The sequence below is a fragment of the Marmota monax genome, unplaced genomic scaffold (assembly GCF_021218885.2).
Source record: "Marmota monax isolate L192 unplaced genomic scaffold, Marmota_monax_Labrador192_F-V1.1 WCK01_AAM20220418_F8-fsc00029, whole genome shotgun sequence".
Classification (NCBI taxonomy): domain Eukaryota; kingdom Metazoa; phylum Chordata; class Mammalia; order Rodentia; family Sciuridae; genus Marmota; species Marmota monax.
The window spans coordinates 5,954,956-7,108,388 of NW_026693024.1; the positions used below are offsets into that span (position 1 = coordinate 5,954,956).

Genomic DNA, 1,153,433 nt, shown 5'->3' on the forward strand with positions numbered 1-1,153,433 from the left:
CTGTACATTCATAATAACTTCAAATTAAGAAAGCAATCCCATTTACAATAGCTACAAAAATAATAAGTTTAACCGGAGGTGAAAGAAGTCTACAATGAAAACTATAAAACATTGAGGAAAGAAATTGAAGAAGACACAAATAAATGGAAAAATAATCCCACATTTATGGACACAAAGAATCACTATTGTTAAAACGTCCATAGTAACCAAAATTTTCTACAAATTCAATACAATTCCTATCAAAATTTCAATTACAGTTTTCCACAGAAACAGATAAAAACAATTTGAATGGAAACACAAAAAGACCTTAGGTGTATAAAGCAATCTTGAGCAAAAAAGAAAAAAAGCCAGAAACATTATACTATTTAATTTCAAAATCTACTATAAAGCTATAGGAATCAAAACAACATAGTACAAGCATAAAAACAGACATATAAACCAAGAAAACAGAACAGAAAGTCAAGAAGTAAGTTCATGCTTTTATATTCACTTGATTTTTCACAATAATGCCAAAGCACACAAAGGAGAAAGAACCCTTCAATAATTGGTTCTGATAAAACTATATGTCCACATGCAGAATGAGATTGATTATTACTCACACCATATGCAAAAATCAACTCAAGATGGATTAAAGATTTACACACAAGACCTAAAGCTGTAAAACCACTACTAGCAAATATAGGGGAAAATATCAGTGACATCCATCTTGGCCATGAATCTTGGGATTTGACCTCAAAAACAGGCAATAAAAACAAAAGATTAACTTGGAATCATATCAGACTTAGAAGTTTCTGCACAGCAAAGGGAACAGTCAACAGAATGAGGAGGCCCCCCCACAGAATGGAAGAAAATAATTGCAAACCATATATCTCCTAAGTGGCTAAGATCCAAAATAAGCAAGAAACTCAAACAACTCAATAGTAAAACCAAAATCCACACACAATTATAATAACCCCATTGAAAAATAAGCAAAGGACCTAACAGATCTCAAAAGAAGACATAAAGGACCAAGTGTATGAAAAAATGCTCAGCATCAGTAATCATTAAGAATATGCAAATTAGATCACCATGATCTCACTCACACCATTAGGATGACTATTAAAAAAGAAAGACGAAAGATAACAAGGGTTAGTTAAGATGTGGAGAAAAGGAAACTCTTGGGTTAAGATGCAGAGAAGAAGGAACTCTTGCACATTATTGATGGGATACAACAGCATATATCTTCAAAGGAGACACAATCAGTGTGTCGGAGCGATACCTGCAGTCCCAGATCCAGTGCGGTGCTCTTCATAATAGCCAAGATACTGAATCCATCTCACAGATGAATGGATGAATAAAATGTGGTATATATGCAAAATGGTAAATAGTGCATTCTAATCCAGCATCTAAAGAGAAGAAAGTACTGTCCTTCATGACAATATTGGGGAACTGAAAGACATGGTGTTAAGTGAAATAAGCCAGGCACAGAAAGAAAAATGTGCCTGAGTGATTTTAGCCCAGGCAAGCTGCAGCCTCTCAAGCATATATCATTCATTCATTCACTCATGGAACTTTGACTGAGGGCTTCTAAAGGCAGGGGATAGGAAGATTCACTAGCTGTATGTTCATACAATAGAATATATGCATTTCTTAATAAGGAAGGAAATTCGGACAAGGCTACTACCGGATGAACCTTGAAGACATTATTGGCAGTCAGAAATGGATAAAGTCAGTCATAAAAGAGCAAATAGTTTGTCCATATACTCAATAGACAAATTCATAGATACAGAAAGTAGAATAGAGATTCCCAAAGATTAGGACAAGGGGAAATAGGGAGACACTGCGTAATGGGAACAGCCTCTGTTTGAGATATTGAAAAGCTTTTGAAATAGGTAGGTAGTGGATGCACAACCATGTGAATGCCCCACAGAACTGACTGCACACTAAAAAGGATAAAATGGTAGATTTTATTGTGTGTATTTTACCACCATTTAAAAAGGCAGGGAATTGACAACTTGTTCTGGCCTGGTGGAAAGTCAGTCTGCAGAGTGAGGAAGGACGTAGCCTGTGAGCTGCTCATTTCTGTGCGGGATGTAAGAAGCCCGGACCCCAGATGAGAGGCACCCACCCTAGCAGGGGGCACTAGGAAGGAGTCCTGCAGGGCTGACCCTGGAGCTGACTGTAGCAAGAGTAGCCAGGCCAAGTGTGTGTGCCACCTGCTGACCCGAGGCCACTGGATAAGAGCAGGGAAGAGTTTCTCATCAAGAAGGACAGCAAGTACCCAAGAACACTTGATGTTTGGGAAGATTCAAGTTGCTTCTTTGCCTGGAAACAATGCTTTGGTGGAGGAGGAGGAAGAGGCTACAGAGATCCTGACTGCTCAGCATGGTGAATGGAGCAAAGGTATTTGCAGGTCGGGGTGCAGGAAACCCAAAGGCTTTCTGGATAGCTCTTTTCCTAACTGGCTAACTTCAAAGGATAGTTAGCAACTATCACTCTTCCGTTCTTCTCACTAAGCTGAAAACAGGGAATATGACATTCATAAATGAATTGGCTAATTAATGATTGATTAGTTCAACAATCTGAACATCACTGAAGTTTCAAAATTGAGGTGCAAAGGTCCATAAGTTCAATTTGAAATGTTAATGAGTGAGGTTTGCTATTAGCTTGAGGTGGGGGAATAAAAGAATGCTTTCAGCGAGACAAAATATTAGCACCTGTCACCTGTAGGAGGCTTATTTTGGTGTCCCTCCATGAACCACATCTCCTAAGATTCATGCCCTTATAGAGTCTCCCACATGAACCCAACACTCGGCAATGAGACTCACTTTGGTTGATGTGTCACTTATAAGTATATTCCAGCAGGATGCTTCATAAGCACATTCACAATGGGACGTGTCTTTCTGGAACATTCGTTTTTTAGAATTCAGTCGCCATGCTGTGAGGAAGCCCAGGCAGCCACAGAGAGGCTCATACAGAGGAGCACTGGGACTTCTAGCCAACAGCAGCAGTTGACCATCAAATTGGGAACCAGCACCAACTGCCAGTCATGGGAGTGAGACCATTTTAGATCTTCCTGCCAACCCATAACCATGCAAAAGAGAATTATCTCCTAGTCAACTGCAGCATCACGAGAAATAACAAATTGTAGGTGTTTTAATCCAGTAAGTTTTGGGTATTTGTTACCTGATAGTAGATAATTAAAACAATTTCATCTTCCCAATCTCATTTTATTAATGAATTAAGGTTATTTGGGAGACATAGCAAACCTTGATATTTAAAAATCTCCAGCTACAAAATCAAACTTAATCAGTAATTTTGCTTTTTTGATCGCTTACTTAGTCATGTGGCTTTGGGAGGATTACTTGGTTTTTCCTCAACCTTATCTGCAGAATGAGAGTCACACCTGCTTCAAGGGTCTTTTGTGGGCATTCACTGAAGAAATGTGTATCCAATGTTGGGTCTGAATGCACAGAAAATGCTCAGAAATGTCAGCTATTATTATGAAATCAAATATACTGGCTGTGCTTTTATTTTTGAGAACTTTCGAGTGGGTTCAGAATGGAACAGGGGCAAAGTTTACCAGTTGAGAAAAAGAGACAAGTTTTGGATGTTCAGAAGGCATTCTGTGCTTGAAACTTTCCCCCAGGAACAAAGAGATGGAGGCCTGTTAGAAGCTGGAGACCAACAGGACCAATTCTGGCCGCTTGCAGATCCAAGAGACTGCCCTACATTCTCAAGCCTCCACAGCTTTTCTGGGTCTCTCCCCCAGGTGACTATATCAGGCAGAGTGGCCTAAAGCCAAGTGTCACTAAGATTTCCAGAACACGCTGCCTCCAGGCTGCCAATTGTTATCTGAAATGGGAGCCAGATGTGAGCTCTTTGTAAATGAAAGAAAAGAGCCCTCACATTCCTCGTTAGTTGAGGGGAAACAGAGGAAGTCTGCAGGAATATAGCTCTTTTTGTTTTCCCCCCTGTGCCCAATTTCTTCTCAGAAAGAGCGCATCAGTGCCAGCAGAGTGATGGCCCAGATTTCCAGTCCCTGAACTTCTTCACGTGGTGGTCTTCTCACCGAGGCGCCCCCTGCTGATGGCATTCATGGCTGCAGTGGATTTCAACAATTCCTTTCCACCCAGCCTGCTGGGGCCTCTCCCTCCTTCAGCACCCATAAGGTGGGTGTTACAAGAGAAAGAAAAAGGGCACCAAGCCCAGCCACGTCCGTCCACACTTCCAGGAGTCTCGTCTATCCTAAAATAAGGACACTCTCTAGACACAATTCAGGACAGCTGACTAGTCCATAGACACGCAGGGTAATAACTAAGGAAATGGCTGTTTCTATAAAGTTGAGCATTCTCCTGAGAACAGACGCCCATTCATCATTAGAACTTGATGGTTCCCAAGAAGCTCTGGCCAGGAGTTGAGCAAGGCCTTTCCAAACTGGTATATTGAGGACCAGGGGTCAGGGGTCCAAGGTGGAGAGAGTAGCTTCAAGAACCTGCTCATCCCCAGGTGCCACTCCTCCCAGGGGAAGGAGCCAGCTGACCAGCCTCCACCTCCTCCAGCATGTCCATTCCCCCTGACATTCACAGTCACCACACCTGCTTGAGGGCAGAGGAACAAGGTCAGGGGAGGAACAGCGCTGCCCCCTACATATCTTCTCCCCAAAGGGGGAAGCCAGGTCATGGAATCTACTGTGCTCACAGTCCCACGGAAACTGTCTCAAGTGTGAACCAGTCACCATCCAGGCCATCACGACAGACTCAGCTAACTCACAGGGCAGCTTTGTGGTAGAAATGGCATCCAGAATTAGAGGCGACACTCCAGAAGAGGGAGAAAACCCAAATCCTGGGCCAGAGGAAAAGAAGACAATTATTTCTCCGATTATCAAAAATAATCCCCTCTGGCCTCCAGTCATTTCCTCAGATGCCAGTGGGTCACACCAGGTTCTGCTGTCTCCTTTGGATATCATAAGATGGAAGCAGAGTGTCTTGGCCGTCAGAAACACTTTTCCTTAATCTGGACTGTTCTGGTTTAGATACGAGGTGTCCTCAAAGCGAATGTGGGAGATCATGCAAGAAGGTTCCGAGGTGAAACAGGTAGATCTGAGAACTTTCACCTAAACATCCACTGACAGATTCACTGGATGGCAATGTAGGTGGGTAGAGTGTGGCCGGAGGAAGAAGGTCACTGGGGGTAGGCCTTTGGGGTTCACATTTTGTCCCTGGTGAGCACAGCTTTCTCTCCGCTTCCTGGCTGTCATGTCCCAAGCTGCTTTCCTCCACCATGTCCCTCCACCATGATGTTCTGCTCACTGAGACCCAGAGCTATGGAGGTGGCCAACCACGGACTGAACCTCTGAAGCCATGAGCCCAAATAAACCTTTCCTCTTTTACATTATTCTTGTCGGGTCTTTTGGTCACAGTGATGGAAAAGCTTACTAAAATATGGACTCTGAAGAATACACCAGCACTCGTAAGGTCCCTCTTGTCCCTAAGTCCTGGAAGGTTATCTTGAGAGGATCTGAGGACAATCTTAACTCCTGAAAAGGGGTGCCATTTTTTATTTGTTTGTTTTATCAGTTGCTGTGTTACTTTTCACTTGTTCCAAATCTAAGGAAACTGCCTTGGTGATTTGTAGGATTCCCCCCCCCCCAAACCTCTTGACACTTGTTCCTTGAAGTGCTCTTCCAATTTACTTTTTATATATGAATTTACATAAATTTGCCTATTTATATAGATTTATCAACTCCGTCTTTCAAAACTCCTCTTTAATATCAGACTTTTAATTTAAAATGGAAAATAGCTTAACATGGCATTCATTGGCAGGTATAGATAGTTTGAAAGAACGAGTCAACCTGGGATTATCCTAGAGAATTAACAGCAACACATCGTATTTCCCACTTCAACTGACATGTCCTGAATTAAATTCCTTATGATGCCACTCCCAGCAGGCAGGCACTCTTATGGGTTATAAGAGGAACACATTGAAGCACAGCTCGGGCTGGTGCTTCCATGAGGTCGGTGGAGAAAGAACAGAGCAGTTGAGACTTTTCCGTCTTGCCAGGTTTCCCGGGGCGGTGATATACAGTCAAGCCTTTGTAACAGTGGGAACAGGTTCTGAGAAACAGTCTACTACATCTAGGCCACGTGGGATATACGTATGTACACACACACACACACACACACACACACTACATCCTGTCGTTCCTAGGGCCATGGTGGCCAAAACAAGTTGGAGTAAATGAAGCTCAAGAGAAATGATGTCATGGAGACATGGCAAATGCAAACTGCAGGAGGCCACAGCCACCATAACCTGGCAGACTGTCCAAGGTAAACTTTTTTTTTTTTATAAGTAGAAGGAATTCACTCTAAAATTACCATTAAAAATGACTGTAAGGCTGGGATTGTAGCTTAGTGGTAGAGTGCTTGCCTGGCATGCATGGGGCACTGGGTTCGATTCTCAGCACCACATACAAATAAGTAAAATAAAGGTCCATCAACAACTAAGAAATATTAAAAAAAATGACTGTAGGGGCTGGGATTGTGGCTCAGTGGTAGAGCGCTCGCCTAGCATGCGCAGGGCCCTGGGTTTGACTCTCAGCACCACATAAAAATAAATGAATGGAACAAAGGTATTGTGTCCAACTACAACTAAAAAAAAAAAAAACGGACTGTAAATACATAAACTAGTAACAGCCATTCATGTTTAAGTATTATGCACTGTGCATAAGTGTGTATGTTGTGCACACCGGTGAGGCACTGTGCTAAGACCTCAAGGTGGCTGCTATGGACCTAGGCAACAGGGACTTTTCAGTTTCACTGTAACTTTGGGGGCCACCTTCAAATGTGCTGTCCACTGTTAACTGAAACTTTGTTACAGGATGCAAGAGTGTACTGCAAAGTTCCAAACCAGCTCTGGAGGCATGGATGCCTAATCACTGTGTTTGAGAACTCAGGGGAGTCAGTGACCAGAGACACTGGCCACTTGCAAGACAGAACCAAGAGAATGAAGACGGGGGCAGAGAAGTGTAAGCTGAAACAGGTGCTCTGTACCAATGTGCAGATTGTCCTGTGAGATCAGAGAAGAGAGCAACGTCCAGCTGGAGAACCATGCAGCACATGACGACCCTGGGATTTTGTTTTGTTTTGTTTTTTTGATACTGAGGATTGAACCCAGAGGCACTGAGCTAGACCCTCCAAGCCGTTCTTTTTGAGACAGAGTCTTGTGAAGTTGCCAGGGCCTCAAGCTTGGCAATCCTGGTGCTTCACCTTCCCTAGGCATGCCTAGCCCCCCCCACACCCGCCCCCCGGGGATTTATGGCCTGGGGTTGGAGGTGAGAAAGTCATAGATGGGAAAGTCAAGGTGAATTCTGGGAAATCTAAGAAAAGTTTGCTTGGAATGGAGAGTGAATGTTGGAGCACAGCGTGACAGTGGTGTGTTAAAAGCACTTGCCCAACCGCATCCCTAGGACCCAGATCTTGGTGTCTAATACCATGTTCTAATAAAAGGAACCAGGGCTCCTTGGAGAAATGGTTGACTCTAGGGCTAAGGCAGGAAGTGTGCAAGATGAACCTGGAGCATCTTATAGTTCCAGAAAGACACCCACCCACCCACCCACACACACACACACACACACACACAACATTGACAGGAACCAAATGAAACACTTCCCAATGGCCAAAGGTGGAAGAGTTTGAACAACAAAATAAAGAAAGCAATAGTGGATTATAACTGAAAATATAAATATGCATGAATTCATGCCATTATAAATGATTGAATAAATGAAGGGCTAGGGGAGAAGAGATAAATCCCCCCTGCAGAATTCCAAATAAATTAGGTATATATTTCACCCTAAAGAATGGAAGCATAACTCCCTATTCCTTAAGCATGAGCTGCACATCACAGTGACTTCTTTCCAAAGACTATGATATAGGGAGAGAAAAGAGGAGCTTCACAGTGGAGAAAACTGACAAAAACTACCTCCAACAGGTGATCAAGGCCAACATCAGCAGACATAAATCCCATTGAGACTAGGTACCTTTGATAAAATGCAAGGACAATGGTACTTTACCTCTGTGTTCTTCCTCTTACAGCCTAATCATAAGGAATGACATCCGTCAGATTCCAGCCGAGAGGCAGCCCTACTGTACATCCAACCAGCACTCTTCAAAATTGTCAAGGTCATCAAAAACAAGAAAAGCCTGAGAAAGTGTCACAGCCAAGAGGAGCCTGCAGAAACAGGGGGATGAATGTCCTATGAGGTTCTGTACGGGATCCTGGAACAGGAAAAGGACATTAGGGAAAAGTTGAAAAATCTGAATAAAGTATGGGCCCAGATTAATAACAACATATTAATATTGGTTCCCTAATTTTAACATATGTACTGTACTAATATGTTAATAAGAGAAATTGTGTGTGTAGGGAGGAGTACATAGGAACTCTGTATCAGCTGCTTATATTTTTTTTCTGTAAATATAAAACTTTTCTTAAAAAACAGTGTGAGGTCAGAGAAGAGAGAGGCAACTTCCAGATAGAGAACCATTCAGGAGATGACAACCCTGGGTTGATGATGATGATGATGATTTGGTTCTGGGAATTGAACCCAGGGGCATTATCACTAAGCTAGACCCTCCGACCCACTTTTCTTTTTTGAGACAGAGTCTTGTGAAGTTGCCATGGCTGGCCTCAAACTTGGCAATCCTGGTGTTTCACCTTCCCTAGGCATTCCTAGCCCCTCCGGGGATTTAGTGGCCTGAGGTTGGAGGTGAGAAAGTCATAGATGGGAAAGTCAAGGTGAGTTCTGGGAAATCTAAGAAAAGTTTGGTGTTGGGCCTCTGGGGCTTAGTGGGAGAGTATTTGCCTATCATGTGCCAGGCCCTGGCTTCAATCCCCCGGCACTGCAAAAAAGTACAAATAATAAACTCTAAAACAACAACAATGAAAATTCTTGGCAGAAAGGATGAGTGTGGTCATTGAGTGGGACAGTGGAAGGCCAGTGGAGAGGAGGTGGCTGAGGGTGTGGTTGGAAGGTATTTTCACCATCATCATTGAATGTGATTGTCAGAGATGGTGACTCAGTCCCTCAGTTGGGCTGCCCTTACAGACTGGGTGGTTAAACAACATAAATTTATCTCTCACAATTCTGGAGGCTGGGAGGTCCCATGAGTTAGGTACAGCACGATCAGGCTCCTGGTGAGGGTCCTCTTCCTGGCTTTTTGAGAGCCACCTTCTTGCTGTCTCCTCATATGGTGGACAGAACTCTAGTCTCCTCCTCTGCTTATGAGGACATTAATTCCATCACGGGATTAATGCTCCACCTCATGACCTCATCTAAACCTTTATTTCCAGTGACCCTACCTTTCAATATTATCACATTAGGGATTATGGCTTCAACATAGGAATTTTGATACCAATGTTCAGTCCATAACAGATGGCCCTGCAGACAAAGCTTCTTGGCCCCACAAGCTATCCTTCAGCAGGTAGTATGATGGTAAATAAACTCTGTAGAGCTGCTTTGGTAGAAATTAAAAAAATACAAACTACATTTCCATCAGGATTACTAAAGGATGCCGTAGCTAGAGCAGGGCAACAGCTATGATTAGGGGACTCATAAAGTATTCATGGAGGGAGAGTCCTTAGGAGGCAGAGGAAATTTACCATGAGTTCCCCCTCTACCTGCCCCACCAAAACCCCCTTGTCTAAGGGGATCCCTAGGGGATGCCCCACAACTTTTCCCCGCCAGATGTTAGGAACCAAAACAGGCTGCAAGGGAACCCAACTCTGAGGCCACCTCAAATCCAGGGGCTAGCCCTGGGTTTACGCCATCCCCATCACGGCCAGCCCCTGACCATACACCTTCTCCAGGGACAGCCCAGGCTGAACAGAGGTGCAAAAGGCAGTCCTTGATGCTGCCTTCCTTGGGCACATTCTGGTGGCAACTGACTTCAGTAGCTTCCTGACTTCAGGAACCATGGAACTCTGGTCTGCTGACGGCATCACCCCATTCCTACCCTCTTCCAGCCCCTGTAGGCTCTTGCACCCAAGCTTAAGTGCACAGAACCACAATCACTGATTGTGACACGTTTTTTGTCACCGATGGCCATTTACTTATTTAGGTGTAATAAACCCACAGAAGTCATTAATTCAACAAGGACGTGTGCATCATGACAACGGGCACGTACCAAAGTAGTCCACCCCCCTTCCATCCCAGATTCACGTGTACTTTCTCCTTGTTTCTTTTTGTATGGTTTGGTCTTCACGTCTTTCTAAAAAGCACACATTTTTATTTTTTGCTTTGTTTTTATTTTGAAATAATTTTTGATAGTTGCAGAACATGATCCTTAGACATCCTGTGTAAACTCCCACCCACAATGGTAACATCTTACATAACTACTGCATGTTAAAACCAGGAAATTTACATTCGTATGATCCACAGAGCTGAATTAGATTTCTAAAGTCTTACTTGTAATTGTGTGTTTTAGTTCTATGCCATTTTATTACTTGTAGGTCTGTGTACAGACAATCACAGTAGACATACTGAATCGTCCCATCACCAGGAAGATTCCTCATGGTGCCCCTTTATAGACACACCTACCTCCTTTACCCATGAACATGGTATATCTTCCCAGATGTCTTCTTTATCATAGCAAGATTTTGTAGTTTTTATTCTCTATATTGTTATTTTTGTCAAATTTATTCCCAAGTACTCGATTTTTTTATTTATGTATGACAACAGAATGCATTTCAATTCTTATTACACATATAGAGTACAATTGTTCATATCTCTGATTGTATACAAAGTATATTCACACCAATTTGTGTCTTTATACATGAGCCTTGGATAATGATGTCCATCACATTCCACCATCATTTCTAACCCCATGCCCCTCCCTTTCCCTCCCACCCCCTGCCCTATCTAGAGTTCGTCTATTCCTCCCTTGTTCCCCCTCCCTACCCCACTATGAGTCAGCCTCCTTATATCAGAGAGAACATTTGGCATTTGGTTATTTGGGATTGGCTAACTTCACTTAGCATTATCTTTTCCAACTCCATCCATTTACCTGCAAATGCCATGATTTATTCTCTTTTATTGCTAGTAGTATTCCATTGTGTATAGATGCCACATTTTTTTTTTGTCCATGCATCCACTGAAGGTCATCTAGGTTGGCTCCACAGTTCAGCTATTGTGAATTGTGCTGCCATAAATATTGATGTGGCTGTGTCCCTGTAGTATGCTGTTTTTAAGTCCTTTGGGTATAGACTGAGGAGAGGGATAGCTGGGTCAAATGGTGGTTCCATTCCAAGTTTTCCAAGGAATCTCCATACTGCTTTCCATATTGGCTGCACCAATTTGCAGTCCCACCAGCAATGTATGAGTGTGACTTTCTCCCCACATCCTCACCAACACTTATTGTTGTTTGTCTTCATAATAGCTGCCATTCTGACTGGAGTGAGATGAAATCTTAGAGTAGTTTTGATTTGCATTTCTCTAATTGCTAGCAATGATGAACATTTTTTCATATATTTGTTGATTGATTGAATATCCTCGTTTGAGAAGTGTCTGTTCATGTCCTTGGCCCATTTATTGATTGGGTACTGTTTTTTTGGTGTTTAGCTTTTTGAGCTCTTTATATATTCTAGAGATTAATGCTCTTTCTGAAGTGTGAGAGGTAAAAATTTGCTCTCAAGAAGTAGGCTCTCTGTTTACCTCACAGATTATTATTTTTTTGTGTGTGTGAGAAGAAAGTTTTTAGTTTGAATTCATTCCATTTATTGATTCTTGGTTTTAATTCTTGTACTATTGGAGTCTTATTAAGGAAGTTAGGGCCTAATCCCACATGATGGAGATGAGGGCCTACTTTTTCTTCTATTAGACACACAGTCTCTGGTTTTATTCCTAGGTCCTTGATCCACTTTAAGTTGAGTTTTGTGCATGGTGAGAAATAGGAGTTTAATTTCATTTTGTTGCATATGGATTTCCAGTTTTCCGAGCGTCATTCGTTGAATAGATTATTTTTTCTCCAATGTATGTTTTTGGTACCTTTCTATAGTATAAGATAATTGTATTTTGGGGGGTTAGTCTCTGTGTCTTCTATTCTGTACCATTGGTCTACCAGTCTATTTTGGTGCCAATACCATACTGTTTTTGTTACTATTGCTCTGTAGTATAGTTTAAGGTCTGGTATAGTGATGCCACCAGCTTCACTCTTCCTGCTAAGGAGTACTTTGGCTATTCTGGGTCTCTTATTTTTCCAGATGAATTTCATGAATGCTTTTTCTATTTATATGATCAATGTTATTGGGATTTTGATTGGAATTGCATTAAATCTGTATAGTGCTTTTGGTATTATGATCATTTTGATAATATTAATTCTGCCTATCCAAGAGCAAGGTTAATCTTTCTGTCTTCTAAGGTCTTCTTTGTTTCTTTCTTTAGGGTTCTGTAGTTTTCATTATATGAATCTTTCACCTCTTTTGTTAAGTTGATAAGTATTTTAGTTTTTTGAGGCTATTGTAAATGGGGTAGTCTTCCTCATTTCCATTTCTGAGGATTTGTCACTGATATACAGAAATGCATTTGATTTATGGGTGTTGATTTTATATCCTGCTACATTGCTGAATTCATTTATTAGTTCTAGAAGTTTTCTGGTAGAACTTTTTAGGTCTTCTAGGTATAGAATCATATCATTAGCAAATAGAGCTAATTTGAGTTCTTCTTTTCCTATGCATATCCCTTTTATTTCTATTGTCTAATAGCTCTGTTCAGTATTTCAAGAACTATGTTAAATAGAAGTGGTGACAGAGGGCATCCCTGTCTTGTTTCAGTTTTTAGAGGGAATACTTTAAATTTTTCTCCATTTAGAATGATGTTGGCTTGGGGCTTAGCATAGATAGCCTTTATGATGTTGAGATATGTTTCTGTTATCCCTAATTTTTCTAGTGTTTTGAACATGAAGTGCTGTATTTTGTCAAATGCTTTTTCTGCATCTATTGAGATGATCATATGGTTCTTATCTTTAAGTCTATTGATGTGATGAGTTACATTTATTGATTTCTGTATATTGAACCAAACTTGCATCCCTGGGATGAATCCCACTTTATCATGGTGCACAATCTTTTTGATATGTTTTTGTATTCAATTTGCCAGAATTTTATTGAGAATTTTTGCATCTATGTTCATTAGAGATATTGGTCTGAAGTTTTCTTTTTTTGATGTGTCTTTGCCTGGTTTTGGAAGCAGGGTGATATTGGCCTCATAGAATGAGTTTGGAAGTACTGCCTCATTTTCTATTTCCTGAAATAAATTGAAGAGTATTGATATTAGTTCTTCTTTAAAGGTCTTGTAGAATTTGGCTGTGTATACATTCACTCCTGGGCTTTTCTTGGTTGGTAGACTTCTGATGGTGTCTTCTATTTTGTCGCTTGAAATTGATCTGTTTAAATTGTGTATATCCTCCAAATTGATTGGGCAATCATATGATTCTAGAAATTTGTTGATGCCTACAGTGTTTTCTTTTTTATTGGAGTACAAGTTTTCAAAATACTATCTAATTATCTTCCGTATTTCTGTAGTGTCTGTTGTGATATTTTCTTTTTCATCATGTATGTTAGTAATTTGAGTTTTCTCTCTCCTTCTGTTCGTTAGCATGGCTAAGGGTTTGTCAATTTTATTTATTTTTTCAAAGAACCAACTTTTTGTTCTGTCAATTTTTTCAATTCTTTCGTTTCAATTTCATTGATTTCAGCTCTGATTTTAATTATTTCCCGTCTTCTGCTAATTTTGGTGTAGATTTGTTCTTCTTTTTCTAGGTTTTGAGTTGTAATGTTAAGTCATTTATTTGTTGTTGTTTTTTTTCTTTTAAGGAATGAACTCCATGCAATGAACTCCTAGCAGAACTGCTTTCATAGTGTCCCAGAGATTTTGATGTGTTGTATCTGTGTTCTCATTCACCTCTAAATTTTTTAATCTCCTCCTTGATGTCTTCTGCAACCCATTGTTCATTCAGTAGCATTTTATTTATTCTCCAGGTGTTGGAGTAGCTTTTCTTATTTTATCATTGATTTCTAATTTTATTCCATTATGATCTGATAGCATGCAGGGTAGTATCTCTACTTTTTAATATTTGCTAAGAGTTGCTTTGTGGCATAGCACATGGTCTATTTTAGAGAAGGATCCATGTGCTGCTGAGAAGAAAGTGTATTCACTTGTTGAAGGATGAAATATTCTATATATATGTCAGTTAAGTCTAAGTTATTTTTTTTTAATATTTTATTTTTTTTTAGTTTTTGGCGGACACAACATCTTTGTTTGTATGTGGTGCTGAGGATCCAACCCGGGCCGCACGCATGCCAGGCGAGCGCGCTACCGCTTGAGCCACATCCCCAGCCCCAAGTCTAAGTTTTTGATTGTATTATTGAGTTCTATAGTTTCTTTGTTCAGCTTTTGTTTGGAAGGTCTACCCAGTGGTGAAAGAGGTGTGTTAAAGTCACCCAGAATTTTGTGTTGTGGTCTATTTGACTCTTGAACTTGAGAAGAGTTTGTTTGATGAACGTTCCCTTGAGCAGGCTGTAGTGTCCTTCTTTATCCCTTTTGATTGACTTTAGCTTGAAGTCTACTTTATTTGATATGAGGATGGAAACCCCTGCTTGTTTCCACAGTCCATGTGAGTGGTATGATTTTTCCCAACCCTTCACCTTCAGTCTGTGGATGTCTTTTCCTATGAGATGAATCTCTTGGAGTCAGCATATTGTTGGGTCTTTTTTTTTTTTTAATCCAATCTGCTAGTCTATGTCTTTTGATTGGTGAGTTTTGGCCATTAACATTCAGGGTTATTATTGAGACATGATTTGTATTCCCAGCCATTTTTGTTTATTTTTGGTATTTAACGTGACTTGTTTTCTCTTCTGATTAAATTTTCCTTTAGTGTAATATTTCCCTCTGCTGATTTTCATCAGTTTTTCATTTCCTCTTCATGGAATATTTTGCTGAGGATATTCTGTAGTGCAGGCTTTTTACTTGTAAATTCTTTTAACTTTTGTTTACCATGGAAGGTTTTTATTTCATCAAATCTAAAGCTTAGTTTTGCTGGATATACATTCTTTGTTGGAGTCCATTTTCTTTCAGAGCTTGGTATATGTTGTTCCAGGATCTCCTGGCTTTGAGGATCTGGGTTGAGAAATCTGCTGAGATACAATTTGGTCTCCCTCTTATGTGATCTGATTCCTCTCTCTTGCAGCTTTTAAGATTCTTTCCTTATTTTGTATCTAGGCATTTTCATTATAATGTGCCTTGGTGTAGATCTGTGGTAATTTTGTACATTTGGTGTTTTGTAAAGCCTTTTGCATTTGGTTTTCCTATTCATTCTTCATGCTTGGAAAATTTTCTGATATTATCTCATTGAAGAGATTGTGCATTCCTTTGGTTTGAAACTCTGTGCCTCCCTCTATACCAACAACTCTTAGATTTGGTCTTTTGATGCTGTCCCACAATTCTTGGATGTTCTGTTCATGGTTTCTTACTATCTTCACTGTGTGATCAACTTTATGTTCCAGATTGTATACTTTGTCTTCATTATCTGACGTCCTTTCTTCCAAGTGGCCTAGTCTGTTGGTCATACTTTCTATTGGGTTTTTCATTTGGTTTATTGTATCCTTCATTTCAAGGATTTCTAAGGACCTACCCTGGATCTGGGTTCCCGCAATTTGGTGTGGGCGGATTTAGGCAGGGCCTGACCTGCCCCAGTAGTCTGCTGGTTGGAAGGGGCAGTCTTGTCCTGGAGGCTGGGCTCCAGTGGGTGTGTGCTGGTGGCAGGATGGAGCTTGATATATTTATGGTATTACAAATGTTGATTTTTTAAAATTTTAGTTGGATATCATTTATTGTTTCTTGCCCAATTGCACAGTCTAGAGCCTCCAATATGTTGAACAGAAGTGGTTAAGAGCAGACATCCCCAATTCATTCTTCACATGGGGGAAATGTTCAGGCTTTCATAATTATTACAGCTGTAAGGATTTTGTAGTTGCCTTTCATCAGGTTGAATAAGCTCCTTTTATTCTTAATTTGTTTACTTGAAAGCTGGATTTTATTAACTGTTTTATTTTCCATATTCAGATGATTACATGACTATTCTTGTTTAGTTCATTTATATAAGTAGTTACATTGATTAATTTCTGAATGTTAAATCAAGCCAGTGTTCCTTGGATAAATTTCATTTGATCAGGATATGTTACTTCAGTCTTATACTGCAAGACTCAAATTGTAAGTCGTTCAGAATTTTCACTGTATGTTCATGAATAATATTGGCCTGTAGTTTTCTTCTAACATGTTTGACAAGTACCAGGGTGATTTTGGCCTCATAGAATGAGTTGGAAGTCTGTCCTTTTCCATTTTTTCAGAATAGTTTGCAAAGAATGGCATTATTTCTGCTAACTGGAGCCATTAAAGCCACTTGGGTCCTAGATTGCTTTTGTACAAAGGTTTCAAACCACAATTTTAATTTCTTAAATAGATGCAGTGTTATAAAGTTATCTGTTTCTTCTTGAGCGAGCTGTGTAACTTGTGCCTTTCAAGTATTTTGTCAAGTTCTACATTGCTGAATTTATTGGGATAAACATATTCCCATTCTAATAGTCTTTTACTCTCCTTTTATATCTGTGGAATCTTTAATGATGTCACCTTTCTCATTCCCAATATTAGTAATGTGTTCCTTGTTTCTCTTCTCCCTGATCAATCTGGTTGGACAGTCTATTCTTTCATTTAATCTTCCCAAATAAGCTTTTGGATCCATTGATTTTTCTCTAAGTTTTTTATTTCAATGAATTGTACTTGTTCATTATTCCCTTTCTTTTACTTGCTGGGGATTTAATTTTATCTTTCTAGTTTCTTAAATAAGCAGCTCATTTGAGATATTTTTCTAATATAGGTATTTGAATGCTAAAAATTGCAGTCTAATACTGCTTTAGTGGCAACCCATAATTTTGATTTTAAGTTTTTATTCACTTTACTTTTTAATTTCCCTTCAGACTTCTTCTTTGACCTACAGGTTACTGAGTTAGTTTTCAAATATTGGGATGGGGAGTTTCAAGTGTCTTTCTGGTAATGATTTCTAATAATTCTATTCTGGTCAGAAAATAGACACCATATAATAAATACTTTTGAATTTCAGATGTTTTTGATGAGCCATGGTACAGTCTATCTCCTTAAATATTCCATGTTTAGTTGATACTGTTGGGCAAAACTTTTATACTCTTACTGATTTCAGGATACTCATTAATTATTGAGAGGTGTATTAAAATCTGATATTTGCCATTTTACTATTTCTCCTTGCAATTCTAAAGTTTTTACTATATGCATTTTGAAGTTTGTTATCAGGTGCCAAAACTGTCTCGTTCTTTAGTTCACTGCTGTCAGTTATGGTAACATTCTTTGTTCTGAAACCTATTTTGAAATAAATATAGCCACTCCAGCTTTCACTTAAAAGTGTTAGTATATCTTTTTCCTAACCTTTTAATCTATTTGTATTTTTATATCAAAATAACATTTCTCATAGGCAGCATATAGTTGAGTCTTTTTTTTTCAACCCAATCTATTTTAAAACCCTGCCTTTTAAAAAAAATATTTCTTTAGTTGTAGATGAGCACAATACCTTTATTTTACTTATTTATTTTTATGTGGTGCTGACTTTTTTTGAGACGGGGTCTCACTAAGTTGCTTAGGGCCTCACTAAGTTACTGAGGCTGGCTTTGAACTCACCATCCTCCTGCCTCAGCCTCCTGAGTCGCACCTGGCACAACACTCTACATTTAAATGACAATAAAGCACTTGTACTGTCTAAGAATCCAACAACTGTATGCATCTCCTCTACTAGTCTTCCAAAGCCTTTGTGGTCATCGACTTCATTTTTACATATAAATCTCATGCAACTTTATTATTTTTGTTTAAATAACTATTTTTAAAGAGATTTAAAAAACAGTAAATCATATAATTATCCATGTTGTTCTATTTCCAGTGCTCTTCGTTCTTTTGTGCGGGCATTTTCCCTCTGACTGAAGGACATCCTTTAATTTTTCTTATCTTGTGGGCCCCCAGGTAATAGCCTTTGAGCTTTTACAAGTCTGAGAATGTCTTTATTTCTTGTGTTATTCTCTTTGCACTGGTGTCTAGTCCGCTGTTGAACTAATCATTTGAACTTTCAATTTCAATTTTGATATTTTTCATTCCAGGACTTCTACTTGGCACTTTTCCCAGTCTTCTTGGTTATTTTTAAAATCGTGCTCTTTAATCCTCATTTAAGTATAAAACACATTTTACATTGTGTTTGGTTAACTCCAAGTCTTTGTGGCTCTGCTCCTGTTCATTTTTTTCTGCTGGCTCTTACCTATTTTATGTGTTGGTGACTTTTGACTATATATGTGTATATTCCTTGAAACTCTAAGGGCAGTCTGGTTTGCTCCTGCGTTGTCTGCAAGGCACTAAACCATTATTACTTTAAATATATTCTCTAAGAGAGAGGCTTTCCCTCAGGAGATATCTTGCATGCTGTCCCGGGGGCGGCAGGGGTGAGAGAAGCAGGCAGGTTTGTTCATCGTTTGCCTTCACAGTGCGTCTGTGCTTTGAGGTCTCAGCTTTAAATTCTCCTCATGGTTCTTCTCCCTGGGCAGGCTCCGGGCTTTGTCTGCTGCTCTGTTGCCTCCTCCCCCACCAGGTTGTAAAAAGAAATGTTTATTTTGACATTTGGCAAATATATTAAGGGGGAAAAGTAGCATCAATGCTCTTAATTACTTTGGGTTCCTGCTTCCATTAAAAACAAATCAAAAAACAAAACAAAACAACCTAGGGCTTGGGACGTGGCTCAGAGATAAGGCAGCTTGCCTAGCAAGGCCCTGGGTTCAAACCCCAGCACTGGGAGAGAAAAATCTGCTTTTGAGAACTCTTACAAACTCATCGACTTTAAAAAAATGGTTCTTCTTATGTATTTTGGGAGTTTTTGCTGTTTTCAGCTGGTCCCTATCAGCGATGTTGCTGGAAATAAAATCCTTTCAATTTGTCCTCTACTACTTTCTACATCCACAGATCTCCTCCTGCTCCAGAGAGCGTGAGAACACACACAAGGAGCCAGGCTGACCCGAGATCAGATCTCAGGTCTACCACCAGCACTACCTTGGTAGCTTACTTACACTCTGCCTCAGTCTTCTCAGAGGGCTGGTGAGAGAATTTCATGAGGTTCATATGTGAATAGCTCTGATGATAAGGAATAACCCTTGTAAGGATGATACAGGATTTCTTTTTGTTATGTGAAAAAGTTGTAATGAGTAACAGATACACCTTGCCCAACTGTCCAACTCCCCTGCTTCCTACCATTCCAGCCTGCTCTTCTAGACAGTAAGCCACAAACCTGTGCTTATTGATGGGAGAAATCAACTTCGACTGACGGACTGGATGACCAGCCCAGCTGTTGTCACAGATGGACCCCATTCCAGAACAGAGTGCTAGAGAATGTTGATTTGAGAAATGTTGTCATTATACAGACCTGAGTGGTCACACATTCTTTTTCAATTAAGAAATATGAAGCTGTGTTTGTGTATGCACTTCTGTAATCCCAGCTACTCAAGAGGCTGAGGAAGGAGATTTCAAGTTCAAAACCAGTCTTAGTGAGATGCTGATTCAAAATAAAAAATAAAAAGGGCTGGAGATGTAGTTCAATGATAGAGCACCCTGGATCCAATCCCAGTACCACAAAAAACAACACACACACACACACACACACACAAAATGAAGAAATCTGAAAACAAGCATAAATATAAACAAACATGATTTTGGATTTTTTATGGTGGACAATTATCATTTGCCCCAACAGCCATCTGAAGCCAATAGTCCTGATTATTAAAAATCACGAAGTTGTATAAATGTTCTCCTCCTTTCCAAAAACCATGTTCATTTTCTTTCCATGAAACCGGGCTGTCTGCAAAGCCTTGGACCGATAATGTAACCCATGGAGCTAACTTTGGTTCATCAAAGTAGTGACTGAAAAAGAAAGAGAACTCTTAGCAAACAGGGAGATTCAGGAATGTCCACATTTAAAAACAATTGACTCAGCATAAGTAGTATTTCTAATTTCTAAGGAAGCTTAGACTTTTGCTTTAATTTATAAAAATTAGATGCAATTAAATTCCTGATGCTATATTGTGAATTTCATGAAGTTCAACTAATACACAGTGCATAAAACAAAACTCCATCAGTTCCAATCCCTATTCTGGAAGATCATTTAAGATTAAAAGAACAAAAAACACCACACAGTGTATAGTTTCTCTCCCATCAAGAGTGCTGTTCTCCATCTCTGTTCACTGAAACAATACAGAATAATTCACCAGATTTTTAAAACCCAACCTTCTTATTAAAGAAAATCAAAGTCCTAAACTAGTAAGTGTGAAAAAGGATGTTTGATTTAAAAAGGAAAACCCTGAAGATTTACATCTTAGACATTTTAAAAGTAGACTGGGGTTTTAGCGCAGTGGTTGAGCACTTTGCCTCACATGCATGGGACACTGGGTTTGATCCTCAGCACCACATAAAAAAGTCTATATATAAATAAAATAGAGATATTGTGTCCATCTACAACTAAAAAATTTTTTTTAAAAAGACTGAGAAGAACATAATGCTAGAGAATGTTGATTTCAGAAATGTCATTATACAAAGGGTTATAAGCGTGAATATTATTATAATATTCAATATTATATTATTGAATATAATATTATATTATTATAAGCTTTATTATTATAAAGAGGATTATGTTCAAATTTCACTAGGGATGTGAGCGTCCTCATATCAGACACAATGTATACATTTTATTAATACAGTACATCCCAAATGAAAAAAAACCTATACTATTCTATAAAATACTTAGAATCTTATTAATGCCTAGTGATTCACAGAATTTTAGACTGGAACACATCTCAGATATGATTTGGATTCAGAAATGATCAGCTCTTTTCCACTCCATTTTTGAATGAGAGATTTTGCAGAATTGCAATACTTAAAATAGATCATAATTTGTCACACAGAATGTTACTGTGTTTTTAAGTCATATAACTTGGACTGCACCAAAAAATGGCCCAGGGAGGCAGAACCAGGAAAATGAGCAGTTTGTTTTCCAGAAGCATTTAACCACTTGGTAGTAACATTTCCCTAAGAGCATTTTAATTATGCCATTTAAGATGATGAAGTCACTATACTTTCAGCCCAAGCAATGAAAAAAGAGGGAAGGTGTGTGCAGGGCCCTGCCTGGGGAACACCAGCACTGTTCTCACCATGACACCACGGCACCAACATGCACGATAGAGAAGACAGAGTTCTTACCACAGCTGCTCCAGTAGGACAGAGATCTTCTCTGGAAGTATGAAACCAGTGATTGTACACAAATGAGCTTGGGCCACCACTGTGCTTGGTTGGGGACAGCAAAAGTTTGATATGAAATTATCAGGCTCGTTATTTCTGCCACAAAGAAAAAAAAAGATAACATATTTTTAGCCACTACATAATCAAATCCAAAGTATTAAACTGCTATTAAAAACATGCAACAAGCAGACCCCCACCAGACCGACGGAGTTCAGATACGCACAGGTCTGCATTACAGAAGACACCTCCAAGCCAGTCCAAGAGCTCTAGGGCACTGCAGGACGACTCGGGCTCTCCCCTGAGCTCACCGCTCTGTAGCACTGGGCACTGGAGATCGCTCAATGTGCTCATTGATACTTTGGGCTGATGCTCCTGAATTTGGTATTTAGAAAAGAATGACAACATCGCTGATTCTTCTGCACCTTAAAACACACCACATAAGGCCACATGAATATGTAAAAACATTCACTGAATCCCTGAAACAACCCCACTCTCTTTTGAGTTATGGGAAACAGGCAAATGGAAGTAAAAATGGAGGCAGTGCAAAGCTGCATTCAAATCAAAACCATTTCAAGTTGCTTTCAGCTCCTTGTGCTCCAATTCTGTGAACATTCACCATCGTTCACACTTTTCTGTAAATGTACACTTTCAGATTGGATCCAAATTAGTCTCATCGTTTATTCTAATAAGAAAATTTCAATTTAAGACATAGACCCCAAAGCATTCCTTATGTCTGAGTAACAGTGAACACTACAGACAGAGAGCATGTTTACACAATCTCTGTACAGGAAACAGAAGAGAAAGTAAACGATGACAGAATCTCATTCAAGCTTGCTGTTGAACACCCAGTAATCCAATGTATTTTTTTAGAGATGTTTATGTAGCTTGCAGTCTTCGAATACAGAAATAGGGACCCCCTCCAGAGCAAAGGATAGATAGGCTTGCTTACCATCCAGTATAATGAAAAAAAAGTCTTGCTCCCTTATCTCTGGGCAGAGATCAGCAGGCTTACTGCTCATTATAAAAGGTTTGAGTTCCTTAAGCTCTGGGTTCCTCTCCTGTAATGTAACCCACTGCATGCGCAAGCATTACTGGATCAACTTTATGTCATCCTATGGGTACTAGGACTCGGTGAAAGGGCGCAAATGCTGATTCTCTGTGTGATAGTTAATTTTAGGTGTCAACTTACTGGTAAAGTATTATTTATAGATGTGTCTGTGAGGGTGCTTCCAGAGGAAAATGGCATGTGAGTCAGTGGACTAAGTAGGGAAGATCCACCCTCAGTGTGGGTGGGCACCATTCAATTGGCTGAGGGGCCCAGACAGAACAAAAAGGCAGAAGACAGGCAAATTCACTCTTTCCTTTAAGTGGGACATCCAGCTTCTCTGGCCTGGGAACTCCACACGCCAGAACTGGTAGGCCCCCCAGGTTCACAGGCCTTTGGCTTTGGATTGAGAATGATACTGTCAGCTTGCTTAGTCCTGAGGCCTCTTTTTTTTGGACTGGCATCCTTGTGTCTTCAGCTTACAGACGGTCTATCATGGGACTTCTCAGCCTCTGTGACTGCATGAACCAATTCCCCTAATAAGCCCCCTCCTATCTCCCTCTCCCCTTCCCTCCTAATTAACTTTTGTCTTTCTGAGAATCTAACACTTTCTGGCTACTCTTATTGCTATGAGGAATCAAGTTTTTTTTTTTTTTTTTGTCTCTGACCCAGGAGTCTCATGTTCTGCCAGTAGGGTAAAATCTCAGACTTTTCACAGTTCCTGAGAAGTTCTGAAATAAGAGTCTTAGGAACACATCCAGAACCTATTGTATAGGGAATCCTCATAGAAGATTTCAAGTGACTGAAACTTCAGTAAGTCCCTCTGCCCATTTTTATATGACAAGTGCCAAAGAATTACAGAACCAGAAGTCATGGGAGCAACTTGGGCAACCCAGTGACCAGGAACTTCCCATGAAGAGCAGATAGATGGACCTATTTCCAAAAGGGACCGACGTGCTTCCTTAGCCTCTGAATGAGCGTACTATGCTTTTATAATTCTTAATGATTTGAGTCACTGTAATTATGTAATGGGCCAAAGATATACTTCTTAAAGCAGTAGTGTATGTGGCAGGGTGGCAGTTGGGAGCAGATTAACATATTTGATGAACATCAAATTTTGAACTAAATTTAGTATTCCAATCAATTAAAAGTCATAACAAACTGAATCTGACATGTAATGGTATGCCTGAGCTATTATCCTGCAATAATGAAAGAGCAGATCATACATATAATTATAATTAGTGTTAATTTAAAATATTCTAGCCAAGGCTGTTTGAGGGAATGGGAGGGAAGGAAGGGGAGAAATAGATAAAGCTGCTCTGAACCACTCTCAAGATCTCTGAATCTACATATAACCCAAGAAGATTGAGGTAGATGGCTAAGAGGTCTAGATTACCTTAAGCTATTGTCCTCAGAGATGGCAGAGGGCTAAAGCAATTTCCCTAATGTTTATACATATATGTATAAATATTCTTTAATCATAGGAATAAATCAATATTCAATCTTTCACTACTCCTCTTATATTAACAATTAGATTTCAGAATTGCTGTATATTACCTAACTTATTCTTCATACCTGTATGATGCCAAGCCAAAAGAAAATCGAATTTCATTGGCTTCTTTTCTTTGAAGGACCAACATATTCTTTCATACTTCTTAGAATTCAGGTTAAAGGATAAATCCATCAAATCAATGGAAACAACTTAAAAATGGAAACAGAAATATATTCATTCAAATATACATATCTTGCACTGTGGAGAAAGTGTAATATTAAAAAGTCTAATATTTTGGAAGCTTTATAAATAGTAAAAATCACTTTATTCTTTTGGTACTCCCTTTATTGTACCAAGTCAAAAAAAAAATTCCTTCAGTGGGCATTTCTAGCATTGAGAACTATAACAATGCAATATATATTTGTAGATGGACACAATACCTTTATTTTATTTATTTATTTTTATGTAGTGCTGAGGATCAAACCCAGTGCCTTACATGTGCAAGGCAAGTGCTCTACCTCTGAGCCCCGGTCCCAGCCTCCACAACACGTTTTAATTCATATTTTTCCTCTGTCAAAGACCAATGGCAGAAGTCCTCAAAAGGTCAACTCTAATCCACTTATGGATGTGGCAGTTTTAACTACTGATGTCCACACCAGATACTGTCAGAAGAACTATATCTCTTTAGAAATGTAAATTTCTACTAGTAACTGTAAAGATCTGGTGAAATTAAAGGAAACTCTTCATTAAGTCTTAAACTCTTATCTTGGATTGACTTCTTTGGATTTTTGACCTATAACATACTTGTCTAATGGACTGCCCAATTCTATGATCTTGATAAAATGTAGCCCTCAGCTGAAGAGAAATGCAACAGACTTAATAGCTTCATCTTATCCTCAGTGAAACTCAACCCATCACTCCTTGAATCAGAGATTTTAAACACAAGAAGGAGCTATGGTTTTCTGAACAAAGAGATCAGAGGCAATTTAAACATTTAAATCTAATTGCTTCAGGAAGATTCCTGACTTGTTACAAACTGATGGGATATTACATAATACTTACTAAATTTCATAATTTTTCTGCCAGAATACTGAGATGGATGACCCTGAAGTCCAGTTTCTTCATAAGTATCTTTATCCAGTGATAAAATTAACTTCCCTATAAATCAAATAGTTCCCATGAAAGAGATGCTAAAAACATGACTTACGTTCTCTAAGAATGAAAGACGATTAAGCAGCTAGATATCAATGTAATAAACTGCACACAATGACCTTATTTATAATATCTGGATATTATTTATACATGTATACACATAAGGATATTATAATAATGAAACTAGAAACAATCTAAATTTCTATTAAAGAAGGAACAGTTAAATCATGGCATATACATTATTTCTAATATCTTTAAGACATTAAAAATTGTGAGTTAAAATTTAGGAACCTAGAATATATGCAATATATTCTATTGCATATTCAATAAATGTTTGGAAAATTCAATTTTTGGGAGGTGGGTACCAGGGACTCAACTCAGGGGCACTCGACCACTGAGTCACACTCCCAGCCCTATTTTGTATTTTATTTAGGACACTGAGTTGCTAAGTGCCACACTTTTGCTGAGGCAGACTTTGAACTTGCGATCCTCCTACTTCAGCCTGCCGAGCTGCTGGAGTTACAGGTGTGAGCCATTGTGCCCAGCTTGGAAAATTCAATTTTAAAAAAATGTGGTTATAAGTATATTGCACTGATATGGAGAGATGTCTATGATCTGTAGCTTGGGAAAAGAGAACACTGAGAAATAATGTATGATACAATTTATGTTTTAAAAGAAAGAACACTTATATGTGTTTATAAATTCATAGAAAATCTCTGGAAGAATAAATACCAAAATGTTAGTAGTTCCTTCAAGAAAAGGAGTGAGTTTAGAGGGAGGGAGAACCTTTACTTTGCTTGTATAGATGTACATGATCTGATTTTTTTGGTTATTGGTTTTACATGTATTTCTTTTATAATTAAAGAAAGAAGAAAATGAGTGTTACCATTTGGAAGCAGGGCAACAGTATTATCTTCATCAATATTTGTATTGTATGTTAGTGCATAGCACGAACCTAGAAGAGGAGAAATTAAGACAAAAGAAGAAATTATATCTGTAAAATGTTGGTAGATGATTCTCACATGACAACAAAACCTTCAGGTAAGTAACAATCAGTACCTACCACTGCTTCCGTTCACTCCATAAACCCAACATGTGCCACAGGTAATTTGGAACATAAAGAAGGCCAAAGTTCCAGCTATTTCACCCACAGCCCCATCCCCCACTGTTAAGGGCCTATTTTTGCAAGTTCACTATCATTAGGCAGAAAATGGATTCAGAATGAAAGATGTATCTTTGGGGTTACCAGCAGAAAGTCACAAAGTACAAGACTAGAATTTTAGGTCAATATTCAAAGGCTACTAAGCCTTTCCCCCATCTGTTAAAAGGGGACCATAGGCCTGCTTCACAGAGGTATTGCTAGCTGTTGTTAAATTTGGTAAGATATTTAAAAGTGTTAAAAGTGTTAACTATTGTTTAATTTGGTAAGATATATTAAAATACTTATTGCTACAATAAGTGTTCCACCATTAATAAAATAGTATCAGGCTTCAAAACAAAGGTAAGATGTTCAGTGTCATAAGTAGCTCCAGCAGAGTCAGATGAGAGTGTACAAATAACTAGAATTCTTCACAGGGAGAATTTTTGCCCACTCTAGCGGAGAGGACAATTGTGGGGGCTACAACAAGATAAGTCCATAGCCAGGTGCAGTGACTTACTAGGTGTCAGCAAAATCCCAAAAGACATTCTGAAACACAATTCAAACCAATGGTGCCAGGAAACTACCAGAACAAACCAGCCATTCCAGAAGATACAGCTGGGAATGGGGTAAACAGAGAAGATTCAGGGACACAAAAATCTAAAAGACAACACTGAACCACAAGGAGCATCTGGCCCTGTGAGCAGCAACTGTGGCTTCATCAGGAGACGGACCTTCTGAAACAGCTGCTATGGGGATAGCTGGAAGTGTTAGTACTTTGCAGCCACCCATCCAACAGCAGTGCATCTGAACACAGATCACCAGGCTCTTCTCTCCATGAATCTTTGTTGTAAACTGACAGACACCCTTATGTTATAACATTCTCATCCAGGACCTGGGGACAAATGTAATCAGTAACCACCACCCGAAGAGGACAGAGGAAACAGTAGGATGAGAATGCTGAGGGATGGGGAGTGATGCATGCATGTGACCCCAGGAAATATCCCCATGGATCTGTTTAAAACAAGAGAACCTGGTACTGTTCCCCATAAGTTCCTCATCTTGCCCTGTTCACAGACATTACATGGTTTTTCTTACCTTTCTTTACAAAAGTGTGGATAAATTCATGTGTAATTAATTCATGAAGAGGTAAATTCTTCACAAAGTAATAGGGTCCAGTGTCCGTGACCAGGTTTTTCAGTTCTTTTGATAGCATTCCACATTCAGGAATGAGAAATGAAACCTATTGGAATGTGTAATATAAACAAGGTCTTATTTTCATGAAGATTAACATAAGTTTTTTAAGAAAAAAATATGAAAATTGCTCACTACAAGTTTCACTGAAAGTTATTAGCTAAACATACTAAACAAGCCTCTTAAGTTAACCTACCAGTCTTAGGCAAAGAAAAATGTAACAATTTAAGTTCTGTATTTCTGCACTCAAACCTAGAGTACAGGAAAGAGACTGAACAAAAACATTTTAATGAAAAGATCTTATTCCCATTTTTTATCTTTTGCAGATGAGCAATGTATTCTATATCTTTTTCTTCTCATTATTTTTAAAGAAATATAATTGAACGTCCCTAGATTTGTTTGCCCTAGTATCATCCTGAAATCAAAGGAACTAACTGTTTCTGGGTGACTAAGAAATTTAGGGTCATTCAATTATTAAGAGGCTACACAGAAGCAGAAGTGCTCCTGGATGTTTCCATTTTCTAGACAGAGAAATACAACCGTCACCGACGAATTAAGGTATATATCCCTGATTACTGTCTGTGATGCGCGTTTCAACCAAAGCAGAAATATTAAAACCGAGCGGTTTCAAATGTTGCCCAAGCGCTCACATCTTGAAAATCCCTCCCTCAGAGCTCAAACGCCAGCCTCTTCCGAGGGATTAGGTCGTCACTTAATGTCACCGAGAAATCAATCAGGCCGATTAATTTAAAATGTAAGATGCTTATTTAAACCCTTAGTATCTCCAGGGTTTATTTGGAGTTTTTCGAGTATCAAACCAGCTCCTTCAAGCAGTTTAGAAAAACTGAGCACGAAGCTCTGCAAGGACGCCGAGGCACACAGGCGCCAGAGAAAATCAAGCTACGATTTAGGGGAGGGAGACAAGCTCGAGGCTGCCCTCGTTCTCTCCTCCCTCCCTCTTTCCCGCCTGGCTCTTCACAAGCTCTCTTAACACTCCGCGTGGGGCGGAGCAGATTTGGGGAGAGCAGCACCGACGCTTTGGGGAGGCGCATTCCTCCCAGTCCGTCCCTCTAGGGCTGCGCACCGCCCTGCACCCGACGCATGCTGGGAGTTGAAGTCCTGTAGCCCTGCAAGCAACCGGGCCGAGAAGCGAAGAGACTACGACTCCCAGCATGCCCAACGAAGGACACGCCCTCTCCCCGCCCCTGCGAGTGCGTCGGTAGCCCCGCCTTGCAAAGCTGAGAAAGAGCCTCTCTTTCCAAAACTGACTGCCCGCAGGAACCTAACTCACCCTGTAATTATGATAGTGCGTCTCCACGAGGTGCCGGTGGCGCGACTTGTCGTGGCTGAAGTTGGATTTCTCGCAGACCAGTAAGTGCCGGGGCGCCTCTCGCAGTCTGCGCAGCGTGGCCATGCTGTCTGCGATTCCGGGTGCTCGGCGTCTCTGAAGAGCTTGGGACGCCACGCCCCTTCTCTTTGCCACGCCCCTTCTCTTTGCCACGCCCCTCCTCTTCGCCACGCCCCCCCCGGGGCACGCGCAGTGACTGGTCCCTGCCACCGGAGTAGCGCGGGTGTCTGCAGTTTCTGAGGTGGCGAGAAGCGCGCGCTTAAACTCCGGATAGGTACTCGAAACTGTAAATTTGCTCTCAAATGGAAATAGTCGGTTCCTAGGAGCCTGGCACTCACCTTTCCAAAGCCTCGTTCCCTTCACCCATTCCATCACTCCGCGCTGCCCTGAATCCTCCCTCAGGAGCCCCAGACTCTGAGGAGTGACTTTTCCCAGCCCGTGGAAGGAGGAGGAGGGAGGCCCGACGTCGGAGATTCCGCTTACAGTTGGGGGATCCTCCAAGCCACTTGCCAGGGGAGCACCCACACTACTTTCCCGAGTCCTCACAAAGTCTAGTCCGCAGGATTTTGTTATCCTATTGTGGACCTCTTGGCCATAACTCAAGCCAACAGGACGTAACGTTTCCACTGGTCCTTCTCAAAATGTCAAGGAAGTTCGTGTAAGAAAATAATACACACTTTCTGCCCTATAACAGGACTCCTTTGGAGCCACTTCTAAAAGTCCTTCTTAAATATCCCCTTGGAACCATTTTCGAAAATGTGTTGCTTTGTGGCATTACAGGGAAAAATCTTTTTCTTTTTATTTTTTACTTTGTTACTGGGGATTGAACTCAAGAGTCACTTAACCACTAAGCCATCTCCACCCTTTTTTGTTTTTTTATTTTGAGACAGGCTCTGGCTAAGTTGCTGAGGCTGGCCTGGAAGTTGCCATCTTCCTGTTTCAGCCTCCCGAGCTGCTGGGATTATGGGTGTGCGCCACCACGCCTGGCCTAACAGGGATAAACCTCTAAAGTCATTTTTCCATTTAGTTTTTCTGATTAACTTTTAAGTACTACATTCGGTGTGCTGCTTTTTTACTAGAGCATTATAGTTATACGTGGTAGTTGGGTTCGTTTTGACTATGTGCTTTTTTTAATATTTATTTTTTAGTTTTAGGTGGGCACAATATCTTTATTTTATTTTTATGTGGTGCTGAGGATCGAACCCAGTGCTTCATACATACTAGGCGAGCGCTCTACCACTGAGCCACAGCCCCAGCCCTTGATTCTGGGCTTTTTAAATTGAAGAATCCGTACCTCCAGTTCTGCACCGGGAGAATGCAAAACAGAACACTGGTGATACTTCATCCTGGAACATTAATTTTACCTCAGAATTTAGAAGAATAGGGTTTAGTAATTTACAAGGTAATTAAAAATTCAAAACCAAGACAAGGCTGGAAAGTCTTATGTCATTAATAACTGTTAGTAACATGTGCCTGAAATGCCAGATTTTCTCCAAGAAAAAACTCCTCTAAGAACCTATTTCCTGCTGGGTGTACACCTGTATCCCATCACTTGGGAGGTGGAGGCAGGAAGATTAAAAGTTCAGGGCCAGCCCGAGCAATTTAGTAAGATTCCATCATAAAATAAAAAATAAAAAGAAGGGCTGTAGCTGAGTAATGAGGCACCCCTGAGTTCATTGTCCAGTACCATATAAGAGAGACAGGGAGGGAGGGAGAGAGAGAAGAAATGTATTTCCCATTATTTTAAATAACAAAGTTATAAGGCATAGCAAGTCAACCAAAAAACTACCAATTTCCTAAATCATAGTATGGCACCTAGATGTAAGTAAAGTATCAATATCATGTTAAGATATAAAATGCTTAAACATTGCGTCTTTGGTTCCCCCACATTTCATATATCATTTTTGCTTTATAATGGCCTCTTCTTACTGTCTTCATTTATATATACACACACACACACATACATATATGTATATACATATATGTATGTGTGTGTGTGTGTGTGTGTTTTAGTTGTTGATGGACCTTTATTTTATGCATATGTTAAGTGTGGTGCTGAGGATCAAACCCAGTGCCTCACACGTGCTAGGCAAGCGTTCTGCCACTGAGCCACACCCCTGTCCCCTCTCATTGTCTTCATTTTACAATCAGTTTCAGCTACCTACCTCTCTTCCTGGTCCGCTGCCAAAGACAGCATGCTAACCTTCTCCATATTTCCTCTCCTGTCCTCACACAGTCCATTCTGCACTCAGCCTCCAGAGTGAGTTCATGAAAACAGGAAAAACATGCTGTTTGACTCCTTCCCCAACTTAGGCCCCTTGACTGGCTTCTCATTGCAGTAGAATAAAAGTTTTGACAAGTTAGCCCCTACTTTTCTCTTCAGCCTCATCTCTTGCCTTTGCCGTTCAGTATGAGATTTTTCTGTTACCGGGAGCTGAAAGCGATCTGAACTGTCGAACACATGTTAGATCATAGAATGTAGCATGTTGGTCATGGAAGGAAAAGACTGAGAAAGAAGGACCATTTGAAAAAATAGGCAGAGGGCTAGAGATGTAGCTTTGTGGTAGAGCACTTGCCTGCCGTGCATGAGACAATCCCCAGCACTCCCCCAACCCCCAAAAAGCAAGAACTGGAAGTCATTATGTTAAGAGAATTAAGCCAAGCCCAGAAAGAAATACCCATGTTCTCACTCAATTGAGGAAGCTAAAATAAGTTGATCATATGGGTGTATAGAGTAGAATGGAGACCACTAAAGGCTAGGAGAAGGATAGAGGGTGGATAAAGTAGTTCTAATGTTCTGTAGCACAGTAGGGCAACTATAGTCTATAAAAATTGGATAGTTCAAAATAACTAGGGGGAAGATTTTGAAGGTTTCTAATTCATAAAAATAAATATATTTGAGGAGATGGTAATACTGATTACCCTGATTTTATCATTTCACATCACATACATGTATTTAGTTATAATACTATACCCCATAAATTAATATAAATCAATTTAAAAATAATAAGTAAATTTTAAAAAATCTTACAAAACAATATAAACAAGCCAGGCATGATGGCACACTCCTGTAATCTCAGAGTCAGGAGATTGAGGCAGGAGGGTCACAGGTTCAAGACCAGCCTCAGCAACTTAGGGAGACCCTGTTTCAAAAATGAAAAAAAAAGTAAGTCTGGGGATATAGCTCAATAGTAAAGCACCCCTGGGTTTAATACCAAATAATAATGTCAAGAACTATACCAATATGTGTGTGTGTGTGTGTTTGTGTGCGTGCGCATAATTCAACTGTATGTATATGCTCAAAAGAAAGTAGTAAAAAATGATTTTTTTTTCCTAAAAACTGAGTCAACAGACTTGCAAAAAACCAGATATGTCTTTGGTCATATTCTGAAAACAAAAATGTATACTTCGTAAATATAAAATGACAAAAATTTGACACATTTCTGGGCCATAACACAATTAGAAATAACAGAAACAGAATTTAAACAGTCACCTCTTTAAAGATGTGAAAATATTGTTTTAGATAAATTAATGTCTGCGTTAAAGTGCAAATCCAAAGTACAGTGCCTATAAATATATGTATGCTTTCAAATATAGGCTGAGATGTGCAGTGTCTCTGAAAGGTGGGAGTTCTCAGACTCAGAATCACCTAGAGTCACCAGGTTTTGTCAATTGGAACTCTGGCCTGACCTGGAGTTGTTAACATCATCTTAGTACAATTAGGAGCAGCAGTGGGTGGAAATGAATCTATAGCAGACATTGAGGAAGTCAGAGGACTCCTTCCTGCTGAGCCTGAACTTGACCTCATAGTCCTTTTCAGCACAGGATCCCAGGCAGCTGCTACAAATCAATTGGTGTTGGTTTACAAGACCCAAACTGCCCTCAGGCAACAGAGTGGGACCGGGTGCTGACAGCTGCACTAGGAACAAAAAATGTGACCTCTGCGAGGGCCTGGATGTTTTGCCCCCTCCCCATTCACAAGTTGAACTGATCACCAATGTGAAGTCTGTGGAAGAAGGACCTTTCCTAAGTGATGAATAGGATCAGCATCTTTATAAAAGAGGCCCAGAGAGCTGCCTTATCCCTTCTACCTGTGAGGACACAGCAGGAAGGCACTGTTTGTGAACAAGAGGCTCTCATAGACTTTCCATCTACCAGCACTTGATCTTGGACTTCCCAACCTCCAGAACTGTGAATAATAAATTTCTATTGTTTGTAAGCTACTCGGTCCATGTTATAGCAGCTTAAATGAACTAAGCCCCTAAGAAGAATGTAGATCCGCCCCATGCAAAAATATGGGATCCCTGAAGTCTTTCTGGTGAAGGCTCAGAGATGGACATCTTCATTTCCTTTCTCCTGGTCTGCCTTCCCTCTGACTAGTATCAAAATTGGAGATGCATTTGACAGACATGGGCCATGTTAATATGTGGAAGTGTACACATGAAGTCATTTTTTAAAAGTGGAACACAAAATAGTTTGTACAGTCTTATTAAAATCCTGTCACGAGTGACAAATTTGTAAGAGAATGTAGAAATGGCTGGAAAAATTTTAAACTTTTAGTTTGTTTACATTTAAAAACATACTTTTAGAAATCCATTGGTCCATAAAAATTTTTAATATTCTCAGCTATCCAGAAACTTCAAGCATCTATAGTGAAGCATTTCCCAAAGGTTTCTGTCACTCATATTTTACTAGCTTGAATAATTATTTATGCATAATTCAATTGGTGAAATACAGAGTAATTAGAATTTATATAATTATTAGTAATTATATAACATAATAAATAATGTGTTAGTCAGCTTTCTATTACTATAACAAAATATCTGAGATAAACAGCTTAAAAGGGGGGAAGGTTTATTTGGCCTACAGAATTGGAGATGATAGCCCTATTCCTTTTGAGCTTATGACAAGTGGTACTTCTAGGTGGAGAGAATGTGGGGGAACAAGCTGCCCACCTCATGGTTGCCAGGAAGCAAAAACAGAGATACTAGGGTCTTATAGCCCTCTTTGAGGGCACATCCCCAATAACTGAATTCCATCCCACCAGGTTCCACACCTCCTAAAGTGTCTACTACCTCTGAAACTGGAAATCAAGCCTTTAACACATGGGCCTTTGGGGCATTTCAGTGTCAGGTCGATGGAGGTGGCTGGGGAACAAAGCCTGTGGAAAAGAAACACCAATCAGGCACTGACGGAACTCCTGTCAATCAGTGGGTCTCCTCGCCAATCCTGGACCTTATCCAGCTCCCCTGACTAACCCCAGTAGGACAAGGGACTCTTAAAAACCCCCTTTCCTGTCCCAAGCCCTCCTTTCCTACCCTAAGCCCAATAAAAATTCCAGTCTAGTCGAGCCCCGCCACTTCTGCTTCTCCTTATATCCACTCTGTTGGTCTGAGGGTCCCACCAGGGAGTGAAATCTCAATAAAGCCTCGTTCAGCGGCCTTTTAAAAACTGCCTCCTTTTGGCCGCAGCTGCCTGACCTTACATTCAGAGCCAATCTTTAGAGTGTGTGTGTGTATATACACACACACACACACATACACATACACATACACACACACACACACATATAAGTAAAATGAATCTGCTGTAAGGCAGTCAGTATAGATAGGTAAATCCAGTCAGATCAGATCAAGGAGGTCAATTTGGATCTGGAAAGTTGGAGAGGGATTGAAATGTTAATGCCTTCAGAGCCCTTCCTCTACCCTTATCAAGGAAACCTGCCCCTGCTCTAACCTGTTGCTAAGGGCACCTGCCCCAGGGATTGCCCTTCCCTACAGGGAGTTATAAAAGTTGTTAATGCACCCTGGGTCCCCTTCTTGCCTGGCCCCTCCATCCCATCTGCTTCTTACCTTTTGGCCACCTACTGAGCATCTCCTGGGCCTAGTCATGAGAACAAAGGAAGCCTAAGACATATAAAAAGGCAGACCACCTCACTTCTTGGGATACCAGGATACCAGCTGTGGCCCCCTTCTTTCTCCCAGGAAAAGTCTGTATTAGCCCTTTTTAGATAAACCCAGCTTTATAGCTTGCCACGGCTTCTCTAATGTTATACTTCAACATGTGAGGGAGCAGAACTCGTCACCAATAACCATCGGCATCTTAAGCACTTTGTATTTATTATTTCACAAGAATCTTTTCCAACGTAGGTTTATGATAATTGATTTAGAGGTAACTTAGCAGTAGAACTGAATAACTAAAATACAGAAGTCTCTCAAAAATACAATGTTGAATGAAAAATGCAAGTAATAGAAGTCTATTTAGTTTCTACAATTATAGAAAGTTGGAAACCCTACCAAAGTAAGCACTGTGCTACTAGAGATACGTGCGCATACATTAAAACTGTAATGAAAGTCAGGAAGTCTCTGCTTCCTAGCCACTGTCAAAAGGCGGGGGCTTTCTGAGAAACTGAGGCAATGTGAGGACTTCCATTCAAACCCCAATTCCCATGACCAAGTCAGAAGGATTTCAGATGGTTGCTCAGAGTAGCAGGGATAAGTTCATTGAAGGGATGGGAAAAAGGGAAGGGGACACTCTAAAGGGAGAGAGTGGATCCTCTCAGACAACATGCCTCTCCTCCACTCCACTTTTATTGGGGATCCCAGAGAAGTTTCCAGAGAGTTCCATGCAGGTCCATCTTTTGGCTTTTGACTGACAGCAGGGTGACATCAGTCTTTCAATTCCCCCCTGCCATGGCAATTTTAGGTCACCTTGGCCTATGCTGACCAGTTCTAACTGGATTCTAATACATTCTTGCATATTTTTACATAAAGTAGGAGGGGCTACTTTTATCTTCCAGAATCTGATCTGTGAAAAGTCTCTCCCTTCAAAGTAACCTGGGTTTCTCTTCTCAACGTTACTTCCTGTCTACATTTCCTTGAGATAACAGGTCATTGGCTGAGGAATGTGACATATCCTGCCCACTAGGGCCAGGTAGGGCTGCAGGCAGATTGGTTCTTGGCAAAGAAAGCATGTGGGGGTCAGCACAGTGGGGCACTTTATAGGATTATTCTCTTAACCTCCTGTTCCCACCGCCCTCGTCTATCTGCCCTCTAACAAGGCCGTGAGCCCAACAGCTCTTCTTTGTCACGCCCTCTTGCCTTGATGTTCAGCCTCATCTTGGGCCCAGAGCCAAGGAGTCAGCTGACCGTAGACGGAACCTCTGAAACCTAAGGGGGCCAGGACTGGAGAAGCCAACTTGTCACTCATTTGGGGATAAGTTCCTTCTGTCTACTTCAGTGCATGATACAGATACAGATGAGCCATCCGGAGGTGACTTATTTCAACCCTGGAATTTCTTCAGTTTCCTTCAGAATTGCAGAATGGATTAAAAGGCATGATGCTACCCAAAGGCCTGGAAAAGCCGATGGCAGAGTTTTCAGAGCCCTGGCATCTCATTACAGGGACTCTTGGGATCTTCTGTTTACTTCTGTTGATGACAGTTACAGTGTTGACGATAGAGATTTTTCAGTATATTCAAGAAAAACATCAATAACAGGAAATTCTAGGAAACCTCACTCAAAAGTTCCACACTATGCAAAATGGTAACTACTTAAAGGAACAACTTTTGATAAATGAGTATTTAGAATATGACAGTCTCAAAAAAAAAAAAACCTCTCAGCATGAAAAGGAACAGAAATTATATCTCAAAAACAGATGTCATGAAAAAAAATGAACTCTTTTCAAAATTTTTGCAAAACATAGGATGTTCTGTGAAGGCCACTGATCCTTAAGAGAGTAAAATGTTACCCTTCACCATGGGCATAAAAGACTGGAAGAACTGGAAGCACATTTGCCAAGATAAGAAATGATCCTTTTAAAAAATGATGAAAATTCCAGGTTTGTAAAAATAATTAGTGGATTGTATTATTATGTGATGAAGAGGAAAGTAAATGGCCATAGGTTCACAGTGGCACATCCTCTGGAATTCATCTTTCAATAATGAATGTGTCTTCTGGGAGAAGAACATGTATATTTTTAGCTGCAACAAAGAAATTATCGATTGCTCTACCTGCAATTATATCTTTGAAAAGAGAATTGACTGTATTTAATCTGCTTTAATGTGAGATAAGAAGAAAAGGACTCCGTCCATTATGGAACCAGGGAGAGATAAGCTGCAAGAGGAAGAAAATGTTGTTTTGCATCATGACTTAGATCAGCTGCCATGTTCCTTTGTGGGGAAGAGGAAGGAGAATTGGGTCTGGAAAGATCTTGCCTTTTCTCTAATGGCCTTCAGCTATTATTCTTTCTCTTTTCAGAGGCATCCATAGAACCAATTAGAGAACCTGATAAACAGATAATCATTTCAGTGTCTTCTGGTTTTGATAACACAACAAGAACTGGAATACACCAGTGTTTTGTTCACATATATACGTTGACATCATCTTTAAAAACTTTTTATTTTGCCATAAAATATAATTTCAAACATAGTCAATAGTTAGGATAAAGAATTTCCATATAAACTTTATCTAAATTTTCAGTTGTAGTTGTTCATATTTTGCTCAACTTTAAGATATGCTCCCCACATCTTTACTGATTATTTGATAGTAAATTGAGGCCATCTTGTTCTTTTGCTTAAATATTTTCCAAAGATTTTTGCCTTAGATAACCATACAACAAGGATCAAAACCAGGAAATTTAGTATTGAAATGGTACTATGACCTAACCTATAATCCATGGTCACATTTTGTCAGTTGTTCCCATAATGTCATTTTTAGGTATTTTCCTTTCATGTTCAGGATCCTGCAGTACAACTATTCATTGTGTTTGAAATTATACTTTATAATAAGTCTTCTTTTTCTTGATCTTGGCATTTTAAAAGTCAACATTTTTGAATTATTTGGTGTGTGTCATAAAATGCACCCACATTAAATCATGAGCAATATGTTTCAACAAATCTATATACATACTTCTTATAAACTAATCAGTTGAGACATAGGACATTTCCATCATTCCTACAAGTTCATTTCTGCCCCTCACCACCCACCTGGTCCCATGTAAATAATGATATTTTCTTTTTCACTACAAGTTAGTTTTGCATATTCCAGAATTTCATGTATCATGTACTCTTTGTATCTGACTTCTTTTTGCTCGGCAAGTTTTTGAAATTAATCCATATTTTTCATGTAAAAAATAAGAAAGAAAGTCAAAGGAATGCTTTTTAAACTTTGAATGATGGGTTCTCCCAGGTGGGAAGACAGAGGGGTTATGTTTGGGAAGAGCCATGCAGAAGGCTTCCAAGGTAGGGATGAAGTTCTACTTTCAGATAATAGGTACAGGGTATTTATTTACATCATGTATATTTTATATACACATATAATTTTATATGTATAAATTGGTAATTTTAAAATTTTGCAACAGCTATATAAAGATAGCAATGGACCTTTCCTTTTTGCTCATTTAAAGCATATAATTCTGATTTTTTTAGTATATGTGCAGACATGTATAACTGACACCACAGTCAATTTTAGCACATTTTCTGCACCTCAAAAAGAAGCCCATACCTTTACCTATCTCCTCTGTTCCTCTTTTCAGCCCTAAGTAAGCTACTTTCTTTCTCTGTAGGTTTGCCTTTCCAGGACTTTTGGGTAAGGGAGCCACCTGGGCTTGTGTGCCTGGCTTCTCTCACTTAGCATAATGTCTTTAGGGCTCCTCTAAGTCATAGCGTGTGTCAGTACTTCCCTCCTTTTTGTGATTGTCACAATGATTTCTTTCAATTCTTATCTTGAATGCTGGTGCTCAAGGAAAAATTAGAAGGAAACAAGAAAGACAGAGCTTTCCCTGGAGATCCTGAAGGACCTTCCTCTACTTCCAAGACCTCTGGAGGGGGTGGCACATTTTTTCAGAATGTGACCAACTTTTTCTGAAACTGGAGATGCTACACCAGAATGGAACTCTGGTTCTCAATAAATGTGAATGAGGCAGGGAGTGGAAGAAAAGTTATTTTACCGAGAAAAGGGGACACCAATCAATGAGAGAGATCTAGCAGCAGGATGGAGGGAAGGAGGGGAGCTTCCTGAAGCAGAGGAGCAGACTGTGAGCCAGGAAATTCAGGGTAAAGGTGGCGAGTTCAAGCTGGGGTGCAGGCTCTGAGGGGAAGGGAGGGATAAAGGGGAAGGGCAGCAGGTGTTAGACCCCAGAGGTTATGACAGGCAGGAGCTGGGGCTGGGGCATGGGTCAAAGGCCAGTGCACCAGTAGCAGCAACTTGTGCCTGGAAGTCCACGGCACCAGGGCACAGCTTTAGAACCCTGCATTTGTATTTCAGGCCCGTTGGGAATATTCATTCATTTAATCATCAACCTCTCCATGAAGTGCCTGCTATGTGACAGACTATGCAAAGAACCAGAGATACAATATGACCTTCTCCCTGCCTTTTGGGGACTTACCACCTCATGGGAACATTTGTTGCTTCTTTTCCGAGAAAGGTGGGGACCTTTCTTGGAAGTATATTCAGCATAGAATGGGCAAATTGCTTTTTTTTTTTTAATGAACAATTGAAGAAAATGTAACTTTTTACATTTAGATGATGATTATTATTTACAAAAGTGAAAAAAGTTCTGGAGACTGTTGCACAACAATGTGAATATCCTTAACTGTTCAATTGAACATTTAAAAATGGTTAAGGTAGTAAATTTTATGTCATGTGCATTTTACCACAATGGAAAATTAAAAAAATAATAATGCAATATGGAAGAAGTAGAACTCAATTTTTCAACTTTTTTAAAGTTAACAATACAAACAAAATAGAAAATGAGAAAGCTAATTTTCCAATATTAAGGCTTACCTTGATGTCAGTAGGAGGTTGTTTGTTTTGTGTTTCTTTTTCCCATAAAAAGTAACTACATGCTTAGGAACTTCAGATGTTTAAATAAAGGGAGGGCATAAGAAATGAAGTATAGGAGCTGGGTTGTGGCTCAGTGGTAGAATGCTCGCCTAGATGTGCGAGGCCCTGGGTTCGATCCTTAGCACCACATAAAAATAAATAAAATAAGTGTAAAAAAAAAAGAAATGAAGTACAGGCCAGGTGCAGTGGCGTGGGCCTGTAATCCAGCTACTCTGACAGGTTGGGATAGGAAAACAGCAAGGTCAAGGTCAGCCTCGGCAACTCAGGGAGACCCTTCCTCAAAATACAGAATAAAAAGGGCCGGGATATAGCTCAGTGTTAGAGTACCAGTGGATTAAGTCCCCAGTAGTGAAAAAAAAAGTGACACTTTAAAATTTCCTTGCACTTTAAACCCTTGTGATGATTAATACATACATGGATTTATAGTTCTGAAATTTTTTCAGTGATAACATTTGTCCCAATGTGGATATTCCAGGGCAGCTATCAAAGCATTCCTATCTCCAAGCTGGGCCTCTCACCCTGAAAATATTCTTTATTAAGAATATTAAAAGCAGGAAGTGACCTTGAGTCAGCTGACCTTGGCCATCATGCTCGCTCTCACTGAAGAGTTTGATTTACTTAATGTGTTCTTCAAGTTTTGTTCCCTTCCTGATATCTCAGCCCCTATCTTCTCTGAATGCAGCACAGTTCCTTTTGGACCCCAGTAACACAGGGGCACCGACCAGTCTAATATCTGGTGTGGACTAAGCGTGCTGGGGATTTAGTGAATTGTTGAAAGTCGTGCCCCTTTTTTGTAATGCTGCTGCCTGTGAATAGCAGGTATAATTTGACTCCAGGCTCAGTTCATCGTTATCTTTTTCTCAGCTGTGCCCCTACAATTGGTATTTCTGATGTTAGACTGATACACCAAGGAAAAGAAAATCCTGTGGTTTCTGGGAGCTTCAAACTTAATTTTGACTTTTTCCCTGATTTCAGGGAAGAGAATCTATGAATAATGGAATTAGACCTGCAGCCAGTCCTTGATATGCTTACTTAATTATGAAGGTCCTTGGTTGCCTTTGCCTTGATGGTCATTGGATATTCTTAGGTGTTTATAAGACGGTTGTAGAACAGACATGAGGCTCTTTTGTCTGCTCATGACTTCCCAAGTAAAAGTAATGTTACTTTCACAATATTTATAAATGATATTCTATTTCAGTTCACAGATAGAATTTTGCATATTAAATTATGGCCTGAGCATGTTTAAAACATTAGAAAGGTCTCGAGGACAAAGACGGTGCCTTCTCATTGATTTGGTAACTGCAATGTGGAAATGCATGTGTTATTCTGAAATCAAACCTGAAACTTAAGATTACTGTTATGGTTTGGCTCTTAAAGCCCCCACCAGGGGGCCATATGCTGAAGGCTTGGTGGCCAGTCTGTGGTGCCCCTGGGAGGTGGTGGAAGCTTTAGGATGTGGGCCAGGGTGGGAGGATGGACCTAGGTCAATGGGAGCCGCCCTTGAAGGGGCTATGGGGACTGTGGCCCCTTCCTCTCTCCCTGCTTTCTGGCCACCCTGAGAAGAGCAGCTTCCCTCCTCCACATTCTCCTCACCATGTTTCTTCTCACCGCAGACCCTGAAAGAGTGAGACCAACCTGCCGTGAACTGAAGCCATGAACCAGAATAAACCTTTCCTCCTTCTGCTTCTCAGGAATTTGTAATAACAACATGAAGTTAACACAGTTATAAAAAGAAATAGGTGAAATTGTAAACATATAATTATTTAATCCAGTATATCCAAAATATTATTTAATATGTGAACAATGTAATTGTGTGATCACTTGTTTTTTGGTTCTGGGAATGCAGCTCAGGGGCACCATACGAAGTGCCATCAGCAGCCCTTTGTATTTTATTTTGAGATGGGGTCTTACTAAATTACCAAGGCTGGCCTCTCAAACTTGGAATCCTCCGGCCTTGGCCTCCTGAGCTGAAGGGATTCCAGATGTATGTGATCATGCCTGGCTTGTGATCAATCATAAATGAACTGTTTAATATCCTTTATTTTTTTTTGTTACTAAATCTTTGAAATTCACTCTGTGTTTTATGTTTCCAATATGCCTCAACTCAGAGTAGCCACATTCCAGGAGCCCAGTAGCCACACCTGGCAAGTGGCTTTGCATAGGGCTCTGACTCCCCCAACCTCAAGGAGATGAAGGGCCTGACCCCCTCAATGTTTCTGCCAGAGGCAGGGGAATGCCCCTTCCCACCAACATCTCTCCTCAGGCCCTAGGAGGAAGTAAGAGTCTCCCCAAGAAACTCAGGAGAATGCAGAAAGGAGGAAATTTCCAGAAGTGGACCCCTGCTTTCCACCTGCTGCTTGGTGTGGACCAAGGAAGAGGGGACCCCATGTCTTCAAATCTGTCCGCAGCATTGACCTTGAGTTTTGGGGGCCACGGGGCCCACGTGGTCAGAGTGTGGTGGTCTGTTTCCTTCTGTGGGGTGGGGTACCATGTGAGTTGAAGCAACAATCCTATGTATACACGTCTATGTGCATTTCTGTATTACTCAAGAGATCCAATTTTAATAAGAAAAGGAAATCAGTACCTGTACGGTATTATACTGTCTTTCAGATAACTTGTAATCAACAAGGTTATCAAACCCTGAGACCCTGTCAAAAATAGACATAAAAGTGTATGTATTACATACCCTGAGAGTTATTTAGCTTATAATCGGGCTGGTCAGCCATTTAGGGTGGCCCATCTGTGCTGTTGCTCTGATCTCAGATGGGATCCTTCATGTAGGTATGGTATGTATGTGAGTTTGCATGTGTGTGGTCGGTGTGGCTAACTGCTGGTTGGCTAGGTGGCTCATTCCTGGAAGTAAGCTGGCTGTCAACTGGGGCACCTTGATTCTCTTCTCCGGGGCATCTCATTCTCCAACAGGCTAGCATGGGCTTATTATTCTCATGAAGAGGGCATCATTCTGGAAGGGGGAAAAAAAAAACAAGAAGCATTCAGGACCTTTTGGCACACTTCATATCCACTGCATTCTATTGGTTAGAGCAAATAAGGCCAGCCCAGATCTCATCTGGGAGAAACAGATTCTACTCATCAATGAGAACAGCAGTAAAATCACATTTCAAAGAGCACAGGTACAGGGAAGAATGAAGAATTGTTGTTATTTTTGCAGTCAGTATCATTATGCCTTTTGCTGCAGAAAGTCGTCTAAGGTTTTGGAAAATGACACTTCTTTAGGAACAGCAGGGTTCCTTTGAGATTGGTGTGCATCTAGAACTCCACCATTGGGAATAATCGAGAGAATGCTGAAGTGACTTGGAAGGACTTGGAATGACATAGGGAAATGACTGAGGTCTGAGCTTAGGCATCAAGAAGGCCCTAGCAATATATTTTTCATTTCTAAATCATAGGAGAAATTTGAAAACATGTATAATGTACTCCACATGTTTAAAAATTCTTTTCATACCTTTTTGGTATTTGCAGGCTATTTATGATTTTCAATACAAGCTAAATCAAACTGTGCCCAAAACAATGTTACTCTGAAAGCAAGTGACATAAAAATAGAAGTGCTGAGAAGACATTTCTCCCTGCTGCAATTTAATTGAACAGCTGAGTATGACTTGAAAAGTCCTTTGATTTTAAAAGGGCAAAGCTATTTCCTGAGCTCTCAAACTGAGGTGTGGCAGTGGGGTAAGTCCCCATCACACAATGAAATCACTTAGAGCTAATGCATCCTAACCCTGACTCAGAGGCTTTCATCCCTGGATGCGTATTAGGATCACCTGGGAGCCTTTAAAATTCCCTGCACCCTAAATTGCAACACAACAGTTAAATCAGAATCTCTGGAGTAGGACCTGGGCATCAGTGGTTTTGAAGTTCTCCAGGTGATTATAGTGCTCAGTCAAGGCCAAAACCCACTGCTTTAAACCAGCATTTCTTGGTGAACAAGTTGCAAATGATTTCTCAAATAAGTGTAAGACTTTGGCTGTTGAGTTGGAGCCTTCCTGTCTTACCTGCGATGCCTGCTATCCTTGCACAAGTCAACCTCTGCTACAGCTGTTGTTCCTGATCCCCCCAGCTCCACGGGCACTGATGTCATTCTACTCACAGAGCAGTGTGCCAGGTTTCCTGCCTTTGGCGCGCGTCACTGACTTTGCTGGGGAAAATCGCATCATAAAAACTCAAGATCTTTAAACATGTTATTGATATATAACTTGCATACAGAAATAAAAGCACAAAGTATTCCTATAACTTGATGAATTATTCCAAAGTGAATAGAACCACTTATGCCTCCCCCAAATCGCTTTCTCCCAACTCCCAAAGGCTACCAAGATCTGAAGAGCTAACATTGTGTTTGTTTGTTTGTTTTTATGTATAAGACTCAATTTTTATTCCACTTTCTTCACATAAGATCTATATTTTAACTAATAGGCAACTTTATATCTTTTTTCATAGAAAGACTAATAATCTATTCAAAGGTGCAGGTCTGCCTCCACAGACAACTGCATACAGTTAAAACCTTAATAACCTTCCTGTTATTCAACATGAAGACTAAGACCCAGTATTAGCATTCCGCCTCTGGACCACAGTTATCTAAGAGGTCAAGAGCCTAATCGGAATACACTGGAGAACATAAGCCAAGAGATCTTGAAGACCTAGGAAAAGAACCCTGGATTCTCAGACAGTAGCCACAGCTTCCTGCAGCTACCGATGTACAATTCCTATACTGGGCTCATTTCTTCCTCTAAAAAAACCCCACTGATTTTTGTAGGCTATTAAACTTTAAAAAGGTATCTTAGTTCTTTAACCCTCAGAGAACTCATCTATCTAGGCACCTAACAAAAAAATAATCAGAAGCATGTATCTTTGCCCAAAGTCTCCAGAGGGTTCAACTGCAGGAACTTACTGTAATTTGTTACATAAGGCAACCTATTCCAATTTTTTTTTCTTAAGGAAATTTTTTCTTTGGTTTCTGTAGTTTTTCAGTGAGTCTGTGCTTGGTCTCTTCCATCCTGCTTTACAGATACTCCTTGACAGGAGGTGGTGTCAACATGTAGCCACAACTGTGCAATGACTTCTCGGTACAGGACAGTCCTCCCAAGGTCACGGTGCAGCGCAGGTGTTGCAATCTTAAACATGGCTTTGCTGTCGGGGCATTTCCAGTCTGGGAATTTTTTCAGGGTGTTCACCACACTGTCGGGTAACCCAAGGAGCTCCAGGACAGGAATGGCGTTCAGTCCTCTTCTGGCTGCATAATCAAATGCTCCAAACCAGACACCAGAAGTCATTAGATGCTCGGGAATCAAAACTTTCCCATATTGCCTAAATGTTTTCTTAAATCGCTGATAAAGACTCCTAGATTTGTCTTGTAAAGGATCAAAGTCTTCTTTTTTCCTGAAAGAGTCACTTTTTCTGTGACACAGGACCACAAAGGACCTGCTATCTGGGAACCTGAGCACCTGATGACTGTCTCTCCTTTGCAAGACACGGCAGCAGGTAAGGGCAGGCACTGCTTCTGAGGATCTTGAACCCAAACTCCTTTAGATTCAGCACTATTCTAAAGCAATGGCCACCTCATGTTCTGACGGGGTCCACAGAGACGGGTCTTCTGTGGTTCCATGCATGTCCTGTGTGCCAGCCGAGACACAGTCCGTGGTGCATTCCACTGCATTTTGAATGATGGTGGAGGATTTCTGCTTCTCACAGAGGCTAGACCCAGGACGGGGGCCGCCGTTCCCGCCGCCCAGCCTGACCTCAGCTCCTTGGAGGCCGCGAGTGTCCACCTGGTGGAATGCGGGTGGGGCAGCAATACCCACGGCACTCGGGTGGATGCTCAGCCCCACGCCCCCGATGCCAGCCGCTCCTACCACCAATATGCTTGGCCACAGCCCGGAGCTGAGTCTCTCGAACATTGTCTTTTTATAAACAATTTTTATTACAGAAAAATTTAAACCTATGCAAAATGAACAAAATATTATAGAACACCCACCCAACTTTCTCAAAAAATATTTTTAGTTGTATGTGGACATGACTCCTTTATTTTATTTATTTTTAGGTGGTGCTGAGGATCGAACCCAGTGCCTCACACGTGCTGGACAAGTGCTCCACCACTGAGCCCCAGCCCCAGCCCTTCGCCCAAATTTGAACAGCTAGTTATTGTCTGCCATTTTTATTTCCCCCTTTCTCTACCCCTCACTGTATTAGTTATCTTATCACTGTAACAAAAATACACGAGAGAATCCACTTATAAAGCAAAAAGGTTTATGTTGGCTCTCAGGTTTGGAGATTCCAGGCCATGGTGGGCTGGCCCTATTGCTTTGGACCTGTGGTGAGGAAGCACATCATGGCAGAAGCACATGGTGAAACAGAACCACTCGCCTCATCACCAGGAAGAAAGAGAGAGAGGAGGACGGAGGTGTTGCTCAGTGGCAGAACTTATGAACAAAGCCCTGGGTTCAGTCCCCAGCACAGAGGGGTAAGGAGGGAAGATGGACCAGAATCCAGTAATCCCCTCAGGGACACCCTCCCAGGGACCTGAAAGTCTCCCACTGGGCCCCACCTTGTAAAGCTTCCATTGCTTCCCCACTAGCACCACCCTGGAGGTTAAGCTTTTGATTTACTTACGTATTTTTTTTGAAGTTTTTTTCCCCCACAAGGCAAAATGTACCCACATCGAAAGGCACAGCTCTTACCAGGTGTAATGGCACACGCCTGTAATCCCAGCAACTTGGGAGGCTGAGACAGGAGGATTGCAAGGGCAAGTCCAGCCTCAAAAATTTAGTAAGACCCTGTCTAATAATTTACATTTTGTTTGATAGCAAAGATTGAACCCAGGGACACTCTATCACTGAGCTCCACCTGCAATCCTTTTAATTTTTAAAAAATATTTATTTTTTTAGTATTAGGTGGATATAATGTCTCTATTTTATTTTTATGTGGTGCCTCATGCATGCTAGGCGAGCGCTCTACCACTGAGCCACAACCACCAGCCCCCTTTTAATTTTTTACTCTTGAAACACAGTCTTGCTAAGTTACTTAGGGCCTCCTAAATTGCTGAGGCTGGTCTTGAATTTGCAATCCTCCTGCCTCAGCCTCCCAAGTGAGATTACATGTTTTGTGCCGCTGCACCTGGCCAAAAAAAAAAAAAATCTTTTAAAAAAGAACATTGAAAGGCACAGATGTATGGTTTGACAGTTAAAAACATACATACAGGGGCTGGGATTGTGGCTCAGCAGTAGAGCACTCGCCTAGTACGTGTGAGGCCCTGGGTTCGATCCTCAGCACCACATAAAAAGAAATAAATAAAATAAAGGTATTGTGTCCAACTACAACTAAAAATATATATATTAAAAATATGCATATAAACTTCACCACCTTTAAGAGTAGGATATTTCCATCAACCCCAGGAAATTCTCTCACATTCCCAGATAATTTTTTCCTTCTTCAGAGGTGAGCGCTTGCCTGATTTTTCTACTATAGAGTCACAGTGCCTGACATGGGACAATAGGAATGATTTTATGTCAGCCTGTCGTACACAGCAGAGTGTCTGAGAGTCATCCATGATTTGTGGCTCAGTAGTTTGTTCCTTGGTGGTGCTCTGCAGCATTCCACTGTGTGAATGTGCTACGATTCGTTCATCCATTTTCCTATTGTTGGGTTTTGGGAGTAATTTCCTGTGCCTGGCTGTTATGGCTAAAATGTCTATGAACGTTCTTGTACAAATTCTTTTTCTGTATTCTACTTAATTTCTTCATTAACATTTAAGTGACACCTCTCTGCATTTTTGAGCCCTCTCACTCTAGGATTATAATATGAATCATTGGGCTGGGGATGTGGCTCAAGCGGTAGCGCGCTCGCCTGGCATGCGTGCGGCCCGGGTTCGATCCTCAGCACCACATACAAACAGAGATGTTGTGTCTGCCGAAAACTAAAAAAATAAATGTTAAAATTCTCTCTCTCAAAAAAAAAATATGAATCATTGACATCATTACAATTTAATTAGAGATAATATTTACTATTTAAATAAATTCACAAACATGTTGCTACAGAAAAATTTCTACCTACCTTCTACCCTTTGTGCTATTGACATCTATACCTACTATTAATCCCACAGTACAAAAGCACAGGTTTTTAATTAAATAGCCACACGTCTTTTGGGAAAACTAACTAAAAAATTAGTAATGAATAATTCAGGATGATACTTAAAGGCTATGTAAATGTACTGTTTCTCCTTTAATTTACACTCACAATTTTACATTCATCAGTGAATCTTGCCTGCCTTGGTGTTCTGGTGGTCATTTTCTACTTTGTGCTGTTGCTCCACGGTATTATTTGGAATTCTTCTGTGTGGAAGAGTTAGTTCTTTCTCCCTCTGAAGGTTAAACTCTGTTGTCAACTGGACACGATTGAGAGATGCCCAGAGCTGGTGGAGCTCACTTCTGGCTGTGTCTGTGAGGAGGTTCCAGAGATGACTGGCAGGTGGGTCAGCAAACTGCAGGAGAAAGACCAGGTGGATGGCACCGTCCAATAGGCTGAGGGTCAGGATGGAACCAGAGACAGAAAAGGGGCGGAGCTGGCACGTGGGTTCCACACAGCTCTTCTGGATCTGGGGCAGGTTCTACAGCCTTTGATCGCAGCCTTGCGCCAGCTCTTCTCCCGGACTTCGCCCTCAGACTGGGCCGGCATCTTGGGCCCCTCTTGTTCTGAGGCTCCAGCTTCTTGAACTGAGCAGCTACCACTCTACCTGAGCTACATCACCAGCAAAGCCCCTTCTTATACTTTTTAATTTTGCTATAGGATCTCCCTAAATTTCTAAGGCCAACCTGGAACTTGCAATCCTCCTGCCTCAGCCTCCTGAGTAGAGGGGATTACAGGTGTGTGCCACCACACCCAGCCCTTTCTTTCTAATTTTTAAAAATTTCCGTATGGAGTCATGGATATTTTTCCCCACTGTGTTATAACAAAGCCATTGTTATATTTTGCTGCTCAGAGTGTTCCAGCTTGGGCCCTCAGGATCTCTTTCATGTTGGCTTCTTTTGACACATCCTCACCTCCAAACTCCTTTTTTTTTTTTTTTTTTTTTGGTATCGGGGATTGAACCTGGGGGCATTTAACCACTGAGCCACATCCCCAGTCCTTTTTATTTTTTATTTTGAGACAGAGTCTCATTAAGTTGCTTAGGCCCTTGCTAAGTTGCTGAGGTTGGCCTTGGACTTGCAATCCTCCCACCTCAGCCTCCCAAATTGCTGGGATTACATATGTGCACCTCTGCACCAGCCAACACCTTTTTTTTTTTTTTTTTTCAAATTTGTAACATTGACTTTATATTCCATAACACAATTCACTAAGCATTTGCTATAATTCTGCAACAAAGTCATGGGTACTTTTTTAAAATGTGAAATTCAGAACAATGAATTCTATAGCCAGACATTTTCTTTTTTTTCTTTTTTCTTTTTTTTTTGCTTTTGAGGGAAATGCATTTCTTTTTTTGAATTTTTTATTTGTTTTAATTAGAAATGTGTGTATGGATACAAACTCAGGTTAAGTACACATGTCTCTATTATTAAGCCAAAGCCCTTGATTCCAAGGTATTTCAGAAATAAAGAGTTTACTAAGCCATTACAGATGCTAACTAGGAAAAAGACCAGGTCCTGGGATGTTTCTGCAACTATAAGCAGTGGGTCTAGATAGCAGTTTTACTCAGAGATAAAAAACATTTTTGCAAAGAAAATATGGGACAGAAAAGCATAAATTGCTTACACTGAACCTACATTGGCTATAGATAAGAAAGGTGGGGTTACCATGAGCCGAGAAGTCTTTGGATGGGAGGACTGTTCATAAAAGTCACTGTTCTGCTGGATTGGTCAGGGTTCGCAGTCTGGAAAGTCTGTGTGTCAACAGGGCACGTGGCCCTGGTGGCTGTAGTCTGGCCTCTCTCCTCCCATTCTTTGGCAACTGTGGATCATTTCCCATCCCTGCAATTGTGCCTCTGGAATATCATATAAGTAGAATCATACAGTCTATATAGTCTTCTGCACCTGGCTTCCTTCACTTAGGGAAATGCATTTAAGATTTACTATGTTGCTGTATGAATCGACAGTTTGTTCCTTTTAATTGCCCTTTAGGATTTTCACATATGTTAAGTTTATAAGAAAATGCTAAACTGACTTCCAAAGTCAATGTATCATTTTACACTCTCAGTTTTAGTTTCTCTAAATCCTCATTATTTGGAGAGGGTTTCACTGGTATTTGCTCTTTTATTTTATTTCCTTTCATTTTTGATACTGGGGCTTGAACCCAGGGGCACTCTGGGGGCATTCTACCACTGAGCTACATCTCTGGTCCCTTTGATTTTTTACTTTGAGATAGGGTCTCACTAAGTTGCTGAAGGTCTTGCTAAATTGCTGCTTGAACTTTGATCCCCCTCCCTCAGCCTCCTGAGTTGCTGGGATTACAGGTGTGCACCTCCGAGCTCAGTTTGCGAGTTTATTTCTTATAGTTGGCCATTCTAATAGGTGAGTGGTTCCACCTTGTGGAGTCTGTTTCATTTGCAAAGGACTATTCTGCTGAGACCTCTCACCAGGGATGCAGAATGCTGTGTTGACATTCTTTCTTCCTTTCTGCCATTTAAAGGTCTTCCGTTGTTGCTTTTCTGTTGTTTTTGACCCGTCACCCATCATTCACATCATTTCCCCTGTACGTAATATGTTGCTTTTCCTGACTGATTTCAGGATTGTTAGAAATCTTTGGATTATCCTGTACTTAAGACACAGTTTCATTTACATTTTCTTCTTAAGGTTTTATAACTTTAAAGATAAAATTTTAGGTTGTCTACCAGATTTTGGAATTTTTTAGCTATTCTAAATGTGCTTACTTTCCTGTCTTGTGTAATTTTTCTGTCTCTCCGTTCTTTTTCTGGTACTCAAACAACCCACAAATCTCCAAGGCTTCATTCATTTTCTTCAAACATTTTTCATTCTTTTCCTCAAATTGGAGCATTTCTATCATTCTGTCTTCAAGTTTCTTTCTTCTACTGTTTCTAGTTAGCTGATGACTCAAACATAATTTCTTAAATTACTTTTTATTATTGTTTTAAAATAATTTCTAGTCTCTGCTTAATTTCCACAACTGCTTATTCATTATGAGAATATTTTTCATGACGTCCACAAATGCATGTGATTTCTGCTTTCAGATTTTTCTAATCGCAGACTTACAATTTGGGGTCTGATTATTTTGTTTTTGCCTTGCATATAAATTATGTTTTGCTATTTCTTTACATGTCAGATAATTTTATTTGTTTATTTTTTACTGTGCACTAGATACTATAAATGGTCGCTATAGAAAGACTGGATTCTATTGTGCTCCTTTAAGAGTGTTGATATTTTTCTTGGCTAGACTCAAACTCCAGTCCCTCTCTCTCCTCTACAGTGGGCACAACTGAAATTCTCTCTCTATTCCTTCATCTTCCAACTGCTGTTTTTACTTTTATAGATTTATATGTACAAATATATATATCCCTCAAATTTTCCCTCTAATTTTCCAGTTATTCAAGTAGCCCCAAAATATGGTCTCTGATCCTACAAGTAAAACTGGTTTTCTGCCTACCTGGACCATGTACAAAGTGTGAAGCACTTGAAGGTTAGAAAGACTCAAGCTTGCAAATGTCTTCTGTTTCAGTTCCCATCATTCAAGGTGGACTTCCAATTCCACTTGCTTTTTGGAGGTGTGTGTGTGTGTGTGTGTGTGTGTGTGTGTAACATTTAGATACATGGTTTAAATAAATATGTATAATATTTTGTCCAGATTTTATAATTATTAATTAGGGTTAGTTCAACTTGATACTGCATCATTATGGAAACCCAGAATCTCAGTATTTTTAAACATTTATATAAAGGGAAAATGTAGTATGCATATTTTTGCATTTGACTTCTTTTATGCAACATTATGTTTGTGATACTTATTCTTGCCAGTGCATGTAGCAATAGCTTGTTCATTAAAATGTCTTTTTTAAAACTGGGTGCAGTAGCATGTGCATGACCTCAGCTACTTGGGAAGCTCAGGTGGGGGATGGAGAGTTCAAGACCCACATGGGCAAGACAGCAAGACACTATCTAAAATAAATGTTTTTTAAAATTTTTGGTAAAATATGCATAACATAAGCTTCACCATTTTAACCATTTCTAACTATATAATTCAGTGGCATTAACATTCACTTTGTTTTGCAGCAATCATCTCTATTCATCTCTAGAACTTTTTTTTAAACTTTTTTTAATCTTTATTTATTATTTTTATGTGGTGTTGAGGATTGAACCCAGGGCCTCACACATGCTAGGCGAGCGCTCTACCACTGAGTCACAACCCAAGCCCTCTAGAACTTTTTGAATCTTGTAAATCTGCAACTCTATACCCATTAAACAATAAATGGGTACTTATTTTATAAATAATAAATAAGTTTATTATTTATTATTTGTCCCCAGCTCCTGGAAATTACCATTCTGCTTTCTGTCTCTATAATTTGACTATGCGACTAATCATATACGTGGGATCATACCATATGTGTTCCCTTGTGACTGGCTTATTTCACCTAACACTGTCTTCTGAGTTTGTTCATGTTATAGCATGATCAATTTTCTAATGCTGAGTCAGCAGCTCACATGCATGGGTCATTTTATATAATTTTGTTTTCCAAATTTTAGGACTTGCCTTACTAATGTTTCGTTATGAAGTTTTACATCTATGTTCATGAGCAATATTAGTCTGAAATTTTCTTTTAATATTTTTATCTGCATTTTGGGTATTGCTGGCTTCATATAATAATTCAAGAAATATTTGCTCTGCTTCCCTTTTCTGGAAGAGACTGTGGAGAATTAGCATAATTTACTCCTTAATTGTTTGTTAGAATTGCCAGTGAACTTACTTGGGCCTGGTGTTTTTCTGTTTTGGAAGATTATTGATTATTGATTCAATTTCTTCAATAGCTCTAGACCTATTCAGACTAAGTATTTCTTATTATGTGTGTGTTGGTAGATAGTGTCTTTCAAAAGATTCTTCCATTTCATCTGGGCCATCAGATATGTAGATGTGGAGTTGTTCATAATATTCCTTTATTGTCCTTTTAATCTCCATAGGATCAGTAATGATGGCTCTCTTCCCAATTCTGATATTAGTGTTGTGTCTTCTCTTTCTTTTTATTTAGCCAAGATGAATGTTTATCAATTTTATTGGTATTTTTAAAGAACTAGCATTTGGTTTCATTGATTTTTCTCTATTGATTTCCTATTTCAATTTCATTGACTTCTACTTTTCAATCTTTTTTACCCCCAAATAAAGATTTGAGTGCTCTTCTTTTTCTAGATTTCTTTTTTTAAAATCTTTTTTTTTTAAATTTTTCAACGTTTTATTTTTCAGTTCTCGGCGGACACAACATCTTTGTTGGTATGTGGTGCTGAGGATTGCACCCAGGCCGCACGCATGCCAGGCGAGCGCACTACCGCCTGAGCCACATCCCCAGCCCCTTTTTCTAGATTTCTAAAGTGGAGGTTCAGATTATGATTTTTGACTTTTCTTATTTTCATTGAACGCACATGCTGTGAATTCCCCTCTGCACACTGCTTCCACAGCAAACCAGAATTTTGATAATTTGTATTTTCACTTTCTTATTTCTTTAAATTTCCTTGAGACTTGTTATGTGTAATTTAGAAGAGTGTTGGTTACTCTCCACCTACGTCAGGGATTTTTCAGCTACCTTTTCGTTGTTTATTTCTAGTTTAATTTGATCGTGTTCTGACACCTTACATTTTATGACCTCTGTTGTTAAGTTTGCCAAGGTGTGTTTCAGGGCCCACAGTGTGGTCTGTCTTGGTGAATGCTCAGAGTGAGCCTGAGAAGAACCTGCCTGCTGCTGATGTTGGATAACGGCAGGTCAGTGACTGGGCTGTCCAGTTCAGCCACGTCCTTACTGACCTTCTGTCTGTTGGATTTGTCAATTACAGATACAGTATTGTTAAACTCTGAAACTATCATAGTGAAGTCACCTATTCCTTAATGTAATTCCATTAGTTCTTGCCCTGTATATTTTTAAAAATTTTTAAGAATATTTTTATTATAGTTGTGCACAATGCATTGTGGGGGGGGGGGATCACTGTGACCTAATCATACATGAATAGATTGGAATTGGCTCTATTCAGTCCCCAGCGCTTCTTCCACCCCCCTCTCTTCCCTTTCTTCTATTTTCCTGGTCTTCCTTCTGTTTATTTTACTGTGTTTTTTTAAACTGGTGCTTTATAGATATACAGAAAGGTGGAATTCACCCTGGTGTATTCATACGCATGTGTAGCATACTTTTGTCAATTCCATTCTGCATTCCCTCCCTTTTCCCATCCCTCCTCCTCCCCCCTCAATTGGCTTCCTCTATCCACTGATCTCCCTTCTATTTTCTTGGGATCTCCCCCTTCCTCTCTTTCCCATATTTTGCTCTGGCTTCCACATTTGAGAGAAAGCAGTCAAACCTTGATTTTCTGAATCTGTCATTTTTTTCTTACCATGATGTTCTCCAGTTTTATCCATTTACCAGCAAATAATAAAATTTCATTCTTCTTTATGTCTGAGTAAAACTCCATTGTGTATGGACCACATTTTCTTTATCCATTCATCTGTCAACAGGCACCCGGGCTGGTTCCTTAACTCGGCTATTGTGAATTGTACTGCTGTAAACATTGATGTGCCTGTATCACTATCGTATGTGATTTTAGTTCTTTTGGATAAAACCAAAAGAATGAGATAACTGGGCCATATTATGGTGGTTCTATTTCTAGTCTCTCATGGAATCCCCATGGTGCGTTCCAGAGTGGTGGTGCTAATTTACAGTCTTGCCAACAATGTATGTGTGTGCCTCTTCCCCCACACCCTTACCAGCATTTATTAGAGTTTGTATTCTTGAAAATTGCCACTCTGACTGAAGTGAAATGAAATCTCAATGTAATTTGTTTAATATTTATTTTTTAGTTGTAGTTGGACACAATACCTTTATTTATTTATTTTTATGTGGTGCTGAGGTTCGAACCTAGGGCCCCATACGAGCTAGGCAAGCGCTCTACCGCTGAGCCACAACCCCAGTCCCTTGATGTGGTTTTGATTTTCATTTCCCTGATTGCTGGAGACATTGAACTTTTTTTCATATATTTGTTGGCCACTTGTATTGCTCCTTGTGAGAAATGACCATTCTTTTGGCCATTTATTGATTGGATTATTTGGGTTTTGGGGGGTTTTTTGGTGTTGTTTTTTGAGTTCTTTAGATATTCTGGGTATTATTCCCCTGTCACGGGAGTGGCTGGCACAGATTTTCTCCCGTTCTATAGGCTCTCTCTTCATGCTCTTAATTATTTCCCTTGCTTTTAAGTTTGATGCCATCCCACTTATTGATTCTTGGTTTTATTTCTTGAGCTTTAGGAATCTTGTAAGGAAGTCAGTGCCTGTGCTGATATGTTGGGGTGTCAACCCTATGTTATCTTCTAGCAGTTGCAAAGTTTCTGGACTAATTCCTACGTTTTTATCCACTTTGACTGTAACTATGTGGGTTGTCTCTGTCTTATATTCGATTTCATTGATCCTCGTCTGTTTTGATGCCAATACCATGCTGCTCATGTTGCTATCCCTCTGTAGAATAATTTCAGATGAGGTTTTATGAAGCCTCCAGCATTGCTTTTCTTCCTCAGAATTGCATTGGCTATTTTGCATCTTTTATTTTTCCAAGTTCAGGATTGATTTTCTAGTTCTGTGAAGGGTGTCACTAGAATTTTGATAGGGATTGCATTGAATCTGTATACTACTTTTGGTAATATGGCCATTTTGACTGTTCAATCTTCTTATTCAAGAACATGGGAGATCTTTCTATCTTCTGAGGTCCTCTTCAATTTCTTTATTCAGTGTTCTATAGTTTTCATTGTAGACATCTCTCACTTCCTTGGTTAGAATTATTCTTAGGTTTGGTGTGTGTGTGTGTGTGTGTGTGTGTGTGTGTAATTTTTATGAATGGGATAGTTTTCCTGATTTTGTTCTCAGAAAATTTATTATTGGAGTATTAGAAAAGCTATGACTTATGAATGTTGATTTTGTATATTGCTACTTTACTGAATTGACTCATCAGCTCTACATGTCTTCTGGTGCAGTTTTGTGGGTCTGCTAGTTATAGGATCATGTCATCAGCAAACAGATAATTTGGTCTCTTCTTTTCCTATTTGTAGCCCTTTAATTTCATTCCTTTGTCTTATGGTTCTGGCTAGAGTTGCAAGAACTATATTGAATAGGAATGATGAGAGTCAACATCCTTGTCTTTCTCCTGATTTTAAAGGAAATGCTTTTCAGCTTTTCTCCATTCTATACGATGTTGGCTTTGAGTTTATCATATCCAGCCTTTTTATGTTGAAGTAAGTTCCTTACTACTTACTAGTAGTGCTAGCTTCTCCAGCATTTTTAACATAAGTGGGTGCTGGATTTTTGTCAAAGGCCTTTTCTGCATCTATTAAGATGATCATATGATTCTTATCCTTAGTTTGATTTATATGGAGAATTATTTTTAATTTGCATATGACAAACCAACTTTGCAACCCTGAGATTAAACCCACATGATCATTGTGTACTATCTTCTTAATGACATTCAAGAAAACTTGACTGCAGTTTGTTAATATTTTATTAATGATTTTTTAATGCATAGGCAATTGTTCATCAAGGATATTGGTCTGTAGTTTCCTTGATGTGTCTTTATCTGGTCAGGGTTATACTGGCTTCATAGAATAAGTTTGGGAGTGTTCCCTCCTTTTTTATTTTATGAAGTAATTTGAGTAAGACTGGTATTAGTTCCTCTTTAAAAATCTAGTAGAACTTAGCTGAGTACCTTTATGTATTTTTTGTAGTGCTGGCCTAAAATGGTCATAAATTCTTTTTCCTCATCATTGAAAGTTTTTTATTTCTATTTCAGTTATGAAAGATTGTTGAGAGCCACAGCCGACGGGGCCCCAGCAAACTTCCAGCTGCCAGCAAACTTCTAGCTGCCAGCAAACTTCTAGCTGCCAACTGATTCACTCCTCTGCAGTGATGCTCCTTGGGCTGTTTCCCCGCCTTTTAAGACCACAGAGCTGCTCATTGGGGGACTTTTTTTGGCTCCGCCCACGTGACCCAGCCAATTGGCCTCAAGAGTAGGAGGAGTGGGGGAGGTTGAGAGGCTTGTGGGAAGCCGGTGGTGGCAGTTGGGCTCTGAGGGAATTCCTGAAGAGCTTTGTAGCATGGCATGCATGTGTGTTCTAAAAATAAAGTTCCTTTCTGCTTGATAAGTGGCTCCTGAATTGTGCCCAGCCAGACTGCGGCAAAAGATAGCTTTGATGAATATAGAAATCTTGGTTGGCAATTGTTTTCTTTAAGAGCTTGGAATATCTAATTCCAAGCCCTCCTTGATTATAGGGTCTGAGTTGAGAAGTAAGAAGTGAGCCTTATTGGCTTATTTCTAAATGTGACCTGACGTTTTTCTCTTGCAGCTTTTAAATATTCTTTCCTTATTTTCTGTGTTAGGCATGTAGATCATGATTTTTCTTGGAGAAGTTATTTTTTTGATCTTGTCTATTTAGGGTTATATAAGCCTCCTGTATGTGAATGTTCACCTCATTTCTAAGATTAGGAATGTTTTTGACTATTATTTCAATTAAAAGATTTTAATGCCATGAGTTCATATCTCCATGCTGTCTTCTGTCCCAACTCTCAAATTTGGTCTCTTGATTCTGTCCCAGAGTTGTTGTATATTCTTACCAGGGCCTCTATTTTTTTTCCTTTATTGCATACTGAGTATGCAAGTTCAGATACCCTATCTTCAAGGCCTGAAGTCCTGTTTTCTCTGTAATATAATCTGATGCTAATACCTTCAACTGAAATTTTATTTGATTCACTGGGTTTTTCATTTCCAGGAGTTCTGATTGGTTTCTTTTCAGTATCTCCATTTCATTATTGAAATGGTCTTTCACTTCCTATATTTGCTCCCCCCCCCCTTATTATTTGTTCCTTAGATCTTTTAGCTCATTGAACAGTGTAATAATCAGTTTTAATAATCTTTCTCTGGAATCACATCTATATCTGTGGTTTCCTTTGTAAATTTTAGGGGGAGATTTGTTTGCCTGTTTCCTTGTATTTTCAGAGGTCTTGAACTTGAGCATTTTTTGAGATGTATTCTTCTTCCTCTTTTATGTCTGTGTCATTTTGTGAATAGATACCTTTTTCTTTGTTCTAGTGACCTTTTTCTGGTTTTGCTTCACTGGTAGATATCCAGGAGTGGACCTGAGGTCCCTCTCTAGCTGTTCCTGCTTGGGTCCTAGTTATTGATTTAGGGGTTTTGTCTTCTACTCTGCTACATGTTGAAATATTTTGGAGCTCAAGTGGGGCTAGTGATGCTTTCTGTCACTTGACTGAATTGTAAATACAGCTCAGCACCAGAATCTCTACCCTGTGAATTAATTTCTACCCAGTTCCTCTTAAAAAGGGGGGAAGCAAAGAATACAGCAATAATGGTAGCAACCAATACACAGCCTTAAAATGAATGTTCGGTGCCTACTGTGATATCTGTAAGACTAATCACCACAAAAAGAGGAATGGTGAAGTCAGCATGTAACATCAGCACCAATAATGAACAGCTGTGGGGCCGGGGCTGCCGCTCAGTGGCAGAGCACTTGCCTTGCCTGTGTAAGGCACTGGGTTTGCTCCTTAGCACCACATAAAATAAATAAATAAATAAGCAAACAAACAAATAAATAAATAAAAATAAAGGCATGCTGTCCATCTACAACTACAAAACTTTTAAAAACAAACAAATAAACAGCTGTAAACTAGACCTAACATTAAACAGCATCAACTATGTGGTCCACCATATTAATGACCACAACAACATGAATTAGGAATTATACAAACTAAATAGTTCTAACATACAATAAAATTATAGTTCCTTAACAGAAGAAAACAAGAGGTGGAAAGGCAAGAGAAAGTTTGAAGTATTTAAAAAGTGAACAGAGGAAAAGCAGGAGAGAGGTAGCAGGTGATGACTACAAGGAAGGGGAGTAAAAAGTAAAAAAATGTAATAAAATAAATAAATAGAGGAATAAGAGAATTTGACTATGGGGGGGGTGAAGAAAATGAAGAAGGAATAATAAAAAAAAGGTAAGAACAAATAAAATAAAACCAGAACAACAAACCTACATAAAGTTTTACCCCTCCAAAGCCAAAACAAGGCTAAATAACACACAGTAAAGAGAAAACAATTAAAATCAAAGAAAAATTGTATGAAAAATTATACATATAAATTATACACACACACACACACACACACATACACACACACACACACTTCCTGGAACCTATCAGCCTATATAGGTTTTTGGGGAAAAAAATTCAAAAAAGGCAAAAAAATTTTAATGAAAAATTAAAAGGGCTTGTTTCCACTGAGGTGGTCACGACTATGGGGAAGGAGGGGTGTCCACTGCTCGTGCTGTTGCGCCCACTCTTTTTCTGACTTTCTCAGCTGTGAACCTCTTGGATGCTTCTTTGTGTTTCTCACAGGCTGCCCCAGTGTGGCCAGGAGCCAAGGTGGCTGGAGCAGCTCTCAGCTTCCCATCCCCATGTGGCTGCGGAGTGCTGACAGCTGGAGTTCTGTCTGCACAGAACAGGTCGACGACGCCCTTCCAGGGCACGGCTGATGCAGAGTTCCAAATGGGAAGTTCCAGAGGCTGGGGTCTAGCCTCGCTGTCAGGCTATTTGGGATTTGGATCCTTACCCTAGTTGCTGGGCAGATGCTGAGCTCTGCTGGATGTCTGGGTCTCGGGGACCTCCTGAAAACTCCATTCTTAGAGTGAGGGATCTAACCTTCTGCAGGTCTCCCATACTCCACCACCGGGGGTGTGAATTTTCCAGGGTCAGAGCTGGAGTGCAGAGACACCTTTCTGACCACTTCAGGCCTCTTCCTAGCCGCTTGCATGAGCCTCGAGCCACACAGGGAACTTGAGCCTCTCTCCACTTGGTATCCCCAGCCGGGATCTCCCTGGGCACAGTCCTGCCTGTGCCTGTTCATTTGCACTGGTCTAGGCACACTCTGGACCCCACGGCAGACAGGCATCTGCTAGACGGGCTGTCCATTCCGTTTATGAACTCGGAGCTCCCACCACTGAAAGCTGCAGTGTGGACACTTGCAGATGGTTCCTGCAGTGACTCTCCACTCACCCACGGAGAGGTTCTGATCATCTTTCAATCACAAGCTTGTGCCATCATCTCTGGGTCAGTTAGGACTGGGTCCTCCCATGCCACATTTATTCGCCGTGCTTTCCTCTCTCTGCCTAGTCTCCTTCCCTCTGCAGTGGGCAGGCGCATCTCTAATATATTACTTCTCATTCTTTGTACAAAGCTTCTGAATTTCTGTGGCTCTGTCATTATTTTACTGTCCAACGTTGGATTTCAGTGAATTCCCTCAGCCACCCACCTTGCTGAGGAGCACTCCTCCTGCTGCTAGCTCACCTCCTGTATTTTGATGCTTTGTTGTTAGGTGCAGAGACATAAAGGATTATGATGTTTCCTTAGAGAATTGACCCCTTTATTACCATGTGATATCACCTGTGACCAAGCTTGAGAAATGCAGGTTCTTATTTTGTTGCAGGGACAGATGAGGCCAGGCACCGAAGATAGCAGGAAACAGTTTTATTTGGCTGCATCCAGGTTCAGAGGGCACAGCTTTTGCTGTAATCAATTAATCCCCTGAACCCCAAGTTCAGGTAATTTCAGAGTTTCATACCCAGCATATAAGGGGAGGGGCTAAGAAGTTCACAGTCTGCAGAAGTTCACATAAAAGCAGCTTTTTCTTTCACTGTTTTGGGCAAGTTAACCCTTCAAGGACAACACCTGAGAAGGGGAGAGCTTCTTCTCCCCTTTCTTTCCTCCAGCTGTTACCATGGAGCCCAATTGTAACTTATCTTAAAAATGTAGACATCTCTGTGAAGCCCAGCTCAAGGCCAGAGGCCTTGTTTTCACATTTCTTCAAAGTACTCTACTGGATGCGTTTGTGAAGAACTAGTAAGGGGGTGCCCAGCACCTGAAGTGCTGGTATCTTCCTGGGTAGTGGCCAAGTAAACAGGGTGAATGAAAATAGGAAGTTTATCTACATTGAACTCTTTTTCAGAGACTCTTTGGCTGACAGTCCCAAAATCAGCCATGGTGAAGATTTCTGGAGAGACCCAATTAAGACTTCTCAGTGGAGAAAGGGGGTGCCACTTCAATTTGGGTGAAGCCAAATGGTGCTACCAGTGCAGAAGCAGTTTAAGGTACATCTTCTGTTTTTGTGAGACTTAAGATGTGTTTCAAGATATAAAATTAAAAATAAATGAATGGGGCAAGGCATTGCCTGATCAAGTAGATCCCAGAGACTTCTGAAGAAGGGGAAATTATAGGAGTAAGAAAGTAAGATCTCAATGAGTAGAAGATTTAATAGAGGATACAATGGCACCTCAAAGTGGCAGAGCATAGTCAGTTCAGAGACACTGGCAAACTCATTCTAAGTTTCACTTATGTTCATAATTTTGAACCATCACTGTGATGTTGGGAGAAATTGGATTAAGATGTGGCTCCTTATTTTAGATATCAGCGTGCTACAGGAACTTTAAAATGTTATACCATGTGGTCTACCCCAAATTATAAAAGAATTACTTCTGTCAACTTATTTGTGAATTGGTTGGTACTTACACTTTTTAATAAAACAACTTTCAGCCGAGTATTTGGCTGTCAATCAGGCTACAGAGTAACAGAAACATGCTGCTCTAAAGCTCCAGAACTTTCCTACCACACAGAACAGCACACTTTGAAAAGATGTGTTCGGATCTTGTAGCCCTGATGGCATTACAAGGTCTCCCCTTCCTCTAACTTCTCAGCTAGAGGACTGAACTCCCACTGTTAAAAGCTGAGAATGGTGAATTCCACTATGGCCACCCTACTCACCCAGGGTTGATTGGTAAATGTTTATAAGATCCTGTTTTGGGGGCAGTCATGTGGAAAGAAGACCTCTTCTGCACAGAATTACGCTCATCTGCAATAAGTCAATTCCCCATTATTGGCAGTCAGTTTCCCAGAAACAAAGTCCTAAGTCCTGAGTCTGCAGTGGAAGGGGAGTTCACCAGGAGAATTGTTTTCAAGTTGTTCTTACTACAAAAGAATTCCTGCCTCAATATGTGCCGTATTATCTTGAAAGCTGACAGGGATAAAATTGGAGGTACCAAGATACCATTAATATACTGCCAGCCATTATGACTCAAAACTGCAAATAAATGCTAATTAGAAGATGTGGACCTACTGTATTTCAGAGATGTGACGGGTCAGAATGATCAGCTGGGGAAGTGGGGGCCGAGATTGCCCTCTGTCATGTAGGAGCTCTTGGGAAGACTGCTCAGCCAGAACCTGGGTCTCTGGAACCTCAAGTTGTTCATGTTTCATGAAGTGACGTTGCCATTGAAGAGGCTGACTCAAGGCCCTGATGTTAAAAAGGAAAAGAAAAGAAAGGGACCTTCTTTCTTTATACCACTCATGCTGAAGGATCGTGGGGCAGCAGACCACACCATTGTTCTCTAGACCATCTTCCCAAATCACTGTGCCCACAGTGGATTGGGACATGGGAATGGGTGAGAGGGAGGGAGGTGAAGCTGTCTCTGCTGCAGTTAAACTATTTCCCTACATCCTCTTTTAAAAAGTTAATATGTAGAATCTTTCTAATAAATTTTTTTCTTGCAATTTAAGAGACAAAGCTGGCCAGGTATCAATGCTGGCCTACACTGGACTCTACTCCAATGGATATCTGGTTTAACGGCAAAAAAACTAAAAGGATACACTTTATTATATTAAGATCTATCGAGGTCAGTATTTTAATGTAACCACAAAGAATAGCATGAATTTCAAGCACTCTTTTACTTACTATAATCTCCCATTCCTACACAAGAGAAGGGATCTGTAGCCACAAATACAGGTAGAAATCATAGCCTCTTTTCTGAAATTATCCTTAAAAAAAGAACAGTGATGATCAGGGAAGAGAGAAGAAGGGTGGAGTAGGCTATAAATTAATTGATAGAGCCCAGAAGTGCACTGCCCAGCAGGTTCAGGCAGGTGTCCTGCTCTCCTGCGACACCCTGCAGCCCTCGGCAGGAGGCAGAACCAGCAACAGCTGTGCAAAGCCCTTGGCGAGCCAGCTCCCCACCCCTCTTCCCCCAGGCCCAGCAGCAGGTCCCTCTGCTCTGTCCCCAGCTGGCCTGCAGGAACCCTGGAGAGATTCTGGGTGGCAGATGCTTCCATCCTGGAAAGTCGCATCTGAACAGAAACTCGTGATGAAAAGTCTCCAAGACTCAAAGCACAAGTCTCTAATGGTGTGATTTTGAGAGACGTTGGCATCAGAACAGAGGCAGGAGGTCTTTTCAGCATCTCCCACGTCATGATGAAAAACTGGCCCCATCTCCCTAAGGCCCGCCCCTGCCATCTCTGATGTGCAGTTAGGTAAGTCCACGGCGGCACAGAGTAGGTCGAAGGCTACAGCATCCTGTGTCTGAGAGCTGCCTCGCTCTACAGGACCCAGGGGGTCTTTAAAATAGATAAGCTACAGAGAGACATTCTTGAGAGAGAGAATTTTACAGATAAGAAGCAAAACTTCTAGGATTTCTAAATCTTACCTCAAATTATATGCCCTAGTCTATCCTTATTGGCATGCCATCATTAACTTCATAATAAATATTTTCAAATTTCACCTCAACTATGTCTAGCTACTAAAAAAAAAAAAGCCTGAAAACAGAACTTTTTAAGCTGATAAAAAGCAATAGCACACCAACCAGAAAAATGCACACATCTGTAGTCCCAGATAGCCAGGAGGCTGAGGCAGGAGGATTGCTTCAGCCCCATGTCATAAATAAAGTAATAACACCCCAGTGGCTTCCAAGGGCAAAAGGTTTCAAACAAAGCAATCGATCTTGGTATGGAAGATGGAGCAATCAATGTGAAATGATAGAACTAATCCAGAACAATCCACATAGCTGTCAATAACAAAGGGTTAATCAGATTCTCTGAAATACTCAGATAACAGAAAAATTCTGAGCCATCCTAAATTTAATAGTGAGGGCGGAAGGGTAGAGGGCAGAAGAGACAAGGGAGGCTAAGCAGTTAACAGCTACAGGCAGAAACCAACACAACTGCTCCATATTCATGAACAGGTGTTAAGTCTTGACACAGGAGCCCCAGGCGCTGACCCTTGAGGTGCCACCACCCCATCTAAAGACAGCAAATACTTGAGCTTCTTTCCCCAAACTGCTTCCCCTTTTCTGCCCCACTTACTTCTAGCCAATGTAGTTTTCATGAAAACAACTTGTGCTTCCTTCCCCAAATCTTCATTATAAAAATCCTCTTAGCTCTCGATGACATTTTCCCAACTGCTGTGCGGAGACCTGCCCCAGGACCTGTTCCTGCTCCGGCTGGCATCTGTAACAGCTCAATAAACCCCTTTATTTGAGGAATCCCTCTTTCTCAAGGGTTTTGGTCTCACACTCGCTGATTAGACTCCCATCGCCATCCTTATAAGCATCTGGAGAACTGTCCCTTTGGACACAAGTTTTTGTCTTCAAAAAAGAACAGACAAACCAAACCAAAGGAGCCCCGCTTAGGCAGCACTGAAAGGGAATTGGTGCCTGCAGGCCATCCCTCAAGGAGCCCCACTGTGTGAGGCTCACCCAGGACCACACAGGTCCTGCTCAACGAGGGCGCACTGACCTCCACTCAAAGCCAAAGAAGATCCACACTAAAGCATTAGTTATTAGGGCATGCAAAGCATTTAATTGCAAATTCCAACAATGGAAAAGCAATGTATTTGCTTCCTGGCAAAACCACTGTTCTCCAGCCAGAACTCACTCCTTATTTCCTAATCTCATCACCAGGGATAACCTCTGCTCAGTGGTTGGTAAATAACCAACTTTTCCATGCAGAGGGAAGTGTTCATTTATTTTATAAAATAGGACTATTTTTTTGTATATCCCGTGTGTGGGGGTGGGTACTGGGGAACAAATCCAGTGCTCTTCCACTAAGCTGCAGCTCCTAGTTTTTTTTTTTTTTATTTGTTTGTTTTAAGGGACAATGGTCAATTTTGCTTTACATAAAATACACTGGTATAAAGCCCCTTATATTTTCTTTTCCTTCTTCCTCCCTGAACCAGCACAGATATAACATGTACTGCTCAGAGAAGTGTCTTGATCATTCCATTTCCAAAAGACAGTTATTTCCTTGTGAATTTTAACAGAAAGGTCTCCACAAAATGTTTTTTTTTTTACTACCTCTACTTTTAACATAGTTTGTGCACTTCTAAACATCTACAAAGATGAGATGTTTCAAATAAGGACTTAAGTTTGTCCACTATGTATACAGTAATATTGAATAAATTGCGCACATGTAACAATGGTTATATCTGAAAGTGTCTTCTAAGTAGGATCATTCTGGCCTAGAATTCTTCATTTCTTCCACTTCTTTCTCCTCTGTCACACCTGAGTGTTACATAATATGATGTTACAATTTCACTTCCAAAAGTCTTTTTCAGAAGATTGCCTTTCTATGAATTTTAACACAAAGTGTACAAAATGTGTGAGTTTTCTAACTCTACTTTTGTCATACATTGGCAACCTCTTTAATATCTAGAGACTAGATGTTATAATAAAATTAGGACTCCTTTGTCCAGGATATATACAATATATACAGTACAGCAAAAAGTGAAATGCACGTTACAGGCAAGGGGTGAGCTGAGATTTTCTGGCACAAAACACTTTTGCAACTTCCTTCCCACCTCCGTCAACCCAATGAACAAGTACAGACAGAATTCTGTTCTGAGGTGGTTTAACAATTCCAAAACCAGTATTTCCCATCAGTTTTTAGAAGCTATTTACAAAAAGTTTCAATTCTACTACTTCTACTTTTAAATATATCAAGCATTTCTAAATATATAGAAGGACTAGATTCTCCTCAAAAGAACCTGTCCTCTATGCACACAGCACTGGTAAGTCAAATTGCACATGGAGTGATGGTTCTCATCTGATATGACCATTTTGTCTTTGAAACGTTCCCTGCTCACTTCCTTCTCTCTGCTTTCAGTCCAGTGGACAAGGACAGGCATAAGTAACACTTACAGATGATTGAACAAATTCGTATCCAACAGTCATGGACAGAAGACCAGCTTTCCTACGAATTCCAACAAAAAATGTGCAAAATGTTCTAATTTTACTAACTACTTGGTCATACACTGGCAACCTCTAATATCTAGAGACTAGATGTTGCAAAATTGGGACTCATTTGTCCATTATATACATTATATATACACAGAAAAACAAAACGCACAAATCATACAGAAAACTGATGTCTGAAAAGGTCCAAGTATGAACACACTAACATATTACCTTTTGCAATTGCTTCCCTCCCACCCCTCCACATCACTGAGCAACTACAGACAGTACTATACTGCTCACAGAGGTGGTTTAAGAGTTCCATTCCCCAAAGACTAGTTCATATGAATTTTAGCAAAATGATATTTACAAAGTGATTTGTTACTACCTCTACATTTAACATACCTCGGGCACTTCTAAACATCCACACAGACTAGATGTTTCAAGTAGGGACTCAATTTGTCCACTCTGAACACAACTGTCTCGAGTACACTGCACACATGTAACAATGATTATAATTTGAAAATGTCTTCAAAATACGAGCATTCTGGCCCTTCACTGACCCAGTGGGCTATAATGCTCAAGTTTTCCGAAGACAATCCTTCCTAGGAATTTTAACACAAAACATAACACAATTTGGTTTACTAATTCTACTTTTGCCATACACTGGCAACCTCTTTAACATCTAGAAAGACTAGGTGTAGATTAGGACTCATTTGCCCTTTATATACACTATGCACACAGGAAAGTAAAACAAAACTGGTAGACATAAGGAACAGCTCATGGTAAGCCCACAGCAGGTGCTTTCAAGAGCAGTACCCAGCTCTGTACTACTCAACAGGGGGTTGGCTATTACACACACAAAATTCTTATAAGAATTTTAACAAAAAGCAATTTACAAAATGTGTTATATATTTTACCACTTCTACTTTTAATATATATCAGGCACTTTAGAACATCTAGAAAGCCTAGATTTTTTTTAAGTACTTAGCATTTTCAACCATATATACATTCATGAAGAATAAAATGCACTCACAAAACAACGGTTATTATAAGAAAAACATCTTTTATGTAAAACCAGTGTGGCACAGGACCTCCTTCTCAGGGTCAGTCTTCTCCATGTCCTCTAACCCACTGAACCAACGGGGACCGTGTGGCTCCTAGAGGTGGTCTAAGGACACCATTTCAAAGTCACAATGGGCATTTTCAGGGGAGGGCAGCCTCTTCACATCTGGAGTGTCCAGAGGCAGCACAAGTTTTGAAAGCTGGGGGGCAGCGGAGAGCAGCCTTTCCTATGACACACACAGGCCAGGACATCCTCCCAGGGGGTGGCAGGAGGTACTTCCACCTGGTCAGCCAGGGCATGCGACCTACCGTTTCTCCTCGGTAGAACGAGCACCAACGGGCGAGCCTGGCTGTTCCACCGTCCTGCCTTCGGGGGCTTTGCTCACCTTTCAGGACTGCTCCGGTCTTTGCCTTGCCAGGTCTCCAGGAGCCGGCACCGCGTAGGTCACCGAGTGGTCACCGAGCGGTCACCGAGGGTCCTGGTCTGTGCGGCTCCGCTGCCCCACGCGTGGCCGAGCTTTCGGGCGTCCACGCTCCTCCTTGGGACCTCGCAGCCCCTCCGGGGCTTTCCAGCGGCCACTGTTCTGGCCACGCCCGCCGCCACCCAAAGGCTCCACGTCCTCAGCGTGGCTTCAACTGGGACAGACAGGATTGGGCCAGGAGACCCAGCAGCCCAGGAGGGCCGGCCGACAGGTCGCCGCTGTCATCAGGTCATCCAGCCTGGGTGATAGGCTCATCCGTCCTTCACAGCTAGGGCCAGCCAGTGGGCAGTCTTAGCAGGAGCTCCGGGAATCTGCAGGGAAGGCCGCGGCTTGTCCCCGGGCCCCCAAGCTCACCCGCCGGCCTGGAGCAGGGGGTCCAGAGGGCCCAGGAGAGCAGGCCACGCTCCGAGTCTCACCACATGGTCTCAGCTTGTGTTTTTAATTTTGAGACAGGGTCTCTCTAAGTTTCCCAGGCTGGCCTCAAACTTGTGATCCTCCTGCCTTGGCCTCCTGCTTAGCCTCTAGGATTACAAGCGGGTGCCACCATGCCCAGCTTCATTTCCCATTCCTAGAAACAATTTCAAGGGCCACATAATACAAAGTTCGGGTGAAAAGCTGCCCAAACCATCTGGAGAACTGTGGACTTTCTTCCTAAGATTCACCGTGGCGGCTGCATTCTCTGAATGGATATCTGTGGAGAGCAAAAGAGTCCCTGTGGTCAGCTGATCTTGTAGTGTAGACAAGCCAAACCTGGGAAACGGTCCTTGCCAAAAGGTGGGAATGTGAACAGCCTTGACAGACTCTGACATGGATGGGTGTGGGTGTCAGACGCTCTGGTGGGATAGGTTCTCTGGGTCCAGCAGGGTAGTGGAAGGATGTCCCCCACCCTGCAACAGCAGGACAGCCAGAAGATGTTTCTGACTTTTAGAGGACAAAGAAGCCTCTTGATGACTCACAAGCCTTGAACAATTTGCAGAGCTCCTGTAGTTGAACTTCCTGACAATGAGACCCTACATAAACATGCTGAGCTGATTCTGGGTCACTGCTCCTCCATCAGAGGACAGATGTCGGGGTCCCAGTTTTTCTTAATCTCAGGTCGCCCTTACTCGAGAACCTTTGTTGTTGCTGCATGGGTCGCGGCAGGTATCTCCTTGGGACTGATGAATCAAGTGGCCTTTCCCCTAGGCATCGTGTCCTGCGGACCATGTGGAAAGCACGGACTTTGTGCATCTGCAATTCTCCTACTCGGATCCATTTTCTAAGCAGTCCACTGAAGTGGGTGAAGAGCACGCTCTCTCTCTCTGTTGGCCTCCAACAACCTGGAACTACGCTCTGCCTCCCCCTTCCAGGAGGAAGGAGTACGGTTTTCACCACCCAAAGAGCTGCCCGCTCGTTCCTGAAATGTATGTGCTGCAGTCTTTCCCAGTGCCATGCCTCTGAAGGTCCCTGCCCTTGTCACAATGCCAGAGTCCAAGGAGGTCTCTCTAGAGGCAGAGGACACCTCAGCTCAGAACGTCCAGACTTCCGGCATGCCACAGAAAAGAATTTAAGAACATGTCAGGCACAGAAAAAAAAATCAGCATCAAAATTAGAAGTACAGACCGTACAGGGATTTCTGTCAGCACATAGAGGGCAGAAGCTCAGCTCAGAGGGCACAGCTCCGCCTATTGGAAGAGAAGAAAATGGGATTCAGCCATAGAACAGGGGATGCCAGCATGGCAGAGATCTGATGTCATCGGAGAGCGGCCGAGGAGAAAACTTCATCGGTGCCAGCGGCGACGGAAACAGTTGGTCCCCTGGTAGGGAGGGTGAGTCACAGATACCCGAGTCTCTCTCGCTTTGTCGTCGAGCCAGAGGCGAGGAGAGGGGCCGCCGCCCACGCCTGCAAGGTAGGAAGACCTGCGACCAACCTGCAGATCAGGCCCAGCGGTCTGCAGGCGTGGTAAGAGGGGCAGGGCAGAGCCACCGCCTGCGCTGGCAAGGTAAGCAGACCTGCGACAGACCTGTGGATCAGGCCCAGCGGCCTGCCAGCGTGGTACACACTTCACCCCAACTGGAGTAGGGGCAGAGCAGAGCCTTAGCCCGCGCCCAGATCAGGCCCAGCGGCTCGCCTGTGTGGTGGTCAAGTGACCCCAATTGGAGTGGGGGCGGAGCGGAACTGACACCCTTGCCCACAAGGTGGGCAGACCTGCGACCAACCTGCAGATCAGGCCTAGCGGTCCCCGGGCGTGGTAGGAGGGGCAGGGCAGAGCCTTCGCCCCCACCTGCAAGGTAGGCAGACCTGCGACAGAACAGCGGATCAGGCCCAGGGGTCCGCGGGCGTGGTAGACACCTCACACCAATTGGAGGAGGGGCAGAGCAGAGCCCCTGCCCGCACCTGCAAGGGAGAATTTTCAACTATACAAGAGCAACATAAATATATAGGGGGGGGAAAAATTTCAAAAACACAACAGTTTCACCAAGAAGAAAGAAATGCAAGCAGTATGAAAAGACAAGGAAAGAAAGGACTACAAGCAATGCAGGTCAGCTCAACTTTAGAAGAGGTAACAGCTGCAGCAGATGGAATGTCAGATAAAGAATTCAGGATATATATGCTTCAGATGATCTGGAGTATCAAGGAAGAAATTAGACAGCAAAATCAGACAATGAAAGATCACTTCGACAAGGAATTACACAAACAAATCCAGGAAGCAAAGGATCAACTATACAGGGAGATAGAGGTTATAAAAAACAAACAAACAGAAATCCTAGAAATGCAGGAAGCAATAAACCAACTTAAAAACTCAATTGAGAGTACTACCAGCAGAGTAGAACACTTAGAAGATAGAACATCAGACAATGAAGACAAAGTATTTCAACTTGAAAAGAACATAGACAGCTCAGCAAGACTGTTAAGAAACCATGAGCAGAACATCCAAGAAATATGGGATAACATTAAGAGACCAAACTTAAGAGTCATTGGGATACAGGAAGGTATAGAACTCCATACCAAAGGAATGAGCAATTTATTTAATGAAATAATACGAGAAAACTTCCCAGACTTGAAGAATGAGACAGAATCCCAAATTCTAGAAGCCTACAGGACGCCGAATGTGCAAAATTATAAGAGATCCACACCTAGACACATTATAATGAAGATGCTCAACATACAGAATAAGGAGAGAATTTTAAAAGCTACAAGAGAAAGGAAGCAGATTACATTTAGGGGCAAGCCAATAAGGATAACAGCTGATCTTTCAACACAGACTCTGAAAGCTAGAAGATCCTGGAATAACATATTTCAAACACTGAAAGAAAATGGGTTCCAACCAAGAATTGTGTATCCAGCGAAATTAAGCTTCAGGATGGAAGATGAAATTAAAACCTTCCACGACAAACAAAAGTTAAAAGAATATGCAGCTAGAAAACCATCTCTTCAAAACATCCTCAGCAAAACATTACAGGAAGAGGAAATGGAAAATAACAATGAAAACCAACAGTGGGAGGTAGGACAGTAAAGGGGGGGGAATAATCAAAGAGGAAAACAAACCATGTTTAGTAACATAAATAAACAAATATGGCTGGAACAACAACCCATATCTCAATAATAACCCTAAATGTTAATGGCTTAAACTCACCAATTAAGAGACACAGGCTAGTAGAATGGATCTCAAAACAAGACCCAACAATATGCTGCCTACAGGAGACGCATTTGATAGGAAAAGACATACATAGGCTGAAGGTGAAAGGTTGGGAAAAATCATATCACTCATATGGACTTCGGAAAAAAGCAGGAGTGTCCATACTCATATCAAATAAAATAGATTTCAAGCCAAAGTTAATCAAAAGGGATAAAGAGGGACACTACATACTGCTTAAGGGAACCATACACCAACAAGACATAACAATCATAAATATATATGCCCCAAACAATGGTGCAGCTATGTTCATCAAACAAACTCTTCTCAAGTTCAAGAGTCTAATAGACCACCATACCATAATCATGGGAGACTTCAACACACCTCTCTCGCCACTGGACAGATCTTCCAAACAAAAGTTGAATAAGGAAACTATAGAACTCAATAACACAATTAATAACCTAGACTTAATTGACATATATAGAATATACCACCCAACATCAAGCAGTTACACTTTTTTCTCAGCAGCACATGGATCCTTCTCAAAAATAGATCATATATTATGTCACAGGGCAACGCTTAGACAATATAAAGGAGTAGAGATAATACCATGCATCCTATCTGACCATAATGGAATGAAACTGAAAATCAACGATAAAAGAAGGAAGGAAAAAGCATACATCACTTGGAGAATGAACAATAGGTTACTGAATGATCAATGGGTTATAGAAGACATCAAGGAGGAAATTAAAAAATTCTTAGAGATTAATGAAAACACAGACACAACATATCGGAATCTGTGGGACACATTGAAAGCAGTTCTAAGAGGAAAATTCATTGCTTGGAGTTCATTCCTTAAAAAAAGAAAAAACCAACAAATAAATGATCTCATGCTTCATCTCAAAATCCTAGAAAAAGAAGAGCAAAACAACAGCAAAAGAAGTAGAAGGCAAGAAATAATTAAAATCAGAGCTGAAATTAATGAAATCGAAACAAAAGAAACAATTGAAAAAATTGACAAAACTAAAAGTTGGTTCTTTGAAAAAATAAACAAAATCGACAGACCCTTAGCGATGCTAGCGAAGAGAAGAAGAGAGAGAACTCAAATTACTAGCATACGGGATGAAAAAGGCAATATCACAACAGACACTTCAGAAATACAGAAGATAATCAAAAATTATTTTGAATCCTTATACTCCAATAAATTAGAAGATAGTGAAGGCATCGATAAATTTCTGAAGTCATATGATCTGCCCAGATTGAGTCAGGAGGATATAGACAACCTAAACAGACCAATATCAATTGAGGAAATAGAAGAAACCATCAAAAGACTACCAACTAAGAAAAGCCCAGGACCGGATGGGTATACAGCAGAATTTTACAAAACCTTTAAAGAGGCACTAATACCAATACTTTTCAAGCTACTTCAGGAAATAGAAAAAGAGGGAGAACTTCCAAATTCATTCTACGAGGCCAACATCACCCTGATACCTAAACCAGACAAAGACACTTCAAAGAAAGAAAACTTCAGACCAATATCTCTAATGAACCTAGATGCAAAAATCCTCAATAAAATTCTGGCCACTCGGATACAAAAACTTATCAAAAAAATTGTGCACCATGATCAAGTAGGATTCATCCCTGGGATGCAAGGCTGGTTCAATATACGGAAATCAATAAATGTTATTCACCACATCAATAGACTTAAAAATAAGAACCATATGATCATCTCCATAGATGCGGAAAAAGCATTCGACAAAGTACAGCATCCCTTTATGTTCAAAACTCTAGAAAAACTAGGGATAACAGGAACATACCTCAATATTGTAAGAGCAATCTATGCTAAGCCTCAGGCTAGCATCATTCTGAATGGAGAAAAATTGAAGGCATTCCCTCTAAAATCTGGAACAAGACAGGGATGCCCTCTCTCACCACTTCTGTTCAACATAGTTCTCGAAACACTGGCCACAGCAATTAGACAGACGAAAGAAATTAAAGGCATCAAAATAGGAAAAGAAGAACTTAAATTATCACTATTTGCAGATGATATGATTCTATACCTAGCAGACCCAAAAGGCTCTACAAAGAAACTATTAGAGCTAATAAATGAATTCAGCAAAGTGGCAGGATATAAAATCAACACGCATAAATCAAAGGCATTCCTGTATATCAGCGACAAATCCTCTGAAATGGAAATGAGGACAACCACTCCATTCACAATATCTTCAAAAAAAATAAAATACTTGGGAATCAACCTAACAAAAGAGGTGAAAGACTTATACAATGAAAACTACAGAACCCTAAAGAGAGAAATAGAAGAAGATCTTAGAAGATGGAAAAATATACCCTGTTCATGGATAGGCAGAACTAACATCATCAAAATGGCGATATTACCAAAAGTTCTCTATAGGTTTAATGCAATGCCAATCAAAATCCCAACGGCATTTCTTGTAGAAATAGAGAAAGCAATCATGAAATTCATATGGAAAAATAAAAGACCCAGAATAGCAAAAACAATGCTAAGCAGGAAGTGTGAATCAGGCGGTATAGCGATACCAGACTTCAAACTATACTACAGAGCAATAGTAACAAAAACAGCATGGTACTGGTACCAAAACAGGCGGGTGGACCAATGGTACAGAATAGAGGACACAGAAACAAATCCACAAAACTACAACTATCTTATATTTGATAAAGGGGCTAAAAGCATGCAATGGAGGAAGGATAGCATCTTCAACAAATGGTGCTGGGAAAACTGGAAATCCATATGCAACAAAATGAAACTGAATCCCTTTCTCTCGCCATGCACAAAAGTTAATTCAAAATGGATCAAGGAGCTTGATATCAAATCAGAGACACGCCGTCTGATAGAAGAAAAAGTTGGCTACGATCTACATACTGTGGGGTCGGGCTCCAAATTCCTCAATAGGACACCCATAGCACAAAAGTTAATAACTAGAATCAACAAATGGGACTTACTCAAACTAAAAAGTTTTTTCTCAGCTAAAGAAACAATAAGAGAGGTAAATAGAGAGCCTACATCCTGGGAACAAATCTTTACTCCTCACACTTCAGATAGAGCCCTAATATCCAGAGTATACAAAGAACTCCAAAAATTAGACAATAAGATAACTAACAACCCAATCAACAAATGGGCCAAGGACCTGAACAGACACTTCTCAGAGGAGGACATACAATCAATCAACAAGTACATGAAAAAATGCTCACCATCTCTAGCAGTCAGAGAAATGCAAATCAAAACCACCCTAAGATACCATCTCACTCCAGTAAGATTGGCAGCCATTATGAAGTCAAACAACAACAAGTGCTGGCGAGGAGGTGGGGAAAAGGGTACACTTGTACATTGCTGGTGGGACTGCAAATTGGTGCAGCCAATTTGGAAAGCAGTATGGAGATTTCTTGGAAAGCTGGGAATGGAGCCACCATTTGACCCAGCTATTCCCCTTCTTGGTCTATTCCCTAAAGACCTAAAAAGAGCATGCTACAGGGACACTGCTACATCGATGTTCATAGCAGCTCAATTCACAATAGCAAGACTTTGGAACCAACCCAGATGCCCTTCAATAGACGAATGGATTAAAAAAATGTGGCATTTATACACAATGGAGTATTACTCTGCATTAAAAAATGACAAAATCATAGAATTTGCAGGGAAATGGATGGCACTAGAGCAGATTATGCTAAGTGAAGCTAGCCAATCCCTAAAAAGCAAATGCCAAATGTCTCCTTTGATATAAGGAGAGTAACTAAGAACAGAGTAGGGACGAAGAGCATGAGAAGAAGATTAACATTAAACAGAGATGAGAGGTGGGAGGGAAAGGGAGAGAAAAGGGAAATTGCATGGAAATGGAAGGAGACCCTCAGGGTTATACAAAAGAACATACAAGAGGAAATGAGGGGAAAGGGAAAAATAATACAAGGGGGAGAAATGAAGGTCAATAGGGGGGGTAGAGAGAGAAGAAGGGTGGGGAGGGGAGGGGAGGGGGGATAGTAGAGGATAGGAAAGGTAGCAGAACATGACAGTCACAAGTATGGCAATATGTAAATCAATGGATGTGTAATTGATGTGATTCTGCAATCTGTATATGGGCTAAAAATGGGAGTTCATAACCCACTTGAAGCAAAGTGTGAAAGATGATATATCAAGAACTATGTAATGTTTTGAACAACCAACAATAAAAAAAAATAAAATAAAAAAAAAAAAAAAAAAAAAAAAAAAAAAAAAAACAAAATTAGAAGTACAGTTTCTACTGAACGCATATCACTTTTTTTTTCTTTTTTGAGGAGGGGTACCAGGGATTGAACTCAGAGACACTCAACCACAGAACCACATCCCCAGCCCTATTTTGGATTTAGAGACAGGGTCTCCCTGAGTTGCTTAGTGCCTCGCCTTATGCGGAGGCTGGCTTTAAACTCATGATCCTCCTGTCTCAGCCTCCCGAGCCACTGGGATTACAGTCGAGTGCCACCACGCACGGTTTGTGTATTGCTTTTGTACCTTCATAAAACTGAAAAATTGTAAGTGGGGCCCTTATGACTCAGGACCGTCCTTCAGCGAGTCCCTGGGCTGTGATCTTCAGGTGTTTCTCTGACGACAGCCTCCCTCATACACACACACTCTGCAGTTGGGTATTTTCTTTCCTCTAGGTGTGTTAAGCTCTGATAGACCACATCCAAGGTGGGCAGACTCTGGTGAATGAGTTTCCTTTAGCAGGCGCATTTGTTAAGGATAGAGACTGGCTGTAAAGGAATGTGCTCATGAAACATCTGAGGAAATCCACATGCAGGGCATGCAGCCTACCCTCTGCACTCCCCTGTGGTAGGCACAGCGTGGCCCTCCATTGCATCCTGGCCTGCCGCGGCTGGAGTGAAGAAGTAATAAAATGTCCAAAGCTTCTCCATTGAATCCTCCAAGTTCTCTCCTTGGGATTGGTAAACCGCACGCTTGGGGTTTCTGCAACCCTGTTCAGATCTAGAGTGCCATGTCGAGCACGGGGTCCTCCCTCCAGCAGTAAAGGAGAGTTCTTGGTGCTCCACATCCTCACCAAAAATTGGAGTTGTTCGTCTTTTTAATTTTAGCTATTTTGAAGGATGTGTGTGGTGGCATCTCATTGTGATTTCAATTTGAATTTATATGTGATTATTAAGAAAGCTGGACATAGTGGCAAACACCTGTAATCCCAGAGACTCAGGAGGTCGCAAGTTCAAGGCCAGTCTGGGCAATTTAGTAAGGGTCAGTCTCAAAGTTAAGAAAATAAAAAGGGCCAAGGATGTAGCTCAGCGGTAGAGCACTTCTGGGTTAGATCAAATGTTCGGGGCGGAGGGTGGGTTGTTTGTTTTCTTTTTCTTTTTGGTTGCAGTACTATGGGTTGAACCCAGAGCCTTGTGCATGCAAGGCAAGTGCTCTATTATCTACATCCCCAGCCCCACTTTGTTTAAATTTTATTTTGAAACAGGGTCTCACTCTGTTGCCCAGGCTGACCTGGAACCTATGATCTTCCTCCTTAGCCTCTTGGATAGCTGGGATTACTACAGGTGTATCCTATCACTCCCGGCCAAACTTCAGGTCTTATACCCACTTTTCTGTTAGCCTTCCTGTCTCAGGCTGGGGTTGTAGCTCAGTGGTAGATCGCTTGCCTAGTAGGTGTAAGGCACTGGGTTCAATCCTCAGCACCACTATAAATAAAATGAAGGTATTTTGTCCATCTACAACTAAAAATAGATTTAAAAAATAAGATTTCCTGTCTCTTATTGATTTATAGGACTATACATATTCTGGAGGTCAGAGCCCTTTGTCTGTTCCACATTTTGTGTATATCCACTCTCACCCAACTCTCCACTTCCTTAATGGTATCTTGATAAACAGAAATTGTCAATTTGAATGTAGTCCAATTTGTCAGTTTCTTTCTTTATAGTGACTGCTTTTTGTCATCTGCTTAAGAAATCTTCCCCTACTCAAGGTCATAAATATAATCAGTCTTAAGAAAATTTATTTTTAATATTTTTAACATGTGCTCCCTGGTAGAGCCGTTGCCTGTCATGCATGAAAGCTCTGGATTCAATCCCCAGAATTAAAAAAAAAAAAAAAAAAAAGGAAAAATAACAAAGCTACCTTCTTTCTTACATTGATTTTTGTGTACATGTTCACAGTATGCTTCAAGATATATTGAAACATAACAATGAACCCCAGTAATATGTACAATTAACACACTGAAAACAAAATAGAAACTTAGAAAAGAAATCTTCAAATGAAGACTAAGTTGCCAATTTAAAAAACAAAGATTGGCATTTTTCCACAGGGCTATCCACATGACCTAGTGCCATTAACTTTTAAATGTGCATTTTATCAGTAATCTACAATACTTCATTCTATTTTAAGTTTTAGTTCTATATTGGGGATTGAACCCAGGGGCACTTCACCACTGAGCTACATCCCCAGACTTTTTTATTTTGAAAGAGGGTCTCACTAAGTTGCTTTGGGCTTCACTAAGTTGCTGAGGCTGGCCTTGAACTTGTGATCCTCCTGCCTCAGACTCCTGAGTCGCTGGGATTATAGGTATGCACATCTGGCCAGGCTCCATACTCCATTGATATAGATCATATAAATGGACCCATATGTGTGGGTCCATTTATGGCCTCTGATCTTTTCCATTAGTCTATTTTATATTCTTACTTCAACATCACTGTCTTAATTCTTGTAGCTTTGTAATAAGTCTGAATCTATACAGTAGTTTCTCTTGGATTTTCTTGACCCTTTGCATCTTATATAAATTTTAAAATCAGATTGTCAATTTCTCTTTTTAACACTTTGCTATACGACAGTGACAGCATTGCTAACTATCAGAAAGCAGCGACAGTATTTTATATTGTTCAACATACCCTGTAAAAGAAGGCTCCTTCAGTTAAGGTTTATAACTAGTAATTACAACAGATTTGTTAGTATAACCATGCTATCAAGATTGGTGGATCAATCTGGCACTTTATGGGAATCTCCAAGTGCTGGGAGGAACAGATGGAGCTCTTGATTGTTTCCACAGAAACAAACTGTGGCAGGGTTCTCAAAACTCCCAGGGGTCTGTAGACATATTCTTAATGAGCCCAGATTTCTCAAAAATATTTTTAAATGTTGTATTTTAAATGATTTTTTTTTTTAGCACTGGGGATTGAACTAGGGGTGCTTTACCACTAAGCTACATCCCCAGTTCTTTTTTTTTATTGGTTCTTTTTAGGTTTACATGACAATAGAGTCCATATTGATATAATTATGCTAGCATGGAATATATCTTATTCTAATTAGGACCCCAGTCTTGTGGATGTACACGATGGTGAGATTCACTGTGGTGTATTCATATATATATATATATATATATATATATATATATAAAAGTTTAGTCAGATTCATTCCACTGTCTTTTTTATTTCCTAGTTTGAGACAGGTGTCACTAAGTTGCCAGGGCTGACCTCTCCCTTGCAACTTCCTGCCTCAACTTCCCAAATCTCTGGGATTGCAGGTATGTGCCACCATGTTGGCTAGATGATAATCTAGTGAGATAATGTAGCAATGTAGCAAGACACTGTCTCAAAATAAAAAACAAAATGGGCTGAGGATGTGGCTCAAATAACTAAGTGCTGTCCCTAGGTTCAATCCCCAGAACCAAAAATAAATAAATAAATAACCAAGTCATGCAATTCCTATGCCCCAAATCATAGTAAGGACAGAGTGATATGTGTCTTAATGTTCCCATATCAGATGTCACAGATTCCTCAGAAACCTGTAGGCCTCATTTCACCTGGTCATGTGAAATGACAACCAGAGAAAGGCTTTGTTGCCTAGTATTTTCTATATCAGTAAGCTTTTATAATAATGAACATTATTATTTTTCAAAATATGAAGATAAAAGTAAAAATGCCAGGCCCGGGGTACAGCTCAGTGGTGGAGTGCTTACCTTGCATGTGTGAGGCACTGCGTTCGATCCTCAGCACCACATAAAATAAATAAAGGTATGTGTGTCCATCTACAACTAAAAATTTTTAAAAATTAGACCAAAAAAAGTAAATATGCCTTTATTTTTTAATATTTACTTTTTAGTTATAGCTGGACACAATACCTTTATTTTAATGTGGTGCTGAGGATCGAACCCAGGGCCTCGCCTGTGCTAGGTGAGCGCTCTACCGCTGAGCCACAACCCCAGCCCCCTATTCCAATCTTAGAAACTTACTAGGATGACACATAATTTCATTTCACAATAAATGTGTTACCTGAGACTGAATCCAACAACCATTCCACCAACTTAGGGAGGAGGCTACCCCCATACTTCACCATGCCCGTGAGGTGGCTGATGTCCAAGGTGGAACTGTCCATCACAGCATGGAGCACAAGGGGGGTTTCTAGGAGAATCTGGTTTCTGGCTCATTTTCTAAGGGGACAGAAGCTCAGAAGCATCTTTCTCCCAGTGAAATTGTACTATCCAAATATAACAAGGTGCTCACATTGAAATCATTATACTGACATAATTGTACAGATTATGATACAGTGTATGGGGGTCTTCTAATTACATAGAGAAGTGCTTGGGGGTCAAAGAGGGGGAGAGACCTGGCTGAGGAAGGGCATATTATAGACTGTTCTGCAGAACTAGGTGAACTTCAAAGATGGAAATCTACATCCCACTTTATTTATTGGTATCAGAGATTGAACTCAGGGGCACTAACTACTGAGCCACATCCCCAGCCCTTTTTTTTTCTTTTGTATTTTATTTAGAGACAGGGTCTCACTGAGTTGCTTATGGTCTCGTGAAATTGCTGGGACTGGCTTTGAACTCACAATCCTCCTGTCTTTGACTCCTGCATTGCTAGGATTACAGTTGTATGCTACTGTGCCTGGCCTATATCCCACTTTGAATAAAGTGATGTTAATATAAAATTGTTCAGATACAGGCCATAGTTTGACTTCTGGGCTCAGTATCTTTTTGGTTTGGTGGGGGATGTGATTTTTATCTGTTGGCCTTGACCTGAGATTCCATGCTCTGGGTTGAAGGGTCTCCTCCCAGGACCCCAGGCCAGTGTGTTCTAGGGGACGTGCCTCCATAGATGTACAACTGTGTTTGCCAGGACTTCCATTCACAGGCCTGGGCTGTGGGGTTTTTAAAAAGCTGTTTCAAAAGCACTATTCTGTGAACACTGACACATCTGCTATGGGAAAAGTCAGAGTGGGAAGGAGGCAGGCAGGGTCCTCCATGCTATCCTGGGCCTGAATGATGGGATGGACACTTGGGATGGAGCCTGGACTGCTCAGGGATCAGGGCCTGAGGTTTCACCACACATCACTGAACACAGTTTAATAATGAGGACGTCCTGCTGCCAGGCACAGTGGCGCCTGCCCAGGATCCAGCGCCTCAGGAGGCGGAGGCAGAAGGATTGCAAGTTCGAGGCCAGCCTCAGCAACATATCAAGACGTTGCCTCAAAATTTAAGAGGGGGGTTGATGTGGTTGCTCAGTGGTAGAGCATTTGCCTGGCACATGAGAGGCACTGGGTTTGATCCTCAGCACCACATAAAGAATGAGTAAATAATAAAGGTATTGTGTCCATCTACAACTAAAAAAATATTTGAAAAAAAAAAAAGGACAGGGGATGTAACTCAGTGGTAGAGCAGCTCTGGGTTCAATCCCTAGTACTGAGAAAACAACAGCAACTTCCTCAAGCAACTAATAGTCACAACTGGCTTAATGTGGGAAGTAAGTTGCCATTTTCAATATCCAAATTGCTCATTTGACATCATAAGTTCTCTCATAAACACTTTAATTAGAAAACTTTGGTGCCTGACTTTGGAAAACTTAACTTTTAACTCTCCTTTCCCACCATGCCCTACTCCTTGTCCTGAAAAGTGGGGAAAGGGGTTGAATGAATAGAAACTATTAAAGTCCCAAGAGAACAGGGACACAGTCCTCTTCGATGCTGTCTCACCCGGGTTTAACACAACGTCTGGCACATAGGTGGTTCTCAATGACTATCCATCTGCAACCACACTTTAAACTTCTTAAACAATACTAAGAGCTTCTAAGAGAGCTTCTAAGTACCCTCAACTTCTGGTCAGCTTCATACCAGTTCCCCTTTCAGTGTTACATATTTATTTTTAAAGCACCATCTCATTTGTTTAGATTCAGTGGTGATAACAACCTTACATTTTAACGGTGAATAATTGTGATAGAAGACACAGAGGCAGGCCGGGGGTGCAGCTCTGTCGTCAAGCCTTGCCTAGCAGGTGTGGGTTACTAGCACCACAAAATCAGTGATCTGATCTCCAGCACGGTCAAAAGAAAAAGGACCCAGAGGCAAAATGCTATTTCTGTGTGTTGTTTGTTGATGTAAGTCTTGTGTTTCACAAGCCTGTTAATCCAGCTTTGTGATCTTAATGCAGTATTTGGAGCAGGTCAAAAGAAACAAGGCTTCTCAATCCTAGGGAGACGTTGTGCCTCTGAGGCCCAGATCACAGTGGGCTTTGAGAGGCAGCCTCTTAGGCAAGCTCCACCTAGCTTCCTGGGCATCCGTTTTTGCTACATTGCCTCAGAGGAGGCAACTCAATCCTGATCTACACCCCTTAGCTCTCTCCAGTGGCGACAGAGACTTCTCATCCTGGCCCAGTGAGGAGGTGCTGGCGTTCATAGTGGGCCTCTCTCTCAGGAGAGGACTGGCAGTTGAGCGCTCCCCAGCAGGAAGAAAAGTAGCAATCTGAAGACAGAAGATCCCTTCCTTGCAGGGATGTGCATCTGAGGCCTCCAGAGACCAACAGTACTCACTAGTCTGGGCAGGAGTCCTAGGCAGAGAGAGCAGCTGTGGAATAGTGGATCAGACAAGCCGGGTTCACGCAGGGGCAGGAGTAGCTGGTCTCCAGAGCAGAGACCAAGCTCTGCGGGAAGCAAACGCTGGTTCAGAGGTTGCTTGTTGAAAGCCAAGACTGCTGTCAGAAAGCAGCTCCTGGGCTGTCTGCATATGGCCTTGAGGCTCTTTCTGTTCTTTCCTTTGCTGACCTGGAAGAGCTCAATTAACACATGTGTAAATTAAGATGTCTCTGGCTCTAACATTCTATAAATATCCTGGGCACTGTAGAATGATTAATTCAGACCACTTCCTCCAAATTTCTTTTCTGTTTTTAATATCCATTTATTTTTAGTTGTAGTTGGACACAATACCTTTATTTTATTTATTTTATATGTGGTGCTGAGGATCGAACCCAGGGCCTCGCACACGCTAGACAAGCACTTTACCATTGAGCCACAGCCCCAATCCCACTCCCTCCAAATTTCTAATTATTCCATTTGGACTAAGCTGAAGTTATTTTGCTTAGCAAAAGTGTGTTCTCCATGGTTCAAATGAAAGGGAGGGGGGAAGTTTTACAAACACTAAATAAATAAGAAGAGAGGAGACAGAAGAAGTATTTGAAATATTTAAGGGAACAAAATGTCAACCTTGGTAATTTGAAATTATTTTACCTCTTTGTTTAAAAGTTGATGACCCAAAGAACTTTGATTAGGCAAAATAAATCATCAGCAGCCAACTTTCTTGCTTTCTCTCATCAAATGTTTATTGATCCTTTCTATGGCCCAGGCTCCGTGTTAAGTACCAGACCATAACGACATAGGATCAGTCAAGTAGGCCTAATATGTATGTTAAATAAATAAAATAAAAGGGCAACAGAAGAAATACCTTGGAGTGCTGGCTTTTGCTTTTTTGTGGCCACCCCCATACATGTCTATATGTATACATGTCTATATCTATATGTCTATATGTATACACATACACAAACACATATACTCATGTGTGCACAGAGGAGAGGTAGAAGAAGGAAGGGGGGGGGGGTGGAAAGCCCTGTCCTCAAGCTGCTCAGAGGCTTGTGGGGGAAGCAGTCAAATATATGAACAATTACACTGATGTGACTCATGCTGAGCTACAGGTGTGGGCACATTGTGTTAATAAGCACAGAAGACGCCATCTCAGTTGCCCTAGGGGTGGGACCCAGAAGGGTGTCCTGGGCATGACAGACTGAGGTTGAAAGGATGAATCTAGGTGATGCCGCAGTCTGGCTGGGCACAATCAGGAGCCACTTGTCAAAAGAAACTAACTTTATTTTTAGAACCACACACGCCAAACAAAACAGCCTCTCAGGAAAAACCCTCAGAGCCTCAACTGCCACCACCGGCTTTCCACAAGCCTCTCTCTCCCACACAAGATTCTCGCCACCTCCCACAATCCTCCTGCTCTTGAGGCCGATTGGCTGGGTCACGTGGGCGGAGCCAAAAAAGTCCCCCAATGAGCAGCTCCGTGGTCTGAAAGGGCAGGGAAACAGCCCAATGAGCATCACCGCAGAGGAGCCAATCAGCTAGATGTTGCTGGGGCCGCTGTGAGCCAATCATCAGCCGGCAGCTGGAAGTTTGCTGGGGCCCCTTCGGCTGTGGCTCTCAACAAGGTGACTAAATGGAAAAGAGAGGGCATCCCAGGAAAAGTGTCTTCAGGAAACTATAGAGAGTTTCGTGGGACTGGAACCTATATGTCAGTGATAGTGGGAAGAACCATCATTTCTTGTAATTTTTTAAAATTTTATTTATTTTTTTGGTACCTGGGATTGCATTCAGGGGCACTCGGCCACTGAGTCACATCCCCAGCTCTATTTTGTATTTTATTTAGAGACAGGCTCTCACTGAGTTGCTTAGCACCTCACTTTTGCTGAAGCTGGCTTTGAGCTCCTGAGCTTCCTGCCTCAGCCTCCTGAGCTGCTGGGATTACAAGTGTGTGCCACCACGCCCAGCTATTTCTTGTAATTTAGGTAGGGGTGTTCTATAAATTTGGTTCAAGCCCTGAACTAGTAAATATAGAACTATTTCTCCAAGGGAAAATATAGGGTTCAGTTCATTTGAAATTCTAGAGGTCACGATATTTAGGTCAGCCAGAATAGCACTTGTGTTATAGGTTTGTTTGCAAATCCCACCAATCTCAAAGTCAAAATTTACTCTTCCACATAATCTTTTTTTCCTGAAGAAACATCTAACAGGCATTTTAAAAACACCTCCACAAAATCCTGATCTGCGGGGCCTTCCTATGAGTTTAATGTTTTTTCATGTCATATCACCTTTTGACACAGGCGAGCCAACCAGCATCAGCAGAGAAGGGCTTCCTGACCACAGATTTCTTTGACCTTCAATCTCACACAATGCTGCCCACTACCTTTTTTAAACAGAAAGTATCATTATTGGACTTCATCTCACAAATTCACAAATTCAGCCACTTTTCCATCTTTCCCATAGTTTGAGGGTGCACCGTAGCTGTAGATGTTATGTTAGCACTTTCTGGAGGAGCCTGGTGTAGAGAGGCTAACTCCCTCTTTCTTTATCTGGATGTACTATTTAGTATCAAACTCACCAGCACCTCTGTTTCTCACATCTGGAGGAAACTTGTCTGACACCTGTGTCCTCCTTAGACACATGACAGCCCCTTGCACCTTGGGACACCAGATAGGACTTCAGCACTATACCTGCGGGCCATCCCAAATGGCAAAATAAAGGATGTGAAAAAATGTGGCCCTGAATAGACCATGAAAAGGACCCTTTTCTAGAGGAGGAGAGCTGAACAAGAAGGTGGAGTGTGGTCCAGTTCAACCTCAGCTGGGAACACCTGTATCAGAGGACTCTGAATTCCTCCATCTGCTCCACACACACCTGTGAATGACCACAAAGGCCCTGGGAGTACTGACCCAGAGTACATTTCAGTGGTAATTCACACAAACACATTACCTGTGAATAATGAGGCTGACTGTGACACGAGGCTAGAGCCAAGGGGAAAGGCTTGTTTTTGTCCTGAGAGCAGATGGCCACTGACATATTCCAAGCAAGGGAGCGGCATGGCTTGTGTTGTAGGAAAAGCACCTGATTTTGGTGTAAAATGTGACTTGAAGAGAGAAAGATAGGGGACTAGTTATTTCACCAGAACAGGGTATGAAGGGCAAAGGGAACCTCAGCTCAGTCCTGGTAGGTTCTAACTTACACCAAAGAAAGAAACTTCAACACATGTTAGAAGAAGCACAAGGTTTCTTTAAGATAGAAAAGGTACGTACTCAGGAAAGCAAGCAATGGAGCAGGCTAGACACTCAAAGGAGGGAACACGGGTGCCCGAGAGGAAGCCACACTTTGGGAGGCTTGGGCTCTTCTTTTTAAAGAAAATTTGGAAATAGTGAACATATAAAATGCACGGGGAGGGGGAATAAAGTGCATGGGGATCGGTGACATCGGCGAGGTGAGATCAATGCTTTTAATCCTGGAGCACAGGGTAGGACATGGTGGCCTGGTTCTTTCAGTATCTACAGGTCAATGTCATCCAGCCAATACATCTAGTTTGGAATGGACTCATATCATAAGTGCCTAATAACATTTCCCTTTTGCTTTATTTAATCTAAAGAAAATACGTCATACAAGCTAGTAATGTACATAGGTATTAGTCATCTGGACTCACAATAATCAAGGGCTTTTTACAAATTCGGGCCTGGAGGAAAAACAGAGCTGAGGAATGAAGATGAGAGTGTCCCTGGAGCTTCTTAGATTCAGTCTCTTCTCCTTTCCCTGTTTGTTAGTCTCCTCTCTGCCTCTCCTACCTCATTTAGAAAGTGGTTTTGTTCAGGGGAGGTGTTTTAGTCAGCTTTTCTGCTGCTGTGACTAAAGGATCTGACCAGAACTACTGTAGAGGAGGAAGAGCTTATCTGAGGGCTCAGGATGTCAGAGGTCCTGGTCCATAGAAGACCAGCTCCATTCCAAGGGGCTAAAGATAAGACAGGACATTATGGCAGAAGAGTGTGGCAGAGGGAAGCAGCTCACATGATGATCAGGAAGGAGAGAGAGAGAGAGAGAGAGAGAGAGACTCCACTCTCCAGATACAAAACATATACCGCATAGCGACACCCCAATGCCCCACCTCCTCCAGCCACACCCTCCCCCTGCCCCCTCCAGCCACCACCCAGTTAATCCCATCAGGGATCAATTCTCTGATTAGGTTAAGGCTATGACCCAATCATTTCTCCTGCAAACCTTCCTGCATTGTCTCACTTGTAAACTTTTGGGAGATACCGCATCTAAACCATAGCAAGAGAGTAAGTGTGAATGAGCTAAGCTGGGGCGGAGGTCTGAGGAGGTGCTGGAGGCTTCAGGTCCTGGCAATGGGACAGTCACAAGTGATGAGAGGGAGCCACGGAGAACCACAAACCTCTAGGTCCTGGCTTGTGCACAGGGGTGTGTCCAGGGCCCTGGAGAAATGCCCTACCTGAGAGTCCAAGACTTGGATGGGTCTAGATCCACACTGACTAGCTGTGTAATCTTGGACATGTTCATTATCTTCTCTTTCACACTTTCATCTCTAACTGTGTTAGTCAGCTGTTCATCACGGTGACAAAATCTATTTAGAGGAAGAAAGATTTATTTTGACTCATGGTTTCAGCCCATGGTTGGCTGGCTCCATTGATTCTGAGACTGGGGTGAGCAGAACACCATGGCAGGGAGGGCGTGGTGGAGTACAGCTGCTCACTCATGAGGCAGCCAGGGAGCAGAAAGAATGAGAAAGGCAAGAGAGGGAGTGAGAGGGACAGAGGCACGGGAGACTCACTCCCTTCAACTAGGTCCCCCCTCCTACAGTCTCCATTACCTCCCAGGGATCCATCAACTTGTCAATAGATTAGTGAATTAACATGAACTCATCAATGGATTACTCCACTGTTGAGATTAGCGCCCTCATGATCCAATCACTTCCCAAACACCCCACCTCTGTACATCGTTGCATTGGGGACCAAGTCTTTTTGACATGTGAGCCTTTAAGGGGCATTTCAGACTTGAATCATAACACTAACATGTTGATTCTTTATACAGGAATAACAGACCCCTAGGAGTCATTTAATGAGTGTTGGTATTTTTTACCTAAATTAAGAAAACAGGAAAAGAAGTGGTATTAGGAGTGGGAGAGGGAAGGAGAAGAGTCCATTTGGACATGGTACATTGGACATGCCTGTGGACACCCATATGCAAATATCCTGTAATGGGACTACTAAGCTCCCAGGAGGCCAGGAGCAGAAAACTTGAGGTAGGGACACGAGGACTTGGAAGTCAGGGGCAGGCAGGTAGCTACCACAGTAATGAAGATGGGTAGTTCCAGAATCAGAATCAGAGAGCCAAGGACAACGCTTGGGAAATGCTAACATTTAATACGCCAGGAAGGAAATCAAGAAAGACAATAGGAGGAGGAGGAGGAGGAGGAGGAGGAGGAGGAGGAGGAGGAGGAGGAGGAGGAGGAGGAGGGACAAAAGTCAGGAGAGGCAGGGGTTAATGCTCTGGAAGCACAAACTGACAGAGAGCACAAACTGTGAGGGACCCAAGAGATCTGTGTGTCTAATCCCCTCATCTATCCTGATAAAGAGATGGAGATTCAACAAGTTTACATAAATTGCTTGAGGTCAATGTGTAATGCCCTAATTCCTGATGAGTAATAAAGTTCTATTTCTTTAACAAATATTCTAAAACTCAAATTCATCCTTACTCAGTCACACTGGACTTTCTCTCAATCTGACAAAATTATTGAGATTTTATTGATGTGTTAGAAGAATTGTTAACCTTTCCAGCACTAAGATGTTGTGTGGTCCAACTGAAGCCTCTTAAGTTTATTCTTACCTCCATACAGAATTCCACATCTGCAGCCCGAGCTCCAGCCTGGACTACTCTTTCTTTCAGATTCTATATCCAACCCGGCACCAAACCTATCCCTTTTCTCTAATAATTCTAGAACTTGCTCCACCCCCATTACCATCTTCCTTCTGTTCCCCTCGTCTCTGTCTTTCTCTCTTATTTTGCATCGTTTTAGCTGAAATGCAATTCGCATCTTTTGAAAGTGTATGATTCAGTGGTTGCTGGGATATTCATAAACTCATGCAAATATCACCACTATCTTATTCCAGAACCTTTCCATTACCCCAAAAGGAAACCCTATTTCCATTAGCAGAAACCTTCCATCTCCTTCTTCCCCTCTCCCTGGCAAATACTAATCTACTTCCTGTCTATAGATTTGTCTGTTCTGAGCATTTCCTGTAACTGGAATCCTATAAGATGTGCTCTATTGGAACAAGCCTCTTTCATTTTGCATAATCTTTTCAAGTTTCATCCATGCTGTACCACCTATCAGCTCTTTTTAAATTTTCCCTTTTTATAGATGAATAGCATTCTATCACATGGGTGCACCACTTTACTTATCCATTTATCCACTAATGGACATTAAGGTTGTTTCTAAACAAAGTACATGTATAAAGACATGAATTGGAGTGAATATACTTTATATACAAAGATATGAATGTGTTCTCTATACGTGTAATAAGAATTATAATGCATTCTGCTGCCGTGTATTTAAAAAAAATCAATAAAAAAATAAAAAGGTTGTTTCTACTTTTTGGTTAATATAAATAGCACAATTATGAACATTCCTGTCTTAAATACCCTGTAAACAATGGAAATTCACTTGTCATAATTCTGGAGACTGGAAGTCAAAGATCAAGCCACCAGCAGATTTGGTGTCTCATGAGGGCCCATTTCCTGGTTCACATGGAGGTACAGTTTCAATGTTCTTGGGTACCCCATCATCTCTTAATGAGACTGGAGAGTAAACTCCTCAGTGTCCCCTGCCTCCAGGCTAATCTTTTATTTTGGTACCAGGGGTTGAACTCAGGGGCACTCGACCACTGAGCCACATCCCCAGCCCTATTTTGTGTTTTATTTAGACACAGGGTCTCACTGAGTTGCTTAGTGCCTTGCTTTAGCTGATGCTGGCTTTGAACTCGTGATCCTCCTGAGCCACTGGAATTACAAATGTGTGCCACTGTACCCGGCCAGGCTTATCCCCTTGACCCTTGATCCACTTTCCAACTTATCAGTAGAATTCATTTAAACATGTAATTTTTTTTTCTTTTTTTTTGGTATGCTGGGAATGAAGCCCAGGGCCTCTCACATGCTAGTAAGCCCTTGACCACTGAGCTGTATCTCTAGTTTCCAAATATGTAAATAGTTTCAGTGCGTAGATCACACCATGATGTGCCTGCATTTAAAATCTTTCAATAGCTTTCCATTGCACTGAGGGGGAAAAATGAAGAGACTTTTCTGTGGCCTACAGGCCCTGCCTATCTCTGAAACCTCATGTCCCTAGGTAGGCTGGGGCGGGGGGGGGGGGTAGAAAACTCCCTCTGTGTCCCCCAATTTCCTTTTAGGTAAAGTGCAGCTTGGGTCGCTGCCACTTAAGGAGGTGACATTTGCTTCTCTCCTGTTGCCTAGTCCTCTGCCTGTCCAGGCCACTTTAACCTGAAGGGACAAAGCAGCCAGACTGCAGATTCTCTCTCTCTGAGGATCCTTCCTAAAAACTCCAAGTCACAGATTCCAGGATGTCAGAGTTAAGGAGCCCTGGCCTGGTGATTTTCTACCTGTGCTCATTAGAGGAAGGGAGACAGGCACCTTAGGAGCAAACGCCTACACCAACACACCTTCAAAATTTCCTTTCAGCTACATTTTTTTGGCACAACTTGTGAAGAATCATCCAGGAGCTCCAAGATTACAGAGATACTCCACCTTTTTCTTTTAGTCTCCTAGAATAAACTTGGCTCAAGGCAGCATTGAACTGAGCATGCCCAGAAGTGTTTGTGTCCATCATCATTGTGACCTTGAACTGAGCAGCTCAGAAGCCCGCGGGTCTGCCACTTAACCTTTTACCATGCACTCCATGACCCTGAGCTGAGCACACCCAGAGAGGTTCAAAAATGCACGTCCTAAACAGCACACTCAGGAATGTCCTCGACCCTAAAGGGAATATGTACAGGCTCCCAGCATGAAATCCCTGTTCTTGCTGCTGCTTCTTCCAGTGTGGCTTTGCAGATGACTCCACAGTGGGTGACAAATTGTCCTTCATTCTGTCATCTTCCAGTTGTGCTTGTTTGCTTTGCGCTCAAGAAGAGAACCGATGGCATTCCGTTGCTCTCTGGGGAGGCCCAGGCTGCCCCACGCCCAGAGCGGGGACACAGGGAGGGAAGGGAGCCGGGGGCAGGGGTTGCCTGTGTTTCCACGCAGCTCTGTTGGAACAGGATTTTTTTTTTCTCAGCGGAAAGAGAAGAGACCTCTGCAAACAGCGTGCTTTAACCCAGCCTTCCCTTGGAAAGGAGGAAGCCGAGGCTAGAGCAGGCCCAGCTCTGCCTTCAAGCAGGAAGTCAGGCCTTCTCTGGCCCTTTCTTCCAAGATGTCTGTGGAGTCAGGCATTGGAGGTTCTGCACGCTGAAGGGGCACAGAGGGCACCCAGGGGAGAGTGCCAGAGGGAGCGAGCAAGAAGCTTCCAACCGCAGGTGAAGACAGCAGAGGGCCACTGCGCAGGCCCGCGGGGGAGGCCAGGAGAAGGAGGCAGGAAGGCCGCCTCCAGAACTGTCATCCCAGAGGCGGGAAGAACAGAGACCTCAGAAGAGGCAACAGTGGCCTGTGGCCAGGCTTTGAAGGGAGTTTGGGGGAGGGGACCCAGAAACAAACCAGGAGGCTGGAAGAGAAAGGCCAAGGATGAAAGCCAGGGAGAAGCTTGGAAGGCCAGCGGGAGGACTTGTCATCTCTGTCCCTCGTCCCTTGTCCCTCCCGCTCCTGCCCCAGCCCGGGAGCAGCAGCTGTTGGGATCCAGCTGCAATTTTTCAAACCAATTAAGGAGAAGTGAAGCGTCCCCCCGAGAGAGTGTCGCCGGACTCCTGAGTCAGCAGGACCAGGACTTTGGGGACCCAATCTGAGGGCTCTAATTGGTCTCTTATGAGAAGAAAAAAAAACAAAAGGAGGAAAGAAAAAAATGGAAAGTAGCAAGCAGCAAGCTGCTCCTGTTTTGACTTTAAGCTGCTAAAGGGGCTTGTCGTGGGCGCGGAGGTTTTCCAACAGCGAGCAGCTTCCCGCCGCCTTAACCAATTGTAGGTGGCCCTGGTTCCTCTCCACCCGCACCGCTGCCCGCAGCTGCCCGCAGAGCCTCCTCCCACCACAGTCAATTAGCGCTGCTCTCCTCCTCGGAGCAAGCCAGCTACTGCTAGAACAAAGGTCTGGATCTCTCGGATGGAGAAAACTCACAAAGACTGTCCTGTCCCTGTCTTCACCTCCAACACAATCTTGTGGAAAGGAAGCCGTCAAAGAGAACCAGAGTCCAGCCAGGACTTTCCGTCATTTTGCAGCACAGAGATGGAATTGCTGGTTGTCATTTACTGCCCCCAAATTTGTTTGGCTTTCTGAAGATGTTTTCTCAGAAACACACACACACACACACACACACACACACACACACACCACCCTGGATTTATCTCTGAGCTTGGGATTAAAACAGAAAGATCTGATCTGGGCTTCTGGCTGTGCTGGGGGGTGGAAGATACAAAGACACAGCATCACTGCCCTTAGTAGCCACACCCAACATGAAACATGAAACCAGGAGCAATTTCCCTGCTTTTCTATAAGAATTGGGTAGCAACAAAAGCATTAGTAACATATTTATAAAAAGCACTAGGTTCAATACAATGTAACACATAAACAGGGGCCCCAAGATAGTCCAGTCAAGGCTTGGTGCCACCTCTCAAGAAATCACAGCCTGACACAAAGTAGAATTGAAAGCAGCCCAAATCTGTACTTAGTCTCTTGAGGGAAATCTAAAGAGCATTTGTTCTTAAGATGCAGTGAGCCAGGCATGGTGGTACACACCCATAACTCCAGCTACTCAGGAGGCTGAGGCACGAGGATCACATGTTGGAGGCTAGCCTGAGTAATTAGTAAGATCTCATCTCAAAATAAAGTAAAACCTGGCAAGGTCTATAGCTTGGTGGCAGAGTGCTTGCCTAGGCACAAGCCCTAGGTTTGATCCCCAGCACTGCAAAACCATAGTTTGAAAAGTATGTCTTAATCTCTACCTCACTGCAGCTTCTCAAAAACCCAGCCTCTGACACCCTTGACCATCTGAAACCCAGCCAACCAGGCCCCGTCTCCTTCTTTCTCTCCTTGTCTCTATTCTAACCAGCATCCAACCTTTCTGGATGCTATAGTTGTCTTCTTTATTTCCCTAGCACTGGATTCTACATAAATGTAGATTCCAGGGACCAGGAATTGATCTAGCAAAAAAAAAAAAAAAAAAAAAAAATGAGAGCTAGCAGGAGAGGAGAAGGAAAACTGCTTAAAGATATGTATGTAGATATGTGTGTGTATTATGTGTATATTATGTATTACACACACAAAAAATTTTGAGTTCCTCCCTCGTTTGATCTTTGTGAACGTTTTTCTGCCAGGAAGGGAAGCATGCTTACAATAGGTCTCAACCTCCCCTTGGGGCTTTGCATCAGCCCCATGCCCTCCTCTGCCCTTTCTCCTTCAGGTTAGTCTGGGTCCTCAATTTTCTCTGCAAACATGGTAGCAAAGATTCTGCCCAAGGGCTTCTCCCTCCAGCCCACCTGCAGCACCTCTGTGTGGTAAGCTGAGGGAATGTGCACTCACTGGGTTTTTCACTTCACAGGGGCCTAAGGCCCTCACCAGCCCCATGCCGCCAGAGCTAGCACAGGGACAACTCCAAGCCATGACAGTCTGAGCAGGCTGGGGCGCCACTGGATTGGTGTGACCCATACTGGGGCCTGTGAGAAGTCAAGGAGAAATCCCTAAGGGATTGAAACCATCCCAATTTCTCACCCATCCATCCACACTGCAACTAGACCAAGATGCGGAGTCTGCGGTCTGCACCCCAGGGTGGCCCAGGTGCAGAGGGGAACTACCTTGGGCTGGGGCACTGATTCGTTTCTAACTTCGATAAACCTGGTGCTTCTACATCTAAATCTGTAAGATATGCTGGACACGCCTTGGTCTGGGCATCCAGCCTGGGCCTACTGTCTCCTTGACCAGTCTCCTCTTCCAGAGGAGTCCCCCATCTTGGTGTTTGCTTTTCAAATACAAACCAGCCACGCTCCTCCTTCATTGGGCTCTCACTCCGGCTCACTATTCACTTACCCTCACCACCGGCTTTGAGTACCAACTAGGGACGGCCTAAGCCCAGTGCCTGCTGAAATAATTCAAATTGGCCAATCCTAAGCCTGCTCACCCTGCCTCATCTGTTCCTTCCATCAGAAACCACCATGAAGCCTCTGGTCCACAGTCCACCCCCTCCCCTATGACCCTGGTGCTTCCCAGAGAGGCCCCTCCCACAGTGTGGCCCCACCTCTCAAAAACTGTAATAAACATTTGATAGTAATTGTCTCCTCATCTGTTGTCCTCCATGAATGTCAAATATTCTATCAGAGCATTATATTTTAGAACAATTGGTGGCAGTGACCAGGATGTTTTGTTCTCTGGCTAGAATGACACACCACTGGTCTCTTGGCTGGTCCCACTAGGTGACAGAGACAACTTGGGAAGGCAGCGCCACCTGCTGGTGAGCATTTAAGCTGGGGCTACTACTTGGGCTTGTAGCATTTGCTGGGCATTTTGTTCAATTCCCACCCTAAATGGTAGAACTCCCAGCACCAAGTTCTCCCTGAGTTCCAGTCTGAGTCATTTGCCTGGGTTCCAGATGGCACTCTTGGAGACATTCCTTTTTTTGTGTTGACCTTCTAAGTTTGCAAGTTTCCTGCAAAGGGACCAAGGCGTGACTTCCTTCAAATGCCACGGGTCAGGCCTATCAGCTGACCCAGCTACACTGACAGGAGCCGGGAAACGGGTTTGCTATTTTCCTAGACGTTTCAGCCTGCCCTGGCGAGCAGAGGCCGAGGGGCTTCAGGGCCACTCACATGTCTGGAGCTTCACACGACTCTTTTGCCCTTGCCTGATCCGTCCATGGCTATGATGGGGACATCCGTGGACACCGTGGCATGATGGTTAATGAAGCAGTAAAAAGAACGTTTTATTTCAGCCCTTCTAAAACTCCAGAGGTTGGGGGGGTCATACAATTAATTTCGGAGGGCACAGCTCCTGTGAACTCAACAGGGACATCCTGCTGAAGACCAGAGCCCAGAAATTCTTACAAGGTCACACTGGTTCTAGATGCTGACATTGATCCCACTGAGGACACTTGGGACACCCTAGACAGGAAGGCCATCACCTACAGATAGGCCACTTGGGAACATCAGGAATTTCCCAGTAAACACCCAAAGGGTAAAAAGGGTCAGGGACAGACAGAAACAAAAAATGGTGATGATTATTATTTTTTACCCTCCTAGTAATACAAACCATCCCCAAAAGTTTTGTCCAAAAAGACAATGAAAGGGGGGTGATGATTCAGACAAGAGGGCTAATGAGGTGGAGGATGCCACAGGTCTCAGTGCCAATCCAAGTCCACAGGAGGTATGCTGGAAAGAGGAAGGACTGCCCACCATGCCTGTCCCCCTTCCCCTGCAACTGCCCAGAAGGTGTTAGTCAATCATATATATATATATATATATATATATATATATAATATTTAATATGTTATTAGTTGTACATTAATATTTTTATATACATAAAAATATTATATATATATATATGTATATATATGTATATATATATATATATATATATATATATATATATATATCTCCAAAGACCAATAGCTGAACCAAATTGAATATCCAAAGGCATTCAAAAGATTCATATAACAAAAAGATAAAAAGACCACTGGTTGCATTTGTGCCTTTATAACACAAAATTCTAAACATCTAACATCTGATGAAATGCACCAATTGACAAAGTTTCATGGAGTTCATCAATGCTATGGCTTGAATTACACTTTGTAATCCCACTAAAGGAGCCTGGGTAGGCCCCCTCCCACCACCTCTCTCTCTCTTACACACACACACACACACACACACACACACTGGGGATGGAACCCAGGGCTTCACCTATGCTAGGAAAGCACGGAGATACACTAAATTTAAACATTGTACACTATTAGAACCTTAGGAAAGTAACTAGATGTAAAACTGAAGAAAACCATGTTTGCCTCTCTTTAACTACAGCTTTATCTAAATTTTTAGTTATAGTACCCATTGCATTAAAATATCTCATATTAGGAATGGACACACTGAGATGATGAATAATTAAAATTACATCAAATCTTTGGTACTTACAAATTGGCTTGATAAAATGGGATTCCACAGATCCCCATTACATTAGTTAATATGGTCCTATGTAAGTTAAAGCAGAGTTTTCAAAAATTAAAACCTATGTAAAACCTAATTCGTAAAAGAATTATCCCTATCAATTCTCCATTTGACAGTCCAATTTTGTCGTTTTTTAAACCTGGAAACCTAAAAAAACTGACAAATGGTAATTCATGGTGCAATGTTGAGAGCCACAGCCGAAGGGGCCCCAGCAAACTTTCAGACTGCCAGCTGATGATTGGCTCACAGCAGCATCAGCAACTTCTAGCTGATTGGCTCCTCTGCGGTGATGCTCATTGGGCTGTTTCCCTGCCCTTTCAGACTATGGAGCTGCTCATTGGGGGACTTTTTGGCTCCGCCCACGCAACCCAGCCAATCGGCCTCAAGAGCAGGAGGAGTGGGGGAGGTTGAGAGGCTTGTGGGAAGCCAGTGGTGGCAGTTGGGCTCTGAGGGTTTTTCCTGAGGAGCTGTTTTGTTTGGCGTGTGTGGTTCTAAAAATAAAGTTCGTTTCTTTTGACAAGTGGCTCCTGAATTGTGCCCAGCCAGACTGCGGCATTTGGTGGCCGGTACAGGGATCGAACCCGCGACCTTGGCGTTATCAGTCTGGCTGGGCACAATTCAGGAGCTACTTGTCAAAAGAAATGAACTTTATTTTTAGAACCACACACGCCAAACAAAACAGCTCCTCAAGAAAAACCCTCAGAGCCCAGCTGCCACCACCGGCTTCCGTTCTCCCTGTGGAAACACACAAACAGACCCCCGACTCCAGACAATTACTGGATCAGGACCTTTCCATTGTCCTGTTAGAATATCCTTCCAAACCTTGGGCTTATGTACATTTTTTGGACACATATGCCTTTCTGCAGCACCAAGCCCTTTTCTGCTAAATCATTGCCCAAATTAAGGGCTCCAGGCAATCCTGTATGTGCCCTGATATGTCCTATAAAGAACAGATCTTTTCTGTCCCAGATTAGACTTTGTATAGTGGAAAGCAAAGAGAAAACAGCAGAGGAAGGGGAAATCCTACCAGCATCTTCAAGGGATACTATAGCATTAACTATATACTGACTATCGGAAAATAAATTAAATACAGAATCTTTAAACATCACAAAATCTTGTAATACTGCATTAAGCTCTACCTTTTGAGCTGATTGTTTGGGTACTGAAAATGTAAAAGTTTGATCAGGTGTAACTATTGCTGCTGTACTATTATTTGATCGGACCTTTTAGGATATCAAATAAAGGTCCCAACTCTCCTGTTGGTATACCTAGATAAGGCCTTATCCAATTTATGTCTCCTAATAACTTTTGAAAGTCATTAAGTGATTTGAGTTGATCTACTTGTATTTGAATTTTTGGTGGACGGACCATGGTTGAGGATAATAGAACTCCTAAATAATTAATTGGAAAATTTAATTGTACTTTATCTATTGCTATCTCTAGATTATAATTTTTTAATAAGTTTGTAAGTGTGGCATAACATTCTAGCAATGTGTTTTTAGCTTTGTGTGCTAATAATACATCATCCATATAGTGAAATATTTGTAGTTCAGGATTTTGATTTCTAAGTGGCTGGATTGCTTTGTTAACATATATTTGACACATAGTTGGACTGTTAGCCATCCCTTGAGGGAGTACTTTCCATTCATATCTCTGATCAGGACCTTCATGATTTAATGCAGGGATAGTAAATGCAAAACGTGGACTATCCTCGGGATGAATTGGAATTGAAAAAAAACAATCTTTAATATCTATAGCTAAAACATACCAAGTTTTTGGCAAAGCAGACAATTGAGGAATCCCCGATTGAGCAGGTCCCATAATAACCATCTCATTATTAATGCCTCTTAAATCTTGCAATAATCTCCATTTACCAGATTTCTTTTTGATGACAAAAATGGGAGTATTATGGGGAGATACAGAAGGTTGTAGATGTCCTTCCGCTAATTGTTGTTTGACCAGGTCATGGGCTGCTTGTATCTTTTCTTTAGTCAGGGGCCACTGAGGAACCCATACTGGTCTTTCTGATTTCCAAGTAATTTTTATTGTCTCAGTGGCCCTTTCTGAAAATCCAACCCATGTCTATCTGTTCCTTGATCTATTTGTATTGGTGCTGCTATACCTTGTTCTTGTTTTTCTAATCTTTTTCCTTTCCTAAAACCTTGTCTAGTCATAATAGTGGGTGCATTTTGGTTGATGTTATTTGTTAATGTCAAACCTAATTGATCTAGGACATCTCGTCCCCATAAATTTACGGGAAGATGATCCAATACATATGGCTGTATAGTTCCTTCACATCCTTCAGGATCCTTCCAATCTAATACCATTGCACTTCTATGGGGATTAGTCACCACTCCTAGGCCTCGAAGCGTTTGAGTGGCTTGTTGTAATGGCCAATGTTTTGGCCATTCTTGACGAGAGATGATGCTAAGGTCTGCACTTGTATCCAGTAGCCCATTAAATTCATGTCCTTGAATATTTAGTTTTAGCATGGGGCGAGAATCTAAATTTAAAGAAAGCATAGCCCAATCTACACCTGTGAAGCCTAATCCCTTGGAACCTCTTTCTACAGCACGACTGGAAAATTTATCATGTAGGCTGGGTATTATTAGTAACTGTACTATTCTATCTCCTGCTGAAATTACTGATATACCCTTTGGAGAACTGGCTATAATTTTTATTTCACCTTCATAATCAGGATCAATTACCCCAGGACTTATCATAAGTCCTTTTAGAGTAGAAGAGCTGCGTCCCAATAATAAGCCTACTGTTCCTTTGGGAAGAGGTCCTTTTACCCCTGTGGGAATGATTTGAACTCCCATCTCTGGAGTTAGTACTGATGTGGCGGAGGCGCAGATGTCCAACCCTGCGCTCCCTCTGGTTTGTCTGATGAGGGATCTGATGGACAATGTGTCCTGGGCACTACCCTGATGGGGTTGCTGGGTTCCTCCAGTGCTCCGTATATTTGTGGTTTTGGGCCCAGGAGCATTGGGCCCCCCTGTCCATTTTTTGGCAATGGAGCCTGATGCCTTTCTCCATGATATCGTGGATAAACACCTGGTCCTTGTTCGTTTTTTGATAATGGAGTACCCTCTATGGTGGTTTGAGAACGGCATTCATTAGCCCAATGTATCCCTCTATGGCATCGTGGGCAAATACCTGGTATTCTACTCCTTTGATACCTAGTTTTGTTAAACCCTCCTCCTACGGGGCAATTCCTTTTAAAATGTCCTGTTTGTTCACAATTGTAGCATGTTCTTGGCCTGGCATCTAAAGCCTGTTTTACTGCAGCTGCCACGACTTGCTCTTGTTCATTAATGTCTCTACATAATTTAATATATGTGCTTAAATATTCATGTTTCCATGGTCTAATGATTTCTCTGCACCAACGATTCACTTGGTCATAAGCCAGTTGTTTTATTAATGGCATTGCTTGCTCTGTATTCCCAAAAACTCTGGTAGCTGTTTGAACAAGCCTATCTATAAATTCAGCGTAAGATTCATTAGCTCCTTGTATTACCTTAGATAATTGACCTTGTAAACCTCCATGTCCTTGTAAAGTCTTCCATGCCCTAACCGCCTCTGCAGCAATTTGTGCGTATACGCCAGGATCATATGCAATTTGTTGCTGCTGATCCTCATAAGGTCCCTTTCCTAACAACATATCTAGATTTCTCTGAGGATAACCAGCTGCTGCATTTCGCCTAGCCATCTCCTTGCAAAATTCCTCATTGGCAACCTTCCATAACAGGTATTTGTCCTCCATTTAGCACAGCTTTACACATATTAGCCCAATCTGCTGGTGTCATGTTCAAGTTGTTAATGGATTTGACCAAGCTTACAGTGAAGGGTGCTTGAGGACCATAGGTTGTTACAGCCTCTTTTAGCTGCTTCACTGTTTTGAAATTTAAAGCATGGTGAATTCGCTGCCCTCCTACCTCAAATACAGGGCATGTTAATATTTGAGATCCTGTCTCAGGATCCCAACTATCAACTGCAGGGGTTGGGGGCCTCCCAGCATATGGAGGTGGCCTTGTTAGTTGGACATTTACGTCCTCTGGTGATAGAAAGGTGTTAGTAGCAGTCTCCTGTAGAGGTGGGGCTGTTGGTTTGACACTTACGCCCTCTGGTGATAGAAAGTTGTTAGTAGCAGTCTCCTTTTGTAACTTTCCCCCTGATGGCTTTTTCTGCTCTAAGCTTTCTTCCTCTATCTTTGTCTGAACTGAAGGCTTTGGACTAAGCAAACCAGATACGAACGTCCACAATGGCAATGTGCCAACTGGCAGAGTCCCTGGGCTGTTCTTTTCTATTCTTTTTAAATCTTCACCATCATGGTTCCATTGTGATATATTTAACAACTCCTCCTTAAAAAGCCATGGGCTACATTTTTGTATTGTATCAACGTATGCCCTGACTGCTCTTGATTTTACTGGGATGCCTCCTTCCTCTAACAATTTACTTAACACTCTTTCGGTTTGTTTTTTACTAATTTCTGATCCCATATTTCTACTATAATACAACCCAACGAGATGACGCCAAACAAAACCGAGATAGAATGAAATAAAAATAGAACAACAAAAAATCATTATAGCCTTTCTATCCTCCTGAAATATGCATCCGTCCTTTCTCCCTATCTGTTCCTCAGACGTAAATAGTTTTTCCTCAGATGTGAGCGGTTTTTCTTCCATCTCACTCATCTCCAGGGACAGGCAACTTAAAAGAAAAGTGAAGCAAAACAAAAGAGGAATCTTAAAATGGCTACCCATCCTCTCGCCCTGCCCTCAGGGGCGAGCAGTTTACCTTATCACTTACCCTCAGTCACTCCCCGTGCGAGCCACCAAATGCATCACCTTAATGCCATGGGCCTATCCATTAAGGCTCATAAACTTTATTATTCACATTATTGACTTTGCTCAATCAATGCCTGATAAATATCTTTGGTTACTGTGTTTCCTTCAGTGCCTACTTCAACACATTCCCAATTATAATTTGCCTTTTATCTTCAAATGGACACAATACACTTTTCTAGACTACCCACAAGTACCCCAACAGTTTGCCCATTTCATACCATCTTTTCAGAGACAAACTTTGCTATGTCCACCCATCCCAGATGACCTCCATGTGACACCTCTTCTAAGGCCATGACACAGTGGACACAGGACGTTCATTATTTTTCTTCCTTTGAGATCAGGGATTCTTTTGTGTTTCCCAAGATTGGGTCTGTTTGGCCCATGGTCTCGGTGTATCCTTGCTCCCACATCTAGAGACATCTAACAGAGATCTCTGCTATCAGTGCCATTCTAAAATTAATGGAGATTGGTGCTTTCCCCAGGGGACATCTGCCTCAAGTCAATGAACCCCTTGATCCTCAGGGAGAGGACCACCCACTCCCCAATGCCTCCTAGTCCAATCTTCTACTTTCCACCACAATCTCCCACCCAATGTCCCCAACGAATGACCACCACAAATGCCCCAATTCCTTGTTCATACACAAATACCACCAATTTTTACATGTATTTTACTAACTTATCAATTCATACCCTACAACAGCATAACTGTCATACCTGCCAACTAAATCCAAGAAATACACACAGAGTCACATCCGCACATATATGAAATAGATAGATACCTTTTAACACATTTTACTACCCCACCAAGATATTGTTAGAGATCTCAAATTTCAGATCAATTTTTCTGGCTTGAGCCACATAAATGGGAAACTGAGCTGTGGGCTGACCTTTAACTAAGACTTCTCACATTTCTACTTGTCTTCCTCCCTTTTACTCTCATAAAGCCATGTTTTAATATTATTTAGGGAAAATTACATCCTACTTTCTAAATTCCTCCTCTATCATCACACCCCGAGTTTCCATGTAAGAGTATGTAATCTTGTTTCTGGCATAGAGACAACTAACAACAACAACAAAAATGTGGGGGCAGGGAAAGAATCTGAGTTCTAGATCATACGCTATATGATTTAACTATCTTGTTTTCCATCAAAAAAAAAATCACAAGGCTTACAAACAAGAAAGTATGGAACATTCAAAAGAAAAAGAACAAACAAAACAAATCATCTCTAAGAAAGACCAGAAGTTGGACTTACTAGATAAAGATCTTAAAATAACTGTCTTGCTAGGCATGGTGGTGCATGCCTATAATCCCAGCAGCCCAGGAGGCTGAGGCAGGATTGCAAGTTCAAGGTCAGCCTCAGCCCACTCAACCAGGCCCTAAGCAACTTAGCATGACCCTATCTCAAAATTAAAAATAAAAAGGGGTGGGGATGTGCCTCAATGGTTAAGCATCCCTGTATTTAATCCCCAGTAACCAAAAAGAAAGAGGAAAATCAGCTGTCTTAAAGAGATTTAAAAAATCTAAAAGAAAATATAGATAAAGTGAAGAGATTTAGCAAAAATGGAAATATAAAAAAATTAGAAAATACAAAAAAAGGATCAAAAGGAAATTCTGGAGCTAAAAATTGCCATAAAATGAAAATTTCACTAGAGAGATTCAAAAGCAGATTTGAGTAGGCAGAGGAAAGGGTTAGTGAATTTGGTAGGACGATTGAAAATTTTGAGTGTGAGAAAGAAAAAGTGAAAAAAGATTGAAGAATAGTTAATCAAGTCATAGATCTTTATGGAACATTATCAAGTGAACCAACATCCACACTGTGGAAATTTCAGAGAAGAGAGAGAAAGGAAGAGACATAAAAAGAATGGGACAAAGAAATTATTTGAAGAAATAATGGTTAACATCTTCCCAGATTTGATTTTCTTAAAAAAAAAATGAACACAAACATCCAAGAAACTCAATAAACCCCAAATAAGACAAACTCAAACACCCACACCAACCAAGACATGCTATAATCATGCTGTCAGTGGAGAATATTGAAAGCAACAAGAAACAACCCATTACATACAAGAGGCCCTCGATAAGATTATAAGCAGATTTCTTATCAGAAACTGTAAGGTCTGGCAGAAGGCAGTGGGCTGATAGTTTCAGAATGCTGAAGGAAAAAACTGTCAACAAGATTCCTGTACCTGAAAAAAATGGTCTTTCAAAAGAGGGAGGAGCCGGGCATGGTGGCACTCACCTGTGATTCCAGTGACTTGGGAGGTTGAAGCAAGAGGATCACAGGTTCAAGTCCAGCCTCAGCAACTTAATGAGGCCCTAAGCAACCTAGCAAGACCTTGTTTCAACATAAAAAATTAAAAACTTGCATGTTGAAACCTAACTGCCAGTGTGATGGTGGGGCCAGTGGTTAAGCATCCTTGGATTCAATCCCTGGTAGCAAAAAAAAAAAAAAAAAAAAAAAAAGTGAGAGAGGGGACCAGGGATGTAGCTCAGTGGTCGAGTGCTTACCTAGCATATGTGAGGCCCTGGATTCAATTCACAGTACTTAAAAAAAAAAAGGAGGAATTATCACATTCCTAGATAAACAAAAGTAAAGGAAATCTGTTACCACCAGGCTACTAGGCCTGCTCTAAAAGAAGGGAGGTCCTTTAGGTGGAAATGAAAAGACATTATACAGTAACTCAAAGCTTTATGAAAAATAAGATTTGTGGCTGTTGGGAGTTGCCCCAGCTCCAAAGACTAACTTCCCCATCCCCCAAGAAGAGCCCTGCTGGCTCACATGATCCTGCCATCCAATCAGACTAGCCCTGCTGGCTCACCTGATCCTTAACTACCAATCAGACTAGCCCTGCTGCTCATCTGATCCTTTCCCACCAATAAAAAACCACCCCATGCCAACTGTCAAACCACCCCCAGCTCTATAAATATGCAGAGCTGTTCCTCAATAAACGGGCATTTGCTCCGATTAGGAGCCTTGTTCATTCTTTCAGTGGCAAAGGCAAATACATAGATAATCATAAAATAGTATTATCAAAACTTTTCCCATAATCTTTGTTTTCTACATGACTTAAGAGACCAATCTGTTAAGAAACAATGTTTCTGGAGACATAATATATAAAGATAGTTTTGTGATACCAGTAATTGAAAGGCATCTGGGACACAGCTGTACAGAAGCAGGGTATCTGCCGGCTATTGCAGTTAAGCTGATATAGATTCAAACTACAGTGTCAATCTAGGATATTCAGTTTTAGGAGATAAAGTCCCGGCAACAGATGAAGGAGATGGTTGCACAATAGTGTGAATGTGCTCAACGCCACCCACAAGAGTTAGAATAGTTAATTTTACATGATGTATATTTAGCCACAATTTGGAAAAAATAACTTTTTTTGAAAAAAAAAATACTATACTCTCCAAGAAGCCTCTTTTCCTACCCACTGTCTCTGCGCTTCATTCCTTCATAATTTACTTACAAGGAACGAGTACATGCATTTTTGAACTTGATCCATGGGTTTCTCCCTTTTACTAAAGAGTAGTCTCTCTCCCCCACCCCTTACCCCCATAGAAACACATACACTATCTACTAGATGGCTGTGGTGGCACACACCTGTAATACCAGAGGCTCGGGAGGCTGAGGCAGGGGGATCACAAGTTGAAAGCCAGCCTCAGAAACTCAGTGAGATCCTGTCTGTAAATAAAAATGTAAAAAGGGCTGGGGATGTGGCTCAGTGGTTAAGTGCCACTGAGTTCAATTCCCGATACCAAAAAGAAAGAAAAAAGAAAAGAAATACATTATCAGCTGCTGCCTCTTCATCTTATGGAGTCATGGAAAATGAAAGTCATATCATGATTATGTATAATATAAAGGCAGACATGATGGTCCTCTTACCTTGGTACTAATGAAGTACTCAGCGCTTTGGAGAGGAAGTGGTTAAGCAGACATCCCCGTGGATCTTCTGCAGATGGTGGAGATGGGAGGATTTTTAAGATGATGTTAAACAGGAAGTGTCATGATGACCTGCCTCTGACATTGTGGTTTCCCATGGTCAGCTCCTACCCCAAATTAGGAAGTTCTTTTTTGTGCTAGATACTGAGCCAGATAAATCTTTCCTCTACCCAAGTCCATTAACAGAATCCAGAAAACGGGGATGCCTGGCTATAGGGGGATGTCTCTGACTCAGCTTAGGAGCCATGAACAGGGTCAAAGTTAGCCTTGGAACAGCTAAAAGCCATGTGCATCCTTTCAGACACACCTAACAGTGTGTCTCAGTGGCCTGTGATGTTTTTGGTCTTAACAGTCCTTTACTATTTTTGAAATTGTGTTTGCTATTGAACAGCTCAAGAAACTTTTGTTATGTGGGTTACGTCTATTGAAATATATCATATTAGAAACTGAGGGGCTGGGACGTAGCTCAGTGGCAAAGCACTTGCCTCACATTTACAAAGTCCTGGGTTCAATCCCCAGTTCTAAAAAAGAAAAGACAAAAAAAAAGAAGAAAAAGAAAAGAAAAGAAAAAGAAAGAAAGAAAGAGAGAGAGAGAAAGAAAGAAAAGAAACAGAAATATTTTAAATATGTATTTATTTGGCTGGGAATGTAGCTCAGTGGTATAGCACTTGCTTAACATGCATGAAGCCCTAGGTTCAATCTCCAGCACCACTATTCATTATATATATATATATATTTCAAGTTAAAATAGTGGCATTCCATGTTACACTGAATCATTTCAATGAAAAACTGCACTAAAACAAAAAAGAAGGATAGCAATGCTTCACATTTTTTTTTTTTTGCAAATCTGTCTAATGACTGGCTTTTAAAAAGGCAGCGGGATTCTCATATCTCCTCTGCATTTAGTCGGTTGTGATATGTGTTCTGCTTAAATGATGTGAAGAAAATCCAGCCTCATGAAGAAAATTAGTTGGCAAAGGAAGGAGTATTTTAGGTAACCTTTTCAGATGACTGCAGACCTTGTTCTTGAATATGCCATCGAAACTCCACTGGATGCAGTTTCTTTTTTCTTTTTAGATTTCTTTTGTAAGTTGTAGATGGACAGCATGCCTTTATTTTATCTGTTTTTATGTGGTGTTGAGGATTGAACCCAGTGCCTCACACATGTCAGGCAAGTGCTCTGTCACTGAGCCACAGCCCCAGGCCTGGATGCAGTTGCTTTACAGGAGGAGTTGAAATCTTAGCAGCAGACTTTTCGGACTTGTTCTATGGCAGTGGGTTTATCTTGTACTTGGTAGAGATCTCTTATTCATGCGTGATTTCATAAAATCATGTGCTGATCATTCGGAAAATATGATTCATTGAAAAATGAAGATCTTCAAAACGTGGACACCTTTCACTATTTGATTTACATATCACACTTGCCTCACTGTTGATGTCATCAGCAAAGTCTTTGGATACGGCGAAGCTGCCCCCGTGGAGGGTAAGTTACAAGCTTCCTTCAAAGTCCAGATCTCAACATCGGCAACACATCCTCTCGGTTGTTTTCATTGAAGTCAGAGGCTCACTTGGATTATTTTCAAGAAAATGTCAACCAGTCTCCCAACTTGGAAGGATCAGAGCTCGGCTGTCATTCTCTCAAGTGAAAAAATGGTTCATGAAAAAGCACCAGCTCAACTTGAAGCTCCGTCACCCAACCTCTTTCCCCAAGGCAACCATCAGACTCAGCGGCAAAAGTGCCTTCTATGTGCTTCCTATTTTGTCACCCAGAATATTAAAGGCGTGCCATCAGGGGTGGAGATTTAATAATTGTTGTTGGTTTAGGATAATTTTAAATAACGTTTGCATACTTGTAACCTGCCTCCCCCACGTTGCTTTTTCCACATCAGAACAAACGTCCACGATGAGAAAGGCAAATCATAAATTGTTACTGTAAGGAAAACAGTGCCACCCTCACCAGCAGCCCCTCCTTCTTCAAAGGGTTTTGGGGGTCTGTGGGGGTTCAGAGGACCTCACATTGAGAACTGCTGTCCTATCCTGTAATAACTGTTGAAGTGGCACAATTCAACCTGAAGGGGGCGCTCAGGGACTTATCTCTCTCTCTCTCTCCTCATCCTCCCTGCCCTCTCTTACTCCAAATGGGGCCAAAAGAGACCAGCATGGAAGACCATAGAGCTTTGAAGGTCAAACCTCCCTCGCACCCCATGGCATGTTCACTTTTGCTTAACAGCCTCTCCTTTACTGTTTACCCAAGGCCAAGGGTCTCCTTTTTAGGATTCAGCCATCTGAAGCATCCACATGGGGCTCTCTGTGGAATGAAGAGACAGCTTGAGTCCCATGAGACCACTGCCCACTGCTTCTCTTTGCCACTTGGGGTCACTATTGAACATGGGTCCTGCATAGCACAACGTGGACACTGGTCCAGCACTGGGAGACCTCCCTGGATGGGCCAGCTCTCTGCCCAGACACCTGCTCCCTCAACACCCTGGCCAAGCCCACTGTCTCATGGCCATGGATCAGGATACACCAAGGTCACACCAATGTACACTTCCATGCTCAGCCATCATCCTCTGGACACAGCCACATTCCAGAGTGTTGGCCTGGACGAGTCCTCACCTTGCCCACCAGCCTGGACCCCTCTTTCTCTGATGTCCATTTTCACCTCTGTCCTTGGAAGGGCTCAGTGTGGTTCAGCCTCAGGAACCTCCAGGGGGACTCACTGGGTACCAGGTGTCCAACCTATGGACTTCACAGAGGATTCTGCTTTATCTGCCTCCCGGGAGATTCAGCTGAATCTTTTCAATTCAGTCTTTCTTATTCTTATTATGTTTCCTGTTTTTATCAATGCTTTATTTCTTTTTATAGCCTTGACCTCCATTCCATTCAATTATATCAAATTGCTTTAATGCTTGCTATTTGTTTTCCATTTTTTTCTATCTGCTTCAATTTCTTTTATATTCTTTTAAGGTAACACTCTCTTGCTTCCAAGTTGTTTTCCCGGATTTTTTTTTAATTAACTGCTTTTAATTGAAAAAGTAATAGAAGATGCATGATGAAAATTGAAAATGATAAAAAGCATGTGCCGTGAAAAGCAAGCAAGACCTCTGATCTCCTAGTCTCTGTCTCCAGAGGCAACCGAGATAGTGGCTTCTTAAGTTTCCTTCCAGAACTTCTCTGTGCAGGAACAAGCCACCCCTCGTCCTGTATTGCACCAATAGAAACGTCGTTCACACAGTTCTGACCTTTCTCTTTTCTGTATCTTGGGGATGGTTCCATATGAGCACATGAAAAGCTACTCCAATAATTGCAAGGGCTGAGCTGTAACATCAATTAAGAACATACCATAGCATATTGAACCTGTCCTCTTTTTATAGAACATGGAATTGTTTCTAATTCTTTTTTCCTATTAAAGAGTGCTTTGGTGAAATAGTATGTACACGTGAAGTTGTAAAAGTAGAGTTGTTAGGTCAAAACTATTTGCTTTCAAAATGCTGACCTGCCTGGGGGTGTAGCTTAGCAGTACAGTGAGGAGCTGGGTTCCATCCCAGCCCTGAAAAAGAAAACAGGGCTAAATATTGTCATATTACCCTCCAGACAGGGCACCCCTTTTTTATAGTTGCTGGAAATATTGTTCCCTGAGTGTGGGTTGTCTTTTGATTTTGTTTATTATAATTTTTTGCCCTGAGGACATTTTAAATTTTTATTCAGCGAAATTCACTGTTACGCTTTGCAAGTAAATTCACGTATGGCTTTTGGCTTTTGTTTCTTGCTTAAGTCAGGCCTTCTCCAGTCAAAGATTGTTTTTCTTCCCTATGTTTTCTATTTGTTCCTTTGGGCGTCATTGTTTGCATGAAACATTTTAATCTACTTGGAATTTATTCTGAGATTAAAATTGAGGGAGAAGGCCCTACTAATAGACAACTAATTATATCATATGGTCGTTTTGGGGGTGGGTGGGTTTTTGTTTTTATTTTTAATTTTTATTCTTTATTATTTTGGAACCAGGGATTGAATCCAAAGACACTTCACCACTGAGCCACATCATCCCCAGCCCTTTTTGTTTTTTTATTCTGAGATAGGGCCTTGCTAAATTGCTAAGGCTGGCTTTGAACTTGCAATCCTCCTTCCAATCTGCTGGGATGACAGCCGTGCACCATCAGGCCCAGCCATCAGAAGTATTTTTAAGTGATTCTAGAGGATGGGAAGCATGGTATCCTATGCAGGGCCACACAGGGAGGCCACGGGGTGGTCAGAGGCAGGAGGGACATCAGTGAGTATAGAGACCAGGGCTAGCACTTTAACCGCGGTTTCCAGGAAGGACAAGGCAGGGTGACATGAATGGCGTAGAAGTGGCTGGTGGGAATACCTGTGGTGGGCCTCGGCCAGCAGGGTGGTATCTGATGCTGGCACCTGGCCCTGCGGTGATCAAGGCAGACAAACAGGCTTCCTGGTACCTGGTCCAGACAGAGGAGAATGGCTTTGGACTGATTAGTTTCATATCAGGGGCCCGCTGCCCGCTGAGCCCTTGCTATCTATGAGCCTGCAGACCCAGGAATGGCAGTGCCAAGCTTTGAATAAGTAAGTATTCCCCATAGGTCATGGGTTAAAAGTTTGGTCTCTGACCCGTGGAGCTGTGGAACCTCTAAGTGGCAATGGGAGGAAATTAAGGCATTGGGACTTAGCTTCAAGGGAATATTGGAACCCTAGCCCCTTCCGCTTCCTCTCTTTGCTTCCTGGTTGCAGCTTTGCTCCATCAAGCACTCACCACCATGATGTGCTGTCTCATCACAGGCCCCAAAGCAATAAGGCCAACCAGTGGTGCAATGAAACCAGATAAACCTTTCCTCTTTATATTACTAATTATCTTAGATATTTGTTATAGTAACAGAGAGCTGACTAACATAGGCAGTCTTCCACCAGCCAGAAAAAATATTTTAGCATACCAGTATATGTGTGTGTGCACATATATACATAATACCCATAGACCTTTGCACTTATTTCTAGATTCTCTATTCCATTCCATTGATCTGTGTGCTTAATTCATGTGTCAGGACCAATCTATATTAAGTGACAATGTACACTGAAATCCATCTCCTACTCATCTTTTTTCCCCACAGAATTTTCTTGGCTATTCTTATATTTTACATGAGTTTCACCCTATAGTTCCCCAAATATTTTTTTTAATATTTATTTATTTTAATTTTTGGCGGAAACAACATCTTTGTTTGTATGTGGTGCTGAGGATCGAACCCGGGCCGCACGCATGCCAGGCGAGCGCGCTACCGCTTGAGCCACATCCCCAGCCCTCCCCAAATATTTTTACTTTATAGAGATCACAATAAATCTCTTGACTATTGTTTCCTTTTATCTGTGAACTAGGTAGGTCTTTTCATATATTTTTTGTTCCTCAGTAGAATTTTGTTTTTCTCAGATGTGTGGACTTGAGTCTATATATTTCTTAGTAAGTATCTTGGAGTAGTATATGTTTTATGCCTTTTATGAATTGTAATGTTTCTTTTACTAGCTATTGTATCATTGTATCTCTTTTGCCTTAAATTTTTAGTCTCATTGTTTAAAACAAAATTAAGTATCTTTATTTGGTGTGGGAGGTATTATTTTGCTTTTAACTCATTAATGTTGAATTCTTTCTCAGTCCTTTAATTCTTCTAGTCTCATGATTTTAACTTATTTCTCAGGCTTTAGCTTTCTTTCTCCTTTATTCCAACTGTGATTTATAAGCAGTCATCAATTTCCATGTGCCAATTGCCACAGAAAGTGTACCTTCTGTGTTGTCCCCTAACACCCACCACCTTTCATGTACAGCTATGAACAAGCATTTTGGTCTCTGAGGAAACCAGTCTGTCAGTCAACAGTTTAGTTTGGGACTAACTGTCACCTCTGCCTATCCAGCAGTGATTTCACAATTATCAGAATACTTTGTTACATTTCACCCTATTTTATATAAAATAGCGAAATGCTCCAGAATAAGAAGGGTTAATTCTACTGATAACACAAATGAGACAAAAGTAGAAAGATTCGCTGTCTCCCAAATGTTTCCCTTTCAAGACTTAAGTCCCATGGGTGTTCGGTGACAAAAGCCAAAGGGCCTGGGGCTGTGAGGGGCTGGTGTCTGAGTCTAACCACCTGTAAGGTCCAAGAACTAAAATCTGAAAAGGAGCACAAAAACAGAGACAGAACCATTCCTCACCCCTGTTCTGCTCTGTAGCAACATTTTTTCCCCCCAGAGAAATCTTACAAAAATGGGTTCACACACAAAGAATTACAAAGCACTGGAGGGAATGACCACCAGGAGACTGAGACTGAGCCATAATTGAGGGTGATATAGTCTTTGGAATTCTCTAGAAATGGAGGTCTTTTATAGGTGTGTATTTCTCAAATTTTGTGTAATCAGCTCTGATGTTTAATTTGATCCTTTGCTTTTTTCTTCCCTCTATATTCTCCTGGTTTAAAACACTGCTTTCACTTCTTGATAATCATCATTTCTACTTCATTTCATGTCTTTTCTGTGCTTTTTCTTCTACACTACTGTTTTATTTAATTCACCTGGTATTGGGGCATGTACCCAGGGGCACCCTACCACTGAACTACATCGCAGCCCTTTTTTATTTTGAGACAGGGTCTCACTAAGTAATGCAGCTGGTCTTGATCTTGGGAGTCTCCTGCCTCAGCCTCCTGAGTTGCGGAGTTGTGCACCATCTCTCTGTCATAAAGGCGTGAGACAAATGTGGCCTATGGGACAGCATCCCGGATGCGCCACAGCAGAAAGGATTAGTGAACTCCAAGCTGCCCCTGAGCTGCCCAACTGGCCTCTGTACTGAAAGCTCATCCTTCCTAAGAACAGTTGTCCAACTCCCTAGGACCCAGCAACTCTCAGGACAAAATCAATTCCTAAGTGCAAATGGCACGTGAGTTCCCAGCACTGTTAGTAGCTTCTGAATTCATATCCTGAGGGAGATGCTGCATGTTGTAGAATCATTGACATCTAATTACGTGCAACTGCTGGATTTAGGGCAAACCAAAGACTGTCACAAACCAGGAGTGGACAATATGGAGGAGGCCCCACTGGGGAGGGCCCATGGTAGGACCCAGGTTGGGCTGTCCCCAGGTGAAGGGGACTGCGGAGGAGCTGGGCATGGGGTGGGCCACCACTAGGCCTCTGGACCTGCCTGTTTACAACCCAGTCTCCCTGAGTTTGCTTTCTCCCCTCCCTTCTCAACATATACAGAAGGAATTGCTTGTGGACATCCCCCACCCCCGCTCGATACACAGGGTTTTTAAAGTGGAGTGAAGTGTGCAGTCAGCTGAGATTTTTTTTTTCAAGAAGTCACTTAGGATGACACAATCCAAGATGAGGAGCCCCATCTTATTCACCAACTGAAGCCTTGGGCCACAAGGTGTGCAGTGCACAGAATAGGCTGGGCTGGGCAGTCTGGGTCCACTGCGCCCCATAGGAAGAACCAGGTGCATTCTAGGGGGTCTGGAGCCTTAGAAGGCACCAGAGTCACCCTTCTGCATCCAGCGCACAGCCTTCTCCGACTACCCCATCCAACGCGGCACCTCCCTCAGCCCATGCTCCTATTCCTTTCCTTTATTTTATTGTCTTCATAGAAATTGCCGCCATCAGATGCTATTTGTGTGGCTGTTTATTTGGACACTACCTGAGCAGCACTAGAAGATAAATCCACAGTCACTGGACTCTGGGTTGTCCCCTTCAGTCTCCCCAGGGCCAGCACCAAGCCTGGCCCAAGGAATACCTGCTTAAGGAGTGAGTGACAATTCCCGATTGTGCGCAGTTCCTCCCACAGATGGCTCTCGTGTTGAGCTCCACTGTGCACCCGGATGGGGGAGCCACCTTTCTGAGGAGACAAGCCCCTTTACAGGTGGAGCATCCCAATCTAACAATCCCAAATGCTCTACAATCCAAACTTCTTTGTACAGAGTGACCTTCAGGTGATATATATATATATATAGTGTGCATAATGAAACATAAATGAATCTTGTGTTTAGACTTGGGTCCAATCACCAAGATCTTTCATGATGTGTATAAAAATATTCCAAGATCTGAAAAAAAAATCTGAGATATGAAACCCTTCAGGTCCTAAGATAAGGGATACTCAACATGAATTCCTGCCTATTCTGATTTTGTTGTTCTTTTTGGTTATACATGACTGTAGAATGTATTTTGGTGTATATACATGCATGGAGTATAGCTTTCCATTCTTGTGGCTGCACATGATGTGGAGCTACACTAGTCGTGTATTCATATATGATCACAGGAAAGTTATGTCCCATTCATTCCACTGTCTTTCCATTCCCAACTCCCCTCCCTTCCTCCCACTCTGCCCTGTATAATCCAGCGAACCTCCCCCTCCCTGCTCACCTGTCCCCACCTATTGTGAGTCAGCACCTGTGTCTCAGAGAGAGCATTTGGCCTTACCCAGCCCCTCTAAGTGGTCCTCTTCTGGTGAGGGCAGGGCTGCACCCTTTGGTTGCTCACCTTCCCAGGCCCTGAGCAAGCCTCTTCATCTCTCTCTTCACACCAGGATGTTTGTAATCTGACCCAGAAAGTAGTCAGCGCCTAGTCCCAGGAACTCCTGTACCGGCTGCCTCTGAATCAAAGAATTTGATTTGCTGAGCCAGGGGCAGTAGCTCCATCTGCCCCTCTGGTCATCTGAAGCTTCGTGGTGAGGTCCATGGTTGTATTTTCCCAACCCGTGGAAATCTCCTCTGCCTGGAGCCTCCTGGAACCCTGGGAGTCCATTCTCAACCCGTGGTTGGCTTTGGAGACATGTTTTAATAATACGTACCTGAAGGGTCTCAGGTTTTAGGATATTCCTCCTTCCGGAGTCAAGATTTTTAAACTTTTATCCCATATGTTCACTGGGGGGTGAGGGGAATGGTCAGAAATAATGGTGACAAATAGATCAATCTTTCCGTCTTGCTCACAGAAATTGTTACTTCACCTGGCTCTGGTTTGTTTTTCTGAAAAATTTGATGTGCTATCTGTGCTTGGGAATTTGTCTTCATTCGTCTTTTAAAAATTAGTGTGTTTTAAAAATAATTAATAGAATTTATTTTTTACAGGAATTTTAGGTCTACATAAGAATCCAGTGGAAAGGACACTCCCCACCCCACCCCCGGCCTCCTCACACTGCTTCCTCTATTGACTTCTTGGGTTAATGGTACGATTGTTACAACTGATGAACACACACGGACTCATTATCATTCAAAGTCCACAGTTATACATTAGGATTCGCTCCTGGTGTTGTATCTTCTGTGGGTTTGGACAAGTGTATGCGACATGAATCCACCATTATACTATCACACAACAGTTTCCCTTCCTTAAAATTTCTCTGTGCTCTGCCCATTCATTCCTCCCTCTCTTCAACCCCTTAGCAACTGACCTTTTATTGCTGCCCTAGTTTGCATTTTCCAGAGTGTCATAGAATTGAAACAATATAGTATGCAGGCTTTTTAGATTGGCTTCTTTTGCTTAGTAATATACTTTGAAGTTTCCGCAGTGCTTTTTTCAGGGCTTGATAGTTTGTTTCTTTCATTGCTGAATAATATTCCATTGTCAGGATGTAGCTTATTTATTCACTTACCTATTGGAAGGCATCTTGGTTCATTCCAAGCTTAGGTTCTAAGTTAATTTTTTTTTTTTTGTACCACAGATTGAACCCAGAGACATTCAATGACTGAGTCACATCTCCAGCCCTTTTTTATATTGTATTTAGAGATGGTGTCTTACCAAGTTTCTTAAGGCCTCACCAAGTTGCTTAAGGCCTCACTAAGTTGCTGAAGCTGGCTTTGAAATCCTGCCTCTGCCTCCTGAGCCACTAGGATTATAAGCATGAGCCATGGAGCCTGACTTTAAGTTAATTTGTATGTCACTGAAATATACACATATGCATCGGAAAGAAATAGTAAAGCAATTGGATAAACTTGTTAATTTCCTTGTTGTTCCTCAGCCTCTCCAATTTTACTACATTTCCCATGTGCATCTTTCTAGGCCTTTCCTAAGTATTTATAGAAATTTCAGAATACATTAACCGTCTATTGCTGCATAATCTTAAACTTAGTAATTTAAAAACAATAAACATTACTGTTTTACAGTGTCTGAAGCCTGGAAATTTGGGGGTGGTTCTGGCTCAGTTTCTAGTGAGTTGGCAGCAAAAGTGATGGCCAGAGTTACCTTCATCTGAAGGCTTAAATCCACTTCCTGGTACCATTTCTGCTGCTACTTCAAATGATTGGCACATTGATGCTGGTTGCTTGAGTGCTCTCCCAATATGGCTGCCAGCATCCGTAAAGCAGAAGAAGGCTGGGTGAACGAATTCTCAATCTTTTTTTTTTTTTTTTGCAGTTGTAGATGGACAGAATGCCTTTATTTTATTTGTTTTTACTTTTGTGTGGTGCTGAAGATCGAACCCAGTGCCTCATGCATGCTAGGCAAGCATTCTGCCGCTGAGCTACAGCCCCAGCCCGAATCCTCAGTCTTTTATGACAGCCTTGGAAGTCACACACTGTCACATCTACTATCTCCTCTTGGTTAACCCAGGTCATGGACAGGTATGAGCACCAGGAGGTAAGAATGAAGGGGGGCTGTGTTGGAGGCAGACCATCATTTAGAGAAGTTCATGGATTTGTTTTGTGACTTTTGTGGAAAACTTTATGTGTGGAAAAAAGGAATAATCACAAATCTTAATCATTTTACACTTTACTAATACACCCAAGCAAGCAGTATTAAAATAAATCCTATGCCGGTTTGTATCAGTCCGTGCTGAGTAATTTTAACCATAACAGTGGAAAAATGGAGTTATTAAATAATATTATATAGTGTGAGGACTGATCTGTTCATGCTTGGATATGGGAGGGTCACAGGAATCAATTAACTTTCACTTATTTAAAGTGGTCTCACAAAAAACCCCTACATTGGGATAGTGCTGGACTTGTAAGGGAAAACAGAGGCTCATAGAAAAGTAGCTTGAACCTTTATTTTTCCTTTGAAAACATACCCCTCTAGCCCACACTCTGATCTCTTTGAGGTTCACACATTTTGATTCTGGAACTTTTGAGTTTCTGCTTATTTACAAACAGATGTTTGCCTTACAATCCTGTGGTCTGGTCACTCGACATAAGAGGTCAAAGTTGAAGCTCCAGTCTGTTTTGAAATGTGATGAAAACATCGTCACCAAAGAGCAGAGGAAGGTAAACACAGCGAAAGGTTCCCACAGCAGCACAAGTGCCAGAAATATCCGGCACAGGAGACACTCCTGGGATCATAAACAACACTCACCCGGCCCTGGGCGGCTTCTCGCACCCTCACAGTGCCAGGGCCACTGTTTACTGTCCTGACTTCACAGTGCCACAACTATCGATCACGGGTGAGTGCAAACTTTAGAGTACAGCAGCATGATCCTTGGGAAGAAAACTCACATCAAAACACCTGTGGGTGTCCCCAGATGTCACGGGTTCAGATGTTTTGTGACTTGTGCGTTTCATTCTTCTGCCCTGCGCTCCATCTGGCCATACATCTGAGATCATCCAAGTGATATTTATACTGCTGATCTCCAGAGTTTAGATTGAGTGGACATTATTTAATCACATTGGAAAGGGGACCTTGAGTCAGGGAGAAGGTGGGGAGGGGACACTGTGGGAAATGGCCGTGAGCACTCATTTCATAAGTACCTACTATGTGCAAACCTTTATATTTCCCATAACAAGTACGTCAACTATGTAGTTAATGCATTTATTTTTATAGTTTGTCTTTCATTCCTCAGATACTAAGAGATGAGCTCCCTGAAGGAAGGGATCTGTGCCTATCTTATTGACAACTCTGTCCTCGGCACCTAAAACAGTGTCTGGCACTTGGTAGGCATGAAATAAATATGTGTGGAGTTAATGAATAAAGGCACTGTGCTAACAGGCAGAGACAGCAAACAATTTCTGTGCAGCAACCCATGCTGGACTCTGTGAAAAGCCATTTGCACAGATCTTCTTGTTTCAATGTTCACAGCAACCCCAGAAAAGTAGGCACTAACACCATCCCACTTCACAGATGAGGAAACTGCAGGTCTAAGAGGTCTTGTAATTTGCAGAGATGGCAGCACTGAAGTATGAAGTCAGTGGCTCTATCTTCCAGTTCAGACTAAGCCTCCAATATCATCCTCTGGGAAAGGTCAATTTAGGCAATGTTGATAATATTGGTGATAATGGTGGTGGTGGTGATGGTGGTGATATGTGAAGGAAAACACAGGCTTATGGGGAAATGGCTTTAACTTTTATTTTTTCCCTTGAAAACATACCCCGCTAGCCCACGCTCTGATCTCTTTGAGGCTTGGGTTCACATATTTTGACTCAAAGCCTTTGAGTTTCTGCTTCTTTACAAACAGATGTTTGCCTTACAATTCTGTGGTCTGGTCACTCACACTCCATAGGAAGTCAAAGTTGAGGCTCCAGTCTGTTTTGAAATGTGATAAAAACCTTGTCACCAAAGAGCAGAGAAAGGTAAACACAGCGAAAGGTTCCCACAGTAGCAGGCTCCAGTCTGTTGATGTCGGGGTGGTGGTGATAGTGGTGATGATTATTCTGGTGGTGGTGATGGTGGTGGTGATGATAATGGTGGTGGTGGTGGTGGTTGTGACGTTGAAGATGACGATGGCAATGATGTTGATACTCTTTGCGGTATCTTCACTCCAACAAAATCTCAGGAATCACAAAGCATAAAACAGGTAAAATTTCAGCTTCTCAAATAGATTGGAACAGGATGACTCAGATCACATCAGCTCAGGGACTCCTGGGGGAGCTTTGCAGAAAATGACTTCCTAAGGAGCTTAGACTGCACTTGGTAGGTGTGTATGGTTGGCATCAAAGTAGGGATTGGGTTAGAGTCCTCCATCAGGGCTGTGCCAAAGAACTGGAGGAGGGTCACCCTAGGTTGGTAACAGTGAGCTAGAAAAGGAAAGGATGGCTATGAAAGACACTATGCCAAAAGGAAGAATGGGCACCAAAATAAGATCAGGTGGCTAATGGCAACCCGAGAGAGGAACTCAAGCATCGTAATGAATCCAATTAAAATAATGCTGACTGCTATAACGGCTTTTAATTTTTTCTTTAGATGATGATAAAATTTACCCGTGATTGCATTTTAGATTTTCCTGGGGCTGCCAGCAGCATTTTGAAAGTAGAGCTGATGGATATTAAAGGTCTTAAAATGTTCACAGCAGTCCTTCACGTCAGAGAATTATTCTGCTCAAAATGCCACAGGCTGTCCATTTAGCAGCTCAATCACATGATCACATCAAGGAAACCTGTTTTGTTTCGTTTCTTTTCTTCCTTCCTTCCTTCCTTCCTCCCTCCCTCCCTCCCTCTCCCTCCTTTCTCTCTTTCTTTTCTCTCTAGTTATGCAGGACAGTAGAGTCAATTTGGACATATATATATATACGAACATGGAGTATATCTTGTCCTAATTAGGATGCCAGTCTGTGACCCTTATTTTTATCTTCCGTTTCCCTCGCTCAGTGATTGCCTCACCTCTGGCAGTAACAAGGTGGCTGCTGCATTCTGGGTACTCCAGTAAAGTCAGGGGAACAAGCCCAACATCTTCTCTTGCTCTCTCTGGGGAAGAAGAAGATTTTGCTCAGGAGCTTCCTGGTAAAGTTCCCCTCCCATCCTCCTAGCCGGGTCACTTGCTGGTTCCTGCACCAGTCGCGAGCAGGGGCGTTACTTCTAGATCTATAGATGCTATTCTGGAGCAGAGCAGGGTGGACTTTTCCTGGGACAAGAATTGTGAAAGGACAGGTGGGACACCTGTCAAAGAGGAAGATGGGGAGGGCCACCTGCCCCTCCTACTACCTCACAGGCTTCCGTGGAATGAAAAACTTGGGCATATTAAATGCAACAGAGTCTTATTGAACAAGGCAAAATGTATGAATCTGGCAGCCTCCAGAACCAGACTTGGTTTAGGATGACTTCACCTCGCCACATGGGCAGGATAGATTTATCACCCATGAATAGGAAGTGACGGAAAACAGGGGAGATGCAGAAGTGGGGCTATCTATTTTGAGCATGGTTGAATGGTTGGCCGCTGTGGTTGGCAGGGGTTCAGATATGACAGTCTGTTTGCACATCAGTTAGGTTGCAGTTCCCCATGTATGGAGAACCATCCAGGCCAAACTTAACTGGACAATGCTTTTAAGGATTAGCAGAGAAAGTCTCTGTCATGTAGTGACAATATAAGATTCTAGAGTTCCCTGCCTTCCGCCCTTTAAGGAGAGGTAACAAACTTGACCATTTCTCTAATCTTTTGGTTCTGTTTCACAGAGTCAGAGAGAGAGAGAGAGAGAGAGAAATGAACAGTCTGGCGGTCAAGGAGGCTAAGCCAAATGAAAGCCCTTTCTCCCAGAAGCTGAGGAGGCTAGGGGCAGGAACTGCTCTCCTGTGGCCAGGCAGAAGTTGTAGATTACCAACAGGTCTGGATTTCTAAAATTTCTTGCTATTCACCAATTAAAACCATGTCACAAAGCCAGGCATGGTGGCTCATGCCTGTCATCCCAAGTGACTCCAGAAGCTGAAAGAGGAGGATCACAAGTTTGAGGCCAGCCTCAGCAAACTACTAGACCCTGTCTCAAAATTAAGAAAAAAAAAATTAAAGGTCTGGCGATGTAACTCAGTGATAACTTATTATGTTTAATGTAACTTATTGTGTTCCTTGGGTTCAATCCTCAGTACATAAAACACATACATGCATTCATACATAAAATTAAATAAAACCATGTCACATACATCGAGAGCATAGTTTTGACACATTTTTTATATTTGTTACCATAGTTGATATTTACAGTCATCCAAAGTCAAATCAGAAAAAAATTGTTAAAATATAACTGAAGGGGCTGGGATTGTGGCTCAGTGGTAGAGCGCTCGCCTAGCACGGGCAGGACCCAGGTTCTATCCTCAACACCACATAAAAAAATAAAGGCATTGTGTTGTGTCCATCTACACCTAAAATAAATAAATAAATATATATATATACACACACACACACACACACACATATATATATATCTGAAATGACTTAAAAGCAGCATAAAAACTATATGAGAATAGAAATTTAATATATTAAAACTTCAAGTGTTAACAGATTAGGAAGTCCCTAGAGTTGTCATTGGAGGAAGTCTGAGGAATTCCCAGAGAAAGGAACCTCAAATCGGGACAAGTGGGGTTCTTGACAAATGTCACAGAAATGAATTTAAGGACATATTCAGTTAGAGGCACAGAGATTAATTTAGGAAAGCAGCTACACATTCAAGGAAGAATGTGGGCCATCTTGAGAGTGAAAAATGCTTTGGGGGTCCTCAGGCTCTTAAAGGAAACTTGGCGAGGGGTGGGCATGGGAAGGGACCTGGGGATGCCATTGGTGTGGTGATCACAAGATGGTTTATTGCAGTCTGGCGATTTTTCAAGATCCTAACAATGACATGATCTCCACTATCTGATCAATAGACAACATTGGAAAGTGCCTAGATTGTAGGTTTCTTAAAATATCCTCTCTCTCTTTGCTTAATCAATATATTACAGTGCAAAGGTAATTTTCATGAGTGAATTTGTGGTAACTCTAAGATTGTGAGTAAAGATCTACAGATTTTCCAGAAATTTGGGAGCGACAGGCCTAGGAGAAGAACCGACTTGCGGGGAAGGGTACGCGGACATGGCTCTCAGGCTACTGTTAATTTCTTTGTCTTTCCTTTTGTCTCCTTTCTACCTTTGATTTATTCCATCCTACCTCAAATTCTAGTATTCCCTTTTAAAATTAAAGTCTAGATAACCGTTAATTTCAGACAAAAGTTTTTTTTTTTTTTTTTTTTTTTGATCCTTAGGCCAGTCAGCTCTGAGAAATATATAAGTTACCCGGTGAAAAGATTGTGCAAATCATGTTTAAAATCTTGACCAGAAAAATGAGCACAAAGAAAAGGAAAACTAAAGAAATTAATAACAAAAAAATTTAAGTCTAAAATCTTTCTTCTTCATTGTTCATTATACAGAAGTAGGAACACTTCTATATAAAGAACGGGGTGGGTTGTTTCAAAAAACCAAAAGCAACATGGCCAATCTCAGCTGGACACGGTGGCCTATGCCTGCAATCTCAGTTATTCAGGAGGCTGAGACAGGAGGATTGCAGCTTTGTGGCCAGCCTGGTCATGTTTTTTCAAATTCATAGCAAGACCCTGCCTCAAAATAAAAAAATGTTAAAAAGGGCTGGATTTATAGATCAGTGATAGAGCACTTGCCTAGTGTGCACCATAACCCGGGCTTAATCCCCAGCACTGTTAAATAAATAAATATGAACAAAATAAAAAACATGACCTGTCTTTGGTGGGATCCAAGAGAGGGCTGCAGTGATGCTGAGTCTGTGGACTGGACAATGCCAGACATGCTTCCGTTCAAATCCTGGCTCATTCGTTTACTAGTTGGGTGTCTGAGCAAATATAATGATATACCTGAGGTTGGATAATTTATAAAGAACAGAAGTTGATTAGGCTCATGGTTCTGGAGGCTGAGAAGCACAGGAGCATGGCTGAGGCATGTGCTTAGCATCTGGTGAGGGCCGTTTTGCTGCATCACAACATGGCAGAGGGCATTGCCTGGTGAGACAGAGTAAAAACTCAGGTCTCCCTTCCTCTTCTAATAATTCCACTAATGCCATCATGGGGGGGGGCATCCTCATGAGCCTCATCCTCATATAATCCTAATTAGCTCCCCCAAGCCTACCTCCAAAAACCATTTAACATGTGGATTTGGGGATTCACCTTCCAACATATGAACTTTGTGGGGGCCACATTTAAACTGGGTAATGAGAGCAATTAATTTCCTGTCTCTAAGCCTCCAAGATTGGTATCGTCCTGCAGGACCCTGTGAGCATGATAAGCAATGTCATAAGGGGTGCCTGGAGAGCAGTAGCACTAGCCACACTGGCTGCCATTCCAGTCCCATCTCTCCTGGGATAGCTGAATGGCTTTGGTTAAACAAATCATTTAAATCTCCTCTGGCCTTTATTTTCTGAGCTCTTAAACTTCCTCGATTCTATTAGAAAGCACATATATCTGAGAGAAAAATGATCCAGGCAAGCAGGGTCATGTTTTTTCAAATTCATTGCAAGTTTATTCTTTCATCCTGCTTCAGTTGTGCTGATAAATGGGGCCTAAGGAGCTATAGAATTTGATCCTCTCAAGTTATAAGGCATTTTTCTTGAAAGTTTCCATTGCTTTGTTTAAGCCCCTGAAAAATCACCGTGACTTTAATTTAAGCAAGTTAATCCGCTTCAGAAAGCTAAAGAAGTGTTAGAGGAATGTTTCTAAAATGCTTCTGCTTTTTAAAAATACTTAAATATTTTTAATATTTTAAAAATATTTTGACAGAGATAATAAAGGAGAGATTTTTCCTCTAGTCTCTTGGGTTCTGTGTCTGGGTCTGAGATTTAAACTTATAAAAAGCAGATTAACAGAAGGAAAGTATAATATATAAATTTTACTTAATGTGAATATTTTTATGTGAAAAATACTCAGAGGCCTTTACGTATGTTTTGGTCAGTTTTTATGTCACTGTGACCAAAATACCCAACTTAGAGGAGGAAAAGTTTATTTGGGGCTCATAGTATTAGAGGTCTCAGTCCATAGATGGCCAATTCCATTGCTCTAGGCCCAAGGTGAGGCAGCACAGCATGGAGGAAGGACGCAGCTCCTGGCAGTATTAGGAAAGACAGGGCGGGGGGACCCCTAAGGGAGGAGCCAGGGATCTTAGGGAAGATGTACCTCCTCCAGCCTCATCCCACTGAAGCCAGATTTAAAGTTAGGTAGTCAGTGTAGTTAGGTAAATCGGGTCTAATATGGGTCTAATATCAGTGAAATCTAAAATGGAGGCCGTGCGGAGAATGACTCAGGGAAAACACAGGACAACTCATGGAATGTTAATGAAGTCCTGAAAAGGCCCTAGGCCAAAGTCCACCTCAAAGAAAGGTTAATGAACAGCCCCCAGCAAAAAGGTGCTGACTCCGAAGTCCTTCCTGACCAGATTACTTCTTTGGCCCACCTGTGTCCCACCCCTCGGGCCTTCCCACCTACATTCCATCACTGAAAGAACTATAAAAAGGGGAGACAACATCCCTTCCACGGATTCCACCTCTTGGGTCCCCTTCTTCCTCTGGGAGAAGTCTTTTCTGCTGTCCTTTAATAAACTTCTAATTTCTACTCTGACCTTGCCTCGGCGTGCTTCTTTGGTGTTATTCTTCAACATTGGGGAAGCAAGAACTCGTCACCGGTCAACAGCGGTAACACCACCTGCCTACAGTTACCACCCAGTCAATCCATTCAAAATAGGATGGATTCTCATAATCTAATCATTTCACCTCTGAATATTCCTGTATTAACAGAGCTTTGGGGGACTCATTATTTCTAAAACATAAGAAATGAAAACCCAGAGATGTGAACAGATCTGAGAGCTTACTGGATTAATACCAGGCATGCTCTCTACCACGGAGCTACATCCCTAATCTGTTTATATATATAATCTAATCTGTTTATATGCCTTTTTAATAAAGAAGGTAATATTATAACCGAGTCCACATCATCCTGACCACTTAGGTCAAACTCCTACAGACCTTGTTGCTACATAAAATTAAAAGCCCAGTGCCACTTACAGACAAGGTCAGAGTGAAACCTGCAATTTTCCAGGTCAGATGTTTCAAGACCTTCGTTATTGATTGTACTGACATCTATCTATCTGCACACCTATATCCTCCATGCTCCCTATCAGTTTGCAAAGCAGAATAGATTGTAAAATATCTGATATAATAGGTCCGTGGTCTAGCTTGGCATTGATGAGGCTTGGTTTGTCCCCTGACCAACTAGTCCAGAATTTTGGTTTTCTCATGTATAATTTTTCATGCTAAGGAGACTTATCAGGGGAGCAATTGAACTATCCCAGCTTATATGAGGGTGGCCTGTGACCCAGCTGAAACATTTGGTGATGGGCAAATGTTTGTGCAGGAATGGCTATGACTTCCCTGGGTGTGGGGGAGTGTTTGAGGATGCCACCTATGAAATCAGACCACAGCATTGATTTGATACTATTACATTGGTAGGTCACCAAGGAAGGATCCAGTGCCATTTCTGTTTTTAATACAAAGGAAAAAGTTCCTGTCCAATGACTTAACTTGCACTGTTGGAAATTCCCCAGATTAGACCTCAGACTGGTGATCAGACAATCCCAGTTCCAGTCTTTTACCTGATGCAAATAGAAAAGAAACAAGCTGTCCCAGAGGGGTCCTTCTCAATGTGCACATTCATGCCATTGTTATCTTAACAAGCAATTGTGTCTGGGGTGGTTTGTGAGGTAGAAATAGGTAACTAGTACCAATGGGAAAGCTTGGAACCTCTGCTGGAAGTAAATACTTTAGCACTGAGGCACAGTGATGTTTGAAATAGGATTAAACACATTTCTGGGGTGTAGACTTCCTGGTCTAAATTTCAAAGTTATTTTGAAAAAAAAAAGTTATCATGCAGATTGTGCCATTTGACTATAGATGCTCCTCAGCTTACAGTGGGGTTAGATCCTGATAAACCTATCACAATTTGAAAATATCATGTGGAAAGTTCATTTAATACACATCCTAGCTTAGCAACACAGCACATTGGAGGGCATTGAACGTTTCCCCTCTTTCTTCGGAAAGACCAAATTCAAAATTTGATACGCAATTTCTACTGAACATGTGCAGCTTTTGCACCATCATGAAGTTGAAAAATTCAAAGTTGAAGCAAGCCTATGTCAGGGACCATCTGTATTAACTTCAGGGATCCAGACCCTTACAGTAGAGAACTCCTGTCTTCTGTCTTGGGGTTGAAACCTGGGAGAGAAGCCGTGTGCCTCACCAGGTGGGCCAGAGCAGATATGTGGGATGGGAGCCAGAGACCACGATGGCTTTTACACCTTTTAAGAGGCAAAGGAGGTGGTTTAGGAGGTGGAGGCAGATCGAAAGTTCAAAGCCAGCCTCAGCAATTTAGCACAGCCCTACACAACTTAAGAGAAACCCTGTCTAAAAATGAAAAATAAAAATGGCTGGGAAAGTGGCTCAGTGGTTCAGCACCTCTGAGTTCAATACCTGGTATCAACCAACAAAAAGGGAAAGGATTCCAAAGTCCCCATGGGCCCTGAGTGAGGTGCTCCCCACTGTTACTTTTGAAGCCTTCCCCAGTCGCTGGGGAACAACTCTCTCCTGTTCCCTCCCACCCTCAGGCTGCTCATTCTTCATCCCCGTGGCAGGCTCATCCTTCTCCCCTGACCTTGACATGCCAGAGTGGCTCAAAGCTTGGGTGAGCTTCCTCTCCTCTTTTTCTGAGCTTTAAACCTTAAAACTGAGGGAAAATTCAGATCTGATTTCACTTGCTTTTAGTTACTTGTTTTGAGTTGACTTAAGAAGCACTGATTTTGGAGGCCACGGAGCTGAGTAACATACAATCAACTCACCATTACCTTTGTTGTTGATATGCCTGTAACGTGGGGGTCATGGTGATAACGGGTGCCGAGGTTGCTTTTCAAGGACCTGAAGGCCACTGTTGTTGAAACCACTGACTCTTTACTTGAACCTGTGAAGGTGTATGGTGGGTGGCCTTTTGATGTCAGAGGGCTGAAAACTCTGCCCTCAGATCATGCGAACGCTGCATTCTCTGAACGTGTGTTCCGCGTGGACCACCCATGATTTTACCTCCAGTCAACTGTCCCCATGCCTTAGATCACTCAGCCTCTTTTCCCCATAAATACCCTCCAACCCCTGTCCTTGGAGTGGCAGAATTGAGAGGAATTCCCTGTTCATATTTAACTTCATGAGTAAACTCTCTTCTGCAAAACTCATCATTTCAGTGATGGACACAGGGAAGAACAGGACATCAGGGTCTGGCTCAGTGACATACATTTGGTTCTCTGTCCGTGGTTCCTGACAAAGCATTCCTAAAACTTTTGGAGTCTCTGAGTGTTAGGAGATTTGTCATTTCTTATGTGGTTATTGTTATTCTTTTTACCACCAAATCTTTTGTTGTTTATAAAGAGACCCTTTTTTTGATCATACCTGAGCTTATGCTAATGAGGTGACATAGACTGGGGACCCTAGAGAGCCTCAGAATAGACTGGTAACCAGAAAGAAGTGATTAGAAGACTGGAACTTCCAGTCCCAGCCCTGACCTCCAGGAAGCAAAGGGACTGGAGATTGAGCTCCTAAACTCATGAACAATAAGGTTTGTGGATCTTTCAGGTTGGAGGCCACATGGAGGGACTGGGATAATGCTGGGCCTGGAGAAGCCAGGAAAGCTCCACACCCATCCCTGCCTTGGGTCCCTTCTATTTGGCTATTTCCTGGTTATATCCTTTATAATAAATTGGCAAACTCAAGTGTTTTCTTACACTCTGTGAATTGTTCTACTGAATTGTCAAAACCGAAAGAGAACATAACGGGAACTCCTGAATTCCTGCTGGCCAGGCAGGAATGTGGGTCACTTGGGCACCTCATTTGCACCTGGCATCTGAAGTTGAGGTAGTCTTGTGGGCCTTTAACTTGCGGAATCTGACATTCATTCCAGGAAGAGCATCTTAGAATTGAATTGTCGGACACCCAGTTGGAGAATCAGAAAACTGGTGTCACACAAGGCACCATTTGGTGCCAGAAAGAACCCAAGAACTTAAGGTCAACGTGTCCCAAAATGGAATTCTGATCATGCCCTTCCTCTATCTATTCCTCCTTTAGTAGTTCCCACCCCAATGACTACTACTGCTTTAAGTCCAAATCCTAAGAGGAGCCTCCTTCCCCCTGTTCCCTCCCTGTGTGAATCCATAGTGTGCAATGTGTTTTTCACCTCTAGATAGCTCTCAGATCTATCCATACCACCATCATCTCTCAATCTGGGTGTAATCACAATTCAATTTGCAATGATTGCAATAGCCTCTTATCAGGTTCACCCCATTGTCCTGCCCCCATCGATCTACTCTTCATTCTGTATCCAGAATGGCCTTTGCAAAATTTATTTCTGTTTTTTTTTCAAACCTACTAAATATGGAGGAACTCTTCAGTGTTCAAAACTCTTCAGTGGCTTCAAGGTCAAGAAGCTAAACTCTCTCTACCTTTGTATTCTTCAGCTGGATTACCTTGCTGTCTGTCCAGAGGCCACAAGGGCCTTCTTCCGGTTCTTCCCTCCATGCTGCTTCTGCACAGAGTCTTTGAATGTCTCCCCTCTAGTCCTGTAACTTCCAAGATTCCACTCTGTGCCCAAGGGCTGAGTTTACGTAAATGCTGGTCTCCTCCAATATATTGAGAGCTCCATGAGGCTGGGGACCTCTAACATTTTCATCAAAGAGAGGAATGTGGGCTGGAGCTAGGACCAGGGCACTGGCACACCCCTGGGAGTGATGACTACTTAAATTCTGTGTTCTAAGCACCTCACTTTCGTCCTCTAGTCCTGGCCCCACAGTGGAATGGACATGTCTCCAATGATGGTGGTGGACCAGAGAGTCATCACAACCTCTTATCTCTTTGAAGTTCTATATTTTTAAACTATTTTGTGACTTTTATATTAAATTTCCTAATACAGTAATGAGATACATCAAGAGATTGTCTTCTTCCCCAAATCATGCAGTTGTTCCAGGAAGATATGCAACATGTATCTTGAACTTCTTTTAAGCCCCACACACAGTTGAGATGAAATTATGGAGCTCCATATAGGGCACAAAATGACCAGCAAGATCCCAGCAGAGGAACCATCAGACCCCTTTCTCATGAAACCACCCCTAGATCAGCATCTCTAATAATGGTAGAAATCTTTAATTTATGGATTCAAATCCCACCACAACCAAACTGTGGCTCATGAGTCAATGAAAAAATCTTTCTAGGTCTTTATATCCCATATGTACAATAGGATAATATGATTTCCACCTCACAAGGTTGTTCTGCAAATCAGATAGCTCAGGAAGAGCCCTCAGCACTGATGGGGTATTCAGTGGGTGCTCAATAAATATTAGCCATTAAAATGATCCTTTCATAATCTTCCACTCACCATCTCTTTTATCTGTTCTCTCCCCAATCAACGCACTAAAAACCCCGCCCCTTTAAATCTGCCAACACATAACTTATTTAACTAAGCCTCCGTTAAATAACCTGGGTAAGTTATATTTGCTTTTTTATGTTTCTTGCTTAGTTGATTAGCGGATCAATGTTTCTAGAATCTCAACTTTTTAAAAATTTTTTATTCGTTTTAATTAGTTATACACGACAGTACAAAGACCTTGACATATCATACATTTGAATCAGATGGGATATAATCTCTCATTTTTCTGAGTGTACAGGTTGCAGAATCACAAAGAATCTCAACTTTTATGTAAGGAATTGTACACACATCCATATAGGTTAATTAACAGTTCCCACAGTGTAGTCCCCAGAGCCCAGCATAAGCATCTCCTTGGCGGAAACTCTGGGGATGCGGCGCTGAGATCTGCTCCGACTGGCCCGCCCCGTGATGCTGACGCGCGCTCAAGTTTAAGGAAAAACTGGCCTTAAAGCAAAACAAAACCAAAAATACTACTTTGGAAACTCTCGAAATCCCCAGATACTATGAGGCGCTCATCCACCCCTCCACATCCCAGGCTTGGCTTTGTCCCTTTTCAAGGGACTGTCGCGGCTCGGATGGGCAGGGCGGCCGAGTCGGGCGCCCACTCTGTGGCAAAAGCGTCCGGCGGCGGTGGGAGGCGGTGTGCGCCACGTGGGTGCCAGCACCCGCAGGGCCCCCCTCCGCTGCTTCCCAGCCAGCCGGGACAGCCGACTCGCGGGCGGGACCAGGGGAGGGGCGGGGACGTGCTCTCAGGCCTGGAACGAATGGCCTCCCGCAGCTCTGCGCTGGCGGCTGCGTCCGCTTCCCGCTCGCCCCGGCAAGATCCGCGGCTCAGACGGGACCCGAGCCCACCCGTGCCGCCACTGGGCAGGTAGGTGGGGGCTACGGGTCCAGAGGCAAGCGCGCAGATTGGATCCGGGGGCGCCTTTAAATGTGGGGGCAGAGATGCACCCCTCACTTTTGGGCCGCGCAGGACCTGCAGCTTTCCAAGTTCCCTATAGGCAAGTTTGCCTGCGACAGGGACTCCCTAGATCGATGACAGCCAGGAGGACGATCTTCCTCCAGAAGCCAGAGCTGTCAGGTCGACTTCAGGGGCAAGAAAACGTGGGCCACGCTTCGGTCTCTCAAAGTTGAGCGCAAGTCCTCCACCCGGGACGCTCCAGAGGTGGAACAGACCCGAGTCCCGCTGGGAGTGAGTGGAGAAAGAGGGGAACCCGGACCGCGCCCTTCAGAAATCTTTCTGTCACTTTCTACCCGTGCATTCCGAAGCAGGCGTCCAGGTGTTCTGGTGGCAGCTCCTCCCCGCCCCTGACCCTCCCCCGCGGCGGGCAGGTTCAACTCCCGAGCTGGCCCGAGGCCCTCGTCCTCCTCCCACTGCGTCCTGAGCTGCACCAGCTAAAAGCTGGTGGTTTCGGAGTGGACCTCTTCTCTTCTCTTCCGGGCGGACTGGCGACCGGTCAGCGAGCCCCGGTGGGCGGCGCTGCTCACTCCTTCAATTGCACAGAGATGTTTCCAGAGAATTCTTGAGCCGGGTGTCCGCGGAGGGACAAGCCCAGGGTCCGGATGGTGTCATGGAGTCTCCCGAGACGCAGCTGCAAAGTTCCGAGGTTGTGCCCTTTGCAGAACCTCCACCCGCGGAGGGGCGGCCAACCCCGGAGGTCCTCTGCGTGGAGAGTGGCACTTCGGAAGCCTGGAGCCCTGAAGTTCAGTTCGAAGACAGGCCCTTGTCACCGAAGGAAGAGGCGCCTCTTCCGGAGCCGGAGCCCCTGGAATGCCGCCGCCCTCGCGCGCGCTCCTTCTCCTTGCCGGCAGACCCCATTCTAGAGGCGGCCAAGCTCCTGCAGCGGCGCCAGCAGCAGCAGCAGGCCCTTCCGCTGGGCGCGGAGAGCGGTGAGCCAGTTGAGGACGTCCTGCTTAGCCCCGGTGACTGCTGCAAGAAGCGGGTGCAGTTCGCCGACTCTTTGGGGCTGAGCCTGGCCAGCGTGAAGCACTTCAGCGAGGCTGAGGAACCACAGGTGCCTCCCGCCGTGTTTTCGCGCCTCCGCAGCTTCCCGGTGCGTGTGGAGCGTCTGGAACAGCTCGGGGACCTGTTGGCACAGGCGCCCTCCTCCCTCCCGGCGCCGCCTGCCCGACTCCGGCCTCTCTTCCAGCTCCCGGGACACAGCGTTGCAGCCGAGCGCCTGCGACAGCAGCGCGTGTGCCTGGAGCGCGTGCAGTGCTCGGCACCCTCGGGCACGGAGGTGACGGGCTCTGGTAGGGTGCTGGGCTGCCCGGGGCCCAGGGCTGTGACAGTGCGCTACACCTTTACAGAGTGGCGCACATTCCTGGACGTGCCAGCAGAGCTGCAGCCAACAGAAGCGCCGTCGGGGGCCTCTGAACCAGGGTCTGGGGATGCTGAGGAGGAGCCGGGCGCAGAACGCTTCCGCTTCTCGCTGTACCTACCCCCCGGCCTGCAGCCCAAGGAAGGGGAGGATATTTCCGTTCACTTTGCAGTCTGCTACCGCTGTGAGCAGGGCGAGTATTGGGACAACAACGCGGGGACTAATTACACACTGCGCTACGCGCGCCCCACGAATCTGCTCTGAGCCCAAAGCGCTTTGCGGGAACGAGGGAAGGGAAGGGGCTGACCAGCACAACCGAGCTCAGGCGGCTGCTCCCGAGGCACTGGCTGGGATGCTTTGATGAGCGTCGTCGGTCTGGAACGAGTGTGAAGCGAAAGGAGGGAATCGCTAAACCGTAATCTGGAATCCCTAGCAGATACAGGAGCTAGCACTGTGAAACTGGGCAACGCCCCCAACTTCTCTGGTCTCAGTTTTCTTGTTGCTTCTACCTTCCTATATGGCCTTTAGAATCCCCAGCCTGCGTCAGAATGGGAAGAAATCCCCAAGTCCTGAAGCAGAAACTCCAAGAAACGGGCTCTCAACTCCTGATCGCTACCGTACCTGTGGCTCTATGACTTGTTTTTAACAAAGAGATGTCATATTTTCGTCTTTCGATGGAGACCAGTGGGAAAAGAATAAAGCGCCCGACCACCGCGCACCACGGGACTGTGCACGCGAGGAACCTAAATACCCCATTCTGTTTCTCAGAGAAAACTGGGTGGTGGCTGGGTCAGACTGTCCTTTTCTTTTAAATGGAATCTGGAAAATGACTGCCCAGACTTGACATTATTTACTTCTCGGATTGTGCACAAATGTCCTTTTAAGAAGTAAGAGGCTGTATTTTACATTTTAGCTCCTGAGTGTTTGGGGAGGCCTTGGCAGTCAGGAGACTTTACTCAGCGGATGGCAAGCGCACTTTAACAATTGTTAAACAGTATTCGCACATTTCCCTCTCTGGTGTAGAAGAGCCCAGATTCCTTAATTGTGAAAAAAATGCTTTCTGCAATGATTTGGGGGTAGCCTTCTGTCCCCCTGCCATAGTAAGATGTTTGGTGAATTAAAATGCTAGAGTAAGCCTTAAAGTAGGCCTCAGCTGTGAGCTTCAAGGACCTGTCACACTTGTCCCAACCTCCTTTGTACAGACAGAACAGCGGGAGACTCCCACTAGGCCATTAGCAGTCAGAGAAGCTGGGCTCTTAGGGGCTGGACTCCAAGTGCAGAGGGTGGGGGATGTGTCCCTTTCAGAGCCACTGAGAGGAGTGGTGCCTTCTTGGACCAGGAAACATGCCCAGCACGTAAATGCTGCTGAGACCCAGATGGGCATTCTGTACTGCCACCACAGGCACAGGGTCACTCGCTTCTGGGTGGCTGTGGATGCCAGGGTGATTTGGCCCGGAATGAGGCAGCAGGTGGGCATCCTGGGTAAGGACCTAATTCCACCATACCTTGGTAATCCTTCTTTGGTAATTTAGGCTTTTAAAAAGTTTTCCAGCACAAAGCTAGCTTTGCCAATTAGTTTTGGAATGGTAATGTTTAAGAAGGGATGTTTTTGTTTAGAAGAGGGTCATTGACCAAATTTGGCCCAAAGCCTGTTTCCTCTTTACATTTTTAAATAGTTGAAAAATTCAAGAAACGAATACTATTTTGCCATGAGGATCATATGAAATTTAAATGTGCACATCCAGAAATAAAGTTTTATTGGAACACAGCCACATGCATTTATTTATGTATTCTCTATAGTTGCTCTCATGGTAGCACAGCACAGTTGGGTGGATGCAACAGAGACCATATGCAAAGTGTAAAATATTTACCACCTGGCCCTTTATAGAAAGCTTGTCAATCCTTGTTCCGTATTTTTAAACACTATATGCAGAGAATTATGGTTAATAAGGCAGTTAACCTTTTATGGAATTTTGCTGACTTGAAACAAACTTCCTTTGGGCAAAGGTAAGACTATTACTTTCAGTAATCTTGGTTAAAATAAACATTAAGACACAAGGAAACACAATTACTTACTGAAGGGAGGAATTCTACCTGCTCCATTCTGTCACCTAAAAAATGATCACTGAAATAAAATAACAATCTGAATTAGCATCAAACTACAAAATCTGCCAGATATTCTTTGCCTTTATTATCTATTTTATTTTTGGTGCTTTAAACCCAGAGTCTGGCACATGGTAAGCACATGCTGTACCACAGAGCTACACGCCTAGCCTTCTTTGCCTTTAAGTGGAATGTCTACAGGAATAAAAATATTTAGTTTGAACTTTGGATTGGAGAATTCCTTTGACTATGGCAGTGTTTCCCAAGATTAAGTAATCAGGGGGGAATTTTTAAATAATTTATTGACAGAAAGCCACCAGGAGTTGTTAATGAGTTATAATTTATAGTTGAAGTACACTTTTAAAAATGGTCACATTCATGAAATAGTAAATGCTAAATCCATGTGTACTTTGTAGAATATTGTATAATAATAAAAATAACCAAGTGATCACAGTGATATCATTTTTCTGTTATCAAATGCAAAAGCAATCAACATCTTTTATGCAATGTCCAGATAGTCTCAGGTCTGACACAAAATTTCTTAAAAGTGCATTATTATATTAGTAACAATGCCTAAATATATTATATTTTAATGCATTTTTAAGTACATTTTAGTTGCAAAGTATTGATAGCACATACAGCCTATAACAGTTTGAAAATGCTGACTTATATGTTCATAACACACTATTTAAATTGTTTTATTACTTAAAATTAAGCTAGAGGATTGGGGGTATCTCCATGGTAAGGAGCAAGCCTTGTATGTGCAAAGTCGTGGGCTTAATTCCCAGACCACAGAAATAAATTAAATTAAAAATAGGAGCTCAATATAATGATCAAAATAGAGGTCTTCTTATCTAGGACTCTTTAAGATAGTATCTGTCAAATCTAGAGTAAGGTAGATTTAAGTCATGATTTTAATTTATTAATTATCATTGTTGTTATTATTTTGGCACTAGAGATTGAAACCAGGGCCTGGTATATGCTAGGCAAGCACTTTACAACTGGGCCAAATTGCTAGCCCAAGAGATATATTTTTAATAAGTCTGTACAACACATTTTGTATTCTTATTGATTTAAAAATATATGATTTTGAATTCCAACCATCAACTTTTTAAAAAATTTATTTTTTAGTTTTAGGTAGACACAATATCTTTATTTTACATTTATGTGGTGCTGTGGATTGAACCCAGTGCCTCGTGCATGCTAGGCGAGCACTCTACCAATGAGCCACAACCCCAGCCCAACCAGCCATCAATTTAAAAAAAAATTTTTTAGTTGTCAATGGATCTTTATTTTATTTATTGATATGTGGTTCTGAGAATCGAACCCAGTGCCTCACACGTGCTAGGCAAGCGCTCTGCCACTGAGCCAAACCCTAGCCCCCAACCATTAATTTTTAAAGGATGCATTTCATACCTAATGAACATCCAACATGCTTGTTAGGAAAAGAAATACAGCTGTGCTCTCCCCCAAATCTTGGAGAACAGCTTTTCAAAAGTTCAGAATTTTATAAAATATTTTGAACACCCCAATTTTTCTGCAGATGTTTGTAGCTTTCAAAGTTCTAGCAGTGACCATGCTTTTAAATGTTTTCTTTTTTTTTTATAAAGTGCCAACTTTTTTTTTTTTTTTTGGTAGACTAATAGCAAGCTTTCCCCCACCGTGCTGTGCTGGGCAAATGATCTATCAATCACTGAGCCATATTCTGGTCCACAGCAAATGTTTTGTAATAAATGTAAAAGAAGTGAAAATAGGTTTTATTCTTAGTCTGCCTGCCTGCTTTCTTTCTTTCTTTTTCTTTTCTTTTCTCTTCTCTTCTCTTCTCTTCTCTTCTCTTCTCTTCTCTTCTCTTCTCTTCTCTTCTCTCTCTTCTCTCTCTCTCTCTCTCTCTCTCTCTCTCTCTCTCTCTCTCTCCCTCTCCCTCTCCCTCTCCCTCTCTTAAGGGCAATACTAACCACTCAGGAATGGTTAGTATTCAAAAGTGTACTTTCTGCGAGGAATGAAAAAAAACCCAGAAACCCAATTTCCACAATGCAGCTGGTGCTTTTGTGCAGCAATATTGATCTCAACTTGAGTGTGAGGGTCATTCTGCTTGAAAATGCAATCAACTTTAAACTCTTATCTGGCTCAGGTGATGAAAAAGGAGTTCTTAGCAACTTAATGGCCCTGTCTTCCCCTAAAGAGATCCTAGTTGCTTCCTTTCAGGCAAATGTGCCTGTGGATCACTGGATCGGGGAATATTGAACATAATGTGTATCTAAAGATTATCTGGATCTGTGGCTGGAAATCTTGCAGTTTGTGTGGACTGAAATTCCCCCTGGAGAGCCCGAGGTTTATTAAGCAAGGTGGACAGCCTGTCTTCAGACCTAACTAAGGAGGCAGGGATTCTGTTGAGGGAACTAGCAGTGGGCTTTGGGAGCCCACTGAGCTCTGGGGACACCAGACACCAGACATCTCTGTCCACCAGGAGTAAGGACTGTGACACAGACACCCTTCCCAAGGCAACTGGGGTGGGGTGGGGGGTAGTCATTGTAACTCACCAACAAAGGTCTTTCTATTTTGATGATCCTCCACTTGCTCTGACCTTCCTCCTTCTCTGACCCAGGGCCAAGGGCTTCCCTGGAATGCTGTGGCTCTGGAGCCTGTCTACCAGGTGCCCAGTCACAACAAAGCAGAGCCTTCTTGTTCATATCATCTTTGGATCCTTAGTGTTGGATCCTTCATGCATCATCTCATGAGTTTTCCATATTTCAGCTTTTTAGCCCAATAGTTATTTTCCATATTTTTATTGGTACATTATAGTTGTACCCAATGGTGGGGGATTTGTCGTTACATATTTGTACATGAACACAATGTAACAATATAATTTGCCTCTGTCATTCCCCAGTACTTCCCCTGTCCCTTCTCTCCTCCCTACACCTGGTCCCTTTCCTCTACTGATCTCTTTTTTTATTTTTTTTTTAGTATTTGGCGGACACAACATCTTTGTTTGTATGTGGTGCTGAGGATCGAACCCGGGCCGCACGCATGCCAGGCGAGCGCGCTACCGCTTGAGCCACATCCCCAGCCCCTACTGATCTCTTTTTGATTTAAAAAATTTTTTAAAATTTATTCTAAGTAGTCATACATGACAGTAGAATGCATTTTGATACATCATACATGAATGGAGTATAACTTCTCGTTCTTCTGGTTGTACATGATGTAGAGTTACACAGGTCATGTAATCATATATGCACATGGGGTAATAATGTCTGATTCATTTTGCTATCCTTCCTACTCCCATTCTCCTTCCCCTCCCTTCACTGTCCTCTGTCTAGTTCCAAGTATCTCTATTCTCCCCCACCCCACTATTGTCAACTAGCATCCACATATCAGAGAAAATATTTGGTCTTTGGTTCTTTGAGATTGGCTCATTTTGCTTAGCATAATATTCTTCAGTTCCATCTATTTACCGTCAAATGACATAATTTCATTCTTCTTTAAGGCTGAGTAATATTCAATTGCATATGCATACTACAATTTCTATATCCATTTATGTGTTGAAAGACACCGAGGTTGGTTCCATAGTTAAGCTATTGTGAATTGAGCTGCTATAAATATTGATGTGGCTGAATCACTGCAGTATGCTGATTTTTAAGTCCTTTCTACCTTCAATTTTCACGAGATCTCCAACACATCTTTTCTTTTTTTCTCTCTAGCTTTCACATATGAGAGGAAACATGCAACCATTGGCCTTGTGAGTTTGGCTTGTTTCACTTAGCATAATTTCTCAAGTTTCAACCATTCTCCTGCGAATGACATAATTTCATTCTTTCTTTATGGCTGAATAAAACTTCATTGTGTATATATACCACATTTCCCTTTTCCATTCATCTGTTGATGGGCACCTAGTTTGGTTCCGTAGTTTGGCTTTTGTGAATTGTGCTCTTGTAAACATGGGTGTGCGGGTATCACTGTTGCATGATGACTTTAATTCTTTCAGATAAATACCGAAGAGTGGTATAGCTGGGTAATAGGGTGGTTCCATGCCTAATCTTTTGAGGAAACTTCATGCTGATTTCCATAATGGTTGTACTAATTTATAATCCCACCAACAGGGTGAAAATGTTCCTTTTTATTCACATCCTCCCCAACATTTATTATTGTCTTTTTTCTTGATGACTGCCATTTTGACTGGTGTGAAATGAAATCCTAGGGTAGTTTTAATTTGCACTTCCCTAATTGCTAATGATGCTGAACATTTTAAATATATGTGTTGGCCATTTGTATTTCTTCTTTTCAGAAGTGTCTGTTTAACTCATTTTTCCATTTATTAATTGGGTCTTTTTTTTGGTCTAAGTTTTTTTTTTTTTAGTTCTTTATATATTCTAGATATTAATCCTCTGTCCATAAGGGTAGCTAGCAAAGATTTTCTCCCATTCTATAGGTTCTTTCTTCACATTCTTAATGTTTTCTTTGCTGTGCAGGGTATTTTTAATTTAATGCCATCTTATTTATTAACTTTTGTAATATTTCCATTAGTTCTTGAGCATTAGAAGTCCTATTGAGGAAGTCTTTGTCTGTGCCTATATGCTGGAGTGTAAACCCTGAGATTTCTTCTAGATAGTGTTTAGTTGTATAGTTTCTTGTCTAATTCTTAGGTCTTTGATCCATTTTGAGTTGAGTTCTTCTACATATGGATAACCAGTTTCCCCAACACTGTTTGTTTAAAAGGCTGTCTTTTCTCCAATGTATTTTTTGGCACCTTTGTCAAGGATAAGATGACTGTATTTGTGTGGGTTTGTTTCTGTGTCTTCTGTTCTGTATCATTGTTCTATGTGTCTGTTTTTATGCCAGTACCACGCAGTCTTTGTTACTATAGCTATGTAGTATAATTTGAAGTCAGGTATTTTGATACCTCCAGCATTTTTAAATTAAATTTAATTTAATTTTTGGCTTAGAATTGATTTGGCTATCTATCCTGGGTCTTTTATTTTTCCAAATCAATTTAAGGACTGTAATTTATTTATTTATTTATTTATGTGAAGAATGCCTTTGGTATTTTGACGGAGAGTGCATTGAATCTGTATGTTGCTTTTGATAGTATGACCATTTTAACAATATTAACCTGCTTATCCATGAACATGAGAGTTTTTTCCACCTTGCATCTTCTTTAATTTCTTTCTTCAGTGTTCTTTGGTTTTCAATGTACAGATCTTTTACCTCCTTGGTTAGATTTATTTCTAGTTTTTTTTTTTTTGAGGCTATGTGAATGAAATGTTTTCTTGATTTCTTTATCAACAGATTCATTATTGGTGTATAGAAAAGCTACTGATTTTTGTATGTTGATTTTGTAACTGTTACTTTGCTGAATTTTTTTATTAGCTCTAGCAGTCTTTTGGTGGAGCTTTCTGGATCTCCTAATACAGGATCACATTGTCAGCAAATAGGGATAATTTGACTTCTTTCTTTCCCATTTTTATCCTTTTTATTTCCTTCTCTAATATAAATGCTCTGGCTAGAATTTCTAGCACTATATTAAATAGGAATGGTGAGAGTGGACATCCTTGTCTTGTTCCAGACTTTAAAGGGAATGCTTTCTGTTTTTCCACATTCACTGTGAGCTTGGCTTTAGGGTTTTTTGCATGTAGCCTTTATGATGTTGAGGTAGGTTCCTTCTAGACCTAGTTTCTTCAGTGCTCTTGTTGTTGTTTTTTAAATATCATGAATGGGTGCTGAATTTTGTCAAATAGCTCAATAGTTCTTATATATCTTAGCTAAGATTTTTCATTTCTGAAGTTGTGTATCTCTTTGGAACATTGTGCCTTGGGACCCTGTGGCCTGATCTGCAACATTCTTTGTCACGAGTATGAGGAAAGGAACAGCCCAAGGGAGGAAGTGCAATGTTCTATTTTTTGGGGTGAATGGAATGTGCGTAACTGGTTTGCACCATGGGACCCATGATTGTAGGTTAGAGGAGAGTTCCGTGGGAAGTTAACAGCGCTGACAAAAGCTGAGCTGTTTGCAGTCCAGCCCTGGCACAGGTAGTCCCTGAACTTCTGGGACCTGTTGGGCTCTCAGGATCTGGGGTATGCTACTTGAAGTCATTAGGGAAAAGGGGTGGGAGCAGGGAGCTGACAACCGGGGCTCATCCCCGTGATCCGGATTTCCCTTCCTGCAGAGTGGTGCTGGCCATCTGGTAGGTAAGGGCTTCCTTTTAAAATGTGCCAGTGAGATTTGCCCCATGAATCTCATAGAGGAAAAGTCTGTCTAAGTCATGAGCCCAGAGCCAGCTCAACCAGAAAATCTGCAGATATAGACCATACATTCATATCTAATTTCTGGTAAAGCAAACCATTTTAGAGGAACTTGTAAGGCATTTAAGGAAATTGGGGCATATCTCCCTGAGATAGTCACTCATCCTGCTCATATTGTTGGTCCCATCCTTTGAAACTTGTTATCCAAAGTCATTCTCCAAGCAGAAGCAATATCCTAACAAACGCTGAGACAGGAAGTTCAGCCTAAAAATTCTGAATTGAATAAGCAGTGAGGACAGGAGGATTTCAGAAACCAAAGCAGCAATAGTGAATCTCCAAATCAAAACCTTCCTGACTTTCTATGAGCAGATACATGAGTGTCACATGGAGAAAGCGGGGCAGTCAACCCCCAACCCTCAAAGTGCAAATGCACTCCAGGGACCTTACCCCAGAGCTTTTTAGCTATTAAAAGTGTGATATGTGCCTTTCCTACCCTCTCACTGGCTCCCTCTCAAGCCATGTTTAGGGGAAGGAAACCTTTTCTCTCTGCTAGGTGGGTGAGGTCAGTCCACGGGTTCATGGTAGAAGGGGTCGTTGTCTGTTGATCACAATGCCATTTGTCTTGCAGGAGCTCGGGAATACCAATTACCAATTAGGATTGGAGGGAAACAGGCAAGGCAATACATGAAAATACCACCTAGGGTGATTAAAAATAGAGTCACAAGGAAACCCTTCCACCAACGAAGGGTGAAGATGCTAAGCAGAGAAAACTCCCCCAGTTTCACAAAGATGGGGTTCAGTGCTCCATCTGTGACACTTGAGTTTTAATATCCTGGACAATTTCAGAAATAGTGGCAGAGTTGTCAGAAATGTATATTCAAAATTCAGTTTAATAAGAGCACATGTTTAAAAGCTTGTGCTGTGTTTAAAACATCAAGAGTCATATGATTTTGAAATACAACCTGTCAGATCATTGTGACTTCTGAGTCACAATGGGCCATGTCACCGAGATCCTTTTGTGTATTTCATTAAGAGCTCTACATGCCAAATTATATCCCCTCATGATGGAACAAATAAGTAAAAGCTTAGGTCTTCATACCAGTGGAGTACTGTTTTAGTTCACCAGTGTTTCAAATTTGCCATGTAAGTGGAATCGATTAGAGAGGTTGTCCATTGTTCCTGTATCCAAGGGAATCCAGTTGTGCAACAATCCACCCAATCAGAGAACAGCCATAACCAACAATTATTATGACCACGGAGCCAATAGTTTCCTTTTGGGTCAGACCATGGAGAATATCTCCCAGGAAGAGTCTACTCAGGAGAATATCTATTAGTAGTATTTAAAATTACAGTGTGATGACAGTCAAGATAGGGGACTTATGATGAGTGGAAATTGCCCAATCATCTAACCCACACTGGGGAGCCTTTTGATGTAACTGTCCAGTTGGAGGAGTGAGCCACGTAGTAGTCAATACCCATTAGTGTACCTAAGATTCATGGAATGTACTCCATGTCTAGAGATATTCCGGCTCCTGTAAGTATCCCATGTGTCTGTTTGAGAGCGGTGACTGCAGTGAGGCACTGGCCATGGCCTGGAGAGGAAAGGTCTTCTGGAGGTCATTGAGATGTATCCCATTGGGTCGGAATTTATAATGCCCATCTGTAGCCCAGCATCCCTCCAGGATATATCTTTGCAGGGCTAGTCAATTTTGTGAAGGGGAAACCCACCAGGGCAATCCTGAGGTGCTAGAAAGAGGCATTAAGCACAGACCCAGCCATCAGTCTTATTTATTTCTTGGGCATACTGCCAACTCACAAAACAGTTAGCACCTTTAGTACAACCAAAGCTTAACAGAAGGAGGAAAAAGGCCAAATTAGTTGTGTTTTAGCTCAGTGAGCCGCAGGATAATGCCTACTGTAAATCCTAATTCTTATTCCAAGAACAGGAGATGTCGAGGAAGGAGGATATTGTATTTATAAATTATATTTATATTATAGGATTTATAACAGCTCGACCACAGATGTTGAGGAAGGGGGTAGAAGGTAGTTTGTGAGTCCTGGGTGGAACTCAGTGTAGAGGTTCTATAGATCTTCTATGGGGGTGCAGGTGTAGTAGGTAGGGGACTCCTCAGGTGTCTTACTGGGATCATTCTTTTTAATTAGTAACTTGACTAACGAATGGTGGGTCCAGCTGGAATCTTGACAGCTATAAGGGTAGATGATACCACAGGGAGAGGCCCCATCCAGATGGGGCAGAGTTAGGACTTGGGTTGGTGATCTCTATAGCACTTAATTAGAACTTGCCTCCCGGGACCCAGGAGGGAGTAAGGGTTGAGAAGTCACGTTAGTGGAGAGAGCTTGTTCCTAAATTCCTTTCATGTGGGTGGGAATACTCCTAGCTCTGTCACAGGTTTTATCAACCTTTTTTCTCTTCTCTGACAAAATCATTGTGAAGAAAAGGCCTTCTAGGGTCTCCTATGGTCTGAGTTTAAGTTTATCCTTTGACATAATTTTGAGTCTAAGCAGTGTGATTGGCAACACCTTTCCAAGGTAGTGCTGTGCCCTGACAGAGCTTTTTGAGTTGGTTTTTAAGCATTTGATTTGTCCTTTTCTACTTTGCCTAAAGACTGTGATCTCCGAGAAGAACGTAAGTAATACTTAATGCCTAAGCTTTTTGACTCCCTTTGCATTATCTCAGACCCCAAAGATGGCCCATTGTCACTTTGGGGAGTCCAAACCTGGGAATCATTTCCTCGAGAAGAGTCTTGATTACTTGGGCGGCCCTCTCTGTCCTGGCTGGGGAAGCTTCAACCCATCCAGTTAGGGTATCTACCATGACTAATAAATACTTAAATCCCTGGAAGGGAACCATTTGGGTAAAATCTAATTTCCAGTGTTCTCCTGGGTAGTGACCATGTCTTTAAACTCGAGACTGAAAAAGGGGGTCTTTTGCCCTGTGGATTACGTAGGGCACGTGTCTCACAGGCATGTGAATTATCTGTCCTGTGGCCTTGGATAGTCCCTGTCCAGTAAATAATTGTACAGAATCATCATCTTGTCTCTGCCAAAATGACTTGTAAGACTCATGCAATCTTTGAAGAACTTTCCATTAAATATTTTGGGGAAGTTGTATTATCTTATTTATATGTAGCCGTCCAACTGAGTCTTGAGTGTAGCAGTTACTCACAGACAATTCTTTCTCTTCTGGGGTATAAATGGGAATATCAGACCCTATTGGTGAGGTAGAAATTGGAGCAGCTACTGTCTCTGAGTTTGAAGCAGCTGTTTTAGCCGCTTTATCACCTAGGTTATTGCCTTGGGCAACCTATGTATCTCCTTTCTGATGTCCCTTACCATGAAAAACAGCTACCTCTTTGGGAAAGTGGATGCTTCCAATAGTTCCAAAATCTGTGGTCCATATTTTACAGTATTGTTTTTTAGAATTTAGATTTCCCCTTTCTCTCTAAATAGTGGCGTGTGTGTATAGAACTAAGAATGTATATTTGGAGTCAATATATTATTTGGAGTCAATATATATTTGTAGCTTGTCTTTTAGCTAAGAATTAGTGGTTGTGTCAGCTCTGTTAGCTGTCAATTGATTTGACATTCCTGCTGGCAAAGATATTTGTCTCCATGACCTCCATTAAGCATACTATGTAGTAGCTTTCTTTGCGGATTTCCTGCCGAACAAAGGAACTTCCATCTGTGAACCAGATGTGATCTGCATTAGAGAGAGGGGTATCCTCTAAAACTGTTCTTCTAGCATAAAAGAGATTTATAACACCTATGCAATCATGTGGGGATGAATCTGAAGATGTTTTGGGGCCTTAAGTTAATAGCATTACATCTTTTTTTTTTAGTTTTTAAATTTTTTTAATTCTAATTGTCATATACAACGGCAGAATGACATCATTTCATATTACACATATAGAGCACAATTTTTCAAGACACTGATTGTATACAGAGTATTTTCACACCATTCGTGTCTTATACATGTACTTAGGGAATAGCACTACATCTTTGTAAGAAATTCCTGTTTTTAAAAAATAGCAGTTGATATTTGAGCAATCAGCTATCGGTGAACCAAAGAGCTTCTTTGGTCTCTAGGAAGAAAGCTATTTGCCGGGTGTAAACAGTTGGGGCGGGGGGCAGGGTTATTTTGGAAGCCTCCTCTACTTGCATGAACGTTGTTGCGACGGTGTGTAGGCAGCTTGGGCATCTTTCAGCAGCAGGATCTAGATTTTTGGATAGATAACCCACAGGCTGAGAAACAGGTCTTATCTTTCAGGTGAGAATGTGTAAGGCCGTTGCCCTGCTTTTAGTTACATAGAGTTGAAAAGGTTTGTCTGCCCTGGACAGTCCTGGAGCAGGGGCAGAGAAGAGGGCCTTTTTGAGTTATTTAAAAGTTTTTGTCTGTGCTGGGGTTGTGGTTCTGTGGTAGAGCACTTGCCTAGCATGTGTGAGGCACTGGGCTCAATTCTCAGCACTGCATATAAATAAAATAAAGGTTCATCAACAACTTAAAAAAATTTTTAAAAAAGGTAGTTGTCTGAGTTTCTGCTCATCATTTAGTCTTTTTCTCTCCTTTTTAATGGTTCCTAAAAGTGTTTTGCTATGTCTTTTAAATGTAGTACTGAGAACCAATTTGTATTTGGAGGGATCATATTTAAATGTATACAGGGCTTAGGTACAATTGGGTGGATAGAAATGACTGCCTCCTGCCTCAGTAATCATTCTTAGATCTTGATCTAGACAAAATCTCCATTAGTCTTCGTGTGCGCGCACGTTGGGTGTGTGTGTGTGTGTGTGTGTTGGGGATTGAACCCAGGGCCTTGACTTGTGAGGCAAGCAGTCTACTAATTGAGCTATATCCCCAGCCCCTATTACTCTTTAACTGATAGAATTGGGGTGTTGCAATCAGAGTTGCAAGACACCGGGAATCTGTGTTTTAAATCTTAGTAATCAAAGGCTGAATACTGGCAAGAGCCTTGGGTTTTAGAGGATATTGTCTCTTGTGAGGGCAATTAGTAGGGTCTTTAAGTTTAATCTTGACCTGTGAGGCGGGTTTGGCTCTCCCTGGTATCCTAATGTCCCATACCTCAGGGTCTGCTTTTACCCTATTGGCATTGCAAAGATAACCTCTGTGGAGTTTGTACAAAAGCCTGAAATACAATTGGTAGTTCAAAAACAATTTGGAATCCCTTCTTTTGAAATGGATGTCATCTTAACAGAGGGGCCGGGCTGTCGGGCATTACTAGGAAGGAATGTCCAGCTGCCCTATGTGCCAACACCAGTTCAGTGGAACACCGGGTCTGGGTCTTTCCATCAGTTCCTGATACCCACCAAGGGCCAACAGATACTTATTTTATCAGAGAAAGAAATGAGAACAGAGGAGGGCGGGACATCGGCATCTGAACAGGAAGCTTCACCGTGCTAGGGATGAAAGAATAAATTCAAAATCGGTGATGTTGAGAAAGGCAAGAAGATTTGTGCTCCCAAGTGTGCCCAGTGCCACATCGTGGAAAGGGGAGAGAAGCACAGGACAAGGCGGAATCTCCACAGATGGTTTGGGCGGGCAGCAGGCAGGTCCGGCTGCTGGATTCTCTCACCAGCAAGAACCAAGGTGGCCCCTGTGGAGAGGATACACTGATGGAGTATTTGGAGAATCCCAGAAAGTACATCCTGGGACAGAAATGATCTTCACTGGCATTAAGAAGAAGGGAGAAGGGGCTGCGGTTGCGGCTCAGTGGTACAGCGCTTGCCTGGCCTGTGTGAGGCCCTGGGTTCGATCCTCAGCACCACATGTAAATAAATGAATAAATAAAATAAAAGATCCATTGAAAATTTAAAAAAAAAATTCAAAAAAAGAAGAAGGGAGAGAATGCAGACTTAATAGCTTATCTCAAAAAAAGCTACTAATGTGGGCTGGGATTGTGGCTCAGCGGTAGAGCTGATGCAGGACCTAGCACAGGCAGGACCTGGGTTTGATCCTCAGCACCACATAAAAATAAAGGCATTGTGTTGTGTCCATCTACACCTGTAAAACAAGTATTTTTTTTTAAAAAGCTACTAATGAATAATAGACACTGACTTATTTATTACCAAACAGAAATATCTCGTGGCTTTCGTAGGCGCACCATCATTGACTTGATGTGATAACACCAGAATTCTGATCATGAATGACTGACAGAATATTTTTGTTGGACATTTCTGATTGAAGTAAAATTGACTTGTAGTTACATTTAATATTTTGATTATAATCCCAGTTCAGCAAATTCTACCCCTGTTTTTCCTTTGTAAAGTTATGGCTAGACCTAATTGGTAATGTTTCACAAAAATGGTGAATGCTATCTCAAAACTGGCTTTATTTTTAGGTTTCTATAACTGATCATCTGAACTTGTTTAACCATGAAGGAACTCCCTCCACTGTCTCAGAACCAAGCAAGGTTCACATGTGTTTCAATTTGTGTTCATCAGCCTGTGAAAGGCAATAGCTGGAGATATTTATAGTTTCGTTGACCAGGTCAATTTAATTAAAAGTCCTTGTATTTAGAATGCTATGTTTTCCTTATGGAAAGGCATTTCAGTGGGCTTTATGTGTTATATTAAATAAAGAATATTTAGCACTTCCTAAAAAAATAAAAGGAAATGGGAACAAAGCGAGGGGCTTCTGTGTCAAGTGGGAATGACAGCAGTTACCCGCACTATCCAGCATTACCCTGGCTTCCCCCTGTGAATGGCCATGGGGTGGCCCTGGGCTCCTGGGGTTTGAAGGCCTCCTCGTTCTGTAACCAGGAAAGGTACAGGCAGAATCAGTTGTCCTGAAGCCCCTTCAGCCCTCAGGACAATCAGGTTTCCGGTGTCCCTGTCACCAGCAGGGCTTGAAGGAACGTCTTTGTAAGGGCGATCATGTTTCCAGGGGCTGGGCTGTTGGCAGAGGTGGCACATCTGGGGTGGGAGGTTTTTTGAGGGCAACAGAACTGGATTTGCCTTATAATGTGGGTGGGGGGGGGCTTGCCCCTCTCTTTCTTGGGCTCTTCTTCTCTAGGCTTCTAATTCCTTCTCCTGTCCTTGGTTAAAATACGTAGAGGTCGCTATTTTTACAAGTCCATCAAAAGCTAATTGCTGCAGTTTTTTCCTGATGTCTGGGGCTGACAAAATGCTAAATTTATCTTTTAAAATTAATTGTCCTTCTGAAGAGTCTGGACTCGTAGAAGTATATTTTATGAGTGGCTCCTTAGTATGCTCAAGAAAGGAAATCGGACTCTCTTTATCTCTCTATTCTGTCTTGCCAGTTTGGCATAGTTTAAAGGCTTGATTCAGCTCTCTCTTAGTCCTCCTCTTAAGCAGATCAAGTAATGATTTAGCCTTTGTCTATCTTCTTCCTCTCCCTAATTCCAGTCAGGGGGTACAGGAGGGACTGCGGTAATTCCTACAGGATATTTCTAATACACAAGGTGGATCTGATCTCTGAATGTTTGAACTGTTTTTTTTTTAAATCATTTTCTCTTTCTGTAGTGGCTAAAATCTGCCCAAACATCACAATAGTTCTTTCCAAGTTAATTCAAAACTTAAGTATTACAAGCTTTCAATATGTTGTTCTAGGTCTCCTGCAAATTTGCCTAGATCTTGCCTGATCTGTGTTAGATCCTTAATTGAAAGTGGGACACGTATCCATGTAATGCCAAATTCCCCAGCTGCCTTTTGTAAGGGGCATAGGTGTGGTGGGCTAGGCTCTATGTTAGGAAGGGCTGTGTACAGAGAAGCTATTGGGTTTTTATAATTTTGACTCTGGGGGAGTTGAGCAAGAGTCCTCTCCTAACTCCTCTAACCGTTTGGGTGAGGGGGTTTTTAAAGCTTGGGAACCTGGAAGGATTCCACCCAGCCTCATTTATGAAGGTCTGAGTGGTCCTTCAGGAGAAAGAAAGCTGTATGTTTGGAAGTTCTCCCCATTTCCCTTCTCTCCTGTAAACGAGGTCTAACTGAAAAAGTGTTGTAGTTTAGACTGCCATCTAGTGGACAACTGTCTCCATCACTTGATCTATATTAGACCAGGCACGATTACATAGCAAAACCAGCATTCTGCATTTTAAAAGCCTCAAATTGAATTTGTCCCAGGTTTCTAAAAATGCATCTAGGAGAAGCGTTCACTAGAATCAACTTCTGGTTTCCCATTAGTGGAGAGAAGAGAAAATCCATGAGACGTGGGTGTCCCCTGATGTTCTGGGACTTGTCATGGCAACTTCCTTTTATGAAGCTGAGTCCCTGTGGTAGGGGGGTTCCATTGTGTGGTCTCTGGAGCAGAATATAAAGGGGTCTTGTGCCACATCCTTGATGAGACCTGAGACCTGGTGTAGCTGGCCTGTCCGGGTCCCTGTCCTGCTGTCTCCCCTCCCCGCTCTAGAGCATAGTCCCTAGTACAGTTCAGGGACCGTGGAAGGAACATGCACAGGGAGAGAGGAACCCATCTGGGCCAGACTGAAAATAACAGACAGAAGCAAAGAAGGCTGAATCAGAGCATGAGACAAAGTTTACATGGGGCACCTTGACCCAAACGGATGGATGGGGAGTGCTCTTGACCTTAGATGTGAATTAGAGTTCTCACCAATTTGAACCTTGAGAGAAGCCCCATGATGTTCTGCTGGTCTAGAGATAAAAATGAGAGGGTCAGAAGAAAAGAAAGAAGCCCTTTTACCCTAATAGACATTGGCATTCAGGAACTTGTAACCTCAGTTCCCTGATCCTGTGACACCACTGGAAGGACTTTGAGTGGGACACAGCACAGTGAGCGTAAGTGAGAAAAGAGGGTGACGCCCTGCATAGGACCTGCATGAATCGCCCCTCAGTGGGAGGACAGCTGTGACATCCTTTCAGTGATGAGGGAGGGAGCATCCTGGTGACCTCATTCCCAGCGAGGGTGGTGGCAGGGTTTGGAAATAGTCTCCCTTTGGGGTTGTAACTCACCATTTCTGGGGGAGGTTCTGACAGACCAGGCCCCACTCTCCTGAAGCTCACCCGCGTCAGGAAGTTTCCCCCGATTTTAAATGATGGTTCCCTCAAGGGACTATATTCCCTACAGCGTGGGAAGGCTGGGCGTTCGGCTCTCATGCTCACAGGCTACCTGTCCTGCCGAGGCTCCCTGCTGCTTTGGGTTTATGACTCATGGACTTTTCTTAATGCATATGCCTACCTGCATACGCCCATCCTTCACCGTCCTTTCCCCCACCTAAATAATCTACCCAACATTATCAGAAGCCAGGTGCACCTCTAAAGCCAGGATGCCCTCACGGTCGGTGACTGTCCAAGGTCAACATCAAGGATAAAATGGTTGAGGGGTCACCCAAACATCAAATTCCAGGGACCCTTAACTTGTTCCTTGCATGATATGCTTCCATCGACTCCCCACCTGTGTTTCTTAACAGCAAGATGTGTAACATTTGGTGCTAGGGTGACCAGCTGACTACTGCTGGGTGACCAGCTCACCCAGAAAAGGAAAAACACTTTTGAAATGCAGTTAAAGCCAATTAAAATTCTTAAATTCTCATCCACCCCTACTTCCCTTACACACAAATAAAACTAGCTTCCTTCTTTGGGGAACTAGTGTGACACTCTCTTGGTCAGTGCTGTGTCTTCCTTCTGCTGGAGCAAGAAGTCCCAATACTTAGTCACTTATTTAGTCACAGTGATGCCTTTATCTGATTGTTCTGATGGAAAGCACAAGAACCCACAGAACTGGTAACAGAAGCATCCACTAAAACAGATAAGGATTGTGTGTTCATGGGAAGCAGTATCTCTAAGGGCCACCTTGCTGTGCTCTCTGAGGATATGTGATTTCACCTCCTCCTTACTGACTGTTAGTCAGCTATCCTTCACTGTAACAAATACCCAAGATAATCAACTTATGAAGACAAAAGGTTTCTTTTGGCTCATAGTTTTGGAGGTGTCAGTCCATGGTCATTTGTTCCTATTGCTTTGGGGATTATGGTGAGATAACACATCATGGCGAGGAGTACATGGTGGAGCAAGAGAGGAGGAGGGCCAGTGTCCCAGAATCCTCTTTGGTGACACACCGCAAATGACCAAAGACCTCCCACTAGGCCCCACCTTGTAACGTTTCTAGAACTTTCCAATAGTGCCATGCTGAAGACTAATCCATAACGCATGGATTTTTGGGGACATTCCAGATCCAAATTAGAGCAGTGACTTCTTATCAGGAGGCTGACCCAGTACAGTTGGTATATTTTCATGCTCTTAGTAGGTAAAAGAGGCCATTATTTCCCAGAGAAAGAGGATATGAGAGTTAACTTTTCCCTGAGTTTTACATTATTTAAAAAATAAAGAACCCCTTTAAATAGTCCAGAACATTCCATTTGTCTTCCTTTTCGTTTGGGTAAGGAGCAGTTGTGTTTATGTACTCCAGTTTCAGATTTTTCTGTTTGCTGTTGCATCTCTCAGCCAGCAAATCCGGACGTCTATATGATGTGTAGGTCACTTTGGGTGCAGAATCCAAAGTTAGTGAGTTTGTATTTTCTGTATTAGCAATGTAAATGTGTAGGTCCAATTGCGTTTGAAGATTCTCCTGGGATATCTATGAATATATTTGGATCTTAAATTTCAGGTAAATGTTTAACTACAAAATACACAGAATGTTCTTTTGGGGAAAAAAAAAAAACCAACCAGAGCACACAGAGAGGTCTGTGAGTCTCCCTCACCTCATCCACAACAACAAAATCTGAATGAGATATTGCCTCTGTTTCCAGAATACTGAGTTGATTTGCACTTTGCTGTTTACAGAGAGTCACTGGAGATGAATTTACATATTGGTGCTATGTGTCCTGAAAGACCTGTCTTTGTGGCAGAGGAAACAGGACATTCAAGACGGATTGTAAAGGCACTGAGCTCTGAGGACACCGTGCCCTTGCCTGGCACAGTCCGCCATTATCTAGAGCCGTGAGGGGGCTGGGAGGCCTGCCTGGGGCTCCAGCTGGGCTGTGGCCTGGCCTCTCTGTCCCATAGGCTCTGGCTTGGGTCACAGTATCTCCATGGCCACTCTGAAGTCGTTTTTTTTTTTTTTTTTAATTTAATTTAATTTTTAGAAAATTAATTTTAATTTTGAAATGTTAACTTGAAACTAAGCTGATGTCATTAAAGCTGACCACCACTGTAATACCACTAACATGTTCAAGTCATTGCTTCAGGTGTGTGGCTAGAACTCCTGAGCTTTCTGGGGATTCTGCCTGTGGAGTGAGGGCTCGGACTTGTCAATGGACTTGGTGAGGTTGGAAGCCCCATCTGGGGGTCAGGGATGAGGGGTGGCCTCAGAACCAGGGCAAAGGTGACCATCCCTTTTGTTGTGTCTGCTGCATCTGCCCTCAGGGGGGCTGGGGGCTCCTTTGGCAGCTATTCAGCAGTGAGGCAAGAGCGGGTGGCTATTTTGAGTGATCTATTTTGAAAAATGTTTTTTTAGATGTTGATGGACCTTTATTTTATTCATTTATTTTTATGTGATGCTGAGAATCAAACCCAGTGCCTCACACAGGCCAGGCAAATGCTCTGCCACTGAGTCACAACCCCAGCCCTTGAGTGGTCTCTTTTTATTATTACATGGAAATATCATACACTGCCTTCTAATAAGGTGAGAGAAGAAAAACCTCATGAACCTCCCTTTTAGGATTTGCTTGAGAAATGTGCCCAGTGGAACACTAGGCATGAGTAACAGATTTCCGGGAGCGTGGTTTTGACAGTGTTTATTTAAACTGAGAACTGCTGTCGTCAAAACCCAGCCCTCGTGTTTCTCCTTGATTTTCAACAGAGTGGTTAATACCCTTGTGGTTTGAAAGCGTCTTTTCAATTCTGAGATTTTTAAAAAATTTGTGCTTTCTATTTCTCTATGGCTGTTTTTTTGTATGTGTCATCAGACCTAAAAACTGTTGCACCAAAGTCCTGATTTGACAAAGAATGTAAAGCATTGTGGTACGTTAAAAGCAATGGAGTCTGGAAATAGTTTTAGTGGTCATGACCTGGGAGAGGGTGTGACATACAAGTTGAGCATTGCAAATCTGAAAATCTGAAATGCTCCAAAATCTGAAACATTTGAGCATAGATGGGATACTGCAAATGAAAAATTCCACCCTGACCTTCCGATGATGGGCCACTGTCAATACTCAGGTACACAAAGATACTGTATGAAATGATCTTCAAAAGCTGGGTTCAGTGAATCCCAGCTACTGGGAAGTCAGGAGAATTGTAAATTCAAACCCAGCCTAAGCAACTTAGCAAGACTTTTTATCAAAATAAAATAAAGTGGGGCTGGGGATGTAACTAAGTGGCAGAGGGCTTGCCTAGTATGTGTGAGACCCTGGGTTCAATCCCCAGTCCTGGGAGCAGGACTTAGGTTCTGTTGTATAAGCTGTTAATGAAACATCAGTGAATTTGGATTGAATTAGAGTTGAGTCCCATTCCCAAGATGTCTCATTACTTATATGCAAATATTCCAAAATCTGAAATACAGAAGTTCCAAGCATTTTGGATGAGGGATAGTCAACCCATGCATTTAGTGGGCAGAGCTCATGAGTGCTGTTAACCATCTTGCAATGCACAGGACATACAAAAGTTTCATATCTCTGATATGAGAATGTTGATCCATAATGGGGATTGGGGGAGGGTGCATGGGAGGAATAGAGGAACTTTAGATACGGCAAAGAGATGTGAGGGTATGGGGGTAGGAAAGATGGAGGAATGAGTTGGGCATCATTACCCTAAGTACATGTATGAAGACACGAATAGTGTGACTCTACTTTGTGTACAACCAGAGACATGAAAAATCGTGGTCTATATGTGTAATATGAATTGAAACACATTCTGCTGTCATATGTAACAAATTAGACTTTTTAAAAAAGTCACTTGAAATCATGCCTGAAAAATGTGTTATGTTCTCACAATTTTAAAATTCTTTGTGTTTGCAGTTGATGTGCATTGTTTGTATAAGAAAATGAGATCAAAAAGTCTTAGAAGAAGGTTACAGAAATATAAGTCCTGAGGCTAATTCTTTGCATTATTTGGGTTAGAAAGTTCCTTATCTCATCTTTTCCTTTAAAACATCTCATCTCATGGGGTCTAGCATAAGTCCATGCTGAAATGTTACATTTAAAAATGTCAACATAATATTAAATGTCTGTGTCATTTTTTTCTAGATATCATTCAATGAGTTTTTCTAGATATAATTTTCCGATTCAAATGGAGCTGATTAAAAATAAATTAAAAGTAAACATGCAAAAAACAAAACCAAAATGGCTGGGGATGTGGCTCAGTGGTTGAGTGCCCCTGGGTTCAATCCCTGGTACCAAGAAACAAAAACAAAAAACCCAAAACAGTTATAATAACGACAAAAATGAAATTAAACCTTAAAAATAAACAAAGCAACACACCCTACCACAGGACAGTGGAGAAGTGTCTAAGGCCTTGCCTGTCATTACACTGGTGAACAAACATGGCTGGGAGTTGGCCCTTGTGGGGACGATGTGTGGGTTCCAGGGCAGCGCCGGCCTGCAGTCGACTCCAGCTCTGCCCCGTCTGGCTGAGTGCTTTTGAGCAAATCCCTTGAACCTAGTGAGTGTGAGTTTTCACGCTTGCAAAATGGGGACAGTAATTCCTGCCTAACTTGGATTGTTGAGAGCCACGAGGGAAACGAGCTGTGAAGTGCCAAGTTCACAGTTGGTCTCCGCACCTTTCTCTTTCCCTTTGGCGTTGCATGTTGCTTTTTCTTGAGTTCTTTCTGAGAATAAACATTCTCTGACTTCATCTGAACGTAGGAAGCATAAACGAATCTTTCAACTTGGGGAACAAATGACAGTAGCCACCCCCTGTGCTAACCAGGCAAACCGTTTTGGTTACCTAGACAGAAAGGAGGCTGTTTGCTCTTCCTTGTTCACAGGATGGGATGCATACTGGGCATGAGTTGCTCTGACAGATGACATATAGATACATATATAGTGCACACGTGCCTGCCAGTCATCATGTTTCTTCAAAACGGCTTCTTCAAAGACTTTTTTGCCTTAGCCGGCAGAAAATCCCAGCTACTCAGGAGGCTGAGGCAGGAGGATCACGAGTTCAAGGTCAGCCTGGATAACATAGTTGTCTCAAAAAAAATTTTTTTTTTATTCCTGCCCTTTCTTAAGCAGCCACTCTGGGGTCTCCTGCTTGTTAAGTGCTCTTTCACATCATTTTGAACCTCCACTCTTGGTGACCCTGTTTTAGTGTCTGTGGCTGCCCTCTCTTGGTCCACCCTCTCCCCATGCAAGCTGCATTCTGTTGCTTTTGGGGTGGATTCTCCACCTATCTGCATGTCATCCTCCAGAAATCCTTTTCTAATTCTCTGTTCTCATAAAGATTCTGCAAATTCCACGAAAGGAAGGCTGTAATATTTTTGTGACTTTCCAGGGGCCAGTGATGCCTCAGTCCACCTGTTGGAAATCTCATCATTCTATCCTAAGTGTAGAGGGGGTCCTCAACACGGGCAGGCCAAGGGGGGCACTGGGATGATTAAGATGGAGGGGAGCTGGCATGTGGGGAAGTGGGACCATTGTGTGGATAACTCCATCTCCATTTCTGCTTCCATGTTCAGCTCCACAAACATGAGGAAATGCCAAATTCCTCAATAAAATGGACACTCAGGGGCTGGGGCTGCAGCTCGGTGGCAGAGCACTTGCCTAGCATGTATGAAGCACTGGGTTTGATCCTCAGCACCACATAAAAATAAACAAATAAAATAAAGGCATGTGGTCCATCTACAACTACAAAAAAAAAATTAAACAAAACAAAACTGCCATTCAGTGCCCCAGGGTTGACACTGTGAGAAACATCCCCAGATGGAACAGCATGAGGGCGGTGCAGATCCATGCATCCTGTGTCGCAGCCCCCTGAGATGTGCAGCCAGCAGAGCCACAGCAGGCAGAAGCCCCCATGTCCCCATGTGTCAGTCCCATCCCTCCCACTGAAGGGAATGAGGTTTCAACATAGTTAGGCCCCCTAGGGTGTGATGCCCCTTACCTGGGTGACTTCACTCCTTCCTAACTACTGGTCGTTGGGTGGGTCAGGGAAACACGTCTTCTCCATTCGTGGTTTCTGAGAGGGTTTGGCATACCTGTCCTTGTCCCTTTCCTCCCTGCGGCCCAGTGACGGGGTGGGCGGCAATGTCCACAGTGACTGGTGGCATGAGCTCATCTGTCGTGGGTTCTAAGCGTCATGGCTTTCTTCCCTCTGTTTTGGACCAGTGGGAGGTCACACCCTGGGCGCGGTACCTGCCTCCTGGACTCATTTTCCTGTGGATGCTGATACGGTTTGAGTATGGCTTTTGCCCTCTGAAACTCATGTTGAAAGTTAATCCCTCTTATAAGACTTTAAGAGGTGGGAACCAGGTGAGGCATTTAAAAGGTGACGAGGCTCCTGCCATCCTGACTGGATTAATGCATTCATGCATTAATGTGTTAATAAGCTCGTGGGTTATCTTGGCAGTGGGTCTGTTAGGAAAGCCAGTTTGGTAGTTCTCTTGTTCCTTCCTCCATCAGCCTGCCCTTCCCTGTTCTGCCTTGAGACTCTGCCAGTAAGAAAGCCATCACCAGGTGCAGCACGTGGACTTTGGACCAGAACCATGAGCCATAATAAATCTTTCTTTACAACCTACCGAGTCTGTGGTATTGTGAGTGGTTGGCAATTTTAACTGGCAGCCTATTCTGACTCTCGCACTTAGCAATATTGTTCCCTGTGGCCTGGGCCAGTTGCCAAAATGACATTCCATTTTGTCATGGATTTTTATTTCCTAAAGGGTATAAAATTTGGGTGAGGAAGAGGGGTAATATTTATTGCCCACCCTTTGGAGACTCAAGAGGAACTCTATGACACAAGTATTACTCCAAATTTATAGCTGAAGAAGCTGAGTCTCAGAGAGATTAAGTAATTTGCTCCTCCAATAGGAGACTGGGGCTGGATCTGACCCAGATTAGTCTGACCCAGGCCTCTTGCTCCTAATCCTGTAGTGCCACAACGAATACAATCACAGAGACGACTACACGTCTAGAGTCCATCCACTGGACTCCACATCTCCGTGGTCTCCCCAGAGGGTGCATCCCTAAGACATTTAGCCTCTTAATATGTGCACCGGAGGTCAACCTCCCTGTCTGTCCCACTGGGGCCTGTCATCTAAGTCATGGTTACCCACCTCTTCTGGGGGACCGACACCAGGATCAAGTCCCATTCTCAAAGGGGAACTTACCTACTAAAAATGTGAGCTTATTTCTTGCAGGTCTTGTATTTCAATGAAACACAGCACGCACCAGTGAGTATTCCAAACTGCAAGTTACAAAACCAACTCAAGGAGCTTCAGCGAATGGGGGGGTGGGGTTTGAAGGACAGTGGCCTATCCTGTGGAGTCTAAGGGCTGCAGGGGCTCTGCACCAGTGTGTGTGTGCGCGCGTGTGTGTGAAGCCAAGAGGTGTGAAGCTCCAGGGAATCAGCAGGGCTCTCTCTGCCTCATCTCTGCTGTCCTCTCCCCTTCCACATGGTGAGAGGTGGCTGCTCTGCATCTCCCAAGTTCATGTCAAGTTTCTGCAGGCAGCCCAGACAGAAATAACACCTCTCACAGCTAATTCTGAGTTTCTAAGAGAAGATATTTGACCCACTTTGTGTCTGTTGTTCATTCTGTTCCCATCTCTGGTTAGAAGTGTGTGTCGTTAGGAGCACTGACTCCTGTTGGGAGGGAGAAGTGGGTGCTCTCATGAGATAGGCTGACACCCCAGAGTGTCTCCTGCTAAGAAGACATTGCCAAAGGCAGGCCTGGATACTGCCCTGCAGTGTGCGCATTTCATGAAGAGGGTGTGTTGTCGCCCCACGCCTCATTTCAGTGTGAGAACCTCACCCTGAGTCTTTCAGGATCAGAACGCTGGAGTTATTTTTGCCTCCCTCTCATTCTTTATTCTGTGTTACCAGGTCTGTCGCTTGGAAATGGCTTTTGGATCCATTCTGTCCTCTATATCCAGTTCCGACTGGCACTGTCCCCTGTCAGTCCCTAGTCCCCTCTCTTCTGACTGCTCTGCCCTTGAAGCCGTCCTGTGTCCACCAGTTGCTCTGCAGCTCCCGCTCAGTTCCCTGCTCAGCAGCTCCCTGTCCCCCCACAGGAAGCTCCACTGCACAGCCTCCTGGATTCCGTCCTCCGGCAGAGACGATGCCTCCTTCTGAATCTCCTCCTCTTCCCCTTCCAGTCCTACTTCATCTCCTTGGTAATGTATGAACTCAGAAGAGCTCCTTGCACTTACGCCTTAAGCCCAATGCTGAATACACTGCAATCAAGAACCCAGGTCTGGCGCTTTCTGCACCCCGTGAGGTATCCACCAGTTTCTAGAACAACTGACATAAAGCAGTCAGTAGTTATCATTTACTTGCTCTCTTTCAAAAGTGGTGGAAGAACATGGCATTTCGAATCCTCGGGGCAGCCCGAGGGTGGACACACATTTAGCTCTACTTTGTGGATGATGAAACTAAAGTGTGGAGTTGCTGCTGACTTGGATCTCACCACCAGAAGAGGTGGGCCTGGAAGACAAAGGAATGAACGATTTTCTTGGTCATCCGTAACTGGGGGCTACTTTGTCAACCTTCCCTTATTTAAGGGACGCTGCCGTGAACCAGGATTTGGGGCACACTTGCCCATGTACCAGGCCCATGGTCCTCCCACGGACGGGTATCTCTATCTTCCCTGTTCTAACACTAAACTCCCCTCTTAGTTCATTCCAACCCAAAGCCCTCTTGAGTTCTCTTGAACCTTGCCATTCTCTTGCTCTCTTGGCCAGTCTAGCACTTAGTTCTGCAGGTGTTCTACAGGCTGGTCTCCTGAACAAAGAAGACCGACAAGACTCCCAGGCAGGGACTCTGGCTCAGGCTGGCCCACAACATGCCTCTACTTCAAGCTGTTCACTCCTCCCAAGACATATTTAAAACCTGGTCATATATCCTATATGTGCTGTATCTATCACATGTTTGCACATGAATGAAATGCTCATTTAAAAAATAAAGAAACATGCTGGTTGGGTGGCCCACACCTGTGGTCCTAGCACTTGGGAGGCTGAGGTGGGAGGATCACTGGAGCCCAGGAATTAGAGACCAGCCTAAGCAACATAGGGAGGCAAACAAACAAACCAAACCAAGTACACGGTCATTAAACTGTTTAAGACAGGTGAAGTCACATGAATTCAGTAGGTAATTAGCAGGAAGCTCTAGCAAAATGCTTTAAGAATATATAATGAACACACATTTGAAACATACCTCTAAACAAAGAAAATAAAGCAAGTTTTTGCTGATGGGAGGTTTGTATTCAGTACTACTGAAGTTTCTAGGAAAGCCTGTCATGCTGGTAAGGAAGAGAATAAAGACTGTTTCCAGGAAGTGGTGTTCTTGTGGATCCAGCTTCTTACACAAGTCCTGCTGCCTCAGGGAGACGCAGCCCATGGTTCTCGTGGGTCACGCTGTGGTCAGCACAGACACCATTAGTCTGACCCCAACACCTGCAATTCCAGTTTTATTGGTGTTGACAATTCTTGTGATCTAATTTCAAGATAGCAAGACACCAATTTTGCTGTCACCACTATGGTGGCAATGGTCCCCAGGTAAAAGAATAGATTCATCACCAAGAGTTCTCCTGTTTCTCTCCTCAGAGTCTTTGACTTGAAACTGTGCCTTAGATCAAAAGCAACAACATCCATCCCACTCCCCACATGGATATCAACACAAGAAGCAATTTTCACAAATGGCTCCCTGAAGCACTAAATAAGGGCTATGGAAAGATTGAAAAGTGAAGGTCTTATTGTTTTCAAGAGAGGAGGGAAGCCACTGTCCATATAGATTCTGGGAAAATGCTCAGAAAACAACACAAACCCAAACAAAAAAGACTGCTATATCATCAATCATTGCTTTCTCTACCCGGTTTTTCTAGATCCTTTTGGAACTACTGGTAAACACCAGATTAGCTGTGAGGCAGCTGCCCACTCAAGATATATGGAGCATTTCCTGGGGGCTGTTCCTTTTATGTGTGATAATAAATATCTGCATGAGTTTTGCCAGTTTCATCTATGTGGTCTCAGCAAATGTGCCTATTCCATGATCCACTGCTGTTTATAACCTAGACTCAGTATCTAAGATGCTCCTTAATCTAGAAAGCAAGCAGCAGTCTTTAGTCAGCTGTCCCTTGGTATCCTCAGGGGATCTGTTCCAGGAAGCCCTGTGGATGACAGAATCAGTGATGCTCAAATTCATTATGTAAAATGGCAGAATGTTTGCATAGAACCTGCACACATCTTTCTGTAGAATTCAGCCATCTTATATGACTTATAATGACTAATAATGCATACCACAAGTACGTTTAGTATAAACACGATTTTCCCCAATTATTTTTTGGTTGCTAAAATCCATGGACGTGACACCTACAGAGATGGAGGGCTGTACTCTATAGAGAAGATACAATACCTAACAACAAAAAAAGTGGCTTATTTTGTTATAATATATCCTTGCACTTTCTACCAACTCAACCTTTATTATGTATTTTATTTTCATTTTTAGAACCATGAGGCCAACATGTAGACCAACTTTCCTCAGCCTCTTAAAAAAATCCGATGACTCCTTTTGCTAAATATAGAAAAATTTCTCCCTATGCTCAAGCCCCCAATCAAACTTGTTACATATAAAAGACTTTTCCTATAGGAAGATGTTTTTTTTTCCTCCTGAGAACTACAGGTAAACATTTCTTCATAATGGTCTTGAGAAGTTATTTTTGTGGATACTTTAAGTGGTAAGATGTTGGAGCGTAGCTCTGTGATCGAGTACTTGGCTAGCATGCCCAAGGCCTTGGGTTCAATCACCAGCACTGGAAAAACAAAAACAATCAAGAGAAATATTCTCAACCTTTGGAAATAAAATCAAAGGGCTTGAGATGTTGGGTGAGGCTGAGGAGGGAGGGGGTTGTGTGACTGCTACTGGGTGGCAAGAGAGTGTACATAAAACAGTCTATGCCAATCCACGTTATCCTTTCAGTTCCGCAATCTAGAGAACAAGAGCATCAAAGCAACATAGCCATGGGCTTGGCTATATGAGGCTTCCCAAGTCCTAAGGCATCATGGCTTGTCTAGTCCAATGCCATCTTTGAAGTTCTAGAAACGGTTCTGCTCGGCCAATGGTTTTCACCTCAGGAGAGGTGAACTTCTGGTGGTATTTCTCAGTTGCTAATATCTGACACTGAAATTGATCTTGACCCCAGCCTGAACCCCTTCTTCAGAACAGTCATACAAACTGTAGAGTTCTGAGGCTAATGGCGATGGATGGTGCAACCCCTACTCTGCTCCAAACCCTGCAGCTGGGGCCCAGTCTCCATGGACATGGCACTTTATCCAATGCTCTAGACTCAAGCTGGGTCCTCTGAATTTGGGGAGTACCCAGTTTGAGGCTCTGCCAGCAGACTTACACCTGTAGTGAAGGATCAAGACCTGTTTGGGCTTTTTCTGCCATAGAATTCTCCTTCCTATCTTTTTTGTAGATTCCAAATGAGTAATTTTACCTAAGTTATAGACTTGCTCAGTATTATCAAGGCTTTGGGCAAGGTTCAAACCCATTCATGTGGTTTCATTCACACAAAAGCAACCTGCTGTTAAAGGACTGCAGAAAAATGTTAAGTTTGCTCTGCCTGCCTTTGGAACCAAACCTGGAGGGTAAGTCTCCTTACCTCAGGAATTGTTCTCCTGCTTGCAATGTGATACTTTTAGAGGAGAAGGTTGGAGTCTGGACTTAGGTTTCCAAGTAGCAGCTGTTCAAGGAAGTATAAGTCAGAGGTGCCATCCACTAACAACACTGCTGGATGAGGTCGTTGGTGAATGACATTGATGCAGAGTGGAAGAAGGGCACCAGGGCCACGTCTACCATGGCTAGGGACTCTGGCTCACGACTTTCAGTTGAAGGGGAGATCACATTTCCCTCGTTGTCTGCGATCACCCACAGCTATCCTGTTGCAGGTCCACTCTGCTGTAGCTCCCAGGAGGGAATTGTTCAGAGTAACATTCGGGACTTACAGTGAGCTTTGTTAGTCTCACGGGTGCACGAGACTATATCCTGAAAAAGTTGTGTTGCCAAATAGGAGGGCTAAATGCTTCATCTATTTTGAATGCATCATCATAAATATAATCTGCACTGTATGGATGCCACGGACACGTGTAACTTACAAGGTGACGAGGATGACAAGGGTGTAGGCCCAGAACTGTTCATGATTGACTCATGACTGAGAATTAATAAAAGGGTGACACCATCACAGCTATGGCAGGAACTGTAATACCTATATGAACCCGTTCAAACCGTAACACATGAATCTTGAATCCACTTAACACTGTACACAAAAGAGAATGAGAAATCACTCTAACAGGGTCTGGGCCCTGCCTAAGCTCCCCAGAAGTCAAGGAAGTTATTTAATATGCTTCTTCTAGATGTGTGGAAAGAATGTATTTTCCACGATAAAAGTGTACAAATGATAATCTTTATTATCTGTAACATACTCAAGGAGCAGGGGTTCCTCAAACTGATTAAACACTGAAAACATTAGATCTTCAAGAATATATATTAACTCGGTCTCACCTCTCATTTACCAAGTTAGAATCTACAGGAAGGGAAGTGGTGAGAGATCTGTCTGTTTGATTCTGACGGGCAGCCGGAGCTGGGCCCAGTGCTATTAGCAGTGGTTCCCAGACTCTCCTCAGGGTCCAGGCACCACACTGGGGCCTGTCAGAGGTAAGATTCTGATGCACAAGGGGTGGGGAGGGGTTCGCTGCCAATCCTCACACCACACTCTGGCTGGGCTGTAAAGTACTCATCTCTGGGTGTAGGTATAAATTATAGGGCGTATCCTGTTCCTCACCACCCTGACTTGCTCTCTACTCCCCATACAAAGGGAGTTTTCAGCTCAAGGTGGGACCTGCTCAGGGGTCTCCACTTCTTCAGGCCTTGCCTCAGCAGGAAGTGAATGTGTATTTCTTAATGGGGTTATTTGGCACAAAAGAAAAAGGGAGACACTATGGTTTATTGTCAAGGACCAAGAAAAACAAAGTCTGTATATGTTCTCTACAAATGGTGACGAACTACAAGATGGGATAGGAGGGAGAGGAGACACCATAATACATAGCATTATTCTGAGTGACCTCTAGCCCTTCATTCTAACACTTGAACTGAGAAGGCACAGCCATCCTTTCTCACCAAGGCTGTAACAGAATGGAAACGTGACTCAGTTTTCAGCTCCCACAGGGTAGGCAAAGTGAGAGGCTATTTTCAGCCTGTACACAGAATGGATGCTGAAGGTGGTCCATGGCCCCATCGATGGCTGGTTCCCAGCTCCCTAGGTCCTTGGCTTCTCTTGATTCTCAATGACAAGCTTGTCAGTTGAATAGAGTTGGCCAATCTGAACCTGAAGGCAAAGAAAAAGCACAGGTCAAGAACCACAGGACTCTCCCAGGTGTGAACCATCAGAAAAAGCCATTTTTTTAACATTTAAGTGCAAATACATTAGCCTCTGCATTAAATGGCAGGGTATTCCCTCCTGGAAAGTGTACTGTGGGGCAAAACGACCTCTAGAAGTGTCTCCTTGCACCATCCACTTCCCACACCCCCTCCCTGTGAGAACTCAGAGACCCACACGGGCATTCTTATTTTCCTGAAAGGGCCCCAGAGCCAGCCTTGGTCTGTCCACCAGGCTCCCTGGTTGCTGTCTGGAGGCTGAGCCATCCACATGTGCGCACAGGTTCCCCACCTGATGGGACTTCCTTCAAGACTGCCTCTTCCACCCAGAAAGGCTTTCAGCATAAAGCTGAGGTGCGCCTTTTCTATGCTGGGGTGGAAAAGGTGTTGCATTCTGGGAAATGCAAACACTTAGCTGCTGACCCTAGTGGGCTGAGGGCAGTCTGTGTTCACACATCTCCTGCCGCCTGTCTTTCTTGCCTTCTATTTTAAGTGTCCTTTTCAATTAAGTGTCTCTGTTAGATAAGTGCTCCCACTGTCTCAGATGGATGCCCAGCCATAACCCAGGGCTATGGCCTTTCCTTCCCCCAGAACAAAGGGTCTTTGTCACAATTTTTCTTTAAAGGTAGCTCCTGAGAGATGCTTCTTCTTCTTCTTCTTCTTCTTTTTAAGGAATAAGTAGAACTGGCGAAGAAAGGAGCATTAAGAAATATGTCTGGAATTCAGAGTAGGGGACCCTCTCTCTGGGCAATCCGGGGCACATACAACTGCTTCTTAAAAATACAGGTGAGAGCTCTCTATATGTGTAATATGAATTGTAATCATTCTGCTATCATATATAACAAATTAGAATAAAAAAAAGTACAAGTGAGAGAAAACTCCCAAAGGCCAGAGCTGCCACCCAGAGTGGCCGGGGGTCAGAATCAAGAATCCTTTGTGCTATTCCCCACAGAAGGGGACTATCAGGAGGTGCTTGGCTGAGTTTACCACCAAGTTTTGAAGTGGCTAGCAGCAGACACAGTCTATGAGATGGCATGTGGAAGAACCCTTTAACAGAGTTGTTCCAAGACAGAATGGAAAAAGAAGACTGGGGATGCAGCTCAGTTGTAGAGCGCCTCCCTAGCATGCACAAAGCCTGTGCTCAATCCCCCACTGGGTTAATAATAATAATAATAATAATAATAATAATAATAATAATAAAAAGGAAAGGGCTGCCTCAAGAAGCAGTAAATTCTGTCCTTGTGAGAAGCATCAAGCAAGGATCGAGAAGGAATTTACATGCCAGACAGGTTTGAACCAGCTGAGCCCCTTCCAGCTCTCAGCTTCTCTGACTAAAGGCACTGTGGTCTCCAGGGTCCATCTCAGGTGCATCTAATAACAGCCATGTGGTCTCTGAATGTCTAGTGATCTACATCTTCTACCTCTGTCACACTGGAACAAAGGGTGGAGCATCAGAAAGACCCCCAGCAAGGCAGTCGGGACAACTGGGCTATAGTGTGGCTTTGCTACTTGTTGGGTGACACTCTGTTCCATCTTGTCTCATATGAACACTGCAGCATCCTCATCTGTAAATTCAGAGGCCTGAATATTCCCAGGTGATCTTTACAGTCTCTTGCTGCTAAAACAGTCTTTGGATGCTCCAAAAAAAACAAAAACAAAACAACAACAACAACAAAAAAAAAACACCAAGATAAAGATGTGAGATTCCTGAGCCAATGTGGTGGACTCTATGGTATAAGGTCCTCAAGCAGCTGGTGGGAATCTGGTCAAGGGACAGTCATTGTACACATGGAGAACATTTAACTGGACTATGTGGCCCAACATATGGCCAGTAGGAGATGTGCCCAAGTTCATGTCTGTCTTCCTCTCTACTGCCCCCCAGTGCTTTGGAAGACCCTCAAAGGCAGCGGCAATGAACCATGCACATCTATGCTGCTGGGCCCTCACAGTCCTGGCAGACAAAGGTGCTCAGCAGACCACTGAAGTGTGCGCAAGAGAAGGAATGTGAGCCCAAGGACAGCAAGTGGCTAAGCAGGAAAGATGGACAGAGAGGCAGGGCTTTTTCTTCCAGTGCTAGGGTGCTCTCCTTCAGCACAACAAACAGGAGTTTGTTGAACAAAAGACCAGCAATCCCTGGAGGGTAGCCTCAGCCCATCACTCAGCAGGCCAGCGGCAGGCACTGTGCTGAGGGATGTGTGAAATATGACTCCTGCCTTTTGGATGTGTAGTGATCAGGAGGGGAGGCAGGCAAGAAATGGGGTTCCTGCCCTCAGGTGTGGAGAGTGACAGACGAGGGGTGAATACAGGGCTGGAGGAACAGAGAAGGTGTGAGTCAGCCAGAGGGAGTGAGAGGGAAAGGCCCCTCCAAGGGCAGCTGGTGTGGAAGCCTGTGGAGCTCTGAGACTGTCAAAGATAGCAAGGGGCTCTGAGTGTAGATGTGGAGGGTGGAGAGGGGGAGGAAAAGAGACTAAAAAGAGAGGTGGGCTAGACATAGATCAGGGATGCCAAACTGTTATGGTTTAGAGATGAGGCACCCCCCCACCGCCAGCCGAGACTCCTATGTTCTGCAGGACACCTGGAGGTGACTCTCATGATAGAACATGAGAGCCCAGGAAGGCATTTCAGCACGCTCCGCTGCCCAGTGCTCCGAGGCTGCTGTAGCTGGGATTCCAGGGCCCCAGCTACCGTGCGAGCGGTGGTGGTGCTTGTTTCTCAGGAACACAGAATCCTGGAGTTAGAGGGTTATGAAGGCTCCCATCAAGAGGAAGATCTGGGAGACGAGGCAAAGCGTAGAAGGAGTGGAACCCTTTCGGGCTGCCCCTGAGAGGGCGCTGCATGAAGCTGTGAAGGTGAAGCCAAAGTTGGGATGCAGAACGACCCCAGAAATTCAGAGATGCCAGGAACGCGAACTGTCTGTAGAGAAAAGTTCCTGGCTGAGAGTGCAGGCTAATGTGCCCTGAAACTGGCAAGGCCTGAGGAGAGAACATCTCACCGCCGCCACGTGTCTTAGCTGCTGTACCTGGAGCAACAGGACCTGTTCGTCCAGCTGGTTTCAGTCCTGTTTTGGGCTCACCCCTTCTTTCCATGCCCCTTCTCCTCCCTTTTGGAATGGGAACATTTTATATTGGATATCTGTAACTTGCTTTTGATTTTTACTGTGGCTTATAGCCAAGAGTTTGCTTTCTATCTTAGATGAGACTTTGGACTTGGGCATTGGGGCAAATCTGGAACTGTTAAGACTATAGGACTCTTGGAGATGGACTAAATGTATTTTGTGTTGTGAGATGAACATGAGCTTTTGGGAGCCATACGGTTTGGGTATGAGATATCCCCCTAAATGTTAATGCAGGAACAGTCAGAGGTGAAGTGATTACGAGAGCTAGGATCTAATCAGTCCATCCTAGTTTGAATGGACTGATGGGGTGGTAACTTAGGTGGGTGTGGCTGGAGGAGGCAGGTCACTGGGGGTGTGCCCCTTCCCCTCTTTTTCAGTTGAATGAACGGAGCAGCAATCCCCACCATGCCCTCTACCATCATGTTCTGTCTCACCTTGGGCCCAGAGCAATGGACTAAACTCCTGGATCAATAAGACAAAATAAATGTTTCCTTCTCTAAATTCTTGTTGGGTATTCTTATCACAACAATGAAAAGTGGACTAACACACAAACCCACCATAAGGGAGATGAGAACCATTAAAATGTGAGAGGAGCCAGGCGCGGTGCCGCACGCCTATAGTCCCAGTGGCTCGGAAGGCTGAGGGGAGAGGATCATGAGTTCAAAACAAGCCTCAGCAAAAGCAAGGCACTAAGCACCTCAGTGAGTCCCTGTCTCTAAATAAAATACAAAATGTGGCTCAGTGGTTGAGTGCCCCTGAGTTCAATCCCCGGTACTGGGAGCAGGGGGTGGGGCATGAGAGAAACAACTGACTCCAAAGACCACTTTATCTCAGTGTCCAGGAACAAGAGCAGCAGAGGCCAGAGCCAGGGACCCAGTTCAGAGCCCAGCAAGGAGGAAGGTGAGAGAAGACTGCAGCCTGAACTGAGGAAGGGCAGCGGTGTAGGGGGAGCTAGAGAAATGTGAAGTGCAAAAGGGGGAATCAATCACAGCAAGGGCAAGACCCACAGGTGCAAATGCTCCACGTATTAGTGTCCTCATTTTTGGTGAGGAATGGAGGCCCAGTGAAGTCAGAACCTGGAGGAACAAAGACTTGGACCCCATATCTTCCCATCTCTAACCAGTGCTTTTTCCAAAACGGCACTCCTCTGCCAGTTCCCTAAACAATGCTGACTTCTTCATAACATAAAGTACACATCACCAGACGCTGGGTGCAGTGGCACATGCCTGCAATCTCAGTAGCTCTGGAGACTGAGGCAGGAGGATCACAAGTTCAAAGCCAGCCTCAGCAAAAGCAAAGTGCTAAGCACTCAGTGAGACCCTGTCTATAAATAAAACACAAAATAGGGCTGAGGATGTGGCTCAGAGGTCAAGTGCCCCCGAATTCAATCCCTGGTATCCCACCAAAAAAGTACACATCACTGTAACACAGTGGCAGTCATGGCAAGACCTATAACCCTATATGATTAAAACTGGAGATAACCACAATAGATAATTGTGGACTCCCTTGTACCCACCTCTCCCTTTCCTTATTGGGGTCAATGTGTGAATTTAGAATTCTATAGTGTCTAGCTCTTCTTGTATCAAGAGGGGACAATGAGATGTCAGCTTACATCATGAATGGAAGATATGGTAAACACAAATATCAAAACATTGCCCGCCACTTCTCCTTGGAATCTGAAGCAGTTGGCTGAGATACCAGCAGCCATATAGCACTGTGTTTGATATGGGAGTCACACAATGAGAATGGGGGACAGAAAGGAGGTGCCTGGATTCTTGATGACCATGAACCCACCATGCTAGCTCTGGACACCTAATTGCCAGCTTGCTTAAATATGAGAGAAAAATAAACCATATCTTTTAAAGCCACTATTATTTGGGTTTTTTGTTACACACAACAAAACCGACTCCTGATTGATTTGAATGTACACTGTGAATTTTAATTTTGGAGCATATAACTAATGAAGATAAAGGTCAGTGCCAAGAAGGAGGTTTGCTCTTTCCTGTGATAAATGGAAACAATGTCCTTATCACCTGGGAGGTGCCATTAGCAGATAGCATTGAAATTTCAAAAGCTTTCAAAAAACTACATAAGAACTTTATGAAGATCTTATTCTTTTTCTCCTTAAACATTTAATTGCTTTATGGGATGTGGCTATGAATACTTTGGTATTCTTCTGCCTAGACTGTTAATTTGTATATAAGTTTAAAAGGTGTGTGTGTGTGTATGCAAACATAAAAATATTTAATTTGCAATTATATCATCACTTGCTTTTTCTATTGAACCTCATATTATAATCCTTATGCCACTAACTTCTCTGAAAAGGATATTTTCAATGATTGTATATTTTGTTGTAAAGATGCATAATTTATTTATCATTTTCACATGATGAACACTTACATTGCTTCCATTTTAATGCTAGGATAACCACTCACATATATTTTAGTGCATTTAATATATATTTTATAGAAAAGGCTTCTAGAAGTGGAACTACTGGGGAAATAGGTTTGAAGATCTTTAGGGTTCCTAAAGGACCTTACAAAATTGCTTTCAAAGAGGTTCGCTTGTTTGTCCAATGGATGCTCCCTCTGGTGGCCCATCTGAAGGCTTCAGCAGCACAAGTGTCCTGTGACAAAACAAATGTGTCTGTCCCCACACAATATGGTGGGTGGCCTGGGTGTACGAATAGCAACCCTCAGTGCATTGGCTGGAGCAGGAACACAGGATTCTCCCACTGTGTGGCCTCTGTGTGCTCCCATTATGATAGCGAACCTGACATTTACTTCTTAACGTCCACCCTCCTAGAGGACAGGGCCTCTGTAGGAGATGCATTCCTGCAAGACACAGCTGTGTGTGTGTGGGTGACCTAGGGTCCATCAGCCTCCAAAGAAAATCCTGCAGAACAAAGGACTGCAGGACAACCCAAAGAGTCAAGCTGTAGGAAACTTGAGATCACAACAAACCACATTTAAAGTCTACCCTGACCAAAGTATGAATTCGATTTTTAAAAATCCATTCTTATTTATTTGATATTGGGGACAGAACCTAGGGCCTTACAATGCTAGGCAAGTGTTCTACCACTAATTTATGCACCTGCTCTTGAAATATCCACTCAGAAACAGGAGTTTTATGGTCTTTGCAGAAAAAATATAATAAAATAAAATGAAACAAACAACAACAACAAAAAACCTAAACCAAAAAAACTCACCCGCCCTCTGGGCCAGTGACTGAAGCTTCCTCGTCCCCTCTGCAGAAGGGCTCTTTCCTCCCTGAAATACTTTCTGCACACAAGGGACCACTCCCATGGTGCTCCCATGGCCCTGTACTGCCTCGAACTGAGCCTGCCTCATTCCCCTGCATTAAAAATCAGTGACTGAGGAGAGGAGGAGGTGAGGGGACGCATCGCTGGCCTTAGCTGCCTTCACAGCATAGTTTAGGATGGTGCTTTGCACACAGAAGGTGCACAATAAATAGGGTCATGTGCTACATAATGATGCTTAGTCAACAATGGACTGCAGGTAAGATGGGGGGTCCAACAGATTTTATCACCTAGCAACACTGTAGCTGTCTTAGTTTGTGTAAATATCCTAGGATGTTCCCATGACAATATTGGGCTAATGATGCATTTCAGGGACATATATACCTTTATGGTTAAGTAATGTCTGATTATGCTCAATAACTAAAAATATCACTGTCATAAATGCCATGGGTGTAAGGCTGTCTGCCCACTAATTTTAAAACCTAGACCTGTAAGTGATTGCAGAGTGCTTTGGTGATCAGTGCTTGGAGGAAACTGAAGAATGTAAGTCAATAAAAATAGCAATAGGATCATTTACTGCAAGAATGCTCACTGACTGATAAACAGAACCAAATGATCTAAAATTGGCTGAGCAGAGAGTTTAAGGCCATAATCCAGGGCTTTATGGGATTAACCAAGAGCAGTTACAGAGAGGTAAGGGAAACATTCAGTTCACACAGGGAGGAAAAAGTAGGAAGTTATCTCAATGAATGCTGCAAGAGTTGAGGCTGTAAATGATTGTGTAACAGTTCTGTTGCATTTATTTGGCCTGTAAAATGTGTCAGCACACATCAGGAGGCCAGCTGGGATCAATGCTGCTGTGCTAATGACAGAGCACACTGCTTCGGAGCTGCAGGTGAGAGGTCTGGTCAATGGAAGTGAGGAAGAGCAATTAACAGCTTCAATTTACAGTCCCTCCAGAACCCCAAATTGACTTATATGGCCACATCAGACTGTTACTGTGCATAAATTGGTCATTAAAGCTGATCACACTTTCATTCTATAAAATTTAGGAGCTGGCATTAGAGTCCATTAGAAAAGTACACAGATTGTTCAACTGTAAGTAGATGGGAGGCCTTGATGGCCCCCAAACATTATGAGCCCCAAGACTCATTAGACAAAAAACCTGCTGGGGAGGAAGGAAAAGAATTCAAGAAAAAATAGAAAGTTGAACCTAATGTTTCAGGTCTTCATTGCCAACTCTTCTGAAGCAACATGGAGTTAGTTACCTGTTCTAACACATCCCAGGACCTGAGAGTCACAGAAGCTGGGCTAATCAGCAGGGGAGTGTGTGGTGAGGAGGACTATGAGGGGAATAGACCCACTCTGGGCTGGGATCCTAATCTGGCCTCTGCTGCTTTCTGCTCATTTCACAGGGTGGCTACGAAAATCAAATGAGGTACTAGACATGAAGAAAATTTACCAACTCCTCCAGCTACAGGGGCCCAAATATGTGAAAGGTCTAAATGCTGCTGGGAGGATTAAATGAGAACAGTGCCAGGCATACAGCAAAGGCTCATTAAATGTTATGTATTTACACAGCATTGTGCACGGCCTGTTTTTGTCAAGATGTGTATCATGGGGTTCCAGACCAGACCTTAGGCATCTCAAAGGCTCCTCACCCTGTAGCTGTTAAGAGTCTAAGAGTCTGTCACAATTAAACCCCCACTGTGGACAGAGAGTGTCAGCGACAACAGAGACCACCCCCTGGTTTTGAACATGAGCTTTCTGGGTTGTACTTGAGGGAAGACTGCTGAGTGGATTCTTTCCTTATCTCTGCTCTGGGGGCACTGCTTCCAGTCAGGAGGGGCATGATGCTCCCAGCTGGTCCGAGCAGCCCATAGTGAGGTGGAGGTGCACCGACACTGGAAAGTTACAAGAGAGGGCTTCCGGCTTTGCTGGCAGAGGCACAGGGTGAACTGTCACTGCTCTCTTCCCTCTTGGAGGCTGGTGAAATCAAGCAGGCGGGGATGCTTCCTGGCCACTTGGGGACAGTGCCAAGTGTTGCTTCTGGCATCATGACTATAAATGATGATGCAAGTGACATTTAATGTGCATTTACTGTTTACCAGGCACATTTCTAAGTGCTTAACTAATTTAAATATTTCTTTTAGCCCCTCAATAACTTTGTAAAGCAGATACACATTAAATTATTATCATTAATTTATAGTGTTATACAGGCAAATGGTAACTGCCTTACTCTGTTTTAATTTTCATTTTTTCAAAGCACATACTTGTTCTGATGGGCATACTTTTCTATGTCACCCATCAAGAGCCAGCATCTTAGTGAATCATTCTGGACATATAATGAAAAGACAGCAGCAAATCTCACAGCAACAAAAAAATATACCTGGAGAGAATCTTAATCAGAAATATCTGTGATCTTCAGGAAGAAACTAGAGTACTTTGAAATTGAAAAGTTTAATGAGAGACAGACCATGTTCAGGAAAAGACTGAATTACATGAAATAAAGGTCAATGTTTTGCAAAATAATAACTCCCCCACCCCCAGTGTTGGGGATGGAACCTGGTCATGTGCATGCTGGACAAGTACTCTACCACTGAGCTATCTCCCCAGCCTTTAAAGTATCTCTAACACAATGATTTAAAAAAAAAAAAATCCCAACAGGATTTTTTGAAATATTTGACAAATGACTTTAAAGCTTATTTGAATGAATAAAAAATCAAGAATAAGAAAGAAAAATTTGAAAAGGAAACTCTTAAAGCATTTTTGAGGTACAATTAAAACACTATGGCCTTGGTCCAAGGCAAGAGAAATCAAGATGAGGAAAGGATTTCAAACTGCACCTTGCTGTGCAGAAGTAGTTAATACACGAAATCATACTTCTGGGAATTAAGCTTAAAGAGACTGATATCCAGAACATTTCTTTGAAGTCTCCTATTGATTCTCACACAGTGTGTTCTGCTCTCTCTCTATGTGCTTATTTAATAGAAAAATGTTTCCCAAGTCAGTACGTAACCCTGATTCTCCAAGAAGATGCACTGCATTTGTCCTGTGCTCCTGAGTGCCTTCTGATATATGAAGTTTCAGAAGCATTCTTTAATTATCTCACTTCCCCAGGACAGCTACACTTGATAAAAAAAAGAAGAAGAAGAAAGAAAAAGACAAAGAAAAAACAATGCAAAACAAAACCTCTGAGTCACCAATATGACTTTAAAAAAATATGAATCTTTTACAGTGGAATTCTAGTTTGTGGCCTCCTGTCAGATGGCACATGCTGAGTCACCTGCTCCCATTTGCCTGCACCGTGGAAGGTGAGCACGACATCTGTGTCCCTCTCTGGCTGATAATAATATCAGCTTCTCAAGCTGTCTGCAATTTATGCAGCAATTCCCTCTGGTGGGGTCCCACTGTGGAGTCACCATCACAGTGTTGTCAAGTCACCAGCTACAAAACTTGTTTAGCTTGTTTTCACATTATCATTTTTAATCACACTTTATATTTTCCACTAATTTTCTAAAGCAGCAAACTGAAAGAGGGATAAATGGAATTATACACAATTTTCTCAGCCTTTTCTGTCTAGCAACAAGGAGGTGTTCTGAAACACAAAGATGAACATAGATCACATCTTGGTCCTTTAAAAACAGCTCTCAGGTCACATGAGCTTTTTTCCTCCTAGAATCCAATAGCCTTGTTTTTCAAAACGTTGACCTATAATGTTATGAGTTTTAATTCTGTCACTGTATGCAAGAAAAGAATGCGTGATCAAAGTGTCTCCATGAACCATCCTTCAACCACAAATTAAAGTCCATTTCAAAGAACCCAGGGAGCATGTGTGTATCTCTTGTGTCCCCTCCCCCCAAACATATTCCATCTCCATTTGTCTCGAATTTGAGATATATTTGACATTTTGGATATTCTCTTCTTTTAGTACTAGGAATCAAATGTAGGCCCTCATACACTAGGCAAGTGTTCAGCCACTGGCTACACCCCCAGCTCCCTTAAAAAAAAAACAACAAAAACCAGAATTTCCTCAGTCAAACTGGAACACTTGAGAGTGAAAGAGATCTCTATTAATAATCACTCTGGGACAGCTGGTGTAAACAGAGTAAATGGTCATGCTAATGAGGGGATGCACTCTTGCATCTGGTTTCTATCCTGTCCCTACAAGCACGGATGAAACACATTATTATCTCTTAGAGAGGGTCCAAGTTGCCCCGGTTGGCCTCAAATTTGTTATCCTCTTGCCTCAGTCTCTAGAGCTGCTGGGATTACCAGTGGGTGCCACTGCACCTAAGACACTGCATATTCTTTATGTGGAGAGAGGTGGTAGAGAATCCACTTCTTATTTTCTGTGTTATTACTGACAGAGTGATGAACAAATTCATTCCCGCCCCTCCACCCCCCACATCTCAATGTCATAGTTAATGTTTCATCCTTATTTGTTAGGGACAAGAGAAAAACCAGATGCAAGAGTACATACCCCCGTTAGCATGACCATACACCTGTCCTGATTATGCCAACTGTCCCACCACGACTGTTAGTAGACAGCTTTCACGCAAGTGTTCTGGGTTGGCTGAGGAATCCCTCAGTTGCCTTCTTACCCACTGGTGGCAGCTTTCTGGGCCATGTTGTTTTTCTGCATAACTGAACTTCAGTTAAAAAAATAAGCCCCCCATGCATGTGGTGATGGTCTCTTTTGCATTCTAGGCTATTACAGTAAATAAAATTAAGCCATTTTAATAAATCTCAGAGGTGCCTGTGGCCTCTAAGGTGCCTGGGCCCCGAGATTCATGAGACAAAAAACCTGCTGGGGAGGGAGGAAAAGAATTCAAGGAAAAAAATAAAAAATTGAGCCTAATCTAACCATGACCAAGGGCAGTTGGTGGGGGTTCCCATCCCAATAAGTCTACTAATCCTTCCCTCGCAATGAGTCCATTTTGAATGCACACATATGCGAAGGCAGAGATGCCCAACAAGGTCTATGCACCAGAACCACAGGGTCAGCTTTTCAGGACATGTCTGGCCAAGGCCCCACTGTGAAGTTTTTTGTTTAGGGAGGGCATGGGGGTAATCCCCTGGGCAGGAGGCCCAGGCAAATCATTACTCTCTTCTTCTGATTGACATCCCTGGATGATGAAATGATAAGACATGCTAATCTAAGGGGATCAGGCCAAACACTTAGGAGGGGCCTTGGATGACTAAAGGAGCTGGAGAAGGGCACTGCCTTCGTTCCTCATGGTGCTGCTAGAAGATGCTATCGCCTAGCTCACTGTTAGCAGAGGAGAAGGAAATAACATCTCCCTGTCTTCTGAACATACACATGCTCTTCAGAGAACTGGTGCTTGTGGATGTTTTCATCAGGTCTAGAACCCTGCTCAGGGTGGGAGACTGTGATAAAACAAGGGCAGGCACTTGGTCTCCCAGCATACTCCCCCACCTCTGCTGGGGTAGGGCACAGCTGGCCTCATGGGGACAATGGATACAGACAATGTCAGCTGCGAGTCCCCTGGAACCATGCGGAAACACATGTAACTAAGACTCTGTGAGATGAAAGCATCCAAACAGCAGGTGACCCATGTCGCCTATTGGCAGCACTGTGGCCAGTCACCTGGCCTCAGGGGCACTGGGCAGAACTCAGGACCTGAGCATCATGTTACAGTAAAGCCGAGCACTGCCCCAGCATGATCTCAACAGAGACCAGGCCAAGAGCCAGAGCTAACATCCCCGCAGAGGTCACGCTCCTGCACTCAGGCAGGCACCCAAGCTCAGCAGCACATCAGCCCCTGGACTCAGTGCTCCAGGCCACCAACGGCACAGCAGCAACAGAGTTCTGACCCTGCTATAATTAGTGACAAGGTGATGCAAATGCTTGGGCTGGGATTTGTGCCCAAGTGAGCCAGTTCCTGGTATTATGTTTGTTCTCTGCTCTGGGAAATATCTTTGACAAACAATCTGGAACAACTGGGCTCTCTATTTTACTCCTTCAAGGGACACCTTTTTTCAAGATCAACCAGCTGTGATTTTTAACAGATGCTTTGGACAAATATAACCAAAAGCAAGCTCAGTAAAACCCTTTCACAAAAAGACGCGGAGCTAGCTTCTCCACCACGCTGGACAGTTCATTTCTGGAGACCTGGGGGTGGTCTGTGATCCAGCTGGTTTTGCATCTGCTTGGTTACAGAGTACACAGCCTCATCACCCACAGTGCTCTGTGTGATTCTACAGACTCTTGACTTTGGGGTCTTCCAGATGCGGGGACAGGATTACTCAAGGCATCGTCACCGTAAAAGACTCACAATATCTGGAGCTCCAAACACAGCAGAACCCTAGTTAAGTTTATTGCTCCAAAGAAGTGACATTCAGTGCTGAAAAAAAGCTTCCAGAGGAAGATCCAGAAATCACACTTACATATTTTTAAATTTAGGTTTGTGAAAAGTGCTGATTTACTGACTTCTTTTAAAAACTGCCCAGGGTAAGTTTGGTGCCCTCTGTAGTTAAGTTGCCAGGAATGAAAAAGTCCTCATGAAAGTCAATGATACCCCCTCCCTGGCTTCAATTCCTCTTGAAGACCCAGCATTCTCCAGAAGTTTCTCTTGGACAATCCCACATGACTGTTCCTGACAAGATGCCATGGCTGCTGGTGGCTGACCTGCCTCAACCCTCATGGGCTGACGTCAGTAGGCACAGGCAAGAAATGGTGAAAACCAAGAAAACAAACAAGAAACGACCGTCTACTTAGTCTTCCACAACTTGCCCTTTCTCATGCCCAGCACCCTGAGCAGCCTTCCATGTTGGACACACAGGTCCCCTTCTTTTCTTTCCAACAACCGCACTGTATTCTTTAGCTCACAGTCCCACAGGGACTTTAAAACAGGTGCTCAGCAACACCCTCTCACTTTTTCAGTGCTTAGGAGACTTGTGGGAAAGATATCACACCTTAAACGATACTGGGGTCACACATATACCAACACATCTGATTAACCAGGCTCCCTTCTGACTTCTCCTCCAGCAGCCAGGCTGAAGACTGCACTAAAATGGTCACTGAGAGAAAAACGCCATCTTGAAGCACTAAGAAGCAGGCTTGTCTGGCCTCCAGTCCAGCACACATGTCCCCTCCCAGCCCAGTCATGGAAGTCAACACTTCTGCTCCTGGAATCCCATAGAGCTGGTTGTGCAAAGTGCAGAGTTGGGACACTGGATGCCATCAGGGGCAGCATGCAGTGGGCCTTCAATGGATGGCCCTTTGTTAATGTTACCTCTTGCACAACCTCCCCAAATGCTTCCATAGGACCCCAACACACAGGAACCAGAAGATGATCAGGTCCATGTGTAAGTACTCTTAGGGATTCTCAGAGATGTTTGGGGGAAGAGGACCCTGACCAGGACAAGGCTATGTATACCAGGATTTGTTAAAACACTCAACTACTTCCATACCGTTCCTAAACAGCTACTCCCCAGAATCCCTTCCCTTACCACCCTCTGCCTCCTTCCAGATGCCCCTGTCCCAAAGAATTCTCATCTAGCTAGTTCTCATCTAGCTCACCGACCCTCTGCCAGGTTCTGCTGCAGTGAGGGACATGTGACTCCCCTGACAGGTCCTGTTCCAACTTGGCCAGCTTTGGGTCATGTCTCTGACCTACAGGTGACTCACTATTTTTCACATCACCCATTGGGCCAAGGAGTTTGGGTTATCTCTGAAAAGGCATCCATTGTTTGCAGTGACAGTGTGCTGATCACTAATTCATTTTCTTATTATTTCTTTGTAGGAGAAATAATGTTGGAACATGCAAAACAGCCAAAACATGCTCTGGGAGGTTATTCTACATGAGGGAGGAGTAGGAGCCCCAAATGACAAGTAGAGACGTCTGAGACAAAAAGGGGGGGGGGCGGGCTTCTCTTTTCTGGTGTCAGCCTCTGTGGAGCTCTGGGCAGACCTCAGCTCTCGGGCGAGGAGAGTACAGGGAAGCCTTCTCTCATGCAGAGCTCACGCTGGGTCCCCGGAGCTGGCCTAGTGCTTCCCAGAAGCTCCCACTGATCCTGCCTTCCAATGAAGCATCTGGGGAGAAGAATCAGTATCTCAGGAAGAACAGACTCCTACACTGAAGCGTCAACACGTGTCCCCTCCTAGCCTGCTGCTGTGCCCTCGACTGTGCTCCACAATGTAGCAGAAGCACAGATTGCTGGGACCTGCCACAGGGTGGGTGCTGCCTTCGGTGGATGAAATGACATACAACTGCCAGTCTGGCTCCCTGATGAAGGAAAGATCTAGGCCTCAGAATCACAAGCCATGGTCAACCCTCTGCCACTGTTCTGCAGCAGTGAGGGACATGTGACTCTCCTGACAGGTCCTACTTTCACTTGCCCAGGGAAGGATAGGCTGCAGACATGATGCCTAGGCCAGCCTTGCTGAGTACCAGAGAGCTAGAGCAGGTGGTCTGGGTCCACCTTCCACCTGCCCTGCGCCCCAGCCATCTTCCTCTACCCACCTGCGTTGAGGCCACAGTGGAAGAGCCAATTTGCAAATATCAGGTTTTTTTTCTGGCGTATATAGACTATCTCTTTAAATATGCTCAATTTTAATTGCCAAGGGGAAAGCGAGAGCAAGTTGATTTACTGTCCCACACAATCTTTTGCCACTGCTGATCTTGAAAAGGGCCTGTGAGTAGACCTTTTGTTCAATGCTATTTGCTTCAATGAAATCATAGTCTAGTCATTTTATTAAGACTACAACTTCACATACTTCTTACTGTAATAATCATAGTAATAACTAACACTTGTCCAGTAGTTGGTAGTTTATGTAATATTTATACACTTTCTGGCTCATCTGATACTTGTAAGGTATGTACAACAGGTATCATCATCGTCATCATCATCTCTATTTTATAGTTAGAGATCAAGGAAGGGTTTAAGAGGTAAATTTATTTCTCCAACTTCAAAGGGTTAATATTTTATTTCTTTGATTTGAAGCAAATCTCTGACTTCATTTAAATCCTTTAGTCTTTATACTAAATTTGGTTAATTTGGAATGTGGTATAGTTTTAAAAAAGTTGTGCTAGGTAAAAACAACAACAACAAAAAAACAGCAATAATCCAATCACCTCAAGTCAACTTCATTTTTCATCACCTGAAACCATTTCTGCTGACCACTATGGCCATATGCTCTCTGGTAATACTAATGAACAATTTGAGTATTACATTTCCCCACATTTCTACATGGTCTTCATGGTAGTACACGGTAGAGGTGATATATCCACACAATGCAATGTTATTCAGCCATACAAAGAAATGAAATCTGTATATATGCCACAAGGGTGGACTTTGATGACATTATGCTAAATGAAAGAAGCTCAGCATGAGGGGCCACATACTGTGAGTTTGTTTAGATAAAATATTAGGGTCTATAAAAGGGCAAATCCATAGGCACAGAAGGTAGATTAGTGGTTGGGCAAGTGGGAGACCATGAGGAGTGACCATGGATAGGTGCAGGGATTCCTTCTGAGGTGCTGGGAATGTTTTAAGGTTGAGCTCGGCATGGTGGTGCATACCTGTAATCCCAGGGGCTCTGGAGGCTGAGGAAGGAGGATCACAGGTTTGAAGTCAGCCTTAGCAACTTAGCAAGGCTATAAGCAACCTAGTGAGACCCTGTTTCAAAATAAATAATAAAAAGGGCTGGGGATGTGGCTCAGTACTTAAGTGTCCTTGGGTTCAATCCTGGTACCAGAAAACAAAAACAAACAAACAAACAAAAAAAAAAAAAGAAAAGAAAAAAGATTTTGATTCTGGCAAGGTTGAACAACTCTGAATATACTAAAAAGAACTGAGTAATACACCTCAAGTGGGTGCATTTTATGATATGGAAATCTCAATAAAGATGTTAAAAAGGATGTTAAAAGATTTTGCAATTATAGTGCCCAGGCCTATGCTTGTACTGCTCTTTGGGACATGTGGTGATTTAGCACTTGCAATGTGATTAATCCAAACTGAAATGCTCTGTTAGTATAAAATACACAGGGGGTTTCAAAGACTTAGTAGAAGAGTATAAAATATCTTACTAATATTTTTTGTACTGATCACATATTGAAATAATATTTTTGACATACTGGGTTAAAGAAAATACATTATTAGAATTAAATTTGCCTGCTTCTTTTAAAAATATGGATATTACACCATTTAAGATCACACAACTGACTTGTTTTTATAGCCTGTTTTATATTTCTAATAAATAGTGATAATGTATACCATCTTGTTAAACTTTTTAAAATTTCATTTACTTTTAGGTTTTAAAGCATGTAGCAAAATACACATTATTTTGTAACCTTTGCTTTTGAAATAAATATACATTCACAGGAGGTTGCGAAAAGTAATAGGAGGGCCTATGTACCCTTCACCCAATTTCCTCCAATGGTTACATTCTGCAGAAATACAGTACAATATTAAAACTAGAAAACTGATATTTAAAACAGCCTTTACATTTTTTGGTGGAACACTATTAACTCCTGGTGAGAAGAATCTGGGGATGCAATGGAAAATGGTATCTTAAAAGTAGTTGATCCTCCGTAAAATAAAATGGTTCCTCTTGGAATAACAAAAGTTAAGTAGAAATCCAAATGTAGGTTTTTTGCTGCCTACAAAGAAATATTTTATAGAACCTGTCAATGCACAGAGAACTGCAGTGATTACATTTATACCCTGGAAGCAGGACTTCAATCACTGTGGGTTCCCCTGCCTATAACTGAAAGTGGGGGCGCATCATGGACTTGCAAAATAAGGACACCCCACGGTCTCATAGATGCAAGTCACTTCTCTAGTTCAGCAATCACTGTCGCTAAATGAAGCTGTCAGGCTTGACAGTGGCTGAGCATACTTCCCATGAGGAAAGTCAAGTGACAAGGTCACCTGGCTATTGGTCAGCAGAGAAAGAGGAGTCACCTTTAACTTTTGTCAGGGAGAGAATGTGTTATCTGACGATTTCAAGGGCCACTGTGACAAACAGTCACAGGTAAGTGGATGCGGAGCTCATGCCGCCCTCCCCTCTTCCTTCTTGGCAGCCATCTGAAAACTTGTCTTCTGAGCCCTCTTACTGCCCTCTCCGGGTTTCCTTCTTTGTTCACCCTTTTCATGGTCTCAGACAACCTTAGGTATGAAGTACTATGTGGGAAATGGTCATGTTTGTCACCACTCCTTTCCTTACACACTTTGAGGGGGGACCCATCTCACCTGCGTGGTAAGGTGAAGCCGCCAGCATCACGGTAGGAGGACATCCTCCCAGTCAAGGGGCCTGGGGATGCTCTTGTGCAGAGCACGCTGGGGCCCATGCCCTTCAAGGAAGGTTTGGCTTTGCTTGCCCAGAACCTCTGAGGGGCTGCTCACATATGTGCTTGCTCAAAACCCCCTCAATCCCAAAAAAGGACTTGCCTCCATCACTTACAGAGATGCCTTCCATGTGAGCGCCATCTCTGAGAGACCAGGGCAGCAAACAGCCACAACCCTGCCCACTCCTGGGGCACGCTGCCAGGTCATCAAGGGTCACTGCTTACATATGTGGTGTGGTCTCAGACTGTCTATCACATTCCTTGTTGGGGACTGGGGACACAGGTGATAATAGCATCTGAGTCACAGGCTTCCCTGAGACAACCCAGCTGCATCAAAGGATTATCCTTTGAATTATTTCCTGTTGTTGCTCTAAAAAATTTCCTCAACATGGGTGGCTTAAAATAATGGAAATTTATTCCTCATAGTCCTGAAGGCCAGTCATCAAAGATCTGTTTCACTGGAGAAAAGTCCAGGTATTGACGGGCAGGACGGCTCCTTTGGGAGGCTCTAGGGGAGAATCTGTTTCCTTGTCTTTTCGAGGTTCTAGTGGAGATGTGTATCCCTGGTTTGTGGCCCCTTCCTCCACGTTCCAAGCACCTCTCTCCATTCTATGCTTCTGTCAACACATGGCCTTCTCCTCTGTAGTCAAATCTTATGCATGCCGGTGACGCCCCCACAAGCCAGGTCAAAGAGATCAAGCACCATGGAGAAAATGGGGAAGAGATGGGGTGGGAGGGCAGCTGTCCTATGAAAAGGCCTTTAGTTCTAAGTTGGTTAAGTGTTTGGAATATGCTTTTCTTACAGATTATGATATAAATGTGGATTAGGTTCCTAGCTCAGACTACAAAAACTAATTTAAAATCTATTAAGAACTACTGAAATGAAGGATTCTGGGAATGTGCTTCCCTTCACATTTCCAAATCTCATCTCTGCTTCTCTGAGGTAAGTGGAGCAGCTGGTGTGGGAAAGGTCTTGGGCTTGGAGAGGGTGCTGCAGGGAAGGTTCACAGAGCCGTCTTCCTTGAGGCTCAGCAAAGGGATTCTGGGACGAGTGTGGCTGGAAGGGATCTATGGAGCCTGGAGATCCAGCCAACACTGGCTTCTCCAAGTGAGCTCTACCAACGGAGAAGGGACCGGAGAACAAGGCCACCACTTCCTGCTCCCAAGGCTGGGATTGTTCAAGGGGACCTGAGAACAGGGAGACTATCACTGCTGCCACTGCTCTATCACTGGTCCTTGGGAGGGAGAAGGGAGTGCTTAGTGCTTCACTTTGATCAGTCTCAGAACTGCAGCTACAGAGGGTCCTCAAACAACGAGATCTGAGTATAGCGCAATGACAAAGAAAAATATCAATATATCTAAGGAAATGTAGGAGCCCAGGAGAAGAAACAACCAACCAGCTGTTTATAAACCAAAACTGCTGAGAGGCAGGTGATGCAATAAGAGCATTTAGATTCAGAAATAAGAAATGATAAACTTACTCATGAAATATATATAACAGGAAGTCTTGATGGGAAAAATAGATATCCTTTTACAAATAAAAATAAAAAATGCATGCTTTTAATTATGAGCACCAGGCTACAGAAGACAATCATTAAGGGCACGAAAAGTAGAATAGAATTTCCAGTCTATTATGAGAGAGGGAGTGGGGTTTGTGTGTGGGGAAGAGTTACTTGTTAAAGCCAGTGAAGGTAAAAAAGGGAACGAGAAAACAAACTAAAATAAACAGAATAAGATGGAAGGAGTAAAATCAACTCCATCAGCCATTTATGAAATGTGAATGAACTAACTAGGCCAGGTAACAAAATAACACAACACACTTCAACAAAAGTGATAAAGACTGAACATCGGGGGATGAGTTAGAATACACCAGGTATACTGGGGTGAGGGGTGGAGGAGGAATCCTAGCTTATATTTACATTGGATAAGGCAGATTTGAAAAGCACCAACATGAATAATGAGTAACATTTACAAAAAAGGTGTGACATTCACATATGTATCTAGATTTACACTACTTAAGTCCTTAGCTTAGGACAGCCATGATTGTGTAACGTTTTGGTCAATGAGAGATCACAAGTCTGAGGGTGCCCTGTACAGCCAAGGTGAGTATCAGGCTGTGCCATCAGGGTTTGTGTAAGTGCCCTCTGATGTTCACACCATGACAAAAATCACCAAATGATGCAGGTCGCAGAATGTATCCTTGTCATTAAGTAACACAACTGTACCTAAATGCCTAAAGTACTGGAAATAAAAGAAGACACTGATGAAGGTGGAATTCTAGTGAAGAACTCTGATATTAATCTTTCAAGAACTGACAAAGCTAGTACATGAAACAAGGGAATAACAGAGGATTTGAATATAAGCGAATAAACTAAACTCAAATACACATCTTATGAATATATTTTTAAAAGACTGGTCTATAAAATATTTAAAACGAATAGCCATTTCTGGAAATTAATCAAACACTTGGCCAAATGAAAGCAGTAAAAAGTTTGAACCAGGAGACAGTTCAGGGGTTGAGGATTTAGCTCAGTGGCAAAGCGTTTGCCTAGCACGCTAAAGGCCCTGAGTTTGGTCCTCAGTCCTGGAAAAAAACAAAAACCAAGGTAACAGGAGATAGTTCGATCTCTTCTGTGATAACTGATCTTTCCACTTCCTAGGTTAATTTTTAATTAGGTTTTCAAATTAATTATGGAGCTGAGATTATTCTTTTCCAGGCCTTGTGACGTCCAAATCTATGACTTGACTTGTTTTCACTACAACATACTTCCAGACACTCTTTCAGAAAACAGCCTAAATGGAGAGCACATGTTACTCAAAGAGAAGAGTCCTCTGGTTCCTTAGGTTGGGCTACAAAGGTTGGGAGTGAAAGAAAGCAATTTGATTTCCAAGTTTAACTGGAAGGAGCACAACTCAGTTTCTGCTGCTTTCAGATTTGGGAGTCTGGGATATTAACCAAGTAATGCTGAGCAAATGAAATTACAAGCCACCCATCTTCTGAATCACATGAGGAGAGTTCTTCTTTGTGAAGCTCCATTGGAAGCGGCAAGCCACTTACCCAGATTGAGTTTATTTGAATTTGGCCATAAAAAGAAAGTTGGTGGGAGAACTCCCATCCACATTTAACCTATTTGCAACTCTGCCAAAGCTGCAAAGCTGGCAGCAGCTGCGGCCTGACCCGTGCTCATGGGAAGAGAGTCCTGCTAAGGAAATAGCACCCTCTTCCCAGGGAAGTGGAGCCTGCTCTGCTGAGATTCTGCAGGAGTGCTGGCAGCACCAACCATGCTGGATTAGAAAGAGGACTAGACAAAGTCCCTGAGGAGTCAGAAGTGGTTCCTTTACCTTCTGCTTCTCGGTTTTAATGTGATGTGGCCAGGTTAGGACAGAGCTGATGCCTGCATTTGGTGGGATGTGTGCCCATGGGTATGTGCTGGGAAGCCTGAGGGCCACTTGTCTGGTGCTGTCATTTCAATGGTGATGCTATGCACAGACGCTGGTAGTTACACGGTGTTACAAACAGCTGGTAGTTCAGAAACAGGAGGACCCTTTCCTCTCCTAGGACCTCCTGTGAAGGAATCCTTTAAGTGGTCTTGATTAATTCATCCTCTACTAGGGATTCCAACCTTGTAGATGCTTGGATCACACTTAAGAGATTACAATTTATCAGACCTGGGAAATAACTTTTAAATAATTACAGTGAACTACACATAATAACCACAAATCTACCTTCTGTCTCTATGGAGTTTCCTATCTTGGGCATTTCATATAAAAGGAATCATCCTATATGTGGCCTTTGTCTCAGACCTCTTTCGCGTGGCATAACATTTCCAGATTCATCCAGGTTGTAGCCTGCATCTGTACTTCACTACTTTTAAGACTGACTAGAATATTCTATGATATGGATACACCACATTTTATTTATTCTTTCTTCAGCTGAAGGGCACCTGGGTTGTTTCGAGCTTGGGTCATTGTAAATAGAGCAGCTATGAACATTTGCATACTTTTTTTTTTTTGGTGTGAACACCTGTTTTCAGTTCTTCTGCAGTGGGACTGCTGGGTCATATATTGATCCTATGTTTCACTTATTTAAGAAGCAACATGCTGTTTTTCCATACATCAGAATTTTAAAAGCTCCCCAGGTGAGTGTATCATCTCACCAAGGTTAGGAACCAGGTTGGTTAAGATCCAATTCAAGTTTTATGTAGCAGAAGTGACAAAACAAAGATGAAACCAGCAAAAGCTGGAAGAACTGATTTCTTTAGCAAATAAATTACAAATAATAAGCAAGGAATATAAAAAAACATGAATGGAACCTATGGATTTCTTTTAAAGACATTTTAGAGAAATGTCATCCAGAAGCTTATTTGAATCCTGTTCAAACACTCACATACACAGAGTTGGAAAAATTACATTTGTGAGACAATTCAAAATGTAAAGACTGTGTAGTTGGTGATTTGATGATATTAGGGAAATACCTGTTTAATTATGATAATGGTTTTATAGTTATGATTTAAAAAACAACTGTCATCTTCCCAGATTTGTAGTAAAATAGCATGTGTGTATACATATATATATGTACATGCACATACATACATACACATACCCTCCCTCAAAATAACATGGGAGGGTATGTGCATGTATGTATGTGTGTATACATATGTATATATTCACACACATACACAATATATATCTTCACATACACATATATATGATAAGTTTACAAATTGTGACCTACATGAGTACATAATTGTTAAATGTGGGAAATGGAAACCCCAGGTTTATACTATTCTATCTACTTCAGTGTATATATGTTCAAAATTTTTCATAATATAGTTTCAAAAAAGTTTCACTCATTATAAAACAATGGGGGAAACCGCAACCAAATGTCTATTTAAGAGAACTCATTGTTATACAAAAGTACATACAAGAGGAAGTGAGGGGAAAGGGAAAAATAATACAAGGGGAACAAATGAATGTCAGTAGAGGGGGCAGAGAGAGAAGAGGGGAGGGGAGGGGAGGGGAGGGGGGATAGTAGAGGATAGGAAAGGCAGCAGAACACAACAGACACTAGTATGGCAATATGTAAATCAATGGATGTGTAACTGATGTGATTCTGCAATCTGTATATGGGGTAAAAATGGGAGTTCATAACCCACTTGAATCAAAGTGTGAAATATGATATATCAAGAACTATGTAATGTTTTGAACAACCAACAATAAAAATTAAAAAAAAAAAAAGAGAGAACTCGTGGTTGCTTGCGCTCCTTCCTTCCCTCACTGTGAACAGGGCGCAGGGTCAATCCAGGAATGTTTTTTATGGTAACAGAGTTAGCTCCTGAGGTGGGGTTCATCTGAGTGCCTTTGGCATTTGTCTCCTTCAAAGACAAGAATTTTCTTTTACTTTTTCCTGTTTAATCCACTCAAAAGTTTTCTAACTCAAGAATTTGAAAGAAACCTAATACTATTCATGTGTGTGTAAATACAACCTGAAATTGAGCATCACAACCACTTGTAAGTGTGCATTCAGTGTCATTAAGTATGTTCCTATTGTTGTGCAGCCATCATTACGGTGTTTTCATCCACCCCACCTGAAACGGTCCCCTTAAGCACTACCTCCCCGTTCTCTCTCTCAGTCCCTGGCAGCCACCGAGCTCTTCCTCCATGACCTGGACTACTCTAGATACATCACAAGTGGCATCGCACAGCATTTATCCTTTTGTGACTGACTGGCTTACTTACTTTGGATAGGGTGTAGGTTCATCTGTTGGGGAGGTGCCAGAATGTCCTTCCTTTTAAAGGCTGATTAATATTCCGTTGAGTCTAAATACACTTTGTTAACCCATGCATCTGGTGACAGACATCTTTTGGCTACTAGTGCTGCTATGATTGTTGATGAATAAATATGTCTGTGTTTCTGCTTTCAATTTTCTGGGGATATACCCAGATATGGAACTGCTGGATAATATGGTAATTGTATTCTACATTCTTTTTTTTTTATTTCTTACAAACATGACACATTCTTAAAGTCAATATTCTTCCGAAACATAACTTGCCCTGTTTTCTGCTGACTTCCAGAATGATGCTGGGTTAGGGTGGTGAAAGGTGAAAGGGAGGATAACCTAGTAGTTAAGAACCTGAGTTTCATCTAAAGAAAAAACTAATTTCAATTCTTTATCAGTCCCTGGCTCTGAAACCTAGGGTATAATCACCTAACTAGGAATCTTCAGTTTACTCACCTACAGACTGGGACAAGAGAAATTTTATATATAAATTATATGGCGTTTATATAATGTCTCGGTACAATGAGATTCAGTGAATGTCTTCTATTTTAATAGATTACTGCCATTTCAACTGTCCAGGTGTTGGCTAGAAAAGTGGCACTCACAGGTAAGTCCCACAGCATCTCTTAACAGCAGGATGCACTGTCCCAAGAGCAGTGCCTGTGGGAAGACTAGGTGGACTTTGTCCCTTTCTTGTTGTAGAGGACTCTGCCCAGAAAGAATTGTTGCCTCTTCCTGATGTCTCTTCTATTTTGAGTGTACAACTCAATGGTTTCTGTCATATTCACAATTGTGTATGAATGACCACAATCAATTTTAGAGGATTTTTATTACCTCCAATGAATCATTATTACACTGATGTCACCTCCCATGGTTTGAATGGGGTATGTCCCTCCAAACTCATGCAGGAGTTTAATTCCCAAAGTTTTGGGTTCATTGGATTAAGGATGTGGAAACCTAACCAGACTAAGTTTAGAGCCTGGCCTTTTGCGAAGTGGTTAAATTAGATCATTAGGGTGGAGACCCCATGATTGAGTCCTAGTCACTTTGTAGGGAGAGAAACCAAATAGATGGAGATGTACACATGAGCCTGTCAGGATGTGCTGCAGCCTGGCTGGCGGTGGGGACTCCAGCAGAGCCTGTGTCATGCTGTTTGTACCTTAAAAACCTGAGCCAAAATAAACCTGCATTATTTTTAAATAAGGTAGCCTGCCTCAGGTATTTGGTTATAATAACAAAAATCCAAGTCACCCATCCCTCCTCAGGCCTGCTAACATCCCCAGCCACCGGCAACCACTCATCTCTTCCTAATCTATGAATCTGCCTCTTCTGTCCATGAAAAGGATGTCATGTGGTGCGTGCCTCCTTGGGCCTGGCTTCTTTCACGTGGCATCGTTTCCAGGAGGCTTCTACACTGAGCTGCAGCATGTGACATCCCTTTATTACTGTTCAATCAGCAAATAATGTTTCATTACAGACATTTGTATAAAGAGAAAATGATACTAATTCCTGTAAGAGTTTAAAAATTAGTAGCCATTAAGAATTATGTTTTAAATGTATGATTTCGAGACTGTCACAAGAAACCTAATACAGCATACTGTGAGAGCTGTGTATTATACAAAGAGCACTAACTTGTTCCCCACTGAAATTTGAAGAGACACCTAGATGCAACAGAAAACAAACCTGGTACCAGACATGACATTTACTCTATGGCCAAGGGAAGGAAGAGCAAAGGAGATTCGCAGAAAGGAAGAGTTCTTTGGAATTTCAAATAGAAGCAAGTACTAGAGATGTTAAAAGAATAGTTTTAAAAGCTGGAAATGAGTTAAAACCTTTAACACAGAAATTTTGTTCCCTTACAATCATGTTAGAACTTTAAAGTCTTAAAGAAATGGTCTTTTGAACAATCAAGAGGAGGACTTCAAAGTGGTTGCTACATATAAAGTAAGGGAGAGTTTTATTTCAGAATAATACTAATGTTCATTCAATACCTACTATGTTGCAGGAATTCACGTGAGACACTTCAGATCTATAATTGAATTCTGTCCTTGTTAATATTCTCAGTAAATAGGTATTAAAATCTCTGGTGTATGCATACTACATCTTTATCCATCCAGCCGTCGACAGGCACATTATTATCTTGGTTATTGTGAATAGCGCTGCAATAAACATAGGAATGCAGCTATCTCTAAGAAATACTGATTCACTGTTTTTGGGTATGTGCCCAGTACTGGAACACTGGATCATACGGTAGGTCTACTGCTAGTTTTCTGAGGAGCTTGTGCATTGTTTCCTGTCATAATTGTCCTTATACTAAGTGTTCCCCTTTCTCTGCAAGCTTGTTAGCATTTGTTACTTTTTGTTTTTTCTGATAAAAGCCATTCTGACTGGGGGAAGATGGTATCTCCTTGTGGTTCTGATTTGCATTTCTCCAGTGACTGGTAATGTTGAGCAATTTTTCATATACTTGTTGGACATTTGCATATCCACGATGGAGTACTGTTCAGCCATAAAAGAATGAAATCATGTCATTTGTGGAACACGGATGGAACCAGAGGACACTATGCTGGATGAAATAAACCAAGCACAGAAAGACAGACACCATATATTACCACTCATGTGGAAACTAAAAAAATGATGTCACATAAGTGGAGAGTCAGTGGTCACTGACTGGAAACAGCAGGGAGATGGGACAGAGAGAGGGGCTGGATAATCAACACCAAAATAGTGAGGAGCAATATATTTTAGTGTTCTCCAGCATAGCAAGGTAATTACAATTTATCATGAAATTTCAAAAGAACTAGAGAAAAGGAGTTTGAAGGTCCTCAACATAAAGAATAAATGTTAATTATCCTGATTTGTTCATTTTAAAATGAAGACATGTACCAAATCATCACATTATACCTCATAAACATGCACAATTATGTGTCTTATTACGAATTTGAGAAAAAATACCACTCTGTTGTAGGGACAAGAAGGCAAGGCTTATAGAGGGAAAATAGCCATTCTAAATGACAACAGTTGGTGACCTGGCTCAGGAAGAACTGCTAGCCCAACACCATGACCTCTCCAGGCAGCCACTGCACTTTCACCTCATTCATCTCAAATCATCTCATCACCAGCGGTTCTAGAAACATGGAGAACATATCACACCTAAAATGCTGACTGACCGACAAAACAAAATATCAAGTTCCACTCATGACGTAGGTTATACTTTATTTACAAAAAACACAAACTGGAGTAGTAAACTGAAGGGTATTACTAAAAGGTTTAAAACTTTAGCCTTGAATGACACTTTTACTATAATTGTGTCTAATATTGCATAAGATTTTTAGTAAAGCTTGATCAAAATTTGGCAAGACTCATAAAACATTTTGAGGAAGAGGAATTCATCTGTATCTAATGAATATATTCATACTACACAGGTATTAGCATTAGAGGAGACGAAAATACAGATTTAGACAAAGTAGGATGTGGTCTAAGTAGTTTACAAATCAAAAGTATCTCACTGTGTTTCAAAGGTATTTATACTGTGTAGTTCTAGACCCGTATCTGAAGTATGGAGTAGGGCTCGGAAAAGCCATTCTGTGCGAATGAGGCCTAGCATTTTCTTTATTGATCACTTCCTAGATCCTTGTCCATTCAAGAAGAGCATTCTAACAGTATAACACAGACACTTATAAAGATGGTTAAGATGGTAAATTTTATGTGTATTTTATCACAATTAAAAATAAAAAAGACAACGGATTGAAACCAAAATGTAGACCCTTTTTCCTGCCTTATAATTTAGCAAAATTGCCTCCCTCATGCCACCTCCCTCCACCTTCATAATCAACCTCATTGATAAAAAAGCCTACCAGTGTGTGTGTGTGTTTTAAATAACAGTTCTGGAAGTATTCAAACATTGCTGTTCTCCAAAGAAATAACACTAAGAACCTCTGTGGGTGATCATAATTATCTTTGCTTATAAGTATGTTGGACTTTCAGCTTTTTAATCTAGAGTTTTCATGTCTGAAAATCTATACTTTTATAAAACCTTCTTTTTTCTTCTATTAAAAGGATGATATTGCACAGTGAAACACGCTGCCCTGGATAATGGGACTTTAGACTGATTTGCTTCTAACTCATCCTCTGACCTTGGGAAAGTCACTAGTCTCTGGGCCTGTTTTCTCAATTAGAGAAAATGGAGTATGATGACTTCCAAGACTCTTCTTGCCACAAAAGCCATTCTATGTTTCTGATGTTTCACAGAAAGGAAAAGACTCTTCTCTTTGAGAAGAGTTTGGGTAGGAACTTGTAACCACAGGATTTCTTTGACATTCTCACATAGCCACAGTAGCAAAACAGTTTTGAAATGGATAAAAGAACATTATTAAGTCAAAATAATTACTACCATTTGAGGGCTGGAAAAAGTTTCACTGGTAATTTAGTAGGCCATCATTTTACAGAGTAAGAACTGGAAACCCCAAAGACCAAGGATTACATTCAAGGTCTCAATGCTCATGGGAAATTGCTGCAATATGCAACTAAAGCTGTCAGGGTTACTCCAGATGAAATTGGGTTGGCACAAAATAATTACACACAGACAGAAAATACCTTTTTCTTTGGGTTCTGTGATGGCTCTTGATCTTAGGGGTCCATTGCAAATAGAGAGTACCATCTGAATTCTTTATTCTTATATGGGGGAACACATAAAGGGAGGTTCCATGGAATGTTCTTTCCAAAAAAGGTCAGGGGTAGTATTACAAAGGAACAAGAAGGCAGCCCATTCCATTGGGTAACGCCCCCTCCCAAAGCTTTGTTCCTCTGCTGAGAGGAGATGGGGATCTACCTGCCTCTGGGTCAGGGAAGCCAGTCTCCACATTTTTATCACTCAAAGCTAGGGAGCGCTCAGCTCCTGTGTGGCAGCTTCCGACAGGAATTGGGGATTAGAGAGGAATTTTAAAGATCATCAAACTCAGAATTCTCAAGGGAAAGAAAAAGAGAATACAAGGGAGATGGATATCATTACCCTAAGAACATGTATGATGTCATGAATGGTGTGAATACACTTTTGATACAACCTGAGATATGAAAAATTGTGCTCTATGTGTAATATGAATATGACATTCTGTTGTCATATGTAACAAATTAGAATAATAAACAAAAAAGAATCCCAGGGAGGCTTTCTCAAACTTTTACTGTCCCAGAACTATGAAAAACATGGATGTTAAAAAAAAAAAAAAAAGGCTGGTCTGGGTTGTGGCTCAGAGGCAGAGCGCTCACATGGCACGCATGAGGCACTGGGTTCCATCCTCAGCACCACATAAAGTAAAATAAAGACATTGTGTCCACCTATAACTAAAAATAAATATTTAAAAAAAGGCTAATGATCACTGGTTTACATCTCTGTCTTCCTTTTTCTTCTTCTGGTGTTGGAGATGGAGCCCAATGCCCTACATATTTTAGGCACAGGTTCTACCACTGAGCTATACCCCTAGTCGGAGCTCAGACTCGTTGTTTTCAGGAAGAAGAAACAGACCCAATGAAGCTAAGAACTGGTCAAACTGAAATTGGGAGAGAAAACCAGAACTAAAGCTGCCCCACCCAGTCATCTGACACAAACCCGTCTGGTGGCCACTGAGGGTCTATGACATGCTCCCTGAGGCTGTATGAGTGTAGCAATGTGATCCAGAGTAATAAATGAAACAAGTGTGGCTGACACTGTCTTTCAAAACAGCCCTGCACCCCACATGCCCATCCCACAATGTGGCTTGACCCTGCTCCATAGACAGGGTTTCAGTCATTCTCCTTAAGCCTGGACAGGTTCTATGACCTTGACCAGAAGTGATCCTGTACAACTTCTAAGGTAATGTCCTGAAGGCAATATGGCTTCTGCCTGGCTCTTTCTTGGGATTCTGGCTCCAGGAACCCAGCTACCATATTGGGAGGGAGTCCAGGCTTCAGAGAGTGGCTATGTGAGCATGTTCTGGCTGACAGTCCTGGTTAGGCCGGCATCAGTCGCCAGGCAAGTAATGAATGATTCCAGCCCCTAGCATTCAGGTCTTCTAGCTAAGATTTAGCCACTGTGGAGCAACACGGGTCATCCTTGACAAGCACGGTCTGAATTCCTGACCTGGTTCTATAAGTGAGGATTGTTGTTTTTAGAGAAACCTTAGCAGTTGTACAGGATCACTTCTGGTCAAGGTCATAGAACCTGTCCAGGCTTAAGGAGAATGAACTGAAACCCCTGCCTATGGAGGAGAGTCAAGCCACGTTGTGGGATGGGCATGTGGGGTGCAGGGCTGTTTTGAAAGACAGTGTCGGCCACACTTGTTTTCATTGCTACTGTGTAGCAATGATGGATACACAAGATCCTTGGGTTTACAATCTGTTAGATTTCTTGATTTCCATCTCTACCATTTTATCATTCCAAATACACTTCCATAGTTTAATCAAAGTGACAAGGCCCCCTGCTTTTTAATTTTTCCCTTTAAATTTGAAATGGTGATTATCCCCTTCCCCCCATGCTGAGCATTTATATTTGGGGATAATGTTAACTGACAACATCTCTTTGGTGCTTACAGCCTTGACTAGATTGGAAGAGCCCAGTATGCTTTAACAACTCTGCCACATAACTTCAGTTTTCGGAACGCCTCTGCCTCTGCCCATGAAGACTTGAACATCTCTAGTCGTGGCCCTGAAGTCTGCCTGCCTTGCAAGTGTCTCATAGAGGCCATATCCAAGGGTGGTCTCCCATTTTTTGGTCAGCATTCCTGAGTTATGGCCCTACTCTGACTCACTACCTGGCTGCATTTCATTAAGCTTCCAGGGGCTGGGATGCCATGTGTTTTGTTTCAGAGGTGGTGAGACCTTGATGCCACCTCAAGTTCAGAATGGCTCAGGGTGATGCTGATAATTCAATTTAGAAGGCTCAGATGACAGCTGTTGGCACTCCAACATATGGTCTGTAGCCATACGACAGAAGTCAAGAACTGCAGTGCAAGTAGACCTTCAGTTTACAAGAGTCTGATGCCCGGTCAGCATTCCACTATCACTCTTGGTATGGTGGCCATTCTTAAGTAGGTGACCAAATTTGTCTGCTGACTCTAATGATTCACAGAAACTTCTGGGGCAAAATTTTATTACTGGAGACAATCTTTAGGTCTGTAAGTGGGTAAGCCCAGGCTTATTTGTGGGCAGGTTTTGCTGGTAATGTAAAAAGTCTCTATTTCTTTGATGTGATATATTGATGATTATAATACAAAGACACTGAAAGGCTGATAATTGCAATGACAGGACCCATTATAAAGACAGACTGAGAACCAAGTCCTGAGCTTTGAGATGCAGGCTGGCACGGAGCCCATGTACAGAGTCCAAGGGGTAAAATTTGCTTTGTCATCTCTCTACCCTGTATTTTCTGCCCTGCATCCCCCCCCCTCCCCACACACACACACAGGGATTAAACCCAGAGAATGGGAGCACCTACCACTGAGCTATAGCCTGAGACCCTTTTTTATTTTGAGATAGGGTCTTGCTGATTTGCTGGGATTACAGGTGTGTGCCACTGTGCCATCTGCTAGCATTTTACGGTGTGAAGGGTCTCCTCTGCAATCTTCAAAAATACAGGGCAATTCAGTGTTGATGGGGCAAATTTTATCCCAGAAAAATGTTAAAGAACTATGAAGAGGTTGGGGTGTGGGTTGGGAAAAAGGACCAAAAATAGGAGCTACCTAGAATTTACCAGAATATTAAATTTGGCCAGCAGATGGCACTAGAGGACTTTGTGAGTGATTCTGGCAGCTAGGTTCTGAAATGCTGCTGGAAGGTACCTCTCAACAGCTATTGTATAAGTGATTTATGTATTTGGATCCTGCTCAATGTTATATATGCATTACTGAATAAAACATTCACAGTGTATTTTCCACCAGCAGCTGAGCTCACATTCCAAGATTCTGAAGCCTAATTCCCAAGGCTCAAAGGAACCCCTAACATCAAATTGCTTTCTTCCCCAAAGAGCTGCTTCATACCCAGAAAAAGAAATGCTTAGAGAAGATGAGAGATTTGATGTGACCACATCGTCAGAATGGCTTACTGAGTATGTGTGAGGAAAAGCAAATGCCTGTCAGATGGTTCTTCAAGGCCAAGTCATCTGGGGCTTCCCCAGGCTCTGACTGCTGTTCCCTGGATTTCTTCCTTATGGCTGTGTCTAGCTCAGAATCACTGCTCTGACATGCAGGTGAGTTTTGGGCTAGAGAGAGGGCTTGCCTCAGCTTGCCCAAGGAAAAGGAACGGCTTATTTGTGAGGAATATCAAGTGAAATTCTCCTGTGGGATATGAAATCACAGTGCTTTTCTTCCCCATCTTTTCCAGAAAATCCTAGCTAGCCATGATGTTGGGGGCTAGGGGAACCCTTCACCATTTCAAAGAACACGTAGCTAGAACTGTTTGGAAGCAGGAGCAGGAACAGATGTGTTTGTGGCACTTCAAGGATCTTTGTGTCCTCTTTTTGGCTGTGTCTCAGCAAGGCCACACTGAGTGTCTTCAGTTTCTTTTAGGTCTGACCTCCTGGGATGTTTTGAAGTTTCACAGTAAGGAGATGCAGGCCACAGAATTTCTAGTATAAGCCCAATGTGTGACTTGCTTAATGGGGTGGTCCCCAGAGAAGGAAATGCCCCCAATGGAGAACATGGAAAGGCAGGCCCCATCATCTTGTCTGCAGCCGTAAGGTAGTTTCTAGAGAGAGCAGGGAAGATAGGCACAGCTTGAGGTAAATACCAACCCATCATTTCAAACACAACCAGCGTGCTGATATTCTGTCAGATTATCTGAAGTCTGAGGCAAGCCTTTCCTGCTTCTTCTCAGGTATCTTTTGTTTTTGTTTCTCTCTTTTAACAAAGAAAATAAAATATGGTTATGGTAAGATAATCACATCTACTATTTCTTCTGGGCCAGGTGGAATGCCAACTAGTTTAATCGTATTATCTCATGCACAATGTACAATGGTTCTATAAAGTAAGTATGATTATTCTCATTTTTGCAGGAGAGAAAACTGAGGTTTTTAAAGATTAAGAGACGGGCGTAATTTCACATGGATCCAGGACTGAAATGGAGCGAGAACTAATATCCAGCACCTGACTCTTTCCTCATGACTATTCTGTACACATTGTTGTGCAATGGTATGAAACATTAGGAAGGTCACCAATATGTCTTTGACATCCACTCCCCATGGTCTTACTTACACACATGGTTTCATAACCTATGCTATAATATTGACTGTTAAATCCATATTGCTAGATCACAATTCTCTCTAGAACCCAACCCAGCAAATTTAGCCTGCCATTAAACAATCTTTCAGTTCTTGTATGCTTTCCATTCCCATTGGCACTCCCTTCTGTCAGAGGGTCGTGTTTGAATTAAATCTTTTACCTGGACACTATGTCTCCATTATCAACTCTCTACAATTACTTCTTATTATTGTAATTCCTTTAATACATACTTACATTATCGTCTAATTGCTTAAAATATTCTAATCTCCTCATAATGCATATGGTGGTTACAACGCTGTTTTCAGAACTTCCTAAGCTATTAGGCTGTGGGCTACTGAACCACAGCCTGACGCTACATATTGGAAGCCTGGACGTTTGGAAGCACTTTAGCAGTATTCTTCCCCTACCCAGTTCTAGTACCTTCATGCCTGTGAATAGAATACACTGTGCAAAGTGATTAGACTTAAGATTAGACCTTACTGGAAACAAATAACAGGCCCGTGTCTGGCAATTGCATTCAGATTACATTTCACGTCATTTTCTGGGGGAGATATTATTGTCTTCATTTTTTAGCAATGAGAAAACTGTGATGCAGAGGATCACAGTTAAATATAGGAACTTGTCCAGGTCACAGAGCTGGTAATGGAGAGCCAGGATTCACAAGTGTTTGTTTCACCAATATCATTAGGTAATACCCGCAGTACTTGTGGAGTGCACATTCCCAGGCTCTCTGTAGTGGACTCAGTGTGGCTGAGATTGTCAATAGCCCATCCCATAGCTGCCCCGTCTCCTCACACCCAACAAAGCCTGGGCAGCATCATATAACACAACTCTGGCCAAGTGACTAATGGGGAGGATGGATGGGGGTCTTCTGGAAAAGGTTTCTTCTCTGTTAAGAAGATTTAACCTTATGTAATGATGCACACCTTTAACTTGGGAAGCTGAGGCAGGAGAATCTCAAGTTTGAGGTCTCAAAAAATAATAAAATAAGAGGGCTGAGGATGTAGCTCAGAGGTAGTGACAACGCCCTGAGTTCAGTCTCCAGTACAGGGAGGGGTAGATGAGGAAGAGCCAGGTAAGGTACTTTCATACTTTGAAGGGCATTGCCAAAGTGAAGCCAGGAGATCTCTGGGCTACTGAATTAACCAACCCAGACTAGTTAGATTCTGAGGGGGTGGGAAGGGAAGGAGGGGAGTACTTAAAATGGTCATTTTGAATCAATATATAGAAAAGTGTAAGAGCACGTGAGAATGCAGCAGGTGGGATGGACAGACAGAATGTTTTGCCAATACTTGTCCTCTCCGAGGCAGGACTTTTCCTACTCGGAAGACAAATCTAAATGGCTGCAGGAAGCCATGACTGCTGGTACTGCTACTTTACTGAATTTGTTTATCAGTTTGGAGACTACTGGTAAATTTGGGATTTTATACTTTAATGATGTTAATTGGGTGACAGGTTAAATTTTGCTGAGATATTTGCAATTGAGCTAAAAGTTTTTTCTTTCTTTTTTCTTTTTTGTAATTTCAACATACATTTATGTTTTACATGTGCTTATTTTATCACCTTAACAACACAGGCATTTGTTGGGATTTTATTTAATCAGGTTAACTACTCTAGGAAACAAATGGGTAGTTGAATTCACTGATGTTCTAACATTTTAACTTGGGTTTTGGTACAGAAGTACCTGATTACATTCACAATAAGCAATCATTTCAGGTCTTCATCTAAAATGCTGTGTCCATGAAGTGAATGAGTGTCCCCTTTTGCTCAGAATCAATGTGAGTTCAGGTTTGAAACTGTGGGTTACCCCACAATGTCCAGAAAAATAAAATGCCCCATATTAATAAAAATAGCCTGTGATTAACCAAATTCTATTTATGTTCACATGATTGTTTTATTAATGTATTCCTTTTAATCTTTGGTTAAAGGAAGACAGGAGACAGAAATAAAGATTACCAGTCACAAGACATTTCAATTTCCTTCTCCCCACTGCTAGCTTCCCTGTGTTTGCGAGCCAAGTCAGGTGCTGTGCCCTCTGTCTCACTTCTCTCTCTTTTATTTTCCCAGGGAAATAACAGCATGGTACTTTGTTAGGCCTAATTTTTCTGGAAGCACCAGGTCTCATTAACAGCTGCACTGATGAGAGATTATTGTTCAACTTTTCTTTTGTAAATCAGCTGGCAGCTGAGGATAAAGACACTCGCTCCCATGTGGACCAGGAAAACAATTCCTCTCTTCTTTTGGTTCCTGGAATGGACAAGCGGTACAGCACTCTGGGTTGCTACACAGACTGTCTCTCCTCAGGCTGCCTGCCCTTTCCCAGGCTCCCCTCCACTTACCTCTACTTGTTGCCAGGTCCCCGACTAACTGTCCCTTGCTCAGAAGACATCCTTGCCTGGTGTCCACTGCCATCCTCCCAGGCAGCCCTCCCTAGTAGCACTTATTACAAAGGGCTGGTTTCGACATTCTCACTGTGTGCTTATGTTAATGCCTGACAGTGTAGACCATAAGCTCCTGGGAGCAGGGACGCATCTGCATTACTGACCATTCAATGCCTCAACATTTACCGAAAGCATGAAAACAGAGACACAAATGCCTTTACAAGCCCCAAGATGATCAGATGTCTGTAGTGCTGATCTACATGGTGCTGTGGGGGAGTTAGGACTCTGAGCAACCAAATATGTTTTTATTTTCTTCCTAGAAAGGATTTACTTATTTTTATTAACACATATTAATTGAACAGATAACTGGATTTCACTGAGACATTTCCAAGTGTGCATGTATCATGTACTGATCATGTTTACCCTCACTTCTACCTTCTTTAACTGCCGCCTTGGTCTCCTCTTCATTTCCTGATAACCTGAAAGTAAGTCATCTATTCTTTGTTTCTACATATAAAAGAAAACATGCTGTACTTTTCTGTGTCTTGCTTGTTTTGCTTAACCTTATGTTCTTCAGTCCTATCCATTTTCTTGCAAATAATATGATTTCATTCTTTATGGCTGAATAATGCTCCATTGTGACATATTCAATATTTTCTTATATTCTCACCTGTAGGCTGATTCAATATCTTGTCTATTATGTGCATCAATATGCTGACTTTATTTTCTTTGGATAAATATCCAGAAATGAATTAGCTGGATCATATGCTAGTTCTCTAGTTTTGTTTTTTTCAGGACCCTCCATACCATTTACCATACTGCTGTATATTCCCACCAAGAATGCATAAGGGCTTCTTTTTCTGTACATTCTTACCAGTATTATTATTATTTTTTTAAAAATGAAACTCATTCTGACTAAGGAATCTCAATGTTGTTGTGATTTGTATTTCACTGATGGCTAAGAATACTGAGCATATCTTCATACATTTACTGGCCATTTTATTTATTTTTAATTGTGTATGGAGGGCATGCCTTTATTTTGTTTGTTTATTTTATGTGGCGCTGAGGATCGAACCTCACACACGCTAGGCAAGCACTCTGCCACTGAACTACAGTCCCAGCCCCTGGCCATTTTTATATATTGAACCATTCTTATAAACTTGTAACGAAAACAACCATTGGTATTTTTTTCTTTTGAGAAGTGTCTGACCAGATCATATACCCATTTTTGATTAGAATACTTATTCTTTTGATGATTTTTTTAAAAACAATTTTTGGTACTAGGGATTGAACCTAGGGGTGCTCAACCATTGAGCCACATCCCCAGCCCTTTTTTATATTTTATTTAGAGACAGGGTGTTGCTTAGTTGCTTAGAGCCTCACCATGTTCCTGAGGCTAGCTTTGAACTTGTGATCCTCCTACCTCAGCCTCCAGAGCTGCTGGGATTACAGGTGTGTGCCACCATGCCCCGCATTGGTGATGTTTTTGAGTTCTTTATATATCATGTTGATTAATATTCTGTTAGATAAATAGCTGGCGAAGAGTGTCTCCCTTTCTGTATGTTGTCTCTTCAGTCTGTTCATTGTTTTCTTTGCTGTGCAGAAGCTTTGCAGTGTAATCCCACCTGTCAATTCTTGCTTCTGTTTCCTGAGCTACTGGAATCCTATTCTTGTATGAGTTGTTAACAACTGTGATGAAGAGTCTAAAGCTTTTCATCAAGAGTAGGCGTGACTGACGTTGAACACATTTTTAGGTGTGGTGCCTACAACAGTTATTTGTCTCTGCTCTTGCTGTGGGGATGAGTGACCAAGGGCAGACGGTCTAATACTCTAGATCCATGCTCTCTTGGGTACAGGTCATAGGCTGGGGGCTTTTGTCCCCAATTTTCTTCTTTTTGGTATCTGAGATTTAACCCAGGGGCACTTAACCACTAAGCCGCATCCCCAGCCCCCCTTTTTTTAAATATATATTTTATTTAGGAATAGGGTCTTGCTGAGTTGCTTAGAGCTTTACTGAGTGACTGAGGCTGGCTTTCAACTAACGATCCTCCTGCCTTAGCCTCCGGAGCCACTGAATTAAGCTGAAGTATTTGCCAAGGTTTGAATGGGACTAGGTCATGGCTGGAGCAAGGTATATTTCCTCTCAGCTGATCATTCTCAGCTTCTGGGGTGTCCCTAGCATCCTACCTATGGTCAAAGAGTGACAGACTGCAACAAAGCCAAGTGGGCCTCCCAAAGCAGAAGAGACACAGCCCAAGAGCTGAGTGACAAGAAGCTAAATGTTAAGAGCAAAATAAGGATAAAAAAGTAAGAAAAATAATGAAAAAGATTTCAATATAAGGAAAATTTTCAGATTAGATGATGGGTAGTAATATTTATCCAGGGAGGAGACATACTTCTATGCATGTAGACATCATATACATACACACAATGCTTTGTAGCAACTAAGGAATCACCTCTCTCAGAGCTGGGTGCAGTGGCACATGCCTGTGGTCTTAGCTACTTGGTTACAGAGGCAGGAGGATTACTTAAGTCCAGGAGTTTGAAACCCAGCCTGGGGCATCAAAACAATACTGTATCTCAAGAACCAAACCAAACTACACCAAAAAGAAAATCAGTTCTTCCCAAACTATTTCAACTATAATTCTTAAAGATGATAGCCTCTTATTTGAAATAATTTTCCATTTATATAAAAAACATAATGAAAAAAATGCAAATTAAACCTATGAATATATTGATCTATATGTCAGATAAATAGATAAAAGTATATACTAACTGCTTTGCCATTTATAATGAATTTCCAAGTATAAAATTCAATGTGGAGTTTTGGATTCTTTTTTTCAGAACTCAAGTTTTCATTTCTTGAACACTTTAAAATAGCTCCTTTAACAAAATTTCATTTATAATATAATGCTTATTTGATATTTCTAAACTGTACTTTAAGCCTGAAATTTCCCATTAATTATTGTATTTTTAGGGTTGTATGATGACACCATATTTCAGATAAATGAGTAATATTTAGCGAATTTACTTTTCCATTCTGAGTGCTCATTAATAATTCGAGAAGCTTCCATTAGTATGTGTGATACTTTGTTTTTCAAAAATACACATGAAATAGGTACTAATGTGGTGAGGATCATAAAATGAGGACCTGCTAGAAACCACCATATGTGGGGAAAACATGCTAATGAAGAAGTCCTGCAATGGTGAGACTTCCTATGAGAGGCCCTTCAACTGAAGACTCTCATGGTACTCTACAGCCTCAGCTCATTAATTCTTATAGGTCCTGAGGACACAGTTATCAAGGATGGCGTCTGGCTCATTATCTCAGACGCTGAAACTGACTCCAGGGAGACTTTCAGTGGTTAGCCAACGTCAGATAGTAGCATATTATAAACCTCAGATGTCTGTTTTCAAAGTCACAGCTCAAACTACTGGTCCTTAGAACTTGTCCAGAGAGACATTCTCCAAACACTACAGTTGGGGGACAACTTAATCTAAAGACCTTGGCATGTCTTCTGGAAAAAAAAGGTATCCCTAAAGTCCTTAACAGCTGTGGAGATCAGGATATCATATGGGGTTTTTAAAAGTATATGGGATAAGTGGCCGGTGCTTCCAGTATACCTTTCCCCTGAACTATGACTGGGAGGCAGAGGCAGGAGGATCATTTGAATTTGAAGCAATTTAAATGTGGTAGATATAAATTATTTAGATCTGGAAAATCAGATATGCAGTACCTCTTAAATCCTACAAGTGCACATGTGTGTGTGCAATGTGTGCATGTGCATGCACGCACAATGAGCAAGCAGAAGCCATTCCAAGGACATGGTGTCCTACTAGCTCATCACTGTACTAACTTTGTCACTCCTATGAAAGATTCTCCACAAGTAAAACATTAATTTTAAAAAAATGTCAAGAAATTCTAGGATAAATGTAAAAAGGGCAAATGTTAAATGTTAATTCTTCATTCATGGAAGCAGTTGAACAGACGCATCATGCCTCGGTGTGCCTGAGTCCTCGCTGACATTCAGGTGTTCACTCGTGTTTCAGGCAAAGAAATATGGGATATTAAGAGGCAGTAATGCATGGCAGCCATCTGTTCCATTAAGCTCACTATGTAAGCTTTAGGGAAGGCGGTGATGCTAATGGCAGTGAGCTAATAAGCACACATCATTCAAAGCAACTCCACACTCAATCCTTATATTCAGTTTTGAATGGTAAACTAGGAAACAGACAGACTGACCATATCTGCACTCTCTGCAATTCTGTTTTTCTTTTTGAGTCTGATTTTCCCCTACGGCAGGATCTCATTTCCTTCTTGGTTTAACCAAGCCTGAGGACCTGAAGGTGATCAGACCTGGGCTCACCCTTTTCTAGTTGTGTGACCTTGGTTAAGTTATTTAATTTTAAAATAGAGGGAACAGCAACACATATCTCCTAGGGACGTGAGGTCTGAGGCACAGTACAATAGGTACTCACAAGCTATTAGCATGATTATTATTTGGCCACCTCAGGAAACACACACGGTAACAAATGTGAGGGGTACTCTGGTGAGAGAAGAATGCAAGAAATTTATTTCATGGTTTCAGCTCCCTGAAAGTGCATGACCCTACATGCTCAGGGCCTGGCACCTTCCAGAGTTCTAGAATTACAGCTGAAGCAACCTCTTGCTTTCAGAGTCACTAAAACCAGAGTTCTCATGTCTCTCAGGTCTGTTCCTGTGCTTAGGAGTGATTTTTCTGATGACACCACTGTATGAGAAACATATAGTTTTCTGTTCCATGTCTCCTCTCCTTTCTGATTTCCCATTTCAAATGGCAGCCCCTAGCAGCCCACTCAATTCTTGTCCTTACTAGTACTCCAAGGCAGTGGCTAGATGTGACCTCAACTTATTCAACCTCTTACTCCAAATCTTCAATGGCTCCAAATTTGCCTTTTAAATAACTTCTGAAACCTCCCCCTACCCACTGACTTTTTCATTTGGCCTACCCCGACTCCTACGGTATTGCTCACACCTTGAGTTGAGGACATACATACGGGCTTCTAGCTGCCCCCTACCTTCTCTCTCTAATGCCCTGCTGGAAACATTCCCTGCAGCTCACACATACCAACTCCACCATTTTTAGGTCCATGTGCAAATGGCTCCTCTACCAAAATGTGCTTTCTTTGCCCTAGATGGCACATATTATCTTCTGTTATCAAGTCAGTATACATCTTATCAGAAGGCAGCATTGTTCTACTGTTCTATAGAAAAACATAGGCTTTGGAATTAGAAAGATTTGTTTTTCTAAATCCTGGCTCAACTTACTAGTTCAACGACTAGGTGCAGATTATTTATTCTCTGAATAAATGATTCCTTATTTATAAAATGGGACAGTAATACCTACTCAGCTCAATTATTGTGAAAATTAAAATTAAATGTACACAAAGTATTAAATAGAATCCCTAGGACAGAGGCACTTCATAAATACAAGCTTATTTTTCTATGTGCTTCCCAAACTGGTATTTTGGGAGAATTATCTGAGCTCCGATTTATCTCCCAGGCTGGACGGAGAGCTCTAGGCAGGGAGGATCTTTGTGGGATTCACTGCTGCACTGCCCACAGCATCTAGCATGGCCTTGTGGATGTAGAAGGCTATATATTCATATCTAAAGGATAAATGGAAGTATCATTATCATATTATTGTCAGCATGAACGACGGTATCCACAAAGTATAAGAATCTCAGAGACAAATCACTAACCCAGATTCATTTTAGAGATGAGTGAAGTGTTAAGTCCGTTTTCCATCACTAGGAAAAAGTAACCAGGAGAATCACTTAAAAGGAGAAGTTACTTTAGTTCATGGTTTCAGAGGTTTTAGGCCATGGTCACTTGGCCCTGTTGCTTTGGGCCTGTGGCAGCACCATACATTATGGTGGGAATACACAGGAGAGGAGGCTGTTCTGTGGTGGCTGGGAAGCAAAAAGGGTGGGGGAGGGGAGGAGGATGGGGGTTGAGGTCTCACAATCCTCCCCAAGGGCATGTCCCCAACAATCCTACTCCCTCTCACTAGGCCCCATCTCCTAAGGGTTCTATCACCTTATAATAGTGCCACAGACTGGTGAATAAGTCTTTAACACATGAGCTTGGGGGGACATTTAAGATCCCAACTATAGTAATGAGGAAGCAAAGCAAGCCAGGGTTAGGTGGCTTATGGCCAGTGTAAAAGTAAAGAGTGGCAGACCTCCAGCTCTGTGCTTTTCCTGTTCTACCATGCCGTCTTTCTCATTAGTGGGACAAGGCTGACAGAAATGATACCAAAAACATTTCTTAGGAAAATGGTACCTCCCACAAATGCTTATGCCATGCTGGGGGGTATTCACAGGCATCAAGAACTTGTAATCATATAATACATCTGTAGTACATCCAGATTATGGCATGACTTGCTAGATAAAATGAAGAATGAAAGCTGGCTTTTAATAATCTGTCATCCTTCTAAAAAGAAAAAAAAAAGCATATCCCATTGTATTTGCCTTGGTAAAAATGTCCAAATAGAAGGCATGGCTGGCAGAGGTCAATGAAGACGTGGAGGTAGCATCTGGCCACTTTCCTCTGGCTGGCACTGTCAGGTTGCTAGTTCCTGCCCTGTCTGTACCCTTTGTCCCACAACAAATTCCTGCTTCCTCATTGAGTTGACAACTTGCTAATCTCATTACCTAGCTCAAGCTAGCGTGCTAATGGGAACCATTCTCGGTGGTGAGACTATCTTCCTGAACCCTCTTCTTTGGGCCAACTCTGCTGATGGCCGAGTTGGCTTCTTAGGCAGGTCAGAAGGTTCATGTAATCATGTGTCAGAGGGCAACGCTATCCCCTGGCCCATGATGATGAACTTGATCGCACGTGGAGAAAGGTGCTAAGAGTTACACAGTGAAAGAATTTAGATTTTTATTTATCTCCAGACTATGTGACAACTACTGGTGGTATGTCCTTAATAGGATATTTAATACTTCTGGGCCTTCAGGTTTCTAAAATGAAGGGAGTATTCACCTAACTCTGCCTCTTCATGGTCCCACAATTGGCACAATACACTATGTTTTCAATTTTATTTTTGATGATAGTCTTAAACGTAACAAAGACACCAGGTTATAAAACAGCATGAGCCATGTGCCTGCCCATCTTAGTGGAGATACCAGACAGTTGGAGGCTAACCTCTTTGGGGTGTGGTCTGGGATCTAACCTTCCACAGCCTCAGTTTCCTTCTCTGTAAAAGATGAGCTCATCAATAAAAAATGTAGTATCTTTCTCCTGAAATGAAACCTAACACTCTAGTTGAGAGCTATGGCTTTCAATAGGGGAGAGGTGATCAAAATCATCTCCGAAGTCTTTTTTTTATTTTGTCTGCTTCATTCTACTATCCTTTTTATCTCCCCAACATCTCTGAAGTCTTAAAGAATGCATTCTGATGCGTGGCTAGAATTGAGGGACACTGTTGTATTATATTCAACAATTATAAGGACTTACTGATATTTTTAGGGCCATCCATAAATGCTTGAATGAGATGAACACATACTCTGTGAATATGGAAAGATACAAAGGCAGATTCTGATAATTCCAAAAGAGAAAACTGCGAGCTTATTCTTTAGAACACCCCTGATAAAAATATTAAATTGCAGCAATAAAGCCTCAAATACCCAATACAGGGATACAGAGACTTCTCTGATTCTAAACTACTGGTTCTTCCCTAAATCTAGTAAAGAAAATTACCTGATAAATGTTAGTATCACTACTAGGGCAACAATTTTTACCTAAGCTATGGAATAAACCAAGGTGGGGGTGGGAACCCTGAAAATTAGATATTCTAACTCTTTAGGCCACTAATTTTAATCAATATCAGTCTACAAGTTTTAAATGACTTTCTAGTGAACCTCCCCACCCCCATCAAGTAATTATCAGAAATATTGATTTCATTCTGTACATTCGATCTTACAAGTTCATAAAATATTAGCCTATCAAGTTAACATAAAAATGTAATTTAGTGGAATTAAACAGCAGAGGGAATATCATATAAGATCTACAAATTGGTCTATATAATGTTGATTTTTTAAAATATTTTTTAATTGTAGATGGACATGATACCTTTATTTATTTATTTATTTTTATATGGTGCTGAGGATTGAACAGAGGGCTTCACACATGTGAGGCGAGCACTCTATCACTGAGCCACCACCCCAACCCGATATATAATGTTGATTTTTAATATTGCTGATACCCTCACTGCAGTCCCTCAGCCCAGGGTGGGTGGAAAAGGATGTTATAAAGGAGGATAACATGATAAAGAATAGCAAGTAGGGACTCAGATCACACAGGGCAAAGATGAAAGCATGAAATAAAACTTGACACCTCATTTTTATTAAAAAAAAAAAGGTCAAATTCATAAAGGTGTAGTAACAGCCTAAATTACATTGTGTCAGAAGGGGTATCAGAATTCATGTCTCCTTATCTTAGAAGTCCTGTGTGACTTTTCATAAACAATGCCATTCTAACAGGATGGCCAATGAGTAGGCAGAGAGAAGAATGATAGAGAAAACTTGCTTTATTTCTGTGCAGAATCACCAAATTCCCTGCTGTATCTATTGCTCGATTAATTACTAATAAATATCACACAGGACAGTGGATGGATTATTAGTTAATTTCTCACTTATCAGTATCATACATACAGCATGGGAATTACTGATGCTGGTAAATTCTGTCATTTTTCATTAACTAGGTTTGAATGGCCTGTGCATGGGGAGGTGGGGAGCAGGTAATCATGTTAACATTTAAATACTTTCTAATGGCCACATCTTTGAATCAGGGTGCTGAGGGATGTACCAGAAAATGGGGATTCTTTTTCCTTTTGCAATGCTGGGGATCAAACCTAGGGCCTTGTGCATGCTAGGCAGCCACTCTAACACTAAGCTATATTTGCAGCCTAGGATGGAATTCTAATACTGGTTCTGCATTACCTTGTTTCCTAGTGCTGACCTGTTTTCTCAGCAGCAAAAGGAAATATCTGCTTCTCCTTGCTATTTTGAAGGTTAAAATGATAATGCATGGGAGCGCTCTTAGAAAGGTTTAAAGCATTAAGCACAGCAAATGCTTAACTGGTATTTTATAAGCTCTCAGAATTGTGTGCATTCCCAAGTATCATATACAATCCAATCCCTGTGAACACATCAGTTGATTTCTACCACTAAGAAAAAAGGGCAGGGAGAAAAACAGTTCATTTTTTCATGCTTGGGTCCCCAGAGGTCACTATGCAGATATATAATTGTGGTTATTCAATAGTGAACTTTTCAATGGGATGGTGTCATCCATCTTCTAGAGCACTTGCTGCAGTAGGAGACAAAGGTAAAGATTGAATGAACTCTTGTCACATCTATGATAGTGAACTATGCCATTATTACTGAAGATGATGACTATGCTCTAAGCATGCGGCCTGAACTCTAAGTGAAAGGCAGCTTCCATAGACCTGAAGCTCAGTCTCTTTTTTTTGCAGATAGAGAGCACCCAGATCTGAGTAAGGGTTCTGAAACCACAGGCGTCTGCGAAGGTTCCAGGTTTCTGCAGTGGTGGGAGCCAGAAATTGTGTGTGCGCATGCGCGCCAAGTGTGTGCGCGTGTGCGTGCATGCGCGTGTGTGTGTATACTCCCCATACTGAACTCCGGGAAACAGTTTTTTGAAACAGAGAGGCAGTCAGTTCACTGGTAGCAGAAAGAATAAGCAGGGGACATCAGACAAGGTGCAGGTACAACCTGATGGAAAGCCATGTGCCAGTGTTGCTGCAATGTCATGAAGGATTTCCATGCAGGGTGAGTGATCTGCTAAGGTGAGGCAGAGTGAGCCTTCTTGCTAAGCTGCCTTGTGCTCTAGGTATCTAGAATAAAACCCTATCCCATAACTATGTACAATTATTATGGAAAGGGAGGGAGGGAGGGAGGGAGGGAAGGAAGGAAGGAAGGAAGGAAGGAAGGAAGGAAGGAAGGAAGGAAGGAAGGACATGGCCACCAAACTTCCCAAAGCAGCTTTGTAGTGTTCCTAAATCCACAGGGGTTTCAAATGGTAACCCACCCCACTGAACCTCCCACTTCAGCCCAATTCCATCTTTTTTTTTCCTTAAATGTACTTATTTATTCTAATTTGTTATACATGACAGCAGAAAGCATTTCAATTCATAGTACTCATACAGAGCACAATTTTTCATGTTTCTGGTTGTACACAAAGTACAGTCACACCATTAGTGTCTTCATACATATACTTAGGGTAATAATGTCCATCTCATTCCACCATCTTTCCTACCCCCAAGCCCCCTCCCTTCCCTTTGCCCTATCCAAAGTTCCTCTATTCCTCTCACACCCCCTTCCCATTATGGATCAGCATCCACTTATCAGAGAAGACATTTGGCCTTTGGTCTTTTGGGATTGGCTTACTTCACTTAGATGATATTCTCTAACTCCATCCATTTACCTGCAAATACCATGATTTTATTCTCTTTTAATGTTGAGTAATATTCCATTGTGTATATATACCAGTTTCCTATAGTGCAAGAAATAAAATCAAGAACCAATAAATGGGATGGATTCAAATTGAAAAGCTTCTTCTCAGCAAAAGAAACAATCAGTGAGGTGAAAAGAGCCTACAGAATGAGAGCAAATTTGTACCACATGCACATCAGATAGAGCACTGATCTCTAGGGTACATAAAGAACTCAAAAAAACTTAACACCCCAAAAACAAATAACCCAGTCAATAAGTGGGCCAAAGAACTGAACAGACACTTTTTGGAAGATGATATACAATCAACAAATATATGAAAAAATATTCAACATCTCTAGCAGTTACAGAAATGCAAATCAAAACTAGGATTTCATCTCACTCCAGTCAGAATGGCAGCTATTAAGAATATAAACAACAATAAGTGTTGGTGAGGATGTGGGGGAAAAGGCACACTCATACATTGCTGGTGGGACTGAAAATTGGTGCAACCAATCTGGAAAGCAGTATGGAGATTCCTCGGAACTTGGAATGGAACCACCATTTAACCCAGCTATCCCACTCCTCGGTTTATACCCAAAGGACTTATAAACAGCATATTATAGTGATGCAGCCACATCAATGTTTATAGCAGCACAATTCATAGCCAATTCCATACTTTTGAAAGAAAAATAATAACCCCTCCCCGACCCCAGCATTGAATTCTGCCTGGTGAATAAGAGTAAAGCATGTCTCAGCTCACCTCCAAGAATTTCCCCCTAAACTCAGACAAGCAATAAGATAAGGTCAGTGAGTTTATGACCTTTGTGAAAGAAAGAGGATAGCATTTTTCTGTTCTTTAAAAATTATGTGGATATTTGTTCATTTATATATAAATTTTTAGCAAAAGCCATCAACACAGAAAAATGTTTTCCTTAGATCATCAAGAATGAGCTAGTATGGCAAAAATTACCATTTAATGCCTACATTTGTTCTATGACTAATAATTTCCTATAAAAATACACATTTAAATGAATAAGGACTTAGGTATCTGCAACGGGCTCTGGTACAGTACTCTGATGATCAGTGCTTTATCACCAGGTTCAGATTACGGTTTCTTTTATTTGTGAAAGTAGATCTATAGCATCTATTTCTCAAACAATTAGATGTTAACATTCAGTTAATATTATAAAATGGTCTTTGTATGAGCTTTGCAAAAGGAATGGTGTGTAAAGCTTAGAAAACACACATGCCACTGAAATTTTATATTTTCAACACTGTGCCTTAACTACAGAAGAAATCATGTAGGTTACTTTAAAATAGAACAACACAGCGAAATTCCCAGAGGTGGCATTTAGAAGCGAGATTTGGTTTTCATTTCACCTGGCTTAATAATGAAAACATGAAAGATGGCTTCCAATTTCTCCAAGATCAACATATTAGTCCATTTAAAGAAATGCCACAGGAGGCTGTTCCTACTTTTCTTTAGAAGATAGATTTCGTTTGTTCTTGCTTAAAATTGAATGTATGTCTCAATTTTAACAGTGCCTGAGCCACAGTGGGGTAACACAAGTTAGATTTAAATGAAGCCTGTAGGCAAAGACTGCAGTGAAAACACCCCAGCCTGCCGCCCACTGCTCAGCACTGTGGGCACTGTCAGCTGACAGGTTCTGCTGCCATCCAGGAGGGCTCATGAAAAGAGGGTCAGCACTAAACTCCAAGGAGACTGAAAAGAGCACAACTAGATCTGTTTTCTACTGGGACAGAATCAGACAGAAGGGGGAAAAAAAAAGAAGTTATAATATGTATGTATTTATGTACAAATGAGTACATCAGTATGCACATTACACATTCATATATACACGTGCAAGTAGAGGTTTATGTACACATGCATGTGCATACATGTGCATACAGATCTAAGAGTAATAGTGTTCCAAATATTTCAAGATGTATAAGCAAATATGAACAAAAAACCATGGGCAAATCTCCTAGCAATGAAAATGACTCTGAATGTACTGTCAGAAGCCAGCAATGACAACCATATTTTCCAAAGCACTTGCCACAGAGTGAGATAAACTAGCTACAGGGCAGATTAATCCCTCTGGCCCATAGTTCTTGAGGTTATGCCTTTCAGGCAGAAGTCTAAAAAGTGATCATCATGCCCTTGCCAGGTTAGAAGAGGGACAAATTTAGAAGAAATAAAGATTTCTAAACACAACCTGGTCATCAGTTTGGGTGGGAATATTCACAGGTTCCTAACTTTACCACCATGTGGGTGGGAAAACCTTGGCAACTTCATGGTGCAGGGACAAAGAACCTAGACCTCAGCTGGGCCACAGGTGGGAGCAGAAATGTCATTCCATTGGGAAGTCATGGAAGGGTTTCAACAGGGAGGGGCATCACCAGTTCTGCATGGGGCTAGAGCCAGGCTAGTGAGGGGCAGCTGAGAGCAGCTACTATAGCCTTCCATAGGAAACATCTAGCAGGTAGGAAGGAAGGTCAGCACAGATCTGAGCCTAAGACACATATTTGGGTGTCATGGCCACTTGGGTAGACCTAGCTTTACCAAGGAGGGGACAGGCCCAGACCTTGGTAAACCTAGGAAAAGGGATGTGTAAGGGAAGGGGACTGGGCAATAGTGAGAGGGAAGTTGAGAGTAGGCAGGTTCAAAATCCAGGCAAGAAGGTTTTCAAGACAGGTCAACACAGTGTCAAAAACCGAGCGAGGTCATGGAAGATATCAGAGCTTTGTGCTTTCACAATTTGACATACTGGAGTTATACAGTTCCGAATTCTTAATCGGTGTGGTAGGACTGAGGCAAGGAAAAGTTGTGTGTAGGGTGGGGGTGGGAGTGGGGACTGCTGGAAGACTCTAGGCCCTTCCAGTTTGAAGAGCTCTTTGAGGAGACAGCACTCATCTTGAGTGAGGTGCTCATGGGGTTAAATTAGGAAAGCAGGAAAACCTTTCCTTTTAGAGAATCTGTGAGCCTATTCCTGAAAAGACAGTTTTACCACTTCCTGTTAGTCATTCCCAGGATTTATAATCCCTGGAGAGGACCTATAAAAGGAATAGAGCCCTTATTCCCCAATCAGTCCCAAACATAAATTAAGCAGCTGAACAGTCATGCTCTGTGGGGTGATCCTTGTATTTAAGGGGACTCAACTGCCAGCCTGGGTGGAAAACTTGCTTGCACATCAAAATCACCCAGGCTGCCCCCAAACCCAGGCACTAGTGCAGCAGTTTCTAAAGCTCCCAGGATGATTCCAGTGAATCAGTACATATTGGAGCAGAACGCTTTAACTTGGTCTTCATGTCACTTTTATACCTATATATCTTTAAAAAAATACAAACCACTAAATCTTTCTGCTTTGTGAAATTTCTAATCAGATTACATGAGAGTCCTCCTTATTTCATCTATTCTTGTCACTTATGTGACCTGCAATAATGATCCTGGTGTGGCTTTGAGTCAGGAATGAGAAATCTATATCTCAGATACTGGTGGGAGAAAGGAGGAGCGAGAGGAGAGAGGGGAGGGGAGGGGAGGGGAGGGGAGGAGAGGTGCAGGTGGTAGGGGAGATCTGTTTGCTCACATTTTATGGTAATGGAAAAGCTAATTTTTTTTCAGGGTTATAAGTATGTGCAAAACCATCTGGTGTGTCCCGCTGTCGTATTCTTTAGATTCTGCATGTTTATATGTCATATGGCACCAAAACATCATGAGCCTAAAACAGCAATATTTAAAGGACATTGCATTTTAATGGAATTGTACATAATACTGATGCTTCATAAACATACTATTTTAGAATGTCAGTAGTAATTAAGTATTTGAATCACATACGTATAATTTTATAACAAGTAAGGAAAGACAAATAAGGAGAAAAGACTCCTCCTGTGCTACTTGGCCATCTGGATACTGCCTTTTATAAAGTGAATTTAAGTCTTTTTACCCATTTATAAAGTTTGACTTTTTAATTTTTTTTTTTAAAAATTGATTTGTAGAAGGTCTTTATATGTTATAGATGTAATCTCTTTAATGTATTTTCTTCTATTCTGCTTTTAACTTTCTTAATAATGGTGCTCTTGACACCATAATTTTAATATGGTTCAATATATTATTTTTTTGTGTCCTGTTTGAGGAAATTTTGCCTGCTCCAAGGTAATTATATTGTTCTTTGTTTTCCTCGATAACTTTGTTTCCATTTAAGTCTACAATCTGTTTCATGTGTGGTATGAGGAGGGGGTCAAGACACTTTCTCCTCCAAATACCTATGCAACTGGTCGAGTCTGTTTATTAAAAAGACATGCCTTTCCAGCTGTACAGCACAGCACTTCTGCCACAAACCAGGTGACTGTATATATGTATGTCTCTTTTTGTATTCTCTTCTGTCCCACTCTTCATCTTGCACCAATGCCACACTACCTTAATTACCAGAGATTTAGAATAGTTTTGACATCTGGTAGTGAAGAGTACCATAGCTTTCCTCTTTTCCTTTAAGAATGCATTGGATATTCTTGGCCTTTTACATTTTCATATGATTTTTTTTTTTGAATGACTGTCTCAGGTTTCTGCAAAAAAAATATTTGCTACTAATAGACAGGGACTGCATTAAATCTATACAATTTGAAGAACATTAACAACTTTATAATATTGAGTATTCCAATCCAGAAATATAGAATATCCCTCTATCTATAAATATGTGAAAAGGTGCTCATCTTCATGAGTCCTTAGGGAAATTACAATTAAAACCACCACATCCATTAGAATGGTTAAAAAAAAAAAGGAAATATCAAGGATTGAAAGGACATAGAAATTCAAACTGGAATACACACTGCTGACAGAAATGCAAACTCTGGAAAACTGGCAGTATCTTCTAAAGCGGAAAATGCAAAATAGGTGACCTAGCAATTCTATTCCTAGAATGACAATTCACTAAAGGATAAGTATTAAAAATGGGCCTAAACTAGAAGTGACCAAATGCCTATTTAGACTAGAAAGGCTGAGTAGAGTGTGGCTTATTCACACAATGAGAAAGCAGACAGCTCTGAGGATGACCCATCCACATCGACATGCAAAAATATGGCAGACTCTCACGAACTACCGAGCAAGAGTAGACTGGATCTATTTACATAAGGTACAAAAGAGTTTGTATTGCATGAGATTCCATTTATAGAAAGAGCTAAAATAGAAAGACAACCTATGTCATACGTCAGGAAAGTGGTTATTCTTAGAGTACAGTGACTGCAAAGAAATGAGGTGTTTCTTGGTATATACTGAATTGTGCTCTTATGATATTGCAGTTTTGTATGTGTATGTTTTTAACAAAAAGTGTTTGTTAAGAAAAATATAATTTGGTTTCTCATTTAAAAACTGATTTTCTTTGGGATCATCCCTCTCCCCTGGCACTTCCCTCCTCTAGAGCATTTATAGTTCAATTATCTAAAGAGAAAGGATACATTACTTTCATCAAAAAAGGTCCACAGAAGCTTTTCAAATAGGAAATTGGTCTAGCATGTCAGACTCTTCAAAAGCATCTAATTAGAAATATTTTATTTACCTTTTATTTAGAAGAGAAAAATGGAGAAATAAAAGTTATGATACATTCCTAATTGTGATGAATCTGTCTTAATTTCCCATTCAAATTATCACTTAGTATTCCTGCTGTGGTGATTTATCAATAGCTTTAACAGGGACACAGTGTATATATCTGTGTTTATTTTTCAAGACAGGCAATGTTAAGGGAAAGACATAGCATCTTTAAGGGTCCTTTCAGTCCTGTTTTTTGCAGATTAGTTATACTAACATCCTTTGTCCTGTATTATTTTTCTCTACAGTTTTGTGCTACAAATATAGAATTCCAGGAGATTCATTTTTAGATATGACACCACCCATTTTCCTAATAAACTTTTAACAAATAATAACTTTATATCCTTTTGGTCTCTTTCTAGGAAATATGCTACTATGATTGAGCTTCACATGTCTTCAATGCACTAGATTAAAATATGAAATAAAACTAAATTGTGAAAAAAGCTGAGACTGTTTGGCAGAAGCAATATACTGGATGGCTAGATGGATGTTAGTGATTTTTAAAAATTATAAAATTATAATTGTGATTCAGGTTTCAATAAAATAACAAAGAATCCTTATACTGGAAATAAATTCTCAATACTAAATTGATAAGTGCTATCTGAGGAATATTTTGTTCTGTGTTTGTGTTAAACCGGGTTTTTGATAATGCACTGAAAAAGAGGGGAAAAAGAGTTTTAAAGGAATACATTACAAAGAGATTTGTGGTACTGCTGAAAGTCATTCATGGAAAAACTTTTTAAAACCACATTAAATATTTAGAGGTTGCACTTAAGAAAGCATATAAGTCACCTAATATATCATGATCTAAATAGTGCATAGCTGAAAAGAATGTTTGATGGTTGTTTTAAAAAGCTGTATCAGGATATTTTGGTTTACTTTTTTTTTTTTTTTAACGTTCAGATTAGCTTTATTTTTTTTTTAAGAGAGAGTGTGTGAGAGAGAGAGAGGGAGAGAGAGAGAATTTTTTAATACTTATTTTTTAGTTTTCAGCCGACACAACATCTTTGTTTGTATGTGGTGCTGAGGATCGAACCCGGGCCGCACGCATGCCAGGCGAGCGCGCTACCGCTTGAGCCACATCCCCAGCCCTTGGTTTACTTTTTAAGCTGAGTATATCATATAGTTTTTCTTGATTTTTTCAAAATATGTTAATGACTGTTGATCTTGGGGGTGGGGTAAGAAGTAGAATAGAGAATGCTGTTGGAGCTAAACTTTTTCCCACTTGGCCCTATTTGTTTCAGGGTGTCTGTTAGAAACTTCAAAAATCAAGTCATTTTACCCTATAACAACCCATATTGGTTATGTGTACTGCTATCACCACCACCAGATAAAGACACAAGCATAAGTAAAGCAAACATACTTATTTTTGAAGACAGCAAGGAAGTGATATTTAAGTTGCTTAAAATAAGGGGGAATGAAATATTCTTTCAAAAAAGCTCATGTGGATGAATGAGCTACTGAAAATAGGGATCATGTATTCGAGTGAACAGAAGTTGAATTATTCTGAGAGTTTGATAATTTTTCCTTCAATATACTACTATATTCAAGAAAGGATAATATATAACAAACCACCCTCTCTAAAAAACAAAAATGCATCCAAATCAAACCACCCTACAGATGGAAACAGTTGGCACTCTAGGGGAGAAAGGACAAGGTCACATTTGCACACAGGTAGGTCCTTTTCCATTCTCCACTGTGATGACAGTTTGGTCTAAGGAATAAAGGGAATCTACAGCTGAAAGCACCAAGTACTTAAGCACAAATCTAATCACAAAAATTTTGCCCCCCCCCCCCCAAGGGACTGTAGCTCAGCAGCAGGTTTGCCTAGCATGTATGAGGCACTAGATTCAATCCTCAGCACCACATAAAAATAAACAAATAAAATAAAGGCATTCTGTCCATATACAAGTACAAAATATAAACAAATAAATAAATAAGTATTTTTTTTTGGGGGGGGCAGGGACATCCTGTCTCCAAATGATATACAATTAGAATTGAACCCAAGGAAGTGATAATTCCAAGATGGTGCCATGATGATACATGTTTAAATGATACATGATCATTTAAACTTTTGTGGTAACTTGAAAATGGCAACGGTAAAATCAGATACCAATTTTTGAGGAGTGTAACTTCAGAAACGGTGGATCAAAAGAAATTGATCTAAAAAGAGTCCATAAATACTCCTACATATGCCATAACTTACTCAGAAGACATGTCCTAGTGACTGCTTTAAAAAACATATCAGTCTTTTTAAAATAAACTACAAGTAACTAAACTTGATGTTAAAATTTTTTATGACTCTACTAAATAATGGCAAAGCAACCTTTTGATGTACCTAGAGATAATTTTTCTGCCAAGTTCATCTTCCTAAAGCAGGCCTGCCTGCTTTTATCACGAGCTTACAGAAGTTCCTGTTATCAGAAGATCAATTCTAATTCACTCTCAGTACCCAACTTATTCTGGGCCTTGAGGTCTTTTATTCAGTTGGCATAGATACACAATTGGTCCTAATGTTTCTAACAAGAAAAATCTTTATTAATCATTTTTGGTCAGAATTTAAACATGAAGTACAATATTTAAAAGCTCAGAAGAGCATAAAATAAAAAAGTTTGACTTTCCTTTCTCTCATCCCTTTGGTCCTCCTCCAAAAAAATAATCAGTATTAACATGCTCTTACTTCGACAATATCCAGTTTTGTTCCTATACAAACACACAGAAACACAGCGATCAGGACTAAGTGCACCTGTGCTTTGACTAATTCCTCAATTCTGCTCTGCCCTATCTCTCCTCTATTTACTCCTATACCACTAATAGTTATACCATCATGCATTTGCTTTTTATATTTGTCCCTGTTTTCCAACTAGTTTCATGTCCTTTTGTCTTTTTAATAGCATCTCCTTTTCTGTCTATAAAAGCAGTTGGTGTACAATGTAAATTATAAAAATATCCGTCTGATAATGATTTTACATTTTGAATTAAAAGTACAATTCACATTCTCTTTTTTGCAATCATGGAAGAAGCATTTCACACAAAACAATGTGGATTTGAATATTTCTTAATGGTCCTCTCTTCAGCAAGAGGAAGTAAGTGCCTGCTTATTTGGGTTATCAGCAGTTGGGCTCTGATCCAGAAATCCATTTCTGTAGAAATACATGGCATTTTATTTTTAGCTATGAATGGAGTCCACCATTCTTGTCTCCCTATTTAAAATACGTGGCTCTTCTGAAACATATAGGCATGAACAGGACATTACCAGGTAACTGCATCCTCTATCATTTTATTGGGAAGAGATGAGGGGGGAATAAAACTTTGTGGGGCTTGGGTATAGTTTAGTGACAGAGTACTTACCTAGCATGTGAGGTCATGGGTTTGATTCCCAGCATTCCCCCACAAAACCCAACACAACAAAACAGAAAAAGCAAACCAACAGTAATGACAACAACAAAAAAGCTACAAATAAAAACTGTGTCATGCTGGGCCCAGTGGCGCATGCTTGTAATCCCAGGTACGTGGAAGGCTGAGGCAGGAGGATCACAAGTTCAAGGCCAGACCCAGCAACTTGGTGAGACCCTCAGCAATTTAGTGAGATCCTATCTCAAAAGAAAAATAAAAGGTCTATGGATGTAGCTCAGTGGTAAATTTAGTGAGATCCTATCTCAAAAGAAAAATAAAAGGTCTACGGATGGTAAATACCCCCAGTACTTCCACACCCCTCACTGCCAAAAAACATCCCCTGTGTCATAAACAAAGAAGGTCCCCAAAGACTGATGGGAGCCATGCCAAAGGGATACAGGAACCTCCATGGGCAAATCTGGAACAATGTGAATACTGGAATGAATAATGATAGTGTTGGATTGTAATACTTGGGAAAAAACAAAAAAAAAACCCCACCTTTTGTAATCACTCATGGAATACTTGAATGACATAAGCGTTACCATCAATGGATGCTACAACTTGGGCAAAAGACTGGTACAGAGCAGGGTGTTCACCAGGTTCCAGAAGTTACTAATTACAAAAAGAAAGGGGGACCCTCCAGCAAATGTGTACTACTGAAACTTAGCATCACCAAAAATGGGACAAAGTTCAGTCTGTGCCTCCAAAAGTGACACAATGGGAAGTACATACCACCATATGGTATACTCACTGGAAATGGTTTGGAATCTGAGACTGAGGACAACGAGACAGGTCCCCCTGCAGTGCATTATCTAAGACAAATGGCCTGGACTCCTCAAAATACCATAAAAGGCAAACAAACAAACAAAACAAACAAAAACTGAGGAGGTGATGAGTCTACACTGAGACAAAAGGAACAGTGAATGAAAGTCAAGAACAGCCAATGGGCTGACCCTTTATTAGATCCTAGTGAGGAATATGGAGAAATCGGTACTGGATTGTATTTTATGGCAATGGCTAACATTTTTGCATCACTGACAAGTGTCTTGCGTGTGATATTGGTATTGTGGTTATGCAGAAGAATGTGCTTGTTCTTAGGAGGTATGTGCTGAAGAATTTGAAGTGGAGTGTCATTATGTGTGAAACTTACTTTCAAATAGTTCAGGGAAAGGCAAAGTGAGGTAGTGATGGTGGAACAGAGAGAGAGAAGAAAGCCAGAGGGCATGCAAGCGGAGAGGGCAAATGTGGTAAATGCCAGCTGCTGTGAGCAGGGAAAGGGGACAGGGGTTCTTACTATGTTTCTTTCTCTCGGTATTCTTGAAATTTCTCAACAAAAAATTAAGGAAAAAAACAGATCAATGTGCTTTTGGTTCTCTCTTGCTTGAACATCAAACCTTATAGAACAGCGCTTACAGGACAGCAGTGGGATCTGGCCATTTTGGATATCAATGGGCGAGAATAAAGCAGAAGCGGGTAGCTGACATAGACAACAAAAGCATAAGCAAAACTCCTCTGGGCAAACAAGAGCAGGAAACCTCAATGACTCAGCTGTAAGTACAAATAAGAAAGTGGAACTGAGGAAAGAACTATGTAAGATGAAAGTTCCATGGGTACTGACTTTGAGATTATAAGTATTTGAGTGAGTAGGTGTGCTCACTCAAGAACATATGCAAATAATGATGATCACCTGTGTATTAAATACATGCCTATTTTCATACTTGACACTATTTCTATTTTCCCTGTTAACTAAAACCACAAAAGTGCTTTTTAAGTACAATTCACAATTTGAAATTATATGCTGATTTATTTGTTTGCCTATTTTACTGACGGTTTATTTCAATATTCTGTAAGCCCCACTGAAAAGGACCAGTTCTGTGTTATCCTGCCACCATATACTCTGCATCTATTGAATGACTTCTACCAGGTTTGGAGGAGGGAGAGATGGTAAGTGTGGGAGAGAATGCTCCAATACTAAGAAAACCTAACACAGCTTTGAGATGGACTCTCTGGGGCTAGGGGTTTATCTCTAATGGGAAGAATATGTCACCCATGTATCCTCACTGGAAATATCTGATATAATAGTCCTGGTTAAGACAAAATTCTGAACCAAGCAGGCAGAGTTGAAGATGGAAAGAATAAGAGAGAGACACCAGACAGGAAAAGTAAACAGGATTTGGGGATCAACTGAGTGAAAAGGTTGGGTGTGATGGTTGATTTTATTTGCCAACTTGACTGGGTCATGGGTTCCCTATGCATTTCATCAAAAATTATTCTGGGGATTTCTGTGAGAGTGTTTTAATTAAAGACATTGAAATCAGTAGGCTAAGTATGGCACATGCTCCCCCAGCCATGTGGGTGGGCATCATCCAATCAATTGAAGGCCCACTAACAAAAATGCTGACTCTCCGAGTCAGAATTCTCCTCCCTAAGAGCCTTCAAACTAAAACATGGGCTCCTCCTGGGTTCTGAGTCTGCTGGTTATGGCCTCGAACTGCATCATCAGTTCTCTGGGTCTCCACCATGTCAGCTCAACCTGGAGGTCTTGGAACTTGCCAGCTTCTGTAACTGTGTAAGTCAATCCCATATTCTTTCTCATTTTACACACACATACACACACACACACACACACCTTCTATTGGTTCTGTTTCTCTGAAAAATCCCAACTAATACATTGTATAAGGGAGGAGTCAGGTTGAATCTAAGTTTCCACCATGAGTTAAGTGGGAAAAGAATGGAAAAATTAATAGAAATTTGGACGCAAGGAGGTGGACTGTGTGCTTTGAGAGAAAAACGATGAGTCTGGCTTTGGTCAGGCCAAAGGGGCAAGTGGGGTACTGAACTGAATAAAAGTCTCCAAAACAGAGGAAATGCCTGAACAGATGGGGTAGGTGAAGTACAAAATATCACATCCTATATATCTGCAACAGTCTCTCACAAATACTTCAACTAAATCTTTAAAATATTTTTTTTTCTCATACTGGGGATTACACTTGGGCATTTTACCACTGAGCTATACCCCCAAACACCTTTTGAGATAGGATCTTGCTAAATTGCCCAGGCTGGCCTTGAACTCCTATCTTAAACTCCAAAGTTGCTAGGATTACATGGTGTCTGTCACCATGGTGTGGCTCAAATAAATGTTTGTTAAATCACTGCCAACTGTTTTTTACTTCTTCTTCTTCTTTTTTTTTTGGGGGGGGCTGGGCAGTGAACCCAGGGTCTTGTGCATGCTGATGCTGAGCTGCACTCCCAGCCCCTTGCTGCCAATTTTTAGCTTAGAGTAGTAGAAGTACTCTCTCTGTACAGAATAATTTCATTCTCAGTATCAACACTGTCTTATAAGTCTAATGTAGACTATAAATAAGGGAGTATAAAATATCTACTGGACTGGGACATAAATAATAAATTGACTTCATTTTTTTTTAGTTGTAAATGGACACAATACCTTTATTTTGTTATTTATTTTTATGTGGTGCTGAGGATTGAACCCAGTGCCTCACACTTGTGAGTCAAGCGCTCTACCGCTGAGCCACAACCCCAGTTCCACTAAATTGACTTCTGGTAGGAAGATAATAATTAAAAACAGAAACCAAAAATCAGTAAGTAGTTGTAATTCAAAGACTTAACTGGAGTCCATGGATTAGGTTTAAGAATTAACAGACCTCTTGGAACTGTATATAGGCCTATGTGCATTTTTTCAAGGGCAGTGTCCAAAGCTCAGTCAGATTCACAAATGTCTGTGACTCAAAATTGGGCATGTAATGAAATCTCTTTGTAATTTGGGTATAAATTTTGACTTGTAAGTTCTATTTTTAGCAATCTATTCTAAACAGTCAGAGAAGGCACCAAAGATATACAATTTACAAAAATGTTCATACAGTGTTGTTTAAAACAGTAAAACCAAGAAATGACCTAATGGTCCAATATGCGGGAACTGATTAAATAAATAATGGTTAGTATAAGAAGAGGAATCCTATGGGATCCATTTAAAATGATGATATAGGCATTTTTTTCTATTTTTTTTTAGTTGTTGACAGATCTTTATTTTATTAATTAATTTTATGTGGTTCCGAGAATCAAATCCAGTGCCTCACACATGCAAGACAAGTGCTCTATCCACTGAGCCACAACCCCAGTCTCTAGGCATATTTTTTACTGACTTGAAAGATGTTATTCTTTTTTTTTTTTTTTAAAGAGAGAGAGAGAGAGAGAGAGAGAGAGAGAGAGAGAGAGAGAGAGAGAGAGAGAGAGAATTTTTTTTTTAATGTTTATTTTTTAGTTCTCGGCGGACACAACATCATTGTTTGTATGTGGTGCTGAGGATCGAACCCGGGCCGCACGCATGCCAGGCGAGCGCGCTACCGCTTGAGCCACATCCCCAGCCCCGAAAGATGTTATTCTTAAACTAAGAAGTCACAAGGTAAAACAGCAATGATTGGTAGGATTCCATTCAATTAAAAATACACATTCACACGTGTCTAGCTGCAGAAGTAACATTCTGGAAGGAAACAGATGAAAATAATTATTATTTCATAATCAAAATATTAGGAATAATTTTTTTTGCCATCAAATATTACAAGAATCATGACTTAATTTGTATAATAAAAAAGTAGCACTTTCCTTAAACTAGGCCTCCCAATGCCAAAAAAATCTCTCACCACCCATCAAAATCAGATCCATCTCTAGCTCCTGCCTTTCCTGTCAGGAAAAACACTCAAACACTGTTTCATGAGAGTCCTCCATCCCTTCAATTCTTTACCAGTATGAATCACTACAGTCATTTGGCATCTAGTATTTGGAAGATCTATTCTAGTTCACTGTTTATACCGCCTGTCTGTGAACACACCACGTCAAACAAAACATGAATGATGTGTGTGTGTGTGTGGGGGGCAATGAAGGCTGTGAGACAGGAAATGTTTTTATAATGAGAAGTAAATCAAGAAGTTTAAATTTTCCATAGTCTTGATATGAGAATCAATAAGTCGTTATCGTTTTGCTGATGCTTGTTAACCAACAGTATGAACATTTTTTAAGAGTCCAAAGTGATGACAAAGCATGTCTTTCTGTGGAGGAAACTCTCATGGAGCAAACTGAGGGGCTTTTTATGTCACTGTCATTGTAGGTGCTTAGATCAAATGTGGCAGATTTATACAGCATCTTTAAAATTTTTTTATTATTATTTTTAGGTTGAAAGGATAAGGGAAGAATTATGAATGGCGGGAAACCTTCTCAGAGTTCATCAGTTTTTAGTACAGAACACTGTAAATCACTGCCATGTCCATAAACCTGACAGTGATATCCACACAGCCATGCAGGGATGTGGACAGGCCTGCTGTCAGTGTCTGTGGCTCTAGCCACATTCAGTAGGAAAGCATTCCTGGTTACAGAAAGCACAACACACACACCATGGGCACCACAGGCTGGGTACAGGAACCATTCCCACCCTCAGGAGGTGCTCTGGAGACACACAGACCACCTGATCACAGGCCCACAGTAGGCTGACAGGTGATCTGAAAGGCAACAAGTGGAATGTGCGCTGTGCTCATGCCTTGAACATGTGGGGACAGCATGCTGATATGTGGTCTGCTCCTGTGTGGAAGAGTGTTACCTGAAAAGCAACGATTTCCAGAAAGCCCAGAAAAAGAAAAAGCTGAGTGCAGAGGATTCGACTTTGCATTTCAAAGGCATGGAGGGTCCAAGAGAGACATCCTAAGGAAAGCCTCTCTTCCTAAGGACTAGGTAGCTTGTGATCTGACACCTTGGACCTGCAGGGCTGAAAGGTCCGCTCTGCCAGAGAGGCCCAGTGCACTTGGCCTAAAGGGATCTCCAACACCTCACCCAAGCTATGCTGTTCATCACATAGGCATCAAGCCTAGAAAAAAACCTGAATAAACCCTCTGGTTTCACCTGATTCTAGTTACTTGCTGTAATCACTGACTCAATAACCCACTAAGGCCAGGCATAGTGGCCCATGCCTGGGATCCTAATGGTCTGGGAGCCTGAGGCAGGAACATTGCAAGTTCAAAGTCAGCCTCAGCAACTCAGTGAGGCCCTAAGCCTCATTAAGCCTCTAAATGAAATATAAAAAAAGGGGCTGGGGATGTGGCTTGGTGCCCCTGCGTAAGTACCCTAAAATCAACAACAACAAAAAACCCCCAAATGCTACTTAGCTAAATCATTAAGTAATAGACCCTATTACAGATAACACCACTGTATAATAACTATTCAAGTTGTTTTTCAGCATTTGAAGTAGCCTGGCCTCGTTAGTTGAAACTAACTGACTTGGGCCTGTGCATGTGAAGTCTGATGGGTGATCTTTTGATGTCAGAGGACTCCTCTGAGCATGTGGATGTTGCCATTTTCTGGACATGCATCCTACGAAGAACCATGAAGCTTGATTATGCTTGCTCGGTCTGTCAATCACTCCACTTTCCCTTACTGCCAAACTTTTCCCTATGCCTCAACCATCCTGTTTCTTCATCTCATAAATATCCCTGAACTCTATCCCCAGGGGAGCAGAGTTGAGATTTGAGACATCTCTTCTTGTTTGGTTGCCCTGTGAAAAAACTCTTTTGCAAAACTCATCGCATCATGATCGGCATCCTGTGTGGGGAGCAAAAACTAAAGAGACATGTGAGCACTTGGGAGATTAAAGTCATTCCTGCATAGTTCACAGCTCTATGCCTAGCTGTTTAAAATGGACTCTTGATGCTTTTCAGAGATAATAATTTTGCCCCTTCTCCATGTCCACAAAATATATCAGTAAAGCCACATGGCATCATTTCAGCGACCTAGAGGGCTAACACTCAAATATGTCTTAACACTTTGGGGTTACATGATTAAAAACAACTTCCACAAATGATCTGGAGTCAAGCTGGATAGGAGTTTCTTTACTGTCAATAAATCCATTTTCTAATTACGCAGAAAGACATGTTTGTCTTTGGCCCTGATTACATTAAAATACCAGAAGTATCATTGCTTTAATGTGCATTATGGATACATGACTACTCCCCAAGTGAAGCTGATCCATTAATAACATCTCTTTAACTGCTGTCTAATGATTTTTGCAGACATATAATAGAATATTTTACGGCTGCTTTCAACCATCTGTCCTTTTTTTTTTTCCAATATAAATTTGCGGGAGATGTAATGAAATTTCCTGTGCTTTGTGCCATTACATGTTTGCTAATTCCAACACGCCAATTAGATGTCTCGACACTGACACACATGCTGTATATGGAGCTGAGCGAGCTCTGGTCATTGCTCAAGGAATGAGAACCTTCTGTTTGCAAGTTTCTCTCAGGCTCCCTTTGGTTCAACCCAAGATTCTATCCTGTGCAGCAGCACATTCAGGAACGTTCCCAAGATGTGCAAGGCTAATGAAACATGAGGTTTGAACCACTTTGTAGAATAACAGAAAATAGCTATTAAGAGATGTCATGCTTTCTTTTTCTTAGGTACTGGGGATTGAACTCAGGGGCACTTGGCCACTGAGCCATATCCCCAGCTCAATTTTGTATTATTTTTAGAGACAGGGTCTCACTGAGTTACTTAGTGCCTTGCTTTTTTTTTTTTTTTTTGCTTTTGCTGAAACTGGCTTTGAACTTGCGATCCTCCTGTCTCAGCCTCCCAAGCTGCTGGGATTACAGTTGTGTGCCACTACACCTGGCTTAGAGATGACATGCTTTTAAAGAAAAATCACACACAAAAAAAAGAAAGAAAATCACAATCTTTTTTAAAAAAGAATAACCTATATTAACACATTTGAAATTCAACTAAATTATGGGATTGAAAAGAATGATTAATGAGTACAATAGTAATCAATAATATATCACTTCATATTTCAGCTTTTTCCATATATAAATAAATTCACTTACTGAGTGCCTATTATGAGTTAATCACCTTTCATGGTCAATCTTTTCACAGAAGTATAGGACTTATGTTTTAATATGTAAGCAAAAAATGAACCCATTTGACAACAAGACATTTTCTTAGAGTAAGTCACCAGCTTTCAAAATATAGCTGTAATGTGCTTTAAGGGAGGTTAGACAGAAGCTATCCCAGAGGTAACAGCAGACTCCTGGCAGGACTGGCTGCCTTGCAACATTTAGACACGAAGTTTCGCTGAAAGCTGTAGATTAGGGGGTTGTTTTAAAGCTAGGGTAGACGAGGAGCAAGGGAGGTCGTCCTTGTAACCATTAAGGTCCCTTCTGGTCCTGAGCCCCAGGATTCTGAAAGAAGGGAACTGTGGCCTAGGATGCAAACTGCAGATAGTCCCCACCTCCACAGCTCTCTCAGTTCTCTGTGGTCCCTGGACCTGATGTTTTCACTGGAAGCTTTCCTGTTTCGCTTTTTCCCAAGCTAGGGTAAGGGAGGACTAAAGAGTCACCCACAAGCAGCTGTCGGTGTTTAGATCTAACAATGCATTTTGCACTGACAGTGCCACAGAATATCGAACAGCCATTACAATTTCACTGCCACAAAGAAAACCAACTAATTTTACCCCTACAGGGCACCAGCCATTTTACTAAGGATAGTGTCACCTTTAAAATCAATTATTGTGGCTAAAATGAGGAATCTATCCATCTTTCTCCAATCCTGGCTTCACCCTGAGGTGATAATGAATAGAACTGGAGGGATGTACGATGACAGGGACGTTTCACAAAGGCTCAAAGTTTCGAAAATGAAAATCATTCAGTATTTCTTTTATCCTATTTGGTGTCACTGAGACATTTGTTCTCAGAGGGAGGGAGTTATTTATAACTTAATGATCAGTTTGAGAAGGGCAGGAAGAAAAATCTTAAGAATCTTAAGTCTTGTCTTGGTTTCTATTAATTCTGTCTAATTCTCTGTAATTTTATTGTTTTTATAGTTATAATTGGCAATAGGAAGGTCCCCAAAACTAAATTAAGGAGTAAATACAATATTTATTATCCCCCTTCTTTTTTAAACAGATGTTGTCATGCTTAAGACAAATTTGAGTTCTCACAAATGCTGGGAAGAATTGGAAATATAAAACAAGCCAGTGCTAGCTTTGAAATTGAAGCTCTTCTTCAATTTTATGCAGCTAATCATTAAAGGTCTGCTCCTTAGCCAATTAAGCTCGGAGACATCATACACATAATTAATGAAATACAAGGCAGTCATTCATGCACAGATGAAGAAAGGATGGCTTCTGCTTATGAGAACCAAGATTTTCAGAGATTTTTTGCAAATATTATTTGAAGTAAGGAGTATTTAATGGAGGAGGGACAATCCAGACCTCAGTGTAGAGATTTCTGTGGATAAACAAAATATGTGATCTTAAATATTGTTTTGTTTTATGAGTTCTGGGCCTTAACAGGAGATGCTCAGAGTTCGTGCATAGACAGGAGGGTCCCAAAGGTCAAATGTCTTCGGCCCATGGTTTGCTTTTAAAAACAAGGAAGAAAACAGAAGAAACAATAATAAAAAATTGAGCCAACTTTTAATGACCCAGTTTCAGCTTCAATGGGAAGATCTGGAAACAGTTTTTTAGGGTAGTCCTTCAGTCCAACTAACAGTTATCACCTTAAAATGTGCGGAAGCAGTCCAGTCAGCCACCGTTCCCTCTGCTTGCATTTTCTACTCATGCTAACCTCTCCCTTCTCTTGACTGCCTGATCCATGGATTTAAGAGGTGATGGGATACAGGTGGAGCACAGAGGCTCTTATCCTTGAACTGGATGGCAGGGGAACAAGTAAAAAATAAACCATTTTCTGAGGATGCCAGGACTATGAGCCAGTGGAACACTAAAGATCAAGGGCTTGTGATGGTTTTAAATGTTAGCCACAAGGGTTGGGGATGTAGTTCAGTGGTAGAGTGCCTGCCTGGTGTGCCTGGGTTTGATCCCCAGCAGCACAAAAATGAACAAACAAAACAAACAGAAAAGGCCACAAATTTCATGATACTTCCCCCATGAAAGGCAGGGTGGTGTATGTGCTGATATTCTGGATCTCAGCTTGTTATTGCTTGGAGCAGTGGAACACCAGGAATCATACTATGTCACTTCGAAGGCTATGTTACAAAACGTCTTCTAGCTGACATCCTGGATCAGAGATAAGTCACCCCAATGCATATTGAGAACTCCTGATGCACAGAATCAGGAGTGTAATAAAAATGGTGATCTTATACTATGAAGATTTTTGACCTACTAGACTGTGGAATACTATGAAATCAACTGAGGTAACTTCTTTCTGTGACCAAGGCCACCATTATCTGCCTCTGCCAGGTAAGCTTTGCCCGAGGTATTCACACTGAGTACTAGCAGTCTGCAGTCTGTCCCTCTTCTCAGGAACCAATGGGAAGGAGGTTACTGAGTCAGTGCTCATAGCCTGTACCCTAATGAGCAACGTGGTTTAGAAATAAACTTGGCTGTTATTTGCTTTAGGGCTAAGGTGCCAAAGGAATTGGGTTTATGTTATGGCCTGACAGATCTGCCTTTGAAAATGCAGTTTCTGTCTTCATCAGGGAAACAAAGCTGTTGACAGCAGATTACTGATTTCTTTCACAGTGGTTAAGAGTTTTGGTGATTGTGAACCTTATAATTCCAAAAGTGGGAGAATATAACTGCCTACATGGAATGAAGCTTCGTTCCTGTATGTTTCCCCAAGCTGCCCAACACATAATTACATAGGAGCAGTTGCACACAGGAATATACTTCTAATACTCTAAAAAACATGTGAGGAGCACTCATTTTTTAAAGGTCTTTGGCTCTTTGAAAATATCTCCACAGATGCCCTACTTTGTAAATATAAATAAAATTTGAGGATGACAGAAGGAAGGGATAATATAGAGAAGTGCTAATTTATTCACTCCACGAATTGCTTCAAAGACCTCTTGACTTCTTCCTGTCTGAACTCTGATCTTACTAAGTGTGTGACCGCTGCTGAAATCACAGATGAGTTTAGACATTTTTCAATCTAGCATTTCTTTGCTATTGAGTATCTTCTCAAGGCTTTCCTCAAATGACAAAGTTCATGTGCTCTTAAGGATGAAAGAAAGATGCTTTCCTAGGAATGCAGTGATTATCACATCCTTGGAAAAGGAGTCCTTCATCTAAACCTTTTAGATGTATGGTCTTGAATCACCTGAGTAGAAGTCCTACCCTGGCTCTCCAGAATGATCCATCCCCAGCACCCACTGCCCCTGTAACAGCAAAACTCAGAGGTGCACAAGCTCCAGGTGCCAACACAATGATCACCTGAGGGAAGGACACTTGTTTAACTGACTTCTAGACCTGCTCTCCCAGGTTTTCTGGCTTGAACTCACTCTTCTGTCCTGCTGCTGTGGTTTGAGGAATCTTTTAAGTCCTTTCTTTAATCCTTTTAGCCACAGATATCAAATATGTCCTGACAGCAGATTATTTCAATAAATAACAAAAATATAAAATCCAACAAAATTTACAAGATGGTCAGCTTTATTATTTTCTCTGACTAGTTAGAGGGGCTAAAGGACAGGTTATTACACTGTACCAGTGTCTATTTCATACCCTTACAAACAAGTCAGGTCAGATGCATTTAGAGAGAGATGAGAAATCATTATTAGGAAATATAAGAGTTTTTTCGAGAAATGCACTAGAGCTCACACATTCCTCAAGGCTGTCACTCAGGGAGATGTTAATGCATTCCAGGGATGATCTTTGTTTCAAACATTTCTGAAAGCTGCTCCTCGTCCTGGGCTTCCACTATACCCACATAAGCCACTGCTTTTTACTATGTAGCTAATTGTTTGTGAAAACCTCTGTCTTCCTTCAAGATTGTCAGCAGCTTAAGAGTAGCAACTGAAATTGTCTTTTCATCTCATCACATCCCTGGTGTCTAGCTGAACACTTGGCAAATTTGCAATATTGATGGAATGAATAACTCAGACATTCTTTTGCATGCTGTCTCTGTGGCTGGAGTTTCATTCTTTGAGGGTCAATTTACTTTTTGGAAACAGAAGTCATGGGAGTCAAGTATGAATAAAGAGGCCTTAAATACTACTCAATGTATGTGTTGAAGGCCATTCTGAAAAGGAAGTTTATAGAGTAAACAAGCAGGTCCCTTAAGGCAAATAATTTAAAGGGTAATGGGCAAATATAGGAATTCTCACATGCTTCTTAAAACAGTCAGGGATTCATAATAACACTTCATGAAAAAACAAATCTAAAAGTAAGCCATTTTCTGCATTAGTGTATATGAAGGAAAGAAAAGCACGAAAATCATTTATATAGAATGTTTTCTAAATGGACATTTAAGTATACACAGACTTCATATTCTGGCAATTATGTAATAGCATAAAAGGGCCAAAAAACATTTAGCTTTTCTACTTGGCTTTCTGCTCCATACCTTTCCATTTCTCTATCTTTTAGCCTGAAGCAAATTACTAGTCTAGGCAAAATGAAAAAGAGCCTCAGCTGCGGGCGGGAACATAAGCCTGTAATCCTAGGTACTTGGGGGTATAAGTCAGGAGGACAGCAAGTTTGAGGCTAGCCTGGACAATTTAGTGAGAATAAAAAATAAAAAAGGCTGGGTGGGGTGTAGCTCAGTGGTGGAGTGCTTCTGGTTCAATCCGGGTACTGGGGAACAAAACAAAACAAAACAAAACAAAACAACAAACCAAACCCAGCCTCGTTTTTTCCTCCGGTTCACATTTTTGCTATGGTAGTAGTTACAGGTATTGTAATTACTGCTGTAAATGATCTTTTCCCAACATGTACAGAATGCAGAGCTGTGGAGAATGCAATAATGGGGATAGTTTCAAAAGATAACCTGGATCAGTAAAGAAAAGAGTAATGCTAACACCAGGTTGGAAGATATGCTAAGGATAAGCATCCCTGTGAATTAAACCAGAAGCAGGTGGCCTAGGTCCCGTGTGCCATGTGCTCCTGGTGACCCAACTCAGGGTTGAAGCTTGACCCTCTACATCCAGCATTTGTTACTGAATATACTATATTTAATATATTTAAATGTCAACTTTTAATCCAAATAAATATGTGTGCAGAGCTAATCTACCTAGAGTTCCTACCTTCTCTCCCTCCTTTCATGCTGGGAATCAAACCCAGGCCCCTTATGTACCCTAAGCAAGTGAGCAAGTGCTCTACTACTGAGCTACATTCCCAGCTCCCCTCTCCTTTTTTTGGACTTAAAAAAATACAGACATCACCAGTGGATCAAAATACTTTTTAAGGGCTCAAAGCAAGTTAATTTCCTTCTCCTAAAACTTCCAAAAGGAAAAAGCAAATGATGTCATTTTCAGCATTAATATCAATCATAACAAGAGTAAAAAAAAATATAAACAAATGTAATCCCCAAAATGATTTTCAGTAATGTCCAAAGAAGTTGAAAATAAAAATAGTTTTTTTAAAAGATCATGTATAAAAAGTAAGGTTGATTTTATGTAGTTCATGTGAATGGCAAGGACACAAGAATCAATACTGAACACCTGAAAGCAAGTTCTATTCTATATTTAATAAAAAAAGTCTTGAGAGTAGACTTCAAAAACTACTCAGCCAATTGTCTGTCTCTGCTTCTTAACTGCCATGGAACTTGTCACAGTTTGGATCTGGATGTCCTCAAGGCCTATGTAAAGGCTTGGTTGCCAGCCTGAGAGGAGTTGGGACTCTGGAGGTGAGGCCCACAGGAAGGAAGTCAGGTCACTGGGGATGTGCCACTGAAGGGGATACTGGGACCCCAGCCCCTTTCTGTTTCTTGGCTTCCTGGATGACATGTGCTGAGCAGCCTCCTGTGCAATGTGCTCCTACCATGATGTAATGCATGGCATTGGGCCCAGAAGCAACAGGACCAAGTGACCATGAACTGAAAACCTCTCAAACTGTGAGTCAAATAAACCTTTCTACTTGATCTCAGGTATTTTATCACAGTAATGGAAAGCTGACTAATACAAAAACATTTTTTTAACCCTAAAGACAGCCAATCAATAATCCACTCCAGTTTCTAGAAGCACTGAAACTGACATAGACATTCTTATGTATGCTCAGCCAAGTCAATGCAAGCTTCCTGCCACTTTTCACTGTTTTGGTTTTCATGGATTTATCCATCAGATGCTATCTAATAAATACCTGTATTTCTCTATCCTGCCATGGAAATTTCTGCTGGTGATAATGCTATAATGCCCTTGAGAACCCAGAGGAATCAAACATGCTCAGTTAGGACTTTTATACAAGAGGCCTTGGCCAGGACAAGACTGTGTCCACATGGACATGACACTTCTGGAAGCAGGGATCATTATGCATACTATCTATCACTTATTTAAAACATTCTTGGGGCTAGGGTTGTGGCTCAGTGATAGAATACTTGCCTTGCATGTGTGAGGCACTGGGTTCAATCCTCAGCACCACATATAAATAATAAAGGTATTGTGACTATCTACAACTAAGGGAAAAAAAAAATCCCAAATAAAAACTAAGAATCTTATGAGATCTGCTGGCAACCCCTATAGATCCCACAGATCCTGGTTTCTGAGTAATGGCTTACTAACATTTCAACATAGTGAGAATTTAGCTGCAGTTCAGAATAACTCCTCTCTTCATCCCCCATCTTTCTTAAGGACACTGATTGCTATCACTTAGGCATTGTGGCTAAAAGTCCAATAGAGGAGCAAGGCAGGTTAAGGAATAAAATAAGAGCCTAGACAAGGTTGGCAGATCAGATAGTTTTGGCAACAGAAAGGAGGACCGTATTGGCTAGCTCATTATGTTTATTTTATAGCCCAAAGAGGAAAATGGCACTCCCCAAACAGTATAGTGAGCCTATGGCAAAGCTAGGAGAAACTAGGGAGGGACGGACGCTGCAGTCTTTCTGCAGTGTGGTCTCCCTGCCACCTCACTTCTGGGGCTGGCCTGTACTGGCTTCTGCTCACAGGTATGCCATCTTAGCAAGTGGTTCTGACCCAAGCTAAGGAGAAGTCTAAGACACACTGTAGGAAAGAGAGAAACAAATTCATAGTAACAAAAAGATAACTGTGTTCTCTTTCAACTTATAAAGAGAAAAGGCTTCATTTCATGACTGGTTGAGTCTGTTCCTTTGGGCCTGGGGCACATCATGGTTGGAGTGTGTAGTGGAGCAAAACCACTCACCTCAAGGTGGCAGGGAATTGAAAGGAAGGGAAAGACCAGGGCCCCAGTCGTCTTCCGGGGCACACCTGCAATGACCCAAAGACTTCCCACTAGTCCCCCCTCATATTCTTCCTCCTCCCAATAGTGCCCTAACACGTAGGCCTTGGGGAAGACAATTCCAATCATCACAGTGGTGTGTCAAACAAATATTTCCTTTTCAATATTTTCTGCTAAATGGGAGAAAGAACAGAGCCTGTCTGGCCCCAGAGGAATGCTGGTCTAGAGGAAAGTTAGGCTTTGACAGCACAGCACATTGGAAAAAGGCTGGAAAACATGTTACCAACCACTGTTCAGATGCCTTACATTTACAGAGAGCTTCATAGTTCAAAATACTTTACATACATTGCCTTTTTGGACTCAGACAGACATAAGAGATAAAATGAATAAAACGGGTGGGTTCAAAGTTTTCTCTGGTTATACATCCCTCTGACAAAAGAGTAAAATAAAGTGAGTTTTTTTGGGGGGTCGGGGGCTGGAGGAACCAGGGATTGCTTAACCACTGAACCTCAGTCACAGCCCCCATTTTTAATTTTTTTTAGTTTGAAACAGGGTCTTGCAAAGCTGCTTAGGGCTTAGCTAAATTGCAATCCTCCTGCCTCAGCCTCCTGAGCTGCTGGAATTACAGGCAAGCCTCATCACGTTGGGTTCTTTTTTTTGAGGAAGGAGGTTTACTGGCAGTTTAAAAACTTGTTATCTCAAAGCTAAATACAACACACATTTGTATGTATATACAAACACGTGCACGTGGGTGCAAGTTCTTAAGAGAATAGAAAATGATGTGGATACCACACCTTTATTGATAGACATGGTTTTCTGACTGAAAAGTAAATGCATGATTGAAAAAAAATTAAACCAAAAAGAAAATGGATAAAACATTCCTCAATAAATCAAAGTTAGGACTAAGTTGTTTTTTTCTTTACTGTGATAAAATTTATATAACATAAAATTACCATTTAGGCTCTTTAAGAATAACTTATTCATGTATTTTTTATATTGTGGTTAATTATAAATCATAGAATTTACTGTTTAAACTATCCACTGTACAGTTCAATGGCATTAAGTTCCCGAACTTTCCACATTGTTCCAGAACTTTTTCCATCATCCAAAACTGAAACTCTGTACTCATTTAAATACAGGCTCCTCACCATCTTCTCCCCCAGCAACCGCCACTCTTCTACTTTCTGTCTGTAAGAATCTGACGACGCTAGGTACCTTATATAAATGGAATAGAGCAGTATTTGTCCTTTTATGATTGGCTTATTTCATTTGGCATAATGTCTTAGAGGTTCATCAACACTGTAGCAAGTGCCAGAATTTCCTTCCTTTTTAAAGCCGAAGTACACATTATCATATTTTTACCCATGTATTCTGGCTACTGCAAAAACACGCAGAACATGATCCTGCTTTTAATTCTTATGGGTCTATATTCAGAGGTGGACCCGCTGGACCATATAGGAATTCTATGTTTAATTTTTTGAGCAATAGCCCAAGGTTGGTTTTTATAATACTATGGTCCAATACACTTGTAATACATTTCAGGCTATGGCTCTGCTTACCAGTAATTTCTTACTGTGCTTAATCATAGGAGATGTGACTATGGCAGATGGAGTCTTATTAGGCTGGCCACACAGGCTAATCAATTTCTTTTATTTCCAGCCACACACCACAGTTTCTCAGGTAGGGGGAAAAAATAAGCTAAATCTCAACATGTGACCATAAATTATGACTTAGTTGAATAAGCAAATTTGCTTACTGGGCTAACCTGAGAATGCTAGCATCTCATAGGAGCTGGTTACCAATGAAATCTGAAGAGCTGCCAATCCTAGAGGCCTCTATAGAACCTCTGGATTCTTCTGAAGTTTATGCCACTTGCTACTCCACGTGCTCTAGTCCTTTCTTCTGGGGCTGCCTTGTAGAGTAGCCACATGTATACACTGGAGCACTTCCCATTTGGGGAACTAAATGTGTAGGTGTTATCTACTGACTTCCTTCTCATGATGATTTCAGTACTTTGCTGTTTCTTGACTCATTCTTCCACTTACATTTTAGGCTCTTATGCTAAAGATCTTCCCAATACCCTGGCTTATACACAGAATCTAACATATTCAAATCTAATGACTCATAAAGCTTCCCTAATGTCACCTACCCATAAGTATGTTGCAGGCTGGATCTCACTACAATTTAGAACATGTCCAAGCCCAGGATCTTGACTCATCCTTCTGTTTTTCTCAATCTGTTACCTATGGTTTTGTTCTTCCTCCTCAGTGTGACTTCTGGCTCATCACTCATTCCCATTTTCCCAGCCTACAGCCCCTGCCAGCTTCCCAGCTGCTCCACCAACTTGGTTCTGGAACAGCTGATGCCCAGGGTGGCCTTGCTTCACCTGACCCCTGCTGCCGCATTGTCTTCACACTTCTGGCCCAGGAAAGATGGTGCAAATCTTAGTTCTAAGCTGCTCTTGAATGATGTAAAACAGGACTGACTGATGGTAGTACTGAAGTCTATCATTCAACTTTGTCGTCTATCATTCTAACTTTGTTATCCCTGCTGTACAGCTAGCCTCTACCCTTTTTCCCCCGCTTTTTCTTTTGGTGATGGGGATTACAAGCTCCCAACTGCATGCTAAGCAAGTGCTCAAGGGCTGAGCTACACCCCAGGCCCCTGAGTACCATTCTTAATGAAGAGCTTCTCATCCTCCTGGCATCTACTACTTTCAAGCAACACATCCCAGGCCTATGACCCAGACTTTAGGCACAGTTTTGCTTTCCTAATTTTTTGAAAGGATTTGGACTATTTAAGATGAATTTTTACTTGAAGAGAATCAAAACATAAAATAAAAACACTGATATATTTGATTACATATTATAAGTCTTAAATCTTTTTTTCTTTAACAGCTAAAAACAAACTATGTCCAAAAGGCAAGAAAAGAAAATGTTTTCGACTTTTTGTCTCAAATTTGTTCTGTATGTCTTTTAATCTATTCTCCCCCCTCTTTTCTCTGACAGACTTTTAGACTAATTTAGGAAACCATACTTTTCTGGTTGCTCTAGAACCAGGCTCTGTTAATTATTTTTTTATTCTTTATTGTGTTTTCAATGATTTCTTAGGTATTGTCTCCTTCCTCTTCATCAATATGATTACATTTACAACCTTAAAAAATAAAAACCTTCCAGATGGACCCATCTATTTCCTAGGTTCTCAAAACTCACACTGTTCCTCCAGCTCTTTCCTAACAAACTGGTTCCTCTGCCTCCTGACCACACACCTACCCTCTGCCAGGTGAATGCTACAAATGGCCTCCCAGGCATCCTTCCGTTGCTCTCTTTAAGCAAAGGACACGGCCAAATACCATGCTGTGCCACTCTCCCCTTCCTGCTGCAGACTCTCTCTAGGCAACAGAACCCAGTTCCACTTCTTTTAAGGTGAAGACCCCCTGGTTTTAAGTTTTCATTTTCAACTGCTGTTAGATATACCTAGAAGATGTAGCACTAGCTGGGTGTGGTAGTACACACCTGCAATTCCTGTGTCTGGGAGGCTGAGGCAGGAAGATCGTGAGTTTAGGACCAGCCTCAGCAATTTAGCAAGACCCTGTCTTAAAAAAAAAAAGGGGGCACAGTACTGACTTCATAGACTCCAACTGCCTCTAAGAGAACTTGCCCTTCTTTCACATGGATCTTCCTTGTTCCCTATTGATGTTAACATCATTCCCTGAATCAGGTGAGACACAGCCACAATTTTTGCATTGGTAGAAAAAGAACAAATGTACTCTGTCCATAACGAGGTAGCTCAGACTTGACCAGCCCTCTGCCCAAAAATCAGGTGGTATTTTCTCCTGGTCCTATTATTATGGACAATTAAACCCAGATAGGTATTAATACTGTGATATTTCTGAAATCCTACAATGAAGACTAAAATTAAATAAATGGTGTTAACATTTTAGAATAAGCTAAAGTATAAATGTGGTAATTTGGTTTGTAATGACTATTTTTGTATTGTTTTAGCTATTCATTTAGGTGTTTAAAGAGTTTTAAAGAAACAGCTATATTAGATTCATTACTGCTTTGGAAATTGCTTAAGAAAACATAAATGAGCTTATAATCAATGCTTAAATGTTTTTCAGAGATTCATTTTAAAGTTTCTCTCATTATCAAGATGAATAAATAGACCATTGAGAATTGACTTGTGCATGGTCATAAGTCCTCTGGATATTAAAAGCCAATCAATATGTTAGATGTATATAATACATATATCTCTTTTTGTCTTAATAATGGTTAAGAGCCGTGGCTTTAAAGTGTCCAGGAGCTTAGAATTCTGAGCTCGAGCACATTTATTTACAAAAGGTGGCTCTGATACATGACCCTTTTTAAGAATCACTGTTAAGGTTCATCTTTTGATCAGTGTGTACAGTATAATAACCAGTGTGGCTATGTAAACATTTATATTGCTTGTCAAACATCTCATTTTGCTTGATATTGGTGGATCTTTATGTTCTTTAGTTGAATGCATCAATTTTCAAGGAGACTATAATCCAAGAGTGAGGAATATTTTATGCTATAGGGAGATGTTTATTGTAAAAAAGATTAAATCTGCACAGATGCTTTATTTTACTAATCTAAAATTTACCACAAACTGTGGCAGAAACTATAATGAGAGCAAACATCTTAGATTGTAAGTGAGAGTACCTGGCACACCTGTATTATTTTATTACTAAAGTTGACTGCTCTCCCTGCTTCCTCCCAGGGCCGAGTCTAGGTGGAGAAGGCTGCGGACATTAGGCATTCAAGGATGGGGGCTCCAGCTGGCTAAGCCAGAGCTCATGGGCAGGTGGTTGCAGGAAAAAAAAAGAGAGAGAGAGAGAGAGAGAGAGAGAGAGAGAGAGAAAATAAAACATGCTGAGCTATAATTTCTGCCCTTCCTATGATGTAAAAGTGAAAGGTTCCCTGTTCTTTTTACCTCTGTGCAGCATTCTCCATCTGCTGTTTGGAAAACAATCCTAAATCCTTAAATGTGTGATTCTGCAGCCTGGAGAGGCATGCACTGTTCTTTTTCAACTTAGAAAACAGGCTGTACACTGTCTGGTGACACAACAAATGGCAATTGTTATTATCACCACAGACACTATATGATGCAGTAAAGTTTTCCCTTCCAAATGGCACAAGCACACATCAATGTTAGTTCTAAGACCCCCAGTTGGTAGTTTTGAGAGAATGAATTTAACTTACTACTAAGTAATTCTGCTGTGCCTATACATACAATCTCCTATTTGGAGTTTAACAACAGACCTTATTTCTCTCTACTCCCCCACCCGTCTTCTATTCACATCCATGGAATCAAGGATTGGTACAGAGGTAGCCATTACTCATTTTTTTTGGCTGTGCGAGTAGATATAAACAAAATGGGCGCGGGGGGAAGAGCATGATAACTAAATAAGAAACCTTGGATCTTAAAGCTCTGATTGAGTTGTTAGGAATAAGAACCAATGGAGATCTAGTGCACAACACGTAATAATAATGTACTATATATACTTGAAAGTGCCTGAAAAAGTACATAGCAAGTGTTCTTAACACACACACACACACACACACACACACAGAACGTGAGTGATGGATATGGTAACGACATTGATTAAATCATTTCACAGTACATATGTATATCAAAGCACCACACTGCACACTGTAAGTATAACCAATTAATATTTGTCAATTTAAAAAAGAAACAGAAGTCATATTTTTTTCCTTATGCCTTAAAATTTTTATGTAAGGGACCAAGGGGGTTATAACATCCACTTTTGTATCTTCAGACTTGCTTCCCTGAAGTAACATGATTTTTCTTGCTGGGATCAAACCCAGAGCCCTAGACATGCTAGAAAAGTGCTATACCTGAGTTACATACCCCACATATATATTCTTGAAGATAATGATACCAAATGTCCACATTGTAGTGCTATGTATTTTAATAAATAAACCCAAGAAATTTAAAGCAAGGAACAAATTTAGAGTGGTATGGAATTTCACAATAAAGGGGTACAAAATAATAACCGGACAGTTTTCCTTCCTTTCTTGAAAGAGTCGTTCCTTTAAAAGAAAGCAAAGTGATATTTTCTTTTTTTCTGGTGCTTCTGACCTGGTATTCAAATGAAACCTATGACAAAAGACTTATGTATGTAAGATTTTGATTTTGCTCTATGAAGATGCTGTTAAAACCATATAAAAACAAGAAGTGCTTGCTCCTATTTTATATAGATCAACCTTATCCACATTTCAATAAACTAATTTAAGCCATGGTGCTTAAAAAATGGATCTTTTTCTCCAAAGACAATAATACACAAGATATAAATAGCCCCTGAGTTCATGCTTCTGAGTTGAGGATAAGATCTTTTTGCTTGTAGACTCTGCACTCTGCCTCATTCACCCAGCAAATGCTGAGGGCTACTGTGGATCAGGCATGGTTTTAGGTGCTGGTGCTGAAGAAACAGTCCTAACCTCAAGACACTTCCAGAAGGTGGTAAATGAATAAAGAATTCCTACAGATGTCAGTACAGAAAAACAGGGGTCTATGCAGGTATGAAAGAACAAATCTCCACATTTCCAATTAAACCCTGAATGCCCTCCTGTGGAGCAAGCCCAAGCATTCCATGGGGTCTCTAGCTCTTGCTAGAGGCTTCCCTGGGGCTCCTCTAACAAGCCCTGCCTCTTGTCAGTCATACCCCTGACTTTAGCTGGCAAATTCCTACTTGCTTCTGAGCTTGTGTTTCTGAAGGTCTCCTCCCTTATCCAGTGTGTTGTCTGGGCCCCGTACTTAACACTACTTCTTTACAATAATCTACTATCTAGTTCCATGTTGTCTCATCACCACTGCATTCCTAATGCCTGAGCTGAAGTCTGGCACAGGGACAAGAATAAATCTTGGTTTGATGAATGAATGAGAAAAGCTGTGTTCAGGGATAAGGAAAGATAGAACATCGACCAATTGAGTGACAGCTCACTGGCATGGTGGAGGGAGAGAACAAGGCATTTTAAATGGTTACTAAGAGAACAATTTGTCTTTCTGATAGCATACAGCTTCTGGGAGACACACTGGGAAGTGATGGGCTTTGGACGCATATTGCTGAAATGAAAATGGAAGTCATATATATACCTACTTCATCAGACATGTGTGACATAAAATGTATCAGATAATACCTGACACAAGGTGGGCACTTGATATGGTAGTAAAATCTAGTCTAATAGAAAATACTATCTAGTCTCTGCCCATGGGAAACTATAGTCCAGCAGGAGAGAAAGAACTACATGGAGGCTAAGAGTCACACAGCTGGTCAGTGCCATGGAGGAGATCTGAACCCAAGTTTCCAATTTTCTCATCTGTGCCCTGAACGACCACACTCAGGTGAGATGTCACCACTGGAGACGGTCCTGAATGTCGCCTTGCAGGGGATAGATGTGCCATGGTGGTGGATGTGATCATGGAGATGGTCTTATGATGGAAACTGGGGATATGGCTAGATTTGAGAGGAAGAGAGGAGAAGGGTCAGCAAAGGTCACTAGGACAGAAGTGGCAGAAAGAGGCAGGAGTTGGGAGGATCTCTAGGAGTGGCTGGTCATAATGGTCAGACCTAATGACAGGTGGAACTGCACTAGAGTAGGCACGCTGTCCTTAGCAAACAGGACTCTGGGTACCTGTTAAAGGCTGGTTAAGCACAGCAGCTGGGGTAGTCTGGATGACCGTGGGCTGGAGTATGAAAGACGAGCAAGTAGAGCTTGTGAGTGCCAACAGGCCTGCAGAAAGAGGTGAAGGTCCAAAGGGCTGGGCAGGGGCTGGACATGGAAGCAAAGAAGCCAAAGGTCTGTTTCTAGATGGGACTGAAGAGAAGGAGAAGGGAAAGTTGAGGATAAGACAGCAGACAGAGAAACGAAGGGTGCCTAAGAGTAAGGCAGAACTGCTAAGTCCAGGAGGGCAGATGCTTCTCTTTAAAGTAAGATGCAGAGCATTGGCTGGGTCTGATGAAACAAACCTAATTCCAGCTCCTCTAAGGGTTGAGGCAGGAGGATCCCAAGTGTGAGGGCAGCCTAGGCAACTTAGCTCAACACTGTCTCAAAATAAAAAGGATTGAGGATGTAGTTCAGTGGAGGGCACTGGTCTAGCAGTGTGAGGTCCTGGGTTTAATCCCCAGTACTGGTATTGTGGGGGTGGGAGAATGCAGGGAATTGAAGGTCTTGGCATGTCTGACTAAGATAAAAATGTGTACTCATTCAATGAATGGTATTGGAACCAGTGGTTATCATCTTGAAGTCTGCTATGCTGAAACCTTACCTCCATACTTATACCAAAACAGATTCTAAATGTACCAAAACATTAAAAAAAAATACAAAAGCACAAGAAAAAGTTTAAGAAAACTTTTATAATCTTGAATAAAGATTTAGAATGATACAAGATAATCTTGGATGAAAATTTAGAAAAATATCATTCTAAGGCAAAATATAACTACATAAAAATTAAAGTCATATAAAAAAGTACGCGAGGACAAAAAAAAAAGAGAGAAACAGGAAAATATATTGTAACAAATACAAGAAATAAACAAAAACTATAGAAAAAAACATGATGAATATAAAATATCTTTAATGTGACCCATAACTACAGAGATACCACCTTGCACATACTCATACCAGATTGATGCAGATAAAAATGTGTTCTTCTCAGGGCTGAAGACAGGGTAGCCAGGACAGTAAATTGCTCAGTCTACATTCTTAAAATTTGCTATAGGGTGGATTTGGAATGTTCTCCAAAGTTCCATGTGTTAAAGGCTTGGTCTCTAGCTTAATGCTAATTGAAAGTGATAGGACCTTTAGGAGGCTTAGATAATTGGGGGCATACCCTTGAAGAGGATATTGGGACTCCAGCCCCTTCCTCCTTTCTCTTTGCTTTCTGGCCACCAAGAGATGAGATGAGCAGCTCCTCTGTCACAGATTCCTACCATGATGTACTTGTGCAGCCATAAGAGCAGGGCCAAGTGACCATGGACTGACCACGGACCTCTCAAACCATGAACCAAATTAAATCCTTTTCTCTTACAAGTTGATCATTTCAGGTATTTTGTCACAGTTGATAGAAAGCTGACTAACACATTGCTTCTAGCCTGTGACTCAGTTTCCTACCTCCAAGCCCTTATCCTTTAAGAAGACATAGGTACCATGATATTTACTACAGTATTGTTCATACAAATAAGTTATAGAATATCCATACTGTGGACTACTATCTGGCCATTAAAAAGAAAAAGAAAAATTTATATGTTATGATATGGAATAAAGCACAATGTATTTATTGTGTTAGTGGGGGAGGGAGGAAGAGACTGTAAAAAGAACAGTAGTTACACCGTATCCAAAGTTCATTCCTTCTTTCTTTTCTTTTTTTGGTTACCAGGGACTGAATTTAGGGGCACTTGGCCACTGAGCCACATCCCCAGCCCTATTTTCTATTTTATTTAGAGACAGGGTCTCACTGAGTTGCTTAACCCTTGCTTTTGCTGAGGCTTGCTTTGAACTTGCGATCCTCCTGCCTCAGCCTCCCGAGCTACTGAAATTCTAGGCGTGCGCCACCATGCCTGGCCAAAGTATGATATTACCTTTTGTTCACTGAGGTCTAAAAATACTACAGAGAAAATTCCAGAAATAAACAATTCTTAAGTTTCAAATCGCACAATGTTTTAACTATCCTGTTCCAACTAGCCCTGGATGTGAATTGTTCCTTGATCTAGTGTGTGCATGTAGTTATACAACACTTATACCTTAGTCACTTGCTAACTATCTCCATTATCAGATTGACTGTCACAACACATTACTTATGTTCAAGTTGTCCTTATTTTAGTTAAGAATGTCTCTAAAGTGCTAGAACAGTAACATGTAAAGTGCTTCCTTTAATTGAAAAGGTGAAAGTTACCAACTTATTTAAAAAAACAATGTATTACAGAATAGAAAAACAGAGACAAACCCACATAAATGCAGTTACCTCATACTAGACAAAGGCACCAAAAACACACACTGGAGAAAAGATAGCTTGGAAATCCATATGCAGCAAATTGAAACCAAACCCCTAACTTTCACCATGCACAAAACTCAACTCAAAGTGGATCAAGGACCTAGGAATTAAACCAGTGACCCTATGCCTAACAGATGAAAAGGTATGCCGAAGTCTGGCTGGGCACAAAAATAACCCGGAGGTCACGAGCTACTTGTAGGTTCAAATAGGAACTACTTTATTGCTGGAACCCCACCGGAACACCACCCGAGCTCTACGGAAACTTCCGTGAGAACCAACGGGAACTCAACGGGAACTCCGCGAGAACTCAACGGGAACTCAAAAATGGCGGGCATCCGAGGTAGCAGGAACCGCCTTATTGCCGGACAGCAGAGGTTTATATACACATCTGAATACACAGCTTGTTTCAATTTAGCATCATCCAGTTACAGCAATCAGTCATTATCTTAATAATTATACACAGCTTAACTTAATTATCATCATCTTAATGGCTCTCTGATATTACTTCTCAACCACTTGTTGAGAGCCACAGCCGAAGGGGCCTCAGCAAACTTCCAGCTGCCAGCTGATGATTGGCTCACAGCGGCCCCAGCAAACTTCTAGCTGCCAACTGATTGGCTCCTCTGCGGTGATGCTCATTGGCTGTTTCCCCGCCCTTTCAGACCACGGAGCTGCTCATTGGGGGACTTTTTTTTGGCTCTGCCCACGCGACCCAGCCAATCAACCTCAAGAGCAGGAGGAGTGGAGGAGGTTGAAAGGCTTGTGGGAAGCCGGTGATGGCAGTTGGGCTCTGAAGGTTTTTCCTGAGGAGCTGTGTGGTTTGGTGTGTGTGTTCTAAAAATCAAGTTCATTTCTTTTGACAAGTGGCTCCTGAATTGTGCCCAGCCAGACTGTGGCAACCACTCCTTCTGGCAAAATGCCAGGCGCCATCCTGACTCGGTTGTGGCTCGCAACAAAGGTAGGCTCAAACCTTTATGTCCGATTATGCCCTGATTTCTTTAACAATACTCCTAAAGCGCAAAAAATAAAATCAAGAATCAATAAATGGGATGGATTCAAACTAAAAAGCTTCTTCTCAGGAAAAGAAACAATCAATGAGGTGAATAGAGAGCCTACAGTATGGGAACAAATTTTTGCGACAAGCATGTCAGAGCACTCATCTCCAGGATATATAAAGAACTAAAAAAACTTAACACCAGAAAAACAAACAACCCAATCAATAAATGAGCTAAGGAGCTGAACAGACACTTCTCAGAAGAAGAAATACAACCAATCAACAAAAATATGAAAAAAATGTTCAACATCTCTAGTAATTAGAGAAATGAAAATCAAAACTAATCTAAGATTTCATCTCACTCCAGTCAGAATGGCAGTTATCAAGAATACAAGTAACAATAGTGTTGGTGAGGATGTGGGGGCAAAGGTACACTCATACATTGCTGGTGGGACTGCGAATTGGTGCAACCAATCTAGAAAGCAGTATATAGATTCCTTAGAATGGAACCACCATTTGACCCAGTTATCCCACTCCTCCGTCTATACCCTAAAGACTTAAAAACAGCATACTACAGTAACGCAGCCACTTCAATGTTTATAGCAGCAAAATTCCCAATTGCTAAACTATGGAAGCAACTGAGATGCCCTTCAATAGATGAATGGATACAGAAACTGTGGTATGTATACACAATGGAATATTACTCAGCATTAAAAGACAATAAAATTATGGCATTTGCAGGTAAATGGAAAGAGTTGGAGAATATCATGCAAAGCAAAGTAAGCCAATCCCTCCAAACCAAAACTGAATATTCTCTCTGATAAGAGGATGCTGACCCATAATGGTGGGGGGAGGCATGGTGAGAATGGAGGAACTTTGATTGGGCGAAGGGGACATGGGGTAGGAAAGATGATGGAATGAGATGATCATTACCCTAGGAACATGTATGACTGCACATGTGGTGCGACTCTACATTGTATACAACCAGAGAAATGAAAAGTTGTGCTCCACTTGTGTACAATGAATTGAAATGCATTCTGCTGTTATGTATAACTAACTAGGACAAATAAAAAAAATAAACTGAGGTGAAATAAAAAAATGTATTCTGAAGATACTACAATCTATAATAAATTATTGTTTTTAGATTATAAGGCACTATTATCCTATCTCAGTTTCACAAAAACCCCATTCTTATGATGCTTAGAGAAACTGTGTGGTTAGCATAAGGTCATAGTCTCAGAATTTGAAAGTAGGTCTTGTGAATTCGGGAGGTTCTCCCTCTCCAGTATGCCCATCTGATACCAACAAGCATACTACTCCCCTTATTGTGAAACACACTTAGGCTGATTCCAGAATCCTAGGTATGAAGAACCATAAAGTTCTACATTAACTCTACAGGGACTGAGTAAAATGCTACTTATAACACAATTTTGTTGATGATAATGACTTTCCTTTAAAATACTTTAAATTTTGTAATGGTAATACAAACATTTCAAACAGCAGAAAAGCAAAAGCACAAAAAAGTGGCTAAATCATCAAATCAACATATGCTTCATCTAGTCTATGAATCAATCTGTTAACCCCAAATCTAGACACTTTTATTGGAGTACTGTGGTGTCCAATAAATCTTTATATAACAAAGGTTGCCCTGTCCCAAAGAATTTCTTTACTGGTCTAGCAAAGTAGATTGATACTGGTGTCTTCACTTAAAAGGCAAGAGCAAAAATAATTTATGTATTTTTTCTAAAATTCTTCAGTGATTTAATGATGGAGAAAGATTTGAGTTCACAGCCTCAGACTTTCTAATTTGCCTCAAATAATGCACAAGGGGATCATCTCTACCTTGCTTTAATTTTTTTCATAGGATTTTCCTGGAATCAGTTCTGAGTTTACTTTGGACTAATAAAGTATTACACTAAGCACACAGAGCAGACAGTATTGGAGTCTCAGTAAATTCCTTAATAGACTCAAAGCAATTGATTTCCTTAAGGTTAATTTATTTATTTTTTTTAAAAACCAATTTGGCTGAAAGGGAGAATGCTCAACATTTTTTAATAGCTGTGACTCCTAAATGCTTTCTGTATTATAGAGATATATCTTAGCCTAATGTAACTCTCTGCTTGCGGGGAAAAGATGACTGAGAAGAAAGTTCACTTGGTAATAGAGGCACCATATCTGTTCTGAACTATCTTAATGAGAAATCAATTGAATATCATGGCTATAAGAGGCTCCAACACTGAATATTTAAATATTTAACTAAAACCAATACAATATATATATATATATATATATATATATATATATATGCAAACACACACATGCACAGAATAACATGACTGTCTTTCATGTGACTCAAAACATTTTAATCCAGAAACCATTACTTTAAACAGGTCACCTTCCTTTGATGTCCTAGGAAGTATCTTGGGTCACAAACTATTTCCTGGGATCCAGTGCAGCTAGAATTGTCTATGTGATACCTTAACTGCCCCCAAAATAAATGCTTGGAGAGAGAGAAGCAGACCATTTAAAGTAAAATGCTGTTTTACTGGAAAGGTGAAAAGATAGCTATTGATTTGAGTGACCTCAAAATCCCAATCTTTTCCTCAATTAAGGCTGCTGAGAATTTTCTGGCAATATTTTCCATCACCAGCTGAAAAAAGATTAAGAATGTCCAGTTCCAGTTCCTACTGTGTTCCCAGGTTAGAATGCTAAGAGTCCTAACATGGTTTTCTATCATGGTACATTCTGAGATCTTAAGTATGAAGTGCCTTGGATTGGCCAATCTAAGGTTTTACAATTAGTTTTCAAAATATACAAATTAAATTAAAACATCTGATTTGATATAATGTTGATAAGGGAAATTCCAACCTAAGTATGATTTTGAAAACTGCCATAAGCCTATAATTACTAGAGCAAGTATGTGATCTTTTGATTATGAGGGGTGAGGCATTCATCATATAGTCATGATTAGAAGAGAAGCTGCAGAAGCCAATTATGAATATAAAATCTTCCAACTCTACTCTGGAGAAGTAAAAATCTGACATATGGGAATAATAAATATTTCTCATTGACACCTAAGAGAATAGTTCCTGTTTCTTTTAGATTTCAACCTAGTGCCCGAAACTGTACAGTAGTATGATCAGAGTAAGGCTGAGAGAGTTTTCTAGGAATTTGGTCTTGGATAATTTCAGATTTCAATCTTGCAAATCAAGTTTCTGAATCTGATTCCAGGAACCTCCAGATCTGTTATTTAAAACTTTGTCTCTATATGCAGGTGTACCTATCTCTGTAGAAAGAATAAGGAATTTTTATCAGATATAAAGCACTATGTTAAAAGCATGCCTCATTCTCCTTAAGAACACATATATTATTTCATCTATTCATTTTAATGATAGAAAATTGCCCTAAGAAAAGTATCAGGGGAGTATATGAAGATATTTATGACAACATTTTAACAGAAGATCAAGTATATATTCAATAGTTGGGGAACAGAATAAACATATCATGGTAAGCTATACAATGAAATAACAGAAATCATTACAAAAAAACACCATGAATCAAAGAGAACTGAGTCATATGAGAAATGTTTGCCATGCATTACATAAAATAAAGTTATAAACCCAATGTGCTGGTTAGGATCCCAAAGAGACCAGAAAAGAGAAGGTCTCTATTTTTGTTCTTGTCAGTGATGCAAGCAGGTTGAATGTGTGTCACAGGCAGCACGTGCAAGTGATATGAAATTATTCTGATGACAGCATGACCCCAAGCCTCTGCAAGGAAACAATGGAGCCACATGCTACCTCAGGAAGGCTGTAACTCTGGAAGTCTTCAGAATGGGTTACAGGGTAACATTTTCACAAAAGCATACATTTGTTGAACTGGAAATGAGAAGTGAGATAGTCTAGTGAGAAATGTACCTGACTGTAATTTAGGATCTATTCTCATTAAAGGTGGGCCCCACTAACAATACATAATCGGAGAAAGAGAAAATCACCATTTTGCAACCATTAATTTAAGAATTGATTCAGGCAAAGTTACATTAATGGCTCTGAAAACCATTTGGTGAAAGGCTGTTGGGGAACAGATTTATTTATTATACAGAGAAAAAGGACGCTTACAGTGGAAATATCCAGTCAATTCCACTCTTAACACATGACCAAACTTAGCACCTACTAATAATGGTACAACAGACATTATGGGTCTCCTGATAAAATGCGATGGGAAGAACACCTTATTACCTAAGCAGGTTCCTTGCCATGTGCTTATTCTCAGTATAACAACAGAAACAATCTAATAAATTTGGATTGTGGAACATTATGGACTAAATATCAATGTCATGAAAGTTAAAAAAACTGCAGGAGAACACTTCTATGCTTAAGAACACTAAAGGAACATGACTATAAAATTAATCCTTAATTCTTACATGAATTCTTAATTAGAAAAAATGAATAAATAATAGAACCAAGCTAAAAAACCTATGATCTTAGTTTGCTTAATCAATGATGTAAATTCAATCCTCTGACTTTGGGGTTCCCCTGTCCTTTGGGTTTGGTTAAGTTTGTTCCTAAAATGTCAAGGGTCCAAACACGGACTCAGTCTTGAATTTGAGTCCCAGCCCTGAAAGTCACTGTGTTTCTGAGCAAGTCACTCAGCTTATAAAGCCTCCTCACCAAGTTTCCTCTTTTAAAAAACATTTGATATAGTCCCTTCCTCCTGAGAATATTCACGGTGCTTCAGTACTAATTTCCTCCCTTAGTAGAAGCATCGGCACAGTGCATCTCTCAGAGGAGATACATTTGCATTAATGTGGATGGTGACACTGAACTTTATGGGGACATATTGTACTGGCTTTGGAAATAGCTTTCTTCTATTTCTACTGGAATAATTTGGCTCTTAATTTTATATAGTGATGCTTACTCAATTCTCTGTCTCTTGCTGTACAGTTTCTAAGAAACAGTAAAAAAAAATCCTCATAAAATAATTTATAATATATCAAAATATTGACAGGCTCTAATGTCTAAAGTTATCTGTGGGCATGATTTATTATATGCCTTCCACCATTATAACTTGGCAATTAGGAAATATTGATAAATGCAAACGTATTATTGATGTCAATTAAAAAAGCACAAGATTGATGAGCCTTCCCAGATGCTTTGACACAAGCAGTTAGAGAGTAATACCCATTAATACACATCTAACCACTATAAATGCAGAGAAATCAGGCTGCTAGGAGACAAAGGATGCTTTAGTGTTAAGTTAGATTATTTAAACACAGGTAGTCAACAGGAATATCTAACAGAAACTCAAAGTCCCACAGAAAAAAACACAAGAGTCCTCTTTGGTGATTCATGGCAAGATAGGCAAAGAGGTGGAATCTAAGAATTTGACAATCTTGGCTAAAGTGTGGGTCAAGGAACTGCATTGATCAGGTGTTGCCTGATCATATAAGTAAAAAGCATATGCCACACCAGAATCTAAAAAAAAGGGTAATATTTAGGGTAGCATCTTAGAATATACTTGAATATTTGTAGGACCTGAACAAAGTCTTACCAACTTACTTTACAAGGATAATAATCAAGGTTCCATTCTCTCTGTATAGTGAAGAGGGAGGACTTGGGCCTGGGTTACTGAGAAAATGGATATATTAGGGACTAGGAAGAGAAATCTGTTTAAGCAGGGAAGATAACAATTCAGTTTTGGTCATGATGGGTTTCCAGTGCTGGTAAAACACCATATGCAAATATTTACTAGACATAAAGGCCAGCATTTTGCATGAAACGGACCAAAGATGAAGTTTCAAAGAGGAGATATGGTAAAAGAGTTGTAAAGAAGAATCAGAATTAAAAATGACTGGCTTAGTGATGAGGAGGTCTTTCCTTTTATATAGCAGTTGCACTTGTGTAGGGAACAAGCTAGCTTTGAAAAAAAATTAACCAATATCTACTGTGTGAGAGAATTCTATGAGGCACCATGAAAGGCAAGGCAGCTTGCCGTTGTCCATCTGGAAGGTCAGTCTCTTCCATTAAAAACTGGGGAGGGCCACACAGAATAGTAAGAAACAGGATTCTCATTCAGAGCTTCAGATGGAATCAACCCCTGCCTACACAAATCACATTCCTCTCTCTCTCACAAGCAGTGTAAAATCAGCAAAGAGTTAAACTGGTTCTCAATTTGGAATGGAGTTTGGGTATAAAGGACTGTCCTAAGGTTCATGTGCCTCTGGTTCCCTCCCTCCCAATTCCCCTGCCAATTCTTAATCTTCCTTAGAATGTTCCAAGAGTAGTTAGGTCAAAGTCAACCTTCTAATGTTATATGGGTTGTTCTGACATACTAAAGACACACATTATAATAATTAAAACTATAGATACTAGCAGTGTTTACAAGAATGTGCCAAAATTAGAACTCTTATGCTCTGCTGTTGATAATATAAAATGTTGCACCTGTTTTGAAATAATCTGGTGGCTCCTCAAAGAGTAAAAAGGTAGTCATCACATGACCTGACAATTATACTCCAGAAACTTGTACATAAATGTTTCATGGCAGCAGCATTCATTAGAGCAAATAAGCAGAAACACCCCAAAAGTTTATCATGTGATATCAGGTAAATGAAATTCAGTAATATACACACTGTGGAATATTACTTGGCATTAAAAAGGAATCAAGTACTGACACATTATTAGAACACAGATGAAACTTGAAGACAGTGCACTAAGTGAAAGAAGCCAGTTACAAACAAATTCCATTTATATGCAATGTCCAGAAAAGGCAAATCCATATATAGAGAAAGTAGCTGATGGTTGGCGAGAGATAGTGAAGAACAGACTGGGGAGAAATGGGGAGTCCCTGCTATGAGTATGATGTTTCCTTCTGGGGTAATGAAAATGCTCTAAAATTGATTGTGATGATGGATGCATAACTATAAAAATCATTGAACTGTGTACTTTAAATTGGAAATTTTTATAATATATAAATTATGTCTCAATAAAGCCATTATTAAAATTGTGAAATACATGTAACTGTGAAATTCACACAGTGTTGTTCTTCTATCCCCAGCCTGGAATTGTCACAGAGATTTTCTTCAAAGTGCTAGACATTGAGTTGTTCTGGACTTGGGAAAAATCAGAGTAGGTAATTACTAGACTATTTTCTAAAGAAAATGTTGCTGCACTGGTCTGCCCAACCCATCCAATTAAGCTCCAGATATAAAGTTCCTTTGAAGGCTAGGACATTTGGCTTGGTACATTAGTATTTGTCATAGGGGTGACTCCCCCCAACCATCACTCTGTTCTGCTTCTACAGGTCTCCTGCTCCCAAGACAATCTGAGACCTGATGCTAAGAACAGGCTGTGCTGCTCAAGTCTGCTGACAGTTCCAGAACAGACCAGTATGGAGCATACTTATAACAATCTTGAGCAGATTTTACAAATATCTTTCCTGGTGAAAAAATCAATCTTCTTTTCTCCCCATACATTCCCCTGGAAAAGAGAGAAAAGTATGTGACCCCCTCGATAATTTCACCTGCACTTGGAATCTGGCTTGGGAAAATTCTTGCTAGCAACAGACAGAATACTGTGGATGTTCTTGTTGCCAGTTCTTCCGTGACAAGCCTGTGCTCAGAAATACAGGATGAACAAGCTACACTTTGCACAGGGCAACCCACAGTTGCACTAAAAAACACCTCCCAAAGGACTTTAAATAACTTCTCCCTGGGATGAAAACTCCATTCTTGAGGACATGTCTCTGCCATTCTTTTTTAAAAAATTTTTTTTGTAGTCGTAGGTGGACACAATACCCATGAGCCATAACCCTAGCCCCTCTCTGCTCTTCTTTCCACACTAAATGTTAATTCTACCTGGCTATTAAGAATGCTGTTTTGCAATATCATCCTGAATCCCAAAGAGGGTCACTGGGAGTCGCACTCTATCCTGATGAGGGGAAGCACATGGTTATCAAAATTTAATTAATTTATAAGAGAATTTATACACTGATCTCTGTAAAAGTACAACAGAGTAAAAAGAATCACTGGAACAAAAGTTTAGTTTAGAGAGATTCAGAGATCAGGAATGGTCATCACAAGAATCAAAGACAACCAGCCCACAGAATGGCTCTGGAAGGCATGTACTTTGTTGGGCAGAGCTGAAGGGCTCAGTGTACCCAGTAGGGGTCCTTCCCAGCTTATGTAAATTACAGGTTCTCAACTGTGGCTGCATCCTGTAATCACCTGGGGAGCTTCAGAAATATTGATGCCTGAGTCCCACTCCCAGAGATTAACATTCAATTGGTCTGGAGTGGCCTGGTTACTGGGATTTGTAAAAGCATCCCAGGTGGTGCTAAAGTAGAGTCAAGGTTGAGAATTGCCAGCATAAGGTGAAATGTTTTGTCTTTTGAAAATCTTATTAAAGGTCAGGTAGGCTTTGGTTCTCCCACTAAGACAGTGAAAAAGTCCAGTTGTATAGGACCTGAAGTATCTGAGAGTAAATGAGTTCAACATAGATTTTTGACATGGCATGCACTGGTCCTCACTTAGTTTATTCTTGCCTCCAAGGAAAGGGGACAGCAATCAGGCAAGCCCTGGTCCTGCATGCTGAAGGGTCCAGTAGTGTAGGTGTGTGGGTGGGCCTCTTTCCTGTGCAGTCCCAAACTTTAGATCCCTGACCATAGCCTGGAAATGAACTAAAGCCTCTAACTGACATCAACTGTGAGTTGAATTGCTCATGCCATTAACTCTCTTCCTTCTGAGTTGGTCATTTGCTGTGGACATAATCCTCTTTGCAGCCTTTGCTCAGCTCTGGGGCTGACCTTCCAGCTTACCTCTTACACTGTGCTGCTCTAGAAAGAACATTCCGTCTTTCCCATCCCACTAGTAGCAACCCTCTGAAGCTCTGGGAGTCACTGTACCTCATTTCTTTGGTGTTCCTAAGGACCCAAGACATGGAGACCGGGCAGTCAGGAGTCATGGAGCTGTGGGCACCTTTCTCGGAAATCTATTCTTTGACTGAAGAAGTCACTGGCTCTCGGTTGAAAGTGATTAGCCAAGGTTAGAAAGTATACCTAATTCAAATTTATATGAAATTCTTTCTATTAAAGTGCAATTAAAGCATCTTACTATGAGGCAACATGGCATGGTGATAGTGTCCAGAGCTCAAATTTTGGCACTGATCTTTAGTTCCTGTTGAGTCTCTAGCTTAACCCCTCTGAGCTGATTTCTAAGCTTTCCTGAGCTTTAGTTTCCCTATCTGTAAAATGAGAAGGGCTTGCAAAATTATCATACATGAAATGATCCAGGCCTGCTGCACCTGATGTATAGCAGGTGATCAATGAAAAGTTAATCCCTCTGTGTCCATAGTCAGGTAGTAGCCATAGGCAGAATTCATTTTTGTAGGTTCTTAATCAACCTCTAACTTAATTTTCTATATAAACCTGAATTTTTATAATCAATTTCTGACATTTCTGAAGTCACACAAATAGGGTTCTTCTATAGGTAAAGGTGAGTAAATTACATTGTGTTGAGGTGTGTTTATTCCCCTTATATTCTGTGAAGCTCCAGGGATGAACTGAGTGGCAAGGGGAGTCTGGTTGAATACACAGTACATGGTTTTTCAACTTGCCTCTGATGTTCTACTCATCGTGGGCAGGCTGATATAACTTAACTTCCAAACTTCCTGTGGCAAGACCTAGGAGGAATATGAACTTTGTATGCTATCCTAACAGGCTGCTGAAAGATGATTTGGGCAATGGAAAAGGGCTATACAGTCTGACTCAGCAAACTGTACATTTCATTCAGATCTTTGGGCAACAATTACTTGTCAAAACAGGTCTTTCCAAAGTGGCCTTGGCCACCTCATCCTCCTATTTCTCCCCAGTTTTCCCAAGAAAATATGAGCAGATTATGTGTTAGTCAGCTTTCTGTTACTCCTAGGTCAGATATTCAACTTAAAAAGAAAAAAGATTTATTCTAGTTCTCAATTTTGGAAGTCTTGGTCTATGGTTGTTGACTTGTTGCCTTTGGGCCTGTATAGAGAAAAACTGCTCACTCAACCAGGAAGGAAAAAAGAAAAAGAGAAGGGGACAGGGTCCCACAATCCACTTTGGGGACATTCCCTCGATGAATTAACTTCTTCCCATTAGGCCTTGCCTCTTAAAGGTCTTGCCACTGCCCAACAGCACCAAACTGAGGATCGAGCCTTGAACATGTGGGCCTGTGGGGGACAATCAAGACCCAAAATAAAGCAGATTGACATAAATTTGTATGCATGTCATAGCTGCCAATTGTCTTCAAAGAGAGCACTATTATAATTAGTTATGGTTCTAATTATTGTTCTATGGTATGAATAGAATGTTGTTAGCTTAAGACTTTTCATTTTGCTGATAAAGGTTATTCTTAGATACACTAAGTGACAGTGAGCTACTACAAAGAAATTCAAGTATGTATAATTCAGTCTTTTGAAATTACAGCATGCAATTTACCTGGAAAAGTTTTCTAAGCACTATCAGTATATAGGGCACTGTGATAAGTATGGGGACAGATAGGACAGACCCTTGTCCAAGGTGACAAGGGCATACAACCCTAATGAACCAAGAAGTCAACAAGAAACTCTCATTATTTGTCTACCTCTGTGGAGGCACGTGTTTAAACATATGCACATGAAACCTGCCCTTCATCTACCAGTCGAAAACAAGTTCCTCAAACACAGACTATTAGCTTCTTCCCACACGGCCTGGTACAGTCTGCTCTCCGTATCCATGGATTCCCCCATCTATGGATTCAACCAACTGTGGATCAAAAACATTAAAAGAAAAAGAAAAAAAGGAGATTTGTTCTGAAAAGGTCAGAATTTCTTGTTGTTATTCCCTAAACAATATAGTCTGACAACTACTGAAATAGCATTTTCATTGTATTGGGTATAATATAGAGATGATTTAAAGTGTACAAGAGAAAGTGTAGAGTCATATGCAAATAATACACCATTTCAGATAAGGGACTTGAGCATCCAGTGTTTGGTATCCTTGGCAGGTGGCCATGTCACAGAACCATCCCTGGCAATACCAAGGGACCACTGTTAACATGTTCCTGGGGACATTCTGTGTTGTCTAGGAATGCAGACACAAGCAGAATTTCATCCAAGCTCTGATAAGACACACACTGTTGATCAGGTTAGTCTATAGACATGAGGGAGGTGAAAAGACGTGGAATCAGAACTGTCCACCTGTACTGTCTACTGTTTTGAATAGCTGCTTATGAGGACCATTAATGGTTCCTTGTCTTGCCTCGTCATCACCTGAACTTGAGGATGCCTTGATGAACTTGATGAAGGCATCCCTAGTTTTTAGTTCCAACCACCAGTTTGCTCCACCTGCTGAGATTATTTTCCTATAGCCTTTCCTTCATTTTATTGCCTAGCTGTCTGTAATCTAATGAGAATATTTAAAATAAGAAAGATTATGTGGACTGAATTTCTGCTTGGCCATCCCAATTGTACTTGATGGATACACTTTTATCAGCATGTGATAAATATTTCATAGTGAAACTGTTACTTGGAATTTAATCTTCATAGATCCTCTTTAGGTACCAAAGAGCACTTGGGAAAGTTGGAGCTATATCACATTAAGTGTCCTATGTGGAAAGCCTGCAGCTCAGCAGGACAACTATGCAGTACAGAGAAGAATCACCAAAAAACACACTGGCAGCGGCTCCCAACCTGCACATGTAGAGGTCTGAGACCAAACGGGAACATCTCCAAAAGATTGATTTCAGCACTTGAGTTTTAGAAAGATGTACTGAAATAACAGTCTGCAGCACAAAGAAAGCTGTGACTGTCTTTCACTTACAGAAAACTTACCAGGGTGCGTCACAAACACAGCCATCCATTCTCCCTCACATCCCTACACAGTGCACAATTATGCCCAATTTACAGAATAGGAAAGTGAGTTCCACACGGTCATTTGACTAAAATCATGAAGGATTAGAAACTACAATCTGACCCTAGTCCTGTGTCTTTCCTGCTTCCCAGTGGGATATGACAAAATACAAAGAAAGAGTTCCACAGGCTCATTGCATCTGGTTGGAATTCACCTCACACCACGTCTGCTTTTCAGTTTATTCGGGTTGTGAGGGGGGTCAATACATTAATTCTAGGAGACGTCCACAGCTTCCTTTCTGGTACCTGAAATGGCTACTTCTTGAGAATAACACTACAGCTTTGCTGTTTTTAGAGGGTGCTGATAGACACAATCTCACTTGGTGTTCACAAAAATATTAAGTGGACCTTTCCCCCCACATTCTTGCCAACATTTATTGTCATTTGTATTCTTGATAATTGCCATTCTGACTGGAGGGAGATGAACTCTTAGTGTAGTTTTAATTTGCATTTCTCTAACTGCTAGTGATGTTGAACATTTTTTCATATATTTATTGACCATTTGTATTTCTTCTGTGAAGCTGCATGGCCACCCAAACTTCCCAGAGCAGCTTTACAGCTGTTCCTAAATCCACAGGGTTTCAAATGGCAGCCCTCTCCCTTCCCCTCCCCCACCTTTGCCCTCTTCAAAGTTCCTCTATTCCTCCCATGCTCCCCCATGTCCCCATTATGGACTAGCATCCACATATCAGAGAAAACATTCAGCATTTGTTTTTTAGTAGTTGGCTCACTTTACTTAGCATTGTATTCTCCACTCCATCCATTTACCTGAAAATGCCACGATTTTATTCTCTTTTAATGCTGAGTAACATTCCATTGTGTATACATACCATATTTTCTTTATCCATACTACATCTATTGAAGGGCATCTAAGTTGGTTCCACAATCTAGTGATTATGAATTGTGCTGCTATAAACATTGATATGGCTGCATCACTGTAGAATGCTGTTTTAAAGTCCTTTGGGATAAACTGAGAAGTGGGATAGATGTGTTAAATGATGGTTCCATTCTAAGTTTTCTAAGGAATCTCCATACTGCTTTCCAGATTGGCTGCACCAATTTGCAGTCCCACCAGCAATGTATGAGTGTGCCCTCACCCCACATCCTCACTAACACTTATTGTTGTTTGTCTTCATAATAGCGGCCATTCTGACTGGAGTGAGATGAAATCTCAGAGTAGTTTTGATTTGCATTTCTCTAATTGCTAGAGATGTTGAACATTGTTTCCTATATTTATTAATTGTATATCATCTTCTGAGAAGTGTCTGCTCAGTCCTTGGCCCATTTATTGGTTGGGTTATTTGTTTTTTTTGGTGTTCAGTTTTTCGAGTTCTTTATATATTCTAGAGATTAGTGCTCTAGCTGATGTGCATGTGGTAAAACTTTGTTCCCATACTGTAGGCTCTCTATTCACCTCATTGTTTCTTTTGCTAAGAAGAAGCTTTTTAGTTTGAATCCATCCCATTTCTTGATTCTTGATTTTATTTATTGTGCTTTGGGAGTCTTGTTAAGGAATTCGGGGCCTAATCCGATGTAAAAAAGATTTGGGCTTACTTTTTCCTATATTAGGCACAGGGTCTCTGGTCTAATTCCTAAGTCCTTGATCCACTTTTGAGTTGAGTTTTGTGCATGGTGAGAGATAGGGGTTTATGTTCATTTTGCTGCATATGGATTTCCAGTTTTCTCAGCACCATTTGTTGAAGAGGCTATTTCTCCAAGGTATGTTTTCGACCTTTGTCTAATATGAGATAATTGCATTAATGTGGGTTTGTCTCTGTGTATTCTATTCTGTACTCATACATTGCTGGTTGGTGCAACCACTCTGGAAAGCAGTATGGAGATTCCTCAGAAAACTTGGAATGGAACCACCTTTTGACCCAGTTATCCCACTCCTCAGCATATACCCAAAGGACTTAAAATAAGCATACTACAGTGACGTGGCTACATCAATGTTCATGGCAGCTCAATTTATAATAGCTAAGCTATGGAACCAACCTAGGTGCCCTTCAACAGATGAATGGACAAAAAAATGTGGTACATATACGAAATGGAATATTACTCAGCTATAAAGAAGAATGAAATTATGGCATTTGCTGGTAAATGGATAGAACCGGAGATTATCATGCTAAGTGAAAAAACCAATACCAAAAAAACCAAAGGCTGAATGTTCTCTCTGATATGTGGATGGTGACTCACAATAGGCTGGAGGGAGGAGTGGAGGTTCACCAGATTGGACAGGGGGGAGTAGAGGGAAGAAAGGGGGCATGGGAATGGAACAGTAGAATGATTCAAACATAACTTTCCTATGTTCATGTATGAATACATGACAGTGTCTAACTCTACATCATGTACCACCACAAGAATGGGAAGTTATACCCCATGTATGATATGTCAAAATGCATTCTACTATCCTGAATAACTAAAAGGGACAAATAAAAAAGAGTAGTGGTCCACAGCACAGAACTTTCACACCTTAGAATACTGTGAACAGAAGGGATGAGGGTTCTGCTCACAGAGCAAGCCACAGCCTCAACTAGAACCAGCCCTGAGCTCCAGTTAGACCCTCTGTTTTCCGTGCCTTCCCACGGAGCAGCTTGCCTTTACCAAGCAGTAATAGAGTGCTTACTTCAACTGAGGCACTGGAAAGCCATGGCAAATGAGAAAACAGCCTTGTCTTTCCAGAAGCTGATACACTAAGGGCAAGGATGAGTCAGAAAACAGCATGATAAATGCTATACAGTGAAGTCACATTTGATTGCTTTGGTGACCCAGAAAATGAAAAAATTTCCCCAGGCAAGAAAGGGAGAGGAAAGGAACTGAAGGCCTTTTTTCTAAGGAGTTGGTGAATAGAGAAACGGGTTCATTGGTGTGCAGTGTCCCTCACAGAGTGCTAGGTCGAATGGGTATGGAAGGTCCAGCCTGCAAGGGTCCTGTAGTCAGTTGAAGAAAGGCTCATAGTCATTAAGCAACTGGCAAAGGCTGGGCATAAAGTATGAGGGCCGTGGAACAGGTTGCACATGGTCCAGAAACTGATGGTAGAAGCCACTTCCTTAATGGTTTCCTAAACTGCCCAGGAGGGAAGTGTGGCCATTGTTTTGGAGGAAAACAAATGGACTGAGTTTCAAAAATTATATCCGGTAGGAAAAATAACATTGTGAAAAACATGAGCAGCCATATACTTTAAATAACAGCTAAGAGTTATTTAAAAAGCAAATTACCAGTTTGGCTCTGCTAATAGAAGCTGATTCAAAGCCCCATTCTTTCTCAGATGCTCCGCTGGATCTTGGGGAAGGAAAGCTCATTAGTAAACGAGCAATCTACGCCCTGTCACCTGAAGGAGAGGGCAACCCCTGCTTCACAGCCCACAGACTCCCTGAAGTCACCATGATCCTTGTAACATTCCTGCCCTCACTGAGTGTTAAAAGCATTCACAAAGTGTAGCCAAAGGCTTTTTTCAACTAGGCCTTGCTGCTGAGGCTGACCGTGAAAATCCCACATTATATAACTCGGCATTACGTAACCCAGCTACTCCCCCAAGTGCAACACAACTAATTGCCTGTGAACCTGAGTAGTCAGCGATAGAAGTGGCCAGTGACAGAGCTCACCCTTCACCAACACTGCCAGGCATATTTAAGAAGCATTATTATTCACTTTCAGAATTGGAGAACATCAGGCCTGAAAAGGATCTTTGAGGTCCATGGAGCAAACTTCTCCTGACCCATAGGAAGAAGCTGCCATGTTGGCTGGCAGCCAGTGAATGAGTACTTTTTGAGCCTGTCTGGCATGCCCACGTTGGTGTAGGCAGTTCTGGAAAGCCCTGACTTATGTGCAAAATAGAATAACCTGCTGACAGACACCCAAGTCCAATCTCAGAAGGCAGTGGATACAGTGGATTCAAGAAACAATTCCTGTCTCTTAGGGATCCTACTAGAAATCGATGTGCCCAATTCCTTACTTTTTACAGGTGAGGCCTAGAGGGCCATGGAGTTCCTGGCTGCTGCCAATCTGTGGTGGGTTTTGAAGGAAAATCCTTCTGACCTGTGGGTTGCTGCTATTTTCACTCCACTGAGGAGGTGAGATGGGTGGGAGTGGAGGGAGAGAAGTATTTCTTGGGCTTTGTGAAGTGAAAATGCTGAGAAACGGAAAATACTTAAAATATTGATTTAATTCTATGCTGGCATTATTTGATAAAACTAAGATCACAATAGAATTTTTAGGGTTCTTTCATTATTCATAACTGACCAATCTAGGAAATGACAGCCTTAATTACCAGACTGCGGAAGACAAAAAATTTTGAAGGTTCACTTGCCACTGGTATTTCAATAACATACCAAGTACAAAATTAACTTAAGAATGGTAGGGCCGGGCTGGGGATGTGGCTCAAGCGGTAGCGCGCTCGCCTGGCATGCGTGCGGCCCGGGTTCGATCCTCAGCACCACATACAGACAAAGATGTGTCCGCCAAATATTAAAAATAAATATTAAAAAAATTAAAAAAAAAAAAAAAAAAAAAGAATGGTAGGGCCGGGGGTGCAGCTCAGTGGCATGGTGCTTGCATAGTATGCACGAAACCCCAGGTTTGATTCCCAGCCCTGCAGGTTGGGGTGGAGGGATGGTATTCCTTTGCCTTTAGTAGTAGACCTCAGTGATTATGATTTTAGAAAGATCATATATCAGGACCAAGCACGGAGAGCTACTGAAAAGTGTTTAAACTTTTCTTGCTCAAATGTTTTTCTTTGTTCACCTACCATTCCTATTACATCTGAGGGGCAAAATGCAATCAAACAAGGCAAAAAAAGAATAAAAAACACACACAGCTTTTTACACTGAGAGATGTATAAAGTAGAAAAAGCTTCCCAAATATTATGTAGGAAACTCTGCTGCGCATGTATACAGGTGAAAATCTATCCAGTCCGAATAGAAAATTCAACTGTAGACACCAAGTGCTCAGGAAATTAGTCCGTCTCCTCATGTACACTCTGGCATGGAGGTCACTGCCTCCACGCCATCTCTAAGGACCCAGGGCTGAAGCACAAATTAAGGTAAACAAGGGGAGCCCCTTTTACCGCCTTCCTAAATATGTGACACTGCTCCTTTGTCTCTGCATAAGTGTGACCGGAGTCAACTCCGATTACTTGAAAGGACAAGCCAAGCAACGGGGCATCAAAAGGTTTCCATTGAAAGGTACTCGATGATAGCCTGTCAGGAAAAGCACAATTGGAGCTGCAGCCTTCAGATCTACGGGGAGATTCTGAGCAAAGACTTCTTAAATAAGGTGGCTGAACTTTAAGATTTTCCGAGCGTGGTTTTATTTTCTCTTGATGGCAAGAGTTTTTTTGAGAAAGGATAAAGGAGCATGGCCTCTAGAAATCACACTATTCATGCGCCTGCAAAGGGTAAGCTGCTACCTCTAATAAGAGTTCTAAATGAACACTCAGAAAAAAGAAACGCTCATCTTGCTGCCTTCTCTCATCTTCAGGCTCCTGTTTGCCTCTGTCAAGATGAGGCCACCCAGAGTATGACCCTGCTTCTGAGAGCAGCTCACAAGTGCGAGTAGATGCGGGCCCACCATTCTCCTAACTGTGCATCCTTGGAGAATTCCTCAAACATGCCTCATCTGAATTCCTCACTTACAAAATGAGGATAATAGTGTCTTTCTCATAAGGCTGCTGTTAGAGAAACTGAGTGTGCAGTACAGCGTCTGTGCATAGACAGGGTACAAGGAAGAAACACTGACATCTATCATTGCCACCACTGCCATCGCCATCCTCCTCCTCAACAATAAAACTATGCCTCATGGATATGGTGAATTAGGCATATAAGCAAATCACTCGGCTCATGAGGAAAAGCAGTATCTGAGCTGAGATCAACACTTCTGCAGATTCTTTCCTATGAAACCAATGAGTTTTTGGTGCCAGAGGTGATAATATCTAGGTGTTGAAGGTATAGCTCAAAGACACAGGGCTTGCCTAGCATGAGCAAGGCCCTGGGTTCAATTCTGAGCACCCCCCAAAATAAAAATAAATAAGTAAATGCAGTAATATCTGTTTCTAGTGTGCTTCAGAAGAATAAACCAGTTCTTTACAGCTTTCCAGAAAAAATGTCTGTCATGATGAAATGGCAGACTGATAGATTTCATAATAAAAATTCCCCAATGAAACCCTTGCAAAAATGTTCTATACAGAGTATCACTGTAACTTTCTTAGTGATCTCTGCTATACATGGAAATACAGTAAAAAAGTTTTGTAGCCAGATGCAGTAGTGCATGCCTGTAATCCCAGTAATCCAGGCCAAGGCAGGAGGATAGCAAGTTTGAGGCTAGCCTCAGCAACTCAGTGAGATCCTCAACAAGTCAGCAAGATCTTGTCTCGAAATATAAACAGGGCGGGGGGCTGGGGCTGGGGTTATATAGCTCAGTGGTAGAGTGCTTGCCTTCCACACATGAGGCACTAGGGTTGATCTTCAGCACCACATACAAAATAAATAAATTAATAAAAATAAAGGTATTGTGTCCCATTTACAACTAAAAACAATTATTAAAAGAAAAAAAAGGGGGGGGGCTGGGTGTGTAGCTCAGTGGAAACGCACCCATGATGGGTTCAATCTCTAGTACCAAAAAAAAAAAAAGAGTATTTTGTATATGAAAGATACAGATGTAAAGACTGGTATCTTCTAGAAAAGAAATAGAAACTTATTTTATGCACAACCTTGGAGGAAATAAACAAATTTAATAGACGATTTCCAATCAAATGAGAAGTATCCTTTCTATAGAATTACCAACTGTAGAAATGCTGTTACCCTACATTTCAGTATTGAGAGGAAGGGAATTAAATTCTAGTATGAAGAGGTCTTTTCATAGCTGCAGTGGAACTACATATTGAACAGACTAAAAAAATGAATGTCAGCCTGGGTGTGGTGGCACATACCTGCAATCCAAGTGACTCAGGAGGCTGAGGCATGAAGACTGAAAATTCAAGGCTAGCCTCAGCAACTTAGTGAGATTTTGTCTCAAAACAAAACAAAAGGGGTGAGAATGTAGCTCAGCGGTAGAGCACCCCTGGGTTCAACCCCCAGTATAATAATAACAATAATAATAATATTAATAATAATAATAATTTTTAAATTTAAAAAGCAATACCCCCCCTCAAAAAACAAAAACAAAAAACCCAAAACCCAAAAAACCAAAAACCAAAGAACAAAACCCCAAAGGTCACACACAGTCCAAGCTATGCAACTAACAACCATTCTCAAAGCTCTGTTTCCTTAAAAATTTTGAGAGAGAGCTAGGAGATTTTTTTATTATTATTGAAAAACTCCATATATAGAAAAGACATAGTCTCAATTATGGGGCAACTTAGGCCTTGAGGATTTTTATTGAAGTCCAAGACAGATTTACATCTCTTCTGCCTCTAATTGTTTACTATTACCTCTTAAATACGTAGACTGGTCCTTTGGTTTAATCTTAGTTGATCTATGTAGGCACAGAGGAGAATGCTGCTAAGACTGGCTTCTAAACTCTGTTTCTGGTCTATTAGACGAGAGAGTAAAAGGGATCTAGAACCTAGAAGAGCCAAAATGAGAAAAAACTTCTACAAGGTTCTTGCAGAACTCTCAATTCCATCCCAATCCTGTCTCCCAAGAGCTTATCAAGTCAATTCATAATTACATGGCACAGAGTAGGTACTCAAAAAATCTCAAGGGAAAGGTATCACAGGTATGAAACTGCAAGACACACAATGTCTTTGACTGATTTAGTGAAGTGTGTTGAAGGTTGCTCAGAAGTCAGCCAGGGAACAGGGAGAAGTTCAACGAAGAAGAAATGAGTACTAGCATTCACATGGGGCCCAGGAAAGCATTTTAATCTTTCTCTTGCCTGTAAGTTATCACATTACTGTTCTTCAACTACTATTCATTTTGAGAAGAAAATGCTCTGATCAGAAGATGATCTGCTCTAGTACTGGTAACATATTGCCTACCAGGAATGAAGAAGGCTAACAGAGGAAGTGCCAGGAACACGAGAGAAATAATGCAATTTCTTGAATTTCCTGGTAGCTGAAGTGTTGTACTAAGACAAATTTTTGGAATCTATGATAGTATAAATGTTGGCATACAACTTTGCTCATCTATAATAGCCAAAACCCTATATAGTTAAGTTCTTGGTAAAATATGGTCAAGAAAAACTGGGCACAGAGTAATTTATTTGAAAAGCATCAGTAGTTTCTGCATAGAGGAGAAAAAGGGGACAAATATTTATGAGAATGTTGAACCCCAGATTTTAGAACTGGAAGTAGCTTTAAAAATTAGAGTATAACCCTTTGACTTTTCCCAACAAGAAAACTGAAGACTCACACGTAAAAATTCACTAGTTCAAGCTTCAAGACTTAAGTCTCCTACCCTCAAATACTAGTACATGAAGCATCTAATTTTACTCTTCCCAATTAAAAAAAAAAAACGTGACAAGTTATAATTCATTTTGGGAAAAGGGATCTTTTTTTTTTTTTTTCCCCTCTTGGTACTGGGGATTGAAACTGCAGATGCTTTTACTACTAAGTTACCCACACTTTTAAAATTTGGCTTATCCTCATTGGACTGAATTCACTGTAATTTCAGCTCCCAGTGCTGAATAATCAAGTGGCTAACCCGCTTTGTTTAAAAAAAAAATTTTTTTGTGTGCATTATAGTTATATGTAATAGAAGGGTTCCTTTTGACATACTCATAAATGCATTTATCAAGAGTTTTCACCATTTCAATCCCCAATACTGCCCTCTTCCCTTGCCCTGGTCCCCTTCCTCTACTCTATTGATCCTCCTTCTATTTGTTTATTGCATTATAGTTATATATAAAATTGGAATGCATTGGGTGTGTTTATCATGCATCTAGTATAATTTGGTTAACTTCATTCCCCAGTTCTTTCCCCTTGGCCCCTTTTCTACTCTACTGATCTCCCTTTTATTTTTGCAAGATCCCCTTAATTTCATTCTGTTTCTAGCTTCCACATTTGAGAGAAAAAAATTCAACCCTTGACTTTAAGTCTGGCTTATTTCACTGAGCATGCTCCCTAGTCCTTTAATTTTGAGACAGGGTCTCAACTAAGTTTCTGAAGCTGGGCTTGAATTTTTCATCCTCTTGCCTCAACCTACTGAGTAGCTGGGAATCACAGGCATGTACCACATCTAGCTAGGGATATTTTTAGCTGTGAAAAAAATCATACAGATTTCATCATCTCAGTCATTGGTCTTTTTATTTTTTTATTGATACATTATAATTATACACAATCCTGGGTTGCATTATGCCATATATATACGCACATGTAATTTAATCAATATGATTTGCCATCACTTTCCTTTTCCTTCTTCTCCTCCCTCCCCCATGTGCTTGTTCTATTCTTCTGATCCGCATTATATCACAATTAGTGCACTATAATTATACCGTATTTCACCACATAATAGTCACCATGGCATAACTGTTGCATCCTGTTTGCTCAGTCCAAAAATTGGTTTATAACCTTTATTGCATAATTGTCACATGATATAATTCTGTTCCTCATGTTGCTTAAAAGGTAACCAGAATATGAATGTATTCATCAGTGGCATGTGGATGTTCATTTGTCTTCTAGGGCACTGTGAACTACAGCCTAGAATTCTCAAGGCATGGGCACTGTGTGTATATTTCTGAAAGCTGACTGGTGTGGTTTTATTACAGCACTGCAGTACTAACAGTAACATCTCTCTCTCTCTCTCTCTCTTTTTTTTCTTAGAACATATCTCTTATGAATGGTGCTGAAGCTGGCACATCAGATAAAGAAAATAACAATAGTAGTGCAAAATCAACATAGAAGATTAAGTTTTGTTAAGTCCATAATTTGCAACACTCTAGTAAATTTTATCAAGTGTAATATTTCATTTATAATGCACAAACCAGTAACAACTAAAGTGTTAACTCTTATTTTTTTTTTTCCAGACTGGGAAAATGTTGCTTTAACCACCACAAGGAAATGATGTTCATATTCAGACTATTCAATTTGGATGTATATTCAGGCATATTCTGATATTATACCAGTTTAGCAATGAAAAATTTTTAAATAATACTGGCACAGTTCTTTTTTTTTTGTTTTGAAGCTTCACACAATGGTCTCACCCCACTTTTTCGTAATATAGTTTGGCATAAAATCTGCGATGACTGTGTTATGAAATGTGGTATAAAAAGGTGGGAGATGTTGTGCAATCTGCACATGGACAAGCTAATGTGTTCCCCAGTACGTGCCCAGGCCCTCGCCTTCTATCCCCTTCTTCTACTCTGCTGATCTCCCTTCTATTTTTTTCTTTCTTTCTAATCTTAACCATTTTTAATACTGTTAAATATATTCACATTTTTGTGAAACAAATCTCTAGAACTTTTCCATCTACTGAAACTGAAATTCTGTATCCTCTGAGCAACTTCCCCTTTCCCTCCAGTCCCTGGTAACCATCCTTCTACTTTCCGCTTGTATGAATTTGACAACTTTGGATACCTCATTTTAAGTGGAACCACACAAGATTCGTCTTTTTGTTTTTGGCTTATTTCACTTAGCATAATGCCCTCAAGGTTCATCTGTGGCTAGCATGTAACAAGATCTCTTTCATTTTTAAGTTGAGTGATATTTCGCTTTAAGTATGGAACACATCTTGTTTATCCATTCATCTGTCAACAGACATGTGGGGTGCCTCTACCTTTTGTGAATAGCATATAATTATTTTCATGTGTTTTAGGTGCCGTAACATAGAAATTAACTTTCCTTTATATTCCATCAAAACAATGGCCAAATATATTTTGGAACTGTCCCCAAACTATCAAAATGGTACTTACATTAAATGTATGCATGTGGAGAGAGAGTGCACTCTCTATTTTCCCTACAGGACCTAAAAAAACATACATTTTCCCAGGTTGTTTGAAAAGGACAAGAACAGTGGGGAACACAGCATTTTTTTTTTTTTAAGAGAGAGGGAGAGAGGGAGAGAGAGAGAGAGAGACAGAATTTTAATATTTATCCTTTTAGTTATCGGTGGACACAACATCTTTGTACGTGGTGCTGAGGATAGAACCCGGGCCGCACTTTTGACAGGCTTTAACCACCATCTAAGGTACTGAAGTGACTGATGGGGCTAGAAGGAGGTCACTGTTCACCAGCTTCTCATTTCACAGCAGCATATTCAGAGAACTACTGGTGAACCCTTCTCTTGAATGGTCTTTTAAAGACTAACTATAAAACACCAAATAAAAGTAAAAACACATATGGTTTCAGAGACTCTCACCTATCACCACTGAAAATAAACTGGACAAATGATTTTGCTTTTAGCTATCTACAAAAATAATTAAGTAATAAGCTGAGAAACACTGAAATGGTTCAGCTCACGCATACGCAAACTCATTTTAACAAAAATCTTTGTCATGCGGGGTGTAGTGGCGCACACATGAAATCCCAGCCATGCGAAGGCAGGAGGTTCCCAAGTTTAACAAAGGACTAGGGACATAACTCAGTGGTACAGCACCGCTGGGTTCAATCCACAGTACAAAAACGAAAACAAAACAAAACAAAAATCCATGATACATGTACTAATATCCACCCCATCCCCCGTATTTTAAATGGCTGTACTGCTTTTGATCGCTTACAACTACAGGTTCATAATTCTGAACCTAATACCTCCTTGAGTTGCTTAATTACAGAAAGCACTAGCTTCAGAATAGCCACTGCAGTAGAAAATAGTGACCATTGGAAAACTAGTGACGATTGCTATCATGCCAAAACCCTGGCACAGAATCAGAACATAACCAGTTTCTCTTCCCACTGTATAATCACATGTAACAATAACAATATATTTCTTCATCCAAATACTTGGGTAAGAGAGAACCTTGTTTTGCAGGATAGAGTCCTTTCTATTTTCTATCAAACACATATCTTAGTAGCCTCTTGTCTTTGGTAGTGTAATCAAATATTATTTGGATATAAACAGTGCTAAATTCACTAGCCTACATATTGGCCAGGAACCTTTTCATACAGAAGATTTTTTCTTTTCTAAAGTTTATGGATTCACCTGGCTGACCATACTATGAAAATGGTCTATGAAGTACACTCTGTCCACCTCTGGCACACAAAACAACTTCGGTTACACTAGGTTTGCTACTATTTGAGAACCTGGAAGAACTGAAGGGTCATTTCACTTTTATGACCCCTAGTGGCATCAGATAACTATAAATGCACTTAAACTTTTGCCCAGTTATGTTACATGCTGCAGTTGTTCTGAAGACACTTAGAGGAGCAAGGTACTAGCACAAGGGAAGTAGTGACACATAGGTACACTATGGTGGTTAAAAAAACCAAGAAGTGTTAAAAACAAAAACAAAAACAAAAACAAACAAGCAAAAAACCCAAAGAGAAGTGGCAAACTGCAGGGCTGTAATGAATTGGGGTAATTAACTCAACTCACAGCAATTCTAACTAATGCCTGTAAACAGAAGGAATACTCCTAGACATTGAAGCTGAACAAAGGATAAAGACAAGATCTGGCTGGCTTCCTTGCTTCTCTGTCTGATGTGGAAGACCTACAAAGCCTTGCTTCCCGTCTCAGGGAGACACCAACTAGGTACTTCTTTGTTCCTAGACTGCCTAGACTGCTCAAGATCTATTTGCCTAACCACACACAGTCAAGTTACTGTCTGTCCTCATTTGGCCCATATACAAAAGGGCTCCCAACCTTTTTGATCACAGCTGGAGAACAGATAGGGAATCTAGGTTTAGCAGGGGCTAGTCCAGAATTTGCTTTCAGCAGAGGGGAAAACCCATAAATGCTGACAGGGTCAGCCTGTTTTTCCAGAACCATTTTTTTGTGGAAATAATAGCAGCTTACGGAAAGGTAGAAGAATGTCTCTACTGGTCTACTGGGATATGATGCATGTAACTGGAAAGGATTTGCTACTGACATATCAGACTGTAATGTCCAAGAACATCAAGGAAAGAACAAGTACATGTTTGGTCCTAAGTATGGAGAAAAGCAAAAGAAGGCCGACTTGCTCACTAGGAAAGAAAACCAGCTAGCCATATCGTGAAATGAGAGTAATTTTTAGGAGCTGTGCAAAGGCTCCCAAGAAATACTGATGCTATCTAGAACTCCTCAGGGCAGCCGATGCAGACTTACCATCTTGCACATTAGGGATATGAAGGAAGCATGAATGACCTCTGAGGAGAGATTAAGCTCCATTGATGAGGTTCTTAAATATCTTGGGGAAAAAAAATGGGAGGATGGCTTAAAAATAACTTTATCCTTCAACTTTTACTAACTTAGGAACTTGTGACCTTGAACTTCTGAATGTGCTCCAAGGAATTAGAAGATTTGAGCTCTTGTGGCATCCATTTTTCCTGAACCTGAGCTTCTCTACCCAGAAAACCAGAAGAATGTTTTTGTTCAGAGACTTCTTTAAAAACAGCAAAAATTACCAGGGAGGCTGAAGCAAGAGAATTGCAAATTCAAGGATAGCCTGTGCAATGTACAGAGACCCTGATTCAAAAGAAATGTGGATGTAGCTCAGTGGCAGTATAGTGCCCCTGGGTTCAAGCTCCAGTACCATAAAAAACAAAAACAAAAACAAACCCAAAACAAAACAAAAACTACACCACTGTACCAGGTTATGGTGGTTTCACACACCAGAGATGAGTCAAGGGACTGAAGAAGCTGTACTTTAAAGCACAAGGAGAAAGCAAAGAGGGCGGTTTCAGTACAGAAGATGGAGGATTTCCGACTACTGCTTTGATGATGTAGGAGTGTGGTAGCTGGACAGTGGCTGCTGGTTTCCTGTTTACAGAAATGTAAAGCTGGGATTGGTCCAAAAGCTCCAGCAGAGGAGGGGCTTGAAAGGAAGAAAATCACAGCTCCTGAAGGTGATAGGTCAGGATCCTCAAGAGATTTCTGTTTCCCTGTCAGTTTATTCCTCCAGGAGGGACTAAGTGGCCAAAAAGACACCAGGTCTTTGGTGGCACAGCCCCTCTGACTGAAGTATATGACCTCAGGACAACCCTGCCTGTACTCCCTTGAGCATCCAGCACTTTGCAGTTCTAGAGATTGTAGAGTAATCATAGCAAATACTTGCAAAATGTACTATGTGCCACCAATATCATTTTAGGGCTTTTCATATATTAACCTATTTGATCCTTACCACAATTCCCTATCCTTATTTGTTTTTTTTATTAGGCACTAAGAAATCAAATATTTTGCTCAAGGTCAAATAGCTGAGTCAGGACTGGAACACAAGCCTCACAGCACATGTTTTTGCTCACCAGACCCTTAGATCCCTTCCTTACACCTGCTACTGTCTCATGGGGAAGGGAGAAAATGGATAAGGCAACGAGCAGTAGTGTTTTAGGTACAGATAAGTGCTGTTAGGAAAAGTGATGCAGGGCACGAGAGGGCAGCTGTTTAATTAAGATAGAGTGGTCAGGGAGAGCCAGGCAAGAGTCTCGGGAGTGTCTCCTTCAGGTGAAGAACCTCTGAAGAAGGTTGAGAAGGGATGAGCTGGGTGTGCACCAGGGCCAACAAGAAGATAATGGACACTGTGTGAGGGAGGGAGAGAGACCAGAGTAATGCAGGGCCTCAGAAGATTTCACAAAGAGTTCAGTTTTTCTTGTCAAGGTGCTATGAAGCCCCTAAAGGGGCCGAGCAGGAGAATGAAGTGATCAGATTCTATTATTTTTTTTTTTTTTAAAGATCATTCTTGCTATTTATGAACAGAACACAGCAGGGGAAACAGTGAAGCAAGTTAGAAGGTAACTACAGAAGTCAGCAGCAAGGACATTAAACAACATACCTTTGCCTTTGGTCCAGCTCGCAGTGAGGTGTCTCAGGAAATCTACCATATCCCATACACTAACTGTGGTAAAATTTGCAGTTACAAGACTTGACGTGAATGGGAAGTGAGTAGAAAACTACCCACCAGCTGAAGTCTAACTGGCTAAGTAGTTCTCCCATAGAATGAGGGCTTCTATGAGAAAGAGGTACCTCGCTCCTAGAAGGTCACTCTGGAAACCCTGGGCCTGCAAGTTAGGCAGTGTATCAGGAAGGTGCAGTCGCCCCGCTGTCCTGGGGAGGGCACCCTCACTCTACTCACTCTCTAGCTGCTGCAATAATGTTTCCATCTGTTTTCAGTGTGGATTCACTGGGGATGTTGGATGATGGCCACAATCTTTTTTTTCCTCCCCCAGTGCTGGGGATAGAACCAGGGCTTCCTGCATGCTGGGGCAAATGCTCTACCACTGGGCTATAACTCTTTTTTTTGTTCGTTTGTTTTGAAAGAAAAAGAAAGCTTTTCAAACCAAAAAATGACACAGACAATTAGACATAACACAAGAAATGGTGGCACAGATTATTTACAGGCCCCCTCTTTTAAGCAGTTTATATTCTAAGTAATTTTAGACTAAAGATAAAACCAGTCTGTTTTGGAAATGCTTGCCAATTTCTACACAGAGAAAGTGCCAAAGAACTGAATCTTTCTGAGTTTATGTAAAATAGAGACTCAGGCTGCTTGTTTTCCTAAATTTTACTGCTAAAGGATCCCATGAAATTGAACTGCTGGTGACTGGAAAATACCATCGTTCTAGAGTTTTCCAATTGGCGACTCACTTATCTGCCATTCTCAAAGTACACATAAATGTGCAGATCAGTCTTTTTCTAACTACCCTATTATCTTTTCATGCCTTTAGTTAATGATCATTTCCCATACTTGTTTGAATGTGGCAAAGTTATTCCAATGCTAGATAACTGCAGACATCAAGGAGAACTACCAGAATCTGAAATGTTATTCCAGAAGGGATTGTTCCATTATGAAGCCAACAGAACCAGACTTAATCTTGTCATAAAATGAAAACTATAGTTTTTTACTCTTGCTTATTTGAATTCTATTTTGAGTTACGCATGAAGAAGGGTCAAGGAAAGGGAAGAGTCTGATGAAACGTCAGCCAAACACTTTCTAAAACACTAGCAGAACTTAAGAAAATGGTAATGTGTTCCCCCATACACTGTATAAACACATTTACCACAAGTAAGAGAGAAGTAGGGGTGAAAACGAAGAGATTTATGGTGTGACTATTGCTAAATTAAAGAAAAACAGTGAAAAGGGCAATTTTATTACAGGTTGAGAAAATCAATCAATAGAAGGCTACTTTAACCTTTGACTCTCTAATAGTTCCTGAGAAGACAGGCTACCATAAGTGCTCCACCCACCTCATTAAATTTTCTAAAAAAGCAATCCTTGCAAGTTGATCCCTGGATCTTGTACAAAATGAAAACAAAAACACCTTCCAGGGTCTTTTATGGGGTCTGCACCCCCACCAGTTGTGCTCCATACCTTGTGCACCTGCAGATGCACCTTCCATCTGGCAACGTAATTCAGGTTCATCATCTATTCTATTCATCATGAATTATAATGATAAATACTAGAAAAGGAGATGTTTATACCCTGACATAAGTTCACATATATATCTATAATATATCTTACAAAGACTTTTAATTTTAAAAAAGTTATTATATTGAAATTTATCACACTTCCAACGTTTAGTTTATGAGAGTTTAATTTTCCAGAAGGATGCAGTCCCTGAAAATTTTGAAAAGCTAATGCTTTTATTTTGTCCTTGAATTCGATAATATGATAGCTCGTTTTTCTATGCCTGTATTAGAAAAAAAGAGGACAGGGGAAAAAAAAAAGGATAGAGTTTCATGATCCTACAGTGTAAATCATAAACCTGAAAGTGGTGATGTCCAATCAAGGGGGAAATGTCAGAGCTGAAGGCTTTTAATGAAAACAGTATACTGAACCATCTTACCTGTCGACGAATTATTTCAAGGTCTCTTTTGGCTTTATTCACTAGGTTTTGAATTTCTACAGGATCCTTTACATTTTTATTTTCTCTGAAGGCATCTCTTATCCTCCTGACAGCATACATTCTAAATGAATTGAGAAAAAAAAAAAAAAGAAGAAGAAGAAAAGTTGTCAGTATGTCTGAGGATGTTTAAATTTAAAAGCTTTCCTCTAGAATTAAGTGTCCAATATTCCCCTATAGATAATTCACTTTGATTTTTGCTCATGGGATAGGTCAATGTATTACTATTCGGGATGACTAAGCAAATGAATTTAGAAAAATAAATCTACCTTAAAGAAGTCACATACAAATGGCAAACTGCTACATAAATGCTCTTTAGATTACTGGCTCTTTAGAGTTATTCACGATTGGCTTCCCTCCATTAACATGGATAATTGAACCTTTATTGTACAGAGACAAACCAAGAATTCAGAGGTTAAACGATGCACTGTGTGTGTTTGTATGCTCAATATGCTGAGCTAGTGATCAGCTTTCCCAATCCCTGATCCCTTTTTTGGCCTCTACTTTTCTTTTTGTAACCTAAAATGTAAGGCTGCAATCCATATCAGGATCCTACCCCAGCTGAAAGTGAAGGATTATGCCAAAAAGGCTTTTCTTTACGAGAAGTCCTCTATCTGCACAAACATATCTCCCACCCCAAGCCAGATAAACCCAGACAGACTTGAGTTTGTATGTTTGCTCCAGCTCCTGCTATTCACATCAGCTTGGGAAAGCTTCTTAACATAAGGCCATGTTTCCTCATCTGCCAGAGACACATAATACTGCTCAGTACAGCTAGTAGGATTAAGCATTATTATGTGAGACTGGATTTTGGCAAAAAGCCTGGAACCTAGAAAGACTCAATAAATGAAAGCCATTCTGATTACTATTCTAATTATACCTTAATGCAATTAGTATTTCCCTCTCCTCATGTATGGCCTCACCTTTGTCTCATATCTTTAGGGGCACACCAGAGTGTGTGTTCAGAAAGTAGAGTGCTCTTGATAGTTAGCCAGAGAAGAATCAACAGTCTTAATCAGACTCTCAGAGAACCACAGCCTTAACCCCTATGCACTCCCCATCTACTTTGAATTGGAAGACAAGAGACTAAGGAAAAGCAGCCTGAGTTGCACACACCAGACATTGTTTCCATCTCAAATCACTCTTGATTTTTAGCTTTAAGAACCAGGAAAAGAATATGTGTGTTACCATTGGTAATATTCAGCAATAAAAGAATGTAAATAGATGCAAAGAAAGGTGAAAAAGTAAGTATCAAAGTCTCTGGGGGATTGAAGGTGAGGTCTAGGAGATGCATATATACTGGGAAATCTTATTTTAGAGAATACAAAGTTTGTTTAGACACATTTTTCTTTTTCTTTTTTAATATCTCTATAATATTTTTAGATGTAGATGTGCACAATGCCTTTTATTTTTATTTATATATTTTTACATGAGGACTGAACCCAGTGCCTCACATATATGAGATGAGTGCTCTACTGCTGAGCTACAACCCCAGGCCTAGACACATTTTTCTAAAAAATAAATTTTATACTAACAATGTAAATGAGCTGTGCACATGGCATGGACTTGTAATCCCAGCAGCTTGGGAGACTGAGGCAGGATCACAAGTTCAAAGGCAGCTTCCGCAACTTAGCTAGTCCCTAAGCACTTGCTGAGAACCTGTCTCAAAATAAAAAATAAGGGGCTGGGGCTATGTTACATAAGGCCATGTTTCCTCATCTGCCAGAGACACATAATACTGCTCATTATGTATGGCTCAGTGGTAGAGCACCTGCCAACCACATTTGAAGCACTGGGTTTCATCCTCAGCAACACATAAAAATAAATAAAAATAATAATAAAAAGGACTGGGGCTGTGGCTCAGTGGTACAGTGTCCCTGGATTCAATCCCCAGTACCAAAAACAAACGAACAAAAAACCGAGACCCAAATGGCAGTTTTTGTTTTTGTTTTTTTTTAAACCCATTTAAAAGTGAGAGTAAAGCTAAACCTTGTAACATTAGGAACCACAAGAAGAAAGGCAGTTTAGGAACTTGCACTTTCAAAATGGAAGATACCATTGAAACTCTGATCTTAACCCCTTGATAACCAGCTAGAGAATTTGTAAAGAGGCTCCTAAATGTTCAGTATTGATCTCAGGGACTACTATGATTGGAAAGGGAATCCACATAATACTGGCTGCTAAACAACAATGGAAAACCTTACTAGTAGAATATTATTAAATAAGAGAGTCCTGTCATGTGGAGCTTCTAATCTAACAACATTCTAGTTTGGTCTAATAAGGAGGTTAATGGCCAATTTCTGAAGCCCTTTCTTGCATAGCGTAATTTAACACAGTATCTCTTCTTCCTCACACCTACACTCTTCAAAAGAAACTTCTTTTTTATGATGATGGAAGTGGAAAAAGGGACAAAATAATTCAATACTAACATTGTGATTCACATGGAACATTGTTTTTATAACGTAAGTTCACCTCTGGGAGTCATCCTTTTTTTCCCCCTTAGGGAACCCAGGGCCTCGTACATACCAAGTACACCCCCCAGCCCCTTTTCCCTTGTTTTAATTATTTATTCTGGATGCTGCATGGGTTTCTTGTAAAATATGGGTAATGGTAATCATCACTACACTCATTTTTCAAGAAGCTAGTGATTAGTTCAGAATAGGTAAAAAGAAAAGAAGCATCCCAAGGAATAGAAAAACAAGCTCTCCAAAGGCCAAGAAAATCGGAAAATAGCTTAAGACTCTCACAATTTATACCAATTGATGTCAGGGTTGAGAATTTAATGCTGTAAACAGCACGGCTGAACTAGCAGGTTCTGATGAGGGGGTGATGGGAGATTGAAAGAATAAAGTCTTATGTTCAGAGATCTTGAAGATAAACAGCTGGGATTGGGTGGAGCGCTGCTCTCTGTTGGAGAAGCAGGTCTGAAGACTTACACCAGCAATCTTTATTATATACATGTCTTTAATCAAGATTAAAGACTATGTAAGTATTAATCTTTGTATTCATGAACATTGTGTAGCTTATTCCTCAGTTACACATTGCAGTGGCAATGTGCGATGTTAGAAGCTTTGTGTAGTTCTCAAGAAAGTCCACTGTTTAAAGGAGCAGGCAGGTTCAGGAGTTGCAGAGCTGGTGAAACACTGTGGTTGTCTAGCAAAAAGTTCCTTTATTCTCAGGAGCTGTGTGCCTGAGATCAAAGGTTGAGGCTGATAAGACTCTAGCAGAGAGCCTCCTCATGGAGGGCATTATCACAGCAGCTAGGCATCCTGCACCTTTGCACAGAAACTTTCCCAGGTAAAGTATGCACAGTCATAAAGTCATATCAGGGACCCAAATTTTAGACACTGCTCTCCCTGTTACTGCTTTCCACAATTCAGAATATCCTGCTGAATGTTCTTATTTGTTTCCTCAATTCTCCAAAGTCGTTACCTATAGAAATGCAGCTCTAGATCCTGGAATTAAACATTTCTAAAGCACTCAAGTGGTTCAAACTCTGGATATACCTTTGAAACGAATGAGGCAAAGGCCCCTCCTCTCTTTTTAGCTCTGCTTCCTCCTGCATCATTTAACACACAGGATATTATTCTTTGCCCTAAGACACTGGCTCAGAACCAAATAGCAAATACTGCACAAACAGTTAATTTCTCAGTTTCAATTATATTTCAAATGATAATAATTTTGTAAAAGTGAATCTGGGTAAACCCTCACATTTTATGGGAGAGGGCTAGCCACCAGCTAGTTCAATCCCGATCCTGCCCTGGTTTATATTATTTGCCCTATTTTTGCCAGCTATTAAGATAAACCATTTATCCTCAAATGCATTCTGGCTATAAGCCTCTTGACTATATCACTGAGCAAGAACATTTAAAAGAAAAATGTGCAGATGCTCTAATGAAAAGGGTTAGCTGCTATGTAATGCCCTGCAGTGGATGATCCTAATACAAGTTAGACACTGTTTGAAATAAGTCATGAAATATAACATATTAAATACATGCATGTGGTATAGTCCACCCATGTGTCAAAGGTCATTCATAGTTCATTTTAGTCTGTCCTGACTGAAATCACTAGCATCGCAAAAACAAAAATAGAACAGAACAAACAAACAAACAAAGACGAAAAACGAACAGAGAAAGGGCAAGGGAACAAACAGAAGGAAGCAGACACTTCCACAGGAGGAGAAGGGCGGAGTTGCCTACACCAACACTGCTACCACCTGCCCTCTTGGTGCTTTGAGCTGGAGATTCCCCCTGGGCTTTACTTTTCCACCCCAGCCTTAACCCCTCACTTGGTCAGCAAATCTCAAATGTCCACAGGTTTTCCTAACTGGCTGTCCTTTTGCCATTGCAAGAACAAAACTCCTTTCTGAGATTCTTCCACTCACTCCAATTTCCTAGTGCGCAAGGCAACACAGCAGGCAGTAACCAAACAGTTCTTTGCACTTGAGGTCTTGCTTCACTTTCCCCTCCCAAAATTACTGGGGACCAAATGCAGGCCATAATCACAGCCTCTAGCACTTGGAAACTCACATCTGCTTTAGCATCCAAAGTGTGATATGACTAGCTAATGCAATGCTTCTTGTTTCTGTCATTCTTCATCAGCATCCCAAAAGGTGGTGGCTCCTCTGCTTACCCAACACATAAACACATGGTCCCTCTTCTTGCTCCTCTGCAGCCCCAAGTAAAAGTCAAATATTCCAGTAACCAAACAGCTCAACCTTTAATTCTGGCCTCCTCGGGGCACAATGTTATTTACCATCTGCTGCTTGGAAGGACTTGTGCTTCTTTGCAGTCACTAGAAGGAAACTGCTTAATTCTAGCATGCTCCCTGGGCAGAAAAGGGAGGGCTGGTATGTTTTCTTGGATTATGCTTCATACCATCTGACTACATCATATCCCATGCTTCTATGGATCTGATCTGTTTACTTCCGGAGGCCAAGTCTCAAAGATGCATCAAGGCTTATATAAAGGACACTCATTGCATACAAAGACCACCAACTAAAAGTAACCCCTCAAATTACCATTCTTAATAAAAAGAAGAGCTTTAAACCTCAACATTTTTTACAATGACTTAAATGATTTGCATTTGTTTTAATGCTGGGGATGGAATGCCTTGTGCGTTAATCTACCTCTGGGATATACTCAGCCTCATCATTCACAATCTTCTGAGGTATCTATATTTGCTGGACAGGGGATCACCATTGTTTCTCCTCTTGGTCTCTGGATCCACTAGCTACTCCCTCTTAGACTGTGTTGTGGGTACTCTGCTCCTTACACACTGTGTTCTTTAGGGCCTACATGTGGACTTTTTATTCAAATCTCTGCCAATAATTATGTCTATGTTCAAGATATCAACTAATTTATATATGATACTAGCTTTCAATACTCTGCTAGCCCAGACCTTCCTTCTGAGGTATAAATGCATTATCATCCAATTTGCCTTTTGGACTTTCAATAAAAATACAGTTTTCCAGTGAACACATTCAAAGCTGAAGTTACCACCTTCCTTCTTCTTGTCCCTGAAGGCCAGTATCTCCTTCTAAAGGTAGGAGCATTAACATGCAGCCAACTGCCCAAGTCAGACACTTGAGATTTGTCCTAAGTTCCTTCCTTTCCTATAACTCTCTAAAATTCAGTCAGGCATAAGATCTTACTTATTCAATCATCCACATCCCTTCCGAATTATCTTCCACTTTCTCTAACCCCTCGGCTTTGAACTTGCTCAGGCTCTCTCTCACAGACTGATGCAACAGCTTTGGGATTATGGTATGTATGTATGTGCAGTACAATAAGATGGCTCACAGCACCTATAGAGAGAAGGTTCAAGGACTACATGAAGGTAATAAGCACTCTGGATAGATAACAGAGAGAAGGACAGAACATGAAGCTTCCTTCTTTATATAAGTGTGAGGGCCCACCAGAATAAAAGGCCGCTTGCAGTCTTTAAACTTTCTTGTTTATCATTATATGTAAGTGCCTGGCACAGAGAAAGGACTCAATAAATATTTACTGAATAAATGAACTTCAAAACATTATGGGCAATAACAAAAATTCCCCTAAGGAAAAAAATACCAATAATCAATGTGGAAGAATAAAATAACAAACTGCCAAAAGAAACAGAATTAAAAAAAGGGCGGGGGAATGCAGCCTATAGATTGAAATAAGCTCCGAGAGACCATGATCATAGAATCCACCATTAGGATTCATTCAGTAAACACATACTTTATGTCTATTATGTCAGCACTGTGCCAGGAGCTAGAGACACAGTGGAGAACAACAAGGGCACTGGCCTCAGGGTCCTGTGGGGATGAGATCTAATATAAGGAGGTGAAATAGGCCCAGAAGGCATTCAAAGTAAACAGAAAGGATCAAGGAGACTTGGGGCAATGAAGCAGTCCTCCTCTTGATTGGGGTAGTGTTTCCATAGGCCTATATGTCAAAACATTGAACTGCGTACTTAAAATGGACACATTTTATTGTATACAAATTATTCCTAATGAAGTTGACTTTTAAAAAGGTAAAAAAAAGTAAATAATACAGAAACTTTTAAGAAAAGCAACTGAAATAAAACACAAAACAAAGATTGCAATGCTAGAGAATAGGTACATAGCTGAAAGAAGAAAAAATTAGCACTAAATTACAGAAAGTAGAAGAGAAACTCAAAATTCACATTAAAACAGAAAAATGAAATAAGCTGGCAATAATGGGCAAGAAAAAAATTAACCTTCAGAATAAGGCAAAGGTATAAAGCCTATGAATAATAAGTGTGAACAAACTGAATGGCATAGGTAATTAAAGTTATAATGAAAGAAAATGTCCCAGAAGTGATTATAAAAAAATTGAGAAGACTCATTGAGATTTAACAACCAGAGGACAATGCCAAGATATTTGTAAAACCCTGAACTCCAAGGTCAGAGAAAAGAGTTTAAAGAAGGACAAAGAAAGAACTTTAAAAAGGTAATACAGAATGGAAAACAGATAAATTTTAAGATTTGTATCTTCCAAAACTCTCACCAAAGTAAAGGACTACTTTTCACAGTCATTTAAAGTGCTGTTGGGAGAGTCCAAAAGGATAACAAAACAATATCAATAAATTATGGTACAGATTATATACACATAATACTGTGCTAAATACATGAAATGTATTATCTCATTTAATCCTCACACTTATGGCTCAGGCTAAAAATTTAGGCCAAGATCACATGTCTAAAATGTGGTAGAGTGGGGTTCTGAACTCAGCTGACTCCAGAGTCTGTAACTTTTCAATATGGAGCTCTTCTTCTCCCAGAGGTTGATAAACTCTTTTCAATCTCTGATAAGTTCTTGGTCTAACCCAAGCTGTTATTCATTTGAAAAGGCATTAAAAAAATTGTGTCTGGCACCAGCAAAGCTTAAAAAGGTCATCTCATCTCTCAACAATGTTTCAAGTGTTCCTACAAATAGTTCAAGTTAAGAAATACAAGTGGCTAAGAGCCTTAGTAGGGAAAGAGCTATTGATATAAGCACTAAGAGTGAGATAATTGAGTTTAATTGTTTTAAAATGGAAGATAATGAGGAAGAAGCTGATGGAGTAAGGAGGGAAAATTATTGAGAGAAAACCTGTTGGGGGTAGGGGAAAAACAAAGCCACTGAGTTTTGGGGCAGTCTTAAACCTATTATGTATTTCCCTGCTTAAAACTCCTCAGTGGCTTTCCATTGTCTTAAGATAAGGGTTGAATGATTAGCAGGGATAGAGGATAGGACCCTTGTTCATCTCTTCTGCTGCGTCTAGCATGTGTTCTGACATGGAGCAGCCACATAGGAAGGCTTGCAATTTCCTTGATTCCCTCTTTTAGGTCTGCTGTTTCTCCATATGTGCAGCATCCTTCTCCAGCTGGATTTCTTGGCTAACTCTTAATCATTCTTAAAGTCCTAACTCAGAACACATATGACAAAAAGATTAATATCCTTAGCATATAAATACTACATATAAATCAAGTAGAGAGACATTAAGGCCACAGTAAATAAATGAGCACGATGCATGAAACAATAATTCATAAGAGTACCAAAAACGAGTAAGTTTAGAAAGACAGATACAGATATGAATATTTAGTATCAGTCATCATCAAAGAAAACGCAAATTTAAACTAGGTAGCATATTCCGTACATGCAATTGTAAGAAACAAGAAAGTCCAGTGGTCCATTTTCAGAATATGGTATTTAGCCTTAAATATAAAATGGGATGTAAGATCCAAATGAAGCCAACCTCTATCCAATACTAGCTATTTTAATTCTAGCCCTTGCTTTTCCCTCCCAATTTTAAAATTAGCCAATCACACAGATTGTAACTCTGAGATTCCTCCTATCAGAACAAGGGGCAGTTCTGCATTGGGGATAAAAACAGGTGGACTGCTTTCCCAAGTGTACTTGCTTGCCAAACTTTGTACCATAGCACACCCTTCTGCAGAAGTCAAGTTTGCCTTGCTTAGTAACTTTTGAGCTTGTGCCTGATTTCTTGCAGCACTGCTGAATATTTCTAACATAGTTAACAGAATTTTTTGAAAAGGCAAAGCAACAGGTATCATGGACAACTGGTACTTCCTGTGGGCAACTAACTGGTAATACTACCTGGTAATAAAGTCCATAATCTTTAATCTACTAACTCTACTTTTATTGATCTACCCTACAAAAATAATCTGAAATGTCTACAATGTTATATGCAGGGTGATGTTCATTTCAGAATTATTTCTAAGAATTAAAAACAGAAGCTGTCTAAATGTTTAACACTGGAGAAACGGCTATCTAAACTATGACATTATTGCAATTTTAAGATCAGTGTTTCCAAAAAGTTTGGTGACAGGTTCAGAAGTCCAAGTATAAAAAGGTGTAAAGTGAAAAATGCCTCCCTCCTGCTCTTCTTACTCTTGTCTCTTAGACAACACTTCTGACTAAAAGCAATCAAAAATTTCTTGTGCAGCTTCCAAGAGATTTTGGATTCATATTAAAACCTCTATGTGTACCTGTTCTTCACAAATGGTAGTGTTCACCTTTTTAAATTAAAAAATCTTATTGCTCATTTGATATCAAATAGAACTGACACACTTTTAAAAATGGTTGTACAGTATTTCATTGCATAGGTATATTATAATTCATTTAGCTAGGCCTGGCACAATGATGCAGTCACTATAATTCCAGTCACTCAGGAGGTTGAGGCAGGAGGATGGCAAGTTTGGGGGCTGGGGATGTAGCTCAGTGGTAAAGTGCTTCTGGGTCCAATACCCAGTGGCTCCCCCCACCAAGAAAAATTCATTTAGCTAGTACCTTACTAATATTTAGGTTGTTTTTGATCTTGCTCTTCAAATTATGCTGTAATCAACATTCTTATTTACCATAGAATCATACTCATATATATTTGTGGGATCAATTCTTAAAAATGCAGTCAGTAGGTCAAAGAATATATCTATAGCTTTAAAAAATAAAAAAAAATTATCAATTTTCTTTCTAATTCTGTAATCACTTCATTCTTCTACCAGCAATGTATAAATGTCCCTGTTCCCACAATACATTTGCCAATAAAACGCAACATCAAAGTTTTACATCTTTGCCAATCAATACATGAAAATGGTATCTCATTTTACTTATAATTACATTTTCTTATTATGAATGAAACCAATTTTTACAAGTTTTTATAAGTTGTATTTTTCTTTATATAGTTTGCTTTTTTTTTAGTTGACTGACAGGTTTTTCTGATTGGTTTGTAAGACCTATCTAAGGTTTCTAAGAAGCTAGCTATTTGACTCTAGGAAGTTGTAATAGTCTTCCTACTTTGTTGTTTATGAATTTTTTTGTGGGCTTGTAATGTATAAATGTTGTATTTTTATGTAGTAAAATGTATCATTTTTTTACATCAAAAGCCACTACTGGGCAATTAAACAAACCCACTTACCCACATGTTATTGAGAACATCTATGGTTTAACTGTTCATGTTTAATTCATTGATATTCCTGGGATTTATTTTGGTGAAAAGGGTTGAGTACAAATTTCACCTTACCTTCCAATGTTAACTTCTTAAAGTGAAGGAAACAATTTTATATTCAGGATGACCTCAATTATGGAAAATAGTAGGCAAAGGAAAAATGAGAAGAAAATATGAAAGCATATTAACAAGAATTACTCATGGTTACTGAAGTCTATCCTTTCCCAATTGTTATACTAACCATTATTTCTTAATGATTGTCAAGTTCCTAGTGACATATCATCAGTAATATACAGTAATAAAGAAAAATCAGTTATTAGAGAGGGCTCAGTTTGTGCAAGAGTCTGGGGAAGGGTATATGATTAGATCAAGACAGAACCAGGGGAGACTTGACAGCGCATCAAGCTACAGAAGTGCCACAGGGAACAGGAGATGAATTAAGTATTTATTAGATAAACGCAAGAGTTTATTTTTAGATAGTTTATTTCAGAGTAACAATGGGACTATAGGTAGACATGTATGGCAGGCTACCAGAAAGGTAGCTGTGGAGCTCAGGTGATAAGATTCAGGTTGACAATTCATCTGAAAATCACTGACAAGGAAGTGGGAGGAGACCCAGAGAGGACAGAAGTTTGTTCTGAGGAAAGCAGTATGTGGAAGAGAAGCTAGCCCTGGATAAACTGTACCAGCATTTAAGAGAACACAGAGAAGAGCACACAGAGAAAGACCTATGGAAGGAAAGGGGAAAAGGGTGAGAGTGAAAGCAGGAAGGCAGAGGCAAGCTCTGCAGGGAGTGGACAAGATTGTCAGGATGGGGCTGAGGATCCAACTCAGGGGGAAAGCACTTGCCTAGTGTAAGCCCCTGGGTTCAATCCGCAGCATTGCTGCACTCCCCCCCCCCCCCCCCCCCCAAGAATCTTTAGGATGTCATGAGTGACTTCCAACAAGAACAACATCAGCATGTACTTGGTGACCACAGAGTAACTGGGCCTAGAAGAAAATTCACAATGCAGTAAGCACAGTAAGAAATGCTTTTAAAATCATTGCAAATACAATACGTAAAATCTTTGGAATGTAATCAAAGTCATACTTAGATGAAAATTCAAGGCTTAAATATCTTTTTCAGTCATAAAATATTAGGTAGATGTAATAGATTAAGAGTATTTCCTTACAGTCTCAAAAACAATCAGTACAGTTCCCATGAGAAAATAGGGAACCAAGTATTTAAAATATTTGGTGAAAAAATTAAAAATGAAAAGTAGTGGAATTAACTAAAACAACTGAGTTCTTTTTTTTTTTAATGTTATGATGATGGCTTAGCTTACACATCAGGAAATGAAATTAGAAGGAAAAAAGAATGAGGAGATTTGCAAGTTTGAAGAGTTTAAAACAATCATTTTACAACTAGCATGAATAGATTCCAGAAATTGCCAAGAATGAGAATAGGCCAATTAAGGTTGGTAACATCAAATATGGAAGAAACAATTTACCAATTGCTTTTATGGCTGTGTTCAGCTGCCTAGGTATACTTAAGGAAAAGACAGATGTGTGAGTAAATCTATAGATGCAGGTTTGATAGATGGGTGCAACGGAAGGGCAAACAGGGAGAGAATTCTTTCTAGGATTTTGGAACAGTGCTAGGAATTTTTTCCTCCATAATCACAAACTTCTCAAACCCCCGTTCTTGTGTACAGGCTATTTTTGAACTCAGTCCCTTTTGTAGAATTCAAGCCCTAATCTGATAAAAAAACATTCAAAGAAATTATAGTAAATTAGGACTGGAGGTGTATATAAATGGTAGATCATGTGCTTAGCATGTAAAGGGCCCTGGGTTTCATCCATAGTAACAAACAACACCCCCCACCCCAAGAATTTTTGGCAAATTAATGAGATATCTGTTAAACAATAAATGTGAAAATTATATGTCAATAAGAAAAAGTATATTCAAAACAATGACATAAAACCAACTTTATATAACTGCAGATTTTGTGTAAGTTTCTATGAGAATCGTTTAAAATAACACTCTTAAAATTAATAAAATAGTGGAAAGAAAGTACACCATCCTGTAACAGATGCTCCTCTTTGTCCCTAGGAGAACAGTTTAGAAGCACTTCTGTCTAGGAATCATTTGTTGTGCTTAAAAACATTTAAGATCTTTAACCTATAATTCATCAAAATTAAATTTCTCATTATCACTTGGATCTATCATTATAGCCAGTGACATTTTGTTGCCAACAACATTTTCCAAAATATAAACCAATTGATCAATGTAAAGGCCACCAATAAAATGTGCTTAGCTTGTATGCAATAATGCATACAGATCAAGCGGTAGTGAAGGCCCTGGCTCCTCCTCTTGATTTTAGAGGAGGCTATTTAGAAAGCCTAATACCTGAAAGGTGAAATCCCAGAAGTGGTGGCTATAGCTAAGATCCACAGTTCCCTGATTAAAGGGTGAATATGTGCTTCATTCCTGCAGTCCTATAAATTCTTTGTTGGGGGGAAAACCAGATAACATTTTCCTATTAACGTTCCTTATATCTACATATCCTTTTCTCACGGAACTGGGCATATTTCTTTGAAAGGTGCTATGTGACAAGTGTATTTCATGTGGACATGATAAAATTGGGTCTTGTTCTTTGATCTAGTCTGACAGTTTGTTTTTAAGCTTGTTTAATTAATTAAATAAATTGATAAAATTCTGTTGGATTAATTAAAATGTTAAAAGAAAATAAAAGTGCTATGGTATAATGGCTCCACTTTCTGGTTTCTTTTTGCCCTCATCTACCAGACATGAGCTTGACCTAGTACCAGAAAAGCAGGCTCAAGCTTTCATTAGGTACAGGGATTAAACATTAGGTTACAGAATATGATTTTCTCAATTTTATTTTAAAATTATAATGTGAACTAGTCAATGTACGACATGACCTTTACATTATTTAGAAATTTATAGAGAATACCTACTTATAATAGGCTATTCAGTGAAATCTATATTGTTCCACTTAATAAGGAAAATTTAGCATGAACAATGGAAATTCCTCCAGATCAATGAACTTAAAATTTCTTCGTTACGAAACATTTCCTATCAATGCTTATAAAAACATCAAATAAAATGTCTTTTCTCTTATCCTTTTCTCTTGTCATTAGTCATTTGCAACCATAAATGAGCAAGGAAGATGTGTGTAAATCATCTACCTTGTGCTTAATAGATTATCCAAATTATTCATATGGGAAGAAAATGCAGAATAACTCTCCCTTTCCCTTCCTAGAGTGTGTGAAATAGAATACTTGCTGGGCTATTCAGGAAAAAAAAAAAAAAAACAAAAAAAAACAACTATATAAAAACCATTTCAGGTATATAGTAGTCTCATCCATTTGCAAGAAAGCTAGAAATCAGGGAGTAAATAAAAAAGGGCCTGGGGATTCATGGAGAGTTCAGAGGAGTACAGTCAAAATCTAGTTGAACTTCTTCACCTGTCTTGATTTTTTTAAAAAATATTTTTGTTATAGATGGACACAATACCTTTATTTCATTTACTTACTTATATGTGGTGATGAGGATCGAACCCAGTACCTCGCACAGGCTAGGCGAGCGCTCTGCCATTGAGTCCCAGCCCCAGCCCACTGTCTTGATTTTTAAAGGATAGCAAAGTGTATTTCGTTAATCCTTGAATCCTGGGGGTTAAGGTATAGCTTCATGCTCAAGGTCCTGGGTTCAATCCTCAGGATTGTTTTGCCTAATTGGGAGCTGAACTCTATATGCAGATTTATGCAAATATGTTAATATTCTATTCCTGGAGTTACTGAAAAAATCTGGTAGCCCTTTCTCCCTTTGAAGAGCTTTACTTTCACCTTTCATAAAGAGGTATCTCTAAAGTCCTGTCCAGGCTAAAATTCCACAAATTCAAAAATACAGTTGGCTTCTTCATCTCTTGGGATGCCACAGCAGTGGGAGCTGTGGAATACCATGCCAAAGCACTGTAACAAAAGGATGGTTATTTTGACCCCTGCCGTATTTCCTTCAGTTTACTTACTTGGCTATAATACAATAACTTGTTATTATGTCTTTTTTGCAAGTAGGCTAAAATATTTCAGGCATTATGTAATTTATTTTTTTTAGCATTCCTGTGAACCATCTAGTAGGTATGAAGACTTGAAGACTTGGAGAAAACTGAGGAACTATTTGCATTAAAAAAATTCTATTACTGTTTCTTATACCACTTCATAGTAATACAAACTACATAATAATGAATAACATTGGATATTTATAGGCCAAAACACTAAAAAGTACATGGTAGGTCAAAAATGCTGTCTCAAACTTTGATTAAAACAGACCTAACTCTCCTCATTCTGCCACAGGATTAGCAAAAGTCTTTACCTGTGGGAGTCTGACAGCTCTCCCTTCAGAGTATATCCTGCTTGGGGGAACCTGGCCACAGGCAGACCCTGCAACCTTCTCCAAGTCTAAGTCACTACAGAGAGCTCCCAAGCCCCAACTTCCTGCTTAGTTAGTAAGCCCAGTTCTTTGGAAACTCTCTTGCAATACACATACTTTTCAAATATGGTGCCACTTTCTTAACATTTAAGAGCATACCTTGTTTAACAGAAGGTCTGGACAAGATAGGTAACTGGGTGTCATTACATTGAAAGGAACACTTGATATAGTGTATAGAAATACAGGGGAGAAATTCATTTAATTGAAAATTTACATATCCCATTGAATTTGTATGTGTGTGTGTGTGTGTGTGTGTGTGTGTTTGTAAAGAAGTACAGAGGAGGAATTCACTTCATTGCAAATAACCCCCCCCCCATATATATCTAAATTTGATATTCTTCTAAGTTCTTAGGTCCATGAACCCAGCAACTACTATCTTTGCATGTTGATCATAACTATGTACCAGACTGTAAGTGGTAAAGTATGAATGGATTTACTCCTTGTTCCCCACTTCTATTTAATTCAGCATTAAAAACATCAGAGATCAGAAATCTGCAACATACTTTCATTTTGAGTAGCATGAAACTTTTATTTCCTGGCTTAAATCCAAGACCAACTTCTCATTATACACAAATGCTCAGAAAGAGAAGGTATTTGGCCTCCATATTGTCTGTAATTCCAAGAACCAATAAGCCCTGTCCAGAATCAACAAATAGCAGATTTATAGCGGGTGTCCAGCAATCATTTTAATAAAGGCAGACTAATTTAACTGTACTCCTCCTTCTTAACTACCCAAAATTTTAAATTATCATTCTTAACATGAATAGCCACGTAAGTATGATCATGACTAGTCAAAGCAGATGAAAATCAGACATGACACATGGACCAGCATTTCCCAGTATGTGTTATATGGGAGGCAGAACAAAGAGTCACAAAAATATTTGCATATTAAAGCAGTGAAGAAGTCTGGGAGCAGAAGACAAAATAAGGTACCTGGACTCACTCACAGAGCCTCTCCCTACCTGCCATACACCCATTTTGGGAAATGCCGACCTGGATGAAACTTCTATTCAGGCAGTGCCTTCAAGGGTCAGAGGCTAGAGCTGATGAGCTTGCCCAAGGGCCTGGAGCAACAGTTCCTACGGGCAAGCCCCACACATTCACACAAGGCTATTTACAAAGCATCACAACCAACCTCAAACCTCTCCACAACAGGTTCTGATCCAACAGGTTTACTGGGCACCAGGCACATCTTCAACTACTTTGCCTTGTATCTCCTCACGGAACCTTCTGGCCTAAGATGTAATACTTCAATGATGACAGCGGAGCTCAATTTATTCCTTGTCCTTTGTCCCAAAATGTCCTTTCCCAAACAGATTTCAAAGTTGGGTCATGGTGGTCCTGATTTAAGAAGATGCTGACTCCAGGAGGTGGGGTTTGCTCTTGCCCAAGTCCCTTTATCCTACTTGTGCCAAACCTCTTCCTGCAGCTTGGCCCTTCACTCCTCCACTGGAACCCAGCATTTCACTTTTTTTAAGAAGGAAGATCCATAATGACTCTAATAGCAAGTTATATTTCTTCAAGTAGTCTATACTATGTATTTTTTTTAATCATGATGTTACAATAAAAGAATGAAACAAAATCTCTGCTGCTTTACTCAATGTAGCGTTTTCTACAGGAAGAATTCACTTTAGGAGAATTGTATTTAAAAATATTCTCTTTGTAACCAGTATCCCTGAGATATACAGAAAACAATGAACCTTTGGGAGATAGCACTAGTAAGTTCATCACCTAAAGGCATGCTACTGGCCCACTCATCTGTCCACTCACACACTGAGCCACTGAGACACCAGTTGTCAAAAGGTATTAAAAGGTCAAATGAACAATGGACAAGGCTCTGGTACTGGGAACATATATCACTTGGTCTAATGGCAATATATACAGAGGTGGCTCTTGGAGAACAGAGAGCAGGCATGGGAGTTTGGGTCTTTCTGGAGAGGCTGATATTTTTGAAAGATGAAGAGAATTTCAACGGACAGAAGAAGCCATTCTGCAAAGTGAGGCCAATAAAAAATTTATAATTCAAAAGCTCAATTTCTAAATAAATGGAAGAATGTGCGAAAAGTAAAAAAGGGGAAGTTCTGGACAAAGGAGAGGGGCTGTTATGGAAAAAAAAAACACCCCCTGCCTTTTTTCTTAACATGTAAAGCTGACCAAGGGACAGAATTTTTTCTAAAATTGTTAGATGAGGGAGAAGGAAAGCACCAGTCAAGCTGTAGTTTTTATTTTTAGCTTGCAAGCAAAATTCAGTTTCTGTGAGAATGTTCAACTCCTGAGCCCCACTCAGGGTCAGCCCAGGCCCACTCCCAGGCCCCACCGGAGTCCTGGGCTCTTGCAGAACTTTGTTTCTGGCATCACTGTTCAGCCCATTCACCCTGCTGTGCTCCTTGGTCTCTGTGATCTCCTACAGGTGTGTCTTCTCCACTAGGTTTTGCACTTCTCATAATCGGAATCCAGTCTCATTACTCATTACTACCCCCACATGACACAGTATGCTGTACACACAGTAGGTACTTTATAACTTTTGCTGAATTAAAATTTTATCTAATTAAATAATAAAAAAACCTGTGACTTGCTGGGTATGGTGGTACATGCCTATAATCCTAGCCATTTGGGAGGCTGAGGCAGAAGAACTGCAAGTCCAAAGCTAGCCTCAGCAACTTAGAAAGCCCTGTCTCAAAAAAGAAAAAACATGGGCTGGGGATGTGGCTTGGTGGCTAAGTGCTGCTGGTTCAATCCCCAGTAATAAAAAAACCAAAACCAAAACAACAAAAAAACCTGTGATCTTATGGTGAACACGAGATTTCAGGAATAAAATTTCAGTTACATTTAGCTAGATCCATATATTTCAATAGAGTAAACTAAAAGCCATCCATCTTTTCACTTAACGACTTTTAATATTCTTATATTTTATCTACTAATTTCATGTTTGTATCTTATCTGCACTATTCATTTAGCAAATATAATTGCAAATTGTTAATATTAGACAATTCTGGGAAATTTTACATATATCTCAAATTTAACTCATTCTATTTTAACATTGTTATGCTAGCTGTAAGGTATAGTTCATGAACTCTTTGCAATTTTACTCCAGCAATATTAAGGCAATAACAACATGTAAGTTACTCTCAAAATCTCTGAACAGGAAAATAATCTGAAGGTATTAGTCTTCATTTCAAAGCCTGTTCTTTTAACTCTCTGTCCAAGCTTTACTTAATTATAGAGGCTTCATCAGAAAATATATATACTGTTTTGACTGTCAATGAAAAAATGTGAAAATATAAAACGTTCTCATTAGTTCTGAGTTTACTTATACACACATAGTCTAGGATTAAGGGAAAAAAAACAAAAACCTGTTACCCCATCTGAAATGCTAACCTTCATTTTTCCAACACTATTTGACAGAGGGCTATATGTCAACCCAACCATTACTACTTGAGGAGAACAAAATACAGCCAAGTATTTCTCTTCTTGAGCACAAAAGGAAAATCACTTCATTATGCAAATACTGTGGTTTTAACAAAGACAGTGGTCTCAATGTATAATGGCTTTCAGCCCAAAAATGTTTTTTTTTTTTTTTGGTATATGTTAAGTACACCCAGTTCATCTACTCCTACAGGCCTATTTGGTTACATAGGGGTTCATTTTATTATTTATTAGAAAGTTTCAACAGAAAGTTATTTTTTAAAAAGACAGACAGGCTGCCCTAAAAATCCTTTTTAAAAAAGTCTCTGAAGTGGGGGATGGGGAGGGCACAATGGTAGAGCACCTGCTTAGTGTGCAGGAAGCCTTAGGTTGGCTCGTCACCACCACCACTATCACCAACACCAAAACAAAAGTCTCTCAAGTACAGAACTGGAGGGATCTAAATTTCCTAGGGGTCTCTTTGGCTCTGTCCACAACATATTTTCCAGTATAAGGAAAAAGACTGCTTTTCATTCAATCTAGATCTTGTCTGGGAGTTTACTTCATATTCACTGTTGTTTAAAATGAATCAAAATTCAAGAAGGAAATAAATATGATTTATTAAGTACTAACTACAAAGTACTCCAGGGTCATGAATCTTGGTCTCTTGCTACTGTCATTTCATGCCACCAGCCAACATTACAAGACGCCAGAAGAAACTGTCTTTTGAAACAGTTGTACAGTCACATGCTGAATAACATTTCAAGATGGACCATACATCTAACAAAAGTCCCATAAGATCACACTGCCTAGTAATCAAAGCATCTATCAAAGTGTACTTTATGATGTTCACACAATGACAAAATTGCCTAATGACCCATTTCTCAGAAAGTGTCCCTGATGTTAAGCAATGTATGAGCATATTTTATGCTGAAGATGTTGACCTTTAAAGAAAGAACTAAGAGATTTTTTTTTTTTTTAAAACCCAGAAAGATTTGTAATTCTTCTAAGTGTTTGCCTGCTTCCACATCACCATGGCTGCTCTGACTCGCCTAATCAATCATGGTCCTGCACAGGCTACTGGAGAGCTCTGGGCCCCAATGGAAGCTGTGATCCTGGCGGCCTTCTAAGCATCCAAATTGCTTACAAACCTCTCATAGGCCTTATTTGGGTTTTTCTAGTCTTATTTTCCTGCTTAAAACACCAACATATAAGCCTGATTTATTGGTTAAAGAGAAAACAAATTAAATTGAGAATAAAGTTAAATGTGGCTTTATTTCAGTTTATTTGAGAAAAGATGGGCTTCAACATTTATTTATATTCTTTTTCTGCTTTTTTTGTTGTTGCTGGGATTCGAACCTAGGACCTCAGGCATGCTAGGTAAATGCTCTACTACTGAGTTATACCCGCCAACTCCCAAATTTCTTACTTGTTAGTTGAAAAGTTGGTACACCACCAAGGCTCCTAAACAAGTTCAAGGAAATTTACTTTTACCACAATACAGTAATAAGATAGTGTTAAGAGAAGCCAATGTCATTCAAGATGTATTTTGCAAGGTAATTTTATATTTGTTTTTTAAAAAAGAAATTTTTCTTATTAGAATATTTTTGTTTAAAGAGACATCATCTATTACCCAAACTCATATATAAGATACATAAGTCAACTAACAAATTCATAACATTTAAATAAGGGAAAGTTCAAGGGCCTTGTAAATAATCCATATTTTATTCAGTCAAGTGGACTTGCCCTTTTTCCTTATAAAAACAAGCAACTTAAGTAATTTAATTCAGTGAGAGTAGGGAAGTGAATATAGATCTTTGAAGAACAATAGAATGTTAATTTTATGGCCCTATTTGTTTTGCTATAGTTTCCTCATCATAGGAAAGAAATTCAAATTTTGACCCAGGGTCAACCCTTAATATTCCCAGCAGCAGAAAAACTAATCCATTAGAATACCTGAAGTAAGGCTGGGTGCAGTGGGGCATGCCTATAATACCAGTGACTTGGGAGGCTGAGGCAGGAGGATCATAAGTTCAAAGCCAGCCTCAGCAAATTAGTCAGGCACTTAGCAACTCAGTGAGACTCTGTCTCTAAATATAATGCAAAAAAGGGCTGGGATGTGGTTCAGTACTTAGCGCCCCACAGTTGAATCCCTGGCCCCAAAACAAAAACAACCCCTAAAGTTTACAGGTATATTCAACACATTTCACACATGAATATAACAATGTCTTGGCCATAGTTATTCATAGTCCTAAGTTGTTTACCTTCAACATTTATGCATTTGAATTCCACCTAGTCAAATTTTAGCTTCTGAAGAAAGAATATGCTTCTGTTAACTCTTTGAGTACAGGGAGTGATACAATCAGGTTTGGGATGTAAAAAGATCTGGTGGCAGGGTAGGGAAGTACAACAAAGAAGTGGGGACAGAGAGACAAGTAGGAAGCTGAGCAGTCAAAAAGGCAAGCACTGTGAGGACACAAAGAAGGCGCTGCATGAGGAATATGTGGGGCACAAAGAAACACTGAGCACAGGAGAAAGTAAGGCGAGTTCTGATTTAGGCAACTGCGTCTGGGCAGAGAGGGAAGGCTGGAATGGGTTTGGGAGGGGTATGGAGACAGAGTTTGGATCTGCTCAACTAGAGGTGTTAGTAGCACACCCAGAATATGTCCAGGAGGCCCCTGAAGAGACGGGATTATGCATAGGGGACAAGGATAAGCCGAGAGGGGAGTCATCAGAGCACATAGGATCAAAGGCCTCATTAGGAAGAGCATCTGGGGAGGGCAGGAGGAAGGTCAGGATGGAATATAACTGGACTGCAATATCCAAGGACGACGGGCAGGGGAGGAGTGTTGGTGTGTGCGGGACCAGGAGATGGGGTGTCCTGTGCACCAGGTAAGGAAAACTGTGCCAAAAGCTCAAGCAGACCAAAAGGGTCAAAAATAAAAAGTAACAGGAGGAACGTGTTAAGGGAGACTGCGGTGGGTGAGGAGGAAGTAGGTGCTGGCAGCAGGGAGTGTGTGGACTGCTCCCACTGCGAGCAGTGTGCTGGTGCCATCAGCTTTCCAAACAGAATAGCCTACACTGCTCTTTTTTCTAGAGGGTTCCAGGTTCTTTCAGAACCTGTTTATCTATTCTATGAGGTTCTTTGAGTGTAGGTCCTCTTGAAACATCCTCACTATCCCCAAAAGGGCAGAACCCAGATATGGGACAGAACAGGCGTGCAAGCAGACAGAAGGCCTGCAGGGAAGCCGATCGCCTCAGCAGGGATGATGCTCACTGAGGGGCCTGTGGCCCAGCACTGCTACCTTGTATTAAGGTAAACAGGGCCCAATGACAGTCAAAACACAGTAGGCCCTGGGAGGATTACCATTCTGAAGGCAACCTAACTCTAACAAAGCTTCCTGTACTGTCCTGCTGCAGACCACTCCCTCTTAAGGTACCTTGCCCTCTCCTGGTCTTCAGTTTGCTAGTTTTGATCACAGACAGGTGTGCTCATACATGCACACACATACACATACTCTCCCTCTAGCAGATAAAATCTTCCTTTCTATCTTTCCTTTTTCTTCATTTTTTTTTGGTTCCCCATTACTATCGCCTTATAGAAACATTATTTTTCACTGAAACTGCTCCCACCCTTTTGCTAGTATTTTGGTATATGGCATGTACCCAAGTTAATTTATTTTCAATTTATAATACTGCACACTTTGTGTTAATATTGCCTTAGGGTATACATAAACAACACCAAACATTTACTTAGGAATTCTAAAACAGACTAGCAGCTGGGAGCAATATCTATTAAAATATCAACTGTGAAATGACAGTTTTTAATTATCTATTTTACCCTCTGTCTTAAAAAGGTGAATACAAGGAAGGGCTACACCAACCTGGGGGACAAGAGTTCCAAGACAAGCTATCTCTTGCCCATAACTTAGCCTGCTTCACCCCCCCCCGCCCAAGGACTGGAACCTCCGTGGTAGCACTGTTTTCACTATGGGTTTTACCTTTCTTTGTGAGCTAGGCCAGGGAAAAGAAGAACTGTCAAGGAAAAGAAAAGAATTACTTAGGAAATAACTACGAAAAAAGTCCAAATTCTGACCTGAACTTTTTAAGTCAAGGAGTAGAAAGTAGAGCCTGTGATCACATCTGCAGGTTCATCATCTGTAGATGAAATCAGCTATGGATTAAAAATATTCTATCTATTCTGACCACGCACAGACTTTTTCCTGTTATTCCCCTAAACAATACAGTGTGACAGTTTCTTACATAGCAGTTAGTGTATTAGCTATTACAAGTCATCTAGAAATGGTTTAAAGTATACAAGAGGATGTATATAGGTTCTGTGCAAATACTGTGCCATTTTATATAAAGGATATTCAGGGATTTCTGATATCCAAGACAGGTCTTGGAATCAATTACCCAGGGATACAGGAAAAGATTCACTGTGATGCTAATAGTGAATAAAAAGTAGGGGTTTTCACAAATAGCCTTCATTGACCACTCAGTGAGATTCCAGAGTCTGCCAGTCTCTTATTTAAAGAAGCACACTCAGTTGGGCGTGATGGCGCATACCTGTAATTCCAGCGGCTCAGGAGGCTGAGGCAGGAGGATTGTGAGTTCAAAGCCAGCCTCAGCAAAAGCAAGGCTCCAAGTAACTCAATGAGACCCTGACTCTTATAAAACAACAAAAAAACAAAAACAAAATAGGGCTGGGAATGTGGTTCAGTGGATGAATGCCTGCAAGTTCAATCCCTGGTACTCCCCTCCCACCCCCCGCACCCCCGAAAAAAGAAGCATATCCAAAGATGCAGAGGGTGGTGGAATTAAAGTAGGCTCTTTGCCTGAATAAGGTGGAGCACACTGGTGTCCAAGGACTCAGGTGTAAAGCCAGTTCCATACCAGCTATGTGATTTTTGGTTCGCTACTTCTGTTGTATGAGTTGCAGCTTCTTCATTTGTAAAATGAAGGAAATTAATAGTGCCCATTAAATGAAATAATTCAAGGAAGGGGTTGGTATGTGAAATGCTAAGCACAAGAAATGCTAAAAAAGAGTTCTTGTTATAATATTTATAAAATGGACTAATACCTGCTTTTAAATGATTCTTAAAGAAGCGAATGTGTATTAAAGTCCTTAAGATAGTGTGCTTGATTATACTATATTACTGTGCTCAACCAATGTTGATTTGATCTGGAGCTATCCCCTCCTTCTTTCTCTCCACCAGACAGTAGGGGATTTGTGTGAGTATGGAAGAGATCCCTATGGCAGAAAATAGCACCACTGCAAGTACAGTTACTACGACAGACTTCAGAATTTGAACGAAACCAACTCTTTCAATATTTTTGATCACTGGAATCAAACTATAATGTAGCTTCAATACAGTAACAGAATTCTGTACATCAGAGGTATTTGAGACTATTTATTAATCCAAAGCATTAGAGTCCTGTTAGAACACAACCTTACTAGAATGCAAGCTCCACAAAAGAAGAAATAGGGTAAATTTTATGACCTGCTGTATCTTCAGTGCATAGATCAGTGGAAACTCAGTAAATATTTATTAACTGAATGAATATGGCTTGCAGGCATATTATTGCTCACACAAATTAGACAATAGGTACTAGAGGATCATCAGAAGATACTGTGTTGGTGACAGACAACTGACATGCCTTAAGAATTACACATGACATTGGTGTGTTTTAGGAGTACTGAGGATTCTGATAGGTACCTTTATTGTCTTTAGTACAGCCATAAAATCAGATTATTTAAACCTAAATAAGAAAACTCCCAAATGCTCCCATCCACATTACTGCTACCTTAATTTAGAGTCTTGCTTTAGAGTACAAGACTTCACAAAATCTTTCACTTATAATTTGCTGGCTTAGACTTCTTATTAGTGCTCCTACTGTATGCAAATCCAGTGGAAGATTCAAAAATACAATGACAGGATGTCAACTCTTAAAGAATTCAAAATATAGCAGGGACCATCAGCTACTGTGAGAGCAAATTCTGCTCAGTCTGCCTGCCTGCTAGCTTTACTCACACTTGACCCAGATGTTCTTTCACCACCCCACACTTCCTTTTATTCACACCACTCAGTCACCAAGCCAGACAGTCATGACTCCAGAGATGCTCATGACCTGGTGCATAGCATGCTGCCTTCCAATCTTGCCATTCATGTTTCCCTCTGTCTTGCACATTAAGAGTGTCTGAGAACAGAAAATACATCAGATTCTCTTTTTTCAGATTCCAATATTCTGAACACATTTTTCTCCTTGCTGATAAATGAAAATATAAAGGAAGTGCAAAATGAAACAGGCTGCACGCATGACAATAATTCTTTCCTCCATTCTTGAAGAAAAATGAGAGGACATGGCTAAAATAAACACTGTATTCTTTTTTATTCCCTAGGGTTAGGAGGATGCAGGAAAACATGTCCCTGTGTTAATAATTACATTCTTGAAATATAGGAACCTTTTCAAGAGACTGTGGATTAAAGCTCATTATTATGGAAACAATACTATTGCCAGATGACTATATATGATAGTAGTAGAGATTATGAAACAAGAAGTAGTTTTTGCATTTTAGTTATTTTTAATGAATTACAACAAAGAGATAATGCATGTTTTCCCATACATTACCTTACAAATTGGTTCTACTGACCTTAGAAAATTGTCAGTGAAACAGATGGTGGCATCTTAATAAAACTTGTCCACAATCACTACAGTAACAGGCATTTTCAAGGACAAAGACGTTTTCTCTTCCCACACCAGATTTTGCTCATCATCTAAGATGTCTCAATATTTGGGGTTTCTTTGTATTCTTCTTCCTTGTGTTTTTACTTTTTAAAAGGGACAGAATTTTTTTTTTTTTCTTTTAAATTTTGGTGCTGGGAGTTGAGGCTAGGGTCTAGCATGCACTCTACCACTGAATTACAAACTCCAGCTCCAGGAAATTATTCCTAACACATTTTATTTCTTGAATATGGTCTACTTCTTTAAGAGAAATGCTACTGGCATGACATCTATATAATTGAGCTCCTCATCCATCCCTCCTCCTCCTTTAAGGGACAAACCAAATCTGAAGCCTTCAGGGGATGAAGAACTACAGGTATGAGAACAGGGGTGTTGAAAAGAAGAGAGACCCCTGTCTGGAAACACAGGAAGAAACAATCCCAAACCCAAGATTCTCCTTTGGGTAAAAGGCATCCCTGCCCTAGCTTGGGATGGAGGGCTGGGTCTTATTTCCTGTGTTTGAGGCAAGGGGAGGGCTACAGCAACAAGGGCAATGTGGATGGGCAGGTCAAAAGCTGCAGTATGCATATGTGGACATTCAAAACCTGAGGCTCAAAGAAGCTGTCTGCAGTGACCTTGGGCTGAAGTACACAAGGTACCAGAATGGGCCCAGATGGATCCTTTACTGACTGAGCATAGCAGCTGAGCCTAGAGTTCTGAGAGAAGAGAGTAGGGTGAGGTAGGGTGGGTGGTCCTGGCCAAGAGGGTCATTCTCTTGGATTCTGCTGCTAAAGCCCTGCTGCCAAGGTCAATTAGGGGTCCTGAAAAACCATCCTATTACTGCACGATTATGTGTTAGCTCTTTGTTAGCCTACATGCTACACTGACCCTGTGACAAAGAATCATGCTGACTTCACTTGTGAAAAGAGCTTTTTAATATAATACATGAATTTCGGGAAAGAAGAAAAAAATGCATATAAATCTGATTTGAGAAAACCGAATCCTATGTTAAAATATTGCAAGATCCTTCTGTATTCAGATAAGCAATAAGAAGGAAAACAAAATGATGATGTGACTGGGCTGAAAACATGGCCGTCCCCGCAGTTTATCAAAAGTACCCACATACTCGATGTTCACTCCCCCAATATTTTTGTTACAGTATGCTATCATTGCAGAAAGAAAGTTGACTCAGACATGGTTCCTGTACCCCGACAGATGACATTTTAGTGAAAAAGTGGTGGTGTGAGTGGGAAATGCTATGGTGGAACTTTGCACAAGGTGCCTGGCAGATGAGAAAGGAATACCATGAATTCAGTTTATAAGATTGCCACATACTTATCCCTCCTACCCCCAGCCATCTGGCATTGATGGTGAAAAACAAACAAACAAACAAATAGACCTTGACCTTCTGGAGGAAAGTGGGGACATTACTCAGAAAGTCATAAATAAATGTCAAACTACAATTGATGTGTCATTATGGAGAAGTGCACAGGGTGAGAGCACCCAGGATTGGGGAGTGCCTTCACCAGGGCCCCCGTGAGTGAGCACGGAAGGAAGACCAGGACAGAGGAAAAGCCTGGGAATGAGACCAGGGAAAGTCCAGGGTGACAAGATCTTCCCCCAAATGGGAAGGTCACATGACATAAAGCTAAAGAGGCAGGAAAATGTAGGCCTACTATAGGTGAGGATTTGGAACTTGATACCAAAAGCAGTGAGAAGCAACTCTAGTTTCCCCCTTTTTCTTCTTCTTTGAAAAAATTTTAAATAAGGGAACAATGTGGGGTTAGGAGGCTGCAGACAGCTTGCCCAGGATTGACCTATTAGCTGGATTTTGAAAGATGAGCAAAAAAATTGCTTTAAGAAGGGAGGAACATGCATTCCAAACTCAGAGATCAATATATGATCACATAAGGTTTACATAAAAAAGCCATGGGGCACCACTAGAACAAGAGAAGGAGTTTGTCTTGGTTGGTGTGAAAAGTAGATAGAAAGTGGGGGACAGAACAAGACTTGTATGTGAAGGTAACAATGAATTTTATTCCAAGTCATATGGAACCAGTAGCACATTTTAAGAAAGTGGAGAGAGAAGAGGTTTTGAAGTAAAAGTCAAAAGTTTTTTGGTTCAGGTTCCAATCTGTGTTATGCTCTTTGCAAGGTTTTTAAATTGGAGAAATTACTAAAATTCCTCTTCACAAAATATCACCCATTACCACACTTAAGCCTGCAGTCACACAGTTCAATAAGTTGCCCTTGCAGTTGAGAATCTACCTGGTGAGGAGGGCTGGGTGCAGAAGGGATCAACTGTAGTATGTGGCTGCAGCTATCTAAGTCATGATGGGCTGAGCTGAGGGAGTGAGGATGAAAAGGAATGGACAGGTTTGAGGGGTGTCCAGAGGAACAAAAGAACAAACAAAGAGTCAATACATAAATAATATCAATGAGGCTAACAGCCATTTATCAAATAAAACAAATAACTATTCTGAGAACAGATGCCACCAACTGATCAAGTACTTGTAAACATTAACAGGCCAATTAATAAAATCAGCATACAAAAAATACATAATAACTAGAGAAGGAGAAGTGAGAGCAGATACAGAGGGCTGCAGATGAACTACAGATCCAAATATTATATGTGCTATATAATGATATTTGGGTCAGTGACAGGCCATATATATGATGGTGGTACCATAAGATTAAAACAGAGCCCAAAATTCATAGTGTCTGGGGACAGTGCAGTTGTGATAATGTAGTACAACATCTATTATTCATGTGTTTGTGCTGACGCTGGTGTACGCAAACCGACTATGCTGCCAGTCATAAGAAAGCATGGCACACACAATTATGTATAGTACATAATATTTGACAATGACAGTAAATGACTATGTTGGTGGTTTATGTATTAACTGTCATTCTTTTTTGGTTTCCTTCTAGTCATTAAAGAAAAGTTCACTGTAAGACGATATGCTGTGTGACACTGGCAGTTGCCTCATTCACCTCATGTCTATATGTCTATATTCTTTTGTTTGCATCAAGAGCTTGCACCAAATGATTAACCTATACTATCTAGGCTTGCCTAAATGCACTGCATGGAATCTATACAATGAAACTCACCTAACAACACATTTCTCAGAACATATCCTCTGGTTAGGTGAAATATGGCTGCAGATGGTTTAAGATCAGCTGGAAATGTCTCAATGCTCTCTTAAATAATATTACTTTACACAGGACCTCAGAACATGTCTTTCAATCAAGAAGGCACTGTTCTCTATGCCTGATGCTTTGTTTGGAATCACTTTACCTCTAATTGTATTCTCCCAACAAATTCAAGTTCTTTGGACTGGTGCAAAAAATGGTTCAACAATTTTAAATGAGCTAATGAAATGACTGTTAACTATGACAAATTTCAAAGGTTCGGGAGTCGGACTAACACTGTAAGAGATAACTCTGTAGAAACTAATCTGTTTGTATGATCATCCCTCAGGATCTTTGGGGGTTTGATGCCCTCCTGCCTTCTGGGATATCAATATCCACAAATGTATAAGCCTCTTAAATAAAAAGTTAGAGTATTTAATAAAACCTATGTACAGTCTCCCACATACTTTACATCATCTCTAGACTACTTATAATATTGAATACAATGTAAATGCAATGCAAATAATTATTAGAGTGCATTATTTAGAAGTTAATGACAAGTTTGTATGAATTCACTAAAAGAGGTGACTACTGTAGGTTTAACTACATAGTACACATCAGCAGCAAAGTAATTTGCTTTCCAAATATTGCCGTTCCCAGTTGTTTGAATTTGCAGATGTGGGTTTGGTGGACTGGGAGAGTTATCTGCTGAATGCAGAATAATTTTTTTTCTTTTTTCTGGCAGTATTAGGGATTGAGCCTAGGCCTTCTGAATACTAGACAAGCCCTCTATTACTGAGCTACATCCCCACCCTGGAAGTAATTCTGAAGCACCTATTAGAATACCAAATATTCTGCAAAAAAGTTTTGAAACTGTAATAGCCTTAATATATAGATGACAAACAGGAAATTAAATGATTTATACCAGTCACAAAGTAAAAAAATTAGTTGACCTAAAATCCAAACCAAGGTTTCTTAATTTAAAGGCAGGAATCTTTCCAAATCAAGATTGCCTCTTGTGGGCTGGTGTAGCTCAGTGGTAGGGCACTTGTCTAGCATGTACAGGTCCCTGGGTTTGATTCTCAGAATTGGAAAAATTAAAAAAAAAAAATAAAGAGAATTACCTCACTCATGATTCATTCATAATAATCCGAAAATAATCCATAAAATTCAGGAGTCAAAATCTTAAGAGTATCTTTCAGAGTTTTCTGCTGCGATATAAAATAGGCTGGGAATTTTGTAAAGGAAATAGGCTTATTTAGCTCACAATTTTCGAGGCTGTAAGTTCAAGATCCAGTGGCTTTATCCATTTTAAACCTGTAGTGAGGGCCCCCTTGGTTGTGTTGCAAATAGCAGAGAACAGAGTGGGAACCAGTCACATTTAGAAGGGGGTCAAGTATGGGGAGTGATTTCCTTTTATAATACTTCACCCTCAACAAAGAATTAACTCCAAGAGACCAGGATTAATCCCTTCCCAGGTTGATGCCATGTGACCTAATTATTTTCATTAGGCTTCACCTCTGGAAGAATCCACCAACTTTCCACCATTGCCACACTGGGGACCAACCTTCCACAATAGACCTTTGGGGAACACATTCAAACCATATCCAAACCATAACATGGAGAAAGAAAGGCAAGGGGGGAATTCTGTAAAGTCACTGAGGCTTTCATTTTTCTTTTGTCACAAAAGTTCATTCTTAAAAGTTATTTTTTTTTCCTTAACCTTAAAATATCTGAATTCAAGGAACTACCATACTGTCAAGGAGGATGCTAATGAGGAGGGTCTATGAAGCCATAATGATTAAGATACCATGATGGTAGCATCATGATGTCATAACCTCGGCAAGTTTTAGTGTAATTCTTAAAAGGAGAACAGAGATCAGTGGGAGTACCTTATTCCAGGCATCCCTATCAATAATCCAGACAACAGCCAGGGGGACTCAGCTTAGCTTAGCTGAACCTTGCTATATCAAGAAGCTCACAGCTTGGTCTATGTAGCTTATCTAGTTTTATCATTTAATTTGGGTTCTAAAGCTTTGATTTTTCCTAAATTAGCCAGGTACCAATTAATTAAAAAAATAAATGCTAAGACAAATGTAAAAATCTATTACTCGATGAAGTGGGATTCAAAGTCAGAAAAGAAGAAATGACACAAAATGCCTTTCACCCTTAACAAAGTGCCTATGGCTATTGATGGGAATCATTAAGAGGCAGTCAGTTTTCTATCATGCTTTTCACAGTCATTTTCAAGCAGAATGTACTGTAATTATACTTTGCATAAAAGTACTGTAACACAGAATAATTTAAAGATACTTTAGATTAAGGAATATCTTATTAGAATTGCATTTTGTGGCTTAACTTTACTCCTTATTTTTGTATCTACCTTCATTTTCTCTTAATCTTGATATTTTCATTTACTATTTTTTAATTAATTGTATGCATGTTAGTACATTTTAAAAGTGCTTGATGGGCCAAGGTGAAAGAGATGGAATAAGTGCAATCTAGAATCTTTTGTAAACTGAAATTAAAAAAAAATCAGCAATGAAACGTAGATCTAATAATTTTTAATACTTCCTTCTATTACCTATAGTAAAAAGAATGTTACTTTTCACCCCCAAATTTAGGCTATTGAATGTGATTTTCTCAATCTGAATATCATTTTCTTCTAGAAGGTAGTTGTAACAATATTTATTTTTCAAAGTCATTACTCAACATGGCAGAACTTTAGCAACTATCATAGAAAATGTTTTTTTTTTTTTTTTTTTTAAATTCTAAGCATGTTTAGTGGTAATGAACAATCAAGCTTTCAAAAGTGTCAGAAAGTACTTTTAGGCCTACAGGAAGTGCCTCTAGTTGCCTATAGGGCCCTGAAGAGGAGGTCAGATACAATGGTTCTTCAAAGTGCCAGAGGCTATATATGAGCCCAGCAGTATAAATTCAGAACAAATGAATTCGGACTTAATTTGGGAGGAATTTAGAAAATTTAACAAACAGGTCTTTTGCTCTCTTATTTTTCCTATTATTTACTGTGTCCTTACATATCCTGCAATACAAAAAAAAAAAAAAAAAAGAGCAGTTTTCATAGATACATCTGATCTCTTCAATATTTCACACATGTAAACTTATTTGGCTGTTTTAAATAGAATTCTGTGATTTCTTCAATGCCTCAAAATATAGATATACAATAAAAGCATTATTTTAAAATATAAAAAAAGTGATTCTTTTTTTTAAAAACTGGAGGGGGGGTACTACTCTAAAAAATATACCAGTGAGCTGGGGTACAGGTCAGTGGTAGAGTGTGTACTTATCAAACACATAGTCCCCTAAGTTTGATCCTGAACATGCACATGTACATGCGTGCACACACACAAGAATATACTATCAAGCAAAATGAAGCATGTAACAACCTGATGGCTGTCCCAGATGATGTGTCAGGGTAGTTCTAAAATGAGTTGAGGGACAAAAAGCAAAAAAGAACAGGTGGATGGAATTTCCTACACATCAGCAATTTCAGATTAATAACAGGATTTAGTTTAACAGCAAAGATTTTTCAGGGAAAGGGAATGAAGGATGTCTTTAAAAGTTTCTAAGTGAGAAAAGATATGTAATACTAAAACTGAAATGAAGACCTAGAGGATTGTGCTCTGTTAATAACAAGTAGTGGGTTTCAGGATACACATTTCCTATGTGTATTCCTTGCTGTTAATACTATGCACATTAGGGCTGGTAAGATTAACACATTTCCTATGTGTATCCTGAAACCCACTACATTTACAAAACTCTACTATTTGGGAACATATATCAGTTTGTTTGTTTTCTCTTAAGTTTCTTTAGCTGTCCTTAAGCCCAACCATACCACAATCTTTGAACAGCAGGGCCATCTTGTGTTTGTATTCTACTTACGTATAGGTCCTAGTACAGTCCCCACCCCACCCCCATCCCTCCAAATACACTGTGGGTTTTCAAAAAATATTAGGAATAAGTCGATATGTTCAAGGGGGAAAAACATTTCACATTAATGCCTTCCAGATAGCGGCCTCTTTTCAGAAAGAGAAAGGTGCTTGCTCTTAATATTACTCACATTAGGGCTGGTATAATTAACATTATCATTCTCAATCAGTGGCACATGGGTAGAAGAGTTAGCAAGTTCTTCTCATTTTACAAATTAAGAAATTGTAGGATGGAGAGTGAAGTGGAATTGGCTAGGGTCCCACAGAGTTAGTGGAGCTGCCTACTTCAGTACTGTCATTCCTCAACCTTCAGATCTGAGATAAACTACTTCTGTTTGGTGTCTCAAGGGCCATTCATACATACCCTAAAGATGAGTTCAAAATCTTCTCTCCATACAACTATTTATTTCTGCATCCTCTAATTCAGTTAATGGTATACCTTCTCTATCTGCCCTCTGTGCCTCAAGGTAACCTGGACAGTATTCTAGATTGCTTTGATTTCTTCTTCCTTATTCTGCTATCAATCATTAGTGTTCTAACCATTTTATCTTCTAATTATTTATCACATGAATCTTTCATGACTCCTGTCCTTAGATTTTAATTTCTCCTCTGCACTGTCACAATCTCTATTTAGTGTCTATTTATAGTCCCTCAATATTATCTTCTATGTTGCTGATAGTGTGATCTTATATAAAATGCAAACCTGGCATGTTATTTTACAGCTTCAGGCTCTTTAGTGGCTGCATGTTACCTAAGAAAAAAGTCCAAGCTCCTTAGTAAGGACCATAGGTCCTCAAAATATGTGGACCTTTCCAACCTCAGCTGGTACAGTGGCATGTGCCTATAATCCCAGCAACTCTGGAGGCTGAGGCAGGAGGACTGAGTTCAAAGCCAGCCTGGGGAAATTAGTGAGATTGTATCTCAAAACAAAAGTATCTAACCTAAGCACATTCTTCAGTAATATTCTACAGTCTCCTGTTATCTGAGCATCTGATGCTGCTTTACGCTTCTGATCCAGTGTCATCTTCTTGGAGGCCTCCTTGATTCAACTGCTCATATTTTTAACACAGCACTTAATCTGCAAAAACTGTCGCTATGTCCACAGAAGTGTCTAAAACCATTCATGGCAGTCCCTTGCTGAGCCCAAGGCTCTCACCTTCCTATCTCCAGGGCCTGGTACAACAGTGGGCAAAGTAGATTTCAGAAGTTTTGGGGTAGCATTATGTTAAATGAACATCTAGGAATGGGGTCTGTTGGGTAGGGGCACAGATAGGGACAGGAGCTGTGAAAAGAGAATAAAAAAAACTTTGTCCAGAGAAGGTGTTGATTAAGCTGAATCTTGAAGAAAGTGGGGAAACAAGGGTGATAAAAGACATACCAGACAGAACAGTATTTGCAAAGGTCTGAACCCCCAGGAGAACCTGGCACATTTAATAAACTGCAAATGAGGGGCTGAAGTTGTAGCTCAGTGGTAGAGTGTTTGCCTTGCATGTGTGAGGCACTGGGTTCAATCCTCAGCACCACATAAAAACAAATAAACAAAATAAAGGTATTGTGTCTGTGTACAACTAAAAAAAAAAAAAAAAAAGAAACCGTAACCAAGCCTGAAACAATGACACGTGACTTCAATCCCAGTGACTCAGGAGGCTGAGGCAGGAGGATCACAAATTTGATGTCAGCATCAGCAAAAATAAAAGAGGGCTGGGAATGCAGTTCAGTGATAAAGTAACCCTGGGTTCAGTCCCCAGTACTGCCAAAAAAAAAAAAAGGTAAAAATTTAGAAACGAATATGACAGAGGGCAGGATCCATGTGTGAGGGTTGCTGGGCTGGAGATTGGAAAGACAGATAGGGCCCATGCTATTAAAATGTGGCCTACATCTAGATCTTGCAAGAGAATTAAACAAATATTTACTTCAATACTGCCATTACTTCAGGTACGACAATCTTCATGCATCTTCATGCATCCTAATCTACTTTTGATTGCTTATCTGGCATTAGTTGTGTTACTTTTGAGACGTTACCTTTCTGTCTTGTTTGCCTTACTCATTCTTATAAAAATAGTACCTACCTCAAAAGGCTGTCTGAAAAACTAATGTCAATAAAGAACATAAAATAGTGGCACACAAAAAGATCAATGGGTATTTTTATTGATCTTCCTATACTGACAACTGATGAGATTTGAGAGGACGGAAGGGCTATACTTGAAACTCACAGGACGTAACAATTTCAGTTTTTATCTTGGGAAACAAAACTAGCAGGAATCTCAGTTTTATGTTCATGATTTCAGGTAATACTGAAAAATGACCACCAGATTCCTCTGGATATTTTATATTTGGTAATAAGTTTAGCTAGAAAGCATATACTCAAAGTATAATCTGTCCAATTACTTTTAAAGGTTTATGTTATAGTTGCTTATACTGAAGGTCATTTCCAATTTTCTGCCTACTGAGTGCAGCCTTGACTGATTTTCTGAAGTTTACTTCCATTGAATGGCATTTATTCACTTGCAAACTTTTTTTCTTATTGACTCCCAAGTCACTTCCAGCTAGAATTTTAAGAGAAGGGTTCTTAGAAATTGTGTAGTCCAAAATTCTAATTTTACAAACAAGAAAAGTGAAACACAGAGGTTGACTGACTTATCCAAAGTTGTTTATCTTCTCTGAGAACTGCTACTCTTTCCTAAAATGTGCTGTTGGATATACCCTCTATTAATCACAGTGTTTTCAATTTGGGAACTGTGTGCTAATTCCCAATCCTTGTTTATTCTGAGTGAACCTAAAATGACAACATATCTTCTTCTGGACCTTGGAAAACATGATTGTTTTCCTCTTATTTACTCATATTTTGTGTTCCCTAATGATAAATACCTCATGCACGGTGTTTTCCTAATTTCTGCTAAAAATCTATTAGTATGCCCAGTGTCTATAAAATCATTCTCTCCCAAGAAATGTTTCTTTTATTTAACCATTTGACTGGGTAGATTGTGATCTCACTGGTATGGCTTAGATGTTGTTCTAAAATTTGTAAAATGGTTACATCTCCTAGGCAGGCTTCTAAGAAAAATTTTGACAGTCAGTGCTTGACAGGTTCAGTGTTCCTGTTTACTGACGTTGTACTCAGCCTAATGGGCATAAGGCCTACCAGCTCACACTCCTACCTAACCAGTTCTGCTCCAGAGGTGGGCTCTGTTTCTCTGATACACTCTGGAGCCTGGCCAGTCACCTAAAGTGAAGTCTGGTGTAAAGACATGAGCTGAGGGGCTAGGGATGTGGCTCAAGTGGTAGTGTGCTCACCTGGCATGAGTGAGGCCTTGGGTTGGATTCTCAGCACCACATAAAAATATTGTGTCCACCTAAAAAACTAAAAAATAAATATTTTTTTAAAAAAAGAGATGAGCTGATTCAATCAGATTCTTGCTCTTGGGACTATGGCTCAAACTCAGGATTCATATAGTAAAGACAAAGTCTGAAAGAATGCAGAAAGGTAATCCATAAAACTTACAGGTATGAGGGATCAGAAGTTATAAGAGAAACTATGTGAAAGCAGAGGCTCTGAGATAGATAAAAAGCAAGAATAAGGGACTCAAACAGGGGACCAGACAGGAATGGAAAGAGTGGGCTGTATAAAAATATAAGTGTTTATTGCATGAAGAAGTTACACTAGTAAATGTGCCGAAATCTCACGTGGCACCCCATTGATATCTATAATTCGTTTTTAATGTATAAGTTAAAAAATAATTAAAAAATGTAAAAAGGAGTGCACACTCCATTCTCCTGTTGTTAAAGGTCCTACAGGGGCAATCCCTGTTGGTTATCAAGCATAAACTAACATTTCATCACCTGTAAATGAAACATTTTTCCCTTTACCACTACCTGTGGATGCAAGCTCGGTCCCACACCCCCTAATCCATTCTTAGTACAATGGATTTGCTTCTTGCAACCCAAAAGACTAAGACACCTGGGAAACAATCCGGAGCACTAAAGTGAGCTTTCAGTTCTATGGCCATGTGCGACTGAATGGCCAGGTCCATTCTCAAGGGAAGTTTTGCATATGCAACAAACTGGTCCTAACTTTACCACTCGCAGCTTTCTTGTCCATCCTTATTTCCTTCAGAAACAAGACGCTAATCAATGCTCCCAGGGCACGAACCAAGGTATCCAACTTGGGGGGAAATGTCACGAGTTTCTGAATGTCTTCTCTGGCACAACGAAGGGCAAGCCCTCTGCTCCTCCCCGCCCGAGGTTTCAGAGGACCACACCAATCAGCAGGAACACGTTTTTTGGTGGCGGACCCTCATCACCGTCGAGAGGCAGCCGGCGCCCCTCAGAGGTTCCCTGCCCCTGGGAACATTCTGGGGCGCCCGCGCCCCGAACCCTCCCGGCCCCGCCGCCCGCCGGGTCACCTGTAATTATAGGCGTTGAAATGCTTGCTCTCTCTCAGCATCGCTCGGTACAGATCTAACACTTGTGCGCGGCTGGAGGCTGCCATTTTGGAAAAAGAACCAAGAAAAAAAAAGTTTGGGGGGGAGGGAACCCCAAACCAAAAACACCAAACAAACCCCAAATAGGTCCTGTTTGCGGAAGTCCTGAGTTTAACTCAACCCAAATTTCAGCCTATACAAAAGCCACGAACGAAATAACCCGCAGCAACAGTCTTTGCCCGCGGGCGGCCCTGGGCCTAGGTGAGTACCGTGGCGGCCGGCGCCCGGCGTCCCGCGCCTCTTGGAGGCGGGCGCAGGCAGGGCTACGGGCAGCTAAGGGGGCGGCGCGGAGGGGGAGGTGCTCGCGCTCCCGCCTCCTCCGGGGAGGCTCCCGGGGTTACGAAAAGCGCCGCTCCTGCGGCCGAAATGGGCAATGAGGCTGGAAACCTGGGGCGGCCTGTGACCACTTGCCACGCTCCTTGGTGGATGAAGGTCAGCGGCTTGAGCACTGAAAGCGCGCAGCCAGGTCGCCAACCGCCTCAGCGAACCGCCCAGGGGCGTGGCGGAGACATCAGTGTCTCTGAAGCTTGGCTCTTCTTTGCACCTGCCGGAGGCCGCGTTGCCCGGGTTACCGAGCGCGCGCCGCGCCGACGCCCCGCCCTCGACAGCTATGGCTGCCCTCGGCAGTGCCTGACAGACTAATTGCCATTTCGAGGGTGATTTTACTTTGGCTGAGCCCCGTCGCGGATTGCAGTTTGGGTGTGTTCTCTTGGCTGGGGTTGCCGTGTAATAGGCGCCGTGGTGACCTGCCAGCGGCTTCCTGGCGCTCCGGCCTCGCTCAGGACGACTGTCTCAGGGACCTTTCGTGTAGGACCCGCTTTTTGTCAAAATGGCAGCGCCCATCGCGTACTGGTGTCCATGAAGTGGGAGATTGAGCTGTGGGTGAGAGCGTGTAAGCTTGCCGCGTTTCTGATTTTGAAACATCCCGGGTCTGAGCTCCCTGTAGGACGGTGGGTGTGTGGTGGCCTTGCTGCAGCTTGGGGTGTGACGTAGGTGGTTAATATGGTAGGGAGTTTGCACTTCGCTGTGGATTTTTCCCATTTCCGGGATATTCTTTGAGGCTCTTGAGGTGTCCCCCACCCCACCCCACCTGCTCCACGAGTCAAGAGTCCTCAGAATTTTGTGATCAGATATTTAAAATGGCGAGAATTCTGGGTTCTAGATGTTCCTGATCAATTAGAGAATCTTTAGGGCTTTAGTGACTCTCAGTATTATTTGACAGCCAAAGCAAGAAGCTAAGTAAGTTATTTTCCATGGCTTTTTTCAGAAGACTTCGAATTTTCTGAATTACCTTTTTAATGTGGTGGATAAAGTTTCGCGTTTTGCTCGTTGACCCTGGGACTGGGCTCCGGGAAACCTCATCCAGTTCTGCTTACTGTGTTTGTAAAGCACTTTTGTTTTTGGACTGTTTATGTAACCGACTTTGGAAGAGCCATAGTTTTCTGTCCCAAAACATAGCGAAGTTTAATTTTGTATATAAAAACCAAGTTTGCATTAACATGTGTTCTGTTGTTTTATCTGGTTTCGAGACGACCTTTCCTCTATATTGAAACAACTTAGTATTTTCAATAACTCTAAGCACAGAAATCTCTTCTGCGACCTTACCAGGCTTTGTAGTGTAAGTAGAACCTGATGTCCTTGCATGCAAATACTGTAGTCGTGGTGAAATGGCCTTTTAGAAAAGGTGTTGAGCAACTGCTTTAATAAAAGCCCCTTTAAACCACCTGTCTGATTTCTTAAGGACTTCTACGTCTATGAATCTCAAAATAGATTTTTTTTTTTTTTTAAACAGGGTAGCAGAACTTTTGTTACTCTTGTTGATGGGTCAAGTTATTGTTTCGAGTTTGGTGAAAGTACTTGCAATACTTTTTCCTTTGGGATTTATTAGGCTCCATGACCAAGGGAATTACACATTGTTATAGAGCAGGATTCAGAGCTGTTTTAAGATGATACACTGTTAAGTGCTGATGATATAGAATATGTGGCACCTGGAAAAGCAACATTAACACAAGTTACAGATAGACAAAGCTATCAGAGTGAAAAGGATGAACAGGAAAATTGTTTTGGTTTGTTTTAAAATAATGAGAATAAGCCAGGCACTGTTGGGAAGGCCTGTAATCCCAATGACTCTGTAGGGAGACTGAGGCAGGAGGGTCACAAATTCAGGACCAGCCTCAGCAATTCAGAGACCCTGTCTCAAAATAAAAATTAATTTTTTTTCCTCAGGTTTTTGCATCCACCCAAATAAAGCAAATAAATAAAAAAGGGCCTGGGGTGTAATTCAGTAGTAAAGTACTTCTGAGTTCAATTCCCAGTAAACCCTCCCCCCAAAAGTGGGGATTACATTTTTATTGTATTTTGCTTTCATCTTGAAAGTGAGTAGTTACTGTATACATTATGCCTAAGAAATTATAATAATTACTGACTGGTTTTTTCCTTAAGCCTAATTATCAAGGAATCTAGTATACATTGATTATAATGTGTCTCAACTTTCTAAACATATATGTAAAGCTAAAGTTGTTTGGGTAGCCTATTCATCTGTTATTACGATAAATGGTTGAGCTTGAAGTGACAGCGTCCCAGTGTTGGAAGTAAAATTTGTGGGACGCTGTTATGGTTTGGATATGAGATATCCCCCAACATCTCATGTCTGAGACAATGCAAGAAAGTTTAGAGAGAAATGATTGGGTATAGCCTTAACCTAATTAGTGAATCAATCCCTGATGGGATTAACTGAGTGGTGACTGGAGGCTGGTAGGGTGTGGCTATTGGAAGTGGTTCACTGGGGGCATGGCTATGGGGTATATATTTTGTATCTGCAGAGTAGAGACTTTCTCTCTCTGCCTTCTGATCACCATGATGTGAGCTACTTCCTTCTGCCAAACTTTCCTGCCATGATGTTCAGCCTTACCTCGAGCCCCTAGGAAGGGAGCCGACCTTCTGTGGACTAAGACCTCTGAAACTGTGAGCTCTTAAATAAATTTTTCCTCCTATACAATTGTTCTGGTCAGATCTTTTAGTCACGGCAGCAAAAAAGCTGACTAAAACAGAGTCAATGGATTTGGGCTGGGCACCCACAAGTGGATCCAACAGACCAAACCAGCAAAAAGCTTAATTATAGTAACTTACCACTGGTTGGTTGCTGGAGGCCCTATAGCCAACTAACCAATTAAATTTTAATCATTTGATTGACTAAGCTGTGGCCAGTTAACATTTCTGTGCTTCAGTTTTTCTATAAATATAGACAATAGCATAATAAATATAGTCAAATAATACTGTTGGTTGGAGTTCTCAGAACCTGCTTGGGTTCTGGGGTTTCCAAATTCTCAGACTACTTTTGTTTTCTTTGCCCAAAGACACTACTAAATTTAATTGGTTTAAGGAGTTTCCCTTTTAATACTATTTAATGTTAACTTTTTACAAAAAGACCTTATTTGAAGCAATTTACTAGTGTGCTGAACATCATTGCCTATAAAGAGTAACAAAAAAATTACACTTTCACTGCAGGGATGACTATATATTTTTAAAATATTAACTATTTGAGATTTCGAGTAGAATTGGACTAGAAACTGAAAATGAATCTTACTGATGTCCTTCAGTATGCATTCTATTCTGTACTGTGTTTTTTCTTAGGTAATAACTGTAAACTAGAAGGTACCTACCATCAAGCCCCCAAATGTAAAAATTTCCTTAACATTCATGCAAACATAATTATAAATATAACTTCACAGAAGTTTGCATAGTTTTTTGCCTATATAAAATCATGTATTGCCTTTTATTAAAATTAGGGTTATCAATGAGTATTTAATGTTTCATAAAGAGACATTTCTCTTAACATAATAAATAGTAGTTTACTGTCTTTATGCTTAATTATCAAATTGATGTGTAAAGAAAATTTTATATAGAAGCCACGCAATATTTAGAAATTATTGTACTCCATATGTAGACACAGATCTTCATTATACACTTCTCTCTTTCTCTTTTTTTTAATAGTATTTCATTTAGAATTTCTTTTTTAAAAATTTTTTAGTTTTAGATGGACACAATAAATTTATTTTCTTTTAATATGGTGCTTAGGATCGAATCCAGTACCTTACACATACTAGGCAAGTGCTCTATCTACCCCTGAGCCAGAACCCCAGCCCATCATTTGTATTACTTGATCCTTCATTCTAAGAGAAAGCGAAACTGGGAGAGACCATAAACATCATATCAGTGATTTGTACAGAAGATCAAACTGAAATCCTTCTTTTTTTTTTTTCTTTAGCATGAGTGTTTTATGTGTGCCATACATTATAAAAGGTAGTGCAGTTACAGTGATGAGAGCCCCCTCCTCCTAGAAACCTATAGAGGAATAGACAAAACAATAATATTTTTACTATAATGTGTTTGAAAGGTGCTGTGATAGGCATAGTAATACCAAATGCTAGAGTAGTACAGAAGTGGGATATTCAACTAGGGACTGTGACCTAAAGGAAGACTGAATATAGCAGAAGATGCAGAAAGAGTAGCGAAAGCCAGATGATGAATGTGTTTAGAGGTTGCAGTGTATATAAGACATAGAAGCATGAAAGTGAACACCATCTATTTAGGTAACTTTTTGTTTGTTTGTTTTGGATACCAGGGATTGAACTTGGGGGCAGTCAATGACTGAGCCACATTCCCAGCCTAATTTTATATTTTATTTAGAGATGGGTCTCACTGAGTTGCTTAGTGCCTCACTGTTGCTGAGGCGGGCCTTGAACTTGAGATCCTTCTGCCTCATCCTCCCAAGCTCCTGGAATTACACCACTGTGCCTGTCATATTTAGGTAACTCTTAAGTGGTTTGGAGTGGTAGGAGATGAGAAGGGAGGAACATCTAGTGGACCACAGAACTGCTCCCTACCAGCTTCCTTTTAGTGATGCTTACTCTTTTTTTTTTTTGGAGTTAGTCATTTTCCTCCTATGCATTGGCTAAGACATAAGTGAAGTAGAACTTAACAGTTGAGCTTTTGAGATGCAGATTTGTTATCCAGGCTTTTGTTTCAAACCCTGATTTTGAATCCTATGTTGGAGGAGCACTGACATTTCTTTTATCTGTATACTCCCTAGAAAGCTGAGCAGGCTGGTACTTGTAACTTGAGGGCCAAAAATCAAATACTGATTCCAGGAGTTTATAGGTAGTACGTTTATGCATTTGTCCTCTGAAAGCTCACATGTGAGACGATGCAAGAAGGTTTGTAGGAGAAATGATTGGGTTATAGTCTTAGCCTAGTCAATGAGTTGATGGGACTAACTGAAGGGTAGGGTGTGGCTGGAGGAGGCATTGGGTTTGGCTCTGGGTATATATTTGTATCTGGAGAGTGGAGTTTCTCTCTCTGGTCATCATCATCATCATCATTTTCTCATCATCTGGTCACCATGATGTGAGTTGCTTTTCTCTGCTACCCTTTCCCACCATGATGTTCAGCCTCACCTCAAGCCCTGAGGAATAGAGCCGGCCTTCTATGGACTAACACCTTTGAAACCAAGCCCTCAAATAAACTTTTCCTCTGCTACAGTTGTTCTACTGAGATCCTTTAGTTGCAACAGCGAAAAAACTGTTATAACATATTGGATGGGAAGTGCTGCAAAGCAGAGAGGTCTCAAGGTGAGGAGAGGCCATGTCTGACCCTGATGTTTAGGCAACACTCAGACAAATAGCCTGGCTGTTTTAAATTCCCTGGATGATCATAGCTAGAGTTGGTAAACATTGATCTATGGACATTGAGAGGCTTTAAGAAGGAAGTAGTATTTAGGTTGGTCTGGGGCATTTAGGTTTGATCTGGGCCTTGAGAGCAGTTAGGGGTGTGGTTGCGTTGGTAAGATGGCTACTGCTGGAGGAACACTTACCCTTTACCTTGGGCAGGGTAGAAGAGATACCCAGAGTGCGGGCTGGGGGACAGATAATGGTGTAGTGACCAACTGAAGGGGGCTCTGTCCATAGATGTTAGGTGCAAGCCAGTCCTTTTATGTTCAGTTAACCCTTTATGATCAGGTGGGAGAATGGTTACCTCTGTTATAGGAAAGCCAAGAAGTTAGGTTGCTTAGCCAGGAACTAGGAAACAGCTGGGGTTGGAGTTGGCCCAGAATGTTGTGTGTCTGGCTCTGCTGCTACACTGCCTCACAGATGGTCTTCAGTGCTAGCTTCGGGAATTATATAATTCTTTAATTTTTCTTGTAGAATGTAGGTAAATTTTACTCATTTGAATTTTAATTTATTGGATTCTCACGTATTTGTAAAGCTGTTTTGTATAAGAAATATTATAAATATTCAGAGACTCTCAAATGTTTTCCTTTTTATTCTAGCTTTTTAGTATTTTGAGATACATTTACACTTTTTTCTATTTTTCTATTAACATGTCTTTGAAAAGACTTGATGCCCTTTTTAGGTTGTCTGTGTTTGTGTGTGTCTGTGTGTATGAGAGAGAGAGAGAGAGAGAGAGAGAGAGAGAGAGAGAGAGAGAGAGAGAGAAATTTACATTTCCTTTTGGGATTTTCTAAGACTGAGAGAGAGAGAGAGAGAGAGAGAGAGAGAGAGAGAGAGAAATTGACATTTCCTTTTGGGATTTTCTAAGACTAACATGTCTGTAGATACTCTTTTCAGATAGACTTAGAAAATCTATTTTAAGTAATTTTGGAGAGCCATGGTGTGTTGTGCTTAGATATTCTAGCTTCATTGATTGGGTTCCCTAATTTCTGGTAGCAACCGTGAAAGTGACACTCGATTTGGGGAAAGTATATCAATTGTTACTTAGTTCTAGAGAATCTTTTATTTATTTATTTATTTTAAAAATTCTTTTACTTTTAAAAGGAAGAAACCATCTTTTCTTGCTACAAGCCTCTATCAGCATGAAAATTCTTCCATACTGTCTGGTAATATCCTGTTAGGTTACCTTCTTTTTATTTCTAACTACTTAGGAGGGAGAACTAGTGTGATTTTATGTTGTCTATACATTTTAGAATGATTTGTTAGTGAAACTAACTGTGGTGAATCTGATAACTATTATTCATTTAAGGTTTATTTTCTCTTCTAGGAGTTTACCAGGTACTTTTATCAACATCTCATTTTAGTATTTTATTTATTTATTTATTTATTCATGTTACTTAGTTGTACATGACAGCAGAATGCATTTCAATTCATCATACACAAATGGAGTTCAACATTTCAATTCTCTGGTGTACACAGTGTAGAGACGCACCATTTGTGTAATCATACATATACCAAGGGTAGTGATGTCCATCTCATTCCACCATCTTTTCTACCCTCATAACCCTCCCCACCTTATTTTACTGTTTTTTCTAAAGACAAATTTGAAGTTCTGATTGTCCTTTCTGAATGGGGATTAGTAGCTGCCATCTCTTGTTTGTTCAGGTAAGTTGGTTGTTTACAGAAAACACTTAGTATTTGCAGTGTTTATACTTTGAGGGGGAATGCTGTTTTTCCAATCACTGGAAAATATTAGGCCATTGTCCTAAGATGTGCAATACATAGTTCTAACTGATTTCTTGGAAGGACAATATATCTTTGAAATTATACTGGAAACTGTTATTAACAAGGAAGCTATACATAGAATTCATGATGTCTTTGCCATTACAGTAAATCCTATACTATATATGACTTAATATTTTATAACTTTTAAATCTAAAAATTTATTTCTTGTGCACAGTGGAAGCAGATCAGTTTGGCAAGCCTGTCATCTGTATGTGTAATTATGAGCTTGAGTTAACTAATAACATTAAAGAGTAATATGAGCATGACTCATGTGAAATGGATTAAAGTAATATTGGCAGACAGTAAAACAGAATTAGCTTTAGTTAATTAGGATACGTTTATTGGGAGAATTATCTTCATGGAAATTCCTGGAATTCTTGAGTGCAGAGGAAAGTAAAATGGAGAAGTTGTGAAATAGGAGGAGGCTAACAGGTAGTATATTCTCTTTCCTTGACCATTTTTAGGTAAGGACATTAGCATTTTGTTATTTTTTTTTTTAAAGAGAGAGGGAGAGAGAGAATTTTAATATTTGTTTTTTAGTACTTGGCGGACACAACATCTTTGTCTGTATGTGGTGCTGAGGATTAAACCAGGGCCGCACACATGCCAGGCGAGTGCGCTACTGCTTGAGCCACATCTCTAGCCCAGCATTTTGTTATTGTAACAAAATACCTGGGGCAGTCCACTTATAAGCTGGAAAGGTTTATTTTGGCACATGGTTATGGAGGTTTTGGTCCATGACTGATTGGCCCAGTTGTTTTGGGCTTGGGGCAGCACATCATGGCCAGAGTATGTGGCGGAGCAAAGCCACTGATCTCATGGCTGGGACATGAAAAAGGAAGAAAGGCAGCCCTCCCATTAGGCCTACCTTCAAGGTTTTACCATGACCCAGTAGCACCAAGCAAGGGACTAAGCCTTTTATCACACAGGCCTTTGGTTGACATTCTAGTTGCAAACTGTAACAAAGTGGTTATCTATTTCAGATCTTAAGCACTTTGAAATAAGTGCCTATGCCTGAGCATTTGTAAGTTTAGGTTCAAGAGGAATGCCATTTGTGTCCTGGGTGCAGTGCAAGCTAGCTCTGTGGTGGCAATTGTGGTAGAGCCTTCCTTTGCAGAGCCCCAGTCTTCAGTCTCCGATAGTCCCTACTTTTGAAAGTCTCCATAGCAACTGTCCCAGATTGATATATTTCAGGACGTTCACGGGGTTAACCAGACCTACCCGAGGAGAACCTTGATGCCCCTACTAAGAACCTTGCAGAGAATGCCCAGTTGTGGTGTTTCCTTAATGTCCCTTTTTGTGCTCTTGAAAGCTATTTGAAAATAAAAAGTTTATCGGAGTCCTGGTCTGTGATGTGTTCTTTAAATGTGTGTGACTTATCAGACAGTAATTTCTATGCTACTTTTTTTCCCCAAAAACCTGTAGCACTTTTTGGATAAAGTCTAAGCTCTGCAGCACACCTTGTAAGACCTGAGAGTGGCCCTGTCTTCTTCTTGAGCCGCCTGACATGCCTTGTTCTTTTTCACCTGTGGCTTTTCAGCTCTTTACTACTTCCTTTTACTCTCCTCTGGGGACCTCTATGAATCCTACTCAGCTGCTTAGGCAGCTCTTGTTTCCCTTCCTAATTATACTTCAGATCTCAGTGCTTACTTGAAGGTACCCTCTTTAATGAGCAAATTTTCCTCTTTTATGCTCCTTGGTGAACTGCCTTACACTGACAGTGACTTAGTTGTAAGTAACAGGAACCCCAAGTTGAATGGGTTTGGGCCACTATGGTGACTTTGTCTGCTGTGCCACAGGAGTTCAGAAACCACAGGGGTCTTACAGTTGGTTGTTTGAGTGAAGTTGCCAAGGCCTGGCTTGGTTCGTTTCTCTACCGTGTCTTTTGCATTTGTCAACTTCATCCTTAGGCTGGCATCCTCTCTTGTTGGTATAAGTCCCCAGCAGCTCTGAACTTCAGGAGGTTTCCGGAACCTCAGAAGAGGAAGAGATCTTCTGGACCAGGAGTCTTCAGCATTACTTCCATTCACCATGTTGGCCCCCATTGAATTCTATCTTCTCCCGTCTCTGAATCAATAATTGACCTTGGAGAGAATCACTATTGTTTTAGGCCTAATCTCTTGCTTAACCCCTAGAGGTCAGGGTGGGGCACCTGACCTCTAGGGTTCAGTGAATCAATCACATAAGCTGTAACTCATTTGTGAAAATTATCAGGTATTGTTGTTAATTGGCTATCCACGAACCAACTTCTTCCTGGCCATCAGGACTCTGATTTTGTGTTTGGCTCAACAAATTGTTTGATTATGGCCTTAGGCAGTCATGTTGATTCAGCTCTTTACCAGATACTTGGTTCTGATAGCCAGGGATAGCCACAAAACACAGCTCTGGTTAATGAGATGAAGGAGAGTTTACTAGGTTTCTGGGAAAGATTTTCGTTTCTATTAAAGATTGACTATTCACAAAAGATTGCTTATGCCATCTCTTCTCTCCTGCCTGGGACACTGGTATGACTAATGCTCAGAACAGCCCTCTTGCAAATCACTTGGAGAAAAGCATGTGGGAAAGACCAAGAGAATATGAGGGACTCCCCCTTAACTACTGGCTTTTGTGCCTTGCTGAATGAACCCCGGGAACTGGATTTTTCTAGACTTCTTGTTAAAAAATGTTTTGCCATTTGAAGCTGTATTCGGTTATTTCTGTTAACTTGCAACTCAACTTGCCTTAATATAATGCCAAAATAAAATAGAGATTCCCTGCTTCAGCCTTGCCAACATTTTAAATTTTAGGCCATCTTTCCTACTTATGCAGTTTTGGGATAGTTTTATGTATTTTTTTTTTAATAAAAATCTTACATGTATACATACACCAATCCTTTTTCACTGAAGGATGTTTGTACATGAAGACTCCTCTCATGAATCATCAATATTCTGTCATACTCTTCAGCTGATTCATGAGTACTCAGCTAAATGTTATGTCTGTGAAGTGTTCCCTTACTCCAATGAAAATTACACCCTCCTGATCTTATTATTTCATATAATATCTCATTTTTTATCTTATTTTTTTTGTAATTTAAAATTACATATCTATATAATGGCGGGTTATTGGTGTTATCCATTAACAGAGAGAGATTCACAAAGAATAATATTTATTTGGGAGTAAGCAAGAAGCATTGTGGTGTAGAGTACACTGCCCTAGAAACCTGGAGCACATTTGAAAAGGATGGAGTAAAGGGAACATTTTAAAGATAAATGAGGAGGATTGCATAAGTTACTTTCGAACAGTAATCCTTGACCACAAGGATTAATAACAAGAGTATTCCAGGACTGATAACAAGGATGGCGCCCATCCAAGGTTGAGCAGTCACTGGACAGAATCCTTGTAGGAATATTCTTTGTGTAAGGTTCTGATTATGGCAGAGTTTCTTGTGCTAGTTCTTATCAGGCATCAGTGCATGACATTCTCCCCTGTGTAACCTCCTGGCTTCTTTATTTTTGGTTAGGGCTTGGCACAAGCAGCTTTGTTTTGATCCTCTTCAGCTTTCACATCAATTTAATATTGATTTCTCCCAGTAGTGTGTTAATTCCATGAGGGGTAGAATTCCATGCCCCTATTAATTCCATCGTAGGCATAGTGCTTAGTAGGTACTCGGTACTTATTTGGTGAGTAGTGAATGAAAGAAAAGAAGCTGAAATACTTAGATGCATTTTCCACCCTCTTGTGCCATCCTCACTGGTGATTTTTAAGCAATATGAGATGTTTTGCCACGGAGGAAATTCCGTTGAACTTGTTCCAAATATACTGCTCCCTGTTGGTCAGGGTTTGGGTTTAGATTTTATACCTTTACACTTTAATTCTCTTTGCCTCAGTAGAAAATATAATGGGAGTAGCATTGTCGCTTTGGATATTAACAGAACAAGCATGATGGCAGTAACCATACAAGAGTGATAGGTATTTTAAATACTTTTTCCTTTTATGTTGTGATTTATTTTCCTAGAATTATGTTACCTTAAAACTGCTTTATTGGCTCTGTTTTTATAATTTGGAGTGAAGAGCCTCTGACAGTGAATAAAGTTTTTATTTTATATTTTTTTGGATAATTCTGGAAGCATGGAAATGGTCATCATTTTAGCAGATTATTGTGCTTGCTTACTCTGCATATTATTTAGAGTTGCATTTGCAATCTCTTTTCAAAGGGTAGCCTCAGAAGGGGTTCTATGAATTATTGACACAAGTTATTGACTTACAATGGAAATATTTTAAAATAAATTTTAGTTTGAGCATGCTACAATCTTAGATTGTTGGTATTAGTTTTTCTGTGGGGAGATTTACTGTGCATTTTTGAAATGAAGGTAGACATTGTATATATGTGATAGGTAGAAAACTAAACTAGGATTTTTGTTGATTTAGTTGCATTTCACAGCTATATCACATTCTCATACTTTATCATACAACTTGTATGTCACTTTATCATACAACTTATGTGATCATATAATTTATTTTCTCAATCAGGGCATTTTTGAGTTCAGTGAAAGTGAGTACTTTTAATAATTATGCTGACACAACAGGCATAAACCTGAACAGTCTTGGGAACACTATGACATGATCACCCTATTTGATACCTAATTTATAATGACTGTTAATCTGTATAATACCCTTGTATCTTGGGGACCTTCCAAAATTTAGGGAGACATCCACTCTCATGGTTAGGTTTGTTTACAATGAGGAATTGCAAGAATCAAAAATCCAAAGTTCATAAATGGCTTCACTTCCCTTTTATTCCTCCTAGAATGGGCTGCATCCTTGCACACTCTGTCCACTGGTGTCCTTCTTCAATTGTCTGGATTGTTTTGGATCCCCAAACTGCCTTGGCTCCATAGGTGGTAGGAGATAAGGGTTGAAGGGCACAAAAAAAGGGAGTTCCTCAATTTAGTGTTGGATTTCTTTGTATAGGATTAGTTGGCTGTACTAAGGTGTGGGAGGAAGGGAAGTATTCTTTTATCATTTCACTTAATGTGGAAATTGTGGCTGCATTGTTGTATCAATTACTATTTTGTTTTGTTTGAGATTCTAAAAGAAAACTTCTGAATATTAAAACATAAAAAAGCAATCAGGCATTTCAGTAGTGGTGCAACACTGGCACAGTGAGCAGGGATTTACCGACTTTTCAGGTCTTTTTCCCCTTACAGTTTTTGCGACATGTGCTTCCTGTAGTCCTGCCTTTCCTGGATTAAGGGAGTCATTGTCTGTTAATTTGGTCTGCCTCTCACAAGAAAGAAAAATGGTTATATATCAGCGTGATGTGCTATTAAGCCTCAGGTAAGAATTTCATTGTTCTACAGACAATATTTAGAAGCTCCCTTATTTTCCCAGATTTTAATTGATTGCCAGGCATTGCAAAGAATATCTGACATATATTTTACTTGATTCTAATACCAGTTGTTATCCATATTTTGCCAAAAACAGAAACAGAACCTTCTCCCCCAAGGCTTTAGAGAGTTTGAATCCTGGCCCCATTAAACATGATGGATTTGATGCTTGAACTGTTTGATTTTAAAATGTTTGTGTTTTTTGTTGTGCCAAATTTGATTTGGTAGTATGAAACTCAGAAAGCAACCTTGAAAAACTAAAAATTTATATTTGATTCTTATTTTCTGTACTTAACATCCTTATACACTGGGTAAGCATTTCCTTCTGGGTAAACATTTATTTTTAAATCCTTAATTATCCATGACTTGGGTTATTCTGCTTTCTCTTTGGCTCTCTACTTGAGAAAATTCAGTTGGTATGTGGGTGCTTAAATATGCTTATAGTGAATGGTTTTGACTGTGCATACAGTATGTACTCAATGAATTTGATGAGATCTGAGCTTTGGTTTCATAGTTTTGTTAGAATCCCTCTCAAGCTTTTTTCAATTTCAGAGTATCAGTTTTTGTTCTTGCTGTAATGTATGCTCTGCAATTTTAGGTGGAGAATATGGATTTTAAACAATTCACAGTCCTGACAGCTGAACCAGTTATAACTGTGGTTTTCATACCTGTATGCCGGGAAGGAATAGCTTATGAATCCCTTTGTGTTCCCAGCATCATCTGGACATTAAACAAATTTCTGACAGTCTGTCTTCCCATTTTTCAAACACAGGTAGTGTAGTGATTGTAAAAATAGTCAATGATTAGAAGCTATTGTGACTCATTAATTTATCTTTAAGTAACTTTCTTTTTAAAATTAATTAATTTTAATTAGGTATATATGACAGAAGAATGCATTTTGATTCATTGTGCACAATTGCAGCACGTTTTTTTCATTTCTCTGGTTGTACACGATGTAACGTTGCACCATATGTGCAGTCATACATGTACCTAGGGTAATGATGTCCATCTCATTCCACCATCTTTCCTGCTCCCATGTCCTCTTCCCACTTCTCCCTCCCCCTTGCCCAATCAAAGTTCCTTCATTTTTCCCATTCCCCCCACCTCCCTTATGGATCAGCATCCACTTACCAGAGAGAACATTTGGCCTTTGGTTTTTTGGGATTGGCTTACTTTGCTTGGCATGTTATTCTCCAACTGCAAACCAGGATAAGTAACTTTCATTTACACAGTGGATATTGAAAGTGTGTAGCTGATCTTGGGGGAAGGGTTGGATAATTTTTCTAAGTTAAAATTTTTCCAGACTAAATAGTTTGGGAACCCCTGCTCTGGTCATGATTAGACCAGGAGGTTTCTCCCTTGTTAACCATATGGTTCTCACCCTGTCTGGGAGGACAGAGCTTATTCTTACACCACCCCCTCCTGTTCACATGGCCGAGGTGTCATCCTTGGCTCCCACTCCTTTTTGTAAACATAAGCAGTTGATAACGTTCATCTATTTTACTTTTAATGTTGCTCCAGTTTTATTTGCTGAGGAATATATTGTTAGCTGACAGATACTGAAATAAATTATTACATTGACTAGTCTTTGCATAGGATTCAATAATTATTTACGTAGATTCAATAAATATTTGCTTACTGACTGACCAATAATTTAATGAAATATCCCACTAGTGCTGTAGTTTCATGATTTACTCACATTCCTTATTTTTGTTATTTTTCTTCCCCTCAAAATTGGATTTCTTTCATCCTGCAAAGTTCTTGTATTAGAAGTTGAATAATGTAGACTTTGAAAGGTGTATACTGTGTGCATGTATGAATATATAGCATTTAATTCCACTATTCTGTATAATCCTAATATACCAATAAGAAGTATATAAATAAATTGAAAATATGTGTGATTGTGGTTGTTCAGCTGTGCTTCTGCTTCACCTCTTTGGCATTCCAGGTTTAAGCCCTCATCAGCTTCCTTCAGTGTTATTGTGACTGTTTGCTTATTAAGTGCTAGGAGTTGGGTAGCTTCGGTGTTAGATTATTTAATACTCATAGTAATCTTGTAGAATGAGGAAACAAATGGTAAGTAGCCTGGCTAGGATTTGGAGTCAAAAGTGTTATTGCCTGAATTTTCTAGAAGTTTCAAATTTGAATAGTTCTCTTCCTTCTTTACTGACTTGGCTGACTCCTCTTGTTACAGTATTTCACTAGGACCCAGTCGTCTACTGGCCTTAGCCATTCTGCATTGTCATTTCCTGTTCATATTTTTACTTCCCTCCTTGCCTAGCTTAGATTTTAAATCCGGTACATTTTAATATTATCCTAAAGGTCTGTTCTAGACTATACAGTTCTCAGTTCTAATTGTTTTCTTAATGTGCATTTAATAGTAGAATTAATTTATGGTGTAAGGAAGAAATCTTGTTGATATGTACTGGCTACTCCTTGCACATTTCTACACTTGACTTGGTAAAACTGTGTATGTAACTGAGATGTTGGCATGGTGGATGGAATGCATATCAACTACAGTTTTTTCTCTGTGTCCCTTTAAAATTGTATTCAGTGGGGATAACCTTCTCTTGCCTGTGATTGAGAACTTCTTCCTTTACTTACACCCTCTTTAAAAGACCCAGTGATGGTAAAGGGTGGTGATAGAGGGCTATTTTTTCTTTTTCTCTGCTTATTCTTTTCTCCTGAACAACTGTCTACCACCTAGGCCTCTGCTAGAGTAGAATACTGGGTAAAGGAGAGAGAAGGGACACACAGTTCCATGTTAGCTTGGTGGATTGGTCCTCTAGGTGTCTGTGGGCATTTTTCTGCATTGTTTAGAAAGAAGACCCCCACTGCATAATATGGAATATGTTTACCTTATATATTTTTTTTCTATATATATCTTATATTATATAATATATCTTATATAAAATATGTATGATATATATTATATATCATATATAATATATATCATATATGATATACATATATCACATGTATATCACATATATCATATACGATGTACATATATGATATATATGATATATATCATATGATATACATATATGATATATATATGTGTGTGTGTATGTGTGTGTGTGTGTGTATATATATATATATATATATATTCCTTGAATTAGGATATTCTTTGACTTGCTTGCTATCCAACCCTTTGCACTTGGCTCTTCTGAGATTCTTCCATAAAAGAAATGTTACTATTGATGCCCTTTCACCCGCCTAGATGCTGTGCTGAGAAGACTTAAAATGGTTCCCTGTAGGCCCCATCCCATACTGCCTTCCTCTGGCCCCAGAGACACACCCACTGCTCAGAGGTATTGCTCAGCCTTCCCCAAGGAAGCCCTTTGCTCTTGTCCTCAGCCCTGCTGCAGGTTATCAGTGGTTTCTGTTGCCAGGTGGGTGCACATTCATGGTCTGTCTTTCTGCATGGACACTCATCATCCCCTCTTCCAGAGGTGTTGTTGAAATTACAGTTCCTTGAACTAGTATAAAACCGAAAAGATCACTGTACTTGAGACCAGTCATGGAATGCTAATATTTGGGTCATTAGGATTATTATATTTTTTTTTTTTGAGAGAGAGAGAGAATTTTTTTAATATTTATTTTTTAGTTTTCGGCAGACACAACATCTTTGTTTGTATGTGGTGCTGAGGATCGAACCCGGGCCACACGCATCCCAGCCCTCATTAGGATTTTCTTGACAGTTTTTGCTGACCTGTATGGTTGATTTGAAAGACAAAAAGAGTGCATTTTCATTTCTTCCCACCTTCCTTCTCTACCCTTTGATTTTTTTTGGGTTTTGTGTTGATTTTAAGATCTTTATCTTGAACTTTCTGTTGCCAGTAACTCCAGTGTTTAGCTATTCCCTTTTAAATGGTTTCAGTGCTCATCAAATTCCTTTTATAGGGGTTTTCCATTGTTGGATGTGTATTTTAACCATTTTTTTTCAAGAAACATTTTATCATTATAGCGTCCTTGAATTCTCGCATGTTTTATCCTGAAACATTGCCCAGTCTTGAAACTGACTTGAGCAGGGCTTTTCTGTTGTTTGCTTTTTTCTGCCCAATAATGTGGAATATGTTTACCTTATATATATATATATATTTTTTCTCTCTATATCTTATATGTATAATATATATATTTTACATATATCTTATATAATACATATTATAATACATATTATAATACATATATCTTATAATGTATATAATATATAATATGTACATCTTATATATTATATCTATATCTTATAATCTCTCTCTCTTCTCTTTGATTTTAATTATTTTTCCTTGTGCTGGGGGGCTGGAATCCAGGACTTAACACATGCTAAACAAGCTTTCTGCTACTAACCTATACCCCAAGCCCTGCAGTCTCTTTTTGGTCTTATATGTCTTGTTTGGCTTTCTCCTCCATATGACTACTTTATCTTTTTCTTTAAACTTGATTTTTGATTCCTTAGATTATATAGAACAATTTGTGCAAACACTTTGATTCCTAGGGTACTTTTTTTTTTTTTTTGATGAGCATTTTTCTTTTCTTTTGCCCATGTGTTAAATGTTTATCCATCTGTGTCTGTGATGGTGTTTGATTTAGCCCTTTTTGGATAATTACCCATTTCTGAATTGGTTTCGGTTGAAGAATAGTCACTGTGCATCTTCCATTCTGGTTGGTTATTTCCTTCAGTCTGGGTGCACTTCAGTTTTTGTTAAGATGCATGTGACTTATGTTGAAAGTTCTATCTTGTGACGTAGTGACTACTGCTCTTTTTTTCTGCCTCCATGCCCCAACCCTGTCTCACTGTGGCAATAACTCAGGATAGGTTCTGGATATTAAAGACAGCGTGCCTTTGATGTTCCTCCTCCTTCAGTTCTACCTCCCGTATGAATTCCAGGGTGAGGTTTATTATGCATATGTGTGTGATTATATTCCCCTAATTATATATGGATCTTAACTTTTTCTGTAGAATAGAAAAATATGGTCCTTACTTTTCAAAATGTGGCCCCAGCCTCCCTTGCCTTTTTTTCCTTTTTGGTGGGTACCAGGGATTAAACTCAGGGGCACTAGATCACTGAGCTACATCACCAGCTCTCTTTTGTGTTTTATTTAGAGACAGAGTCTTACTGAGTTGCTTAGCGCCTTGCTTTTGCTGAGGCTGGCTTTGAACTCATGATCCTCCTGCCTCAGCCTCTCAATCCCTTGCCTTTCTTACTTATTCTTTACCTCTCCCTCTTTTGTTCTGTAGTTGATTCATCCCAAGCTTGGGACAATATTTGCCAGCTGATCACATATCTGGGCCTTCATATTACTTAGTTGCAAAAGTGCTTCATACAGATTTCCTATATGGATCTCATTATAATTTAACATGATTTGTTTGCTCTTCAGTAATTAATCTGTATTTCCCCTTTTAGACCTAGTCAAATGATAGCAATCTGAGGACTTGGAGGGATATTTCAGTTTATTATATACTAAAGAACATGGAATAAAACTGTGATGTTAGCATTCTCTTTTCCTCAATATTTTTGCAGTAATTTTGAAGTTCAGACACAGAGAATGTTATTGTAGGCCTTGAAGTCAGAATTTATATCTCAATTTATATCTTCTTCTCTTTCTGGTTTTCCATTTCCAAAAGAGAAACTACCCCCCAAACGATCTCCTTCTAGTATCTTTTAATTGGGTCATCTGTGAACTTTTACTCTGGGTTTGACAATTATTTGATTCATAAAGAGGAGACAAGAGATCAAAATGTAGACTGGGCAGGGGAAATGAAACTTGCTTTGCTTTGTATCCATTTTGTACTCTACACCTTACCTACATTCCCATTTTCAGTTTTTAATGGGAAATCTGAGGAAGGGGCCCTGTTTCTAACAAGTAAGTTAAAGCTTACAAGGTGCGTGATTTACTGAGGTGTTGAAACTGGACTTTAAACCTGAGGTCAAAGGTCTCAGCCTCAGGAATGAGTGTGTTCTGAGATTTGGATTCCTTTTGCCCCAGCTAAGAATCTCTTTCTCCTCTACATACAGGTGACTCAGGTTCTCCAACTTTCCTCCTTTGCTCTGGCATTCAGATTCAACCCTTTGGTGACAGTTTGGATTACTGGCAATACTGTGTAACACATAAGTTATGATCTTTCCACATGTCTGTTTCAGAGAATATGGAGATTGTACTGTAGTTTTGACATTTTGAGAAATTGTTGATTGGATGCTTCTTGTGTGTAGAGAAATGAGCTAACAGATGCCTCTCTTTATTACTGCCAGCAGCTCCCTTGGATTGTCCATGGGTTGACCCAGCTGTCATTTTTAATACCTGCTATGCAGGTTACATCTTATTCATTGAGATCTTGGTAAGATCCTGATGAAATATAGTGAATCCCATTTTACATCTGGGAAATTGAGGCTAAAGGTTGTTCACAAATGGGCCAACATTACACAGCTAGTCAGTGGGGAAGTTGGGGTTTGAGGTCTTGTCTGCCTGGCTGTAAGGTCAAGTTCTTCCTTCTCTGAAAAGCTCTTCTTCTTATATTTCTGTCTACGAGAGAGGATTTGAGTCATTTACCAAGCTTGGAGGGCAGATGCTGCTTCCTGTGATAATATGTCCCTTGAGTTACTCCCAGCCAAGGCCGTGTATAGCATTTTGGTTTCATTTTTTGCACAGGTTCTCTACCCTGATCTCATATTAAATAGCCAGGAAGTGGGGTTGTGATTGTGGCTCAGCAGTAGAGCACTCTTCTAGCATGTGCAAGGTGCTGGGTTAGATCCTCAGCACTGCATAAAAATAAAAATGGGTATTATGTCCAACACATGACTAAAAAAAAATACTAAAAATATAGCCAGGAACCTTTGGAAAAAACATACCAGTTTTTTCATCAAATCATCAAACAAAATCATCAAATTCTGGGGATTGAGATCAACAATAATGTCTTTAAAAGGCTTAAGGAACTTGGTGCCACCAGGATGGAGGACCACTGTCAGCAGGCCCCTTAGATAGCTGACTGAAATGGCTCAAGGCTCACATCTGTGTTCATTGTCCCTGTGCAGGTGTGCCCTTGACATTTCTTATCAGCACTGCTTCACTGAATCCCTGTATTCAGTATGTAAATATCATGAGGAAGAATAACTGTCACTTCCATCTTCTCATGAAAGTGCTCCAGGAACAACTCACATGACTGAGGCTAGGTGGGTTCAGAGCTTCCCTTGATAAGCCCCTTTGATACCAGAGAGAAGTTACTTGTAGGGTAAAATAAGTCCTTTACTTGAACTTTCCCTCTCTTGGGCAGTATTCAGAATTGATCCTGTCTATAATCTTGAAATACGTGACAGTTAACATCACACCAAGACTCCTTGCTACCCCATTTAACCAGTCTTCTCATAATGTATGTGCCTCATTCTTTCAAACTGTCTAACAGCAAATCTATAAAGCCAAATCTAATGTTGCATATACAGCAGCCTGAGTTTATATCTTAGCTTGCTATTGAGCTGGTCTTCAACAAAACTTTCTGTAGAAAATATGCAGATAATTGAAGGAGTATTATTGGGAAATGCCCAGTATTTATTATTTCTCACTTCTTTGCAAAATATTCTCATTTTTAAATATAATTTTGACTCCAGTAATTAATTCAAAATGAAATTTTTTTATAAAGTAGTATTTATAATAAAAGCGATATTGGAAAGTCTAGATAACTTAAAGTGATTTTCTGAAGGTGCTTGTAGCCTCTTAAATTATGGTTATAGCTAGTTGAAGTTCAAATTACAGAAATGGATTTTTTGGGAACATAGAACAGAAAAAGAAATTTGTGGGTAGGACGATTTGTATTTCATGAAGTTCAAGATTGAATTGAATAATTATGGACAGTTTGAGACCAGTTTGAGGGCTCTTTGGCCTTAACCATGTTGGGAATTTGTGAATTGCAGTGTAGTTCAGTGGTTCTTGATTCTGGCTGCCCAGTGGAATCATTGGGAGCTAATGAAATTACCAACATCTGGGACCCATCCTACTCAGTTAAAATCCCTGGAGGTGGTGCCTTGACAGATTTTTTTAAATAGCTTCCCAGGTAATTCTGTTCACCGAGGATTGAGAGCCTGCAGGATCCGTGACTCTGACAAAAATCACAGTATTTGTCCATGCATAGTTTTGCAGTCTTGCAAGGCTGAGCCTGTTGAATCTTTGTGGACAAGGACTTCTTCTTACTCTTCTGTTTTTTTCCCCAATAGATGATAGCTCAACATTTCCTTTGAGTGCTCAGTAAAATATTTGCAAATAACTTTACTTGGTTTTAAATTGCAGACAGTCCTTGACTTAGAATGGTTGAAATTATGAAATTGACTTTGTGATGATGCAAAAGTGATACCTATTCAGCAGAAATTGTACTAGCAGTTTTGAATTTAGATATCTTCCTGGACTAGTGATATGCTGTCAGATCTTCTCTAGCGATGCTGGGCAGTTGGCAGTGAGTTGCAGCTTTCAGTGAGCCTCACCATCACAGATCACAGGGAGAAACATCCTGTGCTCCACAGTGTACCATTGCTAAGCTGTGATGTTCTGTAGGGTAAGCAGATTAAATGCATTTTCAAATTATGATGTTTTCAATTTTGATGGGTTTACAGGATGTAATCCCATCATGAGTCCAGGAATAATATTCAAGAATTGAAGTTGCTTCAGACTAATTTTATTTCCCCATATGAGCATAGGACAGTTTATATAAATATTGTTTTTAGGGGTGCAGAGCAGGACAAAAAGACTGGTGGTGGCAGTGGCAAGTCAGAGAGCATCAGAGGTCCAGGAGGTGATGGAGCACTGTCCCGATACTCCGATTCTGGGGAAGACCTGGAAGGGGTTCTGTGTGCTTTTAGTTCCCATCTCCTTAAAGCAGGCAACACAGGGGTAAGTATATGTGATTGTCATACCTGGAAATAAAATTCACCTGTGCCTCCTCAGTGTGGATACAGTATGCTTCTGAGCCAACCAAAGAATACTGTGGCGCAAGGAGAAATGGATTCCTCCTCTTGGTAGTTAAGCATAATTCAACAGCTGCTCTGTAGTTCACCTTTCTGTCATTCATTTATCTAATGGTGACTGAAGAGTTTAGGAATAAGGCACAGATATTAAGTGCAATTTAGTATTACTCCAAGCTTTTGCATTTGTAGACAGGCTGCTTTACTGTATTTTCTCCAGATTAATTGGTCCTTGTCATGGGTAGATATTTGGCTTTTTGAAAGACTTAAACCAAAACATTAAATAAAGTGGCAGCTTAGAATTGCAAAATGATTTGCTTTTAAAACAAACTAAATTGACCCATGAGGTTTTAGGGAATGACTGTTTTTTCAAATTATCTTTTCAAGGAAACAAAACGGATACCAATTCCAGATGGGTGGTTGTCCTTTTTCTTAAGTTAAATAACAAATCTGTTTATTACAAAGGCACAAATTTCAATGTAAAGAAAATACAATAAAAAAGAATGCCCACTTCCAAATGCTTTATACATGTCTTTAAGATATTTATTTTCTGAGTAATCTCTGTAGGATATAGGAGATACTGGAAATATTGAACCTGAAATTTGTTTTTATGTAATAAGATACCAGAAATATCAGGTTTGGCATGAATACAGTTAAATTTGAAAGACTATGGGACTTTTTAAATTAAACATTTAAAAAAAATTTTTTTTGTAGTTGTAGATAGACAGAATGCCTTTATTTTGTTTATTTTTATGTGGTACTAAGGATCAAACCCAGTGCCTCATACATGCTAGGCAAGTGCTCTGCCACTGAGCTTCAGCACAGTTAATATGGAATCACATTAACTTTTTTGTTACTTAGTATCCCCTTTTCCCAATGAATTCCTAACATCATGTTGTCAATTTTCTCAACCTTTGTTTTAAGGAATTTCATGGTGCCTGACCCACTTTGGATATCCCCACCTAGTAAGTGCAGGATGTGTTTTTCAGAATGAGTACTTTTTAGCTGGTATCTGACATCTTTCCTACTCTGTTTGGACTATAATATCAATATTTGAAAATATTTTCTCAAAATATTGCTTCATCTGTATTATGTTATAACCTGAAAGCCGTAGACTCTTGGTATTTTCACTTATTACGATATGGGCCTGAAGTGTGGGAGTCATGAATGTAGCCCTGAAAGGTAAGAATTCAGAGTTTTTCTAATCTCTGACTAAATTATGTACTCCTACTTTCATCAGTCTGAAATGGAACTGAAATAATCTTTTCTTTCCTTATCTCTAGGGACACTGTAAAGATTAAAAACAGAAATTTGTGCAGAAATGTCTCTACCCAATGGATATTCTGATGTGTATATATAAAATACATGCTTTAACATTATCTTCCAAAGCTGTTTAATCTTGTTTTTATTTTTTGTTTGTTTGTTTTGTTTAGTTGGCATTGGTTGTTTTGTCTTCATCAAGGCTAAAAAAAATTCAGAACCTGGAATGAGTAGCATAATTTTCACATTTGACAATTAATTTGCAAGAGATGTAGCATTTTTTTAATAAGTACTAGACACTTCAGCTCTTTCTAGCAAAAGAGGTTCTATTTTTCTCTCTGAAAAAACTGCAGCTGGAAGGGAAATGCCAAGATGGTTTGCTTCCCTCAGAGGAGAGAGGAAGATAGATGATGTCTTCTGTTCATCCTTAAGAGGACTTGCATGCACAAGAGGACAAATGGCTTCCACTCTCCTTCCTGACCCTCCTGCCTCTGTGTGTTCAGAGGCTTTGGGATGTGTCCTACAGATGCCTTTGAATGGAAACTTGGGCTGAAGGTGTTGTGCTATAATGAACAAAGCCAGTATTAGAAAACAATTTATATTGAAAAAGAAACAAGATTAAAAGACAAGGTATATGTAAACACAGGTGAGTTGCTGGATATGTTACCTGGTTCTATTCTTAACCCACACATTATGGAAAACTTCCAAGGCCTGCATTTGGCAAACTGGAGACCTGGGAGAGCTGATAGTCTAGGTTCTGGGTTAAGTCCAGAGGCCTGAGAACCAGCAGAGCCAGCAGTGGTGTAGGTTTTAGTCAAAGTCTGAAGACCTGAGAACCAGGAGAGTTGGTGGTGTAAGTTCTAGTTCAAGTCCAAAGGCAGGGGAAGATTGTCAAGCAGAGATGGAATTGTTTATTCTTTTCAGGCCTTAATGACTTGGATGAGGAACACATTATTGGGAAGGGCATTCTGCTTTACTCAGTCTACTGATTCAAATGCTAGTCTCATCCAGGAATACCTTCACAGTTACCCCCAGAATAATGTTTTATCACATATCTGGCCACCCAAAGGCCTAGTCAAGTTGTTATGTAAAATTAACCAGAATACTGGGCAAAGGTATTCAGGTGCTTGAGTTCACACAGAAGCATGGAGCAAGTTCATGCTGTTTTGAGTTTCCCCTCAGTCCTGTCTTTTGAAGGCTGGGGTATTTTCAGTCCTTCACCTGAGTTGTCTGTGGGGCAGTGACCACACTCTGGAGTTTGTCCATGGTAACCAACAACCTTTTTAGGGAAAGGATCACTTACCCAGTTCGTCATCAGTTCTAGCAGCTGGATGGTGCTGCTCGACTTCCTGTGGGTTGCTTGCCTATGAGGTGAATAAAGATAATTTCTGTAAATGAAAACTGCTCAACCTGTGATGAAAGTATCTTGATTATCCATGTTAATAGTGGCATAGAACAACAGCTAGTTAAAATTCACAGTAATTCAGAAACTCATTTAAGCCTATCTTTCCTCTGCTAAGAAGTAACAAAATTAATAGCTCTTTCTGTACCTGTTGGTGCTTCAAGAAATGAAATGACAAAAAAGGCAGGTGATTTAGAGGCAGAAGGAGAACTGCCTTGGGTAATATATGGAGTGTTGTCTAAGTTTCCCATTGGAATAGATTTGGATGTCAGCTCAGTGCTCTCCCTGGTGTTTCAAGTTTAATGAGACAGCTCCAGAATGCACTAAAATCAGTTTTAGAACATGCCTCAGCCTTCCCATCTGAATGACTTCAGTTCCCTTCATCTCAAAACTCTGCTTTTGAATGACTACCTTATCTTTCTAATCTTGGCTTAAACCTTAGTCCCTCAGACAAGCCGCCTCTGGCTATTTTTTTTTTTTTTTGTAAATCTAGAAATAAGACCCCTGTTTCTATTTTTTAGTTTTCTAATTATCCCTTACTTGTATTACTAGTTTCATTTGCTGGCCTGTGACCTGCAAATAGTTTAGTGCCAGTCACAAGTTAGGAGATTGGTAAATATTTTTTGAATGAACAATAAGTGCTATGGTTGCTTCAGAAAAAGATAATATCTTGAGTAGCTCTCTGTCCAGTAGACCATCTGTGGCGTTGGAAGTGTTTCAGATCCACACTATCCAATATGGCAGCCACTATCTGTGTGTCGTTCTTGGATACTTAAAATGTGGCTAGTGTAATTGAGGAATAGAATTCTTTTTTTTTGTTTTTTAATTTTTTTAGTTATAGATGGACACAATATCTTCATTTTGTTTATTCATTTATTTTTTATGTTGTGCTAGGATGGAACCCAGGGCCTCACACATTCGAGATAAGCGCTCAACCACTGAGCTACAACCCCAGCCCAGAATTCTTAATTATATTTAAAGGTTTAAAAAACATTTTTAGTCGTAGATGGACATAATACCTTTGTTTTGTTTATTTGGTTGTATGTGGTGCTGGGCATCGAACCCAGTGCCTCACATGTGCTAATAAGCAAGTGCTCTATCATTGAGCTACAACCCCAGCCCCAGTTTTAAAAATTTTAATTAAATTTATCTTACATGTGGCTAGTGGCTACCCTACTGGATTGAGTGGATTTTGAATATAGGACTTTATTAATTTTTGACAATTAAAAATATTGGACTACTATGCCATTATATAGGCAATTTCTGAAGCTGAAAATACTGTCTAAAAGTAGTATTATGTGTAAAATGCAGTCTAGAATACATAGTAGGTATGTTCTGTTGTTTAGTTGAGAAATATGTAGGGGTGAGAAGATCTTAGGTCCTTTTTCTTCCTGTTTTAAAATTTTATTCGTTTTCGGCAGTACTAGAGATTGAACTCAGGACTTCTTACATGCTAGGCAGATGTCCTACCACTGTTACATACATACCAGTCCATTTAAAAAATTTTTTTTACATATTTTTTTAGTTATACATGGAGAACAAAATCTTTATTTTGTTTGTTTATTTTTACGTGATGCTGAGGATTGTACCCAGTGCCTCACACATGCAAGGCAAGTGCTCTGCCACTGGGCCACAACCCCAGCCCTAAAAATTTTTTTTTTTTTTTTTTTTTTTTTTTGAGGCAGGATCTTGCTAAGTTGTTGAGACTTGCTTTCAACTTATGATCCTTCTGTCTCAGCCTCCTGAATAGCTGGGATTACAGGTGTGCACCACCATGCCCAGCTCTAAATTTTTATTATTTAATATATCAGATTGGGTGTAGACATCCTGGACTTAAGTTTGAGAGACAATTCATTAGGAAATAAGGGTTAGGTTTACTTTGTATTCAGGTCTTCTGCAGGTTTTTTGTTTTTGCATGACTGATCATCATCAGTAGGTATTTACACAATGTTTATCTTATGACTACTTAGCACAGATTGGTCCTAGAAGATAAAAGCTTTTCAAATGAAGACTGGAGTTTAAAAAAATATTGTCATATTAAACTTGAATAATTTATTAGCACTTTCCAATTAAAGGTAAATTTATTTACCTTTAACAAAATAAACTTTGAGAGCTATCAGACTTAAACTGCTATTTTGTTTGTAGTATTCTACTCAAAATTGGGATTGAAATTGGGAATATAGTTGAATTTTTTATTAAAAATAAAATGTTTAAAAGACCTGTTGTATGATTTTTTGTGAAATATAACATGAAATTCACATTTTAGCTTCTTAATGTGTACAGTTCAGTGACATTAAGTACATTTATGCTGTTTTGTTACCATCACCCCATCTGTCTCCAGAACAGTTTCATTATCTCAAACTGAAGCCCTGAACATGAAGAGTCATGTTAAATGACTCTTCATTTCCCCATCCCCAGCCTTGGAACCACTATTCTACTTTTTGTGGATTTGATTATGGATTTAAAGATTCCTGTCCTTAATCATTGTCCAAACCAATAAATAGTGCTGTTATGGATGTGCTACCTCTTTTAATATGACTGTAACATAACTAAATGCATAATTGCCTTATATTGGGAAATGGTGGGTGCTTCTTGTTAAGGACCTGAAACTAATCAAATTTAGTCACTGCTCCTAGCCATCACTAACCTTACATGCTCACTGGAGTCTGATCATTTCTCTCATTTAAGAAAACAATAATTCTAGAAAATTACTTTTAAGTGACAGGTCAGATGGATTTTTTTGCATATGTTCTTGGTATTCCAGACTTTTTACCAGCCTCCCCGGAGAAAGATACAAAGGCTTAGTTTTTAAATATTTTTTATGTCTTAGCTTATTAATGTAATGTCATTGTGGACACTGGGCAACAATGAAGAACAAGACCATTCAAACTGATAAATTGAAGATGGCTTTTGGTCATTTAAAGAGCAATAGGAATTTTGGAAATTTGAAAGAAAATGTTACCTTCACCAGGTGGCTTGTCTGGATTGTAAACTTTGTTTAGGAAACTAAGCAGCAGCAGGAGACACAGCCCATGACCTGTCTGGAAGAAAGCAGCAGTGAGTAGGCACGTAGGGCTGCCTGTTCTAAGGGCCCGAGACGAGTACAGTCTTCGGCATGTAGAGGAGGAATCCATGAATCCTCAATGGACACTAAGTGGAGAAAGGTTCTTGAGATCCGTGGTGGCTACAGTGGTTGCTGAAGGCCACAAGCCATTTAGATAGTGCACATGGAGAAGGAAGTTGCTGTGAAATGGAGTTGCCTTGGTGGAGGAGGCCACTAGAGTTGGGCTTAGATCTGGGGAAGAGCTTAGGGCTTGATCCGTTCAGCTGCAGAACGTGGTATAGTCTGTGGAGGAGAATAGGGCTTGGGCCCTTGAGCAGCACTTGGATAAACCTAGTGGAACCCTGGCCTTTTGGAAGCTTGATGAACTTGTACTTTTAAAACTTGCCTGGGAATGGTGCATAGGTGAATCAGGGAAGGTAAATTATTTAAGAGTGGTTAAAATAATTTAATTATTTAATGTTGAGATGCCGAGGGTGTCCACATTTACTCAATTGCAGTTTGAGTGGCCAAAGTGACAAAGAAGTTGTAAATACAGAGGCTGACCCAAATGGGATGAGAAAAAGGTCAGTAATGACTATAGTGATTAGGTCATGATTTACATAGCATAAATTCTAATATGTACAAATGTATAGATGATGAAAAGTGAGTGCTGTATTTAGGATCTAGGATGTCCCCCAGAGACCTGTATGTAAAGGTCCTAGTCCCCAGAACGAGGAGGAGGTGGAAACTTTAGGAGGTTGAAACTTTAGGAGGTTGGGCCTAGTTTTGGAGATCTTTAGGTCATTGGGAGCTCACCCTCAGGGGATTATGGGGCTCAGCCTTTGGTGAGGTAAATGGCTTTGCTCCAGCACGTGCTTCTGACAAGATGTGCTTAGCCTCCCTTCCAGAAGTATAAAAGCAGTGGGCCCAACTGGATTGAAACCTCTCAAATTTTGAGCTAAAAATAAACCTTTTCTCTTTATAAGTTTATTATCTCAGGTATTAGTTACAGTAACACAAAGCGGACTAACAGCCTCTCTCCTAAGTTTGCCCTTTAGTTTCACCCTACCAATGTTTACACATTCTCTTATGTTTATGCATAAACTACATTTTTATTTAAAAAGGTCATCCATCCTTCATGTTCACTGATCAATACCTTGTTTATTTTAATCATCTAGCAATGTATTTTGGAGATAGCCTGTATTAATACATGAAGCACTCCTCTATTAGTTTACTTAGCCAGTCCCCAGTTAATAAAAATGTAATTCTTTGGTTGTTACAAGTCGTATAGTGAATATCCTTGTTCATATATTCTTTTGCTTACATACCGAGAGGTGTTTATATATGTAGGTTCACATTACTGCAAGTGGTAGTCCTGAATTAAAGGTACATGCATTTAAAATGTTGCCCGATTGTCTTCCCATAAGGTTTTGCCAGAATTGCCTATTTCTTAGACCCTCATCAACAGCGTATTACTGATTTGAACTTTGCTGGTCTGTAGTTTAAAAAAAAATCTCATTGTCATGTATATATATATATATATATATATATATATATATATATATACACACATGTGTGTGTGTTTTTATATGTAATTATCTATTTATTTATTTATTTATGTGGGCTGAGGATCGAACCCAGTGCCTTGCCCATGCTAGGTGAGTGCTCTGCAGCCAAGCCACAACCCAGCCCCTCATTGTCATTTTTAATTAGCATTTTTCTGATGAGTGAGATTGAGCATCTTTTCATAATTTTTAGAGGACTTTGTAATTTTTTTGGGGGGAAATTTCCTGATAATAGATTTTTTTTTTTTTGTGCTGGGGGATGGAGCCAGGGCATTCGAGGCAAGCACTCTACCAACTGATATATCCCCAGCCCTGCTGATTTCTAGTGCTTTCTCATAAATCATGATTCTGTAATGTTGGTATAATTAATATTGGAATAATATTAAGACAGCAGTCAACTATTCCTGTTTTATTTAAAGTTTGTTTTAATCAAGGGTGAATGCCTCTGGGTGTAGTGGCGTATACCTGCAACCCCAGCTACTCAAGTGGTTGAGGCAGGAGGATTGCAAGTTGAAATTTAGCAAGACCAGCTGATGGATTGCAAGCCTTAGCAATTTAGCAAGACCCAGTTTCAAATACTGAAATGAGCTGGGATGTGGCTCTGTGGTACAGTGCCCCTGGGTTTAGTCCCCAGTATAGAAGAATATAAAAGTGAATGTCAGCTTTTTCAGATGCCGTTAGAGTGTTTGGGGAGCTGATTATATGATTTTTCTGTTTTGCTCATAGGATAATTAGAGGAACAGATTTCTTGTCTTTAATTTTCCCTGTATACTAGTGTGACTACCACCCACTGCCTGCTCTGGCCCAGGAGTAGTATTCTCCTAGTGGTTTCTGAGTTTGTCTGTGAATATTTTACATGGGATTTTGTATAGCGTAAGAATGCATAGTGAATAAGTGTGAATCTGTGGTTTATATCCTACACTTAACTGAAAACAACTTTTCAGAGATCATTGATAACCTCCTAGTGATTAACACCCCCCATACACAATTTATAGTGTTTCATTCTATTCAACTTATCTGTGATATTTCACCCCCTGACCAGTGTTGTTACTCCATTTTCCCAGTGTGTTCTCCTTCCTCAACGCCTGTGAGGCTAGGAGTCATGCTTCCAGCTCCTTGGTGGACTCTTTGTCTTCTTCCTCTGAGTGTCTTCCGGTAGCCTCCCTCTTTGGCCTCCCTACTTCTAGGATGACATTATCACTAGTGTGGCGTGTGTTCTCTCTCGTTGCGCTAGCTTAGTCCCTCTCTTGGATTAACATGGGTATGTTCTGCTTTACCTCAAATATAGTGTGCTTGAAATAAACTCAGTCTTCACCGCTCTACCAAGTCACTCTCTGTTTGACATACCTGCTCCTGTTCCTTGTAACCTCTAAGGTTTTTTTGGTGATTCTGGCTCCAGCATGTATTGAATGCTTGCTGAGGAGCGAGAGGGAAGATGGCAACATGGAAGGCAGGCAGCAAATGTACATTTCTTTTTCAAAAAGGTAAATGCAGGGCTTGGTGGTGCACATCTGTAATCCCAGCACCTTAGGAAGCTGAGGCGAGGATTGCGAATTCAGAACCAGCCTCTGCAACAGTGAGGTTCTAAGCACCTCAGTGAGACCCTGTCTCTAAATAAAATACAAAATAGGGCTGGGGATGAGGCTCAGTGGTCAAGTGCTCCTGAGTTCCATTCCTGGTACCCTGCCCCCTCCAAAATAAATCAACTTAATGGAGTAGAGCAAAAAGTAAGAGTTTATAGAGGTGGGGAGCTTGAGGTAAGCTTGATTTGTTTGAGATGGGAAATGGTCAAGAGTGAGAGGTATCAGACGCAAGGATCAAACAAGTTAAGGGAGCAGTGTGTAGCAAGTGACTAAGCCTGAGTCATGTGGTCACCTCAGCTCCTTGGTGGACTCTTTGTCTTCCTTCTTCCTTGAGTGTCTTCCGGTAGCCTCCCTCTTTGGCCTCCCTACTTCTAGGATGACATTATCACTAGTGTGGTGTGTGTTCTCTCTCGTTGCGCTAGCTTAGTCCCTCTCTTGGATTAACATGGGTGTGTTCAGAGGGAGCAAAGATGGAAGGCAAGATCCAAGTGCAGGAACGTGAGGCTTGTGCTAATAGAAGGGTGTGACTTGATTCCTGAGGAGAGTGGATGCTGTAAGTCCTATCAACACTTTCTTTGATGAGTGTTCTCTCTGTATTAGGTGAACTGCTTTCGAGAGACTTTTCAAGTCTGCAGGAGGACCTGGAGCCATCAAGGGCTCTCTCTGCACGTGGTTGGTGCCCACAGTTATTTCTTGAACACAAGGCCACATCAACAGGTACATTCTTTCTCCAGGGAATACTGCTTTTAGTGATATCTCCTTTAGGGGTTTGATATTAGGAGCCAGGTGGATAAGGAATTAATGTCTCTGAATGCTGGTCAGACCACTTAGGCCATGTTGGAGTATCTTTCTTTAGTGATGACTACTGGATAGCAGCAAGCCACACCCAGTGAGCAGTGCCCTAGTCCCTTCTAAGAGAGGCTGACTCTTCCTCCTTCCCTTGGGTTCCTGATATTATTCAGATGCTGCCCATTTTCATGGGGCTCCTTCACCCCAATTTGGCCCCGATTGTTAAGAAGTTCATAAATATGGGGAATGTAGTTTGTTTTTCTCTCTCCTTTCTGCCTGTGGTTTCATCTGCCTACCCAGAACACATTTATCCCTCCTCTTGCATGATAGCATTTCAAACATGGAAGCTCTGCCCGTTTGATATTTCTCTGTCTCCAGCCTAAACCTTCTGATTTTTGCTTTTCCTTTTCTAAATACTTAATTTCTGGACATGTACACTTTTCTAGGTATGATTTAATTTCTGTAGGCTTGCATTTAGTACATATGATAGGGGACATTGGAATGATTATCTCTAAGGAGATCACATCACTACCTCTCCCATTGTTCATAAATAGAGTAATAATCTGACTAGTGGGTACAGTAGCACACATAATTCCAGCTATTTGGGAGGCTGAGGCAGGAGGATCGCCAAGTTCAATGCTGGCCTCCACAATTTAACGAGCCTCTGCCTCAAAATTAAAAAAATAAATAAATAAATAAAAAGGGCTTGGGATGTAGCTCAGTGGTAGAATACCTCTGGATTCAATTCCTAGTAACCACCCGCCCCTCCAAGAAAAAAAACTATAATCTGATTAATTGTCTTTATTTACAGTAATTCATAATGCTTATCATAAAGGCATTAAGAATTGTATGCTTTTATTCAGAATGTAATGTGCTTTTCCTACCCTGTGCCCCTGCTTTGTCACTCTGCATATAAAAAATGCATATGTGCAGCATATATAATATACATAATTATGTATATATGCATAAGTATATGTACAGCACATAAGATAGCATATGTAATTATATGAATAATATGTAACCTACATAATTATATATACTTATATATTTTTTTGTAATTATATGTGTATGTGTGTGAGAAGAAATATTTTCCACATCTCATTTTCCAAATTAATTTTAGTATAATTTCAGAATCTTTCAGAGAATGGCCCAATCTTTTAAAGTTTTAGGTCTCATTTCTTTTCTGGCTTTTTTGTTTGTTTGTTTTGGTGATGGTAGGGATTGAATCCAGGAGTGTTTTACCTTTGAGCTATACCTCCAGCCATTCTTAAAATTTTGAGACAGGGTCTCACTAAGTTGCCCAATCTGGCCTTGAACTTGCGATCCTCTTGCCACTGTGCCAGGCACATGCCTCTCTGAGTCCTGATACAGAAAGCCTGGCCTGTTGAAACCTAACTCAGAGCAAGGCTGAGGTTGTGGTCCTGGATCTGACCCTGTCTATGGAGCACAGTTGTCACCCATGACCTGTTCCTGTGTTGGCTTCCATTAAGCTCTAGCAAGGAGGTATCCACAAGTGAAGAGCCTGACAATGTCTTTTATTACTTGGGAATATTGATTATGTTTTTATGTTGAGTTTTTTTCCAAAGGAAAGGAGAACATTTCCTGCTTTTGATAAAGTCCTTTAGCGTATGTTGTGGCTTATTTTGTATATTGAGTTCATGACATTCCTTTGCCAAACTTGGCTTCTCCAACAGCTCAGTTTGTCAGTCTGGGTCATCGTCATTTGCTATGTATGTACCTTGTGTTAGGTAGTGATGGTATTGGTAAGTGAAGAGAGAAGAAAAGAAATGGTGGAGTCGCACTAATGATGGCACTGCTCTGATCCTCAGAACTGCTTGTGTAAGGGTCCTAAATCCTCCCAAGATGGTTCCTTCCTAGTTGCAGTATTTCCTTCTCTTGCCCTCATTCCCTTCTTGGCACTAGAATGGCCAGTTTTCCTTTGGCTGCTACTTCTTACTCCTGAACCTACAATTAGCTTGCCTCCTGGCCTGGTAGAAGCCCACCAAAGAGAATTTTTAGTTTTCAGTTCTTCTATACTTTCCTTCCACATCTCATCCATCTCCCCTCCTAGACAAAGAGTCTTCCAGAATGGACTTGGCTTGCATTGAGGCTGTGATGTTACTTGGAGGACCTGGAAGTATGCCACAAATTGTGATTCAGCAGTAGCTCTGTGTATATGAATGATTGGATCATGTAAATCTCTTCCAGAAAGAACATGTATTGTCTTGAGCAACTAATAATAATAATAATAAAAGAACATTATTAGTATCAGTGGAGAAATGTTTTTAAGACCCTTGAAGCTAACTTCAGTTCATGTTAGCTCTAGGCTTTTTTTTTTTTTTTTCTTTTTCTTTTTTCTCCCAAGAGATAACTCATCTTTGGGAAATTTAAAGATGTTCACCCTATAAAAGTCAGTGAATAGGGATGACTGACAAGAGGCCACAGAGCCCTCTACTCATTAGAATTTCCAGCTTACCAAGTGTAGATGTCTGACAGCTTCTCCTATAACATCTTCTTTCTCTCATTTTCGTTTTTGTCTTCTTTCTGATTCCCACCCTGCCTGGTCTCAGAGCATTCCTTTCATCTCTCAGGAGATCACTGCTTCCAAGAAGTTCTTTCCCATCACTCATTAGTGATGTCACAGTTATGACTGGGTAACAAGATTTTCTTCTCTAGGTCTTGTTTTCCATCTGTGCTGAGCCAAGTGCTTGTCTGCTGTATCTTGTCCAACCATCTGTCCTGAGTTTTTGCTGTCGTTGTTTTTGATATTTCCAGTTAATAATTTGGAGCAGCAGCTTTTGATGTCTTTTTGTGAGGTCAGGGTTATCTTCCCCTTTATACTCTTAATCTTCTCACCAAATGTTTCCTAATACTGTGGCATTTGATGACAAGTGTTCTAGGACATAGCCATGACCTGTGGTTTTGAATATATGTGGCTGCATTCTCCCAAATTTTCTTAACAAAAACATGTGCTATCAGATGGGGTTTCTAGCTCAGTGGTAGAGTGCTTGCCTATCCTGTGTGAGGCACTGGGTTTGATCTCAGCATCACATATCAATAATAAAATAAAGGTGCATTGACAACTAAACAAATATTTTAAAAAATGCTGTGGCAGGCACTGTTCTAGGTGCTGGTGATAGTAGGAGGTGAGGTTTGGCGCAGACACAAGTCCCTCCTCTTAGGGAGCTTGCAGTCTTCTTCACAGAATTAAAAAACAAACTTTTTTATTTTTATTTTTTGGAACTGGGATTAAACATAGGAGTACTCTGAACCCATGAGCCACATTCTCATCCTTTTTTTATTTTATTTTCGGACAGGGCCTGTAAGTCACCAAGCATGGCCTCAAACTTGCCATCTTGTTTCTTTGGCCTCCTGATTCTCTAGGTCCACAGTGTGTGTGTGCCATTGCACCTGACTAAAGAATGTACTCTTTAGGGATAAGGAAATATCCTGCTCCAATGACTTTTTCATTTTTAAGGGTATCAGGGATTAAACTCAGGCACTGAACCACTGAGCCCCTTCCCAGCTCTATTTTATATTTTTTTAGAGATGTGGTCTCACTGAGTTGCTTAGTGCCTCACTTTTGCTGAGGCTGGCTTTGAACTTGGGATCCTCCTGCTTTAGCCTCTAGATTCTCTGGGATCACAGTGTGTGTGCCACTGTACCTTACTAAAGAACATACTCTTAAAAGATAAAGAAAAAATCCTTCTCCATTGACTTAAAAAAAAATTTTTTTGTAGTTGTAGATGGACGATATGCCTTTATTTTATTAGTTTATTTTTATGTGGTGCTGAGGATCAAACCCAGTGCCTCACATATTGTAGGCAAGTGCTATGCCACTGAGCTACAATCCTTGCCCTCCCTTGACTTTTTAATACATAGGTGGGAGAAATCAATTACAGGGTAGTCTGTCATTATTTCACACTCTGATTTTAGGCAATATAGTTATGGAGTCTTTTTTAATTCCATCATCAAAATGATGCTGGGACAGGGGATGCAGCTCAGTGGTACAGTGCTTGTGTGCCATGCATAAGGCCCTGGGTTCCATTTCCATCATTGGGAAAAAAGTTGGGATTTAGGTATTTGGCTCCACGGTAGAGTACTTGCCTAGCATGTACTGGTTTGATCCCCAGCACCTCAAAACAAAGTGGTGGTAATTTTAGGGCAGTTGTGAGATGTGTGCATGTGCATGCATACACACACACACACACACACCCACCCCACACACATGCACAGTTCTTTAAGCTAATAACAAGAGTTCCAGATTAATTCAAGGTACTGCTTTTATAGATGTAAATGAGCCTTTGCATGTTCTCTTCTAGAGTAACAAACTGTTTAATGTTTTAAAAGTTGTATACTTTTAAAATGTTTTTCTTAGTTCAGTATAATTTTACATAATCTTGGGGTTCATTTTGACATATTTAAAGTTGTACACTTTAATTTATGTGTTACCCTTATATAATAATTTTGTATTTTCCCTACATTATAGTAAGTAGCTTTTATGAATGGTGTGAATGGCAATAGGTATTTTATTTATAAGAACAAATTTCGACAGCTTCCCCATAATAGCCTGAAAAGACATGCCTGACACATGAAAATTATTTTCTTAAATCCCATGTATTAAGCAAAAGCATCAACTCATTTATTCTAGGTTGAACTTTTAAGATGTTTAACTCTTGACATTAATATTGTAAGGAGTATGTTTCTCCTATGTGCTACATTTTCTTCGGAATTGATATGCCCTTGGAATGGAAGAATTATGATGGTTGATTCAATTTAACAGCAATAACTACCATCCTAAAAAATGTAAGAAATGTTGATCAAATACCTTAATGGCACTTTTAATGTATAATATGAATCAACTTCCAAATTTAAGCCAAAATTTTTCTTTTTTTATACTTAGGAGTCTGGAACCTTCAACAGAGGTCTTAGGGCCCACATCATGTACAACCACAAGAATATGATGTTAATTAGAATAAGTTATACTACATATATGAGATGTCAAAATACATTCTAATGTATATCAAAAAAGAATTTAAAAAATGGAGAAAAAGAGAAGTCTTAGGGCCTGATATTTTTTAACCTCCATACCTGCTTTCTGCTGGCTCATGGCAGATGACTAGATGTGTTGGGGAGGGATTAGTAATACTTACAGGCTTATGTTTTCTCATGCAAAGGTTTCTCTCACATTCTGCACAAAACTGCCAGGTTCTGTGCACCTAACTCATGATTCCTTACTCATCGCCTTTTTAACACTGGAATTGCAAATTCAATGGGACAAAAGATCATCAAAGTAATTCACATGTCTATTTTTTGACAATTTAAGATACATAATATATTTATTTTTAAATTTTTAAAGTTTAAGACAGCCTAGACAAAATAACTTAAAGAGTTTTAGGTCTGGGGTGTGGCTCAGTAGTAGAGCGCTCTCCTAGCACATGTGAGGCACTGGGTTCGATCCTCAGCATCACATAAAAATAAATAAATAAAGGGAAAAAGTAACATAAGAGTGTTTCATGTAGAATGTGCTCATGGTGAATGTGGCTCAGTTTTTCTATTTGAAATACAGAAACTCAAGGTTGACATGCCTGTTTTGATGCCTTGTGATTGGTTAAGATAATCAAGATCAACCTTAGCAAGTCCCCCTTTTTATCTCTCTGGGTGTGGGTTTAAACAGTTGCAGAATGGAGGCTGTGTTGTTGTGCTTCTTTTTTTAAATTTATTTTTATTTTTTAATTGTTGATAGACCTTTTTCTTAAAAATATTTATGTGGTGCTGAGAATTGAACCCAGTGCCTCACACATCCTAGGCAAGGCGCCACCGCTGAGCCCCAGCCCCAGCCCTGTGCTCTTCTTACATGCAAAATTTCTTTGCAGATATGTTGTTAGAAGCATGTTCCAGGCCTGGGGGGTGTAGCTCAGATGCAGAGTAATTACCTAGCATGTTTGAGGTTTTTTCTCAGTATCTCAAAAAAAGACCCCAAGTAAACCCACGTACCATATATAAATAACCATTTCATATTCTTTTCACTGTCCGAAATAGGCATGATTCATATGGTGTGATGTGTATTCACCCTTCGGAAAAGGCTTTGCTAGACGTCACCTGCCCCTGTGCCTATTTATTTTGATTAGTTCATTCTTGCTATTATGGTCTAATGTAGGAAACTTGGTTTTATCCGGCCTAGGAATCTTCACTTTCATTCTTAGTTCTTTAATTTGATAAGATTTTAATAGAATACAACTTTTGAATGAGTTTTTCTATTCTTTGTTTCAAAATTCAGTACTGCTTCAAGCCATGCTCTGAAGGTTGAGTGCCAGAGGGTTGGGCAGGAGGCACATGAAGAGGCCTGAGAGGCTGGGTGACCCAAATAAATCCCTAAAATACTCAATTTGAGAGTAAAAGAAAATCTCCATTGAATTATAATTTCTAGGAAAAAGAAGCTTAAGATCTGTCTTTTGAAAAATAACCAATTATTCCTACTAGTACTGCTAATGAGTTAGAGATTTAACTACTCCCCCCTCCCCATGAATTCTAGGTATTCAATAAGTTTGTATAATAAGGTTTCCTTATGAATATTCATTTATTAATTTCACAAATATGTGCTACTTTTTCATATATGAAGTCTGATGACATATTTCCTCCATTCAACAAGTTCGTCATCTCATGGGAGAGATTAATATATCAACAACTACAACAAAATCTGTTACGTGGAGGATCACTGCTAGATAGGCAGATATGTATGTGCTGTGAGGCAGTTTCCTGACTTGGGAACATCAAAGGTTTTCTCATGGTAGTTGTCAGGATGAGCAGTAGTTAACTGGGCAAAAAGGGTGGGAGGGCTTTCCTTGGCTGAGGAAGTTGTATTTGCATGTGTGTCTGTATGGCTGATATTTGGTGAGAGGTGACTAAAAAGACATGAGCTTTTTTAGATATTCAGGAATGAAGGTAAAGAATTTAGATTTTTCTGAGAGTATTAAGCAGAAAAGTGACCTTATAAGACTTAGATAATTTCTTTTTTTTTTGCACCAGTGTTTGAATCTAGGGACTACTGAATCACACCCCAAGCCTTCCTGCCTCAGTCTCCTGGGCCACTGGGATTACAGGCCATTGCCGCAGTCTGGCTGGGCACAAATTGAGCCACTGAAGCAGGAACAAACTTTATTTCTGAACTCCACCAGCACATTGCACACACGCTCCCCGGGAACTCTACCGAATGCCACGCGGAGACCGGAAATCCCTCCCCTGGCACTTCCCCAACCTATGGGAACTCTCTGGGAATCCCCGCTAGAACTCCAAAGTAGCAGGCCGAGGTGGACAGCAGGGGTCTAACATACACAGCTCAACAAAACCATCATCATCCCAACGGCCTGCTGGTGTCACCTCTCAACCACTCCGTACTGGCAAAAATGCCATGCGTCATTCGGACTCAGCTATGGCTCTCAGCAGGCCATTACCACACCACCATATGATTGCCACCATTATTAGTTATGGAAAATGACAACCCCCCCCCCCAATAGTGAGACCTGGGAAAAGGGGAGTGAGAAGGAAAGCCATATATTGAGAGCGTTGATCCTTTCTCAATACATTTTTTCCTGGTGATAAAACAAACCCTGGGGAGGAGGTGTCCATCAAATCTAGAAAGACAGTCTCTGGGAAGAGGCCAAAGCATTAATCCTTCCCTAAACAAGTCCTTTTCAGATACCAACCACTGACCCCAGGCTTTCCATCAAGTCTAGTAAGATAAATCCCAGTGACTGACTGCTGACCCTAGACTCCCTCCTATTTCACCCAGTAAAACAGACCCCAAATTTCTGCCCAAGCTGACATCCTCATTAATTAAGTCACCTCTCAGTATAACCTACATAAGCTCAGTGCCTTCCTTTGTTCAGTGGCTCATTTTCCACCAGGAAAGTGGGTACATTCCTGTAGGTATAGTCCTGTTCCTGAATAAAGGCTGAAATGATCTGTGAAGTTTGCATCCAGCCTGTCTTTTTGTTCTAACAACCATGCCCAGCTAAGGCTTGATCATTTTATCAGCAACCTGGATTGCTGATCAGAGGCACACATATTGATTTTCATTGGAGAACTGTATGTGTGATCTACGGTGAAGATCTGAGCTAGTGGCATTGGAGGAGACAGAAAGATAGGCAAATTCCAGAGAGATGTGGAATTAGAAGCAATAAGGCCTGGCAACTGTCTGGATCTGAGGAATAAAGGAGAAGGAAGACTAGAAGATGCCTCCCACTTTTTGGGAGGGTGGGTAATCAGGTAGTGGTTCGAAGCCTTCATCTATGTAAATGCATGAGATGGTAGCAGATTTTGGATGCATTGGGTGTAAGATGCCCAAGGATACCCAAGTTGTGAAGTCCTGCCCAGTCAGGGGCATGTATAGGCCGGATCGCCTGAGAGAGACTGGAATTGAGGGAACTTTCTTTGTATATGACTGGCAGTTAATGCTGATTATATTTAAAGGTAGATGGAACCAGAACAGGGTATGTAGTAACAGAGCCAATGATGGAACTGTGAGCTCACTGACTGGTGGTGATGTTGGGAAGACATGAATTCTTGATGGAAATTAAGAATGTTCAGAGAGGTGCAAGGATGGCAGGAAGAGAGGCCTTAAAAACTGAGGGAAGGCAGTTTTGAAGAGGGTATAACCAATAGCATCAAATGCTGCAGAGAGTTCAAATAACATAAGCTCTGAAAAGAGGCTGTTGATTGTCCTAATAGGTCATTGGCAAAACTTGGAAATGGCTCCCATGGGGAGTGGAATAGGCCCTAGCATTCACTGGGTTAAGCCGCAGATGGATGAGAAAGTGAAGACAAGAGGTGTGTGATGTTTAAGTCTCAGTGTTCCTGGGAAAGAGACAGGAGGCCAGGAAATGGGGCTGTGACTGGATGGGGCTGGTAAGAGAGGGAGTGCTTTTTACTTCAGTGGGAGAAATTTGGGCATGTTTCTGTGCCCTAGTGACTGAGCCTTGAGGCTTTGGCCTCAGCAAGAAGAATACTTCCTCTTCCCTGGGTGAGGGATGAAGCTGGAGAAAGGGAAGCCTATGTAGCTAGGACTGTGTGTGCTAGAAGGGAGGAGGTGGGGTTGGAAGGAATGTCACTCAGCCATTCTGTATATGTGCATAGAGAATGAGAACTACTGAAGCCCTAAACTGGGCCATGTGATTTTTGTGATAAAAAGACTGCATGGACAATGTAAAAACTTAGATTATTTATAAGTCTTTAAACCCCAATGGATAAAAAATTATTACTTAATAATATTCACATTTATTTAAAGAATCTTGGTAGAAGAAAAATTAGAGACTTCATTTACCAGTTTTTCAGTCTCTTAGAGGGTTTGTTCAAATTATATCCACATCATTGGCATTTTGGAGCTTGCGGACAACAGAGCAGCTACAACATGAATTTTTAGTGCCAATTTTGACCACAGTGAGGTGTCTAGGAAGGCTGAAGGTCAGGAGTTTGATTGATTAGGTGATTAAAATTCCTTTTAAAACAAATTAGAGGTGGCAGGTTTGCCACAGGTGAGAAGTACTACAAGGAAATGAATCTCATTAGTGTAAGAAACTTCTTGGATCATTAAAAAAAAGTTTAAATGACACACGTGTGTGTGCAAAGGAATGACTTGTGTATTTTATCACCTAGTGTCTAGAGTAATTTTTTTGTACATTTATAAATATAATGCACAGGCCCTAGATGAGGTATGTTTTTTTATTTTTACTTAGATACTGTAAGACTCTAAGTAGTTCAGTTTAGCCACGTCTTATTTTTACATTTATATTTAGTTCTTCTATGTGGCTGGGTGATTAAATTTGTGATTAGGCATTTGAATTTGGGATCCCTGACTTAGGAGGAGGTAGAAAGGGCAAGGAAGAAGCCAGGACAAGTGTGTAGAAGGGGAGGAAGGGACAAAAAATTTTTGAGAAAGGTCAAGAGTGGTAAAATGGTCTTGCTTGTGATAAAAAGTGAAACAGGATTAATGAATAGCAAGACTTTGTTTTCTCCTCTCACATCTATATGATAGCTTTAACCTACGAATTTTTTGTTTTTTGACTAATAGCAAACATTTAGGAAATACAGTGAACCCAGTTGGTTTTCATGTGGTCATCTCAGCTTTATGTAATGTGTGAAGATTCAGCTGAGAAAGTAAATGGCTTCTTCATCTGATGTGAGTGGATGTTTTGTTGCAATGAAGGAGAATTTCTGCTATAAAGAAGCCCAGGTGTGGAGAATCTCTTTGTAGAAGGCATAGAGCTCCCTCGAAGAGGTGAAGACACTGCAGTGTGGAATGTAGTGAACCACAGAGGCAGGAAAGCAAGACATGAGCTGATATTTATGAAAGACTTTCATGTGCTAGGCATATGCTATGTACTGCACAGTTTATGGGTGGTTAATCCTTATGACTCTAAGGATTATATATATCTAATACTTATGACTCTAAGTTTATATATATATATATATATAAAATAAGTATTGATTCCAGTGGAGTTTTAAAATACATATATATATATCCAGATGTGGAGTTAAGTACTATTCTTTCTTATTTTTTCATGAATGTAAATTTTAGTGTTTTGGCTAGGTATGGTAGTACCTGTAATCCCAGCAACTCTGGAAGGCTGAGGCAAGAGGATTGCAAATTTGTGGCCAGCCTTAGCAATTTAGCAAAACCCTTAGTAACTTAGATGCTGTCTCAAAATAAAAGGACTGGAGATGTATTCAGTGGTTAAGTGCCTCTGGGTTCAATCTCCATTATCTGAATAAATGAATAAATAATGCATTTTTGTGTTTTTATTTTGGTAAAATATACATGACATAAAAATTCTTACCGTTTGTAAGTATATAGTAAATGTATCCCATTGTGGTGCAACTGTCACCACGAGAATGGGTTTTTTTCTTTTTTAAAAAATATTTATTTATTTATGTATCTTTAGTTTTAGGTGGATACATTAGTTTGTTTTTATGTGGTGCTGGGGATCGAACCCAGTACCTCATGCATGCTGGGCGAGCACTCTACCACTGAGCCACCACCCCAGCCCGTAGAATGGGGTTTTTCAAACCAAAACTCTGTACCCATTAAACCCTGACTCTTGTTTGTTTCTCCCTACCTTCAAACCCTGGCAACCACCATTCTGCTTTCTATCTTTATGAATTTAACAACTCTTAAGTGCTTTTGTGAGTGGAATCATACAGTATTTGTCTTTCTGTGACTGGTTTATTTCACTTGACATAGTGTGCTCTAAGTTCATCCATTGTTGCAGCCTGTGTTGAAGTTTTCTTCAACTGAAAAATATTCCACTGCATGTAGAGACTACATTTTGTGTATTCGTGTCTCTGTGGACTCTTGGGTTGCTTCCACCTTTTGGCTACTGTGGATAATGCTTCAGTGAACAAGGGTGTGCCGTTACCTATTGTAGTCCTTGTTTTCAGTCTTTATATATATATATATATATATATATATATATATCCAGATGTGGAACTGCTGGATCATATGGTAATTTTATATTTAATTTTTTTAAATTTTATTTTTTAGGGACCTGGGTACTGTTTTCTACAGCTGCTTCATCATTTTGCTTTCTCACCAGCGGTGCACAGAGTTCCAGTTTCTCTACGCAAGAGGTGGGTAGTGTTCACCTTTTAATGTTACAGAGGCAGGAGGGAGGCACAGAGGGAAAGGAAGTGAGCTGCACAGAGGTTAATGGAGGTCACATGTCCAGTTTGCAGTTTGAACTCATCAGCTCAACTCCTGAAACTTAATTCCTGTGACATACAGGTAAGATGAAGCCCAAAGAGGGTAAGGGACTTGGTTAAGGGCCTTCTGTCTGATAGTGTCCAAGCCTGGATTCAAAGCCTGCTTTCAGAGTTCATGTTGGGAAGCATTTTTAAAATTAACCAAAAAGTCATTTTTTTTAATGAAAGTCCTTTTAAAAAGTATTAATCTTTAAATGTCTCTATATAGCCTTTCTCTGCTTTTCCAAATTCATGCTTTAAAATCTTATTATATATAATATCATCTTAAAAAAATGTCTGCAACATGTTTGATTTTCTTTTTATCTTTCTTGGGTGATGTTTTCTTGGCTTAAAATATTAGAATAAGTATTGATTCCAGTGGAGTTTTAAAATACAGCTCTGCTCTATCCATCCCTGTCAGAAGTTTGCTTTTAAATAAAACCAAGGGGAAAGTACCTAAAACTGGATTTAAGTTGGGGAAGTCTGGTGGTAGCAGTGGTAAACATTGAGGACTTGTTTTTATGTAGATAAAGTGAATTTTCCAGCTTTTATTAATAAAGGAGCAACACTCTGAAACTTACGCATTGCTCTACTTAATGTTTTAATAGATTGTTTGTTCTCCCTGAAAGCAGCATAGAGGGCTATTCTGAAAGGAGCGCCATCCCTAGGGGATGTTGGCTCAGCGAGGCCAGTGCCAGTTCATGTCACAGCCTGTCTCTAATGCCTCTCACATTGCTGTCAAGGAGGTGCTTCCGAAAATAGAGATGGAAGGCCTCCTGGACCCTGCCTCATCATTGAGCTGGGGAGCCTGGGTGTGCTTGGTTCTCAACATCTCTCCCAGGGTTGAGGGAAGACAAAGACCTCTTGTCCTAGCATGCCAAGGGCCTATAGTCATGCTAAGACAAATTCTCTGATCTGGAAGATACCTTCAAAATAATCTTTAATTCTGTGGTTCCCAACTATGATGACACATTACAGTCTATCTGGGAAGGGACTTTTAAAAATGATAATGCCAACTGACTCATTGGCATTATGTAGCTCATTGGTAGAACATTTGTCCAGCATGCATAAGGCCCTGGGTTCAATCCCCAGCCCTGGAGGGGGGAAGGAAAAAAAAATGCCAGAGTTCCATCTCAGGTATGATTGATCTGATGTATGTGCCACTGCTGAAGTTTTTGAAGATTCTGAGATGATTCTGGTATATAGCTTGATGTAGGACCATTTTGCTTTAATACCTTATTTTAGGTTGTAAGAGTTTTACCGTGACAAACATGCGAAAATATTGTGTTCTGAGTAGCCTTGGTAGCTGATATTGTTAGAATGAGTTCCTCACATTAGAAGGGAACTTCTTCTCCACCTTCTCCACCACTTTTTCCTCCTCCTCCCCCTCCTCTTTTTTTATTTGTAGTGGAAAGTTATTTTCCTGTCTTCCTGGAGTGTGTCTTTGTATTTAAACACTTTAGTGCTTGCTGCTGTGGAAGATAGACCTAGTTACTTTCATTCAGGTATATAGAAGAAGGACAATAATTCGTTCTCCTAGATTTCCATGGAAGCTCTAGATCACTTTCTGGATTTTGACAGTAGTTTCATTTTGTAATCTGAAGACTTTGATGACATTTGTGGTGATAGTTCTGATAGTTCCTGAAGGCTGCTCACATAAACCTTACCTCCTCTGGTGAAAATAGGTATAGTGCTTTCTACTTTCCTGTAATGTGAACAATTGGCCATATCATAATTTAGAAAATCTTGGTGCATGTTTGAGTGAACCACATAGTCAGTCTTATCACAGGAGAAAGTCAAGATATTCCTAGAAAGAGGGGCCTCAACTCAGATTGAGTGGAGTGCTTGACATATGTTGCAGAACTGAACTAAAAGATACATCATTTTAGAGGCCCAAAGATGTATTTAGGACAGCAGAGACACATTCAGGGGAGAATGTGGGCCATTTGACAATGAGATGCTTTTGGGGTTCTCACACTCTTTGTTTTAAAGGAAACTTGATGAGGGGTGGGCATGAGAAGGTATGTGAGGATGATATCAGTCTGGTTATCTGAAGGCCATTTATGGTTGTCTGGTCAGTGTTAGAATCTTTAAAGAATGGTGTAGTTCCCATTATCTGATCAGTAGATAATGTTGGATCGTACCCTAGGTCATATGTTTCTTAAAATATCATCTCCCTCTTTACTTTGTTACATAGGCTAAGTGCAAAGGTATTTTTTATAAGTGAGTAAATGGATAGTAACTCTAAGATTTACAGATTTCCCAGGAATTTGGGAGTGACAGGCCTGGGAGAAATATTGGCTTTTGGGGTGAAGGCATTTGATCATAAGGCTTTTAAGTGAAAGTTAGTTTCCTTGTCTTTTGTGTCCTTTCTACATATCTCATTTCTTTTACCTACCTGAATCTGAGGGTTCTTCAGTGTGGAGGAATGCTTTGTCTAAACAAACTGTTAGGGCCCTGGGAATGTGATGTATCTGGCATTATGCTGCTTTCCCTAAGGTCCCTGGTATGTTGGACTGTGCTTTAAGGTTATTTGCTTGATAGTATATCAGAGTTTGGAGATGAGATTTAGAGCTTGGTAGAAACAATTATTCTCCTCGCTTTGATTTTGTTTTAATAATGAGTGATTTGCTGTGACATTTTTAAAAAAGTCATTATTTTGTTCTCAGTTTGTATATGAGAGCCCTGTCAGTAGTTGGAGGAGGGAAGATGTACATATGTATGTTCTGTATGTGTTAGAGACCTCCCTGAGTTGTAGAAAATGACTGGGTTACTTTAGTATCTGAGGACTAGGACTCTACCCACTCTAAAATCATTTTTGATATAGCTAGGGCAGAGAGAGAGAGAGAGAGAGAGAGAGAGAGAGAGAGAGTGAGAGTGAGAGAGAGTCATAGTCATCCCTTACCATGTGTTTGGAAGTTGGTTCCTGGACCACTGCAAATACCAAATCCACAGATGGTGAAGTTCCTTATGTAAAGTGATGTAGTAGTTGTTTATAACCTACGCACATCCTGTTGCATCCTTTAAATCAGTTCTATGTGACTTATAATAATTAGCTCAATGTAAATGCTGGGTAAATAGCTGTTACACTGTATTGTTTAGGGAATAATGACAAGATAAATAAGTCTTTACATGTTTAGTGCAGATGTAACTTTTTTCCCTAAGTACTTTTGACTCATAGTTTGTTGAATCCATGGATGGAACACCCACAGATATGGAGGGGGATTGGACTTTATGTGTGTGTGCTTATGTATGCATGTACAAGTACATGTATTATAAGCAACTCTAAGTGTTATATATATTTTTAGGCACATTTGGCTGCTGATTCAGAGTGACATGATCGAAATTCTGTCTCTGATTTATAAGGAAGTCTTAGAAGGGACATTTGCTGCTGATCCTCCTTACTCTTTTCAAAGAGAAGCACACTGGCTTGGGCATGACATTCCCATTTAGATGATTTCTAATAGTTGTGGGCACTGGGAAGATAACTCTCCTCTTATCCTTGTGCAGATTTCTTCTCTTAGTTAATTACTGAGGTGACAGGTGTGTGTGCAGGTGGGGGGTTGGGTAGGGGGCACTGTTGAATGAGAGAGACAGATTGCTTAGATAACAGGCAGGGGCATCTGGTCATTTTGAAGTCTCAGAAAATGAAGACTCTGCTCCCTGGGGAAAACTTCAAGGGGTTCTTGGATCAGTTGGCATGAGTTTTCTAATCTTTGCTCATTTATTTCCCCTACCTCCTTCTCTGTATTTATTCCCAGGTTCTTGACCTCCAGGGGGTGGTTAGTTATGTATGTCACTGAGAAAAGCTTGAAGATTATAGAAATGAGGCCCTTTTTTCTGATTTCTTAATTTAGGTTTTAATATTTTAGGAATTTGAAAGGAAAATGGTAGCAAGGTAGCAGCAAGTTCTCTCTAAAAACCCAGCCCATTGTTTTTTTGAAGATGTTCTACTAGTCCTTGGTCCCCACCCCATCCTGCCTCCTGAGTCTTTCAAAGTCAGAATCACTCATTTATGTGTGAATGCACTGGATTTGAACCCAGGGCCTTGCAAATGTATGTATGTATGTATGTTTGTGTGTGTGTGTGTGTATGTATTTATCTGTGTGTATGTATGTATGTGTGCGTGTGTGTGTGTGTGGACACACACGCACACACACACACATATTTTTTTTTTTGATAATGAGAATTTAACCCAGGGGTACTTTGCCACTGAACTACATTCTCAGTTCCTTTTATTTTATATTTTGAGATATGGTCTTACTAAGTTACTAAGGCTGGACTAGAATTTGGGATCCTCCTGCCTCAGCCTCCTGAGTTGCTGGGATTGGGGTTATCATTGTATACCACCATGCCTGTCTCAAAGCCAGCATCATTTCTTTATTTTATTTTATTTTTTTTTTGGTACCAGGGATTGAACCCAGGGTTGCTTAACCACTGAGCCCCATCTCCAGCCCTTTTTATTTTTTGAGACAGGCACTTTTTAAGTTGCTGAGGCTGGCTTTGAAGTTGGTATCCTCCTGCCTCAGCTTCCTGACTGCTGGGATTACAGATGTACCACTGCCCATAAAAAACAGCGTCATTTCTAAGGGAAAAAATTCAGAATAGTTTGTATCATCTTCATGTAGGAATTATAGTGTCACATGTTATGCAGGTTGAGTGTCCTTTATTTGAAATGTTTGGGACCTGTGATGTTTTAGGTTTCTGATTTTTTCCCCCCCAGATTTTAGAATATTTACCTATGCATAATGAGAGATCTTGGGGATGGGACCCAAGTCTAAACATGAGATTAATTTATGTTTTGTGTACACATAAGCTGAAGGTAATTTTATACAACAATTTTAGTGCACTTTTAGTCTGCCACCTGTTACATGAGGTCAGGTGTGGAACTTTCCACCTGGGCAGTCATATTGACACTTGAAAATTTTTAGACTTTGAAAAGTTTTGGGTTTTCAGATTTAGGGATGCTCAACCTATGCTAGGGTAAGGCGGAAGGGGCAACAAATAGGAAATAATTTTGATCTTTTAAAACAAAAAAGTTATTCCAGTTTCTTCAAATTGGGGTTAAATTGGTGAACCCCACAAAAATAAAAGTTGGTGTCAGATGATCTCAGTGAACATTTCCTTCGTGTTAAGCATTCAACTGAGAAAACAAAGCTCAATACGGCACATCCCCACTTTGGAGAGTTTACCAAGGAGCTCCTTATACTGCCTGCCGTTTATTTTCCTAGCTATGCATTTTTCCATGGTTATCAGTCATGCCCCATCTACCCTTCTTGTCATTTACAGACTCCAGTTGACAGTCCTATCACATTTGGCACACTTCCTCTTTGGAACTCTCTGCTTGGCTCCTCCAAGTGTGGTCTGGGAGCCGCAGGCCCCACCCCAGACCTCTGTTGTTCAACAGGAACCCCAGGTTACTGTGTCCGCAGAGTGTTAAGGTGGAGACTTTTGTGCTGTGGCTGGACAGGGATGAGACTCTGCATTTCTAATCAGCCTCCAGATATTGTTGATGCTGGTCTGGGGACTGCTTAGAGGATCACAAGCCTCTGCTCTAGAGAGCCTGTGTCACCTTCATGATAATACCAAAGCTGTTTGGTTATCTTGTGATGTGGGCGGGCATAGGCCTTCCAAGTTCCTCTGGTCTAAATACTCATGTATGGAGTTGGAGTCAAAAAAAAAAAAAAAAAAATAGCCAGTGTGCTTTGTGTGAGCACAGTTTTCAGAGCTTCACCAACACACTTACTCCTGAGCCATTCTCGGGAGGAAGACATTGTTAGTATCTCTAGTACAAATGTGGAGCTGAGGCACAGAGATTAAACCGTTTGTCCTAAGTCACATGAACAGTGAGTGAAGGAACAGGGCCCTGAGCCCAGCAGTATGGCCCTGGTATCCAGGCTTTGAAATGCTTGCTGTGTGTATCCTCAGTTTGGTGGGCAAGTGGAGCCTCATCACAGTTCAGAAACAAGAATGCCTTGGTTCGGACAGTGGAGTGCTTCCTGAGTGCAAGCTGAGTTTATGTCTGTGGTAAGGATGAGGGGAGCTTCGTGACAGAGTGGACAGTGCTATTCATGTTCGAGAGATGGGGTGGTGGAGGAAGAGGACACCCGAGATGCCAGCTACTAAGGAAGAGAGGACACAGAATAGCAAACTTTTACTCAGCATTAATAAGGGTTTACATTTATTTCATTTAAACCCTGTAATGATACTTTGGCATAGGTACAAATTTTGCAGAGGAGGAAACAGAGGTTTAGCGAGTTTAGGTAATTTTCCTATGGCTGCAGAGCAGAGTAACATAACTTGAATTTTAAGTCAGTTCTCTGTGACTTCAAAACATGCATCTGAACCTTTTTGCTTTGCTTCTTCTCTGGTCTCACACACAGAGATGTTAAAATACAGATATTCTCACCCTCATCCCTGTGCACCTCTGTACCCCAGTGTCCCTGACTAAGGTCTTGTCATGGACGCTGGGTACAGAGGTGCACAGGGATGAGGGTGAGAATGCATGAGCAGTGCCCAAGGCTGGACTGGAGCTCTTAAGGTCTCCCTGGGTGGGGCTGGTCCCTGGGGGTGGGCACAGGGCTGAATCTCTATGTGGGGATTAGCAGCCCCATGGTGAAGTCTGTATCCATCTGATGGGTAATGTTTATTAGGATTGAAGACATGTCCTTACCTGCCAGGTGTTCTACCCTGTGTCAGCCTAGGAGAGGCCAGTACGGCACTGCCGTGACTCTTGTTTTACACATTCGCATCATGTGACAACGCCTCTGCTTCACTGGAAGGAAATTGCAGTTTCTGCTTTCCTAACTGTAGACATTCCTCATTGCTCTCAATGTGAAAATCTGGACCCGTTTCTTTAACCAAATGATTGTGTAGCCCTGTGTGACCCCACATAAATTTTTTAAATGGATAGTTAAGCTGACAGCACGTGAGGTGCACCTGGGGAAATCTCTGCCTTGGGATGCTCATAACAAAGGAATTGACTGGGGTGAGCAGATGGACACTGCTCATTTTTTGGCAATCATTGACAGGCACGCAACACCTCCAGGTGGCGTTCCCTGAAACTGCTCTGTGTGTTACAGCCCCCCATGCCCTGTGTTTTGGTGGAATGCTGATGGTCATTTTCGCTCTCTAGGTAAGGTGGTTCCTGGGCTCTTTATTCTTGATATCAGAGGTACACATTAATCATAGAAGATTATTTTTTAATTAAAAAAGCATCAAAACAGTATTACAAGAAGCTTAGAAATAGGAACTTACATTCACTATCTAAAAACAATCGTTATCCGTTTTAAAAATTTCTTCCAATGATTTTTCATAGTTGTATCAATTGTTTTGTATATTTTCCCTATCGCTGCATAATCTCCATAGTTACCATCTTAATGATTGCATAATATTCTGTTGTGATGCTACACCATTAATTATTTAACTCATTATTGACTAGTATGTTGCTTCCAACATTTTTAAATTGTTAATACTATTGTGAGTTATATCTTTATATATATAGTATTTCTATATTTTGAGTTCTAAAATGTTTCCTGTGTTAGAGTCCCAGGCGTGGCATTAATGGGTCAAGGGTATAAACATTTTTATGGCTTCTAAAACGTATTGCCAGATTCTTTCCAGAAGAGTGGAGCCAGTTTACAAGAGCATCACAAAGGCATTTGTTTCCCAGATGGCCAGCCAGGGTTAGTGCTGAAGCCGATCACAGCAGAAGAGGAGGAATTGTGTGTGTTTAGAACTAAACCTCTGTGGCACCATGCATTGGGCTTACTAATGACAGTATACTAGGTGTCAAATATCAATATCATAGTTACCCAATTCTGTTTAGTTGAGTGGTGTGCTAGACATGGGATAAAACAAGTTCTATGTTTCCTGTTTCCCTGGGATTTGTACTTTTGAAAGTCAACAACTATGAAATGACGTAGACATTGTGACTAGGTTCTTAGTGCCTCCTTACTTTGGTGGGGGGTACCTAATGATTTAGAAGTAGAGGCGGAAGTCAGAGGAGTTTGGTAGGACCAGCAGGGGAGGGCATTGGAAGTACCTCACCACTGTTCAGGAGAGTACCTCACCTAACCTTAAATGGTAAGGATAGTGTTTTGATTGCTGAATGGAATGCTTATGTCTACAAGGATTTTGAGGTCATACCTATGTTCAATGGAAAAAGTAGTATGATTAATTAGTTTGTTTTGACTTTTATCATTGAAGTTTTTTCCTATTTGTTATTCTTCCAATTGGATTATAAACATTAAGTGCCTTAAAGTAGGGCTTATATCTTCTAAAATTACTAATTTTTTATGCATTAACTATAAAATGTCTAGTGCATTATTTTGTTTATGATGTGGTCATTTTATGTCTCGCCATGAATGAATGGGGAAATTATCATTTCATCCTCAAGGTCCTGAACATTCTGTCAAAGCTCTATGGTTAGTAACAGGATCCTGCAGTTCTTGTGCTCACATGCAAAACATCAAGCAGACTTCATGGGGTAAAGGAAAAAGAAATTTCAGCAGGGGAATTTAGAGAAGGTCATGTGAAAAGACCTCTGACTCATGTATGCAACCTCCCAAGCCATTTGACAAGACTGCCTTGTTTTGCAGATGAGGAAGTTGAGTCCATAAAGATGAAGTATCTTCCTTAAGGTCACATAGATGGCAGGTGACTGAAAAGGATCTCTTGATCTCTAGTTTGGCATCCTTTTCACCATGGGTGAAAAAGCGTTTTTGGGAGAACTTGTGATGGTAGTTGAGCTTACACCACACCTACCATGCCCTCTACAGATGTATATTTTTAGAATTTACTTTGCTGTGTGACCACAGCAAATGAGTTCAGAGATTGTGGTTTTAGTGTCCTAATCAGATAGGGCCCAGAGTGGTACAGGCCTGGAGGTTTGTATTGAGTGCCAAGAGACTGTGTGGAGTCAAAATTTAATTCCATAAAAAATTACAGCTTTGGATTATTTCTGGGTTTGAATGCCAACGTATTCTTTTGTTTTTAAAGGGAGAATGTTTCATTGTTAGATATGGTACATGATTTGAGTGTGTATTTGCCACAGTTGTGATCCTAATAAAACTCTCATTATAATCCATATGCCCAGAGTGGAGATTTAAGGTTGTCAAGGGAGCACTAACTTTGAGCTTCTTGATTTCTCTTGTGTGACTGAAATCTAAACTTCAATATTGCATCTACTGTGTGGTGGTTTTTCTTCCTTTCAACCCCTTACCCCCATTATGATGTGCACGTTTGGTTTTTGTTGAAATTCTAAAGCTAAACACATTAATGATGAGGGAAGTTTTCATGGTGAATGTCAAGTGAAACAATTGAGGAGACAAAGCAACAAAGAGAATTAACAGTCTACTGGTTCTTTTAACAGCCCATGTGATGTCTGCCCTGGGATTTGAATGATTTGTAGATGACTGGAACCTGCTCATTTCATTGTGGTTTGAGGCTCCTCGAAATTGATGTTAACCTCATAAGCTGTCAGTAGTTAGAGCTACTGGGTAATCAGGTTTGGAATTTATGGATATTTACATTTCAGGGGGCTTTTACTATGTTTCTGCAACTTAGGGTTAGAGTCCTTTGTCCTTGGTTTGACTGACTACCTTTTTTTTTTTTTTTTTAATACATGGTGCTAGTGTGTGTAAGCCCGTGAAACACACCCAGGGTGACCTGTTATGTAAGCACTGTCTTTATGGGAAAGCACATAGATGATATAGTTCATCCTACTTGTAGTATAGCAAACGTGATGATTTTTCTATGCTTGCCTAAAAATCTAGTTCTGCACTATCTTGTGTAGTAACAGGTAATGTGGTTATTCAGTAAAAAGGTAAGCAGCTTTACTGCCATGCTGCTGATATGTACTCTTCTTTAGCATGCTGGGTACATACCTTTTGACTTTGCTTGGTCTTGAAGGAAATATCATTTTCTTTCATGTTAAGAGAAAGATAAACTTGATTTAAAACATTTAGAAAATGTGGAAAAATTGAAAGAAAACTTACCTAAGTTCTATTTGAATATAAACCACTTATAACCTATTTTCTTTCATTTTTTGCCTATGTATCATTTAAACATTTACATTTTTAAAACACATATATGTTTGTCTTTGTTATATATAATGTTTTTTTATAGAAGCTTCAATGTTTATTGAGGGACATTTATTAAAATATTTAGTTAGTTAGGCATGGAGGTGCATGCCTGTTATCCCAGTGACTTGGGAGACTGAGACAAGAGGATTGCAAATTCAAAGCGAGGCTCAGCAACTTAGCAAGGCCCTAAGCAACTTAATGAAGCCCTGTCTCACACTAAAAATAAAAAGGGGCTGGGGATGGATATATAGCTCAGTGGTAAAGCAATCCCCAGTAAACACCCCTACCCCCTGCCCCCCAGCTCCAAAAAAAAAAAAAATATATATATATATATATATATTATATATATAATATAATATATTATATATATAATATAATATATATATATTTTATTTGGACTAGTGGCTTAGTTCTTTCACCTCAGTGGGCTATCAGTGGGCTGTGGTGCCTTCTGTCATTCACCTAGACTGATGGGGGCAGTCAGTCTCCTCAGTCCACAATGGCCAGACTCCCTGTTGCATTTGAGAGCCATTGATCTGAATATATAGCTTTCTGATGATAAATGATCCTCTAGTGAGCCTGTCCTGCATAAAGCTCTGTGTGTATTTAAGATTAGTTCTTTTGGGTATTTTCTTTTATATATATATATATATATATATATATATATATATGTATATATATATGTGTGTGTGTATGTGTGTATATATATACATATATATATATATATATATATATATATATATTTTTTTTTTTTTTTTAAGTTGTAGATGGACACAATACCTTCATTTTATTTTATTTTTCATGTGGTGCAGGGGAACGAACCCTGTGCCCCACACATGCGAAGCAAGTGCTCTACCACTGGCCACAACCCTCTTTTGGGTATTTTCAATATAGTTATCAGCAAATAAAAGGATAAACATTTTGATACTTTACTTATTGGTGTAAGCATGTGTACAGACACATACACACAGACTTACCTTGTACAAGTTGATACAAGTAACATCCATGAACATAACCATATACAACATGTAATGTTGGGTAGTACTGCCGTTTAACTTTGTTATCTTGAGAGTAAACAGTGGCATTAAGTTTTAAAATTTCTTAGTAGTGAGCTTGTGCATTTCAGCACACATTTATCAACTACCTAATTTCCTGACTTATGACTTATCTCATCTTGGCCTTAGAATTGCTGTATGTGTGAAGGTGTGGCACCTGTCAGAATCTCTGTGGGGAGTGTGTGGTTAGGATGCAAAGCTACCCTGCAGGCTTGATCCTGACTTGATGTGACAGGTACCTGCACTACCCCCATTCCCATTGAAAGGGAATTCTGAATTTTGTTTTGTGCCTCTATTTTATCTATTCAAGAATAGGAGTTTTAAAATAGTTTTCTTGTGACAGTCAAGATAATAGAAAACATACGGATAAACTTGACATAAAAAATGTGAAAATTAGTCTCATGTGGTGGCTCAGGCTTGTAATCTTAGGCCTGTAATTGGGAGACTGAGGCAGGAAGATCACAAATTTGAGGCCAGGCTTGGCAAACTAGAAAGGCTTTGTCTTTAAAAAAAAAAATTGTAGGGATGTAGCTTCATGGGGGAGTGCAGTGGCAATTTTCTAAGTGCCCATGAGGGTTTGGACAAAGAAGCTCAACATTAAAACAGTGAGGTCCACAGACGGGTTTGCTTTTTATTTTTAAACCACTGCTATATCTTGAAGAAATGTTAAGTCTCAATAAACATGTTGAATGTGTGAATGAAAGTAATGTCCTTGGTAGAGCAAGTTGAGTAACCACTCTTTTGTGGAATCTGACAGTATCCAAATGCATATGGCCTCTTCTCCTGCAATACAATCATTAAAAAGTTCCCCTTTGTCTGTACTTACAAGGTTGTTAAAGTATGTGAACAGTGATGCTCATTTCATCACTGTTTGTCATAGTAGGATTCTGGTAACAGCCAAAGCACGTCATGAAGACATTAGGCAAATAAGTCATGGCATGTTCAAATGCCTCACTAAGTTGCTGCAGCTAGCCTCCAACTTGTGATCCTTCAGCTTCAGCCTCTACATAGCTGGGATTATAGGCTTGTGCTACCACACCCAGCCAGAGAATGGATTTTTTTAAAAAAATTTTGTTTTAGTTGTTGATGGACCTTTATTGTATTTTATTTACATGTGATACTGAGAATTAAACCCAGTGCCTCACACATGCTAGGCAAGCCCTCTACCACTGAGCTACAACCCAAGCCACTCAGAGAATGGATTTTAAGGCAAGTTGTTATTAAGTGCAAATCCATGTGTGGTTCATAACTCTGTGTGTGTCAAGAATCAAACCGGAGGGGCTGTGGCTATGGCTCCATGGCAGAGCTTGTGCCTAGCACGTGTGAGGCGCACTAGGTTTGATCCTTAGCACCACATTTAAAAAAAAAAAAAAAGTCATGCTGTACATCCACATCTACAAAAAAGTTAAAACATCTCCAGCTTGATTTTTATTTTAATTGATAGATTTAATAAATGTTGCCAGGGATTCCCTTTACCTTGTCCAAAAGTATCACTTGATGGGTGAGGTTGTCGCTCCGTTGTAGAGTGCTTTTGAGGCACTGAGTTCAATCCTTAGCACCACATAGAAAATAAATAAACAGAGGTTAAAAAAGAATTAATGGAAACAGTTTTATTTTGTCTTAACCCTACTGGGCTTATCTGAGTGTAAGATTACAGGACTTGTTCTTTCCTTTTTTTCCCCCTTTGTGTTAAAACATATACACACCTAAAGAAGCCTAAATATTATTACTTGGCAAGAAATTACTACAAAACTTTCTATCATTTGTGATATTAACCCTTTTTTTTGGGGGGGGGTAGTTTACCAGGGATTGAACTGAAGTGCCAATTGAGTTTAGGGGGGCACTCAACCACTGAGCCACATCCCTAACCCTATTTTGTATTTTATTAGAGATAGGGTCTCACTGAGTTGCTTAGCGTCTTGATAATTTGCTGATCCCTGTCCCCCCTCTGCCCCAGCTGCCGGGATTACAGGCATGCACCACCGTGCCCGGCCTTTAGATTTATAAACTCAGTTTTTGACCTTGGTGTTTGAATTTTGAGTTGAGAAGGCTTTGAGGGGTAGGGATGTAGCGCAGGGCTAGAGTGCTTGCCAGCATGTTAGAGGCCCTGGGCTCAGTCTCTAGTACTGTAAAACACAACAATAACAAACTGAAAAAGGCTTTGCCCTTCTTTTTAACCATGGGAATAAGTGGTAGGTAAGAACATTATAGTTTGTAAGCGGTGGGAACAAGGAACTCATGTCTGGATCTAGCTGTCAAAAAATGAGAGACAAAAACCATCCACAGATTGCTTTGTTCTATAACTGTAATGTATTTGTGATTCAGATTGATATATCCATTGTAGTCCCATGTGACTTTACCCATTATGGATTTATTTTGGGGCTATAAGTTAGTTTTTATAGCTTTCCATGCATCATAGAATCTTCTAAATGTTCATGGATTTTATATAATACAAACATTCATCCACAAACTAAATTTATGTACATAAAGCTCCTTGACTTCTAATGAACTTTTTAGATGTGTACATTGTCTGAAATTGTAGATAATTTTGAACAAGCACATAACTTGGGACCATCTTCTGGAAGCAGTTCAGATTATGAATCAGGCTACAATCTTTCTGAATGCTCCTTTAATTCAAAAGGATGGCAATCTCATTCAGAGCATTCATTTATCCCCAGAAATTAAAATATAAGAATTTCAGTAAGAATTCCTTCTGGGCTTTGCTTACTATTAATCTCTAATAAGTCTCCTAATTTACGTTTGTGTAGCATTTTTGTGTGTGTGTGTGTGTTTAAGAAGGCTTTTTCCATATATTCTCATTAAGTTTTATGACAACCCTGAGAAGTAGATAGGGAATTGTCTTTATTATCTGAGGGCTTATAGTTTGATATTTGAAGACAATATTGCCAACCTAGAAAAGACGTTAACAGTGTGTAGAATATTAGAGTAAGCTAGCAGGAAAAACAAGGGAATATCAAAGCTTCAAAGATTAACTTGGCCATGTAGCCACTGGGAGTTTGCTCATCCAGCTCAGTTTTGAAAAATAGGGTTATTCTCAGGATGTGCTAGAAAATCTAGGGCACTTCATTCTTGCCCTCTGTTCTGTGCTGTTTTTCCCTAAAGAATGACTTCTCAGATTTTGAAGACCATGGTTCTAAATATAAATTTCAAACGCTCAATTGCAAGTTCAGCTTGGGCTCAATGACAAATTTAAGTGCCTACTATGTGCCAGAAATACTGAAGTAAGTTCTGGACATCTGGTGTTGAAACAAAGACACAGTTCCTTTTCTGAGGAGCTTTCATCTGGGATTAAATCTGGGATTTGTGAGCACCAAGGTGGACATATCCCTGCTCTCAGGCAGCCTTGCGTCCTGGAGTACCATCAGCCAGTAGGTAGTCCTATCAATTTGTGTTCAGTGCTTTAACAGGTAAAGTCCAAGTTGCCAGGAAAGCAGATTGATGCGGCCCCTAACAGATTTGAGGATTCTGGGATGGGTGAGTGTGTGTGAGTGTGTTTGAAAGGTGGTAGGAGTGCAAAGCCACGTGATGAAAAAAGTACAAAGAACCATTCCTCTTGAAATAAACTTCAGTGTTTATCCAGATAATGGTTTATTTAAGTGTCATCTGGGTGTGAGGTTAGAAATTCACCTGCCCCTCATCATCTGGCTAGGATATGCCACAGTTCTTCACAAAGGTCTGCTTGTCCACTGCCAGCCACACACATCCAGAAAGGCTGTTCTCATCTAGATCTGGTTTTCTGGACACTTGCTAAATTACCACTGTTTTTTTACTCCCCTCTTTAACTCATCCATGAACGCTTCCTGGATAAAGGCTGGTTGGTGCAGGGCAACACTTTATCATTTCACCTGATTCCCAGCTGGATTTACAAGTTGTGTATCACAGCATTTATGACACAGATCTGCATGTATTGCCATTTAGTATGTGTTTTCCTTGTTGGTAACTTGATTTAATTTCTCCAGCTGGCACTCTCTGCTAGGGAGCTTTTTTTTAGAACTCTACTGTAGGTGGAGTTGAATTGTTGTGGGAGGTAGATGTGCATTTGCCTCGATGGTGGAGAAGCATTCCAGAGGGAGGGGACAGCCTCGGCAAAGTGTGGCATTCAAGAAAGCATGTGTACTTATTGAAAACAGGAACAATTATTCTGTTGGGTTAGATAATATGGTGAAGGAGTGTAATTGGTGAGTCCAGAGAGATAAATAGTAGTTGGTTCAATGAGTCCCAGACTTTGCTGCATATTAGGATCAGCTGGAATAAAAAAGTAAAGAATTGAAAATACTAATGCTTGTGTCCCACCCCAAGACATTTTGACTTAATTGGAGTGGGATATGATTCAAGGCATAGGGAACTGTATGCTCCCCAGGCTTCAGTGTGTCGAAAAGCTTGGAAACCTCTGAGCCTGTTGTAAAGGACCTTATAAATTATACAAACACATTTGGATTTTATCTATAGAGAGATTTATGGCATTGAGGAACCACTGAATGGTTTTAGCTAGCCTCTTCATAAAGTAGAAAGATCATTCTGATTGCGTTGGGGAAAGCACATTGGGGAGGCTAAGGTTGTAACCAGTCAAGGGTGCCTGGAGATAAAGGTGGCTAATGAAGAGAGTGGCAAGAGAGGTGGGAAGAGGTAGCTGCACCCCTGAGATGTTGAAGAGAAGGATTCAATAAGGATGAGTGGATGGGCACCAAGGAGAGGAGGACTGAGTTGAGCCTGAGGGCTGGGGGCAGGCAGGATCCCTTCCTTGTTTTGGTAGGGGTGGCCCACCAGGCCTGCTGAACCCTGAGGACCAGCTGAGCTAGGTGCTTCTTGCAATATAGCTGAGGAAATCCATCAACTCTTTGCTAAGCACTTACTTTACCTTCTATGATAAACTGTGTAAGGTCTAGTTTTCTCCTTAGGGCAGAGCTAATATCTTGTCCCTTCTCAGTTTGATTGGGTATTTTTTTCCTCAAATGCTCAGTCATCTTGTGTGTCTCATTTGCACAACTGATCTATGACCCTGTTTTAGGGAGATTCTCCTCATACTTGTGATCCTGGAAGGTGTGGTGAACAGGGGGTTACCACTGGCTCAGTGGCACCTAGAGAGCTTCAGTTCTCTTTTCCAAAATAATGAGAAATTATTGAGGAGATATAGATTTTATTATTCTTGCATATAATTAATGTGAAATTTCATATCACTTTTATTTGAGAAGTTTTTGGAGAAATAGGGAATTTTACATAGCAATCTGGAGTCCTTTGAGAAAGAAATACAACCTATATGACAAAAGTTCAGTTGTGTTCTGTTTCTTAAAAGTCCAATATATGAAAACCTAAAGCAGAACCATCCTGGATGGACATAATTGGTCCTCAATGATTTTGCTAATGGAGTCTTGGCTTTGTGCAAAGATGTCCTGAAGGAATCATTTTGTAGAATAAGGTTTCATTAAATGACTGTGTTCTTTAAATGACTTGGATTTCAGGAATAATCTTTTTGAATAAGTAACAATCATTCTGGGTTGTATAATCTTCTGTGTAAGTATGAGGATCCTTGACAAGTATTAGTCAGGATGAAAACCTTCATGTCCCCATAAATGCTGGATTGTGTCAGTCAGAGAATCTTCCTTCCCGTGTGCATTGTGTGCAATTTCTTCATTACTGTGACTGTGGTGTAAAGTTTTTTCAGGTTTTTCCTTTGCCTGAAGCACCTGTAGAAACCCTGTAGTGAAATCAAAACTGTGTGGGATATTTTGTTTGTTGCTATGATTCTTTTTTTTTAAGATATACATTTTAATTCACTTTTAGAGTATGATTGTTGCTATGATTTTAAAGACATAGTTAATGAAATTCAGTATAGATTTACTGAGGTGAAAGAGTAAGTTTTGAAGATAAAAGTCATAGGGAATAGTGGGAAATTCATTTGATGATGAGAGAAAGGAGCAAAGAGAAATGATCAAAACACAATCTGAAAAAAAATTCCACCATTGGTCTTTATATTAAATATTTGAAATGAAATAGTATTACTCCCCACCTTTCAAAAAAGAATAATGGGATAGATATCAAAAATAAGACATGTATTTTCGAAAGCACCAAGAATCTTTTTTTGGTAGCATAATATTTTGAGAAGAATTTTTCACTTTGTATTATTTCTAAAGGGTCACTTGATGTTTTTTTTCTTCTTTTTTTGAGAAGAGAGGAACAGAGGGCAGCGCAGTACCTAACACATTTGCTATGGGCTGATTATAAATACATGTGCAGAGGCAAATGACCATGAGAGACTACCATCTAGGAAACCATTTTATTTAAATGAAGTAATTTTCCTCCTGCTACCTTAAAGGGCATCAGCGAATGAGTCTTGCATGAGAAAGAGAGAGAGAGAGAGAAAGGTTTGAAGACATAGACATATACTGCTGGTTTTCACTCTGTCATCTCACAAGGGCTTCATTATGAAGAGGGATGCCGATGGCTATCCAGACGCTTAACTGGCAGCCTTAGCTGACTAATGGAGCCATATTCATGTTGGCTGACATCTGGTTTTAGAAGTTATTTATAAAGGAAGGATCATTGTAATCAAAACGCCTGGAGAGATTTTAAATGTCAGATGCACTGGGAAAGATTCACCCTGGGTGACTGGTCCTGAAGATTAGCAACTTCCCTAAACATTTTGTATGTTGAACATAAATAGTACTTTCAAATAGCATGTTATAAGCAAATCACTTGAGGCAAACCTGCATTTTTGAACATTATGAGCATTGTAAATATAGAGGACTATAAAATTACCAAAACGAATTAATCAAAAAATTTAAGCAGATAATATGTAAACAGCTTGGAAATTCATATCCCTGCCCTCACAATAGGAAAAAAAAAAAGCTCAAAAAGCAAAAACACGGTGAGCAAATTGAAAATCAGTGACTCTTCTTAACCCATCAGAGAGCCAAGGTCACTGAATAAAACCTCTACCCTGAGTAATGGAGAAAGAGGGGATACCTAGAATCATAGTTTACAGAACACTCCCCAAAAGCCCCTGCTCCCACCACAACACTGGTTGGAACAGTTTAACTGTAATTGATGACTTGCTGAGGTTCAGTGTGCTCTAGCTTTGAGTTTCACATTCTCAGGGCCGAGTCCTAATGGAGTCTCTACTTTGATTTTACTGCTAGAAGCCCCACCTGGGTCTTGGTGGTGGTGGTGGTGGGGGTTTCTCACAGTGGGAGGGAAAAGTAACCACTGTGAAATAAAAGCCCCACAGCATTCTGTTCTCCTTAACAAAAGCCTGCTGTTGAAACTGTTTTACCAAAGTCTGACAGACTTGAGTTTTACCTGAGCCTAACTGACCTGGGAGATGGGAAATATCCAACTGCAGCCTCCTCTAGCTTTCCTGTCTTGCCTAAATGGGAAAAGAAAGCAGAGAACCATTTGTGAAGGTCATATCCCATGGGTACAGGCTTACAAAAAGACTGAGACTTACTAATAGACTTGTAAGAGCACCTCCCTGCCCCCACACCCTGGCTTCCTATTAGTTAGGCTCCTGTATAGTAACAAGGGACTGTCCTGGGAACTCAAAAGCATCAGGAGGCAAAAACAAGGACACCAGAGGGAATGTTAACCTCTGACACCTGCAGCAAATAACACCCCAAATCCTAACTAGATAGACACAAAGCCTCACACTAAAAGCCTATTTACCTCAGTTCCTTTTACATAATACAGCATGTACTGCTTTCAGCAAAAGTTTATAAGGCAAGTTTAAATGCATAGTCTGAAGAGAAAGATCAAGCACTGAGCCCGGACACAGATAGGGCAGAGATTTTTTTTTTTTTTTTAATTATCAGATAAGGAATTTAAAATAACTCGGATAATATGCTAAAGACTGCTTGCGTGGCATATGGATTTGATCACTGCCTACCCTCCCAAAGCTAATGGATAAGTGTATAGCATACTAGCAAATGTAAGAGATGGAGACTCTAGAAAGAATCAGAAGCTAACGATTGCCTACAAAAACACTGAAATAATGCCCTTGGTTTTATCAGTAGACTGGACACAGCCAAGGAAAGAATCAGTGAGTTTGAAGATACATTGTTGGTAATCTTCCAAACTGGAAAGTAAAGGGAAAAGTGAATGAAAAAAGCAAGCAGTATTCAAGAACTACAGGGCACTTACGAAAGGTATGATAAACACCTAATGGAAGTACTACATTAAGAAAAAGAAGGGAACAGGAAAAAATACTTGAAGTAGTAATGACTGATATTCTCTCAGAACTAATGCTAGACACCAAACCATAGATCTAAGAAGCCCAAAGAACATCATACAGGCAAATGCCCAAAATACCTATGGTTAGGCATGTCACGTTAAAATTGCAGGAAAATCAGAGAGAAATTCAAAAGTCAAAAGGAAAGGACATCTTATCTACTATAGGCACAAGGATAAGAATGACATCAGGCTTCTCTTCAGAAACTATACAAACAAGAACAAACAAAGCCATCAGCCCACAATCCTGTATCTAGAGAAGTCATCTTTTAAAAGGGCAGAATTGAAGGAATTTGTCACCAATGGAGTTGCCTGTCAAGAAATGTTTAGAGAGATTCTTCAAAGTGAAGGAAAAGATGGAGGTCAGATGCTCAGATCTACACAGGGGAAGCAAACATGTTAAAGAAGGAGTGAGTGAAGGGGATTTTTGGTTCCTTCCCCTGAGGTACTGGTGCCGTGCCATTATGAATGGAGCACGGCTGAAACCTCTATATTTAAGGATAATTGAAATTGTCATAGTAAGTTCTCTGGCCTATGGGAGGAAAAAATTCACTCCAGAGCAGCTGGGCAAAATCAATGAGCATATGATGAAAGCTACCTTCCCCTCAGTTACAGAGATAATGTGTACTTTACTATCTGTAGGCTAACAAAACATTTCCACTATAGTATCATAATGTCAGTTAGGTTCTGGCATCATTTGGAGACTAATTCAAGAGTTTAAGTGTAGATATTAAAAGTCTTAAAACAATTTTCACAGTTTTTCTAACTAGAAACAATAAGGTCTCTGAAGCATTCTTCAGGTTTTATTTTCTAAGAGGTAAATCTTAATTGTTTTAACCCATATAAAAAGTACTTTTTGGTTTCTGACCCCAATAGTTGACTGAGAAAAGAGATCTTTGAGACTGAAAATGAAGAAACCACTATGAATTATTATCCCAGGCCTTGATTGGTCCTCATAGACATACTTTTTGCTAAGACCTCATATAAAACCATTGTTTAGAAGTTCCCAGTGCCTTATATATAGTCCTTGAGTGGGCCTTCAAGTTTGATCTTTGCAACCCAGGACATTGATCATGATTAGCTTTTTTTTCCTCTTTGGCTTTTTGTCTATTTTGATTTTGGTTTCTCTATTTTTTTTCTTTAAATTTTTTTCTTTTTCTATTATTTTTCTCCCGATTTTTATTTGCTCATATTTCTTTTTAGTTTTTTAGTCTTTTTATTTTTTTTATTGTTCTCAACTCTTATTTCAGCTGTTTTTCATTTTCATTTTTTACCTTTTTTTTTTGCCCCTATGTATTTCTATCGCACTCTTTTTTTTGGGGGGGGGGTTACTGGGGAATTTAACCCCATGGTGGGTGTGCTTTACCCTTGAGTTATGTCCTCAACATTTTTAATTTTTTATTTTGAGACAGGGTCTTGCTGAGTTATTTAGGTCCTTGTTAAATTGTTGAGGCTGGCCTTGAACTTGTGATTCTCTTGTCTCAGCCTCCCTAGTTACTTGGAATTATAGTTGTGCGTGTCACCATGCTCAGCTTCATATTTTTATTTTTATTTATTGTTATTATTTATGATATTGAGGATGGAGCCCTGGGGTGCTCTACCACTTAGCTACCTCCCCAACCCTTTTTCATCTTTTGAGACAAAGTTACTGAGGCTGGCCTCAAACTTGTGATCCTTCTGCCTCATCCTCCTGAGTAGCTAGGATTAAAGGTGTGTGCTGCTGTGACTCATTTCTCTTCATATTTAATTTGTTAGGGTTAAAGTGAAATCAAAATATAAAGACAAGTCTCCAATAAAGGAACTTTTGGGGGGAATAAAGAATTATAATCCAGGACACTTGAGGCTGGGGTGATATCTGGTATATCTGCAAAAAAAAAAAAAGAGAGGCTAGGAATTTTTCTTAGGACAAAGGAGTCTGCAAATTATTTTACATTTGGTGTTTTTGATACTTGAGGGAGCTGGTGATATCTGATTGGTAAGGTGGCAGTTACTACATGAAGCTAATCTTAAGGTCAAAGGTGGCTGTTCCATCCTCAGCTGATAGGTGAAAACAGTCTCAAGGATAGGGCAGTCTGTTTCATTGTATTGTTTTGTATGTTAGTTCCTGGAGCAGGTATTCTTGACTATTTCTGATTCTTTTCTGTGGCCTCTCTTTTCCAATTGATTAGGGCATGAAAGAAAGGCCTCCATTTTGTATAATGAATTTTCGTATTATTGTAGTTAGCAGGTCACTTGCAGCTGGCCTCATAACCATCCCTACGGGGGAGCAGACTCCTATCAACAGCTTCTGGGTCTTCAAGACCACTTCACTGGACAGGGCAACCTCCTGAAGTAAGGTGGGACTGAGATGGCTGTGAGGGCCATACAGTCAGAACTCTAGCCTCCAGAGACCATCCCCAGAGTCCAGATCGCTCTGCCATTCTGAAAATGAGATAATAGAGGCCTACGAAACCCTGCACCTGGTCATGAACTGTGCCAGTGGAGATGTTCCATTACCTCCTGAGGCTGTAAGAGAGAAGACTGAGACACACTCTGCTAGATAGCTGCTGCTCAGGACTGCCATAAGAAGGGAGGTTGTTTATAAAGATCCAAAGCCAAGAACTTTTTTTGGATGCTGACCTGAATATCTGTCTTTAGGGTTATAGACTTTGGCTTCAGCAATGAGTTTCTGTCTGGCAAACAAGCTGGTTACCTTCTAGTACAGTTCCCCTTATTTTTGCCTTAAAACTTATGACTGCCTTGTGGAGGACATGGGTAGCCTGGGTGTCATTCTGTATGTCATGGTCACTGATTCTTTGCCTTTTGTTGGAGAAGACTTCTGGGAGCAGTGGGGGTAGGTATTATGCAAAATATACCACATTTCTTTCTTTATGTCTGTAGGGTCCAAAAACTCATGGAAGAAATTCCTGACTGTCAACCCCAGTGAGAGAGGTACTTTCAAGGAAATCCTAAGGGACCCTGAGGATAAACATGAGTCATGTGATACCTTATATTTTAGCTACTTTCTGACTGCTCTGACTCCTAGACAAATGAGAATGAGTTGGTGCCGTTCATTGGCTATGAAAGGAATGAGATTCAGGACTTACTGGTAGGCAGGAGTAAGATGAAGCAGTGAATCCAGCTCTCAAGTCTTGGGCTGTGACACCCCAGGTAGAGGGCCACACCTTCACCGTGGAGCCCCAGCTTTCAGCTTACCCACTTGTTACAGTCCTTCCTTATTTTTGAGATTGAACCGAGGTTCACTGCCAGCCCCAAGCAATGACCTCAAGACTGCCCTTCCCATCTCACTTTGTTTTTTAATAGGAGATCGGCATTGTGGGGAGGAGCAGGAATTGGAGCAGAAAGGAAACTGAACAAAGTGTCTGTTATCCCCCCCTCCTGGCCTGGAGACTAATATCACTTTCCTTCAGCTTAGTCCCCCAGGGAGACCTTGTGACCGCCTCCTCCCCCCACAGCACCAGCAACCTTGGGGGAGCACAGACAGAACCAACTGCTTTCAAAGGGATCGTCCCTCCATGTTGGGACCAAAATAATATGTTGGCAGGTATGACCCTAATAGCCAGGGTCAGCCACGGGGAAGTTCTTCGTCTGCATACACCTGTGCTTCAAATGAGCTGGGTAAGATTCAGCATGTAGTTCCAGAGTGGAGCCATAAAGTGTCTTTTGATGGGCCTCCAAGGCAAGAGTAAATGTGGGGAGGGGAGGCTACTGCTCCCTGCACTTTAAGTGGATCAGGGAGATCTTGAGCTCATGAAGCCAAAGGACATGGTACAGAAGAGTGGCCAGGTGCAGGAGGCAGGCGGGAGGGGTAGAGCCCTGCATTAGGTCCATGCTGTGTAAGTGTATGGGTTCCCCCCGCCCAGAGGATGGCTTTTTTTTTTTTTTCTTTCCCCTTTGTTTCTTGTGTTTGTGTTTGTGGTACTTAGAATCCACCCCAGGTCCATTTTACCACTGAGCTGCATTGTCCTTACCCCACTGCCCTTTTTTTTTTTTTTTTTTTTTTAATTTTTTTTATTGGTTGTTCAAAACATTATCAAGCTCTTGACATATCATATTTCATACATTAGATTCAAGTTGGTTATGAACTCCCAATTTTACCCCAAATACAGATTGCAGAATCACATCGGTTACACATCCACATTTTTACATAATGCCCTATTAGTAACTGTTGTATTCTGCTACCTTTCCTATCCTCTACCATCCCCCCTCCCTCCCTTCCCATCTTCTCTCTCTACCCCATCCACTGTAATTCATATCTCTCCTTGTTTATTTTCCCATTCCCCTCACAACCTCTTATATGTAATTTTGTATAACAATGAGGGTCTCCCTCCATTACCATGCAATTTCCCTTTTCTCTCCCTTTCCATCCCACCTCATGTATCTGTTTAATGTTAATCTTTTCTTCCTGCTCTTCCTCCCTGCTCTGTTCTTAGTTGCTCTCATTATATCAAAGAAGACATTTGGTACCCCACTGCCCTTTTTTGTTTTTATTTTGAGACAGGGTCCCATTAAGTTTCCCAGGCTGGACTCAAATGTGTGATTCTCCTGTCTCAGGTTCTTTTGTTACTGGGATTATAGATATGTATGCTGTGCCTGGCCTGTGTTCTCTCCATGGGTACAATTTAATAGGCTATGTGGCTCCTCTGTGACATTAAAAACCAACGTGGCCCAAAACAGCTGGCCTTGAGTGTAAACCATTGGGAGGAGCCACCTGGGACTTTAGATGGGGCATTGCAGGTCCTCTACATAGGTGGGTCGTATCATCCTCATCTGGGGGAAACTTCAGACACTGTGCTATTCTTCCTGGAGCTCTTTCCCCACTTCTGTGTTTCTGAGGAGGGCAGGTGGTTCACTAAAATAAATACAATAAAAAAATTAATGTTAGCTGGGTGCTGTGGTCATGTCTATAATCCCAGATACTTGGGAGGCCAAGGCTGGAGGATTGCAAGTTGGAGGCCCATTTGTATGACATAGTGAAACCCTTACTCAGAAAAAAAAAATGGATAAGTGATTACAACTTATTTTCTGAGTTGCTTATAATGAGGGATTATGGAAGATAATCTGATATAGTGGGTCTCATTCATGTTTTGTTTTAGCAAACAATAGGTTGTTACTTCCTTGAGCAGTTTGCTGACAATTATATTAATATCAGCTAATAACAGTGGCATTTGCTTTTGGCCAAAGACTTTCTGTATCATTCTAATTCATTTTAACCACAAATGCCCATTTAACAGATTGAGGAATGAACACTGGAAGAGATTAATTAATTTGTTGAAAGTCACCAAGCTGATGAGTGGCAGAACTATGTTGTGAGCATGTGCTATCACCCCCAGTAATGTCCAGTCTCCCTATGCTTAGGCCTGTAAGCCTTTAGATCCTGGTTTTGACATCCTTTTGAGTTTGGCTATAGGATCGGCCCTATGTATGTGTGGGTTCTGCATCTGTGGATTCAACCAACCTAGGATCAAAAATATCTGAAAAACAAATTATGTTTGAAGTGAAGATGTACAGACCTGTATCCTTGTCAGAATTCCCTAACAATACAGCAAAACAACTATTGACAACTGTTCACTCGGCATTTATGTTGTATTAGGTGTTATGAGTCATTATAGATGCTTTGAAGTACCGTCTTGTGTTGCTTAAGAAGAGGGATATGGTCTGAGAAATGCTTCCTCAGGCAATTTAATTGCTGTGGGACCATTGTAGAACATGGTTACTCAAATTAAGATGGCTGTGATGTCATTAGGTGATAACATTTTGTGGGACCACCACTGAATGTTTGGTCCATTGTTGAATCTTGTGCTGCATCACTGTTTATGGGAGGAGGTGTGCAGCGTATGTGAAGATACCGCATGAATTCATACAGTCTTTGCAATCCAAGGTTTTTGTCATCCAAGGGTCTTGGAACTAATCCTCCATGGATATTGAAAGGCTAATGTACCATTTCTTAAATCAGATAACTCAGTCAAATGAGAAATGACACAGAATTCACTTTTTTTTTTTGTTGTAAGTTTTTGGTTCTTGAGGTGAATTAATTTTTCCTACGTTTCCTTAAGTTCTTCACTGCTTGACCAGGTCACGGTCCTCAACTACAAATTCTACCTTGGAAACATGAAAGAAAAATGAAGTTGTTTAGAATGCTGGAAAAGAATACCTATGGATATATGGAACTCTAGGGACAGTGCCTTGCAGATCTTGTTTGACCCCCTGCTGGTACAGTTTTAGGAGGAGCCTGATCTGAATGGAAACTGTAGGTGGTAGCTGGCAAAGTGGCATCTCTGTCATCCTCTGCTTCTCAGTCTGTGAACTGGAGAGCAAATGTGGAGTGATACCTTCCAGAGGAGCAGCTCTTTTGTATTTAAAATTCACCTGCTGTGCTATAGGAACCCCTTTTCTATCCCTATGCTTTCCTATGAATCTAAAAGCTAATTTATCCAATTATAACTTGAATAATATTTTGACTCTTGAGAAGGTGTTAGAAATTTTTTGTGGCTATAGTATGTTTTAGAAGTATTTTCTAAAGAAATGTGTTTATTTTGATGCTACTACATATTCTTCTATAGTGTTAGAATTGAAAGATTGAGTAAAATACAGTATTGGTCCTGGAGGATCAAACATACTAGTTGGAGATTAATTCACAAGTATTTATGAAGGATTTTATATACCCAGGACCAAGTAGGTAATAAAAAGTTCCTCTTTACTTTGATTTCTTGGTGGAGATAAGTATGTTGGCAGGGCACTTAACCTGTCCTTTGGCAGTGAAGTGTCTTAGTTTATTTGAGATGCTATAATATTAATACCATAAACTGGGCGGCTTATAAACTATGGAAATTTGTTTATGAATTTATTTATAATTGAGAGGTTGGGACATTCAAGAATGAGATTTCATTAGATTAGGTTTCTGGTGAAGGTCCATTTCTCATTGATAATATCTTATAATTGTGTCCTCACATGGTGGAGGGGACAAGTTAGATTTCAGGGTCATCTTTTATAAGAGCACTAGTCCAATTTGTGAAGTCTCTGTCCTCATAACCTTGTCACCCCGCAGAAGGTCCACTTCCTAACATTATCAGCTTAGGTGTTTAGATCTCAACATGGGAAAGTTTGGGGGGACATAGACAAGTACAAGCCATGTTTTTTAGTGAAGCCTACATAAGTCCTCTGCCATCCAAACTGAAAATTCTAGTGAGAATTTACCAGGGAGAGCCAGTTATTCAGAAAAGATGTGACCTTATCTTGGACATCAAAGGAATCTAAAAGCTGTGAATTTCTTCTAATTTCACAGTTTCTGCTCTTCTCTCCTAATGTTTTTTTTTTTTTTTAATTTTTTTTAGTTGTTAATGGACCTTTATTCTATTTTATTTATATGTGGTACTGAGAATAGAACCCAGTGCCTCACACATGCTAGCTAGGCAAGCACTCTACCACTGAGCCACAACCCCAGCCCTCCTAATGTCAGTATGCATCTCCCAAGTGTTAATTTAAATAAAATAATTGATCAGCATTTTCATGATGCTCATAGACTTTTAAAATTATGTAAGTAAAAACATTTTTTACAGACTCTGTCATTGTTTTGGATTTCATGTGTTAATTCCATTTTTTTGTTGTTGTTGTAGAAGTAGGCTTTATGGTGTGTCTAGGATGGATTAATCTTGAATATGAGAAGAGAGCAGGAAACAGGGTCAAGAGAGGGCGCTGGAATGTAGGCTGTGTTGAGGTGGGAAGTTCTTGTGTTATCGTTCCTTTTTAGATTGGTTATGGACTCTGTGGTACTAGACAAGGTTAGGGCTTTGGGGGAGTGAAGAGATGAGAGTGTTCAGATAGGGAATGTATAGGGAGCAAAATCTTGTATTAAGTTTTGTGGTATTGACTTCATCCCCATTTGGTACATCTCTTCTGTGTTTGAGTCATTTTTGTGTCCATCCAGAAATCTGTTACATTGCTTAATTTTGGGAAGTTTATGTTGTCTCTTAAGTAGAATCTGGCTGGACCTTTGAACCTCCAGCCGTGACCTTCTCAGAAGATGCACACTGAAGTTCTTTTTGGCAGTTGAGGAGAGTCAGGTGACTCCCTACTGAGAACAGATCACAATATCTCCTTTGTCACCTCCTAGCCTCCTGAGATTGTCACATTGAGAGACATGTCTTCTTGCTGCAGGAAGCAGTTTGTTAGCAAGTGCTTGCAAACATCTGTTTTCTCTTACTTCCTCTGTACCTCACAGTTGTAGATTTTGAAAAACCTAATCATTTATCAAAAGTGTTTTTCACTGTTGAAATGTGCCTTTTTTGTCCAGTTGAATCTTTTTCGTTAAAAATGTTTGCGCATTGCTTGGCTGCTCTACAGAGATGTAGCATAGTAGTTCTTTTTGGATACTTCATCCTCTTCCAAACTGGCATCTCTGGTGGTTGCTTTTCAAATCTCTTTCCTTTTCTTCAGTCAAAATGGAGGGGAATTGCTGATATACTGTGCATCAGAACCCCTGAAGCAAATCTATTTCCATCTTGAACAGCACAGCCAAGGAAATTGCCAGAGAGATGCATTATTAATTTTGCTCCCTAATGCCACATGTACTTAGTGTGTATGCTGCGTCCTGCCCTCTCTGACATCCATGGGTGGGAAAGGACAGGGCTGGTTCCTGCTGCTGAGCCTGCCTGAGTTGCCTATCTGTGTAGGGACCCATTTTAGCCTCTGAGCTTCAAGAGTGCCAGAAAAAGAAAAAGAAAAAAAGATTAAGCTTCTGAAGAGCAGGCGTTCTGAGCATGTCTGGTAGTTTATTGAAGGGTGCAGTCACCAGTTTCTGAATAGTATCAGTCAGTGCTACTTATGTACATTATGAAGCTAGCTGTGAAAATAAATGGCTTACTTATTTATGAAAGAGCCATTTTTTATGCTCTTTGATGAAAATTTTAAGTGATTACTTTTCTTAATTATTAGGTACTATAAGGAATGCCACGGGAAGACTGAAATGCAAATCACCCATGTTTGCAATGTTTACAGTACATATGACAGATAAATTAGCAAGAAAATAATCAATATCCTAGTACTAAATGTTAAGAATCGTCATTCGGTAAGAAGGAAGAATCAAAGCTTAACAAAATGTAAGTATTTGAAGCATCACTAATATTATGAAAGTATTCATTTTTAAGCATCAGAAGGAAAAATCTCATGCTAGCTATATCATGTCAATAAGGGATTCAAAATGTGTCTTCTCATGTTATTGACAGACACATTCATAGGGACAATATTTACTATGTAAGGCTTGGCATTATATAATGAAATTTAAAATATGCATATATACACCTTTTCCAATAGGACAATACCCTACTTCCTGTCTCTTCCTCACATAGTAGGAATAACCCATAGGGGGTTGGCCCAGGTCAGTCAGTGCAGTATTATTTTTTGTGTTGTCCATCTGGAGAGTGCTCTTGGCCTCCCCTTCCTGCTGTGTGGCTCGCTGCAGTCAGGGCTTAAGCTTTGCTCTAAAGGGAGCCCAAGGTACCTGACAGTGACTGAAGGGACATTTCTTTTGGTCTGAATAGGGTGATGTGTGTTCTGGATCTGGTCCCTGACACTTGCTCAGGAGGAGCCACTTTCCATTTTCCTGAAGCAAGTGGTTAACATTGTGCTGAGGCCATTGTAGCACCTTTCCCTCAAGTGGCTGCTGTGTGACCCATTTATAGGTCCTTATCTAGGGTAGGTGGGGGCTCACTTACCCTAACTGGCACCAGCAGGGATAGAGGTTGAGTGGGCTTGGAGCTTTCTTACTGTTGTTGAAGTTTCCACAACAGCCTTGTCCGTGCCTTCCTTTAGAGCCTGTTGTCTTCATGGAGACCCCGAGGGTGTTCTGTCTGCAGCAGAATAGGTTTTCTCTTGATTCACAGCATCTCCTTGTGCAGGAGGCATTGGATGGTCATGTGGGGAGCAGGTAGTTGTGTATTTGTTTTTTTCCTGGAGGCAACATTTAGAATTAGAAACCTGTTTACATACAGTTGACATACAGTTTTGTGGTGGCTACCTTCAAATATTCTTCTATGAATTTAACTAATTAATGCAGTTAACCACTATTGTAGCCCAACCCACTCTGAAGGACATTACATGCATTAATTATTGAATAGACTGGTAAAAATATCCTGATACTGGTGTATCAGCTTAGGCTGCTCACACATGCAGCTGGCAGTAGCTGCTCCTTGGCTCTGATTCCTCATGTGGAGTGGTGTCCCAGTGACCAAATTCCAGAGAAAGTGTGCCTTTGTAACGCTGAGTTAACCCACCCCTGTCCCCTGAAAAAGAAGAAACTGATATTTATTTACACCCATTCATTTTATAAGCACTGTGCTAATGTTGGCACAGTTATTATTCCACACCTACACTCTTACTAATAAGAAATCTGTGTTGTCTGTCAGTTTTGTTCATAAAGAACCAAAACATATAGAAAACTTTACATTGTAGATTAAGTGACGATTGTTGTTAGACTTTGCAGTGTAGCACCTGTGTAATATAGACTGCTACTGTGCTTTTACATTCTCTTCCTCTTCTTCCTTGTCCCTGGTCCTGGAGGGACCACACTGTGTGATCTGCCTTGCTGGAGAATAGATAGTATGGGGAGCTGGCAGCTAAACGCTCACTGCCACCCACTTTGTGATGTTTCCCACTTAATGGCTTCCACTGGGCAATTATATCGTCCTGGGCTTTACTGAAATAAAGTATACCACTGGTTTGTATAGCTTTCAGTAGCCTTTGGGGAAATTTTACACGCTTCAGGGAATTGGTTTCAGGGATAGGATAGGAGGATCTGGTCTAAATAGTAAAAAGTGCTTGCAGTTTTTGCTGTTCTCTGTAATCCCCTTAGCACAATGCCTTTTCTAGATCTTTTTTTTTCTTTAATATTTTTTTAGTTGTAGATGGACATGATATCTTTATTTATTTATTATGTGGTGCTAGGGATCGAAACCATTGCCTCATGTGTGCTAGGCAAAAGCTCTACCACCAAGCCTGGACCTCAGCCCATACTAGATCTTAAAATGACTGTATACCTTTTAGTTTTGTTGTTTTAAAACCAGCTATGCATTATTCTAGATTCCAATAGAGTTTAGCATTAATAAGTGCCCACCTTTTCCATTAAATTGTACAAAAATATATTGAGAAAATTCTATATATTAGCTATTTTCATTTCTAAGATCATGACAGGAGAATATTTTAGTTTTAGCCAGAGACTCCTGTCCTCCTCTTCCCCCAGTCTACTATGGACCATGGTGTTGGTTGAAGCTTTAAGGAATTGTAGTATGGTCTTTTGGAGCAATCCTATTTCTCTGTGAATTTTGAGCATGAATTATTTAAAGATATGAGCTCTCCCCTGCCTTTTTTCCTTATCCTTGAAAAACACTGGAGCCTTGAATTAGCCTCTTTGTTCACAGTGTCAAGCAGGCCAGATAAATAGCTTGAGATTCAGGAGTTCCAGGTTCTGGCTAAGCTGTTCCCCAGACCTCTTATATGACAAGAAATTATCTTTTCCTCCATTTCCTCAGATGACCCTTGTGGCTGTCACACTTCTGAAATACATTAAGTCTACATTTTCTTCATGATTGAGTGTATTTCTGGGTCTTGATGTTTCCTGTTTTATCTCTGTTGTATTGCAAGATATGATGGCATATTGAGTTAGGAATCTTCCCAGTTAGGAAATATTGTAGACCATTCTCTTGGTGCATACCTTTTCCATTGCATCCTGAAAGTCTAGAAAATTATGATATGAACCTTCTTACCTGTAGTGGAGACTTTTACTTAGATGTGCCCAGTTCTGTGATTAAGTGCTCTTTTTTCCCCACTCCTGCTTCCAGACATGATTGTATACACCTCCACCAGCCAACCTTTGCTGTTGAGGGCAGTGCTGGTGAAAGTCATAATTTTTGGAAAGGGGGCCTGGCTGAGAAGTTTGAGGGAGGACTTGTGTTTTGTTTGTATCCCTTTCCAGAGTGGGACTGTCCTATGTGGTGGGTAAATTCTGGTAAGAGAATGATGTTTCAGTGACACTGTGGCCTGATGTATTTCTAAACTTTCTGCTAATCATTCTTCCTATGAAAATATATGTGGCTACCTGCCATCTTATAAACAAGTTTGTAGGGGATAATTCTTTTGTAATTTGAGGTAGCTGCACATGATGCATTATTTTAAAGTCAGTTATGTGCTTTATTCAGTTTCTCCCAACGTTTGGTGATGGTTCAAAATTATGAATGTGCTTGAAATCCAGGGTGATTGTCTTGTGTTTCTGAATTGACTATACTTATTGCCTTGCTATGACTGATGTGCCTTCAAGCTGTCTTTTTCATAACACTTGTAATACCTCATGTGCAGGTTTTTGTCCCATGCCAACCAATTATCCAGCTCTCTAGATATCAACTATATGTCCTAAGTTCACATAGACCCCAAAGGTTAAAGGGTCCATCCTTTAAAACTGCTCTTACTTCAGTCTTCAGCGGCAAGTCCCATGGTGCCATCTGTACTTCTGGCCATCCAGCTGTAAATTGGGATGTCCTTGACCCCTTCTCTGATTCAATAATTTGCTAGAATAGCTCCCATGAGTCAGAAAAGCACTTTACCTGCTATTACTGGTTTATTATAAAGGCTACATAGAGCTCAGGAAAAGCTTAATGGAATTGATGCGTAGGGCAAGACACTGGTGTGAGGGTGTCATTCCTCACTACTCCATGCCCTCTCTGGGCATACCGCCCTCTCAGCTCCTTGATGTGCTTACAGCTGGGAAGCTCTCCGAATCCTGTGATTTAGGAATTTTTATCAAAGTGTGTGTATAGTAGACATGGTTGATTAAGGCAATCACCAACAGCCAGTGATTTAATCTCCAGCCCTTTTTTCCTTTCTGGAAGTCAGGGGATAGAGTTAAAGATTCCAGCTTCCCATATTGCCTTCATCTTCCTGGAGATAGGCCCCGGCCCCTAGCTTTGTAGAGGCCATCATAAGTGGACTCATTAGAACAAAGCACACTCCTATTTCTCTGAAATTCCCAAGAATCAGGAACAGGGGACAAAGGCCAAGAAAAAGATACTCAGGTTAACCCTGTCACTGAAGGCAATACAGGATTTTAGGAGCTCCTTGTCAGGAACTCAGGAGTATTTGTTTGTATTTTTTATTATATCACAGTGGTTTGTGTTCTCAACAAATCTTATCTACCCATTTCACCTTTTCTAAATCTTATCCATCCTCATGGTTTTTCTTTTGTGATTTTACCTATTTCAACATTTTTGGACCTACTCAAGTAGGTACTGCCTAGCCATGTAGAGTTTGTTGTATCTTAAAGTGGGTTTTACATTCCATGAGGAAGGAGATATATCTTATGCCCCTTTTGCACTGGTAGCTCTGTTTGGCTCAGTGTTACTCACACAGTAAGCTGTGTTTCTTAAGCTGGGTCCCAGGTACACCCCTCCCGGGAGGGGGGGGGGAGGCATTCAGATCAGGGTGTGGTGTATGACCTCCCTTACAGCATAGTGCAGCATGGTTGGATAGCTATAATACATGTTCATTGAAATTTTTATTTTATCTTATCAATTCTGGAGATGAACCCAGGGGTGCTCAACTACTAAGCAGTATCCCAAACTGCCCCCACCTCGCCTTTTTTTTTTAAGTTGAGACAGGGTCTTGCTAAGTTTCCAGGTTGGACTTGAACTTGTGATTTTCCTGCCTCAGCCTGCCAAGTTACTGGGATTTAAGGCATGAGCCACTATGCTCAGCTTGAATTTTAATTCCACTCAAATCTTTGGAGGAAATTGTTTATATTAAAACAAAAAAATAGGAATATTATAAAGTGGAAAATAATAATGAAATTTCATGTTCATTCATAGGTACTTTTGAACTAGGATTCCAGGTTTCTCTAGAAATATATTCACTCACTCTACTCTGATTGGGTGGTTAGCACACTATGCATGTATTTAAGTGTATTTTGTAGTCTCTAAAGGACTGCATGTTACTGTAGTAGATATTAAGTTCATAATTCTTGATTAATAATCTTCCGCATTTAAAAAAATCTTATTTTTGTGGATATTGATGTTTTTAGATTTATGGTTATATGAGCTTTGATTAAAAAGTTCAGTTTTTAATTTTGCTTGAATGTCTTCATTGTGACTTTCTTCATTTTCATCTCTCCCTTTTTTAGATCAATGCACATTTTAGTAATTAAAGTATATATGTTCTTTTCATCTTCTATAATTAAATTTTTTTATTGTTCTTTTTAGATTACTTGACAGTAGAGCATATTTTGACATACTGTACATACATGGAATAGAATTATGCTAATTAGGATCTCATTCTTTTGGTTGTACATGATATGGAGTTATACTGGTCGTGTATTCATATATAAGTATGGATAGGAAGGTTATGTCTGATTCCTTCTACTGTCTTCCCTATTCCCATTCCTTTTTTTCCTTCTTTCCCTTCTGTCTAATACAGTGAACTTCTAATTTTTCCCTCCCTATCTTTCCCTTGTTGTTACTATCCACATTATCAGAGAGAACATTCAACTTTGTTTTTTGGGTACTGGCTTATTTCCCTTGAAATTCTCCAGTTCCATTCACGTACTAGCAAAATGCTATAATTTTACTCTGCTTTATGCCTGAATAATATTCCACTGTGTATATATACTACATTGTCTTTATCCATTCATCTGTTGTAGGGCACCTAGTTTGGTTCCATAACTTGAGTATTGTGAATTGAGCTGCTGTAAACATCGATGTGGATTCGTTGTTGTAGTATGCTGATTTTAAGCCCTCTGGGTATATAATGAGGAGTGGGATAACTGGGTCAAATGGTGATTCCATTTCAAGTTTCTCAGAAGTCTCCATACTGCTTCCATAATGGTTGCACCAATGTGCTATTTCACCAGCAGTGTATGAGTGTGCCTTTATCCCTCATATCCTCACCAACATTTATTGTTGTTTGTACTCTTGATAATTGCCATGTTGTCGGGAGTAAAAAAGTAGGTTCAACTCTTCACCATGTCAGCTTAGGAGCCTTCTTCCTCAATAAGACTTATAAAGCTCACGAAATAAAATCAAGAATCAATAAATGGGGTGGTATCAAACTAAAAGGCTTCTTCACAGCAAAGGAAACATTCAAGAACATGGAGAACCTACAGAATGGGAGAAAATCTTTACCACCTGCACCTCAGAACATTAATCTCCATGATATATTAATCTCATTTCTTTCAAAGTATTTTCACCTGAGTAATGAGTTGTAGTTTTAGGGATTTGTGTATTTAGATACTCATAATGAGAGATTGACCAGAGCCTGTTTACACATCTCTAGGAGAATTCAAATGTCTCCATACCTGCTATGTCCAGGCTGATAGGTTTTACCCATTAGGATTTTGTGGTCCCAGAGAAGGGCTCCAATAACAGTTGTGCTGTAGATGGCTGGGATTTTCTCTTATTTGAGCATGTAACTTATCTGGCATCTTGTTCACATTGCCGTCTCCTTCCCTTTATCATATCAGGTGCCTAGTGTAATAGCAAACGTTAGACACTGGGAAGGACATGTAGGAGGTAGTAATGCCATTAGCTGGCCTGGGACTCACCCCAGCTGGGAATGTTACTGGGTCATCTAGGGTTAAGTCCAAAAGCCAGAATGAGATCAGCACTGATGAAATTGAACCATCACCAAGGTGTGGGAAATTATATCAATTAATTGTTATTTGAGATAGGATCTTGCTAAGTTGTTCAGGCTGGACTTGAACTTGTGATCCTCCTGTCTCAGCTTCCCAAGTGTTGGAATAGCAGGCATGCACCATTGTGCCCAGCAGTGTGGGAAATACCCAGTGTGGTCATAGCAATTTCCATAGTGTGTCTATTTTTCTGTAAGGCCTAGGGCCACCCTTATACAAGTCTAAGTCTTAACATGGCATTGCTTTTAACCCATTACCTGACTTTTTTTAAAGATAGCATCTTGTTGTGTTGTTTAGATTGGCCTGAAACTCTGAAAGAGTTACACTGCTCCCCACCCACCCCCCGCCATAGAGATACAGATTTAGGAAACCAGATACACATTTAAGATGATTTTTCAAGGGAAAGAGATCTTTTGAGGTAAAGTAAGAAATACAGGGGTAGGGTTGTGACTCAGTGGTAGAGTGCTTTCTGGCATATGTGAGGCACTGGGTTTGATCTTCAGAACATAAAAAATAAATAAAGTAAAAGTATTAAAAAAAGAGAAATACACATTCATACACATTCAAGGGAGAATGCAGTCCATCTTGGAAGTGAGAAGCTTTTGTGGTTAAGCTGGGAATACATTCAGGGGAGAATGTAGGTCATCTCCAGAGGAAGAGACAGCTAAATAGATATTATTTTAAAAATTTATTCTTTTTAGTTACATATGGCAGTATAATCCATTTTGACATAAATGCGTGGAATATATCTTGTTCTAATTCAGTCCCCAGTACTTCTCCTTTCCTTCCTTTCCCTGACCCCTTGTTCCCTTTCCTCTACTGATCTTTCTGCCATTTACCATAGTTTTTTTTTTTTTTTCCATTAATTTCTTGTGGATGTACACAATGGTGAGATTCACTGTGGTATATTCATGTATGTTAGGAAAGTTAGGTTCAATTCATTCCACTGTCTTTCCTTTTGTTGTCCCCCCTCCCTTCTCTTCATTCCCCTTTGTCTGTTCCACTGAACTTCTACTTTTCAAACAGATATTCTTTATCCCACTTTTTTAGATTAGACACTACATCTATGATTGGCTCAGCCTCTAATTAGATTTGGAAAATACACGAGCTTAGATTCAAATGCAAGACTATGTGACTTTGGAAACTTGCTCTCCTCTCACTCCTTGACTGACACTGAGCACCTCAGTGTCAAGCGTTGAGTGGGGTGCTGGAGATACAAAGAAGGATGAAGCCACCCACACTCCTGAAGCATCACTCATCCTCTTCATCGGAATGCTAAGGAGGTTCCAGAATGACTCAATTGAAAGCACTGCATAAATGCATGATATTAGGCTGGCACTGGTTTCCTGCCAATATATGAAGTGCTAAGAATCAATAGGAAGAAGTATATGGTTATAAAAAAGAAATGAGCAGAGCCACAGAATGGCTAATTGAAAGCAAAGAGTGTTAAGAAACTAGCAGATTTATTTATGTGCCGTTTGGAAGATGCTACTCTAGCAGTTTGGGGCTGATTTTGATGATTGATGATATAACTCAAGTACCTGAGCTACTCATATTAACATCAGTTGTTTTATTTGAAACCATGCTCACTAAGAGAATCTTACTTTTAATGCACCTAAAGGTATCCACCTATATTATATCAGGTATAAGGCTTTATAGAATCAGAGAAGGAACAAAACAAGGGCAATATTATGTGGTTTCAATACCAGTTGTTAATTTATCACCTATGATATCGTGCCTGATCAGAAAGTCTGCTCATGTGGAAGGGGGATTAGAATCAGCACAAGGTATGAGCTATATAAAAAACATAGTGGGTCAATATTACGGAGTAGAGAAGTGCATGTCCCAGGAATTTGTTTTTATTCAGCAAAATGAAAAAATTAGCTGACTCAGCTCTTAGGTTTATAGGGGTCAAGTCATGAGTGTTTATACTAATATTTACTTTTAAATGATCTTTTGAATTTAATCCAAATTCTTTTTCTTGGATTGATACCCTCTGAAGTGTATCGTTCTTTCTGAATTGTCTTTGCAGTCAGAGAAATTAGAGAATTAAGTAATGCTAAGTATTTGGGTCTTACTTGAAACAGATGGGACAGGAAGGGACTTGTGTATAGACATCATGTGTCAGTCATGCTCCTGCATGTTTACACATGTGATCTCATTTCACCTGAATAGCATTTATCACCGTTTTGAAATAAGGAAATTGTGGTTTCAATTCCAGGTTAAAATGGGGTCAGATTTTGAAGGTAGGAATTTTTGTTTCAAAACTTGCCTTTGTTGGAGTGTGCTGCTGTCTCTGGTTTGAAATGATTTAACTGCAGTAATAATCAGTGTATATAGAACAGTAAGTGGAAAAGGTATAATTTGCTTTTGCTTTACTTATTTTAAGCAGCTTGATCATTTTAAGTAGATGTTTACATGAGGAAGGTCTTGCCTCTGGAGAATGACCATTCTGTTGGATGTATTCACCTAGGGCAGAGGTGTGTGTCTGTTAATTGATTGCCTCTGAGTATTCTTGGTTTTCTAGACATTCTTTTTTGCTAATGTTACTGTGAAGCTGTGCTTTTTGGTCCTTGATTGGTATGTCTTGTCTGATTAGCCTGTGGGTATTTTGAGCAGTCCCTAGCCAGGTTAGATTAGGTGTGTGCTATGTGATGCCTGTACTGACTTTGACCTCTGCCATTGCTTATCTTGTTTGTACACCACCTACTATATGCTCCTCTTCATTTTGGGCTCTCCAGACTGGACTCATCATTGAATATCTAGTTGGAGTTTCACCTCTTCCATGAATGTACTGGCTGATATTCTCTGTCTTTGCTGACCCTCTAAGAAACTTCATGACTATCCTCTCGTTAATCACATGCTCTTTTAGAAATGTATTTATATGTTTCCCCAGGAAATTCAAGTCTCTTCCACCTCAAACATTTTACACTCTTTGCATTCAAGGATGGTGATAATATTTTGCACACAATGGGACTTTTATTTTTAAAGTTGTCTCACACATTATTTCATGTAATTCTCTTTTTTATAAAACTACCTGGCAGTGTAGAGGTAAAATAAGTTGGTCATCTGTGGTGTTTCAAAGTACATAGGGAGTGTGGGGCTTGTATAGAGTTGGTGGGGGACCTAACCATTGAAATTCCTCTTGGGCCATACATTTAGCTCTGTTTGTTAAAATTTAAAATGTAAACCATCTGACTACCAATTCAGGTTTGAGGAGGGTATATGTCTGCAAAGAGAGATGTGTAAATATGCCTTTATAAAAGGTATGTTTTAATCATTTTAACAAAATAGTGGAAACAACTTGTTTCTTCAATAGGGAAATGAAAATAAGTTTGTGGGGGTTTTATGTGATGAGATACTTTGGACTATTTAATAGTGTGAGGTAGATCTGTATGCTTTGTTATATTACCATGGAAAGCAACCAACATAATTTTTTTTTTTTTTTTTGGCACTGGGGAGTGAATCCAGGGGTGCTTACCCACTGAGCCACCTCCCCAGCTCTTTTTTGTATTTTATTTAAAGACAGGGTCTCATTGAGTTACTTAGGGCCTCACTAAGTTGCTGAGACTGGCTTTGAACGCAGGATCCTCCTGCCTCAGCCTCCCCATCCACTGAGTTTACAGGCATGCTCTACCATGCCTGGCCCAACATAAATCCTTTTTTTTTTATATTTATTTTTTAGTTTTTAGATGGACACAATGTCTTTATTTTATTTTTATGTGGTGCTGAGAATTGAAACCAGTGCCTCACGCATGCTAGGTGAGCACGCTACCACTTGAGCCACATCCCCAGCCCCCCAACATAAATTCTTAACAGAGAAGAGGAGATTCAGAGCAGTATGCTAACATACTTTAAAATTAGATATGTGAGTGAGTATGTGACACATGTGCAATTACAAGGCATGGAAATATGTCTGTAAAGAGGTGAAGGAGGCAGTGATTTACTTTTTTTATTTATGTTTTCATTTAAGATTTATAGCCATGCATATAATTTATCTTTGAAAGGTATGAGATTAATGTTTTAAAGTCTTTATAAGCAGTGAGTTAAATTTTCCTAGTCTGTAGACTTTGCAATGGGTAGATGAGATAATAAATGTAAATAGCTTAGCATAGTCCTAGATTTTCAGTGAGTATTCAGTAAATGCTATGAGTGATGGTCATGGTGGTTAACAGTGGTGGATCAGTGAATGATCATGTCAGGACTTCACCCTGAAGAACCCCAAATAGCAGAGAATAGTGACTGTTCCAACCCACATCCACCCCATCCTGGGTATCTGAGTAATCTTAAAGATGATGGTCTAAAGTGTAAAATGTTTAATAGTTCTTGTGCTTTGGATTAAAAATTACAATTTTGTCTTTGTTTTGCTCTGTAATATATTCCTATTTGTTTTTAAAATAAAATAAAATTTTAGTAACTCACTTATCAGGGAAACAATTAAAAAACATTTTCTTGGGACTGGGGTTGTGACTCAGCAGTAGAGTGCTTGCTTCGCCATGTCCAAGGCCCTGGGTTCGATCCTCAGCACCATATAAAAATAAATAAATAAAATCATTAGAAAAAAAAAAACCCAACATTTTCTCAATAGAGAATGAAAAAAAAAAAAAAAAAACAACAAAAAAACAAAAAACCCAGTCCAAATTGGTCCTCTTGGCAGATGAGCCATGTTTGCCTCTTGGTGATATGGAATCCCCATCCACTGCTTCCTGGTTCTAAGAGAATGCAAGTCTTGTTTGGAGAAGCTAGGCTCTTTTTTTTTTTTTTTTCCTCCCTCCCTGTAAATTAAAGTTAGGATCTGATTATGCCTTTTGATGATTTCTGTGAAGGTGATGAACTGAATTTGCTTGTCAGGCATGTGAACACCTATTGACATTTGACTTGTGAAAGCATTGGTTCCCTGACATGTATGCCCACATTCCAGTAAGGTGTAACAGTCCTGAGTTCCTACTATCAAGCTAGTGTCCTTGCTTCAATGATTTTTATTGCTTTAAGTGACATGTATTTTCAAGGTCCTTGTGCATTTTAGTTTCTCTCCCTTTGATACTTGTGATCTATTAGCTTAGGCCTGATAGAGACATCGGCACTCTTCTTTAGAACTGGGGAAAAGGTAAAAAGGAACTATACTAGTGCTTTATGTTGATGTTCCTCTTCAGTGCTAAAAGCTTTCTGGATGGATGGACTATATCTATGAAGCTATTAATAGATGTGTATTCATTCTTTGTGTCTTGCACTTATGTATTGATGATATTTTTTGAATAGTGTTGAAACCTAGAATTGATTTAATTAAATGCACAGATGTCATTCAGATAGAAACTGTTTCAGATACTTTTCAACAGATATTCTTAAGTGAAAATTTGTTATTGAGCAACTAGTAATTGGTTGTAACAGACCATTTATTTTTCTGTAATATTTTCATTGCGGTTATGTGAAATTAAATTATTTCAGGTATGTAAAATATCACGAACAAGTTTTTTGCTATTATTTATGGATACTTACTTTTTTGGAGAAGTTGTGTGACCAGTAATCAAAGGGCATATGAAACTTAGTGAAGTAGAAAGGGAGCATTGTTAGCATTTGCTATACAAAGACCTCATTTAATTTAGTCATATTGTTGAATACTAGTGCTAGTACTTATTTGCACAATTATTTAGATGGATAGCAGATATCTATGCTTTTTACTCTATTCTTATTGTACTTATGGGGCATATATTTTGCCTTTTCTATAGGATAAGAGAGGGACAGGAATAGATTTTATTTGGGAGACCTATGCTGACCTCAGAGGTCATCTCAGAGGTGTTGCCCCAATTGCCTGATGTTGTCTTTGGGCAGACTTAAAGGAGCACCTGTCCTTGAGTACAACGTTCTTGTAAGACTTAAGCAGAGTTGCACAGTGTGCATGTGATTCTCCCATTAATTTTCAGCTTTTTATCTTTTTTGTGTTTTATTTTTATTTATTAATATTATACATTGGCGTTAAAACAAACCAAGAGGTAAGATTGTTTTTAAGTAAGAATGCTCTGAGAGGAGAGGGCAACCTAAGGTTCGAACATACCAGTTTGAAGTTATAAAATAAAGACAGGCTGTTTCTCCAGAAGAACAAAGACATGGCATCTTGTGCTAAACACCTCAGGGCCTTTTTCAAGCCCTCGTAACTGAAAGTTGAGTCTTTTCAAAGAGTTATTAAAACTGAAAATATTTATTTGCATATATGGGATCTCATAAGACTTTGGACAAATAGCACTGTTTTCAAAAGTCTAGATTTGTTTTTGAAATAAATTATACTTGTGTGTTTCCCAGATCTTAATTGAAAATGATGCAGAGAACTGTTTATATGGTATAGTACGTTGAAGAGGACGCCAGCATTTCATGAGATTTTTGTCCCAGAGCTTAAGTAAATGGTGGCTGAATCTGTCATTCACTACATATATTGTCCCTCTTTCTTTTATACCCTTTCAGTGTTTTGATGTTTATGAGCAGCAAAATTTTAAACTTTGATGAGGTAAAATCTATACATTTTTTGACTTTGTTTATTTCTTTTGTATTTATTTGGAAATACAAAATAGAAAATAGGTTAGAATAGGCGTTCCTAACCCAAAATCAGTTAAAGAATTACCCCTAAGTTTTCTCTTTTTTCCCCCTTTTGTTTTGAATTTAGAATTTTCTGCAGTCTATTTGACACATGACATGAAGTGAAGATTAACCTCATTTTCCCCCGAAATACATTTTTGTTTTAAGTACTGTGGATTTTACCCAGGAGCACTGACCCACCTCCCCAGCCCTTTTTATATTTTATTTTGAGACAGGGTCTTGCTAAGTTGCTTAGGGCCTTGCTAAATTCCTGAGGCTGACCTTGACTCAGCCTCCTAAATTGCTGGGATTACAGGTGTGTACCACTGTGCTCTGCTACCCAAATACTTAAGTCAATTTCTCGGTATTATATGTTATCTTACATTGGTTTATGAGATTTTATCTGTCCATCTATATATTTACACATGTGTGTGGGTGTGTGTGTGCACATTTTTATTTTTGGTACCGGGAATTGACTTCTCCAGTCCTTTTTAAAATATTTTGGTTTGAGATAGTGTGTTGTTAAATTGCTAAGGCTGGCCTTGAATTTTCAGTCCCTGGCCTCACCTTCTGAGACTCTGGGATTATAGGTCTTTGCAACTGTGCCAGCATATACGTTTATAATATATTTCTGAGTCTCTTTGTTGTGTTAGTTTTTGTGCCAATTTTCATTATTATTTTCTTGTATTTAAAAACAATTCTTAGCTCTTGTCACTTGTTTAATCTTTCAAATGAACTTGGAGATAATTTTTACAGAGTACTCCCCATTACCTTCTTTCTCCCTGTGTAAAAATTTCCACTGGAAATACATGAAATTAGTTTGGGTAGAGCTAGCATTTTGTACTATTCAGTTTTTCCATACAAGGAAATTTTTTTTTTATATTTATTCAGATCTTTCTTACTTCTTGGCTTTTTAGTAAATTTTGTGACTTGCTTTGTATTGGCTCACTGTATATCTATTATTATAAAAAATGCCTTTTGTTTCATGTTTATTTCCTATTGGTTATTGCTGGGATTTAAAAATGCTATTGATTTTTTTCAAAACTTTGAATTCATTCATTTTTCCAAGATGCTATTTATTCTAATAGTTTGTCAGTTGATTAATTTTAGCTTTCTAGGCACACACTTGTGGGGTGGTTAATAACAATATTTTGGTTTCTTCTTTACAGTAGATATGTTCCATTACTTCTGGGCTTACCTTCTTAACTTGGCTAAAGTACTAAAAACTTAGTAGTTGGTCATAAAAGTATCTGCTTCTGTAGGTAGGATGTGTAAACTCACCCAGAGATTGCAGGTTCCTGTGAAGAGAGGCTTCTGGAAAATCATCACTTCTATTTGTTAAATGTCAATCATATCTCTACATATTTTTGGTAGGACAATTAGAATTTTAAGGAAAACTCTTGATAGTAATCTTGAATACTTACTTAAAGCTTATTTTAAAATAGATTATTGGCTATTTTTGTCCTTTTAATATTTCTGCATGGAAATTTGATGACATTGAGAAAGAGAATAGTTTAAAGATGAACTTAGTGCTTCTAAAGTCAAGTTCGTCTTATGGATTATTGTTTTAACAGACATTGTTATGTAGAATAAAATAGCTTGAATTTTCTTATTAGATTCAGGAAGAAATTCTTTTTAGATTATTTCTGAAACTTTCTTACTAATTGACTTGCTTTCTGCTGTGCTGTTTTCTGTCCCACAAATGGCATATTGTTCTTTGGTTCCTATAATAAAAGAAAGCACAGACATCCAAATGCTCCAAGTGTTCTGTATGTTCACATGGATGTATATATTTGTCTCCTTTATTTTCTCCTCAGAAATCTTCTGCAGAACCTTTCAAATGTTCTCCGGTCCTAAGCAGAACCCAAGTGGAATGGGTAGGAGCTTTGCCCACCAGGCTCCTGCAGCAGACTCTTTTCTCATGCTCTGTCCTTTGCTCTAAAATGTCCCCCTCCATCCCACCTCCCTATCCCACTTGCTCAGAAGGTTCCTTTTTAATGATGCTTTCTGTGATCATCTTGGGCCACCAATTCCTGATCTGCAAGGCAGTTTGTGGTATTGTTTATGGTATTTGGCACTCTGTAGCTTGCATTCTTTGTATTTTAAACACACATTTACTTTGGTAATTGTTGGTGTTGTTTTTTCTTGGGTAGATCAGGTTTCCCACAAATCCCCAGGACTCAGCACTGCTCTTATTTGTTGAGAAAAGAGTGCAGAGCTACCTGGACTGTGATGCTCAGTTCCCTGGAACATGCAATTTCCCAAGTAGTTCCCAACTTCTCAAGCTTCCCTAAATATGCTGTTACTTTCAAAAATATTATCTAAGCAGTGATCTTGATATATGTACCTATATTGTTCTTTCCAATTAGGTTTGGATGTTGCTGTTGTAAAAATGACTTGGAATGAAAGTTGATTTTTTCAAAATGGCTTTTATATTAAGAATTTTTAAATAACTCTAAAAAGTTTTAAATCACTCTAAAAGTATAACAAAGGGGATGGTGGGGGAAGAGGATAAGAAAACATTTGTGGCCAAAGCCAGGCCTTTGTGATGAGTAGTGTGACTACTCCCTGTCAATATTTTACATTTTCTAATGAAAAAATATTATACTAGTGTCATTTTGTAACTATTTTTTAAAGGAACTATCTAGTAAGTGAGAAATTATCATCTCAGGAAAAAAATCTCTGAATTATTCCTGGCACATATTCCTAGTCAGCTCAATCATAATAATAGTGTATTAATCTTGAGTAATAATGGTGATGATAAAAAGTGAAATAAGATCAAGGTAGAATTTTATTTTATTTTTTTTTTGTTTGTTTCCAGGGATTGAACCACGGGAATCAACCTTTAAGCTACATACATCCCCAATCCTTTATTTTTTTGAGACAAGGGTTTCGCCCAGTTTCTTAGTGCCTTGCTAAATTGTTGACCACTGACTTTGAACTTGAGATCCTTTTGCTTTAGCCTCCCAACCTGCTGGGATTACAGTGAGTGCTACTGTACCTGGCTCAAGTTAGAAAAATTTTAAAGTTTTTGTGCATATAAAAAAGTTAATGAACTGGGAGACTTCAGACTGATAGCTCAACTCTCAGCAGTTTCAGCAGATTATAAAAGCTGAGTGAGGGAAGTATATTGATCTCAAGTAAAGTTCTTTTTAGGATAAATAGAATTATCTATGCTTATTTGCCTGTAAGGTCCAGTTTTATGATGCCAACAAAGAAGAAAAGCTTAAGTTTCTTTGATGGCCAGAAATAGTATTAAGGAATATTGGGATACTTAAGTTTAGGTTATATCACTATGGGTGGTTGGCCTAAGGGAATATTCCCATTGTCCCCTCCCTCTAGTAACAATATTAATAATATTAATAATATATTATTAATAATATAATAATAATAATATAATAATATAATATATTATAATATAATATAATAATATAATAATATTTCCTCTAGTAACAATATTAATAATATTAATAATATATTATTAATAGCTAACAACTTTTTATTCATCACAACTATTGAGTCTCTTTGCTGTTTGATGGCCAGGCAACACTTTTTGATGAGATATTTTGTTCTGGTAGTCAAGTATGAGATGTTTTTGCACGTGGCCTTGTCAAATAAACACCCCAGGCTTCCAGGCAGCAAGCATGGGCTGTCAGTGTGGATCGCAGGGGGTTGAGTGTTACAGTTTAGAAATACCCCAGGCTCATTGATTAGTTTTCACTAAGTCAGGTAGAAAATCCAGACTGATGTCTCTTCTTGGTGGAAGATTCATTCTACTGTGTGTTTATTTCTAAGATCTTAGAATGCTTTATAGGTATTCTCATTTTTTTCTTTATCCCTGTGATTTTCATGAAAATAAATGGGCCTGTTTCATTTGATACTCTAAAAGTAAAGTCAGAATTTTCTGTTTACCATTTGTGGCTAACATAAGAGACCATTAGGGAACCAACAGTGCCATGTCCTTATAAGAAAGGTGGAAGTGGGCCTTGGGGAAATGGCTATGTCCAGCCTCTTCTGTTCTTTCATAAGGAACCTGGGATGAGGTCTTGGGCATTAGGGTCATTCCCTGTGAGCTCCCTTTATTTCAAGTCAAGCTAAGCCACTGTGCATTCTTCCTGTCTGGGTGTTGCCGTGGTGGTAAATTAATGGGACACTGGGGAGGGAGGGCTGCTTGGGAGCTTGTGGGAAGAGAGTACACGAAATGGAGAGAGATTCAATTTCATATGTGCACATTGCTTCACTTCCATTTGTTTGCTATGTGGCCATGAGGAGAGATTTTCTGTGCCGAGAGAAGAGTAGTGAGAAGCTTTGCCTGGGAGACAGTTTGGCTCTCTGCTAGAATTGTTCCCAAAGCCTAAACAGACTCTGATGCTGTTACTTGTAATTCTCATTTTCCTGTCATGGGTGTCTTGTACACTGATATCTCAAAATTCATTTGTTTTATTCTGTGGACTTTATTATCATCTTTGTATGTGTAACCTCTACTGAGCATGACATATTAGGTACTCTAACAGGAATAAGTCATTTGAACAAGGCAGACTATTTTAAAAACTCTAAAAATGCATCAGGGAAGTTTTCTTCCCTTATTTAGTGTCACATCAACTCTTTAGACTGATAAATTTTTTCCTTTAAAAAATGGCATTATAACACAGTTGTTTCTGTATACTCATTTAGAATATTCTGAGACTGCTACATAAATAAAAATATAAGGAGCCCTCTAATTCTCTTTTTCATTTGAAATTTGGTTTTCATTACCATGGGCTATGTGATTAAAACAATTGCAATGCCCCCTTTTTATTGCTTTATTTTTTAGAATACTATATATATGAATGGAGAAATGATAACCTTTTAGTTGGATAATCTGAAATTTCAGTTGTGTTGCGAACTTTGATACATGTAGCTTTTAGTATTCAAAGCACCTAACAAAACCATTTGTTCAACAGTATTTCTAGACCATACACCCTGCTGCTAGGTAGTAATAATACAAACTTGACAGCTGAACACAACTGTGTTCCTGTCTCACAGCTTCTATAGGTGTTCAGCCTCAGCTCAGTTGAGTTTTCTCTTGAGGGTCTTAACAAGGCTGAAATCAAGGTGTTGATTGGGCTGAAGCCTTGTCTGGAACTCAGGATCCTGGTTTAATCTCAACATGGTGGCTGGCACAATTCAGTTCTTTGGACTATAGAATGAAGGTCCTCAGCTCCTAGAGGTTTCCCTCAGTCTCTTGCAAACAGGCCATTCCATAGGTGGTTCACGTTATAGCTCTTTGTTTTTTCAGGGCCTACTGGAGAATCTCTGAAGTCCTCAGTCTCTGAGACCAGAGAAACATGATTGAGCCACACTCACACAGGATCATCTCCTTTTTGATTTGTTCATAGTCAATTGATTCAGGTCCTTAAGTGCATCTGCAGAACTCTTTCACCTCTGCCAATCACAGCAGTGATAGCCATCATTCTCAGTCAAAGGGTGGGAATTGTACAAGGATCACTAGGAATCCTTTTATAATTCTGCCTCTTCAGGGTGTTGGAAGAGTTTGGAAACTGAATATATTTAATGGGTCTTAAGAGGACCACTCTTGTAACTGTTCACAAATTATAATATAGTTGAGTAAGGATACAAACAGGGAGATCAGTTAGGTGGCAATTGTAAAAATTTGGGAAGTTATTGATGTTTTAGATCAGAGTGGTAGCAGTAGATATAAGGGAAGAAGTAGGAGTCAAGGTATCTGTTCATGGGTTAAATATGGAGTATGAGCAAACAAGGAACCAAAGATGACTCCATGGTTTCTGACTTGACCCATCCAAAGAGTAAGATGGGGGAAGAGCAAATTGGGAGAGGCTGTGTAAAACAAGAGCTTAGTGTTGAGTGTGTTAGGTTTGAAATGCTTACTGAATATCCAAGGAGAAATGCTGCTAATAGTTCAAAAAAGAAGAACACTTATATCTACCATGAGGATACTAATGTGGTTGTTGTTGCTGACCTAGACAAATTTTCTTGGTGGGCTGGGAAGAAATTTCTCATTGGAATGAGCCTGGGATAGAACAGAGAAGGATCGGAGGCATCAATATAGACTACTTTGGAGATTTGTAGTGAAAGGGTACAGGTGAACCAAGAGAAGTATTGTTTTTTTAGAGATAGAAAGTATTATAGCAATCTGTGTGACTGTGTGATCCTATAGCTTAAGTAGCTCACTGCGTAAGATAGCAGAAAAGTGCAAGTCTAGTTCCCCAGTCAACCAAAAGAGAAAGATGGTGATGAAAATTTACATATTTACCTTCTACTTGGTAGCCGTGTTGTTGATATTACTGACTTCAACTTATTTATTTAACTAAAACAGTCTTATTTATTTTTTTGGCATCTATACAGTTCCAACAATTGTCTTGAAGAAAAATTCCATCACCTTCCTCCTCTTTTCTTGCAGTTAGGCGCTTACAAGTAAGGCTGACAGTGGCTGTGATTATTTGTTGTTGATTTATTTCCTTCTCCGCCTCATGAATTTTTGTTTATGATTCAAAACTAATTTTCTTGGTTGTACTTTAATTAAAAAAGTAATTGAAAGCGGAGTGGCCTTCAGCCATTTTTCCTCATGGTAGGGATGGAGTGAGTGGAAGAAGCCTAGCCTATCAGGATACCACATTTTTATATCCTTAGCGACCCAGAACGCTGTGCCAATAACTGAGCGACCAAAAGTAGCTTCTGGGTAGTCAGTGCAGGCATCAGAAAGTCCATGCAGTCCCCTCCTAGGAGTTGACCTTGCAGAAGAAACATGAGTGATGTCCAGTCCTGGAGTACAAGCTTCTAGTCCTTTCTCTGTCACCAATACCGTCCTCCACGTTCAGTTCAAATGCATTCCTGGAAAAGTTGATAAAAATTTAATGTATGGAAACTAAACATTTGGTTTATTTGTTCCTGCAGAACTGAAAAAGTGTAAAATTTCTAAATATAAATGTATAGTTTTTTGTCAAAGTCTTTTGCAAGATTTTATAAGAGCTGAAGCAGGAATGTGTGAGGTAGATTTTGATGCTATCTTTTTTTTTTTTCTTCCCCTTTTTGTCTTGTAAGGCAGTAGCTACTGTCTTCTGAGTGTGCCATATGCCTAGGGAATAGACCTATAAACTCCTTTTCTGTATTTGAGTGAGTGGAATGTTGTGATGTTAGTTTTCATTTCTTGAATGTGATTTTTTTCTAAATTTTCTCTCACTTCCCTCATTGAATGGAAGATATTTAGGCATTGTAGTCTTGGTATTTGGAATATGTTTAATTCTTATTTTTTCTCAACTTTGCCTACTGTTATGGTTTAGACATTAGTTGTCTCCCAAAAGCTATTTGTGTGAGACAATACAAGAAAATTTAGAGGTGAAATGATTGGATCATGAGAGCATTAACCTAATCAGTGCATTAATCCACTAATAGAGATTAACTGGGTGGTAACTGTATGCATGTAGGGTGTGGCTGGCAGAGGTGGGTTCTTGGAGGTGTGCCTTTGGGGTTTATATTTTGCCCTTGGTGTATGAAGTCTCTCTCTTTCCCATGAGGCTCTACATCGCCCCTGGTGTTAAGTAGTGGAGCTATCCATCTATGGACTGACACCTGTGAAGCCATGAGCCCCAAATAAACTTTTGCTCCTTTAAAATTGTTCTTGTCAGGTCTTTTGGTTATAGAGTGAAAAGGGTAACTAGACCCACTGACCTGATGTCCTAAAATTGTTCTGTTGATCCTTAGTCTCACACTTTTGTGTACTTAGTTATGTCCATCTTTGTCTCAGGTTGTGTTGTTACTATCAACACTTATATTTTTCCATTTCCACTCATTTTTAGAAACTAATATAAATAAATGGACTGCATTATTCACATTATTGTGCAAATAAACATTTCTTAGCAAAGTAGAACTGTTGGTTTTTGTGCTTCACTGGAAGTGTTTGTTCATCAGCTGATGATGGATGGAAGTCCCAGGGAAGCCTAGGAAGGTTGTTTAAGGATGTCCCCTTTGGTTGTTGTGTTGTTTGTGGTATTGGGGATTAAGCCCTGTTTTTTTATTTTTTTGAGATAGGATCTTGCTGCCCATGGTGGTCTTAAACTTGAGATCCTTCTGCCTCAGCCTCCTGAGTTACTGGGAATTATATGCATATGCCAGTGTACCTGGGGAGGATATCCCCTTTTTATCTTTGAAAGTGCCAATTACATGAAAGTTATGCTGTAAAGTTGTGGAGTGCCATAAATAGCTAGCATTATAAACTGTAAGTTGAATCTTTCAAGATCTTGCTTTCATCTTTTGCAAGATGACCAAATTGTTCTTTAGGTCCTTTAAGATGCTTTCTTTGCATTATGATCATGTGATTCCAGTTGGACTATTCTGATCCTTATGCCAAAACTGATTATTTTTCTTTTCACATAATTTGAGCAGGTTTATTTTATTTATCTAATTTTTCTAGCCTCATACAGATAAGAAGCTAGTATTATTGTTTATTTTTTAACTTTCCTTTTAACCTAAATTATTGTAGGCAACTTGAGTCCAGAACATAAAATTATGATAAAAGTAATCCAAGTAGGGAAATAGAAATTAAATGAAAGCATTCCCAAGATGATGAAGGACATAAGCAAATTGAGAGAGACAGGGACTCTAAGTGAAGGAAGGAGTGCCTTGTGATGGGAGCTAATGTTATGGGGGCTGTTTCCTGTGGGAGGGGGAGGGCCTTTCTATCCTGCACATCCTCATGCCTCACTGCTTGCTTTTTTTTGGTACTGGGGACTGAACCCAGGGGCACTCAACCACTGAGCCACATCCCTAGCCCTTTTTTTTTGGTATTTTATTTAGAGACAGGATCTCACTGAGTTGCTTAGTGCTTCACTAAATTGCTGAGGCTGGCTTTGAACCCACAATCCTCTTGCCTCAGCCTCCTGAGCCTCTGGGATTACAGGCATCCCTATTGTATCCAACTTCACTGCTTACTTTTGATGCCTGAGTTGTCCCCCTTAAAGATTTCAAAAATGAAAATTGTCTCCTCAATTCTGTTAAAAAAATAAAAATCCACTTATTATGCCAGGTGCGGTGACACACGCTTGTAATCCCAGTGGCTTGAGAGGCTGAGGCAGGAGGAGAGGGAGTTCAAAGCCAGCCTCATCAATTTAGCAAGGTGCTAAGCAACTCAGTGAGACCCTGTCTCTAAATAAAATATAAAAACGGGCTGGGGATGTGGCCCAGAGGTTGAGTGCCCCTGAGTTCAATCCCTGGTACCCCCTCCCCCCCCCCCCACACACAAAAAGCCTTTAATTGGGCTCAAATACTAAACACATTCACAACTGGTCCTCGTGGTGATGGCTAAGAGCGACCATTGCTCTAAGTGCCTTCTTTTTCTGTGCTGTGAGCCAGGTGACAGGTGTGTCTTCCATGCCTTCTTTTCAGAGATCACCATGCTGCTTGTTTTGAGGTGTGTGGTCACCTAAATTGATGTGTCTTTTCACCTCACCAGATGTCACAGAAGCCACTTCAAAGCAAGCAGCCTGTGGGTCCAGTTTATCTAAGTCTCAAGTCTTGATCCTGAAAGGCCACTGCAGCTGCTTGCTGTGGATAGGCTGTCTGCTGTTGTGAGCGAGTACCTTGTTTCCTTTGAAGGCATTTGCTGGTGACCACATTTGCTGCACATTAGCTGGTTCATGCAGGTGGAGGCAGTAAGGGATGTGTGACAGACCAAACTGACCAGAAGGAAGGCCCTTAGAGCCATAACCAGTCTCATTTTCACATTCGGGGTGGCAGGTGGTCCTTTTTATGCCATGGGCAACCTGTAATTTCTCTTGGATGTACTGTTCCTCCCTGATCTGCAGGACTGAAAAGGCAAGGGTAGGCTGTTGAGCAGGTGGTGCAGAGAGGAGGCCATGTATTATTAGAGTGAGCAACTGTGTCTCTTGGCTGCCTCCATCTGTACTAGAGAACACATTGCCCCAGTCAATAAGCTCTGCTGGAGCAGCCAGCGGCAGGGAAGTTCGAATGAGCAGACTTGGCCTGAATAACTGAAATTTATCCACCACCCACAATCTGTGCAGAAAGGTTGGGTTTTGTTGTTAGATTTGGGCTTAAAATTCTTGCCAGTCCCATATTTTTTTGCTATGTGATTTATAGAGACTTTTTTTTTCTATAAAATAGTATTCGTCTTGAATTTTGGTGCTGAGTAAATGAAATAATATATGTGAAATGCTTAGTGACACAAGCAATGATGATTTGATGATAAAAAATTAAAATCATGCCATTATTACTGTTTTTATTATTCATCTGTTCTTCTACCAGACCTTTTGCTGCAGGTGATAATTAACAAGGTGACAGCCTTTTAGAGATGTTCTTTGATCTGTTGTAGAGGTGAAAAATGTTAAAGGAAGCATCTATTTTGATGTTGAAAGACATCAGAGAGATCCAGAAATGCATAGATGGTAAGACTGATAGCCACTGTGGTTTAGATGTGGTTTGAAGGTCCCTGAGGGTTCCTGTGTTGGGATTAAGCCCTATTATGAGGTATTAAAAAGGTGGAAACTTAATCTGAATATGGTGTGTTTAAAGTTGGAGGCTTTGGTAGTGATGAGGATTAGACAAGGTCAGCAGGGTGGAACCCTCACGAATGACTACTGGTGGCTTTTATGAGACACACAGACATACCAGAAGAGCTACTCATGCTCCCTGTCTCTTGTCCTGTGGTGCTCAGTGCTGTTTTGAGATTTTGCCAACAAGAAGACCCTCACCAGATATGGGCCTTTGGACCTCCAGAACTGTGAGCCTCCTTTCCTTATTGTTAGGGAGCCTGAAGTATTTTTTTATGGTAATGCACAATGGATGAAAACAGATTACAGGAGTATGGTTGACGGGATGTCACCTCATTCCAAGGTAAATTAAGAGAGCTATCTTGGTTACAGGGAAAGATTAAGTCTAGGGTTCCTTTGAGTAGCAGTTTAGCCCACAGTTTCTCAGACACATGTATAAAATAAGGTTCATGTGCTCTTTTTTAGAACTGGTAATAGACCTATAGTAGAGGGATTTCAGCTTAGTGTTTGAATTTTTTGTTTGAGAATTGAAGACAGCTAAATGCTGTAAATAGCATAGGAAAGTGGCTTGAACTTTAAAAACATTCCTTTTCCTTTGTTCTCTCATTTACCTTGAGATTTTCACATTTACATTAATTATCTCTATAACTCATATTAGGTTATACTAAAGAATCTGAATTTCAAATAAATGCCAAAATCTGAAAATAGGTCTGTAGTCTTTCATAGGCAGTTATGAATAAAACGGACTTTCTGTTTTTGAAACATTTTGTCATAGGAAACACAGACCTTCATTGTTCAAATGCCTTGTCACCCAAATAAGGAGAAAAATCTCATTAAAAGACTCCTCAGGGGTGCTGGAGATGGCGGTAGGCCATGTTGGTATGCAGTCTAGCCCAGGGCCTGCTGCGCCTCTGGAGCCTGGGCACCCTGTCTACCTCCTTCTGATCCCTGGGACAAACAGTCTCTTCCCTTGCTGAACCCAACTTTCTTATCTGCAAAGTCAAGATTTTAAACCAGTTGATCTTTAATGTCCTTTCTTTGCTAACTCTATGAGTGTATGTATGAGGCACCACTCTGTATGTTACTCAACTATTTCTGAAAAAGACATGCATATTTTGTTATGAGGCCCATGGGATTTATGTGGATAACATTATCATTATCTTCAGCAATGATTTTTCTGTGTGTGTGTGTGTTGCTTTGCATTATTGGAGCCTATAAGAATTTTTCATGAAATACCACTTTGTGAAGTATATCAAATAGAGCTGCTTTGGTTTCCATCAGGGTCTGTGCCCCATTTTCCTGTGGTTTTTCACCCTGAGCCACTTCTATAAATCCCTACAATTTAAAATCTACACATACAGATCAGGCTCCATACTCTTGAGTGTACTGTTGTATTCTCGATCTAATTCTGTACCTTCTTTTCCCACCAACATTTTTTAATTAAAGTTTTTAAACTTTCAGAGCAAGTTGAAAAACATGTTATGGTAAACCTCCACATAGCCACCATGGAGACTCTACAATAAATGTGCTATATTATACTTGACTTATTACGTACTCACACTTCTCTTGCCCTCTATTTGTCTACAAATCCATCTATTTTGGGGAGAGGTTTAAATTGCAGATTTTTTCCTAAATGTGAATCATTATCTAGAGCTTAGTATTAGTATACAACTATTGTTTTCTTCGGGTAAAATTTACATACAATGAATAAGTAGATATTAAATATCATTCATTGAGTTCTGACAATTGTATGCATCCACGTAATTCAAACCTGTCAGGGTTCTAAACATTATTATCTTCCCAAGAAGTCCTCCTGTAATACTTTCCAGTCAGGCTTCACCAGTACCTGTCAGAAGAATATATTGCTCCCATATTTTTCACCCACAATTAGTTTTTATCTTTTCCTTTTGCTTTACTTAAAGAGAATCATACGGAATCTAATCTTTAGTGACTGTATTATTGCACAGAACAACAGTGGATTTTCCCCACAGACAAATCATTTTTAATAAGAAAAGTTTAAATTGTGTTTACATTTTCTGATTAATATAGTAACATTTCTACATGTAGTGACATTTCTATGCTAGAGGTTCCAAAAGTTTAGTTGGCAGCAGAATCAGCCTGGTGGGTTCCTGGGGTCAGACTGCCTGCCCTGGAGTTCCTGTTTCGTGGGTCTGGGGTGAAGCTCAGGTAGCAGCTTCTGCTGATGTCGATGGTCTTGAGATTATACTTTGAGAACCATTATTTTATACAAAATCATTTTAAGTGTTGTGTAAAACGTGTCGCCATGTGTGTTTGTGCTGCTTTGCCTCATTGGCATTTATTTTTCCATAAAATGTCATATAAAGCTGTTTTTATGATAGTTATTTTTAAAAGCAATCTCATTTTGTATCCTACTTGCTGTGGCTCTGTCCTTTGGTGGGAACTGAGAGCTCATGATCATTGGATTCTTTGATTTTAGGTCATTTTCTGTGCTATTCCCTCCCTTGAGAGTGTGCTCACAGTTTCCTCAATGTGGAGGTTCCAAATATTAGTGATTTTTCTACTTTGAATAATTAATTTTTTTCTTCTTAATTTTGTTGCCTTTTTGTATTTGAATCCAAAATTCAATATTTAGTTTCTTAATTACTAATATGTTTATGCTGTTTTCTCAGAGCATAGGATCATAAAATTCATATGCATACTACAAAATTCAAAGGATAAAAGTTGTATCATAAAACATAAATTTCTTTTTCTCTTCTATCTCCCTTCTCTGGAGGTATCTGCTATTATTAATTTCTTTTTTTTTTTTTTTTCCTTTTTGGTACTGGGGATTGAACTCAGGGGCACTCAACCACTGAGCCATATCCCCAGCCCTATTTTGTATTTTATTTAGAGACAGGGTCTCACTGAGTTGCTTATCACCTTGCTTTTGTTGAGGCTGGCTATGAACTCGGGATCCTCCCCCTCTACCTCCAAAGCTGCTGGAATTACAGGCGTGTGCCACCGCGCCTGGCTTAATTTTTTGATATACATTCAATCATAATTATTCATGTATTCTGTATTTTTGAAATGCTTACTTATCAGCACTTATTTGTACTAAAATCAATACTGGAGTTGCTTCTATTCCTGTGTAAATGTGCAGAACGGGAAAACCTTTGACCTGCCTGACGTGCACATTCCCAGCCAGTTGAAGTTGAATTAGGTGACATTCTGCCTTCATGTCTCATCTTTCACACTGTGAGCAAGTGCCCTGGTTGTGGACTATTTAGTGTCGTGTTTCACAAAGTTTTACCTTTTTTTGTTGATGATTTTGCTATTTAAAATGGCCCCCAAGCTTAGTGTTGAAGAGCTTTCTCTAGTCCTGAAGGGCAGGGAGGATGTGAGGTGCAACAGAGAAAACACCTGTGTTGGAAGTTCCATTTAAACCTGAGAAATACTGCTTTCGGCTGGGAGTTCAGTGTTAATGTATTTGTAGTGTATATTGAATAAAGTCTGTTTCAACAGAAGTACTCATGCAAGGTTATGTATTGATCAGTTGACAAAAAATGATGTGGATAATTTATTATGTTGTTATTCCCCAAGTATGGAATATATAGGATTATAGTTCAATTATGCTCTCCCAGGAAAGTAACACTATATTTCTTGTAAGAGCATTGCTATAGTATTTGCTAATTTAGTGACCACAGCAATGTTATAGAACATAATACTACAACATAAATACTACAAATAATGAAAATATGTATCCTGTTTATGTACTTCACAGTTTCAATTAAATACTTTCATGTATTAGCTAATTAGGGTGATGGAGTCCTGATATGTGGGCTGAAGTTCTACCCTTGTGCTAGCTTGCTGCTATATTCAGAATATAATTTACCATGTATATAACAACCTTTTCTGATTTATGAATTTAAAAAGTTGTTTGATTTCCATCTTTTTCTATGGCTTGCTAAATAAACTATTTTTTTTTCTGTTGTACCATTGGATCTGCTGTGGAGAATGGATGGAACTTTGAAAGTGTCACTGTGAATGAAATGGTGATATCTTTTCTCAGATAAATAGTTATTTGGAAGTATATAGAATTAGATGTTCTTAATTGGGTTTACTCTGTTTGACATGGAAAGAAATTCCTTCTAAAGAACAAAACATTGTCCTTGTCCTCAAGTAGATTAAAATCTAATAGATAAACTAGAGCCTTACATACAACTTCAATGAATTTTATGCGCCTAGAGTGAAGTGTGTATAGGAAACGGGTGTGAAGGAGGAGGAGCCGGTCAGTTCTCCCTGAGGAGAGAGTGAAGGCTACTGATGAAGCGTACAGAGATAAAACATCTCTGGGATTATGAATCATAGCAATGGGAAGACGTGTTTCAATGTGAAAAGAAATTTCATGGAGTACTTGTTAGAAACTCTGTCTGTTGGTAAAAGCGAGGTGGGCTGACGCGCCTGGAGAGGGCAGGCAACAGAGATTGCAGGGTGGACAGGACCTAGGAAGAGTCAGGACTGAAGCTTGCTCTTCCAGCAGTTACCATCAGACACGATTGCAAATTATTCAGTGTCTTTCATTGTGTTGTTATGAGTATTAAATGAAAGAAAAAATTAAGTAAAGAAGAAGAAAAGGCTTCATAGGGAAGATGATGTAACATCACCATTTGTGGGTAGGAAGCCAGGCCAGGATGTTAGGCTCCTCTTGATATTGTGGGCTAAAGAGCTGGCAGAGCCTGTGTCTACTGTAGTTTCCTCTTTTCTTCATTATAGTCAAGGCTCCAGGATTTTAAATGCAATACTTTTATTTGGAGACTCTTAGATAAAATTGTTTATTTAGAATACTTAGGAGAAGAGGATTTTTAACCAGGAGGCTATTTTTTTTCCCTGTGTAGCAGTTACATTTATAATTCCTTAAAATAATTTTCATATCCAATTAGTTGATTTAAAATAATTTTTAATTGTATTTGTTGTTATGTTTGCTAAGTTTTTTTCTGAATGAAAAACCTTACTTTTCATCAGCTGAATATTTATTTTTTAATCAGTTAATAATATATATGTGTATATATATATATATATATATATACATACATACATACATACATATATATCTTGCTAGTATGTAGCAAGATACATACACTAGCAAGATTACTTTAAACTTTTTCTGAATGCTGAATTCTGTGGATAAATAATTACATTTTTATTCCCCAAATTTGGAATACATACCAGTACAGTTCAGTTAATACCTATTGCTAAAAACAAAAATGATGAGTAATAGGTTTATTGAAGTTGAGGTCAACTAACATTTTTGATGTTTCATATTGACTTTCTTGAGATGCTGATGCTAAAGAACATGAGGATAATTTTCGTTTTTTTTTTTTTTTTAATTTTGTACAGGGAATTGAACCCAACTATGCGTAACCACTGAGCCACATCCCCAGCCTTTTTATTTTTTATTTTGAGACAGGGTCTCACTAAGTTGCTTAGAGCCTTGCTAAGTTTCTGATTCTGGTTTTAAACTTGCGATCCTCCTGCCTCACCCTTCTGAGCCCCGAAGGGATTACAGCTGTGTGCCACCACATCTAGCTAAGTATTTATTTATTTCTAATACCATGTTTCTCAATTAAACTTTTTCCTTTTCTTTAAATATCTTTATTTTTATGTGGTGCTGAGGCTGGAACCCAGTGCTTCACACATGCAAGGTAGGTGCTCTACCACTGAGCTACAGCCCCAGCCCCCAGCTAAGTATTTTTGTTTTGCAGTGTGTATATATTATTTCTTTCCTTATGCAGTGAGAGGAACTTTTCCCCTGGCATATTTATTAAAGCACCCAAACTAATGGATATTGATAACATGACCTTAATCAGTGATGATACTTTTTAAAGTGAAAAATAGTGAAAGTGATTAGGAATCTCTTCAATACCATATGTGGAAAAAATCTTTAGACACTTATTAATAAGTATTCAGATTAGTTTTGTAGGGTCTTTGGTCTGCAGTCATTCCCTTATGCTTTCATTTAATTACACATTTTAACCTTTTGACTTATGATAGCAAAACTGATTTCTCTTGAAACTGAGTACTGTGATTTGTGTTTAAGGAAAAAAAAATCAGCCTTTCAAAAGTTGTATCTTCCATTTGTTTCTACATGTAGCTTAAGATACTTTTTTTTTAGGAGTACTTCTGTATTCTTAAATAATTAAGAAGTTTCCAGTGTGACAGGACAGCTTCAAAACTCTCCTTATTGAAAATATGGCATTTATTAACAAAGAATGATGTTGACAGTCATTTCTCTACTGATTTACAGTGATGAAGAGAAATGTCTTCTGAATGCACAAATGGCATTGTATATTCAGATAATAATTTTTTAATAATTGCTTTTCCCATGACTTTTTTATTCCTTAGGCTGATTTATTTATTTTTTTAAAAAGACGTTATCTACACAAAAAGACAATATTGCTAAAAACTGAAGTGTCAAGGGGTTTGTTGATCTCTCTGATCCATATGCCCTGGCACTCTCTCTCTCATAGGGCTTGTCTGCTTTGTCCAGCTGCCAAATTCATGCATAATTGTCCTGACAAATGGCATGCTCATTAATATTGTAATGCGCTTTTGCCAACCAGTGTAAACCATGTGCCCCAGGCAGCAAAGTCCAGTGCCAATTTCTTGCTGATAGTTATACCATGCCTTAAATACATTGTTAAGACCAATTATGGGTAAAGATATAACCATTTGTGCTAAAAATTACTTACATTTCTTCATGCACTTGGGAATATCAAGGGACTGCTGATATTCCTGAACTTTAGACCCTCATATGTCTTAGAGCTGTACTCTCCTGCCTTGGAGGGTCCTCTTTTGTCACCTACGTGCTCCGGAATCAATCAGAAAAGCACATGGTGATGAATTGTTTCAAAAAGAGTGTATTTACTTCATGTTTGTGAAGGCTATTATAGTGCCCAGGGTAGAAGCAACGTCTTTGTTAATAGTGCCCAGGGTAGAAGCAACGTCTTTGTTAATCAGAACCTGCAGTCATTTCCAGGAATTAGGTACAGGAGTCTGTGAAAAAGATTAATTGATCCTAAGTAGATAAAATTCTAGGGAAGGTTATGGGTTGCTGTCATTACAAGTATATGTGAAAATGCCCTTCCAGGGATTTCATGTTACTGCAGTTCAATAATTTTAAAATGTGTTGTCCATTTGACTCTGTGTGGCTGAGTGTTCCTATCGTGCAGCTTGTTTTATCTTGAACTCACTGAAAGCAATTGTGTGAGCCTGTGGTGTGTTCATTCCTAGAACAAGAACTTCCTTTGTGGAATAAGCACTTTATGCAGGTCCTTTGTGTGCCTGACTGTGTCTAGAAATGATGAAAGAAATGAATCCTGGCTGCAAAAGCTTATTTTCTAATGGAAAGAGATTCATTCCCATAAGTAATTGCTACTTGGATCATTTGACATGAAAAGTATGAAAATTTCTATATTAAACATGGAGATATAGAAATATAAACCTATATTTATATTGATTTCAACCAAGGCAGCAGGAGGTGAGTTTCCCTGGTGCCCAGTTAGTTCTAGAATTTTACACCCTGCATACTGTGTTATTATGCATCTTGGTCATCTTATGCTTTGTGCCTCTCAAAAATCTCCTCCCAGAATAAACCCCATTATTCTCCAAGGGAGATGTCTGTATATCAGTGTATGGCCTTGTCTCTAATGATTGACTTCATTTGCATGTGGCCTTTTTTTCTGTACAGCCTCCCTCTCAGAAAGAAGCTCTGGCCATGTGACCAGCACAAGGAACTGGGGTTTTGATGTTTGATCTTTAAGGTCTTTCTCCTCTATGACCAAGTTTCATCTGTGCACTTGGCTTCTCGGTCTTTTTTGGTTCAGGTAATTTAGTGATTCTGTGGCCTGATCTTGTCACTTTCTCTAAATATCATTTGATTACTGGCATTGTATTTTATTGTATGCTTCTATTAAATTATATTTCCCTTTTAATTAATATCAATGAAATTACTTTCATTGAGACCTATTACCACATAATTCAAATTCTAATATAGCTGTTAATATATTCATGTTGATACATAGAATTAAAGAAAATATTATTTATGGAGGAACTCAAAATTTTGACATCTTTCCCTTAACACGTAGGTGCTGAAGAGTGAAATGTACGTGTCTTGAGAAAGTATCCAAGAGGAGGAGGCAGGAAAGGAAGTTTGAATTGGCTATTAAAAATCCATATTTAATATTGGGGACTTCCAGGGATTTCCTAGCAGAGAAGTTATGTGGTCACATGTGTGTTTTTGAAGGGCCTCTTGGAGTGCCTAATGTTGGATGGTGGTGAAGGTGGAAAAGCCAAGCAAGGGACAGGGCCAGATTAGGGGCCAGTTGGCATGACATAGTACAATTAGGACCTAGGGAAATCTGGATCCATTATTTCTTATTTGTAATTTTAAAATCTGAAAAAAAGTGCTGAAAACAAAATTTTCAAAAATAAATATGAGTGCCAAAACTTATTTTGGTGTAAGATCTGAACTGATTTGACTTGTGAATTGTATCCCTGCTGTAATGGTCATGCTGATTTCTACTGTTTTTTTTTTATTTTTTTTAAATTTTTTTAGTTACACATGGACACAATATCTTTATTTTGTTCATTTTTATGTGGTGCTGAGGATCGAACCAGTGCCTCACATGTGCGAGGCAAGCTCTCTACCACTGAGTCACAACCCCAGCCCTTGTTTTTTCGATATATATATGACTTTGAATTTGCAGTGTGACTTTGAATTTATTTGCATTATGAAAATGTAGAAAGAGCTATGACCTGTGGGTAAAAGTCAAAAGAGGACTGGAAAAATCTGTAATTATCAGAAATGTAGAAGATAGAATAGCATACAGAACAGACTTGTTATAAACCTAAGGAATTAGAAAGACAAGTTATGGAATATTTACAGTAACATTGATGACTAGGAGCTAATAAAAAGTAGGAAAACATCACATAGTGAAAAAGTAAAGATGGTGACTGTGTACAAATAGAGAGGATTGGTTAGTGAAGAATTGAAAGTGTACCTGTTTGTGGCGTATGCTTTATGGTATAACTGAGAACATATCAGATACAACTGAATGTCAAAAATCAATAAAGAATATTCTGAGATCACAGAAATTTAACAAGCTCATAGTATAAGATTTCAACATATCTATGGTAAAAGCTTTGCTTATAAAAATGTAACCAAAAATCTCATTGATGAGATGAAGATATTTATAGGAAACTGCAGTTTTAAATATAATAAATTTGCCGGATGAAGTAGCTTTGTATTGGTACTCATTTTTTAGAAGACTTAATGATGATTAATGAAAAGGTACCAGTTAGTTTTAAGCATGTTATCTCTCAATTGAATGTTCTTGGATATACTGGTGTTGCAGGCATACTGAAGTTGCCAGAGAATGGGACAGAAAACCTACTTCAAGATGTTTGAAAGAGACATGCATTTTATTTGACCTTCATTATTTATATAAGAAAGGATATGTGGCTTAAGAAATATTTTCTGACTAGTTCAGTCCAATGTTGTAGCAGAAACACAAACTCACTAAGAGAAGCTGGACTGGAAGACAAGTGTAATTGTTCATTCTTAGGCTCCACTCAGCTACTTTTCAACTTTTGTGAAAAGTAACTTCTTGGGTATTAGATTTCATAAAAACGCGACCTCTATAATTCAGCTTGATGACCAGGGAATTTTATGTTCCCTGAAGAACAAGTCTGCTTACCTTAAAAACCAATTTTGATGAGGTGGCTCATGCCTGTAATTTCAGCTACTCAGGAGGCTGAGACATGAGGATCACAAGTTTGACATGAGTCAGGGCAATTCAGTGAGACCTTGTCTCGAAATAAAGGAAAATATAAAATAAAATACCTGGGCTGTAAGTCAGTGGTAGATGACTTGTCTAGAATGCGCAAATTCTTTGATTGAATCTTTAGCACCTCAAAACAAACTCAACAAACAAAAACAAATAACAAAAAAAAAATGTTCTTTCTATAGATTCCTTTGGTTTCAAGGCCACTTGAAATGATTTAGCCTTAAAAATGCTATTTATGAGTGAGATGAAATCTTAGAGTGGTTTTGATTTGCATTTCTCTGATTGTTAGTGATAATGTACATTTTTTCATGTGTTTGTTGATTGATTGTGCATCATCTTCTGAGAAGTGTCTCTTCATGTCCTTGGCCCATTTATTGATTGGATTGATTATCTATATATCTATCTATCTATCTATCTATCTATCTATCTATCTATCTATCTATCTATTTGGTGTTTAGCTTTTTGAGTTCTTTATATACCCTAGAGATTAGTGCTCTATCTGATGTGTGACAGGTAAAGATTTGCTCCCAAGATACAGGCTCTCTACTCACAGATTGTTTCTTTTGCTGGGAAGAAACTTTTTAGTTTTAAGTTCATCCCATTTACTGATTCTTGATTTTAATTCTTGCACCACAGGAGTCTTATTAAGAATGTTGGGGCCTAATCCGACATGATGGAGATTAGGGCCTACTTTTTCTTCTATTAGATGCAGGGTCTGTGGTTGTATTCCCAAGTTCTTGATCCATTTTGAGTTAGTTTTTGTGCATGGTGAGAGACAGGGGTTTAATTTCATTTTGTTGCATATGGATTTCCAGTTTTCCCAGCATCATTTGTTGAAGACGCTATCTTTTCTCCAATGTATGTTCTTGGCACCCTTGCTAATATAAGATAATTGTAGTTTTGTGGGTTAGTCTCTGTGTCCTTTATTCTGTACCATTGGTCTACCAGTCTGTTTTGGTGCCAGTACCATGCTGTTTTTGTTACTATTGCTCTGTAGTGTAGTTTAAGGTCTGGTATAGTGATGCCTCCTGCTTCACTCTTCCTGCTAAGGATTGCTTTAGCTATTCCGGGTCTCTTATTTTTCCAGATGAATTTCATGATTGCTTTTTCTATGTCTATGAGGAATGTCATTGGAATTTTGGTCGTAATTGCATTAAATTTGTATGGTGCTTTTGAAGTATGATAATATTAATTCTGCCTATCCAAGAGCAAGGTAGATTTTTTCATTTTTTAAGGTCTTCTTTGATTTCATTCTTTAGGTTTCGTTATGCATACAAACAACAATAAGTGTTGGTGAGGATGTGGGGAAAAAAGTACACTGATACACTGCTGGTGGGACTGCAAATTGGTATTATGGAAATTCTGCAGTATGGAAAGCAGTATGGAGATTACTCGGAACATTGGGAATGGAACCACCATTTGACCCAGCTGTTCCTCTCCTCGGTCTATATCCATAGACTTAACAACAGCATACTACAGGGACACAGCCACATCAATGTTTATAGCGGCACAATTCACAATAGCTAAATTGTGGAACCAACCTAGATGCCCTTCAATAGATGAATGGATAAAAAAAATGTGGCATATATACACAATGGAATATTACTCAGCAATAAAAGAGAATAAAATCATGGCATTTGAGGATAAATGGATGGAATTAGAGAACATAATGCTAAGTGAAGTTAGCCAATTCCCAAACACCAAATGCTGAATGTTTTGATATAAGGAGGATGATAAATAGTGGGATAGGGAGTGGGAGCATGGGCGGAATATGCAAACTCTAGATTGGGCAGAGGGGTTGGAGGGGAAGGGAGGGGGTATGGGATAATTAATGATGGTGAAATGTGATGATCATTACATCCAAAATCCATGTATAAAGACACAAATTTGTGTGCATATACTATGTATACAACCAGAGATATGAAAAATTGTACTCTATATATGTAATAAGAATTGTAATGCATTCTGATGTTATATATAAATAAAAAGATTTACATAAAAAATGAAATAAAACACAGGGGAAAATGCTATTTATGCAATTACTAATGCTTGAAATGAGGCTTATAAATCAACATTAGTTAATATTTCATACTGACTTCATGTTACATTGATGTTTGAAAGTGAACCTGTGAAAAAGACATTGAACGGTTTCATGTTACTAATGAAAAGGTGTTGCATTTCTCTTCTTATGCTAAATGTCCATCAGCCAAAATAATGAGTTGGATAAATGCTGAACTTTATAATAATGTACTTCTTATATGAGCCTTGAATGATAGGGAAATTGCTGAAATGTTATGAAGTTCAGGTAAGTAGGAGGAGAGTGGTGATAATGATGACCCTCACATCATGAATACAGGTGAAAAATACCCCCAAGCTATACAGAGAAATATGTTGTCACTCAAGTACTGACATTAAACAGTGTGCAGTGATAGTATGCAAGAGATTACTCAATTCAGAAGATGCTGTTTGGATAGAAACCTGAGTTCAAGAGGTAGAAGATTAGAATAAGCCTTTTAAAAGACCATCACCCACTTGAATCAAATTGTGAAATATGATATATCAAGAACTATGTAATGTTTTGAACAGCCAACAATAAAAAATTAAAAAAAAAAATAAAAGACCATCTCTATCAAAGGCCTGGCTCATCATATGAACAGGATGTACTCAGACCATCATTAGAAGTCCAGAATGAGGCCAACAAGTACCACTATGATAGCAATACCGGTGTTCTACTTCTCTAATGAACCACATGTATAGCATAGGTAAAATTTGAACAAAGTTTTAATAACATATTCATTAGAGATAGTTCCTTTGTACTAAATTGTAATATATCATTTTAGTTTTGACATGTATTAAAGATTTCTTCTATGGATATTATTGAGATACATATATTTGGAATAGAAGAAGGTATTATCAATTTCCTATTTCTTCAAAAACACAGCATTGGACTAATTGGCACTGTGCTTATGACAGTTGATTTATGATTAGGGAAAAAGAATTGGAAAGGCTAAGAAGTTTTGTATGCCAACCATTCCACCTGCATTCTTACGAAAAATAATTGCTTAGCTGGTTGTTGAATACAATTAATTAAACTCCCTTTAGCAAAGTTGTATTTATATGGGCATTTTTCTTGATATGAATGGGTTTAATATAGGCATCAGAATGTGTTGAGCTCAACCTGGCAGATATTTTGAAATATCTTTTTCTTATAATGGTAATTCAGTGTTTTTAAAATAAAAAATTAAAATATAAAAGATGTGTTTATTCAGAAAATTTAGATAAAAGTAAAGAGTAGGAAAAAAGGTATAGGGATAATTTCTATTATTTTGAAGAGATAATTGCTATCAATTAATTATTTCATAGTTCTTCCCACAGTTTCTATATAGAATATGTATTTGCTTAGACTGATATATAAGGTCATATTATAATTATATATCCTTTTTATCACAAGTATATAATTATTAAAATTGTTTGGAATCATATTTTTTGATGCTGTACTATTTTATTATATGTTTGTAAAACTGCTATAATTTTCTTAATCATTTTCTTATTTGGGGACATTTATATTATTTATAATTTTTCTATCATAAGTATTCTGAAATGAAACTTCCTTTTGTTTAACTGGACTTCATTTAAATTATTTCATTGTGATAAATTCCTAAAAGTGTCATTATCCTTCAAAAGTGTATGAACAGTTTTAAGTCTCTTGATAGTGCTGAATTGCTTCTTAGAAAGGTTATGCCAGTGAAACTTTATCACTAATAATCAACGAAGCTGTCTGTTTATAGACATTTTCTTTGTATTCATGCTAGTCAGCAGGAACAGAAACATATGTTCAATTTGCCTTTTTATGAGGAAAATGTAATGAAGTTGGCCATTTTCCTACCATCTTTTAGTAGAGTAAAATGCACTAGTGTGTGTTGTCTCTGCCAAGCTTCATTTTTTTTCTTAATGGAAACCAGTGAAGTACTGCATCTGAGGTTTTGGAACATGCTTGATTACTTTTATGTCGTGACCTAATGTGGGTCATGATGGCTTACCATTGACTCTTTGCAATAAGGTACTTGTGCTCCAGACAAGCTACCAGTCCAGTAGAGTTCATGTATTGCTTAGTTTTTCCTTTATACACAAGAGTGAAGGAGGTTGAGAGGACTGTTGAAACCATTATACAATTCATCCATTCTAACAACAAACGTTTTTTTCTGTATTTTACCAGTTCTAGTCACTGTTCTAGATTTATAGGTGTAAATAAAGTTTAACAGCATTCTCAATTTTGCCCGAACCCAAACTACCAAAAGAATCTAAGTGTCATCCATGACCATAACAGATGCATCTTATACCATTTCGAATAATACTTCTTAAAAACAGCCTTGTATACAAGTGCACCTGAGCTACATGCCCACTGTTTGGTCATTCTAGACAGCTGACTTGGAAGAGTCATTTTAATCACCTCTCATGTTCCTTCAAAATACGTGTCATGTTCTTCACATTAATTTGAAATGATGTAAAGTAGATGTTATTTTCATATTGAGAATTAGAGAGGAAGCAAGTTTCAGAGAAAGTAAACAATTTACAGAAGAACACAGCTTACAGTTGACAAGATGGGGTTTGACAAGATGGACTCCTAGCACCCAAGCCATTTCCCTCATATCATAGATCTTTGCCTAATGGATGTGAAGAGTGGTAAAATAGTTAAAAGTTTGGAAGGGTGGTACTAATGATGCCAGTCAAAGCATGGGAGTTAAGAAAATACTGCTCAGCTCACTTCACTGTGGAGAAGGTATGTAGCAACCCTTTCATGGAGGCAGTGTGGTCTTGACTTTCTCCTCACCTCTTAGTCTTAGCCATTATTGTACAAGGTGATTTAGGGAGTTGATGTCCAGTGTGCTTGAGTGAATTTAGTAGTGATTGTAGCTGTCATTTATGGAGTGCCTATTATGTGCCCGAGCTGTTCTAGGGGCTTACATCTGTTTACCCACTTAATCCTCACAGTGGCCTAACGGTCCTTTTACTGGTTTGAAGATGACAAAACTCTGCTAGTTTATGGTGGAGTCAGGAAGAGTATGTAGTAGTGACTTGCAAGGGAAAGAACATTTATCTGGGAAGCAGGCTACACCTCTGACTATAATTGGCTACATGTTCTTGGGAATAACATTCTATCATCTTCTTTTTTTCAATGTACAAAATATTAGCTTTGTATTAAATGACTTCTGATTCTTCATTTTTCTGTTTCTCTTATTTTTTCATTCTGCCTAACACTGAATATCTTTTCTATTAATATAAAAGGTGCACTCTATATGTGATTTTTAGAAGTTAGTTTGTATATTAAAAGTCTTAGGAATCATTTTTTGGTTGTATTGAATGTAGACTTTCTATTTTTCTTTTACAAATTATATTCTCATGAACAGCATACAAGGGTTTCCTTTTTCCATATACTAACAGTTTCTAATCTTGTCTTTTTGATAATAACACAGATGTGAGATAATATCTCATTGTGGTTTTGATTTGCATTTCTCTGATGACTACTGATTTTGGACATTTTTTCATACATTTGCTGGGTAGCTATAAGTCTTCTGAGAATTGGCTATTTAGATCCTTTTCCCATTTCTTTAACTTGAGGTATTTGTTTTCTTATTATTGAATTGTTGGAGTTTTTTTTTTTTTGGTATATATTTTTGCTATTAACCTCTATAAAATGTATGTATTTTCATGACCTTTTTTGTCCCCCAACTCTTAGGTTATCTTTTTACTCTGTGAATTGTTAAATAGCTCTTTACTTTGGGTCTTTGTCTCTTTTGACCTAGCTGACCAGTTTTCCTTCATTTCTTCCTCTTCTTCCTCCTCTTTGTCTGCTTCTACTCATTGGGTAGTGCTAAGGATGTAGAATGTGAAGACCCAGAGGTGCATGCGTTTGCATTGCATGCTCTATTCTCTGGAACCAGAGAATCTAGCAGGAAGACAGGTAGCAAATGATGATGATGATGATGATGATGATAATAATAATAATAATAATAATAATAATAATAGATGTTAAATATTTTACATAGAGAGTATCTACCTTCAGAAAAAAGAAAAAGCCTTGGTTTTCTATTAGGCTTTCTCTTTCCCTGTTTTGTGATAATGGTAAGCCTTCTGTTCTTCAATATCTTACTATTCATATACTTTCCCCTTAAATATGATGATTTCCAAGCGCTCTGCCTTTTGCTCATTTCTGTTTTTCTCCTAACCTTCCTATGCATTCTTATGACATTAACTCTTCTATATACAGATTACTTCCTAGGTTTACATTTCTGAAACTCTTTTTTTACCTCATTTTCAAACCATACTTCTGAGTGTCTCATGTAAATGACAACCTGGCTGTCTCATCTATTGCTAACTTTCTTAAATCCAATCCATCTGCAACTGCAAACACAGAAAATTATCTGAACAAACAAAATATCCATATTGAGTTTACTCTTAGTGAACAGCGATGTAATTTTTTCTGTTATCTGATCTCTGGAAATGTCTGGGTCACTTTTAACTTTTAATTCAACTGATCTCTTATATGCTGGGTAATGAGTTAAGTATCTTATGGATAGGATCTACTTTAATCCTTTCACTATTAGTTAGGTATTATTTTCTTAATTTATAGGTAAAGAATTTATTTTACAAAAAGATCAAATTATGTATCCACATAGCACCAAAGAGGTTTGCTTTGGGATCAAACCCGAATGTGTGTCTGTAAAACTGTATCGTTATTGCCTTGTCTCAGTTAGTTGCCCACTTTCTCTTTTCTGTGGATGCAAAAATACTTACTGTCCCCATTTGTTCTTGGACTGCTTTCTGTGGCAGTACAGTCCACTCTGTGTTTGTGAACAGGAAGACTTTATGAATGGGCAGAAGAACTTTTCAGTGAGTTAAGCCAAAACAGGATAGCAAAATTGTTACATAAAGGAGCAGATCACAGGTGTTTTTGGCTTTGTGCATCAAATGTTCCCTGACAATTATCAAATCTTGCTTTTGTATCTAAAATGCTCCCTTGGCCAATATCTAAACAAAGAGTCTTTGCTGAGTTCCAGTAGCCTATATTAACAAAAATAGGCCATGGATGGATTTGGCTCTTGGGTCAAATATTTTTCTACTTTTTTGTGTGTTTGTTTAACTATTTCATTTTTTAGTATCAAATCCAATGAGTTTTATTGGATTTATTTATTCAGGCATTCATATTTATATTTTAAATGTATCGATGTGGGTTTGACTTGTAAGATAGAAGCTTCAGGGAGAAAATTGAAAAGAGAATTTGAATTGAACATTCTAGGGCCTTTGAGAAGTACTTAATTGTTCAGAACTCTTACCTTCGTGTAATGGGTAGGCATATTAGGAGCTTACACAAATTATATCAGCTGTTTGGGCTTTAGTTTTTTTTTTTTTGTTACATGGTTCAGAATAATACTTAACCACGTAGCATTATTGATGGGATGAAATGGAAGAGCACTATACCAGCAGAAGTGTTACTGTGGTTGGGATTTTTATCTTCTCAGGGTGCCCTGTGTATTTCATATAGCATATTTCTTTTCTTTTTTCTAATTGTTTTTAATTTTCATTATGTTTTTATTAGTGCATTATAGTTGCACATAATTGGGGAATTCAATTCAACATGTTCATAAATATACATAACATAATTTGCTCCATTTCAATCTAAACTACTGCCCTCTTTCCTCTCCCCAAATCCCAATCCTCTATTCGTCTATTCTATTGGTCTTCCTCGTTTTTTTTTTAAATTGTTGTATTATATATAAAAGTGGAATGCATTCTGATATGTTCATACTTGTATAAAGAACAGTTTGAACAGTTTTATCAGTTTTATTCCACAGTTCTTCCTCTTTCCTATCCTTCTTCCCTCCCACTTGATTCCCTTCCTCTACTCGACTGTTCTCCCTTCTATTTTCATGAGATCCCCTTTAAAAAATTTTTCTTATTTCTCTCTTGTTTCCAGTTTTGAGAGAAAACATTCAACCCTTGACTTTCTAAATCTGGCTTCTTGTACATAGCATGATATTCTCTACTTCCGTGCATTTACCAGCAAATGCCATAATTTTATCCTTCTTTCTGGTTGAGTAAAATGCCATTGTGTATATATACCACATTTCTTTGTTCACTTATCTATTGAGGGACACCTAAGCTGGTTCCATAACTTGGTTTTGTGAATTGTAGTTATAAACATTGACCTTCCTGTATCCTAATAGTATGTGGATTTTAGCTCTTTTGAATTAATATCATTGAGTGGGATAGCTGGGACCTAAGATGGTCTATTCTTGGTCTTTTGAAGAATCTCCTAGGTACTTTCCAAAGTGGTCCTTCTAATTTTCTGACCCACCAACAATGTATGAGTGCATCTTTTACCCCCATATTCTTGTCAGCATTCTAACCGAAATGAGATGAAATCTCAGTGTAGTTTTGATTTGCATTTCTATGATTGGTAAGGATGTTGAACACTTTTTATACATTTGTTGGCCATTTCCATTTCTTTGACAATTGTCCGTTTAATTCATTTGCACGTTTGTTGATTGGGTTATTTGCCTTTTTTGGCATTAAATTTTTTGAGTTCTCTACATATTCTGGATATGAATCTCCTGTTGGAAGAATAGCTGGCAAACATTTTCTCCCATTCTCTAGGCCCCTCCTCACACTCTTTAATCATGTCCTTTGTTGTGTAGAAGCTTTTTTCATTTGAAGACATCCACTTATTGATTATTGGTTTTATTTCCTGATATTTAGGAGTCTTATTAAAGAAGTTATTGCTTGTGCCAGTATGTTGAAAACATGTTGACCCATTTTTTTTAATAGTCACAGTGTTTTTGGTTAGTTCCTAGGTCTTTGATCCATTTTCAGCCCCCCCACCCCCACCCCCACCCCCACCCCCCGCCACATGAGAAATGAGAAATAGGGTTCTAGTTTTATTTCTCTACATATCAATATCCAGTTTTCCCACCGTAATTTGTTAAAAAGGTTATATTTTCTCCAGTGTATGTTTTGCCACCTTGTTTCTGTGTCTTATACTCCATTGGTGGTCTTGTCTGTTTTCATGCCAGTACCATGCTGTTTTTGTCACTATACCTTTGTAGTATAATGGAGATCAGGTATTGTGATTCTAACCATATCACTCTTATTGGTCAGTATTGCTTTGTTTGAGTCTTTTATTATTCTTCCTTATCAATTTTAGGATTGTGTTTTCTAGTTCCATGAATAATGTCACTGGTTTTTCCATAGGGGATCACATTGAAATCATGTATTGCTTTTGGTAATGTGAACATCTTGACAATGTTAATTCTGCCTATTCAAGAGTGTGATAGGTCTTTCCATCTTCTAAGGTCTTTAGTTTCTTTTTGCTGTGCTCTTTAATTTTCACTGAAGAGGCCTTTCACCTCCTTGATTAGATTTAATCCCAGTGATTTTTATTTTGTCTTACTTTTGAAGGTATTTTGAATGGATATGTATATTCATGATTTCTTCCTCATAGATTGATTATTTGAGTATAAGAAAGCTGTTGATTTTTTTTTATGTTGATCTTTTGTTCTAATGAATTTGTTTATTAGTTCTAGAAGTCTTCTGGTGGAATTTTTTGGGTCTTCAAACATATAGGATCATTTCATCAGCAAACAGATAATTTGACAATTTTTGTTCCTGTTTGCATCACTTCTCTCATCTGATTAATCTGGCTATGGTTTATACATAGCTATATTGAACAGGATTGGTGAGAGTGGACATCCTTGTGTTTTTAGAGGAAATGCTTTCATTTTTTCTCCAGTATGATGTTGCCTTTGGATTTGTCATTTAGAGAGCCTTCATGATGTTGAGGTATTTTCCCTGATAGTTATTGTAGTAAAACTAAACTTGACTTTTCTTTATTGGAAAGCTTTTGATGGATGACATACAACAATGTGAATTTGTTGATGTATCAAATAGTCTATAGATAATCTGTTAGATCCATTTGATTGTTAGTAGTTTTTGGTCTGAAAAGTCTTTAGTTTATGTCTAGATGACTTTTCTGTTGGTGAGAGAGGTATGTTGAAATAACCCCTTATTATTGTATGTAAGTCTATCTAGGACTTTATGTTGAGTAGTGTTTGTTTTATGTAAGTAGGTGTATTGATATTTGGGGAAAAAATACTTGCCATTGTTATATCTAATTGTTGGATAAGCCCCCCTTTGCAATGTGAAGTACCTTTGGTCTTCTCATTGATTTTGGATTGAAATCTGCTTTGTCAGATATGAGAGTAGCTACTCCTGCTTGCTTTTGATCTCTGTTTTTATGGTGTATCTTTTGTCAGCCTTTCACCTTCAGCCTGTGTGTGTTTTTGCCTGTAAGTTGAGTCTTTTGTAAAGAACATATGGTGGAGTCCTGTTTCTTAATCCACTCTACTAATATATGTATTTTAATTGAAGAGTTGAGATCATTTACATTGAATGTTATTATGGAGACTTGATTATTATTTTCTGTCATTTAATTTTTTTCTAATGTTTTATACAGACTTGCCTCTCATTTACCAAATTATTGTTTTAGTGAGGTTCATTCATACCTCTCTTTGAAGTTTGTTTTACATTTTCTCTGCATGAGATATTTCTTTTAAATATTTGTGATAGTGCCAGTTTAGTAATAGAAATTCTTTTAATTTATACTTATTATATAAAGAATTTTATTTTACCTTCAATTCTGAAAGATAAGTTTGTGGATAGAACAATTGTTTTGGCAATTGTTACATATCAAAGCTTGGTATATATTATTCCAAGCCCTCCTGGTTTTTAAAATCTTGGGTGAGGGGTTAGTGATGATTCTTATTGGTTTGCTTCTAAATTTGGCCTGCTGTTTTTTTTCTTCCAGTTCCTAAAATTGTATCTTTGTTCTGTATGTTAGACATTTTAATTATAGTATGTCTTGGAGTATATATTTTTTATTTGTCTATTTGGAGTCTAAATGGCTTCTGTATTTGAATATCCATCTCATTCCCAAGGTGTCAGAAAATTGTCTGATATGTCATTAAAAGGTTATGCTTGCCTTTTGCTTACAACTCACTTCTTTTCCTTCATGCCAATGATCCTTAGATTTGGTCTCTTCATATTGGCCCATGTGTCCTGAGCATTCTCTTCATGGGCTCTTACCATCTTTTTTGCTAAATTTTCAAGATTATGTACTTTGTCTTTGTAGCCTGAAAATGTGTCTTCTGCATGGTCTAATATGTTGTTCATAACTTTGAATTGAATTTTTAACTTAATTTATTGATTGTTATCTTCCAAATATCTGTTTGGTTCTTCTTATGAATTTCTCTGTCTTTATTGAGATGATTGATCTTTTACTTCCTGTACTTTCTTAGTTTGTTTCTTATAGCTTCTTTTAGCTCCTTGATGATTTTAACTATTAACTTTTTGAATTCTTTTCCATTTTGTCCACTTTGATTTCTGAGGATTTAGTGACTTTTAGATGCATTTAATTTCCTTGCTTTCTCATGTTTCCTCTGTTTCTGTGTTGATATTTGCCAGTCTGCTGCATTGTATCTTCCTTCCCCTGATGACTAGAAGACTTTTGAGTAGACTGCTTTCACTTGTCTATGTGTTCCAATGTCTCTGTCAGAGGGTCTGGGTTCTCCATGTTTTGATCAGTCACTTAACTACCTTTTAAGGGGAGCTCATTATCACTTGTAAACACTTAAGAGCAAACCATATACTAATAAGTTCTAACACCTGTTAAAACTTTTTCTACAACTCTGGTGCATCCAATTTGGAATAAGGGGATAATATACTAAAGCAGGGTGATAGATTGATATTTAAAAAGTGAATTTTTATTGTATTCTACATGGAGCATGCAAATCAAAGAGAAAGAAGAGGTGTGTGAAAACAGAAAGAAAATACAGAGATAAGGAAGAGAGTCAAGGTGAAAAAATTGTGGGTTGTTGAAAAAAAGAGTGTGTGAGGTAGAAGAGAATAGAAGGAAGAAAAGATATAATGTGTAAATCTGATTAATACAGTATCCTAAAGAAGATACCAATGAACTCCCCATTAAAAATAAAAAAAAAAAATCCAAAAATTATTCTAGCTAGTCTAAGTAAAAAAGCAAAGTAGAACATAAAGAGCTAAGCAGCACACAAAATAATAGGAAAAATGAATAAATCTCAAGGAAAGCATAAATTAAAAATATATAGAAACCTAAACAAACCAGCAAAAGAAAAACCAAATTAAAAAACAGAATGCACTTACACATACCTTCAAGAAATAAAAATCACATAAAGTCATGTATACACACATGAAAAACAATCCCTGAAAAAAACAAAAATAATTCAGGGTCAAAGGAGGGCAGGGTTAAAGGCAAAAAAATATGGAGAATCAATGAATAAGATGGGAGAGGGTGAAAGTATAAAATAATGTTGAAGAGAGAAAGAAGCAAACACAATGGATAGGTCCAATCAGTCCAAAATTTTACTACATTAAAAAAAAAAAGCCAGGCATAACACACCTGTTTGGAACTTCAGATTTTGGAGGGCTTAGGCATTCAGCACAGGAGGACGAATGTTTTGGGTACCTGGGTTGAGCCTGTTTCAGCACTAAAAGCAGAAGGGGATGGTGATGTGACTCAGTGACTGCACCGCTATGTTCAATTCCCAGCTCCACAGCAACCAAAATGAAACAAAACACAATTCTTATGAAGCAACTACAGAGGAAAATATATTTAAAAAAAAAAAGTGGGTGGAGTTGGGAATGAAGGTATAAAGGAGAGATAATATTCAGAATAGAAAGGGAGAAAAGACGGAAAAGACTACAATCAAAATACAGAATGGTAGCATGGATACAGAATAGTTCTGGTTGAGACATTATAATATATTTGATAAAAACAATGCAGAAGAGTACACTGGAGAATACAATTTCCAGTCAAATGGGGGAGATCCATCAAATGAATACATAAAATTTTATCAGTGGAATAACAAAGGCTGACATTAAAGTGTGAAAATTTTATTTTTTCTGATGTTTCTGAGATGGAAGGAGCTATTAGAGTTCTTATTTTGGATTATGTCTAAAATTGGGAGGCAGAGTTGACATTTTAGGCTCCACAGTGTAACCTCATAGTGCCTCTGAATTTGGTAGCAAATTTCACAGGTCCAGTCCATTGTATGTTTATTATGAGACATTTCTAGATCAGACTTTTGCTTCAAAGGTGTCTCCACACTCAAGTTCTTGCACTTCTCCAAGATGGCTTCTATCTGTCTGCCTCTGGTATATGCTTATGGGGCTGCAGAATTTTTATGGTGTTCTGGCCAGCTGAAAGCTCTTAGTATGGTTTGATGGAAGCTCCTGAGTGTCTTTTCCTTGTTACATGTTCTTTCCCAGGCTGGAAAAGCAACTTGTTGTTCCCAGTAAAATAGCTTGTCCCAGGGTTAACAGTAAATAACTTCTCATTTCCTACTTGTGGGTGTTCTGCTGCATGTGAGAGACCCACCTGGTTGTCTCTCCTCAATTGTGGATGATGCCCAGCACTTCTGAAAATAGGGCTTGGGTTGGGCTTGTTGGAAAATCCTAGTAAATCCATCAGGTTCTGAGAATGTGCTCAGCAGCTCCCAGTGCAAATAGCCTGCTGATATGACCCTGTTAGCCCCAGGTCACAATTCCTTACCACTGGGCCTTGCCTTGCTGTCCTGCTCTGGGCATTAGAGTGGGTCTGAAAGACTCCAGTGCTTAATCTCCAGCCATGGTGGCTGGTGCCTTGCCATGGGACCAACTGTTATATAATAAACTCTGCTTCTGTGGTGGATGTCCCAGGGTAGGCCGGCCATGAAAATCCCAAATTATGAATAGCTCTGACGACAATGACTTAATAACAGTTCTCACTGCCTCTGTCTGTCTCCCAAGTAGCAAATATGGGTCTGAGAGTCCTGGAAGAATTTCTCCCACTCAAATTCTGGACTTTTCAAACTGCTAACTTATGATTGCTAAAGCACCCATTTCTATGATCCTGTCATCAGCTTTTTTGCCTCTTGCAATCCAGAGTTGCTAGTGGGGCTGTGCCACAGACAGCCCTGTGCAGACTGGTTTTTAGGCTAGGCACCTGTGATTCCAGTGAAAGGGTGGGGGGAAGAGAAAAAGAAAAGGTGGAAACTTGTGGGATCTTGTGAATGTTGAAAATAGGATATTAAATAATATTAATACCCAAAGCATGGAGATCCCAGCTCTTTCAGGTACACAAAGGTGCCCCTCTTAAGACGGATCCTTGTCCTACTCTTATGTCTTCTGTAGGAAATAGAGTTCTGGCCCTGAGTCACACTGGTTTGTTGCACTGTATTTAAGTTTCTTTTGCTTAGACTGTTTATCTAATGGTAATGTCAGAAGTTCTTGAGATCTTTATGATTCCTCTTTTTTCTCCCCTTATGGATGAGCTTTGTGTAACCAGTGTTCTAGAATACTATTTGTTAGATCAGGCAACGTGGGCAGCGACTAAAGGAGGCAGATTTTAAAAGGCCAGCGAATAGGCTTTCTTTGAGATATCACCCCTGGGCGGAACTCCTTCAGACCCACAGTGGACAGGAGAAAGGCCTGAGGAGAAACCTCGTGAGAGCTTGACTAGACTGGGATTTTATGGGGCTTAGGCAGGAAGGGAAGGGCTTGGGACAGGAAAAGGTGTTTTAGAGTCCCCTGTCCTGCTGGAGTTTGGGGGGGGGGGGCGGCTGCGGGCTGGCTGAACTCCTGGATTGGCCAGGGGGTCCTGATGATTGACAGGCAGTAGTCAGGAGATCCTGCTGATTGATAGGTTTTTCTGTCAGTGCCTGATTGATATTTCTTTCCCGCACTGGCTGCTTTGTCCTAAGTCACTGCTACCAACCTGACACTATTGTCTCCACCCCCCAAACTCTTTATTTTCTGAAAATAAATAACCACCAAACAGCTGTTCCTGTGCTTCTCTGAGTTGGTATCATCTCCTCTCCCAAAAGACACCTGTTGATCTGATTCAAGCAGAGAGCTTGAATACTGGCTAGTATGCAGTGATTCGTACTCATCTGCCTGTTTCCCTCTTTCTGTCTTTTTCACTCTTCCTGTTGGCCTCACTCTGGTCAGGGTTCAGGATGGAGAATTCTTTCTTATTTTATGCTTAGTAATCAAATTCCAAGTCCTTCCAACTTTCAAATCTTTTCTTTGACACCCACTTCCTTGGTCAGCTGTTCTTTCACTACTTTGATTGTGGGCTTTTCTTTAACTACTTTGATTGAGGGTGGCTGCCTAGATCTGCTCTGCCATCTTTCTTTGTCCCTGACAGGTTTCTTTTTTACCTTCATTTTATTTATTTATTTATTTTTTACTTGGTGCTGAGGATCAAACACATGTGCTAGGTGAGCGCTCTACTGCTGAGCCCCAGCCCCAGCCCCATGTTTCTTAAGTGATAGGTAACAGATGTGAGCTTTAAGAACTGAGGTTAAGAGGTTCATTCTATAAACTGGACCTACATGCTTTTCCCCACATGCTTTCTTTTAAAAAGCGCTTCACTGGATTGGGGATGTAGCTCAGTGGTAGAATACTTGTCTCACAGGCATATTGGGAGCCCTGGGTTTTATCCCCAGCACCCCCCCCCCCACCAAACCCCCACCAAATGCAGTTTGCCTGCAGCCTTACCCTGGCATTAGTCAACAGGATATGTTACATTTCTTAGGAAGCAGCCTGTTACCTACAAAACAGACATAGGCCCAAAAGGCTCTTTCTTGCTTAAAAGAACACAAGGTACCCTGAAGGACTGAGACTTTTGTGACCTTTACACAGATTTCAGTACTCAAGGAGACAGGATAATTAGAAGCAAAACCCCATAACCATAAAATCTTTTAATAACAGGTTCCAATTAGGACCAGTCACGATAGGCCAAGGTGACTCAGGATTGCCTTGTATCTTTGGCATATCATTTCGATAGAAAAATCTTCCCTCCTTTTGTTAAGACTTGTATGGTGGGAACTTGAATGTCTGATGCAGTCCTACTGTCTATCAGAATTCAAGAGGTGGACCTTGGCAGGACTCTGGAAACTTCCCTGGGATCCCTGATAAAACTGGAAGGCAGGAGAGGTGTACTATCTTCATCCTTTCAGAGGGGACCACTTCCTCTCCCTTTTTCCTTTTTCTAGTCTCTTCTAATAAGCTTGCCTGCCTCTGTGCGCAACTCCTCTGAAATCCATGCAGCATCACAGGAGAACCCGTGACCGGACCTCCGCAGTTGCTGTGGCTCCACAGATGGCCTTGCTCTGTAACAGAAAGAACTTGGCTTCTCACAAACGAGTGGGAAAGCTATCCTTTTCATTAATCTTTCTCTGTGAAAGATGATAACTGAAAAGAACACGTAATTTTGGGGGTGAGGAGAATGGACTGTGGGAGATGTAAGCATGACTGAGAATGAGGACAAGAAAATTAAACTTTAGTGGGCACACCAGCGATGCTGTGAGGAGATCAGTGAAGTGGCCTGAAGGAGGGTCACATGTTTGATATCCTAGAAGTAGGTCTGGGTGTATGAGGAGCTAGAAACTGAGAAGGAAAAGCATAGACAGCCACTACGAGTATCTCCAAAACACCTTTTCCAGAACAATTCTGAACTTTGTATAACAGCATCTGTCTTTGGAACAAAGTTCTTTCTTGTGTCAGTTAGGGTGCTGAGTTGGGTACCCACCAATATACAGTGTGCGCTAAGGTGCATACAGCTGTAATTTGCATATTTAAAATTCACATCCACTGCAGTGATAAGTCACTGAGCAGTGGAGATGGGAAGACAGACTTCAGTTGATGCCTAACCCTGTTTGAAGCAACTTGGACAGAATAAAATAATGGCTCCAGATGAATAAAAATCCAGAGTTTGGGGGTATCTTTGGAAACTTCTCTCATGATGATACTCTTAGACAAAAGTGCTACGTACAGGCTTCAAAGAAGCACACAAGCACAGCAATTTAACTTGGAGCTAAGTATTCTCAGTTTCAATTTGAATCCGGTGAATAATACTGCTCAGGTACACTCTAGGTGAGCTTTTGGTGGTCACTTGGAGCAAAGTAGTGCTCCCCTGATGCAGCTTGATACCATGAAGTGTTTTTTTATTATGATTGCATCGCCCTTGTGGTAAAATAACCACATAGTTGTATATTTTAAAGTAGCTCAGTAGATAAAATTCCAAATTTTAGAAGATACATTTGAGTGATTTAGGTTTATGAACTTAAATTATTTATGAATATTGGAATATGACATATAATGATTCTCATTACTGAGATCCCTGAGGGATCTGTGGGGAAAGAACATTGTATTAGTGGTCCAGAATCCTTTGCTGTGGGTCTTAACTTCCTTGTTACCAGTTGCAGGGTTTGGTCGTCTATATCTGGGTATTTGCCACCTCCTCTTAGTCATTAAGTCTCTGTGTTAGTCTGTTTTCTGCCATATCAGAATACCAGACAGGGTTATTTATTTATGATGAAAAGAAATTTATTGTTTACAGTTGTAAAGTCTGGGCAGTCCAAAATCAAGGTGCTGGCATGAGGTGAGGGCTTCCTTGGGTAATGATCTGTGGTGGAGGAGAGAGGATAGAGTCTGAGGTTATCTTTCTATTTGGATCCCATTTCCACCATAAGGAACCCACTCTTGTTATAGTAGAATTATCCCATTCACAAGGCAGAGCTCTTACAACCTATTCATCTATTAAAGGTCCCATCTTAATACTGTCACAATGGCAATTAAATTTCAACAGGAGTTTTTTGGGGGGATTTTTCTAAACATATCAGCCTCTGCCATCATAATTTCTTAACTGATCTTCCTACTGTGTAGAGGGGACAGTGGGGAAGGGTACATGTCTTTAGGAAAGTGGGGAACTGGTGGGAGACACAAAGGGCACACTTTACTCTCCAGAGAGTGAAAGCTGACTTGGGCTATGCATGTGTGCTCTTTTCAGAATCTGTGAGGAGTTTCTATGATGGTTTGTTCAGCTCTCTGGAGGGCTGCCCATGCACACGTCTGCCTGGTGAGGAAGATCAGTCCTGTCAGCAGAAGCCATCAGCATCAAGTGTGGGGCTCCAGGCCGGCTACATCAGAGTTTGTTGCCCAACGAGCTCCAGGCAGTGTCACAGAGTTGCTGGGCAAGTCCTACCCTCAGGATGACCATACCAACCTCACCCAGAAGGTCCTGTCCAGGGTTGGCAGGAATCTGCACAACCAGCAGCACCACCCTCTGTGGCTGATCAAGGAGAGAGTGAAGGAGTACTTCTACAAGCAATATGTGGGCCGCTCTGGGACACCACTATTCTCGGTCTATGACGACCTTTGTCCAGTGGTCACCACCTGGCAGAACTTTGATAGCCTGCTCATCCCAGCTCACCACCCCAGCAGGAAGAAGGGGGACAATTACTACCTGAATCGAACTCACATGCTGAGAGCACACACTTCTGCACACCAGTGGGACTTGGTGCATGCAGGACTGGATGCCTTCCTGGTGGTGGGTGACGTCTACCGGCGTGACCAGATTGACTCCCAGCACTACCCAGTTTTCCATCAGTTGGAGGGTGTTCGGCTCTTCTCCCAGCATGAGGTGAGTCTTGAGATGTTTCTCATCTCTGAAGGACATCATTTACATTTTTTGCTATTGTCAACAAAGGTTATCTCAGTAAAATTGGTAGAATCATTCTTGATTTTTATTTTGCTATAGTGAAGCATCCATTTTTTTATACCTTTATTTCATTTATTGATTTTTATGTGATACTGAGTATTGAACTCAGTGATTCACATGTGCTAGGCAAGCGCTCTACCACTGAGCTACAACCCTAGCCTGAAGCATCCATTTTTCATGATGTCTTTTGTACATGGTTTCTCACCCTCCATTGTACATGGCAGATTTGTTATTAATATAACTTCAGAAATCAGATATTGTTTTCTCTTGTCTGACCTTATCCTTTCTCTCAATACTCACCTGCTTTTCTCCAAGTCACGGCTTGTGAATGGATAGTCTGTGGCTCAAATTCACTCTTAATTCAGATTGACTAAAGATACAACACTGAAACCTGTGGTCAGGTTATTTCAGTTCTCAGTTAGTAGAAGTTAATTATGTTTTCATGCTGTTAGAGATAATGAACTTCTTATATACCTTAGGGGATTGGAGATGTATTGGCTTCAACTCTAAACTGTTCTCATTCCTAAGCTCTTTCCTTACTCTCATTCAAATGATGATTTGGAATGTCTTAATTGCTGTTGTTTTTGAAGTGTGTGTTTGAGTGCATAAAACTTTTTTAGTCAAGAAGTCAAATACTCCTTGCTTCTGTTATATTGTTAGTGTAATATATTAGATGCATTTTTGCAAATTACAAAAATTCCTAAATAGCTTGAGTCCATTTCCTAAAGAATTCTATCATTTATCCTTAATTCGTATGTTAGTTCGTATGGCTCCATTTTCATTGTGAGAAAGAAGTAGAATTAAAGTAGGCTCAGGAAGTATTTCATTTACTCTTGTAGCAAAAGAAGTAGAATTAAAGTAGGCTCAGGAAGTATTTCATTTACTCTTGTAGCAATCTCCTTCCAAATATTGCTCATTGGAACAGGAGGAATTATTATGGTCACAAAACTCCCTTCTGCAAACACAAGCTAAATTGGCTGTTAATATGAAAATAAATAGTATAGGAACCTTAGGCTAATAAATAACCATTGTTGTATTGTATTAAATAAGTCATTAGCTGGGGAGGACTGGATGAGACTGTTTCCTCATTCTCTTTGCTTTCTGCTTGATTCCGAAGGTGAATCTATGTTACCCTGTGAATCTATGATAATTCAACAATGGGTTAGCCTTCCACAAAAGGCCATCAGAGCCGTCTCTGGGGAGCTTAAAGTGGTCTTACTTCTTGGAATAGTTGACTGTTTTCTAAATTAGGAATAATAACTATTAAAAAGAATGTGGATGTATTAGGAAACTAAAAGAAATGAACAAAGACAGGTCAGAGTCTGGGAAATATGACCAAGTGATAGAATGTCACTTACAATTAATCTGCAAGAAGGGCTGTGATGCCGGTAATGTGATGTACAGGTCACAGCATTGGACAGGTGTGCAGTCCAGCTTACCTCATTAGAGAAATAAAACAGGAAAGTGCACACTGATGTTTATAAGCCTGCCTGCCGTGGGAGAGGCAGTGAAGGCTATGAAGTCTATGAGATGCACACTAGCATTTTAATGGAGGGAAAATCCAGGCTACCACAGAAGATGGAAAATAGGAAGAGGGTGGTGAAATAGCCCTTTCCTTGGTTCATATTTGTTTGGGTTCAGTCCAATTTAGCAGGGAACATGCATGGCTAATCTAATCAGATAAAGTTACTGCGTGTTCTCATTTACAGTTTAAAAATTACTGCACACAGGAGCATGTGAGTCTGATTTCCTTATAATTTGATAAGGTGCTTTCAGTTCAATGTTTCATTTACTGCTCTTAATAAAAATTGTGTGAGGTAGATTATTTCCACTTCAGTATAAGGAATCCGAGGTCTCAAAAGGTTTAATGACTTGCAGAAGGATGTGCAGCCAGTCAGCAGCAGAGCGAAAACTGGAACATGAGTCTTCTGAATTCATTGCCTAATTTACTGTATTTTCTTGATTTCCATGGAACTGCTTTGTAAGGGGCACCTGCTTAAGACCCAAGGGGAGCTTTTCTTTCATCAGTGGGAGTGGGGAGGAGAGAGACGTAGTGGTTTCAGAATTTCTGTTCTCAAAGTATTGGTTCTAAGTCTGATCTAATCTTAATCCTCAAGAAAATCTTTTTTTATTTTCCTGTGGATAGGAATTTTATATATGTACATACATATACAGATACATATGTAGAATTTTATATACATACATGCATACATATATAGATGCACACACACATATACATACATACACATGTACATACATACTAGGGATTGAACTTGTCAGTGCTCTGCGATTGAACTGCATCCCCAGCCCTTGTACTTTTTATTCTGAGGTAGAGTCTCATTAAGTTGCCCAGGCTGGCCTCGGACTTGCAGTCCTCCTCCCTCAGCCTCCTACAAATGTCTGCCACCATACCTGTCTATTTCTTGTTATAAAGCTTTCCTGTTATTAAATAATCTTTGTAATCATTTAAATATAATATGTAATTCAGCAAGAAGAAAATTGTAGAATTACAGGGCCAAAGAAACAGTGATGCACATAGAAAGGAAATGAACTATGACAAAACATTGTTTTATCTCATCATGGGGGAAAAACCCTTTTGTGTTTTGAAAAAAAGATAAAATGAAAACTACAAATGACGCTAACAAATTGGAAGGGGCAATGAATAAGTAAAGTCTGCTAAAGTTTTCACATTTAGGGAAAGGATACTGAGTTAACTCCATGCCTTCCATATTGATACAGTGAAAAAATAATAGTTTAGGAAGCTTTGTCAGTTTAAAAGAAGTCAGCATAAAGGAAATAAAAGGAAGATGGTAAGTAGGAATGAAAAAAAATATAGGCATAAATTCAAATATATCAGTATTTACAAATTAAAATGGGTTAAACTTAGCAATTAAAGAAACTCATTACTAGATTAAATATTTAGAGAAATCTGAAACAAAGGACACCTAATGTTGAAAATAAAGGATGGGAAAGTGATATATGCAGCAAATGCTTACCAAAAGAAGATGGGTACAGCACTACTGTTCTTAGGTAATGTAGAATTTATAGAAATGATGATAAATAGGGTATAATATATCAACCAACAACCCTAATAAATTATGAACTTTTATGTATGCAGTATTTTAACCTTAATACATAAAGCGAGACTGAAGAATTAAAAGTTGAATTTGCCAAGTTCTTGATTATGGTAGTAGATTTTACTTTTGTTAAAAAAAAAAAAAAGGCAAAACAACAACAATTACAAAAAAAAACACCCACCACTACTGTGGATTAAGCAGAAAAAATGAGTAATGATAAAGGATATCTGAAAACCATGATTAAAAAGCTCGATTCATTTTATTTTTAAAATATGAAACTGTATTTATATGTGAGTGCATATGAATTCTGTTATTTTTATAAATGTTTTGTGTCTATATGTGGATGTCCTTTTATATTCTGTACCCAGGAGTCAAATCTATATAGTTTTTTGGAATATTTAAAATAAATTGCCCATTATTAGTTGATAGGTGAAGTCTAAATAAATGTGAAAGAATCTATAACATGGATCTATGCTTGCTTGACTATATTGTAGTTTGTAGTTAGAAAGCAATTTTAAAGAATGATGAAAATTTTTATGGCCTCATAAATTTAAGAAATTCACAACTCTAGATTCATGAGTAGAGAAATATTATATTAAATTGCGTATTACTTACCACTCACCAACAGTGAAAATACTCATTTCATATTGCTCATATGTTGGGAGAGATTGTCACTTTACGATGGAGAATATTGCTAGACTCTACTTAAACCATACAGTCATAGCATTAAAAAGGCAAAACTAATGAGATGTTGATAACAGGGTATTTTTGGCATATTTAGCTTTAAATGTGTTTATTTAAAAACATTGGAACCTCTGAAAATCAATGAATTCAATGTTTACTTTAAGATGCTACAAGGAATTTTTTTTTTTTTTTTAATCCTAGGAGACAGGTTGGTATGCCTATTAATAATATCCCTAGTGTTTCCAAGTGATACATCAGCTGAAACAGTGAAAAGAAAAAGTGCAGATAACATCTACAACACAACTAGGTGACAAGATCTTCACAAAAGGATGGGAAGTTAAAACTTACAGCTAGAAGTTCTGTACTGTTAGTAATTTAGGTCATAGAGGGACACAGTGGTACCTGAGAGAAGGACATCTTCCTAAGGGATATTTTCAAATAATAAGCGTTGGGCACCAAATTTACTAGTGACATTTTGACAAAACGTGTTAATTTTATGTTCATTAATGAGTACTAATATCTCAAAAATAGGGTCAATCTCACTTCTGTGTCTCTGATGAAACAATATGATACTAACAGTAAAGACTTGCCTGAAAAGTTGGAGTTGATGAAGTTATAGATTCAACTCCCACATTTATAGGGCATATAGAGGACAGATAAACAGCGGAAATCACATAGAGATGTAAAAATCTAAATCTAGACTATGGGAAATTTATATCAGTGTTGCTCAAGATGAGATATGCAGAATGTAATAGGAACGAAAAGTAAATAGTTGTATATCTTACTCTAATTAGGATCCTAGTCTTGGGGGTGTACAGGATGTTGAGCTTGTATAAATATATCAAAATACATTCTACTGTCATGTTTAACTAAAAAGAACAAAAATCTTAAAAAAATCTATAAAAAAATTTTAAAAAGAAAGTAAATAGCAGAAATGTTTAAGCACTGCAGAGTGTTTACAAATGTGCAAGTTGTCCTCTTCCAGCATGTCCGTGCACTTTTTGTGTTAGCATGTAGATGGTTTCAGATGTTCTTAAATGCTCTTTGTGAGTTGCATGAGTGTAGTTTGTGTACCTGTTGTGTGTAGTAGGCCCACATCTCAGTTCATGACCAATTGGAAATATAAAAATGTCCCTTTGTCAGTTCGAGAAGCTTTGTTCTGCATTAGTGACCCAATATCTTTAAGTAAATTCACAAAAACAAGAAGAAATGGCACCTAGAAATTAAAAGAAAGATCAGGTAATCACAATGTGTAGATCTTATTAACATAAAGCATTTTTAATGAAAAAGAAAACATTTGAGGCCATTAGGAATTCAAACACTAACTGAATGTTTTAAAATAACTATGCTTTTTTTGTTTTCGTACTGGGGATTAAACTCAGGAGCACTGGACCGCTGAGCCCCATCTCCAGCCCTTTTTTGTATTTTATTTAGAGACAAGGTCTCGCTGAGTTGCTTAGACCCTCGCTTCTACTGAAGCTGGTTTTGAACTTGAAACCCTCCTGCCTCAGCCTCTGGAGACGCTGGGATTACAGGCATGTGCCATTGTACCTGGCTAAGGAGTTTTTTTCTTTTTCTTTCTTTTTTTTTTTCCACTTTTTTCAGCTGTGATGATAATATTACATTTCTATAAAGTTCTATCTTTTAGGGAAGTGTATTAAAATATCTGTGGGCAAAGTGCTGCAATGTCTCTTTTTTTTCACAATATTGTGGGATGGGGGATTTGGCATTTGAAGATGGATGAAATGTTATGAATTGTAAATCAGCTGGGAGTTTTATACATAAGGATTCATTATACTTTTTATGTTTGCATGTGTTTGAAATTTTCCTAATATAAGTTTAGGAACAAAACAAGATTGAAGAAGGAAAGCACTTGGGCCTGTCTGTCAAAAAACCTGACCTGAGCATGTACCACCCCTGCTTTCATAGGGCAGACAAATATCAGGAATTTCTAAAAACATAGGACATATAAAGAGAAGAGCACAAATTGCACACAACAGAAAACTAAAAACAATTAAATCTAGAATTAGTAGCATCTTCTCCATCAGTTTCAGATATTTTTACACTAGTTTTTACCAAAATTGTGAAAGACTTGTATAGTCTGTATCATAAAATAGAAATGGACATCCATTTAAATTCATTTTATGAGGTTAGATACATTAATGTCCAAAGCAGTTTAAGAAGGTGTTAGAAGGTTGATCTTATCAAGTATCAATCCTTCTCTTTTTTAATGAACATGTAAAGAATTAGATGAAATATCTGCAAATTGTACCCTACTCATTATTATGCATATATTACATTCTGCCATATTAATGATACAAGAGAAAAAGCATTTTATTATTTCAGTAGACATTGAAAAAAGAATTTTTTGACATTTAATTATCCTATGATGTTAAAAAAGCATTGCATGACATTAATGCCTCAGAATAAAAACTTTTGCCAACTAGGAATAGAAAGGAACTTGTTGAACTTTCTAAATGATATCTGTCAAACATTGACAGCAAACATCCTAATTAATAGTGAATCATTATAAACATTTCTATCAAAATTAACTACCAGTTAGAATCACCTGCTGTCATTGCTCATTTTCATCATTGTGTGGGAAATTTTAGTTTGTGTGGTAAAATAGAGAAATTCAATTTATAAGCATGAAAAACATCAGTGAAGACTGCATTATTTGCATAAGTTTTGATGGTTTACCCAGAAAATTAATAGAATATCCAGATCAATTATCATAATTAAATGATAGCTCAGAGTTATTAGATGTAAGAATATGGAAAAAAATTAGTGTTTCTTTTCTGTTGGTAATAACCAATTAGAAAATAGAATAGAATAAATATTTCATTTATAGTTGTTACTAACATTTTGAAGTGCCCAGTGTGAATTATATAAGATGCTGAAGGTACGTATGGATAAAATTATCAAATATTACTGGAGATGTAACTTAATGGTGGAGTGCTTACTCTACCACTAACGAGGCCCTTGGTTTGATTCTTAGTACTACAAAATAAATAAATTAAAAATCAATAAATGTTATTAAAATACAGAGAAGAAAGAGGTACATACCAGGCTTTTAGTTTAATGGGGAGGAAATAATATAATAAAGATTGTAATTTCGTAAAATTAATCTGTTCATTTTATGTAAGTCTGATCAAACTGCCCAGTGGGTAAGTTAGAAAAATTGAAGGATCAATTTTAAAACTCAAAGGCAGAGCATAAGTATAAGGAGACATGCCTTATTCAGGTATTAGGATTTATAGTTTTGTAGTTATTAAGATACTTTAGCAGTGGCAAAAGGTTAATCAAATAGAGAACATTGAAACACTTCTTAGAGTTGGGAACTTATTATAAAATAGAAGTGATGTTAAGTAAGTGGGGGATGATGGGTTCTGTATCATTTGTTCTCAAACAATCATCTAGGGAAAATTCATTGTCTACCTCATACCAAATGCAAAATTTATTTTTGAATAAATTAATCCATTTCTTGAAGGGAAGACTCTAAAATTCTGGGAGATAACATAGGAAATTTTCATTATCACGTTGGTAGAATATAATATCTGAAATGTGAGAATGTATAAGTACAAAAATCCTTGAGGGGAAAAGTGTTAAAGTTGACTACGTTAATGTAAACTTGCCTAATGACAGGCTCCATAAATGAAGTTGAGACAGGCTGAAGTAGATACATAAATAAAAATATGGACAAGCTACATGTTGAATGAAAATTTGCTTTTTGTATAGTTGACAGAAGACCTGTGTTGAATATTCAAAAAGTCCTGGTCTTTAAAATAGAATCCAGTAGCTAAATGTCTGAAAATATTAAGGATGAGTGAATATATGGAACCATGGAATGCCCTGGGATGTACAAAATCCCCCACCTCAGATGGCCAAGAAATATGTGGAAAAAATGTTCAACATCTCTAGCAGTCAGGGAAATGCAAATCAAACGTACACTAAGGTTTCATCTCACTTCAGTTAGAATGGCAATTATCAAGAGCATGAAGAATAATAAATACTTGTGAGGATATGGGGAGAAAGGTACGCTCATACATTGTTGGTGGGATTGAAAAATTCTTCAAAAAATTAGGAATGGAGCCACCATGTGATTCAACTTCTCACTCCTAGATATTTATGTAGAAGAACTAAAATCGGCCTTTTACAGGGATAACAGCCTCTCCAATGTTTATGGCAGCACGATTCACAAAAGCCTAATCAACCCAGATGCCGGTCAGTAGGTAAATGGATCAAGAAAATGTGTTATATATACACATTGGAATGTTTATTATTTCATTCTATGGCAGAAGACCATAAAAAAGAATGAAATAATGGCATCTGCTGGTAAATGGAAGTGGAGAAAATTATGCCAAGTGAAACAAGCCAGACCAGAAAAATCAAGGTTGAATGATTTCTCTCATACGTGGAAGCTAAAGTAAAATAAAGGAAAGAAGGTGGTTTTGGAGGGGATCAGGTACCATGAAGATGCAGGGAAGATTGGTGGGCTAGAAGAAAGATAGGAAGGATGGGAAATGTGAAGAAATATGGAATGAATTTAACAAAACCATGTTATACTCATATATCAAGTTTTTCACCTTTATTTATTTGTAGAAGAAATGAAGTTTGGTAGGGTGGGGGCAGGAGGAGGGGAGGAAAAGCGAGGGAGGGAAGGGGATTGAAGTCAAATTCCTTTGCATGTATGATTTTTCCAGAATGAACTCAAATACTATGTATATGTTGTGATTAAAAAAATAAGCACATAAGGTGGTCGATATGCTAATTAGCTTGATTTAATCATTTAATCATTATATGTGTGTATATATAATTAAAACATCACATTGAAATATATATACATTATACGTCAATTAAAATGAAATATATACAAATATATACATTATGTGTCAATTTAAATGAAATCTTTTTCAAAAGTAAATAAAAAGAAGAAAACCACACCTGAAATCCTGTTCTCATTTTTAGACTTTGGAGACATTCTTGAGTGTGTCTCATCTATCAGGAAATAAATGTGAATGTTTCTTAACACTGTTAATGTTAGTCTCAAACTGGAACAACTTCATATGGTGGTATGTAGTGTTACATATCTGTGGAAGTAAATCACAACTACATGGTTCAACATGAGTGAATATAAAAAGCAGCGTTGAACAATGAAAGAAAGCTACAGATGCTTGACATTGTATAATTACATTTATAAACAGATGAAAATGTGGGCCAAAATGGCTAATGTAGTAGGAGTGCATGCATATGTGGAACAGTTGTAACGGAAAGCAAGGGAACAGTGAGTAACAAATTTAGTTGTTACCCTGTGAAGAGTGACCTGGTGTGATCTGGTATGTGCATGAAAGGACTTTCTAGTTTTCAGTACTGTTCCTGCTGGAAATGGATGTGGGTGTTAACCACCCATGTAGGTGTTTTTATTTTTCTTTAAACATCACATGGGTTTTCATTTTGTTTTGTTTAATGAAGGAAAAGTGGTCAAACATTGTAAGTGACCTGTTGATAGAAGAAGGTAATACATGATTGGCAGGTAAACAAGGATCAGCTGATCAGTAAACAAGGCAGTGCAAATTAAAACAACCAAATGTTATTTCAAACCTATCAGAGTAGCAAATTTAATAATCTGGAAAACTGAAATGTCTAGAGGACCCCCAAATTTTATACCCTTCTATTGGAAATATCCATTATTACCACGACTTTGCAGTGTAATTTGGCAGTTTCTAATGAAAACAAAATTGTGTACTCTGGGATGTTGTATTTAAAACTTGAAAAGAGAAAAAAAAAAAAAAAGAAACTAATGTCCATCGATAGGAGCAAGGGTAAGTAAAATGAACTCTGTATATTGAATATTTTATAATAGTTAACGAATGTAAACTCGAGGTACAAATGTCAACAAGGATTAGGTTTTAATGTTGTATTCAGGGAGCTAAATTATCTTTCTAAATCAATATTAAAAATGTGCTCAACAACAAAGTACACCTAGCCATGCGTGTTCTTATGTACTTCGTTGTGCTTTCTGTCCCCCTGTTTATGTGCACAGGTACCCAGTTTTTCAATTAGAGAAATATGTAAGTAGGTATGAAAAAAATTCATGGGACTACCAAACAACAAAGTCACAATAATGTTTACCCTTGAGGTAATAGGAGGGTGAGTGGTGTCATATTCTTTGCAAATTATACAAAATGTTATGATTGTTTGGTGTATAGAAGAATTTTGAGACTTGAAACCCACTGTTCTACAGCTTCAGTACTAAATGTTTAGAAAACATTTATTGAGACATTTATTTTTCAAAGAATGGCAGCTAACATGTATTTGGCAGACCCAGCAGAGGGAGCCCACACAAATCCTGTGTCTATTTAATGTGATTAAAATTTGTAATTAAAAAGTTCACACCTGGAACAGTGCTCAGAGAAGCTGTTTTCCTGTTGCGCCTAGAGGTCCTGTTTCAGCAGTTGCGCTGACCCATGGTCCCTGTGGGTGAAGTGAGGAGTTGTGTCTGCAGTTTCTTGTCAGTCCTGACTTCAGAGTCCTTGTTTCCCTAGTTTGTCCTCAGTCTCCTTTGGTTACATCCCGTGGGTCACCTCTCTCTGGACTCTCTGTGTCCTGTACATTCATGTACCAGCACTTTGTCTTGAAGCTAAGGTGATTCATGATCAGCCTTCCTTCCTGTTTCTGTCTTCATTATTATTTAAAAAATCCATTTTCTAAATGCCTCTTCTTTTTAAAATTTTTATGTAAGAATGTGTGTCTCTCTTTAGTTTCTTCCTTCCTGGGTAGTGGTTTTCAAACTTGGGTGGGTTACCTAGTCCTGGTCCATGATCACATTTTTTTTTTTTCTTTTTAGTTTCTAGGAAAACTGACAATACAAAAGCAATGTAGCAAGTTTTATAAATGTCTTTCTTCATTTTAAAGGATTCTCCTTTGTCTTGAGATGCTTTCCTTGCACTTTCTTGTGTGTTAACATACTCTTTCTTTCATGGAGTGATAGAGATTTTAAACACATGACTGCATTTGGCAGATTAAATCATTGCTTATTCATTAACACAGATTTGCTTAATCTAGTCCCTAGACCTTTATTGAAATTTTTACCAGTCTATGAAATACAGAACTTTAGATTCTTATAAATGAACACAATAGTTAGGAAGACATTCTAAATATTACATGGTAAATATATAATTCATGAGTATTTACACAGAAACAAAGACAAGTGGTTTTACAGAAGAATGATAAGAGAATGGAGAAATAAGCTTTCATTATAATTTTGATTACACCACATTACTGAAATGGTACTTCAGACACTTGTGTTTAACCACTGCCCCCTTTTAAAAAATTGTCATGATCACTCTTTGTCTGTGTAGGAGTGGGGGAAGGGCTTCTCATCTTGGCTGTGCCCCTTGCCTGTAGTGATTGCTAGTAGAGTGGGCATCCTTCATTTTGAACAAGCCCTTTGGCATTCTTTGTGGTTTCCTTGTCAGAAACTGCTCTTATTTATCATTAGAAAATTTCACTTTTGCTCCCTTTGATGTTCTCTCCCACTTTCCAGATGGTTCATTAGAACCCTCCTGCTCCTGGGCTTCACGTTCTGAGCTTCCCCACTGTTACTCTTGTGGTGAGCCAAAGGTAGTCTCTTTATTCCTGCATTTGGCCCTGAATCACTTTTTCTGTCTTTCCGTGAATGACAGGGTTTTATTCTTCACCATGTGGTTATTGGGTTTCCTTAATAGCCTCATGTGGAGGGGCTTTATTGAGGGCATTTTAATTTGGCCTTGATAGATTATAGTCACCATGTTTCTCTAATCTCTTCTTTAAAAATCTTTTAGGCAGAACTCCCCCTGTCAGACACACTTGAATTGAAACAGATTTCCTTTATTTTTTTCTCCCTCTGCCCAAATGTTTACTTAGTTCTATCTGAACAGTGAAGTAAAAGGTAACTGGTCACAGCAGGAGTCCAGGGTCCATTGGATTTGAGTATTTGAGTAATACCTCATTATTGCAGGACAAATGGAGATTTGGATGACCATTTGAAGAGTAGGCCTCTTCTCTGTCGCACAGGGCTTTTGCAGATAATTAATTCTTGCTCAGGATAAGAAAGACACTATACATCTCAGCCTGAGATCCATTATTACACTATATATTATTTCCTGTAACTATCACTGTTGCTTTCGCAGCTCACTGCTTTGAAGTTTATATATCTTCAGTGTCTCCATCTGGTTAGTCGTTCCTTTAGGGTGCCATGCCATCTTCTTTGTGTTTCCTGTATATGACCCAAGACCCTGAACAGAGTGGCAGTTAATAGATGCACTAGGATGTCTTCTCCATTTTGGACTGCCAGCTTAAGCTCTGCAAAAGATGGCAACTGAGATATGTAACTGCATAGTAATTTACCTGTCTGCTTTTGTGGTCTGAACTCCTCAGCATTCTTATATCTAGTTTTCTTGCTTCAGCCTTCTAGAGGTACAGGTGTATAGGTAAGGGCCCAATCACCAGGCAGAAATCACACTGTGGCTGGATCAGGGAAAGTAAAATATTAAGATTTATTTTCCAGGTGTGGTTGCACATGCCTGTAATTGCAGCAACTTCAGAGGCTGAAGCAGGAGGATCGGAAGTTAAAAGCCAGCCTTAGCAATATAGGGAGGCCCTAAGCAACTTAGCAAGACTTTGTACTGAAATAAAAAATGGGCTGGGGAAGTGGTTCAGGACTCCTGGGTTCAATTTCTTTTACCAAAAAAAAATATTAAAATAGCTCAGAAGTAGCGGTGGTAGGCTGGTGGAACTGCTGGAACAACACCCTGACATTTTATGATAATATGCCTTCTAGGTGCTGGCAAAGGATGTTTGGTGAGAAGTGTCTTGTAGGAAGCACAGTGGTATGAAAGTAACCCAAAGGAAGAGCTGACCTTTCTGGGAACTCCTTGGGGAGCTGAGTACTGCAGCCTGCACTGCAGGGCTGGACACTGGAGCCCAGAGGACTCAGCACAAAGTCCTTCCTTTGCAACATCTCTGCAGTGACCTCTATTGACAGAGCCTAACATTTTGTCAGCTGGCAAAGGACAAATTTTTCAGGGGCCAACTCAGTTTCCACAAAGTAGGCCTTGATTTGTGGCTTAGAAGCAACAAATTAAAAAGTGGTAGAGTCAGCTTTCAACCTCTTCTGAATGTCTAGAAGCCTTTAGGGAGATAGGCTGTTATTCATCCAATAAATGGGTTGCCAGGGGAAGTCACAATTAAGGAGGGAAAGATAATTGTTCTTAATTCTGATTTGATATTTCTGAGTATAATTTGGTAGTGGAGAAGCTTTCTAGTTATTAATTCTTATTTTATAGAACAACTAAAGGAGAGAGGATATTCTGAAGGGTAAAATCCTATATTCCTGAACCAGCTATAGCTTCGGAAGAGAAACACATGAATATCCTTTATATTCCTTTCCTCCAGGATCTCAAGAAAATTCCTGCTATTTACATTCTACATTTGCTGTTGAAAGCTAAGAGTGCCTCATTAGGTTTTACTGAATTCACATAATTACAGTAACAATGTCTTTTTTACTAGCCTAAGTGATATGTGAAAGTAGCAGAAATATTTTCACAACAATATTATGCTCTTTCACAGACTTCGCACCTTGCCAGGGACAGCATTTCTTTGCCTGGTGCATATTACTGAATGCTTCTTCTCTGGATGGAGTGGCATAATTTCACATTTTCAGCCTGGTAGGTGCAGGTGGGTAGTAGGTGAGAGGCATTATCAGCCAACCTCTGAACCACCCATGATGCAGTCCTTTGAACTGTATGTTCAGATCACCAAGTCTATTCCTCGATGTAAAAAATGGTTTTCCTGCTGATTGACTTATAATGTACCCTTTACCAGGTCCTTTTGGTGTTTTCTTAGATTTCTTCTTCTTCTTCTTCTCCTTCTCCTTCTCTCTCTCGTACCAGGGATTGAACATAGTGGTGCTTACCCACTGAGCCACATCTACATCGCTTTTTTATATTTTATTTAGGGAAAAGGTCTTGCTGAGTTGCTTAGAGTCTTGCTAAGTTACTGAGGCTGACTTTGAACTTGCAATCCTCCTGCCTCAGTCTCCTTATCCTCTGGGATTATAGGCATGTACCATTCACCTGACTCTTCTGAATTCTTGTCCTGGACTTTCTAATGCCATTCTCTTGCCTTGATTTATCCTAGAGCGGATCTCTCTGAAATCATAAACTCTTTATTAATCCAACAGATTTCAGAGATTCAAAAAAAAAAAAACTTCTTAAATTAGATATACCTTTTTAACACAATGTTATTTTTTAGCTATTTTTTCAGCAATGAGACCTTGTAATTTTGAATGGGATTGAGAGCATTCCATCATAGCAATGATTTCTATGATTTCAAATTATTGCTATGATTTCTAACCACCTTTCGTCATTTTAGAATCCAGTGAGAGCTATGGGCAGTCCCCACAAATATACCTACTTGAATATATACATGGAGGGTTTTGTGTGTAGTTTAAGGTTTTTTCCAGGCTTCTGGATTACATTATGTAATTTGAAGTCAGTGTAAATGTTAAAGAGATAGTTTCAACCTCTAAGTGAATAATTCCCATGCTAAATCTGTTTGTAAAGTGGAAAAACAATTCTTTCTCTCCCTACTTACAGGATGGCAGAGAATGCTGCTAAATTTGAGAATGACCAGATGTGACCTGCTGAGATGATTTGAGAATCAGGTTCCAAAACAGGAGTTAAGAATCAGTGGTGTGTAGGAACAAAGGTTGAGTTGAGTGTGTTTGGGAAAGCCAAGAAAATAGTTTCTGAAAGGCATTATACATTAATATATGCTATTGGGTTTATTATATATCCCATATCATTTCTTCCCTATAGCAAGGATCTTTCCTAAGTAGTAGCCATTTCACAATGAAGAAATAGAAATAGTTGGCCAGTGAAGACAGAGATACCTGGAAATCAGACTCAGATACAGAGTTGGGTAGCATGAATCCTGTGGGGAATAGGTCCTACTACACATCGAGTAAAAGTTGACCCTTGGAGTTCTGTTATGTGTTGGAGTTTAAATAATTTGTTGTATTTTGTGTAGTTTGAGTTAAGCTTACGTCAAAACAGAGAAGGTTTTATGTTAGCCAAATGGAAATAATAACTTTCTAACCATAAGGATTCTGAGAGAGAGAACAAATTTTAAGGGAACTTGGGTTTACCTTCTTCAGATTGATGGTTCTCAGTTTTTAATTATTTTTTCTTTTTTTTAGGTCACAGACTTCTAGATAAGGTGCCCTGATTTTATTTCTACTTTCAGGCAAAAGAAACTCAGTGACAACAATGATATATCTCTTGTTGGGGAATTTTGTGGTAGGACTATGTGGTTTATGTATTCATCTGCTTTGGCATTAGTGCTAGAAATGATTCTTATTTCAACTATAATTTTAAAATCTAGTTAATATATTGATTTCATTATACATTAATATATGCTGTTGGGTTTATCATATATCCCAATGGATTAGATAATAAATTCATCCATAATGAGGCATCTATAACAACAATGATTTAATATAAGAGAATGTCAGGCTGAACATGATGATGCCTGCTTGAAATCCCAGTGACAAGGGAGGTTGAGGCAGGAGGATCACAAGTATGAGGCCAGCCTGGGAAATTTATAAAACCCTGCCTCAATATTAAAAATAAAAGGACCTCATTCATCCCCAATAAAGTTCAGTGGTAGAATGCCCTTGAGTTCAGTCCCATATTGTAAGCAAACAATAAACAAAAACCCCTTAACTGTACCAGTATTTGATCTACAACCAATCCAGGATATCATTGAAGATCTGATAGTTTCCTTAGGCAGTACTGTGGTTATCCCAGCTTTTCAAACGTGTTTCAGGTTTTTGGAGCTTTTTGATGTTATCTGTTTTTTATTAGGGTTCTTCAGAGGAGCAGAACCAATTAAGACATACAAAAGATCTATTATAAGGAATGGCTCACATGGTTTTGGAATCTGTAGTTCCATCTTGAGCCTGAAGGTCCGACAATCAGCGGAGACAATGGTGCGAGTTCCAGTTTGAGTCTGAGAACCTGGAGACTCTGTGTCAATTTGGAAAGAAGTAGAGAGAAAATTCTTTCTTCCTCTTCCTTTAATTGTATTCAGGTGTTCAATGGATTAGGCAAAGCTACCACATTGAGGCAGTGTGCTTCACTCATTCTGCCAAATCAAGCCTTATTCTCATCCAGAAACGCCCTCAACAGACACCTAGAGTAATGTTTCACCTGATTTCAGCATTCTGAGGCCCAGATGACACATGGCATGAGTTGTCACACTGTTCTTGGACATCTGTCACCATGGTGGAATATGGAGCAGCCCCAGTCAGTTCTACGAACTACTAAATTCTGTTCTATAAATGCCTCTTTTTAGTAACTCCTGGCACATCACTTAGTCAGTTACTTAGTAAAGAGTGCTTATCTGTACATGAAGGTGTAAAAATATGGAATTATGCCATTTTTGGCCTTTAAGACTGAATAAAGTTGAACTTTTGGTTGTTGGCTCTTGGTGTGTGTCTGTGGGATCCAACATTATTTCTTGAAAATGCTTGTTTCTAAGAGTGGTGGTGGTTATGCAGGGACAAACACCAGCTTTTGAGCTGGTGAGAGGGCTGACAAGTCCTGGCTCTCCAACTCACTCCGGTGACCTTAGGTTAATTCACCTGGTTGGTTCTTAGTTTCCTTAACTAAGATGAGGACAACTCCTGACTGATACTGAAACCTCTAGCGTGCTGCCTGATGAATGGGAGGTGTTCATCAAATGGTACCTACCCATCCCTGTGTGTTTATCTTAAAAACAGATGTCTCCTTTTTCTGTGTCAATTAAGGTACATCTAGTGTGGTGTAATGACACACACCTATAATTACAGACAGAGGCAGGAGGATAATAAGTTTGAGGGTAACTTCATCAACTTAGCAAGACCGTGTCTCAAAGAAAAGGTGGGGGTGTGGCAATATAGCTCAGTGGTAAAGTGTCTCTGAGTTCAATTCCCAGTTTAAAAAAAAAAAAAGTGCACATCTACTCTACTTGAATATTGCTAGTCATTCAGATATCTGGCCTTTTTTAGTTCTGATCTACTTTTATTGTTTTGAAGCCATTGCTATTTTTCCTTTTCCTTCCCATGTTGACAGATTATTATCTTTTCTCTTGGCTTCTTTTAGAGTAGGTGATAGAATTTAGATGGGGCCCTGGTCCTGTTATATTTCATCCACTGGCATCATGAATGAGCTGTTTAGCCACCTGGAGAAGAAAATGCAATCTCTTTCTGTATTATCTGTCATCATGGCTGGGAAGATGATGACGAGAGATCATAATTTTGAACAGACAGTAGAATGGATGAAGTTTTCTCCTCCTGTAAATGGTGATTGTCATGAGAAACAATTCACACCAGGATAGGGTGCTTTTTGTTTTTGCCATTGTTGCTCTTTTCCTGGACATGACCAGCCATTTACTCTCTTGTGTATTTTGTGTACAGTTCCATGCAGTTTTCTGGCTTTGATGGATTGACGTTTCTGGTGTTTTCTCTGTTTAGGCGAGAGCTTGGCAGAATATTAACCCAATCTCTTCTCCTGTTGGTATCCCCCAGAGAACCCTTCAGAGAAATGCTGAAAAGTATACTTGTCGTGATATGTCAGGGTTAATAAAAGCAGACAGAACAACTCACCTGATTTCCGAAAAACCCAGATGCGATTGGTTGTATCTTTAGGGATTCCAGGGGTTCAGGTGGCTGCCAGGAGCTGTCCACTGACAGTGCAGTGGAGGGCAGCACAGCTCATGCCAAGAGGACAGCAGCATGGGGGCGTTTGGATGGGACTTGCCTCCCTGAGGCTTTTGTTGACCCTGATTTCTTGGGAATGTGTTTGGGTCACAAAGCAAGAGTCTCAGTAGCCCCTGTAATACATTCAACTTGAGTTGTAATATCTTCAACTTGAATTTTTTTCCTACAAGGCTAGGAGACTTGGACAGACACTGTGATCCAGCGAGGTCCTGTTTGTATTTGAAAATGAAGGTCATGGGGCTGGGGTTGTAGCTCAGTGGTAGAGTGCTTGCCTAGCACCTGTGAGGCATTGGGTTTGATCCTCAGCACCACATAAAAATGAATAAATAAGGTATCATGTCCATATACAACTATTAAAAAAATAAAAAAAAAAAAATAGAAGAAAATGAAGGTCATTTCAAGTGAAGATGGGTTCCCTGACAAAGGTTAGATCAAAACATGTTCATTGGAAGCTCGGGCATCTCATCTAGTACTGCACCCTGACTACCAATATTTTGTTCAGCTGCCTGGCAGAAGTTGCTTCTCAGTCACCAATGTATTTTGTAGCATCTTTCCCCACAGAATATTTCAGATTTCTTCCCATTACTCCACTGGCACAAAGTCTCATTGCAAGGAGAGGAAATGAGACAAGCAGCAGGGAGAAAATAAAGTCTGCTTCCTGCAGAACACAGCTTTATAATGCATTCCCTCCCCTCTGCTAATCTCTGTAACTTGATTAATTGGCATGTGGTGTGTTGCAGAAAATCTAGGGAATGACAAAGCTAGTTCAATATCAATTAGCTAAAACAGGAATGGACTTCCCACAGAGACCCTAAGACAGAGTTGTATTTAACTGGGCCCTTTCAAGCACAAGCCTTCCCCAATGATGTGCAGTAGAAAATCCTACTTAGGGCCCAGTTGTTTAAAGAAATTAAAAACTGTGGAAATTAGCAGCTGAAATCCACTTGGATGAATCTCCTATCCCTTTAATATGTCTGTCTATTCATCTCACTAAGACATCACAATCCTTCCTCCAAAGTGATTTGAATACTTAATATTTGTTGAAATGCCTTAGTTGGATTTGAATAGTATAATTGAATTTGCTTGCTGTGTTCATGGGAAATGAAAGCTTGGGAGTTCATCTGGTAAGCTATGTGAATGTGCTTATGTTTCCAAGAGATTTCTATTTCTCTGTTTGTGAACCAAGTATTAATAAGCAATGGGTCTGCCACATAAATAAACCAGTGTTCATCAGAGTTGCAGGCTGTATTTACCACTCTCCAGATGACTGGTCTGTCCCTAGGGCTCAGAGGTCACATATTTAGGTTTGGTTGAGCTGAGGTGAATATAGATCATGACTGGATGCTGTGTGTTCTTGGGAACCTCATCCTAAACAGGCTAGTTTATCCTGACTAAATGTTGTTCCTTTTATTTATAGCCTACTGAGAGAGACAGATAAATAAACTGCAAACTCTGCTCAGCACGGTTAGCATAGTGAGAGGGAGCTGACCAACACCCAGAAGGAGAAATCATGTTCGTAGTTAGTAATAGAAGGTGTCTCACAGAGTCTTGAACAAAATGTGGTTATACAGGGAAAAGGGAGACTATGTTTCAGGAAGTGCGCGTAGCAGATTCTCAGGGCACCAAGGTGTAAAAGAGTGTGACAAGTTCCTAGAACATGTATTGTGAAGTCAGTGGCATATGGGAAGGTGATGGGAGGTGACTGTAGAGAGGGAGGCACAAACTGCTCATGAAGGGCTACCTGGGTAATTTATTTTGGCTTTTCAACAACTTTAGTTGAAAAAGAATGAGGAGTCTTTAATAAGAATAGGAATGATGTAATCAAATGGCATTTTAGAATAATTCCATAAAGTAGCATGTGGAATAGCATTGCCATGTGAGATTGGAGCTGCAGGACAAGTCAGAATGACTATGATCGTCCAAGAGGGAACAGTGTGGGCCAAACCACAGAGGTGGCAGAATGACAGATCAAACAGCACAGGAAGGAGGTAGCACTTTCTTGATCTCATCCCTGCATAGGAGAATGTGAGACAAGGGAAAAGCAGTTAGCACTAACTTTAAGTTACTTTATTTGTGTGGTGCTGGGATTGAGCCTAGGGCCTTTCACATGCTAGGCCAGCACTGTCCTCTAAGCCACAGCCCTAGCCCTTGGTTACTCTCTGGGGATATCATTCATGGAGGTAAGTATCAAAGGAGGGGCTAGTAATGTCTAGAGCCCGAGCAGAGCAAGGTGAGTTGTCTTTGGGGTCATCTTCCTCCTCTTTCTCTTCTTCCTCTTTATTTAGACCAAGGTGGGTGTGAATAATTGAAACTTGGCTGCAGCAAAGATAAATATGTTTATAAAAGGAACAGACTAGAATTTGGGAGGCTTTTTATTGAATGGCTTTTCTGTTCTCAGTAAGGAAGAAAGCAAAGCCAATATTTTTCCCAAGTGAATGCAATGTGTGTGGGAATAGATATTTTAAGGAGCGAGATACATGATTAGTGTTGTATCTGAAGTTAATTGGAGGGAACAGTTAATACTTCCTACTCCAAAATTTGGTTCTCAACTCAGCATGTGCTTATTGAGGCAGTTGTAAATTAATCAAGTAATTAGGAAAGAGAGCATGAAGTGTCTGCAGTGTTCAAGGCGCTCTGTGATGGTTTCTACTCTGGAGGTTGTCTGGTACCCAGAGCCCTTTCCTCATGCTCTTAAGTTAGTTAAAAATTGTGATCATATGTCTTCTCTCACCATAAGAGTTTGTTGTTGCTCTTAGGACTTAGTCTTCCTGTAGCCAGTCTCAGTCAGAAGAGTACATAGTCCCCATATTCAATTTTGTAACACCCATCTATTTTAGAATAGTTTTAGATTTATAGAAAAATTGCAGACAAGTTTCTTAAATAACCACACCCAGTTTCCCCTATTATTAACATCTTACGCTACATGTCACATTTGTCACAATTTGTTAATGTGGCTGTCAGCTTTCCTTAACTGTAACAAATCCCAGAGATAAATCAACTTTCAGGGAAAGGTTTATTTCTTCTTGTAGTTTGGGAGGTTTTAGTCCATGGTTGCTTGGCCCCTACCTTTGGGCCTGTGGAGAAGCCTGGGGTGGGGAGCAGTTGGGGGAAGAGGGGAGGGCATGTGTTTCAGGAGTTTCTCACCTCATGACAGCAAGAAGCAGAGAGGGTGAGGAGAGGGAGAGAGAGAAGAGAGATGATGTCCCACTATCCTCTAAAGACATTTCAAGGACATGTTCCCCAGGGAGGACCTAATTTCCTTGCACTAGGCTTTACCAAGCCTTTAACACATGAGCCTTGGTGGACATTGAAGATCTGAATCATAGTGGTAAACCAGATTTCCCCACTTCCTTTTTTTTTTTTTTCAACCCCTCTTCCTTTTTTGAGATGGAGTCTTGCCCATGCTGGTCTTGAGCTCTGGAACATACATCATTTCTGACTTGAACCCAGCTTGATACATACAAGAGTTCAAGACCAGCAGATTCTTATTTCAAATGTTACTTTTGCCTTTTCAGTGATTTTTGCCTATGTAAGGAGTTGTTCATTTCAGAAACTATAATTAAACCAATAATTTGGATTGTCTTTGGTATTCTCTAATATGAAGTCTTGCCCTTTTAGAAATCATACAGTTGAGGGGGGAATAAGTGCAAGGATTAGGGATGTAGCTCAGTGGTAGCCTACCATGTCTAACATTCTGGGTTTGATCCCTAGCCCAAAAAAAAAAAAAAAAAAAAAAAAAAAACCATAAAAAACATATTAGTTGGAATTTGATCAAGTTAATATAATCCTGGTATCAGTTTTATGTGGTCTTTAATTTAAAAGAAAAATTATTATCTAGGAAGTGTGGTTTGCTAGATATAAATCTTTTTTTCTTTTTTAAATGGGATTTATGTGCCTAAATCTTTGATCCACTTTGAGTTGATTTTAGTGCAGGGTGAGAGATAGAGGTTTAATTTCATTTTGCTACATATGGATTTCCAGTTTACCCTGCTCCTAATCAAAGAAAAAATAGGCCCAAATCTTTACCATGTTGGCTCAGGACTGACTTTCTTAACAAGATTCCTAAAGCACAAGAAGTAAAATCAAGAATCAATAAATGGGATGGATTCCAATTAAAAAGCTTCTTCTTAGCAAATGAAACAATGTATAGCGTGAATAGAGAGCCTACAGATTGTGAGAAAATCTTTATCACATGCAACTCTGATAAAGCATTAATCTCTTGGATATATAAAGAACTCAAAAAACTTAACACCAAAAAACCAAATAATTGGTAAATAGGCTAGGGAACTGAACAGATACTTCACAGAAGAAGAAATACAGCTTATCAACAAATATATGAAAAAGTGTTCAACATCTAGGAGTTAGAGAATTAGCAATTAGAGAATGCAAATCAAAACTAAGATTTTTATCTCATTCCTCTCAGAATGGCAATCATCAATAATACAGGCATTTTACAATAAATGTTGGCAAGGATGTGGTGAAAAAGGTACATTCATACATTACTGGTTGGACTGCAAATTGGTGCAACCAATCTGGAAAGCAGTATGGAGATTCCTCAAAAAGCTGGGAATGGAAAAACCATTTGATCCAGCTATCCCACTCCTTGGTTTATACCCAAAAGACTTAAAATCAGTATACTATAGTGACGAAGCCACATCAATGTTTATAGCAGCTCAATTCACAATAGCTAAACTATGGAACCAATCTAGGTGTCCCTCAATAAATGAATGGATAAAGAAAACGTGGTATACATATATTTAATGGAATATTACTCCGCTTTAAAGAAGTGTGAAATTATGGCATTTGCTAGTCAGTGGTTGAAGTTGGAGAATATAATGTTAAGCGAAATTAGCCAATCCCACAAAACCAAAGGCTGAAGGTTTTCTCTAATATGCAGATGCTAATTCACAGTAAGGCAGGGGGCACAAGGGAAGAATAGCTTTACCTTAGATTAGGTAGAGGGAAGTGATGGGAGGGGAGGGGCTGTGGGGATAGGAAAGATAGTAGAATGAAACAGACATTAGTATATATGTGACTACATGACCAAAATGATTCTGCAATGCACACTCAGAAAAATGAAATTATATCCCATCTGTGTATAATATATCAAAGTGCATAAATGCATTCTACTGTCATGTATAACTAAAACAAATTAAAAAAATTAAAAAATGGGATTCATGGAGTATAAATAATAAAATGAGTTGTTTTTTTTTTTTTTTTTTGGCAGCGTGTCTTGCACCATGGCTAACTTGTCTTCTCTGCCTCTAGATGGCACTGATTTTATACTGGCCTGTGAATTTTAAGCAATATAATTTGGAAATGAAAGATCTTTTCGGGTTGACATTTTGTCTGTTAACTTGTGCACTCTGTTTTCACTTCCCTCTCAAACCTTGTTAAATTTCCAGTCATTACGAAATCATGAATGAGTGGTGGAGAACTGGCTGATAATTTTGTAAGATGAATGAACCATTGAAGTCATGTAACCTACAATGAGAGCTTTCTGGAAAAAGTGTAATGACTCTCTGTTGTCTCCCAAGTTCTGTTTTGTCAGTGGATAGTGTTCCAAGCCATTTTTCTAGATAGAACTTAGCTCTCTGGCACTCATTTCCCAGGCCTAGGCAATTTCAAAATCCTTATAAAAAACCTCTTTATCATTCCTAACTATTTATCAACTCTCTCATATTCCCTGGGCATCTTTGAGCTTTTACTGCCAACACACCAATTCATTATTTTCCCCAAAAGCTTCTTTGTGTTTCTTGTTGCCAAAGAACTCACCCTACTTGTTAATCAGAGGAATACCCACCCTGCCCCATTATGATGTTGATCTTTTCAGTCACATCCTTTCTAACAGGATCATATAGCTAAGTTAAGTGTTTAAACAAAACGGCTTGCAGAAGTGTCTTAAGACATGGACAAAGCGCATTTTCTGACCAAAATGAAAATATCACTTGAGTACTGTAGTGGAGTTTTTACAGTGGCTCCTCCTCCTTCTCTTTCTCCTCTGCTTGCCTCTCTTCCCCTCACTCCATTAGTACAATGCTGCTTTGTATAACCAGGGTGCATCCTATGGCCTCATTTCTTTCATCTACTCAGTTGGTCTACTCACACTGTTTTGTTTGATTGTGTCACCCAGCCATTAGCAGCATCTTGGATCATCTCTGCTGCAGTCTGGCTGCAGCAAAATAACCCGCGGGGCCGGGGGGGGGGGGGGGGGGGGGGGACGAATAACTTGTGAACATTGATACAGCAGGAGTAGGAGCCGTTTATTGTAGGACAGGAGCGGTATTTATACATTCCACACAACTTATCTTAATTAACATAAACTAGATACAGCAGTCAACCAATAAGGAATCTCCATACTTAAGGGCTCCTGGGCGTAACTTCACAAACCACTCCCTCTGGCAAAATGCCAGGCTCCATCCAGACTTGTTTACAGACCTTAACATTAACCACTCCCTCTGGCAAAATGCCAGGCTCCATCCAGACTTGTTTACAGACCTTAACACATCTCTTCATTTGTCATGTCATTTTTACTTGCATTTGATCGTGTGCAGAACAAGAGTGCTTTATTACCTTAGACAAAGATTGACTTACAAACCTGAAGTTAACCATGGTGATATAGTTGTGGCCGACTGACTTAGCAACTGCTTAAAATGTTCAAATGTGATTTAAATGATTGTAAGGTTATAAGATAGAAGTGCCTTGTAGTTTGAAAAGTGTTACATCCATTTGTTATTTTCCTCCCCCGAACATTGTTTTAACTCTGCTGCTTCCTTTATCATCTGTGTTAGTGTCATTTATTTTCTCAACTCACACACATTTCTTTCCTCCATTTCTCATGTTCTTGATTCTCTTCTATTTAGGAGCAAAAGGGCTATTATTAATTGGTGTCAAGTGCTGGAGTCAGAATAGGTGCCTCCCTGTATTCCACCCTGCTTGGATGTTCATGTGGTCTGTAAACACACAGTGCCTTCATGGAAATAATGGATACCAGGAGCATTATCGTACCTAACATTTGCCTGTGAAACACTCCTCCTTGAGTGATCCGAGAGGCTTTTCATACCAGTGCAGGTACACATGTGCTGAGTGCACTCAAGAGGCAAATCTTAATCTGTCATCTTTTGAGGAATTTAGTGGTCCTTGTCCAATAAACATGATTTAATTAGGGCAAACTGTCACTAGTTTATGCAGGGTGCCTAAAGCAATTCAAGTGTGTGTGCCACTACAGCTCAAATCAGTTTGTATTTTATGTCTAATTTTTAATTCCATCTATCTAATCCTTTCTACATTGAAGCTGAAGGGAGTGGTAATATATATGCCACCATGGGAGTATTCATGGAGTCTAGAAGATAGGGCTGGCAAGTCAAAGATTTTGGGTTGAATTCAGGCTCTACCACTTACAATGTAATGGTTCATGCAGCTTCAACTGTTCAACCTTCCTGCTTCCTATTTGAGCTATGGGGCAGTACTAAGGATTGTGAGGATTAGATGAAACCATGTAGTAGGTAAGATAAGAACAGATAAGATAAGCACAGATTAGATAGCAAAGATCTGTTACTCTTAGCCAGTAGTAGTATAAGCAGTAACAATGTTTATTATAGGGTCATTTCTTCCCTCACAGATACTCAGAGAGGCAGGATGGGTAAGTAGCATTGCTGTGTAAGGCACACTGTGTAGATGAAACCAGTGATAAATGGAAAGAAAAACGACTACTTTGGAACCATAGACTAGTCCTAAGTAGTATCTTGAAATTCTGCTGTTGTGCAAGCCCAATTTTCCCGTGCCAACTCATATACATCTGCAGTATTTATTTACATTATTTTTGTGACGGTTTGCTTTTTCATTTGCTTTTGAGATGTGTGTTTAAAATCTAGGCCTTTTTGGAGAATTCTTTTGACTTTCTAACTTTTAAATTTAATTGACTTTCACAATCCACTTTTATTTTTAAGCTCAATTAGAATTAATTTCCTGCAGCCTCTTTTCTCATTTCTGAACTACTATTCATGGTTTCTGTAGTCAGGGTAGAATTTGTGTTCTGGGTCATTTGAGTTTGTATAGGACACTTAAGAAAATGTCAGAAATAGAAGAAGTTCTAGTGGAAAAACAAATGACACAGCCTATTGTGGGCAGTTAATGGAAATCTAATTTAATTTAATCAACACTGCCGTGTCTCTCAAACATAAAAACGAGAGACAATCATTTAAAAGTCCCTGGTACCAAGGTGATGTCATTGTTTTGGTCCTTGATTGATGTCTAGTTGCCTAAGTGATCTTATCCTCTTTGGATATTCGCCTCTCTAGATTTTATTTCCTTATTTGGAATTGGCTTAGTATATCTTTAAAGTACCTTTCTTTAGTATTATATTTTTGTTAGAAATAACAGCTGTCTTTGAATAGATGGACTTATTTTTCTTTGTTGTGTTATGCAGATGGTTTTACATGTTATTGCATATTATTTCATAGTTTTCCAGACTTTAGTACATGTACACATGTTTTGGTCATACCCATGTTGCATGTTATCACTAGATTGTAGCAGTTTCTTAAAAATAGCCTTAGAATGACTTATTATTGTTGTAAGCTATTGTATCTGTGGGTTTGTTATGGGAGTTATATACTTTCCTAGTACACATTAAAGTTAATATATAGTTATTAAAATACCCTAAATCTTCTTAATGCAGTGTGTGCCACATTTTGAGAATCATTGATGAGTTTTGGATTTGTTGCTTCAACCATTCCTATACCTCCTAATATTTTTGGCATGTTTCAGATACCTAACAGATAGTGCTTCAGATTTTTTTTTTTTCTTTTTTGAAACCTCGTTTGGTCACAGTCTGAAATTGAGTCCTATAGTACACAATTGGACTCCTGGGATCCTGGAAGACACACACATTTATGAAAGTGGTGTTTATCTGTAGCAGCAGTGAGAGGCTCAGGGTTGACAGTGGGGAGGAAAGTACTTTTGAATTAATGATAAGCTTTATTATTAATTAGAGGTGTTAATTAGAGGTATTATTAATTAGAGGTCAAGCCTGTCATGTTTGAAGAAAGGCACCTTGGATGACCAAGGGTATGAGAACAGTTTGCCTTGTGTATAAACTGAGAAATGCCTTGATGGTTACGTCTCACCTCCTGGCTTCTGTGTTGATTTTTAGTTTTGTTTGTTTTTTTGGTATTGGGGATTGAACTCAGGGCTGTGTACATGCTCTATCCTCTGAGCAAATCCCCAGCCCTTCTGTGGTGGTTTAGGAAAGGGCAAAATGAATGAGGCTTTTTCCAGCATTGTTAGGCTTTTAGTCTGAAAGAGTATTGTGGCCCTCAATTTTGGCTCAGCAAAGTACTAGTTGGAGTGCAGCTTAAGCTCTGACTTGAGGTTTTTTTTTTTTTTTTTTTTGATTTTGTTTTGTTTTGGTACCAGGGATTGAACCCAGGGATGCTTAACTACTGTGGCACATCCCCAGCCCCCTTTATAATATTTTGTTTAGGGACAGGGTCTCCCTAAGTTGCTTAGGGCCTCAATAAGTTGCTGAGGCTGGCTTTGAACTCCTGATTCTCCTGCCTCAGCCTCCTGATCCACTGGGATTATAGGTGTTTGCCACTGGGTCCTGCTAAAGCTCTGACTTTTTAAATGATCAGTTTTTTTTTCTTTTTTTTTGCTTGAGTGGAAATTTGAGAGATCTGAGCATTTCTCTCTGCTAACAAAATAATGACATTGGTGCCAAGGAAGCGTCAGAATGCAGAGGAACATAATGCTGATTTAGTAATTTACATATGTGTGTGTGCATGTGTGTATATGTATATTTGTATGCATACACAGAGATTGCAGTAAACTCATAAAGATTTTATTGTTTTTATAGGATGTTCGATTCTCAGTGTCCAATTAGGAAATGTCTAATTGGGTAGCATCTGATGGGAAATCTGTTGTTTTTTTCTTGTGCTTTGTGTACATTACATGGAATAGGGGCTGTTTATTTTCACTACTGAGCGTCACTTTGAAATATCCATGTAGTTAATAAGTGGCAGCTTTTATTTTTTAACACTCAATGTCTTTACATACTAACCATGTAGAAGGATTCCTCTGTGTGTGTGTGTGTGTGTATTTACTTTTCACATGAAGTAGAGTGGGATGTCACTCTGCAGGTTTTCTTGTTATCTCTTTTGGTTAAAACCAGGATTATTTTTCAAGACCCTGTTTCTAGTTGCTGATCTTTAATATTTTGCTGATTGAACTTTTAATGTATAATGATGAGACTTTGATTCTTTTTTATTATCAAGCTAGATCATGTAGTAGGACTTCAACTTTTTCTTCATTACAAAGGATGCTCTAGGACTCTTAGGCCGTTATGGTTCTGAACAGTTATTACATTGTTAGGGATCGAACTTTCTATCTGGAGCCACATTTTGACTAAGAGTACCTCATTCTTCCTTGTACTACTACTAAGGAAATGTTCCCTTCTATTCCATCCTACTAGTTTACCTGTCCTTATTTCCCACTAATTAACATGTCCTGGAAGTGATTCCCATTCCAGGAGAAATCAGTTATGTCTTTAAGAATAACAAAACATAGCCAGGCACTGTGGCACATACCTGTAATCCTAGTGGCTTGGAGGCAAGACAGGAGGATTGAGTTCAAAGCTAGCCTCAACAACTTTGCCCTAAGAAACTCAGTGAGACTCTGTATCTAAATTTAAAAAATATAAAAAAAGACCTGGGGATGTGTCTCATTGGTTAAGTGCCCAAGCTTCAATCCCTGGTAACTCCCCTTCTTTATCTACCCAAATTAAAACACCATATGCTGTAACAACTTGAAGTTGGCCACTGTATTTTTTTTGTATTAAGAGATACAGACATGTGAATTATTTCCTATTCCCCCTTTTGTCCTTCAAACATTCATTGTTTTTTTCCTATAACTTTAGATAGAATCCTGCTTGTTGGGATAATGTATAAATACCACAAGAAAAGAAAAAATATGAGTATTTCTAGAGATGATAAAGTCTTCCAGTGTTATTGTTCTGTTTTTAATCTTAACATTTTAATATTAATGCTATGACCCAATACCTTTCTAATAATGAAATAGTGTTATTTTTACATATAACTGTTCTTATAAAGAAAAATGGGTATCATTTGCTAATTTAATCGTTACATAGTTACTAATTTCATTGCCATTTAAGAAGAAGAATATTCATGAAACCTGGATTTATATAGGCTCTTTCCCACGAACTTAAATATTACATGTTCATTATGTTTAAAAGAAAGATATTGAGAATCCTTTTTAAAAAGTAGACTTTTTAATTAAAACTATTATTATGTTTCAGTTAATTTCCTCAAGACACATTAATTCCACCAATGATAAAATTGTTCAAAATATTTTTAGTGTCAATTTTAGAATTTTGAGTGATCAAGCAGTGAATAACATTTTTTAATTAGTACCCAGGTATAGCATGTGCAGAGTTTTGAGTTCAGTCTCTAACACCACACATACATGTACATAAACACACACACACCCTAAAATCCCATAAGGTATAAAAGTATAAAGGATTTTCATCTCCTGATGGATTTATAATGTGATTCTGAAAGGAGTTTGTAAAGTTAAGTTCCAAAAACAACTATTACTTTAGCAGACTAGGTATGCTGCCTGGGGAGAGGGGGACAACTAAATATAATAATTTTGCTAACTCTTTTTAGGCTTAGAGAAAATGGGAGAACTCCTCAAGAAAAGGCGTAAGTGAACTGAATTGAGTGCCTGGAACGGGAAGCACACATGAATTGTGGGGAGTGTCTGCAGGCATGTGCCCTCATCAGCAGGGCAACCTGGACACCAGGCTTTGTGGCAATGACAAGTTGGGGAAGCCAAACCTGTGACTCATCTTACACTGTGGAAGAGAACCAAATAGGTCCTAGGGCTATCTGGGCTCTGGCTACACACAGTCTTTGAAGGAATGCACCCTCAGCCTGGATCCTGACGTTTCCCAGCGAGATGTATCAACCAATCTAAGATCACCAGACACGAGGAAGCAGAATACTGTGTGCGAATTTCAGCAGAAATGACACTCGGTTGCTTCAGCTATTGAAATTCCTGGCCATAGAGAATAAAATAACCGGGTGAAATGTTTAACGAAGTAAAGGATGAAATCTCAAAAACGTATAAACAGTAAAAAATATTTTATTCAAAAAAGACTGCACATGAGCCATGAAGCCATGAAAAGGCATGGAGGAAACTTAAATGTGGATTACCAAGTGGAAGAGGCCAGCTGGAAATGTACTCATGATTTTAACTGTATGGCATTCTGGAGAATGCAAAACTGTGGAGATAGGGAAAAGATTAATGGTTGGCAGAGGTTATGAAGGAGAGAGGTTTGACTAGGCAGAGCACAGATGATTTGTAGGGCAGTGAAACTACTCTGTATGACATTATGATGTGGATACATGTCACTATATATCTGTCAAAAGCTGCAGAATGTACAACTCCAAGAGTGAACCCTAATGTAAACTATGGACTTTGATTTTAATGTGTCAATGTAGGGATATTAATTGTATAAATGTACCACTCTGGTGAGGAGTGCAGTTGATAGGGAAAGCTGTGTTGGGCCCGGGCAGTGGGTGTTGATATCTGTGCCCCTTCTCAATTTTGCTCGGAACCTAAAACTGCTATGAAAATGAGCTTTTATTTTTAAAAAATGCACATTTGAGATGTAACTAAAAAGGGCATGTCGAAAAAAAATGTTTTGACTGAAATTTAATTTTTTTTTTCCTGGATCAGAATTCAGTCCATTATCACAAATAGATTTAATTGTCATGACTCTACTTCCTTTATTAAACCAGGACAGTTTCTGAGTCTTCTTTTGCCCATCACAACCTTCAACACTTTTAGAGATTACTGGTCAGATATTTTGTAGGATGCTCCTAAATTTCACATTTTCTGATGTTTTCTCATGGTCAGATTCAGGTTACACATTTTTGGCCAAAGTATGATGGAAATGAATGCTGTGTCCTTATTAGTATGTTATTTCACAAGGCAACATGGTGTTGATATGTGTCATTTTTGGTTATGTTGAGTTCCTTGATAGTCAAACACAGTATTTATTATGTTTCTCTGCCATAAAGTTATTATTTTTCCCTTTTTAAGTGTTAAGTTTCTTGTGGGAAGCTGTGTTGAGGCTATGTGAATATTCTGTTTCTTAACATATTTTGCTCTACTAACTTTATAATCCATTCGTTTATTACTGTGGTGTTTTCCCAATGGTTATTCTCTGTATCCATCATTTTGTCTAAAGTAATTAGAATATTATAATAAGAATGACCTTTATCTTCTCTCCCACATATTTATTCAGTTATCTCTATCTATATGGCATCATGGATATTTATTTATATGGGTTATAATTCATTGGTAAACATATATTTTGGATCCATATTTGGCAGGGAGAAGCTTGACTCTTGTGCCTTTTGATGTCTTTTTGGCCCAGCTGAATATCCAGATTTATCTTTCACTTTCCTTTTTGCATTCCTTTAATCAGTTATTTCTCAAAGGAATTCTCCTTTTATGAAAGCATGGTATTTAGAAACCCAGACTTATTGTTATAGGGAATGTCATTACTTTAAGGACCATCCCCGCTACCAAATGAACAGAGGAAGGGAATCAGTGTATATCTGTTTCCATTTATGTATTGACATATTTATTTATACACATGCGTTAAAAATATGAATTCATATGAGTGTGTCCAGTTCCAAGCTAGCACCAAATAAATGGTTTGGTCTAGGGGTCCCCATTGCCTTTGACAATGACAGTGAGAAACCTGGTCCTTTGCTGGGTCCGGTGGCACACACTTGCAAACTAGCAACTTAAGAGGCTGAGGCAAATTTTGATGCCAGCCAATGAATGGAAATGAATGCTGTGTCCTTATTAGTATGTTATTTCACAAGGCAACATGGTGGTTACATATTGGGACCCTATTTCAAAATGAAAAAGGACTTGGGATGTAGATCGGTGATAAAACACCCCTGGGTTTAACCCACAGTTCCACAAATAAAACAACAACAAAAAAAATAGAAACTTGGTTCTTACCCAAAATTTATTTGCTGGTTTGATCAGCTATATAGTAACCATATAAGGTAGTTTCAGAATTATTAGTATGTATCTCTGTGGGAAAAATAATTACTAATTTTTATGCAGTTATTTGCTATTGTGATCTTAATTGTAGAAAAACTCATTAAAATTCTGTTTTCAAATTAAATTCTTTGTTTTCTTCAGTGTGGCTTTGTCATTTATTTAAAATAATGTTCTACACCCTGTTATCCTTTGTATTTCATTTTGGGTTCTAGCCACCTCTGGATGGATTTTATTTTTTGGTGTTTTGAGTTACTAGAGTAACACGATTCTGTAAGTCAGAAGTATAAAAAAGTTTACACAGAGAATGTCACTACCCTACCCTGATCTTTTTACTCCGTTCCCATTCACCCATTTTTTTTTCCTCCTGTTTCTACCCATTTTCTTGCAGGTAATTCATTTTTTCAATTTTGGTTTTATGCTTTAGTTTTTTGTTTTTGTTTTGCATGAATGAAAAAACTTACATGTATTTTATTATTTTATTTCCTACACAAAACATGGCATATAATAATATCTATTTCGCACTTTGCCTTTTTCACTTCCCAGTTTATCTTGGAAATCATTCAATATTCGTTCGGAGAGCTCTTGTTTATTACACCTACCACTGGTGCTCTATTATATAGGTAGTTCATAGTTTATTCACCATGTCTCTAATAGTGCGAGATTTTTATTTCTAATATTTTGCGGTTTCAAAAAAATGCTATGAAAACCTTGGAAAAGTGCATTACTTTGGGAAGTATACCTTTGGGATAAATAGCTAGAAACTGGAGTAGTGGGTCAGGAGATGAACAGTAAGTGTAGTTTTGTAGGATGTTGCCAAATTCACCTTAACAAGAGTTTTTCCAGTCTCCATTACCACGACCATGTATAAAAAGTGCATGTTTTCTGAAGTCTCCCCCAAAGAATATGTTGTCTAGCTTTTTAATTTGTGCCAGCATCATAGGTTAGGAATAATATGTCAGTGGTTAATTTGCATTTCACTGTCTGATTTTTTTTTTTGTATATTTAAGGGTCATTTTCACTTATTGTTTGAGGATAAATAGTTCATGTATTTTTCTCTATGTAAAATTGAGGTTCTGCCTTTTCTTCAGTTTTTAAAAGTCCTTTATGTTAGAGATTGTATCTCTTTGTGTTGTATGTTGCTTCTTTAATTTTTTTTCTACTTTTATATCAGGTTTTATATTCTAGTTTTACATCAGGTTTGCCATTTTTTTTAATATTTTTATTTTCCTATTTTTATCTGTTTATTCCTTTGTATTTAACATTGTTTTAGGTATTTTTCTTGAATCTAGTAGGTAGCTGGGTCATGCTTTGTGTCCAAATTTAACATCGTTTTCCCCTTTAAGTGTTATTCCGAATTAAATTTATTTGCATTTATTGATACAATGGCTGTTTGATCTCAACTTGTCATAATATTTTGTGGCTGTGCATTATTTTATATTGGTTGGTTTTTTAATAAGGTATAGGTTATTTTGCTCTTGAATTAAACTTTTTGTTGCTATTCAGAAAGGTTATATATTTTTTTAAATGATTGCTTTTATACTTACTTCTTTTAAACACCTTACTGTACTGCTTTCTTAACTTTTTATAGTCTGGTTTGTTTTTAAGATATTGTCTAACTATTGACTACATGATAATCAATGATTGTATTCTACATTCTGATTTTTAGTTACATTATTTCTACTTTGTTGGATCATGTCACATGTAACAACTGTATATTAATTATCCAACTTAATCTCCAGCTTTGTTATAGTCAAATCTGCAATTTTATTTTATTAATATTCTCCACATTAGCTTTTCTTTCTTTCTCTCTTTAAAAAAAAATTTTTTTTAGTTGTACTTATTTATTTTTATGTGGTGCTGAGGATTGAACCCAGTACCTCACACATGCAAGGCAAGTGCTCTACTACTGAGCTACAGTCCCAGCCCCCCTCTCTCTCTCTTTTTTTCTTTTGCTGAAAAATTCCCATTTATTTTTTGCTTACATGAAGTTCTTGCATTGGTAAAGTTTCATAAAGATCTCCCTGATAATGTAGCATCCCTGTGTCTTTAGGCTTTTTCTATACCCTTGATCCTTTAAGGACAACATTGATGGATATAAAATTCTTGGTCCATACAGTTTTCAATTGAGTTGTTTGATAATGTGGCTCTACTGTTGCCTTGTTGTTTTTGTTTTAATTTATTTTTAGTTGTAGTTGGATGCAATACCTTTATTTATTTATTTATTTATTTTGTGGTGCTGAGGATCCAGTCCAGCGCCTTGCATGTGCTAGAGGAGCGCTTATGCTGAGCCCCAGCCCCAGCCCTTGTTGCCTTGTTTTGTATGTTACTTTTGAAGAATTTCCCTTGCCCTGCGATTCTTACTCATTTATTTTATTTTAGTTGTGTTTTCCTAGAGGCCATGAGGGCTTTTCCATTGTTATCTTTTCAGTTTAATGGGTTAACCATTCAGTCCTCCATAATTTATTTTCTCAAGTTCTCACTGTCTTTATTTTCCCATCAGTGGCATTCCATCATGTGACTTTTCTCTTCTGGGGACTCCAGTTATATAAACACTGTCCCTTCTTTGCTTCTCTTCCATTTCTGCCACTTATTCTCTGCCTGTTGTTCATTTTAAAATTTTGAATTGTCTCTTCCCTTCATTGCTTTTCTGCTTTTCTTCAATGTTCCTTATTAAATATCCATTGACTCCATTGTCTCTTTTGTACTTTACAATTTGAACTTGAGTTTTGAGAAGATTTAATTTCTTCTGTTTTATTCCTGAGTCTGATCATTTCTCCTTGCAATTCTTTTTTCACTCATATATTTGTTGTTAATTTTTGAGATTGGACTCGAGTGACTGTAATGACTGGTGATGTTAGATCAGCCTTACCACCTCACTCTCTTCTTTCTTTCCTTAGGTTTTCCTCGGCTTGCACTTGATTTCCTCAAAGGCTCCTAGTGGATTAAGAATGGCATTGTTCCCTCCCTGGGTACCTTTTTATACAGTTATTTTGATGCTCAGGAATTCCGTTTTTCACATTATGCTGAGGGAATGGTATTTAATTGTTTCATTTGTTCTTTTGTTGTGACAAGACTTTGGCACTTGTCATTGTATTTGATGCCTGTGACAGGATCTTTTTCTGAATTTTTTTTTTTTTTTTTTTTGGTAGCGGGGATTGAACCCAGGGGCACTTAAACACTGAGCCAATTCCCCAACCCTATTTTGTAAATAATTTTTCTGGGCATTTAAAGGAACTGCCAGTCTTGGTTTGGCTTAATCCATTTTCACAGCCTGAGGCTCTCCCTATTGCCCAGGGAATGACACCTAACTGCAGGTATACACAAGGACAAGATTGTGTTCTTCCTTATGATGAGGATGATTCCTTTAGGGCTGTTTGTTTCAGACACTCTGACTTGGTCAGACGCTGGGTTTCACTTTTGTCTCACTTTCTATTTTAAGTTGTCACAACCAATGTTCAGTTTTTCAGTTGATATGTTGGGTAGGCAAGATATTCCCAGTGGCTTTGTGCTAGGCCTTTTTTCCTGGTTTTATACTTTCTTATAGAGTTTTGTTTAGTAATTTCTATTTTATTACTTTTTCAATGCTCTTGCCAATTTTTTAGTAGCATTTATCAGGAGAATTGATTCTAATAATTGAACTCAACATTATTCGAAATGTCAGTTGATTAACTCTTTAAATAAAAACGTTTGTTATTTTTTTATTTCATGGGACTTCTGGTGGGAAGGATGATAGATTCATATACACAATTCTCTTTGTTACTCAAAGCTCGTAGCTCAGGTAGAGACCTACTTTTTTTACCACAGATGGGCAAAAAAGTAGGTCTTTACCTACTTTTATTGGTAAAGCAACTTTTGACTACTAGTAGCTATGATTGTTAGTGATGATGATAATGATGATAATGCGGAAAATTTATTTTGCCATTGCACTATGCCAAGTACTCTGTATTTTCATGTATTATTTTATTTATCATAAAGTGTGTTGAGTGTTATCTCATTTTATAGATCATTACCAGAGGCATATCTACCAGATTTCTTGCATGTGTTCACATGGATCGTAAGTGGCAGAAATGTGGGGCAATTCCTGTCCTGGGCTTTGGAAATAAAAGAGTAGCAAATTCCAGCATGCTTCCTGCCTTCGTGGACTTCACAGGATTTGATTCCCAGACAATACTTTCTTACCTAGTCCCAGGTCACAGTACAGGGACATTGTGGGATAGTTGGGGATATCATTTTTGAGTCTGAAAGCCTGATTCATTTGTGTTTTCACTAGAATTGAGGATACTGTCTCTAACTTGGAAATGACTATAACTTTACACAAATGTAAAACAGAGAGATATCATCAAAGATGAGAACAGTCTCTTAATTCCCTAGACTCTCTGCACCATGTAGCATAGAGCTTTACTCAAAGTTGCTTCTAAGTGGATGTTAATTTGGGTATTTTTATTAAGTATGAGATATAGTTTTTATTGCATATTATAACAGATTAAATTTTGTGTTTTAGCTGGATTTCTATATTATTTCAACTGGCTTTATGTATTTATTCTTTTCCTTTTGGTTTACAGTTATTTGCTGATATAAAGGATGGAGACTGCCTGAAGCTCTTTGAACAAAGTTCTCGCTCTGCTTATAAGCAAGAGACACATACCATGGAGGCCTTGAAGCTTGTAGAGTTTGACCTTAAGCAAACTCTCACCAGGCTTGTGGCACACCTGTTTGGAGATGGTAGGTACTCAGATGTCTTTGTGTTAGGCTTAGATGTCCAGTAATTACCATCTTCCAAGTCATAAAGGTTGAATCTAGATATTTTGTTTAAGTGGTGGCATAATGGTTTCAGTTCTACTGGGATACAACCCATGAATTTCTTGGTTTATCCCATTTAAACTCAAGAGGATATGAAAGTGGAATTAAGTAGAGAAGAAAAATGTTTATAACCTTCAATAAGAAAGATGATGGCTTAGGATCAGTGTAATCAGTGGAGAGAGAGTATACTAGCTAATTAGTGTTATTAGTATATTATTATTAGATCAGACTTTAAATGTGACTGAGCCCAATGGAAAATTTTATATGGTAGTATGTGATTACTACTATCAACAATAAAAATATTAATGGTGAATTTCCTGTTGGTGGACCAATATTGTTAACATCTGGACTCTCACTTTAGTCATCATTATGCCTATTGTCAAATGCATAATTCATGTAATATTTAAGAAACCACTAAACAATCATATAAATTCTTTATATACACACAATCTTAAAAATAGCAAATCAATTTTAGGATAATATCTTTTCTAGGAGATGGGGAATCGTATTAGGGGGTAGAAACCAGACTTCAAGTGTGTTAATAATGTTTTATTTTTTAAAAAAATATGAAGTTAAATATGACAAAATGTTATGATTTGATAAACTGAATATGGGTGTGTGGATGGTTGCTATTTTCTACCCCTGCCTCTAGTTGTGAAATATTTCATATTAAAGTAGTATAATGCAACAGTAAAAAGGGTTTCAGGTAGAGAGTTTTGATGTGAAAATTCTATTATAGCCAACTTCTCTTTACTTTCATGACAAAAGAAAGGAATTGTTATATTTTTAACAGTAATATCATCTAACACTGAAATACAGAGAGATGGATTATAGTGTTCACACCGTTTTGGAGGAAGGTTGGGATAGGAGGAATTGTAGTACTTTTAGGAGATACAATTCTGTCTCAAGTAGCTATACAGAGTCAGGCTCATCTGAATTTTTCCCTTGTCAAACTATGGAAAGAGATTTTTAGAATCCTCCTTTTTTTATGCATTCCTACACATTTCTGCAATCACAGTTTGTTAATCTCACAATTTAGTATTTGTGAGATTAACAAACTGGATTTTCAAGGAGTTGCAGGCATCATGGTATATAATAAGCTAGATATGATCCTTGTCTTCAAGAAGCCACAGATCTTAAATCCTCTGCTAAGAAACATTAAGTGTTCTGTGGACACAGGGGAGAGAGGCCTCCTCCAGGGCAGAGTATGCACTCAGAAGCGTTCCTGGTGGAGGACAGCCCCACTGACACTTTGAGGATAAGTAAGAATTAGCCAGTGAAGGGGTTGGTCACTAAACAAGAAGAGGTGGAGGAAGAAAAGAAGACAATATAACAAAGTAGGTGAGACACAACTGCTAGTCCTTGAAAACACACATAAAACAGAATAGCATTAAGGAAAGAAAAAAAGAAGAGGAGACAGAGAGGAAGATGATTGACAGCAAGTCTTATGCCCACTGACAGATGGTAGTGTGGAATCAGGTGAAAATGAAGTTCTCTACTATCCACTTATTCTGAAATATTGAACAGGTCATTTACTGCTTTAGCCCTCAGTTCTCTAACTTCAAAGTTGAGGCAATACTTATTTCATGTGAGAATAAAATGAGATAAACATGTGAAAGGTGCTTTATAAGTTAAAGATTTTAAATCAATTTGAAAATATGTAAAAATGACAAAAGTAAAGGAAAATTAAGGCAATAAAAGCAGGAACTGTGAGGAAGGAGAAATGAAATCAAAGAGGGATAGTTGTGGTTGCTTTATCTCCGTTGCTGCTCATGGAAATGGAAACAGCCCTGTGGCCCAGCTGTCATGATGTGGAGGTGGCTTTAACATCCTTACTGAGTACTAGCAAATATTTTAAAAAGAAACACTGTGCTAGACCCTGTGCAGATTGAGGATATACATTTCTCCAAATGTGATTCTTTAGTCTTCTTCGTGTTATTATTTTTAACATTTGGATTTGTATAGCTTTCAAAACTGTGCACTGAGGTGACAATTTCCAGAGAGCAGATTTTCGTATAAAAAATATTTCTGCAATATGTGATTTTTTCTGACTCTGATGGCTGTCTTGACATGGTAGGCAGGCTCATGACAAAGAATTAGGAGTCTTACATTCTGAAACAACAATGAAGTGGTAGCTTCTCTTTTTCAGGCATATATTTACCTTATTGTTTTAAAAATGTTGTTGACCCACACTTTTCAGCATCAGATTTCATTACAGATAGGTGTTGCTATTATAAAATCTTCAGATTCAGTCTTTGTTTGTATTAGCAGAATCTCGGAAAAATCCACCTTGGACAACATGTGGTGTTCATGTGTCCTAAAGCCTGTCAGTGAAAAAAGCCTTGTAGTCTTTTGTTTTCTTGCAGCCATGATCAGTTTTACCTCCAATCACACAATAACTGAATGCCCTGAAAATGCTGAGAGACTCTGCCCACACAGCTTTGCCTCATGCTGAGAGCCTTGGTTGGAAGAGCTTGTCCCTGGGTTTGCCAGGCTTGTCACGTCTGCTGTGCTGCTGCTTCAGGGACATGCTGAGCAGGGTGAGAAGGTGACCTGAACCCAGACCCAGTTCATGAACTACAAGAGTGAGAGGGTCTGTGTCACAGAAAACAAATAGTGCTGTGCGTTTTCTTAGTGTTCATACTGAATAGTAATAATCTCCTCAAGATTCTTGGCTGTTTCTCCTGACCCTAAAGAAATGTGATTGTTCCTATTTTAGGGATTTCAGAGGCACCACTTAATTGTGGACTTTTGTTGTTACTTCTTTGGTCTGTGTTTGTGTACATGTGTCTGTGTATGTGTTTTGCAATCTTCTGAAGAATATTTTTGGCCCCATGAATCTGAATGTTATTTGATCAACAATAGAAGAAAAATAAATATTAAAAAAAGAAATAATAATGATGATAATAACAACAATAGCGATGATAGTTAGCACTTTTAAATCCTGTGCTGAGCACTTTTACAAAGATGTTTTTCTTTGGACTGCATCTGTGATCCCCATTTTTCACCTGAGGGGAACTGACACAGAGAATTCCACATGAGGATCACCTGCTGCTAAGTGTTGTGGGCAGTTTTATTTCTGAGCTCATCGTTGATTTTTGCATTTATGAAAGGACAGAAAGCAATCACTGAATGATATTTCTGAGCCTATGAAAACCAGAATGTTAAAACAACCTGGTGAGAATCGGGCCTCTCTCTAGGAACTGCCTTCTGACCCCTGCTTTCTTTCCTCTGTTGTTTTGGCTTGTGGTACCCAGCTTGTGGTAAAGCCTGTGTTTGCTGCATCATATCCAGTTACATTTTGGATACCAAGGATTGCTTAAAAACTTCACTCTTTCTATAGTTAGTTAATCAATGGGGACTGCTTTGCAAGCCTTGGAAATACTCAGCAACTCTTTATATTTGTTTTTATGGTGTAGGTTTTTCACCTTTTATTATATTATTGGATTCCTTTGTTCTTGAAAAAGCAAAATTAAAAATTAGAACACACTATTTCCTTGTGGCAATTTGTTGTTATTACAGTTGCTTTAGTTTCAGGGTTTTTTTTTTTTTTTTTTCCTTTCTGCAAATGTGTTTTATTATTTTCTGCTAACATTTCAATTGTACCAGCATCCTAAGGCAATTATAAGAGAGGTTATCATTTCAGAATTAGAAGGAAATAAAAGAACCCTTTAGACTGCCTTTATGCTTGTGTAATTCATTGTCGTTTTTCATATTTCTCAATTGTTTTCATTTTGTACCATGTTTGGCAATCATTTCTTTTAGAGCAACTGCAACGGGGGTTTAGGATTCTTAACATTTTATTTAATTTCTCTTTCTGTCCTTTGGGTTTACAGCCCTTCTTTTGTACAGTCTCTTTACTAAACATTGGAGTTTCCCTTTATAATGCATTGACCTCACACTCCAGTTTAGATCAGCAGGTCTAAAGGAGAGATGGATTGTGCTACTGTGCTGCTGATTAGATATGTTGCCATGGGGCCATTGTGTCTTTACCTGTGTAGAATCAAAAAGGCCCGTGGCGGTCATTGAGATGCACTTCCCATCACCCTGCTAAGGAATCTCTGCTGATGGGAATTCAGGAAGCTTCTAGCCATCTTCTTCTTAGGGGGACAGCCTCAGCTGCGGAGAGTCTCCTTGCCCTAGGATGTGCCCATTCCAAGACTGCCCACATCCAAAGATTGAAGGTGGCAGGAGCATAAAGGCCTTTCAAGGTCCAATTCCGATGGGCTGTCTATCTCAGACCTCTGGCAAGGATCAGGCTTTGTTGGGCCTGATTGCTGTGGTTGACTTATCCCTCTGCCCAACCTGATGCCACCACCTTCCTTTCACAGGTGTTGATTTCACCCAAACCTGCTTGCCAACCCAACTTTTATAGGGACCCACATCTGGTGGCACTCAACCAAAACATTCTAGGCCCCTGCCTTGTGAATGATGTCCTGCTCAGGAGGGAGGTCCTGTGGCCATGGTAATGAGGATCTTATGCATTTCATATCATTTTGTATTTTTTCTATTCCTGAATTTTTGTTAGTGTAACTGAATGAAAGCAGTTGGGATTAACGTTTAAGATTATAAATGTTAGCTCTACTTTGCTCCTGAAGTTAAAATACTTCTAAAATTATCACTTTTAATAGTTTTTACATGAGCTCTCTTGGCTGACTGGTGCCGCCTGATTTGGAGAGTGTTATCTTTCTCTCTAGTGCTCCTAGACAATATGTAACAAAGCAGTCATTTCATTCAAGTAGTACCCAGTTGCCTGGTGAGAATCAGGCCTCTCTCTAGGAACTGCCTTCTGACCCCTGCTTTCTTTCCTCTGTTGTTTTGGCTTGTGGTACCCAGCTTCACTCTTCAGCCTGATCCTTGGAACTTTATGAAATGGGGATGTGAAGTGTCTTGCTTTGTGCCAGTAGATGTGCTCTGTGGAAACAGGGCTTCCCCTTAGGAATCAGTTGGACAGAGAATCAGATATGTTCTAAAACTCCCCTTCTTTGGGGACTCCAATTACATGTGTATTTGGCCACTTGAAACTTTTCCTTTTTATTTCTACGATGCTCTTCCTTTTTATTCTCATTTTAGGTTCAGATTTTAACCTCTGATCATTTTGATAGTTCCTGTTACAGTCTTTTTCTGCAATGTCTCATTGCTGTTAACCCAATGCTCTGTATTTATCTCATGCATGTGCTTCAATTAGTCTTTTGTATTGTCCCTGTCTATACATAACATTCTTTTAGCTTTTTGAACATAGTATCATTATAATATGTATTTTAATATCTTTTTTCCTAAAAATTGTCTGTTATCTCTTGATAAATTGCTATTGATTTTCCTTTACTTAATATTTCTCTTCTATTTTGCATGTCTGGATCTGTAGGATCTAACATTGTAAATTTTACCTTGTGATGCATTTGAATTGTTTTGTTTTCCTGATAACATTTAGGAAATTTGTTCTGGAAATATTTACAAGGACTTTGATCCTTTTATGTCTTCTTTTTAAGCCTTCTCAGGTAGGACCAATGTAGTGTTTAGTGAGGAGCTAGTACTAAAGGAGCAATACGTTTCTTAGTACTGTAGTTGATAACTTAAGAATTGTGATGTTTTCCACTTGGCTTTTGGGAACCAGCACTATTCCTGATCCTGTGTGAGCATGATACTCTTCCCTCCTTCCTTATGGCTTGTTTCCTGGCCACAGTTGGTTTCTAGAACACTCAGGCATAGGTTAGTATTCCTTTGAATACTGCAGGGGCTCTTCTGCAGATCTCCTGAGCTCTTTCTGTGTATTGTCCTTCTTTCCTTATTCTATCTGTTACACTCCAGTCACCCTGATTTGTCCAGACTCCTAGCTCTTCCCCTTCAGCTTTGGGAGATAGCTGGGTTCTTCTGTTTTTTCCTTTCTTCCTGAAGCGATATTAGTTTTCTTCCCTTAGTGTTAAGTGTCCTTGGTGACCTGGAGTCCTATGTCTTGAGTGGCATCATTTCATATCTTCTGGCCCTTTAAATTCATGGGCTCTACTTCTGCAAATTCAACCAGCCTTGAATCAAAAATATTTAAAACAAGGAGTCCGTTCTGAATACTTACAGAGTTCTCTTCTTGTTACTGTTCCCTAATCAATACAATCTAACAGCTGTTGAGATAGTATATTGTAAGTAATCGGGAGCGGATTTAATGTATCCAAGACAATATGTGCTGGTTTTATGCCAATATTGTGCTATTTTATAGAAAGCTTCGTGAGGCTTTATTGAGTGTCCCCACTAGCACTGGTACATATGCCAGGGGATATAGCTGATCCAGTGCGAACGGCCAGACTCCTTAAGTCTTCAGCTTTTTAGGGGTACAGCCCCAGGTTGCATTTGGAGGACACATTTTGTCATTTTGTCTTGCACCAGCTTGGAGTTTTTCTCATCCCAGCCTCAGGTCTTGGGCTTCCAGCCTCCGTAGGCCCTCATCCAGCAGTGTGTTGCCCTGCAGCTGATGGCTCCTGTCTTCTGCTTTGGTTTTGGGCCCAGAGTCCAGCAAACCTGTTTTATTTTCTCACTGCACTGCATTCATGTTCTGTTTCTGGCTCATGGAAGTGTTCCTCTTATCTGTGAACTTCACTGTACCTTGTTTTTTTTTTTTTTTCTTTTGTCCCCTGTGTGTGTGTGTGTGTGTTAAACTAGGAGTCTGGCCATGCCATCTTGGTCTTCTGAGTGCACTTTGCATGGGAGCCAAGATAATGTCACGTTCACCATCTCCGCCAGTGGAGGGCAGCCTGGGACTCTGCTTTTGGACACACCTGGCTCTGATCTTAGCAAATACTGACTTGACTTGAAATTTAGATTAGATATGTAAGCGGTCTGAGCCACATTTCCTTCATCTGTAAAGTGGAAATAATAATTATGGTGCAGTGAGTCTGCCAGCCTTACATCCGTGTAAGTGTTCAGTGAGAGAAGGCATCAACATACTTCACACAGTACCTAGTACATCGTAAATGAACCCCAAATGTCAGTTACCTTAGGAACACAATTTAGAGATGTTTGGGTTTTTTTTTTTCACATTTTATAAAAGGATGAGGTTTTTTCTTTTTAAGATTATTCTAATTTCTATGTCATTCAATTTAAAAATCACCCATTGAGTATTTATTACATGCCAGGTACTTTGATACATTGTTTGCATAATTCTGCAAGATAAATTTTTACTAAAGTTCTGTGAGGTAAGTACTATTCTTAAACAAAATTGAGCCCCTGAGACATTAACTTGCCCAAGATCACTTGAGTAAAAGTGGTAGAGTTGGGATTTGATCCTAGTTCTGTGACAGTTTTTTGGATCCATGATGTCCCACCTATCCAAGTCTCTAAGACCAGCTCCCTGAAGGCTGTGGTGTGAGTCTATAAGGTGTCTCTTATGTAGTCTGCTCAGAATATCATTTCCTTAGGGCCTGTATTAGGGAGAAGGATTGGGAACCAAAAGGCATATGCTCTGGCTCACTCCAAAAATGTGATGCTATTAGACTGCTGCTTGTTAAAGAACAGGGTCTGTCACTTGTCCTAGTGCCTTTACCCCATACCTAGATTTTAGAATGAGGGGCCCTATTAAATTGAATTGTACTCCATTTCTAACCTCATTATAAGGTGCAGAAATGATACCAACGTCTTAAAATCCAAGCCCTAAACAAGAGGATTCCAATATAGAGGGGTCCAAGGGCAATAAATAGCTTGAGACACTTAAACATACACTGGTCTTTCTACCAAGTAGGAAACTTATAGCTGTGGGATCAGTTACACCATTGCCAGTGGTGGGAGAAATTGCTACCTTTTATTTTTCCCTTATTACTTTGTATATGTCTTAGCACAGTGAGTCATTGTGGCTGAAAGACTACTAACATCTTCTAGTGTGTGTTTGGGAGGTCCCACACCAGAGGATTTTATTACCCTCTGTGACAAGGAGAAGGTGGTGTTTACTGTTAACTTTGTAGTTGGAATGATTTTACTCCATTTAGCAGAGTGTAGCACTGGACTCCAGGGTACATGGCTGTGTGGACATGTAGGATATATATGGCACACTAAAGAGTCACAGTGTTGGCATTGCTGTGTTTGTAAGGCCCTAGATGGAGATGAAGTATAAGCCATGAATGACTTCATGCTGCTTGTGAGGTGGGCTTTGGAAGTGGAATCAATGTTCATATTCCCACATGGATGCTTCAGGCCTCAAATGTGCCTCCTCTTCCTCATAACTGCCAGTCACATGGTTGCTTGGTCCAGAAGATACTGTTTTCCTTTGTAAAGGGAGAGACAAGAGATGCAGAGAGTTAACAAGGGAGAAGGCAGGCAGCAGGAACCTGAGAATCTTGTCCAGGGCACTCAGCTGTTACATTAGCTAAGTGGCAGCTGCCTAAGGGGATCAAGCTGGTGGTCTTTTATCAGCAGAGCCCTGAATTTCATCTGGGACCTGGGCTCTAATATGACTCTTTCACTAATTATTACCTTGGCCTCGGTGGAAAGTATTGAGCTAATGTTAGTGCAGGATGTGATATAACACCTAGAGTGGACGATTTGGCAGTACTTATTACAATTATAAAAGCATTTTCTCTTTGGCCCAACAGGGTATTTTGTTGCAGCATTGCTTTCAATAACAAAGAACTGGATATGCTCCAAGTATCTATCCATCAGGGACATCTGTAAATGTGGGCGAGCCACACAGTGGAACACTTTTCAGGAGTCAGAAGAAGAAAAAGGAAATGCTCCGTGTTTGCATAGAGAGACCTCCAGACATATCATTAAGTGAAAAAGCATGATGTGGAATTATGTGCATAGTATTCTGTTTTTCATATAAGAGGAAAAATAGAAATAGATATTGGTTTATGCTTATGTACAATGATAAAGTGTAAACCTTATAAGTTTACTACAAGGATTCAGGTGAGTGAGGAGAGACAAGGACAGGGTTACAAGTGAGAGTGCTCACTGATGACCTGCTATATAGTGAGATGTATTTTTTTTTTTAGAGTATTTTGACTTTGGTTCCTGTGAACTTTTTACCTATTGATATTTTTTTTTTTTTGGTAAAACAAATCTTTTTAAGAGTAGAGCAACATTGATAAATTAGAAAATAAATGAAATCAGAAAATAAGCACATTTTCAGTTTTAAGGGCTCATGGTCCTAAACAGAAGCCAATGAGATGGAATTGTGAGGTGCCTTTGACAGTGTCAGCTGGTTAATGGTCCTGTTAGATTCATGTGTGTCAGTTTTTCAAGATTTTTTTTCCAGCAAGAGCGTACCTTCTTTCATTTTTCTCTCCACCTTTCTTTCCTTTGTTGGATACAAACTGTATCCTGTTCAGAAAGTGGGAGGAGCAACCCTGGTGTTGCTGCATTCTGCTCTCCCTCTGGTACCAACTAAGGGAAAAAGAAACCTATTGAAAAATTAATGCCAAACAGCAGTGATTAATTGCATATTTGTGTAGTCAATTTTAAAAATTATTTGCATCAATGGAGGGTAGCATTGGTAGGATGTAGCAAATCACTGGTGTGTGCTCTAGTTTGGACCATCCACCTTTCAAGATTTAGATTGTACTTCCTGTGGAATGTAGTTTTGATGACAGTCTCATCTCTATAAGGAGTTTGAAGAAACAGGTCAAGAATCCTTTTAATTAGCTTTAAATCAGGGAAGTGTTTACTAAGTATGAGATCTCTTACGAAGGTGGGTTGGGGGTGGTAGGAGATGATGTCTATTTAATATTTATAGTACTTCAGGCAGACCGTTCAGGAGGCATTGCACAGGAGGTAAAAGATTGACGAGAAATGATCACCGCCCCCCCCCCCCCCGAATTTTGTCCCCTGATGGTCTTGCCAAGGATGCAGAAGTTGGGAAGCTTGTACACTGTGTGGGTGGGCAAGATGCTGTGCAGCCTTCCCTGTGCCCTTTGTCCTCATGGTGGGGCTGCCAGAGTTGAGAAGGAATCAGAGTTCTTGCTACATATCTTCTGTTTGGGTGCATATCACTGTCGTGAAGAAATGTCTACTTGCCACCTTAGAGGTCCTGCTTTAGGGGTTGCTTTTAGACATTGGGGCCTACTCATCCTTGAACAAACTCAGCATCTCCATTTAGAAGTGAAACCTAGGTAAATCTGCCTTCCTGCAGGGTCCTTTCTGAAATCACTGTGTGAAGTAGCTGTCATTATATACAGCTGGGGTCCTCATAATTTCACAGGAAAAATGGTGGAAATCTGAGACTTGAATTTATATTTGGATTTTCTTCTCCCTGACCCTAGGCTGAAAATTGAAATAGAAAGCCTTAAGCTCATTTGTAAATGTGATTTGCTCATTTGTTAAAGTGTGTTTCTCCTCCTCCCCCCAAAAAGAAGTAAAAAGAAAAAACTTCAGCCTTATTTTTCACTAGATATATAATACATGTGTTTAATTTTCCTCTCTAACCCCAAAAAGAGATTAGCCTAATGAATAATGAATTCATATGATGTGGACATGCTTACTAAAATTTCCCCTTTATTAATATGAAACACAAAATACGTAATTTTTTATGGACATTTTACCGACTCCTGATACTTGACATGGGAAATAAGTCACAATTTTGAGATATTTACTTAGTATGGTATAGTTTAATGCCAAAAGCATGTTAAGATGCCATTTTAAGCAGATATAGTAAGACATTAATTTTGAGGTCCTGCCACAAAAAACAAAAGGAAAAGTTATTTGGGGGCTATTCAATGAATGATTATACTGTAGTGATTTAAAAAATGACCACCATTAATGTGTCAATATCATGGAAATTTAAATAGAATACATAAAAGAATATAGTAATTTTGCCAAAATTACACATTAACTGATATAATTTGCTTTCAAATGATTACTGTTTGTTTGAAGTAGAGCCATTAGACTGCTCAAAAATGGTGTTTGGCAGTTTAGGCTTTTGCCTGTTTATATAAAGGAAATAAAACTGAAGAAGTTCTTAACGTAGTAGATCAAAGGAAACGAATAGTGTATGGATTTGGCATTCTTTGTAGGGTTATATGGACTTTAAAAAGGAAATTTAACAAAGGATCTGAGGGGGTGAAATTAATTAAGAATCAGTCTCATAAGACACAACTTTGGACAATCTGTGTTTTCCTTTTTTTATTTTTATTTTATTATCAATGGGTTCTGTTCCATATTATCATTAATATTTATCATCTTCCTTGGTCCTGAAATACTTGGCTTGCTTCCCTGCCTTATCATGCTTTGCTGTGTGTAGTTTTCACTGTGGAGCAATTGTTTTCATTGCTATGAAGAGACACCTGTAGGATGACTGAGCCCAAAGAAACTGAGGGCTGTGGTGGCCAAGGTCTTAAACCAGAAGGGTAATGGTCGATGCAACATATGGACATTTTGTCATTAGAATTTTTTCAACGTTGCAGACAATTTCAGCCCAAAATTACAGTTTGTTTCCTAATCATAGAAGCAATAAAGCAAATGCCCTAAGTAAAAGACATTAAGAAAAGAAAAGTTTCTGGAGAGGGGAAGAGGCCTCACATCACTTTCCAGTTCATTCTTAAGCTGTTCTGTCCCATCAGCACCAGCACAGATGTTGTGTAAATAGGATCCTGTCTCTATGGAGACCTCGCTTCCCATGAGACAGTATTCAGCAGGTATTCAGCACTTAAAATGATTGATCATGGAATGACTTTAATCAGTACATGAAATGATGATGATGATGATGATGATGATGATGATGATTTAGGTACCAGGAATTGAATCCAGGGGTGCTTAACTACTGAGCCATATCCCCAACCCTTCTTATTTTTTGAGGCAAGGTCTCGCTAAGTTGCTTGGGGCCTTGGTAAGTTGCTAAGACTGGCTTTGAACTTGTGATCCTCCTGCCTCAGCCTCCCCAGCTGCTGCTGCGATTATAGGCATGCATTACTATCACTGCTCCCAGCTTCAACAAATGACTATTTTGAGTGCCTACTAATGTCTTGAAAATTTTTCTTTCATACTTGGGGGAACCTAAGATGTTATTAGTGTGAGATGTAAAGTTATATAAACTAAACTCTATTTAGCCTATTTGAAGGAATTTTAAAAATTTGATACAGGGAAATTAACTGGTGCAGAATGCACTTACTCTATTCTGAGCCCTTAGATATTTAATGATATGATGAAGAAATTATGATGTTATTCCTTAGTGCTGTTGCTATTTTTGGCAAAAGTCAAACCAGTATAAAAAGCTACATGATAGAATTTGTTTTTCTGAACTATTTTCATAAAATAATTTGATACTTGCCAGGAGTTACAAAAAAGAATGTTCAAAATTGTTTCGTCTCCTGGTCCTTCTGGTCTCAGTTTTATGTCCTAAGGCTTCACACATTTCTGTTTGCTAGCAGGATTGTCTCTGGTGCTTTTATGAAAATATTGATAGGGGATTGTTGGTCCCAAAGAAGGGCAGACACACAGGTGTACAAATATCTTCTCAAATATAGCTGCAAATAAACAACTGCTCTTCATGTATGAGCTTCACACAGAAAAGTCTGGACTGCCTGGGTAACTTGGGGACTTTGCCTAAGTGGCCAGCAACTGGGTCATCTTTTTTTCCCAGATGAAAAAAGTATTTGCAAAGTGTACTCAGCAATAACAAGCAATGAATCACAGCTTTATGCAACATGGGTGAATCTTAAAATATACAGAGTGAAAGAAGATGAACAAAAGACCATTACATTCTGTGTGATTCCCTTTTTAATAAAATTCTAGGGAACGCGAGCTTGACTATAGCAACAGAAGAGATCTGTGGTTTCTTGGGAGTTTGGGAGGCCTGGAGAATAAGTGGGGACTGCAGTTGGGTGCTGAGGATTACAGAGGGGCACAGGAAACTTTTGAGGGTGATGGATATGGGCATTATCCTGATTATGGTGACAGTTTTATGGATGTATATGTTTATCGACATTTATCAAATTTTCACATGTGCAATTTAATGTTTATTATACTCATATATAATAAAAAGAAAATATTTTACTATTATAAACTAAAATGCTTGCCATAGATAGCAGGTAGCTAGGAAAATAAATGCAACTAAAACTAAATAAGTGCAACTGAAAAGAAAAAAAATCAACCTTCTTCTTTGGAATTTGGGGCACAGGAAAAGACCTGTGTCTCATAATTCTCCTCTCATTTGAATTTTGATTCATAGATACAGAGAGTTACTTTTTAATTGTCAGCATCTGGATTTTGGAAGTGGACAGACCTAGATGTAGCCAGTCGTCTGCTAGTTTTGTGACTTTGAGTGAGATACTTGACCTCTCTAATTTTCCCCCCATCTGTGAAATGGGATGGTAAAGGCTCAATAGATAGAAGCAATTTTTTATTGCTTTTATTATTTTTATTCATTTCACATTCTAATTTCCATAGGATAGTCTTGACTGAGAATGTGGTATTTTAGATTCCTATGGGAGGGTATGTTACCCTTGAAAATTGGATCCTTTATCAAGGCCTTAGAATTGCCTGAAAATGAGAGCCCTGCCACTAAGGGCAAGGAGCACAATGATTTGCAAATGCTCACTTTCTGTGTTCTGGAACGTGGGCATGGAGCTGCCAGGTGACCTCTCACATGGTTTTTCGGCATTTAAATGACATCTGATCTTTGCAGGCTTTCACTGTTTTAAGTGAACTAGTCTTTCTTTTATTAAATAAAATTTTTTTTGCTAATAATAATAATAATAATACCACCATTGCAGGTGCTAACCAGAAAAAAGGACCAGATCCTGGAATAATTTCCTAAAACTACCAAAAATAGGGCTAGATGGCAGCTGGAAATAGGTCCTGTGGACCAGAGCTATGAGTGTTCTTTTGTTTTGTTTTTTTAAAGCATGCAGATTTGAGTAAGGAAGATATTTGTCATTTACGTTGAACTGAGAAAGCTTTGGGATGATAGGGCAGTCCATAGGCAAGTAACCATTGCTTCTGCATGAGTGGGGGTTGAGAGTCCAGAAAGTTTATACTAAAACAGAGTGCAGGGGACCAGGAGCCCTGGTGGTTGGCCAGGATGGGATTTAAGTCAAGACTTTAGTGTACATTCAGGCAAATGGAACAGTCTGTTTTGCTTTCACCTGCAAATGTTAACGGATTAACTTCTCTTATCTCTACCCATACCCCATCCATTGGCCCTTGTAAGTAAGTATAGGATATCTCATAATTTTTCTTACATCAGTGGGTATGCATGTTTGGAGGATAGTATAGCAAAAATATAATTTTTTAAAAAACTCTGAAATGGTGTCACTTTCATTTCTAGAAATTAGAGAGAATTGCGTGCTTTCTCATGATCTGGACTTAATTTTTTCCTTTGCCAAATGGTTGCCGAAATTGACAAGTGATTGATTTGGTTTTAGAGGGTCCCAGAACTACACACAGTGCTTTTCATATCTGGAAAGACATGCCTAGTTATTCACAAGTTATAAGATTTATTGCCTTACCCTAACATGTTGCAAATTAGTTTGTTTGCTATTTATTTTACTCAGAATGTAGTAATTGATGTCGTTTGCTGAAGGGCAGATTTGATCCCAAGAAAGGGTAGACTGCCTCATGATGCTCTTTCTTTTTTCTTTGTCATCTCTGCAGGGTTGGAGATAAGATGGGTGGACTGCTACTTTCCTTTTACTCATCCTTCCTTCGAGATGGAGATCAACTTCCACGGAGAATGGCTAGAAGTTCTTGGCTGTGGGGTGATGGAACAGCAACTGGTCAATTCAGGTAGAAAAGAATCTCACATGTTACTGAAAGGCTCTCTAAAGGAACCTTCTCTCCTCAAGTAACCTCCTAGTCACTTGCAGTCATTTCCGTAGTATTCCTCCATTGCTATCCTTCTCTCCGTGGTACCCACTAGACATATCTGACACCAACTTTCTCACATCTCATTTTGCAGAAGCTTCTTTGGAGATCTTTCTTATCAGAACCTGGCTTCTGGTTTGTACCTTGATTTTGTGTTTGTTGATATGTTGCTTTCTGATTGCCTCAGAGGCAATTAAATGCATGTCATACTCGAGCAGTTTGTCTTCTAAACTGACTTCCTTCCAAGCCCATGTGTAAGCAGTAAGCACTAAATGGAGATTGTCCTGGGTTCCTTTTCCCTGCTCCTATAGAAGGGCATTTGCTGTGTGCCTTGGAGGGCAGTTGTGGTTCCAGGTTGGTCAGATTTTCCCTTGGTTTCACTCTTAGGTCCCCTTCCTTGTAGGGGTGTGGACTTAAAGGGCCCACAAATTCTTCTCCAGGTTGGTCATGGGGCCTTCAGCAGAATGGAGAAGAGCAATCTTCCTGGGTGACTAAGAAATGTGGGTAAAGATGGGATAATGTGGTCATGGAGTTAGAAGATGAGGGGATTCTGAAGAGATAGGGTGCATAAAGAATTTGCTGGGAAACTGGATGTCTGGCTCTCCCTCTTACCCTTGTTATATTATGGTTTAGATGTGAGATGTCCCTTAGAAGCTCATGTGTGAGAAGGTTCAGAGAAGAAATGATTGGGTTATGAGAGCCTTAACCCAATCAGTGAATTAGTCACCTGATGGGATTAATTGAGTGGTGGCTAAAGGCAGGAAGAGCATGGCTGCAGGAGGTGGGAAATTGGGGGCATGGCTTTGGGGTATATATTTTGTATCTGGCAAGTGGAGCTCTCTCTGTTTTTTTTTTTTTTTTAACTGATCATCATGTGAGCTGCTTCCCTCTGTCACATTTTTCCTCCATGATGTTCAGCCTCACCTTGAGCCCTGAGGAATGGAGTCTGCTGTCTATGGATTGAGACCTCTGTAACTGTGAGCCCCTAAATAAATGTTTTCTCTCCTAAAATTGTTCTGGATCTTTTAGTTGTAGCAGCAAAAAAGCTGACTAGAACATGTTACCAAGTGAGCCCCATTTTGCCCACTGCACAGGATGCCAATCACTGAAATGACAAGTTTGGCAAAAGAGTTTATTCACATGATGCCTATGCTGAGGAAGTGGGAGCCCCAAATCTCAAATCTACCTCCCTTGGATAGGGTTCAGGGGTATTTATGGGATAAAGAAGCAGGATGGTTTGAGATGTCAGAGAAGGTGACTGGAGGCAAGGAAAGATTCATTGGTCAGCTGCTTGTGTATTGTTAAAACTTTGTGGCTCCTTAGAAGCACATTCAGAAAATGGCAGAGTTAGCATGATCTGTGTGTGGGGTTTTTGGCCCTCTGAAGTCAAAAGATTCTCACCCATCAGACAACTGTTGTAGGCCCCAGTAAATGGTTGGCAATTTCAACTGATTTAAGAAAGATTAAAGCAGCCTCCACGTAAAAACTGCTTAAACAATTGTTACCATAGTGACCATCCATCAGAGGAGCTTCTGATAGCAAAGCTGATGGGATTATACTGCTTTGCTGTGTGACCTGTAAAATTGGTCATCAAAGCAAATAGCTAAAAGCAAATGGAACTAGTGGATTCATTCAGATTTCCCCTTGGTTTTACTCTGAGGTCTCCTCTATGTAGGGATGTAGACTTAATAAGCTCACAGATTCTTCTCCATTCTACTGAGGAAGGTGGTGGAACCCCCAGTGGAGACCAAATGCTTCACAGGCAGTTTTTGAATATTTGAAGGGCCATCTTAGAGGAGAGTGGTGACAGAAATCAAAATTAAGGCCTGTAACAATTGTGAGGCCAGCACTTGGGTAAACCCTAGGGTTTTCTTACAGCTCTCTCAATTAATAACTGTGTCTCTTCAGGCAAGTTACTTATTACCTATGATCTTTGGTCTTTCCAAAATTAAAGTGGACACAGTGACCCCATCTTCAAAGTTTTGTTACTAAGATTAATTAAGATGATATTTATAATGTTCTTATTAGCAAAGGATCCAGCACACAGCATACATTCAGTTGAAATTAATATTTAAAGATTTTTCTCATGGTTAGAGCTATATACCAACAGGAAATACTTTAAAAAGGCTATCTTGCATGTTGTAGATCAATTTCTAACTAAGTGGAACTAGTTATCTCTTTGATCTATACCCATCTCTATCTGTGATTCTAAATTTGAGTTTTTGGTTTTAGAGGGAAAAGAAAGTAATAAAAAACTGAAAGAAAGGGAAAATCAGATGCGTGTGCATTTCAGTAGAAGACACAGAATACTGGGAGTAACATTTAGTCTGTCCTTGAGTAGGAGCTAACTTCAAATATCCCTGTGGTCTTTTGTTTTTTAGACAAAGGATTTGAAGGACTCCTAGGCTTCCTTCTAGAAGTGCCTATTGTCAGAAGGCCAGAGCTAATAAAGCTAGGAAGGGAGATCAACTTACATATCAGTTGTCACTTGGATTTGTGCCTTCTTATATTTCCTTCATAGTTTTTACGAGGTTTATTCACAAAAGAACTGGCTGAATATAGTTATCTGAACAAGTTTCCAATTTATTATTGATCATTAATGAAACTGCTGTTCTACAATTAAATCAGCCATGTTAGGTATTCTTGAAGGGAATGGCAAAGTAAAAAAAAAAAAGACACCCAACATGCAAATATGTTTCGGAGATTCACAGTATTGGTAGGATGTGCTTCAAGTCATTGGGAAATTGTATGCATAAAATTTAAATATCCTGCTAGGGAGGGAGAATAAAGAAATAGAAGAGGTGACTTTTATAAAAGAAACTGTATAGGTTTTGCTATTTGAACTTGAAGTTATTGTGACAAAGTTCTGCTCTGTTTTTAGACTTGAATGTGTTTTGACTTCTCTAGTTGAAGATTTTAAACGATTTGCCTGGCAGTTTCTAACTACAGACATTATTTGCAAGTACAGTTGGTTTTCTGTTTTCGAAGTTCCTAGAGCCTGAAGAAAGACAGGCTACCTGTACATCATTTCTCTATTTTAGTCTTTTCTCCTGCATTTTCTTTCCTCTCCTTTTCTCCCTTCTCCCTTCTTTCAACTTCCCTTTCTCCTCCCCATTTCTTTCTCTTTTTCAAAGAGAACTTCTAAGAGACAAATTGATGGTTCTAAATTCTCCTTCTTTAAGGTTCTTAACTCTATTAGGTTAAGTACTAAAAGTCAGAAACCAAGGATGTTGGAGCAATGGTAGCAGCAGACATCCTTTGAGCCCTTCCTGTAGGCTAGCATCTTAGAAAGCATGCTTTTTTGGGGGAGGGGGAAGGTACCGGGGATTGAACTTGTGGGTACTTGAACACTGAGCCACATCCCCAGCCCGATATTTTGTATTTTATTTAGAGTCAGGGTCTCACTGAGTTGCTTATTGCCTCACTTTTGCTGAGGTTGAACTCACGATCCTCCTGCCTCATCCTCCTGAGCTGCTGGATTTACAAAAAAGTATGCTTTTTATGCTTTCTTACATTTCACCTTAATGAAAGGGTTCTATGGTAGGTGCTATTATTCCCATTTTTATAAAGCCTGAGAAAGATGATCTCGATCAAATGGCTAGATTGCTAGTGAGGCTTGGCCAAGTCATTTTTTTTTATTTGGGGGTGGGTGGGTGCTAGTACTGGGGATTGAACTCAAAGGCACTCAACCACTGAGCCACATCACCAGGCCCCGCCTCCCCCCGCCTTTAAAAAAAAATAGTATTAGCGAGAGGGTTTTACTGAATTGCTTAGCACCTCACCATTGCTGAGATTGACTTTGAACTTGCCATCCTGCTGCCTTAGCCTCCTAAGTTGCTGGGATGACAGGTGTGTGCCACCATACCTGCTGGCCACGTCCTTTTGATAACAGTTAACCATGATATGATGATACCCAAATTGTGGATTGCATTATTGGGAATGATAAAATTGATTTCAGATAAGTTGTTTGAAGTAGTATTGACTACTTCAATACTACTGAGGCAGACTGCAAATAAAACTTCACTTGTTTTGTAAATTGTTACCTCTGAAGGGCTCTGCCACTTGGGTCACCTTCTGTGATAGAGTGATTTATTTAGAGTTAGATTACTCACTTAAACAGCGTCAACATTTTCTCACATGTTGAAGTTGACAGTGGCCTGTGTATGTTTTTGTGCATGGAATGAGGCTCCTCCTAAGGGCTTGTGGAATCTTACTTTATTTCTTCTTCCTTAAGTTGCAGAATCTTCCCCATTACTTTCAGATTCCTTAGAGTTAGTATTTGTGATGAATAGTGACCATTTTCTTGTGTTTTTCTCAGGGATGTGTTATGAGGACAGCACTGAGCCAGGTCCCCACATATTACACCCTTACTCCTCACTGGACTGACTCAGGCTGCTTCTGCCCTTTCATGTGGTATGTGGAGCACAGATATCTAAAGCCATCCCAGTGAGGACTATGGGCCGTGCTTGTGCCAGGAAGGAATTTACCACTTACTGAGCCCCTGTAAAGTTTAGAAGATTTTAAGTAGGCCAAGGGGGGAGAAAAAGCTGTGTAGTAGAACATAACTTACAAAATGAGTCCAGTTCCCTACATCCTCATTAAAATTTCAAACATGACATTTTGGGGAAACATGCATGAAAAGTTTCCAGCCTTAAACAGTCATTATTTGTTCATTCATTCATCACATATTTCCTGAAGTCCTTCTAAGGCTGTGGAAAATAGAATAAGTACTGTCTTTACCTTTGAGAACATCACACAGACATAAAATACACATATTTGCAGTAGAGGAACAGTGGGCAGAGTGACAGGGAGGGGCAGGGATTAGAGAAGACTGTGTCAGAACTTTGTGCAGGTGACATTCAGGCTGGGTAGAGACAGTACAGGTCTTTGTAACAGGCATTTCAGAACACGTTAGTTTCCTCTTCCCAGGGAGTTCTTTACGTTGTCTTTCTTTGGTTGCACAGTTGGCATGTACAACACTGCATTTCCTTTTCTGAGTGTGAATCTATTTCCAGTTTAGTCCTCTCGTTGATATCTGCTCTCTCCAAACTCAACATGCACATATATGGTTTAGTATTATTAGTCTAAGATGGCAGACTTTCAAATGGCAAAGGCCAAGACTAAACAAGGCATGGCTAGATACAAGCAGACATACTCTTAATATATTTAGCATCTCTTTTTGGAAGGCAGGATGCTATACATAGAGGAAGCTACAAAAAAATGGATGTCTTTTTGCCTGTGAAAACTTACAAAGGTGGTAGGGTGCTACTATAGTTTAGATTTGGAATCCCCTCAAATGCTATTTATTAAAGGTTGGTCCTTAGCTTTGTGCTGTTGGGAGGTGGTAGAACCATTAAGAGGTGGAAGTAAGTTAGATCATTGGGGGCATGTCCTTGAAGGGAATATTGGGACCTTGGCCCCTTTTTGTTTTTCTCTCTCTGCTTCCTGGCCACCATTATTGTGAGCAGCTTCCTCTATCACATGCTCCCATCAGAACTGCCTAACTGAGGCCCAAAGACAATGAATCAATCCTGTATAGACTCAAACCTTTAACTGGGAGCCAGAATGAACCTTTTATTTCAGAAGTTGATTATCTCAGGTATTTTGTGACAGTAATGGAAAGCTGACAAACACAGGCAGGTAAGATTATATCAATTTTACGTAAGTTCCAGTTTTGAGAGCAAGCTTTGTGAAATGAAAAGAGGTAATTATGTTAGTTGAATTACTGGAGGCTTCAGAGGGGAGATGGCCTTTGAATTAGGCCGTAAATAGTGTTTTTTCAGGTATGTGATTAGTAATCAGTTGGTGAGCTTATATAACTTGTCTGCTCATAGGATATCAGAGTCTGTAGTTTTGTGTGGGGATTGGGATGAATGGTTTAAACTATCCCATGTAATTCTTGTGAAGGACCCACACTCAAAACTTTATACCCCCCCTTGTCTTTAGGATAGGGTTAATATTTCCCTAATTTTATTGTGGTATAAAGTATAATGAAATACACATTTTAAAGGTATACAGTTTTGTCCGTTTTTGACTTATTTTTATATACCTGTGAAGCCATCACCACAATCAAAATGATGAACATTTTTTATCACCGACGAATGTATCCTTGTGCTCTTTTGCAATCTGCCACTCCCTCCGGCCCTGTCTTCAGGCAGGTATAGCTGCTGTCATTTCAGATTAGTTTGCTTTTTCTTGTATATTATACAAATAGAATTGTAGTATGTATCAGTTCACTACATTTTGAGTACTGTTTCATTGTATAGACAACTCCAGTTTGTTTATCCTTTCATTTGTTGGTGGACATTTGGGTTGTTTCCAGTTTGGGGCAATTCAGTGTGAAAGTGATATAAATATTTGTATAAAAGCCTTTGCGAGGGCATGTTTGCATTTCTCTTGAGAAGAAACTTATGAGTCGAAAGTTCTGTAAATGTCATTTACATCAAAGTAATTGCCTAGTGTTGCTCAGGTCTTCTGTGCCTACTGATTTTTTTTTTTCTTTCAGTATTCTGTCAGTTGCTCGGGAAAGTATTTTCTACTATGATTATGGAGTTGTCTATTTTGCCCTTTTATTCTGTCATTTTTCTTCGTGTTTTTTTGAAGCTATATTATTAGGTGCATGCCTTTTTTATAGCTGTTATGTTTTTTTTTTTGGAGGAATTACTCCTTTTATCTTTATGAAATCTATCTTTATATTTGATTCTCTTTTACTTGATGTCTGTTTTATTTACATTAAAATATCAATCCCAGCCTTATTTTCCTCCCTCCCTAGGTATAGTTACATATGTTATATCAGCGTATGTTGAAAACCTCATCTAGTGTGAACATGGTTTTCTTTAAATAGTCATATGCATTTTAAAGTACTTAATACCAAAATAGTATTCTTTTGTTTTTGTCTGGCTATTTACCATTTTTCTTGCTCTTCCTTCACTTTCAAAGATTCTTATTTTCTTCTAATAGTTTTTCCCTTTGGTATGAAAAATTCTGGTTGGCATTTCTTATAGACTCTGTGCTGGTGATGAATTCATTAGTGATCCTCTGCCCGAGCATGAATCTATTTCCTCTTTACCTTGAAGGATATTTTTATGGAATTTAGAATACTGGATTGATGGATTTTTTTTTCCTCTTAGTTATTTAATGACTTTTTTCATTGTCTTCTATGATTTCTAAAGGAAAAAACGTATTTCTTTTTATCATTATTCACTTGTGTATACTCTTGTTATCTTTCTGTAGTTACTTTCAGGAGTTTTTTCTCTGTCTGTGGTTTCAGCAGTGTGCTTTTGATATTTCGAGGTATTGTTTTCTTTGAGTTTCTTTAATACTCATGTTAAATCTTTGATTTTGCTCTAGGATATCCGGAGACTCTATTCACTTTTCCTGCTCCCACTTCTTTTACTCTCTGTTTTTCAGACCAGGTAGTTTCTGTGGATCCATGTTCATGTTGTCCCCAGTGTCCTCTTTTGTCTCCGTTCTGCTGCCTTGTAAGTTTCTTCTTTTCCTTTTTTAAAATATTTAAATCTACCAGTATGTATTTACACTCAATAGCAAAATTTAGCCTAAAAAGTCAATAGGGTTAGAGGTAAATGTACCATTGATGACTTCTCTGAAATAAGTTTCTTATTTCAGATCTTGTTTATTTTAAAAATGGGATTTGGTTTTGTTTCACAGTTTCTATTTTTCATTGCTATCAAGCATATTTTTCTTCACTTAGAGCAAAGTTAAATAGTTGCTTTAAAGAATCTGATAATTTTAACAAGTGGTCGTTTTAAGATTGACTTCTGTGGAAAGCTGATCATATCTTCTTGATTCTTTGTCAAATAATGTTGTATTGTGTGCTGGATCTTGCAGATGGTGAGTTGGGGACACACTGGGCCCTGCTGTAATCCTGTGGTCACTGATAATGAGCAACCTGGTGGGGTTCAGACCTTGCTTTCTAAGGGCAGTGATTCAGATTGGTAGAATTGTGCTACTCTGATTTGTGTCCATTCTGTATGTGGTTGCTTTGGGGATTGGTTTGAAACTTGTGGCAGTGGTTTGAGTTTGTGCTTTGTGTGTCGTCGGCAGGGATAGAATTATGGCCTCTCCTTCTGGTCTCTCCATTCCAAAAATTTCCCCTTCATTTCCAGCTGGAGAAGCACTTTACCTGTATGTAGAGAAATAGGCTTCTCTCTGAGGTTTAGTTGCCTGTGGTGTGAAGCAGCTCCACAACTGTGACCCACCTTTGGGGCAAAATCATGTTAGCTCCCCGCTCCAAAAAAAACCCACCCAGAAAATGAAATAGAAAATTCACGCTGTGATGTTACCTCTCCCGGTTTTGCCTCTCCTTCATCATTTTCCTATTGTTTACTTTCTAGAGTTCTCTACTTCTGTTTGTGGGCTTGCCCAGAGCTTTTAGTTCTAACCACAGGGAGACTTTCACCCCATTACTGTGGACCAAACTACAGGGTGCATTGTACAGACATCCAGGGTGAGAAGACTTGCATGACACAACCATGTGTCATGGAAACTCTGCTGTACTGGTGCCACTTGTCTATTTCATCCCTCAACTTTATTAATCAGAATTAATCCTAGTGCAGGTTTGAGGCAAAGCAAATGGAGGCTAAGATCCATCAGCTCCCTCCCTTGCTCCTCCCCTCCTCCCATCTCCTTTTCTCTCACCTTCCTCACTTGCCTTCCTTCCTCTCAATCAGTCTGGACCCTTCTATTGCCCTTTTAAAAAAGGAAATACATGTGTCAGCCTCGTGTGTAGGTTCCGTCTTGGAGTTCTTCCTTGTGATGTATTTTCAAGCTGTCAGAATAGAGATGTCTTTTCAAATATTGTAAATCTGTCCTTTTTCTTCTTTCCAACTGATAATAATTTGGTGAGAATATCTTCTGATGTGAAATTAATCTGGTTAATTTAGAAATTAAGGAGAAGTAATTTCACGATCACTTATCACACTTTACAAATCTTAAGAGTATATATAATGATCACATATAACTATGTGGAGAAATCATATATATTTATAAAAACAGAATCACACTTTTAACTGTTTTATTAGTTTTACAGGGACTGTAACATGACTGTGCTCTGATATTACCAGATATCCATCTGCATTGTCATTTAAAAAAATTTTTATTTCTAGGTGGACATAATAACTTTATTTTACTTATTCATTTTTTTAATGTGGTGCTGAGAATCAAACCCAGTGCCTCACATGTGCTAGGCAAGTGCTCTACCACTGAGCCCCAGCCCCAGCCCTGCATTGTCGTTGCTAATGGCCATGCAGCCATCTTGCCAACCTCTCCCATGTTGGTATGTTGTTGACGGTAGGTCTAGAGAGGAGCACATGCCTTAGTATTTTCCTGGGATAAGATTATGAAAGTAGAATTATGGCCACATGCATTACAGAAATATGTTGTACTCTGGGAAAAATTACCTGCCTTGTTTGAAAGCACTTATTTTCCCACAGTCTCAAGAGCAACACCGAACACCTTCAGTCTCTTTACTCTTTATATATAACAGGAAAGACATTTTATACTGGTGTTGTTTCAATTTATTTATTTATTTATTTTGATCACTAGTGTAATTGGACATGTTTCCAGAAGTTTTTGGCTCTGTCTGCTTTCTAATGGCACTTGAAAGTGTGCTAAAATATATTCTGTGTGTTTTCTTTGTAGTCTTCCTCTCCAAATGCTAACCTTATTGTCATCTCTGTTGAAGTCCCCCAGGTATCTCCTCTGGCAATATCTTCACTCTTTTCTTCTCACCACTCACCTGCGAACAGTTTTGCTTCTGAATTTTGTGTCATTATCTTGACTTTCATTATAGTTTTACTGGCTGTATTATATTCAAGTTAACTTATCTGCGTGTGTATTTTTTAACAAATGGAATCACACTGTCAGTAATTTGCAGCTTATTTTCCATGTGACATTATGAAATCATTCAGTTCATTTGTTTTTCAGTACTTAAGTTCTTTTGGATGAATGAATATGCCATAGTTTATTCATTCATTCTTTTTATTTTTTTTATATTTAATTGTTTCCAATTTTTCTGCTCCTGTTGAACATTTTTGTACATCTAGACAATAGGTATAAGAGTTTCTCTGAGGTATATTTTATCTAGCAGTAGAATTGCTAAGTCAGTACCTCTGAGCATCTCTGGCTTTATTGGATATCACCAAATTGTTTCCTGAAGTTCCGTTCCTTATTGACCCAGCCGTGAACCTCTCTGTGAAAGTTCTCATTGTCTATGTTGTTTTGAACACTTGACCTTGTTCAACTTATTTTTGCCAGGCTGGTTTAAGTTACTGCAGTTTTCATTTGTCTTTGCCTGATTTCATTTGAGGTCAAACACATTTGACATTTATTTTACATTTTATTTATTTGACATTAGTTCATTTTCTATTAGGGCTCATTTTTCTGTTTTTTTTTTTTTAACTAATTGGTAGGAATCTACATTTATATTGGATGTTAATTATTTGTCATTTGTATGTATTACAATTATATGCTCCAGTTGTGTGGCTTTTCTTGACACTTTTTCACAAAAGAAAAAAAATGTATTTTTCTCTTGGCTAGCTGTAGATTTCTTTATATCATATCATTCTCCCAAAAAAGGTACTTTGTCAGGAAATATGAGTGGGTGTAAGTTGACAAGTTCCGTGAAGATAACCCCCCGATTGTCATGCTTGATTCTGGTAGTTTAAGTCTCTGATGGTATTGCTATATCATTCATATTTCCAGCATCGGTATTCTAAATATTTAATGTCTTTCAGACATTCACCTTCTGTCTCTCCCAGTATTCTGTCAGATTTGGTCCCCACCCTATGTGACAGTTTCTCTTGGCTGGAAAGCATATTCTAGGATGCCCTTGTTTGACTAGGAAATGTAGCTCCGAGCTTGCCTCGGGACCCCAATTATACTATTTTCACAGAGTTGGATTTATTTCCTGGAATATTTTCTAGTTCTCCCTAATCCTCCTTCTAATCTATGTCACCCCTCAAATATTTCTATTTCTGTAATAAACGGTTTTCGCAACTAGATTGAAGTTGCGGTGTGTGTCTACTCTTCTGATGTTTTACAGCTGTTAGGATATGTGTCGCATACTGTTGGCAGCATAATTTTTGGAAAGCAGAGAGATTCTACCCTCTGAGAAGAGTGTTCTTTTCAAAGTTAAAGTTTTGTATATTTGGCACTGTATAAAGTTATTGCCATTTAATCTTCCAGTCTGTCTCCATCCAGGAGGAAGCTGTTCTTTTTCCTTTTATCCCCAGCATACCTGAAAGTATGACCCCCGTGACACAGTTCAACCATTGGCTTTTGATATTCTGCAGCACGTAAGGTAGATTGTGAGTGTCTAAGTAAGGGGTATGCACATTTGGCCCGTTTGTATTGTTGAAAATGGTCATTTCTTTCATTAAGCTCCATTATTTTTCCCGGTTCTTCACTTCTCCCTTTCCATGACTTTGAAGTGCTTTCTGCTGTGGGAGAATTTTACTTCTCTGCCCGGTTGATGTGGGGTTTGGTCCTGTGACTTCTTTGGCTAATAGGGTTATTAGCAGATGTGATCTGTAGTGAGGCTTGAAATGTAGTTGGCAGTGATTTTTGCCTTTTTTCACTTCTTCATGAGGTGAGCAAGCCCTGTGTCACCTGGTGGTTTCAGTGCTGAGAAGCATGCGGACTGCTCCTGACCCAGCCCCTAACATGAGCCCAGCCAGGCTGGAGCAGCTGGGTTCCAGCCCCAGCCACTGAGGTTTGGTAGTGGTTGCTGATCAGCTGTAGCTGACTGATAAAATGTGTGCTGTGGTTGTCATATGTCTACTTCCTCACTTTTACCAAGGGCTTATAGTCTGCTTGAGATTCTCTTGTTTGATATCATTTCACAGAAAATTCTGTTGAATTCATTCACTTATTTCAGGTATTTCCTCTCTACTTCCCTGAGGAGGGTGGTTGAAAAATCTTGACCTTTTCTACTTCTCTTTCTCTGGATAGAGGCCATTGCATAGTAATCAGAGTATTTTAGAATGGTATGTGATAGTCTCCTAAACCAGTCAGGAATTTTAGGGATAGGGTTTATCTGGAAAGTTCCCGAAGTTCGTGTGTGTACCTGTGTGTGTGTCCATGTGGATGGATATGTGTGTGTGCTAGGGTTTGGATAAGTGTGTCCAAAGACCAATGTGTTTCAAGGCTTTGTTCCCAGCCCTTGGTGCTATTGGGAGGTGGAGGAACCTTTACAAGGTAGAGCTTTGGGGGAAGTTTTCTGGCCACTGGGGGCAAGCTCTTGAAGGGAATATTGGGACCCCTCCCCGCTGGTCTTTATTTTCACTTCCTGGATGACATGAGGTGAGAAGCTTCCTTTGCTTTGTGCTCTGCATCATGGTGCCACTTGGCCCTAAAGCAATGGGGCCAACTAATCATGGGCCGAAACCTGCTTACTGTGGGTCAGAATAAACCTTACCTCTTTTAAAGTTTTTATTGCAGGTATTTGTTTTGGTAATGGAACACCAACTAACATATTGTATTTCAAATATAGCCTTTTTAAAGTTTTAGTGCCAGGTGTCTAAATTTAACCATCTCAGGTAGAAGATTATGACTCACTAGAATGTAACCTTATTGGGATGGGGATTTTGGGGGGTTTGATCATTCTTTTGTTTCCATTTCCTTGAACAATGCCTGCCTAGCATATACAGGTAGTCAGTACACATATGCAAACTAAATAGGTGGCTGCATATACCTCCCACCCCACCCCTCCAGTGTTTATTCTTCTTTCTGCAGGATCATAGAAACAGCACAGTGTTGAGGAAAACTGACCTAGTTTTCTATGCTGGCTCTTGGCTCTTTCTGCCCTCAGCAGCTCTGCAGTTCCCAGTTAACAAAGCTGGTGTGGTGGGAAGCACCTGGGCCTTGAAGTTAAGATGTAGCCTATAGGCCTGGCCATTAGCTGGGCTGGAGATTTTGGTCAAGTCCTGTGGGTCTCAGTTTATTCATCTATAAAATGATTGGCCTGAAAGATAATTTTCAGATTTATTTTTAACTCTCAAATCCTAAGCTTTATTCTCTTAAACATCCCAGAGATTTTTTTTTTTTTTTAATATTAATCAAACCCATAGGGGACTGTGTTTTGTTTTATAGCATCACATGAAAAATTGCATACCAGCGGGATTTTGGTATGTGTAGTTGGTTAATCAGGTTTTTTGTCCCCCTTAAAGAAATTCTCAGAGATACTCCCACTCCCCCCCCCCAAAAAAAAAAAAAAAGAAAGAAAAAGTGATGTTCATGTAATTGAATTTTATTTAAACTATTTATGGAACTTTTGCTTTATGGGATCACTGTAGCTTTGCAAGCAGGTAGTGATGTGTTCCCAGTAGCTCAATTTTATTTTCTCCCCTGCAAAAAGGCAATTTAGAAGTTTAGGAATTATTTATGGTACTGTGGGGATAAACACAATCTGCTAAGTTATTTTTCTTGTGTCATTTTTTTCAAGGTTCATTTCTGTTTTTTTAGGCTGGAAGCAATGTCTTTCTGCAATGGCCACATTTTTATGTCCATGGGGAAAAAATGAAGCAATGTCATTAGACATAATTTATGCCAGATTGTGACTTTCAATTGGCATAATTCAGGAATTGAATACTATTAGGTTCTATGTGTGCATATTCACATGCACACCCAATATTCCATAGTCAACCAGGTGTGGAAAATGGTAGGGTGAAAAAGTTGGATGCTTTCTTTGCTAGAAAGTATCTGAGTTAGGAAGAGGTAGATCCAAGTGAGAGTACAGAGCCATTCTCAAATGTATTTGACCATAGAACTCTTTAACGAAATAAACTCTTTTGTTGAGCATGTCCCAGGATGGAGACTTAGTAAAGTGCTCATCCTTTGGCTGCAGGGGTTGACAATAAAGTAAGAGGTTAAAAGAAGTGTAATTTGGGAAAGTAGTGTCTACCTATAAGGAGAAATTTTAAAATTTTATCTGAGAGGTGTCTTCAGTGTAAGGTAAGCTGCTGATATCAACACATGAAAAGAACATCTATTTTGCTCAGGCATGATGGCGCATGCCTGTAATCTGAGTGGCTTGAGAGTCTGAAGCAGAGAATGGGAAGTTCAAGGCCAGTCTCAGCAACTTAGCAAGGTCCTAAACAACTTAGTGAGATCCTTTGTCAAAAAATCAGATGGGGACATGACTCAGTGGTTAAACACCCCTGAGACCAGTCTCAGGTACCAAAATAAAGGAATAAATAAATAAATAAAGTTAAAGTTCTTATTAAGAAACAAACAAACAAACAAACAAACCCCCAACACCTATTTTCCATTTTAGACTGTCTTTGGAGTTCTGGCAATTGCAGATTTATGGGGTTTGAAGGCTCAGGAAAGAAAAGTCCTCAAAATTCATTATGCATATTTCAAACTTATTACAAATGTCAGCCTTTCCTCTTACCTTTGATTCCTTCATCAATCCTTTATTAAATGTCTGTGTGGCAGGCTCTGTGCTAGGTGCTGTGGATATGGGAGTGATTTCTGCCTTGAGGGACTCACAGTCCAGTGGTGGAGACTGACAGGTCAGCTACTATGTCCGAGATTCTGTGGTAACAGTTGAAGGAGGAATCAGTTCTCAAGAGTCTGAGGCGTCACTTGAATGTCATACTTGAACTTAATACTAAAGGTTGAGTAAGTCAGATGACAGAGGAAAGGGAAGATGTTTTACTTGTACATAGGGATGCGTGGAGTGGAGGGTTCTCAATGTGTTCTGGGAAGATTGACTTGTGTGGACTGCTGGAACACGCCAGGAGTCTTGGGAATCATGTCAAGGAGATCTAGCTGGGTATGATGGAGCACACCTCTAATCCCAGCAACTCTGGAGATTGAAGTGGGAGATTCATGAGTTTGAGGCCAGCTTGGGCAACTAAGTGAGACTGTCTGAAAATTAAAAATAAAGGCCTAAGAATGTAGTTCAGTGGTAAAAGTATTCCTAGGTTCATTTCCCACTACCACAGATTGATAGATAATTTCTGAAGGGTTTGTAACGCAAAATAAAAGACCTTCAATCTCAGTCTTCCAGGAGTACTGAGCCATTGAAAGATTTTAAGTAGGAGAATGATGTGATCAGATTGACCTATGGGAAACTGGCATTGGTGGACTTATGGAATAATTGCAGTTCAGAGGCTAGGAGACCATGTGAGCACTCTAGAGTCCACGTGATGAGACCAGGCGCTGAAGCTGTGGGGGAGGGGAGAAAGAAGGACCAGATGGTAGTGACTTTGGGCCATGATCACCAGACTTTGTTTGTAAGGTGGGCACATCTTGGCATAATGAAGATGTCAATTGAGGGATCATTTAGTCTGCTTGCAGGTTTCCCAATGTACACAAGCTCTTGGAAGTTACTTCACATTTCATCAACTTCGTAAACTTCCTGAAATTATGTCATATACCTTTTGCATATATTGTGTAGGGACATTTTTTAGGAGGGGAGCAGAGAATAGAGTAATCATAGTTTCTATTAGATTCTCTAAGGATCTTATGTTTTAAAAAATATCAGGAACCACTAAACTAGTCTATTATGTTTATTCAGCTAATGACTAATTACAATTTTAGAACTATCTCTGAGATAACCAAATGAAGGACATGATGAGAATATCACTGAATAATTGTCTGACTAATGAGAATATCTACTTTAAGGACTTTATTCAGAAAGTGCACTTTATAGGTGAATGCACTTTGTAATACATGAAAAGACAAAATATATCTAATATTTTTCAGTATAGGGTTGGGCAGGTCAGATAGCATATGTTGGCAAGGTGGATGCTTTGCAAATGCCTTAGCTGTTTTGGGTTGTAGTAATAGAATACCAGACACTGGGTAATGTATAAAGAGAAGAAGTTTATTTGGTTCCCATTCCAGTGACTGGAAAGGCCCAACATGGTGTCACTGTCTGGCTGTGTCACAACATGGCAGAGAATTGGAAAGAACTGGCTCTGTGTAGAAGGGGCATGTGGGGTAACAAAGAAACAAGAGAGTGTAAGAGGGCCAGACTGAGATTGAAGGTCTTTTATTTTGCATTACAAACCCTTCAGAAATTTGAAGGTATTCAAGGTCTTCTACATTGTCTGAGTCTTTCTTTCTTTTGTTTGTTTTTTGTTTTTGCTTTGCTTTGTTTTTTCCTGTCACAAGACATGACCCACCTCCTGCAAGACAGCATCAATCCATTCATGAGGGTGATCTGCTGTGACCTAATTACCTTCTTTCCACTTGGTCCCACCTCTTAAAGGTTTCAGCACTGCAATATCACCACACAGGGAAGGATAGCTGCAAGTAAAGATAAATAAGGCCGAACTCCTGCCCTCAAGGAACTAATGAGAGAGACAGTCACATAAATAGCCACATTAGCAGATAAGTTATCATATCAGGTGACAAGTGAGTTCATGGGAGCCAGGGACATTATGAAAAGATGTTATTTTACCTTGATCTTGAAGAATGCATAGGAATTTGCCAGGGCAGAAGAGATAAGACTTCTAGGCAGAAGATACAGCACCTTGAAAAATATGGAATTCCAAAAGATCTGGAGTGTTTGAGGACAGAGAACTTCAATATAGTTAGGGTAGTATGGGGGCAGTTAGAGAGCAATGGTGGGGGAGAGAGAGATCTTGAGAAACCTGGAGTGTGAATGGCTTTGTAGGCAGAGCTTGAGAGTGTGGACTCAGTGCTATGGTTACTGCAGCCAGTAGGGATTTCCTTGGGCAGATAAGAGGATGATAGAGTAGGAGGAAGACATCCCCTGCTTGTATTGTATAAATTTATTTTCTAGGTAACGTGTTCTTCTGCTATGTGTGTATGTGACTGTGTATGTTATATTCTTCCTTCCTCTGCCTTTGCTGCTTCTGTTGGAGATTTATAGTATTTTTGTATACTTCAAGTTTTTTAAATGCAAGTATAGTATGTTTCCTTCTAAAAAAAAAAAAGACAAACTTAGTATGTTCTTTACGTCTTTTTTACCTGACTTTTGGTGTATTTTAGACATGTTTGAATGTTAGAAGGCCTAACATATTTGTTGCTATTCACAGGTACATGGTGCTTTCTTGTGTATGTATTTAACCAGTGCCCAGTTGATAAACCTGTTGTGTTGATTTCAGTCTTTTCTTCTTGAAAAGAGGGTTTGAGTAGCTATTTACATATGTCACATTTCAAATGCATGTGTATCCATGGCATTCATTTCTTACAGTGGAATTACTATAGATCATAGAGTATATGTATTTACAAAGTATACGGACATCATGCCTAACTAGTAGACCTGAGGTGAAGCAGCCATATTTTATGTGTGGGTTGAAAGGAGATTATGTGTGAACAAAAGGCAGGTGTTGAGGACAGTGCCAAGTGTAGCCTTGGGGAGTCAGGCTGCCTTTGGACAAGATGGAGACAGAATGGTATGTAGGTTGCACCCAAGCTGTGGGCTTCTTAAATCTGAGTATTCATAAGACATCCTGGGTAGGAATATCTAGAAGATAGTAGGGCATGAAAAATCCTAGAGTGTAAGAGAGCTCTACCAAAGTTTTTGGAGTCATCCGTATACTTAAAAGTCATGAAATTAGAATAATGTAGGAAAAATCATCAGAAGGAAGAGGAGGGCCAAGGAGTATAAAGTTTTTTTTTTTAGCTTCCTTTATCTATTGAATGTGTTGAAATTCACTGGCGTAAGGAGAAAGTTCTGTATGGTTCTGGTCTTTACCTCATTCACTCATCAGCACTTACTAGATACGTGGTACTGCTAAGTAGTGATAGAAGGCTAGAGAGATGGTCCCTGGGCTCCTGGACCTCACCATCATGGACAGGCTAAGGTGCAGGGGCAGTGTGGTGCAGGCCTGCTGTGAGGAGGGCAGTACAGATGCTGTGCAAACAGTAGGAGGTGGCATCTGGTAACTTGGGGGAGTTTGCAGAGAGGCCTCCTAATCTGAGAGTTGAAGAATGAGTGAAGATTGGTGAAGGGAATGGAGAAGGGGAAGTGTCTTCTGGGCCAGCTGTAGGCAAACTTGTTTGGCAAAGAGCTGGCTTATAAGCACTTGAAGCAGGGACAGCCCTCTGATCTCTGTAGCAGTGAGTCTGCAGAGTAGCCATAGACACAGGTGACCACATGAGTGTGACTGGGCTCCAGTAACTATTTATAGACTCAGAAAATATCATATAATTTTCATGTTTCATGAACTGCTATTCTTCTTTTGATATTTTTCAACTATTTAAAAATGTAAGATTCATTCCTAGCTTGCATGCTGTACACAGAGAGGCCAGGGGCCCGGATTGGCTTGTGGGTTATAATTTGCTGATTCCTGTTCTAGGCAAGAGGACAGCGAGTCATGATAGAGAAGTGAGATTAAGCACATTTGGTTTCTGTAACAACCTTTTCTTAATGATCTCCTTGCCTCTAGGACTTCCTACTTCCATCTGTCCTATGATCAGTCATTCCATCTGTGTTCTTAGGCCACCTCTTCCAACTTTTCTGAAAGGCCTTTGGTGATTGAAGGTATTCAAGGTCTCCTACATTGTCTGTGTTTTTCTTTCTTTTTTTTTTTGCCTCAATTTCCCTTTTGGAAGGATTTGGGGAAGAATTTGCCCAACTGCTAGGAACATAGTGTTTAGATATGATTGGAGGTGGTATAAACATTTCAGGGCTTTCTAGGTCACTGCTCATTTCTGTGTATGCATATTTAGTTTGCTTTCATTCTGAGCTTTTTGTACATTTCCTGGAAGAGTTACTTTTGGATTAATTTACGTATTAAAGTCCTATATTTTAATCTCATTTTTATCCTGCCATTTCAGGTATAGGGAAATAAATGAAAAAGTCGTCAAATGTTGACTTCCAAGGCTTTATTACCTCAGACAGCTTCATTATGTTTGTGGAAATCTAGTGTGCTTTGAAGGAATTAATCTAGCCTTGCTTGCAATCTGTATATGTTTACATAGAATGAACAAACATTGCATTGCATTTCCTGAAAATTCAATTATTCCTCTCTCCAGGAAACATGTTCTGCTTAGTATTTAATTCTCAAGTAAGTCAGTATGATGGTTCTTGAACTGTCATGAGAATTAGGGATTTCGAGTGTACTGCATACTTTTATAATTAATGGAGAAATGGCCAGTGAGACTTTTCATCATGATGGCCCTGACCCTGTATTTGAGGTTATGGGAGACATTGGCCTCAGAATGTACTGATTTAAAGTTCTCTCTAGATTTTACTTGGAATTAAGAGACATAATGTTAAGGTAACGTTCTGCATGATTAATATTTTATTTTGGAATTTACTTTGCTTGTATATGGTTTATTTGTTCAGCCGGAATTTTTTGAGTTTCTACTATAAAGTACATAAAAGACATTTGAAATGATTGCAATACAGTTGGTATTTGTTATCTGTTCTGATTGGTTGGACCCTTGATAACCAGCAAGGATTAGTTTAAGTGTTACCTTTCTTTTGAAACATAATCTCATTCTGTATACAACCCCAACAACTGACCTCCCATCATATATTTTTATTGCAATTAAGTAATTATTTTATAGAAGTGCCTATCACATATTACTACCATATCTTTTAGAGTTAAATGTTATTCAGCTCAACCTTTTTCTTCTTCAAGGCTCTAAACTCCTTGAGGGTAGGAAACATAATTCATACTTATTGATTGTGGTATTAAAATATAAGGAAGAAAGCTGGATTTGGAGTTTAAGATTCAGTGATGTGAATGAGACCGGGCACCCAGTGATCAAGGAGGACAGTTTGAGTCAAGTTGAGGGCATGAACTGCTTGTAATCTTTGAGAAGTGTGGTGCAGTGAAGTGTGGCACTGTACTAGGAATTGAGAATGGATTGGAAAGCTACATGGGGAACTGGACCTGATCCTGGGGCACTGAGGCCACATGTAAGGATTTGGATTGGGACACAAGTGAAGGTTTCTAAACAGAAATCATGTGGTGAGATCAGTGTGACCTGTCAGGTCCTTCCTGCCCAGACCTCCACCTCTTGCACGCTCTTTCTCACACTTGCCATAGTTAATCCATGCTCCCAGGAGGTTTTATTTTTATTTTTTGTACTGGGGATTAAACCCCAGAAACCTCTACCATGGAGCTGCATCCTCTCTCTCTCCCTCCCTTCTTTCTTTTTTTTTTCCTCTTTTTTTTTTTTCTCTGTTTTGAGATACGGTCTCCTGAAGTTGATAGACTGGCATCTTCCTGACTCAGCCTCCTGGGTCACCAGTATTAGAGGTGTGCACCACCAGCCTGGCCAAGGAGCTCTTGAATGTATCTTGCACACTGTTCAGTGTTTCCTGACTGGAACCTAGGCATTCCTAGCATTGTTTTTCAAACTGTGCAGTAATAATTAATTTCTTATTTTACTTTTGTACTATTTAGGAGCTATGTTAGGTAGGAGATGGGTTTCTTTGGTTCTTTTTTTTGTTGTTGCCAGGGCTCAGGTACTCAGTTGACATTTATTGAATACATGGATGGATGCATGCATTTTGGCACAAAAACTCTACTTCTGTACTGAAAGATAGATTGGATGAAACAGAGTTGGGATGTGGAGAGATTGGCAAGGAGCATCCTCCAAAAGCTTAGGAAAGAAATGATGAGAACTTGAATTATGGCTATGGCAGGAGAAATTTAAAAGAGGTTCTGGAGACCTGGAGAAATGGAACTGACAGGACCCAGTGATCAGCAGATAAAGTGCATGTTGTGAAGGGCAGAGGAAAACAGAAAAGTTGAAGAATAGGCTCCTGAAGTCACCTGATCTGTCACTGTCCAGAAACTTTGTTGGGCATAGTGAAGCTAGTCCCTGTATGTATGAATGAAAATCAGATTAACCCATTTTATCCTATTATCCCTAATGTAGCATACCTACAAAAATGTTAATTGAGACATAAAAATACCACTTAAGGTAACTTTCAAATAATATTTTAATATTTATTATGTTTACAGAATTGAAAATTTGAGGCATAGAACTGAGGCCTTGGTTTATAGCAGAGTTTACAATAAAGTAAATAGGGAAACATTGTATGCCTATTTATTTACAGATTTATTTTAGGACATTCTTCAACAAAGGCTACAAGCTAGTGGTATCTGTTGATACAGATACATCTGGGCAAATTGAGAGGCAGAAGGTAAAGGCAAAATAAGAATAGCAAAATAATAAAAGCTAGGCTAAGGTTGTAACAAATAAAAATACATTTCTCACAGTTGCTACAAAGAGATGTAGATTTGATTATCAGCTCCCTAATGGAGAGACAGAGAGACATAATCATGTATGAGTATCTACAATGTCTGCACGATAAAACATGCTAATTTATTTCTTTCAGGGATTACTAAATATGCTTGTCACCCTCCCGCCCCCCCCCGCCCCAGTACTAGGGATTGAACCCAGGGTGATTTACCACTAAGCTATATCCCCAGCCCTTTTAAATATTTTTTGTTTTGAGACAGGGTCTACCTAAGTTGCTTAAGGCCTTGCTAAATTGTTGAGATTGGCCTTGAACTTGAGATCCTGCTGCCTCAGCCTCCTGAGTCACAGGATTATAGGTATGCATTAGCATGCCTGGCATAAATGCAGTATATTGACAAGGAAAGCTAAGAGGAAATTCCCTCTCATCTCTGAGACAGAGCATCTTAAAAAAAAAATAAATAAGGTTGAATTTGAAAATATTCCTTCTGACATTCCTTAGCCTCTTTTTACTAGTGTAACAGAATTTGATTTGCCTTAGTTAGCACATGATGAAGTTAATTGTAAAACATCTCTATGAGCCAACTCTGCAAATTATTTCCAAACACCACTGTCTCTTACCTCTTGCTCCCTTGGTGAGTGAGTACTTGAGGAGTCTTATGTATATGACAGATTGCCAGGTGCTCCAGGTACCACCAAACTGTGTAAGAATTTTCAAAGGAGCCTACAGCCTCACTGGGCAGTCTAGGCATAAAGAAATGGAAGGAAGTTATATGAAAGAGTTGAGTAATTAGATAACCATATAGGGATGCTGGTGGAGAGCCTGATTCACTGCTTTGTATGAACTTAGACATTAGATGATCAGACCAGTGTGGGCTGCATGGCCCAGAGAGGTTTGAGAGGAGAAATACTTTAGGATTTGTTTTTGTATGTGTGTATGTACACACACACACACACACACACACATATGTGTGTATTTTTAATGGCAGCATCAATATTTTTGTTATACAGGTTATTCATTCTTTTAACACAGCTTGAATTTTAGCACAATTATTAAGATTACTATTTGAATGAAGTTCAATATCCTTAATATGTCCTTGGAGTTGTGCCAGTTCTGCCTTGGTCCTGACCTCTGAAGCCACACATGCCTGCCATCTTCCTAGCTCTGGTGCTCCACTGTGCAGGCCTTTCAGTATTCCCTTCCTTCTGCTGGGATTGCCTGGGTGGGTCAGGTGACACCGCTCCATAGCACCTCTTACCCCTCCCCACCTTGGTTTGCATCACCAGGTAACAACTTACTGAGGTTACCACTTTATTTACTGTCTCTCATTCTAGCCTCCCTTTCCCAAGACTGGAAGTGCTATGAGGACAAGGCCCTTGTTGGGACTTCACCATTGACCTGGCAATCAGAAACACTTGTTTTTGAACAAGGGCATCATTGCGAGGAGGTTCGCTTCGCCATTCTTCATTCAAAACTGTCTTGGTTATAGCTTATTTGTTGTTTGTTTCTTACCCTGCAGATGGTTACCATGCAGCTTTTTGATTTTTACATCTTTGCAGAATATTACAAAAAGCTATTCCAAAGATGACACGAGCCTCTATTTATTGCCTTTCAAAATATATACACTTTTAGTGCCAAGGGAAGATTTTTGAAGCTTGGGTATGTGTTAGTCTCCAGGGAGCTAGCAGGGAAGGCCAGACTGTGAGAGTGTTAGTCTAGTAATGTCTGATGTAGTTTACTGAGCAATTTCAAAGCAGAGTAATGGAAGTAATCTCAGAAATTCTAAGCAGCAGCGTTGTAAAAGTACAGAGTGTGGCTTTCATTTCATTGACCTGAAATCAGGTTGGTTCTCTTATCCTCCTCCCAATTTGTTTTTATTACCTCAATACTATATGTTGTGGAGGTTTTAAACATTTTTAGAATAACCTTCTTTGTTGATCTATAAACTTCTGCCTTCTAATTTTATTGCTATTAATTATAGGTCACTGAAAATACAAAATTCAGAGAGAATGTGGAATAGTAAAAAGAGCTTTAAATGCAGCATTAGGAAACCTACCTGGACAACAAATTTTCAATGCACTGATAAACTGTCTGGCTGCCATTGTGACCCTAGTGTAATCTTGTGACATCTTTGATGCTCAATCTCTCGTCTATACAAGGAAGCAAGTAGAGATGGCATGTCAAATTGCTTATAGTCTCATTTTATGCTCATCTCCTTACATCTAGCTTCGTTGATTTAACAAGTATTTATTGCATGCCTTCTGTGTGCCTGGTTCTATCCTATATCCTTGAGATACAGCAGAGTGTGAACAAGTGTACATTCTTGCCCTACTAGCTTCTTGGGAGATTTGAAAGGTTTAATAGTATTTAGTCATACCAGTTTTATTTAAAGTTCTGTGATTAAAATGGTGTGGCTACAACAGATGAATGAATAAAGAAAATGTGGTGTATACACACACACACACACACAATGAACTACTACTCAGCCATAAACAAGAATATAATTATGGCATTTGCCAGATGGAACTGGAGACTATCGTGCTAAGTGAAATAAGCCAGTCCTTCTAAACTGAAGGCTGAATATTGTCTCTGATGTGCAGATACTAACACACAATAAGGCAGGGTTAGAGGTAAGAAGAGAAGTTCACTAGATTAGACAAATGGGAATGAAGGGAAGGGAGGGAGGATGGGAACAGGGAAGACAGTAGAATGAATAGGGCATTACTCTCCTATGATTGTGTATGAGTACATGACCAGTGTAACTCCTCATCATGTTCAACCACAAAAAATGGGAAGTTAGACTCCGTGTATTATGCAATATGTCAAAATACACTCTACTGTAATGTGTATCTAAAAAGAACAAATTTAAAAATGGTGTTGCTGGAGAAGACGATGAGTGAAGAGATGGTAGGAATGTTAGTAGGACCTATTGAAATGTGGCAAGTGGGAATGGCTCCCTCTAGTACCTTTCTCATGGCCCTGAGAGAGGATAGGATGTTTCTAATCCCTATCCCTATCCCTATCCCTATCCCTATCCCAATCCCAATCCCTGTCTGTCCCCAATTCCTGGTGTGTGTACTACCAGCACAAAAGCTGAGAAAGGAAGCCTGAGGGTGACCTGCCTGCTTGGCTTTGATCAGAGTCTTCCTTGCTATTGGGTTTAGCTTCTAGTTGTAACATTCCAAATGTTCATATGCCTCCCTGTCTCCCAGACAAAAGTTCAAACTCCTGCTCTTCCACCAAGATGGAATCTTTCTCTCTTTCCCCTATATGTGCTAACCCCAGCGGGCTGGATGACAGCTCATTGTGATGATCTCCCTCCCCATCAGGGGATGTGCACATTAAATGCCAGTGTCATCAGAGATGGCTGCACACTTTGCCGTACACTTGACTACTAGAATCTAGAAATTTCATTTTTCTCCATGAACCTCCGCAATCCCTACTGTCTTGTCCACTCCTGGAGAGAAAGGGATGACTAGCTTTTATTGACCTAATAGTTCATGCTGAACACAACGCCCGGCATATTACCAGATCCACTGAAATAGCCGAGTGGGCTGTTGCCATAATCGCCTACAATATTGACTGTATTTTACATTGGGGTTTGATATTTGAGGATTATTTTCTAACTCTCTTGATCAGAGCTCCTTGACAGCAGGCCTGTGTATTATTAATTTATTTGTTAATCCCCTGAAGCACCTGGTTCTGGACTCCATGAATGTTTAATGTGTTGAAATAAAATGAATCTTGGATATTTGAATTTGTGAGATGGAAATAAGGATATGGTTTTCATTCCTTGTTTTTTAGGGGAGGGGGAAACTGAGTCAAAAGAGCTGTTGTCTTACTTAAGGCTAAAAATTAAGGGATATAGCCAACAGACTGGAGTAGTAAACGAGCATTGTTAACTTTGAAAAGCTACCAGATCTTTCCCTTTCTTCAGAAGCATGTCCTACCTTTCACATACAGATCTGTCATGCAAACTGTGCTTTGTGTGCTGGAAAGCCTCCCCAAGCTAGATGGGTTTGCTTGGGTATCAGCAGAGGCCATGACTGGCCATAGATATGGGACACGTGGCTGCTGAGGTTCCTTTGCCCATCCCTGTCCTGTGCAGGCAGTCAGCTCCAGGGCACAGCTTGTGAGTCTGTTCCTGTGGCCAAGTCCCTTTGGCTACCTTCCCCTTGGCTCCTATTGGCTTGACTCTGCCTTCTGCTCCTAGAGTCTGTCTAGGTTTGGTCTTTTGTAGTTATTTAGAGCCAGGCCTGACCATGGCTGAAAATGTAGCCCTGGCTTGGTGGGAAAGGGCTTTGGGCAACAACTGTCTGTACCATGTCTAGAACACCTGAGGCCCTATCATGGCTGGGGTTGCCAGGAGTCTGGGTGGGCAAGCTGGCCTTCCTGCCCCAGGGCCAAGGAATGCTGCAGCCCAAAAGGGAATGTTCTCCAGTCCCTTGGCCAGCCAGCTATCACCTCTGAAGCCTAAAATTGCACATTAATTCACAAATGGAAAGTCAGAAGGTGATCTGCCCCCACCATATCCGCTAAAGTTAAATCATTAAGAGCATTAAATTCAGGACCTTGTTTTCCATGTAGAGATCAAACCCATAAGGCCTGCATAGTTACATAACCCACCTAGGACATGTGGATACTATTGAGGCTGGCACTTCAACCAGAAACCTGCTAAGTGAGGACATTTTTATTGTTTCTTCTATCTCGTCAAAGTGTCTGTTGTTTCTTATTCCTGAGAATGGCAGGGAGTAAAGGATTATTTATTTCCCTTGATATTTTTCATTTCAAGAATCAACATGGGCAGATTTATAGTGTTCACAAAACATGCTGGTAGCAATTTGATTGCAGGAAGAATGAAATTTTGCTCAGGCAAGTGCAAATTTATCTGTTATGGTGAGAAAGGCCAGGCCTGTATAAATGGTGTGATTCTATCCTAAAGATAAATTTTAGCAGGAATGGTAGTTGGAGTTTTTTTTGTTGTTGTTGTTCTCTCCGATGCATTTGATTAAAAATTAAAGCATGGAATATATTAATTTGACCACATGGAGTTTCCATGTGATGTGTTGTTTTATAAAATTTTAACGTTGAAACTCATCACCCGTGATGTTTAGCAGAACTGTTGACACTGGTCTTTGTGGACAGCATGGAGGAAAATGAGATTGATTAAGATCGGCTGATGGATTCGATTTTTAGGCCTACACTGCCTTTAAGACAAACAGGTTCATATATTTCTGAAAATGGTGACTCTGGGATACTTTAGAAACGAATTTGAATTCAGGCAATCTAATTAGCCTTTGGCCCTAAATATTGGTGTTTTCACTACTGATTTAAATATAGACAGTTGATAGTGGTGACTGCAAACTTATTTCAGACCTTATCTCAGAAAACCAATCTGTGATTTTTTTCTTGCATGACACATTCCTGCTCTACTCTATTAGAATGTTACTTTCTGATCTTGGATCATTTTAGAAATAGTGTTTTGAAGCTTCTTTTTTCTGTTGTGGCCTTGGTGCACAGCGACACAGCCACTATTACAGAGATTAGGAAGCGCCCGCTTGTGTTCTGCCTGTATTGGGGTGCTGTTTTAGTCAGCTTTTTTTGTCACTGTGACTAAAAGATCTATCTGACTGGAACAATTTTAGAGGAAGGAAAGTTAATTTAAGGGCTCACAGTTTCACAGGGCTCGAGGTGAGGCTGAACATCATGGCGGAACACTGTGGTGGAGGGAAGCAGCTCACATTATGATCAGGGAGGAGGGGGGGGAGGGAGGGAGGGAGGATATCTCCACTTGCCAGATACAAATGTATACCCAAAAGCCACACCCCAATTCCCACCTTCTCCAGTCACACCCCTACCTCTTCAGTTACCACTCAGTTAATCCCTATTAGGGGATTAATTTACTGATTAGGCTAAGACTCTCACAACCCAATTATGTCTCCTCTGGAGTTTAAGGGCAGGGGTGACTCTGCCCAAAGAACTTTGGCCTCAGGATGATTCTGAGGATTCTTGTCACTGCCTTGTTTTCTTTAAACCCCACCCACTCCTAGTTCTGGGGATCAAACCCAGGGCCTGGCAAATTGGCACATGCAAGGCAAACACTACCTCTGAACCATATCCCCAGCCCTTGTTTTATTTTATTTATTTATTTATTTATTTATTTTCGTTTTGAGACAGGGTCTCATTAAGTTACCCAGACTGGTATTCCTTCAAAAAAATAAATAAATAAATAAAAATGAAAGCTCAGGCTGGCCTTGAACTTGAGATTCTTCCATCTCATCCTCCTAAGTAGTGGATTATAGGTATGTGCCACCACACCTGGCTTCTTTATTTTTTTACAAAGAATTTTTGTCTTTTTGTTAAATTTTATTCACAGTATAGTTTAAAGAGCCAAACAGTTCTGTGAGTTTAATATTAAACCCCAGCATTCTTCTTTATATCCCTCCTACCCCTCCACTCCCTGCCTTACTGTCTCCAGCTTTATGGGGGCAACAAGTTTCAACACCTATAGCAGACTCTGACCCCACTCTCTGTTTTCTAAGTAATATGCTAATGAGCTCATATTCATATTCTTGGTTTCTTTCCATTTTACATATTCTGCTTTGAGTAGGAAATATGAAATATGAGGATTTAGCCATTTCTTCTTTATTCTAGGATTAGAACACACCAAAGGCCCCCTTTTCATCTTCCTAACTTCCCTTTAGTAATCTGATAACTTGGGATATTATTTTGACCAAATGCTGTCCACAGGTAAAATATTTAGTAAAATGTCTTGCTCCTGCCTATCTAGTCTATATGATTCTCTCTGATTCAAAACCATACCCTTCAAATTGTCTGAACCTCCTCTCAGTCCATTCACAGGCATCAGTCTATCCAGTGGATTTTACATGGCTGCCGCCCGTCTGACCTGCTCCTGTCTGGGCAGGTTCATCTCTTCATTGGGCGCTCAGCTATCATCTTGGTGTCTCTCTTAGCCATACTCTTAGAAATGTCCTTTACTAGTCTTTTATGTGGGATATGTAGTATGTTATTCGGCAGTTCAGTTGAAGGAACAGAAATCATACTAGCTATTTTAAATAGGAAGGGACTTAAAACAGAGATCAGGTGCCTTCCAGATAATAGGGGGAACCCTTACCTTATGCCATGCTGACCAGCAGAGAGGCAAAGCTGCAGAAGGATGGCTCCGCTTCCGCGTTCCAAGTCTCTCATTCATTCGGTCCATCCAACTGGAGGAAGCTATTTCCTAAAGAATACGGTCGTTATGAACTCCCATTTTTACCCGTATACAGATTGCAGAATCACATCGGTTACACACCCACGTTTTTACATATTGCCATGCTAGTGACTGCTGTATTCTGCTATCTTTCCTATCAAATGTATGAAAAATGATATGTCAAGAGCTTTGTAATGTTTTGAACAACCAATAAAAAAAAAAAAAAGAATCCGGTTGTCAGGAAGGCCAGGAAGTGCTTTCCAGGCTCTGTCTTGTGGAAAAGCAGAGAAGATTGAAATGAATTTTGAGTGCCATTCCACCCTGCACACTCCACCAGGCCTTTGTGCATGTGTGAGACTGTGAGAGTATGTGTGTGTGTGTTTTCTCTTGTTTTGATGAGCCTTATCCTCCAGTGTCTTTCTGGGAAAGGATACACAGGGTGCAATTTCCTTGAGTCCTTGCATGTGTGAAAGTAATTTACTCCATCCTGACATCTGCACAATAACTTGTCTGCATATAACCTTTTTGTGTGTGAAAATCTTTTTCTTTTAAAATGTTGAACATCACCATATAGATTCCCATTTCCTTCTTTAGAATTCTGAAGAGATTTTAATTTCTATCATTTATTTGTTTTGTCTCCTTGAGACTTAATTTTTTTGACAGCTATATCAAGGAGTAATTTTCATAACATAAAATTTATCCATTCTAAGTATACACTTCGTGGCTTATTTAGTAAATTTGTAGTTTTGCAACCATCGCTACAGTTCACTTTTAGAACATTCTTGTTACCCAAGAAAGTTTTCTCGTGACCATCTACAGCCAGTCATTATTCTGGCCCCCATGTCTCCAGCCCCAGGCAAGCACACTCTACTTTCTGTCTTCATAGGTTTGTCTTTTCCAGACATCATACTTCATGCAATCATCTGCACATGACTTTATTCACAGAGCATGATATTTTGTAGCTCATCCTATTAGCATGTCTCAGGAGCTGGTTTGTTACTATTGATGCATACTAGCCTACATATTTTGCTTACCCCTTGATGGGCATTTAGTATGATCTGTTATGAATAATGCTGTTGTGAACATTTATCTTTATGTGGAAATGTGATTTCAGTTCTCTTGGGTAACTGTATATCCCTATCAATAAATGGGCAAATGAACCAGGTGCAGTGGCACACACCTGTAATCCCAGTAGTTCCAAAGCTGAGGCAGGAGGATGGCCAGTTGAAAGCCAGCCTGAGCACTCAGTAAGACCCTATCTTTGAATAAAATATAAAAAAGGGCTGGCCATGTGGTTCATTGGTTAAGTGCCCCTGGATTCAATTCCCAGTACCAAAAAATAAATAAATGGACAAACGAACTAAAGAGACATTTCTGGAAAAAAGATATACAAATGGCCTACAAATAAATGAAGAAATGTTGAACATCTTTAGAAGTCAGGGGAATGCAAATCAAAACCACACTGAGATTTCATCTTGCTCCAATTTGAATGTCATGAAGAATACAAATAATAATAAATGTTGAAGAGGATACAAGTAAAAGAGAACACTTGTTCACTGTTGGTGGGGTTCTAAATTAATACCACTGCTATGGAAATCTCAAAAGGAACCATTGTGTGATCCAGCTGTATCACTCCTTGGGACTTTGTGTGTGTGGGGGGGTGGGGTACTGGGGATTGAACTCAAGGTCACTCTGCCACTGAGCTGCACCCCATCCAACACTTTTTATTTTATTTTACTTTATTTTGAGACAGCATCTTCTTGAGTTGCCTAGTCTCTCCTCAAACTTGTGATTCTCTTGCCTCAGCCTCCTGAATTGCTGAGAGTATAGGCATATGCCATGGTGCCTGGCTATTCCTTGATACTTATCCTAAAGAATTATAGTCAGCATAATATAGTAGTGCATGCATTCTCATTTTTATAGCAACAAAATTTATAATAGCCAAGTTATGGAACCAGCCTAGGTGTTCATCAAGGCACCTACGGGTGAGTGGGTAAAGGAAATGTGGTATATCAACACAGTGCAGTTTTATTCAGCTGTAAAGAAAAATGAAGTTATGGCATCTGCAGGAAAATGAATGAAAATTGACAGTATTAAGTGAAATAAGCCAACTTAGAAAGTCAAGGGCCATACCTTTTCTTTCATAGGTGGAAGCTAGAGAGTGAAATGGAAAAAAAAGTGTGTGTGGGGGGGTCTTCTTGAAGATAGGTGGAAGACCAGAGAGTAGAGGAAGAAGATCAGGGGGAAGGAGGAGGGAAAGAAAGGAGGAGATACTGAAGAATGAAAATTACCAAGTTGTATTGTTCTATAATGTGCATGTACAAAAATGTAATAATAAAACCCCACTATTATATGTAATGATAATGCATCAGTAAAAATGTAAAAAATTTAAAAATGGATGATGTTAATCATTTTTTTCACATGCTGATTAGCTTTTTGTATATATTCCCTGATAAAATGTCTATTTAAATATTTTGTTTAGTTTTTTTAAATTTTCTTTTTGTGGTATTTGGGATTGAACCTGGTGTGCTCTACCATTAAGATACATCCCCAGCCCTCCCCAACCATTTTTGTATTTTAAAACCTAATTTTAAAAAACTATTTTTTTAGTTTTTATTTTAAACCAGCTAGCTAAGTTGCCTAGACTGGACTTGAACTTGAATTCCTCTTGCCTCATCCTCCTTAATCTCTTTGGTTATAGGTGTGTACCACCATGCCTGGCTTGCCATTTTTAATTGGGTTGTTTGTTTTATTATTTAGTTGTAAGAGTTCTTTATAAACTCTGAGTATACAGCCTTCATTGTATATAAGATTTGCACATTTATTCTCCTAATTTGTGGCTTGTGTTTATGTATGAAAGTATAATAGTTTTTAAATTTGATAAAATTCAGCTTATCAATTTTTTTCCTTTGCAGATCATGTTTTTGTTGTACTAAGAATCTTTGACTAACCCAAGTCACAAAGATTTTCTGCTGTATTTTCTTCTACATGTTTATTGTGTTTGGCTGTATGATTCATTTTGATTTAAATTTTGTCTGGTTAAAGAAAAGGTTCTAATTCATCTTTTTGAATGTGTGCATCTACTTGTTCCGTAGCCACTTACTGGGGAAACTGTTTCTTCCCCATTGAATTGTCTTGGTGTCTTTGTTAAAAATCTGTGTACTGTATACCATGAACTCTTGGTTGTAGCCTTTTAGCAGGTTTTAAATTGAGTAGTATAAGTTCACAAACTTATTCTTTTTTTTCAACATTACTTTGGCTAGTCTAAGCTTCTTTGTGTTGCCCTCCAAATTTTGTAATCAGCTTGCCTATTTTAACGGGGGGAAAATTGTTTGGGATTTCTATATGAAATGCCTTGAATCTGAAGATCACTTTGGGGAGAATTGCCACCTTAATAGCCTTGAGTTAACACAGAGTATCTCTACATTATTAACATCAGGCGTTGCTAAACGTTCTTAAAGGACTAGGGTATTGAATATTTCATCCTTGTAAGCCATACTGACAGTCGTATCACAACTGTTTAGCTCTGTGTGATATAGCATGGCTGATGAGTGAGTTGTTACTGTGCTCCAGTAACAGCTTTATTTGCAGAAACTGGAGGCTGGACCATTGAACTTCTGACTCGATCATTTGTATCATTCAGCTTTTTGTAACGGTTACAAAAATACCTGACCAGAATAATTTAAGAGGAGAAAAAGTTTATTTTGAGCTTACAGTTTCAGAGGTTCAGTCCGTGGTGGGCCAATTTCATTGCTCTGGGCATGAGGTGAGCCAGAGCATCATGGATGAAGGGGACAGGGGAGAAAAGCTACTCACCTATTGGTAGTCAAGAAGCAGAGAGAGGAATGAGCCAGGGGGATGAGATATAAAAGCCAAGGGCACGCCTCCAGTCACCTTCTTCCTCCTGCCACACCCCAGCTGTGTACAGTTACCACCTAGTTAGTCCATTCAGATTATTAAACCATCAATGGATTGATCCACTGATTAGGTTTTAGCTCTCATAATTTATTGACTTCACCTCTCTATATTCCTGCATTAACATAGAAGCTTTGGAGGGTTACCTTATATCCAGACCATAACATCATCTTTCATTTCTGTCATTTGTTTTGTAGTTTTCAGAATATAGGTCTTACACCTATCTATCTTATGAAATTTACTTCTAAGTGTTTTATTCTTTTTAGTAGTATTGTGAGTAAAATTCTTTTTAAAATTTATTTTGAGGTTGTTCATATAAATATGATTGATTTTTTTAACATATTAATCTTGTATTGATACTATGACCTTGCCAGACTTGTTTTTTAGTTCTAGAAGGTTTTGTGAATTCCTGGGAAATTTTAGGAACCTTGTTTTTTCCCCTACTTCTGAAACATCATATCATATGCCTTGGCATGGGTCCACTTTATCCATTGTGTTGAGCTGACTTCTTTTTTCAATCTTCCATAAGAAAACTGACAAAGGAATTCTTTTCTTGAGTTATGGGGTTTGTTTTGTTGTTATATGTTTGTAAGAAAAAGAAAAGAGCACTGTTGGGTTGTTACAGCTTTACCAAAAATATTAAAGGAAAAATTTACAAACAATAATAGGTAGGTATGATAAAACTTTAATAATACAGATTATCTGTAGATTTCATTTCTTGGTGCCTGTGGCATAAATACATAAACATTGTTTGCAAAGGTTGCTTAGGTATGTGCTATTTATAAGCAAATTTGTTTTCTAAAACATGCTGGATTAAGGCACACCACACATGTCATTTTGCTGCTGTGCTCATAAACTGTGTTAGTGATTCTGCATTATTGAGTCCCTTAATAGCATGTTTCAACCCTACATGTTTTTAAGTCTTCCTTGGGTTTGTATAACTCATTTCCTCCTAGTAAAGCCAATTGTGTAAGACCTTATTAAAGAGAAGGAATAAAAAGTTTTTTCTAAGATATTGCAGACATGCCAGTACTTCAGGTACAAGGGTTTCATAAGGTGTTGTTCTAGTACAGGGAATCTCTGCCCAGCTCTGTGGAGGGGGCCAAGATTCAGCTTCTGACTGTGAGCATGCACATCTGGTTGCTGTTTTCCATCTTCCCATAGAAGAGTGTGATAGTAAATCAGCCTAAATAGATTTTTTAGAAGATTACTGATTGAGTGATTGTTGTTCATCTGTTCACTCATTAACCAGATGACCAATTTAGTCATCTACTCAGCAACGTTTATTAAGCACCCCATGCATGCTTTTCCCTAGAAATGCAAAGGAAAGTTAGCCCTATTTAGGGGCCAGGTTTCCATTTGGGATAGACAGAAATAGTTTCTTATGCTGCTACACTATGGAGCTGGAGGAATAGGCTGTGACTCAGCTGAGCAGCTGGCATGGCCAGCAGCTGGTTCCACCATATGTGCAGGCTTCACTTGCCCCTGGATGGACAGTCACGACCTTGACTGGCTGTCAGACTGATGTCTTCATGTCCAGTAGGGCAATCTGGGTGGAGTCACTGGAAGACCTGAACTGTCTTATAATATATCCTTGGGTCCTCCTCATTTTGGGGACTTTGATGGGGGGAAAAGAGCCTTTCCAGAATCAGGCTTTGCCAAAGAAAGATTGCTTTGTCACTTTGTACTTTCTCTTTTTGAAACCCTATGTACTTTATTTTATTGCCATTGATAAGAACATTCCTTAATAGTGCTCAACTTTTTCCCCCTCTTTCATTTATAAGCTCTTATAATTCTAGGACAGTATGAACTGTGTGAACTTTTCATGTAACTGTGAGCTCAGCATCAGGACCAGCATCTCTTACCTCTTTAAGATACTTGAAAAGTTTCAAAATGCACTCTGACCCCAAGCCAGAGAAAAGTACTTCTACAGACTAAAAGAAAAGAAAAGCCACTTTGTTTCAGAGAGATCAATGACTTAACCATGCGTTTACATGGTTTAGCCTGAACACACTGAAAATAACAAAATGACCATCTTCCTTTAAAGAGGATGTCTCTCTTTTGAGTGTCCTTGAAGATGTAACTAGAAGAATCATGCAGGAAGACTCTCCAGCCTTTGGAGGTTTGGGAAGATTGAATTGAGGTACTAAGAAGAGTAGATCCAACCTTATAATTTTAGTGAGTAGGTTTTCATCTCTTGGTAGTAATTTTAAATCTAGTCCTCTCAAAAGGAGCAGATAGGTGGAACATCCTTGGACAGGTCCATTCTCACCTAAGTATCATTCAGATCTCTTTATTTAGATGTAAAATTCGAGGCAAGGGAGATGTTAAGTAGAGAATATTTTGCGATTGTGTTAGGATACACACTGAACGTGTCATTTTCATGTGCAGTGACAGTTTCAATTAAACCTCTGTCATTTGAAAATGTAGAAGCAATGGAAAGAATTCTGAGGGAACAGAGCTAGTGATTGGCATACGTATGTGCTTTGTTTGCCTCTGTGTTTTATGTTAACTGATATTTGGTTAAGGTTAACTTGGTCTGGACACCACTGATTCTACTTTATTCGTGATTTTGTTTATTGGTTTCCAACTAAATCTAGTCGACCTCCACACCTTGTTGCTATCGCAGAACCCCAATAAGGCTCAGACTACATTCCCAGTTGATTTTTCTCTTCTTATTTATGCTTTTTAAAGATCCCTTGTGCATCTTTCCATTGATGTGTTCCATCCCCATCAGCTGCACAGATGGACACCCGTCTAGTTCTCAACCCGTGTTCCCTTCTACAGCCTTCTCAGCGTAAGTGCTTTGGAAAACCAGCCCTTTAGCCTTTTGTATTTGTCAGAAATCATTTCAGAAGCATGAGGAGATGTCTTCTTTTTTCTCTCATTAGTCGAACAAGTCCACTTACTGAGTGGTTTTCAATGGCTTTTTTCTTTTTCACTTTTAATTTATTTTTCTTAAGGACCTTTTCATAGCTATATTTTTTGTTGTTGTTAAAAAAGAATATTAAGTCCTTGTCTCAATTCTCCCCTTATCTAAAATTCTTCCATTATATAGGCATCAATTTTATTCTTATTTACCATATCTGCAGCAAGTTTCCCTTAATGGGATACACCTGCCTGTTTTTCCAAATCCTGCATACTTATGCCTTTTGTTTTCTTAAAGAGATAGGGTCTCAATATTGTGCCCAGGCTGGCCAGCAAGTCCTGGGCTCGGGGGATCCAGTTGCCTAGCCTCCAGAGCAGCTGGAACTGCAGGTGCATGCCACTGCACTTCAGCCTTTCGCCTCCTGGACCGTGTAGTTCTGTCCTTTCAAGGGTGACGGATAATAGGCAGCTCCCTGCTTTTCGTTCTTCGCCTCTGTAACACACAGTCCAATCTGTCAGCCTGCCGTCCTCTTTCCCTTCCTCCTTAATTTCTATTCATAATTTAGGATTTAACCTGCTAAGTCTTCCTTCATTTTTATTTCTGTCCCCACTCCAGGCTAAGATGAGGCCTTTCTTTGTATTTCCTAGGAATTTCTCCAAGGCCACCTGAATGATAACTGAGTTTCTCCCCCTGCCTCCCCAATCCAGGATTTTGAGCTCCTTATCTTAGTCAGCTCTGTGCCCCCAGGCTTAGCTCTGGAAACCAGATCAGCAAATGCTAGGTGGAAACCTCCTGGGAGGTTTTGTTTGCTCTTCTCCAGGTTTCTTTCAGTTTCACATCAACCCAGAGGACTTGTAACTTCCTAATGGTCCTGATGGCACCCACCCATTCAGGGAGAGCTCATTCTCAAGCCTGCTGGTGAAGTGACTCAACCATTAGCATGGTCATTCTCAAACCTGGGGGGCTTGATGAAAATGCAGATCCCTGCAGAGATTCCCACGTGTGGAGTTTCTGGGATCCACAGTCCTAAGCAGTGCCTGTCCCTGGTGATTCTAGTGCAAGGGAGTTGTTAACCACTCTCCCAGAAGCACTGCGTTTGGGAATGGAGCCACTTGGAGCCAGCACAAGCTGCTGGCTCCTCTCTGGGTTCTTGGAGCCCATAAACGCGTAGACACCGCAGCCATATGCTACAGCGACCTCTTTCTTACCAGCACAGCCTGTGACCTTCTTGGCAGGAATGGTGAGAGGCACATGTTGTTCAGTTCTTGCAACAGATGTCTTCTTGAAAAGTTGAATACAAATGAAAGTTTTATAAAGGGACAGTGGGACACTAGTAATGAGTTCATTTATAAGTTGAATTGTTAATTCCCAGTTTATTGGTTGTAAGGCCAACATTTTAAAGAACCAGTTTAAATTAAATGCTTTTGCACGTGGTGTATGTTTTTTGAATGTATGAATTTAATAAGGATTCTTTTGCACTGACAGTCACCCATTATCAATCAATCCTTAAATGGTTATTTTAAGCTTTAAGTAACAATATTTTACCACAGTTGAAGAATTGCTTTTGTACTCTCAAAAGCCCTAATTCAGGCTATTCCATTTCTGAGAAGCTGTAGCCCAAGTAGTTTTTTATTGTAATATGGGCAAGTTTTGCACACTTGTGAGCTAATAGTATTTGCCCACAAAGAAGTCTTAGATGCTGAGGTAAGACAATAGTTCTGAGATGTTAATAAAATATTTCTCTGCAATCTACTACTTCCTCTATTGTCTTTACTGGATATTCTTTCTGTGCCAACTCCTCAAAATGTGGGGTTTTGCTTCTGATGGCCCTTCCCATGTTATATACTGATGCTAAAAAATTTAATTTTTCCAGTGGCTTTCCCTTTCCCTTGTGGAGGTACCTAGCAAATCATTTTACTATCCAGGGGTTAAGTTTTCTCATCAAAAGATAATGAGAGTAAAAACTGCCATCTATTTTTATTTTGGAGACTGTGAATATTCTTAGGGTATGTTTGGCTCAGTAAGATAGAACAGAAGAAGAAAAAGGTATCTTCATTGTATGTAAAATAGTAGTTTTCAGACAAGAGTTTCCCCTTTCTCCCTTTCTGCCTTCTAAGCCCAGACCTGTGGATGAGTCACTTTATAACTCTGGTGGCCATTGAGGCCCAGATTCTCCCTAATTTTAGAGAATGCTTCCAATGTGAGGTTAGTGTCCATGTTTATAGAACTTACTGTCTAGTCTTTCTCTAGACTTTCAGCGTCCCTGGATGGGTTTCATCTTAGCTCCTTATGCTGAGGACAGTTTTCTGAAGGGCATTGTGCCTGTCTTAAATCTCTTTGTTCCTCTAATACCAGGTACAGAGAAGATGCTGAAAATAAGACATGGTAACTCTGAAATTTGTACTTTTGTGTTTGTCAGTAATACAGATTTAACTGTATCTACGTCAGCTTATTTGGAAAGACGATTTTTCATGGTTTCAGGTGGATCTGTGAAGTCAGACTGCTAGATTCTAATATTTTCTGTGTCACTTGGCATCTGAATAAAGTTGGCATTATGATTTGGATATAAGGTGCCCCCCCATTCCTATTAATGCAGTAGGCGAAATGATCAGATTATGAGAGTGGTAACCTAATCAGTGGTTGAATCCATTTGATGGATTAATAATTTTGCAAGGACTACTGTACTAGGTGGTAATTATATTAGGTGGGGGATGGCTTGAGGAGGTAAGTCACTTGAGGGCATGCCCTTGGGGATTATGTCTTGTCCCCCTGGCTCCTCCATCTCATTTACTGCTTCCTGGCTGACACGAGGTGAATAACTTTCTGCCGCCAATCCCTTCTGCCATGATGTTCTGCCTCACCTTATGTCCAGGGACATGGAACCAGCTGACCATTGACTGAACCTCTGAAACTATGAGCCAAAATAAAATTTTCCTCCTCTATGTTGTTCTTATTGGATATTTTGGTCACAGTGATGAAAAGCTGACTGAAACAGTTGCACAAATTATTTAACCTTTTTAGTTGCCTTGATTTTCTTATGTGGTCACATGGTGTTAGTAATACAGCATTTCTCTCTTAGTTCTTATAAAACACTCAAAATAATTTTGGGCACATAATTACCTTTTGGTAAATATTAGTTTAATATTTATAATATGAATGTCATTTTTGTTGCCATTATTATATTTCTCTGATCCTTTGTTTCCTCATTAGTTAAATACATAGGGTTAGACTAAAGATTTATTTCTAAGAAATCTAGGATTTTGACGTTTCATGATTCTGATTGTCTATATATACTTTGATGTCTTTAGGCATTTATTGTCTTAAAATTATCAGAAGGGAACAATTAGTCATATTTCAAAATGTTTATTATATTAATAATACCATAAATTTCAGAATGTCCCTATATCCACCAAGTATCACAGCTGGAAGGAACCTGAGGGAGGTCAGGGGAGAGATACAGACAGACAGACGTACAGATGCATGTGCGCGTGTGCACACCCACACCCCCCACCCCCCACCCCTCTCAGTAAATTAGAGAGGCCATGTCTCAGAACAGAAATAAAAAGGACTTGGGATATCATTCAGTACTAGAGTGCCCCTGGATTCAGTCCTCCATTGGGGAGGGGGCTCAAGAGTTTCTAAGTGGCGTTCCTTATCCTGCAGTGTCCTGCAAAATAGTATTCCTAAGGGGAGAAAAATGCACATCTGAGTACCAGGGTTAGTTTAAGATTGCAGAGATGCCAAGTAGATCCTTTCTCCCTTGACTGAAGAAAGAAGAAGAAACAAAAAATAGCTATACAATAAGATCAAAGGAGGATTTGTGTGATGGTGAAATGATGTTATTATCTTATTAGAATAATTGAATTCCCTTTCATATTCTCTTCCAGTGCTTCTTCTTTAAAGAGAGAACTATTAAGGAGAATCAATAATATTGTAGAAAAAATGCTTATTTTCTAAAATAGAGCTTGACCAGAGAGGACCATTTACTCATAAAACATAATGAGACCATTCTGAATTTCAGTGTTTGACCTGTCATTTTCCCTGTATCTGTGGACTATGTTACAGAGTCCCTGCGTAATTGGCAGTCCATTTCATTTCCAAACGATTAGTCAACTATTCACACTTTTCACAAGAATGGGATACCTAGGATCTGCAGTCAGTTCTAGGTCTTATAAAGGAAAATGAGAGTAAGATAAGTGTGAAAAGATAATTTCCTTTGTCCTTCTAGGGTAATGTATAGGAGATGTACCTATCAGAATAATTAGAGTTCAGGATTTCTATGTCTGGAATGTGTACCTGTAAAATATAGATGTGTGCCTGGTTTGGCATCCCATAACACCCTTTTCCAGCTCTTGTGGGACAGAAAATATTGGAAAATCTGTCTTCCTGCCCTATCAGTTTTTTGTATTCAAGTCATTTCAAGCCTGATTTGAGTCATTTCAGGACCAACATGAGCCCCTCACACATTGTCCCAACGGTCTTCAGCCTTCGCTGCTCTCACTGTGACCATTTCTTGGAGTCTCTCAGTGGCAGGCTCAAAGCCAGCTAGTATCTCTTTCGTGTTCCCAGCAGGGCTCCTCTTGTCCCTAACTGTGCAGTCCTGAGCCCACTCTCTGCCGCCGGCTCACGGTAGGACCACTCCTCCTCCTCATGAAGCCCCACGCACACTTTAGCTCCTGCTTTGCGTCCCTCCTGGTAACAGCTGAAGAGACTCTAGGGTAGCAGGTGACAGTAGCTAATCCGTCCACTGAGTGCTTTCTTGGCCTTCTCCCTAGACAACTGCTCAGATCTGAGAAAACCCCTTCTCACCCCAGCATGTCAGAATCCAGCAGCTAGCTGCTAATTGCCGCTCCAGCCACTCACAGACCATCTGCCAGGCTCTGGAATTCAGTCATGTAGAATATTCTGTACACTGACCATGGCGTTCCTTTATGGAGTAGGATTTCTGTTAGTGACATTGATTCAGAGACATTAATTCAAGGATAAAGTAATAGTACCCCTTGAAAAAATTAAAGGTGATAGAAAAATGTGTGGTGTTTGCCTCTAAACAGATAAGATTTGGGTTTGGAGGAGGAAGTATATAAGATAAACAGAACTTTCACAGTTTTTGTTTTTATTTTAAAGGAACTAGGTTCCATGATCAGTGTCCCTTGACTCTGATCTTCTCAGAAATGGACTCTTAGTGTACTCTTCAACATATCTGAGAGGCTCACTGTGTGGAGTAGGAATTTAGATGGCCTGTATTTGGATTCTGGTTTTGACAGTTGTCAGTTATGTGATCTTATACCAGAAATGTGCCTGAGTCTCATTCTTCTTAACTCCAAAATGGAGACTGATATTGGTACTAACCTCCAAGAGTTACGAAAATTAAAGAATGATGCCTGTAGCACTTAGAACAATTTCTGACACAGACTAAGCCTTCAACATGTGTTAGAACTTCATAAATTGTTTAGAATGTTATTATTACCATTATCAACACCTTTACAAAAGAAATTAATTTTTAGTAAAGAAGCAGAATTTTTTTAAACATACTTGTTTAATTCCACCTGTAAACCGAATTTGTACTTACAGTTTTTAAAATGCTGTTTGTTACCACATATGTAATGCAGAAAAAGATAAATGTTCTGGTTGCTTTATTTCCTCCTTTGTATAATTTTTTTATGATAGCTCATAAGTATCTGTAGACTCAAAAATTAGTTTTTTTTTTTCCTGTGTAGTTTGTTTTGTGTAATTCTGTATATTATGGATCAGGATTTGCTCAAACTAAACTCAAAAACAAAGTTGAGAACTAGGCTGTGATTGTTAAAAATGCTAAGAAAAAAATTTTTCCCCAGTCCTGTAAGTATCCTGGAAGAATGTGAATGGAAAATAAGAGTCTTTTTTTTTAATTATTTAATCTACATTCATGATTCAAATTGTACACACTAATTTTGCCTGACCTCTCCACTTTGCTGTAAACAACCTCAGATAATTTGAGTAGTCTTGGTACAGGAGTATTCTATTTATAACATATACTCTACTGTTTTCTGCTTCTCTTCAAGGCCCTTGTTCCTTTCTTCCTGCTCTTACAGATCAGTAAATGACTCCTATGTGAGAGTTTGAGTGTCCTTGGTGGCCATAAGTGAACCCCAGCTTGGGTTTCCAGGCACTGAGAGACTGAACGAGAAGCAGCAGTAGAGGGCGCTGTGGCCTTCATTTCATAGTAATTGAGCCTGCACCAAACATCTTTCATTTGAACAGCTAAAAACGAATTCCCCATATTAATTAAGTCTTGCTGAGGCCTTGTTTAGTGATCCAGTGCTAAGTGCCTGAAATAAGTATATCTTATTTTAATCTTGGGGAAACTGGGTATTAGGGAATTTCCTGAGACTCCATAGGAAGTGTCAGAATTTCAGTAAAATCCCACAGATTCTTCTCTTACCTTTCCATATTCTGGCTGATATCCCAAATGTCCCTTCATTTAGGAAGAGCTGGAAGGAAACCCCAGGAGTTTTAATTTCCTCTCGAATAGTTCCTTTAATGAAAGGAATATGAAATGTATGCTTAAATAAATTGGTTACTCACAACACTACCACCTACTTTAAAATTAATCCTTTTTATTAGACAGCTGTTCTATTGCTCTTTGCTTTTAACCAACAAAGACCCTTAAGAAAAGGAAAATGAAAAATAAATAGCATTTCTGGAATCCTACAGCCTGGTGCAGGCAGATCATATTCTGTGTGATCTTGTTCCCTCATATTATGTGGTGATTAGAGTAGGACTTCAATCAGCTGGAGGATTCCCCAAGGCAGGGTCTCGTCCCACCAGTGCATGTGGCACGCCCCGTCTGACACCAGGGCAACTTGAGAATTGAGCCAGAGAAACTGCAGTGTGGTGCAGCAGATGCACACTGGTGGTTGCCATGGAGATTGCTAATACTGCTGAAACTCAAAGAAAGGGCACTTGCGGCAGCTCAGGAGCCTGCCTGAAAATGAATGAGAAACAAGCAGAATTCAGAATAGGCCCTCAGCTACTTGTCCCACATGGAGTTTTAATTTCCCTTTCCTTTCCTTCCCTCTTCCTTTTTCAAAGATTAGATTGAAAACAAGGCAATGTTATAAAGCATGCTCAGACCCCTCCGACCTCACTGCAGACTGGCATATCCCTGGGATAGATGTATATTAATAACAATGCATGACTAATAGGATTGGGGTTGGGGGCTGGGGTGAGGCCTGTGTTGGCCCTTCTGGAGACTGTGGGCTGCTTGCCACTGGGGTTTAGTAGGTACCTTGGGATTTGTCTGCAGCATATGCACTGCTGTTAATGATTGAAAAATTACCACAACAATTAGTCATGGATCGCTGAAGGCAGAGCCCCCAAATGTGATGGACAATGTGATTAAATCCATGTATGTGACAATTAACTCTCCTGCAGGTTTATCCACCAAGGAGAGTGCCCTCGGGGTGACAGCGAAGGGGAATGAGAAGAAGGAAAAACAGGAGAACAAAAAGGAACAGCAGAGAATAATGCTGCAGAATGGGTCTGATACAGCTGGCACTGTTGGCTTTAATCTGATCCTGAATTAATCACAGTTTGATTAATCCTTGTTTTATCACACCTTTATATTGCCCATTTATTTATATCTTCCTTAATTTTATGGAGGCATGACTGATTAAATTCTGCCCATTTCATGTTTTTTAAATTTTAAAATTGGGTCTCTCCATTTAATGTGATGTTCTAGGTGGTCCAAAGTGCAATTATCTCGTAAATGCTAAGCAGGCACCAGACATAGCATGTCATGAATCCCCTTATGTATTACAGCTGAGTAATCCAGAATAAATATTTGTTTGCTCAATATTCTGCTGAAGCAAAAAGAATCCTTGTGATCTCAATCTGCTTGTTTACTTGGGTGGAAAAAATAAGAATACATACACACCCAACTTTGTTAAGTAGGAGGGACACAAATTCAATTTGTGTCACAGAAAACTTGGTGCACAAGGAAAAATAATATTATCATTTGTATGAACAGCCTGAAAATATATATCCATAACATAAAAGGATTCTGTTTACAGCCCATAGATAATGTTCATCTATAGAATTGTTTTTAACCAGTGCATACTGCTCTTATTTTTGTTTTAGGTGTTATTTTTGGTGTTCTCCATATTTGCATACAAAACATTGCATTCAAATAATGCCAGGGAGTTTGTGACACAAACTAGCACAAGCAAAGACTCATGCTTTGTATCCCATGCACTTTGGATGCACTGTGTGGGTGAAGAATTCCCCACTCCTAATTTATGAGAGGGTGACCAAAGCTTTATAAAACATTGATTAATGTGCACACCTGTAATCCCAGCTACTGAGGAGGTTGAGGCAGGAGGATTTTAAGTCTGAGATCAACCCCAGCAAGCAAGACCCTGTTTGGAAATAAATAAATAAATAAATAAATAAATAAATAAGAAGGTCTGGGGATATAGCTCAGTGGCAGAGTATACCTGGGTTCAATGCCCAGTAATTAAGTGGGAACAATATTGAAATATATATGCATATATGATTTTTCTTCTTTCAGAATTCCTTAAGCTATCCTGTTGCTCTTGTTAAAACTGAATTTGATAGAAGAGTCACTTTTTTTATTTGCAGATTAATTTGGATTATCTTTGTTAACTTCCATTCCAGCTTGATCTACCCAGGCATATGAAGGTAGAGGATTTGTTTCTGATGTTGGCATAGTACAAGAAAAGACAAGAACATAATGAATGCCAGCAAAGATTTCACTGCATAGGTGGCACAAAATGGATGCTGCTCTGTGAGATTTCTCTAGAGACTTGCCTCCCTAACTGCTGATATCACCACTTTTTACAGTACTGAATAAGAAACCCAGTCTAGCTGCAGATGATTTGAGAACTTCAGTATCCCTCCCACTGACCTTGTTACCAAATGTTCTTCTATAAGCCTCCCAATAACCAACCCTTCAGTTCTGCCTGGGATTAAGATGAAGAGTGGAAAACATTTCATTTGTGAAATATTCTTCATTACCTCCAAACTCAAGTAACTGCATACCTTTGAGCTACCAATACATTTCTGTGTTTCCTAATGGCACATTGCCACTGTCTGCCTGTGTTAATATCTGCCAGACTTTAATGATCAGGACCACTCGACACTTTGCTCCTTTGCTTTTTGCTAATGCATTATTTAATTTTTATTTACTGAATGAGTAACATATACGGGGCAGTAAGCTTGGTACTTGGAGTGGAGATGAAGAGAGAAGATGGACACTTGTATTTTATGCTGAAGGAATATTGCAGAAATCGGACAGACAAAAAGAGCTGTGTTCAAGGTGGAAATTGGCAGTGCCACAAGGAGAAAACTATATGAAAGGATGTGATTGTTAGTAGATAGGAGAAATGACATCTTGACCGATTTTGGGGAAGATTTTGTAGTATTTGACTTAAGTCTTTGAAGAGGGTCCTGATTTACTCATAGCCAATGGCCAGAGACTGAATTTCTTATTCTTGAAAAGAAGTATATAATGAGCACCAGCAAAGATTTCACTGCATAGGTGGCACAAAATGGATGCTGCACGTGCAAGAATGTGGCCTCGGCACTGCTGTGGACATGACAGAAAAAAAAATTAATTGGAATGTGTGATGTGGAGACAGCCATGGAGTCAGGTCTCAAAGGACTTGAAATGCTTAGCTGAAGAGATTGGACTTAATTTCATTCCTCTAAAGTGAAGCTTTAGGTAGAATCCCACCTCCAGCCCATGGCCTTCAAGGCTCTATACAGTGGCCTCTGGCTCCTGCTCTGAGAGCATTGACCACCCACGCCTTCCATGGTCCCCAGTAGTCACACTGTTTTCTGTTTCTTGAGCAGGCTGACCTTCTTTGGGCCAGAGTCTCTGTTTTTATCTGGCCTCTGTCGCTGAGCCCCTCCTTCCCTATGTATTTGCATGAACACCTCCTTTCATTACTCAGGTGCAACGCAGAGAGTCCCTCTTCCACAGGTGGCTTCTCTACCAACCTCCAGTTTTCCTCTCTCCATCCTGGACAAGGTGGTGTGCTGCCATGGACATTGGTGGTTGCTCCTTTGGTTTTGTTTCTCTTCTCATTTTCCTCAAGTGGCCGCTCTGATCCTGGAAACTCAAGGGAAGGTCTCTTATTCTTTGTTCAGGAGCAGATCATGATTAATCTAAGCACAGTAATTCTCTCCTTGTCAGTGGTTGATTTGGTCATGGGCCTGTGACCCAACACTGGGCCAATGGGACATAAGAGGCAATCATCCTGGGGCTTCTGGAAAGGTAGACTCACTTCTGAGAAAGTGCCACAGGGAAAGGTGACCTCTTCTTCATTCCCTGGAAGTTGAAAATCAGGAGATATTCGGATTTGCAGCCTAAGGATAAAGCCAGTGCCTGAGGAAGGCAGCCCCGGGAGGACTGACTGCAAAGAGCCAGGCTCCTGCTCAGAACCCTCTCCCAGTTCGTTTGTTTTGGGAGATGTTATTTCCTCCTGAGGAAATAACTTTATAGTATTTCATAATCTGATTTTTTTTGCCTAAATCAAAAGCATTTGAATTGATTTTTTTAAAAAATATTGCCCTGCTCTGTTTCCTTTGTTAATTATCAATCTGTGAATTATCCTATTTTTTAAAAAAAATTCTATTTATTGTCTGTCTTCTGTACTAGAATTTAAGCTTCAGTTGGGCAAGCACTTATCCATCTGTTGACTCTTGAATCCACAACTTCTGGCACAGTTTGAAGGTGTGAGTCGGTGATCAGTAAACATGTAGTTGAGTGAACGAATGGAGTGACTGAGGGAGGTTAATGTGGCCTTGTATGAAATATCACAGGGGAGGCTGGAGAGAGCCAGTGGAAGGTAGTTGCTATTGCAGAGAAGTTCATAAAGAGGCAGTAAAAATGGTGGGGACCACTGGAATGGGGAGAGGTCATGACAACTGAGGGAGCTGCAGCAGAGGGGAGCCGGGAGGAGAGTTGGGATTTACCACCGAGGCTGGTACCCATGGTTATGGAGAAGAAAGGGGGATGTGGGAGGAAGAGCATTGCGATTTCTTGAAGAGAAGTGTATTTTTGAAATGTAGAACATCAGTTGCTAGTTACACATCAGCAGAGAGCTCTGGTTGCTAGTCGAAAATGCAGGAATGACGACAGACCACTTTTACAGTCAGAAGGAAATATCCCTGTCTTTCTTTGTAGAGATAATTAGGCCTGGCAATGGATGCTTTTCTTTCCTAGTTATTACACATGACTTGAAAGCAGGGTCTGTATCCAATTCAACTTTATATGTACTGAGCTCCTATTGCATTTGCCTATCCTAACACTTTATATAGTTTCATAATTAAGGCAAAACAAAAAATGAAGACCTAGACTGTCCTTGGTTCTTACAGGGCTAAACAGAACTAATGTCTAAAGAGCTGTAGGAACTAGTTTCTGCACAGTGACAGTCCAGAACAGACCTCCTGCAGATGCTCCGTATCTCATTACCTATCTTATTTTCTTCCTGACATTTATCACTTTCCTGAAATATCCCTTTTATCTTGTATCCATGAAAACAGGCCCCCTGGCTTGTCTTGCTTTAGTGTCTACACAACATGTAATATTTCGGAACATGGGCTATGGAGTGAGACTGCCTGAGTTTGAATCTTATCTCACTAGCTGGGTGACCTTGGGCAAATTGTCTAACCTCTCTGAGCCTCAATTCCTAGATACTGTAATTAATTAATGTTGTGTGCACATGCATAATTAACTACTATCTTTTGAGGATTAAGTGAATAAAGCCTCTAGAAAATACTCTGGCAGCTCTTGTTATATATAAAGTGCAGAGTCAGTATTGAGCTGGTATATGAAGGCATTCAGTAAATATGCATGGAACCCAATTGAAAGAACACAGATTGATGTGGCTGCAATGGTGGCTTCAGATAATCTCCTTAGCCTGATCTGGGACCAGTTACTGACCTGTGTGTTCATTGGTAGTAGTGAATCTCTAGATGATGATTCTCTAGATGATGGTAACATCTCTTATGTGGTGTTTTATAAATTATTTTCTCATGATATGATCCCAGTCCAATAGCCAACTTTGGGAACAAACAGCAAATATCATTTCCATTTCATGAAAGAAGCAGCTTAGGCACAAAAGTTAAATACCCTGAATAACTAATGGCAGAAACATGAGTAGAACATGAGCCTCCTATTTCCCAACCTCTGGCTCGAGCTACCTATCTGTCCATCCCAGTTTGTGCTACCAGTAAAAGTAGGATAAATGACCCATGGCAAGATAAGAGTGTTTAAACCACTGTGGCTCCTTTAAGTGGGCTGAACACCCTCAACTTGCAAGTTGCAACACCATCATTAAAATGGTTGGATTTGGTGGCAAAGTAGTTCACCCAGGGTAGTTTCTCTAGCTTCCTCCAAATTGGAGCTAGCTTGGGCCATCTCATGTACAGTGACCCAGTGGTGGCTTGCTCCTTTTGGAAGATATGATTTGCTTCCCAGATTTGTCCCTCTTCTCCCTCTGAGGTAAGAAGAAGGTGTTGAGCCTCAAGGGTGAGTAACACAGAGCCCTAAATTCTTGGTGCAATTGCAAGTATTTTTAGAAGCCTTCTATTTTTTCTTGACTATAAAATATGCAAATTGTTGACTCCATCATATGTTCATGTTTATTTTAATATATAAAAGCACTTAAATTATTTGTCATGTGAACTCCATTTTACTGAAACTGTGCATCTGCTTCCTGGATGTGTGGCACTGTGTACTCAGTCCCGAGTTGATCATACCCAGGTTTAGGGTCTGCTCATCTGGGGCATGTTTGGTCCTCTGGATGCAGGTCTTTATTTGTGGTCCCTTTGTTTGGCATTCCTTGCTGGGGCTACACCATTTAGCCTGTTGTCTACAAAATGTGTTGGATTTATTTGCTCTTTCTTGTTGGTGTAGTTATGTTCTACTCATTCTACTCAAAATCTGTTATATCCTATTTCAGGAAATACTACCATAAACAAGGTAGCATGACCTAGAAGATGTTTAAGGAGGCTGGACTAGGAATTGAGCTTGACTTTCCTCTGTGCGGCCAACAAGCAGTCTTTCCTTCAAAATCCAGAAGTAGGAGAGTCTCCAGATAGTCATCTGGTCTTGTCTCCCAGCAAGAGAAAGCCATTTCTAATATGTAGTTGTTTATTTTTTTCAGTTCTATCACTTTCTGAGTGCTAACTTCAACTTATACATAATATATCTATAGAAGTTATAGGTTATAGCTTATAGAAAAACTAGTAGAGCTCAAATCTATGCATATAAAAACAATTGCCAAACCCCTGTGCAGTGACCCATGACCCAGTTCAGGTAGTATTATATACTTAAAATTGCAGAATGGTTTTTAAGAATCACTGTGTTCTGAACCATACTATTGGATACATTTAACCTTAATTTTTAAGGTTAAGTTACAACTTTAAGGCAGTTAAACAAAAACCTGTATAGCCACATCTGCATTTACCAGCCACAGGGAGACGACATCAGCTAGCCATATTGAAGCATCTCCTTCTAGTGAAGTGCTCTCCTCCTTATGAGCCTGCAAAGGGCAGGGCAGTTGGAAGAGTCAGGGATCAAAAGTCACATTCACCTAGCCAGGCACAGTGGCACACGCCTGTAATCCCAGAGGCTCAGAAGCTGAGGTAGAAGGATTGTGAGTTCAAAGCCAGCCTCAGCAAAAGTGAGGTACTAAGCAACTCAGTGAGAACCTATCTCCAGATAAAATACAAAATAGGGCTGGGGATGTGGCTCAGTGGCTGAGTGCCCGTGAGTTCAATCCCTGGTACCAAAAAAAAAAAAAAAAAAGTCATTCTCTCACATCTGTGTCTGGATCTTCCACCTCCCTACGTAGTGGGTACACAGACACTGACACAGGACATACACTGATGTGAGCACACACACACATGCATGTTCTCATACTTTATTGAAATTTCCTTTTCTTGCAGGTTATGTTTCACCTAAAACCTAAAGAAGGGACTGGGCTGAGGAAGGACAAGTAGTGGTTTGTGTAGACTTCATGAGGGCTGTCACTGGGCCCTCCCATGACAACTTCCTCCTTTTACAGATAAGTTGATTGACATGCCTGAAGACACATGATGTTCATGGGGACACAGAGCACTTCCTGAAAACTCTAGGTACATGCCTCTGAGCCTCAGTCCAGTGCCCCTTCTTTCCAGCAAAGTGTCTTAAGCCCACAGGGAAGAAGACATTGGCAAGGGCTCAGATATTAGGCTTTCACTGCTTGAGGAAGATTCTTTAATTGCAGGTTTTATATTTGGTTTATTTCTAAAGATAAAATCTCAGGTTTCTAACCCACTAACATGTAAACCTCTGGTACACAGATCATATGAGCCATGTGATTCTCATTCCCTGATGTAGAGAACATGAATTTCTGGTAAGAAGGAAAGGTGGGTGTGAACTGCTGTAGTCTTCCTTGGCTTCAGTTTTGTTTTCCACACTTTCAGCTACTTATGGTCAATGTGTTGTGAGAATATTTAATTGAAAATTCCAGTATTGGTAGTAGTGAATCTCTAGATGATTCTCTAGATGATTCTAGAGATCTCATCATGAGATCTCTAGAAGTCCTGCCTTGTCCCACCTGAGATGTGAATCATCCCTTTGCTCAGCTTGTCCTCAGTGTGTATGCTACTAGCCTGTTAAGTCACTTAGTAGTGACTTGTCAAATAGGCATTGTCACTTTAGATCAGTCATCAGGACAGTGAGAGTACAATACGAGAGAAAGAAGTCACATTCACATAACTTTATTACAGTATATTGTTATAATTGTTTTTTTTAACTATTATTCTTCATCTCTTACTGTGCCTAATTTTAAAATTAGACTTTATCATAGGTGTGTATGTACAGGAAAAAACAGCATAGGATTCTGTACTGTCCACAGTTAGAGGCATCCATGGGGGTCCTGAAACATGTCCCCATTGGTGGGGGATGTCTGTATTTCTTGGGACAGGGAAATGCTGGTGGAGCATATGGCTTGTCATAGCCATAGTGTTCTCAAGACTTGGCTGAAAACTACCGTCTCCCCTCTACAGTTGAACTCAGCTCAGTGCCTTAATTTATCTAACAAAAGATAGTACATTGTATGTGTGGACATTCACAAGGCATCTGATAAAATCTCCCCAGAGGCCTTTGCAAGCAACATGGAGAAACATGGGCTGGGTAGAAGAGTAAGACATTTAGTTACATTTGTCTTCATTTCAACAGATCTTCCCAAAGTGCAGATTATTGACTTAATATTAACCTGAAGGAGTATTTCTAGCAGAATGATGCAGAGCCCTGTCCTCAGACTTGTCTTGTTCATGATTTTTATCAATGACTTTGATGAAGATATGTTTATCAAATTGACAGTTGATCCTAGCCTGGGAGGGATAGCTAATATGATTAGTGTCTTGATCTATGTCAAGAAAATCCTGATAGTCAAAAATGATGCACCAGAAATAACTCAGTGAAGAATAGTAAAGTTAAATATAAAATCTTCAAATTAGGTTTAAAAAATTAATTGCACAACTCCAGGGTGGGGAGAAATGGAGGATGTAATTTGTCACAAATTCAATTTGAGTTAACTTATGGTAAGGCCATTGAAAAATGTAGGTAATATTATTAGAATTGCATATGCAGTTCAAGAAAAGTAATAACACAAAGCAGACCACATTTGGATCATTGTCTTGAATGTTGCTTTTTCAGCTCCTTACCTGAGATATATTAAAACCCAGAGATTACCAAATGGCACACCTATTTTAATGAGTTAAGTGAAAATATTCTAATTTGCAAGTTGAGATATCTCATTTATGGATAAATTCTTTGAAATGGAAATTCCATTTTAAAAAATATTTTTGGAAATTGTTAAAGATCTGGAGCAAGTCCTGCTTTTTGTTATCTCCCTCCTCCCTCTGTCACTCCAGGCCCCACTTCTGTTATCTCTTCTACTTAAAGCCCGCAAATGAGCATCTTCTTTCTGAGTTGACTAAAATCTTTATCCCTCATCCTGTGTTAAATGCATGGTGAATTTAAAGTGTATAATGCTTCTTTCTGTAAAATGGATTCTATAGGATCAATGGAAGACTCTGAAAATGAGAACGGTACTGTCTGGCTCTGTGTGTACAAGCATACGTTTGTGTGTGTGTGCTAGTCGAATCCTTTTTTGCAAAATGAAAAATGAGAACACTCTTTAAAAAATCTCTCTGTAGTTAGCCTGCAGGACGAAGTTTACTGGCAGCAGGAAAAGGCAACCAGTCCTTTTTGTGCGTCTTACACCTCCTTTTCAATTCCACATCTCTTCCCCCTGGAAAGAGAAATACTCTGGCACCAGCATCTTTTCGTCTCGGTTCAGAACGGGTACCACCTGCCTCCAGAGCCCAGGGGAGCCCTCTGTGTGTTCCTCCCAGGCACACCACATGGAAGCTTGGACACGGTGCCAGGCCGATGTGCAAAGAGGCAGGGCGGGAGGGGAGGGAGAGTGCTGGAGCCATGTGAAGCTTTTAGCTACTGCTGAACCTGTGAGCTAGTTAAGGCTGCCCTGCTGGTGTGAGAGGGGACTGAAAGGCATGGGCCATATTGCAAGCTGTCGGTTGGACACAGAACAAGTTGTACTACCTTATAGTTTCTTTTTCCTCTGCTTTGGGTGCCCCTGAATCCAGTATTCCTGTTTTGGGAAGGGGGGAAGCTATCTCCAGCCATTCGTTACCAACAGTCCACAATTTGAACTCCTTTAGTTGACTCTTCAAGAATAAAATCATACAAACAAATAAATACGATGTGATTTCGTATCACCAGACCCGTTCTTCCAGAACCAGTCTTGTTGGTTGCTTGTTTTAGCCACTCATGGTCTCATCATAAGAACTTCCTTTCAAATTTCTCATGGTCATTTGAGCTTACCAAAGCATTTTTCCTGGGGAATTTGGGGTGTCTGTCAGTACACATTCTGACAGGGAAGTTTAGGCAGGGCTGGAATGGTAGGATGGGTTAAAAAGACTCCCATATGCACATTCCTGGTCTGCTCCATGGTTCCTTTGTTTGCCTCCTTGGAGTTCTAGCCCTGGTTATGGCCTCCATGCCTCTGTGACCGTCAGTGGGTGTCCCTGGAAGACTGCCTTTGGAAGGTCCTTTACACCTTGGAAGAGTTCATCAGATGCTTTCTTTGTTTTGGGGTTTTTTTGGGGGGGGTGTGTACCAGAAATTGAACTCAGGGGCACTCAACCACTGAGCCACATCCCCAACCCTTTTTTGTATTTTATTTAGAGACAGGGTCTCACTGAGTTGCTTAGCCCCTTGCTATTGCTGAGGCTGGCTTTGAACTCGTCATCCTCCTGTCTCAGCCTCCAGAGCTGCTGGGATTACAGATGCATTCTTTAGTGGAGGTCTTGTCAGTGGTGATGGAGCCTGGTGAAGTGGGAGGGAGGAAAGCCAGGGACACAGGGACTGGCTTCCTTCTGAACCTAGTTTCTTGTTGGGAAAGTGAGTCATAATGCTTGCCTCATTGGATTACCACCCTAAGTCTTTTTGTAAAATCAAGTGGGAAATATTACATTTCGAAAATTCTAGGAAGTCCAGGTAGCCCCCCCCCATTTTTTTTTTAATTTCTGATATCAATATTTGTCTTAACAACCATGTCATCTTCCAAGATTTTGGGTAGAATTTTTTTTCCTAAAGATAATAAAAATAGTGCAACATCTGATAATCAGTGACATTTCAGATTTGATGGAATATGACTGTATTGACCAGGATCCTTACTGGATTGACTGTAGTAAGATGAGGCAGGCAGAATTCTGCAAATGCCTATTTCATGTCATTGAGTCTGGGCCCCTTAGCCTGTGATCCATTCTTACATAAATAAGGACAGAGATAGGAATCCTCACTTAGTCCATGTCTAGGGACGCTCAGGTTCTTCTTTTCTGCCTTCACTGATGAACAAACATTGAGCTTCGGCTGTGCCAGGCAGTGTGCCTGGTGTGTGTGTGTGTGTGTGTGTGTGTGTGTGGTGGTGGGCGTAGGGGTTCTGGAGTGACAGTCCTTACCCCCAGAGGGTTTAGTGTCCAGTGGAGAGACAGAATAGTACACAAATGTGTCTGTGATGAATTGATGAATTCCAAGGTGCAGAGGAAAGGAGAGGGAACGCCCAGCTCCATGGGGTTGTGCAATGGGAAAAGCTTCAAGAAGGGATCGTCATTCAGGCGGAGTCCTCAGGTTAGCCAGAGAGTCCAAAGATGGCACTTTGAAGAAATTGGTCATGAAAATCATGCATGGTGTTCTCATTCGTAGAGAAATTTGCCTTGGGCACCTGGGTTTCCACCTCTCAACTCTGCTCTATTTTCGGCCACAGCCGTGGTAGAAGGAGTCGCACAGGCTCCTTTGCTGCCACCTTCTTCTATTACTCTCTCTCCCTGCCCCTTTACTCCCTTCTCCTGGGGTCAACTCCCCAAAAGACCCATCTGCGACAGTCCTTGTTTCAAGCTCTGCTTTTGGAGCAACTCAAACTAATTCACTACTGATTTTTTAAAATATCAAGTCCTTAGAGCTTGTACTGGGGAGATTTAGAACATGCTATAAAATTGGCTCACGAAAGTGGGCCTAGGAGATGGAAATGGAGACAGGGGATGGTCAGCCCAGGAAAGCATTAAGACAAAGACAACCAAGAGCTGACTAGGTACAAGGTAGATCTACACAAACATGTCTTAAGCTGGCATGGTTTATATAGTAATATACAATTGGAACTGATTCAATGTAGTTCACCAAGGCCAGAATATTCCAGATAAGAAATGGAATTTGGAAGTTTAAAATGCCAAATAAAAGTTACAGGCAAAAGGGAATGTAGAGAAAACAGTGTTCAAACACTAATCATGACAGTTGAATTTATACTGTGAATTAATTCATAATAAATTGTAATTTGGTAATGATTAGGTGGCATTGCTGTATTCCCCTTCAGAAGTTAAAAGGAAAGCATGATCTCCCACATTATATATTAATATCTGAACAGGATTAAACTTCTGATTGTGGACCAGCTTTCCATTGCTGTGACAAAATGCCTTATAAGGAAAAGAGTTTTATTTTGGCTCATGGTTTCAGTCTATGGTTGGCTGGCTCCATTGCTTTTAGGTCTATGATAAGGCAAACATTGTGGTGAGGCAGAACATTGTGGCAGTTAACATGTGATGGGGCACAGTTGTTTACCGACCTGGCAGCTTGCAAGCAGATTAAGAGTAAGGGACTGGGGACAAAATCTTCACTTCAAGAGTGTGCTGCCAACAACCTACTTTCTCCCATTAGGCCCCACCTGTAATTTCTACTATCCTCACTAGCCCATCATGCTATGAATTCATCAATGGGTTAGCCCACTGATGAGGTTAGAGCCCTCATGATGGACTCACCTTCCAGAGGCCCCACTCATCCCTGGACACGGCTGCACCACAGAACAAGCCTTCAATATATGAGCTTTTGGAGGACATCTAAGATCCAGACTGTACTGGTTGCAACACAGTCCAGGAGAACTTGCAGTGATGATGGAAATGCTCTGTAGCCATGCTCTTCATATGGCAGCCACTGACCACTTGTGGCCAATGAGCATGAGTTGCATGTGGGTGTAATAGCAGAACTAGATTTTTAATATTGCTTATTTAGCCTAAACTTAAATAGCTACATACAGCTACTTGCCACTTTCTGAGACTGTGTGGTTTAGAGCATAAGAAAAAGGATACAAAATACTAAGGCTCGTGTAACTTTGAGGAACAGTCAGGGGTCCCAGGACAATAAAGGATAGTTCAATTCACAGCATAAGTCCCAGCAGATCCTCACATCCTGGAAATGACAGGAGTGCCATGGAGGGTGTTAGAAGACTTGCCAGCTCTTTTGAAGGCTACAGTGAGTTTCCAAAGGGTCTCAGTTGCTCACATAATGAGGGGGTATGGACTCCTGGGAACTGTGTTCCTTATGATTTTGAAGAACCCCTGTGAAAAGTCACCTTGGCCTGAGAGTTGACCAGTGTTCTGAAACTGGAAGTAGCCCTGGAGGAGCTCTGCCCACCTCTCCCTCTGCATGCTTACTTGCTGGAGACAGGGAGAAAACCCATGGCCTTTGCTGTTTGTGCTTAAGTCAGTTGAACTTACTGGGTCCTCATGTGACCCTGCGGTTTGCACCATGTCCTTCAGTTTCTGCAAAAATCTCATTTCATGAGTGAAGTTGGAGGTGCCAATCCTTCAATATAGCCTTGAGCACTGTGTCTCATGTTTTTTCTCTGTGAAATGAGTATACAGCACATGAGGTTGTTTGAAATAAAACATGAGATAATGAATGCAAAAGCAATTCATAAATGTGAAGTGTTATTTCGGTGCTGACCGTACAGAACTTAATTAGGGCATATCTTGGTCAGCATTTTTTGCCTTTGCTTAGGCTTGAATCACTTAAATATTTTAATAGAAACTAGGGAAAGGCTCACGTTACCACGTTCTTGTCATACTCATATTGTTAAGATTGAAACAGGGACAGAATTTGAATCTCTTTTCCTGGAAGCAGTGATTGTACCATTGCTCTTGGGCGAGGCTCAGCAGGGCCTAATAGTAAACATGTTTATCTTGGTAGGCTCTCTACTTTCTGCTGTTGGTGCTGCTGGAGCGTCTGCTTTTTTATTTCCTTCCTCCCCCTTTTAAAAAATACAGAAATCAGGGGCTGGGGATGTGGCTCAAGCAGTAACGCGCTCGCCTGGCATGCGCCGGCACTGGGTTTGATCCTCAGCACCACATAAAATAAAGATGTTGTGTCCACCAAAAACTGAAAAATAAATATTAAAAAATTCTCTCTCTCTCTTTCTTAAAAAAAAAAAAAAACATACTGATTTCATTTCCTTTAAAAGAAATACAGAAATCAGAAGCTGGAGTTGCAGCTTGGTGGTAGTGTACTTGCCTTGCTTGTGTGAAGCTGCAGGTTCAATTCTCACTACTGGATAATAAATAAAAATAAAGTATATAAAAATATGTGTATAATATATATACATGTAGGTATGTGTACATGTGTATGCATATGTGTGTGCGTGTGTGTATGTGTGTGTGTATGCACACATTTTCAGCTCACAACCATGCAAAAGCAGTATTTTGACCCCGAGACCATAGTTTGCCAACAGCTCCTCTACAGTGCTCCGTCCAGGTCCAGCATCATGGCCATTACCCATACATGGTTGTGTAATTTTAATTAGGTTTAAATAGACATGAAATTCAGTTCCATAGTCATATTAGCCACACTTTGAAAGCCCAGTGGCCATATATGGCTGACAGACACTGAATTGGATAGCACAGATACAGACCCTTTCCAGAACACAAAGTTCTACTGGAAAGCCCTGCTCTGGAGTTGGGTAGAATCTTTACTTTCTCCCACTAAGTAACATGGTGAATTTAGACTGGTTATTTATTTTTTCTGAGGCTTTGTTCCCTGAACTGTAAAATGGAAATTATTGCATTACCTCTCTCAAGGATGTGGTCAGGATTTAATGAGTATAAATTACTTAATGTAGAGCCGTTTACACTCAGTAAATGTTAGCTATTAATATTATAGAAGCAGATGGATTTCTGTTACCGTTAATTCTAGTAAAGCTTAACTTAAAATGTTACATTTGGATAAAGGGATCATTGTCCTTTTCAATTGGACATTTGTGAGTTAAGAGATTACATCCTGGCTTTGGTTTTTAGTCACTAACCAGTGAAAGAGGAGTATTCCTATAAGCCCTGACCTTTGATCTGACTCGGAATGGGAACATTGTTGTTGTCTGTCATTGCTGCAACTTGTTTTCATCTTAACCTTCTATTCAGGTGAGTTCTCACCCCATGGTAATTCCATGTAAAATCCATGATAAATATTAGTTCAGCTTAGTGGTAGACTAGAGATAAAGGTTATCTCACAAGGGAGAACACACTGCAATCAGAATTTTAGAGTCAACTATTGTTTTACTTTTGCTTACGAAGGCTTCATAGTCAGCATTGTATTGATCTGGTTCTAGACTTTTTTTCTATATGTAATGAGGCAAATGTGATGTCAGTTGGCTAACGTGTGGGGTCGTGGCCTCTTAAGCTCGGTATTGCTTTCCCCCATTCCTCTGTGGCTAGCTGTCAACTCTGTTTGCATCATGTGAATGTATGAGCAGGCCACCGGGAGCTTTCTAGGCAAGTGATCTACCTCCACCCTTGTTAGAAACAGATCATGGTTTTTAAATGCTAATGGTAACAGTTGATGATGACAATATTACTAGGAATTCCAAATGAACTTTTACCATTGAGTTTCATGATTTTTACACTGAAGTCAGGTTTTTGGGTTTTTTTTCATGGTGTATACATCATACCTTTAGAATTCTCGAAGGACCTCATTGTTGATGAAAGTGAATGTGATTAGGCTTCTTGTGTTCCAGAGTATTGGTAGTTATTTCAAGGAAAGTACAATGTGAGGTGTATTTATAAAGACAGAATTCACCAGAAATAATACTGCATCTACAGAAAACGCCTTTTGTTTGTTTTTTAGTTTGCATATATAGGTGTTTTATTATTTCCCCTCTGAAATAACAAAACACCTGTATATTTTGTGGGTTCATCACACAGATGGATTCTTGTTGTTGTGAGCTGGCAGTGACCAAGGGGGCCCCACTGGAGCCTTTCCAGCCTCTGAGTCAGTAGGTGGTACCTGGTGCCTTGTGAGCATCCATGGAGTACCAAGTGTCAGCAGCTGAGAGGTGAAGAACGGCTTCTGGTACATGGGCACCTCTGTAGTGACTGAAACTTTTGGAACAAGCTTTCTAGATTGGCAGGCTCATAAGGTGAGTTCAGCCCAGGAATTTAGTGACTCCTCCTCCTGGAACAGTATTGGTAAGAACCAGTCTCAAGTAACCATGGCAAAACAGAACCAGAGTGGTAATAACAACTGAACTGTAATTCCTTAGCAACCATGACCCAAGAACCAAGGTGAAAAACACACTTCCATTATCTCCCTTAAAACTTAGCACAGCCTTATATGTACATTGGTACTATTGCTGATGTTCCCATCTTACTGATGAGGTAGCAGAGGCTTGCAAGGTAACTTGCCCAAAGTCACTATGTTTGACTCAGTGGCAGAGCTGGATTCCACTCAGAGGGTCTGATGGCAGATCCTGTGGTCTTGCCCATGTATGTGGGGCGCTTTTCCTGTCTCTGCCACTCACTGCTGACAGAGCATGCGGCTCTACTCTCTGAGTCTCTGCTGGGAAACAAGGGCTTTGACTAGATATCTCCAAAGTCCCCTCAGTTATTGACATGCCATGATGTTTTTTTACATCCTGGAATCATCCACCTCCCCTCAGCACCATTACCTGTTTACCGCAGTTGAGTTTCCTCAGGGAACATGCAGTGTGGTCAGACTCCATAAATACCAGATGAGCAATCTGAACTCCATGTTGTTCCACACCCTCAGGGGCATGGGAGCCAGCCTCGGGGCGGCGCCTGTTCTGGGACTATTCTCTCCTTGAAGAAGTACCCTTCATTTAGGGGTGATTTCTTTAGGGATTTTATTCTTTAGCACAAAGTGTGGGTTGTGGTCAGCTATGCCTCAGTCAAATGTATTTTCCTAGAGCTAAATCTTTTGCTTTCGCATTACACCCTGACCCTTTTTTGACCTCTGTCCCTCTGAGTCTTTTTCCAGCCGTCCCTTGAACACCAGTGATCAAAATACTCAACCTTCAAGGAAGAAAGTGCAGACATGCATTTGTGAGAATGTCCTGAAGGCTGTCTTTGGTCAGCTTGCCGTTCTGTTCTTTTGCAGAACTTTGTCATTGCTCCCGTAGGTGGTTCTGTGATTACTCTCAGGCTTGAGGGTTTATTTAGTAGGGTTGGTGTGTGCTGTGGAACTGCCTGCATGTTCCTAACCTTGGGGACTTACATTGGATTCTGTGGACAGAATTATTTGCTCTGTAATGATATTTGACAGTACACAAAGTCATCATCCTAACATGTTCTTAATGGCCTATTGAGTGAAGTACAGCACTGAAGAAAGTAGAGAGTTTTGTTCGTTTGCCACAGATCCCTTTGTTGAAAGAACATGTTTAATAGAGTATACGAATTTAGTTGTGGATTTGTTGAATTTGAGGTACCTCTTGGAGATCTCGTGTCTTTGCAGAATTTCAGTCATTATCCTTAGGAACATCACCAACACCGCCTTCTTTTTTTGAAAATTTTGATTTGTTATGTATGACAACAGAATGCATTACAATTCATGCTACACATAAAGAGCACAATTTTTTATAGCTCTGGTTATACACAAAGTAGAGTCACATCCTTCGTGTCTTCTTACGAGTACTTAGGGTAATGATGACCATCTCATTCCACCATGTTTCCTACCCCCATGTCCCCTCCCTTCCCCTCCCTCCCCCTTTCTCCTTTGCCCTATCTAGAATTCATTTAATCCTCCCATCACTGCCCCCCCCCCCACCACAGCATGTTATGGATCAGCATTCTTAAATCAGAGAAATCATTCAGCATTTGGTTTTTTTGGGATTAGCTAATTTCACTTAGCATTATATTCTCCATCTTCATCGATTTACCTGCAAATGCCATGATTTCATTCTCTTTTAATGCTGAATAATATTCCATTGTGTATATTTACCACATTCTCTTTAACTATTCATCTACTAAAGGGCATCTAGATTGGTTTTATAGTTTAGCTATTGTGAATTGTGCTGCTATAAACATTGATGTGGCTGTGTCCCTGTAGTATGCTGTTTTTAAGTCTTTTGGGTATAGACCAAAGGAGTGGGATAGCTGAGTCAAATGGTGGTTCCCATTCCTAGTTTTCCAAGGATTCTTCATACTGCTTTCCATATTGGTTACACCAATTTGCAGTATGAGTGTGCCTTTTCCCCCACATCCTCACCAACACTTATTGTTGTTTGTGTTCTTGATAGCTGCCATTCTGATAGGAGTGAAATGAAATCTTAGAGTAGTTTTGATTTGCATTTTTTCTATTGTAGCCTCTGGCCCTTCTTTAGCTGCTAAATACTTCACAGTATGTATATCTGAATCTGAACCTAGCATTTCTTCCTAAACTAAGTATCTGGTCTGTTTCTCTCTCTCTCTCTCTCTCTCTCTCTCTCTCTCTCTCTCTCTCTCTCTCTCTCTCTCATGCACACACATATGCACACATAGTTTTTCTTGATCTTACAACTTGCTATCATTTGATTCACTTAGTAAATATTTATTGAGCTCTTCTTATGTGCCTGGAACTTCTTCAGGCACTGGGAATTCAGTGATGAGTAAAAGAGAACAAACTATATCTTTCTGGAACTCATAGTCTCGTGGGGTCAAACAATTAACAAAGTAAATGATTAAGTTATATTATCGAGTGTCATAAGATCATAAATGATATAGTGAAAAATGAAGCAGGGAAAGAGGTTAGGAAGTTCTGAGTGTGAAGGAGTGACTGAGGATGTTTCAGTTTTAAATTCAGCAATCAGCAGATGCCTCACTGGGAAGGTGACATTTGATGTTTCAATGGTATCATGATATTTGAATTTCTCCTTTGATTCTCATTCATCTCCAATCAGTTGACAAATCTAATCAGTTCAACCTGTATAAATTGGCTTCATCTACTCCCTTTTCTCCATTCACAGAGCCATTACTTCTAGTTCAGGGTTTTATCGTTCTTCCTGTGCAGGTGTATTAGTCTCTAGATGGATCTTCTGGTCATTAGTCTCTTTGACATTTGATTGTCTTGATTATTCACTGCTGTTATACAGAAATCTTTTGTGTTTTATCTATCAATGAGCTTATATTTGAGTAAATAGATTATAAAAGTTTTATACATTTTTAATAGATTTTCATCATACTTGGAGTTGAGAAGCATACGGTAATGTTATGCACATAATGTAATTTTTTATTAAAGTATTATTTATGTAAAATAAATTCCACTGCAAATGTGAAGTGTGATGAATTTTGCTAGCATACACTATAGTCACATAGCCACAACAGTCAAGATATAGAAAGTTCTCTCACCCTAAGAAGCTTCCTGGTAGCCCTTGAACTGTCTCCCTTCCCCACCTCAGCCTCAGTCATCCTGTTGTTTCCTATCATTACAATTTGCTTTTTCTAGAATTTCATGTAAATGGACTCATGAAGTATAAAGACTTGTTTCCTTTCTTTCACTTACAAAATATTTTTGAGATTCACCCATTTAATGCATATTAATATTTTTATAATAGCTGAGTTTTATAGTATGATATGGTGACATTATAGTATGGTGGTATGAATGTATCATAATTTGTTTACTCATTCCTCTGCTGGTGGACATTTGGATTACTCTCCTTTGGGGCTTTTATGTATAATGCTGCTATGAATATTCATACACATCTTTGTGAGGATATTTTTTTCCTTTGGTATAATTACTTAGGAGTGGGAGTGAAGGATCATTTAGGACTTGTTCTGGTTTGTCCCCTTCAAAACTTGTATTGAAATTTAAGTCTCAAGTAATCCCTGTTTTCTGGGATTTTTTCTAAGTTCGGGGGATAATTTATTTAACATCAATCAACAAGTTATACAGTGAGTTCCACATTTTTTTTTTTGTCATTCTTGACAACATTTGATATTATTAGTTCTTTTAAGTTTAGTGATTCTAATAGAGGTGTAATAGTATCTCACTGTATTTTAAGTTTGTATTTCTCTGATGACTAGAGATATTGAACCTGTTCATGCTTTTAATGATCATTTGTATGTCTTCTTTTGGCAAGTCTCTGTTAAAATCTTTTGCTCTTTAAAACCATTGGGTAATGTTTTTTACTTTATTTTCACTGAAAATATGTTGCATCATCCATAGGAGCCCATCCTTACCAGACATGGCCTCCATAGTTGTTGCTGTGCAGAATTAAATAAGCTTGGCAATGATATTTTTAGCAGTTTTGATTGTCCTTAGACCTAAGTGCTCAATCTCTCTACCTTTTCCTTAAGTGACATAGAGTTAATAATTATGCACCATTGATGCTAGTTTTCTAGCCATTTCTGAAAGCTTTTCCACATCATTCATTAGTCATGACTCCTTGTCTCTTGCCAATTACTGAGAGTTGTGTGCTCACAGTACTTTCCTTGTTGCCTGAGTCCTTCTCTACCCTTAGAACTTTTCCTCCTAGCATCTGCTTCATTCTACACACATATGCAACATCTGTTTCAAACCTGTTCCATATTTTACAGTCAGTCCTAATTTTTGTCTCTATCATAATCTTATTGTCTTTTTCACCAGTCTCTTTAACAGTCACTGCTTTTTTACTTGCCAGATGCCACAAGGCTAATATTATTCTTACAACGTCTCACAAATAAGTGCAAATCACAAGTGATACTCAGATTAGCAGAATATTTATCCTCTCAGGATTTTTAAAAAAATTTTAGTATGATAGTGTATATCTTTACTGTCCTGACTCCAGTGATGAGTTTTAAAAGACTCCCAAAAAAGTATATGTCACTCTTTACTGCTGGTTTTGTTAAAATAGCTATTTCCTTACAGCTTACTTTTACAGACTATGAATTTGTAATCATTACTAGCAAATATTGTGTATCTGCTTTGTGTTAAGCATTGATGTAGACTTGCAAATGTTGGTGGTAGTTGGCATATTTTCTATGAATTTTAGTGTATTTTGTACTCGACAAGTATATGTCTATAACCATGTTCTGGCTATAGTATTATGCAGGGGATGTGGAGAATGAGTACACCAAGGTTCTTACAGACTAGGAGGTCCCAGTTAGAGCACCAGCCACAGAGCCTGGTGATGCCCATGTGGCTGTGCTGGACACAGCAGGAACTGTTCCTGCAAAGCACAGAGCTGGCTTCTGGGGCAGCAGGTTGGGTCCTCCCTGGGAGTGCTAGTAGAGGCTTCCTGGAAGAGTAACACTGGGCAGCATTTCAAAGATCTCGTAGATGTTTATCAGATGGTCAGGACAAGGAAAGGATGTTTCAGAGGGTGTAGGATGAGGCAGGACACAGAGGAATCTTTTAGACTATAAAGTACAGCAAGTTTTTGTATGTTTTTTCATCCATTTTGTGGAAGACAGGGTGCTGCTGGAGTCAAAACCTCACAGATTGTGGAGAGACAGAACTATCTAATATTGTCCTATTTTATTTTTATGACTGCTCGCTGTAGCTCAACATTTTCCCAAGCTATTTGTGTTAACTTTATTAGTGCATTTGCTTCTTTTGTGGTGATTATGAAATGCATTTGTCACTATATAATTTGATTATGTCAATATCTTTGTTATGTAACTGGTGTTCATATTAATGTTGCCTAAAAAGATACTTTAACTTGATAAATTCAGTATTGCTCAACCAATTTGTTCTTTTCCCCTGCAACTTTTTGCTTATGTCATTTCCTTAGTGACTAGAGCCAGGCGGTACTGCACTGGACTTGGTAGATCCTGCTCCTGTCCAGCTGCTCATATTTTAAGGGTTTCAGTTTTAAAAGTGTGCCTCCATGCTGTGAAGCCAACGCCTGCTTCTCATCTTCCTGTAATATGGACTCAGTGGTTCTCAAAGGCGTGATCAAATTTCTTTTTGGACTTTTCTTCTGTGGGCCTGGATTCTGTGTATTTCTTGTTTAAAAATGAGCTACCTCTTTTACTACGGTCGTTTCCCCATATTCTGTGGTTCTGCTTTGCACTTCCAGTTACCTTCAGTCAATTGAGGTCCAAATAGTTCTTGAGTTTTAAACTGTGCCTTTTCTGAGTGATGTGATGAAATCTCTTTTACAGTGCATTGTCATGATTGCTCTATTGTATCGTTGTTGTTGAGAATCTCTTACTGTACTTCATCTATGCATTACACTGCATCATGGGTGTATGTCATAATGTACTGGAGTTTGGTACTCCCTGAGGTTCACACATCCAGTGGGGGTCTTGGAAGGTATCTGCCATGGATAAGTGGTGACTGTTGTCTGTTGCTCTCTGGTTATTTAGCTTTGGATGTTCCTTTTAATTCTCACTTGTTTCTCCTCACTACAGTTAGAATTTTATATTCTTGAAAGGATGTCCCATGTCTCTTAGCACAGTATTTGGTAGAGAACATTTTAAAAATACTATCTTAAGTGAAAAAAGGGTCTGACCAATGTTGAAAGAGCACATTTCTTTGGTTGTGTGACTAGATCAAGTTTGTGTTAGACTGACCATTGAGGGGCATGAGGGTCAAGGCCAGATTTCCAGAGGACCTTATGTTCCCACCAATCTGGTTGGGGCCTGATTTGAAAAGGCCATTTGATGTCTCCTAATCTCTGTCCTCATCTATAGAGTGATGATAATATTAGTTATCTATACAGTTATTTTAAGAAATAAAAGAAGTAATTCGTAGAAAACACATAGAATAAGTACTCTCATATAATAGGTGCTCACAACATTTAAAGCCATTTCCAACATTTTTATGAAGTAATAAGGATGAAATAATGACAGTTAAATTACTTCCTAAAGTACAAAGTGTTGCACAAATATTTTACTCTCATTTACTATTATTTTGTCTCTTGTATTAGTGACATATATTTCAGTTTGGAGACACGAGTGGCTGGTGTTGGGATTCGATGGCAGCGAGACTGGCCAGAGTGCCTGGCAGGGGTGGTATTATTGGAATTCTTGTCAACAGATTTACCTTGAGGCACATTGGGGTCATTTTAATACTCCTTGCTCTGCTTCTTTATTCCTAGATCCTGTTTTCTGTTTCTCTTTTTTCTTTTTCTGAGGTCTCAGGTAGGCTTTGTGAGGATGGTTTAGTTTAGGATACATACTCAAGTAATCAGTGATTACTTTTTTGAGGTGGGTTTGGCTTTACAAAGTAAAATCCTTGATTTGGGTACCAGAGGAAAGAAGAATCCTTGGCCACACAGCTCAGCCATTCTGAATTTGACAAATGACGCTCAGAAAGTTCAAGAAGCTTGCGGAGGTTGCCCAGTGGCCCGTTTGACATCCTGGTCAGTGTTGACCCATGTTCCAGCTGCTTCACTTCTCAGCGGCCTCAAGATCAAAAAATTGCTCCAGTTAGGTGTCCTTGGCATGTTCCATGCCCTTTGTGCCTTGCCTGTACTGACTCGAGTGAAGTACTTTAGTGTATACTGTGGAGACTTCCTTCGTATTTGGGGGAGGGTGGTCCCCGGGTGGTTGGGGACCTCCATCCTTAGCCCTACGCCTGCTGATCCTCTGCTCTCCACCGGCCCCCATCCTGCCTACCTCAGGCCTTCTGTTTTGTCTTTGACATTTTATCTCCTTTATCGTTCCTCTGTCACCCTTTCCATATCACCTACATGGGCTCACGTGTTTGGTGAGTGAAATTTCAGACATAGCATACACTGAGAGGCTTCTTTATTTTCCTTTTTTCCTCCTGTCTTACCCCCAGAGCTAGTTCAAGTTGTCCTGAGAGTCTAAACGGTTAAAACTAGATGAGGAAAAAGCAATGGAAAATAACTCCATTACACCTTTCCTTACAGTTCCAATCAATCTCTTTTTGACCCCTTTCAGACCAGTGCACACGTTGGCCCATCTAGGAGGGTAATTGCTCTTCTCTTGAGAACATGCTCCCAAAATGCCCAGCTGGGCAAGGTTGTGCGTTCTGGGTGGCGCAGGCCAGTCCGAGCAGGGGCTCGGTTGTTTCCCCTGCCTCTCTTCACTTGCTTTTCTTACTGGCTCAAATAATAAATTCCATTTCTTGCTACAGAAACTAGAGAGGTCAATAGTGTGACTTGGGTTAAAACCAGTGAAAATTCATAGCTGCCTTAAATTAGAATACACATTTTTTTTTTTTTACTTTTGAACCTAGGTCCTGTGCCAGCTGGAAGATGTAAATTTGTCATTATTTTCTGCCTTTGTTTCATCTTTTCTTCCCCTTCCTGCTTTGTCATAATCTCAAAGTTTATTGTTTTTCTGTTATTCTCTCCCCTTGGTAAGCCCCTGTCCTCCCAGTGGAACCAGAAGAAATTGTACATGGGGCTTTGGTATTTTGCCAACTGTTTTCTATAATTAAAAGTGAATTGGAAATGGGAATGCTGCCTCTGTTCTGCTGATGCTTCTGGGGTGTAGTCTAATAGAAACAGGAAAAGGTGCAAAGATAGAATTGGGAGGTAAGCAGAGAGGAAGGAAGCCTGTTATTCAGGGCAAAGTGTTCCTAATGGAACATAAAATCTTAAGCCTTCGGGTTGTCTCCTCCAAATTTGCTCTTTTATTTGGATCAGAAGATCATCAGTTATGTTTTATCCAAAATTAAACCAATAATACTGGGGTGGTAGTTCAGGCAGCTGGTGACTGACATGATCCACACTAATTATCTTCCAAGTTGAAGTAATCAAGAGCAGAGACCATAATAGAACAATTTGGAATCTGAGAGAGATTTTTATTTAAATTCTCATGCTCTAAGCAGGAATAGTAAATAGATTACAACTCCTGGATCAGCCCTAATTGACTGGTTGCCCGGAGTGCAGGGCTGAGAAATAGGACTAGACTAGCAATCCTATTAAAATATTGCAGCATTGTGAGGCCCCGCCTGAGTACCAACCAGCCCTTCACTGTCAGCACAGGGCAGAAAACCTGCCTCATTAAAATCAGACCAAATTACTATGACCTGATTTTCCACTAGTTTCCTGTTTCCCCCTCCCCAGCTAATTCTTCTGCTAACTTTCTTCCCAATTACTTTGGCTACATAAGACCATATATTTCCTTTCCTTCATCCCTTTTCTTTGGGCAGGGGTGTGTGTGAAAGGTTGAGTATTCGGTTTTTGAATGTATCACATGTTTCTCTGGATGCTCTGCAGCAGAGCATATTTTTCAAGTGGGTCATTCTCCCTTTGTGGTTTTAAGTGATAACTTGAGTGATGGTATCAGAGAAGTGAGCACAGGATTATTTAAAGTGAGGCCTTAGGAGATGTTCAGCTTTGAGAATATCTGTTAGCAAGATAGGGAGGAAATTTGCTCTGCTGAACAGCTGGGCATCTGGGTAGAGCATGCAGGAAATTGGGTGTATGTATGTGTTAACCTGCTCAGGCTGCTATAACAAATATACAGACTGAGGGGCCTTAAGTGGCAGAATGTTATTTTCTTATAGTTTGGGACATCAGAAGTCTAAGATCAAAGAGTCAGTAGGGCTGATTTATTCTGATGCCTCTGTCCTGGGCTCCTGGATGTTAATCTTCTCCACGTGCCCTCACATGGCCTCTCCCCACGTGTGTGTCTATATCCTAACAAGCCCAGCCTAGTGACCTCCCTTCAAGAATTACTTCTTTAAGGCCCTGCCTCCAAGTACAGTTATATTCTCAAGCGTGTGGGTTACAACTTCAATATATGTGAGTTTTAAGGGGGCACAATTCAGCCAACAACAAGGGGTGAATAAGCTCTAATCATGTGACTGAACAACATTCAATGGGAAAATAAGACTAAGAATCACCTCTTTATAAGATGGCAGTGAGACTTAAATGAAATTTTGTCTGCGAAGATCCCTGTGTATGAGAATGGTGGCATCATGATGTAATACATAAATAGTAAACATAATGATTACTATAATCTAAAAGTAATAGTGTCATTTGAAATGAATGGGCCCATGTAAGGAAAGAAAGGGTCTGAATTTCATGTTTGTTCCCAGAGTCCCCAGAAATTGGTCCATCTAGAGAAGGACATCTGGTTGGTACTGGGCAAGCAGCTGGCACACTGGGGACAGAGCAGTTTTAAGAGCGGCTCTTTCAGCCAGACCTGTTGAGAATGAACGTTTAATGTGGGACAGATGACATGCTGAATAGTGTCTGAAATGGCTGCCACTCATGGGTTAACATGTCAGGAAAATGAGTAAAAGGAACATTGTGTGTTTGTTTTATTAATAATAGAAATCAAAATGTTTCACCAAACGTCATTTCATGCCTTCAGTTAAAAGCCTGTATTAGCTATTATTGTGGCAAAAAGAAAAAAAGGAATTACTTGGAAAATGAATGCCAGTATTATCATTCAGACTTCTTATAGTTCCCTAAAAAATTTTAAATATTTTCCTCAATGTTGTTCTGGTTGAGAGCTAGAAATGTGGGTCATTTTATCATTCACAGATTCATATTAGGTAGAGTTTTCACCAATGTCTATTTTAAAAATATAATCCCTGAATTTATTATCTTCTAACCTAAATTAGTCATTCATTAACCTTTCATTGTAACATTAGCTGGAGAATCTGAACGCAATTAAATGTTACATTATCGTCCATTGTGAATAAACAAATAATTTTCAGCCCTCTTTTCCCAAACTGCTATAATTTAGTGATTGTAGCTAATTATACAGCTCTAGAGCGAGTTTTGAGAAGGATAAATATTACGCCCAAACAGCTCTGCTTTAGTTGCTGGGGCTGGGTACTCTGGAGGACAAGAGGTCTCTCTGGGGGTATTTAGGACTTACATATTTGTTGAGTTAGGCAATTTGATGCTACTTGTAGGTTCACTAAGTGGAATCTAGGACAAATCTTAAAAAAAAATAGAAAATGATTAATTTTTTGATATTTCAGAGTTCTAAATTGGAAACGCTACTTCCTCTGATGATAAAATAGTCAATTCTAAATTATCTTAGAAGATATGTTTATTTAGGGGACGGAATTTTCAAGCTTTTTTATTTTTTTTCCTCTTGTCCTTGTCACCAGGTCTTTGGCTACTTTAATTTTTTTAGAGCCTTTGATCTAGAGCTTCAGGAGAGAAAAGAAATGCCAAGGTGAATGAGATCAGCCACGTCACCTGATTGACAGTGAGAAGTCTGATGTAGCTTATTTTACTTATCACAAAGCTCAAAGCATGTAGCTCTTCTTTCTTTTATGGTTTCCCTCTAGATTTTGCACTGCTTGAGGGAGAAAAATCTGTTCCTTGCTGTGTCCCTAACACCATCAGAGTGACGACATACACCATGCACTCAGTAGATGTTGGCTGAGGCGTTGAAATAGATTTAAGAACCATCTATTTTTTATTTTTAGTTTTCACAAAGAGTAGAGTTGGCTTTATCTTGCCTGTGACTAACTCCTCCAAACTTCCAAAAAGCAGCTATCACTTTACCACCAGCATTTAGTCACTTTTCAGATTGAATCCCTCTCTCTTCACAGTAGGATAACAGCATGAAGAGAAGGTCAGGGTTGCTAAGGTAAGAAGAGGCATCTCTAGATGGAATTGAGAGAACCTGCAACCTACATGAACCAGGTGCTGGGAATCAAAATGTGGCCATTGCCTTTCCATTGAACAAATAGGGCCTATTTCTCACTGAAGGACTCTTACATCCATTAAGGCTGCATCCCACTTTTCATTGGCAGTTCTCTAGCCTCAGTCTGCCAAAGTGTACCTCAAGGAACCCAGGAGCTTGGAACAAACACCTTTTGTCAGAGTGAAGTGTTTGGGGAGTGGAAGGAAGGAAAGCAAGTCAGACAGTGTGGTATGTCCTTGGTGGTTTTATAGGGAGTCCCATCACGTCTTTACTTCATGAGATGAAGACTGCACTTCAGTGTCCTTCAGCCCAAGAACATGCATCAATTCTTGCAGCATGGTAAAAAAGAAGAATGGTGAGGATGAGTCAGATTTCTAATCTTGGATCTACTGCTAAGTGGATCTGTGACCTTGGTACAAGTTATTTACTCTCTCTGGGCCTCACCAGGTTCATCCATGAAATGAGTCAGTTAATAGTTTGAGGGCTGATGATTGCTGCTTTTCTTTGTATTCATTTGCAAAATTCAGAGTTCACTGACGTTCCCCACAGAGTTCTCACTGTGTGCTGTAGTTTAAGCTGTGGGATCATTTTCTCCCAGTTCGCTTCCCTTTGCCTTGTTAATGTCATTGCATGCAGAAATAGAAAACTGGTACAAAGCCACTTATCCAGTGCTGTGTGCCAGAATATCTTTGATGAGATCATATGTTGCTCTTTTACTTTTTAAAACTAAATCTGACTCAAATAGTAGCCACTAACTACTTAAACTTTGGGTATAGCAATGGCCTACATTTCCTGTTCATTTGATGTTGGAATTCAACTTTCCCTGTGTGATTGCTTCCTTTTCACTAACTTCTCTCTTCCTTATGCATAAATTAACATAAGGGGCATCCAGAATGTTGGCAGAAGCAAATGCCAGTTGTACCAAGCTGATGTAGCAGTTCTAGGGCCAGTATCCTTGCAAATGTGTTGTTTTATGAAGATATAATTTTTACCTGGTTCTTTGCATCAGCAGTTTTGCCCCTTGACATTGTTTAAGAAGCTTGTATAGTATCTGATCCAGTTCTCTGTTATTCACTTGTGTTCTCTCCCTCTTTCTCTCCCCAGGAAACTTTATTTTCTCTAGCTTGGAAAAGTGTGTGTGGTACAGTGAGAAATTCTGGTAACTTGGGTACCACGTTTTCTTCAGCATCTTGAGAAAAAGGCTGACATGGAGACAGGGAAAATATTCACAGAAATGCTGCTTTTCTCAAGGCTGCTAATAGCTGCCTGCGAGTCTGTTGAGGCAAAGTGTAGTCTAACTAAGAGGAGGAAGGTGTCTCTCCTGCATAACCTAAAGGAAGTCAAGGCAGATGAAGCAGGGGAGGATGGGACAAAGACTGGGGCTTCTGATGGAGGTTTGTGGAGGAGAGGTCTGCCCTATGGTCTACACTGGTGCTCCTGTGTTTTTTCCATTAGAGTTAGGTGAGGTAGAGGCCTGTCTGGACCTAGAGCATGGCTAAGGAAGACGCCTGATTGCCATGTTTAAGGGCACGGACTCTGGAGCCAGACAGACCTGGGTTAAGAAGGAGTTGGGGTGCTTTGGTTGTAAGCCTTGGAAACCCAGCTGTGGAAAACTTAAATTGGTTAAAAAAAAAAAAGGAGGAAGTGGATTAAAAGCATACTGAGTAATTTAGAGAACTGGTAAAGGAGTTGAATCATTCGGCCTCAGAAAAAATGAGAACCAGGATAGTTCTGTTTTTCTGGGACAGTCACTTCAAGGTAGTGCCATAGGAATGACTTGGAACTGAATGTTTTCTGTCTTTGTGACATTTCATTCAAGATCCAGATCCCTGAGAGAGAAATGATTGGTTTGGCCTTGTTCTTTTGGAGGAAGGTGGGGAATAGGAAGCAGGGAACCTGCTTTTTAACAAACATAAAGTTAGATCGCTCAAAGAAACTGGGCTGCCCTTATGAAAAGAAGGGGTTGGGATGTCTGGGAAGACCAGAACAATGGCTGAATATGACACCAATGAATATGGTACTTGGTATTTTAATATTTAAGCCTCAAGGACTATTTTCCCCTTGGTAAAGGGACTGAATCCAGGGACACTTTACCAGTGAACTACATTCCCACCAGCCCTTTTTAAAATTTAATTTGAGACAGGATCTTGTTAAATTCCTTAAGTCCTCGATAAATTGCCAAAGCTGGCCTTGTACCCAAGATCCTCCTCCCTCAGCCTTCTGAGTCACTGGAATTACAGGTGTGCACCACCACGCCCAGCTAAACATTAAGGAGTTTAAGTTATAGCATTCAGAATCTCACATTTGTACTGGAGAACACCAAAGGACTAAGTAAGTCTACTGAGGAAATAATACCTATTTTATAGATGTGCTCACTAGAGGCATTGAAAAAGAGAGACCTTGTAAAGCTCTTGGCATATGCCTCGTAGCTGGTGAGCCCAGGGTGATCTTTAGCTATGTTCATTATATTCTCCTAGCAGTGTTATTAACTGATAGGGTGAGTGACCACACTGCCAAATCCCAGTTAATGACTTTATTCCTTCCAAGTTAGCACTGTCTTGGATTCTTGGATTTCTCATATATATTTATTTATTTATAATTTGTTTTAATTAGTTATACATGACAGTAGAATGCATTTATGCACTTTGAAATATCATACATAGATGGAATATAATTTCTCATTTTTCTGAGTGTACATGTTGCAGAATCATATTGCTCATACAGTCACATATATACATACAGTAAAAATGTCTGTTTCATTCTACTGTCTTTCCTATCCCCATATCCCCTCCCCTCCTCTCCCATAAAGTAAAGTATCATTGTTACTAATTTCATTATTATAAATAAGTCAAGTGGGCTTGATAGACCTTCACTACAGATGTATGTGCAGTGAAATCTAAATCTGCACAGCAATAACTTTCCTATTTCCCCAAAGCTTTTGGGGTGCTGTTGAACCACTCCCTCCTTGAGTGGTAGCATGCAGGTGCCCCAGATAAAGCAGAGTGTGGTGAAACCCCAGAGCTGGGGCAGTTAACATCCTTCACCCAGTCGGTGTGGAAGAAGTGTTTGATATAGCCACCCCTTCCAGCCATCAGCCAGCTGTGCCATGAGCCCTTCCTGACCTTCCAGGGTATCCTAGCCACTGGCCTTCAATAGGCTGTGAACCTGAGAATTGTAACAAATTACAGGTTGAAATATGTATGAGAAAGGGCAAGCAGCTCTGCAGGAGAGGCTGTAGATTCCACACACAGTTGACCTGCTCTTGCTATGAGGATTTGTCACATTTTGTAGGGTAAACATCTAAAGCTATTCATTTGTTTTATTTTTGGGTATTTTTTTTTATTTTTAATAAACCCTCTTGGTATCAGTTATCCTTCCCCAAGAGTACCTTTCTAAAGAAAAATGAATTATTGTTTATCTTAAGAAAGTTAATATTAAATATGTAACCTTTCAACATTTCCTGTTCACACAACCGCCAGAGTAGTACCATTGGCCATGTTTCCAAAGAAAATAAATCTGTTGAAGAATAATTAGCACCTATCTCAACATTCCCAAATACGAAGGTTTTTTTCATATTGCAACATTTCTAAGTGTCGTTTTTCCCCCATAAAATACTCTTTATTTCTGTCTTTTGTTAGTACAGTATGTGGGGTGTTTTCACAAAATCATATAGGCACCGAATTTTATTTACTCCATTTCAGACCCCGTGGCCCCAGTTTTTCTCCCCTTCTCTCTTCTTCCATTCTCCTTCCTCCATTGGTATCCTTTCATTTATTTATTTATCTATTTATCCACTTATTTCTTTATGATTGCTGCTTTATAGGTGTACATAAAGGTGGAATTTGCTTTGGTATATTTTTATGCACACACAGCATGATTTTGTTAAATTTATTCCACGTTTTCTCACCTGTCACATCCTCTCTCCCTCCCTCCCCCTCAGTCTCCTACTATACTGATCTTCCCTATATCTTTATGAGATTCACTCCTTCCCACTTTTCCCCTAATTTTCCTGTAACTTCCACATACCAGATAAAACATTCAACTGTTGACCTTTCTGAGTCTGGCTTATTTCACTAGGCATGATGTTCTCTAGTTCCATCTATTTCTCAGCAGATGCCATAATTTCATTCTTCTTTATGGCTGAGTAAAACTCCATTGTGTATATGTATATGTATACGTGTTTTCTCTGTCCATTCAGCTATTGACAAGCATCTGTACTGGTTCCATAATTTGGCTATTGTGAATTGTGGTGCTATAAACTAAGTATTGTTTTTTAATAATGGCTTTTCATATAGATGAAATAATTGCATTCCAAGTTTTCTTTTTCTTTTTGGAGAGGGGGAGCTCAGCTTAAGACCAGTGGGGTTCTTGGCATCATGATGGAAAAGAATTTTGGCAGAAGCCAGACATAGGCATAGACTGATCTTTATTTAGGAAGGTAGATGCACATTTAAGGGAAATTGTAGGCCATCTGAAGAGTGAGAAGCCCACTTGACTTGGGCTAAGGGTCCAATATTTACAGAAGGGTTGTGTTATGGACTGGATTAGAGGTGGAGCCAAGGTGGTGTTGCACAATTTTGTGTCAGTTTTCCATGCATTTGCATATTACCCTCATTTTACAAGGGCACCGGCCAAGGGCATGTTGCTCAGGTTTATAGTTGTGCTTTCTGCATCTCAGTGACTTGTGGGCATTTCCTTTCAGATACAGTATTTCTCTCTCTTTATCCTAAATCCCTGTTTCAGCTACATAAGCAAAAGAACTATGCACACAGTTAAGCAATAGTACAAATTTTCTATCCTGATCATCTTAGTTGCTTTCAATTAGAAAATTATTTAAATTAATTTTAATATTTTTTTCATTTTTTCCCATTTAATTCATAGGATCAAAGGAAAACTTTTGGAAGTTCATTCTGTCAGACATAACACAATCAACATTATTGTACCCATTATTGTAAAAATAGTAAAAAAGGTAAACATTTATGATTGAACTGTTCTTCAATATACAAAATTTTTTTTGTGGAAGCAAGTGTTTTATTGAAGACAAACTTCTTACTAAATTAAGAAAAATATCTCATGGGATATACTTTTTATGATTAAGACATATAATTAACATTTTAAAAATATAATAGTTGAGTAAAATATTAAATGTTATATAATTGATATAAGATATGAATTTAATATAAAATAAATTTATGAAGATATATTTTATAACATGTACTATATATATAACTTATAATTACATCAAATAAGCTATAATGTTGTACCACTAGAATTAGGATCATTAGTTGTAAGAACTGAAAAATATTTACATATCTACAGAGAGTAATTTAATTATACAATTGTTGTGACAGGGCTGAAGCTGAATACAGAGAAGTGCCTCAGTATGCAAGAACATGCTTGCTTTCCCTGCTGCCTGACATCAGTGAAGTTCAGAAATGTGTCAAACTGAAAAACTCCTTTGCATCTCACTCTAGCTCTCCTGCAATGTTATCGAGTATATGAGTAAATTTTGGCTCCCCCCCCCAAAAAAAAAATCAGTTGGAGATCTTAAGCCAGCATATTCAATTACTGAAGTACCCAAAACTTCAGCAAAGATAGCTTTTTAGAGCATTGCAATGATTAAAAACAAAAGCTGCAAACCTGAATGAATGGTGATATATCATCACAGAAGCAGCCAATAACATGACAAGGATCCAGTGATAGGTGTACCAAGTTTAATTCCAAAATTCCATAATTCCTCTTTAGAATAGTCACAGTATAGAAAGATATTTTTTATTGTAACTCTCTATTTAATTGGATAGATTTTATTCTGAAGCACAGTGGATTAAAATTGAGAAAGTTATATATTACACCATCCAAATTCGGTAAGACATTGAAAAGAATCATAGAGACAATTTATATGAAGAGCTTATTCTTGTTAAAGCATCTGTTTAAGACCTGTATTCTGAATGGAAGCAAAAAAGATGTTTCTTTAAAAATATCGGGGCTGAAATACTTATGCATTTCAGTAAAAAATAGAATCATGAATTTTTTCCATATGGCAGGACTGTTTTTCAGCATATCAAACTCTCAGGTGTTTTCAAAAAATGAAAATAATGTGGTCTTAACAGAAAATCCTTTCAAAAGTATCAATAATTTCAAATTGCTCCAAATGTAATTTTAACAAAGATTATAAGCAATGTCATGACAAAAGTTAAAACCAACAAGATTATTTTATAAACATACTTTTAGCAAAATACTAGGGACTAAATTAAAGACAGAGTTATAAAGCTGATCAATATAAATAAGTATATGCCAAGACCAATTATTTTCTACATTACTTTTAAATGTTTAAAAATTAATGTAGTCAAAGAAACTCTATTTTGCTTTAATTTATATAGACTTTTTTTAGCATGGGTTTTAAAAAATAGTTTCTGAATAAAATGATTCTTCAGAGTCAAGATAGGAGAACCAGTTTGCTAGTTGGTAAGAAAATATTTTAAAAAGTAATATAATTTTAGTTATTTGTAACACATTCACACTCAAAATTGTCTGAGTTTGAACAATAAATTATGTGGGTATTTTATTCATTGATAGTTTTGGTGAGTCTTTAGCGTCATAATAAGTCACAATTAAAAGCGTTGAGGTCAGACCATAGAGAGTTTGGTAGCCTGGAAACTCGTTCCCTGGGGGTTCACTCTCCCATCATCCCAGACTTGTATTCAAAGGTCGTACCTTCACTATTTCTCTGCATCATGACCCCCATTCCTTAATTGATTATCTCCACTCCATCCTAGACCATTGATTGGCTCTCTAGGATTGGGACCCTGATCCAGGCTGGGGCAATCATAATTTTTGCCCAGGAGTTTTGGATTTAAGTCATGAAATAGTGCTGTTTTTCTTCAGTGTCTAAAGCGATTAGATATAACTGAGAGCAGTTGATGTCATTTGTATCTCATCTTTGGACTTGGAAGCAGAAATAGCCAGTCTGCAGGCAGGGAGAAGAAAAGGATTCTGGAGTGAGAGGTAGCATGTGTTTGATTTCCTGGATGGAATTTTTCATGAAGTTTCCCTTCGGTTCCACCAGTCACCTAAACAGCTTTGTAATAATTTAACATTTTTCTGTTGAAAATTTGATTCTACTTGCTGTCCTTTACAACCAGAGGAGTGTTTTGTATTAAAGAAAATTAAGACAGACCCATGGAAGTAAGTGAAGGAAAGAGAATGTGAATTTTATTTCTCCTAAACTGATTGGACCTTGTGGATTTACATCTCCAACCAAGAGGTCTGCTGTCACTTTCCATAACCCTGTCCCCTCCTCTTCTGACCACCTAAGGGAAAGATGGTTCTGCATAAAAGACATAGTCCCTCATTTGTCCAAGGTAGACAGCATGGGGATAGAAACAGGCTTCTTTCACCTCATGCAGAAATATGGACCCATCCAGTAACTGACTCCTCCCAGTGGGGCAAGGTAAAAGATGAAACAAGTCACTCTCCTTGACCTTTTTCTACAAATGGAAACACAGGCCAGCACAAAGCAGTTCACCCCACCACAAGTCCAACCTTAAACTCACCTGATTTTAGACCCTCAAAATTGGAAAATGTCCTGCTGTTGTTCCAATCCATGCAACATTCAGATGGACAGCTAGTGTGTGGGGGGTCTGAGGGCAACCAGTCCAGCCAAGCCCTGGCGTGGGAACAATCTTAACAACTGCTGTTTTCTGTTTTCTGTTCTGCTACTTCTCTTTATGTTTTTGTTGGGATCAGCAAATAAGCTTCCCTGGTTGATTGCTAGCATCTCCCTCCACTGCCTGGGATTCCCAGTGTTTATTACCCTCCTCAAGACTAGTGTTTAAAATGTTTATACCAATATTTATGATGCTTTGGGCCTGATAAGGATCTGCTTTGGGAGAACAAAGCAGATTTAGCTAACAGACATGGTTGTTGTCAAGAAAAGTCTTGTGCTACAGTGGTTGATCATTTAGGCATTTCTGAAAACAGCTAGATGGAAAGTCACTCTGAAAGTTCATGAACAATAAGATTACAGGGGACATCTGACTATGACAATAAATCTTCAATGTTGTTCTTGGTGATCCAGAGTTTTCCACAGAGAGAGGCTAAAAGGCTAACTATATATTTAAAGACTGTCCCCTTTCTTAGATGTGTGTGTACTGTAAAGGGCTTTGATTTTCCAACACAGGATGACTTTTTTCCAGTCTTGAACATTTGAGTGCATACATACTGCTGTCTGGGGTTTCAGATCTTTCTAAAAACTGATTCACACGAACACCTAACCTCTCCAACCCCTTCCTGCCACCTGCCTTCTCTGTGAATACAGTGCTCACAGCCTTTCAAAGACAGAGATTTCAGAATTTGGCAGCATAAAATAGATGGCTCCTAACACATTAACACCTCGGTGGACAATTGCAGTTACTTAACTCTGCCTTGTCTGACTAGCTTCCCCATTGTTCCATGTGTTCCTGTTGGCTAACATTTACCGGGACTTGGATACACAACTTAATTTTTTATGCTCACAAACCATTTGGGGTTTGAGGAATCATTCCTATATAGGTTGTACCTGTCCCTAAAGTGAAAGCTCTTTTTTTTTTTCCTCCAAAGTCTGATATTAAGCACCTTTTGACTTATAATGGTTGAGAATGAGTTGGTAGCTTATTTTTCCATCTCCTTTCACCTATTAATTTTTAGTGCTTCCTGCTTGCAAAAGCTTTAAAAGTGAAAGTTTCCAGATGTGAGTAATTGACAGGCTGGGGTAGAAGGCTGGGACTCACAGTCGTTTAATACAAAAGGGGAGGGCAGAGGTATTAATTGTCAATGATAATAGCTTTCAGGAGAGGTAGAAATTGTAACATGAGCTTATGTGGCTCATTTTCAGTGGTCCAGTACAGCAGTCAGTGCCTCCTGGATGACAGGTCAGACTGCAGGGGGAGGCTGGCAGACCATGATGGCACCTGGCGAGAAGACCAAAGAGAGAGCAAAGGCAAAGTGGAAAGTAGGGGGGCAGAATTCCTCTCCAACCCCTAGTTTCTTAGGCATTTTACAGCAAGGTTTTGTTATTTTGTTCCATGTACAGAAGTTCATCTACAAATGTGCAGTCTGTTAAGACCTCACCATCCAGATGGGTGTCTGGGTCCAGAGCATATGCCCCACTGTAAAGCATAATTAATTTTTCTTCCCCAGTGCAGTGAGTTTGGCTACCAAAGTGATTAGGATCTCTGGGTTTCCATACACGGATTTGAAAATTAAACAAGTTATTAGCTTTTACTAAAGTACTGTATATGTTTATACCCCACAATTAGTTACTTTTGTAGTTTCTCTAATTACCTGGCACTGTAATATATATCACATATTCCAGTAGAGACTAATTAACTCTTTGAAATGTGAAGTATCTTGAACACTATTGAGTCTGTGATATAAAGCACAGACGCAGTGTGTACCGCGACAGAGCCTTTGCCTGGAGAGAAGGTGGTCCACGTGTGGAGATCTAATATAGTTTTGGATACTGCATCTAAGAAGGGATCAGCTTGAAAATGAATTCTCCTCAGCAGAATCGCTCTTGTAGTCTTCCTAATTTATTTTTGTCACCACTGGAATCTGTAAGGTGAACAGATAATCTAGTAAGAAATGATTGATGAAGGATGAGTGCGTGGCAGAATGTGGAGAGTAAAATAGGGGATCTGTGCATGTGGAGTCCGGCTGGGCTGGGGCAGGGCAGGGGAGCGGGAAAAGCAGGGCAGCAGCAGAGGGAACTTGAGATGTGAGCAGAGGTGAGGGCACCAGCCAGATGGGGCCAAGGGCAGAGAGAGACAGAGTCTGAATGAAGCACCCAGATTTAAGAAATTGGCTTTGGTTGCTAGTGAGAGCATGTAAATTCTCACTCATAGGTTTGAGAAGACTCTAAGTGAAGGCAGGCAGACACAGGGTGGATTGAGCAGGATGTGTGCCCCTGCAGCGTGGTGGAGAACTTTCCACAGTAGTACTGTCATTGGAAACGAGGGGCATTGAGAATCTGCGACTTTGCGGGAAAAGAAATGACAGTGTTCAGTGATAAATGTAAGGCCTGGGCCAGCTAACAGTTTCTGTAAAGGGACAGACAATAAATATTTTCAGCTTTGTGGGACAGTCTTCAGCTGGTCCTTGTTGCTACTCAGCTCTGCCATGGCAGAGTGTGTGAAAGCTGTGGACGACACATACAGGAATGGGCATGGTGTGCCAACCCCAATCGCAGGGATGGAAAAATACTTTGACCCTGAGGAATAGAATTAGACATTAGGTAGAGACTGGTAATTGCATAACCAAACTTTTATTTTATCCCCAATCCAAATCACCATGCCCACTTTCTTCTGGAGCTGATAAGCATCAGGCATTATCAGTTCCAGCTGCTTGAGCCGTCACCAGTATGGGACTCCACAGTGCCCCACTGGTGCCTTCAGCTGGACCTCTGTCTGATAAATGGCTCCTCACTTACATTATGCAGCTGACGAAATGTCACACAGAAACCCCCGCAAGCACAATGGGGAAATGAGCTGATCATGGTAGAACAGAATGGGCCCAGAGTTTTACAATCTCCCTGCAGCTCAGAGAATGAGGGACAGACTCGGAGGATGCTGGTGCAGGGGAAATGGGACCTTACTAGGGAAAGCGTGAAGTCCCAGTCTCTTCTGAGCGAATTACTTTTTCAGGGTGTAAATAGTAAGTGAGAAAAGGATGTCAGGATAAGTCAAGCTTGAGGGTGGATGGGAGAGCCGTGGGAGGCCAGATAGAACATCAGGACTGTGGTCTGCTCAAAACGTGGGCGGTTTCTTTCTGTAACTGCTGGAGTGTGTTAACTGTTTTAAAAAACAGGTTACTGGGGAGAGCATTACCCACTACACAGCATCTGTATGTCCCAACACTTAATATATGTATATCCCTTTATGCTTTTATATATACACATGGTTTCTGGTTTGTTTTTCCTTTACTCAAAATACATTATGTCTCCCAATTTTGTTTTCTAATTTAATGTCTAGCCCTATGTCCTGGTGGTAAGTGTAATTTCAGCTTTATATTTGGTGAGGCCTGTTAGTGTTGGCCTGGAGATTAAAGAGATCTTCATCCAGACACACGACAAGAAGAAGGGGCAATAATCAAAAGATTGTTATGAAAAAAGACTAGCATTAGGGTTTTCTTTGTTTGGCTTGTTTGTTGTTTTCTCCTTCCAAAGCTATATTATGTTATAGAAATCTGATTAATTAGCAGAGATTAAAAAAATGATTAGAAATAAGTAATTCAGATGGACACGTGCAGAAATGATACTGAAATTAAAGAATGTGTGACTTTAACATCAGTACAGAGATCTTTTGCTTCCCACTCTCCATATCAGATGGTTTCTTTATCTTTCTTTGGTAACAGAACTAACAGCATCTGGAAATTTCCTCAGTGGGTCTTTGTCTGAATGGAAATCCTTTGGTGTATTAAGGTGACTTTCTGGTAACTTTGGCTTAAGGGATTGTTCGATGGGTTTGGACTTTCCTCCTTGAGAGGAACTCATCTTCCTTCCTTAATGAATGACATGGAAGAGAGGTGGCTGGGCGGCAGCCAAACTACCAGGCCAGCTGGATAGGGTCATGTCTTTGACTGCTGCAGTGCCTACTGCTCCTTTTTCTTTTGGAAAGATTTGGCCTCATATCCGACATATTTTCTGGTGATAATCATACTTTTTTTTTTTTTTTTTGGTGATTCAGTGACTTTCTACAGTGTAAGAACATTATCATTCTGGCTTTGCTGATGGCAGATAAGTTAGGTGGTCACTGAGTGACCTCCACTAGGTTTCTTTACCTTCTCGCTACAGGACATTATCTTGTCCAGCTTCCTTCCAGGAAGTCCTGTCCCAGCTGTAGAGTGCAGCAATTTCGCCCCCTTTGTTTTGCCAAATATGACCTACCTTTCCTCTTAGTCTTTATGCTCCCAAAGGCCCCAATGCAGTGTGCCCAGGGGCCTTGCACATCATGGACACATGTATGCTCTTGCATGCCTGAAGAGACATTGAGCTTTATACAGAACCTGTGTCTTCATAATCCCTGTGCCAAGTAGAGGGCCTAGCACACTAATCAGTGTTTCCCGACTGAGCAAATGAACGTGTGAGTGAGGAAACAAAGCGTGTAGTTTCACAGCATAGTAGAATGGGTTCCAAGTATTGTCCCTAAGCTCCACCACAATCCTCTTGTCCTTTGGGGGATTCACTGCTGGTGAGCTCAACTCACAAAAGGCAGATGAGAGACGAGCTGCTTTTCATTTGGCTGGACCCGTGTCCAGTGACCTCTCTGTCTGCAGGGCTTTGTGATACACAGAGCTGGAGCTCGCCATTGGGGCTAGAATCCAAGATGAGCTCTCCTCCTCCCTCTCGCTCATCAGGGCTACAGAGGGCATGAGAGTCAGAGCCACAGCTGCTCCCTGGGCACTGAGGGGACTGAGAGTCCCATCACTGAGGACACAGCAGGAAAATGAGAAGCCAGGCAGTGCAAGTGACATGTAGTCCTGTCCCAAATTGACTAGACTTTCAGTCTAACTGGCAAATAAGAAGGAAGGTAGAGAGACAGAAGCAATAAGCAGAAGGAATAATAGACACCAAGATGAAGATTTTGTACATGAGAAGGGATTTGAGAAATATTGAAATTTCCCTGTGGGTGAAAATGAGCAGAAAGCAGGGTGTGCTGATGAGAAATTACCTATAAAGTATACTATTTTTAAATAACTTCCCAAATAAATATAAATCATAGTTACATAAAATCATTTTGATTTCATTATGGTAATGTTAATAAATTTTAATTTTCAGGTGTACATGCCTAAAGGCCTCAAGGCTCTTAAATACAAAATAATCAAAAAGCTAATTAATCACAAATGGGCAACTTTCCCAAAGAACTGTAGGAACAGTTACAATTAAGAAATAATACCCTACCCACAAAGCAGAATAAAAATACACACATAGACAAGAAACTTCATTATAAGTCATAATGAAATAAAAATAGAAAGATCACCATTTCTTGAGCTACCTAATTTTCTTAAGTGTATTTTGGGGGGAATAGGGTAAGGGTTATTGCTGAGGCCTGTGCCTGTCTTTGTTATTAAACTCATCCTCTTTGGTCAGGGCATTAAGTTTTCACTCATGCATCTATTAACTATTTTCCCATCTGTTTTTAGAGATCTAGAAATCTGATAAGCACACCTTTATTTCTCTAAGTGCTGGCTGAGACCTGAATAGAATAGGGGCAGGTTTAGGTAGGTGCCTATAGGATGACATAAGTTTTAGCTCCATCAAGTTTCCACAGGTTTCAGATCCATCTTAGTGAAAAACTCAGTGCTCTTCTCCTTTTGTGAGTGTATTATAGAGACTTCAGCCAAGTTCTCTGCTATAATCAAAATATACACATCTATGGCATTTGAGGTTTCTCCACACATCATGCACACATAGGAGACCATAAGAATGTTAGTCAGCACTCTGAGACCATAAGAATGGGATGTAAGTCAGGTTTTAAGAGGTGAAACCCAACTAAAGCAAAAAAAAAAAAAAAAAAAGTCCAAGGTGAAGCGTGGGGGGCGGTCCTCAATTGCTCACTTAAGTAGGAGGAGGTCCATGAAGTGTGTTGGTTTCTGATACAGTTGGATCCGGGTCACACAGCTAATTAGGGCAAAAACCAGTACTAGAATGTACTCTGGGTCCTCTGACTCCCAAGGCAATTCTTTTTCTATTTCATGGTGCTAGCTTTATGCTACCTCAATCAATATCAGCCAAATTAAAAAGCAAAATGAAACAAGAAGGGCATGTCCCCTCCATGGTTCACTGTGGTAATTTATTCTGATTTTTACCCCTTAGTACCTGTGCAGTTTATACTCTTAAGAAAACTAAAAAATGCTTTTGGGCTTCTTCATGAAGAAGCAAATGGTTGCTTTCTACCTACTTGTATTATATTTTTGTGTCCTCAGCTAAGGTAGATAATTTGTTTTTCAGTCATTTGTCCATCCATTTATTCTGAGAACATTATTTGGTATTTCCTAGGTTACATATTATGTGGTAGGCAGGCATTTGGGATGCAAATGTGATGAGGACATTGACAATTGTAGATAATGGTAAATTGAAGTAGAAGGCATAGAAAATAGAAAAAGAAATACCTTCATTTGTTCATTTTTTAAAGCAATAGATATGTATTAGGCACATAGTAGGTGTTAGGAACCGTGGAAGGTATCAGTGGTGGGCATAAAAAGTAGACTTATGAAGGAACTGCAAATAATTCAGTATGACAGAAGTGTAGGGTACATATGGGCACCAGGTAGAAAACATAGGCCATGTGCCATCATTAGACATGCTGGCGAGGGATCATAGGCTGGTTTTATGCAAGTAGCCACCATGATACCATTTTCATTCCTGGAGCTCTAGTTGTAGGTATGTAGGCTGGGTGGAGACTGGAGAATATCAGAGGTTTGGGGAATTTTCCTGGATGGGGAGGGAGACAGTACTAAGCATTGGTTAGAGAATTCTGAGTTCTAAAGTGAGGGGTGAGAGATTCCAGGCATCTGGGTGAACAGTGAGATCCTCAGCTTAGACTGGAGACCTCTGAGGAAAGGAGTAGACTTTTGTTTGTGTTGTGTTCACATTACTTCCCTGGAACAGCGCTTGACACAGAGGAGATGATGTTGAGTAAGTACTTGGATTTTACAAAAAGAGTGGTACAAAGTTTGAGGAAGCACTGGTGAGGGAATTCATTCTAATCCAGAAGGTCATGGAGGGCCTCCCCCAGGAGGTGATCTTCAGCCAAGGTTGAGGTCAGGGAGGGAAGATGGAGTAGAAGCTTGCAGTATGTTCGTATACAACTGAAATTCTACCCAGGGGCCCTGTTTTTCCACTGTGGGTGCTACCTCCGCCTCCTCTCCACTCTGGCTTTGCCTCTTGGCCTTCTGTTCCAGAATCTCTTCTGTGTATCTAGGGAGGCAGTGGGTTTGGATCGTTATAGTAACTACTGTTTATTAAGCAGTTTTGCTTGCCAGTCTCTTTAGCAGCCTCCAGCCTTAAAAAATGAACACTAGGTCCTTGGGGTTTGCTGCTGTCTAAGGCAGAACTTAGCCTCCGGTAAGGGTCTTATCAGGTTTCCAGCATACAGAAGGCTTATACACACTGCAAATTTTAAGAGTTACAGAAAAAAAAATCATTTATGGGACACCTTTTAGATTTTTTGAAAAAAAAATAATTTAGACTTTGTTTAAAGTGTTGTTTTATCCCCTTCATTGATTGTTAGTGTTTTTCTGTGGTACGCAGAATATGAGAGTACTTGCCGGAATGTACAATAAAGAAAGTAGAAAATTAATGTAAAAATCAGGACAGGAAAAAAATATAAGATAAAATAAATCATGGGATGTCCCAGGTAGTTGTGCTTTTTAAAACAATTCTGTGTGCGGCAAATTCACAATTATTTGAACCCTTAAAGGAAGCACAAGCTGTCTGCCAGTCATCTAGTTAAAATGAGTTCTATAAGTTTATAGTGAAGTTCTTTCCAACAAAGTACACATTTTAATGGAAGGAGATGTACTTTAGAGGAACATTAAAAAAAAAAAAATTCTTGATTGTCTCAGAGATGTGGGGAGCCTTGTCTTGCACATTCTGTAATAGTAATCAGGAATTGCATAGTTTATTCCATTATTTAGGGAGGGTTGGCCACACTTAAAAGTCTAAATATCTATTAAAAATCTATTCTAAATGGCTGAAAGTTTTTCAATGTGCATTTTAATTTTGGACAATTTGGACTCAGAGAATTCATCCCATAGTTGCCTAAAAGTATTCTTACTGAAACACAAAGTAATCATGCAATCAATTTTGCAAAATCCCTGTTGCCGTGAGCAGCTCTACCTGGTGAAGAATATTTTCACTAAAATTGACACCAGTTCTAACTCTTTCCAAATGTTCCAATGCCATTTTATAGTGACATCTCTGTTTCTTTGGTCATGGGATTTAAAGTGTACATCCTTGATCCTCCCCAAAATGGCATCTATGGTTTTTAGTTAATATATTATGTGTATTGTGATATATGTATAGGTAGGGAAATACTTTGCAATTAGCAAAACTTATAGAGGTACATCTGACAACAATAACAGAAACTTTTGTAGTTTCAGAAATAGGGTACTGGAGCAGTGCTACTCATAGAGGATAAATGAAGCCTATTTAGAATTCCCTGATGCTCTTGTCAATAGGAATTTCTCATAGAGTGAAACCTTCATGTGGAAAGAAACTCTTAAGTCCTACATTGAGACAGTGGTAAGGTATATCCATGTCATGGGGGTATTACCAATTTTCAAAACCTGACTCAGCATATGATTTTATCCGTGTTTTCTACATTTACAGTTTAAGTCTTTAACCAGATTTTCACCTGGGACAGCTTAAATTTAATGTATAGGTCAGCATGCAATTTTAACTTAAAAGTAGTGTAGACAATATTTTAAAGTGGGTTTGTATTTCATAACTTGAGTCATAATAATTACATTTGGCACAGTACTCCATTTGGAGATGCACAGCCTTATGTATATAATTTAGTTTGCTGTCTATGTTATTATGGGTAATTAAGCATGAGCTGCTTCAATAGGAAAAAATAACACCTTCAAGATCTCAGATACGTAGCACAACAAAAGTTTGTCTTGTTCTTGTAAATGGTAGATAAGTAAGCAAGGGACAAGACCTCCATTTGGCAAGTCAGCTTAGCAGGTCTCTTGTAGTTTGTGACAGTGCCATCAGAGTCCTGGTACTGGGACCAAAGAGGAGAAGCATGAAAGTGTCACATCAGCTTTGTGCCTCATCCCAGAAGTGACACATGTCACTTTCACATATATTTCATTGGCTAGAACTAGTCATATGGCCCCATGTAACTCTAGGAGGATCACAGAGTGTATGTAGTTCTGGGAATATTTGTGGGCAATACTTTCTCTGCCATGCTATTTTGGAAGGGGTTGACAGCAAAAATAACAAGAAAAAATGTTTTCTCTAATTTTAAAATGGATTCATTTTGTTATTTAATTAACATATATAGTTGACACAACCATCGAAACAGAACAGTGTGATGAAAGCTGTGGGAACTTGGGTACCTCGTTATGATGCTATTCCATGTTCACTAATTTTGTAAATCAGTTATTCATCACTTAAACTGTTTCTCCTGTTTTCTCCTCATGTGTATAACTAGATCATGTCTAAGATGCTTTATAACTCCAAAATTTGCATCTCTTTATTTTACTCAGGCTGTAACCATAGGTACAAAATGTATCTGTACGTAGGCTCTGCCTTGAAACAGAACCTATAAAAGGACCGTGTATGTTTATATAGAACTTTACATTCTTTGATTAACCAAGGATATCAAATTTCACTTAGGAATTCGAAAATTAAACATAGAACTCTGATTTCAGTGGTGCATGTGCTACCCTGATCCTTTTGAACAAAGTTTATTTGCTGCTGTGCACAGGAGTTTGCAAGATGCTTGTGGTACAAACATGAATAATTCTGATGTGATTTTGTTCTGGATCAACTAGAATTCTAGCATTGGAGATATATCTAGATGGAGAAATTCTTTGTGCTCTGGGAGGTGCGATGGTGGCAGTATGCACAAGCATGGTTGGAATATTGAGTCTCTGGGCTTGACACATCTTGGAGGTCAGAAGGACTGACTAAGCTGAATCTGAATCTGAATCTCCAAGGATGAAATTGAGCAAGTTTGAAAAAAAGAACAAAGGCATAAAAGAGCACAGTATATAGGGAGACTCATCAAGCACTGTTGTTAGAACTTACTGTCCAGCCCTGAAGCCACCAGCCACAGTGCCTGTTGAGCACTTGAAATAGGGCTTGTTTAAATTGGTACTTTTAAAATAAAAATACACAACATATTTCAAATTAGTTTAAAAAAGGAATGTAAGCTATCTCATTTGTAATTTTCATATTGATTTAATAGTGAAATGAATATTTTAGATTAGGGCTAATAAAATTTATTAAGAATTAATTTCAATATGCACAAAGTATATACTTAAATAAAATGAGTAATATAAATGGCAAAAAAAAAAAAGAAAAAAATTCAATGTCACCTATTTTTAGTAGAAATTTAAAATATATGTATGACTCGCATTCTATTTTTGTTTGCCTGGGCCATGCCAGAATGTAACTTGTAAGGGAAGATATCGTAGGAACTGATGGTACAGAGGGTGGCAGAAATCAGGACAGTTTGGGGGGTTGTCCTCTAAGCAGTTTGGTCTCAGAGTGGTGGGGTCAGATTTGCATTTTAGTTAGCTCTGGGCTATATGGATGATGGTGTTTGAGGCCCTGGAATGGAGGCTGAGATATATTGGTCTGAAAGTTAATGCAGTATCCAGGGAACAAATATGAAGGGTTGCAGAACAGCAGTGGCACCATGGTGATGTGGTGTTGGACTTTGGAGAAAAAAGAGCTAAAGATGACCATTGGGTGACTGGTATACAGATGTGAGTTCTGGAGAAGCAGGTTATGCACTGGGGAAGAAACCTGAGCTCCCCTTTGGGAATGTTGGTATGACATGATTGTGGCACATTCAAGAGAATTAGGGGAGATGAATCTGAATCTCTGGAAAGAGGTCAGAGCTAGATAAATATATTTGGAAGTGGTCAGGTAGTGGTGAGAACAATGGGATTCTACATGATTACTCAGAGAGAACATTGTGTAAGAAACATAAAATTAAAATGATTGCCTGAGAAACATCAATATTTCAGGAAGAGCCAAAAAATATATATGAATATATATGACTGATTCCATCAAGGATCACTAATTTTTATTATAATTAATGCAAAACAGTTATTTTCTGGTCAAATTTTATGTCTAAAATATAATATTTGATATGGCGCATTAGTAACCAGAATTCCATATCCAAAAATCATGAGGGGACAATTTTTCCAAAGCTATGAATAGTTAGTTGGTTCTATTCTTGAATAAACAAAATAAATTAGTTAGCATTTCTACATGAGCTATAGCTTGTCTATGCCAAACCAAAGGAGTAGAGCTGTCAGTTTTCAGAAGCAACAAACTAGCTATGAGATGGGCTCTTAGAGGCAACTTTGGTTTGGCTAGGGGATTTTAACAATATTTATGAAAGTAATTTCAATAGAATGGTGTGGTAGAAGCCAGATTGTAATTAAATTTATTTGTACTGAGGAGTGAATGGAAGTTGAGAATGTGCAACAATGCGCATAGGCTGCTCTTTCAAGAAGATTGTTTAGAAGGGAAGTGAAATGAGGGGTAGCTGGGTGTGTAGCTCAGTGGTAGAGAGCCCTGAGGTTCAATCCCTATACCCCGCAAAAAAAAGAAGAAAAAAATATATGTATGTTAATGTTATTATTTGTAGTTTTAAAAAGAAATTAGTTACAGCTGGTGTCCAGATAGTCATACTTGCTGTTTTGATTCTGATTCTTGCTCGAAATAGTCACATGCTGTTCAAAGCTGCCCAGTGACTGGGCATTAGCCCTGGCAAAGTGCTAACAGGTCTTGCTTTCTTAGATCGAACTTACATAGTTAGTTATTTGTATTTGGCAGCATGTGAAGTTAAGTGACCTGTCACCCCTGCCTTTGTAGGGCTCATTTTAAAAAATGTCAAGCATTCCACAAAGTATAGAGCATATTATAATAGACATCTAGTTCGCAGCTTTCCAAAAGAAGGTGCCAATACTGCTGCCGCCTGCCATGCATCCCTTCTTGCCCCTGGTGGCAATTTATGAAAGGCTACCTTCTTGCCGATATTTTTCACTGTCAAACTGAAACATTTGCCAATCGGATGAGTGAAAAATGATGGAGCCATTCTTTTCAAATTGCCCTTGGAGTTTTTGAGAATAGATATCATGTGGAGGATAAGAAATAAGGTTGATTCGGGTTCATGGTAAATTTATTAAAATTGAAGATAAGAGAATATCAACATGTCTGAATGTATGTTAGTGAGTCAGAATATTTTGAATATCCTGTTGGTATTTGATTGGTCACCCAACAATGGATTTGGCTGCTACCTCCACAGGAATCAGGGTAGGCTTCTTTTGACAGGTGTTATTTAACAATAAGAGCAATGATCCTGTACCTGTCTCTTTTCTGATAAAAATTTTGCTAAAAATAAGCTCTGGATCTTAGAAGCTTGCTCACATATTTGGAGGCATTTTCAGATATCCTTACTTTCCCTTTTAAATTAGTTTTGGTTTTTTATTTGCTTTTTTCTCTTTTTTAACTTTTAAGATACTAATTTCTGAAACGACTGAGACCTAGAGGCTTGAAGAAGATCCAGATGATTTCTTTGGGGCTGTTGTTTAAGACTTGGGTTTTGTGCTAACAGGCAGTGGGAAGTTGTCTGTGCATTGACATTTGGTAACATTTGGTATTCAGAGTAACAGTTGGCGGTTGACATGAAGTTGAGAAGCAATGTTCAATATATGATATTGGCCTTGCCTACCACAAAAAGTAAATGTGGGGATAATGCTGAAGCCACTTGACCATGAATTTATGAATGGAAAGGTGAGTTATCTTTATTCTCTGTTGTACCCTTACATCTTGTGCACTGGTGCCATACATAGTACACTAAGTAGCTGTCACAGATGAATGCATACCAGAATCCCCTTGATTTTCTTCCTGTAACTGAAAGCCACAGCTTGAACAAAGACTTATAAAGCTAGTAAAGCTCTTTGGGTATTCTGACCAAGACCAAAAGCCCTGGTTAGGCAAAGAACTAAGTGACCTGTCACTTGATCACAACTAAAATTGTGATCCAGACAAGGGTGGGTGATTATCAGCCTTGATTATAGATCCTTTCCAAACTCATGATTGCACAACCTCCCTGGGTAATTTGTTTCAGAGCACAGTTTTAGTCATTGAGGGATTTCTTTTGTTTTGTCCTAATTCTTGCTTATTGAACCATTTCACAGTTGAGAGACATCTTTTTAATAACTATTTATAAATGGTTGAGTCTCTCAAATCTCCACAACAGTTTAAACAGTTTACAGTAAGTTAGCAAAAATTATTTGCATAAGACAAGGATAAAGTGGCATTGATCTTAAGAGCTTGGTACCATTCAGAGGTTATGCAATTCTTCATGACCCAAGGTTCTAATGTACCACAATGAAATGGCTGATTAATAGTCAGGATAGGTTAGGCCGGTCCTGTGCTAGCAGATACTCACCTTGAAATTGAAGTGACTTAATTCATTGAAAGGGGGTGACCAGTGTGGTATTCTCCACCCATGCTCACAACATCTGGAGCATTTGGCACAGGTCCCCAAAGTAAGAGAAAGGAGATAAAGAGGGTCTCCAAGGGACAGGTCTGAGAGAGGCTCACATCCTGTCTGCTTAGATCTTGATAATAAGACAACAGTGACATGGCCTGAGGCTACTTACAAGAGCAGTTGGGACCTACAGCTGCCTTTGTCCAGGGAAGGGGAGAATGAAGCAGGGTCTGGTTTTCACATAGTAGATTATTATTACTGGCATAAGTATGATTTGACAAAGTTTGTTGATGAAAAGGAATGATATGCATCATTGTTCCACAGATTAAACTCCACCAATTTGGTTGGCCTGATTAACACATTTTGTTTCAGAAGTTTCATGTATTCAGACTGGCGGAAATGTGTTTTTGGCTTTGCCAACTGATAACTTATTTTTATCTAACTCCATTCCAATGTCCTTTTAAATTCCCCCTCCATCTGCTTTCCCTCTTATATTCCATATCCATGGACTTGCTTGGAAAGAGTGAACTATTTTCTTGAGTAAATGGATGAATTTTTGGCAAGATTTAACATTAGAAAAAAAGGAGTAAGAACAGAGAAATGGGACCCATTTAACCCCCACTCTTCATTTCCTTTTCCTCCTCTCATCATTTCTACTCAGTTTACCATGTGCGTCTAATTTGGGCCAGGAGAAAAACACTTAAATATTCCAAGCCTTTATTTGTTGCCAAGTGGCATTGTGGGGGGGGGGGGGGTAGGCAAAGACTGGGGGGCAGTGGAGGCAGAACAGAAGAGAGAACTGATTGCGGCCATTTGGGATGAGGCCTGGGGAAGGGAAGGTTAAAGTGAAGCACAATTATAACATTGCACTCAGTGAACTGGACCCAGTGGAGGTAGAATAATTTTATTTTTCACACCATTGTCTTCAACAAGTTCTGTCAAAGTCTTCCTCATGCACAACGAAATCTCAAGGGATCCTGGGGCTTCCCTGGTCATTTTCAGATACAGTCCAGTCTAATGGCAAAGCCTCCCTCTTCCATTCGATTGAAAGCTTCTTTGCCTCCCTTGATTCAGAACTGGGCACAGGTGTGGACACTGGAAGTGCAGTTAGGTGGAGCAGGGAGCCAGGGTTTAAGAGGGTTCATTGGGTAGAAGAGAAGTGAGGCAAGGGGCAACAAAGTAAAGTTGGAATCTGGCATAGTGACTTCTAGGTATGACTGATATCCAGATACCATTGCTTTCTTTTGTCATTTTTTTTCCTCTGGAGGTGGTTTTGTGGATTCCTTGGAGATTGCCCAGTGGTAACTTTTCAAGGCCCAGGAATGTGGTGTCCGGTTATAGCTGGTGGTTTGTCCCACATGGGGTCTCTGTTCAGAGGACCTCCTGTAGGCTCTTTGGGCTGGGATCAGCTCATCCACTGCAGAACACCTCTTGAATAGGACACTTTTTTGTGTCAACTCACACAGCTACTTTCTATGCAGGTGCCCATCTGGGCTACAACAAATGAACAAGACTCCTGTTAGCCAGGGTAAACTCTTTTTCAGCCCTGCTGTGATTGACTTTTCCATTGCATTGTGGGCCATTAGAATTTTTTAAGTGTGGATTAGGAGCAGTCTCTACAATCCACGGAGACCCATGCCAAGTTCTCTAGATGGCTCCATAGACACCCACTTGTTTGATGGGGCAGCGAGAAGGGAGGGAAAGACAGTTATCTAATGACTCCTCAGTGAGGCCATTTCAAGAACCCAGTGAAGTTTCAGCTTTTACTCATCCAGCATGAAGGTGGGTAACCTGCCCCCTGGGCCCACTGTCTCAGCATGTTGTTAGGTTTGGCCTGTCCCTTGAGGCCCATGTGTTAACAGGTTTGATTCCAGGGTGGTGCTCTAGGGAGGTGGTGAGACCTTCAAGAGGTGGGGGCTTGTGGGAGGGTATGTGGGGGTATGCCCTTTAAGGGTTGTGGGGCTCCAGCCCCTTCCCCCCTTTGTGTTTTGCTTCACAACCATGAGGTGAGTGGTTTTTCTCCACCATGCATCCCACTATCATATGTTGTCTTGCCATTGGCCTAAGCATTGGGGCCAATCATTCATGGACTGAAACCTCTAAAACCTTAAGGAAAATAAGTCTTTAAATATGTATTTTCTCCTTTTCCTCCTTCCCCACCTCCTTGTCCTCTTCCTACCACCCTCTCTATTTTTGTGATGCTGCAAATTGAACCTAAGCCCTTGCACTTGCTACACAAATGCTCTACCACTTAGTTCCATCCTTAGTACTTTTTATTTTATTTTGGGGGCAGAGTCTTACTAAGTTGCTGAGGCTGGCCTTGCACTCGCTAGTCCTCCTGCCTCAGCCTTCTGAGTAGCTGGCATCACAGGATCACACCACTGTGCCTGACAGCCTTTTTTTTAGGTTAGGTATCTCAATTATTACTGTGGTAAAAAGCTGACTAGTGTACATAATCCCACATTTGTTTTTCTTAGCTGTTTGGACCTTCGCTGACAATAGGAAAAGTTCCATTTAATACTCTACTTCATATTCATGTCTTTTGAAGGGTCAGTGATACCCACAGAAAGAAAGGATTTCAGAGCAACCCACAATTGTGACATTGGAGCAGGGAGACCAGGAGAGGAGGATGGGGGAAGAGGGTGTGCCTATGTTTCAAGGATAGAAGGGCACATGCAGGAGAGACCTTGGGGAGGACAAATGAGCGCAGACCGCGGCTAGGCGGCGGCGAGGAGCCCTTGATTTCATGGGGAGAGGAAGCCACAGAGAATCCTCGAATCCCTCACTGAATAGAAGGAGCTGTGTGAGCATGAGAGGGCTGATTATTGTATGAGATGAACTCTTTGTTTACAGTGAGAGGTCAGAGACAAATTCAGTACAGCTTATTCATGTCTACTCTGTCAGTTTCTATCTACCCCAAACTGGTATTTTTGTTTCTTTGTTTCATGGTGGTGGGGATTGAATCTAGGAGCATTCTGCCTCTGAGTTCTATCTGCAGCCCTTTTTAAATTTTATTTTGAGTCAGGGTCTTACTAAAATGCCCATGTTGACCTTGAACTTTTGATCCTCCTGTCAGCCTCCAGAGTCGCTGGGGTTATAGACATACCTGGCTACCCAGAACTACTTAATTATATTATAGGCACCATTATAATCCTTCCTTTGTCCCAGACCTTCTCTTACACCATTCCCTTGTAATTAATTACTCATTTAGGGTTCACAATAGCTTTACCAAGTAGGTACTGTTACTCATCTTCACTTTGAGATGGGGAGTTTGAATCAGAGATTAAATAACTCTCGTAGATTACCAGCTGGTAAATGGTTTTTTTGTTGGCCTGTCTACTCTTTAGACAGACTAATAGCTTTTGATTAATCTAACTGTATACTTGTGCTTATAGGATAGAAAACTTGTCAGCTTGCTTAAAGCCTAGTTTTTCTTTCAGTAAGAAAACGAGTCCTGGTCAGTGGACAGTAACTTTCTTTCGCTGGCCTGAGGTTTCCATGCACTTCTGAGGAGAAGGAACAGTCACCAAACAATCCTTTTGGATTGCTCCTCCTTTGCTTGGGAAATTTCTAGAAAAGGAATGGCTTTAATACCTGCCCTCTGCTTACCCAGAACTGTGTCTTTGCTCAGTTCTTCCCAGGCAGCACAGCTCTCTATAAGACAGTTCTCTAGCCCCTTTAGAGAGGTGCTACTCTGATTTGAAAAATGGAGGTTCTCCCTGCCCATCTTCTCTTCTGAGCTCAGTTCTGAGAGTCCAGAAATGTCCAGAAAGGAGGGGAGCTCATTTATACACTGGGAAAAAGTCAGAAAAATCTCTTCATTCAGGAATCTAGTCACTACCATTTATCAAATTTAAACCTGCTCATTTATAATACATTAGTAATTCATGGATGTAGAAAGAATAGTTGGTCAAGATCTGAGTTGTGTTTAATAGGAAGGGGAAACTGATAAAGAGGAGGAAGGAAAGAAGCATGTGCAGTGCTCTAACAGCTCTTTGCCAGATGAGCTGCAAGTCTCAGGCCTTGGAGAATGAATTTTTCAATTCTCCTTGTTAGGAGACTTACCAGACATCATGATGGGCTGGGGTAGTTTTGCAGTGGTAATAACTCGCAAAAATAGAGGAACCATGTCACACCAGGTTGTTGACATTGATCTAATTCATTGATCTTATGACTTATAAGATCTTAAGACTTACCCAGTTTTGCTGGAATTACTGTGTGTGTGTGTGTGTGTGTGTGTGTTTAGTTCTTTAGTGTTTTATCACATGCAGGTTTATGTATTTATGTCAAGATGCACAGCAGTTCCATCACCACATGATCCTTCTCTTTATGAGCATGGCCACCCCTCCCCCTGTCAGCTCTACCTAACAGTTACTGATATGTTCTTCATTTCTAAAACTGCTGTTTCAAGATGTTATAGAAATGGAACTACACAATATGTAGCTTTTGGGAAGGACTTTTTTCACTCAGCATAATTCCACCCATAAAACTGAGTTGATGTAGACAAAATGTTGATAGAAAAATTCATTTGGTGTATTTTAATACATTAGTTATTATTAATATATTAGTTATTATTACAGTCAAATTCCTATTATTTCCTTGGCTTTCCTATATTGGGGAGCCAGAATACTAGCTAATATTTTGTAACATTGCTGGCTTTGCGCCTACACATTTAATTACAGAGTGAATGGGAAATGCATCTTTAAGACTGTGTGGACATTCCATGTATTTTCAGGTTTTATTGTGAATAGTTGCATACAACTAAGTGACTCAGGCCCTGGAGAATTAATTCAAGGATCATATTGACCATAAATCTTCCTATCAACTCCTGATTACTTTGGCTTTGTAAGGAATGTTCCCTCTGGTAACAAACACTCTGATAGAGAGTTAAGTTCTTTAAAAAAAAAAAAACCCAAAAAACAAAAAAAAAAAAGGTGAGTGTTGATGAAAGGAACAGAAATCAGTGCATTATGTTTTAAAAATAAGGAGGGAAAAGAGGTTCACAGAGTTTGCCAAGAAATGTCATGTTTCTTGGTGTTAAGATATTTGGGAATAGATTGGATCAAGCTGTTTGGCTTTTGCTCAGAAATTTTGCTTATTGTCAATTAACTTGGCCTTAGCCAAGGAGTTGTGGAGGCCACTGAATTTGGTGTTTGGGCCGACCCTGCAGGATGCCTTTTCTCCTATATAGAGAGTGCTGAAGCAGATGGTCTCACAGTATATAACAACGTATTTTAGAATGCTGGAGTGGACCATGGGAGGAAACAGAGTCTTTACAAAATACTCCTATTGATTCATTTTCTTTTGGAAAGGTCAAAGAATATTTCTACAGCAGTGAAACAACACAATGAATATCTATCCAATAACATTCATTGATAATTTTATCCAGCATTTCTCATATTGACAAGCCATTTTGATGCTCTGGGGAGGCTGCAGCAGCACTTGAGGCAGAGGCAGAGGTGAGGCTGTCTCCGAAACTCCTCTCAGCTTCAAGTGGAAGGCAAGTGTTGTTTCTCAGTTAGTTTTCTTTGGGGAGTAGGATGTAGTTTAATATTTTTAAGGTTTGTTTTTAAATGTCATCTTTTAATTATATTTTGGATAATGATGAAGAGAGGTGCAATTTGGTTATGGGAATAAATCTTAAAAGGCTCAGTGACTCCTTTATCTACTGCTTAAAACAACTCCCACTAGTAAAGAGTGTTTCATTAATTGTCATTACTTGGGAATTATAGAATTAGAACAGCTGACATTCCTTTTATCATTCATATATTTAAATGACAGTGGCATTACTTACTCTAAATTAAGTTCCTTCCATGGTTAAAAAAATTATAAGGGTGTGACAAAAAATAGAGCACAATTAACTTATTTTAGAAGGCAGTTTTTCTAATTGACATACAAAAGAAACAATTATTGCTGGGTTTTAACACAAGGACATACATACATATAACAGTACTTCAGAAATTTTAGCAATGGGTTAGAATGTTAAAAAGTACATTAGTGGGTTTTCATGTTTTCCACACTGAGAAAGGAATAAAGATTCTCCTAATACACACACACACACACACACAGACACATGCACACACCCTTTCTCTTTTCTTCTCCCTCCGTCCTCCTCTCCCTTCTTCTACCCCTCCTTCAGAGAGAGAGGGAGAGGGAGAGGGAGAGGGAGGAAAGGGGGAGATGGATGGATAGATAGATGGGTGGATAATCTTATTCAAGTACATCGGCCACTGTGTTTTCCTCTGGCACATTTCATTTTATTTATTATCTTACATTTTATTTTCATTGGTCAGCAAAAGGCTGGGCTAGATGATTCAAGTTGGAGCTGATTCTATAAATCTGTTTTGTGGAAATGAAATCAGAGTAAGCAGAGGCTGTGGTATCTGACCTGCCATCCACAGGCATGCCTCTAGGGGTCTAGGTGTCCCAATATCTTGAGCTCGGGGATTAACTGAATCTCTTACATCTCTAGTCTCTGTGTCCTGGAACACTTCTTTTTCCCAGAGTGAACTGGCTTGATTCTAGTCACCTTTCTGCTTGTGGCCCATTTTTACTAAGGAAACCTAATGATACCTCTGAAATAAATGAAGACATTTCTCAGCACTGATGGTTTTATAGTGCCGGACAGTGTTTCCTCATGGATATTACTTCCTTATGAAAATGGGCATGTGAAGAGCTCACATTTAGTTGGAAGTAATTATTTAATTAGTGATTATCTTAGAGTACTTAAAATATGATTCCAGTTTTTAAAAAATCTCACCTGCAAATTTGGGGGAGTATATTATTACTTGAAGCATCACGTATAATTCAATGCATTACAAATAAAACACAACCAATTAAAAATCAAACAAAAATAGCTTCTATCTAAAAAATAGAGAATGTCCAAACATATTAAACTGTTAAATAAACTGAAAGAAAAATGTTATTTGCAAGGCTTTACTTAACAATACTTAATTCATTTGTGTTCTAGGATCTTAGATTGAAATTTGAGAGAAAAGGGAGAAAGATAAATATTCTATTTGGAGGTTGTATCCATGTATAAGAAGTAGGGTATGAGTCTTTGGTTAATTATATGCATGTGAATGTATTTAGCCTTTGATTCTTAATAAGTGCTAAGCACTAAGCAGGGCATCACTAATTCCTTCATGTTTTCTGAAGGATCTGAATTACCCTGTATCTAGCGGGTTTCATCAGCTCACCTTCTTTTCTTGTTTCTACCTTCACATGTTTACTTTTACTCTTCTGGTCTTGTTGGAAGACCTTTGTATTTTAACACTCTTCATCACTTAAGACCATTCCTGACTCACCTCCCCAATTCCTTCTTGAGGCACTCTTAAGTGGCCCTTCTTCCTCTGGAGCCCCACAAAGCCTCCATTCTGTCACATGGCACTTACCACATATGCTCTCCTGGGCTTACAGGTCTCTCTCTGCTGTGCAAGTCTGCATCCCTCAGGGCCTCGGCTCTGGGAGCTGCACATCCTGGATCTAGCACTTGGCAGCTGTTGGTTGGCTGACCCCAGAGCCATGCCCAGCCCCATTTGTCCATGACTGTGTTTCTAATTCAGTGTTAGAGGAGCCATCCTATCATGCTCCTCACATTCTTTAAATCTGGGGTGCCCAAACAATCCAGTCTGGGCAATGAAGTGTAAGATGTGTGTGGACCTTCAGGGAAGCCTTTGCGTCCCATAAAAGCTATAAAGTCAGGTCTGGAGACAACTGACAAAATTTAAATATGGATTCTAGATTAGGTGAGATTTATTGCATTTGTGTGAAATTCTGAATTTGGTAATGTGCTGTGAATATATAAATGAATATCTTTATTCCAGGCTACTGTTGATGAGCATAAACTTCAAAAAAATTTTATTTTCTTAAACTGCAGAAACCTAAACTCTAGGATCCAGGAAGGAAGGGGTTGGTTCAAAGAGAGCTCTTTTTAAAAATATTTTTATTAGTTGTTGATGGATCTTTATTTTATTTATTTATTTACTTATTTATATGTGGTGCTGAGGATCGAACCCAGTGCCTCACACATGGTAGGAAGCACTCTGCCACTCATCCATGACCCCAGTCCTCAAAGAGAGCTTTTTAAGTGAATGTTCAAAGTTTCTTTTCTACAAGTTGATTAGAATGCATTCTAGCTCAGATTGTATTAAGGATCACAGTTGTCACAGCCTATAGAATCTAATCCACAGTCTGCTCCATACCATGGAAAACTTCTTTTAAAAGAAAGGTCTGCCTTTGTATCGTGTGAAGGACTTATTGACAGAAGTGTGTGGGTCCAAGGATATATACAACTAGAGAAATTTTTTAGGCAGGAGATCGATCTTTGGGCTCAGCTTGAAAAGTCAATCATCCAGTGGCAAGTCTCTAAGGAAACAGTTCAGAAATTGCTACTGGTACATATATGAATATACCACAGTGAATTCTACCATTATGTGTATCTATAAAATCACCTATTAAAAGATAATAGTGAGTAGAAAGAAGACCCGTAGAATAGAGGAAGGGGAATGGGGGTGTGAAGAGGGGAGGGAAAGAAGTATTGGGGATAAAAATGGAGCAAATTATATTCCATTTATGTATGATTATGTCAAAATTAACCCAAGTATTATGTGTCACTGTAATGCACTAGTGAAAACATGAAAAAGAATTGCAGCTGGAAAGTAGAGGTTTGAACTCTAGTCCATGGCAAGAAGAGAAGAAATCAGAATTTTTGTAGCTTTTCTGGACTTTTCTAGGCCTCCTCCAGATGTGCAGCCTTTCACTGGGGTACTGTAGTGCTCTTATTACTGTGTGATCATAATTAATGATCAAGGGAAGTGGAAGCTTTTGCCCAGTGCTAGTATTTAATGCTAGTCTATCAGTTCACTCAGTAAGTCTGTGTATTTTATGGAAAAACCAAGTGAGAAAGATGTTTCTGGAGTGACTAAGCCCAGCATTCAGAAGAGAAGTCTGTGGACACATTTGAGCCCCTCCTTATGCAAGTCATTTTACTAACTTTCATGAAATATGATAAAGTCAACTGGAAATTAAATAATTAGAAAATGTTCAGATATAAATGAAGCTTTTGGGTTAGGATGTGGGGGAAAATGTATACTTATATATTGTTGCTGGAATTGCAAATTAGTACAACCACTTTGAAAAGCAGTATTGACAGGATTCCTCAAAGGACTAGGAATGGAACCACTATGTGACCCAGTCCGCTCACTCCTTGGTATTTATTCAAAACAACTAAAATCAGCGTACTGTAGTGTTAACATGCATACTGGTGTTTATAGCAGCTCAATTCACAATAGCCAAATTATGGAACCAGCCCAATTACCTGTCAACAGATGAATGGATAAAGAAAATGTTGTACACATATACAATTGAGTTTTATTCAGCCATAAAGAAGAATGAAATTATGTCATTTGCTGCTAAATGGATGCAACTGGAGAATATCATGCTAAATGAAATAAGTCAGACTCAAAGTGAAGAGTGGAAGGTTTTCTCTCATTTGTGGAAACTAGAGAGAGATTTTCTTAAAACAGGGGAGATTGCATGAAAATAGACAGGGGACCAATGGAGTAGAGGAAAGATATAGAAAAAGAAGGGTGGGGATGGAGGGACTGAGGAGCAAAATCCACCAAATTACGTTAGGTCTGTGTACAAATATACCACAATGAACACACACACACACGTACACACACACACACACACACACACATATATATATAACTGTGCACTAATTAAAATGATGATAATAATTATAATAGAAGGGAGGTTGGTAGAGTAGAACAAGCAGATCAGGGGAAAGAAGAGATGAGGATTAGGGAAGGTGCTGGGGAATGACATTAATCAAATTATGTGCATCTACAAATATGGTATAATGAACCCCACCTTTATGCAATAAAAAGGAAAAATAAAACAATATTATATTTTTACACATAATAGAGTATATTTTGAAATATATACATAGAATAAGTGTAACTTGTTCCAGTTAGGATCCCATTGTTGTGATTGTATGTGATGTGGTTTTATATTGCTCATATATTTATATATGAGGATAGGAAAGTTGTTTTCTGATTCATTCTACTGTCTTTCCTATTACTACCCCTCTCCCTTCCCTTCATTCCCCTTTGTCTAATCCAGTAAACTCTGTCTCCCCCTCCTTTGTTGTTGGTTAGCATCCACACATCAGAAAGGATGTTTTGCCTGTGTTTTGGGGGACTGGCATATTAAAAAAATAAATGGAGCTTTCTGGTGTTTTGAAATAACTCAGACATAGACTAAGTTAATGTTTAAGCATGAATCTGAGGAAACAGTCACAGGATGTGTATACTGGAAGTCAAAACACAGAGATTTCAATCTCAGAGTCTATTAAATATAGATGAATGTTAGCCTGACAGTCCCACAAGGTCATCATGAGGATGGAAATCAAAATCATCTAGGTGAAATGCCCTGTAATTAATTGATGGAGTTCCATAAAATATGGGAATGCTAATAGGTTGTTTCAGGGTTACATATAACAATTATTTGGGGAACATGCCAGTTTATTAAATTGAATAATTCCTAGAAATCAGACCCTTTTGATGAGGAAGAAAAAATATACTTAATATAATATGAAATCTTTTTTTTTCAATATGTAATAAACTTTTCACTTGACCCTTGGCATTCTAAGAAAGCAATTTATGAGGAAACCCTGCAGGATGCAGGGTCTGTTTACCTTTCCATAATCCAGCCACTGAGAAAGAAAATAAAATAGAAAGGTGAAATATTAAAGCAGATGGGTGATGGGTCCCAGCTCTCAGGAAGCTTTGACCTATGCCCATTGGTGCATTCTGTACAGTGCAGCCCAGCCAAGCTGAGCGCCAGAAGGAAGGGGCAGATGAGGAGGATATTCAGTTTTTTCTCTTGCTTCTTTTTTGTGTTTCACTTTTCTCCTTTCTGAGGTGTGTTTTCAGAAATGGCATCTGTAAAATTTCTAGTCAGGCATGTGGCATGTGCATGTAGTCCCAGCTACTTGGGAGACTGAGGCAGGAAGTTCACTTAAGCCCAGGATTTTGATACCGGCCTGAGCAATGTAGTGAGAACCCCACCTCAAATGTGTGTGTGTGTGTGTGTGTGTGTGTGTATAATTGACTCACTTCCATTAAAATATCACCATATAGTATGACAGATAAAAATCTCTCACAGATACAGTATCAAAATTACTGTTTGGGTTGGAGTTGTAACTCAGTGGTAAAGTACTTGCCTAACATGCATGAGACACTGGGTTTGATCCCCAACACCACATAAAAAAACTAAATAAACAAAAGTACAAATCACAAATTTAACCTAATACTTATCTTAGCAGAGCCACCCCCAAAAGACCACACAAAGTGATTAAATACCTATCTTTGGTAACAGTAGAATGAATTTTTAAAAAATCACTGCTTACATTGACAACTTCATTTTAAATATGAAATCTTCATAATGTGATTCATTTAAACAAAGCAGGTGAACTAAAAATAGTAAAGTCTTGAAACTTTCCATGTCATTTTGTCATTTCTTTGCAAATATTTACTGACCACTTTTTATGTGCCAGTTCTGGTCTAGCTACTCAGGATGCCAAAGTGATTAAAACAAGCAGAGATACTCCCCTTGTGACTTCCCAGGCTAGTAGGAAGTCTGATGATAAACAATAAATAAATGAAATCTGAACAGTTGTATAAGATGATATTTTCAGAAGAAGGCAGAGAAAGGAGATTTGGAGTATTGACTGACGGGGGAGGTTAACAGTTACAAGGCAGGTGGTCAGGAAGGCCTCAGTGAGAAGGGGACATTCAGAGACCTGAAACAGGGAGGAAAGACTGTCCTCACTGTGTTTAACTGTCCCATCAAGGGTGCTGATTTAAGTGCAAGTGTGTATTTCATGGGCCTCTGGAGACCAGGGGGCCAACTAGAGAGGGCATTTGGTAAAGGTCTTTTCTTATGCTGTTAAACATTAAACACTTATTTTTCAGTAGTTTGTATTTCATTACCGTTTATTTAGACCCTTAGTTAAGTACTATATCCACATTGGCCTTGCCTTTTCTTTTTTTTAGGTATTAGGGACTGAATGTGGGACTTCATGCATGCTAAAAAAGTGGTCTACCACTGAGCTACATCCTCCGCTAGTTGCTCCTAAGCTGAGTTGAATCGTGGGCTATTGAGAGCTGGAAGGACATAAGAAGCTCTATTATTGCTGCTGTTTCGTTTTGTGGAAGAGGAGACTGCGGTCCACTGAAGCATTTGGTAGCATAATGGCCCAAATAGTAGTGTTTTCAAAGATGGATATAATATGGAGGAAGTAAATGCATTGTTTCCTTTAGAAATGAAGAACACTTGGAAAATTTCTTCAAACTTTGTAAATGTTTACTCCGTCTGAAGTTTTTATATGGTAGTGTGTTATATAAATTTTAATATACCCTACTGTCAAGTGCATGTAAAAAGAACAATAAATAATAGTTTTCAACATGTAAGTCCCTTGTCTCCTTGGTTATATTTATTTCTAAGTACTTCATTCTGTCTTATATTCTTGTAGATGGAATTATTTTGTTAATATCCTGTTCAGATTGTTCATTGTTAGTGTGTAGAAATGCAACTGAGTTTTGTAGGTTTGTTTCGTATCTTGTAGCCTTACTGAATTTATAATTTCAGTTTTTCCATGGGTTTCCTAAGGTTTTCTACATATAAGATCATGTCATCTGCAAATAGAGAAAATTTTACTTCTTTCTTTTCAGTTCATTTTCTTATTTCCTATTTTTTTCTGTTTAGAACTTTCAGTGTTATGTTGAAAGTATCGACAGTTAGCCTCCTTGTCTTGTTCCTGGTCTTGGACTTTCCACCATTGAGAATGATGTCGGTGGTGGTTTTTCATACATGACTTTTATCATGTTGAGAAAGTCCCTTGTTTTTTTATTTTATCATGAAAGGATGTTACCTTTTTTCAGATGTTTTTACTGCATCAATTGAAATTGATCACATGGGTTTCTCTTCCCTTTATTCTATTAATGTGTATATTACATTGATTGATTCTCATATTTTGAACCACCCTTGCTTGCATTCCTAGAGTAAATCCCATTTGGTCATTGTGTATAATCTTTTCAATATGCTGCTAAATTTGGTTTCCTAGTAATCTAATGAGCATTTTTTGCATCTGTGTTCATGAGGGATATTGGTCTGTGGTTTCTTCTAGTGAGCGCCTCTCAAATTATATTTTACTCTATTATCTTTAGTTTTAATTCATCTTCCTTCATTGTCATGTTTCTATCTCTGAAAAAATTGAAGTCTCTACTGGGAATTTTCTTCTTTATAGTAAGTGAATCAGAATACACTCTGCCATTTATTAGTATAGTTGAGAATTAAGAAGGCAGAAGAACTGTTTAAGGAGACTGAGAAAGCAGCGCTTCAATATGTTGGTGTTTTAATACCTTTGCATTCTCAGCCACAGCACCAAGCATGCAAAAATCAAATGAAACCTATTTCATCTCTGGAAAAGTGATGTGTTTGAGCTTCTAGGTATAGGCTAGTTTACATTATGTGCCAAGCAAAGATTTCACTCAAGTCTTCAAAAGGTTAAATAGGTCATTGATGAAGAACTGTAGTTAAAAGAGTAAATGTCCAGCTCAGCTTTTCAGGGGAGAACAGGGGTGATCTTCTCGCTGCAGTAGCCTCTTCAAGTAGGCACTAGACATTACATCTCATTTCATTTAAACGTGACTCACTTTCCAACTTAGTTATTCTAAACATTAGAGAGGTTAGTGTGAAAAACTGTATTTTCATAGAGAATAATCACTTAATCATAAGACAGTATTTGAAGTTTAACTCTTTTCCCTCAATTACTCACTTCCTGGCACTGACTGGCAACAGTATAATGTGATGATCCTGTAGTTCATCACAGACCTTCAATGGAGGCACGGGGACTGTACCGACCTTGCAGGGCTCCAGTTCTCAGCTGCTTGTGCACATACCTCTTTTGTGTTCATCACCTGGCCATTCTCAGCCCTTTCTCCAGTTGATGGTGTGTCATTTATCCTCATGAAATTGAAGACTAAGGACTTAGGAGGAGGAGGTTTAATAAGTATCTCCACCCTGACCCAGTGTCTTCCACAGACTGCAGGGCTAGCTTCCCTGCACTCTCGCGGGTGTGTTGCTGAGTGGTGGCATGCATGGTGCCCTTTGCTCTTCACCTAACTCCATACCCAGCACAGCCATGCTTCTTCTGGAGATGATCCCTGCTCACAGGACCCCTGTTTTGGATGGAGGAACAAAAAAAGAGGCTGTATGCAAAGCCTCTGTACCTGGGCTGTCCTTTGCTGGTGGCTCTCTCTGCAGTTGTGGAGGCAGGGCCTGGAGAATCAGCTGCTACAAAGAGACACCCATTTAGGTTCTGGGACCAATTTCGTTTTTCTACTTTCACACCAGTGACTTCTTACTGTGCTCATTTCTATTTCCAGTCTCCTCCTCCTCTCCTTTATTTAAATTTTCTCATCTCTGAATTCTTTTCCCACATTCTTTTCCTTCTCCACATAGGCTGGCCTTCTGAGAAGGATTTTTGGCAACAACAACAACAAAAATTCTTTCATGGGATGCTCCACCCAGTACAGAAGTACCCAACTGCTTCCATTCCTGGGTGTTCTGTGTGAGTGGTCACCTACGGTTGCTACTCTACTCTGTCTGATGGCTCTAGTTTATAAGGCCCCTCTAATTTCAGAATGAGGGAAAAGATATTAACTTAAAACCTGTCAGACCACCAACAAATTACAGCTAACGAGTGCCAGAGACCTGAAACTTATATTTGCCTTGGCCAACAATATCTTTAAATGCCTGTTTATTTATGGCTCACTTTCTCCCATAAAGAATTTGAAGTACCTTATAGAAGTACATATGAGGATAGGAGCTTACACCGAGCACGGAGCGGCCGAGTTCCGGCTCCCGGAACTTCCCTGGACCGGGGCTAGGAGCCCGCGGAAACTGTGTCTCGGTCCGGGTCCTGCTGAGGGCAGGTCAGGACTCACCCATTGCTTGGGTTGCCTGGCAAGGGGAACGAAATGCTGCCATTCGCATAGGATACCAACATGGCAGAGATCTGATGTCAGCAGAAAGCGGTGGAGGAGAGATCTTCATCAATACCAGCGGTGACATAAGCAGTTGGTCTCCTGGTAAGGGGGGTGAGGCTCAGTCACCCGAGTCTCCTCAATTTGTCCTCGAGCCAGAGGGAAGGAGCCGGGCCGCCGCCAGCCCCCGGAGCAGGCCCAGCGGCTTGCCAGCGTGGTGACCGCGTGACCCCAATTGGAGAGGGGGCGGAGCGGAGCCGCCACCCACACCCGCCAGGTGGGCAGACCCACGACCCAGTAGTACATGGGCGTGGTAGGAGGGGCAGGGCAGAGCCGCCCTTCGCGCTTGCAAGGTAAACAGATCTGTGACAGCCTGGCGGGTCAGGCCCAGTGGCCTGCCAGTGTGGTACACACGTCACCCCAACTCGAGTAGGGGCAGAGCAGATCCTTATCCCACGCCCGGATCAGGCCCTGCCGGTGTGGTGGTCACGTGACCCCAATTGGAGTGGGGGTGGAGCGGAACCGCCACCCGTGCCCGCAGGGTGAGCAGACCAGTGATCAACCTGCAGATCAGGCCCAGGGGTCCGCAGGCGTGGTAGGAGGGGCAGGGCAGATCCGCCGCCCGCGCCTTCAAGGTAGGCAGACCTACAACAGACCGGCGGATCAGGCCCAGGAGCCTGCCGGCGGGGTACAAACACCACCCTAATTGGAGTAGTGACAGAGCAGAGTCGCCTCCCTTGCCAGGAACAGACCCAGCATCCTGCAGGCGGGGTAGTCACCACACCCCAATTGGAGTAGGGGCAAAGCAGAGCCTCCACTCGTGCCCGAAAGGTGGGCAGATCTGCGACCGACCAGCAGGACAGGCCCAGTGGCCTGCTGGTACGACAGACACGTCACCCCAATTGGAGTAGGGGCAGAACAGAGCCGCCACCAGCTCCCAGAACAGGCCCAGTGACCTGCCGGCGTGGTAGCCACGACACCCCAATTGGAATAAGGAGAGAGCAGAGCCGCCGCCCGCACCTGCAGGAAAGATACGCAAGCAGTATGAAAAGACAAGGAAAGAAAGGACCACAAGCAATGCAGGTCAACGCAACTTTAGAAGAGGTAACAGCTGCAGCAGATGGAATGTCAGATAAAGAATTCAGGATATACATGCTTCAGATGATCTGGAGTATCAAGGAAGACATTAAACAGCAAAATCAGACAATGAAAGATCACTTCGACAACGAATTACGCAAACAAATCCAGGAAGCAAAGGATCAACTATACAGGGAGATAGAGGTTATAAAAAACAAGCAATCAGAAATCCTAGAAATGCAGGAAGCAATAAACCAACTTAAAAACTCAATGGAGAATACTACCAACAGAGTAGAACACTTAGAAGATAGAACATCAGACAATGAAGACAAAGTATTTCAACTGGAAAAGAACATAGACAGCTCAGCAAGACTGTTAAGAAACCATGAGCAGAACATCCAAGAAATATGGGATAACATTAAGAGACCAAACTTAAGAGTCATTGGGATACAGGAAGGTACAGAGCTCCAAACCAAAGGAATGAGCAGTCTATTCAATGAAATAATACAAGAAAACTTCCCAGACTTGAAGAATGAGACAGAATCCCAAATCCTAGAAGCCTACAGGACGCCGAATGTGCAAAATCATAAGAGATCCACACCTAGACACATTATAATGAAGATGCCCAACATACAGAATAAGGAGAGAATTTTAAAAGCTACAAGAGAAAGGAAGCAGATTACATTTAGGGGCAAGCCAATCAGGATAACAGCTGATCTTTCAACACAGACTCTGAAAGCTAGAAGATCCTGGAATAACATATTTCAAACACTGAAAGATAATGGGTTCCAACCAAGAATTGTGTATCCAGCGAAATTAAGCTTCAGGATGGAGAATGAAATTAAAACCTTCCACGATAAACAAAAGTTTAAAGAATTCGCAGCTAGAAAACCATCTCTTCAAAACATCCTAGCCAAAGTATTACAGGAAGAGGAAATGGAAAATAACAATGAAAACCAACAGTGGGAGGTAGGACAGTAAAGGGGGGGGGGAAACAATCAAAGAGGAAAACAAACAATGTTTAGTAACAGAAATAAACAAATATGGCTGGAAGAACAACCCATATCTCAATAATAACCCTAAATGTTAATGGCTTAAACTCACCAATTAAGAGACACAGGCTAGTAGAATGGATCACAAAACAAGACCCAACAATATGCTGCCTACAGGAGACGCATTTGATAGGAAAAGACATACATAGGCTGAAGGTGAAAGGTTGGGAAAAATCATATCACTCATATGGACTTCGGAAACAAGCAGGCGTGTCCATACTCATATCAAATAAAATAGATTTCAAGCCAAAGTTAATCAAAAGAGATAAAGAGGGACACTACTACTGCTTAAGGGAACCATACACCAACAAGACATAACAATCATAAATATTTATGCCCCAAACAATGGTGCAGCTATGTTCGTCAAACAAACTCTTCTCAAGTTCAAGAGTCTAATAGACCACCACACCATAATCATGGGAGACTTCAACACACCTCTCTCGCCACTGGACAGATCTTCCAAACAAAAGTTGAATAAGGAAACTATAGAACTCAATAACACTATTAATAACCTAGACCTAATTGACATATATAGAGTATACCACCCAACATCAAGCAGTTACACTTTTTTCTCAGCAGCACATGGATCCTTCTCAAAAATAGATCATATATTATGTCACAGGGCAACTCTTAGACAATATAAAGGAGTAGAGATATTACCATGCATCTTATCTGATCATAATGGAATGAAACTGAAAATCAACGATAAAAGAAGGAAGGAAAAAGCATACATCACTTGGAGAATGAACAATAGGTTACTGAATGATCAATGGGTTATAGAAGACATCAAGGAGGAAATTAAAAAATTCTTAGAGATAAATGAAAACACAGACACAACATATCGGAATCTATGGGACACATTGAAAGCAGTTCTAAGAGGAAAATTCATTGCTTGGAGTTCATTCCTTAAAAAAAGAAAAAACCAACAAATAAATGATCTCATACTTCATCTCAAAATCCTTGAAAAAGAAGAGCAAAACAACAGCAAAAGAAGTAGAAGGCAAGAAATAATTAAAATCAGAGCTGAAATTAATGAAATCGAAACAAAAGAAACAATTGAAAAAATTGACAAAACTAAAAGTTGGTTCTTTGAAAAAATAAACAAAATCGACAGACCCTTAGCGATGCTAGTGAAGAGAAGAAGAGAGAGAACTCAAATTACTAGCATACGGGATGAAAAAGGCAATATCACAACAGACACTTCAGAAATACAGAAGATAATCAAAAACTATTTTGAATCCTTATACTCCAATAAATTAGAAGATAGTGAAGGTATAGATAAATTTCTTAAGTCATATGATCTGCCCAGATTGAGTCAGGAGGATATAGAAAACCTAAACAGACCAATATCAATTGAGGAGATAGAAGAAACCATCAAAAGACTACCAACTAAGAAAAGCCCAGGTCCCGATGGGTATACAGCAGAATTTTACAAAACCTTTAAAGAAGAACTAATACCAATACTTTTCAAGCTACTTCAGGAAATAGAAAAGGAGGGAGAACTTCCAAATTCATTCTATGAGGCCAACATCACCCTGATACCTAAACCAGACAAAGACACTTCAAAGAAAGAAAACTACAGACCAATATCTCTACTGAACCTAGATGCAAAAATCCTCAATAAAATTCTGGCGAATCGGATACAAAAACATATCAAAAAAATTGTACACCATGATCAAGTAGGATTCATCCCTGGGATGCAAGGCTGGTTCAATATACGGAAATCAATAAATGTTATTCACCACATCAATAGACTTAAAAATAAGAACCATATGATCATCTCGATAGATGCGGAAAAAGCATTTGACAAAGTACAGCATCCCTTTATGTTCAAAACTCTAGAAAAACTAGGGATAACAGGAACATACCTCAATATTGTAAAAGCAATCTATGCTAAGCCTCAGGCTAGCATTATTCTGAATGGAGAAAAACTGAAGGCATTCCCTCTAAAATCTGGAACAAGACAGGGATGCCCTCTCTCTCCACTTCTCTTCAACATAGTTCTCGAAACACTGGCCAGAGCAATTAGACAGACGAAAGAAATTAAAGGCATAAAAATAGGAAAAGAAGAAATTAAATTATCACTATTTGCAGATGATATGATTCTATATCTAGCAGACCCAAAAGGCTCTACAAAGAAACTATTAGAGCTAATAAATGAATTCAGCAAAGTGGCAGGATTTAAAATCAACACGCATAAATCAAAGGCATTCCTGTATATCAGCGACAAATCCTCTGAAATGGAAATGAGGACAACCACTCCATTCAAAATATCTTCAAAAAAATAAAATACTTGGGAATCAACCTAACAAAAGAGGTGAAAGACTTATACAATGAAAACTACAGAACCCTAAAGAGAGAAATAGAAGAAGATCTTAGAAGATGGAAAAATATACCCTGTTCATGGATAGGCAGAACTAACATCATCAAAATGGCGATATTACCAAAAGTTCTCTATAGGTTTAATGCAATGCCAAGCAAAATCCCAATGGCATTTCTTGTAGAAATAGAGAAAGCAATCATGAAATTCATATGGAAAAATAAAAGACCCAGAATAGCAAAAACAATGCTAAGCAGGAAGTGTGAATCAGGCGGTATAGCGATACCAGACTTCAAACTATACTACAGAGCAATAGTAACAAAAACAGCATGGTACTGGTACCAAAACAGGCGTGTGGACCAATGGTACAGAATAGAGGACACAGAAACCAATCCACAAAACTACAACTATCTTATATTTGATAAAGGGGCTAAAAGCATGCAATGGAGGAAGGATAGCATCTTCAACAAATGGTGCTGGGAAAACTGGAAATCCATATGCAACAAAATGAAACTGAATCCCTTTCTCTCGCCATGCACAAAAGTGAATTCAAAATGGATCAAGGAACTTGATATCAAATCAGAGACGCGCCGTCTGATAGAAGAAAAAGTTGGCTACGATCTACAGTCGGTGGGGTCGGGCTCCAAATTCCTCAATAGGACACCCATAGCACAAAAGTTAATAACTAGAATCAACAAATGGGACTTACTCAAACTAAGAAGTTTTTTCTCAGCAAAAGAAACAATAAGAGAGGTAAATAGGGAGCCTACATCCTGGGAACAAATCTTTACTCCTCACACTTCAGATAGAGCCCTAATATCCAGAGTATACAAAGAACTCCAAAAATTAGACAATAAGAGAACAAACAACCCAATCAACAAATGGGCCAAGGACCTGAACAGACACTTCACAGAGGAGGACATACAGTCAATCAACAAGTACATGAAAAAATGCTCACCATCTCTAGCTGTCAGAGAAATGCAAATCAAAACCACCCTAAGATACCATCTCACTCCAGTAAGATTGGCAGCCATTAGGAAGTCAAACAACAACAAGTGCTGGCGAGGATGTGGGGAAAAGGGTACACTTGTACATTGCTGGTGGGACTGCAGATTGGTGCAGCCAATTTGGAAAGCAGTATGGAGATTTCTTGGAAAGCTGGGAATGGAGCCACCATTTGACCCAGCTATTCCCCTTCTTGGTCTATTCCCTAAAGACCTAAAAAGAGCATGCTACAGGGACACTGCTACATCGATGTTCATAGCAGCACAGTTCACAATAGCAAGACTGTGGAACCAACCTAGATGCCCTTCAATAGACGAATGGATAAAAAAAATGTGGCATTTATACACAATGGAGTATTACTCTGCATTAAAAAATGACAAAATCATAGAATTTACAGGGAAATGGATGGCATTAGAGCAGATTATGCTAAGTGAAGCTAGCCAATCCCTAAAAAACAAATGCCAAATGTCTTCTTTGATATAAGGAAAGTAACTAAGAACAGAGTAGGGACGAAGAGCAGGAGAAGAAGATTAACATTTAACAGGGATGAGAGGTGGGAGGGAAAGGGAGAGAGAAGGTAAATTGCACGGTAATGGAAGGAGACCCTCAGGGTTATACAGTGGAGGGGGTAGAGAGAGAGGAGGGGAGGGGAGGGGAGAGGTGGGGAGGGGGGAGGGTGGATGATGGGAAAGGCAGCGGAGCACAACAGACACTAGTATGGCAATTTGTAAATCAATGGATGTGTAACTGATGTGAATCTGCAATCTGTGTATGGGGTGAAGGTGGGAGTTCATAACCCACTAGAATCAAAGTGTGGAATATGATATGTCAAGAAATTTGTAATGTTTTGAACAACCCACAATAAAAAATTAAAAAAAAAAAAAAAAAAGAAGTACATATGAGAAGATAAAGTAAATAGTTGACATAATCAAGGCAAAGAAGAAATAAGATAATTAGAAAATAAAACTGGGACAGAGTCACAGAGAGAATTTTCCCTGAACCCTTTTGCAGTTCTAGAGTTGATCTGCAAGTTTGGCTCTATGCCTCCATGGGACCGAGATAAAAAGTGAATTATTATGATCATTCATGTAATGCTTGGCATTCTTAATATTAAAAACAATCTTGTTCAGGAAAAAAAAAAAAAAACACAACTTTTCTGTTCCCACAACCTAAAGTCATTTTCTTAGATCTGAGTTAAATTTATTTCCCAGAGTCTTTTACCAGGGCCATATGATTTAATAACCTACAGCCTTATCTCGGGAGTTTCTGGGTTTGTCTTAATAACATAATAGGCCAATGGCACAGAAAAAGCAGGTTAAGATGGGATCAAAACAAAGTATTTTAAAGGTAAAACTTGGTACTGCTTAGCAAATGGACATCATGTCCTTTCTTGCAGCCTCCCATAGTGATTGTCACAAACAAGTGTTTTGATCAGATTCATTGTGAGAATAAAGATTGTAGCCAGTGGCAGGAAGATAGACTCCAGATATTCCCTTTTCCAATGAAAGTCTGTTTCACAAACTTTGACACACAAGTTGGTTGGGATTTAAGTGCCTTATGAATTTACCCCCTCACCTCAGCATCAGGTCCTCTGAGTAGGAGCCAATCTCCTGTCTTTAGAAGACATCCTCTCTCTCCTGACATCCAGGTGGGACAGAGGCCCGAGAGTCATGCATTTTCCTGGCACATTTCAGCGTGGTACTGCCTATCATTCTCCTGGGCTATTAAAATAAAAACAGCTCTGGAACATCTCACTTTAAACAGAATTGTTTCCTAGGGAGCCTTCTGAGAAAAGTAATTGGAAATTGTTTGTGCAGGTAACTGACTGTTTTTTGGATGGAATTGTTGAATGTTAGCCAATCTGAATAATGTCTTTAATTTTAGGCTAATTGGTATTAAGCCTTTCGTTGTGGTAATAGTTAAATGGCAGAATCATTTCAGATGCAAGAAACTAAAATTGACTATCCAGCATTGTTGCCCACATTCGTCTCATCTCCTCACAGGGGCCAGCCCCAACTCTTCTTGCAGATGTGGTTTTTAACTGGTGATGCTCCCTCTGCTGACTCTGCCCTGTTCAGAAGCTAAGCCACATCTGGTGATAAAGCAGCAGTCTTTCAGCTATTAATGCTAAGAATTTTGTGATCACCTGCATTTTCCATCTGTGAAATTGGTAAGAGATATCCACCAAGCAATGAATTTAGCTTTCATCTCCCTCATCCTTCTTCTGTACCCTTTTAGCCTTCTAACCCCTAATCATGAACATTGTGCAAACTTGACTTTTCAGACTACCTACTTCCCACCCCCGAGACCTCATTCATTCTCCTTGTCATGATCTGCAGCTTTGTGCAGTGAGAATGACACACTCTACCACATGGAAAGTACTTGTTCTTCTTGTTAGTATAATATGTGTCTAAAAACACGTATTGTGTGGCTAGCGATGCATGTGACATCGTCTTGGGACTGTTTTCTAGAACTCTTAGGTTTAGATGGAGAGAGAGACTGATCAGGTTGGGAGGTGCTAAAACCAGTGTGTACACTGTGCTTGTGAGGAGAGTTGACGATAAACTTAATCCATCCTTGAGGGTCACAGGAAGAATCTCACAGGAGGGCAATGTCAGTCGAGCTTGATGGGATGATGGGAAAGGAAACAAATGTAAAGTGTTAGGAAGAAGGACAAGATAAGAAAGACAAAACATGTTATGTGAGGATGTTCAGAGGATTGTGTTTACCTGAGGTGATGGCACAGGAGCCTTCGATGCTATACATGGGGTTTGTATTTTGTTCCCCAATCATATCATTTTCAACCTGCCATGTGTACATTCCTAGTGGGTGTATAAGAGTAAAGGAACTTCTTAATTTTGTGCTTCAAAAAAAGAAATGTAAGCATTTCCATCATTTGGATCATTGCTACTCAAAATGTGGTCCTCAGAATAGTGCTGGTGCACAAGCTATTTGTTTCTAGTTAATGATGGGATATCCAGAGAAGTTGAGAGTAAGCATTTAGGACCTGAGAGCAATTTTATTTGATATTGCCATGTCATCCAAGCAAAGGATCTTTGATCAGTTAATTGATTGGGTTAGGTTTTACACACAGAAAAATTCACACAAAATTTAAATCAAGATATAGACGATTCCCATTATTCTCCAAAGTTTCTTCATTTCCAGCCCTTGCCAGCCACTGATCTGCTGTCTCTAGTTTTGCCTTTTCCAGAATGTCATGTAAATGGAATTCTAGAATACTTAATGTTTGGTACCAGACTGCCTCCTTTCACTAAGTGTAATGGTTTTGATATCATAATGTTATTGTATGGGTGAAAATGTATTTACTTTCATTGCTGGGTAGTATTCCACTAGATGGACATACCACAGTTTCTCTATTCACTAGTCGAGGAACATGGGGCTATTATGAATAAAGCTGTGAAGAGCATCTCTGTATTGGTCTTTAGGTGCCCTTATGTTTCCATATTTTAGGTAACAACCTAGGAATGGAATTCCTTTGTTATATGCTAAGCATATATTTAACTCAGAGGTGACTTCCGGGGATGGATGATCTTTGTTGTGAGGGACTGTCCTGTGCATTATCCTCTTACCCAGTTTTAACAACCAAAAGTGTCTCTAGACTGTTAAGTGTCCCCTGGCTGCTAAAATTTTCCCCAGTTAAGAACCATTGCTTAATTGTATACAGTTATCAAAGTATTTTCCAAAGTGGCTTATCATTTTGCATTCCCACCCAGTAACTTACGAATTCAAATTTTGATGTGTTATATCTTAATGTTTATTCATTTCAATGTATTTTTAATCTCCTTTGCGATTACTTCTTTTACTTATGGTTATTAAGAGGTATGTTTTTTAAATTTCCCAGCATTTTGAATATTTTTCAGATATTTTTCTACCATTGATTTCTGATATATTTCCATTTTGAACACAGAACATTCTTTATAGAATTTCTATATTTTTTAACATTTGAAATGTGTTGTATGTCCCAGAATATAGTCTATGGTCAAGGAATAATCATGTGCAGTTGAAAATAATGTGAATTCTGTTGTTGACTGGCATATCATATGCATGATTTTACCTGTGACAAAATTATAAGCCTGGGATGTGTTGGAAGTTTTTTGAAATGTTCTTTGCTAACAACATACTATTCCCTCTCTCTGTAACTTGGAGCTGAATGCCTGTGTTTCCATTTGTCTTTAGGATTGCCTGGATGCCAACTGATAGCCACAGGTGCTAGACTATAACTTACTATTCAGGCTTCCCCCACCCGGACCCTGTGTAATTTAATCTTGTGGTTCCTTGAGTGAATGGGGATCTATGAAAAAATTATCCTTTAGAAAAATGCCAAATACAAAGTAAAAACAAGAACAAAATGCTAAATGTGGCTTGCTGAGAGATCATTCTCTGACCCACAGTCCACACACATCTGCTTAAAGCAATGTGGAGATTCATGCTTTAGGGAGCAAATTGGTGGCACTCTCAGAGATGGGCTGGATGAGGAGACAGGGTGAACTCCTTGGACTGAGTGAAAGACTTTTGTTAAAGACACGTCCACAGTGACAGTAGGACTCAAATTAAGGGAGGCCTTTGAGAGACTTCTGAGATATCATTTAAAAGTCTTCGCCTGATATGAGGTGGTATGTGAAGTAAAACTTCACTTCCAGCCTGCTGCCTTGGGTGACTAGATGGGTGATGATCCATTCACCAAGCTGGAGAAATAAAATGAAGGGCAGTGGTTCATGTGGTGACAGGGGATTGGGTAGCCTTGACTTAAGATGGTTTGATTTCTAGGCTGAGCAATGTTGTGAATAATAGTGGGCGACCTGGCCTTTGGAGAGACGAATGGATATTATGACACAAATGAGGTGGTATAATATAGTGTATTCATCTTATTTTAAGCTTCTTGTAACTCCTGATCTCTCTCCTGTTTGAAACTTTACTTTTTTATTTGCAATATTTTCAGACCAAGAAAAGTAGAACCTGTGGCTACAGTGTAGTTTTAGCTTTACTGTTATGGAAAATTATTCCTTGGTCATGAATTCAGACAGCACACAATAACGATGGCATGTCTCTCCTCCACAGTGCCCAGAACCTCATCTAGGGAGATTTACACAGTCGGGGTGGTTCCCAACTGGGGCTGGAATCCTCCTAAGTCTTCTCTTACATGTCTGCTAATGGTGCTGGGGGAACTTGAAAGCTAGGTTCCCCCTTGTGAGCTCCTACACAAGTCCTCTTCATCTTGCTGAGCTTTCTCAGAGACTAGTGGTGGAGTTCCAAGAGAATCTTTGGAGGGAAAAATCCTGACTGAGAGGAAATGTCACAGCACGATCATTTAAAAAAAAAAAAAAAAAAAAGCAGGAGGTAGTTGCATGACTTTTTTCGTGTAATCTCAGAAGTCACATCACATTTCTTCTCCCTTATCTCTTGATTGAAGTATCTCAGCCCACTAGGATTGAAGATGAGGGGTATTGGGGAATTTGCTTGAGTTTTTTGAAACCCCCACAAATAGCAGCATTAATTTTCCAGGCTTAGAATGCATTGGCTCTTCTGTAGAGAGAAACACCCAAACAGGCTATAAGTGGAACATCAGAACCATTTTTATTAATCATAGTCTTTCCTGGAAGCCTGACACCAATGAAAGGGATTATTTGTTGTTTTAAAACGTGTTAGGAAAAGAATAAACAGAAAAGAAAGCACCACATTTTATCTAGTCATTAAGATTTCTATTACAGGTTTAGAATCCCTAATCAGAAATCCAGAACACTCCAAAATTCAAAATACTTTTTGTTCCAGAGCATTTCTGATAAAAGAAAAATCAACATATACCTGAAAAATTTCTCATTACTTTTTATATACAAAGCCACATATTGTAAAGCCTTCCACCTTTTGTCTTCATGTGCCCTGTTCTCTCCCACCCACCCCCAAATAAAAAACAGTATTTGAAATCCTTCAGAAGGTGTTACAATAACGTTCCATTATTCATTTAACCAATTTCCTATGAATAAACATTTGGGTTGTGTGCACTCTTTTGCTATTATAAACACTATTTCAATAAACCACATTGTGAATTCACAAATTTTCATGAATAGTATCTGTTCTAGAAGTTCAAGTAATATGTGACAGTATATATTTTGAATATTGATAACTAGTGCTATGTTATATTCCTTGGGTCAAAAAATTAAAACCCACATGCATCCTACCAGCAGTGTATAAGAGTGCTTTGCTACCAAGTGTATGATCATTTTTTTAAATTTTTTGCCCCCCTGGTAAGTAAAAACTGGTAACTTGATTCAATTGTATCTTGCATTTTTCTTAACTGAAGTATTCATTTGTTTAAGAACCATCTTTTTCTTTCCTTGTCTGTGAATATCTTCATATTCTTTTCCCATTTTTAAATTTATTGTTCTTTTTTTTAACCTACTTTTAACAGATCTCCACTACTTTTATTTTTGCTTTGAGGAATGGGGAAAGAAGTGAGGGGTGGTGCATGAAAAGAGCAGATAACAAATTACTGGATATGAAATAAAACCAAATCCCCTAGATCTGCTGCTCATTCAGCTATAGATAGTGGTCTCTAGATGGTTGGTTTTGTCTAACATTTGAAGATGAAGTGTAAATGATTTAATAAACACGCTTCGATTGCAAAGTAACATTAATACTCCCACCTCTTTTTGTTGTTGTTGTTGTTTATTTTTTACTTGAAAAGACTTTAACTAGTACAGAAAATGTTTTAGAAATTGTTGGTCGAAGGATACAAAATTTCAGTTAGGTAAAAGGAATAAACTCGAGATCTATTGTACAACATGGTAATTCTAGCTAATAACTATGTATTGTCTACTTGAAAATTGCCAAGACTAGATTTTAAATGTTTTCATCACAAGAAAGTTTATGAAGCAATCAATGATTGTTAATTGATTCATTTTAGTAATGCCACAATATATATCTATATCAAAACATCATGTTCTGCATCACAAATATCTCATAAAGATATTTGTGAATTTTAAAAATAAGCAGTTGTTTTTGAATTACTACTCATAGTGACCCATGAGCATCACATTCTTCAATTTTCATATTATGACTCTCATTTGTACCTGTATTAAGTAGTAATCATAGTAAATATTTATTTTATCATAGAAGTGTTCATATTCTCTTATACTCTGATTTAATAACATCTATGTAGTTATTTTATGTATTTTAATATAATAATATTTTAATGTACTGTAATATTTAAGCAGTTTTCTAATTTTGGACACTTAGATGGTTTTCTTGTTTTTCTTCTTATAAGTAATACTGCCCCAAATATCTTTATTTATCTTTCTGCTTTTGTTAATTCCTAGGGATAAATCTCCCCCTAAAATCTTAGAATAAAATATGTGAGCATTTTTGTGGATCTTTGTGTCTGTTGCTACATTGTTTTCCAAATGGTTATAAAGAATAGAGTGCATAACCAGAAACAAGTGAGAATACTGGAACCAAATCCCTCACCAGGTTCAGGAATATCATTTCTCAAAAAAATTCTTCCAGTGGTATAAAATGTGGGTGTTGTGTTAATTTTCGTGTCTTCAGTTGGTCATCAGCCTCTCTAAGGTTTTTAGGCATCACTATGAATTACTCTATTTTTCCCTCCCCCATCAGCTTCTTTCTAGGCAGGGGTCACTTGGTCAGGAACTCTGGCTGCAGCATTCTTCTGGTTAAACAGCCCTTTCCCTGACCCCCTTCTGGAATGATCCTTTGTCCTGGGAACACAGGTAGCCAGCCACTCTTCATATTCACTCTCCCTCTGTCTGAGCCCTACTCTCTCTGTATCATTTTCTTGTGGCATTTTGAATACTTTTTATTCATTGAGCCTTGAAACAAATCCTTTGTTTCAAGGCTCACATTTCTTTCTGATTTCTCTTATCCTTGTCATTTGTGAATGATGGTGGTGGCAGCAATAACCAGAGCACGTCAGCTTCTCTCTGTCCCCTCCTCAGAGTGTCAGCTGCCAGCCTTGCCCTCGCTGTCTCTTCACCCCTCAGCCTTCCTGGGCTGCACCCTGGCCTTTTATGGTTGGAACTCTGCCATTTTCTGTCACCTTTCTCCACGTTTCTTATCTGATTTGTTTTTTCTTCACTCCTCTCCCTGCCGCAAGAACAAATTATCTCATAAATGGCTTAAAACAACACAAATATACTATTCGTTTCCTTGCTTCAGGACTCTGGATGTGGACTGGTGTGGTCCCCCAGTGTGTGGTCTCCCCAGATTGTAGTCAGAATGTTAGGGCTGTATTCTCAAGCTCTGGGTCTTCTCGCCTAGCAGACTGAGGAGGATGTGTTCTCCATGATTATGGGAGTGGGGTTCCCATGTGTCTCACTGGCTTTCGTGTGCCTCTCAGCTCCTTAGGGACTCCCCGAGGTCCTGGGCACATGTTTCCTCACAGCATGGCCACTCATCTCCTCATAGCCAGCAGGGGAAATCTCTCTGCAATCTGCCAAGGTGGAGAGAGTCATACAAGTCACACAAGACAAACTAATGACTGGGGTGAGACCCTGTCCTTCTCATGGGTCAGTTACAATCAAAGGAAGAGGTTTCCATGGGGCTGTGCATGAGAGGTAGGAATCTCGGGGAGCCACTTCAGTCTGCCTCAGGAGCCTGCTTTATGTCTGTTTGTAATTTTTTCATTTCATGAGCTCATTTTCCAAGCTTTTTTTAGAAGTATGAACTGCTCCTGTCACCTTTCTTACACTCGACCGCCCTGTCTTTTGTCTTATACTCTGATTCATACATGTGAAATGCACTGTTAGAATTCACTGTAGTGACAGAATCTGACCCGCTTGCTACCATTTGGGGTAATTGTCACTAGATAGGCATTTCACCATGGCTTCCTTGCCCTCTGCACATGGTTGGAGGAGCTCTTACTACCAGGAAACATAGTGTTTTAATAAAGTTGAAGATTTTGATGGCCTGACACACACTTTATGAATGTTCACAGTCCAGTGTGGCCTGTTTTGCACATATGGCCCTATGTGTAGCCAGTTCTCTTATGTAACTGACACCTAGAAGGCTACATGTTTAAATCAGTGCAGGTAAAGACTACAGAAAAAGCATGATTCAGAGGTGAGAATGCGGGTTTCAAAGAGCCTGAACTTTATTCAGAAATGAAAGAAAATACTATTGTCAGTGTGGCTCCATAGTGCTTTCATGAGGACAGTAAGGAACATGAAGAGGAAGGAAAAGTAAGATGGGGTGCCTTCCACCACGGCTCTGCAGGGCGCTGCTGCCTATAGGCCTCAGGCAAGGTTCCTGGCAATTATGGGGAGGAGTGCGTACCTGCCCAATCTTCATACTTCCCTAAACAGCCCTTTTATTTTCTTTCCTAATTATAGCTGGTGCTCAAGATCGAATCGGCTGGGCTTTTGGCCTCGGGTTAGAAAGACTGGCCATGATCCTCTATGACATCCCTGATATCCGCCTCTTCTGGAGTGAAGACGAGCGCTTCCTGAAGCAGTTCTGCATCTCCGACATTAATCAGAAGGTGAAGTTCCAGGTGAGATGACTTGCAAGAATTAAGTCAATGATAATAAAAATGGTTGTCAAGGATTGAGAGGATCTGCTACTTGAAAACTGCTGAACTTTAAAATAATGTGAATTTAAAAATAGGTTAAATAGGGGTCCATAAATACTCATGAGGTTCATAAACCTTCCGAAATTATATGCAGAAAAAGAGAGATTTATCAATCTTATTAGTCTAAACAGAGAAAAACAATTTTGGGCTTTGTTCCTGACCATTTTGTCATTGTGAAGTACCCATCTTTATCAATGATGATATTTTTCTCTTAAAGTTTACCTTTCCTGAGACTAAAATAGACACACTGGCTTATGATTAGTGTTTAAAATGACATCTTTTTTTTTTCATATAACTTTCATCCTTTGTCTTTATATTAAAATTATGTTTCTTATGAATAGCATAGAATTGGGTCCATTTTTTAAACCCAAATTTAAAGTTTCTATCTTCTAATTGAAATGTAAATAAGGAGGTCATTCCTCAAAAAAAGAAAAAAAACAACAAATAAATGAGCTCACACTTCATCTCAAAGCCCTAGAAAAGGAAGAGCAAAACAACAGCAAATGTAGCAGAAGGCAAGAAATAATTAAAATCAGAGCGGAAACCAATGAAATTGAAACAAAAGAAACTATTGAAAAAATTAACAAAACTAAAAGTTGGTTCTTCGAAAAAATAAATAAGATCGACAGACCCTTAGCCATGCTAATGAAGAGAAGAAGAGAGAGAACTCAAATTACTAACATACGGGATGAAAAAGGCAATATCACAACAGATGCTACAGAAATACAGAAGACAATTAGAAATTATTTTGAAAACCTATATTCCAATAAAATAGAAGATAGTGACGACATCGATAAATTTCTTAAGTCATATGATTTGCCCAGACTGAGTCAGGAGGATACACACAATTTGAACAGACCAATATCAATGGATGAAATAGAAGAAGCAATCAAAAGACTACCAACCAAGAGAAGCCCGGGACCGGATGGGTATACAGCGGAGTTTTACAAAACCTTTAAAGAAGAATTAATACCAATACTTTTCAAGTTATTTCAGGAAATAGAAAAAGAGGGAGCTCTTCCAAATTCATTCTGTGAGGCCAACATCACCCTGATTCCGAAACCAGACAAAGACACCTCAAAGAAAGAAAACTACAGACCAATATCCCTAATGAACCTAGATGCAAAAATCCTCAATAAAATTCTGGCGAATCGGATACAAAAACACATCAAAAAAATTGTGCACCATGATCAAGTAGGATTCATCCCTGGGATGCAAGGATGATTCAATATACGGAAATCAATAAATGTTATTCACCACATCAATAGACTTAAAGATAAGACCCATATGATCATCTCGATAGACGCTGAAAAAGCATTCGACAAAGTACAGCATCCCTTTATGTTCAAAACATTAGAAAAACTAGGGATAACAGGAACTTACCTCAACATTGTAAAAGCAATCTATGCTAAGCCTCAGGCTAGCATCATTCCGAATGGAGAAAAATTGAAGGCATTCCCTCTAAAATCTGGAACAAGACAGGGATGCCCTCTATCACCACATCTATTCAATACAGTTCTCGAAACACTGGCCAGAGCAATTAGACAGACGAAAGAAATTAAAGGCATAAAAATAGGAAAAGAAGAACTTAAATTATCACTATTTGCAGTAGACATGATTCTATACCTAGAAGACCCAAAAGGGTCTACAAAAAAACTACTAGAACTAATAAATGGATTCAGCAAAGTGGCAGGATATAAAATCAACACGCATAAATCAAAGGCATTTGAAAAGGAAATGAGGAAAAACACTCCATTCACAATATCCTCAAAAAAAATAAAATACTTGGGAATCAACCTAACAAAAGAGGTGAAAGATTTATACAGTGAAAACTACAAAACCCTAAAGAGAGAAATAGAAGATCTTAGAAGTTGGAAAAATATACCCTGTTCATGGATAGGCAGAACTAACATCATCAAAATGGCGATATTACCAAAAGTTCTCTATAGGTTTAATGCAATGCCAATCAAAATCCCAACGGCATTTCTTGTAGAAATAGAGAAAGCAATCATGAAATTCATATGGAAAAATAAAAGACCCAGAATAGCAAAAGCGACTCTAAGCAGGAAGTGTGAATCAGGCGGCATAGCGATACCAGATTTCAAACTACATTACAGAGCAATAGTAACAAAAACAGCATGGTACTGGTACCAAAACAGGCGGGTGGACCAGTGGTACAGCATAGAGGACATAGAGACTAATCCACAAAATTACAACTATCTTATATTTGATAAAGGGGCTAAAAGCATGCAATGGAGGAAGGATAGCATCTTCAACAAATGGTGCTGGGAAAACTGGAAATCCATATGCAACAAAATGAAACTGAATCCCCTTCTCTCGCCATGCACAAAAGTTAACTCAAAATGGATCAAGAGCTTGATATCAAATCAGAGACTGCGTCTGATAGAAGAAAAAGTTGGCTCCGATCTACATATTGTGGGGTCGGGCTCCAAATTCCTTAATAGGACACCCATAGCACAAGAGTTAATAACAAGAATCAACAAATGGGACTTACTTAAAGTAAAAAGTTTTTTCTCAGCAAGAGAAACAATAAGAGAGGTAAATAGGGAGCCTACATCATGGGAACAAATTTTTACTCCTCACACTTCAGATAGAGCCCTAATATCCAGAATATACAAAGAACTCAAAAAATTAAGCAATAAGAAAACAAATAACCCAATCAACAAATGGGCCAAAGACCTGAACAGACACTTCTCAGAGGAGGACATACAATCAATCAACAAGTACATGAAAAAATGCTCACCATCTCTAGCAGTCAGAGAAATGCAAATCAAAACCACCCTAAGATACCATCTCACTCCAGTAAGACTGGCAGCCATTCTGAAGTCAAACAACAACAAGTGTTGGCGAGGATGTGGGGAAAAGGGTACTCTTGTACATTGCTGGTGGGACTGCAAATTGGTGCGGCCAATTTGGAAAGCAGTATGGAGATTCCTGGGAAAGCTGGGAATGGAACCACCATTTGACCCAGCTATTGCCCTTCTCGGACTATTCCCTGAAGACCTTAAAAGAGCGTACTACAGGGATACTGCCACATCGATGTTCATAGCAGCACAATTCACAATAGCTAGACTGTGGAACCAACCCAGATGCCCTTCAATAGATGAATGGATAAAAAAAATGTGGCATTTATATACCATGGAGTATTACTCTGCACTAAAAAATGACAAAATCATGGAATTTGCAGGGAAATGGATGGCGCTAGAGCAGATTATGCTAAGTGAAGCTAGCCAATCCCTAAAAAACAAATGCCAAATGTCTTCTTTGATATAATGAGAGCAACTAAGAACACAGCAGGGAGGAAGAGCAGGAGGAAAAGATTAACATTAAACAGAGACATGAGGTGGGAGGGAAAGGGAGAGAAAAGGGAAATTGCATGGAAATGGAAGGAGATCCTCATTGTTATACAAAATTACATGTAAGAGGTTGTGAGGGGAATGGGAAAAAAAACAAGGAGAGAAATGAATTACAGTAGATGGGGTAGAGAGAGAAGATGGGAGGTGAGGGGAGGGGGGATAGTAGAGGATAGGAAAGGCAGCAGAATACAACAGACACTAGTATGGCATTATGTAAAAATGTGGATGTGTAACCAATGTGATTCTGCAATCTGTATTTGGGGTAAAAATGGGAATTCATAACCCACTTGAATCTAATGTATGAAATATGATATGTCAAGAGCTTTGTAATGTTTTGAACAACCAATAAAAAAAAAGTGTGTTTCTTATTAGCAGCATAGAATTGGGTCCATTTTTTTAAACCCAAGTTTAAAGTCTCTTATCTTGTAATTATAATGTTAAATACACTTAGATTTACTCTAATTGTTTATATAATTGGGATTAATTCTATCATCTTTTTATTTCTCAATTTCCCCATTTATTCTTTATTTGTTTACTCCTATGTTTGGAAATTGAGCTTTATTTTTTTTGTTTTCGTCTTCTGTTTTATTTCCTCTGTTGCTATTTAGTTTTACCACTTCGAATGATTTTTAAGTGGTTACTCTAGATTATAGTATGCATAATTAATTTATCACACTTTACCTTAGATAAATATTACACAACCTGATGAAATATTTAATAACCTTCTTATAATGTAATTTTATTTACCTCTTTTTTATATTATTGTCATATTTTATTTCCCCACAACTCATAATCCCATAATGCATTGTTATATTTGTTTCCAATAGTCATTTTTCTTTTGAAGAAATTAAAACTATATTGTTTCATATTTCCCTTGTCATTTACTTTCTGTAGATCTTGGTTATTTTCTGTGATCATTTCCCTTAGCAGCTTTTGTTAGTCTGGAAACAATTAGAAATGATTTTGTTTCACCTTCATTTTTTTTTAGGAGTATTTTTATGAGTATAGATGTCTACATTGTCAAATCCCCCCTCCCTTCAATTCTGTTGGCATGTGATTTTCTTGCCTTTCTTTTTTGACTCTTGTTTTGAGCAGTTTGAACTGTGTCTGATTTTCTGTTATCCTGCTTGGGGGTTCATTGTGTTGGGTTTCTGTCTTCAACTATTTTGGAAACTTCTCATATATCTTCTCTTCTAACAATGCTACTCCCTGTAACAAGGGCCCTCTTTCCTCCAGTGTCCGTTAACAGAGACCTCATTTCCTTCACAGCCATCACGAGCAGGGCTTTGACCTCTGTATTTCCCCGTCCGTTTTTTATGATGAGTTATGTCTGTCTTTCTCAGACATGTAAGTTTTCTCTACCCTGCTTCTCACTTCCTCCTTACCTGGTCAGAGTCTTTACCATTCATTTCTACAACAGTATGTTCAGTACAAACTAACCTTTTTATATCATAGTGCTCAAAATGCTCTGTCCATGAACTGGTTCCAAGACCACTTTCATGTTTTTTAAGTATTTGTGACAAGTAGTACCTTACTTCCAGATACCAAAATATGTATTGGTTTCCTGTTGCTGCTATGACAAATCACTACAAACTCAGTGGCTTAAAACAACATGGATTTATTATCTTAGTTGTAGAGGAAGAAAACCAAAGTCAGTCCAACTGGCCTAAAGGGAAGGTGTCAGCAGAGCTGGGGGAATCTCTGGGGGAGGCCTGCTTCCTTGCCTCCTCAGGCTCTAGAGGCTGTCCTCATCCTGGACCCATGGCCACACATCACATTGCATTGTTACCCTTCCATTTCCCTCTTGGGATCTTATCACCTTTCTTTGTTTTTTAATTTTTGCCTCTTTTTTGTAAGGAGTCTTGTGATTACATGAAGCCCAGCAAGATCATTCAGGATAATCTCTCCATCCCAAGATCCTTTCTAAATCACTTCTGTGGAGACCTTTTTTAATGTAAGGTAAAATGTTCACAGGTTCCAGGGATTCAGACATCTTGGGGGAGGCATTATTTAGCCTGTCCCTTTTTCCTTTTTATATTCAGAATCACATGGCCAGCTGCTCACCTTTAGACCCAACACAGTGGTTTTCTTGTTTGGGATAAGTAATACAGTCAGTAGTAATATGTTAGCAATTTTTAACTGTTTCAGAGAGTAATTATCTATATATAGTTTCAGACTCATTCTGTCACTTAGTGCACTTGACCTTAGGCAGTACTCTTCACAGAGGATAGGAGGGGAAACCTGGGGGAAAGGCCTCTTAGCAACTCTGAGCTGTGGTTTCTCTGGCCAAGAAACTCTGGAAGCCCCTGTTGTGTAGGAGGCAGAAGTTTCTCTTTGTTCATCTCCCCTTGGGCCCTCCTAAATTATGCTTCAGACTCTCTTGGTCTCTGTGGTGTCTTCTTCTGAGGTCTCCAAGCTCATCCAGCTGTGAGTGCACTCTTTTGGGTGCTAGGAGCAGTTTCTCAGTGGAGTACCCTGAGGCCTTATTTCTGTGATTTTTTTTTTTTTTTTTTATGAATGCCTGAAAACCATTGTTTAGATCTAGTAAGTAGGATCCTCAAGTTGTAATGTGATTTTAATTTTTGCTTTTTATTTTACATATTTTGAGTTAAGGGCTTTACCTGTTCGGGCCCTCTCTGGCCCACCTGGATCAGTGCTTGAGATAAGTGGATGAACAGTTTGGTTGTTTTGTCCTACAAGTGTCATCTTGCTCCATACAAGAGATCATTGTCCACCACTTCAGTTCCCATACTGTGCTCATTGATGTGGGTGTGCCTTCATTCATGTACTCCAGCCAATTCCTCTAAAGCCACATTTGCAATTTCAATGCACTGAACTTAGTATTCAATTAGTGCAACTTTTGTTAATTGTCTAAATGTTCCTTAAACAGTCCAGAATTATAAATTTAATGTTTTGCCCCACACAGAGTAATGTTGTTGTTGAAAATTGCTCAACATTGTACATTTTACTTACATAGTTTACTTAAAATCATTAATTACCTGTCCATAGTGGCTTACAAATAATTCAGTAATATTGCCTATAATCTTTTCTCCCAGTCGGGAGCTTTTCCTGGCTTTCTTATCTGGCCACAGGCCATCTTATTCCTAACCTGGATGCTGTCTCAAACACTTGTTACTGCAACTGCAGTGGTGGAGAACAAGTGAGTAAGTGCAAACTCTCACCCCACGTGTAATCACGCTTGGTCGTGAGCACTCATTTTGGCCTTCATGACCACTCTGTTACAAGATCTTCTCAGCCATCCTCTGAGTTTAGCTGCTATTCTTCTTTCCATTTTACAGGTGAGAAACCTTGCAGGGTAGTCATCTCACTAGCAGCATTAGCACGGTATATTGTTCACTCAGAGCTTCAAGGAGGCATTTCCTGAAGTTTAACCTGACTTAACATTCATAGGTTAACCTGGCATGCCTGAAAATCCAGCTGCTCAGGAGCCTGAGGCAGGAGAATCAGAAGTTCAAAGTCAGCCTCAGCAATTTTGTGAGGCCCTAAGCAACTGATGGAGACCTTTCTCAAAAAAAAAAAAAAAAGGTGGGAGGTTGGGGGAGCTGGCTCAGTAATCAAGCACACCTGTGTTCAAACCCTGGTTTTTAAAAAAAAAAAAAAAAAAAAATCATAGGTAGGTTATTCAGAGCCAAAGGATTTATTTTCCAACAAATCCAATAATTGGTGTAGAACTTAGAGAAAAATTAAGCATTGAGTTTAAATGGCCTGCTTTATGAATTTATTAGCAGCTACATATATTAATGTCTTTCAAACTTTAATATGCTGATGGATCACCTATGGATTTTACAAAAATGCAGATTCTAAGTCAGTATATTTTGAGTGGAGCCAGAGATTCTACATTTAAGATTCCCTCCTTAACCTTTCCTCCTTTCTTTCCTTTTTGTGTTTGCCCAGGTGAGGGAACTGTGTAAGTAAATTTAGTTTAAATGCACATTTAAAAAAATATGCTGAAGTCAGAGATTTGCTTGTGCCCTTTAGAATTAGAACTAGGGGTGATTTCACAAGAAATTGAAAGGGCAAAGAATTCAGTAGGCATCAATAGGACAGTGCCTATGAAAGGTTCTGGTATCAACTCAATCATCTCTGAGGTCAGCCTTGCCTAGATGTCCAGGGGAAACTGTCAAAGTTGACCAGTGCTCTTTCTATGGCAGCAAGCACTGTAAGAACTGGGAGCTTGTTAAGGCCAAGGCTAAATCTTTTCCTTTTACTTATTCCTTCTGGCAATTACAATTCAATAAGGCATTCATCTATACAGTAATTTATTGAGACTTTATGATATTTGCCACTTGTTGAATCCTATGTGTAATTCATTAAGCTAAATATTTTGCTTGTGCTAAAGCTTTTGTGGACTGCAATTGATAGAGTAGATATAATAAGCCCATTTTGTGGATGATGAAACTGAGTCTGGGTGCCAACAAGTAATTCGATGAAACAATACTAGTAAGTGACAGGACAATGATTTTTATGAAAGCTAACTCCGGAGAGCTCCCAATGTTGAACTAGTAAACTCTGTTATTGCCTATACCAAGTATGCTAGATGCTAGAGTCAGTAAAGTGAAATGGGCAGTTCCTGACTTCAAGTTGTTTGTAATCTAGAGGAGGAAACTTTATTAAGAGACACTTATAATATAAAAAAATGGTGGTGCTATATATAGGTGAATGTAGAATTTCACCGATACTGACCAATGAATGTGGAGGTCAAAAATTTCTTCCTCTTTATTTTAATCCTGTTTTGCTAGTTAATTCTCGAAATCCTTCTCTGTCCCTCCAGAATTGTATTAGAGCTTGAGCCTGTGATTACTTCCTAATCTCTCTGGCTTGGAATAGCTCCTGGATCTGGTTTTGCTGTCATTATCATAAATGGTGCTAGCTAGAGACTTAGTGCAGGATTTTACAGTGTTTCCTCATTATGTTCCCATAAAAATCCAACTGTGAGAATCCCATTAGTTTCATTGTATCACATTGAAATTAATAGATCTCAAACTTTTGAAATTATTTCCACGTGCACTTTTCCCACCTCACCAAGTTTTATATATACATGTACATTAAGTATTATCTTTTGCTGAAAAAAATATGTTTACCCCAGAAGAAACTAATAGGAAGGGACAGGGAAAGAAGTGAGAAGATGACCAACCATAGGACCTTTTATGTGTTCAGTGAGCATTATTTACTTCGTAAACGAGGAGAGACACAGTGATAGGAGAACAGATGGGTTTGTATCGGGAATCCTCATAGTATGGGTATGTAGGCATTTATAACAGAGCCTAGCACATCTTGATTAATGCCTATTAACTCTTACTCATATTTTCACCAGCACCAGTATTATACCACCATGACTGCTACAAAATAGGTACTGTTCTGCTGGTGGCGGCCACTGTCCTCATAATCCTTGGTCCTTCATGTTCTCAGGTTCTGTCTTCAGCTTGCTTTGTCACTGGAGTTGTATAATCCCAGCCTCATGACACTAAGACACTTCATTGGCCCAAAGTCCATTTTGTCCTATGGATTGAAGCTCTGTGTTTATTTTAGGTTGCAACTTCTGTCTTCAGAGGAACTTTTGGGTTAAGCTGTCAAGTTAAGACTCTTTTTTATTTTGGTGAAACTGGGAAATCTATCATATCTAGAGAATTGCTACCATAATTTCTTTTTTATTTATTAAGCACTTAAAAAAATAAGAACAAGTCCAGCTTTTTGTGTAGTCTGCTTATAGTGTGGATTGCAGTGATTTATTTTTTGTAACTTAACATATACACACATTCAATATCTTACTTGTATTTTCTTGGCTGTTAACCTAATAGACATGTACAAACACTTCCTGTTGATAGACAACATGTTGAACCTTAAATCTTCCCAACATCTGTAAAATTTGACAAAGTATGGGCAATACATTTCAGGAATCATTTATATGACGAGAAATGTTGATGTTTCTATCCCTGTGATATTTCTGTGCTGTAAAGAATCATCTAAACTGGATGCTAATAATTGATGGGTCATAAAGTTAAAGGAATTTTAGAAAAACATCATCAGAATAGATACCAGGGGCAAATAAATACAAGTATTAAGAAACTGACCTAGAAAGAACATGTCAGTTAAGTGGTGACAGGTGGATAAACATTTATCTTTCCTATGGAATATGGAAAGGAATTGTTACAGAATAGTGGTGGGGATGTTTTCGGCTTCAACCAAGAGAAGACCCAGTTTAAAATGGCATAAATAAGAACACTAGCAGCAAACCCTCAGTGTTGCCAGGGCTCTAGAACCTTGAGCTTTTTTTCCTCAGAATGGAAAGTTGGCAACAGGCTCATCAAGCATTACTTCATGCAGTAAGTTGTAGAGGCAGAAAGTGAACACTCTTCTTCCTTTATTTTTTATTTATGTGAAAAAAAGTTTTCTAAAAGTCTTCAGCAGGCTTTCCTCACATTTCATCTTCAAGGTAGTTGGAGTAATCTGTGAAGTTAGCCTGTTATTTTCTGCTATTTAGACTGAGCTCTTGTCAATAAGGCTCATGCTTTTGCATTATTTTGTAACCAGTAATGACAGTTGCATCCAAGTAGGCCCTGTGAAAGAAGATGGTTCTTATTATTGCAGCCATTTTTTTGGAATAGATTGTCACTTATGAAGTGGAATGATAGAGGCGAGTAGAAAAACTCTTCCAGCCTAAAATCATTCTCTTCTGCTGACAATAGCTTAAAATCTCCCTTTAGTTTAATGCTTTGATCCCTAGTCAAACAGAAAATGTTCCTTTTTTTTATTGGTTGTTCAAAACATTACAAAGCTCTTTACATATCATATTTCATACATTTGATTCAAGTGGGTTTTGAACTCCCAATTTTACCCCACATACAGATTGCAGAATCACGTCGGTTACACATCTACATTTTTACATAATGCCCTATTAGTAACTGTTAGTAGAGGATAGGAAAGGTAGCAGAATACAACAGAAAATGTTCCTTTTGCCTAGAACGGGCTATGGCTACTTTCAGAGGCCAGCTGAGCAAGAGTAATGGGCAGTATGTGGCTTGGAGCACTTTTTCCTGTTTAAAATACAATGTAGAAGTCAGGGTCATCATGGAGCATTCAACTAAGTTAACTATATTGGCCAAAAGGGAAAAGGGCTGAAATATTAACTTCAAGGTCACTCAACCTAGGAATGAGATCCTCAGAGTTATCAAACAACTGACAAATGTTGATCCGAGTCAATTAAGTGGGAAATTCAATGTTCATATTAATGTTCTGGGACCAAATTAAATCAAAGTAATTTACCTTACTAAGAAAAATTAACCCAGGAAGGTAAGTGGGATCATTAAGCATCTTTATCTGGGCAAAAGAACAGACAAGTCTTTTCATTGTTTCAATTAGAGGGGTAGCCTGCCCCTTTAACTCAGAAGATGAGAGGAGCTTTGGGGTTCATCTGCAGTGGGAATTATTTCATGATTACCCTGTGGTACAGCTTTTCAAGCTAAACATTTATGTTGGCTTTTTTTTATGTGTAATCTGGTGATCTTGGAAATGAAGAATGTGGTTTTAAAAGAGCAGTAATTTATATAGTGGATAGCTTAATTATTCTTTCTATCACTTACCTAAGTAATGCATCAAATATTTTCTTTCAATGTGAGGGAGAATTTATTTTCTAAAGAACCTCCCTGTGAGATGCATAAATTATCATTGTAAGATATAATTCACTACTAAGCACAGTGAACTATAAATAGGTGACCCTTTTAAGAGATCATTTGGCAGAGTGTGAACTCTAGGTTAACTACTATTTGAGAAGTAATTATATATTTCTTTTTATTCATGTTTACATATCCTAAAATATGTTTAAATAGTGAATAAAAATATGTTTTATGTATCTTAAAATATGTAAAATAATTACATATCCTAAATGTGTTTCTGGATTAGATTTGCTAATAATGGTGCACACCTGTGAGCCCATTCCCCTATTCTCCACCTTTATCAATTCCTGGATTTGTGCCACCAATACTTTTTTTTTTAAATGAGTAAAAACAATTCAGATGAAACACATCTGCCTCCCTGGTGACATTCCCCTTCCCTGATATCTTCCCCAGAGGTCACCTATATATACTTCAGTTGGATGTGCGCCATTCTCTATTATTGCTGCATTTGTATGTGTGCAAAAACAATTTGTAGGATTGCTTCAAATTTATATCACATGGCCAAAGTAATTAAAAAACAGAAATTCGGAGAGGTTTTTCGAGAAATGTAGAGCACCAATAATAGCCAAATAACCAATTTACTTAATCTGATTTAAAAATCTACAATAATTGTGAGAAGGTGGAACTCAGGCAAGGATGAACGCATAGGCCTGAGAAGTTCAGTGAAGAGCTGAAAAACAGACCTGTACTCAATGTGCTAGATTGTTGACAATACTAGCCCTGCAGAAAATGACAAGAGGGAAAGTCTCTGCACACATGGAGCAGGGATAATTGGGTATCTATAAGGTAAAACTGAAACTTGACCCCATATTTCTAATTATTCAGAAATGAATTCCAGGGGGTTTGTAGATGTAAATGCAAAAGGGAATTTATTAGCTTGCTCCCTTTGAAAAACTCATTTCACCATGAGTGATTCTTTGATTCTTATCGGAGTAAATTGAATTGAGGAGATTGAACTAAATGAACTATGGTAATGTAAAATTAAAACCTAATTAAATGTCTGATCTTGAAAGTTTTGAAATGAATATTTATTTAAAGTGGTTGCTATAAGTTTTTTGTAAAGCATTTTATCAAATTAGGGGTGCTTCCTTCTATTTCTAATTTGCTAAGAGTTTTTTTTTATCATTAATGGATATTAAAATTTATCAAACCTTTTCATGTATTTTGAGGTGATCTTGTGAATTTTTTTGCTTTATTCTGTTACTGCAGTGACATTTAGTGATTGTGTTTTGAATGTTAAATCAATCTTCTATTCCTGAAGTATATATAACTTGGTTATAATATATTATCTTTTTATATAGTTGTGGATTCAATATACTAATATTTGCTTAGGATTTCTAAATTTGTGTTTAGGGATGAGATAGGACTGTAATTTTCTGTTATATTCTTCTCAGGTTTTAGTGTTAAGATTATGCTATCCTCATAAAACTAGATTGGAACTATTTCCTTTTTGTAATCTCTGGAAGAATATTTCAAAGATGATGTTATTTCTCTCAAGTGTCTGATCAAATTATCAGTCAAATCATCTGGGACTTGGGGAAGTTTGAAATCATAAGTTAAATTTCTTAATAGGTTTTGCCCCATTCAGAATTTTCATTGTATGGCAGTTTTGACAATTTTTTTTTTCTAGGAATCTATTTTATCTAAATTTTCAGATGTATTGGCATAAAGTTTTTTTAAACAATCTTTTATTATCCTGCCCTTGAAAATGTCATTTATTTATTTAGTGCTAGGGATTGATCACAGGGATGCTTTACCACTGAGCTACATCCCTAGTTCTTTTTATTTTTTTATTTTGAGACAGGGTCTTGCTAAGTTGCTGGCTGGGCCTGAATTTGTGACCCTCCTGCCTCAGCCTCTAAAGTCACTGGGATTACAGGTATGTGCCACCATACCTGGACATAATTTATGTTTAATTAGTTAACAGTAAACTTTATAACACTTATCAAATTTTGAATTATCAAACCTTCTCTTACAGTTTACATTTCTTCATAATATAGTATACCATTTGAACATTTTTTCTCTTGAGGGATTATAAGTGGTAAACCCTTTTTGTTCTTTGTATATTTGAAAATATCTTTGTTTTGCCCTCATTCTTCTTCCTTTTTTTTAAATTTAATTTTATTTTATGTTTTTTTTTGTGTGTGTTGTTGTTGTTGGTGGTGCTTGGGATTTGTCTTAGGATCTTATTTATGCTGAGCACTGAGCTACACTCCAAGCCCTGTTACTCTTGTTGAATGATAATTTCGAATGGTATAAAATTCTTGACACAGTCATTTTTTCTTAGCTTTGAAGAAACAACTTCAGGCCTTGGTTCTAGAAAAGTCTGATCTTCATCAATTGTTGTTTCTTTGTAGATAACAATGCCTTTTGCCTTAGGTAAAGTTTAAAGCTTTCTCTTTACATTTGATGTCCTCCAATTTTAATTTGATGCATCTTGGTATAGATTCATCTTTATCCTGCTGAGTATTTGAAAAATACTTTTGTTCCAGAGATTTGTATATTTGCTAAATTATAGAGAAATCTGAGTTATTAGTGCTCCTTGATTAGTGCTTTTCCTCTATTCCCACCATTATCTTTTTCTGTTTCTCCTATAGTTGTATACTGGAGTTTTTTAAGTAAAATGAGTTCATACTCTGATTATGGACTTAATTGGTTTGTTTTTTCATATTATGATTTTTTTGTGTTTAAAATCTGTGTTTTCAAGATCATTTGAGCTCATGTTCATTACCCCTCTCCCATTTCTGCTCATTCAGTCGGTCATCTTTTCTACAAGTTTGTATGGCCTCTGCTTGCCCTTCATGTGCCCCATTGAGAACTGGTCGTTTAGGGACATGCTAGAGAGCCTGCCTCTTCATTATATGGTTACCAAGTCAATACAGGTTTGGCTCAGTACTTGACCAAGAGTATAGCGTGTTTCTTTTTCCGTAGTCCCACAGCATCCTACAAAGAAGAAGGTGATTCAGAGCATGAACTCACAGGTGCATCATCACAGGAAGTTGGAATGAGATCCTGAGGAAGAAGTTTCCTTAACATTTATGCTTTAGTCAGCTTTTTCATTGCTGTGAACAAAATACCCAACAAGAACAACTTAGAGGAGGGAATATTTGTTTAGGGCTCAAGGTATCAGTTGTCTCAGTCCATAGATGACCAACTCTGTTGCTCTGTGGGCCCAGGCTCATTTCTATTTTAGTCAGTCTTTGATCACTGTGACCAAAATACGCAACAAGAACAACTTAAAGGAGGAAAAGTTTATTTTGGCCCATGGTGAGCTGAGTCCATTGTTCTGGGCCCAATGTAAGGCAGGACATCACGGCAGAAGGGTCCAGTGGAAGAAAGCCAACCCATGGTGGGGTCGGAAAGCAGAGGGAAGAAAGAGGGAAGATGAACCTTTCCAGAGCACACCCCCAGTGACCTGTCTCCTCTAGCTATACCCCTCCTGCCTACCATTACCACAGTCAGTCCATTCCAGTTTGAATTAGGTTAGGCTACGACTCTCACAGTCCAAATCAGTTCACCTTGAATAGTACCTCATTAACACAGGCTCTTTTCATCCTGTAGAACTGGAACTTGTACCCATTATATCCCCAGCCCCTGTAAACCACCCTTCTACTTTCTGTCTATGAATTCGACTCCTCTTGATGCCTCATATAGTAAACTCAGACAGTGTTTGACTCGGTGCAACTGATTTGACTTAGCATAATGTCCTCAAAATTCATCTGTGTTGCAGTGGTGTCAGAATTTCTTTCCTATTTAAGGCTGAATAATTTTTCCATTGTTTACCACATTTTGTTATTGACTTATCTGTCACTGATACTCTGGAATGCTGCTATGAGCATGGATATGCAAATATCACCTTTTTATTTTTTAACACAAAAATTATACATAGTTATGGGTACTATGTGATGATTATACCTATATGCATGTGTAATGTTCAAATCGGGTAAGTATCTCTCCAAACATTTATTTTAGTGTGGTGAAATGCAGATATCTCTTTGAATCTATGCTTTTCATTCTTTTGGTATACTTAGAAGTAAAGCCTGTGATAATTCTATTTTTATACCATTTTACATTCTTGCCAAGAGCAAAGGATTTTACTTTCCCCCACATCCTCTTAAAAACTTATTTTCTGTTTCTTTTTTATAATAGCTATCCTAGTAGGTGTGAAATAAGATCTCCTTGTGGTTTAGATTTGTATTTCTCTAATGATTAGTGATGTTGGAAATGTTTTCATGTCCTTGTTAGCCATTTGTCTATCTTCGTTGGAGAAATGTCTATTCAAGGCCTTTGCCCATTGTTTTAATAGAGTTGTTTGTTTTTCATTGTTTTTATATATTTATTAAAGAAGTCATTTGCAGATTTTGCCATTGTATTGCTAGAAATAAATTACTGGCAATACTGAAAACGTGGTCATCTGATTAGAAACTCTTTAAGTAGCACATTTAGAACATTACTGGCTAAAATGTGATTACTGTTATTTGTATGTGATTTTTGAGGTCCATTTTTTATTATCCATTTTCTAAATAAATATCTGTTTATTCTGTAGAGCCTAGTATCATCACCCCACATCCTATATGCTAAGATTCCTGAGGTTCTGATGGAGTAGGAAAGAGTTGATTTTTAGCAGTTTTTTTTTTTAAATTATGTATATGTTTGTGCTGGAGATGTAGACCAGTAGTGGAGTACTTGCCTAGCATGCACAAAGCTATGGGTTCAATCCCCAGTACCACCATAAAATAAAAAAAAAAAATAGGCATATGTTTAATCACACATGTGACACTCCAACCAGATTCATCCTACACATCATGTTTGAGTGGGTGTGTGGTAGGAGAAAAGTAATCTGGGATTTAGAAGCATTAATTTGTGGAGCTCTTTAGCTAGCTACTACCTATTTTGTCCTGGTTCACTCACCTAAACACTCTTTCCACTGATAAAGTAAGTTCAGTCAGATACTCTGATTCATTCTCTCTCTCTCTCTCTCTCTCTCTCTCTCTCTCTCTCCGGGAACTGAACCCAGGAGCACTCTACCACTTAGTTATATCTCCAGCCCTTTTTTTGTTTTGAGATAGAATCTCACTAAGTTGCACAGGCTGGTCTTGAAATATCATTTTTCCTTCCTCAGCCTCCCAAATCACTGGGATTATGGCCGTGCACCACCATGCCTGGCTTTGGTCATATACTTTCAAAGGCCACTTTATATTCTATGATACTATATAAATGAGTAGGAGTTCCTTGTCTCCTCTACTGTCCAAGTCAGATTTTACTGTTCCTCATGACATTCATTTTGACTTAATCTTGCCAGTTTAAATTTTTTTTTTGTGTGTGTGTGTGTGTGTGTGTGTGTCTATGTGTGTTAGGGGGGGAAAATTCTATGGCTGTTCTTTGGACCTTATCCTTCAAGAAAAGTCCTACCAGATGGTAGAAATACCTCAAAACAGATTTTAGATTTAAGATCCAGAAGAGCAAAAAGGCAATGATAAATGTGGTATCTGGGAAGGAGGAAGAAATCTTTAACTTTTAAAAGCACTTTCTCCAGGGCTGCTATTTATTAAGGAGCCTCAAGAGCAGCACCTCCTCAGTGTGGCCCTCCCTCCTTGCAGGTCCCTCTGCAGATGTAGTAAATGGATCATGTTTTCACCCTGGGTATTTTGCAGTACTGCCATCCTGCAGTGGTGTGGCCATGTGTTCATAAAGACAGTATCTGTTGAAGCATCTCTTGGCCTCGCGTGTTTCTGCTTTCCATCTTACTGCCTCTATCCTTCCATATTACCGTCTCTGCCCCTCTTTGTGTCTTTTTCTATGTGACATTTTCTCTCACTGTCTCTGTCACTCATTTAATATGTGGTTCTGATTCAAGTTACATTGTCAGCAGAGCAAGGAAGAAATCCTCCCATGCTGCATGGAAATTACAAAGGAGTTATTTCCCTGCTGTTCATTCGAACCACAGTTGAAATGTGTGAAATTTGGTAGGATTTATCTCAAACACAAGAACATTATCAGTTATTCATTTGGAAAACATTCATGAGCATCTCCTCTTTTTCCAGATATCTCTGCCCTTGGATGGCTCATGCACATGGTGGATAGAGGGTCAGTGAGATGTGTAAGAGGTTTGATGAAGAAGGCAGCCTTCCTCGGGAGTCTGCACTGATTGGGGGAGAGTCAGACCGATGAAAGGGAAGCATGACAAAAGCCAGGTGGCATGATAATCCATGGTCTCTGGTTCATTTGAGGGTGTTTATAGGACATGAGCTTCAATAGGCTGGAAAATAGGGCAAGGGTGACTTGGGACTTGCAGCTTAGGTTTTGAATTTACTCTGGAAGGCAATTTGTAATACATTTGATTTCATAATCAGATTTCCATGTTATAACCCAGTGCTGATAATATGGAGGATGGATTGGAGCCTTGAGGCTAGAGGTTCATTTGGGGCCTAGCACAGAAGAAAAGATGTGAGACTGAATAGGGTAGTAATCGAGATCAGAAGATAAGATTGGGGCTCAAGAGCTTGTAGGAGACAGTACTGAAAGGCCTTGGAGTCCTTTGAGAGACAGAAGTACAGTGACCATCTCGTTTATCTTCTAAATGGAAATCTGCCTTTCAGAGTTGAAGGGCACTGTTAATTACTACTGCATTTATAGGTGCAAACTGGGTCTGGCCTGGACATACTGGGTGTGCCCTTACTGCAAGTAAGAAGTGGGAAGAAAGGTGATTCCCAAGAATGAAAAATAGGAGAAAAACCAGATTTGGAGAAGGGAATGATGAATCCAGTTTTGATCCACTGAGTACATGAGTATAAAAATTTATGCTTTGTTCTCGTCATCATCTTTGTTTCAAGTGGCTCTGTCTTTAGTTGAGCATGTGATTCCAGATGAGGCTGGGCCCAGGTGATAAATCAGGCCACAGCAGAAATGAGAACTTGGAATATTGGTGTTTCTTGTAGGGGGTGGGGAGTGAGTCAGAGTTGAACCTGTTAAGAGGGTGATCTGGGGCAGTTCAAGTTTGGGGAGGTGATATCATTCATTGCCCAGGGATATGTACTTGGTGAGCAGATGCTAACATGGGTTGGTGCTGAAAAAAAATGCTGCACAGGGGTCAGAGTGCAAAGGCCAACAAATAAAAGTATCCTCCAGAAATGAAGACTTAAAAGAACAAAGGTAGGGTGGGTAGAAGAGGGATTGCAGGGCCAGATATCTATTTCTTCACCTCTGGGGCCTGTTCAGCTCACTAGACTGTCACTATTACTCCCTAAAGACGCTTCAGACTCTTGAACTGACTAAGGACAGTTACATAAATGCTAATCATCATGGAAGGCTGACCTCACATTCTTTAAAAAAAAAAAAAAAAAAAAAGATTTAAGCTTTTGATGTTCTTTTTCTTCAGATGTTTCTGTATGTTAAACAGAAAATATTTTTTCTTTGACCAAGGACTTAAAAATGAAGGAAAACAAATTAGAATAATATTCCAGTAATGCTGCCCTCATTGAATGTCTAGAATATCTTCCTAACGTGGTTATTTTGGTGGAAAGGTGAGGAAATGGAAGAAAAGATGATACTGAGAACTGGCTTATATTTTTTAAGGTTTTGACAATCTTGAGTATTATGGTATGCCCATTGCATTGTGATGCAGTGGTAACAACCATAACATCTTCTCTTTATTTCACTCTTCTGGACTTAAATTTGCATCTTTTTAAAAAAGATACGTATTTTTTAAATATCTTTAATTTTTTATTTATTTTTTTGTGATGCTGAGGATCAAACCCAGTGCCTACCACTGAGCCACAACCCCAGCCTTAAATTTACATCTTTAACATTGTATTACCATAATTTTTGCATCTTCTAAAGGTAATTTAGTTGCCCTCTTTTCACCATTCAGATATCTAGTTTTGTGTGGGATTTTTTACTTCTTCTCACCCAGTTTCCTGATTAGCACCTTGTTAACTACACACCTGCCTCACAGAAATTGCATTTAACCTTTTTCAAGGAAAAAAAAAAGGGAGAATGGAAAACACATTCTTGCTTACAGATTAATTCAGGCTCAGGAAGTAGTGCCTCTGGGCATGGAGCCTCGCCCTCATGGCAGAACCTGGTTGTTTAGCACATTCTAAGAAGAGCTAAAAGGAGAGGAATCCTTGGCAGGCTCCTCAGGCAGGGACAACATCTGTACAGACCTACAGCTGTTCAGGCTCTTCCAGAACCAGAAGCCATGCCTGTTGGGTGAACTTTTTTCTCCATCAGTTGTTACCTGTTTCTTTGTGGAAGTTGCCCTAAGCTGCTTCCACAGCTTTGCCACTCTGAAACAAGTTTCATTTATCTTCTCATCCTGACATTAGCTTTATTTCCTAGTACAGGAGAAATAAATAGATTCACTGGCTGTTCCATTTTCAGATTTTTCATGAAGACGTAACTTTATACTCAAATGGTTATTCATTTTTACACTTACTTTCACATGCTGCATCTATTAAAGGCAAATATGCAACATTAGTATGTAAATTGAACTTGCACGCTGAACAAATTAGGTAGAGCCTCCACTGTTATTTATTGACTAATTAGGTTTATTGTAATCAGAGGACAACCTATAGAAATGTGTAAGACCATGCACAGCGGGCCTTCTTGGATAGCAGCAGATGTCAATTTCATTTTGGTCTGACTTAATTCATTTCTCCTTTGTGACTTATGGTTGTAATACCTTCATTTCAAAATGATTTAGATGCTTACATTGCTATTAAGTAATAATAGATAATTTAATGGAAAAGATTGGTGAATCATTTAAAAAAGAAAATCACAAAGCACACCGAGAATCTTACCCATTTTAACCCAATTTAAACATTCCACAGTGTTATACGTATATCAAAATAGCACCATGTACCTCATTAATATGTATAATTTTTATATTTTGTGTATTAAAAAATAAAGGGACTAGCTGGGTATGGTGGCACAGGTCTGTAATCCCAGCGGCTCAGGAGGCTGAGGCAGGAAGATCACGAGTTCAAAGCCAGCCCCAGCAAAAGTGAGGTGCTAAGCAACTCAGTGAGACCCTGCCTCTAAATAAAATATAAAATAGGGCCAGGGATGAGGCTCAGGGGTCGAGTGCCCCTGAGTTCAATCCTTGGTACCAAAAAAATAAAAAATAAAGGGACTGGGGGTGTAACTGAGTGGCAGATACTGCTTAGCATGGGCAAGGCACTGAGTTCAATCCCTAGCATCCAAAAATTAATTGATTAAACTTAAATGAAAAAAGAATTACCAAAAAAGCCCAAAAGTGTCTTACCCCTCAAGTCAACAGAAAAAGGCTGGGGGTACATAGCTCAGTGGCAGTCTGCTTTTGATTAGCATGCTGGAAGCCCTAAGTCCCATCCCCAGTACTTAAAAAAAAAAAGTAATTAATAAAAAGAAAATTTAAAAAAACAGAAGTCAAAGATAAAGGCCCCAGGAGACCTTTGTTAGGATTCTCCAAGGTCGGACTCTTTCTCTGGAGCCTTCTTCCTGAAAAACTCTTGCCTGCTCCCCACAGTCTCATCTGATCACCCTCCTTCATGGCCTAGCAGGTCTCACCCCTGAAGGGGTCTTTCTCCTCAGCAGCCTGGGAAATTGCTCAGGTGCCACAGTTGCTTGACCTATAAAGCAAGAGCAGAGCATTTCCACCTGACTGAACGTGTTGGCTTCACAGCCACACCTGGATCGCCATGTTTCTCTCCACCAGCTCCCTCAGCTCCCTCACCCTCTCATTTCTGCCAGCTTGGTCAGGCCTCTGTCCTATGGCAACCCCCAAATTAACCGTTTTCCAGTTTGAACATGCTGAACACACCTTTAAAAAAAAAAAAGACAGCTGATCAATCCCTTTTCAAACATTGATTTCCCACTGTGGGCTTGTGAGTTGTAGGTTTGTGAGGCAGCTCCTCATCCTACCTCCTCTTTTCACGGGAAGAGTCTAAGGTCATCTGGCATGGATCCCTCCTCTTTCCCCTTCTCCATTTCTCTTCTTTTCTTTTTCTGTATGCCTCTCCTCGTCTTAGACATACCCAATCGGTATCTTTGGGGATGAGACCAGAAATCTGCATTTTACCATACTCCCAATGGTTCTTTTGTGCCTTGAAGTTTGAAAACCCCTAGCCACACTCTTGGAATAACCACCTAACTGGCTTTCCCAAACCTGGTTCCCCATTTCCAGCCATCAACCCCCATATCATGATTATACTATCTTGTTTTAACCTTTTCAATAGATCCCTGTTGCATACAGAATGGATCTTGAACCCCTTTGCATTTTATCCAAACCGTTTGTTCATTAAATATTACTTCTTCTCCAGTCTCTTTTGCCCTGACTTCCATATGCCCAGTTTTTGACAGTCACATGGATCTTCTGTTCTCTGACCTGCATTATTTATTGATGCATTGATTCAACATCTATTTGGAGTGTCTATTGTGATTCCCAGTTTGTGCTCAGCTGTCTCTTAGGTATTTTAATGTGCCTTCATGATTGTTAGACAAATTTTGTGTTTTGTGGGTTCATCACAAATGCTCTGCATCTGGACAGAGGGCTGGGTTATAAGAGCATATACAGAATGTGTGCATCTGACAGTCTGTGGCTACCACCTTCTATCCAGTTGAGTCACTGTTGATTTCTCTATTATTACTTTTGTATTTAAGGAAAGAAATAATTACACTTAGGACTTATGCATTTCACTATATGTAGATTTTTGTCCTCCCCCTACCAAAAAAAAACCAAACAGGATTGTCACAAAAAATTTATTGAATTCTTAATCATGAGGGTCTTTTTTTTAACAATGGTGTGGGTTGGCCCTTCTGAAACTACCTTCTATTTATTCTAGCTTGAGCAAAGGCATAAATATATTGAGGATAATGGAGTAAGTTTTCTCAATGTTTGAGAAGGGAATTATAGTTATGGAAAAAAGAAAGGCAAGAATAAACTCTGATTGTTAGATTAGAATCAGAACTATTGGTATAAATTCATGAGTTTTTATATAGAAAATGTAAGAGGGAGAGACAGAGTCAGAGAGAGAGAATGTGGGTACGTGTGTGTGTTTCCCTCCCCTAGTTCTGCCCATTGGGGTAACTAGAAACAGCTGCAGCACCGAAAGCATGGCCAGGGCAGGAAAAATTGAAGATGACACAAGCCTGAAATATCTTTTTGAGCTCAATATGATTTATGATCTTTTTCTATTTCTCCCTTCACAATAATTTCTGAAGTATTTAATTACATTCAATTTTTTTCTTTAAACTGTTCTCAAAACTATAGGGAGCAAAACCATGGTGTCTCCAATAAGCATGGATCCAGGAAGTAGGATGAATGGATATCTAGTACCAGCTTGGATCAAAAAATAACTCGTTATTTGTATCTTTCATTTTCAACAAGAATCTTAGTTGATGTTTCTTGAAATTTGATAATGTTTTCATTCCATCTGGTTAAAAATGAATAGCACTTACCTCCTCTGGTGTCTCCCCCAGCAGTTTCTTCCTCAGCATGTGTTTGGTGCTAGTGCCCAGTAGCAAGTTCTCAGCCAGGGCCCCAGACCTCAGCTCCCTAACCCACCCACAGCAGCTCAGATTGGCCCATTGTTGCTGGACAGGAACTACTTACTACCCTAGAGAGGGAATTCTGGACTGCATGAGGTTTTGCTCAGCCAGACTTGTCTTCACAGCGACCAACCCGTGTGTCACTCTGAAAATAGCTATAAGAAGTCTGGGCGGGGGTGGGTTTGGGTGGGGGTGCAGGCTTTAAGAACTTTTTCAATTAAAAGAAAACAGTAATTTACAAGAGAAATATAAAGTAAGCAAGAACAAAAGGGTGGTAAGACATGAGCTCCAAAGCAGAACGCCTGAATTCAAGTCCCAGCTCTACCAACTTACTAGTTTTAAGATTTCTTGGCAGCTGTAGTCCCATCTGTTTAATGGGAATAATATTAATTCCTACCTGTAGGATAAAATTGTTGTGAGCGTTAAAAAGAGTTTAAATACAATTGAAATCCTTAACACAGTGCCTGACATGGAAAATGTTAAATAAATCTTAACCAGTATAGCCATAAATGTTCATGTTTGTATATTAAACACTTTGCACATATTTAAGTGAGAATGTTCAGGGCTTAAACAGAAAATTGCCTCCTGTCCTATCATAAAAGTTATTATATAAATTTACAGGTAACTATATCAAAACACTTTTTGATACCTCTCTTCAATAGAAAAATAGAAAAACCAATATTTTTCCTTTGTCCATTAGAAGATACTTTGCATTATATGTGGAATGTGTGCATCTGACAGTCTGTGGCTACCACCTTCTATCCAGTTGAATCACTGTTGATTTCTCTATTATTACTTTTGTATTTAAGGAAAGAAATAATCACAATGACAACATTGCCACTCATTGACTGATGAGGAAAATAAAACTGACACATGCCTGCAAATCTACTTAAAATAAAATGGCTTCTTTTGTTTGTTTTTGTACACTGGAATGAACCCAGAGGTGCTTTACCTTTGAGCTACATCCCAATCTTTTTTATTTTATATTTTGAGAAAAGGTCTCACTAAGTTGCTGAGGGACCCATTGTGTTTCTGAAACTGGCCTTGAACTTGTGATCTTCCTGCCTCAGCCTCCCCAGTTGCTGGGATTATAGGCAAGCATCATTGTGCTCAATTTAATTTTTTTTTAAAAAAATACTACCCTCCCATTTGGAATCAAGGACTTATCCTATCTTGCTTTGTTGTTGTTATTTTTTCTGCCATTAGTTTCATCCACTTTTTTTTTTTTTTTTGTCAGAACATAAGAGCAATAGAAAGAAAGTGTGGAGCTCAAGATGATTTGTTTTTCTGGATTGTGTTAACCTCCATTTTTCATTTGAAGAAACTGAAGCTTCAAGGTGAACGAATGTACTGTAACTCAACTCAAAAGGCTACCACACAAAAACAAATTACCCCTGTCCTGTCAATTTCACCCTCTAAAGCCCAGTTGTCCAGTGTCCAGCAACATTGTCCACCACGTGGCTCTACAGCCACTGAAGACTGAGTTTCTCTGTTAAATGGACATAAAACATCCTCGATTTGTATCATGGGAATAGCTGAGATCTTGCCTTTAAAGTCACTTTGTGTACAGGGACAGTTGAATATGCTATCTCCATGTGAGTTATCATTGTGTTCCTAGAAACTGTCTTTCATGACAAGAAGGTTGGGAAAACCATTCTTAAGAAGAGGCCTCACCCTTCCTGTTCTAGGTAGTCTTCTTACTTCCATGGGATACTGCTGTCTAGCTCTATTACCAGCTGTACTTATAAATATCTGTCAGTATGTGTAATTAGCGGAAAGCGTAGGCTGCCAGAAACTGCATTTGTTTAGTATGAAGGATAAACAGAACCATTGGGGAACTTGTCTATTCGTTGGCTCTGGAAAGTTATCCTTCTGTATGCATAAAATTAAGTCAAGGATTTACAGCAGCATAGCAGAAGAGTTTACAGGAAGCTAAAAGGGGCCACAGTAGTCATTTTAGAGGTTTACAACCTTAAAGGTGTGCAGAATGATTGCAGTCAGGGACCCATTTCACAACTGGATTTGCAGCATCCACTCTTCACCATCTATTTATGGGGAGCCTGGTGTGTGCCCAGCACTGGAGATGGCCCCTGCCTCAGAGAATACCTGTGCTGCTGGGGAGAGAAAACCACTGCACAAAAAGCAGTTTCAGGACAGTTAGTGCTCTTTTGACTAGAAATACAAATGGAAATTAAAATCAAAATACACAAACATGGAGAAATGAAGGAATCCCATGACCAGCAGAAAGTAGATTTTAGAAAGCATTTTAATTAATTACGTTTTGCTTTTTGTTAAAAACCAAAAGCAGTCATGTATCCAACCTGTAAGTGCTGCTGCTGAGGACAACACCAGTGTATTGCTGAACATGGTCCCTTGGGGCGCCATCACTCCTCAAGTCTTTCAGTTTCTAGGCAGATATGTGAGAAGTGCTGCATGTGCTCATTAATTGTTCTGAGCTCTGGGACCCTCCTCCAGCCAACAGCTGCTTTGTTGAGACTGTTGTTAATCCCACAAATGAAGGACAGGGTTAGGTGGCCTACTGGTGTACACTGAGCCCTGGAGTGTTTTGCCCTGAAGGAGCTTTTAAAAATGATCGCAGCAAGATATTTCCAGCTCACATTTCCTTCAACAAATCAGCCTCAGAACCAGATGTTCATATTATAACTACGAATAGTGTTAACTTTTAATTAGCATTGTGTACCCACAGTGACTGTGCAAAGTACTATTCATGTCCTTTCTATAATCTTTACAATAACAGCATAAAGAAAGTACTTAAGAGTATCCCTGTTTTGCACATGAGAAATTGAGATTTAGAGAATTAGAAGTTTTTCCTAGCTTATACAACTATCAGATGTAACCATATAAAGTAGCTTTGGGGGCATTGAAAAACATTCACTTATTTATAATTTTATATGGTCCAAGCTGACAATTTGTGGCAGAGCCTTTGCTACAGAATAATGAAGTTTTTTTGTGAATGCTGTTGTAAAACTCTTTACAACTAGACTAACTTTTAGTCAGATCTCACAAGACTTTTTTTAAAATGAACTTTTTCAAAGTTTAAAAAAAAATGCACTATCTTTCAGCAAACTGGGATAGTCCTGTACATTAGTTAAAAGTATGAGACACAGAATAATGAAGTTTCTACTGGCCTTGCAGACAAAACAGTGTTCAACTTGCAGATTCCATGATGTACTGTATTGGCTTATTTTTGACAGCTTGAGTATTTTCAAGGCAGTGTAAGCAGTACAGCTCACATAGAGCTATTTGAGGTGTATTAAATGAGTGCTTAGCCAAGCCCAAGGGGATTTAAGAAATAATTGTACTGCAGTGTCTGCTGATCTCCAACCCGCCTTCATTCATTAGGAGATCTTGTGACACTCTTTAAACAAGCATCTCACCAATGGATGGGTGTTCTCAGGTTTGAAAAACAAAAGTAATTGTAAAAACAAAATGGTTCAGTTTGCCAAATGTATCACTTCTTCCTTATCATCTGTGAAATGAGAGAAATTAGAATAAAGAAGAATATTTCTATCTGGATTACATTCACAGATCTCAGGGTCCCAATGTTTATTGAATACCTGCTGTAGGTGCAACCAAGTGAGCAGCATTTTGTAGGAAGTCAGAAGAATCCTACATGCTTAAGTAGACCCACCTGCTGCCTCAGTTTCCCCATTTATAAAATGATAAATGTGGCTCTACTTCCAGGCAATTTCATTTCTATGGCAGCTTAAAAATTCCCAGGAAACATGGATGCCATTCACATTATTAATAAATCAATCTGTTCAGTAAAGAAATTAATTCATCCTTTCTATATTTACAGTTAGGATTATTTGTTCTTTTAACAGATCTTTTTATCTTGCTTTCAGGCACTGTTTTACACCCTTTATATAAAAAGCCTTTTACATAGGTGCAGTACTATAAATGATCCCACTTTACAGATAAAAAACTGAGACCTAAAAAGGTTACATAACGGGCCACAGTGTGTGGTGGAGCCAGGGTTGAGCTCAGCTGGTCTGGCTCATACTGTGTGCACTTGATGACCTTGTAGTCTGTTTTCTTCCAGGGCAAGTGGCTGTTTCCACTGGGGGGGGAGGGTCCTGTGTTGAAAGGATATCTTTTTGTCTTCCTAACCCTGAGACATTTTATACTTCTGAGGAAATTATCGCTGCTGTCTTAGAGCTAAGTGGCCTTTTCATCAATTGGTGGTGGTATTCAAAGGCAAAAGTGGGTTTTTTTTCAGGGGATATCTCTGTGGAACCACCAGCAGCTCTAGGTTTCCCCCATCCCTCCCCCGGCCCGAGGCCTGCACATGCAATTGTGCACACACCCACACACAATGCACACACCCGCACACTCCCACACACTCACAATGGCCTTGAGTAGGCACATGAAGGTCCTGCTGACCCTGAATTCCTCTTGACAAGGTGAGAAGATGGACGCAGCTGTTGATACTACTCTGATCAGTACCCTACTTTCTCTCTCCCTTTATTTTTATAAATCCATTCACCCCTCATGTGAGATATGGCAGAATTCACCAAACTCCCAAAAGGAATTGGGTAATGTTTGTAGCAGCAGCATGCCCCGTGCCCCCCACCATCAAAACAAACAAGCAAATGTCTAGATTTGACTTTTCAACAAACCTCTGCCAGTCCACTTGCAAATGATGACTACTCTACATGGAAATTTTATATATTTTTAAAATGATTTTAAAGGCCTTTTGAAGTTAACGCTCCCTCCTGCCCTCCGATTTTTCCTACCCTCCGATTTTTCCTTCCCTCCTTTCCTGTCTCCCTCCTCCCTTCCCTTCTATTTCCTTCTGCTCCTTCTCTCCCACCCCCTTCTCTTCTACCTCCCTCCTCCTTAGGTGTGCGCATGTGCATGTTTGTGTGCCTGTACACACAATGTTCTTAGTGTTTATTTTTCCATGTATTCATTGGTGTATTATAATTGCACATAACGGTGGATTCATGTTACCTATTTGTGTGTAAACACAATGTAGTTATTTGGCCAGACCATTCTCCTATTATTTCTCCTTTCCCTTCCCTCCCCCCTCCCCCAGTTTTTAGTGGTCTCCCTTTGATTTTCATGAGAACTCCATCTCGGGCATGTGTATTTTGAATGCATCCTTGGGGAAAAGACCACGTTATGGCCTATCACAGGCATATTTCCTTGATGGCTATTTTATCAGCATGTTTTTGTTTTTGTTTTAACCTTCCATACATATGCATCTGCTCTCAAATAGCATTTAATGAAGAAGTCTTTGACATAAATCTCTGGAAACAAAAGCTACTTTATATATCATGTGCACAGAAAGCGGCCAGGAAAGCTCATCTGTGAAATGCAGAAATAGGAACCAGAGGGCTGTGTTTGTGCATGTGCCCGAGAGTGGGGAGATAGCGATGGTGTTAATAAAATTCTGATTTTCAGTTCCTTCTTCTCTGATCAGAATAAGAATTAGGTTATGCGGAAACTAAATGACAAGAGCAGCACAGGGAAGAAAAATGCTTTATTTTTATTACTGTAATATCCTTCTTCCAATATTCTTTTTCATACTAAGAAAGAGTGCTGGGGATCTTTAGGAATAACTCTATATAAAAAGAAAGCAGAATTGTGCAAGGCAAGTAAATATTTACTCTTCTTCAGACTAAAAATAAAAACGTCCACATTTCTGTTTTATTTTGATTTTTCTTTAAATGTGTAATTGAGGGCTGGGTTGAGGCTCAGTGGCAGAGAGCTTGCCTAGCCTGTGTGAGGCATCGGTTTGATTCTTAGCACCACATATAAATAAATAAAATAAAGGTCCATTGATAATTAAAAATATCATATATATATATATATATATGTATGTATATTATATATATATATATATATCATTGAAATAAAAATGTATGTATTCAAGGTATAGAATGTGATGATTTGATAGGCATATACACTGTGTAGCCATTACCACAATCAGATGGATATGTTTTTTACCAATCGGAGTTACATTTTTGTCTCTGTGTTTATGTGACAAGGACACTCAAAATCTGCTTTTTATCAAATTACGAGTAAACAGTACAGTGGTATTAACTATAGTCACCACGCTGCATAAAGATCCCCAAAACTTATTCATCGTATACCTGGAAGTTTGCACCCTCTGGCAGGCATCTCCCCTCCCCATTCATGCCCCAGCAGCCACCTTCCTACTTCCTGCTTCTGTGAGTTCAGCTGTCTTTAGATTCCACATGTGAGCCTTCTGCAGCATTTGTCTTTCTGTGTCTGGCTTATTTTGCTTGGCATAAATGTCTTTCAAGTTCACCCATGTTAATCACAAACAGCAGGAGGTCCTCCTTTTGTGGCTAAGCAACATTCCATGGCATATTTGTATACTGCGTTTTATCCGCTCACCCATTGATGACACTCAGATTGTTTCCATAGCTTGGCTTCTGTGAATGATGCTGAAATGAGTGGGGGGCCGCACATTATCCCTTCTAATTCCTGATTTGGTATGTACTCACAAGTAGGATTGCTGGATCATACAGTAGTTCTCCTTTTAATTTTTTAGGGACCTCCACGGTATTTTCCATAAGGCCTGTACCAATTTATAGTCCTATGAACAGTGAATAAGGTTTTCTTTCTCACTGTGCCCTGTCCCCACACTAATCTTCTTTCTCCTTGTTAATAGCCATGCTGACAGTTATGAGGTGCTACCTCACTGTGGTTTTGATTTTCATTCCCCTGATGATTAGTGGTGCTGAGCACCTCTTCATGCACATGTTGGCCATTTTCTGTGCCTTCTTTGGAAAAGTATCTATTTAGGTCTTTTGCCTAAATTTGGTTATTTTTTTTTCCATATTGAGTCTTTGTATATTTTGCATAGTAACCACTTATTATATATATATATATATATATATATATATATATATATATATATATATAAAGAGGAAAAAGAAAAATTCTGATATTCCTAAATTTCATTACAAAGGCCAGATAACAAACAGATAAGGGAAGTTAATCAATCACCAGCTGCCAAATAAATTGTGTATGTTGAAAACTTGATTTCAATCCCATCATAGCTCCAAGAGCCCCTGTGTCCTGTTGAAGTACGAACTTTTCAGACTGCTAACTACAGGCAGACCCCCAAAGTTTATAAAAATGCTCCGAACTTTGGTCCAGTGGACATTTTCCAACTGTTACACAGCCCTGTGGGAAGTTGTCTCAGGACCTGTTCCTTTTTATTTTATTTTTTTCCAATACCTATAATGGCTCAACATAAACCCTTTTATTTCTAAGATACGTTGTCTGTCAAGTTTTGATTTAACAACAGCTTGCAAGTATTTTCCCCCTTATATAGGCTGCCTTTCCGTTTAGTTGACTTTTTCTTTGCTGTTCAGATGTAGTCACACCTGTTTTGGTTTTGTTGCCTTTGCTTTTGGTGTCATAGCTAAAACATCATGGCCAAGATCAGTGTCAGAAAATTTTATTCCTAGGTTTTCTTATGGAGGCTTATGATTTCAGATCTTAAATTATGTCTTTAATCCATTTTGAGATGATTTTTGTGTATGGTATAAGTATTCAAGTTCACTTTTTTTGCATGTGGATATCCAGTTGCCCAGAAACCATTTTTTGAAGAGACTGTTCTTTCTCTCTTGTATATCCTTGCCCCCTCCCCACCAAAAGAGATTAGTTGACCATGTATATTTGGGTTTATTCCTGAGCTCTGTGTTCAGTTCCTTTGGTCTGTATATCTGTTTCTAGGCCAGCACCATTCTTTTTAGATTATCATAGCTTTGTAATGTAGTTTGAAATCAGATAGTATGATGCCTTTAACTTTGTTTTTTTTTATTCAAGAATTCCTTGACTATTTGTGGTCTTTTGTGTTTACATATGAATTATAGTGAGGTATATTTTTGTGAAAATTTTTATTAGAATTTTGATGGAGTTTGCATTGAATCTATGAACCACTATTGGTTATAAGGGACTTGTAACATACTCATTATTCCAGTCCAGGAGCACAGGATAATTTTCCACTTATTTGTGTCTTCTTCAGTTTGTTTCATCAGTATTTTATAATGTTCAGTGTGCTCATCTTTCAGCTTCTTGGTTTAATTAATTCCTAAGTATTTTATTCCTTTTGATACTATTATAAATGGGATTTTTTTTTATTTCTTTTATGGATAGTTTGTTGTTAGTATACAGAAACATCACTGGTTTTGTGTGTTGATTTTATATCCTACAAATTCACTGAATTCATTTATTGGTTATATAACAGTTTGGGGATGGATATTTTAGGGTTTTCTGTATATAAGGTCATGTCACTTGCAAAGAGAGATGGTTTAAAGTCTTCCTTTCCAATTTGGATACCTTTTATTTATTTTTCTTATTTTGCTTTGCCTGGACCTTCTACTACTTCTTTGAATAAAAGTGGTCAGAGTGGGTATTCTTGTCTTATTCTGATCTTAGAGGAAAAGCTTCTACCTTTTCAGGGTAAAACACAGACTCAGGAGGCTGAGACAGGAAGATTGAGAGTTCAAAGCCAGCCTCAGCAGTTTAGTGAGGCCCTAAGCAACTCAGTGAGACCCTGTCTCCAAATAAAATGCAAAATAGGGCTGGGGATGTGGCTCAGTGGTTGAATGCCCCCGAGTTCAATGCCCAGTCCCACCCACCTCCCCAAAAAATAAGAATATTGACCTTTAATTTTTTTCTTCTTTTCTTTTTTATCTGCCTTGGTATGAGGTTAATGCTGGCCTTGTAAAATTAATTTGGAATTATTCCTTCCTCTTTAATTATTTTGGAAGAATTTGAATGGCATTGATTCTTTAAGTGGTTAGTAACTATGTTCCGGTATTAAAGACTGTTATTAATTAGGATTGGCTCCTTGGTATACTAAAATTTTAGTAGTTCTAATATGGTTAAGCCATATTGGACAGATGACTTGTAATATACTGGCTTTAAACCTCTGTTGATTGAGGAATAAGATTATTCAAAACGTATGGCCAATTGATGATTATATGATATAACCACATGAATAATCTTCAAATGATTAATAAATGGGAAAAATACTTTTAATATTTAAAATGTACTAAATTAGTGTTTACTCTCTTCATTAGTATCTGGCAGTCCTTAAGGATATATTTTGGTGAAAAGAATGGGTTAATGTACTATCGTTTACTTGGTATCTTTTTGAACGTGGTCCATTTACCCTTTTTCGGACCTAATTTTCTTCATAAAATGGGAACACAGCAATTGCTGTTCTTAAAAGCTCATGTTGAATAATATGTGAATTGGTGAACATAAAAATATCATACATGTGTAAGATTGTTTTTTATTATATTAGTATTTTAGAAGTTGTTGAGTTAACAAAAATTTCAGATTAGTAGATTCATAATACAGGATTTATTTTAATTAAGAATATTTCAGGTTGGTGAGAAAATAGTTGGATCATAAGCTAGCAGATTTCAGTAAATGAAACATAAGATGTGCAAATATATATTTTTAAAAATCTATATTGCTCAATCATAATTAGAAGTTTTAATTTTTCTTGTTCCAAAACCCATTCTTTACACTTCTATATATTTCTGTGTGGATGATTTCACGACTAAATTTGGTATCATGGCCTCCCTCACTTAAAGATTTATAAAGCCCATTAGTTTTTATGAAGATTTTTGAGACGCCCAACAATAAGAAACCTGAAACTAGCATTTCCAAGACTTGGAAACCTCTTTACAGAGAGCATCTGTAAACCTTCTTTCTATCCAGTGACCCATGCTGTCTCAAGTGGGGACATTGAGTTCTGAAGGTGTACTGCCCATTCAGATCTCCCTGGTGTGATCTTGGGCTAATTATACTAAACTCTCTAAGAAGAGGATATTCATATTCATAGAGTTGTTAAATGGGATAATATATGTATTTAATACATGTTAAATTATATATGCAAATTACGAGATAATATGTTTAATCACTCGTAAAACTCTGATTTTGATCCTGTAAGGTAAGGCACTTGAGGCCAAAAGTCATGGCTGGACATTTATTCTCCAAGGAAAGCAACAGCCAGGATGGGTGCCCCCCCCCTGCCCCCCGCCACCCCTTTGTAAAGCGTGGTCCCTGAAGTCCTTCCCAGAGCAATCTTTTCCTTCCTGTTCTTAGTATCTGATTTAGAGCTGAGAGCCACTATTTGAAATGTATGCATGGGCCAGGGAGTGAATGGGAGGAAATTAGGAGCCATGGGGAAGAGGTAGGGTTGTGGGCAATAGGGCATCCCCAGTCCCTTTTGATTTGCTAACATAGGAAGTCCAAGTCCAGGGCTACCCCATGTACTTCTGAAGATAAGTTAGAAACCCGGATAATGTTAAATTTCCTGATTTTCAAGTATAAACAAATCATTCATATTAAAGCACAAAGCAACACAAAAGCCCCTGAACTGTTGATTTGCATTAAAAGCAAAGCCTTAGGCACCTCTGCCAAAGAAACAAGGCCACTGTCTTCTCCCTCCCCAGTTGTCTTGCCCACTTTTTGGCTTTTCTCTGACATCTGCCCTTTCCCTTTGCTATCTTAAACTGGGGGGTGCCAATGGATCTTCTCCCTTTCCTCTGAGTACTCCCTGCCCAGTAATCTCCATTTATTGCATTGCCCACTAGATGCCAGACTTTATGGTTGTCTTTTTTTTTTTTTTTCTTAACTCTGTGTTAACACTGTAATCCCTGGGTGGCCTTCAAGGCCTTAAGAGTTAAATCTGAGACTGAGGTCCAACTGTGTCCTAAGGCCACTCCAGCCTCTTTCTCTACACCTTTATATCCATACCATGGGCACAGGGATCACCTCAAGATCTGCTTTCTGGAGTGAATACTCTGTCAAACCAAACCTTTCTTGATAGCATCTCATGACAGTTTTAGGTCAGTCTTTACTGTGCTGCTTCTTGAGACTTACACAGAAAACCAGCCCTTGCTCGCCACCCTCTGTCAGGTGTTTCTCAGCCCCGTGAGGAGCTTTATCTTGTTTGTCCTTGCAATCGCCGTGCCTGTCACAGAACCTGAAATAGATGGTTCCCAAGAGATGGTTCCAATAGATGCTGTGACCTGTGTTTTTGGATTTTACGATGGTGCAGAAGGGACACATATTTAGTAGAAACCACATTTGGGATTTTTACATATTTATTTTCCTTTTGCAGTGCTGGAGATGGAACCCAGGGCCTCCAACTTGCTAGGCAAGTGTGCTACCATTGGTCTGCACTCCAGCTCTGGAATTTTTAACCTGGATCTCTTCCTAGGCAGGCAATATTCAGTCCCATCCTCTCTCCGGATCCTTGGCAGCAGCCGTGAGCCTCAGCTCCTAGTCAGCCCCTTGATCACAAGGGGGGACAGCCAGCTGCAGTGGATGAGTTGCCAGCATTTTGGGACATTGTGTTTTGTGGGTTTGCATCCTATCATGTCTGCAAAATGCCCTTCTGTGTCTGCATAAGAGCTTTTTAGCACTTTGTTATAAAATAGGCTCTGTTAGACAGTTTTGCCCTGCTGTAAGCTAATGAAATGTTTTGTACATGTTTAATGTAGGCTAAGCTAAGCTGATGGTCCATAGATTAGGTGTATTAAATGCATTTTCCATTTACTGTACCCTCAACTGGTGGGGTTTTTCGAAGTAACCCCATTGTAAGTTGAGGAGCTTCTATATATAGTAAAGAGTCAGCTTGTTCAAGTCCCACCCAAGTTCTGGCACCACCTTACTGAATCCTAGGCAAATTTCTCAATCTCTCTGTGCCTCTGGGTCTGCCTCTGTGGTGGTGGGTTGGTGTGCGGATTAGTGGAAAGCACTAGATGGCATTTGGCACATAGTAGGAGCTCAGTAAATTTTAGCTGTTAAAAGTCGTAAGATTAGTATTTACATGGCAGGAGCACTATCCGTGCTTAGCAGAAGACTGAACTCAGAAAACTAGTTTGTCTTTGGCAATAGTTTGTCTCTACAATAGAAGAATTGTCTTTTATTATGAAAACAGAAAAATCCCCGTAGCTCTGCTCAGCAGTGTCGTGTTTTGCAGAGCCTGTTCAATTTGCGGTCACCTCTGCAGATGTGCTGGACTACAGCAGTCATCCTGCAGTGGCTCCTGAAGTGTTCAGTGAAGCACTGTATCTAGGAATGCTGGCAGGATCCTCTTAGAGTCTGGATGCTGAGATTGGACATACATAATCAGAAACATGTTGTATGAAAATAGATGCTGAATATATACACTTTTGGCAAATCACTTTCAAGGAGATTTTTATTTTTCTCCATTTTATGGATAAATATGAATGAAATAGCTTCTCATGCATAGACGCAGAACACATTTGAAAAATTGAATATTCTATACATATAAATGAGCTGGTGAATCTTAGTGATGAGAAATACAAACACTCATGCCAAGCAGACAGGGTTCATTGCCAGCTCCACCCTAAGTAACTGTGTGACTCCGAGCAAGTCACTTAACTTCTGAGCTATAGTTTCCCCTCTGAAGACTGGGAAAACAGTAGTACTTATCTCCCAAGATTGTTTCTGAAGATTATATGTCAGAATGTATGTAAGTTCCTCAGCTCAGTACCTGCTGCATTGCCAGAGCACCGTAAACGTTAGATAGCGTATTTAGTTGACATTGCTACTGAACAGCTCTCAGTGCACACAAATGCAGTTGTGAATACTGATGTGTGCATGACCAGTAGCCTTTTACAGAGTGAGATGAACATATGGCATTAGACATGACCAGCAGTTCCCAATGCGTCATTGTTCTCCAAGGAGCTTTCTGATGACACTGGTATCAAGTATTGCTCCCAGAGATACAGATTCAGCTGGTTAGAGGCACAGGTCTCCATATAGCCCAGTTCAGAACTCCTCAGCCCCAGCACATGCTCCACAGTTTATGTGGTTATATCTATAGTCTGCACCTCGGTGTCATCACCCCAGAAATATGCTGAGGAGGGTCAGGCTGGAAGTATGGATATACTCCTATCTGTTTCCAGAATATTATCTGCTCAAAGGAGAGAGGTCTGATACACGGTCACATCCACTTTTTATCCCTAAGCCCTGTGAATGCAGTATTTGCCCCATTAAATTTTATATCAGCACCAGTAGAGCTATGTAAATTGTATTGACCTGGTTGACTTTTTGATTTTTTGAAATGGAAAAAAATATTTTACTTAACTTTTGTATAAAGCCTCCAATGATTTATGTTATAAGCATTTCTAGATGACTTTTCTCTTTCGCTGAATTTTAAACTCAATTGTATTCTTTTTTAATTCTTAAAAGCAAACTCATTGCTTTGCACATTATAAGCACACAGTGAAATTTCTCTGGAATTGGATTAACCATGAGAAATTACTAACCAGTCATCAAGACAACTGTGAAGATTTATCCGGATGTCATTAAATTATCCATATCAACCACATATTAGTAAAATAGACCTAAGAGAACAAGTGCAAATGCAGCATGACACTTTCACAATAAATTCAGACTTCTGTTCATAAACCTTTGGGAATGGGTGGGGGAACTCTTTGATGTTAATGCCATTTAGCCTTGGATAGGAAAACCCCACCCTTTCATCTTTTTTTGACAAAATTATAACTTAATTTCCTGGAACTTGGGGGAAAGAAAACCAAACATACTTCAATTGAATCAGATGTCTAAAAGTCATACTGAGAGACCTAAGGCCAAGCAGCAGCAGGATGGAGGGAAATCTCAGGAACTTAGTGGTCCTAGAAAAAATGGTCACTTTTCCTATTTGCATATTGATTGAATATGACAAGAAATCTCGTATCTATTACATTAACTTTGTTGAAAGACCACAGAAACACAACAAGCAGCTTCTGCTCTCACTAGGTTGGTTTCTGGCCCCAGCTTCTCCTCCTGGTAGTCAGCCAGGTGCCTGCTAATCGTGTCTACTCGGATGTCCTGGTTGTATTTTAAATTCAACATACCAGAGAGCTCACCTTTGCCTTAGCACATGGAGCTAGAAGGAACTTCAGAGTTGTGCTGATAGTTTATCTTTGCTGGATCCATATTTCCCTTTTCTCACTTGGGGCATTATACAGTTGCCCCTTCCTCCACAAATATCCCAATGACTCCTTTGTTCTTTGAATTCCCATGATACTGTGTTTGCAATTCATTCCTGAAATTAGTTTGATGTTTAAACTAATATTTAAATTAATTTTGCCCATAATGGCCTTCCCTATTAGTTTGTAAATTTCTTGTAAAAGAGGGATATTTACTAATCTTTAGTATCTTTCATGTGCCTTTCACATTTCTTTGCACATAGTGTTCCTTAAATATTTGTTGAATCAATGAAGAAAATAAAGAGACCACCTATCATGGGCTGATGGATATTAAAAGTTAGTTTGCAGACAATACCTTTCAAAAATGTTCATATTTTTATATCCCTGTTCAAGCCATTTTTGCTTCAGTTGGCTCAGACCTTTAAGACATCTACCCTCTAGTATCACTTGTGATGTTTAAAATCTGTTGGAAATAGTAGTGAGCCCTAGCAGTGGAGGATTACCAATGTGCCAGCCTGAAAATAGACTGCGCCTCCATACCAGACTCTTCATTTGGGATTTACCTGGTGTCTTTTAGAGCTGAGTGGACATCTGACAGTACCTAGGGGGATCCCATATTCACCCACTCACGTTCAGGAGCCAGTTAGAATGTGAGAGCGGAGCAGACACTGTCTCTCATGGTGATGTGTCCTGCAAGGGCCTTCCCTACTTCCACTTACCAGGGAAACGCTGCATGTCCACAGCACAGTCGGCACAAGTGGGAGAAGCCCAGAAAGGAGGACATGGCAGGTACATGGGCCTCTGGAAGGTAATGATGATGCTCAAAGGACCACCCATCACACTGGCCCGCATGGCTCCTGCTCCAGCCCTGCTCACAGCCCAGCTCCTTTATGCCCTCAGCAGCTCTCTGCCTTACCCTCTCCTCAGTTCTCAAGTCTCCCTCTGGCCCTCACCTCCTCCCGTCTCTGCTTTCTGCCTCATCTCCTTGTCACGATCCAAGAAAGGGGGAGCCAACCAAAGGCTTCCTAACCACTGACAGGGTTCTGGTTCATTAGCAGCACACAGAGCAAGCAGGCCGGGATGGACAGCGTAGGCAGGCTGCAGCCTGACTGTGAGCGAGTAACAGGTTTATCAGCTAAAGGCAGGTTCAGGACCCTGGAGCTCACTCTTCTGCCGTTTCTCTTGGAAGGGTCACCACTCTAGCCTGTCCTTGCAAGGAGGTACACCTTCTGCTCTTCCAGCCTCTACCCAGAGACAGAATTATCTGTTTAATTCAGGGGCCAAGTGGTGATCAGTAAGAGTATAGATGTAGCAAAGAAAAAGCTTGAGAAAATATTGCAGATTCAACCCTGCAAATGAAATGAGGAATCAGTTTCCTTCCTTTTTCCCCACCCTTTCAACCTCCCCTTCACGGGTTATGTGGGGAGAGAAAGAAGGAAATCAAGAAAGAAATAAAAGATATTCAGAACCTTGGACAAGTCTGCCAAAAAGAAATTACGTCCTATCTGGCTTGTCAAATTCAGGTTTGTCACACTTTCCATAGGAACAAAGGCTGTCTACATATTACCTGTCAAAGGAGGATAACAGTGAAGCATTGCAAACCATTTTGAATCCTCAGGTTATTTGGAGAAGATGTTATTGAAAAATAGCCCATAGGAAAATGTTTGATTCCATTTTACTCAGGCTCAGGCTAAATTTCTCATGACATTGTGGGCAGCAGAGAGGCAGTGGGGACAGGAGGCCAGTGGGGGAATCCCGTGCTGATGAGAGCACAGGGTTCTTTCACAGTGCTATCGACCACACACAATTAATGATGGCCTCGTAGGGCAGCAGGTAGCTGGACTTGCAGCAGCATGAAAAGAGTCATTGCTGTGTGACAGGTGTATGTGACATGCCCTGCCAGTCCTGTTCCAGCAGCCTGCAAACCCTAACCCTCCAGGTTAGGCTCACGTAGGTGGAATTTCTTCTGATACCAGAGTATCTGAGAAAGGGATGGAAAGACACCCGAAGGCTCAGAGGTCTGGTTTCTTTGCCTTTGCAGGGATTGGGGCACTTTCGTGCAGGATTTAGTTCTTGGAGAGTGTTTGTTGAGTATATGAAAGAAGGAGGCAGTGTTAGTACCTTTGAAGTTCCCTAAATAACTAGAGAATTTGTGCCAGAAGCAACTCGGTTATTCCCTGAGCAACTGTCTCAACACATTTTTTTTTCATTTGTTTGTTCAGATTGACATTGCAAATTGTGTTTTCTGGATCTTATTTCTATAGTTCATTAGAATCTGTCATGATAACAGGGATAGAGACCACAGACTCTCACAGGTCACACTTTTTCTCATTCTAGATGTGTCAGCCTGGGTCCTGGCAAGAGATCCTATCAGCATTTGTGTTTCTAATACAAAGAATCAACTCTTTAAAGATTAGAAGAAGTAACTAAAAAAATCATAATTTCTAAGAAGGAATTAGGGAGGTAGCAACTGCAGAAAGCAGCTTCCATTATAGAACTAAGGAACAAAGGAAGGAGTTGGAATTAGTGCCCCTTAACATTAGCTTTGTAGCAGGGTCTCTTGGAGCTGAGGCCCACACCTTGGAAGAGGAGGCATCTCTGAGCCCAGGCACGAAGACCCAACTCAGAAGACAGGCATCAGCAGCTGTGCTGGCACCTCTGGAGAATACAATGGAGCTGGTCCTGCAGACACTGGAAAAATTGTAATCTAGATTCAGCTGCTGCTCATGGTCCAACTGATGCTGCACTGTACAAAAGTGCTGCTGGGGATCCTGACAGGAATGGACAGGCAGCAGGAAAAGCCAGATTTTCTCCCTCTTCCAGCCTGCAATCTCCCATCTAGGCCTAGTTGGTAGAGCCTGACAGAGAGCCACGGACAAAGTAGAAGTGCCATTTGCAGAGCCCAGCCCAGCTCAGGCAGCAGAGCACAGGTCGGTGGGTTTGGAGCTGAGTGGCAGCAGCTCAGTATACCAGGTGAACTTATTCCTTCTAAGTCCAGGGCCCTTCCTGGAGCTTTCTGTTCTGTTCTCTCCAGCTCAATCAAGTCTAAAAGGCCTTCAGCATTTCCAAGTTCATTTTCTAATCCCTTCGTCCTTTCTGTCAGAAGAGATCCATCCCTTAATCCTTTGATGGATATAACTAAGGGGGAAATATGTCCGGGCTCCACCTTCCAATCTTTTCTCTTTTCAGGAGATTTTCTCTTCTGTCAGCATTTCTCCATTGGCCCTTCTGGTTTCCTGCTTCCGTGCCCCAAGAACCAGCTTCCCTGGTACCTCAGTGAAATCGAGGTTGGTGAACCCAGGAGTAATGAAGAGAGCCACAAATTTTCTTCTCCATTCAGTTCAAGAGATGTTAGTTTTTTTCCACTGGATGCTCATCACCTTGCTTAATAGAGGGATAAAATGTGGTCCCTGCCTTGAAACTCATATAATCAAGTGACATGAACAGGTGTGTGTACTCTAGTGTAGATTACAGACCATAATGATAAGTGGCATAACATGAGGCTGGAGAAGCAGTTGGATCTGAGTCCAGTCATGGTTCAGCCATGCATGAGTAAGATCACCAAGATCACCAGCACGTGTGTTTACTACACGGCTTCCATGGTGACTAGGATGATCGCTCTTTAGGAGATGGGGTACTGATCAATTAGTGAGCTTCCTGAGGTCACAAAAACTAACAAGTTTCAGCAGCTGAGGGATGTCCTTTGTAGATCTCATGTGAAGATGAAATGAGCTATGGCATATGGAAGTACTGAGTGGCAACTAGTAAGATGTTATGACCTGATGAATTTTACACAGTCTTAAAAAATAAAGAGAAAGAACTTACCTTATAAGTTAAAAAAAAATTATAAGTTTTTTAACTTTTAAGAGTTTTTATACAGACTGTCCCCGACTTATGATGGTTTGACTTACCATCTTTGGTTTTTATTTTTTATTTTTAACTTTACAGTGCTGTGAAAGTGATGGGCATTCAGTAGAAACCATACTATTTTTACCTTGACTCTTTCTCCAGGCCAGCAGTATGTGGTCTGATCCTCTGTGGCAATACTGAGCAACAGTCACAAACCACATCCCCCAGTCAACCCTGCAATCACGAATGCAAACACCCAGTGCTCTCTCGTGTGCTCTGCTGCTGAGCTGGAGTACTCAGTTAGGTCTTATGCATTTTCCACCTAAGTATTTTGAGCTTCCAGTGGGTTCATCAGGCCATATCTCGTTGCAAGTAGAGAAGCATCTTTAAGTTAACCCATTTAACCCTTATAATAATTTGATGAGGTAAGGGTTTCATTCCTAATTTATGGAGGAGTTCACTGAGTCTGTAGGAATAGAGGGATCCTAGGAAACATGAGAGGGGACACACCACTGGGGTTCAGCATATGCAAGGATGCCTTCAGGAAGAGGGGGTGCTTTGGTAGGTGTGCTGTGATTTATGGGTTCTAAAGAGACCTGGGAATCCCGTGCTTCTGTTCTCAGATCCCTCTCTGCTCTCACTCTTCCCCACACCCTGAGCACTGTAGCTTCCGCACTTCCCTTTCCCCATCCGCAAAATCTGGATTGCACCATCTGCCTGCTGCATGTGCGGATGGGAAGTGAAAGTTGCAAAACCTTTAGCACACTCAGGTAACCAAGATATGGCAGACTTTGGAAAGAATAAATCTGAAAATTTGGCTACATGATTGATCCTTAATATAGAAACATTATTATTCATTTTGCAGAAAGGATATCCATTATTATTGGACTTGGAATGTTACCTCTTGATTGGTGATTAGCTTGCTCACAGTCTTAGTGATATTTTATAGGGTTTATTTGATAGAACTCTGAAAAAAAAAACGGGTTTTTCTGATTCTAAATAGTTCAGATTCTTCAGCTGACAAGCACAGGGTCATATTTGGAGAGGAAAGAATTGTGATAAGAGTGGAGCTGATAACAGGGCACCCTGGAAGAGGTGCATTCTCTGAATGCCTCTGCTGGGTTCCCTTCTGACCTCCAGGGGACTAGAGGATGGGACTCAGTTAACCAAGAGAATCCAAAATTTAAACTTTAGGAAGGACAAACCCCACTAATAACCTTTACCAGGTTTTCCCTTGCTAATATGAGTAAGGCCAGCACTTCACAATGATTCAGGTCTTTCGAGGTACCCCTTACCATACACTGTGGGACAGTTTTGATTGGACAACAGCTTGTGAGGTGCTCAGCACCTGCTTTTGCAGATGAGAAAACCTGGGTGCAGAGAGCTGGCGGTATGTGTGCCTGGCCAGAGGTGGCATGCCTGCCCTGGAGCTGCTGTCCCTGGGGATGAGGACTCTCAGGAAAATACATGTTGACTTTTTCCTTTTCCTGTTGGCTTTCAATATGACAGATGGCCAGAAACTCCTGAATACGTACCCATGTTTGGTTATTTGAATAAACTTAACCTTACTGAGTCTTTACTTCCTGAATAGAAGGTGTGGTTACCTCTGTGATGGCCAAACACAGGCTTTAAGCCACATTTGCACAGATTCATTTGCTGAATCTGCCCCTGCCCTGGGGCATATGTCCCTTTTGCACATACTATATTTTGCACTAACCATTTCTTATGGTCTCCTTTGCTCTGGTCTGTGAGCTCTATGGGAAGCACCGTAACTTCTGAGTGCCAATACAGACAGCCCAGGCAAGGCACGTATTAGATGCCTGGTGGGTGCTAGTCATAGTGTTCTCAGACGCTTGAAATGTGCAGGTTCTTCTGCAGGCCAGCACCTGAGCTCAGGGACAGGTATTTCTCCATCAGAACCCCATGTTCAACTTCCTGAACTAAGGCATCACCTCGCCCTCCTGAACTTTCTTGTAGGATTTATTGGACTTGTTTGAATTTGGTGCAAAGGAAAATGACGCTTCAAGCTCACCGTCTTCTTTGTTGAAGTAGACCCTAATATTAACAGCTGGTATTTTATTTTAAATCCAGAAAAAGTAATTTAAAGAAAGCTACAGTCAATGCAACTGTGTTTAATATTTCCTTCCATTATGTTCTTTCTCTAGGTGTAACTAAGCACAATATCCGTTTTCCTTTAATTTTCTTTTTTATATAGTATTTGTTATTTAGAACATATACAGTGTTCAGATTTAACAGCATAATAGTGCAGTGGGTACCCGTGAAGCCACCAGCCACCTGCAGTGTTGTCACCAGTCCTTTCCTCCCCACCTCATCCTTCCTCCTCCCTCTCACTCCCTTTATTTGCTCAGAGCAACTAAGCTGTTTTCTCTTTTAAAATATAGCTTTTTTTGTTTTCTCTCCAATTCTACTCTATGATTGAGAGCTGATTTTAGACTATTTTCTAGAAATATTAAGTCAATGAGTTTTTTTCAAAAGTAATTAATTCAGCCTAACCCACTTTTCCTGGTATTTCTGACACCAAGTAGATAGAGCTCCCACATAGACACAGGGTGGACATCTGTCCCCTGGGAGGAGAGGGTCCTTGTCAAGAAGCAGCTGAAATATTTTTAATTCCTTGGCATGATGGAGGTCAGGAAGAAGTATTAAGAGGTAGTTGTGTCAAGGGATCTGGCCCTAGAGGACCTAAACTAGACTGGGTTACCGGAAGTGAAGGAAGCAGCAGGTGGGATCCATGGGAATCCATTCTATGAAAGAAGTTTGATCTTTATTCTATCTTGAACAAGCCTTTGGAAATTGTCTTAAATTCCCCAGATTCCATTTAGATTTGTTCACTTTCCTCCAAAAACTGGGACAGTCAGATGACTATCAGTATGAATTCAGGCAAGTGAAAGTTACTTTCCCTGGCTGACCCTCAGTCTTGCCACATCGAATAAACATTCCTTATTAGAATGGGGGACTTCAAGAAACTGAGATGATTTAAAATGAGAAAGAAGTTGCAAGCCTGCTTTTAGAGTTTATGCTCTTAATTATATATCATTTTGAGGTTAAATTTATAGTTAAGAGGTTTCTTAGTCTATTTCATGTTGCTATAACTGAATACCTGAGACTGCATACTTTATAAGGAAAAGAAGCTTATTTGGTTCATGATTCTGGTAGCTGGAAAGTCCTTGCAGAATGATGCCTGTGTCTGGTGAGGAACCTTTGGCTGTGTCACCACATGGTGGAGGGTACTACATGACAATAGTGTGCATGACAAAACAAATAGACATGTGCAGAAGAGACCAAACACACAGCCTGGCTTCCCTTCCTCCCTTTCTGCTCTTTCTCTTCCTGCTCCTTTCTGTCCGTCTCTCTCCCTTCCTTCTTCCCTTCCCTTTTCTTTCTTTTTTTCTGTTATTAGGAATCAACCCCAGGCCTCAGACATACTAGGCCAGTGCTAAGCTACATCCCCAGCCCTGGTGGCCTTGTTATGATAATTTGCTCTCTTGAGGACTAATCTAGTACCATAATCCCTAATCCAGTATCAGGGAAACAGCTCTTGATCCCTTCTCAGGGTGTGTCCTATGACCCAGTCACCTCCCTATCGACCCCACCTCTCAATACTGTTGCATTATAGAATTAAACCTGGATGTGAGTTTTGGTGAGGATCGAATACATTCAAACTTTCGCAGGTGTTCACAGACCCAGAGCGAGGTTCCTTTTATTTTCTTTTATTTTTTTCAAACATGGGCCTCCATTCACTTTAAATGAGGCAAATGGAAGGGACATATCTCTCTCATAGTAAGTATGATTAATTGGGAAAAACATACGTTCTGCACTTAACATCTGCATTGTATTTTTTAGCATACTCACAGAGATGTACATCCACCTCCACAATCAATCTTAGAACACTTTTGACACCCCCAAAACATTATTATTTTTGGCATTTTTAGTCTATATGAATACTTGACCAGATGCTTTAAGGTAGTGAAACACAACTACAGAACTCTGGGCTCCAGGCCCCCATTCCTCTGCAATTTCTTCTTTAATTAGAGGCCCATGTGATACTTTATCTTAACAATGATGTCTGAGTCACTTTCTTTTCTTTGTCTTTTCTATAAAAGGCATTATATTTAGGCCAGAAATGTGAAAGCTTACTCTGAATCCTTGATGTCCCTTGGACAATATGTGCCCATCCGTGATGGCCAGGCTCTCCACTCATATCCTGTTCAATGAGAGTAGCACAACATATCATTTTTCAAATGTACTGTACTATATACTTGTTTTAAAGCATTCTAGAGCTTTAAAGTAAGCCTGAGAGGATTTAAAGGAGTTCACTGGCCACTTGAGGGCCATGATATAAAAACCATTCACAATTAATAGAATATAAGGTTCCAAATGATGGTTCTGCATGGCTCCAATATGGAACACCATGTTCTGCAAATCTCCAAAATGAACCAAAATTCTGTCAAAAGTTATGAGTAAATATGAGCAACTTCCTATCAATGCTAAGTTCCTATTAATGCTAAGTTGCCTCGGTAGGAACTGTGCCCACCTCTGCCCAACACAGTATGCACCTGGCACTCAGCAAGAGTCGGTAATAATAAAAACAAAATATTGGAACAAAGCGACAAAATCTGTAAAGATCAAGACAACGTGGAATCCTGATTTAAAACAATCTGAATTCATAATGTACCAAACTTGTCAGCCTAATTTCATAAGTAGTTTTTTATTATCAAATGAATAGATGGAATTTAAGTAAGAGCTGTCAAACATTTGGATATAAAGCCAAATAATTGATAGTGCACACTGTTTTTATAGGTACAAGTGATTTTTAAGTTAATTTAGATAAAGAACACAATCACATGTACTGTAAACAGACTGGAAGTACTTGTATATCAAGATAATTAGTCTAAAAGCTAAATGAATCATTTGAAAAGGAAATGTCATGGAAGGCACCATAGGGATAAATGTTAGTTTTGGTCTTACTTCCGTAATTGTTAATTAGGCTGAATAGACTACTTCTGGAAAGAGCAGTAGAAAGCAAGCAATTTCCTGTGAACTTGTTGTGGACCAAATGTGTATGTGTCCCCTAAACTTATATGTTGAAATCCTAACCCCCAATATCATGTAGGGTCTTTGGGAGGTAATTAGGTCATGGGAAGTGGAAACCTCAGGAAGAGAGTAGGGTGCTCCTAAGAAGAGACAGCACCTTGCTCCTGTGTTCTGGGCTATGCACAGAAATGTACCTTCTCTCTCTCTCCCTCTCCTTCTCCCTCTCCCCCCTCCATTTTCTTCTCCTTTTCCCTGTCTCCCTTTCTCTTTCCCCACCCCCTACCTTGCCAAGGAAGTAGCAAGAAAACAATTGTCTCTAAACCAGGAAGAGAACCTTCCAGCCCCAGATGGTGTTTGGACCTGAACTATAGTTTCCAGAACTGGGAGAAATTGATGTTGTTTAGACAGCGTAGGCTATGGTATTTGTGTTAAAGCACCCTGAACTAAGACAGAGCCCTTGGGTTTAATGAGAGGCCTTATAAAACAAGAGTTAATACCCCAGCCTGGTCTTAATAGAACTGCATTTGTTCTTGCTTTGCTGTTTATCGGCTTTTTGACCTTAGATTAGTTAAGGACTCTAAACTTCAATTTTCTCAGAGACATGGTGAGAATGGCAGTAGTGGTTGTCTTATAGGATTGTGCTATGCATTAATGAGATGATATATATAAAGTCTCTGGCACACAGCTCCCCACAAATGGTAACCATTGTTAGTAATATAATCACAGTAAACTCAAGTGGACATTTATTTTGATCCAGGAAGAGAAGCATTGCCCATAGAAGTTGAAAAAACATTCTGTGACAAAACTTGGCCAAGGTTAAAAGCCAACTGTAAGTCAGCTTGAAAACTGCAGAACTCTGTGAAGAACATGTGGAAGAAACAGAGACCTCCCACTGTTTGCCTGTCAAAATAATTTCTGTGCCCAAAACTAATAGCAAACATAATAACTTAGCCTAAAGGAAAGAAAAACCAGAGACTGACTTAGTGATTGACTAGTACAGAAAATTTGCTTCCTGGAGAATAATAATCTGTTATCCTATGTCAGTAACATTAAAAAGGAGAGTGGAGTTTAAATCTAGGGGAAGGCTTTAATGAGAAGCAAACTTTTTGAATAAAAATATGCTGTGCTGGGTTTTCTTATTCAACTGACCTTGTAGGATGATCTCTTTTGAGTTTATGACAGATGCATGGGGGCTGGAGAATTTTTGTTTAATCATGAAATTATAAGAAGAGACCTTTGTAGACTTGAACCCAGAAGGTCCATGGCAACATTTGTATTTCAGATATGGAGGTGAGGGGAGTAAACCTGGAGCAGGGGCCAGTTAGGATGAATAGTGTCACTAAACCAGAACCTCACTTTTTAGACCTCTTCTCTGAAGTCCCTTTGAAAGCTTATTATAATTCATCTTAGGTCATGGATTACCATCAAACTCATGTGTCAATTGAACTGGGCCAGAAATTTTGTCTGTTTTGGCCAGAAAGCTACTGCCTATGTATGCTTATGAATGTCACTCCCTGTCATCTGCCCCACTGTGTGCTGAAGTGGGTGCCACCTCCATTTTGCAGATGAAAAGACTAAAGTGATTTGGCCTCAGTCACATGTCAGGCCCACAGCACCACAGGCAAGGTCCACACCTAGCTGCCTTGGCTGGTCAAGATCCAGTGAGCCACGTTTAGATTTAGACCGTTCATTACTTACGTGGACACCGGAAGAGAAGCCCAAGACGTGCACTCTCACACACAGGAGAAGGACAGTACTGAAACCAAAGGAGGGTGTATTTGCTTCTTAGGGCTGCTGTACCCAGGCACCACAGACAGCATGACTCAAATATCAGAAATGTATTGTCTCACAGTTCTGGAGGTCAGATACCTGGATTCAAGGTGTTAGTAGGGTTGGTAACTCCTGCAAATCTCTCCCACACCTCTCCTTGTGATCTGTTGGTCATTCTTGGCATTTCTTCACTTGTAGACAAGTAACCCCAGTCTCCAGCTTCATATTCACATTGTCCCTGGCGTCCTCCTTGTGTGCAGGTCTCTGTCCAAATTTCCCCTTCTGATATTGGATGAGGGCTCGTCCCAGTTACTTCATTTTGATTTGACTATCTCTCCCCCTCTACCTCCCATATATCTCCTTCAAATAAGGTCACATTATGAGGTATTAGGGACAGGTCTCCAACATACCTTTTTTTGTGGGTACGTATTCTGGTCTCTAGCAGAACAAGTGATGACAACCCAAGTTGTGAAATACCCTGTTGCATAGAGGTTTTATATTCCCCATCTCTGTTCAGAGGAGACAGAGGCAGGAAGCCGCAGACCTCCTCAGACCCAAGAGAAGATGAGAAACTGCCTCATGATAGGGAAACAGGGAGGCAAGTAGAAGTTGGCCAGAACTGTTCTTCTTCCAGCCTAGATCATGAGAGGATCACAAGCATCCTGTCAGTGCAGATGAGCTGTGGCTCAAGACTTCACCCCGTGGCCTGTGGGGGTCTGTATAAGGTTGCCGGGACATCTTTGGCAGAGCCACCTAAGAGATTCTATAGGGAACTACACAACATAGAGCTGGTGGGACAGAAGCCTGCCTGGCTCTAGCTCATGCTCTTCGTGGCTCGCCACCCACCTCAACACACCCAATTCTTCTGTCACCATGGTGTTGACATTTGGTTGTTGTCTGGGGTCTCAGGTCAGTTTCCCCCAGAAAGCAGCCCCAGTGGTGATTAGCTGCTGGAAGCTTGTACCAGGTGCTCTCAGCATCCGTACCTGTGAGCAGGAGGGGCAGCCTGGGAAATGTGCAGAGGAAGGAGCTGTACTATGACGAATGACAAAAGCCAAAGCTGACCCTCCTCTGCCAGCAGGTCTGGGAGTAGCATGGTCAAGCTCAGGAAGAGGTTTCCAAGTCCACCTATAAAAGGCAGACTTTTAAAACTTGTATTTATGTAAATATGACTGCACTGCAAGGAGCTACCACAAGACAAATGACAATGCCTTTCTCGTCATAAGGCATATGCTCTACAATGTAGATGTATGCAAAGTATATGTACATATGTGATTTGTTAGAAAATATCAGTTTGCTGTTTTTAACTCTTAGTACAGTCTTTCAACTGTCTGTATTCGAACTGCATGACACAGTTTTGAATATGGCTCGTAGAGTACTTATTCTGATTCATGGAAACTGCTTTTACTAAGTTTGTGAATCCTAGAAATTCTATGCAAAAATCGTATTTGTGAAAATATATGCTTCTCTGGAACAAGGATTTGAATTTTTTCATCATATTCTCAGAGAGGTCTATATCTTCCTCCCTCAGAGGTAAGAGCCATCGTGTAGAGTCAAGTGATATCACTTTGTAGGCTGCACTTTGCCTTCTCCAAATACAAAAGAATAATAGATAAAAATCTAAAAAGAGAAAATAAAAATGTCACAATCATGCTCCCTTTCTCCCTAAAGAAGGCACATCACTGTGAGCAAGAAACAAACACAAAGCGGAATGTGGACTGTGGGCTCAAGATGGTAACGGGAGGGGAGGACGCCTGAGGATCACCAGGACTGAAAGAGCCCAGCGTCAGGTGCCAGAGCCAGAACCACTGCCTCTGTGACCTCTGTAGCTTATTAAGCTTCCATCTGAGGAAGAGAGCTAGACACACAGGCCTCCTTAGCAGAAGGAGATGAGCCATCCCAGCCTCATCCCCAGCAGCCATTGGGCAAGCTCACAGTGATGTGCCTTCTTCAGGGAGGAAGGGAGCATGATTATGGCATTTTTATTTTCTCTTTTTAGATTTTAACCACTGTCACTTCCATTTATGGCTAAAGGTTCAATGGAAAAGCCACAAGAACCTCTAGGCAAGGAAGAGTGAGAGAATATTCTCAGTTATCTCCCATCCAAAGGAGCCTGCACACACCACCCAGAGCACTGATCTTTGAGTGTCAGCCTTCCAGATCAACAGAGTATGAATGCACTGCAGATTAAAGTAGAATAAGAAAAGATCTCAAAAACTACCTGATGTCCTCAAAGAGATCAATGGAAGAATAACTGTAAAAGAAACCAGCAGGAAATTCTGAGTAAGGGGCCAAAACAGGCAGAAATGAGGTGTAAGTAGATACGGAAAGAAAAAAAAAACTATTGGAATCTCAGAAATGAGTAATAGATTCATTGAAATAAAAAAAATAAGCAATTTATTGATATTAATTGAGGGAGAATTAATAGATAAGAAACTATTATCGAAGACTCACCCAGAATATAGCAGGAACAAAAACAAAAACCTTTAAAGTATGTCAGTTAGCAGAAATGGAAGAGAGAGTCAAAAGTTCCACAAATTTGTTGCTCTACATACAAAAAAGAATGAAAAGAATGACTAGAATTTTTCAGAATTGGAATAAGACCTGAACCCTCTGATTGAAAGCACACTCTGTGTACTGAGCAGAATAAATAAAGATAAATACATACCCAGCCTCATCACAGTCAAACTGCACAGCCTCAGGGGTAAAGATACAAGGCTTCCAAACTGCCAGGAAGAAAAGACAGATTACCGACAGAGGAATAGCAGTGACTGACAGCAGACTTGTCATCATTACTAATAGGTACCAGGAAAATGTTTTCAAAGTGCTGAGGTAAAACAGCGACAAACCCACAATCGCGCACTGCCAAACTACTTAAGTGTGAGGGCTTTTAGACACGGGGATACTTAGAACGTCAGCCTCCCACAGATTTTCATTGAGGGGGAAAAAAAAGCCGTTGAAGAATATTCATCAGAGAGCAAAAGTGGAAAGCAAGTACTACAGTTTGGATCAGGAGTGTCTCCCAAGGCCCATGTGTTAAAGGCTTGGTCACCAACCTGTGGCACAACTGGGAAGTGATAGATCTTTAGGAAGAGGGACCTAGTGGGAGCAAGTTAGGTCACTGGGGGGTGTGCTCTAGAAGGGGATTTTGGGAACCCAGCCCCTTCCTGTTTCTTGCTTCCTGGCTACCATGAGGTGAACAGCCTCCTCCCCTTTGTGCTCCTGCCATGAGGTTCTGCCTCACCACAGGCCCAAAGGCAGACCAAGTGATCATGGGCTGAAACTCTGAAACAGTGAGCCAAAAAGAAAAACATTCCTCCTTTTAAGTTGACTATATAGTGCAACAAATCTGCTAAATCTCCCCTTCAAGAGGAGTCTGCACACACCACCCAGATTATATCAGGGTTTTTTTTTTGTTTTTTTTTGTTTGTTTGTTTGTTTGTTTCCCAGTAACAACAAGCTAACACAGGAGGAAAGAGTGTTGGGGCTGGAAAAGACTTAAGAATTTACCCCTCTTGTAGCCAGCCACGTTCTGCCCACTTCACTGGTTTGGGCAGAATGACAAGACTCCTATCCCAGAGACAGAGGACTGTGGTACTGCAGCACAGAAGCAGCAGTGGTTGCTGGTTTGCATTGGTTCTCCTAACCCCTGATTTCCGGGGGGGGGGGGGCACTGGCTGCTGGTTGCTACTTGGCTGTTAGCACAGATGAGAGAACCCTCTTGCTGAGGAACCTCCCACTGTTTTGTTTATTCACTACATTTGCTTATTTTCCTCCTAGTCAATTAAAGGAGTTGTTAGTAAACCCACCCAATCTTTGTTCCACGGAAAACATTATCATTCTGGTGAGGAAACAGCTCTGCTCTCTGCACCTCCCCAGGGAGAGACTACCTGTGCCTTCCAAAGCTATTTGCTGTACAAGCTGTCACAAGTTGTATGGAAAGTCCATGGAGAATTGTCTGACAAAAAAGAGGTGGAATGCAAGAAATAAATATACTATTAAAAATATTGGGCTTTTTAAACAAAGGTTTTCAAATATATAATTGAATTTTTTTTTTTTTTTTTTTTTTTTTAGAAAAGGGAATCTGTTTAAGCTGTAGTTCAGGGGCCTACCTGTAGTGGTAGCTCCAAGGCCCTAGTTTTGCTTCCCAACACCACTGAAGGAAAATTAATATGTCACTAAGTAATTGTGACATTTGTTGCACTGTGAAATACCAAAAAATAATAATTAAAAAATTAAAAAAAAAAAACAACTGGGTGTGTTGGTATACACCTAAAATACTAGCTACTCGAGAGGCTGAGGCAAAAGGATCATAAGTTCAAAGCCAGCATCGGCAACTTAAGGAGAATTTATCTAAAATAAGATCTGGTGGTGTAGCATAGATGTACCATTATCTGTTTGATAATGGGTTCAGTCCCCATTATCAAACAGACAAAGTCATTGGATTGTAAATGAAATTTAACTTGTTTATGAAACCACCAATAACTAAAGGATTAAAAACTGCTATAGATACACAATGGAGTTCTACTCAGCCATGAAGAAGAATGAAATTATAGCATTTTTCTGGTAAATGAATGGAACTTAAGAACATCCTGCTAAGTGAAATCAGCCAGATTCAGAAAGTCAAGGGTCGAATGTTGTCTATGGTAAGTGGGAGCTAGAACAAAATAAGGAAAAAGAAATGTGTGGGAGTTCCATGCAAATAGAAGAGAGATCAGTGGAGTAGAGAACGGGGATTGGGGGGGGAGGAGAGACAGAGAACGGGAGCCATGGTGGAATGAAACTGACCAAATCATCCTGTGTACCTACCTGAATATACCACAGGAGAAGAAAGGGAACGGAGAGGGGGAGGGAGGGAGAGGGGAGGGAAAGGGGAAGTACTAGGGACTGAATTGGAGCAAACTGTATTCCATACATGTATAGTTATGTCAAAATGAGCCCCAATATTATATGTAAATATAAACATCTTTTAAAAAAACAGAAAACTTTGTATCAAAGTGACTGAAAAAGTATTTACCAAGCAAATGCTAACGAAAATAAAGGTAGTGTAAGAAGTTCTAACTTTGGGCAAAAGGCAATAATAGAGATTAGTAAGTACATAAATACTGCTAGAAGGTAAAATCCACCAAAAAGACACAATAAACTTTTATATTCCTAACAATACGGCTTCAAAATAGGTGAAACAAAGCTGATAAAATTACTGGGAAAACTTATAAAGTTGACGAAAGTAGGAGATTTTATTATCTTTTATTAGAAACTGATAGGTCAAGAAGATCAAGCAAATAAATATCAGAAAGGATATAGAAGATCTGTGCCCTCGGTGTGGTTAGGGAAGGCTGAGTGAGCCGGATGACTGAAGTCACAGCCACACAGCCAGTGCTGTGCTGTGCTCCTGTTGACGTCCCCCAGGGCAAGAGGAACTGTGCAAGAGAACAGAGATCTAGAGGAGGAAAAAGAGGCAGTGCACACCCCACCCGCAAGGACGGTTACGTACAGGAAAGATACCGAGTCAGTAAGAGGATGATAGGGAGAACTGTGCAAGAGGAGGATGGGGGCCATGTAGAGGGGCTGATGGGGTCTGGGAGGATCGACATGAGGCTGGTGGCTAAAGGCCAGAAGTGGGGTAGGGAGGGCAGAAGAGGAACTGAGAGGAAGTCACTTAGTGTATTCCAGAAACCTAGTCAGCCAGACTGGCCTGGGCCTGGAGAACCTTTGAAAGAGGTAGAAACTTTTAGGAATCAATTCCACAAACAATATGAAGCCACTGGGTGGTTTTTAACATGGCCAGTCTTTTAAATCTCCCCACAAACCCCGTAGTGCTGGGGATGGAACCCAGGGCCTCATGCATGCTGGGCAAGTGCTTTACCTCTGAGCTGCACCCCAACCCCAGTGGTTAAACACCTGAAAGCCTAGATCTCAGTATCCATAGATCTTCTGGTATTCTCATTTAAATATATATATATATATATATGAATTTCTCTTACTTAAAAAAAACAAGGGCCACTAGTAGCTATCCCATGTCTGGTACCTACCAATTAGTGGAATGTATGCTTTCTTTCTAAAGCCAAAACTTAAGACTTGTTACCTTTCTTAGCTTGAAATACTTTGCAATACAATAAAGTGTGGGCTTTCTAATTCCATGGTTTTTGAAACTGTATTTACAGTAATGTATGTTTTTTTTTTTTTTTTTAGTAAATTGCGGGGGGGGGGTGTTTTCTGGCTGACTGCCTTATTAACTGTTACCCATGGAATACTGACAAAAGTGCTTGGTTGGGGGACTTCTCCCATTTCCTTGTGACTTTGCCTCACATCAAGAGCTTGGAAAGTGTGCTCCTCAGCTTAGATTTTGGAGAGGAGATTTCATCAGTTAGTTTCCTACTGATCTTCCTAAATTTACATGTTCCTTAAGGGCCACAAGAGTGTTTTCAAAAGGAAAAACAACTTGCATAGCCACCCAACTTCCATCTCTTATGTGACCCATGGGTTATTTATCACAGCATCCTGATTTTATTTTAGGGGAGAAAACATAGGATGTTTCTCGGGAGCTGAAGTATTTTGTCAAAGACAGGAAAATGGTAGCTGTATTATGCTCTTTGATGTACTCTAAAATGATTTATTGGTTTGACACCTTATTGATATTTTAAGTTGAACAATCATTTATGTATATTTAGTTCTTTAGAGATTTTGCCATTTAAAAGTTTATATTTTTTCTGGATCAGTGATTCACGGGGAGTGGGGAGAGGGGGTGTTACTGGTATCAGATTTGGCATAGATCAATTTGCAAATTTGTCCTTCTAGAAAATGTATAGCTTATTTCCTTAGAATATTCCTTTAGGAGTTCATAGTTATATAATGGAACATTTTGTCTTTTAGTCTATACTAACATGTAGTCTAGAACTTGTATGTATATCTGAGGTTATGTTGTGCCTAAGCATGTTCACAAGTGCAGGAACTTCTAAATATATCTAATTTCAATGTCTATCCAATATAGTGATAAATACTGAGCTAATAAGAAACCATGGAAAAATGGAATAAAATGGGGGAAATAATTGTTTGTGTTTATTATATCCATAGAGGCAAAATTTGAAAACAACCCCCGAGATGACTACTTTCTAACCCAGTCCCTTGTTTTAATAATTAGGAATAGCAACAAATAATGACATTACTAATTGAAATATCCATTTTGACAAGCCTTCACTTATTTCTCTATTAAGATGGCTTCCTGAAAGTATCATCAAAAGTTAATGAATTGCATGTTAATTAAATTTGAACTTTTCTCCTCCAGAATTCAAATGGGAAAATCTGAATATGATATATTCAAATTGCTTTATACTAAATTGGACATTAATTGCAATATAAATATAATATATGATAACGTTACACATGAATGTGATAAGAATCTGTAGCATTCATAATAGAATTTGCTAATTTTGAATATTGATTTATCTTATCAGTTCATTTTGTTCCTGAAAATTCAAATGCTAAAATAACGTTTTATCAGCATTTCCTAATTAACTAAGTAAAAGTTTCCATGAAAAATTTATTTTCATCCAACTAACAAGTCCATCTATCTTTTCTTCTCTTGTTTTGTTAGCCTCTCAGCAAATACCCTGCCGTGATAAATGACATCTCATTCTGGTTGCCCTCCGAGAATTACACAGAGAATGATTTCTATGACTTAGTCCGAACAATTGGAGGAGACCTGGTGGAAAAGGTTGATCTTATAGACAAGTTTGAACATCCAAAGTAAGTGGAAAGCTTTCTGCTTTTATATTTTCCTGTCTGTGTGTGACAAATGGCATGTGGAAACATACAATAGAATTTCACCAGACCCCAAAGCGCCTGAGACAAAATGTCTTCTGCATTCATGGTGATCATACAGCTTATGAGAAAGCTCTTTTATATCAGTCCTCTCTGGAAATCTTTCGAAAATGCATTTTTATTCTTTCCTGGCTTAGTAAAGAAAGTATATAAAACAGAATGTTTTAAAGGTCTTGCAGTTTTTTGGTCTTGTTTTTAGAAGTAATTTCTTACCATTATCACTGTTCAGATACAGAGGAGAGGAGGCAGAGAAAGAGTGGTTGGTGGGGTAAAGGCTGTTTTGTTCATCTCAATGAATATTTATTTATTAAGCATTTCCTACATATAAAGATCATTCTTAGGACCCAGAATTTAAATGGATTTCAAGCAGAATTAGGTCTGCCTTCTTGGACTCCACAATCTTATGGGAAAAGCAGATTGTAAATAAATAATCCCACCAGTTTGGAGTATTATAAGGAAAAAAATGCACTGGATATAATCAAAGAACTCATTTCAGTTGGGGAAGTCAGTTTTGGCATTTTTGAGACATTGAGGCTGACAGTAGAAGTTGGAGGGGCATTGAGGGAATGGGGAAGGGACATTCCAGAAGGCAGATGGGCATCCTGGAGGGATGATGGCATGTGCAGAATGTGGGTGGCAGCAAAGGACATGCAGCTCCAGGAACTAGGTGGAAAGGCATGAAAGAGATGGATGTTGGTAGAGACATGCCTACAGGCCAGCAGGGCCAGCACATGCAAAGTCTGAGGCTGGGATTTTACCCAAACTGCCATTGGAAACTCCAGAGGGACAGGAGCAGGACAATCAGTGAAATGCTCTAATTACCTTTCTGACCTGTCCTCTGTAAATGAGCCCCTTTGACTCCCACCTGTGAGCGAAGGATCAGCCACCCCCTCCTGTCTAGCTCTTCGTCTCCGTCCTTCCCTCTTGTCCTAATTTGACAGCTGTATTATAGCTACGATGTCAGGGCATGGGGTGTCCACTTTCCATCCTGCCTGCAAATCCCCAGCTTTTTGCTTCTTTCTTTGTTTTTTCAAGTCTTTCCCTAGATAAAAATGTTCATTTCTTACTGCTATTTCCTTTGCCTTATTTCCCCTCTTATTTAGATGACCACAGTTCATTATCTGTGAGTTTGCTCAAGGTCTTGTGGAAACAATATCTCTGTACTTCCTACATGTTCAGAACCAACTGTTTTTGTTATTTTTGTTTGTTTTAAATAGTTTTAGTTATAGATGGACACAATACCTTTATTTTATTTATTTATTTTTTATGTGGTGCTGAGCCTCACATGTGGTAGGCCAGCACTCTACCACTAGCTACAAGCCCAGCTCCTGGCTGTTTATATTTTAACAACAGTTTGGTAGGATATAAAAACCTTGGCTTGCCTGTGTGTGTGTGTGTGTGTGTGTGTGTGTGTGTGTGTTGAGGATCTTGTAAGTGTTGCTTAGTTATCTTCTTGGGTTTAACTTGATTAAGAAAATCTGGGGCCAACATTTATCTTTCTATTTTTCATCCTAAAGGGTTCTTTCTTTATCTTAAATGTTGAATCTGTCAGGATGCTCCTTAGCATTGACCTGTTCTCCCTGATCTGTTGTCTTCACAAGTCATGTTTGACCCTGCTTTTTTTTTTTTTAATAAGAAAAGTTTTCTTGGATTATATCTTTAAATATTTGTTCTGATCCTGTTCATTCTTCAGGCGTTTCCCTTGTCTGACTCTTTTCCTCTTCTCTCTAGCAGTTTTAATCTCTATTTCCACTCCATTTGGTGCTTCCTCACTGTGGTCTGCTGTCCCTTACTGTGTTTCCTGCTGTCTCTTCTCCCTTGTGCACACTCATTTCTATCTTTGGTTACCGCCCTCCCCCCTTTTCTGAGTTCTGCAAGCTCACATTCCCACTGCTCCTTGTTTCTTGCCATCTTTCCTCTGAGTTATTTCTGTTTTGTGATCTTCCTTCTTACAGAAATTGCTTTCCTTAGTCTTAAAAATTCATTGCAAAATATTTAGCCAGAAATCTCATATGCTTCAGTGGCAGCATTTTCTATTACTTTCCCATTGATAAGCTTTTCTGCCACTTTCTTTGCGTTTTCCTTAACCCTTTTTTAATTGATATTGAAGTGGTGTACATGTGATTTCTTCTTGTTGCTCATATTTGAAGGCATTGGCTTTCCCATACCAGCTCCATGTAGGGAGACTGGGAAGTAAGGCTGGGGTAGGTGTGGCCGGGAGGGCTGGGGTTATGGTCTAGGCTAGCTCGATTTTATAATCTTACAGCTTTCTTTCTCTCCTCTTTCAAGAAACCAACTCTTTAAACATGGCTCATCTCTTTGGTTCTTTGTATAGGTCTGCTTCCTACCTCAAATCTACAGTTGTTAAAAACAGAACATTGACCCTTGCTTATCCCAGTATCAAGACTTGGGGACAGAGATTTCTTTGAACTTCAGTGTGTGTGGGGGGGTGTATTTTTCCTGGTGTATGTATGCCACCTCATGGTTTCTCCTCTTCACTTTTTCCCATTTGGCTTCTATTTGACTTCAGCTGTTTGGGACAGCCTAATATATCTTGGAACTTTGCAGATGATACCTGTCTCCTAACTTTATAGAAAATGAAACATATGGGGTGGTCTGGGTCTTGGACACTATGCCAATTCAGGCTGCACTGTTATGTGAGACAAAAATTCCCAGGACTTTCCATGTTGATACTGAAAGTCTCGTCTTTACTTTTGTAGAATAAGAAAAATGTTGGCACGAGACTAGTTGCTAAGTACTAACCACTATGCCAAAGGTATGGGACTTTTAATTTTTCTTTTCTGCTCTTGTTAGTATGCAGAAAACTCTCTGGAGTCAAGGATTCAGGATTTGTTCTTAACTTTTGACTTTGCAATATCTTCCTTCCTGATATATCCTTAGATCCACCCCTGCCTCTCCTGCCACCTGTGTTCAAAGCGAGATGAGTAGCCCTTTTTGGTTGAAAATTATCAGGACCTACCAAGTTGCAAGTTGTAGAGAGATGTTAAAAGCCTAGGAAGAGCTGGTCACAGTGCCACACACCTAAAATCCCAGCTGCTTAGGAGGCTGAGACAGGAGAATGGCTAGTTCAAAGCTAGCCTCAGTAACTTAGTGAGGCCCTAAGTACGTCTGTGAGACCCTGTCTCTAAATAAAATACAAAATAGGGCTGGGGATGTGTTCAGTGGTCGAGTGACCCTGAGTTCAATCTCTGGTACCCAAGAACTATATACATTTTGGGGAAAAAAAAACTAGAAAGCAGAGAGAAGTTCCTCTAGTGTTGGATGTTGGAGTAGATGTGGCTTTGCGGGTGGGTGAACATCCAGTCTCTCTGACTTGTGGTCTCTGTAGGTGTGGAAGGTAAATGGAATGTGTGGTGATGAAGGAGATTGTGGTGGGGGTGGAGTAGCATCAGGGACCTTCAGGCACAGACACACCAGCCAGGCCAGCAGTCTATCAAAAGACCCTGGTGAAATTCCACTGGACTGTGTTAGAGGCACTCGGTTCATGCCGGTCTACACATACAACTCCACTGTGACGGAAGAAAGACACATTTCTCCAGTTCCTTCAGGAGACAGGACTTTTGAATGGAGATTTGAAGACAGTCAGCCAAAGTTACTGCTCGCTGGTACTGATCTCACCATATCTTAATTATAAAAATATTTAAAGTTTATTATTTTGAAGATATGACAAATGACTGTCCTGCGCAGGGCATGAGCGCATCTTAATAAGGGGCTTGGTGATTGGAGTAAGGGTTGCTCTGGGGGAGATTGCTAATTATCTGTAAAATCCATCACGAACAAACCGCATCTTAAAAATTATACAACCCTGATTTGTTAGCTGAGCAAATTTCTACCAACTAAAAATCTATATTTCTGATCCTCCACTACAACAAGGGGGCCAAGTTTAGACAAGGATTAATAACCTTAAGTGTTTTACTAAAACACTATTTCTAGAGCTTTCCTTAAAAGTTGAGTTGAGGCTGTCCTTTTTACTTTTTCTTCTTGCTACCTGGATGTGACTGTTATGCCTGGCTCTCTTGCAGCCATTTTGGACTATCATGTGACCTTGGCAATGAAGAGGAGCAAAAACATAGAAGTAATCTTAATCCCTGACTCTGGGAAGTGTCAGTCACCCCTAGAATTTTAAGCAAAATAGAAGCAGCTGGTTTAAGCCACTATTTTTCAGCTCTTTGTTACTGCCATGCAAAGCTAAACTTAGCTGTTACAGCCCTGAGAAATATATCTAAGGAAAAGGATGCATTACTTAGTAATGACAACTCATGATTCTCAAGAAGTATCTAGGGCAGGGATTGACAAATTCTTTCTGTTAAGAGCTGGATTGTTAACAGTTTCTACTTGTATTTGGGGTAAAAAATGGGAGTTCATAACCCACTTGAATCAAATGTATGGAAGATGATATGTCATGAGCTTTGTAATGTTTTGAACAACCAATTAAAAAAAAAAAAAAAAACAGTTTCTATTTGGTGGGCCATGATCTCTCTCGTAACTACTCAGCTCTGCCATTGCAGAAGCAGCCTCAGACACAGCGAGGTAAAGGAGCCTGGATACCTTCCAGGAAATCTTGGATGCTGGAATTTGGCCCAGGAACTGCAGTTTGCTGACCCCTGATTTAGCATAAGGAGACACGTGGAATTTTTCAAAGACCCCCCCCCCCCCACTCACTGATTCTAAAATTCTCCCCTGGGAAATTGTTCTTCCTTGGGCACCTTCCCTTCTTCCCAAGTTTAAGATTCCCTTGCCTAGGAGATGGCCAACAAATGGTCACCTGAACTTGTACTCACCAGTGCATACTTTGACCCCAGGGTTTATTTTATTCTGTAAATAGATAAAAGAAATATTGCCAGATAGTCCAAAAGGACTCTGTCCCTTTACACATGCGAGGACCAAATGAAACCCAAAGGACGCTCTTTGAAACAAACAGGTTGTAGAATAAATTTGTTATTATTTTGAACACGAAAAGACCTCATGATGTTTCAGGGAATCATATACTGCTGAATATGAGCCTAATTTCATAATGTTGGACAAATGGAGAAATTTTATCTTGATTACAAATAACAGTTTGTGCCCTGAAGGAAGATGGATATTCAGGTTAGAAGAAAATGGCATTTTGTTCTAGCTACTCATTCAGAACCTTCTCCCAGAGGATCTTTGCCATTTAATCTATGGGCCACTTAATGTGCAGAAGAGTTCTCATAGTTCAAAATTTTAATGTCATAACAGAACGGTGCTCACCTCTGGGGAGGGAAGCAGGTCACTGTCTGTGCTTTTAGGCCTTGGGTTATTGTACGAGATGCATGTACTGACTAATGAGAAAACTTTGGAAGGTAAATCACAAGAGTCAACAGATACACCTGCATCCCTTCAGCACTTTTATGAATGCATAGATCATCTTTACTTTCTAAGTTCATGCAACTTAAGGAATTATAGTGTAGAGTGTTTATTTTCTTCTATAACACAATTCATCAAAATATTCCTTAGCCTGGGGCATGAGAAAGAGTAAAGAGGAACACAGGGAGGCCTAACCACTGTCTCTAACTGCTAACACTTCATTTGGAGACACCAGCCAGTTATTTATGAATTGTGGAGACAGACTGTAAAGTAAAGTGGCCTTACGTAGGACAGAGGGGGTTAGGGTTTAAGGCAAACTTTTTGAGAATACAGATTGGATTTTTTTTTTAAATTTAAGTATTTGATTTGATTCCAAGAAGGGGGCAGTGGTGAGAAATGCATCTGCAGCTGCAACAGGGTCCAGCTCAATGTGTCCAAGCCACTTCTGCTTGTAGACTCATGTCTCCTTCCTGGAGCTGTTGTATGACTGTGGACACAGTCGTAGACAGGGTTTCCTGAATCTGGCAGCTGTCGGTCAGGGCCAAGAGGCTGAAGCTGAGCAACCCTACATTGTCACTGAAGGTGAGTGTCAACTGTCTTCTTCCCTACTCTGTCTTCCTGCCACTTCCCTTCCCTGTTGTGACCCATCACTTGGGATTTTAAAACATTTGATGTAAGTGTATATACTCAAACAGTGGGCACCATTTGTCACCAAATTCTGAAAAGGCTCTTTGCCAGGAGAAGCACTTCTTAGCCAGGCTCACCCAGCTTTCTTAAGACAATGGGGAACTATTTAAGGATACACCTGAATCAGGACTGCTAGGCTCTTGAGGACTGAGGCAGGTCTAAGGTCCTTCTGGCTCTGTCCCATTTCTTCCTTCTCCTGGCCATCCTTTATCCTCTGCTCACCCACTCCATCCATGTGTGTTAACCTCTCTGCCTCTTCCTGCATGGCCTGCAGTCTTTCCCAGCCAATCCTTAACATTATCCCAGGACAAATTCTAGAAAGAGCCAGGTGTGGTGGTGTACTCCTGTAATCCCAGCAGTTTGGGAGGCTGAGGCAGGAGCATCACAAGTTCGAGGTCAGCCTTAGCAATTTAGTGAGGCTCTCAGCAACTTAGTGAGACCCTGTCTCAAAATTTTTTAAAATAAATAAATAAGAAGGACTGGGAATGTGACTCAGTGGTAAAGTGCCACTAGCCACACTGATGGAGCTACCTACCATCCCCTCTTTGGGAAGAGTCCTTTGCACCAGTCTGCCCGCTCTAGGCTTCTGGGCAGTCTGTGGGTGGACCACTGTTGGGTCAAGGATCCATCATTGATCTTGTCAGGAACCACTAATAAAACAGCCCAGTCCCAGTTGCTAGAGCAATTTCTACCTCATGGGCTGACTGGACATTTTTTTTTTCCCCCGAACAAAATACTCTGCCTCTTCATTCCCCCATCTGTCACCGGTCTGCTCGATGTGTAGAACTCTGTGACTGCTCTTTATAGTTGGCTCAGTCATATCTTTTGTTCTTTATGTGCATTAACTCTCTTAGGTGGTTCCACTTGATGGGAAGTGCATAGGGGCCCGTGGCAAGTAGCCATTATCGTTTGAACACGTGTGGCCCCTGCACAATTCTTGTTGAAACTTTCTCATCGAGATGGTATTAAGAGGTAGGGCCTCGGGGCAGTGATTAAGTCCTGAGGCTCTGCCCTCAGGAATGAAGTCAATGCCCTTGTGACAGAGGCTTCAGAGAGCTAGCTGCCTACCTCCATCTTTTCCTCCATGTGAGGCTACAGCATTTGTTCCTCTTCCCTTTCATCATCTCCATCATGTGATGATGCATGAGAGGAACCATCTGTGAAGCAGAGAGCAGCCTCACCAGACACTGACTCTCCTGGCACCTTGATCTTGAACTTCCTGGCCTACAGAACTGGGAGGCTGTGAGAATTTAATTTCCATTATTTATGAATTCCCCAGTCTAAGGCATTTTGTTATGGTGGCAGAATGGATGCAGACAGTAGTTCACGTCCATCTTCCCTCCATGCTTATAATAGTGTGTGCGTGGGGAGGGGGGGTGCTCACCACCCAGTGCTTGATGGGGGACTAACCCTTCATTCCTTAGAGAAGCTTTTATTAAATGACTGAAAATAGTTGAGGACATAGTAAGTAGAGGCAGTGTCATTCAGTGGGAAGAGCTTAGAATGTATAGTTGGGAGCCATGGATTGAATCCTACCCTTTTGTAAGTGTGACATTGTGAATTCTCTGAGCTTCAGTTTCCTTATCTGCCACTAGAAATAATATTTGCCTTAAGTTATAGCTATGAAAATGAGATGAAGTTGCATATGTGAAATGCTTTGAAGATTGCACAGAATTCTAAAAATATGGTCACTATTAGAGTAAAAAGTAATTTCCACAATCAATCTAACTTATTCTTTTAAATAAAGAATAACCTCAGTACAGATAGGAGTCTTGGCTTTGGCAGCCAGCTATATATGACTGGGAAGTCGTGGTGATGAAGGGAAGCAGAATGAGACTGCAGATAAAACCATCATTCTAAAATGATGCATGTTCTTCCTGCAACTTAAGGAGTAAATTTTTAAACAGAAAAAAATATAAATACTTTGTAAAATGGCCTAGATGCTGATCAGCAGAGCTGCACAGTCAGTCTGGCTGTTCTTTGGGTCCTGGGTTGGGGAGATGCTGTGGAGAATGGCAGGTGGGGTGACATCTCTGTTTGCAAATCAACCCCGGTCTTGTTTCTTTTGACAGCCAAATAAGGGCAGTTATCTGAACTTACAGATTGCCCAGCATTGAAAAGGCAATGACAGGTAATTTGGGGAGAGCCCCAGATGTGGGGAGCTGGTCAGAAGTTGTGTCCTCTTGAATGGACAGCATGCAGTATCAAAGAGATGGCCAGCTCTAGAAGGCTCTGGCTCCTTCCCTTCCCTCTCCCATTTTCTTTGCATCGCTCGTGGCCTGGGTAGAAAGGCTTTGTTATGGGGTTCAGGCCGCAGAGACAGCAATTCCAAAGAACTATTTTTAGCCTGGGTGTTTGTTTCTCCTTCCTTCCTTTCCTTCCCTTTTTCTCTAGACCTACTTTTTACAGCCTCCCATGAGGGGTGCATGTCATTACTGTCACACAGCAGCCCTGTTTGCTATCAGTGTCAGACAAATTAAAACACAGTTGGTTTGGTCCCTGAACACCGGGTTCCACTTTGTTCCCCAGCTCATCACTGTTCGTGGAAGGATTCTTTGGTTGCCTTTAGTGCTGCTCTGGTTGGGCCCCAAGGGAAGCATCTCTGCTGAGAGCAGGGAAGGGACAGAGAGACTGCTGTCTGACAGCCAGGCAAGGACAGAGGCCAGGCAAGGACAGAGGCCAGGCACTTCGTCAGCTACCTCTGTGGAGCTGCTCTGGTACAAACCTTTGTGGAAATTATCAGTGAAGGTACCCTTTCCTCTTTGACGTTCAGTTAGCAGTTTCCGGGAGTGCTTGGACATTGTGTCCACTTGGCATCCTGTTCAGTGTTCTGTAGCGTGAGCGTCAAACACTCATTCTAAGAGGCATGATGCTGTGGTTTGTTATGGTTTGCCCCCAGGAAGACACTGATGAGGCTCAAGTCTCCATAGCAGCAATGTTGAAAGGTGGGGCCTAGTGAAAGCATTTGGGGGCAGCGTACCCTGGGGAAGGATGAGTGCCATCATGGGACTGAGTTCACAGTCTGGTGCTTAGAGTAGTTTGATAGAAAGCAAGTCCAGCTTCCTCAGCTCCTGCTTCCTTTCTGGTCATGGGATCTCTTCCACACAAGCCTCCTTCCCCTTCCATTTTCTGCCATGGGTAGAGCAGCATGTGGCCCTCACCAGAGCCTGCCCTATCTTGAACTTCCCAGCCTGCAGAACCATGAGCCAAAAGAAACCTCTTTTCTTTCTTAAGTAAGTTACACAGTCAGATATCCTGTTGTAGCAACAGAAAACGATTAAGTCACAAGATGAGTAACTTGCCTCCTTTGGTGTTTCCCTGTCTCTGCACATGGTGGGTGATCTAAGCAAGCTGAAATGCACACAAAGAGCACCTGTGAAGGGAAAATAAGTCAGAGGATCATTGACAGAAATGAAAGGGAAGGAACTCATCATGTTGGACAATTATGAATGAAATGTTTTTGAGTCTTTAAATTTGTTTCCCAGTTCATAAAGTCACTCACTTCCTCTGGCTACCAACTACATTTTATGTCCCAGAACAGTGGGAATCTTCCTCATGTTCCCTACCCATCTCGTCTACCTGTGTCAGTGACCTAGTTGTTATGGTCTGGATCTGAGGTGTCCCCAAGAGCTTTTGTGTGAGACAATGCAAGAATAATCAGAGGCAAAATGATCAGATCATTAAAACCATAACCTAATTGACAAATTAATCTCTTTGATGGATCAATGATTTGAATGGATTAAAGGGTGGTAACTGTGGGCAGGTTCTTGCACTCAACTTCTCTCTGCTTCCTGGCTGCCATGAATAAGCATCTTTCCTCAGTGTCCACTCCCTTCTCTCATGATATCCTGCCTTATTTTGGGCCCAAAACAGTGGAGTCATTGGAATCAGTGGAGTCATGGACAGAACCTCTAAACCTGTGAGGCAAAATAAACTTTTCTTCCTCTAAGTTGACCTTTTCAGGCATGTCGGTCACAGTATCACAAAGTGGACTCACATGCTACTCCATTATATCTCACGGATGGCTCAGCCTTGAATGGCCGTGGCCATCACAGACAGTAATGATATTGTCTTAAGACCCAAGAGATTTATGAATTCAGATGCAGCCTGACTCTGAGCAACCTGAGAAGACCAGTTACCTGATAACAGGTTTTGGACTTGAGTCTTTAGAGATGGGCCTGGAATTTGTAAAGCAGTCTCAAGACCATGCAGGTGAGACTTGTTAAAATCACTCTTTAAAAGTTCAGGTTTCTGAAAAGCAAAAATGGGCATGGCAGACCTTGCTGGGCCTCTGCTGAGTAGCAAACATGCGGGGCTCCAGCATCAAGCAACAACAAGGCCACGACTTACTGGCTAACACAGGCAGGGGAGTCGCCATGTGTCTTAGTCTTCTTTTCCTGAGCTTGCACAGAACTGAGGCTGAGGAGGCAGCCAGGGGTGAGTGCCAAGTATGAAGGGTGATATGCGGTCAGTTTCAGGGCGGGGACCAGTGTTGTGCACAGATGTTACTGAGGGTCCAGACTCCACCCACATTCCAGTGTTAGTGTCTTCTTGGGGGGTGTTTGGTGGAGGACCAAGTGGTCAGTGAAGGTGGAGGTATATGGTGGGGGCAGACAAGGGGTCACAGGGAAACCAGGCTGAGGGGACAGCAGCCCAGTTCCTAGAGACGTCTTGGCTACTGGGAAACATGTGGGACAGTCCCCAGGGGTGTGAAACCCCAGGTTTCACAGCAGGATCCTTGGCAGTAGTGCTTGCTGGTGAGCGGCTGGCCAGGGCTCTGATCATCTTCCCTAGAGCTGAGATCGGGCATCGGGTCCAGAACAAGGCTGAACCTATGAGAAGTGAAATGAGGTTGGTCACGTTAAAAAATCCAGGGACATGCGTGTCTTTTCAGGGGTTTCCATTTGTGTTTTGTTTTTTCACAGTGATCCAACTACTCAGGTATAATTTGGAGCCAGGAATCTTGTTGTCATGATTAGAATTTAATTAGGTGTCTAATGGGGGAAAATAAAGGTAGAATGTTCCATGAGATTTACAGGAAGCAGAGGACACTTCAAGGCAACCTGGTACAAATAAGGGGGTTCCTGCTCTTCGGGAGTTCCCTGAAACAAGCAAGAGGCACTGCTCAGATACTGAGGAAAAGAGTTTACAGATGGAAACAACACCAGCCTGTGGATTCGATGAGGACATCTGTGTGCGTGCTTCCATGTCCCCAGTGTGTTACCATTCATCTGCTCTCAAGGATCCCACTTTTCTGCAGAGTCCCTCTTAAGGATTTATGGAAGTCCCAGAGGGTTCCACACCCAGGCTTATTTCCTCTGCCCTGCACGTTGCTTCCCACTGGATCCCCGGGGCCCACTGCAGAGGCTTTGGAGACCTCCTGGTATCGTTGGGCATGCCAGGTTTGCCCGGACCTGTGCCTTCCCCCGCTGGTGTCAACTCATCACCTGGTTCTCCAGCATCTGGGCTTTGGTTCCCATCTTCCTACCTGCCTGGCAAAGCCCCTCCCTCAACCCTAATCCTTAGGTTTCATCCACCAGATAAAGGAATGCAAATAAAGGCCTGGAGATTTTACTTCATACTTAACTCTATCTCAGTTTAGGCAAAATCTTTTCCACAAGAGTATGATTCAGAAAGTCAACAAAATGCCAGCTACCTTATAATCTTTTGTGAATATTGAATATCTTACAAGTTCAGATTTCTGAAGATGAGCATTGCAATATTATGTATATTATTTCTCTGGGACGAAAGAAAACCCCACGATAGTATTTGGATTCCATGTTTGGTAGATAAGACCAATTTTCTTTACCAGTACTTCCTCCTGAAGGAAACTAAGAATGAAGATAAGGAAAAAGGAAACTAGTAGTGAGAATCAAGCAGGTGAAATGTTGGTACAAGAGGGATAGCTATGGTCTAGACATTTACACAGAATTTCCTGGGATAATTTCCTAACCCAGCACTCATTAAAGATGGTCATGCCTCCTAGCAGGTTGTTTGACCAGAAACACAGTGTGAATTTTTGACACTCTGCCATGATGGTGGGACAAGCATTCCTAACGCATTCCTCTGTTCATAGCAGTCGCCACCTTGCGTTGTATTTGCACCTCTTCCCACCACTGCATGTGCGTTCCCATCAGCCCTAGGAGCTTAGCTTTGTACTATGGTTGGGAGATATAATAGAGTAAGTAATCAATACACATCTTTGATGAATGAATGATAAAGAAAAAATCCAGCAACAACATATGTTGTATCATGTTTTCTCGGCTTGGAAGTGACTTGATTACTCCACAGGCTAGAATTTACCTCCGTTGACAAGATTTTCTGGTTGGGTGGCCAGAACTCTTTACCATGGATTATGATTACTTACACAGGAAAGACAGAGTGGAGTGGGCAGTATTCATTAAAAACAGGACGCAGATATGTGATAAGTTGGGTTCCAAGTAAACTGCTGGTTTAAAAATAATTTGGTGCAAGCCAAATGTTCAGAGAAGAAGAAGGAAATAAAAAAAACAAAAAAGTGTTTTTTTTAAGAAGGTTGATCATATGTAATACAAAATACAGTTTAGGGCTAGGGTGTAACTCATGATAGAGCACTTGCCTAGCCTCTGTGAGGCCCTGGGTTCCATCCCTGGTACCACCACCCCCACTCCTCACCACACACACAAACACACACACACACACACACACAATACAGTTTAAAGCTACTAGTTTCTGAGTTCAGAAAACTGTAGAAAGTATGAAATTATTCATGGTTACCTGGGAAACCCAATTCTGATTACAAGGGGGGAATATCACAGGGTTGGATAGAAATTCAAGGAGTCAAATTATCGTGTGTGTGTGTGTGTGTGTGTGTGTTGCATATAAGGAACAAGGAAAATTTTTTGAAGGAAGGAGACATGAGAGGAAGAAAAAAGGTTGTTTGTCTAGGAAAGTCAGAGAAACATTGGGCCTCTTGAACATGGAATTTCGTAACTACTACCCACGCAGGCCATCCTGTTTGGAGTAATAGTAATGGAACCCGGGCAGAGAAAAGCATCCTCTTCTAGAAGTGGCTCCTTCCCCAAATATACTGTTATTAGGGAAGCCCCATATTGGTCCACTTGATTGGCCCAATGGTGGGCACCTAGGAAAGATTGGCAAATGAGGCCTCCTCCCTACAATGTTTGGATGGAAAACCAAAGAGAGCTTGGGTTATTCCTGTGGTGGGCGAAGTTGTGAGAATGTAGAAACCATCTCTGGCCATGTTTGCCATAGGGGAGAAATGGTGAGCAGGGGGAGAGGAGGGAGCAGGGGAGCCGAGCGGGAGAGAAAGTGCAGGTGTGCGGAGGCTCTTGTTCCATCACATTCTGGGGCTGAGCTGCACCTGGCTCTTCCCACAACCTGGTCATCCAGTCCTTCCTCAGATTCCGTAAGCCAGTGTTACTCCATAAGCCCTATTATTGCAGCTGGTTTGACGTGGGTCTCCATCACTTGCGACCATATGGGTTCTAAGATGCATGCAGTTGCAGGCTCTTGGCATGGAAGCAAGAACGAAGATAGTAGACTGCAGTGCTCAACTTCCACACCAGGGAACTCAGAGCAGCAGAGGGCTGAGGCTCAGGTGCCCTGGTTGCTGAATGTTGCTCAAGATAAGTTAAAAATGGGTCTTTTCCTTTCAGCTGGGAATAGCTACAAATCCACATGACGTTGTGGCTCATCCCTTCCAGTAAGCATGTGCTGACCACGTGTCATGGGTGAGACACCATGCTATCTGTGGTGTTTATGGTCAGGATATATAAAAATGAGGTTTTAAAATTGAACACTTGTTCTCAAGGAGCTCACAGTCTGATAGGAGGTACAAATATTTGCAATACGATGTATTGAGTGTTTTAAATGAGAGCTATCCCACCGTGAGATATCCTGCTGCCCCAAGAGTAGTGCATGCCTCCTTTACTTTAAACACTCGAGTAACTCTTATATATCATGCTTCAGCTAAATCTTGAAAGACAAACAGGAACTCCAGACAGATTGACCAGCATGCATAAGACAGAAATACAAGAGATGTGAGAGTATGAACCAGCATTCAGCAAGCATGAAAGAGGGGGGGGGAAATGAAGCTGGATTTTCAGAAGGGTATGGAGGCTGTCTTTGTTCATGTTCTTCTGCTATAACAAATACCTGAGACTGGGTAATTTACAACATACAGAAATTTATCCAGCAGGCCCTTCTTCCTGCATCATGATCTTGGATGGCGAGGAAGCAGGAGTGAGTAAGCTTTGGGCTCTCTTCCTCTTCCCAAAAAGCTACAATACCACAGTGGGGTCCCACCTTCATGACCTCATCTAATCCTAATTTCCTCCCAAAGACCCTACCACGTGCCATCAACATATGAATTTGGGAATTAAGATTCCAGCACCCGGACTTTTGGGGGACACATTCAAATCTTTCTTCCCTTATAAAATATGAACTTATCTGGTAGAAAATGTGGAGACTCATTGAACTAATTCAACTATTTAAAATGTTAGTTTTTTTTAACTTTTTTTGTTTTTTCACAGTCCTGGGGATTGAACCCAGGGGCTCTCTATCACTGAGCTACCTCCCAGTCCTTTTCACTTTTTATTTTGAGACAGGGCCTTGCTAAGTTGCCCAGGCTGCCCTTGAACTTGTGATTCTCCTGCCTCAGCCTCTGAGTTGCTGGGGTCGCAGTCGTGTGCCACCACTTTCAGTTTTTAAATGATTACCTGCCTGCCCTGTGGAGAGCCTGTCAGCCAGGGATGAGGCTGGCGGCTTGGAAACAAGTCAGAGTGTTTTGTGATGGCCTGAGTGAGAAGAGAGGAGAGTCCAAGCCGAGAGAGTGCAGGGTCTTGTGGGGAGACTCTCACTGAAGAAAACGATGCTCTGACATTAATGGAAAAATGGCTCATTGGAAAGAGAGATCATGGAGATGAGGATCTAAGTATGACTGTGTGAGCAGGAGGAATGGTTGAAATTGAGGTAGCGAGAACGTAGGGGAACAGTGCTCTGGTGGAGATATTTTGGTAACTTTTGGACTTCCTGAGTTTGTGCTGGGACATGTGGGAATGTTGCCCTCAGAGCCATGAGAGACAGGCCAGGACAGGACTGGAATGTGTACTTGGCAGTTGAATCCAGAGATGACCCAGAGGCCTAGTGACAGGAAAATGAGGAAAGAACCCAGAGAACACCAAGGGTAGTAGAGAAGAAGAGCAATGGAGAAACTGCTAAGGGTGCCTGAGAGGGGGAGGGGGAGGAACAGAGGCTGTGGGCAGCAGCCGGGAAGCCCAGGCCCTGGCAGGAGCCAGGCCCAGACTGCAGGGCTCAGGCAGTGGGAGGTTCAGTGACAGGAAGTATGTGGACAGTCATTTCTTCATTCCTCACTGTTGTGCCTTCTGTGTTCCTCAAATGTTAATAATTAGAGGATACTAGATTTCATGGGCATATGAAGGGCATATCTTCTGGAACAAGCAAAGTTTCTGGAAACTAGACCTGCCTCTTCACAGTTATATATTCACAGATTATCATTTGGAATAATGCTGTAGAGAATTTCACTTTGTTGTTTACCTATGTTTATTTTCCCTCTTTGTGTAGCTCATTTAAAGGGTGGAATAGGCCAGCTGATATCTCCTGGAGCCCACTCCAGGAGGAATTATTGAGATACAGGATTAGAGATCAGAGCTCCACAGCACAGGGGTGGCCCACTTAAGACAAGTCTTATTACATTCACTTCATAAAGCATAGCCAGCAAACTAACTTAAGAAAGATATGACATGCAAATTAAGACCTGAAAATATGAATGGAATTTAAACCACACTTTGATCAGCATTTCTAAAATTGCACATGGGAGGATTAAAAAAAAACCCAAAACTCCTTAAAGTTGCATATACTTCCCTTCTGTTTTTTACAGCAGAGAAATCTATTCATCTGCTTTATGGAATTGTCACATCCAAAGGATGGCTCCACTCCCTGGGAACCATACAATACAAAACAAAGTACACACAGTTCCCAAAATTAGACCTGCCTGCCATTCACCTCTCAAGCCCAAAACAGCCTTCCCAAGATGAGATAAAGCAGGCCAGTAGATAAAGCACGAACAGTGGTTCATGCCTGTGATAATCCAGCAACTCAGGAGGCTGAGGCAAGAGGATCATCAAATCAAGGCTGACCTCATTCTCTTCAATTTGTGAGACCCTGTCTCAAAAATAATAAAAAGGACTGGGTATGGCTCAGTGTTAGGGTGTTCCCGAGTTCAATTCCCAGTACTGGAAAATGAAAAGAAAAAAAAAACAGGCCAGGAAAAGGAAGGTGTGAGGAACATATTACAGGGAAAACAGAAGAGCTGATTATATTTAGAATTTTTTAACTCAATTGAATCAGTGAATACTTATCCATTGAACATCTCAGTTCTAGAATTCCTACTGCTTAGAGAACCTATTTAAATATGAATCCCAAATAATGTCATACCATGTCTGATGCAGGAATTTATCTGGCAATATTAAACAGATCAAATTTTTGAGAAGACTAGTCTGAATAGAAGCTATTTTTAGCATAGTTGAACAAAAGGAGATCAGCATAGATATTCAAGATGGGAAAATCATGATGGTTAATGGAAGACCTAAATTCAAGGTCCCTCTAACCTTCAAAGCAGAGTTGACTCACGTGCTTCTCAGAAAACAAACATTTCTCAGGGATTTTTGGCCAGAGCCCTCTAAGGACACACCTTTCAAGGCAAGAACCTTCCTCCACATCTGGAAATCATCTGTGCCCTACAGGTGCTTCACATGGCCAGTGGCTGTTCCATAGGAGGTCAGAAATTAGACTCTATAACACCCAACCAAATTTATGCATTTATAAAATCACACTTTAATAATACTTTTACTTAGTTTTCATGCTTATTGCAATAAAAGGAAGATTTTTTAATCTTCTAGTTTATGCCATAATTTTAAATTTTAATTTAAAATATAATTAAAAGATAGCTATTGTACTCATGATTGCAAATTTGTTTAATTAAGGTTACATCCAACTGTTCTGAGACTTTTTAAAAGTCTTTATTTTATTTTTATGTGGTGCTGAGGATCGAACCCTGTACCTCATGCATGCTAGGCGAACACTCTACCACCCGAGCCACAACCCCAGCCCATTAAAAAGAAATTTTTTTAAAAATATTTTTTTGGTTGTTGATGGACTTTATTGTCTTTATTTTTATGTGGTGCTGAGACTCTAACCCAGTGCCTCATGCCTGCTAGGCGAGCACACTACCACTGAGCCACAACCCCAGCCCCAAAAATAAATTTTATCGTATATATTTAAGATATACAACATGTAGTCTACATATAAAATTGTTACTATAATGAAACAAATTAACATATGTGTTACCTTACATAGTAACCCATTTTCTCCCATGTGGCAAATACTGTTATAATCTTCTCATTTAGCAAAAATCCTGAATACAATACACTGTTATTAACTCTGGTCCTCATGCTGTGTGTCTTAGCTCTTTCCATTTGTTCTGCCTACATATTTATTACTTTGAATCCTCTAACTTACATCTCCCCTAATTTTTCAAAACTTCATCTATCAGTTGGTCCTTGGTCCTTTGCATTTAAAAATCAGTTTCCCACTCCACCTCCCAATAAGAAAATGAAGAGTCAAAATATCACCTGCATATGTTCTGTGGGCAAAGAAATCCAATCCCTAGCAGATGACAGAAGGAGTCTCTTCCTAGGCAGGGCTGCAAGAGCCCTGCATACAAAGTCCCATTCAGGGATGTATTGCAAATCAACTCAAATTGTTCTTCATTCAGATGCTGTCTCTGTAGAAGATGCACTCCCAAGTTCTTTTTTGTTTTTTAGGTGAAATTCATATAGCAAACATTTTTGAGTGAGCATGTCAGAGATATTTAGTACATTCACAGTATTACACCACCATGCCCTCTGTCTAGTGGATTGGAAAACACTTGCATCACCCCAAGGAAGTGCTATGCATATTAAGCAGTTGTTCCCCATTTCCTGCTCCCCACTCAGGCCCTGGTGGCCACCAATCCGTGTGCCAAGTCTATGGAGCTACTTTTTCTGAATATTTTATAGAAAACAGAATCACTGGGCTGGGGATGTGGCTCAAGTAGTAACACACTCACCTGGCATGCGTGGGGCGCTGGGTTCGATCCTCAGCACCACATAAAATAAAATAAAGATGTTGTGTCCACCGAAAACTGAAAAATAAATATTAAAAACTTCTCTCTTTCTCTCTCTCTCTAAAAAAAAAAAAAACAGAATCATATGCTGTGTGATATCTTGTATCTGGCTTCTTTCATTTAGCATGGTCTTCTCAAGGTTCATTGGCATCATAGTACTGAAGCCTTCTTTTTTATGACAGAATAATTTTCCATGGTACCGATATATTACCTTTGGGCCTCTTGTGTAATGCTACTGTGAACATGTACAGATGCATGGGTTTGAGTGCCTGTTCTTGATTCTTTTGTGTGTATACCTAAGAGTGAAATTATGAAGCCATTTGGTAATTCACAGAGTGAAACTGTTTTGCACAATAACTGAATCATTTCACATTTTCAGCAATGTAAGACTGCTCCTGTTTTCTACATCTTCACCAGTCTTGTTTCTGTTTCTCTGTGTCCCTCTCTCTCTGCCTCCCTCCTTTTGCCTCCCTTCCCTTTCTTCCTGCTTCCTATCTACCCATCCACTCCTGCCTTCCTTCTGTACCTTCCTCCCCTGCCTCCCAATCTGCGGGGTGGGGTCTCTTTGTGGTCCCCATTTGTAATGTGGACCCTTTTTTCATGTTCTTGGAGGCTATTTGTGTATCTTCTATGGAGAAAAAGCTGTCTGCATCCTTCACTCACTTTTCAATGGTGTGCCTTTAATTGTTGAACTATAAAAGTTCTTTTTATATTTTGGACACTAGCCCCTTTTACTCCAAACTTTTTATTGCCTCCTAACCTCTTGAAAGTGATGAATTTTGTATTCTTTCCTTCCTCCTTTTCTTTCCTACATACTGGAAACCTTAGATTTTATTATTAAAAAAATGGATCTTTATTTTAGAAAAGTATAAAGAATATAATTTAAATTCTCCATAATTCTCTACCCTGAGATAAGCACCGTTCATATTTTTATATCCCTTTTCTGGTCTGTGCCCCCTCCCCATACTGAGGAATGCTTTATCACTGAGACAGCCCCTTTTTTTAACTTTTAATTTTGAGACAGGATATTGCTAAGATGCATGAAGCCTCACTAAATTGCTGAAGCTGGCCTCAAACTGGGATCCTTTTGCCTTAGCCTCTAGAGTCACTGGGATTGCAGTTGATGAACCTTGAGAAGATCATGCCAAATGAAAGAAGCCAGATACAAGATATCACATAGCATATGATTCTGTTTTCTATAAAATATTCAGAATAAATATCTCCTTAGACTTGGAACAGAGATGGGTGGTCACCGGGGCCTGGGTGGGGAGCAGGAAACACGTCCGACTTTTAGTCCATTTTAGTGGGATGAACATGCACGCACAGATATTAAACACTCCTGGGCTGGGGTGGCTCAGCGGTAGAGCACTCGCCTACCACGTGCGAGGCCCTGGTTCAATCCTCAGCACCACATAAAATTAAATAAATAAAGATACTGTGTCCAGCTAAAAAATATATATTTATATATGTATTTTTAAAAAAACTCCTGCTGCCACCATATACTATTTTAATAGATTAATGCTTTTTCTGACATGGAAAGTTATATTAATTTGTATATATTTATCACAGCACTTTTATAGCAAGTGAAATAGAATCTTTTTATATATTTGTTTATCATTTGTATTCCTCTCTTAATTGTTCAAGTCTTTTTGGTCTACTTTTTCTGTTGGGGTTTTATAAATAAAACACTAGTCCATTTTCTCTCATACTTGTTAGCACATCATTTTTTTTAGATTATCTACTTTAAAATTATCCTTCATAGTGTTTGTGGCATAGAGATGTTTTATGGTTTGTGTGTGTGTGTGTGTGTGTGTGTGTGTTGTCATGTTGAACATTTTTTTCGTAGATTTCTTTCACTGCTTTTAAATGTAAAAGGTTTTTAATTACCAAAATACCATAAAATGTCTACTCACATTTTATCTTAAGTTATTTATTATTGAAATTCCTACATAGTTCTATCTGGGATTTATTATAAGATGAAAGGTATTATAAGATGAGAGGATCACACTTTTTATTTTTCTCAAGTTAGCTAACTTTTGTGATACCATTTATAAGATGAATCATTTACACTAAACAAATCTCTTACAAAAGACATGAAGCTGATCATTTCGCTCAGTTTTCTTTTAGGGATACTATAAACATCTGCTTGTTTACACAGCAGGTTATCTGTGGTTTGGTTTGCTTGTGTCCCTGTTCTTTCCAGAGTACAGCCTCACTGTCATTTCAGACCAGAATGGCCATGTGATGGTCCCCAGTCCACTTTGGAGAGCTGGCAGTGCAACCAGAAGTAGTTGAAAAGTAACGCCTCGAAGTGCCCCTGAGCTAAGTGAATCTTCTCGTGGTTACCTTGAGCCACGTGAGTCCTTTGTAGTCAGATTGGCCGATGCCTGAGATTGTTTCCCTGGTGGCTCACAGTTACTATACAATATAGGGGGTTTGTTGGTCATATTCTGTTCTATTTCTTAATGTGCCTAGTAGGACCGAAGTTGTTACTCTCAGGGCTCTGAAGCCTGAGTGGCTACGTGCGGACTTTGGAACCCACCTGAGTTCTGGTTTTGGCTTTGTCACTTTCTGGCTGTGGGACTTTCAGCAAGTTGCTCTCTAGGATTTGTGGTGAGCCGCTTCTGCCGTTTCTGCAGACTATGGTCGCCATTACAAGATGGCGCTGGCTCCGCTGTGGTCTGTGACAAACAACTCCTTATTTGGGAGAGTTGGCGCATGGTTTTTCACCACCCTATGAGAAAGCTCCACGTAGCAGCTTCGCTTTGGGGCTTGAGATGCTTTATTAAGGCTGGGAGGGGCTTCCGAGAAGAGAAGAAGAAATATCAAGGGCCTGAATAAACTGCTGAAAGAAGATTCCTGAGTTGCGTCTTCCTTGCGGGCAAGGGGTCGCGACAAGAACCCAGATTGCTGTTTTGAACAGTACCCGTGTCGATCCCGTGACTTTGGGTCAATTCACCGATTGGATATCTTCTGCTTTTTCCTTCTTCAAAGAGTGGGTGGGGGTAGGCATTTTTGGTGCAATGTGTTGCTTCGGTGTTGTACTTTGTTTGTGGCTTCTCTGTCGCCTTAAAACTCGCCATGCACAAGAAAAGGCTATGATTGTACAGGCTCTTGCGGCCTTAGAAAATGGCATTTCTCCACAAATCTGGCTTGCACATCTTAAACAGTGATTTCTGGGCATGGCCATTGCACCCCAAGTTAATTTTACATTGCACTGGGATTGGCGTGCCCTCTTCCTTATGCTCTCCCAGTGCTGGATAGCCCTTGCACTCTGCAGGTCTTGTTACCATTGCACGCAGATGGGTTTCCACACTAGTGCTTTTCTATCGCCTTAAAGTCCGTGCCTTTCTTTCAGGGTGCTGTCAACTTGTTTGTCATTATAAACAGCCACAGTTCAGCCTCAGCTATCTCCCTTTGTCCACCATCGTCACGATACAGGATGCGAGGCAAGGCACTGCACTTGAGTGATCCTTGACGTGGACCTCAAGGAGAGCATGTCCTATTGCATGTGGGTTAGACGCGTCCACGCCCCGCCCCACGAAAAAAGGCGTCAGCTGATATGGCCTCGGATCTGGGGAAGGGCCCTCCTTAGGACTGAGCCATACTATGCAGCCACTTCTGCACAGTGGGATAGGACCTCTACTCTCGCCTGTATTGTTTTAAGAAAACAGAAAGGGGGAACTGTAGTGAGCCGCTTCTGCCGTTTCTGCAGACTATGGTCGCCATTACAAGATGGCGCTGGCTCCGCTGTGGTCTGTGACAAACAACTCCTTATTTGGGAGAGTTGGCACATGGTTTTTCACCACCCTATGAGAAAGCTCCACGTAGCAGCTTCGCTTTGGGGCTTGAGATGCTTTATTAAGGCTGGGAGGGGCATCCGAGGAGAGAAGAAGAAATATCAAGGGCCTGAATAAACTGCTGAAAGAAGATTCCTGAGTTGCGTCTTCCTTGCGGGCAAGGGATCGCGACAAGGATTCAGTTTTCTTATCTTTAAAATGGGTTTAACAGTGACCCTCCTTAAAGGGTTATTTTCCAATCCCTGGTGCATAATATGTGTATAATGCCCTAGTGCTTAGTTTCCTCCAGAGAAAGTAGGTGTCATTAAGGGCCAGCATTTAAATATGCACCAAGAACTGCAAAGTTTTTGCCAGAAAGCTTTGTGTATTTTGGTGCATATAATAAAGCTCATAGTCACAACAGACATCCTGTTACTTGATGACTATTTATTGCAGATGCAAAAGTCACTTTTCCAAGGTTTAATTATTTGGGATAAAAAGAGGAAAGCAAGAATAAAGCAGGTAATGGTGTGACAAGGGAATGAAAGTGGAAAAACCCAGTGTTTCTAACACTGTAAAGAAGCATGGATTTCTTATCTGAAACACAATACATGCTGTCTGATATAGGTAACTGTGCTACTGATGAAAAGGTACAGTAGAATAGTGACAAAGGATATCAGTAGTAAGAAATGGCACAAGTGGAGTTTGCAGCCATCACCTCTGTGTGCAGGACAGTATTTGATGAGACTTGCAACCTGGGCAGACCCTGCACTTTGGATTCTCAAGGTTTCAACTCAGGCCCAAAGTGAAGCCATAGAGTCTAAAATAGCAATGGGGCCCTGCCTGAGACCCACGACACTTTGTATTCTTATTTGGATTTCATGAGCAGTTTGTTTGATGATGTAAGCAAATACCAAGTAGTTGCTGTCAGTGTTCCTAAAGTAAGGGAAATCAATCATTTTTAGGAGATGACACTATTTTGCCATCATCTGTTGGTGCTTTAAAAATCTATTTCATGGTAAAATGATTTCCAAAACACATCAACTACTAGACATCTGTTTTAAAATAGCATTGCTACACTGATCTACAAAAAACAGCTGTGTTCCTTTTGGGGTGGGGTTTTAAAGAAGTGTGATAAGGTGTTTTGGGGGGAGTTGTTTGTTTTATTTTGAATGAGCATTTCTTCTTGGAGATATCTAGTGAGCATTCCAAATGTTAAGGTTATGAATGAACTTATAATAGTGGACATAGCTAAGAACATGGGAGCATTTAAAAGGAAGACTAAAAGTGAAAATCTCTGGGAAGAAGTGCCATCCATATGATCTTGGGATTGAGATAATTCTCAGAGTCAGAGCCTTGAGCCTTGGAGGCTGAGGCCTGACAGTGTAGTCGTCATGCAAGGTATTTACCTAGCTCTCAGCAACCTCCCCTTCTTTAGGAACTGCATCTCCTTACCAGTCCAGAGTGTTGGACCCTGGCAGCCATCTTATGCTGTGAGGTATCTTCTGACCTCCTCACTCTCTGCTGATTGGACAAAGACCCTTGACTCTTGAAGTTTATGTACCATTGGGGATGGCAGTCATTTTATCATTTTTTTGACAGAGACAGTTTGTTACTTCAAACAGACATCATCTGTTTGCCTTGAGAAGCAGGAAGGCAAAGAAGGGCAGTCTACCCAGAGGACCCAAGCAGAGGGAAGAGAGAAAGGGGACCAGGAAAGAGTCCAGAGAGCATTAAAGTCCTATTCCTTTGCCTTCGTAGAGCTAGAAGACTGTGTTGCCTGGGTCCCCTTGTTCCTGAGCAAGTTCCCCTTGCCATCAGGCCACCAGGAGTGTATTTCCTTTACTTGCCCAGAAGTCCAGCCCAGGCACCTGGAGGTACATTGGTGTCCTGTGTTTGCTCCGGGCACCTCTTATTGGCTCTGAACCACTGGGCTAGATCAAGCAGCTCACACACAGGAAAGCGCTCTGGCAGTGAGCATAGAGTGCCCCGTGGTCTCACAAACGGAGAGAAGCCATTTCAAACATGATATGGTAAGAATACAAAGAACATGCCAAGAGCACGCACAGCCTCTTTGTCAAAGCCCCCCATAAACACCCACAGTTAAAGGAGCTTCAGACAGATGTATGGGGAGAGATGAGGATCTGGAGACTAATAGATGCATACACTATATCTGTCAACTGGGGCTGTGTGACAAGCACCACAGACTGTTTAGCTTAGGCCACGGAGCATTTCCTCTCAGTTCTGTAGGCTGGAAGTTTAAGTCAAGGTTTCAGCTAGTTTCCCCTGAGGCCTTTCTCCTTGGCTATAGACAGCTGTCTTCTCCCTGTGTCTTCATATGATCATCCCAGTGTCCTCATTGCCTCTTCTTATAAGGACATCAGATTGGATTAGAGCTCACCTTAATGATCTCAGTTTAATTTAATTATCCCTTTAGAATCCATGTCTGTTGAGAGCCACAGCCGAAGGGGCCCCAGCAAACTTCCAGCTGCCAGCAGACTTCCAGCTGCCGGCTGATGATTGGCTCACAGCGGCCCCAGCAACATCTAGCTGATTGGCTCCTCTGCGGTGATGCTCATTGGGCTGTTTCCCTGCCCTTTCAGACCACGGAGCTGCTCATTGGGGGACTTTTTTGGCTCCGCCCACGTGACCCAGCCAATCGGCCTCAAGAGCAGGAGGATTGTGGGAGGTGGAGAGAAGCTTGGGTGGGAGAGAGAGGCTTGTGGGAAGCCGGTGGTGGCAGTTGAGGCTCTGAGGGTTTTTCCTGAGAGGCTGTTTTGTTTGGCGTGTGTGGTTCTAAAAATAAAGTTAGTTTCTTTTGACAAGTGGCTCCTGATTGTGCCCAGCCAGACTGCGGCATTTGGTGGCTCGCACGGGGAGCGACTGAGGGTAAGTGAAACTGCTCGCCCCTGAGGGCAGGGCGAGAGGATGGGTAGCCATTTTAAGATTCCTCTTTTATTTTGCTTCACTTTTGTTTTAAGTTGCCTGTCCCTGGAGATGAGTGAGACGGAAGAAAAACCGCTCACATCTGAGGAAAAACTATTTACGTCTGAGAAACAGATAGGGAGAAAGGACGGATGCACATGTCAGGAGGATAGAAAGGCCATAATGACTTTTCTTGTTGGGTTGTATTATAGTAGAAATACGGGATCAGAAATTAGTAAAAAAACAACCTGAAAGAGTGTTAAGTAAATTGTTAGAGTAAAAAGGGTTATTTTAAGTTTATCTTTGGGGAATATATACCCCTTCCCACATGTCCCCCAATATATTCCCATCTGAGGTACTGGAGATTAACAATTCAGCATATAAGTTAAGGGACCACATTCAGCCACCCACAGTAGCTCCCTCCAGGAATGTTTATGGATAGCTTTGGATTTCAGTCTCAGTCTTATGTCCCAGAACAGTCAAAGCAAGGAGAGCCCTTCTGGAACACTATCTTCTTCCTGGATGCTGTAGCTTATTCCAAAAGACCATGCTCTGTGGCCACTCTCCAATCCTGTATTCCAAGACAGGACTTTGAAATGATACTATACTGTGCTCTTCTTTTAAGTACAATGAAAAGAGCTACTGCAGGTATTGGAGGCTTGCAGAGAGGATGCACAAGCTGCTCGGGAAAACATAACCACCCCAGTCTTCAGAGTGGGCCTCATCTCTGAGGCCTCAGGAGCTGACCTCCTTCAGGAGAGGGTGCCTCTCTATTATCTCGGGAAGTTCTTTCTCCTGCCTTCCACTCACAGCTCAACTGTGATGGTCCCTGGGCAAGGGTTCTTCCTTCCATTGCCCCTGCTGCTTCTGACAACTATTTTTCTGTTTGTGGCATGCCAAGCCTCATCAGGGAAGAGAATTCAGTTGGCCCATAGAGTCACCATTAGGCTAGGGGCCTCTGTTGGGCTAAGCTCATGGCTGTCCTTGGTCCAGTCATTGTACCTGCAGAGAAGAGTCTGAGGAGTTCCGGAGAGCAGGACCCCAACTCAAGACAATGGGTCCTTGACGTATTTGACAGAAAAGGATTTCAGCACATGTCAGACACTGAGGCACAGAGGAGTGTGTGTTCAGGTGGGAATGTGGACTGTCCTGACAGTGAGAAGCAACCCCTTGGTCTGGGCAGTTACTATTTATAGAGGGACAGTATCGAGGAGCTGGACTAGAGGTGGAGTGGGGGGTGGGGGGAGGGCAGGTCATGCAGTTTCAGACCAGTTTTCCTTGCATTTGTGTCTTACTCTGCATCCTGCTACTTTCTGTGGGCAAAGGAACAGGACATGGCTCCAGGGCGCCGACTGGATTGTCCATGAATTGCTTATTTTGCATCCCAGTGTTTCATGATGCTTATCTTTTGAGACCAGTATTTATTTTCCCTGTATCTCCAGATTCCCATTTTAACTGAGGCTTGGTGATGGGATTATGTACCCAAGCCCAGTGGCTTATACCAGGTCAGCAGGGGTGGCAGGCACTCCTAAGCTTCCCATTAATGGTATTCATAATTAGCAGGTAGCTTGTTCAGCCTATTCACTGAAAAATAAAATCTACGTCTTGGAGAAATGCCTGTAAAATGCATGCAGGAAATTGCTGGAGTTGAAAGAGACCTACCTTCTAAGCTCTTCTTTCTCCTGGGCAAGTCACGCCACCTCTCCAGTATGATAACCCTACCTTACAGGCAGTGGTGTATGCCTGGAGTGAGAAGAAGTGCTTATGTGAACATCCAAATAGTTTAAAGCAAGGTGACTAGGTTTTGTTTTTGTGGTGCTGGAGACTAAATCTAGGGCTTGGTGCTTGCTAGGTGTGTGTCCTACCACTAGCTACACCCTGGCCCCGGAGTCTCACCTGTGCCTTCTTTTGTCAGTCAATGCATTCCCAGTGCCCCTTGCTCTTCATATTTCATGTCCTGTCAAGGGAATTACATTTAACCAGAAAAATATATTGTTCTCAGTGATTATTTCAAATTTGCACATGAAGTATTATAATGTTTACACCCTACACTTAAAAGAACTTCTAAAGATATGCGTTCATCTGGGAATCATGTCAGACATATTCAGAACACCTTTGGAAATTTTCAGAAATAAGAAGTAGATTCTTCTTGCCTCAATAGAGGAAGAACCTTTGCCTTTGCCCATTTGCATGTACACTCTGTAGAAATTCTCTGGTGCTGGGAAAGGCTACATTCTGTTGTAAATTGAAAACCCAACCTACCTTCCTCTCTTCTTTAAGCCATATGTGTTTTTTTTATGTACAAGTGGGTCAGATAAGAACAGTGCCTAGAGAAGACTCTTGACGTGTAGTTATGGGAAAGGCGTTACATTGTGCTCTTTGACTAACTCACAAGGCCCTCTTTCAGAACCCATTGAAGATGGGGCCAATGCCCTGTGTCTGGGTGCATGTAGCTGCCCATCTACCCCTTCAGGTCCTCTAGCTTGGAAGCTGGAGCTCTTTGAGAAAACACCTTTCTTCCCCTGGCTTCAGAACATTAGTGCCCTAAGTGAGTCCCGTACTTCCCCTAATATAAATTGTCTCTTTAATAAATTATTAACTTGTATGGTAAGTGTCTGAATAAATTATTTTAACTAGGCTCCATTTTGCTATGCCTGCTCCATTATTGAACTAAGTTTTGTGGTGTGGTTTAAGACAGGGTCTCACTGTTGCCCAGGCTGGTCTTGAACTCCAGGGTTCCTATGATCCTCTGTCTCAGCTTCCCAAGTAGCTGGGACCCTGTTAAGTTTTTAAAGATTATATGTCCAAGATAATGTTACGCTTTTTCATGGGCATCTTTCAGTTTCATTTTTGCCATGTCATCTGAGGGCATTTTTCTCAGGTGTGTTCATGCACATGCGTGTCGGCACACATGCACGCACACACACTATTGATTGCCTGTTCTGTGTGAAGTACTCTTATGTACTGGCACAGTGGAAGACCCTGGCTCAGCAAGTCTAACTTACAGGCCTGAGGTCACCCAGCTAATATATGGTCATGGCAGGACCTAAAAGGCAGCAGATCTGTCTTTTCTTCACATCCTATAGAACAACCAAATTAAATCTTGCCCCCCTCACACACACACAACCCCAGTGAAGCACTTGGATCTTACCCAAGTTGGTGTAAGAGACCTAAGGCTGGGCTGCTCACATGGCTGCTGTGCCACCCACTCACCTCACCTTGCTCCCAGTACAGGTGGGGACGAGGCCACCTTCTCCTTATACTGTGAGAACAGTAAACAAGTATTTCGGGAGAGTATCCTGATTTTCAAAACCCACTGATTTCTTTTGGTGCACCTCTCACTCACAGTGGTATGTCGTCATGGAATCCCAGAGAGGAAGGCACAGCACCAGGTTCAGTGCAGAAGGGTCTCTCCTGTGAGTCCTCTGGGTTCGTGGAGCTTCCATTGTATTTTGGGCATTGGTGGTTCAAACTGAAGCCCCTTCCCACATGCATCCCCCTTGATGCCAAATGTGGTAATGAAATTCAGGATTGATGTTGTCTCAGTGAACTAATATGAAAAATGAGAACTTAGCTGTAAATAAGAATGAAATTATGGCATTTGCTAGTAAATGGATGGAATTGGAGAATATCATGCTAAATGAAATAAGCCAAAGTCAAAAAACCAGAGGCAGAATGTACTCTCTGATATGTGGATGCCAACCCACAACAAAGGAGGAGAAGATAAGAAGTTCACTGGACTACACAAAGGAGAATGAAGAGAAGGGAGGAGGTGGTAATAGGAAAGGCAGTGGAAGGAATTGGACATGACTTTTCCATTCTCATATGTAAATACATGACGAATGCCAATCCATATCATGTACAACCACAATAATAGGATCCTAATTGGAACAAGTTATACTTATTCTATGTATGTATAATATTTCAAAATATACTCTGCTGTCATGTAAAAATATAATAAAAGAAAAATAAATAAAAGATGAGTACCTACCCAAAATGGGTATCTGTGATTTACCACACATACCATGAATGGGGTGTCAAAGAGGCTACTGGACAAATAACTTCACGATGTAGCTTAAAGCTACTTTCTTTAAGATTCAAGATGTAGCTTAAATCTTCCATGATACCCCTGTCTTCCAGGGAGAGTGATTTGTCCTTGGTGTTCCCTGTACCTACATATAGGTCCATGAGAAAGCCACTGATTGGTAGGATACTACTTGCTGTTTTCATGTCTCCCTCACCAGACTATAAACCCCCTGTGGACAGGAAATCTGTTGCTATATTATCTTTGGTGTTTGCCATAATAATTGGACAATTAGTAAATATTCTCTGATGAATAAAATCCCCTGGCCTTTCACTAATATGTATATGTGTATGTGCTGGGTGTTCCTATATGTGGGCATGTGTGCCTATGTGTTCACACGTTCTAATACACACAGTTCTTACTGGTCATTTTAGACATGCAGTTTATCATTTGGAAGAGAATACGTTTATTATTACTGTTATGGTTTAGATGTGAGCTATTCCCCAAAAGATTATGTGTGAGACAGTGCAAGAAAGTTTAGAGGCAAAATGATCGGGTTATGAGAGCCTAAACCCAATCAGTGAATTAATCCCCTGACAGGGGTTAACTGAGTGGTAACTGTAGGCTGGTAGGGTGTGGCTGGAGAAGGTGGGTCACTGGAGGGATGTCTTTGGGGTGTATATTTGGTGAGCTGAACTTAGTCTCTCTCTACTTGCTGGTGTGATGTCTTGAGCCACTTCCTGCCACCACACTCTTCCACCACAATGTTATGTCTCACCTCAAACCCTGAGGAATGGAGCCTGCTGTGTATGAACTGAGACCCCTGAAACCATGAGCCCCCAAATAATCTTTTTCTCCCCTGAAATTGTTCTTGTCAGGTGTTTTAGTCACAGCAGCAAAAATGCTGACTAACATAAGCAGTATAAATGTAAAATGGTAGAGACTTAAGCTTGAGTTCCATTGATCCAGGACAATCCGTGAGAAGTACTCTTCTGAATACTGTAAATCCCTGATACGACATTTTTTTTAAAAGTTACTCTTCCATTGCTTAAGCTTTCTGATTGCGTGAATTAAGAACTAATGGTAGCTTCCTCCAAGGCAAAACTTTACTCTGAAATAAAAAAATCTCAATGTTCAAGCCTTTCGGAATGTCTTATGTTATTCTCTCCTCATCTGAAGCAGTAGATATTATAACACATCCTGTCTTTCCCCCTGCATGTGGAATCTAACCCAGCACCTCAGGAAGAATGGAAGATTTTTTTTTTTTGAAATGTCAAAAAAAAAAAGAAGAAGAAGAAGGAAAATGGAGCTTCCTCACGTGCATCTCACCCAGCTTCTGCTGCAGACCTTGGATGCCTGCTCTCCAGCATTAGATAAGAGAAAAATGTGCGCAGCCATAAACCCTGGGAGAAAAGGACACATCTGAAATACTTTGTTCTGAATAGATGCTCATCATGCTAAGAGTCCAGCACCCTCACAGGCAGGCATGGAGAGGTGGTACCTGTTGAGCCAACTCACTGGAGCCCTCAAGCTCTCCTCTACCCACTTGTTGTGTAAAAGTTCCTACTGGGTCCTGATGCCCCAGCGTCTGGCAGCTTCTATGAGGCGTATCTATGCTGACAGTGGTTGGGTCTGTCCCCAGAGCACAGGCACCTGGCCTCATACCATGATGAACACAGCCTCACACCATCCACAGAGATGAATGAGACTGAAGAAAATAATAGCTAGGGTTCAGAGCATGCGCTTTAGGAAGCTGCTTGATTAGGAAATTTTTTTCCAGAAATATTTACTTGAGATTAATTAAGGAAGTAAATGGCTCCATATTATTAAAAAACAACAACAACCAAAAAACCCTCTTAATTCCCCTAGGATCTATCTTCACATACACACAAATTTTGTTCCCAGAGGAAGGAGCAAATGCATATGGGCAAGACAAAGGACTGAGATAATATCCAGCTTTGATCAAAACGCCCTGTTATGGCGTTCCTTCTGAAAATGACTTCTAATCAATGAGCACTGCCACAGTGCACCAGGGATAATTACCTTACACGTGTCTCCCTCTAAGCTGTGATTAGAAACAAGATGTGAGATCAGAGGGGCATAAAACGAAAATAAGAAGGAAAAAAAATCTCGAAGAGGAGCTGAGATGTGTGGGCTGCGGGATATTTAATAAGCACAGAGACTTGCTCCAGGTGGTGAGGTTCCTATCTCCACTCTCGGTAAACATTTCCTCCCTGCTTCAGCATCACTGATGGGATTAGCAGGGATGTTAAGGTAGCTTATCAGATGCTGCTCTGGATCCAAAGACAGGGCATGGGCAGGAACTGGGAGGTGTTCTGAACCAGAGGTGGGTTTGGGAAGCTGAACCTTCTCACCAAAAGTTGCTTTTCCCTAGTGGTTGGGAGCTAATTTTCAAGCATGGGCTGCTTGCAGAAGTCTGCCAACATGAGCAGTAGTTGAACCTGGACTTCACTAGTCCTGAGAAGACACCAGGATGTTGGCAAAGGGAATAAAAGACAGGATAATTCTACCAACAACAGAAAAATGTTTGAGGGGAAGCTAGGTCAGGTGTGTGGCCATGAAGACCACTGGGTCTCTCGAGGATGGGGGCAGGTTTGCTGGGCATTTACTGTACCCAGGAGAAAGAGTTGCCAGACTCCTGAGAATATGGAATGAACGTGTAATGGGAACTCCCACACACCAAGAGGCAAGAGATGTTCATTTTCCTTCCGTGAGGCCACACCAGAGAGAGGTCGTTATCTTCATTTCACTGTAAGACAAAGCTCCCTCCTTATGGAAGGAACCCTGGAACATGTCCCTTCCTTCCCTTGAGAGCTATCTTTCCTGTGTATTTTTTGGTTTGTTTTGTTGTATGTGAGTTTGGTTGGTTGGTTTGGTTTTTTTCTGGTGCTGGGTATTGAACCCAAGGCCTCATACATGCTAGGCAAGCATTCTGTCACTGAGTTATACTCCCAGCCCTATCGGTTCCCTTTAACCATGTCTTCAGACAGCTGAAAGAATGCCAGCAAATTCTGTTCATGTGATCTTAAAAGCTCCCTGTGAGCACCTTTAGTCATGTGATTCCCTTGAAAGTATCCTTGCTTGGTGATGCTCCCCCCCCCCAGACAAACTCAGAGGCTCTAACGCTTGATCTGCCTGTTCTAAATTCAGTATCAGCGGCTGCTTGCTTTTCTTACCATGTTCCTAAAGCTTTGCCTTTATTCCTACTCCCAGTAGGTAAAGATAACAGTTTTTAACATCCTTATCCTCTGCAAAAAGATTGAGTGAAGCTAAAATGAGTGGTAGCTTATTACAGTGGTCCTTCCCGAATATGTTTACAAATGTGAATAGCTATCCACTGAGAGCTCACCTAAATGTAACCTAGAAAATAGACAGACGAACTCCATAGTGGACTCAGGTCAGATGATTCTGAAGAAGTGATATTTAGGCACAGAACTGCACCTTATTGAACATCTGTGCTTTGAAAGCTGAGTAGCACCGCTGGGTTGAGTCCCTCCCTGCCTCGAGGTGGTTTTCACCCATCAGTAAATATTAGCTACCTCAGAAACAACAAATGACAGACAGTCGGCCTCTGGGGTAAAATTAGGGACTGGACAGGGAGCATTTACCTGCATGCAGGCAGAATTAAAGCAGCCAGACCTTGCTCCTAGTGCCCAAGGAGGAATTTGGCCCAGGCTCTGGGCCAGTGCGTCTGTTGTTACTTTAAATTTATTCAATTAGAGTCACAAGCAAAGTGAATTGAGCTGTGTGGTTGATTTGAATATTACCTTGGAAGAGAGTGTAAAGAGATTAACAAATCCTAAGGGACCAGGGACAAGTGCCAGGCTCCTCTCCTGTCCCCACACTCAGGCTGGGTTTTACAGATTCATTTAGGAATGACGAGAATAAAAGCCCAAGAGCAGATATATACCTTTTGTTCAATGCCATGTAGCCATTTTCTTGCTTCACCATGGTCTGAAATTTTGCGCGCATGTGTGTGTGTATGTGTGTGTGTATGTGTGTGTGTGCGTGTGTGTACGTGTACTGCAACAAAATAAAGCCAGTGTGTGTGGAGGCTGTTAGGCTACAGAAGGGGGCCCTGCCTGAGATCTGGGGGGTTGGTCTGTTTGAATCCTACCTTTGTCTTGGTAAATGTGTGGTCTGGCACAGTCGGCTGCATGCAATTGATCTGGTGATGCACAAAATTGGGACAGATGAAATATTGCCAATAATTGCAAAGGCCTCATATGTTTCCAGAGTCTGTAGGATAAATAAACCATGCACTTAAACAAAGAACCTCCTCAGCTTTGCCATTTTAATGCCACGTGGCAATTGGATATCTCACACTCCATTCAAAGAATGAAGCATTTTTACGGGTTTTTAACTCATAGCTTAAGGGATGAGCCTAATGCCAAGGACCATCCTGTTTTCTGGATTGAACTGGCACGGTCCAGTATGAGTCTGTCATGGTTAAGATGATGATGAGTGTTCTGGTAGCATAAGCAGCCAGAATTTAGGGGACAGAGGGGGAGCAGCAGGGAGATACAGGGTAAAGATGGTAAGGTTTTCTTGGGGTTCCTGAGTCCTTCACTTTGACTTTTGAGTGATATTCTTGATCCCATGGCCTCTCACTGTTATGATGCTGCCCCTGTATGCAGGATATAAGATTGCATCTAAAATTAGGTTAGAGAAGAACATGTCCAGGTGGCAGTTGGCTCCACCACTAACCAGCTAAGTGACCTTGGACAAGACATTTATTCTCTGTGAACCTCCTTCCCCCCTGCTCTGTGAGGGGGCTGAGATCATATGGTATCGTGGTCCACTCCAGCATGACCAGTCTGGTCTCTGCTCCATGGTCTTGGACTTAAGTCAGCAGCCCCTCCATTCCAGAAAAGTAAGGGATTTTAAAGAGAATGCCTAGTGGTTTTTGAAGTGTGAACTGTTTACTATGACAGATTTTTCTGAGCTCCTTGTATATATTTTCATCAGAGCATACCTGGGGAGGAGAGACAGATCCCCATATAACTCATTTGCTTGTATTAGCCCGACTACTTTGAGATTTCTAGAAGCAGAAAAATGAAAACACCTGCCTGAATGCATCTTTGGATTCATCCATGTGCTATATTCTTCACCTCTGGTTAGTGAGGTAGAGTTGTTCGGTGTTGCTGGCTGCTGTTTCGCTAGAGAGGTTCTTTACCTTCTTCCCATTTCAAGTAGTGAGACTGACATTGGGCCTTTTACTGCCTCCTCCCTTCTTCCCTTTCTTCCTGGTGGGGACCAGGGCTTATTCATATCTATCCCTTTAATATAGATAACATTTGGCACATTGTAGATAATCAGAATATGTTTGACAATTGCATTGGTCCAAAAACTAGGCCAAGAAGATGAGAAGGAAGACATGGAATTAAAACTGGTACTTAACATAATCAACTATGTTCTCAAAATGAAGTTTGAATCAACATTGTAAGCTAGGGAAGATGGAGTGCACACACAGCCTGCACCCAGAAAATATGGTTCCTGCACACATGTGGGCTAGCCTTATCCAAAATGTGGGTGAATTATCACCTGTGATTTCTGTGTTGTCGTGGAAATGTGGAGCTTATTCTGTGTAACTCTTCCAAATCACTGCTTCCTTCATCCAGAAAGTGAGAGAAGCTTGTCCTTTATACTTTAAGCAGCGCCCCTTGAATTCAGCAGAACAGGATAGGTTTAAAATAAAGCATGATGTTTGCCTGCAGAAGGGTCACATGGGAAAGAATAAGGATTAAATGCAAATACATGCTCCAACTTCCCCCAAATAATCAATGAATGATTCCACACACCTTTTGATCCAGACAACCTTCTGGATTCTTCCCCTCTTCTGACTCCCTCAGGCTGTGTGTGATGTAAAGGTCAAGCCTCAGAGTCCAGGCTTGAAGCCCAGCTCCTGCATTCACTTGCTGTTATTTTAATCTCTCTGTGCCTCAGTTTCCTATTTTGCAAAATGGAGGTGATAATATTTTCTGCATGCAGATTGTTTGGGAAATTAAATGAATTAATGTATATATACTAGTACTAGGTACTCCGCCTTCTGGTCTCAACAACACTTACATTTCTCATTGTAAACAGATATATTGTTGTTTGATCTGTCTGTACAGATCAAAGAAGTACCCTCTGAGAAAGTCAGATACTCCCAATGTGAGTGAATTCTTCCCAGTTGAGCGCTATAACCTGCCATCCCTCTTAAGGCCAACTTGCAGATATCAGTGTCCCTTCAAATTTGAGAGGCAGAATCCATGTCTTCATTGGAGCCCTCAGTCACTGCTCTTGCTTGCTGGCAAGATCACCAGGCTCCCCACCCCCAGTTTGTGTCATCTGTGTCCCAGCTCCAATTTCCAGTCCCCCATTTCAGCTGCCTTTGGGCAGCTGGCTCCTTTCCCTACCCAGAGAGCTCTAGGTGGGACTCTTTGTGTCCTGAGTGGGACATAGGGGTGGCCTTTCTCTCCCCTGTGGCTCCAATCCATTCATTCTGGGGTGAAGGGGTCCTGGACCCAGGGCATCTAGGTGTGCGTCCCTCTGTGGCTCCCTTTTAATGAGCATCAGAGCTCCTTCACCTTCTCTCTGATTCTTTTTTTTTTCTTTTGACCTCTTCTTTCTCACCCCCTCTTACTCTGTATCTTTCAAAGAATTCAAATCCAAGGGCTAGATTTTTTTTTTTAATCCAGCTCGCTTCATTTGAAGTGCTGTATCATTCAAGTTCACTACTCTTTTTTTTAGTTTTCTATATAGAAATTTCTAGTCATATAAAAATATCATCTGTGTCTCGTTTCACTAGTGAGCACACTCCACAAAATAAGAATTTTGTCTCTCTGCTTATGCTGTATGGCCAGAGCATACCTGATGCCTGGCACCTCAAAGGCACTTAGCAAATAGTTGTTGAATGCAGAGATGCACATAACATAGCATTGCCCTATATGTTTATGTCATCTGTAGGTCAGTAGTTAAGACTGGGATTTAGGAGCTTCTCATTATTCTGTTTTCACAGACTTAGTACAAAATATTTTTTAAAATTCACAGAGTATGCCTTTGGGTTTTCCAAAGGGTTAATTTTTCTAATTATCATGGTGCCTGATAAATCTCCTTGAAATAATGAGTCTTGCAAGAGTTATGGCTGATGTGGAAAGGTATAAAGTTAGCATCTGTTTGCTCTGTGCATATCTTTCTCGTCCATGCTGTACATATATTTTAAGGAACATTTCTTTGGGTGCTGTGTTTTTCTCTATTTATGTCTTTGCCATGAAAATATAAATAGATCATTTATCTCCGGTATCCTGAAAGTAGCTTGCATCATTTCGTTCTTTTAAACTTTTATATAACTCAAGTTTGTGTCCCCAGTACGCATCGTTTGGGAGTTCAGTTGTTGGGAACAACCCTGGAGACATTGAGGCCAGCTGCTAGTGACCCCAGAGGCCTGTGTTCAGGGCCAGGAACTGTGTGTGCTAACTGCTAGGGCTCCAGTCCCAGTTACACCACACAGGACAGCTGTGCTGTTTGCACTTCCTGGCACCAGGCCAGATATTATGTTTAATGTTTAACATGCAATATCTTACTAGAGAGATGACAACTCTATACCAAAGTGTCACAACTATTACTGTCTTAGAGATAAGAAAGTAAAGGCTTAGAGAACTTAAGTAATTGGACAAGGTCCACACAAGTAGTTACCAACAGAGTTTGGATTTGAGCCTCAGCCCCTGTGATTCTAGATCCTGTGATCCTCTCCACTGGGCTCTGCAGGGCCATCAATCTTGGGTGGGGATCCTCAGGACTAATAGAGCAGGTGCAGTCCAGGTTGCCCATGGGATGAAAGCAATGCCCATGGGTAAGTAAGGCCTGAAAGCATCCCTTTCCTTGCCTTTTTGGTAAAAAGATGGCAGACTTTTTTGACAAAAGAGTTTCTTAGATTTGCCACCAGTATTTTCATCACTAGGAATAATTACAATTAACAGATACATCATTGGGCAAGAAAGGAAAAGGGCCTCACTGTTAGGCCCATTTTTTTTTTATGTTAGGGACTCTTTCAAACTGAGGTCAGAGACTGAGCCTGACTTTTTGGTAGGATTCATGGAGCAAAAGTTGACTGGTGTGTGTGTGGCGGGGGGGAGTGCTCAGGAGAGGGCATGGAGTGGGGAAAGGTAGCAACAATGGTCTGAGAGCTGCCACCTGTGTCTTTGTCCTAGTACTAATTTCCAACGGGGCACATCTTTCCTATTTGACTGCCTCGGGCAACTTGCAGATATCAATGTCCCTTCAAACTTGAGAGACAGAATCCATGTCTTCAGAGGAGTCCTCAGTCACTGCTCTTGCTCGCTGGCAAGATCATGCAATATCTCACTAAAAGAGATGACTTGAAAACAGATTGCCTCTAGAGAGTGACTGTGACAGGAGAGAGAAGGTGACTGCTGTCTTTCAGAGGCCCCCTGTTTCCCTGGAGAGAGAGCACACACAGAGGGAAAGGATTGAGCTTTAGGGTTAGGCTTTACAAGCTTCCGCCCTGGTCCTCAGTTTCCTTACCAGTGAGAAGTAAGATTGATAGACTTGATTAAAGGTGGCAGATGGAACATAAGCATTAGCCTCAGTTACTTTCAAGATGCATTAGGGTAAGGACTTTTTTCCTTTCAGACACAAATTAATTACAGACTCAGTGAAAGTGAGGGGAGACATCAGCAACATAATTTTGGAGGCTGAAAAGTGAATGGAGAAAGGTAACTACCTGAAACAGACCCCAGAAAGCTCAAGTCCAAGTTGGCAGTAGAGCAAGCCAAGAAGCAACTCAACTTAACCTATAGAACCCACTAAAAGATTCAGGAGTGAGTCCTTTCCTCTGAAAGGAGGAGTAAAGATACGGCTCACACAGGGCTGCCAATTAAATTGTGTTTGAGAAGCAGAACCCCAGATTTTCTCTGCAGTTATACGTAGCTAATGGACCAAGATGTCTTTATCTAGAAGTCTGGAGATTTATTATAAAGCAAGATGTTTAATGAGAAGTTAGCAAGAGCAGATTCATGAAATAGAAGGTCCAGCACAAGAGAAAGGCCCAGGCCATCCCAAAGCACCTGTTGCACATAGTCATCTCAGGGTGATCCATGCAGGTTGGAGCACATCAGAAGGCATCAGCAGAGACTCCAGGAGGAGAAAATAATTCAATAATACCAAGTTACAGTCCTCAACACTTAATGTTTATTAAGTATTCAGAATGTGTCAGGCACAATTACAAACATTCCACGTTAAGGTTACAATCCTGTTAGTGCCCTATAAGGAAGATGATCATTATCTTAAAAAAACAAAAAGATGATGATTAAGGTACTTCATGCTTAATAATTTGCTCAAAATTGTATAGCTAGTAAGTGCCAAAACAGATCTAAACCCAGGCAGACCACACTAATAACCCCTACCTCATGCCATCCACCTTCCTTCCAATGGGAGAAATGAAGCAGATAAGAAATCAACCTGTGAATAAAACTAGAGGAAACAACAGGTTGTGTTGAAATGGAAAAGTGATCCTAGTCTGCTGTGTGGCTCAACAGGGAGCTGAGCTCATAGCAATGCCAATGGCATCTGACAGAAATCCAGCATGGTAGCTACCTGCACAAGATGGAGCTTGTACATGGAAAGGTAAGGGGTGGGGGATAGAGGTGGGAAGGAGTCAGATGCTTGTCTTCCATAGTGAGGAGGTAACATATGCAGTCAGGTGCTACATAATGACATGTTATCAACAAGGGCCACTGCACATGTAAGACAATGATCCCATAAATTACGTCACCTAGATGTCATGGCCATGTTAGTTTCTGTAATACACTCTGAATTATAAGTGACAAAACCACATAATGATATGCTTCTCAGAATGTATCCCAGTCATTAAACATCACATGACTATAATGCATGAAATGAAAACAAACCAAGAAGAGCGATAAAAATATCTATATAAAAACACAATGATACCTACCCGAAGAGTCAAGTGGAGGACTTGAGAACAGATTGCCTCTAGGGAGTGGCTGTGACAGGAGAAAGAAGAGGACTGCTGTCTTTCAGAATAAACAGAATTATTTGACCCTTTAAATATGTGCAAATATAGCTCTGATAAACCCCAAAACTAAATTTTAGAAAGGAATAAATACCTTGCAGCACTGTTGTAAGATAAATTTGTTTTATCTGCTCAGGAACTCAGTAAATGTTAGTTTTCCTCCTTCCTTTTCTGTTCAAGGACAAGTTTGCATCCTAAGCAGAAATTACATTGCCTCTTAGAATTGCCCAGCTTCCCATCAGCCCGTCCATTTCTCGATTGCTGACATCCACCCAAAGAGAGAGAAGTAGGGAGATCAGTTGGCAGAGACCTTTGACGAGTACTTGTTAGCATCTGTGGGCCTTCTGGCGTCTGATTGAGACACAGCCAGTGGCCAGACTCAGGGTGTTGCTAATGTGGTCAGAAGCACCTTCCTTGGTGATGGGATGGGCAGTAAATGGATCTGACCACTTTCTGAGGGTCGCGCATGCAGTTCCTCCTGACTGGTGATGGGTGAGCTGCCCCCAGATAGTCTGTAAGGAAATAAAGGCATCTGGATCTGAAAGGTGTCTGTTTAGCACCTCCAATTAGGGCAAGAGGCCAGTATCTTGAAAGGCAGAGTTTGGGGTGTGTATGTGTGTGTGTGTGTGTGTGTGTGTGTGTGTGTGTGAGAGAGAGAGAGAGAGAGAGAGAGAGAGAGAGAGAGAAAGTGTGCATATTTATAAAGTATGCCATATGCCATTTGTTCAATGCAATATGCCATTTTATTTTTGGCTCTTCTTCAAAGACAGAGAAACCCTATTAATTAGTAAATCTAGTCACCTATTCATATGCGTATATAGTTATGAATACATATGCATTAACCTCAAGTGTTTATGTGTTGATAAATTGATTTTAAAATGCTTTTCATTTCTGGCAGAACCTCAGACATTAATGAAGCATCTCTTATTATTTTAAAATATGGGTTGAGTGTCATTTATGCAAAATATTTGGGACCAAAAGTGTTTTAGATTTTGGACTTTGGAATATTCGCATATACTTAATGAGGAATCTTGGTGGTAGAACCCAAGCCTAAACGTAAAATTTGTTTCATTTATACCTCATGCACAAGGATTGAAGGTAATTTTACACAGTATATTTAATTTACCTGTGTTTTGACTATGACTCATCATTTGAGGTTGGGTGTGGGATTTTCCACTTGTGGCTTTATGATGGTGGTCAAAAAGTTTTGGATTTTGGAGCACTTGAGGTTTTAAATTAAAGATATTTTAAATGTAGTTCTTCCTATTATGTGGTAATTATATGAGTTTGGTTTCAGTATGTTAATATATTATAATCTGCTCAATTATACATTTGATCTTTTTTTTGTAAACCCTATAGCTCCAAAAGAAAAAAATTGGGGAAAATATACGGATTCAAATTCACCAGTATTTATTGAGCACCTACTATAAGGAAGGCTTTGGGCTCATCAGAGTGGATTCAGTGATGAATTAGGGAGGCTCAACCCTGAGCTATTTTACAACTTATTTTGGAAGGAAATCACAAGAACTAAGTGACGGCAACACAGGTCTGATAAGAACCACACACGAGAGAAACATGCAGGCCCCTCCTGGGTCTCAGTGCAAAGAGGTCATTTCAAGGATCAAGAAAAGAGACAAATGAATTGAGCCCTGGGGGTTCACATTCTTGTAACTGTAAAGTCAACACGTCTCCAACCTCATTTACTCATTTGGCAACTGGAGTGCCTGGGCTGGGTCAGGGGTCCTCTGGACACTGATGCATCCATCAGTGAACAAAACCCAACCTGCCTTCATGGAGGGTACCAAAAGGATGTGGGAGAAGGATGCACTGCATCTCCTTTGCTCCGATTCTGTTTTGCTTTCCATGACCATTCAGACATTTCCTGTCACTGCGTGTGTGACGTTAACCTTTGAAAGGCTGGGCAGTTCCTGGCAGTCTTGGTGTTTGAGTGACATGAGTGCCATGTGAGAGTACAGTATTGGTAGTGCCCTGGGTTCTGCAGCAGCATCCACAAGTTCACAGAAGGGTGAGCAGCACCCTCAGATGGTGGCAGTTCCCACCCTGGCCCTCTGAGTCCAGTGCAGGCCCTCAGGCCTTAGATGAGCAAAAGGTGAAGACCTACTAAGAAAGCCAAGGCTGCCCAGCCCGTCCAGGTCAGGGGCAGGGGTGGGTCCGCCTGGACAGATCATGACATCCTTGCCTGGACCATGCTACCCTCCACACCCTACCCTGCTCCTGGCTTCTCAGCCAACCCTCCCCCAGTCCTCTGTTACAGGGTTAGCTGGCAGAAGTTTCAGAGAGATTAAATCAGAATTTTCTTAGGGTTGATATTTAAAATATTTATTCTAAATAGAAAGATGTTGTCAGGCTGATACATCCTTTGTGAATAACAGTTCAGACTGTATTAGTTAACAGAGGGTGAGGTACTAAGCCTTCCCTCTTAGGATTAACTGAATGTTCGGTAAGAATCATCATAACACCAAGAAACTTTTAGGACATTTAAAGACCTGAACCTCTGCAAGAGTAGAATTCTAGACCTCGTAAAACTGTGCAGAAGGCATTTACACGTTCCCTGTGCAGCATGTCAGAAGCCCCCTACTTCCTTGCCCCTGAGACCAGTTGGTTGGGTACAGTCTCAGCATCTGTCCTTTGGGGAAGTGGTGCTGTTGTAATTATGCCTTTCTCTGTGTGTTTGTAGCCAAAGTTTGTCATCTGTAAACGCAGTAGAACTTGAGTTCCCAGAATACAATTTGAGAAAGCTCTCTTTCCTTCATGTTTGAATAATCATCCTTTTCAACCTGATCCATTTTTTTTTCCATTTGTTTTTATGCCCAGGATCCCACGTCTCACTATAGTGGGTAGTATTAGTTTCTTGTCACTGCTGTCGTAAATTACCTCAGACTTAGTGCTTAAAACAGCATACATTTGTCATCTTAACTCTGTGGAGTTCAGAAGTCTGAAATCCTTTTTCACTGGGCTAAAGTCATCAGGTCATTAGGGCCTCCTTCCTTCTGGAGACTGTAGGAGGGAATCCATGCACCAGCCTTTTCCAACATCTAGAAGTCACCTGCCCTCCTTGGCTTATGGCCCCTTCCTTGATGTGACTTCTGCTGATGGCATCATATGCCTCCTCTGACAGTGACTCTCTTACCTCCCTCTTACAGGGGTTCTCTGGATTATGTTGTGCCCCCACAGATAATCCTCATCTCTCCATCTTAACACAGCCACAGAGTCCCTTTTGCCATGTAAGGAAATATATTCACAGGTTTCATGGATTTGGATGTAGATGTCTTTAGGGAACCATTCTTTGGCCTACTGCAGGAGCTGATTAAACATTTTTAAGTCAGCTAGCTATTTCTTTTCCCTTTCTCTCTCCCTAAGTATTATGAACTAGATTTTCAAAATATAAAACTCTTAGAAAATTTCTGTCAGTTCTTTAAAATAGTTAAGGAGTGATTAAATCATCTTTGCAGTCGTTGTGGGTTATCATGAAAACTGGACTTGACTCCAGGTATTTTTGGATATACTCCCAGGGAGTTCTTAACATTCTAGAAGAATCAGTATCTCTCTTTCTCCTGGGAGTCTCCTTATGTTTCCACATAACATGGACCACCACAAGGAGGGTGTCCCAGTGTGGTTGCAGTTTTGTATTCTTGCCTCCCAGGTCCCCAGCCCTGGAGCTCCCATTTGTGCCAGTGGCATCACTGAACCTTCCTGTGAACACCATGATACCTCTCTCACGTGTAGCCTCTGTAACTGGCTCCCATCTCTCATCTGCTGAACCATCAGGTGGACTTGCTTGTTGGAGGTGTTTGTAGATATGAGGAAGGAAACTGGGTGTAGAACATGCTTTAGCTTTAGTGTTCAGTCTCCGTTTTCACATTCTGATACTTGCCCACTCCCCAGAGCAATGACGTTTTTGAACAAATCCTAGACCAGTAGCAAGCTGCTCCTTAACCTTGCTCTCTGAGATAACTGTAGGAAACTCTACCGGTGAGAAAGAAAGACCTGTGAATGGCAGATCACATTGTATATGTCGCGGTGGTCCAGTGAATGTCACATGATTGGTTTTTCACAGGTACTTTAATATTACATAGATACCTTGCAGATATGAAATATTACATATTATTATGGTTTAGATATCAGGTATCCTCCAAAAGCTCGTGTGTGAGACAATGCAAGAAAGTTTTAGAGGTGAAATGATTGGGTTATGAGAACCTTAACCCAATCAGTGAATTAACCCAATCCCCTGATTAACTGGGCAGTAACTATAAACAGGCAGGGTATAGCTGGAGGAGGTGGGTCATCAGAGAGTGCCTTTGGGGAATATATTTTGTCCTTGGGGAGAGGAGAAGTCTCTTTCTGCTTCCTGGTGGCCACTTCCTGAGTCACTTTCTTCCACCACACTCCTCCACCACACTCCTCCACCATGATGTTCTGCCTTACCTCGAGCACAGAGCAATAGCGTCGGCACAAATAAATATTCCTCCTCTGAAATTGATCTTGTCAGGTCTTTTGTTCATGGCAGCAAAAAAGCTGACAAACACACACACACACACACACACACACACACATATATATGAATGATGTGTCTGTACATTGCATGTTATTTAATTGTACATAAAAACCTTGAGAATTCTTTTCAGATGTTATCTCTTTGTTCCCTTTATGAGGGGTGAATGCCATTTAATACTGTTGCACTATACTCCCTTACAGCTTGGAATCCTGATTCCTTTATCTTTTAAGATGGAAGTCTTTATCTAATGAGGGCTATGGTCTTAAATCCCTCTGCATGAACACAGATTAAGAATCACTTGGTGCAATGAAGGCATCTCTTCCACTTTGCTGCACGGATCAGGTTGCTTGATCAGGCTTAGAATACGAAATGGCATGGAAGATCAGATGTGGGGAATCATTTAAATATTTGCCCTCCTTTTCCAAGATCACTGACATTCACTTAATCTGGGACCCAGGGGCTTTCACCATTAGGGGATGGGAAGGTCCCATCTGGTCCCTGAAGTCTGTGGTTCTAGCACCCTCTTTTCTTGCTAAGTGGGGCTCTGACTTCAAAGGCCTTGACTTGTCAGTGCTCCCCTGGAATCTGTATGGATTTAGCTCTATAAAACTTGTATTGCATTCTTGGTCTTAAAAGAAGACAATACTAAACGGGAAAACAGAACCATTTTAAAAAATTGATATTCAGTTTTGTACCTCTTGGTTTCCAACAACAGTTTCTGCTGCAGTCAGTAGTTCATGAAGGAGCAGTATTGAATCGTGGTTGCATGTGTGGACTGCATAGGCTCAAGCCTTGGTTCTACCATTTTCTTGCCATGTTTCTGTGGACAGGTTACTTAACATTAGCTTTCACCTCTGTGAGTGGGGAGTGATAAGAGACAATGCCTTCCTCATAGTTACTGTGAAGAATACATAAAATTGCACATCAGAAGCACTTTGTGCCAGGCTCAGTATGTGTTGGTTGTTGTTCCTGTTATTGTGCTCATGGCCTTTCCATTACTGTGACAAAACACCCAAGATAATCTACGTAAAAAAGGAAAGGTTCATTAAGTTCATGGTTTCAGAGATCTCGATCCATGGTCTCTTGGCCCTGTTACTTTGGGCCTATAGCCATACAATATATCATAACCAGGGACGCATGGCAGAATAGACCTGTTCACCTCGTAGTGTTCAAGAAGCAAAGAAAGAGACAGGAAGGGGCTGTGGTTCCAGTATCCTCTTCAAGGGGACACTCCCAGTGACCTGACTTCCTCCCATGAGGCCCCCCTTCCTAAAGGTTCCACCACCTACCTATTAGCCCCAGATCTAGGAATTAAGTCTTCAACACATGGGCCTGTGGGGAACACTTCCAAACCATAGCATTATTGTCATTTCTTGGCAGAGATTGGAAGTATCATCACATCTTTCAAAGATTTTCATCCCCAATAGTTAAGACCAAAAAAAGAAGTATATGACTTTGAGTTACTCATTGTGTTTTTCTGGGTTCTCGGTCATGAGCATATACTAGTGCACACTCTGTTATACATTCCTATGCCTCAACTCCAGGATCTACTCATAAACTTGCTTCTTTAACAGGTCATATTTCACAGCATTGTACCATCATAGCCATAAGGACAATTGTACTGGATCAATGATAAGAAGCCACCAAGAATTTTCCATTCAAAGACTGATGTTTTCAAGAGTACAATTGATTGTTAGCAAAATATATGACTGAATTTCTGCCATAGAAAGTTAACGAAAAATTGTTCTGTGAATGGATAATTATGAATGTAATGCATTCCACTATTGTCATGTATGTAAGAAATTTTTTAAAAAAATTTAAATTTTTAAAAAATAAATAAAAAAGAAATTTTCAAGGAGACAAATTTTAGGAGAAATAGAGCATGTTCCTCCAAGTAAAAACAAAGTTATTAGATAATTATAAGTTCATAACCAATTGTTTCATCATCCTTTCCATAGACTCCCATGATATATGTCCATATCCAATTTCAGATTTTGGCTCTATTTTGTTGGAATTCCTGTCTCCATAGCTGCCAGGCTACTTACCACTGATGCTCCTTTGCCCCTGTGTTTCACCAGCTGATGTCCACAGTGCTTTGTCATGTAGTGGGAAATTCTGTGCAAAACCCCATGTTAGAGTAGTTGCTTCTTTACCAGAATCCTTCTCAACAACGCATGAAATGGTTGAGTGTGTGTGTGTGTGTGTGTGTGTGTGGGAGAGAGAGAGAGAGATATCAGTGTAGTTGTTTAAGCCCTGGCTGTTCCCTCATTTTTCTCTGCTCATTCAAATTGTTAAGAATGAACACATCAAATGTTAGAATTAAAAGATCTCGGAAGTCTTTTAGTCCTACTGTCTCATTTCAAGTCCAGAGAGATGAGACTTTTCCAGCCACAATTAACCCAGCTGGTTAGTGTAAGAGCTGGGAATAGACTTTGATTCACTGGTAACTGAGAAGGAAGAGAACTCACATTTTCTTTGCACTGGACAAATAAGGTACTACTATCCCTATGGAACTCACAGTTCAGTGAGATGACAGTCAGGTGAGCAGAGAATTACAGACCTGTCTTCCATTCCCCAGCCCATTACTTGTATCCCTACACTGGAGTGAAGGGGGAATAAATATTTGGTAGATATTATTTCAGATTCTTGTGCATTCACAGAGTTGTAAAGTGAACCACTTTTGGTTTTGATGCCTGTCTGTTCATTTATCTGTTTCTATCTATGAGCCGTTCATCAGAAAACACTTATGATTGCCTGAGCCATGCTGGACACCAGGGTCACTTTGATGCTACATACTGGAGGTGGGGGTGAGAATCATGGTTCTTCCTTTCAAGTAATTTATGGTCTAGCTGAAGGAGATGGACATATAAAGAACAAGGCATAAAGATGCCATAAAGGAACTGTGATATAAATATGACAAGGCACAGTTTTTTTCCTGCTAAATCCTCTCAGAGTTTTCACGGATCTTTCATGTGTTAGTTCATGGAATGAACTTTCACATTCACTTTCCCAGGGGCATTTACATTTTAAAGCAAGTTATAAATCCAGTTTTACCTCCTTCCTGTCTCCTCCTGCTTTCACTTTCCTTCCTCTTAGGTTGGAGAATGTGTCCCAAATGTGTCATTTCTGAAAGCAGTCCTGCTGGCAGACCCAGTTTTTGTGCCCCAGGATGGAGCACAGAGGGAATACCTCTCAGCAAGCCCACACTCCCGAGGGCACAGTCTTTTATTCATTCCTTCATTCATGCATTTGTTCATCTGTTCAGTCCTCTGAATGCTGAGTGTCAGCTCTGTAGATACAATGGAAGGCAAAGACAAGCATGGTTAAGCTTACGGTCTAGACTAGAGGGAGATACTGACTTTAATGAAATAACACATAGAAATGTGGCATGACAACTGGGAAAGTGTTTTCACCATGATGCTTTATGAACAGGCAGCAGTGGAGTTGAGGTTGAAATGTGAGGTGGGGAGACGAGAGCCTTCAGAGCTGAGGAGCAGTCTGAAGAAGGCTCTCTAGCAGGAAGAAGGTTGATGCATCAGAGGCCTTCAAAGAAGGCCAGTGTAGCAGGAAGAAGAGGGAACACGGCAATGAGGTTGAAGAGATGGTTAAGACCAAACCATACTGGGCCTTGCAGACTACCTAAGTATCTTTCTTTTTATCCAGTCAATAAAAAGCCCCTGAAATGTTTGAGGCAAGGAATGTGTGTTAGTCAGCTTTCCATGGCTGTAACAAAATACCTGAGATAATAAACTTACAAGGAGGAAAGGTTTATTTTGGCTCATACATCAGAGGCTTTATCTATTGTAGCTTCAGGCATTTGAGCCTGTGGTGAGGCAGAGCATCACAGTGGAGAACATGTGGTAGAGGAAGCTGCTTACCTACAGGGAAGCAAAGAGAGAGACAAGAAGGGGCCAGGGTCCTCATCTCCCCTGCAAGGGCATACCCCAGTGACCTAAATTCCCACTAGGCCCCAACTCTTAATAGTTCCTCCACCTCCCAAACAGCAGCATCACAGACTAGGGACCAGGCCTTTAATACTTGTGCTTTAAGTGGACATTTATCCAAACTGTAGCAGGATGTGACGTGATCAAATGTGGCTTTTAAAACAATGGCTCTGGCTGCTCTGTGGAGAAGAGATTCAAGGGCTGCAGGACCAGGAGGAGGCCACTGCAGAGATGCAACTCAGACGAAGTGAGGTAGTGAGAAGATGAAGCTAAGTCAACAGATCCCAAGGTAAACTCAAGCAAGCTTTTCCAGACTTGCTACTGGGTGGAACCTGAGAGATGGCCAAGTGTCAACAGTGGGACTGAATGGATGGTGCGGCCATTCAGTGATAAAAGGACACAACTGGCTGAGACTTGGGTTTGAACACATTGACCTTGAGGCTTAATAGAATCCTGAAGTCAGCATGTTGCACAGACAGGATGGAATCATTTGGAGCTTGTGGGAGGTCTGGAGACTGGCATGTAAATTTGTCTATAACTGAGCATGGAGAAGACGGGCTGGAAAGCATGGAGAGGAAAGAGCAAAGGGCCTTGGGGGTCTTGACAAACCTGAGTATGTAGTGGCAGGTAGAGGACGATAGGCCTGAAGGGAACGTGGGGGAGCCAGGGAGGTGAGACGGTGTCAAGACATGAGTTACAGAAGCCAGGGCGACAGTGGGCTTCAAGACAATGTGCGTGCTATGGAATGCCCCCCAAAGGCTCAATGCATTGGAGTCTCTGTCCCAGTTTTGGTGGTGCTACTGGGAGGTGGTGCAGACTCCAGGAGGTGAGGCCTAGTTGGAAGAGGTGGGTCCCCGGAAGCCTTCCTTTGAGGAATGTATCTTGTCCCCAGCTCCTTCCAGCCCACCTCTCTCCCTCCCTGCTTCCTGGCCACCATGAATCAGTGGCCTTTCTTGCTCCGACATGGCCGCCTACCATGATGTGCCAGGCCAGACAGTGGAGCCCAGCGACCAGGGACTGAAACCAGGAGCCAAAGGCAATCTTTCCTCCCCTGAGTTGTTTTTTATCAGATATTTTTTTATCACAGAGACAGAAAACTAGTAGAACATGAGTAGGCAACATACCCAAAACCATCTCTAGCAACGTGGGTCATTGGTGCCTATGATGAGAAACGATCATTCTGAGGAACAGAAGCAAAGTTAGAGTGGGCTGAGGAAAAGTGAGGAGGAAAAGAAATAGAGGTAGTAAGAAAGTCAAGTCCTAAGGAGAAGGAAGGGTGAGGTCATTGTTGGAGAGGACCGTAGGTCAAGAGAAGTCATAAGAATATGACATACTTCAGTGTTTAGAAGCGGAAGGATCCTGAGAAGTACAAGAGGTTGACTACATGAGCGAGAAAGGAGGGGTACTCCATGGTTCCCTGTTCCTGAGAGGGCGGGATGTCTCCCAATCTAAATTTAAAGGAGGCTGAGCAGGGTGGGACTCACCCAGAAAGAATAAGACTCAGAGAATGGGGTGGGTGTAGGTGCTGTAGGCTTCTCAGTTTGGCAACTGGAAGTTGACGGAGTTCCCATCTGGTAGCTTCTATTTTCTCTGTGAAGTAAGTGCAAGGACTCTTCCCAAATATGAATGAAGGGTGGCCAGGTCTCAGTGAAGGGGAGAGGATTATCATTTGAAGCAGCTGTGAGAAGCAAGGCAGTTCAAGGTCCGTTGGAAGGTGGGTTCTGGAGACCAGCGTGGAACCTTCTACCTCTCCTGGAACACAGTCTTCCAGAATGTGTCATGGTACTGACTCATCCCAGAATCCTTCCTTTACTGAGAAGACTTTTATTGAACCAAACTCTTGAAGAGTCAGCATGTTCAATGACAAAAAGATATTTTACATTGAAGGAAAAACGAAAAACATATTTTTTGTTGTTTTGCTTGGATTTTCTTCTCAGGCTTGTCACTCACATGGATCTAGGCCACTGTAATTTTTTTGACTTCTTGTCTTTGACATGGATTTAGGCCACTGTAATTTTTATTGACTTCATACCATGGGTTATCTGCCTAACAAATCTTTATTTTTTTTCAATCTTCTTTTCATCTCTGTCAGCTCTTTTATTACAGACCATAATTTTCATTTGTTATATTTCCCATCCTTGCAGTGCATTGCAAAAGATATTATTATTGCTGTTCTGTATACATGTTATTACTTTAGCTTTGCTGGGACTTCCCTGTGAATAGCAAAATGTGGTTTATGAAATCTGACAATCATTCTCATAATACCCTGTGCTACATTAAACTCATTCAAACAGCAGTGTAGAAAGAGTCCCCACACTGCCAGCTTCCAGAGCTTCATGCTGCCTTTGTATTTGAAAGAAACTTCCCCATCCTTCTCTGCCTGGCACTGGAGGGGAGGCATTGCTTAACGCACAGGGCTCCCCTTGCTGGCTTTCACCATGTGATTAAGATTAGGTGTCTCCAGATCCATTCCAGTGTGCATAAATCTAACTATTTCAGTTCTTTGTCAAAGCTGTAATTTCTAAGAAAGTGATGCTAGATAGTCATTTTTAGGTCCTTCTGTGAGAAGCTAGCAATGTATATAATTGGCATGGGTCATGGTCAAGAGAAAAAGTTCTCTGATCACATTGTCTGGGTTCAACCACTGGGCTTGGCCCTGACTGGCCCTTTCTTGGGCTGTTGGTGACTTCTTTCTGCCCCAGTTTACTAAAATATAAACATGCTATTCCTACTTCATATGTTGATTGAAGGATAAAAGGAGTTCATTCATGTCAAGGTCTTAGAATGGCACCTGTCACATAATAAGCACTTAATAAACTATTATATCAGCTTAGATATGGTGCTGATGCTTTGCATATCTGTTGTGTTCTGCTGCCTGCCCTTGGTGGCTGTTTCATTTAGGAAACTCTTTGTTTTGGTCTACTCTTAAAAGCAGGTTATTTTAGATTTAGTTTTTCCCAAAGTCTAAATTAATAAAGTCCATCATAATAAGTTTTATAGTATATGTAAGTTTAGGTATTATCTGCCACATATTTAATAACCAGTATCTAGTCCCCTTGCATTAAAAACAAGTCCCCCAGGCCCTGAACAGCCCTTTGATGTAGAGAGTATCTTAGCCAGCTTGGCATCGATGAAAACACTTGCATTTTCAGTTGTTTTAATCCATTTAGCAGTGGAATCAGGTGACTGAACTTTCAAAAACCATTCTTCCAGAAGTCTGTTCCACTGGAATCATTTGCTGTAAAATCCGACTGTGACTGGAAGCTGCCCAGTGCTCTCTTAATTGCAAGCCCCGACATTGCACTAGGGAGGACTTGCTTTGGGGGCCACCAGCAGGCAGCCATCTTTAGTGTCTGCTGTCACTGATGGCTGAGGGAATGGTTTTCCGATGAGATCAGGAGCAAATCCACTAAAGCAAAAGGGGAGAGAACTAAAGAGCTTGCAAGTGCAGAGAGGAGGGATGTGAGAAAACCTAAAAAAGCAAAAATACAAACTCTGGTGTGGGAGAGGGGGTAGCATGGGCGCCAAAGCCAACTTATTGCTACCAGCCCAGCTACTAGAATCTCTTCCCGTACGAGGATGAAGAGATATCCTGGCAAAGAACAATGAGGATGTCTGTGAAGTAATGCGAGGGGAGCCAGAAGCAGCCATGGGCTTGGGTTGGACCAGGTCCTGCCAGTAAATCTCCAGGAACATTTCTTCAGCACCAGCGTTCGCACCCAGTCCGTGCTGGCTTTGCTTGCTGGAGTCGCCGAGGAAGGGCTGTCCACACCCTGCCTGTGAGTGCTGGTGGGCACTGTGATGCCTCACCGCGCATGCTCCACTCACAGCACGTATTACTGTCCTCCTCAGCCCTTCAGCCCCCCTCAGCCCCTCAGCCCCCCTCAGCCACCCTCAGTCCTTTATGGACCCCCTCAGTCCCTGAGCACAGCTCCACTGTTGCAACTTAGCCGTGGAAGCAAAATCTAAACACAAATTAAGTGGCAGCTTTGGGGTTTTAAAGAAAAAGTAAAACTTTTCCATTTTAGAAACAGAAAACTTAATGTCTCCTGTGTCAATTCACTCTAAGTTCCCTGAAATGGTTTCATCTCTATGCTAATTTTATGCTGAAAACAGGAACTCCCCAGTGCCAGAAGAGGAAGAGAAGGGTCTCCAACTCAAAGACTATCTGAGTGGCAGGGAGTCAAGTGGACCCCTCAACTAGGGCCCACTGCGACCCCTCATCCAGCCAGCCCCATGCCGAGGCTTGCCATGGGAAGCCAAGGCCCTCGCCGCCCCCCCCCACCCCAAGCCACTCCAGGCCTGGTTACATGTGGTTCTAGAATTGCCTGTTTCTTTTGTTAGAATGTGGGAGTTGAGGATGAAAACCCCATCTTAGTCATCTTTGAACCTGGAGCAGCTTCCTCAGAATAGGCCCTTGGCATACACCTGTGGACTTTTATAGTCCTGGCCTCTGGGGATACTGGGGGTCTGCCATCCAGCAGCTCCCGGGGCAAGTGTTCAGAGAAGACACTGGATCTCACCAGCTCTCAGGGGCACTTTATTAATCTAGTCCTGCCAACAGTAGTTTCCTGTCTCCTTTCATGCCTCATGATGCCCTTTTTTGTTTGTTTTTGGTTGAAGTAAATAATTATTTACAGAAAGGGAGTCTACTTGTACCTTGGGGGCCAGAACTAGGACCAGTGGGAGAAAACTTAGAAAGTTTTCAGCTCATGGAAGGGGCCATTTGTGAAGGAGTGAGTCCCCATCATTGAATGTGTTTGAGCAGTATTAGGTGATTACACAAGACCACAGTCCTGAGGATGCCCAGCCAGGACTCAGGTCCCAGGATGCTGACAACTTGCTGTGGAGACCCCACTTACCAGGCCCAACATCTGGAACCTCAGCTGACAAATGGCTGTGGGTGTATAGCTTGATGAGTTTCCACATGGGCGGGTGCAGCCATGGCTCTGTGGGCTGTCTCAGAGGCCTTCAACTGGGGCTGTCAGCCCACCTGCGAAAATGCTGGCAGGACAGGCATGCTGGGGCCAGATGCAGCTCATCTTGAAAACAGAAAGGCTTTCTTAGAGACCTGGTTCCCAGGAATGTTGAGGAGGTTCAGAAGTGTGGTTATGTGCATGGGTTTTCTCTCTGCTTGATAAGAAGGCACAGTAGGCTCTGTGATTCCATTGCATTTATTTGTTCCTCTTGGGATGTAGAGCTGGACCCACATCACCTAAGGTAACCTGGAAGAGAGAAAAGTACATGATAAACAGTTTCAGGAAACCCAAGGAGCTGAAATGCATTTAGTCATTTGAAAGATAATGGAAATTGTCTCTCCTTTAACCATTCCCTTTCAGACTTAACTATATAGTGTTGTTACCTTTTTAATTCTATCACAAAATGACGCGCTGGCAGAATTCTGATGTGTAGGTGAAAAGCCAGTCACTAGCCAGCTGTGGAGGTGTAGTATAGCAGCAGGTAATAGAGCTTCCCTTGCTTTCCTTGGAAGGCATTGGTGATGCAGCTGAGTGTCGTGAGGGGTTTGGAAGAAGGTGACTGTAATCATGGAGGCACTGGCATTGCAAAAGCCCAGATACTAGAGGTGTACCGTGCCCCTTGGTAAACATGGAAGAAGACAAGGAGACTTCATGGCCACAGAAGGTCTAGGGCGCTGTACTTGAAAAGGCTGTGGCGTTAACTGATTGATTGCATTCAACTAACCAGGAAATACAGGGTGCCACCTACATGCAGTGCCCTATACTAGTAATGGTGGGTTATACAAAGAAGAATCCAGTAACTCCCTTAAAACATAGAACACTTACCTCTTCGTTTGCTTGCTTGCTTTGCCATTTAGACACAGCAAGACACATAATTATGTACAGTGAACACTTGCCTGATAATGACCAGTGCCAGTCAGAAGAGGTACCACCTAGATAACCCCATGAGTTCATATCAGGAGAGCAGCCAGCCTGATTGTACAAGAATAGTATTGAGTCCTTTCCTATACAGCACTAAGAGCTCCAGGGATCTTGTCAATTGCAAGGAGAGAGAGTAGTTTAAGAAACAGTTGGTACATGATAAGTTTGCTAGATACCAGGCATATAGAATGTTAGACACTGGAGATAACAGAGATAGACAAAAAACCAAAATAATTAAAATGTGATTAAGATTATAACAAAAACAGGATTTGAACAAGAAAAAGAAGTACCATTCAACCTTAAAAATAGCCTCCTTTAATTAAAGCCTGTAATGCTAACTACTTGGGAGGCTGAGGCAGGAAGATCGCAGGTTTGGAGACCACACCTGGCAGCTTAGCAAGACCCAGTTTCAAAATAAAATAAAAAGGGCTTGGGATGTAGCTCAGTGGTAGAGTGCTCCTAGGATCAATCCCCAGTGCTTCAAAAAGGAAAAGAAGGGGGAAGGGGGAGCCCCTCTTTAAAAAACAAAAAAACCAACTATCAAATACCAAAGGTAGAGCTAGCCAGCTAAATTCATAGAACCACAGAATGACCGAGCTAGACAAGTCCTTAGAATGATCTTTCCAAATCTGTTGCTTCACAGGTGGGGAAACAGAGACCCTATGAGGTAAAGATGCCAGCAACATTTAGCTAGCATTTCTCTTTGGCAGAGTGGGCAACTGCACCTTAACTTGAGTGGGTTGGAAAAGACAGATGCTATTTTCTCTACAAATATTTTGGCGGCTGCTGACTGACTCTCAGAGCTAGAGAAACACTTTCTAGTGTTGATGTGGAACTGTCTGTGTGTGTGGGTTTTCTGAGCCGCCGAGCGTTTCCACAGTCTTCTGCATGATTATTCCTAGCCCTCGCTCCTTTAATGCCCATCATCAGAGTCTTCCCCTTGCTGTTCCTCTGCCTGGCTCCTTCAGAAGTCTCTGTACGCCGACAATAAATAGTAGGTCTGAAAACAGATGAGAGGTTTGTAAATTTGCCTTTTTCCCTCAAGGGATTATGTGGGGTTTCATAGCTTCAGTTCTGTTGAATTTTACTTCTAAATGGTAACACTCATTTATAATGTGAGATTCGTTTTCTCTTTTATATGCATTTGATAAGCAGCCGCATAAGCAAATATTTAATTTATTTGTACTCTCATACTGTCGGACACACCAGGTAACGTGAATGATATTGCCAGTTCCCACTTGGGAGTAACTGCTTCTGAGGAAGCTTGGTGGGCACCCAGCACACTGCTCAGGTATCCAGGTGTCCCTGTGACACTGGAGGACCTGGTTCATTTTAGTCAGACAGCCCAGAGGGAAAGGGATCTCTAAAATTTGCTTAACTAAATGAATTGATTTTTAGATGTTTTTCACTGCTTCATTCAGACAAAACAATCTCTTTTTCTTTATGTAGCAAAAACCAAGGCATAAATGGATGGCTTTGAAAGCAGATCCAAGCTGTTTTGTTGTTTTTTCTTCTTTTTGTGGTGCTAAGAATGGAATCCAGGGCCTCACGCATGCTAGTCAAACACTCTATCACTGAACTACACCTGCAGCCCCGGCATATTCAAGTTTGAGCCCTGGTTTTACCTTAACTTCTCAGGGCCTCAAGCGGTTTTACTGGTATGTGTGGTAATACTTAATAGTGTTTCAAGAAAGTTAACATTTTAATAAACAATATAAGGCGCTGGCACAGTACCTGAAAAAACAAATAGTAACCTTCCTCTAAGAAAGAATAATCCTGGGATGGATAAATAGGGTCTTTCTTAACAGACCAAGTTGCTGTGGCCTCCCATAGTGTTGCCTGTGCTGGTAGTTACCCACTTCCATCAGTACCTCCTGTAGGAATCAATATAGGAAATGGTCCTTGTGTGTACATTAGTAAGTTTGCTGAGGATCTCATACCTTATATTGCTCAAAAATCCCTCTGAAAATGTTTGAAGAGTTCAATATCAAGAGAAATTTAACTTACCTCAATGTGCAGGTGAGTTTAACCTGGAGAATTCTGCAGCTGACCATGGTCTCGGTGCTACACTAATTCATGGTGCTACACTAACTGATGCTGACCCTCGCCATATTACACTAGGAGAGAGATTCAGAGGCTGCTACATGGTTTTACAGTCACAACTCAGGAGTCCCCAAATCCTGGCTCCTTATAAGCTCCTGAGACTCAAGCCTAGGGTGAAACAGTGGCTGCCAGGGTGCCACCTCCTTCATTGCAAGAGTCCCAATGCCCAGCCAGAGCTGGACCCTGGGCTAGTGGAGGAGTTGGGGAAGGAGGCTGAGTTGGCTCAAGCACACCTTCTACCTCATTCTAAACCCTCGTGTTCAGATCTCTTTCCAAGCTGGTATGACTCATGACTTTGGAAGGAGAGTAGGGAACAAAGAGAAGTAAGAAGGGGGTGAGTAACATTCCACTCCTTGCATTGACTCTTTATGTTTATTCATATTCAAGGATTATTTTGTTGAATATTTTCTTTTGGAAGCCTCTTTAAATCCTTTGTAAAATAAGATATAAATACCTATGTACAAGTTAAATACAGCATGTTAATTATATATGCACCAAAGCACAGGAGATTATGCCCATAATGCACAAGTATCTGAAGGGCATTCAGTGCTCGGGGCTGGCCAGGGATGGTTTGGTCACAGTCCAAGTCATTTGTGGTTTTTCCACTCCACATAAATCAGCCCTAACCACTTAACTGATATGTAACAGGCAGTGTCCCCTTCTAAACATTAACCTCCAGAGAGCAGAGACCAGGTTCTTTACATTATAGTAAATGGCCCCAAACTGATCTGTAGCAAAGGTGTAAGGGATGACTGGAGGAGTGAGGATGTTATAATGGGGAAATTGTTCACAATAAATGCAATGTTGGAATATAATATTTTATAAGGAAATGGCATTTCAGACAAGTTGTCATTACTTGGGTACTTTCAGAAATTGTTCCCCTGACCAGATGCTACTGAGATCCTGCTTCCATGGATAGATAAGCACGATTCCTCCCTAGCATGCACAGCACTCAAGCCTGACTTGTTTTAAATAACCACACTTTAAAAGTGTCTCCATTCGGTTTATTCTCTTAGAAGGTTATCATCTGATTTACATTGCTCGTTTTCTTGGTAGACCCTGCTCCTCTCACGCTATAAGGCTTCAGCTGGGACTCTAATTGTTAATGAAGATCAAAATCAGGTGGCTTTACTGAAGTCATAGGTACTTGGAACATTTTTATTTTTAGTGTCTTTATTATGCCCACCCAAGACTATATATTCAGAAGTCTGCAGTCTATGCCTGACTATGTAAAGACTGGAGTGTTCACACAGTATCATAAATAATGAGTGTCAGTGAACTCATTATGGTAACTCCTTAGGTAATTACTCTCTGCCTTAGTTAGGGGACTTATGGTAGCAGAAGCTAAAATTATTCCATCTCAAGACAAACCCTGAGGTGGCTGTTAGAGTTAAATATAATTCATTTGCAGCATGTTTATTATAGTTAAATTTAACTAATTTAGGGCCTGTTGCTGGCCAACAGCTGAGGAGGAGGATGTTTCAGCGTCCACGAGCTCCTCAGAAAGAAAAATGAGGCTCCAGAGCCCAGCTTTCATAACATGACGCAAGAGTTACTCCCACTCTGTCTCCATCCTTCCTGTCCCCAGAGTTGGATGGGTTTGTTGCTGAGAGTGGTTGGCTAATGGGAGACCAAGGTATTGGATTGATGTGGTGTAGCAAGAGGAAATATCCGCATTAAACTGGGGTTCTGCTTGGTTCCTTCCTCTGCCCCTCTTGGAACTTTCTGGAACCTCAGAATGAACAGTTCTATCTAAGGTCATGGAGATAGGAGAGATTTCTCAACAGACTGTGAGGCTCCCTCCTTTCATGTTCCTTTCCTCTCTACCTCACAGGGAGGACTTGGGTGCTAGTTCTTCATAGGCTTGGAAAATAGTTTGCTCTGGGGAAAAGAAAATGTGAAAGAGGGACTTCTTCAAAGAACCAAACACTTGCTTAACTTTTCAAACATGATTCCATGGAATGAAGACTTTTTAGAGTAAACTTAGGCCTCACAAGAGCTCTTCACAGTAAAATGACTTACTTTACCCATGACATGGCAGGGACACTCATGGGAGAAATCACAGTCCAGTGAGAGGTGGTGACTTCTCAGCTGTCAGCTTTTGTCTAGGAACAAAAGCCATGAACCACTGCAGATGGGCTGTTCCTCAGAAGGCAGGGACTAGGCCAGGAGAGGAAACAAAATCCTGATCATCACGAGGAGATTGATTGGAGGAAAAGCTTTGTCCTACTTTTCCATAAACATATCATGTTTCTACTCTGGAAATGTGTGTTCTGTTTTGATTGCTCAAGACTAAGTGGCAGTTGGAAAGAAACTGCCAAGAGGATGAGGAAATGGACCAGGAGTCAGTAGGTAGCTGTGTGAAAATAAAGTTGGAAACCAGCAAGGCCCCTTGGGGGGAAGACAGGAGTGGAAAGAAGACGGCATTGAAGCCTGTGGACTCTAGAGCAGTTTACTGGCTTCCTTCATTAAATCCAAGGTGCAGAGTCAGCAAGTAGACGTGCCCACCTGCTCCAAGAGTCTACCCTGAGACTCCATCCAGGAGAGCCGCTCCCCCTTAGCATCCCCACCCACGTCTGGCCATTGGGTCCCAAGGTGACCCAGCTTGCAAATGACAGAGCTTTCTAACCAAACCACGCCTACTTCCCTTGGACCAAGACTCTTCTGAAAACTCTCCTTTTCCATTCTGCACAAACAAATTTTGGCCATAGAAATAGTTTGTGATTTTAGTGAGTATGCTGTAATATAAAAGCTAAGCTGTGTGGGTTACCTAATTTGAGATAGGTAAACTTCTAGAATTCTGGTCTCAAAGCAAAGATTCTAGTTAAGGCTGTGAAAGAAAATTAAGGACAAAAAATAAAAAAGCTTTTGTACACTTCTCTCTTCTTCTGTGTCCCCTCTGCCCTCCTGAAGCATCGCTACAGCTCAGTCACTGCTTGGTATGATCCCGGGCTAGACTGCAAGTGGACCTGTCAGAATGAGGACACCTTGATCCATGATGGAAGCTAAGTTTGGTCACCACTCTCTCAGTTCCTGCCCTAGAGTGTGGAGACATCATATTTTGCTTTTGGAACAGAATCGCCTTTGCATAGTGACAGTAATGAGATGAGATGGGCCACTGCAATCAGTGTGGCCCTCTGGGCTCTCCCACTGTGACACAGAATTCCTAAACATTTATTAGGGAAGGGTGTGAGTAATTAACATAACCGAAGACCTGTGGAGGCTGTAACTATGAAGGAAATGTCTCTCATCTGCCTTTTTACTGGCCCCTGCCGCATACCTCCGAAGGGTGCTTCCTGTGAAGGCAAATCAAATGACTGAATGGATTCTAAAAGAACTTGGGGTAAACACAAACAATTCAAGAAGTACCTCCCTTGTTGATTATAATCCTGTGTTAGTTTCAAGTCTTCTTGCACTGTGAGGGCAGAAGCCACATCTCATTTTGCTGGGTACACGGTGCCTGGTACATATTTGGAAGATCAGTCGTGATGTATGGAGCCAAAGTAAACTGGTTCTCCAAGTTTACTGTTTCTCCAACCCCTACTTCTGCCATCAGAAGGACTCTGTCAGGACAACACTCTTTTGTCTCCTTCCTAGGACACCACAATGACAAGGCCATAAGACTGGACCTGTTCACTGTGGTTCCTGTGTCCAAGGAAAGTAAGAGGAGATACGTGTTAGCAAGGATACCATCACAGTGGCTTTACTTTTTAAAATGGAACTTGGACAGCCAAGAATTCTCTGCTCCCTGGCATTTGTGCAGAATTCATCTAAACTTATGCTAGTTGAACTTGTGCCAGCTCTGTGGAAGTGAGGGGCAGACAAAAGAAACATGGAGACTTTCCAAGAAATGAAGCTGATTATCCTATTGCTGATCAACTCAGCTTGATAGGCAGTGTAGAGCAGAGCTTCCCAAATAGGGTGCCTTAGTACTCACATGGCACCCACAGGGGCACCATCTCCCCAGCTCTCTTTGAATACCTAGGTATGTCGAGTAGGAATGAATTCTACCTACAGATTATACATGTGTATATATTTTATACATCCTGGGAAACAGGAATTTTATACAATGTGATGCTCTCTGTGTTCATCTCTGGATGGCAGGGTTATGGTCTCTCTTAATTACTTTGCTTATTTTAAATTTTATATCATGCATATAAATTAATCACAAATTCTCTTCTTCTTTCAGTACTGGGAGGTGAACTCAGGGGTGCATAACCATGGAGCACCATCCCCAGCCCTTTTTATTTTTTATTTTGAGACAGGGTCTCACTAAGTTGCTTAGGGCCTTGCTAAGTTGCTGGTCAAACTTGCTATCCTCCTACCTTAGTATCTCAAGTTGCTGGGATTACAGGCGTGTGCCACCGTGCCTGGCAATCATTTAATTTTCAGTTCAACCAAATACTAGCCAGAATGTTGAAATGAGACCAAGGTTTGATGATCCAGCCAAAGATTAGATAGATAGAGAGATAAATATAGATATATTGTATATCGATTATATACACACACACACATACACACACACACACACACACAAACACTGACCTAGAAACCATTTGCCCTGGAGATATGTCCTCTTTTTTTTTTCCAAATATAAAAATGACTATTTTCAATCAGTGCATTCTTGTCCAGAAAAAAAAAAAGCAAAGAAATAGGAAAGCAGATGTCACAAATCAGAGAAATTATTACATCTTGATATATTCACAGCATTTATTTTCTTTGCCTCTAAAAACCTAATATTGGTAACAGCCCAAGTAGCCAGCTTTCTTCATTTCTAGATATTCTCCTACAGTTCATTTCCTGATGGAGCCATCAGGAGGAAAACCTACCAGTCAAGTGTTCGATCTGATTGGCCAACTGTAGAGGACGCTGATGGTTAGATCCCTAGAGGGTGGGGACCCACACTGAAGCTGTGGGAATTCTTGTCTCCCAGCAACTATAGATAAGGAATGATAATTTGATGGTTTTCTTTTAAGTTTACAAAATGTTTGTGGTCATTCAGATTTTTTTTTCCACAACAGTTCTATGAATGCCTTTTTTTTTGGCCTAGGCTCAGATTCTTATGGGGTGAGTGTGGGCAGGAGGTGATGTTTGCCTTCTCACGTAGGAACTGCTATAGCCTAAATGAGATCGATATTGTTTAGTTCTTCTGGGAGAAGTACTATTTTTGCCAGTTCCCAACATTATAAAACACTTCCATATTTGGAACTGTGGCATTTTGTACTCAGATGGATTTTTTAAAAGAACTTGTCTGGTCTAGTTCCTTCATTATGCAAGTGGAAATCTTGAGACCAACACAGGTGGAAAAAAGGCCCAAAGTCACAAGAAGTGGTTAGTGACGAGCTGCACCAGAACCCCCTTCTCTTTCTGACTTCTAATGCTCTTTGGTTTTTACCTAAAATTCTCCAATCATTATGGGGATTTCTTTTCTTTTCTTTTCTTTTTTTTTTACTAAAGTCTTCCAGGGTAGCTTCAGTGGTAAGCTGTTTTGATTAGCCTGCACTGGCCCTGATTTTGATCCTTCAGCACTGCCAAACGATTAAAAATAAATTCCTATCCTGCATGTTTGAGTAAAAACAAATAAAAAGTATAGTGCCCACCACAACATAGGGGGTCAGTAAATATTTGGTGAAGAAGGTAAACTTGCATATTTATTACCTATCAACTTAATAAAAAATACATACATACATACATATATACGTACACACATACATCCTGGGTAGCAATAGCATGTGCACTGTTGGCCCAAGGACCTGATTATCATGTGTCTCAAGTCTCTGTGACTCTGTTCAAAAGATGACCTAAAGAGAAATGACAGAGAATTTTAGGAGACAGAGAAAACATGTTCCTTCTCAATGAAAAATCTCCCACAATCATCATGATGAGAAAGCAATACACATCTATATACATGTGAGTGGGGATTGGGGGAGAGGGGTAGAGAGTGGGGGTGGTACTGGGGATTGAACCCAAGGGCATATAACCACACCACATCCCCAGCCCTTTTTATTTTTTATTTTGAGACAGGGTCTCACTAAGTTGCTTAGTCCCTGGCTAAATTGCTGAAGCTGGCTTTGAACTTGGTGAGCCTCCTGCCTCAGCCTCCTGAGTCCCTGGGATTACAGGTGTGCACCATGGGGCTCAGCTATTGATGTGTTTTGATATTGACGAAGTATTATCTACAGTAACTGTTTAGTGATGAAATATGTACTTGTTATTCCATGTGTGCCAATTTTTTTAAAAATCCTACTAAATTAGGGTAAGTCATAGAACAAGAGCAGGAAGAATATTACCTAGTAGCTACATAGCACATTTTTGTTTTAGGTTCATGTTTCGTGGCTCTCATATTTCATTTTGAAAGAATGACTTAGAAAACATGAAGTACAGTGTAGGTGCCTCAGAGAGCTGATCTTTACCAAAATGAAGTAGTACGTTGAGAGATAAACAAAACAAACCTGGACTAATTCATAAATAGCCTCCAGAAGGCACACTGCTTTTATCATGGTTTCCGTTAGCTAGCATCTGGTAGGAAGTTAAATTTCAATGTCTTCCTGCTCTTTTTCCTCATATTGAACATCGTAGTCGTAATCATGGCATATGCTGCTCTGAACCTGTGGTGAGAATCATTCATTTATTTAAGGAAAATTCGATTTTTTTTAATTGAATGAAGGAAGCATTTAAAGTATAAATTAAAGATAACTAACTAATAATATTCAATATGGCTAGGCTCATACAAAAAAAATAATAAAATAGCAGTCAACACATCCTGACTCAAGTTTGTGACCAGCTTCATTTAATACGGTCCATCCAAGTGTGCAAGAAGCTTGTCTTAATGGCACTTAAAAATGTCGACTTTAGTTATTAAGGAAACTCCCTTGATCTGAGTGTTAGATGAGTGAAGGGCTTCTTTTTTGTCTTTTATTGGTGGTTTTATTTATCTGATTCTTCTCTTTCTCTCCTGTGTTCTCAGATTAGGCCCTTACCTTCAATTGCTTATCGTATTTGCTAAACACCAATAATGTACATATTCGGCTGGATACAAATTCAGATTCATATAATCTTCCATTTTTAAATCACGAGGCTAACAACATATTTTATTGCACATGCCTATGGTGTCCTAGTTTTGAATCTGCTTTAATTCTCAATAATATTCTAATCAGACTATCCCAGAGACCAGAGCTAGCCATGAGGACATTTACAACGTCACATTAAAGTGGACCGCATGCCACTTGCCTTGTGATAATGTATTAAATGATTGCAAATAAGATTGTATGCAGAAAATCTTAAAGCATATGGAGTCATATATCTGAATGTGAAAGTTTTATTTTGTTCAGTTATCTATTAAATGCTCCCAAACTCACTAGGGCTCAGCTGTGCTTTTATTCTATATTAGTTGGAGAGGATCTTAGTAGCTTAACTGTATATGCCATCTTATTACTACAAGATTCTCTCCCTCATTCTTGAATTGTCCCCAATATTTGCTGCTGCCTACAGTCAATATAGACGGACTTGATCCAACTTAAATGCTGCCTCAATATTTACCTAGTACAAAAAAAAATCCATTTGAGAAAACCAGAATATAGTTATTCCTGGAAAAACCAAGGGATGTTTATTACTGTTGGAAAGAATTATTTTAAAGATCTATCTCAAATTCAGAGGCATATTTATATTTAAAGTACTCACACATCTAAGATCATTCTTAATTAATTTCACAAAATCTTATTTTCATTAAAAGCATTTTAAAGATTCCAAATTTTAAATAAACTGAAGATGTTTAACTTTTGTATGAACTGTTAATCAGAACAAATTCTTTATCAAATGAGATGTCTCACTTTCTCTGTATACGGGCATGCCATATATGCTGAGAATCAAAACAGCTGTGATTAAGAAGGACTGGACCTTAAGGGAATTGTAAAATAATAAACATTTTTTTTCAAATGCTTTCTTTCATATCCTCCTAGCCCCTATCTCACTTTCTCCCCTGCAAGGTAAAAATGCCCCTGCCCTGCCCCCTTGCACCATAATATCTGCTTAAAACTTGGCAGTGAGCCAACATAATCCTGTTCTGCTAGCTAGTCTTCTTTGATAGTAGAACATGGAGTTGCTTTTCTCTAGATACTTTTATTAGAGCCATAGCCCAAGATCCCCTGTGTGGGAGCAACTCCTGCAGGTGCTAGATAGAACCCCACTAACAACAGTGGCCACAACGCTGCTTTGAGAAAGTATCCTGGCTCTTCCATGACTAGGACAAAGAAGATTGGGCCCCCCACTTAGGGAGAGTCAGAGAGGGGTTGTTCCCAAAGTCTAGCACCACTGTTCTTCCCCTGCAAATTTGGATGCAAAGAAGGGTATGCATCTCTCTCACTTCTAGTTTTGCCTTGCACTTACTTGAAATGTCTGTTTTACCCTCTTGATTGAAAAATTTTTGAAGGTAAGAATTGTGTCTTGTGCCTGGCAAAAGGAGGCCCACAGTAAGTGAGTATGGGAGGAAAGAAGGAATCAGTCAATCTGTCAGGCAATCAGTTAATCCAGGTGGCCACCAGGAGACTACAGATTCAAATGGTGTTATTGAAAGTTGCAAGGAACAGATGGACTTAGGAAATAGGAAGGTTAAACATAAGAGAAAAAGAGTTGAGTGGGGAGCAAGGAGTTGAAGCCTCTGAGGTGTTGAATTAAGCAGAAGGGAAAACCCAGGCAGCACTGGAAGAAACCAGGAGATCCACAAAGGGAATTTCAGAGGGAAGTTGACAGATGTGCTTTTAGATGAATTGAATGAAAGTTTGGGAATAGTTTGTCAATTTTTTTTTTTCTCAAAGAAGGTAACCTCTCCCATTTCCCTCCCCTTACTGTCCTTCACCCAATTTCCTGAAGATCTGATTCCAGGTAAAATCACTTTCGAGCAGGAAAAAAATTTTTTTGTAGACTTAACAAGTGTGTTTTCTAAAGAACATTTCCATGGATCCCTAAAGATCAGCATCATTTGTAGACTAGAGAGAAGGATGGGAGGGAGATGGGACGTCTAAGACTGCTGCCTTGAGGAGCTGCTCTCCTGTCCTGTAGGAGGGACCTCCAGGCAAGGGTCAGCTTTGGCATCTTTCAGAGGCACCAGGTTGACATTAGAGAAAGGACACTTTTACCATCTGTTGTCACATGTGCACCCTTAGCCACTTCTGGTAGTGTCTAATAATGTCCAAGAAAGAAGCCTCACTCCACTTTATACCCAACCACTCTTTGCCACCTGAGGGCTGCTTGGGTACCATTTTCTTTCAGTCTCATCGTCTTGGGGCTCTGAACACCTCCCATTCCTACATTCTTCAGAAGTACCAAAGAGGGAGCCAGTTAGCTGAGTGGTATGTGGACTAGCCTGAAAAGATCCTGGTATGTGCTCCTTAAAGTCTGGTAAATAATTATGTTTTGAACTCCTAGTTCTCCAAGGTTTCAGGATGAGCTCTCTTTTCCAAGGACTTCTCCAAAAATTCTACCAGATGATGGAATACCTCCTGGAATTTCTCCCCACTGTCTGTTTGATAACCCGATGAGTTAGGCTGTAGTCTTGTCTCGATCCTGAAGCGGCGCCCCTTGGATCAGAAGGAATGTCTGAAACATTGATTTGTGGTCAGAATAGTAAGCTAAGCTCTAGGAACATCCTGCCAGAGGCCTGTCCTTAGGAAATGGCCTCACAGAATTTTTTGCCAGTGGAGAGATGACATGCTGCAGCTGACCTTCTGCTGAAGGCCAGAAAATAGGTGACAAAGCAAGCCTCCTCCTTTCTTACATTTCCTTGAGGCTATGCTTCTTAGGGGGTGATATCCTTGGTCTCCTTGGAGAGGCTGTGTCTTGTAAGATGTTAAAAGTAGGTGCTCAGTTGACTGAAATGGGCCACTGGAATGTGATCCTGACCAAAATGCATCCTGGAGTCACCAGCTTCCTCTCCCTGTTTCCTTTAAAATCCAAACAAAACCTGGAAGCCCCCCAGATCAGCACGCCCTGTTGCATGTTTGGTTTTCCCACTCTGCACCCCCTACACACGTGTGGCCTGGGCTACTTTTATCCTCTTTCTCCCCAGTTCTTCATACTTGATCTGTACCGTCTTTTGTCGCCAGGCTTGCCAGCCCTTCCCAGGTGGTTCATTTCTCCACAACATTGATCACTTCCTTCGCCTCTCTCTTTCCAGGATCCCCTCAACAGTGCAGTGGCTTTCAGGAGATTGGAAATAATGGAGAGGAATCTATTTTAGTTGAATTTCTTTTTTTTTTCAATTTTTTTATTTATTTCTTACATACATAACAATAGTGGAGTGCATTACATTCATAATTATCCATTCACAGCACAGTTTTTCATAACTCTGTATATAAAGTATGTTCACGCCAAATTATGCCATTATGCATGAGCTCTTTTATTTTTTTGCATACAATTCTTAATACACCTTTATACCACAATTTATCATTTCTCTGTTTGTATATAAGATATGTTGACACCAAATTCACATATTCATACATGCATTTTGTATAATGATGACTGTCTCCATGCTATTCCTCTTCTCCTTCCCTTTCCCTCCCACCCCTATTCCCTATCTAGAGGTAATTTTCCTCCCATGCTCTCCCTCCCTGCCCCACTTTGAGTCACCCCCCTTATATCAGAGAAAACATTCGGCATTTGTTTTTTTGGGATTGGCTAACTTCACTCGAATTTCTACTTTGCTGTTGTGAAAGTTGACTATGATTTATCACCATAAGGAATTTCTTACTGGCCCTGTAGCTAGAGTAGCACTGAAGAGCAGCTGTCTCTTTAGAGGAAGGATTCTTGCATTTCCTGATTCTCCAAGTGCCTGGTCCCCCACAACTCCTGTATCTTTGGCCTGATTCAGAGGAAATCCACACAAATTCATCTCCTTCACAACAGTCCTTTCCAATGGTATCTTTTACTTAATTGCATAGAGCAGTTTAGCTTCTTCAGTTCCAACTGCCCAGATCCCAAGTCCTACTTTTCATAATACAAAATTCATTAAAGCATTTTTCCAAACTAAAGAGTTCTCCAAAGCTGAATTTCATTCTTCAATCCAGTATGGAAATGGCTGCAGTCAGGTGTATTTTAATGGCAGTTTTTCTTTCCTTCTGCGTACCAGCATTTTGATTTCAGCACATTGATGTAGCTTTGATGCTCTTAAGGCCTCAGTTGTGCTCAGAGCACCTATGAGTGCGTGGATGTTGTGTAAGTGTGGAAAGTTGTGTTTCAGTCTACAGCCAGAGGTAAAGGTACGCTCTAGGAACATCCTGCCCTTCCAGCACCAAGCCACGTAACCAGGGAAACGAGATTCTAACTGATGGTAGAAGTAGCCACAGGTTACGCAGCCATCCATACCACCAACCTGGCAGGCATTACACACCGTAGTTTATCCACAGAGGCAGATGGAACAGGATCTCTGGGAGTCACCTCTGTCAATAAGAGAGGGAAATAATAGGGAAAGTGTCAAGTGAGAACAATGTTAAATTGGAATAAAAAAAAATTAGTCTTCCGAATATTCTCCACATAGCTTCTGTTTCTCCCCTCATCCATAATTACACATGGAGTTTACATGGGAGATCACATACCTTTTATTTATTGTTAACTTTTTATTACACTTCTGAAAAATTCAGCAAGTATCCATCCTCTCATCATCTAATCCATAACACCTGGTTAACATTTCATTATATTTCTTTCTAATATTGTTTCCATGTGCCTCTTTTTTTTTTTCTCTTGCAAAGTTACATTTAAAAGGTATATGTTTGGGAGGGAGTTGGTTTCTACAAAGTAATGTTACAGTAGCTCAATCACTGCAAAAAAAAAATCTTGTACTAAAAGAAAAAGCATCAGTAACGTACAAATAGTTCACTATAGATAGAAAACAAATTTTAAGAGTTCAAGTGCACTAATAATAAAAGAAATGTAATTTAATGTAATGATTTTATTTTTATGCTAAAGTTCAAAATATCAAAGCAATAATATGTTCTTCCAATGAGGAAGTAGGGACATAATGGCTCACAGGTAAGACAAGGTCAAGTGTGAGTCTCCAGGAGTATATTTGGACAATATGAATCAGCCTGAAAGTGCTCACATTCTTGATTCGGGAATTCTGCTTCTAAAAATCTGTGCTAAAGGATTTTCCCGAGAAAAAATATGCAAAGATAGAATTCTGCATCATTATTTATTAGAGTGAAAATTTGGAAACAATCTTGACATTACTTGTGGAGAAACAAATAAATTATGATTTATTCATGTGAACAGTGAACTACTTTGCAGATATTGAAAACATTTTAAAGAATGCTTATGCATATTAAATAAAAGGCTCACAATACACTAGGTTTGAAGGGGAAAGAAAAGAATATGTCTCCTCATTCTCATTATATAAATATTTACATGTGTTTCCATGAGGGAGATTGGGACAGCAAATCTGGTTTTCACAGTGGCCCCAGGACTATGGGTGACTTTTGCTTTCTTTGTACTTTCCCACATTTTCCAAGTTATTTTCAGTGGTGAGCATTTCATGTGTTTACAGGGGAAAGTTATTTTATAAAGGAAAGAGAGGCAAACAGCACTTTCTTGCAGCAGCTTATGAAGCATTTTCATAGAACAAGGTGGGAAAATCCCCAGGACATAGGAGCCCTTTCTTTCCCCTCTGACTTTGGTTGATCCATCTGCTAACAAACTGCTGACTATTCTCAGGAGATCAGAGAAACAAAGCAGGTCCTGACCGTGGCCTTGATTGGCCTTCTGAGCTCCTTATAGCTGCCGCCTCTTCCCCCACCTCCTCAGCCTCCCTCCTGCCCTGGTGCCTTTTCCTGAGGCTGATGGCTACATTTGGTCAGTGGTTGAATCTATTCTCTCATAAATTGTGAAGTGACTTAAAGATGTCTGACAACAACCTACAGTTTACTCTAATGAAGTAATGCTCATTGACATACCATGTTCTACTCTGCCTTGGCCAGAATGTGGATTTGGTTCTGCTAAAAGGATGCATCTGATACTACCTTGATTCATACCACACTTTTTGATTTTTTTTTTTTTTGTGGTGCTGGGGATTGAACCCAGGGCCTTGCGCCTGCAAGGGAAGCACTCTGCTAACTGATCTATATCCCCAGTCCTTTCAGTGAACTTTTAATAGACAAATACCCAGGTGAAGAATGTATAAGTACATCACTTCGGTGGAATATTATGTAGCCATTAAAATTATGCCAGCTAGGTTGCACTTATTAGATAGCTTGACAAAAGAAAAATGGGAAGAAAGTTAATACAGAGATATGGTTACAGCAGTGTGAAAATACATATTTGTATTAAAAAGATAGAGGAAGCATGGAAAATAAAAATAATGAATTTGACGGCACATGAAAACTTAAAAAAAATTCAACCATAAATATTGAGCTCTTACCCTCTGCCAGACACCATGTCGATCTGGTTGTTGTTGTTGTTGTTGTTTTGCATGGGGGTACTAGAGATTGAACTCAGGGGCACTCGACCACTGAGCAACATCCCCAGCCCTATTTTGTATTTGATTTAGAGACAGGGTCTCACTGAGTTGCTTAGTGCCTCACTTTTGCTGAGGCTGGCTTTGAACTCACGATCCTCCTGCCTCAGCCTCCCGAGCCACTGGGATTACAGGGTACGGCACTGCACCTGGCTAATTTTTCAATATAGTTTTGTAATGTGTTCGATTTTGAGGGGAGGTGAGGTAGGGGTGGTGGAATCCACTCCTAGGGACAGCACTGGCTGGAAGGGGCTGTTGAGTGTGCCGTCCATGCAGTGCTGCACTCCACTCTCCCTGCAGCTCTCAGTGAACCAGATGTGGCTTTTTGCCTCCTTGATTTGCATACTATGCTGTCATCCATGTGCTCAGCAGATGCTGAGCCCTGCTGTGTGCCTGTTCTGTTCAGGGCTCACAGTACAGCGGGGAGCAGGACAATAAGGCTCTGTCCTTAAGGAGCATCCAGTGCTTAGGAAAGAGGCACTCAGCAGACAAGTTCATTTGCAGTGGGCTTTCAAGTAGTAACACCTGCAGTGGAGAAGGGAGTACAGGGAGGGAGAGGGAAGGGAAAAGCAGTAGTTTATTTTAAGAAGCAGAGCAGACCATGTGAAGCCTGGCAACTCAATGGGAGTAGCATGTGCAAGGGCACTGAGGCAGTGTGGCACATGTGCAAAAGGAAATTAGAGAGGGAAATAAAGGAACACATGGACTACAATAAGGGAAGTGTGCAAGGGCACATTTGAAGCCGCATGAGCAGTTTTATTTATATAGAAAGTGGTCTAATGAGAGAAGGGGCTGTCAGAGACCAGGGGAAGCAGAGGGCCAGCTTTTCAGCAAAGCAGGTGAAGGTGAGTTGGACTGGGAGGGTGCAGAGGAAGGAGAAGGGCCTGCTCTGAGGGCAGAGCACCTTGCCACATGCTGGGCTGCGGGTGAGAAAGAGCCAGGAGACAAGTCTCTGGTTTGGGACAGAGTCACCAGAGGAACGGCAATGTCATTTTCTGGGATGGAGAAGGAGTAGGCTGTATTACATCTTAATAGACAATTGCCTATCTCTGACCCCTCTGTGCTAATTCAGTCTGGAAGTTGCTGGTAACTTCGGGAATCCAATACCCATATTCTTAAGGGCAGGGAAGGGGCTTCTTGAGATAGTGGAGAGAGCCTCAGCTTAAGGAGCTGGTTCCTCAAGTCTGTGAGTGCCCATCATCTCACCTCCCAGATGCAGCTTCCCGCACATCTGCCTGACTTGCCTTTCAGAGCTTTGTGAGTCATTTAAAGTTGGATGTGGATACATGATGGTGTCATCCATGGGGCCTGCTTTCCTGTACAGTCAGGGCTGTGTTTAGAATTGTGACCCAGGTCCTCAAAGCATCATCCCTCATGTGCCAGCTCTATCAGTGAAACCCACCAGCTCACTCCACCCCTGGCACAGTGCTGACTGCACACCTGTCACCGCCAGGCACTGTAAACTAGCAAGCAAGGCAGCCCAGAAAGATTTCCTCCAAGAGGGAGCCAGGGTGTGTTCTGATGAATCCCCAAGGAGCCAGAGAATTAAATTTGCCTGTCTCTCTGAAGATTCTCACCAGGTTCATCTGTTTCCATTTATCACTGCTCTCCTGTGTAAGCAAGTGCCATGCTTCGTCCCCAAGGGACCCTTTCCTCACCTTCACAGCTACCCAGATTACACCAGCCATATCAGTAAGAAGCCACTGGAAATTCGCCTCACCCCTCTGAGCACTGCACAGGACTTGGCAGCAAACTTCTTTATTTTTTTCCATCTCAGAAGTCCCAGTCCCTATTCACTGAAGGAGGCATCTTATACTTTAAGTGGAGAGGTGGAGTAGATTCTGAAAGGTCAATTTCAGAAGCCATTCTGAGCCATCAGATGTTTTCTTGGTAACAGGAGCCTAATTCTGTCTGCAAAGGGCTCTGAAGACTCCCACTACTTCGTTAAACTCCTGAAGTCATTCAAGTTGCCAATTCACCAGCAAGGGAAAAAATGTGAGTCTTTCTCTAAGCAATTTTTTTTAATTAAGTGGAGCCAGATAAGAATTTCCTCTTATAATTTCTCTTCTTGTCGTGAACCCTTGACCCCAAACACCATGGAATTCATGGAGGCGCCTGAGGAGCAGCAGCTCACATAAATGTCGCTGTGGGGTGGTCACAGGGAGACTGCAGGCCTCCAAGCCAGCCAGCAGGAGATGCTGCACAGCCAGCCCAGAAAGGAGGCGGCCAGACCGTAAATGCAGGCTGACCGCCAAAGGTCACAGATTCTCTTATCTGGAGACAAACCAGTTTCTTCATTTGTGCCATTTCACAGAAGAATTTCCCCCTTTATGTGTATAATTGTTTTTGCATAAAATGTCATCACTGGTAGCCAAGTGCAGGCAGAGATGACCCCTGGGTTTCCTGTGAGCTTCTCTTCTCTTTCTCTCAGACTAAAGTGTTGAACCTCTTTGGGTTTAGCCATCCAGTAAGTGGCTTCAAACTGCCCTGTCCAGCCGGTGCAGCGCACCTCCAGTGGACAAGTGAGGAGTGAGGTGAGCAGTTGGGCCTCCGCGCCACACCTTCTAGGTCACTGTTGCAGTGGGGCAGCTTTACTCCAGAGGCCTTGTGGAGTGGCTGCCCTATGACAAGTGACATTCCTGGGAGCCTGGCCCACTCTGCCGTAGAGTAGGGTGGGTTGATCTCGGCACCACTTAAGCTGGCGTGACTGTGGGCGGGAGAGGGCATTTTGCAACCTGTTCATGGTAAGCTCTGGCTGTGGGAGTTGGGGCTGCTGCCAAGGGTAAGAGGAGCAGGCCACACGCTCTCCTGGGTTGGCCTCCCTGTCCTCACCCAGGACCAAAGTGGAAGCCACGGTCAAAGGCTTTCTGGACGGGAATCATATCCAGTGTCTTCCTATTTAACTCTAGCTACCTGACAGTATTTCCCTCTACTTTAAAGTGAGAAAACTCTCATCACCTTGGAAGAAGAATGGACACTTTTTCTTGTTGTTTGTACTGGGTTTTTTGTTTGTTTGTTTGTTTTGTTGTTGTTGATGGTGGTGGGCTTTTTATTTTTTTTTATTTATTTTTTTAACAGTACTGGGAATTGAACCCAGGGTGTTCTACCACTGAGCTTATCTCCAGCCCTTTTTATTATTTGTCTTGAGACAGGGTCTTGTCAAGTTGCCCAGACAGGCCTTGAACCTGTGATCCTTGAGCCTCAGGCTCCTGAGTTGCTGGGACTACAGGTGTATGCCACCATGGCTATTGTGTTTAGAGGCTTTCATTTAGATGTCAGAACTTTTGGTGACTCAGGTCACCACAGTGCTGTGGGAGGATGTTCAGGTCACTTCTGCTGCCTCGGGACTCCTGGGTGACACGGTGGAGCCAGTGAAGGGGGGGGGGGTGAGATTGATCTGATTTCCCTGCATTTCCTAACAGTGTCCGCTAGTGTCTGTGAGGCCTTGGTGGGTTCCCAAAGGATGTCTGCAGATGTCACGCAGGTCTGATTTTGTTGATAGCAACAATCTCTGTCTCTATGAACTTCATAAACTGTTTAAACTTGGCCTCGACTTGAGCTTTCAAAGTAGGAACTAGCCCTTGGAGTATCCTTTGGTAAACCAAGCCCAAATACACTTCCTTGACCTCAGGTTTTCTTTTCTGTCCATCAGAAATTATTGGTAAAATACCCTAAACCATGCTCTAGGCTAGGCCCTATAAGGTCAGGGTTGGAAATGACTTTGATGATGGGAGTCTTGCAAACTTTAGATCAATGTAAAATATACAGGCAGAAGCTAATGGACTTCAAAAATGCACTGCCTAATTTTAATCTGTTTATTCCAAACCGACATTAGCAGAGGAACGGTAAATTGTTTTATAATATACAAAAAAATCTATAATAGATGCTAACATTGAATATATTCATAATATACTGTTTACACTAATATATTATTGAATTTATGTCATGTGTATATACAGGGTATGATATGTATTTTATATTTGTGTCTTTGTATACTGGTCTAGATGTTCAAAACCTTCAAAAGGGCCAAGTCAGTATAACTGTCACCAGGCCCACAACATTAATGCCAGCCCTCCCAAACCTCATTGGGTAATTCCCTAGCCTATTACCTCTCCCGCTTTTTTTTTTTTTTTGCCATCAGAAATTATAGATTCTGATTAATCAATACCTATGTCCCTTTCCCTCATCCCATTGTTTCATGTTAAACCCTTTATCAGGGAATTTGTATTTAAATTGTTTTGCAAAATACTAACAAATTATCATTGTGCTCTTTTGACACAGTAAGATCCTCTTAGTTTACTTTTATGCATAGCAATCTCTGCCAGGCCCTCATCTTTAATGATCTCATGAAAAATGGTTTTAAACTTAAAACAGCGTCAGAGACAACTGTCAAATGTTTTCAGCCGGAACATACAAAAGAGACAAATGTGGTATTTAAAAAGCCACTCACAAGATGATCTAAATATTTTCTTTATTCAAAATACTCTCACCAGAACTGCTCTTTGGCTGCTAATCCTGGAGTGACCTGTTGATTTATGGGGAATCCATCACTTAGGTTTCACGTAGTGGGAGAGAGAGATGAATGACTGCTTCTCACAATATGGCCGTTGAGCGGGATATTAATGGACAAGGTGGCTAATGTGTTCACGTTGTTCCTGCAGAAGTTTTGCAGTGCTTTGGGGAATCATTTATCCTCAGCAGTTGCAAAGTAGCCTCTTTTCAAATAAGCTTAGAGTAAAAATTCAGCTATCTGTTGCTTTGTAACAAACCACCCCAAAACTTTTTGATGTTAAGCATTGATTCCATTGTTCTTATGCATCCTTGTCTCTGCCCTGTGATGTTGGGGTCCGGTCTGGGAAGAGCCAGGGCTGGGAGTGACTAGATGACAGGGCTGAGTGAGGAACTTCACTCACCCAGCTGGGAGTGGATGCTAGCAATTGCCTCAGACCTGCTGGGATTGGGACTTGAGAACCCATAACCTCTCCAGGTGGCCAGGGTTCCTCTCTACAGTGGTCCCTGAATTGTTAGACCCCTTGTATCATGGCCAGTAATTTCAAGAGCAAATCCTCCAGTGAGCATTTGGAACCTGTACTGTTTTTGTCACTAGGCTCAGAAGTCACAGAGCAGCACTCCCACTGCTCTCATCAAAGCCCACCCACTTCCAGAAGAAAGAACGTAACCTGCACCTCTCAAAGGCAGGATTGTCAAAGTCCCATTGGAAGGAGGCCAGGTACAATGGAGGATAATGGGGCCACTATATTTCAGAAAGAGATTAAGAGGAAATTAACATGGTGGGGACTCTGGCTAAAGCATATCTGAAAATGTGTTTACAGATATATAGTTTCTGTATTCCTTTCAGTAGCTAAGGTCCAACGTGTGCTATGACTGGTACTTGAACAGTAGACTTAAATACTAAGATAACAATTGGTAACCAATACCAGAGTTTTCTAGCTACTTGAAAATTGAAATTTGACTAAAAAAGCTATTGCTACTCTAAGTCACTTCTGTCATGCCACCTTAGATCTAGGCCTAATTTTCTCTTGAATAATAGAGATGTTACAATGGCTAGAAATTATGGGGAAAGTAGATTATTTTATATAAAAATTGCTTAAAATTTGACTCCATCCTCTCTTAAAGTAAGGTTTTTAAAATTACTGAATTGTGAAGGAGTTTTTATTTTTCACTTTCTTGATCTATTTAGCCATGATAAATAAAATCAGATGAGGCCCAATGTAAATATCCAGCCTGTGCCTGCAAGTAGGTAGGTATATGTGTCCCTTTTTCTCCCTGACTAAAGGAGTTCCCAGTGTGTAAGATTTATGAGTTCTCATTAACAGAGGAGGAAATGCCATTGAGTTTTATACCTTTATATTTTGTTACAACTTCTCTTTTTTGCTCTTCAACAATTTCTTCTTTTCATTCTCACAAAACTTAAGGTGAAGAATCTGCACTTACCCAAAAGCGGTGTGACCACTGTAGACTTTACCAGCATTTGCCTGAGCCTTATCACTGGACTCAGATCCCCAAGTGACCTAAGAACTGTGCTAAGAATTGTTCCTGCTTTATAGGAGGCAGACTGCAGTGAGCCAGGCATGAGCTGTCATGCCATCTCATCTTTGCCTTCCAGAAAACCAGGAGCTCACCACGTGTCCATTGCTCATTCATTGGAACTGGTAAGCCATGATGGTCTTAGAATCCAGGTGAAGCAAAGATACCATTCATTGAAGGCTTCCTATGTCAAGTCGTAACTACGGTACTTTATTTGGCTTTGACAATAATCCTTTAAGGAAGCTTTTATTATCCCAGTTTTCAATTGAGGAAATTGAAGTTCTGGGAGGATGAGTAACTTACAGAAGGTCACCTGTACATAAGTAATAGGGCCAACCTCTCCAACTACTCTCAGCTATTTATAGAGATTAATTTAGAAGCGATTCTTCCATTCTTGGGAAAATAAACCTAAAAAGTGATGAGTTTATCCACATGAAAATTTAAGACTTCTGCTGAACAAAAGTATCAAAAAGTAGATCAAGGATGTAAAAGAAACTAGTGGGGTGAGGAGGGAGAATTGTCAGAATTATCAGAAGGATAATTTTTTTAATGTTTTATTCAAATTTGTTATATATGACAGCAGAATGTATTACAATTCATATTACACATACAGAACACATTTTTTCATCTCTAGTTGTATACAACATATATTCACACCATTCATGTCATCATACATGTACTTAAGGTAATGATGTCTATCTCATTCCACTGTCTTTCCTACCCCCATGCTTTCTCCCTTCCCCTCCTACCCCTTTGCCCCACCTAGAGTTTGTCTAATCCTCCCATGCTTCCCCTCCCAACCACACTATGAATCAGCCTCCTTATATCAGAGAAAACATTCAGCATTTGTTTTTTGGGATTGGCTAACTTCACTTAGCATTATATTCTCCAATTCCATCCATTTACCTGCAAATGCCATGATTTTATTCTCTTTTATTGCTGAGTAATATTCCATTGTGTATATATGCCACATTTTCTTTATCCATTCATCTACTGAAGGGCATCGAGGTTGGTTCCACAGTTTAGCTATTGTGAATTGTTCTGCAATAAACAATGATGTGGCTGTGTACTGTGTAGTATATTGTTTTTAAGTCCTTTGGGTATAGATTGAGGAGTAGGATAGCTGGGTCAAAAGGTGGTTCCATTCCAAGTTTTCCAAGGATTCTCCATACTGCTTTCCAGGTTGGCTGCACCAATTTGCAGTCCCACCAGCAATGTATGAGTGTACCTTTTCCCCCCGCATCCTCGCCAACTCTTATTGTAGGTTGTACTCTTAATAGCTGTCATTCTGACTGGAGTGAGATGAAATCTTAGAGTAGTTTTGATTTGCATTTCTTTAATTGCTAGAGATGATGAACATCTTTTTCATATATTTGTTGATTGATTGTATATCTTCTTCTGAGAAGTGTCTGTTCAGTTCCTTTGCCTGTTTATTGATTAGATGGATTTGTTTGTTTGTTGTCATTGTTGTTGTTATTTAGCTTTTTTAGTTCTTTATATACCCTAGATTAGTGCTCTATCTGATGTATGAGGGGTAAAAATTTGCTCCCAAGCCCTCCATTCACCTCACTGATTGTTTCTTTTGTTGAGAAGAAGCTTTTTAGTTTGAATCCATCTCATTTATTAATTCTTGATTTTAATTCTTGCAGTATAGGGGTCTTACTAAGGAAGTTAAGGCCTAATCTGACATGATGGAGATTAGGGCCTACTTTTTCTTCTTTTAGACATAGGGTCTCTGGTTTAATTCCTAGATCCTTGATCCACTTTGAGTTGAGTTTTGTGCATGATGACAGATAGGGGTTTAATTTCATTTTATTGTCTATGGATTTCCAGTTTTCCCAGAACATTTGTTGAAAAGACTATCTTTTCTTCAATGTATGTTCTTGGCACCTTTGTCTAATAAAAAATAATTGTAATTTTGTGGTTTGGTCTCTGTGTCCTCTATTCTGTACCATTGGTCTTCAAGTCTATTTTGGTGCCAATACCATGTTGTATGTGTTACTATTGCTCTGTAGTATAGTTTAAGGTCTGGTATAGTGATGCCACCTGCTTCACTCTTCTTGCTAAGGATTGCTTTAGCTATTCTGGGTCTCTTATTTTTCCAGATGAATTTCATGATTGCTTTTTCTATTTCTATGAGGAATGTCATTGGGATTTTGAGTAGAACTGCATTATATCTGTATAATGTTTTTGGTAGTATGGTCATTTTTGACAATTCTGCCTATCTGAGAACAAGGGAGATCTTTCCATTTTCTAAGGTCTTCTTTAATTTCTTTCTTCGGTGTTCTGTAGTTTTTATTTTAGAGGTCTTTCCCCTCTTTTGTTAGGTTGATTCCCAAGTATTTTATTTTATTTTTTGATGCTATTGTAAATGGGGTAGTTTTCTTTGTTTCCCTTTCAGAGGATTTGTCACTGATACACAGAAATGCGTTTGATTTATGGGTGTTGATTTTGTATCCTGCTACTTTGCTGAATTCATTGGACTAGTTTGAGAAGTTTTCTGGTGGAATGTTTTGGGTCTTCTAGGTTTGGAATCATATCGTCAGCAAATAGTGAATTTGAATTCTTTTTAATTTGAATTCTTCTTTTCCTATCTGTATCCCTTTAATTTATTTTGTCTAATTGCTCTGGCCAGTGTTTCAAGAACTATATTAAATAGAAGTGGCGAAAGAGGGCATCCCTGTCTTGTTCCAGTTTTTACAGGGAATGCTTTAAATTCTTCTCCATTTAGAATGACTTTGGCCTGGGGCTTAGCATAGATAACTTTTACAATGTTGAGGTATGTTCCTGTTATCCCTGGTTTTTCCAATGTTTTGAACATGAAAGGATGCTGTATTTTGTTGGATGCTTTTTCTGCGACTATTGAGATGATCATATGGTTCTTATCTTTAAGTTATTGATGTGATGAATTACTTTTATTGATTTCCATATATTAAATCAACCTTGCATCCCTGGGATGAACCCCACTTGATTGTGGTGCACTATCTTTTTGATATGTTTTTGTATAAAATTTGCCAGAATTTTATTGAAAATTTTTGCATCTATGTTCATTAGAGATATTGGTCTGAAGTTTTCTTTCTTTAGTGTGTTTTTGCCTGGTTTTGGAATGAGGGTGATATTGGCCTCATAGAATGAGTTTGGAAGTACTGCCTCTTTTTCTATTTCCTGAAATAAATTGAAGAGTATTGGTATTAGTTCTTCTTTAAAGGTCTTATAGAACTCAGCTGTGTATACATGCAGTCCTGGGATTTTCTTGGTTGGTAGGCTTCTGATGGTGTCTTCTATTTCATTGCTTGAAATTGATCTGTTAAATTGTGTATATCATCTTAATTCAATTTGGGCAAATGATATGACATTAGAAATTTGTCAAGGCCTTCAAGATTTTCTATTTTATTGGAGTACAAGATAATTTCTAATTATCTTCTGTATTTCTGTAATGTCTGTTGTGATATTTCCTTTTTCATCAGATATGTTAGTAATTTGAGTTTTCTTTCTCCTCTTTGTTAGCATGGCTAAGGGTTTGCCAATTTTTTTTTCAAAGAACCAACTTTTTGTTCTGTCAATTTTTTTCAATTGTTTCTTTTGTTTCTATTTCATTGATTTCAGCTCTGATTTTAATTATATCCTGTCTTCTGCTGCTCTTGGTGTAGATTTGCTCTTCTTTTTCTAGGGCTTTGAGATGTAATGTCAAGTCATTTATCTGTTGACTTTTTCTTCCTTTAAGGAATGAACTCCATGCCATGAACTTTCCTCTTAGTACTGCCTTCGTAGTGTCCCAGAAATTTTGATACATTATATCTGTGTTCACATTCACCTCTAAGAATTTTTTAATCCCCTCCTTGATGTCTTTTACAACCCATTGTTCATTCAGTAGCATATTATTTATTCTCCAGGTTTTGGAGTAGCTTTTATTTTTTATTTTATCATTGATTTCTAATTTCATTCCATTATGATCTGATAGAAATCAGGGTAGTATCTCTGTTTTTTTATATTTGCTAAGAGTTGCTTTTTTGAGAAGGATCCATGTGCTACTGAGAAGAAAGTGTTTTCATTCATTGAAGGATGAAATGTTCTATATATGTCAGTTAAGTCTAGTTATTGATTGTATTATTGAGTTCTATGGTTTCTTTGTTCAGCTTTCATTTGGAAGATCTATCCAGTCGTGAAAGAGGTGTGTTAAAGTCAACCAGAATTATTGTGTTGTGATTTATTTGACTCTTGAACTTGAGAAGAGTTTGTTTGATAAACATAGACACTTCATTGTTTGGAGCATATTAATTTATTATTGTTATGTCTGGTTGGTGAATGGTTCCCTTAAGCAGTATAAAAATATCCTTTATCCCTTTTGATTAACTTTGGCTTGAAGTCTACTTTATTTGATATAAGGATAGAAAACCTGTTTGCTTCCACATTCCATGTGAGTGGTATGATTTTTCCCAAGCTTTCACCTTCAGTTGGTGGATGTCTTTTCCAAGAGATGAGTCTCTTGGAGGCAGCATATTGTTGGGTCTTTCTTTTTAGTCCAATCTGCCAGCCTGTGTATTCTGATTTGTGAGTTTAGACCATTAACATTCAGGGTTATTATTGAGACATTACTTGTATTCCCAGCCATTTTTGTTTATTTTTGGTATTTAACTTGACTTGGTTTCTCCTTTGATTAGTTTTTCCATTAGTGTAATACCTCCCTTTGCCAATTTTCATTGTTGTTTTTCAATTCCTCTTCATGGAACGTTTTGCTGAGGATGTTTTGTAGTGCCGGCTTTCTAGTTGTAAATTCTTTTAAATTTTGTTTCTCATGGGAGGTTTTTATTTCATCATTAAATCTAAAGCTTAATTTTGCTGGATATAAGATTCTTGGTTGGCATCCATTTTCTTTCAGAGCTTGATACATGTTGTTCCAGGATCTTCTAACTTTCAGGGTCTGGGTTGAAAAATCTGCACATAATCTAATTGGTTTCCACCTATATATGTAATCTGATTTTTTTCTCTCATGGTTTTTAATATTCTCTCCTCATTCTGTATGGTAGGCATTTTCATTATAATGTGCCTTGGTGTAGATCTCATGTGATTTTGGACATTTGGCATTCTGTAAGCCTCCTGAATTTGGTTTTCCAATTCATTCTTTATGTTGGAAAATTTTCTAATATTATTTCATTGAATAGATTGCTTATTCCTTTGGTTTGGAACTCTATGTCTTCCTCTATCCCAATAACTCTTAAATTTGGTCTTTTTATGCTATCCCATATTTCTTGAATGGTCTACTCATGGTTTCTTCCCATTTTCACTGTGTGGTTTACATGCTTTTCAAGATTATATATTTTGTCTTCATTGTCTGAGCTCCTGTCTTCCAAGTGGTGTAATCCATTGGTGATGCTTTGAATTGAACTTAATCTGGTTTATTATTTCTTTCATTTCAAGGATTTCTGTTTTTTTTTTTTCTTTTTGCTTCCTGTATTTGTTATGTAGCTCTTTGTCAAAATAATCTTTTGCTGCGTAGGGGACTGTCTCTAGTGCTATAGAGTCCCAAGATGGCAGTGATGGGGGAGCCCCACGTTGGTAGATGGGGGTCCAAACAGGAGTGATGGCCAGAGTTCCTGTGCATGGGAAGCTGTTGGGTGTCCTGCAAGGGAGCGGTGTCCATGATTTCTGCTCTGGTGGATGGACGAAAGTTCGGTGCCGGTGCTGATGCCAATGGTCCTGCTGGGGTGCCCCATAGTTCTACGTGCTCTGACACTGAGGCCTGGAGCCCTGGACTGACACAGTGACCGTGATTCCTGCTCAGGAACAGGAATATTGCTCAAAGAGAAGCAATGTTCTCACTACTTGAGTCCCAGGTCATGGAGCAACACAGAATGCTGCCTCCCTCTGCCCCACCATCTTGGATCTCCTCTAATTTTCTTAATGAAACAAAGAACTCATACAAATTGGTGACAGTGAGAAACATAGTAAACATGAAAAGGGAATATTGTCTCAGTCATGATTAATGAAATACAAATTAATAACCAAACACAAGTCACAATTTTTCATCTGTCAGAGTGGCAATAATATAAAAGTTTGGTAATTCAGCTGATACTCTTACCTGTGGGTTCCACAAGTGAGAAATCAACCCAGCACAGATTGGAATATCTAGGGGAGAAAATTACATCTGTACCAAATATGTTCAGATTTTCTTTTCTTGTCATTATTCCCTAAACAAATAGTAACAACAATTTACATAGCATTTGCATTGTATTAGGTATCATAAATCATTTAGAAATGACTTAAAGCATATGGAAGGCTGTATATAGGTTCTCTGCAAATATTACACCATTTTCACTAAGGGACTTTTGCGTCTTCTTCAATTTTGGTGTCTAAGGGTGGATTCTGAAACCAACTGGGATGACTATTCACTTCTGTCAAATGCATGCCTTGTTCATGTACAATATTTGTGGAAAGACAAATCATGCTTCTTCTAGAAAGCAGTTTTACGTTTTTTTATCAAGATAGAAATTACACATACTCTATTTTTCCTCATTTTTATTGGTGCATTGTGTTTGTATATGTTGGTGGAATCTGTTGTTACATATTTGTACATGCACACAGTGTAACAATATAATTTAGCTAATATTACCCCCAGCACTTTCTCCTTCCTCCAGATTTCCCACTCCTTGGCCATTTCCTCTATTGATCTCCCTAATGATTTTGAGGAGATCAACTCCTACTTTTGTTTTCCTTTTTCCTCTCTAGCTTCTACATATGAGAGAAAACATATGACCCTTAACCTTCTGCTTGACTTATTTTGCTTAACATGAAGGTCTTTAGTTCCATCCATTTTTCTATAAATGTCAGAATTTCGTTTTTCTTTATGGCTGAATAAAACTCCATTATATATATACATATGTGTGTGTGTGTGTGTGTGTGTGTGTGTGTGTATATATATATATATATAATGGGGTTTTATAAAACTCATATATGAGAGTAGGGAGAGGATGGATATATATCCATCCAATTTTCTTTTTTTATACATCTCTTGGTGGGCACCTAGACTGGTTCCATAGTTTCTATTCTGAATTCTGCTGCTATAACATGGGTACATTTACTATAGTAAAATGTCTTTAATTCTTCAGGGTAAAGAAAGAAGTGCTATAGCTTCTTCATATGGTGGTTCCATGCCTAGTCTTTTGAACAGCCTCCATACTGATTTCCAGAGCAGTTGTATTAATTTATAGTCCTACCAACAGTGGAAAATTGTTTCTTTTTCTTCACATCCTCTTTGGCATTTATTATTTATATTCTTGATAATGATCATTCTGACTGGTATGAAATGAAATCACAGTGTACTTTTGATTTCCATTTCTCTAATTGCTAATGATGTTGAACATTTTTTCATGTATTTTGTTGACCATTTGTATTTCTTTTTTTTTTTTTTTTAGAATCTGTTTAGTCCATTTGCCCATTTATTAATTGGGTTATTTGATTTTTTTTGGTCTCAAGTTTTTTGAGCTCTTTATATATTCTAAATATTAATCCTGTCAGAGAGTAGCTAGCAAAGATTTTCTTCCATTCTGTGAGTACTTTCTTCACATTCCTAAGTGTTCCCTTTGCTGTGCAGAAGCTTTTAAATTTGATGCTGTCCCATTTATTAATTCTTGGCATTATTTCCTGAGCTTTCAGGGTTCTTTTGAGAAAGTCACTGACTATACCTAAAAGCTGGAGCATTGATCCTATGTTTTCTTCTAGGAGTTGCATGGTTTATGGTCTAATTCCAAGGTCTTTGACACATTTCAAGTTGATTTTTGTGCAGGGTAAAAGATAAGGGTCTACGTTATTCTTCTAGATGTGGATAACCAGTTTTCCCAGCACCATTTGTTTAAAAGCTCTCTTTTCTCCAATGTATGTTTTTAGCACCTTTGTCAAGGATCAGATGACTGTATCTGTGTTGATTTGTCTCTGTGTCTTCTATTTGGTTCCATTGGTCTAGGTGTTTGTTTTTATGCCAGTACTATAGTTTTTATTACTACAGCTCTGTGGTTACTATAGACTTGAAGTCAACTATTGTGATGCCTCCAGCCTCCAGCGTTGCTTTTTTTTTTTTTCTTTTTCTTTTTCTTTTTTTTTTTTTTTTTTTTTGTGTGTGTGTGTGGAGGTGCTTAATATTGCTTTGGCTATTCTGGGTCTTGTATTCATACAAATGAATTTAGGACTATTTTTTCTAGTTCTGTGAAGAATGTCATCAGTATTTTGATGGGGGGTTGCATTGAATCTGGGAAAATACACATACTCTTTGACCCAGAACTTATTTTTCCCATAAATATCTTAATGCAAGTATTCAAAGAGGCGTGGTATATTCATTATAATGTTGCATATAATTCCAGAACTGTTCATCAATAGAGGGCTGATTAAATAAGTTATAGAACATTTATACTATGGAATACTAGCAGTTATGATGGACAGTTCTATACACCAATAAGTAAAGAAGGCAAAGATATTCTGAAAGAATCAAGTTATGCAACATTCTGCAGACTGTTATCCCATTTTGTGTTTGTAGAAACTTAAACTTTTTGTGCATAGAAACTATCTAAAAAAATACAAAGGAATTTATTAATGATTTAATTTTTGAAAATGCAATGTGAAAGCCATTATTTATTAGGGCCCTATTTGCAGGGAACCGCCTGTGTAAGTAGATCAAATAGATCATCCTCTGTTGACAGATAGAACTTATCCCACCATGAAAAACCGATATCAATAAATAAAAAAATAATAAAAATTTTAGCAAAACCAATTAGAATCTCTTGGGAGTCAAGACTAACATCTAGGTAGATGACTTTTCAGCCTAGTAGAAATAGGGAAAAAATAGAGTTTTTGCAAAGACGTTTTCTAAGACCTTGTCCAATTCCATGCATGTAAATCCTCTTTTTTCTATTTACCAAAGTGATACATCATTGTCAAAATTTGGAAAATACCAATAAGCTCACATGGACTTTTTCTAAAGACTGCAAATTCAGACACAGATAACAGTTGTGAGATTCTAAGAGATAAAATTGGTGGCCAAACTGATCACTGATTAGAATGAATTTGGAAATTATTTTTTGAACTGAATTACATGAAAGGTAAACTGATGGATGGAGAATTGGAGGGTTTGTAAGAGTCTGGGAAAAGTCAAGGAGAACAAATCAAGCCATTCTTTGAAAAGAACTCTAACTTCTAGCCAGGATAGTCACATCCCTTACTAAAGGGAATCCTAACCCAGCATTGCTTTAAACTTGGAATAGAAAAGACTTCTAACTCCTTCATTTTACCATTGAGAAATCTGGGTTCAATTTATTCATCAATTCACTTTAGAAATGCAGATTTCTTATGCAGTACTTATTCCATTTCTTGATACTGTACAGTGCAAGAAGAATACTAGACACTGTTCATTACTCACTGAAGAAATAAGTATTGCTTTCAACAAACAAAGACAAGTCATGAGATAAAACTAGAATTGAAGAGTCACCTTTGAAGTGGTTTCAGGTCATTATTTTAATACTGTGTTCACGCAGAACCTGTTTTACATTCATTTGCAGACTTCAGATATCTAATTTCAGGGTGAAGTTTAGCAGAGTAACATTAGAGCCCTCTGAACTGTCTTTGGTTCAGTGCAGTGAGAGGTCTAAAAAGAATATCAAACTAAGTCTTCAACTTAAAAGCAACACTTATTTTTTTAATTAAAAAAATCATTTGGTATTATTTGAATCTTAACAGATTTGTGTCATGCTACTTCGTTAGAATTCTGGATATAGAAAATGGAGTCTGGATTGAAATAGAGAGCAGAAATGAAAGCCAAGTAGTTAAGTAATAGTAGCCATGTGGGTGGGAGTGGGGCGGAGAACACAACACAGCCGAGACTACTCATTTTGGAAATTTCTCATTGACGGTAAAAATTTCAGGAGCTTAGGAAACCCTTCTGAAATGTGGCCCTTACCAAGTTTTCCCCTGGATTCCTGGGGGTTAGGGGAATCATTAGAATCAGGATCTTCAAGCAGCATCCTACTTACAAATGGGATTTGGGCACTAGGACCCTCAGGTCACATTTGCTGGGTTCCTGGTAACTGCTCTTGGGCTGTGGATTTCCCATTTGGTGTATCAGATAGAATCATCCAGGCGTGTGTTGCAATGGCAAATAACCTGACAATCTCTGTGATTTTAAGCCAACAAAAGTGTATTTCTCACTATGAACACTTGTGGATGGGGCATCTCCATGTCATTATAACACACCAACTGAGGCTGCAGAGGCTCTACTCTCAGTTGTTCCTGGGACAGCCCAGGTTGCAAAGAAGAAAGCATCCCACCTGCTCATAAGCAGTTATGAGGCCCTCTAGCTACAAGCGGGTAGAGGCATGGGCAATGCCTCTGGAAGGAGAGAGGAAGTGATATGGGGAGTGATGAATCTTTTCACAAGTCTAAAAGTCAAAGGCCCTGGCATACATATGCACTCTGCTGGGTGGTAATTCAGACTAGTGAAGTAGATTATAATCTCATAGGATATTTTGGATCCTAATATGGCATCTTACAAACCCACCCCACGGCAAATGCCCCTGTGGGTAGCATTGAGTATGATAGGGTTATTTTTCAGGGAGCCTCCTAACCGGAATTCAGGCCTCTCTAACCCCACCTTTCTCTTTTGTTTCCTTACTGGTCCCTCTTCATGCTCTCCCCTTATGCTAAAAGGGATGCTAAGTTGATCTTTGGAAAGCTCAGTTTTGGTTACATTACACCCTTATGGAAATTTTTGGAAGTGGTTCATTGTCTGCACTTTGCCACTCAAACTGGAGTGTAGACCAGCAGCCTCAGCATCCTATGGGGTCTTGTTAAATGTAGGATCTCAAGCCCCACCCCAGACCTATTGAATCACAGTCTTCAACTTCACAAGGTCCCAAGAGATGTGTATTACATTAAAGTCTGAAAAAGTACATACCCAGAACACTGGTTCTCAATTTAGTAGCACTCTGAATTACCCAGAAAGCTGTAAAATTTGCTAATATCCATTTCTCAGGTCTGGACTGGGGCTTTGCACCAAGATTTGAAAGCTCCTAGGTGACTATCAGAGTTTGAGAACAACACTGCTGTTCAGAAACTCAAGTGACATTCATGGCCACCCTCACTTTGTCCCCCAGAACCTTCCCCTTGCCATCTTTGAACCTAACTATGCTGGACTGCCCTCTGGTCCCCAAGTACACTCTGTACTTTTTTGTGGGAAGCATTAGGAAGCATTTTAGCCTTATTAGCAGTCCCAAGGCATCATATACACCTTTTGTGTGTGGTGGTGGGGATCCAACTCAGGGTCTAATGCATGCCGAGCATGTGCTGTACCCACAGTCCCCATATGCCTCTTCTAATGACTGGAGAGGGCTTAGAACAAACACATCTAAATTTTACTTTGAAAATGTCTTAGTTCAAGTCTGGAGCTACAAGTACATTCATTTGCTAAACTGTACATTAGTATTTTTCTGATTAATAATATTTAGATCTTGATTTCCCCCGACGATAGCCTAAGGAGGCCTCTTTGCATCACCTAGTTCTGTTTTGTTTTATTCTTTATTGAACATTAAAAATAAAATGTAGATATTTGGGAGAGCGTGCTTGGTTTTGTTTAATTAATTTTGAGGGGTCTTGTAAACACAAAAATAGAAAGTGTGCCCAATGGTCATCTGCTTTTAATTATTTGTCAATTTTAATCATTGTGTCAACTCGCGATTAGTGACACATATTTGAGAGATACTCAAAACTAGGGACAGACATAAAGACTCTTGACCTTTTAAATATCTTTCCTGCTAAAATGAGGTTGGGATGTGGGCCAGGCTGGCAGTTCACAAAAAGCCCCACCTTTTTGGAGAGGACTCCTCTGTCCCCACTGTTCCCACTGTCCCAGTGCTTTCCTTGCCAGGGGTATTTCTTTCCCAGATGATCTCAGAAGAGGATAAATACTTTCCTCCACGTTTTTATTCAAGCAAGCTGTTAATTTTCAACAAGACTTTTATGAGCACAGCAAATAGCAGTTGCTTTTCCACATGAACATTAAATAAGATTTGAGGTATGAAGAGCTTAGTGCCTAGGGCCCAGAAGGATCCACAGGATTTGGTGGACTGGAGCAGACAAATGGCCTGCCAGGCCGCGACAAGCATGCAGTCACCATGGGCACCAGCCTGGGAGGCACAAATGCACTAAGTCTTTGGGATTACCTGGGCTCTGCCCTGAGCAGCCCCCGGAGAGTTAGAGCCCTGAGTGCACCTCCATCTGCAAAGGCTGTTGGTCAAACACACGGAAACCCGGTATTAGTGGCCTTCGCCTGAGCCACCATAAGTCACCACTCCCTCGGGGCTGCCACTGCACATGGCCTCTGCACAGCCTAGAGACGCAGGACACGTCATGGGAAGCATGCACTCAAGAGTCATGTCACGTCAATATGAATATGAATAAAGCACGCACTGGAGCCCCAGGACATCACACGTCATCTTCGGACAGGTGCACAGTAGAGGCTACTAATGAAGTATCAGAAGCCGGGTGACAGCTTCTGTCTCACAATCAGTTGTTCCAAGTGCTGAGATCAAGGACCCACAGTTTCATTGCTAGCAGTCCCTTTGCTTTTCACAATCTCTCGTTTTTTCCTTAAAAGAACAGTAAAGATGATGGAAAATTTGTCATTAAAATGAAATAAAAGCAGGGAGTGGTAAACTCTGTCAGCTCTAAGATAATGTGAGCAAAAGGACCAATGGAAATGTCTCTGTTCTGATAACTTTAATACATTGTTCTCTGATGGGCTGCTCGCGGCGTGTGGCTGAGCTGTGGAACCTTTTGTTACTTGCTTTTATTAACATATAGTAAATATTAAAATAGATCTTGGGAGCAGTAATGTAGATGGAATATAGATGGTGGCTTATCAGATACAAAATATAGCACTCTGCATATATGTGTGTGTTTACTCTATTTTCAAACTTCTTTTGTCTATTTTTTAACCCGGTCTATCCTTTCTCAAACTTCTGTTTTGTTGTACTGTTGTTCTCGACATCACCTGGGCTAACTTTTTTATTTTGGAACAGAGATTGATCCCAGGGGTACTTTAACCACTGAGCCACATTGCCAGCCCTTTTTAATATTTCCTTTAGAGACGGGGTCTCACTAAGTTGCTCAATGTCTCACTGCTAAAACTGGCTTTGAACTAGTGGTCCTCCTGCCTCAGCCTCCAAGCCACTGGGATTACAGGTGTGTGAACCACCTCCCCTGGTGCTATGGGGGTAACTTCTAAAAAATATCCAAAAGGTTAGTCCTTTGAAAACCAAGGGTGCATATCATCTTCAAATGTTTTGTTAAGGGTTTATCACCCAAACAACAGGGTAAAAAACAGTTTAGCCTCTTTTTCTCTGCTAGAAATTATTGTATACTGGAATGCCAGAAAGTAAAGTATTTCCAAGTATTCTGTTGGCAAAATATATTCTCAAACAGATTACTAGTAGCATTTTTCCACAATGTTAAAAAACAATACTCTGGGTGGGGGCCAGTGGGTGCAGAAGTAATAACATCGATTTTAATCATGATCAGTTAATTATTCTATGAGATACAAGCTCTGATTGCTTCGATATTTTTATTTGTGAGAATTAATACAGGAAACTTTATATTGCTTATCCTTCTATAGTATCATGTGTGCTTTTTGCCTTAGTAAATAGAGAAGATGAAATGTAGCTTTAATCTTTCTTTGATGATAGAAATGTATATCTGTTAAGCTAAAATTATGAGTGTTTCTAGAATTTGGCAGAAAGGCAATTCACTAATAAATTGGTGAAGGTCAATTTTTAAAACTATAGAAGGTATAGGAGATCTGGGCCACTGTTAGACTGTCCCTAAGACTTATTAGGAAGTTGTTATCTTATTTATTTAAAAATGCTCAATCTGACATTTACTAAAAATGATACAAGGCAGCTTAAAGTTGTCCCAAGATCTTGGTTTATAGTTAATTACAATTTGTCATGAATTTATTTTAGGTTTCCTTTTGCTTCCATGCACTGCCATGTCCCTAAACATTTTAGGCTGGGAGAAGGAGGAGTGATTATCCCAGGCCAGGAGGCCTGGGGATGGACCAGCAGTTCAGATAGAACATCTTGACCTACCTGTCCTAACCCTCTGGGATGTCTCTGTCCTCACAGTCACTGGGGATACCATAAAATTCACATGAGGGGCCTTTGGTGAGCCTAAGAGTCCCTTAAACTCAGACAGCTCCTCTGCTTCTATGCAAAGTTGGCCAAAAGGGCCTGTCACCAGGGCTTCAGAAGGCACAGGTCCTAATGTTCTGTCATCCTGTATCCCAGGATTCTCCTATAGAGATTCTGCCACTCCCAGAAGATGCTGTTCAGATTCGGGCTCCCATACACAGTGGTTCGGTTTTGTAGATATCAGCTCTTTGGTGTTTATGAGGGTATCTTCTCAAGCCTGAAAACATTCACAGGCAAAATTTTTGCATGGAAACAAATTATTTTCCTTATAATTCTCATTAAGTAAAATTCAGATAGTTTTCAAAGCTTACATAACCATGCAATGTTATGGATTCTGTGTTGGTTCCAAAGAATGAGGTTGGGACATGAATCTCCGGTAGCCCCCGAGATGGGAGATTTGCATACTATGCTTTGATTCTGAAGCCATAAACATAACTGGAGTTAAACATCAGATCCATTAGACAAGTTTTTATTGTGTGCTTACTTTCAGTTAGGAGCTAATGTCCCTGCCCTTATGTTGCTTAAGATTCGATGTGTTGTTTTGTAAGATAAAGTTTGTGGACCCCCAGTGGTCTCTGGAGGCTGACTAGTGGTGGGTGATTGTTTGCAGTTTGATAATTTTAGTGGGAATGTGAAATAAAAGATTAATTGTGATTTTTGCAGAAACCCCATTGTATTCTTAGTAATAGATTTATAGTGGGTATTTGTTTTCTGCTACAATTCTGTTTGTCTACATTTTCTAAATTTCTTCTGGCTAAATTTGATTTCATCCCTACTCATGGCCTCCCCTCCTTTCACCACATACACCACCAGGTTGGAGAAGGTCTTCAGGACATTTGGGGAAGGCACTCTCAACCTCATCACCTGGTCATATCACCTTAGTCATAAGTGTTCAGGCCCAAGCCTGAGAGTCCCTTAAAGTAGACAGCTCCTCTGCTTCTATGCAAAGGTGGCCACAAGGGCCTGTCACCAGGGCTTCTGAAGATGCAGGTCCTAATGTTCTGCCACCCTCTATCCCAGGGTTCTCGCATAGAGATCCTGCCACCCCCAGGAGATGCTGTGCAGATTCGGGCTCCTGATTTTCCCATCTAAGGATCCTCCAAACCTCTGTAGCCTTCTGGCTTGAGCCTCCTACTCTGCCTCTACTCAGCTTCTTCTCCTCCTCTCTGACCCTGTCCCCCCATCCCCCTTCTTCCCTGGGCACTCCTCCCTTGGGTGATGCAGTATTCCTCTTCCTGTGGGTTATGCAGACAGTGATACACTACCCTGGTCAAATCATTCTTATGATGAATGACTTAGTCCATTCGGGCTGGTATAATGAAGTGTCATTGCCTGTATAGCTTATAAATAACAAAAATTTATTTCTGATGATTCTGCAGGCTGATAAATTCAAGATCAAGGTGCTAGGAGATTTGGTGTCTGCTGAAGGGCCCTGTGTTAGTCAACTTTTTGTCACTGTGACCAAAGTACCTGAGAAAGTGTCTATTTTGGCTCATGGCTTCAGAGGTTTATTTCATGGTCAGCCAACTTCGTTGCTCTGGGCCTGAGGTGAGGCAGAACATCAAGGCTGAAGGGTGTGGCATAGTTCATGGTAGCCAGGGAGCAGAGAGAGAACAAGAAAAAGACAGAGAAAGGGGACAGGGACAACAGATAATCCCCAAGCTCATACCCCACTGACCCACTTCCTCCAACCATGCCCTCCTGCCTATAGTTACCATTCAGTAGCCCATTCAAATTATTAATCTGTAGAATAGATTGCTCTCCTTATGGAGTTACAGCTCTGGTAATCTAATCATTTTACCTCTGAACACCCTGCATTGCCCAGCACATGAGTTTTAGGGGATACATCTCATATCCAAATCATAATAGGCTCATTTCCTGGTTCATAGATGGATGTCTTCACTGTCCTAACATGGCAGAAGGAGTGGGGAGTCTTTTATAAGGGCACTATCCCTTTCATGAAGACTCCGCCCTCATGACCTAATCACCTCCGGGGGCTCCACCCCCTAACACCATCACCTTGGGGCTAGGATTTCAACATGGGGATTAGGGGTTGCACATTTGCAGTGAGGACTGTCTTGGTCACTATTTGGGGAACATTTAGTTAGAAGGATGTAATTATCTTCAGGTGTATTTTGTCTTATTTCCATGTTAATATTCACATGTGCTAAATTTGCTTTTCCATTAGTGATTGGGTCAGTGTTTCATAATCATTCATTGAAGTCCAGAAAAGGAAAATAATATGCAAATGCTGGAACTCAAATCAACATGCAAGTGGTAGTAGTTAACAGGCTTCTAATGTGACTGTAAATTGTAAATCTCCAAGTGTGATAATTTTTCAAAAGCAGACAAAAAAAAATATAAATAGAAAGTGTGATAAAGAACATTTGAAAATTTGAACTTACTTGCAATGGGGAACCATTCAACTCTAGCCCTTGGTAATTGTCTGGTATGGAATTCTGTTAAATAGTTTTCTCATCTGTAAATGGAGACAATTGAACTCATCCTCAGAGTTATTTCGAAGAATAAATGAGTTAAATGTGTACAGAATGCTTAGGTACACATTTATGTGCTATGTTATTATAGTATTATAATAGTATCAGTATTAATATAAAGCACAGTGATGCCTTTATTACCTATTGGGATTTCTAGAACAGATTAAAATAATAGTGTTTTAGTGCAGAAGTGATGAATAATGTCATTAATGGTGAGGAAGTGAAAAAAACTGTATGTAGCAGTATCTTAGTTTGAAAAGTTGGTACAAGTTGCCATCCAGCTAAATAAATTATAAAATGATTAACAAATACAGTTTGAAACATGAAACTCCCACTTTAAAAAAAAATCCAGAATGGTTAATATTAGCAAATCCATATGTTTCAATTTAACATTATACTCAGAGAAAAAGCAGAGTGAGTTATTGGCAAAATTCCTCTGCAAAGTGACAGCGCAGAGGCCGCATGACACAGGTGGCAAACAGAGCAATTGTAATCAGTAGTGTGTCAGCAGTCATTTGGCATTCTGCAGAAGCCACAGGGCACACCTCTTTACACAGACGAGGTGGGTGTCTGCAGAGGCACTCCATAACCTCTGTTGTATTTATCCCCCAAACCCAAGCTATGAAGTGACTTCTGCTATCTAAGTCATTAATACTCCCAGGGGTGCTACAGAAGGAAGGAGTACACCGAGATCATTGCCAACAGCTCTCTACATGGCCAGAAGGAAGGGGCTCCTGCCCAAATGCCAAGCCATACATTTAGTCCAGGAGGGTAGACTAGATGCTGTCTGTTAGGGTGCCCATGAGAAATTGTACCTGGAGTGTGACTATCCAGTGCCCTGAACAGAGTGGGACAGGGCACACACTTCCCTGTTTTATACCAGTGCTTGTGACTGCGGAAGGCAACTTTGGGTGATCACATGGAATTCGTTTACTTCTTTTAATTTGTATTAAGATATTTCTTATTGTAAAATGCACCTATCTTACTCATTCAGTTCTATGAATTGTAACAATTATTTATAACACTTTCCAAAACAAGATATAGGACCTTTCTATCACCACAGGAAGTCCCCTCACGCCCCTTTCCCACTAGTCCCTCTTCTCACACCACCTGGCAGAGACAAACAGATGACTTCCTGACTCCTGACACCATCAGGTAGTTTCGCCTCTTCTGCTTCATCAAAGCAATTTCACCTTTTCACCCCATGAATTTTGAAATGAGAGTCAAGATAGTATTTCCTTGTGACAGTGACCCATGCCAATAGTGGGCTTCTCCATGAAGAACTGAACAAGATACAGAGATGTATTCAGTATTTTGAATAGTACGAATTTGTCATTGAAATGTCACTTTAAACTTTGAAAGCAGGATGACAGAATTTCATCCCCCCCAAAAAGCAACGAGACCACGGAGTTCACTGCTTGATCCCTGTAAGTTTTCGTCTTTCCCTGTTTCTCTTTGCTCATTTGAGAGTAAATTGGGAAGCATTAAAGGTCAAGAGTTGCTAACTGCCTCAGACAACATGGAGAATCGTGTTGTGGAAACAAGTGATCAGGGAATCAATTAGCAGTCTATCCACCGCTGCCTTCCTCCCAAGTCACACACAGTTCACCTTCTTTCTCTGGAGTGTGGGGTGTTTTCTGCTCATGGGCTTAAAAATCTGACTGACTCCAGAGGTAGTTTCCACTGGAAAATCTAGCTGTGACCTGCATTTTGGTCCCCACGCCTAGTATATCCAACCAAGACACTGAACTTGGGCCAATGGTGGTTATTGCTTTTTAGGATTTTTATTCTACTCATGGAGTGGGGGTTACAGTCACAGCTAACATTGATGAGGCTCACTCCGTGCCTCATGCTCTTCTCTAAGATTCACTGTGTCCCAACTCCTTCCTGTAACATTCCGGAAACCCTGTGATGTGGGTCCAGTTGCTGTGCCCCAGTGTATATTGGGGAAATGAAGTCCGGGAGCTCAGGGACCTGCCCTAAGCCATACATTCATCATACCAGCAGCTCCAGGGCCTTTGGGTGTGTCCTGACCCCAGTGTGAATATAAAAAGCAGAAAGCAGACCCAGGGGAGAAGCTTACTGTCCCTGGGCAGTACAGACACTGTGCTGAAAGGTTTTTGCTGGTGATAACCAAAACATAGTCACTTTACAAATGGCTGCATTTTTATTAATTTTTTAAAAAAATCACTAGATAATATCAGCTCAGGTGTATGAGAGATGCCAAGAGACCCTGGTCTAGCCTAAGAGGTCATGAGTTCATCCAGCTTGGCAAGTTACAAGAGCAAAAGATAGATTCCTCCTATTAAAACCAAAGTGCCAAGGGTCTCCACCCTTCTGAACCCCTGGGGCGACTCCCTCCCCACCCCTTCTGCGCCCCTTCCTGGCTCCCTCTGTGTTTATCCTGCCACAGGAGACTTGGGTGGAGAAGCCTGGCTGTGGATGCTCTGCTCCCTGGTGGACAGGCATGCCTGGCACCCCAGAGGCACTCTGTGGGTCCCCACCTCTCCCAGTGCTGATTCTCTTTCCCCTGGCAAATGCAGCTTCCTCGAGGGGCTGCCCTTGGTTTCACTTCCCTCCCCTTTCTTCCTTGTTCAGGGACAGTTCCTGGCTGTGATTCTGAAGCCAAATTTCTTCTGACCCTAGGGCTCACGTCTCCCACTGCTGCTGGATAATCTGCCTGCACCTGGCATTAACTGTGGATAAAATGGGGCTCATTGTGACCATCAGACTTCTCTTTCTAAACCTGGTCTTGGGACCTCAGCATCACCTTCCTGCTCCCTCCCAGCTACTCACTTTCATCTGCCTCTTTTCTCCTTCAGTTGGATAGTCAGCCTAGGGCCCTCCTTACTACCTCCTCTTTACCCACTGCTTTCCAGATCTCCTCTGCTCTCTCTGCACTTGTCTCCTTTAATTTATCCTAAATGTGGCTGTCCATCTAGTCTGACTAGAGGGCAGTCGCAATGCCTCTCTGCAAGAATGCATGGTGCTTTTTCATTCTCCCTACTTACCCTAGTGGTTTGGTCCAGTGCTCAAGGCCCTGTTGATACCACTGTATTCTCCAAGCCGTTTCCTCCTTTCATAGTCTCTGCCCAACCCATTTGGAATGTTTCCACTTTGTAAATGCCCACCATGCCCCCCAAACCTGAACTCACACTTACCCCGCAGAATCTCCATCTCTGGTTTGTGAGTTCTTGCCCAACTTTCATTGCCTATTTTATTGCCCATCTCTAGGGCCACTGCCAAAGCCACGCTTTATTTCCCAATCTTTTGTTCTTCTCCTTCCTCTGGACTTCAGTCACTCTCTGCAGTTTGCCCCACACTGACAGTCATTCTCTTAGTCTTCTGTGACTGGTCGTAGTACTTGTCTTCTTCTCTCCAGGAGATGGCAGCTCTCTGAGACCAGGAGCTGTCTTGATCACCATCGTAATAGGCCAGTGGTCAATAACTCTTGAATTAAACCTGGTCAGTGCTGTCCCTGTAATTTCGGGGTCTCCTCCCCATTCCACTGTGGGGATTAACTGAGTGGTAACTGAAGGCAGGTGGGGTGTGGATGGAGGGGTGGATCCCTGGGGGTATAAATTTTGTATCTGGCCAGTGGAGCCTCTTTCTGCTTTCTGATCATCATGTAAGCTGCTTCCCTCAGCCACACTCTTCTACCATGACGTTCAGCCTCACTTCGAGCCTTGAGGAATGGAGCTGGCTGTCTATGGACGAGACCTCTCAAACCGTGAGCCCTCAAATAACCTTCTTCTCCTCCAAAATTATTCTGGTCAGGTCTTTTAGTCAGAGCAGAGAAAAAGATGACTAAAACACAACCTGTGCTACTTACCCTGCAGGGAGTCCTGACAGCAACCCAAATACATCAACTGTTGGGTTTCCAACAAGGGAGACTTTATTTAGCTCTCTTTAAATGGAGTCTTGAGCTGCTATCCAGAACAAGCCAGTTGCTATCTGTGGGCCTCGTTTTAACCTTCTGTGTTGTTCCTTCTTGTTGATAGAAGATAAATGCATTCAGCAACTACTATTAATTCTGTCACTACATCTTCAGCTCTGAGATGTGCCAAACTGCTGAATGAAACAACCAGGACTGCATTTAGATGAGGCCTCCATGAGACTTGGATGCAGTATTGGAAGTCGCAGTCTTCCCATCCATTCATGAAGCTCCTGTTGTTCCCATGGCAGTCAGCAGAACCATAATCGAGACTGAGCAGATACAACTCAGCTTTCCCCAGCATGCCTTCATGAACCAAAATGTCTTGTTTTTATTTTAACAGAGGCACGATCAGCCCGGTGCCTGTAAGTGCTTACTTGTTCTTAACTCACACCTATTCTTTTCTGTGTCCTTTTTCCACTTTCTTTTATTAGGGACCTGCTGGATATCATCACCTTGTTGCCATATTTGCTGAAAGAAATGAATGTGCCCATGCAGTTTCCTGTCAGTCCCTGTCTAGAGTTAGCAGCATGGGCCGACTCCAAGCCATGCTGGTGATGCGGGCTTTACTCATAAAAGCAGCCTCTCATTACCAGTTTGGGAACAGCCATTACTCCAATATTACATGGATTTAAAAAGCAAATTTAGCATCTGAGAATAAAGTGGCATCAGGGCCCCCTGACAAGCTGCTAAGCGTCAGAAAACTTTTGATACTAATTCAGACTTTATCGTGCATGAGCACATGACCTAAGAGAAGGCATACATGAGTACAACTGGATTAGAAGCAATTTAGGTGATTTATTCCAGCCCACCTGCTCAGACTTGCTCAAAGTCACCCAGAATCCTTGGTGGGAAAGCCAACACTAGTACCCAGGTCTCCATGGGTACAGTCCAAGACTGGGTAGCATCAATTTCCCTCTTGCCAAATGCTAGGGTCCTTGAGAGGACTACGAATTATTCCTTTCCTGATTCCCAGGAAATGGAATGGCCTGCAGAGAGCATATGCCAACGTACTCTGAAGCACTGCCCTGATAAGGTAGAATAGCTCATTTTCTATCCCTGGCACACATCTCACAGAGCCCCTGCCATATCCTTTGTTGGACTTCGGGGCCCAGAGATGAATGAAGCCCAGGCACCTCGCATTCCAAAACCAAACCAAACGTTGGTACGTAGGTGGGGCACAGCTATGGGAGCCCGGAGAAGGAAGGTAGCAGCCATCAACTCCATGTTACCATTAGCATATATGGGGTATTATTTGTTAATGGTAACATGTGTCTCACAGGGAGGGCAACATTGGTATTGAACCTGAAGGAACGAACAGGAATTTCCCAGGTGGACCGGAGGGGAGGAGGTTGTAGGGAGAATGAAAATGAGCAGGCCTTGGATGGTATGGTATGATTATAGAGCAGTGGACGATCTGGCATAGTGGCAAAATGCCAGCATAGGAGAGCTCCATATGTTGTCCTGGGGATAATAAACAGTCATTCTAGAAAATAATGGCTTAATTTTGGGGGAACTCATCCCTTAGATTTGCTCAGGATGTGATTTCTTTATGGTTTGAGCCTGAACCTACATTTGCATTGGATCGATTATTGTGTTGTGGTTGTTTCTGGCCTAATTGCACTCTGTCAGGATGTGAGGTCAAAGGGGTCTGCCCCTGGCCAGCTTGTGGTCATTTATCAATAGATCCTAAGTGATCAGTCAGCTTCAGCTTGTCCTGTGGTCTGCTAGGTGGGAATTCACAGCCATGCCCCCTGCAAGGGAATGGGGTAAAAAGGGGCCCAGTCATTAGGACTTCAGTTTATTTCAGTGAAATCTGTGAGTACCAACTGAACACAAAACCTCTGGGCAACTCAAGCAGGCTTCCTGCTGAAGCTGACCTCAGGGCACCCCCTCAATCCTTCTATAGCCCACTCCACTCCTTCCTTATTAAAGACTAATGTATCGCATTTCTAAAACCAGGTAATTCGTCATTGCCTGCCTTAAGGGGACACTGCCTGGCTTGCTCTGCATGATAGCAAACAAGTCTTGAAGAAACTTTGTGTCAGAGATAGGGATTCCATGGTCATTTATGGTTGCTTCGTTAGTTAGGAGTCTCTACTGTTTTATGAGGAGAAGCATTTTCATTTCTCTGAGTACCTGTTTGCTTTGGCTGGGCTGGAAATTGTGGGTAGTAGGAGGCGTAGAATGGAACAGAAGATGGGGGTGAAGCCAGAGATGCTGAAAGCAGACCCCATACTCAGGACCTGGGGCGACCTGGAAGGCCCCAAGCAGAGACAGTGGCGGGTGCTGCCCCTGAGCTTTTCCACCCCAGTTGCAAATACCCACACACCTGGTCAAAGGAGGACAGAGAAAGTGGTGGCGTTAACTCCCTTAGAGAGACATTGGTGGCTGTATTTTGCAAATTTCAGGTTCATCAACCAGATGGGGAAATTCTGATGTGCACAGTGAGCTATTTAAAGATTTTTTTTTTGCTGTATTTCTGACTTGCATCAATTGGACACTCATATTTGAAAAGTATTCTTTTGGTGTAAAGTTCTTAGACTTAAAAAAAAGCAAATAAATCTCGAAAGTATGCCGCATTATTGTGGGAGAAACAATTGAGACCAAAAGAAAATCCTGATTCCCTGTCAATGTTCCAGAATTTTTGTGTGTGTGTGTGGGGGGGGTGAGGGGTCATTGGGATGTAATTCAGATATAAGGAAGATTCGGGGCCTAGCCCCAGGGGAGATTTTCAGCCATGAGTTTCATCTTCAACCCTGTTGGCCAAGTGGATTTTCAAGCCATCAGTGAATACACATGGTAACCAGCACCCCTCAGCTTGCCCAAGATGAGAGAAAAATCCCTCAAAATCAATCATTTCCTGTGGGCCTTTAAGGCTTCGTGTATGAAAGGCACACATCACCCATGTGGGCTGTTTTCATTTAAAATGCCTGGCTGCTGCTGGTCAGCCCAGGCCCTGGTCTCCTAAGAAGAACGGTTGACCCCGGATGAGGCAGTCCTTCTCACCAGCAGGCTCTGGCTGTTCTATACAGAAGCAGGAAGGCATTTGGGCCTTTGGAGCCTCCCAGTTTAACCCCGTTCATACTGTCTACCACTAGCACCCCCGGTGTGACATGGACAGAGTAACATTGCTGTGTGGTACAGTTGTCAAAGTCATGTTCCTTACATGGTTAGATGATCCACTGTGTAGATCACTGACTGTGATGAGACTGCTATTCCAGGAAAGTCAATGGCATTGCTAAATGGGACTCTTTCTTTATATGGTGAACTTAAGAGTCAGTTAGAACTTCTGCTCAGGCAAGCACAGAGTAACGGGGGTTGGATCTACTTCCCATCCTAACTGAAGAACTACACAAAATATATGAAACCATGCAGGACAGTTGTCTCTGCAGGAGGGCACAATGGAGGGGAGCCTGGAGAGGGTTTCCAGGACACAGCACAGGGAGAGGACTTGGGTGGAGCTCAGCAGTCTATAAGTCCAGGAGACAGGATGTGGGAAACCAAAGCAGCTGGAAGTCACCTGGCAGAGCACTGGAGAAGCAGGAGCTGCTCAGAGAGAGAGCACCTGCCCTTGCAGGATCTGCGTCACCACCCCTACCTGTCTTCAGCTGGGCATGAACAGCATATCTGTGTGAGCCCTGTGCTCACAGAGCACCCAGTAGAAGAACCACCAGGAAGGAACAGGCAGCCAATGCCCGAACTCATATGAGCAGGGAATAGTTCATGTTCCCACCAGTCAGAGTGCGGAGACCTTAGGTAGGGTACTCAGAAGGGCATTGCCTCAGTAATAGGGGAAAGCCCTAGACTAAGGGCTGCCCCTTGAGGACAAGTCTATAAGTCTTGGAGAAACACCCAGTTCTAGGATAGGCCCCCAAATGTATGGCATGAATCCAGAGTATTTCAGAGCACCAGAAAACAAGAAGGAGCTCTAAAATGCCACAGTGTTGAGCTGGGGTGAGGGGTAGTCAAAGGGGCACAGGAGCCAATTGAAAAGAGTATCATAGCCAAAACTGGTTTGTGAAACAATATAAATAATGTAGTACTGGATTGTCTATTTATAAAATAAATATCCATGAATCCATATTGATACAAATAAATGATCAATTGATGAATAAATGAAGAACAGAAAAATCTGCCATACAGAGGAATTCCTAAGAATTTATATTCTGCCCTCAAGAAAGTGGACTACAACTAACTCCCCACCCCTTTAGTTCAGGCCATGCATAGTAACTTGCTTCCCTGCTATATGGAAAGGAGGGGGAATGGGATAACTTCACAGTGGAGACACCTGACAGACACTGTCCACCAGCTGACCAAGGTCAAGATCAGCACGAGCCATGAGGATAGTACATACCCTTACCATGATCGGATGAGAATAGAACTTACCCTCTGTGGTCTTCCTCCAAAAAACCCATAACCCAAATCTAACAAGGAAACATTATCAGACAAATCCCAATTGAGGGACATTGAACAAAATACCTGACCAGTATTGCTTAAATAGTCACTGTCTTCCACAAAAAAGGAAGTCTGAAAAACCCCCAGCCAGGAGACATGATGACTAAAGGCCCTGTGGTGTCCTGGATGGGATCCTGGAACAAAAGGGACATTAGGGAAAATGAACAAAATCTGTATCAAGTATGGACCTTAATTAAAATAATTGATAGTGTTTCACTAGTTGAGAGAAATATACCAGACTAAAGTGAGATGTTAATAATAGGGGAATCTGTATGTGGGGGCAGAAAAATCAGGCCAACCCATGCTTTAAGCTTGAGCTATCCCTTATCCTATCTCTGGGAGCCTCCTGTTTTCCTGTGACTGGCATGTGGGATGGCAGTGTCCTGAGGGAGAGGCTGGCTACCCAGCCTGTTGTTAGCCCTGCTGAGGTTCCATCTCTTCAAAAACTGAAATATGCAACATTCCTGCTTTTCCTTTGAGACAGCTGGGGCTCCAGGAAGTGAATTCATTCCTCCACTCACACAGCTAGAACGTGGCAGAGCCAAGGTTCCAATAAAGACCGTGAAGGCTGCCTGATTGCTATAGCACCTGCCTCTCCCCCAGCTCCCTGCCCACCTGTCTGAGTCCTTGCATCCTTGCTTTGTGATCCTGAACAGCTCAGCTGCCCTGGGGAGAGCACCTGCACTCACTGTGCCCATTCGCTGCAACTGCTGTGGTCAGACACCCAGGCAGACATGCGCTAAGGAATCTGTGACTAACAGTGCTCTGTCCTGAAGCTCCCCAGGTGCACATACTTGTACCTTTAGCATCACCTAATATGAAACATCCAAAAAAGGTACCTCTAGAACTTTCACTGTCACTTCCATTCAGTGAGTTTTCTTGAAATAAGAGAAAAAGCTAAATTATAGCAGAGATTATAACCTGCTCCCTGGCTTATCTTGACCTTGGCCTCCAGCAAATGATCACAGACCTTTAATGGTGATGGCATTGTGGTGAAGCTGCTGAGTTGTGATTTGTGTTTGTTTGTTTTGTTTTTTAAATTCTCTTTAATTTTACCTGGTCAGGGAAGAAGACAAGCTATATAACAGTGTACTTGGAGAAACACTGTGCACACAGAGGCAGCAGCATTTTGGTTAAAAACATCGATGTCAGTGTTGTATCTGAACAAAGTGACACAGTACACAGTTCTATTTCAATTACCAAACCAGAGGGAGCCTAGGAGACAATGCAAGTGAAGGAAGCTTTTAATTTTGGCAAGTGATAAAAACGTGCACATCCTAGATATTGTAACAATGAAATAAAGTTTTATTGTTGGCTCATCCTTTGGACATACTTGCTTACCTTACAGATGGAATGAAGGTCTAGAGTCTTTAACATTTAGGAAAATAAATGTAATTAATGTAATTTATTTTTCCCTATAAATTTCAATCTCTCACCTTGGCCACAGATGAGATGCATATGCCCACAGAAGTGCAGCATTATGGCTTCACCTCTCCTGCTGTGTCCATGAGGAGGAATTGCTTGTGAATGAGCAGGAACAACACTTAGCCCTTCTAAGACAGCTTTCACAGGAACCTTTGATTTTATTGGTTTGGGGGGGATGGAACCCAAGGCCTCGTGGATGCCAGGCAGGCACTCTACCACTGAGCTGCATCCCCAGCCCACAGGAACCTTTGCATGTTTGCACAGGCTGTGGCAGACCTGGTGGTAGTGCTCTGAGCCCATGACCCCTGCCCAGCCGAGTGGCAGTCCCAGAGAGCAGAGCTGAATTGCATATTGATGTCTCGCTCTACCATTTTTTCCAAAGCCGTGAAATTTTGTCCATATGTTTAAATCTCTCCTTGGCTGATTGCCTTGTGCAGTTGATATGTACAGTACAACAAAATTAAAAACATTTTTTAAAAATCTGTTTTGAAGCAAACTTGAATAAGAAAAAATAGTGTAGTTCTGTGTTGAGAGCATATGTGAGGATATAAACCCCATTGTGTGTGTGTGCGTGCGCCGTGCCTCGGAATGCCATTTATAAAATATTTACCATAGTTTCACTCATTAGGTTCATATAGAGCCTTTGTTATTGAAAAGGAGCCAAAGTACTTTGCTGATTTAGGAGGCCATTGTTGGGGGACCAGAGTGAAGATCAAGGCAGGTGACCATATTAAAATCTAGAGGAAAAGTGGGTGGGTCTGTTGACATCAGCAGAACGTGCAGCTACCTTGGGTTGAGCCAGTCTTCTTCCAAAGCCTCCACCAAAGGAAAGGGGCCTGGAAGGGTCATCTGTGGGATTTGTTCTTTGCTGTGCCTGCATTGGTGGCACTGGAGGCCTCTGGCTCAGACTTGATTAATATGACTCCCATTGGTCTCTTCCATCTCTAGCCGTTCCTCCTAACTCTGTATCTGTAGCCTAAAAACAAAAAGAAAACTAACTTACTAAGTCCCACCAAAAAATGATACCTGTTGAAGATAATGTAAGCAGCATCATAAAAATTCAAAAGGACTAAGCCAATAAAACAAATCAGGAGAAGTTAGGAAGGCTGTGCCTCCACTCGGTGTTCATAATGACTGGGGATTCTGAAGGACAGACTGAGGAAGTGGGCACTCCTGGTGGAGCCGATCTGGGGAAGGCAGACAAGAGCAATGCATAGTGTTCACTGAGCAGGGTACATGCCACATACTATTCTGAGAGCATTAAATTTGTCAACCTCTCTTAATCCATGCAAACTTCTATCATTTACCCAATTTTATATTTGAGGGAATTGAGGTTCAGACTGGTTCAGTATTTTGCTGAAGATCACACAGCTTGTAATGGTCAGAGCCTACTCACTAAGCCAGTTTTCACTTAGGATCCATTATATATTATTTGCATCCTTCCCCACTTTCCCCCCAACATTCTTTTTTAAAAAATAATCATACATGGGGCTGGGATTGTGGCTGAGTGGTAAAGTGCTCGCCTACCATGCTTGAGGTACTGGGTTCGATCCTTAGCACCACATAAAATGTAAAATAAAGATATTGTGTCCACCTAAAACTAAAAACTAAATATTTAAAAAAAATAATCATACAATTTAGTGGTTTCTAGTTTATTCGCACAGTTGTACATCCATCTCCATAATAAATTTTAAAACATTTGCATTACCACTCCCATTCCTAGGCAACCACTGATCTACTTTCTGTTCCTGTAAATTTGCTTATTCTGACTATTTCATTTTCAAAGATCATGTAATATGTGATCCCTTCTGACAGGCTTCTTTTACTTAGCATAATGCTTTGGCCTGTACCCATCTTTATTCTTTTTATGATTGAATAATATTTTGTTGTCCCATATATCACATCATTTATCCACCCATCATTTTATGGTCATTTTATGTGTTCCTAATACATTTCAACTATTATGGATAATGCCACTATGAACACTTGTAGATCAGCTTTTCTGTAGCTACATTTTTTTTTTCATTTCTCTTGGGTATATACCTAGGAGTTGAGTCATTACAGGGCTACTGTTTTTAAGGATTTGATGAACTACCAAACTGCTTCCCAAAGTGACTTCACCCCTGTACATTCCCACCAGAGTGTGTGAGGGTTCAAATTTCTCCATGTCCTCAACGTGTTGTTAGCTATCATTTTTAGTGTGGCTATCCTAGCGGGTATGAGTGTTATTCTGATTTTGTTTTGTGTTTCTGTGATGACTACGACCACGGAACATTTTTCATGTGTGTTATTCTTTTGGAGTTAATCCCAGGTATTACATCATCCATTAATACCCACATACCTCCAAAAAGTAGGAAGGATGCACTTCAAAAAACATTGCCATACTATTACTGTCAGTACCTTGAAAATGTCTTTACTTGTTTTCCCTGTTTGTTTCATACTTTTAAAAATATATTTGGTTGAATTCAGATTTCAGCAAGGCCCACACTGACATTGGTTGATAATGTTTCTTGAATCTAACTATCTATCTATCTATCTATCTATTTATTTATTGGGAGAGTGGGTACCAGGGGTTGAACGCAGAGACACTTGACCATTGAGCCACATCCCCAGCCCTATTTTGTATTTTATTTAGAGACAGGATCTCACTGAGTTGCTTAGCGCCTCCCTAAATTGCTGAGGCTGGCTTTGAACTCGCAATCCTCCCGTCTCCGCCTACCTCTGGGATTACAGGCATGTGCCACCATACCCAGCTCTTGGATCTCTTTTAATCTGTGAGTTTTCCTCCTCCTACTTTCTCTTGCATCATTCTGTGTTTTTTGAGAAAACTGGGTTGCTTTCCATGGGCAGCCCTGTTCTGAATTTTACTAATTGTACCCCCACGGTGGGAGTGCTTCTGTCCTCTGTATTTCCTACAAACTGGTGGTGGAATCCTGAAGCTTGATCAGATTTAGGTTTGTTTGTTTTCATTTTTGGCAAGACTACTTCATGAGAGGTACCTGTACTTTCATATGTCTCTCTTTCTCTGCATTAAGATTGGTCCCTAGATTCAAGTATTGTCAGCTTAATATATTGATTGTAAAATTCACTTGTATTGGTCAGGGTTCTCCAGAGAAATAGAACCAAATAAATATATATATTTGTGAGAGGAGATTTACTACATTTGCTCACACAGTCAGAGGCTGGATAATCCTGCAGCGGCCATCTGCAGACTGGAGAGCCAGAGAAACCATAGCTGCTCAGGGAAGAAGGTAGAAGCCTCAAAAGAAAGAAAAAGGCCATTGCTGAAAGCCCCTGCAGGGCCCCTGGTGCAAGTCTGCATTCAGTGACTGGAGAGCCTGGGGTTTGAGGTCCACAGGTGACAGCAGCAGAAAAGCACAACCATTCAAGAGGAGGCCGGGCTGGGCTAGTGGCTCAGCGGTAGAGCACTCACCGAGCACACGTGAGGCCCTGGGTGTGATCCTCAGCACCACAGAAAAATAAATAAATAAAATAATAAACAAAAAATAAATAAATACAATAAGGTATTGTGTCCATCTACAACTAAAAAGTATTTTAAAAAAGAAGAAGAAGAGGAGGAGGAGGAGGAGGCCAGTGCAAGCAAGAGCTGGCTTCCCCCGTTTCCACTTGGGCTTTCCGCAGGGCCCCCGTCTGTTGGCTGGTGCCACCCACATTCACTTCTGGTCTCCCCTCTTGGTTCTCTGACCCACAATCCAGTCTTCTCTGGGAACATCCTCAGAGGCACACCCAGCTCTACACGTCTGTCTACTAGTTTTTACGGCCATCCATGAGCATTGCCTCCACCCATTTTTCTCTAGAAGATCTTGCTTTCCTGATCACTGCAGTCAGATGCCTCCTAAGAAGGCAGCAGTGCTCTTTCTGCCATTCAGCCTTTGCCCTCATAATGCAAGAGGGATTGAGGTATCAATAATTAAAGGGACATTTTGTTTTTATGCTAATTATGTCATAATTTCCTCGGCTCCTCCGTGCTGGACTGTAAACTCTCAAAGGGAAGACACTCATTCTGTCTTGTTTACCCCATTCCCCCAGGACCTGCCACCCCAGCCTGGCCCGTGGCAGAGCTCACCAAGTAGAGGTTGAATATCAGGAACTTCTTACTGCACATATCCTGTGACACCATGTTGGCAGCGTTTTACTGAGAACTCTTGTGACTTTCAGGTGGTGCCACTCTGAGTGGTAATGCAAGGAAAGGGATATAACTTATGGATACACATGAGATTTTTGAAATATCAAATTCAGAATGCAATCTGTAGGGTTGTTGTTTTTTTAAAACAAAAATCTCTTATATCTAATTAAACCAGGAAATATGTAGTCTCCCCGCCATCCCCCGCCCTCCAATTTATAGACTGAGTAACTAATGAGTGAATCTTTTCTACTTAGTTTGTGAAGCCTGTGAAATTTGATTCCCAGCCCAAGGCTGTGTGGCTTCCTATTTTGGAATTGAAAATAAAGTTCTTTTTAAATTCTGATATTAAATTCAGGATAGGTGTGTTGCAGAAATAGAGATATTTTATACAGAATCTTCCAGTTAATACTGAGCCATTGATTCTTGTGAACCAATATATGCCTCACCCATCTTCCTGTGCAAGATCAGGGGAATGTTCCTGACTGCTTACAACTTGTGCAGAAGAAGTCAGAATTTGCATTGTAGTTGGGAGCTGAGGTTTGTCTCCTGCCTCGTCCCCTTACCTGCTGCTTCCCTCATACTTGTCTGGAGGAAAAAAAGCTGTCTGTCCCTGAAAGACTTAGAAGCCACCATGGGATTTGAGAAAGAGAAGACCCTTTCTGGGAAAATCCAGAAAAGGCAGTATGAGGGTACACTCAATGCCCTTGTGTGCCAGCATCCTCTCACCCAAGGATGAGCTTTACGTGGAATCTACTAGAAATTCTGAGTACATGGCCAGCTGAAAGCTGTTGCTGTCATTAGCCGGTCATTGATAGGATACTAACAAAGAACGTGTACATTTTTCTAAATAGAGGTAATTCCAAGTTCAGATTCTGCAGCATTATTTAGCATATCAAAAAAATCAACTTGTAGTTGGTTTTATATATTACACCCCACTGAAAAGTAATCTTGTAAAACACACTATGGTTGCTTTTAGAAAAGACAGCTTCCAAATGTGGCTTCCTTTTAATGTGACATAAACCTGTAGTGGACTCTCTGTTATACCACAGAAATTGTCATAACCACAATGTTTCTTGTCTTCTGAAAAGAAGCTTGAGAATCACTATGCTTCCCTACTAAAAATGATGGTTGAATAGTAGTGGTTAAGGTGTTATTTAGTATGGAGTATTCCTAGATCACCTTATATTCACAAGGTACACTGTAAACAAAATATAACACTATTATAATGCCAGTAAATGAAAGCAATTACGTTAAAATTAGCCTTAAAATTATCTTGTGGGACATGGGGCACATGCCTGCAATCCCAGCAGCTCGGGAGGCTGAGGCAGGAGGATCAGAGTTCAAAGCCAGCCTCAGCAATTTAGCAAGGCCCTAAGCAACTTAGTGAAAATTGAAAAATTGAAAAAACAAAAAATATAAAGGGCTGCGGATATGGCTCAATGGATAAGTGCCCCTGGCTTCCATCCCCAGTACTCTCCCACCCCAAAAAATCATCTTAATGTAGGCAAGGTAAAGATTAAAAAATAGTTGCAGACATTCATGTTGATTCTGCAAGAGAATTCTGAGTCCTTCTATTGCATCTTCTCACTAGCATGACTCTAATACTTACTGAGCCATTTTTAAAGCTTTATGTCTCACAAGAATATGCACAATAAATAGACTTGGCAGGACTCTGGAGGCTGAGGCAGGATAATCATAAGTTGAAGGCTAGCGCAGCAACTTGGCAAAATCCTCATCAACCCTGTCCCAAAATAAAAAGGACTAGGGATGTAGCTCAGTGGTGGACTGCCCTTGGGTAGAATTCTTAATACCCAAAAAAAAAAAAAAGGAGAAGGAAAAGGAAATGCATAAACAAATAATAAATACATAGGCTTTCCAGGTGTTTTGAAAGACAGAAGTTAAAAAGGGGAAAATATTAAAGAGATTGTATCTTTACTATGTTCATTCAACATTTATCAAGTACCTTGCAGATGCTAGACAGTGGAGAATTGGTTCTTAATAGTGTCAAGACTATTAAGTCCAAATAGTTTCAAGATCTCCATATTAAAAAAAAAAACAATCTGTAAGGCAATTTTCTAAAAAAAAAAACAACAACGACAAAAAAAAACACACAAAAAAACTCCATATAAAGACTCCAGAGCTCTGAGTTTATGTGGGTTTATATCTACTGAGTAATCATATGACAATTTAAACAAATAACATTTTTAAAGTATTGTATTAACTCATTTGAGAATAAAGTCACTGCTTGTTGTCATAAATAACTGTTATTAAAAAGAACAGCATAAATTTCCCTGAAGAGTGGCATTGCTTTACTGTTTTGCAAATCTCTTTAATGTCTCCCTTCCTAAAAGGAAGCTGGTCTCATAACTGTTTCTGCAGTTCAATACTCAAAGTTGCTTTGATTGAAGTCTCTAAAGAAAGCACAGATACATTATTTTAAAAAGGAAGAAGCGTTTGAGTGGACACAATTTTGGAGAAAATTGTGTATATTCTTCTTTGATAGTAAATCAAAACTGGACAAGTAGTGATTTTGTAAAAATTTTTTGTACTGGAAAATCAGAAACAATATCGATGAACATTTGTTGGCTTGTCACATTAAAATCCATTAATCTGTCTTGCAATTTGAATGGATCTCTTATTTGTACATGACTGTGACATCACAGATCAGTCAGTTGGAAATACTGGGTCACTGAGTTATGGATCTCTTCCAAATGTTGACACATTTCATTGTCCTAGATCAAAAATCACATTCATTAATATCTTCACAGTCCTTAATATCTCATTAGGAAACCCTTAAGCTTTGGGAAGCACTGTTGGATACATGTTTTACAAAGTTCAGATTTTTACTTGAAAATTTGATTTATATCATTGGCCAGAAATGGGATCAGTTCTTGAAATGGCAGACTTCCTGCATTAATTATTACAAAACTCTCTGCCATCTTAAGTCTGTCAGTATTTGTTTAACATAAAGATGGTGCTCTGTGGAAACAGTTCCAGGCTCAGTCCATGACTTGAACAATCACCAATATGTTTTTCCTTGAGACAACTCACATTTCAGTGTGCAGAAACACTCTGTGTATTTCCCACTTTAGTCATACAGAATATAAAAAAATGCAGATACTCAATTGTTGAGATTTAATAAAGGTAATTTTATTGCTTTTTAAAGGACTTTTAAAGAATATTGTTTCCCCCAGAATTATTGGGTGAAGCTTAAATTATTATGTTTCTTTTTCCCTTGCAAGTGTGACATGGTAAAAAATTAAAATAAAAAAATCAATGACTACTAATGTATGTTCCCATGACCTTGATCTGGGCTAAGGCACCATGAGTTTGTCCACTTATTTTTAGATCAACAGTGTAAGTGTCAACACAGTGAAATAGATAAATAAAATATTGCTATTATTAAAATATTTTGGCCCTTATGAATGCCTGAAGGGGTCTTGGGGCTCCTCAGAGGTCTGCAGAACATTCTTTGGAGAACTCTGCAATAGAAATACCATCTGATCTTGACGAGATTTTCTTCTATGGGGAGAAGACATATAATTAAAAAAAATGCTGGAGGTGACATCATCAAAATAAAGCAGAACAGTGTGACGGAGGGGCTATTTGAGATTGGATGGTCATGAAAGGCATTTCAAGGGAGGTGACTTTTTTTTTTTAATACTAGAGATTGAACCCAGAGGCACTTTGCCACTAAGTCACATCCCCAGCTCTATCTGTTATTTGTTTGTTTGTTTGTTTGTTTATTAGATATAGATTCTTACTAAGTTGCTGAGAGCCTCATTAACTTACTGAAGCTGGTCTCAAACCTGGGATTCTTCTGCCTCAGCCTCCTGAGTGGCTGGAATTACAGACATGTGCCACCACAACCCACTAAGGGAGGTGACATTGAAGCTAAAACTTAAGGACAGGCAGAGTGAGACAGCATGGCTCAGACTCCAAGGCAGAGCACACTTGGAATGTTCAAGGGACAGAAAGAGGATCACCAAGGCTGAGCACTGTGAGGAGGAGGCATAATGGGAGAGAAGATCAGAAGATAGTCAAAGTTCAACCAGATGCAGCCTTAGAAACCAGGGCCATGGTCTGGGATGTAGTTCAGTGCTAGAGCACTTGACTAGCATGTGCTTAGGCCTGGGTTTGATCCCCAGCACTGCAGAAATAAGGGGGAACAGTCCGTGTCAGAGGTGGATATTACTCTGAGTGTCATAAGGATGCTCTTGGAGGGGTTTCAACCAGAGTGAAAGGTGAGGAGCGCCTTGTATGCTTCCCCACCAGGAGGCTGCATCTTCCCTCCCTTCCACCTGCCTCCTTCTCTCAATGGTTTTAGCCAGATTTGGAACTCTGACCCTGGACTGTAAGGTGAATATATATAAAAGATTACATGGAGCAACTTATAAAAATATCTTATAAAAAGAAACTCAAGGGAAATAATCAGTAAAACTTCAGAATAATACTCACCTGAGAGAGAGAGGAACCCAGAGGATGGGTAGTGGGAGGATTCCACAGAAGAACAGAGGTCCTCGTGAAAGTCCTAGTTCTGGAGCCAAGTGACATTCTTTCTGTGGGTGTCTAGCATCTGATGAAGAAGGAGTGAATGAAAGCGTGGGGATTATGGATCACAAGGATGTGTTGGGAGCCACTGTGCACAGTTGTGTTCCTGAGGTGTGTAGCACATGCCAAACAGACAGTAGCTACACGGAGCTGTCTAGTGTGGCATCATGGGTAAAAACCTGGGGCTGGGGGAGCCTGCTTAGATCTAAACTTTGTGCAGGGCCAGCTCCGCAACCTTGTCACATCACTAGCTCCTCCAGGTCTCCGCATCTTCATTTGCCACGGAACATGGCAGCACCTCTCACTGGGACAACGCCTGAGAACTGCGTATTCCAAATTCTCTCAGTAGCTTGCAAACAGGTGGAAATTCATTTTCCTGAATATATTTCCTGCTTCTAACTTTTTTTTTAAATGTAACTAGGGAAAACCAAGAATGAAGCAGGTTTGTTTTTTGTTTTGTTTTGTTTTTGAGGAAAAGGTTGTTGAATCTGTTCTTAAGAATGTTTAAATTAAATTCTCTTTGCCTGAGGATGATATTTTTATCTTAGATGATTGTTTCTTTGAACAAGCAGTAAGAAAACAAAATGAAATTGGGAGGCTCTGTGCTTTCTTCCTGAAAAGAGGCTTCAGGGCTTTGGGCCAAAATACAGCTTGAAATAAATTTTAGAAGCAGTCACCATGGGCAGCATCTGTTGTGAGGGGCCTGCTGGTGACAGGCACATTCCCCCAGGACAGCAGAAATACCCTGCAGAGCGGTGGCCACACTGGACTGCCCACTGTTCAGGGATCTGTTGGAGAAAGTGGGCCCTGGGAACTGAAGGGCCACTGTGGGGCTTCCACAGGAGGCTGCTCCAGGCAAGGCCTTTACATTTCAATAAGCTTTCCCCTGCACTGCGTGGGTTCAGTTCTCTCTGGCAGGGTTTGGAACCTGTCCAGTTAGTCAACTTCTACAACTTAGACCCTTTTCCTAAGGGATATCAGCCGTCAGAGACCAGAGGTAGAAGTCACTGATGTCCTTCTTGTCAGATTCAAGAGGTGCAGAGTGATTCTACGTCCCTGTGATGCAGAGGAGCTAGCAGGGACTGGAGCAAACAAAACATCTATGTGCAGGAAATAAACGATAGGGAAACTCCATTGTAATAGCCATCACTTCCCTTTGTGGCTGTGGGAATGTGAGGTGCCAATGTGGCGTGAATCTCAGGATTATCCGAGTCCTCTGGGTGTCAGGAAGGCGTGCTGTTAGTCTCTAGGCTGGTCCACAAGCCAAGGAAAGGTGTTCTTTGAGACAGAAAGATGCCATAGCTCAGTGAGAAGGGAAGATGGAGAGTCTCCCAGTGACCCTGTCTAGCAGCAGGTGGTAGACAGGGTGCTCTCCCAAGGACCAGCCAGGACTCAGACTGTTCTTGATGGAAAGATCTTAGGAACCCTGGAGTTGCCCACAAGCACTTGACTACTACTCAGCCTCAAGCACAGCAACCCACCGTGTGTTAGAACAACTCTCCGTGGTTAGAGCACTTTTATATTGAGTTGAAGTTGGTCTTCCCATAAATCCATAGATTGATCCTACAGAGATTCAGTTCTCCTTAGTAATAAAAAATATGCCTGTCCCTTTTTGAAATTCATACATTCACTGATTCAGTAAGTACTTGCTGAGAACTAGGTGTGGCAGGCTCTAATCTAGCAACTGTGCAGAGAGAAAAACTAAGTAAAGCCCAGGCAGACAGCTGGATTTTATAATTCTGGGACCCTGAACTTCCTCACTGATAAAATGGGAATTTATAGTGTTGACTCCTCTCTTCAGTTTCTAAGAGGAGCCCCTCTTATAGGATTTAAAGCCTGGACTGCAGTTGGTGTATTAGCTTTTTGTTGCTATAATAAAATACCAGACACAATACCTTTGAAGACAAAAAGAACTTACTTAACTTCCAGTTTTTGAGACCAAAAGTCCAAACAGAACCTGCAAGCTGTACAGTGAGGGCCCCTCCCTAGGCTGCATTGCCTCACAGCGAGGATAGCAATGGCAGGAGCATAAACAGGAGCAAGGCAATTACATTTCAATCCAGGAGTAGAGAGAGCTGGGTGAGGCCAGGCTGGCTCCTTTCATATCAACTCTGTGTGAAAACTCAAGGATTCATAGCAAAACTACCTTCTAGGAGCACAACCCCTGATGACCTAACTCCCTCTCATTAGGCTCCACCAGCTTCCAGCAGCTCCACCCTGTAGACCATGGCAGCAACACCCGGTCTTTTTGGAGACATTCAGACCACACTGAAACCATATCAGTAGGTGTTCAAGATTGTGTCTTCTGAAGGCTTAGTGCTATTCATATAATTCAGCAAAGGCCTGATCAACACAGGAGAGGTGAGTGGGGATGACTTGTGAGCAGATGCATGTACCCACGGGCAGAATCTCCAGTGCAATGGCCTCTCAGGCAGCAGTGATGTATGGACTTGCATGTCGGGGGGCGGGGCGTCCCAGGCTGCAGCCCTAGACAGGAAAGGGGAGATCTCAGGCAGTTTAGGGGTGTGGAGAGGGAAAGATGATTTGAGACGGAGAAATTCACAGTGTGTGGAATGGACAACATAGAGAATGTTCTGATTCTGGGAACTTCTGTGGATAGCTGCAAACTAAGGCTTTTCTAACTGAAAGAAAGCATCATTCTCAAAGGACAAGGCCAAGCTGAAAGTGTTCTTGTTTCTCAGCTTTCTGATGAACTTGAATTTCTCCTTAACATCCTTATTATTTGACCCATTTTTTAAATTAAGGTGTAATTATAGTAGAGTAGAAGTCATCCTCTTAGGGACAGTTCTGTGAGTTTTGACAGACACATAGTTGAGTAATTAGTATATCATGATATTACCAACAATGATATCAGATGCTCACCCCTCCTCCCTAAAATTCCCTTTAGTCACCTCTGCCCCCACTCTCAGCCAATAGCAACCAGTGATCTGTTCTCTGACCTCATACTTTTACCTTTGCCAAAATGCCATATAAATGGAATCCTGTGGTACTAACCTTTTTTAGCGTGATTCCTTTCATTTAGCATGAGGCCTTGGGGAGTCATCTCTGTTACTGTGTGTATCAGTGGTTCATTCCTTTTTATGGCTCAATAGTATTTCATTGTACAAATCAATCACAGTTGGTTTTTCCATTCTGCAGCTGAGGGTCAGCTAGATTGTTAGAAGTTGGGGACAAAATATGAGTAAAGCTACCATAAACATTAGCATGTAGGTGTTTGTATGGCCACGAGTTTTCATCATACTTGTTTGCTGAGAACATTCAGTGAGAGTGAATTTTTATGTCATTTTCTGTTGCCACCAGCAATGTATAAGAATTTCAGTTCGGCATCCTTACCAGCAATTGTTTTTTTTTTTTTTTCAAAACACTTTCTTTTTTATTTTCTTACTTGTTTATTTTATTTTGCTAGCCTAATAGGTGGAGTGATAAACCATTATAGTTTTAATTTGAATTGTGCTAATTTCAAGTGTTATTGACTATCTTTTCATACACTTTTTGGCCATCTGTTTATCTTTAGCAGATTATCTGTTTTCTTTTGCACATTTTTAAACTGGATTGTTGGTTTTCTTTGTATTGAATTTTGAGAGTTTGTTAAAATTCTAGATACAACTTCATCATGAAATATATAATTTGAAAGTATTTTCACCTATTATGTGAGTTATCTTCTTTTTATCTTAACAGTATTTTTCAAAGAGAAGTGCTTAATTTCAATGAAGTTCAATTTTTTTCTTTCTTGGTCAAATTTTCTGTCATATTATTCAAGAAATCATTTCCTAACCCCAAATTAAAAGGATTTTCTTGACATTTCATAGTTTTAGGTTTTACAGTTAAGTCCAGTTTAAGTTAATTTTTTGCTTAGGATATAAAATATGAATAAGGTAGGGTTTTGGTTGGTTTGCTGTTTGCTTTTGCATGAAAATATTCAGTTATTCCAGCACCATATTGAAAAGACCCTCCTTTCTCCCTTGAATTGTATTTTCACCCATATCAGATTCAGGGACTAAGAATAGGAGACAGTAATGAAAAGAAGAATTATGTTTAGCTGGACAGTAGAATCCTCTTTTCTGAAATTTCAATGCCAAGGGTAGAGGCAGGAGTCATAGGAGGGTGTTTCCAAGGCTCAGAGAAGTGAGATTTGAAGGATGGAATGAGAAGAAGCTCCCAGAGTACAAAAGTGGGTAAGATCTGGATATGCAGAAATAGAGGACATCCAGGTCAATCAAAGGGACTAAGGGTTACAAGCTGAGAACCGTTTACTTTAGACCTGAGACGAATGAGGCAGGTTGAAGGGATTTGTAGGGAGAAGCCAGAAAAGGGCTTTGGAGTCAGGTTGTTTGGGGCCCTATGCCAGCCAGACTTATGAGTTGGAATGGAGGCTGATAATCCATAGGAAGTGAGAAAAGTTTTGACCAGAGAAATAAATGAGGTCTGAGTTCCAAGTCAACATTCTGAGATGTGTTATGGTTTAGATATGAGGTGTCCCCCAAAAGCTCATGTGTGAGACAATGCAAGAATGCTTAGATTATGAGATGTATAACCTTGTCAGTGGATTAAACCACTAATATGGATTAACTGGTGGTAATTATATGTGACTAGAGGAAATAGGTCACTGAGAGTGACTCTGGGGTTTACACTTTGTCCCTAGTGAGTAGAGCGCATTCCCCCACGCCACCCATCTCTCTCATCTGTCTGCTATGATATTCTGCCTCATCTTGGGCCCAGAGCAATGGAGTCAGCCAGCCCTGGACTGAGAACTCTGAAACTGTGAGCCAAAACAAACTCTTCCTCCTCTGGGTTGTTATTGTTAGGTGTTTTGGTTACAGTGATGCAAAGCTGACTAAAACAAAGTAGTTCCTATTAAATGGTTCTGAGAATAGCCTCTATAGCCTGACTGCCTAGGTTCAAATCCTGGCCACTACCTTTGGGAGGAGTTATCAGGTATCTCTGTGCCTTGGTTTCCACATCTGAAGGATGGGATTAGTGACAGTACATATTTGTAAAGATTAAACAAGCTGATACATTTAAAGCCCTTGTAACTGTGCCTGGCCTGTGGAAAAATGCTAGAAAAGTGTTAGGTGGTATTTTTATTGTCATTGTTGCCATCATTATTTTAGGAATACTAATTAGAAGGAAGATGGGGAAATTGGAGTAGGTAAGTGACTATAGCAGTGGGCCACACTGGCATTTTGAGTCCTGACTTAAGGTGTGCTGTATGTCACCACCACCATGCACTTGCTCTGTGTGCTCTCACACAAATAGAAACTCAGCTCTCTTTTTCCTTTAAAAATCTGTTTTTAACCCTTATTTGGTATTAATCACATCAAAAGCCCGTCCTGAAGATGTAAGATGTACATGTGCACCTTCAGGACTGTGCTCCCCACATGTGGACCCCAGGGAGGAATTTCAAGCACTAGCAGGCCCCAGATGGCACGTATCTGATGGCTGGAACCCCACCAGGATAATCACTATGAATACTGCAGCAGCTTGGGGAAATATTTAGGGTAGAATGTTAAGTGAAACAAAACTGAAAATTGTAACTACATGACAGTCATAGCAATATAAAAATATGGGTTCATATGAGGAGGGACCCTAAAGAAATGGAGACAAAGGACAACCCTTGTGTCAAGGTGGTGAATGTAGGAACACGGTGGTTATTTTTCCATTAATGCTTTTGCAGTTATTTAAACAGTATGTAAAAAATGAAAAAAATAAAGGAGGGACCATATACCAAGAAGGCTTCTGTGCCTCAGAGACACCCCCTCCCCTCTTCAGAGCAGCTATGGTCTTAGCAGAGATTAGGGGCTATGTGGGTAGATGTATGAGTAGTTAAGAACGAGCATGGTCTGCAGAGCTGGCATGCCCTCTGCCCTCTCTAGCCCCAGAATGTGATTTGTGTGATTGGAGCTTCCTGGGCAGTGGCTCTTGCATCAGCTGTCAGCAACTGTGAGCCCTTCCCATATGGACGACCCTGTGGGCTCAGTGAGAGCAGGCCCAATCCAGATTCCACCTATACTTCTCCGTTAGTCGGTTTTGTGTCACTATGACCAAAATACCAGACAAAAACAACTTACAAGAGGAAATATTTAGTTTGGCTTACAGTTTCACAGGATTAAGTCTGCGGTTGGCTGGCTGCAAGGCAAAAGCATCATGGCAGAAGAGCATGGCAGAGAAAAGCACTCAGCTCATGGCAGCCAGGAAGCAGAGAGAGAAAGGGAGAGATGATAAACCCTTCCAGCCCTCTGCCTGTGACCTCCTTCCTCCAACTAGGTCCCACTTCCCAGCTGTCCATCCAGCTATCAGCTGTATAGATTGATCCACTGATGAGGTCAGAGCCCTCTTGAGCCAATCATTGCCTAAAAGCCCCTCCTCTGAACCTGGCTGCATGGGAGACCATGCTTACAGCACACAGACTTTGGGGGCAACATTCCAGATTCAAATCATAACAGCTTCTATCAAAGGCAAGTTGTTTAACCTTGGGTAAGATACTTGGCCTCATGGAGCCACACTTTTACCATCTGAAAAAGAATACTAATGCCCTCTTTCCTCTGGGCTGTTATAGCAGGAAATGCAGGAGTGCATTGCTAAGAGCCCAGGAAACTGATCAGTGAGCAGTCATGGTCACTGGAGCCTCTTTGGAGGTGAGGGCAGGAAGGATTATTATCATCTTCACTTTTACTGGAGAGAAGCTATCATTTGGCCTCCTCCATGAGGTTGGACCCCACTCCTCTGCTAGTGCCTTTTCTCTTCCTCCTGGTCTCCTGGAACATGGTGCGCACGCCTGTTCCATAGCATCTGCTACTTTCTCTATGGCAGGAGTGTCATTTATATTTGCTATTACTTTTCAGAGGTAGTGGTGAGATGCTGACTGACTAGAGCTTAGGAAAGGCCAGGCCTGTTTTAGAAAGACCTCAGGTAACTCGGAAGAAAGTGCATCCACTGCTACATGCATGGTGAGAACTTGGCTGTGAGTCCTCAGCCCCACTCAGCACTGTGTGGCCTTGCTTTTCTATGTGTCACCCATGGAGGCAATACTTGGAACATTATGGGCACTTATTATGTATTTTATAAATGTCCCCATCAGTTAATTAAGTCCAGGTTAGTGAGACCGAGGAGTTCACAGATTGAGAGACCACAGAATTGTATTTTCAGGTACGTTTCTCTCCAATGCATCAGGACAGCCTAGGAGACTTCCTCCAGCTGCTGTCATATCCTGCCCATTGCCATGTGTCCTCAGCACTTGGAACTATAACGTGAAGGATGCCAACAGAGTGATTTCTAAACAAGCTTCCTGTGTTAGGGCAAAGGTCAGTTTGCCTGTGCGGTAAGGAGGGCCACAGGTGAATGAAGCTGTTAGAGGAGCAGCTACAGGGGTGAAAGGTGGCTCAGAGCTTAACTTGCAGTGGACACTTAATGGATGCTAAGGAATTGAAAGAATAAAACAAGAGGTGGGTGAATGCCATGTTGATGAACCAGTGATGAACTGAGGGGGTTGGGGAACATTTGCAAATTGGTCATTAATGTTTCATCAACAGCGTGGCACTCAAATAGTGGCAGGAGTTTCAGGTCACGGTTTCATGGGAACTTTAATGGAGAAATTATGCCTGGCTTGCAATTCCATCCAATAATTTGGGTGTATTTCAAAATAATCTAACAGCTGGGAATGGCCTGGTATGGTTCACAAATGTGCTTAGAAGGGATGCGGGCGCTTTCGCTTGGTGACATTTGGAGGAAAATTATGGATTTTGGAGCATTATAGCTTTATTGGGTTTTTGTTTGTTTTGTTTTATTGTTTTGTTTCTTGCTTTGCCCATTTTGGAAGTGAGGTTTGCTGAAGTTGAAATGACTGTTTATTCATGATGAGAGGGGGGCGAGGAAGTAGAGGGAATAATTCTACTCATCTAGAAAGAATGCCTTCTTCAAAATGATTTTTGCTGTTGGCAAAGCTGAGAATATACTCACATGATTCTCTGCCCACAGTAAGTGACAGGAGAAACACGTTGTGCGCCGTGGATAGCTATAACTGGCAGCAAATTGGTTTAAATCACAAAGAGAGGCTCGGTGTACACAGCTCACTATCCTGTAAGCGAAGCTAGCTGAGGAAGGAACTGGAGGCTTTGCCCGAAGGACTAGAAATGGCAGGCCCGGCAGGGGCCTCCTGTGGTTGGGTTTCCCCAGAGAATAGCCAGGTGCCTGCCCACTGAGAGCTCTGCTTTATTAGTGAAGTTCCCCACTCTGTGCCATTGCCCCAGCCCTCTGCATTGTAGGGAAGGGACGGCAGGGCCTGCTGTGATGAGGCTGTGCCCCTCAAACCCTGCCCAAGCTCACCAGCCTTTCCATTTGGAAGGTGACAGGAAGGGAAATGTTGCCTGTCTCCAGCAGGGGCTGGCACACTTTTGACAGTGGGCTGTCCTGCAGGCTGCTAGACCACCACACTACCCAGAAAGCTGCCAGGAGGTTCCAGAGGCTTTCAGCATTACAGCGGTCACTCCTACTGCAGATGGCTCCTGTTTCTATTTTTCACAACTTCACAGCAAAAAGTGCTTAAGCAAAGCAGGCATTTAGTCCCAGGAAGGACTGATCTTCCTGCTGCAGGAAGGAGCCAGGCCCCGGGGAAGCCGGTGCTTAGAGCTGGTTTTGAGTGTGTGTTGACTCTCCTTCCCCTCAAGGTAGTGGATGAAGGGTGTGTGCTGATGAACGAGGCCCATCAGGCCTAGTGTCCAACTGGCTTCTGCAGGGGCTGGGATAGGGACCTCCCAGAGAGTGTGCCTTGAAGCCACTGGAGAGACTCCTGGATAACTTGGGCAGGGCAGCAGGGAGCAGACACTATCTCAGGAGCTGGGAGCTTGTCCAGAAAAGGCAACCTTCGTCTGGCCATATGTATTTTTCAGAGGTGAAGTTTGTACTCTGCTTACTTTTCTCTTGGGGAATTTTGGGTTGTTGGACTCCTCTACATTGTCAGGGTGCTTTGCTCAGCCTCTCTTCCTTCCCCTTTGAGGGCTGGATGGATCAGGCATCTACAAGGCCTACCCTGTCTTTTAGTTTTTGTGTTTTTTTCTATTCTTTTTAAGCACAGGCACTCTGCTTTGATTTTGTTTTGTTTTCTGCTTTTGAGGAACAGTGTTTCAAATATAAAATGACTCACCGTGTTTCTCCACTTACCCTCCAAGGACCTGCCTACTTCCCAAGGGTGACTCCTACATCTCTCTAAAGCAGGTTCCTCAACTGCAGCCTAATCAACTTGCTGGACCAGATTATTCTCTTTTTTAAGTATTTTTTAGTTATACATGGACACAATATCTTTATTTTGTTTATTTTTGTGTAGTGGCGAGGATCGAACCTAGTGCCTTATGTGTATGAGGCAAGCGTTCTGCCACTGAGCCCCAGCCCCAGCCCCAGCCCCAGATTATTCTTTATGTAGGACTCTCCTGTACATTATGGGATACATATGTCTTCATCCCCTGGCCAGGAGCCACACCCTCCTCTCTCTTCCAATTGTGACGGCTAAAAATGGCTCAGATGACTAACTGTCCCTTGGGAAGCAAAAGAATTCCCCTGAGTTAAGAACCACTGTTCTACAGGAATCGTGCCCAGGTAGCCTGCCAGTTTTAAACATATGCCACCCTACATGGCAGGATGGGTCTTTCTTAGGCATCAGAGTGTGTATTATTTTTTCATTTACTCAGCTGTTCACCCTTGATGCACTTATCTTTCCATGCAGCTAACCAGCCAACCACCCAGTCATAGTACAATATTAGTATTTTTGGAGCTAGACATACTCAAATTTAAATTTTGGCTCTCTACCTAACTCTAGGACTGTGTTAGCTTTTTGTCACTGTGACAAAATACCTGGCCCATGGTTTCAGAGGCTTCAGCCCATGGTCACTGGTTGCTTGACCCCATTCCTTTTGGGGCTGTGGTGAAGCAGTGCATCTTGGTGCAAGTGTGTGGTAGAAGGAACCTGGTCACCTCATAGTTCCAGGAAGCAAAGCGAGGCAGGAAGGGGCTAGGCCATGCCCCCGGTGGTCTGGCTGTCTCCAATTAGAGAAATAAAGGTCTAATTGGAACCACCTCTTAAAGGTCCCATCACCTCCCAGCAGCACCACAGGCTGGGGACCAAGCCTTCTGTGTGTGGGCGTTTGGGGAACATTACATTTAACCCCTTCCAATCTTGCTTTACTCGTCTGTAGAAGAAGAGAAAACAGCACCCACCTAAAGGGAAATGGAGCAGGACTGTGGTTACATGAGATACAGATGGACTAGAGGAGGGGAAACACTGATGGCAGAGATTCTGAATGGAGGCAAAGGCCCGAAGCTCGTCACAAGAGGCCGAATTGAGGTGTGTTTGGTGAGGACTGAGAGGGCAAGGTGTGCATTGAGAAGGCAGAATTGACTAGATTTAAATATGGAGGCCATTCTATACTTATGGATTTAAATAGAGTCCAAGATGATCCCAAGGCTTTGAGGGTGTTCAAGTGGCTTGGTAAACGATGTATTATGAGCAAACTAGGGGAGCCACGGAAAAGACGAGGCAGAAGAGGAGAGCTTACTTAGGTTGGGCCAGGTTAAGTCTAAGCCTCATGGACACGTGGTCTTTGGAGGGGCTCAGTGGACATTAAGAAATGCAATCGTGGAGCTCCTGTGGCGTAATCGGTTAGCACGCAGTACTTATAAGAAATGCAGTCTTGGAGGAGAGGTCTGCATGGGCCATCTCCCTCTAGAGGTGGTCATTTGGACCATGCACTTGGACACAGCAAAGGGCATAACAGGAGAGAAAGGGGCCAAAGCCAGATCCTCTGTGAGCACCCACATCTAGGTAAGGCAAGGCTGTGCATAGGAACAGAGGGGGCGATGAGCCAATCCCAAGCCCACGAGGCAGCAGTCCAAGGTGTCTGAGATTCCCAGTAGAGCCCAGTGTCATGAGAAGCAGAGAGAAAGCAGTGTCGAGAGGAAGCTGGGGTCAGCTGCACCACCCGGGTAAGATTCTAGGTAGTTGGAGATGGAGACGCTGCTCTCTCATGAGTCACTGAAGGCCTTTAAACAGTTCCAGGAAACAATGTTGACAGAGCCCCGTTTCTTAAAGTTTAAGGGTAGAGACATGAATGTAATTTGCCATTTCAAGAAACCACTCAGCAAGGGTGAGTGACATAGGACACTAGCCTTATGTGTGTATAAATACATATTTTTAAAAGGAAACATGAGCTTTATTTTTTCCCCTGAGAGATTGGGGTGGAGGGAGAGAGAAAGAAGAGTTCATTACCAAGGAAGCAGGATGAGATCCAAGACATTAAATGTTTGGAGGAGGGTTGTTGTTGTTGTTGAGGCCATTGAGAAGGAAGGATGGAGAAGAGAGGGGAATATTTCGATGGGAAGAAAGATGGTCACTTAACCCCAGTCCTAGGTCTGTATAGAAAGGAGGATTCTCTAGACGACAAGGAAATCTTTATCCAACTAGAGCTGGGAGAGTGTTGGGGATTTGTTTTCCAAAGCCAACTCAGAGGATAGTGATTTGTTATCGTCAGTGAATATGTCTGAGCACAGGGCCAGGGGAGGAATTTAGCCTCCTTCTAAGAGCTTCTATTCCAAGTTACAAAAATACTCATCACAAAGGACAGATTACATGGGAGCTGGCAGTCTTTTAGAGGACATGAGCTAATTCTTCACTTATTCACTCTTATTAAATGCTTCTCTTATTAGCAGTAATCTTACCCCTCCAATCATCGTGAGTCTGTAATGATAATTGCCAGTTTTATCGTGTGCTTATTATGTATCAAGCACTGTTCTAAGAGCTTTATGTGGATTAACTCTGTTAATCCCCTCAGCTCTATGTGGTCATTTAAGATAAGGACACAGAAGCACAGCAAGTTTAAGTAACTCAGCCAGAATCACACAGATACTATGAGACACAGCTGGAGTACAAACTTGCACCACTTGTCTCCTAGGTCTTCAGCCTTAAGGAGTACACGCTCATGTGTCAGAAGAAACACTGGGAACCCGCATGTGTGCCTGTGACCACCATACCACGCAGTGGGTTGATCGTCCGCAGGAACTTAGTTCATCTGAGGGAGGGAGGGTCTGAGAATGTGATAAATCTTGGGCATTTAAGAGCATCTGAGAGTTGATTGGATTTTTTAAAGAGGCATGAAGAAAATTGGAAAATGAGACTGTTTTATTGACTAGATCCCTGGGGACCACCATCTAGGGGAAGAAAAACACCCCTCTCTTTTCCTTCCCTTCTCTTCCCCCTCCTTTTCTTTCCCTTCTGTCAGCTCCTCTTTCTGTCTATACAGCCCTCAGGACTTCTCTACGGGGCTGTACTTGCCCCATAGGAAGTGTGACCTGGACCCTTCAGGCTTTTGCTCCCTCACCCTCCCGATGCCTCTGGCCTCTGGATTGGGAGCTAGAGGTCCCATGCATGAGCCTCTTCACTCACAGGAGGATAGTTTTGAGGAACAGCTTTGCTGTCTTACCCTTTCACCTCCCAAGCACCCCTTGATGAGGGGTGTCATGATGTCGTGGGGACTGAAGCAGTGTCTATGTACTTGGAGCTCAGTGGCACTTTGCAGTGACATTCCATCCTCAGCCCATGGAGCTTTCAGGCCGGGGACCCTGGCCAACCTGTCTTCTCCAGCATCCTTTCCTATCAAACTTGAAGAACACAAAAGTAGGGCCTCTTGGTCACCCTCTGTACCTTGACATTTGTTAGCCAAGGCTGGGACACTTTCCCTTGTCAACGTCCTAATGTGATTTTATGTCATCCTGTCCCTTCTGGACTGCATGTGCCCAGCCATATCAGACCCTCAGGTGGTCCATCTGGAGCACCTCCATGTGGAGTCCAGGCCTGGCCACCCACACTCAGCTGCCCACTCCTGCTCTCCTCCTGTGTCCACCCATTGCTGAGACAGGACTCCCGAGCTGCCTTCTTCCCGCAGGGTTCCACTGTGTCTCCCAAATTCTGTCCCCACCCTGAATTCTACACTCTGGTGCCTTTGAGCCCAAATTTATGTTGCTTCTTATTGGCACATCCTTCCTCATTGAATTTAAAGTCACTGAAACAGCACAGCAAACATTGTCCTGCACCTGTCATATGCCAGTCCGCGTGCTAGGTGCCAGGAACACAAGAGTGAATTCTTGTAAATGAAATTTATATCCACAGTAGCTCTAGTAGCAGGTGCCACGTGTCATGAGGAGTGCATGCCAAGTGTAAAGATGGTGCACACAGGCCCCAAGGAGATCACGGTGCCCCCTTGTGGTCGAGCTCCTAGAGAGGCAGTGCAGGTTGCCCGGGTGAAGGCTTGGAGGTGCTTGCAGTCCTGCCTGGCACCTAGTGGTGTGCGACTATTGTTAGTATTAAAGCCTCTTCCTCCAGCCTTCCAGTATCAGGCCGCAAATGCTTCACAATTAAATACAAGTGATCAGTGATTGTGGGGCTCATCAAGAGCACAGTCTAGGAGTTAGGGAGAAGAACTGACATCCTTGGTGAGGAGGAGGGGGAAACTGGGGAGCATCTGCCTGCACACCAGGCTCCCCCGCCACAGTCAGCCGCTCCCTCAGCCCTTCTCACTTGTCTCTCGACAGCCCCTAGTGAGTCTCTCCATTGCTTCCTCCCCTCTTTCTCCAGAAATTAGACCATTTCATACATCTAACATTTTTTTACATCATGAACATTTAAAGCCTATTCATTCTCCCTTCGATTTAAATCAATTCTACAGTCAATTGCCAAGTTCTTCCCATGTGCCGAGTACTGTGCAAGGCTCTGGAAAAGATAGCCACAAGCAGGACAGTCCTGCTTCTCCAGAGCCCTGTCCTACAGGAAGGACAAAGAATTCACAGGTTGGGTGCCCAGCCCCACCTCACCTTCCAGGCCACCACCAGCAATAGACAGGTCACTGAAGGGTGGACTGGGACTCTCTTTTCCCAAGGTGAGGTTTTGTGTGAGTTTAACTTATTTGCAGGTAATTAACCCTCAGGTCAAAAAATTCTGCCCTTCTGCCTCTGTGGAGATTGAAATCAGATTTTTGAAGAGAAGTGATCGCTGTGTAGAATTAAAAGCTTCTTGATGAATGCTGCCTTCATGACATGGGGAGGAAATTACAGTTGCACTTTCTGCTATGTAATTAAAAAACCAAAAAAGCAAAGATGAATGAAATACTCACAAGTGAAAATGGGATTTGGTTTGCAGCAGAGGAAATTGGAGTTCTGGGAGTCACACATAGAGCAGGTCCTGAATCATTTCAGATTTCAGCTGGGGATCCACACCCACACGACACGTTTTCCTTAACCTGTGCAGCACCACAGCCCGAGAAAGAAGTTTTTATTCTAAAAAGATGAGGTTTTTTTTCCCTCGACTTTAATTACCCACTCTTTCAAAATACCAAAAATGTTTCATTGACCCAAGAACGTATAAAGATGAGTAAATAGCCCAGAGCAGGGCTTGTTGTCATGACCATGTCAAGACAGAGTGTCCCATCTGGTTTCACTTCAGTTAGGAAACCAGGCCAGAGAGCGTTTCACTGCTGTGCAGCATAGAGATGCTGCCCGTGAAACCAGGGAGCCCTGGGTTCTGCTCAGCCTCATTCTTGCCTCTGTGCCCTGTGAAATCAGCTAACTTCTCAGCTTTGTTTCCTGGCTGTGTTGAATAAGGATTGGAGTGGCCCCGTCATTAGGGTAATTATAAAAATTAAATGAATTGACATATGAGTGTCTAGTGCCCAAGTCCACAAGATGTACCAGCTATTATGATCTCCATTGCTGTCACAGAAGAAATTGTGGGATTCAAGAGCTAAGCTGGTATGATAGCTAAGGGATCTGGCTGGGATTACCAAAACCTACTGTGAACGATGGCCATCTCTTCCTAGAAACTTCTAGTGGCATTTTTATACATAACAAGCAGTGGGAAATACAGTCCCAGTAGGTCTGGAATACCTATTCTAAGAAAGCTCTGGCCAGCCCTACTCCTGCAGGGAAAAGAGCTGACCTTCCTCAGTACTCAAGTACAGGCCAGAAGGAAGCAGGCCTTGGGCCCTTTGTCTCTTTGGCACTCTGAGATGCAGCAAGGAGGACTTCAGAGGAGCCACTTTCACACACAGAAGTCAATCAGCACAGGCTGTGGCCCACCAGGTCACAATTCCTCTTCCTAAAGGGAGAGAGAGGAGATGGTGGTGATGATGACAGGACACTTAGTAGTAAGTGGTAGAGAAGGTGCTTAGCATGCATGAGGGCCTGGTTCAGCCCCAGCACCAGAAGCCAAAACATAGTAGTTAATATGACCAGAGAATATTGTAATTACCATATGGAAAGCGTCTTTTAAAATATTCTTTATAATCCTTTAATTTTGGTATTATATTATACTCATCTTCTATATAGAGAAACTGACACCAGAAGAGAATAGATCATCAGAACCAGGAGTGTCCTTCTATAATAAGAGGAAAAGAGAGAAGATGATGGACAGATTGATTGATAGATAGACAGACTGGTGGAAAGGAGCTGTGTCTACCTACAGCATATTGAATCTAATGATAGATATTCTCCTTCTCACAATTGTTGCCTATAAAAAGACTGATTCAATAAACTAATAAGGCTTCTGGAAGATTCAGTGCACATTATTCTAAGACATAGCACCTGGCTGTTTTGCAGTTTGTATTAAAATGCAAAAAGCATTATTATTAGTATTAAAAACAAAACTTAGAAATATAAATTTTCAGGTTAGCCTCAAGGAATTTTTTGCTCTATTCTCCCTGACTCTTTATTATAGAATTATTATCTATTTATGAATGACTCAAAAAGATTAAGTAACTTACTTATGGTCACAGAACTAGTTAGTAGGAGAACTGCCATTTCCTTATGTTTCTCCCATGTTTCTCCCTCAGGCATGGGTAGCTGCCCAGATCAGTCGGTGGGCTGGACCAAAGAATATATGGGAAGTTCAAGATTAAGGCTATTGGCTTTGGGTTAGGACAGGTACCACACCTGACTCCACTGGTCCCATCATTTCTTGCTCTCTAGTTACTTGACCTCACAGGGCCCCATTTCTCTCAGAGCTGTTGAAGATTATGATTTGGGACTATTTGCATATACATAATGAGATATCTTGGGGATACAATTCAAGTCCAAACACAAAACTCATTTAGTTTCATATACACTTTATACACATCGCCTAAAGGTAATTTTACACAATATTCTTTTTTGTACACAATAATCTTAATAATTTTGTGCATGAAACAAAGTTTCTGTACTTTGAGCCATGGGTCTCAAGGCATTGTTTCAGATTATGGAGTATATCGGATTTTAGCTTCTTGGATCGGAGGTGCTCAACCTACAGTGGAACAGTGTGATGTCAGAAATGCCATTGTCCAGCTCCATTTTTACTGTTAATGATTGTTTCAATGGCCGTGATGTCCTAAACCTTCAAATACACTGTTTGGCAAGTTGCCTGAACCTGCAGCCTGCCAAGCATGTCCTGTGGGCTTGCCCCTGGGTGTGGCACCATGCTCTGTGTGGTCTCAGTTGACTTTTTTCTTTTTTTTTTTTTTAAATAAACCTTTTATTTTAACATATTTATATTTGACAGTGGAATGCATTACAATTCTCATTACACATATAGAGCACAAGTTTTTATATCTCTGACTGTATACATAGTAATTTCTAAAAATCACAAGGGAGATTGGGTATCCTGACAGTCATTGTTGTTCTTATAAGAAACTATTCCCAAGAAGATTAGAAAGCTGGCTTGAACCATTTAGGAAGTAGGGAGCAAATGGTAGATTAGTTGTTGTGTTAGTTTTCTTTCACTGTTAAAGTCCCTGAGAAAAACAACTTGAAGGAGGAAAGATTTATTTTGGTTCATAGGTTTCAGTCCATGGTTGGCTGGCTCTGTTGTTCTGGGCCTGTGGTAAGACATCATGGCAGACGGATGTGGTGGAACAAAGCTGCTCACCTCATGGTGGCCAGGAAACAGAGGGCGAGAGGGAGAGTAAGGGGCTGGAGACAAGGTATACCTTCAGGAACCATCTCCAGGGCCCAACTTCTTCTAACTAGGCCCTACCTTCTAAAGTTTCCACCACTCCCAATTGCACCACCACCTGGAGACCAAGACTTCAACACATGAGCCTTTAGGGACTTTCCAGACCCAAAGTATAATAGTTATCCATTACTGCATGAAGAATTGCCCTGAGAGTGACTCGATACAGCAGACACTTGACTCGTACCCTCTCCTGACAGGTAAGCGTCCTGGCAGGTGGACCCTGGCTCTGGGTCTCTAGTAAGATTAAAGTCACATTGTCCCCTGGGATGGTAGGCATCTGAATGCTCCACTGGTGCTGGAGACCTCATTTCTCAGCTCACTCACTTGGCTGTGCCAGGAGAACTTAGCTTCTCACATGCGTCCTCCCCACCAGGCAGGATGGCAGTGGCTTCCCCAAGTGAGTGAGCTAAGACAGGGCAAGGCAGAGGCCACAAGGTTTTCCACAGCCCATCACTTCTGTTGTACTCTGTTGCCCACATCCACCAGCCCTGGTGCAGTATGGGAGGGGCCACTCAAGGCAGGGATTCCAGGGGCTGGGGACATGGGGGTCACCTGGTTACCAGGTAGGCAGGACATTCTCATCTCTGTAACTGACGTCGTCCTTCCTCTCGTCTTTCTCCCTCCTCCTCTCCTTTTCTGCCTTCTTATAACTTGTTGCCTCTGAAAAGACCAACCCACCAGGGCCAGTGGCATTTAGAAGATTCAGTCTACATTTACTAAATCATCCACCTGGTTATTTTGTGAATTAAAGTGCAAAACCCAGCCGATAATATTAGTTTTAAAACAAAAGCTGGAAACTTCTATCCCCAGTTTAACCTCAAGGGATTTTTAAAATTTTTTAGTTATATGTACCCCAGTTATTTATCATAGAAATGGCTACAGATCTTTAAATAGACCAGCATGAATTCAACTTTTATGAATTTAAACCATCATAAGTGCTAGAACACTTCTTTTTTTAATCCAAAAGGGCGAGTTATCTAAGAGTGATGGTTAAATACCTAGCAAACCAATTTACTGCTTCAGCTGCTATAATACAGAAAAAATTGCAAGCCATCTCCCTCATTCCTTTCCTGCCCTGACCACTCCCATTAGTCCAGGATGCCCTGCTCTCCTCCCCTGTCGATACTGCGTCAGATTTTGGGACAAAGACATTGATTTTTAGACTTATTCCACTTTCACTTTGCCCTGTGAATCTGAGTGAGAAATGAAACCAAGTAGCAGACACAAGTAGCAGACATCAGCAACTCCCTTGAGGTTCCATGAGGGAAGCCCACGCAGAGGCTTCACCCAAAAGTAAAACTGAGCAGCCCAAATTTACACACATATTCAAAACACTTGAAGAGACCCTCAGAGGCAGTGGAGGAAGCTAGAAACCTTCATCATTAAGATCCTATTGTAACCAAGCGAGCCCCCTTCCCTTTTTGGAATACTGAACATGGAAGATGGTATTGAGTGGCTGACCTAATGCCCACCCATAACTTCTTTCCCCTTGGACTAGAGGTGGCCATGAGACCCAGTTTTGGCTGACAAGAATAAACAGAAGTTTCTGAATAAGGTTTCCTTGGGGTACATTTTGCCTGACATAACTCTTTGACCTTTTCTGCTATAGCCCTTCTCTGTCTTTTCTGTGCAGTGCTGATGGGGCTTCCGTAGCCATCTTGCAACCACTAGGGAACATGCAAGCTTGCTAAGGATGGTGGAACAGATAGAAGGAAGAGTGAGATCCCTTCTGGCCCTGGTAACAGCTGCTTTTACCTCCACTGTGTTTAAGAATGCTCCAATGTGTTTAAGCCAGGTCAGTCTTTTTGTTATTGTTGAAAGCAGCTGAGCTCATCAGAAGTGATACAGGGAGCCAGAGTTCTGAAGAGACAGAATATGTTGTTCTCTTGCAGATTGTAACAGGAAGTGAGATCCTCAACGTCTGTGAATAGAACAAGATCTCTGAATGTACATGATTACAGTCCAAAGTGAGGCCCATGAATAAGAGAATCAGAATATGTCCAAGAATGAATGACAGAGTGCATCATGATTTCTTAGCACTACAGGGGCAAGGAGACCAGAATTTTTCCTGTTTACCAGACACAAAGTTAGCTGCGTGATTACAAGGGATGTTTTTATTGCCAGAAACCTCTAACTTTTATAAAAGCTTAAAGTAATTTTTTATCATTATTTCTGCAAAATGTTTTTATTAAAGGAAACACCATATGGTGACAGCAAGAAGAGTTGGTTACAAGTCACGAAGCTAGTCACAGATTTCTTTCCAACAGTTAAATTCAAAATACTTATCACAAACCCTACATTTAGGAAAAAAATATGCAAGTTTCAAGACTCCTGAAAGAAAGCTTCCATCAGAGTTGTACATTTGTCTTCATTGTTGTTGTTTTCATTTTCTGAAATACAAAATCTTGTAAGACTAGGAGTTATTTTCAAAATATTTAACAACCGGTAGGGCCAGGGCACTGACTCGTCAGAACAGATGTCACCCGTCACAGTAGCCAGCATGGGAAAGGGCTCCCCGGGCCACCACTTTGTAGTCACAGCCTCCCGCCTTCTCCCACTGTCCCTGGCCTCTGGCACCACTTTGTCATCTTCTGTATTTCTAATTTAGTTATTTTATATGCTTGGAATCATGCTGTCTGTGGCCTTTAGAGATGGTTTTTGCATTCAGCAAAATACCCTTGAGATCTATTCAAGATGTTTTTTTGTTTGGGCTTTTTTTTTTTTTTGCGTGTATAAAAAAAATCATCATAACTTCTATCTCAGCCTCTTCCAACTTTGACAAAGTGGGAACGCTGTCCTGTTGTTGGACCAGTTTCTCCCAGGAGAGGCTATGATCAAAACCAAAGTAGTAGGTTTTTTACATTTTAAATAAAAAATTGCTTAGGAGGAGGAATTGTGGCCTTGGGCCCTTGGGGTCCTACAGGCTTGTACCTGGGACCAGCTTAGTGAAAACATCTTCTGGACAGGCAGGTGTTACACAGGCCAACACTGACCACTCCACTTGTTATTCTCCAGCAGAATTCTAGAACATTCATCAAAAAGAATGTCCCTTCTAGATCTGCTGTAGTCCTTGCTTTGGCTATAGGAGGGCAGTGAGTGAGTCAAGGCAGGAGGCTCCCAGTGATACCACCTGTTCACACAGCATTTCCAAGCAGTGACAGGAAAGTTAAGCTAGGCCTTTCTCTCTCCTCCTCTTCTCTCTCTCTCCTTCGGGTTTAATCATCGCATCCTTGGGGCCTGTGTCCAGCCCTGTGCTGACTTCGTAACTTGCATTATTTTATGTAATCCTTTTAACAATTCTGCAAGATAGATACTGTTACCATTATTTAAGGGTGAAGCAATTAAGACTTAGAAAAATTAACTCCCCCAAGGTCAGATAACAAAGCCAGGACTTAATCCAAGATTTAAAGGCCCCCAGAGTGCACGCTCTTAAGCATCATTTTATTTTACTCCAAAGTGGATCCACATCCAAAGCCCATGAATCCACAGGCCTCTGTCCCCAGGGTACTGGTACAGAACATGTCCCAGGGCAATAGAAGTCCAGAGAGTCCTCTAAGTCATGGATTAGGGCCCTTCAAGACTGCTGTAAAGCAGGATAAAATATACATGTGAAAGTTTGAGTTGCTACCTAAAAGTAAGGAAACTGGGGCTGGGCGTGTAACTCACTGGTAGAGTATTTTTCCTGGCATGTGCAAGGTCCTGCATTTCATCTTCAGCACCACAAAAAATAAATAAATAAAAAAAGTAAGGAAACTGTTAGGACTAACTTTTGGAGGAGCTCTCATGCTAGAGGGTCCTGCCCTTTTAGTTTTTTGGACCCTTAAGGTCATTTAAGTTTTTTCCCATAAGGCAAATGGAAGATTTTTTTTTAAGACTGTAGAACAGAAGACTGCTAGCATTTTTAATCAAAGTAAAGGACCAAGTGAGTTTGTGTATGAATTTTAAAATTAGTGGCCATAGGATGAAGCAAATCATTCTTATTATTTTTAAAAATCCTTCTTCCCTACTCTTTACCCATTGCTTTTTTTGAAAAAGCCAAAACCTTCTGCTTAGATTAAACAGCCCCACGAAGATATTTGCAAACCTCCCACCCAGGATGGTCTGCCCCTGCAAGAAGGCCTCCAGTTTCAGGAGCTGTCTCCTGAGTTCTTGCACTTCCTGTGACATTGCTGTGCTGCACCTGGAAAAAGACAAAACCTCTCTTGGAGATATGCCTCTTATCCCAGTAAGCAAACAGTGCATTGTCTAAGAATTCAGAGTCAAGAACAGAACTTGCTGGTCTTGGGGGAGTGGCCCTCCAGGATCATGTTGCATTCCCCACCCCCACCCTGGCCTTTTGTCTTTTCTACTCAGTGACTTGGAGAGGATAAGTTGGCACACTTGGTCCCTCATGGTGTACTCTCCTCACCAGGAGCTTCATTGAGGCAGAAGATGCACAAGCACCTCCTGGATTGAGTAGGAGGACAACCAACTAGCTCTGACCATGTCACAGGCCACAGGAGGATCCTCCATGGACACTCAGAAAGTGGCTCCTCCCTGCCAGCTTCAGCACAGATCTTCAAAGTGCTCAGAGAGAAATGGCATACTAATTTCTCACTCTGTTTTGATCAAGGTCCATTGTAAGTTTGAGGAGGACAAGTCTAAACCATTAGCTAATAAGACCAGAATCTCATTTTCTATTTTTGTTGTTCCACCTAAGTGTGCACCAGACCCACAGTTGTATGGCGTTACCCTGTGCTGACTGCACAGTGATGCTCAGGTGACAGCAGAAACTCACCGTATCACAACTGGCTGTGGCATTGCGTCCCTCGCCTCCTTCAGCATGCTCTGCTTGTGTTGCTGGTCTCCTGTTGGTCCTTCCTCAGTATATACAGAATTAGGATGCCAGACAGCTGGGGACATCCCTCCAGGAGCCGACTCGGCTCACACCATCATGAGCACTTGCACTATACCTCCCTCCCATGGGTGCCTGGGGTCTGGGACCTCTGAGGCCGCATACTAACAGCTAGGGCAATAAGACAGCCCCCCTGGTTCTTCTGAGCAGCTTCTCTCATTACTAGTGTCTCCATGTTCAAGAGGCTTCCGAGCTATTTCCTAGTCTCTGATTCTGAACTCAGGCTTGATCGACATCTGTTCATGCCATCTAAGACAGAAAGTTTCTATGTAGATTTGTCCTTGGGAAAGACAGACCCTGAGTCTGAACTCAAAGGTTCCTGGGTACCTGGCAGCCAGCATTTCCGCCTAAGTTTCCTTGAAACTTCTACCCGGTCTGCTCGCTCCCATTTCCTTTTCTGGTACTTGTTACCAGGATGCTCACATGCAGTGGGTTCATGGGGGCTTGCTGTGCCTCGTTTCCCACAGATCCACTTTGGGGTGCAGGTTTTCACCCTCCCACAACTTCGTGTTTAATCATCGCATTTTCCTCCCGTCTCTTATTTTGTCACTTTCTTCCTGTGTTGCTTCTCTTCCCAGATTTCTTATCCCTTTGATTCTATACATAGTTTGTACAAAAGAACAAAGTTAGTCTCAGGGATGAGTGGAGGAAGAGGGGTGACAACTCTTGAGAATTCCAATAGATTGCTTTTATTAAGTATCTTTTATTTTTCCCCATTATATATGGTAACTTCTAAGCACTGATCTCTGTGAAAAATTTGCTAGTGGAATTTTTCCCTCCCATACAAAGTTTCCTCCTGTTTTTCCTCCTCTTAGCAGAAATTTTTATTTTTTTGGTTTGGTTAGCTGCTTGCTTTTGCTTATCTTTGCCTGATCCAACACCACTTCCCTCTTGCTCCAAGCTTTTTCAGGGCCTACAACTATGTTTGAGGGCATTGCAATTAAGGAAGAGGAATCAGGTAACATTGTTCTGATCAGGTAAACTTTGTATCCCATATGAGTTACTTTAAAGAGAAAAAAAAAATTCTCAGGTATAGAAGAAAAGAAGTAGGTGTCCATACTCCTACTGAGAAACAGAGTTACAGTACTCCTGGGAGAATTATACTTTGGCCTAATGTCCAGTGAGTTGCCTCCAGGTGTATATATATGTGTTTGGGTGGGGTAGGGAGTAATACTTAGCCACCCTTTATTCATGGGGTTCATGTTCTGTGAGATTCCACAAATTCCTGAAACCACAAACAGTATACAACCCTTATATATACCTACTGTGTGTGTTCCTAGCACTCATACCAATGATGTTCAATTTATAAATCAAGCATAATAAGAGATTAACTACAAAATGGTAAACTAGAGCAGTTATAACAGTATACTGTAATAAAAGTCATTTAAAATTTATGAATTGTTTCTGGAATTTTCCATTTGATATTTTCAGAATTCAGTTAACCATGGGTAAATGAAATTTAGGAAAGTACATAGGGGGGGGACTACTGAATAAGGACAGGGCAGGACATATGGGTCTAACAGATCAATAACAATACCAGTTTTCACTGCCTTATAGGCTACAACTAGTAATTTGAGTTTTGAAAATTTCTCCCAGCTGTAATCCCAAGCCCTCTTGAATACCTTGAGGCAAGTCCTTCAGGGATTCCCATATCTTATTAAGTAGCAGGTTTGGCCCCTCTTTGAGCTTTCCACTTTTCTCATCTCTAAAATTCCCACGATGGAGCAGCTTTAAGTTGGTGACTTTCATCCTTTACACTGCCACACCGGAAACCAAGGAGACCTTCTCTCTTCCATCTTGGCCCCAACACTGGGATCCCCCACAGTCCACCCTATTGGGGCACATCAGCCTCAAGCACAGGAGTACAACAGATGAGGTCAAGATTTCACATCCTTTTCTTACAGTGGCTAAAAGGCCACAGTGTCTATATTGATTTACAGAAGCTCTTCATCAGTGTTCCTAGTTTTTTTGCTATTTGCAACTGTACAAAACAGCTTGACTATTAGAAAGTGAAAGCCATGCTTTATAATAAACTTATGAAAGTTTCATGCTGGCATTTGATCTGTAACATGCCTGGCTTGGAACAAAACCATGTTCCTTCTAATTCAGTTGTTGAAGGCTCACACTTGTACTAAAATTATTTTTGTGTTAAGGTGGCTTCATAAGAGAGACCATTGTTGTTAGATGCCACAGAGGCTTGGAGAAAATATTCATTGAAAACATACTGAATTTAAAGTTAGCTGTTTCGCTCTTGTCTTAAGTCAGCTCTCCAGTACTATAACAAAAGACCCAAGATAATCCACTCACAAAGAGGAAATTTTATTTTGGCTTGAAATTTTAGAATCTTTGTCCGTGGTCAGTTTGACTCTGTTGCTTTTAGCACTATGACAAGGCAGCACTTTATGGCAGGGAGCACATGGTGGACCAAAGCTCTTCAACTCATGGCTGGAACCGAAAGAGAAGAGACCAGTGCCCCACAATTCCTTTTGAGGGCACCCTCCCCTCCTTATCAGAACATCTCCCGCTAGGCTCCAGTTCTTTAAGTTCCTACAATCTCCCAATAGTGCCATGGGTTGGGGACCAAATCTTCAACACATGAGTCTTATGGGACATTTAAGATCTGAACTATAGCGATTCTCCTTGGAAGACATGAAAAACAAAGGTATTCTATAAAAGGTTATTTACACCATTATACAGAAATAATTTCTATTCATTGAGTGTCAACTACTACCAAGAACCTTTCATGTGTGTGTAATGTTCACTGTGCATTCCCTCTGAGCACCCTGCCACTCTGACCTTTGGGTAGCAACCTACATTTTAGGGTACTGGCCCCCACTCTCTACCAGGTCTGCGCCAATCAGTGTGTAGTACTTCCCACCTACGGGGTTGGTTTTGGAATAGATGATAACATAAGTCCAGAGATTTGTGTGATATACGAGGCCTTATAGGAGTGCTTCCTTGCTGTTGAGAGAAGCTCGGGATGGGTGTTTTCCTGTGTGGATAGAAAGTAGACATGCTGATCCAGGTCTGGGGATGAAGCCACCATGAGCAGGAAAACAGGGCTGAAAAAGAGGCAGAGAATCTGAGCCGGAGCCACTGCTGTGGGGATACCCTTTAACCCACTCCACTCTTAACAAAAAAAATTTGGATCCAACACAGTTCTGCATTCTTTGAGGCTGACAGAATTTGGGGATTCTCTTATCACAGCCAACAGTATGTTAGCAAGGATGCAGATCAATCTTTAACAAATTACCCATTACAGTGATTCCCTGAGGTTGGTACTGCCATAGCCTCTGTTTATAGACAAGGAAACACAGGCTTCACAGGGTTGAGTCACTTCTCCAGGTCACAGGACTTGGTAAGCAGCAGAGCTGGGGTGCAAACACGTTTCTGATTCCTGCCCCTGCTCCCTGTCCAAATCCTGACCAGTGGGACATCCCCTGACCAGGCTGTCATTGCTGTCTGGGAGACAGGAGGAAGTGCACCACTGCTCTGCCTTTGAATCCAAGTGCAGGGAGGCCAGAGCAAGCCGCAGGGGCTCCTACAGTGTGCCTCACGGCTCCAGGGCAGGCCTGTGTCCGGACACAGCCATGGAAACCACATGGCAAGCAGCATATTGAATATTTTTACTGCCAAATAAAAGTACATAAGACATAATGCAGAAAAGTGTATAAAACATAAATATTTGGTATAATGAAAAATTGTAGAGCTAATGTCCCAGTCAGGGTCTATTTGGATTTATCAATGACTTGTCCGTGGCCAAGGAAACCGTGATGATCACCCCAGTCGTCCTCCCCAAACTGGTCATGTACAGGTAGCATGTGCACTCTTTAGGGAAGGGAATAGTGTTTATGCCATGGTCTCCACCTCTTACGCCATAACGAACATCCACCAATACATCCACAAAACACTGTCCTAGAACAAAGCCCTTGAAAGCATGAAACTGGCTTTCTGAGTTAGGACCACGGCAGTAATGAAGCTGTTATTAGCCCTGTTCTACTTTCTGGCTCCTATGATCCCAAATTCTATGGCCTCTAAAGAGATTCCTGGAAATCCAAAGCTGATTCAGAATAATTTCCAGAGCACTTAGGCAGAGGGGATAAGTGCCCCTCCCCCCACTCCACGACCTCCTCCTTGGTCCTGTACTGCGAGGGACATGAACCTGGGCACACCACATTTGCGGGGCCCATCTAAGCAGCTACAGTTCCTTAGGTGTGCCTGTGCTTAAATGACTTTTTTTGGTTTTTATAGATATCCCACATACGTAAATACCAACATCTATTTGTGTATATCTCTCGTAATTGATTCTTTATTAGCTCGTTTCAAAAACAGCAGAATCGAAAGGTCTTTTGAGGAAGGCACAGAATGTCCATTCATTGCAGAGAAGAGGATAAATAAATCAGTGCTCCTTTAGAGACACATTTCTTACTGAAGCCAGTCCTCTGTGACCCTATAGGGGACAGTCAGAGAACCCTGGGGAAAGGTCACCAGTGAAAGAAACCCCAATGCCTGTGATGTGGAACAAGCCTCCCCTGCTAGAGCTCTGAGAGGGACCAGTCAGGCAGGATGCCTCTCAGTCTCACACGTTACCCCTTCTTTAGGGTCTTCAATTTAAAAGACAAAAAGTATCTTCCAGCCTGGATGACTGCTTTCATTATTTTAATTTCCTAAGTAATCTATTTGATACCTTCCATTCCCAGGCAGCCAGCACGTAATTATCTTTTTCCACTGCTGAGACCAGCCCAAAGCCAGGCAGGCTTTCTGCTAGGAGCAGCTGGAGCCTGCCCTTGTGAACAAGGACAGTGGCATGATAGCTAAGTAGTCCTTAGATGGTGGATAGAAGAGGAAATTTAAAAGGGTGTGTGGGTGGGTGCACACACTGGTCTTCAGTATTGATGGCATCCCATCTATCTGTGTGACATTGGCAGGTTCTTGTCTGCCTGCCATATGTTCATGTGCACTTTTAGTGTAATCGAAACAGTGGCTTTCTGTCCCCTTCTCTTGTCATTCAGGTCCTGCCACTCAGAGACCCAGCCAAGGAAGGTAGCCGAGTGCTTAGTTCTCTCAACCAAAGTTCTTTGCAAATAGCACCTCCCCAGGCCTGTGGCTTCAGAGAATAGCACCAACCCTGGTGCAGTATGGGAGGGAAGAGCATGGGGCATGCACACCAGGAGGCAGGGATCATGGAGGACCACCTTAGAGACCACATCTTAGGATCCCACCGTTGGAGAAGATAGAACGGATGCCTCAGAGGCAACCGCCATGTCCTCTGCCCTGAACATCAGAGGAGTCAGTCACCCTAGAACCACAGAAATGTTCTTGAGAGTCAGAGGACAAAGTGGGCAGATGGTCACCATCAGCCTTCTCTCTGTGCTGGATAATCGTTCCTCATGGATCACCAATATAGAGTGATCAACCCAGTTTTTTGATTCCCAAGATGCCTCTCCTTTTCAATTATTGAATTGAGAGGTCAGTTGATTTTAAATCCTATATCTAAAGCCTCCACTCTCCCTAAGTCTGAGCTCATCCCTTTCTTAGTCTGTGCTTCCTCCTGGACCATTTCTTAAGATGACAACTTTATCTTAAGAAATGACTGTAACAAATAATGTTGTTCAAAATCTGCCTTCAGGCCACTTCAGCCACCATCTGGGGAGAGCTCCCATTGCTATAATTCTGTCCCTACCTCCAGAATGAGCCCTTCTACTCCACTCACCCCTTCCTGTCATCTTCCCGTCTCTGTCCCTGCTGTGAGAGCAAAAGCCTGTGCCTCCCAAAGCTCTGCCTTGTCCCCCCACTCCATGACCTTTTCCCATTGGCATTGGGAACCCCAGTTTTCATAGTTGCCTAAAATATAAAATGATTTCTCCTGTTTTGAACAAAAGGTAGAAATAAGTGTGTCTCAGGAACTCGTAAGTAACCAGACACAGCCAGAAAATGGAGAAAAAAATCTTGAAAGTTTGGGGAGCTGACTGCCCAGCTGATGTGCTGGACGACCTTGGCCATTTCCCAAGGGTGTTGAAGGCCAGGCTCAAGTTCAGCCAGATGTCATACTTGCAGGCCAGAATCAGGGACAACAATTAAAACTGTTCATAAAAAGTCCAACCCTGATGATTCTCAATGGATGCCAGATAATTTGCTAAGTGTGTGGCACCTACCAGATCGTTTTGTCCTAGTGATGTAACTGAGGCTCAGAGAGTTGAGTTACTCATTCAGAGACACACTGCTAGTCATTCATAGACTCAGAGAGAACCAAAAATAAGTTAGTTCAGCTATCACCAGCCAGTCCAAAATACTTTTTATTCATGCATTCTGCAAACACAAATGAAGTGCAGTCTGTGGGCAAACACTGGGTCTTCAACACTCTGCTTTCTAATTTACATATAATCAGCCTGAAACAGTGACAGATTGCATTTGTTGATGTTTTGAGGCATCGATAAATGGCATTTCTCTTCCTCCGCCAAGTTCAGATATAATTGAGAAGTAGACCTGGGAACCCAACAGGTGAAGACCAAAATACAGCTTTATTACCGACGTGGCAAAATGAAAAGATATGGCTCAATTTTAGCCACAGTCAGGCTCCCTAATTTGCTTTCCCTGGAACCTGCTCCCCCCACCCCCCGTCTCTAGGGAAGAGTGTACATCCAGCAGGTGGTCAGTCCACAGGGAGAGATGGGGAGGGCTGAGCCATGCACCCCCAGTTCCTGCTCACCTCTACTTGAGACTGACCCTCCTCTGGGGGAGCAGCCCAGGCCTTGGAGATCCGAGGAGAAGGCTGTTGGCTCCAAGTGCAGCATCGAGGGGAGGGGGCAGGAGGACCGACAGCGGGCCAGGCATGGCCTGCAGGGTTTCCCTACACCAACAGGGTGGCAGCCTGATCATGCTTTTTAAGCAGAGGAGGGACACTGTGAGATTTGTATTTTTAAAAGATCATGACAGCTATGGGGGAAGGGAAGGGTTGGAGGAGGCCCAAAGTGAGGGTGGGGAAGACCAGGAACCGGGAGACCCTCGTGGCTCACTGATCCTCGTGCCAGCCTAGACAGAAGGTGCTGGAAATGGCGGAGACTCAAAGGGGCCTCTGCCATTGCCTCCTGCTGTCAGCTCCTGACCTCCCGGGGCCCGGGGGTGGGGGGTACCACTGCAGATGAGCAAAAGGAGGAGCTGGGCCTAGGCCTCAGATCTGGCCTACATCTCTGAGCTGCAGGCCTCTGCGAAAGGCGTTTTGGTTTGTTGTTGTTGTTTTTAGAGGTTTGTTCATAGCATGAAAACTTCTCCCTTCTGGCATTTTTACAGTTTGTGAAGCAAAAAAGGCCCTAAAGAGATTTCTCTCCCCGTCCCAAAGCCGGAACCTAGGTGCACCTGTTGGCAGGCTGCTGGCTGCCTCCCTCCCCTGTGCTGGGAAAGATGTGATTATTAATGAGAGAACATGGAACACTCAGGGCCCACATTTGTCTGCTGGCCCCACCCAGGACCACAGTAAGCAGGATTAAACTGGCCAGGCAGCAGAGCTCTCAGGAGGCTGCAGGGATGGGCCTTGGAGGGTTCATCTTTGGGGGTGTTCCATCTGGTAAGGTCTGTTCACCTGCCATTCAGCAGGCTTCTCCTGAGCCAGCCTAGGGACTGAGCATTGTGCTGAGTCCCGGGGACACAACAGTGAGCAAGGGAGCTGTTGTCTCTGCCTTCTCAGGGTGAATGAAGGCTGAGGGTCAGGGCACAAACAAGGGTCAGAGTATCACAGCGCAGTGGCATTATGACACAAGGGAAGCACACAGAGAGGGGAGCAGGGAGGTCTTCTTATGCAAGGACCTGAGGAATGAGTAGTCATTAGAGAAATGGAAGGTGTCAGGGCATACAGAGGGAAGAATGTCCTTCTCAGCATCCCTGAACTTGCCCTGAGAGAAGTGATGACCCAGAGCACTTCTCTAGGGACACAGACCCAAGCCTGCACCAGACGTGCCACCTGGTAAGCACAGCACCAAGTGGATTGCAGCCCCTGCTCACCCCCTGGGCCGGACAGGATTGCAGTGAGTCAGAGAATGGGAGGTGTTAGAGATAGTGAGATGGACATTTTCAGGAAGCTTGAAATGATACCCAGAGATGAGGCTCAGTGGCCAGCAAGATGCTTCAAGATGGGCTGGCTCAGGCTGTCTGAGCTCGGATGGGAGAGTTGGGGAGGTTAGGGTAGGGCAAGTTACAGTAGGGTCCAAGAGAGAGGAGGGCTGCAGATGCAGAGAAGGAAGGGATCCCTGGTAGCCAAGGTCCCCCAAAATTTGAAGGCAGTGGATTGTGGATCTTCATGATGGGGTTATTAGCCTAAGATCAGAGTGAGAACAAGAGAGGGAAAAAAAAACAATTGATATAAATGTGGGTCAGGTTCTGAGTTTGGTGGCAGGAAATTGAGCAAGTTTGTTGGTGACTTTTTATTTCTGCCTGGGAAAGGAATAGAAAATGACTCTTAATAGGCTCTTTCAACCTTCCAACTCATCGCAAAGTGTTTCTCTTAGTTAACCCATTTCTTCAGGATTTATAAGTCCTTCCTTACCACCATTTTGAAATTTGCTTTTCTAGACTCCCAATTAACTCAACCAAGAACGTTGTGCTTCACTTCCCCCATGTTAAGGTGAACTTCATAAACATAAGACTTGAGGTGGGTTTTGAGGGGCTGGGGTGGGACCCTAACACCATATACCACTTTGCTTCTGGGTTGCAGCAAGCACAGTATGACCAAACTGAGTCTTATGAACTATTTTGAAACATAACTACATAAGAAACCATCCATCAGTGATTTCAGCTATTTGGGGGAAATCATAGAAGTCAAACCTCATTGGTGTGTCAGTATAGGAAGGAAAGCCAATAGTGGCTGATAAATTGACTCAAACCAGTAGACTTGGACTTTTTGTCTCTACTTTTATTTTATTATGCAAATGACATTTTCCAGCTTGAGGTCAGGTATTGCTGTCCCGGGTACTTGAGGATTGATGACATAATAAAAAGCAATTCCCAGCAAGTGATAGCTTTTTCTTATTGAGGAAAAAGCAAGAAGGAGCTGTTATGCCAACTGCCTTCCAGTCTGTCCTCACAGCCCTGAGACTCTCCCCTATGTACCAGGGCAAGGTGGGCAAGTCATACAGCCCTTCTGGCTGTTTCCTGATTGTGGACATGAGCATAATTCCATGAAAAAGAGTTTGAGACTTATATATAGGGAGCTATATACAAGCTTCTGGTGAAAAATCCTTAAAAAGTAGTCAGTAAATCCAATTCCAACCATGGATCCTTCCTAAGCCTATAGAGTAGAATATCTCTCCCAATGCCCAACTCCAAATATTGAGGCAGATGAATACATACTGTCCTCTGTCTAACTCTGGCTGCATAGGTGGGCCTGGTGGGAGCTTCTGCTAGCCTAGGGCATCCCCTGTCTGTGCCAGGAAGACAGATCCTGGCCACGGACCCTCACTCCCGACCACCATGTTCCATGGCTTTGATTCCACACCGTCACCTTGGACATTGCCAGGCACCAAGTCATTACTCATTCATGATAAGCCATTGATAACACGGAAATGGACTCTAAATTTCTTCCATTTAAAAATTATTTCCTCCATCCCAGTTTGTGCCGGAGTACCCTACTAAATGTTTCTTTTTTGTGACATAATAGTACATTTCTCCCACTTATCACCTTGTCAGTGCTGGAAGATTAAAAGCTGTCCTCTAATCAACTGCCCCAGCTCCCTCCTTTCAGGCTCCCCTGCATGTATCTGGTACCCAGTGCCAGTGTCGTGAAGATCCAGGTTCACTTAATATCTCCCTGGTGATAAGCAGAGATCCCAAAAAGGGAAAGATCCATGATATACAGGAAACACATAAGCTGCTTCTCTCTGCCTTCCTCCTCCAGGAAGGTTCAGAACCAACACATCAGGGTGCCGGCACTCTGCGTTTCTCCCCCGCCCCATCAGTCTGTGTAGAGTTAGGGCTAAATCTTGGGTTGTATTTAATTAAAAGACAAATGGCAAAATAAGGTTGTGGTGGATACTTTCTAATTGTGGTCTGTTAGATTTTAATTACTCGTCATAAATTGTGAAAGATGATCAGCAGTGTGCATTCACACACTCCTGTTCTTCTTAATCACAAAGACATGTTCTCAGCCACTGACAGGATGGCCTCATCATCAGTGCAGAGCGACTTGATCTTACACGACAGTGACTCAGCAGCTTGCCGAATCCAATTAGCAGCTTTCTGGCTGCTTGTTCAGAACGGGCTACCGCAAAGGCTGACTTCAGACGCCTTGGACAGCCAGGTCTCCCAGGCCGCCGTCCCCTTGTCTGTTATCTGCAATGGTAGTGGCCAAGGAGGGGCAGACTGGAACAGATGTGAGGGTCTACAGTGAGTGAGAAAGGTGCTGTCCCCTGGAGGCCTGCTTTTTGTCTGTTCTTACCGGAAATTGACATAGAAGTGCTTGGAGACTCCTAGAACTGAGGAGCCAGGGATCTTGGGGCCCAACTAGTCCCAATGAGGGAATGAGGCCTAGAGATGTTAGGGACTTGCTCAGGGTGACATAGGTGGTTATCGGAAAGCTCCAATCACAGGAACCCAAACCTCCTGACACCCAGGTGAAGCTTTTTCCCTATGCTGCCATGTCTGTCACCAAGAGCCATCACAGGAAAGGGGAGTGTCACATCCTGGAAAGGCCCCTGAGACTCTCCCTCATATATCAGGGCAAGGAGGGCAAGTCATACAGCCCTTCTGGCTCTGTTTCCTGATTGTGGCCATGAGCATAATACCATGTAAGAGAGTTTGAGACTGATATAGGGAGCTATATGAAAGTGCCCCTAACAAAGTGGGGACTCCTGTTTGAAGTACTGGAGAACGCCTTCAGTCTTCATTTCAGGACACTGAGACTGAAGGAGGGAGAAGGAGAGAAAGAGAGGACATCTGTGTTGTGTGAAAAATGGATCAAAATGATGAAAACAAGTGGTGGCCAAAGTGACTCTGCTTTGGACACCATCTTATTGGAAGATAAAGTGAAGTGGTGCCCTCTTTGACATTTTTGCTTAAGGACCCGGAATTTATTTTTAAACCACTATTCCAGCTGTAAAGCTCTGCTTGGTGTCTGCCAATAAGATATTAGATCCCTCTGTAGCAACTTTCTCCTTGGACACTTGCCTGTGTTTGCAAGTTGCTGTTTTTGTCATTGAAGTAGACCTCTGTCTATACCTGGAGGCGAAGGTGAATGATGTCTTTTACTGAATTGGAGAAATGATCAGCTGTGGCTTGGAGCCATCAGTAATCTAGCCTTTCTTTTGCCACCCATCACCTGCTCCTGTAACGCATCTCCATTTCATGGCTGTGTCCTGTCTATTGAAAAAGGGGACAGCATATCTGTCATCTTTCTCTGCTCTGTTTTGATTTTTCTTATAACCAGACATTACTGCAGAGAGTGATTTACAAAAGCAAAACCAACCAGGATGTATGTTCCAAATCAAGCATGCTTAAGACAGTCTTTCAGAGAGACTCACCAGGCACTTTCCTGTAGTTTTACTGAAGAATGCCAGTCAGCTTGAACCAGCTCCAAAGTGGCACTGACAGAGGACCTACTTACACATCCTGCATTGGAGATGCTCACAGGCCAGGGATGGTATGAGATGCCTGTTCAATGTTTAGCATGTAGTGCCCAAATTTTGGTTAACATCAGTGCTCTTGTTTATTCTTTGATTTTTAAGTAAACCCAGGGATAAAGAAGTTTTTTATTAAGGTAAATGTATGTAATACTCAATAAATGAATTAATTCACAGAACTTAAATACTAATAATTATTATAGTAACTGCTTTCTTTTATTGAGTATTAATTTTAGGCAGGTACCACATTAGGATCTTGTACACATATGGTCATGCATTGCTGCAGAATGATGTGTCAGATAATGATGGACCAATACAGAAAGGCCATTCTGTAAGATTATGTAGCCTAGTGACATCATAGCTATCTTAACTTGTGTAAATACGTTCTGATGCTCAAAGAGTGATGAAATCACCTAGGGATGCATGTCTCAGTCATTAAGTGATGCAAAACTTATATCTATCAATTATGCTTTATTAGTCCCATTTAAAGGTGTCAAAACTGAGATTCAGTGCCTTGCCAAATTGAAATCACCTAGTATGTTCTGAGACTGGGTCTATGTTGCCCCAAAGCAGGGCTCTTATTCCCTTGGCTGTGTCATTTCACAGAGTGTTCTATTGGCAGGTGTTTTGGGAGGCTAGAACTGATAGTAATGACTAGAATAGGAGATCACCTTTCCTGAGCTACTCATAGCAACTTAGGGAAATTCTGGGAATACCATCAAAGATGGAGATTCCCTAGAAACTGGGACATCTGTAACCACAGCTTTAGAACAGTCTCAGTGGAAAGTAAGCCAAGTTTTCACTGAGTTGTGATCCGACCATCATATGATTGTTACTGGCTTCTTTTTCTGTTCCTTGTTTGAATTTAGTTTCCTTCTTCCTGAAATATACTTTTCATAGGTCTTTCTTGAGGATATGGAATCATGACTTTTCTCATTCTATCTCAGTTTGTCTGAAAATATTTTAATTTTGCCATTATTCTAGAATGAGAGCTTAGCTGGATGTAATATATGGTGACATTTTTGTTGGTATTATGCAATTACCATCTGACCTTTTGGGGGACTATTGAAGTCTGTTTCCTTGTTATTCCTTTGTAAGTTCCAATTTTTCTTTAGTTATTTTCAAGGTCATCTCTTTCTCTTGGGTGTACTGCAGTTTCATTACAATGTGTACAATGCGCTTTTTCTTTTTCTTCACCCTCATTCAGGGCTTATTATGCCTCCAGACTCTGAGGATCTCATTAATTCTAGAAACTTCTTAGCCAATATCTCTCCATATATTGCCTCTTTGTTTTCTCTATATTCTTCTAGTACCCATATTGTATGTTATGGGTTTTTTAACCTTGCTCATATTTTTCATTTCTATACTTCTCCCTACAGTGTTCCAAAGAGTCCCTTTGATCTGTCTTCCAGTCTACTGATCTTCCATTCAACTGTGTCTAATCTGTTGTTTAAGCCTTCCACTCACTTAAATTACAACTATATTTTTTTATTTTTATAAATCTTTATATGGGTCTTTTTCTACCTGCTTTCTTTTCTCATGGTATTTTTTCATATGGTTATTTTGTGTCTTTGAACATTGTAAACATTTTTGGTTGTTTAACTTTTAATCATTTTAAACATAAATTTTTAGATGGTTCTTGATCTGAAATCCTTGAAGTGACTCTAGCATAAAAAGACGTGTTGTTTCCTCTCAGTTCTGTAATTTGGGGCTGTGAGAATATGTACTTTGGACCATTTCCTGACCCCATATGGCCAGCCCTATCCTTTGGGATATATCTGCATTTTCTTCTGCCAGCTATCTTTGGGTTAGTGATTCCCTAGGACCAGCTTTATGTTAATTTCTCAGCTTGATATTCTGAGGGATTGTACATTTTTTACCCAAAATTCCACCTGAGACACACTTGGAAGTTTGATTTTTAGGGTAGAATCCTTCTCAGTGTTCTCAGAATCCAGACAGAGACAAGGAGCTTTTCCTCTAACTTGTGCCATGGGCGCATTTCCCCCTAGTCCACTGTTAGGCCAAGTAGGCAACCTTTTATAGGATATCCACTTTGAACAGAAATCTTCATTTCAGCTTCTTACTTCCTGTGGGCCAGAGCCCTCATCTTCTTTTCTCATGTGGACATTAATATCTAAACTCCAGGTTCCAGTAAGTGAGACTGCTCTGTGCTCTAGACAGCTAAGCTTTGAGCACTTTCTGAAGCAGTGGGAGCTCTTCACTTTGGTACCTGCAGGTATTTCCCAAGCCATCTAGCCATCTCCTCTGCTTCTTTGAACAGTCAACATTCTTGTATGCTGTTCAGCACATCTAGGTGTATGTAGTGGTAGGTCCTTTAGTTTATCTGATCCTTCCTTCCTTCATTCTAGAATCTTCCTAAGTCATACTATCTTATTTTGAGCTAATTTCCATGCACAGGCAGATTGTGGTGGGGAAGGAGACAGACTTGCTCTCCAATCACCTGTCTAGCAATCTGCCCAAACATACACCCCGCTCCCAGCCTGCATTCATTCCTTTGCCCAGGGAAAATTCAGCATGAAGTGAGGAAACCTAAAGATGTGGGCCACACCAGTAGTTTCTTCACACCATGACGATGTGTCACAGTGCCCCTTGAGCTTTGATGGAGGTATGTGGACACTTTGCCTGTGAAGTTAAGCCTTGGCAGTCTTACTGAGTTTCCCTAAAACATTCAGAATGGACAAAATTCAACTTGAAAAGCTTCTCTCCAGTACACCAGAAATGAAAAAAAAAATCCCTTGAAGTAAGAAAATACCAAAAAGAATGCTTCTTTTCCCTAAGATTGAAAATGGACAACTGCGACTCAATGATATTTGAAACCACTTTATTGAATCTTACTTTTACTTTATTAATACTAGGTTCCAAGTTGCTGACATTGCTTCCCACATGACTTCAGTTTTTCCTAAGTGAGGGAGTCTTTAGAAACAAGTAGCATTACTTCTATTTTATTGAGATCTTGAAAGGACTTAGATTTAAGTAGTATCCAAGGACAACCAGACCATTAAAAAAAAATCTTCCCCAGTCCCCTTCCCTATGCAAATTGCTTTTTTGTAGAGTCACATTTTAGAGCTATTCCCTCAAGTTTCATCCAGGGAGGCCTGTGAAACTTACCCGTCTTTGAAATATATATATATATATATATATATATATATATATATATATATATATATATATTCTAGTCTTTAGGATATAGCTGAGACATCAGCCACTGACATCACACATTGTACCCCACCAGGATTTATGAGCACACCCTTGGAGGCAGCTGACCTAAGTCAGAATCCTACCTCTATTACCCAACACTTGGGTGACCTTGGCCCCATCACTTTTAACCTCTGTGAGCCATAGTTTTCTCACCTGCAAAATAAGGGAAATAATTCTTGTTTTGATAGAATCTACATTAAATAATTCTTATTAAATGAGATAATGGATATAGATTTAGCTTTAGTGTCTGGATAATATAGTAAGCAATCCATAAACCATAGCCATTATTACTTATGAAGTACCCTCTGTGAAGCCCAACCTAAGAAATTCTGTAAGAATATTATACCGGGGAAAGTTTTTACTTCCTTAAAGTACTGTGGTGCACCCTCCTCTCAGGTGATTGGTAGGACTTTCCTTCTGCCCTGGGTGCCAGTTCTAAACCAATTGGCATCTTCACTCATTCAAGCCACCACCTGTAGATCTGTAGAAATCCTTGCTCCTGCAGGGCTTCAGATCTGTGTAGATCCGTGTTCTGTTTTTCAGGCCTGACCCTCTGGCTTCATCAGCTGTATATTTTCTCTTAATCTGGCTTTTCATCTTATCTATATTTTGTATTAAATACGAAGATAAAATGAGGCACATTAAAGTGCATAGCACTTAATACTCAATAGATTGTTCTTCCTTTAACATGTTTTTCTCTTTCCCCTTTTCTTCCTTTTTACTCGCTATATTTTCTCTGCAAAGTAATATTTACTATTAATTTTTTTTCCTTTTCATGATAAAGTCATAAGCATACTTCTAGAAGCATCCTGGAATTTATTGTTAAATACCTGTTACTGTGATAGCCCTGTTTATAGGTAGTTGATGGTGACTGCAGTGGACATTAATAAGCTGGACAGAAGGTACCTTGGACACAAAGTTGAGCAGAATTTCCTGACAAGGTAGTGAGTAAAGTCCTGGCCAGGCCAAATTCTGGCTGTGGCCTTTGCTAAGTCACTTCATCTCCCTGATCTGCAAAAGCTGATGGCAGATAGTCTCAGGATTGCTGTGCAGGTCATAACCAGTGAGATCATGTGGGCACTTGGGATCCGGAAGCTGTGTGACTTAGTGTTGTTAATTTCCTTATTGTTGCTTCAGGCATTATTAACAAAGTAGCTTCAATTTTACAAACCCTGTAGGAGTGATGGAAGACCCAGAACTTTCTTTAATTTTATGCATATTTGGAACTTCAGAGTGGTTTTCTTATATTAAATGTACAAGTTCTGAGGCAAATTTCCATGCTGTGGTTTCCTTTCATTGACTCTTCAGGTGAATAGTTGGACTGAGAAATGTCAAAATGAATCCATCGGGAAAGTGCCCTAACTGTGTTAGAGCTGTGAAGTAAAGAGCACCAAACATTCCAGCAACGTCTGAATCCAAGTGGTCCATGTTGAAGGCCACTTACATGTGTCCAATTCTCTAAGGCTATTTGGAATGCTTGTTTATTTATTTTTTAAGAATTTTGATAGGACCAATAATAAGTTGCATTAGGAAATGTATCTTATTACTTATGGTTCTGTTTTCTTTTAACACATATGGAACATTATTTGATTAGATTACTTCTCCTTACCAATTTTAGCCCTACATGTTGCTTGGTCATTTGTGAAAACAAAGTCTCTCTTTTATTATGATAACAGCAAATAGTCATTTATATTACAAAGTGCTTTAAAAACCTGTCAACTCACAGCAAAACTGTGAGGCAGTTGTAACCCCCACTGAAAATCAGGGAAACTGAGGCTTAGAGCAGTGAAGGGACTCGGGCTGAGTCACTAGTCTTGTGAAGAAGAGCTCGGGGAAGGAGGCAGGTGTTGGTGCCTGGGCCTGGCAACTTTCTGCTGTATCTTTCTCCCTGAAGCCCTGCGGGAGCAAGGATTTCTTTTTCTGTAGAAGAATGTGCCCTGCCCTCAAATGAGCTTCAGCCATATCGTAAGCAAGTTCACTTGGATTTATAAATTTATAAATGCACAAATGTATTCAGGCACATCATTGCTTCTATAAGCTTGGCTTTCTCCTCTGGTAGAAGTCAGAATGGTGTTCAAATTGCCCCCTTCAGAGCTTCAGGGATTCCGAGGAGCTGCTGGAAGAGAGGGCTGCCAGAGGCAGGAAGCAGAGGTCAGTGTGTGGGATCTGATGCCCACTTCAATTAGAGCCGCTTTGCTTTAGCTCTGCCAGACTACACCGTGTAGTTCAAGGGGTACAGATTGGAAGGATGTCAAGTGGCAGAGAAATTAGGGTTCTGCTACTTAAAAAAAAAATACCTACACTAAGAGACCCTCAGTCAATGTGCTCAAAGTAGTGAATTTGAAGTGAGCTTCACACCATGGTCCCCTGTGTGACATGGAGAATGATTTCCTCCATTCACAAGAAGAGCTTCCTCCAGCCATAATATTGGATGATGAATCCAAGACCCAGAGACTGCAAGGGATCTGACCAAGACCCTATAGTTCAGAGGAGAAAACCTCAAGATTTAAACTTAGGTATCAGTACTTTTATATATGCCATGCCCTCTGCCAGGGAGGCTACCCACCACCCCCACCTTCTGTGACCTCATTGGTTCCCAATCTCTTGGGTCTCAGCTCAATGATGCTTCCACAGGGAACCTTCTGTAGCCTTTAACTTAATGGATATAATGTAGCTCCATGGCAACATGTATCTTTTCTCCATAAACTTTAGCACAGTTGTAATTTACATTTCTTTATAATTCTTTGATTAATACCTATCTCGTGTGCTAGACTGAGTTCCACAAGGGCCAGATTGTATCTAGTTTTTGTTTTGTGTTTCACCTTTAGGTCCTCAGTACTTATAGAATTCATGACATAGAGTGAGTGTTTACTATTTATTTGCTGAATGAATTAATTAGTGAATTGGATGGACAGATGGATGGATGGATGGATGGATGGATGCATGGATGGATGGATAGCAGATGTCTGACTCTGGAGACAGTGATTTTAAATGTGGCATGTGCTGCCTCTGAAGTCCCTTTCTATTCTGACCACTGCAGGCCCTGACATTCACTCTCCAGGGCCATGATGCTTTTTGTTTGCTGGTAGTAAGTTGAGGAGTTTGAAAGGCAGTCATGGGAGAAGGATTGGAGGGCTAAGGAAGAGAAACACACGACACATTTATCAGCTCAGTGTAAAGGGGAGCTCCCTCCCAGCCCACGCTGTAGATGCCTGGAATGTGTTGCCTCTGAAGTCATCCTACATAAGACTTGCTAGAAAGAACTCATGCATGAACCCGAAGATCTCTAGGGTCCCTTGACTTGGATTCTGTGATTTCACAAAACATGCTACCTCTATGATATTTAATCAAGATATCACTGCTGTATTCCATTCTAAAATATCATGGATAGAGGAAGCTCTTCTTGTGAGCCAAATTCCGATTTTGTCCCTCCCCCCCTCACATTGTCACTCACTATTTATCAAGAGATGACACTACTATTAATGAGACTCAGTTGCTCCTTAGAGGTATTTGCAAAGTAATAGCATTGTTGGGAATGTATGTAAATTTCCTTTTACTGATGTGGAATTCTTTCAATATTAACTGAAGCTGAGTCTTAAAATATTCATCCTGTTTCATCCACTAATCATTGAAGGAATAAAAGTTACAACATAACACAGTCATGGGTAATTCTACTCCTGAATTGTGGGGGTGAAGGATGGATCTGTAGTGTAGTCCTTGGATGGGAAGTTATTAGCAGGCAGTGGATGGTGTGGTAGACCATAACAGCTTAACAGTCCTCTATTGTTTGAAGAGAATGATATCTGAAGTTAACTGAAGGCCAGCCTTTTAATGCAGTGAAGCAAGGTCCTTCCACCTTCCAGAGGATTTCTGTACAGACCTGATCCTGGACATACTTGTTTTGACTGATTGCTTAAAGATGAATCTTTAACTAAAACTTCTTTTTTTTTTTTTTTAAGAGAGAGAGAGAGAGAGAGAGAGAGAGAGAGAGAGAGAGAGATTTATTTAGATAATATTTATTTTTCAGTTCTCGGCGGACACAACATCTTTGTATGTATGTGGTGCTGAGGATCGAACCCGGGCCGCACGCATGCTAGGCAAGCGCGCTACCGCTTGAGCCACATCCCCAGCCCTAGCTAAAACTTCTTAACTGAAAACATCAGGCCCCAACACAGCCTCCAGCCTCCAACCTCCCACCCTACCATTCCTGTACTCTACCCTCTGTCCATCCAGATTGGCCGCTGTGAACTACTTGCTTCTCCTTAAACTTATCCATGAATGCTCACCATTCTGTCTGTGCCCTCGGCAGAAATGACCCTTGTTCTTTTACCACTTATCCATGTCACAAACTCATTTCTCATTCTTCCAGTGCCACTTCAATTGGCATCAGTTTGTGAAACTGTCCCAGTCTCTCCTAGGCAGGGTAAACCACCCTTTGTATATGTCATAACCGAAACCAGCTTCACCCTATGCTTGTGTATAACGTGTCCTCTCCTGGTTGATCATACGTCCTCTGAACACATCCTCACTGGGCCACTTCTAACTGGAACATCCGCTCAGCAACTCTTGGTTGAAATACAATGACTGCCTCTGTTGCTGGTGCACCACATGTAGAGTTCTGCCTTCTAGATTGTGCTCCTGGCCCTTCAATTGTCAAAATCCTACTTGTACTTGAAGATTTAGATTTAATCTCATCTCCTCTGCCAATCTTTTCTGACCTCTGAGTTGTTTACAGTTGGAGCCATTTATTTAACATTTGGCTTGAATAGCTTCATCCTGTTGGCATCTTTTCATGTATGGATGTCTGAACACCCACGTGGATTATGATTTCACTGAGTACAACGTCCCTGAGGTTCAGCCACCGTGTTGCATGTATTGTATCAGTGGTCCATTTTACAGATGAAGAAGTTGAAGTCCACACATCACCTACAATGGGGCTACAACAAAACTACAAGCAGTAGTACAAACATTATATAGGATTCTTACACAAATGGAGATGACTGTGAGGCCACGATGTGATACAGACTTCTGGGATCACTGTTGCAATTAAAATTTGCAATTAACCAATTTTTAAGTGTACAGAGCAGTGGCATTAAGCACATTCACATTATGTCACCACCATCTATCTCCAGAATTTAATTAAGTTCCCAAACTGAAATTCTGGAATTCTGTCATTGACTAAAATGTCATCACACAGCATGTGACTGTTTAGCCTGTTCCTTCCTGTAACCCTGGAATGCCCTTTCCCCTCAAACTGCCACTGTGTCTCGCACAGAGCAGTCACTGCATGAATATTCACGTATTGATCCAGGGAATCATGTACCTGTTTGTATCTTCCACGTCGACTACCTCAGCACAGAATAAATAATTTCCCATCAATTGACTGCATGGAATAATTGCTGATCAATTGGCTGAGTTGGAAATGTAGCACTTTACCTGCCACCAATCTTCCGTTTTTGTAACCTAACTCATCCTCCAAAGTGTCAACATGATTGGGAAGCTGCCTGCAATAGTACATAGTTAAAGTTAGCTCTGTTGACTTTAGCTCAGCAGATCTAAGCCAGAGAGAAAAATAAAATCTCTTCCAAATTTTCTGCACAACTGAAAAGCACAGAGCTTTGGAAATCTGTGCAAAATGAGGCATTACTTCAAGTTTGTTAAAAATTTAAAAGAATGGTTTGGAACACAGTAGAAAATTGAAAAGAATTTGTCGAATATGGTCAGACCCCACCATAGCATTTTGAGGGGGAATCTAAAAAAATTCATTTGTATAAAATTAAGGGCATCTTAGTTGCTGAGTTAATGAAATCATGAGCTGCTCCATCTGGGGAGGACAGAAAGAAGTCACAGTGTAACCACGGCCATTTGTCTGTTTTGTTTTTGTTTTTTCATTATAATGTGAGTTTCTAATATCCACTTCTAATAAAAATCAACTAGGTAATTTGGGCCAAAACTCCTCCTTGAATTTATTTTTTATTGTGATAAAATGCACGTAACATAAAATTTGCAATTAACCACTTTTTAAGTGTACAGAGCAGTGGCATTAAGCACATTCACATGATGTCGCCACCATCCATCCCCAGAATTTTCCTGCTTTCCCAAACCGAAATTCTGGGATTCTGTCATTGACCAAAATATCATCATGCAGCATGTGACTGCTGCACCAAATAGCTCCCCATTCCTTACCCCCCAACTCCTGGCAATCCCTAGGTGCCTCACGTAATTGGAATCAAACAGGATTTTTGTGTTTTTGTGTCTGGCTTATTTCACTGAACACATCCTCGAGGTTCAGCCACCTTGTTGCATGTGTTGTATCCTTGATCTGTTTTTATAGATGAGGAAGTTGAAGTTCAGATCACATGACCCTCAAGTCTTTCTGTGTGGGCCAAAGTAAAGGCTCTATTACCTTTAACTACATAAATAATCATACCAGCTGTTAACGGTAAGCCTGAACTATGCTGAACACTTTACCCATATATTTTTCATTTGGTCCTTTCAAATGCCTTATGATTTTGTTATCTGTATCCTCAAATGATAACCTGAATCAGAGATTCAGAACTGGCCCAAGACCCTGTAGCTGAGAAGTAGTAGTGGTAGGCTCACCTACATCCTGTGCCTCTTCCTAAGAGATTCCATTAGAAGATTTCCCTCAAAGCAGTTGTTTTCATGCGTATAAAGACCCAGAACTTCGGCCCCAGCCTGTAGGATGCAAGAATAGGGACTCCCTCCCCCAGTGTTGCTTGTCAGGAGCTGCTCACAAAGGAGCAGAAATTAAGGGAGTGAAGGGAATCAAAACCTGGGGGCTCTTTGAAACCTCCCCAAAGACTTGGCAAGTCTTTAAAAATTAAAAGGCACTTCTTGCCTGCAAAATGTATGTCTCTAAGGAACTCTCAGTTGCCGACGTGAGGTTAGCTGGGAGCTGGGCTGGGACGGGGGTGGCCTAGCTGGTTTCCCTCTCCCCGTCTCTGGCCCTGCCTCCATCAAGGCCTGGATTGGAGTTGTCTTTCCCAAGGCAGTAACTGTCAGAGGAACCATCTGGTCTGGTTTCTTGTGACTGACTCCAAGGAACAGAAATCCCTCAGGGAGGACATTGCAAGCTCTGTAGCAGCAGCGAGGAAAAGCAACTCTGAAACTTGCTAGCTGTGAACGAAAGGGAGAGGTGTGCTCAGAACAGGCCCCAGGAGGGCAGGCTGAAGACAGAGCATTCTGAGAATAAGACCTTGAATCTCTAACTTGTGAGAGTCTGTGGGGTGGGGGGAGGAGGAAGGGAGCTGATGGAGAGAGAGCACACGTGTCCAGAGTGTCTGTTCTTGCAAGCTCCATGGGTTACAGGGCGGGCCCTGCCAAGCTGTCATCTCCCCTCACTGGACCAACTTGCATCTGTCTCACTGTATCACTTCTATCCTGGATGCAGCTTGGGCCTCTGCCTCAGCCCTTCCCTTCATCCAGGCAGGCTCTGGGAATGCTGGCCAAATGGCTGGCTCATTTCCTGCGTGAGGGCATTTCCTTCAGAATCTTGTCTGTCCTCGAGCTGAGCTGGAGCCCAGAAAGAGCCCCAGAGCCCATTTAGTTATTGTCATTTTGATTTGGATTTGCTTGATGACTAATGATGATATCAAGCATCATTTTTTGAATTTTTTGGCTATTCATATTTCTTCTTTTGAGAAATTTCTATTCAAATCATTTGATCATTTTTGATTCCATTGCTTATTTCTTTGTTGTTAACTGTTTTGAATTTCTTATGTATGCTGAGTATTAGTGCTTTGTCATGTTAATCAGAAATAAAATGATTATTTAAAAATAAATCCCAGAGCAGTTCACTAGGAAAAAAATGAGTAATTAGACCCTAAGTCTTATTATCAGAATTTCATTTTCCCCTCTTTCCTTTGGATTTTTTTTTTTAAATAAGGAAGGTAAAGAAAAGAAAAGAAAGGCTTGGGGTATAGCCCAGTGGTAAAGTACTTGCCTGGGATGCATGAGGCCTTGGGTTCAAAAGGAAGGAAGGAAGGAAGGAAGGAAGGAAGGGAGGGAGGGAGGGAGGGAGGGAGGGGGAGGGATTTATTTAGTTTCTAGATTGTTACTTTAAATTTTCCCAATTCTGTGCAATAATTCATTGCTGTCCCTGACTTCTACCTTTCATTTATCTTTTTCAGCTAAAGCTAAACATTCATTTATGCTCTATTGGAAGGAAGCTCTTGCTATCCTCAGATCAGGGTCAGATTCCAAGACCATGAATAGAAGTTAAAAAGAAACACATAAAAATAATACAATGCTTCATTCCCCAAAGTTTCCTTCCTCTCTCTAATAAGCCATACAAGTAAAGGAAGAAGAGGAGACAAACAAGTACGAACTCGAGTCCCCACTTATCTGCAGCTTTGCTTTCAGCAGTTTCAGTTTTCCAAGGTCAACCACAGTCCATAAATATTAAGTAGAAAATTCTAAAAGTGAACAACTCATAAAGTTTTAAATTGTACATTGTTCTGAGTAGTGTGATAAAATATGCCATCTCACTCTGCCCCATCCAGGATGTGAATCATCCTTTCTCCAATGTATCCATGCTGTATAGACTACCCACCCTTTAGTCACTTAGTAGCCTCCTCAGTTATCAGATCAACAGTGCAGTGTCATGGTGCTTCATGTTCAGTAATATTTATTTTACTTAATAAGTAAAATAACAATACTGTCAAGTTTTTAATTGGCCTGCTATAATTGTTCTATTTTGTTGTTTTTATTGTTAATCTCTTAATGTATCTAATTTTTAAATCAAATTTCATCATGTATATGTATGTATAAGAAAAAATATGGTATGTATAGAGTTTGGTACTATCTGTGGTTTCAAGTACCCACTAGAGTCTTGGAATGCATTCCCCACCAATAAGGGTGATGACTGTGTTGAGCCTGTGGAGGCCTTCATGGAGGCCTGGCTCTGTGTTAACATGCCACCTACCACCCTCATTCAGTGCTCACAAGACCTAGGAAGCAAGTGTTAGCCTCATGGTCCAGATGAGATCACTGAGGCCAAGGGGTTATGTAAACTGGCCCACATCTCACAGGTAGCAAAACACAGAATAGGAATTGAAACCAGGTGTCTCTTAACTACAAAGTCAACTTCTTCTCCACCCTGCACCCCATTCGGCTCTGCATTTTCAGGTGTGGCCATGGACCTAGTCCCTGTCCTCTCCTACCCAAGTCCAACCCCACTCATGAAACGTTGCACAGATTGACCCCCGCCCCAGGCACAGTGTGTCTGATATGGGGGCTACAGACTGAGCTTCTGTCTCCCACAAGCTGCAGTCAGAGGAAGAGTGAGCCAGGGAAGCCCAGTCTTGTTACTCTGCAAATGGCACCTCCCCCTTGACAGCCTCTTCTCTCCCTTGAGTAATCCCTGCATGAATAGGTGGTGTCTGCAGTGACTACTGGTCATGCGTAGTCTATTCTGGGAGGTGTCGGGCACGCCATCCAAGAACATGCAGTAGCTGCTCTGCCACAGATGGAAAAGCAGACTATTGTGGATGTTGTAGGAGCTGGGTTTGGGCTGGATCCCACTGAAAGGTTTTATTTCAAGTGCAGATCTTGGTTGGTTGCCAGGATAAACCAAATGGTTGTGTAAGAGAAGTATCACCTCCCTCGCTGGAACTCTGACCCCTCGTTCCTTCTTTTCAGGGATCCTCCATGGCCCCGAGTCCTCTTACAGCATCCCTTGGATGGTGCACTTGGAACCGGGGATCCATGATGCTCTTTGCAGTAATTTGGTCATTGTTAGATTTATCCCTTAAGAAGAAAAACAAGAAATATCTGGGAATGGACTCCCTTTTATTTTTGTTTCATATTAAAATGTTTATTTCTTAGCTTTTTAAAATTAAAACATTTTAATTGACATATAAATGTGCATATTTTTGGCATGCAGTATAATGTTTGATTCCATGTATACATTGTGTAATAATCAAATCAGGGTATTTTGCATATCCATTACCTCAAACATTTATCATTTCTTTGTAGTGAGAACATTCAAAATTCTCTTTTCTGGCTACTTTTGAAATATTCAATACAATATGGTTAACCAAAGTTGCCCGGCTGTGAAATAGAAGATTAGAACTTATTCCTCCTATCCAACTGCGACTTCGTACCCATTGGCCAGTCTCTGCCTGTCACCCCCTCCCCAGACTTTGCTAGCTACTCCCCTACTCTTCTAGATGTCGCATGAGAGAGAACATGTATTTGTCTTTCTGTGCCTGGCCCATTTCACTTTATCTATTGTCTTCTAGGTTCATTCATTTACCACAAATGACAGGATTTCATCTTTTTTAAGACCAAATAGTATTCCTCTGTGTGTGTGTGTGTGTGTGTGTGTGTGTGTGTTTATACCCATGTATAAACACCTAATTTTTTTTTAACCATTCTTCCATTGATGGGCCCTTAAATTGATTTCCCCCTGCCTTGGCTGCATGCATGTGGGCGTGCAGATCTATTCTACATACTGATTCATTTCTTTTAGATATATACCCAGTAGGATGACTGGATCCATTTAAAACATTGATAATATTGACAGACCTTTACTGATCCAGACTTGACTGTTCTCAGCACCTACACATCCTTGTCTTTAGTCTAAAGTTAGTGCCAGGGAGGAGAAGACAGCAAAACACAGAATCCTCCCCTGCTGCTTTGTGCCACCCTCCGACAGCTCCTCAGTTGCCCGCTTGAGGCTCCCTGCAGCCCTGACTCCTAAGTTTCTGCGTGAGAAGCTGGACTTGCACAGAGTGGCGGAGCTGGGTGGACCTTGGCGGTCACCTTAGAGTAGGGAACAGGATCCAAGAGAGAGTTCCAGAAAAGGTTTGAATCGTGTTTCTGTCTCATGAGCCAGGCTGCGCCTCTCAGAAGTGGGGGCTGATGGGAGGCCAGAGGAGGTGGAAGAGGTGAGGGCATGGCCCAGCAGTGCACCAGGGCTCACTGAGAAGCCCCCAAGGGAGGTACACGTGGCTCTGGGTCCTGTGTTCTCCTCACTAGCAGAAATCCCTGAACACACAGGGAGGTCAAAACTCTCCTTGCAGGTCCTGAATGCTCCCCACTGTACTAAACAAACAGCGGCATTCCAATGCCCATGGGAAGTGCCATGAGAGGGAAAACTCATCTGCCGAAGATGAATCTCAGAGTGCTTGAGGCTGTCTGTGGAGGGGGGCATGGCTGACTGCACAGCCAAGCACCTGGAAGGCCCCTCTCACTGTCCACCCTCCCCTGGCCTCTGGGCCTCTGGGCCTCTGGGCCTCCAGACATGAGTTGGTCGAGAGCAGATACTGGATTCCCCTCACGTGCTTACCTCTTTCCAGCTCAGTGCCTGGAACCTCTTGTTTGTTGAATGGCTAAAGGAATCCCTGAATGAACTAGTAATAGTCGAAGCCCTCTGAAGCTCAGACACTCCTAAGACTCTTACACCAAAATCCCTATAAAAAATTCAAGCTCTAGCCAGCAACCAACTCATTTTAGCCAATATCCCAATGCAATGAAATTCTAGCACACAAAAAAAATTTAAGAATCTCTCATCAATCTTATTATAATGGAATTTGACCTCCCAAACTTAGTAATGGGAAATCTTACTAATTTTTCCCAAGAGTAGAAGCAGCGATGCACATAAAAGAGAATATTTATTTACCTGTAAAACTCCAGGTATTCTCCTCCAGGGAGTTTCTCATCTTGGAGCTTTGGGCCCCTTGGAGTCTGGCAGGCAGACTACAGCAGCTGCGTGTTTCCCAGCCCTGAGGTGCAGGGCCTGCACTGCACTACCCCAGTCTCTAGGGCTATAGCCTTGTTTTCTTACCCTCTCAGCCCTCTTATTTTCCCAGTCAACATCCAGGTTTCCCAGTGCACCTTTCAATGACCCTAAAGGCAGGAAAGACCTTTATTAAAGCATCCCTGCTCCCTGTGTGTCCCACTCCAAGCACATCCCAGTCGTCTTCATCTCACCAATGTCTTCGCTGTTAGTTGAAAGGCTGAGCCAAAAAGAACATGGAGTTCATCCATCTCTTTCATGAGTGATTCCAAAAAGTTAGCCTTTCCAGCAGTTTGCAAACCTTGTTACTACTTAGAACAACTTGGTGTGTTAGTCAGATTTTCATTACTGTAAGAAATGTCTGAGGTAAATCAACATAAAAAGTTGAAAGGTTTATTATAGTTTTGGAGGTTTTACTCTGTAACCAATTTGCTTTAGTTGCTTTGGGCCTGTGGCAGCACATCATGGGGGGCATGAAGGCAGAGGGGTTTCATTTACCTGATGGCTGCATGTAAAAGAGACAAAGAAGAAGGGGCTGGTTCCTATTATCCCCTTCAATGTCATGCCCACAGGGACCTAAGACCTCCTGCTAGACCACCTCCCACGAGCACCATGGGAGAAGGACAGAGCTTTAACACCTGAGTCTTTGGGGAGCATTTAGGATCCAAACTAGAACACTGAGCTATAAGGAAGAGATCCAAGGTGTGAAAGAAAAGAGAGGTGTTTGTAGCTGTGATGGTTAATAGCTGGGCTCTGAAATCAATTTTGGTTTCTGCTTTTATTATATTGAGACAAAATTCACATAACATAAAATTAGCCATTTTGAAAGAGTGTAATTCAGTGCCATTTAGCACATTTACAAATTGCATGACCATTACATCTCTCAGTTCCAAACAGTTTCATCACTCCAAAAGAAAGCCTTGTACCCAGTAAGCAGCTGCTCCCGATTTTCCCCTCCTCCCAGGTCCTGTCAGCCACCAATCTGCTTTCTGTCTCTGTAGCTTTCCCTAGTCTAGACACGTCATATAAATGGAATCATGCAATATGAGGTATATTATGTCTTGACATGTTTTTGAACTTCACGCACATATCTAGTTTCCTTCCCTATATCAGTATTTTACTCCTTTTTATGGCCAAATAATATTGCTTTGTATGGATATACCATATTTTGTTTATATATATTCATCTCTTTTTTAAATATTATTTAGTTGTAGATGAACACAGTACCTTTACTTATTATTATTTGGTGCTGAAGATCGAACCTAGGGTCTCACACATGCTAGGCAAGTGCTCTTCCACTGAGCCACAACCTCAGCCCATATTCATCTCTTAATGAACACTTCCACCTTTGGGTGATTGTAGACAGAGCTGCTGTGAAAATTCTTCTACAAGTTTTTGTTTAAGACAACGGCTTTCAATTCTTTAGGGTATAATTACCTGGGTGTGACTGGGCCACATGAGAATTCCACGTGATAATTCTTTTTGATGACCCACCAAACAGTTTCCCACAGCAGTTTGTGCTGTTTTACATGCCACCCGATTGCCTGGCATTGCACCCAGCCCTGCCACTTACTAGCTGTGTGTGCTTGGACCAGTTACTTTCATCTCTGTGCCTCAGCTGTACCACAGAGAATAATGCTGTTTATCTGGAGGGTGGTGGTGTTTAACTGAAGGGTCAAGGGCAAAGGGCTTATGGTAGTGCCCGGTAAGTAAGCAGTTTTTTCTGCTGTGGTCACTGTTGTGGGAGAGTAGGAGTCAGGGCAGGTGAAAGAGTGAGAAGCATTCAGGCTCAAACATGCTGCCTTGTGGGTCTGGAAGAACCAAAAGATCCTGCTCAGGCACTGGAGGCTGGGCGCTGAGGGCACCCCTCCTTCTGCTTGCCTGAGCCGCCGGCACCGTTGGCTCCTTGAGTCCGTGGTTTTCATGGTCCACCTGAGTCTCCTGCTCATGGCTGAGCTGTGCTGGAACAGAGAGGCAAGTGGGACGAGGTTCCTTTCTCCTTCCTGGGGAGCAGGCAGCTGAGCCGGCTGACGGTGGACTGTGCTCTCTGGCGCTCCCCCACAGCTGGGTTCTGACAGCATCTCAGGTGACTTCTTCCTGTGGCTCCTTGCAAACAGGGGCTCTGTGTCTGGCTGAAATGCAGGGATCTCAGAAAGACCCGGCCCCTACATCTTGGGAGGTCATCCTTCCTGGAAGGGGCTGTATGTGGGAGGAAGAAAGAGCAAGATGACCAAGCCCAGGTAGGGGACAGAGGCAGGAGATGCTGCAAGAGGAGGGGGAGAGGTCAGGACCAAGGCACCAGGAGTCTGGCGTTAAAACAGGGAGGGATGTGAACGGGAGTGAGAACAGTCTGGAAGCGTCACGAGGCCCTCAGCGGCAAAGGCTCTGTGCTCAGGTGGCGAAGATGGAGACTGCCAGGTCTTCCTGTGGGGGTGAAGGGTGGCCAGCCCACAGAAGCCTGCTGCTCAAGGCTCTGGCATAAGTGAAAGCCCACCCAGAGAACATGTGGCCCCTTCCTGGTCAGGCTCAGAACTGGACGGTGTCACCCCAGGGCATCTGCCTGGGGTCCACTTGGTTTACTTCAGTCTCATTACCAGAGAGGCAGAAGGCCTGCAGTGGACCGTGCTACAGCAGGGACTAGGAAAGAGGAATTCCTGTGACTCTGAAGTCACAATGTACAGGAGAGAAATGTAGATGCCCAGAGAGGGAAGGTTGCAGACCGCTGGCCCACAGCCAGTGAGAGACAGCTCGAGGAGAAATCAGGCCAGCCAGCCTTGGCTTCATGGTCTTTTTGATGAGGCGAACCATGGTGTGTCTCCACAACTGTCGTGCAAATAGCAGGCCCCACTGATGTGGCTTTCACGCATTCCAGAATCACCCAGTCGCCCACGAAGGTCAAGTCAGCTCACCATACTGAAGCAGGAGGCCAAGGTCATTGTCTACATGGCACAAAAGTGACATGCATGGTCTATCTAGAATGATCGTCTTTGGCCTAGGGAGGTGCTGAGACACCCCTCAGCCTATCTCTGGCCTCACCATTATTGCAGTGTACCTTGAAAACATGGCTATCCCCTATGCTGTGGAAAAGGTGGGGGCATGCTGGCTCTGACTTCTAATCCTGGCTGCTTGTCAGAATTACCTGGGGAGCCTGGGAAAAGCCCAAAAACGCAGGTCCCCCCTCCTGGCTGCCGAATCAGACTCTCTAGGGCTTAGCTCGGGAAATCAAATCTGTCAAAAGCTTCCTTCCCAGGGGACTCTTATGCATCTGGTCCAACAGGAACCAGCAGTCTTGATTATTCTAGCTAATATCTCCCTAACCATCAGCCTCATCCCAAAGCATTTAAAAGATGCAGGTCATTAGTGAGAAGTGATATTTCCCTAATGAGATGTGGGTGGTACCTGGAGCCTGGGCTCAGGTCCCCACTGCAGTTGGGGAGGTCTGGTCCTAGCAGGCAACACAGCTCCTGCAGTCACAGACACATGTCACTCACCCATCTGCATTCTCTTCCCTCTGTAGGACCAACAGGACCAGCCACTGTTACCGCATCACCTATCGCCACATGGAACGGACACTGTCCCAGAGAGAGGTCACACACGTCCATCAGGCTGTGCAGGAGGCCGCAGTGCAGCTTCTGGGCGTGGAGGGTCGGTTTTGATGTCACCTCCTCTCCCCGCCTGTGGCCCTCTCAGGGCTCCAGGATTTGCTGAAAGAGGAAAACCTATTGTTTGTGACCTGGAACGTCAGTCATCTCTTGGTAAATGGTCAGTTTGAGGACTTGAAATAAAGGATCGCTCTTGAAGGCGTTGGCATAGCATTTGTCTTTTATTTGGGGGGAAGGGGGAAACGGCAGCACTAAAAAGTTCCCTCCTGTTTCTTTGAGAAATGCTTAGCCCACTGGCTCTCCGTGTGGTTAATTGGTCCCTGGGTTCCATTAAGCACCAGGCATGATTTCTTTCCTGACAGGCTCTTCACCCACGTAATGAGTGAAGCCACGCAGCGGGACTTCAGAAGCTCTGGGCATAATACAGGCATACCTCGTTTTATTGTGCTTTGTTTTATTGAAACTTATAGTGCTGCGTTTTTACAAATTGAAGGTTGGTGACAACCCTGTGCTGAGCAAGTCTATCAGCGCCATTTTTCCAAGGGTTCAAATGATTATTAGTATTTTTTATCAATAAAGTATTTTTAATTAAGGCAGGTACATAGTTTTAAAACCTGATGCCTGGTAGACAATAAAATAATGTAAACATGAATTTTATATGCACTAGGAAACCCAAAAATCCATATAACTCAGGTGATGGCAGTATCCACTGTGCTACAGTGGCCTGGAACCAAACCCGGGGTATCTGCAAAGGATGTCTGCGCAGGAAGGCTTCTGAATCAACTTCCGTTCCTTCTTCCTTTCTTTCTGTTTTGCAAAGGTCAAGCTTCAAAGAGGGCACTGGTGAAATGCCAGGGCTGCCCTTCAAAGAGAAAGGAGTCGTCTCTGAGCTGGGCAAGGTACCATTTGCTTTTCATAAACCCAAGGCTTAGAGTCGGGCCCTTGGCCCTGGGGCTTGGGCCTAGCGACCTTCTGCCCCACCGGGAGAGGGGACAAGGAGAGAGAGCTGCTGGGTTCTGGGAGGCACACGCAGGCCAGCCCGCCAGCTCCTTGCAGTTCTGTCCCCAGCAGGAGGCCTCAGCTTCTGGAAGGCGACCTTTAAGGAAGGATGTGGGACTTTGATGCGCCCCTCCGTTCCAGGCACTTTGTAGTCTGCCTGCTTCGCTCATGACCAGTTTAATAATCAGATTCTGTCCCTGGAAAGACGCTGGGGGCTGAGGAGACCATGAGTGCTGGGATAAATATTTGATGAGGGGTGGCCATTACTGGCGAGCACGTGGGGTGACAGCCGCTTTCCAAAGGGAAGGAGGGCCTCCGCTGGCGTCTTATTAACTCGGAGTTTGCCCTTGGGTTTTCAGGGCAGCTAGTTAGGGAAGCCAGACCCCAAATTTGGAACCAAAGCCTGCCCAGGATCCTGAGTCCCACTGGGTGAAATTCCTCCAGTGGGTGGATCTGCGTGGGAACACACAGGTGATCAGCCATTTCTCTTCTCATTAGCATTACCAGCAGACCATTCTGACCCAGCCCTGGGCTGCACCTCCAGAACACCCCTTCCTCCTCAGGACCAGGTAGGCATTCATGAATAATCCCTAACAAAACAAGATAGGTGGGTACCAGGCAAAACAGCCTGGCCCATGGCCCATGGCCCAGGCAAATCTCTGTCAAATAGTACTCGTGCCAAGCCCTAAAGTGGGAACTGGAGTGGGGCCGACGTTCAAGAGGGCTCACAGGGGCGGTTCTTGAACATTCCCCACCACACTCCATGAGGTTTGTTCAGCCATTATGTAAATGTGCAGATAAGGAAACAGAGGTCTAAAGAAGTCGCAGGACTTGGCCAAGCACGTAACCAGAAGGGGACCCAGAGGTGCTCCCTAGGCCTTTATTCTGTTTCTGTGAGGACTCCAGCCTCCAGGACTCATGAGGAACCCCCCTCAGGGTCCACTCATGCCAGAGTGGGCCTGCCCTACACCACGGAGCCTGGGGAACGTCCAGATCTTGACATTTCCATGTGTTTTGCACAGAAAAGTAATGAAACCCTGGGTTTCATTATGAATTAACATTATGAATTAACTCATAAGCTGAGTTAATTCATAACACAAACAGTCTCATTGTAGTGGCACCCCCTTCTCCACAGAAAAGACTTAACTGGGCCTCTCCAGAAATCTTCACCCAGATTTTAGAACTGTCAGCAAAAGAGTCTCTGCAAAAGAGTCCACTATAGATAAACTTCCTATTTTCGTGTCGCCCTGTTTTACTTGGCCACTGGCCAAGAAGATACCAGCACTCCAGGTGCTGGACACCCCCTTACTAGTTTTTCACAAACGTATCGAGTATAGTAGTTTGTAGAAATGTGCAAACAAGGCCTCGGGCCTTGAGCTGGGGCTTCACAGAGATGTCTACATTTTTAAGAGAAGTTACCAACTGGACTCCATGGTAACAGCTGGCAGGGGGAGGAAAGAAAGGGGAGAAGAATCTCTCCCCTTCTCAGGTGTTGTCCTTAAAGGGTTAACTTGCCCAAAACTTAGTGAAAGAAAAAAATTGCTTTTATATGAACTTCTGCAGACCGTGAACTTCTGAGCCCCTCCCTTTACATGCTGGGTATAAAACTCTGAAACTACCTGAACTCAGGGTTCAGAGGATTAATTGATTTCAGCAAAAGCTGTGCCCTCTGAACCTGGCTACAGCCAAATAAAACTGTTTCCTGCTTTGGTGCCTTGCCTCGTTTGTCCCTACAACATTTTTGGCGACCCAGATGGGACCGAGGAGGTAAGGAAGGCTATTCTGCCTCTCTTGTCTCCAGGGACCAGCTTCCCTGGGGCGATGGGGGACAGTGATCCCCTTGGTGCGCGCAGGCCACTCTTGGCCTGAAGGAGGATCCACTCACCCAGCGTCCTGGGGCTGCCACCCCGGAGCACCCACAGGCAACAGGAACCAGAATTAGGGTTTTGGAGCACCGCCCATCTGAACAGGTAGGACCCGGGTCCATTTGGTTTTGTAGCCCACCTGACTTCCCCTTCGAGGCCTAAGTGGGTGGAGGAGAGGCTTGATCAACATCTGTTGGGTCCCAAGTACCCTCCAAAGTGGTTGGAGCTAAAACGGACCAGGGGAGTCACCCGAGTAGTCTCTGTTCGGGGTCAGCGAGCAGAGGGGCAACTCCCTTTTCTGTTTGGTTTGGAATTGTTGGAATTTAGGCGGTATAGAAATTCTGTCCTGGCCATGTCTATGGGAAAGTGTGAGAATGAGATGGACAAAGGGAAGGGTTCCGACCCAACCAAGGGCCGAAGCGAGTGCAGAGTCCTGATCCGCGGTTCCGTGGCACCTCATACAGTCTATGGCGGCATTTCACCAACCAACGTCTAGGTGAAAGCTCCAGGTCGGGGGTTGATACTGACCCGCAAGGCTAAGAGGGCCCTAAGTCCCCGCGAGGGGAATGGCCGGAGATGGACGAAGCGAGTCTTGTCCTAAGAGTGTTTTGTTCTCAGTGTGCGACACCGATGCAGGGTGGAACATGGGAGGCACACTAAGGAAACCGAGCCTTCTGAAATGTGTGTTAGAAACCTTTAGGAAGGTTTTCCTGCTAACTGTGGGTGAGACTCACTCCACAAAGGTTGCATACTCTGTGAATTAGAGTGGCCCACCCAAGATGTGGGCAGGCCACCAGAAGGATCGTTAGATGAGAGAGTCATTGCGGAGCTCCTTTTGATTGTTGTTGGAACCCCTGAACCAATTCTCTTACATTGATTGCTGTCAAGAGATAGTACAGAAACGGCCCCCTTGGTTGAGAGCCTGTCTAGATGGACAGTCCAAGCAGATATTAGCCAGGAGCATAGTGGTCTCTAAGACCCAGTGGAAAGTAGCTAAACAGAAAACCTGACTAGGAAAGACAGGAAAGGGAACAGTTTTCCCCGTGAGCCAGAAGAGGACCCAGGACCTTATGTGCCACTCTACCCAACTTTGCCAAGACCACTGGGACAACAGACTGTCCCCTAGCCCCCTTGTCCTCAGAGGCAACAAATGATTGCCCCCAATACTGGCTACTCCTTCCTCTATGATGGCCTCAGAGCCAAAGGCTTCCTAGGACCAAAGACGCTTTCACCTCCAAAGATGAAGGTGGGAGATTTGTCCTAAGACCAGAGCCACAACTCAGATGAGAAATCTCCAGATGCCCCTGCAAGGGACTAAAGGACATACCCATGTTGACCTGAGGGAGACAAGGCAGTTTTGTGTGCCAGCCTTTCTCCACCATTGAGCTCATAAGCTGGAAAAATCATATTCCCTCCTACACGGAGAAACCCTGGGCCATGACTGATCTGATGCAGCCCATTAACCAGACTTAGGATGGGCCCCAACAAAGAAGAAGGTCTAAAGATACAGAGATGTCAAGAGGCCCTCAGAGAAAGTCTAAAAGAAAAGAAAAAAAAAGAGAGAATAAAACACACTGTCTTTGCTCAAGAGTTAGAAGGAATTGGAGGCAGCCTTGAGCCCTAGCCTAGGCCGAGTGCATCTGCAGACAAACAGAGCTGAGATAAGCCTCCTGCTGCTCTGGCATCTCCCTCTCGCACCCTTGATAGCCCTGAACATTTCTCTGGGCTCCACATCTGCCTAAGGCCCCTCTGCCCTTTGAAACTGGCAGCAATGATCAAAAGAGATGTGCTAAACTGACTCAGAGCTGAGTGTCCAGGCCACCGCCACTGCCGCCCCTCTCCCTGCCCAGAGGTGCCCGGGGGAGGAGGGGCACCATACAAACATTGCAGCTGCAACGCAAGTTTGTCAGTGAAGAAATGCACAGGCACAAGCAACAGGTGATCAGTGCACCCTTTGTGGGACAGGCTCAGAGAGCCATTTGCCAAAAATCACAATCCTACAGGGCTTTACTGAAAAGGGTGCCAGTGAGCTGATTAAGGTGGCCACCGCAGTTTTCATCGATCAAGACCCAGAGGCTCAAAGACAGGCAGACCAAAAGGATAAAGAGGAGGATGGATCTCCTTAGAGCTGTCCTCACCACAAACCCAGAGGTCACTCAAAGGGGGGTCTCACTAGAACTAAGCCAATGGTCCAAATATTCATAAGGAAAAAAAAAGTGTGGCCAGACAAAAGGGGAAGCCTCCAGTGGCCCTGGCAGACAAGTACCTACTGCCATGCTCAAAAGCTAAGACTTGAACAGAGAAGGAGCAAATGTTTTCCCCCAGCCTTTGGCCCCAGCCCCTCCTTTCATTTTCTTCCCACTTGCTCAGAAGTTGATGATTGACGAATATGGCAGGGGTCCAATAGACAAACAGAACTGCTTCTGATGCATGGGACCCAGCGCCTCAGGAGGGCTCAGCTGCTGCAAGCCTCCAAATGAACCAGGAATATGTTCATGTTAATAGCCAGTAGTGGGCCATAGGGTGCTCACTCCAAAAGGACGTGCCACCCAGGCTTACTGAACAAAACACAAGCAGGGCAGCTACAATATACAATTAGAGCAGGCTCCCAGCTGGCAGGAGGATAAAGTCACACACAGACAAAGAGCAACACCTAGGTAGGCACAATGTGGTTGCCACACTGGGACTTGCACGGGACCACACCGCTGCCCTCCAACCTTGGCAGACAGCCCACAGCGAGATTTACATAAGTGCCTTTTATATAAATGATGTCCCAGGTCATCAGTCTCTGCTAAGATTTACATTAGATTTAAGAGTTGGAGAATCATAGCAGCCAAGATCCTGCACTAGGAGATAACAAAAAAAAAAAAAAAAAAATCCTGCGTCTTAAAGCACCAGAGACTCTATGTACGCCTCCCTTCCCTAAATGACAGTTCTTCCTAAGGGCTTGAGTACACCATCTTTGTGACAGCACTGGACTCTGACTTAAAGTCCACATCTATCAAGAAAAAGTCAAGTACCTTGGTTACCATCTGACTTAGCAACAGAACAGAACAACCACTGGGCCTCAGAACAGGAGATCTGCTCAATTCCAGTCCCTTCAACCTGCCATCAGACTAGAGAATTCTTGGGGGCTACTGGGTTCAGACATGTATGGATCCCCAACTTTTCAGTCATGGAAAAACCCCTCTATAAAGCCACAAAGGGGGGAGAACGAGATCCTCTGATGTGGGGGCCAACACAAAGGCTTTGAGAATATTAAACAAACACTCCCAGTACATTTGAACTAGGGCTCCCTGACTTCACAGAATCTTTTCTTTCTGTATGTCCATGAACAGTCTGTGGTGGCTGTAGGTGTCTTGACTCAGGTCCTGGGGTCATGGACATTTATTCAAATAGCTGAATTTTCTAGCCCAAGACTGGCCACCTTGTTTATGGGCCCTTGCAGCCATAGATCTTCTGGTGTTGGAAGCTGATAAACTGGCACTGGGACAAAAATTGGTTTTCAGGGTTCCTCATTCAGTGTTGACATTGTTAGAATATATATAAAGGACACTATTGGTTGACTAATGAAAGAATGGTCAAATATCAGGGCATGTTATGTGAAAACCCAGGTATCCGTGTTGAGGTCCTCAGAACTCTAAACCCAGCAACTTTGCTGCCCATTGGACCTAAAAAACCTGGTCACAACTGTATTGAAGTCATGGATGAAGTGTTCTCCAGGAGACCACCCCTCAGGGACCCTGATGTGGAGTACTTCACAGATGGAAGCAGTTTTATAAAAGATGGAGTATGTTTTGCTGGATATGCAGTGGTCATTCTGGACTCCACTGTAGGCAGAACCTCTGCCTCAGGGAACTTCAGCACAAAAAGTAAGACTTATTGCTTTGACTCAAGCACCTCAGTTGACAGCAGGAGTCTGTGTGGATATTTACATAGACTCAAAATATGCGTTTGCTACCCTTCATGTTCATAGGGCCTTATGTAAGGAAAAGGGGGATGATGGATGGGCAAGAAATTCTTAAACTTTTGGATACACTGTGGGCTCCCAGGAAGGTTGTGATTATATGTTGCCAAGGTCATCGAAAGGGAAACACCACGGTGGTTTCTCAGAGCAATCGGAGAGCTGACAGAGAGGCCAGGTTAGCTGTCTGCAAGAAACGGGAAGAAAATCCAGTCCCAGGTTTAAATGCTGCCCTTCTGCCAGGCCGACTAGCTAACAGAATAGCCCACATACTCCCAACATGAAAGTAAGTGATTTAAGACTGAAAAAGAAAATTTTCTCCCAGGTGGATGGTGGAGATTTTCTGATGGCCGGCAGAGCCATCCCGGAGATTCTAGCCCCAGCCTTTATCAGACAGCTTCGCAGGAAAACATGTTGGACATGTTGTAGGGACAAATGAGGCCAGGCACCGAAGATAGCAGGAAACAGTTTTATTTGGCTGCAGCCAGGTTCAGAGGGCACAGCTTTTGCTGTCATCAATCAATCCCCTGAACCCCGAGTTCAGGGAGTTTCAGAGTTTTATACCCAGCATGTAAGGGGAGGGGCTCAGAAGTTCATAGTCTGCAGAAGTTCACATAAAAGTAGCTTTTTCTTTCACTGTTTTGGGCAAGTTAACCCTTCAAGGACAGCACCTGAGAAGGGGAGAGCATCCTCTCCCCTTTCTTTCCTCCCCCTGCCAGCTGTTACCGTGGAGCCTTTGTAACTTATCTTAAAAATGTAGACATCTCTGTGAAGCCCAGCTCAAGGCCAGAGGCCTTGTTTGCATATTTCCACAAAGTACTATACTGGATACGTTTGTGAAAAACTAGTAAGGGGGTGTCCAGCACCTGGAGTGCTGGTATCTTCTCGGCCAGTGGCCAAGTAAACAGGGCAACACGGAAATAGGAAGTTTATCTACATTGAACTCTTTTGCAGAGACTCTTTTGCTGACAGTTCTAAAATCAGTCTGGGTGAAGATTTCTGGAGAGGCCCTTTCAGTGGAGAAAGGGGGTGCCACTTCAGACATACAGCACTTGAGACAGTTCCAAGTCCCCCGGCCTTGCCTCGTTTGTCCCTACAACAACATTGCAGTTCAAGAAACTCATGGTATAAAACACGGTGACTGGTGTCGGTGCCATCGCTGTGACCATGTGGGAGGCTCAATTCCTCCTTTGTCAGATGGCACCATGACAGTGCCTGCTTCAGAGGTTTGCAGCAAGGGCTGAGTGGGACAGAACCCAGCCCCTGATGAGCCATTGATAAGAAGCCCTCACTCTGATGAGTATTCAGGGGAGAAAGAGGAAACCATGACCCCTTAGAACTGGAACAGGTCCTGACGACATTCAAGTCTCCCCCTAATCTATACGCGAGGACCCTGAAGTTCAGAGGGACCGAATGACGTACTCAGCACACAGGAACAGCTAAGCATGGGAGAGCGGGGCCAGAGCTGGCCTTCCCGGGCCTTTTGCCACACTGCATCAGACAGCCTGGACCAGTCTAAGTGGACAGCATCTTTGGAGCCTCGTCCCTCTAAAGGGTCAGGGGTCAGGGCTCCAGCTGGGTAGCTGCACGTCAGGGGAAGCTGGAGAGGCCTGTTCAAAGAGCCTGTGAGTGTGACTGTTGTGACTTGGTGGTCCTGTGAAGAAGTGCCTCCGGCATCCTTGTCGCCTGTCCCTTTGAGGTATGGTGGTGTGTGAAGGGTTTCCCTCCTTTAATGGTGTTCTGAAAGTCCACATCCCAGGGCTGAGGTCCCAGTGTCCTGGTGCATGCGTGGCCTGACCCTGTGACAGGTGTCTGAAGATGCCAGCCACTCGTCATCAGCAGGTGCCAGAGACTCAAAAGCCATGGTGATAAATTCCGTGACCAGCTAGAGCTCAGGGGAAACAGAGGGCCTGAGGGCCAACAGCCATAAAGGCCCCAGTGGGTGCCTTTCTCTGTCCATGCTGAGAGAGGCCCTGTGGGACTGGCGCCTATACTGTACCTTGGAGCTGCTGGTCCTGGAGCCATCAGGGGAGTCGAGATGGTCGACACTCCCCAAGGGAGCTGGCGTCCCCGCAGGCTAGAAACAAGAAGAAGCCCTTCCACACCAGACCAGCCTGCCCTTCCTTCCCTCCCTCCTTCCTTCCCTCCCTCCTTCCTTCCTTCCTTCCTTCCTAAGTGACTCAGTGTGTGCACAGCAGACTCCAAATGCCCCAGAGCTGGCCCTGCTCACGGCAGCCACAGGGAAGGCAGGCACTTGTGTGCGCTCGGTTCTCAAACCAGGGGTTTCCCATGGCCCACTGACCATCACCACTCAAATTGCACTCAGGAGCTACTCCCCAGGGCCCTCTGCCCCCTGCCCATCTGCAGGTCACATCATCAACTCTCTGTATCTTTGGGCTTAGAATCCATGGACTCAACCAACTGTGAGTGGAAAAGATTCAAGGGAAAAAAATTGCATCTGATCTGTACTGAACATGCACAGACTTTTTTTCTTGTCATTATTCTTGATACAGTACAGTCTAACAACGGTTTGCACAGCATTTGCATTGTTTTAGGTATTACAAGTCACCTAGAGATGATCTACAGTACAGAGGGATGTGTGTAGGTCCTATGCAACTACTGCGCCATTTCACGTAGGGACTTGCACGTCCGTGGGGTTTAGTATCCATGGGGGATCCTGGGACCAGTCCCCGTCAGATGTGGGGGGATGACTGTAATTGCTTTCCTAGTGCTGGGAGGCACTGCTGTCCCTGATCACAGTGCTCATGATGTGACACTGGCTGACGTTCCCAATGTCCAGGTGCCGCTCTCTGCATTTGCTCAGCCTCTAGAGAGCGGGCTGCTGTTCTGCTTCTGAGAGGAGGAGCCAGGAACAAGGCAGAGGAGCCCTGGCCAGGTCAGTGCTGTTCACCTGCAGCACCTCATCCTATGCTCATGATCCAGGGTCTGCCCCCTCCCCCTCCCCATCATCCAGGTAGGAAGTGAATATGGTCAAGGAGTGGTCATAAAGACAGACCTGAAGGAGACCTCGGAAGTTCAAGTCCGTACTGTCAGTCTGGCCTTCTGCTCCTCCTCCCCACACACACACACACGGCCTGGGCATCCCTGTGTTCAGAAATAGGGATTCATTCTGGGCCCTGCTACAGTCAAAGGAAGGGGCCACAGACAGATTTCCGGCCACGCGGATGAGGCTGCCCTGCTCGGCTCCTTCCTCCTGCCCTTTTCGGAGCTCAGGGGCTTTGCTAGGGAGGAGCAAGAGGAGGGTTGCCAGGAGGAGCCCCGGACCAAGCCTGAGGCCAAATTGGGGTCTGCACCCAGCTCTGCTGTAAATGAATCATTAACACCCCTGCACCTTAATCTTCTCAAAGCTAAAATGGAGGTCATAACCTCTGGCCTTCCTACTTTGGCTGGAGTGCGATGGCCAGCAAGACTAAGAGAATCACGTACAGAATACTCAGACACACCTCTCACAAAATCTCTGGGGAAGGTAGGCACACTGTGTCTGCTTGGAAATTGGGAACATGAAGCTCACCCCTGCCCAGGCCCAGGATTCTCCCATTAGTGGGTGGAAGAGCTGGAATTTAAGGCCCCCTCTGTGAGACAAACGCCCCAGGGCTTCCCACGATGCCATGAGTCTACCAAGAACGGAAGACACCTGAGAAGATACCGACCAGCACATTGTCCTCTGCAGCCTCAGGCAGACAATGGTGAGCACCGTCCACAGCCTTCTCCCCAAATGTCTAGCCTCAGAGAGGGCCTGACGTTCTCACACATCAAAATGATGGCGAGAATGCTGGGGTCAACAGGAGAAATCAAGGCAGGCCCTGATCAGAGAAGAACATCCGTGTGTTACCCTCTCCAGGCTGCGCTGACCCCCTTCCCCCAACCCCTCCTAGTCTCTGCTGCAGCTTTGGCTATGAGGAGTTCATGGCCAGGACACAGGTGTGCCAGGGCTGTGTGCAGGCTGTGGTTTGCTGGTTGCAACGTCCTTCTCTCCCAGTCAAAAAAGGATTTCAAAATGCACACATGGGAGCCTGACTTCATCAGGAGGGAATCTCTGAAGTCTTCTCTTACACAGGCTCTAATCTATCAAGAGCATATCACTTAAATCATCTGTATCCATACTGTCGGCCCTCCATATCCAGGGATTCCTCCATCAGAGAACTGAAAATATTCTAAACAAGAAATGATATCTGTACTGAATGTTTAGATTCCTTATTCTTCTCATTCCCTAAATAATTGGGGTACTACCTATTTACATAGCTTTTATGTTGCATTAGATGTTATCAGTGATGTAAAGATGATTGAGAGCATCCAGGAGGATGTGTGTAGGTTTCATAAACATTATGCCATTTTAGCTAAGGAACTTGAGCCTCAGGCATTTGGATATCCAGGGTGGGTCCTAGAAGCAATCCCTTGCCTACACTGAAAGCTGACTGTACTGTGTCATTAGTAAGAAATAACTAGGGTGGCAAAGTAATTCAATGGAGAAAGAAAAGTTTTTCCAGCAAAAAGTACTGATTATCTGTACAATAAAAGAAGGAAAGGAAAGAACCTCGGTCCCTACTTCACACAAAACTAATTCAAGTTGTTATATGCACCTAATGTCAAAGCCTAAAGCTATTACAAACTTTAAAGAAGAAACTATAAGGGACTGCCTTTGCAACCTCTTCTAGGCAACGATTTCCTAGGAAGGATATAAATAGCATCAATACAGAGAAAAAGATAAATTGGATCTTTTCAAGATTTAAAACTCCTGCTTTTTGAAACACATTAAGAAAATGAATAGACAGGGTTGGGGATATAGCTCAGTTGGTAGAGTGCTTGCCTTGCATGCACAAGTCCCTGGGTTCAACCCCCAGTACCACCAAAAAAAAAAAATGAATAGACAAATCATAGATTGGGAGTCAAATATTCATAACAGAGTTGCAAAGGACTAATATCCAGAATATACACAGAATTCCTACAGTTCATTTTAAAACAATATTTTAAAGCTAGGCACTGTGATGCAAGCCTGTAACCCCAGAGACTCAGAAGGTCAAGGCAGGAGGATCAAAGCCAGCCTCAGCAACTTAGCAAGGTCCTGAGCAACTTAGCAAGACCCTGTCTCAAAATTTAAAAAATAAAAAAGAGCTCAATAACTCAGTGGTTAAGCATTTCTGGATTCAGTATCCAGTGCCCAAAATATATATAATATATATATATATATATATATATACATATATATATATATATATATTCACATACATACATACATATACGTGTGTGTGTGGTGTGTACACACAGACTTTTTTTTTTTAAGAAATGGGATGACTTGAACCAAACCCTTCACACTATCTCATACTAGACAAAGGCACCAAAAACATATAATGACATATATTGGAGAAAAGATAGCCTCTTCAACAAATGGGCTGGGAAAGCTGGAAATCCATATGCAGTAAAATGAAATTAAGGCCCCATCTCTCACCATACACAAAACTCAACTCAAAGTGGATCAAGGACTTAGGAATTAAACCAGAGACCCTGTGTTTAATAGAAGAAAAAGTAGGCCCTTCATAATAAGACTTGTATAGTGCAAGAATGAATAAATGGGATGGATTTAAATTGAAAAGCTTCTTCTCAGGAAAAACAACAATCTGTGAGGTGAGCCTACAGAATGGGAGTAAATATTTACCACATGCACATCAGAGGGAGCACTAATCTCTAGGATATATAAAGAACTCAAAAAACTTAACACTCAAAAAAACAAATAACCCAATCAGTAAATGGGCCAAGGAACTGAACAGACACTTCTCAGAATAAGATATCAATCAACAAATATGTGAAAAAATGTTCAACATCTCTAGTAATTACAGAAATGCAAATCCAAACTACTCTTTCATTTCACCCCAGTCAGAATGGCAGCTATTAAGAATACAAAAAAAAAAATGAATAGACAATCATAGATTGGTGAGGATTTGGTGGGGAAAGGCACACTCATACATTGCTGATGGGACTGCAAATTGGTGCAACCACTATGGAAAACAGTATGGAGATTCCTTGAAAAACTTGGAATGGAACCACCATTTGACCCAGCTATCCCACTCCTCGGTCTATATCCCAAGGACTTAAAAACAGCAGACTAGGGGGATGCAGCCACATCAGTAAACATAGCAGCACAATTTACAATAGCTAATTGTGGAACCAACCTAGATGGCCTTCAGTAGATGAATGGATAAAGAAAATGTGGTATATATACACAATGGAATATTACTCAGCATTAAAAGAGAATAAAATTATGGCATTTTCGGGTAAATGGATGGAGCTGGAGAATATAATGCCAAGTGAAATACGCCAATCCCCCCAAAAACCAAAGGCCAAATATTTTCTCTGATATGTGAATGGCAATCCATAATGGGGATCGTGGTGTGCATGGGAGGAATGGAGGAACTTAAGATAGGGCAAATGGGAGGGAGGGGAAGGGAGGAGGCTCGGAGGTAGGAAAGACGGTGGAATGAGATGGACATTATTACCCTAAGTACATGTATGAAGACATGAATGGCGTGATTCTATTTGGTGAACAACCAGAGACATGAAAATTGTGCTTTATGTGTGTACTATGGATTGAAATGCATTCTGCTGCCATGTATAACAAATCAGAATAAATAAATAAATTTAAAATTTAAAAAAAAAGAAATGGGCAGACTTGAACCAAACCCTTCACACACACACACACACACACACACACACACACACACTCACACACTAATTTTAAATAACCAATAAGATAAAAAAAAACTATCAGTCATTAAGTAAATGCATTTATGAAGTTAGGGAAGAGTCAGAACTAATGTACAGCAGAAAAGCTGATGGGCTGAGCAAGGATTGGCTGCAAAGGGGCTGGGGGCAGGGTTAGGTGATGGAAAGGTTCCATATCGTGAGAGGAGTGCAGGTTACATGGATGAATGCATTTGTCAAAACTCATCAAGCTCTAGGTTTAAAGATCTGTGCCTTCCGTTGTATGTAAATCATACTACAATGTTCAAAAAGAAAAAATTACTCATGCAACATCTCACAACCAAATGAGCCCTAGGGCTCCACAGCTCGTGCCCAGGGAGCAGGGCTTCCAGAAGAGACGGCAGAGAAGTGGTTCTGAAAGGACTGGGACACGCTCCTCCTGCAGTTAATGAGTGGTGGAGCATGTGGCACTGTCTTCAGGAGGTGACAGGCAACAGAGCAGAGCCACAGAGTGGAGCTAGAGGTGTCTGGGGACAAGCCCAGGCACGCAGAAAACAAAGGTGGAGAGATAATGGGGCCCTCTGGTCCCATCTTCTGTGTGCTGCTCACGTGGCCAGCAGGGCAGCCCCCTGGGGAGGGCTGGGGGGGCTCCAGGGCACAGAGAGAAGAGGGAAGGAAGGGTGGAGCTGAGCACTGCCCAAGGGGCCTCTGGCTTAGCGTGTGGCTCCTTCCCAATGTCTCAAAGTCCTTTTGAGCTGGAGCAGGAGGATGACCAAGCAGTGAGGCCCCAGCTGCTGCCTGGGGCTTCCTGACACCAGAGGAACCCTCACCCACCTGGAGAGAGACTCCACGGGACTCTCCTTGCTGCTTCCTGGCCCTCAGCCTTGTTCCCCACTGGGAGGAGGTGGGACACCAACTCCCACTTGGGAACTGTGGCCTGACTCCCTGCAGCACCTCTCACCCCCTCAGCTGCTCAGAGCCAGTCACCCACGACTGGGCAGAGCTGATGGCCACCTCAAGGTCAAAGACACTTTGGGCGTCAGTGTGAAGTACATATCTGCCACAGACTAGCGGGGTGACCCTGAGGAACTCTGAACTTCCATGACTCAGTTTCCCCATGTGCAAAATGAGGATTTAATCAGACTCATGCCTTGAGGCTTAAATGAGTACAGAGCTCCTCGTTCTCTGCAAGGGGCTGTCATAGGTAAATTCGTATTTTGTTGAACAGCTCATGCTGGGAAAATACCCTGCAATTTGACAGTGATGATTGCCCAACTATGTCAATCTACTAAAAACCACCAAATTTCACACTTTGAAAGAAAATTTTATGGTATGTGGATTGAATGTCAATAAATACTTTATTTAAAATTAGTTAAGCATACATTTACCATTTGACCCAGCAAACTCCCATTTCTCAGGTATTTCCCCAAAGAAATGAAAGCCTGGGATTGGATGGAATCAGGGCTAACATAGCAGGAATGATGAGGGGCCCCTGAGCTGGCAGCTCCATGTGTCCTTCCTCCCTCCCCAGAATCTGGCCAGCAGCTGCCAGTATAAAGCTTGGAGCAGGTTCAACCATCCATTTGCAGCAGGGAGACTGTTTTTCAGTGGCTATTAGGCTGGAGCATTCTAATTTCTGCCTAGAAGCACATCAATCTTGCAGCCTCCCACCTCTCCCTGGGGCAGGAGGGGCCTGGCCTCCTTCGCAAGGCCTCATGGACTAGCCCTGTGCTATTGACTGGGTGGCTCCCTGTCCAGCAGCATGGGCCTCACTTGGGAGAATCCTGGTTCCCTCCCCAGGCCTGGTGAATCTGATCGTGCACCTAGTGAGACCCCAGGTCATCCACGTGCACCCTGGAGCTAGAGAGACTTCCTCCTGGGCAATGTGTTCTTTTCAGAGCATGCAAGATGGGACTGCCTGCTGCTAAGCTTGACCATGAGACTACTCAGGGAACGAGAAGAAAATCTCAGTCCCCAGATCCTTGAGGGTTGCTATTATGGACTGAATCATGTCCCCTCAAAAGAGAGATGTTGAAGACCTAAGCCCCAGTACCTCAGAGCATGGGAACAGAGTTGTTGCAGATGTGTTTAGTTAATGTGAGGTCACACTGGAGTAGGGAGGGACCTACTGCAATATGCCTGATGTCCTTACAGTCAGCCACATGAAGACAGAGACGCTGGGAGAACACCACGTGATGTCGGGCAACTGTAAACCAAGGGACTTCAAAGATTGCCAACCACCTAGAAGACGCAAGGAAGAACTGTCCCCGGATTTCAGAGGGAAACATGACCCTGCTCACCACTGATTTCAGATTTTTGGCTCCCAAAACCTTCCATTTCTGGACTGGCTCTAGCTCAGTGGTTCCTTCAACAGGCATCTAAACCCAAACCCTCCATTTCTGTTGTTAAAAGCTGCCTGGTTGGGGTACTATGCTATGGCAGCCCCAGGAACCTCGTATAACATCCACGACAGAGGGACCACTGAAAGGGGGTCCCACCATGGATGCCCCCACCTACCTACGAATAGCCACAGCTGGTCAGTGGGGTATGCTGAGGTCAGGGGAGGCCTGCAAGTCACCCAGCCCCAGGAGATGCTCAGTCCCCACATGGCCCAGATGAACCTGGACATTCCGGCAGCCCTTTGAGGGGTCTGTGGGCAGCAGTGGGGTGGAGAGTCAGGGGCTGGTCTGAGGTCCAGAACACACGGCTGAGAGTGCAGGGGTCTCCCAGTGGGTGAGCTTCCGACTGAGGCCTCAGCTAAGAAGGGCTGTCTGTGTGCAGAGGGCACTGACCCCGTGTCCTTCCAGCAAGTGACCTCAGTACCCAAAGGCACAAGAGACAAGGGCTATGGACTTCCTGTGGTACTTGTGACAAGAGGAATAGCAGCTCTGAAATGCTTACATGAGTGTCCGTACCCTCAGATGGCAGGTTTCTGGATTCCCCAAGAACTTGATGCTCCATGGGACAGAGGAATAGGAACACTCCACCTTCTGTTGGTGGAAAGTTGAATGCTGTTCTGTGAGGGTGGCGTCACTGTGCCTGTCACAGGTCATCATGTCCCCAGATGGGCCCAGGAAAAGGAAGTCTTGATTGTCACAGGAAATTCGAGATAATCCAAGTGAACATCTGCAGCCCTTCCTCTAGCGATTCTGCAGCTGCACAGAACTTCCCCCTCCTTTCTACCATCTCTTTGCTCCCCGCCTGCTCTCCTCTGCCTACCCCCTGCCTCCTGCCTCCTGCCCAGCCCCTGGAGAAGACTGTCCTGGCTGCGATTGATTCAGGTCTAGGTAATAGAATGAAGCCACAGCCACTGCCGGAGGGGAACACTGGGTCCTGCTCACCTGCTCACCTCCTTTGATGAGGGAAAAGACCCTGGCAAATCACGCTCCCTGGCTGGGGCCCAGGCCAACGCTCCTGTCGCTGCTCATCAATCACCTCCCTGACCCAGAGGGCGCAGGCCACAGGGCCTCTGAGCAGCATGGGGTGTGGGGGAACCAGCTCACGGAGCTTCTCTGTCCCCTGCAGACAGGGCACCAGGGTACCCTGAAGGGAAAAGTTAAACATGGCCAGCTTCCCTCCCCACTCCTGGGCTGATGGGCTCTGACAAGGTCGCACTGTGCAGTGGCAGCCCCTTCCAGGCTTCCTTCTGGCTGGCCCTTCCGTCCAGCTCTTGCAGCCCGTGCCTGTGCGGGGCCTGGGGCTTGGGCTGCTATTTAACAGGTCAACACAGCGGTCTACAAAGTGGCGAAGGGTTGGGGCTTTGGAGGTCGGCCGTTGCCAGTTCCAAAGCTCTGTGTTTGAGCACAGCCCTTAAACTCAGGGAGACACATCTACAGGAGGGGACCCAGAAATGTCAAATGACAGTGTGTCCAAAAGCTGACAGCCTTGGTCCTGGCAAGTGCACAGTGGATGGGAGAAATGAAGTCTTGTGGGTTCCCTGAGGATTGCAATCACCACTGAAGCAACAGTGAAGTCTTAGGAAGCTTCTAGGAAAATGTAGTATGTGCAGGATCCCAGAAAGTCTAACCCCAAGGGGACTTTGAAGGTCATTTTGTCCAATAGCCCCATTTTAGAGATGAACCACTAAGGCCTCTTGGAGTAAAATGACTTGCTATATTATTTGGATGATTTCAACCATAGATACCAAATGCCCAACCTAGACTGACTTCAAAACTGTCTCATAAAACGAGAAGTCTAGAGGAGCCACGACTGGCTCCGTGTTCCCACACTGTCACTGAGACCCCAGTACTGTCCCATCTTCCTGCTCTGCCACCTGCAGTGTGTTGGCCATGTCTGCCTTCATGTTTGCAACAGGGCTACAGGAGCATCAGGCAGCACAGCCCCATCTAACAACCTCCAGAAGCTGGAAGGGAGAGAGCAAGGGGTCTGAGTTTCTCTTTTCAAATTTCTTTTTATCACAGGGAAAACATTTCTTATCCTTCCCCTCAAGTCCCCTTGGCTGACAACCCCTATTGTGTGCTACCTCCTTGTCAAGGGAGAGCCTTAAAAATGAATGTGATGAAGGGCAGACAGCTAGTTCAGCCAAGGCTTAGAGTGTAAACTGACCGCCCAGCACTGGCTTCCTTCTGTCTCTGGGAGCCCCCAGATGGGGGAGGGGTGGAACTAGTGTGGGGGGGCAGGGAGGCAACTCACAGACAGCCCCAGTGAGCTTCCCCTCCCTTAAGGCCTTTCTCCCCTCTGGGTGGAGGTGGGGTCCACCGACCTGTGTTTATGGATTAAAGGGTCCAAGACTTTGGTATGCACAGCATGGAAGACTGCCCTGAGAGGGCACTTCAGAGGTATATACGTTGTTAACTCACTGCCTGGTGCCTTGCCTTTGATTGTTTTTTTAAACCTCTTTATAAATGTTAATTTATTTATGTCCATAACTCATGGTTAGGTAGACAGCAAATATTCTTTCTAGCGTTGAGAGTCTTTAGTGTCCAGAGAGGTGGAGGAACCGGTTCCAACGCCCTCAGAAGCCCACGGGGCTTACTTGTTGTCAGGAACGGGATGTAGCACCAGAAATCAAAATGCTAAGCCCTTTGTCACTTTTTCAAGCTAAATGTCAAGAAAGCAATTATGGGTGACCCAAAGGCTTGGAGGCATGGAATAGCCAGGCTGCAACGTGACTCCTTAGGATGGGGGCCCGAGCTTCAGGGGATTTAGGAGGCCAGATGGGAGAGGTGTGCTGGAGAGGGCAGAGGGAGTCACAGCTGCTTTGGATGCCAGGTCGCTCCTGGGTCCGAGCTGTCTGGGCAGGACCAAGGCCAGACGCGTAGCCCTAGGCCCCCGCCAGGACGCCCTCCCAACTCCGTGAGTTTCTTAGCACCGAAAAATCGTGCGATTTCCCTCCCCAAGGACCCTGCGTTTGAAAACATTTTCATCTACCAAACAACTGCATTTGTCAAGTAATAATTTATTCATTTTCCCATTTTTAAAATTATTCAAAGGTAAACATAACTGCCAGCCAGTATCTCTGACCAGCAGGCAATAACCCTTATTACCACCCTGGGGTGATTTAATTCCTGCTCAAAGCAAAGAAACTTGACATTTTAGGTAGCCTGAGCAGCTTTCTTATGGGAAGGTGGAGGTTTTCCATTACACTTTGTGAAATAATCAAAATAGTTCCCAGACCCATCACTAATTCATGGGGCCCTCCACCTCCAGGGATCCCTGTTGGGAACCCCCACATCGTGTCTCACAGGAAATGCAATGCAAAGGGACTCACTCTCTGCCCTGGATGTCGCTGGGAATTAAGGCTCTACCACTCAGCTCAAAGCCGGCCCTGCAGGAGAAGAACACAACTTTTCTGTCTCAAATCTCCATCTTTGGGGGACTCAGGGGCTTGAACAGCTTTGATTACAGGAGAGGAGGTTCAGTGGGACAATAGGCAGGTATATATATATATATATATATATATATATATATTCATTTAAGCTGTATTAATCAGAGAAATGTTACAATCAATTCCCTTGGCACCTGCCTAGGCCAGTGTGGGGGGCTGGGTATCTTCCAGTTTCCAGATGCAGAAAAGCAGTTGCTTTTAATATTAAAGGGAGCTCTGTTTCATTTAGACTTACCAGTAAAAAGCTAAAAGAATGCTAACTGGGATTAAGCCCCTCCCAGCCAGGAGCTCTAAGTAATCCACTCAATCTCCCTGTGCCTCAGTAAAAGGACTGAGATAAAAATCAGGGTTCTTCATCACAAGCAGCAGAAACAAAGTTGGCCCACGTTAAGAGAAAAAAATGTATTAAAAGAATACTTGGGAAAATAGTTTGATGTTTCCTCAATAAATTAATCACAAAATTATATGACCCTGCAATCCTGTTCCTATGCATTAAAAATATGAATTCAAACAATAACTTGCACATAAGTCTTCATATAAACTCTCTGCACAATTTCCAAAAGCTAAAAACATCCCAACGCCCATCAAGAGACAAATAGGTTAACAAAATGTGGTACAGATATATGTTAGTCAACTTTTTGTCATGGTGACAAAATACCTGAGAAAATCAGCTTAAAGAAGGAAAGATTTATTTTCACTCACAGTTTCAGAGGTTTTAGTTCTTAGGTGCTTGGTCACTTGCTGTGGGCTTGTGGTGAGGCAGAACATCTTGCAGCTGCTCTTCTCATGGAGCTGGGAAACAGAGAAGCAAAGAAGACCTTACCTCCTAACATTTCCATCATTTCCCAATAATGCCATAACTATGAATCCACCAATGGATTAATCCACTGGTGAGGTCAGAGCCCTTGTGTTCCAATCACTTCCCCAAAGCTGGCCTCTGAATGCTGCTAAATTGGAAACCAAGCCTTCAGCTCATGAACCTTTGGGGGAACATTCCAGATCCAAACTGTAACAACATACAATGGAATATTATTCAGCCATAAAAGGAATAAAGTGCTCACAGAAGCTACAACATGGAAGAATATGATGCTAGTGAAAACAGCCAGACCACAGATGATTCTATTCATGTGAAATATCCAGAACAGGCAAATCCATAGACACAGTACAGATTTCTGTATGCAGGGACTGTGGAGGGAAGGGAGGAATGGGAAGTGACAGTTTGATGGGCACAGGGATTCTATCTGTGGTGATGAAGAAGTTCTAGAACCAGATAGTGGTGATGGCCGCATAACATTGAGGAAATACTTCACCAGACTGTATACTTGAACTGGTTAAAATGAAAAATTTCATGTCATGTGAATTTTACCACGATTATTTAAAAAATGGTCACACAAAGAGACACTCAAAATAAAAATTTAAAATAAAAAAGGATGCTGGGAGAGTGGTTGGGAGGACCTAGAATCACACCCACAACTTGTCCTCCAGGACCCTGCTGCAGGTCAATGAATGTAGCACCTGGGCTGCTACCCAAGCGCTCCGCAGCATGAAGACTCCAGCTGCCCTAGAGGGCTTTGAGGTCGCCAGAATTCTGGGAAGATGCATCTGATTGGAGGAGATGGGGTCATGCATCTGATTGGAAGAGGTCATGCATCTGATTGGAGGACCCATGGTCATGCATCTGGTTGGAGGAGGCAGGGAAGGCTGAGCGGGCAAATCTCCATCACTTTTGTCTGCTACTATGGGAAGCAGGCTCTGCTTCTCTCTGAAACGGGAGGTGGGAGCTCTCCCACACCCTGAAAGGCGGTGGAGAGGTGGCACAGGATGACCAGAGTGCTCGGAGTCAGTGCCTTCTTTGAAAACAGAGAGATCACATCTGACGTACCTGTCACTTGACAAACGTGCAAGAAGAGCTGGCACTCATGCTCCCCTCCTGTGAAATATGATCTTGAGAGAAAAGGACCACAAAGTAAATACTGCTCTTTAAAGGGTTCTTGGAGTAAGGCCACCTTTCTCTCACTGCTCTGTCCTCCTCTAACACCCCGCCACCCCCACCCCCTGCAAACCCATTATTTAAAGACAATTGCTCTCTCACTTTCCCAGTCTAAAGCCTTCTAAACTTTGGACAAGATGACAATAATAGCTGCTAGTTCGTCTAGTGGACACTGATCCTTGCCTTTGGCTCTCTGGGATTTGCTTTGCAGCTTAACACGAGGGCCTGGTGGTCATCCACTTAGAAGCCCAATAACAGTGAGATGGTGCTCAGTAGTGGGTGGGAGCTGTGGGCATGTGGTCTGCATTGACCCTCCATGCTGGGTGGCAGAGCCCCTGTCCCAAATTCACTATTCACTGCACCTTGGGGTGGGGATGAGAAACATCACACGCTAGGGTAGTCTTGCCTCTGCTCTCCAAAACAGAAAATTCTGAAAAGAAATGGAATGGTAAAAATGATGGATAGTGAAAAAGATCATAGTTTTTAACTATTTTAAAGTTTTATGCAGATGTAATTTTAAATATTCATAAAAATTGTAAAAAATAGTTCAAGAATGTTCCATTTTACCCCACTTCACCAATTATTTGACATTTTATCCCATTCGGTTGGTTATTCTCTTCCCAATCCTTTTTACCTCTCTCCCTCTCTCTATCTCCCTCTTTCGGTCTCTCTTTTTCTTACTGTGCCATTTTATATCTAAATACTCCTGTGTGTACTTCCTAGGAACAGGGGCAACCATGTACATAACCTCAGTATAATTATAAAAATCTGGAGATTTAATGTCAGTTCAATATTGTTATATAACCCTCAGTTCATACTCAAAGTTCATCCATGATTCCAATAATATCCAATATAGGTATTTGTGGATCTTTGAAAATGTTGATTTCTAGTTTAATTCTACTGTGGTCAGAGAACAGGCTCCCCAAGGTGTCAACATTTTGAAATTTACTGGATCTTATTTTCTGGTCCCTTCCTTCTGGCTCTTTCTTGAAGGTTCCCTGGACTCTCTCCCAGCTCAGAGGTCAGCCAAGGACCTGGGGGGAATTCCACATGGATCTGAGTTCTCTCCCTCCTGGCTTCCTCTGGTCTGGTATTTCCTCCCTCGTTTTCAGGTCATTTTGGACACTCCCCGCCTCCCCCAAACCCCGAGTCCTCATGGCAGTGGGACTCTGCTGTCTACATCAGCCGCATGGAGGGCTGCACAAATGCCATTCCACTTGGAGTCAGCGATCCCCCGGCTCCTAACTGTTCTTGTCTACTCTCCAGGGCCCTCAAATGGTGCTTCTTTTAATAAAGAACATTGTGCAGAGTTTACACATCAGTGTGCACACAGACACTCAACAGATGCCACTCACACATGCATACATACATAATTAGGAGTGTAGCTTGTGTATGCCTCATTCCGGGATTCGTACAGCACTGTGAATAGAACAGACCTGACCCTAATCTGATGACCTTCCATTCCAGCTGGATTCATCTGATTCAATTATTTATTTATCCAATTTAATTATTTCACAATGTCTTATTTATGTGAAGAGGTCTTTTGGGGACTTAATATAAATAATAAAAGAATTCAGAGAGATGACTAAGCACATATATGAAATGAACCAAATACCATATGCTTAAACCTATGAATACCTCAACCAGAGACTCAACTGGCACATAAATGTACAAATGAGGAAACTTTGTTGAAACACTTCAGCTTGTATTTTATACAACAGTGTTTAAATATTTGACATAGTTTAGTAATCCTCTGTGAAAACACTCTACCTAGTTTGGATGATGTGTTCGTTTGCTAGGGTTACTGTATGGGAGTCCCAGAGACTGAGTGACTTAAACAACACATGTTTTCTCACAGTTCTGGAGACTGCAAGTCCAAGGTAAGGTGTCCAGAGGTTTGGTTTCTTCTGAACCTTTCTCCATGTATTGCAGACGGCCATCTTCTTCCTCTGTCTTCTCCTGGATTCCCTCCTAATTGCAGTCTTAATCTTCTCCTCTTATGTGGACACAAGTCATGTAGAATTAGGATCACACTAGTGATCTCATTTAATCTTAATCACCTCCTTAAAAACAAGTCTCCAAATATCATTACATTCCAAGAGGGTTACGGGACGGTCTATGCATTTGAGGGGGACACAATTCAGCCCATAACATAGGGGCCATCTCTTCAGCCCTCCTGACTTTGGTATGCCAAGGCATATTTTTACCTAACAAAGAGTGGCTGGTGTGACCTCCACTTTGAGAGTGGGAGTCAGGCCCCAGAGAGCAGGACAAACTGGTGAGAAGACCCTATTGAGAGGTGCTAGAGACCCCAGGGGGCACTTCTGATTCCGTGTCCTGGAGCCCTTGTGTGGGCAGAGCAGCCCCACAGGCGTGGAGGATGAACTGCACATGCTCATTCTTTATCAGATCCACATCTGATTTATGCGTTTTTCCTGGTTAAAAGCATTAGCAATTTCCAACATAGTAACCCATCAAATGGCACAAGAGTACTTCATGATAAAAAGACTCCATATTTCATCATTAAAAAAATATATTGAGTCTACGGTGGGTGGCATTTGAATGAACTCTTTCCCCACCAACTTTCTTCAAGTGTAATTGATAAATACAAATTGTTTGTTTATCACAGTGAACGATGTGATATTTTGATGTATGTGAGCATTGTGAAATGATTACCATAGTCAAGCTAATTAACAAGCTTATCATTTTATTTGTGTGTGTTGAGAACAATTAACATCTAATCCCTTAGCAATTTTCAAGTGTGCATTATTACCTATCGTCACTATGATGTGCAACAAATCTCTTTAACTTATGCCTCCGACTAACAGAAAATCTTTAACTAACATCTTCCATTTCCCCACCTGCTCCTCAGCCTCTGACAACCACCATTCTACCTTCTAGTTCCACAAATTAATTTTTTTATTCCACATAGAAGTGGAATTTTGTGATATTTGTCTCTTGGACCTGGCTTATTTCACTTAACGTGATGTCCTCCAGGTTTATCCATATTCTCGCAAATGGCAGAATTTTCTTCTTTTTGAACGTTGAGTGGTATTCCCCCGTGTGTGTGTGTGTGTGTGTGTGTGTGTGTGTGTGAGAGAGAGAGAGAGAGAGAGAGATTTTCTTCATCCATTTATCCATCAGTGAACAATTAAATTGGTTCCTGGCTGTGAGGGGCAAAGAGCACTAGAATGCAGGTTTCCCTTCCAAACACTGATCTCATTTTCTTTCTATAAACACTGGGAAGTAGAACTGCTGGATCATGTGGTATCCTGTTTTAACTTTTTGAGGCGGCTTCCTGCTCTTTTCCACGGCAGCTATACTGATTTGCATCCCCATCAACCGTGGGCCAGGGCTTGCCTTCTCCACATCCTTGCCTGTGCTTGCCTCCCGTCTGTTTTAGAACAGCCTCCTGAAAATGCAAAATGATACTTCACTGTAGCTTTCATTTGTATTTCCCTGATGACTAGTGATGCTGAGCCTTTCGTCCATGTACCCATTGGCCATACGCATGTCTGCTTTTGAGAATGTTCGTTCAAGCGCTTGGTCTATGTTTGATCAGGTCATTTGTTTTTGTTTGCTATGGAGTGGTTGAGCTTGCTCCATGTTTTGGATGCTACCCCCTTGTGGATAGGTGGTTTTCCATTCTGTAGACTGTCTCTTGGCAGGGAGCCCACTTTACGTGTATTGGTCAGGAGTGTCTCTGAAGGTTGGTATTGAAACTGAGACCCAAAGGATGAGAAGATGCCAGATGAGTGGAAGACGTCGATTTGGCCCAGGACAGAGTCCAGGCAGAGGCACTGAGATGAGGAGGAGACTGGATGACAGAGGAACTGAAAACTCAATCAGGGTGGCCCCTGGAGCAGAGGGGACAGGGAGTAACATTGCAGTGAGGCTGAGGACAAGGGCTTAGCCTTGATCGCCTGAGGCCTTCAGCCTAGGTGTGGAGTCTGGATTCCAACCTCAGAGAAATGATGCGTCTTTGAAAGGTTTAAGCAAGAGGAAGCATGGTCTGATTTCTCCTCTGAGAAATTCCTTCAGGCTGTCTTGTGCCCGATGGGCTGGGTGTGGGGACAAAAAGGGGTGTGGCGACCAGCTGGAGGAGGCCACCCTCATGAACACTAGAGCACATGGTGACTAGGATTCAGGGAGGGACAGAGGGAGGAGAAGTGGGCAAAGCCAAGGTGGGTTGATTGGGTGCAAAGAGAAAGACCAGGGTGGCCTTGCAGATGGCACCTGAGTTTTGTGGCTTGAGCAGCTGGGCAGCTGATGCCCAAGTTTTGGGGTGGGGAGATGTGGGTGACATCAAAGAAAAACTACACCAGAAAGAGTTAAACAGGCTGGGAAGACTTTATTCAACAAGAGAGAGGAAATCAAAACCAACTCCAAATACAGCAAGAACAGCTGGGGATTTGTAGCCAATGGGCAGGGTGAGGGGGTCAATGGGTGGAAAATTACTAAGAAGGACTTGGTTAGGTGTCAAGGTTGGAGCATTCTTGCTAAAACATTTTGGCAGGATTATTGACAGCCAAGGATCAGCAGGCCATAGATGAGACCTCATCCAAAAGAGGGCTCAGAAGGGTCTGACTACAGGCTGGTCATGCTTGTCAGTGGGAAGGGAGGACCCCGGTTCTGCTTGCTTTATCATGTTTGAGATGCCTAGGGGAGGTGTGAACTGCACAACCAAGGTGTGAATCTAGAACCCAGAAGGGAGGTCTGGGCTGGGTATAAAAAAATGGATCATCAATATAAAAATGGTTTGGAAAAGCCACAACAACCATCTTTGTGCTCTTCATGCCATACAGTCTGACAGGAGAGTGCCACATGGATCATCTAAACCCTGAGTGGAAGATTAATCACAGAGAGCCGGTCCTAGTGTCCCTGCCCTCAGGGAGCAGGCCCCATTCCTACTCCTGCGTGGGACCTGGAGTCCTTATCACATGGAGACAGATGGAGACGTAATCAGAAAATTCTCATGTTCCCTTAGGGTTGGCTGAAAATATTTCTATTGTAATGACACTTAAATAGGTATGACGATAAAACTTATCATAGTTTGGTTATAGTTTGGTGGTAGACTATGTGCTTAGCATGTGTGAGGCCCTGGGTTCAATCCCCAGTGCCAGAAAAAAAAATGAAAAATTAAGTATATATTCTGCTGCTACCAGCCTGAGGTCACCTGCAGGTCTCCTTTCTGGGCTGCCCCAGAAGCTGCTGCCATGCCTGGAGGTCTCTTCTCTGGGCACAGCCTCGGTTACCTTGGAGGTGAATTCTGATGCTACCTCTATGGTCGCCGCTGCTAAACTGAAGGTCTTCTGTCAATCAACCACTGCTTGCACCACTACCACCATCGCTGCTGCCTCTGGTTCCGCTGTTACCAGCCTGAGGTTGCCTGGAGGTATTATTTTTGGGTGCTGCTGCCACAGAAGACACTGCTGTCCTGGGTGCCACCGCAGCCGCCACTACTGCCGACCCGCTGCCTGCTGCCTACAACCACGGCCACTACTGCTGCGACCATGCCTAGAGGACTGCTTCGGGGGAGACTCCAGGTTTGGTTGCACGTGACTGCACCCATTTTGGGAAATCAACCAGGGCCAGGGGCTGGGGTGCCAGCAGGTTTACAATCACAAGAGCCTCTGTCTGAGGGCTCCAGCTGGGGCTGCAGACCCAGTGTGGGGATGCCTGCAGGCTTGGAGGAGCCTGGGGTCTTCCTGATGAGAGTGCTGGTGGCCCTTGTCTTGCTGCTGCAACTCAGGGTTGCTCCTTTGCATGTGGGTATCCCTGGTGGTCTTTCTGCAAGTAGGAGCAGCACTGAGATCTTGGGACTGCAGCATGGCCGAGCCTGAGGTATCTGAAGCCCAGATTGGTGGGATAGAGACTGGGTTTGTGAGGGCTGATCTGGGTTTGGTGATCCTCAGAGACATCAGAGACAGGGCTGAGAAACTGTTGAACACTGACAGAGACAGTTCGACTCTCCAGCAAGATTTATTTTATTTTGTTTTGTTTTTAATTCACTAATCTCTCTACCATATTTGGAACAGGATATTTTTTATGCATCAGTGTGTGGAGGACAATGATATATCAATGTTGTTTGCATTTTTCTTGTATTCTTATGCCTTTAATTTTTTCTCTTTATTCATATTCTTCCTCTCTCTTGTCTGTTTTCTTGGATTTTCTTTCCAACTTTTCTCCAACCAACAGTAAATCTCTGTTGGCTCCTCTTCCACTCTTCCTGTGAACTTTTACTTCTAGCTTCTCTCTTTCTCCCTTATGAATATCACATACTACACTACCTCTGTTCTCTCATCCACCATTTGAAATTGTAAACCATTTTAACAAATATTCTGTTTGTGCTATAGATAGTAGACACCTTACAGGGAGCTATTAGGATTAAGGCTATACATTGTGTACACTGGGTGCTGATGATATTGGTCTCACCATTAAAGGTGAGGTGCTGGAAACCTTCAGGAACACTCTAGGTCTACAGGGTAGAATTTATGCTGCTTTATATCCATACTTCTAGATGGGAAAACACACCAACAACATGAAAAAACAAGGAAATAAATCACCCCAAACAAACCAAGATGCTTCAACAGCAGAAACCTCTGATAACACAGTAGAAGAAATGTCCAAGAAGGAGTTCAGATTGTACATAGATAAACTGATATTGAGGTAAAGGATAGTAAAAGGAGTGAAATCAAAGAAAAAAAATACAGGAAGTAAAAGATCACTTCAATAAAGAGTTAGAAATCGTGAAAGAAAACCAAGCATAAATCCTTGAAATGAAGGAATCAGTAAGCCAAATTATAAATTCAATAGAAAGCATCACCAACAGACTAGACCACTTGGAAGACAGAACCTCAGACAACGAAGACAAAATATATAATCTTGAAAGTAGAGTTGAACATGTGGAGAAGATGGTAAGAAACCAGAACAGAATATCCAAGATTTATGGGATAACATGAAAAGACCAAATTTAAGAGTTATAGGAATAGATGAAGGAGCAGAGATACAAACCAAAGGAATGCACAACCTTTTCAATGATATAATAGCAGAAAATTTCCCAAACCTAAAGAATGAAATGGAAAATCAAATACAAGAGGCTTACACGACCCCAAATGTACAATGTGACAGCAGACCCACACCAAGACACATTGTAATGAGAATGACTAACACAGAGAATAAAGATAAAATCTTAAAGGCTGTGTGAGAAAAAAAAAACCACAAATTACATATAGAGGGAAAACAACTCGGATCTCAACTGATTCTCAGCCCAGACCCTCAAAGCTAGGAGGTCCTGGTATCTATACTTAAAGTTCTGATAGGAAATGGATGCCAACCAAGATTTTATATCCAACAAAATTAAGTTTCAGATTTGCAGATGAATTAAAACATTCCAATGATAACAAACACTAAAAGAATTCACAACTAGAAAGACTACACTGAAGAGCATTCTCAACAAAAGATTCCATGAGGAATGAAGTGGAAACGAATGGATAACCAGCAAAGGGAGGATCTACACTAAAGGGACATTCAACCCAAATTGAGAAACTAAGACAGGTCAAAAACCAAAATAATCAAATGACAGGGAAACAATCCATATCTCATAATAACCTTGAAATGTTAATAGCCTAAACTCCTCATCAAATGACATAGACTGCCGATTGGAATGAAAAGCACGACGGACCACAATATGCTCTCTTCAAGAGACTCACTTCATGGGCAATAGACTCCACAGGGGCTGAAGGGGTGAAGGATGGAAAAAAGTTATTACTCATTGGACTGCTGCGTAAACAAAGCAGGGTTTCTATTCTCGTCCAGATAAGGTAGTCTTCAAACCAAAGTTAATCAGAAAGACAATAAGGATCGGGTTTCATATTTCTTAAGAGAAGTATATTTAAGCAGGACCATAACACTTATAATATTTATGCCCCAACAATGGAGCATCTATGTACATCAAACAAAAACCTTCTTCTCATGTCAAGAGTCACATAGAGGCGGTAGGAGAGAACTTCATCGATGACCACGGCACAAACCAGTTGGTCTCCTGGTAAAGAAAGTGGAGGTCACACACACCCGAGTCTCCATCAATTTGTCATCAAGCCAGAGGGGGCAGAACAGATCCGCGCGCCGGCCCGGAACAGGCCCGAGCGGCCCCGCCGCGTGGCAGTCATGTCACCCCAATTGGAGTAGGGGCAGAGCAAGAACGCCACCAGCCGCCCACAAGGTAGGCAGCCTGCGACCGACCAGCCGAACAGGCCCAGTTGTCCGCGGCGTGTAGAGGGGCAGAGCAGGCCGCCGGCACGTGCCTGCAAGGTAGCAGACTGCGACTGACCGGCGGATCAGTCCCAGCGGCCCACCGTCGTGTAGACACGTCACACCAATGGGAGGAGGGTAAGCATAGCTGCAGCCCAAGCGCCTGCATGTGGCAGACCTGTGAACGACCGGCCCAGCAGCCCGTCAGCGTGGTAGACAGATAACCCCAATTGGAGAGGAGCAACATCCACCACCCACCCTGAAGGGAGAATTTTCAACTATACAAGAGCAATATCAATATATACGGGGAAAGTTCAAAACACAACAGTTTTCACCAAGCAGAAAGAAACCGCGAGCAGTATGAAAGACAGGAAAGAAAGGAGCACTAAGCAATGCGGTCAACTCAACTTTAGAAGAGGTAATGCTGCAGGCAGATGGACATGTCAGATAGAATTCAGGATTATCATGCTTCCAATGAGCTGGAGTATTAAGGAAAAACATTAGACAGCAAAATCAGACAATGAAAGATTCAATTCTACAATGAATTACATACACACCCAGTAACAAAAGTCACTATACACGGAAGATAGTAGTTATAAAAACAAACAAACAGAAATCCTAGAAATGCAGGAAGGCATCAACCCCCTTAGAAAAAACTCAATGGAGAATACCACCAGTAAGTAGAACCTAAGAAGATAGACATCAGACAATGAGACAAGTATTTCAACTGAAAAAGAACATAGACAGCTCACACAGACTGTTTAAGAAACCACTGAGCAGAACATCCAAGAATATGGGATAACATAAGAGAACCAAACTTAAGAGTCATTTGGATACAGGAAGGTATAGAGGTCCAAACCAAAGGAAGAGCATCTATTCAAGAAATAATACAAGAAAACATTCCAGACTTGAATAGACAGAATCCCAAATCTAGAAGCCTACAGGACGCCGAAATGTGCAAAATCACGAGATCACACCTAGACCATTATATGAAGATCCCAACATACGAATAAGGAAGAATTTTAAAAGCTACAAGAGAAAGGAAGCAATACATTTAGGGGTAAGCCCTAATCAGGATAACAGCTGATCTTTCCAACACAGACTCTGAAGAGTTAAAGATCCTGGAATAACATATTTCACCACTGACAAAAGGGGTTCCAACCAAGAATTGTCTATCCAGCGAAATTAAGCTTCAGGATGGACGTATGGAAATTCAAACCTTCCATGATAAACAAAAGTTAAAGACTTTGCGCTAGAAAACCATCTTCTTCAAAACATCCTCGGGCAAAACATTACAGGAAGAAGGAAATGGAAAATAACATGACAACCAACACTTGGATGTAGGAACGTAAAGGGGGAAAAATCTCAAGAGGAAACAACATGTTCGAGTACCTAAATAAACAAAATATGGCTGAAGAACAACCCATAGCTCAATATACCCTAAAATGTTACTGGCTTAAAACTCACCAATTAAGATACACAGGCTAATAGAATGATCACAAAACAAGCCCCACAATATGCTGCCTACAGGAGATGCATTTGATAGGAAAGAACATACATAGACTGAAGGTGACGGTTGGGAAAAAATCATATCACTCTAGGACTTCGAACAAGCAGGAGTGTCCATCTCATATCAATAATAGACTTCAAGCCAAAGTTAATCAAAGGGATAAAGAGGGACACTACATCTGCTCAAGGGAAAACCATGCACCAACAAGACATAACATCATAATATATATGCCCCAAACAATGGTTGCAGCTATGTTCACTCAAACAAACTCTCTCAAGTCAAGAGTCTAATAGACACCATACATAATCATGGTAGCCTTCAACACACTCTCTCACCACTGACAGATCTTCCAAACAAAAGTTGAATAAGGAAACTATAGAACTCAATAACACAATTAATAACCTAGACTTAATTGACATATATAGAATATACCACCCAACATCAAGCATTTACACTTTTTCTCCAGCAGCACATGGATTCCTTCTCAAAAATAGATTCATTATAGTTGTCACAGGGCCACTCTTAGACAATATAAAGGGAGTAGCGATAATACCATGCATCTTATCTGAATCATACTGGAATGAAACTGAAAATCAACGATAAAGAAGGAAGGCAAAATCATGCATCACTTGGAGAATGAACATATCGGTTACTGAATGTCAATGGGTTTTAGACGACATCAAGGAGGAAATTAAAAAATTCTGTAGAGATAAATGAAAACACAGACACAACATATCGGAATCGTATGGACACATTGAAAGCAGTTCTAAGAGGAAATGCTTGCTTGGGTTCATTCCTTAAAAAAGAAAAAAAACAAAACCAATAAATGATCTCTACTTCATCTCAAATCCTTAGAAAAAGAAGATTCAAAACAACAGCAAAAGAAGTAGAAGGCAAGAAATAATTAAAATCAAATTAATGACAATCAAAACAAAAGAACAATTGGAAAAAATTGACAAACTAAAAGTTGGTTCTTTGAAAAATTAAATTAACGTCGACAGACCCTTAGCCATGCTAACGAAGAAAGAGAGAGACTCAAATTCTAGCATCGGGATGAAAAGGCATATCACAACAGCCTTCAGAAATACAGCAGAGAATCAGAAATTATTTGAATCCTTATACTCCCAATAAAATAGAAGATAGTGAAGGCATCGATAAATTCTTATTCATGATGGCTTCCCAGATTGAGTCAGGAGTATAGACAACCCTAAACAGACAATATCAAAGTGAGGAATCGAAGAACCAGCAAAAGACTACGAACTAAGAAAGCACGCAGAGACCGGATGATATACAGCAAGTTTTACACAACCTTTTTGTTTTTTATTTTTATTTTTTTTTTTAATTTTTGATTGTTTTGGCTGTTCAAAAACATTAACATAGTTTCTTAGATATATCATATTTCACAATTGATTCAATTGGTATATGAGCTCCCATTTTTACCCCAACATACACATTGTCAGAATCACATCAGTTACACATCCATTGATTTACATATTGCCATACTAGTGTCTGTTGTGCTCCGCTGCCTTTCCTATCCTCTACTATCCCCCCTCCCCTCCCCTCCCCTCTTCTCTCTCTGCTCCCTCTACTGACATTCATTTGTCCCCCTTATATTATTTTTCCCCTTCCCCTAACTTCCTCTTGTATGTACTTTTGTATAACTCTGAGGGTCTCCTTCCATTTCCATGCATTTTCCCTTCTCTCTCCCTTTCCCTCCCACCTCTCATCCCTGTTTAATGTTAATCTTCTTCTCCTGCTCTTCGACCCTACTCTGTTCTTAGTTACTCTCCTTATATCAAAGAAGACATTTGGCATTTGTTTTTTAGGGATTGGCTAGCTTCACTTAGCATAATCTGCTCTAATGCCACCCATTTCCCTGCAAATTCTATGATTTTGTCATTTTTTAATGCAGAGTAATACTCCATTGTGTATAAATGCCACATTTTTTTTATCCATTCATCCATTGAAGGGCATCTAGGTTGGTTCCACAGTCTAGCTATTGTGAATTGTGCTGCTATGAACATCGATGTAGCAGTGTCCCTGTAGCATGCTCTTTTTAGGTCTTTAGGGAATAGACCGAGAAGGGGAATAGCTGGGTCAAATGGTGGCTCCATTCCCAGCTTTCCAAGAAATCTCCATACTGCTTTCCAAATTGGCTGCACCAATTTGCAGTCCCACCAGCAATGTACAAGTGTACCCTTTTCCCCACATCCTCGCCAGCACTTGTTGTTGTTTGACTTCATAATGGCTGCCAATCTAACTGGAGTGAGATGGTATCTTAGGGTGGTTTTGATTTGCATTTCTCTGACTGCTAGAGATGGTGAGCATTTTTTCATGTACTTGTTGATTGATTGTATGTCCTCCTCTGAGAAGTGTCTGTTCAGGTCCTTGGCCCATTTGTTGATTGGGTTGTTTGTTCTCTTATTGTCTAATTTTTTGAGTTCTTTGTATACTCTGGATATTAGGGCTCTATCTGAAGTGTGAGGAGTAAAGATTTGTTCCCAGGATGTAGGCTCTCTATTTACCTCTCTTATTGTATCTTTTGCTGAGAAAAAACTTTTTAGTTTGAGTAAGTCCCATTTGTTGATTCCAGTTATTAACTTTTGTGCTATGGGTGTCCTATTGAGGAATTTGGAGCCCGACCCCACAGTATGTAGATCGTAGCCAACTTTTTCTTCTATCAGACGGCGTGTCTCTGATTTGATATCAAGCTCCTTGATCCATTTTGAATTAACTTTTGTGCATGGCGAGAGAAAGGGATTCAGTTTCATTTTGTTGCATATGGATTTCCAGTTTTCCCAGCACCATTTGTTGAAGATGCTATCCTTCCTCCATTGCATGCTTTTAGCCCCTTTATCAAATATAAGGTAGTTGTAGTTTTGTGGATTGGTTTCTGTGTCCTCTATTCTGTACCATTGGTCCACCCGCCTGTTTTGGTACCAGTACCATGCTGTTTTTGTTACTATTGCTCTGTAGTATAGCTTGAAATCTGGTATCGCTATACCGCCTGATTCACACTTCCTGCTTAGAGTTGTTTTTGCTATTCTGGGTCTTTTATTTTTCCATATGAATTTCATGATTGCTTTATCTATTTCTACAAGAAATGCCGTTGGGATTTTGATTGGCATTGCATTAAACCTCTAGAGAACTTTTGGTAATATCACCATTTTGATGATGTTAGTTCTGCCTATCCATGAACAGGGTATATTTTTCCATCTTCTAAGATCTTCTTCTATTTCTCTCTTTAGGGTTCTGTAGTTTTCATTGTATAAGTCTATTACTCAGCTTTAAAATAGTGAAATTTTGGCATTTGCCAGTAAATGGTTGGAGTTTGGAGTTGGAGAATATCATGGTAAGAGCAATAAGCCACCTAAGTGCAACACCAAAGGCTGAATGTTTTCTCTAATATGCAGATGCTAATTCACAATAAGGCGGGGGGTGGGGGCACTAGGGAAGAATAGCATTACCTTAGATTAGATAGAGGGAAGTGATGGGAGGGAGAGAAGAGGATTAGGGGATAGGAAAGATAGTGGAATGAAACAGACATAATTACTGTATGCATCTATGTGACTGCAGGACCGGTAGGATTCTGCCACATGTACGCTCAGAAAAATGAAATTAGATCCCATCTATGTATGATATATCAAAGAGCATAAATGCACTCTACTGTCATGTAGAACTAATTAAAACAAATAAAAACTTTTTAAAACCTAAGTATAAATGCTGAGTTTAAACGGCTACAACAAGTTGCCTTGAGCAGGTGGCCAGAAGCGTATAAGCCACAGGAGTGTTGGCCTCAGTTCTAGGTGGCGGCATGGCTGGGCTCTGGTGGGGCCCACTTTCTGGTTGCAGATGGCTGTCTTTAACAGGTCCTCCATGGCGGAGAGCCATCGTCAGTCTGGGGTCTCTCCTGTGCACTGAGTCCCTTTGTGCTGCAACAACAGAACCCTTGATTGGGGGTGCAATTTACACAGAGCAGCGAATTGTCTCCTCACCTTCTGGAGGCTGGGAAGTCTAAGAGCCAGGTGATGACAGGCCAGTGTCTGGTGAGAGCCTGGCCTCTGCTGCCAGATGGTGCCTTAGTGCTGCGCCCTCCCAGAGGAGAGGAGAGCTGTGTTCTCACAGGGCAGAGGGCAGAGGGGCCCAGAGGGTGAGCTCCCTTCAAACCCTTTTACACGGCTCCTAATTCCATTCACACGTAGTGGCCTATTCACCTCTTAAAGGACCCACTTCATTTTTTTTTTTTCCTTTTTACTAGGGAAAAAATGTTTTAAAAATGCTTTTGTTAGTGCATATAGTTATACATAATAGTGGGGTTTATTTTCACATTTCCTTACCTGCACGGAATACCATTTGCTCCATTTCAGTCCTCAGTACGTCCCCTTTCCCTGCCTCCCTTCCCGACTTGACTGGTCTTCCTTCTATTTGTTTGTGGTTGCTTTTTTAATTGGTGCTCTATAGATGCACATAAAAGCCAGATTTGTATAGATGCACATAAAAGCCGAATTCAGAATAGACAGGTGAATGGAGGCAACTGGTGCATATCATACTAGGTGAAATAAGCTAGATTCAGAAATTCAAGGGCTGAATGTTCTCTCTTCTATGCAGAAGGTAGAGTGAGTTAAGGAAATAAGTGGCGGGGGGCATGAAAATAGAAGGGAGATCAGGGGAGTGGAGGAGGGGCTTGGGGAGAAGAGGGAAGGGAGGACCCCCTTCGTACTACTATCACATTGGCAATACTTGGGTTTTGGAAGGGTCCATTCAAACCACTACCCCCCCTCACCATTCATTTCCTATTCGCTCCAGCCCAATAGCCCTCAAGGTTGTAACTCATATCTGCATTAACTTAAAAAAATCTGAAGTCTAGAGTGTCTCATCTAAATGCATCAGGTGTGGGACTTCCTGCCAGCTGGAGGGCTTTGAAATCACACAGGTCACATGCTTCCAAAATAAAATGGTGAAACAGGCACCGGACAGACATTTCCATTCCAAACGGAGAAAGCAGGAAGAAAAAGAGGGTCCCAGCCGGCCCCAAGTCTAAAATCCATTCAGACACACAACATTGAATCTCTTTTTTAAATTTTATGCTATTAGTTGTTGATGAACACTTATTTATTTATTTATTTATGGTGCTGAGAACCAAACCCAGTGCCCCGCATATGCCAGGCCCGCGTTCCACCACTGAGCCACAAGCCCAGCCCCACAGCATTAAATCGTGAAGCTCCAGAATAATCTCCTTTGACTCCATGTCCTGCTGTGCAGACTTGGTGGCATGGGGGCCGGGCCCACACCGCCCCGGGCTGTCCCACCTCGGTGGCCTTGCTGGCTCAGTCCACACAGCAGTCTCAGGGGTTGCAGGGGGTGCCTTTGGTTCTCCCTGGTGGTACTGGGGTTGGCGTCAGGCCTGTGACAAAAGGCCAGAGGACCTGAAGCTCTGATGCCCAGTCACGGGAGAAGGGGTCCCTGCACCGGGCCCCTTCTGTTCCCTGCAGGGCCCCACTTGGATGGTGCCGGCCTGCACTGAGGGTGGATCTTCCCCAATCGTCCACTGACTCACGTGCCTTTTCCTCTGGAAATACTCTCACAGACACCCCTGGGGCAGCCAAACCATTCTGATCAAAGCAAAACCACCCGGGGTTCCCTTTCAGGAGAAGAGCACCTGCCAAGCACCGAGAGTAAAGGATGCCTTCCCAGCTACGGGACTATCCCTGAATCCAGCCACATTAACCCCCAAATCAACCCAAGCCCTGATTGTGTTATGAGGGCTCCACCCTGTGACCCCATTACCTCCCGTAGGCCCCATCTTCCCAGGCCCTTACGGAGAAGGTCAGGATCTCAACATGTGGATTTTGGAGGGACACGCTTGGTCAGTCCACTGCAGATGCCAGTGCTCATGGCTGTTATGCAACAGTCAATCCAAGACAATGGAAGAGGTGACCACGAAGCCTGCAACCTCTCCACCCCAACTGACCCCAGTTTGAGAGACACTGGACAGGTGAACTCTGACCGCCTTCTGGTTCTGACAAGACGTGACTTTCTGCCCTGCGGTGGTGAGAGAGCAGGTCAGTGCAGGCAGCATAAGAAGGTCCGTTGGGAAAGAGTGACCTGAGAGCTAGAGGTCATGGGCGGGCGTTTACAAACTAGTAATAGAAATCGTCGGTTTACCTAAAGATACTAGAACAAAATGGGAGAAGAAGAGCAATGTTACAGCTTTGATGAAAAGAGATCCTTTTGCAAACTTGAAGGAGCTCAACTTTTAATCTTTCTTGACTCACTTTGTTCCATATATTAGGCTCAGTTTAAAAAAAAAAGAAAGAAAAGAAAAAGAAAAGAGTAAAAGATCATTCTAACTCCAGTCTTGCATAGTATAATGATGTTTCAGCCTGGCATGTACAATGATGGTCCCCTAAGATTCTAATGGAGCTGAACATTTTTTTTTTTCATCTAGTAGTTTTCCTGTATCTTTTTTTGTTTGTTTGTTTAGTACCAGGGATTTAACCCAGGGGTGCTTAATCACTAAGCCACATCCCCAGCCCTATTATTTTTTTTTTTATTTTGAGACGGGGTCTTGCTAAATTGCTTAGAGCCTTGCTAAATTACTGAGGCTGCACTTGACCTTGAGATCCTCCTGCCTCAGCCTCAAGAATCACTGGGATCACAGGTGTGCACCACCATACCTGGCTTTCCTGTGTTCAGATATAATTAGATACATAAATACCACTGTGTTACAGTTGCCTGCATTATTCAGAACTGTAACATGTTGTACAGTTTGTAGCCTGGGAGCAACAGGCGATACCACAAAACCTAGGTGTGTAGGCTAGACCTTCTAGGTTTTTGTAAGCATATTCCTGATACTCTGTGGTGTTCACACAACACAAATTTGCCAAACAACACAAATTTTGGAAAGTATCACTTAGGAGACCAGTGGCTGTTGTTATGATATTTGGAGAAACTAAGGATGCTAGTCATTTTGTCAATATCAAGGTAGAAAAGCAACCATGCTTCAAGCTACTCACTATCACAACAGCTAGTATTATTTTATACATTCCTTTTTAGCCCTTTGATTCCTATACACATATATTTAATTGCAATATGTGTTGGTCAGTTTTCTGTTACTGTGACAAATACTTGAGATTAGTTAACTTAATAAGAGATAAGGTTTGCTTTTGGCTCATAATTTGGGAGCTGTCAGTGCATGGTCAGTTGGCACATTGTTTGTGGGCCTGTGTGGTGAGGTAAGACATCATAGTGTCAGTGCATGGTGGGGGAATCCACGAACCTCATGGTGGCTAGGAAGGAGGCAGAGAGAGAGAAAGATCCTACCACCTCCCAATGGCGCTACAAGTTACAGACCAATCTTTTAACCCACGGGCCTTTGGGGAGAATACATATTTAAATGGTAGCACCATATGTATAATTTTATATTCTTCTAAAACTTAAGATTGTAAGGTGGGCTTTTTTTTTTGCCATTCAGTGTTAGTTACAATTTTGTTGACTGCATAAGATATGGCCTGGATGTGCCACAATTTACACAACCATTCTTTTATTATTTTATATGTAAGTTGTGCTCTGTCACCAGTATAAAAAATGCTGCAGCGAACATCTTCATGCAGGTAGCTTTTCTTACTGATTAGTTGGTTTAGGCAAGATTCTCACTTGGAAATTTCAGTCAAAGGGCATCATTTTATTTTATTTTTAAAGATATTCCTGATGATGGAAACAGAGACTTGAGGATAAAATAAGGATATAAAATAAGTTGGGTTTTTCTGTCTTGTTTTGTTTTTGGCAAAAGATACTAACAAGCATCTATAAATGGCAAATTTTCAAATCCTGAGGGAGGATCAGGGACTGTCTCACCTGGCCTAGATTGTCTTCTGAACTACAGGGCTGTTGGGTGCTCATCCTTGTAAACCTTTCCTGATGCCTCAGGCATAGCTGCAGAGAGAAGAGCAACAAGAGAAATTCAGAAGCTCAGCACAGATTCACCCGAGGCAGCAGCACAGCCCCGGTACAGAGGAGAGTTACCAAGGAGACCTCCGACTTTCCCCCTTTTCCAGGTTAACAGTCCTGATTCTGAGCTGGACGGTTGGATATAGAAGGAGTTCAAAATAGGGAGAGGAAAAAAAAAGGCAATGGCTTTAAAAGATAATTTAACTGTTAACCTCAGGAATCAGAGCCAAGCCCAGCACAGAGAACATTCTGGTCCGTTCCTTGTTCTGTATGACTTCATGGTTTGATCTCTTCTCTGGGGTGACTTTATTTCCATTTACTTTAATAAAAGAGAACCTCCTGTGTGTTCCATTGTGTCTAATCACATACAGCCTGTGGAGCGTCAAAGGTCCCTGCACACAAGCTCCCGGGCCCTCAACAGGAAATGGCTGACGCATAATAGGGTGATCATTGTGATCCTGTAGAAAGTAGGGAGGAGGGGGGCCTCACTCACATGCAATCCCTGATGTGACTCTGTCACTCCCAGTGGGACTCTGAGGACCTAGGGACCCCTAAGCTTAGATGCCTCCACCACCCTTCTTCTTCCTGGATTTCCGCACCCCCCACCCCTCTTCTTGACCTTGAAAGCCAGCCTCACAGTGCTTGGGAGCTGGGTCCTAGGTGGGTCGCTTCTGTCAACCGGGTCTGACTTTGCAAGATCAGAATTCTGGATGCTTCTCCTTCCTACTAAGTGTGTTGTCTGAAGTTTGCAGCCAAAAACAAATAGAGCCTTCTCTGTGGCTTTGAGGCAATGAGACCGAACAGCAGAATCTACAACTTAATGATGTGTGGCAAGTGTGACTTGTAGCCCACAACCCGGGTGTGCACAAACATATACCTCTGTACGATTTCTAGAAGGTATTTTCTAACTCCAGACTTCCATTTTAGGCAGATTGAAAACACTGTGGTGGGTGTTCTTGGGGATTCTCCCTTTCTCCTGAGTTGGGCTGGAGTTTTGTGGTTAATTGGGGGTACTCTTGGCCAGAGGGCTGTCCAGCTGCTCCTTGGTCATAAGCACACCCAGACGTGGCTGAGAGTCCCCTGGTGGGTGTCTGGCTGCTGCCACGCCCATGCCACACCAGGACTAGGAAGTCCTGGGTTCTGCCTGTGGCCTATCATCTTCACCTGAGCTTCATGTGGCTTTCTGAAGTCTACCTGTTAGAGTGGCTTGCCTGGGTTTGGAGAATAGCAGAAAGGGCTGGCGCCTTACATTTAAGCCTGTTGCATTAGCAAGCTTCGGGTTTCCACAACAAGTATGCACATAAATCAGTTTAAAGAGAGGAAGTTTTATTGGGCCCAGAGTTCTGGAGGTTTCTGTCCACGGTCTGCTGGCTTGCTGCTTTTGGGTCTGGGGAAAGGGAGCACAACATGGTAGGAGCCTATGACAGAAGATTCCCCTCTTGGTGACCAGGGAGTAAAAGAGGTGGGGGTACTGTAGGTCCAGTCTCCCCTTCAAGGACACACCCCCAGTGATCTAACCTCCTCCCACTAAGCCTCCCAATAGCACTGGGGGCTGGGGACCAACCCTGTAGCACAAGGGCCTTAGGGGACACTCACCCAAATGGTAGCCCCTGTGCAGTGTTCTCTTTCTAATTCCTTCAATGTGCTGGATAAATTCTCCTTTTCCAGTGTTTCGGGTTTCCTGCAAAATGAGGAAGTCAGAGATGAGTTTCTTAGGTACTGAGGTTGTAGATCCTGCTTATAGCACTTAACACACAGCTGCTCGGTCTGTCTGTCTTTTCCTACCTCTCTCTCATTAATATCTTAAAATAGCACTCTGCCGAACTGTCCCCTTGCCAATCTGTGTGTCCTCCTAAAGAAAAGGTGCTTCTCATCCGAGTGCTCATCTCTCAGGACGATGGGACCTGTGTCTTTCCAAATCAAATTTCCCGGCACCAATGGTCTCTGCCTGCAGAGCAGCTCCTGGCTGCATGGGTGGCGTTTTCTCCAGCAGCTAGAGGGGTGGAGAGGTGAAGGGGCACACTGGGCGGATTTGGGTTTCATGGTAGCTGACCAAGACTCAGGTGAGGGACAGGAGGGGAGGCAGTGACCAACAGTGACCATTTGGGCAAGAGAAGGGAGGTGAGGGGCTGGCCTCCGGTGCAGAGGCCCCTCTTACTCTGTCCCTTATGTGAATGAACTTAGGCAGGAACCTGGGACTGGGGTCAGGGTGTCTCTGAAGAGGAGGGGAGCACCACAGAGGCTTGGGTGGGGCCTGGAACAGCAGGTTTGGGCTGGCGATGCTGCCTGCTGCTACATTACATGAAGCCCTTCAAGGATTGTTATGAGCCTGGAAAAACAGTCTCTACCTGTCACTGTGACTGTGGGTCTCTGTGTTAAAGTTTCAACCAAATCCAATAATTTATAAAAATAAAAATATATCATGATCAGGTTGAGTTTATTGGAGGCAAACAAAGACGCCTCGACAGAAGAATATCCACCCAGGGAATGCACCACATCCAAGTGTGAGAGAAGACAGGTCCTGATCTGTCCACAGCAACACTGATTGAATAAAAAGAAAAACCCACCAATGTTTAAATGCTCACGAGTAGAATAGTGGACACAGTCGTGATACAGTCCCCTATGGAACTACGAGGCAGCAGAGACCACGCGTGACCCAGAGTTACATACGTGAACACAGGTGCGATGCAGAAGAATACACGGATTGAGATTCATTTACACAAGTTTAAAACATGAAAAACAATATTTCCTTCTATGTGGAGACAGAAGCCTATGTGCTAATGCTCTAAAGAAAAGCATGACGATGACCGGAGCTAGTTTCTTGTTGTGCTCACGTACGTGCCGGGAAGTCCACTCCACAGTCAGGGATGGTGCAGAGAGCTTCAAGTGTAATGGTGACTTTTTTTTTTTTTTCAATTGCATGGTGGATGCACGGCAGTTCATTGAGTTATTCTAATCTGTTCTATATACATCGTGTACATCCTATTTCACAACACTCCCAAATAAACATCTAATTAGCCAAAGAGAATGTAATAAGGGAACTCACATCTGGATTTATTTTTGACCTATCAAGATGAATTGGGGGGATGGGGATGTGGCTCAAGCGGTAGCGCGCTCGCCTGGCATGCACGCGGCCCGGGTTCGATCCTCAGCACCACATACAAACAAAGATGTTGTGTCCGCCGAGAACTAAAAAATAAATATTAAAAAAAAAAGTTAAAAAAAAAAGATGAATTGGGTAAGAATCTCGATAGGAAGGAAAATGTCACTTTAGGATTCACACTGCAGGGACTATACACATGTACCTTAGACCTTAGGGAAAAAGTTAAAAAAAATAAAAAAGAACAAGAAAAGACATAGAATAAACTCATCAGAGAATTAAACTAAAATTTGGAATATTCAAGCTTAAGGGACGTAAAATCCAACTAATTGACCAACACACAGTTCCTCTCCACATGGCTGAGCGGTGGCTCTGTCACCTGAAGATGTCCCCAGTCAGCTCCCTGGGGGTTTTCTTTAGAAAACGAGGCCTGGCCTGGGTGTTTGGTCCCCTTTCAGTGTATTTATCTATCTATCACTTTAATAGCAGGATCAAGAGGAAATGCATGGGGCCTTCACCACTTTGGCTACTTCAAGAAATTTCTTGAACTTTCCAGCTCTTTCCTCTCACTCGATTAAAATACACCTACAAACCCACCAGATGATGTGGACAAAGGGCTCAGCGGATGGTAGATGCCCCATAAAGAAGGACACTTATTGATATTGGCAACATGTACGTGGCAACCCAGGAACCCACAGATGATTAGCCTAAACCTGCTCTAGGGAAACTCACATTCTGGCAGGTTTATGTCTCTTTCTGCCAAATAGCGTGGACTCAGACATTCTTGGAGAGATGCACAATGGGATTTGTCCAGGGTCAGGAGCTCCTGGGGCTGATCTAGCCCAAGAGCTGCCCTAGGCCTGGCTCTCTCTCCAATGCATCCAAGACCTGAAAACTCTCCACTCAAGGTGGCAGCTATGATGACCCTGCCCACGGTCGGCTGGGCTTCTCCCTCCCCCTGGCTCAGTCCCACCCATCCAGATATTGTGGCTTCTCCCTGTCCCCCCAGCTCTTCCCACCCCGGGGAGACCTTGAACAGGGAGAAGAAGATGAGGGGGTCCAGCCCGGGCCCTGCAGTCACAGACAGGTGGCCGGTGTCTGCAGAAGGAGGAGACTGCATACACCCTGTCAGGGAGGCGCGCGGACTGTGTCTGGAAGCCCACGGATGGGAGATGAAAGGCAGCAGAGGCTTTGCTGCCTCCCGGGCCCTAAATGAGCAAATGTTTGGGAGCGAAGGTGCCAGAAAAGAACTGCCAGCTCTGGTTGTCCCGGTCCCCGTTCAGCTCAAGTCACACATGTGCTAAGAGGCTGTTGGCTCCAGGCGGCTGGTAGACATCGGCTGACAGATCTGGGATCTGGTAAGAGGCTGTTGGTTTCTTGCGTTTGCAATGTCGGAGAGGAGTTTTAACCGTTAAAACTGGGAAGGCAGAAAAAAAAAGAAGAAGAAGAAGAAGAAAAAAGAAAGCCTAGAACTTTGCCAGCGTCGCAACACTGGCTGTTTCTTTTAGCGGATTTCTTGAAACTGTCAACTGCCTGAGCCGGAGGAGCCTCTTTATAAAGGGCCTTGTTGTCATGCGCCTCCTGGGGAAGTCGGAGGTGTGTGCAGGGCAGAAGCGAAGGGAGATGTCCTGGGGCTGGCTGGCCCTTTGGAACTGTGAGTGCCAGTCCCCGTGGGGTCCCTCTTTCCTCTTGCATACACTGTTGTCCTCCTGGGCAGGCCAGGTGCTTCTGACCAGTACAAGGCCACATTCTGAGGGCAGCAGTCTTCGGCGACTCATGAGGGCCTGCAGTCCTATGTCATCTCGGCACAATGGTCCAGGCGTGTACTATTTTGGAAGCCACCAACACCCAAAATCATGCAACCCAAAAGAGTTATTTGCCTTTGTGATCTGAGGGGTGGAGATCCAGGTGGCCTTTATCAACCAATTTTCCCTATATCTTGACTTCTCTGGGTGTGAGTCAGTTTTCCATCCCTGTGACAAAATGCCTGAGACAATCAACTTAAAGGAGAAAAGGTTTATTTGGGTTCCCATGGTTTTGGAAGTTTTGGTCCCTCCCGTTGCTCTGGGCCTGTGCAGACACAGGACATCGTGGTGGAAATGCACCATGAAGTTGTTCACCTCATGGAAGCAAAGAGTGAGAGCCGGGGAGGAGGAGGGGCTGGGTGAGACACCCTGAATGACCCAACTTTCTCCTACGAGGCCCCATCTCCTAAAGGCCCCACCCCCTTCCAATAGCACCACAAACCACTGATCAAACCTTGAATACACGGTCTTTGGGGACATTCTATTTCCAAACTATTGCACTCTGCATTTGGTTGAACACAACCCCCAAGGCGGGTTTTACCCCCAAGGGCCACTGGGAGATGAGGCAGACAGAAACCTCTGTACAAGATGTTTCCAAAGTGCCCCCATCTGATCATCCTTACCTTCCAGGAATTTAGGCACCCCAGGGCCTTTGCACTCGTTGAGAGAAGAGGTTAAGGCCAAGGAGTTGTAAGTGGAATGTCCCTAGGCTCCAGACCTGAAACCCTTTCCACTACATCCCAGAATTCACTCCCCAAGTGAGAAGCAGCTCAGGTTCCCTCCCCAGAATAAAAACCACTTTTAGCCCAAGCTGTGGCCAGCCTCCCAGCCCGCCCTGCTGGTGTCTCAGAGGGTGTGGGTGACGGCTGCCCACGTCACAGGACCCTCCTCACTGGCTGTGACGTATCCCAGTGCCCGACCTTTGGACCCTGTAGGTGACACACTTCCACTTCAACATGCCAGGCACGGAGTGGAGGCCCACAGGGTGGTCACCTGGTGCCCTCTCGGAAGGACCACTCACCTTTCTAACACAAACAAAGAAAGAACCAACTGTGGGCATGAGAAATGTGTGGCGGCCTTCACGAGGGACAGAGAGCCTTGAGCTCGTCCCCACGGAGCACGGTTCCTCTAAGAACTGCAGCTTCGGCAGCAGGTTGAGCAGCGTGGAGATGGAGGTCAGCGTGGAGTCTGTGGGGGTTCTTTTCCTTTCTCTTGGGTTGTGTGGGATCACTAAGTGTTGGCTGGTGGCTGTGGGGACCCGGTCCCCAGACAGCCTGGGCACTGGCTTGGGTTGGGTGTAACCATCAGGACCAAACCAGCTCCGTGCACACCTACAGCAGGCCTCACCTGCAGAGCTGCCCCTGGGAACAGTGGAGCAGGATGCAAGGGAGAGGAAGTGTCCCTCTTGTCCACCCATGCCTGGACTCGCCCTCTGTCCCACTGTCTCCTGTCAGCTCTGCTCCCAGTGCAGGGGACCAGAGAGCTCTGCTGGGTGCACAAGTCCCCACCTGCACCTGCTGGGGGCATGAGCCGCGTCAAACCTGGGAGGACAGGAGTCAGCCTGGGCAGCATGGCACTGCGGGATTCCCAACGTCCCTGGAGTCCTGTTCCCTTCAAAGGTCCCTACCGAGGCTGGTCATGGGCCTGGTCTTGATGATTGGCCAGAGGGAAAAGTTTATGTCAACCCTTCCCTTAGGGACACTGCTGCCACCGAGTCAACCTGTGAGGGGCCTCCATCTTCACCCGTCCCTGTGACCAAGGTCTTCAGCAGGTGCGTCCCTCTGCAGGTTGACTCAATGACAGCTCCATACAGTGAATGGTGACAAGGACTCTTGCCCGCGGGAGCTGGCTCTTCCCTTCTTCTCCTGTTTTTCCTGGGGCTGGTTGTCCAAGGCCTCCTGGGTAGACTCTAGTGATCCACTACCTAAATCTGTTGTCCTACCAGGAAGGAATCTTGGCAAAGTGGCCATTGGGGGTGATGTCAACCCCGGTTTGGAAGGTGGGGTTCAGTTGGCAGGAGACAAGCCTGGTCCTCGGGTAGCCCCGGAAGCCTTTTGGGGGCCCTCCCATGTCTGCTTTATACCTTGTCCTGGCCGCCATATTTGGCCGCTTGGGGATGGGGCTGTGAAAGGCCAGGCCCTAGGTGTCCCTCAGCTCAGCAGTGACTCGCCACAGCTCTAGCTGTGCCAAGGTGGGGTGTCCTAGGCAGCCCTGCAGTCCTCACGCCAGATTCCCAGAGGGACCCGGCTGGGGGTCATGGTAGGATGTTATGGACTGTGGTCAGCGTCAATGACCTTGGTCAAGGGCTCCAGGCAATTGTTGGGCAGGAGGCATTGGTACCATCCGGGAGGAGTGGAAATACTTCTTGTGGCTCATGCTTCACATGGGGCACCAGCAGGAGGGCAGCAGTGATGCCTTTGGGGCTCTCACCTTTTCGTGAGCCCCAGCCTCCCGCAAGGCTCTGAAGACACCAGTGAACTCCAGAGCTTACTTAGCACCAGCATCACCCCGTTTGTCACTGGAGGGACCTCAGTCCTCGTTGATGACAAGCTTGGCTGAAGGTCATGGCCGAGGAAAGCAGCTCAGGACATGGCAACAGGAAGCAGAGAGAGCTCAGTTCACCAGGGACACAACTCCTAGGGACCCACCTCCTTCAGCTACACCCTTCCTGCCTTGGTCACCACCTAGTTAACCCCTATCAGGGTACTAATGCGCTGATCAGGTTAAGGTTCTCGGGACCCAATCATTTCACCTCTGAACTTTCTGACATTGCCTCCCATGAACTTTTGGGGGGCACCTCGTCTCTAAACCCTCACAGCAGCCCCGGTGACCACCAGCCAAATCTATTTACTCCGACTTTCACCATCATACTTTGGGGAGGCAGGTGACCCTGCTTGAGAAGATGCTGAAGATGTGGCTGTTTGTCACATCAGACCCCGTTCTCACATACCCATGGCCTCCGCCACCACCAACATCCCCCACAAGAGTGATACGTTGGTTACAACTGATGAGCCTACACAGGCACAGTATCATCCAAAGTCCACAGTGTACATCAGTGTTTACTCCAGATGTGGCCCATGCTACTGGGCAGATGTGTAATAATACATACTCTGATGGTGTCTATAAACATATGTTGTCAGAGTTGTTACAGAATCCTAAAAAATTTGTGCACTACCTCCCCTCTACCCCTCGGCTATCACTGGTTTTTTCTTGTCCCCATACTTCTACCTTTTATGGAGTGTCAAATAGTTGGAGTTACATAGTATGTAGCCTTTTGGGGTCGGTTTCTTTCACTTAGTAACACGCACAGCCTGATAGTCACTTCTTCTCGGTGCTGAGTAGTGTTCGTCTGTCTGGACGAACCACAGTGTATTGATCAATGCACCTGGTAAAAGACTCTTGGTTGTTTCCATGTTTTGCCAATTATGAACAAAGCTGCCACACACAAAAAAAAAACACACCATGGGTCGCTTGTTACAAGGACCATTTTCAACTCCTTTAGATAAATAATGAGTGTGACATTGGAACTTAATGCAGATTTTGTTTTGATTAGTGAGTGGTTCTCCAGCCTGGCAGCCCGTCCTCACCATCTAGGGAGCAATTTAAAAATACCGATGTCCATCCCCATCCATTAACTGCCATTTAATGCAGACTTTGTGGGACTGAAGCATCCGTGAATGCCCCCCGAGGGGTCTCTGAGGTGGTCCTGAGGGCCACCTTGCACTGCGAATGAATCACCCACTGGGGCTGACACCAGATTCCTGAGTTTCTATAGGTTTCTGGGCAGCCCCTCTACCTGAGAAGACATTTGGACTTCAGAGCCACGGGGAAATGGTTGAATGACCACCATTTGCTATGTTTTGTGATCCATTTCTATTAGTGGTCTTCATTTGACCAAAAATCAATTTCATTTTTCTAGAAAGTCTCTCATGTGAAGTTAACGGTGTCCCCATTTCCCTCCCTTTGGTGAACACTGGGCACCAGAAGGTCTTCTTTTACTGAATTCTAGCATCCCTGGACCCACCCAGGCTTCCTTGGAGGTTTTAACCATTTACAGCCTCTCCCAACTTCTCCCAGGGGCAACGTTCTTGGTGTGAAGGCCATGACTGGCTCAGTCCTGGAAACAGAAGTGGTGAACCCCCTCCTTTGCTGTGAGCCCTCGTCCCTGGCCAGGTCCTTACAGCTAACAAGATTGGAGGCTCCGCCACTCTCCCTAGGGCAATGGGGAGATTGCACGGTGTCTGAGGTGGGGAGGTTTTGGGGGCTCCAGGACAGTAGTTCACATACTTATGTTGGCCATAGAAGGCTTGCTACAGTTTGCTTGTGTCCCCTAAAATCCATATGTTGGAAACTAGGTCCACAAGGTGGCCACATTGTGGGGTCTGATGGGGGGTGAGCGGGTCATGAGGTCTCTGTCCTCATGAATGGATCAGTGGCATCATCACGGGAATGATCTGTCACTGCAGGAGTGGGCTCCTTAGGAGGATGAGTCCAGCCCCCTTGGCTCTCTCCCTCATCCTCTCCTGCCCTCCTGCTCTCCCACCAAGGGATGAACCAGCAAGAAGGCTCTCACCGACTGCAGGTTGGTGCAGCCTCTGTGGAAAGCAGTATGGAGATTCCTTGGGAAACTTGGAATGGAACCCCATCAGACCCCACATTTGACCCCCTTATCCCACTCCTCAGTTTATACACAGAGGACTTTCAACCAGCATACTACAGTGACGCAGCCACCATCTGTGTGCTACCATAGCAACTCAATTCACAATAGCCAAACTGGGGAACCAAACTAGGCGCCCTTCAACAGATGAGTGGGTAAAGAAAATGTGGTATTTATATACCGTGGAATATTACTCAGCCATAAAGAGAAATAAAACTATGGTGTTTGCTGGTAAATGGATGGAGCTGGAGAATATTATGCTAAGCAAAATAAGACAATCCCAAAGAACCAAAGGCCGAATATTTTCTCTGATATGCAGATGCTAATTCATAATAAGGTGGGAGCTAGGGAAGAATAGAGGTATTTTGAATTAGAGGGGAGTGAAGGGAGAGGAGGGGGTATGGGGGATAGGAAGGATAGTAAAATGAATCAGACATTATTACCCCATGTGTATATATGACTATATGACCTGTGCAACTCTCCATCATGTACAACCAGAGGAATGAGAAGTTATACTCCATTGATGTAATGCGGTGTCAAGATGCATTCTATTGTCATGTCTGACTAATTAGAAAAAAGGAAAAAAGGAGCAGAGAATAAGGAGTAATAATGGGGGGTGGGGCTCCTACTAGGTGCCAGCCTCTTGGCATTGAACTTCCCAGCATCCAAAACCGTAAGCCAGTAAATTCTGTTCATTATAAACTGTCCAGTCCATTACAGCAAGCCAAACAGACCAAGACGACACCTTCCAGTAAATACACACACCACAGATAAAGGCCGAGGGACTGTCCCTGACAGCACCCCCTGCCCTGCCACACAGCCTCCCCATTTGACAACCTGGCCACTCCGGCACCTCTGAGAAGCTTGGAGGGTTCTAAAGGCTGCAGGCTGAGCTCTTGTTTTGCACAGATGAGCTGGGGTGTCTGATGTGATAGGGGTGTGTGCTCCGGGAGTGCAGTGCCAGCTGCTCTGAAGATGGCATTAGGTGTTCCCCACTCCCTATCCCCCCTCCCCCCCCCCCCCCCCCCTCCCCCTCCCCCCACTGCCCCTCATTCCCCCCCCCCCCCCGCCAGACATCTTTGCAGCATCTGCATCTAAGAACACAGGAACAAGTTTCCACCAGCACATTGCAGAACCAGTGTCCCCTCAGGCTCCATCAAAGGGGCTACAGCAGGGGGCAGCAGGACCTGAGCACCTCGGGGGAAGGCCACGGGACCTTTAGGAAAACCAGACAGGGACAGGAAAGAGACACTGGAACCTGGGAACAAAGCCACTGTGAAAGCCACCCTTCCGAGTTTGGGACTGTAAGAACTTCAGACCAGATCAATGAAGACTGCAGAGGAAAGAGGGAGAAGGGGGACCGCCGTCGGACAGGACGACATGCATGTGGCAGGGGGTGGTCAGGCCGAGCCTTGTCCGAGGTGATGAGACGCAGCCGCCGGTGTCATGAAATATTTATGAATGGGGAGCGAGAGGCGCCTGCTGCAGTTCAGCGGGGGAAAGGGAAGATTCAAGAATCCTGTAACAGCGAAACCCTCCATTAATTATCGGAGGCAAGCTGTAACGCCGGTTCCTATGGCAACGGGGCCCCCAGTGGATTTTATGCTTTTTTTTTTTTTAAGCTGCTCCCATTTACCGTGGTGCACTGCATTTGTTTTCCACGGGAGGTTTGGCGCCTGTCCCTTGCAAATGCGTCCACCCTGTCCTCACAGCGGCTGTGGCTGCGTGGAGATGGCCGGGCCTGGGGAAAGTTAAAGATCATGCAACTTTGGGCTGAGGGCTCGCTAAGGGCCTGGGTGACAGCTGTGAGGGCCTCCACTTCTGGGGGCGGGAAAAAGGCAGGCAGGGCAGTGCAGGAGGGCTCCAGAGAGTGACTGGAAAGCCTGCCAGCTCCCGGCCCCAGGGCCTTTGCAATCCCCAGGGAAGGGCCCTGGGACCCAGCCCGGCTCTCGAACCTCATCCCTGCTGAAGCTGCAGGTACCTTGCACAGAAGGCTCGACTCTGAGCCCCGTGGGGTACGGGTGTTGGAATACACAGGGGCTTGGCCTCCAGGGGAGTCGCCTGCACCTCCCAGAGAAGATTCTCCCGGCTCCACCCTTACACCACTTCCCTCCTGGCCTGAGGCCGAGGCTTATTGGCTGGCCCTTGGAAGCAGTTTGTCCAGCTCAGATGTCCAGTGATTGCCTGGCCGTGTGGACTGCTACTCCAGAGACATTCTGTCCCAGGCCCTGGGAGCGACTTGGAGCCACTCTGGGCGTGGTCAGAGAAGTCACCATGGCGCCCTCTTCATGGCTAACAACTCCTGGCCAAGCCGCCTGCGGCTCACACAGGGGAGGGAGACCCTGTGCATTCGCTCTCAGGGCTGCAGCTTGTGGCTTGGGCGAGGGGGGTGTCCTGTCTCTTTGGTGGCCTCATGAGGGAGGTGTCCTGCTAAATGGCACAGGCCGGGCGGACAGTGGGCGTCTCTATGTGGCTATTCCAGCTGGAAGTGGTTTTCCACTGCTCGGAGGACCCCCGGGCTCTGCTGAGCTTTCCAAGTGCCAAGGTGACTTACAAGCAGTATTTGTGAGCAGAACTGGGAGGACGCCAGGGAGGGATTAAATCAGATCCCGTGTGTGTGTGTGTGTGTGTGTGTGTTTCTGTTTGTGGAGTCACACCTGGAAGGCCAGAGCAGAGCGCGGCTTCTAGGTGAGCTTCCCCAACTCGGGGACAGGGTGTGCCCCAAGCCAGGGGGCCTTGGGGACATTTATTTCTCCCTCTTCATCCAAGCTCCCCATTTAGGCTCCATCCTCAGGGATTGAAGCAGGCCAGAGACCCCCACCCAGAAGACCTTTACCATCATTAAGCAGAAACCCTCACCATGTCTGTGGCCTGTAAGTCCCTCTTCTTACCAGAGAGTTTTTTGCGCAGGACATCGGCTCTCAGCGAAAACCTGCAGAAGCCATTGTGGGCCGTAGCTTCCTCCTGGTTTATAAATGCCAGGTTTGCAGAAAAACACTCGTGAAACCCCTGTCTGTCTAGAGGACGGAACGAAACGCGCTTGTCATATGAACCTCCCAGCCCCCTCCCCGCCACGGTGTGTACAGTTCAAAGAGTTTCTATCTCATGGTTCAGAGGAAGAATTTTTAGGCAAAAGCTACCTCTGACCCCTCAAGTCAATAGACCTGCTTCCTGAAAATTCCTCAGGTGTCCAGCCTCTTCTGTCCTGCTTCAGGATGACCCTCTGACCCCAGGCCACTCAATGACCAGCCTGGCATGGGTGGGGACAGAAGACCTGTTGACAGGCAGGACCACGGACTGGACTCCTTCATCCTGCCTCGCACTGTGTGAGGCCTTTGTGGCTGTCACCTTGTCGGCCCTCACAGGAGGACGAGCTCCCTCACTCTATGACGAGGGAGCGGAGGCTCTAGGAGAGGATGTCATTTCCCAGGCCACATAGCTCCTCGGGGCAGAGCTGAGATCAGAGTCCTCTGGTACTGCACCCAAAGCCTGGGTCGTCCCCTGCTCAATGACCTCTGGCGGGGAAAGCCAGCGCCCTGGTATAGCCAGACCCAAATACAGTGCCAGGCCCCAGGGGACGTCCCATCCGTGGCCAAATGTCCCAAGGAGGTAGGCCGTGACTTGCTGGGTGTGCAGAGAAGAACATCAGAAAGTCTAGGTGGGGTTCAACTTTGTCCTTTGAAAGGACATGCATCTCCAAAATCACACCCTAAAAGGATTTGGAGTCGGAGATTTAGGAAGACAACTGGGATTAGATGAAGTCATGAGGGTGGAGCTTCCACAGGGACATTGGTGGCTTTGTAAGGAGAGGAAGACAGACCTGAACTAGCTCGCTGGCTCTGTCTCCCAGGTGGTGCCCTCTGCCGTGTCGTGGTGCAGCAAGTGAGCCCTCACTGAACAAATGCTGGCGCCATGTTCTTGAGCTGCCAAGCCTCCAGAACCACGAGCCAAAGGAACTTCTATTCCTTATAAATTTCCTGGTCTTGGGTATTTTATTATAGCAACAGAAAATGGACCAAGACAGGGTTTCCTTTTATCTCCTTAAAATACCAACTTTTGTGTCTGCTTTGTGGATACTTTGACAAGCTCAGCAGCACATCTGTAGAATTTATAGATCAATACATACTCACATTTTGGAGTACATGCTCAAATTTATTTTATTGATATTGGAAGTGAGCCAAAAGACTAGAGTCTCTGGTGGAGATCATGGCCAGGGTCCTCCCCAGGGCTCCTCAGGGGCCTAGGATTTGTTCCTGGGATTCTTCAAGGTACCCTTCAACTCTGTTCTTCTCCACAGCCCTGTGCATGTCTATAAAATGTGCTTTTACTGGACCTGGGGGCCCCTCTGCACTGGAGGGAGATGGATGTGCTGTCGGCCACTGTTTGCTCTCCCCAGGGCTCCAGGCAGCCAGGGGCCTTTCTGGGGGCACAGGGAGGGGGAGGGGGAGTGGACGGGCCGAGAGGGACACACACACTTTGAACCTAATGAACCAACAGGTTCTGAGGGGACGGCTCTTCCTGCAGGGTGGCCAGAGCCTCAGGAGCCTCCCCTGACGGAACCTGAGGCCCATGGGTGGGATGGACACAGAGTCCCCCCATGTCCTCCTCAGGAGGGACCCTCTCTGTCCCCATCAACAGCTTCACGCTCCGAGGATCAGTTCTCCATCTGTGCAGGGTGGTTGTGGGAAGTCACAGAAATTCTACTATCACCCGAAACTGCCCAGCGACCACACGATCTGGAAATAAAACCCGCATTTGCATACAGTAGGTGCTCATAAATGCTGGCTTTCTTCCACTCTCTGCCATTCATTAGCTGTGTGTTACTTTCTCTCCGATTTCCTCAGTTTCTTCAGTTTGAAAGACGCTGCTGTCCTAGACTTCAAGACTGTGCAGGCAAATCAGAGAATAAGCCCAGAGCAGCTCTTTTAAAGGCTGGGAGTGGAGGAGGGTTCTCCCAGGGCACAGTCCCTCGGGCTGTTTACTCTGCCTTTTGTAGGATGGGGTAGTGACAGTCCTTGCATCTCATTAAATGAGTTTCAGGAGAACACAAAGGAACAGCAACATGAAATGCTCAGCCCAGAGCTGCGTCTACAGTTGGTGCTTAATAGAAATCAGCTGGCACCAGGAGCCACGTCATACGCCTGTATCCCAGTGTCTTGGAGGCTGAGACAAGAGGATTGTGAGTTCAAAGTCTGCCTCAACAACTTAGTGAAGCTCTAAGCACCTTAGTGAGACCCTGGATCAAAATAAAAAATAAAGAAGGGCTGGGGGTGTGGCTCAGTGGCTAAGTCCCCTGGATTCATCCTGGGTACCAAAAAAAAAAGTCACAGAGAGCAGCAGAACCCCCTTCATCATGATGCAGACACTTCCAGGCTCCTGGGGTTCTCTCTGAATTGTCTGTCACACTAGTCCTGTGAAGGTGACACTATGGCCTCCTTTGTCCAGGTGAAGAAACGGACGCTCAGAGAGGCTGAGCAACTTTTCCAAGGTCACACAGGTCATAGCGATGGAGCCCACCCTGTGCTCGCTCTCCTATATTAACTACCTGGGCCCACTATGCCTGGCCCTGGGATGGATTCAGGAGGCTGCTGCCGTGTTACCCACCTCCACCACACAAGCGTGGCAGTGAGAGGAGACCACGAGGTGGATGAAACTGGATTCTCCGATGGGTGTGGTTCTCCGGGATTCCTTGGATGGCAGGGATCCTCAGCTCCTCTTGGCCACCACTGCTAGTGAGGCTGGCCTCATGGTGGCGGGGGCAGGAGGCACCCAGAGGACAGGGAACCTCAACTTCTTGCCAAACTCTGTTTTGCTATAAAAATTCTCCAAAAGCCTCCTCAGGAGTGAACCCTGGGAGCCCGAGGGGGAAAGGCTGGCTTCTTGGGGTTCCTCAGCTGTACTTTCATTTTCTGCTCTGAAGGAAAGAGGTGACCAGGGACCCCGAGAAGCCCCGAGCGGCTGGGTGGGCCCTTGGGGGTGCAGTGCTGTTCCTGGAGTAGGGAGATGTCTTTCTGGCCGTGCTGGGCTTTGGGTGCCGGACTGGCTGGCCAAGAGCCACAGAGCACCTGTGGCCCAGCCCGGGCAGGGTCCCGCTCACGCATGGCACCGTGGGGCTCAGCTGGGCACACCAGGCCTTCCTCCCACGTCAGCAGCTTGGGCTACCTGGGCTGTGTGTGAGTAAAGGAATCACGAGCTCACACTTCTCTGAGTTCACGCTTGTTTGTATAAAGTGGACCCAAGAGTTTGGCTGAGTCTCAACCCGAGCGGGGAAACTCAGAAGCCCTCAAAAGAACAGGGAGGAAGAGAACAATCGGATCAAAATCCTGTCGTCTAGTGGCAAGAACAGCTACCTTAGAAGCGTGTGGCTTTGTCATTTAATTTAACCTCTCTGGGCCTCAACTTCTCGTCTGTAAAGTTAAGAATGAGATTGGTGTGCAGGTTTGTTCTGAGATTCATCAGTGACACCTGGAAAAAGTAAAGGTGACCTTAGTCTCTTACTAATCAAGATTGAGCTTAGAATCGACTACAGGAGCCGGCAGCTGTGGAATGATATAAAAGATATGGAGGTGGGTCTCTTGGCTGGGAGCTCCCTCTTTAGAGAGGGTTTCTTGAGTCTCGCAGACACCCAGGCCCCAGAGTCAAGTGAAACTGGATCCAACTCAGGGCTCAGCTGTGTGACCTTAGGGGATGTTCTAAACCTCTCAGAATCTCTGTTCCTCTGTAAAATAACTGCTCCTGGTAGCAAACAGGTCCCTGCATCTCCAGAGGTAGCCCAGAGTTGATAAAACTGAGGCTGCTTGTGTCTGTCACTAAAGGGCTCTGGAACCATCAGCTCTTATTTTTAATGATCATAATTGGAATCAGCTCTGTGTAAACAGCCCAGGGAGGAGGGTGTCGGGCATATTGGCTGAAGGGAGATCAGGTGGCAGCCCCAGGCCCCATGGTAGCAGAACACGGGGCACAGCGTGGGGCTGGAGACTCCGGATGGGTGGGGATCGGGTGTAGCAAATGGAGTCACTGAGGGGCAGGGGAGACCTGAGACCCCCCTTCTCCGGCCGTAGGGGCCTCAGCAGCCAGGAATTCTTCCATGATTCTTAATGCCAGACACACAATCCATTTTCTAAGGTGACCTATGCATATCTGCTGGGCTCTGACCTCGGGGCTGCAGCTTTGTGGGGGGGCGTAGGGCTGGGGAGGACCTGGGGACACATTGGCCTTGTTTCTACTTTGATACATAAAAATTGCCCATAGTTATTGATTAATGTTTCGATGCATGTACCCACTGTAAGGCTCAAAGCAGGGTGAACACCTCTATCTGCTAAGCACCATCTCTCTGCAGGAAAAACATTCAAAACCTTTTCTGTAGCCTTTTTGAAATGGACGGTGTTATTACTTGGAGTCACTCTACTGTGCGATAGCACCCACAGACTCACATCTGCTGCCTAACTCAGCACCCACCAGCAGACATGTCCCTGTCCCTGCCTCTGCCTGCTCCTATCCCTGGTCACCACCCTCCTACTCTCAACTTCTATGAGATCCACTTTTTCCTGTTCCACAAACAAGTGGGACCACGTCCTCTTTCTGTCCTGGCCTGTTTTACTTAACATACTTGCAGGTCCACCCAGGTGGTCACCAGCAACAGGTTTCATTCTTTCTTATTTCTTTTGACATTGCCTGTGTCCCGTCATTAAGGGACTTTGCAGGACAGCCTGTCCCTCCTGCCTGCAGGAGTCCCCGGCATGGAGAATGAGATGTCCATAAAGCTGCCAGAGCCATCAGCCACCTGCCCTGGGCTCCCAGGATGACACCCCATCTGTCCCAGTCTGATTTCCTCAAGTCTGTTGGTTGTCCAGAGGCTGAACAGAATCTTGTTTGGATAGCAAGTGAAAAATCATGTCCATGTTATAAGGAGCGGAGGGGAGAGGAGGGCAGAGAGACCGGAAGGGAGAGAGGAGGGAGGAGAACCCCCGGGGTCTCGCCTCTGTGATGTTGAATGGGAAAACGGGATATTTCCCAGGCCATTGCTTTTAAGTGACTATTGAAACTAATGCGTCCATCCAGCAGTACATCTGAGAGAGAGAGAGAGAGAGAGAGAGAGAGAGAGAGAGAATCCACAGTGACCCTGAGATGAGCACAGCACAGCGGCAGAAAGAGAGGAGGACGGTGGCTTGAGGCCCTTCAGGATGCCTGGTGGTGAAGTGGCTCTCAGGTGACATGCAGGGCCATCCTCCTCTGCACCCCCTGGATCCGTGACGAGATTGCTGAGTGACAGAGCGACTCAGACCCACGTAGAATGGGGCCTGAGATGCTCCCACCCAGGCCTATCTGATCTCCACCCTCTGAGGGGAGCTCAGGAGGCTCAGGCTGAACGTGGCCTCCCAGTGGCTTCGTACCCACGTTCTCAGTTCCCGTTTCCCCGCCACCTGGGTCCCCTGGAACATTGGGAGCTCTTACAGTGAGGTGTTCTAGTCAGATTTTTCACTGCTGTGAGTGAAGAACCTGTTCAGAACAATTTTGGAGAAGGAAAAGTTCACTTGGGGCTCGGGGTTGCGGAGGTCTCAGTCCACAGAGGGGCCACTCCATTGCTCAGGGCTGGAGGGGAGGCAGGGCGTCATGGCCACAGTGTGGCAAGCAGAGGAGCAGCTCAGGACAGGGCACCAGGAAGCAGAGAGAAGGCAGGCCTCTCCCCCAGACAAAATACGTACCCCCAGGGCTCGCCCATGACCCCCTCCTGCAGCCACACCCTACCTGCCTACTCAGCACCCATTGACCTATCAGAGGACGGAGGCACTGCTCGCGCTGAGGCTCTCAGAACCCAAACACTTCACCTCTGAACTTCCTGGCATTGTCTCACACAGGAGCTCTTTGGGGACCCCTCCTATCCAAACCGTAACGGAAATAACAGCTACTATTTACGAGCATGTCCTAGGTGTCGGGCCTCCACCAAGTGCTTCCCATGTGTTGTCACTCAGACCTCCATGTAAGCTGTGACACTGGCATCATGACTGTCCCCATAATGCAAAGGAGAAAGCTGAGGAGAAGGAGGTGGCTGTGAGTGAGGGGCACAGCAGGGACCCAGCTCTGTGTCCTCTGAATTGGCGCCGTGACTCTTCATCACAAACAGTAAGAGCATTTCCTCATAAAAGCCACACACTGTCCTTGTGGGCGGGGGACACTATCCTTCTTGTTTAAAAAGATCTAGAGCTTCGGAGACAGTCCTTCAGGCTGGGAGCCTGGTCGGGGTGGGGACACCAGTGGAGGCTTCTGATCCTGATCGGGAGTGGGCCCCATGTGGAGACCACCACCTACTGTGGTCATGTGGACGTGTCGGTCCAACATCCAGCCAGTTACCTCACATGTCCCTGAGAGGGGACACACCCGGGATGGGCACGGGGTGGGGGGGAAGCTGAGGCCTATGGCAGGGTCCTACCTTTGGGGATTGGATACCGACAAGGAGTCCCCTGGCAGGAGAGGGCCCCAGCCCTGCTGGGAGATGCAGGAAGGTGACAAGGACACTGAAGGGCAAATGGAGGAGACATACCTGAGCATCTTCAGCCTTAGACGTTCCCCTGGGACCCCTTTGGGTCCCCTCGTTCCCTCCACAGCTCCCTAAAACAATACCCCCAACACACACACACCTGGTCCTTGCTCTTTGCACCAGGCCCAGCAGGGCACCGTGGTAGGCAGGAGCCCGGGCTCCGTCCTGAGAAACTCAGAAAACCAGCCAAGGTGAAGCTGAGGGGTAGGAGAGTGCGGGCCTTTCCTGGGCCAGGGAGGAGAGACAGTCTGTAGGGGGCCAGCCGGCAATGGCACCCAAGCCCGCAGGTGGCCCTGCCCGGGCTGCTTTGAACACTGACTAGACGTGACCACAGCTGCTGCGCTCTGGTCCCCACAGGGCAGACACCCACATTTACCGCCTCTTTCTTCCACCTGTGGATCTTCCAGGACAGACACTGGGGTTTCTCAGGCTCCAATGACACGCTGAGCCAATGATCGGAGCATCACTGCTGCCGGCAGAGGTGCTGGGGAGGCAGGGGTTCCTGCTGCGCCCAGGAAGGGCCTTGGCACCCAACAGCTGAGGGTGGAGATCTTCAGGACCCTGCTGTGAAGTGGCCCCTCACCTAGACCTTACTGGGACCCACACGGAAGCTGATTTTCTGCTCTACTTTTCTGCAAGCAACCTGGGCACCAGGTCATGCTCTCTTAAAGAGCTGACTGTCCTTGGTGGGTCCTTCCACAGATCCCTCTAGCCCCCACGCCCACTGAAAGCAATACCTAGAGTCTGCTTCGGAAACTGTAACCTGAAACCCTCCATGGCTTAGAATCCCTTGGTTCTAAAGTTACAGCCCTGGAGTGTGTGTGTGTGTGTGTGTGTGTGTGTTCATACCTATCCCACGTCTCAGGGCTTATGTCCTCATTGGTAAATGAGTGCTGGATGACCTGGAAGGCCCTGGCCAAACTGAAACTGGCTCTTGATGGGACTATGCAGGACAGGGGCAGGGCCACAGGAGCATGCAGTATGGACAGCCATCACTGAAAGTTAGCCAAAGATTGGGACTTGGGGACCCCGGGCACAGTGACTCACGGGCTCACACTGTCACCCCACGATGTGCCAAATTACAGACGGCCTGTGAGGTCATGTTCCCTGATCTCTTTGACAACACAGGACACTGAAGACAGGTGGAGTTTTGTACCCCTGGCTCTGGGGATGAGCAGGCCTGGCTGGGCTGGGGTCCAGCAGCTGTGATCCCATCGCCTGATAGCACTGTGCCTTCCTCCAGAATAATGCGGAGCAGCTGCGGGTCTGCAGTGCTGAGCTGCTGCACATCTGTAGTGCTAAGCTACTGCCATCCATGTGGGGTTCTGACCAGCTCGGCTGTGATGGGAAGCCCATAGTCAAGGCTGCCTGGGGGGATTCGGGAAGCTGGCCACCATCTTTAACCAGGGCAACTCTGACAGTGTCTGCAAGGTCAGTGCACCCCAAGTAGATGTCCCAGGTACTGAGCAGGCCAGCTTCCGGGGCTTCACCTGAGCAGAAAAGCCAACCAGTCTCTAAGGTTCCCAACCAGTCTCTAAGGTTCCCTGTCTCTGCTGACAGGGATCAAGCAGTCAGGCTCAGAAAGGGGGAGGAGGTCTTGGGCCCCGGATCTGTGATGGGATCTGGGGAGAGGCGGCACCACTAGCAATGAGTCCTCATTGATTGTCCCCAGCACTGGGGTGGAGGAGGGGACCCCAGAGCTCCCAGGGGTGGCTGGCCAAGTGCAGGAGCAATCCAGACAATCACCTGCAGAAGGGAGGTGGCCACCCAGGAAAATAAAAGTCACTGATGGGGCTTCTCTAGAGAACCCGGGGCAGTGTGGCCTGCCAGGGGGGTAGGGCTGGATCCCAGGGCCAGCTTCTCTCTTCCCAGGCTGTGGACTTTGGGGTGATGCCTCTGCTCCTCTGTAGAGTGGGCACCCACTGTGGGGGTGAACTGAGATGATTCCCATGCGTGCCTGGCACATGACTCATGCTCTCTTTATAAAGGACTGGAATCTCGTCTTGGAACTTTTGCCAGGACTAGCTGAGAAAAGGAAGAAATTCTTCCCAGCTTAGCACTCGGAGAACACTCTAGTCATGGGTGTATTGAGGAAGGAGGGGGGTCAGAGGTAGGAGAAGGTGAAATGGGTCCTGTCTTCTAGGCATTGATTTGATGGCACAGACATGGGACAATTAGAAATAATACTCAAAAATGAAGGGTCTAATGGCATGCACATAGAAGTTGCTCCCTGAATCCCAACTCAAGTCTCTCCTTAGAGAATTTGTAAACTAGTGAAGAGATGGTAAGGGAGAATACTCTATCCACTTGAACATAGGTGATATACTTCACTAGAGACAGAAAAAACATTTCTAGAAAGTTCCATGTGGCATAAGAAATTGTGTGTGTGTGTTGCTGGGGATTGAACCCAGGATCTTGTGCATGTGAGGCAGGCACTCTACCAAATAAGCTATAACTCTAGCCCACAAAAGAAGTTTTGAAAATTAAATCATGCTTTAAAAAATTTTTTTATTGAGATATACACTTGAATTTTGAAACTTTTTTCTAGTTCTATGGAGAATGTCATTTTTTTTTGGATGGGTATCACAATGACTCTGTAGATCACATTGGTACTGTGGTCATTTGAACAATATTAATTCTCTCTCCATAAACATAAGAGGCCTTTCCATCTTTTAAGGTCTTCTTCAAATTCTTTCCTCAGTGTATTGTAATTTTTGTTGTAGAGGTCTTCTCACTTCCTTAGGTTAAGTTCATTTTTAGGTATATAATTTTATTTACTTTTTTATAGCTATTGTGAATGGGATTGCTTTCATGATTTTTCTGAGGAAATTTGTTATTGGTACATAGGAAAGCTATTGATTCCAAAGAAAATAAAACCAAGGAGATACCTGCAAACCCATGTTCACTGCTGCACTATTCATAATAGCTGAACATGGAGGTGGCCTAGGTGCCAAATGGATGGATAAAGAAAATGTGGTCTACACACACACGGGAAGAGCTTTTAGCTGCAAAGAAGAATGGAATCCTGTCATTTGCAGCCAAGCAGATGGAGCTGGAGAACATTATGCTAAGTGAAATAAGCTAGACACAGACAGATAAGTACTGCACTCTCCTATATGGAAACTAAGAAAAGTCAACCTGAAATGAGGGGCTGGGAGGGGTGCAGGGGGCTGGGAGTAGGGGAGGTGAGGGTGGAAGAAGGGTGCTTGGATATGATGGGTGTGTGCTGTACGTATGCACAGAAATAGCACACTGAATCCTATTAATATGTACAATTAACATGTCTTAATAAAAAATAAAAATAAAGTGACTAATTTATATTGAAAAAGAAACGTAATACTCATACTGAAATGTACACACGTCACAAACTGAACATACATGTGTAACTGGCATCCAGGTTAAAAAAAAAAAAAGGAGCATTTTCAAAACTCTAAAACCCTAGGTAGATATTCCCTTAGGATAGCTCTTCTCCTGGCTTCTGTGAACACAGATTGATTTTGCCAGAGTTTATTTGTTTAAAGGAATTTACATAGTTTCTTCTCTGTGTCTACCTTCATTTGCTTAACATTGTGTTTATAAATTCCATGTTATGTGTAGTTGTAGATTCATATTTATCACTGTAGAATAATCCATCAACTGAATATATTATAATTTATTTATATCCATTCCACCATTGATTTGTATTTGTAAAATTACTAGTTTTAATCTATGTTAGAGTCTGTAAACAAGTCAAGATGGCGCCTGGCATTTTGCAGAGGGAGTGGTTTGTGAAGTAACGCCAGCGAGCCATTAAGTGTGGAGATTCCTTATTGGTTGACTGCTGTATCTAGTTTATGCTAATTAGATAAGCTGTGTGGAATGTATATATACCCCTCCTGTCCTACAATAAACGGCTCCCACTCCTGCTGTATCAATCTACACAAGTTCCTCGTCACCACCCCGGTTAGTTTGCTGCAGCTGGACTGCGGCAAATCTACAACAGTGCTGCTCTGTATATCCTGGTACATGAGTCGGGGTGGTGGTGTGGCAAAGACCTAAGGGTGAAATCCTTGAGTCAGAGGCTGTGGGCACATTGAGTTTTATAGTTGCCATCACACAGATTTATGTAGTGGCTGCACCAATTCTGCCTCTTACCAGCAGTGTTGGAGGGTTCCGGTTGCTCCACGTCCTCATCAACATTATTTTCTGTGTTTTCCATTTTCACAGCTCTGCTCAGAATGTACTGGTATTAGATTGCAGTCTAACTTGCACTTGCTTGGTTTCTGATGAAATTAAGCACATATGTCTACGTCTCCCAGCTGTTTAGATACCCTTTAAAGGACATGCCTGTTCAAAGATTTTGTCTATTTTTCCGTGTGGTCATCTGTTTTGTAGATATGTAGGAGTTCTGGAAGGACAATTGCTTTGAAAATGGGAGACCCTCTGTGGCATGGATAACACTTAAGTCTACATTGAGAAATCTGGGATGGAATCCTCCTCCTTTCTTAGAAGGAGGCCACTGAGTACTTACAAAGTTCCACAGTGTCATGAACTGAGCATGGAGCAATTCAGTCACCAGCTTTCCCACAAACAGGGCTTCCTCTCAGTTCAGGCTAGCAAGTGGGGATGAGCAAGGAGTGGGGTGGCTGGAGCAAGCACAGGGAATAAAGTGGCTGATGGGCTTCGAGGAAGTCTTAGATGGGGCAGTGGTGGGAGCTCCGGTGCTGCACTTGGGCCCGTGGATGAGCTCAACAAGGACAGATGGGATGGACCTTCATCTGCAAGGGGCTGGTCAAGGAGTGATCAATAAGTGGTGGGGGACTTACTTATGAGGAAGACGGGCAAGTATCTGCACAACAGTGTCTGCCCAGCCAAGAGAAAAATGTTTGTGCTTAATTAGGAGACCATCTGAAAAGCCAAAACATGGAACAAAAGTATCTCTGGCAGCTACCCAGATGCATACAGATGTGCCACTGGGCATGTTTCAAGATTCTGAAACATGCTCATAGCTGTCCTAGGCATGAAGCACAAGGATGCATCCTAAGTCCACACGTCAGAGATTGGTCCAGCCACCCGCTGTGTTTCTCCAGCTACCCTCCACACAGCACAGAGGCAGATCCTGCGTCCTTCAATCCTACTATAAAAGGGCATTTCCCTCTTGTTTTCATTTTACACAGTGGAAGGTGGCAATGTGGACATTTATCCTAAGTGAACTTAAAATGAAACTCAGGAAAAAAGTTCCTTGACTTCCTTTAATTCTATAAATCTACACTGAGTATTTACTATAGGCTAGGTAAAATGCCAGAAGAGATAAATAACTTGGGTTTTCATTCAAGAAATTACAATATTGTGGTAGAAATGGTAAAGCAGTTGATTTCAAGATAGTATAATGGGGGGGGCTGAGGAAGGCACAGACATGGGTGGGAGTCGTGAGAAACTTCCTGAAGCAGTTAATGCCTTCAAGTCTATTTCTTCCTCTCATCTGCAAAGGAGATATGCTTGAGAAAAGTTCAGAATTACACAACCGCATCATGCATCAGGGCAGAAGGAAAAGATTTCCAATTTTCTATCTGTTAGAACCCGTGCTGTTATACCTAGGGGGCTCATGGCTTAACCAACATTTTTTGTTTCTCATTGATAACATGGACTCAATAAAAGTTAATTAAAACAATGTACCATGTGACCCTGTGTGAACTAATTACTGTTAATAGAAACAAGCTTTTCTCTTCTGTTCCTCACTCATGGAATCCCAAGGAAACATTTGCCATGGCTTTACAGAGCTCTGTGGGGGCTCATGGATTTCAGCATCTTGCTCCTACTGGAGACCATAAGAATGGACGGCTGGGCCACCAGGGGTGGGGTAAACTGAGGGTCTAGTTTGCTGGAGACTCCCCCTAACAGACGGGAGAGCCAAGATGAGTGGAGACTCGGGTAAGAAAGTGGGAAAGACTGTGTGTTGGACGGTGTGAGTTAAAAGTCTATGAAGAAAGTTGTGAGCCACAACAGAAGGGGTTGGGGGAGTTAGAAAGCTTTTCTCGGCTCTTTTCAAATAGCATGTGACAAAATAGCAGTTGGGATGCAGTTGGCTGCAAGTAATAGAAACATTAATTCATCGTGATTGGAACAGTTAGGTGGTTCATTGATTCACATAATAAAAAATCCAGAAAGTTCTTGGGTTGATTCATTCCAGAATTGATTAATTCACTACCTGCCCAGAGTCTCAAAGATCCAGGTTACTTCCGTCTTTCTACTCGACCATCCTAAATGTTTTGGCTTATCCTCATGGGCTGCTCTCCTGACAGCCTCAAGATGACTGTTCTGGTTTTAGGAATGACACAGGCTCCCAAAGACAAAGGCAGAAAAGCAAGTGTTCTTCATCTTATTATTTTTTTGTCATTGTTATTGTTTTCAACAAAGAAAATATTCCCAGAAGCCCCATCTGCAGATTGCTTTTAGTTTCATTAACCTGAATTGCATTCCACACCCATGCCTAAAACCAATCATCTGGCAGGGGAAACCATTCCATCATTTTTGGCTTAGAACATGAACTTCCATCCCTGGGTAGGAGAGCAGCCTAGCCTTCCCTGAAGGGCTTGGTAACTTGGACAAGGACGAATAAAATCGAAGTTGTATTTACAAGAAAGTGGGTGGATGATCTTGGAAGGCAACTATCCATGCTAAACTAGAGTTTAGTTTTGCTTTCTCTCCTTGGATTTGAGGGACTTGGGGACTTGAAGATTGCCCCTTTGGTCATCTCATTTCTTCTCCTTGTTAGCAAGAAGAAGAAATAAGAATTAAATCAGACAAATGAGCAAAATATAATAAGAATCCGTTTGATTATAGTGAGAATATTGGGGAGCAGACCATGAATGAGCAGGTGGGGGAGCCCTTAGGAAATCATGGAGGGCCACAGCTTGGCTTCTGGTGTGTGGGGCCTTACCTTTCTGTGCCCTTCCCACTTGATGCTCCACCCAAGAGACCCATCATTTGCATATTCTCCTCTCTGTCCCGTCAGACATCAAATGCACTCACACCAGGTTTACATGACCAAGAAGCACAGCATAGGGATTAAAAAGCAGATGTTCAACCCAGATCTGCGGCTTCATCCAGCTTTGCAACCATTTTGAGCACCCATCTCCTCTTACAGAGTGAGAATATGCAACAAGCTGTTGCTGTTGTGGTTGTTATTACTCACTGCACTGGAGCAAGTGACCTGTTAACAACTTTAAAACCTCAGTGGCTTAGAAAAAGGCTGTTTCTCACTAACAGTTCAGTGTTGAGGATTCTGATCATCAGATGGCTCTCCCCCGGTGACCAAAGGACTCAGGATCCCATCCTTCCCCCTTGTGGTTCCATTGTCTTCAACATGGGGTCTCTGAGGTTTCTGCAGGAAAGTCATGTCTGCCTTAACTTGGCTTGGGACCACTTCCCTAGTGAGAACTAGGACCTATCAAGATATCAGGGGCCAGAACACCTGACTTTGCTGTATGCCCAGGTAGATACGTAACAAGTATCAGGCTGGCCTCTGCCTCATTATTATCATCATTTTCGTTGCCATTATCATTATTAATACGCATGTTGAAAGGGCAGTCACTCTCCAGATGCATGTAGAGCCGCTCAGGGTTCATTGGCGTTTGCTGCCTTAATCCCAGGAAGCCAATTCCAGGAGATAATGAAACTTACATGCCGGTTTGAGGTACTGAGAAAATAGATAGCTGTCCATTTCTAAGGAGAGGGGGGAAGTCTGATGACTTTTGACTTCTTCAAAATCTCTGTCAACGGTCAATACTGGTTCAGAAAGTGTGGAAATCAGAGCAGATGCTTCCATCTCCTTGGGTTCCTTTCCTGTTTTCATCTTCTAGTTCCTACCTCTCCAAGGTCTCACCTCCCAACATTGCCACACTGAGAACCAAACCCTCAATGCACAATCCCTTGGGGGACAAAGGAACATAGTCAAGCCATAGCAGCCCTTAGCTAATGGGTGGAAGGTTTGTGGGTCTCTAGACTTCCCCAGGGGCCGAGCCAGTTGCCCTTGGAGCCTTGCTTGACTTCACATCCCTGTTTGGCTTCTGTTTCCATTAAGTCCCACTTACTTACTTCCCTTCAGGGGACATCACCTAATAAATCAATTTCTTATCTCAGGGTCAGCTTCTGGGGTACCAACATAAGGCAGGATGTAAACTGAAGAATCAGAATTTTGCAGATGCCAGTTCCTGTTGAACCAAATAGCTGAGAGAGGTCTTTGGGTATATCATCATCTGCCTCCCACCTCAGCGCTTACATGTGTAAACCAAAAGATCACAAAGGCAGGCTTTGGTGTGATATGGAGTCCCTGAGTGGTAGGGGGACTCAGATGTCCCCTAGCAACTCATCAGCCCACAACTGGGCTTCAAAGGGTTCCAAGAAACTGGGCTCAGCCCACGGCCAGCCAGGTCATCTGAAGACTGAATTTATATCAGCAGAGAGGGTCAACTCTATCCACTGAGTTAGACTTGCTTTTCTCAACAGGATATTTATACTGTGAACTCATAGAATTTGGATTGCAGAATATGAATTTCCAAAGATTCTTGCTGGGATTACACAGTCTGCCACATGTAAGGCCCGCTCAGCTGCGTGTTGATCATGTAAAAAGCCATTCCTTTCTTAACTATTCCAATATGCGATCTCTTTGGTTTGGGTTGGGCTTGTCTGGTTGGGGAACTTCTAATTTCTCCCAAAGATTGGAGATAAGTCCAGTAATGATGTCAGAGGTTCATACTAGGACTACCAGACTGAGCCACAAGCCACTTGGTAGGGGGGATTATGTGGCCTTAGCCGCTGTGGTATACCCTGTAAATTGCCACCCAGTTCCTCTGTCAATAAGGACTTACTGTCCCAGCAGCGGAAAGTGCTACCAGCCCACAAAGATGGTGTGAGCTTCAGAGAGGGCCCCTTCCCAGGGGCTCAAATCTAATGACGGATTCAATGCATACTCAAGAGGATGAGGTCACCCCAGCCCAACCTGGAACAGCTCTAAAGAGCCATCTGGCCTCCTCAGCCCCAACCCCAAGGGGCTGACCAAGACTGTCCTGGGCTGAATTGATCTTCTTTGAATCTTTTCCCCCTTACACAGGTGTTTACTTTTTAACCAACAGTGTGTGCGCACATGCTCACAGTCCCATGTCAGAGTCTGCTTTCAAGAGCATCCAACCTGCAATCATCACATTCTCTCAACAGCCAGGACTTCAGGGGTGACACACTCAGTGGCCACAGTCAATGCTAGACTTGGCTTTAGAGCCTCCGGTGCTTTGGATCCTTCTGGGGAATTGTCTGGCAGGGCAGGAGAGGAGAAGCCTCCAAGTGCAGTCTGATGGCCAGGGCCACCTCATTTTGCTGCACACGGAGGGGTGACGAGGCCTTAATGCTCTGTGCTGGGGTCAGAGCATCACCACCTAAGATCAGCTCCTCTTTATCCAGTTATCCCTGAATCCTCCCTCTCCTTCAGCCTCACATCCTGACCTTAGCAACTTAGCCAGTCCTGCAGACTTTGCATTCCAAATATGTTCTACTCCCCTTCCTTTCCTCTGTTTCTACCCTAGCCAATGCCACAGTCATCTCCTTCCTGGATCCCATGTACCTTACCTCTTCATAATTCATCCTCGAATATCTCTCTTAATTACTTTTGATTCATAGCCATCTTTGAACATTTGATATATGCATATGGTTCCTTGCTCCTACAAGATATTAAATATATGGATTTAAAATTTGTGTTCTGAGTAGACTATGAGCTCAGATTTCTCAAGCCACAAGTTCTTGCTGAGTGTGTTGATGCCTGTTTTTCGGGGCTGAGCCTCTTCTTCAAATGTTTGGTGGATTTAGATTGTGTGTAAAACTCTTTTTCTCTGTTGTGGGTTTCAGCAAGTCTCTTGGGGCCTGGGCAAAAGCTGTTGCTTCAACTTAACACCATGGGGAATGTCAGTGTATGCCACCACCTAGGATGCTCCTTGTCCCATCTGCCTGTGAAGGATGCCTGTTCATCCCGGGTGTTATCAGCTGTCCAGGGCTCTGACTTGACCCTGTCCCCAGATTTCACACTGACAGTTCCCATTTCGAGGCAGAAGCAGTCTTTTCTGCCTGGGAAATCCTTCCTGACAATGCAAACTAAAGACCATCCTTCATCGCTCTGATCACAAGAGTTCATTAAATATTCACTTATTTGTGGTCAGCCTTGCCTACTAAACCAAGATCTATGAAGCAGAGGTCAGGTCTGTCTGGACCACCAAAGTACCTAGATCTGAATATTGCACTTTGACACAGGTTTATTTCAAGAAATATTGAATAATGTATTGCTTTTGCTTCCACGCCAGATTGCATTTAAAGAAAGGAATCTTAGCTAAACACATTTGGAAAACAGCTGCAAGAGAAGGCACACTATGAAATGAGAAGCAAAGCACCTTGTGCTTCCATGTAGATTCTGTGGGGTGAATGAATCCGCAGGGTTTCCTGTGCAAGGCCCCTGTTCCCCAGGCAGTGGCAGCTCTGTAGTCCCCCAGGCTCACTCTGGAGCCTGACTTCACCTTCCTGAGAGGAGGGAGCTCCTTTCCCGTGAACTCTGCAGCCAGAAGAGAAAGGCGGAGCCTGCAGAAGCTGCTGCAGGACTATTAGGAGGCATCGGAGAGTCTCACATTAGTAGCTGGGTTCTGGGGGAAGGGGGCTCAGCAGGCTGGAGGTGGAAGGAAAGGCTTCATGCTGTGTCACTTTTGAGTCATCCCCAGGTGCCAGCACACTCACCCCGCCTATCAGCATGACCGTGCCATGTGCGCCCATCTGCCCATTCCTCTTCACAGTGGTGCAGCTGCAGAAAAGAATACGCTGTGACACTTGAGGAGGAGGGAGCTTCAGAGAGCACAGCTACCCCTTGTTTTATAGGTAAGAGAACTGGGCCAGAGCTAGACGATTGGCCCAAGGTCACCTAGGCAAGTAAGGGGAACTGGGGCCAGAATGCAAAGCTCCTGATTCCCAGGGCATCTGGGACTGCACCAAACTGCTTGCACATTCTTTCTCTCACTATCTTCCCTTTTTACCTTGTCTCGGCTCCATTTTGTCCCCCAGGCTTTTACTATATCAGCCGGGTGCCACACTGCAAGGATACCTGCTGCACCACCAGCCCCGCTCCACCATGCAACTCAGCAACCCTACTTGTGGTCATCAAGCAGAACTAGGGAGCTGCAGTATGAAGACAGGGAATGGGTTTGGGCCAGGGCATGCACCAGCCAGGCTCCCTGATCCTCTACTCTGAAATTGGGTTGAGGGTGATAAGGGGCAGCTTGATGTGCCACTCAACTAAACAGAACCGAGCAAGGGCGGACCCCCAGGAGGGTGTTTGAGAAAGGGACCAGTCAGGGTAAGGAGGCCTTTGGAGCGTTAGTGACAGGCCGGGACTCCAGGGTGATCTATCCCGTTCAGGGGCCTTTTCTAGAGCGTGTTCTGTGGAAGGCTGGACCCATGATATGCTCTGAGAACAAAAGGTTCCGAGGTCAGCCTAATTTGGGAAATGCTAGCTCCTGCATATCTATCTATCTATCCCTCTTGTCACTTCCCAGGACTCTTTGGCTTGTTAAAGGTTCAGAAGGACCCTACAATACTGAGATGTGAATTGTAAAACGGCGAAAATAGGAGGACAGGAACTTCGTTTGGTGACCTCAAAGTTTGCAGCAGGTGCCTGGGCGCGAGGGGCTGGCCTCCGCGCCTCTGCCCCGGGCTCCGGAGCCGTCGCCTCTGCGGTCCTCAGCTTTCTCGCGCCACCGCGGCACTTGCGAGGCGCATCCCCGCCCTCCCCACCCCCGAGCCCAGGCCTGCCTTCCTTCTCCTCTGGATTTTGCTCCTGCCTAGTTGAGATTTTAAAAAAAGAAAGAAAGAAATCAAAACAACAACCAAAACAAACAAACAAACAAAAAACCCCAGTAAACAATCGCAGCCCGAGCGAGAGCTAGCCAATGAGACGCCGAGCTGGAGCATTACGGCATCAGCGAGGCCGCCCATTGGCTGCTTGGCCCTGAGGAGACGGCTGCGGTGCTGGCCGCCCCGCCCTCCCTGCCCGGTGGAGCCCCGCCCCCTCCCGGCCGCGCTGAGCTCCGGGACGTGCCCTTGGCCCTGGGCCCTGGTCGCCCGTGGGCCAGGCCAGCGTTGGCTTTGCAGCTGCTGCCCGCAGCCTGTTGCTGTGCGATCCCAGAAGCCTCGGTGTTCTCGCAGCGGTATTCATGCTCACCCTGGGGCGAGGCTGCGGTAGGGATTAGGCTGCCTTCAAAGTCAGTCCTGGGCCTCTGTGCTCTCCGGAGCCCTCTCCGGGGTCCCCAGCCCGCGTTAATCTCCCCTCGACTTCTAAACTTCTCCGCGTCTGCGTCCGTCATTTGGTACTTGTAGCAAATACTGTATTGTGTGCAGTGCCGTCTGCAGTCCCCCTTTCTGCCCCCAGATAAAAAAAAGTCAGGAATTTTTTTTTTCTTTTTCTGGGCACACCGTTTCTGGAATAATATATTCCCCAGTTCCCTCACAACTACATGTGACCAATTTATGGCCAAATGGGATGTTCATGTTCAAGTGTTTTTAAACAGGGAAGGTGTGTGTGTGTGTGTGTGTGTACAGAGAGAGATAGAGAAAGAGAGAGAGACTTGTTTTAAGGAATTAGCTTATGTAACTGTGAGGCTGGCAAGTCCAGAATCTGCATGCTCAAGGCAGTGTTCAAGGAAGTGATAGTGTTGTAGCTCAAGTCTGGAGGTAGAATTCTCTCCTCCTCTGGTGTCTCAAAAGGCCTTCAACTGAGTGGTGAGGCCCATTTATGTTATGGAGGGTCATCTGTTTTACTCAAAATTTACTGATTCCAATGTTAATCTTATCTAAAAAATGATTTCCTAACAATATCTAGTTTGGTGTTTTGGCAAAACAAGACAAAACTGGGTACTACGGCTGTTGTAGATTGAGTTTCGTCATCCCTCCCCCTTCCCCACTGATAGTTCATGGAAGCCCTAAGCCCTGATGTCTCTGGATATGAGTGTATTTGGAGATGAGGTCTTAAAGATGTGGTTAAGTTAGAATGAGGATGTTTGAGGAGGCCCTAGTACAATCTGACTGGTTCTTTAAGGAGACAAGATAGGACACGCACAGACACACCAAGGGTGTGTGTCCACAGATGGAGGACCCTGTGGACTAACAGCAGAGGAGAGCAGCCTCAGGAGAAGCCAAGTCTGCCGTACCTCGATTTCAGGCTTCCTACCTCCAGAACTGCAAGGAAATAGATTTTGGTTGCTAAAGCCACCCAGCCTATGGTATTTGGTTTGCAAACCTTGGAAAATGAATACACATGATCTAACCAAGTTGACATGTAAGAGTAACCATCCTGGTGATGCTTGTTGACCAGGCAGCACATACTTCACAGGCAGGCCCAATCCAGTCATCTGTGGGGATCATGGGGGTCTCTAAACCATGCTAAGGAGCTTGGGCTTTGGAATCATTTTTACTGGTTGGTGATTGAAGGTGGTAGGGGAGTGCCAAGGTCCAATTTGGATTTTAGAAAGATTTCTCTGGAAACAGTGATCTGTAAAGGAGAGTGAGTACAATCAGGGAGACAGGTGAAGGGACTCATGCATGAAAACAAAACAAATATTTGAAGGTTGTAAGAGAATAATTTAGCAGCAGTGTGGCCTGAAGAGGGACAGTCTTGGACAAATCCCAAATGTCTACTTTGAGGGACTGATTGGATGTTGATGCCTCCCACCAAAGTAGAGAATACAGGTGAGTTCTTCTTTTCTGGTGGTGGGTGCAGGTGCAGCATCAATGAAAGCATTTGATTTTTTGTACATGTTGAATCTATCTGCCTGTGATTCATCCCCACAGGGATTCCAGGGAGCAGAATGATATACTCGTGTGGGGCTCACATCTGATTGGAAACCCAGATTTCCATGTCCACATCTGTCCAGCAATCTAATTCCTAGGAGCAGGGCGTCTCTCCACCATACTGGCATGTCTCAGTACCGGACTTCCCAAACGGTCTGGCTACCATTTCTTTTATTTCCTTTCTTTTATCCCCTTTCTTTCTTTTTATCATTGTTATTATAATAAAATAAATTTCATAAAGGATGTGGACACTGTTGAGGATTCTCTGCCACACAAGGAAGGCCCAATTGTAATTCATAACAGACTCCATTCATATTCCAATGGCCTGGGGTATTGCTTTTAGAATTATTTTTTATTCTAAATCTTTGAATTTCTCCCCCAATATCTGAAACTAGTTTGAATGTTTAGAGGGATCTGCCTTTGAACTATATGAAGAAGTCTGGCTGTCACTCTAAGGACAAACTTGCCTGGAACGCATGCCCTGCTCTTCACCCCAATGTGGAACTTTATTCCATAAGACAAAACACATTCCCAATCACAAGGGGCCCAGTTTCCTGTATTGAACACACAGGTAGAGAGATAGCAGAGGGGCTCAAGAATGGTCTAGATCTTTAGGATCCATGTCAATCTAATTTCTTGACTTGTGACCCTGGACAAGTCTCTGTCAATCTCAATGCTTGTCCCTCAGCCTTCTGGTTCTATCTGAGCCTCAGTACTACTCACAAAAGTAGTACATATGCCTACCAGGTGGAGCTGTTATGATGAATAAAGTGAAATAATAAATGTGGAAGGGCCTCCCACAGTGCCTGCCTCAGAGTGGAAAGCCAATAAATATTAAGGCATTCTGCATCTGAAAACTTCGCCTCTAATTACTCTCTGTCCCTTCCCAATTAAATAAAACAGCAGCAGTAGTAACCACCAACGAGAAAATGCACTCTAAGGTATTTTTAACCATTTCCTGCTGGAGAGAAGTTGGCCTCCTCAGTTAGTTAAAAATGTCACGCTCCTCCCATGTCAGAAGGCCCTAGGTGAAGCGGTGTACACCTTGATTAGTTTGTTTCTGTCCCCCCGTCCCTCTGTGTCTTGTTCTGAAGGGCTTTGGCCCTGTCTTCATCTTAGGAAGTCACGGAGGAATGCAGCAGTGTCTCACCCCACCTATTTAGTGTGACAGCCAGACAAGAAACAAAGTTGTGCTTAACTCTTTGTTACCTGTCATGCATGAGCCTCCTGCACCCAGAGGAGAGCTGCTCTCCATCTATAAAGCAAGAGAGCTCCTTTCTAGGAAGGTCTTTGCTTTTTCTGGCTTCCCAGGAAATGCAGACATCTCTCCTTAGGTACTGCTGCCTGGGAACGGCCCCCCATCCAGGGGCCACGTACTAACCCTCTAATGAGGATGGTACAGTTTGAATCTTTCTTTTGTGAACATTGAACCAGGGAGCAGCTCTGCTTCATGAACCTTCATGTGCTCCAGGCTGCAGGTTCTCATCCTGTGCTGGGAGAACCACATGGGCTGGCTCCCACTCCACCAGTAGAGTCCTGAGCTTTTTTTCTGGGCAAACCCCAACATGACAATGGTAACGATAATGATGCTAATGATTGTAAAATCCACAGTAACTCCCATTTATGGCCCTATTTGGCTTGTAAGAATTGGCAGATCACCAACACCTCTCTCCCTCTCATTATTGTGTGCCAGGGACTGGGCAAAGTGCTTGGCGTATATTATCACCTGTACTTTTCCCCAAAGTCCCATAGACTGGCACTATTATCATCCCGGCTATATAAGTAGGAAGGTAGAGTTCAAAGATGCTAAGAACTTGCCAAGACCATAGAGCCTGCAGAACCAGACCTTGTGCGCAGTTCTATCTATACAAAGGTGGACCTTGAACATGCACACAGTGACATCTTCTCGTGGATTGTGACCCTCTGCTGGTGGGGCCAGCTTTGTCAATTGCCCTGTGCCTCATCCTGTCTGAGCAGAGCTGCCTGGACCCCTCCCCTCCAGCAGCTCTTCCTCTCAGGGCTCCTGTGCATGGGCTGCAGGTGGAAGGGAGGGGAGCCCAGGACAGAGCTGGGAGGCTGGTTGCCTATTGATTGACTGAAATTGGATTTGTTGACACAAACTGCCAGCATTTCACAGTGATGAAAGGATTGCCCACCGGCCTGATAACAAGCAGAGATTTCCCCGAGGGCCACCAGAGCTGCTGGTGTGGTTCTTTTGTGAGGAGAAGAAAGCAATTAGGAGAAGGGGTGAGGTTATTAGGTCTTATTGCTTCCCTCAGCTCCTGCGTGCACTGCAGGCTGCATGGTGTGGGATTTCGGGCTCCCAGTCCTACGTGCTGTGGATTCTGTTTGTGCATCTTTCACTGCGGAAAGCCAGCCGGGGACCAACACAGCTCATGTATGCTGACTCTAAAGCATATGGCGAATGCAGACACATATTTGGGTCACCAAAAGAAACCAGCAGGTGGAACCAGTTTTAGCAGACTTTTAAAATAACAACATCATTGGGGTATAAATGCAAATCCATGAATGCACCAGGCACACACATCTCTCCTCTCTCTTGCTTTTTTCCATCCATTAAAATGCTTTGTCACATTAAAGATGCTCTGACTGGCAAGGTTTAAAAGATACATTCAGGTAAGATGACCAGCTATGCACACGGGCAGGGAAAGAGGGGTGAGGGAATCGTGTTCTGCTGAGGTTCTTTAATTTTGTAGTTATTTATTGGAATCTGGAATATGCATGGGAGTAGGGGCGGGTGTTTGACAGGGAGACGTGACAGAATATCAGGAATAATGTCACCTTATATTTGTTCAAATATTATTTTTTTGTTGTGGTAAAATACATATAAAACGTGTGCTCGTGACCATTTTTAACCCTAGCTCAGGGACATTAAGGACACATTGTGCAACTGTTACCGACATCCATCTCTACAACTTTTCATCCTCACTAGCTGAAACTCTGCACCCATTAACCACAAAGTTCCCATTTTCCCTGCTTCTAGTCCCCTGGCAAACACCAGGCTACTTTCTATGTCTATAAATTTGACTATTCCAGGTACCTCAAGTGAGTGGAATTATACCTTTGTTTGTTTGTTTTTTGGTGACTGGCTTACTTCATTTAGCATCATGTCCCCAAAATTCACCCAGAATGTAGCATGTGTCAGGATTTCCTTCCCTTTAAAGGCTGAGTAACATTCCCTTGTGCATAAGACTGTATTAAAATGTTTTTATTAGTGCATTTTGGTAATGTGGAATAGTGGGGTTCCTTTTGATGTAATCGTACGTGCATGAGATACAGTTTGCTCTATTTCAGTCCCTAGTCCTTTCTCTTTCCCTACCTGCCTCTGCCTTCTGACCCCACTTCTCTAATCCAATGGTCTTCTTTCTAGTTCTCATTTTTAATTGGTGCTTTATAGACACACATAAGGTGAAATTCACTGTGCTGTATTCATATATGTACATGGCATAAATTATAGATTACATTTCCCCCATCATCTATCAATGGACACTGGATTTTTCTGTCTTTTTGTAATTGTGACTAATTCTAAGATGAACATGGGTATGCAAATACCTGTTGGAGACTCTGCTTTCAGTTATTTTGAGTGTATAGCCAGAAGTGGGATGGCTGGACCATATGGGAATTCTATGCTTGATTTTTGTGAGAAACTACCTTCCCTCTTACCACAGCAGTAAAACCATCTTACCCTTTTACATTCCCACTAGTAAAGTGCAGGTGTTTGATTTTTCCATATCCTCCTCTGCGTATGTATATTCTGTTCTGTTTTAATTTTGTAGCCTTCCTAATGGGTGTGAAATGATATTCCATTGTAGTTTTGGTTTCCATGTCCCTAGTGATAAGTGAGGTGGAACACCTTTTCATGGGCTATTGGTCACTTGTATGTCTTCTTTGGAAAAATAGCCCATTTATAACTAAGCTGTTTGAGTTTTGATTGTATGTTGCTTTATTTTGATTTTTACAAAGGATGGGGCTAGAGTTTGTGGATTTACCCCATATTATAGAGAGGAAATGAGGGTCAGAGAAGTTTGGGAACTTGCTTCTAGTTACCCAGTTGGTGGCTGGAGAAGAACCGCAGCTCTGGGCTCCCAATTTTCTGCCTTTCCACTCTGCCACGCTGTCTACCCCTGAGAGGGTAGGATGTGGTCTACCCTCTCCCAAACTTCACACTTCACTTAGGGGACAATGCATGATGGTGTCAGGTAAAATGAAGGCAGCAGATGACACATTCTATTGACATTCAGAAAAGGGGGCTGAAGACTGGGTCCTTTGGGTAAGATTCAGTAGTACAGGGAGAATTCAAGCTGAGTGGTAAAGAATACTGTGATCACAGCTAACCTCATACTCAGTGGAGAGAAACTGAAAGCTGTTCTTCTAGGAACTGGTTCCAGGCAAGGATGCCCACTCCCACTACTTCAACATGGTACTTGAAGCTGTGGATAGAGCAATTAGACAAGAAATGAAATAAAAGACATCCAAAGGAAAAAGAAAGAGGTGAAACTTTCTTTTTTTGAAGATCATATACATAGAAAATCCTAGAATTAATGTAAAAAAAATACTACTGGAGCTAATAAATTCAATGAAGTTATAGGATAGAAAATAAACATATGCAAATCAATTACATTTCTGTACACAGTGAACTATTATGAAAAGGATATTAAGAAAATCATTCCATCCACAATAGCAACAAGAAAGAATAAATTACTTTGCAATAAATTTAACCAAAGAGAGGAAGGCCTTCAATACTGAAAATTATAAAGCATTGATGCTAAATAAGACAAATGGAAAGATATCCACATTAACTGGAAGAATTAATGTCATTATAATGTCTGGACTACTCTGAGTGGTCTACAGGTTTCAATCCCTGTTAGACTTCCAATATCATTCTTTGAAGAAATAGAAAATAATAAATCCTAAAATTCAGATAGAACCACAAAAGACTCCAAATAGTGAAAGCAATCTTGAGTAAGAAGAATGGAGCTCTAAGCATCACATTCCTTGATTTCAAATTTATTAATATTCAAGATTTTGACATTCAAAATTTACAAAGATATAATCTAAACAGGGTGGTATGGGTTTAAAAGCAGACACACAGAGCAATAGAACAGGGTACAGAGCCCCCAGATAAGTTCATACACATACAACAACTAACCTTCAACAAAGATGCTAAGAACACACATGGAAAGGAAGGGCATTCTCTTAAATAAATGGTATTAAAAAAAAAAAAAAAACAACACTGGGTATTCACAGACAGAAAAAAAAGTGCAAGTGGATTCTTATCTTACACCACACACACAGATCAACTAGAAATAGAATAAAGACTTAAGCATAAGACCTGAAACCATATAACTAACTTGTAGAACAAAACAGGGAAATCTCCATGACATTGGTCTTGGGGATGATATTTTTGATATGCCCTTAAAAATCACAGGCAATAAAAGCCAAAAGAAACAAGAGTGGGGTGATTTCTAACTAAGAACTTCTTGTACAGCAAAGGAGACAATCCAAAAAAGAAAAGAAAAGAAAAAAAAGTCAATATTTTGGAGAAAATATCTGCAAACCATATATACAGTAAGGGCTTAAAATATATATCCAAAATATATAAGAACCCATGCAACACAATAAAAAAAATCTGATTAAAAAGGAAAAAAGAAGACAAAGAGGGCCTGAAGAAGTTTTTTTCAAAGAATTCATACAAATGGACAACAGGCATATGAAAAGGTATCCAAAGTTAGTAAAGTTGAGGGAACTAGGAATCAAAACCAACATGGCGCGTCACCTCACACCTGTTACAATGGCTCTTATAAGAAAGACAAGGATGTGAATGTTATGGTTTAGATGTGGTGTCCCCAAACAGTTCACATATGAGACAATGCAAGAAGTTTGGGGGAGAAATAATTGGGCCCTAACCTTAACCTAATTAGTGGTTCTGAACCCCTGATGGGATTAACTGTGTAGTGGCTGGAGGCAGGTGGGGTGTGGCTGGAGGAAGGGGTTCATTGGGGGTTTTATTCGGGGTATGTATTTTGTATCTGGAGACTGGAGACCCTCTCTCCCTCCTGATCACCATGTGAGCTGCTTCCTCTGCCACACTCTTTCCCCATGACATTCAGCCTCACCTGGAGCTGTGAGGCTCTGAACCATGAGCTCTCAAGTAACCTTTTTCTGCTCTATAGTTGTTCTGGTCAGGTCTTTTAGTCACAGCAGTGAAAAATCTGACTAAAATGGTGGAGAAAAGGGACTCTTAAACATGTAGGAATGTCAATTGGTGCAGCCATTATGGAAAACAGGGTGGAGATTCCTTAAAAAATTAAAAATTCAACTCCTTTATCTAGCAATCTCATTGCTGGGTATGTATCCAAAAGAAATGAAATCAGTACCTTGAAGGTATATGTGTACTCCAAAGTTCATTACAGCCTTATTTATAGTAGCCGAGACATAAACCCAACCTGTGTCCATTGACAGGCGAATAGACAATGGAGCATTACATAGCCTTTCAAAAGAAGGAAATCCTGCCAGTTGCAACAGCAGATACTGAGGGACCTATGTGAAGTGAATTAGGCCAGACACAGAAAGACAAACATTGCATGGCCTCACTTATTTGTGGAATTTTAAAGTGTCACACTCATAGAAAAAGAGAGTAGAAGGCTGGTTACCAGAGGCTGTTGGGAGAGGATCTAGGGAGAGTTTGAGCAAGGAGTACAAAGTTTCAGTTTTGTGGCTCTCTGATAATATCGTATTGTAGACTTGAGACTTGCTGAGAAGGTACATTTTAAGGGTTCTCCATACACCATAAAATACGGTAAAATATGGTAATTAAAATGTATGACAGATATGTGCATTGGCTGCAGTATGAACATTTCACAATGTATACATTCATCAAATCACCTGGTTGTATACTTTAAACAAATACAATTATCACTGTCAACTATACCTCAATAAAATTAAAAGAAGAAAGGATAATATGATAGGAAGAAAAACAGTCCTCAAAGAGGAGCGAATTCTAACCCCTGGATCTGTGAATAGCTTATACTCAGCAGGGGAGAATTAGGTTGCATATGGATTTAGGTTGTTAATCAGTTGGCTCAGAGATGGAGAGATAGTCCTGCATTATATAGGGGGCCCAGTGAGGTCCCCAATAATTCTTTTCTGTTTTTTGGTTCTGGGGATTGAACCCAGGGGCCCTCAAATATTGAGCTACATTCCCAGCCCTTTTTTGTATTTTATTTAGAGACAGGGTCTTGCTGAGTTTTTCAGGGCCTTGCTAAATTTCTGAGTCTGGCTTTGAACTCGTGATACTCCTGCCTCAGCCTCCCGAGCTGCTGGGATTGCAGGTGTGCACCACCGCACCCGATCCCGAGAATTCTTGTAAGTGGAAGAGACAGGTAGAAGAGTCAGAGAAGTGACCACGGGCTCAGAGAGTCAGACTGATCAGATATAGAAGGACCTGACTGGCCACTGAGTCTCAGAACATGGAAGAAGATAAAAAGATAAAGCTGGACATGAATCAAAGGGGTTGGAGGTACTTAAATCAGTAGTAGCTGTTGCGAGAGGGAAAAAGAGTCTATCGTGAACTGGACTCAACTTTGATTTGCTGGAGGGGATTGGGCCATTGAAGGTAGAGTGAAGGAAAATGGGAAGGGAAGAATGTCAGAGGGTTGGTTCCTGTAAGAGCCAGTAGGCCGGCTGTGTCTGTGAGCTGGTTATTACTGCAGTTAGAGTTCTACCCTCCCACGGAGATTAGGAGACACAGGCCCTGGCCTCAGGTGCCGGCTAGAATAAGCAGTAACTTTTGTTTGAGTTTTATAGAGGTTTTATAAACAGGCAGGCACTGTAAGTGGGTCTGGGTCATCTTAGAGATGTGGCTTTGAGCTGTTAGCTACTGTTAGTGTTTGTTCCAGTCTAGACCAAGGCTGAGGTCTAGTCCAGAAGAGGCTTCAGAGGGCCCTTGCTAGAGGGAGTCTTTGAGTTAGAGACACAAGCAGCTTCTAGAAGCTGCAAAAGACAAGAAACCAGACTGTCTTCTAGAGTCTCAAGAAGGGAACATGGCTCTCCTAACACCTTGACTTTGCCCCAGCGAGACCCGTTTTGGACTTAGGACTTCTACAACTGTCAGATAAGAAATCTGTGTTGTTTTAAGCCACCTACATTCAAGTCTGTGGTAATTTGTTAGAGCAGCAATAGGAAACTAATACCATCAGTCAGAAATTGGATTATTGGAAAAAATCAAGATCCAAGGTGAGCAGGGATGCACACACCTAAGAGATACGTCTCCCTAGAAGAAAGAACTTGCTTTGGGGAGAAATAATCACCAACACAGGTTGAGGGCTCTCCTTGTTCTGGCCTAGTTTAAGCACTTAGGCATGACTTTTCCAGAATCCTCTGAATTGGGACTCTTATTATCCCTGTCTATAGGTGAAATGACTGGGATGCAATAAGTTGTCCAAAGTCATGACAGTGGTACCTGGTGAGGTAGGAAGGATGGAGGACAGGGTGTGTGACGTGCAGACCCGAGAGCAGTCCAGAGCAGAGGAGCAGCAGGGGTGTGCTCTGCAGGTCGCTCAGCGGCTGCCCTGCTGAGCCCGGGCTGTGTCTCCACAAGAAGCTGAGGGCAGTTCTGGGCCATACCTCCCCGTGTCCTTGCTGCGTTGGTATAAACCGGAGTGAAAGACACACTATCACTTTCCCTAGATCTTGAACCTGGGTCAGCTTTGTGTCTGGCTGGGCTCACCAACAACTGGGAAGTGTGGCCTCTGCTTCCAAAGCCCTCACCTGCTCCCAACCCTCCCCTGCTTCTCCGTAGCTAGGCTGGTAGAGCAGAGGAAGTCCCAGGAGTGGAGGCTTTTCAGTGCCAAGACCAAAACATCAGACATTTTGGAGCAATAAACAGACCTTCCTTCCCATGTTTGCTGAAGATCCTCCTGGCAGCAAGTCACAGCAGAGATTTGGCTCATGGTTTCAAGGACTTCAGCCCATAGTGGCCTGGCCCCTTTGGTTGGCGTTATGGTGGGGAGCACGAGGCCAGGCAGAGATGCTCCCCTCCTGCTGGCTAGAAGCAGGGAGGAGGAAGGGGCTTGAAACAAGACACAGTTCCCAAGGGCATGCCCCCAAGGACCCTCTAACTAGCTCCCCTCAGACGATTTCCTGCACCCCCAACAGTCCCATTGGCTCACTGACTCCATTGGTGGATTAATCCACTTGTGAGGGTAGAGCCCTCATGGTTCAATCACTACTCAAAGGCCCACCTCTGAACACCGCTGCACTGAGGACCAAGACTTCAAGGGACATTAGATTCCAACCACCATGCCATGCACTGTTACCCAGAAAATGAGTGAAGTTCTGACCCACACTACAACACAGAACCCCGAGGACAGGGTGCTGAGTGAAATGAGCTAGTCGTAAAAGAACACGTACCGTATGATTTCATTCACATAAAATATCTGGGATAGGCAAAGTCACAGGATTGGGAAGTGGATCAGGGTTTGCTAGGGGCTGAGGGAGGGGCTTGGAAGAGTGACAGCTGAAGCATTTCTTTTTGAGGTGGTGAGAAGCTGTTCTCAAATTGACAGTGAAGATGGTTGCTCCTATCTGTAAATACAGTAAAATCCATTTAGTTGTACACAATAAAGGGTGAATAGTGTGGTAATTGAATCATGTCTTAATGAAGTTGTCAAAAAAAAAAAAAAGTCAGGTAGAAGCTTCAAGCCAACAGACTTCTTTGTGTTACTCCAAAATATGACATCCAGGGGATGAGAGGGTCAGGAGCCAGGGAAGCTGGCTGGCACCAGGCTGCCATAGAGAGGACAGACACACAGAGCCAGCCTCACAGTGGAGCCAAGCACAGGTTCAAGCCAGGCAGGATGTTGATCCTCAATTTCCTCATTCACAAAGTATGAAGTCAGGGATCAGTGTCCCCCCACCCAAGTTACACCAAAGACTGAGCTATAGGGGACTCCACCCTGGACCTCAGGGTTAAGGTTGGGGAGCAGGGAGTGGGGAGGGGGGAGACCAGAGTCACAGACACTCTTGCTGAGGAGGGAAGAGCAGGTGCCCACTGGTTGGGGCCTCCAGATGAAGCCTCCTCTAACCCTCCTGCAGCGCTCATCCTGCAGACCCAGGAGAGTGGGCAGATGAAGTACCCAGGGCTGCTCCCTCTGAGCCTCTTTCTGCTGCAGCAGGAACTGGTGATGAGGGAAGAGTATCCCAGGCGTAGAGGAGTGCCTTCTTGCCACACCTGTCAATACTTGGCAGGTAGGAGGCTCCTGCTGTATGTGAGGTGTGGAGAACAGGGCAGGTGTGGGTGGGGGAGAAGCTAAAGCGAGGGCTGCCTTACCCCATTGTGTTCGTGTGTGCACGCCATCAGCAGGTGTCTTTCAAGAGCTAGGCTTTGTTCGGGGGCACCATTTAGAGAAAGGTGAATAGGAAGACAAAGTCCATGCCCCCATGAACTTGTGCTTTAGAGTCACACTGTCCTAGATGGTAGACGCCAGCCCATGTCTGGCTGAGAAGTGCCTTAAATGCAAAAGGCACAACTGGCTTCAGAACTGAGAGCAAAATTGTAAAGTAATGGGGTCTGAAGTGCAGCAAATTATATTCTGTGCTTGTATGACTATATCCAAAATGAACTCCAGTATCATGTATAACCATAATGCACTGATAAAAACATAAAAAATATAGAGCATTTCATGAATGATTTTTTTAATATTGATGCATATTAAAATGATAGTATTTTGGGGTACTTTGGGCTAAATAAAATAAGTTCTTGAAATTGATTTGACCTGTTTCTTTTGGCCTTTTCAAATGTGGCTACTATAAAATGTAAAATTACTTACATAGCTCCAATTTTGTTTCTATTAAATAGCATCTAGTGGGAGATGTCGACAAAAGTTAATAAGCAAATAAACAGATATGGCAATATCACAATAATTGATAAGATGGTGTCTGAGAAAGTGAGATCTGTGCAGAGACTTTGGAGGAGCAGCTGAGGAAGTGTGGCTGGGGCAGGTGAGCAGGAGAAGGTGGCTGAGGAGGGCTGGAGAGGCAGGCAGACCAGATCCTCGAGCAGCCCTGCAGGCTCTGAGGAAGATCACCCTGTGGAATGGGGATGTGCAATCCACATTTGGAAATAAAGTTCTGGATCTTACAAGCAAAGCTGGGGCTAAAAACACAGAGTTAAATGTCATCTTAGATGTTACCCTGAGAATAATGAAAGATGGAAGGGAATGATGACTTTGATCAAGTCTGAGTCCTGACACTTTCTACCTTCCTGTACTTGCTCACCTGGGTAATGATCGAAGATGATCCTGTGAGATCTTCCCATTCATTCAGCCTGAATGTGTGCCGGTCCTGGGAACACCTCAAGCAAAGGAGTACAGAGGAAGTGATGCTCCGCTGGCTCCAGGCCTTAAACTAAGAGGAATGGCAGCTTCTACCTCCCTCTCTTGGAGCTGTGAATCACTGCCTAAGAAGTTTTCTCCTGAAGCCGCCATATTGTGAGGAAGCCCACTTGTGAGTGGAGGATGGGGAAAATGAGAGTTGTCTGAAAATCTTCCAGACATTTGAGATATTCAAGCTGAGGCACCAGGAACAACAGAACAAGCTGTTTCCCCCTCTGCCTGGTTCACATTGCCAGCCCAGCCCACAAAATGATGAGATATATGAATAATAAGTTGTTTTAAGCTACTAAGTTTTGTAGGAATATGTTATTCAGCAACAGACAAATGAAACAGTAGGTAAAATGGAATACTGATTCATATCTTATTTGACATTTGGGAGGATGACATGAAATGCTAAGCCCAGCTTCTGGCATTCAGTATTCCTTTTATTTCCCTTTGGATGACTTATACTATCCAGTCAAAATCTGTGCCTTGTCTTAGCTCAGCCTTGTGGAGTGACATGAGATAAACTGAAGTCCCATTGAATATCTGTCCTTTAAATGTATGGAAGTGACCATCATGAGCGCACAGGCTACCTTCCCTATGCTAGGTTGCACAGGATTCCCTCACCACAGGTGTGGTAAAGACAGCATTGGGCAAGTTGCTCTTCTCTCCTCCCTTTGTCTGGTCCATACCACGGACCACCCTGGCCAACGGGACCCACACTGCAGGCTGTATGTGAGGTGTGGAGAATGGGGCAGGTGTGGGTGGGGGAGAATCTATTATTCAATGATGTACTATCATTCCCAGTTTCATGATATCCCAGATTTCATCAATTTACTTCCCCTATTCTTATCTAAATAATTTATCAAAATATTGAAGACCACAGCCAGGTTAGAGCCAATAGAGGTCTCAATATACGTTACATTTGTTCCCTAATAGCCATGTTGGGAATGTATGTTCAGCCAGTTATGGGGGAATCACCCAACACCCAGCCCACATTTTCTTTCCATCTATTTGTGGAAATATTCCTTTAACATATGGTATCTACCGTTGCTCTGTTGCAATCGCTGGTCTTGGTTGCTGTCTTGGTGTGAGGTACCTACCACTGTGGGCAGAGGCCACCCTGGTTTTCTTTAGTTGACCTTTAGGTTGAAAGTGTGGGAGGAACTCCCTGAACTTCTGGGTGACTTCTGTCAGCCACACTACTCAATCAATACACCTGCCTTCTTACTTATCCCTGCTCTGGCCCTATACCATGTTTTTGTGCACACTTATCTAACATGTAGAGTATGTGGGGAAGTAGATTTGATTTAAATTATTTACATTCTTGTTTTAAGTGAATCAATTATGTTCAACCCAGGTTGAATCCTTAATAGTTGGATTATAGAAAATTATGCAAGGTAGGAAAGGGTGGGTAGGAAAGGTTCCCCTTAGGCTCCCTCAAAAGGGAGGGGTGCTGTGCAGATGGGTGATAAGATGCAGCTTCAGAAAGTGAACTTGCTTACTGAGGATGGACTGGTGCTGAAGAGAAGCAGGTTGTGCCGAGAAATAAGAAAAAGATCAGGGGGTCCAGGTGTGGAAGAACTGAAATCGTTCGACACCAGTGGTGGGCTGTGGAGTGGTGCAGCCAGTCTGGAGAATAGTTATACAGGTTCCTCAGAAAATTAGAAAATTCCACAGGATCCAGCAGACCACTCCTGGGGATATATCCCAAAGAACAGCAATGACCGTGCTGAAGAGACATCTGCCCTGTCCTGCTTGCTGCAGCACTGGTCATGACAGCCCAGACCTGGAAACAACCTGAGTGTCCACTAGGGGAGTGGACAAAGGAAACACAACACTCTTTCCAAGGATACTCCATTAATAAAATGGAGTATTATTCAGCCTTAAAAAAGAAGGAGATTTTGCTCTTGAGACATGATGGAAGAATTCGGCTTATTTCACCGTGCTGCATGAAATAAGCCGGACACAGAAGAGCAAATCCTGTGTGGTTCCACTGTGCCTAGAACAGACAGGCAAAGTCAGAGAAGCAGAGACCAGAACCTGGCTGCTGGGGGCTGGCCGCGGGTGAAGATGGGGAGATGCTGTTCAACTGGTCTGAAGTTTGAGAAATGCAAGAAGAACGAGTTTTAGGGACTTGTCAGAGCCTGCAGTGAACAGCTAGTTGTATTGATGCATTTAAAATTTTAAGAGAATAAATCTCATGCTGGGTGTTCTCGTCACAAACACAACCAAAGAAAACAAAAACAAAACGAATCAGGGGCACAGGACACTTTTGCACGTGATGGACACCTCTATTGTCTTACGGTGGTGATGTCTTGTTGGTGTGTGCATATTCCAAACTCATCAGATGTATACACCAAACATGCAGTTTATGGAATAACGACTGTTCCCCAATGAAGCTGTTTTTAAAAATGAAAAAGGAGCAATCAGAGAGGTGAACTTGGCGAGTTCACAGGAACTTGGTAGCAAACTTTTGTTAAGTGTTTTTTAAGCCCCTGAGAGCCGGGACAAAGTAGATTCATTAGGGGTGAATTAAAGATGAGATCATTTTAGTGGTTATAAATTTTTGTTTATTTTGATGTGTTTGTATTGCTTGACTTATTTATGATCAGTTAAGTGAATTTTTAAATTTATGTTTTGTGTGATCAAATCGATACTGACTGAGGCAGTATTAAATAGTACCTGGGATTCTGGACCAGGATACCTACATTCAGATCCCCACTCCTCCATTCACTAGCTTGGGCATTCATTGAACATCTTGATACCTTAGTTTCATCCTCTACCATGTGGAGGTTTTGTGGGTTGGTTGGAAGGGTTAAATCAGAGGAGACTTGCAGAATGCATTCCTAGTTAATTAACAACTGTGGTTTAGTTTAAATCCTCAGGTAATATTTGCGGGGGGGCCTCTAAGTATACAGATCCTGAACTTAGTCATTTTTAAATTGAAACGGCTGCTAGGTAACTTTAAGAAAATCTGCACATAACGTAGAATCCAGGATAAAAATCACATCATCATCTCTATGTATTCAGAGAAAGCATTTGGTGAGATTCAACATTCCTTCATGATAGAAACTCGGAATAAATTAGGTATAGAAGGATCATACCTCAACGTGATAAAGGCTCGATATGGCAAACCCAAAGTCAACCTCATGCTGAATGAGGAAAATCTGAAAGCATTTCCTCTAAGATCAGGTACAAAACAAGGGTGTTTTAAAAATGGAACTACCCATGATCCAACTGCCCCACTCTTGGATATATATCCAGAGGAAATGAAGCCAGCATACAGAAGACACCCCTGTACCCCATGTTTATTAGAGCACTGTCCACAAGAGCTGAGGTGTGGAATCAGCCTAGGTGCCTGCACCAGGTGTAGGGATAAGGAAAATATAGCAGGTGCACAAAATGGAATATTCTTCAGCCATAAGAAGAATGGAATCCTGTCACTTGCAGCCAAATGGGTGGGACTGGAGGATACACCATGGGAAAGCAGAATGAGACAAGCAGAGACAGGATTCTTTTTTCCTATATGGAAACTCAAACTAAAAAAAGAAGCAAAAGATGACCTGAAAAGAGAGGAGAGACTCTTAGGGACAGCACAGGGGACTGGAGATAGGGAGGTAAGCAGAGGAGAGAGAAGGAAGGGGTGGGTGGACGTGACCCATGCATAATATAGGAATGAAAGTATCCCAGGGAGTCCCATTAATTTGTACCAGTCATATGTGTTAAGAACCACAATAAAACAATTTAGAAAGAAAAAAAAGACACGGAGACAAATTAACCAACAACAGTAAAACAACAACCAACCAACCAAACAAAAAGTCCATTTAGAAGAAAATTTGGAATCTTTTGGGATGTTTCCCAAACATTCAAATAGCAAAAGTAAACAAATTTTTCACTGAAGGTCACAGAAAGAATGGCACTTTCTGATTTGGGGGTCTTCGTTATTTATGCCAGTAATTCCCAATTTTATTTTGATACCAGGGATTGAACCCAGGGGGGCATTTAACCACTGAGCCACATCCCCAGCCCTTTTTTATTTTTTGTTTAGAGACCAGAGTCTTGCTAAGTTGTTTAGGGCCTCACTAAATTGCTGAGGCTAGCCTTGAACTTTTGATCCTCCTGCCTCAGCCTCCCAAGCCTCTGGAATTACAGACCTGCACCACCCTGCCTGGCTAATTCCCAGTTTCAAACCATCACGGGTACAAATTAAATAAATGAAAGATCTCTCTTCTTCTACCCCTCCTCACAAACTTCAGAGATTTAGATTCAGGAGTCAAGAGGGGTTCAGAAGCCAGAAATTTGATTTTTTAAAAAGTTTTAACTGATTCATAAAAATTATACCTATTTGTAAGGTACCACAGAATGTTTTATACATGTATACATGATGACGTTCAAATCAGGATAAATTTACCTACCTCCTCAAACATTTTTCATTTCTTTATGACAAAAACATTCAAAGTTCTATCTTTTAGCCTTTAAGAACATATGCAGTCTGTGGTCACCCCGCTGTACAATAGAATGACAGAACTTCTTACCTAGTACCCCTCAGCCAACCTTTTCATATTTCTTCCTCCCTTCTCATCTTCCTAGCCTCTGGTAACCACCATTCTACTCTCACCTTCCATGAGATTCATCTTTTTTAAGAAAGATTCTACATATGAGTGAGAACATGTGGTATTTGTCTCCTTGTACCTGGTTTGTTTCACTTCAGATACAAGATTTTTTCCTTTTATGGTTGCATAGTATTCCACTGTGTATATGCCCCACATTTTCTTTATCTGTTCATCAGTTGATGGACACTTCAGCTGTTTCCATTTCTTGACTATCGTTAGCCGTGTGGGAATGAATATGGGAGTGCATATGCTCTTGGACGTGCCGACTTCATTTGTTTAGGATTTATTCCCAGGACTGGTGTAGGTGGATCATGTAGTAAGTCTAGTTATAGTTTTTTGAAGAAGCTCTATACTTTTTTCCAGAGTGTGCATGTTTCTGTTTTCTCCCACAGCCTTGTTGGAGCTTTCTGTTTGTCTTTTTGATCATAGTCATTGTAAATGTCCATTTAGAAGAAAATTGAGAATCTCATTTAGTTTTGATTTGCGTTTCCTTGATGATTAGTGAGGTTGGACATTTTCCTTTGTGCTTTTTGTTCATTGTTTTTCTTCCTTGGAAGAAAGTCTATTTAGATCTATTAACAAGTTTTAATCAACTAAAACAGGAACATTTTTAAATTGTATTATTTATGGACTTTTTACTACTGAGTTGTTTGAATTCCTTATATGTTCTGGTTATAAGCCCCGTGTCCAGTGTATAGTTTGCAAAGATTTTCCTCATTCTGTAGGTTGTCTTTCGTGCTGTTGTCTGCCGTGCTGTGCAGAAGGGTTTTAGTTTGATGAAATCCCATTTGTCTAGTTTTTCTTTTTTTTTTCTATACTTTTGGGGTCTTGTCCAATGAGTCCTTGTCGATTTCCATGTCCTGATGTATTTCCCTGGGGTTGTCTTCTAGTGGGTTCATAGTTTCAGGTATTGCATTTAAATCTCTGATCCACTTGAGCTAATTCTGGGACTGATGAGAGGCCGGGGTCGAGTTTGCTTATTCTGTAGATGGCTACCCAGTTTTCCCAGCTCTGTTTATTGCAAGGTATTCCTTCTTCCAATGGAGGCTCTCAGCAACTTTGTTAAAGATCAGTTGTCTCTGGACACATGGGTTGGCTTCCAGGCTTTTGGTTCTGCTCTATGGTCTCTGTGTCTGTTTTAATGACAACCCCAGGCTACATTTCTACAGCTTTGGAGTATGTTTGAAGGTACAGAAGCCAGAATTCTTCATGATCATTACAGATTTTTTCTTATCTATTCCTTTGCCCACCCACCTATCCATCATCCATGCCATTATCCATCTACCCACCCATCTGCAGTGTCTATTCCTTGAATTCTGTTCCTACATTTATGGAATCCAAAAGTCAGATACATGGGATATTTGCCTGTCCTGAATCCTAGCAGCTACGTGACCTAAACATGGTCACTGGATGCTTGAACCAAAGACCTGGTATCTGGATACCAGGATGAGGACTTGGCAGTCAGGGGTGTGGCCCAGGGTTTATTGCTGCAGTGGCAGAAGTGGCCATAGAGGACGAATCCAAGCTGGCTGACGGCTGAAAGGAGCTTCCATCAATCATGTCTAGTTTTCAAACCCAGCTCTCTAGGTGTTCCTTCCCTGTGGTTCTCTCTCCTCACAAAAATTCTCAAATTCTCAGGATCTCAAAGCTTACTACAAGCAATTTATGCTTTTAATTATAGTTTTATCATATACATATGTATCTTCAAATAACAAATTTTGTAGCTTTGCTTTCATTGCACATGGTATATATTCTTTAGTCTCTTTCTTTTATTTCATGCTTTACTTTTAAGATGAATCCATTCTAGTATGTGTGATTGTGTCTCATATATTTTCATGGCTATAGAGTATTTCATGAAATAAATGTAACCTAGGTATACCTATTTTAACCACTTTGTGAAGATATGATTAACACATAAAAAAGTTATACAGATTTCATGTACACACCTTGATGATTTGAGGATAAGTATACAGCTGTGAAACTATCCCCGCCATCAAAGCCATCATGTCCCAAAGTTTCCTTTATCTTCCTGTTTTATTATTACTACTATTCTCGTATGTCACAATATACTTGTCCATTTTTTTATAGATGGGCATTTGATATTGGTGAACATTTGTTGTTGATGAACATCGATTTTTAAGTTTTGACATTACAATGCCACTCTGAATGTTGTGTGTGTGTTTTGGTGTTCACACTTTCCACATAGTATATTCCTGAGAATGGAACTGCTGGGCTACACAGTGAGCGTATGTTTAACCTTATTAAGTAAATATCATGTTCCCTAAGTGTTTTTAAAACAATTTACACAACCCCCAGAAGTTACTTAGAAAGTATTAAAATGTTTAGCTGAATGTCTTTTAATCTTCTGTCATATTTATTTTTTGGTACTTTATATTTGCATTGCTTTTAAATATTGTGATTTTGGATCATGCATTTTTAAACCATTAATTTCCAGTATATGCATGTACAATTGACTTTCGCATATTGATTTTTCTTTAAAATGTAGGAATCTTTCTAAATCAGAGTCATTTGGATTTTCTGGGGCGGACCAGTGTATTATCTGGAAATAGTGCCAGCTTTTTAAAATGTATAGTCCTTCAGTCTTTTATTTCTTTTCTTGTCTTATTGAATAATGTTCAAACTTCAGTGAAATGTTACTGGAAGTGGTGGCAAATATCTTTGTTTTATTTTATTTTGAAGGAAGGGTTTTTTATTGTGTCACCATTTAATGATTTATGCTATAGATTTTGTATATTTATTATGCTAAGAATATTTTTTTAAGAATCATGAACAAATATTTGCTAATTGATTTCTACCTTAACATGTACCTTGAAGAATTACCAAAAAAATCTGGATTATTTTCCTTTTTTTCCCCCCTCTCTGAAGTCTGGAATGTTGTTTTCATGATTAACGGTTAAGCTAATATTCACATTCATGCCTACAGTCACTTACTCATTCACTCATCAGAACTTCATTAAATGCCTACACACTGCAAGGTGTTCAGAGAACACAAAGGTCTACTGATATAAGTAAAACCTCAGCCAATAACTGAGATTTCCCAACAGCATTTCATGATTCCTGCAGGGTTGGGTGTCTTCAGAGGAAGAAGCCAGCGCAGAAGGAACCAGCCAAAGCCATGATACCGTAAAATGACCCCGAGATCCCAGTAGGTGGAAAGCATCACTGTCCTACATGGAGGTCTCTAGAAAACACCAAGGAATGATGAATCCAGGGAGCCAAGCAGAATTTAGAATCCACCAGAAGAGATGGGCCCATTTCATTGAAACTTAGATGGCGACCTTTGGACAGACAAACAGCTGTTGTTTACATACTTCCACCAAGAATGGAAAGTTCCCAGAACGCCTGAGCCTTTCTTTGCTCTGATCATTAGAATGCTTTTTCTGAAATGGAGGTGAATTTTCCCCCAAATGGTCTTTCCCCTGTGATCTCACAATGCCCTGTGCATTCACTAGAGAACGTCTCCCGCCTCTGTAGAGCTGCTCTCCACGTTAGATGAGCATCCTCAGTTCCTTCAAGGGCCCTTCCTGGGAATTCTTTATCAGTTGTTCACCATTCTTTCTTCTGGGCACACTGCACTCATCACCATCCCTTCCCAAGTTAGTGCTGAAGTCATGGGATTTCCATGAGTGATCAGTGTCAGTACCAGTGGTCAGTGTCCAGGGAAGCTGGCATCTTCCTGTCCTCACTGACTCCCCGTCTCCCTACCTTTCCCGTTATCATTGTTGGAAGCTCTACTCATTTTACTCTTTTAAAACCTGGGCACCCCCCCCCCCAAAAAAAAAAAAACGCATTGGAGAAAAGAAAGCCTCTTCAACAAATGGTGCTGGGAAAACTGGAAATCCATATGCAACAAAATGAAATTAAACCCCTATCAAAATGAAGCTAAACCCATGCACAAAACTCAACTCAAAGTGGATCAAGTACCTAGGAATTAAACCAGAGACCCTGCACCTAATAGAAGAAAAAGTAGGCCCTAATCTGCATCGTGTTGGGTTAGGCCCTGACTTCCTTAATAAGACTCCTATGGCACAAGAATTAAAATCAAGAATCAATAAATGAGATGGATTCAAACTGAGAATCCTTTTCTCAGCAAAAGCAACAATCAGTGAGGTGAATAGAGAGCCTATGGGATGGGAACACATTTTTACCACATGCACATCAGATAGAGCACTTATCTCTAGGATAAATAAAGAACTCAAAAATCTTAACACCAAATACACAAATTATCCAATCAATAAATGGGCCAAGGACCTGAACAGACACTTCTCAGAAGATGATATACATCAATCAACAAATATATGAAAAAATGTACATCATCTCTAGCAATTAGAGAAATGTAAATCAAAACTACTCTAAGATTTCATCTTACTCCAGTCAGAATGGCAGCTATTATGAATACAAACAGCAATAAGTGCTGAGGATGTGGGGAAAAAGACACACTCATACATTGCTGGTGGGACTGCAAATTGGTGCAACCAATATGGAAAGCAATATAGAGATTTCTTGGAAAATTGGGAATGGAACCACCATTTGACCCAGCTATCCCACTCCTTGGTTTATACCTAAAGGACTTAAAATCAGCTACTGTAGGGACACAGACACATAATGTTTATAGCAGCACAATTCACAATAATTAAATTGTGGATCCAACCTAGATGCCCTTCAGTAAATGAATGGATAAAGAAACTGTGGTATATATACACAATGGAATATTACTCAGCATTAAAAGAGAATAAAATTATGGCATTTGCAGGTAAATGAATAGAGTTGGAGAATATAATGCTAAGTGAAGTTAGCCAGTCCTCAAAAACCAAATGCTGAATTTCTTCTCTGATATAAGGAGGCTGATTCATAATGAGGATGGGGGAGGAGCATGGGAGGAATAGACAAACTTTAGATAGGGCAAATGGGAAGGAGGGTAGGAAAGACGGTGGAATGAGACGGACATCATTACCCAAAGTACAGGTATGAAAACACGAAAGGTCTGACTCTACTTTGTGTTCAACCAGAGACATGAAAAATTGTGCTCTATTTGTGTAATATGAATTGTGATGCATTCTGCTTTCATGTATAACTAATTAGAATAAATAAAATAAAATAATTTTTAAAACCTGGGCACCTTGGAGAGACACATAGCTGTCATTATAGAAAAGGTAGGCTGGAAGATGCACATCTGTTTCCCTAGCAGGATAAAGGGCTGTGTGGATAGGCAACCACCCCAATCTATGCTAGGGATAGCAGTTCTGGTGTTCAGACTTTAAGAGGTTCTCACCATAGTCCAGGAAAGAAGACACAGTATACAAAGTAACTCTTTACAGTCAATAAAATAACTCCTTTCTATTTGTTGCAACATTCACTGTTGCTTGTGAAATGCAAATTCAAATATGCATAAGGTCAAAATGTGGGAACTTGGGTGAATTACTTAACTTCTCCAACCCTTAGTTTTTTCCTCAATTCACCCAGGGTCCTCTTCTATGCTGAAATGGGCAAGACAGGAATAATCACTTGCAAATCTGTCTCCTGGGAAGAAATAAGCATATTTCACTGTTGTAAACTGTGACCTGTTGTACCCACGCAGGGCATCATTGTCACAGGGAATGTGGTTTTAGCAGAACAAACAAACACGGTCAAAATAACAAAATCCAAATCAATGTGTACTTAATTTGGATTCTGAAATTGCTCCAAGTGATTGACCTGGAATTTTTAGACCAGAGTGCTCTAGAAACCATAGACTCTCAGAACAACCTGTTGAATGTGATCTGACTTCTCACTCTTCTTCATCGGATATAGTCACACTATGGTCTGACTGAAGCATATATGTCATTACCTCTTTGGAAACAAACATTGTTTTTACCAATTACTCCATTACTCACTCAACCCCCATCTTATTTTGTCTTCTGTTGCTATAACAGAATACCAGAGACTGGGTCGTTTATAAAGAAGGAAGTTTTATTTAATTCATGGTACCAGAGGCTGTAAGTCCTAATTCTGACTGCCACATCTGCTTGGCTTCTGGTGAGAGCCTCAAAATGCATCATAACATTGCAGAAAAGTTGAAGGGCAAGTGGGTGCAGGTTGAAAAGGCAATGATTGAGGGTTGCCTCACTTTATAGCAACTACTCTGTGGTAACTAGATCAGTCCTATATAAGAGAGAATTCACTTGTTATTGATTTAACCCAGTTGCACACACACACAAAAAAGCAATACTTCCTCTTATCCTAATCATTTCTTACAAGTACCCCCAATACCTGGGCAATAGCAATCAAATTTCAACATGAGTTTTGTTATGTTTTCCTTCTTTCCTTCCTTTGATCCTTTCTTTCTGTGCAGTTCTTACTGGGTATTGAACCCAGGGCCTTTTGCATGCTAGGCAAGCTTTGCACCACTGGACTGCATCCTCAGCCTCCAAATTCAGTTCTGAAGGAGGCAATCCATAGTTTCACCCTCGTGTCCCCTGTGTGAGAACACTGAGAAATGTCTGTTGAGACAAGAAATCTCACACTGAAGACAGCAGACGTCCCCTGAAACTCAGCTCTGCTCCCAAGGTCCCAGGGCCTTGTCTGATCGCCTGTCTCTGCTCCCTTCCTTCTATGATGGAGTTCTCGGCTCCAACCTGTTATCTTCTGACTGCACAAGAAAAATGAGAGATACTAACAGAGGTAAGAACGACAATTAATGACGAATACAGGCCAATCTAAAGGGGATTCTGAAAGGAGCGTCCTAATTTTCTGAGAGTCATAAATAATGTAAATAACTTCCCTGTGTTTTAGACAAGTAGAATTTTTGGGGTGGTAAACACTGAGATTGCATATGTATACATATATACATTTCCCATCCCAAACTGTATGCAATTAGCATTTGGAAGATTATAATTATAGCCTGGTTGGGCTTTTTTGTAGGTGCTAAAATTGATTTCTTGGCTGAATTATTTTGCAGTAGACTTAAACCACTAATTGTACACCTAAATGAAATTGAGTGTGAACAAATCGAATAACTTTTATTTTGCCTTGGATAATAATTTATTGATGCAGATAAAACTCCTTAATTAAATCGGGCACAGCCAGGCCTGTGGAGGCCCCACATAAAGGCATTTTGTCACAGTGCTGTAGTGATTATTTTAATTTTAGAGTAATACTCTGCTATTCTTAGACTTGTGTGTCTCTTAAGGCCTGCAGAGGTAGTGAGTTGAGTTCGGTACTGCTTCAAATCCCAGGTGGATTTAGTATAGATCATTTTGTAAGAAGTGCTTCTCAGTTATACATTACAATTAAATACATCCAAAATTACAACTAAATGCATCCAAAATGGAAATTTGCATTATTATTCCTGAAAATAACCTCTTACTTCAGAAACTTCTAACGTCCCTTTAAACAAGAAGAAATGGGTGCAAAATGGAACACACTTTCCCCCTTGTCAATATATCTTAGGCACTTGGTCAAAGGTAAACCATTTATGTAAATGTGTTAGTTTCTTAGGCTGCTGTAACAAGTGTACCACAAGCCGGGTACTGTGAGAAATCCATTGTCTCATAGCTCTGGAGGCTAAAATTCCAAGAACAAGGCATCGGCAGGGTCATGCACCCTCTGAAAGCTGCAGGGCTCCTTCCTTGAGTCTACCAACTTCTGCTGCCTTGTTGGCAACCTGAAAATTCTTGGCTTGTAGCTGCGTGACTCCAACCTCCACCTTTGTGGTCACTTAATGTCATCCTTATGTGTGTCTCTGTCTTCACACAGTTGTCTTCTTCTAAGGACAGCTGTCATATTCATATTAGAGTTGGGCCCACCCTGCTCTGGTAGGACCTCTTCTTAATGTAACAAGACATTTGCATCAATTCTATTTCAAAAAATAAGTTAAATTATGAGTTACTGGGGGTTAAGACTTCAATGTCTTTTTGCAGGAAGGAAGGATAGACATAGTTCAGCCCCTAACGCTAAGAAAAAATCTTCATGGCACAATTACTCAGGAGGCAAACACTAATTATCACACAATTACCTGCAAATAAGAACTGCTTTATATATTCTCAGCTTCCTTCATTCCTATAAATCATGGACCTGGCCCAATATAAAATCTATTAACTACCTTCAGCTAAGTCAAAGGATGATGCAAAATGATGGCAACTTCTTCCTGTTTCCACTGAAATTAGGAAAAAAAGGATGCAGGTTGAGCTGTATTTGAGAAGTGTGAAGGCTGTACTTATTTGGGTCAACGTGGAACAGCATTGCAATATCCTAACAGGATCTGCTGTTCTGGTATCTGTGGGTTCTTTTAGCAAAGTGGAGGAATCCTGAATACTATAGACAACTGGGTGCAGAAATTTCTAGAAGAAAAGATATGGGTTGGTTTAGGTATTTGAACTGTGGTCCACAGAACCCTTGAAGTCTGTATAGTGGCACCCCTTTGTCATGGCGATTATGTCCCATGACTCCCCATGAATGCTTGAAACCAAGAACAGTACTGAACCCTATGTGCACTATGTTTTTTTCCAATGCATACATACCTATGATAAAACTTAATTAGGCACAAAAAGAGATTAACAATAATAGTTAAAGATGACATAGAATAATTATAACAATATACTGTAATCAAAGTTATACGAATGTAGTTTCTCTCTTTCAAAGTATCATACCGTCCTGTATTTGCCCTTCTTCTTGTGATGAAGTCAGATGATAAAATGTCCATATGATGAGATGAAGTGAGATGAAGGATGAAGGCATTGTGACAGAACATTAGACTATTACATAAGGGTTCCTTGAACACAAGTGCTGCAGCACCATGACAGTCAGTCTAATAACAAGACAGGTACTAAGTAACTCACAGGCAGGTAGCATATACAACTTGGATACACTGGACAAAGGGATGAATGAGTCATCTCTCTAGCACCAGATTCATCATGCTACTTAGACCAACATGTAATTTAAAACTTTTGAGTTGTTTATTTCTGGAACTTTTCATTTCATATTTTTGAGCACAGTTGACCATGGGTTAACAAAAGCTGAAGAAATTGAAACTGCAGAGCAAGGGGAACTACAATATGTGGTTCTTGAAAGCGTAGCTAGTGGAAAACATGATTAATGTGTAAATTCCCTTCCTCTAAAAACGAAGCAGGACTAATTCTGTTTATTTCTGCAGTTACCCACTTACATGTAGGTGTATCAGGCTATTTATTCACCAAGAGGCTTTCTCCTCTTGAATCTTTGACTTGTAAACAATATATCACCCACTAGTGATGCCCTGAGAATGTTTTCAATATGTGTGTGTGTGTGTGTGTGTGTGTGTGTTTATGCCCAGGCAGTGCAAGTACATGTTTTCAAAGCAAAAGGGAGTCATGGGTTACATGCTTTCCTCTGCCTCTCTAAGCTTTTGTATAATATGGCTCACATTATTTCAGCTCTAAAAGCCTATATTACTAATTTATTAAATGATCTGCACCTGGTAGGGTTGAACTTATGAAATAGCCCTCTGTCTTATACATAAACCCGTCTCGCCTTATTCTTCTAATTATTCTCTGACTTAGGATGGAATCTTGCTTCTCTGGAAGATTTCAAGTATTAACAAATAGTCCCTTTTGCAGGTATAGCTATTGCCTTAGTTTTGGAACCCTGGAAGCAGAGCCTGAGATGCAGGCTTGGGCACAGTTGCCTTATTTGGGAGTTAAATGCAGAGGGCATGAGTGTGGGAGACAGGAGAAGTGCTGATGGAATGCTCCGTTACTGAGATTGCTCTTGTGGGCAAAGGGGTCTGGTCCTGCTGGGACCTCTGAGAAGTATAAAGGGTGCTTCCTGGTTCTGTTCATCTGAGGGATGGCAGGTGGGAGCATTTATCCATAGTCTCTTATCTCCTGTTGCCTCTGGTGTGGGGATGACCCGGAACCTCTGGGCTGTGTAGAGCTTGGGCTAAATGGATTCACAGGTCTCTGCAAAGCCCCTGAACCAGAAAGCAGAGTCAGCTTGGATGGGAGTTTGCTTGGAACCACCGATGGCAGTTATAGCCGAAATCCATGATGGGTAGCAGATGTGATTTGGGGCATCTTCTGCATCCTACCCCTGAGCTGCTCAGATATGGCTATGCCCTACATTAAGCCCACTCTGTCAGCAAGTATTCAAGGTCAGGCCAGGTTAGACACTTTTGAACACATGTCCTACACTGAAGTACCATTGGATGCCGCTGGTTCTGAGGTGGTAATTACTCTCTCACATCTCCCCTCTCCATTACCCACTCTAGATTTTCCCTATTCTTAGTGGCACCTAAAGTGATATAGGTTTGCATCCTTTGATGTGATGCCATTTTTGGTCCATAGTTGTGCATCTTTACCATGATTATGGGCCTCAAGTGATCAAGAAAGGCTCCAGTGGATGCCCTGTGTTCCCACACACGCCCCCTCCCCCCATGATGTGGCAGCAGCTCTGACTCCTCATGTCAATCAAGGGTGATGATCCTTGCCGGTGTAACAATTCCCTCCTTTGCCTGCTGGTCTGTGAAAGTGAGTCCAGAGTGACCTGGTGGCAGTTGTAGCTTTAGGTTTAGTGAAACCTAAATCTGTTCTAAATCTGAACTGTTCGCTGGTGAGAGTGCTGCTCTGACCTTATCCTCATGGGGACTTCTAATCTCATGGAGTCAGAAGCTGCAAGGAAGAGAAGTTCAAATTCCCAAAGTGGGTAACTCCTGTTGACAGCAGTTAATCCTACTTCAGCCCTTGGGTTGTGCCCCTTGGTTCACTGTAGCCATTGAGGACACGGCTTCAAGCAATGATCAGCAGTTCAACACGTATCCTGCATCGCAGAGGCCAGGACCCTAACCCCACAGGGCGTTGTCTCAGCCCAGCTGAGCCTTGCGGAGATCAGTCTTGCCTCAGAGGCAGCCTCTTCCAGGTGGTGTGCAGTGAGCTAGGACAGAGGATCCCACGGTTCTGCATTCGCTGTTCTGCCTCCTTCAAGTTCCGCTGATGGGTGACATCCCATAGGTCCCCACGTCAGTTCCTTGGGTGCTCTGTACGTCCGTGGAGAGTGGTGCTCTTAGAGTCACTCCACCACAAAAGGGAAGGCAAATGACATTCAGAATAGTTCCATTTTGGTCAAGTTGAATCTGTGCCCCCTCTAGGTGGAAGGGGTCTGATGTGATAAATTCATCTCCGAGCCACTAATTGGTCTTGAGGGATGAAACCATATAGAGTGTTCTGCACCAGAATTTGCTGCTAATCAGTAGGACATTCAGCAGCAGCAATAGGCAGACAAGTCTGTCTTGGTGAAAGAGTTTGCAGTAATGAGCCCTCGCAGAGCCACCACCCCTGCCACCATGGCCATCCACTCTGGGCTATTGTACAAGCCCTGGGGTGGCTGAGGATGAGCCATGACTGACACCTGCCAGTCAATTCCTCCTGTCTACCTGCTTAGTAGGTGTCGCCTCTGTCCTGAATCTTCCCTGGTGACACTGCTGTGAGGTACACAAATCTGCACGTGTTATGGCTACTTCCAGGGGGCCTTCCACATCATTCTTCCCAGGACACTTTGTCTCCCATCTTTCAGACTTGCCCTTTCCAAGCCCCTGCCCTGTGGCCACGCTGTTCTCCCTGCCAGGAGGGCACGCCCCTGCTCCTGCCATACAGAGTGGACAAGCAAGCACACACAGGCCCGCCTTCTGGGAGCGGTTCCCTTGACCGTTGTCCTTCAGGGACACCCTCCAGTGGAGCTGTGTGGTTGACAACCGTCCACTGCTGTCCTGCATCAATGACTTGAAATAATCCAACCATGAACTGAGAATGAGCTGTGAGTCACAGAGGCTCCCATGGTTACGTACGTCAACTGAGAGAGGTGTCAGGCCAACAGAGGCAGGTGGCATGGAGACCTGGGACACCTTACTCTCTATGGACTTGCTCTGATCTCATCCTAAATGTGCCGTAAGCACACCTGACCAACTTGGTGGGTCTGACCATGTCTAGTTCATGGTGGCTAGCTCCCCTCATGGGTCAATGCCCCATTTCCACGTTATTGGTCTCTATGAACCCATTGTCACATCAGAAAGGAACTTCTGAATGGTGAGCAATTGGACAATCATCCCTTGTAGTTAAAAATACTCAAATGGCGTGAACAAGACCTTGCTCCTGAACCCTATGCATTCTGCCTGCAAATCTACTATCAGGTCTTGTCAAAAAATCCCCACAGCTTCCTTTTCTGACATGAATACCCCTAATGATATTGGATCTGATGAACTGTATAACCTCAGTAGTGGAGTAGGTTGTACTGAAATCTAGAATTTCTGTAGCACCCTCTTTATTCTCTGGGCCTCAATCAAAAGTAGCATACTGCTAATCACCCATGAAATAGGTTGGAGAAGCAATCTCAAGTTCAGTATAGGCTGCCCCCAAATATCCAGAGTGTTTCACCCAACAATGGACTTTTTTGAGGGAGTATTTTGTTTTAACCATAGAGGACATATTCTAAATCATGGAACTCTGAAAATCAAAGTCCTCATGTGGCAGGACTTTGATATTTTTAGGGTTTATGTTCCACCCTCTGGCATTTGTGTGTTATTACGGCAACCAGAGTACTGGCCACTTCTTATTTACCATGTCTGAGAGGCATAATATCAATAATATAATAGACCAGCATGATGTTCTGGGGACAGCCAAGGTGACAGGAAGAGAATAAATGAATATATTCCATGGGAAAGACAGTGGATATGTACTTATATCCCTCCTCTGTTAAATAGAATTGCTTTTGATCATCTTTCCTGGGCAGATGACTGGTTTGCCAAATGGATAGCCACAACCCAGGTACCAAAGGCTGTGCTGATCTGTCCCACTAAGCTACCACATCCAACCCAGGGGCCATATTCAACTGGACTACAGCTTCGATAAGGTTTTGATAGTCTACCATTATTTATGAAACTCCGTTGTATTATTATTATTACTATTTTTGCAGAGGCCATATAGGTCAGTGGAATGGGATATCCACCCCCTGTTTTTGTTAAGTTCCTGGGAGTAAAGCCAATCTCAGCCACTCCACCTGGAATGGAGCATGGCCTCCATTTGCTATGTTAGCTTGGGAGAGGAACTCTCTGGATTTTCCATTTTCTCCTTCCTGACCTCTAGGTTCTTACTCCACATGTCAATGAAACATTGGGAAGGTTCTTTCAGCTTCTGAAGCTATCCACTCCAATTATGCACCTTTACCCAGAGAAACAACCACAGAAGTGTCCTCAGACCCATAGAGCCACTGTCCAGCTTGCCTAGACAAGGACTCCATCTATTACCTGGTCTCTTAACCCCCCCCCCCCATCCGAAATACAGCCATCATACAATCTCACATTTGACTGGCATCAGTGTTTAGACTTGCAAACCTGAAGATTCTCTTCATTTCCCTTTTCCTAGTGTAAATTTACATAGCTTCTTTTGGAAGGTTCACCTCAAAATGGTAGGGTCTGTTCTCCTCTGATCATTGGGACCTGGGGTCTGAGAACTGGCTCCAATCTGGAACAAGGTCAGGAATGACAATTTTTCTTTTTATCACTTGACAACAGATTTCTGCTTACTGACCCTTCTTATTTATTTATTTTTGATTATACAAGTAAAGAAGAATCTTCATTAGTTTCTCATCTATCTTCTCTCTAGGACCACTGTGGTTTATTACTGCCTGTGCCACGGTTCCCTGTGGTGACCCTGGCCTTGCTGCCCATTAGAGTGATATTACTCACCTTACTTCTGATGGCTGAATGCTCGTGTCTGGCCTTTGTTACTCCAAAGTATTTTCATCTTCCCTAATATTAGGAAGCTCCCTTTCATGACAGCATTTCCTAGGATGAACCATGGACCATGAATAACACACAGTTCCCAATAACACCGGGGACCTCTCAAATAGTGAGGGATTTTTTTGTATTTCACTTTATTTTAATATTTTACTGGTGCATTGTAATTAAACGTAATAGTGGGATTTGTTGTTACATATCTCACCAGTGAGTTTCTTCTGTATAAAGGGCATGTTCTCTGGGCCTCCCAGGGAACAAGCTCAGGGTCTTTGGTGTTGCATAATAAATTCTCTCTGGACTTTCTGACTCCATCCTCAGTACCATGCCAAGGCAGATTTGATTTCTTTCTCACATTTTACTCTGTGCTATCAATATATCCAAGCTTCAAGGACCCTCTGGCCAGCATATTAGGACACACACAATTGTCCTTTTGAGGAAACTGAATTATTGGTGAGTATCAATAAACATTCCTTTATTTGCTTTTAGGAGGTACTTGCTGGCCCAACAGAGTTCCCTATGTGTTTCTTCAAATGCATATTTGCTGCAGTCTGGCTGGGCACAATTCAGGAGCCACTTATCAAAAGAAACAAACTTTGTATTTTACTTTATTTTAATAATTTAATTTCTAAAGAACCACACACACCAAACAAAACAGCTCCTCAGGAAAAACCCTCAGAGCCCAACTGCCACCACCGGCTTCCCACAAGCCTCTCAACCTCCCCCCCTCCTCCTGCTCTTGAGGCAGATTGGCTGGGTCCTGTGGGCGGAGCCAAAAAAAGTCCCCCAATGAGCAGCTCGGGTCTGAAAGGGTGGGGAAACAGCCCTTTAGAACTGCAGAGGAGCCAATCAGCTAGAAGTTGCTGGGCCGCTGTGAGCCAATCATCAGCTGGCAGTCTGAAAGTTTGCTGGGGCCCCTTCGGCTGTGGCTCTCAACACATATTAATTTCCTCAACAGTTTTGATGAATGCTTTTGCCAACATCATTTGCAATTGGATTGCATTTCCCTCCCTGGGACTGCACTGAGAATTTACCCTGGTTAGTGGTCTGGAGACAATGAGCGGAGGGGTGGGTGGATCTTGTGAAGGACAGGGATCTTGTAAGTGGCCCCCCAGAAGACTTTCTATGGTGTCCAGGTGAGGGAAAGCGCCTTTGAGGAAGGGTCTGCTCCTGTTGCCACAGAGGGACCAAGATCTGAGGGTTCAGACGTCTCAGACTCAGCAGAAGTGAAGACACTTAACCACCACTGGAGTGTTTGGTGTCTACAGTAGCTGCTTTTAGGTCATAACTTTCTTCCACCCACCATGGACAGCGTCCGAGTTTGGATCTGGAGTATTACCCAAAGGCCCATGTGTTAAAGCCTTGGTCTGCAGCTGGATGTTTCCAGGAAGTGGTGGAAACTCTAAGAGACCAACTCTCTGAGGCTGAAACCATATTCACTCCAAGCAACCAGTTGCGGATCAGATTAGGGTGCTCTGTCCAATTCTGTCCTCTAATAAGGACAAATAAATCCTTTCAGGCGGAAGAAACATTGTCCAGAGCCTTCACACATTTTCATACACAATGCTAGCATTCAACTCAAAGAGAAAAAACAGACAATAGAAAAAGACCCATAGTCAATAGATATTGGAGTTTGTCCCATATGGATTTTTTAAAAAATTTGATTATAAAGAAAATAAATGGTGGATAAAATATGAAGAAATGAATAAACCAGGGCTATACACTGTGATGTCATTGTAAAAAGGAAAGAGCCACATACACAAGAGAGCATGTAGAGTCCCATTTTACATTAGTTTCAAAAAATCACCTATGTTAGAGACCAGTTACCTTTGGGGACAATGGGGATGGTGACTACTAGGTGGAGGCACAAACGAGCCTTCTAAGTTCCTACCTGGATGTGCCCTTAGGATGTATGTTCTTTTAAATAAAAGTTAACAGCAAGAGAGACAGAAGTAAGCTGTAGTGGCAGCAATATTGAGGGCAGAATTAATTAGTATTTTAGAAAATAGAACGTGGATGTCTTTTACCACCTTTATTGTCACCCTTCTAGTTTGGGTCACCACCATCTTTTTTTTGTCTAGGTTTCTGCAGAGCCTCCTCTCTGGTCTCCTTGCTACCATCTTTGTTCTGTGAAGTCTATTTCCAGCTTTTAAGATTGATTTTGACACTGCTCTGCTTAACACCCTCCAGGGGCTTTCCTTTGGTCCCAGGATAAAAGCCAAAGTCCTTACACAGTTAAAACTGCCTTGCAGGATCGGCCCTCTTGACTTCCTGATTGTATTAGTCAGCTTTGTGTCGCTGTGACAAGATACAGGAGAAAATCAACGTTACCAGGAGGAAAGGTCTATTTTTGCTCATGGTTTTGGAGATTCCAGTCTGTGGCTGATTGTCTCCATTACTTTTAGGCAGTATGTGATGGCAGGTTCACACAGGAGAGGAGGCTGATCACCCTACGGAATCTGGGAAATTAGAGAGAGGGAGGAAAGGGCTGGAGTCCCAATATCCCCTTCAAGGGCACAACTCTAGTGACCTGACTCCCTTCAACTGGGTGAACCTCTTAAAGGTTTACCACCTCCCAACACCACCACAGGCTGGAGATCAAACCTTTACTACATGGGCTTTTGGAAGACCCTTACCCAAACCAGTATTAGATCCTGTCTCTTACTTCTGTCCCCCTCAGGCACCCCATTGCAGTCACACTGGTCTCCTGCCATTCTTGAACATGCTAGGGACACTTCTGCATTAGACTTTTGCTCTGGGCATTCCTTCCACCTTGAACTCTCATCCTGTGTAATTCACTCTTGTTCCTCCTTCAAGCCTTGATCTGGAATCTCCAGTTACTCTTCCCGGCACTCTGGATTCCCCTCACCTTGCTCAGCTTCCCCCAACTCCCACAATAGTTGGCAATTTCTAACACAATATACAATGTGCTTGATGTATTTATTGCTCATTATCTCTCTCCCGTGCAAAATTGCAAACTCCGTGAGAGAATAGCTCTTGTTAACTCATGTTCCCTGATGTATAGAGCTTGACCCATAATAGATGCTCAATAAATACTTAATACATTTTCGTGATGCAGAATCAATCTGAGGATAAGCAGGTAACTATAAAAGAGAACCTGAACCAGACTTTTGTTCTCCAGGTTGTTAGTGTTTAAAAATGGTAATTAAATGTACATGTAGATATCAATAAATCTATGCATTCCCAATGGATCTCTCTCCAAGTTCCATGTTAAACCATTCTGGTTCAATTTAGCCTAATTACAAGAGCTTTGGTATCAGACAGAACTAGCTTTGCCTCTTCTCTCTGCCGTTGTGTGCTCACATGACCCTGAACAAGCTACTGAACCCCTTTGAGTCTTTGTTTCCTGGCCTATAAATTTGGGGCAATAATACCTATTTTAGGCATGAGGATTAGGAAGGATTAAATGAGATAAATGCGTACACCCTAATTCATTCAGTGATGACTTATTGAGTACTACATACAGTACTCAATTGTAGGTTGTAGGTGCCTAGGACAGTTGTAGGTGCTGTCCTAGGCCCTGGGGAAAACTTCATTTCTTCTTAACTCTTTATTGAGTGATAGAGTGCTGGCGATGGAGAGAACTTCATAAAATAACCAAAACCCCTGCCCCTACAGAACTTGCATGTTAGAGGAGGGAGACAGACATTAAGCAAAATAAAAAAGGAAATATTAAGAAAATGAAGAGGTGTGGAGAGATTTTATGTGTCGACCCGACTGGGCTAAGGAAGTCCCAGTGATAAAACATCATTTCTGTTTGTGTCGTGGGATGTTTCAGGAAGGGATTAGCATAAGCACTCAACTGGTTAACTGAGTTAAGAAGGTCTGTCTTTGCCCAATCCACTGAAGAGCTGAGTAGAAAAAGAAGTTGGAGAATGGTGAATTCTTCCTGTTATTGGATTGGGATACCCATCTTCTCCTATCCTTGGACAGTGGAGTTTCTGGCTCTTAGACTTTCAAACCTGGGACCTATATCAGAGTCCCTCCCCACTGCTGGGCCTTTGGCCTCAAATGGGGACTAACCCCATTGACTTCCCTGGTGCTGAGCTCTCAAGATTAAGTTTTCTGTGTCCCTGGCTTGCAGGTGGCACATCATGGAACTTCTTGGTCTCTATAATTGCAAGAACCAATTCCCATAATAATTTCTCTCTTTCCTCTGTATGTCTCTCTCTATATTGTATTGGTGCTATTTCCCTGGAGAACCCAGATCAATACAGAGGGTGGGATGTGCTTTAGAGAAAGTTCAGGAGAGGGAAGAGGCTGGAAATGTATATGTGTGTGGCAGGAGAGAGAGGTCTCCACCTTATCACCATATGCATCTCAACGTTGGCGACCAAGTCACTTTGTACCCTCAGGGAACATGCAATTCAGTCTGCTTCTCCTGTATGCAGCAGGCACTGCTTGGCACTCCATGGATTGTGAATACTGCTGTTGATGCTGTTGCCACTGAGGAAGAAGCATCTGGACTCAGTGCCCCTCTGAGCCTGTCTGACACCTGCCAGGTCACTGGTCACATACCCAGTTTATCTGACCAACTTCCAAACATGAGCATCCATGCATGTGCAGAGGTACCAGGTGTACAGTCTTCATAGCAGATATTTTTCTCCTACTGGCAGGCTGCACATTTACAGAATAGCAGGAAATTGTCCTTGTGCTTATTTCTAAATCTGCACAATTTGAGAACCTGGGTAGGCCCAGGTCCAGAGTGTATAAAATGTTCATTTTATGTCTGTTGTAGGAGTACAGACTTTCTAGAAAAAGAAAGAAATCCATTATCTCCCCTAATGGATGTTATAGGAAGTTTCTACTAAATATTGCATAAAATAAACTTAAAACAATTCTCTGGGTTGAGTTTATGATGCAGTCTATATGGCTCCCATAAGAAAATAAATGATAATGGAGAGAGAAATGTTTACGAAACCAAAAAGTAGGAGTCATTTATTTAGTCATTAACTGTGAGAGTGGCGATGTTAGAATTATTGTGCCAAAGAAATTCATTTCTTAAATACATAAATATCATCATGCACATCATTTCAAGGTTTCATTTTTAAATGTTCATTTAAAAGCAGAAGGATTAGTTAATCCTAACTTGCATTTTGGATAGACAGGAGAATTTCCAAGGACAAAAAGAACAGAGTGAATAACATCTATGTACCAGAACTACTGGAGCCTAACACAAAAAGAAAGTTTGAATGTTCCTAAGAGGATTTCTTCAGAGAACAAGTAGTCATTATGTAGAACTGAAATGGCCTCATTTCCCTATGGGGATCCTCATCTTTCCTTTCTCTTTCTTTAGGGTTATGGTCAGCTGTCACAGTATACAGATGGCTGTCCCTGAATTATTCCAACATACTCTTCCATTTTTCTCCACCCACCTATTAGACTGATTGTATACATCCTCATTTTCCCACATATGAGTGTCTTGCCTCTTGGAACAAGGCAAAAGACAGGTTCTCAACAGCAAGATAGAGTTGTACTTCCAGTTAGTCTCCACAACCATTCTGGATTCCAGGCTACGTCTTGCATTTTATGTTTAATAATTTATGTGCATCAAAAACTCGAGTATGACCCTACACTGTTTTTTCTACCAAGACTATCACATGCAACTCACTCATGTAAGGCACAGCCGCCCCCCCACCACCTGGAATTGCTTCTGGGAAATAAAATGAGGATTTCTAAATGTTTACTGTCTTCCCTCTGGAGATACAAGGTGTTAAGTAGCTATAATTAACATCAGGAAAACAGAGAAAATCATGAAGAATGAAAACCTAGAAGAAGGTCCTATATTAACAAACCCAGGGTCAGGAAGATGGGAAGGAGAATCAAGCTTAAATGTTTAAAAACAAATAATTTTTCTTAGTTAAAAAGCAAAGTGCAGCATAATGATTCCATCTATTATGTATAATTATAATATACTAATTTTGAAAAAACGCACTGCAGCTGGGAACAGTGGCATATTCCTGGAGTCCTAGCAACGTGGGAGGTTCATTTGAGCCCAGAAGCTCAAGGTCAAGTTGGGCAGCATAACTGAGATCCCACCTCTCCCCATAAAGGAGAGCAATGCACATACATGTTGGGAAGATAGAAATTAAATACAGTCAAGCATTGCCAACCAGAGGGCTACCTTCTGAGAAATGCCTTGTTAGGCAGTTTCATTGTTGTGCAAATACTACAGCGTATACTTCCACAAAGACAGCTACCACATCACTAGGTAGTATAATCTTCTGGGGTCACTGTCATATATGTGGTCTGTTGTCAACCAATACGTCATTCTGCGGGGCATGACTTTAGAGGCAAAAGAAGAAAATACAAACCACTAATAGGGTTTATTTCTGAAGTGACCACTATTCACAGTTCATTGCTACCCTTCAGGATATTTTGTATATTGACATGATGTATTTTCCTTTCCAAAATTAGAATGTTTTACAATGCCCCCCCCCCCCACTTAGAGACATATTCAGAACATTTTCTCAGGAATTGCCTTTTCTCCTGCAGGTCGCTCACAGGCTGATTCTTCTGGACTTCCCTTTTCAGCGCACCTTGTACCCAATGTGGCGGCAAGTCCTGTTCCACCTGCTCTCACAGTGCAGCTGGCAGTTCACCCTGCTCGCCTGGGGTCCATGCTTGGGCTACTGTGAGCACTTCCTTTTTTCTGCCCTTGTACCTTTAAGTCTGTCCCCAGCCTGGTAGCCAGTGAGCTTTGGGGACCTGAGGCAGATCATGTCAATCCTTCGCCTCTCATGACTGCACCAGTTTCTTCTCGCTCAAAATACACTCTGGCGTTTCCACTGTGGCCCACAAGGTCTTTGGGGTCTGGTTGCCTCCTTCCTATTTTTCTTCCTTGCTCATTCACTCCACTTCAGCTGCAGTGGTTTCCTTGTCCTTCCTTGAGTATGATCCGCCTTTTGCTGTCCCCTCTCTCTAGCACTCTGTCCCAGATAGCTGCACTTCCTTCAATTTTTTTTTTTTTTTTGGTACCAGGGATTGAACTCAGGGGCACTCGACCACTGAGCCACAACCTCAGCCCTATTTTGTATTTTATTCAGAGACAGGGTCTCACTGAGTTGCTTAGCACCTCGCTTTTGCTGGGGCTGACTTTGCACTCGAGATCCTCCTGCCTCAGCCTCCTGAGCCACTGGGATTGCAGGCACGCCCCCCCCCCTCCAGCTTCCTTCAGGCTTGTATTTAAATTTCACCTTCTATTAAACTGAGACCAGTTAGATCGGACAAAGTATACTTGAGCAAGAGAAAGGTTTTAGAACTGGGCAGCACTTGGGAGGTAAGGTGGTTTACAATGGCCCACCTCCTTCAGGTGATATTGCTAGAGAGAGAAAAAGGAGGCAACCTAGAGAAACAAGTGGATGGGCTGCAGTGGACATTTGCCTTATATGGATAAGGTCTGATCAGTAGGCAGCCTGTGATTGGCTGAAGCTAGACTACTGTGATTGCCTGAGACTCTGTTGCTGGTTAGGTTGGGTTACAATTTGTTCACCCATCTAGGTAGGGTACAGGTACTGTATGGGGGGGCTGCTTTGTGACAAACTGTCACCCACGTTCAAAGACAGGTTTAGGACAGACTTATTTAGGTTGGACACTTCTCTATGAGATCTTCCTCAACTACCCTATTTAATATTTTTCTGCACCTCTTCTAATCCCACCCTCACATTCTCCATCCTCTTTTCCTGCTTAATTTTTCTCCACAGGCCAATATCATCCTCCAGTAGTGTACTTTTATAAAAAAAAATGTGTTTCATTTGGCGCTGTTACCCTTGACAATGATGGCCTTCCACAAGAGTGGGATTTCTGTCTGGTCCATGCATTGCTTTTAGCTTTCACACAGATGTTGCACAGAGCTGGCCCTTGGTGAACATTGGCTGAATGAATAGTATGCTTCATCTGCATAGATTATGGTATAGTTAACTAGCCTCTATTATAGGACATCTAGTTGTATCTAATTTTTACTTTACTGTTCTAGATCATACCTAGTGAACTCCCATCTATTCACTATCTTTGCTCATACAATGTAATTTTAAAATAGTGCATACAGTTTTCTTTTTTTTTTTACTTGTTCTCTTTAGATATAGATGACAGTAGAGTATATTCTGACAGATTAGACGTACATGGAGTGTAATTTGTCCTAATTAGCATGCCATTTTTGTGGTTGTACATGATGTGGAGTTTCACGGGTGGTGTATACATATGTGAACACAGGAAAGTTAGTGCATACAGTTTTTAAGGCTTTGAATACACATTTCTTGTTTTTTTCCCCCAAAATTCTCATTTCTAGATATTCTCACAGCAGCAGTATGTAGCCCCGAAGATTTCCGCACACCTGTGGTAACTCTGAGTAATACCAAGAATTTCTGCATGTGTGGATACTCTGTCCGAACAGAGGTTCATCAGGAAATTCAATAAGAGGTTTAAATACTCTTGATGCTGAAAGGAACCCATGGAACCCAACTCTTCCAAGGAGACTGAAACGGCACAGAGTAAATGAAGAGCATCAGAAGAAGAGAAGATGAAGGAGAGGGATGGGTCTTGGGCAGACCCCACTAAGGATAAAGCATGACCATCCCTCCCCATTCGTCCTTGGAAACTGAGCCAAAGAGTCATTCAAATGCTTGTCTCTCTCTCTTTTTTTTATTCAATAGACACTCAGGTCACCTCTTTAGTGCAAGGTTTTATGCTCAGTGTTATTAGGACCCTAGATGCATGCTGTTCTCTGCCCTGAAGACACCAGAGACACAGTCAAGGTGAGAAGTCATGCTTCAACAACTCAGGGGTCATCTCTAGGGAGAGATAAGTAAAGATGGATGAGGTATCAAATCAGTAGAGAGACTGATGTGTTCAGAGAAGTCGTCAGAGTGGAACAGTTAGCCTGTACAGGGGGTTTGCTGGGTACCGGGTCGTGTTCTATGTGCTTTCTAAGCCCCTTGATGCTCACAGTTACCCTAACGAGGAAGATGTTGATAGCTACACTTTACAAGCATGCAAAATGAGGCACAAGGAGATGAAGTAGCTTACACAAGGTCACAGAGGTTATACGTGGGGTGGGGTTGGGAAATGGGTTCTGGAACATCCTATTAATTACCCCTCTGTGTAACCTTCATGCGTAAGATATTTTCACGGTGTAATGAGTGGCCAACTGTATATCATCCCTATGAATTCTGTGGCTCAGGAGTTTGCAGTGGACACGGCAGGGACGGTCTGCCTCTGCTCCACCACGGTTTGACTGGAGAAGTCTGGAGTTATCTGGAGACATCTGTGGTCCCATGTCCAGTGGGTGGTGCTGGCTGCCATCTGGGACGTCAGCTGGGGCTGAGGCTGGCGTAACCATATTTTTTTGTCCTGTCAGTGTGGCCTGGGCTTCTGAGCAGCCTGGGGCTCCCAGAGCAGGGAGATTTCTTTCTTTTTGAGTTTATTTTATTAGTACATTGTAGTTATACCTAAGAGTTGGGTTCATTTTGATAAAATCATATGTACATGGAATTTGATTGGCTCCATCTCAGTCCCTGGTACCCTCCCCGTCCTTCTCTCCTCCATCTCCCCTAGTCTCCTCCCTCCACTACTGGTCTTCCTTTCACTCGTTTATGTCTTTATTTTTGATTGGTGCTTTCTAGATATACATAAAGGTGGACTTCACTATGGTGCATTTATACATTCACATAATATATTTTTGTGAAGCACATTCTGCAATTCTTCCCCTATCCCATCTCTCTCTTCTCTCTCTCTTGATCTTCTTATTCTACTTCATGGATCTCCCCTATATCTTTATGACATTTGACCCCCCACCTTTCCCCCCTTATTGTGTTTTATTTTCTGCATATGAAAAAAAATCTGTTCCTTGACTTCCTGAGTCTGGATTATTTCACTTAGCATGATGTTCTTCATTTCTATCCACTTACTGGCAGATGCCATAATTTCATTCTTCATGGCTGAGTGAAACTCCATTGTGCATATATATACCACATTTTCTTAACTTATTCATCAATTAATGTGCATCTGGGCTAGTTTCACAATTTGGCTAGTGTGAATTGTTCTGTATAAATATTGATGTGACTATATCACTATAATATGTTGATTTTAGTTCTTTGGGATTAAATAAGGAGGAATGTGAGAGCTGGGTCATATGTTGGTTCCATTCCTCGTGTTCTTAAGAGTGTCTATACTGCTTTTCAGAGTGGTTGGACTAATTTGCAGTCCACTAGCAAGGTATGAGTGTACGCTTTGCCCCATATCCTCACCAACACGTGTTGTTGTTTGTATTCTTGATTATTGCCATTCTGACTAGAGTAAGATGAAATCCTAGTGGAGTTTTGATTTGCCTTTCTCTACTTGCTAGTGATGTTGAACATTTTTTCATATATTTGTTGACTATTCATATTTCTTCTTCTGTGAAGTATCTGTTCAGTTCCTTTGCCCATTTTTGATTGGGTTAACTGTTTTTTTGGTGTTAAGTTTTTGATTTCTTTATATATCCTGGAGATTAGTGCTCTATCTGAGGTGCACGTGATAAAGATCTTCTCCCATTCTGTAGGCTTTCTCTTCATGTTCTTTTTTTAAATATTTATTTTTTAGTTGTAGTTGGACACAAACCTTTATTTTATTTGTTTGTTTTTTATGTGGTGCTGAGGATTGAACCCAGGGCCTCGCACACGCTAGCTGAGGGCTCTACCACTGAGCCACAACCCCAGCCCTTCTCTTCATGTTCTTGATTGTTTCCTTTGCTATAAAGAAGCTTTTTAGTTTGATTCCATCACCTCTATTTATTCTTGATTTTATCTCTTGAGCTTTAGGAGTCTTCTTAAGGAAGTTGGTTCCAAGCTGACATGATGGAGACTTGGACCTACTTTTTCTATTAGGTGCAGGGTCTCTGTTCTAGTGCCTAAGTCTTTGATACACTTTGAGCTGAGTTTTGTGCAGGATGAGAGATAGGGGTTTAATTTCATTTAGCTACATATGGATTTCTAGTTTTCCCAGCACATTTGTTGAAATGGCTATCTTTTCTCCAATGTGTTTTTGGCACCTTTGTATGAAATAATTGTATTTGTGTGGGTTTATCTCTGTGTCCTCTATTCTGTACCATTGGTCTTCATGTCTATTTTGGTGCCAGGACCATACCATTTTTGTTACTATAGCTCTGTAGTGTAGTTTAAGCTCTGGCATTGTGATGCCTCCTGCTTCACTTTTCTTGCTGAGGATTGCTTTGGCTATTCTGGGCCTCTCATTATTCCAAATGAATTTCATGACTGATTTTTCTCTTTCTTTTTTTTAATATTAAAAGTCATTTATTTATTCAACAAATACCACGAGTTACAAAGATGAATAACATTGCCACTCAATAAACTGTCATTGAAGGTACAAAGTGGCAAGTACCAAGAAAGTTATACAAAAACACTATTTGTTTTCTAAAGGAGAAGAGAAAACTGGGAATTAAAGGAATGATCATTGTCATCAGGCGAAAAGCAGATAAAATACGTAAAAGGATTTAGTAACGGAAATATAAGTTAATCCAAATAGCAGTAATGGCAGCAATTACTAACAATCTCATGATCTGAAAACTACACATTCATTAATCAGCCAGTGATTGTCTTGAATCTTCCAGCATTCATATATCACATTATTTATAATAATGTAAAATCCCTTGTGTTTTTTCACAAGTATTATTAAAAATTTACTTTTTATAACTTGTTCTCTAAAATGAATTTTGAGTCAAAGTATGCCAATTTTAAGCCAATGTAAAATACTGATTTTTCTATTTCTGTGAAGAATATTATCGGGACATTGAATTAAATTTGCTTTTGATAGTATGGCCAATTTGACAATATTAATTCTTCCTATCCAAGAACACAGGAGATCTTTCATCTTCTAAAATCTTTAATTTCTTTCTTTAGTGTTCTGTAGTTTTCATTGCAGAGGATTTTCACCTCTTTTGTTAGATAATGAGTCACAAATATTTTATTCTCTTTGAGACTATTGTAAATGGGATAGTTTTCCCAATTTCTCTTTCAGTTGATCCATCACTGATGTAAAGGAATGCAATTGATTTATGGGTATTAATTTTATATCCTGCAAATGTACGAATTTGTTTATGAGTTCTAGAAATTTTCTTGTGGAATTTTTGGGTCTTCTAAATATAGAATAATGTAATCAGCAAATAGGGATAATTTGAGTTCTTCTTTTCCTAGTTGTATCCCTTTAATTTCTTTCTTCTGCCTAATTGCTCTGGTTAGAGATTTTCTCGCATTCTCTACACTCTCTTTTCATACTTTTAATTGTTAACTTTGCTGTGCAAAAGCTTTTAAATTTCATGCCCTTCCTCTTATTGATTCTTGGTTTTATTTCTTGAGCTTTAGGGGTCTTGTTAAGGAAGCTGTTGCCTGTGCCAATATGTTTTCTTTGCAGTTGCAAAGTTTCTGGTCTAATTCTAAGGTCCTTGATCCAACACTTGGAGCTAACTTTGTGCAGGTTGAGAGCTAGGTATGTGAATATCCAGTTTCCCTACCACCATTTGTTAAACAGACTGTCTTTTCTCCAACATATATTTTTGGCACCTTTGTCAAGTATAAGATGACTGAAAGCATGTGAGTTTTTCTCTTCTGTTCTACTGGTCTTCATATCTATTTTCATGCCAATAGCATGCTGTTTTTGTTACTGTAACTTTGTAGTATAATTTGAGATTGGGTATTCAGATGCCTTCTGCATTGCTCTTCCCACCCAGGATTGCTTCGGCTATTCTGGGTCTCTTATTCTTCCAAGTGAATTTGAGAACATTTTTGTAATTCTGTGAAGAATATCATTGATATTTTGGGGGGATTGCAATGAATCTGTATAGTGCTTTTGTTAAATTGACATGATAATATTAGTTCTGCCTATCCAAGAACATAGGACCTTTTCATCTTCTAAGACCTTCTTTAATTTCTTTCTTTTTGTGTGTGTGTTTTATAATTTTCATTGTGGAGCTCTTTTACCTCCTTGGTTAGATTAATTTCCAAGTATTTTAATTATTTGGTTAATCAATTTTTTGAGGTTATTGTGAATGAGATGATTGTCTTGATTTTTTTTTCTCAGCAGAATCACTGTTGGAGTATAGGAAAGCTACTGATTTACAAATGTTGATCATGTATCCTGACACTTTCCTGAATTCATTTGTCAGCTTTAGAAGACTTTTTAGTAGAGTTTTTTCAATTTCTTCTTTTTCTATTTGTATCTCTTTAATTTCCATCTCTTGCCCAATTGCTTTGGCTGTTGAGAATTGTCTTGTTTATGATTTTAGAGAAATGCTTCCAGATTTTTTTTTTTTTTGTATCAGGGATTAAAGCCCGGGCACTTTATATTGAGCTATATCCCCAGCCCTTTTTATTTTCTATTTTGAGACAGAGTCTTTCTAAGTTGCTTAGGGTTTTGCTAAGTTGTTTAGGGCTTTGCTAAGTTGTTTAGGGCCTTGCTAAGTTGCTTAGGGCCTTGCTAAATTGCTAAGGCTGGCCTTGAACTTGAAAGTCTCCTGTCTTAGCTTCCAAGTCACTGGGATTACAGGCATGAACTACCATGCCTGGCTCTCTAGCATTTTTAACATGAAGGTGAGTGCTGAATTTTATCAAACACATTTTCTGAATCTATTGAGGTGATTATCTAGTTCTTGTCCTTAATTCTATTTATGTGAAGAAGTACATTTATTGATTTGCATATGTTGAACCAACCTTGCATCCCTGGAATGAAACCCATTTATCATGATGTATTTTTGAATGTGGTTTGCTAATAATTTATTATGAATTTTTGCATGACTGTTTCTCAGGGATATTGCTCTATACTTTTCTTTCCTTGATATGTCTTTGTCTGTTTTTTTGTATCAGGATTATACTGGTTTTATAAAATGTATTTGAGAGTGTTCCTTCCCTTTCAATTGCATGGAACAATTTGAGAAAGACTGGTGAGTGTTTTTCTGTAAAGGACCAGTAGACCTCAGTTGATTATCCACCTCTTCTGGGTTTATCTTCATTGGAGGCTTTTAATTACTGTGTCAGTTTCATTGCTTGATATTGGTCTATTTAGGGTTTCTGTATCTTCCTGGTTCAGCTTGGGCAAGTCATGTGTCTAGAAATTTTTCAGTCTTCCAAATCTTCCAATTTATGGGAGTATAAATTTTCAAAATAGTTTGTAAGGATCCCCTGGATTTTTTTCAGAAGTATCTCTGATGATATCTCCTTTTTTGTGTCTAATTTTGTTTATGTTGGCCTTCTCTGTATTTTGATTAGTTTGGCTAAAGCTTTATCAATCTTATTTATCTTTCTGAAGAACCAATTCTATGTAGGACTGATTCTTTGCATTTTTTATTCTCAATTTCATTAACTTAGGTACTGAATTTAATTATTTCCTGTCTTCTATTGATTTTGAAATTGGTTTGTTCTTCCTTTTGTAACATCTTCAGGTGGAGCATTAAAATATTTATTTGGAATCTTTGGTTTTTTTTTTTTCTGTAGGCACTCAATGATAAAAAATTCCTCTTATAACTGCCTTTATACTGTTCCAGAGTTTTTAATGGGCTGTATCTCTGTTCTCATTTGTTTCTAAGAATTTCTTCATTTCTTCTATGATCCATTTCTCATTATGAGGGTATTGTTCAATCTCCATGTGTTTAGTGTGGTTTCTGTTATTATTCTTGCTGTTGATTTCTAGTTTCATTCCATTCTAAAGGATAGCACACCTGAGATTATATCATTTTTTCACTTGTAAGATTTACATTGGGACCTAGAATATGATCTATTTTAGAAAAGTTCCATGAGCTTCTGAGAAGAAAGTGAACTCAACTGTTTTAAGTTGAAATATTCTGTAGATGTCTGTTAGGTTCATTTGATTTAGAGTATTATTTGAATCAGAAATACATTGCTTTTATGTTTGGATGGCCTGTCTATTGGTTATTACAGTGTGCTAAAATCACCCAATATTATTTTATTGGGGTCTATTTGGGATTTAATGTCAAAAAGTATTTTTTTAGGTAACTAGGTACACTGACATTTGGTGCATGTATATTTATATCTTTGCATCTTCTTGTTGTATTGTTCCATTTCTTGAAATTTGCTTTGTCAGATATGAGAATAGCTACTCCTGCTTGTTTCGGGACTCCATTTGCATGAAATACTTTTTTTTCCCCTAATCCTTAAATTTCAGACTATGGGTATCTTTGCCTATGAGATGAGTCTTCTGCAAGCAGCATAAAATTGGATCTTTTTTTTTTAAATCCGTTCTTCCAATTTATGTCTTTTAATTGGAGGTATTGAGACCATTTATATCTAGTGTTATTATGAATATGTGTTTATAGTTTCCTGCCATTTTTGTTTGTTTGCTATACTCATTTTGGTCTTGATTTTCATTTAGTTAGTTGCTCCTCTAGTGATCATCTATTTTGGAACTTTGGGTTTGTTTTTTGGGTTCCTCTGTGTGCAGTATATTTTTATTATTCTTTACAAAGCTGACTTATTGGTCATAAATTCCTTTAGTTAATTCTTGTCATGGAAAGTTATTTTCCAGTTGACTCTGAAAGATAGCTTTGTTGGATATAGCAGTCTTGGCTGACAATTTTATTTTACATGTTGGAATATCTTTGATTTTAGGGTCTGACTTAAGAAGTAAGAAGTGAGCCTTATTGGTTTGCCTTAAAAGGTGACATGATATTTTTCTCTTACAGCTTTTAATACTCTTTCTTTATTTTCCATGTTAGGTATTTTGATTATGATATGTTTTTTAATTAATTAATTAAGTGATTCTAATCAGTTACACATTGATTCTGATGTGTTTTGAAGAGGTTCTTTTTTGACCTTGTCTTTGTGGAGTTCCAGGCCTCCTATAATTGGAGATCTATGTATTTTCTAAGGTGAGAAAACTTTTCTGCCATTATCTCACTGAAGATATTCTTAATACCTTTAGCCTGTTCCTCCATGTTCTCTTCTGTCTTAACTCTCAGGTTGGTCTCCTGATGTTGTCTCACAGTTCTTGTGTATTCTGATAATGATTTTTCATTTTTTAATGCATACTGAGTATTCAAATTCATATAACCTGTCTTCAAGGCCTGAAGTTCTGTCTTCAAGGCCTTAAGTTCTATTTTATTCTTAGCAAAAACTCTTGGTAATGATTCAAGTGAATTTTTAATTTGATTCACTGTGTCTTTCATTTTCAGGAGTTCTGCTTGGTTTCTTTTCAATATCTCTCTTTTTTGAAATGGTCTTTCATCTTCTGTATTTGCTCTCTTGATTCATTTCTTAGATATTCTTTTAGTTCATTGAACATTTTAATAAACAGTTTTAATAGTCTTTCTCTGAAATTCCATCTACTTCCATATCTGTGGGTTCCTTTGTTGGGTGATTATGAATTTGAGGGGGCATTTGTCAGCTTCTTTCCTCATGTTTTCAGAGGTCTTGGACTTGTACATCAGTTATGATGGAGTCTCCTTTCTCTTTTATACACATGTCCTTTTGTTTGTAGTGCCTTTTTTGTTCTGGGACTTTTCTCCATTTTTGATGAATGTCCAGGTGTGAGTTCTGGGGTCCCCCTCTAGCTGTTCCTACCTGGGGCCTCTTTTCTTTTGGTTTGGGGTTTTTCTCTCCCCTATTCTATGTGTTTAAGTATTTATGGGGTTTGAGTGGGGCTAGTTTGTGTTTGCAGAGAGGTTTGCTGTTACTTGGCTGAATTGTGAGTATTTCTCAGCAGCAGGATTTCTCTTCTGTGAATTTGAAGTATCCCAATCACTTTCTAGCTCCTCTTAGAGGAGGCAGGGAGGCAACTATAGCAATACTGTTACCAATATATGTACAGTCTTAAAATAAATGTCTGGTGTCCATTTTGACAAGTATAACACTAATTTACTACCTGTATATAATGGTGGGGTCAAACTTTAACATCAACACCAATGTTAGGACACCATAAACTAGATCCGGCATTGGACAGCAGATGTCTACTTTGTTGTCTACTGTATTGATAATTATAACAATATGAATGGGGTAGGAATGACATAAACTATAGAACTTTATCAGATAGTGGGCTTACAGTTTCTTAAGTGAAGATAAAATAGGTTGGGAAGGCAAGAGAAAGCTTGAAATATTTAACAAGTGAGCAGAGGAGAAGGAGGAGATAGGTAGTAGATGATGGCTCTCATGAAGGAGAAGTGAGAAATAACTAAACGTAAGAAAATAACAAAATAGAGGAAGAGGGAACTGGAAAATTTGGCTATTACTGAGGGAAGAGAAGAGAAGAAAAGGTAATGATAAACAAATACCAAGGTATGAACAAACAAACAAACCAACTCAAACTCACATATAATTTTACCCCACCTATGTTGATCCAAGGCTAAATAATAAATATGTGAAAAAGAAAGCAATTAAAATGAAATTATATAAATATAATATATATGTATGTATCTATTTCTAAACCTGTCTATGCAGTGAGAACCCCTCCAAATCACAAATAAAAAATAAGAAAAAATAAAATAAATAAAAATAAATATTAAAAATGTAAAAAAATGAGGGGAGAATTTTTTAAAAAAGTCTTTTTCCTTTGATTTGGTCAAAACTTTTGGCAAAAATAGATGCTCACTGCTTATGCTGTTGTGCCACTCTTTATTTTTGGAGGGCTCTCTAATCCTGGGTCAAGGACTGGGGGTTGTTAGGTGGTACATGTCTTTGTGTTCCTCACTCAACTCAGACATTGTGGCCAGGAACCTAAGCTGGTGGTAGTAGCTCTCAGCTTCCTATCTCCCAGGATAGGATGAGATAGCGTGGGGGAGGAGAGGCTGAACACGTGGTGTATTTCCATGGAAGGCTGGTGCAGAATTCTAAATTGTAATTTCCAATAATTGGAATTTGGTCTTGACTGAGCTTTGGAGCTCTGTCAGTGAATATTTGAGATTTGATCCACACTCCCTGTTGCTGGGGAGGTGCAGATCTTTGCTGGATGTTTGGGTCCCCAGGGGGCCTTCTGTAAATGGTATTTTTAGGGTGAGGAGTCTAAATCTCCATAGGGTTCACATTCACAGCTGTGGATGTGAATTCTTCAGGATCATACCGGGAGTACAGGTGCTCCTGTCTTCCCTGCAGCTCGTATGAAAAGTCAGCAATAAAGGGGGACTCCCTCTCCTTAGTATCTGAACCTGGATGGCCCTGGGCACAATTCTCTCTGTACCTGTTTCAGCCACACGGTCCAGGCACACTCTGGGCTCCATGACAGGTGACTGGCTGCTGGCCCAGGTTGGCAACTTCCTTTATGAGTTCCTCGTCTTCTGCCTTGGCTCATGGCCATTTACAAACGGTTCTTACTGCTGGTGACCCCGGTTCCTGCTGGACTCTCTGCAGAGATTTTGGTTGCTTTTCAACCAACAACTTCCCCCACCATCTCTGGGTCCATGAAGATCCGCCTCTCTCTCTATTCCATAGGTTCTCCCACGCCATTTTTTTTTCTGTGACTCTGTGGTTTCTTTTACTGTCCAGTGTTAAATTTCCTTGAGTTCCCTGAGTTATCCCCCTTGCTGAGGAGCAGACTTCCTGCTTTGTGAATCTTGAGCTAAGAAACTGCTTTGACGAACTCCCTTCTTCTAATCCATCATCTTCTCTCCCTCTCAATAAGAGCCAGTGGGATTTCTTAACATGGTGGCTTTGGTCTTTAGAGGCAAGCATCAAGCTTCCCACCAAAGAAGGCAGCTGCAGGGTCTTCTTCTTGACCTAGCCCTGGAAGTTGGGCAGTCTGGAGCTCACCCAGATTTCACAGGAGGGGAGAGAGACAGCCTCATGTCTTAATAGGAAGAATGCCAAAGAATTCACAGCCATTTTTTTTTATAACAGACTTTATTTTTAGAGCAGTTTTAGGTTGATAGCAAAATCAAATAGAAGGAATAGAAATTTCCCACGTACCCCCTGACCCTACACATGCAAGGCCTCCCTCATTATCAACTCCTAAACCACAGTGGTCCATTGCTACCTGACACACAGCCACTAACACATTTTTATCACCCAAATTCCATGGTGTGCACTTAGTTAGGTTCACTCATGGTGTTGTGCATTCTGTGGGTTTGTACAAATGTGGAATGACACATATTCACCATTACAGTATCATACAGAGTAGTTTCACTGCCCTAAAAGCCTCTAATCTGCACCTATTCAACCCCCACTCCTGTGAGCCTCTTGAAACCACAGTCTCCAATAGTTTTTTTTTATTTTCCATAATATCATTTTGTTTATCCCACAGCCTTTTCATATTGGCTTCTTTTACTTAATAATCTGCATGTAAGTTTCCTTCCTATCTTTTCAAAACTTAAAAAGCCCATTTTTCTTTCATACCATATAATAACCCATTATTCAGAAGGAAGAGTTTTTTAACTACTCACTTACTGAAAGATGTCTCGGTTATTTCGGCAATGGTGAATAAAGCTGATGTAAGCATCCATGTGTAGATTTCTTTTTTGTGTAGACATGAGTTTTCAACTCCTTTGGGTAAATAATAAGGAACATGATTGATGGATTGTATGATAAAAGAGTGTTAAATTTTTTTTTAAAAAAGCTTCCAAACTGTCTTCCAAAGTGTCCATACTGTTTTGCTTTCCCACCAGCATTGAATGAAAACTCTGCTTGCTTGTACTTTTTTAAAACTGCCATGTTTCACAAAGAATGTGATGCCCAAAGTGTTCTTAGACAATAGACAAGTGAGTTCATAAGTAGAAAGAAAAAAGGAGAAGGGATTCTAGGTCTGGAATCATTCTGAGAAACTGTGCAGTCCACAAAGGAGTTAAGCATGAGGAGTGGTAAACAGATAATCCACCGACTGGCCTTCTGGGGACATCATCAGACTGCTCAGGCACCACGGCTCGGAGCCTCCTGACCACGGCTCAGATCCCACTTCCCAAGAACAACTTTTGGGGTTTCTTTCTTCTTCTTTGGGACCTATGTAGTTAGGAATTTGGCCTCATCCAAAGAGAGGCGTGATCTTTGTCTTGCACCTGGAGGTAATTTCTATTCCCTTGGGATTTTCTGAGTGTTAGCTGTGTCTTCTTTACGTAGGGTGAGTGCCTTGGACCACACTTGGCAGTTTATGCTGATTGGGTGACCCCTGGTGGGCTCCAGGAGAGGGTCAGTGCTGGAGGTGAAGTTCATCCACTTGGCTAATCCAGGAAAAACTCTGGACGCTGAAGTTTATTGAGCTTGCTGAAGTTTATTGAGCTTGCATGGTTGACAACATTCTGTGTGTACTACCAAACATATATGCCAGGAGAGTGATGTATCCTAAAGCTTCATGTACAGAATCCTCCTAGAGCCTGCCCGATGTCTGTCTTCCTTTGGTTGAGTTCATTCCCTTCCAAGAAATAAATGGTGGCTGTGAGCATAGCAGCTTCCTGTGAATTCTATGAGTCTTTCCAGTGAATTGCCACAACTGGAGGTGGTTTTGGAAACACCCCCCCCCAACCTGAAGGTAGTATCAGAAGCGAGGGAAGCCTTGGGTCTGTTTCCGCAACCTTGAAATTGACTGTCTCCATTTGGAGCCCCCTCTGCCTCTGTGCCTCCCCTGGACAGCAAAGTTCTTTATTTCACATATTCCACGGTCATCCTAAGAAATAGCTACATGATGTCATGGTTTGCTGCAGATATCTAAGATCTTTCTTGGAGGAAGTAAGATTTCTTATCTTCAATTGAACACCTAATAGTTCACACAATATCATAACGTCGATTACAGACACAGGACATCTCTGGATCTGTGTGCGAGGGTGAAACCTGCATTCCGTGTCATTTCCACGCCACACGGCAGGTCATTCCGCTTGTTGTCAAGTGGGGTATTTATAAACTAAAGCAAAGGTTGGTATTTGTGCTTACTCGGGCCTTTCGGAATAAACAAATCCTTAACATTGGCAAAGGGCCTAACAAGCATTTAGTATTAATTAATTCTTAGACATCTCTGGGGAGAAGGTAAGTGGTCTTGGGAACTGACAAAATGGATTGTCTCATTAATCAGGTAACCATTCCCCTAAGCCCAGGACCACTTCAGCCCCAGGGGTTCTTTTGGCCCAGGGCTGGCCTCGGACCCTCCTGCCACACCCAGCTTGATGAGGGCTCAGTGTACCGTGCACGTTTGTCTTTTTAAAACTGTTCTTGTCGGGCTTCACTCCAGGCTTCTCAGATTCCAGGTTTTGCCCTACTCATCAAATGAATCTGTCTAGACCTCTCCTCTCAAAGTTACATGGGGCTATTCAAAATGAGGAACTCTGTTGCTGATGTCGTATAGGATTCGCTTGAGATGAATGTGTGTGTGTCCTGGATAACCTTGACCTTTTCCAGGGAATTATTTGATTATTTTTAAAAATTGTTGCATGATCACTTCTGCCTGCTGGAAGACGGTCTTACTTTCTCCTCTCTGCTCCTTCCCATCCTTCCCACAAGAGGCCCACTCTGATCTAACTAGAACAAGCCCAAAGAAATAGATGGGGTGTAGAGAATCCTTTGCCCCAGCACAAGGCATCTGAATTGGCACTGCCCATCGACCATGGGAGGAACTGAAATTCTTGACCTCCATTATGGTTTAGATCTGACGTCTCCCAGATTGGGGCCTAGTTGGAGGAAGTAGGGCATTGGGAGTCGGCCTTTGGAGGATGTGGTTTTCCTTGGATCCTCTCTTTCTCTCTCTCTGCTTCCAGCCATTGTGATGTGAGCAGCTTTACTCCATAGTGGACTCTCTGCCATGATGGTCAGTCTTGTCATAAGCCCAAAGCAATGACCATAAGCTAAGACTTATGAAACAGTGAGCCCCAATAAATCTTTTCACCTTTAAGTTGATTTTCCTAAAGGTATTTTGTCACTGTGCAGAAAAGGAACACATCCACCATCACCGCCATGTGTTGTGTTCCTGTCTTTATTATCACGCTTGGTTTAGAGCCAAAAGGAATGTCTAGCCTCAACCCTATTCCAGTTGCTTTGCACGAGCTTTATCTGAGTGCATCTGTCTCATCCAGTAGATTGGGCAAGGGGCCTCTTAACTATCTTCTTGGCTTTGACTAATGCTCACTGTGGTGAGATCACAATGACTCACCAGTATTTAGTTGTCTTCTTATTTCAGCTTATAATTCTTCATAGCCTTGAATTTAGGTGTGGCCGGCTGATGAGTTCCAGACATGACATGAGAGTAGAAGTGATGTGTGTCCCTTCAGGGTTAGGGGCTGAACTCATGGGTCCTCTTCTCTCCCACCATAGACACACCAGAGCCTCATGTAGAAATGGTACCATCATAAGATGAGGTCAAGTAACTTTTTGGAGCAAAGACACCCTCCCCACCACTGATGCATGTTGGGCATGTAGAGTAAGGGATAAATGACCTTCCGATGGGTTGAGACTCTGAGGTGGTTGACACTTTAAACTATTGCTTCATCTAACTTATAGGGTGGCCAGTGATGGCCCATGAGTCAGATATGGCCCTCGACTTGTCTTTGTAAATAAAGTTTTCCTGGAACACAGCCATGTCCAATCACTGACATATTGTCTACAGCTGCTTTCACACTTCAGGGACAGCAACAAATGGTGTGACAGACACCACAGAGCCTGGAAAGCAGAACATTATAATTTGGCCCTGTAGTGGGAAGTTTTGCCGGTGTCTGCCTATCCTGACTGGTACACTCAGCGTAAGTGCTTTGAATTCCTAACTTGACAACATAGAAGGTGATTCTAAAACAACGTGAAGTTATTTTGCATGGTAATCAGTGCCGCTTAATTGGTAAGCATTGACTGAGGGCCAGTTATGTGTCAGACTTAGGAATGCTTTTTTGCCTTGGGACCTTTGGAGTTCAGGGATGAAGCAGCTGCTCCTGTTCTTTCTAAGTTTGGAAGTCAAGATTCAATGTGGGGAGGGGGCTCTGAAGAAGCATTCTGCATGAGCTAAGGGGTTTCCTGCAACTGTCTCCAGGAAAATTCATGCATGTTGTGAGTTGCAGCCATTCATTATGTCCGTAAGCCAGATAACCCAGAAAAATGATCAGGCCACTGTAGCATGATAATTATTAGGACTGGAGTGGTGCCAGGTACCAGGGAAAATTCTTTCCTATGCCTCCCCTACCCTTGATGAAGTCAAGGTGCTAACTAGTGTAATTCTCTGACCTTGAAGCCAGGTACAAGCTGAGAATTCCTAACTGACCTGCTGGAGTGATTGGGAAGTTTCATCCCTAAGGAGAGAGTCCTGGAACATTCTCTTCCCACAGCAGGTCCTGTATCTTTGCTTTAGGCAGAGCCTTGCTGCTCAGACTTGGAACACACAAAAGAGCTTTGCCAGGCACATCTTCCTCAGGTTCTTTTCATCTATCTTCCTGGGACAGGCAGCCTGGTAAGAAGCCTCCTATTGATCCTGACAGCACAATTGAAACTCGTGAATTTCTTTTGGGTTCTGGGGTCAAGAAGAAGGGGCTGGTGGTCCCCGGGGGGGGGGGCAGGTAAATGAGCAGGAGACGCACATGAGCCGGAATGATAGTAAAGGTGGGTGCTGCGGTCTGGTTTTATGTGAAGTTGGCCTTGCCTGCATTTGTACTTCCAACAAATAGATCTGGTACCTAGTTCCAGCCATCATCGGATTTCAAGTTCGGTTGCCTAGGAAACAGAGGGCACACTGCTGGGACAGTCAGCCTGTGTTCTGTGCGGACCGAAGCTATTAAAGCCCATCAACTTGGCCTCCGAGAAGCACCGAACATGGACGGTTTCAACTTCCAGCCAGGTACTTATTTATTTATTTCACTGCCTCAGCAGCAGAATGAGTTATTGAACCATTCAGTCTATCGATTAGGGCAGCTTTTCCCCCTCCATCTCTCGGACGCTTGAAGCCCCTGTGGAGCCGGTGGCAGCCCAGAGGTCCTTTGTTGATCGTGAGTCCTCACTGGGGCAGCCAGGCAGCATTAATTCTCCAGCCAGCAGGGCCTGGGGCCAGGGCTGTGTCCAGACATGGCTCCCCATGCTGGTGATTCTACGGCCTTTGAACAAGTAAAGAAAGCTACACACGGGCCCTCCCATAGAAAACCATGCACACATGCAGAATGTTGTATGCTATTTAATTGGTGAACTAGACTTCCAGTCCAAATACCTTTGATCTACGTTAATTCTGCTTGGAACAAGTTTCTTGGTTTTGAGGAAAAAAATGGTAATTAAACTTCACATGTGTCTAAGATTTAACAATCCTCTGTCCTGGGGTCTGTCTGAGCCAAAGGAACCAAGGGAAAATGATATTTTCACTAGTGCCTCCAGGAGCTAGCTCTTCACAGTCCCCGTGGACATTTGAGTCCAGCTCCAAAGAAGGTGAACTTGACAGAGACCACACCATTGTGTCTGTACATGGCTGCCTGATTTTGCATGGCCTGTGAACTAAGAATGACTTCTACATTTTTAAGTGTAAAAAATATGGTTAGCTTTTTTGGGCAATGGTTGCTCAAGGAGTTGAGGACATAGCTCCTTGGCAGAAAGGCTCTCTGGCCTTGTTCAGAAGACGTTTGGCAGCCTTCTTGTACTCATGTGGCTGGGGGTAGGATAATGATTCCAGGGGTTCCCTCTTGGCTTTCTCACTGTGATAACCCCTATCTCACGAGGCAAGGACCCAGTGTGTACCAGCTGCCAAGAATGTCTATCCCAAGCCTGTATTTAAGGACCAAGAAAATAACCAGGGGGTCAGTGCATTCACTGTGAGCTGGGCCTAAGCAGAAACTCAATGCAGTATGCGGCCCCCGTGTGTTCCTAATGTAAGATGGGAACATGACATTGCTTTGTAGCTCCAAATATCAAATTGAACCCTGTGTCCAATAGTCCTTAAAAAGTTAGGCTGTTTGTTTTCCCTCACTGTATAGTTATCAAAGGAAATGTCCCTTAGGGGAAGAACGGGGGGTGGGGGGGATCATTACTTTATAAACCTGCCTTGGTGCTGTAGGACCTGCCCTCTTTCCTCACTTCTCCCTCCAAACTACGGACCAGCTCTGGAAACCAAGCAAAGCTCTGTTGACTGGGATCCAGATCCCCATACTTGATTTCTGACACAGACGGATGATATCCTTATTGGCTGACCGTCTATTCCCCCCTCCCACAGGTATCATGTTTTACGAATTCTTTCCTGAATTCCTGTGGTTCAGGCTCCCTGGCTGCTCCACTGACCTTGATTCTCAATGTGATAATTGCCTTCACCAAGTTTCTGAGGATTTCTGGAAGTAAGCTCTGTTACTATGGGGTCCTCTTGTCCTGGTAAGCCTAGCACTTTGGTAGCATCTCCTGCAGAGGTGCCACTGAAGTCCTAAGTGGTGTTGGAGGCCCTCTCACCAAAACACTCTTTAGCACTTGAACCTTCCTGGGGACCACATTCCTCTGCTGGGGTTTCCAGCCTCCTAGAGCATACCTACTTGAGCATGCACATCCCTCCAAAATTTCTATCCCTTATCCCACCAGACGTCACTAAAATTCTGGCATCTCTACCCCACTCAGTGCAGCTACCAATTTCCCCATGTTATTTGAGGACAATAGCTTATCTCCATCTCCTGGAGCCCTTACCTGGGTGTTCCATCCTGGACTAGAGACAGTGAACCCACATTGATAATATTTCCTTTATCAAATCTCACAGTCTTGGGCTGGGGTTGTGGCTCAGTGGTGGAGTGCTTGCCTTGCATGCATGAGGCACTGGGTTCAATCCCCAGCACCACATTAAAAAAACACACAAACTAAATAAACAAAATAAAGATATTGTGTCAATCTACAACTGAAAATATTTAAAAAAATAATCACAGTCTTTTCTCCAATATAGCAATGGGGTCCGGTCCCCTGCATTCTCTTTCCATCTATGGCTCCAGTTGGGTGGATTCCATGATCCCCATTAGGATTCAGCACTTTTCCTCCTGGTCAGGCCCAGCATGTCCCAGGACGGTTTATGCTGTGACTTAACCCTAGTTATATGACTTATGGTCAGAAGGGGAGGTGGGCACATGCTCTGTGGAGGAGAGACCTCTGTACCTCTTCAAGAAGGGATCAGGCAAGGGTCCACTCCATAGGCTTAGAGAGGCCGGAAGACTCCGGGCTTGAGAATTTTAGCAGTGTCCACCCAGATGGTGCCATTACATGTGTCACAGTCCTACACTTTCCCAGGCACGGTCTTGGTTTTGGTGCAGCAGGTCTGATGGGCTAAAAGTGTAACCATCTCTGAAAATTGGCTGCTGCTAAAATGAAGTCCCATGCTGGGTCTTCAGCCTATTCTGGCTTTCCATTGCAGGAGTATGAGCCTCTTATTGACTTCCAAGAAGGCTTCCTGGCTTTTGGGCCTAGATTTTAATTGCTGGTTCATCACATTTAGCTCTTCATTCTCTTTTCTTCAGAAGTCAACAGTAGTCACTCAGTTCTGTTGACCTCATATTAACGATTTTTCTTCTCAAATGCCTGATGCATCGCACCAGCTAATGCACCCTCTACCAATGATACGTCATCTTGCCCTAGTACCATTGAAAGTCCTAACAATTGTACTTCTGCCTTGTTGCAGGGACCTCATTTCCCACCAGCAGTGGGGTTCTTATCATCGGTATGGTGGCAGGGGATCTGGATCCAGTGTCACAGCTTAGTGCTTGCTTTCCTGTACCATGCCTGGCACCAACGGCCACATGTTGGGTTCCTTGGGAAGCAGACTCTGAGATGGCTATGACTGTGCAGGGTGTTGATGGGGGACAGCTCTGTGAAACCACACCCATGCAGAAGAGAGGAAGGAAACAGGGCTGGGAAGAGGAGGAGCTCAAGCTGTGATATAGCTTTGACCAAGGTCTTAGGTGATCTCTTAGAGAGCAATAGGCTGGGAAGGGCCTTTAGAGCAGTCCCATCTGGAGTCCTTTGTGATCCTCCATCACTATATGTGAGCCATTGGGAAATGGTGTTTGGCCTTGGGCAAGGGGATTCTTTTCAACCTAAGCACTTTGGCCTTAGAAGCCTGGTTTCTGGCAACCCTTCTAGCATCTTGTGGACTGTGTCTTTCATTCCTGAATGGGTTCTGTGCAACACCCTGCAGTATTCACCACACCCAGATCAGGTTACCTGGCTTCCAATGCCAGTCCATCTACAGATTGTGACCTCAGACAAATCTCTTAGTCTTCCTTGTCCTCAATTTTTCTTAAGTCAAGGAAAACAAGGTTTATGTCCATTTTAGAAAGTTATGGAACCTACAGTAAATCAGAAATCAGAAAGTCATCTGTAGGCTCACCACCCAGAGATAGGCATCTCTGCTCTGAAATTTTCCTGTATTTTTGTTGCATTTTAATATTATTGTAACCATGAACGATATTCATTTGTTGTGTTCTCATTTTTACTTAAGGTTGTGAAATGAGCATTATCAAAAACTCTTTGTAAGCATTAATTTTAAAGGTAGGTTGTTTCTGATTATAAAATTAATAGCTAGACACAAGAGATTATGTAAGATAAATCACCCATCACCTCTTTGTTTAGAAATAACCACAACTAAAATTTTGTTGCCTAGCCCTCCAGTTTCTATGTTTGTATGCATGTGTGTATTTATAAATTAAATTTAGGGATGTTTTCTATATGTTATGATTTCAGTTTGATCTTTTCACATCTCATCTTGACTATTCCTTTGAGATATTATGTATTTTTTATATTATGTGCCATCATTTTAATACCTACATAATATTTGATTGCATATATATCATACCTCAGTCTGCTGTCTGCATATCTTTTCTAATATAAAGAATTCTCTGATGCAGTGCCTTTCATGTATTTTTTGTGTCTGTATTCATCTATGGTCATTTCTTTGTAATAAATTCTTAGAAATAGACTTATTGGGCAAAGTCTATGGACATTTAAGTTATTTGATACATGTTGCTAAATCACCCTTCTAATAAGTTGTACTAATTCAGAACTGTATACAGGCAGACACAATGTGGGCAATTGTCACGCTGTCCTAGTACCACACAGTTGACGTTCCTCACCTTGGGTTCCACGTCTGCAGATTCCGCTGATCCTGAATTGAAACCATTTCAAAGAATCGTGTCTGTAATGAACATATATGAGCTTTTTCCTTGTTATTTCCCAGTCGATAGAGTATAACAACAATTAACATAACATTCACATTGTATTAGGCATCCTAAGGCATATAGGGATGATTTAGAGGGTACAGGAGATGTGTGAGGTAATATGCAAATACTGCACCACTTTATGTAAGGGACTTGAGCATCCAAAGATCTTGGTATCTGAGGTGGGGATCCTGGAACCAATACGCCATGGATACTGAGGGACGACTGTATCAAGTTTGCACTAGAGATGTCAACGCTGGTGCCTGTCCATGCCTATATTCCCTTATAAGGGAGACTGCTCACTTGTAGTTCACCTTGAAGAGGCCACACTTGTAGCTATGTTTATGTGACACAATAGCTCATCCTTCCCTGGGGATTCCCAAGCAAGGGCAAGCAATGCCCAGGCTCAGCACACCCTATGATACGGAGGCCTGGCCCCTGGAGGGTCAGCCCTAACTGTGGTGACTACTATTTGCTGGCCTGGTCAACTTCCCTCTCTTGGATATTAACAGGAAACCTAAATGCTGTCATTTACCCATGAGAGTCAAAGTTTAAATGATGGGTCATGGCAAATTAAGGAGCCAAAAACTATGCTTAACACAAATAAGTTAAAACTGTGAGAAAAAGCAGAAGTGTTAGGTAGAGAGAAGAGATTCAGTGGGAGATGAGGTTATTGGTCTTGCTAAGCAAGTTGGCAATGGAATGGAAGCAGGGGGAATCACAAAAACTCGTTAATAGTAAAAGAGTGTGGTGAAGATTCTTGACCTCATATCCCCCAATTTCCCAGGACTGCCTTGGACCCAGTACCTGTTCTTTTGGGGACTGTTCAAAACTCGGGTCCTGTTCTTCTACTGTCACTTCGCTGATGTTATCCAAAGACATTTTAATATTGCTGTTCTATCTCCACCAACTTGAGCTTATCTCAGATCTTAAAGGATGTAAAAGAACATGAATGAGTCACAAACGTCATCTATTGAAGATGCTTTATTTTATTTATTGTTATCATTGTTGACCATTGTAAATGAGGCCAAGATGAACATCTTTGTGCATTATACCATGTGTGTGTGTAACATCTTTCTTTTAATTAGGATTGGCAGTGCACAAAATTCTGCAATCAAGGGCAAAAACACTGAATTTCTTCTATCATTAATACAAGAGCCAATAGGAGATTGGGAGGAGGCTGACCATGTCAGCCTCTAAGGCCTCCTGAATTCCCAGAGATCTGTTCTCTTCAGTTCTCCCCCATATAATTCACAGATCTCACACTTGCCAACTCTACCCCTACTGGGCCAAGAAAGGAGGTGTTTTCCTCGTGCCATGGCATCTTGGAAGATGTAACTTGTTCTGTTGATTTTTACAGAGGCTCTCAGTTAAGAGATTGCCTCGAGTCTCAGAGCAGACTTTGGACTTGGACTTTTGGGAAATGCTGAAACTCTTAAGATTTGCAGGATCCTTGGAGATGGACTGAATGTATTTTGCATTGTGAGATGGACATCAGCCTTTGGGAGCAGGTTGAATACTAAAGTTGGGATCTTAAATGTACCCCCAAAGTCCATGTGCTGAAGGCTTTGTCCTCAGCCTTTGGTGCCACTGGATGGTGGTGGGACTTTTAGGAGGTGGAGCCCAATGGAAGGAAGTTAGGTCATGGCGGGGGGGGGGGGGCAGGGGTGACCTTTTGGGGCACACTGGGATTCTAGCCCCTTCCTGTTCCTCTCTTTGTCTTCTTGTAGTCATGAGGTGAATTGCTTCCTCTGCCACAAGCTCCTGCCTGGATACTTTATGCCACCACAAGCCCAAAAGCAATAGGACCAACAGACCCAATAGATAAATGCCTTTCCTCATTTTTCCTTGATTTTCTCAGGTATTTTGTCACAGTGACGAAAACCTGGCTAACAGAAGGAATCCCATCTTAGACACAAGCATTGTTCTGGACTGGGCTTGCAATATATGATTTTCCTTCCAAATTCAGAAGCTACAGTTTCTTATCATCAACGACTTCTAAAATTTTAACAATTAAAAAATGTTCCCTGCCTAGAAGGAAACAGAGGTGGGTAGAGTGTATGTCTGTACATGCATCTGCGTGTGTGTGTGTGTGTGTGTGTGTGTCTATGTCTATGTTTGCTATGGTTTGGATGTAGTTTGTCCCCAAAATGTTCATGTTCTGGAAGTTTAGTTTACAGAGTGGCAATGCGTAATGGTCGTGGATCTTTAAGAGATGGTGGGAAGTAATTTGGCCATGGGGCACCACATCTCATGAATGGATTAAAGTTACCTTGAGGGAAGTTTAACTCTCATGGAACTAGATTAGTACTATGAGAATGGTTTGCTATAAAGCAAGTCTGTCCCACATACGTTGTCCCTTCTGCACATGATCAGTCCCACTTCTGCTTCTTCTGCCAGGGACCCTCACCAGGATGCCAAAACTATGCTGCCTGGACTCTCTAGCTGCCCAAATCATGGGCCAAATAAATATCTTTCTTTTTAAAGTATCCAGCTTCAGGCATTTTGTTATAGCTACAGAAAGTAGACTAAGACAATGTCCATGTAAACCTGGACATTATATCTGCAAGTATGTATGCTATTAAAGATTTGGAGGCTTCATATTTTTAAAAGGTAATAAGAGAAGGTGCGGGGGGACTGGGGTCTATTGAGAATTCTTGTAACTTATTATTATTAATCTCAGTGAAGTTTCACATCTCTGGAAAGGATCAGGGCAGTGTGATTTGTACCATGGTCATGAACAAGCTGCCCTAGGGGAGTCAAGTGCATGTCAGTTTGTGGTATTTGTATACAGCACAATCCTGTTGTTCTCTGACAGTCTAACAATGCTATACTTTGTAAATTATGTTCCTTTCCCAGAGATCAAAAGATTACAAGTTCTCCAGCCACACTTGCTTTGTACACACAGCCTTTTAATATTTTCCAGAACTATTCTTTGACTTCCAGTTGAGCAGAGAATTGAATTAATCAGACTAAGTCCAGTAAGTATCTGATTGAAGATTGGGATCTACTACTATACGGTGTCATGTAACAATTTTGCCTTTGCCTTAAATATATTAAAGTTATGATGCTCACTATTATAATTTTTCTGTGATCCACCAGGTTTAGAACCTAATAGGATCCAAACACAATAAAATTGCCCATGCAAAAGGTCACCACTATCTAAAGCTGGGAAGACTACATAAATGGAACAGCAGACAGCACAGCATAAAAGGTCCGTGAATTTTTTTGTTAACTGATGTGTGTGTGTACTACATGAAATTAGAACACACGCTTAGGGAAGACAGCAATGGCTATTTGATAAATGGATGCCTGTGTTTAGTTAGTGTTGTGGTGTGAACTGATAAATACAATCAATAAGAGTGTAAGTTATAGGTTAGAGATTAGTAAAAAATATAGATCATAGATATAAGATTTTGGTAAGTGAGATAAGACAATTATAAAGCAAGAACTCTCATAGGCAGGCCCAAGACTCCATTTTGCTGCCTTCTTAAAAAAAAAAAAAAAAAAAACTATTACAAGAGCTATTTCTGAGAAACTGAAATGAAAGCTGTTTTCTTATAATATATTGTTTTCTGTACCTTGTACCCCACAAAATGTACCCAACCCAGGAGATGGTGGTCTTGGTGTCCCAAGACTTTGAAGTAGATGCATACTCCCACTAACCACCTGCTTGAACTCAGGATGCAGTTGTCTAACATCTGCTCAAACCCAAGATGCGATTGCTGAGTTGCCCTGCTAACTGCTGTCTTAGCTTCTGTGACTGGCTTGCTTGCACGACACAGGAAAGTCCCTGAGCTATGGTTTTCATCCTTAAATTCCCAAGACACAGGCCCAGAAATTGCTATTCTCCCACAGAGCTTCAGTCCCTACAGGTGGGTGACAGTCCCTGGCCAGGTAAATAAAGCTCTCTTTGATTTGAATTTGGACTTAGAATATTTTCTGAAGCGGCTCCTCATAACATTAGTTTTTGGTAAGATAATAAAAAAATCTAAGAGGCTCAGAAAATTAGCAGAATAATTCTATTAATAAAAGTTCACTTTTGCTTTCCAAAAGACATGTGGTTCTATTTATGGTTTGGATAGAGGGGTCCCCTAAAAGCTCCTGTGTTAACACAGGACCATTCAGAGGGGAAATGATTCAATTTTGAGAGCTGTGACCTAATTAGTCCATCCTAGTTTGAAAGGGCTATCCAGGTGGTAACTGTAGGCAGGTGGGGTGTGGCTGGAGGAGGCGGGTCACTAGGGTGTGCCCTGGAAGGACTTCACATCCCTGCTGCCCCTTTCTCTCTCTCTGCACTTTCTGGCTGCCAGGAGCAGAGCTGTTCTCCTCTGTACCCTTCCGCCATGATGTTCTGCCTAATTTTGGGCCAGAGCAATGGAATCAGCTGACCTTGGACTGAACTCTCTGAAATGGTGAGCCAAAATAACCTTTCTTTCCTCTACGTTGTTCTTGTCAGGTATCTTGATCACAGCAAGGCAAAGCTGACCAACAGTTCTTTGTATTAAAAAAAATAATAAATTCCTCTCACTACACTCCATGTTTTTTAAAAAATGCAAGTCCTAACTATAAATTAAATGCACATGCCACTTGTTGGACTCTCACAAAGACCACTTAATAAATCATTTGTTGTTCAAGAGTCTTACTCGTGAACAGCATCTACTTGGGGACATTTTCATAGTCTCTTCCTCATCTGTTCAAACCCTTTTACAACATCTCAGAAGAAAGCTATTACAGTGGCTCTCTCTCTCTCTCTGGGCTCTCCACATTCACATATTTAACCAAATCATGATCAGAAAACATTGGGGAAGGGGTTGGGGATGTGGCTCAAGTGGTAGTGCACTTGCCCGGCATTTGTGAGGCACTGGGTTGAATCCTTGCACCACATAAAAATAAAATAAAGACTTAAAAAAAATATTGGGGAAAATTTTGCCTTTGTACTGAACATGTGCAGACTTTTTTCCTGGTCATTTTTTTAAAAACAATATAGTATAACAAGTATTGACAGAGCATTTACATTGTATTATATGTTATAAGTCAACTATGTGGTATATATGTGTATTAAGAATTGTAATGCAAAAAAAGTATAAATAAATAAATAAATAAATAAATAAATAAATAAAAAGTATGTGAGAGGATGTCTTTCCATTCTGTGCAGATACCATGCCATTTTATGGAAGGGACTTGAGCAACTACAGATTTAGTATCTATGTCCTGGAACCTGTCTCCCTGGGTGCAGAGAGATAATGATTGCAATTATCTCTGCATTTTCCTGGTATCCTCAGAATTCTTTGCTTCTTATGTACAGAATCCTTCTTTGGCCTTTCAAGCAAAAGACCTGGTTCTTATGCACCATTTCTCTATGGCTTCTGGAAAACAAAGACACGAATGTCTCTTTTGCTACAAGTAGCTCCTGCGTCACTTCTTAGTGCAGAACCCTTCAAGGACAATACAGTAACTTTTAGAAAGCATCAAATTTTCTCTTTCTCATGTTGTTAAGAACCACCAAAGCAAACAACATGGATCTCCTCAAACTTCCATCTCACACCAGGCAGAAGACAGCCAGTGTTGGCAGAGGGTGGTTCACACCGCCCATCTGCTCATGAACAGCAGGCAAGGTGGGTGGGCTCAGACACTGGTTGCACTTCTCCACCCAGGGCTTCTCCCCTGGTGTTATCCACGGGTTATTTATGTCACCATGGTACTTCTTTGTGAGCCCCTAGGGGAACGGGTTCTGCTTTGGGGAGAGTCCTGAACCACTGTTGGTAAAAGCTCCATGGGATGTCAGAAGAATTTTGTTTTCTATCAAAGGAGAAAGAATTACTATTGGTGGATGACAATCGATGATCACAATAAAAAGTGTTGATTTGTGATGATGAATGAAGGTGAGCAAGATTCTGGAAAGATGGAGCTCTCTGGGATGTGCTGATTATCAGATCCTGTGTCCCTTAAAAGCACCATGGCCTTGGCCTCCTGGTGTCAACAGTGGGGCACATTCTGTGGGAGCCACTCAACACCCAGCTGCTCCTCCTCACGTCCTCTGCACGGCAGAGCCTGGGGGACTGAAGGCCTGCCTGCTGCTAGGGGCTGGAGGACAAATGAAGCTCCCAGTTAGATGCTGGATTGTTTCTCTGTCGCTGAGTAACAAAGCCCTCCACACTGGGCAGCTTAGTACAGCTAACATTGATTCTCCCTCCCGGTTCTGAGGGTCCACTTGGCTGGTGGGTCTGGCTCAGGGTCTCTTTAGAGGCTGCCATCAGCTGCTAGTTGGAGGAACTCAGCAGTCAGCCTCACTCGGGTGTTGTTAGCAGGAGGCTTGTCACCAGGAAGCCCACCAGGGGGGCGTCTCCACAGGGCCACCTGAATGTCCCCAAGGCAAGGTCTTCTTTTGCCTTAGATTCCCCTTCTCCCGGGAGAGAGAGGAAAGTGCAGGACTGAGATAGAAGTGATAGTGTCTTCTAGAACACAATCTTCCAGGTGACTCAGAGTTTTGTATTCTGTTGCTCCCACAGGCCATCGCTGGTGCCACGGGTACCAGGAAGCATCTCTTTGGGATCATCTCTTTGGCTAATAAGCTGGGATAGGAGGGGTTTGCTGCATGCAGCAGGGCTGGCCTATCTCCATGGATGTCAAGAGGCATTCTAGAGGCTGTGAAGGGCACGTTCAGCATTGTTCCGGTCCCCAGCTTCCTGTTGGTGACAGCGCTAGCTCCCTGATCTCTACATCTCAGCCCAGCCTGTGTGCTCTTGAACTCAGCAATTCCAGACGCCGCCGTTTCCTGGAGAGGCACTAAGGACTATACCTTTGGCTCTCCTTCCATTGGTTCTGTGTATGTGGATTCAACCAAGTCAATGAAAAATGAATTTTTAAAAATTTTCATCTGTACTGAACATGTACAGCATCCTTTCTCGTCGTGATTCCCTAAGCAGTGTAATGATTTGCATATTATTTGCATTACTTTAAATGATATAAGTAATCTAGAGAGACTTAAAGCACATGGGAGGATGTGTGTGGGTTATATGGCAAACCCTGTGTAATTTACACGAGGGACTTGCACATCCCTGGGTTTGGGTGTCGAGAGGGGTTCTAGAACAATTCCCGATGGATACTGAGGAGTGAGTGTATTCCACTACCTTCCCTTAAAAATATCAACAGTGATTTCCTCAAACTGATCCTGGAACTAGACTAGGACTGATGAGGACAGGTGTCACCCCTCCTGGCAATAACAGCAGACATCACTGAGTCGCCCGTGAGCACGGTCGTGTTCATTGATCTAATTCTCCAGGTGAGGAAACTGTGATGCTGAGAAATTAAGTGCATGACTACACTTGTGAATTCCATTGCTGTGAATTCACACAGGTAATGGAAAGCAGAGCTAGATATCAGGGCCCATACTCTTTTTTTAACTTACTGACAACAGAAATTCATTTCTCAGAATTCTAGAGATGAAAAATTCAGGATCAAGGACTGGCAAGTTTGGTGTCCCGTGAAAGCCTGGCTCACAGGTGGCTCATAGCTGTGTCCTCCCATGGAAATAGGGACAAAAGAGATTTCTTGGGCCTCATTTAGATTGTTTTCTTTTATTTACTTATTTACTGGGGGATACTGGGGACTGAACTCAGGGGCACCTTGACCACTCAGCCACATCCCCAGCCCTATTTTGTATTTTATTTAGAGACAGGGTCTCACTGAGTTGCTTATCGTCTCACTTTTGCTGAGGCTGGCTTTGAACTTGAAATCCTCCTGTCTCCATCTCCAGAGCTAATGGGAATACAGGTATGTGCCACTGTGCCTGGCCCTAGATTATTTTATTTCATTTTATTAATATTTTTATTTTTATTAATACATAGTGATTGTACATATTTATGAAGTATGGTGTGTCATTTAAATACATGTGTATAATGAGTAATGATCAGATCAGGGTAATTTCCATATCCATTGTCTCAGAAATTTATCATTTTCTTGCTCTGGGAACATCCAAAATCCCTCTCTACTGGCTATTTTTCAATATTCAATTAATTATTTTTCCAACACAGTTTTTCTACTGTGCTAAGAATGTTAGAAATTATTCCTTCTATCCAAGTGCACCCCTGTACCCACCAACCGTCCTTTCTCCACCCTCCCTCCCCCATACACTGGGCCCACCCAGAAGGTCACATCCTGTGTGGTTCTCCCTTATAAAGATGGCTTTGGCTTAAAGGCTGATGAGGTCTTGGGTTTCTTCATAGCCTCATTTTCAATTTTTATGAGACACTTGGCAGCTAATAATTCACTGTCCAGAGTCTTAAGCTCCAGGCATAGTACAGCACCAGTGTAATAGCCAGACCAACAAAACCATCCTCTCATTTCTCCTATTGATGCCTGAGTAAGCGACCTAACATTCAGGAAATATGATTTTTAATATTTATTGAAAAATTGTACCCAAGACCTAATTTCTATCAGGCTTTGCATTGACAAAACTGACTCCTATTTTATACCAAAAATCACTGTCCTCATTATAGAGTGATGACAGTAAAGTCCCCATGAAACCTGCTTGTTTATGTAGCTTCAGTTACTGAGGCTGACAGTCCTCTGTTGGAATCCTAGCTGGCACACAGGATCACACCATTGCTGAAGTTCAGGGTTCTACCTATGAATTCATTCAACAAGTTTTCCTTGAGCATATACTCTGCTCTGCACACTCAGTGTAACAAACAATGGAGTGGGGGGGTCTCTGATGATGCCAGCAGCCCATGGCCCTCGGTGCTGGGTAGGCACTCAGAGGTGTGGAGGGCTGAAGATGTCAGCTTCCTGGCTCAGGTCTGGCCGTTACCTCTCAGGAATGCAGCACAGTGGAACACAGGGTGTACTCTGGGGAAAATCCTGTGTGGGTTATGAGAAACCCCAACGGAACAAAAAGTTCTAATGCTGACTTTACACAAGAAGAGCAGGTCATTAAGGCAAAAAGAAAATCAAAATCATAACTATGGTGCCCAAACTGACTGTGGAGTGTTTCCTACACACTAGGAACAAATGCTTGCAGACATTCTCAGGTTTACTTCTCCTAGCCACAACCCCAAACAGGCCCTGTTAGCATCCTCATCCTATAAATGGGGAAACAGAGGCTGAGAGGACAACCACTGGTCCATCATGAAGCCAGAGGGTCAGTCAGACTCCATAGCCAATGTACCCCCACATACCATCAGCTTTCGGCATCTGTGGGTTCAATACCCAGGGGTTCAACCAAAGATGGAAAATATTTAAAGAAATCATATCTATACTGAATATGCATCTCTGCATATTCTCTCCCTAAACAATACAGTACAACGATTGACGTGGCGTTGACATTGTTTTTGGTATTGTAAGTCATGTAGAGTTTTAAAGTGTCTGGGGAGATGTGTGCAGGTTATATGCAAATATTATGCCATTTTAGATCAGGAAACGGAGCACCTATAAGTTCTGGTGTTTGAGGGGTGACCTGGAACCAATCCCCCATGGACACCAAGAGACACCTGTCCTGGCAGATTGGCTTAGGTCATCCAAGAAAATTGTTCACACCCACTGATCCTCCCTGTGGCATATCCTGACTTTAACTGATTCATGTGTTTGTCATTAGCCCCAGCCCCAGTCTCCGCTTTGAGGGGGTTAGGAAAACCAAGATGTCCTGTAGTGTCGTCAGGTAAACAGGATATCATGATATTTTTCTCTGATTATTGGACTTTTCATATAATAATGAAGCCAGCTACCCACAGAGCCACTCAGCTGAGACTGAAGAGGAAGGTACTAATTGATCTTTCTGGTCTTAATTTTTTCCAAATCAAGCTCATTCATGCCCACGTATAAGGTGCTGCTTCTACCTGTGCAGTTGAATTAAAAAGAAGAAATCCCCACTTTATTCATTACACCACGTATGGATCCCAAACTATGATATGTATCTGAATCTTCAAGGCGGATTCCTTGCCCCTGGTCAGCACTGTTGAATCAGTGTCTCTGGGGTGAGTGGCCCAGTGGTCTGCATTTTAATGAGCATGAATCCTTATATCCCAGTGGAATGCTGGGTCAGAGAGACCCTCACAGGCACCTGGTTAGATGCCTGATCATACCTGAACCAGCCGAGGTCATGTTAGACTCAATCCTAGGTTCAAATGCTGCTTGTGCTAATTACAAGCTGAGTGACCTTCCATAAGCCATTTATTCTCTTTTAGCTATTTTCTTATATGTAGAATGAAATTAACAATACTATCCTTATGATAAAGTTATTGTGAATTAAATGATAAGAGATATCTAGAGCATTTAGCATGCACTACAATATTGTTGTTGCAGATCTTTTGTTATTAAAGAACTGCCATGTTTCCTGATACAGCTAGCCCATATTTTTTGTCCTATTATTACTTTGTCATAACACAAACTTTAGTGTGATGCTTTGTATTTCCTGTGTTTTTTTCTTTTTTTTTCTGTGTTTTTTTCTGACATGACTGAAAAACATGGAGAGATCCAAAGAATCAAAAGCTGGGCATTCATTTTTTAAACCCCAAATTGTTCAGCTCTGTATATTATATTCTGCTGTATTGTGAATATATCTAGATGAATATTGTACAGTGATCTTGGCATCTAGAAGAGGAAGCCAACTTTACTATTACTGGGCAAGAAAGAATAATTAAGCCTTGTTTTAGTGAAAAAATTTGATATTTATTTACATATGAAATTTAATATTAATAAAGGTTTACTATTTGGATACCAAAGAGATATCTGCAAGTCCATGTTTATTGCAGCGCTATTCCCAACAGCTAAGATATGGAATTGGCCTAGATAGACATCGACTGATGAATGGATAAAGAAAATGTGGTATATCTATGCATAAGGTAGTATTATTCAGCCATAAAGAAGAAAATATCCTGTTATTTGCAGGAACATGGTTGGAACTGGAGGAGATTTTGGTAAGTAATATAAAACAGACATAGACAAATATCACATGTTCTCTCATATGTTGAAGTTGAGTCAATATGAAAGTATTATAGTGATTACTAGAGACTGGGAAATGTGTGAGGCCGGGGGGTAGGGTGAATCTGATCAGCGTACACTCTAAGCCTGTATGGAGATACCTCTTTCCTTTTTTCTTTCCATAGGCTCATGACACTTTTCTGATCCCATGTCCTCCATGAATCCTTTCCTGACTTCCTTCAATCCTCATTGGTCAGTGATCCCTCACCTCTGAATCCATTCTCTCAGGTATCCATCAAACATTCCTGAAAATCCTTACTAGGAGAGCAAGAGATTGAATGAACAGGGAGGTCAGAGAGGCGTCCTGGGACCAGGTGGCATATGGCCTTGGGGCCCACTAAGGACTTCATATTCTCCTTGGGATGATAAGAAAAGTCACTGGAATTCCAATGATGTGACTTGCATTTGAAGATGATTCCTCTGGTTGCTCTGTGGACTACAGAATTTAGGAGTTAAGAGTAGATCCAAAGAGATGAATTAGGAGGACTTGCAATACTCCCAAGTAAAATAAAATAGTAACTTGGACTTTGTTCTTGGTGCCAGAGGCCTTGAGAAGTGATTGAATTTGGCATATATTACAAAGGAAGCACTGATGTGATTGATTTTATGGTATTAGATGTACTGTATAAGATCAAGAAAGACGACGTGACACCCACCATGAAGCTTATGCTCTAGGGTAGGAAACCCATTCATGTTGCTGCTATGACAAATTATCACAAACATAAAGATTTTAAACAACATATAATTGCTATCTTATAGTTCTGTTTGGTAGTATTTAGAGTTCTGGAGTTCAGAAGTCCCAAACGAGTCTCACTGTCTAAAGCCAAGTTATAGCTATGCTGATTTCTTTTGAAGGTTCCAGGAGACAATCATTTCCCTAATATTTCCAGCTTCCAGAAGCCACCTGTATTCCTTGGCTCATGGAACCTCCCTTTGTCTTCAAGGTGCATCACCCCCCCACCCCCCCGCTTTCAGCTTGACACCTCTTTTGTGTCCCTCTGTTTCATTGTCACATCTCCCTCTGCGAATGAGACCCTCCTGCTCCCCCTAATAAGGAACTGGTGATTACATCAGGCCCCTTAAATAATCCATGATACTTGCTTCATATCAAGATCCTTAATTTAATCTGTAGAGTCCTTTTGCCACATGAGGTAAGAATTAAGGTGCGGACATCTTGGAGGAACCGTTATTCCGCCTACCAGAAAAACCAAAGAATCAATGGGAAAACAGATGAACATCCTAATGTCCGATGGTGACGCTTTGGAGACAAGGAAGGGGGTGGGTTATCAGAACAGAAGGTGAACAGTGGTGGTGTTAGGAGTGGGGAGGGAGAGAAACAAGGAGGCGGCTGATTTCAGTAGGAAAGTTGAGAACATCTCTCCTAAGAGTGATATTCAAGCAGAGGTCCCATTTATTAAAAAAAAGTGAGCGAGAAAAATATCTGGGAGAAGAGCCTGAAAAGGCTGGTGAGGGTTAAAGGATCCCAGGGTGGAAATAGACTTGAAGCATTGGAGGAACCAAAATGGATGATCCCATGTACCAGACAGCACATCTACAGGGCTAGTAGCTGACTCCAGAGAAGCTTGCAGGGGTCAGAGCAGACTATAGCAGAGGTCTTCTGGGGACAGTCTCTCAGGGCCTTTTTTTAAAAAAAAATTTGTTTTTCTGGAAAAAATCTTTATTGTTTTATTTTTGAAAAATACTTTCATTAGATACAGAGTTCTAATTGGGTAGATTCTTCTTTCAGAATTCAACATGTCATCCCTTTGTCTTCTGGTTTGTGTGGTCTCTAACAAAAAGCCTGTTGGAATCCTTATCTTTGTTCTCTTGCATCTTTCCCTTTAGTTGCTTTTAAACTTGTCTCTTTTTCACTCTGTTCTCATGTTTTGGATGTAGTTTTTTTTTTTAATGGTTCTGACTGGAGTTGAACTTCTTGGATCTGCAAGTTAACAACTTGCATCAAATTTAGAGAACATTTAGCCATTATGTCTTCAGATACTTGTTCTGGCTCTTCCTGGGGACTTCTCCTTCTGGGAGTCCAATTATACTTGTGTTAGACCACTGATGTTGTTTCACAGGTCGCTGAGGCGCCCTCTCCCCCCATCTCCCCTCCCCTCCCTTTCTTCCTTCCCCTCCCCTCCCCTCCCCTCCTGTCTTCTCCACATTGGGCTTACATTGTGGGCTGATCACTCTCACAGACTTAATTAGCTCTTTCCCCATTTCCTTTCTTTCAAGTATTTGTACTAATAAAACACTTGCACGCTTAATATTCCACACTTAATCTTATTTTGGTGTCAGCTTCTTGGAGAATCTGGATTTATGTTGTTTCTATTGACTAATTTTCTCCTGATAATGTAGTCTTTTAAGCAAGCAGTTTAGGTACTCGCTGGCCAGTCTGAGTCTTCCAAGTTTTGTTTTCAAACTTTGTGAGGTTTGTATCTGGAGGAGTCTTTATTCGAAGGATAGTTTAACCCTACTATTAAAATTTGACCCTTCTGAGGTCTTTACTAAATGCCCCAGGTACCCAATTATTTCTCTCCAATCTCTGTAGACTGATTAGAATTCAACGTCTGCCTCCCCTGAGAGTTGTCTATTTTATAGCCTCCCATCACATGTCCTTTTCCTGGATTCATGAGGAATTTCACGTATGCAGGCTTGGAATAGAATATGGACTAAAGGGGATTATTATGTATTTTCAGATTCTTTCTCTATGCAGCTATCTCCTATTTTGTGTTCTCTGCCAATTCCAGTTGCTTTAGGATCTCCGAGTCTGAACTCAGCAAGACCACTGGATTCTTCTTGAGTCCTCTGTGCCATGGAGTAGAAATCACCTGTAGACTGAAATCTGTGACAATTATAGAGCCCTCCACATTTGTTTTTCTTCATTCAGGAAGCACATTCCTGTGGTTGCTTCTTGTCCAATAAGCAATTCCCAAACAAGCCATTCTATCACATAGTGAATGTAGTAAAAAGAGAATTTAATATGTAATATTATATATAACCAGAAGGATAAAAATAAAATTCTTAAGTATGATAAAAGAAGCAATTACAGGAAGCAGCCTCCAATCCTAGGGCTGAAAGAACAAAGGGAAGAGACTGGGATTATTAAGATTTAGAAAATTAAGGGAGGATCTCTCTGGAGCCCATACTTGGACTTCTAAGGACTTGCCTCCAGCCAGTTTTTGGTGCTGACATCTTTGACCTTGGAGGGGTCCCCTGGTGTTTGGAACCTGGGTGGATGAGGAGAGCGTCTGGCTGTTGATGTGCCTGTCTACCTTGGGAATTTAATGAACCTGTGGTTGATGATATTTTTAAAACTGAAAACTGGATTTGTATGCTGGTAATGGTAAGGAAGCTCTGGCGCCAGGGTGAAGAAGTACAGCGAGGCAGTGCCCAATGGAATCAAGCCGGAAGCGCACAGGAGACCAGGGCCCAGAGGGAGGTCCTTCTTCCCCTGGTTTTCAGCCTCTTTCTCACTCCTTCTATGGGAAGAACCTGAGGCCAAGCAGCCGGGACAGGAGAAGTATGGTGGGCAGAGGCCCAATCCCAAACAGAGCAGAGTGGAGGGAGGACTGGGGGTGGGAGGGAACTCTGAGCTGGCCCTGCTGCTCCTACGGGGCCTGAGCAACTGGGAGAAATGTGTGTCTGTCCACAGGGTCGGAGAGCACTGGAGGAAGACTCCAGCCTCCCCCCAGACCTACCGGATCCAAATCACCAGGACAGATAACTGGGTTTCTCTGTTTTTAAAAGCACCAAACATAATTCTGATCAGGAAAATTGGGGTGACTGTGATCTGGGTCCAATTGTTCATTTAAAAATAAGTTCTGTTTTTTCAAGGTACAGCAGGTGAATCTGATGAGCAATAAGACATTAGGCATCACAAAGTAATTAGAAGATAGGAATTTGAATGTACTCACCGTCAAGAAGTGATAGAGATTTAAGGCGATGAATGGATGAATGAACCGGAAGACCACATTGTACCTGGTAAAAATGTACACAGATTGTGTCAATCAAAAATTTCAAAAATTAAAAAATAGAATCCGAGTTGAGATATGCTTCAAATCTAAAATACACAGATTTTGAAGGCCGCATAAAAGAAAAAAAGAATGGAAAATTATTTCACTAATAATGGTTTTTATATTTATTACATGTTAAATAATAGATTTTGATATTTTGTGTCATATAAAATAAAGTCAGCCTTCTGTTTAAAAGCAGATAAGGAAAAAAAAATTGAGAGTGTAGAAATGAAACCCTGCATTCATGGTTAACTGATTTTCTACAAAAATGCCAAGACGATTCAGTGGGGGAAAGATCCATGCTTTTCAGCAAATGGTGCAGGGAGAACAGGATAGCCACCATATAAAATGTTAATTTGAAATGGATCCTAGACTTAAATATAAGAGTTAAAACTGTAAAACTGGGTGAGAGGCCCTGGAATTAATCCCCAGCACCAATTAATTAATTAATTAAAAAACTCTTGGAAAAGGTTTGGCATAAATCTTCATGACTTTGAATTAGGCAATGATTTATTAAATATAATACTGAAAGCACTGATGATATAAGAATAAAAGATAAACTGGTCTTTATCAAAATTAAACATTGTTCCATTAGTGGTTGAACCGGTAAACAAAGCTTGGTGTATCCATTTGATGAAACATTGCTCAGTATTAGAAAAGGAAGAAAAGTCTATTTTTTTTTATTTTGGTATTAGGGATTGAACCCAGGGACACTTTATCATTCCAGATATTTTTATTTTTTATTTTTGTATTTTGAGACCCTCACTCAGGGTCTCCCTAAGTTGCTTAGGGCCTCACTCAGTTGTGGAGGCTGGCCTCAAACTTGCATCCTCCTGCCTCAGCCTCCTGAGTCACTGGATTTACAGACCTGTGCTGCCACACCTGGTGAAAGGGAGAAAAGTAAGCCAGTCACAAAAAGACATAGTTATGCACAGTTGTAATCGTACTAAGTACTTACAGAAATTAAACCCATAGGAACAGAAAGCAGAATGGTGGTATTCAAGGACTGGGTGAGGGGAGATGGAGGAGTTTATTATTTAGTGCTTATCCATAGTTTCAATTTTGGAATGTGAAAATGTTTTGGAGATGGATGATGGATGGTTGCCCAACCATGTGAATGTACTTAATGTCACTGAGCTACACATTTTAAATGGTTAAAGTAATATATTGCATATTGTTTTTACCATAGTTTATAAGTAAATAAATAAATGAGTAAAATGCTTAAAAATAAAAAACATCAAGAAAATGAAAAGATATCCACCCCCAGAACCAGAGAAAACATTTGCAAATCATTTATCTGACAAAGGCCTCAAATCCAGAATACATAAAGAGTATTTACAATTCAATAAGAAGAAAATCCAATTAAAAAAAACCAGAAGATGTCATTTGAGTAGATACTTCCCCAAAGAAGATAAACCAGTGGCAAATAGGTGCATGAAAAAGTTGCCCAACATCCACAGTCACCAGGTACGTGCAAATCAAAACCACAGTGAACACTGTGTTTCATCACTAGGGTGGCTGTAATTTTAAAAAGACAGACAATAACAGGGATTGGTGAGGATGTAGAGAAATTTGCTAGTGGAATTGTAAAATGGAGCAGCCACTTTGGAAACCATTTTGGCAGCTCCTCAAAATGTTAAACAGAGAGTTGCCGTATGACTCAGTAATTCCACTTTTAGAAATTCCATTCCCAAAATATGAAGACGTGCGACCACAAAAGACTTGTACACAAATGCATGTCAGCCACACACCGAACGTGAGAACAAAGGGATGATTTGAGATGATGTGAGGATGGTTATCCAAGAGACATGAATCCAGAACAAGTGCTCCGAGGCTTTGCAAAATGGCAAGTGTATTTATCGCTTTAAACCAGGAGGGGCGTTGGAGATGACATCACTGGTTAGTCAATTTTGTGATTGCTGTTGGAAAAAGTTAAGGTGTCTTGTAGGAAAAGGATTGGGTGGGATCTCAGTCCGTGTTAAGAGTATTTCAGGAATCTGTGGTCTGGCCTCGTATGAAGGTCATCTTGCATCTGGGATTGGGTGTTCTTCAAGTTAAAAGTGCTTCAAAGTTCAACAGATTTAACTGTGTCTCTCTTTTCAGTGCCATGAGCCAACACTACTCCATTTTCATTTTCTTCCTTGACATGTGTATAAGTGTATAAGTGTATGCCCCAGATTGCCGGAACCTGAATATCCAGCGACTGATGGATTGTTGACCCCGCAACCACATGGATGAGCCTGGAAAACTTCCTGCCCTGTGAAAGGAGCCAGGCACAAGAGACCACCTATTGTATGATTCCATTATACGGAGTTTTCACAGTAGCAAATGCACAGGGGCAGAAAGACCAGTGGTTGTACAGGGATGGGGGCAGTAAATGAGGAGTCACCGTTAACGAATATGAGGTTACTGTGTGTGGAGATGGGAATGTTTTAAACATAGGTCATGGTGATGTCGACATGATTTAGTGTATGTGTTTATGATATGTAGATTGTATCTGGACAAAGCTGGGGTGGTTTTTTGTTTTGATTTTTGCTTCTCTGCTTTTCTTTTTCAATATGGTGATTGAACCCAGGGCCTTGCCCTTGCTAGGCAAGAACTCTACCACTGAACTAAATCCCGAGTGCACCCCCACCTTTGAGGGGGTTATCAGGGACACTCAACTACTGAGCCACATCCCCAGCCCTACTGTGTATTTTATTCAAAGACAGGGTCTCACTGAGTTGCTTAGGGCCTCACTGTTACTGAGGCTGGCTTTGAACTCATGATCCTTTTGCCTCAGCCTTCCAAGTCTCTGGATTACAGGCATGTGTCACTGCACCCAGCTGTAGACCCCCCCTTTTTTAAAAATTTTATTTTTTATTCTGATTTGTTATATATGACAGCAGAATGCATTAAAATTTATATTATATAGAGAGAGCACATTTTTTTCATATCTCTGGTTGTACACAAGGTATATTCATACCATTTGTGTCTTCATACATGTACTTAGGGAAACGATGTCCATCTCATTCCACTATTATTTTTACACCCCTTCCCCCCACTTCCCTTCCCTCCCCTTTGTCCTATCTCCAAGTTTGTCTATTCCTCCCATGCTCCCCTGATCCCCACTATGAATCAGCCTCCTTATATCAGAGAAAACATTCGGCATTTGGTTTTTCGGGATTGGCTAGCTTCACTTAGTATTATTATATTCTCTAATTCTATCCATTTACCTGGAAATGTCATTTTATCCTCTTTTAATGCTGAGTAATATTCCATTGTGTATATATACCACATTTTCTTTATCCATTCATCTACTGATGGGCAACTAGGTTGGTTCCACAGTTTAGCTATTGTGCTGCTATAAACATTGATGTGACTGTGTCCCTGCAGTATGCTGTTGTTAAGTCTTTTGGGTATAGACCAAGGAGTGGGATAGCTGAGTCAAATGGTTTTCCAAGGAATCTCCATACTGCTTCCCATATTGGTTGCACCAATTTGCAGTCCCACCAGCAATGTATGAGTGTGCCTTTTCCCCCACATCCTCGTCAACACTTATTGTTGTTGGTCTTCATAATAGCTGCCATTCTGACTGGAGTGAGACGAAATCTTCTGATAAGTGTCTGTTCAAGGTCTTTCTAAGTTGCTCAGGCTAGCCTCTGACTTGTGATCCTCCTGCCTCAGCCTTCTGAGTTTGGATTATGGGTGTGCACCTCTGTAAAAGCCCAGCTTTTGTTTTATTTTCTAAAAGGAAGTTCCATGAGGGCAGAGATTTTGTCTGATGTCTCCTCAGTGCTCGGAACACTGCCCAGCAGAGGGTGGGGCTGTGTGGAATGATGTGTTCTGAACAGACACTACATCAAATGCTTTTAATTATCTTTCCTCAAACATCTATTATAGGTTTATAAAATATATGTCAATAAATATTTCTTACTCAAACCAAGAAAAAGAATATGACTTTAGGAAAGTCCAAGGTCATCTAGAATGAAACTGGAGAATCTGGTGCCTGAGTCAGGCAGGACCTAGTTTTCTACTCAGGCTGTTTAATTATACTAACGACGTGGTGTGACGGTCAAGTCCTTGATTTCTACCTTCTCACTGTCAACTTCAAATTGGGGGCCAGTCCCCACTCACCTCCGTGCCTCAGTTTTCTTTTTGGAAAAATGCAAAAACGAGAACATTGTATATCCTCATAGGGCTGTGAGATTTTGACAGAGCTATAGTTGGGATCTGGAATGTTCCCAAGGGCCCATGTGCTAAAGGCTTGGTCCTCTGGGTGGCACTGTTGGGAGGTTATGGAACATTTAGTAGGTGGGACCTGGGAGAAAATGTTAGGTCATGGATGGGAGTGTGTGTCCCTGAAGAGGCTAATGGGACCCTGGCCTCTCCTTTTCCTCTCTCTTTACTTCCTGGGCACCATGAGGTGAAAATGCCTCTCTTCCTGTCACCACAGGCCAGTAACCATGAGCCAAAATAAGCCTTTCTTCCTCTTGCTTTTATTTTCTTAGGTATTTTGTCATAGCAACAGAAAGCTGACCAATACCATAGAAGAATAAGATAACAGTTATCTTTAGCATATTGCTGAGTAAATAATAGTCATCATTATATTGATAATGATATAAGTGACCAAAAACAAAAAACAAAACAAAACAAAACGAAACAAAACCCCACCATTTGCGCTCTGCCTGCTGAACTGGAATAGGAGCTTTTTTTATAACCTCCAAGGCAGCTTTTTTTACAGCAATCTTTCCAGGTAACTCAGTCTCAAAGAGGCTAAGTGAAACTCATCCAAGGTCACACGACAATAACTGCTCTTCAGGGTGATAATAAATCAACTAGGAGAGCCTTGTCATCTTACCAGCCCTGACACTCTCCACCACTAGTACCCCTTACTTCTCTGGAGCTCACCATTTTATGCTCTGATGGACTTCCTGGTTTCAATCATTTTGAAGTCACGTATTAAAAACTAGCACAGTGCTTCCTGGGTAACGCTGGGTGTAGACTATAGAGCTGCAACCGAAGACGCTTTGGATTGAATGAAGTAAATGGATGTTTCAGCCAACTCTTTCTTCAAGATCTGATTTGCTTCTTAAGAAATCCCATTTTGGGACGGACACCTTGATCTGATTTTGGAATATCATTATAGTGTGAGGCGGGATGAGCTCTTTCTTGGAACTAAGGTTACGGGTCTCCTCGTGAGTAGAATATCTTGCTTTGTATCGCCCCTTTCTTCCAATACAGTGCAGGCTTTCACCTTCCATGGCTGCTCAAATTGGTACCAGAACACTATTAAGTCAGGCTAATTTTCAACATCCGTAAAGGCTTTATTACTTTTTTTTTGGGGGGGGGGTTTCTAATAAAACAATTCAATTAGGACAATTATTATTATGAATATGATAACAGCCTGTGTTTTTCCCTGTCTTCTTAAAATCACAAATAAATTTATGTCCTATTTTTTCTTGGCATTCTACAATTTTTAAAGAAAGAATACATTGCATATTTATTTCTTTTACCACACAAGTCACCAACCCATATTTTTCTTGAGAATCAGAAGAAAACTAATAACTCCGTGAAACAAAATGTCTTATGTTGATTCAGTTCTGGATTTTAATTATGATTGTTTAAAATCGTGATATTTTGTAAGCTAAAAAATTACAAAAAAGATAGAAAGTGATGTAAGGACATATTACATAGCGATGAAAACAATCAGACTTCTGAAGCCTAATAGAATTACATGATTAAACAAAATTTTCTTTGGCGTTGATTTTGTAGTACTGGATTTTCCTTCCTACTAAGAGTTCAGATACTATGCCAAATACAGATTGAAATTAAATTGTCTGATAGGTATTCAGTGAGTCTAAAAATAAGACTAATATTACCAATACCTATGAGTGATATGAATATTGGAAAAACAGATACTGTTATAAAAATGGAGCAGAATCTCATAGCAATATTTGACACACGGTAAGCAAGCTACCAGTGTTAACTGTAATTACCACCATCACCATCACCCACCATTAACACCATCACCATTATCATACCACCAATGCCATCATTGCCACCATTACCACCTCCACCATCATCACCATCATCATTGTTATCACCACCACGATCTTCACTACCATCATCACCATCAACACCAAGACCATCACTACAGCCACCACCACCATCACCATGTTTCTAGATCTTGGTGTCATAAATAAGTGTTACAAATTACCATGTTGAAGTTAGGAATGTATTCAGTCTCTATTAATTGAGAAAAAAATGTCTATCATTAAGAACTAAAGTGAAATAGAATGACCTCAAGACTTAAATTTCTCTGATTCGATTGATAAGAATGGCAATTTTATGTAAATGAGAAACCGAATTTCACAAATCTCTTGGAAATGTTGCTGACACTATCCTTATGGACAGGAAGGAAAATATATGTCAGCTATTATAGCTGCTGAGCTTGTTTCCAAATGATATGCTTTGGATTTTTTCCTGTTCAATTTTTTTTTTCTCAGGCTTTGAATGAGGGAAGCTTTATTTAACAGGTTTGCAAACCATATAGATAAAATGAAGTCAAGGAACATAGTCAGTATGTTGGATGAGAGAAATTAGATATTAAAGATCTTGCAACTTTGAATATTGAATGAAATTCACAAAATAGTTCTTGGGGGGGGCGGGTGTTAAATGTTGTATGTTGCATTTGGGTCCAAATCCCAAGATGCATAAGCATACACACACAAGAGCACACAAAATACTTTATGATTTCAGAGCAAACCCCACCAGGCTTGACAATAGATTTTGGTAATAAGTAGGTAGAGATTATTCTGGAAAACAGTTTGGAAATTACCTTTAAAATTAAACATACCACTGCTACATAACCCAGCAATTGTACTCCTGAGTATTTATTGTTCGAAAATGAAGACATATTTACACAGAAACCTCTACACAAATGCTTTGGCAGTTTTGTTGTGGAGAGCCCAAACTGGAAACAGATACACATAGTTAAATAAAATATGGTTGGTGCATCCATTCCATGGACTACTGCAAAACAACTGGTACACACAACAACTTGCATGAAGCTCTAGAGAATTATGCTGGGTGGGAAAAAAAAATGTCAATCACAAAAGTTACCTACTTTGATTCCATTTGTATAACATTCTAGAAATGACAAAATTATAGAGATGGGGAACTGATTAGTGGCTGCTATAGATTAAAGAGGGGGCATGGGTGGGAAGAGAATGGCTGTAGCCATCAAAGGGCCACGTGAGGGATCTCTGTGGTGGTAGAAATGCCGTGTTTGTTGACCGCCAATACTAACACCCTGGTCGTGATCTTGTGCTAAGATCTTGCAAGATGATGTCACTGTTTAGGTCCCTGCTGTTTATCTGTATTTGAATTGAATGAGCCAGAAGTCACCCTCTTCCACATAAGACACAGCCCTTTTCAGCTCAAAGGCTGAAAGTCAGGCTAATTTTCAACATCCGTAAAGCCTTTATTACTTTTTTTTTTTTTTTGGGGGGGGGTTCTAATAAAACAATTCAATTAGGACAATTATTATTATGAATAGGACAAGCCTTCCAAGTAAGATGCTCAACTTCCCCTTCTGTTTTCTCTTCTATCCCACATGACTCTCATTCTCCTGTGCCCCATGATGGCCAAAACAGGGTGTCAGCTTAGAAGATTCTGCTGCTGGGAAGACTTCCCCTCAGCCTGGGCTAGATGCCCTCCTCCCTGCACCCACAGCACCTGCCCATTTTCCCTTAGAGCAACAGCGCATGGCACGGCCATAGTTTCTCTTTGACTGTCTCCCGTTTTTAGACTCTGAACCTTGTGAAGGCAAAGACTGTACCCTCTTTTATGAAATGGACATGAGTATGTAAGTATCGGGTCTACATTGAAGCATTAACTGACCTCAATGAAATATGTAAAGAAATAAGCCGATGTTTCCCTTTTATGCCTTGAAACAATTTTCTCTCTTTTGGTCTGTCAGTGAGCCCCGTGGGAACAGCCCCCACACTGAAATGCCAGGGCCAGTAACTCTCACTAAAAGTTCGGGGTTCCTGTGGGTTCAGTCCTGCATCTTCAGATCCATTTTGATATTTCCTTCTACTCTGTTTCTGTTTAAAAATAAAAGCTTGTAAATGCAACCTTTTTAAGTGAATTAATATAGTCTAGGGAAGAGTTTTTTTTTTTTTTTTTCCTGAGTTCTCTTGCCATTTTTACTTGAGAACAGGAGTGCTTTCCTGCTGAGTTTAACAGGTAGTTGAACTTGGCCATTAAGTCCGGTTGCCTAAGAGTAGTTAGACACTCAGCTGAAGATTCTGATTGGAGGGCTGGGGTTGTGGCTCAGTGGTAGAGAGCTTGCCTAGCATGCGTGAGGCACTGGGTTCGATCCTCAGCACCACATACAAATAAAATAAAGTTATTGTGTCCACCTATAAGTAAAAAATAACTATTAAAAAAATAAAAAGAACTTGTTTTAAAAAAAAAAAAAAAAAGATTCTGATTGGAGACACCAATGTCTCCCATGCAGTGTATGACACAGCTCTTGGTCTCAACCTATTTTATTCAGCAGGTGTTTATGATTCCCCTATTTCAGTGTCTGTACTAACTCCCACCTGATTGTTCTTTCTTGTCAATAGCACAGATTTAGATAGTATTGGCCTCTACTGCCTTGGAGGCCCTGGTCTTGCCTCTACTGGCTTTGAAAATGCCAGCAAGTCAAATAGAATATGGCAAAATTAAAGGGGTTTTGTAGATGTTGTTTAGTCTCCAAATTCTTTGATTTTGGGGTCCATCAAAAGGGTGAGACTGAATTAATCAGGCAACCCACCTTGAAAGACATCCAGGCCTGTTGAAATGAGAGGCTCTCCTTGCTGGCTTATGAATTAAATGTGGCTGTGTTGAGAAGCCCAAGTGACAAGGAACTTTGGCTGCCCTTGAGGGACCATGGGTGGCCCATTGGAACTAAGTATGGCCTCCAGGTGAAAGCCATTAAAAATACTGGCTTTTGATCATGCAGACATAAGGGATTGAGTCCTGCCACCAACCAGAATGGTTTGGAAGTGATTCTTCACCAGTTAGCTCCTGATTTACACGCTATCCACTGACATTTAATTGCAGCCCCACAGGACACTGAGCAGAGAAACCATATGGGCCAGGTCTAGACTGCTAACCCAGACTCCATGAGATGATAAATGCGTGTCTTGTAAAGCTACTAAAATTGTGGTAATTTGCCACTCAGCAATGGATAGCTCTCACAAGGACTATCACTGTCATTCCCCAACTCCTGTGGTGTAGGTGACTGGTACACTGGTCTTTGGAACCTCTCCTCTATCAAATATAGCCATCTCTATTAGGTGCAGGGTCTCTGGACTAATTCCTAGGTCCTTAATTCACTGAACAGAGAGCCTAGATTTGGGGAGCAAATTTTTGCCACACACGCATATCAGATAAAGCACTAATCTCCAGGCTATATAAAGAACTCAAAAAACTTAACACCAAAAAAGCAAAAAAAACCAATCAATAAATGGGCTAAGGAGATGAACAGATACTTCTCAGAAGAGGGTATACATTCAATCAACAAATATGTGAAAAAAATGTTCTTTATCTTTAGTAATTAGAGAAATGCAAATCAAAATGACTCTAAGATTTCATCTTACAACAGTCAGAATGGCATCTATCAAGAATGCAGACAATAATAAATGTTGGCCAGAATGTGCGGGAAGAAGCACACTCATACATTGCTGGTGGGACTGCAAGTTGGTGCAACCAATCTGGAGAGCAGTATGGAGATTCCTTGAAAACCTTGGAATGAAACCACCACTTGACCCAGCTATCCCCTCCTCCATCAATACCCAAAGGACTTAAAAATAAGTGTACTATAGTAATGCAGCCACATCAAAGTTTACAGCAGCTCATTTCATAATAGCTAAACTGTGGAAGAAACCTAGATGCCCTTTAATAGATGAATGAATAAAGAAACTGTGGTATATATACACAATGGAATATTACTCAGCATTAAAAGAGAATAAAATTATGGCATTTTCAGGTAAATGGATGGAGTTGGAGAATATTATGCTAGGCTAGGTAAGCCAAACCCAAAAAACCAAAGGCCAAATGTACTCTTTGATAAGTGAATGCTGATCCATAATGGGGGGCGGGGGGGAGGACATGGGAAAAATGGAGCAACTTTGGGCAAAGGGGAGGGAGGGGGCATGGGGGCAGGAAAGATGGTGGAATGAGAGGGACATCATTATCCTGGGTGCCGCAGTCCGGCTGCAGCAAAATAACTGGGGTGGGGGGGTGGGGGGGTGACGAGCAACTTGTGTAGATTGATACAGCAGGAGTGGAAGCTGTTTATTGCAGGACAGGAGCAGTATTTATACATTCCACACAGCTTATCTAATTAGCATAAACTAGATACATCAGTCAACCAATAAGGAATCTCCACACTTAATGGCTCGCTTTTGTTACTTCTCAAACCACTCCCTCTGGCATTTTGCCAGGCGACATCCTGACTTGTTTACAGACTCTAACACCTGGGTACATGTATGTCTGCACATGTGGTGCAACACTACATCGTGTACAACCATAGAAATGTAAAGTTGGGCTACAGTTGTGTGCAATGAGTCAAAATGCATTCTGCTGTCATGTATATATACCTAATTAAAATAAATAAATAAATAAATTTATTTATTTATTTATTAATGTTCAAGAAGAATCAAAAATAAAAACAAATATAGCCACCTCCCCTAAGGCCATACTCCCTCATTATCAGGGGCAGTCAGAGCCCATGACTGGTCAATGACTGGTCAGCGGTGGTCAGTGGGAGGGGTGGGATGGGCAGGCATTCCCTGCCTGCAGGAGCCCTGGAGGCCACACGAGACCTCTCTGTGGGATGGCTGTGACTTTTTGTGACTGGCAGGCAGCCCAGATGCTGCTCCTCTCCACACCCTGCTTTCTTCTTCCCTCTGTGTGTTCATCCTGACACCGATCCACACCCTAACGCCTACGGGCCAGGGGCCAGTCTCTGCATCGGATCTGTTCCCAGGGAAACTGACCTAGAGCAGTCATAACTGTTTCCTGTACTACATCACTTATTGTCACGTGGTGTCCCCTGGATCTGAAAGTCTAAATGCAAAGGCCACAGAGAAAGGGAGGCCATGACCTTGTTGACATTTGCTTCGTAAATGCAGATTTTTATTTGCTTTATACACACAGATTCCCCTGTTGTTTTTCAATAAACTTCCAGAGGTGCCTTTTAAAAAATTAGCAAAAAGGCACTGAGATAGCTCTAGAGATTATCAAGGTTCATTCCTTTTATTTTACAGAATGGGAAATGGAGTGGTGTGTGTGTGTGTGTGTGTGTGTGTGTGAGAGAGAGAGAGAGAGAGAGAGAGATTCGCCCAGCTAATTTACTCATTCAGTCAACAAGTATTTATTAGGACTGGACCCATCCTCTTTATAAAATGTACTGACAGATGCATAGAGGATCACCCACAGATGTGACATCACTGGTGGCTTCAGTGGGAGGCACACTTAGCTCCTCTCAGTGGGGACATGGCAGAAACCCACCTTGGACCCACCAAATCCTTCCTTAAGCTCTGGTGCATCATTGCATAGATAGAAAGATAGAACTGTTGTCAGAGTTCCAAGGAAGATGGCTTACTTGGAGTTACCATGATGGTGGTGTCACCTTCACACTGCTTTCTATGGCCCTAGCACCAGCCTGGACACTTTACAAACTCTAGTTCAGTTAATCCTTACTGAATCCTTACAAAGATCCTATTTGGTAGCCAGTGTTAGTTAGCCACAGATGACTCAAGTGTCTATAGCCTGTCACCAAAAGGGCCAGGGCTTGTGGACTTATGCTTGGAAAAGACAAGTGGTTCTTTTTTTATATATATTATAATTGTTTTTTTCTATTATCCTTTTTTAAATTGATTTAAAAAAATAAATGACACCGGAATGCATTACAATTCTTATTCACATATACAGCACAATTTTTCATATCTCTGGCTGTACATAAAGTATGTTGACACTAATTCGTGTCTTCACACATGTACTTTGGGTAATGATGACCATCACATTCCACCATCCTTGCTAATACCCTGCCCCCTCCCTTCCCCTCCCACCCCTCTGCCCTATCTAGAGTTCCTCTATTCCCCCCATGTTTCCCCTCCCTACCCCACTATGAATCAGCCTCCTTATATCAGAGAAAACATTCGGCATTTGTTTTTTTGGGACTGGCTAACTTCACTTAGCATTATCTTCTCCAACGCCATCCATTTACCGGCAAATGCCATGATTTTATTCTCTTTTATTGCTGAGTAAAATTCCACTGTGTATAAATGCCACATTTTTTTTACATCTATTCATCCACTGAAGGGCATCTAGGTTTTTTCCACAGTTTAGCTATTGTGAATTGTCCTGCTATAAACATTGATGTGGCTGTGTCCCTGTAGTATGCTGTTTTTAAGTCCTTTGGGTATAGACCGAGGAGAGGGATAGCTGGGTCAAATGGTGGTTCCAGTCCCAGATTTCCAAGGAATCTCCATACTGCTTTCTATTTTGGCTGCACCAATTTGCAGTCTCACCAGGTTGTTTCTTGAGTTATCTGTGACACTTTGCATTTGCCAATCATTCCTTTTCCCTGTGGAAAACCATCTCTTTTAGATGTGGGTATTTTATTAACTGTGTGCTTGCTTTTGACCATTCCAGGACCAATTAACTGCCGCAGTCTGGCTGGGCACAAATGCCGCAGTCTGGCTGGGCACACAATCACGAGCCACCACACAGCTTGTAGATTCAAACAGCAACTCTTTATTCCCGAACTCACACTGGCACTCTACAAACACGTTCTGGGGAAATCCACGTTCTCTGCCCAAATCCACATTCTCGCCCAAATCCACCTCCACTGGGCTTCTGTCTCCCCAAAAATACTGTCTAAATCCCGTGAGAACTCAAGGGGAACTCAGGCAGCAGGATACGCCCTATTCCCAGCAGGAATAATCTTAAACCTTAAACCTGGAACCTAAACCAGGAACGCCCTAAACCCGATTATCTTAAACCGGGAACACCCTAATCCGCCTTGGTCCTTGAGCAAGGTCACCTACATTCAATGTCACTGCAACATGGGGTACGCTGGCAAGGAAATTGTCATACCTACTTGGCTAATGGCTCCCAGCAATTACCAGTGGTTTTAAATAGCCCAGGTTCATTGTCTCTCTTCCCCCTCTCCTGCTCACTCTCTGGTGTTCCTCTGTTCACAGACAGTTCCCCTTGCAAACAGAGGAGGAGATGAGCAGAAACTGAAATCTGTCAGACATGGTCACCCATTACCAGCTCTGCTGCGGACCAGGTGGGCGAAGGGCTGGGAACAGATGGGAAGTCTTGTCGAGAACATTTTCTGTACCTGTCTTGTCCCTCTTGCCAAGGAGGCCTGGATGCTGCCTTTGAGAACCCCAGATCACTGGGCAAGAAGAGAGCATTGTTTATATGATCATTTTATTTCCAATTGTGAGCTTTTCCTTCAATTTATCACCACGAAGTTCCTGGAAAAGCACCAATTTAGTGTAGTTTGAGTAATAGGGCATATTCATTGCCATCCACTATGTATTTTTAACCTATCATTATTTACTGGCCACTTGCTATTATATGGTATTGTTCTGTGTTAAATACTAAAAAATCCTAAGTCCCAATCTCTGCCAGGGAGGACAGGCTGGACAGAAAAGAAAAACAAACAAAAAAAAAGACAACTGGACAATTACCAATAAATGCTTTTATTCTATATTTTTGGGCTAAGCTGTAAAATGCATCTGCACCCCTTGTTCTCTATTTTATTTAGATCCCTAGTGTATGGGTTTCCTAGAGCTGCTATAACAAATTACCCTAAACTTAGTGCCTTAACTCATTAAGTCCCAAGTTTCCAATTCTGCAAACATAATAAATCCTCCAATAGTATTTCAAAGCTACCATAAGTGGTGTATTTATTGTTCAACTTAAGACTGTATAGGTAGACTAATGCCCTCCCCATCCCACAACCAGGATGATGGAACAGAATGGGTTAAAACAGCATGGATTTATAATCTTGAAGTTTCAAAGATCAAAAGTCCAAAGTGAGTCTCAGTGTGTGCAAATTCAGGCATCAGCAGGGCTGCATTTCCTCTGGAGATTCAAGGGAAGAATCTATTTTATACCTTTTCCAGCCCCCACAGGCTGCCCACATTTTTGACTTGTGGTCCTTCTTCTACCCTCAAAGCCAGCAGGCCATGGAGTGTCTCATATAACATCATGGGACACTGCCTCCTCTTCCAGACTTAAGGACGCTTGTGATTACATGAGGGCCACTGAGATCATCCAGGATCATCTCCTTACCTGAGGTCAGCTTATAAGCAGCATTAATTCCATCTGCAACCTTAATTCCCCTTGACCATGCACAGAATATATTCATAGGTTCTGGGCATTAGGACAGGGACACCTTTGGTGACTTAGGGAGGACATTATTCTACCTATCATACTTAGCACAGTTACTTTTCACAGACTAGCATGTAGAACAAATGTCCTATAGACCAGTGGATTTTGCTATTTTAAAAAATAAGACAAGAGAAAGAAAATGCAAACCTTAGCACATCTCAATGTTCACTAATGCAGAAGCCGATTATCTACTTTCTGTGTTTAAAGGGTGACTGTCCTGGGCACTGTCATTTTTAATTATGATCCCCCTAAATAAGTCAGTTGGGTCAGAAATGTTATCCCAGTGACACAGAAATAAATGGAGCAGATTCTTTATACTGTCAAAATGAGCATCAAATGTAATTAATTGCTAAATTATACATTGCATGTTATAGATGATGTGTGTTTTGAGAAGAAAACAAATGAATTTCTCTTCCTTTCTACTCTTTCTGATGACTCACATTTACCTGAGATGGACCAAAGACCCAAAAGGCATACATTCTTTCAGTAATCAATCCATACAGATGATAGATAGATAGATAGATAGATAGATAGATAGATAGATAGATAGATAGAGATATATAATTTTGGTTTTGGTACCAGAAATTGAACCCAGAGGTGCTTTACCACTGAGCCTCATCGCTAGCCCTTGGTTTATTTTTTATTTTGAGACAGTCTCATTATTTGCTTAGGGCCTTGCCAAATCACTGAGGCTGCCCTCTAACTTGCAATCCTCCTGCCTCAGCCTCTCCAGTTGCTGGGATTACAGGTGTGCTCCACCACACCCAGCCCAGCAATTATTTTTAAGTGTCTGAAAAATGTCAGACACTATGCTAGAGGCTGGGGAAAAACAGAGAGAACAAACCCAGTATGTTCTTGGAAAGTTGAACCTACTGAGGAAGGGTCTATGTGATAAATCTTACAAGTCTTGTGAGCAAATTAGTGAACCCAGCCTTGAAGGAGGAGGAGGCTTTAGAAAGTTGAGAAGAAGAAAGAGGATCTTTCAGGAACAGGAGGAAAAGCAAAATAACCTCCACCGAGGCAGGAATGGGTTGGAGACTCGTCTCTATATTTTCACCTCTTCTGATTTCTGGTTCTTTTGTTGGTTCCCGAGACGATTTTCAAGCTCACAAACTCAAAGCCAAGGTGAAAGTGAAGAAGGAACGTATTTTCTGGGCCCAGGGGAAAAGAAGCAGAAATCTGGCTTTATGAAGAGGATGCCCGTGTTACCCTGAGCAGAGGCAAAGCCGTGGCGCCAAGTTCGGGAAACGCTGAATGTCAAGGGCAGCTGGTGACATTTCATCAGAAACAAGTGGGGACACATGAGGACACACATTCCAAAGAGTTGATACGGAATGTTGGGCAGCTCAAGAGTGAAAACAGGAAACACCAGAGAACAAGGGACACTTTTTACAGTTCTAAAATGTTAGATGCTGTTTTTTTTCTTTTTCTTTCTTTCTTTCTTTCTTTTTGCATCTTTTTCTTTTTTTAAATTATAATTATAGATGATATTTTGAAACAAATCTCTGTGGTTTTACTGGATTGCACATCAGGTCTGGAATTTCTGATTTTTTATTTTGAATGATTAATTACCAAGTTTAGCTTTTTTTTTTTTTTTAAATTGATTGACCATTGTTATGGTTTAGATCTGAAATGTCCCCCCAAAGCTCATGTATTGAAGGCCCAATCCCCAAAGCAGCCCTGTTCAGAGGTGGGATTTTTAAGAGGTGATTGGATTATGAGGGCTCAGACCTCTTCTATGGCTTCATCCATGGATGGCTTCATATGATCATGGGTGTTGGGGGAGGGGCTCTCTCTCACTCTCTCTCTCTCTCTCTCTCTCTCTCTCTCTCTCTCTGCTTCTTGGCCACCATGATGTGAGCAGTTCTGCTCGATCTCTTGCTCCTCACCACAATAGTCTGCCTCACCACAGGCCCAAAAGCAGTGGAGTCAGTCAGTCATGGACTGGAACCTCTAAACTCTTTTAAGTTGATTTTCTGCAGGTATTTTGTCAGAGCAACAGAACGCCAACACAATTATTAATAAATATTTTGACAAGTGCTTTGTTCCCAATGAACTCATTAAAAATAAAAAATGAAAGAATAAGAGGAACAACAACAACAACATACCCACTCTGATCTTTATAAAGTGAGTAAAGACTTCAGGGCATGAGAAAAAAAGAGACTAACTGCAAAGACCGTGTTGTCTGTGCATCCGTATTGGTTAGGGGAATTAATGCTGACTGAAGAAACAGAATTGGAATAATATAAGTGTATTTCTTGCTTTTGTCTCAGTATGATGTGGTCAGTGGTCTCAGTTCCACATAGTCATTCAGGGATCCATGCTTCCGAGGAGACATAGCCATTTCCAAAGCATGGCCTTGTAGAAACCATGACCTTGACTGGACAACAGACAAGGTCAGTGCTGAGAGAGATTGAGATGGCCACAAACACTCCTAACTGTCTTAGACTGGCAGAGACACACATCTGCTTGCTTTCCACTGTCCTAACTCTTAGCAGGGTGGGACCTGTAATGTCATTGTGCACTCAGGAAGATAAACCAGTTTAGTAACCATCTACTCAGTCAGTAGTTTAGCACCCTCCCTCGATTAGCAAAGTGGCAAAAAGGAAACACAATCATGATCTTTGGACTAAACTCTGGCTCTTGGGACAGCAGCTTCTCCTATTTGTTGTGCTTCTTACCCCCTCATAGACCACAGCCACTTTCTCTACTCACTCTTGCCACACTGCCGAGTGAGCCAGAGAATCTGGAATCAGCACTGTAGGCTACTTTCAGTAATTCCTAGACTATTTAGAAAAGAAGAGTAGAGTCCCCTTGGAGTCTCCCAGGCCTGTATCAGATGCATTCCCAGGGGATACCTAACTTGGGATTATTCTACAACCTCACTCCTCCATGGAGAGTTTCACCCAAAGGGGCCTGTATTGAACATGAACAGAAAAATCTCTGAATACGTCACAGTTTGTCATGTTACTCCGTTATAGTTTGGATTTGAAATGCCCCCAAAAGCTCATGTGTTGAAGACTTGGCCCCCTGCTGGTGGCACTCTTGGGAGGTGATGGAAAATTTCAGGAAATGAGGCCTAACCAGAGTCACTGGGACCTTTGAAGGGTATATTTTGTCCTAGACCCTTTCTGTTTCCTGGCTGCCATGAGGTGAGTGGCTCTGCTCTCCCGTGTTCTCTCCACCATGATGCTCAGCCTTGCCACAAACCTAAAAGCAACGGAGTCAGCCAACGATGAACTGAGACCATGAGTGAAAATAAACCTTTCCTCCTTTAAGTTACTTTTCTCAGGTATTTTGTCACAGTGACAAAAAGATGATTAATACCCCCTTTCATTATGTGGTGCCAAAGTACCACAGTCCAAAACCACGTTCTGGACATTGACAGGTTGACGGCAGGCTTGCCCACTGTGTTCCTACAGAACGGAACTTCCACATCACCAATGTTATGTCTTTGAGAGTCAAGGTGACTCTCTCAATCAATGACTATCTTAATGTAAAAGCAACCCGGGAAAGTAACCACCACCTGTCATTCCCCTCTGCCCTGCACAAGTGGCCACAGCCATTGCTTGCCCCATGTTGGAAGCAGCCTCATGGATCACAGCCTCTCTCTCTACTCTTCGCCCTACTGCCCGGTGAGCCCGATAGACTGGAATCAGCACCCTACTTTTAGAAACAGTTGCTATTCATTAGATTCCTAGACTTTCCAGTGCAAAACAGCATGGCTCCAGGCAGCAGAGATGAATGGTTCCAGCTCCCTGGACCCCTCAGTCAGTGTCCGATACTCTACCCAGAGGACCCTTACTGAGAACTGTGAAGACCTTGGTTATTCTGAGAGGAGGCTGGGCCACATTACACAGCGGTTTCCTACTGAGCTGAGAGATGCTAACAAGTGAGGCAGAGAAATAAATAGTCCTGTCCTCTTTAACTGTGCTGAGTGGGGCCCATTAAAAAGGATCCATCCATCAGAGGAGACTTCTCACTTGTAATTTCCAATAGCACATCTATCCTATCACAGATATTTCCACTGTAGTCCAACCCAACAGTATAAATAATGAAGGAAAAAGGAAAAATTTATTTGAGGGGGTCATGAGTCAGGGTCATGTTTAGACTTCTGTTGTCAACCATTACTGCTTGTTGTTACCCCAGGATTTTCCCCTGGCAGAGCCACTTTGCCTCATTGATAATGTGCTTGCATTTCACAGGCACATGTGAGCTTCCTATAAGAGACAGCGTTTTCCAAGAAGATAGATATAATTGGAGGCATTACTGTATGCAGGGTAAACTGTCTGTGTGACTTTGCCCAAATTATTTAATGTCTATGAACCCGGGGATGGTAATCCTCCTGACACCGTATCTCATGGTATAGACAAGCATGAGAAATGTTTTAGAGCCAGTGCTCCAGAAATATTGGCTTTTCTTTTCTGTTTTTCCCTTCCCTTCTCTCCTTACTTACTCCTTTCTTTCTTCCTAGGAGAACTCAGCAGTTCCATAAACAGGCCCCGAACCAATGAGCTTGCTGCCTTCGGGTTAAAGCTGCCCAAGTGGAGAGGTTATGGGCAGGTGTGTGGTCTATGCAAAAGAAAATTAAATTTATCAGGTTAGAAGCAAGATATCTGAAAGAGAAGGAAAAATGTACCGTGGAAATATGAAAGAAGCCACCCTCTGCGGGAATGAGGTCTCTCAGCCGCTCACCCCCCAGACTCCATGATGTGCTTTCCTGGGTTTTCTTCTTACTGCCCCTGCTTTCTTCTTTCAGCTCCTTGGTCAGCTTACTGACCTCCCTCCAGCCTCAAACGTTGCAGTTTTTCAAGATGCAGCCTTGGGGCCTCTGCAAGTCTCACTTTGGATTCTCTCCCTGAGCAATAGCATCTAGGCTCGTCACGTTAGTAACCAGTGATGCTCAGATGGTTTTAAATTTGCTTCTGCTCTGAACTCTAGACTCACGCTTCCTTCCTTTTATATGACTTCTCCCTTTGGACATCTCAGGAGTACCCTATATATAACTTGGCTGAAATGAGCCTCCCAACCTGGTTTCTGCCATGTTTGCTGACTCGGTGCCTGGCGCTTGCATGCAAGACCTTGCCTCGGACTTGTCTTTGACTCCCCTCTCATCACCCTCCATCAAGCAATCATGAATCCAGCCACAAATTCCCATTGCAGAGACACCAGGCTCACTCACCGGACTGCCGGGGCCGACACGGACCTTCCACCACTCACTTGAGCCCTATCCAGTCGGTTCTCCATTCTCTTTCATCAAATGCATTTAACTTTCACCTCTAGTTGAAAACTTTCAAAGGCTTCCCATTGCTTTCGGAATGAAATTCCACGCTCATGACATGACTTACAAGGACTTGCAGGAGCTGAGCCTTCCCGACCAGCTAACTTCATCCCCTGTTGCTCCTCCTCTGTTCCTCGGTGACAGACACACTGACATCTGTCGATTTTGTTGCTGTTGTTGTTCATTGATGCATAATACTTGTGTGTGATGTTTAAATACATGCATATGTCACATAACGATCAAATCAAGGCATTTATCACAGCGGTCAACCCAAACGTTTATCATTTCTTTTTGTTGAAAACATTCAAAATCCTCTCTTCTAGTACCAATATTTTTCATCTCCTGGGAGACCACATGCATCTCTCCTCCTCTGAGTCTTTGGGAGTATTTCCTTCTCTTTAAAACACATTTTTTTAAAAAAAAAATCTAGTTCTTGCTTATTCATAAGTTCTCATCTCAGAAATGTCAATGTTCTATTGTTTTCAAACACACCTTCTTCATTTTAACATCTCTGAGGTTGGAGTGCCTCAAGTCGGGTTGAACCTGTTGACACAGGCTCTTGGCTGCCAGCTGTTCATCTGTGTCTGCACACACATTGAAAATGCCAGTGTCAAAACTTGCAAGATGGGGTTCGTGGTTTGGCAGCTAGTCCTGGAACATCGCAATGCACTCTTGTAATCCCTAGGCGGCAAATAGTTGCAGTGTGGGAGGTGGGGGGGAGCAGATCCTTGAGCAACATTCCCCCGAAGGAGTCAAAAAGAGATTAACTCTGCATGATTGCACATTTGGCTTAAGAGCACAGTAGCAAGAGCTTTCAGTTCCTTTATGGAGTCCGTTAGGAAATATATCACCCACACTCTTGATGGCACCGAGGATGCTATTGTGCCGAAAAGCGTAACCATCAGCCTGTGTTTAAAGCGATTAGCAGATGACTCAATATAAAGAAAGTCTCGGGATTCCTTAAGAACCTATCTATTGTGTTTATACTTTCTTTCTTAGTTAGGCACAAAATTCTATTTAATAAAAGGTCTACGTCCAATTAACTGAGAACTCCGAGTCCTGAGAAAGTCTTGTGTCACGTTAATTGGAAGCACTTTTTTCTTCCATCATGGTACACACAAGAGCGGTGTGTGTTGCAATTGGTGACATCTTAGACTTAATGAAACAGTTGTTCCTAGGAGCAGCCTTTGCTGACACTCCAAATGAAGATGGGCCATTGTTTTATGGGCTCTCTGATATCTCAGTAGCTGCTTATATCACTAGTAATAGCTCTAATAAATAATGAATTGTCTAATTAGCCATTTAATGTCTGCAAGATTTTAATTTCAATATGAAAAGGGACTATATCTCTCATGTTCTCGATCTTATCACAGAGGCTCGACTATAAAGATCACTCAAACGATATTTGGGCTGGGGATGTAGCCCAGTGTTATAGCATTTGCCTAGCATGTATAAGGCCCTGGGGGAGAGAAGCGAGATCTATTTGTTTGAGTGAATAAATGAGTATGATCAAGACTATCCTCATACGTTTTGGAAGATCCAGAAACATTCTGTGTCCGAATGTCCCATGCTTCATGACAGGGCCCAGGCCACGAGAGCTGGGACACTGACTGGGAGCTGGAGAGAACCTATTCCCAACACACAAACAACTGAGAATTCAATGTTGGGCACTCTTTTATTGTTGTTGTTGAAATACTCAGTCAGTTCTGCAAATTCAGTTTCTCCCAGTTTAAAAATAAAAGTATATGAAAAGAAGCTCACCTCTCTTTGATTCCCACACTAAGCTGGGCTCTGAGCCTCCCTTCACACAGCCAGTGGGTCCAACGCCTTAGTACCTGCCCTTCCCCCTCCCTCACCAGTCTCTCAAGGGGCCGCAGTACCCTCCAACAGCATTATATTGGAGCAGGCGGGTGGTGCCAATGACCTCAGGGGCCAGGTATGAGCACATCCACCTACACCCTACACATAGTGAGGCTGTTGAAGCCAGAGACCCCGCTCAAGGTGTGGGTGTGGGTATGCCTGCTTAGTGTTACAACTTCTATTTTTTTCCATGAAAAACTAGAAATTTAGATTTTTTAAAATTACTCAATCTTTTTATTAAGTGAAATGTAAAACAAACACCATGCAGGCCAACTAAGACACATCTTTGGGCCAAGTTCAATCCTGAGATGGCTGGTTTGAAACTTTAAAAAATATATTATTATTATTTTTATTAATATTATTATTATTACTATTATTACTTTATTGCCAAATAACAATTATACAAGTTTATGGGGGACCCTCTTATATTTCAGTACATATGTACATTGTGTATTAACCAACTAGGTATACTTAGGTTATTCATCCTCTCAAACATTCATCCTTTCTTTGAGAACATCCAAAATTCTCTCTTCTAAGCTGCTATGGTTTGGATGTGAGGTGTCCCCCAAAAGCTCATATGTGAGATAACGCAAGAAGGTTCAGAGGAAAAATGATTGGGTTGTGGGATTCTTAACCCAACAATCAGTGGATTATTCCCTGATGGGATTAACTGAGTGGTGGCTGGAGGCGGGTGGGGTGTGGCTGGGGGAAGTGGTTAATTGGGGTGGTGGCTGTGGGGTATATATTTTGCATCTGGAGTTGGTGTCTCTGTCTCTGCTTCCTGGTCACCATGATGTGAGCTGCTTCCCTCTGCCACACTCTTCCACAATGATGTTCTGCGTCACCTATAGCCCCGGAAGAATGGAGTCAGCCTTCTGTAGACTAAGACCTCTGACACTGTGAGCCCTCAAATAAACCTTTCCTCCTTTAAAGTGTTCTGGTAAGATCCTTTAGTCATAACTAAAACGTAAGCTATTTTAATTTACATAATATTGTTGACTATAACCGTCCTTCTGTGCACACCAGGACTTACTCCTCCTATCCAGCCGTCTTTGTACTCCTTAACCAAAACTTCCCCGACTCCCTCTCTCCCCTGCCCTCCCAGCCTCTGATTCTATTCTCGACTTCTATTAGATTGGCTTTTGTTGAATTCTATGTGAGTGAGAACTTGTGGTTCTCTCTCCCTGGCCTGTATCATTTAGCATTATGATCTCCATGTTTCTGCAAATGACAGGATTTCATACTTTGAATGACTGAATGGCATTTCATTGTGTATAGGTATGATATTTTTTTTGTCCATGCATTTACAGCTTCTGCTGTAAATGAATCTTGTTGATCAGGGTGTGCTGGTGCACACCTATAATCCTAGCCACTCAGGAGGCTGAGGCAGGAGGATTGCAAGCTCGAGATCAGCCTGGGCAACTTGGCAAGATCCTGTTTCAAAACAGAATAGATAAATAGGTAAATAAATAAAAAGAATTGGGGGCATATCTCAATGGTAGAGAGCTGCTGGGTTCAATCCCTAGTACCTAGGAGGAGGAGGAGGAGGAAGAGGAGGAGGAGGAGAGGGAGGAGGAAAGTGGGGAAGAGGAGGAGGAGAGGGAGGAGGAGGAAAGAGGGGAGTAGGAGGAGGAGAGGGAGGAGGAAAAAGAGGAGAGGGAGGAGGAAGAAGAGGAGAGGGAGGAGGAAGAGAAGGAAAGGGAGGAGGAGGAGGAGAGAGGAGGAGAAGGAGAGGGAGGAGGAGGAGAAGGAGGAGGAGGAGAGGGGAAGGAAGAGGAAAGAGGAGGAAGAGGAGAGAGGAGGAGGAGGAGAGGGAGGAGGAGGATAGGGAGGAAGAGAGGGAGGAGGAGGAGGAGAAGAAGGAGGAGGAGGAGAGAGGAAGGAGGAAGAGAAGGAGGAGGAGGAGAGAGGAAGGAAGAGGAGAGAGGAGGAGAGGGAGGAGGAGAGAGGGGAAGGAGAGAGGGAGGAAGAAGGATTAATGAAAAGAGAAGGAGAAGAGGAAGGGAAGAGAGGATGTGGTTGAGGAGAATGCGAGTGCTGTGGGCCCAGGTTGGGCTGTGGTGAACTCAGGGTCAAGCCCTGTCAATTAAGGGCAGCCAGCACTTAGATAACCCCGGTAATGAACTGCAAGTCCAATGTTGCCATACCTTCTAAGTTTTCATTAGAAATCTAAATTTTTATGAGTTCTTTGGCATATTAAAGTTTGCCACTAATTTAAGTAAAAGCAAAACACCCTTCCAACCAGATAAGAGCTCTCTGAGGACAAGATTCAGCCGGCAGCCTCTGATTGAACTACTCAAAAGAAGCCCAGATAAATTAGGATCTTGCCTCGAATGAGAAAAACTTCAAAAAGTTTTATCACCCAGAATTTTAGAGTCGCACACAGTCGTATGAGAACCCCATTGTGTGATGGTGTCCCCCCAAAGCTCTAAATGCAGAAATATTCGGAGATCCTGAGATCTGTAACCAAACCAGTCCATCCTAGTTGGGAAGGGCTGGCTGGGTGGTAACTGTAGGCCCGTGGGGCGCGGCCGGAGGAGGTGGGTCACTGGGGGAATGCTCTGGAAGGGCTGTTCTTCCTCTGGCCACTTCCCTGCTCTCCCACTCCCACTTTCTTGGTGCTACCTGGCTGCCATGAGCAGCGTAATGCTCCGCCGTGGGTAATGCTCTTCCCTCTGCCATGCTCTTACCTGGGGCCCAGAGCAATGGAGTTGGCCAAGTGAGATCCTGAACCCAAATAAACTTTTCCTCCCCCACGTGGTTCTTGGTGGGTATTTTGATCACAGTGGTGACAAGCTGAGTAGAACACGCTGTTTAGGCCTCATTCTCCTGACCCTCAGTCTAAACAAGGATTTCATTTTGCTACCTGCATCTGTTAGGAATATGCACCAAAACCTGATCGGACATACCCATGGAGAAGAAAAGTGGCAGTCTCCATGTTCCCGGGCTCCTTCCCACTTGGCACCAATTGCTGGACAAGGCCAGCTAACTTCTCCCTCACACTTCAGGTGCTTAAACCACATTGTTTCTGAAGTTCAGTTCACTTTCTCATGGCAGTTAGGCGTGACCTGGGGGATCACCGGTTCCTTACACAGGAGCACTGGGGGTATCCAACAAAGGTTGAGGTTAAGTCAAGGGTGAGGTTGAGATGTAAGTTAAGGGTGAACAGAATTTATATTTTGTAATTTGCCTTGTGTTCTGTATCTTAATGTGGTTGTCATGCCAGGGTTCATCAGGTAAGTCTTGTCTTCTGAGCGGGGGAGGCAGTATCCATTTCTACTGTCAGTCACATGAAAATAAGAGAGAAGCCCAGGGTAGCAGGAAAGGACTCTGCTTCTCTCTGAGCAAAATTGGGTTGCATCCAACAATGTTAGTAGTGTTGAGCATTTACTCGGTCATACATTAACCACCACGTGCTTGAATTTCAACTTGGATGTAGTCTGGTCTGCCAGGTTACTCTTAAGTGAAAGAGGAAATGAAGTCCTTCCTAAAGACAGAGGGAGGGAAAACTGATGAGGCCCCAGAGGGAAGAAAAGGAAGCAATAATTTTTAGGGGAGATTATCCTTTTCTTGTGACTCCTTTCATTTTGTTAAGGCAAAGTCTTCATAGAATTCCAGCTCTATCTCAGCCGTACTATTGGAGAAGCATGGGAAGGTCCTGTTTCCTATCTGGGTCAGAGATGTAAGTCAAGGGTGAGCAGAATCTTCCCCAAGGACATCTCGGTGGTGACATCATGATTATGGAGAATGCCAAGAACAAAGGGATTTTAGGCGATTGAGACCAAGCCTTGAGAATCCAGGTTTTCCTTTGTGGATGGATTTTCAATCTAGTTAATGGTCTTGGAAGATGCAAGGCTTACTCTTCATTAAGAAAGCAGGAAATTTCCTATGCAGAGATGAATTGCACTTGTAGGAAATATCAAAGAACCATTCTTTTTAGTGTCTGTATTTTTGTGCCTGAAAGTGACTTTCTCATTTATACCTCCAAGCCTGCTGCTTGTGTTATGTGCCTATCTCAGTTTTGACATTGCCATCCACTTCATTATGCAGGATAAAAATCTCAGAAGGTGGTCAACACCTTCTTTTCTTCTCCCCACCCCTTCTTATCTCTCTAATACTATATTCAGGGATTTGTAGTTGTGTTTTCTATTTCTCTAATTGATGCTTCCCAAAACATTGAAGAAGTTATTGGGGCCCATTATAAGAACATTATTCTTTGGTAAATAAGTTTGGGAACACTAGATAGAGTTATTCCTGTTGTAAAGATTTTTCAGAGTACAATAGCGCATTGAAGATTCTGGGAACTTCTCCAAAGGCAGAGTTTTCCACATTTTTCTAACCATATGACATTTCTCAGCATTCTATGTAGTCTGCATATTACTAGTTCATTACTAACTAATTTGGAAAATTCTGTTAGGAGTGTACTTCTGCTAAGTTGTCTTCGAGATGTACCTACTGTCCATTTATTCTATGATTTTACTTTTACCTAGACCGTTAAAACCACTATCTTAATTATTGTCCCAGCTTTCAGTATCTACCAATTTTAGCTCATTTACTTCTCTGCATTCGGAATTTTATCCTTCTCCAAGTACCATTATGACTAAGTTTTCCCCCTATTCAAAAATCTTACATGGCTCCTACATTGCCAGCAAAATAAAATACATCTGCTTTTCTTTGGAAGGCTCGAGTCAATGCAGACTGAACACTGCCCTCATTTGCCAAGTCGTGAGGAAGGGTGAAGTAGCAAGTTACCTAGCTGAGTTGGAACCAAAGATAGTCCAATATAATAAAGGAGGGTCTCATTTTTTTTCTCTTTATGTCAAACATTAAAGGTATTGGGAATAATTACCAAGAATTTCCCAGCATAGATAAGAAACAACAAATTGCAGCTTCATGCAGATTGAACTCATCGAAACAAAATAAGGAGAAGAAGTCTTGGGGGCGAAGAGGAAAAAAAAAGATGCATTTCCTAGAGAATAACAAATATTAGATTAGTGATATGGTCAACCAGAGGCAATGGAATAACCCCCAAATTCTATACCCAGTGAAAATATCTTCTAAAAATCCAGGAGGAAAAAAAAAGTTTTTCTCAAATAGACCCAAACCGAGAGAAATCATTGCCAGAAGACCCGTTCTATAAGAAATGTGAAAGGAAGCTCTTAGGAATATGAGACCAGACAGAAACTTGAGCCGACATGAAGAAGTAGTGCTGTAGATGGAATAAATCAATTTTTAAATTATTTTTAATTGCTTTGAAATAGAGCTGTCTAACAGTGTTGCTGGAGGTGTAGGGAAAGATCATATTCTTGGGATAAGGCAGGAGATGCAGTGACAGGAGATTAAGAATGGATCAGAAAGATAAGTGGAAACTCGAGACCGTTCCAAGGTCAGGACTTAAGCCCCAGATAACGCAGGGAGCTGAGTGTTCCTAGGCCAAGGGCATTCGTGTGAGGACAGGCAGGCTGGTTCATGGCTCCCCAAGAGTCTCCACTTCCGGACTCCAGTCTTTCTTCCCAGCCTGTTTGTCACGGGTTCTGTTCCTTTACCAGCCCAAGATTTTAGACACAAGAACAGTGTTTTAGTCAGCTTTTCCACTGCTGTGACCAAAAGACCTGATGAGAACAAATTTAGAGAAGGGGGAAAAGTTTATCTGGGGACTCTTGGTTTCAGAAGTCTCAGTACATAGATGGCCGGCTGCATTCCTTGGGGTGTGAGGTGAGGCAGAACATCATGGCAGAATGGTATGTTGAGGGAAGTGGCACCCATGAGAGAGAGAGAGAGAGAGAGAGAGAGAGAGAGAGAGAGAGAGACTGACTATACTTGCTAAAGACAAATATATACCTCCAAAGGCATGCCCCCCAATGACCAACTTCATCCATCCACACCCCACCTGCCTTCAGTTATCCCTAGTAGGGGATTAATTCACTGACAGGGTTATGGCTGGTGTAACCCAACTGTTTCACGTCTAAGCCTTCTAGCTTTTGGAGGATACCTAATATCTAAACCATAACAGGCATCTTGTTAATGCCTACATGTCCTCCTCTTTCTTTTTTTATTTTTTTTTTTACTTTTTTTTAGTGGTCTATTTATTTATATGTGGTGCTGAGAATCGAACCCAGCGCCTTACACATGCCAGGCAAGTGCTCTACCGCTGAACCCCAGCCCCAGACTGTGTCCTCCTCTTCCTTGACCCTACATCATACTCCCCTGATTCCCTTCACTTCCTTCTTCGGATAGTTTCTTCATCTTTCAACATCCAATTAAGATAGCACCTCCTCCAGGTAGTCTTCCCAATTAGGGTAGATTGCTCCCCATCCTGTGACCCATGGTGATATTACAATAATCCAGCTTTGGTTGCACTTAGCTGTTTATGTGCTTTTCTCAAGCCCATCGTGGGCTCTAGGCCAACACCACAATCTAGTCCTGTTTGAATCCTTCCTCTTCCTGTCCATGTCCCACCCACCACCATGGATTGGTTGATAGAAATGACTGATGGATGCTGACATGTACAGGCTCAGCAATAAGTTTATTACTACAGTGGGGTGACCCCAGCTGTGCCCCGTTTTTCTACCTTGATACCTTATTAAAAAGTTGGAAAATCTGTATCAGGGTGAGAAAAGACAACTTCAACTTGTTCACTGGGTAGTTTTTAAAAGCCTTGGAGATTCGTTCGTAACACAGGTCTATTCAAATGTGTCAAAGGCATTTACTGTTCACCCACACAGCGCAAGGAAGGCAGGAGATGGAATGTAGAAGAAATAAGAGCCTCCAGGGGGAAGGGAGGGATTTTTCTCTTTTGGCAGTAGGGAGCTGCTGGGGTGATGTGATGGGAAAGCCACTGCAAACTCTCTCTGCACCCACTCAGTGGGGAGCACTCAACGCGGCCCAGGATTTTCAGACATTCAAGTTTGCACAAAAAAATCTTACTTAATTCAAAGTACTCAGCATGGTTTATGTGCAGCAGCTACTAATTGTTGGAATCCTGTTTGGTAGAGAATTCAGAAATTGCCATCCAAAACCAAGAAAAGAAGAGGCAGTTGAATAACTAGGAAATGCCAGAGAAGGTCACTCTGAGAGTTTGGACTCTTGGGACAGACAGAACAAGATGCACGGGTCCTGCTAATGACCTTAATGTCCAGGCATTCACATTTCCAGTTAACATAGGAAACTTGTCTCTGAAATAGTTGCTCCGGTGTTTTTACACTGTCCCCATTGCTGGGGATCTTTTTGGAAACCTCCTCTAACTTTATGCCCACTCACAAGCTGAGGCAGTGGCCCGAAAGACACCCCAACTAGCCCTCCCACTGGTCAGTACCTCACCGTCTGGGTTTCGTTCTCTAAGACTTCAACTCTGACAGGTTTCTCTGTCCTCCTGGAGGACTTGGTGCTTGAACCCAGATTTTCTTCCTCTGTACCATCACTCGATAACCCTTCACCTCTGGGTGTCCCTTGCTCTCTGTGAAAATACAGCATTCCCTGCTCTTACCCTGGCCCTGTAGACAACCACCTTAGGACTCCGGCTGTCACGAGCAGAGGACAGGGACTCTGAATGCCACAACAGCAGAGAGAGACACTCTCTCCTTCTCCTTCAGACCCCTTCCCTCTCCTTCAGCTCACTACTAGATGAATAAGGAAACTGACCATGAGACGACAAATACTGAGACCACCCGAACCGGGGGTCCCATCTCGACTTGGTCCATGAGTGCCTCTAAGATTCTGACGTCAGCCATCACTCAGGGCCTTCCTGTTGGCATTGCAGCCAAGAGAAAAGACTACCTGGATTTTGTCAAGCTTTCCATATTAATTTACCTTCATTTCATGCGGAAGAGAAATTTCATCCCCAAAGGGTAATTTATTCAAAAAAACTGCAAGTGTCTAGGAAGAGGGACTTATAATGAAGGTGCCTTTTTAACCATAACTGTATCATGTCCTGACATTCATAATGAAGCCGAGAGCCAAAAATAGATTCTCAAGAAGCCCGGGATGTGTCTAAACATCTAGATTAAGTCTACTCCCCTGAATGGGTGCCCCTGCCTCGGAGGAGTCTGGGGGCTTCCATTCAGTGTGATTCAGTGGGTTGGCGGAGTTGCCTGCGGTGTGCTCAGGGCGCTCCCTTACATGATGTGGGGATGGACAAGTGGAAGCCACTGACGCACAGACATTCTTTCACAGAATAAAAATAACTGCCTCCACTCCAATCAAGACAAAGTACTAACCTTTTTTGCTCTCTGTTTTATTCTTTCTTAAAATCATATTGATTTGGTCTTTCACTTTGTGTGATGAAGAGAGAATTTAGTTAGTGACTGGGTTGTGCTGTTCCTCTATCTATCATTGTTCTTGAATCCACCTTGAAATCCTTGGGAAGAGAGTTGGAACATTTGAGGAAATTAATTAACCAAAGACTTAAAAGTGGTTACAGATTGAAGAAACCTCAAAGGGTTGCAAGAGGAGGATCGGACTTCCTTTGGAACTCTAAGATTTCTTCAGAGGGGTGGGGGTGGTGGGGGAAACGACTTGTGAAGTGGGCATGAAAATAATTGTGTAATTTTTAAAAATTGTAATTTTTTTTTTAAATTGTGGATTTCCAAATGTCTCCTACAGAAAACAGGCCACTTGAAGAAATCGTTTAATATAAATTGGGGACGTGAGGATAGAGAATATTCTTCAGAGACTTGAGTGTCTAACTTGAAACAAACTGAGATCTAGAAGCCACAGAGAAGGGTGGGTGGCTAGATGGTGGGATAATGACCAGGGAGGTGGTTTTTTATTTTTTAATTTTTTTTTCTTCCTGGCTGATAAGCAGCCAGCACAGTTTTATGCTGACACAGAGAACAGTGTTCCCACCTATGAGGATAGATGGGATGAGCCGCAGGAGATGTGGAGGGGAGAGACAGATCAATTCCACTTCTCTTTGCAGAGAGGAAGCTGTGTGCAAAGAAAAACGACCTGGGTTACAGAGAGGCCATCCCTCATGCAAAGGTGGTACAAGAGGGAATGCTCCCCAGGGGCCTCCCAAGCCAAGCCAGCTGTGTGAATGAAGACCCAGGCCTGCACTGGCGAGTCTGTGCCCTGCCTGCAGGGGGCAGCACTACTGGGCTCCAACCAGGGTCCCAATCTACAAATGCAGATCCGGAACAGTAAGATCTGATATTTCAAGAAAAGCCAGAAAGTCCGATTTTGATTTAAAATCTCACCTCCTTTGAAAGGTTGACAACACACCTGAAATCTTTTAAGAACGACCTGAGGGTGACTGTCAGATTGGCACGCTGCACTCAAGCAGAAGCTTTTGCAGAGGTGATGGAAGAAGGGAATGGTATCATTAGTACCGAAGACAAAATCAAATTGTAAATGCAAGTCACCGGCAAGGGCATTGGTAAGAGAATTTACCGAGAGCCTTGGTGTTGGGTCCAAACACTGAGACTCATGAATACTTCTTGGAAGGTTTCCAACCTCTAGTCTGGAAGTTAAAGCCAAAGTTACATTAAACAGTGATTAATAACAGTTGAAGCTGAATTCAGAATCACTTCTACATAGCAAGAAGTTAAATATTTATGCTGTTATCTGAATCAGAAGTTATACTCTGGTAGAAAATTCATGAATGACTGAATTATATGTTTTATGTCTGATCTTTCTGTGATTTGCATGCTTAACCATTGGTTCACATAATCATAAATCAGGTACCATTGCTCACCTGGTAACAGCTATGGAAACTTTGGATATAACATCTAGACGGAAATAATGAGCCCTTTTAGGGAAAGCCTTGCAAACTTTAACTCATACAGCAATGGGATTTTTTAGTGGGATTGGCATTTCTCTGCACACTCTATTGAGTTTGAATATTGCTTCATTTCACAGCAACCGTGCTTTGGAAATTCCATTTATTCCCTCTCTATAGCTCCACAACCTATAGTAATATACCTGGTAGAATTACCTGGGGGAAGAAAACACTTGGTCATCATGGATAAGATAATTGACCATGGATATTAACGTATGCACCTTCACAGACAGAATTCACTCCCCTGCCCCTTGACTTTAGGCTTCGTCCTGGGATTTGCTTTAGCCAATATAATGGTAATGATGTAATGTGATCAAAGGCTTGAGGATCCCTTGTATGGCTGGGCTTGTTCCCTGGTTCTATCATTTCTATGAGGTGTACTTTCTCTAAGTAACTACTACCTTGTCTGCCCTGAATGAACACACCTGGGGTAGAGCCACCCAGCCAAACCGAGGCAGACCGGTAAATCAAGCAATATGCCTGGTGGATTCCAGCAACTCATGACCTTCCCCAGCAACTCATAGGTCATGGAGAATAAATGAATGTTTTTTTAAGAAACTGAGTTTGGGGAGTGGTATGATTTGTGTGTTGACTCCTCCTAAGGTTCATGTGTAAGCCTTGTCCCCAAAGTGGCAGTGGTGGGAGGCACTCTGGACCTTTAAGATATAAGACCGAGTGACAGGTACTTACGTCATTAGAAACATGCCCTTGAAGGAGATTATGAGGCCACAGCTTCTGTCACTCTCTGCTTCAGTTGAAGATGTGAGCATTTTGTTCCTACATGTGTTCCTGCCATGATGGGCCACCATCCACTGCCATTACCTGAGTGCAAACCAATGGGGTCACCTGACTTTGGGCTTCGAACCTCCCAAAGTGTGAGTAAACCTTTGTTATTTATAAGTTCGCTGCCTCCAGTATTTCATTATAGTAATGCCAAGCTGACTAATACAGAAAGCTTTTTTTTTTTTTTAAACTCAGCTTTTTCTAGCAATAGCTCATTGATACAACTCTTCTCATTATGAATTAGGGTTTTGGCCCTTGAATGGAACCCTACAACTGGTTTGCTTGGGTCGGCATTCCACTTGAGTATTCCACTCAGGGCTGTGGGTAGTAGATATTTTAAAGAATTGGGAGAAACAAATAATATTCAGAGGGTCTAAATTAAACAATTGGTCTGCTTTCAAGTGGGCTACTGAATGTCTACCTGCAACATCCATAAAAGATGAGAAAAAGTAGAATCTGGCTAGCCTTCTTTCCTTAATTCTTTATTTTCATCTGTACCTCTACCTACCAACCATTCACTACATATCCTATTCTTTCTACTTCTTACGTATGTCCAACATTTTTCTATTGCTCGTCACTTTCATTGTGAGTCGTGCTGGGACAGTTCATTATCAGCTCTTGATTAGATTAGTGCAATGGCTTCTATTCTGCCTCTTTCCAATTCCAAGTCTCCTCTGGTGTTCCCCACGACCCAGCTTTAAAGCACTTCCATAATTTCTATTTTCTCTAGGGTAATATCCAGCTTCCTCATCATGGTTTGCAAGGTCCCTTATGGACCCTGCTTGCCTTGACCACATCTCTCATCACCTCTCCTCTAACACGCCTTCTAAGCTTCATCCCCTGGGGAGCTACTTTCTGACCTAAAAAAAATGCCACACTTTCTCAAGGCCGTCCCACTGTTTCCTAGGTTGGCCGCCACTCTCACCCATTTCTCATTCTGTTATCAAGTTCTCACACCCATGATGGGTTTAGGAAGCAGTCTAAATCTGGAAAAGTGAAAACAGGAAGGGATCATCTTACGTTTTGCTTTCCTACTCCACATCGGCAAAGTGGGTCCGTTCCACAACTACGTAACAGATTTTTGTTACCAGAACTTCATCCACATTAAATTCCAATCTGGAATCTCATTCTAGTTCCCTTTTCTCAAGGACAGAGCTGCTTTGGCATAGCAGTCCTGGAGTTTGGAAAAGCCAATGGTCTCACCTGAGCAGGAGTGGGAGGAGGTGTTATCTGACTCTGGGAAGATCCTTTCTTCATGGTCTTTTTGTTTTCCAGAGTGCTGAACTGGATGATGGACACAAGGAAAGAGACAAATGTTTCTTACTTAAATGGCATTCTAGCCAGTGCCCTCCATATAGCATATCCAGGGCTGATGGGTGCGTGTGGTGCACGGTGTGGATTTATGGGAGTTTCCTGTAGGGGAAACATCTGTGGATTTATGGGAGTTTCGTAGGGGAAACATCTACCATGCATTTCCTTGGTAGAGTCCACCCCTGGCTGTCTCCCTTATAACTCCCTTGATTTCCCTGGCTTCCCCCCATCAGAGAACCTATGTTATTCACTTTCTATTATTATGACAAATTAGCCTGAGATAATCAACATAACAGGAGGAAAAGGTTTATTTTGGTTCCCAGATTTGGAGTTTTCTATCTACAGTTGGTTGGTCCTGTGCTTTGGGGCCTGTTGTGAGCAGTGCATCACGGCAGGGAGGGCATGGTGGTGGGAGCTGTTTACTTCATGGCAGCCAGGAAGCAAAGAAAAAGAAATGGCTGTGGCCCCAATGTCCCTTTCAGGGGATCCCCAGTTACCTAACTTGCTCCTACTCTACCTCTTAAAGGTTCGACCACCTCTAAACAGCACTGTGGGCTCTGCACCAATCCTTTTATAGATAGGCCTTTGGGGGGACATATCAGATCCAAACCCTATGAGGGCAGATGACAGGGTCTTTCCAACAGTGAGGGGGCTGCCCTCCTGGCTGGGGACATCTATGATTTTAGTCAAATATTTTAAAAACTCTGCTGGAGCTGTGGATTAAAATAAAACCATATATACATGTGTGTGTGTATATATATTTACTTATATTTATATATATATATATGTTTACATATATATATAAATATAAATATATAAATATATATATATATATATTTTTTTTTTTTTAAGAGTGGGGTTAAGGAGTAAGTTGTGCTAAAAAGATGTTTGCTGGTAAATTTTGTTTCCTGCCTAAACTGGACTATTATAACAACCATTCGTTCATTAGTAAAACACTTATTCTGGTTGTGTTAGAAAAAAATTCTAGAATAATTGAGTTACTCATTTCTCTCCAGCCCACTTTTTTAAGGCTTTCCTGGTTTAAATTACTAAGAATGAGAATTTGGGGTTGTTTGTCCATTATCAGGCATTCTTTCCCAAGGTCTGGAGTAGAGTGGTCCTGGTTCTAACAGTCTCTCTAGTCTGTAGGACACCGGTGAGCACTGGACAGGGTGTTCAAGCAGCCCAACAGAGGGTGGCCACCTAAGTAACAAGATCCCAGGCAGAAAGAATAATGCCTGGCACTCTGTCGCCCAAGTACTGGGATGTGAAATGAGAAACCGCGATTTTCTGGAGGTTTGTTCCATGCATGATTAGAATTCTGTCCGACCAGGTTGTTCGTCCAGGCGGCCGGGTTCTGCCCTCACCTGCAGGCTGACGATCAGGTTTGTGCACACCTGGAAGGTACAGTAGATCCAAACCCAGATATCTGCCAACCCACTTGTTTCTTCATCCTTCCAAGGGTACCCACCTTCTAGCTGCCGACAGCCCGAGATGGGTTTCCAAGACACAGATGCCCAAGAGGTTTCCCAGACACAGAACATTTTGTCTTTATCTTTTGTTCCCTTTGGTTTTCTCAGAGTAGCAGACTCTGCGGTCAGATCTGCCACTCACCATTTGAGCATCCTTTTTAAGCTTCAGTTTCCTCATCTGTGGAAAGAATAATTGTGACCACCACTTACGGTTGTTGGGAGGATTAAATGAATTAACCCATACGAAGAACTTGGATCAGTGTGCCTGGCTCAGAGGATGCATCATGCATATTAACTGCAGTTATTTGTTATTCTTCGTCCCCCCTGAACTTGGTCACTTTCCATGCTTGACCCCTACTTGTGTGACCTTGGCTCCTGGCTGCCAGTCTAGGTCTGACACCTGAGTGTCACATAAGCTCCCACAGACTGAAGTCTACTGAAGCCAAGGGGAATGAGAACTGTTACAGTTTAGATGTGAGATATCCCCCAAAAAACTCATGTGTGAGATAATGCAAGAAGGTTCAGAGGAGAAATGATTGGGTTGTGAGAGTCTTAACCCAATCAGTGAATTAATTCCCTGATGGGGATTAACTGACTAGTAACGGAAGTGGTGGGGTGTGGCTGGAGGAGGTGGGAATTAGCGCGTGGCTTTGGGGGAGTGGAGTCTCTGGAGAGTGGAGTCTCTGCTTCCTGATCATCATGTGAGCTGCTTCCCTGTGCCACACTCTCTGCCATGATGTCCTGCCTCTCCTCAATCCTGAAGGAATGGAGCCTGCTGTCTATGGATTGAGACTTCTGAAACTGTGAGCCACTAAATAAACCTTTCCTCCTCTACAATTGTGCTGGTTGGGTCCTTTCAGTCACAGCAGCAAAAAAAAAAAAAAAAACTGACTAAAACAAGAACCTCCTAACATATCGATTCCGTGATGAAACGGAGACATAGAAAGATTAAGCAGTGTGCCCAAGGTCTCACCTCTAGTAAGTGGCAGCCCTGGGGATGGCTTGGGCTGACCTATGCTGCACAGTCAGCCGAGCCGTCTCAGTGGGGTTTAGAAACCCCAAAAGAGTGATGGCATCTGTTTCCCTTTCTTTGTTAGAGAATAAAACAAATGAAATTATTTAAATACAACTTTCTTTTGAAATTGAACCGTGCATTGTGGGTTGGAGTCTAAATTTATACATTCTCTCAATGAGGGCAATTTAGGAGTGTTTATCAAAGCCAAATGCATGAATTTTTTTAATTGGGGCATTATTATTATACATAGTAATTGGATTTATCGTAACAAATTCATACATGCATGGAATTTGATTTCAGCTCTTCCTGAAGTCTTTTTAAAATCAAAGAGGAATTTAAAACATTTAATTGACATAGATGTTATATATTCAAGACCTATAATAAGATAATGTGATATATGTATATATTAGGTAATGATTACCACCATCAAATAATATTCCCTTTACCACCCAGGTTCTTACGTTGGATCCCCAGAACTTGTTAATCTTATAACTAAAATTTGTGCCATTTGACCTTTATCTTGCTATTCCCTCCACCCTCTGCTTTTGTGAGTTCTATTTTTAAGATCCCAGGTGGAAGGGAGGTCAGGCAATCTTTGTCTTCTTGTTTCTGGCTTATTTCACTTAGCATAATGTCCTGTGGGTCCATTCCAGGTATAAATGGCAGAATTTGAAATTAAAAAAATTTAAACACACACACAGGCTAATGGCAGAATCTTCTTCTTTTTTTATGGGTGACTGGTAATTAATATTCCACTGTGTGTGTATAAATGTGTGTGTGTGTGTGTTTATCCATTCATATGCCTGTGGACACTTAAGTTGTTCCCTGTCTTCTTTGCTGTTGTGAATAATGCTACAGTGAATTTGGAGCTCAGATTTATTGTTGTCCTTTTTAGATACACATGACAGTATAGTGCATTTTGACATAGGATACATACATGGAATATAACTAATTCTAATTAGGATCCCATCCTTGTGGTTGTCCATGATGTGGAGTTTCACTGGTTGTGTATTCATATATGAACATAGGGAAGTTATGTCTGATTCATTCTACCATCTTTCCTAGTCCCCTTCCCCTTCCCTTCATCCCCTTTGTCTAATCCAATGAACTTCTATTCTCTTACCCCACCACCACCTTATTGTATTAACATCTGCACATCAGAGAGAACCATTTGGCCTTTGGTTTTTTTGAGATTGCCTTATTTCACTTAGCATGACAGTTTCCAGTTCCATCCATTTACTTTCAAATGCCATAATTTCATTTCTCTTTATGGCTGAGTAATATTCCATTGTGTATATATACAGCACATTTTCTTTATCCATTCCTCTATTGAAGGGTACCTAGGTGGTTCCATAGCTTAGCTCTTGTGAAATAACCTGCTATGAACATTGATGTGGTCTCATCTCTATAGTCCATTGATTTTTAAGTCCTTTGCATATATGCTGGGGAATGGGATAACTGGGTCAAATGGTGGTTGTATTCCAAGTTTTCTGAGGAAACTCCATACTGCTTTCCAGATTGGTTGCACCATTTTTCAGTCCCACCAGGAATGTAGAATATTGGCAACCTCCTTGCCAACATTTATTGTTACTTGTATTCTTGATAATTGTCATTCTGACTGGAGTGAGATGGAATCTCAGTGTAATTTTAATTTGCATTTCTCTAATCTCCAGTGATGTTGAACATTTTTCATATATTAGTTGACCATTCGTATTTCTTCTTCTGTCAAGTGTCTGTTCAGTTCCTTTGCCCATTTATTGATTGGGCTATTTGTTTTTGTGTGTGTGCTAAGTTTTTTGAGTTCTTTATGTATCCTGGAGATCAATGCTGTCTCTAAAGTGAAGATGGCAAAAGTTTTCTTCCTCTCTGTATGCTCTCTCACACATTCTTGATTGTTTCCTTTGCTGTTTAAGAAGCTTTTTAGTTTGATACCATCCCATTTACTGATTTTTTTTTAAAGATGGACACAATAGCTTTATTTTATTTACTTATTTTTAGGTGGGACTGAGGATTGAACCCAGTGCCTCATCTGTGTGAAGCAAGCACTCCAACACTGAACCACAACCCCAGCCCCCATTTATTGATTCTTGATTTTTCTTCTTGCGTTTTCGGGGTCTAGTTGAGGAAGTCAGTTCCTGAGACCACATGATGGAGATTTGGGCCTACATTTTCTTCTAGTAGGCACAGGGTCTCTGTTCTAGTGCCTAAGTCCTTGGTCCACTTTGAGTTTTGTGCAGGGTGTGAGATAGGGGTTTAATTTCATTTTGCTGCATATGGATTTCCAGTTTTCCTAGCACCATTTTTTGAAGGCTATCTTTTCTCCAATGAGTATTTATGTCGCCTTTGTCTAGCATGAGATAACTGTATTTATGTGGGTTTGTCTCTGTGTCTTCTACTCTGTACCATTGGTCTTCATTTCTGTTTTGGTGCCAATACCATGCCCATGCTGTTTTTTAAACTGTAGCTCTGTAGTTTAACTTAAGGTTTGGCATTGTGATGCCTCAAAAAAATTACACCAGAAAGCTTCTAGAACTCATAAATGAACTCCGCAAAGTAGCAGGATATAAAATTAACACCCATAAATCAATGTATTTCTATACCAATGATGAATCAGCTGAAAGAGAAATTAGGAAAACTATCCCATTCACAGTAGCCTCAAAAAAAAATAAAAAGCAAAAACAAAAACAAGAACTTGGGAATCAATCTACCAAAAAAGAGATGAAAGACCTCTACAATGAAAACTACAGAACACTAAAGAAAGAAATTGAAGAAGACGCTAGAAGATGGAAAGGTCTCCCATGCTCTTGGATAGGCAGAATTAATATTGTCAAAAAGGCCATATTATCATTAGCACTATACAGATTTAGTGCAATTCCTATTAAGCTTCTGATGATGATAGAAAAAGCAGTTATTAAATTTATTTGGAAAAATAAGAGACCCAGAATAGCCAAAGAAATCCTTAGTGAGAAAAGTGACATAGAAGTCATCTCTTCAACATTCTGATTTCATTTCCTCTGGGTGTATACACAGAAGTGGGATTGCTGGAGCCCATAGTAGTTTCACTTTCAATTTTCTGATGGACTTCCACACTGTTCTTTGTCATGGTGGTACAGTGTACATTCTTACCACTGGTGAATGTTGAGGGCCACAGCCGAGTTGGGATGACGCATGGCATTTTTGCCAGAAGTAGTGGTTGAGAGGTGACGCCAGGCAGCCATTAAGATGATGACTTTTGAGTTCTCGCGGAGTTCCCGTTGAGTTCCGGTTGAGCTCTCGCAGGGATTCCCGGAGAGTTCCCATTGGCTGGGGAAGTGCGGGAGGAGGGATTTCTGGTTGGTGTGGGGTGTGTCCCAGGAGAAGGCCGTGCATGGTGTTGGGGGAGTGCGGAGAATAAAGGAGTTCCTGTTTTGAACCTACAAGGCTGTGTGGCGGCTCGGTTATTTTGTGCCCAGCCAGACTGCGGCAGGTGACCATGGTCTTTCTTTTTTCCACACCCTCATTAGTGTTGGTTACCTCTTGTCTTTTTAATATCAGCCAACATAACAGATGTGAGGTGGCATCTCATTGTGGTTTTGATAAATAATGCTGAATACCTTTTCATACACCTGGTGGACACTCGTATGTCTTCCTTGGGAAAATGACCTATTCAGGTCCTTTGTCCCTTCTTAATCAGGTTGTTTTTGTTCGTGTGTGTGTGTGTGTGTGTGTGTGTGTGTGTGTGTGCGTGCGTGCGTGCTTTGCGGTTCAGTTGCGTGACTTCCCTATATATATTTTTTAATATTGGACCCTTGTCAGGTATTATGGTACATGAGCATTTTCACTCATTCTCTAAGTTTGTCTTTTCATGTTGTTGGTTGTTTCCTTCACTGTGCATGATCTGTTTAGCTTGATGGAATCCCATTTGTTTATTTTTTTGCCTGTACTTTTGATATTATATCCCAGAAAACATTGTCCACACCAAAGTCATGAAGTTTTCCCTCTGTTTTCTGGGAGTTTCATGGTCTCAGATCTTATTAGCCTTTTTCTCAGGATATTTTTTATATAGTACAAGACAAGTGTCTATTTGTACTATATATACTCCTTTATGTATGGATGTCCAGCTTCCTCAATACCATTTATTTAAGAAAGCCTTAGCTTTCTCCATTGTATATTCATAGCACCTTTGTTAAATATTAGATAAACATAGGCACGTGGGACCATTTCTGGTCTCTCTATTCTGTTTCACTGGTCTATGTGTCTGTTTTTTATTCAATGCCATGCTGTTTTGACTACTAAGCTTTGTAATATAGTTTGAAATCGAGAGTGTGATGCCTTCAGTCCTGTTCTTTTCCTAAACTTCTTGGGCTATTAGGGTTTTGTTTTCAAAAAAAAAATTTAGAATTTTTGTTCTATCTCTAGGAAGAATGCCTTTGGAATTTTGTAGGGATTGTTTGAAATCTGTAAAATTTTTTGAGTAGCGTGATCATTTTAACATTACTGTTTCTAGTTCATGAACATAGGATGTCTTTCCATTTATATGTGTTTTCTGTAATTTATTTCATCTGTGTTTTATGACTTTCAATGTATAGACCTGTCACCTCCTGGGTTAAGTTTATTCCTAAGCATTTTATTTATTATTTATTTTAAAAGTGATCATCTTTTTAATTTATTTTCAGATAGTTTGGGTCAGTATATCGAAGTGCAACTGATATTTGCATGTTGATTTTCTATCCTACAACTTTACGAATTCATGTATTAGCTTTAATGTTTTATGGAGTCCTTAAAATTTTCTGTGTATAAGATAAAGTTCGGGGGAGGAAGGAGGGCAAGGAAAAGGGGGGTACTAGGGGCTGAAATGGAGTAAATTAAATTCCACGCATGTATGGTTATGTCAAAATGAAACCAACTATTATGTACGACTATAATGTTTGAATGACGAGAGAGAGAGAGAGAGAGAGAGAGAGAGAGAGAGAGAGAGAGAAATGTCTTCTACAAACTGAGAACATTGCACCTCTTACTTTCTGATTCAAGGGCCCTAAGTGCCTTTATTTATTTTTCTTGTCTCCTAGTTCTGGCTAGGGTTTCCAGTATTTTCAGTACTATGAATAAAACTTGTGAGGGCTGGGGATACAGCTCAGTTGGTAGAGTGCTTGCCTTGCATGCATAAGGCCCTGGGTTCAATCTGCAGCACCAAAAAAAAAAAAAAAGTATAACATTGAGGATATTATGTAGGTACTTATCTAGTTATTTAAAATATAACCATTAAAAAATGCTGTGGGGGTTTTATATATGGTTTTTAAAATATTAAGATAGTTTTCTTCTAAGGTAGTTTGTTGAGTGTTTTTATTATGAAAAGATGTTGAATTTTGTCAAATGCTTTTTCTGCATCTGTTGAGATGATCATATGATTTTTATTGCCAACACCAGGAATTTATCTAACGTATATACTTGAAAAAGTGATAAATGACCAATGTACAGAGTCATTCATCATTAAATCATTGCTTGTAACAATAAAAGATTGGAAACAACCTAAATGTCTATCTAGAGGAAGAACTTATATAAATAAAGGTACATCTATCCAAACAAATTAAATTTTAGACATCAAGGAAAATGAAGCATCTTTTTTTGTACTAATATATCTGTCTTACTCTTCAAAGTGTATCAAATGAAATAATTAATAAAATTTACATTATATATGTTAATATGTTCATAATATACTAATATCTCTCTGGCACAACACCAGTCAATTGTAACAGTTATCTGTGGGGAAAGGAACTGGGCAATAGTGCGAGAAGAAAAGTTTTTACAATGTGTGAGAGTGTGTGTGTGTGTGTGTGTGTGTGTGTGTGTGTGTGTGATGTGATTGAACCAGGGCCTTGTGTGTGCTAAGCATGTGGCCTTCTGTAGTATGCCTTCAGTGTCTCAGTATTTGAGTTTGTGAAATGTGTTCCTTATTCAATAAATAAATAGTTGATAGAGCCATGCAGGATCTTGGATCAAGTGAACCTGTGTGATGGATCAAGATCCAGAGGAGCCTACGCGAGACTCCAGCTCTGAGTTTACAGCTGGGATAATCCACAAGTTTCCTTAAATTTTGATCGTCGTACAATTTCACTTGTTTATTATCTTTATAAAATATTTTCCAGTAATTCATACAACTGATTATTCAGAAAACATAAGAAAGGAGGGTTATGCGGGAGCTAAAAAAATCAATGTATGTTATTTGCATATATGGATATTCCACAATGAAAACCATTAATCTCTATAATTAAAATGAACTAGTAAGTAAATGAGAAAAAAAAGAAAACACAAGAAACTCCACATGATGTACAACTACAAGAATGAAATCCTAATTAGAATAAGTTATACATTATGTATGTATAATATGTCCAAACACACTGTACTGTCCTGTATATCTAAAAAACAACCAATAAAAATGAAAACAACAACAACAACAAAAGAAAGTAAAGAAGAGACACAACAAACTGATGCGGAACAAAAAATGATCTTCCATCCGCAGAGTGGCTTCAGGAGAATCTACACTGAACTCAATCTGATCAAAATCCTTCAGAACACATTGAGAAACACACGTAGGAAGCAGGAAACATGCAGTGATGTTCTCATCCAGTGTGGATTTTCACTTCCTGGGTTCTGACGGGGCTTCCATGCTGAATAGGAGAGAATTGCTAATTATAAAATCAATAAACCCCTGCTGCTGGTTACCAAGGCGGTCCCTGAGTCCCCCAGGTGAGAAGGAGCCCCACTGCAGATTAACGTTGCCAACTGGGCGCATCTGTTCTATTGATTTTTAATTTGGTGGTTTATCTATAAGATCCCTGCTTTTCTATTTTTCCTGTTCAGTCCATCCTGATACATATGCCATGTCACTTCTGATTGGTGGCCATGGCTGCTTTGAGCTTGACCTGTTTAAGGAGTATATCTGCGTCTGTCACTGCTTCTTAAGGGTCTAAATGGAATTTTGTCTATGCCATGCAGCCAATGTTTTAAGTCACATTTCCCAAACATACCCTCCATACTTGGTGAAAACCAGTTGTTTTTGTACAACGTATTAAGATAAGCCTGTAAACACAATCTTTATCTATATAGAGGTCTGTTTTGTGCCCTGCAACACATTATTTATAAGAACTTATAAGTGATAATCTGAAACCCTTTCTCTTTCCTTCTCATTTGGAAACAAATAATAAAATCATATAAATAAACCCATTTTGCCCACCTTAATCCCTTAATGCATAAACTCCACTGTATGTGAGTACACTCTCAGTCCAAAAACAAACATCATGCGCATCATTCTGTAGTTTATTTAAGAAATGATTGTGCAACTCAATTAAAGAGGGAAGGAGAGAAGTTTACTTATTAAGTGAAGAAAGACAATGTTCTAAAGATGGTAGCTAAAAATCACAACGTGCTCTCTATTTACAAAGATACTTTTTAGCTTAAAATCATTTCACATATTTTCTTACGAAAAACAAAAGGATCAAATGGTGTTAAAATTCCTTAAGGATGTTTTCTTGATATTTTCTTTTTTCACTGAAAAATAATCTGTGAATCAGAAACAGAAATCAGAAACAAAACAGAGAAAGGGGCCTCCCCAAGGAAACACAGAGACAAGTCCAGATTGGGGGCATCTAAGGACATCCGTGGGAGCCCTTCTCTGGTCTGCCTGAATTTCTCTTACCCTTCTCACAGCCAACAAAACAAAGTGCTCCCCAAAGTAGTTATTTTAAATTTGATGCACTTCTAAGTTTTTCTTCATCCTGGCCTCTTATTAATATTTTAAGCTGTGTGTCCAAATGCTAGATACTTGAGCAACAGTATGAGAATTGTCACTATCATCACCCTTAAAAACCTGTCCTCTGTGGAAGCATAAAGAAGCCAGTATCTTCACAGCAAACCCGTGTCGGGTTAGCAGATATGCAGAGTTCATGGAAGTGAAATGTGTGTTCTCAACTTTGCCAACTCCAAGACAGTAGTCAGGCACCTCTGTCACACTGTGGACTGTGGACCTTCCCTGCCAGCCACCCCTTTCTAGAACCTCGTCCTGAATAGGTGAGCTGCTTTGGCTATATACCTGCTGGTACCATCATAAGAAATTGGGTGTCAGGGGCCTCCGCCGCCCCCAAATGGAATGGATTAATGTCTTTCTCCAGAGACTAGAATAAATCTCTTGGGAGTGAGGTACCATGAAGTGGGTTGTTATAGAGTAAGGCTGTCCCTGGTGTTTTGGCCTCTCTCATACATGCCTGTTCTCCTGTCTCACATGTGCTCTAACCACGTGAGCCCACTACCATGTATGACGCTGCATGAGATCCAGGCTGGATGCATCTTGAATGTCCTACCTCCAGAACAGTGAACTGAATAAACCTCTTTTCTTTATAATGAACACAGCCTCACATATTTTGTTATAGCAACAGAAAATAGACAAAGACTGAGGTGTTACAAAACTGCTGGGCCACACTTTGCAGAAGTACAGATTTCAGTTCTTAACTAGAAATCTAGTTTATCTTCAGTCCCACAATGTCAGTGTCCGTTTCAAGGAGCCCACATTTCTCATATTGGTTCAATGACAGGATGTTCCACCATGTGCTCATGAAGCCTGCTCTCATCTTCCCTGGGGTTCATGGAACTCCAAACACTAGGAATTCTGGCCCTGAGGGCAAATCTTTTTGCATCCTCTAATTTAATTACTGCTATTTCTGGGTCAAGGGGGACCAGGAGTAAAAAATATATATTGCAAATTCAAAAACAAAGACTCCTGTTTAAGAAAAAGAACTAGGGGAATGGAATAAAGCTTGAGTTTAGTTAATAGTCAGTATCAATATGCCATGGTAATAAGATGTTAACATCAGGGAAAAAATGGGCAGGACCAGCCTGGAAGACATAAACAGACCCTGATGCAAAATATTTTTTTTTCTAAATTTAAGGCTAATAATAATAAAGAACCTAGCCAGACTCAGTGGCACCTGCCTGTAATCCCAGAGTTTGGGAGGCTGAGGCAGGAGGATGGAGAGTTCAAAGCCACCTCAGCAACTTCGCGAGCCCCTAAGCAATTCAGTAAGACCCTGTCTCTAAATGAAATTTTAAAAAAAGGGCTGGTGGTTGAACGCCCCTGAGTTCAATCCTCAGTACCAAATAATAATGATCAATAATAATAATAATGATGATGAACAATTCTGGAAGTTGCTTCCCCTTTGGAGGGATCCAGTGAAATGAGTCACACATTTCGTAGAGATGGGGCAAGGCGTCCAGAGGCACCCATAGGAAAGGAAAGAGACCCACGGGGCCACTCACTGCGTGGAGCAGTTGATGGATGTGGACAACCAGCCCAATTCACTCAGGTTTAGCATTTAGGAGATTTGGCTTTTGAGATCCTCTTTCCCCTCCATGACAGGAACAGCACTCCCCAGTCAGTTAGCCTGTCGGGGGACACACTGCTGTGGCATGATAGACTGCAGGTAGGTGTCGGCCAAAGTCGTGTTGGGAGATCCCTGAGCTGACCCTTTTCTCCTGCGGTGGAGGCTGCTACTTGGCGCCCCTGGGCACATACCTCTCTCACCTCTCTCACCCCCTCACCCTCGCTTGCCTTCATCTCGCCCGTCCTCTCTTCCTTCTCGTATGTGATTTCTTTGCCTTTGGGTCTGGTCAGTATGGTTTCTGGTGACCTTCACCTGGCTGGTCTGTGGAGATGGCCCAAGAGAGACGCCTGCAGCACTGGCCACGAGGTCTTCCCACGACACTCAGGTACACCGTAAAGCAGTGCTCCCCTGTGTAACTGAGGGCACATTGTGAAAAGGCCTAGTGACCCAAGCGGACAGCCAACCCCGCACAGGACAAGATGCCTTAGCACGTGCCCCAGGTGGGGAGCTTGGGATGCAGAAGGTGGCTCCAAGTTAGTCTTACTATTTGGAGAAGGAGGTCTGCTCCCAGGGGGTCCCTGCCAATGGGCTAGCACAGAAGATGCTTGGTGAATGGGAAAGCACTGGCCTCTGGGGAGAAGGCTGGGAAGTGTCCTTTGAAATCATAATTCTCAGGCCCATATCCCTAGCGAATGCTTCAGGAAGTGTCCTCTTAGCCTGAGACAGCAAGTCTGGAAGGACCATCTTCCCCACCCAAATGTCTATATGATGATGTGTGTCATCCTTGGAGAAAGGAGGCCAGTAAAACACCATGTCCCGGAAGTGTCCCTCTCTATTCTCAAGAACCTAGCCAAGCTGAGGGAACAAGGAGAGGGAGTCTAGGTAAATATCATCATGGACACTGGCTTTCTTTCATGTATGCTGGGAATTAAAGCAAGTTAGTGTTATGTGTAGGAAGCTGCTTTCTTGTATGTGCACCAAGCTCCTTGGGGTGCTGGTCGCACACGGGGACCCAGTGAGCTAAGTTGATGCTGCTTCTGTAACCAAACTATAAACCTCCCTCCCTGCCGTCACTGGGAGGACAATGGAGAGGGAAGTGCTTGTCCAGCCGGCCACCACAGAGTCCCAGGGGAATGGGAGCGCCGTGTTATGGCAAAGCGCTGGAGGCACTGTGTAGATCAGAGGTACACCTGTCCACCATTGCCACTGGACTTTCTGGTGAGGCACCCGTCCAGCCGGTCATCACTAGAATTTCCCTGTGGGCTCTTCTCAGTTAACCACATCTCTCACATCCCATCTCTTTCTTTGGTTTCTTGGAAACCTGTCCCACTCCTCTGGCACAACTGGGCTCCATGGTAAATCAAGATGGTGCCACCGGCCACTCCCAAGGGGCATGAGAGCTGCTGTGATAGGGAGTAAGAGCTTGTGTCATTGATTGGATGAGACCTGGGCTAAAGGTGTGAGGTTCTCAGTTCAAGTCGTGACCTTGTCGTTGGCCACTTGACAACTTCAGGCCCTCACCTTCTAAGTTAGGAATCTCAGATTCCTCAGGCATAAAACGAGACTCCCTAAACTGGTGTACGTTTGTATCTAACGTTTTACAAATGAGTGTGTTGGATGGGACTGGAAATGAAGTAACTAGGGTTCAGGTCTGAGCTTCTCTATCAACTTGGGCAAGACGTTTCTTCCCTCTCTGACTTCAATTTTTCCTTCCACAAAAGTAAGCAGTTGAACTTTTAATCAGAATAAGACCATTTCTAGGTGAATTGACCTTTGACCTTCCTCTAAGGCATCAAAAAAGTTAATCTTAAAGGAAGGGATACCTCCCCCCCCTTTTTTTCTTGTCCTTTTCTTCTGATACCACGTGAAATAGGGGCGACTAATTTTACAAGTACACCTTTAAGATACTACATAAAGGAGTAATTCTGCAAGTTTCCCCAAATGCATTATTCTAAGAATCTAAAGTCCTTCACTGTGCAGGTCCTTGAAGACTTTTAAATATCCTTTTCACATCCTCTATTCCAGGCTCGCTGGAGAATCTACTGGGTCCTGTACCCTCTCTGGCTTCTCCCAACCCTGCCTTTCTTTGTTCTCTGAGGTCGAAACATCCTTCTAGGGGCTGGGGTTGTGGCTCAGCGGTAGAGCGCTCGACTAGCACATGCAAGGCCCTGGGTGTGATCCTCAGAACCACATAAAAAATAAATAAATAAAGGTACTGTGTCCAACTTTAACTGAAAAATAAATGTTTAAAAGAAAAAACAGAAAGAAACATCCTCTGTTACCCCGCCCTGCTCATTATTTTCTCCACCTGGGGAATTTTCCCTTGGACAGCCTCCTGCGTCAGTTCCTGGACGCTCTTCCGTGACCCCCACCCGAGTCGGGCGCTTCCTTGCTCCCCGCCCACTGTGGCCCCTGAGGCTTCCCATCCACCACTGTGGCTAGTCCTCCCTGATGGTTCCCAGGACAGGACAGACCTCTCGGCTCCTACGGGGCAGGGCTGTGTGCCTTGCTTTTATCACAATGTCTCCAGTCCTTTGTTTCTGTGGGTTTTGTATCACTGAAGTCAACCAATCACAGGTGAAAAATATTGGGGAAAAAATTCTGCATTAGACATTTTTCCTTGACATTATTCCCTCAAAACACAACTATTGGCATCACATTACAATGCGTTAGGTATTATCAGCCGTCTAGAGGTGGTTTAAAGTACGTGGGGGCATGCATGTAGGTTATGTGCATATACTATGCCTTTGTGTATGAGGGACTTGAGCATCTATGGATTTGGGCACCTGTGGGTGGGGGTCCCAGAACCAATCCCTTGCAGATACCAAGGGATGACCATACCTAGCCCTGCTGTGCCGAAGGAAGGAATCAGTGAACACTACGGACAGGTCAGTTTGACAAAGTGAAGATAAGGGTGAGGAAGCCAGGAGCCAGTCTCCCCGAGTCAGGGAGTCTGTGCACCCCAGCACCTGGAGTCCTTTTAGCGCGTAGTCAGGGGAACTGCGGGTTCTCCAAGCAGTGCATTTTGGAGAGTGATAGATTACATGTGCCTCCTCCAGAGCCCACTGTCAGGAGCAGGGCGGGCCCAGGGCACGCCACATAAATGAGTGGCCTGGCATGCTCCTGCTTCACCATGTGGGGCCTTTCCAGAGGCAGTGTCACTCCATGACTCATGAGTGACATGGCCCTGCCTGTCACTGCGGCCCCAAATGGCATGTACCCGATGACAGATGTGTGTGTCAAGCTACAAAACACAGCAGCCTGGGGGAACCCCGGGGCAGCTTTAGCAGAAATAAGACGTCAGCAGCAGCCCCCGTGAGCTGGGCGGGCTGCCTCACCGTCCCGTCCTCCAGAGTCACTTTCCAGCAGGTGTCATGTGACTGCACTCGGTCCACCCACAGAGGGATCTGACAGACCTGACGGAAGGACCCAGAGCCCGGGGAAGGGCCGTCAGGATGCTGGGCACCACGGACTCCAACACCCGGCTGCCTTTCTGGAGCTTCTGAGGGTTGATAGAAGGGTGAGACTGTGGGCAAGGAACTCTGCTTTGTGGTCACTCTGCCTCCCATACCTAGGACGGGAGTGACCCTGGCATCGTCCCTTCACAAGAGCACTTATCATTTATGTTATAGTGGCTAGCAGATGCTGGGGACATAGCATGCACCAGGAGCTGTGCTAGGGCCCCTATTGGATTCTCTGACTTAATTTTCACAATAACATTATAGAGCAGGTGCTATTGTTGTTTCCATTTTTATATATGAGATCATTAAGCCTAAATTAGTTAAGTAACCTGTTCAGGCTGCAGTATGAATGCGATTCGTCTCCCACAGGTTCATGGGCTGGAAATTTGGCTGCCAATGTAGCTGTGGTTAGGAGATGAGCCTTTAAGTGGATTCATGTTTTTCCTCCCGGGAGGTGAGTGCTCACTCTTCAGGGACTGAATTGTTTATCAGGGGAGCAGGTGGTTACAAATTGAATTCTTCTGTCTTGACCTGTCCTCTGGCTTTCTTTCTCACACACGACCCCTTCTTCCAGGGTTCCTGCTACATGATGCTTCTGCCATGAGCCCTTCACTAGAAGCCAATGCCAGAACCATGTTTTGGGACTTCCAGAACTGAGAGCTAAATAAACCTCTTTAATTTTTTTTTTCATTAAGTATTTAGTCTCAGGCATTTTGTTAGAGTAACCTAAGATGGACTAAGACATACAGTTAATGAAAGTTGAGGCAGGAACTCAGACCCAGGTTGTCTTGTGTATTTTGCCATCTTATATTGCACCCATGTAAGACCAGAAGAAAAAATGGGGGGTAATGACAAGGTGGGCCAAGTGAGGCCAGGTGACATAACACCACCTATTCCTCCCTGGACCCAGTCACTGAGAAATTGGCTGGGAAAACTCAACCCACTCACTCATTTTAAGGGTTTAGAGCACCAGGAAGCATGATCTAAGATCAAGGAAGGAGTATGTAACCATGGTAACCATGATCTACCCTAATTTCTATGCCCATGGAAAGAAGAGAGTTTTATCTCAAAAAAAAAAAAAAAATCAACTTCTGGGATAACTGACCATTGACATTCAACTTGGTAGCAAAAAGCCAGTGAAGAAATTTGATTACTGAATTATTACTGCCCCTCGCTGGGTGAGGTGGTGCATACCTGTAATCCCAGCGGCTCAGGAGGCTGAATGAGGCAGGAGGATCCTGAGTTCAAAGCCAGCCTCAGCAACAGTGAGGGGCTAAGCAACTCAGTGAGACCCTGTCTCTAAATGAAATACAAAATAGGGCTGGGGATGTGGCTCAGGGGTTGAGTGCCCCTGAATTCAATCCCTGGTACCCCTGCCTTTAAAAAAAAGTATATATATAACTGCCCCTTCTAGAGTCTGGGCACTTGTGGGCAAAAAGAGTTGCAGGGGTCAGAAAGGTCAGCCTTCCTGCGAAGACACCATGGTGCTGGGTCAGTAGGTTTGACACCTGTCAGGACCACCCCATCCGCCAAAAACCTCAGGAGGCTTGCCTTGTGATGACAAGCTATCCTGTAGGAAGTGAGGATTCCCTTTCTCTTGTACTGTCTTACCATGTTCATAAGCAATTTAAGCAGCAAATTATACTGATTTTGCTTAGTGCTGAAGTGTGAAATCTTAGGAGATGGTGCCAAATGAATGATGGGTGTGTATTTCTCAGTTTGCTCGTGACTTTATTTTCAGTATGTTCGTTCTTGAGGACATGTCTTGGATGTGTAAATTTTGCTGGGATGCAAAATGGAAAATGAAAACAATTATGAGATTATCTAAAATTGCAGGTTTCAGATGCTGCAAAGAAGAAGAAACAATTTCTATGCTCTTGTAACTGTCGATTTTTTTTTTGGGTCCAAATCAATTCTAGACCTATCATTAATTCCCTAAATGATATAGAAATCAGCTAGGATGATAGCCAATTTTGATGAATTTATACAAACTTCTATTTATGAAACAAGTCTGAACAAAGCGTCATTGAAGGCAGGATGGAATCTCATCCTACACATCAATCTGAGGTTAAAGTACATGCATTGATTGTGGGGGAAAAACATGGTTAAAGCTATTCTTGAAAATTCTTTAACTATTTCACAAAGAATCATATCTATAATACGATATATGCCAACTGTATCAGGTACTTATTGTCATGATTCACTGTGTAACAAACAAACCCCCAAATCTCAGTGGAAAATGGTGATCAGATGCCTATGGATCACTGTTCCATGTGCCTCATTCTAAGGCCCAGACTGGAGAGAAATGGGCTTTTCTTCCCAGGGTGATAAGAGATACATAGAGAAGGATCCCAAACATGGAAGCACATTTTAAGCCTATTTTTGCATCAGCGTTTGCTGACATCCCTTTGGACAAATCAGGTTTGGCCCAGTTCAAAGGCCAAGGAAGTACATTTCTCATACCATGATGCCATGACCACATGTGACAGTCACGAACTTCTACAAAAAATGAAGACGTAAGACAAATGACTCAATGTCCCACAAATCCTTATGGTATGGTATTTTTAATTATACAGAAGACACAGCCCTGATTCAGTCAGTGCAAGTTAAATCTGTGCCTGAGGCTGTTTCCCAAGAAGGACAATGTATTTACTCAGTTTTTAGTCGGTTTCCTCATCCTACATGCCCTCTGATTGCCAGAGAAGTGTCCTTGAGATCTGACCCAGCAGCCCCAGCAGCCAACCTTGCCATCTAGAGACTTCCTTAAAAGATCCTGCTCGCTCCCTACGGTCATTGTTAGATGAACTTCCTGGGCTCTGTCTACACACACTGACCCTCTTCCTTGCTTCTAGCTCCACCACAGCCCCATTTTGGCTCTCCTCCACATTCCTCTGGGTGCCATATTTTGGGGCTGCCCAGGGTGAGATGGTTTTACTCTCAGAAACTGGACTACTGTCCACCTCTCCATTCCAAGGTGGAATGGAGACTCCGGGCCCAGGTGATGTGGAAGTGAGGTGGGTGAAGGTGCTCTAATGCTCAAGTTTCGTTGAGAGGGAAAAGGAGACCCTGAGCATTCCCAGCAGAAACAGATTTGATCTAAGGAAGGGCACAGTGGTTGAGCAGGTCTGGTAAAATCAAGGTCAGGAAGTCTGTTTTCATAACATCTAGAAGATCAGGAATCAAAAAGAAACCACCACCCAGAACCCAGCCTTGGAGCACCAAAGCAGGAAGGAGATCCTCGGGTGGGCGTCCCAAAGCCAAGGGCAGCTGCTACCAACAGATCCAGTTGCTGCTCACAGTGCACAGTATTTTTGGTGGGGGGGAGGACCCCTGAAAAGCCACATCACATTAACTCAGCTGCTTGACAGGGTCCTTTCATTGGGGAAACCCTAACGCCATATCCTACGTGGGTAAAAATTGGAGACTTTTTTCCAGCAATGCAAAATAGAAAAGGGAATGGAAAAGGGGTCAGGAGGCATGCTGGGTTGACACAGTGCAGAAAATCCATCACACCTTCTTCTCACACTTAAACTTCCAACCACCACCATTACCATACCATCTCTGCCTGACATCAAAGCTCATGAAAATGTGCTCATCCTGTCCACCCCAGGGAGAGACACGAAGTACTGTAAGACAGACAATGACTGTTTAAAAAAAAATCCAGATAATTATGTTAACTTGAAAATTTGCTTAGATTTAGCAGATCCATTTTTATGTAGTCACATGACACCTAATGACATCTCAATCAATGATGGACCAGATATATAGTGGTGGCTTTCATAAGCTTATAATGGAGCTGAAAAATCCCTATCCCCTAGTGCTACTGTGTCCTTCACAAGGTCGTAGCAAAACACATAGCCATGTGTTGGTGTTGATGCTGCTATAAATGAACTTACTGTGCTGTCAGTCATGTTAAAAACTTACTTTCAAGTGCAGTCCACAATACTTTTTTAACTTGTTCTTTTTAGTTATAAATGACAGAATGCATTTTAACATATCATACATATATGGAGTATAACTTCCCATTCTTGTGGTTGTACATGATGAGGAGTTACCCTGGCCGTGTATTCATATGTGAACATAGAAAAGTTATGTCTGATTCATTCTGTTGTCTTTCCCATTCCCACACCCCCTCCTTTCCCCCACATCCCACCCTTTTCAAGTCAGTGAACCTCCATTCCTCCCCCCATCCACCTACTGTGAGTCATCATCTGCCTATCAGAGAGAACATTCAGCCTTTGATTTTTGGGGTTGGCTTATTGTACTTAGAATGATATTCTCCAGTTCCATCCATTTGCCGGCAAATGCCATAATTTCATTCTTCTTTATGGATGAGTAATATTCCATTGTGTTTATATACCACAGTTTCTTTATCCATTCATCTATTAAAGGGAACCCAAGTTGGTTCCATAGCTCAGCTACTGTGAGTTGAGCTGTTATGAACATTGATGTGGCCACATCATTATGGGATGCTGATTGTAGGTCCAATATATACCAAGGAGTAGGATAACTGGGTCAAATGGTGGTTCCATTTTCTAAGGTATCTCCATACTGCTTTACAGAGTGGTTGCACCAATTTGCAGTCCCACCAGCAATGTATGAGTGTGTCTTTTTCCCCACATCCTTGCCAACATTTATTGTTCCTTGTATTCTTGATAATTGCCATTCTGACTAGAGTGAGAAGGAATCTTGGTGTAGTTTTAATCACTAGAGATGTTGAACATTTTTTCATATATTTGTTGACCACTCATATTTCTTCTTCTGTTCAGTTCTTTTGCCCATTTATTGACTGAGTCTAAGTTTTTTGAGTTCTTTATATATCCTGGAGATTAATGATCTAGCTGAGATGCAGGTGGCAAAGAGAGCCTCCCTTTCTGTAGTCTCTCTCTATTCATATTCTAAACTGTTTCCTTTGCTGTGAAGAAGCTTTAGTTTGATGCCATACCATTTATTGATTCTTGATTTTACTTCTTGCATTTCAGGAGCCTGGTTGAGGAATTCTATTCCTAAGCTGACATGATGGAGAGTTGGGCCTACCTTTTCTTCTAGTAAGCATGGTCTAATGCCTAGACCCTTGATCTACTTTGAGTTGAGTTTTGTGCATGGTGAGAGATAGGGGTTTAATTTCATTTTGCTGCATATGGATTTCCAGTTTTCCTAGCACCATTTGTTGAAGATGCTATCTTTTTTCCCCCAATATATCTTTATGGAGCCTTTGTATTTATGTGGGTTTGTCTCTGTGTCTTCTACTCTGCATCATTGGTCTTCATGTCTGTTTTGGTGCCAATACCAGGCCATTTTTGTTACTATAGCTCTGTAGTATGATTTAAGGTTTGGTATTGTGGTGCCTTCTGCTTGACTTTTCTTGCTGAGGATGCTTTGGCTATTCTGGGCTTCTTATTTTTCCATATGAATTTCATTCGGTCCATAATACTTGATGATGACAATAAATGACTATGTTACTGGTTTATGTATTAACTGCACTATACATTTAAATCCTTATTGTAGAATACATGCCTTCTACTTACAAAGAATGTTTACTATAAAACAGTACACATGTGACCCTGGCAGCAGACTCATTCATGTTATGGTTACTGCATCTCTTGATCGCATCAAGAGGCCCTGTTGGGGACTGAGTGAGACCACCTATGTTTGACAGTGCCTTCACGATGCTCATAAAACGAGAAAATCTCATTTCTCAGAACATGCCCTTGTTAACTAAGTGGTACGTGAATTTATTCATTGATCTAAATGAAGAGTCATATTCATAATTAAGAGATTATTTTACTTGGATAGTATATATTTTAAGAATATCTACTATTATTTCTGTGAAACCCAATAGAATGTCACACTGAAGTTTTTACAAGTCTGTTCTTTCTGATAAAACCTGAAAAAAATCTCTTCTTTTACTTTCATGTAAATGACAGAGGGAAAATTTTCTGGCTTATTTTACCCTTTGAGGTTTCCTGCCTTTGTTTACATGCCATTTCACACCAAAGAAAACCAAATTCTCTGATCATAACTCCTACTGGAAAACATCAATAGCCGTAAGCAATTATTCTCATTTCACCCTCTTCAGTATGAGAAAAATGTATAGAATATGTTTGTAACATAAATGAGATCGTGACATATGGGAAGCACCCAAGAATCTTCAGTGATTCTTATAAAGTAAAAGCTAAGAAATTTGCTTTCAAGCCCTTTTGGATCCTGGAATTTAGTCATTGCTTCCTCTACTCTTTTATTCACTGAGCCGTAGGTACCAGTGACTGGTACTCTACAAAGGGCACTCAGTCTAGTGAGGTGCTTCCATTTCTGTTACCAAGATCTTGGAGCTGCTATATTCAAATAATTTGTGAGAATTCTCCTCCCCATGTTGGGTGGAGGAGTTTATCCATATCACCAAATAATTCTTAGTTTTTCTAAAAGAATCACCAAAAAAAAAAAATCTTTCAAACTGTCAATGACATTGGAACTCCCCAAATTAAAGATATAGTCAACCACATCAGGGGACCACAGTTGGCAGCAGGTGGCCCTGAAAGAGCCATCTGGTGAATGGAAGTCAGGTGGTGGCAGTCCAGTAGGGAATGGGAATGCAAGTCATCTAGCTTTTCAAGGTCACCAGAGGAGCCCAGGGTCCAGATTTCCTACTCTCTGGAGGTCGGTCATAAATGCCTGAGTTCTGATTCTCGCATTTTTTTTAAGAAACTTGTGATGGAATTGACAATTCCTTCACTTTTATTAATAAAAGCTTAATGCTAATTAATGGCCTAGGTTGGAAAACATAAGTTCTTGAAAGCATGGGTGGGATTCCATATTTTAAAAAAGATAATATATACACCAATAAATCTATAAAATCATGGAGCCAGAGGTCCTTCAGAAAATCACTGATACATCACCAGCAACTGGCCAGGGAGAACCACAGAAGCTCAGAGCTGTAAGACACCCTCATTTTTTAGAGCAGGAAACCAAGATTGGTTGAGGACATCTACCCAGGTCCCACACTGATGGAAGGCTGAGTGAACCCTTGGTAGATCACAGGGTTCCCAGAGAGTTGTGTCCTTTTGCACCACACGGCAATTAGAGGCATGGCCAGTGCTCAGAGATCTTAGAAGAAGCAACTCTCTAATCATTGCCCCAACTGCAAATCTACTTGAAACACACCAGTACTGTCGTTTTAGAAAGGATAGAATTAGATACAACTACTACAATGCTCTCTGTAGGAAATGCGATGTGTAAAACGGTGAACATTAATATATACAGTAGTCAGTTTTTTGTTACTGAGAAGAACAATTTAGAGGAGGAAAAGTTTAATTTGGCTCATGGTTTCTGAGGTTCAGTCCACGGTCGGTCAACTCCACAGTTCCTGGAACGAGGTGAGGCAGAACATCAGGGCAGCAGGGTGTGGTGGAGAAAGCAGCTCAGGACTTGGCAATTAGGAAGCAGAGAGTGAGCTTCACTCACTAGGGACAAGATATAAACCCCAAAGCCATGCCCACAGTTACCTGCTTCCTCTGGCCACACCTTACCTGCCTACAGTTAATCCACACCAGTGGATTAATCCACCAATTAGGTTATATGTCTCCTAATCTATTTATTTCACCCCTGAAAATTCTTGCATTGCCTCACACAATATACAAATTGGTCTATGATTTTTTTTTCTATTCAAAGTCCTAACCATATAGGTGATAATTATGAGCATGATGATTTGGGGTGAGACAGGTCTAGTTTCAAGTTCAGTTTCTACGGCATGCCAACTTGGGAAGCCGGGCATATTTCCTAACCTCTGTGAGCCTCGGTTTCCTCTTCTGGATAAGGGGATCTCACAGTGAGTGATAATCTATGTAAATCACTCAACATAGTTTGCCATCCAATGCCTAATCACTGTCAGTCACGTCCACAAAACATGTAATGTCCATTAGGTAAATGGTGGCTGGTGGACACTGACAGAGGCCGCTTAAGAAGTTACTTCTGATGAGTGTGGGCTTCATTCCAGGCAGTATTTCCAACAATGTCGACCCGGAAGTTCTTGAAGCGTGAGCTCCCCGCCTTCTCGATTTCTCTGTGTACTGGGAACTTGAACTCAAAGTCTAATGTAGGGACTGCTGACTCTTATGAAGTTTAGGCTCATTACCAATGCTATTATCTAAATTTTTCTGGGAAAAAAAAGGTGGTGAAATAATGAAACTTCACATTTTTGGCATCTGGAAAACTTAAGGGGCTAGAGGATGTTTTTGGTTCTGAGGATAGAAATCAGAAGTATTTCAACAGGTTGGTCAATCTAGCCAATGTAACCAAAAGCTGGGCCCTCCTCATGTGTGGACACCAAGATTCCAAAGTCAGGTTGTCCTGGACTGGCCAGGATGGAAATCAGGGGTAACCCATGGGTGCGGCGGGTCCTGAGGCTAAATGAGGAGATGGTCTTAGCCAGGGGTGGGGCTCTGGAACATAATGGGAAGGAAGCGGAACACGTTTCCAGCTCCACTACCTACTAGCTGTGTGGCCTTGGGCAAGTCACTCAACTTCTCGAGTTTCAGTTTTCTTGGTGATAAAATGTGACTTTCTTAGCCACATGCCTGGCCCACAGCAAGAGCGTAACAAATATAAATCATTATTATGATTAAGAGATAACATGGTGAGGCCTGCAGAGAAAAGCTCCAACAAACCAAGGGTCCTCAGATCAACTGGGCTTGGCACAGACAGGCCCTGAATCCTGAACCGGCACCCATGGTCCCCACTTTCTTGGTCCCCAAGTCCCAGCCATTCACCATGACTCCTGCCTGATTTCGAGGTCTCATCATTTCACGCTGGGATCTCCACAGTTTGCTGGCCTTCAACACTCATCCTGCTTTGTTCCGACGCTCCCAGGAGATATTTCCTACCATGCAAACCTGACCAAGTTGCCAATTTGCTGAAAAACCCTTCAAAAAGGTTTTCCCTTTCCTTTTTTTAAAAGAAAATTTAATTTTAATTTCGCTGGTTCTTTTCAGTTCTGCATGACAGTTGAATCCATTTTGATATGATCATAGAAGCATGGAAGATATCTTATTCTAATTAAGACCCCAGTGTCTCTCCTTCCCATTCCCTGTTCCCTTCTCTCTATTGATCTTCCTGCCATTTGCCCATAGTTTATTTTATTTATTTATTTAAATTATTTTCTCGTGGATGTACCCAGTGGTGAGCTTCACTGTGGTGTATTCATAGATACACAGTGAGCTTTAAGCCTGGACCCCCTTGGCATGGCCCATGTGCCTTCTGGGATTGGCAAGTGCTCCCGTCTCTCAGCTCACCCGCACCCACCGTACACAGGACAGTCCTAGAAGACAAAGAATGGCCAGCTTTACTTTTGTTTCCCTGCTTGGGAACAGAGGAAGTACAATTACCCGAGCATTTAGCTCAGATCAGTCCTCACCTTTCATTGCACATGGGAACAACCCAGGGGATTTATAAAATAACCAATGCCCAAACCCCACCCCAGACCACCAGTATTCAAACTGGCCCCCATATTTTGAAGCTCTTGTGGTCATGATGAGATACACTCAGGGTTCTGGATCCCAGCTCTACTCTCCTTCGTGTCTTTTCAAGAAGGAAAAGAAAAGAATCTCACTTGAAGCCCAAAGACATCGGCCCCGAGTTCTAACATCAACCACCTGCTAATGGTTGCTGGCTTCAGAGGGACGCTGATCAATTTCAGGAAGAGGCTGGATGTCAGGGAAGTCAGACGCACGATCAATTCAGGAAGTGGGAGGTCAGCCCAGTCTCCCGCAAAGCCGGTGGTTTCACGAAAACCCTCGTGAATGTCAATGAACACAAGCCCCAGTGGCGTGGAGCAGCCTGGCCCCTGTCCAGCTCAGCACAGAAGGACCAGCCCAGGGAGGGAGGATGTGACTCAGGGCTGCCCTCTCCCTGACAACAGGACAGGGCTGTAACCTTTTGTGAAAGGACAGGTAAAAATAGCAGCAGTACTTTAGGAAGAACTCGGCATTTTTAGATTCTGAACCATCTGATTATATAACTGGGGGTAAGTGATCCGGGGAAGGGCCAGGAAGCATTATTTACTGTCTTTCAGTGTTCTGGTCTTCTCACTTAATCCTCCCAAGGACCCCGTGAGGTTGGCGTCATCATCTCCTTTTTGTACACAGGGAGCCTGCAGCCATTGGGGACATGATGTGCTTGAATCATCCGTCAAGCAAAGGGCACAACGGGACCAACCCTGGTGCCCGCGTGACCCACTGCTCACGCTCTGGCCAGGGCCGCTGGATCCACCCCAACAATGACCCGAAGGTGGGTGGACATGAACTTCTCCTGGAGCCAGGTCTGCGGGGTTGTGTCCTAGTGTTCCCGTGCAGCTGCAGAGAGAGCTGAGAACAGGGCCAGGCGCGGGATGCCTTCACTTCCAGGCTGACAGGACAGGCTTGTATCCTGCTGACAGCAAAAGTTCACTGGAAGTTTCTTAACCGTGGTCCAGCATTTACCACCTGCAAGGCTACCTCTGGTGATCCATGAGGGGCAAGTGCAGTCTAGAAAACAAGTTGGAAAGCTCCACAATCTCTAACCACAATACTCACAATCTGTGAATTGTAGTCTCCATCTTTTGCCACCAAAAGGAATCAGACCTCCTTAGAAATCATCTATATACACACACACACATACATGCACTGGGGGTTGAACTCAGGAGCACTTTACCACTGAGCTCCACCCCCAGCCCTTTGTATTTCTTATTTTGAGACAGCGTCTCACTAAGTTGTTTAGGACCACTCAAAGTCGCTGAGGCTGCAATCCTCCTGTCTCAGCCTCCCCAGTCGCTGGGATTACAGGCATGTGCCACTGTCTCTGGCAAGCCTCCTTAGAAAAGTGGCAAGAAATATACAAATGAGGCAGAAATAAAAGAAACAACCAAAGATCAGACTACTGGGATTATGTTATAAAAGACATAGGCATCGCAGGGTGCAGGGGCACACGCTTGTAATCCCAGCAGCTCGGGAGGCTGAGAGAGAAGGATCGCAAGTTCAAAGCCAGCCTCAACAAATTAGCAAGGCCCTGAGCAACTCAGTGAGACCCTCTCTCAAAATAAAAAAGGAAAAAATGGTCTGGGGATGGGATTCAGTGGTTAACCACCCCTGGGTTCAATACCAAACCAAACCAAACAGAACAAAACAAAAAACAAAGACATAGACATCAACTTAAAATGACACCCACCCACTGGAAAAAGATGAGACAGCTTGAATTTTAAGAAAAATGCCTAAAATTGATTGAAATATATCAAGTATATTAAGATCCATTAGTTTATAATAATATGTCCCCCAGTAAAACAAAATAATACAAAAAACAAAACCCTATATAACTCATTGGTTAACTACCTTTGGTAGTTACTCGGGTGTCAATGTATTATTCTAATAAAGGAAAAGAATAAAGACTGTTCTGTTTTACCTGTACTAACTTTTTCAGGATTAAAAATAGTTGATGAGAAAAAGTTCTTCTTTAAAGAAAAATCCCAATCAATAATTCATGGAGGAGGAATGTTAGAATCACCAATTTGAATCATTTTTGAAATAACAGGTGAGGTGTGTCCCTCCAGACCTGGCCAAACCACCTCCCACCAGCTCGATGCACGCGAATCTACGACTTCTGCCCTACTGTTCACATAGAAGAAAAAATGGTCGTTGTATATATGCATAAAAGTTTAAGGTGTGCAGCATGATACTCTGCTGTACAGATCCATAGTGGAATTGTCACTACATATAGCAATTGAACATACCCCTCACCTTTTCATATTAAAATCAATCTACTCTCTTAGCGGATTTCCAGTGTACAGTGCAATACAATAGTATTAAAGCGGGTTCTCCTGCTGTGCACTCTGACCCTTTCAAAGCACATGTCAGATCCTAAACACTCCTAAACACTGCCCAAGCCTCCCCGTTTCCCACCAGTAGAAGCCAGAGTCTTGCCAATGACCGCAGGGCTGCTGTGATTGGCAGCTCTGACCACGCGGTCTCTCCTCACTATCTCATCCAACACTCTGGCCGCTCTGGCCCTGTTGCCAACACACTGGGTGCTCTCACATCTTCCCCTTTATCCAGATGTTTCCCTGCCTGAAATTCCTTGCAACGAGTTCCCTTACCACCTTCAAATCTTTGCTCAGATATCATCTTTGCCATGAGGTCTACTTTGATTATCCCATCAGAAATCCCAACCCCTGACCCCAGCTCTCCCAATTTTCTTATTTCTGCTCTAGTTTTCCTTTCCTGTCTCAGAGTTCACCACCTTTTATTCCATCTAAAGTTCATTCAGCTTATTGTCTTCCTCGGCCGTTGCTCTCACAGTCCTAGAATGGAAATTCAGAGAGATCAGAAAATCTGTGTCTTTTATTGTTTTATCGTCATGTATCCCAGACACTTAGAAGAACACGTGGCACATAGTAGGTGTTTTAATGAATATTTTAAAACTAAACTGATTGATCTCATTATTGAATAGGGTAATTTATAACTATAATATTATATATCTCCTTTATAGACTTATTTTTCAAGTTACTTTGTATGTTTGGTATCATGGGGTAACAATAAAAGAGCTCTTTCCAATAAAACAACAGCAACAACAATAAAACTATCTGTTTTCTCACTTCCAACGAATGCCCTGACCCATTCCAATCTGATTCCTTCCCCATCGTGAACTGAACTGAGTCCTATCAAGGTCACCAGATTGCTAAATATAATAAGCATCTTAACGTTATCATCCTAATTAGGCATATTGTTTAGGTATACATGGGAGGTACCAGGGATTGAACCCAGGGGTGGTTAACTACTGAGCCACATCCCCTGGCCTATTTCATTTTTTATTTTGAGACAGTGTCCTCCAGTGTGAGTGGCTCACCGTCTGGCCCATGCTCTGAGACCAAGGAGGGAGTTTGGCACACACACTACTCCCTCATCTCCATTCCTACCCCAACAGGCCTCTGTTCCTCACTCAACCCAGACTTGCATCCCCATTCTAATTTCTGCATCCATAAGATTTAAAAACAAAAACAAAAATAAAACAAAACAAAAACACTTCAACATCTGACCCTATCTTTTGGATTTAAAAGTCTCAAGGTCTCCCCTTTGCTTTTTGGATTGAGATGGAGATCCCTGATATGGCCTATAAGGCCTGTGGACTTGGGTCCTAGCTACTCACATCCCCACCCTCACACCGGCCACCTCTCACTCACTCCCTGCCCGCCAGGACTCTCCGAGAGCTCCTGGTATTCTGTGATCCCTGCCTCCTCAGGCCTGTGCACCAGCTGTTCCTGCCTCCTTCCCAGTGTAGCTTCAGGGAGGTTTTTTGGCCAGGGAGAGGTGTTCCACACCCCTGCTGTATGCCCTAACACACACTTATGTCTGGGTGTACTCAGACACATTGGGGCTGTTATTAATGTCCTGCTTGACTTTTTGGCTTCTAAGCCCCATTGGGACATGAGCCCTACATGTTTTGCTGATCTCTGTGTTATAGGGCTGGGGCTTTCTGGGAAACTGAGGCAGTGCAAAGGCCTTCCAGACATGTCGCTCAGAAGAACTGGCATGAGTTTATTAGAAGAGATAGTAAAGGGAAAGAGGGGAAAAGGGGTTCTTTTAGAGAGGACCCTCCTGCCCTCCAGTTTTACTGGGGTAGGGGGGATGCCAGGGAAGCTTCTAGAGAGTCCCACAGAACTGCAGGTAAATTGTTTTTAAAAAGTGAAAGCACGTGGTGGTCAGCACAGGGGCCCTGTTTATAGAATTATCCCCTTAACCTCATGTTCCCACCTCTCATGTCTACCTGCCCATATCCATTGCATTGCTGGCACTAACCTAGTACATGGCCATGTGGGGATGAATAAATATCTCTAAAATAAAGGAAGAAAAAGGGAACAAGAAAGGCAGCTGGAGGGCCAGTTGCCCTGGCACATGCTGTGATCCCAGAGGCTCAGGAGGCTGAGGCAGGAGGATGGCAAATGCAAAGCCAACCTCGGCAAAAGCGAGGCGCTAAGCAACTCAGTGAGACCCTGTCTCTAAATAAAATACAAAACAGGGCTGGGGTTGTGGATCAGGGGTTGAGTGCCCCTGGGTTCAAAAAAAAAAAAAGAAAAAGAAAGGAAAAAGGAAGAAAGGCAGGTTGGAAAAGAAGCTGATAATCTCAGTCAGTTACTGTGTGAGTTGGGAGGGGCACGGCAGTATTTCCCTACATCAAATCTTGGGCACTTGATTATCATACTAAATCTAAGTTGTAGGAATGCAGGACTGACCAGCAGCTGTAGAATGGGATCTACACACACAGCACGGGAATAATTTAGGCATGGATTTGCTTGAGAAATTGTAACATCCTATTTAGAAGTTAAGTCTATCCTATCCTCCAATGTGTAACAAATGTGCAAATCAAAATATTTACAGATGCAGCTACCGATTGCTGAATTTAGATAATTTAATCCATCCTAAGCGGAACACTCAAGAATGCAAGAAAAGATCAGCAGTCAAGAAAGACAAAAACTGAGCTTTCCAGAATTCGTGTTCTTCCTTTCATCCAGCAAAAGGAAATGGTTACACACGTTGATCAGGAGGCGGCTGGGGAGTACTCAGGTAGAGCCGTGACGTCCACGCTGCAGACCAAATGGGATTCTATTTTCGGGAGAGCTTCCATTTAAAAATTTAAAAATGTAGTCTCCCCACCCAAAAGAAGTAGAATATAATCTCTGTGTGGGCAGGAGGCGAGATGCAGGAACATCTGGTGGAGGAACATTCGGAGGAGATTGCCGCAAGGACCCACAAACAGAAGAATGTCCTTGTTTGTGACCCAGTGGGGGCAGAAGCAGGCCAACCATCACCCTCCACTCCCACCTTTGAATCTTGACTCTTTTAAAGGTTCAAAGAGGCAACAGCGCCAACAGGCTCACAGTTCAGTTGATGCTATTTTAAATAATACATTTGACTGCAAAAAATTCCTATTTGTATATGGAAACTCCAAGTTTCAAATGTTTAATTTTATCTGGGCCTACTTGGTAGAGAATAGCTGGCAAAAGTTGTGTTTGCTTTCTTTTGCTGTCATAACAAATTATTACAAACTCAGTGGCTTTGGAAACATTGGTGTATTCTGCAAGGCCCCGTAAGTCAGAAGACCAACAACACGGGTCTCCCTGGCTGGAAACCAAGGTGTCAGCTGGTGGGTCCCTCTTGGCGGCTCTAGGGGAAGTTCTATTTACTGATAATTCAGGTTGCTGGCAGAATCCATGGGCCTGGCACTCGTCAACTGAGGGCCCTTCCCATCTTTGAGTGGCCATTTCATCCCGTGGCTGGTGGTCCTTTCCATCACCAAAGCCTACAATGGTGGGTGGAGTCCCTCTCAAGTTCTGAACCTTCCTTCTTCTCTCACATCTTTCTAGCAGCAGCTGAGAAAGATTTTCTACCATTCAGGACATGTGTGATTAGATCAGTCTTCCTGAATAATCTCCCTGTCTCAAGGTCCTTAAACCTTCAGCAAGGTCCCTTTTGTCATATAAGGTATCATAGTCCAGGGGTTAGAGGTGGCCACCTGTTATGGTTTAGATATTAGCTGTCCCCAAAAGCTCATATGTGAGACAATGCAAGAGCACTCAGAGGTGAGATGATTGGGTTATGAGAGCCTTAACCTAATCAGTGAATTAATCCACTGATGGCAATAACTGAGTGGTATCTGAAGGTGTGGCCGGAGGAAGTGGATCATTGGGGACATGCCTGTGGCAAGTGGAGTCTCTATCTCTGCTGCATGATCGTCATGTGAGGTGCCTTCCTACACCACCACACTCTTCCGCCATGATGTTCTGCCTCACCTCCAGCCCTGAGGAATGAAGCCAGCTGCCTACGGACTGAGACCTCTGAAACCATGAGCCTCCAAATAAGTTTTTCCTCCTCTACAATGGTTCTGATCAGGTCTGTTAGTCACAGCAGTGAAAAAGCTGACTAAAATAGCACCTTTGGGGTGCCATTAATCTGCCTACCTTAAAAATTTCCATTTGATTTAGGTGGGGTGAGTGCTGAAAAGATTTTCTTTAGAATGTTGAATAAGCTCCTCTGTGAACCAAAAAGATGCACTCTATAAAATAGTCTCTGGATCTGCCGACATCTGGTATGTCAGAGCTTCAGCGACTGGCATTTCTTGGAGAACTCCTTTAGGTTTTAGTCAACTCTCAGAGAACATTATGACCATTCCCCATTGAGCTTTATGCAGCTCCATCAGTGAATTAGTCCATAGATGGCAATAACTGAGTGGTATCTGAAGGTGTATTCTTTGTGCTCACTCTTTCTTTCTGTCCTTAGAGTCAACTATAGTGTAGTTTTCACCCCTCACTGTCCCTGGACATGCTTGTGTGTGTCCATAATGTCCAAATTTACTGAACAATAGTAAATTCATAGTAAATTCATCAACTTTGATTGACCAAGTGCTTGTAGTTTACTTGAAAGCTGTGAGCAGGGCAACACAAGTTGGCGTGTTTTTTTTTAAATTTTATTCCAATCTTAATTATTAATATCCATAACACTCAAGTCACACATCATGTCAAGTCACATACATGACTTTAGGCCATGATTTATAGGTTATGGAATGTCTAAGAAAGGGTTAACAATGACCATGGGGTTTAAAAAAGCCAAATTGAAAACAGAAGCAGAGAGCTGATACAGAGGCTGAAGGGTCACCACTGGTGGTCAGATTAGATTTGCTAACCAACCACAGGGCTTGCTGGGGGCCTGGAACTGTTCAGGGATGGAGCTGTTTAAGGGTCCAGATTGCTGACTTGGCCAGTTTCCAACTTGGCCATCAAGCAGGGAGATCATGCTGAGCTGACGCTCTGGGGACAAAGTGGCGGTGGGGTTGGGGGGGAGTCAGTGCCTGTCATTGCCCATGGACCTCATGAGTCCTGCATCAGATGATCTGAGAAGATGACAGATCAGCATGTGGTGCTGTATCACCCTCCCAGGTACCTTTGTGTGTTTCAGGTTTGATGGGGGGACATCATTTGGTGGTCTGATGTGTCTGATAACCTCATGGACCTACTTTCCCTGATATGGATTTAATATACCCATACGTTCATGGGCATCTGATTAATTTGATGAGTTTAAAGGTGGTCATTTTATTAGCACAGTTCATTTATTATGTGCCTAGTGATTTTGCTGTGCATCTGAATGTTCTTTTTTTTGGGGGGGGGGGGGCGAGGGCGGGTACTGGGAATTGAATTCAGGGGCACTCAACCACTGAGCTGCATCGCCAGCCCCATTTTGCATTTTATTTAGGGACAGGGTCTTACCAAGTTGCTTAGCACCTTACTGTTGCTGAGGCTGGCTTTGAATCCGTGAGTCTCCTACCTCAGCCTCCGGAGCCTCTGGGATTACAGGCAGGCACCACTGCCCCCAGCCCTGAATGCTCTTTTTGATGTTTTTTTTCAGTAAGTTCTGTATGTCCAACATTTGATGGTTACATATTTGACCAGAGAAGTCACTAAGTCATTCCACCTTAGCACTCAAAATGGCACCACTCATGGTAAACTCCTGCTTTATAACAGGGAGAGGCTCAGAGCAGGGCACAGCCTGCCGTCCACACCTGCCTTCCATTTCACCTGCTTTCTATTTCATTCTGTTTGTATATAGTCCTTGCAATTTCTTTTCTGTTGTATTGTAAGTATAGCCATCAATTTAGAAAATACTGACCTAGAATAAATGTTTGCCTCTCTACTGCTGGATTCTTATACAGTTGATACAACTTGATCATTCAAAAAACTGAAGCCAAAGGACTTCAAAACGACTTCATTAACAAACGTAACAACAATCTGATACATTTTTTTGGTTGTTTTAGGATCTGGCATTAAAAAAAGAAAAAAAAAATATGATAAGTGTATTAATTTAGATAATTAACAAGCCTATTTCTGATCATGTGCTCAATTTATCCATGTAAATAATTTCTAGTGAAATGCAGTCTAAAAACTAATCCATACAATATAATTATGTGTGTATATATATATATATCCCACAATATCATTTTTATAGTATACGCCAAGTGTAAAATATAAAACATGTATATACATATATATGCTTATGTAGTTTGCATATATGAATGATACTGGATGGAGATGTCAGACTGAACACAATCTGCCACCTTCCCTCTGATTCTGAATCTATTAACATAAAAAAAACTATATTTAAAAAAATAAACTTAAACAACCAAGGAAAATATGAAACAAAGCCATCATCAAAAGGCCAGAAACGTAGAGGCATTCCTAGAAGGAAGATTAAAAAAAGAAATGGGAAGAGATTGATAATAGGCAAGAACAGAAAACTATAGCCCCAGACGCACAACAGGAGCGCCAACCCAGAGGGGCTGCAAGCTGGGAGGGAACATGGGAGGAGAAAGGAGGGGACATGGGGCCGTCATCCTGGTGACTAATAACAAACTGCATTAGGATAAGAGAATAATCCTGTGATTAGCTCCCTGCTCTCTCTGTTCATTCAGCCCACTCCCATGTTGAATTCTGGTTAAAATCTGAGAACTACACCTTGCAGCAAGAAAACTTCTTTTCCTAGAGAGACGTCCTGGATAGGGGCCTGGGAGGATAGAGGAGCAGAGCTTGAGAGAACCAGACCCCCATGGCAATCAGGAAGGGATCTTGTGAAAGACAGCCCTATCTGGGAGGGTACTATACAAGGGGCTTCAACACTGATGACTGAAACCTGGTCTTGTTTCAGTGCTGCATTGTCTTGTAGCATCTGTGTTGCCATGTGGAGTGTGAGGCCTGTTAGTTTCTCTTCAGTGTAGGTAACTGGCTTGGTTTCTTTCTTTCTATCTCCCTTCCTTTTTCTTTTTATACATACATAGCAGTATAATTTATTTTAAGCTGGTCAAAAATAAATCAACATAAACACACACACACACACACACACACATTTCAAGCTGGGTGTGGTGGTCCATGCCTCTAAGCCCAGCCATTTGGAAGGATCCAAGTTTTAGACCAGCTTCAGAAACTTAGGGAGAGCTTGTCTCAAAATAAAATATTAAAAAGATTGGGGGTATTGCTCAGTGGTAAAATACTCCTGGGATCAATCCCAGTATCACAAAAACAAAATAAAGCAACAAAACACATTTCAAAGCATGTCTATGTATATTTAATTCTGGGGCCTGGTTGGTGAAGAGTACAGTAGAACTTTGTGTGTTTTTAGATAGTTCAAGTCACTGTGTAGTTTTGGGCAATAACATTCAGATCCTAGATGGAAAATTGAGTCTAGAAGAATACAAATAATAGAACCTAAATATCAAGTGATTTTCTTTGTGACCTTCTAACGAAAGCAATTTCGCCTTTCAAAGACTGTGTCGCTCAGTGTTAGAGTGCTTGCCTAGCATGGGTGAGGCCCTAGGTTCATCCTCAGCACCATAAATAAATAAATAAACAAATAAATAAATGTTTTAAAATTGTGGAATTATTTTCTCCAGAGAAGTCATTGGTGGGTTCTTTCAATCTGACAATTGGGGCTTTTCTTCCGCTGGGAAATTTTTCTTTCATTTCCTCCATTATTTCTCCTATTCTCTGTGTTCTCTCCTTCTGGAGTTTCCACAGTATGAATATGCGAGCTCCTTGATGAACTCTCCATGTTTATTAACTTTTTAATCAGATTTTTCATTTTACTAAGTATTTGCTCTTCTTTTCTGGATCCTTGCAAGGGTGAGCTCTTAATTTGGTCTTTTTTATGGACTGGATGCTGTGTTTCAAGATTCATATGTTGAACTAGCTCCCAAGGTGATGGTCTTAGCCAGTGTGGACCTTTTGGGAAGTGATCTGGCCATGAAAGTGGATTCGTGCACTTACAAAAGGGGGTCCCGGGGAGGCTGAGGCAGGAGGATTGCAAGTTTAAGGTCAGCCTCAACTTAGTTAAGTTAACTAAGTTGCCCTAAGCAACTTAGTTAAAAAGTTTTAAAAAGGGGGAGCTGGGGATGTGGCTAAGAGGTTAAGCACCCCTGGGTTCAATCCCTGGTACTAAAGGGAAAATAATACCTCCTTCTTCTTCTGCCATGTGAGGACACAGTGAGAAGAGGCTGTCCACCAGCAGGAATCGGCCCTTACCAGAACTCAACCATGCTGGGGCATCCTGATCTTGGATTTCCAGTTTCCAAAACTATAAGAAATAAAATTCTGATCAATGCTATCTCAATGATTCCTGGACCTTTTGGAAAAAAAATGTATAATGTGACTCAGGATTGTCCACCCAGGGAAGAGGAGAGAATTTACTGTCACCGTGTCACCTTCTGTTAAGATTCTGGCACTTCCGGGATGTACATGGGTGAGCCCTGAGTGAGTTCCTCTAAAGCATCACCCGTTTCTTAGGGAATCCCTGAAGTAGAAAGAGATTTTTTTGGTGGGGGGGAGGCAGGGGCTGCTCATTCTAACTGCATAAAGGTGGCCATTGCAGCACTGCACGAACAAAGGTGGGCTAAACCACGGAGCAGGAAATGGGAGGTTGTTCACACCACACAAACACATTCCCAGCGTCCCTCCAAGCCAGCATTGAGGTCAGGTTCCAGTTTAAATTTCCCGAGTTTCACAGTAAACCTACATGTGATTGACACATGACGGAGGTGAAAAAGTGGGTTACAATCTCAGTCTTACCCAAAATCGGCTGTTTGGTTTTAGTCTCAGCCTTTAAAAGGTATAAAGTAATTGAATGCCTATGTTGGGGTCATTTCTGACATCCCTGTCCTTATGTCTGATCAATAATCACATTAGTATTTATGTTATCACATATAATCAGCACAACAGCACAAATGATATGGATAAGACAGCGTCTGGTCACATTGTCAAGTCTGAATAGTCTCTTTCAAGTACAGGTTAGCGTTGTAGAGGTAACTTAGAGTGAAAAAAATCTCCTTATGTATTTTACATATTGAGATTCCATTGTCAGTTGATGTGTAGAGTAATATAGTGTATTAGTAATGATTCTTATGGAAACTTAATTTTATATACTAAAACATTTTTTAAAGGCTTTCCAATTAACCAAATGAATGTGCCTAGAGACAGCAAGTATTGCTTCACTCATAACTGCTTCAAAGATCCTCCTATCAACTATTTGAGATTAAAGGGGACTAAAGGGGCATGACAGTGGGGTTGGAGGTATAGCTCAGTGGTGGGAGGGGGAGTCCCACATTGGATCCTGGCTCAGGGGAAAGGAATTGATGGGGACAATATGCAAAAGTGGTTTCTCTCTTGTGTTTAGTCTCCTAACCAGAAGTTGTTGGCTTCTTCTTTGCTGGGACCTCCAAGGTGACTATAATTCCTAATTAGAGACTTGCTAATCATGCAAAGATTTATCACAGAGGAAAAAAAAAACAAAGCTAAATTACTGGCCACAGGAGAGGAATCTGGGATGATAGTAATGGTTGACACTGATAAATCACTCTAGAAAGGAAGATTATAAAGTCTAATAGCTCTTAAAAATCAACACGTTATGCATAGAAAAGAATAGGAAAGAGAGATCTGTGCAACAAAGCCCCCCTTATCCCCTCCTCTAAGCCGTTTGAATAATCAGAGTCCTCATATTACTAACTCACACCCTGAGGCAGTCCTCCTTTGATGGCAGAGTGCCAAAACATTCTTAGAAAGCCACGTGGGAGGACAGGTGATGTCACTTCCTTGGTTTGGGTTCAGAGCATTTAGTGTCCATGGAGGGTTCCAGGATCCTCTGCAGATTCAAAATTGGAGTGCCCAGGTTCCTTCTATAAAATGGCATGGCGTTGGCATAGATGTGTATGTGTTTGCTACACATCTTCCTGTACCCTTTGAATCATCTCTAGAGGACCCACAATACTTCATGTAACGTGCACGCTATGTCGTTGTAATACTGCGTTTTAAGGGAATAATGACAGGGAAAAAAATATGTACATGTTCAGTACAGATGCAAAGTTTTTAATTTTTAAAATATTTTCTGAGATCGATTTAAACTGCAGATGTCAAACCCACAGAGACGGAGGGCTGACTGCGTACTCTTCTCCCAAAATTCCATGGGACAAAGTGTTAGAGAGAAAAACATGGAGTGCAGAGGAAAAAAAAAATAGCCTTCACATTCACCTCATTTTAAGACATCCTCTACATGTAGCATGCATATCTATTCACTGTTCACAACAGAACACAAAGTTAATTGTTTGCCCCTTCATTCATTCGCTTTCGTTGATGGATATGTTTGGTGATCAGTCAGTCAGTGACTGTCTTCTCTATATGCAGAGATCTGGGCACAGTGTTGTAGATGTGGAAACCCAGGCCCAAGATGGCCTCTGAGTATAAGAACAATGTTATGGTGTGGATATGAGTTGTCCCCCAAATGCTCACAAGTGAGACATTGCAAGGTTTAGAAGAGAAATGATCGAGTTATGAGAACCTTAGCCCAATCCGTGAATTAATTCCTTGATGGGATTAAGTGGGTGGCTGGAGGAGGTGGGTCTCTTGGGGCTTGCCTTTGGGGTATATATTCGGTGAGTTGAGCTTAGTCTCTCTGCTACCTGATCATCGTGTAAGCTACTTTCCTCTGTCACACTCTTCTGCCATGATGTTCAGCCTCCCCTCAAACTCCAGCTGACTGTCTATGGACAGAGACCTCTGAAACCATAAGCCCCTAAATAAACTTTTCTTCCCCAGAAAATGTTCTTTTGGTCAGGTCTTTTAGTCACAGCAATGAAAAAGCTGATTAAAACAACAAACACACGCCAATGACGGGGATCCACTAACCCATATTTATTTAGAGTCTGCTCTACATGTTCTAGGAGCTTACAACCTAATTGGGGCACACGGTTATTAACTAAAGACAAACTAAAAAGGCTGCTCCACTTATGATTAGTGCTGTGAAGAAACTGAGCTAGGTGTTGTGCAGACCTACTATGTGAGAGTCATGGAATGGCTGATATTTGATCAAATAAAGCTTATAACATATGATCTCATGAACACAGATAGCAAGATTTTAAAGTCAACTTTCAGAACCTATTTACATCACCATAGCTGAGTTGTTAAGCTAATCACCAAACACATTGTGTCCATGGCAGATTTTCTCAACCTTGTCACTACTGACATTTTAGGACAGATAATTGTTTGGGGCCATCCGGTGCACTGCGGATGTTAGTAGTGTCTCTTTCCCAGGGGTAGCAATCAAAACCATCTCCAGACACCAGCAAATATCTCCTGGAGAAAAAATTACCCCTGCTTGAAAAACACTGGTCTATGGGAAAAAGTGCTCCAAATCCAAACAGGGCCCAGGGAACACACGGGACTCTCTCCTCCTCGTCCTTACCCAGTAGTCTTGGAGAACTTCTTTCTCCTCCCTGTTTTTACTTTGTCCTTTTCTGATCTCAGCCCTGCATCCAGGACTTTATTTTTCTCCTCTCCACAGCTCTCTAGAGGGAGGGGGCAGGAAGAGAATTCAAGGGAGCTATATCCTTACCAAGGCTAGTGGACCCCTTAGATGTGAGAATCTGGAGGTTCTGTTGTAGACAAAGTTTGCCATTTACTTCAATTTTTCAAAATTCCAGCCTAGGCCCAGCCACATTCCAAACAGAGCCTGCAGCTGTATTTACTGGGGCAACCACAAATTCGTGAGCCCTGCTGCAGGCCATGAGGAAGGTGGCTTGGATTTGTATCAGCTTACTTTCTGCTCTTCCGGATGGACAATTAGCTGCAAGATTTCATGTCTTAAGATAAGGACCCCTTTTCTATTATATTGTGTATATCTCTTGAAGAGACCTGAGTTTTATTGAAGAGTTGCCCTTCAATATCTTCAGGGATTGGTTCAGCGCCCCGTGGATACCAAAACCCTCAGATGCTTGTATGGCTTCTATAAAATGATGTAGCGTTTGCTTAGAACCTATGTACTTCTTCCTGTAGAATTTAAACCATCTCTTTATTATGTGATATCTAATGCAGCACAAATGTATCTCTATAGTTGTTATACTATATTGTTCAGAGGAAAACGATAAGAAAAAGAAATCTATATATGTTCAGTAGAGATGTGATTTTTTTTTTTCTTCTGAGTATTTTCATGTATGGTTGGTTGAATCAAAGGACATCAAGCCTACAGATACAGAAGGCCAAGTGTATCCAATTCTGGTTTACTACCTGGGAAGCAGCTCTGTGTTTAGGGGTACACTTCTTTTTTGTGCAGGACTGGAAATGGAACCAGGGCCTAATGTGTGCTGGGCTAGCACTGTACCACTGAGCTACACCCCCAAAGCCTAGGGGTGAGCTTTGGTCAGAGAATAATCAGCCCAAAGAGGAGGGGTCTCCTTAGCTAAAGGAATGCTATCAGGATCATGTGGATAGGGAGAGAGATCCCAGCCAGTGCCACAGCCTAGACAGGGGGGCTTTGAAAAAAATCTAGACCTGCTTTAGAATGTCTTTGATTATAGGTTTTCTGCAGTGATATATATGCAGAAAACTATGGGTTAAACAGATCTCAATGAGGTTTTTCCTGTAGAAAATTTCAAAATACAATGTAATGGTGTCTGCCAAGACTGGGAGCAAAATCCAAAATAAGGCAGGGTGGGGAGGAGAAACAGGGAGGTGGTGAAATTCCACTAAATAAAAAGATCAGTGAAGTAGAAGAAAGGAATTGAGGGGGAGGGAGGAGAGAGGGAATAACGGAGACAGTGGAATGAATCTGAACTAACTTTCCTCTGTATACACATGACTACACTACACTGAATCTCACCATTATGTATGTCCACAAGACAACAATTTAAAAAAAAAAAAGCTAAATAAATAGTAGAAAGATCAGTAGAGTAGAAGGGGAATGGGGGAAGGTAGAGGAAGGGGAAAGGAACGTACTGGGGACTGAATTAGAGCAAATTACATTCTATGAATTTACAATTATTTCAGAATGAATCATAAGGTTATGTATAACTAATATGAACCAATAAACAATTTTTTAAAAAATCCTGGGAGCAAGTAAGTAGCATGTCCCAAACATACTAGGCTATGGAAACTTCTCTTGTATCTTCACATTAACTGAGTTTCTTTCTAGGTTACTGTTCCTTTCCAACGGGTGCTGTCAGCACCTTGGTGAAGAAAGTTGTATTCTGGCTCATCTATTTGGGTGTTAACTCTCTGTATTCAGTTTCCTCACCCCAGGTCTTTAGTAACATCTTCTAAAAATGCTCTCGCCTTGTTTGTGCTGTTTAATGAGGGATCAATGGTCGTGTTAGTGGGCTGCACTTCCACATTTTAGGGAGGATCAACCCTGGCTCTGGCCCAGAATCATATGTGGAATTTTCCAAACTACATTTTCTAAAGTCCTTCTCTTGACCTTTGGATTCTGTAGCTGGAATAGGGCTCAGGCCAGGCTCACCTGTGTTTGAAAAAAAACAAAATATTCTCCCAAGAGATTGGGAAGTGTGCAGCCGGGGTTGTTGGCCCCAGGGGGCCAGGGAATCACAGGGAGACAGTACCACCCCCCTCCAGGTCTCCTGGCAGTGGTAGAAACAATTCCCAGAGAGGACCCTCACCAGGATAGTCTTTTGAAATATGGTGACTCTCCTGCAACAGATCATGGGGGGATAGGGAATAGGGGTCTCCCTCATATGGATATTCTCTATTTCCAACTCTGAAGAGCCAGGATTTGATTTTATTTAGTAAAAGTAGCAGTTTGATACATATATTATGTCATATTACAGAAAAAATAAGGCACTCATTGGAATGAAATTTGTTTAAAAATAACCATCTTAGTTCTTTCTAAGATGGTAGGGTTTCCCACGTGTGAATATTAAGGTGCAGTAAATATCACCTTATCCTTGACAGTTGTCTGTATTTGTTCAGATGACAGCTAGGCAGGGGCTTTGAGCCCATGGGGATTTGATTTGGATGCTATCTGGACTATTCTACTGTAATGGGATATTGGTTTCTGAGGCTGGTTGACTGTGGTTTGGGGCAGTCAGCAGACCCTTGTGGTGATCAGATAGGTACCTTTGGCCCTACCACCGGCTTCTCCCAGAATTACCACACCTGTGTAGGTCAGGAACAGGACACTGAATCCTCTGGAGGGGACACAGCATTTGCTACTTAGTGGAGGTAGTCTCCCCTTGTCCTCAGTTTTGCTTTCCATGGTTTCAGTTACATGTGGGTATGCCCCAATTCAAAAATATTAAATGGAAAATTCCAGAAATAAAGAATTCTTGAGTTTTAAATTGCATGCCATTCTGAGTAGCATGATCAAATATCTTGCCATCTTGCTCCATTATTCCTGGGACATAATCATCCCTCTGTCCAGGGTATCCACACTATATATGCTATCCTCCCATTAGTCACTTACTAGCCATCTTGTTGATTAGGTCACTTGTCATGGTATCACAGTACTCGTGTTCAAGTAACATTGATTTTACTTATAAATGGCCCCAAAGTGCAATAATTATGATACTGGAAATTTGAATACAACAAAGAAACAGTAAAGTGCCTCCTTGAAGTGAAAAGGTGAAAGTCATTGAATTTATCATTGAAATATATGTATAGGAATATAGTATGTATAGAGTTGAATACTTTCTGTTGTTTCAGACATTCACTGGGGGGTCTAGGAACAAATTTCCCACTACTCTTTACTGTTAAATCCAAGAGGGATTAAGGTGTGAGCTGAGTGGTGGAGAGAAAACCTGGATTGCTTAGGTGAAAATTCAGGGCAAGAAACAGGGGAAAAGTCAGGAGAGAGATGAGGGTTTTCAGGAGTAAAAGAACCACATAAAAAGTGCCTGTTCTTACAAGGCCTGGGCCACAGCTTTGCCCAAGGGGCCAAAACCTAGAGAACACAACAATGTTAACCAGTTATTTTTTTCTTTCTTAAATTGTGTAAATGTTATATGCTGGAAATGAAACAAAACCAGGTAATGTGATAATACCTGTTCGCTGGGGAGCACTCAAGGGGTGGGAAGTTGTCACTTTACAATGAAAGGTCAGAGAAGGTATCTCTGAAGAGGTGATGTTGAAGTTGAAACTAAATGACAAGAAGGAATCTCCCAGGCAAAGATTTTTGAGGAGAAGCAGAGGAAATCAAGAACATAAAGGCATTGAGACCGAATAATCTTGGAACACCCAAGGCAGAGAAAGATCCGGCAGGTGAGGTAAGAGAAGAAGGCAGGTAGGATCATGCAGGGAGCCTTTTAATTTTTTTTTTAAAGAGAGGGAAAATTTTTTTTAATATTTATTTTTCAGTTTTCGGTGGACACAACATCTTTGTTTTATTTTTATGTGGTGCTGAGGATCGAACCCAGCGCCCCGCGCATGCCAGGTGAGCGCGCTACCGCTTGAGCCACATCCCCAGCCCCCGGGGAGCCTTTTAATTTTCCCTTTTGGGTTGCCTACAGTTTCTAATTTGTGGACCCTTGGCAAGACTTCAAAAATAGTTTTGAAGGGTAAAATACAAATGAGGAAGAGGGGGGAGGCCAATGAGAGCAGAGTCTGCAGCTGGCAGAGAAGGGCCTGGCCCTGGAGCATACATGGGGAGGCTACAGTTGGAACATGGTTTGTCCCCTCTGAAACTGACATTGAGACAATCCCTTTTACATGACATTAAGAGGTAGGACTTTTAAGGGGTGACTAGTGCCCTGCCCTCATGAATGGATTAATTCATTCATTAGATTAATGGACTCACATATTCATGGGCTATCTCAAGAGTGAGTCTTCTACAAAGGCCAGTTCGGTTAGGTCCCACACTATCCCTGTCTCTTTCTGTGTGATGATCTGAACCCCCTTAGTGCTCTGTCATCACGACCATTACAAGATGCAGCCCCTCAATCTTGGACAAGAACCTTGAGCCACAATAAGCCTCTTTTCTCTATAATCCACCCAGTCTATAATATTGTGTTATTAGCAACAGAAATGAACTAAGGCAGAAGGAAAGGAGAAAACTTCATTCATGCATTCTTCATATCTATATTTTTCTTCATATGTTCATATGTATTCTTCAATATATGAAATACACACACACACACACACACACACACTATAAGCTCATTGAAGTCAGGGACTATCTTTCACGAGTCTTGGGATCTCCCACAATGCTTAGCACCACGTCTATATAAAAGATGTTTATTGAATAAGGGATATTTCAAATCCCTATCACATATGTGCTTTCACATTCTAATACTTTCATTCATGCATTATTCACATCTAAACATATACACACATATAAATGAAGAATGCAGATGCACATACACACATGCACATTTTATTTTGTTGCTGTGGATTGAACCCAGGGCCTTGCACATACTAAGCACATGCCTTCCCACTGAGGTATGCCCCAGCTCCTATTCTTCCTATATTTACAGAGCATCTGCCTTGGGCTAGGCACCATTTTGGGGATCCTGACAGAAAAAGGATGTGCACAGAATAGGGTGGACATCATTATGGTTTGCATGTTAAATGTCCTCGGAAGGCTCTTATGCTGAAGGCTTAGTAGTCGGCCTGTGGTGCTATTGGAAAGTAGTGGAACTTTCAGTAGAATAGGCCTCGTGGGAGGAAGTCAGGTTCTTGAGGGTGTGCCCTTGAAGGGGATATTGGGAACCTGCCCCTCCATCTCTTTTTCACTTTCCAGTCAGGTGACTAGACCTCTTCTGTCATGATATACTGTGCTGCCACAGGCCCAAAGTGATGGGGCTAAGTGACTATGGACTGAAACCTCTGAAATTGTGAATCAAAATAAATCTTCCCTCTTTTTAAGTTGTTTGTCTCAGGTATTTTGTCACAGTGTTGGAAAGCCAACATAGACAGGGAAGGGAGTTTTCTTTCAGGCTACAAGAGAAGAGATTTCAATATGTTTATAAGCTGAAGGGAAGGAACATGTGGGGTATAAAACAAAAAATGCTAAAGACAATTGAGCAAGATCCAAAAGGCAAGATCCAAAAACCAAATGGAGGACATGAGGTCAAAGTTGTAAGGGCACATGTGTGCATGTGTATGTGCCCATAGGTCTGTGTACATCTCTACATGTACTAGAAAGTACACGAGTTAGAGATTATAGAGTTAGGTAAATCTGTGTAAGAAGGGATCCACAGTACATTTTGGACTTGAATTTATAGAGACCCCTGAAAGAAGATTTGAAGACCAAGCCGTGTTTCTCTGATAACTGTAAAAGTGTCCAAGGGCTACTCAGAAATAGGAAAAAAAATCAGCAAATGCTAGAAAGAAACCAATGGCAGAAATACAATTTGACCCCCATTCTGTTCAAAGGAGCAGAAAATAGTGCAAAAATCAAAGACTAAGAATAGTTTCTTAAGAAAACACACCACCCGGGCTGGGGCTATAGCTTAGTTGGTAGAGTGCTTGCCTGGCATGCACCAGGCCCTGGGTTCAATCCCCAGCACCACACACACACACACACACACACACTCACACACACTCACACACACACACACACACTGCCCAAAGGCTTCTGTGTAAAGGTAGAAGCTGTGCACAGTTCACTTGGCAGCTCTGACATCCAGGGAGGTGGGGCTGGCACATAGACACACTCACCACAGCTCCAGGGTTGATAGATGTACTTCTCAGGTGCTCTGACGCTCTGGGTCCCCTTCCAAGTTGCCTATTTTGAAGAATTTGTGTTTGACGGGAGTTAAACGGACCACTTTGCTTGGGATTTCTCTCTCTCTGCTTATGGGAGATCACAATTCATTGCACTTTAGGCGACAGTCAGACAGGGTGACCAGAGGACTGCGAGGGTCCCACAGCCATTTTTCACAGTCACCCGCCGAAGTTTACTGATGGTTCCAAGGAAAGGGAAAGACTGCAGCAGGCCCAGGTGTCTGGGTCAGTGACTGGCTGGAATTAATCACCCCGGCCTGGCACCTGTTCACGGAGAGACTTCCCCAGTGGCACAGTAATGTACCCCAAACCATCTGTGGCCTGGTTAACCCAGGATGGACAAAGAGGTCCTTTCCCCTTCCCCTCTTTACTGGGTTTGGATGATTGTAAGGAGTTTTAATGTGGGAGGCAGTAGTGCCTTGTGGTCTACCTGGATTTGATCTTTCCTGCCTTCTTCCTTCTTGTGACAGCGGTAGCAAGTGATTCATTTCAGATAGTCCATGGAGGTAGGACCCACCTCCTTCTGTGCTCTTTGTAATGTACAAAGTTGGAAATGCCACTGCCGTGGAAATCAGTCCGGCCTAGGATTGGTCCAGGTGATAAGGTGGGTAGCTAACATTAGTCACCGTGATTTATCCAGAGAATAACTACCTGCTGATGGATTTCATGAATGTATCATCAAGCCATCGATCACTGAAGTGATGAACTTTTCATATCTGGGCAGGTCTGTAACTGTTACGGAACCAAAGAACTTACCAGAATGTCTATTAAATTACTGGAGACCATGGAATGTAAAAGGTCCTATGTGAAGACATAGTGAGACAACAACACGATTTTTTTTCCTTAGAAATTTATCCTATAATGTCCTCTTTCTCTGTACATACCACCCTCCCTATTCCCCCGGCCAGCTGAAATGAAGCCTCCACCTTACCCCAACACACACACAAACAGAGACGGACTCTGAGAACCCCCCAGCATGTCCACTCCTAAATGTCATGTCTTCTCTGGATATAATGTATTCTCTCCCTCTGCTACAATGCAGGTTGGCACTTGTATTAGTTTTCTATTCACAGATGTAACAGATAATCACAAACATGGTGGCTTACACAATACTTTTGTTATCTCACAGTCTGTTCTGTAGGTCAGAAATCTGATCATTGGTTTCACTGGGCTAAAAATCACTGGGCCATATTCTTTTTTGAAGACTCCTTTTCCAGTCTCTGGAGGCTGCCCAAATTCCTTGACTGTATCGACTTTCCTCCAACCTCAAAGCCAACAATGCTGGGTGGTCATCACGTGACTCTGACCGCCTCTGTCTCCATTTTCCACTTTTAAGAACCACTGTGATTCTTTTCCCCCAGGAACAATCCAGAATAATATCCCTATTTTATACTCAGTGGATAAGCAGCCTAATTCCTTCTGCCACATTAATTATTTTTATGTTTACAGTTTCCAGGGATTAAATAGGACACAAATATCTTTGCAAGGTCTTTATTCTGCCTATCACAGGATTTAAATTTCTTTATGGTTGTTGTCTTTTTACTTGTGTTAGGTCTCTTTGGGCTCAAAATAGTAACAGAACAAGCAAAGGGAAGTGACGTCTCAGAACAGATTCTTGAAACACATTTGCACTCCAATTTCAGTTCCCTTTCTTGCCTCCTGCTGATCTTGGTCAAGTTACTGTTCTTGCTCTAAAATTCAGTTTCTCATCTGCAAAATGGGGATAATACAATCCTCTTATAGAGGTTGCCAACACAAGCGGATAGTATTTGCGGAGTTTTAGCAAAATACCTAGTATGTTGTAAGTGCTCAGTGGAAGCAAATTTATTGTTATTATTTTGTTGTTGTGTTGTTGTTAGGAAGAGTAATTGGGGTGGAAAGAGAGAGGAGAGGGAGTGTGATCTGGATCTCTGTACACTGAATCCCCCAGAGATGGTTCAATCCTGGCTGCTCACCCTTGCTTGGATCTTGCCTGTAGAAGCTTCTTATTCTTACTGATTAAGGGAAAGAAAGATCCAGCAGTTACTGCTCTAGGCTGCTGTTTTCTTTTCCTGTACTGCCTCCTTCCATCGCTTGCCCTCCTCTGCAGATAGGCCAGGGGATCACAGCCTCAGCACGGACCCACGGAGCTGGCATGCTGACGGGCTTCAGCTGAGCCCTACCTCATCAGCCTTCACTCACAAGCCCTAAGCTCCCACATCCATGTCAGCAATGTCAGATTAGTGATGGTTCCAGGAGAACTGTTCCTGCCTTTGAATAAAAGGCACTGATTGGGCTGGGGTTGTGGCTCAGTGGTGGAGCACTTGACACATGTAAATAAATAAAATAAAGTTTCACTGAAAACTAAAAAGAGAAAAGTATTTTTTTAAAAAAGTCACTAATTGTGGGGCCCTAGCCACTGCTCTGGGGAGGAGGACTCAAAGTCTAGCCAGACCTTTCCTGCCTGTTCAGGAGGATACCTTGGTGGCCATCAGAATCCAAAAGGGATCCATAGAATCCAAAGTGAGTCTCAGGAATGGCTGGCCTTCCAGAAAGTGACAAAGTCACCTGCTGGTTGATTAAAAGCAACAACAACAACAACGACAAAATTGTTATGAATGTTGATGAGGGTGTAGGGAAATGGACTCTCTAGATTCTTTGGGAATGTAATTCAACATCTTTTTAAATTAAAGCACACATACATATAGGTTCTGTCCAACAATCCAACTTTGAGAATCTCTATTCTATTGAAGGAAAAAAAACGAGTACAGAGTGGTACAGAATAGTGTTTGAACAGGAATATTCATGACAAAATATATGTAGAGTACAAAAAGGGAGAAAAAACAAAACAAAAAAAACTTGAAAAACCTATATGCCCATAAGTAGATGGAACATTAAATTATGGCATTCTAGGAAATATTATATATCTGTTAAAAGAAGGTGGTATGTTTAGTTATATTTTTTGATCTTGAATAACTTGGCCATAAAGAAATATATCCCAATGGAAAAAACTCCCACCTCCCATAGGTATATGTCAATATATGTTTACACACACCTGGGGGGAGGTGTTGAAGAATACACATCCACCTATTAACATCTGTTAGTGGAGGAGGATCAACCCCCCCCCCCCATGTATCTTTGAATTGCTTCAATGGTTATAAAACCTTATGTTTTATTTGTAACCTGGGGGAGATGAATATAATATGAACAGTGGTACTAAAGGAGTGGGTGAGAGAAGCCGCAGCAGAGCTACAGGAGGAATCCAGCGCTGGGAGAACCCAAGGACTTGGATTGGGGAGGTGAATGACAGGACTGCAGGCCGGCAGCCCAATGGGATGGAGTGGTCTGGGGGCAGTCCTTGTCTAAAGCACCCTGGGAGAAGGTCACAGAGCAGGACAGAGCCTGCCTTTTGGCTCTGGGAGGCCACACTAAAGGTGGTGTCCTTCCATGGCCCAAATCTGAACTGAATGCTACATTCTCCCAACCCCCACTCTGGGGTGGTTGGCCAGTAAGAGGAGAGAAAGAGCCCTCCCTTAGGTGGGTGGTGCAGAGTGTGGGAGTCTGACCTGGCTTGGCAGGGCTGGGCGGGTTTCCTCATTTGAGCCATGGGTTTGGGTCTGAAGCCCCCCAGCCCTTGACCTTAGGAAAGGGCCCCTGTGGGGCTTCTGGGTGCTGTTCTCTTTGGGGAAGGTATGCAGGTATGTGAGACACAAGCTGCAGCATTCCCAAGTTCCTGGGCTTCTTGGCCTCAGCAATTGCAGAGACTGGGGGCTGGGACAGAGGGGTAAATGCAGGGTCTTTTCTGAGCCCCTACAAGTTGGCCTCCTGCTCACTTCTCCCTTCCTTCCATCTACCCCCACCACTTTGTTTTCAGGGCCAAGAAGTGGAGGGATGCAGATCAGCATCTGGGATTTCCTTTAGTAGGTGCTCTGGAGGAAGGAAAAGTGGGGCAGTGGTCTTTCCCTGGGGGTCCATGGGCTAAGGCTGTAGGGAGTCACCAAAGACAAACTGGGAGCAGAGCCTACTGTGTGCGGACAGGGGCTGGTGGAGGAGGTCTGAGAGAACAGGGAAGACCCTTACAGAAAGGACTCTACCAGGATTTGAGAGAAAATTCCCAAAGGGAAATTCCTGGATCCATTTCTGCCTAGATCACGGGATGTCCTGAGGCTCTGGGCAAGGGCAGCAGGCTTCCTGCTGTTGCTCCTGCTAGTGCTGGTGCTGGCTCACCCAGTACAAAGGCACCACGGGTCCTGTGGCCTTGGCCTGGGGGGGGGGGGGCTCCTAGCTGCAGAAAGGAAATGTGTGTGTATGTGTGTGTGTGTTGGGGTGCGTGGGGCGGGGCGGGGGGGTGTGCCCTTGAGCTTGAGGTCACTCGCTCAGCTGAGAGTCCTTAATGAAAACAAGTCCCTTATTTCTCCTCCACGGCTCTATTCTTCCCAACTTTGAGTTTCTGTATCATCTCCTGTGTTTCTCTTGATCTCTTTGGGCTCCCTCCTCTGTCCGCTAACTCTACTTCTGGGGTCTGTTTCCCCAGTCTGTTTCCTGTGCCCTTGGCCTTTGCTTTCACTTGCGGTCTCCTTCCCTTTAATCATCCTCCCTGCTCCTGCGGTCTTTGGGGTTCCTACGATGAAGCTGGGACTTTGGAACTGACCTCTCTGATATTTTCACAACTGAGATCACCACACACTACACTCAAGTTTTAACTACAATGAAAACGGTCCTTCCCCAGTCCAAAAGCTCCTCCAGAGCTCAAGCGAGTGGGCCATGTGGAGAGCCATGGGAGGATGGAAGGTGCAGATGGCTGCAGAGGGTGCTCCCACGCTCAGTGCCAGGCGCAGGTTGGTGTGAGGAGGCCCTCTGGGCTGGACGCCCACTTCCCAGCCCAACTCCAAGATGGGACATATCTGGTTAGTATCACCTCCCAGAACTGGCAACAAAGCTTACCATGTTGCTGCCTAAAAACAATAACGTCAACTAGCATATGGAGATGTCATCATGATTAAACAGCAAATTACAGTCGAAGACGGCACGATAATAATCTCAACAATCACCAAGAGAAGGAACTTTCTCTAACGAACCAGACACAGAAGCTTGTGCTTTTGAGACACGCCCTGCATTCCTGGAGCTCTCTCCAAGCGCTCACGTGAGCGTGGGCCTTGAACAGAGCAGGGCAGCCCCCAAACAGGGCACTAAGCTTTTGAGGTTCCTCGGACCCTCTGGGATGGGTGGGCTGGGGGCGTGGAAGAACTCGGCATTGGAGCGCTCTTCTTCTAGGGCATCCAACCTGGGGAACACCCCTGTTGGGAGAGCAAAGGAGCCGCCCTAGCTCGCATCCCCCCTCCCCGTGGTACCTTCTGTCCCTCCATCAGTCTGGCTTTCTCCAGCTCTTCTAGGAAATTGATTTCTAGGTGGGAAGCTTTCTGCGAGAGGATGGGCGTCTCCTCGAGTCACCCATCTCTCACTTCCCCACAAAACCGTTTATTTCAGCAAGCAAGGGGCTCAGTTGTGCGCACAGGTTGCCCAGGAAAAGATAACGATTTGCAAATAGAAAACAAAACTATTATGGCAAAAAAGGATCAGAGAAGACTTTCCTTCTTTCTCCCCCTTTTCCCTCCCCCTCGTTGGATAGATTCATATTTAAAACAGGCTCCCGACAACTTAATTTGAATTCCAGGGGTTGAACTCGGGTTAGTATGATTCTGTTTCTATACAGACCAAAAATAACATTGAAACGAAACAAACAAAACCCAACTGTTTTCCAAAACAAGGAGCCTTTGGGGTTGAGTGACTGCTCCACGCAGGCGGCAGCGCAGAGGATCTCCTTTGGTTTTGCCTAAGAACAGGGAATCGACCCAGGAGGGAGCTGGCAGAGGGGTAGCGCGTACAACTATTCCCGGGAGTGGCCCCCGCGCAGCGCGTGCGTGAACGCGAGGCCATAATAGATGCTGCCATTAAGAATCCGTGCAGCTTGCATTGCTCGGGGCGCAGGGACGCATGTGTTGCTGGAATTCAATCGTGGGGGGAATGCAGATTGGGCTGCGACCCACTGGGTTTGATTTATGAACTGTTACACTAGCGATTGTTTACACATTGCATTTCAGAGCCCAGGCTCACCCTCCCTGCGGCGGGCTGCGGGCTCCGCCGGGCGGGAACCTGCTGAGCCTTCAAGCTCTCCCTTCATCCTCCTCCCTTCCCTACACGCCCCCAGCCCCCGCCCCACGCAGCCCCCTCTCCCCTCTACTTTCATCAAGAAATCAGATTTCGATTTCATTGAACGCAGAGACCTGCGCGCAGTTGACCCTCCCCCAACCTACCCTCTGCCCGCGCGGACCCCAGATCTGGGTCTCCTCCTTTCTTGTTTACTCTGGAATGTTTACTTCTTCGTGAGGCCATGCGGGGCCTATAAATAGGAAAAAGTGGAAGCAGCTCGACTGCCAGATCAATAGGGCCCCGTCTCCTCGCCATTTCAGCTGAGCTGTCTTATTAATTATGAAAGGATTCACCTGATCCCTGCCAGGGAACAGTCTCTGCCCCTCGGCTGGAACCCTTAATGGCGGTTCCTTCGCAAGCTGCCTCTGGCCACCGCAGAGGAAGAGGCGAATCGTGGTTAGGGACCGGCCTGGAAGGATCGTGGTTAGGGCTCAGACCCACCTGAGGTGGGGGCAGCTGGCTGGCCACTCGGCATTGCGTCTGCCAGTGCCTTTTCCCCGGACGCGCAAGCCCAGTTTCTCCACTCCGCACCTAGAAGGGACCTCTGCTTTTGAATGAATACATTTTAAAACATTTTCCCTTCCCCCCTTTCAAGAATGAGGAATTTGGGGGTCGTGGCAAGGAGTCCTAGCTAAGGAGCATCTGCTTGAAGACTTCAGGTTATCCAGTGACTTTGTGAACACGTGAATTAATTGATCACCCTGATCACCCGGCGTTCTATGTCCCTTGAGGTACCCAGAGAACTTGGTGGAGGAAACAGGCTCCGAGTAGGAAACAAAGCGACACCCCCATTTCAAACAATAACTTTTTATTTTATACTTCTCTATACTTTGTAGCAAATCTTTTTTTGCTGAATTTAATTTATAATAAACTTTTTTAAATTACATCTCTCTCTTTTTTTTAAAATCAAGGCTCTTTTATGTCAAAATCTTTTTTTAACTATATTTTAGATTAACATTTAACATCCCCCCCCCTTGTGATCTATACCACTGGATATTCAGGTATTACTGTATGTGTAACAGCTGAAACGAGAGAGGAGGGAAAATAAAGGCAGTGGATTTGAAAGATGCATCAACAACAGCAGGTAAAGCTAACCCCTCAGTGACCTTAGCAGCATTGCTTCTGAGACCTTTTACCATGATGCCAGAGTTGCCAAACCCCTTCCTCTCTCCCTCCTACCCATAAAACCCTAAAGCCAATAATCTGTCATTTTGCTTTCTGGAGGAGAAATGTGCAGTGGAAATGATCAAAACAAGATATTGTGGAAGAAAGACGTGAGCGTGAATTATTCACCATATGCTTCCCACGTGGACATCTCTCTTGAATTCATTCCCCTGGCCTTCTCCTCTCCTCGCTTTCCTATTAGGAGGAGCCCATCATTTTTCATGTGATTAACATGATTAATATAGTAGGTGGCCCAGGGCCGTTCCTGAGATTCTTTTGCCAAAAAAATTAAAAATTAAAAAAAAATGGGGGTGAGTTGCCGTTTTCATATTTTTTGTGTGAAGACGGACTAAAGCTGAGGTCCGATTTTGGCTGTGCTTGCTCGCTCACTGATTGGTAACATTTGGCAAATTAAAACACAAGAAATCAAACGAAATTTAAAAAAAAAAGAGAGAATCAGGATTTCCCACAATCCTATTATGAGTGTTTTTTTTTTTTTTTTTTCAGCATCACAGAGAATCACAACGTCCCCAAAGAACGAATGGATCTTCCTCTCGATTTCCGGGAGCATGGAGTGAGTGTGGGTGGGCGCGGAGGGGAGGTGGCCCCGCGCTTAGAAGGAAAGCCAGGTCGCTAAAGCTGCCGAGAGAGACACCAGGAGAACTGGGAGCGTCGGGAGCAGGGGCCCCGCCGCCCCGTTGCCGCTGCCGCAGAGTTCGAATAAGCTGCCTTGGATGTTGAGGTTTTTGGATTCTTTTCTCAGTTTATCCCACATATCTTTCGCCCCTTCCTGGCAATCCGTAAGGGCTGTGACCGTGCAGCTGTGGAAATCCTCCCAGTATCTGGCGAGGAACAGAACAAAACAGAAGAAGCAGGATCATTTGGGGCGCGGAGAGAACCCTGGACCTGCGCCCCGGAGACTCCCCCTCTCACGGCCTCCTCGCCCATCTGCCAGGGCGCGCCCCTTCCTACCTGCTCTCGGCAGCCCTGGCTCTAGGGCTGCGCCAGGTCGCGACTCGTCGTCGGACCTTGGCCCACGCCAGAAGCGCTGTCAGAGCGGCTCGGGCGCCCCTTCACCTAGGTGGCTCCCCCTCTAGCTCGCCTGTGGCGGATTCGGCAGCCGGGTTGCACCCGCTGCAACTGCGCTGGCACACCTCGGCCTTCGCAAACAGATTGCTCGCCCTCCTTGGGGAAGGCTGGGAAAACAGTGCTAAGCCCTGCAAGCTGCCGCCCATTAATGCCTCTTAGCTTGCAAGATGGGTTACTTGCTCGGGTACGGCCCTCCCCTCTTGGCTTCTCACATTCTCCTCCCCCTCGCCCCTTCTGTCTCCCTCCTCCTCGCTGCGGTACTCTCGCCCTCGCCCTCCATCTCTCCCACTCCCACCCCCACCTCCGCCTTTTGTTTCCCGTTTCTCCTCATTTTCCCTCTCTTCGGTTTCCCCTTCCCTCCGTTTTTCTTCTCTTAGGTCCCCCTACTTCCTCTTTCTCTGCCTCTCCATTTGCTTCGGCCCTCCGAGGCCCTCCCGCCTTGCCCTCCACAGTCCCGCGGCTCAGATTCCATCCAGAGACTCCTGCCTGCCTCTGCCCTGCCCAGGTCGGTGAGTGGTGGTGCCCGGGCACCTGGCGCCTGCTCCAGGGCCTTCTCCCGCTTTGGCAACCCCTGCGCCCCAGGCCTGCGCGCTGGATGCTTCCTCTTCCAGTCTTTCAGGTGGGCTTAGACCCCAGAGGTCCTCTCCCCCACCGCCTTCGGGGTGTAACGATGCCCACCGTTGCCAGCCTTCTAGGACCCGGCTCTTCGTCCTCCCCTTCCGGTCATTTCTCGCAGCAGAGCTTTTAACAGCACTTCCTCCTCCCAGGCTGGGCTGAGCTCCTAGCCCCGCCCCCACAACCTTCATCCAACCTGTCTTTCTTTCTTTTTCTTTTTCTTTTTCTTTTTTTTTATTGTCCCCCTTTCTTCTGAAAACCCAAAATAGATCCCGAAACTAAATATAACCCCAAGCCGTGATCGATTCCTGGGGCGCTGTCTCCTTTCCGAGCTGGGTCGATCTGTGCGTCTCGGTAACTCCAGCCTGGCTCCCACTTCACCCTGGCCCTGGGAGTCAGAGAAAACAGCAGCAGCCCTCCAGGCGGTTTGGTTATAAGTGCTCCTCTGTCCCTCTTCTGTTGCCCGCCTGGACTGTAAGCATGTTGAAGGCAACCATAGTGTTTGATTTATCCTTATTTGCACTCCCACCCCATCTTCTGGCTAATAGGGAAGTTATAAATGTTTGTTGGGTTGCCTTGGTTCAGATTGTCTTCTCATGACCCCTGTTGAGTCTCTAGTTTATGAGGACTAAGGAGGGCAGGGTGTAGGACTTTCAGGATTGTAATAAATAGCAAGATTCTGGCACACCAAGAAGCCCAGGGACAGCTCTCCTGCAGAGCTCCTGTGTAATTGCACCTCCCAAAGGATTTCTAAATTACTGCTTTCTTTATGTACCCCAAGATGGGGATAGGGCTTTCCTAGAAGAGGGACACACTAGAGAAAAAAAAAATTCACTTGGGGGCTGGGAGAGGTGCACTTTATCCTGTTGAACAATTAGCACCACCAAGCGAAAGAGGCCTGGGCCCAACTATGGCCTGCAACCTCAGGGAGGGGCCCTCCTCACTCCAGGTTTTCCAGGACCAAAGTCCTGCTAAAATATTTAAATAGCTTGAAAGTTCCAGAAAATGGCAGAGGCTTTGGTAATTCCTTTATATGTAACCTTGGCATGCCTTAGGAGATACATTCTTACTTTTAACCAGACATTTGGAATTAAATGCATTTGTTCCTACTCTGATAAGAAGGTATCAGCCACTTAGCTGCTTGGCTCCAGGTGGGTAAGAGGGTATTCAGGGAAGTATGTAGCAGGATTGACCTCCATTCAGTTGTAATTGAAATAAACTCTTCCCAGTTAGGGAGAGAAGACTTCTTCACAGTATAAAAAGAAAAGCCTGGAAAATGGTCATTTCAACGTCTGGGAATAAGGGATACCTCTTGCCTTGACTTTATCAGAAGGGTCATTATAGAGATGGCAGAAAGCAGCTGTTTTTGAAAAAAAATAAAGGCAGTGTCTGTTGCAGAGGTTGGGGAAATTTCTAAGGTCCGCAGCAGTTAAAATGTCCCAGGTCCGCTGCAGTAGTGCTGTGCTGGTTACCTCATTTGCTAGTGGGAGCAGACTTTCTAGCTAATCTCTGACAAAACACCGCTGGGCCTGGCCATGAAGTCTCTCTCCCCTTCCTTTGGGCCTGTGGCAATCTGAGGAGACAGTGCAGATAGGGGAAGGGGTGGGAAAAGCATGGAGGATGGCTACCTCTAATTTAGGAAAGGACTACAAACTCAGCACAGTCACCAGACAGCCCAGACATTCTCCTCTTGGGCAGTCATTGCTACACAATAAAATATTATTTCAGCCCTTCTCCCAGAAACTGGAATCCTGGGCCTCCTTGCTTGCCCTGCATTTTCTTGGTGTGTTTTGAAAGGGCCATATATCACTGAAAGTGGAGATAACAGGCCAGTGACTATAGCCTCTAGGTAAATCTAGAATCACCCCCAAAAGGTCCTCAAACCCAAACCAACTGTTCAGGGTATTCAGCAGGTCACTTATCCTTGAGAGAGATAAGAATTAAGGTTTGCCTCAAAGCAAAGATTCTTCGGAGGAACTGGTAGCAGGGTTCCTTGCCCCAGGCCTTCTCTCAGGTGGATTGGGTGCAGGCACCTCCTATGAGCCCGTGAGGCTGCTGGGCGCTGGGATCAGGCCGCGGGTGGGAGTTCTTTCTCTGTAGTCCACCCCAGGCTATGGAGTTTCCTAAACCAGAGGACTGGGCCTAGGGACCAGAGGGCTTGTCCGTAGGCCTTGGCCTGGGGGTGAAAGCCAGAAGGCGGGAGTGCTCAGATTTACTCTGGCTCTGTACGCTGAGCACAGGCGGGGAGGCGCGGCACTCTGACCTCAGCAGCGCCCCCAGAAGAGAACCCCAGCGGACCAGAGAGGACACTTACGTGCACACGGTCTTGATGTTCGTCTTGTCGTCCAAGCCCTGCGGGTAGTTGGCCATACTGTCGCCCAGCTTGAGCAAACAGTCCGAAAAGCCCTTAAAGACCGCATCGCACTTGCCCGCTGCTCTCACGGCCTGCACCAGGTACGCTGCGGGGAGGAGGGTACACCGGTCAGCAGCGCCTTGACCCTGCCCTGATGCCCCAAGGCCCGCCCGGGAGTCCCCGACTTCTTGCTGCCTTGCCCCATGGAGCTGTGTCTCTCACTGCCCAGCCTCGGGGAGCACCGATGTCAAAGGTGATCGAAAGACTTGGCCTGGGGATGGCCGATATCCACCCAACACGACTCTGGTGCACACCGTCTGTGTGTGAATGGATGTGGGTTGAGTGGGAGAGAGGAAAGTCCATTCCTTCCAGCTCCTCCTGAATCGCGCTCTGTATCTTTTTCTGTTTCTGTCGCCCCCCTTTTCTCACCTCCCTCATCTCTTTTATTTCTCTGTCTCCTCACTCCCTCCTTCGTCTCCCAGCACTCCCCCAGCAAGCCCTGTCACGTCTCTGGCAATGTAATCTTCCATTTCTGAGGACAGAGAGGGGGTCTGGACAACAGAGTGCAGGGGCGAGGCTAGCCTAGGAACGCTGACAGGCGGGGGGCAAGCATCGGAACCAAGGCCATCTCGCGCCAGTAGCCCTTGGGCGCCCGGTCCTCGGTGGGTGCTCAGAATGAATGGATGAATAAAGTCTCTGGAAGCCACTGGAGGTCACCGAAATGGATTGTTTCATTATAAAACCGTGGAATCTGTTCCGCGAGAGACCCTTGGATGCACTCGCTTTTGCCCCACAGAAAAAGGCAGTTTACATTTCCCAAGACCCAAATGGGATTGATTTGTCCCGGCAGTCAGGGCCACAGGCCAGGCCGGGGGAACGGATGTGTCTGAGCGGGTGGCCCCAGGTCACCTACACTATCTCGGGTTCCCTGCTTCCTTCCACCGCTTCTGTCTGCCACTTACCTCCCCCCACACCCTTAACATCCCAGGAAAGGCCCGCCACCACTCCGGACAGCAGCGGAATTAGACCTTTCCTCTCCAGGTCCCAGACAGGCTGCTGAACCCCCGGCTCGCGGCCGCCTGGGACTCGCGGCCTCTAGCTCCAGGTTGCGTCGGGGGGGGGGGGGGAGACGGGATGCAAGATGGGGCGGCTGGAGAAAAGGAGGAGAAAACCCGGGCGGCACAGAGTTCCTTGCTCCTAGACTCAAGTCCACCAAACCCTGAGGCTCCGGACCAGAAACAGGCTCCAGGCCTGTGGGCGCTGCGGTGGCCATTTCTTTCCACCCTAAGGCCAACGAAACCAGCCCGAGACTGGATCCCTAGCGGCCAATAGCACTTGGGGCTCCAGGAAAGCGCTAGAGAAGCCCAAATCTGCGCGGTTGGGGCGGGGAGAATGTAGGGTGGCTCTTAGACTCGGCCTCTAGCTCCCAGGATTCGGTGCGCAAGCCTCCTCCGCAGTGTCCTGGCCGCTGCCGCTCGCGTGTGAATGTGTCCCGGGAGGACCGTGCACCTCTCCCCCCCGCGCACACACTCCCCCACGCATCCTCTTGTCCCCGAGCGCTAGGCCAGACGCAGACCAGGGGGAAGGTGATCGAACCCGCAGCAACCTCGGAGAGCTCACGGTGTACAAATTGCTGCAGGAAGAGCGAGGCGGGTCTTGCGTTTTATAATCCGGAACGGGAAATGCTGGGGAAGGGACCAGGGTTAACTTCGACCTCAGCTGGGGCAGATGCGTAAACCTTCAGAAACCTCCACAAAAATTAAATGCCCTTCCTTGCGACTACAATAATAGCAAATGGAACACTGACAGTATCTCATGAACAAATGAATATTTGTGATAATAAAACTCAAAGTGGAATCAACCCTATGCATCATCCTCTACTACGTTACGCACAGCGCTGCAGCGAAGAAACAAAATACAGACCACCCTCCCCCTCTGTCCCAGGTCTCTCCTCACCCCTTACCTCCACCCCTAAAAATTCGGTGTCGAAAAAGAGGCCCCTAAGACACACTGACAATTTTTAAAACGGGAATTGGGGCTCGCTGGGGGCGGGAAGCGTTCTGTCACGTTATCTTTCTAGGCGCTGCTATAGAGAAGACCCTGCAAACCGCGCATGTGTGAGTGTGTGCGTGTGTAAAATAAGAAGTCGTGAAATTTTCTGTATTTTGCAACTTTGACTCCTTGGGCTCTAGCCAGCACCAGGAGGCCAGAGCCTGTGCATGGGACAGATTTTGCAGGTGCACGCGACCCTAGTAGGTCGAAGCCCGTGTCCCTTGCAGTCCTTTCTGAACCCGGTTTCTGCAAGTTTGGGCAGGCGACTCGGGCTCCTTCTCTGTCCTCCTTTGCGTCCCTGTCTTGTGCGGTTTCCATTCGTTCATTCATTCGTTCGACCTCTCATTCATTCCAAACTTCCTCCCACCGCATCTTCATTCGTTCACCACTCTCTCCTCTTCTCCGCCCCTCCCCAACCCCCACTTTTCTTGCCAAATGTCAGTGATTTGGGACAGCTCCCAGGCATGAATTAATAAAGACTGAGGCTCTGGTGCAGGAAAGGGCAGACATTAGGGGAAAAAAATACGTTCAATTTCAACTCCAAAGCCAACAAGCGGTCATTTTCAGTCTGAGGGTCATGTGTTCAAAACACATCCCTCATGCACAACTGCTTTTTAAATTTTTTTTTAAATCCTCAAAGTAAGGTTATTTCCCACTGAGAAAACAGCACAAACCTTCTTGGATTAAAACCCCTGTCTCAAAAACAATTACCTCTCCTATTCCCTAAAAATTCTCCAGCTAATTGCAAAATGCCACATACAGTTATTTGCAACATTTAAGGGATTTGCTGCCTTTAGAAATGTTCTTTATTTATTGCAGCTCTTTGAACTAATGTCAAACATTCAAATCAACCAGACTGGAAGCATTAAGTCATTCCTTAGAATTAAAGGAAAACAGCAACATCCTGCATGCACACACACACTAACATCCTATAATGTTCTTGGGGGAAAAAACAAAACAAAACAAACAACCAGATCTCTCAAAATCATGTTAGGTGCATAAAATCCCATTGCAAAGAATCAATTTTAATGTCCAGAGAACCCCAAATTCTGTGTCCTCCACATTTCTCATACAGAAAAATTGTTTTGTATTCTTTCTCTTTCCCCAAACCAATTCCCTAAAGCAGCCCCCACCAAAATACTGCAAGGATTTGTCTGCAAAGAAGAATGCTACACCCTGAATTCATAGGAGATAACAATTCCCTCCATCTCCAAAAAAACCCGTTTGAAGAGTTTCTATTTTTTCTCTTGTCCATTCTATTAATAACCTGCTTCACTTTCACTTTTAGGCCATGTTAATTAATGTTCTGAACCGGCATCAAAAAGGAATTTTTCTAATGCCTGCTCCCATAATGTTTTCTGCATTCTGGATGGAAAAAAAATGTAAACTTTAAAAAGCCCCATGACAGTGTAACTACCAACTCAACATTCCTTAACATAAAATGGTGACTCAATAAATCCGTCCACAATCAACCCCAAACAAACAAAAATAACAAACACCCGACATGACATATTGCAAACACTTCTTAACCATTTCCTATGTACAAAATGCAGACAGTGTTGGATAAAGTAACAGGCAAACGTGTCTCAAAAAGTATATCACGTATATTTGGCTCAGTTTACCCTCCTCAATGGTAAGCATAATAAAATATGTAATCTAGAGTTCCTGGTCCTTCTCGATTTGCTTCTGAACCGAGTCTGCGGTGCCCAGTGTAAATGCTGCAGCTAGGATATGGGGGGAGGGGGCGGGAGAATGACAAAGTTCTAAATGCAGCAGTTTGAGCGGAGCCCTGGAATATCTTCGCTTTCTGCACATAAAACTTTCCAGCCCTATCTGGCTAGCCATCTTTTTTCCTGAATTCACCTTTCGACCCTTCAAAAATAGTATCTTGCAGTATCGCAGGGGCCGATGCATTGCCCCAGAGCGCACCGAACCGGGTCTAGCCCCAGATAGGAAAGCAAACATGGATGGGCGCTTTGGAGGAAAACGGCGAGGGGGACGGTGGACCTCCTCTGGAAAAACCACCGGCCGACCAGCCGCACAATTTTCCTGGAGAACGTTTGGAGTATCTTTTTCTTTAGAAAAATTCAACCCGGGACGCCCAAGTCCTCGGGAGCCAACACCACCCCCTCGGGGTTTTGCAGGTTTCTCTGCACCCCGGGGTGGCTGCAGGGCCAGCCGGTCCGCGCGTCCGCCCCTCTGGCCGGGACTGGTTGTCTCCGGCCGCCCGCTGAGAGAGCCGGACGGTCCGGGCGGCCACTTACCTATTTGCACCGCGAGGATCAGTGAAATGTATCTGCCGTTCAACTTAAGTCCCATCCTACGTTTAGTCAAACCATTTGCGACCGCAGACCTTTAAATAGTTAGTTTAGAGAACGCGGGGGAAAGCTGGAAAATAGGCATTGCCAACAAGTTCCGGGAGCGACCGAGACTTTATGCACGGGGAAGGCAGAGGGAGGAGAGAAAGAGAGGGAGCGAGGAAGAGACCGAAAGAGAGAGAGGTGGGAGAGGGAGAGAGAGAGGGAGAGAGAAGAGAGAGAGAGAGAGAGAGAGAGAGAGAGAGAGAGAGAGAGAGAGAGAGAGAGAGAGGGAAAGGGGGAGGAAGAGCTGGGAATGGTTCACTCCATTAGGAGGGGGCGGAGGAAGTACAGCCTCACGCCCACGAGCAGGCCTGACGTGGGGGATGACACGGAACGATTTTTTTTTTTTTTAATATAGACACCTTGGTAGAGAATCGCCATTTATAGTCATCAGAAGCTCAAATTAATCAGATATCTCCAATTAATGTGCGATCCGAACGAAATCTTGTCTCCTGGGGGTGACCGCTTCCCCCATCCCAGCGACCGCCCCCGCCTCCTCCTGGTTTGCTGGGCCCCTCCAACCCCGCCCCCTCCCTGCGCAGAATGGGGGCTCCCTCTCCCCTCCCCGCCTGGAGCCGGGGAGTCCTGGCGCGCCCACTCGATTGTTTCAACCTGCTCCCCCTCCTGCAGCAGCTACAGTGAATCCAGCCCCCTTCCTACGAAGCAGCAGCGAGGTTTAAAGGAGCTCAAGCCGGAGAGGGAAAAGCGGCTAAGCCAACTCTATCAATTCAAAAGCCCCCAGTTGGCCTCCCGCCCCCTTGCACTTGCCTACCCTCTTTTTTCTCCAACCCTGCAGCTGAGCTCTGGGCGCAGCTTGGAGCGCGTGAGCACACAGCTCGGCCCCCGGCACGAGCATACACTCACACACATGCGCCCACACACACTACACGCGAGCGCGCGCGCGCACACGCCCAGGCCCCAGGGGTTTGGGCCGCACACGTGGGACCCCCGAAATATACACAGCGTGCCCTCTGGATTTCACCACTCACAAGACCCCCCCTGGGCAAAAGGCTGCTTCACAAGATACCGCGGACACCTATATTTGGGGGGGAGGCAGGACACCGGGAAAGAGCCTCTGCTGACAATTTTTCGGATACTAGTGATTTACAAACTCTAAGCGCTTTAGGAAATTTCCAAGGCAAGCGCTAGTGTGCATTCCTGTTTCTGATCTTGATGCGTTTCTTGGGGTTGGGTCCCACTCACACGTACACACACGCACACACGTACATCACGTACGCACACGCACACCCGGACCCGTATACACCTGCACTGTCTTTTGAAGATCCCGCACAGACCCTGTGTAGACGCAGCCTACTTAATCTGCAACGAAATGGTTCTGCAGTTGCATTTGTGCAAAATGCTGCAGAAGACACACTCAGTCGAGGATGAAAAATAGTTATTTCCTTTCTAAACGCTGTTAAGCTTTGGGTTTCTTTTTACTTCTTTTTCTGCGCTGTCTCCCACTCCCAATTCCTTCACCAAAGCTTAAAATTCTAATTTCTTTGATGAAATACTACAGAAGGCATCGAATAACTTTTCCCTTAAGCCTGGGGCGGGGGGCGGGGAGAAAACGATTCCCCCACATTTTGCATATGAGAGAATGTCAAGCTATGAAATAAGGTAGAAATGCAAACGAATTAAGGGGATATGGCATGAAATTTGTCTCTCCAGTCAGTGTGCCACTTGCATGCCCATCTTGGCTTCCCCATACACAGTCATTTGGAGATGCACAGACAGAGAAAGGGAGAGAAAGGTGCAAAATAAGGAGAGGGGGGCGGTGGGACAGGCTGTGAAGGGTGAGGGGCTGACGCGAGAGCCGCAGGGATTCTGATTGCAGCACTTGGTTCAGCGGAGCGCCTGCTCTGGTTGGCGGCTTCCCGCGTGCGGGGAAAACCACAGACCCCTAGGTAGCAGCCCAGGCCCTGGGGGTGGAGCCGCGGAGATACATTGCCCCGCCCCTACTGATGTCACCGGCCGGCGGGCGGGGCGGCAGGGGGGCTCGCCTTTCCGGCGTCCCAGGGCGCCGTGGTGGCACCGGTGTTTCCTTTCCCTGCTTGCTCCAAGGCTCCGGGAAGAGCTGGAAAAAAATAAATAAATAAATTTAAAAAATGGGCGTGTAAGGGGCGGGCCGCGGACTGGTGGCGAGAGGGGGGCGTCCCTCGGACCCGCCCCAGACTTCCTCCAATGGCAGAGCGGGAGGTTGGCCCGGGGGGTGGGGCCTCCAGGGGTTTCGCAGCCCCGCCCCGCCTCTGCTTCTGCCCCTCCCGTCGGGGTCTGGCGCTCCTGGCCCGCTCTGCTTTTCCCTCGTGGGCTGGGAGCTGAGTCTCCCCCAACGTACTCAGACCTTTACAGAGCTGACTTGGGGCAGCTTAAGTTTTTTTTTTTTTTTTTTTTTTTTTTTTTGCCTTCAATGACCTTGTCTTCCACCGGGATCTTCCAAAACGTTTTCTGAGGATGCCCCGCGATTCTCCCTGGCCCATCTCTGTTACCCTGAACTTGAAAGTCTTTAGGGGTGTGGGAGGAAGCAGCGATGAAAAGCTAAGTAAAGCTGAGAGAAGCAGGGTGCTGGAGAACTGCCGCCCGAGGTGACCCGCGCTTGCGCACGGTTCCCCGCACACCTGGGGCGGGGTGTGTGTGAGGGTCCTCTGTAGTGCAGCTGGGGCCACGGCTCCCCGCCGCCGCTGTGCTGGCTTTTCCCTCCTGACTTACCTCCTCTGCATCCTAGCCTCCCCTTGCTGATATGGGTCTTCGTAAAAGTGATGGAGTGAGAGGCCAGCAGAGTTAGTACTGTCCATCAAGGGTTTGGGGGATGAATAATTGAAAGCAGAAGCTAACGGTGTTTTTGTTAGCAGTGGAGGCTCCATGCAGACTTGGTTCTTTCGACTTCTTTAAAGCTTAAAGCAATCCCTGGTTGCCAACTCATGCTGGCTATTTGGAAGCAGTGGGGTAACAGCCCTAGTTAAAGATGGCCATGGAGAACATGGACTCTTATCAATTTGAAAAGCTCATCCCATATCACATTTGAGGTGAGAGACACATTTCAGAGACCAGTGAAGGACAGAGAAACTCGGGTCGTAGTCAAGATTCAGATGACCTTTGGTGTCTCCCACACTTCTCAGGGCTGCAGTTACCTAATCTGAAAAGAAACGAAGACAGGACTATTGATGCAATCTCATAGGCTGTTTTCAACTTCGAAATTTCGCGAACCAGAGCTTTTCTAGGTGGATGGATATATTGTTCAACAAAGAAAAAGCAAACTTTGGTGCTATTTGGTCCTGCATGTTGAACTGAACCCCCTAAAGTAGGTCTGCATAATTAAGGCATACATATGCAAAACTCTTTATCTTTAAAGCTACTAGGAAGAGACCATGCTTAATTGTAAGCCTGGTTGGCACTAAATTTCCTTTCTCCAGTTCAGGTTTTTACCAGCCCCAGTTTGGCTGAGAAGTAAGTATATGGTTGATTCCTCAATTCATTTGCCTTCAATGACCTTGTCTTCCACCGGGGATCTTCCGGTTGATTCATCAATCCATCACAAAGAGACTTCCCAGAAACTGCCATCTCAAAGATATCACCTTGAACTTATTTGCAATTGCCAGGGCCACTAGGAAATTCCATCTCTGTCTTCTGGGTCAGAAAAAATCCTCTGCAATATTAGAATAGATTGGTCTAGCAATATGTCTCCCTCAAAAATTCAGTTGCTCATTTTTTAACCTTCAATTAAAATCTTTAATCAAAATATGAATGTAAATGTGTATAGCTTTTCCAGTTGAGAAAACTATGTTATATTTTAGCAATCATCTAAATTAAGAAGGGAGTGAAATTTTTATGGAAATATATTGGTAAGGATCACATTAAAAATCCACTTTGGAAGGCCTGTATGTACCTTTGCATGTGCTACTTGATAAAGTGATATTTTTCACTCGTTAGTCATGAGTCTCCAAAATGAGTTGAAATATCTAGGCTTGATTATGGTTGATTGAAGAAACCTGATTTTAACATAGAAATTTGAATTCTTGAAGCAAATGCTGTGTTTCAAATGTATGTGAGGAATTGGCTTTCTTCTTAAAAATAAACATTTTTTAATGGAACATACACATAGAATAATGTACAAGGTTAGGATGTACAGCCTGTGGATTTATCACAAAGTGAACATTTCTGTAGTCCCTACTCACACTGAAACAGTATGAAGAGAATTTAGCAACTATATGTGACCTGTATTCCCACACAGGTCCAGGAGCAGAATGGGCAGAGAGATTGTTGTGACAGTTGGAAAACCTTGCATGAGGTCTGTGAATTAGGCAGTAGTTTTGTACCAGTATCTGTATCCGAGTGGAGGGCTGCATGCTAATTATACAGGACTGTGTCTTTGTTTGGGAGTGATACATATTGGAGTATTTAGGGATGATGAAACATCTGTTGCTTGCTTTAAAGGATTCAGAAAAGGAATAGTTATACTGGTGATAAATAAATAGACAACAATGGAACAAACAGTCAAAGGTTAATAGCTGGGGAATCTCTAAGGGAAGGGGCACTTGAATTCTTTGTATTGTTTTGGAATTTTTTTAAGTTCCAAGTCATTTCATAATTAATTGTTTTAAAAAAAATCAACTCCAGGTGGATTTAAGACTTTGCTATGGTTTGTATAGGGTTTGATGGGTCCCTCAATGGGTTCATGTATCTAAACTGAATCCCCACTGTGAGATATTGAGAGAGTGGTAGCTCTCTCTGACTGTGATGTTCAGATGAGAGGCCCTTGGGAAGTGATAGGATTAGGTGAGGTCATTAGGGTGGAGCTTCTGTGACTGAATATTGGTGGCTATATAAAAAGACACATACTCCCTGTGTCTTTCTGTGTGATGCCCTTTGCTACACCAGGACTCTGCCAGCAGAAAGGCCACCCTCCCCCATGTAGCCCCTCAACATTGGACATCAAGAACCATGATCCAAAAGAAACCCTTTTACTAATGAAGTTATACTCAGACATTTTGTTATAGTAATGCAAAACAGTCTAATACAAAGACCTAACTGATCAAAACAAAGCTTTCAAATACTAAGTGAAACATATAAAGATTTTTAAACTTTAAACAAGCATAAAACTGTGAACTGAAAAAGACTGATAAACTTTATTATATTGAATAAAAATTGTCAATTTACATCTTAAAGAAAATAAAAAAGAAAATTACCAACTGTCACAAAAATTGGTATAAGAACTTAAGCACTTTGTAAATCAATATTTAAAAAGCATGTGTACACACATATGCACATTCACATACACACACACACACAAATAAATTTCTCAGAAAAGAAAGACTATGTGGTTTATTTTAGGGATGCAGTTAAAATGTTTTAACATTAAAAAAAATCTTAATTTCTGTGTCCTTTAGGTCCTGAATGTTTTTTTAAAATATTTATTTTTTAGTTTTAGTTGGACACAATTCCTTTATTTTATTTTTTTATTTTTATGTGGTGCTGAGGATTGAACCCAGAGCCTCACATATGCTAGGAGAGCACTCTACTGCTGAGTCACAATCCCAGGTCCTGGATGATTTTTAAGATGACAAGGCTTATATAGGATGACCTCCCTGTGATCTGTCTGAAGTTTTAAGTTTTATGCATTGACCACTCATGTGTGGTGGGATTACCTCTGAGAGGAAACTGTGTTCTCTGCCCATCTCATTGGGATGAATAATGTCACCCACTGGTGATGTTAACTTGGCATGATGTCTGCCAGGTTTCTCTTAAATTCACTGTTTCTCCCTTTGTAACTGATGAGTCCTTTGTGGGGAAGTATTCTGAGATACACTGATATGTTAGCCCTCATCTGTCTTCCTCCCAACAGCATTTTAACCTCTATTCACTGTTCCTGTCTGAAATCACCACATCTGGAGTGCTTAATAAAAGGTGATTTTCTATTTTTATTATTTCTTCTAAACTTATTACTTGGCATTCTACTACAGGGAATAGGCTTCATTTCTTATTCATTCGTTCGTTTGTTTATATTTGCCTGGACTCATGTATTCCTATTGTATTAATGTGCTGTAATCCATTTTTATCTTTATTTGGATGCTCATGTTCCTCTATTCAGTGAGGGAAGTCCCTTCAAGCTGATTTCTGTGTCATTTTCATTGGAATGAATGTTTTTAATCATTAGGTAACAATCTTTTTCATATCTGATAATGCTTTTGCTAAAGTATATATTATGTAATATTAAATTAATTAAGCCTGATATTTTGGGGTTTTTCTCTGATGTTTATATACCTAATATGTCTTTTTTTTCTTTATGGTTTTAATCTTGGCCTTATCTTTATACTTTAGATGCATCTCTTGTAAGTAACATATAAAGATTTTTAAAAGCTCAATTTAACAATATTTGTATTTCAATTAGTGTGTTTAATCCATTTACGTTTATTGTAATTATTGATAGACTTGGTTCTACTATCTTATTTATATTTTGGCTTATCATACCTTTAAGCTATACATTTTCAGATATTTAAAAATATTTTGAATAGATACAGACATATTCTACCAAATAAAACATGACATTTAGTACATTTCCCCCTCCCTGGGTTCCTACCTACTGTCAATACTGCCATATTTGTCTTATGTAGGCTTTTAAAAATGTTTTATTTTTGAAGTAATTTCAGACTCACAGGAAGTTGCAAAAATTAATACAAAGAGGTCACGTGTACCTAGTGGTGATATCTTACATAATCATAGCACATTATCAAAATCAGAAAATGTGATATAATTAACTAGACTACAGAACTCACTGAGATTTCACCAGCCTTTTTTTTTTTCTTTTTTCCACACATGAAATTTGGATGTATATGTGTGTTTAATTGTGTAACATTTGCCCACATGTATACACTTAAATAACCACATCCAATCCAGGTACACAATTTTCTGTCACCATGAAGGAATTCCCCTTTGATAGTCACACTCCATCTCTCTTTACCTAACCTTTGGCAATCACACATCTATTTTCCATCTTTATAGTTTTCTCATTTTGAGAATGTTGTATTGATGCAATCACACAGAGTATCACCTATAAGATTGACTTTTCCACTCTGCCATCCACGTTGTTGAATGCATCAATAGCTCATTGTTTTACTGTTGCATAGTATTTCATGGTATGGATGTACCAAAATTAGTTTAAGAATTTATTGAAGGAGATGTGGGGGTGTTCCCAATTTTGGCTTTTGTAAATAAAGCTGCTATGAGCATTGGGTGTGTACAGGTTTTCAAATGAACATAATTTTCATTTCTCTAGACATAGAAAAATGCCAGGTATATGATTGCTGGGTTATATACCATATTCAAGAGAGCCAGTTCCTTTGCATTTGGTATTATCACCATTTTTAGATTTTAGTTGTTCTAACACATATGTAGTGATGTCTCACCACGTTTCCATTTGTTTTTTCCTAATGTCTAGTAATGTTGAACATGTTTTTGTGTATTTATTGGCTATTCTTCTATCTTCTTTAGTGAAATATCTGCTTAAAAAGTTTCCTATTTTTGTTAAGGTGAGATTGCAATAAATCACTGAGTCGATCTTAAAGCAGGGAACTTTATTCACCAGTTGGGCATCTGGATTCACCAGCTGGTGTGCCAAGGGGTAGGCTACAAGCCCACACCCTTTGACTCCCTCCCGGGTTTCAGTTCACCTTTTATAGTCCAAAACCATAACAAAGCATAAGTGGCTGTTGCTATGGTTCAAAACCATAAACAAACCTCATGAGATCTAAAATCATAAGCAGAAAAGAGAGCGGGCCAAAACATCTCTTGTTTTGTACAAGTTAAAGAATGGTTACAACATCTAAACAATCAATCTCTGACAGGGTTCATTGTCCAAGAAAAATGGAACCAAAGAGAGAACAATTTTACATTGTATAAGAATTGCCATTTTGTGTTGCCAGACATGCTCTGCTAAGTAATTGTTGATGGGTACAGAGGCCGGGCTTTCCCTGGGAGAAGCATTTCTTACATGACGTGGAGTCTCAGGGCAAGATGGACTCCATGTAGCCTGTCCCATCACATTTTCTAATTTTATTGTTTTCTTACTACTGAGTTTAGAAAGTTGTTTGTAGATTTCAGATGTGAATCCCTTGTTGAATATATGATTGGCAAATATTTTCTTTTAATTGGTGACTACTTTTTTTGTTCTCTGCATAGAGTCTTTTGTAGAACAAAAGTTTTAATTTTCATGAGAGGCAATTTGTCTGTTTTCTCCTTTTATGTCTCATGCTTTTGATATTATGTCTAAGAAGTCTTCACCTAATCCTGGGACACAAAAAATTTCTCCTACATTCTCTTCTAAAAATTTTGTAGTATTACATTCACATATCATATAACCTTTTAAGATTTAGAATTTTAATTTTGGCTATCATGGATGTTATTTTATCTTTCTTTGATCTTAGCTCTGTTTTTATTAGTCTATTTTAAAATAACACACCTCAGTGAGGTATTTAATCACCTTTAATTTTTCTATGTTTTCAGCATTTCTTGAATGATTATCAGAGATAAGAAAAACCAAATTGTTGTTCCTAGTCTCTGACAGAGTTACTCAGTGTAACACTTCTGGGAGCAGATGTATAAGGTCTCCCCTCATCCCAACCCATCAAGCAATTCTCCCCTGGACCCCAACTCAATGTCCTATAATTTAATTCGGTTCTGACACTATCTGCCAGAGATAATATCAAATCCATAAGTTAAGGGCTCAGTTCCACAAGACTGCCCCCACTTCAAATATCAGTAGTAAGAGGTATGCTGTCACCTATATGCCCGACCAACTTGCTGTAAATTAATCAAACACCTTCTGGGATTTGTTAATTTGCAAGAATGGCTCACAGAACTCAGGGGAACACTTACCTGTGTTTATCTGTTATAAATGATATAGGAAAGAGATGCATGGGGCTCCTTATATGGGAAGGGATGAGAAGCTTCTGTGCTTTCTATCTGCTATCTTCCAGTCACCTCCATGAGTTGAGCAATCCAGAAATTCTCCAAACTCTTTATTTTTTTAAATGAAAGCTTCATTACATAGGCATGGTTGATTACCACATGGACCACCGAGGATCAACTCCGCTTTTATTTCCTCTTCCTTTTCTCCTCCCTGGAGGTTGAAGAATGGGGTTGAAAGTGTCAAGCCTTTAATTATTCCTGGATCTTTTGGGTGTCTGACCTCTGTCCTGAAGCCATCTAGAGTCTTCCAGCCACCAGTCAGCTCATTGGCATGCAAGAGACAGTCTCATCTTTCTGGAGAGTCCAAGGGTCTCAGTGCTCTGTACCAAGAACCAAGAAACACGATGATACTTCCTCCAAATTATTCATCTAAGACTATTTCCATTATGTGTTTTAATGGCAAAAACTTGTGACGCTTTCTCAGTGTATTTTTTATTGTATTAAAATGATAACTTGGCCTTTCCTTCCACACTTGGAAAATGTGAGTCCATTGTCCTCTTGAATTTAGTGTTACTGTTGGAAAATCTGGTGTCCATCCACCTTCTGTTCCTTTGTAGATAGCCTTCTGTAATCTGCATGCATTCTTAGAATATTTTTCTTTATCTTTCTTAAATTTCACTAAAATTAGTTTAGTTGGCGACTGTTTTAATGTTTCTTGTTGGAATCCTTGGAATTTTCAATCCGAGTCTTTATTTTGGGGGCTTTTATTTCTGGGAAATTTATGTCCATTTTATTCTCTCCATTAAAATAGCTCTTTCGTTTAGAACTCCTATTAACTGGACGTGGAGGAGATTATTTTTAGAGTTTTAGTTGAACACCTTTGGAGATTTGTAGGCAGGGGATGGGAAAATGAATATCCTAGGCAAATTAGTCCCCACATGTTTTTCTCAGTTCCTGACTAGCATCACTTTCAGTGATGCCCTTATTTTACTCCAGTGGACACTTGAACCAGAATTCCGAATCACAGCAGGTGAGGGGGAAGCTATGTTTGTTCAAGGAAAGGGCAAGAGAGGAGCAAGAGCAAAACTTTTCGGTTTCATCGTACCAGACTTTTCAGGGTTTCTTGTTCACTGGCCCCAAACACCACCCAATTGTCACACATCTAAACAACTCTTCTAACCTCAAGAATTTGCATAGTTTTCTCTCTAATTTCTTCAGGGTTGGCCTTGGGTTTGGGAGCCAGAAGCTTTGCTTATTTGGGATCAGCATATTTTGGTTGTCTTTTTGGTATTTATTTACAGCCGAACTGAAATATATTTAGAGACCATATGTTGCAAGCTTTCAACTTTTTTTGCAAATTTTTCTGTGTGTGCTTTAAAAGAATATGTATTTTATAATTTCTGTTTTCAGTGTTTTATGAATATCCATCTACTAGGTAAATTTTTCTGATTGTTTGGCTCAAATATTCCCTCCTTATACTGTAACATTTTATATGTTAATTTGACCAGTTACTGAAAAATTTGTCATTAATATATTATGATGACTTTGTTTTTTGGTTTTCTCTATCTTTTCCTATTATTTTTGTCATTTTTTCTTTGAATGAGATTGTATTATTAATTCTTATGTGTGAGGTGTGAGGCTCCTCATTGTGGTTTTGATTACATTTTTCTGATGACTAGTGATATTGAACATATTTTGCATATACTTATTGTTGATCGTATATCTTCTTTTAATACATGTCTACTTAGGGTTTCATGTTTTGTTTTTGGTACTATTGAACCCAGGGGCACTTTTCCAATGAGCCACATCCCCAGCCTAGTTTATTTTATTTTATTTTTAAAATTTTGAGACAGCGTCTCAGCTTGTTCAATTACTGATTCTGGCTTTGAACTTGTGATAGTCCTGCCTCAGCCTCCTGAGCCTCTGAGGTTACAGGTGTGCATGCCCAAGTCCGACAGGACTGTGCCCATTTTTTAATTGGATTGTTTCTTTTCTTGCTGTTGAGTTTTTGTGTTACTTATTTTTTTATATTAACCCCTTATCAGATGTAAGGCTTGTACATATTTTTCTCCCATTCTGTAGACCATTTCAATACTCAGCTTGTTAATTTTATGCAACACTCTTTGTCTCATTTTTGCTTTCATTTTTTGTGTTTTTAAGGGCATATCTAAAATGTCAAAAAGCTATGTCTGACCAGGTGCATGCCTGTCATCCCAGCAGCTTAGGAGGCTGAAACAGGAGGATTACAAGCTCAAAGGCAGTCTCAGCAACTTAGTGAGGCCCTAAGCAACTCAGTGAGCCCCTATCTCTAAATAAAATACAAAAAAGGGCTGTGTTCAATGGTTAAGTGCCTCCGAGTTTAAACCCTGGTACAAACAAAACAAAACAAAACAAAACAAAACAAAATGAACAAAACAAAACAAACAAGCAAAAAACAAAACAAACAAACAAACAAAAACAAAACCAACCAACCTAAAAGCTTTTTCCAGTTTCAGGTTTTATATTTACATCTTTAGTCCATTTTATGCTGATTTTTATGGATGGTGTGAGGTAAAGTTCTAATTTTATTCTTCTGCATGTGTATATGCAATTTTCCTAATATTGTTTATAAAAGAGACTATTTTTTTCCTCCTTCATGGCACCTTGGTCAATGATCAGTTGACAGTAAATTCACGGACTTATTTTGGGCAGTGTTTGATTATGTATCTTTTTATGCAGTAGTGCTCTGTTTGTGGTATGTTTTTTAATCAGATCATGTGATATGTCCAGTTCTTCTCTTCTTGTTCAAGTTTGCTTTGGCTATTCTGGGCATTTTGTGATTCCTGCTCGGTGTATATTCTATATATACCCCCACTTTCATATTTCCCATCCTTCTGTTTTACTATGTCTCATTCTGTGTATTTTTTGATCAGTTTTCCATGTTGTAAATTCTCTTTATCTGTGCCTACATTGTTGTTCAATGAATCTAGTAAGTTTTGATTTCACCCATTATTCTGGATGATAATTTTGTAAGAATTTCTATTTGTCTCTTTAAAAAAATAAACCTTTTATTTTAGAACAGTTTCAGTTTTGGAAAAGTTTGCAGGAAATTTGTGAATCGAGTGCAAAGAATCAACAGATACTCCTCACTCAGTTTATCCTTTAGTTAATACATCATATTCATATGGTGTATTTGTTATAATTACTAAAGTTCGTTCTTTATCTGGATTTCCTTTGCTTTGACCTCATGTCCTTTTTCTGTGTAGGATCGTCTAGGACACCGCATTACATTTTATTGTTGTATCTGCTTAGGATCCTTTTGGCTCTGGATAAGTCTCAGGTTTTCCTTGTTTATGACCATCTTGGAGTTTTGAGGAGCACTGCTCAGCTCTCTCTGTGGGGCCTTTCAGTTGAGATTCATTGTATGTTATTCTCATGACTAGACTGGTGCTCTGAGTTTGGGGAGGTAGACTGTGGAGGCAAAGGGCCATTCTCATCACATCACACCAAGGGAATACTATCAATAGTGACCATGATATACTAAATATTTGTGACCTCCTGAGATTCATATTTTGAGCCCAAACCCCAACGTGGTTGTATTTGGAGATGGTGCCTTTGTGACCTGGCAGTTGGCACTCATCTAACCATTCGAATTAGATGTGGTCATGAAGGAGCGTCCCTCCCTAATTTGTACACGTTAAAGTTCACTCTTTGTGCTCTAGAATCCCTGCGTTTAGACAAACGCAGATTGGAATTGATTGACTTCTGTGAGTTCCCCTGTTCCCCCTGCTCTCTCTTCCTGTGCACACACAACGAGAGGCCATGCGTGCACACAGGGGAAGGGAAGGGGCCAGTAAGACAAGAGGAGAAGCCCCAGAATGAATCCTACCTTGCAGGCACCTTGATCTTGAGCTTACCACCTGGAAGACTGTGAGAATATTGTTCCAACCACCCAGTCTATGTGGTGTTTTGTTATTGCAGCTTGAGCTAAGAAATGAGTTATCACTGCTCGTGTTAACTTTGATCACCTGGACAGGTAAGTGTTCATTACATTTCTGCACTGCACAGTTGCATATTTTGGTCTCTCCTTCCATCCTGTATTCTTTGGAGAGAAGTTGCTATGCATGGCCCACACATGGAGTGGGGAGTTAGGCTTCCCATCCTTGAAAGTAACTTGGGGAGAATTTCTTTTACGAAGGATGTTTGTCTCTTCTCCCTCATTTATTTATTTATTCAGTCATTTATTTACATCAATATGGACTTACTGGCATTTACTTTATGGTTTGGGTTATAACCCAACACTACTCTACTTTATTGCTCAAATTGCTCCAGCTTTGACCAATGGGAGAGTTTTCATCTGACTGTGCCTCCCACGGACATACTCCATAATTGTGGACCTTTATTTTCTTTTTACTGGAATATTTCCTTGCCTCAATGCCTATGAATTTTTCCAGGTTCATCTTTTTTTTCTCATATTTTGAAACTTTAATAAAACTTTATAATCTTCTGATTCCTCCACAGCTTGCCAACTGTCACTTTTCAATGATAATTAGAAACCAGATACACAAAGGTAAATGAGATTCACAGTACCTCCACCCCAGTTCTAGAACTAGCAATTTCTCCAAGGATCTATGGTTCCTATTACTAGACAATGTTATTAGAAACCAAAATCTTGGCAGTAGGTGTGCATGTTGCTACCAAGGTGTGTCATTGCTTCTAGGCACTCTCAGGTGACTGAGAAATGTATTTTAAAATGTGTGTCTATACCTGTTCATATATATTTTGCTGGGTGACCATGTATATCTATGTTAAGTTAAACATGAGTTTGTATGCTGTCTCCAACTCTAAACTACCACCATATGGATTTTTCTAGCCTCCTCCCCTTGCATTTCTGTCACCTCCTATTCCAACAGTGAGACATTTGACCCCAACTGCCTGTCACCCATTTACCTAATTGTCCAGTTCTAGTGAGCATTTGAAGTGGTTTGAGAATGGTTGACCTGAACCTCCCTGAGAAAGAACTTTCGACCAGAGGATAGTGCTTATGTACAGTTCTTCTTGCTGTTCATCTTAGAGATTCCACTCAGGTCAAAGTTACTTAGGTCAGCATCTTTTCCCGTCACCCCTTTTGATGATATTGTTTCATATATCAGTCATATAATTAGGCTCTTTTGACCTATTCTTCTTTCCACCCTGGGTTTCCTTGACCTCCATAATGATTTAAAAAAAAATTTTTGTACTCATTAAAGTTCAGTCTTTGTGCTGTAGAATTTGTGCATTTAGACAAACACAATTTTTGGAATTGACTGACTTCTGTACAGCTTCAGAATCCTTGAGAAAAGAGAATAACCACCTCAGACAACTCTCAACTTGAGGCCCACGGTGAAAACCAGAAATCCTTTATTGCAAGCAATAAAAACGGTGCTGTTTCATGCAAAAGTACTGCAAAGCACGTATGTAATTTTTTTATGTTCTATACAAATTAAAATGTGGATTAAAATGTAAAAAAGATACAGGTGAAATTAGTGTCAATAATATATTTTATTTAACCTAATATAGAAAAATATTATTTAATATATTTAATGTATAAAAACTGATTAGTAAGCTAGTTACTTGATTTGTAATAAGTTTTCAAGACCATTTTGTATTGCTCACTTCTAACACAGCTCAGCTCAGGATAGCCACAATTCAAGTTCTCCTTAGACAGACACATTGGCTGGGGGCCACCTTATTGGGACAGTTAGTTAGTTTTAAAGATTTAAAGAGACCCTTATGTTCAGCAGTCTTATTTTATACTATGATGAAAATGAGAACCGGAATTTAACTTTAAGGTACTAGAGCTAACAGAATGAATTTATTGGCTTGCTCGGTTTCAGGTTAGGGCTTTGTTAAGGAAAGAGTGGTTTTCTCATTGTCGGGATGGAGACACTGGGGTGGATGAGCCTGATAATATTTGCTTGAGAGGACTGAACTCTCCAGGCCTACTGAAGCATCTCCATGCAGGGAGAGAAAAACCTTCAAAAATTTTGGAATCCCTCCAAAGACCTCACCCAGTACAGGTGTATTGTGAGACTGTTCTCATTCTCAGATTTAAATCACTGTGGCTCACTCAGCTCAATATTTCCCACCATCTTGTTGCAGGTGGCTGATCCCACAGCTTGCAGGAGGCCCCTCTCATTTGTAGAGATGAGAGCCCGGAGATGTCAACGTTCCTCTTTCTTTGTTATTTTTACCTGCTGAATGATCTTATTAGCTGTTTTCAGGGAATTTATTAAAGGTAGCAAAGTAGTAGTTCCTGGAAAGATGAAATCAAACTAGAGGAAGGTTTAAGAATGGCATGGGTCGTGTGGCTGTTTGTCTACCACACACTGAAAGCGTCACCTGCTCATCCAGGTCACGCAAAGGAAAGAGCAAGTGCTCCTAACAGAGCCGGCTTGGTGTCATCTTTCCTGCTCTTCAAGAATTCCATGATTTTTTAAAATTAAATTCAACAGATTCATTTGTCTGAAACGTGCTTTTATCACATGATTATTTTCAGGAACTGTAATTCTAAGAAATGTGATGATTCTATCTTCTAGAACCTGTGCTGCTCAGACACCGAGACAAGGACGTTCACAAATGCCAACAATTATTCTGTGAAGAAGAGGGAAGAGAGCCCAGCTGGCAGAGACGCAGCCACCACAAGGGCGTGCTGGCTTCCTCCTCTGTCCCCGATGTGAGGCTGGGCTCCATCCAGCACAACCCTGATGGAAACATTTTTGGACAAGCTCCCTCTCTGTCTGTGGGTATGAAGAAGCTCCTGGTAATAAACTTTTGGAAGTCAACCTGTCTAACCCTGTCGAGACACTCCATCGAACCCCACCCGTCACCACCAAGACCTTCCTGATCATCATGAATCATTGATTAATACCAAATGGAAGGCAGCACCTCACAGGTCGCAGCCTGGAGTCAGGCCGACCGACGTGGGATGGAGTTCTGGCTTCCTCCCTCCATGTTTTCAGAAACATCGGCTCTAATCGTTCACGGCCCTGGGCTTCAGTTTCTTTACCTCTGAAATGGGGATGGAGATATTTACTATGGGGGCGCTGTGGAGAAGGGAGGTGTCAGAGTGGATCAGAAGAGGTCACTGGAGGGGGTGGAACCGAGGAGAGAGGGACCCTCCTTTGCCTGCTCAGGCTTCCTGTTTTCAGACCACCATGAGTTATCCTCACTCGGGGGAGCCCCAGTGCAACACTGTGGTCTCTCTGCCACTCAACTCCCTGCTGGTTCCCGAGATCCTGATACTTTCTCCCAAGTGAGTCAGGTCACTGTGCTGTCAGTCAAATCTCATGATGGCAAATGTTCCTTTTGTGTTTCTGGGAAGCTCCTGAGGTTGGCCTGTGTCCATCTGTGGATGGCTTGCTGTGCACCTGAACGTGGAGTCTACCCTACAGTTTGCTTCCCTCTCTCTTTCTAGAGATAGGGAGTATCTAGGTTAACCCCAAGATTTGAATTTGGAATGAGAAGTGAAAGACTCAACTCCTATGGCTTTGATGTGGTTTGCTCCCAGAGGGTCACCTGCTGGAAGCTTGGTCTCCACTGTGGCAGTGTTGACGTGGTTGGAACCTTTAAGAGGTGGGCCTGGTGAAAGGGAGGTGATTTCTGTTGGGGGCTTCACCTTCATGAATGGATTAATGTTCATCTCATCAAATGGGTTTGGTCTCATAGAAGTAGATTGATTCATATAAGAATGGATTGTCACAGGAGAGAGAGCTTGACCCCTCCGTACTCTCTTGCTTCTTGCCTTCCCATGTGACCTTTCTCTTTGCATGCACTATTGACACATGGTGCCATCTGCCACGAGGTTCTCACCAGAAACCAGTGCTGATCCCATACTTTTAAACCTCTTTTCTTGTAAAGAACTCAGCCTCAAGTATTTGGTTATAGCAACTCAAAATGGACAAAGCACTCCCTTAGGACTGAAGCTTATGCCTTCTCTCTCTCCAGTCTTTATTAAGTGGTTTTCTGTGAGGTGAGAGTGTTTTGCCTTGATTAATGCAATTATTTTTTGTTTCCCATTCAGTTTTATGCTTTAGCATATGCTCTGATGTTTAGACCTTGGATAATGGAAGGTATGAGAGCACCCCAAAACTCCTAATACATAAAACATACTGCTGAAATAATGTACGTGTGTGTGTGTGAGTGAGTGTGCGTGTGTGTGTGTGTGTGTGTGTAAAACATGTAATCCTGGGTGAATCCAAACCCCAAGGTTTATTGAGGGAGAATTGAATGAGGAATTTGAATAAGTTGAAACAATGAGCTAGGAATGGGTTATTGATGAGACACTATTTCAAAATGAATAACTCAAACTTTGAGAAATAGATTGATGCTAGACCATGGTCTGATTGTTTTGTTTGGCTGGGATTATAGGGTAGTAGGTGTTCAGTTATATCTCCATTGAAAAGATAGGTTGAAGTCTTAACCTCCAGTACTTCACAGTGTGACCTTATTTAGAAATAGCGTTTTTACAGAGGTGGCCATTTTAAAATGAAGACATCACGGTGGGCCCTGATACAGTAGGACTCACTGGTTTCCTTATAAGAAGAGGAAATTTGGAAACGGAGACAGACATGTACAAAATAAATATGATTAAAGACATCTGTGTGTCAATGGAGTAAAATTTGGTGTAATGCATTCACAAGTCAAGGAACACCAAAGACTGCTGGTACCCACCAGCATCTAGGACATTGGCCAGGACAAGGGTGCCTCTCACGGCTCTCAGAAAGACCTAACCTTACAAGTAAGTACCTCGGTCTTGGACTTTAAGCCTTGTACACGAGGCAACACGATTCTGTTTTTTAAACCACACATTTCGTGTCACTTTGTTATGGCAGCCCTCACAGACGATTACAGAGGATAGTGCTGACGGAAGGTGTGGGACTTTCTTAAAAGGAATGGAATTCCTAAGGAACTTTAGTCTTGGACCAGAAAGTGAGGTGGGCTGTAGACTGAGCTATAAGAAGGTTCCTGCCTTCTCTGAGGCACAGGGAAACCTGAAGTGCTCCTACTTGGGGTGTTGCCCTGCAAAATTCTGCAACCACAGGAAGGCTGGGCCGAACCTTAGGTATTTTGTGGGTGAGGGCAATAGTCATATAGAGACCCACTTTGACTTATGATGGGGTTACATCTAGTAAACTCATCTCAAGTTGAAAACATCCTTAAGTCAAGAATGCGTTTAACACACCTAACCTCCTGACCATCCTAGCTTAGCCTAGCCTGTATTATACGTGCTCAGAAGACTGGCATTAGCCTACTCTTTGAGCTTTGGGAGAGAGTATAAAATCCATATATTGCCAGTCTGGGAAAAGATCAAAATTTAAAATTCTAAGTATTGTTTCTGCTGAATGCATATTACTTATGCACCATGGAAAAGCTGAAAAATCCTAGGCTGAACCATTGTAAGTGAAAGACCATCTGTATTGTTTTCTGTGCTGTGTCTCCCTTCCTGAACCTTCAAGAAGGTCTCAATAAAAGTTTGTATCTCTGTATCTGCTGTATTGTGAGGAATGATGCTCTTCCTCTGGGTTGAAGTAGACGAGAAGTCAATAGAAGGCACCAGAAGGGGCATAAGGGCAGGGCTGTGCTAGGGCCATCACAAGCTCAGCCAGACCCATGGGGTTCAGATTCACCTAGGATTGCATGTTTTATGCACATAGGCATGTGCGCGCGCACACACACACACACACACACACACATACACACACACACTGTGAACAGAGGAGTCTAGGGCCAGATTCTGGATTTCTGGAGGTGGACCTTAGGGACATGCTTAGAAATATATTTGAGGAATTCCTTGGAAGTGGTTAATTGGGTGATTCCCAACAATCCATCTTGCTACACTTAAAGTGTATGTGATTGGTGACTTCTAATTCAATTAAATGAAGAGATGGGATTGCTCAGATGATGTCTAAGGACATTTGCAGGGTTAAAATTCTATCATTACAATTAATAAGAATGACACTGAGCCGTGAATAACTGTCAAAATCATGTGCTTTCATCTGCAGGGGAAGGAAAGCCAACTCAGGACCCTCAGGCTAGGCCACCATACCAACACAGGGCTGTTGTTCAGAAGGAAGCATTACTGACAGCTGTAAGAAGTGACAGCGGGTAGCATATGGAGAAGGCACAATTTTCTCATCTGAAAAGCCACTGGGAGCTAGTCATAGGGAACTGGGAGATTTCTAAGATTCTCTCTAGCACTGTAATTCCATGACTCTGGGAAGGCAAAGGTACTGGTTAAGTATCAGGCCAGGATTCTGAGACTATTTAGCTTTAGGATCTACCATTCAACACATCTCAAGATTCCAAATTATGGCACAATTCATAGAATGGAACCTGCCTTTCCTGAGCATCCTCTGTAAGACAGGTGCTTCCCAGGCATATGGAGGTGAAGAGAATGGATAGGGTTTCTGGTCTAATGCCTCTAGTGGTCTAGTAGGAGAGACATATCAACACAGATAAACTCACCGATGAATAACTACACACTGTGGAAGGTGCTCACACTCTATCAAAGCGTGTCAGCAGGAGGAACCTACTTTTGCTTGGGTGATTGTGTCTGATTCCCAAGCTTGCCCTAACAAATTATCAACAACTGTGTGGCTTAGAACAATGGAAATGTATTCCTTCACAGTTTCTGGAGTCCAGAAGCCTGAAATTAATGTGGTGGCAGGACCGTGCTCCCTCTGAAGGTCTTGAGAAGAACCCTTCCTTGTCTATCTCCTGGGTATTGGTGGTTGCTGACAATCCTTGGTGTTCCTTGGTTTGGAACTATGTCACTCCAATTTTTACTTCTGTTTTTATGTGGTCGTCTTCTCTCTGTAGGTGTCTATGGGTCTCCAGATCTTCCTTTCCTTTAAGGACATGAGCCATTGGAGTTAGGCCATACCCTATTCCAACATGACTTCTTAACCTGAGAAGACCCCTTAACTCTATTTCCCAATAAAGTGACATTCCCAGTATCTGGGGTTAGGACTTTAACATGTCCTTTGGAAGACACAACTCAACCCACTACAGGGGTCAGAAATGTTTTCCTTGAGGAGGTGAAATTTAGTTTGAGATCTGTTAGGAGAATAGGGACATCTGGCTGAAGACCAAGGGGAAGAAGATTCCAGAAAAAAAAATAAAATGAGTAGCAGAGATGATGGTGGAAAGGAGCTTTGCTTGTGTGAGCTCTGAAAGAGCCCAGCCAGAGAAGGTGGAGGGAAGTAAGGGACAGAGTGGGACTGCGGCAGGGTCTTGCTCACCATCTAAAGAGCTTGGAGTTTATTCTAAGAGGAAGAGACATCATTGAAGGGATTCAAAAGAAGGCAGGGTCACCTGAGAGCAGAGATTGAGAAATTAAAAGCTCCTTGGAGCAAAGACTGGATGGGGCCATGGGACTGGGGATGAGAAGCAGGATGTCCCTGCAGGAAGCTATTGAGATGGCAAGTGCATATATATATATAATATTGGTGGCCATGGATATGGAGAGAAATGGATGATTTCTGAGATATTAGGAGACTGAATCAACAGGACTGCTTTGAGCTGATTTATTTCTAATGCATAAATCACAAATGGAAGTTCTAGAGCTCACATGTGGTTTAAGTCCACTGAATGGTTTCACCTACACGAATCAGTAACAGCTACATAAGTGTTGGAGTCCAAAGTCTTTGACTAGATATTGACCAAAGATTGCCCTCAGTTGACCTCTGACTCAAAGGAGACAGCTTTAGCTCATTCTGTGCTGTATTTTAATAACAGGGACAGGTCAACATAAACAACAACAACAACAAAACCCCAAGGTTCCTAGCCACTTTTACAAAGTTGGAGAAGCTCCCAATAGCAAGGACTGCAATCTTGCTTGGCTCCAATTAGCTGTAGTCAAGTGGCACTTTCCTCCCTTCTATATAGAACACACTCCCCTGTTGGTAGCAGTCTGCACCCCTCCCTTTTGCCCTGCACCCAAGAGCTTACCTGATTTATTTTATCTTGACTACTTGGGTTTGCTCCTCTGTCTATTATGATGACCTGAGTTGGTTTCCTTTTGTGTGAATCCTCTGCTCATTCCTTTGTGAGCTCTTGTGGCTGTGGATAGATCCTTGAGTATTTGCGACTCAGAGTCAATGTCTTTCTCTCCAGAGGCTTTCTAAACTGGAATTGGAAGGAATACAACAGCACATCCTGAAGGTAGTCTATGTGATCCCCATGGAAGAGGTCAAGTATTGAATTCAATATGTCTCTTGCTTCTTTTTAGTCCTTCCCCCTCGAACTTCTACAGGCCATCTTTCTAATAACTGAGGATAGTATTATGTGCACCTTCTAGTCTGTTTAAGAAAGTAGGCAAATGTAGAATGCATTTCTGGGGGATTCTCAAAAACATGATGACATCTCCCCAAATAAAGCTGTATTAAACTCCAGTGTTCAGGGAGTTTGAATCTTTGTAAAAAACTAGGCATTTCCTAGTATTGTTGGAAAGGTGAGGCCTTTCAGTAATTTTAAGTGTCTTAAAAATTGATTTGGATCTTTTCTCTATGAACTGATCCCTAAATTATGAAACCATGAAGAATGCAAATTGCAAAACCAACCTTCCCCCCCAAAACTAACCCAAAAACAAAAAAACAAAAACAAATAAACAAAAATCTGCTCAGCTATGGGAATAAAAGTCTCCTAGGTAAAGACCATCTGAAGTCTAATCCTTATTTCTTTAGATATATGATGAAGTGAAATAACAAAGTGAAATGATCTCCACCCTGGCTTTATACAACCACATTGTTGCATATCTAAGTGAGTTTTTATTTACAGACGTGCAGCTAGAAGAAAACTCTGTTTTTGCTCCTGAAAAAGTATCCAGGCTAGTCACAGGAAGGAAATTGCTATTTCCCACTTACGCATCTTCTAAACAAAAATAAAATATTTAGTGGAGCAAAATAAAAGGACAGATTACTTCTGGACTCCCAGAACCTCACTGGGTTTACTCCCTGTACCCTTGAACCTAATCATTTGGTGTTAAGCCACAAAACAGGATAAAATGTACCGCAAACTTGTGGCAGGTTGTTCCTAGCTGTAATTTGTGTCCTCAAATTAAGCCCAACGTTGGGGTGACATTTATGGTTCCCTTCTATGGTGGTGGCAATGTCACTCGGATGGAAAAGCAGGAAGGTAGCTTTATTTGTGTATAAGATTCATTTTTCTTTTGAAGTAGAACTCAATACTCTTGGTGCTGGAGAGAACTGGAGATGATATGATTTGACTGCTGGTTTATCCAAGCTTCTGTCATTCTGTGGAATCCAATAAACTGTTGCCAGCGGTCTTTCAGCCTGACCTTGGTCACAATGAAACAGCTTTCCTTTCTTCCTTTCTTTAATGTAATGCTCAAGTCTTTTTATACTAAGTAAATATAATGGGCTGGGGATATAGCTCAGTTGGTAGAGTGCTTGCCTCACATGTACAAGGCCCTAGGTTCAGTCCCCAGCACCACACACACAAAAAAAAATCTTAATTTTTACTAAGTAAATATACATACATAAATAAATAAACATATCAGCCATCAGGAAAACTGGTTACAACCCAGAAATATGTCTTGAACAATGTCTTATTCAGCTTTCTGTGGCTATAACTGAACACCACACACTAGGTGATTTATCAAGGATAAAGGTTTATTTAGCTCAAGGTTTTGGAGGCTGGGAAGTCCAAGGTCAAAGAGCCACATCTGGGGAGGGACATTATTGCTGGTGGAGACTCTGCAGAGTCCTGAGGCAGCCCAGGACACCACTTGGCTAAAGAGGTGCATACCGGAGACAGAGCCAGACTGGCTTTTGCAGCAAACCCACTCTCAAGATAATCCATTAATCCATGAGTGGATCTCTCCAGTCATAAGGCAGAACTCTCATAACCCAAATGTCCCAGGAAGCTCGGAAACCCCACCCGATTTTACTTCTCTAAACTTCACCATGGGGATAAAATTTCAACAGGAGTTTGAAATTTGAAAAGGTGGCGTCATTCATCTATCATAACATTGAGTGCTCAAGGATCAATTTTATAATGGGGCAACTAATCAGGGAAGGTTGCACCTTAGATTTGTCAAGGTGCAAGGACATCTTCATTGACAAGGAGCCAGGGTTGGCCTGACATCTAAATCAAGAGACCCACTTGGGATCATTGCGGCAGGTTCACTTCCCTGCCGGTGGTATTCCTGTCTGAAGTTTAGACTTTTTCTCAGCACATTTCATTGGTCTTTCCCAATTTGCACCACTTCCTCTGTGCTCGCCCCCCAGGACCCATGGAACTGATTTGCAGCAAAATTCTTCTCCCCACCAAAAATTTGTCTCCCCAAGTGAGCTGCTAAGTCCTGGATAAAAGGATAGATTTCCTTCTGTCTGGGATTCTGCATCACCATGAACTTAACTGAACAAGAAATATCATTGATTTTCTCTGGGACCCTCCCCACTGGTTAGAGAATAGAGTTGGAAATTCTTTACTCACACCAACTAGGTAACGTCGGAGCAGCGGACTGGGGTGGAGGGAGGAAAGTGATGGAGAGTGAAATGAGCATTTTTCTTTTTCACAGCTGAAGACAAATAGCATTTACCTCTACTTGGCAACGTAGGTGTGTGAATGTGTTGGATTGTTAAGTGATGTTTGGGGATGTTGGGAAAGCCTGGAAAATGAGTCTCTAGTTCATTTTCCTCTCCATTAATCAAAAATAGAAATGCTTTACCTGTTTGCCTGAAAGTATTCACATCGTACCATTGCCCCGCTATTGAGCATGGCTCAAAGGCCATTATGAAATAATTGGAAAATGGGTGCTCCTGGTCTAGGGAACCAGATTGCTCAAACAATTCGTATCTATTGTGCTTTTTTTTTTCTTTTTCTTTTTTTGTATCTCCCACACAGTCCAGTATTGAGAGACTATAAAAGACTGATGCTCTTTTCCTTTGATGATATAAAGTATTGATATTTTCCACTGTTTTGATTTTTGTCAACACTCTGAAAAAAATTAGCAAATAAATGGGAGAGGATATAGGTTACATCTTGATATAACAAGGAATGAACCCAGGGTGTTCAACCACTGACCTACATCCCCAACTCTTTTTATTTTTATTTTTTATTCTGAAACAGGGTCTTACTACGTTGCCCAGGCTGGCCTTCAACTTGCAATCCTCCTACCTCAGCCTCCCTGTAATTTATTTTTTAAAAGGGGGATATAATTTGTTTAATCTGGAAAAGAGAAAGTTCACTGTAGGCCCATGCGGTTGGAAAGATTTCCTCCCCCCCACCTCTCTTTTGCCACCTGCTCATTCTCTGGGCTGTAGTGATGTTCTGGGCACGGCTCATTTCTTTACTTGCTGCATTTTATTGTGATTATAACTCAGGTGACCAGGCATCTTGGTTCGCCTATCACAGGTCTGGTTTATAATTGTTATCCCAGGATCATTATGAATGGCTTCCCCCTTGACTCTCAAAAGTGTCCCAGCAGAGATGATAAATATAACACCAACATAAACCGAGGACCAGAGAGCCCAGGTTTCCTATGCTGTTGCAGGTAAATAAGTGCAATCTAGTGACCAAAAGTAATTAGGAGTGATTTTTACGGCTCAGCAAGAACATTAAAGGTGATCTAATGTGTAATCTACAATGATGCTCTTCTGAAGTCTCTTCTTCTTTTTTCCCAAGTGTCTCTGAGAACTATGGCTGTTGGAAAGACTTTCAAACATGACACCCCTCTTTCCTGACACCCAACCCACATCTTTTGTCTCATCTACTTCTCTTAACTCCTCTGTGTCTATGTGACTCCTCTTTCCTCTAGACATTCTCTTAACTCTGCTTTACAAACCAGCCTGGATCGAGAGGGTGAGGGAAGAAAATCATCTTAATTGGCCAGACAAAACGGTTCCAAGTGGCTGGGGAACTCTCTGTCACCTGGGGACTCAGCTGAGTGTCTGTATCTCAGTGTGCAGCATGGTGCTTGGCAGAGGCTAGAAAAGGTGAATGAATGGAAGTGAAGTAAGGAGGACTTTGACCTGGCTTTCAAGGAGGAGCAAGATGTGAATGTGTAGGGGTGGTCAGAGGGCACTCCTGGGAAAGAAGGATCAAGGTGTGTGTAGTTGAAGGCTTGTTTGTCTGTGATGGTGTTTGAGTCAGCTTTTCTTTGCTGTGACCAAAAGACCTAACAAGAACAGTTAGAGGGGGAAAAGTTTATTTTGGCTCATGGTTTCAGAGAGAGCCCACTCCATAGCTCTGGCCCCAAGATGAGGCAGAACATTAAGGCAGGAGGGCATGGTCGAGGAGAGCAGCTGAGGACTTGGCAATCAGGAAGCAGAATGAGCACCATTCACCAGGGACAAAGTATAAACCTCAAAGGCATGCCCCCAGTGACCCATGCCCTCGAGCCACACCCTCCCTGTCTACCATTGCCACACAGGTAACCCCTACGAGGGGATTAATGCATAGATTAGGTCAAGACTCTCATAACCCAATCATTTCACCTCTCAACTTTCTTGCATTATCTTACATGTGCTTTGGGGGGATACCACGGTTTGGATATGAATCCAAACCACTACAAGTAGAAAAGGGATGAGGGTGGAGGATGGAAAGGGACTGGGGACATGGCAACTGGAGACTCTTGGTGGGGAAATGTGGAGAATATGTTCTCCACTTAATTGTGGCCTAAGAGTAGAGGTCATTTGTTGGCTTCTGAAAGTGGAGTCTACTCCAGAAGGGCTCTGAAAGCCTAAAAGAGGGAGTCTAGTAGAGAGTCAGGGTAGCCTCATGAAGTGGCAGAAGAGTATTCTTAGATAGATTAATTGGCCAACTTTGGGGCAGTTAATTGATACATTGGATAACATTGTGATGGATGAGAACATATCACAACTCCATAAATGGCTAACATCACTGCCACTACCACCTCTGCTACCACCACCACTACCACCATTGTCATCACCATCATTACCACCATCACCACCCTCCACCATCACCATCACCATCATCAGCACCACCATGATCATCACCATCAGCACCACATCACCACCTTCCACCATCACCATCAGCAGCACCACCATCACCACCCTCCACCATCACCATCAGCAGCACCACCATCACCACGCTCACCATCACCATCCTTATCACCATCATCAGCACCACCATCACCATCACCATCACCTTTATCAGCACCACCATGATCATCACCATCAGCACCACCATCACCACCCTCCACCATCACCACCCTCCACCATCACCATCACCATCACCATCAACAGCAGCACCATTAGCACCACCATCACCACCCTCCACTGCAACAGTCTGGCTGGGCACAAAATCATGAGCCACCACACAGCTTGTAGATTCAAACAGCAACTCTTTATTCCCCAACTCACACCAGCCGTCTACAAACACGTTCTGGGGAAATCCACATTCTCTGCCCAAATCCACCTCCACTGGGCTTCTATCTCCCCAAAAATACTGTCTGAATCCCGTGAGAACTCAAGGGGAACTCAGGCAGCAGGATACGCCCTATTCCCAGCAGGAATAATCTTAAACCTGGAACTCCCTAAACCCGATTATCCTAAACCGGGAACACCCTAATCCGCCCTGGTCCTTGAGCAAGGTCACCTACATGCAATGTCACTGCAAAATGTCCTATTTCCACGAGTCCTTCCACTAAGCAACATGGGGTACGCTGGCAATGAAATTGTCATACCTACTTGGCTAATGGCTCCCAGCACTCCATCATCATCATCATCATCATCATCATCATCATCATCACCATCACTATTAGCAGCAGCACCACTAGCACCACCCACACCACCCTCCACCATCACCATCACCATTAGCAGCAGCATCATCAGCACCACCATCACCACCCTCCACCATCACCACCCTCCACCATCACCATCACCATCACCATCATCAGCACTACCATCAGCACCACTATCACCACCCTCCACCATCACCCAGTATCATTTTCATCCTGGGGAAGTCCTGAGACAGAAAGATAAACTGATAGCTTATTTAAGGAAAGTATTATGGAAAGACATAGAGAAGCTCTGTTGGGAAGAAAGGAGACTGCAAATGTTAGAAGGGCTGTGTGGTAGAAGAGGGAGGGGACACCTACTAAAGAGCTCGCCTGGGAAGTTAGGATGAGAGAGGGGATCACAGGGAAGCTGACTGCAGCTCAGCATTAACAAACCTTCTCATATTCAAAATGAGAAGTAGGTTCTCTCATGGAAGTGAGCTCCCTTGTGTTGGGAGAACCCAGCAGAATCTGGATGATCACCTGCTAGGGATGTTACAGACGCTTTAATAAATACATGGAAGACAGAATTTATTTTTTTGAGATAACCTTCTAATTGAAAGATGGCAGGACTTGGAAAACTTCAGGCCATGTGATTGGGTAGTGGGTAGTGATTGGAATGCCAAAAGAGAATCATGGTATATTCCAGACTCTCAACTGAGAGTATATTTTGCTCCTCCGGGAATACTTGACAATGTCTGGGGACATTTTTTGGTTGTTACAACTTGGGGGAAAGTGCTGTTGGCATCTGGTGAGTAGAAGTCAAGGATCTGCTAAGTGTCCTACACTGCAAGGACAGCCCCACCCCCGTCTCCAGCAAAGGGTTAGCCAGCCCCATACATTGATAGTGGCGAGGTTAAGAAACGCTGGTCTATCCTTAAGTCTATTGTTGTCTTCTGTGGGAGAGTGAAAAGAGCCACTGGATGGATAAATGTCGACTCACATTCACCTCGTAGTGTTTTCCTAAGCTAAAAGCCAGAAATTCTGCCGAATCTGCCTTTACATTGTGGTTTTCACACACCTTAAAGATCCTTCTTTTTTCTTCAAAGCTTCTTTGAAGTTAGTAAAACTGGTGAAGAAATGCAGTAGGCAATCCAGACACACTCACCCTCTCAATGAGGTTTGAAACCTCATTCTGGCTGCTAGCCAGGAGCCTCTGTGGAGTGCAGTCTTGTACTCATCCTACTCCCTGGAGGGTAACTGACTTCCTTGAAGGCTGAGGATGCATCAAGAGGATTCAGGTTTCACACATTGTTCTCCCCATAACCTGGCTGATTTCCTCATTTTGTTTGCAACACATGAATAATTAGGGTGGCCACATGTCCAGATTTGCCTGAAACTGTCATGGTTGGCCCATATTGTGTTGGGATGACTAATAGTAGTGCCTCCTTTTACCATTAAAAGCGTCCTTGTATAGACAGATTATATGGCTGCCCTACTGTTGGTCGGCCCAGAGGTGTATTGATGATACATTTACACAGGTTTAAAGAATATCTGTAATGTAAGTGATACCAGATAAAAACAGCTTCTCAGGAATGGGGATCTAGCTCATTCCAATGTGCAAGGCCCTGGGTTCAATCTCTAGCACCACAAAAACCCAAACTAAAACAAAAAACAAAACACCTACCTCATCAATGGTAGCCACTTGACCATCATCACAAAAGCACATTTGCATAACTTGTCCAAAACAGAGATAATTTCTTTCATTCAAGATGCATGTTGGGTCACATCTTGTGATCCACAAGCAACATTTCTGACTTGCTTATGTGGGCCACGGAGATGGAATCTATGGCTACTGTTAAGAGTAAAGACCTTGTGGACCATCTCGGGTCCACTGTATTGACTATTAACATTTCTCTAAGGTAAACAGCTCTTTAAGATTAGAATCCCTAAAAATTAAAACTTTTCATGCAAAAATCTTTTGAAACCATGACCAGATCTATATTAATTTTTGTGTCCCATTTTTGTCTTTTCTATACGCTTCTTAGCTGCATTTTCTAAACTGCTGCCCTTTCTTCAAGTTGGATTCCAGAGAGATGATTTTGAAACACCATTTCATTGGTTTCCTGAAGACATAAAAATGATAGATCTGATTAGATGAGTCTGTATTTTTTGAATACAGTGTATGAAGTCTCAGCTTTGAATACTTTAAAGAGAGAATGATATCTAGAGTATGAAACTTTCCAGCCATAAAGACCACAAACTACCTTCTATTTGCCTAAATTATGTTTTTTCCCCCTGTATTATATTGTTCTATATTCTGTTCTTCTCAGATCTTTGGGGGAGTTGTTTGTTCCACAGGGTAAATTGCCAAGTGCATTTATGTTCCTGTATAAATAACGAACCATTCTGCACTCACGGACACATTGATACCCACATTGATAATATATATTCCTTATTTTAGAGAAAAAAAACTGTATATAAGAGCTTTACCTTGCATTAACAGATAACACATAGCAGTTTGGCACATGACCTTATTTTTCTTCCTTTTTTAAAAAAACTATAGTATAGCAGTTCATAAGACCACTCACCAAATCTGCTGGTTGTTTAGAGTGCATGCATGCGCGCATGCATACACACACACACACACACACACACCCAGACAAAATGTAATGTTTGCTGCCCTGAATCCCCATAACAATCCTATTTTCTTTTTCCAGTTAACCCCACACTTGGGATTTACAGGTTCAATAATTAACATGTTCTTTTTCTATTCTTTTTTTCCACTAATCAGCTTACTACGCAATAGCAGGGGTGTAGTCAAAAACATCTGCTTGGGAGTCAGTCATGAGGAGGAAAATAGGACCTGTCACCTATCATCTCTGTGACCTCAGACAAGTTACCTAATCTTTCTGGGCCTCATTTGCCTACTATGCTTTGTAGGGATAATAGACCTTGCCTGAATAAGTCTTTGTGGCACTAAAATGAGATTTTGTCTATCCTTCACATTTACTTGTCTGTCTATCAATCTATTTATCTATCTGTCACCCAGAAGAGAGTAACTCAAATTAAGGCAGCAATTCTCCTTTGTAGATATTTCCATATTTCTACCATCAGACAACCCACAGCGCAGCCATCTTCACCTGTTCAAATGCCTGTCCTCATCTCTAGATGAGCAACTTGAGGGCAGGGTCAAGGTTTATCTCCCTTAGCTCCAAAGCTGGACTTAGCAAATATGAGGCACCCAATACCTATTTTCTGAATCAATAAATCAATAGATAAATTTGGCAGTTTCCAAGGGTGATGATTTACAGTTATTTTCTCTTCCTACACTCAAAAAGCACTCTCTAAAAATTCTAGATTATGAAATGTTCAGGGTCTCCTGTTGACCTGAGTAATAATGCTTGATTTGGATTTGGGGACAGCTGTCTCTCTACCCTAGCACCAGAGGTGGTCCATAGCTGTGGAGGAGATGCTGTTGGCTCCTGGCCCACTTCACCTTTCCTGGGTGGTACGTCCTGCTGAGTGTTGATTAGCTAGAAGGTCATTGCTGCTGAGTTTTGGAAATGTCCCCTCTGCTAACAGGAGCCTCTTGTCCACAGGCGTTGGGAGGTTATACCCACCCTCTCTGCTAGGGAACCCCCCAGTGACAGGCGGCCAATTGCTGATACAAGAGTTCCAAAGCCCAGCTATCCTGGGCCCATACTAAGACTAAAACCAGATCAGACTGATAGTATTGTGGACCTGGTTCATCAAGAGGTGTCTGCAATGGGACTATGTGGCTCAGTCTCTAGTCACCATACACATAGGGCACAAAATCGAGGCTTTTCTATCGGCCATATGAAGGCCCCATTTGACCTGAGTCTTCAAACCCATTGTAAACTTGGCAGTTTTCCCCCCATTTTTGTACTTTGTTCACATTTGGAAAGAACAGGTCATATTTTAGTATTTCAGATTTGAAGGTTATTGGACTTATGTAGACTTAACACTTTATAGCAAAGGATCAAAATCAGTTTCTTATGAATATTTGATAATTCTTGACATTTAACTGAGGAAAAGAATATTAACAAAATGTAGTCTTAAGAACCATAAGGCCAGAGTGCCAGAATGTTCTAATTGTGTCAAGGACAGAGCACAGGTTAACTTATTTGTGGTAAGCTGTTCTTCAGAATGGTTAGAATATAAGGAGAGAGAGATAACGTAACCGATCTTCCAAAGACTCCATTAAAGTCTGTCAAAACTAAACTGAATGTGTTTTTTTGCTCCCATCATATAGACATTTTGCAGTGCTTTAAGTAGGAAATAACGAACATCTGTAAATATTAGAGCTACAAAGCAAAGATTTTTCTAATATTGGAGGTTGTTCACTTGTGACAGAGAGTTGTAACAAAGACAGTGGAAGTTAGTGCATGAATTCAATTGAGCTGGTCAATTTGCACAACGGCTGGTGGGTTTCCAGAAGTGGATCCTGTCACCACCCACACATCACACCCAGATCCATCACCCCGATCCCATCTGTGTGGCCTGTGATGGAAATGAAAATAGAGACCATTTTCTCTACTTCCTCTGTTTGAATTCCCAGGTGGGGAAACTGAGGACTGGGAGAGAGAGTGACTCAAGCTATAATTTTTAAAAAATGTATAATAGCTCCCTTCACTGTGTCCTTGAGATGGAGAGGCTCCCACTGGCTCTTGTCAGGTCCTCCTGCTTTGGTCAGGATAGGAATAAGCCAGTCTGCACAGCTCAGGTGGGAGGTGTGGGAAGGATGCGTGTTCTCTGCCCTCCATAGTTGAAGGGAGCAATTGTTTTGTAATGCTATGGCCCCAGGGAGGAGCCGGAAGCACATGGTGACTTGATCTGCTATACCTTGGGCTGGTTCTAGAAATCCTAGGATCATCTACACCAACCCTGGTGCTGATAGGAGTCCATGTGGCCGATCAACACTAAACATAGTTGGAAAGTGGTGCGAGTTTTGGGATCTGCCATGAACACCTGTGAGGTGGTGGTTAGGGGGGTGCTGTGTTGCTGTTAGATTTTTCTCCTTTCCAATCCTGGGGGAGCCTAATGTATTTTAGACATAAGGGCTCATGAAAGCACTTCAGAGTCTGGTTTGTTATGGGTCCATCTACAAGAATGGATATCTTAAAGTGACTCCGGGTGGACGCCCAGACAGACTGGCTGTAAGACACGGGGACTGAAGTTGGCTGGGATCCATATGACCTGGGTGGGTCCAGAGCACGCAGGAGGCTGGAGTACGTAGCATGGCTCATTCTGTGGCTACTAAGTGCCACCTGGGGCCCGTTTACTCTCAATCCATAACTATGACTAAGATATTTTGGAGTGTTTAGAGACCATTAAAAGAGAGTAGGCAGAGCCAGGCAGGAGAGTGGCGTAAGGGCGATGAGAATGTGTTCCGAAGGGGTCAGCGTGTAGGCAGACTCCTAAATCTGGAGGTCTCCTGTTTGTACTTGTGGTGAGGATTCTACTGACCAGAGCCCAGAAAACAGTAGAGCTGAGCTAACCACAGAGGCGAACTGTTCAGTACCAGCAAAACTTGTGCGAGGAAGGGGATCTTAGAGAAGGGGTCAAAGAAACATATAAATTGATGTGTTCAAATTCCCCAAATTCCTTCACGGTCATCACTTGACATGGCCCCCATTTTTTTTTGTGGTACTGGGTATTAAACTTGGGTGCTCTACCACTGAGACACATCCCTAACCCTTTTTATTTTTTGAGAAAAGTTTTTGCTAAATTGCTTAGGGCCTCACTGGGTTGCTGAATCTGGCCTTGAACTAGTGACCCTCCTGCCTCAGCCTCTAGAGTCTCTGGGGGCATGTACCCATACCCTACTCAGATGGCTTCATTTTTAAAAATTCATAAACAGAAATAAAAACAAGACACAAATATGGTCTCCCTATGCCATTTCCTCTGAGTTATAAGCAGCTGGAGGAGATGGAAAATAGATTGTGTTGGTAACAAAATGATTGCCCATGCTATTTCCAGAAGGACTGGAATGTTAGCTGAACAATGATACAGCTGTGAGAAAACACAATGCCCAACACTTCACATTTACCTTATAAACTTACTTTTAATTTTAGCAGCCAGCAATTTTTAAAAAACATGACTCTGTGCTCCTCCTAAACTCTGGAGTTGCATTGCTGATTATTTGTAGTAATTATGAACCAGGATCACAGCACCACTGTAGGCATTCAGGCAGGTGACAGCTGGCATTAGTTTGGACCTTGAAATATTTGTGGTGCCTTTTGCAGAAGACATGTAGGGAGCTCTCCATCACCAGATTCCTGACTAAGGTCAGGTCCAAAGCTAGACCCTCCTACCTATGGAGTGTCAAATTGTGTCATCTTCTGTTTGAGGACTTTGAAGTACCATCTTTGATCTTGCAATGTTGACATTAGATTCTGATGGACGGAAAGGACCTGGAGAATTTCAGTGTTACAGATCTCAGCCATAGAATGGGTACTGAGGTTGCGATGTCAATCTTATGGCTCTGGCCTCTTTGTGTTAGAGCACCAGCTGTTTTCACCCCTCCCCCTCTTCTACTTCTGTACACACGACGGTTGACACTCATGGTAATATTCATGTATTACCAGGCCTATTTCTGAATTTTTATGAACCTCCACAAAATCTTGCAGGGAAGTAAAGCAAATGACATTGCAATCTTTATGCTATTCATAAATATATTTTATAAGCATGTGAATAATGAATCAGCCTTTTAGAGATCTCAAAACTTGTCCTTTAACAAAGAAAATATGGCCTATCCAATTTTGGAAAAATGATTGAACGCATAAAAATAGACTTGATGCTTCTAGACTGTCACTCCATAAGTCATATTGATATGTTATAAAGCATGTGCCATTAAGGCATAAGCACAAATAAGAATTACTTCCTGTCAATTATAATATGCAGATTTATTGATTTTCAACATACTCTTATTAATAAGAGTAAATTTATTGATTTCATGTGCACATCATTTTGTCTAGCTTTGATTTTGAAATGGCAGTTGAGATGTGACCAACCAGTACATTTGTAGGTGATCCCTTGAAGATATGAAGAATGTCCCTATCAACCATGTTTACCGACCTATTGGTGAACCAAAAGATTAAATGGAATTAACCATAAAATTACAACTCAGAAACAAACATACACAATTTTCAAAGAAAATTTTAAGTGGAATTAAATGTTTTTGTTGTTTTTATTATAAAAAATAGTACATGCATATCGTACAATCTAAAACAGAAAGATTTTATATAGAAAGTTGGCTTCCCCCTACATAATCACACCCTACATATAAAACATAATTAACATTTTGGAGGTGCTCATTCCAAATCTATTCCATACATACGTATAGATACATATAAAAATTTGTATACAAATTTTATATTTACATATAAAATTTTATAAATGTGTAAATTTAAATAGATGCTCCTCAGTTTGCAATGGGGTTACGTACCAATAAAACCATCATCAGTTAAAAATATCGTAAGTCAAAAATGCATTTCATCCACATATCTATTGCACATCCTAGCTTGGCAGCACAGCACACCAGAATATCTGTGTTTTCCTTGGTCATCTCTGGGAGACATAGCTCACTGCCTTTGTCCAGTCTCTGGGAGGGTGGAACCCCATGTCACTAACCCAGGAAAAGAACAAAAGCACAAAATTCTACTCAATGCATAGCATTTTCACAACACGACAGAGTTGAAAAACATGTAAATCAAACCACGTTGGGGGCATTTTTTTTTTATTTATTTACTTTTTAGAAAACGGGAACATCCTGTAACCTACTTTAAAACGTGCCAATACAGCATGGATCACTCTCATGTCAGTACACGCAGACCTGCCATGGGTCACTGCCCCCCTTCAGCACTGTCAGCGGAGGAGTGACAGTAAGGAGGCCACCAGGGCAGGCAGGAGCCCACTCGTGTGGGGCCTCCTAATGGGCCTGGACTTCATCCTAAGAGCACTGGGAAGTCCCTGGAGTGACAAGGTCAAATTGTCATTGGAAAAGGCCCCTGTGTGGCTCCAGCGTGAAGAATGGATGGGAAGAGGGTAAGAACAAACTGGGGGAACAACATGGGCCTGCTGTCATTGCCGTCACAGACATGACGGTGACCGAGACCAGGGAGTGGTGGTCCAGGGGGAGAGAAGTCAGAGACAACCTGTCTGCTCACTCACTGGTCGTGCTCACAGGAATTTTGAGGGAAAGAAAGGTGTGGCTCACTGGTCAGGGGTTTCTAGCATCATGGTTGGCCAAGGGGGCACTGCTTCCCAGTGGGGAAGACTGAAGGAGGTGGTAACATCACGAGTTCATCTTGACTGAGCTGGATTTGCAGCAGCTGTGAAACACCCAAGTGATCACCGGCTCCCTGGAGCCAGATGAGTGGTGCATTCCATGTCCACTGGTAACAGGCGAGGACGTGGGTCCTCTGGTAGAGACACTGAACGAGAGAGGAGGAGTCTTGGGTCTGGAGGGACCCCAGGACTTCAAGGCTGGATGGAGGGAGATGAAGGAGAGTGTGGAGCAGACGCCAGAGAGGCAGTCTGTGGGCTGCAAGCTCCCCGCAGTCAGTGCCCAGGTTTGTTTCACTATTTCATCTCTAAGACTCAACATGATTTTTGGAATACGTTAAGTTTCCTCCCTCCTTCCTTCTCTCCTTTCTTCCTTCTACTCTTCCTTCCTTCCTTTTTACCTGTTTTTGAGACCAGGTCTCACTATGTTGCACAGGCTGGCTTCCAACTCCTGGGCTCAAGCAATCCCCCTGCCTCAGCCTCTATATGACTATATGACTATAGTTGCATGCCACCATATCCAGATTAGAAGACATAAATATTTTTAATGAATAAATGAATGGAACTATGGAATCATGTAAGCCAAAACAAGAAAGCTGTGACAAGGACACATACTGAAAAATGGTCCTGGATTTAGTAATGTAATAATTTTAGCAGGAGCAGCTTAGTCCAAAAGGTGAGGTTAAAAGTAAGTTGGAGTGGATTGTATCGATTTATACCATTACCGACAACTGTGTTAAGTACTGTTTCACTCATCAACATTAGGTACTGTCCTTCTCCCAGATTTAAAAGGCCTAAAGATCTAATATTTGAATTTATCTAAGTCTTTGAGTATTTTTTGGGGGGCTGCTTTATTTGTGGGGCTGTATTAGTCAGCTTTCCATTACTGTAACAAAATACCTGAGATATCAACTTATAAAGTGGGAAGATTTATTTTAGCTCACAGTTTTGGAGATTTCAGTCAGTGGTCAGCTGGCCTCATTGCTTTTGGGCCTGAGGTGAGGCAGTAAATCATGGCAAGGAGTATGTGATGAAGCAAAGCTGCTCACCTCATGGCCATCATGGGAAAAAGAGAGGAAGAGAAAGGGGCTGGAGTCCCACAGTTCCCTTTAAGGGCACATCCCCAATGACCTAACAATTTCCCACTTAAAGGTTTCACCCCCTCCTAAGAATGTCAAGCTGGGAACTAAGCCTTCGACACATGGATCTCCGGGGCCCCACATCCAAACTAGAGCAGTGGTTGTGAATTGTTTGTTTATATATTTTTCTACTCAGTTATTTATTTTGTCCTTTCTTTAGAGCGTTGTGTACATTATAGTCATGCAGTTTCCTTCCACTCTCATTTGTCTGTTCAGTTCAATCTGTTTGCATATGTTACAATAAAAATATTTTCATTGTCGAATAGAATTTCTCAAAGTTTAAAAATGCCTAATACATTCACATAATCAAAAACCAAAAAAGATGAAACAAAGTTGTAGAGTGAAAAATTTTAATTGCTCTATCTCCCAACCAGCCATAACAGATACAACTATTTTTTAGCGCCTAGTGTATTTTTCTACAGTTTATTTGTGTGTATAGAAGCAAATATGATGTTTCTTTCCCCCTTTTATATACATAAACATAGGAAATTATATATATTCTCTATTTCTGCACCTTCTTCTTTATTTACTGGTATTTTGTGGAGTCTTTCTGTGCCAGAGATTGTTGGGCTTTAATATTCTCCTTAGAGCTCTGAAAGGTCTTGATAAGAACACTTTTCACCTTTCAAAATCACAAAAATTATTTCTCATATTTCTTACATTTTGATAGTTTTAAGTTTTACACTGATAAATTTAATCAGTCTGCAAAGTATTTTTATGAGACTTGACTCTAACTTTTTAAAAATATTTAAGTGGAGAGCCAGTTGTCCCAACAGTGTTTATAGAATAATCCATCTTTTCCTCATTTATTTGAAATGCCATGTTACCCAACAATAAATTCTTATAAACATCCGTGTCTGTTTCAAAGAGAAAAATCTCCATCCTATTTCACTGATTGATTCGTCTGGCCAGAATAGCACTGTAATAGCTCAATTTCTCCACTGTTGTGTTTTCTTAGTGGGTAAGAAAAATACCCTTTCTTCTTTATTATTTTCAAAATTTCATCACTATTATCTATTACTTTATGAGTGAACTTTATAATTCATTAGTCAAGTTCAGAAATCTTTCATGAAGATGTGGGAGTTGCCTTAAATTCATGGATAAACTTGAGGAGAGATGACTTATTCTAATGTTGGCTTTCCATTTGGAGCATAAACTTTCTCTTTGTTGATTAAGTTCTTCTATGTCTTAGAGTCAAATTTTGTAATTTCATTTTCCTCCCACAGGCTTTTGCATTGATTAAGTTAATTTCTAGGTATATCTTATGCATTTTTGTTTTCATTAATGATGTATCTTTCTTTCCTCATTATGTCACCTTGCTGGTTATTTGTGGAACAGTTTATTATAAATAGTTTTTATAAATTCACCTGCTTTTGTTTGCTTTAGCTTTTATTGTAGAAATTTCCAAATGTCAACAGAACTAAAACAAATATAATTCTCTATTCTCTTGATCAGCCAAACAGACATCACTTCATATCCAACCCCACACTTCCATACCCTGTGCATATTCTCTGCCAACCCCGTGTTATTTTGAAACCATTTCAAGATACCATATTTTGTTATGCATTTCTAAAAGATCCAATGGACTCTTTCTCAAAAAAGCATAACTACCATGCCATTATCATGTCTAACAGTAAAAACAATCTCTAATGACACTAAATACATCCTGGGTTCATAGTTTAAAGCATTTTAAAAAGTTCTTTTGAATTTCAAAATAAAAAATTCCATACATGGAATTTGACGCCTTATAAATATCTTCTATAGATTCCTTCCTTCCCTGATTTTTACTTGTTGTTGTTGAAGAATTCAGTTCTTTGACTCTATTGTTCCCTACCTTCTGATTTTTTTTTTTTCCTGCTTGAAGCCCCATGGTGTCATTTAACACACTCCTCTGTTGCCTTATGCCTTCCAGTCCTTCCAGTCCTTCCAAGTCAGCTTGGGTGACGGTAGTTCATGCTCCTGTGGATTTCCAGGAAGGACCCATGCAATATTCCCTGAGTTCTTGCATGTCGATAATGGCGTCTCTGCAGATGATATGTTTACAGGTCAGTTTGGCTGAAGGTGGAGTCCTTGGTGATTATGGGGCTGTTCTAGTTTCAAGGCCAACAACTATGGCCCTACTGTATTCCTTTGTTTCTGCCTGCACCATTCCTAATTCCATGGATCTTGTGATGTTTGTATTTATATTCACCTTTTCCTGTTTGGTGACCTTAGAAATATCACGTCATTTCATTTTGTTTTGTTGTAGGTGATGTTATCTTTTTTTTTTTTTATAGATTCCATTTTCTGTCTTTTCAGGAGAATTCATAAAGATTTAAAAACTCTTAAATTAAAAACACTCTTAAATTAAAAAATTATCTCTTTTAACAATTTACCAAAATGTATAAAATGTGTAAAGTTGTATAGCAACTTACCAAATGTTCAAAAAATTTTTCAGCTAATCCTTTTGGAGTTTTCTAAGTGGAAAGATTATATCATCTGTCTCTTATTTTATTTTTCATTCCCAAGCATTCTCTCCTGTTCTCATAGTGTTCCTTTGCTGGTCTTGTTCATTCTCCAACCTCACTGAGGATTCCAACTGGAATATATTTTAGAAGCTCTGTCCTTTTATGTTTTAGTTCAGTTTTGCCAGAAGCCAATTATTTAGATCACTTATATATTTTATTTTGTGTTCATATTCATAAAATTAAATTGTACGTTGTTTGGTTTTTGGAAGATGGCGTAGTCTCTGACAATAATTTCATGGACCACTGTCTGGCTGGCTTCCTGGTGGGCTTCTCACCCTTCCATCTGCTCAGCTGTGACATAGGTTCCCAACGTCATAGTCTGTCCTTCTCTGAGATATAGTGGGCTGTAAGAACAGCTCTGCATCGGGCTTCCCTTAGAGGCAAACCAGCTGGGAACACCGTGGAGACCCCCTGGGGAATGGAATGGGAAATCAAAAGAGCTCATTGAATCACAATTATTGAGGCATTTACAATAATTATTAATCATTGCTTATGTTTGACTCAATAGTTATTTTTCCACTATCACCTCTCACTTCTCTTTCTCTCTTAAGAAAGCAATTCAAAACGTAAGAGTAATGGTGTATTAAGGGTAACCTTCAATCATCTAGAACCTGCCCCCGATACATGGCAATTTATGTGACCAATATTTTAAAAACAAATTACTTATAAGCAAGTACTTTAATAATTAGTTGTGACAAATTTTTGGTGATGCCCCTCAGAATTGGTATTGACAAGCCAGGTGTCTTAAACATTGCAGCACCTTGGTTGAAAATCAATGATTTCATATTGCACATTATATATTTTATAGTGAGCATCATAGTGGGCTGGGGCTGTAGTTCAGTGTTAGAGTGCTTGCCTTGCAAGTATGAGGCACTGGATTTGATCCTCAACATCACATAAAAAAATAAATATAGAAAAATAAAGATAAATAAAAATAAATAAAGACACTGTGTCCATCTACAACTAAAAATATTTTTTTAAAGTGCATCATGGTGACAGAAATGCTATCAACTAAAAAACTTTTTGAGATTCTTCTGTTGGAACTGGGTCTAGTGAACATTAAGTAAAAGTTACGAGTTGGGATGTGTTTGTTGATTTATTTAACAAAGCAATAACTTTAGCAATTAGTTGATTTACTTTGAGCATATCATCATATTCTCTACATGTGTACGATGCACATGAAGCTGAGCTGTAAGGAAACATTTTCACACACCTCATTCCTTGACCTTTCTGTTGAGGACACTTTCCAGAAAGAGCTCATTTATGTTGTCACACTTGATGATAATCAAATTTGGCCACTGTTGAATTAGGAAGGTCCCAGATAAAAGCTCTTGAATAGAAATTTTCTTTTAGTTTGGACTTAGTGTTATAGCCTCAAATTATGATCCATATTATTTTGCATATTTAGATACCATGGCAGGAATGAGATATCTAAAAATATCTCGGAGGATGTTCTCAAAGCAAAGTGGGAAATTATTTCCTAAGAAGAGATGGAAGAGAGCAGTGTTTGTGGAATTCCCAGGTGACAGGCGGATACTCGAGTAGTGCCTAAAAAGGACATATTTTGACCATTATCTTTTCTTTCCAGTTTTTAAAAAATTCTCCTTGTCTGGAAAGGACATTTTATTTGCTTTTAAGCCAGACAGCACGCCAAGTGTCGCTGAAGATGGCTCTGCTCCTGAATCATTAAAGGCCAGTGAGGAGCTGCAAAGAAATATGCCGTTTTTCTGACATTCCATAACACCGCCTTCACTGCAGCTGCCAAAAGTGAGCAGCTGCTTCACAGGGTCCCCTGCCATTTCCTAGCTTTGCTGGAAGAGGTCAGCTCTGTTTTCTCATTACCAATCTTTCTACCGGCTGGGCATCTGGATTCTTCGTCCTCTTGTATCCTAATTCAACATTTTCTTTACAGCATAAATGACATGATGGACAGATTGCGTCACCTATGGACACAAGTGCTTTTTAGTGTGGACCCTGTGGCTCAGCCTCAGTGGTTTAACCCCAGAAATCCAGTCCGCAATATGCAAAAATCATTGTATTTTTCCATTGACTTAAGACATACAAAGACTCTTAGGGACACAGAGAGGGGAGCGGGAGGTGAGACAGAGGTGTCCCATTTGTTCCTGCTTCCGCCAACTCACTGATATTGGGTAGAATTAATGCACCCACAGATGAGGAATAAACAGGGGTTATTCCTGCCCTTGGCAATAGCAAAATCTGATGCTCTGGATTGTTTAGAAGATTTCACTTAGGGGATCTTTCTAGCACCAACCCTTACCTATGTACATGTAAGTAAATACATTTGAGATTAGAAATTCCAATTTAGATAATTTGAGTTAAAAAAAAAACGGGACTATAACACCCAACCGGATTTCAGATGCCTTCATAAGACCAAGTCTGAGGTATTGGCTGGGGGCCTGCTTGGGGTCTGGTGGCTTTAGATCAGGTTCTAGGACCACTCTGCCTATAGATGCTTCTTCTAGGGTAGACCTGAGGTCTCCAAGGCCACAGGAGGCTCTAGAAGTAGACTCAAGCACTCTGGGATATATCCAGAACATTTCTGGAAAGATCTTCAAATTCCCAAATGTTGTTTTCTTGCCCTGGCTGGTGTTGGGGATTCTGCCACTGGACAGTCATCCCACTAGTGTAAGCTGACACTTCACTGGGCCATGGCTATTCACGAGAGAAAAATCCATCAGATATTCCTTCTGAAAGGATGCGTCTATGTGTAGGGAGATTGGGGAACTAAGAAGCACTTTATTCGGATGGAAGCAGGAAATGGGGTTGAGTAGATGGGATGGCAGGGAGAAAGGAGGAAGAGCACCCTGCTTTGGAGAAAATGTACAGACTATGAGCAAGGACATCACTAGAGATCAATCACCTTTTAAACAGGGGGCTTATGAGTAGCCTTGGTGAGGAGCCAAAATGAAGTGCACCTAAATGATCCTATGAGAAATTGTGGTATCTTGTGAACTTCATGTGGTCCTAAAAGACACTGAGTACAAAGAGGGAGAATCACACGTCTCAGATAGTCCGAACTGATTCAACATCTTAATTTTTCTGGCTTGATGGCTCTGTTACACTGAAATATCTCAGAAACACAGATGTTTTACTTTCTGAATATATTCTAGACCTTTGAGACTCCAAATGTGGTCTGTAATTTTGCAGCATTAGCATCACCTGGAAATGTGTTAGAAATATAGAATTTCAGGTCCCACCCAAGACCTGATGGATGCAAATTAACAAGATCTCCCTTTTGTGAATCATAGTTCTAGACTACCTCTTATAATTGGCTGTATAAAAATGATGTGTCAGAGCAGGACAAAGTGACCTTTGTAGAGAAATCCTGAGGAGGCTGCATTTTCTCATCACTGGAGCTGAACTCTTCCTTGACGTGGCCCTGAGTGGGATCCGGCTAATGTTCATTTAGTGTACATCTGGCCTCGCTGGTAAAAAGGATTAAGAGCTTCGAAAGAGAAACAACATCACAATATGTGTGCTACCGAGACTCTTTAGTCCTTGGATAAAGATATTTTATTCTAAACCCTGGAGCAATACCAAACACTTGTTTAATTTGTGATTTTTTTTTTTTCATGAGCAGAAAAGTAATTGAGCCCATGTGGCAGCTGGAAGGTCATATGCACTCTTCTAGTCCCAAAATGATGTACTCAGCTCCTCAGCCTCACCAGCCAAGGGAAACAGATCTAGGGATTGACCCATTCCTGTCTCGGGCTCCTAAAAATAATCAGATAACCAAGATAATATATATTGCTAAGCTTTGGTAGATAATGTACAAAAACATTCAAGACATTCTTTGTAATTATGAAATCACATAACTTGTGTCTATAAGATCAGAAAGGAGCTCAATCCTCCTTATTGTTTATTATTGAAGAATTAAAAATAATAGGATGAATTAAATCAGTGGCATTGAGGTCAGTTATTGCATATTTGCAAGATGCTGTCCTTCCTTTTACAAAGCTACTATTTTTTAAATCAAAGAAATGCTTAAAGCTTGAAACCAAACCATACAACAGCAACTTCCCTGTGTTTAAAAAATGGTCTCGTTGTTTTTCAGGGTTCAGGTGCAGAACCCTAGTACATGACCTAAATTGACCTTGAGAGCCTGGTGGAACCAAAAGTTTTTGATGAATCAGTTGAACCTGGGGAATTAGAACAGGGACTTGCAGACTTAGATGAGAAGACAGATGCCATCAGTAGCTGCAGGACAGACCAGAATGAATGAGTGTCTGGAAACACCCCAATAAAGTAGCCACAAGTTCCACCCAGATGGGAGCGTCTGGTACACATGATTGCACCAAGACTCCTGGTTATAACCGCACCCCCCTCTGTTTTTCCGTACCCTGGCTGCCTACATTCCTGGATACCCAGCAGTAGGGAACACAGATTTGAAGGTGCCCCCTGTCTTCTACTTGTTCAACCTACAATAAAGCTCTTTTTCTTCTTCTGTAAAAATTGGTCCATCATCTTCACTTCTACATGCTTGGGCAGGGAGTCCTTCCTCGGTATCGAGCTTTACTTTGAGAGGGAAAAAGAACCTAAAGATGGTACGGTATCTGAGTTTTGTCTTGAAGTATGTCTATTAACAGTGTTGAGTCATTAAAGTAGGTGAGGGGAGGAAAATGATGAAGAATATCTCATCAAGAGGAAGACAACTTGGGCCAGGGACTTCGTCACCTCAGTCTGTACACCCTACGGGAGAGGGGTCATTGGGTGGCTCCAGCCAGCTCCTATCCTGGTACAATTATTGTTAGCTCTTTCTCTCACTGCCCCTCCCCACTTAAATTATTAAGTTTACAAAACTGCCAACTTTGTAGTTTATAAAATGCCATTACAGGGGCTGGGGTGTGGCTCGGTGATACAGTGCTTGCCTAGCATGTGAGAGACCCTGAGTTCCATCTCCAGTACTGCAAAAATTAAAAAAAAACTCACTCCAGTCAGAATGGCAGCTATTATGAAGACAAACAACAATAAGTGTTGGCGAGGATGTGGGGAAAAAGGCACATTCATACATTGCTGGTGGGACTGCAAATTGGTGCAACCAATATGGAAAGCAGTATGGAGATTCCTTGGAAAACTGGGAATGGAACCACCATTTGACCCAGCTATCCCTCTCCTCAGTCTATACCCAAAGGACTTAAAAACAGCATACTACAGGGACAAGGCCACATCAATGTTTATAGCAGCACAGTTCACAATAGCTAAACTGTGGAGCCAACGTAGATGTCCTTCGTAGATGAATGGATAAAGAAAATGTGGTATATATACACAATGGAATGTTACTCAGCATTAAAAGATAATAGAATTATGGCATTTGCAGGTAAATGGATGGAGTTAGAGAATATAACGTTAAGTGAAATTAGCCAATCCCCAAAACCAAATGCCGAATGTTTTCTCTGATATAAGGAGGATGATTCATAATGGGGATGGGAGGGGGGAACATGGGAGGAATAGATGAACTTTAGAAAGGGCAAAGGGGAGGGTGGGGAAGGGAAGGGACATGAGGGTAGGAAAGGTAGTGGAATGAGATGGACATCATTATTCTAAGTACATGTATGAAGATACAAATGGTGTGACTCTACATTGTATACAATCAGAGATACAAAAAAATTGTGCTCTATATGTGTAATATGAATTGAAATTCATTCTGCTGTCATGTATAACAGAGTAGAATAAAGCTTTAAAAAATTTTAAAAAATAAAAAATTAAATAAAAACAAAAATAAAAATAGAAGAAATTTTAAATCATTGTATGCAACTACTACTCTGGTCCATGAGGCCCTTAAAGAGTTGAGCCTGTCTACCATTCCAATCTAATTTCCAATATTCTCCAGTGTCTTCTGGGTTCCAACTCTACTGAACTACAGGGTTCCCAGATTATGAGATATTGTTTGACTTCTTGGTGGCTTTGGATGGAGCCTGTTAATATATTTATTTTTGAGACAGGTTGTCTAGTCAGTTTTTTTTTCACTGCTGTGACCAAAAGACCTGACAAGAACAATTTTAGAGGAGGAAAAGTTTATTTGGATCTCATGGTTTCAGAGGTGTCAGACCACAGATGGCGACTCCATTGCTCGGTGCATGAGGTGAGGCAGATCTCAAGGCAGAAGGGCTCCATGGAGGAAAACAGTTGGGGACATGACCATCAGGAAGCAGAGAGCAAGCTCTGCTCACGAGCTGCAAAAGGTGAACCCCAAAGCACACCCATTGTGACCCCCCCTCCTCCAGCCACGCCCTACCTGCTCTCAGTGACCACCAAGCTAATCCATCCATTCAAGTGGGTTGATGCACTGGTTAGGTTAAGGGTCTCACAACCCAATCATTTCACCTCTGAACCTCCTTGCATTGTCTCACACATGAGCTTTTGGAGGATATCATGTATCTAAGGCCATAACAGGCATCTTTCTGTGTTGCTCAGGCTGGCCTCCAACTCCTGGGCTCAAGTGGTCCTCCCACCTCAGCCTCCTGAGTAGCTGAAACTTCAGATGATCACTGACATACGGAAGAAAACTCATTTCCTCCATAACCTGCCCAGTCAGCTCCTCTCCCTGAGTGAATTCCAGGTAACAACCTCTGTTATTTGGTGCTCCATAGCTCATGGAGGTACTTTTGAGTGTGTATGGCTTCCACTGTCAAACCTGATACCATAACCCAGAATCAAAACATTATTTAGAGTCACAGAGGAAGGAAGAAAAAAGAAAGGGGGAAGGGAAGGGGAGAAATAAATAAGGAGGGAAGAAATAAAATAGGTCTTGTTGTGGCAGGGTCAATAGCTACTAAGAGGAAAACTGGATTTGGGGAGTAACTTTTATATGAGACGATGAGATTTCTTTTTAGTTCTGTGTCCATATTTGTTTTCCTCTTGTCTTTTCTTCATTGCTTGCAATAAAGCCTCAAGGAAAAACCTAAAATGTCTTGTGCACTTTGGGAGACAGAAGAGGTGGGCAAGAGTAATGAGATTGTTTATTCTGCAGTGCTGCAGGGAGAAGACTGGTCAGAAAGAAGAGGTGAAGACCATTTTAAGAAAGAAACAGAAAATCCTGTTCCTGGAGCTGATAAATAAAATTAAAAAAAAATATGGCAGGGGGCCCGCCTGGGACCATAAGATGTCCTGGGAGTGTCTATCCTGGCAGGAAGTCCTGCATCCCACCATCTGGTTGAATTTCAAAGACATAGCTACATTTATTATAATACTATTTACGTGAGGACAGAAATCAGTACAAAGGAGTTTTTATTCCATGAGGATCTCATTAAAACACGGATGCTCCTAAAGAGAAGGTTTTTAAGATGTCAGGGAATTTGGTTAAATAGATGGATCTTCACTTACTCAGGCAGTTTTTCTGATGAATGGTCCAGAGACCACCTGGACCCAAGTCACCTGGTTGGCTTGTTTTTTTTTTTTTTAACAGATTCTTGGGCCTTTCCCCAGACCCACTGAACTCTGGATTCTGCACAGACACAGGGGTTTTCTGTTTTCACTCAGTGTGAGAGTGATTGGTTAGGCAGTGCCTCACCACACACAGCCTTTCCCTACTGTCTTCTACCTTGCACAGGAGTGAGCTTTGTAAAGCCCAAATATCCCAGGCTGCAGCCTGAGCCTCTGGAGGAAACCTGGGCAGGAAAGTGAGCCTCCCTTCCAGCCTTGATTCTTCTGTCAGGAATGGACCAGGAGGCTCCTTGTTACCGACAGGAAAGGTTGACAGACTCTAATAAGTTCATCTCTTTTGAGTTTCTTTGCAGCAGAGGTTGGGATGGGATTGCAATCAGCCCAACACTTTCTCTTTGAAATGAAATTCAAAGATGCATGAAAGCATCAAGGAGACAAGCATCAATTTCCTCCTTGGCTTTATTTTGGCTGCACTGTGAACTTCCATAGCAAGCTCTGCCCAGCTTTTGAAAATTTGTGGAAGGTTAACTTAGCAGGTCTTTGCACTCAGTGGCCTGGAGATGAAATGCAAGTCAGGACAAAGGAAAGACAGAGTCTCTTCAGGTACAGGAAATGCTGACATTTTCAGGGCCACTGCAGAGAAGGCGCTTACCATGTAATGGAAGACCCAGTATTTTCCAGGAGTCCAGCTCTCCTTCAATGTCAGACGCACATTATATTGTAGTGTGTGGAGTCTGGGAAACTATTCTTATGTAAAAACTTGACTTTTCTATCATTGTAGATAATTTTCTATATCACAGGACATCTGAGTTCATTTCTATTCCCAAATTGTAAGAACCTACATAAGAACTTTTATTGCTAGCTCATTTGGAAGTAAATATGTATTTCTATGGAGTCGTTGCAGTACTTAGAACAAATTATTCAGGGTGATGACTTATGCATTGTGTATAGAGATGATTTCATCTCTATATTGTTGCCTTTGAACCAATGCTTTGCAAATTTCATAATATGTTGAATCGTCCAACTTTTTGAACATGGATATTGTCTGTTTTTAAAAATTACATCTGATTAGCCCAAACAGCACACAATAAAGGAAATTGGTGTTTAGTTTGAGAATTGCAGAATCTGGACTACGGCTTACAGGGAACAAACAAATTAGTCAATTTTCCCTTTACTTTGTGTTGTGCAGTGTTCTCTAAATACCACAGATAGCAATACTAGTGCACCTATGGAGTAAATTTTAATAATCTCTTGGAACATGAATGATCAGAAAACAAGTCCAGCGAACAGGCAGCATGAAGACAAATTATGTGTGAAAGGATGTTTTGCTTGCTGCTAGTATAAGCCAGAGAAGAATCACCCAATGTGAAGAATCACCTGACATAAAGGCTTGTATTCTAGCCTTGTTAGCCACTTGAAGGAAAGTTAAATTAACTATTTCAAGGAAGAGGTTAATTAACATTCAATTTGATCCAGTAGAGGGCACTGTATCTCTGTCCTTATGCATATATTTATCAGTATATTATATATTATTAAATATGTCCTATATAACAACACTATTACTATAAGGAAATATGGTGCATTTGCATAGTTAACAATCCTTTGAAAGTTTACCTTTTCTTCTTCCCAAAGGATGAGAGAGAAGTTTATGTGTGAAAACATGGCTTGCCTAGGCAACACACGTGGTAGAGCTTTTGCATGTGAAACAATGGCACACTGCTGAATATTTGCCCACCCATATAAAAACACGTGTCAAATAAGAACCGGAGGGATTTGTTTTTTAAAAGCAGCATTCTTTTTCCTAATTTTGGCTTTTAAGGATATGGATTACTGCATTTATGCCTCCCCCCCGGGAGAGTATAAAATTTCTTGGAAATGACTTTGATAGCTCAACCACCAGAATAAAGGATTCTGATTTTAGGCTGCTTTCCTCTGTGCCTGCCCCCAAAGCCCCCAGCTGGAGTAGCCTGGGAAGGAGAGCAGGCGGCGCCTGGGCGGGGAGTTCTGCGTGTTCCAAGCTGAGCGTTCGCCTCCCCAGGCGCCTGCCGGTGCTCAGAGCTGAAAACCTGCCCTGCTCGCCCAGGTTCTGCAGAGCTTCCCCACGCAATGGCGTTTATTTCAAGGGGCCCCCTGGAAAACGTCCTCCTAAGACTAAGCAAAGGGAAGAACCCTTCCCGCCCTTGCCCGCGCTCCATGTCTTGGAGACGGTTGCTCCGAGTCCCTCCTTTCCAATCCGTCACGTCCAAGTGCACCAAGCAAGGTGGAACAACCCGCATATTAAACACAGCAAAGCAGTTCGTTAGAGCTGAGAAATGCGCCTCTTCTACCTAACGCGGAGCGACGAGGCTCTGCAGTGCAGGGGTAATTGAGCTGCAGCGAGTGCGGAGGGGGAACCGCCTCTCTCTCTCCAATTAACCTGGAACAGGCGTCGCCCTCCTGGTAAACGCCGGGACTTAAGGAGCATGGGATTTTCACTATTGAAATCTTTGGAATTTCAGCCCACCTTCAAGTGAATGTGGCTTGCTCTGTCTTTATTAAAGGAGAGCTTGCTTTTTAAAAAATTCTTCTGGAAGGGCTTATTAATTCCCATTAGAGGATACTGCTGGAAAAGAGGGCTTTAAACGGTGACCCTTTCTGAAAGCGTAATGGGATAAAGGAAAATGTTGGAGGTCATTGCTCTTGATATCGTCAAAATTTCATTGGTCAGAGTGTAGTGGAAAAATCTGGAAGAGAAGGGAAAAATGAAGACTGACCTCTAAGAGATTCTGGAAGGTTCACAGAAGGATAATTTTCACACTACTGAATCTCCTTTTTGTTTTTGTTTTTTAAAGTGTCTCTGCTTCGTTTCTTCTTACTTTATCAGAAAGAAAGGCTAAATTTGCTAGTAATATCCGTAGCTATTAACACCATTGACATCCATTTAAAGATAGAGGCACTGGGCAAATACATATTTGCTAAGTGAACGAATTCTGATAATGGAAGTAAAGAAACTAGCTGTTTTTCCCACGTCTGCACCTCTGGTGAGGCTATTTCTACTGCCTTCGACCTGGTTTTCCCACGACCTAATCAAGTTATTTTCTATCTTTCTGCCCTATACTTATACAAGTTTTTAAACAAATGACCACACCATGTGCTGAAAGGGCAACTTGCACTGGTTAGAATAGACCTGGTTTTACCTTTCTGAAAAGCAATCTGTACAACTCAGGAATTAGTCTTAAGTAAACTTTTAATAATAAGAAAAGCAAGCCAGTGTTTAGGTGGCAGTGTGTTTATCAAAGTCCTATTTTTGTAATGGGTTTGACTGGGCTAGATCTAGGTTAGAAATGAATGGAACTTAGACCAGGTAAGCTAGCCCTGTCCCATCCCGGCACCTGTTTGTCTGTGATAAAATGGAAACCGAAATGCTTCCTGAAGGATCAGTGGGACTCGAAGCAAAGAAAATTACTATGAAAAATTTCAAACACACAAAAATAGAGTAATAGAATAAGCCTTTGTATACCTGTTATCCAGGCTTAACTTACATCAGAATTTTCCAACATTTGCTTCCGTTCCTTCATTTGCTTTGCTGAAATATTTTGCTTCCAATCTCATGTATCATCCACATCATCCTTACATCCATGTGCATCTCTAAAAGTTGTAAAGATTTCTATGTCCACAATGCCGTTATTCACACCTAACAAAATCATATTTTCTTGGCATTATTTATGTCCATTTTTTAATTAAAAGTTTAATCGGGGGGCAGGTAGTCAGGATTTGAACAAGGTCCATCCATTACATTAGGTCCTTAGGGACTTTCAGACCCAGTGTGGGATGTCCTCTTTCTCTCTCCCACTCTGTGCTCAATTAAGCACAGGAGAGTCTGTCTTCTGGCTTGTTCAACTGGAGGCTGCCCAGTTCTAGCACCTAGAAGACCTAGATGTCAGTGTCAGAAGCATGGCCCAGATTCCCGTGGGGCAGTCCAGGGAGCAGCCTGGCAAAGCTCATCGAGGCCAAGTCTGTGATGCTGGGGAGGCCAGCGGGTTTGCTGGTCTGAGAAAGTCTTTATTTCTCTTTCACTTTTGAAGGATAATTTCACTAGAGAGAGAACTATGCATTGTTGGTCTTTCTTTCAACACCCCACTTGCTTTTGGTTTCTGAAAAGAAGTCTGATACAATCCTTTCCCTTATCCATAAGCTGTGATTTTTCCAGTTTTCTGGAGAGCAGTTTGCTCTGTGACCTCCATTCTCTGGTGGATCTCAGAAGAGTTCTTGATTCTTTGGTTTGTTCAGGTTTTTTTTTTTCCTTGTTATGAGGGTAGAAGTGATATCCAGGCTCGTTATATATTGGACTAGTGAGACGAGTGGATTTGATTTGACAGAGTTTGGGTCAGTAGGGGTCAAGGAGAACAGGATATACAATATTTTTATAAATTACCTGTGGACGAGGAAGGAATTATTTTGGGTTTTGAGCAGGTTTGGACAGAAAGAGTTGAAAATTATCATTATCTTCATGATCCCCATTGCAACAAACATTCATTAAGTACTAAATGAGGATGTGAAAGGCGGTGACGAAGAATGATCCTTGCCTGGGTGAGGAGACAATGCATTGAAAGAAAATAACAAAAGAAAGATGTATTTATGTATCTGATTGTCTGTGTCCATGTGTCTAATGCTGTAGAGATTCTTAGAAAGAATTTAGATTTCACAAGTTTCCTTGATGACAGAAGTTTTAATACCAAGTTTTGTCTTAGTCAGCTTCCCATTACTGTAACAGATACCTGAGATAATCAGGTTATAAAAGGAAAAGATTTATTTTGGCTCACAGTTTTGAAGGTTTCAGTCCATGATTGGTTGGCCGTGTTGATTTTGGTCCTGTGGTGAGGCAGCACATCATAGCAGCAGCCCGAATCATTCACTTTAGGACTGAGAGACAAAAGAGAAAGAAGAACAGACTGGGGTCCCACTGTCCCCCTTGGAGGGTACACCCCCAATGTGACCTAAGACCAATCAATAGGTCTCACTTTTTAAAGGTTCCACTACCTACCAATAGCACCATGGGCTGAGCTGGGACCAAGCTTTTAACACATTGGCCTTTCAGGGACACAGATCCAAATTACAGCACAAGTTTATGAGGGGAAGCTATCAGAATAAACGCTTAGTTTCTGGGATAGGAAATAAAACTGTCTTAGGCATATTGCATCTTACAAACCTTAGAATTTTTTCTCCATTACTAAATGGGGCAAACAATATTTGTAAAATATTGAAAGTTATGCACTAACTTAATGGGAATCATACACATTCAAAGTTCTTCTAAATGAATCAGGTTTTGAATAATCCAACTATAAATTTGAATTTATAGTTTCAAAAGAACCAGAAGCCAAAGTATAGTGCCGCAGTCCGGCTGGCTGGGCAAAATAACCGGGGGGTGACGAACGACTTGTGTAGATTGATACAGCAGGAGTGGGAGCCGTTTATCGCAGGACAGGAGCAGTATTTATACATTCCACACAGCTTATCTAATTAGCATAAACTAGATACATCAATCAACCAATCAGGAATCTCCACACTTAAGGGCTCGCTTTTGTTACTTCTCAAACCACTCCCTCTGGCATTTTGCCAGGCACCAACCAGACTTGTTTACGAACTCTAACATTCCCCTGGCAAAATGCCGGGTGTTATTTTGACTTGTTTACAGACTCCAACAGTATAGTAAACATTTCTGAAATATTTTTGTTTTGGGGAGATTATTTCACTGTGTCCTGTCACCCATTATTCTAAACCTGACTTTCTTTTTAGGTACATGTCTTTTCTCTCTGGTTGCTTCTAAGATCTTATTTTTGTCTTTGATGTTCTCGAGTTTCACAATAATGGGCTTAGCTGTCCATTCCTTTTTATTTATCCTGCTTAAGCTTCTTTAATCGTTCTGTTAATGAGACTGACAAGTCTTTCAACAATTCTGGAAAATTCTGTCATAATCTCTGTGGATACCGGTTTTCTAAGTAATATCAATTTGTTATCTCTTCTGGAATTTCAACTGAATGTAAGATAGGTCTTATTTTTATTCTCCACATCTATTTATATTATATTTTTTATCTCATAGTTACTCTAAAGTATCGTCTAATTCCATTGCCCATTCAATAATTCAATTTTAATTTTTCTGTTTAAGTCATCCTTGAGTTTTATATTTGTAATGGTTCCTATTGCATTCTTTTTGAAGCCTCAATTTCATTTATTACCATGTGTTAAGAATAAGAATTTTTTGCTGTTGTTGTTATCAGGGATTGAATTCAAGGGTCACTGAAACATACCCCCATTCCTATTTTGTATTTCATTAGAGACATGGTCTCACTGAGTTGCTTAGCACCTCGCTTTTGCTGAGGCTGGCTTTGAACTCGCGATGCTCCTGCCTCAGCCTCCCGAGCTGCTGGGATTATAGGCCTGTGCCACCTTGCCCAGCTCAAGCATAAGAATTTTGTATACAGATCTATTTGTGGTTCCAAGTTTGCTGTCTAGTTTTATTTTCCTCACTGGCTTTCACTCATGTGAAACATTCTCCATGTATGTTTTTGATGAGTGACTTTGAACCTATTTCCTTGGAATTCTGTATTTGGAAGTGTTTGGAGGCTTGCATTGAAATTACATTCCTTTATACAGGATTTGCATTTATTCCTGTTAGTTCCCTGGGGATGCTCATTAACCCAGAATATAATAAATTAGATTATGCATTAGAGATTTTTTTTTATTATTACAGAAGTAATGTGAACTTGGGCTCCAAAACCAGGTGAAATCCAGTTTGTTGTTATAAATTCTCAGGATAATTTATTTTGCTTTCTTTTTTTAAAAAAATACTTACTGTAATGCAACATAATCATACTTAATATTGGAGTTCACTTTGACATACTCATACATGCATGGAATGTGATTTTCTCCACTCTATATCAAGTATAAGAATCATGGGGAGAAAGTTTCCAGCTGAAGGTTTTAGCTCTTGTTCATATTTCCAGGAACCCGAAGGCCTTTGAAGTCCCAACATTATGTAGGTATTTTCTATTTTAATCCTACTTTGGTGTGACTTTGGATTTTACTGCCTGTTTTCATGATCTGTGAAGCTTTAAAAACAGGGGTTAAGGTCACAAGAGCCTGGGGGTCATTGTTAGAGCAAAAACCAGTTCAGATGTTTTTTTAAAGTTCTCACTTTTACTTTTCTTACCCTTCGAAAATTCCTTATTTGGAGGGATCTGGCTTAGCAATGAATTTAATATGATGTTTCTTGTATGCTACTGAATTTTCATATTATTTACCTGTATGTGGTCTTATTCTAAATCATTTGTCAGTATGTAGTCAAACAAAAATTCACTTTATTTGAATTGTCAAGTCTACTTCTAGAATCTTCTTTGGTAAACAGTACTTCCATATGTGCAAAAATGTATGTGTATCTTTTTGTTCACTGCAGAGTTATTTGTCACAGTGAAAAATTAAGAGTGTTCATTAATTACCACTCCATGCTATGGAGTAATGCTGAGCAGTCATTAAAAAGAATGAGTGTAGCTACACGTACTGGCATTAGGGTGAGCACCAAGATTTATAGGTCGGTGGAAAGAAGCAAAGAAGAAAGGACTTCTTAGTTTTTCAGTGTACCTTCTTATTTTTAAATTTTATTTTTGGTGTCTCGAAACATTCTGGCAGAAGTGGTAATGGCAGCATTATATGCAAAAAAGTAATAAGATATAATAATGAAATTTTGCTCTGTTGAATGCCTTTCATCTCTAGATTTCAAAGAGCATATATTACCATAACACTGAAGCATTAATAGACTAAGCATTTATTATATGTATAAAAGATAAGATTATTTTAGAATTTCAAGGTAAGACATTAATTTCATAAAGAGCTTTTGAAGTAAAAGTAATTTAGTCTTTTAGGGCTTTTTGAGGGGCAGATAATTTTATCCATTGTGATATTTTCTCTTCTAAAACTCAGAGAAAAAGTACTTTTTAGAAAAGACTTTAATTCTGCCTAGCATTGTGCATGACTTTTAAGTCAGTAGACTGGAGTTATTACTTATGATAGACATTTTAAGGTTATTAGTACAGAGAAGCTCTGAAGCCATGTTTCACCTACTAGGGAGAAATGACATTTGAGTTAGACAAATGACATCAGAGGAGGAGACAAACAATCTGTTCTCAAGCAACTGTCATTTAACTCAACATAATGCTGAAGAAATTTTATAAAACAATTTGATTTTAAAAAGAGAAATAAAAAAAATCTCCATAATCATGATTAATCATCCATGAATAGAATAAACTGACTTTTTAAACTTGATATTCAGAACTTCTCAAAAATTAGAAGGAAAAGAAAAAGTCACTGGATTTCTATAATCATGGGAGAGAGGTCATAGAAAATTTGGGGCATAAATGTAAATTTGTAACAAATTATCTTTCAATTAAAGCCACATTGGTAACAATACTTTCTCAGTGTGTTGGGCCAATGACATCATTGTTTGAAAGACAAAGATATTTTGTTGGGTGGGTGCAGGGAATTGAACACTAAGCACCTACTACACTAAGCTACACACACTGAGTCCTAGGGCAAGTTTATACCTGACTACTAGTTACACCTCAAGACTGAGGGTCAGGCTATTAAAAAGTTGTTTTTTTTTTTTTTTTTTTTTAAAAAAAAAAACAACCTCCTAACTAAATAGAATAGAGAATAGAGTTTTGAGAGAACAAATCTGTGGCATCTTTTTTTATACAGAATAATAGTGACATCACACAGGAGGATAATAGTGGAACAGTCCACATTCCAACTTCACTCTGTTGCTTCTGAGTCTTCTGCTTCTGAAACCATTTGTCTTTTCTCCTCCTTCCTTTGCTGGCTTCTGAGATGATTTGTATAGGTTGGGAATTCTATTTCCTAAAGGACTGAGGAGCTTACTTGTAAAACATTCTAAACCCAGAGTCCTTTGGAGGAGATACTTCTTTTTCTCATATTTTCCTAAATTTATTAATCTATGCCAGCTGCAATCTCATGAGCGACTTTGGAAGCTTTTGTTTTTGCATAGACTGGGCAATTTTGTTGCAAATTTAATGTATTAAACATGATATTATACATTTGCTCTATCATAATTTTTAATGTCTTCCATACTTGTGCTTTACATTTACTTATTTATAATTTTGTTTTTTTTTTTTTTTTTTTTTTTTTTTTTTTTTTAATTTTTTTTTTATTGGTTGTTCAAAACATTATAAAGCTCTTCACATATCATATTTCATACATTAGATTCAAGTTGGTTATGAACTCCCAATTTTACCCCAAATACAGATTGCAGAATCACATCGGTTACACATCCACATTTTTACATAATGCCCTATTAGTAACTGTTGTATTCTGCTACCTTTCCTATCCTCTACCATCCCCCCTCCCTCCCCTCCCATCTTCTCTCTCTACCCCATCCACTGTAATTCATATCTCTCCTTGTTTATTTTCCCATTCCCCTCACAACCTCTTATATGTAATTTTGTATAACAATGAGGGTCTCCCTCCATTACCATGCAATTTCCCTTTTCTCTCCCTTTCCATCCCACCTCATGTATCTGTTTAATGTTAATCTTTTCTTCCTGCTCTTCCTCCCTGCTCTGTTCTTAGTTGCTCTCCTTATATCAAAGAAGACATTTGGTATTTGTTTTTTAGGGATTGGCTAGCTTCACTAAGCATAATCTGCTCTAGTGCCATCCATTTCCCTGCAAATTCTATGATTTTGTCATTTTTTAGTGCTGCGTAATACTCCATGGTGTATAAATGCCACATTTTTTTTATCCATTCATCTATTGAAGGGCATCTGGGTTGGTTCCACAGTCTAGCAATTGTGAATTGTGCTGCTATGAACATCGATGTAGCAGTATCCCTGTAGTACGCTCTTTTAAGGTCTTCAGGGAAAAGTCCAAGAAGGGGAATAGCTGGGTCAAATGGTGGTTCCATTCCCAGCTTTCCCAGGAGTCTCCATACTGTTTTCCAGATTGGCCGCACCAGTTTGCAGTCCCACCAGCAATGTACAAGAGTACCCTTTTCCCCACATCCTCTCCAGCACTTGTTGTTGTTTGACTTCATAATGGCTGCCAATCTTACTGGAGTGAGATGGTATCTTAGGGTGGTTTTGATTTGCATTTCTCTGACTGCTAGAGATGGTGAGCATTTTTTCATGTACTTGTTGATTGATTGTATGTCCTCCTCTGAGAAGTGTCTGTTCAGGTCTTTGGCCCATTTGTTGATTGGGTTATTTGTTTTCTTATTGTTTAATTTTTTGAGTTCTTTGTATACTCTGGATATTAGGGCTCTATCTGAAGTGTGAGGAGTAAAAATTTGTTCCCATGATGTAGGCTCCCTATTTACCTCTTTTATTGTTTCTCTTGCTGAGAGAAAACTTTTCAGTTTAAGTAAGTCCCATTTGTTGATTTTTGTTATCAACTTTTGTGCTATGGGTGTCCTATTAAGGAATTTGGAGCCCGACCCTACAATATGTAGATCGGAGCCAACTTTTTCTTCTATCAGACGCAGAGTCTCTGATTTGATATCTAGCTCCTTGATCCACTTTGAGTTAACTTTTGTGCATGGCGAGAGGAGGGGATTCAGTTTCATTTTGTTGCATATGGATTTCCAGTTTTCCCAGCACCATTTGTTGAAGATGCTATCCTCCCTCCATTGCATGCTTTTAGCTCCTCAAAAAAAGGAAAAACCAACAAATAAATGAGCTCACACTTCATCTCAAAGCCCTAGAAAAGGAAGAGCAAAACAACAGCAAATGTAGCAGAAGGCAAGAAATAATTAAAATCAGAGCGGAAATCAATGAAATTGAAACAAAAGAAACTATTGAAAAAATTAACAAAACTAAAAGTTGGTTCTTTGAAAAAATAAATAAGATCGACAGACCCTTAGCCATGCTAACGAAGAGAAGAAGAGAGAGAACTCAAATCACTAACATACGGGATGAAAAAGGCAATATCACAACAGACACTACAGAAATACAGAAGACAATTAGAAATTATTTTGAAAACCTATATTCCAATAAAATAGAAGATAGTGAAGACATTGATAAATTCCTTAAGTCATATGATTTGCCCAGACTGAGTCAGGAGGATACTCACAACTTAAACAGACCAATAACAATAGATGAAATAGAAGAAGCAATCAAAAGACTTCCAACCAAGAAAAGCCCAGGACCGGATGGGTATACAGCGGAGTTTTACAAAACCTTTAAGGAAGAATTAATACCAATACTTTTCAAGTTATTTCAGGAAATAGAAAAAGAAGGAGCTCTGCCAAATTCATTCTATGAGGCCAACATCACCCTGATTCCGAAACCAGACAAAGACACCTCAAAGAAAGAAAACTACAGACCAATATCTCTGATGAACATAGATGCAAAAATCCTCAATAAAATTCTGGCGAACCGGATACAAAGGCACATCAAAAAAATTGTGCACCATGATCAAGTTGGATTCATCCCTGGGATGCAAGGATGGTTCAATATACGGAAATCAATAAATGTTATTCACCACATCAATAGACTTAAAAATAAGAACCATATGATCATCTCAATAGACGCAGAAAAAGCATTCGACAAAGTACAGCATCCCTTTATGTTCAAAACATTAGAAAAACTAGGGATAACAGGAACTTACCTCGACATTGTAAAAGCTATCTACGCTAAGCCTCAGGCTAGCATCATTCTCAATGGAGAAAAATTGAAGGCATTCCCCCTAAAATCTGGAACAAGACAGGGATGCCCTCTATCACCACTTCTATTCAATATAGTTCTCGAAACACTGGCCAGAGCAATTATTTATAATTTTGTGCATTTGTGTTTTTTAATAGAATGTCAGCATTTTTATATAAATATAAGCAAGGGATAAAACATACATCTGAAAGACAGAAACCCAAACATTAACAGCAGGTATATCTGGGTTGTTAAATTATAAATGATTTCATCTTTCAATATTTTCAATGCATTCTGAATGCATTGATTTTTATGTAGGGAAAACATAATTTTTAAACATAAGTAATGTGTACTGGCTATCAAATTTTGTTTTCTCATGGCACTTCAGTTGCATATGTTCTTGTTTCTCAGTGAAAGGGCATGATCATGGAGAAATGACACCATCAGTCATTACTGTGAAAGTTTAACATAACACAAATTTCCATAGGGCAGCTAGGCAATGGAATAAAATGTGTTAGTTGTATGTTTGTGCCTTATCTAAAAATTGCACTTCTAGGAGTCTTTTCTAATCAAATAACCAAAAATTGGACAAAAACATACTTGTAAAAATGTGTGTCTACATATGATGTTTAAAGCTGCTGTTTTAATGGTACCTGGGATTTGTTTTAATTAGGTTTGGAAATGTATGCAGACAAGAATGTGATGGTCATGGAGGACAACTATGTACAGTAGCTAATACCTAGTACAGTCATGAATTACTAGATAGGACAGTGTTCTGTGAAAAGTGACACTGAGAAATTTGTTGTTATGTGAACATTACATACACAGACCTAGGTGGTCTAGGGCAATTACTTGACATAACCTCTTAAAGAAAATAGGAGATGCAATGAAAAGGAGATTGTATGAGCTGTCAGTATGACACAGTAAACTTTTTTTTTTAACTGTAAAATGATGACTATAAGAAATTTTCAGCTCCATTATAATCATATGGTACCACCACAATGTATATGGCTCTTTGTGGACCCAAATATCCTTATGCAGTGCATGACTGAATATGGTAAGGGAGTTTCAAAGGAAGATGTGGTCCCATCTGCCACATTTTAACATGGAAATGTAAACGTGCATCTGTCCAAATCCCTAGGCATCATCTCTTACACCTCCCTGTCATAGTGACATTTCTACTTTTCAATTACCAAAATTATAACAACATATTTCCAAATATTTACTGCTAATTCACATCTGGTATTGAGAACATCATTTTTCTCCAAATGTTTTTATTTATGTTACTACCTCCTTAGGAACTTTATATAAGAAGTTTGACTCAAATGACCACTACTGATATTAGTCCAAAAGGATACTAATTTGGAATCAATTTGTCAATGAGAGATGTACTTGTTGCTTCCCTACAAGTCTGTGTGGTTTTATGGAAAATAATCAATGATTGGTAAGAAACTATGAGTGAAAAAGTTTCTCTGTGTAATTCTTAATTTTACCATGATACAGTTTTTACAGTTGGTTAAGTCTAAAGAAGGTACAATTGAACAAAATCTGTATTTGGTGGTCTGATGAGCCAAGGCAGTCTGAAGCCTTTCTGATACAAGTGGTGATAAGAAGATGAAAAAGTAACAAATAAATGGCCTTATAAATTAGAGAGATTATCTCCAAAAGGATAAAGAAATCTTTAATGACAGAATAGAGAAGACATTGAAAGCTCAGAGTGATATGGGTGTGAACAGGTTCTGTGATGTCCTGGGGAGGGGGATCCTATGTTGGTTTTGTTAATTTAGAAGTTTGAGTGTTATTGTCCATATAGGAACAGAGCTTGAAGCCTTGGTTCTGTATGAGACAGGCGTTTTCAACTGCATAGCCCTGAGATAATGGAAGAACTTTTGAAGGGAAAACTTTGAAAACTCACTGAAAAAGTGAATCAGAATGGGAAAATAAAGTTGGTCCTTTTCTCTAGGTTCTGAATAGAAAAGACAGGTCTCTTCTGAGGTTTCCAAAACCCAAACTTGAACATCACAGAAGTTTGGGGTTCCAATTTCATCACAACTGCAGTCAGGACCTCAAGCCAAATCAAGAAATATTAATATAACATTCATCCTGGGATGCTGATATGCCTAGAGTAATGTGACCAAACCCATGTTCACTCTGGATAGGTGCAGCCATAACCCAGGTCACAGAACATTCTCACAGAAAACAAATGAACAAACAACAGAAGCTTAAATTAAAATTGACCCACATAAAAACACACAAGTGGTGAGGAAGTAACAAGCCATAATCAGAAGACAATGAGAGAAGGGTTAGATTCCCCAAGAATTTAAGATAATAGATCACCTGAAAAGAATCAAAATTAAATGTGTGTTAAGTAATGAAAGACCTGAAAAGCAGTTGATGTCCTAAGAAAAGAACAAAAATATTTGAAAAGGTACTTATTCAAGACATAAAATTGAAAAGATATAGTTATAATAACATGGGTGATATTGCTAAAAATTACCCAGGATGAAGCAAAAAGATGAAAAGCTGGAAGGCATAAAGACAAAATTAATAATATGGAGAATAAAATAAAAGATATAGTGTATCTGGTTGGGATTCTAGAAGAATAAATAGAATAAGGCATACATTGTAATTAGGGTAGAGATTTTATCAGAATTCAAGAATGATGAGCCTCACATTGAAGAAATTCAGAATCACATGTAGGCTAAATAAAAATGACCCCATCCTAGGAACACTGTAGTGAAAGATTAAGGAGAAAAAATTTTTTTAAAATTATTTTTTAGTTTTCGGTGGACACAACATCTTTATTTTATTTTTATGTGGTGCTGAGGATCAAACCCAGCACCCTGCACATGCCAGGAGAGTGCACTACCGCTTGAGCCACATCCCCAGCCCCGAGAAAAATCTTAAAACATCATAGAAAGTTACCTACAAGAGAACAACAGGAGACTTTCAACAGACTTTTCAACAGGACAATAGAAGTTTCAAGCCAATGGAATAGTTTGTTCTAAGGGCCAAGGGGAAATAAAGGTCAACTCAGAGTTCTATCTACAAGAAAAACAACCACTGAAGTGTGTGGGTTAAAAAAAAAAGACATTTTCAGACTCAAAATGAGATATTTACAAACATGGATCTCCACAAAATGAACTGATTCAGAGGAAGAAAACTGAATTCAGTAGTAAGGAGTGGCATATAAAATCAATGGTGAGTTGAGAAATTGGAGTGCGTAAGGTTACATAAAGACTATCTCCACCACAATGGCAATAAAGGTAGCCATAATAGTAAGATGAGTATGTAGGGGAATAAAAAGAATATGAAACTAAAAATGAAAACAATAATAGGAAAGATGGAAGGGAGGGGTTAACCACAACCAGATTTAAAATGTTCTAGGTTCCTTGGATTGTTCAGGAAGAAGGTGGAAATAGTAACTCCAGCCCCCTGTTTTAAAACAATTACATATTTAATATGAAAACACTAAAATAATAAAACAGAAGACATAACTTCCAACTTAGCAGAGGGAAAATAGGTAAGGTATAAAGAAAAGGAAGAGTAGAAAAGAATAATGAGCAAAAAATTTTAAAAACATGGTTAAGTAAAAAAACACAAAATAAAATAATAGGAGTAGGTAAAATTAAGTAAGAACTACAAAAATGTAGAACTAAATAAAGTCTATTTCAATGAAATACTCTTGGAATAGATTAAGTAAATCCTACTATATCCAATCACGTGTTGTTCATAAGATACATGTACATAAATCCAAATGAGAGAAATATTGAAAAATAAAGTGTGGAAACTATCTCAGATAAATGTTAACTCTCAAAGAAAGTTCGTTCAGAAATATTATCTCAGACAAAGTGGATTTTAAAGAAAAAAGCATTATATAAGACAAAGCCATTATTCAAAGCCAAAAGGAATAATTCACCGGAGAACAGGCTAATCCTGAACTTGTATGCAATTAACAAATACCACTAAAATGTATAAAGCAAACATTGATATAGTTATAGGAAGATCTATACAAATCCACATATTTGTGGAAAATTCCAATGCCTTTCTTTAGAAACTGTCAGGTCATGTTTATAAATAATAAACCCATGAAAGATTTGAATTACATACACAGAATCACATATCCAACATTCAGAAAATTCATATTCTTTTAAGCATTTACATAAAATATTTACAATAAATCTGGGTATTTAATAAGCCATAAAGCAAGTTTCAAAAATTCTAAGAAATTGATATGCAGATTCTCTGTTGATATCAACATTCTGTCATCTGAATGCAATAGAACTAGAAATTTACATATAGACAATAAAAAACACACCCTTAAATGACTCCAGTCAATAGAAGTCACCATGGAAACCAGAAAATGTTTAGAAATTAATGACAATACAATCCCTATATATCAAAACTTTGAGGTTATAAATTATATGTAGAGAAAAATCATATCCTAAAATGCATATAGTTAAAAAAAGGGCCAAAACACAACAAGTTAAACATACAATTCAAGGAGTTAGAAAAATAAGAACAGTGTAAGTTCAAAGAATAAAATAACAAAGAGAGCAAAAATTAAAGAAACAGGAAATTAACCCCAAAGAAGACCAACTCTCCCCAAAATTATTTCTTTGAAGAAAAAAAATCTTAATATAAGAGGTACAGCTGTAAAATTAGTAAAGTCACCAAAAGCGGCTAAAACAAAAAAGCTCTAACTACAAAGATTTTTCTTTTAAAAATCACAAGATAATCTGTCCAATAAATTTGAAAACTTGGTGGAATAGATAGTTTTCTAGAAAATAGAAATCTCCCAAACCTACTCAAAGAGATACAGAAAATCTTAAATCTTAGCGGTCTATTACATAAAAAACGTTGAAAGGATAATAAAAAGATTATCCCTTAAAAACTCTGACCCAAATTATTTCATTAGATATTCCCATAAAATGCAAAGGAACTAATAATTCTTGTCTTATATAATGTGTTTCAGGGCATAAAATAGAAGGCAATCTCTCCAATTCCTTTTATGAGGCTGGTATAATATTGTTACAAAAATTGGTCAAGAGCACTATGAACAAGGAAAATTATATGCAGTTCTTACTGATCAATGTAGAGGGGAAAATTCTAAATAAAATAATAGCACTCCAAATCAAGGAATAGACCAATGAGCTAACATTAGTGGTCTAACAAAGCACATCTACTAATGCAATCAACCTTATGATCAGCTTAGAGATGAAATGATCTGATCATCTTTAAAGGGACAGGAAAAGTACTGACTAAAATTCAACTGTCCAGGGCACTGGACATAGCTCAGAGGTAGAGTGCTTGCTTAGCACGTACAGGGGCTTGTGTTTCATCTCCAGAATTGCTAGGAAAAAAAATCAGTGTCATCCAAGATAAAAACATTAAATGAAGTAATAAAAAAGGGAAGTTCCTTAGGATGAGCTGTTGGACTCCATTAAAAAAAATGCAGGTATCTGTGGTCACTGCTTCTACTGGACATCATACAGAGCAATGCAACAGACACAGCAGAGCAGCAGAGAAGGGATGGAAAGGGAGAAGAGAATTATTATTATTATTATTTAGATGATATGAATGTCCATGTAGAAAATTCAAGAAGTTCTATATGTGATCCATTGGAACTGATTACATTGAACAATTGTTGGATACAGATCAACATACCTAAATTGATAGACCTATAAGGATGATGCAATAAATGTTGAATCATACCATATTTCCAAAATGAGAAAATGAGATGAGATTGCCATGATTCTAATTCTAACTCTCCTCCAATTTATAGTGTTTTTTTTTTTTTTTTGTACCAAGGATCAAACGCAGAGGCACTTAACCACTGAGCCACATCTCCAGCCCTTTTTACTTTGAGACAGGGTTTTGCTAAGTTGCTTAGGGTCTAGCTAAGTTGCTGAGGCTGACTTTGAAGTTGCAATCTTCCTGCCTCAACCTCCCCAGCCACTGGGATTACAGCTGTGGGCCACCATACCCAGTTGTCCTCCAACTTATAAAAATCAATAATTCCAATAAGAATCATACTCATCATCAAAAAGATTCTAATAAAAATTTTCATGGAACTCTATATACTTATCAAAAAATATATAGAAAACAGTAAAGGACCAAAAACAATTAAAAAAAAGGAAATGGTAGTGTAGCAGTTAAAGCAAAAGCAGAAGCAGCAGGCACTGAAAAAGGGAAGTTTGAGAGATGAAGATGCTTCACAACAGCGATTGGATCAGTGACAGACCATGCATACCACGGTTGTCCCCTAAAATTATGAGTTAGCTGAAAATTCACATCATCCTATGCTAAGATCATAGAAATGCAATGGATCATACATCTATTGCCAGTAATGCAACAAATAACTCATAATTTGTGATGATGCTGGTGTCAACAGTCCTACTATGCTGCCTGTCATTTAAAAGTTTAGCATTTACACTTGTGTACTTGGTCTTGTGTTTACTGCGTCTCTTGATGGAATCCTTTCTCTTGTGCTCGATTTAATCTTGTGCTGTTTGTTCACCGTGGCCTTAGAAGCCATAGACTGTATCACATCCATATATACTGAGGCCATATGGTATACATATGGCCTCAGTGTGCAGTAGACGATGCCATCTACGTCTGTGTCAGTACACTCTAAGGTGTTCATGCAAAGATAAAACTGGCCAACAATACATTTCTGAGAATAGATACCAGTGGTCACTAAGCAATGCGTGAATGGATGCTTCTAATGATGAAAATGAGCCATCTGGTAAAAATGACACAGACTTAGGCAAATCACTTAGAAGAATAAAGAATTTATAAACTGGCCCAAATATCTGGGAAATCCCCAAATATCTGGGAATTTAAGAGCAACGAGGGCATTGCAAATTACTGAGGGAAAGAGGGGTTATTTAACAAATGATGTAGCCACAATTGGCATTGTATATGGAAAAATATGCATTTAGACTCCGACCCCTTATTACCCACAAAAACAATTCCCAGTGGGTTAAAAACCTGTCCCAAAAGACAAACTATAAGCATTTTAGACACAAACCCGGGTTGTCTGCTTATGTTTCAGTACTTTTCTATATTTAAAAATGTTTCATAGTTAAAAATTATTTAAGAAAAAAGGTCAGTGAACCAGATGCTTAGGGGTGTCATATTATTTTTGGTGGGCAGTTTCAGAAAAAAATATAAGCAATGAAATATTTTAGGGAATCAAGAAATTGATATTTTTTCAACTTCCCATGCTTAAGATGACACGGAAGGCCAAAAAAGTAACTGATCACTGAAGACTCTTACTTAGCTTCACTCACTTGCTACAGAAGGAGGAAAATGAAAGCTACTCCATATGGTTTTGTCTGGTCTTTTTGTGTCTCTTGTGAACTTTATGCTTTCAATACTCAGGCCTTTTATGGTAAGGAGACAGGAGCCCAGTTCCAATTGGCTTAAGAGAATTTATTGATGGGCCTGGAAGGTACAGGAGCAGACCATGGTAATAATCTTGTGCACAACACCAGATACCACAAGTTCTTCATGTCCATCCATTTTTCTATTGATTTCTCATGATGAGCCCACCAAAGTGGATTTTGTTATTCTTATCTTGCTGATCAGAGAGGTATCACACACACACAGACGTAAACCAAGTAGCAATAGCAACAATAAATAAATAAGCAACAATAAGTAAACCTGGACAGCAAGTGGCTGAACTGGGATTTAAGTCCTTTCTAGTGGGCTCGTGAGTTCACGTTCATAACTACTCGCTGCTTCCACAGAGTATGACGCATCAGGGAGGGGACACAGGCTTGGTGGATTGAGTGTTGGGTGGGGAAAGGGACAGGTAGGTGGGGGGAGGGGAGAAACCCAAACGTTGATGGTTCCATGGCTAAAAGGACTCAGGAGCCAGCCGTCTGGTATCGACTTCCAACAGGTGCAAAGTGAACCCCTGGTCCACATCTCCAACAGCGTTCTCAAGGTCTGAGTTGTTTAACACGTGGTAATGTTTGGTGTTTTGGGGGAAAACAAGGAGATATGGAGCTCTTTATCTGTACTGATACTGGGCAAACAGAGACAGCCTGAGGAAGGGAATATCCAGGAGAGAGGGTTGGTTGACCTCTGGGTTATACTAAAGTACTTGGAATTTACTCTGTATAATTAAGGAGCCCTACTTAAGATTTTGAGCAGGAGTTAATACAACAAAAAATAGTGTTATGGCATTTCAAGGCATGTATGCTTAAAATGAAAGGTGGATTATGGAGAGCAGATGCAGATTCCTGAAAAACTAAAAATAGATCTACCTCGGGATCCAGTTATCCCACTGCTGCGTATACATCCAAAGGACATTATGTTTACTGCAGCACTATTCATAATAGCTAAGATATGGAATCAGCCTGAGCGCCCATCAACAGATGAATGGGTAAAGACAACTGGGTATACATGCAGCCTTAAAGAATGAAATCCCTGTCATTAGCAGCAAAATGAATGGAATTCAAAGACATTATGTTAAGTGAAATGTCAGACACAGAAAGATAGTATGGAGTGTTTTCTCATATGTGGAAGCTAAATACACACACACATACACACACACACACACACGACACATACACACACGACACAGTCCACCCGGAATCTGAAAGTAGAACAGTGACTGCTAGGAATTGGCAAGGGTTCAGGGGGTGAGGGTGATGGGAAAAGGGTGTTTGGATTTAATTGCTGAATGCTGTATGCACATGTGGAAATATCATGAACCCCATTGATATATTCAGTTAATGCATGTTAATAATAAAGTGTATAATATGTATATATGCATATATATATATGCCTATCGCTTTATATATACATGAGAGACAGAGACAGAAAGGAAATGAATTTTATTTTAGTCATTATAATTGTTCTATTATTTTGCCTCTTTATCTCTTATTGTACTGAATTAATAGTCGAACCTTATCATAGAAGTGAATGTATAGAAAAAACAGTGTCTACAGGGTTTATTACTACCGGTGGCTTCAGGCATCCCCTGGGGGGTTGGAATGTATTCCTTGAGGATGGGGTGGCAACTGTATCTGGCTTTTTAAGCTTACATTTACTAGTGTGCTGACTCTGTCTCCCACCAAGACTCATAAGATCTTGGAAGTCTCCCCAAATAGGAAAGGAGTCCAATGCCAGGCACCCAAAAGAGCACCCAGGTATCTACTAGGGCTTGAGCAGGGTTGGATGGGAGCTCAGGCGAGGGGTGGGGGTGGTGAGATGTCCTGGAAAGGGGTGTTCCCTAAGTAGAGGGTTAGGAAGGGAGAAGAGAGGCTGAGAATGGAAAATGATGCTCATGTGGCTGAAGGACTCAATGAAGGAGCATCAGACAAGGTGTCAAGACAAGAGTGGGCTTCCATGAAGAGGAGAGAGGCAAGGAATTCGGGGGAGCCTGGAAACCTGGGAAAACATCCAACTCTTTGGCATTAAGAGGTCAAGGTTAACATTCAAAGAGTTACAGGGAGGCAGTGAGTGGGCGTTGAAGGAGGAGCTGCAGGAGGTACCGTCAACCCATTTATAAGCATTACAGAAAATATATGCTGTACAATTGGAGGCAATTTTATTTGTGCTGTAAAATTATTCACATGCTCCATTTACTGGCCCCTTAAGGAGAGTCCAGCTCTGGAGTGCTGTTTAGCAATTAGCTTTATGCATTTTCCTGAATGCTTAATGTTTTTCTTGCCAGGGTCTGGGCAGCAAGGGGCAACCTTTATCAATATTTGAAATCTCTGGTTAAGTATAGAAGTTCTGCATTCGTTTCTGCAGAGGTATGCTGAATGGTAGATCACAGAATCCTGGCACGTTGGAGATGGGTTTGCCACCGAGACACCTGCAGTGCAGAGGGGCAGATCAATTTCTTCAGGGTCCACATAACCAGGGTCTTCTGAATTCTGGCTGAGTCGTATATTTTACCTGAACGTAATTAATGAAGCAATTAGCAGTGCTCTCTGGATGGGACAGAGAAGAGGTGAGGTCTTGGGAACAGATTTTACATCCCCAGGTGTCTTAGTTTATTAGTGCTGCTGTAACAAAAGACCACAGACTGGGTAATTTACAAAGAACTGGACCTTATTTCTCACAGTTCTGGAAGATGGGAAGTTCAAGATTAAGGCACCAGGAAGTTTGTTATCTATTCTGGTCTCAAGATAGTGCCTTGAGCACTGTGTCCTCACATGGTGGAAGGTGGAAGGGCAAAGGGACAAAGTCCCTTCATCAGGCCTTTAATAAGAGCATCTCATTCCATTCACAAGGACACCACATCATGACGTAACTATTTCCTGAAGGTCCCATCTTAATGCTGTTACGCTGGCCATTACATTTCAACATGAAGTTTGGAGAAGACACACGGATTCAAACCTTAGCACTAGTATTTTCTGTTCCGCTGGAGTTTGGACCTTACTGGGTCTGAGGTTTGTTCAGGGCATGGAGGCCAGAAGGTAATGGTGTGCCCACTGGCCATGTGTGGTCAGCTCCCAGTTGGGGACAGTGATGTGGCTTCATTGCTTCTATATCTCTCTACTCTCTGAAGCGGGAACTCAGACAGTACAGAGAGACCCCTATTTAACTCAGTATGGATTCCCCAAAGCTATGGTTTGGTAGCAGGTGTTTTAAGAGGGTTTCAAATAGGACCTTGGGTAAGTTCCAAATTTGGGGACCTATTAAAGGCAAGATGGAAGGAGGGGGCAGGAATATGGGAGAGAGAGAGTGAGAGAGAGAGGCTGGAGGAGGAGGAGGAGGAGGAGGAGGAGCAGTGGTCAGAGTAGCTGAGCTGTCCTGGAAGATCATTTGTTGAAGTTTTGGGGAGAGGGTGTTTCCTGGTGAGTTTGAATAAAATCCTTTAGTGCTACAAATAGCTATTAGTGGCAACCCGATCCCCCCAGATGAAAGCGATCCTTTTCTCTTTAAAATTCTAAACTCGAAACATTTCTCTTTGTTTCCTATGGATCTTATCGATTTCCTCTAAAGCCATTACATATCTTATCACTTCAGGGGGTACTTTATTAAACTGGGAAGCACCAAATAAATATTAGTTATTTATGTGTATAATATACAAGGATGCTAAAATAGAACAGTCTCAATTTCTGAGATCCCACAGGCCTGGATGCCAACCAACTGCACATTTCAAAGTGAGGCACGAGAATGTCTGTAGTGGAATGAATGCTTGCATTTCCTCAAAATCCCCATGTTGAATTTCCCTAATGTGATGGCACTGGAAGGTAGAGACTTTGGGAAGTATATTAGGATTCTCCAGAGAAACAAAATAAATAGAAAATATATATGTATGAGTATGTTTGTCTTCGATGATCACTGCTATGATTATAGTAATTATCTTCCAAAGTTCTATATGTTAAAGACTTGGTCACCAGCCTGTGGTGCTATTGGCAGGTGGTGGAACCTTTAAGGGGTGGGATCTAGTGGGAGGAAGTTAGGTCATTGGGGGTGTGCCCTTAAACAGGGTTTTGGGATCACCCCCTCTTCCTCTCTCTGCTAAGCTTCCATGAGATAAGCCACATTGCTCTATCATATACTTCCACCATAATGTATTGCTTTGCCACAGGCCCTTCTATCACAGGACCACTCAACCATGGACTAAAATTTCTGAGACTATAAGCCAAAATAACCCTTTTCCCCTTTCAAGTTGAGTATCTCAGGTATTTTGTTATAGTAACAGAGAGCTGACTAACATGACCACAGAGGCTGGACATTTCATGGTGGTTTACTGCAAGCTGTAGAGTCAGAATTGTCAGTAGTGTGGCTCCATCCAAGAAGCCAGAGGTCAATGGTGTAGCCCCCAGCCTGAGGTCAGAGGTCTGAGATCTATAAGTGGGTAGTTGGTGTAAGTCCAGAATCTGGAGGCTGGAGTACAAGGGAAGCTTCCTACCTGCTCAAGAAGGAAGAGCCACAGAAAAGAGAGAGCATTCATTCCCCTTCTGTTTTCCTGTTCCACTCAGCCACCAGCTGATTAGATAGAGCCTGCCCACTTAGTTTGCCAACTCACATGTTTCTCTTTTGTGAAAACAACCCTGATAGATAACACCCAGAATAAATGCTTCACCAATTTTCTAAACAACTCCATCTAGTCAAGTTGACACTTGAGAGTAACCATCACAGGAAGTGATTAGAATGAGACAAGGTCATGCAGGTGGACTCCTCAGGAGTGTGATTAGGGGCCTGATAAGAGTCCTGAGAGAGCTTGCTTCTTATCTCAGCCAATGGAGGAGGCACCAAGAAGACAACTGTATCTGAACCGGGAAGTGAGTCCTTCAAACTCTGAATATGCTACCACCTGGATCTTGGATTTTCTAATCTCCGGACTATGAGAAATAAATTTGTGTTGTTTAAGCCACCCTGGTAGTGGTGTTTCATTATAGCAACCCCAGATTTCTAAAAGTAAGTTTTGTCAGTATTTATCCAACACTCACCTTCCAGGCTGGACAGATGAAATCTAGGAATTTAGGGAAGGAGGTTAGAAATTAGCAAGAGGATTCCTTCAGAGAAAGTTGTTGAAGAAAACAGGGGAAGCTGATGTTTGTCTCCTGAGATACATGGGACCCAGACAGAGGTTGGTATTTATTTCCACTTCCGGATGGTGAAAGACTGTGCTGAGTGCCACTTGCCAGGCTTTAGAATAAGGGAAGGTGGCTAGTTTGGATGTGAACTTTACTCTCAGAGATGGTGGCCCAAAGTGCATGCTTTCTCCAGGGACTCAGAGTGCATGGTACTAGTCCAAGTGTTGTTCTTTGAGTAGAGTCAGGAGAATGACCTGCAGGGGTGAGATGGACCAAAAGGAAGGGATGTGCTAACAGTTACTAGGTGCTGGGGAAAGCATCATGAATGGTCAAGCATAACCCATACAAACGAGGCTGAACTTGGAGGATCCCATGGAGGTGCCCATTGTATGTACCCTAGTCAAGTAAGACCTCTCTAACTCTTCTCTGACTCTTTCCTTCTCACTCCCTCTTTCCTGCCCACTTTCTTACCTTGGATAAACAAGATGGCGGGGATGAGATGGAGGGGAATAGAGGAGCTTGGCTGGCAACCAAGAACAAGAGTATTTGCCCACCCTTTCTCATTGGCTTGTTTGAAGCAAGGCAGAGCCAGTGGTAAGTAATTTTGATACACAGCTAGCTATTTGAATTCCTGGATTGCAACTGTCCCTATAACTACAATAGATCAAAATATTTTCATTACCATGTACTCTATAGGGGCCACTAGTTCAGAGACGTGTTCACAAAAGGCTGAGAGCAGGGCATTTGTCACATCACATTTTTATCTCTGTAGTACTAAGAATGTGTGGTTGTTGGGTGGTAGGCTGCCTGCTAAAATCTAGGCTTGGCCTGATGCAGAGGTTCTCAAAATTTGTCATAAATCAGAATCAGAACAGAGATTTCTGGGTCCTACCCTGAAAGGTTTGGGGAAATTTTCCATATGAAGAAGTTTCTAGGTGTTGTTGATGCTGCCGGTCAGGGGCCACATTTTGAAAGTCTTGGTTCAAAAAACGGCATCAACAAATCATTCATTTATTCAATAACTCAATAAATAATTACTAAGGACCCATCCTATGCTCTGTGCCGCTTGGGCTTGGGATTGCTCAGCTAATATCATTTTCCCAGAGGCAATGCAACATTTTCAACAGGAAGGAGGGATGAATGAACTCAGAGAACACTCACCTCTCTTCCACCCGCATCCATCTCACCCCATGAGTTCGGTTTCCTTGTTTGGCCTTGCTGGGTTGGAATTGAAGCCCTGCTTCATATTTAATAGAGGCTTTTGTTTCTCCCTTCACACAATATATTGATTCTTATAATTGGACCTTTTTGCTTTTTCCCAAACTACATTACCCACATTAACAGCTAGCTTAAAATGCCATTATGAAACCATACGGGTCTTAGTGGAAAAGAAAAGAGGAAATGGACCTCTCTGAACTCCTGCGTGTTCCAGTAAGGAGGCATTCAGCGATGGGGAGGTCTGGCAGGGTTTGCCGTTCTGCCTGTCCTTCACACAGTCCCCTAGAGCTTTCTAGACAGCAGGCCAACTGCCTATTTAGCTCTGCCCAGCAGGTCTGAAGTATCAGAATGTGATGGGGGTGGGCTCCCTTCGCTCCTTGTTCCCTTCTCCTCGTGAGCCCTGCATCCTTGAGTCTGCACATATGTACTGCCCTGGCCTTAGGTCTGCTCCATGGGAAGTCAAGAGCCTTTGGAGAAGTTCCCAGGTTGGGAAACCAGATGCAGATTTTGTGGTTCCCTGTTAGTCTTCATGGTCTTGCATGAGCAAGAGCATATTTGCCCATTCTGATGCCTGTAAGTTGTGGTTTGAGATTTTACCTAATCTTAAGAAGATTTGGAATAGAGAATAATAATAATAATAATAATAATAATAATAATAATAATAATTTTTATTGGTACTGGGGATTGAACCCTGGGGCACTTAACCACTGAGCCACATCCCCAGCCCTTTTTATTTATTTTATTTAGAGACAGGGTCTCCCTGAGTTGCTTAGGGTCTCCCTAAGTTGCTGAGGCTGGCTTTGAACTCTCAATCCTCCTGCCTCAGTCTCCTGAGCCACTGGTATTACAGGCGTGCCCCACTGCCCCCATCTGGAATAGAGATGATTACTTTTATTTGAAGTTTTGTTTTTTAATATTTATTTTTTTAGTTGTAGTTGGACTCAGTATCTTTATTTTTATGTGGTGCTGAGGATCAAACCCAGGGCCTCGCACGTGCTAGGCGAGCACTCTACTGCTGAGCCACAACCTCAGCCCTTATTTGATTTTTTTTTTAATACTACTTACAGGGAAACATAGTGAGCACCCGGGGAGACCTCAAAGACAAGAGAAGCTCTGTAGGACACTGCAGCAGGAATCTAGCCTGGGGACAGTATTGCTCTTTTGCTTTGCCAGTCCTGGCCTCCGTGAATGCTTTGTTTGGACTGGACTCAGTCCCCATTCACTGAGGTCTTGCCTTGGACAAGCCATCATGGCACCGCATGTGTAGGAGGCGGGAGGGACCTGGAGTGATGATGAGTCACAGTCTTTATTATGTGTCATCCTGACTGGGCCATGGTTCCCAGATGTGTGCTCAAATGTTAGGAACATTCTGTGAAGACATCTCTCCCTACCCCATGGATGAGACTCACACTAGAATCAGTAGACTTTAAGCAAAGCAGATTGCCCTCCATACTGTAAATCTCATCCAATCAGCTGAAGGTCTCCAGAGGACAAAAGATTGGCTTCTCAGGAAGAAACGCAGATTCTGCCAGCAGGCAGACTCCAGGCTTGAACTCTAACAGTGGCTCTTTGCTGAGTTTTCAGCTTCTTGTCTAGTCTGTAGATTTTTTGACTTGCCAGCCTCTGTAATTCTGTGAGCCAATTCCTTGAAATAAATCCCTTTCTATAGACAATTGGCCTTTCATAGCTCTGGGTTCTACATGTAAAAATTTAACCAACCTTCGATGGAAAATATTAGGAAAATATTGCACTTGTAATGAACATAAGAGACTTTTTTCCCCTTGGCATTTCCCCCTAAACAATGCAGTATAATAACTATTTACATAGCTATTACTTTGTATTAGATAAGTAATATAGAGATGATTTAAAGTATATTGGGGGTATGTGCATAGGAGGGTTATATGCAAATTCAATGCTGTTTTACATAAGACACTTGAGAATTCTCAGATTTGGGGAATTGTAGGGGGTCCTAAAGCAAGTCCTCTATAGCAAGGTGATTGTTTTTTTTTTTTTTTTTTTTTTTTGAGAAACCTGACTAATACTGAGATCAGCACACCGACAAAGACACCAACCTATCCTGTCCTCAGGGAAGACAGGGAGGATTATGGAACACTTTTGAGAAAAACCATGAAGTGTGGGTAGAATATCTACTTCTGGTGTGAAGGGGAGGAATTCAAGCTGAGCAGGGCACAGAATCACATCAGGAAACAGTAGCCTCGTTGTCCAAAGGACCGGACATAGCCATGGTTGGGGAAGGCAAGAAGATAGGAAAAGAAGGTACGAACTGTGGGACATAAGGAACATGTAATAAATGGGGGAGGCATTTTCTGTTTGGAAAGAGCATCCTGGTAGCATCTGTTGAAATCTGTACTGAATGGGAAGAGAAGACAATTGAGTCAGAGAGTGTGGAAAACACTCACCTAAGAAAGCCGGAGAGCAGAAGGCAGGCATTGCAGGCCATAGAACACCGTCTCCTAAGAAAGAGGGGAGACCCCGAAACACAGAGGAGAGCAAAGGAGAGGCAGAAAAGAAAGCAAACAGAGGTAAGAGAAAGTTCTCAGGCAGCTTCAAGGGAGTGTGATGTTTTGGGGTCAGGGACCATTTTACCATTTGGATGTAGCTGCAGAGTCCCTGTTAAGGTGTCATAGTTTCTCTTTGAAGATGAACCATCCTGAGTTGTTTTCCAGGGATACAGTGGATTTGCCTGGATACAGCTCCAGGAATACCTCTGTTGTGTTGCCACACTCTGTGTGTGTGTGCATGTGTGTGCAATCTGGGTCCCCAGAAGAGTCAGGAGGCACCCCACTGAAAAAATCTGACCTATAATTCTTCAGCTTCTCTCACCAACTATATGTAGACGGTGCCGGGATGAAATGACGTACTTCCTGGTACACAGCAGGCTTTCAGTGAATATCTGGTGAACACATGAACGCGTGTGAATGGTCTCAGAGCCAATCAGACTTTTCATAAGTCAAATTGAGTGCTATGATTTCAGATGCTGAAAACTAAGTGCTTGCACCTTTGTAGGTACACACACACACACACACACATACACACTTGGTATTTAAATGCTTAAGTTAGCACAACCACTAAATCTAAATCTTTGACATCAGGGAAATAGCTCTGGTTCTTAAGGGGGTAATTTTTCGATAGGATAAGGAATAAGATTTATTCTTGCTCTACATGAGCGTTCTCAGTCTTGAGACTACACATTTGAATCATCTGAGGAGTTTTAAAGAAATCCCGATGCCTAGGCTCTGAGTTCCTCAGAATGCCATGTAGGCTAAAAATCAGGATTTAAAAATTCTCCCCAGAAGATTCCAAAGTGCATCCAAGTGGCAAACCCTTGCTTTAGACTTCTCTTCTAGTTTGGTAGCCACTAGCTACAATGGGGTTACTGAGCAGTTGAAAGGTGGCCAGTCAGAACTAAGATGTGCTCTAAGTGCAAACCACACACTGAATTTTGAAAATGTTGAAGTCAGTATGAAAAAAAAATTGAACATCTCATCGATAATACTCACATTGACTGAATAATGCTCCCCCCGTAAGTCCGTCTTCTAGTCTCCAGAATTTGATAATTTCTTATAGCAGACATAAAAAACCGTAAATGTTCATTTACCTATTAAAATAATATTTGGATAAATGTTAAATAAGATAACTTAGTAAAATGATCTCTACTGATTTCTTTTCACTCTTTTTTTCAATATGATTACTAGGACATTCCAAATCATCCATGTGACTTGAATTATCTTTCTCTTGGTCAGGGCTGCTCTAGGTCATATGGTTACATTGATCACTACCTCTAGTGCATTATTCTGACCCTTGTCCAAGTGGGCAGGACAACAGCCTTTATGGAATTTCTGGGCTAACTGAAAAGAGTTTACACTCTCAGCCCCTTATCGCTTGCTGATATCAAGGGAGAAATTGTATCTCATGTCTGACGGTTCATTGAATCAATGGCTAGAGATTGTGTTGAGTGACAGCTTTCCAAGTTTTAGAAACTATGAAACTAGCTCAATCAAATCGATTTTTACAGTTTCTGAGAGAAGCGATCATGGAGTAGTACATCCATTCACTAATGGAGTACAATTCTCCGAGTCTCTCTAACAGCAGTGCAACTATGACCATCATTGTTGATGACCAGGGCCATCCATCACAGAGACTTAATTCCTTGGTACCCTTTCTTGGAAAGAGAGAGAAAAGAAAGGTGTATATTTTCCCCTTAAAGTCTTAAGGTCTCTCTTCTTTGCCTGATGGGTTTAATCAAGGGGGTTTGGAGTGCTTGTTTATGCTGACAGACAACCTAATTCCTAACTCTCTGACCAGGTGTCCTTGTCACAGGAAACCTGTTTATGCTCGGAGATATCCTGGTGGCTGTTTTTGACTTGTGTCTACTTTATTCCTACCAAGATAGCTACTCCCTGCCTAGGGAGTAGTTAATACTAAGTACTAACCAAGGAAAAAGTCAGGTTCAGGTGTGTTGGTGGGGTCAGACACCTAGGAGGAAGTGCAGCAGAACATAGGAAATACCAGAAAGAGTTTATTACTCTCAGATCGCACAGAAGAGAACAGGTGCCTTGCGAGGCTGAGGGGAAAGGGGAGCCATCCAGAACATGCTTGCTTAACCAGCAGGTGGGGATAGGAAGAAAGAGAGAGAAGGAGAAAGACCCATGGCCAAAGGCTTTATTGGGGTCTAGTCCAGGGTATCATTGAGCAGATAGGCACAAGTTCCACCATGTCACACTGTGACTGAGAGGTGGTCGCTGTGGCGTATCTGAGCAGTCCACGTGGGGTGTTACAGTCAGTGGGGTAAGTCAAGTAGGTTGTAGCATAGGAGGTATTCACCAGGAGGTGGTTGATCAAGGCTGCAGTCATCTGAATCAAACACCTCGAGGAACTGGGAGGAGGTGGAGACCTGGCAAAGTTCAGGCTTTGAGCCCTGTTCCTGGTGTGAAAGTTAGCCCTCTACTCAGAATGGATGTTGAGGAAGCATAAAATTATAGGAATTCACTCTAGTGTGTGAGAGTGCGGGTGTGGAGAGGAGGGGTTAGCCACTTCTTGAGGGCCAAGAAAGAAAGAAACTGCCCATCTTTTCTACGTTAGAATATACAGGCTATTTGTTACCCTCAAACACATCAATGAATACTTTAAAGAGAAATGGGAGAAGTTAACAGACAGAGGGAGAGCTCTCAAAATACAGCTATCTGTCTCCTTTGCCATGAAATAATGTTCTTACAAAGAAACAGACCTGAAGGGTTGCAAAGGCCCTGCAATCACTGTAGTAAGCATCTAACTTTGAAAATCAATATTAATGACTCTGGATTTGAAGTGCTAGAAATATTTGGAGAGCCCCAGAGCAGCATTTGGAGGCATTTTGTGAGTCAAAGGACTTCGGCTCTGCAAAACAATTCCCAACAATGTGTAATGTTCATGGCACCAAAGTGCTGTCCCGCTATGATGGAGATACTCAGAAGGGGGCTTCAACTTTGCCAGGTTGAACTGCTGGGGGGGGACACTTAAAATGACTGCTGCACCCCTCCAGTTGGATGGAGTCCAGGAAAAGAAATACCTCTTTACTTCCAGTTGGAGCATTTCCCCTTGAAGTCCCCATTATCTTGGGTGGAACGATGAAGCAAGACGAAAATACCTACAACCCAAAGGAGCAAACTACATACCTGTGAGCAGTAACATGGACGAATCCCACAATCCTTTTGCTGAAACAAAGAAGCCAGGAACACTGTATGGTTCCATGTAAATTAAATTCGAGAATAACGAATCTGTGCTGATATAAATAATAAAATGTGATTCCTCTTGTGAGTCCAGATATGGGCAAGGGTTGACTTCAAGGGGGACAGCAGAGTTTTCAGGGATATCATTCTATATCCTGGGAGGGACCCGGGTCAGGCAGACCCAAGTGGCTCTGTCTCAGGCAGCAGGCACAAGCCAATTCTCTGCCGAGTGTCTAAGAAAAGTTTGCACGGCTGATTTGACCATTCCATGAGCTGTTCTATCAAAATCAAACAAACAAGCCTCTCAGATTATACTGTTTATTTGTTCCATTCTTGCTGAAAGGAGAGAATGATGCTCTGTAAGAATAGACAAGTCTGGGCTGGGGTTGTGGCTCAGTGGTGGAGTGCTCACCTAGCACGTGCGAGGCCCTGGGTTCAATCCTCAGCACCATGTAAAAGCAAATACATAAAAACAAAGGTGTACAAGTAAAAGAAATAAATATTTTTTTTTAAAAAAGAATAGACAAGTCTGCTCTTAATTCAGTATTTCTCCCTAACCAGGTAAAAGAATCTATAATCAGAATCAATTATGTACCAGATGGGGATATTTAAAATACACCCTGAAAGACATCTTCTCAGTGATGGAGAATTTAACACAGGGTGTTCAGGCTCACGATCCTATACTTTTATTTCCTATGAGCCAAGGAGTTACTTCCATAGTTCTCCTGCTTAGTGACAGTTCTCAAGGTGCCTTGGTTGCTATTCTCTCCTCTGTACCATTTTATTACCCATCCATGACTTTCGGTCCCTTTAGTGACAAAAAGTTTTATGCACAAACCATTTTTATGCACAAGTCAACTTTCACCAATACCATCGTCATAGCCACAGAGCATCTGTCAAAGCAGAGCACCATTGAGGGAGCAGTTTATGGATCCCCATGTGTGGCTTGACTTGCCCCCTCCAGTGGGGGGATGTGATTCACCCACTCAATCAGCACGTGGCATCAGCGCCTTCTATGTGCCAGAGTGCTGGGCGCAGGGCAGCAATCAAATCACACAAATTGTCTGCCCTCATGAAGCATATATTCTAATTGAGGGAGATGGATAATAATCACAGTGGGTCCTCAGACACATGAGTTCTGCACCCGGGGATTAAACCAGCCCAGGATCAAAAATACTGGGGAACATGGTTATGGTAGTGCATGCCTGTAAAACCAGGGGATCGGGAGGCTGAGGCAGAGGACTTCAAGTTCAAAGTCAGCCTCAGCAAAAGCAAAGAGGTATTAAGCAACTCAGGGAGAACTTGTCTCTAAATAAAATATAAAAAAGGGCTGGGAATATGCTCAGTGGTTGAGTGCCCCTGAGTTCAATCCCCGGAAACAAAAAAAAAAAAGGGGGGGGGAACTTTGCATCTGTACTGAATATATACACCATTTTTTTCTTGTTCTATTCCCTAAACCACAAAATATAACAACAATTAACAAAGCATTTATACTATCTTAGGTATTATACGTGATCTGGAGATGATTTAAAGTCTATCGGAGGATTGACGTATGTCCTATGCAAATACTATGTCATTTTATGGTACGAACTTGAGCGTTTGTGAATTTTGATATCTCTGGGGTATCCTGGAATCCATCCCCCATGAAAACTAACTGTGATTTAGTTAAATAAAATACACCGTATGCTTAGAGCTGAGTGCTAAGGAGAAAGGTTACCAAAGAAGCAGGAGAAGGGGGTTGGGAGGCCATAGTGGAGTGGTGGTGTGGTTTGGATGTGAGGTGTCCCCCAAAAGCTCACGTGTGAGACTATGCACGAAGGTTCAGAGGAGAAATCATTGGGAGTTGTGAGAGTCTTAACCCAATCAGTGAATTAATCTCCTGATAGGGATTAACTGGTAGGAGGTGGTAAGTTGTGGCTGGAGGAGGTGGGAATTAGGGGTGTGCGGCTTTGGGGTATATACTTGTACCTGGCAAGTGGAGAACTCTCTCTCTGTCTCTCTGCTTCCTGACCATCATGTGAGCTGCTTCCCCGTGCCACAATTTTCCACCCTGATGTCCAGCCTCACCTCGAGCCTGAGGAATGGAGACGGCCTTCTAAAGACTGAGACCTCTGAAACTGTGAGCCTTCAAATCCACTTTTCTTTATTGTTCTGGGTCAGATCTTTCACTCACAGCAGTGAAAAAGCTGAGTGGAACAGGTGGATTCTGCAATTTAGGTGGACCAGACCAGGAAGGCTTCCACGAAGAGGTGACTTGAAGAGAGACAGTATGTGAACCATGGGCATCTCCACACTTGCAAGAGCAAGCTTCTAGGCAGGTGAGGGTCTGGCACGCTCCAGCCAGGTGACTGAGGTCGAGTAACAAGTCTGGAAGCTGAGGTCAGAAAGGTAACTGGGCACCTGACCACACAGGGCCTTAGAGCCATGCCAAGGACTTGCTTTTGCACTGAAGCAGGAAGTCACAGGAGAGCTTTTAAGTAGAGGAGTCACATGGCTTTGTTGACAAAGACTGAAGAAGAAGGGGCAGAAGGAGGGAGAGCGTGAAGTCCACATTAAACGCAATGAAGTTTGCAAGACAAGGTGTTGTCGGGGGAAGGAAAGAGTAAAGCAACTCAAAATGAGTCTACCTCGTCTTTCAAATTCATTCTTTAATTGACAGATGATGCATTTTTTTAAAAATCACATACAGCACAATGTTCTAAAGTATATATACATTATGGAATGATTAAATCTGGTTGATTGACAAATGTGTTACCTCACAGTTTCTTTTATTATTATTTTTCCATATTTTTATTGGTGCATTACACTTCTATGGAGCAGTGGGATTCCTTGATACAGATTTGTACATGCATACAATATAATAACAATATAACTTGGCCAATCTCATCCACCAGTATTTATTCTTTTATGTGGTGAAGGCACATAATATCCACTCTCTTTACATTTTCCAAGACTACAGTGTTTTAATTATTAACTTTAGTCACATTGTTAAATAATAGAGATCTTGAAATGTAGTCTTCTTATCTATCTGGCCCTTGTACCCACAGTTTCGTATCCATGGATTAAACCAACCAAGGAACCTTATTCTCTACACAATAGAGTATAACAATTGACCTAGTATTTGCATAGGGTTAGGTACTGCACATCATCTAGAGATGACTTTAAAGTACATGGCAGGGTGCACATAGTATCTGGGAGGCATGGAGGAAAGGATGAGTCCCCACCCCTCTCTCCTCTCTAACCACCTCAATCCAACCCATGTGACGACCAAAACAAATGTCTCTCTCTTCTTGACAACAAGCCATAGAAAATTTTGAGGATTAAACCTAGAGAAAGAAAATATCAGGAATCATTTTCTTTTGCCATTCTTTCTCTGTCTTCAGGCATCCTTGATGTTTGAGGTGAGGAAATGTTTTGGGGACTTGGTGAGATTCCTGCTGACCTTCTATGGGTCAATGGATGTAAAAGAAGAATTTCCTAAAAAGGACCAAAGGAAGTTCAGAAAGGTGAGTTATAAGGTGAGAGAGACAGTCCTCGAGGGAGGCAGAAGTTACATGGAGACCCTGTGACTTGATCTCACAAGAAGGTGACCTTGAAAGATGAGCTACAAGCACGGAAAGACATAAAAATGCTTGAAAGATGTGACCACAGCACCTTTACGTTACTGGGAGGGTCCCTTCATGATTGGATCTTGAAGGAGGAAGAATAGAGTCCAAGAGGACACCCTCCTAGCTTCATCACTATGATTCTACACAACGAGGAGAAAAAGTCCATTTATTGCAGGCAATAAATACCTATAGAGAGGACAGTGTCTTTATAGCCAAGAAGCCATCATGAAATTTCCTACAACTGGCATGGTGACTGCTCCTTAAGGATCTAGTAAGGTGGTCCTGAGACCCTGTTTGCTTTTAACACCAGTAGAATACATATCTATCTGGACTGGTGCTTGAGTTAGGGAATTTGCACCAGTGGCAGAAACTCTATTGTAAATGGATTATAGGGTCTGGCCAGAAATATAGAGTAGCTTTAAGTACATTAGAGAGTGGCATGAGGTGTCCAGTTACCTTTTTGACCTCAGATTCCAGATCTCCTACCCGAGAGTCTGAAATATTCCTTACACAAATGTAACCGCAATTTGTTTATCATTTCTCTTGTTGGGAACATTCTCTCTCTCTCTCCCTCCCTCCCTCTCTCTCTCTCCTCTTATGAGGAAAGTTGCCATTGAGATTCATGTATAACTTTTTTTGTTTTGTTTTGGTACCAGGGATTGAACTCAGGGACACTGGCCCACTGAGCCACATTCCCAGCCCTATTTTGTATTTTATTTAGAGACAGGGTCTCACTGAGTTGCTTAGTGCCTTGCTGTTGCTGAGGCTGGCTTTGAACTTGCGATCCTCCAGCCTCAGCCTCCTGAGCCGCTGGGATTACAGGTGTGCATCACTGCGCCTGGCCATGTGTAACTTTTTAATGTACATTTATTTTTAATTTCTCTTGTGTGAATATCCAGAAGTCAAATCACTAGTTCATAAGATATATGGATGCCAAACATGAAGAGAAACTTCTAAATACTGTTTTTTTCCCCCCTAGAAGCTTTAAACTTTTAGGCTTTACATTTAAATCTGTTTTGGTGAAGAAGTGATGAAGATTGAACTGAACACAGGTCCTCATTTGCTAGACAAACACTCTGCCACTGAGTCACATTCCCAGCTCTGTTTTACATTTAAATCTGACTCATTCCAAAACTTAATTTTGTGAGTTATGAGGCAAGCTTATCTTAATCTCCTCTTTGATGTCTAATGGTTCCACCACCATTTGTTGAAAATGCTTTCTCCATTGAATTCCTTTGGTATCTTGGCAGAAATTCAATTTAACCCCGTAAGTGTGAGTCTCTATCTGGGCTGTGATTTCATTCCTTGGATCTATAGGATTATTTTTACACTAATATCTTATCTACTGTATCTATGTAGTAAGTCTTAAAATCCAGTTACATGGGCATATATTCCAACTTTGTTCATTCTTTTCAAAATTATTTTGAGTTCTTTTTACTGCCACAAAACTTTGGAGTCAGCTTGTTAACTTTTACAATGATTCCTTCTGGAATTTTTATTGGAATTGGATTGCACATCTAGATCATTTTGAGAAGAAGTGATATTTAACAATACTGAGACTTCTGAACAATGAACATTGTATATCTCTACATCATTTATTTGCTTATTTATTTTTACTCAGTAATGTTTTATAGTTTTCAGCATGGAGGTTTTAAAAATATTTTGTTAAACTTTTTTTGATACTAGTAATATAACCTAGAGGCAACTTACCACTGAACTACATGCCCAGCCTGTTCTGTTTTTTGTCTTGAGACAGGGTCTCACTAAGTTGATTAGGGCTTTGCTAAGTTGCTGAGGCTGGCCTCCAACTTGCAATCCTCCTGCCTCAGGCTTGGGAACCACTAGGATTATAGGTGTGCACCACCATGCCCGACTACATTTATCTTCATTTAGCTTATGCTTTAGAAATGATTGTAAGTAGGATTTTAAGATATTTTATTTTTCAAATTTGGTTAGTATATGAAATATGTTTGATTTGCATATAATTATCTTGTAGCCTATAATCTTGTTAAATTTACTCATTAGATCTAGTTAGTTATTTTTTTTTTTTTTAGATTCCTTGGGATTTTGTAAGCAGAAACCATGTCATCTCTCAATGAAGACATTTTTACTTCTTTTCTAACATATATGCTTTATTATATCATTACTTATTAAAACCTCTGTTTATAATATTGAATAGAAGCAGTGAGAGAACACACACCCTGTTCCAATTCTAATAGGGAAGAGTTCAGTCATTCTCCATAGACAACTTCATTCAATGTGTGCTTTATAAGGTTGAAGAAGTTCCTTCTATTTTTTTAAATCATTAATAGGTGTTTAGTTTTCTCAATTTCCTTTTCTGCCTCTATTGAGATTATAGTGGTTTTTTTTCTTAATTTGGTTGTGTGTTAGGTTTCTACTTTGATTGGTTTTCAGATGTTAAACCAACTTCTCATGCCTTGGATAATCCCCACTTGATTATGATACATCATACTTTTTGTATATTCCTGGATTTGATTTACTAATATTTCCTTAAGAGGTTTTGCATCTGTATTTATAAGAGAGATTAATTTACAATTTTACTTCCCTAAAATGTCTTTGTCTGGTTTGGGTAGCAGCATATTGCTGGCCTCATAAAATAAGTTGACAAGCTTTCCCTTCTATTTTCTAAAAAGCTTATGTAGGATTTGTATTAAAATCTCCAAACATAATTGGGGATTTTTCTATTTCTCCTTTCAAGTTCTTTTCACTTTTGCTTCATATTTTTCAATCAAGAAATTAAATGTACACGTAGTTGAGATTATTGCTTCCTCGAAGGATTGACTATTTTATCATTTTAACTTATTGATCTTTTAATCTCTGATAACACTGTTTGTCTTCTATTTGCTTTGTCTTATATTAGCATAGTTACTTGAGCTTTCTGATGAGTATGGTTTCTGTGATTTATATTTTTGAATCTTTTTACTATAATTGTATCTATCTTTATATTGAAGTATATCTCTTGTAAATGGCATGTAATTGGGACTTCTTTTTTAATTCATCCTGAGAATGCCTTGTAACTGGAATGTTTAATCCATTTTTATTTTTATATTGTTGGATATGTGACTAGCCTGTCATAATTCAGTCTCCATGTTTCAAATTAGGGCTTTACCAAATTAGAGCTTATTAGATGTAGCAATGGATTATGATATCTTATCATTGTTTATTTTGATAAAAATGCTGAAACTTGCTAGGTTTGGTTGGAAGTTATACCTTCAAGCAGACTTTGGGTCCTTTGGACATATCCTTATCATTCTTTGAGCACTTCCTCATTTTCTCCCATAAAACAATCTTGGTTCATCTTGTATTTTACCTGCCCCAGCCTTGGAATTAGCCTTTTCTCCAAGGACCCTGGTTTCTTTCTGTGGGAATTGGTGTTTAGAAACTACAATGTGAATATAGGTTGTGCTCATGGCTATTGGGTTTCAATAACAGTGGACACAGTGAGTAGATATAGGTGTGTGTATACAGTACATGGATACATGTATTTATGTTTATTTCTGCACTTATCTCCATATATGGAAAGCTATGAGTTCTAATACTTCCAATTCCAATTCAATATCACAGAAGTTATTTCCCCCCTTTATTATTTTAAGTTACAATTTCTTTACCTGTCTCTCATCACCAGCATTGGTTCCCAATGCTCCTTTCCCCCACCACAAAGATGCCTTATTATCTGGCTTTGGTTCGAGTACCTTGCCCTGGGTTGTCACCTCCACTGTGCCATGGGGACCCCTTTCTTACCTGTCCTATGGCTTTCACAGCCACATGATGTCACCTTTCCTCCTAGCATGAGCTCCACTGGTCTGTGCTCACCCTGTTGATATCACGGCTCTCCCATTCCATTGACATCTTCTTCACCTTGTTGTGACTCCAACAATCTGTTCTGGGCCATCGATGCCCCCCTGGAAAGACTCTTCTTCATCCTGCTTGGGCTCAGATACTCTTTTCCAGAGCTGCTACCATTATCCCACCCACCATCATCCTGTTCAGGCTCTGACAGCCCCCATTCTGTTACCTCCATCCCTTCATCCCTCCTGGGCTCAATGCCCCATGCAGGACTGCTGTCCCCAACTCCTTCCACCTCTCTGCCTCTCTTAATGGTATCTTTCCTGATTTGTGCCAGAAGAAAAGACAATTTGAATTAAAAGGTAAATAGCAAGGCAGGATGAAGTACTTACAGGTTTTACATTTTGAGACTTTGGTAATTCAGTCTTTCAGATTCCATTTTGGCTCCTACTAAGATTCTTTCTTTTAGTCACATTTAAATTTTAGTATGATCTAGAATTTTGAAAATATGGCAGGCTTTATCTTGTATTGGGGCAGGGTCAAGAGCAATTCAAATGCATTTTGAATTGAGATTCATGTATAACTCTTTTTTTGTTTTGTTTTGGTACCAGGGATTGAACTCAGGGACACTGGCCCACTGAGCCACACCCCCAGCCCTATTTTGTATTTTATTTAGAGACGGGGTCTCAGTGAGTTGCTTAGCGCCTTGCTGTTGCTGAGGCTGGCTTTGAACTTGCGATCCTCCTGCCTCAGCCTCTCCCATGTGTTTCCAGTGCAGGGCTCCTACTATGTTACTTAATTGCATAATTGTGCAATCAAATGGCTGTTACTGGATACATTTTACTTACTGATAATACATGCAGGAATTTATTGCTGATGTACTTGTTATTTTATTCCATTTCACTGTATCTGTGGGAATTTTCATGACATTTCATCTGGAACCACTAGACTCTATTATGATCAGGTGCATCAAACTTTTAATTTGCCATCCAGTGCTTTGGGACGGATGCATAAAACACGTGAGTTCAAATGCTGACATGATTACTCAAGAATTTTCATAACTGTGTTTTACATTATTCTCATTAAAATAGCCTCATGATGTGTCTTATACTATACGTGGTATCTCAGTATGCATCTGACAGAAAAAGTTCTTTCATTTTGACTTGGTATTAATTAGAACTGAATCCTTAGTTTACAAGTTCACACTGGCCAGCTTCCCACGCTCTCTGGTCTAAGACTTGTCTCTCCCATGTGGTTCCAGTGCAGGGCTCCTTAGGTCACAGTCATACTGTGGTAGATCTTTGACCCTGCACCCTTGCAAGCAAGAGATGGTGGTTTTCTTGGAAGTCATTCTTAGGCTTCTTTATACACACAAAGAACAATGAACCACATTCATAGGCTCCTCTAAATGCAAGCAAATCCATTTTCAATTCATCTGTCCCTTGTGCGTCCCTAAAATGCCTGTCGAGTGTCTAATGCTGTCTGACATGCAGACAAGCGGGGAAGGGGAAACTGATCATTGACTGTGGTGAAAATATCTTCTTTTTGAAAATTTTATGAGTACTTAGGACCATGTGCAACAATGCTAGCCCCCCACCCAGGGCTTTAAGGGGGACTGTGTAGTGAGAGTCCCGGAGCATGAACTTGGCAGCTGCAGGGTTCACTTTCCCAGAAGGCGTCTGAGTGGGGTCCCTGTTGCTGTCCACACCATGGGACCTTTGAGTGTCTTTGACACGCATTGTCTGTTTCCTTGGCTCTGTCCCTTTGTGGCACCATGAGATCCGACCTTAAATTAAGTTTTAATTCTCAATAAATCCGCTGGGCACAATGCAGAGTTCAAAGACCATAAGATGGCCTTTGGGCATAGGGCAAAGAAATAGAACTAAAAAGGCATGCTATCAGTTTAGTGTAAAGAGCAAGATTCCAGCAGACGTTTCCTCTTAGATTGTGGGTCTGTCTAGTAAACAAGGTGTCACTCAATTCAACTTAGTTTTAATTGAGAACTCACTATATATAAAGCATTATATAGGTGATGTGAAAAAATGCTGATGCTAGACAAATCACATGGATTCACTGACCTTACCCAGATCACCTACAAAATAGTTAACTGAGCCTCATTTTGGTTATTCAAGAAAAAAAATAATTCTCTTAACAATTGGGAAGTATAACTTTGAATTTGTAAGCCTTAGTATCTGCTGACTGTCTATCTTCTGGAGATGAATACTAACCAAAAAGTAGATTGTAAGTTGGCATTTAAGATGAAATGTTACTGCATTTCAACAAAACATGTGATAAACTCATAATTCTTATTTTTTAGCTTATATTTTCAATTTTTAGTATTAAAATTTCTGCAAGAAAAATAACTTCAATAACTTGAAACAATTTTTAAGACTGTAGACCAATTATTTATTTATTTATTTTATTTGTTCTTTTTAGATTTACATGACAATAGAGTATGGTTTGACACTGTGATACACACACACACACACACACACACACACACTGGAATATTACTCAGCCATAAAAATGACTTTATGACGTTTGCTGGTAAATGGATGGATCTGGAGACTATCATGCTAAATTAAATAAGGTCCATCCAACAGAACTAAGGTTGGATGTTCTTTCTTATATGTGGATACTACCACACAACAAGGGTGGGGGAGGGAATGAATAGATAATTGTTGGGTTATAGACTACCAAGATCATAAAAAGATCAGGGATTCTCAAAAAACAGAATATAGTTTGCATATTATTGTCATTGAACTTAGAAATAGCTTTTTATTCATCTTTTCTCTTTCAATTCTCTTGATATAAAATAAATAGAATTAAATGTAATAGAATTAAAAGGGAGTCAGGTGCGGTGGCACACACCTGTAATCCCAACAGCAGCTCAGGAGGCTGAGGCAGGAGGATGGCAAGTTCGAAGCCAGCCTCAGCAACTTATCGAGGCCCTAAACAACTTAGTGAGACCCTGTCTCAAAATAAAAGAAAAAAAATGAAAGAAAGAGCTGGGGGTGTGGTTCAGTGGTTAAGTACCCCTGAGTTCAATCCCCAGCACTAACCCCCCCCCCAAAAAAAAAAAACAAAGAAACAAAACAAAACAAAAACAACCAATGAACCAAAACAAACAAAACAAAACAAAAAAGAATTAAAAGGGAATCATTATGAAAATCAGTAAAGTGAACTCTTGCTAAAAACACTTGTCTTCATCTTGGATTTTCTTAACATCCAAATCTAGAATTATTTTTCTCCACATTTTTTATGGGTGCATTATAGTTGTACATAATGATGGGATTTGTTGTTACACACTCAATATTAAAATGTAGCCAAATCTAGGATTCTTTTGATGACCTTCATAGTTGCTATTGCTTTTGTGCTGAGAACTGCCCAGATTTTAATTTGGGTCCATTTAAGGATCAGCCATAGCCAGATGCACATATGTTTTCATCGCGCTTTCCTTGAATTCCAAAACCTAACCGTTTTTTTTGTTTGTTTGTTTGTTTGTTTTGGTTTTTTTTTTATGGGAACATGCAAATGAGCCCAAGTAGGGAGGCTTGCGCAGGGGAGGCAAGATGGATTCTAGGAAACGAAATAGCACCCCGCAGGGTATGTCAGGGCAGCCTGCCTGCCCAGGGCCATCTCCTCAGTTCCAGGCTGCTCCCCTGCCCTCAACACGCAGCGCCAGGCATTGAGTAGCAAGAGATGCGATGTCAGTTCTCATCCTTTGAGACCTACAGACTTTCTTTTTATCAGAGCATCGTGTCTTTTCATTCAGATCTCTGATACCATAGTTTATGGCCCCCTGAATTTGGAAATCATAGGCATCAATATTTCATTCTAAACGAGACATGTGTTTATCTGGAATTAAAGGCTTTCTCTTTCCCAGAAAGCTACTTCAGGAGGAGCAAAGGGACAGATGCAAGAATGAAATTTGAACTTGCACTTATTCAGTGCAGGGCTGGTATTTCCTGTGCTCTGTGAAGGTGAAGGACACTCACGGACAGTGGTAATTATAGCATCAGCCCTTCATGCCTTACTCTTTACAGGACAATAGTCTCGATTTTTCTGTGACCTTTAATAGGGTCGTAGACTGGACGGAACCAGCTCGGTTCTGCACCACAAAAGACTCTCCACCTCCCCCTGGTGGATGAAGTGTGAGAAACATGTTCCACAAAGACCAAGGACACTGCGCATGTGCAAGGGTTCAGTAATTCTTCTGGACGGGAGAAAAATGTGGAGTCATTGGAAGTGGGTGTTGAGCTGTAGAGGACAATTGGGTCCCTCCCTTCTTCAGATGCTGTCTCCCTTTACAGTGTCTCTGGTTGGACCTAGGTACTTCATCGCTGTCTTCATCTACCCTCCCATGCTGGCCCGTCCTTTCTACCCAGGGCTTCTCAACGTGTCCTATTTGAAGAAGGAGATCTTCTCTCAGCTCTGGTGCAGGAGGAGTGTCCATCTCCTTGGACGCTGGTCAGCTGTCTTCCCCAGTAGCAGTTCCCCTCAGCTCTGCCATCTTTTCATAGCTACCTCAAAGCTTGTCTGCATTCTGGATGGTAGTGAGCAAGGAGTGGGTCTCTGGCAGAGAGCCGCATGTCGTCCCATGGATTGATGCCTCTACAACATAAGCAGTGTTCCTTGAAAACTCACTGTCTTCCAGCTGATATAATTAACCGTCATTTTTGGAGACTGAATTCTTATTAGTTGTCTATTCTTCAATATCTCTTTGCTTCCAGATCTTTATTTTCCCTGATTTTACCAACATCCCATGGTGGGTGGTTAATTGGAAAGTGATTGTCATTAAAAATTAGGCCCCCAGGTGCTGTGGGAAAAGTCTGAGAATCCAGCCAGTAAATTGGGAACTCTGTCTCTTTTTATTATGCCTTCTATCCTTCATGTTTGGCACTCCAAGACATATCGTCTTTATCTGATAAAAACAGTAGGGTCTAAAAGGCTGCATGGGTGAGGCTCAAGTTATGAATGAAGTTCTCACCTGGGTAAGGTAGGAAAATTATTATTTATGGGCAGGCACGGCAAACACAATCCATAATAGTCAACTTGGTCATAGGACAGACTGAACCGCACAGAGGATGTTTCAGTTCAAAGTGTGGATGGGGAAGTATTAGGTGTCATATTGAATACAGAAATTTATAATAATAGGTTCATAGATTTGGAAGTGACTTCAGAAATCACATCTTCTATTCCTTCACCTAGTTTAGGAATCCCATGAAGCCAATCCCAATAGACGGGTGGGCTGGGTACCCAGGCTCTGCTCTGGCACGTCCAGAGTTGGAAAACTCACTACTTTGGTAACTTGGTCTAAGGCTGGAAATTGCATTCATGGCAAGTTTAGTGCATGGTGCCTGGTTTTGAGGTGAGAGTCCAGCTTCTCCCTTCTTTATATCTTTATCTCTAAATTCCCTGAAATGATCTAACCTGAACCTCAATCCCAAAAGCCAGGAGCACCGAGTCACTGAATATTTTCTGTAGAGTTGTTTAAGGCTACTTTAACACTTACATGAGGAGAGAAAGGGATCATTTCTGATTTTCTGATGATTGTCTCATGCGTGGGAAAATAGGTAAGATGTTGGGAAAACTTGGTTGGGATAACCCAGGTTAGAATGATTCAGGATATTTGCTCCACAGGGAGCAGATAGAAAATGGGATATGTTTGAACAGGTTATGTTCAGCAGTGAAGTTCTTATTCTCACCTCATCTTGATCCTGATTCCTTTTGATAGTATTTGGGGTTTGATGCTTAGTCAACTTTGGAAGGTAGAATGGCCAAAAGAAAACTGTCTGGAGACAAAGAACCTTGGTATTTGGGTGACATGGAAAGTGATTGAATGAGAGTAACTAAGATGACAGCTTTAATTAAGGAATACCAGGAAGAATAACATTTCTATTCCACTGCATTGGGTGGCTGTGAGAACAGTTCATTCATTCATCAAATGCACCAGGTACATAGCAATACGGGCACTCCAACCACAGTGCTTCTCTTACACGTTGGAAAGTAGATGCTTGACTAAATGGGATTTATTTTAGTCATCTGGGGCTGCTAGTCATTTTTGGCAAAGGAAATAATTATGATGGGTCAGTCAGAAACCACAAGTTCTTTCCACATTTGGTAGAAATCAGGGAAGCCAAGGCACAACGGAGATGGAAGAGATGATGACCCTAAAGCAGACAGGGCACTCCATTCCTGTGTGTTAACACATGGTCCACTCCACAATCTCTGTGTCTTTACTTGCTTTTATGTACAATGATGTGAGTCCCCACTGAGGTGGTCCAAACATTAATAGTGAAGAGTGTTGGTTTTCCAGGTCTTTCTCTAGGCTGTGTCTGTAACGTGAGAATCTCAACCCTTCCCTTCTTGGCACTGTCTTCTTAGCCAGAGAATCCGAGCCTATGATTCGCAGGTCAAGAGGCTCATTTGGTTCTCTACCAAGAAGTGAATTCTGATATTTGATGTCTTCGGATTAGGAGAAAAGCCCCTCAAGAAATGGAATCAGAGCTCAGGAAGTTTTCCTGGATGACTTCTTAAGCCAAGGAAGGATGATATCATGACCAAACGACTTGTGTAGTCAGACCTTGTGGCAATTCTAAGATTTTTTTTTTCTTTTTGATTGGAACCCAAGGGTGCTTAACCACTGAGTCATATCCACAGCCCTTAATATATATATATTTTAAAAACATTTTATATAGGCTCTTATTAAGTTGCTAGGACCTTGCTAAGTTGCTGAGGCTGGCTTTGAGCTCGTGATCTTCCTGCCTCAACCTCCTGAGCTGCTGGGATTATAGGCATGTGCCACCATGCCTGGTGAGTATTTAATTAAAGTATAACCAAGATAGCCCCCAATAATCCCTTTTAATTCTCCTCCTCCTATATAATCCCCTCCCTTTGACTTTGAGATAGACCATGTGACTCACTTTTAATAGTTTGAACATGACAAGGGTAATGGAATATCACTTTTGAGATTAGGTCACAAAAAAGATGTTTGGCTTTTGTTTTGCTAGACTTATCTTGCTCTCTCGCTCTCTCCCTGCGATGGAAACCAGCTGTCAAATTGTGAGCCGACCTATAGAGACACCTGCATGACAAGGAACTGAGAGAGGCCACTAAGGAATAGCCAGCAAGGAACTGAAGACCTGGGTCCACCAGTCGGTGAGGAACCCGTGAATTAGCTTGAGAGCAGATCATCTCCCAGTCCAGTCTTCAGATGAGGCCACAACCCTGGCTTGCTCCGTTGGCAGTCTTGTGAGAATCCTTGTGCCACGGGGACTCAGTTAAGCCATCACCGGATTCCTGAAAGCAAAAGTTGTGAGATAGGGTTGTTGTTTACAGCATCTAAGTTTTGGGAGTAATTTTTCACCAATGAATAATGAAAACAGCAATGAATAATGAAAATGACCACAAATGTATATTTCAATGAAGTTTTACAATACCCTGATCAAGAAACAGAATAATGCCAGTATTCTAGGAGCCCTTGTGTCCCTGTTTAGTCATTATCCCTCCTCTGGGTAACCACCATCCTGACTTCTGATCCTATAGATTAGTTTTGCCTATTTTTGATCTTTAAAAGAATAGAATCATGTTACAGTTTACACTTTTTAGTTGTTTGGCTTCTTTTTCTCTATATTTAGGCGGCACTTCTTTCTTTTGTATTTTAATATTTTATATCATATTGCATTTTATGGAGATATTTATTATATATTTATTATCACTGCTACCTATGATTTAATTGTATAAATGTGTCAGCTTATTTGTTCGTTCTGCTATAGCATATTTTTAATAATATACCTAGGATTGTAATTAGTGGCTCACTGTGCGTGTTTAGATTTAATAGATAATGTCAAATAGTTTTTTTCAAAAGGGTTGTGCCAATTTCCACTTTACCAGCAGTGCCCAGGGCTAATCTTTTCTGTCACTATTTCATCAGGATTCTTTGTTACTTCTCAATTCTGCAGAGGACCAAGTAACCAGTGGTAATTTAGTGGCATACTTTATGGGTAATAATGCTACTAATAATAAGAAAGATAAGGTAATTGTTTGGATATCTAGTTATCTGAAGTATTAATTTTCAAAAAGCAAGATATAGTCAGTACTTCATTAAGTGTTATTATTTTATGCGTGTTGAGCACTAACTGAGTGGAACATTAAGTACTAGTAAGAATGCATGGATACCAGGGTGTCCTTAAATTAGATTCCAAGATTAAAGAAAAATATGGTTGAATTCTAATGGGTTTATATTATGTTTCCAAATTGAGGTTATTTCAGTGAGCATGGGATTTTTTTTAAAGCTGAAATTTCCTGCATAATGACCTTCATTTTCTGGCTAGCATTGCCAGCGAAGATATCACTGAAGCCTATTGCTTTTCATCATAGAGGGGATGTTTTATTGTATTATACCTGTTATTTAATTTCATGTCATCATAACATTTTGTTGATCTATATGGGTTTTTAACATTATGCACTCAATAAAGCTAATTGGGGTATTACTGAAGATGCCCAGCGTTTCTTTGTAATGATCAACATAAAGAGGCAGAATCCTTTATTGGAGCCATAAGTTTTGCTTTCATGGTTATAGTCAAGACAAAATAATAACATTCATGAGCTCAGCTTCGTGTCTACAATAAAAGTCATGGACCAAGAGGCAAGTGTGGTGGTAGCAAATCACCACTCTGAGCACTTCAGCCTCAGTGGGTTTGGTTTGGGTAGAAAAATACCTGATAGGGTTGTGTGCTTGCCATCTGAGTGTCCCTGGGAGATAAGTTATCAAATGCAAAATGCAGATAAATACTAGCTGAAGGGGACTAGACCAGAAACAGCCAAAGATAAGTGAATGATAAAGGATCAGGAAAAGCAAGAGAATAAAGATGTCATTGTGATAAAGACAACATTCAAATCCACATTAAACCTGTGGTTCAGAACATAAGGTTAGCCTCCATCTAACTTAGGACCCTCTCCTTTGAGGATAGAGGTGTGGAATGGCAGGTCAGAAACGCAGGATAGAACGTGGAGGACAGGCCAGAGAGATGAACTCCCAGTGCCTTCTGTAGGGTCCTCGGGGAGGAGGGAGGAGCATCAGACAGGGGCCTTCTGTGGGTCTTGGGCAGTGCTCTAATGGAAGAGTCTGACAAACATGTCGGGCCTCTGAAGTGGCACTGTGTCCCCAGTAGATAGAAGTTGGGTAGAAGAATGTCTGACTCATTGTCACCACTGGTGGGTACTGAGGACATCTCCCCCGTCCCCGACCACACCCACACACGATTAAGGCATCATTTATTTAACTTACTTCTGAAATCACAGCATGAAATTACATGTTTTTAGGTTCAGGGCTATTCTCGGGTCACTGACATCCACTGCAAATTGTCACTGGCATCCCTTCCCACATCCATGGGCAGTTTCTGAGTCATCCTTACATGAACTCCTGGTTTCAAGCCCTCATTGACCTTCCTTATTCAATGGCTGTAAATTTAGGGTTGAACATCTCTAAGCCAAAAACTCAAAATCTTAAATGCTCCCAAATCTGAAGCGGTTTGCCAACATGGCGCTACAAGTGAAAAATTCTACCTCATGAAACTTTGCTTCATGGGGCTGGGGATGTAGGTCAATAGAGTATGTGCTCTGCATGCACAAAGCCCTGGATTTGATTCCCAGCAGCAAAAACCAAACCAAACAAACAAAGCCACTCTGTTTGATGCACGAAATTGTTTAAAATATTGCATAAAATTACCTCCAGACCATGTGTATAAGGGGTACATGAAATATAAGTGAATTTCATGTTTAGATTTGGGTCCTATCCCTAAGAGATCTCATTATGATTATGGAAATAACCCAAAATCTGAAAAAACAATCTGGAATTTGAAACACTTGTACAGAAGTTCCAAGCATTTTAGATAAGGGATAATCATCTTGTATAACCTAAATACAAATAAATGATTTTCTTGGGCTCAGGGGTGTACACCTATAATCCTAGAGGCTTGGGAGGCTGAGGCAGGAGGATTTCAAGTTCAAAGCCAGTCTCAGCAACTTAGCGAGGCCCTAAGCAACTAAGTGAGACCCTGTCTCTAAATAAGATATGGAAATGGCTGAAGATGTGGCTCAGTGATTGAATGCCCCTGGGGGTCAATCCCTGGTACCCACCTCCAAAAAAAAAAAAAGATTTTATTCTATTTTGTTTTATATAGGTAGAGCTGGGCTGGTATAACCTGTGTATATGTCAGGGTATTTTTGAATGTCCAAAGAGAAAAAATATATATAATGGGTTTATGACCAGGCCATTTGGCCATTCTTAAGAACTTCACCTCTCAAAGAATTTGTGTTTATGGGGGTAATTGATGACTTAGCATCTCTTTGAGGTTCTCAGTGGGGAGGCATATCTCCTAAGTTTTTGTGAAAGAGGACTGTCTTCCTTCATCACTGTGCCCCTCCCTCATCTTCAAGTTGTCCCTGAAGCATCCAAATTCTGATGGACATGAGGATAGTGAAAGGGCCAGAAAACCACAGTGTAACAGGAAAACTTAAAGGAACTGGCAATATTTATACCAGTTCAGTTGGGAGAACCAGTTAGGTCTCCTGAAATATGTGGAGACGGCTGAGGAAAAACCAAAAATGAATATATAGTTTTTTTTCCTCTCTCTCCAGAAAGAAAAGACAATGCTCAAAACCACTGTTTATTTAAAGCAAAGAATAGC

The 1,153,433-nt window shown here is 41.2% G+C and overlaps 5 protein-coding genes, 2 long non-coding RNA genes, 1 other non-coding gene and 1 pseudogene across 29 annotated transcripts; 5 read left to right on the forward strand and 4 right to left on the reverse strand.

The window, feature by feature from the left end:
* Window positions 1-19,773: 19,773 nt before the first annotated feature.
* On the reverse strand, window positions 19,774-28,860 carry Rpp40 (ribonuclease P/MRP subunit p40). Its single transcript, XM_046453612.2, has 8 exons — window positions 28,686-28,860; window positions 27,299-27,443; window positions 25,949-26,017; window positions 24,973-25,068; window positions 23,994-24,119; window positions 21,597-21,795; window positions 21,335-21,469; window positions 19,774-20,002 (listed from the first exon to the last, which is right to left on the reverse strand). The coding sequence occupies exons 1-8, from the start codon at window positions 28,806-28,808 to the stop codon at window positions 19,804-19,806; spliced, it is 1,092 nt and encodes a 363-aa protein (XP_046309568.1). The 5' UTR covers window positions 28,809-28,860; the 3' UTR covers window positions 19,774-19,803.
* Window positions 28,861-44,531: 15,671 nt separating this feature from the next.
* On the reverse strand, window positions 44,532-45,254 carry LOC124098536 (protein FAM210A-like; annotated as a pseudogene).
* An 82,620-nt stretch (window positions 45,255-127,874) lies between these two features.
* On the forward strand, window positions 127,875-131,223 carry Ppp1r3g (protein phosphatase 1 regulatory subunit 3G). Its single transcript, XM_046453535.2, has one exon. It carries the CDS (start codon window positions 128,706-128,708, stop codon window positions 129,717-129,719), a length of 1,014 nt encoding a protein of 337 aa, XP_046309491.1. The 5' UTR covers window positions 127,875-128,705; the 3' UTR covers window positions 129,720-131,223.
* A 28,110-nt stretch (window positions 131,224-159,333) lies between these two features.
* Lyrm4 (LYR motif containing 4) lies at window positions 159,334-306,567 on the reverse strand. The gene is made up of 3 exons (XM_046453416.2): window positions 305,939-306,567; window positions 269,820-269,940; window positions 159,334-160,274 (listed from the first exon to the last, which is right to left on the reverse strand). Exons 1-3 carry the CDS (start codon window positions 306,022-306,024, stop codon window positions 160,206-160,208), a joined length of 276 nt encoding a protein of 91 aa, XP_046309372.1. The 5' UTR covers window positions 306,025-306,567; the 3' UTR covers window positions 159,334-160,205.
* Window positions 306,568-306,772: 205 nt separating this feature from the next.
* On the forward strand, window positions 306,773-819,373 carry Fars2 (phenylalanyl-tRNA synthetase 2, mitochondrial). Of its 22 annotated transcripts, XM_058582377.1 has the most exons (12): window positions 306,773-306,908; window positions 337,298-337,414; window positions 340,057-340,140; window positions 349,026-349,111; window positions 377,538-377,701; window positions 429,087-429,719; window positions 466,025-466,184; window positions 480,828-480,959; window positions 601,473-601,633; window positions 614,587-614,661; window positions 656,571-656,722; window positions 819,091-819,373. In XM_058582377.1, exons 6-12 carry the CDS (start codon window positions 429,105-429,107, stop codon window positions 819,227-819,229), a joined length of 1,434 nt encoding a protein of 477 aa, XP_058438360.1. In that variant the 5' UTR covers window positions 306,773-306,908; window positions 337,298-337,414; window positions 340,057-340,140; window positions 349,026-349,111; window positions 377,538-377,701; window positions 429,087-429,104; the 3' UTR covers window positions 819,230-819,373. The 22 variants fall into 22 exon arrangements, with proteins under 22 accessions (XP_058438360.1, XP_058438351.1, XP_058438356.1 ...); XM_058582368.1 differs by lacking the exon at window positions 377,538-377,701; XM_058582373.1 differs by lacking the exon at window positions 340,057-340,140.
* On the forward strand, window positions 438,257-446,075 carry LOC124098563 (uncharacterized). Its single transcript, XR_009227635.1, has 2 exons — window positions 438,257-444,897; window positions 445,465-446,075. It is a non-coding gene; the product is annotated as an uncharacterized LOC124098563 (long non-coding RNA).
* An 11,427-nt stretch (window positions 819,374-830,800) lies between the features above and the next one.
* Window positions 830,801-830,873, forward strand: Trnaa-ugc (transfer RNA alanine (anticodon UGC)). Its single transcript has one exon. It is a non-coding gene; the product is annotated as a tRNA-Ala (tRNA).
* A 120,082-nt stretch (window positions 830,874-950,955) lies between these two features.
* Window positions 950,956-952,368, forward strand: LOC131424512 (uncharacterized). The gene is made up of 3 exons (XR_009227676.1): window positions 950,956-951,100; window positions 951,913-952,034; window positions 952,156-952,368. It is a non-coding gene; the product is annotated as an uncharacterized LOC131424512 (long non-coding RNA).
* Window positions 952,369-1,049,345: 96,977 nt separating this feature from the next.
* Nrn1 (neuritin 1) lies at window positions 1,049,346-1,058,359 on the reverse strand. Its single transcript, XM_046453492.2, has 3 exons — window positions 1,058,092-1,058,359; window positions 1,053,737-1,053,881; window positions 1,049,346-1,050,560 (listed from the first exon to the last, which is right to left on the reverse strand). The coding sequence occupies exons 1-3, from the start codon at window positions 1,058,144-1,058,146 to the stop codon at window positions 1,050,332-1,050,334; spliced, it is 429 nt and encodes a 142-aa protein (XP_046309448.1). The 5' UTR covers window positions 1,058,147-1,058,359; the 3' UTR covers window positions 1,049,346-1,050,331.
* Window positions 1,058,360-1,153,433: the final 95,074 nt, after the last annotated feature.

Excerpts from the sequence above, each read along its gene's own strand:
- Lyrm4 (XM_046453416.2), bottom strand. The coding sequence starts at position 306,024 with ATGGCAGCCTCCAGCCGCGCACAAGTGTTAGATCTGTACCGAGCGATG. Across the intron at positions 269,941-305,938 it reads TTCAACGCCTATAATTACAG|AATGTATGCTGTCAGGAGGA; the intron begins GTGACCCGGCGG and ends CAATTCATTTAG. Across the intron at positions 160,275-269,819 it reads TTGAAATAATTCGTCGACAG|GTTCAGATTGGCCAACTCTA; the intron begins GTAAGATGGTTC and ends CTTTGCCTTCAG.
- Fars2 (XM_058582377.1), top strand. The coding sequence starts at position 429,105 with ATGATGGTTTGTTCAGCTCTCTGGAGGGCTGCCCATGCACACGTCTGC. Across the intron at positions 429,720-466,024 it reads GGCTCTTCTCCCAGCATGAG|TTATTTGCTGATATAAAGGA; the intron begins GTGAGTCTTGAG and ends TTTGGTTTACAG. Across the intron at positions 480,960-601,472 it reads ACAGCAACTGGTCAATTCAG|CTGGTGCTCAAGATCGAATC; the intron begins GTAGAAAAGAAT and ends TCCTAATTATAG.
- Nrn1 (XM_046453492.2), bottom strand. The coding sequence starts at position 1,058,146 with ATGGGACTTAAGTTGAACGGCAGATACATTTCACTGATCCTCGCGGTG. Across the intron at positions 1,053,882-1,058,091 it reads GATCCTCGCGGTGCAAATAG|CGTACCTGGTGCAGGCCGTG; the intron begins GTAAGTGGCCGC and ends TCCTCCCCGCAG. Across the intron at positions 1,050,561-1,053,736 it reads AACATCAAGACCGTGTGCAC|ATACTGGGAGGATTTCCACA; the intron begins GTAAGTGTCCTC and ends GTTCCTCGCCAG.
- Ppp1r3g (XM_046453535.2), top strand. The coding sequence starts at position 128,706 with ATGGAGTCTCCCGAGACGCAGCTGCAAAGTTCCGAGGTTGTGCCCTTT.
- Rpp40 (XM_046453612.2), bottom strand. The coding sequence starts at position 28,808 with ATGGCCACGCTGCGCAGACTGCGAGAGGCGCCCCGGCACTTACTGGTC. Across the intron at positions 21,796-23,993 it reads TTTGGCTTGGCATCATACAG|GTGCAGAAGAATCAGCGATG; the intron begins GTATGAAGAATA and ends GTGTGTTTTAAG. Across the intron at positions 21,470-21,596 it reads GTCTTCTGTAATGCAGACCT|AAATAACGAGCCTGATAATT; the intron begins GTGCGTATCTGA and ends TCTTTGTGGCAG.